Source organism: Leopardus geoffroyi, chromosome A1 (assembly GCF_018350155.1).
Source record: "Leopardus geoffroyi isolate Oge1 chromosome A1, O.geoffroyi_Oge1_pat1.0, whole genome shotgun sequence".
In the NCBI taxonomy this organism is placed as follows: Eukaryota; Metazoa; Chordata; class Mammalia; order Carnivora; family Felidae; genus Leopardus; species Leopardus geoffroyi.
Window position 1 is genome coordinate 78,317,932 of NC_059326.1, and position 1,153,433 is coordinate 79,471,364.

Sequence of the window (1,153,433 nt, forward strand, 5' to 3'; positions counted from 1 at the left end):
GGGGACCACTGTGTTGGGGCAGGACTGCACCAACCTCAGCTTCAGGGGTGAGGGTGAGGGGGCCAACTGCCTTATAGGAGTCAAGGAAGCCTATTTACTCCCTGGTCACAGGGTTTGTTCAGGGAAAGTCCAGTAGCCAAAGGGAAACTCTGAGATATGAAGGTGTGTTCACTCAGGTCTTCTGGGAAAAGGAAGCTTCCTCTTCTTCCCACGGAAGATACTAGGAGAGACGCTCTCTCTTCTTGAGACCTAGGTGATGTGAGAATTGAGGGCTGGAGGTGGTCAAGCCATTTTGCTGCGCCAGGTGGAGTGGCTGGGAGGGAGGCCATGTAGCGCCTGCAGGGAGAGAGCGTGAGACCCACGATGAGTGAGGCAGAGAACACAGGACAAAATGTGACTCCGGGCATGTAACTTGAGTTGTTACATAAAGGCTCTCCTAATGCCAGATTTTGGTTACAAGCCCTGTTAATTAACAGTGTTGTTTAGAACAACTTGATTTGAGGTTTCCACCACTTGCAATGCAGAACATTGTGATACATATTTTTTTTTAAGTTTATTCATTTATTTTGAGAGAGAGAGAGAGAACACGAGCAGGGGACGGGCAGAGAGAGAGGGAGAGAGAGAATCCCAAGGAGGCTCCGCACCACCAGCGCGGAGCCCGACACGGGGCTCGAACCCACGAACCGTGAGATCATGACCTGAGCCGAAGTTAGACGTTTCACTCACTGAGCCACCCAGGAGCCCCCTGATACATATTTAAATAGGCATTTTCTCAAGGCAGTGTTTTGGATTTCGGGGAGGGTTTTCGACTCATCCACGGCAGCCCTCCCTAAATATGAAAATCCACAATAATATTACGGGAAGTAATTCCTCACTTTATAAATAATCCATAGTGGGACTCCTCTGAATACAATACACCCCAATGCACTTAAGATGGAAACTGATTTATAAACCATTTATATTCTTCTAACGTGAAAGTAATATCCTTCACTGCTTAGGATGTCACAATTTGTGAAGCCGTGTTATGTGTATTATCTCATTCAATCTAGGAAACCAAAAGAAGGTTACAATGGCCAAAATCCTATGAGTATTTGCTTGGAAGAGGTGACATCCATCCCAATGCACCCGACGTTGGTATTGATTTACTTTGCAGTACTCATAATCATGCAAGTGCCATAAATCCAGAATGATCGCCACTCACAAGTGACCTCCTATCTCCCAGAGCAAACCCACATTTTCTGTTTGATGGTCGCTGGTTCTGCAGCCCCATTAGCAAGTGGGGAGCTCACGGGCCGGTGGGGAGACAGACAGGTGTGAAACTACCCCATTTACTAAATACATGACATTTGGGCAAGTTCCTTGCATACTTTGAGTCTTGAATTTATCACATGAAAGTGGGAACAATAAACACCCACGTCAGAGTTTCAAGCACTCTTCCACATTCTTATTCTTCCTGTGAACAGTCTTACCCTGTTGCATTCTTCTTTCCTGCACATATGCCAATTTTCATGCCTTCTTCATCTGTAAGTTTCATCATTTCATTCCCATGCACAAAATGTGTCAGTGCTTGCAGAATGAAGCCTGAACTCCACCCCAGGACTTCCACGATCATTCATGATCTGGCCTTGGGCCGCCTTCTCACTTCGAGTCACTTGGCCACGCCTTCCTGTCATGTGCCCAGAACGGAGAGCGGCCCTAAACAGCCCGAATGTTCTCTCAGGAAGAGGAAACTTGAGTCAGGCTTCTTCCCACTCTGCTTACAGTACTTTAGAAAACTGGTGAATTCTCTGTCTGCTTCTTTGTGGTGTATGCGAATCTTTCTTAGAGCCTTGTGCAAGTTGGAGAACCCAAGACTGTCTTTCCCAAGGACCTGGAGTCATCCCTTTGAAGTGTAAACATCTCCCAGTTTTTCCTGGAGGGTAGGAGCCTAACTTTGGTGGGCGCTTTGCTCCCAGTGGCAAAACCACCTCCTGTCACAAGGACACAGGTTTACTTTTTCTTTGGGTGACACCCAATAACAAACACAGGTGGCTATGTTCTCCCCTCATCTGTGGCTTAACAACACCATGCCCCTTGTTTTCGTGGAGTGAAGTTCAGGCAGAGCCCTGGCCTTTCTCTCCTATTGCGATGACCTTGAATGAAGTCTCTTTTTGCTTTGACAACCCCCAAAGGCACCCTGTGGCAGGTTCATGGCCGCCTGAGCTCTTGTCCTCTCAACCTAAAACAACTTCCTGACCTTACCCACAGCTCTTTATGTATCTTATGTCCAAGGATTTACCATGTGGTAAACTGGGCTTGCTTCAACCCGCTGGCCACTTTAACCAGAAACCTCTTGAAGAAAGAAACTGTTTCATTCGAATGTTTGTTCTTACAGGTTAATCCAGTATTAGGTGCTCAGTGCACCCTCAAGAAATGGCTTGGTATAGGGGCACCTGGGTGGCGCAGTCGGTTAAGCGTCTGACTTCAGCCAGGTCACGATCTCGCGGTCCGGGAGTTCGAGCCCCGCGTCAGGCTCTGGGCTGATGGCTCAGAGCCTGGAACCTGTTTCCGATTCTGTGTCTCCCTCTCTCGCTGCCCCTCCCCCGTTCATGCTCTGTCTCTCTCTGTCCCCAAAATAAATAAACGTTGAAAAAAAAAAATTAAAAAAAAAAAAAAAAAAAAGAAATGGCTTGGTATCTATCAGGCAGAATAAACAACCTTTCCTCTCACCAAACAGACTCGTAGCCTCTTATTTTATTGAACCTTTTCTTTTTTAAGTTTATTTATTTATTCTGAGAGAGACACAGAGAGTGTGAGTGGGGGAGGGGCAGAGAGAGGGGAAGAGAGGGAGAGACTCCATGGCAGGCTCAGTGCTGTCAGCACAGAGCCCGATTCGGGGCTCAGACTCACGAAACCACGAGACCATGACCTGAGCGGAAATCAAGGGTCGGTCGCTCAGTCGACTGCGCCACCCAGGCGGCCCTTATTTTTTTGAATCTTAACAAGTAGGTTCGATCCAGAAAGGACGTTGGCAGTCAGAAAGAAAACCGCGTAAGAAAATCAGAAACAAAATACTAGTATTACCGCTCGGCACAGATAATGAGGGAATTAAAACCATAGACTCTTTCCTTCCGGGAACTAAACAACCCTGTGCAAAACAAGTGATGATCACACCAAAGGCAGTTACTTCTAAACCTTCAAAAGTATAGTTTCCTCCAACTAAATTGGAAACATCTCATTGATATTTCCATATAGGCTAAGGCTGTGATGCTTTTCCCAAGTGTATTTCAAACATTAACAAAGCAGATGCTGAAACATAATAGTTGTAAAATCAGTATGAAGAGGAAGAAAGAAAAAGAAGAGAGAGAAAAAAAATACTAAACATTTGGGGCCCCTATAATTTTCAGGGAACTGTTCCAAGCAATGTACCGTGGCCACAGGGAAGGCACAAGGTCACCGAGGACATAGGCACCGAGAGGCTGGGTAACATGTCCAGGTTCACTCAGCTCTGGAGCAGCCCCGCCCGGGGTCAAGCCCAGACACCGTGACCCCTGAGCCTGGGATAACACTCGGTACATTATAATGAGGCAACATGTTCACGTATGGATAAATTCAGACGTTGTAATCCGAACGGTACTACTGTTAACGTTAAATACCATCACATATGCACTTACACTTATGTAATGAGCTTCATAGAAAATAATCACTAACTTTGCTGACAAACAACCCAAGACGTTGAGGAGAGGATTGTGTAAAACTCCTTTCCCTTTTAGTTTGCCTACCGTACCTCGCCTAAGGAGCATAGATGGCAAAGAAAAGCAAAAGCAGACCATAGATAAATTAAGCTAAAGTTATTAGTGCCTCGGTTTCATGCACCCTAAAACCTCTCAAAACTGAATAAATCTGGATGAACATTCTTTCTCTATGCAAACCACCTGCAGTTTTTCGCAAAAGTGCTTTCAGATCAGCCAAAACAGTTTTTCCCTCCAACTGAATATAAGTGCATAGAATATTAACAGCAAAGGAAGTCATGGTTTCCCAAGAAAAAGGGCAATTCTCCTTGTAGAGACTTCGTTCCAGTTTGAGAATGATGAAATCCTCATAGGAAATAATTGTGCTCCTGTTGGGTGCCCTGGCATCTCAAATTGGTTTTCACCTTGATATTAAATTACTAAGAGGCCCCACTGGTCACTGTTGGTTAATGAGCCAGGGAGGGAATTGGCAATTGAAAAGTATTTTCTGACAATAAGCAAAGATATTCACTGGAAGTTTTAATAACAAGTGCCAGGGAAGCTCAATGAGAAAATAGTGACATTAACTGCAATTTTAGTATTTTTTAAGAGGTAGATAGCAAAGTAGATTAGACGAAAATAAATTAATTTGATACTATTCTAGAAACTTCACATGGATATTAGTCATGACCTTTAGAAGGCATATTGGTTTTATCCATTTTGGAATAAGGGTAGCTAAGAACTTTTAGCTTAAGTAGCTAAAAGTTAAACTGAACTATATCCAACCACTTAAAACTCTTGACTTGAGGCACGTACTGGTGGGTCCAAGCTCACACAACCAGCCTCTTCCACGTCACCTGGAAATCACGCTTTCTGAGTAGAGAGCAGTCAATTTACTGTTCAGTAAATTGTCCCCTGGATAAATCCACTTCTAGATAAATCCACTGAACTTTTTCCACAGCTATGTGTTAGACAGTGCTTTAAAGTTATGCTGACTTTGACAAGGGCCTTGTCGACCTCACAATGCTACACCTCGTTTGCTAGATCGAATGGTTAGTGTTTTGTCCTTATGTGACCTAACTTTTCTCTGGCATTCGATACTATCTACTGTCCTCCTTTCAAGTTCTGTCTTCCAAGTCCATAGCCACATATTTGTATATGTATATATGTATGTATGTGTGTATATATATGTATATGTGAGGGTTTATGTATATTTGTGTCCAAATGTGTGTTCCTCTCTCAGCTTAACCACCTGTATGATGGAATTTTCTTCTCTTAACTCTTCTCTTTCCAGGTTGAGTTTGTGATGCTGCTGTCAACAGTCCATCCCTCATTTCTTTTCTCTCCGCTATCTACTCTTCCCCAAGTCCTGTGGATTTTGCTTCGCCCACGTCACCGCCGTTCTGTCCCCTGCATCCTCATTGTCAAACGCTGCTTTGGCTCAGTCTCTAATTACATGCTTCCCAAAGGCCTCCAACACTATCCCCTATCATCCATCCATGCCGATACTGCTACCTAAATAAACCGAAAATGTTGCTCCGATCACGCTACGCTCCTGTGGAAAGTCTTCCATAGCGTCCGATACCCTATATAAACAAATCTAAGTTCCTTCGTAAGACCTTTCAAGACATAATATTGCCCAGCTTTTAGTCTCCATCCACTTTCTTCTCCATCTGCAATTTATGCAGCAGCGATTCTGTGTTACTTACAATTTTGCAAATTCACCGTTATGGACTGAATATTTGTGTACCCTTAAAATCTACATGTTGAAGCCCTTATCCCCAGCTTAATGGAATTTGGATCTGGGGCATTTGGAAGGTAATTAGATTTGGGTGAGACCACGAGGGTGAAGTCCTCGAGATGGGATTAGGGCCTTTATAAGAAGACAAAGAGGCCTCAGAGCTTCCTCCTTCTCCTTGCACACAAAGTCTTAGGAATATATTTAACAAGAAAGGTGTGAGACGTATCGTAAATATTCTAAACTATTTTTGAAAAACAAAGAATGTAATTTGTTTTAACTCTTCTGGATCTCTTACTTTTTCATTAGAATTTTAGGATTAATGTGTCAATTTCTGCCAAAAAAAAAAAAAAAAAAAAAAAAAAAAAACAACCAAAAGGCAGCACGGATTTGGATAGGAATTAGATTGAATCTGTATGTCAGTTTACGGCATATTGCCCTATTCACAATATAAAGTCTTCAATTCACATTTTATTTGGGCTTAAATGTACTCTTTGTTTTATATGTATCTCACCTGTTCTATGTGCTTCTGCTTTAATGGGGGGCGCTGGGATTAATTAGATATTTTTATCACATTCCTCTTCCTTCATTTTGTCAGTTCTAGCTTCTATTGTCCTTTGTTAGTGATCATTCTAGAAATTATAACCTACCTCCCTGGCTTATCAAAGTAGGGTAAAGATGAGTACTTTTTAACAATTCCTAGACCTTAGAATATCTTCATTGCACGTATTCCCTTTTTCTTAACATTTTGTAATTCTTGTCTGCATTTTAATTTTATGTACATATTAAATTATATAGACATTTACTACAATTATTTTGTACAATCAATGTTCTTTAGATTTACTCATATTTACTCAATCTGTTGTTTTTCATGTTTTCCTTAACATACGGTCTTCTGTACAGAAAAGTTGTCTCACATGTGTGATCATTGCCCTTACAACTGAACCCACCTCAGCATTTCCTTTAGTATAGATCCATAGGCAACAAATTACCTCAGTATTAGTTTTTCTGGAAATGCCTTCATTCTGCCTTTATTTTTGAAAGACGATTTCACTGACTATGGAATTCTTTTTTTAAAAATTTTTTATTACTTATTTGAGAGAGAGAGACAGAATGATCAGGGGAGGGGCAGAGAGAGAGAGGGAGACACAGAATCTGAAGCAGGCTCCAGGCTCCGAGCTGTCAGCACAAAGCCTGACGTAGGGCTCGAAAACACAAACTGCAAGATCATGACCTGAGCCAAAGTCGGACACTCGACCAACTGAGCCGCCCAGGCACCCCTCACTGAGTATGGAATTCTTAATAGCCATTATTTTCTTTCTGCACTTCAAAGATACTACCCAATTAGTTTCTAAATTCTATCATTTCTGCCCTAGTCCCTGTTCTCCCCTTTCTGACTTCAATTTCACATGAGACCTCTTTCTTATGTCTCTTATGTACCCTTCTGTATTTTATATCATTTCTCTCTGGGTATTTCAATGGACAGATCTTCCTTGCACTTGAATATAATCTGCAACGAAAACCATGTACTTCAGTTACTGTCTTTTTGAAGATCTTTGAATTCTTTTTACGACACTCAAATTCTCAGGAGAAACCCTCCAGATTGTCATCCATTTTCTTGAACCTAACAATCAGTTATTGTAAGGATTGTGTCTAAGAAGTCCGGCATCTGGATCACCTGCTTCTATGGTTTGTTTTTTCTTTTCTCTGCTTTCTGACATACCTGGTGATTATTGATTAAATGTTGGATATTAATAGAAATAATTGTAGAGTGTCTTTGTGAACAGTTGGCTTTTGACAACAGTTGGAGCAGAGACAGAGCCCCCTCATCTGATGTGGAAGGTATGATTGATTTTGTTTTCTCTCCAGTCTGTGGCTACAAGAGTGAGTTTTGGATTTCCGACTTTAAAAGACATGGTCAATTTTGGGTTTACACTTTTCTTACAATGTAGTCTTTCCAGCATCACACCTGAGGGTCTGGGCTGTCTAAGAGGGTACCTCCCCCTGAGGAAACCCAAACTCAAGTTCATTCCTCCAGGCTGGTGAAACTTACACAGCAGCCCTCTTACACCGCAGTTTGGGGAACTGGCCCCCCAGATCCTAGCTGGTTTGGTACGCTGAATTTCAGTTTCAGTGTCCTTGTGCTGTAAGAGAGTCACTGCTGTCTGCTCAGATTTCTCCTTGCTGTCTCTGCCCCTTGTCCAGCTTGTTTGAACCAGAAGCAAATGCCTTCTGGGTCGCAGCATAGAATGTGAGTCTCCGTGCACTGATTTTTCTCTTCTCTCAGTGATCTTGGACCTCACATTTGGGCTGCTTTCTGAGGTCTCTGAACAGATTATTTTTTGGAAGGGTGGTGACACGGGTTATTTTACATGTTGCTTTCTAATTTTGGAGGAGACGGAAGGTGTGCTTTGCTGGAATCTGGTCCATCATAGCTGAAAACACAAGCATCTGAGGGAGTATTTAAGGGAAATCCAAGTTACTGCATCATTTTGTCTGTAAATACTTCGATATGTACTATCAGCATGTACGATGCTGTCTTCATTTAACACAAGTCTATCATCTATTATATCTATTATATCTATTATATTCTATTATAAAAATAATTACTCAACATAATCTAATATCAAGTCTATGGTCACATCACATCTTCTCAAATGTCTAAAAAAAAAATCGTTTAATGAATTTAGACGCAAGTGAGGCCCAAACGTTGTCTTTTCTTAATGTTCTTTTTAAGCGCTAACAATCTCCCCTCTATTTTGTCATTTTCATTTATAATTTGAGAAGTGTTTTTTTTTTCATGTAGAAGTCCCCACATTCTCAATTTGGCTGATTGCATTCTTGTCATTTTACTTGTTCCTCTCGTCCCTGTCTAGAACAGAAATTGGAAGTTAGATATCGAGGTTTGATTGCATTCAGGTTTTTGAAAAATACTTCAGAGGACCCAGGTAAGTTTTTATTATTCTACTCTTCATGTTGTTTTACATATACCAGTAGGCTCGGGTGTTGTCCGAACCAAATATTTTTTAAGTGAAAACAAGACATTGTCTAAGACGTATACTGTCTGGTCGTTCCTGTACTCACACATCATCACTGGGCTCTCTCAGGCGACATCCGTGGCGGTTCGTCCTTCATTTGCTTAGTGTATTCTACTTTTATGCACAATTGCATTTTTATTCAGTTTTAAAGGGCATATAAATTCATCCCAGAATATTCAAGTGCGGCTAGAATTGAATCTGCCCTCAAAGACCATCTGCCCTCAAAGTATCTGCCCTCAAAGACCATCAGGAGTAGGAAAAGAGAGAGAGAGAGAGAGAGAGAGAGAGATTATTTAAGAGGGTAGAGTAAGAAATATCCACAAGTAGTCTAAACCTGACTTCTAAAGTCAGTAATGCTTATATATATATATATATATATATATATATATAGCATTTATTCATTTTTGAAAGGCAGAGGGAGACAGAGCGCGAATGGGGGAGGGGCAGAGAGAGAGAGGGAGACACAGAATCTGAAGCAGGCTCCAGGCTCTGAGCTGTCAGCACAGACCCTGTCGCGGGGCTCGAACTCATGAACTGTGAGATCATGACCTGAGTCGAAGTCAGCTGCTTCACTAACTGAGCCACCTAGGCGCCCCAAGTCAGTAATGCTTTTAAAGCAGGGGCTCCCAAAGGTCCTACGTACTGTGCCCCGCCCTCCCCCCCCCCCCGTAACAGTCATGGACTGAACTTTGGGGTGCCCGCAAACTGGCGTGTGGAGCTCCTGGCTCCCCTGCGTGCTGGTGTTGGGAGTCAGTCCTAGCTAACAGCTGAGTCCTCCTGAGGCTGTTCAGAGCCTCCCAGCCTTCCTCCCAGAGGCTCACCGCCACCCCGACCCCCTGCTCCAGCCCCGGCCAGAGGCCGTCCTGCATACGGCCCACCCCACCCTCCTGCGGGGGGGGGGGGGGGGGGCTGTAACTTTACGTGCAGTTGATGAGCAAACGGAGCTCCTGGTTTGGACGGGGGCCTGCAGATCCTGCCTGAGCGCATTCTTCACCCTGTGAACGGTGGCTCCCACCACCTGGCTATGCTCTTCACGGCCACGTTTTGTAGCTGTTCGTTCTCACCTCCAAATTAGAGAAAGGCTCTCTGTGCCCGATTTCAGCTTGGCCACCTCCCCGTTGGCCCACGGCTGCCATGAGACCCGAGTAAGTGGTGCCCGTGTCCAGCCGACGCGGCCGAGGTGCCACTTTGCACACCCCCTCCCTCGACCACCAGCCACCGAGCTCCCGCCGGCCACCAGGCGCGTGAGGTGTTCGCAGAGAAGGCTGGGAGGGACTCGAGGTTAAAGAAAGCGTGGCCTCACCTATTCGAAGGGACTTACGGTGTGGCCGGGAAAGGACTCTTACACCAGAGGGCTAACAGTGCCGAGACAAGTCTTGCGTCGCATTGCTCTGAAGACACGGCCGGTTCTACATGCCAGCCTCTCCGACAGCCTTCGGCCCCTGTCTCTCCTGCCCATCATTCTGCCTCTCCTGCCCATCATTCTGCCTCTCGTTGGTCAGTCCTGACATTCGTCCAATAACCCTTATTGAAAGGGGCCCCGGGAGGGAGGGATCCTTTCCTATGTTCTTCCTAGGATCTTTCCTACGTTCTGGAAAGCAAGATCAACAAAGACACAGAAGGACCGACGTGAGGGATGTATTCAGAGAATAAGTGTCCCCGGGTGAGGGTGAGGTTTTAGGCAGAGAAGACATTAGTAGGTATGTCAGTAAAGAGCTAAATCGAAGGTCATCTGTGAATCTGCTTGATCTTCCCAATGTCCACACAAAGAAGGTGTGGATGTCCCCTAAGCTCTGTCCTGTTCCTCTACGGTGGGGTTACGGAATCTCGTTACAGCACAGATCGCACTGGGATGTAGAAGTCGTCATGGAATTAGGGCGGGTAGAGCACACGGAAAAGGCAGCGATGGATTCCCTCAATCATGCTCCAGATCCGAGGCCTCTCTGTGGCCCCCAATGGTCCTGCGAGGTTCTGTGTGCCCTCACCAGTTTCCCCTGTTTGTCCTGCCCTTCCAAACCACTTTTCTCCGCCCCCCCTCAGGGTTCACGCCACAGAACTCCAGGGTTTCTTGAAATCCCACGTTCTGCCCTGTTCAAATGACTTAAATCTTACTCATTAGTTTCTTTATTTCTTACTGGATGACTCCCTAATGACAGCATAATTTCTCCATCATCAAACGAGTATCTCTAATAATCGGGTTTCTTTCCTGAAGACTCATTGTATTTTTCCTAACACGTTTAATTTTAATCAATCATTACATATCCCACCGTTAAGCAACATAAGAGTGCAGTTAAAAGACTGGTCCTTGGAGCCAGACGACCTGGTCTAAAATCCTACCTCCTCCACTCAGTGGCTTGGGCGGAGCCCCTGGCCTCCGTTTTGTCGTCTGTAAAAATGGGCATGATAACCACACCAACAGAAAGGGTGTTGTGAGTATTAGGTAAGTGATACATGGTAAGCGCTCACGACAGCGAGAACGACTTATCCCTCAATAAATTTTAGCTACTTTTATTATTATTGCCTTAATATGATAGCTATCTGCATCCTGAGAAGCTATTTCCTCATCCGCCTGTACGCGCATGGTACTTGCACGTTTGAGGATGGTTGGGGGGGGGGGGGTGTGGGTGGGAGGGCTCAGTCACAGCAAAGAGAAGAGCCTGTGGGGGCCTGGATGTTTTAGAGGCTCCCCTCCCCTTTTGCGATATTATCTGCTGCCACCTGCTGGGGCTCTCAGGCATTGTTCCCATCGTATGAACTGATGATCCAAGCCATGATGTTTCATACAATTTCACGTTAACACCGAATAAAGCAAGTAAAATACATTACTCAAAGCGTGCATTCCACCAATATCCATGTGAACGATTGCTCTCACTGGGTGGCTCTATGGCTAACTAAATGCCATCTTTAAATGCTCTGTGACGCTGCGTAGGCTGTGAAAAGCCCACACCGATGTGATTCCGAGCACCCTCATATTTATGATAATGACTACAAAGGCTCTCTTAGTTATAAGATCCACGCTTCAGGGAATATTGTAATGAAAAGTAGAATTTGAGACAAATGTGACATTTAAAAGGTTGCAGTTTTTAAATTAAAAGGAATTTAAATTATTGATACCATAAAACCATTTTCCTCTTGTTATTTAGAAATACTTCAGCATAAAATGAGGAAAATGGTTAAACAAATAGGAGACACTGAGATAAAACATTAAGAATCCCTTCAGATTTCTGAAGAAAATATAAAATGTACTTTTAAAGGCTTTCCATTGTTTTGCATTCGTTCTCAGATTTTTGTTTCACGGGGTTTAGGGTCCTGTAATGGGAACGACATTTTTGTTCTATACTGTGGCTAAGCTTGGAGTCAAAGTGAGAGACAAAACCATATGGAAGCCTAGAAAACAATATGGCAGAATGTCATAAGTAAAGCTTAGAAAATAAAGCTCCAGGGGCACCTGGGCGGCTCAGTCGGTTGAGCGTCCGACTTCGGCTCAGGTCATGATCTCACAGTTCGTGAGTTCGAGCCCCGTGTCGGGCTCTGTGCTGACAGCTCGGAGCCTGGAGCCTGCTTCGGATTCTGTGTCTCCCTCTCTGACTGCTCCTCCCCCTCTCACGCTCTGTCTCTCCTTCAAAAATAAATAAACATAAATTTTTTTTAAAAAAATTAAGAAAAAAAGAAAAGAAAGCTCCATGATTTAAAATTACTTAACCCCAAAGAGACTCAGAACAATGACATCTCTCGTCATTGAGTACTCAAAGACGGCAAAGTATCTGTCCCCCAAAGGACACAAATCCCAAGTAACATTTCTCAGAGTTAGTTATATTAGTGAATCATCACACAAGCCTTAATAAGCATCAAAGTACTAAATATTGAATTCTCTGTCTGGAAGGAACACAGAAGGTTAGGGCCGTGAACACCAGGGTGGAAAATGTGACGCCTCCCTTCCGAGTTTTCCTGCTGAAGAGGTCTGTGCGTGTAGACACGCCTCTGCCCCATGCAGGACTCCGATCCGTATCCTGTGGTATCGAACCACATTGTGGTTAACACGCTTTGTATCAAGACCTCAACTGAGAGTCATATGAAGGCTCTGGAGCTCTTCCCCCCGAAATTCTCATATCCACTACACGTACACACTCATGCATGCATGCACATCCATGTACACACACACACACGCACACACACACACACACACACACACACACACAATTGTCAAACCCCTGAATCTGTTTCTTGGATCCCTTAAGGGTAAAGAATCCATGAACGTATTATATGTAAGAAATTTTCCAGTACTAAACTCCAGATTATAAATTTGGTCTAATGTGTCCCAGCAAGGAGAGGAGCATTGTGATGGTTATTGGTAGGTGTCAGCTTGGCTGGATGCCCAGACACGTGTCACCTATGATTCCAGGTGTGTGAGGGTGTATGGATGAGATTACCTGTGAATCAGTAGACTGAAGAAAGCGCATCGCCCTTTCTAGTGTGGTTTGTCTTCATCCGATCCACTGGAGGTCTTAATAGAACAAAAAGGCTGGGGATGAGGAAATTTCACTCTGTCTGTCTTCGTGCTGGGACATTGGTCTTCAACTGCCTGTGGACTTGGGCTTTGACTGGACCTTCCACCATCGGCTCTTCTGGGTTTCCAGTTTGCTCACTTCAGAACTTAGAACTTCTCAGTCTCTGTAATCGTGGATAGATCCTTTATAATAAAGCATAGATATATACATACTGGAATGTAATGACTAATCCAGGTACGTAAGAGGAAAATCCACACAGCTGGAAGAATAACATAACTTAAAACGGTTGTGCACATTTCCTGTTTCTTTGCTCTCCAGATGCTGGTGTGCAACGCGGGCACCCAAAGAGAAAGACCTTTCCTGATACCATCAGGAAGCCCCAGAACTTCCACGCAAGTTCTGGGGAGGGCACTTGTGCCCACTCATACTGGCAGTGATTCCAATGCGGAGGACACACGTTGGTCAGAAACAGGCTTGTCCCTCTCACCTTCCCATTCCGTCTGTCTCATCAAGTTAACGGTTGGTGCTTCTCATCCTTCACAGTCTCACATTAAAAGAAGTGGCCCCGATATCATCCAAACTCCCTGCTCGTGGTCTGCTGTGAATCCACAATGATCCACATATTTATGGCTCTTTTGAGTCTATTTCTAGACCACAAAGTGAGAGCCTGACTCCCAAATCCTACCGCACAAAAGCACTTTGCTTTCTTTGTATTTGGCCACGCCAGTGGGCACAGAGTCGCGTTCATTCTCAGGTGGCAGGCTCATCATGGGAAAGCACGAACCTCGGTTCAAGAATAACAGAGCAGACAGGGACTGTTCTAGGCACTTATTCTGAGCACTCAGGAGGCATAGCTGACAAGTGGCTGCAAAATGTGGCCAAACTTACGATTTTAATAATTGGATCACCTCCCGTACACAGGACACTTGTGTAAGGTATATATGTATTTGCACACATTTTCATTTTAAATCTGACAGCAAGGGCACCTGGGTGGCTCAGTCGGTTAAGTGTCTGACTTCGGCCCAGGTCATGATCTCGCGGTTCGTGGGTTTGAGCCCCCCTGCAGGCTCTATGCTGACAGCTCAGAGCCTGGAGCCTGCTTCTGATTCTGTGTCTCCCTCTCTCTCTGCCCCTTCCCCACTTGTACTCTGTCTCTCTGTCTCTCTTTCAAAAATAAATGAACATAAATAAATAAGTAAATAAGTAAGTCAATAAATAAATAAAGAAAATCTGACAACGACCTTTGAGGGCAGTGTTACGGATGAGGAAGCCGGGGCTCACGGGGTCTCATGTCCTGTTTGAAGGCCAGCCAGACGTGCGGCAGCGGCAGTCTCTCTACTACGTCCATTCTCACGGCTGCTTGGCTGAAACCGGTGAGGATAGGATCGGGCTCTTTCCCCGTCTTTGGTACATTAGTATTTTAACTTCACTGAGGAGGAGATCTGATATGATCCGCCAACTAATTTGCAATTGTCAGAAGAAAGGTGTTATGTGGACGCCAAATGTGACGCAGTGAATGTGATTGCTTTGTTCTTCTGTGAGACACCATACGCTTGAGCTTCCTTCCACCTTTTGGTACATATTTTCAGAAAAACATCTGCTGGAGCACCAAATCGCTTCCTTTGTTTTTCTAACTCATTCGTGCTAACTACAGTATCCACGACTAATTTCAGGGTTCATGATCCCTCAGTAATTAACGCTTTCAATGATTTTATTGCAATGAACCTTTGATAATGAAGAAGATTGCCATTTCCTTGTGGTCCTTCCTCTCTACAGCCATTAGCTTCCCATTCCCCAGACAAAAGGGCCCACTAAGGGTCATAGCGGCCCGTCTTCTGTCTTTGGCCCATCATGGCTACAAAGCCAAACAGAACCATAAGTTCAAACCATAAGTTTCTTGCTTCAAAAGATGCAATCCAAGAGATGATGTAACTTTCTTTCAACGTTTATTTATTTTTGAGAGAGAGAGAGCGAGAGAACACCTGGGCAAGCAGGAGAGGGGCAGAAGGAGAGAGGGAGAGAGGATCCAAAGCAGACTCCATGCTGACAGCAGAGAGACAGATGTGGGGCTTGAACTCATGAACTGTAAGATCATGACCTGAGCCGAATGTCGGACGCTTAACTGACAGAGCCACCCAGGTGCCCCAAGATGACACAAAATGTGAATTAATAAAGAAATTGTGAGGTCCCAAGTGTCTCCTTGCTAGCACACCTGACATTGTGCTGTCCTGAGGCCCTCTTGCCCTCAAAGTTTTGATTATAAGTAGTGATTTTTTACTTGTGAACAAGACCTTACTTTGAATTGGTTCCACAAGTGCTAAGGGTGTCACTTTTCCAAGAGAGAAGACCAGACATAGAGCACTTGATGATTTTCTAGATCAGTCCTAAGTCTGGGGTGCCATGGAGATGTTACTATGATCTCTCCAGAGATTCAGCAGGCTTCGTGCTCACGTTTCACTGAGCCACTCCACAACGTCATTGAGAAATCCCTCCTCCCCTGCTGGAGGACCACAGTCGGAGGCAACGATAGCTTCCCGATATTACCATATTTCCCACTTAGTGAAAAATCGGCCCCTTTGCCCGCAAAGCCTCCCTCTAGACAAAAACTGCTTTTGGGGCCCCTGGGGGCTCAATCAGTTAAGCATCTCACTTTGGCTCAGGTCATGATCTCATGGTCTGTGACTTTAAGCCCGGTGTCGGGCTCTGTGCTGACAGCTCAGAGCCTGGAGCCTGCTTCGGATTCTGTGTCTCCCTCTCTCTCTCTCTGACCCTCCCCAGCTCACACTCTGTCTGTTTCTCTTTTTCAAAAATAAATAAACATTAAAAAATTTTGAATATTGTCTTATATATACATGCTGCTGATTCCAAATTTCACATCTCCCACCCCAAAGTCCCCAGACTCCACATTCATACGATCACCTCCTTACTTGGCATCTTGAAAAAGTTCCCAATAAGCATCTAAAACTTAATATACAGGAAAACTTTTGATTCTTGTGACTCATCAAAGGTGCTTTTCTGAATTTGAACATGAATAAATACTTGATCATATTAGGAAATTAGTGCTCATTTCTTAGGAATGATAGTTGCATTGTGGTTGTTTAAAAAAAGATTCCTTGTTAGATGCATAATACATATAATAATGAATTGATTGTGAGGCACCTGGGTGATGCAGTCGGTTAAGTGTCTGACTTCGGCTCAGGTCATGATCTCATGGTCTGTGGGTTCGAGCCCCACATCAGGTTCTGTGCTGACAGCTCAGAGCCTGGAGGCTGCTTCTGATTCGGTGTCTCCCTCTCTCTCTGCCTCTCCCCTGCTCGTTCTCTCTCTCTCTCTCTCAAAAATAAACAAACATTAAAAAAATTACAAATTGATTGAAATATATGATAACAAGAATATATGGTGTGAGGTCTGGGATGTGCTTCAGTAGGTAGTAGTGGTGGAAGGTGGCGGGAGAACCATCAAATTAAAGTGCGGACGGAACAAGGATCTCAGCGAGCCAGTGACTGCTTCAGCTGGGTGATGATATGCTGGGAAGCCAGAGCTGGAGCACCAAATGAAGAATGTGCAGATCGAGACTGGCTGCATGAGGACGCTCAGGCCAAATGGGGGTGGGGGGTGGGTCAGGTAGCTCCCTCAGCCTCTGAGCTCCCCCTTTGGGGAAATGAAAACCCTGGTCAGCTTGCATGAAAGCATGGTTTCAGTACACCCACACAAAGGAAGTACAGTCACAAGATTTGTTACTTGCGGATACCCCAAATGAGGGTGGACAGTTGTGGTGCAGAGTGAGCCAGGCGAAGGCTGCCCTCTGTCCCAGGTCACAGATGACCAGGAGATAGAGAGCAGGGTGGTGGTACTGCTACTTACAAGGTGGTTGTGGCCAGAGGTCACTGACTTTCCAAGGACTCAACTCTAAGTGGTTATTTTATTTTATCTTATTTTTTATTTTTTATTTTTTATTTTAGAGAGAGAGAGAGAGAGAGCATATGAGCTGGGGAAGGTGCAGAAGGGGAGAGAGAGAGAGAGAGGGAGAGAGAATCTTAAACCGGTTGTACACTCAGCACGGAGCCCACTGTAGGGCTTGATCCCATGACCCTGAGATCATGACCTAATTAAAATCAAGAGTTGGACACTCAAGCAACTAAGCCACCCAGGTGCCCCTCTAAGTGGTTATTTTAAAAGGTGTTCCAGGAATATGGGGACTTGGGGAAGGAATCCTACCCTCAGAACCTTCTGTGAGTGTCCATCCAGACTCGGGGGTGAGCAGGGGCATCATACTGTGAAATGCCTAGGCACCAGCTCACAACAGTGTTCTCATCACAGCTGAGGATGTGGATTTTATATTACTATCCTTCTAGTTTGGGTTATGTTTAAATTTTCTCCCTAATGTAAATTTTAAAAGAAACTGCCTCCTCACCATCCAAATAAAAGGCATCATCATTAACTCAGTTGCTGTGAACAAAAATCTTTGAATCATCTCTGCCTTATCATTTTTATTTCTTCTCCTGTATTTCTCATATTTGCAAAGGACTGAGGTTTGGAGGTTCTTGACATGTCTGGCTAACAGTAAAAAGGCTGGAGCAGTGAGTGTAAGGGATGGAAGAGATGGAATCAGTGAGATGTTTCGATGCTTTTTAATACAGGACTTGGTAAGAAAGAATCTGTATTTTATTTTCTCTTTTACTCTGTGCATGATGCAAAATCTTTGGACAATTTTGTTCAGAGGAAGAAGGCGATCAGATTTACTTTTGACAACTGTCATCTTGGACAGTGTGTGAAGAAGAGACATTAAGGGGCCAAGAGTGGAAGAGAGAAACCAATTAGATGCTATTTCAGTAAGTCAAGGAAATGATGGTGGCTCGAAATAGCGATCTCAGTGGAGGTGTGTAGGGGGTGGGATTCAGGATAGATTTCTAAAGTATTGCTGCCATGATTTTCTAATGGATGAATAAATGTAAGGTGACATTATTGAATTAAAAACTCTCTAAGTTGTCCTTCAGGCTCATAGCCCTACAAAATGTGGATCCCGCAGTATGTACCAATAATTCTGATTTCTGGGAGTCACCTCCTTGCAATGCATGCAGACAACAGAAACAACATGCCCGTAGGGTCAGAGAACATGGGTTTGAGTTGGAGTGGATGGTGCTGTCTATCTTGCAGGGCCACAGAATCAAATGAGACACTGTGTGAAAATCTCACTGTCTCCCTTGCACGCCACAGCATGGGGACTCAAGAAAAATATTTCCTTCCTCTGTAAGTTACTTGCCCTCTACAGGGGCATTCTTCCCTCTGTCCGCCTTCCTTGCATATTCTTCGGCTCCACGCTCAAGATTTCCACCAAATGTACTTTCTCCTTGCTCTTTGACTCCGTATATTTGTTTTTATTGGAGCTGGGTTGACAAATCACTTTACAGAGAGGAGACCCATAATTAGGGGCTAAAATGAAAGCATCTTTAGTTGGAAATTTCAAGTCTTTATGGCCTGATTCATCATATCTAGATCAGACGCCCTCTTCATGTTTCAGCCTTGCATTGGCCTTTTTCATAAAACCTCTTCTAAATTCAGAATTAATAACATAAAAAAGGTTTCATTTGCACATATGCAACTACTATATCCCTTTTCATTTGCCCACCCTTCCTCCTTTCTTATAAGCATCAATCAGTGGTTCACATTCTCATGTACATGTAGATAAACAAAGAGGGGAAAGAAGAAATTGGGTTAATAAATAATACCTTTACACACTCTTGACTGTTTGAGGTGCCTGGGTGGCTCAGTTGGTTAACTGTCCGACTTCAGCTCAGGTGATGATCTCGTGGTTCGTGGGTTCGAGCCCCACGTCCGGCTCTGTGTTGACCGCTCAGAGCCTGGAGCCCGCTTTGGATTCTCTCTCGCTCTCTCTCTCTCTCTCAAAAATAAATACACATTTAAAAAATTAAAAAATAAGAAAACCAAAATCTTGGCTGTTTTACGTGTACCTTCATTTGATTCATATCAGACACACATAATTTGGTGGGGAGATGCCCAGTTTTATGTGGTAGTAACACCACAAAATTTTCATTGGGAAATTTCCATCTTTAAAAAAATAAGATCAGCGATGATTTCATTGAACAGGTATTTGGACAGAGTTTTCATTAAGTAGTAATTCCTTAAACAGAAATTGGAATGTCAGCAAACTTAGAAATTATGCAAATTAGGTAGCTGACTTCCACTCATGCTCGACATCTTGTTCGATCCTCAAAATCTAGTATGGAACGTGACAAGCAGAGGCGTAGACAGTAGAGTTGTGGAGGTAATAGAAGAAGGGTGCTGATAAAACCCATGACAGCAAAGATAAAGAATTTCGTTGCTGCCCACCGCTGTTATCCTTCTGTGCTATGTCTACTGGCCGGTAGGGGAGAGAAATGCCAAGACATCAGAGATCCCTCTTGAGTGTCCTGCTGAAGTCTCATCATTAACTCACACTCAGCGGATTGCTGTCTGCTTCCGCTCTCTCCATTCTCTGGTTTCCATTTGTAAATATTTCCCAAGTATTTCAAGCTAAGTATTCTAATTTTATCCAACCTGTTGCAATTATTTTTCACTTTTGTTGCTTACTAAAAATATCCTCAATCTAAAGATAGCTGACTCATTCATCCTAAGCACTGAAAGTTGCAAGTTGGTGAATCATTCCCAATGGCCTGCGTGTAGAACCACTGTCTTCCTGAGGCTTTCACAGAGTTCTGGACCTCTTTCCATTAGAGCATTGATAATATTCTAAGGTGATTCTGTTCTACTCGACTCTACTGCCCTTCTTTCAATTCCTTTGGCCTAAACCTTGGACATCAAGGTCTATGGGCTGGGAGCTGGTCTTCGGTTGCCATTTTTCCCATCCCCCAGCATATACTGGGCCATTGTATAGTCAGTACTCAGGAAATATTTTATTACTGAAAATGTGGGCAAATAACAACATTTATTTACTATTTAGTTACTATTTACATTAGTCTGGATCAAAAAAATGGCATAACATCAAAACTAAACACTACAGCACTTACTGAAAGTGAGGACCAGCCCCTGACAAATGTGTGGATTGCAGGAGTCCATCTTTGCCATCCCCACGGTCTCCTTCCTTCCAGGTGGCGCCATTTGCCTACAGGGCTTCTCTTCCTCTGCAAGCCATTCTCTCCATTTTAATAGAGACACTAAACTGTGCTCAGATATAGTCCCCAGAGGATAATGGCTCAGGACGGTAGTGCCTTATTTCTCGATCAAAAAAAGAAAGCAGTGTCAGGTGGGTATTCCAAGTCACCAGGCAGCTTTCCTGCTAATGTTCACTCGGGATCCAGCTTCCTTCCCTCTGTGGTTCCTCTAGAGAATGGTAGGTAGGAGGAAGTGAAGGTGGAGTGTCCGCTTCTAGAAACCCCTGGTTCTGCCATGCTACACGTCACTTGTACTCACCATCTATTAGAGAATGAGTGACATGGCCACAGCTCATGCTGAGGGGCTGGGAAGTGTAGACCCTCCCAGCTAGGACACCCACCCATGGATGGACAACACGAACCGCGGTCCAACTAATCATTCCTGCCCCCGCTGTGCACGCTTGCCAGCAAAGAATTAACTTGAGACATTCATTCCTAATAAGCTACAACAGCTCTTGAAGTTCCCTGCTCCCCCTACCTAGTGGTCCTCTCATTTTTACCTGAAATCAGAACATAGAGCCCAAAAGGGAATTAGATTTTACTACTAAAGAGAAGGGGAGGTGGTGGGAATGTTAGAAAACCTTCCAAAACCACGGAGGACAAACAGCTGACTTCCAGTTGGGCATCAAATCATCTTGGTTAAAATATAAGATTCTCAAAACTGTGTGTGAAGCATTCAAAACATATCCCCACTGCAAGTTTCAGAGTAAGGCACTGCACGTGCTGGTAAAACCTAACATCATCCCCAGCTAAATAACTCCCTGTGGTAGAATTGCTTTAATTTCCTACACGAACAACTGGTCTACCCACAAGATGATATAAAGCTTAGAATATTAACACAGACACTTCAGACACCAAAAAAAAATGCCTCTTTCATTACGGTTGTGGCCCGATTCTAATAAGCATGTGATTCTCTGAGACTGGAGCATGGAAAGCCCCCGGCGGTCCCCAGGGAGCACTTGTCACCCAGCTCTGTGTACAAATGTCCCATTGCAGGCAATCAAGGCATCCTGGCCTACGTCACACAAAAGGTGACAGAACAATGGCATCCTGGTGAAATATTCTGCTTTGAAGCTAATAACAGACAGGAGCACGTTTCATTTGCCTTTGTGCATTTTTCACTTATTTTCCCTTGTTGGCGTGAAAACCCTCAAAGGTGATGATTTAATAGAAATGGAAATTTTTAAAACACTGGGTTTCCACAATCCGAATTTAGTATCTGTGTGTTATGAAACTCTGTGATTAAATGCCTTACAAAGTCAGGCACGCTGTGAATTTGAATGGGAAACAGAGCTTCCCTGATTCTTGTATGAGTAGCTACAAGTTCTGAAGACACAGTCAATTGTCTACAGACAGATATTTATTACCCAATGGAACCTCTCTAATATATTCTCCTGGAGCCATTTTGAATGTTCTTAAATACTTGCAAAATATCCTTAACATCATAATTGAATGACTCTTTAAACAAATTCATAAATAAAGTGGGAGCTAATTATGTGGTGTTTTTGCTCCAAATATTCTGTGAGAAGAACAGTTTTGTTTGTTCACACATACTATAGAAATGAATGCAGATATTGGAGGTTTTCCTTACCTTATACTAGGATTAAAATATGTCTATGCATCAGAATTACATGGGGAATTTCTAAAACTATATGCCTCGTTCCTATGTCCAGAGTTTCTCATTCAGTGTGGTTTTTGTGGAGCTTGAGAATTTGCATTTTTTTTTAACTAGCACATCAGGCAATTGTGATGTAGCTGGGTCACAGTTTTGTGGATCACTGATAAGGGTTTTGAAAGATTTAGAACAACGCTTCTGAAACTTTCTTGTGCGTGCAAATCACCCGCTGCAAAGGAATGTTGAAAACGTCAAATAAAAACACACAGGACTTTGCACATTGTGAGCGTTAGTCAACATTAGATGTGATTGGTTTCATTAAAGGCTGATGAAGAGTTACAAGAAAGGAAAAATGCCCCAACTATTGGAATAAAATTGAAGGAAGACTGAGTGTTAACGTATAGGGGAAAGAGACACTGATTAAAAGTCAAGTGATGTTGCAGACCAAGGCGAATACTTCACACTCCTGGGGCACACCCCTTGCAATGACCTCAAGATAAATAACAAACAGCCTTCAAACAGGTAATCGTATCCCCAGCCTTCCTCCTTTCCAAAGTATTCTCCACCTTAGGGTCAGATACAGTTTTCTAGCAAGCTGGACTGAATGTATCACTCCCCTTCTAAAAAACCCCATTGCTCTTAGGATGAAAGCAAAATCCTCACCAGTCTCTGTTGATGCTGTTCTCTTTGCCTGGGACCCTCTTTCTCTACCCACACATCCCATCCCCATTCATCACCATTCGCCAACTTAGACACCATCCCCTGTAGGAAGCCTTTCTCCAGCCCCTGTTTCCCCAATCTAAACACTTTCATACTTTACCGTGACTTCTGGCTTATTTTTCTGTATTCTTTAAGTCTGCAGAAACAACAAAAGCAAACATTTTCATTATCTTGATCACTCTGTAATTCCCAGAAGCCGCATCGTGCCTGGTACACAGTTGATGTCTCATAAATATTCATTCCATCAAAGATGGATGCATACATAAGGTGAAGTATATGGGTGCAATGAAATACCAGTGAGACACGAAAAGACTTTAATCTTGCCATTTGTGACAACACGGCTGCACTGCAAGGACATTATACTAAATGAAATAAGCTAGACAGAGAAAGACAAATTCTGTCTGGTTTAATTTATATGTGCAATCTAAAACAAACAAACAAACAAAAAGCCAAGCTCATATCTGTGGAGAACATAACAGTGGGGCCATGCATAAGAGGTGAGGGGGGGGTGGGAGAGGGCTCAAAAAGGACAAACTTCCAGTTACAAATAAAGAAGTCATGGGTGTGTGATGTACAGGAAGGTAACTATAATTAATGATAGTGAAATGCCTATATGAAAGTTGTGGAAAGAGTAAACCTTGAAAGTCCTCACCACAAGAAACAAATTTGGTACCTCTGTGTGGCGACAAATGCTGGGCGGATTTATTGTGGTCGTTTTGCAATATATGCGAATATCGAATCATTATGTCGTACACCTGAAACGCATACAATGTTAACGTCAATTATACTTTAATTTGTAAATAAATAAATATTTGTTGAGGAATATAGGTTGTTTACTCTTCATTCATTCTTGTGGGCGAGAAAAAGATCTTTAAATTCTTTCTGTGACTCATACTAAAACCATTTCCTTTGTGTATTTTCTACAAATATTTCTTGATCAATAGATTTATACCTCACTTTATACAATTTCTGTAAGCCATACGGATTTCAGTTCTTCTTCCTCCCTGAGTTCCTCTTTACATACAACTAAGAACTGATGATCTCATTCATCGATACGTGGAAATAGGACGAATAACACATCTACTCCTTATCATTACTATGTGCGTGTAGAGTAAAGGGCACTTCAGTTGGGCTTGGAGAAAGAGATAAAATATAAGAATACAAGTGTTACCAGGAACAATCATTTATCACATGACATGGTAGAAATAGAAGCTGAATGGTGGCTTGGCTTCCCTGGGCCATACCAGTCATGAGCCAACAACAAAATGGGCAAGGCGAATACTATTCCCCTGCACCCAAAGACCTCCCCTATCCACAGAAAACAAGCTGAGACAGGAGATTCTTGGTTTCAGGGAGGAAAATTCTCCATTTCTCCCTGTGGGTGCCAGTCTCTATTCAGCCACGGGCAGCCCTTCCTGTGCCAGCGTGCTACTGGCTGTTTTGGCCCCACCTTTCAGCCTGACTCGGCTACTGGCCTGTCCCCTTGCTCCAGGTTTCTGTGTCCTTATCATCCGGTGAGGCCATTCCTCTTGTTAGTCAATCACCAAATATTTATGGAGCTCTATGCCAGTCACCAGACCAGCTGCTGGGACAGTCATGTGAGGGAAGTAAGCCTGAATCCTGTTCCCACGGAACCTGGAATGTAGCAGAGAGAGCATGCTGTTCCCATCCAGGTGGGGACAGCTTTTTGGATGTGCTATTGAGGTGGCCTTAATTATTCCTTCTCTACTGTCCCTTCTCATAAAGAGTTTTGATTGTCCCGGGGCTGGGTGACCTCCCAGTGTGCCTTCCAGGAGCATCTCCCCAGGGCTGAACACCAACCTGTACCCCAGGGTTCATCCAACTCTCTCCTGCCTCCTTCAGGGTGACTTTACTGCCCCCAGGAAACTATCTGGGGCTCTTCTGTTTGAGAGATTTAACTCTGGGGACTCACTATTATTTCTCATGGGTCTCGTGTTTTCTCATGAAGTACATCAAACACACACACACAAACACACACACACACACACACACACACACACACACACCCAGAAGCTCTCCACTAAAACACACAGCAGTATCTAGGTATGAAGATGAAGTAATTCTTCTTCTGTGTCAGTTTTAAAATACCTGACCTCCACAGAAAAAACTAACTCAAGGCAGGGCTTCTAATAACTCTTCACCCGGGGATTCTGGCCTCACCCCCTGGTCTGAAATTGAATAAACAGAGACACTCTAAGTTGCAATATGCTTGTGTCCCAAGGAAAAAAAGAACCACAACCACAATACTGAGCAAACAGGAATATTCATTCATACGCCTTCTGGTATTTGAGAAAAAACCAACACAACAAAGAAAGGTTGTTCCTTCCATCCAGTGGTCCCCAAGGAACGTACAATAATCCAACCAAACACAACGTGGGGTCTAAGCTACAGGCAACGGCTATTTTAGACAGGCTGGTGAGTACTGGCCACGTGGTGTTGTGGGATCACACAGAGCAGTGGGTGAACCGTAGTGAGAATCTGAAACACTAAAGCGTTTAGGAGCAACTTAGAGAATGCGCAGTTAGGGGCTGGCATGAGGATGAGAGGCGTTTCTGAAATGGAAAGTGTGTAACAGGCAACGGGTAGACACACACACTTTTTAGTGTCAGTGACTCCAGACAGTCTCCGCTCAATAAGGGATCCAGAATGCAGACAACGGGATGTGAAATCAGAGTAAGTTCGTAACTTCCACTTGGGGAGGAAAGGAAACAGAGATATTTAGTCCATGCACAAAGGTGAGGAAACTATGGTGAAAGACAAAACAAAACAAAAACTGATTCTCCAAAACAAACAAACAAACAAACAAACAAACAAAAACAGAACCAAAACAACAAAAAAAAAAAACCCACCTGATGTAGAAGAGGAATCAGCTGGCCTGACAAAGGTAAGGCAGGATGCTGACCTGGTGAGCCACAACCTTCAACCTGGGTAGCATGTTTGTCCCAGGCAAACTGCACCTGTACATTCTTTCATGCTGTGTAGCCAGTAGGCAGGCTCTTAAACTGCCTACATGTTTTGCCCTAAGCCCAGGAAGAATACTATTGAATCAGGCTACAATGAACATTTTTGGCCCCTTACTACTGACCCACATTTCTAAGCCCTTTGCTTGTATTTTCTTTCTTCTTCCCAGGCAGCTCTTTGAGGCTGATGTTCCGTTTTGTTTTGTTTTGTTTTGTTTTGTTTTGTTTTATGTTTTGAGAGATCGCGAGCTGGGGAGGGACAGAGGATCCGAACCGGGCTCTGCGCTGACAGCAGTGAGCCCCAATGCAGGGCTCAAACTCACAAACCAGGAGATCATGACCTGAGCCGAAGTTGGGTGCTTAATAGACTGAGCCAGCCAGGCGTCCTGAGGATGCTCTAAATGTCCCTATTCTAGGATGAGAAAGTTGAGACAGGAGCTTGGCATTTTCCCCAAAATAACAAGTGGGACTTCCATCCTAGGTGCCCCTGGAGCCCCAGATTTGAACCATCTCTTTGTACTTCTTCTTTAAAGTCCTTAAGACTTGCTTCCATGTCTCTCCCATTTGCTCCTTCTCATCCTGGGTCACCCCTTCGAGGTCATTGCCTGGCCCCGATGTTTCCTTGAACCAAACTATGAACTCTGAGGCCAGCCCCGTGTCTCACTGCCTCATCTCCAGTGCCTATCCTACAAGAGGCCTTCAGTTATATTTGCTGAATTATTGAAAGACAAACACATTGGGGCGCCTGGGTGGCGCAGTCGGTTAAGCGTCCGACTTCAGCCAGGTCACGATCTCGCGGTCCCTGAGTTCGAGCCCCACGTCGGGCTCTGGGCTGATGGCTCAGAGCCTGGAGCCTGTTTCCGATTCTGTGTCTCCCTCTCTCTCTGCCCCTCCCCCGTTCATGCTCTGTCTCTCTCTGTCCCAAAAATAAATAAACGTTGAAAAAAAAAATACTTAAAAAAAAAAAAAAAAAAAGACAAACACATAAACCAGTGAATATTAAAACAGCAAGGCCAACAGAGGAAAATTCATTATTGACCAGTAGATGGCAGCAGTGGAACGATATCAAAGGAATGACCTCGGTGACCTGACCAGGTCCTCCCCTGCTGGGTGTGCCGCTGGGCAACCAGTCTGGCCAGAGGAGGTCACTTTACTGTCTGAATGAATTTAGTCTCTTCTCTGGACACCTGCCAGATTTGCTGCATCTTTTTCCAGCACCAGAAAATCAGAACGGGGTTAATGATTCCATTTGTAATAGTATTTCTGTTGGATTTATTTCTTCACTAGCCTAGCCTGTAAAATATTTATTTTCAAAGAACTGATAAAAGGCTTTATGTATTTTATTCATATAACTTAAGCTATAGCTTAAATACGTATAGGATACATGCCCCAATTTGAAAGTATAGTTTCGTATTCTTTTTCCCCCCCTCAATTTTTCTTTTTATTTGAGAGAGGGAGAAAGAGAGAGAGAGAGAGAGACGGAGACAGCAAGTGGGGGAGAGGGGCAGAGGGAGAGAGAACCTTAAGCAGGCTCCACATTCAGCATGGAGCCCAATGCAGGGCTGGATCCCACAACCCTGGGATCGTGACCTGAGCAGAAATAAAGAGTCCGCCACTCTACCTACTGAGCCACCCAGGCGTCCCCACTCTCCTATCCTTGAATGTTTGTGGTCTAAAGAAATTGTGCATGTAACAAGGATGTGATATTAAAGGAAAATCAAGGTATCCAAAACTAGCAACCTTTGCAATTGAATGAGGAAGAGGAGAGTGAATGTGAACAATTTTCCCTTCAGATTTAACCACAGTCCAAACATTCTAGAGAAAGAGGTACTGCACAGTAAAATGAAGAAGGTTCTGGGGCGCCTGGGTGGCGCAGTCGGTTAGGCGTCCGACTTCAGCCAGGTCACGATCTCGCGGTCCGGGAGTTCGAGCCCCGCGTCAGGCTCTGGGCTGATGGCTCAGAGCCTGGAGCCTGTTTCCGATTCTGTGTCTCCCTCTCTCTCTGCCCCTCCCCCGTTCATGCTCTGTCTCTCTCTGTCCCAAAAATAAATAAACGTTGAAAAAAAAAAATTTAAAATGAAGAAGGTTCCTCCCACCTTCATTTGCATTAACTTCCATTTCTTCTAATAGAACTATTTAAACTAGTGCTTCTCAGTGTTCAGTGTTACAGATTTACAGGTAAGGCACCTGTTATAATGCAGCTTCTGAGGCTGGGGTCTGGGGCAGGTCCAGAAACCGACTTGCATTTCTAACAAGCTCCCCAGTGAGGCTGGGGGTGATGCACTCCGGAGTACAATTATTTCCAGGACTTTAAAGACAAGAGGGACCCGTGCCTGTGTGCATTAATGGGTTCACATAGCCTCTGATCGAATCTTAAAGACATAAGTATTTCTTTTTTTTTTTTTTCAATTTTTTTAATGTTTATTTATTTTTGAGAAAGAGAGGGAGAGAGAGAGAGAATGGGCTGGGGAGGGCAAGAGAAAGAGGGAGACACAGAATCCAAAGAAGGTTCTAGGCTTCAGGTTCTGAGCTGGAAGCACAGAGCCCCGGATGCAGGGCTCGAACTCATGGACTGTGAGATCACGACCTGAGCCAAAGTCAGGCCCTTAACTGACTGAGCCACCCAGGTGCCCCAAGGCATGAGTATTTCTTAATTATATTTCCACTTATCTTAATATGCCTCGGTAAGTTATTATATTGATTATTTTTTGTAAATATGGTCATTTCCTGAAATTAATGTTATAGCTCTTCCTACTTTAAATCAAAATGTAGTATTTTAGTTATCTATGATTGTGTAACAAGTTCTCACCAAACTTACTGCCTGTAGATGGCAGTAATTTCATTCTATCCCACAGTTGTGTGGGCCAGGAATTCAGGCAGACACTGCCTGGGGTCACCACGTGCCTTCACTCATGTGTCTATAAGGCTGAGCTCCGCTGGGTCCCTGTCTTATTCATCGGTTTCAGGGTCCCTCTAGATGGTCGCTTCAGCAGGGCAAATGCATATCTCATATGCTGGTTCAGGATTCAGGATCAAGGTAGATGCACCAGCCCTCTTAAAAAAGAGGCATGGAACTAGCATGGCGTCTCTTCCAGCATATTCTATTAGTGCAGACTACCACAGGCCAGCCCAGGATCCAAGGACGGAGGAATAGCTCCTTCCTCCCCCCAGGGAGGGTGTCAAGGAATACACAGCCATCCTGAGTCTCTCAGTTAGTGAGTATCAGCGAGCAAACCATGATGTCATGGAATAGGGGCATGTGTGTGTGTGTATGTGTTCGTGTGGAGGGGTAGGAAGGACTGGAATCTTCATATCGACTTCTTTACCTTGTAAAATGGGTCATGTTTTCAACTTGACTTTCTTTGCATCGCTCTCCATTTCACTTTGAAATCACTATAGAAATGTGAAGATGGACGGAAGTTAAGATGGACACGCTAATGCCCCAGCAATGCTCGACTCTGAACAAATTTTTCTCTTCCTCATTCTTGAAGCCTCCCCCTTCCCGTCACTTGTTTTTCTGTAGAATCCTTTGTTCCATGGACGCCTGGCTGCCTCCATCAGTTAACAGGTCAAGATCTTGCAGTTTGTAAGACCGAGCCCTACATCAGGCTCTACGCTGGCAGAGCCTGCTTGGGATTCTCTCTCTTCCTCTCTCTGCCCGTCCCCCGCTTGCTCTCTCTCTCTCTTTCAAAATAGAAATAAATAAACTTAAGAAAAAAGGAATCCTTTGTTCTAGGAACTTGGTATCTGTATTTGGTACCAAGACTCCGATGGCCATCGCCAGTGATAGACATGAGACCACCTTGAAGCCATGACGAACGCGGCTGGTAGCATGTACCAGATTCCTATAGAAACCACCCAGATCCTGTATTTTCCAGCCTTTACCATGATGGGTCTGCAGTTTTGAAGGCATTAGCCTTCTGTGCCCTCCTTTGCCTAAAAAAGTCATAAAACTGTTCCTCCTTAGCCCCAAATTCTGTCTTCATGTTACATTTTGGTTCCGGAGCATGGAGATCAGTTTTCGACAACAACTGGACTATTGCATTCATAAGATGGAACACATTTAGGTTTGTGAATATGGTTGTTGGAATTGAGGAATGTATAGTCTCTCTAGGTCTCCATTTTCCCATTATTAAATTAAGAGTAAGAAGTTACAGGATGGCTAAGCCTCCAGAGAACCCTGTGACACTAACATATTAATCTATTTTGTCATCCCTTGTGTAATATACTTGTAGTATTAAAATATTTAATATATTTAATGTTTCAGAAATATACCATCCCAAACCAAAAAAGTACATGTATATAATTATACATATATATACTTACCTATGCACACCCTAACTCTTTGCCTCATCTTTATTTCCAGTAAGTGTTTCAAGAGCTTCTCCATAATTTAAGTACTGCTTATTTAAAGATTTACTAGTTTAATTATAGATATCCTCCCTCTTTCAAAATTCTTTAGATGTTTAGGGAAATCCTACAGCTCATGCAAACCCATATAATTTATTTATATAACATAATTTAAAGCTTAATCAAAACATTCCTCAGTTCAAATTATTATTGGCATTTTGCATCTTTTGACCTTTTTATATTTCCTATAAAACATTCTCATGCAGCTATAATTTCCAAAGATTTTAGAGCATTAAAAAAATCCACCCATGTATTACCTCCAGACAGCTCTGAAAATGAGAGATTATGAATCCTGGGATTGGTATTCAGACTTAGAAGAGGGAAGGAAAAGGTTTACATTATCATAAAAATATCGTGGAACTTTCTAGACATTTCTTTAAAAGTGCTGGTACACGTTGATTTTTTCAGGGAGTAAAAAATAAAAATTTGTAACTCAGGCCCCCAGAAAAAAAAGGCCTCAGTCAGGAGGAAAGGACATCTTCAGGTATGGGTACCTTAGGTTCAGGCAAGGAATGATACCAGATGAGGATAAAATGCAAAGCCAGAGAGGAAAGGCAGGTGAAGGGGAGAAAATACAGGGTCTGTAGATTTGGGGCAAACGCTCACAGAAAGCAGGGTCTGGCAGCTCCAACCCAGATTTTCACAGAGTGTGTCTGCCAAGAGTAAATGTCTTCAATGGAAAATGGAAACATACTTAAGATAGCTTTTAAATATACATGATTTTATCCCCCCAAATGTCGGGCACCGGGGTGGCTCAGTTAGTTAAGCATTCGACTCTTGGTTTTGGCTCAGGTCATGATCTCGCAGTTCATGGGATCGAACCCCATGCCAGGCTCTGAGCTGACAGCACGGAGCCTGCTTGGGATTTTCTCCCTCTCTCTGCCCCTCCTCTGCTCTCTCTCTTTCTTTCTCAAAAATGAATAAACTAACCAAATAAATAAATAAATAGCCCCCCAAATGAAAAGTACCTGTATGGGCTGAATTGTATCTCTCCCCAAATTCCCATTTTAAAGCCCTAACCTCCAGTCCCTCCGAATGTGACTCTATTTGAGACAGGACCTTTAGGAAAGTGACTTGGTTAAAATGAGACTGTTTGGCTGGGCCCAACTCAGTCTGACTGATGTCCTTCCAGGAGAGAAAATTTGGACACAGAGGGTGCCAGGGATGTTTGTAGGGAGGAAAGTCCATGTGAGAGCACAGCATCTGCCAGCCAAGGAGAGAGGCCCCAGGGGAAACCAAACCTTTGATACTGGATTCCTAGCTTCTGGAACTGTGAGAGAGTAAATTTCTGGTGATTAAGCCACCGAGTTTGTGGTATTTTGTGATGGCAGCCTTAGAAAGACGGTATAGTCGCTGTGTATAACGCAAAGGTCATGAATCTGAATCTCCCTTCTGCCATATACTAACAATGTTCTCTAAGGCATTTTTGTTTTTGCTTTGAGAGAGAGAGAGAGTGCCAGCAGGGGAGAGGGAAAGAGGGAAAGAGAGAGAGAGAGAGAGAGAGAGAGAATCTTAATCAAGGATTAATCATGTCACAACCGTGAGATCATGACCTGAGCCAAAATCAAGACTGGGACGCTCAACCAACTGAGCCACCCAGGCATCCCTCTAAGGCATTTTTTTATAAATATGAAATTATTGTCAAATTGGTTTCGATACAACACCCAGTGCTCATCCCAGCAGGTGCCCTCCTCAATGCCCATTACCCACCTTCCCCTCCCTCCCACCCCCCATCAACTCGCAGTTTATTCTCAGTTTTTAAGAGTCTCTTATGGTTTACCTTCCTCTCTAACTTTTTTTTTTCCCTTCCCCTCCCCCATGGTCTTCTGTTAAGTCTCTCAGGATCCACATAAGAGTGAAAACATATGGTATCTGTCTCTCTCTGTATGACTTATTTCACTTAGCATAACAGTCTCCAGAATTTTTTTAAATAAACATTCTTATTTTAGGATAGTTATAGATTTACAGAAAAGGTGAAAAGATAATGCAGAGGGTTCCTACAAACCCACACCCAGTTTCCCAAACTATTACCATCTTATATTAGTATGGCACATTTGTCACAATTAATGAATCAACCCTGATGCATTATTATTAAAGTTCGTACTTTATTTGAATTTCCTTAGTTTTTACTGAGTACATTTTTTTCCTCCAGGGTCCCATCTGGGATACATGACACTCAGTTATCACATCTCTTGGGCTTCTCTGACTGTGACAGTTTCTCAGACTTTCCTTGTTTTTTTCTTTTTCTTTATTTTTTTATTTTTTTGAGAGAGAGAGAGAGAGAGAGAGAGAGCGAGCGTGCACACACACAAGCAGGGCAGGGACAAAGGGAGAGGAAGAGAGGGAATCTTAAGCAGTCTCTGAGTTTAGGACGGAGCCCTACTCAGGCCTTGATACCACGACCGTGAGATCATGGCTTGAGCTTTTTAAAGACTGGAAAATCGTGAGTAACAAATAATTTCCTATCACACCTGCTTTCTTATTTCACCTGTATAAAACGTAGCATCCCTGTAGCATAGTGAGGTACCTGATACATGTAGTTCTCTTGTTTTGTCTCAATAATGCCTTATTTCCGACACATAAGGGAGAGCTGCTTTCTGTTGATACACCTAGGGGTCGAGATGCTTCCAAAGAAGCCGAGAGGGTCGGGGATGAAGTTGGAGCTGAGAGGGTTTTATTTCACAGAAGGTCTCTTAGGAGGTCGGGCTTTGTGTATGGGTCGGAGTGTGCCTTGCACGCTCAGCCGGGCCTTGACGATGCTGCTGCTCTCGGCTTCACTTCCCACTGGTTCAGAGCCTCAAGGTCAGACACAGGTGAGAACTTGGGGTCTTTCCAGGCGGTTTCTGAGGACATGCCCAGCCCTGGGTCTGGGAGTTTTTCAAAGGCTTCTGAGGACATCCACTTGCCTTGCTACTTACGGTTTTCCCTTCCTTTTAGGTGGTTAGTTAGCCTGCAGTCTGTCCCAAAGTCATCCCAGCTCAGGCAGCCACAGTGTTGAACAATTGCACCAGATTGTTTCCCATCAGTGCCCTCCTGCCCGGCGCCCTGTCTGGATCTAGTGAAATTAAAATTAGCCTTACAGTTGGGTTTTCCTGGGAGCTGCCACATGGGCCAAATCAGGACAAGTCTCTGACAAAGGGTCTGTCCAGACCCTCCTCGGGCTACAGGATTGCTGCTTTTCACCGTCACTGTGGATTTTGGTTTTTATGACTGCCATGGAGTTAGGGTGAGGGCATCGGGGACAGGACAGGAGGAAACACCACAAAGCTCACCAGCAGGGGAGGGGCAGAGAGAGAGGGAGACACAGAATCCAAGCAGGCTCCAGGCTCTGGGCTGTCAGCACAGAGCCCGACACAGGGCTCAAACCCACAAACCGTGAGATCATGACCTGAGCCGAAGTTGAACGCTTAACCAACTGAGCCACCCAGGCGCCCCCAAAGCTCACCAGTCTTAACAAAATTGAGCCGTTTTTCTTAGATAAACATCCCCTCGATTTTTGCAAACCTTTAGTTAATTACCAGGTTGCTTAAAAAAAAATTAAAAAAAAAAAAAAAAAAAAAAGCTGAACCTGACAAGTTTTGCAAGTTTTCTTGTTGCTTTTATGGAGGAGAGGATTTTGGAAGCACATTACTCTGCCTTTCCCAACAATACCACTTGATGGCATATCTAATTTTGTGTTCATTTAAAAAAATTTTTTTGTTATAGAAGAACTGGAAAGTTTTATAAGCTTTAGGCCTCCACAAAAATTTATCTATCTGTCCCTGGTGCCTGTCAGTGGTTTTAAATCCTTTGCAGGTATTAACTCTAATCTTCTCTACTATCCCTTGAGGGAAGCCCTTCTACCTAGAAGTGTGCTTCAGCTCAAAGCTACTAAGTTAGCAGTCCAGAGTCATCAGCCAGCAATATGAACTCAGTCCAGCATGCAACCACTGCACAGCACAGCTTAAAACTGGTAGCAGGTGTTTCCTGCCATTAACAATCCCCAGACCCCACTCCAAACACACGCAAAGCATCTGATGTCTGCAGTTAGTTTTTGACTATGTTCCAGAGTAAACTTCAGTGCCTCCCTCTGCCGATTCCTTAATAGCCCAGTTTTGTTTTTGGTTTTTGGTTTTTGGTTTTGTTTTGGGTTTTTTTTTTTTTTTTTTTTTTTTGCCTTTGAAATTAGACATCATTGCCCCATCAGGGAGTTTGTTTTGATTTTTCCAAATCTTTAACAAAAAGTATCAATTCCGTAAATTATCCATCAGTAAGGCTATGAAATAACATTCATTTACCAACTTTTCAGTACTAGATTTTTTTTTAATTTTTTTTAAATTTTATCTTATTTATTTTTATTTCCTACTTATTTTACACTCCTTGGATAAAAATAGAAATATAAAAGTACAATAATATCTAATCGGCTAACCAATAGGTGTTTGCTATGTACCTCTATAAATTATAACTGAAGTGGGGGGAAAAAAACCCTGAAAATGTAGGTGGAATTTTGGATCTCCCTGAAGGAACTACTAAGATTACTATCACTATAGTAAAACAGAGGGACTAAGTATCAACTTGTTTGGTTTAGGCTAATAACAGTAGGATTAGAGGAAATTAAAGAGATTAGAGGAAGACACATGGACAGGTAAGGGTGGGAACGGACCTCGAAAATAGGTGCACATTCAGAGGCAGAGAGGGAGGCCAAACAAACTCCAAAATCTCTGTGAACACAGAGCAGAGGCTGTAAGTAATCACAATGTGTGTATCTTTCCTGTCTGTTTCCAGAAATCATTTATTAAAGACTGATGGGCCAATGGGACACCTGTTGATTAGAACCAAGTTTTCCTGCTGAGGAGGCAGCTTTGGCGAAAGCTGTTGGGGATACTGACGAATGGAAGAGCCCCTCCCGCAACCAGGAAATAACGTTCCTTCAATGGTTTCTCAGGACCAAGCCATTATTTTGTCTACCTGCCCTCTCTCTTCTGATTTTTATTTGTGGGCCTTAACAGGCACGACTTGTGAGCTGATGTTTTATTCACATAGGAATGCTAAACCGCACCCAGACTTTAAACTCATCCTAAAAGTTCCCGAGACAGTCCTGAAGAAACTGAGAATCCCGTGGTTGAGTTACAATGCATTTGATGTACATTCCTGGCTTCCAAATTTATGGTTCCTGTCAGTTACACAAAGGACACCTGGTGAATTTCTATTTCTTATTCACTCGAATGTGTTGTACTACAAAATCAGTTCTTTTTTTAAAGAAAGCAGCAGGAGGGAAACGTGTCTACGAGGCTCCTTCTCACACTGTTGCATCTGGTAGTTCGGGCGCAGGTGCTAGGCGTCCGGGCAGGTGGGACTAGCGTGGAGGAGAGGGGTTGTGATCTAGCAGTCCCAGACTGGTGTCAACACCACCACCATGGAGTTTGGAGCGGGATTGTGCTATCAGTTTAGGACTCGATTCAAACATAACTCCTGTCTTCCCACTAAGTAAAAACTTGTGAAATAAATTCAGGAATCATTATAAAGGAGGAGAGGTCTGAAGAATTAAATCAGCCAAGAGGAAAAGAGTGAACATATCTTATGAATGCCGGTAGGAGAGAAAAATAAGATTTCTGATTTCGGTGTTCAATTTCAGAGCTCAGTGTGTCACTTTTAAGTTCATACTAATTTCATTTTACTGGAGCTTTTCCCCTCAGTACAAAAGTACTGAAAAACTCAAAATCACAGAGGAAAAAAAGGCAGTCGTAACTACCGAACTTACAAATAATTGGTGTTCCTATTTTGATAGAAGATCAATAAGGCTGTATTTTTTCTATGCATTTAAAATATGCTTTTTAAAAATTGCATACTGTATATACATTACATACATTGCATGCCATTAACTCCTTCTTCAATAATTTAATGGCTGCCTATCATAGTATTATATGAAGTACTCTATTTACATAACCACTTAGATTTTTCCCCGTTTTTTTTCCATTGCAAGTGATACTATGATGAGCACCTGTGCACATCCATCCATCCATCCATATACGTGGGATTTCATTAAAGAGTGATGCTAACCAGGAACTGGAACATTCTCACTATCTTCAAATAAATGGATATGATTAAAATGATGCATATCGTCTCTATCTCTCCCATCAGGTATTTGATGGTAGCTGATAATTAGCAACTGCGCCTACAGTGATCTCATTTACACTCATTAACAAAATCAAATAAGGTCAAAATTTATTGTCCTGTTCAGTGAATCATGAGTCTGGCAGCTGCTACCACCGAGGCAAGCATTAATGCCTGGCTGTTAACAGACTGTCTGAAAAAGTATTTTGCCGATTATCTTCTAATGAACTTATTCCTAGGAGATAATATTGCAAGGAATACGTGACCAAATTTCTCTAGCGAGAAGAGTTTAAACTGATGGTACATTGGGATTTCCTCAACAAAAGGGGAAATAATAAATAATAAGTTTATTATTCTTCAAATAATAAATTTATATTACAGACCAGGATGCGCTAGAGAACAGCCATTTTGAGGGATACCGTGGAGGAGGAAAGTGTATCTTCTCCAAGTGTGTCCTCTGGTTTCATGGGGCAGAGAAAGGCAGCCATTGTTGAATGGAGGCTAATTCACTTAGCAATTACTATACGCTATAATTTTCCATCTCATCCTTAATCTAAAGTATCCATTTTGGATGAGCCAGATCTTATATATATCTTCTTATCTATAGTCACGGTAAAAGAACCACTATCCACGTGTTGTCATTGTCCGTGCAAAAATAACAAGGAGAGAAAGCAGTGGATCTCTGTTGTGGTTAGACAAGGTTGGTTTTTTTTTTTTTTTTTTTTTTAAGTTTTTATTAAATTCCAGTTAGTTAACGTAATAACGTTGTGTCAGGTGAGTGATTCAACATCACCCACGGCTCGTCATGACTAGTGCCCTCTTTAATCCCCACCCCGCCACCCACCTCCGGTCTGGTTACCGTCAGTTTGTTCCCTGTATTTGACAGTCTGTTTCTTGGTTTGCTCTTTCTCTCTCGTTTTTTCTCCCTTTACTTATTTGTTTCGTTTCTTAAATTCCACGTATGGGTAAAATGATACGGCATTTGTCCTTTCTCTGACTTTTTCACTTCGCATACTACTCTCTAGCTCCATCCATGTCATTGCAAATGGCAAGATTTTTTTAAATGTTTATTTATTTTTGAGGGAGAGAGAGAGCAGAGGAGGGAAAGAAAGGGAGGGAGACACAGAATCTGAAGCAGGCTCCAGGCTGTGCGCTGTCAGCACAGAGCCCGATGCCGGGCTCGAACTCATGAACCATGAGATCATAACCTGAGCCAAAATCGGACGCTTAACCAACCGAGCCATCCAGGTGCCCCGCAAATGGCAAGATTTCATTCTTTTTATGTCTGAGTAACATTCCACTGTGTGCAACATTGATATACATATCAATCACATCTTCTTTATCCATTCTTCAGTCAATGGACACTTGGGCTGCTTCTATAATTTGGCTTTTGTAGATAATGCTGCTATTTAAATACCAGGATGAATGTAACCCTTTGAATTCGTATTTTTGTATTCTTTGGGTAAATACCCAGTAGTGCAATTGCTGGATAATAGGGTAGTTCTATTTGTAACTTTTTGAGAGAACTACAGGTCAACATCCCTGATGAACATGGATGCAAAAATTCTCAATAAAATACCAGCAACCTGAATCCAACTATACATTAAAAAAATCATTCGTTATGATCAAGTGGGATTTATTCTTAAGTTGCAAGGGTGGTTCTATATTCGCAAATCAATCAATGTGATATACCGTGTTAATAAAGAAAGGGTAAGAACCGTATGATCATTTCCGTAGATGCAGACAAAGTAGAACAGACATTCATGATAATAAAAACTTGCAGCAAAGTAAGTTTAGAGGCGACATACCTCAACATAATCGAGGCCATATATGGCCACAGCTCATATCATCCTCAATGGGAAAAAGCTCTCAGCTAAGGTCAGGAACAAGACAAGGATGTCCACTCTCACCACTGCGATTGAACATAGTACTAGAAGTCCCAGCCACAGTAATCAGACAACAAAAAGAAATAAAAGGCATTCCGATAGGCAAGAAAGAAGTAAAACTTCCACTATTTGCAGATAACATGATACTCTACATACAAAGCCCAAAAGACTCCACCAAAAAACTTCTAGAACTGATAAATGAATTCAGTCAAGTCACAGGATAAAAAATCAGTGTAGAGAAATCTAGTGCATTTCTAAACACCAATAATGAAGCAACAGAAAGAGAAATTAAGTGATCAGACAGAGTTTTTAGAATTAGCACTTAGTTTTGAAAAAACAAACACAGAGCATAGTTTGAATTTAGCTTGGCTCTCATGCCAAACATGAATGCCAGGTAAATTTAGTCAATATAAAAATGGATCAAGAAAATAGACAAGTCTTCTTAATCTAGGCCGTATCAATTAAATGGCATCTCTTGACTCAACGAAATTTCTATGTTATGTGATTGAAGTGGCATCGTTTATTTGCATGGCTTTTTTCAATAAACAAAACATTTTTATTTTAAGATCTTTTATTTCTATGTACTGAATAACCAAATATGATCGTTTTTCAATACGAAAGTAAACTAGTAAAAATAGTAAAATAGTAAAAACAGTGTTCATTTTCCTACCAGGAAGATGGTTATGCCACAGTCACGTAGATAAGGCAACAATATCTCCTACATCCCTGAGCAGTGACGTGGCATAAATATTGGCAAACGCTAAGGGCTTTGGTGATTATATTTATTGTTGTGAACAGGTAGTTCACCTGACCTGCCTTTCAATAGATAATACATCGCTTTTCATAGATAGTATGCACACAGTCAAAATTTAGAAGGTACAAATGAGTGGAAAGAAAAGGGGAACATTTTCTTTCTCGCTCTTGTCTACTTAGAGTCTCAGCTTCCTTCTCTAGAGGAGACAGTTCCTGTGTGACCTTGAAGAGACGGGAGAGCATGTACCAGTAGGTCCAACGTTTTGCAAGTTTGCGTGATGCCACTTTGCTTTTTTGAGAAAGCTGTTTTTGCTAACCATAAGAAACCCGAAGACGATTTTCACTTTTACAAACAAAGAGAGAGAGAGAGAGAGACAGAGACAGAGACAGAGACAGAGAGGGAGAGAGCATTCAGTATTGGTTTTGCAGTGAGCCCTTATGGAGTCAGGGTGAGCCCTGAGCGTGAGCACAGCCTTGCCCAGCTCCCTCCCCAGGAACGCCCTCCTCAGCATTTTCCCATCAGGCCCACCACAGCTCTGAAATGTACCATCTGTGAGCATCTGGGCTTTCCCTCGATTTATTTTGTGCTCCTGTTACCAAGATGTGTCCTAAGGTCTCAGAAAAACCAAAGAGAGATGACTTTCTGGGCATGGGAATGCTTGAAAATATTTCTGTATAAATTAATGGTATTCGCGTCTTCACTTTAGGCAAAGTTTAGGAAAGTTTTCATAGGAACGCTGTACTTTTTGTATTATCGGGGGAAACCTGTATGAGCATACCAGATTATATCTCCTTTAAAAACATACGAATGGTCAAAGAATCTCCCAGTGTCCTACAGCTTCCTGAGATATATTAAGTAGAAAAAAAGGAAACTCTTAGAAAAGGCATTTCTAGGGGCACCTGGGTGGCTCAGTGGGTTAAGCGGCCGACTTCAGCCCAGGTCATGATCTTGCGGTCCATGGGTTCGAGCCCCGCGTCGGGCTCTGTGCTGACAGCTCAGAGCTTGGAGCCTGTTTCAGATTCTGTGTCTCCCTCTCTCTGACCCTCCCCCGTTCATGCTCTGTCTCTCTCTGTCTCAAAAATAAATAAACGTTTAAAAAAAAATTAAAAAAAAAAAAGAAAAGGCATTTCTATGTATACCAGAGTTTCATGTTCTCATGGGCTGACACACCATCACTTATTTAATTAAACTTCTGTTAACATGTATGTTTTCTCTTTCATTTGTGGTGTGATTTTACAGTAACTATCCTCATAAATATGCATTTTGTACATATGTAACTATATCTATAAGATAAAGCCCTGGAAATTGAATAAGTTGGCCAAAATATAAATGCATTTTAAATTTTGATAATATTGTCACTTGCCCCCATAGAGGATCAATAATATACATGATATAAATATAAATAGTTGTATTTAAAAAGTATGAGAATATCTGTTCTATCACATTCTTATTGAAACAAAGTATCAAAGTTTTGCTTTGTAAATTTTATTTTATTATTCAATTTTTTTAATGCTTATTTATTTTTGAGAGAGACAGAGAGTGCAAACGGGGGAGGGGCAGAGAGAGAGACACACACACGCAGAATCTGAAGCAGTCTCCAGGATCTCAGTGTCAGCACAGAGCCCAGCGTGGGGCTTGAACTCACAAACTGTGAGATCATGACCTAAGCAGAAGTCACACGATCAACTGACTGAGCCACCCAGGTGCCCCTGGTTTATAAATTCTACAGCAAAAAGAAAAATATACTTCAGTATGTCTTTGTTATGAATGAGCAATCTACCTTTTTATAAGTTTAATAGCTGGGGTTTTTTACATATGTTTTTGTGTTTTTGAACATTTTTTATATAAAGTTGCATTTGTTATTTATTATATGGTTAATAGACTTTCTTTAGGAAGCTCTTCACTTCACAAAGAAAAAAGTCATTTTCTACTATTTCATTACAAATATTTCCCCTGCTGTGTCACCGCTTTGACTTACTTTCAGTATTTAGTGCAGAGTATTTTTATAAATTTTGTAAATTAAAGTTAGCAATCTTTCTTCTCTGGCTTCTATTTTGTTTTCGTTTTCAACACTTAAAACATTCTTCTCCTAAATTTGTATTGTTTGTATGGCTTTGTTTTCCTGCTTTTAAACATCTGGTTTATATGAAATATGTCTCGTTTAAGCAATGAGGGTTCCAAACTGTCTATTTTTTTTTCTAGGCAACTGCGTAGTTTTCTCCTCTTTATTAAATAATCCATGTTTTCCCCTTTGACATGCCTTGTCCCCTTCCTTTTACACTGAAGCTTGCACATAGTAACCCATCAGAATTTGACAAAGCTAAATCATACACCTGGGTTTATGCCTTAACAAGGCTAGCCAACCCAGGTATACCCCAGTAGGTCGCCAACAAATATTTTATCCAGATTGATGCTGAGTTGAAGATAACATTGCTATGTAAATCTACAGGCTAGATTTACCATGCTCTAACAGGAAAAGGTCACATTTGGTGAGATTAAGAGCTATATTGAAATGTAAACACATTTATACAGTGAAAGCATAGAACTGTATTTATGACCTTATTTACATTTCATACCTAGAGAAAAAAGCGTATTGTACTATACCCAGTGCCCTGGTTTCTTGAGGTTTTTGCAAACCATTTTATTGTCTTTATTTTATTGGACAGTCTAAATTACACCGTGACTCATGGGCCAGAAAGGATCCGTTTATAAATATAAATAATATAATTTTTCCTATGAATTATTTTCATTTCTTCACAATTATTAAAGTTGTATTAGGGAACCCAGCTACCACCCTCCTTTGCTATATACAGTGTTGCAAAGTTGGAAGAAATTTACTCCAATTTAACAAATAGACCCCAAATCAAAACCTATAGTTTTCTTGATTTTAATGAGGCAATTTATATACACTCAAATCCCAGCCATCTGAAATTGGCTTGGGTCCCTGACGCCTATCTTTCTCATGTTAAAAGTTTCAACTTATCAAAAATCCTTCAGTATCGCTCAGGTCTTTGAGGTTTGGCTGTGCTAATGAACGAACTAGGTCACAGCACAGGTCTGCCAGACTGGTAATTAATAAGAAATAGCACTTACATAGGACTTTACATCTTCAAAGGGCTTTGCAAACACTAATTAACCCACATAACTGACCCCTTTAAAAGAACTAAGCAGGAACGAGCATTTGTTTTATGAATGACAAACTGACTTGCAATAAAGCTGTAATTATGCCTGATGTGAAGGCGTTACTCACAAGCAATATGTCTTCTCCCATTACATTTCACATGATTCTAGAACAACTTTCCCCACTTCAGCACTAGTGACCTTTTGGTTTAGTTATTTGTTGCGGGGGAATTTTCTGTCCATTGTGGGATATATAACAACGTCTTTGGTCCCTGCCCACTAGATGCCAGTTGCACGTCCCCAGTCTTGACTCCTAGAGGGGCACCTGGGTGGCTCAGTCAACTGAGTGTCTGACTCTTGATTTCAGCTTAGGGCACGATCCCAGGGTTGTGGGATCGAGCCCCGTGTTGGGCTCCATTCTGAGCATGGAGCCTACTTGGGATACTCCCTCTCTCCCTCTCTCTCTCTCCCTCTGCCCCTCTGACCTGCTTGTACACATTCTCTCTCTCTCACACACATTAAAAAAATAAAATAAAATAAAAGTAAAAAAGTCTCTAGATGCTGCCAAACCCTGGGGGGGGGGTGGAGTGCACAAAAACCAGCCCCCGTTGTGAACCACTATGTAGAAGAAAGGGCAAAAAGTGACTGACTCTATTACAAGGTTTCCTTACGAATGCAGTTCTTTTTTCCAATTCACATTTTGTTATTACTGTGTATCACAGAACCCCTACACCTGTTATTTTCCTTCTATGTTACATACAAAAATAATAACTGATATGACATTGTCCTAAATATTGTTTTAAAACACACCCAGATGCAGGCGTGCACACGCATGCATCACACACGCACACACACACTTAGTCCTCAAAACAACTCAGTAAACTAGGTACCATTATTACCCTATTTTATATAAGAGCAAACTAAGGCACAGGAAAATTGCCTAACTTGTCCAAGTACAGAAGTCTGGAATCAAACTCAGGAACCTTGTTTCCAGGGTCTGTGTTCTCAACCACTGGGTTATTACCTGTATGTGTGTTATTTCCAGCAGAGGTTTTTTTTTTGTTTGTTTTTTTGTTTTTGATGGTTATTTATTTTTGAGAGAGACAGAGACAGAGACAGAGACAAAGCGTGAGCGGAGGAGGGGCAGAAAGAGAGGGAGACACAGAATCCGAAGCAGGCTCCGGGCTCTGAGCTGTCGGCACAGAGCCTGATGCGGGGCTCGAATTCGTGAACTGTGAGATCATGACCTGAGCTGAAGTCGGATGCTTAACCAACTGAGCCACCCAGGCGCCCCTCCAGCAGAGAGTTTTTAAGCAGGGAACACCGCTAATGTCTTAAATGTCACTATAAGGTCTCTTAAAAACAACAGTGACACTACCGATAAGGAAAGAAGACAGTGCCAGAAAAGAGAGGAGTGAAGCTGCTCTGTGCAGTTATACTCCAAATATATTTATTTTATATTTATATTAATAAACACAAGACACACTGAAGTGTAAGAGGTTCATACAGCATTATTCGTGCCCTTGAAGAGCTAACTCAAAAGATAACATCAGATAAATATATTTTGAGGCAGAAACTTATGAGGAGCACAAAACTGATAAATTCTTGGATGGTAGGGAAATGTGTCATGACCGGGTGGCTAGGGAAGATCACGAGATAAAAATGGCCTATCAGCTCTTCAAAGACAAATAGGATCTAAAATTTGGAGACTGTCACAGCAGGTGCACAAAGAGGGCATTTCTGAAGAGGAAACAGGATATTCGTAGAGGCAGAAAGGGCTAATTGTAGTGAATCAGTTTGGCTGGAATTGATGAAGCAGAGAAAGACAAGATTGAAAAGTGAGCTTGAGGTCAGGTTATGAATGTGTTACCATCAATTTGGATTTTTTTTTTTTCAAGTAAGCCTTACGGAGCAAATGGAGAAGGTGAAGGAGGAAATATCTGACTGCTTCTTATGCACTAAATGCTGCTAGCACTACACATACATTCCTTATCTACTTAATGAAGGTTTTCAGAAAGAGGAGAGCGTGATGACGTGTGTACTCACTCTTCGTGGCTGCATCTTCAACTGGAGGCTCAATCGGGAAAAGATTTGCTCCCCAGTTCTCACGGCTGTGGCAGCCTTCAGTTTCCTGCAGCTGTAGGATCCATGACAGCTTACTTCTATGACAGTCAGCAGAGAGAAGGAGGGGGAGAGAGATGGAAGGAGGGAGGGAGGGAGGCAGACAGAGAGAAGGTAGAGACAGTCTGCCCGGAAGACTGAGTCTCACGCAATGTAACGTAATCATGGGGCGATCTGTCCTCTTTGTCATAATCAATTGATAAGAAGTAGGTCACAGGTCCTGCCCACAATCAAGTGAAGAAGATTGTACAGGCGTGTGGACACCATTATCCAGGGATCATGGGAAATGCCTTACACTCTGCTCACCAAAGTCCATCCTCTGATCCTTAATGATTGGCCTCCCTCCCATATGCAAAATGCATGTGCTCCCCTCCTGGGGTTTCCAAGAATCTCAACCTACTATAGTAGCAGCAAAGTATAAAACTCATGCCTCAAATCAGGTGCAGATGAGGGGCCTGGTACAGCTGTCCATCTGTGGCCCTGCAAAATCGAAGACCCACATAATCTGCCCCCAACACACCCACTGTGCAATGGTGAAGGAGACGTAAGGAGGCAGCTGTAGACATTCCCTTTCAGGAGGGAGAGTGAATGGAAGGGAGAAAGGAGCGTCTGTCCATAGCAGTTCTGAAATCCAGCCAAGCTCGTGCTGGGAATTCCTGGAATCGTTTTCAAAGCTTGGGAATAATTCTCGGTGGCTCTTGGCCTGACTCTCTGTACTCAGTAGTTCTGCCCTCAGACTCATCCTTCCTTCCTTCATGCACGAAGGCTTGTTTGCAGCTGAGTAGTCTTCCAATGTGGGGAGTCAGTTTAGGAATTCCCTGAGCTTGCACCCTTGGGTTAACAAGATTTAGGAATAGGAAGCCTCAGGATGAAAGCATCCAAGATGAGGTAATCAAGATGAGGTATTCAGGGCAGAAGCAACCCCCCAACTTAGTTCAATAGCAGGAAGCTGCTTTCACAGGAAGGAAGGACTAAATTAGGTAAACAGGTAAATAGGGCTATAGACTGCAGCAGGGTCAAGTTGCCCAGAGGAGAGCTAATTAGCAAAAGAAAGGCGCCTTGTTGACCCTGAGGTAGCAGCTCTGTCTTATCCCCTAGGCAAGCTAAGATAAACAGGCTGGCGTCTCACACCTGCCATAGACAACCATCTGCCCAGCACCAGGACTTTGTTTTGTATTGACCCAAACCCCTAACACCCCATATCTTTGAAACCCCCTTCCCGCCCCCCCCCCCACGCCCATGAGTTAATGTTCATGGATTCATTGTCTCTTTGTACACATCCATTACGCTTGTAAGCCTTCTGATCCTAATAAAATCAGAGCAAGGACCCTCACTCAGGGCTCTTGTCTCCTCCAGGACATTAGCCTCTCTCTCATTTTAATCCTGCATCTGCCCTCTTGCTGGACAAGACAGAATTCCAGACCCAGAGTCTACGACATTCCAAGACTGGTTCCTGCCAGTAGAGCTTTGGTGGTTTTCTCTGTTTCTTTCAATCCATACTGGCAATGATTCTGTTGAAATAACTTTCCGAAGAATCCCGTGGGTCTCCTAAGAATTTCAGTGGGGTTCTCTCTCCTCTCAGCAAAAGGCACACAACAGACCTTTGCAAGATGAGATCTTCTCTGCTTCAGCCTCCTGCTGAGGTGGTTCCGGAACACAACACAGCTCATCTTCTCACAGGCCCTGTAGCTTGAGAGGATCAAAGGCTGTCATCTGAAATCATGCTTTGTGAAGTTGAATAATCTGATCTCAGGTGTTTCTTTTTTCTTTTTTTTTTTTTTAAGTATATTTATTTATTTAGAGAAAGAGACAGAGAGTGGGGGAAAAGGCAGAGAGAGAGAGGGAGAGAATTCCAAGCAGGCTCCACACTGTCAGAGCTGAACTGCATGCGGGGCTTGAACTCACAAAACGTGAGATCGTGACCTGAGCTGAAATCAAGAGTGGGATGCTCAACCGACTGAGCCACCCAGGTGCCCCGAGCCTCAGGTATTTCTGAGGTTAGAGCAGAAATTGCGCAACCACGCCTTTGGCTTTTTCTGTATGTGACAATTTTGAAGCAATTCATTAATTTCAGCAGACCTTATAGCTGGAGAAGCAGAGAATTTTCAAAGTCATGAAATTGTGGTTTCTTTTTGTAAAAAGCAGATTTTGTTTAAATTCTTTTGCATTTTATGGTAAACAGTGAGAACTCAGGTGGCATCGTGGACACTTTGCTTGCAAGTAGGTATACATCCAAGTTCAGCACCTACATATTCTTCTTTTTACTCAAGTGCAGGAGACAATTTCACTAAGCTTCTGTCACTACATAACACGACACCCCTTCCTCCCTTCCTTTTGAGCCCTCGCTGGCAGCACCCTTGAAATCCCGATTTCTACCAATAGTCTCCTTGGAGATTTTAGGCTTTACCCTATAGTGTTTCTTGCATTTCTTCCTGACTGTGCCCATCACCCATTCCTAAAGCCACTTTGTAAGCATTTGTTAAACAGCACCCCACTTCTGGAACCAAAAATCTGTATTAGTTTCCTATTGCCAACTTCTCATCTGAAAGATTAGCTGGGGAACCACCATTTCTGCACTCGTGGTTGTTGCCAGCATGCACTTCCCCGGGCACATCCTTCAAAGCCAACACGGGGAGGGAGACTCTCGGAGCTGAGTCTGTAATCACAGTGGTAACAAGACAAGACATTTTGCTTGTGTGTGTTCTGAATATGTGGGCATGATGGAAATGGTTGTTTTATGCCACTGAGGTTGGGGTTGACTTGCTATGCAGTCATAGGAACAGGAACAATACCCAGAAGTCCAATTTTTGCCTTTTGGTAAATACATTTTAATTTATTTTTATTTTTTAAAGAGATATATATATATATATATATATATATATATATATATATAAATGTTTTATTTATTTATTTTGAGAGAGAGAAAGAGAGGAAGGGAGGGGCAGAGAGAGAGAGGAAGAGAGAATTCCAAATCCCAAGCAGGCTCCACACTGTCAGCACAGAGCCTAACGCGGGGCTTGAACCCACAAACTGCGAGATCGTGACCTGAGTCAAAACCAAGAGTCAGGCGCTTAACCAACTGAGCCACAAGGGGCCCCAATTTTAATTTTTTTTTTTAATTTTTTTTTCAACGTTTTATTTATTTTTGGGACAGAGAGAGACAGAGCATGAACGGGGGAGGGGCAGAGAGAGAGGGAGACACAGAATTGGAAACAGGCTCCAGGCTCTGAGCCATCAGCCCAGAGCCTGACGCGGGGCTCGAACTCCCGGACCGCGAGATCGTGACCTGGCTGAAGTCGGCCGCTTAACCGACTGCGCCACCCAGGCGCCCCCCAATTTTAATTTTTTTTTAAGTGAATGAAAGTAAATCATGATATGTTGACAAGAATTTTTGCCCATTGTGTTTATTACTGTTTGCCCAGGTACTTAGATGACACTCCTATTTGTAAACGTTTACATTAAAAAATGTAAGGGATGGTGCTGTAGACTAAATGTGTTCCCTCAGAATCCCTAGTCCTTAGAAGCCCTAATCCTTAATCTGATACTTGGAAGTGGGGCATGTGTGTGTTAGGGGAGTGTCTTTGGGATGTAATTGGGTTTAGATGAGTGAATGAGGGTAGAGCGCCATGTTAGAAGTTGTGCCCTTATAAGATGAAGAGCCCAGAGCTAGATCTCTCTCTACAGCACGTGAAAATACAGGAGCAAGGTGGCTCTCTGAAAGCCAGAAAGACGGCCCACACCAGAACTCAACTTTGCTGGCACACTGATCTCAGACTTCCAGCCTCCAGAAACGTGAGAAAGAAATGTTTGTTGTATAAGCTACTTGGCTGATGGTATTTTTGCTACATGAGCTTGAACTGAGGAGGGAGAATCAAGAAATCGGCCTTAGACAAGAACCTGAAATACCTTGCTAAAAATTCTTCAGTGCATTTTTCCTGAGCACCAGACACAACGCATGTTCTGCAGTGTAGCATTTGAAATCATTCAAAATTTATCCTAATTTACCTATACCTCTCCCTCCCACCTAAATTTGAATGTTTTACAAACACTCTCCCCCAAATGTTTGTACTCCCCATGCTTGTATTTATAATCTTCCCTCTGCAAGGACAAACCCTCCATACCAATATGCCTGAGGGAATTCTACTTATGGTTCCAGAATGCACTCCCTTATTAACCCCCATTGGATTAATGAACCCCACTGGGGAGGCCTGGATAAGAGCAGCAGATAAAAGCTGGAGAGTTTTTCTGTATGCTGGGCACTATAATTCTGTTCTCATACATGCTTTTTAAAAATTATTTCAAGTGTAAAAATTATTTCAAGTGTACTTGTTCTCAAGGGAGAGCAAATGAGTGGGGGGGAGGGCAGCGAGAGAAGGAGAGAGAGAATCCCAGCAGGCTCTGTACTGTCAGCACAGAGTCCCACGTGGGGCTCAACCTCATGAACCAGGAGATCATGATCTGAGCCAAAATTGAGTTGGATGCTCAACCGACTGAGCCACCCAGGTGTCCCTGTTTTCATATATTCTGCGTGAGGTAGATACTGTTTCCATTTGAAAGTTTAGAAACTAAGGTTTAAGAAAATTGTGATTTGCTCAGACAACAGAGACAATTGGTGGCAGAACTGGAGTTGAGCCCAGGAAAACCAGATTCTAAAACTTGTATTCATTTCATTACAGCATATGGCTTCCAGGGAATCCATCATTCTTTCATAGGGAAGCACTTTCTTTTGTATTCCAATTATTTTTATCTTTCAGTACTCTTTGAGTTCCTTAAAAGCAGAGACTGTCTTGTTCATTTTTTCACTCCAATGACTATCAAGGAGAGTAAGAACTTAATATATATTGGTTGAAATTGAATGGGAACAGTTTATAAAATAGCTCTAGTGCTCAAAGAATTTCATATTAGATATTTTAAAGCTATGTCCAACCTACTTCCCCCAAAATAAGAGTTCCAAGTTTCCAAGCCAGACCTGTTCACTCTAATGCCAGGTAGAGTGCATGCCTATGACACCTATGAAGCAGTTAGGGTAGCCACTTGATCTTCAAAGAAGGTGCCATCAGCCACAAAAACAAAAACAAAAACAAAAAAACAAAACAAAAACAAAACAAAAAGCAACTCTTTCAGGATGGTGATAAGTCATCAGGAATGCAGAAAAAAGTGGAGTTCTTGAATAGTGTCTTGTCCTGCCTGCTTTCTGGCAAGAACACATAGACTTGGAGAAGAGCAAAGTAGGCTTTTCAGTATAATTCAGAGAATTTATTCCATTAATATTTATTGAGTGACCAATTACAACAGTGAACAAAACATACCGAGTGACTTCATTCATGGAGTTTCTATTCTAGTGGTAGGAAATAAAGGTGCAGTGCTTTGGAAAAAATAAAGCAGAATGAAGGGATGGTGTTGGGGTGTGGGTGGGGGAAAATACACCAGCCCTGAATGAAGTTCAAGGAAAAAGCACACAGACAGATAAGACTACAGTGTGGTGAGCAAGGGGGTAAGTGATAGGAAATCAAGTCAGAGAGCTAACAGAAGATGGGTAATCGGGGCCACCTCCAATGGACCATTTATGACTTTGGAAGTTATGAGTGATGGGGATTCAGTAGTTTTGGTTAGTGGAGGAACATGAATTGACTGCATCTTTGAAAGTAAAAGTGAGTGTCCTCGAGAGCTGACAGTAGTGGAATAAGAGTGCAAAAGGGAAGGCCAGTGAGAAGGTGATGGTGGTCTGTGAATAATGGTGGCAGGTTACTGGGAAAAGTGGTGAGAGGTCTTATTCTGGATTATTTGGAAGCTCCAGGCAACAAGATTTTCTGTGAATTGGAAACATGAGAACAGACGGAACCAAGGATGACAGCATGGTTTTCAGCTTGAGCAGCTGGGTGAATAGATGCACCATTTTGTGAGGAGGGGAACACTGGGGAGGAGCGTTAAGTGTATTGCAGAAATCCAGAGTTCTGAACAGAACACTTGTGAATTGTTAGGTAATCTAAATGACTGCAAAATAATCCCAAGGTCTGTAAATAGGACAGTTGTTCAGACTGAGTGGTGAGCACGTGCATTCATTACTCCATTCTCTTTCATATTTTAAAATGTTTTCTATGAGAAATATTTTATAGTTCTAGTTAGACACATTAAGTACGAGAGGCTCATTAGACTTCATGTGGAGACGTTATGTGGATACATACACGAACTTGAGTTCAGCAAAGAAACCAGGGCTAAAAATACATGGGAGTTATCAGCATATTTAAAGTCAGGGGATGGATGAGAATGTGTAGAGAGTGAGTAAAGACAGAAAACAGGTCCAGTACTAAGAAAATGAACTCCCCAACATTTAGAGATGGGAAAGAGAAGAATCTAGAAAGGCATTTTGCCAAGTTTTTGAAATGCGTATCCATTTACTAAAAAATATGTACCTTTGGGGGCGCCTGGGTGGCTTGGTCGGTTAAGCATCCCACTTCGGCTCAGGTCATGATCTCGCGGTCCGTGAGTTCAGGCCCCGCGTCGGGCTCTGTGCTGACAGCTCAGAGCCTGGAGCCTGTTTCGGATTCTGTGTCTCCCTCTCTCTCTGCCCCTCCCCTGTTCATGCTCTGTGTCTGTCTCAAAAATAAATAAACGTTAAAAAAATTAAAAAAATAAAAAATATGTACCTTTGAATCAGCAATTCCATTCTAAGGATGTATAAGAAACAAACAGGACTAGAATACACAGACTACAGTACAGATTGATTACAATGTTCGTTAGGAAAACAAAAGGTGGCAAGGTCAAATAACCTAGAAATCGAACAATAATGGGCTAGCTGAACACATTACACTACATTCAGTGGTATAGTGAACAGCAATTTAAAGTGACGTAGGCATATTTTAGTGGCCTGCCTGTAAATTCTCCCACTGAGAAAAGCTGATCAAATAAAACATTATAGTTTTACACTTTTCTGTTACACTGTAAATCCGTGTTTTGTGCTTTCCTTACCATCAAAAACCTGAAGTAGTGAATGTTATTGTCTTTGGTGGTAAAATTATGTACTTTTCTTTCCACTGCACTTACTGGTTATCTATTTTGTAGTTTTTCTCACTAGGTATTATAAAAATATGCACATTTAATTTTTAATGCATTTTTAATTTTTTTTTAATTTTCTTTTTGAGAGAGAAAGAGAGAGAGAGAGAGCGCGCGCACATGAGCATGGGAGGGGCAGAGAGAGGGAGACACACAATCCGAAGCAGGCTCCAGGCTCTGAGCTGTCAGCACAGCCCTGACGTGGGGCTCAAACTCACCAACCGTGAGATCATGACCTGAGCCAAAGTCGGATGCTTAACCAACTGTATCACCCAGGTGCCCCAAGTTTAAATTTTTAATAAAGTTCATTCAATAATATGAAACACAAAGGACCTCAGATAGGAACCTGATTTGAATCAGTCAAAAATTATAGATACCATAGTATCTAATCTGATTGAAATAACTATTACAAATTGTCTCAAAATAAATACATCATAGGGGTGGCTCAGTTGGTTAAGCATCTGACTCTTGATTTCACCTGAGGTCATGATCTCACAGTTCCTGAGTTGGAGCCCTGCATCCTGCTCTGTGCTGACAACGTGGAGCCTGTTTGGGATTCCCTCTCTCCTCCTCTCTGGCTCAAGCTCGTGCTCTCTCTCAAAATCAATCAATCCATCAACCACCATAAATTTCAATAGCATATTAAATATTTTATTTAAATTAAGAAATAAAATTACATTTGTTCCACCATTTCAATAAAATCTAAAACTACATACAAATAATCTATACACAGTTCCTTGAGTTCCATATTTTAAGTATTTCAGAGGTGTCATGAAAATATATTTTTCATAATGAATACACTGTATTCCAAAATTTAGTATATAAATCCAGACATAATATATATTATATACACTGAATTTAAATAACCTAAGATAAAAATCATTTTAAATAGAGCAATTTACCTCTCTGTAATGAAAGTCCGAACACATAGGCTATTTTGACATGTGGATTACATCTAGGAAAATCACTCTTTGTGAATACTATTCATCTTGGAGTAAAGTTCACATAAAAACATGGTCTTTGAAACATGCTCTATTTTAGAGAAACAATAAATGTGGGCCCAATACTTGCAAAATGGTAAGTTTCTTTTAATCAAACTGATCTAATTTTAAGTTTTTAGACCATCAAGTCTCATTCAATTTCCCCTAATTTACCTAGTTACATCAATAACAGGTTTCATTTATGAGCTTGCCCTTAACCCTAAAAAACAAATTTGTTTACAACATTTCAAACTTAAAAGAATTTTAGTCTTCAATTTAAGATATATTTTTACAAGTCTAACTATAACAATTCTTCTTTCTTGCAATGCTTTATTATATAACAACTATTAAAATTTTTATTTGACTCCAGAAAATCCATTTAGATCAATGCTTTTAATGACTCTAAAAGCTTCTGAATATATTTTATTAATATTGGAGTCAAAATTCTAGATTTCTATAGGGATATTATATCAACACCTCTTCTTTAAACTGTTTATTTCATCTTGGTTTTAAAAGTCATCAAATATTACACTGCTAAAAGATTTTTTTCTTTCTTGGCTTTGGGCTATTCAGGGTCTTACCTATCTCAAAACTTAAAAATATTGTTTTCCTATTATAATAATACCATTTAAGCATAAATGTGAAGGGATAAAAACAAAATGTAGTTTAAAATTTTACCTTTACCACCTGTTACGACGTGTCCACCAGATCACAGGCTTTCCTCACTAGAAAAGCTAGCTTTAAACCAAATACTGATTTTCCTCCTGCAATTCACACTTGTCTATTGAATCAGTTACCCAATCTTGTTGCAGGATTTTAAATTTTCTCTTAAGAGTTCTTCGAAAAGCTTTCAAATCTGCAACACGACTATGATCCTCCCCAATGATTACATGAGACACTCCCTGAGCTAAACAAGAAACTACTTTTGCTCCATGAAATCGAAGTTCCAAAGCTGTAAAAGCTAACCTCGTCCCCTCGATTTTGGTACTCAGGTCATTAACAACAGCATACAAGTCCAAATAAATAATGTGGTGCCGAAACATACTGAGTGGGGAGTGGTCCCAGGAATATCGATATTCTAAATTAGCAATCATGGAAGCTGTTTCTCCAGGACTTTGTTCGCCGGAATTTTTAATTCCTGAGAACACTTCTTTCAGTTGGTTCAAATCTGTATCAACGAAATAACTATCACCATAACAATCATATTCACGGGCAAAATGCTGCTTCGTCGATGGGCACATATGAATCATAAAGCGAGGTTGCCACGGAACACAGCTTTTGGTCTTAAAACACTCTAACAACCACTCAGGCTTGACAACATCATGTTCATTGGAAGAAATTATGTTTTTCACCCTGATGTTCTCGGACCCTGCAATCACACAGTAGGTGTCTGGGCCTGGATTTTGTACTATATAACCACCAAATTCCGCAAGTCTGTTCTCCAGATCGGGCTTTGGATGGCTGTTTGTTCCACTCATAACACAAAACTCCACATCTTCAAATACATTAGAAACTTTGTTTACATTAGAAAGGTTAGGTGCCTTTAGGTGCTCAATGATTCCAACAACTTTCTTGATCCTTGGGGCAGCTTTCCGCCTCTTCTCTTGTGGTTCATCATCACCACCGATATAAAGGTGTTTGGACGCAAGCTTTCCAGATGCTTTCCCTCGAAGTTGTTCTAAGTCATCTAGGGTGGTACATTCATACCACTCTTTGTCTTCTCTGATCTTTTCAATTCGGGGGAAACGCAAGGTGCAGCCAGTTTTATACATCTCACTGGGGACGATCTCTGTTGCTTTAATCTGAACGATGACAGAATGACAAGGCTCAATGTACACTTCTGGCTTCTCTGTTCCACATAAGATGCTACTTGGTGGAGCTTTTCTATGAAAAGGCTTCCAATGCTTGGCCAATTTCAAACCCAGATCATACAGTTCTTTCATGGTATAACCTGAACCAACACGACAGAGAGTGTGAAACATGGAGGGTTTTTCACCAGGAGGAGGTTTCTCTGCTACAGCACACAGAAAATGAGACATCATTCCGCCTCGCGAACCTTTACCCCAATAGCCCCCCACAATTAAGGTGTCCAGTTCATCCATTAACCCATCGACATACTCTGGTTTAATTTTTAACCATCCTTCACCTCTTTTGTCTGGCTTGTAAATGGATAGAGGATGTTTGATCATGATTCCCTCTTCTCTTTTGTCTATTGCTTCATTCAAAGCATCAATTACTTCTTTCTTCGTATGAGCTTGTGTTTTTTGCACTATGTCTATCCTACCTGGTATTGGTGTAAAAACACTAGTGAGAATGTCGTACCTCTTTTTCAGGGTCTCACGCCCTAGCTTTTTATTGTTAACCATCAGTACGTCAAAAACACAGTAACAAGTTTGCAGATCGGAATCTTCCACCATTCTCTTGATATCAAACTTATTCCCCTTTTGCATAAAAGTTTGTGTATTAGGGTTGAAGGCCATCATCTCACCATCCAGGATACAGGTTTGCACGTCTGTTTTGAATGCACTGTGAATGAATGGTGTAAGAGAGCCTTCCCGTGGAGAATCTCCAAACTGATCTGTATAGTTAAACCCGTTCCGGGAGAAGTACTGATACACATCCCCATCCTTGTGCATTTGCATACGCTCACCGTCTAGCTTGGTCTCAATGTAGAAACTCTGGTGTTTCATGTCCTTCTCAATTCTCTCAATATCTGCTATGGCAGCCAGCATTGGTTTAAAGGCAGAGAATAAAGTGATAGAAATATCAGTAAGTCCGATGGAAGGATCGTGCAGTTGCCTACAGACTTTTTCAAGATCTGTGGTGACATTATGCAACTCGGCAGCATCATTGTGGAAAGCAGAAAATACAGATTGCTCACTAAAGCCAAGTTTCAAGTCCTTTACTATCATCCGTATAAGCCACTTTTGTTCCAGTGCCGAACTCTGACTTATAAGCTGAAGAAGACTCTTTTTTATTAGGTCCTTTCTTCTGGCAGAATTATTGCTGGCAATTGAGTCTAAAAGGTCATTTACTTGCTGTACTGTTAAACTTCCTTTCTGCAAACATCTTGGTTTCAACACGAAATATGCAATCATCGCAAAGTCTCCAGCATCTCCACGAGTTCCAGTGGGTGTCCTGTAATTTAAAAGCTTAAGGGCATCTTTTCCTTCTCTAGGTAAATTAAGCAATTCAATATAAAGTTTAGCAAGCATGGTTTCTTTGATTCCATAGGCCATTCTTTCTCTTTCGAGCTGAGGGAGAATAAGTCTCATTGCTGGATAAAAAGAGTCCCTGACATCTTTTTGGTTCTTATGAAGGGCATCATGAAATCTTCTCCAAGAATCTAAAAATTCCCTGAAGTGTCTGATTTTTTCTGCCCGTCCTTTACTTTTCTGTATTCGTTCTAAAGTTGAACATAAATCTGCAAAAGGAACGTGAGACGCAACAGTTTGTGAAGTCTGCGGGGTAGCCATAGAAGCGATGCGGAATCCTCTGGTTTAGCTAATAAGGAAAAAAGAAGAACTTTAAGTCAAAGATAAACTTCAACTGAATATTTAACGTAAAGACTTCACAGACAGTGCTTCGTTCGTGATAAAAGATTTATCAACATTTGCAAAATGAAAGTGAATCAATGCTTATAAATTCTGTCCCTTTTCCACCTCTACATTTAATGAAAATCAACTATTTTACTTCAATTCTATTCCGTATTTATTACTAAAAGTATCAGCAGCCCCACTCACTACATTAGCAATATTGAAATCGACTGCCTCGTCTTTCTCCGTAAACTCCAACTTCTATTGAATTAACTATTCCGTTCCTTATTCAGTGCATGATGCAAAAGAATAACAACAGAAAAAGAAGGCTCAATGCATTTCATTTCTGGCCTTCTGAGGTAAGGCCTTTCCTTTTATTTCTACTCTTTTTCTGTCAGACTACCACACAGCCTCAGAAACAGATGTTTCTAACAAACCACCAGCTCATGGAATTGAATTTGGCTTTGCAGGAAGTTTGGACTCCTACACAGGTAGGAGTTCACCACAAAAAAAAAAAAAAAAAGCCCAAAAAACAAACAAACAAACCCCCCCCCAAAACAGCTACCTTCTTCTTTAGGCCAAACAAAGCCTATGTCTGTCTGTGTTCACTTTCACATCACCACTAGCTTTACCCAATCATTCCAATCAATATTCAAAACCCAACTCAAAATAACTTCCACATGAAATCCTTACTTGACTTACCTCTTGTAACTATTTTGTCTAACTATTTACAGCTTCATAAATTTAAATTCAGTAGTACATTTTTTGGGTTCATATTCTCATCTCATGCCTGTTACCCCTAACAATTCACCGACCACATATCCACCAGGCACCGTGCTATGTTTCTGCTTTCAGAGAGCATATGTTCTGTAAAGAAAAAGGGGGTATGATGGGAACTAATTACAAAATACTAAGTGCTGCAACAAAAGTAAATTGTCACGAGACAGTTGTCCACTCAAGTATCTTCTAAAGTCAGAGGAAATAATGAGTATCTTGCTGGGCTAGGGTCTAGACTATTTCCTAAAGTGGTCACCACAAGTGTGAAATTTCCTTAAAGTTTTAAATATTCATGCAAGTCCTATTAGAGTCTATAAGATATCAGAGCTACTATGTGATGTAAACCATAGAACACTAAAATCAACTAACTTTTCCAAAAAAGACTTCAAGAAGGGGCTCCTGGGTGGCTCAGTCAGCTGAGCATCCAACTCTTGATTTCGGCTCAGGTCATGATCTCAGGGTCGTGAAACCCAGCCCCTTGTCGGGCTCCATGCTGAGCGTGGAGCCTGTTTAAGATTCTCTCCTTCTGCCTCTCTTCCACACACACACGCACTCTCCAAAAAAACCAAAGACTTCATGTAAAATGTGTGTTCTGGGAATAAAAACCATGTTTTATCTTGTGATTTCAGACACCTCCTGGTACATCCCTGTCAAGCCTCAGAGCAGCTGCACAGGGAGGAGGGAGCCCCGTAGCGGTCTCAGGGACAGTGAGATTTCCCCACAGCAGCAAACAAGCCACAGGCACCATCAGTACGAGGCTATGTTGCCTAACATCTGGAGTAAGAAATCACACGGCTGGTTATGGTACAGCCGTTACTACCCCACCAGTCTCCTGAGGTCAGGAGTTGTAATTTGTGTCAGTAGTGCCTGGCACTTAGTAGGTTTGTTTGCTGAACGAATTACTCAACATCTAGAGTGGAGTTCCTGGAAAAGCACACGAGAAAAGGCCAGGAGCTGATTGCATTCACTCCCCACTATGCCTGGTGGGATTCAGTCTGGTCAAAACCATTTAGCAGCTATGACTGCACAGGACAAGTTCCACAACAGCCATTTGGTGGCCTTTAGGGGAAAAGGCTCCACTTCTCAGTCGAATTCCTAACAAAGGAAACTCAACTTCTGTTGGGTCAGTTAAGACCAAGAAATAAACCCATGAGAGACAACTTTCCTGAGACTTTTGTCTTTGAATACAGTAACTGCTTCCTCTTGAGGTGTCTTATCAGCATAACGGACTGAACCACCTGCTTATGTTTACTGTCTTACTTCGCAAAACATGCCCCCTTAAGTCAGTATGCTGTGGTATATAATGTTATATTTACAATCCATATATGATGTATAAAAAATGAAGAATGTTGAGAAATTCTTCTTTGAATGTACAAGGTGGGAATACAGTTTCCGATCTATCTGAATATTCTACTTGGTCTCAGTTTCCTTCAACAAGTTCCTGGCAAAGACTCAAATTACTTTATAACAACACTGAAATCTAGGTAATGGGGTGGACACCCATGTATGCCAAAACTGCTATAAATACAACAAGGATTCCAAAACTAGTAACAAATGAACAGCTTTAAATATTTTTACTCATAAAATTGTACCACTGCGTTTACATGTTCCCTAATTTTATCTTCTGGATTCTGGGTTTGTTAGTTGATGTTTTTGACTTGTGGTTTGTGGTTAGGGTTCAGGCTCCAGAGTCCAATGTTAGTTCAATTCTAGACTCAAAGCTTAACAGCTGTGTGACATGGGGAAACCACTTAACTTCTCTGAGAGTCAGTGTCCTTAAGTGAAAAATGGGGTTAATAACTGCAGATGGTAAGAGGAGGATGAACTCAGATAATTTACATAAGGTGCTTAACACAGTAGTTGGTAGCTGGTAAATCCTTGATCAATTTTAGGACTATACTACTTGTTGACGCAAGTAACACTTAAAATATAAATATAAAATATTAAGGAAATAAGGGAGGGATACGCTTCGCTTTTTGATAAAGAATAAGCAACTTTCAAGAGAATGAATACTGATCATTAATATTACAATAATGACTCATCGTCCATTCAGCAGCTGCCTATATTATCCTAAGGTGACACAATGAAACATACCAGCAAAGGTTGCATTCAGTGAATATGATGCTTTAGTGCTATTTTACTGCAGAGAAAGTGACTGGTACAATTTAAGTTTCCTTCCTGCAGCCCCTTCAAGAAGATGCGCTTCCCTGTGAGACAAGGGGTTTACAGCAGCCTTTATACACTTGTGATATTTGGGGAGACTCTAACCGGAGAGAAACTTGTGATAGGAAAAAGCCAGAAGGCTGTGGGAGCCAGGAGGTTGACAGAAGACGAAAAGTAAGAAGAGAAATAGGTGGTTCCCTCTAAGGATACTGTATCTCTCTCCAACTGCACCGGGACAGGCCTGCAAAATCTCTGGAGGGGTCCACACCACTCCCCCAACCCCGCAAATAAAACCCGCAACGGATCCGGGGTGAACTCGCACCGGCTTGGGGGGAGGGGGTTCCCAGAACCAGACAGTCCGCAAACACAGCATCACAGCAGCCAGCTGCGTTCCCGAGAGGCAGGCCCCTCGCCCCCGCATCCCAAGGGTGCGGGTCTAGACCCAGAACCCCGAACCAAAGACCCGGCTTCCACCGCAGCGCGGTCGCCAGGGCGGCCCGCGACCCTCACCTGCCACTCCGGCCGGGGCGAATGGGCCGAAAGACTTCCTGTCCCGAAACAAGAAAAAAACTTTAAAGACTATAAGCAGTCGGTGGGCCGAAAAGACGCGGGGTGGTCCCCCCGGCTTGGGTCACCCCAGCCCAGGGTCTGTCTGCCAAACGTACGCCACCCTCGTTCGCTCCGGGGACTCCGAGCCCCCTCCCGGGCCGCGCAGCCGCACAACACCCCACAGGACGCGAAGCCCCAGGTGCGTTCTCCAAACCGGAAGCCGCAGCCCAGGGAGCCGGCTCCACCAGCTGTTCCTGGCGCAGACGCAATCTCCACTTAAGGCCGGGGAGGCCCTGACATTATGAAGATACTTGCGCAGGCGCAGTCGCATCTGCAGGCCTTGAGGGCACAGGGATGATGTGCGCACGCGCAGTGACGTTTGGGTTGGGCACTGGTCCGCCTTGCATGGCTGAGGAGGACTCCAGGGAGCCTGGTGGCAGAGTGACCACAAATACAACTCCTGTTAGCCTCCCAAAGCAGCAGGTGCTCTTTGCCAGTGCTTCACCCATGAGAGTGGATTTTGTCTGAGCGAGGATTTTGTCTCCCAAGGGCACTTTGTGTACTGGCTCCTTCCTTGGAATGTGAACCTGAGTCTTCCCTGGCCTTGGTCTGCTCACTAGCAAGTGACAGCCTCGTAGAGTTCTGTTTGCTGTTATGTAAACTGTACCAATACTCATCTCATCTGTTGCTTGTGAAAGTGCCCATAACTGAAAAGGGCATCTTGCCTCCCCAAATATCAGACGTTTCATTTAAATGGAAAAATAGGCTTGTGCAAAATTGCTTAACGCTGTCCTTTCCTATTTGTTTCTCATGATGGTACAGCTTGGATGTGAGTTCTTGTCTCCTAATACAGAAATAATACGTAATTCATAAAAATACATAATATATAACTCATAATACAGACATAAAGAGTTGCATGCCTGGAAATCAACTATGGATTCTTCTAGTGTCTGTCCAAGGAGTCAAAATAAAATTACTTGGCAAATCTTCACTGAGCACCAACCATGATACAGTAATTTGCTAGGCGTTCAAGATTGAGATAAAAACAAACTCAGTCCTTATGTTCCAGGAACTGTTGATTTCTACTAATATTTTGTTTTGGTTTGTCTTCTTTCATGGAGAACTGAAAAATTATCCATGACGGTGGAAACACCTTTGAGAGTTATTTCCTCTTGCCATAAAATACTGTTGCTTTAAGGGGTGATATTTTAAGAAAGTGATATTTTGCTGCAACAGTCTCTGAGAACATTTTAGAGCTACTAAGTGGCCTTTGGGGTTGTCTAATGTTCAAAACTCTCATTTTACAAAACTGTCACTTATTTAATTCACAGCATTCGTTTGTAGCAGAGCTAGACTTAGCCCAACAACATTCAGTTAATTTCCTTCTATGTCGAATGCACCTAAGTTATCCAAATATTTCTCTGAAATCGGCTATGAAGTTTACAAGTCACACGATACTCTTTTGATGGTAATTTCCCCAACTACTATTCAACTGAATTATCAATTTATTTTGGAGTAGCACCCAACAATGTTGGTAACGGACCCCCCCACAAGAGTCCATCTTATGAAAGGGCATTTGTGCACATTTATACCTTGTTCAGCATCTACTGAGCTCCTATAATGTCAGAGTTTGCACTTTGTATTACTGATGGAAGAGAGGAACCATGGATTATGAAACCAAACTCCAAATTGATTCAAATCCTAGTCCATGATATTTTAGCCTTTCTAATCCTTGATTCAAAGATAATCAAGGGTTTTTCATTAAGTATCTTCTAAAGTTGCTGTGACTACTAGTTTATTTACGTTAAGTGGTCTATCTTAGTGCCTGGCATTTATCAGGTGACAAACAACAAGAAGCTAATATCGAGAGCCTGGCTTTGACCTGGAGCTCTCCATCTGACGGCAAGATACATGTTTTTTGTTTTGTTTTGTTTTGTTTTAAATATGAAATATTCTTTGTATATATAAAATAGGGGACAGAGAATAGGGAATGACCAAGGGGGGGTGGGATTACACATCTGTAGATAAACAATTTAGTACAACTTGGTGCCTTGGGAAAGTGAAGGTAATGAAGCACCAGCTTCAAGGGCCCCTTTGTGTGGACACGTCCCAGGCCCTGGGCTCTAGCAGTGTTCCCTGGTCTTGTGCTTTTGGAAAAGTTGCAAAAGTAAGATAATTTTGCATTCCTTTTCTTTAAAAGGCCCTCTAAATCTCCTCACGTTCAGGCCTCATAAAACCTCCATCTGCCCGTGAAGGTCCATTCTGATAGAGGTAGGGGAGGGCTGGGTTGGGAGAAAACAAAAAATAAGTTACGGATGCGTTTTTAAGGAAGTACCGGAACGCACGGTACATACCCCTCCTAACTCTATTGGGCAGACACGCTGTTTTAGGTAATTAATCCTAATCTGTGTACACGCTTAGAGCTGTGTCCCAAAGGGAAATCTGGTGCGTTACCAACACTCACCCTGGGGGCCTCGGATGAGGGGCAGGAGGCCTCCAGGTGCCCCGGGCTCAGAAGCCGCCGGGTCCGGTCGCCCACCGCGAATTCCAGCGTGCCGGCGGCCAGGCTCCAACGTATCTTGTCCGTGCCGGCCACCGTCGCCGGGGACTCCCCCGACTGCGGTTTGTGCGCATGCCCGGGAGGGCGGGCCGGGTTCCCACTAGAAGGAGGAAGGCGGAGAGGGGAGCAGGTGATGTGGGAGCCGGCGGGGACATTTGCCGGCGACACCGAGCGTGGGCCGGAAGTGGAGGAGCCGCGAGCGGCGCCGCAAGAGCTCCGGGCTAGACCGTGGCGACGGCGGCGGCCCCTCGGCTGGAGGAGGACGATGAGGAGCGACGGAAGCGGCGCGGGGGGACGCTGCCGCGCGGCAACGGGTTCCGTGTCCGCGGCCCACTGCGCAGCCTGCGAGCAAGTCTAAGTAAGTACGGTGCGCGGCCGCCGAGCCGCCGGGTGCGCTCCCGCCGGGGAGGGACGCGGGGGGCGGCCGGCGGGGCCTCGCGGGCGCCCGGGACCCGAACCGCCTCCCCGGGGGAGCGGGACCCGCTCCGCAGCCCCGCGGCCCGTCGCGGGAGCGGGCGCGCCGGTTACCGAGCGCCCGGCGCTGCCGTGCGGGGCTGGACGCGGAGCGCGTCTCCGAAGCCTGTCGGCGGTCTGGCCAGGAGCGCGCACAGACCGGTACTTAGAGCTCGCCCCTCGCGGCCCGCGCCCTCCCACGCTCCTGGCGAAAGTGACACCGAACTCCCCCAGCTGCGCGGTCAGAGAGGACCCGCAGAGTCCCGGCCGCTCCCCGCTACCGACAGGTGTAGACCTGCGGATTGCATGGCAGCAAGTTTGGGGTGTCTAAGAAACGGCGCGAGTGCACCCCACGCAATTGAAGTCGACTTTGCCGTCGATTTTTGTCAGCGTTTGCTTTCTGCAAAATGCGATGCTGGTGATACTCCCCGGGGCATCATAACCGAAAACAAATCTTTTATTCGGCTGTTTTACATAGGTTCACTAGGTCATAGTAACTGAACATTAAGGCACAAGAGGCTTCCAGTTTTGATGTTTGATTTATATCGATCCTGTCCTGGTTTCTTTGGCCCGGGCGAATACTTATCTGTGTCCATACTTAGATTAATCACATGTCTTTTACCAAGAAGTTGCATTTTATTTGAGTAAACGATAATTTGCTGCCATGCATGTAATGGAATCTCATAATTATGCCACCTAAAACATAGACTGCTCAATTCAGTTAATTGTTGACTTACTATGTGCCAGGCACTGACTACCGAAAATAGAGAATCGAATAGATGAAGTCACGGTCATCGAGGAGCTCCCAGTCTGTGTAAAACAGGTGAATTAATTATTTTACAGTAGTAAGCATCACCGCATAAATTTGTACGAACTGCAGGATGTGGAATGGTTGGTAGGGGGGAGTAGAGGTCCAGGAAAGGCTTTCTGAAGGAGCTGCTACCTGAACTGGGTTTTGACAGAAAGGTAACGCATTGCCCTATTTATTTCCTGTGTGCACATCCTCCGGTATTCTCCAGTGAGTCTCATCCATTATTTAATCCAAGTCTAGCAGAACTTGTAGTTGTGCTTACTTTCATTCACCCTGCTCTAGTGGATGTTAGAATATTTAAATTTCGTCTTCTAGAAGTGGCTGCATTAACACACTACGTATGAGATTTGATGCCAGCAGTTTTTCTGTGACATGTTTCGTCTCCCTTTTAGACGTGAGGAAGTATATATTCAGAGAAGCTAAGTGAGTTGGCAAAGGCCACCTAGCTATTAGCAGACCAGGCCAGGAAACCTGTCTCTTTCCACTGCCCCACGCTGGCTGCCTCCCATTGGTAGCTGATTGGAAATGATGACTGTGAACCTGCTTAGGGACGGCTGTGTGTCCAGACCCAGGCGCACCACATGCCTTCGAGGGCCCGCTTCTGGCCCCTTGCCCTCTGAGTGACAGGATTTACAAACCAGACTGTGCTGGGTTAACAAGATCACTCAGTGATAGGTTCAGGAAGCTGTCCAGCCTGGCGTTTTTCTAGGGTGTCCTCTCTCTTGTTACTCATCTCATGGGATTCTTTTCCTATTTTTCTGTTTCCCACTAATTTAGAACTCAATTATTACTCAGATTCTAAAATCTTTCCGAACCTTGTTTCATCACCTCAGGGATGCCTGGGGCCCTTATATATGCTTCTTGGATGTTGACCAAAAAAGGTGTTAGTTTTCCTAATTCTTCTAATTAAGATTTTTGCCCCTCAAATGATACCTTTCATAATAAGTTATTATAGTTTATGTTAATGTTTCTTATAGGTCTTAACTCCTTCAGCAGTGCATTCTACTAAAATTGCAAAGGTGTACTATTTCCAGGGCATGCACTATATGCATTAATGAGTTAGACTAGGGTCTTACCTTTTCTGTAACAGTGTTGTTATAAGAAAATGACTTTTCAGTTCCATCCATCTGGCTTATAGTAAAGTGTCTAGAACAGTACCACTTCATAAGTTGGAAACATACTAAATTTCATTATCAGTCTTTTTTTTTTTTTTTAGTGTTTATTTTTTTTTTTATTTTTTTTTTCCAACGTTTTTATTTATTTTTGGGACAGAGAGAGACAGAGCATGAACGGGGGAGGGGCAGAGAGAGAGGGAGACACAGAATCTGAAACAGGCTCCAGGCTCTGAGCTGTCGGCCCAGAGCCCAACGCAGGGCTCGAACTCAAAAACTGTGAGATCATGACCTGAGCCGAAGTCAGACGCTTAACCGACTGAGCCACCCAGGCCCCCCTCATTATCAGTCTTAATTCTAACATCATTATTTGCATTTTTAGCCTTCGTGCATTTTTTTTAAATGATTTTCTTTCTTACAGATATTTGTAATCTCAGAACAGATTGTGATTGGCTTCCAGTGGCAGTGAGCTGTCCTCTTTGTTCTGTCAGTTGACTCTATCTGCCACCCCTTCCTTGCTTCCAGTAAAAGGGGAAGGCACAAAAATGCTCTGTGTCGCCACCTGGTGTGTTTGAGATACCTGCCCAAGCAGAGTTCAGTCCCTGAACTAGTCTGCTGTCCACCATTTTCGTAGGCAGTTGGCGCTTCATTTGTCCCCTGGGGCTATTAATACACACTTCTTCATTATTGATGACGTGTGGGTAACCGTTAGGGAAATAGATAATTCATTCTGTGGTGTCTCCCGACACTCTGATAGCTTTTTGTGTTTCCATTTCAGCTGTGCAGCTGGCATGGTTTCTTCACTTTCCAGCGCTTAGCAGAGAAGGGGATATATCGATGCAGGAAGGCTGAATCTGCATTCTTCATTACTTGAAATGTGATTGGAAACTGAATTCCCTTAGAGTCCTTAATAGTATCGCGGGATACTCGTTCTTCCCCTGTTGTACAGCTGTTAGCAGCTGTTAGAATTTGCTTTCTACTTTTTACAGTCTTCTTGTGAACCTCCATGCTGTTCTGTCACTTGTAGGTAGGTTTTTTAATGTATGATCAGTTTATATTCTTAAAACTATTCCTGAAATTATCAATCTGAGATGGACTCAAGGGTCTTTAAAAATAATAGTACATTGATGAATTAGGAGTTTCTTAGTTGCATTTATAATTGGTTAACTTTTAGTTTGGGGGGAATTCGTGTGTCACGTCTAGGTAAACATTGTCTCAAAGACCTTTTTTCTGTCGGCAGAATCAGTAAGTCAGTAATGCAATGTAAACTTTTGCAGTTAAAAAAATAGAATAATTGGCATTTACTTTTTTGTGTGAGAACTCCAGCCTTTATTAAAGTATAATTTTAAGTGTGATTAAAAGAATAACTTACATACTCTGCTAGTTATTGAGGCAATAATCAAAAAAATGTATTCAATTAGTCAGAGAAAGACAAATGTATGACTTCACTCATAGGAGGAATTTAAGATACAAAACAGATGAACATAAGGGAAGGGAAGTAAAAATAATATAAAAACAGGGAGGGGGACAAAACATAAGAGACTCTTAAATACAGAGGACAAACAGAGGGTTGCTGGAGGGGTTGTGGGTGGAGAGATGGCTAAATGGGCGAGGGGCATTAGAGAGGACACTTGTTGGGATGAGCACTGGGTGTTATACGTAGGGGATGAATCACTGGAATCTACTCCTGAAATCATTGTTGCACCATATGCCAACTAACTTAGAGGTAAGTCAAAAAATTAATTAATTAATTAATTAAAAAAAAAAAAAGGCAACCACACATGAGAAGTATCAGGCATGTGATGTGAGAGGGGCTCAAATCAGAGCCCCCTTCCCTGCATGGTACTGATGTGACCTGCCAGGCCCAGTCCAATGGCACTGGAGGGGGTGGTGTCTGAGGGCCCTCCTTGCTCCAGACTACCCCAGAACTCAGGCCCAGGAAGGGATGAGGTGGGCCGTGTGTGCATCCCTGTACCTCTGTCTTGGGTTTCTGCCTGACTCCATGGCCCCCTTCAAGTGTTTTTCAAGGCTAGCTGCTTCCGATCCATTACTTTCAACCAAGGCCTGGACCCAGATGGTCCCAGCGGCCTCTCACTCTTTCCTTCCCACCACAACCCCCACTGCCCCCCAGTCCCCCAGCCCCCAGGGGCCCCTCTGCCCACCGCCTGGCCACTCACTACCAGCTGGCTACCTCAGGGGCCACCTGCTGTCAGGGGCTTCTTCTGCCCACTCCACCTCCCCCAAGGCTCCCAGCCCCCCGACAGAACTAAGTTCCCTTTGGCCGAGCCCCTCAGCACCGCCGCTCCCGGCTCACACTGACCACCCAGCATGTCGCACCATGCCATACCATGCCACGCCATGCCCAGGGTGCGGGCTCTGGCACCACAACCCCAGTCCAGGTCGGTGAGCACACTGGACAAGACAGTCCCTTCTCTCTTTAGAACGCAGTTGCCATGCCTAACCAGAAAAGAGGTGATCCATGGGGTAGTGATGGTTCCTTTCAACAGTGGTGGTCCGGGTCCGCAGCCAGACCGCCTGGGTGCCAGCTCTGCGCATCTCCCCCCCCGCCCCCCAGCCACATGACCCTGGGCACATCTGTATGTGGGGGTGGCTGGTACCTACCTTGAAAAGTTCAAGGCGTTACATGAGGAAATATTAGGGTGACCATATATCTGGCTGTGCCCAGAACAGTCCCAGTTTGTACCTGTTGCCCTGTCACAGTTAATCGTGCCTCCTTTCGCTCTCACTAGTGAAGAGAGGCAGAGAGAGCGTGCTGTGTGCCTGGCAGGATATTCAGCTATTCAATGATTATGACAGTGCTCATTCTTTTTTTTAAGATTTATTTTTTCACTTAATCTCTACCCCCAACGTGGGGCTTAAACTTGCTACCCCAAGATCAAGAGTCACAGGCTCCAGTGACTGGGCCAGCCAGGTACCCCTGTGATGTCAATTCCTGATTGCTGAGGCAGTGACACAAATCTGCATGTGATAGAATGACCTAGAACCTGTATGGATGTCAGCTTCCCGTGTTGATGCTGTTCTCCAGTGATGGGAGGTGTTGCTGTGGAGGAAAACTGGGGGATGTGTACATGGGACCTCTCTTTACTGTTTTTGCATTTTCTTTTACATCTGTAATTACTTCAAAATGAAAAGTTAAAAAAAAATGTATCCCTATAGTTTGAGTTTTAGTTCTTGATATATTTAAGTTCTCCTCTTTAAATTTTGGATAAGGAGTTGATAATAGATTACCAGCTTCAGTGGGCAAGCAATAATATTTTTTGGCAGGGACGAAGTTAATGGTGGTTGTTACTCTGGACTTGAAATTAATCTTTAGTGTTTGCCATCGTGTACTTTACTTTCACTGGAGAGAATGACCTGAGTTCCATTAACAAAGCAAAAGCAAAGCATTGCAGTGTTCATAGCAACTCATATATATAGTCCTCCTTATATAGTCCTGGCTTTTCTTTGTCTCTGCCCAGTAATACTCCTAAAACAGGCCGGGTCTGTTGTTTTATGTGAAGGTTGTGTAGCCAAACTTATTTTCTACAATTTTCAGTGTGTGCTCTTTAAAAATATGTTTCTTTGATAGTAGTGGTCTGGGAAGGAGACTGAAGTGTATGATGAATAAAATATCTTACAAACCTCAGTTGAAATATAAAATCACTGTATCTCTGTGCATCTGAGTTTTCTAGAGACTCATTTAAAAAAATTTTTTTAATGTTTATTTATTTTTGAGAGAGTGTGAGCAAAGTGGGGGAGGGGCAGAGACAGCAAGAGACACAGAATCTGAAACAGGCTCCAGCTCTGAGCTGTCAGCCCAGAGCCTGGCGTGGGGCTTGAACTCAAGGACTGTGAGATCCTGACCTGAGCCAAAGTCAGACACTTAACCAGCTGAGCCACCCAGGTGCCCGGACACTCATTTTTAATCTTGGTGCATACTTAACCTCTCTCACTTACTTTTCAATTACTCCTTAAAGTCAACTGGGCCCTCCAACCTCTACTAGTCAGTAAAGACCATGTATTTTGTAATCTGATGCTTATTTTCCAGTTCTGCCTTTCATTTTTCTCTGTCACCTGTAAAATGAATTTGTGAGACCCTAGGGATCATTCAGTTTAACAGTTTGGTTCGACAGATATGGAAACTGATACCCAAGGTAAAAAGTGATAGACAGGAAGACCCATTATTCAGGGTCCCCATATTTAAATGTGGACTTAGTGATTTGAGAATGTGTGAAGCAGGGTTCATTGGGTAAAAGCCTCACCCAGGTGACATAGAACTTGTGCCTGAGCTGAAAGTTCTCTCTCCAAAGCTTGTCGTTTGTCTTATGTTTGTGATCCTTGGGAACCTGAAGACTGTTAGGTGTTTTTGTTAAGGGTATTTATCTTCCAGAATCTAGCAAGCTGTAACAGCGTATTACAATGCACAGAATATTTAAATTAAAAGAGTACATCATTCTTTTGGAGGTGGGGGAGTTCTGTTTTTATTTTATTTTATTTTATTTTGTTTTATTTTATATTATTTTATTTTATTTTGTTTTATGTTATGTTATGTTATTTATTTTTTAATTTTAATTCCAACATAGTAACATACAGTGCTACACTAGTTTCAAAGATTTATTCTGAGGCTGCAAAAACATTTCAGTGTTCTCAGCATGATACAACACATCAACAAATTGTAGGACAAATCATATGGTCATTTTGACATTCGGAAAAATCATTTGAGGGGCGCCCAGGTGGCTCAGTCGGTTGAGCGTCCAACTTCAGCCCAGGTCATGATCTCACGGTTCATGGGTTCGAGCCCGGCGTCGGGCTCTGTGCTGACAGCTCAGAGGCTGGGGCCTGCTTCGGATTCTGCGTCTCCCTCTCTCTCTGCCCCTCCCCCTACCCCCCCTCTCAAAAATAAGTAAACATTTAAAAATGTATTTTAAAAAAGATTTGAAATAATTGAACATCATTTCATGATAAAAACTCTCAACAGAGTGGGTATAGAGGGAATACACTTCAATATAATGAAGGCCATGTATATAAAAATCCCAAAGCAACATTGTACTCGGTGGAAAATGGAATGCTTTTCTCCTAAGATCAGGAACACGACCAGGAAGTCCACTCGCCTCACTTTTAGTGTTCTAGTACTGGGGGTGCCGGCTGTAGGAGGCTTCAGTGTGGCCTCTTCTCTCCATTTTGTCATCGAGTTTCTTCTGTCAGTCCTCGGGTCGATTTCCAGCGTATTTCGGGTGATTTGGTGGCTACCTGGTTGGGTCCCTGGGCCGAGACAAGTGCCGCCGTCCTCCTCTCCCCATAGTACATCATTCTTAATGTGAGGGTGACACATCTGCGGAGGGAAAGGCAGTAAGGTTCTAGGGTTAGGCACTATGGAATAGTGGTTTTTAAACTTTCTGGTCTCAGAACCCCTTTACATTTTAAAAAATTGTCAAGGATGCCAAAATGTTTTTGACATGTGTACTATACACAGATTTATTGTGTTAGAAATTAAAGCTAGGAGTTTATAAAATATATAACGTCATTTTAAAGTGGCAGTAAAAAAATCATTACATATTCACAATTTTTTTCTAATTTTTTTTTTTAACGTTTATTTATTTTTGAGACAGAGAGAGACAGAGCATGAGCAGGGGAGGGTCAGAGAGAGAGGGAGACACAGAATCCGAAGCAGGCTCCAGGCTCTGAGCTGTCAGCACAGAGCCCAACGCGGGGCTCGAACTCACGGACTATGAGATCATGACCTGAGCCGAAGTCGGATGCTTAACCGACCGAGCCACCCAGGCGCCCCCACAATTTTTTTTTATCCAAAACAGCTGTCTTTGCAAAACAATTAATGAGGAGTGTGGCATTGTTTTACATTTCTGTAAATATCTTTAATGTCTGCCTAAATGGAGGCTGGCAGGTTATTATCATCCTTCTGCATTCATTCTCCTAAGGAAGGTGGTTTTAGGTAAACTCTGAAGAAAATTGGGCTCACATAACCCTGCAGTTGTCAAGGGAGGAGTATCGTGGCTGTTCTTTGATAACTGCAGTATTCAACAGACGGTAGTCACACTGTAGAATCCGAACCCTGTATCAAAGAACTTTTCGTCTTTGTCACATTGACATCCAAAAGCTTATGTTATAATGAATTATTATCCATGCTGGATCATGGGACATGATTCATTGGTGACTTGGAAAATACTAGTTTGCCGTGTTGGGCAGATTCTTCCAAATGTTGAGTCATTTCGTAGGTTGTCAAAAGTCACGTTTACTAATATCGTCACCACCACGATGCCATCAGAAGAGTCTCCGAAGTCATGGGATGCTATTGGCCACTTCACATTCATTTTTCATAAAATGTCTACTAGACATCTAACTCTGAATGACCATACTTTATCAGGTGGCTGTTTCAGTAAAAATGTTGTCACCTAGAAAAGCAGCTGGGTCAGCTCACAGCTCAGAATTTCAGCATTCAGCGCTGGTGTTGTTTGTGTCCTCTGCATTTTGTCACACAGAATATTAAAGATGTGTACTCACTGGTTGAGATATAATCCTTCCCATTTTGTTACACAATATTAAAGATGTATATTCACTCGTTGACATATAATTGCATTAATAATTTTTGCGGCTTTCTCAGTGACATTCTTATGTAAAAATGACTTTTCTTCCCTTCCTGGAATCCGTGGGGATAAAGAATATGATTCTTAAGTCTTGGTGCCTCTGCCTTGATTCTTGCTCCCTGTCATTGGTTTTGTACCATAAATGCGAATGTCCAACAGTGAAAAGCCAAATAGACTATAGGCAAATACGGTATAATTGTAATATTGATCTTGAAGACACCTATAAAGGGTCTTGGTGACCCCTGGGAGTCTGCATTGGCATAGAAAGATCTCAGGTTTAAGAGGGACCTCAAAGATCATCCAGTTCAACTGCTCTGATTTCCTCTACACTGGGGTTGCCAGGTGTTTACTTAGTTATGCTTAAATACTTCCAGTTCCTGTCAGTAATTGTGCTGAGTAAAAATAAGTGGCGTAGACAGTTCTTTGATGGCAAGTAAGAGAAATTCTTAATCCTGGAGTTATGCTTTGTCCTGTGTTTTAAGAATTTGTGTACATTTCCACTTGTTTTCTGTAAGTAATTGAACATGATGAAACGCAGGGATTACTAAAAATTATGTTGTAAAGGACACATAGTTGTGGTTTTATTTTTCTGTTGGTGTATTTAAGGACAGTTGTGATCTTTGATTTTCTTTGTCTCTTCTATACTGAAATGAACTTATGTTAGACACGCACTGTTATGTATGCCCATGTCTGTTTCCTGAGTAGATCATGAGCCACTTGAGAACAGGGGCTGTACATTTACAATTTTTAAATAGTCTGTAGTGCCTAAACACTATTATTCACCCGGTAGGGTCCGCATATGTGTGTGGCATTGTCTTTAATCTGTAAATAGTGTGGTAGGACACACTGGAATCTGATGAGGTTGGGAAACCAAGTATGGGTGCTTCAGTGGCCCGGCTGGGTTTGAGAAATCCCCCGGGCTTGGCGGTAGTGTCCTAAGGACTCGTGTCATTGAGGATGGACATGACTTCCGTACTGATCTCTTTTATTTAAATATTTTTCCTCGGAATGGGAGCCTTTGCGTTTCTCCAAGGACATACATATGAGGGAACGCACGAGGTAATTCATGGAGATCAGAGGAGCATGCCCTCACTAACCCTGCTGACTTAGCACTCTGCTCACACTAGCCAACCTGGTGGTTCTGACACATTTACAGCTTCAAATTGTTTTTATTTTTTAGTTTTAAATTGGTTATTGTATACTTATAATGGTCTAATACTTAAATACCTGAAGCATATGGAGCACTAAACTGAATAAAACAAGTTAATCAGGACCATAAAATTCTCAAGATGATCGTCACCAGACCTGTAAGTTGTATTCATAGGATTAAAGTGCTTATATAGTACATCAAGATGTTGCTGATGCTTCAAAACTATTCTTCTGAAAGGAAAACTATCCTAATTATTTCTACTTTGTCGTAATAAAATCATAATAAAAATTAGTCATGTTTTCAATAGATTATTTTATTTTATTTATTTTTATTTTTGAGAGACAGAGCACGAGCAGGGGAGGGGCAGAGAGAGAGGGAGACACAGTGTCCGAAGCAGGCTCCAGGCTCCGAGCTGTCAGCACAGAGGCCGACGTGGGGCTCGAACTCAAGAACCATGAGATCATGACCTGAGCCGAAATCAGATGCTTAACCTGAGCCAGCCAGGCGCCCCTCAATAAATTATTTCTTGAGACGTGCTTACTAATATCACTATGATACCTCTAATCACTTGGTCTAAATAAAAAGCACAAAATTATTTTTTAGGTTGATTGTTTTTCATTCAGAGTCAAGACCTGTGCATGTTATGATAATATGCTTATTTTTGAAATTATAACACATTAATTAAATTTTAGTTTAATATATTATTATACATCGAGCCCCAGAATTTTACCTGTGGTTTTTGAAAAAGTATTTGTTTATACATCATGCTTTTTTTGTTTGTTTGTAAGTAATGTAAAGCATGGAAAATGTGAGGCAGAGAAGGTTGTGGTTAGTTGTAGAGCAGTTTGAGGTGTCAGTGAAATATCAGGTATTCAAGGAACAGATAAACCGAGATTGTAGGTGGAGTGAACATAGAGAATCAGAATGATTTATACATGAGTGTGATACTCGGAGGCATGAAAAAGAATGAAATTGCTGAGGGAAAGGAGGTAGATGGACAGGACTTTGGGAAATGCCTCTGGGGTGGGTCAGAGGGAGCAACTCTGGAATTTGAGTTACCGGAAGCTGAGGGAGAGTCTGCGTTCGGTGCTGCTTAGGGTTTTGGGGCTGCGGTGTGGATTGAGAGAATTTGCTGGATTTGTTAGCAGGTGAGGTGCACTTTTTGTGAGAGATCGTGGTGGGAGCTTGCGCATCACATTCTCAGTGAGTAGTTACTGGGGTGGTTTAAGCCACAGGTAGACGGGCTGTAGAGACATTTGACATGTGAGGCCTGGTGTGATAAAGTGGCAAGAGCAGAACTGAGGGTTGGGAATAAGTCAGATATTCAAGATGTAGGCATGAGGTGAAAACATGATAATGATGGAGAGGCCTGGAAGATGACAGGGTGTCTGTCGGTTGGCTGAGTTTCTGCCGTCTTCAGGTCTAATGAATGCCTTTTCCCTCGAGGCACCTTTCTAGTTAGTGTCAACTTTGGTTTAACTTTGACCGTATTTAACTCACCATTTCTGTGGATTGTTTATGATACTAACGTGATGCATTTGAGCACGCAAAAGAAGCCGGCAAATAAATCGATGTCTTCTGGCAGCACATTTGATAAACGTTTGCCCCGTAAAACGCACTCTCGGGTGTAGCCAGTTGCCTTGCGTATTGTCCGTGACCGGTGGCTGGATATCCGCACTCTGGAGACCTGATAGACTATACCTGGCACCACTTCTGTCCCCTCTGTTGAAGGACATGAGATAGAAAACCCAGCACGTCAACATCAGGTGTGTTGTCCCCAGATAATAATAGCTCAGGCCGTGGAGAGGGAGGGGACATGTGGGTGGGAGCAGATGCCACCCTGACTTGGCTACTTCTTGCTCCTCGGGAAGTAGTATCTTTTGTAATAGCATGTGCACACTGCGTCCGACTCGGCAGAGGACACGCCAGTTACGGGTCAGATCCCCGCTGCCGGAAGCCCCTCTTTATCCTTCCCCTTGAACATGTGTCGCCCTACTCAGGGCCTGCTTAATCCACATTTAGCTCACCATGAGGGGTCAAGTTTACCACACACAATGTTGCTTAGAAACGGCTGCTATCCCACCTTTATCAGGTTTCCAGGGAAACAGTGCTAGAAGGTTAACCAGAGGTCATTTTTTTCATGCTAGAGAAAAGGTTTTGTTAACCCTTTACCTACACGAATTTATTGGCAAAATAGATGGCAGACTTACATACCACTAGCTGTAGGATCCGTGCGGTGTACCGTTTCAGAGGTACTGCGCGTTGGCAGGGACTTTCGTAACATCTGGGTCTATATGAAATTGTTTTTACGTGCCAGCACGTGACTCCAGTAACTGTGTTCTGCTGATGGTTTCAACAAATTTAGTAAATAAAAACATCCTTCCTGGGGCGCCTGGGTGGCTCAGTCGGTTGAGCGTCCGATTTCGGCTCGGGTCATGATCTCATAGCTCGTGAGTTCGAGCCCCGTGTCGGGCTCTGTGCTGACAGCTCGGAGCCTGGAGCCTGCTTCTGCTTCTTTCTGTGTCTCCTTCTCTCTCTGCCCCTAACCCACTTGCATTCTGTCTCTGTCTCTGTCAAAAATAAATAAACATTAAAAAATTTTTTTTAAAAATAAAAACATCCTTCCTATTCGAGGCTTGCTTGTTCCAGTTCCCTTAAGAGCATAGAGGTGTGACACAGACTGGGGAGCAGAAATTACTATCAAATTGGGTCAGGTAAGAGTAAGGTGATCTGTGAGTAGAGGTCTCTGTCTAAACCACCAATAAATATGCCAAAGTGTATTAAAAAGGGGACAGCACGCTCTCAAGTGTGTACTTGAGAGCAGTTTTTATTAACCTGTCCTTAGAATTGATTTCCATTTGAGATTCCTCCAAATGGATTGACATTTATTCTGGCTTCCACCATTTAAGATTATAAAATTGCCTTTGTTTATCACAAAGAGCTTTAGTTAAGGTGCCTTTTCAGGAATGCTTTCTGGAAAACCGTAAGTTTAATTCTTGTTATTTCTAACCAAAAGTGGACTCACATATGCCATTTTTCTAATGTCCAGGCTTAAATATATGTGCCCAGTACTCCGAATACAGTTATGTTTTCTTAGAAGGCTAATAATGTACATACATTATTTATTCATTTAAAAAACATTTTAGTTTGGAATATATGTAAAGTGGTGTCCTACCCAGTAGAGATAACAGTAGTGAAAAAGAGAAAAAACGGTTCTTGGCTTTATAGATTTAAATTCAATATTATATGTTGAAATTAGAAATTGAAGAGGCTACTTTGAAAAAGATAATTTTTCCAAGTTTGAATAATTGAAAATTGTAACTCTTTTTTTCTGTATGTTTGATATATATGTATATATGAAATGTTCAAGTAGTTTTTGGTAACAGTTTTGTTTGATTTGAAAACTGAGTCAACTCCTGATTACCCACAATATAGGAACCCTTATCAAATTTCTAGGTTTGCTTGGCACATTCTGATGTTGATGTTAATTTGAGCAGAACATGGTTAAGAACATAGTGGTGTAGCTAGAAACACTAGTCACAAAGGCAAATAAAGTTCATTTATCTATAGTATCTGTAAATGCTTTTCAAATTAGTTTCATTTGGTAATGCTGACCAGCCTTATATGTAGGCATTTAAAAAATTATTCCACTGAAAAGGGAATTCAGACTGGAAATAAGTGATAAACACAAGATTGTTCAGCAGCTATCTGGTAGAGCAGAATTTTAGGGTCATGGAATTTTAGCCGTGTGTTTTTTCCTACTAAATCACCAAATGAATGGTGTTTCAGTTACTCCTCTCTCTGATACCACTGTCACAAATGATTGGCTTTAACTATGAAAAATACAGTAAAATTGTTCACTGAAGACATACCTTAAGTGGTATCTTATTTTCCAAATAGTGCGGTGCTCTAGTATGTTGGTATTTTATATCCCAGACCTTGTTAATCCTAATCATTACACAGAATTTTTTTATTTTGATGTATAAAGTTAACAATGATGTGTTTTCACCTTTCTCCAGTACAGCGCTTGGTACAAATGAAAATCCTTGACAATCATTTGTACTTAAAAAAAAATAAATAAAAGTAAGTAAACATGAGATGAAAAGTTTAAGTGGGCCAGATATGTTGTTGAGACTCGCGCACTGCGTTGAAGGGATGTGGCGTAGCCCTGTGTGATCTAAGCTGTCGATAAATAGCCGTCAGAGAGGCTATTATTATGAGAGGCATTGGTTGATGAGCGATCTGGAATATTGGCTTATTTGGCTGCTCTGAAGCAGCCCCTCGCAGTTTTGGTTTTTAACCAGGTCGTGACACCCAGTGCTCGGGCGCTTTTAAGCTTGAATTTTTTGCTTGACTTTCTGTATCTGCTGTTCTCTAGCTCACCATGGTGTTCATGTAATAAAACTTGCTACAGCTGGGTGGCAGTGTTGACCACAGAGAAACTTCAGGAAAATGCTGTGCTGTGTTGGTTTATGTTCAGAGACAGTCATTTGAGTAAGAATTCAAATTTGAAAGTGTATGTTCAGCGAGCTAGTAAGTAAGGTATGTTTGGTGAGGTAGTGGTGAAATGTCAAATCTGTTAAATCATCTAACTCGCCTTTATGGCCAATCTAATTTAATTTGGTTTTATGATTTTTTTTTCGGTGTTTAATTCAGTGAACAAAAATGTCAAGTTTATTAGCTTATAGAATACAGTAAAATTTTAAAAATCAGTCGTTAACAATTATCTATGAAATTTAAGAATAACTTCTTTATGGTAGTTTTGTTTGCAAGTAAAAGAGGATTTAATATTTTTTAAAACTCGGCAAACGTATAAATAGATGACTGCTACGTAAGAAAGCTTACAACGTACCTCACTTTTTTTGCTTTTTTTAAGACAGTATGCATAAAGTTTTTTATTTGATAACCAAAAGATATTGACTTAAAGTGCCTTTCTTCTGTATTTTCTTTTATCAATTATAATTTTCAGAAATCTTTAAAAACATTTTTCTCCAATAAGTCATTTTCTTCATTTTTCTCTGGTTCTCAAATAGAATTGCTGTGTCTTCGTTTCACACTTCTCCCCCAGGTGTTTATGGCCTTTCTAATACATCATACTAATCTGGATTGACTCATGATGGGAAATTGTAGTAAGGGCTGTGTAAAAGATTGTGCTTATTTCATGATACTAGCAGTCTGAAATTTCTTTTTAATCCAGTGTGAAAGAAATTATTGAACTCTTTCTAAAAAATAATGCAATGCTGGAAACTAGTAGTTAATTTAAATAAATTATTGTTTAACTGGGAAATCCTGCAGGTAGAGAAGAAAATATTTTATTCTTACCTCAGTTTGTTTAGGTACAATTTATAATGTGAAAAAGAAAATTGACAATAAATTGTATCAGATTGATCTTGACTAATTAGAATATATTAACTATCTCTTTAATAAAAGTTGCCTTCAACCTGCCTAGCTCAGTGAAGTTGTAGGATACAAAATCAATATACGAAAATCTGTTGTTTCTTTATACTAATAATTATCAGAAAGAGAAATTAAAGAAAATGGTTTTGTTTATAACTCCATAAAAAAAAATAGAAAACCTAGGAATAAGTTTAGTCAAGGAAGGGGAAGACCTCTACCCTGAAAACTATAAGACAAATATGAAAGAAATTGAAGAAAACACAAATAAATGGAAAGATAATCCTGTTTTCATGGATAAGAATTGTTATTATATCCATATTACCCAAAACGGTGTACGGGTACAGTGCAATCACTACCAAAATTACAATGGCAATTTTTACAGAAATAGAACAGTGATCTTACAGTTTGTGTATGGAACCACAAAAGATCCCAACTAGCCAAAGCAATCTTGAGAAAGAAAAACAAAGCTGGAGGCATACTCCCTCATTTCTAACTATATTACAAAGCTATGTCAAAACAGTGTGGTATTGGCATAAAGACAGACACAGTGATCAATGGTGCAAAATAGAGTCCAGAAATACACCTACACATAGATGGTCAATTAATTTACAGCAGAGAAGCCAAGAATATACAATTGGGGCAAATGGTGCTGGGAAAACTGGATATCCACATGCAGAAGAATGAAACTAGGGCACTACTTTACAACATACACAAAAATTAAAATGGATTAAAGACTTTAAGATCTGAAACCATAAAACTCCTAGAGGAAAACAAAGTAGTGAGCTCCTTGACGTCTTGGCAATGATTTTTGGATCTGTGACACCAAAAGCAGAGACAACAAAAGCGAAATAACTAGGTGGGACTACATCAGACTTAAAAAGCTTCTACACAGCAAGGGAAATCAACAAAATGAAATGACTGAAGGGGAGAATATATTTGCAAAGCATATATCTGATAAGGGATTAGTATCTAAAGTATATAAAGAATTCACACAACTCAGTAGCAACAAAACAATATGATTATGAAATAGATGATCTAAATAGAAGTTTTTCCAGAGAAGACATACAGATGGCCAACAAGTACCTGAAAAGATGTTCAGCATCACTGATTGGGGAAATGCAAATGAAAAACCACAGTGAGATGTTACCTCACACCTGTCAGAATGGGTATTATCAAAACGACAAGAAATAAATATTGGCGAGGATGTGGAGAAAAGGAAACCCTTGGGCACTGTTGGTGGGAATGTAAATTGGTGCAGCCAAGGAAAAATAGTATGGAGGGTTCCTCAAAAAATTAAAAATACGACTACCATATCCAGCAATTCTGCTTCTGGCTGTTTATCCAAAGAAAACAAAACCGCTGACTCAGGAAGCTATATGGACACCCATGTTCATTGCAACATTATTTACAATAGCCAAGATATGGAAACAACCTAAGTATCCATTGATGGATGAACGGATGAAGAAAATATGACATGTACACACAATGAAATATTACCAAGCCATAAAGAAGAATGAAATCTTGCCGTTTGCCACAAAGCAGATGGACTGGAGAGCATTATGCTAAGTGAGATAAGTCAGAGAAAGGCAAATCTGTATGATTTCATTTATGTGTGGAACAAGAAAGAAAGAAAGAGAAAGAAAAACACCTAAACCCCAAGTTTACAGATACAGAGAACAGGTGGCTGGTTGCCAGAGGCAGGGATGGAGGAAATGGGTGAAGGGGATCAAAATGTACAAACTTCCAGTTATAACATGAATCGTTTGGGGACATTAGGTACAGCTTGGCCGCTATCATTAATACTGTAGTGCATACTCATGGGGTGCTGGGGGGGCTTGGTTGAGCGTCCAACTTCGGCTCAGGTCACGATCTTGCGGTTCGTGGGTTCAGGCCCCACGTCAGGCTCTGTGCTGACAGCTCGGAGCCTGGAGCCTGCTTCAGATTCTGTGTCTCCCTCTTTCTCTGCCCCTCCCCTGCTCATTCTCTGTCTCTCAAAAATAAAGATTAAAAAAAAATTTTTTTAAATACCGTATTACATACTTGGAAGTTGATAAGAGAGTGGATCATAGAAGTTCTCATCACAATAAAAAGAATTTTGCAGCCATGTTTGGTGACAGACGTTAACTAGACATACCGTGATCATTTCTCAATATAGACAAAGATCCTTACGTTGTACACTTGAAAACAATAAAATGTATGTCATTTATGCCTCGATACAAAAAAGAAATTCTCTCAACCTACCTAGCCCACTGATGGGCACACCAGGAGCTTCGGGATCATGCTCGTTGGCCTTTGGGCTCTTCGTCCTGAGGAGCTGGGAGCACAGCCATTGACTTACGCCCCTGAGCCTCCATTGCCTCATAAAAATTTGGGAACAGGGCATTAGCTGATTTTTGTGTCAAATCAATGAGGATGCGTTAATGAAAGTCCCTGACAGTAATTAAGCACTTTTTTAGAAAAATGTATATATTTTGATGAATATTTGTATTTTGTAATCCTAGCAGTGGAAGCAGAAAGGAGACTGTTGAGACCAGAAGAAACAGGGGAATTTGAACAACGGTGGATGGAATGCTGTAGCCTTCCAGGGGTTCTCTTAGTGCCGTGATTTACTGTCACATGGATTTAACTTTTAAAATAATGTAAGTTGAATTACTGATTCTCTCTCTCTCTCTTTCTCTCTCTCTCTTTAGGACACTTACGGAGAGCTACAATGGAAAAATCCTGGATGCTGTGGAACTTTGTTGAAAGATGGCTAATAGCTTTGGCTTCGTGGTCTTGGGCCCTTTGCCGTATTTCTCTTTTACCTTTAATAGTGACTTTTCATCTGTATGGAGGCATTATCTTACTTTTGTTAATATTCGTGTCAATAGCAGGTATTCTGTATAAATTCCAGGATGTATTGCTTTATTTTCCAGAGCAGCCATCTTCTTCACGCCTTTATGTTCCCATGCCCACTGGTATTCCACATGAAAACATTTTCATCAGAACCAAAGATGGAGTGCGTCTGAACCTTATTTTGATAAGATACACTGGAGACAATTCGCCCTATTCCCCGACTATAATTTATTTTCATGGGAATGCAGGCAACATAGGTCACAGGTTACCAAATGCATTGCTTATGTTGGTTAACCTCAAAGTTAATCTTTTGCTTGTTGATTATCGAGGATACGGAAAAAGCGAAGGAGAAGCGAGTGAAGAGGGACTCTACCTGGATTCTGAAGCTGTGCTAGATTACGTGATGACTAGACCTGACCTTGACAAAACAAAAATTTTTCTTTTTGGCCGTTCCTTGGGAGGAGCGGTGGCTATCCATCTGGCTTCCGAAAATTCACATCGGATTTCGGCCATTATGGTGGAGAACACGTTTTTAAGCATACCGCATATGGCCAGCACTTTATTTTCATTCTTCCCAATGCGTTACCTTCCTTTATGGTGCTACAAAAACAAATTCTTATCCTACAGAAAAATCGCTCAGTGCAGAATGCCTTCTCTTTTCATCTCTGGGCTCTCTGACCAGTTAATTCCACCAGTAATGATGAAGCAACTCTATGAACTGTCCCCGTCTCGGACTAAGAGATTAGCCATTTTTCCCGACGGGACTCATAATGATACGTGGCAGTGCCAGGGCTACTTTACTGCCCTGGAACACTTCATCCGAGAAGCAATAAAAAGCCGTTCTCCCGAAGACATGGCACAGACCTCACCCAACGTCACGATTATATGATGCTCTTCTGTTTGATTAACGCACTGTATTTTAATTTGCGCGGAACGATAAAGAATGTTCCTTTCTACAAGTGTGTTATGTCTGTACTTGTCTGAAGAGTGACATTAAACCCTGAAAGGACTTCAGTGCTCCTTTGAGACGATCCAAATAGTTTTTGACATGTGAAGAACTGTAATTCTTGGGATTATTTCATAGTTTTCATCAAACCTTTCAATGTGGTCATGTATCCGTATCTTTCGTTTAATATGCCAGTACAATAGCATATTGTATTCAAAAGTTTCTTGTTGCCAAAATGGTGTGCTTCGTGTGGCACTTGGATCCGTGGCTGGGTGTGGAAGGAGATCTGCCAACGAGAAACCTTTGAGTATTATTCCTTTAGTAAGTACCGGGACAATCATGGCAAGCAAACTTAGTTCTGTAACTGCATTCTTCACCTTAAAAGTTAAAATGAAATGCATGATGGTATTTTAGTCCTTGAATTATGCAATGCATCGTTTTTACTGTAAATAGCACTGGTCATTGACCGACGTATACGGTAACCTGGGTTATATCTATTTTGATGTAAACTGTTTTGTTTTCGGCGAGAAGTGAAATCGAGGCCTGTGTGCCGGCTGCCATTGCATTTTGCTCTGGTGAATGCTGAGATCCAGCTTTTTCTTACAAGTAAATGGGACCCCATTTTCCAATATAAATGTACCGTGTTTTGTTAGGTACAGTCTGGATCATAGCATGTAAAAATAGAAATTTAGAATTTTACTGCAGCTTTGATGTGCACATTTGAACTTTTTAACATTTGTAATTTTGGTGGCAAAGAGAATTTTAGCTTCTGTCGATTTTGTAAGTCTCCAGCTCAACCACTAATAGCGATCATAATGACAATTAGAACTTGTTTAAGAAATAAATTGGCGAGGCTTATCATTACATGATTGTACAGACTATTTTACAGAAATTCCCACACTTGAGTTTTAAGTCCAGTATCTAGGTATATCTAGCCCACAACAGCCAAGATATCATTTATTGGACTTTCTGAAAATAAAAGTTACAAAATCAAAAGCAAAAAACCTGTTCTTTGGTTTAATGTTTCAGTTGTTCTTATATAGAGCATTAAAAGACAGTTTCAGGAAGTTTTCTTTCTTTTTCTCCTCCACATAGGAGTGTGGGAATGAAGGAACTCAAGAAGTTTTTCTTACAGAACCTATTACCACATTTAACAATTACGTGGCTAGAAGTGAGAAGTAGTATTTAGACATAGAGAAGAGTAAGAAAAAAAAAGAGCCCCGTAAAACTTGCAGAACATACCTTAAAAAATATAAGCTATGGGGTATAATTGTGCTACATTGTTTCAGGCTGTCCTCAAAAATTAGATGTAATTGAGCTCTGTACATTATGTCAGCTTTAACATAGAATATTTTGAATATTTAGCTATATTTATTGGCTTTGTGCAAGCGGCTAGAGCAGAGAAATCTTGGGTCAATATTCTTGACCTTAATTTTAGAATCTTTCCATGGAGATAGGGCTAGAGATACTTTTGCCAAATAACATTCTTATTCACTTTATGTCAGTATTTAGAAAAAAATTCTAGCAAGTATGATTTCCTGTTTTTCTATAAATTATTGTTTAAAAGTCATGCTTTAAAAAAAAAGTTGGTAATGCATATCATGGAAGGCGTATTTTTATGTATAAATTCACCACAATTAAAGGATACTTTTCATCTTATTGGTCATTGCGATGTAGAATGACTCTCCTAAATAGTAGTGTATTCAAAAGAAAAAAGTTAATACAACAATCGTAGCGTACTTAGACATGAGCTTACTTGGTGCACCTTAGCTTGTATCATCTTTAAGGTTTGGAGTACCTTTGTATGTTTCCCTGTAACCATTTAGCGTAGTACTTGTGAAGGGGTTTATCCACTTTAGTTGTAATGAGTATTATGCTGATGAAGTATAAAAGCTTTTTCTTCATCAGTGTTTTGTTCTTATGCTGCTTTTTTTTTTTTAAGTTTATAAACAAATTTTTTTCCCCCCTCTAAAGCCAGGCTTTCAAAAGTTGTACAGTACTCGTGTATTCACCCCCACCTTCATTCTCTTCGGATTAAGGGGCATTCGTTCCTGCAGCAGAGGGAAGGGACTATGTTTAGGGTGGTAGGACATCTTTCTTTCCTGGCTTCTGTATCTGAGATTTCCTTAGATGGGAAGAGGGCAGAAAACAAACTCTTGTGGTCAGAGGTCCATGAAGACTGTGACATCGTTTTTTCACAACATGTCTAATTTTGTGGCCAAAGCAGTTGGTCTTAATAAAATGTGAATTCTTCATGAGTCACTCCTTCATTGGGACCCAGGTTTTAGTGGGAATAGAAGTGTGTCCACCTCGTGTATTAATTTCTGGCTCATTTTGCAAGAGCAGCTGTAATAAGAGTTTATGAATGAATTTTAAGTTTTTAAGCTACTGTAAACTTGGAAATCCTAGAATGATTTTAAATCTGTCAAGATACAATTCATTTAGAGAAAGTTCCGATATTTTAAAAGGGATTATTGGGGCGGGGCGAGTGGGGGATGGCAAAAAGAATACTCAAAAGGAGATTGTAGAATATGGGGAGAAATAGTTTGTGATGCATAAAAGGTGCTAAATGAAGAGAAATGGCTGGAAAGGGATACATGATGTGGTTCTTCAGTGTCGATCCAGGAAATGACAAAACGACTAACCGATAAGGTTGGGCGAAAAGGCTGCCTAACTGTGCAGAACAAAACGTTCGAATGCATGTCGCCTCTAACCAAGAAAGTGACTAGAGCACCTGACATTGCATATACCTTGACTGTAAAATTGGCATTTTTATCAAAATGGTATTTTCAATTTTGTTACAGGGCAGCTTAAACTGATTTTTTTTTTCCATGATGAGCTGTAGACACTTGGTAATCACCCAAGTTCCAGCTTTGGTGATGTGTCAGTTGCATTGTGGTTCTCATTGAGAATTCATACCACCCGATGCATTTATATTCACTTCTTATTTTTGTAAGATTTGGTTTGAGGTGGGAATAGGTTTGTTTGGTCCAATACGGAATGAAGGCCATATTCAATTTTATATAAATTATCTCCCAATCTCAGTTTAAGAGAAATTTCATTGTTGAGTCCCTTTCTTCCTTAAGGTTAGGAAAAAATAGGGTAAACTTTTTAAAGGATGTTACAGAAGTCACTTTTAAAATTAGGTCATGATTGAGATGTATTGAACTCCTCCAGTGACCACTCCCCTCCATTTTTCCTATTAAGTTTGACAACAATTATGAAGAAAAAAAACTGTGAAAAATACTAGTTATAATGCTTTTGGATTATCCACTTAAGTTTGTGTATTTTCATATCACTCAGGTAAAGTTGGAAATGACAGAGCACAGACATCTATTTTTTAAATCAATAGGGTAGAAAATGAAAAGCACTTCTGTTTATTTATATTACCATATATGCAATCATCTTAGCTAATCAGACATAATATATTCATTTGTATAGCAAAATAAATGCATTCATCCTAATTACAGTCAACACGTTTTTGCCAAATGGTGCAAATATACCTCCATTTATATTTTGTATCTTAAAATTGTAGTTTAAAAATAGGACTATGTATGAGACACTTTTTACAAAAAGTGTCATATATACATATGTAACAGGGATGAGTGTGTGTTGTTTCATATAATTTATAACAATTTCTGTCAGTACAGTGAATACTGAAAATGTGTTTTCAACACATCTAGGTACATTCAGGATAAGAGAAGTTAACCCAGTCTCATGATGTAAATCATATTTTTGTTATTTGCCATATTTTATTTGAAGCAGTAATACAATTTTATAACAAATTTGAATGTTATAGTACACAGACAGTGTACTAGCCATAGCAAGCAAACATTTACATTTGGTTTTTCATTTACAATAGCTTTCTTTTAGAATATACTTTCTATTTTTCTGTACTGACATATGCAATAAATTGATAACATTAAAAGTTTGATTAATGTCTTAAGATAGTTTGTATTTAGTTTCCTCCCCCCCCCCCCAATTTTCTATTAGCCTAAATTATATGGTAGAACATTAAGGAAGGTTTCCTTAATGGTTAAATAAAATTTCTGAATTTGTGCGGAAATTAATGAATTTTTATTGTAGTAATGGTGTGGATGATAAGTGTAAGTTAGATTTATATTCTCTTTTTTCATATTATTCTCCCACAGACATTTAATAGTAAATGTTTTCTGTATATGAGCTGCTGGTGAATGAATAGGCCCCAAAGCATTTGATGAGTTCAATGAATCTGGGAATGAATAAATTTTAACTGTTCACAGTCCTGTTGTGTTCAGATTTCATAAGTGCCTTTTCACAAAATTCTGGTCTTTATTTTTCTCCCATTACTATTGAGTTGATGGTTGAAGATGATTAAAAATTGCCTGATGCTCATTCAGTCTTCAAGAGTCTGTAGCTTGCTTTCCCTGACAAGAAACTCACATGCTTCAGTAGTGTCAGAACCAGTTGGATAATAGGAAATGTATTACAATTACAATACAATACAAAATGTCACAAATCTAAATGGCTGTCTGCCAGTGGAGATGAAGAGTTCACCTATTCGAGACCACCCTTCATGAACAGATGTAGGGAGAGAGAGGATCTCCTGTAGATTTCCCTGAAAGACTGCCAACCTGAATCCCAAGAGAAGTAGTTTTGAGATTCCTCAGTTCTTATTCTCCAAAAAAAAGTTTTCACATTCCCATTTCACTCTCCAACTCTTGTTTTACATTCTGTTGCATGCTAAAAGTCATCAACAGTTGGGTCTGTTCAGAGAATAGTCCAGTTACCTTGTTAAGGACAAGGGAGGGAAAGGCATTTTTTGAATACCTACAAGTGTTCAGACCCGAGTGTAGAGCATGCTAGTGACCATTGAAGCCCCACAACAAACCTTTGAGTAATTTGCTCAGGAGTAATTTACTCTTTAGGAGCACTTCCAAAAAAATGGGCTGTCGATCAAAAATTAGAAATATTACACAGCAAACCACACTTTCCCCAAAATATTTGTTTTTCTGTAGGGAAAGCTAGAAGTTAGCCTTGAAATACTTCTCATTCTCTTTTTTCAGCCCTTGATAGATAATAGATAACCAAAGCTCAAAAAAATAGGGGAGTTGTCTTCCTCGTGTACTGAAATACTTTGGAAACTGATTCTTTTTCCAGTCTGATTTCTTTTGCATCCTTAACCACCACTGCCCTGAAATGATTTCACAGTAGGTAGGTCTTCTGTTGAATGCTTGTGACATGCCAGGGACTGTCCTGACTCCTTTTTGTTCTTTATTCCTGATCACTGACTAGTTTGTAAAACTGGTTTCCAACTTCACTGATCTCACTCCTTGATCTTTGTCCTGTTCTAACTTGCCAAAACAACACACCTTTCCCTCACAAAGGGCACTTAGTGACTGCCATCTCTCTTTAGAGTCAGACTTCTTGGTCCCTAGGGTCCTTCACAAAGTAAACTTAGCCATGTTCTAAAAGGTGGCGACTCTTTCAGGAGTCCGACTCCTTTCTCTTCTATGTAGTTGAGCATGCCAGGGGCTTTCACCTCTAAATCGAATGCCGTTTCACCTCGTTAGGCTCCCACACCCATAACCCAAATTCCTGGTAGTTCTAGGAATAGTTTCTCCTTTCTGTAGAGCAGTTGCCCTCACTACCTTTTATGGTTTGATACTTCATTATATTCACTTCAGTTCTTTGTTACTCACTGTCTGATTTCCCTTTTGTATGTCTTCTGCAATAAACCAAGATCTGACAGGCTGCAGTGTGATTTCTTTGTGTCTGACCTAGCACCTAGCACCATGCTGAGCCCTTTCTGGTGCTTAGTAGGTGTCCCATGTGGAATGTGTTCACCAAAGTTAGCCCACATTTTTCCTTCTCTAAGAACGAAGATGCACGAATATTTTGTATTTCTTTAAGGTTTAGACAAAACTTGTAAGGGAAAGGAAATACACCCACACACACATACCTAGCCGGTGATTAAAGTAGAAACATCAGAAGTTGCCCGGGTGATTAAATCACCCGTCAGAGGGGGGAGAAAAAGCAATAATTATGCAGGACGCATGCCACTTGCAGGCTGTAACTTAAACTGAGCAGAGGAGGGAGACAAAGGTGAAAATACACTTAAAAAAAGACAAGGAGCAGGGAGGGTGGGTATGGAACAGAGAAGAGATGTGATCACTAAGCCTGGCAGTGACTAGTAGAAGTGGTATAGGGTAAGACAAGAAGGACCACAAAGCTATCAGGCATGCTGGCAGAAAGCCAAAGAACCCCTTGTCTTGAGATTTCTACTCTGGTTGGTAGTGATTATGCCCCAGTTTTGTTATCTTCCATTATAATCATGTACCTGTAGTTCCCTATAAAAAATTTTTTATCGTGATCCCTATTATTATTTTTTAAACCAATAAGATATGCATCTCATGTGGCATATTGGTATGTTTGTGGCCTTTATTCCCAGGACATATTCCCTGGGGTATAAGTGAGTTCAAGGCTCCTCTAGAGACCATGCAAGCCTCTAAACCCAGAACAGACTGGGTTAGGGAGAGGGAAGCTCAAAATCTCTGGAGACCATTGGTAAACAATTGTAGCGGTTCTCCCATTGCCTTGGACACAGAGTTGGCATCCAAGAAATACCAGGTGAATGAAAAATATCCCGTGGAAATAGCAAGTACTCCAATTACAATGATATTGATGGAAAATGGATGCAAATACTTCTGCATTCCAGAGACATCTGCAAGAGCAGGCCTCAAAAGGCTGCACTACGCATTACAGGGTTCATCTAAGTATTGAAGTTAGGGTGATTACGAAGGTCATGGGGCCAGTGTAAGTGACATTTTCATCATTGAAACAGAGAAAGGTTAGCTTGCGTGACATACTGTGTTTACTAGAATACCAGGTAGTTGGGGTAGGTGGCTAATAATGCTTTACACTGTCTTTCCATTAAAAGAAATAGAAATTCTTGAGGGGCAATTTAAACATTTTCATATACTCTTGACGAATTGTAGGTTCTAGACCATCGTCCTACTAGAACTGTCCCATGAAGACCAGTTTTCTCGGGTCGACCTCGTATTTGGCATACGTATATTGCATATCTTAATTATTTGTCTTTCATTTTTCAAGGGGGAGCTAATCCAAAATACAAACCATTTGTGTTCTAGTAGCGTCATGTGTTTCCCTTATTAGAATGATTGTTGCTTAGAGCCTAAAATTTAAGAAAACAGATTTTTAAAAAAATTTTTTTAACGTTTATTTATTTTTGAGACAGAGACAGAGCATGAACGGGGGAGGGTTAGAGAGAGGGAGACACAGAATCGGAAACAGGCTCCAGGCTCCGAGCTGTCAGCACAGAGCCCGACGCGGGGCTTGAACTCATGGACCGCGAGATCGTGACCTGAGCCAAAGTCGGCCGCACTAGGAATTGAAGGAAAATTAAGCTCATAATGAACATTTATAAAATGCAGCTAACATTGTATTTCAAGATAAAAGACTGAAAGCCTTCCTCCTTAAGATCAGGAACAAGACAAGGATAGATACTCTTGCCACTTCTATTCAACATTATACTGGAGGTTCTGTGCAGAGCGATTAGGCGAGAAAATAAAAAGTATCCAGATCAGAAGGGAAGAAGTAAAACTATACTTGTAGGTGAAATGATTTGTATGTAGAAAATCCTAAGGAATCCACTAAAATCAGAAGTAATAAATGAGTTCATTGAGGTTTCAGGATTCAAGATTAAGGTGCACAAATATTTATATCTATGTACCATTAATAAATAGCCCAAACATGACAGTGTTGTGGGGTGAATTGTGTACCCACCCCCACAACGGATTTTTGACAAAAATGCCAAGACAGTTCATTATAGAAAGGACAATCTTTTCAACAGATGGTGATGCATCAACTGGATGTTCACATGCAAATGAATAATTTGGATTCCTACACCACACTGTACAAAAAGTAACTCCAAATGGAACAAAGACCTAGAAGAAAATGTAGCCACAATCTTTGTGACCTTGGTTAGATTAGGCAATGGTTTCTTAGGTATGACACCAAAACAAGCAGTAAAAGAGAAAAAAAAAATAGGTAAGTTGAGCTTGCTAAAAATTTTTTAAAATGTGCCTCAAAGAACATTATCAAGAGAGTGAGAAAAATAACCTACACAATGACAGAAAATATGTAGGCATCACATATCTGATAAGGGACTTGTTTCTAGAATATGCAAACATTACAACACAACAATATAAACACAACCCAATTTAAAAATGGACAAAAGGATTTGAATACATTCTCCAAAGAAGATACACATGTGGCCAATAAGCATGTAAAAAGATAATGTCTTTAGTAATAAGGGCAGTGTGAATCAAAACCACAATGAGATAGTGCTTCACACCCACAAGGATGGATATAATCAAAAAGAAAACAATAAGTGTCAGCAAGAATATGGAGAAAGTTTCAACACTTGCATTGCTTGTGGTTATGTAAGAGGGAGGAGACGTTTTGGAAAACAGTCTAGCAGTTCATATAATGTTAAAAATGGAGTTAACATATGACCTAGGACTTCTACTCTTGGGTATATATCCAAGAGAACTGAAAATCTGGTCACAAAAAACTTGATTTGCACAATTATTCATAGTAGCATTATTCATAATAGCAAAAAAAGTGGAACCAATCCAAATGTCCATTAAGTAATGGTTGAATAAACAAAATGTCATGTACCCATGCATGAATGTAATGTTATTCTGCAATAAAAAGAAATGAAATACTACTAGATGCTATAACATGAATGAACCTTGAAAACATTATACAAAGTGAAAGAAGCCAGTCACAAAAGACTGTGTATAGCTGGCCCTTGGACAACACAGGTTTGAACTGCTCAGATCCACTTACACACGGATCTTGTAAATAGAAATACAGTATGTATTTTTCTCTTATGATTTTCTTAACACCTAGTTTCCTCTAGCTTTATTATAAGCATACGGTGTATAATACATATACAAAGTATACTTCAGTCAACTGTTATTGGTAAGGCTTTTGGTCAGCAGTAGGCTATCAGTAGTTAAGTTTTGGGGGAGTCACAAGTTATATATGAATTTACAGCTGTGTGGGGGTTCAGCCCCCTAACTTCCATTGTTCAACGTTCAACTGTAGCATATGATTCCATTCATTTGCAGTGTCCAAAATGGGTGCCTCTGTTGAGACAAAAAAGATGAATGGCTGTCTAAAAGAGGCACTGAGGGGAAATGGGGAGTGACTACTGATGGATACAGAGTTTCTTTTTGGGGTGATGAAAATGTTCTGAAATAGATATTATCTACCTGTATTCACTATATGAAAATGCTTCACCTTTAAACCCGTGAAGAGCGTTGCAGGTAAATTACATCTCAATAAAGCTGTTATAATAGGTGAGGCCATTTAGGAATATTCTAAGTAAAAAAAAAAAAAAACAAAAAAACAAAAACTTGGATTCAAATAATAGTGTTGGATCTGGATAAAAGCGGCTGGATTCAAGATATACTTGGGATGTAGCTGATGGGGAGGAGTGTGGAAGAATACAGAATGAATAGTTCTGTATCTCTGCCTTTAATACCTGGATGATTAGGAGAACACAAGAAGGTTTTGAGAGAAACACCAGGAGTTCCAGTTGATTTTATAATGAGCTGGAAGTGCCTGTAAAACAAAATAATGAGCATTTTTCATTCTTTTGACTGCACAGCACCCATCCTTTGCTCTGGCAGTTCTATTGGATGAGTCAGAGCTGGTCTCCCAGTGTGGGATGCTCCTCTCACAGCAAAGGTGCAGGTTCTGTCTGGGACCCAGACTTTGTCAACCAGACACAGTTGCCCCAGACTTTGAAGTGGAGGGTGGTAACATGGAAAAGGAAGGCCATACAAAATGCACAGTAGGGCGGCGGTAGCCATGAGCAGCCGCTCAGAGCCTCCAGAGCCTGTGGCTCTGACGGTTTCCCAGATATAGGAATGCACATGGCGGTGTAGGCTCAAGGGCCTGTGCTAATGGCAGCAGCAGAGGTATTCCTGTGGGCCCAATTCTGCAGTGTGATCAGGAGGGGATATATAGATACAGAGCCTCCATGCACGATTCCCTAGTTCTTTACAAAGATTCTGGAAGTTATCCCAAATCCATTCAGTGAAATCCTTTTCTGTTTAGTTAGCTAGAGGCGATTTTTGTTATTTGCAAAAACAAGAGAAGGACACGACATCCAACAGGTCATTAGGTTCTGGGACAGAGATCTGAAGCTAGGCATTGGCGTAGCCATCAATGACCCCACAAGAATGGGTGGTGCATGACAATGTGTACTTAATGCAACGAGCTGTATATTTAAAAAACAGATAAAGTGGTAAATTTTATGTTATGTATGTTTTACCGCAGTGTAAAAAAAAAAAAAAAAAAAAAAAAGAGAGAGAGAGAGAGAGAGAAAGAGAAAGAGAGACAGAAAGAGAATGTTGAGGGCAAATGTCTAAAAGGAAGGATAGGACCTACCCTGAGGAACTTGAACATTTAAATGATAGGAGAGGAGAAGATCTCCCTAGAGGAGAAAGAGAATGAGACGTCTTGTTGGACTCTTTGCATAGCTGGCACTTGATGGTTCAGAACAGGGCTTGCTCACCATGTGAATGAATGAATGAGCTTAATGCTCAACTAGAGGGCTTCTGAGGCTGTGGATTATTGATCGCTTATGCAAATACACATGAGTTATCAAGGTTGGTGGATAGTATCCTGGTGAAAAAGATTAGCAAATTGGTGTCGCAGGAAAGAACGGCTTCTTTTATCACAGGGCAGAGTCCACAGGAACTAAAGTGGGGCAGGCGGCTCTCAGCCCCATCCTGCTGACTGTCACTGCATGTGACAAGAAGCAAGGCGCCACCTCTGAAGCACTTGGGTTAACAGTCTTAACCCATAACCACGTTCTCAACGCACACTTTGATTCGATGGGTTGCTTGTCTATTAAGGTTTATGCATGGATTTAGGTCATTATCAATAACCTTCATTACTACTGGAATACCACACCTTTATTTAATTAATAACATCAACTTCTTTAGGTTGACAATAAAAATGATGGCAAAGTTAACTCTTCTTTTTTTCCTTAGCTGGATACTTAGAGGTTCCAGAAACAAACGTATTCACAAGCAAGTGTAGAAAGAGAGTGGCATTTATGTTTAGACTTTCGGTTACCTTGAAATTTTTTTTTTTAATTTTTTAGTGTTTTATTTATTTTTTTTGAGAGAGAGAGAGAAAGAGAAAGAGAGCGTGAGCAGGGGAGGGGCAGAGAGAGGGGGAGACACAGAATCGGAAGCAGGCTCCAGGCTCTGAGCTGTCAGCACAGAGCCCGATGAGGGACTCGAACCCACGAACTGTGAGATGAAGTTTTTGTTTGTTTGTTTGTTTGTTTTGGCTTATAACCAGTCACTAACCAAGAGCAGAAGATCAAGGCAGTCTATTCCAGTATTGACTCTCTGTGCTGCCATTGTAGGGGGGTGGGGCAGGGAGGTTGGTTGGTTGAGAAAGACTATCTCTGGCCTTTTTATTTTGTTCCATTGACTTCTCTATCTTTATTTCAGTACTACTCTCTTATTGAATCTTTATAGAAAGTTTTGAAATCATTTAGTGCAAATCCTCAATATTTATTTTTTTTCAAGATTTTTTGACTGTTAGGAATCATTTGCATTTCCATACACATACTGAAATCAGCATGTGACTTTCTAAAAAGGGAAAGCCTGCAAATTGATGAACTATTTATCAATTTCAGTCAAATTAATATCCTAAAAATATTCATCTTTAGGCTTTAAGTTCTCTCAGCATCCTTTTTAAATTTATAATTTATCTTCAAATAGTACTTACGTTTTTCCTTCTCTTGCCTTTGTGCTATTTTAGTCAGCTATTTTGCTTCTATGAGGCGTATACATTTCATAATTATTATTTTGTCATCAGTTATTTATCTTTTTTGTGGTAAAAGTCACATAGCAAAATGTACAATCTTAATCCTTTTTAAATGAACAGTAGTGTTAGCGATATTCACCTCGTGCTTCTAGAACATTTTTATCTTATAGAACTGGAGCTCTGTCCCCACTCAGTGACTCCCCTCTCCCTTTCCCCCAGCCCCTGACAACTGTCTTTCAACCTTTCGTTCCTATAAATTTGGCTGCTTAAGATTTTTCACTTAAGTGGGAGTAGGCAATGTTTTTCTTTTTGTCACTGACATTCGCATAGCACAATGTCTTCAAGATTCATCCGTGTTGCAACTGATGACAGGGTTTCCTTCTATTTTAAGGCTGAATAGTATTTATTCCATTGTATGCAGACACCACATTTTCTTTCTCCACTCATCAGTCGATGGACATTAAGGTTCCATGTCTTGGCTATTGTGAATAATGTTTCAATGAACATAGGTGTGCACATATCTCTTTGAGATCCTGTTGTCAATCATTTTGGATGTATACTAGGAAGTGAGAGTTGCTGGATTATATGGTAGTTCTATTTTTAACTTCTTGAGGGACCTTCATACTGCTTTCCATAGCAGCTATAGTATTTTGCATTCCCACCGACAGAGCACGAGGGTACCGCTTTTTACACATCCTCGCCAACATTTCATTTTCTGCTTTGTGACCATCCTAGTGAGTGTGAGGTGCTATCTCACTGTGGTTTTGATTTGCATCTCTCCGATGATTAGTGATGTTGAACATCTTTTTCATGTGCGTGTTGACCATCTGTATATCTTCTTTGGAGAAATGTCTATTCAAGTCTTTTGCCCATTGTTAACTCAGGTTGTTTGGGGTTTGCTGGGCTGTAGTTCTTTATATATCCTGGATATTGCTGCCATATTAGATATGTGGCTAGCAATATTTTCTCATTCTGTCAGTTGCCTTTTCATTTTGCTGTTTCCTTGGCTGTGAAAAAGTTTTTAAGTTTGATATAGTCTCAATTGTCTATTTTTGTTTTTTATGCCTGCTCCTTTGGTGTCATATCTAAGAAATCCTTGTCAAATCCAACATCTTAAGGTTTTTCCTATATGCTTTCTTCTACAAGCTTATAGTTTCAGGTCTTAAATTTAGGTCTTTACTCTATTTTGAGGTGGCTTTGGTATATGGAATTGATGTAAGGGTCCCACTTCATGTGGGTGTCCAGTTTTCCCAGCAGCCTTTCTTGAAGAGAGTCCTCTCCCCACTGTGTGCCTCTGGTAACTTTGTCAAAGATCCTTTGATCATATTCATGGCCATATGCTTATTTCTGGGCTCTCTATTCTGTTCTCTTAGTCTATATATCTATTTTCATACCAGTAACACACTGTTTTAACTACTGTCACTTTATGCTATGTTTTGAATTTAAGAAGTGTGAGGTGAAGCTTTGTTGTCTTTTCCCCTTAAGATTGTGTTGGCTATTAGGAGCCCGTGGAAATTCCCATATGAATTTTAATATGATTATTTCTATTCCTGCAAAAAAAAAAAATTCCATTGATATTTTGACAGGGATTGCATTGAATCTGTAGGTCACTTTGAGTATTATGGTGATTTGAAAGATATTAAGTCTTCCAGTCTATGAATACCGACTGTATTTCTATTTATTTGTGTCTTGTTTTATTACTTTCAGCATCGGTTTGTAGTTTTTAATGTTCACGTCTTCTGCTTGCTTGGTTAACTTTAACCCTCATTATTTCATTCTTTTTAAATACTATAGTAGGTGGGATTATATTCGTAATTTCCTTCAGATTGTTCATTGTTCTTGTACAGAAGCACAACTGATTTTTGTGTGTGCATTTTATATTGTACAACTTTGCTGAATTTATTTATTGGTTCTGTTTAGGGTTTTTATGGAATCTTACTGTTTTCTACACATAAGATCATGTCATCTGTAAACAGGGACAATTTTACTACTTCTTTCCAATTTTGGATCCCTTTTATTTCTTATTCTTGCCTAATTGCTCTAGGGAACATAGGAAGAGGGAAGAGGACGTGATAAGCTTTTTTCTTTTTTATAGCATTTTTAGCACAAATATATTTGTTTTGGAATATAGGAGTTCTAGAAAGATTTGTTGGAAATTATATTTTAAAACCATAAGAATTTGGGGTGCCTGGATGGCTCAGTTGGTTAAGCATCTGACTCTTAGTTTTGGCTCAGGTCATGATCTCACAGTTCGTGAGTTTGAGCCCCATATTAGGTTCCTTGCTGGGCGTGGAGCCTGCTTGGGACTCTCCCTCTCACTGTCCCTTCCACACTTGTGCTCATGCTCTCTCTCTCTCCCTCCCTCCCTCCCTCCCTCCCTCCCTCTTTCAAAATACATAGATAAACTTTTAACAGCATAAGAATTTAATTTTTAGTAAAATTAATGTAGGATTAGGACATTTCAATATGGAGGTAGTTGGAGTAACAATTTAATTTGGTGTCAGTGTATGAACAATACACTGTTTTGTTTTCCAGGGTTAACAGGAACAAAATGTAAATGGTCGATAAGCCCCCATGCTGACAAGGGTACAAGACAGTGTTGCTGGCGCTGTTGTGAACTGTTACATTTTGGAGACCAAATTGCATCTATGTATTCAACTTGAAGATTCATTTGATCACTTTCAACCAAGTGTTTTCACTCTGGAGTGTGTCCCCAAAATATAATTAGATGAAGGCGTGTGTAAAATTATATTTTCATGTGGCATTTTTGTAGCAGCCAGAACACATAAGCAAACAAAAAACCTGCAAAGCGGCTTGAACCTCCATCAGTGGGAAATAATAGAATACATTATAGAAGGAGTTAACTCTATACTTTTTGATCTGCAAAAGTACCCATGATATATTTACTGGAGAAAATGCAGTGCAACATGAATAGTAATAGTCTATTAGAGAATATATATATATATATATATATATATGTGTGTGTGTGTGTGTATATATACACATATATATACATATATATGTATATGTACAGATATACACATATATATTATATGTACAGATATACAGATATATGTGTATGTATATATGTACATATATGTGTGTGTGTGTGTATATATATATATATATATATATATATATATGATGTGTATGTGTGTGTGTGTGCGTGTGTGTGTATACCAACTCTTGACCCAGTGACATACCTTACAGTGTCCTTGAGCTCAGTATATTTTTTTCTCATTAAAAGTTCAAAACAAAAATACACACATACATACACACAGAGGGGAGTGTTGGTATAGAATTCATGTTATCTGACACGCATATAATATACACAGTAGACACATTAAGCTGTTGATACTAATTACATGTCAGGGAAATAGATTGCTGTAGGTAGGAGAAAGAAGAAAGATCAGTAGCTGGCATAGAATTCAAAATTGTATTGACCTAAAGTGTAAATGAAATAATGTTTAATAAAAGGGATCTTCAGACATGGGCTGAGGCTGGGTGGCTCAATCAGTTGAGCTTCTGACCGGCTCAGGTTCGTTAATTTGAGCCCCGCACTGGGCTTTGTGCTGACAGCTCGGAGCCTGGAACCTACCTCGGATTCTGTGTCTCCCTCTCTCCCTGCCCCTGCCCCCCCCCTCAAAAATGAATAAACATTAAAACTTTTTTAAATAAGAAAAAGGATCTTTACACAAAAATACAGGTTTTGTTGTACTTAGTATTTAAAAGATAATGTAGGAGAGTTTTTGTGTGTGATTGCTTTAATAATTTTCCCCTCCCCTACTTTACAGAAGTCTTTTCTAGGAATACGGTGTTAGAGTTTGGGGCATTGTGGCTTGTAAAATTGCCTGAAACAAAGGAAAGTTATTTTAAATATTTCAGTTGTGATTTACCATTCTAACAACTGTCATTATACGTACACATACATCTGTATTTATAATATAGTCCATGTATCCCCTATGTATCCACCCACACTGATCTCTTCTTAGAGAAATGGTAGCATTCTATACATGATTTATTCTACCGTGTATTTTTCACTTAAAATATTTAGGAGTATTTAAAAAATGTAAGAGAAGCACTTTCATATGGTTGAACATTTGAGGATCTAAATATAATTTGGGGGGCGCCTGGGTGGCGCAGTCGGTTAAGCGTCCGACTTCAGCCAGGTCACGATCTCGCGGTCTGTGAGTTCGAGCCCCACATCAGGCTCTGGGCTGATGGCTCAGAGCCTGGAGCCTGTTTCCGATTCTGTGTCTCCCTCTCTCGCTGCCCCTCCCCCGTTCATGCTCTGTCTCTCTCTGTCCCAAAAATAAATAAACGTTGAAAAAAAAATTTTTAAATATAATTTGGGTATGCAAAAGTTCATATTGAACTTCAAACTTCAAGTCCCTTCAACAGACCTGTGAAATTTATTTGCTAGATCACCAGCTTTAGATTGTCATCACCTTATATCTGTGAGTGTCTATATTGTCTAGCTGTTTGAGGCAGAAGTTCACGAGCACCAACCCCTCCACCTAGCAACCAGATAGGAAGTTAGATGAGAACGTCAGACTGACGTCTTCCAAGTGCCAAGTCATGCCAAGGGAATGACTCTAATTATCAAGCGGGCATGGCCACATTGGATAGAGGTGCTGGGAGAGTGTCATTCCTGGAGGGGGTGTGAAAACTCCAGACCCTTTCCCACATACCTTGCCATATGCACCTCTCCCATCTGGATGTTTACATGTATGCTTCATCATATCCTTCTAGAACAAACCGGTAAACAGTAAGTAAACTGTCGTCCTGAATTCTGTGAGCTGCTCTCACTAATTAATCGAACCAGAGGAAGGGGCGTTAGGGACCTCTGATTTACAGCACATCTAACAGAAGCACAGGTGACAATGCGGACTTATGACTGGCATCAGAAGAGGGGTGGAGGCAATCTTGTTGGACTGAGTCCTTCCCCTGTGGGATCTGACCCTCTCTCCAGGTCGATGGTGTCAGTCAGAACTGAGTTAAGTTGTAGGACACCCAGCTGGTTTTGCAGAGAATTGCTGATGGGGGGGAAACACACACACGTCTGTTATCAGAAATGTTGTGAGTGTGGTAGTCATGTGAGAGCCAAAGAGATACACAGGGCGGAGGACAGAAGTTTTTACAAGCATATTTGAGAAAATTTGCCGATCAACGAGCAAGAACTATGTGTCTGTCCATAGCTTTATTTTACAGTGTAAACCAGTTAGCATGTGTGCTATTTTTTAAGGAGGATTTTTAAAAGAGCTTTAAAAATTGTCCGTGGTTCTTCACTAATCAGGGACATGGAAATCAAAACCACAATGACCTATAACTTGTAAAGTGATATGCTAACTTTTTTTTTTTAATTTTTTTTTTAACGTTTATTTATTTTTGAGACAGAGAGAGACAGAGCATGAACGGGGGAGGGGCAGAGAGAGAGGGAGACACAGAATCGGAAACAGGCTCCAGGCTCTGAGCCATCAGCCCAGAGCCCGACGCGGGGCTCCAACTCATGGACCGCGAGATAGTGACCTGAGCTGAAGTCGGACGCTTAACGGACTGAGCCACCCAGGAGCCCCAGTGATATGCTAACTTTTCTATGCTAATTTATTTACAATGTGAATTAGAGCTAAGCCATTAGGGTGGCTTCTGACAAAAATTAGAAAGTAACAAGCGTTGGCAGGGATGTGGAGAAATTGAAACCACTTTGCACTGTTCATGGGACTGAAAAGTAGTTCAGCCACTACAGAAAACAGTATGGAGCTTCCTCAAAAGGTTAAAAATAGAAGTACCATAAGATTGAGAATTCCACTACTGTGTATGTATCTAAAAGAATTGAAAACAGAATCTCCAGGAAATACTTGCACACAAACATTCTAGCAGCATTATCCACAATAGCCCAAATGTGAAGCAGTCCTTGTCGATCATCATCCCTCCCTGATGGATGATTGGATAAACAACGTGGTACTGCCTTCACCGGGGCTCTCCAGAGAGACAGGAACAATGAGATATGTGTATATACATACTTTGTCTGCTACAAATCCAATGACCTGAGATCCAGGAAAGCTGGTGCGGTAAGTTCCAGTCTACAATTTCTCAGGCTCAAGACCCCAGAAGGGTTGATGTTTTTGTTCACGTGTGAAGGCAGGAAAAGGAAGGAAATTCTGATGCAAGCCATCACAGGGATGAACCTTGAGGACATTATACTAAGTGAAATAAGCCAGTCACAAAAAGACAAAGACTCCTGTAGGAGTCCGCTTATAGGAGTATCTAGAGTAGTCAGCATCCTAGAGACAGGAAGGATCATGATGGTTATCGGGGGCTGGAGCAGCGTGGTTGTTTAGTGAGAATAGAGGTTTGGTTTTGCAGGATGAAAAAGTTCTGGACACGGATGGTGGTGACAGCTGCCTGCCAGTGGGAATGTACGTAACACTACTAAACTGTAACTGAAAAGTTGTTAAGATGGTCAGTTTTATGTTGTATGTTTTTTCCCACCATTAAAACAAAAAACAAAACAATCTAGGACCAGAGGGGGCATTAAAGGCAGAGGATATTCCTGGGAATCAAAACACATTTCTCTTTACCACATAGAGTGGAATGGTCCACCATCTTTGCCAGCCTTCTAGAGCCCGAGATGATGTATAAATCCTCTTTGTGCCACAAAATCCATGACATCCAGAGGTTTCCCAAAGTGCAATAGGTTTCCCTGTCTGCGTTTGGGTGACAGTTATAAATTCGGAAGCCACCTATGTTAAAGAATTGAAGAGTGACTTTATAAAGGTGGTAAATTTTATGTTTTGTGTATGTTTTTAAAGAAAAAAAATTTTTTTTAATTTTTTTTTCAACGTTTATTTATTTTTGGGACAGAGAGAGACAGAGCATGAACGGGGGAGGGGCAGAGAGAGAGGGAGACACAGAATCGGAAACAGGCTCCAGGCTCTGAGCCGTCAGCCCAGAGCCCGACGCGGGGCTCGAACTCCCGGACTGCAAGATCATGACCTGGCTGAAGTCGGACGCTTAACCGATTGCGCCACCCAGGCGCCCCAAGAAAAAATTTTTTAATGTTTATTTTTGAAAGAGAGGGAGAGAGTATGAGCAGGAGATGGGCAGAGAGAGAGGGAGACACAATTTTTTTTAATGTTTTTTAACATTTATTCATTTTTGAGAGACAGAGTGTGAGCAGGGGAGGGGCAGGGAGAGAGGGAGACACGGAATCTGAAGCAGGCTCCAGGCTCAGAGCTGTCGGCACAGAGCCCGATGTGGGGCTCGAACTCATGAACCATGAGATCATGACCTGAGCCGAAGTTGGACACTTAACTGTCTGAGCCACCCAGGCGCCCCCACCCTTTTTTTAATTTTTTTTTTTTTTTTTTTGAGGGAGACACAGAATCCTTAGCAGACTCCGGGCTCCGAGTCGCTGTTAGCACAGAGCCTGATGTGGGGCTCAAACCCACGAACTGCAAGATCACGACTTGAGCTGCCTTCAGACACTTAACCGACTAAGCCTCCCAGGTGCCCTTTATGTTATGAATATATTAATGCAATTTTATAAAAAGTCAAAAAATGTCTACAGTTCATGATTTAGGATTAGTGTTCTGAAACGGTGAAGGATTTTTTTTTAACTTTTATTTATTAAGTAATCTGGACTCCCAGTGTGGGGCTCAAGCTCACCACCCTAACGTCAAGATCAAGAGTCACATGCTCTACCGGCTAAGCCAGCCAGGTGTCCCTATAGAGGGGACAGATTTTAATAGTCACTAGCAGATACAGTTTATACTTTATTCGATTTTCCTTGTTATCCTCGGTTAATTATTAGTACTGCTGGTTGATAAGTGATAATGAAAATTTCACAGGACTTTTGCACTGCCTCACGACTGTTTCTCCTGACTGTGGAAACACCAACTTGGGTCTGGATTGTGTTTAATTTTTGAAAGTATTAGAAGCTCGTTATTCAGTTTAAAATATGTAAACAGCTAAAGCTGTGGGATAACAGATTATGCTTTTGGTTAAAATTCTGGAAATCACCCTCTTTTTTAAACTAGGATAAAGAGACTTATTTTTAAGACGAATAGATAAAAAAAAATCAGTTCATTTTAAATGCAGGAAATTCAAAAGTAATTGACAATAAGACTTATGAATTCTTACTAACATATTAGATGAGTCTTAGGAGTCTCCGCGATTATCTAATACGGCTTTTACAAATTTTCTTATAAATTTGTTGGGCAATCAGACGTGGTAATAAAACAGTTTGAGTACAATAGACTCTGTAGCTTTATATTTTGAGTAGCCTGAAAACACACCAGAAGAAGTTGCCTATTCCCAACAGAGGACTAAATGGGATTTGATTTTACTTGAGACAGTATATATGTAAGTCCTTTGCTACTGTTTCCTTCCCCACCCCCGCCCCCCACCCCCATGGATAAATTCTCAGCAGCAGGACTGTTGAGTTGAAGTGCTTTTGTGTTTTCAGTGTTACTAGGTATTGCTAGATTGGTTTCCAAAACAACTTTTTTTTTTTAATTTTGCATTTTTGAAGGAGTTCTCTTTTCTCCCATTCAAACTAGCAGTACATAATTAACAACTAACCATCAATGTGTGTTACTTAATTTTCATTTCCTGAATTATTTTGGCTTATTTTGTTCCCTTTCTGATTTCTTCAGAATATGATTGTGTTTTGATGATAGCTTTGTTTTCAGTGGTCGGGTTTCATTAGTGACTATAGCCTGGCTGTTTTAATGTAAATTGTTTCCCTTCTCATTGTTTCCCAAGGTAGTTTCTTAACTTCAGTTTTGTATACCTCTTTGTTTCAGATTTTATCTGTGAACATAGTTTTACATTTTCAAGTAAACAACTCTTTGACCAGCTTTTTAAATGATTTCTATTTTTATTAAACTGTAATCAGTGCGATATTTTCGTTCTCTATTGCTAAGTGACAGACCACTCTAATTTAGTGGCTTATAACAGTGATGATTTATTTTTTTTTTTGCGATTCTGTGGCTTTGTGGCCAATGCGTCTGCTGGTCCCACTGTGGGTCACTACTGTGGCCGTGTGCCTTTGGCAGTTCCGCGGGCCGCGAGGCTCCAGATGGCCTCCCTCACATGTTTGACACCAGATGCTGGCCCTGGGCTGGGACTCTGGGCTGCTTCTCCATTTATCTTCTCATCCCCCAGTGGGATAGACTGACTTTCTTACATGGTGGTCTCAGGGAAGCAGTCCAAGAGAGCGTAAACTGGAAATGGAGCGCATCTGCAATATTCTATTGGTCCGAGCAACTCACAAGGTCAGCTCAGATTCAGGAAGCAAGGAAATAGAGAAACTCTGTGATAGGAAGAGCTATGGAATCACATGGCAAACGGACCTTCACCGGAGGGTTTATTTTCACCGTGTTCCAAAACTACTCCTCACAGCAGCTTGTACAAAAACTCTGCCATTGTGGGGCGCCTGGGTGGCGCAGTCGATTGGGCGTCCGACTCTTGATTTTGGCTGAGGTCATGATCTCAGGGTCCTGAGATTGAGCCCTGCCTCGGGCTTCACGCTGAGTGTGGAGCCTGCTTGAGATTCTCTCTCTGCCTCTGCCCCTTCCCTCTTCTCACATACATGCTGTCTCCCTCTCTCTCTCTCTCAAAAACAACAACAAAAACAACAAACCAACAGCAACAAAGCCAAAAAAATTCTCCCTTTTGAGGGTGGTTAATGTTGACTAAATTTTGTGTTTCTTGAACGTTTGGGGAAAAAAAAATCTCTGTCATAGATAGGAGTCATTATCCTCCTTTTTAAGAAATATCTTTAGGGGCGCCTGGGTGGCGCAGTCGGTTAAGCGTCCGACTTCAGCCAGGTCACGATCTCGCAGTCCGTGAGTTCGAGCCCCGCGTCAAGCTCTGGGCTGATGGCTCAGAGCCTGGAGTCTGTTTCCGATTCTGTGTCTCCCTCTCTCTCTGCCCCTCCCCCGTTCATGCTCTGTCTCTCTCTGTCCCAAAAATAAATAAACGTTGAAAAAAAAAAAAAAAAGAAATATCTTTATGCTAATAATATACATAATGGTAAATAATGTAACATTGAGTATTAGAGCATCAGTACCCATAACCCTAATCCACAGCATGAATAACTGGAAATGCACAGATAAAACACTAGTTGTAGGAGACTTTCCTCCATCTCATCAGTTGGTAACATATTATAAACAAGCAAATCAAAGGATATTGCAGACGTAAAAAATAAAAGTATCTGTGTTATAGTCACACAAATGAAAATATTATGAATCTACAAAGAAACGTTAAACTTTATAAATAGAAATAGAAAGAGGAAAAGATCAGAACGCAATGGAATAAACTAGAGATGGGTAAGAAAAATGAAAAAAAAATGCCTGGAAATTAAAACAAATTAGCAAATATCTCCTAAATGGCTTTTGAGTCACGGCTGAAAAACAAACCAAATTGTGAGATTTTTCTTGAAAATATGAATAATAAAAACATTGCCTGTCAAATCGGATTGAATCTTGCTAAGCAGTGCTCTTAGGACATATACTAGCCTATTTTTTGGTATCAAATAAGAAAGGAAATGAGTGATTTAGGCATTCAGCAGAGGTTAGAGCAACAAAACAAGAAAAGCAGAATGAAGCAAATCCTAAAGATAACAAGTAAAACCCTCTGCTGATTTCTTAGCCAACAGTACATAAACAAATTAGTTTTAGCTATCCCTTCATGAAATAAAGGGAGAAATCTCAAGTACACAATTTAAAACACAGTAAAAGACAACCACAGATACAAAATAAATTGAAAACCAGATAAGAAGCATTTTGCATCTCTATTATAATGCGAAATTGTTTGAAATGAATGATCTCACACACAACAGAATTTAACCTCCACGGAGCTGGAAGGTTCAACTTCTCTTTCTTAAAAATTTTTTTAATGTTTATTTATTTTTGAGAGAGAGAGAGAGAGAGACAGAGTGCAAGAAGGGAAGGGGCAGAGAGAGAGGGAGACACAGAATCAGAAACAGGCTCCAGGCTCTGAGCTGTCAGCACAGAGCCTGATGCGGGGCTCAAACTCATGAACCGCGAGATCATGACCTGAGCCGAAGTCGGACTCTCAACCGACTGAGCCACCCAGGCGCCCCTAACTTCTCTTTCTTAATTCCTTTTTCTTTTTTCTTTCTCTGTCTGTCTTTCCTTCTCATCCCTAGCACCTAGAGTATTAATGACGGGTGAATGGTAATTCGTCTGGCCTTTGCTTTCCCTGATTTATTATTTCATTTTTCTTGTACAGAAAATAGAAATAATATAAACTCCTGTTTCCCCTTATCATGATTGCAAAAATTTGTTCATCACCACCTCTTAGTACCTTTCTGGCATCTGTAATAGCTCTAGAAATGCCTGAGGTTTCATTTCTGTTAACGCAAGCTTGTACTTTCTTTTTTCCTTTGTTCTTCCTAAAAGTTACTCGTTTTATTTTTTGTTTCAAATAACCAAATTCCTTTATCCCCTCCATTGTATGGTTGCTTGCCATTTATGTTATTAATTTCTTATGTTCTTTTTGTCTTTCTTCTATCTTTAAGCTTCATTTGCCCTTATTTCTTCAATTTCTCAGGAGTCTGGCCTGTATGCTTAGCACACTGTTGGCCACTTGTCGCGACCAGCGCGACAAACACCGAGGTCAGGGTCCTGAGGGTAGGGGAATGCAAGAAAAAAGAGAGAAGAGAAAGTTTGGGAACAGGAGGGTCCCCTGGGCTGATGGCCCAAGTGACGGCTTTATTGTTGCTGTACACAATCTTTTATATCCAGACCCTTATGGATCAGGTCATTCTAAGAATAATCAGGTTTCACATAATCGCTGCCAACCAAAACATTTAGTTCTGTGTTTCTTGTGAATTTTCTAGACGGGTCACAACAAGACCTTGTTGATAAGATTGCTAGCAAAACACAATTCCCATGTTTGTTTCTATCTGACTTGGGGTAGAAAAAGGGAGGTAGCATTACTGCCAACACCTGCAGACCACAGGCTTCAGGAATTAACTTTCTCAGCCTTGACAAGGCTTTCGTATGCCCTTGAAAGTGGGGGAATGGGAGGGGGAACCACCGGGTTGGCTTGAGTCAACAGGGAACATTGCTCGACCGGGTCTCAGCCTGGCACCGGGGCCCGGCCCCTCACAGCCACTCTTTTCTAAAGTATACAATTGGAATATGTTTCTCTGCAGATCACATAAATCCTTCACCTTTCCCCAAAATGCACAATTGAAGCTATCACTTTTTTCATAAAAGTAGCTTTAAATGCATCTCACAAAGTTTGACACACTTTATTTTCTACATATCCCACGGATTTTGCTGTGTTCAGGAATTTCATCAGGCTTTCCTGGGTCTGTTTTTCTTGGAGTTACCACTTGGTGAGCATTTTCAAACTCGTTTTAGGTCTTTATGGGATTCGGAAAAAGAAATTTTCCCCTTCATGTTTTTGAATCACTGTGTCTTTAATCTACCCTCTTACATCTGCTAGCTTTTGTGTGCTGTGTTCTGACGTTTTGCTCCCACACTCGAGCCCGCAGGCCAGTGTTTCAGAGCTCCAAAGTGACTGTCCTTTCCTCCTATTAAACTGTTTACTAGGAAAATTATGGGAAGCTTTCTCAGTTCCTGAAAAAAAAATTACCTGCAATTGAATCTTCTGTCAACTTTAAAATTCACGTTGTTTGTCTCCTCTCTTTTGTGTCTGTGCAGGGGCATTTCTGTGTTCGGTTTCTTTGTGGGACTGCTTACCTTTCCTACGCACCTCACTGGCTCCCTTTAAGGGCAAGGTGGGCAGTCTGGGCCCAGCTGGTGGGAGATGATGTGTCTCTAACCCCGTGAGCCATCACTGAACCCCAGGGAAACCACAGTCTGCTGATGGGCACTGGGGCTCTCCTTATATTCTCCCAGCCTTGGGACACGAGGACTGACTCTACCCATGCTTGGGGCTCCAGGAGATGTGGCTCATCCCCATGGGGCTGATGGTAACCATTGTCGGCTCACCCTTTCCTTCACAGACACAGGGAGCCCCCTACCCTCTGGTCTCACATAAATATGTAAACGCTCACTTGCAGGGGCGGAGGGGGGAGGAAAGCCTTGCCCCATCCATCTGTCTCAGACTAGTTAGAGCCCAAGGCATCACTACTGTCTACCTGTCTCTGGGTTGTCGTGCAGTTGGGCTAGGGAAAGACAGATAATCGGGAGCTGGTAAGAAGGACAGAGAGATGGTTCACACTGCCCCCAAACACCCTGGGCTCCCCTTTGCTTGTGTGTGTGTGTGTGTGTGTGTGTGTGTGTGTGTGTGTGTGTGTTTGAGGGGGCTCCCTCCCCATACAGAGACTCACGATTCTGATTTCATAGTTTCCTTTCAGAAAGAGGTGACTGGGTTTCTTCTAGTTCCACACAGAAAAGACAGATCCATTACACATAGTAGCATTTCCAAAGGTGTTTGTTTCTTAAGTTTCCCAACACGATGAAATAACTGAAATTGTCAAAAAATAAGTGAAATCAGAAAGAAGACTCTTAGTGAATGAGTCTGTTTTTTCCGGCTGCAGGTGCTGACCTTTTCTGTCTTTACATTATAGTTCTAAAAATGTGGACACGTGGAAAAATTCTGAAAGCATGTTCAAAACTCTTCTGTACAGAAAGTCTAATTGCAGGACTATAAACATCCTCTAGCTAGCAGAGCTAGTTGGGATGTCTCTGGGTACATCAACGTCTAATCATGTAGCAAATTGGCTTAAAGAATCAGGAAAATGTAGTACTTAATATGCGAAATCCCCGAACAGGGAGCATGAAGAGTTGATTAATTCAGCAGCAGGTAGTGCCATTAGAGACCCAGATCTCTTCCTGGACCCTGTGCCCTCAGCCTGGAAGCCTGGCACACTGCTGGCTGGGTTCTAGATTGTCATATACAGACATGTGATAGAGCAAGTGTTTCCTTTGTTTCTCTTTAAGCATGATGAACTCCTTCTCATGAGCCCCTCACACATGGTTGTTAGAAACCTCGCTAGTCTGTCCACACTTGGCAAACAGGGACGATGTGCATGGAGTCACATGCACATCTGGGTGGAGGGAAGCTGCTGCCCTCTGTCTTCCAGGGAAGAAGCCCCAGCCCTCCCTCTCTGTGCTTAGGGTGCCCAAAGCTTGATCCAAGAGGAGACACTACCTGCCCCTGAGCTGGTCGGTGGCGCTCTCTCCAGTCAGTTGGGCATGAAGGCCTCTGCCCACAAGAGCAACAAAAACAGAGTTAATTCTCTAACACAATCAAATTATTCCCTCTCTTTGGAATTTTTACAGCAGCATCTGGAGAGCAGAATCTCCCATGAGAAGGGGAAGAAATTTGATTTACAGAAAGAAGCCGCGGCGGCCAAGCATCCTGAGTAAAAGAAGAGAGTCATCAGTTTCAGGCACTTCCTTGAATTCTTGTAGTTCTGTATGAATTTAGGTAATATTAACACGCACACATATAACCTAAGTGGGTTGTACTTACTGTTAGTCAGAAGGGTTTCATATAATCCCCAAACTAATTCTTTTTTCTTTTTTTCTGTTCTTTTTTCTTCTCTTTTCTTTCTCTTTCTGTCTCTTTCCTTCCTTTTCTTTCTTTCTTTCTTTCTTTCTTTCTTTCTTTCTTTTTCTCTTTTTTTCTTTCTTTCCTTCTTTCCCTCCTTTCTTTCTTTCTTTCTTTTTCTCTCTTTCTCTCTTTCTTTCTTTCTTTCCTCCCTCCCTTCTTTCTTTCTTTCTTTCTTTCTTTTCTTTTCTTTTCTTTCTTTTCTTTCTTTCTTTCTTTCTTTCTTTCTTTCTTTCTTGCTTTCTTGCTTTCTTGCTTTCTTGCTTTCTTGCTTTCTTTCTTTCTTTCCATCCCTCCCTCCCTTCTTTCTTTCTTTCTCTCCCTCCCTCCTTTCTTTCTTTCTTTTTCTTTCTTTCTTTCTTTTTCTCTTTCTTTTGCTTTCTTTCTTTTGCTTTCTTTCTTTCCTTCCCTCTTTTCTTTCTTTCTTTTTCTTTCTTTCTTTCTTTCTTTCTTTCTTTCTTTCTTTCTTTCTTTCAACTTTATGTAGTGTGTGTCAGCCTGATTGGCCTGAAAACAAGGGCTGTGACAGAAGACTTGAATTACACGATGTCTGACATGAAGGAGTGTGCGCACACACTCACAAATGATGTCCTTCCAGAACAGAGATTAGACAACAGCTGACTTGGGGGACCAAGGTAATCATTAAAAGATCATCTTAGAGTTTTTTTTAATGTTCTTTACAAGTCATTTTAATTTTTTTAAATGTTTATTTTTGAGAGAGAGAGACAGACAAGTCATTTTAAAAAGGTCTCAGAACTCGCAGATGCAAAGGGAAAAGATAACATAGTCCTAACAGGTAAAAACGAATGTCTCATGACATGATGCCTAGTGACACAGTGAGGAATCGGGAACTCATCCACGGGCAGCTCTGAGACTCCCGATGAAGGTGAAGATGTGCCCGTTCTCCAGCAGTTGTTTGGGAAACCCCGGCAGGTGTTACAAGGAGACATGTACAAAGGTGTGTGTGCTAGTGCTGTGTGTAATAAAAAGTATTTCATGTAATGAAGGAAAATGGATGAAAAGTGGGAGCATCGCGAATATAGTTTGTTCCATATTCGTATACGCCTGGTTAGAATTCCCGGGGACAGTCACCATCCCATTTCACCCATGAGGGAACTGAATCCCAGAGGCCCCAGGAGACTGAAGGGTGGAGCCAGGACTCACACCCTGGCTGGGAGCCCTTGTCCTCACTTACGCTATCTCAGTCACTTTCTTTCTGAAGCTGGCATGGGACAGTGAGGTGGGACGAGGCTACTGCTCAGTAGCCCTAGCACACGGGGGAGTCATGTAGCCAGAATTTGGCAAGTGGTCGGTAACATTTGTCCAAGTGTGAGCTCCTTACACAACCTGCCGGTGCCGGAGGCAAAGAGCCAGAAACCGGGAAATGTCCAGGAGCTGGCCATGGAGACCAGGCAGGACCAGTGTCTCTGCAGTAACTCTGGGTCCACCAATAGAGATTTGAAAGTGAGGTGAGCCGATCCCTGCTGTTCACATAGGCATTCGATTCTGGCAGTCAACCTAATAGGGCCCAGTAGAGAAGCTGCTTTAGGGAAAGGGCAGTTCATGGTGGGTCTGGACCGAAGCGTTGGAGCTGGAGTCGAAGCCATTTCTCCCGGCCAGCGTGGGGCTGAGCCGGCCAGGAGCTGCGGGGAGTGCTCCTGGGGTTGGTTGCAGCATCCCCTGCATGTAAAGACCCCCTCGCATCCAATGTAAAGACGTCTCCAATGTGTAGCCCCATTCTTCTTACGGCAATGCTCCAACGATAATAAAGAGAATATTCCCCAGTGGACGTCCCTGCGGCCTCTGAGGACATCTGGTTTTCTTTCCCACTTAGAGACCGTTCATGAATCACTCTGCAGCAGAGTGCACTTCAGTACTAAGCACTTGGCTTATCTGACCTGCTCATTAATTCTTTGTATTACACCAGCAGGAACCTCGTTCTTTCTCCCCTGCCCTCGAAGAGTGGCCCCCAGTGGCCCAGCTCGGGCCACACCGCAGGGAGCTCCTGTAGTACCCCGCAGGGCTCCACACGTCCAGGGTGGGCCGGTCCAAACCCTGAGTCCCGCCTGGCGGGGAGATGCCAGGGGCCCGTGTGTGTGTGTGTGTGTGTGTGTGTGTGTGTGTGTGTGTGGAGATGCCATTAGAATTCTTACAGATACTGAAAGTGAAATGAGGAAATGATTGGGCAATCGGATGGAAGGGCCGGTGCCAGGAAGACCTATCACCCACTGGGGGCCGGGATGCAGCTGGGCAGACGCGGGGAGACCCCGGGGAGCTCTCCCGGGGGCCACGGCACAGCCAGGCCATGTAGTCGGTGTGGGACCTCAGCAAGCACCGCTCACAGGAAATGATCCCTTCCCTGCGGCCACTTTCTCGAAAGGCCCGGACCTTCCAAGTCCCCCGAGTGCCATGGAGGGCTGCGCGGAAGGCGAGCGGTCACGCCTTCGTCCTCGCCCGGAGAGGGGAGAAGAAATGAAAGTGAAGGAGCCTCCCGGCTCGCGCCCCAAAGACGCAGCGCTGCTGGCCGTGACCCTGCTGCTGGCGCTCACGTCCTGCTGCCTGTCGGTGGTGTCCCTGTGCAGGGTGGCCGTCCTGCAAGCCGAGCTGGGGAGCCTGCGGACGGAGCTGCGGGGGCCCCGGGAGCCCCGCGAGCTTCGGGCTGAGCCGGGCCCTCCCAGGGCGGGGGCCGCAACCCCCGGGGCGTCCGGCGCGCGCCTGGCCCCCGCGGTCCCCAGCGCGCTGAAAGTGAGTGCAGCCGCCGCAGCCCGCCCCCCGCCCCCCGCCACCCCCGCGCCCCTGCGACGCAGGGGCTGTAACTTGGGGTTTCTGTCTCCCCAGGGGATCTTTGCACCAGCCCCGGCGGGAGAGAGCAACTCCAGCCAGAGCGGCAGAAGGAAGCGCGCCGCTCTGGGTCCCGAAGACACAGGTACGTTTGGGGCGCGGAAGCACTTAGCAGATGGGATGCCGGCGTCCGCGGGTGTGCGGGTGTGGACCCCGGCCTCCGGGTTGGGGACCCCCTCCCCTCCACGAGCGCTGACCTGTGCCCGGAGGCTGTGCAAGTGGCCCCTACAGCACGTGTGGCTTTTGTGGCACAGCCGGCGCGCCGGCAGGTGTCTATCCCCGACGAGCGGACTTGGAAGGCTGGGCCCTGCCTTAACCACAGAGGAGGGGAGGGGGCACAGGGTCTTCCTCGGGTGGGACACACCTGCGTCAGAAGCCCTGTCCGTCACTCGAGAAGAGCGCCGCGCGCTGTGTCCACCTGAGTCCCGGAGGGTCAGGTAAAGATACACCTTCCCTGAGGGTGCGCTGCGCGCCCTGGGATCACGCCAGGAGCAGGTGTGCGGCCGCGATTCATTGTGTTTATTGCTCTAGGTTTAAAACAGACTTTGTTTTACACACACACACACACACACACACACACACACACACACGATGCTCTGACTGTAAACGTATTTTTCACTGACTGCCTTATTCATGGAAAAAAGTCTTTCCTGTTTTGCAAAACCATGATTTTTATAAATGCTTTGTGTCAATTACCTTTAGTATCGCTTTGTGTCTATTAGACACAATTGACTTTAAGCAAATATAGACTACGAAACACTCATATTTTTACTATACTTGAGCAGGTGAATTGTTTTCATACTTTGCATTTTATCATCTGTACTTTGTACACAATTGAAAAAACACACCATATATATACTGCGGCATATTTTTGCGTTCACTTATCGTTATACAATAAGCATTTTCCTTCTTTCTAAGTAATTCTCACACATCCACGTTAGTTCGTTATCATGCAGTTATGTCACATGATCATTTCCAAAGTTGGTGCGCAGATCTCTTATTTCCGAGGAATTTTATGTGTTCCATATAAATTCCATAGATGAAATATCAGAACTAAAGAGGATGAACATTTATTACTGCCATGTTGCTTTCAAAGTGAATTATGAATGTGTACAGTCAGAAGTGCAGCACACAAGGTCTCCACATTCTTACAGCATTTTATTAAAATTTATTCTGGCTAGTTTAGTAGTTGTCAAACAGTATCTCAAATGTAATCTGTTGCTTGCTCGAAGAGAAGGATGAATTTGTTTCTGCATATTTGGGTAACTTCTAATTTTATCACCTGCTAATTTTTATTTATGGCTTCCCTCATTTATCCTAAGTTTTTTGTGATTTTGAATAAGCTCCATGTTAGACATACTGTTTAACAAAATTTGGGTGTAACTGTTTTCATATTTTGCTTTTTAAAATTCCTGTGGAGATTTTACATCTATGTATTTAATGTGATAAACTTTTCTTTTTGATTTTCTCTACTATATCAAAGCTGAAAATATATGCATTTGTAATCTCTTACACAGCCTAGTCTATAATCTGCTACTTTGACTTTTTCATAACTTAGTGTTTTAGTTTGGCATTTAACTCCTTAATCCTTGTGGCGTTTATTTGGTGGATCACATCACACCAGCTTTATCTTCCCTTCTTCTTTTATGTTTTCTTACCAAACTGCTATTAAATATAGCTAATTTCATGGGATGCTTATTTTCAACTTGTTTGCATTGGAAAGCTTACAGTGTTAATATTAAGTCTCTCATGAATCTATTTTGAGACTTTTTTTTCATTGATTTATTATTCTGTTTATCTGTATTAAATAAAATATTTTAAGTATTTTGTAACATAATGAGCTTTAATATCTAGTAGGGTCAGAATGCCTCAATCTTCTTCAACCTCTGTGCTACTACTCCCCAGCCTCTGCACATTCATCTTACAAATAAACCTTAACTTTACCATTGCAGAGAGGATACGGGCTCATTACAGCAGATTTAAGAAGAAAGGACGTTGAGTAAGAAATTAATTAACTTCCGGAGTCCCACTTCCTCAAAATACCCTCTATTATATTTTAAAATTTCCTCCCATGTGCACATTTTTACAAATTTGTGATTTGATGGCATCCACAAATGATACACTGATTAAAAATTTTCCATAAATAATTTGTAATTTTTAGAAAGTTTGGAAAGTAAGAGAGAATTCTATCAAGTGAATCAAAATTTACTTAGTATCTAAAACCCAGATGTAATTGCTATTGTCATGATCATGGTTTGCCTAAGATTTTTATAAACCTTTCATATAGTATATACATATATATATATTTATAGTATACCTATATACAGTATGTATGCATATGGATATATCCTATATGTGTATATATACAGTATATAGTACATCTCTCTCTTTCTCTTTCTCTCCTTGTATATATACTCATAACATTCATAGATCTGAGATGAAAGGTTTGAAGAGGAGAACCTTAGTGACTGCTCATATCTGCTGTCCTTCCTCATCAGTGAAACTGGCTTGAATGTCGTTTTAGACGCCATTCTCTTTTTTTTCTCTCTTATTTCATGTATTTTCTATTTATTTTTCCCCGTAGTATATTTATCACATTCAGTAAAATTTCATAATGTGTTTGTTTGTTTTTTAATATGAAATTTATTGTCAAATTGGTTTCCATACAACACCCAGTGCTCATCCCAACAGGTGCCCTCCTCAATGCCCATCACCCACCCTCCCCTCCCCCCCAGCGCCCCCTCCCGTCAACCCTCAGTTTGTTCTCAGTTTTTCTCTCATGCAGGGAAAACGTAGTTTATTTAGCACTACGATAATATGTGTATAACCAAGAGGGTTTCTGAAAGTCCATGATTTTATTTTTCTGTTTGGTAGCATCCTTTTTTTTTTTTTTTTTTGGAGTTGAGAAAATGCTGAACAATTTGAATCTATACAGCTTTCTTTGTTTCTGTTTATTCTACTCTATTCTGATTTAAGTAGGCTTAAAAAACCTTAGGTTCTCCCTTTTACTTTCAAAGTGTCCATTTATGTTCTTATGTATTAATTTTCCAAATACTTTATAGATCCATTGACATTTTTGGTTGGAATTTTATAAAAATTGTAACTCTGTGGAAGAAAATGAATTCTTACGGTGTTTTATTTACATATCCAAGAATGCTTAAATGTGTGATATCTCCTTACTAAATATCAAAATTTAAATTTCCCAATTGGATATAATTTTCCCTATGTAGGTTTTACGATTCTTTCATAGTTAAAAAAGGTTTTCTTGCGATTTTGGAGTCCGGGGATTTTCAAATGGCTCATTAAATTCTTTAAAAATGTACAGAATTCTCACGGGGCGCCTGGGTGGCTCAGTCGGCTAGGCGTCTGACTTTGGTTCAGGTCATGATCTCACGGTCTGTGAGTTCGAGCCCCACGTCGGGCTCTGTGCTGACAGCTCAGGGCCTGGAGCCTGCTTCCGATTCTGTGTTTCGCTCTCTCTCTGCCCCTCCCCCAGTCAGGCTGTGTCTCTCTCTGTCTCAAAAATAAACAAACATTTAAAAAATAATAAAAATTAAAATGTACAGAATTCTCAAAAACGAATGCAGCATTCAATCACATGGTTATTTTTAAGCCACATCCACACACATATTGGATGTATACTTAACAAATATAATTTTATTTTAGATTTTCTTTTAGAATACTCTGCTTTCTACCTCTGCTACTCAACGTCAGTTGCCATCATTTTATGACTATGTCAAAAAGGTTCAGAGCTAAGTATTGCTAAATGACACTCTAGAATGTTGCCCATTTTTATTTTTATATAAGTCCAACCTAAATTTCACTCAGGCACTTCAATTTTCCTGCATGTATATTCGGTTTGTGAGTAAGCTCCGGCGTGTTGGGCTAGAAAGCCTCCCTTCAGCACACAGCATGCCTAGAATCACATCAGTATTTGGTAAGTGTCACATGCCACCTGTGGGGTTTTTGCCTTGTCATTTGTACGTGTCCTGTCTGTACAACTAAAGAGTAGAGGCTTCTGTGGTATGGGCCATATTTCCTCTGCACATTCATCGTGATATTTGCACACAGTGGGTGTTCTATGAATATTTGTTGATGGATCTTGGGCTCACTATGAAGTAAGATGCTGTGATTTGGCAATCATTGGGAGGGGGGGTTTTCCCATATTTCTTCACTTCTCAGGTTTTGATCAGAGGCCATCTTATGCAATTTTTTAATTTGACATTTAAAACAACGAATTCGCCAAAGAATGAATTTGATCACAAGGCGAGAGTCTCAGGGAGAGTTTGAGAGCCCCTTGCCCCCGCCTTGGTTCACCGGGTAGAGGCACAGTTTGGGTTCACTAAAAGTCATAGAGACACTTTCATAGTCAGCAATCTAACTCTAATTTCGTGGATTTCTGGTTTTAATGTTTTGGTTTTAACTGAAGTATTGTTTACATACGGAGAAGGGCACATGTCTTAAGGATACAGCTTGGTGGGTGTTCACAGACTGAATGGCAGTAGTTGAAGGGGCAGACATCACCGTCAGCCTGCGTGCCCACTCGGTGCTCCATCCACTCCTCCCCGGGGTAAACGCTTTTATTTAATTGCGCAGGCTGGTTATTTGGCTCTTGTTTTGTTTTTCTTTATGGTGTTGTGTTTCAAATGGAGGTCTTATTAAGTTTTCTGTGTTTCATCAGATAATTTCTGATTGTAGTAAAACAAACAGAAATGTGGGGAAATCCAGGATCAAAGAATTGCCAGATGGCTCATATTAGCCAAAAAGCTCACTTTTAAGCCTAATTAAAAATAATAATGAAAGCGCTATGGCTTTGAAATATTACATGTTAAAGTTTCTTCACAAATGGAGTCATAATGATCAATGCTGTCAGCTCTCATGTTCGCTCTAAGAACCTAGAGATAACCATCCTAAGAGTCCATCAGGACGATGAATTCTTTCAAATGGATACCCGCTGAGCTAAAACAGTTTATTAATAAATAATTTATATTTATTTAAGTTTATTACTAAACAGTTTATTAATAAAACCAGGTGACCTTTATATTTCCCCCCTTGTTATTCAGTAGGGAATTTAAAAGTTAATAGAAATACATGTGTTTTAGGGCACCTGGGTGACTCAGTCGGTTAAGCCTCCCACTCTTGGTTTTGGCTCAGGTCATGATCTCATGGTTTGTGTGCTGATAGCGTGGAGCCTGCTTGGGATTCTCTCTCTCCCTGTCTCTCTGCCCCTCCCCTACTTGCACTTTGTCTCTCTCAGAATAAATAAATAAATAACTTAAAAAAAGAAGTTCATGTGTTTTAGATGATAGAAGTACAAAAATTATTTTTATTGATAATGTTTATTATACGTGTCTCATTTATAATAGTAAAATGGCATTGACAACATGGAACAGAATATAAAAACAAGAGTGGGAAAAAAATTACCCATCTTTCTTTCCTCTGCTAAATAAATATTTACTGTAAGATTTTGGTCAATCCGCTTTACGTTCTTTTTCTCTCCTTTTATAAACTTTTTTAGTTGGGAATTATTTTAGAATTACAGAAAAGTTGCAAGAACACGGCAGAGAGTTGCCATATACCCCTCATCCAGTGTCTCCTGTTGTCTTACGTTACCATCCTTTGTCATAACTGCGAAACCAACGTTGGTACTTAACTAAAAGCTGAACTCCATTTCGGAGTGTTCTTTCATGAAACCCATAGTCCCGCTCCTTTGTAAGGAAAGATGGGAGGTCAGAAAGATCTGTAACATCCAGGCTTTGTTTCACTGAGATTTCCGGCAGGGCTGTATCTTACAAGACTGCAAAGTGAGTGTCAAAAGCATATATGGTGTAGAACTCAACCATCCAATTTGTACCAGAATTAGGCTAACTGGAGGCTCTTACCCAGTAAGGGTGTGTTCCTTCCTAGAACAGAAACAGCTGGCTGTTGTCATGGTGATCTTTGACCAGAATCTTCCCCAAGTGCTATTTTTCCCCCCTGCTTCAATAATGACTTCTTTTTCAGTGTTGCAAGAGCTGGCTCCCGTTCAATTTCAAAAGCAGTAATAAAATAAAATAGTGACCTCACAACCAAATATCTGAACCCTGTTCTTGTCAAGTTTAAAGTTTTGGGAAGCAGAAGAACCAGGAAATGAGTCGATCAAAGCAGCCAAAAGTGATGTTGTGTCTCTTCCATGTATGCCGCGGGCCTGCTAGCTTTCAAACTCTGTTCTAGGTGTTGAGTGTTGATTAGAAAACACAACAGATAAGTTTCCTGCCCCCTGGAGATTGCATTGCAGTGAGGTGGAAAGACACAGAAAGTAGTCAATAAACATGATTAATGAGTACGTAACAATACTAGAAAATGGCAAATATCATGAAGAAGTGGATGATTTAAGGGGCAGAATTAACAGATTCGGCAGTGTGAAGGATGAGGAGGGCAGAAGATGTGTAAGGAGAGGTCAGGAAAAGTCTTTCTGTTTCTTCCTGAAGATTCAATCATTCTTTATTCTATCACCTTAAAAAACTTTTGTGGAAATGGGTAGATATTTAAAAAATAAATCCACAATGCTGAGGAATGTGTTGTTCTCAGTAATCCTGTAGGAATGGATATTGGTTTCAATGTTTATTATTTTTATAAGTCAAGTCCTATTTAAAAGAACTGTATTGGACAGCTGTATCTTTGTTACGAACAGATTTTGATGGGGCGGGGGGACGGGCTAGATGGTTGATGGGCATTAAAGGAGGGAACTTGTTGGGATGAGCACTGGGTGTTGTATGTAAGTGATGAGTCAATTCTACTCCTACTTCTGAAACCAATATTGCACTGTATGTTAACTAACTAAAATTTAAATAATACAAAATAAAAATAAATAAAAGGTATTCTCATTTTTTAAGAGCTAGAGAAGAAACAGATTTTGCTCAAATATACAGGAAGCATCCACTGGGCCAAGGTCTGGGGTGGACACTCAAGAATATATAGGAAAGTGGAGAAAAAGACTCAGTTACTGGGTGTTTTCCACGCACAAGCTCTGGGTTGGGCTCTATGACATCATTTACCTTCTCAGTAACCCCTGTTGGGTTGGCATTATTGTCCTCATTTTAGACGAGAGACTTGAAGCCAAGACATAATCAGTCCCTTCTCTCCACAAGCTAAATATTGAGTTGGAGAAATTAAACAAAATTAATGTAAATTTAAAAATAATAAACAAGCTCTTTAGCCTTTACAAAAAGCATGTGTAAACTATGACTTCACTTGGTTCTCACAACACCACTATGAGAAAACTATTGTTATTCTAGAGATAAAATATTTTAATTTCATATTAAGTGTTAATTTCATGATTAAAGAGCTAAATTGGTTTGAGAACTAAGGTTTACATTCATTATATGCTAACTATAAATTCTGAGTTGTTTTCCACTGTGCAAGCTATATGCACTTAATGTTTGTGTAATACACCAGATCTGACAAAAACTGTTGGGTCTCGAAGAGATCTAGACCGTTATTAACATTAGTACCAACAAGAGGACAACGATCTATGGTATTATAGGATGTTAGTTCAGATCACAGATTGAAAGATTGTTAAGACCATGATGGATAAGAGCTGAGCTGAGTTTTGAAGACTGACTCAACTCAGGGAAGAAGAGACAGTATTCCAGGGCATGAGAACAGTAATGGAACAGGAAGTAGAAAAGACACAAGAAGAGGTCTTACTGTAGTAGGTGGAACCATCAAAATACACACTAACACCTTGGTATCGTTCCTTTGCTTGGATTTTTGCAAGTGTTTATTGACTGCGATGTTTTTTATAAGTTCAGGCTTTCTCCTCCTCTTTCTTTTTTCTTTTTTAAGCATTTAAAAATTGTTTTATTTAAACCCAAGTTAGTTAATGTACAATGTAGTGTTGGTTTCAAGAGTAAAATTTAGTGATTCATCACTTCCATATGATACCCAGTGCTCATCCCAACGAGTGCCCTCCTTAATGCCCATCACCCATCTAGCCCATCCCCCACCCACTACCCCTCCAGGAACCCTCTGTTCTCTGTATTTAACAGTCTTTTATGGTTTTCCTCCCTCTCTGTTTTTATCTTAGTTTTCTTTCTCTTCCCCTATATTCATCTGTTGTGTTTCTAAAATTCCACATATGAGTGATATCATGATATGTATCTTTCTCTGACTGACATATTTCACTTAGCATAATACATTCTAGCTCCATTGACATTGTTGCAAATGGCAAGATTTCATTCTTTTTGATTGCTGCGTATTATTCCAGTGTGTGTGTGTGTGTGTGTGTGTGTGTGTGTGTGTATCACATCCTTTTTTAAAATTTTTAATGTTTATTTATTTTTCAGAGAGAGAGAGAGAGAGAGAGAGAGAGAGAGAGAGAGAGAGATTGGGGGAGGGGCAGAAAAAGATGGAGACACGGAATCCAAATCAGGTTCTAGGCTCTGAGCTGTCAGCACAGAGCCTGATGCAGGGTTCGAACTCACGAACCGCAAGATCATGACCTGAGCCAGAGTCAGACACTTAACCAACTGAGCCACCCAGATACCCTTCTTCTTCTTTTTTTTTTAAACTTTATTTATTTTAAGAGAGAGAGAGAGCACAAGCAGGGTAGGGACAGAGAGAGAGGAGAGGGAGAATCCTAAGCAGGTCTCACGCTGTCTGCACAGAGCATGATGCAGAGTTTGAACTCATGAACTGCGAGATCATGACCTGAGCCAAAGTTGGACACTTAACTAACTGAACCACTCAGGCATCCCTATACCACATCTTTTTTTTTTTTTTTTTTAAGTTTATTTTTATTTTTGGGACAGAGAGAGACAGAGCATGAACGGGGGAGGGGCAGAGAGAGAGGGAGACACAGAATCGGAAACAGGCTCCAGGCTCTGAGCCATCAGCCCAGAGCCCGACGCGGGGCTCGAACTCACGGACCGCAAGATCGTGACCTGGCTGAAGTCGGACGCTTAACCGACTGCGCCACCCAGGCGCCCCTATACCACATCTTCTTTATCCATTCATCAGTCAATGGATATTTGGGCTCTTTCTGTAATTTGACTATTGTTATATTTATATTGCTATAAACATTGGGGTGCATGTACCCCTTTGAATCAGCATTTTTGTATCCTCTGGATAAATACCTAGTAGTGCAAATGCTGAGCCATATGGTAGTTCTATTTTTAATTTTTTGAGGAACCTCCATACTGTTTTTCAGAGTGGCTGCCCCAGTTTGCATTCCCACCAACAATGCAAAAGTGTTCCCCTTTCTCTGTATCCTTGCCAACATCTGTTGTTTCCTGAGTTATTAATTTTAGTCATTCTGACAGGAGTGAGGTGGTTTTGATTTGCATCTCCCTGATGATGAGTGATGTTGAGTATCTTTTCATGTGTCTGTTGGCCATCTGAATGTCTTCTTTGGAAAAGTGTCTGTTCATGTCTTTTGCTCTTTTTTTCATTGGATTATTCATTTTGGAGTTCTTCTCCTCTTCCTAAAGCCAGGCCATTTGAGATAGACAGGGAAACAACTGTAGATAACTGCTCTTTGAGCTTCTGACATGGACTGTGAAGTCACACTTAACAGCTCACCTTGTTTCTCTTGTTTCTGCTGCTCTAGAACATCTTCTGGGAAATAAAGGGTAAGAAATTTTAGAGAAATACACAACCATTTGCTTGAAAAAATGTATCATAGTGTGCTACCATTCTACAGATGAAAATTCAAAATCCTTATTATTGAAGATTATCTGTTATGGAAAATGTTTTTCAAATAACCCTGAGCCCAAAGATTGATTATTAGAGGGTCCAGATATAATGGAAATGATGGGTTTTTTTTAATAGAATCTATTTTCTCTAAAGCAGTAATTTAATTTGACTTAACATGTATTATGAAGTTGGATATAAGGAGGAGGGTATTTCTTTTTTTTAATTTTTTTTTTTCAATGTTTATTTTTTATTTTTGGGACAGAGAGAGACAGAGCATGAACGGGGGAGGGGCAGAGAGAGAGGGAGACACAGAATCGGAAACAGGCTCCAGGCTCTGAGCCATCAGCCCAGAGCCCGACGCGGGGCTCGAACTCACGGACCGCGAGATCGTGACCTGGCCGAAGTCGGACGCTTAACCGACTGCGCCACCCAGGCGCCCCAGGAGGGTATTTTTAAAGTTTATTTGTTTTGGGGGAGAGAGAGAGAGAGAGAGAGAGAGAGAGAGAGAGATTGGGGGAGGGGCAGAAAAAGATGGAGACACGGAATCCAAATCAGGTTCTAGGCTCTGAGCTGTCAGCACAGAGCCTGATGCAGGGTTCGAACTCACGAACCGCAAGATCATGACCTGAGCCAGAGTCAGACACTTAACCAACTGAGCCACCCAGATACCCTTCTTCTTCTTTTTTTTTTAAACTTTATTTATTTTAAGAGAGAGAGAGAGCACAAGCAGGGTAGGGACAGAGAGAGAGGAGAGGGAGAATCCTAAGCAGGTCTCACGCTGTCTGCACAGAGCATGATGCAGAGTTTGAACTCATGAACTGTGAGATCATGACCTGAGCCAAAGTTGGACACTTAACTAACTGAACCACTCAGGCATCCCTATACCACATCTTTTTTTTTTTTTTTTTAAGTTTATTTTTATTTTTGGGACAGAGAGAGACAGAGCATGAACGGGGGAGGGGCAGAGAGAGAGGGAGACACAGAATCGGAAACAGGCTCCAGGCTCTGAGCCATCAGCCCAGAGCCCGACGCGGGGCTCGAACTCACGGACCGCGAGATCGTGACCTGGCCGAAGTCAGACGCTTAACCGACTGCGCCACCCAGGCGCCCCAGGAGGGTATTTTTAAAGTTTATTTGTTTTGGGAGAGAGAGAGAGAGAGAGAGAGAGAGAGAGAGAGAGAGAATACAAGCAGGGGAGGAGCAGAAAGAAGGGAAGAGAGAGAGGGAATCCCAAGCAAGCTGTGCACTCTCAGTGCAGAGCCCAATGCAGGGCTTGATCTCACAAACCACAAGATCATGGCCTGAGCCAAGCTCAAGAGCTGGACATTCAACCAACTGAGGCACCAAGTGCCCTTTAAGGATGAGGTTCTTAAGAATCATTTGGAAAAATTAGATATTGTTATATCTATTTTTTTTCTGAATTGTGCCACAGATTTTTTGTTTTTAGTCTGATATAAACCAGATGCTGTGCAAATTTGTAACTGATAGTTCTTAATGTCAAGTGACTCAGCCTAGGGAAAGAGACAGTAATAGAAACAATTAGGATATATAGTGAAATGTTATTTCAATAGATGTATGTGCAAAGTGTAGTGGGATCAAATAGTTAGCTGGAAGGATCAGGGAAAGAGTTGATATTTGGCCTGAGCCCTGAGGGATGGACGGGTTTCACCAGATACTAAGGTGAGGAGTATTTAGCCAGGCAGAATAGCACATACGAAGTCCTGGGAGCGGGAGGATGAACTTCTGTGCTTCTAGGTGTGGGAGGGTAGAGGTCGTGGGGTTGTGAAGGGAGGTTTGGGTTTTGTGTGCAGGGGAACCCCCTTGAAGGAGTTATAAGCATTAGAAGGACAAGATAAAATTCTGGTTTAGGAAGGCAAATCTGAGGAAACGCAAGCGATGGAGTAGAAGTAGTAGAAAAGCTAAGAGGCACAACTTGGTGAGCAAGTGTTAGCGTCAGGAGAACAGTGAGAGTAAAGATCTGAACGGACCCACCACGCTTGCTCCTCTTGTCGGGCTTGATTATTCTCTCGGTCTCTGTCTGTCTGTCTGTCTCTACCCCCTTCAGCCATATTGCTGTATCCCTCCAACGTTAGCCTTTGTGTATATTCATGACTATTGACTTTGTGTGGGATGTTCCTACCCCCTTCTTTCTTCTTTTCTTTTAAAAAATATTTTTTAATGTTTACTTATTTTTGAGAGAGAGAGAGACAGAGGGTGAGCAGGGGAGGAGCAGAGAGAGAGAGAGACACAGAATCCGAAGCAGGCTCCGAGCTCCGAGCCGTCAGCACAGAGCCCATTGCGGGGCTCAAACCCATGAACTGGGAGATCTTGACCTGAGTTGAAGTCAGATGCTTAACCAACTGAGCCACCCAGGCGCGCCAAACCCTCCTCCCCCCACCCCGCCCTGCTGCCCCTTCTTTCTTCTAATTTCAGTTTAAGTGTCACTCTTCAGAGAAGCCTTCCTGATTGGGTCAAAGTCTGGCCACTGTATTGCTCTTACAGCTGCAACTTCCAATGTATCTTTCGGATTCTCATTCATACTTGTTCCTCCCCCTAGATCGCAAGCTCCATGGGGGTAGAGATAGTGTCTTTTCTCTTTCTTTTCTTTTTTTTGCTATTCCGAGCACAACACATGACCTAAATTTAGTGCTCAGTAAAACTGTTGGATGAGATAAATGACAGACGGAATCCACACTGAGCAAAAGTTGAAAAATTCAAACCATTAGAACTTGATTATTTGTTGGATTTCAGGATTGCAGAGGAAGGAATCAGGCATGTTTACAAAGTTCCTAGCTTGGGCAACTCAGAGGATACTTATATCCACTAAGAGAAAACAGAAGAATAAGAGGCGTGTGGGTGTGAGGAAGGCAAATAAATAAATTTGGGTCATGCTGAGTTTGAATCGTCACTGTGGCAGCCAGGCAGAGATGTCCAAGGCGAAGTGGAAGGTGTAAGGGCTGGCTGTGCAATTCACTGATAGCTTTCTCCAAGCATTAGGTATATTTTTGTGTTTACCTTCCTTGACTTCAAGTATGTGTGCATATCGTGTCATGCAGCTAATTTTCATCACTGGTAAGTTACCTATACCCAGTGCCTTATGAGTATACACCATTAATAATGAGAAGTGTTCTAAAGCGATGCAAGGAATTCATAGTAAAAGGGGGGGAAAAGCCATATCCTGTGGAGATGATGACTCAACTATAAAATTAGTCATTTTAAATTAAAATGTTTCATCAATTGTAAAATGAAATAACTTAGGAAGATGGCATTTTGTTTCCTGGGGCTTTGTTTTGTTTTGTGTTTTACTCTTAGTGCTTATGAGCCAAGGCAAAGGACTGCCATTTTATATATCCTTACAGTGCTTTAGGCATAGAAAATACTGAAATCAGGAGTGGTACCTGGCAGTGTGACAATGTCCAATTAATGCTTAGGACTCTGTACACACACACACACACACACACACACGCACACACGCACAGTCTTCCATTCAGATAGTATCTTTCTTTACTGCTATTAATTGTCGTGATTTCTGTTTTGCTCTGTCAACTTCTTTCCAAAACCCCCAAAGAACCAGCACCCCTTTTTACTTCCTCAGGGCCATTGTAGTGCTACCACCTTTCTGAATTACCCAGAATTGAAAACTTGTTTTTATTATTAGTTTTTAATTTTCCTTCAAACACACACTTGGTCACAAACTTTTAATTTTTTTTCACAATTTATCTTGGATGCTGTATTTATATAATTGCTTTGGGGATCAAATCACCCTTATATTATATTTATGCCAGTCAACAGCTGAACCTTTGTTTTCACTCTTCTCCGTGTGGCAACTTAGTCTCCACAAGGACACATGTATGACGTTTCTCAAGCACAACATATATCAGGCAGGCCCCTCTGAAGATTAGGAATTTCTTTTTTTTTTTTCCTGGTAAGTCAAATACATACTTCTCAATTTAGCTCTCTGGGGGCGCCTGGGTGGCGCAGTCGGTTAAGCGTCCGACTTCAGCCAGGTCACGATCTCGCGGTCCGTGAGTTCGAGCCCCGCATCAGGCTCTGGGCTGATGGCTCAGAGCCTGGAGCCTGTTTCCGATTCTGTGTCTCCTTCTCTCTCTGCCCCTCCCCCGTTCATGCTCTGTCTCTCTCTGTCCCAAAAATAAATAAACGTTGAAAAAAAAATTAAAAAAAAAAATTCAATTTAGCTCTCTAGACATACTTTTAAAACTCTGTTAACTTGTATTGGCAAACTGTTTATCGCCAATCAAATAAGAATTTATAATCTAGTTTTTCACCCCTAAATTCTTGTATTCCCATTCCAGTAGAAATGTTTTTCCCCAAATCATGCCTTCTTGAATTTCCTCATAAATCTGTGTTCATCATTAGGTCAGTATTGGGGTCTTTATGGAATTTATCCTGGTTAAACTTTTCCAGCCACTGATTATTTATTCAAAACTAGCTCAGGAAAAACCAAACTGTACTTCTCGTGACCTCATACACTGAATGGTAAGGTATACAGAAATAAAAGAGAGACATCGCCTTCAGAGTCCTCATTCTTTAAAGCCTGTGGTGCAGTAAGTAAGAAGACAGAAGGAGGAAGGGACACAGGAAAATGTAGGAAGGACATCTCATCCAGACTGAAGAGCTTGGAAGGTTGAATGAGAAGAGTAAAAAGGACTACGAAGGAGGAGTAAGTGTGGATCATATGGATGGGGCGAATGTAATGGGAAGCGCTCTGTGTTTTCCACTGGAGTTATGTATAATCTGCGTAATTGCAGTATTTATGGTAGTTGATATTAGATCGAACTTTTGTTGAAATAAAGAGAATAAACCCGATCCCAGTTTGAAAAGGTTCGGATCCAATACAGAAAACAATACAGCAGATACCAGCAATCCCGTTAACTTTCCAATCCCTTTTTCTATTTAAATGGTGTTTCAAATGTAACATAAAGGTTATACGTAAACAGATGGCTTTCAAACTCAAGATGTTTTCCATAGGGAAAATATTTCAACGCTAGTCTAGTTGTGAGGTTGGTTGGATTTTATTGTATCAGATATTGAGCAATAGCAAATTATTTTTGTTCTGAAAACTCTTATTTTAGGAATTCTCTTTTGTGAACTGTTTTGGCCGTCAATATCATATATTTGTTTTAGAAATATTTTACACAAAGTTTAATATTATGGATAAATATTATGCTGTAAATTTGTACTTAACAAGATCAATTTTCCTTTTTTTCACACATCATTATAATATATAATATATACATTTAGAAATATGCGGGACCCCATCACACACAGGAAAGTTTTCATGTATGCTATCGCCTTGATTCGTTAAAAAGATAAATTGTTCTCAGACTCTTCAAATTTCCTTCCGTTGTAGTAGAGGGAAAGATGTATGAAGACTTTTAAAAACTAAACACAATCGATGAACATCATACTTGCTACCAATCTTGTGTTTCTTACAAGACTGCATTCTCAGAACTCTTGTGGTTGGATATCTTTGCTACTGGGAGAGATGAAAAAGTGTTGCTTTTTTTGACCCACTTTTTGTGAGTGACAATCTATAGTTTAAGGTCACATCTGTGTTAAATGGGAAAGTCCTAAAGGACTGTTGTATGAGAGAGAAGATGACAATGGATATGGAATTTTCTAAAAAGGAAGAGCTGCGGGGCGCCTGGGTGGCGCAGTCGGTTAAGCGTCCGACTTCAGCCAGGTCACGATCTCGTGGTCCGCGAGTTCGAGCCCCGCGTCGGGCTCTGGGCTGATGGCTCAGAGCCTGGAGCCTGTTTCCGATTCTGTGTCTCCCTCTCTCTCTGCCCCTCCCCCGTTCATGCTCTGTCTCTCTCTGTCCCAAAAATAAATAAACGTTGAAAAAAAAATTTTTTTTTTAAATAAAAAATAAAAAGGAAGAGCTGCAAGTGAAGAGGTAAATAACACTGATAAGGTTGATAGGACCCAAGCAGCATCTCTGGAGGCCAGAATGGGAAGTCCTCTGCTGATTTCCAACAAAATTCCTTCAGAAGCCCGGTGACTTTCTCTGGAGTAAGGAAAATTAATGAATGGCACTGGCTTCAGTGAGCATAATTCAAACACTGTTGTTGAACGTTTCTTTTAATATTCCATTTTCCTTTCTGAAGAGTATTTCTTGAAACACACTTTTCCCTCCGTAGTGTATTTTCTTCTAAAAGTTAGATTCCTGCTACTACATGATGGAATAGATCATTGTTTCTTGACGTGTAGGTTGTAGGCAACTGGAGTTGGGCTGCGGAGATTAAAACTTAGATGTTTTCTTGTCAGTTTGGTAGCCTCAAGGCATCAGTCTTTCTCCAAACTCCTGTGGAGTTTTGGGTAAGTGGTCAAGAAAAGGGTTAGTTGAAACAGGGAGTAACCTGGTTTTCTCTTTATTGGGTGAATCGGATCTTTGTTCTCTCCTCGTGGGCTTCGATCATGTGCCCAGTTAACTGGGTTCAGTAAAGAACAAGAACAAGAGTGCTAACACGGCGACTGCCATGATAACCAAGCTTGATTTCGCAATTATTGCGTATCAGGAGTAGTACGCAATACTCCACATGCATTATCTCATTTAATCTCTATGTACACGTACATGTGCCGCAAAGGAAAGATGGAACGTTTGGAAATTTGACTTTGACTTGTGTCAATATCTGCCTCTTCTTCTGTGTGGAAGAAAGATTAAAGCTTCACATGCTCTGATTGACCCTTGCATCTGTCACAGAACTGAGCAGTAAGCCCTTAAGAAGTGTTTGTTAGAGAGGTAGGAACATGTTTCACATAGGTTTAGCAGGGCTCCCCTAGATCCTGTGCACGCTCCTCAGACTTTCACTGCTTTGGCTGTTTCGTTAAATCCTTTCTCTCAAGCCGCCCTTATTCATGACCATCTTGCCACTGTTGATGCTTTGACATATTTGTCGTGGCAGAAGGTCTGTCAGCGCAACAGCACTGGGTCACATTTTCCCTATGGCATAGACATGGCTCCCGTTGTTTTGCAGATCAATAAAAGAATCACAGAATAGTCCAGAATGTTCTGCCTCTGTCAAAATGATCAGGTTTACATGAAAACGTGGTAGAAAAGTTTCAGAGTCATACAAGAATTGCAGTTGTTCACATGATATTTCCACCTTGAAATACCAAGGGAAACTTGATAACAGATTTTCTTATGTGAATACTCGCTGTATTCTTTGCAGGCCTGTGTCTTTGCACAGCTTGGGAAGAACTTATCACAATTACCTCTGTTACTCCGTGTTGTAAATATTAGAATGTTTTCAGTTAATCAACTGAAGCAGAATTCACTGTGTCAAGCTCTTAAAATGTATACAGAGAGAAGCATGTTCTTAATATCCCACTTCGGGGCGCCTGGGTGGCGCAGTCGGTTAAGCGTCCGACTTCAGCCAGGTCACGATCTCGCGGTCCGTGAGTTCGAGCCCCGCGTCGGGCTCTGGGCTGATGGCTCAGAGCCTGGAGCCTGTTTCCGATTCTGTGTCTCCCTCTCTCTCTGCCCCTCCCCCGTTCATGCTCTGTCTCTCTCTGTCCCAAAAAATAAATAAACGTTGAAAAAAAAAATCCCACTTCAACTCGGAATAAAATACTTACTGGATAATAAAAACTCTAAACTAATATTTTCTTAATTTCAAATAGGCATGCTTAAATTTCTGTTTTATGATTTTCAGAGATATATACTGCTTTGTTTTCTGTTCCCATGGAAAATGTCCTTATTTTGCGTTCACCTGGAGGCATTTGTCTTTATTTAACAGAATAGTTCTCTTTCCTTGAATATTTTCTGGAATATTGTACATGTGATAAGTGATGCGATGCGAACTGATGCTTCCCAGAAGTTTTACTGATTATGCGGTTTCAGGGAAATCTCCCATTTTATTTTTAACGATGTTCCCTCTTTCTTTTTTTTTTTTTTTGGTCCAAAACACTTTACCAAAAGCCTGACTTTGGCTCCAGAGTGAAATGGGCATGGTTTCAATTCTGGCCCCGTCACTTCCCGCTGCAGGCCCCGAACAAGTTGTTTACACTTTGCAGGACTTAGTTTCCAGGATGTAATTTTTAGGATTTTTGTGAGGTTGCCTGTATTTATATCCGCTCAATAAATGTTAGCAATTGTTTTTATTTTCAGTAATGTTAATATTATTAGCACGACCACTGACTTATTAATTAGCGTTAGGGATTTTTTTAAACAAAAAAAAATCACTTTGGAATATTCTGGTAGTTTGGTTCATGTCTATGATAGACTTGAAAAACGCATAATAAACTCGCTTTCTGTCCAGGCATAATATTTGAAGGCAAGTTACGGTGAACAATAAAGATGACATACTTACCGTTTTTCAACAGTGTGTAGGGTTTTTCTAAACCATGAACTTCAAGGACATATTCTATTTTAAGTAAAATTTATAATAAATATCTGTGGGCAAATTTCACAAAGTAATTGTAGAACAATGTGCAGGATCCGTAGGAGGTAGAATTGGCTCGGTGTTTCTGGAAAAATAGCTTTGTGGACTCAGGCACTTTTCTTCCTTCCCTTACTGTTCCTATTCAAGTAACTAAAAGGATATATTTTTGCTTTTCAGTCATTCAAGACTGCTTGCAACTGATCGCAGACAGCGACACACCTACTATACGAAAAGGTAATGAGATGGCCCCCCCGTAACTTTTCTACTCACACCTCTAAGATTCTGTTCAAACTTCATCACGAATCAGCTGTTTTCCTCAACTTCTTAGAATCAGGTGTAAAGTAAGAAACTTAACCGTTATCAAAATGATTGGGTAGTAAATATTTAGGCGAATGTAATAATCCAACAAGCCGACTTATCTTAGAGACACTAAGACTTAGAGATTTAAAATAATTAGCCTATGATCAAACAAAATGAGTACTAAGCCAAACTCAATTTTTTATTTTTTAGAAATCATTTTGGCTTCTCTAATGACCTGAGATCTTCTTCACAAGTATTAATTCTCCTATTTGTTAGGTTTTAGAGATCTTAACAGGATGAAGATAGAACTGAACAGGTCATAAATATTTTATATTCATTAATTTATTAATAAATATATCGTATGTGCAAATAAACATAACATTTTTATGACAATCCAATGTGAGATGATTGCTTTCTATTTTGCGTATATTGGTTAAGGACATGCAACGTCCAGTTACTGTGTGGGCAGTGGGGCTTAGCGATGAATAAGATACATATGTTCCTCGCTTTCACGGAATTTACCTTTTGATGACAGGAAAACAGGAAAAAAGAAAAAGCAAATGAACAAGTAAAATGTAGAATGAAAAAATTAAGTGCGATGGAGAGAAATAAAGCAGGCGAGGGGCTGGGGAATGTCTGGGCGGTGAACCAGAACAGGGAGTTCATGAGTGTCAGAGGGTTAAGCTGGGGGTCAGGAATGGGGAAACAAGAAGAAGCCCAGAGAATGAATTTGGATTGGCCTTTGTAATGATTGCCAAGAGTGCTATCTTCCATCTGTGTTTTTCTTTGTGACTTTAATTATCCTGAATGTAACGCAGATACTGAACTATTTGAAATTCTATTATTTATTGCTCTGCATTTTCCAAAGTCATATGGTTGCAACCTTTAATAGGCAGCAGACTGTTTACTAAGGATTAAACTAAGGTCAGAAGAAGACCTTAGGACCAAAGATAAAATCTTTAACATATGACTTAGAAAAGGTTTGTTTCACACATTTGGCCCAAACAGAAATGCCGTGAATCACTCTAAAAGATGAGGCTGCTACTTGATCGTGAACATGACTTGCACAGAGTAGTATGCATGATCTCCACGGACTGAAGAGTGCTTGTGTGGGTGCTTCGGTCTTTGGACCCATGGGTCAGCCTTATGAGACCAGCAAGCCTTGAACAACATGTATTTGCTAGTGGGCATGGGCACTTAAGCACCATTGCTTTCCTGCATCCCATACGTTTTTGTATGTTGTGTTTCCATTTTCCTTTCGTTCAGGATATTTTTTAATTTACCTTCTAAATATATATATTTTTAAATATTTATTTATTTTTGAGAGAGAAACAAAGCATGAACAGGGGAGGGGCAGAGAGAGAGACACAGAACCTGAAGCAGGCTCCAGTCTCTGAGCTGTCAGCACAGAGCCTGACGCAGAGCTTGAACCCATGAACCATGAGATCATAACCTGAGCCAAAGTTGGACACTCAACCGACTGAGCCACCCAGGTGCCCCTACCTTCTGATTTATCTTTGACCCATTAGGTGTTCAGGAATGCATTGTTTAATTTCCACATATTTGTGAATTTTCCAATTTTTCTCCTGTTACTGATTTCTAGTTTCATACCATTGTGGTTGGAAAAGATGCTAGGTATGATTTCAGTCTTCTTAAATCTATTCAAATTTGTTTTGTGCCCTAACATTGTATTTATCTTTAAGAATTTTCTTTGTGCATCTAAGAAGAGTGCATATTCTGCTACGGTAGAATGAAACATTCTGTGCATATCTGTTAAGTGCAACTACTCTGTAGTGTTGTTCAAGCACACTATTTCTTTATTATTTTCTTTTGGATGACCTATCCTTTATTGAATGTAGGGTATTGAATTTTCCTACTGTTATTGTATTGCTATCTATTTGTCTCTCCAAATCTGTTAACATTTGTTTTATACGTTTAGGGGCTCCAATGTTGAGTGTATGTGTGTGTGTGTGTGTGTGTGTGTGTATACATAGTTGTTGTTTTATCCTCTTGATGAATCAATCCACTTGTTCATCCCTTGTGACATGTTTTGACTTGTTGAAGTCTATTTTGTCTAATATAAGAGTAGCCACTTCTTGTCTCTTTTGTTTACCATTGGAGGAAATATTGTTATCCTGCCCTTCACTATGTGTGTCCTTAAAGCTGAGTGACTTTCTTGTAGACAGCGTATGGTTGGATTTTGTTTTTCTTTCAAATCATTCAGCCACTCAATGCCTTTTGATTGGGGAATTTAATCCATTTACATTTAAAGTAATTATTGGTAGTGAGGACTTATTATTTTCCTTTTGTTAATTGTTTCCTGGCTGTTTCGTAGTTCCTTTGTCCCTTTCTTACTCTCTTGCTGTCTTTCTTTGCTGCTTATTTTGTGTACTGGTAGCTTTGATTCCTTTGTCTTTGTATTTTGAGTGTCTACTACAAGTTTTTTATTTGTGTTTACCATGAGGCTTACATAAAACAGCTTAATTACAGTAGTCTATTTTAAGCTGATAGCGACTTAACTTCAATTTCCTACAAAAACTACACTTTTACTTCTCCCTCCCCCACACTTTGTTACTGATATATGCCTGTTTACATCTTTCTACGTTGTGTTATCTATTAACCAATTACTATAGTTATAATTCTTTTAATACTTACATCTTTTAACTTTTATACTAGAGTTGAAAGTGATTTATAATTCACGATAGCCATTTCTTTCAGGTTTATGAAGATTTGTTTTATCCCTTTATTTATGTTGGGTTTTCTTGGTTCTTCATGTTCCTTGTAGAGTTGCTTTGTTGCCTCTGCATTTGGAGAAGCACTACCTCTCCTACTCCCCATGCACTGACTCTCCCTGGAAGACACTTCCATTGGTCAGCAGTGCTTAATATCAGCCACTCTAAGGCCAGGCAGGAGCAAGGTCCCCTTTGCTTCCTCCTTTCCCTCCTGGAGGAAAAGAATCTGTTCTCTGCTTCTCCTCAGTCATACAAAACAAAACAAAACAAAACAAAACAAAACAAAACAAAACAAAACGCTGGGTATAAGAGACTGTCCTGTCCTTTTCTTTGTTTCTAACTGTATCAAGCACCAAGCTCTTTTGGTTATTCCACACTAAGTACAGGGTGAGATGATGGAAACCAGCTCCCTACAAGGCACTCTGAGAGGCCATAGGGCACAGGTGCACCCTTCAATCTCACCCCCCATGGAGGACTCACAGGCTGAGGCAGGCTTCTTGGTGCTGAGCTATGCCTGTTTGGGGTAGGGACTAAGGTGAATAAATTGAAACCACTCCTCTTACCTATAAAAATGTGACTGCTTCTCAGTTTGTGCTCTACTACTTAGCTTCTACTTCTTAGCTGGATTCTGAATTTCTTTTCAAGGTATCTCAGCACCAATATTATTGTTAAATCAATGTTTCTGTGCAGGGATGATGTGTAAGGCTCCCTACACTGCCATCTTGCTGACATAATCCATCATTCGGAACATTTGTTTATTTATTTATTTATTTATTTATTTATTTAAATGTTTATTCATTTTTGAGAGACAGAGACAGAGCGCGAGCGGGGGACGGAAAAAGAGAGAGGGAGACACAGGATCTGAAGCAGGCTCCAGGCTCCGAGCTGCCAGCACAGAGCCCGACGCGGGGCTTGAATCCACAAAGCGTGAGATCATGACCTGAGCCAAAGTTGGACGCTTAACTGACTGAGCCACCCAGGCGCCCCGATTCCATTCTTTTCTGTCAAGCCATCATTCTCTTTACAAGCTTTCATTTGTTTGGGATTTTACAGATAAATATATTCAATACCCACTGCAGGTGCTTGCTTGTACTGTGCTTTCCTCATTCATCTCTTACTTTCTGGAATTCCATTCTTGAGTAGTTTACCCAAAATGGGCTCATGAGAAGAATGCTCACAAAGTTTTTGCACTGATAAAACTGTATCTTTGGGGGTGCCTGGGTGGCTCAGTAGGTGTGAGTGTATGACTTCAGCTCAGGTCATGGTCTCATGGTTCATGAGTTCGAGCCCCGCATCGGGCTCACTGCTGTCAGTGCAGAGCCTGCTTGGGATTCTCTGTCCCCCTCTCTCTGCCCCTCCTCTGCTCACTCTCTCTCTTTCTCTCAAAAAGAAACATTTAAACACTTATACATTAGGGACAGCTGTCTAGATACAAAATTCCCATTTCTTCTCTTGAGTTGTAGGAATTTCTCCACTGTCTTTGGGCATTAGATGCACATTAAAGAAAACTACGGTAAGAGAAATTTTTCTTCTCATAAGTGGCATGACTTTCTTGCCTGACTGTACAAAGAGTTATTTATTTCCCTTAAAAAAGGCAAAACTTATTTGGCTATATATGTCAGGGTTGACTATTATGATAGGTAGAATAACAGCCCTCAAAGGCGTCTACAGCCTGATCCCTGAAACTTTTGTGAGCATTTTACTTCATGTGGCAAAGGAGACTTTGCAGATGTGACTGAGATAAGAAATTTGAGGAAACTACCCTGGCAAGCCCAGTGTAATCACAAGGGTCCTCAAAGAGGAAGCTGGTAGGGTCAGAGTCCAAGAAGGAGATGCGGTGATGAAAGCAAAACTTGGAATGATGTGGTTGCTGCCTGGGAAAATAGAAGAGGACACAAGGCAAGGAAAGTAGGTAGACTGGAGGAGCTAGGAGAGGCAATGGATGGGTTTTCCAGCTTCCAGAAGAAGCACTATCTTGCCAACACCTTGAATTTTGCCCAGCGAGACTTCTCATGTTTTGCACTGTGACATAATACATGTGTGTTGCTTTAAGCCACTGAGTTTGTGGTAATTTGTTACAGCAGCCACATGGAACTGGTGAATTTTGGAATCAACCTTTCTGGGCTCAGGATGCGGTTTCTCAGTCTGTGGTTGTTTTGCTTGACTTTTGTTGTTGCTGGTTTTTTCAGGGTTCCAGTTCTGTGTAGGATGGTAATTCTTTACCTGTCTTACATATTCTATAGCTCTACATTCTTTTCTCAAATTCTAAACTCTTTATTTCCATCTTCTTTTGTGTAAAACCAACTTTCCATTCTGAAACTTTTTATTTTCATTTAAATGAGGATTTTTCCTCCTCATCTTCCAAGTTCTTTTAACCCGCACTGAAATTTCCAGGATGGTAAGATTCTAGATTTCTGTGTACATGTGAGGGCTTCTTCACCTTTAGGGAGTTGACTTTTGCTGGCTCTTTATGAAGTTGGCCACTGCCGGGACCTGTCGCTATTTTCTCTGCCTCCTCTCTCCCCTTCCACACCCAGCCCGGTGTGAGCTCAGTGACTTTGTTACCCTTTCAAGTTACTCTGGAAAACGTGCCATTTCTTTCTGTCCATTTCTTTCACATGACTTAACAGAGGTAAAGAAAGGGCAGATGTATTTCCCTCAATCATGTTGATGGCGGAAGTCCCTTGTTTATTTCTGCTTTGCTACGTAATTGTTTCATAATTATTTCATAGAGGCGAGGATGAGATTTACTTTTAATCTCCCAGTAGTATTTAACACTTGATGACTGTTTCTTCTAGAAACACAGGCTTCCTGAAGTTTGTTTCTCTAACCATTCTCTTTTCTGCGTCTCCTTTTAAATCTCTTTGCAAATTACTCCTAAATGTATCTCCTCCATATTGATGTCTTTCAAGACCTCTGATGTAGTCCTGTTCTCTTTTGTTTTCACCTTGTTTCTGTGGTGGTCTTAAATACTGTGTTGTGTTGTCATATAACAGCCACATGCTGATGGTTTGGATGTAGATCTTTAGCTCGAGCCACCAAGCTCTAAACCTGTACACATCTCTTCCTTTACAACTTGGTGGCACCTCAGCCGCACTGTAGAACTTGTCCCCAGATCCCTTCCTGCAGTGTTCCTCTGTCATTTAGTGTGATGGCTGTGTCCTCGCTTCTCTAACCCAGAATGCTGGGTGTTCTGCTAACACCTTACATTAATCTCAAAACCCTACGAGTTATTCCCCATGAATCCAACCTGCATTAATCCATTTCGCTCGTTCCCATCTCACCATCCTGGTACAGACCGCCATCATCTCCCACCTTGGCTGGTTCTTTGCCCCCATTTTTGTACCTTTTCTTGCCTGGAAGCCGCATCGTGATATTTCTAAAAGATGGAATAATCATTTCTCTCCACTGCTCACAGCCCTACAGGGGCCTCCAATTGCCCTCCATACAGCTCTGCTCCTCGGCCCTGCCCGGCTGCATTTGTTTTCTCCTGATTTCCCTTGCTCCACCTCAACTATGGAATCAAGCCTACAATAACTATGGATTTCCAGGCCACACTATACTTGCTTTATACAAAAAAATTACGATGTCTTGAATTGGTTTACTTTCTCTTTTAAAAAATGTATTATCAATATTTTATCCCTTAAAACTATTTCCAGCAGCTGTACGATAGTAACATTTAAAAATCAAGAGAAGTCACCAATGTAGCAGCTCTGATCGACAGCTGCTGTCTGAGCATCTATTTTCAGCTGTTGAAGGAGGTAACACTGGGGGTACGAATGTTTGCAAGGAAACGTCCAATTCATAAAATAGAATAAAAACCAAATATTAGTGAAATATGTCTGATTCTTCTATAAAATGTCATCAACCTAAAATTTATGTATTTGTTATATGTCAGAACAGGAAAGATCTACTCTTTTTTTTTTTTTTTTTTTTTTTTTTTAATTTTTTTTTTTTTTTTTTCAGCGTTTATTTATTTTTGGGACAGAGAGAGACAGAGCATGAACGGGGGAGGGGCAGAGAGAGAGAGGGAGACACAGAATCGGAAACAGGCTCCAGGCTCTGAGCCATCAGCCCAGAGCCCGACGCGGGGCTCGAACTCACAGACCGCGAGATCGTGACCTGGCTGAAGTCGGACGCTCAACCGACTGCGCCACCCAGGCGCCCCAAGATCTACTCTTTTAAGAGAAAACACTTTCACGTGCATGCGTAAATTATTTTCACAAACTAATACTGGCATTCTTTTTATTGAATTTCGCAGGTCGTTGCACACATTAATTTTCTTAAGTTTTCAAAAACAGATCAGTACATCAAGTATGTACAGCTGAGTGGAGGTGGGAAGTTCAGCCTTTGTATACACCACAGCACATCTGTATTTTAGCTGTGGACTAGCAAAGATAAAATAAGCAGTAATACTCTTGGAGTGTACTTCGGAATTTTCAAATACTGACTATAAGTAGTAATGCATTCTGGTTTACAAAAGCATCCTACAGGGGCGCCTGGGTGGCTCAGTCAGTTAAGCGTCCGACTTCGGCTCAGGTCATGATATCGTGGTTCATGGGTTCGAGCCCTGCGTCCGGGCTCTGTGCTGACAGCTCAGAGCTTGGAGCCTGCCTTGGATTCTGTGTCTCCCTCACTCTCTGCTCCTCCCCCACTTGTGCTTTGTCTCTCTCGGTCTCTCAAAAATAAATAAATGTTGAAAAAAAAAAGAAAAGCATCCTACAGAATAGGCACTTCATGTGTATTTTTTCATTAGCATTTCTCTGTAGTCTAATTTGTGTGTGAAAAATCTAAGCACGTTTTAAGATGTAGAAACACGTTATAATATTTATGCTTGAGTTTATAATTACTTCTCATTTACTGTTTCGTCTGTTTGCTTAAAGGATTCGACACTCATTCAGTAGCACGTATTCACTGAGTGCATATACTGTGCTGGGCTGTATTCTTGGCATTTGGCCTTAGGGAGTAGAATTCGTGTGCGCGTGTGTGCGTGTATGTGGGTGTGTGTGCTGTGTGTGTGTGCAGTGGGGGAGAAATGCAGACAGTACATTAAAACAGGTAACCATGCACTGACTCTCTTTAATGAGAACATTCCCAGCAAGATAGGATGAAATGCCAAAAGAAAATGCCGAGAGGACGTAAGAATATATACCTAGTAACTATTTGTTTTTCTTTCTTTGCTGACAATACAGCGGCGGAATTGGGTAAAAAGCACCTCACTGATTTTATAGATATACGTATGGTGTAAAGAAATAGGAAATCAACCTACGACATTGAAAAAAAAATGTTTAGTAAGTAAACATCTCTAGCCAGTTTTAGAACTCTGTGTGTTACTTTAGTTCACGAGTGATGTCGTCACATTTCACACGGTTTCAGTAACTAGCTCACAAAATGCTTTTAAAGTAAATAAACAAATACATAAATAACAGAATGCTTTTAAAAAACAATCGGATGCTTGCGGGTAGTTGCAGAGAACGCCCTGCCATTTTGAATTAGCTTATGTTTAAAGTTGAATTAGTTAATTCAGTAAATATTTGCTGCATGTCTGCTGGAGGCCAGGCATGGTGTCAGGACCTGGGCAAACAGCAGAGAACCAAACATAAACAGTGTCTGAACCCAGAGAAGTCGGGATCCGAGATGTGTACTGTTTTGAAGGGAAAAGACGCCTTTCTTTGGTCAGAGCATCAAGTAGGTACCCTCGGAACCCACGAGAGCCACCGCCTTCAGTAAGAACAACCAGGATGATTAATTCTTCCTCGTATTTTCAGCTCTCTGTCTTTGAAAGTGCCTTGGGTACATGATCTCATTTAAACAAATGTGAAACTACCTTATTGTCATCTCGTCACTGAAATGATGCAGTATCAAAACGGGACGATGGGTTTGTCTCTGTGACTTGTAACTGGGGAGATCTTTTATCCAGGGACTGTCACCATCCAGAGTGGCATTGGTGGGTTTTACTGAAGTAAAGCTTCCTCACAGACCTTGGGAACAGCAAAGCGAGATGGTGAGGGGGTCTGCCGGATACTGTGGGGGCGTTGGCTCCCCTGGGAGACTGAGGCAGGTCTTGGGAATACACGAGAGGAGGGACAAGGGCACCTGTCTCTCCTCTTTGGCTCTCCCTCCCAGCGCCCGCCCTGCACCTGTGGGCATGTCAACTGGGAGAGCTGCCTTAGGGAACTGAACTCAGGTTCAAGGGGTACTTTGCTTTGTGTGATCACCTCAGGTCCTTTCCTCCTCCAAACATTCAGAAAATGCGTAGTTTTCGTTTTATATTTTTCCCTCAAGAATCCCATTTGGAAAAAGTTCAGATGTGACGGGTTGGCCTTCGGGGAGCTCGCTGAAGTGGGTGCACGCACTCAGCAGTTGTGTTTACGAATGTGAAAGCATTACCAGCTGCTGCGTCCTACCGTGCAGCCCCTTTCAGAAATCCCCAGGGAGCATTTTCTTTAAACTCAGTCTAAGACAAGTTGTTTTTTTCTTGAGCTTCTGGCCTATTGTCCCATGGACTCTGAATTTGATTATTGTTTCCCTTTTTGCTACAACCGAGGTGAAGCTTGGGGACGCGTGTGGTCCAACATGACCAATCATATGGGAACACTTTTTATACTATTTTAGACCACCACAGTTTCATTTTATTATTCTCTCTGTATGTTGCCATTTCCCTCATCTTCTTTTCAATTATTTTATGCTATTTTACTTCTACCCTCCCCCCCAACCCCACATTTCTTAATCTGGCCTCAGGGTTCGCCGTTTACTCCAATCTTTACATGACGGTGAGAAACCCAGTGACTTTACACTGTGGATTCACAGGAGAGGAGCGTTTATACCCTCCTCAAGGGCGTCTGTCCCGAAGCACCATGTTCTGGCACAGAGATCGGGTCCCCTCCTGCCGACCCATTTTCTGTAGCTGCTGGCTGCTGTCTGCACCCTTCCTGGGGTTCTTCCACACTGCAGCTCCCCTGTCACTCCCCAGGGAAGCCTGAGGGGTCCCGGAGGAGAATTCATGTGCTGAGCACAAACCACTTTACTTGAATATTACAGAGGGACATTGCCATGTTCCTTGACCATGTCCTAGGAAAGGCTATGTCTTGGGAACTTCCCACGCTCTCTGGAAGCTCTCTTCTGTTGCCCAGTGCGCTGGGGAGGGGGCTTCTCCCCTGATGCCCTTCCCTAAATTCTCCCCCTGCTAGCCCCCTCCTCTCTGGGAAGCAAGGAAAAACCAGAAAACTTGTGTAAGTGTGTTATTAAGAGACATTTGGTCCATTTTTTTTTTTCTTTTGCCTCCAACTCTGCCATGCAGACCGGGCTCCGTGATGAAAATTGCTGCAATACACAAGAACAAAAGAAAACGCAGAACATTCTTATGAAGTGTTTGCCCTCAGGTTCCTGTCTCCGATGGTCGTCCGGGTTAATGTGCCAACCACAGCTGAAAAACCAGCAGAGCGCCCTGATTTGTTTTCTTTTCTTCTTTTTTTTTCTTTTTTTTTTTTTCCCTTGAAGATGAAATTCAGTTCTAAGTTTCAGACTCGGTTTAGCAACTAAGTGGAGGTGAAAAACTGCTTTCCTCACAAGTTACTCTCTCCGTCGTAGGAGCCTACACGTTCGTTCCGTGGCTGCTCAGCTTTAAAAGAGGAAGGGCCCTGGAAGAAAAGGAAAATAAAATCCTGGTGAAAGAAACCGGTTACTTCTTTATATACGGGCAGGTAGGTTCAACGCCCCACCTGTGCCACCGCCCAGTGACTCCTTTTTATGCTCGCTTCTGACAGAGTTCTTTGGTTTGTTCCTCAGGTTTTATACACGGATAACACCTTTGCTATGGGACACCTAATACAGAGGAAAAAAGTCCACGTCTTTGGGGACGAACTGAGTCTGGTGAATTTGTTCCGATGTATTCAAAATATGCCTGAAACACTACCCAATAATTCCTGTTATTCCGCTGGTAAATAACAGTTCTGTATAAATAGACAGAAAGACACTCCTTGATATGCTGTGCGTTTTTTATCCTCTTGAATGATGAGCTGGTTCCTTTTAATCGAAACAGAAAAAAATCGTTACTAAGAGTTCTATCCCGTTTCTATACATTGAGAGAGGGCACGAACTCAGAGCTGTCGACACTGAGAGCAATTCTAAACTGCGTTTTCTTCAGCAGGTAAAACTGTATAATAATGACAGCAGTGATAATAGAACGAGAACGGTCACCACGTGCCCGGCGACCTTGTCTGTCCCTTACCTGTGCTCCTTCACAGGATCCGCCCTGTTCAAGGGAGGCGGAATCCAGACACAGGGAGGCAGCACACGGTGTCCTAGCTTGCAGAGTTTCTAAGTTCCAGAACTTGGCATAAACCACCCGGTGTGACCCCAGAGTGGGAGTCCCCAAAGCTTTTCTTTTTTCTTTTTTTTCCTTTTATTAAGGGCTGCTAGAGAATGCCCTGGCCGGTTTGAGGGTCTGGTCAAGTTGCACAGTGGCTTTCTCTCAGCCTGTATGGTGACCTCTGGTGGAAAGGGACAGCAGACGGATGGCTTTGGGATGTGAACATGTAGGCGCAAGGCTGCTGCAGCCCAGGGGCCCTGAAGACGCAGAGAGAAAAAAGGAAGGGTGGGATTTGTTCGTGTCAGGCCTTTGGGCTGTATTTGCCTACACAGTCTTTATTTCGTGGTGGGGGTGAATTCATCAAAGCTGGTGGTGGGCGGGTGGGGGGAGCCCATATTTGCCTTAAACACATTGATTCCTCCCTGGTGGTTTTGACAAATCCAATGGAGAACCCCGAGGAATGTCTTCAGTTCCAGACCGTTCCCACGAAAAGACAGCGTGAAACACGGGCCCGGGGACTGGCCACGCTATTTGAAGCACTAACTCGCAAAGCTGTCTGCCGACAAGTGCACAAGAAGCCAATTGGGAAGGAAGGAAAATAGTTCATAAAAACGGAGACGACTGTCATTCTGGATCCACTGCCTTAAATAGCTGTTACGGGATGACGAGGAAGTGTGTTAAATTGGAACTCCCTCATTTTCATAAAGAAAAGCTCCCCTGTGCCCAGCGATGACCAGTGTCCTGCTGTTGCAGGATCCTTGGAAATGGCGAGGCCGCCCCCGTCTGTGCTGTTCACATGCAGCAGTAATTACGGCTTCGCGAGCTGCTCGTGGAGGCTTTCTGGTCATCTGCCCCTCCGCGTTCACGGTCTCGGCCACACTTCCTAGCTGCCTGCTTTTTAAGAGTAGTTAACTGGGCCGTAAAGCTGAGTCGCAATGCCTGTGGCGTAGTATCATCCATGAGAACCGTTCTCTAGGACACCTCAGGTTTGCAATTTTAATGTGCTCTGGGGCAAATCTGTTTAAAACCATTAAAAACCACAGATTTGTATCTGAGTGCATGAAGCGCTTCCATACAGAATACCCTGGAAAAAATGTAGGTGGTCCATGTGAGGAGCCCAGCAGAAGACCAGGCGCCTCGTTTACACACTTACTCACTATCTCATGAACAAACTGAGTGTGTCTGTTGTGAAGGTACAGCTGATAGCTATCATCTGGAAGACTCGAAATAGCCAATAACTCAGCATTAGAATTTTAAACAGAACCTACTTGAAAATAGTTCACACTGACTTTATTTTGAGAGTTAGCATTACTTAATGCTCTGTGATCAATAGCCTTTTCGAAATACTAGATTATCTTCAGTCTTTATAACAACTGATTTCTTCAACAAATAAATTCCAATCTATTTTTTTTTTCTTTCTACTATTTAATGTAGTCATCAAATGCCTTGCTAATCCTGTAAAGTGTACAATTACCCTTCACAGTACCTGAAACTATGTTCTTTTGTTTGTTGTCTGTCTTAGTCCATTACAAAAACAAACAAACCAACAAACAAACAGACACCCAAGATCCTTGGAGACAGAAACTTTTGTAATTCTGATCACAGCTCTCGTGTGTCTTGAAAGGTGCCCGGCACATCATTAAGTATTCAGTAAATAAACACTGACTGTCGATTGTCACTGAGGAGATCTGGGTGCTTTGGGTTTGATGATGGATGTTAACATATGTAACATAGTTCCTATAATACATTTTCACTGCATATTCATGAAAACGCAACTACCTTTTAAATTGTTGGTTGAAAGTATTAGCAGTTTTGATATTATTTTGTTTGTTGGTTTCTTTGTTTTTTCTCCTCCTTCCTTTTCCCTCCTATTTTCCTTTTAACATGGGGTCCGTATTGGGGTCCGCATCGTTGTGCTTACTGAGTGTAGTTCCCGAGTTGTGTTTTGTATTCCTGAATCACAGGACGCATCACTGTAAACTAGGCACACACAGATTTATCGATCAGTTTTGAGAAGCTAAGTACTTTCGTGCTTTTGGTTATAAAGTCAGATATGGTCATTTAAGGAAACATGAAATATAGAAGGCTGTAAAAAATAATGCAAATGAGTCCTAATCCTATGGTCTGGACTGAAAAGAAAACTATGTTAGCATATAGGCTTTGCTAATGAATGGTGTTTTGTTTTTTATTTTTAACAATGTGTGCATTTTATGTGCACATTTAAGTGTGTACGTGCAGCATACCCACCCTGCACGGTGTGTGTCGTTTTTTTCTATCTCTATTTTGTGTTTTTGCTTAACATTATTATAAATAGTTTTCTTTGTCAATACAAGGAAGCAAAACCACTTTTAACCATATACTATCCCATCAAGACGACGTGCTATGATTACTTAACTTTTTTTCTTACCACCAGACATTGGTTTCCGTTCAGCGTCTCCATTTTATCGACAGTAGGTGGTAAACACAGTTATATCTGTTGTCATTCTTTCTGCTCATTTGCTTTAGCTGTTTCTGTTTTCCAGCTGGTGGAATGGTGTAACTGGTTCAGACGTCTACCGGTGTGATTTGAGGTGTGCATGCGGACGTTAGCATTTTCCCAACATGACATAGTTTTATTTAATACGCGTCCTCCCCCCTCCCCCCCCCCCCCCCGCATCATACAACCACTTAAAGTCCCTGTAAATCACTGTTTTCCAGGCATCGCAAAGCTGGAAGAAGGAGATGAACTCCAACTGGCAATACCGCGGGAAGACGCTAAAATATCGCAAGATGGAGATGGCACGTTTTTTGGAGCATTGAAACTTCTGTGACCTACTTCTACCTTGTTCGCGGCGAATTCCTTCCTTTCTCTGTGCCTCTAAGGAGAGAACACTTCACTGGAAATGCCAGAGGAAGAAAACCAGGAGTTACCGAACTCTTTTCTGTGAGCTATTTGTTTTGATTTGCTGAACCTAGAGCAAAACAGGAAATTGAACAGACAGCCGCAGCCCAGGGGTGTCATGTGAATTACAAGAAATAGAACCCGTTTGAGGAAAGATAGAAGTAGCCCTCTCCCTATAAAAGCCACGTTGAGCAACTTAGGCATCGCGGCTTGGCTGGTAGCAAACACAGGTTTCCAAGGGGTGATAATCCTATTTCTTCCTAAATGGCATTCCGTTGTGTGCCAGGGAACACATGCCCATGTCCACACCTTAATTGAGACATTTTGGGAAATCTCAGGATTCATCCCTTCTATGTTAAATATGCCCCCCCCCACCTCTTCCAGTTAACGTTGTAGGAAGTAAAAAAAAAAAAAAAAAAAAAAAACCTTACAGAAATCTTGCGTTCAACACTTAAAAAAGTAATTAAACAAAGCTTCCATTTAAATGTATTATACGGTTGGACTTAAAATAAAATACAAGCACTATTTAAAGGTTTTTGGTTTATTTCAAGTTTGCAATTTTTGTCTGTAATATTCCGTATCACCTGATGGAACACCAGATAACACTTACCACGTATTTTTCCTAGCTTATTCAGTTACTTCAGAAACTTTTCCTGTAGGGTCATTCCAATTCTCATGCACATAAGCATTCAGCGAAAAAATACCTATAATTATTCTGTAAAAATAAAATCTCCGGTAGAAGTTAATGAGTACGTTTATAATAATGGAATGTATTTTCTCTTGATCTGTTCTTTTTTGTCAACTGCTGCTGGTATCCCAGCCTTTCAAAAGAGCACTCATGTTATTAGCTTTACAGAAGTCGAGGCTTCACTAAGGTTCTTGGCATCCTGAAGGATGTTACGTGCCGTGTGCTTGTTAAACGGACCCTGATACGCTCGGGACGCTATCCTTATTTTTGTCTAATAGGGAATCACGTGTGTGGATGCTGGCATAGCCATCTTTATAACATCAGTCTCCCTTGTTTTGCTTGTCTTTTTAAAAATGTCACTGGTGTAAAGAGTTTACTTCATTCAACAATGTCCTTCTCTAGCTTAAACAGTGAACGCAAGAATAGACCCTGGGCTACAATAATTCACTCCAGTCTACACTGAAGTGTTGTTAACAATGTGCTTTTCAAGACAACACAAAGAAGGATTTGTATTTTGCGTTCAAGATTAAACTTTCTTTAGAACTCTGATTTCCACGATTTTGGCTTTTTGGTTAAAGTCAAATATATTTTGCAACGTATTTTGTTTTACAAAAGTATAATTAAACAGTATAGGCAGAGCAAGAGTCCTGATCGAGGAGGTGAGTCATTTTCCTAGTGTTGCTGCTAACGTGAGTCACCAAATAAAAATCTCCAGTGCCTTCTGCATGGCTTTTTTATTGGGTTTGGCTGACACTACCCCTCTTTTGGTTTGTCCCCATATAACTAAATGTCATTTTAAAAATTCAGGCAATGGAGTGCCTGAGTGGCTCAGTGGGATGAGCGTCACGCTTCAGCTCAGGTCACGATCTTGCCGTTCCCAAGTTCGAGCTCCGCGTTGGGCTCTGTGCTGACAGCTCAGAGCCTGGAGCCTGCTTCCGATTCTGTGTCTCCCTCTCCCTCTGCCCCTCCCCTGCTTGTGCTCTGTCTCTGTCTCTCTCTCTCAAAAATAAATAAATATTTAAAAAATATGTTAAAAAAGTATTTGAAATTATGAATATTTTACATATTTCAAACAGGATTTGTTCACATCAATACTATATATATAAAGATCTACACTGAGTATTTCTTGGAGCATATGGTTAAAGAAGGCCATGCTACGGATCCACAGGCTTGCACACCAAGCTACTGTGATCGACAGCTGGCTGCCTTGTTCTTCTTTGATGACTTAGCATCATTTATCAGCAGGTGCAGAATTCAGCCACATAGACTATACTTACAGTTTAAACCAACATTGCAATGTGAATCCTGTCTTCCTTGAGTGTGAAACTGTGCAGAAAGTGAGACTGGTTCAGGGAGTGTATTTAGCAATGAGGACGTGGGTCGGAGGTGAGGTGACGCGGTGCGGGGGGTGGGGGGTGGTTTCCAGTGCAATGCACCTGTGGCCCCGCTTCCCTCTTTTCTATCCTGCCCCCAGTTGACTTTAGGAAAAATGATGTTACTCTGGGACTTCCTGTGACAGCGTTTGCAAGGTTAAGTGTGTGGGCCCAACCAGAGGCTCTGGTTTTAAATGCGAAGTCAGGATGGGGCTAGTAAATAGCTCCTCGAGGGTGTGGACTTGCCGTCTGTCGGGGACAGTCCATCCAGCAGCCAGCAAGTGTCCACGATGAAGTGACGTGCAGCCCACCTGACGCCTGCAGAAATCAACTGTACTTCTCAGTCCTTGTGCAGAGAGGGGACGTGCCAGCCTGGTTTGCTCTGGGGGCATCAGCTCACTGATAGAAGAACCGAATAAACCCTTTTGTAGTTTGGGTTAGGAATCCGGCTTGCCCGCCCCGGAGGAGAGGTTGTAACCCCTGAGCAGCGCCGCAGGACGGGCTTCGGCTCCCTCCTTGCTTTACAGTTTTCCACTCGGTTGCTAAGACAGAAATCTAGACTCATTATGTGAAACAGGACGTTTAAACTTCTTTTTTGAAATACGGACGTTTTATTTCAAAATGTGCATGCAATAAGATGCCATACCTCGGGGGTGCAACTTGGTGACACGTTTTTACAAAGTGGGCATCCCCCTGTAGCCACCCCCAAATCTAAATAGGGAACACTGTCAGTCCCCCACCGTCCCCCAACCCGGCCCTTCTTGCGGAAAAACACTTATTTGGAAACAATGCTGGGGGTGTGTGGCCACAGCAAACCCCCTCAGGCTTAAGGTTCCTCTTAACAATGGAACAGACCCCACCTACTCCCCCTTGGGGTTCCCTCGGGAATTTGATGAAAGACATACTTATGGCCAGAGACCACCCCTCCTACAATGGAAACGAGCCCATCAGGAATGGACAACCCAGCCCCTAGAGCGATCCAGCCAGTAAGGGTAGAGCCTGAAAAGGACCAAGGGGGAAGGGATGGCGGAGGAGGAGGGCTGACCAGAACCTTATAAAGCAAGGACCCTCCCCTACAGTCCTCAGAGTTCACTTTCCAATGTCCCCTCTCAGGAAAGAGAGCTTTGCTACTACTCTTCCCTTCTGATCTTACACTTTTAATAAACTTCTGCCCGATGCTCATTCTGGGTCCCCTTCTTCCTTCTTCCAAGCGGCGAGACAACAAACCCCGGGTAGTGTGGTGAAAAATCCTGCAACATTATCCTGGTGTGATCCTTACCAATATTTAGAATAATATAGTACACTTCATGGGCCGACTGGGGGGCTCAGTCGGTTATAAGCGTCTGACTTCGGCCCAGGTCATGATCTCACGGTTTGTGAGTTCGAGCCCCGCGTCGGGCTCTGTGCTGACACCTCGGAGCCTGGAGCCTGTTTCCCATTCCGTGTCTCCCTCTGTCTCTGCCCTTCCCCCGTTCATGCTCTGTCTCTCTCAAAAATAAATAAACACTAAAAAAATGTTTTAGAATATAGAACACTTCGTTTTGGGGTGCCTGGGTGGCACAGTCGGTTAAGCGTCCGACTTCAGCCAGGTCACGATCTCGCGGTCCGTGAGTTCGAGCCCCGCGTCAGGCTCTGGGCTGATGGCTCAGAGCCTGGAGCTTGTTTCCGATTCTGTGTCTCCCTCTCTCTCTGCCCCTCCCCTGTTCACGCTCTGTCTCTCTCTGTCCCCAAAAAAATAAATAAACGTTGAAAAAAAAAAAATTTAGAACACTTCGTTTTGTATGTGTGAAAAGCTGTTAGGCGGGAGGTCCCTTCTACTTGCTAGATGAGATGCTGGCTGAATCATTTCATAAAGCTAATTAGATCTTAATAAGTGAATAAATTAGGAAAGAAGGAAAGAAAGAAAAGAAAAGGAAAGAAAAGAAGAGAAAAGAAAAAAGAAAAGAAAAGATGTTAGGCAAATTGTTTTGTTTTATCTAATTTTTTAGGGCACACTGGATTTATTGTTTCTTGGGTTTCTTTCTTTATTTATTTTGAGAGAGAGAGAAAGTGGAGAGGCAGAGTGAGGGAGAATCCCAAGCAGACCCCGCACCATCAGCACGGAGCCTGACATGGGGCTCAAACCCACAAACTGTGAGAAATCGACCTGAGCTGAGATCAAGAGTCAGACGCTTGAGCAACTGAGCCTCCCAGGCGCCCCCACACACTGTCTTTAAAGCTAATCACAAAGATGGGAACTGATGGGGTAGGAGGGAGGGGCGAGTCCCGTCTGCTGAAGCCACGGTTGATATCCTGTTATGACACCGTCCTGTCCATTGAGACGGGCCCAGGGGCTAGTCGTTGCAGAGAAGCAAACAACTACACTACCAACCATATGCCTGGTAGGCAGCAGAACAACTTAATTTCTGTGTCTCCCTCTTCCCTCTCTATAAAACTGGCAGTAACTTCTCACAAAGGCACACACAGGTGCACACACACTTCCACACGCACCCCAGGACCGCCCGACCGAAAGCAGCACTTGGCGACGGAGCTGGCTTCTGGGGCTGCAGAGGCTGCTGTTCCTGGTTAGTCCTCTGCTGTCCCCATCTTGAAACTTGTCATACTTTTTGAACAAGGGGCCATGCCTTCTCATTTTGCAACTGGGCCCTGAAAATTCCGGAGGGGTCCTGCCTGGAGCTCGAGGAGAGGAGTACAGGGTGGTGAGTGAGGGCTCCTCTTGAGGGCGGTGCCCCTGGAGTTCAAGGCCCTTCTGGGCTGTTCCCTGGCTGGATTGTTTGGGATTCGGGGGCAGGGGTACTGCTCAGGTGACCGAGTTGTTGGGAGAAATGAACATGTGAAAGAACAGAATAGTGCCTGGCATGTTATATGTGTTAAATGTTGTTGCTTAAAAGATACACACACACACACACACACACACACACACACACATAGAAGAGGGGTTGCCATTGGAATTCAAAAGAAGTAAAGAGACACGCACTGTTTGGTTTTATAAATTAGCAGAAAATTGAAGAAATCTGGTTTTGTTGTTTGGTTTTAAGTTATCTTGAATAGACCAAAACTAAAAGAAGAAGAAGGAGGAGGAAGAGGAGGGGAAGGAGGGGAAGGAGGAGGGGGAGGAGGGGGAGGAGGAGGGGGAGGAGGGGGAGGAGGAGGGGCAGGAGGAGGGGGAGGAGGGGGAGGAAGGGGAGAAGAAAGAAACAAGAAAGAGAGAACAGCCTTCTGCCCCCCCCTCCCCCCCCCCCCCGGTTTGGGAACACCACTCCGTCCAGCCCTTCTTCAGGTCCCAGAAGAACACCTGTCCTTACCCAACAGTGCCAGTGAAAAACAGTTGCGACTACACCCTGCCCTGGACACTAAGCATTTCCAAGGTTCAGGGACAGGTGGGGCAAGAGCATCCGTAGGGACCCAAGGTCATCCTAAATGTAACCTGATAGGAGCAAAAGAACCGGGATTCAGGGGATCAGGTGCCAGCGGCAAGAAACTCGGAAAGGGGGTGGGGTTTGGTGAGAAAGAAAATGTCCTCAAAAACGATTCTCCTGGGTCTGGGGACACCCATGCAAGCCCAGCCTGCGGTGTGAGCAGACCAGGGGGCTCTGCTCACACCCCCTCAGGATCGCCCCGACTGCCTCCTTCCAAACCTGAGGAACAGCTGATCCCCATGCAGGGTCTCGCTCATCAGGGAGGGAGCATCCCGTTGGGGTCCCCGGTCACCCACTGGACTAGAAGCCACCCTCGGTGTGAACAGGGCAGTGTGGGTAAAGCGTCACCTGGGAACGAAAAACAGCCACATTTTTATTCGCATTTCAGATAAGTCTACTGCATAACACATGGCAATTTGACTCCCTTGGAAGATGAGACAAATGGATTCATTTTAAACCACAGAGTGGCCAGGGCTGCCAGATTAGAGTTCAAAAACCACAGCAAAAATGAACAAGATGTTTCTTTCTTTTTTTTATAACATTTATTTATTTTTGAGTCAGAGAGAGACAGAGCATGAGCAGGGGAGGGGCAGAGACAGAGGGAGACACAGAATCCGAAGCAGGCTCCAGGCTCCGAGCCGTCAGCCCAGAGCCCGACGTGGGGCTCGAACCCACGAACCGCGAGATCGTGACCAGAGCTGAGGTCGGTCCCCCAGGCGTCCCTGTACGAGATGTTTCTAAGCAGCCTTGCCTGCTGAGGTTCCCTCTCCACCACCCTGGGAGCTGTCATCCAGCCTCGGGGCAAACTCCTGCAGACAAGACAGACTGCCTTCCTGTGGGCATCCGCGTGTCCTGCAGGCCAGCGGGACCCAGTCTGTGCTCCCAGAGGCTCCCGGTCTGTGCTCCCCACATCCCAGGAGAGCAAGCCCGGTGGGAACAGGCACAGGGGGTGGCTGCCTCCCCGGCAGGATCCGTCCAGCCACCTGTCCGCGTGGGGGTAATGCTCATCTGTGAAACTCGAGACTAGCTGGAGTTCCGGCTGCTGGCTGGGCATTGTCGTGGGGGGCGGGCACCACCCCGTCTCATGAAAGCCCATCCTGCCTTTGCCTGTGCCGTGGAAGTCCCTGCATTCCCAGCATGACGCCTGACATCAAAAGCACAGAAATTGTCAACGAATGAAGCATAAAAGAAAGAGAAAGAGAAAAGAAAAAGGAAATTTCGATACAAGAGGACAAGATTAAAAAGAAAGACCTCCCCTGCCCCAAGAAACCCAAAACAAGAGAATAAGAGGAAGAGGAAGGAAGAAAAGAAGGAAGGGGGTGACGGGAAGAAGGAAGAAACATTTTCCATATTTAAAGGGCTAGGGAATCAAATTAGAATCAATGCATAGGCCTTACAGGATTGTTTTCTTTTAAAAAATTGTATTAAGGTACAAATTCCATCCTGTAAAATTTATTCACTTAAGGTGCAAAACTCAATGGCTTTTTAAAATGAATTTGAGGAGCTGTGCAGAAAGTTACAGAATTTAATTAAAAACATTAGGAACTTGAAATTATATTGCCAGGAAGGAAGGGGAGGGGCTTTCAGGAAGATTAAAAAAAAATCTTTTAAAAAAAACGTGTGGGGCACCTGGGTGGCTCAGTTAAGTGCCTGACTCTTGATTTTGGCTCAGGTCATGATCTCAGGGTGCGTGAGTTCGGGCCCCGCATCTGACTCTGCACAGACAGTGTGGAGCCTGCTGGGGATTCTCTCTCTCCTTCTCTCTATGCCCCTCCTCTGTTCACGCATGCTTTTGATCTCTCTCTCTCAAAATAAATAAATTAAACTTAAAAACATTTAGAAAAAGGGAAAAGAAAATGTGTGAAGTATATACATATTTTTTAAATTTTAAACTAGATTTAGGTTTATAGGAGGTTACAAAGGCAGCACAGAAAGTTCCAGATACACCTCACCCAGGCTCCCCTACTGTTAATGTCTTACATCCTCACAACCGAGAAACTAGACGGATTGGCTGAACTCCACACCTGGTTAGGATTTCCTTGGTATTCCCACTGCTGTCCTTTTTCTTTGCAGAATCCAATCCAGGCTACCACATTGACCTCAGCTGTCCCATCCCCTTTGTCTCCTCTGTTCTGTGATCGTTTCTCAGACTTCGCTTCGTTTCATGGCCCTCGAAGTTTGGGGGAGTGTGGGGCAGCTGCACTGCAGGATGTCCCTCGGTCTGTGTTTGCCTGATATTTTCCTCACGGTTGGAAGGGGCTTAGTATGCCTCTGGGGGAAGAAGACCGAAGGGGTCAAGTACCCTTCACCTCCTATCAAACCAGAGATACAGGACCACCTGGCCTGGTAGTGTTTACTGAGTTCCCAAGAGACCGATTTTAAAGTCACATGTTTCTCTAGTCGTGAGACTATTTCCCTGTATATGCTGCATTTGTTTGGAAAAAACAAAACAAAACACAAAATGTTCTTTTGGGGCAACGGAACGGAGTCCTGCCTTTGCCTTGCTGAGATGTTATACCCACGTGCAACCACGAGAGGGAAGCACTAGAACAATGAACGTGAACCATCTGCCTTCTACTCCAGGGCAGTCAAAGGGAGAAATATTAAGAATGATAAAACCAGGAACTTGGAGGAACGGTAAAAGGCAAACCAGACCCCGTTAGTGTTTTCTCACGTCGTATTCAACTTTCAACGAACATTTGCAGTCTCACAATCTCTACTCTGTCCCTATGTGACGGCCATTGATTCCTGTTGAGTTGTACGAAATGGTTTGTGAACCTGGGAACCTTGGCAAGGGTATTATCCCCAAAAGTTGGGGGCAGAGGGAGAGATAATGGCAGGGAGACACTGGCGGAGGGAAGTTGAAGAGCAACTCTCTCTCCTAAGTTGGCCCAGGATTTGTAGAAATCTCTTCTCATCTCTGACTTCTTACTAGGAAGTGGTTAGCGATGTAGTCTGATGCCGACACGTGACGTACGACGTCTGTTAGATTTTTAAGCGACTTGTATATTCACTGCACTGAACCAGTTTGCACTGGTTTCATTAATTTGAGTGAAAAAAATCAACAGACCATTTTTAGAGCAGTTTTAGGTTTACCGGAAATTAAGGAGGAAGTACAGAGTTCCCACACGCCCAATCACCACTGTCAATTCCCCCTACTGTTAACATTAGTATTGGTGTGGTAAATTCGCTACTATTATGAACCGACACTGATGCACGATTATTAACTGAAGTTCACAGGTTACGTCAGGGCTCACTCTTGGTGTTATACATTCCGTGGGCTTCGACAAATGCAGAAAGTCACGTCGCCACCGCTTCAGTGTCACACGGAATCTTTGGCTGCCCGGAAAGTCCTCTGTGCTTCACCTATTCACCCCTCCCCACTCCAACCCCCTGACAAGTCACTGATTTTTTTGTTGTCTGCCTAGTTTTTTTCTTTTCCAGAATATCATACGGTTTGGATCATACCGTATGTAGCTCTCTTCAGACCGGCTTCTTTCACCTGGTAATACGCATTTAAGGTTCTCCAATGCCTTTCTGTAGTTTGTTGGATTGTTTCTTTTTACTGCTGAATACTATTCCATTGTATGAATGGTCCAGGTTATCTGTTTACCTCCTGAAGCACTGAGTTGCTTTCAAATTTGGGCCATTATGAATAAAGCTGCCATAAACATTTGTGTGCAGATTTCTGTGGGGACATACGTTTTCAACTCATTTGGGCAGGTATCAAGGAGCACGATTGCTGGAACATTATGGGCAAGAGCATGCTTAGCTCTGTAAGACAAGGCCACACTGCCTTCCAAATGGAGGCGCCATTTTGCATCCCCTACACCCATGAATGAGAGTCCTGTCGCTCCACACCCTCCCCAGTATTTGGTGTTGGATTTGAGTCATTTCATAGGTGAGTCCAGTCATCTCACTGTTTCCATTTGCAATCCCCTCACCACACAGGATGTGGAGGAACTTTCACATGGTTATCTGACACCTGGTGGTCTTCTTTGGCGAGGTGTCTGTTCGGCTCTTTTGCCCACGTGTCCAGTTGGTAAGTTCTTTTTCTTACTGCCGAGCTCTAAAAGCTCTGTGTGTGTTTTTGCTACAAGTCCTTTGTCGGAGGTGTGTTTTGCTAAGATTTCCTTCTAGTCTGTGATTTCTTTTCATACTCTTATCTAATTTAGTGTGTGCAACAATTCAGTGATACGGGGATTATTATAAGTAACGGAGGACATGGGATCCCGGAGAAGTTATGTGTCTCATCCAAGCTCTCAAACACTCTGAACTGTGAACCCTGACAGGGCAGTCTCTTGGGCGGGCGGCTTCTTTGCTCCCATAGTCCGTGCTCATTAGCTGGGCACCACGGGCTGTTTGTGCTTGACTGAGGTCAGTAATGATGATGAGACCCTGATACTCGTCCGTTTTCCATTCACATCACTCTAGATACTAATGCCTGTTTAGAAATGCAATAGGGGTGCTTGAAAATAGACCTTTAAGTACCATAAAATCAAATCCAGCCTCAAAAGAGTTACATTCAGACCAACAGTGGGGATCTTTCAATGTCGGGGAACAGAATGGTTTCTGGAAGGGTCGCATAAAATTCCAATGAAACCTAACCAAGGGGATTTTAGTTGTTTTCTTGGAGGAAATGGTAGTGGATATGCAGGAGTAGAAGCGTGGGGTCAACCAGCATTGTTTTTCAGACACTTTGGCCTGGAAATTTCTAGGGAGAGAGCTGGAAAACTCAATCAAACACAGAAGGAAAGGTGAATGAACAGTGTTGTGAATGCATTGTCAACTCTACCAATTTTTCTAAAAACAAAATTGAAAAAAGGGGGGGGTGTTGGAAAGTAAGATGGGGGGGGGGTATAGGGCAGCGTGGCGTTACCCTCAACTATCTGAAGTGCTTTCTTGAAGAAACAGCAGTAGTTTCTTTGTTCGGCCTCACTCCAAAGAGCACAATGGGGCTCAATCTGAGGCAAATTTTTCTTTCCATACAAGGAAACCTCTTTCTGGAAATGCAGCTGCCCCCTCACCACCCGTCAGAGTCTGGGTTGGTGAGCCTGGCCCACACTCACTGTGGCACAGAGCTGACCGTCTAACCTGTGGGCTTCAGTGCCGGCCACGAGGAGAGGGGAGGGGAGGAGGAGGCCCGGCCTCCGCCAGGCGCCCAGGACTGAGCGGAACATCTGAGAAAAGCGGACATTTGTGAGCGTGGAGTCTGAAGTCACTTGGCAGTGGGTCAAGTTACAGGTGGGAGTTGGGAAGAGCAGAGGGCAGGCGTATTGTCTCAAGCCGTCCTGATGACCAAAGAGAATCGTTTCCAAGCCGTCTGCAGATGAAAGGGAATGAGGACAGTCGCTGGAGGGAGGATCCCAGGCTCACACCAGGCCCTGGTCCTGGATCCCGAGGGGAGTCCGTGTGAAGACAGAGAAGAGGGAAGTGAAGCACGATGCTGGAGAGGGTGGCGTCCAGCATCCCAGCAAAGAGATGGCTTCAGAGGTCGCTTTACTTGAGGCAGCAGGGACTAATCTGACCACGGAGCATGCAGGAGGCAGGGACAGAGAAGGAGCCAGGCTGGACAGAGAGCTCGCTCTGCTGGCTGGTGGGAGCTGAGTAACCTGATGGCACCGAGACAGAGGCTGCAGGGCTGGGGCGGAGGCTCTCACCTTCCTGGGCCCCTCTGCAGGGAGTCTGGGCTCAGGTGGCTGTGTCGCCCTCTGGGGAGAAGCGGCCTGTGCCCCTCAGTGCCCTTGGCTGCCTGCGAGATCTCCACCCTCCTCCTCCGGGCCCAGCCCCTGACCCGGTCGACACCCCCGCTGTCCATCAGCGAGCCGCCCAACACCCCCCAGCCTCATCACCTTCCCTTTGAATGGTGACAGAACAGTTCCTATAAATAGGATTCTTGCAAGTCTCGATGTGCAACACTCCATTCGAGTTGTGATGATCGTGCCCCCACGTTGTCTCCGGAACCGGGCTGGCGCGGGATGGAATGCATCGATGGCCCTGTCTCTCTTCATTTCTAATTAGCTTTTCAGTTTAATAATGAATTAAGTTTAATAGACCCCGAGACTTGAGGCAGCCTCATTGAATTTCACTTACTTTAGCTTGAACTGGATGAGCCACACATCACCAGGAGTCAACAGATTCATCTATGTTGTGAACTGTATTAATGGTAGGCTGTAACGTAAAAGAATTTTAATGGTTATGTTGTCAATATCTAGAAATATTATCACTTTAATGATTGTCTTATCCATATTTGTCTCGGAATTCCAAACGATTGGTTTTCTTTTAAATTAACGCACTAGACCAAAACAATGAGACGACACAGGGCATATTTGATGTTTCAAATCAAACACGTTTTACTCCTGAACTAAAAAAAAAGCCTTCTGTAAATCTTCACCCCCACACTTGTCTTTGAAATTCCAAGCTATGAATTAATAATCATGGAACAGTCTGTGTATGTCTCTAAAATGGCAGCTGGGATGGAATCACTTCCATTTTGCTGTGTTTAATTCAGAATCGAATACTAGTATCTCTGTGTGGCTAGGAACTCACTTTCTTTGCCGTGAAGATTTTGCATCTCTCCCCATGCGGGTGTTTTGCTTAGAAAAGTTGCCGGTTTATGTTTTTCTTGATTGAGGACATTAATTATTAAAGGAAGGAAGTCCTTGTAAACTCTAACTTTGTAAAACCTGGGAAGCCACTTTCTCGACCTGTATCAATTTCTTTCTATAGATGAGGTCAGTTTTTAAAAATTTTTTTTTTTTCAACGTTTATTTATTTTTGGGACAGAGGGAGACAGAGCATGAACGGGGGAGGGGCAGAGAGAGAGAGAGGGAGACACAGAATCGGAAACAGGCTCCAGGTTCTGAGCCATCAGCCCAGAGCCTGACGCGGGGCTCGAACTCACGGACCGCGAGATCATGACCTGGCTGAAGTCGGACGCTTAACCGACTGCGCCACCCAGGCGCCCCTAGATGAGGTCAGTTTTTAAACAGGTAAGGTACTTTCACGTTGCATCATCTAAGGTCTTATTGGGAGGAATAACATTTTTTTTTTTTTTTTTTTTTTTTACATTTCAAGTAAATAAAGGGAATTAAGATATGGGCAAAGCATGTGTTAAGTGAGGTGTTGTTTCCTGTATCCACAATTCTCCCGAGGTCAAGGAAGCACTTGTCAGGAAGCTAGTATTAACAATGGTTCCAGATGAGTCACCATTCAGGTAACAAAGATCTTAGGCAAAGATTTGACGATACTGTTTTTGTTCCTTGTGGATAAGGTCTATGAGAGATTGTGACAACTACCTCTGTCATCTCTGTCCCAGAAACAGGCAAACTGGTAAAGTACTGTAATTATCTGCATGGTTGAATTAGGAAGCTTAGGGCGTAGGCCCTTGACTTACTCCCCCCTCTTCACTGCGCATACACTCTCCTTCTGCAGGTTCTGGTAATGATGGTAAGTATGGTCAGAAGTAATCGGGGGACTTCTGCTACAGGACCTCCATGATGTCCCCACTAAAAGACCAAGTCTCCACTAGACAAAACCCCCAGAAGAAAACAATTATAAAACCTGGATGTGCACAAAGCCGTTACCTGGAGGCTGTGGTGGGTGAGGAGAAGCATGGGGGTGGGGGGGTGTGCATTTGCTGGGGGGACAGGAGATGGGAGTTCTACCAGGAACTTTCTCCAGGGGTTGCGGGGCACATGTAGAAAAATCCAGTCCTGCGGCACCTGGGTGGCTCAGTCGGTTGAGTGTCGGACTTCAACTCGAGTCATGATCTCGCGGTTCGTGGGTTCGAGCCCCGCGTCGGGCTCTGTGCTAACAGCTCGGAGCCTGGAGCCTGCTTCAGATTCTGTGGCTCCTTCTTCTGCTCCCCCCCCCCCCCCCGCTCATTCTCTCTGTCTCTGTCTCTCAAAAATAAATAGACATTAAACATTTTTGGAAAATCCAGTCATATTCTCTAGGAAGTCAGAAAAGAGCTGGTAAAACGTAGCTGTTGAAGGATGTTGAAAGGACAGGGTTTTTCAAGGCCCACCCACCCACCTCTCTGTCTGACCCTTGACACAGGCATGCAAAGAACAGACTCAAAGCACAGAACTGAAAACAGAATATCTGAAATGAGACCAGACCTCTGACCAAGAAATAGAGTTTGCAGTTTGAGCTCAGCCAACACCATTTTGGGCAGCTCCTGAAATTCACCAGCCCACAGTTATGGATTGTAATTCATAAAATTACATCAACAATAAAATACCCAAAATTATAAATGCTGTTTGCATGGAAGTATTTCCTGATACAAAATAAATAAGCATGGGGAGAAATGAAGGTCAGAAAAGCCTGATTTGACAATAAGTGAGAACTTTGCTTATTTTGTAGGCCCATCTGTTTTTAACTCATTTGACCTTTTTAAAAAAAATTTTTAATGTTTATTTTTGAGACAGAGACAGAGACAGACAGAGACAGAGACAGAGCATGCATGAGGGAGGGGCAGAGAGAGAGGGAGACACAGAATCCGAAGCAGGCTCCAGGCTCCAGGCTCCGAGCTGTCAGCACAGAGTGCGATGCGGGGCTTGAACCCATGAGCTGTGAGATCACGACCTGCGCCCAAGTTGGACGCTCTACTGACTGAGCCACCCAGGCACCCCTTAAGATTATTATTGCAAGTTGTTGGTGGATTCAAAATTTGTGGAATTGCTTTTGTTTCCCTTTACATAACTAAGTTTTCATTTATTTATTACTAATGTGGGTTTTTTTCTTTTCCAGAAAACAGTGAAGCTTTACTTACCCTCTTAGATTTTGGGTTCGTTGCATTCAGTGTCTCCTATTGGCACATCCTATTGTTTCTGTCATGGTTTCATGAATTAAGTTTTTCCTGAGACAGATATACACCTGTTAAAATGTGACACAAGTCAGTTTGGCGATTCATACTCGCCGTATCCTTTTCGAGCATCAGTAGCTTTCTAACAGTTGGAGGTAGCCCCCGCTGCCACACCCCCCGCAAAATGTCTACCAGGAGACAATACTACAGAGAGAGAGACAGAGCGTATTGACTTCGGCCACACAACCAGACAATCAGTTCTCTGTCTTTTTTTTTTTTTTATTTTTTTTTCAATGTTTATTTATTTTTGGGACAGAGAGAGACAGAGCATGAATGGGGGAGGGGCAGAGAGAGAGGGAGACACAGAATTGGAAACAGGCTCCAGGCTCTGAGCCATCAGCCCAGAGCCCGACGCGGGGCTCGAACTCACGGACCGCGAGATCGTGACCTGGCTGAAGTCGGACGCTTAACCGACTGCGCCACCCAGGCGCCCCTGGTTCTCTGTCTTTTTATGTACTTCGATAAGTGGTTTGCATGAAAACTTTACTCAGTTACAAAATCCACCATGCTCTGATGGTAGATATACCAAAGTTTTTGAAGCTGTTGGTCACAGGATCAACCAGAGGTTTAGACCTTTGGCGCCACTTGGAAGGTTAAGCTATTTACTCACCAGGTTGTTATACGTGATGCCGTAAGAGCCGAGGTGCCTAACACTATTGTCAGCAACCATATAGCGTGAACATCACTCATTTCTCCAGTGAAATGTGCCAATTAATAGCCCTCCAGGGCAGATTGGATGGTGTTACTCTTGGAGCTTCATGTCCTAGCCTCTGGAGTCCTGACCAGGGTCTTCAGTCACCCACCCTGAGGTTTGTTCTGTGCTTCCTCCATTGCCCCTCAATCCTCCAGCGTGAATTAAAGGTAACTTGCGGGCACACACACACACACACACACACACATACGCATTGCCACGTTTGTGCTGAAATATACAAAGAAATTACAGATTGTGTAACAGCATCAGCCAGTGAAGTTACCCATGATAGCTGTTATTTTAAAGCACTCCGCAATTTTGCAGAGTGCTGGCAGCTTAGTCCCAGAGCAGTTGTGATAGAGGAGGCGAGGCAGCTGTGGGAACCACAGAAGGAGGGGTGACATTGGAAGGCAGGTTCCCCGAGGGCGGAGACGACCACCCAGAGGAGACGACCACCCAGAACTGCCCAGCTGGCATGCAAGGACAGCAGGGCAGCACAGGCAGTGGGTCTGCTGTGCGATCTAACGGGAGCAGAAGCTGTAGGGAAAATAAAAAGTACACTCAGAGTTTAATCCTGCCTGTTAAAAATAAGGAGAGACACATCTCTCCTCTTTCTCCTTAGAGCATTTTTTTTTCTTTAGAAACCTTGCAGGTTCTTTCTCTGTCTCTTTGAATGCATGTCAGTCTTTTTAAAAGCTAAACTTGCCAGTTTCCCAGCCCGGAAAAGTCTTTCTCCAAGGACCGGGAGCCTTCTCTATGAGACATGACATCAAGAAAGATGGTCGCCGCATCTCCTGGCACAGAGGTAGTTTATTTCCCTCTGTGGAATAAAGCCATTTAACTAACGCGGATGGTCACCTGATTAGCAGGGGGATGTAGGATGAACCATGTGGGACAAGTCGAGTCCTGTCACTTGAGGACTAGTTACTGTCTACCCTGAGAGCACGAATGTATGAGGTTGCACCTGTTCCGCTGCACAAGAGGGTGAGATTTCTTTCTCACCTTGCAGATCACCTGTTATGTGTACCACCTTCTGATTTAACGCTGCTTCAGCAATACAGCAGTTTTCTTTCCGTACTGATGTCTGAGTTGGCAGAAGACTTTAAGTTCTATTTCCCAAGGAAAGGCTAAAGTTAGAGGGATTCTTTGATCCCTTTGTTATTTTTACTGCAGCAGGAAGATGGCAAGACAAGCTCTCCAAACATTTTCTCTTTGTTTATAGAAATATGGTTTCTTTTCCGGGGGTAAGTGTATTGGCCTTCTCGCCCATGAGTGACCATCATGACTTAGTTCCCCTTCCAGTACCTGCTGACATTTCCGATCAATCTAATTGTTCTCCCTGGCTGAGCCCTGTGGCTTTCGGCCCATCCTACCTGCCCATCGCTGATTTGATCAATATCGTTTGGCCAAGCATAAACTCAGCCCTGCGGTAATTTAGTCAGAATAATAATGTTAGAGATAATAATCAACACACACAAACTCCTTGAATAGTGATACTTTTGCTGCATCATTGGAGTTTTGCATCTCATTCTGTCTTTGAATATTTTCATCAAATTCTCAGATCTTTGTCAATACCTTCGATTTCTTTGTCCTAATTTTTCTAATTGATTTAGCTCTATTTTAAATAGATTGAGGGAGAAAAATAAAATCATCCCCCCTCCAGAGACCGCATCGCAATATTAACGACCCAGAGATAGTCATTTTAAAGATGTCACAGTTTTCAGTGTGTGGGTATCTGGGGTTTTCCACACTTCTGCTACTGCAAAGAGAGCAAAGCAGGAATAAAAGAATATAGATTTTTAAAAAGTAAATTACAAAAGAATACAGTAGAAATCCCCCCCCCATTTCTTAATAGCACCTAGATATTTTCAGAAGCACTGTACTTAAAAGACAAACACATCACTGGAAGGCTATTCATTTTCAGTTGGGCTTTTATGTCAAACATCGTACTTTTGGTCCTGCCACCATAATCCAAACTGCTTTGGCTAAATTGCTTTCCACCTAATCATACGCCATTTCTTAACACAGTGCCCGTGCGGCTGCTACCAGGTAATTGATGTGATCTTAAAGGATTCTTTTTCATTAGAGAGATGGTCTTTAGGGATAAATCAATCATTTGCTTGGAGTTTGTAGGAAAAAATTCAGGATTGAGAAACAGTTTTGAAATTACAAGCCATTCCCAATATCCGTTATTGTCTAATAAAGTGTAAGCCTTTAACAAAATCACTTGCACAAAAGTGGGTCACTTAGTACGGACACTAACAGCGAAAGGGTACTGACCAGAAATCTAACTTCCCGCATGAGAAAATTATATTGAAGATACCTGCTTCTGGGGTGCTTGGGTGGTTCAGTTGGTGAAGCATCCGACTCTTGATTTCAGCTCAGGTGATGGTCTCGTGGTTGAGGGGTTCGAGCCCCATGTCGGGCTCTGCTGACAGGACGGATTCTGCTTGGGATTCTCTCCTCTCTCTCTCTCTGTCTCTCTGCCCTTCCCCCACTCATGCTTTCTGTCTCTCAAAATAAATACACTTTAAAAAAAAGACACCTTCTTCTGGGAAGAGGGAAGGAGCACAATAAAAGGAAAACGGTGATTTCTTGAAGCTAATTGTGGGCTAGAATGACCTTTGAAAATTATCACATTTAAGTCAAGTATTTGAAGACATACTTTTCTTCATTAAGCACCAGTCTTAAGTTTCACTGGCTAATACTCTAATGGATTAAAAAAATTAATCTACTTTTCCAGGTGGTTTGATTTCTGACAGGGAGCACTTGAAGGCATGAGAAAACTTGGCTTCGGTCCCAGCTGGGTCCTCACTTGTGAGGACAAAAGGCTGCTCCTGTCTCTGGCGTTGACCCACTAGATGGGGCGCAATGACAGGGCCTACTTCTCCAACTCTTGGGTAGCTAATAACAGAACGCTCTTCTCAGGAACTGCAAAAACTGTAAACTCAACTATCCATACAGTTTGTGAATCGTATTTTTACAATGAGAACTCAGAGGTTTAATTGCCATTGAGCCCATCTCATGTCTTACTGGGGCCATGTTTTTTGGAGAGCCCTCTGCGCTGTCCTTGGTATCTCCATGCCTTCTGGTTCTTTCTGAGAAACTGCAACAAATGTGTACAATGCTGAGGTCACCAGTGATGACAGAGCAGGGGACATGTGAGCGTGGGCAATTTGGGGACCCAAGAATAGGTGAGCACGTAATAATAATATCCTAATATTTATCTAAAAGAACAAAGAAGGGAGACCTGAGCCTTAAACTCTCCAAAGCTGTGATTAGCCATAACATCTCGTCTTTGCTGTCAGGGACAGAAAAGGAAAACTCGGAATGGAAGGTGCTTACATTGTGCGAGAGCAAAAGTGGACACTTTGCTCACAGGCAAGAACTTCACGTGCCCCACTGTCAGAAAGGAGCAAACACCAGACCGGTACAAACTCTGCACCTTGGGAAAAACCCAAAGTGACAGGTCGCCCTGTGGAGTTCCGGTACCCAAAATGATCAATCCCTGACTATGTCGCATAAATCTGAACTTCTACGCCTGATAAAGTATGAAGGACAATGGCTTTGGGCTTCAGGAGGTCAGGAATGGCAGGACGGAAAATGACCTACAGGAGGGTCCCCGGAGCCTGTAGCACCCTCAGCAGCTTCCTCCCCCGGTTCTTCGAGAGCACTCTCAGTGGTGACATTGAAGTTAAAATCCTGCAGGCAAGCTGGAAAATGTACTTTGCGGACTTCCAGCCCCCTGTAGGACAGGGAGAATATGGACTTGGGTGGGAATATCCCTGGGCTGGACACAGAAACTCCAGCACAGACCTTATTATAACTATGACCCAACTCAACTTCCATATTATATCCACTCAAAAATTGAGTGATCTCTCCTTACCGCGAGTCCCTTGGGCAGTGTTTGTGGAGTGGAACCATAGAGTCAATCTCCAAAGTATGCTGCAAATTCTCACACTCCAAGGGTTTGGAGGCAGCCACATTGGGGACTGCATCCCAGGTCCCGTGTTGCTCAGCTGTACCACGGGGGACCTCCCCTTGGGCTTTGTAACGGGGCCAATCATGTGATGCACCATCAATCGTCTTGAGGCTTAGCAGAAATCAAATATGTAAAATGCCTTTCAGCTTGGCCATCACAGTGTTCAGTAAATGTTAGATTTTTTTTTTTTTTTATTTACTTCATTTAATTCAATTTGCCATTAGTTATTCACATCCAGGTGGGACTATTGAGACCCAATGGTCAGGGGGTCTTATGTTTTCTATCTTACATCAGTGAGCAGCACAGAGTCTAACACCTAGTCAGGGCTTGTGAAATATCATCATTCTCCTCAAACAGCTTCGGTTTGAAAGGTTTTCAGGAGGTGTTTTTTTTTTTTAATGTTTATTTATTTTTGAGAGAGAGAGAGAAACACAGTGTGAGCAAGGGAGGGGCAGAGAGAGAGAGAGAGAGAGAGAGAGAGAGACGCAGAATCAGAGGCAGGTTCCAGGCAACCCAGAGGCTGATGGATTCGAACCCATGAACTGTGAGACCATGACCTGAGTGGAAGTCGGATGCTCAACTGACCGAGCCCCCCAGGCACCCCTAGGTTTTTAGGAGGTCTTAATTAACTCAACCAACAATTCATCCATCGTTTTAAGGTTAAGCCTACAGACCTTCTAACATTCACATGAACACCTAAATTCCAGGAGTTTTATATCCCTATAGGCAAAGAGATTAACAGTACACACTGGGGAGACATTCTCAAAGGGCTCAAGTGTTGGGGTGGGGGTTGGAGGCAGGCATCACATAAGGGAGGGTTTCCATCTGCCCAGGAAACCTAAGGACGTTGTTGGAGAGCACATCCCCTTGGGACATGTCAGGGAGTTTAACGTGCCCGTTGGGGGCGATGGGAGTTAAGTGACTGGCTTGTTTTTGAAGGGGAAGCGATGTTCTTAGTTGTAGGATGATGTTGGTGGCGCTGCAGTAGTTGGCTCGTCACGGTGGGAGAGGAAACAAGAACATCGAACATCGGGAAGTTCTGCACCCTGGCAGTTGCTCGGAGGAAGAGGCCGTGGAACAGGTGGGCAGAGCGGGTAACTTGTGGGGTAGAGCCATTCCGATGACTCGCACTGTCCGGCGCGTGGCCCCCCAGGCTCAGAAAGAGATAACTAAGGGAGGCATGTGACCCGCACCGCGAGAAGGATCTTGGAGCAGTCCTGGCCTCCTCCCCAGCTTCGAATGGGAAAAGGCATGTGAGTCTGTGGTTGGGGGCCTCTCCGGCCCACGCAGACTACGTTGACCATGAACTCCCACTGGCTTCCGAGAACCCTGCGGGGTGAGAGGGCTCTGTGTCCACCTGAAGCCTTGGCCCAGTTTGTGTCGTCTGTGGCTTGCTCACTGGTTGGGTAGCTTGATCAAGTGGAAATGACCTGCTTCCGCTCCCTGCCCGGCGCCCCCGCTAGTCTCGTGGCTCACGCGTATAACGACATCCATCGAGATAAGAACAGGCATTACCAACACATCTCAGCAACTAGGAGATCGCTTGTCAGTTGAAGTGTCCTTTACGTTCGGTTACAGAGATGGCACTTTATTTTAAGGTTTTGCTATAAAAGAAGCCATTGATTACACGATTAAGTAGGAGAGGCTGGTAAAAATGGCCTTCCATTCTGTTATTTCCCAAGTCACCGAAGTGCTCCCTCGTGGCCAATAATCGTAAATCTGTTTTCCCCAACAGTAACAAGACATTTACTTAAGACATGCCCTCACATGAGGTCAGCTTTTTTAAGCAAGTGAACACTTGCATGCTGTGCTCTGGGGGACCCGCTTCAAAATATGTCTCATCTTTCATCTATCACGGACCAAAAAAAAAAAAAAAAAAAAAAAAAAAAAATCCCTCGAACGCAAAACACCTGAGCGTACTTTGCTAGCAGGAATTCCTGAAAAATACCTCGGTGGAAACAGGAAAACACTATGTGGGCCCCTAAATCTGGTGGACTTTTTGAGAATGGTTCTAGCTTTACAGGCAAAAATGGGAAGTTAGTACAGAATTCTCATTTGGTCTGTGCCATGCATCCCAATTAATGAACCAGTGCTGATACACGATTATGAACTATGACCCATGCTTTATTTATATTTTCTTGGTTTTTACATGATGTCCTTTTCTGGTTTCCTATTCCTATGTCCTATTTCTTACCTGATGGTCCCATCCAGGGTCCCACATCCCACGTAGCTGCCTTGTTTCTTGCTTCTCTTGGCCGTGACCCCTTCTCATACCTCCCTTGTGTGTGAGGACCCTGATGGTTTTCAGGAGTGCTCCTCAGGCATTGTGCGGCATGCTTTTCTATTCGGATTTGCCTGATTTTTTTTTTCATGATGAGACAGGGATTATGGATTCTTGAGAGGAAGACCGTAGGCACAAAGAACCATTGTCATCCTGTCTTGATGAGTATACATGTTGTCGGCATGATTTATGACTAGATGTTGGCCCCGATTGCCTGGCTGAGGTAGTGTGTCAGATTCCTCCACTTTCTACTTTGGAAGGAGATCACCGTGTTCAGCCCACACCCGAATAGGAAGTTGCCTTCATTTGAGGGTAGAGTATGCGTTTAAATTATTTGAAATTCTTCTACATGCCAGATTTGTTTCCTCTCCCGTATCTATTAATATATTCAATCATTTGTTTGTATCAGGTGGACTCGTGGATGTTGTTTGATGCTTTGGGTTAAAATCCAAGACCCCTTTTCTTTTTTCCTCTAACTGTTCCAGCTTTGGCGACTGGGGCTCTTTCAGTTGACCCCTTCGAAATGCCCCCATCCATCCCTGTGATATTTCCCTACCTCCTGCTCATGATGGGTGTTTTTTTTTTTTTTTTCATCATAGGTGGAAACAGCATCTGGTGAAGGGGAAACTTACCTAGAATTACACTTGGGGTCTTTAACATTCTTCCATATTTTTTGTCCACTGGATCTCTCTGCACCAAGAGTGTGTTACTATTTAGCTTCCACCTCCCATAGTTTCTGTCTCATGAAGGAGTAAATGTGTGATTTAGTGTCTACGTATTCATGCCTTCTGGGTCTTAATATAAAATATTTAAAGTAATGAAATGGGATTTAATTTGTTTCACTGAAGGCTTTTGATTCAAATTCTACTTTGTCTCTATCAGGATCGATGTTCCAACATTTTCGTTATTTCCACGGGCCTTGTGTGCTTTGTACCTTCTCTTGTGTTAGCTGTGCTGAATCACTGTTTGGCGTGTGTCTCTTGTGTGTGTGTGGCATGTAACCTAGTCTTGCTATCGATGGCACTGATATGATTGGCCTCAGCTCTGTCGTGTTATTTTTGTTGAAACTGTTGCTTTTTCCTTGATGTAGTTTTGCTAAAGGCATGATGCTTTGTGGGTCTATTTGTCCCTCTTGGTGATCTGCATAGAGTTTGGGAGGATATGCAAAGTGATGCAGATTTAAGTGACTGTCATTACCTTAGTCACCCAGAAGTTCCCCACCACCAACACTTCCTTTTAACACATATCTTTCCTTCCGTCTTCTCAAAAAAAGCTATAAAAAGCCAAAATACCTTTTGAATGTCCAAAACTGCTACTTTCATTTGTCCTGTGTTTTTTGGTAAAAAAAATTAATAAGGCCTTTTATAAAGAAATTAAAATGTATCTGACATTTTCAAAAAGCCAAGCATAATAAAGAGCATTATTTATACCAGGAAAGTCAATTCTGTCAATATTAATATGTAAATTTGCTAAAATTTACAACAACAATTACAAGAGTTTATCCAATTTGCAGTTGGATGAAATGATCTTCAAATTCGTATGAAAATGCAAATGTTCCAGAATAGCCAACAAAACTTTTTGAAAAGTCTATTTGTCAGGCTGTCAGCAGATATTACAAAGCTAGTGGAATCGGCTCAATGTGGTGTTGGCATAGGGATAGATAAATAGATCCTTTTAACCCAAGAGCAAACCAAATAATTTTAGCCATATGAAATCCAGGAATTACACCCAATATACATGAGATAAAATACCAGACAAAAATGATATTTGAGTTCCGTGGAGCAAGGGTGGCTTATCTGACAAGTGGTACTGACCCAGCTGCCCATCCACATGGAAGAGAGAATCTTAGACCACAGAGCCATGGGTCCCAGTAGAGGTCAGAGGGAACGGAGGTGGTCAGGCCAGCAAGGGACGTGGCTTTTAGACTGTGGAAGTCTTCCCATGTCACAGAGGGAGTAAAATTGAACCTTGTAGGAAAACAGGGACTGTTTTTCCTATTAGGCAGAAAGAAGACAATCGCATGTGTTTTAGGACAGAGTTGGCAGACATGTGAAGAATCTGTTGGAGGGGAGAGACTTCCTGTGGCAAGAAACTGCGCAAGAGGGTTTGGGGAGACAAGGCGTGGGGATGTAGTGTCTCAAGACTCAGGTGCCGAGCTCTGCCAACTGGGAACAAACCCCTGAGACAGAATTTACCTGCTGTGTCATTTTGCCAAGAGACTCATTCTCTTCCCCTGCCATATACCTTTCAAGAAAATTCCTGGTCCCAAGTTCTTTCTCTCCTGTTTGACAGCTGCATTGACCCAAAGGATGCAGAACGTGTTCTTAGCCACTGAAGGTCTCTTTCCAAGCATAAGGGAAGGTGAGAGCCCCAGTGCTGCTTCACGTCAATGAGTGATGACACCGACTGGCAGGACTACGTTTCTATCCACAACTTGTAGTCAGCAGCTGGTTGGCTGAGGGAGCAGGTGAAACCCAGTCGGACACAACAGACCTCCAGCTGTTTGACTGGGATGGCTGAGGTGTAAATCTTTCCAATAATAAAGCCCAGATTAGGCTCGAAATCCAGTAACATTTCACGATGCCAAAGGCCTTTGTAAAAACATGGAACATAGAACCGAATGCAATGTTGAAAATAAATGTCTTCGTGTCTTTGGGCTATTATGAGGATTTCTGTTTTATGTTTTGCAAACCATACTATGACTATCTTGAAAGATTTAAAGAACAATGCCTTCTCTTTCCTCTTAGGCTTCCTATTATGATTCTCTTTATTATCATTATTGTTACATTAATTTTTCGATAAATACTTTGTGCCAGGGATTTTAATGGGAGTATTTATTCTCATTATATTCTTCATTTTCAAGTCATTTTATTCCCGGAACGATATTTATTTAGTAGCAAGATTAGTCATTTTTCTATAGTCACACGGCTAAGAAGTGAAAACTTTGCCATTTAACACAAGTGTACGTAACCCAAGGAACACACTCTACCACGTTATATTTCCTCCCAGTCTGGCCAAAGCAACTAGTTCAAATAGAGAAAAGTCAGAGTAATTTTGGTCAGGCATTTTCCCTTTATTGCAAATTGCTTTTGTGCCTATAATCTTAATTCAGTTGGGTGAGTCGTATAGTCATGTTGATGTGAGCACTGAATCAGAAGAGGGTGACACCATCTCCAGCTTTTTTCCTTATACCCATGCTTACTGGCCAAATTTAGAATGCAGCAGTCATGACACTATTATTTAGGACAAGCTATTACATTTTTGAAACGTCTGTTTACTCATCAAAGGTTGCTGTAGACATTGAACAGGAATAGATGTAGGGACACCTGGGTGGTGTCCTTTTCACCACCAGTCATTTTCGCATCCGCCTTCTGCTCAGGTCATGATCTCATGGTCCGTGAGTTCGAGTCCCGCGTCAGGCTCTGTGCTGACAGCTCGGAGCCCAGAACCTGCTTCAGATTCTGTGTCTCCCTCTCTCTCTGCCCCTTCCCTGTTCACACTCTGTCTCTCTCTCTCTCTCTTAAAAATAAATAAACATTAAAAAAATTAAGAAAAAAGAATAGATGTAAACAAATCTAGAGAATAATACCCACTAAGAAAGCAACAATCTCCTTCCTCTCCATCATACTTACCCCCTCAGATGTAGAGTGTTCTTAGACCCCTAAAAGTTTATTCTTAACATTTTAAATAATGCTTTTGTGGTGAGTGATGAAGTTTTGGGGTGATGGCGGGGTGGTCTGGAGCCGACGGCCAAGAAAGAATTCTTGAAGAGGTCTTTGGTGCAAAAAAGATGATGTTATTAAAGCACAGGGACAAAACCCGTGGCCAGGTAGAGCTGTGCTGGTTCCTGATGGGTTAACTCATTATTATCTACCCTCGGGTTGGGAGGGGGCTAGGGATAGAGTAAGTGTTTAAGGTATTTTAGAAGCAAGGTTTCCAGGACCTTGAGGGGCTAGCTGTTGCCAGGGAAATGCCACTTATTACTGTTTAATAAAACCTGAGTTATGAGACCCTTCAGATGCATATTGGGGGGTCTTAAGCTTATAGCATGATCGCCAGCATGTATCTTGGGGCAGTTGAGATAAAGGAAGTAGGCTTACAGGGTCATTGAGGTTGGGATCATGTGAAGCCAAGATTCTCTTTTGTCCCCAGAAAAGTGTCATCATCGAGGTAGCTGAGGGAGGTCACTCTGCCGGTCTCAAGGACTTGTCAGTGGGCTGTAGGCAGTAAGGGAATTTACATTTTCATTTGCCTTAGTTTCCCACATCCCCATGGCAAGCACTTAAACCCCTTACATCTTAATGAGGGTGATATCAGGGCCTCAGGAGACAGAGTCTATAGGTTTCCGGAGATTGGGCTCTGGATAAATTGCCTTTTTCTTGCAGTTTAGTAAGTTACCAGTAAACTGAAGGGGACCCCTGTTCTGAATGACTGTGATTGCTATCAGTCAACCATCTGCTTTCTTTCCTTTTTTCTTTCCCCTGTTCTTGGGCGGCCAGGAGTGTCTGAGGAGTGTCGCACAGATCCCACCTGGCAGGGGTGGGGGGAGGGTGCGGTTAGCCTGTACTCTGCCTTCAATTTTCCCCATGCTCCCTCATCAGTGAGAATGGCATTTAACCCCCCAAATGAACATTTTATAGTGGAATCTCAGTACTAGAGTAAACAGAGGGAGAAACTGATAGGTTGTAAGATACTCTTGGAACATTTTCAGATCTCAGTCACCTGGCATCTGTTTCTTTAAAAGTCTTGCGAAATGGAAGTTTGGGCTAGCGGTCATTGACGCAGTCTGGCATTGTAAAGAAGGGACAGAGCAAGACAAGTGCATAGAGAGCTGAAGGCAAAATTTTTCTAAATGCAAATGTACAAAGCTTGGCAAGAAAACGGTGAGGACATAATGAGAAAGAAACCATTCTGATAGGCAGCTTTGAACTTGTTAGTGTTTCATATTGTCATTTTTATCTCTTGAGGTCATAGTGTTAATAATAATTTTTAAATCCATTCGGACTGATATAAATCAACTAGTCATTCTGGATTGTCTCAGCTCGACAAGCAGGGGCTGGGGTGGAAATAAAGGATGCCCTTAAATGCCAAGGGGCAGAAGCCCCACATGACCCAGAACAAGAAGAGATCCAGAGACTTCAGTATTCAGGTTCGATTTTTCTGGAAAGTGGCAGATGTGCATTGTAGTGGTCTGTGGATGGAAATCGTGCGATTCTCCCGCTAAAGACTTCAGTGTGGTTCCTCCAGAAAACAATTCACTGCCTCCCCCCACTATAGCTTATCTTTTCGTCCTTTGGGGATACCATTCTTTATTCAAAGAGACCAAGTTTCATTTGGTTGTGTTTCAAAGAACCTGGAATTCTATGAGGACCAGAGGAGAAAGGACGCCATTGTGCCTCGGCAATTTGTTAGCCTGAAAATAGAGCTCAAAGTCTCTGTCAAGTGCAGTGCTTTCTTGGGTAATCCTCTGAGAGCCATTCTATTTAAAGTCAAAACAGAGCCAGGGATGCATTTAACCTCTCCCCGGTGGCTGTGAGAGGTCTCTCCGCTGAGTAAGGCACTTATGTCCAAAGTGATATACACAAATGTTCAAAACTACCTAACGTCAAAGAAGACAGATTGTGGGAAGCATCTGACATATTTTGAACTTTGATGTACAGGAAATAGGCTAGTAAAAAGTGTCCTGTCATTGAGTCTAGGTAATTGAAGATTCAGTGAGTTGAAGCCTGAAGAGAAAAAAAAGACAGGAAGATGAATTCAGCTTTTCTTTTCATCAATATACTATTGACAGGATGACTAACAACACAGCCCCTGGATGAAAAATCATGAGTAAGGTTAACAGATTCGCTGGTGAGCACTGCCCACTGGCTTTGCTCTAACGGGCTTACCTTGGGGGCACATCAGCTTTTACTGAACATATTAAATGGAGAGTTGGTATACAATGCTTTATTCTGAAAGCTTCCCATGAGTCGTTCCATTAGCAATCATTTGTTAGTACACGCAATGTGTATGTTAGACTCACGGCGTTCGAAATAGAAAGAGTGTTCCCAACGAACACTCAGCGGCGGGGTGGGGGGAGGGCGCTAGATCCCCCCCCGCCAACAGAATGGACCCGGGGAGACCTTTGTTACCTGATACCCTAGCTCTGCCCTTGTGAGCCATCAGCAGCTGGGCAGGAATCCTGCAGCATTATCTGATGACTCCCTGACATGGTCGTGTTGGGCTCTGTTCCTCTGCAGGTGAAACCCAAGGAGGCATCCCGTACAAGGGACTAGTCATCCAGGAGGGTGTCATGACCTCTAGCGCAGGTGGCCAACTGCTCGCTGTTAGTGTTTAACACCCCTCCTGAGTTACAGGCAGCAGATACACTTAGGGTCAGCAAGCACTTTAGCCATTTGAGGAATGATTACAGCTTAGAGCTCTTGGCAGCGATGAGCTCCGTTATGCTTTTTTATTTTATAAGGATGTTGGGCCAGGCATAAGATGTCGCAATATATTAAAAAAAAATTTTTTTATGTTTGTTTATTTTTGAAAGAAAGACAGAGCATGAGCAGGGCAGGGGCAGAGAGAGAGGGAGACAGAATCCGAAGCAGGCTCCAGGCTCTGAGCTGTCAGCACAGAGCCCGACGCGGGGCTCAGACCCATGAACTGCAAGATCACGACCTGAGCTGAAGTCGGGCGCTTAACCGACGGAGCCACCCAGACACCCCCTGTTGCTGTATATTCTTATGCCCCATCTCTACCTGAGAGAAGGGCGTGTTTTCACTTCTCTGACCAACCAAATAATTTTTGAGAAACTCTCATTGAGGTGAAGGTGTTTCCATGGTCTCAGGAGACAAATCCATATAATACTCTCCCCCAGATACAGTTTGCCTTTACTGTGGTAAGAACAGAGAACGTGAGATCTACCCTCCTAACAAATCTTTGTGTACAATACAGTATTGGTAACTATAGGCCCGTGTGGCACCCCAGGTCTCTGGAACTCATTTGGCGTCATGCAGAGCTGGAATCTCCTGTCCCTTGAACAACTCCTCTTCATTCCCTCCCCACCCCCCAACCCCTGGAAACATCCATTCTACCTTCTGCTTATTTATTTTTTAATTAATTAATTAATTAATTTTGAGAGAGAGAGAGAGAGAGAGAGAGAGAGAGAGAATCACAAGCAGGCTCTGCACTCAGTGTGGAGCCCGACATGGGGCTCAATCCCATGACCCTGGGGTCATGATCTGAGCAGAAATCAAGTCGGGTGCTCAACCAAATGAGCCACCCAAGCGAACCCTGCTTTCTACACATGAGAAGTATCTAAATAGTCAAACTCATGGAAGCTCCTGATACATTTGAAACCCGGCCATTCACACCTCCGACAGGAAAAGGGATATATAATCTATGTCTCCATAGGCTCTTGAGTTAACTGATCACATGAGTGGATTCCAATGTGAGGCAACTCTGTTTCTTTGTTCACTTGTTTAGCTGAACATCATCCCTTGATTTTCTGTTTTGGTGTTGCTTGTGTAAAACCACAGTCCCGTGCCTTGCTTTCTGGACCACAACTCTTGAAGACTCATCCTTCAATCCACGTGGGGGATCGTAAGACAGATTTTAATTGGCAGCCTGTTATGTGTCATCCTGTTTTAGTTTTTGGGAGATGTGGTATGGAATAAGACAAAAACTCTGCTTGGCGATTTCACTTATATTCCAGGGAGGGCGACAGAAAACAAGTGGGTTGAACGCATAAAGCACACATTATACGTAATAGTAATATGTGCTTGGGAGAAGATATAAAAGAGGGAGGAGGCTTATGAAATGTCTGAGTCCAAAGCAGGAATGAGCTCGGAGTCTCTGATAGTTCAGTAGTACAGAGACAACGAGCCTCACAGAGCGAGTGACTTCTGAGTTAAAACTGATTGACGAGTAGGGCCGGTCGTGTGGCAAATAGTGGACCAGCCTGGCATGGTGGACAGCCTGGCATGTTTGGGGAATGGAACACTGGGGTGGAGGGGATATGGGGAGAGGTCGGGAGGTGAGGTCAGGAGGGCCAGGGCAGCCCGTAGGGAGAGGGCCTTATGGGGATGGAAAGGAATTTGGCTTTTTCTCTGAGATGGGAATCGGTTGTTGAGTCGTGCACAGAGCAATGCCAACATATATTTTAACAGGTTTATACTGATGGTTGTGTGGAGAATATACCATAGAGAAGCCGTGGCAGAGGCAGGAAGGAAGTTAGAAGTCAGGGCAAGATTAAACCCAGGGTGAGTGATGGCCTTGACCAAAGAGTTGGCCGTGAGGATGGTGGGAAAGACAACAGGACTTACAGCTGGGGGGAAATGCAGGTGTGAGAGTGGTGGGGAGGCTCAAGAGTGAGGGTTTTGCTGGACCGGGTTGCCTTTGCCTGAGGCTGGGAAAAGTCATGGGGTGATATCCTGTTGGCAGGAATACAGAAGTCTGCGTTAGGGCAGAAGTTTCCGATGATTCCCAATGGAAGGACCAGGAGACAAATGGACATATGGTTTCTGGAGTTTGGGGAAAAGCCTAGACTATAGATACACAGTCGGGACTCATCCTCTAACGCTGTGAAACCGGGTGATACCAGCTAGAGCATGAATAAGATTAAAAAAAAATTGTTTTTAAGTTGATTTCTGAGAGAGAGAGGGGGAGGGGGAGGGGCAGAGAGAGAAGGGGACAGAGGATCCGAAGCAGGCTCTGTGCTGACAGCGGACAGCTCCACGCAGAGCTAGAACTCAGGAACCACGAGATCATGACCTGAGCTGACGTTGGACACTTCGCGACTGAGCCACCCAGGCGCCCCTGATTTTTTTTTTTTTTATCTTCATCAGAAAAGACAAAGAGGCAGAGATGGCAGCAGAGGCTTGGCCACCCTGGAATGTTCGGAGCCGGCCCCAGGGCGGCTACAGGAATGTCAGAGGAATCCAAGCACCAGCCTTGGGAGTGGCTTCTACTCCAGCCTCACAGTGGATCACCTGGCCTGGTTAAAGGTGGATCTTGGGTGTGAATATCTCAGACCTACAGGCTCCAAGTCCTCGTTGTCTGCAGAGGAGGGGACTGAGGCAGCAGAGGTGAAGCGTGCACTCACCAGCAGTTCCGCCGACGCAAAGACCCGGTCACAAAGGTCACTAACTGTATTCGCCCGTGGAAACACTGCCGCAAAACTGAGCATTTCAGTCTGTTCTCGATTCTCTCATTCATACCCCGGGGTTAACAGCTAGACAGTCGGGTGTGGCGGTGTTTGTTTGGGTTTGTTTTTGACAGATAAAGGATATTTCTTTTCACAATTCACAGGAAGGTTAGACTACCTGGTAAGCGACGAGTCCTTCCTGTGAAGAGATAGGAAGTGTATAGTCACGTGTTTTTCTTTCACCGGAAGCGAGCGTGGTCCCGGTTTGCACTAGTGTCGCAGACGAGCGTCCGGAAGGTGTCTGCATGATCTCCGTTTGCACCAGTGTATTCTGGTGGTTACTTATTGACCAGCCGATGTGGAACTATTTTCACCCCTATTGGGGTTTACTTATTTGCAGCAAACACAAATTAAAAAAAAAAAAAAAAAAAAAAAAAAAAAAAAAAAAGAGAGAGAGAGAAAAAACCCAATTCCCTTCCTGGAGCCTCCATAATGATATTCTTCTTAAACTATATTTTGACTCATGCCTCCCGCATTTAGAGAGTGTGCTGCTAAAAATACCATCTGGGACAGCTGGGGGTGGATGGCAGGAATTACAGCTGTTCTGGGGTAAACTTTTGATCCTTGTCACCAGAGGACCAGTTGCTAATCACTGCCATAACAAAGGTTTTCTTTTTCTTTAAAAAAACTGAAACGGTAACAACAGAATTAGGCCTTTTGTGCCTCACGGACTCCTTTAAAAACCCCTCACGATCCCATGCCGTGGTCTAATGAGGTGCATAAATGATGCGTCTGCAGAGTTGCAGTGGAGGGACTGACAGTGAAAAGCTAAAGAAAGATACAGAGCACAATTGCATAAACTGCTAGTGAGAGACATAATCGGGAAGCCAGGCCAAAAATCTTAAGTAGATTTGCAGATTAGTTTACAAAGGGGTAAAATACAGATGGCAAGCACGAATGCTGGTCATCCCAAATCAGCCTTAGTGACTTGGTCTGGGCCGTAAGTGAGTGCCTTCAAATAACATTCACCGAGCACCCATGGCCACCCAGGCGTTTTGCCAGGGCCTTTGACATCCATGCTTTCATGTGGTCTATGCGACAAGGTTTGGAACGTGGGTTACTTTCCACTTCTTATAGGTGTGGGGAACGTATCCTCACCTAGGGTAAAGTACTGAGCCCAAGCCACAACCTCAGTTTTTACAGGTGCACAATATAAAATTATGAGTTACAATCTAAGCATGTCAAATTAATATACAGAAATCTGTTGCATTTCTATACACTAATAATGAAGTAGCAGAAAGATAAATGAAGGAAACCATCCATTTAAAATGGAACCAAAAAAAAAAAAGAACCTAGAAATAAACTTAACCAAGGAAGTGAAAGACTTGTACTCTGAAAACTGTAAAACACTGATGCAAGACATTGAACGTGACACGAGCAAGTGGAAAGGTATTCCGTGCTCAAGGATTGGAAGAACCAACATTGTTAAAACGTCTATAAAACCCAAAGAAATCCATAGGCAATGCACCCACTATCAAAATACCAACAACAGGGGTGCCAGGGTGGCTCAGCTGGTGAAGCATCTGACTCTTGATTTCAACTCAGGTCATGATCTCACTGTTGTGGGATCGAGCCCTGCCATAGGGCTTTGCTCTGGGTGTGGACCCTGCGTAAGAGTCTTTCTCCCTCTGCCCCTCCCCCATTCATCCTCTCTCTCTCCCCCTCTCTCTCTCTCTTTCAAAAAAAAATACCAACATTTTCACAGAACCAGAACAAATAATCTTAAAATTCGTATGAATCCAAAAAAGACCCAAAGTAGCCAAAGCAGTCTTGAAAAAGAACAGAGTGAGACATATCACCATCCCAGACTTCCAGATATACTACCAAGCTATAACAATCATAATAGTATCGTACTGGCACCAAAACAGACATATAGCTCAATGGAACAGGCTAGAAAACCCAGAAATAAACTTACACTTACATGGTCAATTAATTTATGACAAAGGAGGCAAGAATATACAACAGGGACAAACACAGTCATTTTCACAAATGGTGCTGGGGAAACTGGACAGTTACATGCAAAAGAATGAAACTGGGCCACTTTCTTACACCACACATGAAAATAAACTCAAAATGGATTAAAAGCCTAAAAGTGAAAGACAAAACCATGAAACTCCTAAAAGAGAGCACAGACACTAATTCGTGACATGGGCTACGGCAACATTTTCCTAGATATGTCCCCTGAGGAGAGGGAAACAAAAGCAAAAATAAACTATTGGGCCTACACCAAAATAAAAAGCTTTTGCACAACAAAGGAAACGATCAACACAAGGACAAGGCAAGGTCTTCTCCCAAGGAATGGAAGAAGATATTTGCAAATGATATATCTGATAAGGGGTTAGTATCCAAAATATATAAACAACATATACAGCTCAACACCAAAACAGAAACAAGTAATGTGATTAAAAATGGACAGAGGACTTAAATAGCATTTCTCCAAAGAAGATATACAAATAGCCAACAGGCACATGAAAAAAATGCTCAAAATCACTCATCATCAGGGAAATGCAAGTCAAAACCACAATGAGATACCACCTCACACCTGTCAGAACAGCTAAAATAAAGCAGACAAGAAACAACAAGTGTTGGTGAGGACGTGGAGAAAGGGGAACCGTCCTGCACAGTTGGTGGGAATGCAAACTGGTGCAGCCACTGTGGAAAACAGTATGGCCATTCCTCAAAAAATTAAAAATTGAAATACCATGTGATCCAGTAATTCCACTGCTGGGTATTTATCCAAAGAAAATGAAAAAACTAATGGGAAAAGATACATTCACCCCTAGTTTATCGCAGCATTATTTACAATAGTCAAATTATGGAAGCAGCCCGAGTCCACTGATAGACGAATGGATAAAGAAGATGTGATACACACACACACACACACACACACACACACACACACGCATGCAATGGAATATCACTCAGCCATAACAAGAAGAATGCCATCTTGCTGTTTGCAACAGCATGGATGGACCTACAGGGTGTATATTGTTGAGTGAAAGAAGTCATAGAAAGCCAAACACCATATGATTTCATTCGTAATTGGACTTGAAACAACAAAACAAATGACCAACAAAAAAGAGACAAACAAAATATGTACTCTTAAATACAGAAAACAAACTGGTGGTTGCTGGAGGCGGGTCAGGGAACTGGATGAAACAAAGGGGATTGAGAGCACACTTACCATGACGAGCACTAAGAAATGTCTAGAACTGCTGAACCATTATACTGCATACCTGAAGCTAGCATAACACTGTATGTCAATTACACTTTAACTAAAATAAAGTTTCAATTTAAAAACAGAATTATAAGCAGTCCAAACTAAGGATGAAAGAAGTGAAGGGAATTCACATGGTGTGGCCCCCAAATCCATGCACGGTATGGGGGAGACTCCCAGGGCATACCCTCCAACAGCAGGGCACAGATATCACCTATATACCAGAGACAGGGCACACTGAAACAAACAGGTTGTGATTTTTGAATCACAAAAGGACTGGCACTACTATTTTTACCTCTAAAAGGAGGTGACAATGGCATTCCATGTGGCACATTATTAGACAAACTGTCTGTATAACTATAAACGTGTATACTTAGCAGGCATTTCAATAATAGCCAAAAATTAAGAATAATAGCGCTCTTTGTAGAGCGCCCATATATTTGCTCTGAATTAATTTCTGCTAATGCCGTTTTGCTGGAACGCTAATGTATTTGGCTAGGGCAGAGGTGTGACAGTGAATCACGCGGCAAGGATTTTCTCTGAGAGCTCCTCGCTTTTCTTGCATTACCCCTGGCTTTAATGGCCTTGGTGTCAGTGATGACAGCCATGTAGAAAAGCAAAAACAGAAATCACAAAAATGGGCCTTAAAGGGCAAAATGAAGTTTATCTCCCTGTGTAGTGGATGGTTGACCTGTGATCAGGGCTGGAGACGATACCTCCTACGTTGTGGGCCCTCACACCTGTGATGACCTTGAGTCCTACGATTTGACCCCCAGACTCTGCTTTGTGCCTATCAGGACACAACCCAGAGTCTCTATGGCCAGGGTTCCAACTCTGTTGAAATAAAGAAAACATGGTTTGTCTTGACTGCCCAGGGGACTCTCCTGTGGAGCCAAGGTTGAGGCTCACAGGGTTGGGGGATTTCCAGAGGACATCTACTGCATAATGTGCTGTCTCCCAACACGACTCCATGGTCACTGAGGAAGGCTATTCTCCCCAGAAGACCTCGGTTTCAGACATATCAATACCCGTACCCAACGCTGTGGCCCTCCCTCCAGTGGATCTACACAGATTACAGGATAGCATGGACCCGCTGACAACTTGGAGCCTAAAGAAAGGACTTACAAAGGAGGGGTGGCATGATGTCTAGGAGACAAACACATGTTACACGTTTTTCCCCAAGAGCCAGTTCAAAATACAAAGTGTCTAAATAATGAAATGTTTCTGACCCATGGGAGAAGGAGCCATTTATTTAATTTCTGTGCATACTTCAAGATTCAATTAAAAAAAAATATTTGTGTGTTTATTTTGAGAGAGAGAGAGAGAGGGTGAGCTGTGGAGGGGCAGAGGGAGGGAGAGAGAGAATCATAAGCAGGCGCTACACTGTGAGGAGCCTGAAGCAGGGCTCAAACTCACAAACCGTGAGATCGCGACCTGAGCCAAAACCAAGAGTAGGATGCTCAACTGACTGAGCCACCCAGGTGCCCCTCAAGATTCAATTTTTAAAAATTTTCATTTCTTTATTGAGCTGCACTTGACATGCAACGTTATATTAGTTTCAGGTGCACAATGTAATGATTTGATATTTGTGTACATATTGTGAAATGGTCACCCCCATAAACCTAGTTAACATCACCACACTTGGAAGATGGTTTTTAAAGATTATCCCAAATTTAGGGAGTGGAGACAGTTAAGGCATAAATGAAGAATTTAGAATCAGTGTGAACTTACTGACTGTATCTTGATGAGGTGACTCAGTTATTCTTTGGATGGGTATGGTAGGCTATCCGGATGGCATTAGAAGTTTTAAATATTTATTTCCTGCAAAAAATGTTTACCCACTCAATCCTTGAGAGTCCACACGATTCAAGGAGATTTTAAAGACGTCCTTGAAAGACAGCAATTCATTTTTGTGGAGGCAGCCGGCAGCTACCTATTCATCAATGGAGCAATTAGCAGTTAGCAGTCCTGTTTACAAGACGGGAGTGTCAACGATACTATTTCACAGTCGGTCTGAAGCACCAGGAAAAGCAATTTCTGCGTGGACTTTGCCTTCCCTCTGTCACGGTTCATCAAGTTCAGCAACAATATTCATGTAACGGATACATCCCGCATAAATACAGACAGAGAGGGCTGTCAATGCTAGGATATAAATCTGGCAGGGGTCTGCCTTTAACCTCTGAATTTTGTTTTGGGGATGAGCAAACAACACAGGAATCAGAGTAGCAGGTGCTGAGTGCCTGGGACTTATTGTCTGCACAGGTCCCGTAAGAAAGGCAGGGCAGGTGTATGAGCTGTAATAAACCCGTCTTATATCCTATGCCTTCTTGTCATCCACACACCTGAAAACTCCTCTTTGCCTGAATGAATGTGACAAGCAAATACCTGAAAATTATTTAGATCATCCAGGTTCCCATAATTGAGTCCCGAGGTTTATTCCTTATCAATGTCACTTTGAGTTCTCAGGTCCCTTTCACACCATCGAGCTGATAACTCTTGGGCAAGCACAGGAAATGGATGTATTAGAAGTCCCAGCTCTTGGGCATCCTAAAAGGGCCCAGAGGGGTGGGGGACTGAGGGCATTGCGGCCTTCTGTTGGAGGAAGGGGGTTGAGCATTCTGTGTTTCTATTCTGAAAATATACACAGAACCGATGCAGTTTTTGTTCAAGAGCAAAGTGGTCAGCCACCTTCCTTAGGCAGAAAATAAGGCTCGGGGAACGTGAGGGTGAAACGGATTCCAAACAGGAGCAGAACCAATGGCGATGCGGAGGGGGCAGGTGGGAAGACCAGCTGAGGACACACGAGGGCCAAGTGTTGGAGCAACAGGTGAGGGCGCTGGCCGTGGTTCGCGCATCTTGCACCTGCTGGTCTCAGTGCCGGGCGGCCACACCAGTTGTGCACGTGATGGGTGGGAAAGAGCAGGTGGTGGGAGATTACACAGCCGGGACGGTCATGACGGGGCCGTGACAAATGAGCGACCAGTTGTCTGAGCGGCCCCGCGGCCTCCAGTATTCGGGTGTGGAATGTAGAGCCCGGCAAGGAGTGGGTTTATTCTTGTTTGCCTCTGTGTCCCCTGTACTAATGTACAACAGGGAACGGACGGGAGTGTATACATCCACACGTACTTTCATCTACACAGTGTGCTGATTCAATGCCACACGCCTGCATTCAGCACGTGGGTCTGAACGCTTGTCGCACCGCCGCCTCCCAGATGTGTGACAATCACATACCCTTTCTGTGCCTCCGCTCCCGCATGTGGTCACCTGGATTATGACGGCAACAATTCATGAGGTCGTTGTGAGGCTCAAATACATGCATTTCGGAGAAAAACGCGAAACCAGAAAATGATAGCAGTTACTACTTTCTCAAAAGCCTTTTAAGCAAGTAGACGAATACATACCATCATGAAGCCACTGAATCCTGACAGCTCCTCCAGCCCGGCCGCTTCATCAAGTGAATTAGCTCAGGGGCAGAGGTACGGTGCTGAGACTAAGCTTCAATTTCATGGATGGTGTTCATCTCATTACCAAGAATGCGGCAAACAAACAAACAAACAAAATGTGAAAAGTTTTCTTTAAATATAAAATTAAGGGAATGTCCCACAAGTTCCACGTATGCTTAGGAAAGCAAATGATGCTGGAGGACTTACGATAAAAGGACGTTGTCCTCTGATCCAGGGTTTCTCACTCTCAGCCTTTACTCCAAAGCAGTGAGTTCTTTTTTAAGTTGAAGAATCACGTGTATGTACAGGAAAAGGCACAAATTATCAGTATCCAGGTGGATTTTTGCAGAGTGAGCACAGCCAAGTAACTGGCACGCAGGCTGAGCTATAGAACAGCTTTGTCCATGCAGTCTCTCAAGCACACCAAGCGGCCACTGGGCATTTGCACTGGCCTTGCTCACAAAAACTGGTAATTGGCTCCGTTATTGGACAACATTTAAGTACACTGGGAACAGCCTGAGTGTGTGACTCTACTTTTCTATGTACGAAATGCAAGTATAGGTCAAGAATTCCTGTTGAAAAATTAGCATCTGAATTGAGGAGGGCCATAAACATTAAAAAAAAAACTAATTGCAAAGACTTGGTACAAAAAATCTAAAATATCTCAGTAGTAGCTATAGTGATTTCATGTTGGGTTAAATAAAGTGTATAAAAATAGTTTTATCTGTTTCTTTGCACTTTTTAAAAATGCTGGGGTGCCTGGGTGGCTCAGTCAGTTGGGTGTCCGACTTCAGCTCAGGTCATGACCTCATGGTTTGTGGGTTCGAGTCCCGCGTCAGGCTCTGTGCTGACAGCTCGGAGCCTGTAGCTGGCTTCAGATTCTGTGTCTCCTTTTTTCTCTGCCCCTCCCCTACTCATGCTCTGTCTCTCTCTCAAAAATAAATAAATATTAAACAAAAATAAAAAATGTGGCTACCATTTTTAAAAAATTTTTTTTGTTTTTATTATATTGCTTTTATTTTTTTATTTTATTTAAATTTTTTTTTTTTGAAAGAGAGAGAGCGTGAGCAGGGGAGAGGCAGAGAGAGAGAGAGAGAGAGAGAGAGAGAGAGAAAGAGAATCCCAAATAGGCCCTTCATGGTCAGCACAGAACCTGATGTGGGGCTTGATCTCACAACTGTGAGATTGTGACCCGAGCGGAAATCAAGAGTCCGACGCTTAACTGACTGAGCCACCCAGGCGCCCTCCCAGGCATTTTAAATCAGGCCTAGCTCACGGTCTGCTGTCTTCATGGTTCTTCAATATTCCATTGTTTTAAAACACCGTAACTTATTTATGCATTCTACTGAGAATGGCCCTTTGCATTCCATGCCCCCCACCCCGCATTTTTTTTTGTCTTCCTGATTACTATGTTCTAGAAACTAGACTTCTATAACCTTTCAAGGATCCAGTTTTCATGGAATTTCCCTATTCCAAGAGTTTCCGTATGCCTATTGTTCTCCAGTTGTTTCTGGAGCCCATTTGTTTCTTGTACTATGTGGCTAAATGCGGTTTACCTTTTACCCAGATCCACGGGTTTCACCAAACATGTGGTTTTACCAAATGTTTGCATTTCCTGTGACCAACCTGCAGAAGTGTTGCCCGACTACCCCCACAGCGCTGCAATGCCTGGGCCACATAATTTAGGTTTTTGTTACAGAACCCACCCAGGTCAACATACCAATTTCTATTTTAGTCAGCATGTCTGAACTGCTGAAAAAAAAGCCCCCAAATCTCAGCTTAACATAACAACGGTTGTGTCTTGCTCCCTCACAGCGTTGGCTCAGCAGTGGGTGGCTGCGTGATGCCCGCCTCTGAGCTCAGTGGTATGTCCCAGGAGAATAGGAATGACACGGGTAGTAATGACCCTGACATTTTCTGCTGCAAAGTCCTGGGAAATTCCCTGTGGCGTTTTCCTATTGAATTCCTCTGCCCTTCAACTTTGGAAATGATCGTGCTTCGCTCTGATAATTTATTGCCCTCTTTTTTTTGGAAATTGCTATAAACTGTAGATCGTGCCTCCTGTAAAGACAGTCTATGTCGCTTCTCTTTTGCTCTCATCATTTTTTCCACTTTCATTTCTTGAATTTGTATGTGCTGCCCTATTAAAGTTTGCTTTCTTGGTGTTCTTATTTTTATTTTCTGTTCCTCGAGTTGTCCTCCTGGGCATTTTGTCTTTTGTCTTGGATTTCCCCTGTCATATTAGAGGGGTTCTTAAAATAACTGCTTTCTCTACTGTTCACATCAAAGAAAACGGTGACAAAAAAGCTGAATGGAAACCGTATTTGTCGGTGGGCTTGTTCACTAGACAGACTTCAGTCTCTGGTGACTGGAAAAGTGCCAGGACCCTTAAATATGAAAAACAGATCATCTTTATGCTGGGATTCTAAAATCATCTCCTTTTTCCTTATTCTACCCTCAAAATGTCTTCAGGGAAAAACTGTAGCATTTATCGTTTTGTCTCATTTATGCTTTTGGTGTTATCCCAAGGCACGTGTTCTGTGTGCCGTTTTCAGAGAGAGCCTGTAGACCACGTCCCCCCAGATCTGCCTCTTCTCACACCTAAAACCTCTCGTGGGCTCTGTGCAGAAGGTTGGCTGCCCCCTCTGATCCTGAGACCACTCCACAGGCCACTTCATCATCCGGATCTCCTCTGTCCACTTTCTGCCTTTGGCTACTGGGTCAAATGACTTGTCCTCCGATGGCTCATACCTCTATCTCTTCCGCTTAACGTGCCTGTGGATTCCCCCCCCCCACCCTTTATTTTAACTTACATCAGATTTGGGAAAAGAGAATATTCTTAATCTGTCACTTGAACAGACGTTCCAAGTTGTTACACGTAAATTGATCCAACAGGGGGTACATCTCCTGGTGGCCAACTGAGTGGTGAGACAGAGTGAAGAGTCAGACGGTTGTAGAACACGAGGCAGAATATTGATTTCATCGGGCTATTCAAGAAAAGTCAGGTGTGCTGACAGTTTCCCACTATCTTTTGGTGTTTTGAGGGCTCATTACACAGTCTACTTGAACCAAATGCCAGGAACTTCTCGTGTTTTCATAGAGCTCAGGTATTAGTGTCCTTTTAAATGTGTGGTTTGCATTACGTTTTATTTGGAGGCTAGTGATAGATGTTCTGTGTGTGTGTGTGTGTGTGTGTGTGTTCTCAGAGCACTATGCCATTTACTTTTGATATATTGACTGTATGGAAAAATTCTCAGCTACTCCCAAATCTGAATACTTAAAATATGGTCCATAGTATGAACCGATGGTGGTTTAATATGAATTGTTGCCAAGTAGCTAATAGACAGGGGTGTTTGCTTAACAAGAGAGCAAATCTTGTTGTGTGTATTCTACGCTGGAGAAGATGTTTTGTGATGAGCTCTTCTGGTGAGCACTTATTAGATGCCAGATATTTGACTAAGAGTTTCTCATTCGAGGTCTTGTTTAACCCTTTCTTTGTCTTATAAGGTGAAATGTATGATTAACTCCGATCTAGATATGGCAAAGTTGAGTACTAGAGGATTTATTTGCTTGGGATTCCAGGGATGGTAAATACTAAACACGGGATTTAAGAAGAGGAATTCTGAGCCAGAGTCCACACTGTGCTGTCGTGTGGGCGTTTCTCCAACATCAGTCACTGGGACCCGCCATTAGGATTTCTGCCACGCCCATTCCATCAAGTGCCATCTTCAAGGTCTTCAGCTGTATTTATGCACCACCGGTTCTGCTGCTTACTTAACACTTGTATTTTGATGCAAGTGTTTTCTTTTTGACTTAAATCCATTTATTTTTCAAAGAAACCTTATATCTATCTCTAACCCAAAAGGGAAACGGTCATTGTTTGCTGTGTTGTTACCAGGGTGACAGTAGCGAGATTGAAGAAAAGCCACAGATAATCAAAGAACTAGACTTTTATTTGGCCAACGATGGGAAATTAGTGTATGACGTGAAACAGAAGACAATTCAGCATATTCACAAATGGAGATAAAAATACGGCTTTACTGGGTCTCACAACTTCCCAGTGCTTGTGAGAATTCTCTTACATGTCAGAAGCTTACTTTTCCCATTCTGAAGTTTTTTTTGTTTTTTGTTCTTTAATGCCATCCTGGTTAGAACAAACGATAGCTTGGATCGCTCTGGAGACCCCAATTACATAAGTCTCTGCATGTCGACTACAGGTAACTGGTGCAAGAAACCCCCAATGTGTTCTCAAGTTTCACTGCAGAGGAATGGTTCTCCCAGCAAACTTCAGTTGATAGATTGGCTCCAAGGCCAGTCCCCAGGTGCAGCATCTCGTGGCAAACCTGAGCTTCAGGGCCACCTGAGGTCCGTCCCTGCACAGGCGATGAACTGAAGGTGTCACATAAAATAGTTTTACTCAATTTTAGGTGGATGCTATCATCAATCAGCACTCTAAGCCTAAATCTGCTCTCTCTTCTCTAGAAAGGTAGATTAGTGTTCTAACACATCCTAACATTCAATTTAGACTTATTCCTTGACATTATCTCATGATTTTAAAGAGAAGTGAAATTGGAAGAAAAGTTTTCACTTTGTGATGAAGTGATATTGAATGACCCATGGAGGTATCACCTAAATTAGTGGGGGCACACCCTGTCTTTCCTGTCTGGGACTTTGGGAACCTCCATTCAGCTGTTACTGCTGCCAAATCAACCAAACTGTTAGCCAGTACGGTGAGACGCTCTAGCAAACTATCCAGTTAACCAGTTAGTTACCAAACATTTTCATTTTCTAGAAATTTACGTAAAGTTGTTAAGTTGTGTACATTCTATGAGCCTTAACACGTATATATTTTTGTGTAACCACCACAATCGGGATGCAGAACAATTCCATCACCCCCCAAAACTCACTCATGATGCTTCTTTGTAGACAGATTTCCTCCCCACCCAATTGCCTGGCAACCACTAATCTGTTCTTGCCCTAGAGTTTTTCCTCTACTGGAATGTTGTGGAAATAAAATCATATCAGATGTCACCTTTTGAGATGGACTTCTTACACGAAGTGTATGCTTTTGAGATTCATATACCTTTTTGAAGGTAACAGTGGTCCATTCTTTCTTGTTCTGGGATTGCATAGATGGACCACACTCTGTCCATTTAGGCCCTGATTAGAGGACATTTGTGCTGTTTTTGTTTTTTGACCACTGTGAATAGAAACGTTGTAAACATTCATGTACACGTTTTGTGTGAAGCTAATTTTATTCCTAGGAGTGGTACCGTTGGTCATAGGACAGGTGTATGTTTGGTCTTAGAAGAGATTGCTGAACTGTTTTCCAGAGTGGCTGTGACTTTCTGCATCCCCGGAGGGGGTGAGAATCCCAGGTACTTCACATGCTCATCAGCATTGTCAATTCTTCATGCACTCATCCGTTCATTTGTTGAAAGTTGTAGCAATTCTAATTGATGTGTCATGCTATTTTGTTGTGATTTTAACTAGAATTTACCTATAGCTAGATATGTTGAACATCTGCACACAGCTTGTATATTCACTGATAAGGCACGTATTCAAATTTTTGCCATTTCTTTTATTGGATTGTTTGTTTTCTTACTGTGGAGTTTAGAGAGTTCTTTAAATGTTTGGAATGCAAGTCTTTTGTCACATATATAATTGGCAAATATTTTCTCTTAATCTGTTTGTCTTTTCATTTTTTTTAAGTTCACTTATTTATTTTGAGAGAGAGAGAGTGCCTGTGAGTTGGGGAGAGGGGCAGAGGGAGAGAGAGAGAGAGAGAGAGAGAGAGAAGCAGGCTCCATACTCAGTGAGATCCTGATTCCTGATGCGGGGCTCAATCCCACGATTCTGGGCTCATGACCTGAGCCAAAATCAAGAGTCGGACGCTCAACTGACTGAGCCACTCAGGCACCTCTCCTTATCATTTCCTTAACTGTGTCTCTCTCAGAGCAAATATTTTTAATTTTGATGAATTCTAATTTATTTTCCTTTTATCAATTTTGCTTTTGGTGTTGTATTTAAGCATCCCCTGCCTAACACAAGGTCACAAATCTATCTGTTTTCGTCCCAGAGGTGAGTTTTATTTTTTTATTTTCATTACACCATCCGCTGAATGTTTTTTTGTAACACGTGAGGTCTATTTTGCAGTTGGTGTTTGTTTGTTTGCATAGCGATACCCAGCTGTTGTATCTCCATTTGTTGAAGAGATCATCTTCCCTCCATTGCTTGTCCCCACAGAACTGCTTGTTCTGTGTTCCGTTTCATGGATCTACATGTCTGTTCCTTGGCCAGCACAATACTGTCTTGATTACAGCAGCCTTACGGTACGAGCTAAAATTGAATAATTTTGCCTATTCTAGTTACTTTGTCTTTTGCAGTAAGTGTTAGAATCGGCCTGTCTGTACCTACAACCTTACCCAAGAACTTAGATCTTCCTTCCTTGTTTGATTTGCGGTGACCTTTCCTCAACACCAACTACCTCACTGTCCTAAGACTCAAACTGGAGAGTCCAGATCCAATTACTGCCCTGCGTTGGCCTGGGCTATATCTTGTATAGAAAGTTGTCTCATGTTTTTCTAAAAAAAAGATCTCAATGACGATTAGCTAGACAGTTCTCTCCGAGAAGGAGGAAATTGTCCGAGAGCTGCCCAGTGTTTGACACCCAAGTATTTAAGCTCTTGATTGTTAAATCGGTTTCTTTTCTAAAAAGGTTTGAAACTATTCATATAAATCGAGTCTTAAATTTACTGTGGATTTTAGTTATCCCGGATATGAATGTTAATTTTAGCAATTGTTAAAGAATAATTTCTTAATTAATCAATTTATTAAGTGAGAAAGATCAGTATTGAGGGTCTTGTTTTTGTTATTTTGGGGGGTTTGTTTCGTTTTTTGTTTTTGTTATTCTGGGTTTTCTTTTGTCTTTGTTATTTTTTAAAGTACCTATTAAAGACACACATTCCCTAGGCGAATGGATATTTTGACCATGAATTCCATGTTTGTGGGTGTGGGAGATAGAAGTCAACAACCAATCCACCTTTCGTTAAAGAAATGAAATATGTTTCTCAAATGTAATTTCAATTTTCTAGGTGATGCTTTTATGGGGAGTAGCTGTCAATGAGTTAAGTCTTACCGTGTTTCAGTTTAAGTACCTGCTCTGTATATTCACAGCACATGCACTAAGGAAAAGAAAGTATCGATTGATAACACAAAGTTTGAAAATACATCGTATCCACACACTCTAAAGTTGGCTTGGGACAAGTCAGACCTCCATTTGCAGCTAAACACATTGGTGCACCGAAGGCTCTAGGGTGTTAACGCTCAGTATTTCTGAGATGCTCCACCTTCTAGAACATCCACGTCGCAGTTGTCTTACTACTCAAGCTTGGATAAAGTGCTAGGTTTGCTTCAGAGGAAGAAAAGCCAGCACAGGAATCATTTAAGAAGCACACGGGCTGTAAGACATGGATTTCCTCTGAAACCCAGGGGCTCGGGCAGGGCACTTCCTGGGTAGAGTTGCTAAGGCTAAGAACATTTACATTGCTTGATGGCATTGTGTCCACAGTAATTAATGGGAAGACAATGTCACTCTCTGTGAGTACAGTGGCTAGATCATAGGAGTCAGAAAATTGGGTATCAAAAGCATCCAGTTTTATTTACTCAATTATCACATCCTCCTCTAAAAACTTTTTCTCCCTTAAAAGCTTTACCATCTAGGGGTGCCTGGGTGGCTCAGTTGGTTAAGTGTCCGACTTCGGCCTTGGTCATGATCTCGCTGTTCCCGAATTTGAGCCCCATGTCAGGCTCTGTGCCGACAGCTCAGAGCCTGGAGCCTGCTTCTGATTCTGTGTCTCCCTGTCTCTCTGCCCCTCCCCTGCTCATGCTCCGTGTCTCCTCTCTCAAAAGTAAGTAAACTCTAAAAAACAACAGAAAAAATTAAAAAAAAAAAACCACAACCTTTACAGTCTAATACTGCAAAGTGTATTTTGAGGGTATCTTAAGTAAGTGGTGGCCTATTCACTGACTAGAGAACTAGCTTATATTTTAAGAATTTGAAAGGTTTTACATACTTCCATTCAGATTTGTAAACCAGTTAAATCGGGTTTTCTCAACTGTGGCACTATTGACATTCTGGATTGTTGGGAGCTGTCCTGTGCACAGTAAGATCTCTAGCATCACCCCTGGTCTTCCCCCACGAGATGCCAGAGGCACTCCCACTCGCCACTCCCCACCATCATGACCATTGAGAAATGTCCCCAGACATTGCTAGTTGCCCTTGAGGGGTGGGGAGCACATGCGTCCCCAGCTGAGACTGCGTTAGACAAGAGCAGCATTGCGTTGCAACCTATGTTTGTACAGACTTTGTGACTTCGGTTTGGCAGTGAGGTTTGTTACACCAAAGACGAAAAAAATCATGTCTCAGAAAAATCATGTTAAAATCAGCACAATTTATATCAAGTTATGTATTGAAATTTCCCAATGCCGTGTCATTTTCCAAATGTTCCAATCTCTCTTTGCAAGCGTGGATTACATAAAAATCATGTGTTACCCACATGTGCCAAATTTATTTATTTCTGTGATTTATTTTTGCTATAAAATGTATATTTTTCTGCATAGACGAGTATACTTTTCTGGCTGCTGGTATTTCTATTTCATGCTGATCTCAATGGGCTATTATAGGGCAGCTGTTTGTGGAATCGTATGAAAACATTCAAGTCATCTTATTTTAGAATCCCACATCTTCATATTCAGTGGTGTGATTTTATGCAATTCACTTATGAAATGATTCTATTCTGGTTATTTGGAACTCATTTACATCCCTGTAAGTACCCAGCAGGAAGTCTTTAATCATTGGGATGTGCGACCGGTCTCTTTTACTTTGTTCATCTTCCTACAAGAGACCGGTGACTACGAATCTGACTCTATCTCGTTCCCTCTCTATCCTGTTGTAGGAGAAGTTACACTGATTTTTGTTAGACCTTAAATGGACAACGTAATTGTTTGCTTGAGGTAGTGACAAAAAACCTTTCATTCATATTAGAACTAGTTAAGTTCTAAGGGCCCGATCAACAAACAAACCAACAACAACGAAAAACAGAATAATAAATATAGAGAACGGTGTGGAGGGTGGGTGAAATGGGTGAAGGGGATGAAGAGGTCCAATCTCCCAGGTATGAAATAAATAAGTCATAGAGATGGGAGCACAGTGTAAGGGATACAGTCAGTTATATTGTAATAACGCAGTACGGTGACAGATGGTGGTTGCACGTCATAGTGAGCGTGTTGCGCAACGTATTGAATTGTAGAATCACACTTGTGCACCTGAAACTAACATAACATTGTATGTCAACTATACTTCAATAACAAAAATAAGCAAACAAATAAAAAGTTAAAGAAAAGATTCAGGAGTGCGATTGAAATGCAATAGCGTCTGTTGTTCTAGGATCGTTTTTGTTTGTTCGTTTATCTATTTGAGAGAAAGAGAGAGTGTGTGCAAGTGGAGGATGGGCAGAGAGAGAGAGAGAGGGAGAATCCCCAGCAGGCTCCGCACTGTCAGCACAGAGCCCGATGTTGGGCTCGATCTCATGAAGTGAGAGATCGGGACCTGACCCAAAATCAAGTTGGACACTTAACGGACTGAGCCACCTAAGGCATCCCTCTATGATCATTTTTTATTGGAAAGCAATGCCTTGTAAATTATATAGCTTAACATTCTCACTCTTAAAAATGCCATATAATTTAAGCGATACCATGTAAATTACATATCTGAACATTTTCACTCTTAGCCTCAGGCAACTCAGCAGTAATAGGAAATATTTTCATAATTTCAAAAAGTATGCACCATGGCAGTGCAAGTTAAATGTTATTTAAAAATACAAAATTTTAAATCCTTCTTTTTTTCCTTTAAATTGCTTGTGAAAATGGTACGGGAGAAGTGGTGTTAAAACAAACCACTTTTGTGGAAATCATTGTTAAGAGAATTGTAAATAATATGTTGACCTGCACACTAGCTTTTGCCAGAGGAGCATGATCCATCTTTCCTTATCTCAGGGAAGGTGACTTTCACCGTTGTATTTAGACACAGGGACTTGCCAGTGACTGCAAGAAATTGTACTTAAAAGCTCCAGATTTCTAGAACAAAAACAAACACGCCCAAGTAAAGAATGTAATTGTAATGTCTCCTTAGCTTAAAAGTCTACCATTAATTTCATTGCTACTTTTTGCTTACAAAGCCCAAGAGAGGAGTCTGTTAGTGGTTGAGGAGACTCGCTGTGAAGAAGCTCCTCAACTTTGCAGCCAGGGGCGCAGAGAAGGTACAGAACCACAGGTGGGTTATGAGGAGAAGGGTTTGGGGAAAGCACTACAGACCCAGGGACACAGCTTATGCCTGAAAGTGGGAGGCTTGTGTGTAAGGGGGCGCCCACTTTCAAATCTTACAATTGTTGCTGGACCATCCAAAGAGATTAGCAGACTTGAACAAAGCTGGACTAGTCCTCGGGATGAACTCAAACACATTTACATTACGTAAGTTCTTTCAGTACTGAGACAAAGCGCCTGCAAATAGATCATTCTCTCGTTTGCCTCTCTGCACTGGCTGGCTGTGGACGAAGACGTTAATTGCCTTGACCTTGCTCTTTCATATCTGCCCACAGCAGAATTCAGAAATGTCCCAGGAAAGGGGGAATCTGTCTTGGCGGTCTGCTGGGCACTGAGCACTGCCTCCCTCCCCATGAGCTCCTGGCCACGTGTGCCAGCTCTGCACTTCCCCGTGACATTTACTGAGGGAAATGCTCTGGCTGAGGTGGTTCTACAATCAGTGTGGCAAATGCAAGCTACATTTTGATTGTGTTTGGCAGCAGGTTGAGGAGGGAGGTCTGGAATGTGGGCTAGTGAACGGGGCTGGCATCCCTCCTGCACCCCCGGAACTTGCAGACATTACCAATCAATCACTGCTCCAGCCTTAGTGAGGGTGGGGTTCTTTGATCACACAGCCTCAGGGCAGCCGATTCTTTGCAAATTTATCAAGCTGGGACTAGAGGTGAAGCCTCTGTGTCATCCTGACTTTAATTCTCTCCAGGCCCCTGACTTGACCATGCTCCTTGGTCTTGACTTTTTCATGTATAAAATAAAAGGAGACTCATTTTTCAAATTTATCATCATTAGGCTGGCTGGAAGAGGGAGTGTGGAATATATAAAATTGAGGCTTCTTCCAACTCATAATGTAGTCATAAAAACGTACAATATTAGATCGCTTCGGAGGATTCGAGTATTTTAATTGCTTACTACGACTTATCTATGGGAAGATTACATTAATCCAGAGTATTATCACTCTTGAAACACATTTATAACAATTCTACTTATAAACCAAAGCTAGATTATTACCCCGAAGTTATTTCCTGGTGCTGATCAGGAATTCTGTCAGTTAAGACCAACTAACAATACAGCAATGTCCTTTTTTTCCAGCCTTCCTTTCTAAAAAGTTTCAAGTCTTGGTAATTAACTCTAGCTTCCGATTACACTGTTTTAGCACTCAGTGTTCACATGAGAGCAATCCGAACAAAATTCACTTAACATAAGGAGCTGCAGCTGTTACAGGAAAATGAGCCGAGGAAGACTCTGATGTTGGCCCCCTAAGTCCCAGGTATGGTGACTCAAACATGAAAGAAAGGTTGCAATCAGTTTCCAGTTGTGCAGACCCATTAGCAATTTGATTATGTAAGCTGCGTTCCCTTTAGAAATGGCTAGGCTTTTGCAGGGAGGGGCAGAGATGTACTTAGGAGGCATGAGGTCATGATGCCCAAAACTACAGACTCTAGAGACAGCTGTCTTGGTGCAGGGCACTTGTGTAACCTTGTGTGACCTTGGGAAGCTTTGAGACATCTATGTGCCTTGTTTCCTTCCACGTGGGCAAAAAGGAGACAGCATCTACCAGCCAGCGTACTTGCACGGCTAACTGGGGTAACATCCGCACAGTTCTCCCGGCACTGTTTATCAGCTAACAATGGTCCAACAAATTTTAACTGTTAATATGTGAAATCATGGAAACTGCATCTTCCTTAGAGTTACCATTTTTTATTTATCTTGAAGATTGTCTTGCAGGGCAACAAGCTACAAACCAACATATTTGTGGCCGTACAAGAACGGATGACAAGAATGTTGCAAATTAAACACAAGAATAAATAATACCTCAAGAACGCCTACGCACATTACCTGCAACACCATTTGAGGCACTTAAAGTATTAAGATATTTAAGTATCCAAGCTGCTCACAGTGGATGAGAAAAGACGTGGCCCATGAACCTAAACATCTGGTTAGTGACATCGAAGTAACACAAGACTGCATGATGCGGTCTTTTATCACAACATGGTGGCCAAAGTCATTCAACGGACTGCTCTTGCCACAATGTGGCTTCCGTGATGTCCTATGTATGGGGCAAGAGTGATCATTGGAGTACCCAATACCTCACCCAGTTGGTAGAGATTTTTTATGTCAGTTTGAGTTTCAGTGATGTCTGAATGCTGGAAGGTGGTACACCAGCAATCCAATGTGTAAGCCCACAGAAATGGGCACCAACCCTGGAATTGGGTGACTATACCCAGTTAGCACCTCTTGAAGGATGCTCTCTGTCTGGGTGACCAGAAAAGCTATCTCTAGTGAAGCTTGATTTCTCCCCCCAGAACTTTTGTTTTAAGCAGGAACAACTTTGGTGGGCAGATAAGTACTGCAAAGCTTTTATTGGGCAATCGGAAAAATGAAAGTGAACTTGAGCAACATAAATTAAATCAAAATTTCCCCATCAGTTTAATTCATGACTGTATGTCCACATACCAGGATATTAGATTTCAGTTGTCTTCTTCTTCGTTTTAACTTGGATATTAAGAGTAAACTATATCATGAGTTAAATTGGTGTTTTACAATTGAAAACTTTGGCTTTTTAGAAAAGGCTATTCAATTCAAATTAGTTTATATAGGACATTGGTTTTGTTTAAATGAATGAAATTCTTATATGTGTTTTTCACATAATGTAAAACCATACATAATAAACCTAATGTGTCAGGATATCATAATCAATCATTGAAAATGAATATAAATATAACATGTACTCTTTTAAAAACATGGTAAATAATTCTTCACAGGGTGTATCTAAGTGGAAAACAATTTTTGCTGAATTTTGTATTTATATGAGAATAATTTCATATAGACTATTAAAATTATTGGTGAGTGTTATTTGCAAAAATGAATTAATTTCTTTCGAGGAGAGTGGTATACATATATCATTGAAAGATGTCTGGTTGACAAGACTCTGTGATATCTTGTGTAATGGAAGAATTTACTTATTAAAGATTATTTTCTTATTTTGAGAGAGAGAGAGAGAGAGAGAGAGAGCACAAGTTGAGGAGGACAGACAGAGAACCTCAAGGAGGCTCCACACTGTCAGAGCAGAGCCCAACGTAGGGTTCAAACCCACAAACTGTAAGATCATGGCCTGAGCTGAAATAAAAGTTGGACGCTTAACCAACTGAGCCACCCAAGCATCCCTCGAGAATTTAATTATTAAATGTACACACTATACCCCTCATACACACACACACACACACACACACACACACACAGTCACAGGATTTTAGGTGTTTTGAAGGAAGGAAAAATTTCTTATTGTATTTTCTGCATTAAGTAAGTCAACTTCATATATTTTTGATATTATTTGGAATTAAATGAAAAGTATTCACTTCTTAGAGAGGTTAAATAAAATCCTTCATGTCAATGTAGTGAATGATGCTTGACATAATTTGGTGTTCAGTAAAGTGTGATGTTTCTATTTTAGTTTACAAGTGGCAACCAAATCCCAGCTCCAGAAGATTTCATGGTAAGCTAAGTTCAGCAAGTGAAATTAAAATAAAGGCACCATGAGCATAAAATGTGAACTTCATGAGTGTGCAAGAGAATTGAAATGAAGCCTTGGATCCCACGGGGTATTCTGGGTATGTTGAGATTTGGGATAGAGCTTGTCACAGAGTGTCAGTTGACATTATGAACATCATCACCACCCTCATCATCTCTGCCCTTGTCTGGTCTATAACCACTCTCAGCTTACCAATAAATACCTATGATAAACTAAAAACCTTTCATCACCGTTGAGAACTGAGGCCCAGTGTCAACTCAATGACAGAATATGGGAAGAACTCATTCTATCAATAAGGTGGGTGTGGAGCGTTGAGGGCAACCTAGTCAGCTCATGAAAGATCTTGCTTTCTCTTCAGAAAACAGACAACACCTGAGAAAAGGAAAGACAGTATTTTCTGTCAGTTGTGACATCTTGCCTGTGATTCAGAGACCTGGCGAGGAAATAACTCAGGACGGGCAATGGTGTGAGTGACACTGTGTTACGAAACAAACGTACGTGACACAGGGCCAAGCTGGCAGTGGTGTGGTGTATTCTGAAGGATACAGAACCCCAAAGAAACAATACCCAGAATAGGTAGATGGGCACAAGCCTGGTACCAGAGGCAGCTATAAATCTCGGCTCCCTTGTGCTCAGATCTCTTCCCTGCACGGAAGGTGGTGGGTGGAGGCTGGGGGGCTGCCTTGGCTGTGTGGCTGGGGGAGCTAGAAGACACTGATAGAGGAAATTAGCCTACTGCATGTTGGACCCGGGAATTGGAGTAGGGTGCTTGCATCTCCATCTGGTTTTCAACAGTAAATTTGAGAAGGTTCAACCATGAGTGGTCAAAAAATCAGGACCCAAAACTCATTTTTCATCTCAGCAAGTGTCAAGTATTGGTCCTTGTTCAAAGCCAAGTGTAGAAATCAAGACACACACACACACACACACACACACACACACACAGAAAATAGAATCCATAAAGAAGTAATGCAAACCATGTAAGAACAGACAAAATGGAGTCATAAATGTGCAATGAGCATATAAATATTCTCACCTTAACTCCAGAGATTACAAGCTCACATCCATCCAAGCAATAGGAAGGCAACATCAGTGACTGAATGACAACTGTGCCGATGATGATAGCAATCTGGAGCCCACACGCCCTATCCCAAAGGGAGACGAGGAACCAACCCCTGCTGATTTCTGCTGAGATGAGCTCAGGTCACCCACTGAGGGTTTTCAAATAACATGAAATCTCCACATTTTTATGGGAGCTGACTCAATGTTTTTAATATCGTGTGTGCCAAGCAAAACATGTCTGTGGGCCACATGTGGTCCGGAGCCAAGATATAACCCTATTCATGCACCACATAGGATTACATTAGATATTTATATCTAAAAATGTTAGAAACGCAAGGTTTTAGTTAACATAAAGGTAATATTTTACCTTCAGACTTTGGCAGAACAAGGGAGCAAAACACAAACAAACAAAACCCGATGCATATTACGCATGTATACAATTATCATCAATCAGGCCATCATCAATTAGGTTCATCTTAGAAATGTAAGTTCAGTCCAACATTAGGACATCATAAGTGATATAAAATAAGCTTTTGACAGCAAAAGAACAGGTAGGAAAATTCAATATCTGTTCCCATTACAAAATAGTCCTCTGTGAGGCTTAACGCATAAGGACTGGTTACCATAAAGTCTGCTTTTAGGTCAGTTGACACCATCCCCCCATATCTCGCCCCAGCACCTAGATGCCTAACCACCAGACAAAACATTACAAAGGTCTTTTTTGTAGAAACTTTGGCCCCAAATACTCACATCATAGCCTTCCAATTTACAATCCCGCTTCCTGAATAATTACCAAAGATAAGGCTGCTGACTGATAAGACTTGCCCATACAAAGAGAGCTTCCACGTAGCTTTTATTGTTTCCATCTCAAATATAAGTAAGCCATTGGATTACTTAATGAAAATCCTTGTGATAACAAAGGCTCCAAGATTAACTAGAACGGCTGATCACAGGAGCAATTGCCACTCCAGGAAATAGATGAGAGCCAAAGAGGAAAAAAAAATGTCTATGGAAAGATTCAAGAAGACAAGTTTCAAAAAGAAGGCTCATCCATAAAATAAGAAAAAGATGCTATAAGAAATTGAAAACCAAACAACACTAGGAAAATAAACTAAATTGAAGAGATTTTAAAATATTCAATAATAGTAGTAGGAGTATGAAATAAAGGACCTATCCTAGAAAGTGGAATAAAAATCAAGAGCATGGAAAATATAAGTGAAAAGATAAACAATATGAAAAATCACCCCCCCAAAATTGCACTCAGTTTGCACTCAATTCCAAGAAATACACTCAAGAAAAGAACAGAAAAAAATAGATGGGGAAATGATAAAAATTCGAACACAAAATAACTTCCGAGAGCCAGTGATCAGGAGTCAGAGGTAAAAGATGACCAACCAATGCCCAACAAAATGAACGAGGAAATAATCACATTAAGTATATCATCATGGGGGGAGGCACCTGGGTGGCTCAGTCGGTTGGGCATCTGACTTTGGCTCAGGTCACAATCTCACGGTTTGTGAGTTTGAGCCTTGCGTCTGGCTCTGTGCTGACAGCTCAGAGCCTGGAGCCTGCTTCAGATTCTGTGTCTCCCTCTCTCTCTGTACCTCTCTGCTTTCCCTCTTCCTCTCTCTCTCTCTCTCAAAGATAAACATTAAAAAAGGTATATCATCACAATAATTGAGAAGAGCGAGTTTAAAAATAAGTTTCTAAAATTTCTAAAATAAAAATCACCACAAGAAGATAGGAAGCAGAAAACTATCAAATTTTCTCATTACTAACAACAAAACTTCAATTAAAAGGATTGATGTCTTCATAACTGTACATAAGAAAGAATTTTAACTTAGAATTTTGCTGCAGCAAGACTTTCCGTGAAATACATTTTTAAAACACGGACACTTTCCAATTACAAGGATTCAAAATTTATTCTTGCTCATCTTCACTTTCGAATGCGCTCTTTGGAAAAAAGGGATAGTTCCCCAAATGGAGTTAATAATTGGATACCAGTAGTAGTAATCACTCTTAGAATAATGGTAAGGGAACATAAAACAATAGTAGGCAGATAGTAGACACAAAGAATTTAGAAAGTCAAGGAGAAGAGAGGACTCCAAGGGATAGTTATATTGAAAAGAGGACATATAAGATTTTTGATGCTCTATTTTAGAACTTGTAACATATAATAAAACAATAAAGACAAATGATACAAGGAAGAAAAGGTAATCACGAATGATGTAGTATTTACGGTAATTAGAGGCAGTTCTGGAGAAACAAACAAATGCATACACACCAGCAGAAGATGAAAACTATCTCTCTGGTTAATAGATGATAGATTGATGGCTAGATAGAGACATGGATGTCTAGATAGATGATGGATGGATGGATGGATGGATGATGGATGAATGGGTAAAGACAGGATGGATGGATGGATGATGGATGGATGGATAAAGACAGATAGTGGTATAACTCAGAATAAGAGAAGCTATTGACTTACAGCAGCATTATTTCCAACAGCCAAGATGTGGAAAGAGCCAAATGTCCATGGACTGATGAATGGATAAGGAAGATGTAGTATATATACAAGGGAATATTACTAAGCCATAAAAGGAATGACATCTTGCCATTTGCAATGACATGGATAGAGCTAGAGAGAATTATGCTAAGTGAAATAAGGCAGTCAGAGAAAGACAAATACCAAATGATTTCACTCATGGGTGGAATTTAAGAAACAACACAAACAACAGGGAGAAAAGAGAGAGAGAGAGAGAGAGAGAGGAGGGACAAACCAAGAAACAGACTCTTGACGATAAATTTCACACTGATGGTTACCAGAGGGGAGGTAGGTGGGGGAATGTGTAACATAGGGGGTGAAGATTAAGGGGAGCCCTTGTCATGATGGGCACCTGGTGATTTATGGAAGTGTTGAATCTTTATATTGTAAGCCTGAAAGTAATATAACACTGTATGCTAACTAACTGGGATAAAACTTAAAAAAAAAGAGAAGCTTTTGAAAAAAGGACAAGCCTATCAATTGTTTAACCATGGGAATAAGACTGTATACCTGTGAGAACTTTAGTTTTTAATCAGAAAAAAACTGTTATAAACCCAGTAGAGCAATAAAATCATGAAAGTAAGTGTAGCTTCATGGTGGGGCATAGAAAGAAATAAATGTATATTAATTTCATTATCTTTCTACCAGGAAATCAATCAATATTGTCTGATATTGAAATACAGCTTCAAAAAGCCTAGAGTAGTGGGGCACCTGGGTGGCTCAGTCAGTTGAACGTCTGACATCAGCTCAGGTCATGATCTCACTGTTTGTGAGTTCGAGGCTCACATCAGGCTCTCTGCGGTCAGCACAGAGCCCACATCAGACCCTCTCTCCCCCTCTCTCTGTCCTTTCCCAACTTGCTCCCTCTTTCTCTCTCTCAAAAATAAATAAACAACATTAAAAACAAAAGCCAAGGACAGGACTGCAAATATTTGAAAAAAAATTGTTGGTTTTTTTGTTTTCGTTTTGTTTTTGCTTTTTTGCTTATCCTTAATAATATAGATTTACTTCTCTTGCAGTAAAGGAATATTTCCCTGCAGTTCAAAAATGTCTTTAGTTTCACTTTTTCTTTCTTCTGTTGAATTCCACTTATATTAAATTGTATACCATTAACTTAAAATCAGCATGTTTGTTAGTGAATTTATTAGTAAACATTCCTGGCTTAATAATTGTTTCATTTGTAATCGCACAACTGAGGGATTGTTATGTGGGGACATCATTTCCAACCACACAATGTCATCTACTCACTGAACCCTTTCATCTCACACAGCATATCACTAAAGAAAATTCAAGCCTGAGACTTCAGTCAAAGGTAGGAGAATCGAACTGCATACTGTCAGTGGTAAAGTGTTTTGAGTGAAGACAAAATGATTTGTCTTTGGAGGTCTTATATCCTTTGGGTGTTACTTTACTCACCTGTCAAGATGATGAAAACCTTGGTCCTTCACATTCTTGTTCGATTTCTATGACATTGCCATATTCTTTCCTTAATAGACCAGTTAATGGATGTAACAATGCAAAAACCTAATGTTTGATTTTAAAGTATTCATAGAACTATGGCTGTGGGTTCTCAGCCATACAGAATTTTAGATGAATTTGGCTTTACATTCAGGGTATGTTGAGACTACATTTGCATATACATCTTCTGTGGTGAAGAGTTATAATACTTCAGAGATTTTCAGTGTAAGTTTAAATAGATGAGGAGTGGGGTTTTCAGTAATCAAAAATGTTCCGGATGAAATTTGTCTAAACGGTACACATTTGTTTATACGCACAAAAAATTAGAGATATAAACTGACATGCATTTGAGCTGAGACAAAATTATAGCCATGCATATATTGATGCCATTTTATTTATTTATTTATTTATTTATTTATTTATTTTATTAAAAAAAATTTTTTTTAACGTTTATTTATTTTTGGGACAGAGAGAGACAGAGCATGAACGGGGGAGGGGCAGAGAGAGGGGGAGACACAGAATCGGAAACAGGCTCCAGGCTCTGAGCCATCAGCCCAGAGCCTGACGCGGGGCTCGAACTCACAGACCACGAGATCGTGACCTGAGCTGAAGTCGGACGCTTAACCGACTGCGCCACCCAGGCGCCCCTGATGCCATTTTAATAAAGTTATTTTATAGTTTCTTATGAGTCCCTCCAACTAGAAAGTTACACACACACACACACACACACACACACACACACACGCACACATTTGGGTGTTTAGGTGCTTTTTGAGGCTAAGTCATACACATGACTCTGTAATTTTAGGTAAATGCAGCACCAACAAAAGTCCCAAAGTCCTAAAGACAAGGAAGGGTTCCATAAGTCCTGTCTAATTCTAGACTCGTAGGATTTCATATAGGCCAATAGAAATGTCACCAGTTGTAACCCTTACTATCAAATGTAAGACTGAAAAATCTGACTGCATAAAAATTTACAACTTGTGTACGGAAGGTGACATCAGAAGCCAAATAAAAAGACAAGGTCTCCATTTACGGCACTATGGCCAACCATAAAAGCTAAACAATATCCCCACCACAAAATACTGAAAAGATGCCGGATCATACATTCAGACTTTCTAATGCATGGCTTTGCCCCAAGTAAATACAAAGAGTTCTCAGTTTTCAAAAGTTCTAGAACCAAGTCTCCAGAAAGGTAAACCAGCACCTTGTCCCTCCGTTGCTATGGGTCTGAATTCACACCACCTGTGTGCTTTTTTTTTCCCTTTTCTTTCTTTTTCTTTTGCTATAATATAAATTGAGCTAACTTTATGGAGGTGGAATTGGCAGAAGCAATACAAATTAAACTATAGATGTGTGTTCTCAGCCAAAGATTTCACTTCTAGATTTATCTACTCATACAGGTGCACACAAAAATACCTACAAGGATGTTTTGAAAGGTAAAACACACAAAAAAGAAATAGGTGGATGCCATCAATAAGGGTGTGGAACTATATAAATTAAAGAATATTCATTTTATACAATAAAAATACTGGGCGGCTAATAAATAAAAGAATGCGTCAGGGGTGCTGTCATGAAATATGGCTGGTGAGAATTAAGTAAATTTAGCGTGAGCTCATTAATAAGTGTGTACATGTTCCTATACAAATAAATAAATTTAAAACATACATAGCATTGTTAAAAGTGGTTACTTCTTAGAAAGAGCAGATGCCGGGTGCCTAAGGTTAAGCATCTTTGACTTAGGCTCGGGTCATGATTTCATGGTACGTGAGATCAAGCCCCGCATCGAGCTCTCTGCTATCAGCCAGAGCCCACTTTGGATCCTCTGTCCCCCTCTCTCTCCCTGTCCCCTACCCCCCCCCTTCAAAAATAAATCAACATTTAAAAAAAGGGTGGAGACCATTTTGTAATATAATTGCAATGATCATTGTAACAAGTTTAAGGAAAATCGACATTTTTTTTTATTTGCTTTTTTATATGGACTCAAACGAATCAAGATCAGGGTATAAAAGGCTATGCCCTGTGTCCTTCCTTCTGTTTCCTGTTATCTGAGACAGTGACAGGGCCCTGAACAGTAAACCCATTCAAGAAAAAAGCTCTGGGGGAAATATGCCTGTAGCTTTAAGAAGTGGAAGTTTGGAGTAATATAGTGTATATATAGTAGAATGTTGAGCACAGAAATCAACAAAATTCAAAGCTTTTTTTTTTTTTTTTTTTTTTAAGTAGGTTTTAGGTCCAATGCAGAGCTTGGCACAGAGCCCAGTGTGGAGCCTGAATTCACAACCCTGAGATCAAGACATGAGTTGAGATCAAGTGTCAGACTGAGCCACCAGGTGCCCCTCAAGGCTTTTTATAAATGTAGCTGGTATGGCTCTCAATCCATCCACTCATGTCAGCCAGATATATGTAGATTTCAGTTCTTTTCAGGCCACGAAGCAGTGTGCATATCTCATGTCTTATGAAACATCAAGGCAATGAGTAGCATGTCTACTTTCTACCCATCAGTCTACCTGAATCACCCCAACCACATGTCTTCTTGGCCCTCATGGGCCCTGTGGGCATGATGCAGGGGGTGCCGGGGTCCTACACACTCACCTTCCAGGTACGCAGACATGATTTCCATCTGAGTCTTGCTACCTTCAAGGGTAAGGAGGCATCAAAGCAGCCAAGCCGCTGGCCAGGAGACTCTGCTCTCATAACCCGTTGATCTCCCCCCACCTCCAGCTGTGCTGGGACTCCCTTACCCCATTTTCTGTCTTTCAAGCCTGTCCTCCTGCCCAGACCCCTCCAGAAAAACCAGGGTAATATCTCCAATCGGTTTAGGTTTTACAATAGATGAGGAGAGACAGATTGCCTCTGCTTTCATCCCAGCCCAAATCCCCAGAGGAGGGACGTAGAAAAGAATTACCCGGTTTGGCTACTTGCTGAAAATGAGGAGAAAGAGAAAATTAGAGGAAGGATCAAAACAATATCCTATTTCAATAACTTATTTTGGCCACATAAAGAAAGCAGATTGAAGCAAGTCAAACTTGGACCACACTGAAAATGCTAACGGCAAGAAAGCATCAGAGAAAACAAAGATTGGTTGTCTAATTTAAAATCAAAGTTTAAATAAAACCATAGCATCAAGTTAAAAGAGAAGGACAAACAAGCCTCTGAAGCCAACAAAACAACTAAAAGATGATTTAAAACCTGCAGTCCAGCAAGGCTTCCTGTATACAGGAGGTGCTCAGCATGTGGTCCCTGTCCTGGGGGGTCACAGAGAAGCAAAAAAGAACCTGGGGAGGGGGAGGGGGTAGCTAGAGGTGTCCTGGCTCCCAGAGTGAGCCTCATGCCCACACAGGTCAAGTCCACCAAGCTGCCACAGTGCTTTCCTGAGTTCTGTTACAGAGCGGGCAAATGTTTCCAGTCTACACCTTCTAAGTCAAGATCATTTTATCATTTTCTTTAATGTTGATTTATTTTTTGAGAGAGAGAGAGACAGAGTGCCAGCAGGGGAGGAGCAAAGAGCAGTTCTGCGGAGACCAATGCCTCCCATTTTCTGGGGTCCCTTGACCCTAAACACTCCTCTCTCGGTCCATTGCCCCACTTCTGTACAAACACATGTTTGAGCAGCTCCCACTTTATTTTTTTTTATTTATTTTTTAAATCTTTCCAACATTTATTTATTATTGAGAGACAGAGAGACACAGAGCATGAGCAGGGGAGGGGCAGAGAAAGAGGGAGAACCAGAATCCGAAGCAGGCTCCAGGCTCCGAGCTGTCAGCACAGAGCCCTACGTGGGGCTCGAACTCACAAACCGCGAGATCATGACCTGAGCCGAAGTAGGACGCTCAACCGACTGAGTCACCCAGGCACCCCAAGCAGCTCCCACTTTAAACAACAAAAACAATCCTCCAAATTTTAAGCGCTCCAGCCCCTGCTAAACTCCAAGCTAATAATTTGAAAATTGGACGAAATGATGATGATCTAGGATAAATTAAATGTTTAACATTGACCTCAGAAAATGTGTGAAATGTAAAAAAGAAATTACCAAAGGAAAAATTTAGAAAATCAGCAAATAGCTTCCGCTTATAAATAAGGTGATATATTATAAAAGCAACATCTTGATCGAGTTTGAAAATCTAACTGATAAAATTCTACACTATTCCTGATAAAATGACTTCTGTTATAGGTTGTAATGCTTTTCTCTACAAATCAATCCAATGGATCTCTTCGGCCTTGTAGAAAATCTACAAACCCCTTTTATTATCATACTCACAAAAAAATCCCTTAATGAACTAGCCCTTGCCTGTCTCTTTATTTCCTACTTTATACATTTGATTATGCTGCCAGCATGCCGAGTAATTTGCGTTTTTCTGACCTTGACCTTGTCTGTCCATTACGCTGTAAGTAATTTCTTCTGTAGAATGTCCTTCACTTTCTCATTTTGCTAAATGCTAATTCATGCTTCAAGACTCAGGTCTGGTGTCCATATGCACAGGAACTTAAAGCGATCCTCTTAATGTTTTGTATTCGCCTCTATTTTAAATTTTATGCTGCCTTTACAGATAATGATCACCGTTCAGTAGACTGGGTTCTTTGAAGCAATGGTTTTGTCTTCATCATCCCTATGTGCCCAGAGCAAAGCAGGATCCGGGAGCTTGTCAGCTATGTGTGAAACAGTAAATCTGTCCTTATTCCTCAGTGTCTCCACTCTTGGAGCCGTCCTTTTTTCCTAGGTGTCCAGGGTTCTCATATGGAACTTAGCAAGAAAACGTCCCATAGAAGTCTATGTTGGCTAATGTACTTGGCTTGCAGAGACCCTATGTTAATATAATAATAATCAAAACCCTAAGGATGACAATGAGAGCGTGCCACTGGAATGACATCTTGTGGTTGATAGAATCAAGCCCATAACTCAGGCCATTAACTTAAATCTGTTAGGTCAGACTTGACCAGGGGGAAAGTGTGTGGGTGATAGAAAAGGCAAAGAGAAAGGGGTGGCTTGGGGCAGGAGAAAGGGCATCTCTGTTTCTGCTGTTTTTATTTTTTTATTGCTTTATATTTCTTTTTGTTAGTTTAGAGACAAAGAGAGAAAGAGAGCACGAGTAGGGGAGAAGGGATGAGAGAGAGAGAGAGAGAGAGACAGAGAGAGAGAGAGAGAGAGAGAATCTCAAACAGGCTCCATGCTCAGTGTAGAGCTGGACACGGGGCTCAATCCCATGACCCTGGGATCATGACCTGAGCCTAAACCACGAGTTGGAATCTCAAGCAACTGAGGCACCCTCTTAATATTTCTGATGGAAATACTGCCTTTGTATTCTCTCTGTTCACATCAGTAAATCCCAGTCGGAAGAGTGTGCTTTCCTGGTGGGAAGACAGCTCCATAAAGGAGACATTTCCCTCTCACCCCACCCGCCATGGTCAGTGAGGGTTACAGCTGCATGGGTCTGCCTTTTACCAATTGCCTTTTAAGCCTGCCACACTTAGTACGGTCGTATCCATTTCGCTTCCAGCGTGAGGAGAGTAACCACACCATCCTGTAGTAACTCTTCTGCTATAGTCATTGTCCTTCCATTGCATTGAGAGGCTTGCACGGTTCCCATACATGATTTCCCCCTCTGTCCCAGGCAGGAGGAATGGCTCTCTTGCAATAGTTGGTCCCAGTAAAGACAGAGTAAATGCATTCTTTAATCAGAATATGTTGCAGCCTAATATTTATTACGAATTTGTTTTGGGGCCCTTAAACAACCAGGCAGGTGAATCAATTTGACCTCTTAAATCAGTTAACTTGATGGTTTGTCCTTGATCCACTGGAGTTACCATGGGATGGCTTTGGAATATTTGGGTTTAAGAGAAAGGGACGAAATAAGGTCAATCAATGATTAGGTGTCTTTTCTTTATATGAAATGTAAAAGACTGTCCTCATTCTAACGTATGCTTTTAGCCAGTTGACCCAAGGATCTCCTACTCATGCACTAACTTATAACACAACTTTTTAAAAGAAAATAAGGCTGTGGCCGTGAACGAAGGTGCAAAGACACATCTCTATTCAAGAGTAAGTCCGTCTGAGAGTATAAAATTTGTATTTTATAATTTCATTTGTATAAAATGTTCTGAGTAGGCAAACTTAGAGAGACAGAAAGGAGATTAGTGTTTGTCCAGGGCTAAGGGGAGAAGGAAGTGGGGGGTTACTGCTAATTGAGAGGGTGTGTCTTCCTGGGGTGTGAGACTGTTCTGGAATTAGACGGTGGTAATGATTGCACCTCTCTGAATGCACTAAAACCACTGCATTGTACTCACCGAAAGGGTAAATTCTATGATATGCGAATTACATCTCAATGAAAAATGGCATGGACAGATTATATCTGTGCTGTATTTCAGTTTGCCTCAGTATTGAAAACACAGCATTTCTTTCCTTCAACTATGCTCATTGTTTTTAAGGCTGGAAACATTATTTAGTGGCTCATATTATTCTTATATTAATTATAACTTATTCAGATATTCTTATAACTTTTGGCTACCTTCACCTACTTTTGCCCACCCCTCACCCCCGACCTCTGGCAACCATCAGTCTATTCTATATATCTATGACTTTGGGCTTTTTAGATTCTACTGATAGGTGAGATCATACAGTATTCCTCTTTCTCCAACTTATTTCCCTTGGCATTAAGACCCTTGGTTTTCACGGCTGAGTAACGTTCCATTGTATATATACCACAATTTCTTTACCCAGGCATCTGTGGACAGGCAAGTAGGTTATTGCCATAACTTGACTGTTCTAAATAATGCTTAGAGAGTGATTTTGTTTCCTTCAGTTAGAAACTCAGAAGTGGGATTGCTGGATCATAGGATAGTTCTATTTTTTATTGTTTTGAGGAACCTCCGGACTATTTTCCACAGAGGCTGCACCAGTTTGCATGCCCACCCACACTGCACAAGGATTGCCTTTTCGGGGCTCCAGGGAGGCTTAGTTGGTTAAGCATCCAACTCCTGATTTTGGCTCAGGTCATGATCTCCCAGTTCATGAGATCGAGCCCCAGGTGGGGCTCTGAGCTGACAGCAGGTGGCCTCCTTGGGATTCTCTTTCTCCCTCTCTCTCTGCCCTTTCCCTTCTCACGCTTGCTCTCTCCCTCTCTCAAAATAAATAAACTTGAAAAAAAAAGACCGAAAAAGCTTAAGAAAAAAAACAAAGTTTGCCTTTTCTCCACATCTTTGTCAACACTTGTCACTTCTTGTCTTTTTAATGACAGTCATTCTAACAGGTGTGAGGTGATATCTTATTGTGGGTTTTTTTTTAAGTTTATTTATTCTGAGAGAGAGACAGAGGGCGTACAAGTGGGAAAGGGGCAGAGAGGGAGAAAGGGAGAATCTCAAGCAGACTCTGCAGTGTCAGCACAGAGCCCGATGCAAGGTTCGATCTCACAAACCACGAGATTGTGACCTGAGCTGAAATCAGAGCCACACACTTAATGGACTGAGCCACCCAGGCGCCCCTCTCATTGTGGTTTTGGTCTGCATTTTCCTCATTGTTAGTTACACTGAGCACCTTTTCACATACCTGCTGGCCATTGTTTTATATCTTCTTTACAAATTACGTATTATGTCCATGGTTTAATTGGATTATTTGGGTTTTTGTCATTGGGTTGTGCGTGCTCTTTATATATTTTGGATATTAACTCCCTATCAGATACAGTATTTGCAAATACCTTCTACCTTTCCGTAGGTTCCCTTTTCATTTTGTCGATGGTTTCCTTTGCTGTGCGACTAACGCTTTAATCCCTAGTTTTCCGTAAGGAAATTTGTCCTTCAATAAATTTGCTAAGAGTCTAATCCACAGCTTGCCTGTTCTTCCTGAAGCTAGACCTTCAGTCCTGGCTGCGTATAGAGCCGAGGGACAGGGGTCTGACCAGACAGCCTGCATGGGACCCCTTCCATCACTATTTCACCTCACCTCTGGAATCCGTACAAAGTACATCTGATTCATTCCCAGAAGGGCTGGTCTCTGAGTCTTTTTGCCCACAAGGAACACCTACTTTGCATCTCTTGGGGCACCCATTAGGAAACACCGCTGCCCCTAGCCCGTGCTCTGTATCATTGTCTTTCTGTGGATACGTTTGCTCTATTATGAGAAGTTGACTCGTGTTCAGCCTCAATAAATAAATAACAGGAAATGATGATTGTGCCTCTGTTGAATATTGTTTCTTTTAATTCGGAGAAAACCGTAAGCAACGAGGAAGAGTAAATCCAGACAAAAATAAAAAGAATATTCAAATATTGACCAAGAGCATCATTTGGCATTAACACACAAATAAGTCTAATCTTTCCTTGATTAAAGAGGGAGGGAGTATAATATAGGATTCTTACTCATCTAAGAAGCTGTGTCTGGGCCTTTTCTTTGAGAATTTAGCTAAAATTAGTTTCTTCTCCATGCAGAATTTGAATACATTATAAAAATAAAAGAGCAATCGTCTTTCATACAATAAATTGTATTTGCATTTCTTTTCTTATCTTTTCTGCTTTTATTTTTTCATCTGAGGAGAAAGTAGTTGCTAGGTCCAGGTTTACAAAAAGCTAACAGTTAAAGCTGGTACAGATTATGATAAAATCTGTTTTTTCTGCAGCTTATAAAGAGGGCTGAATTCAAATATATTTTACCTAAGACAGCAGGTACGGCCAATGTTGCAAGGCTTTATCAGTCTATGTATGAAAAGAGGCTGATTATTTTGCTGTAGCTGGACTTTGATGTGCGAATGTTTCGTATATACTTTAAAATCTTTGTTTAGGGGCGCCTGGGTGGCTCAGTCGGTTGGGCGTCCAACTTCGGCTCGGGTCCAGATCTCACAGTTCGTGGGTTCGAGCCCCGCGTCGGGCTCTGAGCTGACAGCTCGGAGCCTGGAGCCTGCTTCGGATTCTGTGTCTCCCTCTCTCTCTCTGCCCCTCCCCCTTTCGTGCTCTGTCTCTCTCCTTCTCAAAAATAAACAACAAAAAACAAATAAATAAATAAAAAGAAAATCTTTGTTTCAATTCAAGTGAACAGGAAAGCAGAAGTATCTTATCTAGCAGTAGGAACCTGCTAGCTTTTAAAGTGTTCCTTTTTTACCTTTTCCCCTTTATCTTTAAAAAAAAATCTTTTGTAATTAATATTTCAAATGCCTGGCTTGTTAAAAGTCTTACATATGAGAATTTAGCAATGATGAGTGGAGAGCATTGTAAATAACCTGGAATCAAGATATTTATCGATAATAGTCACGCCAGACTTAGCGAATCTTTTATCATGTCTTGTTGGTCTCCAAGAGAAAGACTTTGGCTCTTTCCCACCTGAGTCCCTGAGGACATACCCGGGAGCTGGCACATCACTGGACAGAGGTTACAAGACATTCCCCATACCTTTTAATAAACTGGTTCAAAAATAGTTTATCAACGTCGAAAAGTCCCTGCTACGGAGTACTTTGAAGACGACGTCTATGTGATAATTTGACAGAAGACTACTGATTCGAAAAATGCTAAAAATAAGTGAGTGACATCATTCATTTGGGCTTGAAAGTCTTTTCATTGCCTAAAAATCATCACTGTTTCCAGTAAGAAGGCTTGATTGATACCAGAGTCACCTGCTCATGTTATGTGAGCAGACATAATACTCACATAATTTACCTGGTGGCAAATCATGCAAAAACAGCATAATACAAAGAGGGTCCGGGGAGATTTGTTGGTTGGTTGGTTAGCATACTATTTATTTGCTGTTGCAAAGGCTGAGGGAAGTCATTCAAGAGCTGAGGTAGAGACTGGGCAGAGTCCTTCTCTGGGAGTCAGCCTGGCATCAACAGTGAATGGAGTAGTGTGGGGACACGTCCGCTTTAAGGCAACACATGTCCGCCCAGACCCTCTTCCAAGACAACGTAAGATTTTGGGGAAAAGACGTCATCTGTCTTGCTCACCACTGGATCCTCAGTGCCTAGAATACTGTCAGCAACATCGTGGTTGCTCAGAAAATATTTTTGAATGTAATAATATCTATTTTGAGCAATTTGATTTTTTTTTTTAAATTGAAACTACTTTTGGTTTTCTGTTATTTGAATACACTGTAGAAGTGTTTCATGGAGAAGTGCTATGCATGTTCCTTCTGCTGGAAATGTTGACCAGAGTATGACTTTCTTCTGCTCTCTGGCCTCTTATTTAATGGCTCTTGGTATGGTTTCAAGATTGCTGGGGTCACGTAAAACATCAGTTGCCTGTGTCTACCCTCATTTGTCTTGAGTTTGGAGCTAACATTATTAAAAACTGTGTTGTTTTGAGATGTTTTCAACTTACTCGTTTTTTTTTTTTTTTTTTTTTAACGTTTATTTATTTTTGAGACAGAGAGAGACAGAGCATGAACGGGGGAGGGTCAGAGAGAGGGGGAGACACAGAATCCGAAACAGACTCCAGGCTCTGAGCTGTCAGCACAGAGCCCGACGCGGGGCTCGAACTCACGGACCGCGAGATCATGACCTGAGCCGAAGTCTGCCGCTTAACCGACTGAGCCACCCAGGCGCCCCTCAACTTACTCGTTTTTAAAGATGCTTCTCCTCTCTCTCTCTCTCTCCCTCCTCCCACCCCCCCCCCTTTCTTTCTCTGTGAAGCACAATTGTCTCAAGTTCTGCTTGTGTCCATGGAAAATCAACAGAGAATCAAAACTCTTTGGGGCCATTTTGCCTTTTCACCTTTTAGAGCTATTAAATAAAGCAATTTTCTGTTCATTTCAAAATAAACGGATAGTTAATCCTCATGAAGATAATTCTAGTTGCAGAACTGTTAAAGCTGTGTATCGTTCCTAAGATTTAGTCCTGCTCTGATTCAAAGGGCCATCTCATTTGGGGCCCCTTATGTATGGTCTGTTGGTTCTGTTGATGCTAACTTGTAACATTTCCTAAGTCAGAATTAGTGCAATCACTTAAATACAGCCGGTTGGTAGATGTAACCTTTGCCCGTAGGACTTAGGGGCAAGCAATTCTGCAAAATACGGTTTCATCCCTTCTAACTTTTCCAAACAGAACTCTGAAATGGTGTTGTGGCGAACAGATCCAGGCACCAAACATGTTGGCCAACTGTTGAGTGAAAGATGGCGGCCTCCACCTTCAGGCATCGCCTCTGTGTCCAAGGCAAGATGAAAAAGGCAAGCTCAGTCAAGCCCTCTCTGTCCCTTAACCACAGAAACAAAATATTTCCCAATATCGGACACCCCTTCCTGAGAGTACGCTGCTAATGTGTTGTTGCTCAGAAAGGTCTCCTGGGCCACACGGAGCTGCAAAGGCAGGCAGGGAGAATTCCGAAATACTTCAGTTGGTCCATGTATACCGGCTGCTACCTGAGCTGAAGTGCCTTTCAGGAGTAAAAGTAATAAACGATACTTTCAACTATTCATGCGTCGGGGACAAGTCGCTCTTCCTGAAAGGCCACCTGGGGTTGGAAGGGAGACAGGAGGGTGTAGCTGGGCTCCCATGTTCTTATCCTTCATGCCGGAGAGGCAATGGAGTTACCCAAATCTCACAACTTAATTAATAGAAGCTTAAGATCATACATAAGTCCTTTAGAAACACAAATTATAGGGGCGCCTGGGGGGCTCAGTTGGTTAAGTGTCCGACTTCAGCTCAGGTCATGATCTCACGGGTCCAGGGTTCGAGCCTCACATTGGGTTCCACGCTGCCAGTGCAGAGCCTGGTTCGGATCCCCTGTCTCCCGTTCTCTCTGCCCCTTCCCCACCTGCACTCTCTCTCTCAAAAATAAACATTAAAAAAAAAAACACACACACACAAATTCTAGTAACATAGTCCATTCTAATAGTGACCTTAATTGCTTTAGTTTTCTCATCTGGACATTAGAGGAAAGCAGAGGTGAATGTATCATTATTTCTTATTATCGTTCACCAGGATCCACTGCCCAAGCTTCCCTTAAAAAATGGCACACATATTATTAAAATTTTTTTAATTTTTATTTAATTATTTATGTATTTTCTTGTTTTTTTCAGAGAGGCAGAGCATACGCAGACCAGGCGCAGAGAGAGAAAGAGAATCCCAAGCGGGCCCAATGTTCTTGATCTCATGAACCAGTACATCATGACGTGAGCCGAAATCAAGAGTTGGACGTTTAAACAACCGAGCTACCCAGACACCCCTATTATTAAAATTTTTAAAGGAACTTTCAGGACAAAATAAACACAGACCCAAATCCTGTGAAACGCGCAAAAGAGAGATACACACATTCAAACACACTAAGTTACAAACACAGATACCATGAGGTAAAAAAACAAAAAAAAAGAATAGAGGAATCACTCAGAAGGAAATAGGAAAGAGAATTTAAGAAAGATGAGAAAATTGAGGTCAGACATTCCCGTCACATCAATAAATGTCAGTGCAAATGAGACACACTAATTAAATGAAAATGTTTGTTTTGATCAAAAACCTACGCCCAACCTTGTGCTCAAAGCAATACAGTCTAGAGTATTCGACTTACAAAGAGTCATTGGGCTTAAAGGAAAGGAGAAGAAGTAACTGACAAATGTATACAAAAAGAACTCAGGGACCACGAGATTGTGTTTGAAGGCAAGACAAAACTACCAAAGGACAAAAAAAAGTCACTTTATGGCAATTACTGTTCAATCCAGGATGAAGTTCTAGAACCGCCATGAATCCAATGGCACCGGTAAACTGTGTTCCAAGTGTTTTACCCTGGACTCTGGTATATATGATACATGTGCCCTGGACACAGCTTTATTGTGATGGCTGCATAGGGCGAAGGAGACCGAGGTCAGGAGAGGGAGCCTAGGGCCATCTGAGGTCAGAAAGTCCAGTAGGAATCCCTGAGTAGAGCCATCCCCAAAGGGTTAGCACATATTCTACGAAGGAAAACCAATAAATCTGCCACGCCAAAGGGGACAGGAAGGAAACTTAACCTGCATGACTTCTGCCTTGAGTGACCATATAACATATCTTCCAAAGAGGGACGCTTTTGAGGGGAAGAGACACATAATTATGTTCTAACAGGCCGGAATGTATAGTCACTCTAGGTGGAAAGGGAAGGAAATATTCCGACGATTTGAAACCACAGACTCATTGTTCAGCCAGTTTTCAGCATGAATTAACACTACCTATAAATCTGCAAAAACACAAAAACAAAAACAGAAACAAAAACCAAAACAACAACAACAAAACCCAAAAATACACCAAACCCAGGAATTTAACTTAAAGTCATCCCAGGATGGTAGTGACCCCAGAAGGCCGACATAACAAATGCCATCTGTCTTTGGAGGAATGTAGCCTTAAAATAGGCCCCAAAGAATTTTCACAGACAAAATGGAAAATGAACTTAAGGCAAATATCAGAAAATGCACAGGAATGAAATATATGTTGAGTGAAAACAGAAGGAAAAACTCAACTGTAGAGAGAGATTCTTACCCAAGCAATTAAAATAATTCTATAGGGGCTCCTGGGTGGCTCTGTCGGTTAAGCGTCTGACTTCAGCTTAGGTCATGATCTCACGGTTCGTGAGTTTGAGCCTCGCGTCGGGCTTTGCTGACAGCTCAGAGCCCACTTCAGATCCTCTGTCCCCCTCTCTCTGTACCTCCCCAGCTTGTTCTCTCTCTCTCTCTCTCTCTCACTCTCAAAGTAAATAAACTTTAAAAAAATAAAATAAAGTAGTTCTATAGAAAGAGAGACAAAGAGATGAGTATAGATGTTTTCATTAATTACCAGTCCAAAAATTCTATAACTAATCCACGAATTCAAGAATTGGTCATTTACACAGCAGCCGTGAAGTAATTAGCTTAATGAAGATGAAAAGTTCAAAATAAAATAAAATAACAATAAAAAGATAAAAAATTGATACATGTGATCACTCGGCATTGGAACACAGCCACACTGGACTGTTTGGGGGTTTCTTACAAAACTAGTCCTATTCTTACCATCATCATGCTCCTGGGTGTTTAACCCAAAGGAGTTGGAGAATTTCCATCCACAAAACACCTGCACACACAAGTTTACGGCAGCTTTATTCATCGTCACCAAAACCTGGAAGCAAGCAAGATGTCCGTCAGTAAGTGAACGGACATAGAAGCTGGTCCATCCCGACAATGGAATATCATTCAGCACTTGAGAGAAATAAAGTATCAAGCCATGAAGAGACATCGAGGGATCCTAAATGCATATTACTAAGTGAAAGAAGCCAAGTCTGGGGCGCCTGGGTGGCTCAGTCGGTTAAGCGTCCGACTTCAGCTCAGGTCACGATCTCGCGGTCCGTGAGTTCGAGCCCCGCGTCGGGCTCTGGGCTGATGGCTCAGAGCCTGGAGCCTGCTTCCGATTCTGTGTCTCCCTCTCTCTCTGCCCCTCCCCCGTTCATGCTCTGTCTCTCTCTGTCTCAAAAATAAATAAACGTTAAAAAAAAAAAATTAAAAAAAAAAAAAAAAAAAAAGAAGCCAAGTCTGAAAAGACTATGTAAGAAAGACTATGAAAAGACTATGATTCCAACTATCAGACACCTTTGGAAAAGACAAAAACACGGACACGGTAAAAAGATGAGTGGTTGCTAGAAACAAACAAACAAACAAATGCCACAGAAACTTCTAAGAACACAAGGAAGCTGCCAGAGGGGTTGGTACTGGCCAAATCTAGGAGTCGATCCTTTAGTAAAGGACACACAAAACAGAACGGAACCAAAAGAATCTTCGAAGAACATTACCGAGACATCTGACAGATTTGGAACGTACGTGGCAGATTCAAGTGTTACATGAAGATTAGATCTTCTGAATTTGATAACCGTGCCATGGTTGCATAAAAGAAGAGAAGGCCCTGTTGTCGGGAAACACGCTTTGAAACAGTCAAGGATCAAGGAGCCATAGCCAGACAAAACCAAAATAAAAATTGGGAAAAATAAAAACCCCTCGTCTCCACTGCCCGCGTTATGGGAAGCACAGCACAGAAGCGTCCCCGGTGGAGCTGAGGTCACGGTTTGCTGGTCAATGTGTGAGTTTCACCGACGCGACATGTCTGCTCTTGCTCAGAACGAGGTGCTGGGAAGCCAGCTCGTGCCACAGGCGTGGCGCCCAGACATCTTGTGTTTCGTGTGCTACGGGGATGCTGTCCCACTGACACACACAGCCTGCACACAGCCTTTCTCTAGCCCTTGCGTGTCCAGTGAAACGGGTCTGAAAGCCTTTAGTGTTTAGTGTGTAGTGTTTAGGGAAGGAGGTAAGAAAGTACAGAGCCCAGTGAACAAAGCGTGTGAGTGAGTGCGTGTGTTTAATGCTATTTTCTGTGTCCTGACTTACCCATGCTGGTTAGCTATCACCTTAACCTAGTAAGCAGCCAGTGATGACCTGATGGCAGCTGACCAGGGAGGAAGACAGAATGATCCAGGGAACTTGGTCTTTCTGGGACTCCTGGACGAATGCCAACCTTCAGCTGTCACGGATACGTCACGGTGATCTCTCAGAGTCCCACATTTTCCTGGAGTCATTAGCCCCCACGTCGACATTTCTAGCCCGGGTCAGTGCACTTGAAAGAGGATGTTGCAGGGTCTTGGCAGAGGCCCTAAACTCCGAGCATGATAGGAGGCCAACAGTTGCCAAGAACATGCATATGCGAACAGGAACCCTTAGAGTTTGTGAAGTGTTTCTGCCAGCCCACCTTCCACCTTGTAGAAAAAAAGGAGGTGAAATCGAAGACACCGGAAAGTGAGAAAAATGTTGCATTCTGGTGGCAGTTCTCTCCTTACCTGTGTGAGGGCGGGGACGGGGGGACTCCCCTCACCCAACACCAAATGAGAGGGACACCAAGAGCATCTTTGGGGGCTTGGCTGGTGCCCCCGGGGTGCGAGAGGCACGGCCTCTGGTATTTGGTTCGTACCTAAAAGGTCTAAAGGCAAGAGGGTAGAGGCGGAGCTGCTGACTGAATGTTTGAAAAGCAAAGCCAGGTGGCTGTGCAGACACCAGCTGGTGCTTCCCCAGTGTGAGGAAATGTCTGAGCTTCCGGGGCAACCATGAACCCTGCAGATGGCGGCTGGCTTGCAGTTAACCCAAAGGGATCCCACTCAAGAGAGGAGGCCCCGGGGGGCGGAAAAAGGCCCGCCGGAGGGATGGGCCTCAGAAATCCAGGGTGAAGACACCTCTTAAGCCATTAGTGAAGGAGGCTTGTGCCGAAGAAATCGCACCTGAAGGTCCCCAGCTGGAGATACTCCCAAAAGCTAGGAAAGCGAGGTTTGCGCCCATCCACCGCACCTGCGGGACGCCTACGCCAGGTCATAACTGGGGAATGTACGATGGCGTCGTTCCCCTCACCTGCTCCACACCGTGGGCATCATCCTGGGAAAGTCAAGTGTGGGAACCAGGAGATGAGGGAAGAGGGGCTAAGGAAAGAAGCCGGGCAGATGCCTTTTCTGCTTTGTGGACCTCCTAGCCTGAGGCGGGCCTGGCCGGGGACAGGGAGAAATTCAAATGGGATGAGAGCTTGGGACTCTGGCTGCACCCTGGCAAGGACAGCTCGGCGTCTGTGATTCAGAGACCGGGGCAGCCCCCTGAGTTCCTTTCTGGGGGGCAGGAGCCATGGCCGTGCTAACTGGAGCCGACGGGCAGTGCTCTGTCTGCACCTTGGCAATCCCGCGTGTGCTCAGCCCCGATGCGGGGCTTGAACTCACAAGCCGCGAGATCACGACCTGAGCCGAAGTCTGACGCTCAACCAGACTGAGCCACCCAGGCGCCCCTCACCTGTTTTAGTTCAGAAGCGGGTGTCCTCTGGGTGACGTTCCTATACACCTGTCTCGCGTACACACTTCTCCTGCCCCCTCCCAGAGGCACCGATCACTCCAGGACCTCCTGCACCTCCTGGGGTCCCCGATTATGTCGTGTTTCATGACTCTCAGACGTCATCCGTCGTGTGGGCTCACTCCCTTTCTTTAGCTGTATCTTTTCCTACCCAACTCCATCTAAGCATCGTGGTTTGATGAGCCTTTTCCTGATGCTACGTTGTGATTTCTGGGCTCCACCCGCCTCCCTCCCCAGTTGCGACTTGCAGTTTACTTCATTACAGCCCATGTCGCACCTGCCGGGAGCGGGGACTTAATCCTCTCCCTTCACTGCACCTCATGCTCCTGTACGTCTTGTTCGAGGTCGCATTTCTCCACCCAGCAAGATGCTTGACACCAATTATATGTCTGCTAGGTGCTGAATAACTGAATGAAGGCAAGATGGACGAATGGTTTTGTTAACACATGTATTATCATTACTCTCATGACGATGACGATTTGTAGCAATAACTTACGCTGACAGTCTTTGCAGTCTGCAGTGTTTCGATATGCATTCTCCTATCCTATTTTTGCTTCACCCATATAAAAGAAGAGACCGAAGGTAAGGGAGATTAAAGAACTTACCCAGTATAAACAAGTACAGTAAAACCTTGGATTGTGAGTGACTTGTTCTGCGAGTGTTCTGCAAGACGAGTAAACATTTTTAACAAATTTTAACTTGATAAACAGATGATGCCTTGTGGTACGAATAGGTTGTGATGCTGAGTGTCACATGATCACAACTGAGCCAATGGTTCTCCTCTCTCTCTCTCTCTCTCTCTCTCTCTGCAGGATTGTGGGTGATCGTCTCTCATGCTCGGATGCTCGGTCCCAGGCCACAGCGTTTGGCAGGAATCAGTGATTTTTCAGGACGTTGGAAGGTGCCCACAACTGGCACTGGTGTATTTTTTGTCACTTCAGAGCACCTAGGGACAGTCCTTTGCTTTTCCGTACAAGAGTGAGCTTAGGAATGCTTTGCTCCATTCTAGGTCAGGCTGCCTGCAAATAAAGACCTTTTCCTCTGCTGCCTTATTGCCACTTACATTCAATACAGTCTATGACAAGAGTGTATTAATACCGTACCGTAGTCAACATCCATGAGAGCATATACAATGGCCGCCATGCAGAAAAAGGTTGAAAAAAAAGGAGGTAAGAAGAAAGAGATAATTACGGTGGATGTTAAGAAGGAATCACCAAGAAGTATGAACGAGGTATGCAAGTGGCTGAAATTGCAAGATTTTATAACAAGTCTACATCGACCATTTGCACACAACTAAAGAAGAAGAAATAAGGGGGCTAGATGCAGCAAAGGAGTCACGAAAATATCAAAGCAATGGCCACGTGTTCTGGAAGATGGAGAAAAGTTGCCATGAAGGTTTTCAAAGGTAAGCGCAGGTTAATTTGGTTTTTTCCTTATATTTTGTATTTTCCTTATTATTTTGTGTTATATTACAGTATTGTGATCATTTTTATACAAATATTTTGGGGTTGTGGAAGGAATCATCCGAGTTTCCATTATTTCTCTTGGGGAAATTCACTTTGATATACAAGTGCTTCGGATGACAAACATGTTTCCGGAATGAATTACTCTCGTAAACCAAGGTTTTACTGTATTTCTTTTTTCCTTTGAAACAATCACAGCTTTACTGAAAAGTTGGATTAAGGTACAAAATTTTTTTTCCAGAGCCACTTAAGAGTAAGGAGGCAAGTCATCATTCCATCCACCCTTGAGTACTGTGGTGTCAAGGGAAACACAAAGTAAAACACAGCATCGAGCTCGGGAAAGTAACCCTGCCTTAAAATCCTCAGGCATGTCACATAGGCTCTGCCAGCTGTACCCATAATGTCTTTTATATCAACGGATCAGAAGCAGACATTGTCACAAGAAGCTGTCACATCTTCTTCAGCCTGGAAAAAGTCCTCACTCGGTCTTCTCTCGAATTCATGATCTCCATGCTTTGGAAGCTCACGGAACAGTTCTTTAGCGGGACAGTCTTCCACACGAATCTGCTACTTAGTCATGATTTGATTTAGGGTATGGGTCTTTGGCTAGAGAACTACAGAAGCAACACTGTGTTCTTCACATTCAGGTGACGCGAGATGTTGATCTGTCCAACCTGACGATGTTCACTTTGATTGTGAAATAAGGTGGTGTCTTGCAGGTTTTCCACTGCTAGGCTACTCTTTTCTCCTTTATAACCAGCACATACTCTGCAAGCATATACTTTGAAAATATGCAAATAGTCTGTTATTCATCATACTTTCAAACTATTAACTTGGTTTTGGCTACAGATCTCCAGGGTTGTAGGCGCTAAGAGTCCTTGTTTTTAGTCAGTAGATTGCACATTATTACACTCATTCTGTATTTTGATGCTTCACTCGTCCTCGAGCTGACCAGTGCTGTACCTTCGAACCGGTTTTTGGGTCCTCGAGACATTTCTTCCATACTTGGAGCTCTTCTTCTGGCAACACAAGATTTTGTGGGTTCATTAGGTAATGTTTTTGGTTCAACCTTGAAGCCAACCATTTCTCCAAAGACTCTTTGTTCTTTGCAGTGAAAAACTCTCACGGGAGTGTGGCTGCTTTCAGTTTCCCTCGGTGGACAGAGCTAGGGCAACACCCACTGCATGTACATTTATATTTATTTCTGTAACTAGATACAGGTATCGAGAACAGTGAGTTCACGCCAACACGTCCAACAAAATCACCATCGAGAGTTTCATTCTAGTGGCTTCCTTTTGTTTTTGTTTTTGTTTTTCTGTAACTCCTCGTCTGATGAGTAAAAAACAAAACAACAACAACAAACTGGTTCTAATCGTCCTTAAGATATCCACCGTTTGGGTCACTCTCCCTGTAGATTACCAACTTCCTGTCACCCCTGCTACTCTCTTCCCTCGTCAACCTGCTTGGGCTGCAACCTCCAGGCCGGGCCACGTCTCAGGGAAGACCACTTCTTCCCACTGCCGGGGCCCTGGCATCCCATGGCAGACAGCTCCCTCCTTCAGGGTCCTACCACCGCACTCTGGCAGGGAGCTCCTCTCTGAGCCCCCGTGCCTGTTCACCCTCCACTCTCTAAGCAAGAAATGACCTGGCTTTTAGCCCACACAATGGCACTAGGCTTGAGCTGCTCAACACAGGAAGGGAAGGGAGGAGAAAGAGGGAGGTCTGGTGAGTGAGTTTAGTGGCAGAAAGAATAAGAAATTCAGGGCTTTCAATTCCAATTTTCTTGCCCTTCAAACAACTCCCTGGTATTTCTATCCTTATAGAGGCTGAAGGGCCTCAGTTGGCTCAATCCTAGTGAAGCATGAAATAGCCATATGCCTTGACGGGTTTAATGGCTAATTTCAGGAACAGCAAAATACGACTTGGGTTTTCCTTCAAGGGGTATTCAAATTGAAGGGGCTCACTGAAAGCATTAGTTACTTATTTCCTTTTTTTGTTTTCTTGATGAGTAATGCTTCAACAGATATTCTTGTAAGAAAAATCTGATAATTTCCCTAGGATAAATTCTTGGGTTGAAATAAATTGTTCGTTCAAAGAATGAATATTTTTGAAGACACATATTCATACATGAATGAATATATATATGTATATGTATAATTCATTCTTATATATCTATCTTATGCCTAAAATAGACTAGGTTTACTATAAAATATGGAAAAAAGCAAAGCAAGTAAAAAAAAGAACCGGTCTATAACACAGAGACAATTATATACCTCTCTATATATCACACACATTGTTCAGAACACCTAGAACTGTGCCTCATAGAGAGTAGATGCCCAATAAATTTATTGAGCAAATAGTGTTTTCACATACGCCACATGATATATGAGTGTATGTGTATGTACATACATACATGTACACATGGCATTTCACATATACTACATATGAAATATATGTGAATATACATGAAATCTATATTTGAATATACATATGAAACATATATATTATGCTTTACAGACTCTCAATGTTTGGCCATATATCTTTGGATGAACCATATAGACAAGTTCTAGACATTCTTCTAACTTTATAGACTACGGGAACTTGAACAAGTTTGACTGTTTGAGAAGACCCCAGAGAGCCCAGGCAACAGAAGCACAGAAGTATCATAAAGCTGACAAATGAGCCTCAGAGAGCCTGAACTTCCACAGGGGAAAACCAAAGGGCATTTAATGAGATGAGATGCACGTCAATTCTAACGATACAACATTGGATTGGTTGCAATGTGTTTTCCACTGGTAGATGAAGCCTTGAGAGACAGGAGAGAAAAGAAGTTTAATTACAAAGAAATAACCCTTAAAAACTAGGGATGCTTAATAATGGAACTGGTTGCTGCCTGAACCAGAAACACCCCAAACCTTGAGCCTGGAATAGCTCAAGCCAAAGCTTCAGAGGAAATGCTGCACCTTGGTCACCTCCATGAATCAGGAAACTGAATGCTCTTCAGCCGGTATGGCCCTGCTTCTTAAAATGTTATTCCACAAGGTTCAAAATAGCATTTGGTTAATTTCATAAATGACTAAATACAAGCATTACATGTATAAGAACACAAAACAGGCATCTTCATCCACGTAACTGTGACATAAGACAGGAAATTGGGTTCAGATGTAGACCGATCATACCGCACACGCGCCCATGAGCCACCTCGATGGGCCTAATACTAAAATGTATGTTTACATTTTTGCCGTTATTCAAACTGAAAACTGGACTCAGTCAAAGGTGAGCTGCCATGATGTTTTTCTTACAACAATAAAAAGCAGGGCTTATGATTTAAACTTTGTACACTCTGTCTAAGCAGCTCTTAAAACCTCCCTGCTCCTGGAATCACACTCCCGTTTCTGCCTTATTTGCCATGGCCTCCTCGACCCCTGCCTTGTGTAGTTTCTCAAAACGAGGAAACGTCCACATCTGATTTATCAGTAAAACTCTTGTTTCTATTCTGTTTTCATTTAAAGCGGGACAGCCACAGGAGATTTAAGAATATAATCCGAGGAAGAGAATAAATAACAACGCCAACAGGTCCTAGCAAGAATTTAGAGAAGCTGAGAATGTAAGCATCCTGGAAAAAAAATTAATAAGCATTTATCTCAACTAGGCTGTTTTGTGATTGGAAATGGGCTATCACTCAACTTGAACTTCTGCCATTGGTAGAGACGACTGGAATCTTTTGAGATGGAATTATGTTGGCTCCGGCCTAAATTGCCACTGAATAAATTGTGAGTGCCTTCACTTCTCATCTCTATCCTGAAGCTTCAACGGACTACATGATTTGTCAACGACACACTGTTGGTTCTACTTGACTTTCAAGTACATCACACATTTCTTTGCCTGGCTCAGAAATGCTAGCTGCTCTCTATTTTAGTCAAGTTTCTGCTTTTTTTTTTTTTTATACCTAGGGCATTTTAGTTTGTAAATACAACAGTGTATTGTTGCAGATGTCATTCGTTATTAATTTCTGTCTCTCTGGTATTTTGAATCGTTGATGGAAATAGAAGCCATGGCCCTTGGAAAAAGGTGTCTTTCAGCACAGCCAGCTCCTGGCTGAAATTCCTATTATAACCGAATGAGATTAAGCCCACATTGAATCTGTATTTAGATAACCTTGTCACTTTCCATTACCTACTTGTAAACACTTATGAATAAGTGAAAGCCCCTACTGTCCTTCCCGGATTATGCCAATGTCAGAGAAATCAGCAGTGTCCACACAGAATTGTGTCATGATCGTACTGCCTTCAGCAGTTAGCAGATTCTACTGAAACAAGATTGATAAGCTATTCTTAGATTTTTCTATGGGATCACAATATCATCGAGGCTTCTTTGTTGTCATATGGGTAGAGTCCACTTCTCCGATTAATTTGGACTTCATAAATTTAAAATTTCCGTTCTCCCAAATGAAACTCTGCTTTTCTTGCTACATGGCACAGGTTATTATGCTCAACATGGCAGTCTCCAGGAACCAGCCAGGGTGGTTGTGCAACAGACACGTAAGCTGCGAGAGAGAGGCTAACACTTAGAGGGCTGTCCCAGAGCTGACTACCCAACAGCAGTTTCAACAGCCCATCACGGCACTGCTCAATACACTCTGCGGACATACTTTGGAAATGCCCCTTTCCGGCAGCACACTCAATGGCTATCCTAATCACTACAATTATTCTCTGGATATTGACAATGTCCAGATCATATCCAAAAACTATTTTATTTTTTTAATGCTTGTTTATTTTTGAGAGTGGGGGGGGGGGTGGAGAGGGAGGGGCAGAGAGAGAGAGGGAGACACAGAATCCGAAGCAGGCTCCGGGCTCTGAGCTGTCAGCACAGAGCCCGACTTGGGGCTCGAACTCACAAACCGTGAGATCACGACCTGAGCCAAAGTTGGATGCTCAAGGGACTGAGCCACCCAGGCGCCCCCTTCCCCCATAAACTATTTTAAAATAAGGCAGTAGGTTTTGTTTCTTTTTTTTAACATGCTACAACAGGGGTCAGAAAACTATAGCCTGCAAACCAAATCCCATTTTTTTGTACAGCCCCTAAGCGATGAGTGGTTTATATATTTGTAAATGGTTGGAAAATATCAAAAGAAAAGGAATATTTCATGAAACGTGATGTTTGTATGAAATCCAAATTTCAACGTCCATAAGTAAAGTTTTATTGGCACACAGCCATGCTCTTTGGCTTTCATTGCCTATGTCTGCTTTCAGGCTGCAAATGCCAGGGGCTCTGGCCAGTGACTGAATCAGTCTAGATACAGAATAAACTCTCTGAGATTGTCCCTATCCGAGCTCTGCCAACAGGCATGTCTGATCGTCATTGTTTGTGTCTTCACGATGAGTCGAACTACGGGTTCATGCCAGCTGGGCAGCTAATTAATTAGAGGGGTCTCTTTGTGTTCTGACAACTCAGAAAATGTCGTCAGGGGCCGTCACCTACGTGACCCACATGTCCTTCCCTCAGAGGGAATTGTACCAGCGGCGGGGAAAGAGTTACTGGTGCTTGTTATCACCAGAAACGGTCGTTAAGCTTTTATTCTTATAACCAAATCGCTTTTTTAAACTAATTGGATGGGTAATATATAAGGTCAAAATCCACATTTGCATCCTTGTTTTAGAAAGAAGTTACGTCTAATTCCCTAATCATTCCTCAGAGTTGCAATACGTCATAAACACACAACTCCCTGCGGTGTACAATTTGATAGGAGCTGTCCATCCTGATGCTGTGTTCATCCCACTGATGTGTTCAACTAGTTTTGGGTACCTTCTCCAACTCAGCTAAAACCATGGGCTGGTTTCAGGGTAGGCAGAGATAAGGACGTGTTTGGGCTATGACACACTATGATATCATGAGTTATAATAAGAACTATATATTTGGTCACCATCCCCATTTCTGGCACAAAGCTCCTAAAACTCTTGGAATTTCCCAGGCCAAGAAGTAATAAAGTGTCTTTTGTTACATTAATGAGGTGACTTTTGGAAAGCACCTAGGGATGGGGGCTTGCTGCCAGCAGGGCCACTATGAATAGAGAACTTTCAGTCTTGCCTCCTGATTTCTGGGAAGGAGAGGGGGACTGGAGGTTGAATCAATCACCAACAGCCAATGATTCAATCAATCATGCCTTTGCAATGAATCTTCCATTAAAGATGGGGTTTAAAGAGCTTCTCTGCCGGTGAACACCTGGAGATTTGGGGAGACTGTTGTACTCCTAGTGGGCATGGAAGCTTTGTACCCTTTCCCCATACCTTGTCCTAAGCCTCTCTTCCGTCTGGCTGTTCCTGAGCTGTATCCTTTCATAATAAACCAATGATCTCGTGAGTAAAATGTTTGAGTCCCGTGAGCCACTCTAACAAGTTTACTGAACCCAAGGCGGAGGTCATTGGGATGTCCAGTATATAGTTGGTCGGTCAGAAGCACAGGTGACAGCCTGGGCTTGCAATGGGCATCTGAAGTGGGGAGTCTTGTGGGACTGAGCCCTTAACCTGCAGAATCTGATCCTATCTCTAGGCAGATAGTGTCAAGATTGAGTTGAATTGTAGGACACCGGGCTGGTATTACTGAGAATTCCTTGCTGGTTTGGTGAACAGCTCTCCCTATCGCCACCCACGTTGGAATTTGGCGATCAGAACCACCTTTAATATGCACTAATCCCTGAGAAAGGACATCTAAGGTCTCCCCACCTGAGGTTTGGATACCAAGAGCACCACATATGATAATTCATGGGGAACACTCAAAATAAAGCATTCCAATCCAACAGGATATTCTGTTGATTATCAATTTCTTGTCACTGTAGGTGTTCCTATTTTGATGGATTCCATGTCTTTTATAATTTTCTAAACTTCAGATAAGAGACAAAATAATAGAGAATCATCCCAGAGATACCACCCCCCCCCATACACACACACACACCTACACCCATCTTACCAACCTAGTGCAAGAATAAGCTGGGTACAGCATCCACAACCTCTGCTCAATTTTTCATGGTAGAGAGATCAAGACCTTGCAAGGAAATGTATTCCAGTTTTGTCATCTTTAGTTATTAGATCTCCTCCCCACTTTTGCACCCTGTGAGGGCCCTCTCCTGTGCGCTGAAATAACACTATTAAGCACAATCCAGTTTCACCAGCCTGTCATGTTAACACATACCAGCCAATTCACTGCTACTACACGAAAGCATGGTGCAAAATGGTGTTCAAGGTAAAAACTAATCTCTGCAGCTACTTCATCATATGCGGTACATGTTACATAAGTAAGAAGATAGACTGAAGAACTAAAATTAGCTCACAATTACTTAGAAGGGAAGAGCCAAACACTGACAAATTCAGCTGAATTATGATGGACTGATTTCAAGAGAAGTTACTGTCAAAAGATTAACACTACTCCGAATTGATTAGAAGTCTTTATTTTTGCCAGGGAAAATGGGGACAAACAGCCATTGCTTTGTTATTTCTGAACCCATCCCAACTTGGAAAGCTTTGTAATCACCACCAAAGGAAAGAACCTAATATTTAAATGGGACAAGAAAAGTGAACAATTCTCACGGGAAATAACAAGGTAATGTTTAGCCTGGGTAATTCGCGTTAATAGATCCAGGGACCAGCAACCCAGACCCCAGTTGCTCAGCAGGGGATACGCTTAGACAGTCATGAGCCACAGTGCTGAAAAAGGCATTTATGCAAAATAGCTTGCAATTGGAGAGTGAGCAAATCCAGTGTGACTTCAGCTATCACCAAGAAATCATCATACCCTGAGGTATGTACAATCCTTCCGTCTGCCATACCAATGAAGTTGGAGGATTCTAAGTAGACAGAATGAACTATATGACATTCAGGGTACCTCCATGGCATAAAGATGTGATAAGGTTTGAGGGATATAAGAACATGAATATCAAAGGAAGAAAACAATTGGCTTAGAAAATATTTTCAGAGAACGGAGTCTACGTGAATACTCAAGCCTATTATGTTATGTGTGGTGGAAAAAATAATGAAGATATTTTTCAGGGGATGTTTTTCCAAGAGCACAATATTATGTGAATCATTTAATTGCGTGCAAATGATAGATTCAGACTCAGAGCATAAGTCATTTGCATTCCAATCTCTACATGTGAGGTTTCCACTTGAAAATATCGGAGAGATGTAAACAGGAAGGAGGAAAATGGGTTGATTCGTTTAGGCAGAATTAGGGTTTCAAGCACAGAAATGGCACATATTGAGGACGCGTGTGTTTCAAGATAAGTGGTTTAAGCATTCTGCCTTATTTCAAATATATAGCAGCTTGTACCCGTTTTCGCTAATATCACTAGGTGCGGTGCATTGTGCAAGACAGATGGCCTTAGTGCCCAGCAACGCCAATATTTGAAATTCCCTGCCCAACTATAACAATAATGTCCTTTCAAATTTTAATAACACCTGTCACCCAGGGGACTCATGACCCTCTCGAGTTTCATTACATGCAACATTTCCATTAGGTTGGCTGTCTGTTTTGTTATTCTCTGCCAGGGAAGAAGCACATTGGGGTGTGCAAATTGGCTGACATTATGATTCAAATTAGTTAATTTAAGGGAAAAAAAAGTGTATAATAATTGAACTCGTAATTCCCTACACATTGGTTCATCGTGTATCTAATTACTATATTAATTTTTACGGAACTGCACTTTGACAATTAATGTATTTAAAGAAGGTGAACTCTAAATGTGCTTTCCCTTCAAACATAAGCAAAAGTAATGTCTTCCTGTGCCTTCACATCGGACGTGAAACGTTTTTTGGTCAGCTCTTTGTGAATTTACAGAGGACTCTGTATGGACTTTGAACTTACTCTTTCACTATTTCACAGAAACAGGGTCCTGTCTATGGAATGCTATCTCCTTGGACTTGAAAGTCAAAGGAAATGGGGCCATCTAGGTTATTCCCGTGGGGACACTTAACGGGATAGTGGGTCCATGGATTCACTGAACACAAATGTTAGTTATTAGTACTGAAGGACTCAGAGAACAATCTCTTGTTCATGTCCTCCCCACGCCACACCTTTTATCAGGTGTGCTCTTCCCGTCCTTGTCACCACCTGCTGCCTACCTCGCCCTTCCTCCAAAGACCCCAGTGCTTGCCCCTTCTTATTTTCAAGATGGCGCGCAACTGAATAGTGAGAATATTACTAGTGGTTAGTATTTGTTTTGAGCGGAACAAACACCTATCTATATTCCACTAATAGGGCTAATTTTAGGTCCTCACAGCTGTAACTGTTCTCTTGTATGTATCTGATGTATCTAGAAGGTATATAACCAACCGGTCAAATCAGTTATTTCATTAAAAGTGTAAAAAGTGACCTTGAGTCATTGATCATTCTTGTCACTTTTACACACGCAACTTGGGGAGTTGAGTGCTGGTTGGGCAGGGCTTTTGCCAATCTGGACTGGATTTTTTTCCCTTAACTGTTTCACACTAACAGCAACAAACAAAAAAAAAAAACAATCAAAAGGGCAGCTGACACGTGCATGCCATTACCGGTGACAGGCATAGCAATGAGCTCTGAGCCCATAGTGATTTGGGGATTATGAAGTAGGTCCTATCACAACCCCAGTTTAGAGGTGAGTAGACAGAGGCCAGAGAACTTAAGGACCTTACCCAAGGCATATAGGCAGTAGGTAGAGCCAGTGGCCCTCTTAACACCTTGGCCCCTCTCCCAACCATGGAAAGAACATTAACCCAGGTTCCTGGAATGGCTGCATCATTGACAGGGCCCAGTGCAAAAGGAAATCAGGGGCCCCTTGTTCAAATCTGTGAACCATTTCACAGCAGTGACTGCAGAGCATTGAACCAAGCACTGGTCCTCCTAAGCGTGTGGCCCCTGGGCAAGTCTAAGTCTTCCCACCATGCGCCACGCTAAGTCTTCCCACCATGCGCCAGCTCTGCTCATAAGCTTCAGCTTCCTCAGCTAGCAACGGAAGTGCTGACCTGAAGGAAGATAGCTCTTCTTTCAGTGAGTCCAACATGGCAGCACTTCCTTGCCGGGTCTCCATTTCTGTCCTTAGGAGAAGAGAAAGGTGCCTGTGTATTCCCGAATGGACTAGTTTCCTTGACTAGTTTTACACATTTGGGGAAAATTTGGCTTCATGGTTATATTATATCCTGTATCCCTAGTCAACCCCAAAATTGACTTGGTTGGTCTTTTCACTACACACACACGTACGCATTTTTCTCATATAATATTGCCACCGTCCAAATGAACCTGATGCTTCTTGCCTTCCCTAAGTATGAAGAACTTTACACCTTTCTACAGACGATGAGACTCATGAGTCTCCGATGGTCGATCATCCACAGAAGCTAACGCATCATGTATTCCAGAGCGTCTCATGTTTACCTTTTTTTCAGAAACACTAGTGATGGAGAACTCATTGTTTTATGTTCATCTGTATTTCTTAATCTTCGCCAATCAAGAAACTTCAGATTTATTCCTGCCTCATTTTGTATATTTTAAGAAATGCAATGTATAATTTTTCTCATAAAAAAACGTTTAGTTTATTTATATTGGATAGCAGTGTTTGTGCCTGACATCCAATTCAGATCTCATATCCAAGAACTTAAAAGTGACAATTGCTCCAGATTCTTCCCTTTCTACTTCATTTCATGAAATCATGAGTTCTCCATCTGTCCCCTGAACCAACATTTCAGGATGCCTCCTACCAATATAATCCAAACCCTTATTACCCAGCTTCATTGCCCCTTAACATAATAAACATCACTTGCACTACAAGGACTGTGGTTCTGTGCTTCAGTTTTGTAGATATCTTAATGTGTGCACTAAATAGCCCTTTAAAATGCTTTATATCTTATAGTTTTTAAGTAAAAAATTATTGAATATTTTACCAACCTTTTCTTCCTCTGCTAATGAACTGGTAGGAGTGAGTTCTTCCCCGTGTGTACTTTTAATCCTCACAACTATGTGAATCTATTCCTTATATTCATTCTATAACCAACGTTTCACCTACAGAATTACAAAAGCAGTTAATTTTGGTTGATACACTTGAAGATAATGCAAACCCTCAACTTAGAATTAATTCCACAAAGGAAGGTATTTGAACAGCAAACAAAACTCCCAAATGATTTTAACCTTGAGCTATTTTCATAATGAAAAGAAACAGGTGAAAACTCATTTCACCTTGATAATGTAAAGAACAAATTTCTGTGTAATATTGAAAAAAGCTAACATTTTTTGAAGCCACAGGACGTCCTTATTATTGGATGGGACAGTCAGCTTCTAAGATGGCTTCCAAATGGTCCCCAGAACATACTTCATACTTCTCTTTTTCTGTCTCTATCTCTCTCTCTTACACGTACATTCTACCACACACACGCACACACTTTTTCTCTCACACACAATTGTCTCTTATACATACTCTCTTACACACACACACACACAAATTCTCTCACACTATCTCTCACACACATACTCGTTCTCACACATACTATGTCACACACACATACACACACACACTCTTTTTCTCTCACACATACTCACACACAATTGCCTCTTACACATACTCTCTTACACAAACATACACATGTACCCTCTCCCACACACACTCTCACACATACACAAATTCTCTCACACACATTCTCTCTCACACACATACTTGTTCTCACACAATACTGTCACATACATACACACATACTCTTTCAGACATACTTTCACACTCTGTCACGCACATACACATACTCTCTTTCTCTCAGACCACCAGATCAGGTGGAGGTCAGCCGCCATGTTGTAAGTATGCTCTGGAAGCCCATGATGAGACTTGCATGTCAATAAACACAGATCTCTGGCCAAAAATGAAGAACCAAGGCCTCCTCACAACATGAGTGAGCCTGGAGGTGGATCCCTAAGCACCAGATGACATGTATGATGGCACCACTTAAGCTGGCAGCTTGACTACAACCTCCTGAGAGACCTCGAGCCACGACCACATGGTTAAGGGACACTGGGTCCATGACCCCAGAAACTATGTGAGATCATATATATTGTTTTAAACCATGAAGATTTAGGAGTAATTTGCAACACAGCAATAGATACCTTATACACTGGCCCAATATTATTGTGAACAGAAAGCAAAAGGAATAAAATCATATCCAGATAATACCATCACACTGAAGAGTTTTATTTTGTGTTCTTTATTTAGAGGTGTCTATTTTTATTAGCAGGCAATGGTTCAATCAAGAATGAACACAATGATGTAGAAATAATTATATCTATGGTGTCAACATAATTTTCTTCATTATCCCCCAAGTCCTCTGCCTGACTTTAAAGTCTTTTTTTTTTTTAATCTGGCCCTGTCTTACCTATTTAACTTTAGTTCTACCATTTCTCAGTACAGAGTAGGGTCTAGTTAGACCTAATTCTCTACCAAGAAGAAGAAGTCTTCAGTGATCTCATGTTCTTATTTTATTTTACTTTATTTTACTTTATTTTATTTTATTTTATTTTATTTTATTTTATTTTATAGAGAGAGGGGAGAGAGACAGAATCTTAAGCAGTCTCCACACTCAGTGTGGAGCCTGATGTAGGGCTCTATCCCACAACCTTGGGATCATGACCTGAGCCGAAATCGAGAGTTGGACGCTCAACCATCTGAGCAACCCAGGCATCCCCGTTGTTCTGACTTCTTCATCCCACCATTTAAGATCCCAACTCTCCTTCAAAATCCTGTTTGATTCCACTCTGCTCACTTATGGGGAGAGCTCCCTTCTGTGGGCTGGGTTACTCAAGTTTGTACCTTTTACACATCTGGCTGGCTTATATGCCTTTCATTGAGTATGTGTTAATTATGATGCTCTTTAATATGATGAATTCTTAAAATACAATTCCATATGCAGCCGGCTCAGCACTGAATAGAGTTGATTCGCATAATTAAATTCTGGTGGATTAAAAAATGCATTATGACCAAACAATAAACATATTCTGTAAAGTGTTTACAGCCACTTTTGTAGATGTTATCTCATTCAGCTGGGACGGGGTTATGAGCTAAATTGCATCATCCCCCTGTAAGATGCCTATGCGGAAGCCTAAGCCCCAGTTGCTCAGAATGTGGCTGCATTTGGAGACCAAGCCTTTAAAGAGGTCGTTAAGGTAAAATGAGGTCATGTGGGGCAGCCCCAATCCAATCTGATTGGTCTCCTTTTAAGAAGAGATCAGGAGGGGAGCCTGGGTGACTCGGTTGGTTAAGCATCCAACTTTGGCTCAGGTCACGATCTTGTGGTTTGTGAGTTCGAGACCCACGTCAGGCTCTGTGCTGACAACTCAGAGCCTAGGACCTCCTTCAGATTCTGTGTCTCCCTCTCTCTCTGACTCATGCTCTGTTTCTCTCTCAAAAATAAGTAAAGATTTTTTAAAAAGACAGACATCAGGATACAGACACACACAGAGGCAACACCATGTGAGCTCCTGGGGAGAAGGTGACCCGGCTGCAAGTCAAGGAGAGAGACCTCAAAGGAACACCCTGATTTCAGACTTGGGTCCTCTAGTAACGTGAGAAAATCGGCTTCTGTTGTTCAGGCTGCCCTGAATAGGGCACTCTGTTATAGCCTTGCAGACTAATACTGGCACTGCACCGAGGTCAGGTAACGAGGTCAATGTCAGCTTACTGAGCAGGCTAGGACCTGAATCTAAGCCCTCTGACTCTACACAGGCCTCAGGCCACGTATTTTGACACCTGGAAATAGATGTTTACTGAGTATGTTTGTTTGGCTTTTCTTTTATGGTCTTGACTTTATGGAAACAGGTTCACCTTATATGTCGTTTCAAATAGAGTTTATCAAGTTGGTTGGGACCAAGCATAAAACCTTACCAACTGCTTTGTTCATAATGAAATGGATGAAGATTTAAAATAAGCAGATTTTGTGGTGCTTCAGTTATTTTGAGGACATTAGAGGTAGGAGAAAAATCCACTGTATTTGTGTTTGATTGTTTTTGGAAAAATATAGGTAACATTATGAACCTAACCTCTTACACTCTGATCCTTACTTGTAGTCATTACTCCAATTCAGATTTATAAAAAAAACAATCTATTTGGAACATTAAGAAGGTGGCAGGGCACCTGGGTGGCTCAGCCGGTTAAGCTTCTGACTTCAGCTCAGGTCACGATCTCACAGTTTGTGAGTTCAAGCCCCACATCAGGCTCTGTGCTGACAGCTTGGATTCTGTGTGTCCCCCTCACTTTACCCCTCCCCCACTTGCACTCTGTCTCTCTCTCTCTCTCTCAAAAATTGATAAACATTAAAAAATGTTTTGATTAAAAAATGTAAAAAATAAAAAAGAAGGTGGCAAGTTTATCAGAGATTAAGTGGCATTATGTCTGGTATTTGCTTTCAATGTTGGGAGGGACATGAGACAAGACTGGGAAAATGTTAATAAAAGTTCAAATTGGATGATAAACACATGAAATTTGTTTTAACGTGGTGAATTATTTTCAGTAAGTTTGATATTTTTTTTCTAATGGAAAAGTAAAGAAAAATCTCTCCAAAACTTGTTCGTGGATTGACAACTTTAACATTTGGCGAGTGTCATTGCCAATTTCCTGATGGATGCAAATACAGAGAAATGTTTCAGGTCTTGGTCTGAGGCAAGAAGGGAATCTTGAGGCTTTTCCCTGGGAGCTGAGTAGAGCTCAACTACTACCTGGTCTGTTTCATACACTCTTTCCTCAATAGTACAGCGTTTTTCTTGGCAGGACCTAGAGTCATTCTCAGAGAATTAAACTCTTAGCTGCAACTTAAACTCAGACTATGAAGTATGATGAGTTGACTGGAAGCAAGACAGGCCAAGGAGGAAACAAATCACTTGGTGAAGGGATTTCAGAAGTAGGTCAGCTGAACTGGCCAGAGGAGAAGAGTGGAAAGAAGTCAAAGACAATACCCACCTAGGCTGCCAGAATAAAAACGGAGGTATGGAGAGACAGATACAGAAATGGAGACAGGCAGAAACAGATATAGAGGGTTAAACAGAGAGCACAGGGTTTGCAGTCAGGGGCTCACTGTTAAATAGCAAAGTAGCCTTGGGACTTGAGGCGGGGCCAACCTCTGATGCTCATTCTCCAGTTGTCATGGGGTCTCAAGTCACAGGAAGCATCTCCTTTGTATAAAAGGCCAGAAATGGGACAGACAACTCCATTCTACCTGAGCCACAACTGAAGGAGGATCCGACAGTTCCCTTCCTACTGCCAGCTTGCAAAGAACACCATGTCTCTAGGTCATTCACGAATTCACTTACCCATCAAAAACGTATTACACGGCTAGTGTGTGCCAGGCCCTGGGGCCACAAGAGTGAACTGGATGCAATCCGTGTCTTTGAGGAGCGTCCCATGTACTGAGATGCTCAAGAAAATATACCATTTCCCTGCCAAGTAATTTATGAAGAAAGCACTCTGCACCGAACTTGAGATGAACCGATGAGAAGAAATCTGTGCACCAAAGGCATTCTCAGTGAAAGTGGTGATCTTAGCCATAGCCACGCCGAGTAACAAGTGATTCTGAAAGCTAATAAGTTCAATCATTCCTGTACCTTCACCTCATGAGTTTGGTAATATCGGCTGGTCTCAGTTGCCCTTGCTCCTGTCTGGAGCCAGACGTCTGTGGCTGATGGAGGACGGCCTCAGCCGGGTTGACTCCTTTCTGCTCCCCATGTCTTCTGTCTCCCAGTGGGCCGTGGGCTCACCTGGGCACGTGCTCATGGCTGTGACAGAAGTCAGCAAGACCCAACACACCGATGGCTCAAGGCCACCAGCAAAGCAAGTCATGTGGCCAAACTGGAGACACTGCAAGGTGTGGAGAATCAAGCCACTGAGGTGTCCAAGCTGACACGTCGCCCCAGGGCACAGCAAACTGGCGCCATCTTGGTTCTGTCACCAGCATCCAGAGTGAAGAAAGGAATCCAACCATGTTATCAATCAATAGGGTCTTTAAAAGGATCTCAGTGAAGCAAATGCAGCCCCAGGGAGCTGGGTGGTCATACTTTCTTCAGGGCAGCTTAGGTTGCATCATTTTAGCCGTTACACCTCCCTGGGAGGTTCAGACACCCTGTTGTTTTGTGCTGACTTCCCCTTTGCCACACAGCCCTTCCCAACACCGGGCTCAGCCACACGTGGATCCAGGGAGCAAACAGCTCCACTGTGTGGGAGAGGGGGAGGTGGGGGCAGGGGGCAGAAAGGGACAGGGTCTCAATGCTCCATCACTGACTCTTCCTGCCATGTCTTCGATCAGGCAGGGGCAGCACTGAGAAATAGATCCCTGCCAACCTGGAGGAATTAGGCACGGGGAAACCACTTCTCTGGAGCCCGGAAAAGAACATTGCCATGACAACACCGAACTAATGGGTGTCCTAGAACGCAGGGGGCCCTTTATTGTCTGTAGATCCCATAATTAGGACTTGCTAGGGTTTCTTCAGAGTAGCAAGCAGGTCCTTTGTTACTTGGGGAGAGGCTAATCCGATTAATCATCTATAAAGAGAAGGCAAAGGTAGCTAACTGCCTGATCGCCCCTAGAGTCCAAACCACATCAGCCAAAGGGAACAAACATCTCAAAGAGTTACAATAACTCAGTAGATGTAATTTCACGTCTAAGCATCCTGATGTATTTTGGATCCTTGCAATAAATTTGGTTTATTTCACACTTACTTATCCATTATAGATTTTATGTGTGTGTGTGTGTGTATAAAACTTAAAATATTTTACATAATGTCTATTTATATCTTATATGTGTACATATATACATGTATATTTACATACACACAGCCATATTATATATATGTCTGTGAAAACTCAATCAAATTAATGAAGTTCTCAAAAAGATATCTTTTAGTATTTGGATAAAATCAACTGAACTGACTTACCTAAAGGGAAACATCTCCCTCCCTGCCCCAATCTCTCCCCTCTCCTCTTAACAGGGAAAAAATTCAATTGCTGCTATATAACTACTCTAAATATATAGCATAGTGGATAGGCTCACACAACTTATCAGTTGTGCACACTTTGGCAACTCTTTGTTATCTCTGTAATTTACAAAATGGTGATGTTAATTATACTCACACACAAGGCTATTGTGGGAATTCAGAATGTGAAAAACTCTGGGGCACCTGGGTGGCTCAGTCCGTTAAGCATCCGACTTGGGCTCAGGTCATGATCTCACCATTCATGGGTTTGAGCTCTGTGTTGGGCTCTGTGCTGACAGTTCAGAGACTGGAGCCTGCTTTGGAATCTGTGACTCCCTCTTTCCCGCTTACGCTTTCCCTTTCCCGCTTTCCCGCTTTCCCGCTTACGCTATGTCTCTCTCTGTCTCTCAGAAAAAAAAAAAAGTTTAAAAAAATTAAAAAAAAAAAAAAAAGAATGTGAAAAACTCTTAGCACTGTTCCTGAAGCATTGCACTGGAGGGCCTTGGCATAGTCAAGAATCTCCTACTACCTTGGTGATTCTGATGTTGAAATCCCTAACATTTAATTTACATAACATTTGTTAAGTGCCTACGCTGTGAGCAGTTCTACCAGTCTGCGTATGGATATAAAAAGGAAAGTGATATTCACCCTGCTCTGAAAGAATGTACAAGCCAGTTGGAGGGTGCCTTCAATATATGAAAACAATATATCCTAATGAAATGATAGAAAAAAGAAACAAAAGCCAAGGGCACCAGAAAGAGCTGTGGGCACTGATGCTAGAGAAATAGGGGTGGGCATCTAAGAGGGGGGTGAGCCTTAGGGTCTCCTTGCAGGGAAAGGAGGGGTTTTGAGTAGCGACAAGGCAGAGAGCACTCCGGGCAAAGGAGTAACTTGAGAAAATTAGGGAAGTTGGAAAAAATTAAGCGGCATTTTATCTCAGTCACCTCACTAAAGGTCAGAGTGCCCTGACATTGTGATTCATTCATATCATACAACTCACATACGTCATACGTGAACTCACATATATAATCCACATAGAACCATGCTTAACCAGTTCTGCTTATTTGCAGAGTCAACACATACTTTTATGAGCACTTATCATCTTCAGTAAAATATCAAATACCGTAGTAAGTGAATGCAAACATCACTCGTTTATTAATTCGGTGATCACTTCTGTTGCACTGGGTACCAGGCACCACAGGAGGGACTCAGAACACAAAGACACACAGTTTGTTCTGGAGAAGTGTGCAGTAGGGCTTGGTGGGAGAGACACGTGTCGACAGGCCATTCCGAGGTTGTGGGATGGTCCTAGGGAGGCGAGGAGAGGACAAGGGGTTGGACAGAGGGGTTTCTGGAAAAGGTGACAAGTGGACCCCAGCAGGCAGGATAAAGAGGAATCAGAGAGGCAGGGGAGAGGGCTCGTTCACAGCAAGACTAACTATGCACAAGGCTGGAGGCCTGAGGTAAAAAACTGGAGGTATTCCAAGCTGTTGAAGACTGCGTAAGTGTAGAATGAGAAAGGGGGTTGGTGAGATTGAAGGATGAAAAGATAAGCAAGGAACACATAATGAAGGGCCTTATGAGCTCTGCTAAGGAGTTAGCCTTTTATCCTGTAGGGACAGGAAATGAAGGAAGGATTTCAGATAAGGCAGAATGAAATTTGCATTTAGAAAGGGCACTTTGGCTGCAGTGTGGAACCTGATTGGTGGGGTCAACTCTAAAGGTGCGGCTAACGGGGGGGGGGGGGGGGGGGGGGGGGGGGGGGGGGGGGGGGGGGGGGGGGGGCTTCAGACCAAGGAAAATGGTGGCTCTACGGGGAAGCCTGTTCCCTGGATGAAGGCAGGAGAGGACCCCACATTGACTGAATCTCATGGTAGGGGGAGAAGTTACAGATGTTGCTCAGGTTTTCAACCTGGTGTTTGTATTAAGGGAGTGAACCAAAGCTTCTGTAACAAAGCCTAATGCTTCAGGGGCTCAACACCATGTGTTTTTATTTCATTTAGCACCCAGAGGGCAGTCTGATGCAAGTGGGGTGACTCTTCACCAAGCATCATCTTTTTGGGAGCCACGTGAGAAGTATGTGAGATAATGGGGAAGACCTCAGGACCAGGCTTGTAAGGAGCCCACAAAACTGCTGTCCGTGGTCCTCTGCCAGAACTCGGTCACACCATCCCCCTAGGTGTGGGGAGGGCTGGAGAACGTGGTCTTTCTTTGCATTTGGTTGGACAAGAAACCAGGGTAGCACAGCATTGTCTGTGCCAATGTATCCCTTTTTTGAGACAGGAAACACTGGAGGAAGAACACAGTTCAATTTTGAACTTAACTGAGTTTGAATGACCTACAGAACAAGACGGGTCTATAGATGGAGACATGGAAAATCAACTCCAAGTGTCAGAGCTCAAAGGACAATCCTGCAGTGACGTTAGCCATTTAGGAATCATCGGGTTGTGGTTGGTAGAGACAGCAGGTGTATGCATGGGAGCACACAAGGAGAGCAGCCAGGGGAGAAAAGTAACTTCCAAGGGAAGCACAGAAACATAGAGAATGAAAGTCACCTGAGACTGTGCTGTCCCAGAAGCAGATCCATGGATTAAATGATTAAAGGAGAAGCAGGATGTCCTATTCTTTACTATTACAGAGAAGTCAAGAAGTTAAAACGGTAAAGTCCGTTGGCTACCCCAAGCGTGTCCATCAATATCCACAGAGAGAACAGTGTCGGTCAAGTGTTAGGGGAAGTTGCTAGATGTCAGTAAATGGGAGACTGGAAGGCAGAGGGATAGAACCAGTGAGAGTGGATGTATCTTTCCAGTTTACCTGTTGTGTAGCTTGGGAAGCAGAAAGGCTAAAGAGCACATTCTGTCATCTTCCCTGCCCTTTTTTAAAGAAGGGAGAGACTTTAATCATTATCAATACTGATGAGACAAGAAATGGAAATGCAGAGCAGAGTGGGAGAACTGATGGACTGAGAACTTTGAAGGGCCCAAAGAGAACGGATCCTGAAGGTCAGTGGGCCAATTTGGAGAAGAGAGAGGCCATCTGATCCTTTGCAAGGGGAGGTGCCTGTTGGAGGCCACGACGGATGCAAAGGTGCACTCTTCTGCAGGTAGGGGAGTAGTGGCCCAGCCCGCAGGAGTCAGACCCTTTTGCATGGATTGGTTATCAGGGCCAATGCCCATTCTGTTTGGTTTTGCACAGGGGAGTGCAGGATTTAATGAGGAAAACTAGAGGTCCAACCACTTTCCCAAGAGCAGTGATAGGCCTGTGTGCACGGCAGACAAGGTTCTCTGTTGGGCAACTCCTCCAAGCAAGCTGGTTGTGAAATGCCCCTGGGTGCAAACATTTGGTGGGTGCCTTGTTGGTCAGGCGTGTTTGACTTCTTTTTTTTTTTTAAGATTTTATTTTTTAAGTAATCTCTACACCCAATATGGGGCTCAAACTCACAACCCCAAGATCTCATGCATGTTTGACATTTTTAAGGTGAAGATTGTGTCAAAGGTTATAATTGCAACTTATGCTGTGTATACTTTAAAAATTTGGTAGATGCTTTTTTCAAGTTCTCTCAGTTTTGGGGGACTTTTACACTCGCGGCAACAATATTGCTAAGGCCAGCAGTAGCAGGGATATGAGTTCCTGTGTCTCTACATTGTCAATCTGGGATTCGATTTCATTTAACTTTTTTTTTTTCCCATTGTGAAACCTTGTATCTCATTGTTACGTTTTAAAATTTTTCTTACCATTAGTAAAGGTAAGCATCTTTCTGTAGATTATTGGGCATTTTATTTTCTTTTTCTATGTATCATTTGGAATATCCCTTGCTACTTTTGTGGAAGGTGATTTGTTACTTTTTTGTCAATTTTTAACTGTTCTTTTAATTTAAAACATGTCATTTCCTCTCATAGGAATGCTATATGGTTTTAGGTATACTTTTAAAATTCTCCCCAACATGTACTGAATATTTCTTGCTATATTTAACCTCCCTTTCAGGGGGAGGGGGATTATTGTGAACTTGATATTTGCTTTTCAATTAAAGATAAAAACAGTAAACAGCGTTTTTGTTTAGGTGTTTTAATGAACCAACCACTTTCTGGCTTGCATTTAATAGTTTTTAATGTTTTTATTGTATCTGTATTTAATAGTTTATTTCTTTTTCACTTAATTCTGTTGTGTTTAGGTATAGAGTTATCACCCCCGTAAATGACAGGTTCGCCACCTCCTTCCTAGTTTCACATTTTTTCCGCAGAGGTCTTCCCGCCATGACCCTGCCACCCCCCCCCCCCCCCCGACTGCTCTTGGTTCTTGTCCTTTAAGCAGGACACGGAGCTTGACTTCACGTGTGCTCTCATCCAGTGAGGAATATTTAACTACTTCTATTTCATAAAAATGTTGTTCTTTAATCAGGCACAGTGTCGCAATTTCCCTCCTGTCATGCTTGCGTCAACGGCAATGACAAGAGAGTGTTTTCATTGTGATTTATGTTAATATTTTGCCTGCCTCGTACTTAAGGACAATTGCCTCGCAGGAATGAAGCCCTTTGCGTGGGGCCATTTCTTCTTGCATGTGTTGGAGTCTAGTTACTCTGCGAGGTACCCACACGTGCTTTACTTCTCTTTCTCTGCCACCGAAGCTTCTTCTGATCACTTATCCCAGCAACTCCCCGGAGGTAATAATAATGCTTTTCTCTGTGTTTTTCACTGGACTTTCAAATCGACAGTGACACACTCTTACGGGTGGGCTCAAAAGTCTCATGGGAAGGGGCATACTGAGAAATGTGGCCCCCAGATTCTCCTGGACAAAGGAGGTGAGACTAGAATGTGTTTGTGGTTCTCCTGGAGTAGATAAGAGGTACTATCACGGTTACAGTCAAAGAATAAACTTTCATCTCTCCTTCGCTGTTTCACTTCTCTTTTAACTTTTAAATTCCCAGCTTATTGCTTTTTAACAAAAACATATCGTTAGTTCTTATCTTCTCCTTTGTTTTGTTTTGCCATGCTTTTAGCTAAAATTCCCAGGAAATGCCTTATTTAATTTAATTGTTTCATTTTTAAAAAATTGTTTTCTCATTGTGTTCATTTAATTAGTTAATTAATTAATTTTTTTTTAAAAAAGGCAGACTCCATGGGGTGCCTGGGTGGCTCAGTTAAGCTTCTGACTTTGGCTGAAGTCATGATCTCACAGTCATGGGCTGGGGTCATGATCTCACAGTTCGTGTGTTTGAGCCCTGCGTTGGGCTCTGTGCTGATGGCTCGGAGCCTGGAGCCTGCTTCAGATTCTGTGTCTCCCTCTCTCTGCCCCTCCCCTGCTCATGCTCAGTCTCTCTCTATCTCTCAAAAATAAATAAACGTTAAAAAAAAAACAGGGCGCCTGGGTGGCGCAGTCGGTTAAGCGTCTGACTTCAGCCAGGTCACGATCTCACGGTCCGTGAGTTCAAGCCCCGCGTCAGGCTCTGGGCTGATGGCTCATGATGGCTCAGAGCCTGGAGCCTGTTTCCGATTCTGTGTCTCCCTCTCTCTCTCTGACCCTCCCCCGTTCATGCTCTGTCTCTCTCTGTCCCAAAAATAAATAAACGTTGAAAAAAAAAATTAAAAAAAAACAACAGCTTTAAAAAGGCAGACTCTACTCAGGGCTTAAACTCATGACCCTGAGATCAAGAGTCACATTCTCTACAAGAGTCACATGCTCTACAGACTGAACCTGCCAGGCATCCCTTTAACCTCTTCTTTTTTTATTTAATCCATTGTTATTTAATGCAATTAATGGTTTAGGTCAATGAATCTTATCTGAGCCCTGCATTACCCACATCTTAAATTTCTGTTACTTAGGGAAACATGTATTTTCTTCTCCTGAAAATACTACATGTCTATCAAATTTCAGCAAAGTCAAGCCAGACCCTGTAAAAGGGATGGGGGTAAGCACTCCCATCCAGGGCCAGTGGGAGTGTGAATTCAGACATGTTTTAAAAATTGGGGCACGTGTAGAAAATACAGTGTAAACTTATGTCTTTTCATTCAATAATGACACTCCTAATTTATCCAGAAAAAGGTGATTAGAAATACTTCAACATCTTTATATAAGAAGGGTGTCAATCCCAGTTCTATTTACAAACTTTGGAAACTGCAAAAAAAAATGTCAAACACTGGAACCATGGTTAAATATAAGGTGTGGTACATTATATGATGGAATATTCTGCAGCCAGAATTTTTTTTATTCTAAAAATGTTCACTAAGACATTAAAAGTTACCTTCTTGAAGAATATTTAAAGATATAGGAAAATGGGGCGCCTGGGTGGCGCAGTCGGTTAAGCATCTGACTTCAGCCAGGTCACGATCTCGCGGTCCGTGAGTTCGAGCCCCGCGTCGGGCTCTGGGCTGATGGCTCAGAGCCTGGAGCCTGTTCCCGATTCTGTGTCTCCCTCTCTCTCTGACCCTCCCCCGTTCATGCTCTGTCTCTCTCTGTCCCAAAACTAAATAAACGTTGAAAAAAAAAATTAAAAAAAAAAAAAAAAAGATATAGGAAAATTCTTTTTCTTTCTACTTTTTAAAAACTGTTTACTGGGGCGCCTGGGTGGCTCAGTCGGTTGAGCATCCGACTTCAGCTCAGGTCATGATCTCGCGGTCCGTGAGTTTGAGCCCCGCGTCAGGCTCTGTGCTGACCGCTCAGAGCCTGGAGCCTGTTTCCGATTCTGTGTCTCCCTCTCTCTCTGACCCTCCCCCGTTCATGCTCTGTCTCTCTCTGTCTCAAAAATAAATAAACGTTAAAAAAAAAATAAAAAAAAAATAAAAACTGTTTATTTATTTATTTATTAATTTTGGGGGGGGGATGGGCACACACACCTACAAGTGGGGGAGGGGCAGAGAGAGAATCCCAAGCAGGCTCTGAGCTGTCAGTACAAAGCCCAATGCTGAGCTCTGTCTCATGAACCCATGAGATTGTGATCTGAGCCAAAATCAACAGTCAGAGGTGCGCCTGGTTGGCTCAGTTGGTTAAGCCACCAACTTTGACTTTGGCTCAGGTCATGATCTCACAGTTCGTGGGTCGAGCCCTGCGTTGGGCCCTGTGCTGACAGCTCAGAGCCTGGAGCCTGGGAGCTCTGGGTGTCAGAGATATAAATACATTATATTTTTGATATTTTTCTCAATTTCTCCACATTATTCATTCATTGCTTTTATGGTAGCAGAGGAAAAAAATAAAGATTTTTCATAACAAGTGGGAAATAAACAGGCCCAGTTAAGAAGCAGCCTGGGCATACAACTCACTGAATAAAAATGTCTGGTAAACAGCCTGGTGCTGCCCTTTTTCCAGAGCATGAAATCTGTACATCTTCTGGGTCTCCTGCAGTGATCAAATACTTGACTTTCAAAATTATTCCTTGGCACGCACATTTAATCGTTGGTTGAAACGATACACCAAGTAAATAGATTTTACCTGGAGTATTTACTCCAAGTAAATAGGAGATATCTGGACTTGTGTATTATAAGAAAGAAAACAGATACATATATTTTGGAACAGGAGAGAAGAAACTACTATTTCTTCTTCTTCTTAGCTGTGCACATCTCTAAAATATTCACAGGTATTATTCCGGAGCCTGGGTGATTGATAGGGAAGGTGGTCACCGTGGGTGGATGTTAGGTGGGAGATCTTCATCAGATAGAAAACTGTGAGACCAGTTGCAGGTTAGAAGTCTTGATTTGTCAAAACTCAGTCTTAAATTAAAAAAAAAAATTATTGAAACAAACAAAAAAACAGAAAAGGAGTTAATGTTGAAAGCTATTCTTGTGAATACTATTTGCAACATACACTGAAAATGAGTCAGTCAGTGCCTCTCTAGGATGTACGTAGGTGCAGGGGGTTTCTTTCTTAGATCTTGGAATGAGCCATTCTGGGTAGAAAAGGCAAAAAAAAAAAAGTGGGGGGATTATTTTAAAGTATGTTTGGATCATGTTGCAGGGGGCCTATCTGGAAATTACTGACATTTAAAACCTATTTCTGCGAATGAAAACTAGACTACGTGAATAGAATTTGTCTTTCTCATCATTGAGAAATAGATGTTGTTTTACAATCTGATTCACAAATACAGGTGGTGTTCTCTAATCAACCTTCCCAAAGTAGCTGTGTGCCGATCACCTCCAGGAGAATGGGCGTCTTCTTTCTCACCCAGTCGTAACAAAAATTTTAATATTCTTCTTTTTGTCTCTATAATTTCTCTCCCCTACTAAGATGTTTATTTGGTGAAGGCGGCCGGTCTGCTTCCTAGGGGTACTTGTGTACTCATTCCATACCTTCTGTATCTGTTTAGCGGAAGAAGAAATGAATGGTTTTGCCATGCAGTCAGTGACATTGAAAATCTGTTCAGATAATCACAAGTGTAACTGGGTTATTATAAGCCTTGTAGTGGAAAAGTAAATTCAATGACAAGAAAAACAAAACCGGGTTTTAAAGTATATGATTGGAACAGTATAAAATGTATTTTTGCCACAACAAAAACAGTCAGTCTAAGACAAAAGACCTTGCATTTATCTGTGAGGGGGAATTACAAAGTCCTGGGGGAGAATTGCTTCTTATCCTGAAGCAAACAGCTTCCCTTAGACCACTGAGAGCCTTAGTGATTTTCATAATGTGTTTTAAGAGTGATAATGATGAAGACAGAGGAAGTGTGATAATGATGAAGACAGAGGAGCAATTGTATTATTCTTACTTTTGAACATAACATCTACACTTCTCTAATAGTTACTTTTGTTTCTTTTTATGTGAACACTAAAGCTTAACAGTGAAATCGTTGCTTCTGAAGAAGGCGAAATGCATTTTCAAATTACCCCTTCTTGGAAGGCTGAGCCATGCATCTTCAGAAGCACAACACTTGAGTTTTTTCCTCAATGACTCTAGGATTTCTAACAAAATTCCTGCTGTGTCTCTCAATTTCAGGTAATCACTGGGAGGCAGTTTGGGGTATTATCTAAGAAGGAGGTCTTGATGTCTGACGACACGATCGGAAGCTGTGTGACGTTGAGCAAGTTATTTCTTTCTGTCAGATTCTACTCTAAAGTGAGAATTAGCAAGGGGGACACTAGCATTGGGATTGAATGCGGGCACGTGTGTGGGTACAGCTGGAACAGTCCCGGTGCCCAACAGTGCGGCTGCTTCTGCGGCTGCTCTTATGATATTATCACTGCTGTTATTTCATTCTTCAGGAACCTTGAGAACTGCCTAGAGGATCAAGGATCACATGCGCCGAGGGACCTTTATGGCCCCTTTTTCATTGCCTTTCAGAACTCCCCATCTCACTTCTGTTTTCCTTTCTCTCGCTCCAGGAAGTTTCCAGACGTGCACCCGCCCCCTGGCTTTGCCGCTTCCACCAGGAAGGACCATGGCGGCAAGACTCAACAGTGAGGGGACTAAGTGGTCTTTTCACCCAACATGTATTTCAAAAAGGAAGAGCTAAGAAAAGTAGGACCGTTACAGTGAAAATGAACATTTTTGGTCGTGGATAGATAGATGGCAGTGGAGTTCAACCTGGATTCAGAGAGGTTAAAGATCACTTCGTACAGTCCAGGCATCTTGCATTAGTCGTGATACTAATTTACATAGTTGCACCAGGACTTCAGGGCTTTACATGCATTAATTCATTTGCTCCCTTAACAAACTTAAAAGGCAGTTGCTATTATTATGCCCATTTTATGGATATGCAAACTGAGGCTCAGAGTATTTAAGCTCCTTGCACCAGGACACTCTGATTTTCAGTGGCAGAACTGTGGAACCATAGCGCATGCCCAAGGCCGGTACACTGTAGCCCCAGCCACATGTTTACAGACCCGCACATTACACACGTTAACCCAGGACACGCACCTGCTCCAGGCACCTCAGGCGTATCATGACGATCAGCGGACCCTTGTGCCACCTTACTTTCCTTCTGAAGGAAAGTAGGAAATCTCATGTCACAGCTTTCCTACACTCCACAGTTTATTTGGAAGAGTGTCTGTCCTTTTGGTATATTATCCTGGCTGCTTCCTGACCAATAGTTTCACCCATTTCCCAGTTTAAAATTGATAGTGGTTTGAAGTGTTTCTCAGAGCACCCTGCTTATGGCAGGCTATGCCCAGACCTTTTCTCCGACAAGGACAGCAGGCCCGAAGACACAGTGGGACCTGAGATACACAAGTATCCGGGTTGTACACATGCACCAGGGAGTGTCCACTGAGGGCTGCTGGACTGGCCGCCACCTTGCGCTACCTTCAGCCACGGCAGTGGACAAGGCAGCTCTGCCTGCAAATCCCAGTTCATCTTGGCCCCCAGGTTAAAGAATTGGGGGACTCCCCCCTTTCTGTGGACTCCGGGCACTATCTCCCAGCAGGTAAGAGTTCACGAACCAGGAATGCGCGACCAAAGACTCCCGCACCCCGTGTGCTCGGGGTCTCCGGGGGTCCTCTGCCCTGCGTGTTAACCAGTCTGGTGACAATACTCAGGGAAAGTCACTAGAGCCAAGTTCCTTGTTCTAGTTGTTCTTGAAATCAGCCCTTGTGGCTTGATGGTCATTTCTTCTTATTTCTGCTCTGAATTGAATACAATCAAGTGTTCTGAAACCCCAAACACACATTATTATGCATTATTGATGATCTTTTAAAAATGATACTCTAGTCCATTTGTTTTCATCTGCAGGTAAAACAAACTTCAAATTCCCCAAATGGTGGGGCGCCTGGGTGGCACAGTCGGTTAAGCGTCCGACTTCAGCCAGGTCACGATCTCGCGGTCCGTGAGTTCGAGCCCCGCGTCGGGCTCTGGGCTGATGGCTCAGAGCCTGGAGCCTGTTTCTGATTCTGTGTCTCCCTCTCTCTCTGCCCCTCCCCGTTCATGCTCTGTCTCTCTCTGTCCCAAAAATAAATAAACGTTGAAAAAAAAAAATTCAAATTCCCCAAATGTTTTTTTCACCTCTAAAGGTAGAAGTGTGGGCTCTATCATTGTGAAATTAACCTCAGAGTCATTGCATCACCAAAGCTATTGACAATTGTTCCACACTTATTTTTTTAATGTTTATTTATTATATTTGAGAGAGAGAGAGAGAGAGAGAGAGAGAGCAGGGGCCGAGAGAGAGGGAGACACAGAATCCAAAACAAGTTCCAGGCCCCGATCTGTCAGCACAGAGCCCGACCCCATGAACGGTGAGGTCATGACCCGAGCTGAAGTCAGACCCTTCACCGACTGAGCCCCCCGGGCGCCCCACCATTGTTCCATGTTAAAAATGAAATGATCAGCAAGCCACGAGGTGGCTGGGACTGCATCAGTCAGAGAGAAGGCTGACAACTTGAGCAAGTTAATTATTACTTTAGAAGAGTCATTACATTTTGGGGGAGATGTGGGTAGGTCCAACACATAACTGCATGAATCCTTTTTTGAAACTTACTTTTTTGTGACTGATGCCCTTGTTCCTGACAAAACATTTTGAATTGGCCGATTTTACACTAAATAAATGTCTAAAGGCAAGAAGTCACTGCGAGGTCCCCTCTCAACAGCAATATCCATCTCGATGCGGGTAGGGGCAAGGGTGCTTGGAGGCATTCACTGATGGTTTCCTCAGTCTGTGTCCTTCACCGAACCATTAGCTGAAGTGTGGCGAGGAAGCAAAACTCTGTGTTCCCCCAGTTTCAAATAATCCCAAGTCCAGAGTGGTCTGTCGACAGAGTGACTTCCAGCCCACCCAGGTCTGATGCCAGTGTCCTTCTGATGCCCTTCTGATGCCAGTGTCACATGTTAGCAGCTATCACGGGCAGTAGTGATGGCATATCAACGTTCTGGTCCTCTTCCTGAAGGCCCAGCGTGTGGCCTGCCACCTGCAAAAAACTTGCCTTCCACCTGTTCCAAAGGTCACAGAGCTAGAAATTCCTGCCGGAGCCGGGATTTGGGAAGATTTACGCACAGAAATCATAAGACAGCTTGTTCAATGCGTGGCTAAAACCAAGATACGCTATGAGGTTTTGGTCTGCACTAGCAGTATAAAACAGTGTGAAGAGGGGAGATATGTTGGTGTAGCATACTTCATTTTTAGAAAAACTAGAGAGGGCGGCAGCGTGATAAAACGTTGTACTAGAAAAGACCAATATAATTAACGGCAAGAAAAGTACTTTCTAAGTGACTAGGAGGGGAAGAAACTGCTTATTTTGTAGGGACAGTGGAGTCGAGTTCTTGTACAGGACTTTCACTTTGGTGTTTGGTTTCCAAACCCTGTGAACCTGTCGAAAATATGGGTTCCAAGAAATAAAGACTGAAACAAAACAAAACAAAATAAAACAAAGCCCCCAAACAACTGGGCTCTGAAAATGAGTGTTAACGCTTTTGTACATCTGCCAAGATCCTCAATACAACTGCCAAAGTTTTGATGTTCAGAAAAACAGCGGAATTGCTAACACGCATGCCCCATAAATGACTATTCACTGAATGAATGCTGTAGCTTATATGTGACTGCTTTCCCGGGCTGACTAATATATCAAGCATGGTGCTTGTTTTGTGCTCTGAAAAACTTTCCCCATTACCATAGTAACCCCCACATGTTGGCGGAAGCTGATGTCATCCAAGGTATTATTCATTCCTAGTGGATTGATACTCCGTGTGCTAATAAGTCCCAGGGAGATAAAAGGAACTGAGTATACACACTGGTTAAACAGTACTTAACCCTTTTACCTCGCACGGTCCTCACAGGCCCGTGGAAGGGATTACTGTGGAAATAAAATGCTGCTTGTACTCAGGATGATTCCATAGCAAGGGTCACTGTCAAATTATAGCTCACTTTGCTCAGTAGGTTGTATCCTTGTGTCAGTCTGCTTAGGCGGTCCTCACTAAGTATCACACATTGGGTGGTTTAAACAGCAGAAATCGTTTTTTGTTTTGTTTTGTTTTGTTTTTTGTTTTTACAGTGCCAGTGCTGGAAATTTTGGTTTCTGGTGACACTCTTCGTGTCTTGGAGTTAGCTGCTTTCTGGCTGTGTTCTTTTGTGACAGGGAGAAGGGTTCTGCTATCTCTTCCTCTTCTTACAGGACATCAGTGCCATTGGACTGGATTCCCACCCCGAAGCCCTCATTTATCCTTAATTTCTCTCTGAAAGCCCTATCTCTGAATACCATCACCCTGGGTGTTAGGGCTGGAACGTATGAATTGGGGGATTGGGACACAACTCGTTCCATAGTAATCATCCTTCCTCTTTTATATTCAAGAACAAAAACCTAAACAGTACATTTCCCGTGGGTGTATGGTTTTCATTATTCTATTTGAACAGAAAGACAAGACCGGGTTAACGGATAATGAAGACCAAAATAATCATGACCTGAACCTGAACACCAGCTTAGTATCACTGTAAACATACCTCTGTGTCTTTATGTACTAATGGGGTGTATACTTACATTAGAACTATTAGAAGTTCATTGCCACTTAAGTATAAGAGCAAAAGGAAAGAATTGCTACATTACATTTTCTTTTGCCCATTGATAGAAATTTGAACATTCTCCTCCATGAGTCCCAACTTTAATTTGCTTTTACACTTGGATTCACCTTCACGTTGGAAATATTTGCTGTAGTTGTTCACAGGAACTCTAGGAGCCAGAAACCGGATTAACTTTTCCACTAAGAATGTGCACAGACCCCACCACGAGTACGTTCCAGGTAATGAAGACCTGGTTTAAAGTATGCCGTAGGCAGGGCACGGACAACTTGTGAGGGGCTCCCACCTCACCAAGTCATTCAGTGTTTACACATTCGGTAGGTGGGCAATAACTTTCTAGAAAGGGAAGGACGATGTGTGAGAAATGGAGGTGATAACTAGAGGTGAATTTCAGGAACGAGCGTTGCCTAGGTCTGAAAGAAAGAACAAACAATAGAGCTTGCTATGGTCTGAGTGTTTGTGTCCCCTCCCCGCCCAATCCATCTGTTGGAGACCTAGTGACCAATGTGATGGTAGTAGGAGGTGGGTTGGGAGATAATTATGTGAGGGCAAGGCTTTCAGGAATGAGATTAATGCCCTTATAAAAGAGATCCCACAGAGCTACATAAGGATATGGTGAGAAGAGGGCCCTCATCCAACCATGCTGGCATCCTGATCTCAGACTCCTAGCCTCCAGAAATAGGAGAAATACACCTCTGCCGTTTCTAAGTCCCCTAGTCTGGGATAGTTTGTTCTAGAAGCAAGAGTAGACTAAGATTGAGACTAATGAGGCTACAGAGGCTGGAGGAGCCATGTCTACAGGGACTTACTTCATATGCTAAGATAAGGAGCTGGCCTGGATTCTACCAGAAGCCAAACAGGGAAGAGGTGTGTGTTGAGGGATGTGGCCTGACAAAATTTCATTTTGGAAAAATAACTCTGATAGAAAATTAAAGGACCCTGGCCTTCCCTCTTCATGGCTGAGCCCTTCATGCTACTTAGATCATATCTTAAATACTATCTCTTTAGAGATGTCTCCGTCTCCATACAACCTTAAGTTCTTGGCATAGAATTTGCCGCTAACTGATACTTGACTTGTTGGTTGTTAGTTTCTTTGTTTTGTTTGTTTGGGGGACTCCAGTCTCCCCATCTAAAATGAAAGCTCCACAGGAGGAGGTCCGCGTCTGCCTGACCATTGCTGAGAATAGAGTTTGGCACATACCAGGCAGTCAATAAGTGTTGAACGAAGGAATGAGTGAACATGGACAGGACTGTGGACAGGAAGGCCACGAAAAACCAATGGCAGTAATCTAAGCAAAGAGTAAGAAAATCCTGAATGAAGCTCGTAGTATGGAGGGTGAATGGGAATATACAGATTTGAGAAACATTTAAGATGCAGGTTCAACCGGATTTATTGACTCATCAAATATGGACAACGGCTCTGGATTTTGGCATGAGAATGGTGCCTTCTTGGGCATAGAGGACCACTTGGGGTCGATGGGACAGAAATGGCAGAGGTTGAAGACACAATTTCTGTTTGGGGCAATCTGCTTGTTTCGAGTGACGGTATCTAAGGGAAAATGACTCTCTGACTTTGGAAACAGTGAGACAGCACAAGGAATAAATTCAATAGAAGGCTAAGAGTGGACCCTGCCAAATTGGCATCCTTTGGGTTGAACAGGAAGAGAGAAGCCTGGGAATATGGGAGGAAGACAGAGAAGCAGAAGGTGAACTAAGTGAGGGGATGGTTACCAAGACCCAGGAGGAAGACTCTTTCAGGAAGGAAGAAGGGATCTAGTCACAGGGGCAATTGGGGGTCACACAGAATAAACAGAAAAGTGCCGTCTTGGATTTGACAATGTACAGATTATTGGTGACCATAGAAAGTGTGGCTCTAACAAGTGTTGGAGATGGGCACCATATTTCAATGGTGTGAGGAGAGGACAGAAAATGAGATGGGGAGATACACAGAGTTACACCATGAAGAGGAAAAATGGCAGGGAGTAATAACAACTCAGTAGTGTTGGCCAGTGATTGGAGGACAGTTTCCTGGGACAGATTTGAGTGTATTCAAAACCAGTGGAGAAAAGAAGTAAAAGCTACCGGAGACAGAGACCGTTGCGGAGTTCGGTCCCAGAGAAGGCAGGGAGTCTTGGTGGAGAAGCAGGTGCTGGTCTTGGAAAGACACGGGAAGGCATGATAGGAGCACACACAAGAGACATCCATCAGACCTCACCCTCTGGACTCCCTGTCAGTTGCACATAGGCTAAAATTATATACGGGGGGTGGTGGTGAAATTCTGGTTACAGTTAAGAAAGAGCGACAAGGACTGGGTCTACCTTCTCACATGAGACAACTAGCAACAGGACGAAATGTTTGAAACAATAGTTTTCAAGAATCTGAGCATCAGACAATGAAGGAGAGTGATCCTGGCGAGACAGGAACGAGGGGAGCCCTGGGAATACTGCGGTGCAGGCAGGAGACAAAGAGGCACAACACAGAGCCTGGCGGACTCTTTGGCTAGACAAGATGGAAGGGAAGAGTCAAGGCTGGCCGCGGGGGCAAATTTCCCATGGGAGACTGCTGGAGAAGGGAACGCGTGGAGAGCTGTGTTCTGCAAACACGTGTCAGGTGCCCACTGATGGTCCTGAAGAGCACTGAAGACCACACAGTCACTGGCAGGGAATTGTTGGGCAAGGAAAGGAGTACTTGAAAGAATCAGAGGGAACTCTACTCGAAGCTGATGCAAGCTGGGGCTGGTGGCTGTGTCCACAGGGCAAACTGAAGCGTTGGGTCTCATGAGTGGAGAATAGTTAGACTAAACACTGCTCTGCCTCCCCTACCAAATCTTAAAAGCAAGACCTAAGAAGATCAAACTGGCTCTAAGTAACAAAACTGCATGTTGGAACAAATACCGAAAATATTTAGAGGAACGAAGCGATGTCCAACATGCAGAAGGTAACGTTCATGATATGTGGCATTCAATAAAAAAAATGATCAGGCTTGCAAAGAAGCAGGGAAATTCTATCCATAATGAGGAGAAAAGTGAAGCCAGAACTGAAAGGGATGTCAAATCAGAAAGCAGTGCCATTAAACAGGTATTATAACGGTATTCCGTGTATTCCAGAGCTATGGGGAAGATGCACCAATATGAAAATACTTGAATTTAACTCTCAGAAATAAAAACTAACAGTGTCTGATGTGGAAAATATATTGGGTGACTTTAATGACAGATTAAAAAACTGCAGAAGGAAAGGGGCTCCTGGGTGGCTCAGTCAGTTAAGTGTCTGATTTCGGCTCAGGTCATGATCTCACAGTTCATGGGTTCGAGCTCCGCATCGGGCTCTGTGCTGACAGCTCGGAGCCTGGAGCCTGCTTCAGATTCTGTGTCTCCCTCTCTCTGCCTGTCCCCTGCTCATGCTCTCTCTCTCTCTCTCTCTTTCAAAAATAAATAAACATTAAAAAAAAAAACCTGCAGAAGGAAAGATCATTGAACTTGTAGACATAACAATGGAAACTACTGAAAATAAAACATGGAGATAGAGCCAAAAGGCCCCAGATGCTGAGAGCATCAGTGAGCTGTGACACATGGTCACTTGGCCTAATAATATGTAAGTTACTAGGATCCTTTGTTACTCAGAGCCAGTCAGCTCCTGTGACTTTTTTTTCAGTATCATATCGGAGGTTCCAGCCCACTGAAGAAGGAATAAAAGAGAAATGTAACGCATCTAGGTTAGAAACAAGTTAAGTTTGATGGTCCTAAGTCTTCCTTCTGAGATTCGGCAGGAAAGGGCAGAGCAGCGTTTAGTCTAGGGCTAACTATTCTCCAGTCCTGAGATTTCCAGATGACATGATCGTCTATATCAACGATCACCTGGGAATACACAATAAACGTTTAAATGTGTGCAGGTCGCTATAATCAATTATACTTCAATAAGGCTGTGGAAAATGTCAGTCGTTGGAATGTTTTCCCCTTCATTAAAGGCTTAGGTTTTGATCTTTACTCTTATTCCTTCCCAAAAAACCTGTTTAAGTAAAGGGAATAGGTCTTTCCCGTATTCCCAGGGACCGGTGAGGCAGGATTAGGAAATGTTTCTGGAGTTCTAGGCATGGAGAAAAGGAGTCCTTAATTTTCAAGGACAGAAGCTGCTTCAGGACCATGGAGTAAATGGGAGGAAATGTGTGTAGGTTATCAACACATGTGTTCGTTCAAAAAATAATGAACCTACAACAATGAGCACGAGTCACAGAGGACACAGAAATGAACAAGAGACCATGTTTCTGCTTCCGGGGAGCTTCCTTTCCATTTCAGGGGGCAGAATTCCAAGTTAAAATGAAATACGCCAGGGAGGACACTCACCTTGAGAAAATAAAGGAGGAAAGAGGGGAAAGGTTGGCTAGTGGGGCATGGGAAGGGCTCTCTGGCGAGGTGGCATTTGGAAAGAGACCCAAGGAACTGAACAGATGAACCACATGCCTACGGGGGAGGCAGAGGGAAGAACTTGCAGACTGTGTGGAGCCCAGAAAAGGAGGGGAGGTGTGGGAGGTGAGGATAAGGGCAAAGACCACTCAGTTCTTGGAAATGGATAGGAAGCCTTGGAAGGATTTCAGGAAAGGGGAAATGAGACCCAACTTGGATTTTAAAAGGATCGTTCTAGCTGCTATGTGAAAATGGACTGTGATGGGGGTAAGAGTAGCAGAGATGGTAATGTGGAGGTCACTCAAGTTAAGACCAGAGGATGATATAAAACGGCAATGAACAAATGGGTCATAAGGAGATGTTTTGAGGCTCTCACCACCAAACAAAGGTAGAATTGTATATTGGTATTTTCATTCTCATGGGGAGCAGCATTATTCTGATTAAACCTGGTATCAGATTACCCAAGGCACTTGCTTTGCAGCATCAGAGGACAGGCAATGGTGAACAGAGCAGTCTTGACGGATTAGCGCCCTACGTGTCACCAGTTAAGTCTCTAAATGACCACTCACAGAAAACAGCAAATCCACACAGCTTGCACCAAACATGAGCACGTATTCATTTTGTGAAATAAATCCTCTACGTGTGGAGTTGAACAGCCACGTAAGAATCGGTTTTAAAGGGAAAATAGGAATATCGTTGCATGCCTGAGATAACCTTAAGCTTCTTCCTTACTGTTCCCACCTGCCCTGCCCTGCTTCTCCCCTAGGAGCTGTGAGTCCCTTGAGCAAGGATCCTTCCTTCAGGCTCTAAACACACAGCCAGCCTTACCAGGCGCTTAGAGATCTGATCGCCTAGGAAAGCAAGCGCTGCTTTTGATTTTTTGGCATACGGATGAACAAAGAAGACGAAAATCGCGTCAGCCCCGGCACCCGCGCGTAGGCCTATTGACGTGTTTTAGACACGCCATTTCCACGTGTCACAACGTGTACGTTACGAAATTAAACACCAGCTTTGCTATTCCGCACTTGCTTATCCGCGGAACGACAAGGCTCAGACGCCCTCGTCTGCCATCACGCTTTCTTCTAAAGCTTCGTTGATGAGGGCTGCATAGAATTCTATGATTTGGGTGATGGAAGTAACAATTGGGGTCACCCTACTTTCTGAGCTGTAGGTAAGATTGGCTCCGCATCCCCATATATCTATGGTAGAAAGTTCACTGCCCTCAGCGGGATTTCTGTAAATGACGAGCGGTGTCATTTTCTCACCATTAATCCCGACTCTATGTGCAGGCTTCCATTCAATTATTTTCTCTCTGCAATCTCCGCACTGTCTCTCCTAAGGTCTCCTTGTCGGCACCACATTGACCCAAATATGAATTCCAGGTATTCTCCTTAATAGAAACATCGCAGAAGGCGTTTGTGTGTGTGTGACCGAAGATTTGGGGGGGGGGAGTGGGGGGTCCCCTTGCTGCAGTGAAGACACCCTGATGCTCCCTGAAGACATCATTGTTCTTCAGACATGTCTCGGTTGAGGAATTTTCAGTTGATACTTAATTTCTTGGCAAATTTCTCTTCCTTCCCCCTCTCCTCCATTTCTGCCCCTTTTCTCTCCAGAGCAAACCTGAGTTTCTTCTTTTTATTTCGGGACACATTTCATCGTGTGGCAGTGCCTTTGCTGCTGAGCTGAGCTGAGCCACTTTCTTTGAACATTCTCTGACTTAGAAGAGAATCATTCCATTTTCCCTTCTCATTTAGCAGAGGGGGTGGTTTTTCCATTTACATAACTCTTCCAATGTCGAATGTTTAAACTGCATCCACTTTTTTTTTTCTTTTGCCAATACAAGTAACTCTATGATAAACATCTTTGTGGCTAAATCTGCATCTACATTTTGTGTCTTCTTATTCTAGACACCGAGAACGAGAATTTCTATATAAAATGTATGAACACACACTTGTTGGCAGCCTGCTTTCTAGAAAAGTTATACCGCTTTGTACCTCCACTAGGAGCCTACGTGAAGAAACCTGTCTTCTGGATGTTCTAATTCGATTTAATTTCTACGTCTCTGATATTTGAAAGCATAATCTCTTTCTAATTGGTGTTCCTTTTTTGTTTGCCTGTTGTTGTTTTTTTAATGTTTGTTTATTTTTGAGAGAGAGACAGCATGAGAGGGGAGGGGCAGGGAGAGAGGGAGATACAGAATGCGAAGCAGGCTCCAGGCTCCAAGCTGTCAGCACAGAGCCCGATGCGGGGCTCGAACCCACAAACCGCGAGATCATGACCTGAGCCGAAGTCAGACGCTTGACCAACTGAGCCACCCAGGCTCCCCAACTGGTGTTTCTTTAACTGCGGCGATGCTTGAATATTTTCCCCCCATATGTTTGGTGGAAATATGCATTTCTTCTTTTCTGAACTGCCCTTCTGTCTCCTGGGAGCTCAGCTGTTGAATTTAATTATTTTCTTTTTCATTTTTAAGAGTTCTTTGCATATTTAGGCCACTAACAAGCTGTCCGTGAACTGTTCTATTTTTTCCATCTGTTATGCGTCCTTCAGTGTCTGAGCCTGCAGATGTGTAAGGTTTAAGGGCTAGCGTGAGGACTCATAGTTTCCTTCATGCCCCCTGACTTCGTGGTGTGGTCTGTGGTCTCCGAGGCGGCCCACGTTCCCCACCCCCTGGCCCCTGTGTGAGGCCCTCCTGTTGCGTGCGGGCTGGACGTACTGCCTTGCCTGTGATGTCATTTCCAGGATTTCATGACAAAAGGGCTGTGGCTTCTGTCCTCAGCGCTCGCTCTGTCTCTCTCTCCCCCTCCCTCCCTCTGTCTCGGGAGAACCCAGGAGAGAGCTCTGTGGAGATGTCCACGTGAGCGAGCTGGAAGTAATCCTTCCCAAAGGACCGTGGTGATGCCTGGAATTCGGCTGACATTCTGAGTGAACAGGAGTCAGAACCACCCGACTAAGCCACCGGGGCTCCCACAGAAACTGAGACGACCCGTGTCTGTTGTTTCAAGCTGCCAGTTTGGAGTAACTGGCTGTGTATCAGTAGATAAAAACAGTGGTTGCCTGACAAATCCATAGGCTCAACCTGTTTTGGAACCCACCCATAATTCAGCCTAGTTCTCTTCTACTCCAGAGCACAGGGGGATTATTCGCACCAGCGGGTCCTAAATCTCCTTACCCTGCCCATTCTGCTCCTTCCGGCAGGAATCACAATACAGGCGCCAGCCCATGTTTTCCCCTCATTGCTTCTGCCTTCTGGCCGACCCTGGTGCTTCCCCATGGGGCCCTGTGTGCATTGCACGGCCTGGTACGCCCCCTCCTCCTGGGCTCTGAGAGTATAATAACCCATCTCTTCAATGAGTCATCTCCGGACCTATTGGCCACACGATGCCTGAATAATAGCAACACCTGTATTTTAAAACTCACATATGTGTATGTAAGTATGCATGTATATATATAGTTACTCTGCTACCTATATGCGCATATGTATGCATGTGTATATATGTACACACATATGCATATATACATATATGCAGTCACATATCCACAGTGCGCGTATGCATATATACATATATGCAGTCACATATCCACAGTGCCTGTATGCATATTTACATATATGCAGTCACATATCCGCGGTGCCCGTATGCATATATACATATATGCAGTCACATATCCGCAGTGCCCGTATGCATATTTACATATATGCAGTCACATATCCGCAGTGCCCGTATGCATATTTACATACATGCAGTCACATATCCACAGTGCGTATATAAAATGGATATAGTTGATCTTTCTTTTAATAAAATTATTCTGTTAAGGTTATTTTGGACAAGGAATTATACTATCCTTTTTTGTATCCTCAGTGTCTGTTATGCTAACTAATTGGATGAACTGGGGGAAGAAAAGACAGTTCGGCAGTATGCGGCATTCCTTTCTCTTTTTTTAAATTTTTTTTAAAAAATTTAATGTTTATTTATTTTTGACACACAGAGAGAAGCAGCATGAGCAGGGCAGGGGCAGAGAGAGAGGGAGACATAGAATCTGAAACAGGATCCAGCCTCTGAGCTGTCAGCACAGAGCCCGACGCGGGGCTCGAACCCACCAACTGCGAGATCATGACCTGAGCCAAAGTCGGATGCTCAACTGACTGAGCCACCCAGGCACCCCATCTTTTTTTTAATTTTTTTTAATGTTTATTTATTTTGAGACAGGGAGAGAGAGAGGGAGGGGGGGTGCAGAGACAGAAAGAGAGACAGAACCCAACGCAGACCCTAGGCTCTGAGCTGTCAGCACAGAGCCTGATGTGGGGCTTAAACTCACGGACCAGACCACAAGATCATGACCTGACCTGAAGTCTGACGCTCAACCGACTGAGCCACCCAGGCGCCCCTGTAGCGTTCCTTTCTAAATCTCCTTCAGTGATGACAGACCTCATCTGCAAGCTGTATTCCTTTAATTACATGAGCCACGGACATCACGAGGCTCTCACCAGGTTCACAGGGTTTCCATGAGAGCCTCACTGGATGCAGGTGTCACCTTGCCGTCGTTGTATATCATTGTAGTTTTTTCACTGGAATTTATAGTGTTTCTCTTACGGGCAGTTGCCAGTCACACCTTGTGCACTTACCATGAAATGATACTGCAGGCATCATTTCCATCATTCAACATTTATGGGCCGTGCAGTGTGGGGATGGGACCCTGAGGTACAGCTCGCAGCTGAGATCAGTCAGCCAAATGCAATGTATTCTCCTGACCGTGATGAAGGCAATCTTCTAAGAAAATCACAGAGGAGGTAAAACTCAAAATAGGAGATTAAAGAGCAAAAACCTAGAAAATCAACCCTGATGTATTGCATTTTCCCGCAAGAAAAACTAAGCACCTAAGAATGTATTTCCAACCACTTTGCTAATCATACAGGAAACTCTCTTCTTCTGTAGCTTTAATAGAGAGAAGGGAGGCAAAGCTGAATTAGAGACTAGGAAAGACCGTGATGATCACTAAGGGGCAGCGAGGGAAGTGATGGGGTTGAAAAAAAGCTAAATGAAGAGTCAGGGCAGAGAGAAGTGACCAGGGGAAGCATCGGCCTGGGCCAAGACTGAAGTGGGCACAGAAGGGCCAATTGGGTAGATTCAGCACAGGTGGAACCCGAAGTACCAGGGGAGAGCATGATCTGGAAAGCAGCACCTGGCACGTGGGGAGTGTGACAGGGGTGTCTTGTAAGGGGATGAACAGAGCCTCCTGCAGTAGAGACGCTGGGTCTCCCCAGCCAGCCCGATCTGACCGCCCACCCCTGCATTTGCCAACCCACTGCGGCCCGCATCACCTCCCACGGGAGTGTCACAGTACTTCCTCTGCGGGGGTGGTGACAGGGTGGAGAGAACTTTGGGATCAGAAAACCAGACCTTTAAAACTACTTCTCTAGCCAGCCGAATGGTTTTGAGCACCCGTTGACCTCCTTGAAAGATCCATTTCATTGGTAAAAAAAAGATCAATAACAACAATTCAAAGCTTACACATTAAAGGAAGTTGCTGGGAAATTCTCAAAGGAGACACGCTATCCTACGATCTGTAAATGGAGGGGCATCTGGGTGGCTCAGCCGGTTAAACCTCGGACTCTTGATTTTGGCTGGGGTCATGATCTCACGGTTGGTGAGATCAAACTCAGCATGGGGCTGTGGGCTCATAGCTCAGAGCCTGCTTGGGATTCTCTCTCCCCTTCTTTCTGCCCTTCCCCTGCACAATCGCCTGTGCACTGTCTCAAAAAACAATAAGGAAATAAGTACATAGTTAAAAGAAAATTGTAAATGGAAAAGAGCCTACATGAGCCAAGAGTGAGGGAGCTCCAGAGATCCACACGGCATGTTGGAAAATTCCACGATGTCAGCCAGGCCTTGCCATCTCCTGAATCTGAATCTGTATTTTAACAAGATTCCTGGGTGATTCACAGGCAGGCTGGGAGAAAGAGTTTTTTAAATCACCTTGGGAGACAGGAGACTCCTTGCTTTCCACACTTGAGAATTTCTTGAGCTCATGTGCTCCTGAAATTCTTCTCGATGCATTGAGAAGACCAAAATTCAGAAGAAAACCTTTCTAATGTAAATGAAAAATGGAAGCGATAAGTTTAGAATAAAAGTTTATGCCTCAAATTCACGAGTGGTAAACGTGAAGCTGGTACATTGTGGGAGCTGAAGTCTCTCGATCTTTCCTTCATCCAGTCAGGCCAATCGTTCACCAGCTGCAAGCTAGCAATCTCACACATCACATGGGACCGACAATAACCCTACTTTTCCAGGTAAGATGAAAAGACCTGTTGTATATAAAAGTGATTTGTAGGCTATCTAGTAATGGAAATTGTTACTTTTGAGTTTCCAACCTTGAAATGCTTGACGCTTTCTAAAACTGTGTTAGGTAACAGGTAAAATTAGCTACAATCATTCTCCAAACCCTACCTCCTAGACTGCTCTGTTATGTGTGTCTCTAAATAAAATGCCCCCTTGGAAGGTATTTTCCCAGGCCAAAATAACAAGAATGTGTGGCTTCTCCACAACAAGCAGTACACGTGAAAAATGCAAATGTTAACAGAGAGTATATATACATTCACTTTTATTGTATTATGTTGTATTATATATACATTCATAAATTATATTGTATTATATTATATTATATATGCATTATATTATATATGCATTATTATATTATATTAATATTATACATGTCTTCAGTATTCTATTATATATTAATGTTATATATGCATTCACTTTTATATAATATGATATAATATAATATAATATAATATAATAGTTGATTATATTATATTATATTATGTCACATATAATAATTGATTATATTATATTATATTATATTATATTATATTATATATAATATATACATTCACTTATTTATCTTAACTTATAATTATATATACACGCATTTTTATGGCTTACGGTGGAACAACTGTAAGGTCCAGTTCTAGTGGCCACTCATGCTCACAATATTATTAATCTCTTATTTATTATAGATGCCATTCTGGATGACAGTGCTGTGTGCCAATTCCTTCTCTCATTTTATGGTTTTGCCTCAATTTCTCTTTTGCCTTTTTTTGTGCATCTCTTTAATCCTGTGCATCTCTTCCTACTTTATACTCTTTCTCCTTATAAGCGATCTTACGTCCTTTCAGAAACAGAAGAAAAAATAAAAATAACTAAATAGATATATCAGAATATCATTCATAAGCAAGTTATGTTTGCAATAGATGTGCACTATGTATCTGCATTATAGATACGCATATTATGTAGGTTTTGAAATACATTTTATGGTGGAAGCAAATGGAGAATGTTGAGTAATGTAATAATCACATATCATGATTGTACTTGGTATTATTAAAAACACAAGATAGAGGGGTGCCTGGGTGGCTCAGTCGGTTAAGCGTCTGACTTCGGCTCAGGTCATGATCTCAACATTCATGAGTTCAAGCCCCACGTCGGGCTCTGTGCGTCAGAGCCTGGAGTCTGCTTCGGATTCTGTGATTCCCTTTCTCTGCCCCTTCTCCACTCAGGCTCTGTCTCTGTCTCTGTCTCTCTCTCAAAAATAAATAAACATTAAAAACAAATTAAAAAAAACCATTTAAACAAAACCCATGAGATGTAATTGCTAAAAGTCAAGTTGTGAACATTGTGTTTTCAGAGATCAATAATAATGTTTTTCCTTTTACTCTTAGCAATTTTCTAATAAAATAGGAATAAAGAATAACCACATGAAAATCTAGTGGCTAAAACAAACCCCTTCGGTCTCTAGAGGTTTGTTTGAAGCAATGCCTCATTTTCTCTGGCAAGCGTAGTCTAGTACAAAGATATTCCTGAAATGCCTAGAGGTGATGGCAGGTACACCATGGATTTGAAACAAAGCAAAAATGCCTGATGACAGAGGTTCTCACACTGGGACAAATGGGGTCTCGGTTGCACACTGGCACCTCTGGTTAAGGTAGGAGCACAGGTACCAGAGGGGCCTGACCTTGGTTGAGACCCCATCAGGCCTCCAGCACATCGGCCCCAAGGTGGGGGATGGTTTTCTGAGAGCCAAGTGGATATGAAATGCTTTCAGGAGGAACCTCCATCTGCCACAAACTCCTTATTATGAATGAACGGAAACCTTATAGAATCAGAAACAAGGCTTTGGGATTTCCAGCCTTTTCTGGGCTCTCTCCCATCTTCCAGGGGCACCTTGTGTATTGTACTTCCCCTGCAGGGTACCTCAGGACTTTGTAGCAAGTGGAAGAGACATTGTATCTTTACTTCTGCCCATTAGCAGGGAATTTCCTGGTCTTATGTTAGTTCCCAGTCTCTCCAACATTTCTGTTGTTAAATGTGTTCTTTCTATTTTTGGAAGAAAAGAGTTTGTTGCTAAGAAATGGCAGCTAGCATGAAAGTAAGAGTTTATTTTTTTTAATGTTTATTTTTATTTTTGAAAGACAGAGAGAGAGAGAGAGAGAGGCAGAGAAAGAGAGAGACAGAGTGCAAGTGGGGGAGGGGCGGAGAGAAGGAGACACAGAATCCCAAGCAGGTTCCAGGCTCTGAGCTGTCAGCACAGAGCTGGATGTGGGGCCCGAACTCACAGACCCGGAGATCATGACCTGAGCTGAAGTCGAACGCTCAATGGACTGAGCCATCCAGGTGTCCCCAGAGTGTTGTTGTTGTTGTTGTTGTTGTTGTTGTTGTTGTTTTAATAGGAGGACGATGCTCTTACCTAAGACGGTATCCTAGTTACAAGCAGCAGGACAGTGAACCTGCTTGCTTGTTTTCAGGGTTGAATGAGAAGAAAGACGGCAGAACCCAGAAGGTGAGCTGGCTGCTGACTCTGAGACAGCTCTTCTGTGTCCCTTTACTTTTCCTTCTGGGCAGCTTTTCTAACAGGGCCCTTCCCTGCAGGTTCCCTGACCCCCCTTAAACCACCTCCCAGGATGGCCTCTCCTCCACCAGGTGCTTTTGCTTCCCATTCATGTCCCAAGCAAGCATGCTGTTACTTCCCCGCATTCATTCCATTTTTACCATCTCAGATTCCACAGTTTCTTACAGTTCTGACCTGACCACAGAGCGCAGGAAGAGTAATTTTAAATGCCTTGTCTGATAGGTGTTTGGAGGATCTGGAAGATTGGATAGACTCTCATGGATGAACTTGTAAGGTCATCTAAGACCCAAGATCATGGTGGAGATGGGATAGGGACAGGAGAACTCAAGATATCTAAGAGTAAGTATCAAAAATGTTTCTAGAAGAAAAATATTTAACGTTTATTTATTTATTTATTTATTTATTTATTAAAAAAAATTTTTTTTTTCAACGTTTATTTATTTTTGGGACAGAGAGAGACAGAGCATGAACGGGGGAGGGGCAGAGAGAGAGGGAGACACAGAATCGGAAACAGGCTCCAGGCTCTGAGCCATCAGCCCAGAGCCCGACGCGGGGCTCGAACTCACGGACCGCGAGATCGTGACCTGGCTGAAGTCGGACGCTTAACCGACTGCGCCACCCAGGTGCCCCAAACGTTTATTTATTTTTGAGAGAGAGAGAGATACAGAGTGCCAGCAGAGGAGGGGCTTGAACTCACGAACCGTGGGATCATGACCCAAGCTGAAGTCAGATGCTTAACTGACTAAGCCGCCCAGGTTTCCCGTAGAAGAAAAAAATTAAACTATAAGATGGTAGGGTGACTTGGTGGCTCAGGTCATGATCTCGCAGTTCATGGGTTTGAGCCCTGTGTCGGGCTCTGTGCTGACAGCTCGGAACCTGGAACCTGCTTCGGATTCTGTGTCTCCCTCTCTCTCTGCCCCTCCCCTGCTCATGCTGTCTCTCTCTCTCTCTCAAAAATGAACAAACATGAAAAATGTTTAAAAAATATATAAGATGGTAATGATCGCAAAGAATATATTCTATTGGACTAAGTTATAAGTGTAAGATTAAAAAAAAACACAAGAAGAAACTGAAAGCTGCTGTGGCTACTAGAAAATAATGTTAACTACAACAGTTTAAATGAACGTCTTAGCTTGTCTGATTAGCTTGAAGTGCCTACCATAGCAATTACATAAATCCCTAGGTCTGTCGGATTCAGCTGCTTGAAACTGTTTATTGCAATAATAAAATATTAAGAACTGTTGGAATTGTAATAAGGTTTCATGATCACTTATCCTGGTCATTTAATCAGATCTTTCAAAACAGGTAGATAACACTAATGAGAAATGGCAGAGAATCTTGCTGTCCTGTGTAGATTAGCAACAACAGGTAAAATACCAGTGTCAGAACAGAATGAACCACAGAGTTATAGCTTAAGCAGACTTCATGAAGTTGGAGACAGAATCTGGTTGCCTGGGGGTGGGGGGGGGGGCTCAGTTGGTTAAATGTCTTGACTTTTAGTTTCAGCTCAGGTCATGATCTCACCATTTGTGGGTTCGAACCCCCCAACAGCTCTGCGCTGACAGCACAGAGCCTGCTTCGGATTCTCTCTCTGTCTCTGTCCCTCCTCCACTCACACTGTCTCTGTCTCTCTCAAAATAAATAAATAAGCTTAAAAAAAAAAGTGGAGACAGAATCCACTTCAGCATGATGGTGCTGCTCTGGGAAGAAAGTGTTACTAGGAATGAAAACAAGGCTCAGGGTCTTGGTTCAGGAAATGCATCCCATTTTAGGTCAGTGTATAAAAAGTCTATCTGAACAGAGAGGGGTAACAGAGGGAGTAATTAAGCTGGAATCAGAGTCTGTGTGACCAGAAAGCCTGGAAGGGGCTAAGCCTGAGGCAGTAAGACCCACGAGACGAGTAAGCAGGACAGAACGAGGGCCCCGGGAGGAAGGGAGCTGGCGTGTGGCTTTATGTGATGAATCTGGACTGCAGAGCTCACATGATAAACACATCCATGGGGTCACAGGTCAACAAGCTTGAAGCTCACTCTAGGAAAGCAATCTGCCCTTTGTTTGATAAAGTGAAACGTATCTGAGTGTTAGACCCTTTGATGTCCCTGAAATAGTTTTAATGTAAATTGCACTCATGTAGCAATGCCGAACATTCGCTTAATAAGAGAATTTAGCAGAAACACATCTTCTTTACCCCAGGGGCTTTTAGTACCACTGATCTTTGCCTTCTGCCGATTGCTCGAATCCAAAAGGAATGAGAAGAAAACATAATGCGTAATTATACATTAATGGGGAAATATATTTAAATTATAAAATTGTGCTCTAAAGTAAGAATATTTTAAAAGGAAAAATGTTTCCGGACGGACTTGTGATAAATGTGGCGTAACGTATAAACTTGTCAAAATCACTAAGTTGTACACCTGCACTAACGTAACGCTGTGTGTCCGCTAGGCTCAAATTTAAGAAAATAAATGTTTCCAGGTCAATGTTATGTTTATAAGATTGTAAACCCTTTCATAACAACTCCTAGATTTACAAGTAAATTTCACACCGCATACGTGGTCTCAGTAGCCACGAGGTCATGTCTGAAGTTGTCTGTAAAAGTCATCTTTTCGACAAGAAGTTGTGCATATACAAATGACATTAGTGTCTCCATGGTAACTAATGCATGTTAATGTTGGTTTGCAACCTCAGGGTAGGGAGGGTGAAATTTGAAACTGGGCTGCCATTTACAGAAGGGTAATAGGGACCAAAGAAAGAAGCAGAACCCACCCCCCTACCCCCCCACCCCCCCACCAGATTGGTGGTGGCAGGCATAAGGGGCCAGGGAACTGATAGGAGGCTTGTTTTGGGGTAGACGCAACACAAGAAGATTTCTGCACCAGCCCTCCAGAGAGAGGCTTTAACAGGGTTCAATCGCGTACCCACCCCTGTGATCTCAGCAACGCATTACTCTCTCAACGCTTGTCCTAGAAAATGGCTCCTCTCCTCCTGTAGGAATGGTGACCGCCGTGTATGTTCCAAGGACAGAAGAGAGGACTGGACATTCCAAGTGCCCGGAGCCAGCTCCCAGGGCATCCCGTGCTCACCTCCTTCAGCAGAGAATGGGTACATTTAAGAAGAAAAGACGAGAGTGAGATTGACATGGTAGGACATGTTCACTTGGCTAGGAAGCCTGAAAAGTAGCCCCCAGTACTTTTCTGGAGAAACCAAATTCTTAACAGTTTAGGGGAGAATGGGAACCTCACAAATCCTGTATCTCAGGGCAACTCAGGGTTCAGAGAATCTGAATGTGCCTTTATCTCTTACTCACTGACAGCACAGTATCCTCTTTGAAAAGACTGGTGAAAGATTGTCTACTATTTTTTTTAAATGTTTATTTACTTATTTTGAGAGAGAGAGAGAGAGAGAGAGTGTGTGTGGGCATGCTTGAGAATGGGGGAGAGTCAGAGAGAGAGGGAGAGAGAGGGAAACCCAAGTCAGCGCGGAGCCCGACTTGGGGCTCGATCTCACGAACCGTGGAGATCATGACCTGAGCTGAAATCAGGAGTCAGATGCTCAACCAATGCACGCAGGTGCCCCAAGACTGTCTACTATGGAGTAGGAATATTAATTGTTAGAAGAACTTGAACTAAAATTTGGATTACAATGACAGGATAATTGCTGGAATCTTTTTTTTAATGTTTATTTATTTTTGAGGGGGGGGGAGGGGGAGGGGCAGAGAGAGAGGGAGACCCAGAATCCAAAGCAGGCTCCAGGCTCCGAGCTGTCAGTCCAATTGCTGGAATTCTTATAATTTGTTCTGGGTATTTTGCTTTGAGGTACACTGGAGGTATTTTATTTTTCAGCTGGTTCATTCAAAATGTATGAAATATACAGACAAGTGAGGTTTTCGGTTAGTTTGCATTTTTAGAAGTTTTTATATTTGAATCGATTTCCTTCATTTCCCTAAACTGATTTTCTTCATTTCCCTTCACCACAGGTACTGATTGTTCAAGAAAATTCTTCCGAGAGGTCTGACAACACATAAGCAGAGATTTCTACTTCTGACCAGGAAGGACTCATACAAGCCAAATTTACCCTCCAGCCTAAAACAACTAAACAGTAAGACAAAAGACATGAATGCGCGAATAATACTTTTCAAGATTACAATAAAGGACAGTGACCACTGAGCTTACTGCCCTGAGAAGATGTCGGGTGCAAGAAGGGGAACCCAGGTGGAGCCCTGTCGTTTCCTGTGCCGAGGAAACAGGCTGAGAGTCTGAGGACACCACGTTGACTGAAGTTCACAGACTGCACGCCAGAGGTGAGAGGACCCCAGAAATCCGTAGGTGGCCCTCCTCAGTTATTCACATGATATTGATCTGTTCACACATGAAGAAAATGCCGGAGGCTGGAAAGTAACTACTCAAAAAATTATAGGGGGCAATCAATGGAGCTCACACTGGGCAAGGAATAATTTCTATTTCCAATAGTCACAGTGGGAAACCCTTTAATTTGAGGAGCACGAGGTGGAGAACTTCACGTAGATACTCACACAGCTCAGATGCAGGGGACAGTCAGACCTAGACTGAACCTTTCTTTTGTCTTGTGTCCAAAATGACAGCTTGAAAGTAACATCCGAAAGGACCCAACAGTTTTCAAGTAACGTAACCATATCACAGAACTAAGTTCAAGAATATTTGTAAGAATACAAACTATCCAGCAACCAAAAAGGAAAATTGCATGCAATCAAAAATAACCAGGCATGCAAAGAAATACGAAAATGTGTCCCATAATAGTAAGAAAAAATAATCACTGGAAACCAAACCAGATGACAGAACTAGTAGCCAGGGACATTCAGACAGTTCCTAGAGGCCAATCCTCTGTGCTTGGCAAGACCACAGTGCTGTGGTCCTCTGGTTGCTCATCTTCAGAATGGGGGAATGGGCATTGTGGATGAGCCTTGGGTGTCTACAACACTGTTATAAGTCAAGGATTTCCACCAACTGTCAGAGGAAACATCATCCAGGTTATGCGCCCTATGGATTTTTGTGTGTGTGATTTTACGGAATGTTTATATTTGACATTAGGTTGAAGGTGGAAGGTACGGTAATATGTTAGTTACAACCAAGTTGTTGGTTATGACAGAAATGGGAAACTCAGTCCCCATCTTCTTATTTTCTTGTCCTAATTGGACATACCTTTTCTTTCTTTCCTTTTTTAATGTTTATTTATTTTTGAGATACAGAGACAGAGCGCGAGCAGGGGAGGGACAGAGAGAGAGAGAGGGAGACATGAATCGGAAGCAGGTTTCAGGCTCTGAGCTGTCAGCACAGAGCCCGATGTGGGGCTCCAATTCATGAACCATGAGATCATGACCTGAGCCAAAGTTCGACACCTAACCGACTGAGCCATCCAGGCGCCCCCCCAGACATACCTTTTACTTAAATGATTACAAAAGCCATTTGTTTCACAGCCTGGCAAATAAAGGTGAAGATTTGAACAACCAGGCTCCCAAATATTTAAATAATTTCCATGAATTGGAGCAACAGAATGGTTCTGTGGTCGTGGGCTGTACCCTTTCCAGGGCTTAAGGGAGCGTGCCTTCTCCGAGAGCCACGCAGATATCATCTACTGCAAGAAAGATTCTGGAAGCCTTGAAAAACTTGTTATTAGGGAAATACACAGGGCTTGCCACGATGTCATTGTCAAAAGTGGAATCTGAAGCAACAACGCCATTTTGGAGCCACTGAAGTTTCTACACAGCCTCCTTGTAGGAAACAATATATACATTTTTGGTCGAATGGGTTCTTCACACAGAGGAAAACATCAAGACCTTGCGTCACGATTGTGAATGGCAATGTGTCAGTTCATTATCTTACCCGAATCTGAATACAGCAAGGTGGACTACCCTCGTATCAGATTCTTGGGAAGATTATAAACTACCATCAAGTCAGAACAAGAGCTCAACACAAGCCATTCCAATCGCGACTCAGTTGTACTTTGGGGATGGCAGAGCTGGTCACCAGAAAGCACTGAACGGTCAGGCACGTAGCAAAGATCTTTGCTACCTTGATACCCAGAAACCGCAGGCCCCGTCCCAAGTTCAACAGGTTACGGCCTCTGCTAATCCGTGCTGGGCAAGTGGAATGAAGTACCTATAGGTGAGGATAGCTTTCGCAGAGGAGCATGGACACGCGGTAGTAAGGTGCACTGTTGCATTCTCCAGCAGCCCCAGACATGAGAGGATTCAGAGTGGGTGCTCACGGACAGGACAGCAGGAACACTGTTCCCAACAGCATTCTAGTTTTTCTGTCTAAATAACTGCTTTTATTCTCTGATAAAGTAGCCAGGAAAAACACAAAACAAAACAAAACAAAACAATATATACCCACGAGAGGGAATTCAGCGGAAAATAAAACAGATTCTAAGTATGGAATGCCATTTTCTCTGTCATTTTGCCAGCTAAATGTTTCTCATTTCTCATCATAATAGTTACGGGGTGGATACGCTAAGGAAAAATGAAAATCCTCGCACTTCAACAGATGGGGATGGACCAGGTAATTGCCTCGGTTGAGCATCTTCCGTATTCAGCCCTCTTTTGCGTGCGCAGATTGTGGAAATCCAGCAAGTAACTGGCTATCCTGCACTGTTGCGTCTAACGTAGTAAGTGTCTTCCTGTGGACACTTCCTCTAACCTTCCTTTGTAAAAACAGTGGTCTCCAAAAACTGTCTTTTATTGGTTAGTAGTGAGATATTGGTTATACCAGATACCTGACTTGATTCCTTTTGACCGTTTAGAGTTAGCGCAGGGCTTACATAATTATTAAAAAGATGCAAATTCAGAAATTCTGCCATTGATGTTTCATGATTTTCCGAAGATCATGATTAAGGTACAAACTGAGTGATGGGTTTTCTTGATCCTTTTCAGATTGATATATTTGAATAAATTTGGGGCCAATGCATCTCACTTATTGCAGACTTTAGTCTCTTCATCAATAACATAACTTACCCTTAAGATCTTTTTCAGGACCGTCATTCTGTGTTTTCGTGAAATATCCATACTTTTTTGAGGGACGTAATTGAAACTGTCATAGTTTAAAAGTTCAAAGTTAAAGTACATGCGGGGCACCTGGGTGGCTTAGTTGGTGAAGCGTCCGACTTCGGCTCAGGTCATGATCTCACGGTTCGTGGGCTTGAGCCCCATCTTGGGCTCTGTGCTGACAACTCAGAGCCTGGAGCCTGCTTCAGATTCTGTGTCTCCCTCTCTCTCTGCCTTTTCCCCACTTGCTCTCTGTCTCTCTCTCTCTCAAAAATAAATAAACTTAACAATTTTTTTTGTAAAAGAAAAGTTATAGCAGGTGTATGTTTCCAGGATAATGTTTTAACAAACAACTTTCATTAATTTTTAAAAAACTAGATTTTTAACCCCTTGTGTTCAATATTAATTAGGGATTTGTTTCTTGAAGAACATGTCTTAATGGCAAGGCATTATTTGATTTTAAGCAAAACATAGACTATTTGAACAGGAGGTGAATATGAACCCGTGGCTGTAACAAATGACTTAACTCGTCAGAGAGGAGAGGGGCATTTCTATACCAAGGGACTTGGTAAGCTACATAAATGTTTCCACTTTGAGAATTAGCTAATTGCTGTTATTTTCTGGCATTTGTTCATTAATCACTGTTCACATTTATCTCTTGAATAAATGACGGGTAACTTAAAGATATCATTGAGACTCCTCTGTGGCTTTAATATCATTTGATAGATGGTCTGGTATAAAAAAGTAGATGTCAATTGGCCTCTTCTGATTTGCATTTTTTAACTTTTATTTTTTTTTTAATTAATGTATTTTGAGAGAGAGAGAGAGAGAGAGAGAGAGAGCATGGGAGAGGCAGAGAGAGAGAGAGAATCCCAAGCAGGCTCCACACTGTCAGCCCAGAGCCCAATTCAGGGGCTCATGAACTGGGAGATCATGACCTGAGCAGAAATCAAGAGTCAGTCGCTTAACTGACTGAACTATCCAGGCGCCCCTGATTTGCATATGTCTCTAGGTAAAGATCCTTTTGTGTAGCAATGCACATATTATACAGATAGACTTTTCCACAAGAGATTTACACTGAGTGAAATTACTGTCTTTACACCTCCTAATTGGATGGGCAAATCAGATGTAGGTAGGCTTTAAGCCATAGCCCTATTCCTGTGCCCTGAGACTTTAGTCCATATACGGACTATGTGGAAGAATCCTGATGTAAAATTCTCATACTTTATGTCCACCTGAGATCAATGTGAATTGTGCCAACTGTCTGATTAAAAAGCGGAGATTGTAACATTAGATTGAAAAAAAAAACAACAAAAAACCAAGACCTAATAATATGGTTTTTACAAGAATCTGTTGGTTTACAAACTCAGAAGCCTCTCTGGTAAAATCTGGAACTGGCTCCCATACCCAGAGGGCAAGGAAAGACAGAAGGAAGAGGCCTGTTCCAGATGGGAAGGTAGAAGTTTTAATGTGTGAAACTTTACCTTGGAGGCTTGTCTTGGGCTGTGGCAAAATCAGTAGGTTTCTCCATCTCCCTACCAGGATCTTAAAGTTTACATAGAGGCTTACCTGGCATGCAGTCACGGGGACCATCCCGATGATCTTAACAGCACAATGCTGCACACGGCTGCGTCCGTGAAGACAGAACGTACATTCCAAGAACAGGGGAGGGTGTGGGGGCCTCTGATCGCCCCGGGGCCAACTCACAGGTCAACTGGCGGTCACATCCTCTTGACGCCCACCTCCAACAGGATCACACTTTACATATAAAGTTACAAATAGTTTAAAGGTGAAAAGATGAAATGAGATATGGCGCTGACACTAATCAAAAGAAAGCTGGGGGGCTGTATTAGTATAACAAAAAGTAAATTTCACCTCAAGGAATATTCCCAGGGATAAAGCAGATTGTTTCCAAATGATAAAGGGGTCAGTCCCTTAGGAGTACGTGACAATTCGACACATTATGCACTGAAAACAGAAATTCTAAATACGCGACATGAAAACCGACAGGTCTGCATGAAGAAATACGGAAGTTCATGGTTATGGCTGGGGATTGCGACCCCCCCCCCCCGAATAATGGATAAGATGGTGTCTTAGTTTGGGTCGCTATGACAAATGACCACAGGCTGGGTGGCTCATCAACAACACAAACTTATGGAAGCTGGCGGTCTGACATCAGGGTCTGGCATGAGGGTTCCTGGGGAAGACCCTCCTCTGGGTTGCAGGGGACTGTCTTCTCATTGTGTCCCCATGGGGCGGAGAGCTGACAAGCAAGCTCACTGTGTCTTCTCATAAGGACACCAATCCCCTTGAAGGGGGCTCCATCTCGTGACTTGATCACCTCCCAAAGTCCCCCTCCTTCTAACGCCATCACACTGGGGTTAGGATTTCAACATACAAATGTTGGGAGTACACAAACATTCAGTCCATAGCAAATAGATAGAGAAACCAGACTTTCATACAAATTGTAAAGCAGGGTAATCCCTGCAGTGTGTAACTGTGCAGTGACTTAGAAAACGCTGTTTCCAGGTAATACACACGACATTCTCCATTTGTTGATTCCTACCAATGTTTGTAGGGACATGACTAATGTGGACGTGTTGTTTTATTGGGAATGCGTGTCTCTGTGCCCCAAACTACTAGGAATTAGCAAATTATTTCTGTGCTTAAATTTCCAGTTTGAGAACAGTCTATTAGAGGACAGATTAGGAGTGTAGTAAAGTACAAAGAAGTCACTGCACACACTTTTCCATGGGATGAGACTGAGTAATTGATGTTCTGAAAAGTGACAAAAACTTTAAGTCAAGATGTGCACGTAGCCAGGTTCTCTGGGGTTTCTATTTAAGACATTCTTCTTTTACTAGCCTGTCCCTCAGGGGGTTGCCGAGCTGGATCATGCCCGTTTCTGCAAGAGAGAAATAATTACTATTTCAGAATCCGATGTCTCCATGTAAACAGAGGGCTCGCCAACGGCAGACCAGCATTTGTATCTCACTTTACAGAGGAAAATTACCTTCGGGAACTGAACCAATATTGACGTTCTTAATAATATATTGCCTTTATGCTTGGATAGCAGAATCATTTTTTAAAACCTTATCAAAGTCAGTTGTGTATTTGAAGCCACTGTGGTGACTGATGAGGCAGAGTGTGATGGGAATAGTTAGAATACAAATACGATATTGTTTGTGATCAATGGGTTTTCTTTATATATTTCTCTCACACTTTTTTCTTATAAGGTACTAACATAGAAACTTAGATATATAACAGATATAAACACTTATCAAATATATAACCTATATTTGAGAAGGATAAGCACCTTAGTGTTATAAAACATAAACTGTCCTGTTGAATCCACGTTAGTATATTAACTGGCATCTCTTGTTTGATATTATAGTCTTGGGTGCTGGCTACCAGAACTAACTTTTGATAAATTTGTGCAAGTTTCTCCTACTGTAGAAATCTTGCAATATAGGGGCCCCTGGGTGTCTCAGTGGTTAAGGGACCAACTCTTGGTTTCAGCTCGGGTCATGACCTCACGGTTCCTGGGATTGAGTCCCGATTTGGGCTTTTCACTGACATTGAGAGCCTGCTTGGGATTCTTTCTCTCTGTCCCTCCACCCCCCCTCAAAATAAATAAACTTAAAAAAAAAAAAAAAAAGAAACTTAACAATATAGAGAGAAACAGAATGGTTTCAGATAAAATGCCACACAATAAGTATGGAAATGGGTAATACTCCTCACAGCACATTTGCTATTTCTTGGTGCCAGTGTATAAAATGCCAAGAAAACCATTATGTGCTGAAGTATTTATTTTACTTTTAATTCAGAATCATTCTTACTAGTCCATATTATCCTTAGTGCCATGGTTGAATTGCTTTCATAAATTCACTGATTCTGTAAATTATTTTTGTGAGAATGAAATCTGAGTTGGGACTACATTCTTGTCACATTATGTGTGGAAAACACCTTCATATACGTCATGTCATAGCATAGAGGGTAACTCAATCGATCCTTAAGACACCTTTAAATTCACAAAATTTATCTCAGTGCATGGAAAAATATGAAATCTAAGTGAACATCACGACAGTATCTCAGAATCGTCCTTTAATCCACTCCCGAACATGCAGGGGCTAACACCACGTAAGTAGGAAATTTTCTGAACTCCACATTACTTTTTACATATTCGTGTATCACGTATTTTAGATAAGAATATTCTGAATAATTAATATGATTATGAAGTCATTTGAATAAAGTTATGTGTTATATACAAGACCCTTTGCGACTATATATTATAGTGTGTGTGTGTGTGTGTGTGTGCGCGCGCGCGCGCGTGTTTGTGTGCAGGCACATGCACCACATTAACTTCAGAATTAAGACAGCCTAGAGTTCTCTTGGCGAAATGCGGACTGTTTACAGGGCCAAGCAGGAACAAAATTTGGGGGTGGGGGTGGGTGGGCACGTCTTCTACTCTGTCATGAAAATTATAACAGAGACCAGATGCCCAGAGAGAGCCTTGACCTTGCCCATGATTATCTTGTCCCACCTGAAATTCCTATTTTCGAGAATTCAGGGGAATCTCAAGGCTCCGTATGGCCTCTGAATCATCTCATCTCATCTACTGACAACTGCCACAGTCCCCGCGATGGCCTTTGTTCTGGTCGGACTGTCCGGGGGGGTGGGGAGGGGGATGCCCGCCCCAGGTCACAACTCTGGGTCACGGCGCAGGAGACCCACGCCGGGGCCACCTCCTTCCCCTCCAGCGCCCAGTCCTCTTGCTGGAGTCGGGAAGGAAAAGTTGGACGCGGGAGCCCCATTCTTAGCCTGTCAGCAAAGCGAGGGGAGGGAGAAGCCGGAGGGGGGATCGGAGGAGCGGAGAGAGGCGCGGTCTCGGCGCGGGAGAGCGTGGGCAGCAGGGCGGCCGGAGCCCCGGGCGACCACCCCGGCGGGAGCGGAGGGCGGCGGGAGCCGAGGGGCCGCGGCGGGAGCGGGGCAGGCGGCGCCCCCCCGGGGCCTGGAGCGGAGCCCCGCGGCCGGCTGGGCGCGCTGGGAGGGGCGAGGGCGGCCGCGGGTCCCGGAGGCGGGCTCCGAGCGGCCGCGACCAGCCTCCCGCCGGCCCGGCTGCGCGCACCGCGCCCGCCCCGAGCGCGCCGCGGCCCTGGGCGCAGGGGCCCCGCGCACCCGCCGCACGCGCGCCCGGCGCACACGCGCAGCGCCGCGCCCGGAGCGGATCCCCGCGTTCGCGCCGCGCCCGGAGCTGATCCCGCGTTCGCGCCCCTGGCTGCACGCGTCTCTCGCGGACCTTTCTCGGCAGGTAGGGCGGCGGCGGGGCGGCGGGGCTCGGGGCGCGGGGCGCGGTCCCCGCCGCGGGGCGGTTGGCCGAGCAGCCTCGTCCGGGTCTGGAGGCCGGCGGGGCGCAGAGGCACCCCTGCCCCGCGGCGCCGGTGGCGACTCCGGGAGGGCGCGGGGGTGCTCGCGCCGAGGTCGCGGGGTGCCCGGCCCGAGAGCCGGCGTGGAGAGGGGGGCGTGGAGAGGAGGTTGGCGGTCCTTTCCGGGGAAGGGGACGCGGGGAGGTGTGTGACCGCGGAAGCCTCCCAACTCTGGACGTAGCCCAGGAGAGGAGGCGAAACTGGCAGTTTGCAGGGACCTGGAAGCCTGTGGTTGCGGCGGGAGGTGAGGGCAGCGGCGCGGGCACCCAGGGGACCCCCACTCCTTCCCGGAAGGCAGCAGGGGGCCGTCCTCCTCTTCTCTTTGGGGATGAGAAGGGGCCACTACTTGAGAGAACAAAGATGTAGGGGTGAAGGAGGGCTCCCTGGCCGTCGCCTCTCCCACTGATCCCACTGACCCCTGGCCGCGACCCCCGCCGGACAGCGTCCGCCCCATTGTCTGGGAGGGCCCGGGCCAAGTGGCGGGGCAGCAGTGGTACCCATCCGGGGCTCTTCTCGGCCCCCGCTCCCGCGGGCGCCGCCCACCTCCCCGGGGCTGGGGCGGACCCACCGGCTGGGTACAAGTGCTGGGTTTGGCCGGTGCCTTGTACGCCCCCGACAGGTAAAGGGGGTGATCTTCATCAAGTTCTCCGGGCGTATCTGTGTCACACTGAAAAGCTGGAGCCACTCGCTCGGCTCAGCTCTCTGTTTGGGGAGTGAGCCAATACGTGTAAATTGTGTGTCCATCCTTTGCCACCTGGTAGAATTATTTCGCCCCTGGAGGAGAAGGGGTTGGCTTTTGCTAAGCAGGGCCGAGTAAAACTTAGCGGCTCTGACCCGGCGAGAGGAGAGTCCTTGAGCAGCAAGGCTGGAGAACAGGCGATCTCCATCCTGCCCAGCGCAGAAGCTCCTGGGGCGCGCTCTCCTGTTTCAGTCCTGGCTTGCTTTGAAGATCTGGTGAAATGTTTGGGGTCTCTGTTCCGATGAGGGTTAACATGCCTCGCGCAAGTTTGCCCTGGGTTCTTGGGGATGCAGTCCATCCATGCATCTCCTGGTGACTTCCACTTCGAAGGGAGACTAACAACAAGAGACCCCAGAGTCACCGCGGAGCTCCCCAAACCGAAGCCACATGACTGAGGCCAGGGAAACGGCAGACCTCTTGGGCCATCAGGTTTCCTATCTAGGGGATCACTGCATAGCTGCCAGAATAAATTACATTTCACTCTCGGTATTTTAAAAGGCTTTGAAGGTAATTTGGCAACCGTGGGTTAAGGGTCCTCCAGAACAATTTGTGTGTTTGCAGTTGTTTAGTTTATTTAAAAAAAAATTTTTTTTTCAACGTTTATTTATTTTTGGGACAGAGAGAGACAGAGCATGAACGGGGGAGGGTCAGAGAGAGGGAGACACAGAATCGGAAACAGGCTCCAGGCTCTGAGCCATCAGCCCAGAGCCCGACGGACCGCGAGATCGTGACCTGGCTGAAGTCGGACGCTTAACCGACTGCGCCACCCAGGCGCCCGTGCAGTTGTTTAGTTTATTGAAATTACGCAAGCCTGTGTAGTGTAGCTAACAGCTATGGCCCCTTGCCCCGTGTAACCAACCTGTGTGAGCAGAGGAGGTTTATGTGTGATAGACTTTTTGGAAACCAGAATATATGGCATTGCTTTCGCGATAGTGTTAATACGCCCCCTGTGATGTTACTTGCTGTAAAAATCATCCAGAGTGTGATATTTACTTACCAAAGGAGAAATAAGTTTAATCAATACGATTTCATCTAGAGGGCATAAAGCTATGTTTCTGTTTATCTGTGTCCTTTGAGAACTGGGGGAATGACATTTGTTCAGTGCATACTAAAAAAACTAAAGTGTTTTATTTTGCATGTGAAATAATACTTTAAATAAGTCCCGCCCCCCCCCCCCCCCCCCCCATACCCTCTGATCTGAGAATGCTTCAACATACAAGCTCCAGGCCATTAATAGGATCTGTGGATAAGTCAGTACTCCTGCAGATAAAGAAGATTGCCTGGCAAATGTGAGCTCACTGCAGATCATGAACGTTCTTGAAGAAAAGAAGCATTTCCTCCCCGTTAAGCAATCAGGAGATAAAACGTGTGGAGTCAAACCATGATATACACTGCATTTGCGATCCTAATATATATGTGTATGTGTGTACATAACTTGCGGGTCGTGTAATGTGTTAAAACATTTGCCTAAGTGAGAAAATATATTTCACTGGAACCAGGATGTTTGAAAATGATACTTCTTTATATTTGACCTGTGGTGAGTTGAGCACCTCAAACATGTACCTGCCTTTTTGGGATCTTCTCACCAGGGCACAGGACTCAGAGGACTTAGGTCATTTTTTCAAGATCAGAGAGCTAGGTCTTGGCAAGGTTACTGGGACTTCGTCTTTCTACCAACCAGCAGTGTCCAGTGATGTTAACATTTCTTCATGTGTCTATTAGCCATCTGGATGTCTTCTTTGGAGAAGTGTCTATTCACGTCTTTTGCCCATTTCTTCACTGGACTGTTTTTTGGGTGTTGAGCTTGATAAGTTCTTTATAGATTTTGGATACTAACCCTCCATCTGATACGTCGTTGGCAAATATCTTCTCCCATTCTGTCAGTTGCTTTTAGTTTTGCCGATTGTTTCCTTCGCTGTGCAGAAGCTTTTTATCTTGATGAGGTCCTGAGATGGTATATTTTAATAGCAGTGACTGATCTCTTCTATCCTCACCCTTTTCTCCTGTTGTTCCCTTTTCTCCAAGCCTTCTGGCCACTCTGCTGTTCTGTTCCTTTCTGTACTAGGAATAACACATCACTCTGGAAGAGTTTTGCAGAGCAAAGGGTGAGGCTGTCAAGGGAACAGGAGACCTTTAAATGAAAATTTCTTATTTCATTTAGAAATGCATATGTAATTTACCTTTATGGATTAAAAAAAAAGGCCAGGTAATAAAAAAAAGATGCCTTTCACACAAGGTGCACTGAGGCGAGGAAGCAGTCATAGGAAGTCAAGCGTCTTTACCGTTAGAACTTGAGAAGCAACACCGGGGCCATTTCTAAGTTGTTTTCCCACCTGGGTTCTCTTCCAATCCTCTCAGCCACCCCTGGAAGGTGAGAGTGGACATGGTCACTCATTCCACATTCCCAGTTTCCTGTCACTGAATTCTGTTCCTTCTCCTTCTGTAGACCCACCCGGGCAAAATTCAGGGCTCTTCCAGAATTTCCCTGTGGTGGGTGATTATCACATTCTGTTCTGTCTCAAGTCTGTTTCCAGCCATGCTCTTGCAATCTCCAGCCTGGGATGGGACCCTCAGTATGGATTCAGGCTATGCTTCTAGAATATCGAACTAATGCATTCACTGAAATCAGGCACTTGGACTCACTGGCCTCTTTCTTGAAGCAGCGACTTTCTTTTTTCAGGGAAATATGCTGATGAGTTTTAGCCCATGGAAAGTGATACAAATTCATTAACATTTTTGTTGTGATATTTCCTGAGAATGGGCAGTCACTCAAGTACACAGGCACTTGACCTAGGAAAGAAGGTCGCACATCTCCAGGGACTAAGTATGTGCTGCCTGGGCTGCCTGATCTAGGTCCCCGGGAGGAGCCTGGTAAGAGTGGGTTTCCTGAACCCACGAGAATCTGGGTGGGACACAGGACCATCCCTTCAGCCAGCCCTGAGTGATTTCTGTGAGCACTGCATTTTAGAAGCTCTGTGCAGAGGGCGCTCGGGAGTTCACATTTTGCCAGCTCCCACCAGCTAGAATTACCTGGCTTTCCCAACACAGATAGTAGTCTGCACAGATAACTTGGTTATTCTCCCATTTGATTACAGTAACTGGGAAGACCTGACAGTAAATCAGGAGGGTCTCAGGAAGTTTCGCTTCACATTATCCGCCTGTAACTAAACGTGCGCGTAGACAAAGGGTTGCCGTTTTCTAATAGATGGTAAATTTCAAGTGGCACCGTCACATCAAGCTGATTTGTATTCTCTGCTGGGTTGCAATTCTTTCTGTATGATTCTGTTAACAAGAACGATTTTATTTTTTATTTTTTTATTTTTTTTTTTTTAAATTTTTTTTTTCAACGTTTATTTATTTTGGGGACAGAGAGAGACAGAGCATGAACGGGGGAGGGGCAGAGAGAGAGGGAGACACAGAATCGGAAACAGGCTCCAGGCTCTGAGCCATCAGCCCAGAGCCAGACGCGGGGCTCGAACTCAGGGACCGCGAGATCGTGACCTGGCTGAAGTCGGACGCTTAACCGACTGCGCCACCCAGGCGCCCCAACAAGAACGATTTTAAATGACCCGGTCGTTATAATTCCTGCAGTGCACTTGTGTCCCTGGATATGGAGGAAGCCGGGATTGAGTTGTCTAGACCACCCCCCTTCATTAAGGTTGCTCAGCCCCTTGCAGTGCGGCTTCCTCTCAGACCCTGCTAGAGAGACGGTCCTCCGCCCTCATCCTTGCTGCTGAACAGCGTGGACAGCAGACCTCTCACCCCTTAGCAGCTCCTGACTCCTTTGTCTCCTTCCGTGGCCTTTCTTCCCTTGAATCTCCTCCAGCTGGCTCTCCCCGTGGGCCCTGTTTCTCCTCCCCTCCCTGTCACGTTCTCCGCTTGCATGTGGCCCAGCCCCAGCTCCAGACCTGCACCTCCACAGCTTCCTCTTTGGGTGCTTTTAAGGTCCAAATCTGCCTGCAGGGCCCCTTACCTGGAGGCCCCATGCCTGCCTGTCTGACTTCAAGCAGAGCTCGGAATGTCTCTTCCTCTCTTCAGGTCACCTCCCTTATTCCTGCCCCTCTCTCCCCTGCCCCAGCATCAGAAGCCGCCTCTGCAGCACTCTTCACCCGCCCTTCCCACCCCCTCTACCCCTGCTTCCTGCTTCTCTTGGTCCCCAGGTCCTCAAGGTTGATCTTGCAAACACTGCTGAGAGGAGACTTCTTTGTTCTGACCTTTACCGGCTATGCTTGGTCAAGTCTTCATCTCCTTGTGGGGCTGAGGGCTGAGTTCCTAATTCAACTTGCTGGGCTAGGCTGTGCCCTCAGATCTGATCACAGATGCCAGAGTGATTTATCTGAAATGCCAATTTGGCCAGGAGGCCTGTGGCTGAAAAGGTTTCAGTGATTTCCCATTACCCACGGCACCGAGCCCGTGCCGCTCTGCACACAGCCTGTGTGGCTCCTGACCCCGTCCCGTCTACCCTCTGGCCTCCCCACGGTCCCGACTCACGTCTGCTACCTTGGATGGCACGGAGTTGCCTGTCGGCCCCCACCCAGAATTCAGCAGTTCTGAATGCGCAGACTTTATTCATTCTGTGTGCCACGAACTGCTTCTCACTCTGTCCAGCTGGGGTCAGATCCATAGCATCTTCCCGGAACACCCACACCCCATAGATGTCCCTTCTGACTCCATGCACGGCTTGTGCCTGTCCTTAGTGCTGCCTGCTGTGTTTGAATGTCTGACTTCCGCTCTCCATCCTCGAGTGTCTCTGTGTTCGCGTGTGGCTTGGTAGCTGTTACATGAATGCATAGAGTCCCTGCAAAAGGCAGGTGACTCAGAGCCCTGGAAATGCCTTTTGGAGACTCCAGCACTGACCGCTGTGTGTGTTTCATCCACGTGGAGTCCGTCTCACTTCACCGTGCCTCCTCTCTGCCACCAGCCCAGACCCTACCCCACGGATCCCTCCCACTGTGTCCTTCTCCCTCCAGTGAAAATCATCCCCTTATGTTACAGATAAGGAAAAGAAACCTAGAGAGACGACGGAGTAATGTATTCAGAATCACACCTGCTAGCTCAGGATAGATCAGGACTTGCATAAAGGTCTGGTTATTAATTCTGTGCTCTTATCACTAGGCAAAAATCTGGCTTTTTCTTTTTAAGAGAAAAACATTTTTTTTTTTTTTGTTTTTGGCTTCTTTGACAAGTGCCCCACGGAAAACCGTCAGCAGCCAGTGGCAACACACTGGAGGCTGGGGGCAGGAGTGACCTGTGACTTCGTGTTGTGTTGTAGCCTGGAAGCTACATGTGGTGTTTACATTTTTATTTATTTTTTTTATTTTTATTATTTATTTATTTATTTTTTTTCAACGTTTATTTATTTTTGTGACAGAGAGAGACAGAGCATGAACGGGGGAGGGGCAGAGAGAGAGGGAGACACAGAATCGGAAACAGGCTCCAGGCTCTGAGCCATCAGCCCAGAGCCTGACGCGGGGCTCGAACTCCCGGACCGCGAGATCGTGACCTGAGCTGAAGTCGGACGCTTAACCGACTGTGCCACCCAGGCGCCCCTGGTGTTTACATTTTTAAAGGACAGGAGAAGCCACGCAGCACAGCACAGCACGGCAGAGCATGGTCCCCATGGTCCTTGTAGCCTCAAATACTTGCTATCTTGCCCCTTCCGGAAGATGTCTGCTGAGTCGATGAGGAGAGACGGTGGGGCCTGAAGGTCACCACCTTCAGGTTCAGTGTAATTTACGTGGAACCTGAGTTTGGTAAATAATCATCATCCCCCCAAAAAGGACATGTAAAAAATAAGTTGTAGCTTATTTTTAAGTTGTAATTCAGTTGTAGCTGAATTTTAAGAGGAAAAAACATGAAGGCAGAACCCGTATTTCATTCAAATGCTTGATACCTTATATTCATTTCTTAAGTTTTTTTATGCTTCTCCTTTACCCACACGCGATTCCTATGATAGACGGCATCACTATTAAAGTAATGTAAGTAAAGTAAGTCAATTGTGTCCCTCAAAATCGCGGAGGACGTTTTTGGTTACAAAAAATAACGTTTGAAGGTAGGTATAAAGGTGAGTTTGATGTTCAAGTTCTCATAAGCTAAATTGAATTACACATAAAAATAGGCATTTGAATATATTCCTTTTCTACAACTGAAGTGTTGAATGCCTTCTTTTGTACTATTACTAGAATTAGTGTCTTAAAAATGAACTTGGTGGGTTACAGCCGCTAGCATGTGGCACTGTATGCCTTTAATGAACACATTTGAAATATTAAATAATTCCTTTAAGAATGATAAAGTCTTCTCTGGGTGTACTCATTTTCTTTTTAATTTAGATTCTTGGTTATAAGCAGTTCAGTTATACGTGGTTTGAGAGTCCCTGGGTAGAAATCATTCCGTGAGCTCTCAAATCTTCTTTTAAAAAGTCTATTAATATGCCTTTTATCTTTATGATTTGGGACAGTGAGTCATTAACTTTACATTCATTTCAGTGATTTAAAACTAAATGCAAGAGCAAGACAAAAGAACTTTGGCATAAGAAGCAGAGGAATTTAGTAGAATGGAATACTGCGAAAGGCATCTTATATAGGTTTGAGCTTACTGCGTTCATTTTCTAGTGTGTAGAAAGGAGCAAGTCACCGTTTTCTGGAGTGGAATGAAGCATGCTATTTGCTGAAGCTACACACGCATGAGAATTCACATAAGGATGATGAGTAGAATTTTCCTAATGTAGGTGATAAAAGGGGCATTGGGGCAAGAAATTACAGTGCAGTGTAAGTGTGCGACACGGTGAGCACGCAGTGCGGCATAGGTGTGCGACATGGTGAGTGTGCAGTACGTTGGGTGTGCGGTGCGCTGAGTGTGCAATACAGCGTACATGTGAAATGAAGCGTGAATGCTCAGTGCACTGTAAATGGTCAGTGAGGAGGTGAACTTGGAGTGGACAGCGCATGTTGGAATTCCAGGTCTGCTTCTCACTTCTCCGGCACCACGAATATGGGGTAAAACCTTTCTAGACCTCTTCTGTGACACGGAGTCCACAAAGTGGCCGCCTTCTGGGGTCAAATGTGGGGTTCAGGGAGATAAACCTGCTTGGACCCGCTTAGCTTGGGACTTGTCACTGCACAGGAGCTCTTTGAAGGTCAGGTCGTGTTATCCTGCCTGGAGGAGACGTAGGTGTGCTAGGACTTCCGCTGAAGTGTTGTTCTGCGCATGTCTGGGTTCCTTGAACAAGTTGGGGTGCTTATTAAGAAGCTCTTCCTGAGCGGCAGGACCCTGGGAGGAAGTGCTGTGAGGGATCTGAGCCTGCTCATTGGTGACAGAAACTTGGTGAAACCATTGGAAGAAAATGATCACACCGTCCCCTACTACGTTGAGATAGTCTGGTGCATAGTGGACCCAAGGGCAGGGGGGTTTGAGATGCTGGGAAGTCCCATGGTATGCTTTCTGCGAACCAGAGGCCTAGGAAAGAAAGCTTGTGATGTAATTCATTCTGAGTCCTGTAGCCTGAGAAGCAGGAGAACTATGGTATCAGTCCTACTCCAAGGGTGGAAGATGAAATGAAATGTTCCAGCTCAGTGAGGCATGGATAAAGGGACAGATTCCTCCTCCTTCTGCCTTTTGTTTTCTTCAGGACCTCAATGGATTGGATGATGCCCAACCACACTGGGTAGGGCAATCTACTTTCTGAGTTCACCAGTTAAAATTCTCATCTTATCTGGAAACACTTTGATAGACACAACCGGAAACCATGTTTAATCTGGGAAGCCCATGGCCCACCCAAATGAACCAGAATGAACCATCACATGAGCTTTTGAAATCTCCTGCCACTGTTGTATTACGATCTATTTCTGCTTTAAATTATGGCAGTTTTTCAAGTACTTGGGCTCTGACATGAGGTGTATACATATTTATCATTGTTATGTATTTCTGGTGAATTGACCCTTTTGTCATCATAGAATGTCTTCGTCTTTTTTGACAGTGTTTGACTTCACGTGCATTTTATCTGCTATAAATATATCTATTTCTGCTCTCTTTTGGTGACTCTTTAGATGGAATATGTTTTCCTATGTTTTCACCTTCAGCCTGTGTGTGCCATTACATCTAAAGTGAGTCTCTTTTTGGGGTGCCTGGGTGGCTTAGTCGGTTGAGTGTCCGACTTTGACTCAGGTCACGGTTTCGCGGTTTGTGAGTTCAGCCCCGGGTTTGGCTCTGTGCTGACAGCTTGGAGCCTGGAACCTGCTTCAGATTCTGTGTCTCCCTCTCTCTCTGTTCCTCCCCTGCTCATGCTCTGTCTGTCTCTCTCAAAGATAAAGATTTAAAAAATTAAAAAAAAATAGGGAGTCTCTTTTTTTACTTCCATTCAACTACTTTACGTTTTTTGTTTGGAAAGTTTAAACTATTTACATATAAAGAGATTATTGACAGGGAAGGACTTACTAATGACATTTTGTTCGTTTCGTGTTTATCTTATAGTTGTTTTGTTCTTTTTTTCCCCTTCTTGCTGCCTTCCTTTACGTTTTGTCAATCTTTTGTAGTGACATACTTAGCTTCCTTATTTTCTTTTGTAGATCTTCTGTTGTTGTTTTTCTTTGTGGTTTCCATGGGGATTACATAAAATGTCTTATAGTTATATAAGAAAGAACCAATCAGAGATGAAGAACATAATAAATGAAATTAAAAATATACTTGATGGAATAAATAGGAGGCTGTAAGAAGCAGAGGAACAAATTAATGAACTAGAAATCAGAATAATGGAAAGTAATCAAGCTGAACAAATGAGAGGAAAAAGAATTATGCAAAATGAGAATAGACTCAGGGAACTCCGTGACTTCATCAAGTATAATCACATTTGCATTATAGGGATCCCAGAAGGAGAGAGAGCAAATGGGGCAGACAATTTAGTTGACTAAATAGTAGCTGAAAACTTCCTTAACCCAGGGAATGAAATAGATATCCAGATCCAGAAGGCACAGAGATCTCCTAAAAATCAACCTAAGGAGGGGGTGCCTGGGTGACTCAGTCGGTTAAATGCCTGACTGTTCATTTCAGCTCAGATCATGATCTCACAGTCATGAGATTGAGACCCTTGTTGGGCTCCACGTTGGGCATGGAGCCTGCTTAAGATTCTCTCTCTCCCTCTCCCTCTGCCTCTCCACTACTTGCATGTGCACTCTCTCGAAAAAATGAAACAGAACAAAAATCAACCCAAGGGGGTTCCCATAAAGACACATAGTAATCAAAATGGTAAACAAAGTAGTGATAAATAAAAAAAAAAAAAAAATTAAAAGCAGCAAGAGAAAAGAAGGCAGTTACATACCAGGGAAATCCCCATAAGGCTATCAGTGGATTTTTCAGCAGAAACTGTGCAGGACAGAAGGCAGTGGCATGATATATTCAAGGTGTAAAGGGAAACATCTACAGCCAAGAATACCCTATTTAGGTGTCATTCAGAATAGAAGGGGAGATAAGGGGCACCTGACTGGTTTAGTTGGTAAAGAATATGACTCTTGATTTTGGGGTTGTGAGTTTGAGCCCCACATTGAGTGTAACAATTACTTAAAAACAAAGTCTTAAAAAAAGAAGAGATAAGTTTCCCAGACAAACAAAAACTAAAGGAGTTCATGACCACTAAACCAGCCCTATAAGAAATATTAAAGGGGACTCTGAGTGGAAAGAAAAGACTATAAGTGAGAGTATGAAAGGTAGAAGACACAAAAACAGTTTAAATAAGTATTTCTATAAAAAATAGTTAAGGGATTCACAAGATAAAAGGATATAAAGTATGACACCATATATCTAAAATGTTGGGGAGGGAGGAGTAAAGAATGTGTTTGAACTTAAGTGACTATCAACTTAATATAGACAGCTATAGAAGATGTCATACACAATCCTAATGGTAAAAAAAAAGCCACTAATCAAAAATCAAAAGCCACTAACATACAAAGAATAAAGAAAGGAATTCAAGTATATCACTAAAGAAAACCAGCAAACCGTGAGAGACAGTAAGAGAAGAAAGGATCAGAGAAAAACTACAAAAACAACCACAAAGCAAGTAAGAAAATGGCAGTACCTATCTATCAGTAGTTACTTTGAGGGTAAATGCACTAAGTGCTCCAATCAAAAGACATGGGGTGACAGAGTGGATAAAAAAAATAAGACCTATCCGTATGCTGCCTACAAGAGACTAATTTGAGACCTAAACACATCTCTAGATTGAAAGTGATGGAATAAAGAAACATTATCATGCAAAGGGATATATCAAAAGAAGTAGCAATACTTATATCAGATAAAATAGACTTTAAAACAAAGGCTATACAAGAGACAGAGAGGGACGCCATATAATAATAAATGGGACAATCCAACAAGAAATAGCAATTGTAAATATTTTTGTATCCAACATGGGAACACCCAAATACATAAAACAATAACAGACATAAAGGAACTGAATTGATAGTAATACAACAATGGTAGGAGGCTTTAACAAATCAAGTACATCAATGGAAAGATCATCCAAACAGAAAATCAACAAGGAAACAGTGGCTTTGAATGACACCCTGGGCCAGATGGATTTAGCAGATATATTCAGGACATTCCATCCTAAAACAGCAGAGTACACATTTTTTTCAAGTGCACATGGAACTTTCTCCAGGATAAATCACGTATTAGGCCACAAAACAAGCCTCAAGAAATTAAAAAAGATTGAAGTCATATGTATCTTTTCTGACCACAATGCTGGGAGACTAAGAATCAACAACAAAAACAACAAAATCTGGAGGGAAAACAAATACTTGGGCATTAAATAGCATGCTACTAAAGAATGAATGGGTCAACCAAGAAATCAAACAAATATGGAAGCAAACAAATATGAACCAAATATGAAAACACAACTGTCCAAAACTGTTGTGATGCAGCAAAAGCAGTTCTGAGAGGAAAGTTTATAGCAACACAAGTCTCCCTCAAGAAGAAAGAAAAATCTCAAATAAACAACTGAGTGTTCCCCCTAAGGGAGCTAGAAAAGCAAACAGAAGCCATCACCAGCAGAAGGAAGGGAACAATAAAGATTAGAGCAGAAATAAATGACATAGAAGCTAAAAAAACAATAGAACAGATCGGTGAAACCAGGGCCTGTTTCTTTGAAAAGATCAACAAAATTGATAAATCTCTCTAGGCAGACTCATAAAAAGCAGGAAAGACTTAAAAAATCACAAATGAAAGAGGAAAAATAACAAAAGAGCACCATGAAATACAATTTTAAGAGAATATTTTGAAAAACTCTATGCCAACAAATTAGACAGCCCAGAAGAAATGGATAAATTCCTGCAAATGTATAACCTACCAAAACTGAAGCAGGAAGAAATAGAACATTTGAACAGATTGTTTACCAGCAGAGGAGATTGAATCAGTAATCAAGAAACTCCCAACAAACAAAAGTCCAGGACCTAAAGGCTTCACAGGTGAATTCTACCAAACATTTTAAGAAGAGTTAATACCTATTCTTCTCAAACTATTCCAATAAATATAAGAGGAAGGAAAGCTTCCAAATTTATTTTATGAGGCCAGTATCATCCTGATACCAAACTAGATAAAGACACCACACACATACACACACACACACACACACACACACACACAAACTACAGAACAACATCCCTAATGAACATAGATAAAAAAATCCTCAACAGAATACTAGCAAGTCGAATCCAACAATACATTAAAAAAAGAAAAAACAACAAACAAAAACCAAACAACAACAACAAAAAACACCCACCATGATCAAGTGGGATTTATTCCTGGGATGCAGGAGTCATGCAATATTTGCAAATCAGTCAGTGTGATGCATGACATCAACAACAGAAAGGATAAAAAGCATATGATCATTGAAATAGATGCAGAAAAAGCATTTGACAAAGTACATTAATTCATAATAAAAGCCTCAACAAAGTAGGTTCAGAGGGAACATACCTCAACATAATAAAGGCTGTTTGTGGAAAACCCACGCCAACATCACACTCAATGGGGGAAAAATTGAAAGCTTTCTCTCTAAGATCAGGAACAAGATCAGGATGTCCACTCTCATCACTCTTGTTTAACATAGAACTGGGAGTCCTACCCACAGCAGTCAGACAAACAGAAATAAAAGGCATTCAAATTGGTAAGGAAGAAGTAATATTTTCACATGACACGGATACTATATATAGAAAACCTGAAAGAGTCCACCAAAAAAGTACTAGAACTGATAAATAAATTCAGTAAAGTTACAGAACACAAAATCAATGTGCAGACATCTGTTGCATTTCTACATTCTAATAAGGAAGCTGCAGAAAGAGAAATTAAGAAAATGATCTCATTTACAATTGCACCAAAAATAATACGCTACCTAAGAATAAACCTAGCCAAAGAGGATAAAGACCTATACTAGGAAAACTATTAAACATTGATCAAAGAAATTGAAGAGGGCACAAAGAAAATGGAAAGACAGTCCATTCTCATGGATTGGAAGAAAAATTTGTTCACGTCTATACTATCAAAGCGATCTAAAAAGTTAATGCCATCCCTATCAAAATATCGACAGCATTTTCTACAGAACTATAACAAACAATCCTAAAATTTATATGGAACCGCAAAAAACCCTGCATAACCAAAGCAATCTTGAGAAAGAAAAGCAAAGCTGGAGGTATCACAATTCTAGACATCAAGTTATATTACAAAACTGTAGTTGAAACAGTAGATAGTGGCACAAAAATAGACACACAGATCAATGGAACATAACAGAAAACCTAGAAACAAACCCATAATTAATGGTGAATTAATCTTTGACAAAGCAGGAAAGACTAATGGGAGAAAGACTCTCTCTTCAACAAATGGTATTGGAAAAACTTGTCAGCTACATGAAAAACAATGAAATTGGCCCACTTTCTTAAACCATACACAAAAATAAACTCGAAATGGATGAAAGACCTAAATGTGAGACCTGAAACCATAAAAATCCTAGAAGAGAGCACAGGCAGTAATTTCTCTGACACTGGCCATAGCTACATCTGTCTAGATATGTCTCCTGAGACAAGGGAAATGAGAGCAAAATAAACTATTGGGACTACAGCAAACTAAAAAAGTTCTGCACTATGAAGGGAACAATCAATAAAACTAAAAGGCAGCATATGGAATGGGAGAAGACATTTGCAAATGATGTTATCTGATAAAGGATTAGTACTCAAAATATATAAAGAACTTACACAACTCAGTACTCAGAAAACAAATAGTCCAATTAAAAATGGGCAGAAGACATGAACAGACATTTCTCCAATGAAGACATACAGATGACCAACAGACACATGAAAAGATGCTCAACATCACTCATCAGGAGAATGCAAATCAAAACTGTAGTAGATATCACCTCACATCTGTCAGAATGGCTAAAATTAAAAACAACAACACCACCAACACACAGGAAGTAGCCACGTTTTGGAAAGGGTGTGGAGACAAAGGAGCTCTCTTGCATTGTTGTTGGGGATGCCCACTGGTGTATCCACTGTGGAAAACAGTATGAAGTTTCCTCAAAAAAATTAAAAAAAAATTAATTACCTTTGGATCCAGTAATCACACTACTGATTTACCTCCACCCCCAAAAACACAAAGTTCAAAGGGATACATGCACCCCTATGTTTATTGTGACATTATTTACAATAGCTAAATACGGAAGCAGCCCAAGTGTCCATTAATAGAAGGATGACTAAAGAAGAGGTAGAATATTCAGCCATAAAAAGAATGAAATTTTGCCCTTTGCAAGGACATGGATGGAGCTAGAGAGTACAGTGCTAAGCAAAACAAATTAATCAAAGAAAGATAAATACCATATGATTTCACTCATATGTGGAAATTAAGAAACAATACAAATGAGCAGTGGAAAAAAAGGGGGTGGTGCCTGGGTGACTCACTTGGTTAAGTGTTCGACTCTTGATTTTGGCTCAGATCACAGTCTCGTGGTTTGTGTGTTCGAGTCTCACATTGGGCTCTGTGCTGACCGTGCAGAGTCTGCTTGGGATTCTCTCTCTGCCCCTCCCTCGCTCTCTCTCTCTCTCTCTCTCTCTCTCAATAAATAAAATTAAAAAGATTAAAGAGAGAGAGAAGGGCAAACCAAGAAACAGACTTTTAACTACAGAGAACACACTGAGAATTACCGGAAGGAAGGTGAGCAGGGAAATGGTGGAATTAGGGGATGGGGATTAAGGAGTGCACCTGTTGTGATGAGCCCCGGGTGATGTATGGAAGTGCTGAATCACTATATTGTACACCTGAAACTAATATAACATTGTATGTTAACTATGTGGGGATTAAAAAAATCATATAAAGATCTATTTTAAGCTGATAATAACTTTATAGAAAATCTCTACTCCTTTACACCCCCTGCCATTTTATGTTCTTGATGTCACATATTACATTTTTATACTGTGTATCCATTAGCATAACTTTATAGTTATTTCTTACGCTTTGGTCTTTTGAATTTTATACTGTAATTAAAAGTGATGTAAGCACTATCATTACAGTATTATAGGATTCTGTGTTTGAGTACATACTTGCCTTTACCAGAGAGTTTTACATTTTTGCATGCTTTCTTTTTTATGTGAGCATTTTCCACTTCAGCTTGAAGGACTCTGATTAGCATTTCTTGTAATGCAGTTCTCGTGGTACTGTGTCTCTCAACTTCTGCTTATCTGGGAAAGTCTATTTCTCTTTCATATTTGCAGGACAGTTGGGTGTATTCTGTTTTTTAAAATGTTTTATTTTATTTATTTTGAGTGAGGATTAGAGACAGAAAGAGAGGGGAAGAGAGAATCCCAAGCAGGATCCCTGACATCACTGCAGAGCCCCATGCAGGTCTTGATCTTATGAACCGAGAGATCATGACATGACACAAAATGAAGAGTCAAATGCTTAACCGACTGAGCCACTAGGTGCCCGGGTATATTCTCAATTGGCGAGTTTTTTTTTTCTTTTAGTACTTTGAATATATTATCCCACTCCTTTCAGACCTGAAAGATTTATCCTGGGAAATCTGCTGATAACATTATGAGAGCTCCCTAGTACATGATGAGTCACTTTTCTTTTGCTATTCTCAGGATTCTCTTTTCATCTTTGACTTTTGACAGTTTGATCATGTGTCTCAATGTGGGTCTTCTGGGTTCATCCTAATAGGAATACATTGAGTTTCTTAAATATGATGTCCATTTCCTTCCTTAGACATGGAAAATTTTTAGCCAGTATTTATTCAAAGAAACTCTCTTTTTTTGTTTGTCTTTCTTCTAGGAATCCCATTTGAGTATATTGATCTCCTTTTAATGTCTTATTTAATGGGGCTATTCTGAATTTGTTGTCAGATATTTCATTGATTTTTCATTTCTTTAAGATTGATTTTGGAGACTTGGTTTTCCTTTGATTGTGTCATGTTTTTCTTTTTCCCCTTCCTTCCCTCTTTCCTTCCTTCCCTCCTGTCTTTCTTTTTTTCTTTCTTTCTTTCTTTCTTTCCTTCCTTCCTTCCTTCCTTCCTTCCTTCCTGGGGCTTGGGATTATGAAAAAACAGCCACCTACCCTACTTTTCATAGTCTGGCTATGTACAGGGTCAAACCTTCACCGATCAACCTAGTTAGAGACTCTGGGAGTCCCCTAAACCTTTATGGGGATACGTCTTCTCTGCGTGATCTTCCAGTTGGACAGGTTTACCAGTTTCTTTCTCAGGAGCTTGTAACCTCCCCCTCCCTCTGGTGTCTGTGATGCGGCAGGCTCTCTGGTGCTGGAGGAAGTCACGGAGCTCTCTTCCATTCTCAGTGGTTCCCAGGCATCCAGGGTGTGCTGGTTCAGTCAGTGCCCCGCGTCAGGCTAGAGAGAAACTAGTCCCCCAGGCAGCCTACAAAAGCTGGAATGTTCCATGCATGTTCCTCTCTTCTTTTTTCCTTCCTGAGGTTGAAGGTATGGGTTGGGAATTTTCTCCCAATCATGAGGGGCTGTGCCAACTTGGGGGCAGGGCAGTTGTGGATAGAAACCAAAGGCTTTTCTTATTCATTTCAATGCAGCTATTCTTGGCATTGGGCCTGCCTGGGCTACAGTAACTACTGTGGGGCATTTTGGTCTATTTATTATTTTTGTCAAGTCAGTGGATCTGTGGGAGAACCAGAGATGGGGCTTCTCATTCCATCATCTTGCTGATGCCACTCCATAGGCTGGAGTTTAGTTTGATTTTAATGGGGAAGTCTTCCAACTTTTTTGGATTTGACCGACGGCATCATTGCCTTGATCAGCTGTGACCCACATCTGTGGATAGAAGACTCTGGGTGAGGTGAGAGAGGTTAATTGAGCCAGGTTGCCTTTAGGGCAAAGTATTTAGTTGACTGATGTCTTGGGCAATCAAAGATCAACTTTAATGAGACACAGCTGAAAGAATAGGCAGAGAGGTGTGACAATTATAGGAAGAAATGTAAGTAGAGGATTGATCAAGGCCAAAACATTGAGGAACAGAAGACTGAAATGGGATTCCAAGTGATATTCAAGACCAGTAAGATACATGTACAACATGAAGGCACTTCATGAGTGGAAGTTGCACACACACACACACACACACACACACACACACACGAGATGGAGTATTGATTGTTATAGAAACATTGCAAAGTACATATGAACCAAAACAGAAAGTGAAATAGTTCACATTTCCACTACTCTGTGGGAATATACCTTTTACACCTTGGTGTATATTCCTTCATAACAGTATCTGTATGTATGGATGTGTAACATTATGCATGATTATGTATATGGGTATTCGTGTGAATGTGTATCAGTCACCGTTCATTTTCCTGTTTTCCCCATTACTTAGTACCCAAATGGTTTGGGTGAAATTGAACCAAATCAGACTTTGGAAGTAGACCATGATTTAGCTCAGGTTTATCAGCATACTAGTAATCTGTTGCTCTGGTGATTTTTCACGGTCAAGAACTGATCCAACCAAATGGTTCTTCCATTATTGAGTCTGTATCCATCTATCTATCTGTCTATATATCTGTCTGTCTATCCCTCCCTCCCTCTCTCCCCCTTTTCTCCCTCTTTACATTGTCCTGCTGCAGCCATGTTGCTGTCATGACAAAAACTGGCCTCTGAAGAAAACTACCAGGAGACACGGTAGAAGGCAAATGAGAAAAGAAAGGTGCTAACATGGTAATCAGATCACACCTACACACTCCCCCATGCAAACTACTTCTGATTCTAATTTTGTGGGTTGTAGAAGGACAGTCATTCTCATTAATTCTCTTAAGTTAATTTTAATCTTTTTTATTGACAACTATGACACTCAAAAGAGAAAAAATGCATGTAACATACACAGCAACTTTAACGAATTATTATAAGGTAAACACATGTATCAAGAAATAACCCCCTGTAAGCAGCTCCACTAGTCACTGTCTTTACTTTTATAGTATTTATTTCTTTTTATTGTATGTATAGTGTTATTATTTTTGCATCCCTGAACACGCAGGGATGGAGTTTTGCTCAGACTGATCGTGAACTTTGTGTGAATGGAATCGCTGAATATTTGTTGCATGAGATGTAGGTTATTCAGTTTCATTGCTGGATATTTCTTCTTCTGAGTATACCAGAATGTAGTTATCCATTCTGCTGTTGCTGGGCTTGGGGGTTTGCATTTGCAGTTTGAGTACAAATGATGCTACTCTGTGAAGTCCTGGGATGCATGGATACATATGTAGGTGTGGTGTATACCTAGAAGGCAAGGGCTGGGTTATGAAAACAAATACTTTAGATGATTTGGATCAGCACTTTAAAGATCTTGGCAGGCTGATATCTGGGGTTAAGAATAACAGGGAAGGCTTTATTAGGGAGAATTTTAAGCCTTGTTGGCTGATTAAAAATATTAATGTTATGCACAAGTCCAGAAAATCAAGACCTATCTTGACAACAGAGCATTTGGAATAAATTTGTGGGTATTAGGTGATTAATGCTTAGCGTCATGAGCCATCATAAATGCAGATAGGCGATCAATATGGAAACCTAGTATCTAATATCCTAAGTGGATGAGTTCACATTTAGAGTACTGTATTCATTTGGAGGAGGTGTATATCTGGAGTATATACAGAGAAAATAAGCCAGAATGGTTAAAGTCTAGAAAGAGCAATGTGGAAAGTTTGTCCTGGGAGGGTCTACCCTAGAAAATGGTAGAGAGCATGTTGTACCTTTCATGTAGAAAATCATTACATCTGTTTTCTTATCTCTGTATGGTTGGCCTTGGACCAGTGGGTGGGGTGGGAGAAGATTGTACAAGGAATGCTTCATTAGCCTCATATATTTTGTATTTTTTTAATTTAAATTTTAGTTAACATACAGCATGATACTGGTTCAGGAGTAGAATTCAGTGATTCCTCACTTACATACAACAACCAAGGCTCATCACAAGTACCCTCCTTAATACCCATTACCCATCTGGCCCACCTCCCACCCATGTCCCTCCATCAACCCATGGTTTGTTTTCTGTCATAAAGAGTCTCTTGTGGTTTGTTTCTCTCTCTTCTTGCCCTCCCCTTCCCATATGTTCATCTGTTTTGTTTCTTAAATTCCACATCAGTGAAATCATATGATATTTACCTTTCTCTGATTGACTTATTTCAATACGTTCTAGCTCCATCCACGTCATTGCAAATGACAAGATTTCACACTTTTTGATGGCTATATATATATATACATATATATATAAATATATATATACATATATATATATCACCATCAAAAAGAGTGAAATCTTGTCAGTATGTGTGTGTGTATGTGTGTATGTGTGTGTACACACATACACTACATCTTCTTTATCTGTTCATCAGTTGATGGACATTTGGGCGCTCTCCATAATTTGGCTGTTGTTGATAATGCTGCTATAAACATTCGGGTGCATATACCCCTTTGAATATGTACTGTTGTATCCTTTGGATACAAAATAGTGCAATTGCTTGACCTTAGGGTAGTTCTATTTTTAGTTTCTTAAGGAACCTCCATACTTTTCCCATTTGCAATTGCACCAAAAACAGTAAGAAACCTAGGAATAAGCCTAACTAAAGAGGTGAAAGATCTATACTTGGAAAACCATAGAACACTTAGGAAAGAAATTGAAAAGGACACAAAGAAATTCCTCATATTTTAATGCAAATGTGGCCTCTAATAAAGGAAGGGATGATCTTAAAATATAGAGAGCTCATTATCAAAGATGTTTCAAACAGAAACGGGAAAACCATATTCCTGAGATGTCTAGATGTCCTGGGTCTAGGTGATAACTTTAGTCTTCTCAGTATATCTCCCTTGCAGGCAAGGCAGGAAAAATTCACAGCCCCAACCAGGGAAATGGTGGATAACCCTCAGTGTCCTGTGCAGAGCATTTCTCTGTGTCTTGAACAGAGAGGCATTTCTTAGTCCTAAAATTACAGCTTCCACTCGCCATATATAATGTGACTTAGACAACTGCACCTGTTTTCCATACCAATAGTTACTACTTGAAAAAAGGGATAAAGTCAAAACAAAGGGACAATTAATCCCTAAGGATAGATATGTAAAAGATGTACAAAATCGCATTCCATAGTAAATAACCTCATGTGGGTGTTCTTTGAGGTTCTGGCTTGCTTGTTTCAGAACACTCTTGACCTATAGCAGCAGGAATTACGATGCAGGCATCTCTCAGTGAGAAAAGAGAATGTCAGAATTCAAGATGCTTTGGAAAAAAGTCAATGATGATTTTAACTTTCTAAAATGATGTAATAGAATTGAAAACCTCTACCAGGCCGAAGAAGAGACGTAAATTCATTGATGCGACCTACACTGATACACCTAAAAAAAAGAAAAAAAAATCCCTAAGCATCTTGGAATAGGTGCTGTTTTTAAAGTGTTGAAGAAAATAGAAGAAAGAATTCCTGGTGCTTAGATGATTTTGCACATTCTCTACAGATCAGTAGCATAAGAAATTTCTTAAATCTGCATCAAGATCGTCTTACCAGAGGCAAGAAGTCCAGATTTCACACAGGTGAGCACAGAATAGTTTCACCTTGCATAGCAGATGGCTCCAGGTCAGTGGCCAACAACAATTTGTAACACACCGATGATAATATAAGGCAGCCAGCTCTTTCCTTGGAGTGCAACCTGCTTTATAAAAATAAAACCGGCTGGTGACTTTCTGTAGCAGAGAAATCTCTCTCCTTCCCGCTCTCCCTCTTTTCCTTTCTCTCTTTCTTCCAAAGTATGGGTTGAACTCTACTCAGTCACTCTCCTGTTTGTGTAAAAGTAATGCAAATAGGAGCAAGTTGGATATTTAAATAGATATAAACAAATTTGAACAATGTAAATAAGAATAAGATTTACTTGACCACAATAAGCCATATGCAAAATGTCACACACACACACACACACACACACACACACACACACACGCATACGCGTGTATCGGGGGGGGGGGGAATACAACTTTCATCCAAAATCCTATGTTTTCTTAAGAGTTTACAGAAGTGGTCTCATAAAAGGACAGCATGTAAAAATGTGGGACGAGTAAATGTGCCAGGGAGTGGCTTTCCTGTCACCTCTTCCCCCGAAAAGAAGGACCTGAAGTTCCTGGCATTATATAAACAAATTCAAGATATGAGTTGTTTTTTTTTTTTTAATTTTTTTTTCAACGTTTTTATTTATTTTTGGGACAGAGAGAGACAGAGCATGAACGGGGGAGGGGCAGAGAGAGAGGGAGACACAGAATCGGAAACAGGCTCCAGGCTCTGAGCCATCAGCCCAGAGCCTGACGCGGGGCTCAAACTCACGGACCGCGAGATCGTGACCTGGCTGAAGTTGGACGCTTAACCGACTGCGCCACCCAGGCGCCCCAAGATATGAGTTTTGAAAAGTTAAGCACGTGTGCACTTTCATACTGTATCTGTTTTAATGAGAAATTTGATGTAACAAAGCCACATTGAAAGGAAGGCTACCTTTCGTCCTTGAGACTGTGACCCAAGACTGTGACCCTGGGACCAGCAGTTTCCAAGGTAGCAGCTTTCCAAAATTTTAAGTGTATGGTCAGCGAGGAAATTAGCAAAATGAGGATAAAACTTCTAACATACTCGTTTCTCTGACTTCTCATTTCTCTTGCCTTCTCCCTCGTCTTTCTTCCTTGTCCCCCTCCCTCCCCGTGATCTGTGGCAAGTCATTTAACACCACTGTCTGACAGTGTCTGAATTATATACAGTGTGCATCATGAGATCTTTGGGTCGCTTCAGCTTTAATGAGAATCAAATGAAATGATGTATGTGAAAGTCCTTTTCAAAACTATAGTATACACTCTGTAAACACATAACTATCATCTATCTATCTATCTATCTATCCATCACTTATCTATCTCTATCAATCAACTGTCTAAACAGTTATATATGTGAGCAAAAATTACAATCATAATGAAACCACAGGTCATTTTACATGAAAAAAAAAAAAACCCCGCAGTTTGTATGTGTGAATAGATATAGTCAGACTCTATCTGTTATTTGGATATTAGAAATTAGTGTTTAGGTCAACGTTATGGAATTGAATTTCTCATTAAAAAAAACGCTTTGTAAATAACTACTCGTTTGGGGGAGTTACTAATTGTGATACCATGAATTAGTAAAAATATGACACGTGGAACAAAATTGGTACTTGTCAAGGGGAAAATTGGCTGGTAAAAATCTGTTGACGATCTGATATATTTTTACAGGTCTATCAAATGATAATATACATTGAAATTCTCTTCAGTCTCAGAGGCGTGTGAGTCCGTAAGCTTTTCCCATTCTTTGTAGCACAGATACAGGCAATTTAAATGCCTTCCTTGGGTGTGTGTCATCAGAAGCAAAGCTGTCGCAGTGGCTCTTAGCCTCGTTTCTCCCAGCAAAGCCTCCAGCAGGTGCCCTGACACCCGTCCTCCAGGAGCAGGGGACTGTCATTTAAGCGGGTTCCCCAGAGAACTCAGATTACTCCCTGTGATGGGCAAGACCCATCTTGTCTGTGTCCGCTCCCTCCTAACCTCCTCCTCCTCCTTTCTTCTCCCCCAGCTCCCCTCCCCTCTCTCTCCATTCCTTTCCTCCAGTTTCTCTCGTTCCTTCCCTTTCTCCTTGAACTTGGCATCTGTAGCCCTGTTGTGCCAAGTGCGAGGCAGAAACAGCACAAGACATGTCCTCCGACCTAGCGAGGTCTGCCGTCCAGGTGGAGAGAGGCAGGTGAGCACAGGAACGGAGGCAGAGAGCCAGTGTCTGTCTGTCCCTGCAAGAGGGGAGCAGACAGACAGCGAGTGCCAGTGGCACTAGGGGAGAGGGTGAGTCAGTGAGACGGGGAACAGGTCGGGAGACTTCACGGACGACACATAGTGGGTCTTGTGCGATGCCTGCAGGACAAAAACTGTGATGTTCTGTGGATACTTAAGTCAAGGTTCGATGATAAGATCTTGTCGTTTATGAATGATTTTCTGCAATTCAGTGCTAGGCGACAAGTAGGGCAAACCCATATTGCTTTTAAAATGGAATCCAACTTAGTTTAATTATCTACAAAGACTTTTTCTCACACGGTGTCTGTTACAGGAGGAGAGTCTTGCTTTTTGTTTTTGTTTTTGTTTTCTCAGACTTAATTTGCTGTAATATAAATGTATTAGGTGCCTGCTTTCTGCCTCACCTCTGTACAGCTGCGTGGTAAATGGCACTATTCAAACTGATAACTGTTCTCCTTATGTCTGATAATCTGCCGCTGAGCCTGGTATTTGGGACCTTAAGTAGTTTTGCCTGTAAATGTAATTATATTTAATGATCTGTTTTGTAAATACAATGGTTTTTTCCTTTTTGTGGGTCGTCAACTGAATCCTAATGTGGAAAAAAATGAGGAAATGTGAACATTATACATTTCAGAAAATACTGCTCTTATTGTGCATATGTTATACATTGTTCTAGATTTACATTAAGCACAATTCCATTACTATTAATTTCAAGCAACATAAATATGTTGCAGATCTATATAAATGCTCCTTTGTAATTTTTACACAGTTCTCCCCAATATAATACAGCCGGTACGTTATTTTCCACATGTTGAAGCGGAATCAAAGTCATAAAGGGAGGAAGAAAAGAAACTTAAGTACAGAGACTATTTTGCATAGGTACTGATGATGTACTAGAAAAGATCGTCTTTCTCATGTGCTCTGGAATTGTCCAGAATGGGGCCGGAAGTTCGGAGATACACAAATTCCTCCCTATTCAGAAAGTAATGACTTCTATGATTTATGTGATCCAGTAATGTGCCAGAAAGCAAATCTCTGGCAAGTGTATTCCTGTTCGACTACTGAATGAATGAACAAATGAATAGAAGTAAATCCTATTTAGTATCTGTTCCTTCTTTTCCACATGGATTTAAAATTGTATTTCAGGAGAATCTACTTATTGGATCCAATAATTCCTAAGAACATACCAGTATCTAATTTTTTCACACATGTATCAGTTTTCTAGGGCTGACATAACAAGGGTACCGCAGACTAGGAGGCTTCGACAGCAGACATCCATTGTCTCACAGTTCAGGGACTGGGAGGTCAAGGTCAAGGTATCTGCAGGGTCGGTTCCTTCTGGGGGTGGGGTGGTAAGGAACGATCTATGCCACACTTCTCCCCTACCTCCTGGCGCTTAGCCTGCAGTCTTTGGCATTGTGACTAATTACATCTGCAATGACCCTGTTTCCAAAGAAGATCGAATTCGGAGGTACTGGAGTTGGGGCTTCAGCATATGTTATTTCTGGGTTGGGTGAAGCGGTACAGAATTCAACCCAGTATAGAATGTCAAAGAAAGTCCCCAGTCCTTTCTATACCGGAGCTATCTGGACAGAGCATGAGATTAAATACAGACTGTGCGATATAACAGACTCAGTAAGGGGAATAGCGGGATGAGAAGAGGTCTCAAGGGCAGAGATAGTAGTGAAGACACTGCTGTCAACTCTAGTTGCGCTAAATCAGGGAAGGCTTCGCAGAGGAGATGGGGATTGAGCATTGAAAGAGGTGTAGACACTTGGTGAACGTGAACCTCCAATTTAATTTATCTTAAAGGGAACTCAATTTTCCTAACTAAACTTGTCCCTTCCCTTGAATCAGTTGAATCAAATTGGTTCTATTAACGGAACCAGCGGAATCGGCGTCTTCTGCCTCCTCCATCAGATCCGTTTAGATCGGGAATGTCCTCTCTTCTCTCCTCACAAAATTGCTGTATCCTTTCCCTCTGTTACATTTGGACCACTGCTGCCCCACGTCAGAGCTTCCTTCCAGAATGCCAAGGACATGGCTGACGGTTTTCTGTGAGATCCTGAATTTTTCATCCTCCCTTCGTCCTCCGTCCTGCATATCACTACCCAGTTCACCTCCATAATGCCTGTGTGGTCACTGCTCTGCAGGTCCCAGGACTTCAGTATCTTCTGACCTTCTGACCGCCCACCAATCCTAATCAAGCTCTCTACCCCAAATCTCCTCATAGCCTGTGTTTTCAACCTATGCTTCTCACGTCAACATTCAGTACAGTTAAAGAATCTCATCTTGAGGATGGACTTCAGAAGTCACCTGGTTGATGTCTCTACCAAATGCATGAATCCATCAACCACATCTCAGCTAAGTGGTCATGTCTTATGTCTGCCCCAGGGTCCAGGAGCTTTCCCTGTCACACACATGACCTGTGGTCGCGACCATTTCAAGCTCGCCAGCGTGCTTTCTCACTTGTGCATCTTTGTCTGTGCCGCTATTATGTCATCTTCTTCTGAGACGTCTTCACCCTCGCCCACGTTCTCTACCCCCCCCCCCCCCATCATTCAAGACCTGGCTTGCGTGCTACCACCTGTGCTATGGAAACTGTGGCTCTCAGATGAGAACACGTGAATGAAGGATTGTGCTGTGCTGACAGGGACAGGGACAAATATGAGTGAAATGATGAAATCCAGATTGAGGTGGTAGCAGAATATAAGAGAGAAAAAGATGTAAGTGGAACGTGGATGTAAAGGCTTCTGTCGAAGGGTGTGAGGAAGATGGGTATTTCATGTGAAATTAATTTTTGCAAATATGAAGATGACTTTAAAATCCACTTGCCTAGTGGATATTATTTCTGATTTCAAGTTAAAATAATTGCTCTGTGGTTTATATATTTTTTAAATTTTTTAATGTTTAGTTTTGAGAGAGAGAGAGAGAGAGAGAGAGAGAGAACGAGCATGAGTGGGGGAGGGGCAGAGAGACAGAGGGAGACACAGAATCCGAAGCAGGCTCCAGGCTCCGAGCTGTCAGCACAGAGCCCGACGCGGGGCTCGAACTCATGAACCGCGAGATCATGACCTGAGCCACAGTCGGACGCTCAACCGACTGAGCCACGCAGGCACCCCTATGTTTTTAAAACTTAAGAAAAAACCCCAAACTACTGTGATATGGCTAGTCCATGTCCAGAGTGTGAGGACTGAGGGTCTACACATAACAGGCACAGAGATCCCCCTCCGGGTCCCAATGGGAGCAAGAGTCAAAATCACCCTAGTGCGCTGTTAGACGAGATGTGACCGAGTGCAGACGGTGCATGGGGGCCTCCCTCCATTTGTCTGTTTCTCTCGTTGGTATGTTTTGCAGTGGAGCTTTACTGCCTCAAAAATAACCTTACTTAATACACGTATTCAGAAGCAAAAGCATAGCTAGATTATTTCGAGCTGCCACCTTTGAAATGGTCGTCTGGTGTTAGCCACTTGGAATCTACAATGGAAATAATCAAATTAATGAAATAACGAATACTGTTTACCAAATCTTGTGAAAGGTATGGTCTGTTCACAGTCTTGGACCATGGTGTGACAGTGCCTCGTTTTGTAATTTCATTTGTATGTGCGCTTGGATGGCCCTGTTTTGCAGTAGCCTTTTATGGTTTGTACTTCCCATGTGAAGAGGCAGGGTCCATATAAGAAGTGAGTTCTGAGCCCCCAGCCTCCGATACCGGCCATCGGGTGGCTGCTGTGTAACGTCTACGCATTTCCTGATCCAACTGGTATGTTCTGATTCTTTAGAAGCATCACTCTAGACATGGAAATGGTGGATTCATTAGCATATAGATGTCTAGATCAGGGTTTCCCAGCCTCGGCACTAGTGACCTTTTGGACCAGGTCATTCTTTGTTTCCGAGGCTGTCTTGTGCATGTGGGATGTTTAGCAGCATCCCTGGCCTCTACCCTATATGCTAGAAGCAGCGCCCCCTCATGGTTTTGACAACTAAAAACATCTCCAGACATTGCCAGAGTGTGTAGGGAGCAGTATCACCTCCAGGTGAAAACCAGTGATCTAGGTATCAACCCCAGTGCCATAATCGTATTTTTCATCACATTGAGGGGCCGTATATTTACCGGAGAACAACTACTCTGTGAGTCGCTGCGTCAGCCAGGTAGGCTTATTATCTTATTAATGGGGCTTTAGCGAAAATCCCGAAAGGAGAACCCGTACATTTATGATTCCTTCAATCAGTGGATTGCACGTAACTGAAATGATATGAAATTAATTGCATTTTACTCATTTTATGCTCTGTCATGTGTATTGCTTGAGCAAATACTGCCAATTTTTTTTCTTCTTTTAAGTCTGGCAATAGATGCTGTTCTCCATCTTTCTACGTTTGGTTTGCTTATTTGGGGGGGTATGGCGGGGGAGGGGTGAGGGAGCAGGAATGATACCAGCTGGTGAATGCGGAATTAATTACAGATTGTTTCCCTCAAAAAAGGCACACGTGGGTCACCAACCTCTAATGATTTTGGCAGCTGTTTGGCTCTATTAAGATTACCAGTAACTGGACAGACACTTTATTCTTTTTCTTGGAAGCATATGTTGCAATTTTGGGGGGATTTGGACACTAGGAGCTTGGTTACAGATGCCACATCTGATGAGAATTTAAGACGGCACCAGCCATTGCCTCAGGCATTCGTTCCACAGTTTATTCAGTCACTAACTTTCTGGTAATACTTGCTTTTCCGTTAAATACAAATGTGCAAATAAATACATTTCCAAAAAATACAGTCTCAGAATTAAAGCATATAGGTCTTAAAAGTACAAAACTCTCAGATATGTGAAGAATGGTTTTTCTGCTTATATTGGATTGGAAAAACAGTGATCTCAGCCTCATTTAAGTGATTCTTAAATTCTTGAAATGTGTGTGTTCTGTTCATGGCAACAATTCTGGGGGAGACGCATCCCGCTCCCAAACCCCGATAAGTTAATGGTTTAATTGCATTGAAACAGAGTCTTTAGAAGAACTTCAGGGCCACTACTGACCTAATATTACTGCATTAATAAATCTTATAAGTGACATACATTAATTTATATAAATCAAGTTAAGCTATATGGTTGGAAGGAAGGCTTTTAGTCTCACAAATAGAGTCTACACATTGTCTCGAATATCTTGCTTTGCATTTATTCCTCAACCCCTAAATGTGACTTTAGGTCAAAGTGTTTCTTTAACTGGTCTGTTGGAACCTCCCATGAATTTTCTATCTCCTTTCTGCCTTTCCTAGACACCAGATGCTGTCACTGTTAATATTTCTGTCTGTCACTTCCTTTTGTGAAGAAGCACTACAATGGCAGGGTTAAAAGCACAAACTTCCTGTCCCGCTGCCGAGGTTCGAATCTTTGTCCTGCAACCGTCTGACTTGGAAAAAGCCACTGTGAGGTGCTATCTTGTTATCTCCCTGTCAATTAAGGTCAAGTTATTAAATTTGGATGAAGTTGCAAAATACTGGGATCACAGATGGCGAGCTAATCGTCATGAGGTGGGTGGATCAAATCAACGTTCTATGACAAAATGGCTTGAACTGCTAGGTGAGCAAGCACAGTTTTCAAAGACAAACTTCTGACAAATGTAGCTTCTTAAAACAAGCAGTCCTGGGGCGCCTGGGTGGCGCAGTCGGTTGAGCGTCCGACTTCAGCCAGGTCACGATCTCGCGGTCCGTGAGTTCGAGCCCCGCGTCGGGCTCTGGGCTGACGGCTCGGAGCCTGGAGCCTGTTTCCGATTCTGTGTCTCCCTCTCTCGCTGCCCCTCCCCCGTTCATGCTCTGTCTCTCTCTGTCCCAAAAATAAATAAACGTTGAAAAACAAGCAGTCCTAAATATGGTCCTTGGAACATTTAAATTATTTAAACTTCTTTTGGTATTTGTAGAAATTTTTTTTTTTTAGTTTACAAAGAAACTGAATTTCCATACAAATTAAAGTTTACAGTAAGTGACAGATCACGTATAGAGCCAACCTGAGTTTGATGGTCGCTGGTAAGTGAATTTTGACATACATTTTTTATTTATGAAGAAGATACAATAGATAAATGCACGCTTCAATTCATCAAATTACTTACATTAATAGTCTCTCAATTCTTTTCACGCTTCCTTATTAGACTGTTAATTAAAGCTTATAGCCTCTGGCTTCAGTGATAGTTTTGAGTCAAGACTGAAGCAAAGAGTGTTTCCATACACACTCATTGAAGAAATCATTTAGCACAGATGCCTGCAGGTGCTCAAAACTGTGTGGCGATTTGAGCTTATTGTATATGAGTTATTCTGTGTAGAGGGGACTTCAAGCTTCTCAGCAAACAGTATATGCCAATAAGAGGATTCTCTGAATGTGAGAGGGTAGGTTCCCAACTCACTTATTTCTTTTTTAAGGATCATGAATATGGGAATCTTAATTCAGTAATAATCCTGTTGTGTGTTGCCTGCTTTTTTCTTGTAAGTTCTTTTTAAATTAGCCTTTCTCACATCTCTGTGTTAACAGGTATGCTAATGAGGGAATTCTTTGAAACCCAGGGTGTTACAATACACCCTTACAAGAATTCTACGATATTCCTAACGGCACTGCCCTACGATCTTTATGAATGGACTTCCAAAATATGCTCCGTGTTTTAGGATTCCCTCATGTTTCCTGTGTCTGGGGAGTAAACGCGTCTCCACGGTGTCAGTTCACTGCCTGGAACCTGATCCCATTAAGTTGAACACATGGGGCGTTTGTAACCGTAGGATACCCGAGCATCCGCTGAGACACGAGGAAGTAAGATTACAGTAAACAAGACGAGCGGAAAAAAAGTGACGAGCGTGTACAGACGTGGAGCTTTAAGCACTTACGGGGAACTGCTTCATGGAGCCAGATTAGCATCGGTATTTACCACATCGGACAGCTTTTTGTTTACGTGTTATTTTATTTTAAGTGAAAGCACTGTGAATGAGATGAAGGGCAAAATCCCATAAAGGGACAGGCCCTACAACAAATAGTTAACCTCTTGGCCAGATGGCACAACTTGAGGCTATTTATCAAGATCTGAGGGTAGAATTTGGGACAAGAAACATGAGGTCCAATGCCAAGAATAAGACAAGAAACTAACAGTGAGGAGACATGGCTTTATCCCGCTTGAATAAATACAGCAGTGTTTAAAGTGCAGCTTCTTGTATTAACTAGGAAATCAACCTAGTTCCTTAAATTGTATTCCACGGTCAGGAGGAGTTGGGACTGGGGATGGGAATTGGGCAAAAGTGAACATACATTTTGGCGACAGTGTGGAGTCTTTTTTTTTTTTTTTTCATTTTATTTCCTCTTCTTTTTTTCTTTTCTTCCCTGTCTCTCTCTGTATTCTTCCTTCCTCTCTCCTTCCCTTCTTTCCTTCCTTCCTTTTCCTTCCTTCCTTTTCTTTCCTTTCCCTCCTCCCCCTCCCCCTCTCTCTCCCTCCCTCCCACCCTTTCTCTTTCTCTCTGTTGCCTGCCTGTCTTCCTTCCTTCCTTCCTTCTTCTCTACACTTTCTTCTAAAAAGATGTGGGCTGGAAAGAAATGACAGTGCTTTAACCAAATGATAAGAAAGTAAGGTAAAGAGGAAAGAAGACAGGTCAAGTGTTTAAACCAGTCTAAGGTGCCAGGTCACAACAGATAGTTTAATAGCAATGTCTCAAGTCCAAGAAAATTCTGAGACCAAAGAGAAGATCAGCAGAGTGGAAGTAGAGACTTACCCTTGAGACGCTGGCCGGGCCAGGTCTTCACTGGAACACAGTGGCAGAACAGATACAGCTTCTGTCTAGGAAACAGGCTTTGAGTCCAGGGGTGTGCTAACCAGCTGTGGGAGGATGCACTTAACTAGTCTCAGTCTGTGTTTCCTTAACTTAAAACCCAAGGGATTGGATTTGCTTCACAGAACTCGTTGTTTCTTTGTCCCCAAGGAAGCCGCCATATTTAAAAAAAAAAATCTCTTTATGTTTTTCTTTTTACCTTTACAAATCTTTCAAAACTTAAATACTCAAATCCTTCAATTTGTCATAACTTAAATACAGTTTCCCCCAGAAAGCCTTCCTTACTAATTCGCCCCAATTTGCAATGATCTCCTCACTTCCAAACCCCAGGATCAGCCACCAATGATGCCTGCAGTTTAACTGTCAAGTAACTAACTATGTGTTGCATTGTATTGATTTCACTGTTACCTATATCTCCTTGTGTATCTTGTTCTGGTCCTTGATTTTAGGTCACGAGCACTACGGAGGTATTTAGGGCAGGGAGAGTTTCATGCACTTTTTTTTTTTTTTTCACTCAAGACCTCTACCATGACCCTTGGAGAGAATACATTCTTCATTAAATATGTTACTTTTTCATGTGTTGAACTGTCAGTCTGGAAATCTCACATATTTCCACCTTAAGCCCATTTTTATAACTTAATAAAGTGCCCTCTTTTGGAAGCTCACAGATATTCTACTGGGGAAGAAACAAAATCTCTGTTGTTTATTTTGGATTTGTATCTCCTCTGTTAAAACCCCATCAGGGCCAGCCCCTTGCCCTACTATAGCCAGCAATGTTTCATACACACATGGACTAAACATGTTGGGTAAAACCAAATGGATCATCGGGGACATCAGGGACAGTCTGTATACCCCAGGAAAGTCATCCTCAAGGAGTTTTTTGTTTTGTTTTTTCTTGAACCTGATACCAACTTGTGGAGTACATTACTAAATTAGCTGAGTAAGTTACAGTTGATCCTGAAAAAAATAATACAGCTCCATCCTGAATAATGTTTATTTAATTAATGCTGATTTGATGAGCCACCAGGGTTCTCATTTGTAACGCTGTGGGAACACCAAACACCTCTTTTGATGATCCTTGATTCAACAGAACCAGTCTTAGGATGGTATTAGCTGAGCGGAGCACACGCACATTTAATCATGGGACCCTGATTTTCAAAAATAGATTTTTAGTTTCATTGTGTCATGAGCACAGGCTCTGTGGAGGCAGAGGGTGTATCTAGTCGATTGCCACCATATCCTGAGTATGAGTTAGGTGTCTCGCTTAAGGCAAAACGTTAACTTTTAGGTTTATCTTCAAAGTATAATAAAAAATTATATCACATATTTGTGATGCTGCATTTCTAAATACTAGCAAGGCTGACATTTGTTAATGACTGTTAATCATTATGCTTCCTTTCTGGAAGATTGTCTTTACCCAGTTATCATTTGGGTCTCAGCTTTTTTATTTATGTGATGCAATTCACTCTTTTTCCGTGAGTATTTCAGTGTTTTCCAGATTTCTTTTTTTTGTTTGTTTGTTTTTACTTTTGTGTATGATACCTTTTTGAAACGGACATATTTTAATTTATCTTCATAGTTATGGATCTTTTCTTTGGTGGTCTCTTTCACTGTCTTTTTTCTTTTTTTTTTTTCCAACGTTTATTTATTATTTTTTTTATTTTTGGGACAGAGAGAGACAGAGCATGAACAGGGGAGGGGCAGAGAGAGAGGGAGACAGAATTGGAAACAGGCTCCAGGCTCTGAGCCATCAGCCCAGAGCCTGACGCGGGGCTCGAACTCAAGGACCGCGAGATTGTGACCTGGCTGAAGTCAGACGCTTAACCGACTGTGCCACCCAGGCGCCCCTCTTTCACTGTCTTAAGTGCAGAATCATGAGTCCTACACAGTCCAGCCTTGCTGGGTGGGGGTGGGCCACTTGTGCAGACCTAGAGGTGGCCCGTTGAGGCAGTTTCAAGGAAGTAGAAAAAGCCAGCTGAGACTGAAAAGTTCTGGGTCCAGGAGGATGTGTGACAACAGAATTAGAAGGACAGTCAGAGGTTGGGGCACCTGGATGGCTCAGTCACTTAAGCGCCTGACTCTTGACTTCGACACAGATCATGATCTCACGGTTCATGAGTTCAAGCCCCCATCAGGTTCTGTGCCGACAGGGCAGAGCCTGCTTGGGATTCTCTCTCCTTCTCTCTCTCTCTGCCCCTCCCCTGCTGTCTCTCTCTCTCAAAATAAATGCAGCCTACTAAATGAGATTCTCGGGCACAGGCACGGAGTTGCTGGAATACCATCCTGGGCTACCTCTTCCCCTTGGGGTCTTTGCCAGGGTGGATAGCTGTGTAGATTCATGTATAGTCTGTCCAGAGCATTTTCTGATGAATAACAATGAGTTGGAAACAAAACAAAGGTTTCCATTTGTTTCCCATAGAAATGAATCCATATTTCCTTGAATTAAAAATTGCCCTGAATAAAAAGATGTGAGTTTTTTTTGGGGTGGTGAGTCCAACGGCCTGTATTCAACTGAATACACATAGCACCTGGAAAACGAGTCTCTGATTTTTGGACTGGGACTTTGTACCAGACTCTTCACATGGCTTTCCTCCACCTCCTTAGTTTTGTGTGGCTATAAAAGCATATTTTATTTATGTTTGCTCAGGTAGGCTGGGTATTCCTGAAAGTGTTAGAACTTGGACTAATTATCATAATCCTTGTGTAATAATTGAAATGTTGCCTGTTCTGACTTTAAGGTTTTTGTTTTGTTTTGGTTTGTTTTTTGTTTTTTGTTTTTTGTTTTTTGTTTGCATTTCTGCTCTGGTTTTACATTTCTTATATCTGTAAGTTGTGCATGTGCCTAATGATGGTAGTTACTGCTTCACCTACACTAATGGGGGATTCGGGAGAGGGCCCCCAAACAAGAATGCTGTTTTAGTGGTAACCTTCCGGGTTGTAATTGGATACCATTTATCTCCCTTGGGCCACCCTTTATACATGTTGTTAAAAGCGGATGGTTTCATCTTGACCATCCTGTAGCTTCCGGGGAAGGAGTTCTGTACTGTCGATTTAATGTTCATCATCTCCAGAAGTGCAGTGCTCAGAACATCCCACACTCTCTTGCTGGCTCTTGGAGCTGCTGGCATCTGGTCCTCCCCTTGATTGTACACTCGGAGGTACTTAACCCTTCGTGTAGGGAACAGTCATTTTCCCAGTTTTCCCTCAGGGAGGGTGAAGTGGGGGAAGTGGAATCCCTGCTTGTCGTACTAGTGGGTGAGGACTTTTGGAAGGAGAAGCCTCTGCCCCTCACCGGCTCACGAACAGCAGCTGACAAGCCTCTGTAGGAATAAGTAAAAACACTTGGCAGTTCTTAACTTTTTCTTATTTCCTTGCAAAGAGGGAACAGGAAGTGTGGGGAAAGGACCCTCCAAGCATCAAGAGATCTCAGTTCTCTTCATTTGTGTTACTTAAGTATATACAGGCTTGGCCAAAGAAGCAAAAACACCCAAAATCGCAGTGGCCTGAATAATAGAGATATTTATTTTTCTCTCTAATGTATTAGGATGCACAGCATGGGGTGGGCGTGGTGGCCTCATCATGGACTGAGATCCCTATCTGGTGGCTTCTCATGGTCCAAGATGGTAGCTCCAGCCCTGCTGATCGTTCTTGTATTTCAGCTGTCATGGTGAAGGAAAGGGGAGGAAAAGTTCCTTTCCAAGGAACGTCTTCAAAATTGTATTTGTTGTTTTCTCTTACATTCCGGTGGGTGAAATTTACTCAGTGGCTTCCCCTTGCTACAGAACCTGGCTGGGGTATATAGTCTCTACTCTAGGGGATCCTGGTCAAGCTAGTATTCCACACTTGTATTACTTTGCCAGTTTCAGTTTTTGAAGGTGAGAAACACGCCTTATTCTTTTTCTACATTTCCCGTTGCTCCTTGCAAAAGCCAAACACATTCCAAGGTTTTACTTAATGATGGATTAATGAATGGTTTGATTTGCCTTGATACCCTGTGTCCAGAAAATTTGGAATAGGAATTTTTTGGAGCTGTCAAGCTGGTCCAAGAAAACCTCACTTTTGTGGAACTCAGCCACATTTATCAGGTGTATGTATACTTTTGTTGAGTAGAGGAGCATCGCCAGATTCAGCAGTTCACAAGGACCGATGGCATCAGAATACATGGTTCAGGTCAAGTGAGAGTAGTTACATATTCACTCCCTAATGATCTCCTTCAGCTTTGCCTCACGTGGGTTACTCCGAGAATAGAGTCTTAACATAACCTCTTTGGGTCCAGTGGACAACAGATTACAACTAACTTGTTCTAGCTCAGAGATTTAGTTTTGCAGCCACATGTTGGACTTCCACAGCAGGAGAAGTTTACGAATTTATGAAAGCAGAGGAGGAGAAAACTTTTGCAAATAATGTTCCAAAAGATGGCAAATAGCTTAGGCTATAAAATGCATTGAATCCTTGTGTTTCTTGAAGATGCATCCTGTGACTTTACAGAGTCAGGGTATAGGGTTGGAATCTCACCAGTAACCATAGCAAACTGTACAGCCTTGGGAAAGTCACACAACCTCTCCGTGTCTTGGTTTTCTCATCCACAGATGGAGAAAAGAAATGTATTATCCAGCGCCTCATTCATAATGAGGATCTGGGATGCAACGCAACTGATTTAACTCATTGGCAATAATTTTGGAAGAGGAATTGATGAACGGAAATCCAAAGCTTGTAATATGACCTAGGCTTTGTGACTTTCTCATTTCTTACTTCCACTTTTTCTGTTCTATTTATCAATAACTGAATGCCTTGATGACTAATGAGAAAAACTTAAGGAAGTAAGACATATTTAAAACCTAAACCTTTCCTTTTGCTGCTAGGAGACTGAGGGGGGGTGGTGGTGAATGGAACAGGTCCCAAGAAAATTCAGTCCCTGGTCCGTCATCACTAATACAATGGTTGACATTCCTGAAAGTAAAGCCTGAAATTTCTGATATTAAATCTGATGTGTTTCCTCTTTCTAATTGCTCCAAATATCCTTATCTATGGGAGATAACCTGATCCATGAAGGTAGAGAGATTAATGTAGGCAGTGTCAGAGAGAGAAGGGCAACGGTAAGATCGGAAGTAATGATACTTATTTAAAGGTGGAGAGGACAGAACAACTATAAGGGAGACAAAGTGGGTGGAAGAGTGAATGTCCATCATGAAGTGGAGACAGCAGATAAAATTTGTGGCTCATGGAGGCTTTGGAATGCTCTGAATAGAAGAAAATGGCAGGAGCTGGAGAGAGTAAGGCGGTATCTTCCAGAGAAGCCTATCATTGTGGATGTAAGAATTGGAGGAGTCCATATGCACATATCTGGCTCTGCCCAACCCCAGTCTAAGGTCTTAAGGGAGAGGCGCTTTCTTTTGTTTTTCTCTTTGTCTCTAGTGCTTAGCACAGTGGATAGAACACTCCAACTCTCTTTGTGGAATAAATAAGAATGTCTCACGTGGCTGGTTTCTGTGCCATCCTGGGTACCAGTCCCAAACTTGGATGCGTTCTCCACTGCCTGTAAGAACGTTCCATCTAAATTCCACGCAGGATGGACATACGTTTTCAACTTTCATTTTCTAGTTTCCTCAACTGTAAAGGGCACGTCGCTAAGTCACATCTCATTGCTCCTGCCTGCGTCTTACGCCACTGTGTTTTTTTTCCACCCGTGTGTTTTTCCCAGCCTAGATGCATCACCTCCAGCTTTCTGGCTACGCTCAGATTTAACAACATACCACGCTGAGTTGTCATTTATCAGAAAAATTGCCAGTGTTTCATGTTCGGTACTTGAGTTAAGAGAAATGGATCCGATCGGTGTTCGCCAAAGATTCTTTCTAAGAAAACACCCTTCTTAACATCGGTAATTTACGGGGCGCACAGGCAGATCATGTTCAATATCTGTTTTGCAGAAGCATAAACTGTTTTATGAGTCTGTGCCCTCGCCATGGTACACGGCAGAGCAGAACAGGCCTATGTTGGTGGGATCAGTTGAATAACAATCTGTACGGACCCCTCCTCTTTCAGTTTTCAGTGTTTGGAGAGCTGGCATTTTATCGTTTGAGCAAATGAAGGATGAATGACCTACAACGTGTATTAAACTTCATGGTTTGTCCAGGAAACCCGAGCAAGGAACTATAAATTGATGATCTGCCTCCCTGTGGGTCAGATAACTTACAATCTGTCATGCGGTGAATGAAATGCTGTGGTTAAGGGGGAATATTACGCTGGTTATGTGCAGATGTTTCTTACATTGAAAAATGGGTTTATTAATGGCATGCTTATGAAGAAAGTTCTAATCAGGGATTCTGTTACCGTATTTAATTAACTAGTCAGCCTTTGAAGATCCATGAGGCTCAGATCCAGAAATGAGTGATAATCAATTTTTGGCTTTGCTCTGCCCATAGCTAAGAAGGGAATGGCGGCAGACCTCAGAAAACTCAATCAAAAGAATAGATCGATATTTTATTTGGTCTTTGGTCATGAGTAATCTAATGGGAGGAAATACACACATGTCCTCCTTGATTTCTGTTTCGTTCTACACTTGTATGATTTTCAATGGGGTGCAGAAGAGGGGTGAGGGTGGTAAAGAGTATTCGCTCATTTGGTCATTGCAAGATGACAGTTACATGCTGAGAGTACGCAACGAGTGTTTGCCACTAAACTTCACATTAACGGCTCTGTAACAGAGGATGCATGCACCATCGACAGAACCTTAAGAAAATAGACTTGAAACTTTAGGGGCAATGATCAGCTTATTGCTATAATTATGGAACTAGCTTCATCCCTTTACTGATACAATGCATGAATTAGATTCTACATACACTGGACCGTAATGAAGGCCACAGGTGGGAAGATATTTGCTCTCATATTAACATATGCAGAGGTATGCAGTGGTCAGCCTAATGGTGGGAATGCCAAGTGGTATGCAGTATGAATTTAATTTTCATTTGTATTATTTATTTATTTTTAAAATATTTTAATTTTCTTAAATGTTTATTTTTAAAGAGAGAGAGAGTGCGTGCGTGCTTGTGCACACGATTGGGGGAGGGGCAGAGAGACAGAGACAGAGGGTCTGAAGAGGGCTCCACCCTGACAGCCTGATGCGGGGCTCTAACTCAGGAACCAGGAGACCAGGATCTTAGCCACAGTTGGATGCTTAACCGACTGAGCCACCTAGGCCCCCCTGCGGCCTTCATTTTATTTTATTTTTTAATTTTTTTTAATTTTTAATTTTTTTTTTTCAATGTTTATTTATTTTTTTTGGGACAGAGAGAGACAGAGCATGAACGGGGGAGGGGCAGAGAGAGAGGGAGACACAGAATCGGAAACAGCCTCCAGGCTCTGAGCCATCAGCCCAGAGCCTGACGCGGGGCTCGAACTCACGGACCGCGAGATCGTGACCTGGCTGAAGTCGGACGCTTAACCGACTGCGCCACCCAGGCGCCCCTACGGCCTTCATTTTAAATGCCGTGTTTTTATGGATCTTACTTTGTGGCAAAGCCAGCATTTTGTAGAACAATTAAATAGCAATAGCTCTTGTGTGAAAGGAAGATATTGGAAAATTTTTCTTTTGTCCCTTCGGAAAAAGCCTTTATTTCATCAACGATGGCACTTGAAGATGTCATCCAAAAGAAGTGAGCCTGGCATGACCAGGGAGCACCTTGAAGGAGGCTGGTGGGCGATGTCAGTGACAGTTCTCTCTACAAGAGATTATTTAGTGCTCGTGTGATTCTGAGCTGTTATGTTCAAGCCTCATTTTTGTTAAAGGCTAGAAAACTGGAGACTTTTTTGCTACTTAGGGAAAAGAGACCTGTATTAATTTTGGTGTTGGGGTATACCTTCCTAGTTAGGAATGCCCAATCTTCATCCCTGCACCCATTTCCAAACTCAGAGGCAGGTCCCAAAGAACTACTCTTAGAAATCAAAGTGGATCGGCTTAGATCAGAAGTGTAAGGCTTTATATTTTTCCAGAACCGGAACTATTCTAAGACCGTGGCCTCAAAGTCAATTAGCCAAGCAAGAGAATTGTACTTACAGAGTGATAGCAAAATTTTAATTCTCCGCATGTTAAAAATGATAAAGCTTAATTATATTGCTTAGACCACACGTGACAAGTGGACACTTGAAGATTAGGAAAGTTTTAGGTGAGATAAATATTGAGATCAAGTGGATGTTCTTTACTCTACATGGCCTGAGATTGGACTTGCTAAGAAGACTCTGAAGGGAAGTTGACATGATCGAATGCGCATCACTGAGAATTTCTCAACACCCTTGGGTGACCCATTACTATGGGCTGTTTGCCAGGGTGTTATTTAAATCAGAGTTAGGGAACCAAAATAAACATGTACATATTTCTTTTAAAAAAAAAATTTTTTTTTTTCAACGTTTATTTATTTTTGGGACAGAGAGAGACAGAGCATGAACGGGGGAGGGGCAGACAGAGAGGGAGACACAGAATCGGAAACAGGCTCCAGGCTCTGAGCCATCAGCCCAAAGCCCGACGCGGGGCTCGAACTCCCGGACCGCGAGATCGTGACCTGGCTGAAGTCGGACGCTTAACCGACTGCGCCACCCAGGCGCCCCAAACATGTACATATTTCTTAGAAGTGACTTTAAAGACTTCTGTTATGTATATTTATTCATTTTACATCTTTATGTATATTTGTATAAATACTAAAATGAAGGGGCACCTGGGTGGCTCAGTGTGTTAAGCTTCCGGCTTTGGCTCAGGTCATGATCTCGCAGTTCATGGGTTTGAGCCCTGCATCAGGCTCTGTGCTGACAGCTCCAAGCTGGAGCCTGCTTCGGATTCTGTGTCTCCCCTTCTCTCTGCCCCTCCCCCACTCACGCTTTGTCTCTCTTTCTCTCTCTCTCAAAAACAAATAAACATTAAAAAAATTTTAAAAATACTAAAATGAAGATAGGTGTACGTACATTATTCTATAAGGAATGCATCATTTAATGCACTGCAACATTCAGTAGACGATTGATTTAACCACGTGACTGTTGCACTGCAAACTTTTCATTTTCTGCTTTAAAGGTCATGGGTTCAACTTTTTCTCTCATCTTTCTTTGAACATTTTACCTGAAAAATATTCAGCATACTTGAAAATAAAGATACTAGTATAGCAAACCCTCAGATACTCTATATTCAACAATGCACATTTATTTCTTAACAAAAGTTATTGGGATTTTTGGTCCTGTGACTTTCTTCAGGATCTTGAATCCTGTACTATTTCTTAAAATGGGTTAAATATACTCATTTATCCATAGAATGCCTTCATTTTGAAATCTTACCTACAAATTCCCAGAAAGTAGGGGTGCCTGGGTGGCTCAGTCAGTTGAGCATCCAACTTTGGCTCAGGTCATGATCTCGTAGTTCATGAGTTCGAACCCCATGTCGGGCTCGGTGCCGATGGCTGGGAGCCTGGAGCCTGCTTCAGATTTTGGATCTCCCTCTCTCTCTGTCCCTCCCCCACTCATGCTCTGTCGGTCTGTCTCTCTCTCAAAAATAAATATTAAAAAAATGAAAACAAAACAAATTCCCAGAAAGTAGAAATGCCCTGCAGGTCATATAAATATTACTATTGATAGTTTGACTAAGTATTGGAACATTTTTTTGTAATAACAGTAAAGAGAAAATGGATTATTCTTAATAATATTTTTTTTTATTTAAAAAAATTTTTTTAATGTTTATTTATTTTTGAGACAGAGAGAGACAAAGCATGAACGGGGGAGGGTCAGAGAGAGAGGGACACACAGAATCCGAAACAGGCCCCAGGCTCCGAGCTGTCAGCACAGAGCCCGACGCGGGGCTCGAACTCACGGACCGTGAGATCATGACCTGAGCCGAAGTTGGACACTTAACCGACCGAGCCACCCAGGCGCCCCAATAATATTTTTAATAATATTCTTCTGAAACAGTTTTCTATAACTGGATCAGGGAAAATTATGATGAGGTCATCTGCATTTTATGCCGTTACTGGTTTTTAAGTAAGCCTTTAATCGTTACATTAAGATTTTATTGCTCTGTAACAGATGTAGTGTTTTCTTTGTAAGCACATCAACATCAACCTGAAGACGGATGGGAACAGATAAAACATTGTCTTGTGTTCTGCAGAAATCAGATGTTTGATTTCATCCTCAATGGCCATGCTTGCTTGTTTTAAGAAAAAAACATTCTTCAGGATCGAGTACACATGCCTCTCTCTATGGAAGGTAGCAAACGGATGTTTGGAAAGGATAAGAAAATGTATTATTGAGTGAATAAAGGATGATTCCTCAGGAAGCTTCGTTTGAAGAAATTTTAAAGTGCTTAATTAAAGTTTAATTACAATAATCTGTGTTTATTGTGATTGTAAAATGCAGGATAATAGTGATTCCACCATATTTTAAGGCTTGATATACATTAATGACCTAAGACCTGATTTTAGCAAAATGGAATCCACAGTTTTCTTATTGGACCCAAGTAAATGTACTAGGCGAACTAATTGCTTTCAATGGATGCTTTTTTTTTAAACTAATACACATCTTTTTTTTTCAATATATGAAGTTTACTGTCAAATTGGTTTCCATACAACACCCAGTGCTCATCCCAAAAGGTGCCCTCCTCAATACCCATCACCCACCCTCCCCTCCCTCCCACCCCCCATCAACCCTCAGTTTGTTCTCAGTTTTTAAGAGTCTCTTATGCTTTGGCTCTCTTCCACTCTAACCTCTTTTTTTTTCCTTCCCCTCCCCCATGGGTTTCTGTTAAGTTTCTCAGGATCCACATAAGAGTGAAACCATATGGTATCTGTCTTTCTCTGTATGGCTTATTTCACTTAGCATCACACTGTCCAGTTCCATCCATGTTGCTACAAAGGGCCATATTTCATTCTTCCTCATTGCCACGTAATACTCCATTGTGGAAATACACATCTTTTTATGTTTATTTATTTTTGAGAGAGACAGAGAAAAACAGAGCGCAAGTGGGGGAAGAGCAGAGGGAGAGGGAGACACAGAGTCTGAAGCAGATTCCAGGCTCCAAGCTGTCAGCACAGAGCCCGACGTGGGGCTCGAACCCACGAAACCGTGAGATCGTGACCTAAGCCAAAGTCGGACACTGAGCCGACTGAGCCACCCAGGCGCCCCTCAATGAATGCTTTTGATGATACACTTTGTTAAAAGAGAGCGGCGATACTTTTTCTAGTTGTTTTTCCCATCCCCTACTATATGCGGTGTTAGATTTTAATGGTTTTCAAGCATTAAAATGTATTCATATGTTTAAATTAATATTCCAGTTTGTGATCTAACTTATTAGAGGAAGAATGTGGAGATCAGTCCTCTGTGTGAGGAACAAGGCTCCAGGGGCTTCCCAACTGTGCAAAACCTTAGATATTACATGAGGAAAAAGGACATGTTGAGTCACATCTTAGATAAAAGGAACAGCGGAAGGGGGCGGAGTTTGGTTCACACCATGGAGTGTGACCAAGACGTGGACACCTCGAGTCAGGACTAGGTGTGGGTTCTGGTTTCACCACTTTGTGGGTGCTTAGACCCCCTTCTAGCGTTTGCCTCAAAGTTTCCATGAGGTTCCCACCTAAGCATGTGTAGATATCATCTGCCATGTCATAAACTCCCAGTGGACACTAGGACTTGGTGGTAACGTTTGCCTTGATATTGAGACTGTGACCCTTGGCCGTGATGGACCCTCTTTCTTGCTATGCTGTGCCACCATTTCTTTCGTGAGTGCAGCCCCTCATGGTTACAAACTGCCCAGGTCTGCGTGTGTTCTGACTGTGTGACATGCGGGTACCGAGGCCAGTGAGGCCAGGGACTGCCTGGACATGGCTGAGAGGAATGGCATTTGGATGACAGAGGGTTTGGGAGGCAGCAGTGGTCGCTTCTGGCCAGAAACCCTACGGACTGTATCCTGAGCTCACTTCTCAGGGGGCAGTACCTGTCTTTTATTCTGGTTTCTTTTTATGAGAAAGCAGAAACTGCCCTCTTTGCAGGGGCGGGGGTGCTCTTCTGAAGATAGGCTCTCCTAGGGGAGCCCGTTTTAGGGGTCTTGAAATGTATCAAGGGGACCTTGAAGGTACATCTAAGAACTTTGAAGTGTGTGGCATGGAAGTGTAATCTCTCTCTCTCTCTCTCTCTCACACACACACACACACACACACACACACACCACACAGCCCTGAATGTAGCTAATTATAAAGCTTGGCTGGCACTTTACCAGTGCTAAATGTTTATTTTCCCCATTTGCTTTCTGAAAGTTTAACTGAGAAAATAGTCACCACAATAGCACTGGACTGATAACTAAGCCCCGGGGAAGCTTCACTGTACAGGATGGCGTGGACTCCATTCCTCCCAGTACAACACTGATACAAACAGACGCCCGATGGAGGTGTACCCACTCCCACCTCATACTTGTTTCTCGGTATGATCAAAATAATGAAGTTTTGTGTTTGTAGAACGCGTTTCAGAACTGACTTTTAGATCACTCAAGAAAGAGCCCTGAGTGAGCTTGGTAAGTGGTAGCTGTTATCCCTCCTCCAGGAAAAAGTCAGAGAACAGAAGTCAGAGCTGGCCCAGAGTCACTTAGTAAGCTCAGACGAGGACTCTGAAGAAAATGCAGGACTGGTGAGCCCCGAGCTCCCTGCCAGTTTACCCGGGACTGCAAGCAGTCGTATGCATGACGCTCAACAACTGACTGGGGAGAAGGAACCCTGATGGTAGCATTTCCTGGTTTCTGAAGGATGCTTACTTCCCCCATGGCTGGTTCCAAGCTACCAACATGATGTTCCTGAACACGGAGTTGGGGAGAGATGTATGTGTACCATTGACTCTCGAGGGCTGTCGCAAGATGGCTGCCACATAGTATTCCTTAAACCCAAGAGTAAACCTTTCTGGATCGTTAGCTAGTCGTTCCCTGGATCTTTATTGGGTCATTTCCAAGAGCAATATGGTGTACAAGAAGTAGGGTTACGATGTCTGTCAATAAAATAGGTAAATGGTATGCATCAAGGGGTGCACCATGCTGGAGTTAGGCACTGGTTGTCTAGCGGTTGCTATACAAATGCCAGGTGGCTGAGATCACTTAAGGCTGGATGAGCAGGGTTTGGACTAAACCTGGAATTGAAATAAGTAGAAATCTGCAGTGTGCAGATGGAGTCATGAGGGCAGTCCCCACCCTCCTATTCTAATCTGGATCATTCTTTCGAACTTGTCACTGGAACTTGTAGTTCAGATACTACTTCATTTGTACTTTCCAAGGGACCGTGTGGTTTTGAGGAAAGAGCGCGGAGTCCCCAGAAGGTCTGGGTGAAAGAGCTGATTCGTGACCTTCAGATAGAAGGTGTTGGGCAAGTCCCTAAATGTCTTCACTTGTCTGAATCCAACTTTTCTTCGCATATGAAACAGGTGTAGTCCTTTAGAAAAGTTGTGGCTTACTTCCCAAGCTTGTTTGGAGGACAAGCAAGGTATCCCAATGACAAAAATCATCTCACAAGTGTACCATGCTGTAATGCTGCGGCCGCATCCGTTAGTGCAGATATAATGATGTTGGTGGGGCTGATGGCGGTGATGGTGGTGGCGACGATGGTGATGGCATGGTGGTGTTGATAATACAGATGCTGGTAGTGATGGTGGTGTTGATAATACAGGCAGTGGTGGTGATGATGATGATGATGATGATGGTAGTGGTGACGGTGATGGTGATGGTGGTGATGATGATGGTGGTGGCAAGATGGTGTTGATAATACACGCACCGGTGGTGATGGTGGTGGTGATGATGATGATGATGATGGTAGTGGTGACAGTGATGGTGATGGTGGTGATGATGGTGGTGGTGGCAGGATGGTGTTGATAATACAGACGCTGGTAGTGATGGTGGTGTTGATAATACAGGCAGTGGTGGTGGTGGTGATGATGATGATGATGATGGTAGTGGTGACGGTGATGGTGATGGTGGTGGTGATGGTGGTGGTGATGGTGGTGATGATGGTGGTGGTGATGGTGGTGATGATGATGGTAGTGGTGCCAGTGATGGTGATGGTGGTGATAATGATGGTGGTGGCAGGATGGTGTTGATACCACAGGCACTGGTGGTGATGGTGGTGGTGACGATGGCGATGGCATAGTGGTGGTGCCTGCAGTGCTGCTGCCGATGGCAGGCTCTTCATAAATACTCTCGCTTCAACTGCCCACTGGTCTTTCAGGTTCAAAAGTAGCAAATCGAGTCTCTAGGTGCACTTGTACGAGTTTGTAGAACAACACGGGCAAGGAATCCTGACACAGGTGGCCCTCCTTGGCACAGTCTCCGAGGCCGTGTTCCACGTCACGGTGCAGAGGCGCTGACGGCAGCAGCATTCCCTACAGCAATCAGAGATTTACTAACGTACCGTGTGGTCTCTTTTCCCCTTAGTTGACTTTTGTGTGTTGTAACACTCCCATCAGGTGAAAAAGAAAGAAAAAGAAATTATTAGGGAAGAGATCGTGTTCTATATAGAAAACTACGGCCTTGCGGGAAAGAAAAGTTCCCTGACATTTACAAATATCCTGCTCACCGCTCCTGATGTGGTTCCACGCCTGACGTAAGGGATATTAGACAAATGGAACCTGGCTGCGTGTCTGTGTCTGTGGAGAGCTGCACATGTCTTTCTTACCATATAGGAACTTTGTTTACACTTTAATCGATGCTATAATTGTGCTTCATTTTCATTCCCTATCACTGTATCACTTAAAAATGAGAAAAATTTAAAAATCTGTCTTTTTCCAGTACAAATTTTAAAAAGACTAAATTGTGTCCTTGTTATTTCCACAAATTACACGGGGCTGTCGGGGATGGGTGAATATGATGTTTGCGTGTGCACGCACGTGTGTGAATGCGCACATACATGCACTTTATCAACGTTGAGTCATTTCGTTTAGGAGAAAATGGTAAAGAGGGTAATCAATCAGAATAACTGTGACACCATGACAGTACATCCCAATGCCAAGTACACCTTATAATAGAAATCAGGGTTTTAAATGGTTTTTTTGTTGGCTAGGAATGGTCCAGAATATCTGTCTTTTTTTCTCGCCAAGATTAAATGATAAGGTATGATGATTACTTATTGGTTCCAATTTATTTGCTGTCAACTGGTTTTTGTTTGGTCAGATTTTACATTCTCCTCACGCAGATTTCCAGTCTTGCTGGTGAAGTCCGTGCTCCTTTTCAGAGATTAATATTGCCTAACATGTATGGTTATAAATTTTGATATGTCTTTCTGGGCTTATATCAATCAGGAATTTTATAGCTGTTAATAAAAAAATAACTACTGCATAATCTCATTATGCATTTTAGCTCATCGAATTACCTTAAAAACGTTTAGCATATAAAAAAAATTTCTTTTGTCCAAGAAGACCTTGAAAAGTTTGTTTATATTTTGAGGCATAAGCTAACTCATGGTGAATTATATTTCGTGTAATCTCTTAATGCCATAGTACTTTCTCTTATCATTTCATATAATTTATAGTATCTAAACCTGTGCATTTTTATGCTTTTTTTAAAATGCTATTTTAATGCTAGAGAGTGTTTACAATACTGAAATCCCCGGAACATGGCATGTATCCCCATCTGTTCAGGCTTACTTTTATGTCTTCCGGGAGTGTGTTACAATTTTCCTCATATAGGTTTTGGAAATTTGTTGTTATATATGTGTGTGTATATATATGTGTATATATATATATATATATATATATATATATATATGTATGTTATATATATGTATGTATATATATGTATACATATATGGGCATTCACACCTTTGTGAAACACTTTTTTACTATAATTCTGAAACATGGTACATTTCTTTATTATCTATTTCTCTCCCTAAAAATTATAGTCTGAAGGGAGAACTTGTTTTGTTCAGTGTTGGATCCCCAGTGCTGTTCACAGCCCATGGCACACAATAAATACTGCAGCTGTACTCGTGGCATCCATAAAAGAAGGTACACATCAGCTTCCTCCCTCCCTGCCACCCCTCCCAAGCACACCCCTACCTTCGGGCGGGGTCTTAGGTATCTCCACAATTGGTCTTTACTTATATTTAAGGGAAGTTTATTATAATTAACCTTGAGCAAATAAATTCTAGAGCAGAAATTACAGACTGGTAACTTATGGCAAATTCGGCAGACGTCTTTGATCCTTCCCTGAACGAGGTACATATATGTCTTTTCTAGGTAGGTGGTACCCGCACGAAGCCGGTGATCTCCCCGACTTCCCTGGGTAGGCTGGCGGAGCTGGTGGCCCCAAGCCTCCCCCCACCCCAGGTGTGTGACCGCATGCCACCAGGTGCTTCCTGCGGACGGCCCAGGCACGTCGCAGCCCCGACGTCTCCTCTTGTGTGACCCTTCGCCTGCATTCTTGCACTAATCGCTCATCGGTTCTGGCCTCGGAAAGCGTTTGCATTTTCTGTCTGATCCAGTGAGCTGGGTGTTTACACAAAACAAAGAGAAACTGGCTTAAATCGAGAGCCTGCCAGGGGTCAGGTGATTCTCTCGGAGTGTTACCTCAGTTAATTCTCACAGTGACCCCAGAGGGCAGGCCTCCTGTCTCTGTGCTCCTGAAGAAAAAAAAAAAATCCCAGCAAGACAAAACACAGCACAACACACCCTAGATCCCTTTCCCAGGCAGATTTCCAAACACCTCCTTATGCTTAGTGGTGGCTTAATAACGTAAGCAAGGGCAACTGATTGTCTTACTTCTAAAATTAGTGGGTGCTTTGTCTTCTGAAAACCTTGAGATTGACTCTTGACTCTCATGAATCAACTCAGAAACATGTATTTGTTGTGCCTCTTTATATTCTCAGTACCCGACATAATTCCTTCCACATGGAGGGAAATTCCCGGAAATAAAATAAAATAAAATACGCTCAATCAAGAGATGCTGCTGCTGATTCTGTGATAAGAGAGGCCGATAGGAGAGGCATTTTGATTCTGAAAAGGCGATATATCGTGGTAAACGTATGGGTCGCATCACTGATGATTTTGTCCGCGATACGAGCTTTTCAAACGAGAGCAGCCTGGACAGGCTGAAGGTGCAGGGAAAGCCTAGGCGGGAAGGCATAGAGAGAAGGCAAGTTTGAATTTAACCACGAACAAATGGGCCTGGCAACTTTTCCATGGAACCAGAGTCTCACCTGGGTGTCCGGGAAAAGGGGGTGTGCGTTGTGTGCCTGAAACCACACACGTGAGAGCAGAGGGTCCAGTGTGGCCCATGTGCTCAGCCCTTCTGAACACAATGCAGGGAACCTCTATGAAATATCCTGTATGATCTGGGGCTTTATTTTTATTATTTTTCTAAAGTTTATTTATTTTGAGAGAGAGAGAGTTGTGTGCAAGCAGGGGAGGAGCAGAGAGAGAGAGGGAGACAGAGAATCCCAAGCAGACTCCACGCTTTCAGCACGGAGGCTGATGTGGGGCTCAAGCCCACAAACCGTGAGATCATGACCTGCGCAGAAATCAAGAGTCGGACACTTAACCGACTGAGCCAATCCGGTGCCCTGATAATCAGTGTCTTTAATCTTTGTCGCCAGCCCTGTCCTCATTCGCCTGGACTTGAGACTGACAAGAGTCATACAGCGGTCTGTGGACAGTTCACACCCCTCTCCTTGGCCTCCGCCTGGGGCCATTTCTCCCGTTGGGTGCCCTGGCTTCGTGCTGGAAGCTTCCTAGCAGACGTGTGCTTCCACACAGCTCCTCACTCTACCCGTGACCGCCTCAGGTCAGACCTCTATCTTGTACCTCGACGAGGCAGAGGCCCCCAGCTACTTCTGTCTTGGTTTCACATCCACCCACCACTTAGCTGTCACAATAATTGACTCTAAGGACAGATCATTCTCCTGCCTCAAGCCTTTGGCGACTCTCCATTCTCCTTGGATTCCACCTTCCTTACTCTGCAACGAAAAGAGAGCAAGTAGCCACTGGCCGATCTTCTGTCTGGCTTCCCTCCCCCCTGCACTTTCTCTATCATCGATCCTACCCATTATGCAATTGATTATTCCTCACCCATTGACAATCAGGGTGTGTATCCCATTATCCAAAAAGGTCTGACTACCCTGCCATGCCTCTTTCCAACTTGAATTCTGGGCTTCGTTCTCATGATTCTGAAAAAATCATATATATGTATATCTCCTATATGTATCACAGCAGTGCCTTATTGGTGGCTAGAGTCCCAGATGAGGCAAGCAGAAAAATGCTCCCCCAAGGATATATCCATGTCTTAATCCCAGAACCTGCAAATACGTCCCTTGCAGATGTGGGTAAATTAAGGATCTGGAGATCTTGGATTATCTGGGTGGTTCCATTATAATCCAAAGGTCTTTATAAAAAGAAGCAAGAGTGTCAGAGTGAGTGAGAGATTTGAAGACGGTGCCCCGCTGGTTTTGAAAATGGAGAAGGGGCCAGAAATCAAGAAATGCAGACGGCTTCTAGAAGCTGGAGAAGCAAGGGGGCAGATTTTCTTCCGGGTCCTTTAGAATGAACACAGTACCGGGGCGCCTGCATAGCTCAGTTGTTTGAGCGTCCAACTTTAGCTTAAGGCGTGAGATCATGGTTCGTGAGTTCGAGCCCCGCGTCAGGCTCTGCATTGACAGCTCAGAGCCTGGAGCCTGCTTCGGATTCTGGGTCTCCCTCTCTCTCTGCCCCTCCCCACCTCTCAAAAATAAATAAACATTAAAAAAATTAAAAAAAGAAAGAATGAATACAGTACTACTGACAGGTGGAGTTCCCCCCCCCCCCCAGTGAAAACCCATTTTGGACCTCTCAATACCTGAACTATAAAATAATAAATTTTTGTTGTAAATTTGTAGGAATTTCTTAGAGTGGCAATGAGGAATCAATACCAAACATGTAGAGGAGAGAATGAATATTTGATGTGTCAGCAATGACTGACAGAATGGAGCATGTGAAGGGGCATATTGCATTTTATGTCAAGTGCATGAGGGGACATCAGTCTTAGGAAGACAAAGAACATTGGAGCATTGCGTTAGTGTGTAGTGTCTGTGGGGAGGGGGGAGGGCTGGCATTGGTAGATGTCTGGGATCCAACTTTTAGAAGATTGAAATAACGGAAACAATTTAAAACACTGTGGAAAGAAAAAACCAAACAAACAATACCACTCCCAGGACACCGGGAGGTATCAGAAAGTGATTCAGGGTTAAGAAATATCAGCCCACAGAGCAACAGGAACTCTCATTCGTGGCTGGTGGGAATGCAAACTTGTGCAGCCTCCTTGGAAGATGGTTTAGTGGTTTCTTACAAAACCAGACTGTCTCTTCCCACAGGATCCAGGCTTTGTGCTCCTTGCTGTTTACCCAAACGTGTCAGAATTTTACGTCCACACGAAAACCTGCACGTGGATGTTTGTAGCAGCTTTATTCATAGTGGCCAACACTTGGAAGCAACCAAGGTGTCCTCCAGTAGGCAGATGGGGAAATAAACTGTGGCACGTCCAGGCAATGGACAGTTACTCAGTGCTACAAAGAAACGAGCTATGAAATCATGAAAAGATATGCAGAGGACTAAGTGAAAGAAGTCAATCTGAAAAGGCCATGTACCGTAGGGGTCCAACTCTGTGACATTCTGGAAAAGGCAATAGTATGGAGAGGGTCAAAAGATGGGTGGTTGCTAAGGGTTGGCAGGGGGAGGAGGGGCAGGGAGAAGGGATGAGTAGGCAGATCATGGAGGATTTGGGGGACAGTGAAAAGGCTCTGTGTGATACTGTAATGGTGGACACAGGTCACCGTCCATCTGTCCACACCCGCAGAATGTACAACACCAAGAGTGAACTTAATATGAACTATGGACTCTGGGTGATGATGGTGTGTCAGTGCGGGTTGATCAACTGTAACCAATGTACCACTGTGGAGGGGGCTGTTGGTAATGGGGTAACCTGTGCACCGTGGAGGCGGGGGGGGGTATGGGGAACCTCTGTTCCTTCCCCCCAACTTTACTGTGCACCTAAAACTGCTCTAAAAAATAAGTCTGGAAAAAAACAAACAAACATCTTAACAAATTTGAAAAACAGCTGATTTTGGTAATAACGCCAAGTAGACGGGGAAACCATGCGCCCAGATTCCCTGCAGTGGACTTGGGTGCAGGCTCTCTGGCCCCTCCGTGGGCTGGATAGTCTGGGCTTCTGTCTTCGGTGATCGCCCGCACGGCTGGAGCCGGATCCAGCTCTGGTCCACATCCATGACGGTGACAGGGCCAGCTGGCTGGCGGGCCAGCTCACTGTCTTTGGGCCCCCACGGCTTAGATTGCCAGTGGGCAGGGAGAGGTGGAGCATGTGAGCAACGAGGGGCGACAGCAGGCCTGGGGGCCGGTTAGCCACTGGCGACACGGCCCCTCCCCCATCTGCTGAGCCCCAGAGCTGCTGGGCTGCTCTTTCCAGCAGGGTCAGCCCCCTGGCTGTGCACAGGGCTCTCAGAAAGAACAGAGTTTTTGCAGTTGCCTGGTCGTCCAGCCCCACTGAACCCCGAGCTTTGAACTCAAATATGGCCTGTGGGTAAAGACACAGAGCGTGTGTGTGCTCAATAATATTAGAAAATGAGTCGCCAAGTGATACCGACACTTTACTTCGACTTAACACCTTGGGCCTAAAGATGGGGTCTTTTGTTCCTTAAAGAAAGTAGAAAAATAGCTTTCCTCTCACCTGCTAGAGTACAAACAGAGTTTGAAATAGAAAAGCAAGCTGGCAATGTCACATTTGCCGGGTGTGTTCCACCGTGACTTTTAACTAAGGCAAATAATAGTGAATCGTTTATAGCACGTTGAGATTATTCAAGTCATAATGTCTGTGGGTCTGTAATAGAAATGAACCAGATTGAAAGAGGAAAGTAACGATCATTGTTTGTCTTTATTTCATTATCCTTCCCTGAGCTCTGCCTTTCTTCCAAATATGCTTTTTCAATTAAAACACATTCATCGGATCCCTCCCTGCTAATGCTTTGAAAATGCATTACTGCATTTGGGAGAAAGCATTGCATTATTCTTCTCTTTTCCTCTTTGCCTCTTAACTTGCTCTCTGAGAATGCATCTCAAAGAGAAATACTGTATCCACAGGAATAATGCATGGCTGAAAATGCACCTGATATCTTAGGCATTTGATAAAAACTAATTATGCATTGGTACTGGGCATCGTGCCTGTGTCTTTTTACGGAAGCTTCTTCCTTGCCTTTTGTAATATCGAAATCACATCGACACCTTGATGAACACGTCCTCCTCGCTTTCCTTCACACACTCATTTTTATCCATTCTTTTTTTTTTTTTTTTTTAATATTGGGATTTGAGAGAATCCGTCTTTATCTGTTTTCACTCCACACAATCCCCTGGAGTGATTTCATCTTTTCCCTTGCTTCATCTTGCAAATCATACCTGGAAATTTCCTTCCCTAGGTCTTCAGCCACATCTGTCTCCTGTTTTCGACTCCTCTGCCCAACCGTCTAGTAGACCCCTTTCTGTGGCCAGCTGCCTCGGTCTGAGATTGAACTCATGGCCCACCCCCCGCCGTCTGCCCCTTTGTCCCATGTGTGAGTGGCCGGCCCTACCTGGCTCTAACTCCAGTGCCTCCTTCTTAATTCTCTTGTCACCCGGTCTTGCCCACTTTGCTGGCTCTTGACTATTTCCTTCTCGTCAGTCCTCTGGTTGAGACTCTCACTCAAGTCTTCCTCATTTCCCTCTGGAATTGAGCAGTACTATCTTCTAGTCTGGCTCCCCCCCAGTGCATTCTCCATAGTTAGTCCAGAATTTTCCCACACATCCTACTATTTTTTTTTTTTTTTGCTCTGTACATCTTCCCGTGATTCTGCATTCTTCACCCCTAAGCTTTGAGGGAAAGGCCTTTTATGATTCGACCCCTGACTATTTTTCTCCACCTCTGTCTCATGACTCCACAAGTATCGTCTGTCATTCTAACCACACCACATTTCCTGTGCTTTCCTCGTGGCTATTGTCGTGTGGGGAATGATCCTAAAGCAAGGAAGCCCTTGCTTCCAAGGGCCATACCAGCCAGCGGGTCCCCAAGATGGCAGAACAAAAGAGCTCATGCACTACAGTAAAATGCCTGTATCATTCTGTTTCCCGACTCAGTTTGAAACACACACAAAGAGCAAGGGAAAATTTGACTGAGTTGATGTCTAAGGAGAGAATGCAAGGAGGTAGAAGCCCATACTGTTTGAGTCCTAGGACACTGCTGATGCGGTTATGAGGATCCAGAGTGAGGTTTAGTCCAGCAGCCCAGGGATAGAAGGTGTCCTGGGTCAATGCCACGTGCTTCCTGAATTGGAGAGCACGGCCATCTGGCTACAGCTGTCGCTTGTTCGTTAGGCTGCTGTCACTTTCCTTGGGTCAAGCACATGTGGGGCCAGTACCACGTGTCACCAGTGGGTGACCACATTTGGATGACAGAGCTGTCAGCCCGGAAGTGACAAGTTAATGGCTTAGTTCTGCCGTCGTTGCCACCTAGAGACACAGTCTTGTTTGCTGGAGCATATTTTATTTTTATTTATTCCATCTGTCTCTGGCCTGTCTCACGGCTTGCTCACTCTCGTCTCCGTTCTGCCTGGCTTCCTCTGAGCCCCGTACCTGCACTTAGGAGATCAGGTGCCTGCTGCCTTCGCCTCACACACTACCAGCTTACCGACAGTTCACTCTGAGCGCTTTTCAAGCGTCCATCCGGCCCAGTTGTGTATCTCATCCTTACAGCAGAATGAAATGTGAAACACGCTCTCAAATGCACAATGTCCAGTACGCACCTGTGTGGCGGCTGGACACTGGCTGTGCCCCATGGCCCAGCCTTCTCCCCCCTTGCCATTGCTTTGTTGTTAAGTTTTTTAAAATTTTATTTTAAGTAGTCTCCACACCCAACATGGGGTTGCACTCAGGAGCCCAAGATCAAGAGTCGACCCTTCTGCTGACTGAGCCAGCCAGGCGTTTTCATTCACCCTTCAGGGACTGGTCATTGCTTCTCCTCCCCAGGAAGCTTCCGTGAGCCTACCAGTCTGGATCAGAAGCCCTAGAGGGAGCCTTTGTCTACACTGGTCACGGTCTTTGATCCTAGTTTACCCTAAGTGCACACGTACTGTTCCATTCGCTCTCATTACCCTGGGAACCACTTTGGGGGGAGATCTTGTGTTTTATCTGTGGGTGTTCTGGGCTGCGCTGTTCCCACGGCGGGAGGGGGAGGGGATGGTGTTGACGACAGCGTGTGTGTAGCATGTGTGTAGTTTTGTTTCCACCCCCAGTTGCACACATTCTGGTTCCACTTCATGGTAGTGCCTCCCCCACCCTCCGTGTGCCCATCGCACAGTCTTCTAGGCCGCCCCGTGGGGTGTGCTGTGTGTCTGTCCTCCTCTCCTTCCTCACGTGCTCTGCTGCTGGCGACACCAGGGCTCCGGGGACAGAGATGAGAAGTGGTTTCAAAGTGCATCTCTTGGTGCTGGTTCTGACCTGGAGTTGCCCCACGGCCGGGCACACTGCCACGTCCCAAAGCTGCCGTGCTCTCCCCAGATTGCAGCAGCACTGGCTTTTCCTTGATGGGCCCTATGAAGCCCCTTGGGGAGGGTTCTCTGCATTTGGGTGCAAATAATCTCTCCTTATTCTATATGCTGTTCACGGATCCCCCACGTCAATGCTGTGTTCACTTGCCAACAATTACCGAAATTGTCTACCATGGCAATAATACCTGTCCTTCTTGAAATTCTTCTAGTCTGGCTTCTGTGATACTGTCCTGTTTCTCTGACCATCTTAAATTTTTTTTTCCTTTCTTGGCCTTTTGGGTCATTTCTTTGGTTGTTTTTCAACCCAAGGCCGAAACCTGAGGTCAGCGCTCAGCTCACAAACTTTTCTATAAATACCTGTCTCGGAGTGTTCGGCCTGCTTTTGCCTCGAGTTGCCACCTTTATGGTTTTGGTTCACAATTCTGATTTCACTCTTCCAGCCATCTTAACTGAGTACGAATCATGTTCTCATTACTGTCTAGTGAGTGGTGCTTGTGGGCTTGGAGGTTCGTTTTTCCAGATTATACTAGCTTCCCAAATCAAATCTACATTTATCATCTTTCATCCAAAAGTGGAGCATTTCCACTCCCTCTTTCGGTGATGGTCTCTCATGAGTGTGTTAGAGAGCTGGATGGTATCTAACAAATGCAAAGTTTTCAGACCACACAGAAATCTAATCCGTGCATTTATTTTTATTTGCTGGGATTGAACACCTAGCAGGTGTTTATTAAGTAATTCTTCATTAACAGGTGCTCCTTAAAAGAAGATCATGAAATGTTTGGATCTGTGTGTATTCCTTAAGCCAATTATTCATTTTTTCCAATCCTTCAACAAGTTTTCATCAAGTACTCATGCACTATAACTCTGTAAGGGGACAAAGGGAGTCACAGGCACACGGGTAAACTGAACTCACATTACATTGGCCAGTGTAACAAGCAGAATGAGAACGTTCCCTGAAGGAATGCTAAGCCAAGCATATTTATACACCACACACACACACACACACACACACAATTTATAACTGAGACATAACTATAAATCATAATTGAAGCAAAAGTTTCCCGAACAGCGTTTGTTACCATACGAGATAGACTCTGATAGTTTCAAGTCTAGAAATGATGCCAGTTACTACCCACTAAGTTTGTATCAAAACCACACTGTGAACGAAACCACCATGGTTTACTGGAAGCTGGGGACGATTGCTGTTGATTTCTAGCTCAAAGTGGGAAATGGCATGTTTACTCTACAACCTTAGAAGAGAAGCAAAATTTTCAATTGTACAAATGGAATGGATGAAAATAGGTAAATAAGTTATTCAAAAGAAAGAGTTGGAATGCATACTTAGCACTTGGAAAGGCGAAGGGGATTATGCAAATAGAAACTCAGGGACCGCACGTGCATTTTCTCTAATTTTATTGTTACATAGTAACAAAAAGCATTTGTACATATATTTGTACAACATATATACATATATATTCACACATATATATTCACATATATATGTAGATATGAATTGGTAGGGAGGTAAACAGGTAGATGATAGGTGTACATGCATATATGCCCATACGTCATTGCACAGTGGGGCTACACGATAGATGGAGTTAAGGCACCAACAGTAAGCATCCTTTGAGAGTAATTAAGGTACTCTTTTATTAAAATCTCATTTTTAATTTTATAAAAGGATTCCAAATATTAGGAGCTTTGCAGTGAAAAAAAAAAAAACCCATTGTGGAAAAACCATTTTCCACCAAGAGCTTGAATTGCCTCCTGCTCTCCGGTCTCTCCCATTTGGGAGCATGAGTGGGGCTTCCTGTGCGATGCGCCCTTGAGTCCACGGCGAAGCTGCTGTCTGCCACCCGGGTCCCCTGAGCGAGTGGCTCTCAGCCGGGGTCTTCTCGCACAAGATCTGTAGCTGTGGAGAGAAGTGCAGGGCGGAGGCTCTGTGAAGTGTTTGCGGATGACATCTGTGTGAAACGCTGTGGCCACAAGGGAGGCATCCTTGTCGTGCGGCCGAGGTCATCCACCCACCCAGCTTCCTCGGAAGGCTGGACATGCAGGTGCCCCTGGGCCCCCTGGCAGAGCTGGCCCCTCCCTCTTGTTCCTGATGCCCCCCCACAGCGATGGGGGACCTGCTGGAGGCCCCTGGCCATACCCCGAGTGCAGGAATGAATGACAGAGCAGCGCTAACTCGTGGGCACGTGTCCCAGCTTGTCCCTCGGCTCCTGCTCGACCACCACTGTTCTGAGCCCACCATGTGCCTGCAGCAGCCCCTCCTCACAGATGAATGACACAGTGTGCCCGTGAGACGTTTGATTCTTCTTCATTTTGTATACGTGTTCCCTCAATAGCAGTGTTGAAGCCCCAACCCCCATACCTCGGAAGGTGACTTTATTTGGAGATAGGGTTTTTGCAGAAATACTTAGTTAAGATCGGTTCTTGGAGCAGCCAGAATCCAATGGGACCGGTGTCCTTCCTGGGGACACAGACACAGACTTGGGCACAGAGAGAAGACAGCCGTGCGATGGCAGAGGAAGCTACAAACCAAGAATTGCCAGTGATTGGTGACAGCCACCAGCAGAGGGGAAGGCATGGAACAGATTGTCCCTAGAGCATGGCCGAGCCCACACCTTGATTCTGGACTCCTGGCCTCCAGAACCCTGAGACACTAGTTTTGTGTTGTTTTAAACCACTTTGTTTGTGGCACGTTGTTCTGGCAGCTCTAAGAAACGAATAGAGACATCTGTCACTATACCAGGAAGATTCTATGAGAGAAACCAAGGTGTCGTACCGCCAAACTCATCACGATTCGCAATCAAAAATTAATCTTAGATTTGCTTTTCTAGTGTTGAATTGGAATTAAAACATCAAGGTTAAAATATCAGGCGAAGAATGAGTAGAAAGGCTCATCTGCAAAGGTGCAGGGTTTCTGTTTGCATGAGGCAGTTCGCCATACGCTGGGATGTGAACAGCAGAGCTTGGCTGGCCTGTTACCATGATGCACAGTTGCCATGGTGATGGCAAACCAATGAATGGACCACCTCCCAGAGACAGGGAGGTGAGTAAGTGTGAAATTGATTCAGTTGTACTCAGGAATACGCTCAAGCCAAATTTCTCAGGATGAAATTTCTGGGAGGAAACTGCATTTTTAGTTACTTAGGCACGATGAATATGGTATTAAAGACTTAGTTTGGATATTCTAATAAAACGGTATTTGAAAATAGTGCAAAATATCATCAGTAGTACACATCAATCAAAAATTAAACGAGTCTTGGGGCACCTGGGTGGCTTAGTCGATTAGGGGTCCAACTTCGGCTTAGGTCATGATCTCGCGGTTTGCGAGTTCAAGCCCCACGTCAGGCTCTGTGCTGACAGCTCAGGGCCTGGAGCCTGCTTCAGATTCTGTGTCTTCCTCTCTCTCAGTCTCTCCCCCCGTCACACTCTGTCTCTCTCAGATATAAACCTTAAAAAATAAAAAAAAATTAAACAAGTTTTAATATTTTAATATTTAAGCAGCCTGGGGCACCTTGGTGGCTCAGTCAGTTGAGTGTTTGATTTTGGCTCAGGTCATGATCTCAACGTTCTGGAGTTCGAGCCCCACATTGGGCTCCGTGCTGACAGCTCAGAGCCTGGAGCCTGTTTCAGATTCTGTGTCTCCCTCTCTGCCTCTACTCCTCCTCCACTCATGCCCTGTCTCTCTCTCTCTCAAAAATAAACATTAAAAGATATTTATGCAGCCTGTGGTCAGGCCTCATGAAAATAATTTATTCCCATGATATATTATTGTGTTCAGAACTCATTTTCAGCATGCAGTCATTATACAGTGTTATTCTAGGTAGGAAGCCTTGATTGTTGTAATCCTTTATAATAAGTGGTTTATTTAAAGTAATCTGATATAATGGATGTGATTTGCTTCCTTTCTTGTCTTACTTATAATGCATACACTAGGCTTTGTCTATCCCGTGAGATTACTGAAAACACTGGAGGGAGGAGAAGGTTCTATCTGTGATGTGGCAGGTATTGCCCTACCTCTGTCTGATATGCAGTGTAGTTTCTATAGTTTCTGTTCACCAGATGTATTTGTAAGGAATAATCACTGTGAAGTTAGAGCCCGTCTTGTACCAGGGGCCCGCGCATGCTAAGAGCGGTCTACCTTCCCGTTAGTTCAACTTGGAGAACAGAAGGGCATACCTTGTTTACATAACAGAAACCAGTATTTGCTCTCTCTTATTCTCTTGGCATAGGCTTCCAAGGGCAACGTTTGCCAGATCCTGGCAAAATGCTTGCTGACGATGCATTTCTCCTTGGGAGGAGAAGCGGAGCTCTCTAACCCAGAGCAGCGCTGCCTGAATGCTTTTATGACTTTCTAATAGTCGCATGTGGATCTGCGGACGTTTCTTACGAAAGGGTACAGATAGTTTGAACTGAGACTGGGCTGAGGTATGGTGCAATGTGTTTCTTTTTGTTTCGTGACCCCAAGCTGTTCATACCCTGATATTTATTTGGAAGCGCTAGCACCCTAACATGATGGGGTAGATGAGATGGTCCTTTGAACTCAGCCACACAAGTATCCATTCCTGTGCAGGCGGTGTTACCTGTTGCCTACGTGTAAACCAGTGGAGGGCTGCGGACACCCATACTCATGGAAAATTGTGTCCAGGAAATAGCCAAACACGACAAGCCACACAAGCAAGTAAATCAAACAAATCTTCTGGCACAAAGTCATTTCTGGAGTAATGGTGCATGTTCTTGTGTGAAGATAGTAAGCCTATTCAAAACGGGAACTCAGGAGACAAGGAAAGTATTTCTAGATACAACCTCACGCCCTCAGTGTGTTACTAGTGCACGGAATATCGACTCCGTAATCAACTAGACCTTCAGGTTTTACCTGCCCAAGGAAGCTTTCCCATGGAAGGTACCTAGCTGTCAGAGGACATAAGAAAAGGCAGGAAGTGGAGAAACAAGCATTATCCATTTTAAAATCACTGCTACAGCGCACGCTGGAACACCATTGGCATTGACATTAAGCATCTCACGATTTATTGATGAGCTCCATTTCTAGGAAACTTACTACATATACCGCTTAGGGTACTTGCATTTAAAAATGGCTTCATAGGGGCGCCTGGGTGGCTTGGTCCGTTAAGCGTCTGATTTCGGCTCAGGTCATGATCTCACGGTTTGTGGGTTCAGGCCCCGCCTCAGGTTCTGTGCTGACATCTTGCAGCCCGGGGCCTGCTCTGGGTTCTGTGTCTCCCTCTCTCTCTGTCCCTCCCCCACTCATGTTTGCTCTCTCTCTCTCTCTCTCAAAAATAAAAAAAAAATAAAATAAAAAATAACCAGTAACATAAAAATGGCTTCATAGGCAACTGTGATAGTATTTTGGCATGCCTATGTGCCCCAGTGCTGTTCTATGTCAAGTACAGGCATTGACAGAACGTCCTTAGAAGTGTGTAGACCAATGTGGCGTTGCTGCAACATCCGGTTGCCTGCTCTGGGGATTCATGGGATGGATGTCGACCAGGTAGGGTGTATTGCAGGTGGTGCGAGCTTCATACTTGAGCAGGACCACACATTTCCTTTTACCGCTTTGTTGAGGTATAATAGACATGCAAAAAGCTGTAGATACTTAATGTCTATAACTCAGTGAGTTTGGGGAGAAGTGTACCCCTGTGAAACCATCACCAAAATCAAGGACACAGGTGTATGCATCTCCCCCCAAAGTTTCCTCATGCTCTCTTTGTTATAATTGCCGTTGTGTGTGTGTGTGTGCATGTGTGTGTGTGTGTGTGCGTGTGCGTGTGTGTCTAGTAAGAATGCTGAAAATAAGAACTACCCTCTTAGCAAATTTTAAGTACACAGAACAGTATTGTCAACCACAGGCACCATGCTGGACAGTAACTCGCCAGAGCTTTTTATCTTGTGAAACTGAAGCTTCGTACCTTTGACCCTCGCCTCTGCCCCCAGCCCTTGTCAACCACTTTTCTGCTCTCTGCTTTTATGAGTTTGACGCTTTTAGATTCCACATGTAGGTGAGATTACGTAGTAAATCTCTTTCTGTGCCCGGCTTATTTCACTTAGCATCGTGTTCTCTAGGTCCATCCTGCCGTGTTCTTGCAAACACTGGGTGATAGTCCGTGGTGTTTTCTTTATTCGTTCACCTGCTGATGAACACTTAGGTTGTTTCCGTATATTGGCTCTTGTGAATAATGTTGCAAAAAACATGGGAGTGCGGGTATCTCTTCAAGATCTTGATGTCAGTGGCAGTACCACGTATGTTTCCACAATTAATTAAAAAAAAAAGTTTACACACACAGATCATGTAAGAAACATTGGTGTAGACCAAGGGCTTATTTATTTCAAAAGATCCAATGACATAATTTGATAAATATGAACTCTAACATATTTGATCCAGAATGTTTTTGTCTGGAAGTGAAAACAGTTCTGATTCTGATGGTGAAAAACAAGAAAAATGACAACAAAACACCTGCCACTTGCTGAGTACTGAACATATTTTGCGCATCATGCAGGGATTTTCACCTTCGTTATATTACTTAATTCTTAAGATACCCCCTAAAGTAGGTGATGTTATTTTCATTTCAGAGATGAGGAAATAAAAATACAGAGAGTGGTTTTGTTATCACAAATGGTGGATGTGGGATTCAAATATATTTCTAAACCTCAGGTTCTCCTCACTACACGGATGAGAAAAATATTTAACGGAATGGACACTTAACTTGATATAAAATAGATGAGTGGAGACAGGCAGGGAGAATTTCCAAGCAGAAGCAAAATGTTATCTGCAGATGTGGGGGTTGAAGTCTGTCAGGTTTGCTCAGATTGATAATGGGAACAACTTGACCAGGGTAGAAGACTAGTTGATGTGGAAAACTATAAACTAACATGGGGAAAATGGGATGTGGCAGTTTACAGAGGCATTTCAGTGCCAAAAGATTGAATTTAACCTTGGCAATGGGGAAATAATTATTTCTGAGCCAAAAGGGTTCCACAGAGAAAGATATTTTAGTAATCATTTTAATCCAAGTTGGGTGAAAGGAAACTATGGGCAGGAGAAAGGATAAGGAGGATACGAAATAATCTGGCCTTGTGGCTAGAAGATAAAGAGTCAGGATGGTGGCAGCAGGAGAAAGGGAAGGATGATGAAGAGAGGGATCAAGGGAATTTTGACATCATGTGATGAGTGAGAATGAATGGCGAGGGGGATTGTAGATACTACCTCCAGAGTTTGCAGCCGGGTCCCCTGGAGAAAAGAAGGTTTCTTGACTGCTTGTGGGCAGTTGGTAAAGGGTAGTAACTGCATCAGCCCAGGGGACCAGGCTGATTTGTTCCCTGCATTGAGATACAGCAAAAACTGTAAATAAAAATGGCCAGTAGACATTTGAAGATGTGAAAACAAAATCTGCGCATGGAAAAGCATGTAAAGATGTCTTCTGATTCCCTGAAAACCACTAAGGAGAACCACAAAGATAGTCCGAATGCCTATAAGCTACACGTGGTAACGTGAAGAACTCTGGGTGAATGAGACAGGGTGTATGAATTTATGTCACGGGCCACAGTAAAACATGAACAGACACGGCTAAGTCAACTCTTGCCGTCTTCACTAAGATACAGTTCTCAAAACGTAGGACTCACCCCTTCAAAGTGTACAGTTCAACAATTTGTAGTATGGTCACAGTTATGCAATCATCCTCACAATTGATTCCAGAAAATTTTCATCACCTACCCCCCCCCCCAACAAATAACCCCGTATCTATTAGTAGGCAGTTCCCATTCCAACCCACCTACCTCTAACTCAAGCAACCACAGATACATTTTTCTGCCTTTATAGATTTCTTACTTCTCCTGGACATTTCTTATAAATGGAATCATGTATGTGTGGCCTTTTGTGACTGGCTTAGTTCACTTAACGTAAGGTTATAATATAGCCCTGTAGCATGCATCAAAACTCCACTGTCTACACTGGCTAGTCTTCCTTTGTTTGGATATACCACATTGGATTTTTCCATTGATCAGTTGATAGGCATTTCTGTTGTTCCCTTCTTTGGCTGTTATGAATAATGTGGTCATGAGTGGTCATGAACAAGGGTTTGAGGACTTGGGTTGTCTTTTTATTGAGTTGTAAATGTCCTTATATATTCTGAATACCAGTCCCTTAAAGCATATGCTTTTCAAATACTCTCCATCCTATATAGTTGTCTTTTCATTTTGTGGATAGTTATCAAATGCATGACAAAAGTGTAAAATTTTGCTGTAGTCCAAATAATCTTTTTTTTTTTTTTTGGCACTTGTGCTTTTGGTTTCATATCTAAAAAAAAAAAATGCCTAATCCAAGGCCACAAAGATGTATCCCTGCATTTTCTTCTAAGGCTTCTGTATTTTTGTGTCTTACATTTATGTCTATGATCCATTTTGGATTAATTTTTGTGTCTGGTTTTAAGAAGGGTCCAACCTTATTCTTTTGCGTGTGGCTACCAAGTTGTACCAGCCTCTTTTGTTCAAAAACTGGTCTTTTTCTCATTTGCACCTCATTTGTCAAAATTCACTTGACCATAAATGCAAGGGAATACTACTCCATTGAGCCATACCTTACTGTACCACGTTGTTTTGATTACTGTCGCTGTTCTGTAAGTTTTGAGATTGGCAAATGTGAGCCTGCCAATAGTATCCTTTCTTTCAAGATTGTCTTGGCTAGTCTGGGTCCTTGGTCTTTTCATATAAATGTTACGATTAGCTTGCCAACTTCTTCACAAATCCAGTTAGAATGTTAAGAGAGTTTGTGTTGAATTTGTGTATCATTCTGGAGAATATCTCCATCTTAAGATGATGGATTCTGACCCATCGGCATGAAATGTCTTTCCACTTATTTGGATCCTTAATTTTTAAAAAATGTTATGTAGGTTTCAGCGTATAAAACTTGGACTTTCAAAACTTTATTCCTAAGTATTGTCATGACTTTTGTGGCTACTGTAAAGAGAATTTAAAATTTTTATTTTGATTTATCCATGAGCGTACAGAAAACAGTCGGTTTCTGTGTGTTGATATTGTATTCTTCACACTTGCTGAACTCAGTTAGTTGTAATAGATTTTTGTGTGTGAATTGCTCAGGCTTTCAATACACGACATCACATCCTTTTCCGTAGAGATAGGTTTACTTCTTCCTTTCCGGTCTGGATGGTTTCCATTTCTTTTCACTGTCGTTTCCCAGCTAGAACCTCCATTGCGGTGTTGAGAAGTGGTGAGAGCAGGCATCCTTGTCTTGTTCAGACCTCTGCGGGAAAACTTGCTGGTTTCCACCACTAAGTGTGATGCTAGCACGGGTTTTGTAGATGCCCCTTCAGCAGGTTGAGGAAGTTCCCTTGTCTTCCTGTTTTGCTGTGTTTCTAGCAAAGGATGTTGTTGGATTTTATCAAATGTTCTTCTTTGTCTCTTGAAATGGTCATGTGGGTTTTTTGTTTTTTGGTTTTTTGTGCTTCTACTATGAATATGGTGTTTTGCACTGATTGCTTTTCACGTGTTAAGCCTGTTTGCATCCCTGGTATAAATCCTACTTGGTCATGGTGTATAATCCCTTTTATATGTATCTGGATTTCACTTGCTTATATTTTGTTGGGGGTTTTTTTTTTTTTTTTTTGCATTGTTTTTCTAAGTCTTCTCTCCCAGCAAGCTGGGGAATGTTGTAGCTGCAAGAACCAAGTACCCTCGTATTACCAGTAGTCTGCTGAACACGCACGTTCCTTGATGGGGAGTCATGAAATAAACTTTAAACTTTCTCTCCTATGAACCATCAAACGTGTTCTGTGATAACAGTGTTTCCTCTGCTACTGGATGAAAATTCTGGCAGCCCTGATGGCTTTTCTATTAACTCTTATATCACAGAAAGGCCCATAGCACATTGATTCTCAATAAAGTTTCAATTCAGGGACTTCAGATGTCCAGTGCCAGGAAATCAGCACTATTTTTGAAGCAGACTTCAATTTAAAATTTTCTCCCTTTCTGCACCTGGGGCCCTGATAAGTAGCCGGACAGTTAGAGAGAAAGAGAGGTTCTTTCCTTACCAAGAATTCCTTTCTCTCCAGGTTGTTCAACATGGTCTGTAATCACAACAGGTGCTAATGTCTATGACCAGAGAGGTTTATCTCAAGAATTAAAATACTAAAAATGCTCCCTATAACTGCCATTTGAAAGGTGAAAACTAGCTACTGAGGAACTTGTTTATATAACAAAATTTCTTTTTTTTAAAAAAAATTTTTTTTCAACGTTTATTTATTTTTGGGACAGAGAGAGACAGAGCATGAACGGGGGAGGGGCAGAGAGAGAGGGAGACACAGAATCGGAAACAGGCTCCAGGCTCCGAGCCATCAGCCCAGATGCCCGTCGCGGGGCTCGAACTCACGGACCGCGAGATCGTGACCTGGCTGAAGTCGGCCGCTTAACCGACTGCGCCACCCAGGCGCCCCTATATAACAAAATTTCTAACTGCAATCCATTTCACAGAATAGACTCAAGTGAGAATTATTTTAGAAAGTAAAAGATCCAGATAGCTGCCAGGACTGGACGCCCACTTGAAGTCTTGGAAGACTAGAAATGACCACTTAGAAAAGACATGTTATCAGAGAGGCACACGGCCCATGATTCTGTATCTCTCTTTGTTGGGTTGGTTCTGCGTGTTTAGAAAGCATCTTTTTTCTTTCTTTCTTTTTGTTTTTTAAGTGGAGTGCTATTGGGAGAAAGAGGCAGAGGGAGAGAGAGAGAGAGAGAGAGAGAGAGAGAGAGAGAGAGAGAATCCCAAGCAGGCTCCACGTTATCAGCACAGAGCCCAACGCGGGGCTTGAACTCCTAAACCGTGAGATCATGACCTGAGCCGAAATCAAGAGTCTGAGACTCAACTGACTGAGCCACCCAGGTGCCCCGAAAGCATCTCTTTTCTAAGAGAGCTGCAGTGGTCTTACCAGAGCTCATGCACACCCACCCATCTATGGGTCAGCTTCCCCATCGAGATGTCTGGTTGTAACGAAGCCTCTGGCATCCTGATGCCCACTCGGTTTTTCATGTACAAGTTCAGAATACGGACAGTCCTGGGCGGGATATACATCACTAAGAGCACCATGACCCTTTTTATGGGATATTTTCACGTCCTTGCTCCTTTGCTTTCTTTCTTGGTCCCATATCATGACATAATCCTGTGTGTGGTATGTTGAGTATACCTTTGTAGCTCTCGTGTGTATTTCATTGCTCTGACATCAGAATGTTGTAAGCATAGCTGCTGAGGAATCATGTCTTTAAAGTCCTACGACATACAGACTGGCTTCTCTTCCAGGCGCCAACCCACTGCCCTTTGGCATTATCCTTCTTGATACGAAACTTCTAATGGCTTCTAATTTTAGTCAATGAGCTTGTCCCCAGGCAGTGGTGATTGATGGACCCCAAAGATGTAGGCAAAAGATACAGGCTACATCCACACCAATAAGGGTATGCTGTCTTAAGTACAAATAAAAAACTAGGTGGGGTGTGGGCCACCTCGGGGATCTCAGTCTTCCTCCCGTGTCCTCTCTAACAGTGGTGGCATATCCACCCATGATCTCCCCTGGCTCCTCAACTCCAACACTACCTATCCTGGGCATCACCGCTCTGTACTCCCTGCCTCCTAAATACAAGTTCTTGGGGGAAGGATGACCTCCTGAATGTTTCCTAGTCTTTGAAAACCTCAATCCCTCAACTTCCTGGGTGTTGTAGTTCCTGACACATGGCAGCACAGGGCTTTCTGAGATCCTTCCAGTGCCCATCAAGGTTTGCCGTGCCTTGGCTTTGACGACTTTCTTGAATGTCTTTACTCATTCTTGAATGTCTTTTACTCATTTCCTTACTCATTAGCACGTCTCCTCTGATATAATCCTGCTTTTAACCTTCCGGTTCTGTAATAACTCAGCCCCTGCTGAAACATGCTGAGCTTTCTCCTCTGCCCCAGCCCACAGGTGTAAGGGCGGGAGAATTTGCCATCAAGCCCCCCTCCAACCTCATGATGTAAATGGAGGGGACAGGAGGAGGTGGGTGTGTCAGCCTGACAGGAGACAGAGTTACACTAGTTGTTGTATCAATAGAATTCGATATTAAGAATTAATAATTAGGGGCATCTGGGTGGCTCTTTCGGTTGAGCGTCAGACTCTTGACTTCTGCTCCGGTCCTGATCTCACGGTTCGTGGGTTCGAGCTCTACATTGGGCTGTGTGCTGACAGAGCAGAGTCTGCTTGGGATTCTCTCTCTCCCCCTCTCTCTGCCCCTCCCCTGCCAATAAATAAATAAACTTAAAAAAATAATTAATAATTAGATGTCAAGGATTGAAATGATACAAAGGAAATAGTAAGGTGTAAAACAGAGGTAGTAACTACAGGACGCAGCTGGGACCCCCTAGATTTTGGGTAGGAACTTGGTAAAGCTTACATTTCTACAGATGGGAATGGAAGTCTCCAGGCTAACTGGAGACTAGTCTAGAGGCAGTGTGTGCCCAGGGCGTTACCAACATTGATCAGGATGGAGGAGATCCAGTGAAGGAAAATCAGTTACAGACTTCTTCCTAGAGTAGCCGCTGGTTTTGAACAATTTAGCAACCCAGAAAATACTATATAAATGTATTTAACATTTAGTTTTTTTAATGTTTATTTGAGAGAGAGAGAGAGAGAGAGAGAGAGAGAGAGGAGTGGGGGAGGGGCAGAGAGAGAGGGAGACACAGAATCCGAAGCAGGCTCCAGACTCCCAGCTGTGAGCACAGAGCCCAGCGCGGGTCTCGAACCCATGAAACCGTGAGATCATGACCTAAGCCAAAGTCGGACGCTTAACCGACTGAGCCACCCAGGCGCCCCTATATAACAACATTTAGACTGCAGAGAGAGTCTAAGAATATTGAGGAAAATAAACGTGTATAAACTGTTGCCTAAGGCTTTACCTCACATGTTTCTTTCTAAAATGAAATTTTGAATTCTTTTTTTTTTTTTCTGTATGGCAGAAGATGTGAGTGATATTTTAATTAAATTAACTTTATATTGAATGAATATATAATGCTGTATGGGTGCATATAATTAATACAATAAGTGTAAACATTTTAGGGTGTCACGGTTTGAGTATTTCAGGTGAGCAAAAAGCAACATAGGAGCTTATTATGATCCACTAAAATCATATAGCAAAATGGTGAAGTGTATGTGTTATCTAATACAAATTTCTAGAATCACGCCTTAGTAATGTGACTGTTATTAATGATTCTAGCTTGAAACTCTTTTCGACTGTCAGCATCCTGAATCTTATACGTGTGATATGTACATACAATATGCAAGCTAAATTGAACAAAATATTCAGACTCTATTACTGTCAAATTCTTGTTCAAAGATGGCTTCAGTAATTGAGGGTGTTGTCTTTTCCTCCCTCTAAACCTCCACCCTTCTTCTGGTCTATTTAGATACACTGCCTGCGTTTCTTATCGCCATGGACCCACTGGGGTTTACTGGCCACTGCTTCCCCAAGGGCAGCCCCAGGCATTGTTATCAAGTGGGCAAAGTGTGTCAACAGTGTTATAATCACAGGGGGTTGCTTGGATCCTGCCGGAATTTCCAACGAGTTTATGGAAGTAATGCATGTTCATTGTCTCTGTTTGAGAGTATAGAGTATTTAGATTCATTCAGTAATGAATTTTCTGCATATCATTAAAGCCCTTTTAGGGCGAGCTGAAGACCTGAAATTTTTCCTCATTGGAACACATTTTTCTTGCAAGTTCGTTCTGATTCCCCAGTCTTTTTTATCAGGAGGGGTTGGTTTTCAGGACCCTCTCTTGATGGTGATGAACTATTTCAGATTCAAAGAGGTGAGAGGATGCCGAGAAACTACATTGTACTCCGTGCTGTAGCACCGCAGAGTATTTATTCCTGACTCTTGACCTCACATCTCAGTCTGGCCCTGTTCTGTCTAGGTCCACGTTTATAAATCCAGTCTGTCTCACAGATACCGGAAGCACAAAGGGAATTACACAACATTTCTAAACTTGCAGGTCTACAAGGAGGAGGAGGATGTTCTGACCAGGGGAGGGAGGTGACATACCCCTACCCAGCACCCAGCACACCCAGACACGGCCAGTGGACCATGGATGATGCCTAGGCAGAACATTTCAATTCACAGTGTCAATATCGGAAAGTAGTGTTGTGGGAACAGACAGCAGAGACAGTTGGCAAGCCAATTTAGAGATGGCTTCTTCTGTGTCAGGAGTGGGTTGTCAAGAGTGAGTTTAACCTTGGGGGATAAATAGAGATTGGCCAAATAAAGGATTGTGAGTGTGTGTCGGGGGGGAATGGGGCTAGGGAGGCTTGGGGGGAACTGAGGACTCCTTTGTACATAAGGAAGACAGGCTTGCATTAAGCAACATTAGGGTACATGGAGTCATTGCCTCAACGTTTATGAACGATTTTGGCAGGTGATGAGTGACCTCCCAGGGTTATGGGGTCATCCACTTCAAATAGGATCCTGTGTAGAAAAGGATTTAAAAAAAATACAAATTGCAAAAGTTATTATAATACTGAACTTTAACATTGGCATTTTACATTCAAAAGATTTGTAGGTCACATTTATAAGTAAATATGGGGATATTAATGAAAACCTTCAAAGAACAATACCATTTGAGAATTTGTAAAATTGCATGTTGCGTGTTTTGGCTGTTACATTCTAAACAAAATGGTAGGAGCACTAATGATTTCTTGTTTTTATACCTGCTTTCTTAAAAACATGTAAGTAGGATTTGTCTTTTGTACACATTTAGTTTCTTCGTATTTTCAATCAAGGAAGCTATGTAGGAGGTTATATAAGAACTACTTTTAGGAGCATATTCGTAAATCACCCTGGGGTGGAAAAAGGACCCAGACATCAGGTGGACGGGGTTGATGGCATTATTCCCTCGGACTTCCTGTATTCAGACGCAAAGGGCTCTAGAAGAGCTGATTTAGACGGAAAGGTTTTCCTGATCCTTAATTATAGTATTCTTTTGGGTTACTAAAATGTAAAATGTTAGTATCTTACAGACTTCAACCTCATATTTCAGTATGAACAGCACGAGTAAGCATAGTGGACTTGAAATATTATACTGGGATGACTTCCCATAGCATCTGACTCTATTTGTAAAGCACTGGGTTATCATAACCATACAGTCAAACAATGTTCTAAAAATAGCTCAAAGCCATAACACGCCCGTAAGTAGAGATTAATATCTGGGCCATAAATCAACCTTCTCAGAGAACAACAAATACATCTGAATATAGCCAAGACTTGAAGGACACACAATTTCCCCCCCTAAAATAACAATCTAAATAAATACAAATTTAGGGCACGGTGTTTAGAAAACAAAAAAACTATCTAAAGAAGGAAATACATATGTTTAAATGGCCTGCAATCCCATTGCTAAGGAATAACATCCTTGAAGATCCTTTTCTCCGAGCTTATGTATCATATACCCATATTAAGTTTCCATGGTCGGGATCATCCTGTGTATGGGATTTTGTGTGTGCTCTCTGCTTGTCGAAGCGCTAAGTGCCATCTACTCAAATATTTATGTCTTTTTTTTTTTTATTTTTTTTTTCAACGTTTATTTATTTTTGGGACAGAGAGAGACAGAGCATGAATGGGGGAGGGGCAGAGAGAGAGGGAGACACAGAATCGGAAGCAGGCTCCAGGCTCTGAGCCATCAGCCCAGAGCCCGATGCGGGTCTCGAACTTGCGGACCACGAGATCGTGACCTGGCTGAAGTCGGACGCTTAACCGACTGCGCCACCCAGGCGCCCCAAATATTTATGTCTTGAAAGGGACACTACCTGTGTGTTACAATCACTGCCCTGTTTGGGAAAGGAAGTTTACCTAATTTTACTTTGATGAATGTGGCTATTTTCCAGAGTGTACTGATCATGGAGATTGGGCAAAGACATGCATCGTTGCCTGCTAAGAGTTAAGGACTCAGTACAGAAAGTGACATATGTAAAATGTGACTTGCTCCGCAGCGTCTTTGTAGCAGCAGCCTTAGATACACTCAGTAGAAAGTTGTAAGAACAGCGCAGAGCAAGACAGAAATCAGGGAGAAAACCATACCGAAGAATAAAGAATAATGGTAGACCGCCATCTTTCTAAAACTACAGTACACCCAAGAGAGCTAGAAAGGTCTTTGTAGTAAGAGCAAGGCCTGAGAAGACACTGAATGAGGAAGGTGCATGTATAGGACTCGTGAATTATATTTGCAAATTTCTCTACTTCACCTCTTTCAGAGGCGAGGTAGGATTGCACTTTCTAGGCCTGTCGTGGTTGGGTGGCCTCATGTGACGAATTCGGCCACAGGAGGTGTGAGGAGGTGTTCTGTGTCTTTTCCAGGCATGCCAGTCACTGGTTGGTGTGAGACCTTGGAAACCTTCCTCCCGCAGGGTGACTGGCACTGTGCAAGCTTAAGCTGAATAGAGACCCCCCACCCCCGCCTTGCCCACATCTGATGAGCATGTAGCACGAAAGACAAAGAAACTTTGGCTGTTTTCAGCCGCTGCGATTTGGGGTTGATTTCACCACAGCGTAATTTAACTCGTTCTTACTCATAAAATGGTTTGGCATCTATGGATTTTGTGTCCAGCATTTTGGAATCGGTATTGACTTACATATTCGCTCTTTCATATTTTATCACGGAAAAGACATTAGACAGATGTTTCACAGGCTAAGGCAGTGGCAGGGGAAGGGAAACCAAGAACAAAATGCAGTTACCACACATCTCAGGCTTTGGGGATGGTCCCTAAATGCACCTGTCATCCTTGTATAATTATTAACAGTAACTTCTCTCCCTTTGGATGGTGAATTATGTGGTAGCTCTACCAAAGAACAACATGTTGACCTCTTTATTCTTATCCTTTCCTATTGAACAGGTTGTGTTATTTGTTTATTGTTATTAACCTGATCAATATGTTCGGTACACTTCCATATTAGTATTTTACTTCTCGTGTTTTATTATACTGTATCTCTCGATGGACCTGGTATTTTCATTAATGTACCGTGCCTTTTGCTCTGCTTTATAATACACTAGTATTTCTGTAGCTCCTGACTTCTCACCATCTTGTAACAAACACAACGAAGTTTATTATTTCATAAAATTGTTGTGATCATTTAGCCAGTTATCACTGTAACAGCAAAGCAAATGCCAATATAGAATTATTGTCAATCCAGAAGGAACGTGACACCCAATATTACTCATTTAAGTTTTTTCAAAGTATTTTCTAAGAACTCCAGGCTGACTGTATGTATTGGACACCTTGTTCTTTTTTTTTTTTTCTTTTTTCATTTTTACCCAGAAATTACATCTCTCTATTTTAAAAATTTAGAAACCATTCCAAGTGTTTTCTGAAATCACGACTCTGGAAAAACTGGGGACAATTTGGCAAGAATAGTCCAAATGTAGTCCTATATTGTAGTCCTTTGGAGCAAAATTAGAGAAGACCGTGAGAAAGACTTGAAAACAGCATTGAAATCACAAACTTCAGCAGATTAACTTCCCAAGTTCAAGTTTCTTGGATTTAATTCTTTCACATGCACTTTCTTCCTGACCTTTATTTCCAAATGTCTGTGATGGATATATGTAAGAGTAGCCATCTCATGACCCATATTATGCTCACCTTGAAGAAATAATTGAACATCTGTCATCATATTGATGAGAAACCTTTGGGTTCTTGAAGAACATTTTCAAAAAACCTCTGTTTTCTAAACAGCATGTTTTTCGTATAGGCTAAATTACTGGTGTATTTTTCTCCCAATTCACGCTCAGAAAAAAAAAAAAAAAAAAAAAAAAACTACAAACACTGCATTTAAAAACAGTCCACAGTTTCACAAGGAAAGTGTACAATCTGAGACTTGCACAGAGGTTCTCAACTCTTACAGCGCACTCGAACTACCTGAAATTTTAAAGAAGAGTGATGCCTGGCTTCATCCCTGTGAGGTCTGATTTAATGGGTTGGGACCCAGCATTGCTGGGATTTTGAAGGTTCCACAGGAATCCTAATGGGTCATCAGTGTGGAGAAACACAGTTTTAGTGGATCCTAAACTCTGGGGCTCCCACATTTTGGGTCGAATTGTGTATCCAAGAAGATACGTTGTGAAGTTATAATGCCTGGTCCCTGTGAATGTGGCCTTGTTTGGAAACAGAGTTTTGCAGTCATGATTGGTTAAAATGAGGTCATGGCTGGAGCAGGGTGGCCCTAATCTAATGATCGGTGTCCTTATAAGAAGAGGGAAGTTTGGACAGGAGACACACAGAGAGGGAAGCGCCATGTGATGACATAGAGACAGAGGAGACACAAAAGCGAGAAGTCTGTGTGGGCATGGAGGTGGAGGTGAGGTGGGCATCTACCACCCAGGGACCACCAAGGCCTCTCGACCACACAGAACGCGGAAGAGGTGAGGGAGGATTGTTCTCTGGAACTTTTGGAGACAGCATAACCCTGCCGGAACCTTGATTTTGTTGGCTTTCTAAGCCTTCAGCACTGGGAGAATGTCTTTCTGTGGTTGTGGGCCACCCAGCCATGCTCCTTGGTTACAGGAACCCTACGATGTTGATAGAATGCCTTCAGGTCATTTATTGAATTCATTAAGAATAAAGAGGTTCAGGCCCTGCTGTCTAAGTCTCTGTATGTGGATCATGGGTTGCCGAATGTTTACTGAGTTCTCTAAGCCCAGTTCTCTGGTCCATGGGCCAGCCTTGTTAATATCCCCTGGAACTTGGTGGAAAAGCAGTCACAGGTCCTGAATCCAGTCTGCATATGAACAAGAGCCCATGTGATACATGTGACATTGCAGTTTGAGAAGCCTTGTCTCAAGGGCATAATGAGGCACCCCAATCATGAGCTTGGTTGCCACAGCCAAGAAATAATTTTTGAGATGAGTTAGAGCTTCAGTCATTCATGCAATTTGGTTAGTTGCAAAGAACAGAAGTTTTTTACTAAACACAGAGGAAGGACATCAGGTATTTGAAAACATAGCTGAAAATTGGGCTCAGCAGAAAATAGGAATTCACTTGTTTTTATTTTTTATTTTATTTTTTAACGTGTATTTGTTTATTCTGAGAGAGAGGGAAGGGGCAGAGAGAGGGAGAGAGAGAATCCCAAGCAGGCCCCACATTGCCTGACACGGGGTTCGATCTCATGACTGTGAGATCATGACCTGAGCCAATATCAAGAGTCAGATGCTCAACTGACTGAGCCTCCCAGGCTGCCCTCACTTGTTTTTAGAAGAAAAAAAATTGGCTCTCAGGTTCATAAATGGTTAATGTCTGCATCCTTTCAGTTTGCGTGCTGAGCTACATTTTTTTTCTTTTTCATTTTTAGCTTACAGTTAGTGGCCTTTCATAATGATCGGAAGGGAACATTACAACAAAAGCCAGTTTCATGACTTATTTTTCCTGACAATACTGGATGATGTGCTTTAGAAGAAAAAGCATTTGGATTTGGGTTTTACTGTTGTTGAGCCTTCGTTTGTATGTTAACTGCTTTCTCTTTCTTCTTCCTTGTCCTCTCCACTGTGTAATGACCTACTTTGAAGTTTCAAATAAAAAGAAGTTAAATAGGCTTTTATTTGGCTCTTGATTCTGTCTTTTTCTAGCAAATTTGGAAAAGGTCCTGACTTTGAGTATAACATGGCTGAGTGTAGAGAGAAAAGAAAGAGCTTATCCTGTCTTCCCTCTTTTTACTGCTACACTCCCAGGACTTTTCCTGCTCTGAGGGAGAGCAGGAGACTTGCCAATATTTGCAGTCCATGAATAGCAACAATTTGAGTTAAAAATAAAATCAAAAGTAAGGTGAAAAAGATTTCACCCACTTTTTGAGATATAACAACTCTGTAAGGGAGCACATTGTGTGTGTGTGCGGTGTGGTATGTTAGCTACTGTAGGGATGGACAAGAATTTTCCCTCCTCCCTTTTGGGTTCTTGGGTGGGACTTCTGTGACACAAGGCAGATTAACAAGAGAAAAGCAAAGGGAAGTTTTGGAACATGTATATCGCGTGCATGCATGGTAGATATGCAGGAAAAAATGAGTAAGTCTAAGAGGTGACCAAGAATTTGGGACCGAATGCCATCTTAATAGGGGAAGTGGAGGGGGATACAGAGGGAGAGGAAATGATTTTTAGGAAGGACGAATGGGGCTTTAGAAGAACAGGTGGTAGGTACGAAAGCTTGTGACAAAGTTTGTCTGGGTGGGGGGTCAACTTCTCGTCCCCTCGCCTGTGACAAGAGTCAGTCTTCCCAGGTTGATGAAACTCTTGGGGAGGGGATTTATGACAACTGAGTTCTTTTGTCTTTGGGCAGGGACAGGCCCTCAGAGAAGGGCTGTCTCTGCAGGTGTCTACAGCTTGAAATAGCATAGCAAAGTGGCATATTTTGGGCTGGCACATTCTGCTACCTTTCATTACGTAGGATTCATTCTATCTTAAATGCTTTGGTACCAGCGTGGGGTCATTCTTAATAGGATTTGATAGCTGAAGGTTGTTTTTTGTTTTTTGTTTTTAATTAAAAAAACAAAGTGAGGGGCGCCTGGGTGGCTCAGTTGGTTAAGTGTCCGACTTCAGCTGAGGTCATGATCTTGCGGTCCGTGAGTTCAAGCCCCCCGTTCTGTGCTGGTAGCTCAGAGCCTGGAGCCTGTTTCAGATTCTGTGACTCCCTCTCTCTCTGCTCCTCCCCCGCTCACACTCCGTCTCTCAAAAAATAAATAAATGTTACAAATTTTTTTTTTAAATGTGAGCTGCTGTTGAAATGGAAGACTTTTAATAATTTTTAATTTACTTGAATTTGTAAGCCATTGTTTCCTTTCCAAAGAAAATAGTAACTATAGTTCCCTCTAAATAAAAAAATCCCTTTGTCTATGGAGTTATATGTAAACTGAACTCTTTCTTTTTTAAGTTTATTTATTTATTTATTTTGAGAGAGAGAGAGAGCATGACTGGGGGAGGAACAGAGAGAAAGAGAGAGTGAGAGAGAGAATCCCAAGCAGGCCCTGTGCTCTCAGCACAGAGCCTGATGTGGGGCTTGAACCCACAAACCATGAGATCATGACCTGAGCCAAAATCAAGAGTTGGATGCTTAACCGACTGAGCAACCCAGGCGCCCCTAAACTGAACTCTTTTGATGAACTCCGTTGTTAGTTCTGGTGAACTTGGATGGAATGCAATGTTGCCTACCTTATAGCATAAGGAGATTCACACGCTATCATTTCAATGTTACCTAAGAGGGTAATATTTTTGTCTCTTGAAATCTGTGAATAAATGAAGAGAGGTTAAGTGGGGCTGAATAAAATGCTTACGAAATGGGCTGACAGCTTTTAGCGACGGGGGAAAATGCATTAGCCATTGCTTAGTATCAACACAACATATAAGGAGATTCACATAAACCAGAATACTCAAGGAACTGTTCCAGAGTAGCTTACGAGGAAAACAGAAGATTCAGTGCTAGTCTGAGTTAAGCTGTGTGGAAAGTGCAGAAGGAGCCCTGGGGTTGGGTTAATCCAACAGACAGGAGAATCCCAGTCATGGATTTGGGGAATAAATTGCCTGGGAACAGAGCTATAGGGACAGGTGTGAGCTGCTAACAAGCAGGTGTAGCTTCCTTGATCTGGACGCATCTGAGAAACTTAAGGACAGAATGGTACTGTCTGCTTTCGAATCAGCAGCTTGACACATAAATAGCTCCCCTGTATTTTAACAGTGAGGAATACAGACTATGGTTTGCATCCTATGATGTTTTGACCTATGGCGTGGGACAGTGTTACTGAGAACACCAGACAAGGGTGGGCCGGACTAGCTAGTGAGGGTGCTGGTAGCCCCAGCCCCAGCCCTGCCTTCCTCGGAGCCTACTGTGAATCCAGGGAACCCCCCCTCCCCTCAGGATCGGGGTCACCACCCCTCAAACAGCTGTGATGAAGTGGCACTTAGGAAGTTACCACATGGGATGTTTGCTATGTTCCCACGTGCTCCCAGGTCCTGGGCAGCAGGTCACATCTCCTGTCCCATGGAAGTGTCTCTTCCGCTTACTCTGAGGACACCACAGCAGCCCTTCCACGCAGGTCCTGCCCGGCACACACATGGGCATGTTCTGTGTTCTACGTCTCTGTTCTTCTGCCGAACATAGACAATTTCACCAAACGCCAACATCAGACACTGTGTGTCTGTGAAGGATCAAGACAAACACGAGATCCCTCCGTTATCCTTGTGAACACGGACAGAAACATGGACCTTATTCAAGCTGCAGATATGAACTTCCCCCACGATAGGATATGAGAGATGCTCACATCAGCTCCAGCTTTAGTCTCTCTCTCCTCTTCCCTCCTAAGAGATAAGATGTGTGGACCCCCCAACATCCTTAGCATTAACCCAGTGTCCTAATGTCATCTGCTCCAGAGAAAACCCTGCATCCTTGAACCCTCCCCCAAGCCACCTGACACTGCCCCAGTCCTGCTAAGTCTCTGTCACTGAGATGCTGCACAGTCCCCTGGAGTGCGTGAGCGCTGACCCAAACTTGCCCAACCTCAGGAGTGCTTCTGGGGGTCTCCACTGGAGGGAATGGACATTCATGTGTGCTTTTCCCTCAGCCCCCGAAGAATTAAGCCACTTTTTGGACCCCAGCTGGCTAATTCTCCTCTTGCCACACACCTCCTAGGCGGATGATTAACACCCTGCCATCTTTTTTTTCTTTTTTTTTATTATATTTTTTTCAATATATGCAATTTATTGTCAAATTGGTTTCCATACAACACCCAGTGCTCATCCCAAAAGGTGTCCTCCTCGATACCCATCACCCACCCTCCCCTCCCTCCCACCCTCCATCAACCCTCAGTTTGTTCTCAGTTTTTAAGAGTCTCTTATGCTTTGGCTCTCTCCCACTCTAACCTCTTTTTTTTTTTTTCCTTCCCCTCCCCCATGGGTTTCTGTTAAGTTTCTCAGGATCCACAGAAGAGTGAAAACATACGGTATCTGTCTTTCTCTGTAAGACTTATTTCACTTAGCATCACACTCTCCAGTTCCATCCACGTTGCTACAAAAGGCCATATTTCATTCTTTCTCATGGCCACGTAGTATTCCATTGTGTATATAAACCACAATTTCTTGGGGCACCTGGGTGGCTCAGTCGGTTAAGCGTCCGACTTCAACCAGGTCACGATCTCGCGGTCCGCGAGTTCGAGACCCGTGTGGGCTCTGGGCTGATGGCTCAGAGCCTGGAGCCTGCTTCCGATTCTGTGTCTCCCTCTCTCTCTGCCCCTCCCCCGTTCATGCTGTGTCTCTCTCTGTCTCAAAAATAAATAAATGTTAAAAAAAATTAAACCACAATTTCTTTATCCATTCATCAGTTGATGGACATTTAGGCTCTTTCCATAATTTGGCTATTGTTGAGAGTGCTGCTATAAACATTGGGGTACAAGTGCCCCTATGCATCAGTACTCCTGTGTCCCTTGGGTAAATTCCTAGCAGTGCTATTGCTGGGTCATAGGGTAGGTCTATTTTTAATTTTCTGAGGAACCTCCACACTGTTTTCCAGAGCGGCTGCACCAGTTTGCATTCTCACCAACAGCGCAAGAGGGTTCCCGTTTCTCCACATCCTCTCCAGTATCTATAGTCTCCTGATTTGTTCATTGTGGTCACTCTGACTGGCGTGAGGTGATATCTGAGTGTGGTTTTGATTTGTATTTCCCTGATAAGGAGCGACATTGAGCATCTTTTCATGTGCCTGTTGGCCATCCGGATGTCTTCTTTAGAGAAGTGTCTATTCATGTTTTCTGCCCATTTCTTCACTGAGTTATTTGTTTTTCAGGTGTGGAGTTTGGTGAGCTCTTTATAGATTTTGGATACTAGCCCTTTGTCCGATATGTCATTTGCAAATATCTTTTCCCATTCCGTTGGTTGCCTTTTAGTTTTGTTGGTTGTTTCCTTTGCTGTGCAGAAGCTCTTTATCTTCATAAGGTCCCAGTAGTTCATTTTTGCTTTTAATTCCCTTGCCTTTGGGGATGTGTCAAGTAAGAGATTGCTACGGCTGAGACACCATGCCATCTTTTCTTTTTTATTTATTTATTTATTTATTTATTTATTTATTATTTTTTTTTTTAATTTTTTTTTTTCAACGTTTATTTATTTTTGGGACAGAGAGAGACAGAGCATGAACGGGGGAGGGGCAGAGAGAGAGGGAGACACAGAATCAGAAACAGGCTCCAGGCTCTGAGCCATCAGCCCAGAGCCCGACGCGGGGCTCGAACTCACGGACCGCGAGATCGTGACCTGGCTGAAGTCGGACGCCTAACCGACTGCGCCACCCAGGCGCCCCATGCCATCTTTTAACAAATGTGTTGGAATCCATCACTGAGCGATTGGCTCCGATTTACCTGTACCTGTCCCCCGATGGGATACTTGGGGACCGAACACCCTTCCAGAGAACTCTAGAACTTAATGCATCTCGTAGTGTTCTTTGGCACAGTCCCCGTCACTGGATTAATTTTCTTAGGCACTCCCAGCCCAGTTGCTGAGCAAATGATAGGTTTGCACCAGCACTGGCCTGATATAAATGATTCTGGTGAGCTCCTTGGAAATACTCAGGCATGCGTTGTGTGGGATCCTTGTGCAGGAAGGAGGCTGAAGCCGTCATTAGTGAGCATTGTTCTAAATCAAAATTTCTGTAATACGAGGCAGAGGAGTTAAGAGGAATATTTTCTTGATTCTTTATGATCAGTTATGGATTGCATTTGCTGAAAGATAAGCCACGATGACTTCTGGTTCATATAGATCAAAAAAGTAGTGTATTCCTTTCTGGACTTTGAACTCAAAAAAAATTTTTTTTTTTTTTTCAACGTTTATTTATTTTTGGGACAGAGAGAGACAGAGCATGAACGGGGGAGGGGCAGAGAGAGAGGGAGACACAGAATCGGAAACAGGCTCCAGGCTCCGAGCCATCAGCCCAGAGCCTGACGCGGGGCTCGAACTCACGGAGCGCGAGATCGTGACCTGGCTGAAGTCGGACGCTTAACCGACTGCGCCACCCAGGCGCCCCCAAAAAATTTTTTTTTAATATTTATTTTTGAGAGAGAAAGACAGGGTGTGAGTGGGGGTGGGGCAGAGAGAGAGACACAGAATCTGAAACAGGCTTCAGGCTCTGAGCTGTCAGCTCAGAGCCCGATGCAGGGCTCAAACTCACAGACCTCAAGATCATGTCCTGAGCCAAAGTCAGACGCCACCTAGGTACCCCTAGACTTGGAACTCTTTCTTTTTAATGTTTATTTTTGAGAGAGAGAGGTAGATAGAGAGACAGAGACAGAGAGAGAGACAGAGAGAGGCAGAGAGAGAGGGAGACACAGAATCCAAAGCAGGCTCTGGGCTCCAAGCTGTCAGCACAGAGCCCGACGTGGAGCTCGAACTCACGGACTGTGAGAGCATGACCTGAGCCAAAGTTGGATGCTTAACCCACTGAGCCACCTAGGCACCCCTAGACTTTGAACTCTTTTTTTTTAAGGTTTATTTTTGAGAGAGATAGGTAGAGAGAGAGAGAGAGAGACAGAGAGACAGAGAGAGGCAGAGAGAGAGGGAGACACAGAATCTGAAGCAGGCTCCAGGCTCTGAGCCATCAGCACAGAGCCCAATGCGGGGCTTGAACCCATGAACCGTGAGATCATGACCTGAGCCAAAGTCAGACACTCAACCGACTGAGCCACCCTAGGGGCCCCTGAACTCTTTTAAATAGATTAAATCTATATATTTCATGGGCATTTTGACTGCCTGAATAATTCTGAAATATAAATACGCAAGTCCTGACTTCTCTTGAGAATTTGTCCTTCCTGCCCATCTCCTCTCCTTTTTAGTTAACTTTAGTTGTTTTACATGTAGAGCTTTATTTCTTTCAGTGGCCAGTCGCAGAAGCCTGGACTGTCACATCAGAAAATCACAGTTCACATTTCCTGTATTGGCTCTTCATAGGAGTATTAGGCTTGTTTAATTTATTCCACGAAGTTGAATGGAGTAATGGAACCAAGCCAGATGTACCAACCCCAACGTGACTAGAAAAAAGTCTGGGTCTCACGCGGGTTACGAGGGGTTTGACTTGGAGCCCCAGTTGGGCTTTTCCTTTCTCGCTCTCGCTCTCTCTTTTTTTTTTTTTTAGGTTTTCTCAAAGACAGTTTTGAATATCCCACAAGATTACACTCCCAAGGGCTCAACAAGGACCGCAGTTAAAGCGGTGACATGCTTTTAGCGGAAGGCTAGTCGGCCTCTGCTCACCCTGCTCCCCGGACTCTCGGCCAGCCTCTGGTCTCTCTAATCACGATGCGGGCAGAGCCCTGCTCCACCTGCTGGGCTGTTTGGACACACGACAAGGACTTGGCCCCAAGCAGCAAGCAGCCTCTGATCCCTCCAATAAACAAAGCTGCCGATGGTCACACCTCCTCTCCCCTCCCCTGACCCCCTCCACTCCATTCTGGCGGGCTCCTCTGGCTGGTAAACCTTTAAACTTGATTTACTGTGTCGACTTTGATGTGCATCAGGCTGGAGTCTCTGGGTGTTTCTGGAGCTAAAAAGTAGCGCACAAGTCAGAGTTCTTTACAGATTCAAGTCATCAGTTTTTTTTTGTTTTGTTTTGTTTTGCTTTTCCCCCTTACCTTGAGTAGACTTAACCTCCCCTTCTTGTTAATTAAAGATCTGCACTGCTCACCAGACAACAGGAGCCGACTGCTGTGGGGCTGAATGTAGGGCTGCCCTTAGGTCAACCTGAGCGTCTTTGTTTTCTAGAATGACTTAAAAAAAAAAAAAAAGTCAGATTTTGACTTACTGGAATCCCCATCAGCTGCCTGGAGGGGGGTGGCAGCGGTAGGGGAGGGAGAGGGATGTCTCAGATGCCCAGTGTGGACCAGAGCTGCAAGGAGAGACCAAGGAAATGCAGGGAAGAGATTTCCAGAGGTTTTATTTTCCTTCTGGTTGAGCCTCTCATCCACATCCACGCTGTGGTAAGTGGGTCAGCTCCGGGTCACACTTTCTTTTAGGAGGAGGGAACCCCCCTCCCCTGCCCCATGCAGAATTAACCCTGCATTTTCCACTAGCTAATTTTAATTTCCTTATTTTAACCTTAGGATGTGTATGTTTCACTATCAAACTTTTTTGGTTTTGTTTTGTTTTGTTTTTTTACTTTTTTGTTTTGTTTTGTTTTTGGTTCTCTCTTTCTGCTTTGGCTTTTTGATAGATTTAGCTCAGTCTCTCTTAAATTCATAGTTCTAATTAAAAACAAAAATAAAGTAAATCTAAATTCTGAAAATCTTCCTGAGGAACTCCTACATTAGACAAAGGAAACACTGGCAAAGTTCTAAAAGACAAAGAAGGAAAGAAGGTGATTTTCTCAATTCTACGTGCTTCAGCAAATTCTTATGTATGACCTAAAATTGAAGCTTGCCGTGGAAGGAAGACACTTTTCTTCTTCGAGAACACATAAACATTTTAAGTACCTCTATAATGTCTATAATATACTTAAAACTGCACACATTTGCCTTTGTTTCCACAAAACAGGGTGTGTGTTTAGATCATAGTATGTGATTGAATTGCTCAACCTTGACAATGGCTTTTATTTATTTTATTTTATTTTATTTTATTTATTATTTTATTTTAAATATATGAAATTTATTGTCAAATTGGCTTCCATACAACACCCAGTGCTCATCCCAAAAGGTGCCCTCAATACCCATCACCCACCCTCCCCTCCCTCCTACCCCCCATCAGCCCTCAGTTTGTTCTCAGTTGACAATGGCTTTTAAAAAAAGGTAAGAGCCACCATTTATTGACGGTGCCCAGCACTGTTGGTCCTTTATATGCATCGTCTCATTATACGCTTACAACAGACTTATCAGTTAGGCATTTTTGTTACTTGAAATGCATGTATATCACAATGGAACATACCATAGTTAAAATAAACCACATGATACCGAGGGGCTCATGATAAAAACCTGTGATCTCGCCCATGATGTGTTCACCTAGTTTTGCACAGGAAAGAGGTGCATTTATTTCTGTTTTTAATTCTTGGGGGAGATACCTCCAGACTCCTAACAATATGCCATGATTACACTTATTTTATTTGGGCACCGTCTGCTGCTGTCCTGCTCCTTGGGGTGAGGATTTAGCTCATCCTACGCCATCATTTTTGCTGTCCTCCATCGATCTGCCTTCCCCCCACTCAGCTTAATGTACATGTACTATTATTGTTAGTTTTTCCTGGTCAGTCACCTGTGTCACCTCAAAACCATACCTAAACCTTTGTTTATTATTCTGTCGATACACATGATATTTTTTATCTCCCCGTTTTGCAACCTGCTGTTGTTCGCTCCCCCATGTTTTCCTGAAGTTCTTTCTCTCCTCTGTTTTCCAGTCTCTGTCTGCCATACCTTGATTTTGATCAGCTTGAAGTATATGAAGTTGCCGATAGGCAGTTGCTTTTGGTCGACAAAAATGGCGTGTTCATGGTAGACATACGGTACATTGCCTTTCGTAACCACTGTTAAATTTTCCACCTCTGTGGGATGGTTTTAAAATGGAAATCCAGTGAATATTATTGATAATGTAATGACTATATGTGTATTTTTAGAAACAGGCACTCACAGTGAGAAAGATGAACTCCTCCTTTATGGGCCACATACCTTCTTTACCTGAGCGTGGATTGTCCTTTTGAACAGGCCACCATTTTCTTATCGAGAGACACCGTTGCTGCACCTTGGAAAGTACCAGACCTGTACTCAGTGCTGCTTGTAGTATCATAGTCGTTAGCCTTTTGTAGATGGCTGGATTCGGGAGAGAAATGACGAGGTGGGCAGTGACCAGTATCAGTGTTCCTTCCATTTATTGATTTTGCAGGTATTTGTTGGTCACCTACTTTATGCCAGACACTGGCATTTTGTAGAAGAATACATGAGACACAGGAGTGATTGGAAGTGTGTGTGTGTGTGTGTGTGTGTGTGTGTTACCTAGGTTAGGATTCTGCCCAAATTCACTGAGATTTTAGAGCTTTAGATTTCCTTGTGATTGGAAAGTTGGTTTGTTGTTGTTGTTGTTGTTTTACCAAATGCTGATAAAATACACGTAAGTTTTTTTTTACTCCAATTTACCCATAGTTAGTTTTCTCATCTCCAAAAGGGATAGTAAAACTTTCATTTGTATCAACTGGTCTGGAAAGATTTTATGTTCCCATAATTTTTAAAATTAAATTCCAAATTGATATTAACAAATGAATGGTCTTTTCGTGGTTAAAAACATATTTTTTGAAGGCTGATCTTAAGGATTATTACATTTTGTTTGTTTTTTTCTTCTTAAAAAAATTAAAAAAAATTTTTAATGTTTATTTTTGAGAGACAGAGAGAGAAAGAGACACAGAGTGTGAGTGGGTAGTGACAAAGAGAGAGGGAGACACAGAATCCAAAGCAGGCTCCAGGCTCTGAGCTGACAGCACAGAGCCTGACGCGGGGCTCGAACTCATAAACCATGAGATCATGACCTGGGTTGAAGTTGGATGCTTAACTGACTGAGCCACCCAGGCACCCCTAAAAATTTTTTATTGTTTATTTTTGAGAGAGAGGGAGAGTACAAGCAGGGGGAGGGACAGAGAGAGAGAGAGGGAGACACAGAATTCGAAGCAGGCTCCAGGCTCTGAGCTGCCAGCACAGAGCCCAACGCAGAACTCAAACTCACGAACCATGAGATCATGATCTGAGCTGAAATCAAGAGTTGGACACTCGGGGCGCCTGGGTGGCGCAGTCGGTTAAGCGTCCGACTTCAGCCAGGTCACGATCTCGCGGTCCGGGAGTTCGAGCCCCGCGTCAGGCTCTGGGCTGATGGCTCAGAGCCTGGAGCCTGTTTCCGATTCTGTGTCTCCCTCTCTCTCTGCCCCTCCCCCGTTCATGCTCTGTCTCTCTCTGTCCCAAAAATAAACGTTGAAAAAAAAAAAAATTAAAAAAAAAAAAAGAGTTGGACACTCAACCGACTGGGCCACCCAGGAGCCCCTGTGTTTTTTTCTAAAGTGTTCCTATGTTATAGGAGTTGAAATTATCCATTTATTTGTTGCTGTTTCATTAAATGGTTTTAACAGCAAACTAGAGAGGAATTGACCCATAAGCGTTGATTTTTTATATGATTACTCATTGGAACCTAAAGCAGATTTCTGGCCTGACTTGTCCTCTGCCTTGAGAACAGAAGAACAAAGTGTGCAGGCACAAGGGAAATCCTTTAAAAGTTTTTTTCAATGTTTATTTATTTATTTTTCTTTTTTTATATTATATATAATTTATTGTCAAATTGGTTTCTATACAGCACCCAGTGCTCATCCCAACAGGTACCCTCGTCCGTGCCCATCACCCACTTTCCCCTCCCTCCACCCCCCATCTACCTTCGGTTTGTTCTCAGTCCTTCAGAGTCTCTTATGGTTTGCCTCCCTCCCTCTCTAAATTTTTTTTTCCCCCTTCCCCTCCCCGCTGGTCTTCTGTTAAGTTTCTTGGGATCCACATATGAGTGAAAACATATGGTATCTGTCTTTCTCTGCCTGACTTATTTCACTTAGCATAATACCCTCCAGTTCCATCCATGTTGCTGCAAATGACAGGATTTCATTCTTTCTCATTTCCAAGTAGTATTCCATTGTATATATAAGCCACATCTTCTTTATCCATTCATCAGTTGATGGACATTTAGGTTCTTTCCAAAATTTGGCTATTGTTGAAAGTGCTGCTATAAACATTGGGGTACGAGTCCCCCGTGCATCAGCACTCCTGAATCCCTTGGGTAAATTCCCAGCAGTGCTGTTGCTGGGTCATAGGGCAGTTCTACTTTTAATTTTTTGAGGAAGGTCCACACTGTTTTCCAGAGCAGCTGCACCAATTTGCATTCCCACCAGCAGTGCAAGAGGGTTCCCGTTTCTCCACATCCTCACCAGAATCTATAGTCTCCTGACTTGTTCATTTTAGCCACTCTGACCTGCATGAAGTGGTATCTCAGTGTGGTTTTGATTTGTATTTCCCTGATGAGAAGTGACATTGAACATCTTTTCATGGGTCTGTTGGCCATCCGGATGTCTTTTTTGGAAAAGTGTCTATTCATATCTTTTGCCCATTTCTTCACTGGATTATATATTTTTCAGGTGTGGAGTTTGGTGGTTTATTTATAGATTTTGGATACTAGCCCTTTGTCTGATATGTCATTTGCAAATATCTTTTCCCATTCCATTCTTTTAGTTTTGTTGATTGTTTCCTTTGGAGTACAGAAGCTTTTTATCTTCATGAGGTCCCAATAGTTCATTTTTGCTTTTAATTCCCTTGCCTTTGGAGGTGTGTCGAGTAAGAAATTGCTGCAGCTGAGGTCAGAGAGGTTTTTTCCTGCTTTCTTCTTTAGGGTTTTGATGGTTTCCTGTCTCACATTCAGGTCCTTCATCCAGTTTGAGTTTATTTTTGTGCGTGGTGTAATAAAGTGGTCTAGTTTCATTCTTTTGCATGTTGCTGTCCAGTTCTCCCAGCACCATTTGTTAAAGAGACTTTTTTCCATTGGATACTCTTTCCTGCTTTGTCAAAGATTAGTTGGCCATACATTTGTGGGTCCAATTCTGGGGTCTCTATTAGAACTGATACATGAATTCAGCAAAGTTGCAGGATACAAAATTAATGTACAGACATTGGTTGCATTTTTATACACCAATAATGAAGCAGCAGAAAGAGAAATAAAGAAAATGATCCCATTCACAATTGCACCAAGAATCATAAAATACCTGACCAAAGATGTAAAAGATCTGTATGCTGAAAACCATAGAAAGCTTATGAAGGAAATTGAAGAAGATACACAGAAATGGAAAAATATTACGTGCTCATGGATTAGAAGAATAAACACTGTTAAAATGTCAATACTACCCAAAGCAATATACACATTCAATGCAATCCCAATCAGAATTGCACCGGCATTCTTCTCAAAGCTAGAACAAGCAATCCTAAAATTTGTGTGGAACCACAAAAGACCCCGAATAGCCAAAGTGCTATTGAAGAAGAAAACCAAAGCAGTAGGCATCACAATCCCAGACTTTAGCCTCTACTACAAAGCTGTAATCATCAAGACGGTATGGTATTGGCTCAGTGTTTATTTATTTTTGAGAGAGAGAACGATGGAGTGCAAGCAGGGGAGGAGCAGAGAGAGAGGGAGACACAGAATCCAAAGCAGGCTCCAGTCTCTGAGCTGTCAGCACAGAGCCGGATGCGGGGCTCCAACTCACAGACCGCGAGATCATGACCTGAGCCGAAGTCGGACGCTCAACTGACTGAGCACCCCCAGGTGCCCTGGAACAAGGGAAATATTGAACGAAGTTATGTGTGGTTTAAATTGATCCTCATGTAGGCATTTCCTTTTCACAAATATCATGGGAAAACAGCAAGGGTTGTGCTCACTTAGGCCATTAATTTGTAACCCAGTGCTAGTCAGAGGTCACAGTGCACTTCTATCCGTGACAGAGACCCTCAACTCAACACACTAGGTGGAGCATCTCATGTACAGTGCACGCCCCCTAATTATGTTTGGAATCAGTGAACGTAGTTAACTGACACCCCACTCAATGACCTAAAAACTCAAATGCCTTCTTGAGGGGGCACTGGGGGGCTCAGTCGGTTAAGCGTCCGACTTCAGCTCAGGTCACGATCTCACGGTTGGTAGGTTCGAGCCCCGTGTCGGGCTCTGCATTGACAGCTCAGAGCCAGGAGCCTGCCTTGGATTCTTTGTCTCCCTCTCGCTCTCTGTCCTTCCCCAGCTCATGCTCTGACTCAATCTCTCTCTCTCTCTCTCGGAAATAAATAAACATTAAAAAAAAATTCAAATGCCTTTGAAATTTCTGGGAATTCCTGGGGGGGTGGGTTCCAGTGTTATGGTTCCTTTTGGCTCAGGATTGCTCCTTACATCAGTTATAAAAATGTTCAGATTGTCTCACAGAGCTGTCCGTGCTCTCCCAGCTTTGTACTGAGTGAGTTCAGAAACGAAATGGGGTTCTTTGGTTTTGCATCCTCTTACTTGATGGAAGGACAAATCAACAAAAGAAAATCCATTTGCGGGGCGCCTGGGTGGCTCAGTCAGTCAAGCGTCCAACTGGCTCAGGTCATGATCTCACGGCTTGTGAGTTCGAGCCCCGTGTCAGGCTCTGTGCTGACAGCTCAGAGCCTGGAGCCTGCTAGGATTCTGTGTCTCCCTCTCTCTCTGCCCCTCCTCTCCCTTCTCTCTCTCTCAAAAATAATTCAACATTAAAAAAGAGAAGAGGAAAATCCATTTGTGATGGTACCAGACTTTTATTCGACGTTTGGGAGATGTCCTCAGTCTTTATGAGCAGCGACCGGGCCATCCACTTGCACAGCCTCCTCTCCCTGGTTGCACCTCTAACACCTATTTCCACAAACAAAATTATTCAGCTGAGCAAAGCTAGCACTCCTGATTACTGCTGTTTCCCCTAACTCTTGACTTTTTAAGGCTACATTTTCTAGTACTCTGATTCTAATACAAAATATGTGGCAGCAAGGCTCTGAGATGGTGTGACATGGCAGGAGGAGCTGGCTGCGGGGCGGGGGGGGGGGGGCGAGTGACGATGTAAGACAACTGGCTTTGCATTTCAGCTCTCATACCTGCCCATCTCGGATATTGGCTCATTTGCCAAACTTCTCTAAGCTTCGATCTCCTCCAGTGCAGCGTGCATGTTCGTAACATTTTACCTGCTTCAGCGAGCTGCAAACCGAACCCGTGCAAGGTGCATAGACCCATGTCCAACCCTGGTAGGCGACTCATAGGTGTTGATACCGTGCTGTGGACCCTTCCACACCCAGAGGGCGTGTCCATCATCTTTAGAAATTTTTGCTACTATGAAACTTAGTACATTTAAAAATAGCCTACTAGGAGGGAGTCAAGCCAAACTGAAAATGCAACAGGAGAAGGTGGGGGGGGGGAAATGGTACATTAGACTCACTGTCATGACGGGACCATTTGACTTTCTGTTAGAAATTCTAGTACTTTGAAGTGAAAATACTTTGAAACTTAGCAACTGCTATATCAGCCGCAGCACCTTTTTCTTCTTTCATTTTACTGTCGCTTTGGGGCATTTAGGACAGGTAGCCCATGACAGGTCTCTGATGGTGAAATCAGTCCTGCCTGAACTCATGGCACTATGGTTTTTATAAGTAAATTAGTTTTCTCAACTTTCCATTTTCCAGCAGGTCTTATTAAAAAGCAGGACTTTTTGACTACTGGGGAAATATCAGAGACACATTTTTCACCATGAGGATTCTTTCTTTCTTTCTTTCTTTCTTTCTTTCTTTCTTTCCTTCTTTCTTTTTCTTTCTTCTTCTTCCTCTTTTTTTTCCTTTACAGAAAGAAATATGGACAGAGGAAAAAAAAATGTAATTCGAAGTCCCTTTTACTTGAGTGGTTCTTAGATGACTTTGAACTCAGCGTGTAGAGTGTTTTGACCCATATAACAACCTTGCAGAAAAAAGGAGCACTTTTCTGAGAGGAAGGTCAGAGATGATTGTAACTGAGTGCCTCCGTTCCGCACACTTGTTTCCTTTGGAGATGCGGGTCCCATGGAGCACTGAAATATAGGCTGTGGAAACGAGTATTTGATGGACTTTGGACCGTGTTGTGGAAAAGTGGAAAATTAGAAAGCTTCCTAAAACCCACGTTACAGAATTTTCTGCTATTTATTGTAGCTACACTGCATCATAAGAGTAAATTATTGGAAATTTCAGTAGGTTCTATCCCAACAGACTTTTTTTTTAATGAGAAGATACGTCATTTTTTGTCACATAGGGAAAAAAAGGGGAAAAAAATAATTCTTCCCTGTTTAGAGAACTGTAAACATATGGTCACCTAAAACTCGGTATGCTAGTCTTATTGGTTTGTTATTAATGGTAATAAAAGTAATTTTTTCAAATTTTGAGATGATTCTAACTCTTCTGTATAGTATTTGGAGACTGTGTATGGGAGAAATTATGAGAATATCCCAAAGACCCAGAGGCTTAGAGCATGTCCTTGCGTACCCCCGACTGTGGCCCCACTCCCCCAGCCTGCCCCCAGTCTATCCTTTGTATTTCCCTCACCATTTAGAAAAACCCAGGCAAGGGATGCCTGGGTGCTCAGTGGGCTAAGTGTTAGACTCTTGATCTTGGCTTTGGTCACGACTTCATGGTTCGTGGGAATGAGCCCCGCGTCAGGCTCTGTGCTGAGAGTGAGAAGCCTGCTTGAGACTCAATCTCTCTCTCTCTCTCTCCCTCTCTCTGCCCTTGCCCAGCTTACATATGCGAGCATGTGCTGTCTTTCTCTCTCTCAAAATAAATTAAAACTTAAAAAAAAAAAACAAGTTAACCTAGCCAGGAACTAGGTTAACACTGTTAAGTAATTGGTTCCTCGGACTTGAAGTGATTTTGAGAAAGTGTGATCTTTTCATTGGTGGTCTTGACCCTTCCTAATTACACAGGCACACAGTGTTGTATCGGTGACTTTCTACTCATTTGGGATCTTTCCGGTCTAGGCATGCGTTCAATGACTACGCTTGGTAGTCATTTTACATGTAATTGTAATCTTGAAACACCACGTTTAGATTTTAAGATTTTGGTAGGAGTTTTTGTGAAATATCATGAAACCTCTTGCTTAAAATCTAGTGGATTGGGGGGTGCCTGGGTGGCTCAGTGGGTTTAGTGTCTAACTTAGGCTCAGATCATGATCTCACAGTTCGTGAGTTCAAGCCCTGCCTCAGTCTCTGTGCTGACAGCTCGGAGTCTGGAGCCTGCTTCGGATTCTGTGTCTCCCTCTCTCTCTGCCCCTCCCCCCGCTCATGCTTTCTCTCTCACTCTCTCTCTCAAAAAGGAATAAACATGTAGAATATTAAAAAAAAAAATCTAGTGGACTGATTTAGATTTGTTCTGTGTCTTGACCATGCTGGGAACGAAGAGGTCAGGGAAACAGCCAGTTTTACTAATTACAGAAAATCCTGGACATATTTACATCATCCTAAAATGTTGTAATCAGTTTGTGAAGCATTAAACGGTCTACTTTGCCTAACAAGGGTAATGCATGTGTTCTGAATTGCTAATTGAGATTAGTTATATTTGATTCTAAAATGAGCCAAGGGTAGCAAACATTTATGGGCTTACTCTAAAATATTATTCTTTTATTTGGTATAAAACCTTGGTGTTCTTTTCTTGATTTGAGGTGTTGAACCTTAAAATATTTGAAGAATTTTAAACATGTTGTTTTAGTTTGTTTTGAAAGCAGGGGAGGGGCAGAGACAGAGAGAGAGAGAGAGAGAGAGAGAGTATCCCAAGTAGTCTCTGTGCTCTCAGCTGGGAGCCTGACCCATGGCTCAGTCCCGACACAGGGCTTGATCCCACAAACTGTGACACCATGACCTGAGTCAAAATCAAGAGTCAGACTCTTAACCAACTGAGCCACCCAGGTGCCCCTGATTTAAAATATTTGAATTATTACCAGTAACTTTTGATGTTTGAAACGGTCAGTGTTTTTAAATTTAAATTAAAACTACGTATTCATTTCTTTTAAATTATACTATTAACTTCTTCAGATTAATTTGTTAATTTTCTGTGACTAAATTCACTTCCGTAGCTGATTTTTCATAGTACTGAACTTATTTAGTTATATTTATCTGTTCTATGGCTATGATCATACTAGATAAAAGGGACAAAAGCAGTTAATCGACTAATTTCACCTATGTTCTGATGCGATTTTGTTTTTAAGACAAGCCTCAGTAGATTCCTTTTTTCCCAATCTTTCCCCCCCCCCCTTAATTGTGAGTGATCTTTGATTGCTGTAACAAATACAGCCAGTGAATGTATTGACTCCCCTCCTGGATTCTGTGTAGCATTTTAAGGGATACTAAGGATGTTTTGGTGGAAAAGATCCCTGTACCAGCAATCTAACCCTGGGACTCCCTACTGGGAAAGCCAGGGAGGGATTAAAATGTATAAACTGTAACAGGGGGAGAAAGAATACAGTAAGAAGCCGACGCCAGGAAGGTAACATGGAGGGGTAGTTGGGTGGACGTCTGGAGGGATGAGTAGATTTGGAACGTTCCAGTAGGATGCTGCACTTTTGCAATGTGTGATCCACGTGTGAACATTTCTGCTTCTGCAGCAGCTGTTTTGTAGGAAACACGTTCTATCTGGGAGTAGGGATCAGGTTCTGATTACAAGCCAAACCCTCGTATCCTTTCTCACAGTCACGTGTTAACCTCATTTTTGAAGGACTAGCTCATTGGCACAGTACGGACTCCCGTGGAAAAAACAAAAACAAAAAACAACTGCACCTTGGGGCTAAATATGGCCTTGAGTGCCAAGAACCAGTGTTTCTAAGGAGCCTGTCTTCCTAACGTATCTAGGAGTGTTTCCTTTTGTTTATCTAACGGGACTACAATCTGACTTATTCTATGTGAAGGAAAAAAAATCCTTCAGGATATTCCAGTATCCCACAGTTTCTAATGCCCCACAGTGACCTAATGCCCCGTGATGTCCTAATAACCATGATGTTCTGATGCCCCATGATGTCCTAAAACCCCACAATGTCCTGATGCCCCTTGCTCTTCTGATGCCCCACCGTGTCCTGATGCCCTACTGTGTTCTGATGCCCCACGATGTCCAAATGCACCACCCCGTTCTGACGTCTGATGAAAGACTGGTCCCCAAACTCCTGGATGGATGGTGCTGGTATGGAAGGAGAGAACCTGCCTGCCCTTACTGTCCCCCGGGGAACATCGTGGGACTGAACCCCGCATGCGGGGGTGTCTCCAGCTACCACACAGCTTGCTGTGAGCTTGTCCTTGTAACTCAACACCACTGCTGAACTTGGACTCCTGGCTGTTTGCGTGTGGGCTTCCCCCTCCCTTTGGCCTCCCCCACGGTTCCTGGTCCCCCGCCGCTCTTCCTCAGTCAGCCACAGCTTGTCTGAGAACCGCCCATTTTAAATAGGCCTTGCAAACACCATTAAGCCTTCCTGGATTTTCTTAGCTGGTCAGGATTGCTTTCCCACAGCATTTTGTGACTTGAATGATCGATAATTACCACTTTCAGCTGTGCAGATTTCTGGAAACTCTGACGTTAGCCCCCATCCCTGTTTTGGAAGGTTTGTATTAACGTCTCCGTCACACAGAGCGGCCGAGGCAGTGTTTCCCTGTGACCTGTGTTTACAGGACATGTTAGATGCCCTTTGTCACTTAACTGCTGCTTCTCCCAGAAACTCCCACGTCCTCGCCCATGGTAGCCACGGTGCTTTTCCAGCTCATTGATTAGTGATCTGCCATTGTCCCCCTACACCAGGGACGGCAGGGCTCGGGCCTCACACCGGCCAGGCCCTCCTCCCGCACACCTGTGCCTCACGTGTGCTCCAACCCACCTTTCTCCAAATCCCCGACCAAGTCCCTCTTCTTCTGTTGTCTTTTCTGTCACGTTCTCCCGCTCCTGACCTTCACTGTGTTGTTCACAGATTTTATCTACATACGTACAGGTCTGTGTAGCCTGAGTGCATGTTGAACCCATCTGCCTACTCTGCGCAGGGACTGACATTTAAAAAATGACACCCTCGTACCCCATGTCGACGTGAGGAGTATACTCGGTGTAAGAGATTCCTTGTCCCCATTTACTGAGGGGCAGTGAAAGGGGTGGAGCGTGTGGTCCCCAGGGACACTCCTTACAAGCTGTTTTCTTGGTTCCCTGATTTTTCCTGACATTCCCGGAAAGCAGCTTCAGGCCTTCTCACTTGCTGGACAATGTTGACCGTCCCCCTGGGCCTTGCCCATCATATCTGGACATTCAGACGGACTCTGCCTGTCAGGCCCGTATCTGTTTCTTCTTGGCAAAGTGCTGTGGCACCGCTCGGGACATCGTCCTCCCTCCTCTGTGTCCTTCTCCAGAAGGGCCGGCCATTCTGGTCTGGCGGTGTAGACGGAGAGGCACGGGGGTCGCTCCTGGGGAGAAGGTGCTAGAGGTGATGTAATTCAGAGGGGGCCTGTGGAGCCAGGGGAGGTGGCAGGAATGCTCCCAGGCCTCTGGGTGACCCTGATGCCTGTCATCGCGGTCCCCAGCGCAGGGGCCCCCTTGGTGTGGTTCACGGGCGCATTTCCCCATCGCGGTGCTGAGCCCACAGGAGGCCCTCAATGGCTCAGGCTGAGCACAGCAGTGGAGGAGCAGCGGTGGAGGGGCGCCCCTGGGCTGCTGGGTGCGGTGCAGTAATAAAGCGGGGACGCTAGAGGGAGAAGGGAGGACTTCCACACCGCGGGGTGGAACAGAAGTCGGTTCAGCTGTGTTTGCTAGGATGGAAACTTCACTTCTCCCTCCTTGTCTTAAATTAAAAAAAAAAAAATATGGTGTGAAATCTGAACTGAATCGGATACAAATGCTTTCTCTGTTTTTAGTACAGGCCACGATGGCCTCTACCATCTGTAGCAAAAAAGTGTAGGAACGCTGATCGACATTCTAGGATCCTGATCGGAGTAGAAGTCTCACGAAATTGCACCGTATCATTCAGCAGATGGGCTAGAGTTGACACCACCAGTAGAGATCGGAGGTGATAAACGATAGACACAAGGGTTGGTGGACAGAGACACGTGCTCAGCCGAGCTTGTGCAGCACCCAGAAAGTGTGTGTATTACATGAGAGGATTCGCCCGGGTGCTCACAAATGGCCATTAACCAGGGGCGCCTGGGGGGCTCCGTCGGTTAAGCTTCCAAGTTTGGCTCAGGTCATGGTCTCACAGTTTGTGGGTTCGAGCCCCGTGTGGGGCTCTGTGCTGACAGCTGGGAACCTGGAGCCTGCTTCGGATTCTGTGTCTCCCTCTCTCTCTGCCCCTCTCCTGCTCGTGCTCTGTCTCTCTCTGTCTCTCGAAAATAGATAAACGTTTACAAAAATTAAAAAAAAACCCAAAAAACAAATAGTCATTAATGTAATTCATCAAATACTTTGGAGAATCAGGAAATGACTTAGTAGGAGCAGAAGGAAGGTCATGTGACCCTCTGAGACAGACCACCCTGCCTGAAACAGGTGCCCAGGGCATCCTCTCTGTTTGACCTTGAACAGTAACCTCGGCACACATCATTTCTTCGTCTGTAAAGTGGAGGGAGTGACAGTACGTGTTTCACAGGGATTTGGTGATGTGTAAAGGAAAGAAAGCACGCAGAGCGAGAGGCCCCTGCCTAGTCAGGACGTAAGGTACACGCTTACTCTTGGGTGGTGCCAGATGGAGGCCTTTATGTTAATGTACCCGATTTCCTTCCTAACATTTGCCTGCTTCAGTCATTTCCTCTCTTTGACTCCCTTTTTTTAAATTATTATTATTCAGGAGGCTCCATGCTGAACGTGGGGCTTGAACCCATGACATTGACATCAAGAGTGATAAGCTCTACTGACAGAGCCAGCCAGGCGCCCTGGCCTCCCTTTTAATGATTGTGCTGTGCTAGAATTTATTTTTCTTGAGACTGTTGCCCAAAATGTTTGGGCGTGTGAGTGCTTTGTGGGGAGGAGCACTCTTCCGTGATTTTTGTAATCCCTCTGGATGCTGGTGCGTCTGGTGGCACGGACAGATCCGGCCCTGGTTTGGGGACAAAGGTGTCCTCAGGAAGGTGTCTGACATGCCTGGGGAGATGCCGATGGGAGTGGTCGGGGAAGAAGTCCTGTGAGTGTTCCCTTTCTGCTGCAGTCACCCTACGGCTCCCAGTAAATCCTCATCTGTATCTTGGATTCCCTTTGGCTTCTGTATTGTTGGATGTGGCAGAGGCTCTGCGAAGCAAACGGCAGGAGCTAAGCACAGGGACCGGGGACCTTGAGGTTGAGGAGAGAGCACGGAGCTGGGCATGGTTAACAAAGGAGAGTTTGCCTTTTTTTAGGTGTTTATTTTTGAGAGAGAGAGAAGAGTGGGGGGGGGGCAAGTATGTGCCTGTGCACAAGCAGGGGAGGGGCAGGAGAGAGAAAAGCCAGAGCAGGCTCCACACCATCAGTGTAGAGCCTGATAAGGGGCTTGATCCCACATACCGTGAGATCATGACCTGAGCTGGAATCAAGAGCCGGACACTTGGGGCATCTGGGTGGCTCAGTCGGTTGGGAGTCTGACTCCTGATTTTGGCTCAGGTCATGATCTCACAGTTTGTGAGTTTGAGTCCATTGTGGGGCTCTGTACTGACAGGGTGGAGCCTGCTTGGGATTGTCTTTCTCCCTTTCTCTCTGCCCCTTCCCCTTTCTCTCTTTCTCTCTCAAAATGAATAAACTTAAAAACAAAAAAAGAGGGGCGCCTGGGTGGCGCGGTCGGTTGAGCGTCCGACTTCAGCCAGGTCACGATCTCCCGGTCCGTGAGTTCGAGCCCCGCGTCGGGCTCTGGGCTGATGGCTCGGAGCCTGGGGCCTGTTTCCGATTCTGTGTCTCCCTCTCTCTCTGCCCCTCCCCCGTTCGTGCTCTGTCTCTCTCTGTCCCAGAGGTAAATAGACGTTGAAAAAAAAAATTTAAAAAAAAAAAAAAAAACAAAAAAAAAAAAAACAAAAAAAGAGTCAAACGCTTAACTGACGGAGCCACCCAGGTGCCCCAGGAGCGTCTGCCTTTTCTTTCTTTTAATCTTTTTTCTTTTTTAACTTTTGAGAGAGAGAGAGGGACAGAGCGTGAGCAGGGGGGGAGGGCAGAGAGAGAGAGAGGAGACACAAAAGCTGAAGGAGGCTCCAGGCTCTGAGCTGTCAACACAGACCCTGACGTGGGGCTCGGACTCACGGACCGCTAGACCATGACCTGAGCCGAAGTCAGATGCCTAACAGACTGAGCCACCCGGGCTCCCCCTGCCTTTTCTTTCACCTTGACTGTATGAGAGTATTGTTTTCCCCTTCTGGGTAAACAAAGGTCTGCTGCAAGTTCATTTCCAGATGCTTCAGTAAAAAATTAAGTTTAATAAAGAGATGATAGGAAAGCCTTCAGTGACACAAAAGCCATATGTATGGAATGATGAATTCTTACACGAACTTTAAAAATTAAAAATACTCCTTAGGTATTGCGTATATCATTTGTAAAATGATGTCATATCTTCTGTCTAAATTTGAAAGAAGTGCCACTTCAGCGATCAAGAAGTCCATATAATTTAGCCATCCGTGAGTAGGAAAAAACCAGCATAACATGTAAGGAGACACTGCTGTAGGAATATCTGATAGTCTTCTAGTTTCCAAGACTGGCGGCTGAACCTTGACTTTTGTCTCCACCTGCATGAGATCACAAAAGAGACACCAAGGAAGAAAGAAAGGGGGGCGGAAAAAAAAAAAGACCTTGAGAAAGCACCTATTCAATGAATCAAATGAATCGTTTAAAAAATTCCAAGTTGGAAGTCACACTGAAACAAATGAGAAAGGAATTAATTTGGAACCGCCAGAAAAATGACACAGAGCCAGACTGGATTCCGTTCAATTTAAAATCGGAACAACTTTTATGTTCTACCGTCTGCCTCACCAAGAGCCCTATAAAATTTGAATACTACAGACTTCAGAGATCCCCATATGAGGACAGCTTTTTGAAGGCTCTTTAAAGAACACAAAACCAGGATAAATAATGTTGGTGTTTGTCCGGGAATCGAGTTAGTAATTAGTGATTACTGAAAAGATGAATTGCGTCTGTGATTGAGGGACTCAGACCTTGCATGAGAAGGCCTGTCGTCTACAAAACCTCACAGAATCCCAGCAAAGGGTCTTCTGTTCCATGTAACAGATGAGTAAATGGAGGCCCAGAGAAGGCAAGGACCTTGCAAATGGAGGAGAACCGCAATGGAAGCCTCCAAGTCTAAACTTGTGGTTTGAGGAGTAACAATGACGCAACAAAATAGACAAGAGGCATGACCCAGAAATTAACCGTGCCTGCCCAATTTTCATCTTCTGGTTGTAAATGAAGGTGAGCTAGATAGAAAGCAGGTGATATGTGCCGGTCAAGTGCGTGCTTTACTTTTCAGGAACACGCAGGCATATGTGTACATCTTTGTGGAGATTGTAATCAACTGCAAGCTTTAGTTCATGGATAAGTTGTAACCATTATAATGGCTACATTTCCCATTCAGTTGCTTCTGCAGAGGCTTCCACAGATGGTCGTTGGGGCTTACACATCTTACGGTCCTGTGTCTTACGCATGGCCTGGTCAAGAAGTGAATGAGTGTCTAAAGAGAGAGGAATCTTCAAGAAGACAAAAGAAAACAGGGATAAGGTGCCGAGAAAAGATGCCAGTATAAGACGTGGTAATATGCTTGAATCAAGGTTTTACTGGAGCTGATTGTTATACATTTTTTTAAATGTTTGTTTATGCTTGAGAGAGAGACAGAGAGAGAGAGAGAGCATGAGTTGGGGAGGGACAGAGTAAGGGAGGGACACAGAATCTGAAACAGATTCCAGGCTCCCAGCTGTCAGCACAGAGCCTGACGCGGGGCTCGAACTCCCACACTGTGAGATCGTGACCTAAGCTGAAGTCGGACGCTTAACTGATGGAGCCACCCAGTCGCCCCTGGAGCTGATCATTGTAATAAAAGATTCTACATGTGATGGCGTATTTGGGCAGTTGACACTAATGAGAAGGGTCTAGTTCATATCTGCACACTCTTGACAGATGAATGCCTTCACTTTTCAGAATTCAAATTCACTGTGTACTGATTTAATATTTAATGTGTGCCATGTGCCTAGGTTAAAATGTCCAATAAGACATGGTTCTTGCCCACGAGGAGTGCAGGGAAGACGTACAATAAGTGGGACAGTACGATAGATGCTAAGATCCCATGTACGTCACATACAGAGCAGCTCAGAGGAAGAAGCACCAGCTGGTGTGAGGCAGTGACCTTGGCTGGGTGAGAACAGAGGTGGTGGGGGCTGAGCCTGGACGGCTCTTCGTCTAATTACGCGCTCACTCCTGCCTTTCAGGCTGTGGGCAATGTCATGTAGGTCATCAGCAGTGGCACCTGTCTCGTGTTCTTGCGTCTCTGTTTGTAGACCATGTCTTCCCTGTCGAATGAGCCTAGAAACCAAGAAAGGTTAGTTCTTCTTTGAGCGAGGTCTTGAAATTCAACCAGGATGCAATGTGTGAGCCAGGATGAGGACAGGGGGTTATTCCAAGGCAGACTCTGAATCAAGAAATAGCACTGCCTGTCTGAAAGTGAGAGTGTGTGTAGGTCATTGAGCCCCAGATGAAAGGAACAAGAAGTCACCTTGACTGAAGTTCTAAAGTAATTTTCCAGCTTGGAAAGGTGGGGTTCATTGTGAACATATGTAAATGTCGAGAAAGCACTTGCGACACATTGTCTGAGGATGGCTAAAGTTCAATTAGATTTGAGGAAAATGTGAAAATACTTGTTTTCAGCTTTTTCTAGATATAGCAGGACACATTTCAGTGTCTGGGAAAATCTACATAACCTTTCTGGATTTGACATTCTGCCTGTAGAAACGTTGAGTGTGTGAATGAGGGATTGCATCCAAATGTGCCCTCGTTTCTGGATATGCTTGAGACATTTTCAAATTTGTCTTCACTCCTTCCCTCTCTTTAATTCCTGACACCCAATTAGCATGTCTGCTGATCATGCTCATGTAAGTTAGCTTTACTGTGTAACAAAACATCCTCAAAACTTAACATCACGACAGAAGAGGAAGGAACAGTTCCCAACTCATTCCATGTGGCCAGTGTTTCCCCGATACTGAAACCAGACAAAGCTATTCCCAGAAAATGATGCACAGGTGCCTTTTGTGAATATACAAAGAAAAGGATTCCTCAATAAAATACTCATAAACCAAATCCAGAAACATATAAAAGGATTATACAGCATGACTGAGTGGAATGTATCCCAGGAATGCAAGGTTGGTTTAACATGTGCAAGTCAATCAAGGTAATGCATCATATTAATGGAAAAGAAGACAAAAACTACAAGATCATCTCAATAGACCTAGAAAAAAACCATGTGACAAAATCCAACAGTCTTTCAGGATGCATCACTTAATAAACTGGGAATAGAAGGAAAGTTGCTCAATTTGATAAACTGCATCCATGAAGAACCCACACCTTAAATGACATGTAATAGTGAAAGAGTGAAAGGTTTATTCCTAAGATTAGGAACAAGACAAGGATGTCTGCTCTCATCATTTCAATTCAGCAACGAACTGGAGGGTCTAGCCAGGGAAATACGGCGAGAAAAATGAAATAAGGATTGAGATTGCAAAGGAAGCAGTAACATGATCTGTTGTAAGGTAATATGATCTGCATACGGAAAGTCCTAGGGACCCCCCCTCCCCTACCACACAAATGTAAGTAATAAACGAATTCTGCAGTTTTACAGAATACAAGATCAGTACACAAAACTCCGTTGTATTTCTATTAACTAGTAATGAACAACCTGATAATTAATTTAAGAAAATAATTCCACTTAAAAATAGCATCAGGAAGAATAAAATACTTAGGAATACATTTAACAAAAGAAATGCAATGCTTGTGCCTGTAAAGCTATAAAGAGTTGTAAAGCTATAAAGAGTTGTTAAGAGAAATTAAAGAAGCCCTAGGTAAATGGAAATGCACTGCACGTTTATGGATTGAAAGACTTAATGTTGGAAAGATGGCAGTGTTCCCCAAACTGGTCTACAGATTAAATGCAATTCTGGGGCCCCTGGGTGGCTTAAGGGTCCAACTCTTGATTTCAGCTCAGGTCCTGATCTCACGATTTGAGATCGAGCCCCAATTTGGGCTCTGCACTGACAGCGTGGAGCTTGGTTGGCATTCTCTCTTTCCCTCTCTCTCTTTCTGCTCCTCTTCTGCTCACACGCTCTCTCTCTCTCTCTCTCAAAATAAATAAATATTTAAAAAAACCAATAAATAAATAAATAAATAAATAAATAAATAATGCAATTCTTATTGAAATTATACCTGGTCTTTTTGGGGGCCCCTGGATGGCTCAGTCATGACTTCGGTCTGGGTCATGATCTCATGGTTTGTGGGTTTGAGCCCTGCATTGACCTCCACAGTAATGGTGTGGAGCCTGCTTGGTGTTCTCTCTCTCTCCCTCTCTCTCTGCCCCTTACCCCACTCTCTCTCTCTTTCAAAATAAATAAATAAACTTAAAAATAAAATGAAATAGGGGCGCCTGGGTGGCGCAGTCGGTTAAGCGTCCGACTTCAGCCAGGTCACGATCTCGCGCTCCGTGAGTTCGAGCCCCGCGTCAGGCTCTGGGCTGATGGCTCGGAGCCTGGAGCCTGTTTCCGATTCTGTGTCTCCCTCTCTCTCTGCACCTCCCCCGTTCATGCTCTGTCTCTCTCTGTCCCAAAAATAAATAAACGTTGAAAAAAAAAATTAAAAAAAAAAATAAAAAAAAATAAAATGAAATAAAATTACAGGTGGTGTTTTTCAATCAACGATCTAAACTTGAAATCAATATGTAAGTACAAGGAATACATAGAGCCAAAACCATATATTTTTTTTTTAATTTTTTTAAATGTTTATTTATTTTTGAGACAGAGAGACACAGAGCATGAGCAGGGGAGGGGCAGAGAGAGGGAGACACAGAATCCGAAGCAGCTCCAGGCTCTGAGCTGTCAGCACAGAGCCCGATGTGGGGCTGGAACTCACAGACCGCAAGATCATGACCTGAGCCGAAGTCGGACGCTCCACCGACTGAGCCACCCAGGCGCCCCAAAAACCATCTTGAAGAAGAACCAAATTATAGGATTGATGCTTCCCGGTTTCAAAATTCCCACAAAACTACAGCAATCAAGACAGCGTGGTGCTGGCATAAGGCTAGATATGGAGATAAATGTAATAGAATTAAGAGTCTAAAAATAAACCCTTACTTACCTTTGTGATCAATTTTTGACAAGGTGGTCAAGACCATTCGATGGGAATTTGTAGGCTTTTCAGCAAATGGCGCCAGGACAACAGAATATCCCTATGCAGAGACATGAAGTTGAGCTTGTCTTTCATAAAATACATAAAAATGAACTTAAACTGGATCGTAGACCTAAGTGTAAGAGCTACAACTATAACATTTTTAGCAGGAAGCACAGGAGTAAATCTTTTTTTAAAAAGAAAAGTTTATTTATTTTGAGAGGGAGCATGTGCGTGTGTGTGAATGCATGCGTGAGTCGGGGAGGTGCAGACAGAAAGGGAGAGAAAGAATCCAAAGCAGGCTCTGCACTGCCAGGGGGGCTCGCTCTCATGAACCATGAGATCATGACCTGAGCGGAAATCAAGAGTTGGAGGCTTAACCGACTGAGCCACCCAAGTGCCCCAGTAAATCTTTTTTTTTTTTAATAAAAAAAATTTAATGTTTATTTATTTTTGAGAAAGAGAAAGGGACAGAATGTGAGCAGGGGAGCGGCAGAGAGAGGGAATCACAGAATCCGAAGCAGGCTCCAGGCTCCGAGCTGTCAGCACAGAGCCGGATGCGGGACTCGAATCCCCGAACCGTGAGATCATGACCTGAGCGGAAGTTGGATGCTTAACCGACGGAGCCGCCCAGGTGCCTCCTTTTTTTTTTAATTTTTTTTTTTCAACGTTTATTTATTTTTTTTGGGACAGAGAGAGACAGAGCATGAACGGGGGAGGGGCAGAGAGAGAGGGAGACACAGAATCGGAAACAGGCTCCAGGCTCTGAGCCATCAGCCCAGAGCCCGACGCGGGGCTCGAACTCACGGACCGCGAGATCGTGACCTGGCTGAAGTCGGACGCCTAACCGACTGCGCCACCCAGGCGCCCCCTCCTTTTTTTTTTTTTTTAAATACAGGAAAAATAAAGTTTAATTTCTTTTCTCCCCAAGCTTACCGAGGTATAAGTGACAAATAAAGTTGTGTATATTTAAGGTGTACGGTCGGTTGACTTGATTTATGCAAACATTGTGAAGTGGGCACCACACCAAGCTTAGCATTATATCCATCACCTCACAGGGGTATCTTTTCGTGTGTTTATTTATTTTGGTGAGAACGGTTAAGACTTACACTTAGGGAATTTCAATTGTACTGTAGAGTGTTATTGACCGCCGTCACCATGCTGGACATCTGATCCCCAGATCTTATTCATCTCACAACTTAAAGCCTGTGCCCTTTGATGAAGATCTCCTCATTTCCCCCCTCCCCTTGGCAACTGCCAACCTACTTTCTGCTTCTGGGGTTGCAGTGTTTAGATTCACATAAGAATGAGATCGTAGACTACTAGTCTCTCCGTGGCTGGCTTGCATAGGAGTCAACATCAATGACCTTGGATTAGGCGATGAGTTCTTAGATATGACACCAAAATCACGAGTGGAAAAAAAAGGGTAAACTCCATCAAAGTTAATATGTATGGGGTAGGAAGGATACCTTTAAGACAATGAAAATAAAACCCACAGGATGGGAGAAGATAGTTGAAAATTATGTATCTAATGAGAGACTTTTTTTCCAGAATATATACTCTTATAACTCAACAATAAAAAGACAATAAATAACCCAGTTAAAAAATGGGCAAAGAACTTAAATAGGCATTTCTCCAAATAAGATACACAGATGACCAATAAGCACGTGAAAAGATGCTTAACATCGTTAATAATTAAGGATATGCCACCCAAAAACTACAGTGATATACACTTCATATGCACTAGGATAGTTAAAAATGGCAGACAATCAGACAATATCCCGTTTTTGCGAGGAGGTGAGGAAATCGGAAGTCTGGTATGCTGCTGATAGCATTATAAAATGGTGCACGCATTTTGGAAAAATGGTTTGGTAGCTGTGCAAAGTTGTAACTACAGAGTTATCATATGGCCCAGAAATGCCATCGCTGGATATATATAGCATGAGAACTTAAAACATATCTCCACACAGAAACCTCTACATAAGTATTCGTAGCAGCATTATTTATAATAGCCAAAAAGTGAAAACAATCCAAATATCCATCATTTGAAATAGATCAACAAAATGTGGTATATCCATATGATATAATATTAATTCTACCAGAAAGAAGAACGAAGTACTGATCTGTGCTACAAAACGTTTGAACCTTGAACACATTACACTAAGTGAAAGAAGCCAGACACGGAGGTCACATACGGTTTTGATTCCATTTATGAAAAGTCCAGAATCGGCAAATCTAAAGAGACGGAAAGTAGATGAGCGGTTGCCAGAGGCATTCAGGTTATTCTAGGTTTAGTTTCCCAAACAACCTGACTTACGATTATCTACCTCCTTACTACAAAATCTATTGTTACACAAATAAAGCACAAACTTCCCTCTTTCCTGAGCTGACTGTACCTTTCTGCCATCCCGACTTCCTTATCCATTTTCTTTGCTCAGCTCAACTCCATCCCCTTCTATCCCAAATTAGAATGAGTCACTCTGTCTTCAGAGCTCCCATAGCACAGCATGAAGCACTTATTTGGCATAAACAATTGTGCCAGATTTAGCTAACGACGTTCATGCATACCCTCCTTTCCCCAAGACACTGTAGGTCCCTTGAGGATGGGACCCATGCATTTTTGTCGGTCATCTTGTCCAAATTAGCCTCTAGGGAAGGGGTTTTGTGCCCAATAGTCTTTCAGTGACTGTTATTAAATTGAGTATTTGAAGAGTAACGTGTTCAAATGAAAATTGAATATGTAATAGACATTAAGGAGAAAGTCTGTTCCCTTTCTCAATATCTTATGCCCAAGTAACAAAGCCGATTAGCAGGCATTCGGAACCAAATGAAATGTTTTGAACTAAGTGCAATCCTAACTTGTCTTGTGAATTCTAATATCCTCGCTGTTACTGTATGTGCTTTTGGTATTTGCGAAAACAGTGGACAGTCCCTGTGCCATTTTCTCTTTTAGTTGCCCCTTAGCCTGTTGGTGATGGGGCATAGGATGACACGACTCGGAATCGGTCCTCAGGCAGCTGGTTTGGTTTTTTCCCTTTGTGTGTAAACCAGTCTCTGAGTGAGTTAAACTGAAGATTCTTCTCCTTGCCCCTAAGGGAACTGTGAAGGTTTTTAGTGCAGGATCTGAATTTCTTCCTTACTACCCTAAGCCGTTTAAATGCCATATTATTTTAGGAACTTTTTTTTTGTTTTTGAGAAATGTATCAGAATCTATCAGTAACTCAGTGCGAGAGACCAAAGGCAGAGGAGAAAGCTGTTAGAACCTAATCAGTTCTCTCCTTACAGTTAGATGCAGGGGCCCCAGGAGAGTGTCAGAGCAAAGATAAAGAATGGCCTAAGTAGACGTTTATTATTAATGAAAACACCACCATTACTGTATCCTAACTATACCAGGTACACATTGTTTTTTATTAGTGTGTTGATCGAACAACCATGTGCTAGGCAGGGAGGATTCAAAGACAACTAAGGCCAGGTTTGCATTCGTAGGTTAGTGCAGGAAATATAGGAAATGGAAGACTTACAGTGTGCAAAATGTATGATCTAATAGAAGCAGAGCAAACTAGCTGAGTAGGAGGGAGATACCTCTCCCTGCTCACATCTTTCCTGCTGTATATTATTTTCCTCCTCTTTTTGTGCATGTGCTATCTCCATTTCTGGCGTCAGTGCTAAGGCTCCCCCCCGCCCCTCAGATTTTTCTCTCCCTGGTGATCTTCTCACACCCGAGGCTTTCATACCTGTGATTCATAAGAAATACAGTTGACCCTTATACGACACAGGGGTGGAGGGGCGCCGACCTCCCCCCTACAGAGTTGAAAATCTGTGTATAACTTTCGACTGCCCCAAACTTGACTACTCACGGCCTACTGTTGACCGGAAGCCCTGGCAGTAACATAAACAGTCGATCAACACATATTTTGTATGCTGTGTATCATATACTGTGTTCTTAAGGTAAAGAAAGCCAGGGAACAAGAAAATGGTAAAGAAAATCATAAGGAAGAGGAAATACTTTACAGTGCTGTGCTGCAAATGTTCCCTGTGTAAGTGCACGCAGCAGATCAAGCCCAGGTTATTCAGGGTCAGCTGTATATATTTGGTCTTTATCCCTGTTTCTGCGACGGAGCCCCTAAAACCCTTGGAATTTCCTAAGTGGTGAGAGCCAGGAAGATGTCCTTCGTTGCGTTTATTAGGTGGCTTTTGGAAGGCACCTGTGGTGGGGGGCCGGTTGCCAGGAGAACCAACCATGTGATTGGAGGGTTATAACTTTCAGTCCCACTGTCACCTGAGGGGAGGGGAGGGGGCAGGCTGTTTCAATCAGCCGCCTTTGGGCAGTGATTTAATCAATTATGCATATAGAAGGAAGCCTCTATAAAAACCCAAAAGGACAGCGCTCAGAGAGCTTCTGAGTTGGGGACACTGGTGTGCTCCATTGGAGAGGGCTTGGAAGCTCCTCGCCTCTTTCTCATACCTGGTCCTACACGTCTCTCCCATCTGGCCTTTCTCGAGTTCTGTCCCCTCACAGTGAATTGGTGATCTTATAAGTACTGTGTTTCTCTGAGTTTTGTGAGCAGCTATATAGCGAATGAAGGAGGGGATTGTTGGAAGCTCTGACTTACAGCCAGTGGGTCAGAAGTACAGGCAAGAGTTACGGGGACTGGTGACTGGCATCCGAAGTGGGGCAGGGGAGGGGAAAGAAGCAGTCTTGAGGGACTCAGCCCTTAACCTGTGGATCTTACACTGTCTCCAAGTGGACCGTGTCAGAATTGGGTTGAGTTGAGTTGAATGGTGTAGGACGCCTGTTGGTCTCCAGAGAATTGTTTGGTGTTGTATGAGAAGCACACCCCACACCCCCCACATTGGAATGGGTCCAGGGACCCAAAGAGTATCTATCAACTATGGATTTCAAGTGCCCGTTGTCAATCCATTGCATCCTAAGAGCTACGTAGACCAAATAACCCACTCTCTGCTAGAACGTTTCCCTAACATTCAAGAAGCAACCCTAACTCACTGTCTCTAAGCTGAGCTCTTGATGTCCGTAACCCCCCGCCCTGGTCCTCAGTGCCCTGGGTGGTCTGGTCGTCTGCAGTCTCTCAAACCCTGATGATGAATTGCCCCCCAATTCTGTAAAATCTGCTTCCTCAATAGATTAGAGACTGCCTCGTTTCCTCCTTTTTATTTTATTTATTAGGTATGAATTTAAAGAATCCAGAAAAGCATATCATTTCGTTTTCTCTGTCTGAGAGCTGGTCACAGGCAGCGTCTCTATCTGTCCCCCGGCTCTACCACAGGACCTGCTACCCTGCCTCGTGGTATGGACGCCATAAAAACAGTTACTAATGGCTAAGTAAAAGAAGGAGTGAATGGAGACCAAAACCCAGCAGCAGCACAGGCCCTGTGCATGGCAAAGGCACTGTAATTATTGGTTGAATTGACAAACGACGGTTTTACAAGGATTGAAGGACAAGACATTTTTTTAGGTTTATTTACTTATTTTTTCAGAGACAGAGGCAGCTGAGCAGGGGAGGGGCAGAGAGACAGGGAGACAGAGAGTCCCAAGCAGTCTCCACGCTGCCCGTGCAGAGCCCAGCGAGGGGCTCGAACTCACGAACTGTGAGGTGATGACCTGAGCTGAGATCAAGAGTAGGATGCTTAACCCACTGAGCCTCCTGGGCGCCCCAGTGAAGGAGAGGACCTTTTGAACACCTCCTGTATGTACTTTGTATTCTATTGGGGACATTACTTAGACTTTCCAGCCTCACAGAATCCCGTATTGCCTTTCCCCAAACCACCCCTTGCTTTTCTGCTCCTCTGTCCCACCGATGACCTCACCAAGCAAATGGGGCACCACTCCTTTTCTCCCTTCTGCATCTCCGCTCCCGCCCTGGCAGGCTCACAGTCATTGCTTCCTTCCTGAGAATTTGTCCCGGCTGCCTTGTCCCCACCGCCACGGCTCTCTTTCTAGGCCTCATGATGTCTGGCTTGGACTTTTGTCAGAGGTTTTAATTTACTTCCCTTCTGCCCGTCCTGTCTCCCTGGGAGCTCTCCTTCACAGAGTCTCACGATTTAACCCGTTTGCTTAAAATCTGCTAGCCACTCTCCATCAACTTCAAGAAGGGTCTTAACTGGGTCAGGGATCCCTTTGGAAAGCTGTGGGCCCTCTGGCAAGAGTCTGTGGAAGGCTGTGGGATTCGGGATTAAATAAAGATGGCCGAGATGATGAAGCATTTTGTGGCCACATGCAGCATCCGTAGTAATGTGCTCTTGTCTGTCTCTTCAGGTTCAACTCTAACCCCTTCTTAAGCCTCAGTGCCCATGTCCCCGAAATCCAGCTGGCGTATAGGAGTCTTGAGGCGCTGTGCCTTTGCTTGGTGCCCTGTCCTGGAAACCGTCTTTTCTTACCTCTTGTGAGCACCATTCTTCCTGAATGACACTTACCGCTTTGCTTCCATGACACTGTGTTTATAGTTTGCTTTTGCATTGACCGTATTCTATTATAATTGCCAGTTTACCATGCTAGGAAATCACTCTAAGGGCAGTGACTAGTCTGTGTTTATAAGTATATAAATCTGCGTAAATCTGTGGAGCCTGTCGGCCAGTGGTTGTCGAAACGATAAATGTAAGATGAACCACCTTTGTTTTATACCCCTTGGAAATCTCTTTTGCTATATATACCTCTTGCTGCTGTGTTTGGAATTATGTTACTTTTTGCAACCCTTAAAAAATTTTAGATGTAATTTTGATACGGTAAAAAGCACGGATCTTATGGCTCAAAGCTTCATATACCTTTATATCTCTCTATATTTATATTTGTGTCAAAACATGCCTGGTCAAAATATGAAACCTTTCCATCATTCTGCAATAGTCCACTTTTAAAACTTCTGTCCTCACAAATTAGTTTTACATGGTCTTGAACTTCATGTAAATGAAGAGTTATGCATTTGACACCCTCAAAATACCCCGTCAGGTTCATGTGAGACTTTTATTTTGGTGATATTTCTTCGCGCCCATGGCATTACATCCTACCTTAAACCACTTAATTAACACCTCCATATTGGGGTCTAGAGATGTGTATCAACATCCTCCGTGCTCTGAAAATAATTCTATAATATTAACAGCCTGCCTGCGATTGCTAGCAGCTATACTATGTTAAATTGAAAGAAAAGTCTATTAAAGTTGTTATGGCTTAGCTACTTTATAAGAATTTAAAATTCCCTACCTCTCTGCCTCTTAAATCCTGTATATAAAAATGTATCCCTCTTCCCTCTAGTGAGTCCTACTACTTATCTGTAGATCTTTTCTTAACACTTCCCTTCCGTTTGTGCTCATGGTTGACTGACCCCGCACACCGCAGTGCTGCCGTGATGGATATGCTAGGGCTTAAGAGTAAACATCATTGTATTAGCATCATATTAGCATTTTGAGAGAAAGCCCACATAGGACATAAATAATCCATAATGGGATGCAGAAGCAGAAGGTATGGCCCTCGTAAGTAACTATAGTTCACCCAGGCAAAGAACCAAGGGGTGGGGGACAGAGAAAGGGGAGGTGATTCACCCATGTTTGATCCCTAATTGCTTGTTTTCTACCTTCTGTTCCCCACCTTCTTGCCTTCTTCACCTTTTCCTTCTCTGTAGGTCCTTTCTATGGGCAGCTTCCCTCACTCTCTCTTCTCTCTCTATAGGTACATAATAGGTAGGGCTGAGTTAATCAAACAAAGGAGGTTTGGTGGTGCGAAAGGCAGTAAGGAACGTTCCACACGGAAGAAGTATGTGCTCAGGGTTGAGAGTTTCTGATGCGCTCTAGAATCTGAAAGGAAGGCTTGATCCCCAAGCTTTGAAAGAGGGTGTGACTTATACTGTGGCCTGAGCGTCTTGGTCGGCCATCATGTGCTCTCGCTGTTGTGTGATTTTGGACATCTTGCTTAGTCTTTGTGACTCAGTTTCTTCTTTTGTTCAAAAAAAGAAAAAGACGATAGTACCTACTCTGGAGGTCGGTTATGAAGATTAGGTAACTTGGTACGTGATAGTGATGAGAATAGTGCCTGCTACATGCTAAGCACATTTTAATTGCTGTACGAAATTAAGCCTTCAGAAGAAATTTGAAGTCACTTCCTAAAACTGTTCACCGAGAAGCTTATTCATGATTTACTTATTCTGTACGACTGATTTGAATATTTATTCTGGAAGTGCTAAAGGGAACGACACTGTGTGTATTTATATTTTTGACTACCTGGGTTTCAGGATGATTCTGATATCTGGGACCCAAGCCACCCTGAAGGCAACAGGGAGGGGTGCAAAACAGGGGGAGGAATAATTCGGGTGACTGTTTCTGGCGCCCCTGACTCTCTTCTGATGACATTTCTAGGAGCAGAACTTGTGGAGTTTGGGCTCCTAGAGATCATTCTAGAATTGGTGACGGGAGGTCAGTGAAAATGGCACATTAGATCAGATTACGTCTGCCCTTTCTGAGGATGCTGGGAAAGTCGGAAAAGGAGGGCTTATAGAGAAGAAAACAAACTCAGGGAGGGGACTTTGACACAGGTGAAGGGGCTTCTGGTTTGGTTGAAGGATGTGCCGTCTGCTCTCCCCACACCCCACTACCTTTGCTCCGGCCTCCAGCCCCCCTGCCGTGTGTTCCCTGCACAGGTGCCCATTGAGATGACCTCCCCCCCACCCTGCTTGTTGTCTCCTGCTGCCACGTCTCCCTCCAGCCAGTGGTGCTCATAAATTGTACCTCTCACCACCCCCTTCCAGCACCCACATGAAGGAATAGAATCACCTCACCCCTGTCTCCAGCCTAGACTCTGCTGACTTTCCTGGGTTCACCTGTCACCTGGCCGTTCCAGGAACTTCTCCTGCAGTCACACCCAACTGTTTTGTTTTTTAGTCTGAGCCTGTCTTGAATGTCCCCATGTCACCCTGTCTGCCCACCTCCTTGGCCAGATTTCTTTCCACTCACGCTCAGGTGTCTGATGAGACGCCCCTTCTTCAGGAGTATTATCCAGACCCTCAAGCTTTGGTGATCAGCTTCATAAGACTGTGCATTCAAGATACCGTGCAGAGTCTTTCAATAATTCCTACTTCCTGGTCTACAATCTTGGTAAGCTCCCTAGGGCAGGGTCTAGGCCCAATTTGTAACTGTCACATGCATAGTGCATGCACGTGTTTCCAGGATTGATGGAATTCTGTGAAGCTGAGCCATGTATTTGATGCCTGGCTCATAGCACACATGGAATAAATGTTTATGGAGATTGGGTTTCACTAGTCATGGATGTCTGCACGGCCATACCAAAGGGTGGTGATGTCTTCGGGGCAGATCACATAATAAATATTTTCAATAATATAAAGATAGCACTAGGTCAGTGAAACTCAGGCGTGTACACGTCGTTTTGAAAATAATGGCTGGGAAGGTCCAGTGCCTAGCCAGCCTATGTGTAAGAATTCTGTGTAGTATGTATCATCATCTCCAGTTTTCATCTGAAGAATTTGAACCCTCAATGAGGTAGTGTGACCTTTAGGGAGTGGCAGAGACAGGATTCAGATCTAAGCCTGTTCCCGCAGGGCAGTGTAAGAAGGGGCCACCCACTGGAGGAGCCTTGGTAATAGAAAGGAGGTGCCATCTGCCCTTGGGGCTTCATTTTGCCTGCGGAGTTTTACCTGTGTTTATAGCTTCACTCTGAGAAGTTCCTCCAGTTATCCCTGGGACAGAAAAGTGGGGGGTGTTGAGAGAGACAGAGAGAGAGAGAGAATATGTTAACAACTCTTCTCCAGCAAGAAAAGTCTCCAGTTATAACACCCTAAAATATGATAATATATAATATAATATAAGCAAATGAGTCTGGGGTGATTACTCCCCAAATCTCCCCAGAGTTATGCTCTACCTTTACCTTCTAAGGTGTGATTGTATCCTTGGGCGTGTTAACCATTAGCCCAAGGCTGACAGTGCTCCTTCACTCGACAGCCCCGACTGAAGGTATGTGGAAATAGTTATGGAGAACTGCCCCCATTACTGAAGATGGAAGGAGAGGCTCCAAAGTCAGTTTCCTCAAAATTCCTTTCATATTTTTAGGAAAATTCAGATGATCTTTTACATCCTTAAAATACTGCCCCAGAATTGTCTCCTTAGTGACAATTGTGAATATGTCTGCCCACTTAGTTGAGCCTCGTTACGTAGGCCATCGCTGATCTCTGCAGTTACCTTTGTCGTCATGGAAAGTCCCTTCTGGCTGCCCGCCACTTGCAGAAAGCTGTGTACTCCCACAAATGGATTGAAAAACAAGGCAGAGAATGCTTACTTCCTCTTTTGCACACCTGTACCTGCATACACACACACACACACACACACACAAACCTACTGCAGTCGTACAGACATTAACACTGTCTGTGTCTCATTTACGGGTAGGGATGCAAACTCGTGTTCACTGTGAAATTTTGGTGAATTAGAGCAATGTCTGAAAGTGGGCGGGTCATCCTGGATGGTTGCTCCACACACGCTGGAGAAGATTTCAAAGTGCTGGTAATGTTCAGGTGAATCCATTTGCAAAGGTTTGCAGGTGTCCTCTCCTAGATAGCTCATTTAATTCATGCTCATTACAATCCAACGCATTTCATTTTCTTTTTTTTTTTAAATTTTTTTTTAATGTTTCTATTTATTTTTGAGACAGAGAGAGACAGAGCATGAGCAGGGGAGGGGCAGAGAGAGAGGGAGACACAGAATCTGAAACAGGCTCCAGGCTCTGAGCTGTCAGCACAGAGCCCGATGCGGGGCTCAAACTCACGGACTGTGAGATCGTGACCTGAGCCGAAGTCGGACGCTCAACCGACTGAGCCACCCAGGCGCCCCAAACGCATTTCATTTTCATTAGGGAGATAGAAATCACAAAGGGAGTGTGAGTAACCAGATGCCTCTATGGAACAACTGGAGAGTGACATATAGCCTTTGTGTGTGTGTGTGTGTGTGTGTGTGTGTATAAATTGATATATATACATATCCATTTCACTGCACGTATATGCATATGTTATATTACTCTATATTGCATTACATAAAGAGCATCTTCTCTTTTGTGGAACAATTTTTCTTAAAAAAATTTTAAATGTTTTTATTTTTGAGAGAGAGACATAGAGAGTGGGAGAGGGGCAGAGAGAGACAGAGGGAGACACAGAATCTGAAGCAGCTCCAGGCTCTGAGCTGTCAGCACAGAGCCCAATGCTAGGCTCGACCTCATGAACTGTGAGATCATGACTTGAGCCAAAGTTGGGTGCTGAGCTGACTGAGCTACCCAGGTGCTCCAGAACAATTTGAAAATTGCATTCTATTTTACTTTGCATTGCTCTTCTATGAAAATATTAGTGCTAATACTGATGAATATTTTCCAACCTTTATATTACATGTTCACATTCAAGCATTAAGCAGTGCTCAGCTGGGTTAGCATCCTCAACTGCTCTGCTGTTATAGAATGGGTGGTCCATGTTAACCTGTCCTGTCTTTCCAGCCGTGCAGATCCAGGTTGTAAATTCCTTCCTCTGTTACCCCACGATTGCCTGCATCTAAGTTAAGTGTCTGCTTGTTCTGATAGGAGATTTGTGGGACTGTTTGAAGATGGGGAGCCAGTGATTTAACATACTGGCTGAAATATAGATCAGTCCTAACAGGTGGCAGACTATGAAGAGGGAGCCAGTTAGAAAGGCGGGGGTCTGATCAGTCAGGCAAGGCAGGCTTGATCCTGGTCCTGAGGCATCTGTGGGATGACCAATGAGACCGATTTTCTAGCAAATACTGAGTTTGATGATGCTCTTTCTTTTTGACAGCTCACGTTGTTCTTTCTCTGCACCTTCAGAAAAAGCCCCCTTAAGTCTTATAGGGCCCCCACTTACTAAACCAGCATTATTCTCAGGAGAGAAGGCGGTGGCTCCCATCTACTAGACTAAAAGCATTCAGCATGCATGACAGGTGATACTGTAAATTTAATTCCCAGCCATTTTGTGGGGGTTACGTATGGAGCAAAACCTGTGTGTGATTTGTTTCACCAAACCCCAATATTTCTCTGCCCCCACCTATTCCCAGAGCAGAGGCAAAGATGCCTACATCATAGAGCTTGAATTTGAATTACAATTTGCGCATGGATTTATAGCCTCACTTGGCATTTTTATAGTAATTTACTACATACACGAACCCTACATAAACTAGTAGTGTTTATAAACTTGAGTTTTACTCCCATCATTTGATAAAGTGTGAAACTTACAGGACTATTAGATTTAGAAATTGTCTATGAAAAGACTGGCATGATAGATCTGTCCCAATAGAGGACTAAGCGGAATGCTATCTCACCCGTGAGCTTTCATTAGGAAAACTGTTTTGAAACTGGTGTATTTCACACATCCCACTTTAAAAGATATTTAGTAATAATTTGGATGTAAATTTTAAAAAATAAAAAATAAAATAAAAAAAGATATTTAATAATAAGTGCATAATTTTCAAATGCTCGTCTGGCACAAGAATCATTCTCCTTTCATATATTTTTATGGGGGGGCCAGGAAATTATTTGAAAAAAAATCTGGTGTATAATGATGCTAACATTTGAAAGGAAGAAATCATGTGTTTTCATCAGAAATAGTGTGAATAGTGAGCAGCTGTTGGGCGCATAAAAGAGAAAAAAATAATTTCTCTGTTATTCCAGATTGCTTTTGAAATATTATGTGTGACATTCAAAGAGAACAATGGGTCATTGTGATCATTCTGAAAGATAATGAAATGTTTTGTGAGGGTGTAACTTTTGTGACTGAGAAAAGCAACTTCTTTTAATGTGCTTGCTGAGCACAGGCGGCAAGAGAAGTTACTAATAATGCAGCTAATCCATCGAAGTCTTTCCTGACTACCATCACCATCGCTGATGTTACGTTTACTGTATCAGATCCAAAGAATCCTGAACCTTTCAGTCTGATCTCCTAACACCGAGTTTGTGCTTCTTAGGGGTGGGCAGAGATCACGAAATATTAACCAGTTGTAAATGACCAGTAGTTTTCTATTTTATAAAAGGAAGTGAAGTGAAGAGAGCCAGAATTATTTTCTGTTTTTATTAATGCCTACATACATTTTCTTGTTTGCTAATGAAGATTAACATAAAGCTGTATTTCTCTGTGGTTGAACATACTTCTACTAGTGTTTTGAATACAAGTATGTGGTTTTCAGAGATAAAAGAGAGGAGAGAACTTCTTAATCTGGGGGAGTTATCTATATATCCAGCTCATGCGTAAGAAGCAGATCCCGAGTATTATAATAAAGGTAGAATACATCTCTTAGGGTAGCCTCCTTCAGCTCTAAGTGGATCGTATATTACTCCTTTGGGTCAGAGATCCACGTTTCCCATCTTGTAATTTCTAGCGCACTGCCCTGCGCTGCCCTGCATGACTGTCTAGATTTCACCAGGTGACAAGCGCTATGAGGGGAGGAACGACACCAACCTTCCCGGTGTCTCAGTGGACAATGACTTGCCAGATATCTGTGGAATAAATGAAACAGAGAATCACAAACGCATTTGGTAACAAGCCCCTCAAGTATGGGGAGAGATGTTAGTGTTCACGGGGGATTGTGTTCAGAGTTCTGACTTGAGGGGGTTTTGGGTTCGTTAATAACAGATTTTTGGGCCCCAATCAATCCTAGTTTCAATAACATATTTTCTTTGCCAAGCGCACACCATGCTTTATCTGAGTCTCCTACATTAATTTTTCCTTTCGAATAGGAAATGGTGTGATAGAGCTCAGTTGTCTTATGCCGTTTGTCGAGAATGTATTATGTGAAGACATGCAACCTGCAGAACAGTAAGAAATATGTATATTTAAGGAAGGTAGGTAGACAACATACCTTTGTGTAAAGGAGGGCGTAGTGATATCTAGGTACATAGCACCTTCCCCAGTGATGTTGGGCCCCATTCATATACATAATTCCTGTCTGTGTATATGAAGACTTGTCACGAGGTGAGAGAGAGCCTGGCTCTCTGTTGGGTAACAGACATGCGTGTTCCTGAAACAGACAGGAAATCTTAAATAGTAGGCTGTATCTTCCTTGTATATAAAGGCAATAGTTAATTGTAGAATGAATGAATGAATGAATGAATGAATGAGAGAATGAATGAAGAATACGTATGACTGGTAACAGTTCAAAATCCTCATTCCAGTTCCTGGGAAAACAAGTTACTGTGTCCACTGCAGTCATTCAGTATATGCTGTCGTTTCCTTGTTAATGCTGATGGTAGCCTTTTAGTGCATGCCGACAGTACAAACTAGAATCTCTGTAGATGTTTTTCTGACCTTTGGAACAAAGTTTCGGAATTGCACTTCCCATGTGTCCGTGAGGAAACTGAGGCTCTAGATAAAATAACTTGTTCAAGTTGGTACTCCAGTAAGTGATCGAATCTGGATCTGAACTTGGGTCATCCTGACCCAGACCTTGAACTTGTTCTTCTAGACATCATACTATTTAAATGGCTGAAATGGGGGTGCCTGGATGGCCCAGTAGGTTAAGCATCTGACTTCGGCTCAGGTCATGTTCTCGAGGTTCATGAGTTCAAGCCCTGCGTCGGGCTCTGTGGTGACAGCTCAGAGCCTGGAGCCTGCTTCGGATTCTGTGTCTCCCTCTCTCTCTCTGCCCCTCTCTCACTCGCACTCTGTCTCTCTCTGTCAAGAATAAATAAACATTAAGAAAAAAAAAATTAATGGCTGGAATGATTTCTCATTGAAAACTTAAGTCACGACCCTTTGTTGCATAGGTTTGCATTTTATAATCTTTCTGCTTAATGGAGGTGTTTCTCTTAAAGTTTTGCTTAGTAAGGGAATCCCACACCTAAGCTTTTGCCATAAAAGGATGTACACATTTAACCTACTTGTTCATGTTTGTCTTTCCAATGCCCTCAAAACCCGAAACACAAATTCTAGACTGTGTCAAATCACCTGCAGAGATCATGATAAAAAGTCTCAATTTGTAAGAACAATTAATTTGCCTCTGTAAGTGACTTAAACATGACCTTCATCTTCTGCTAACGTGGCTATTGCAGGATAAGCATGTTATTTATTCTTATTGCAGTAATCCTTGAAGACCACGTACCTCTCTCTTTCTGATTCCAATTCAGTCAGACTCCGTTCATCCGGTCGTACAGTGATATCCATCATAGTCTGCAGAGGTAGCAGAATCCTAAATTTGTAAAGCTTCGCAAACCAAAAGCTTTTTTGGGGGCTAACTGAAGTTTGACATTCTGCGTGTAGAAAACCGAAAAGATGTGTTGTGAAATGGAATGTCATTTCCTCATTATGAAGAGGCGGACCTTACGACCTCCGATTCTAAGAGGTGGTATTTTGAGGTCCTGCTCTCCGTTTCGTGTTCACACACAGCAACTGGTGGTAACTAAAAATAGTGTGCTGTGCCACCGGCTAGGAATCTGGTCACATTGGGCTCACGGACAATGTGCACGAATAAGATTTAGGATCCCTGGTTGGGTTTCTTGCCTCCAGCCCACTCATCAGCTAGTTTGCTGCCATTTGCAAGCTATTGAAAAGCCATTAACAGGCAGGACCAGGCGAGCCGCACTGCAGCACCTCTGTGCGGGCAGAATGTGGCTGCGTGTGCGCACCAATTAGAGCGGACGATCCCCGGGACTGTGGCACTCGGAGCCCTGTCAATCATCGGCGCTACAATAGCACGTGCAGCAGTGGTGGCCCCAGATCCACCCGGGAGGGGCTTCTCCGAACTCCAGCTGCGGCATGCGAATGAGTTTGAAGCTTTCTGCAGGATCATGGAACAGAGCCTCGGTTCGATAATCCATCCCGGGGTAAACTGTTACCTGAGGAAGGGCTCTGAATAATGCATTGCTTGGGGACTCCAGTTGTAGCCGAAGACAATGCTGGAACCCGGAGCGAGATTGCTGTCTGAGCTGGAAAGATGTCTCACTATCATTTTATCAAGTGCTGTAAGTAAGCTTGACATTTTGCTCATATGGCTGTCTTCTTGAAATATTATTCTGTGCAGGTGCCAGCATCAGGGCTGGTCTTCCGGCATGCCACATGCAGAAGGGGGGCATGGAACGGTGACTCTGAAAGATGTGTTACATGCTTGAATGTATTTCCTCTTAATTTCAGGTTCAGAAATTGTTACACTGTGATCCAAATACTGAGGGTACAGAAATCTTTAAAGACCTTTTTCAGGAAACATACACACAGCAATTAAAAAAAAAAAAGAAACAACAACTAGCAATTCGTGAAAAGGGATTTTTAGGATATTTCTGGGTATCAGCCTATGATAATACAGTGTTTGCAGAAAAACTTAGTTCACGAATGTAGGGCTGAAACCATTTGGTTACTGTGTTTCTTTCAAATTTTACTGCTTCTTCCTGCTTCAAAGCTCAACTTGTCAGCTTGATCTTTCCCATTATCCTTGACTGTAAACTTTTGTCCTTGCATCGTTTACCTTGGAGTGCTCAGGGACTCGAGTGACATCTGTACCAAATGCTCTGCATGGACGCTAGCATGGTGAAAACAGTTTGTCACTGGCTTTTCTGATGAGTCCACAAAGGCTCTCTTCAATGCCTGATTTTTTTAACGATTTTCTGAGCTAGATAAAAAGCTGCATCTGAACCTTCTCTGGAAGATAATCATGAAGAGGGAAACATATTTATAGCAAAAATGGCTTGCCAGACACACATGCTTTCTCTTGTGGCACTTCTGAAAACTTCTGTACATGTATGTCCTCGTTTTAAAGTGGCAGATGACATTAGTAGAAAATGGTTTCCTTTTAGGATGAGGGTTTGGTTGGCAAAGGACATTCATTACATGTTCCATGTAAAGTAACGTTCAAGGGAACACATTTTGAACGGATCTTGAGTTTTGCACTAAAGGAGAGTGAAAGATAATGATAACTGAGAAGGAAAAAAATTTCTACCTTTCTTTTGTCTTCTGTGGGGGATGTATATAGGAATGAAAAAGAATCTATGATTAATGAGAACAAAAAACGTCTCACTCTTCACCAGACCCCAAAGAGGCATGCGTCTGGCTTGCAGGATAATTTTAGTTCCAAAAGGAATTCATTGATCAGCTTGTAAGTTTGAAGATTAACTCTTTCATTGATAGAATTAGGGATGTAAAGCATCTTTAGGAATTTTGAGCATAGTTTTTTTGTTTTAATCCCTGAAATCCTGGGGTTATTGTCTTGGTGAAATATATGTAGGATAGCACTGCATTAGCACAGTGTCATTATTTCTCCTTCCTGTGCCTCTGCAGAGGAAATTCCTTCAACCCTCTGCACCATTTCTACAAGGAACCTGGGTGATCGCCGGTCAGAGTGAACACACCTGGTGGAAGGTAGCCAGGAGAGCTGGGCAGAAGCACAGAGGGACAGAGGGGCATGAATTGGGGCGGTTCCGGGAGCAGTTAGTCACCAAATACAACGTGAAGCTGCCCCTTCCTGCCTTATGTTACTTTTGTTTCAGCTGCATGATTTGAGTTTAGAATTTCAGAAAATTTAAAAGAAGCGATGATGTCTGGTCAATGGTAGTGACTGGAGTTAATTCTTGCAGCCTAGATGAAATGTAAAATGAAAGAACAGTGAAATGTTTCAAATACCTGGGGAAAACGCTCCTGATGAATTTATCAAAGTAACTGCATACTGCTTACAAAAGATCGGACCACGTCCTACGCTCGGTGTTTGGTAATATCTATAAAATGGAAAAGAAGCAGGGAAATGTCAAGAACGGACTTCCGTGGCGGACTGGTATGGTGTGCTAACGGAGGTCAGAAACTATATTTCATTGTGTGCCACTGGTCAAGGGCACTTCACAATTGGGCTGGATCTTGGAGGATGAAGAGAATATAGAAGGAAAAGTGGGGGCATGTCGATGCGGGTTTGTCGCACAGAGGGTTTGTCGATAAGGATCATAATCCACAGCTTTGTTGTTCTCAGTGGATCGGGTGTTTCCGTATTGTGTTCCCTTGATCCTCATATTGGGAATGATCTATTGACAAGGCGAATTGGCCTGTGTTCCTCACGTCATCTCTTCCTGGCATCAGCGTCCACATGCCCGTCTTTTCATTGTGGCTCTGGTTTGTCGCCACGCTGTGTCCGCTTGCAACCAGGTAGCAATGCAGGAAGTGGTCGAATTCCAGGGCAGGAGTAAGAACTTGCGAGAAAGAGTCCCCTGTGGGCCTAGTAAGGGAGCCTTATGTCTGGATGTCAGCAGACCAATCAAGAATGCTTACATGGAACTTTTAACTTCATCTGGGGAAATACTCATTATTCAGTGTTAAAGCATGTATGTACTGAAGGGTCTAGGGGCACCTGGGGGGCTCAGTCGGTTGAGGGTCTGAATTTGGCTCAGGTCATGATCTTACGGTTTGTGAGTTCAAGCCCCACATCAGGCTCGGTGCTGTCTGTGCAGAGGCCACTTTGGATCCTCTGTACCCCTCTTTCTCTGTCCCTCCCCTCACGGTCTGTCTATCTGTCTTTCTCTCAAAAATAAATAAAAACATTAAAAAAAAATACTGAAAGGTCTAAACTCAAATTCTAACAGTGGAAGTCTAACTGATACAATAATCAGTTTTTATAAGTATAATTGTATATATCATATAGTTATTTTAGTTATAATTATTCATATATAAATAGAAAACATAAGTATTAGATATTAATTGTGACTATATACTGAATATAATTATTTGTGTAATTAATTATAACTATGGAATTCTCTGTTACTTTTATGAATTAGCTTAAATTGTCTATAGTGGGCATGTTTTATTTTTCAAAAAATTGCTTTTAAGTATATTCATTTTGAGAAAGAGAAAAAGAGAGGGCAAGCAGGGGAGGGGCAGAGAAAGAGGGAGAGAGAGAATCCCAAGCAGACTCTGTGCTGAGGCCCAGTCCCACCAACTGTGACATCATGACCTGAGCCGAAAACAAGAGTCTGATGCTCACCCGACTGAGCCACCTGGGTGCCCCGGCATGTTTTACTTTTATAGTCGGAAAGAAAACTTTAAGAGCATGTCAGAGAGAGAATATATAGAGGAAGAAATCGCTTGGACCCACATCTCCACCCACATTCCTTTCTCATGGCGTGGGCTCTGGCCTAATTCTGAATGTTCCATATCTCTTATATAGAAGAGTCGAAAACTAGAGTATAAGAATTTCCCATGGAAGCACGATATCGCTGGAAAGCTCTGGAGCACCACCACAGAAAGTGCTGATGCTTCCGGGATCTCTGTGGCCGGGAAGTGCGTTTGGATGGGTCTGTCGTGCGATTCTGTCTGAGTCACGCCTGGTGGGTGGCGAGTGAACCCGGCAGCTGCCTCCGTGAGGTGCAGGCAGGAGCAGGAGGGAGGAATGAGAGTTCTGGGCCACATGAAGGCCCGGAGCTGTCCTTGGACTTACTGTTCACCATGGGCACAAGCGTGAGGTCCGCCCTGTTCTGGCCTCTTCGGTGCCTCAGGAACAGGACCTGTGCCTGGCCTGTGTCTCTCCTGGTTTTACTTCTCCGAGTCTGTGGGGCTGGACAGCACTGTTTGCAGTAGGAAGGGAGTGGAAGCTACTTCACATGAATATACTCCAGAACCGTTAGTTCACTCCCGGCACCCAAACATGAATTCTACAACAAAGGCTGCTATTTTGCATATTAAAAAATTTTCACAATACCAAGGTCACCTTAGTTTTCCTCTCCTCGCTCGTCTTCATAAATGCTCCTTCCACCGAAAGGTCCTCCCTGCTCGTTTTCACTGGTTGTGCCTGCTGTTCAGGTGTTGAGAGCCCCCCTCTCCCACCCACCCCCCTGCTGCAATGCTGCAAGCCCACCGACACGCCGGGACGCTGGTCCCGGGACCGCCTCACCCCCTGGGTGCACCCTGTGCCCGGGTCAGGCCTGTGGTCCTTCCACAAAACGACCCCTTTGGCCTCATCTCCCCCTTGCACTCAAGCAACGCATGCCTAACCCAGCTGAGCCCGGCCTGTGTGTGCGCACACCTAGCTGCTGGATGATCCCTGAAGGCAAGGTCTGGGCGAACGCAGGGTCGTTTCATGTCGGTGTCAGATGGTAACCTCCCCCTCGCTCCTCCCGTGCTGCGTGTGGTTGCTTACACCTAGAAGATCCTTAAATTTCCCGCCCAAGAAAACAGCCATCAGATGCAACTTGGGCATCTTCCCACCGATAAGTCTGTGAAGGTGCTGGTGTGTGAATTTCCCTCTGCCCGCCGTGAGTTGCTGCTCCGTGTGTGTCCAAAGAAAGACACGGTGCTCTAGACCCTACCCACTCTTGCCTCCCTCCTTCAGTTACCCCTGCTTTCTGCTCCCTCAGTCGCTTCTCCTCGGAACGTGTTTTGTACATACAGGGCCCAATATACCTACTTTGGGTAATCAGTCTCCCTTGACCTTCCTGGCCGCCAATGCATTTCTTTGCTTTCATGGTCACTCTTGGAAAAATTGCCTACACACTCCCCCTCTTGCCTCTACAGATTGTTCCACTGACCACGCCACCGAATCCATATTAGTTAAACCCTCTTTATGTGGCGAAATCCGGTGGACCCTGGTCCTTCCTTGTGTTCGTTAATTTCTCACTCCACTTCTGCCTCTTCTTTGGCGATTCTTGGGACTTTCTCCTGTTTCAGTGGCAGCTCTTCCTTTGAATCCTTGAGGGCTTCTCTTCTTAGAGCTTGGTCCTGACACTTTGCAAAGTCCCTGGTTGACTCATCCATTCCTGTGGCTTTAAACCTCATCTGTATTTTCCCAAATAACTACCTTTAACTCAGATGTGTCCCCTTCTCTCTTAACCACATGGGCATCTTTTCTGGCCGGTAAATATGTCTAACTATTTTTGTTTTGATTGGTAAGTAATATTCCATAGCGTGTGAATTATTTATTAAGCCATTTATTTATAGACTTCTCTTCTGTAAAAAAAAAAAATGTTTATTATCTTATTTTGAGAGAGAGAGAGAGAGAGAGAGAGAGAGAGAGAGAGAGAGACAGAACATGAGCAGAGGAGGGGCAGACAGAGAAGAAGAGAGAATCCCAAGCAGGTCCCATGCCATCAGTACAGAGCCCAAAGTGGGGCTTGAACTTGTGAACTGCCAAAACCACAAGTCAGACACTTCAATGACTCAGCCACCCAGGTGCCCCTAGACTTCCCTTTTTGATAGGAAATAAAACACTATGTTTTAGGATTTGGGCTTCTATTACTAAAGTATTGATTCACAAGGGCAGTGTTGTTGAATCAAATGGTCTGTGCCATTTTAAGTGGCGTAGAAACTGCCAGATTTCTCTCCAATAGGCTGTGGCACTTCAGATTCTCACCATCAGCAGAGAAAGCCCATTCCTGCATCTCTGGCATCCCGGAATGTGGTCCTTCTTCAGATGCTGTCAGCACCTTCTCCCAAAGGTGTAATTTTATTCTACTAATAATGAAGGAGTTTCCCCCATTTTGTATGAGCCCAATTTCTTCATACTTGTTCTCATTTGTTGACTGGATTGTTTATACTATTCATTATCAACTGTATGTTATCTTTTACATTAGGAAATACCAATATTTCCTTGAGTGTGTGCTGAAGAGAGCTCTCCTATTTTTCTCTTGTGTTTTTGTTTTGGGTGTTGGTTGGCATCTAAAATTGTAACAATTTATAGAAACAATGTCTCCTATGGATTTTGGTTTTATTTATCGCTTTTGGTTGTCTGTTTTAAAGTTAAATGGTTAGTCGTTGTCTTATTTAAGCTTTTATTTTTATATTTTAAGTTCTGATCCTTGTAAAAGTTAATGTATGGCGTGGTGTGAGATCAAAGTCACCCCCTTCTATTTCTATATGCGTCGCATCCACTGAATTGTAATTCCATTTTTGTCATATTTTAATTCCAAAATGTCCTTGCATAAATTTCTAGTTTCTGTTCAGTCACACTGATCTACTTGCCTCATTCACGAGCATACTGTTCTGATTTTTAAAATATTTTGTTAGGTGTTCTCAAATACTTATGTTTTCATTCAGTATTAAATTGTTCAACTAATCTGAAGTGAAAAAAAATTCTCAACCAGGTTTAAAAAAAATTCACCTTGCAATTTATTTATTTATTTATTTATTTATTTATTTATTTATTATTTTAAATGTTTACTTATTTTTGAGAGAGACAGAGAACAGGGGAGGGGCAGAGAGAGAGGGAGATACAGAATCTGAAGCAAGCTCCAGGCTCCGAGCTGTCAGCACAGAGCCCGATGTGGGGCTCGAACTCAGGGACCATGAGATCGTGACCTGAGCCGAAGTTGGACGCATAACCTACTGAGCCACCCAGGTGCCCCATACCTTGCAATTTAAATTTTGTAATCTTAGTTTTTTTTTTAATGTTTATTTATTTTTGAGGCACGGAGAGACAGAGCATGAATGGGGGAGGGTCAGAGAGAGAGGGAGACACAGAATCGGAAACAGGCTCCAGGCTCTGAGCTGTCAGCACAGAGCCTGACGCGGGGCTTGAACTCACGGACCGCGAGATCATGACCCGAGCGGAAGCCGGATGCCTAACCAACTGAGCCACCCAGGTGCCCCAAATTTTGTAATCTTAGAATAAGATCTGTAGATCAATAGCACCTACGATTCTACTAAAATTAGTTTTAATACATAGCACAACTGTTCTAAATGGATACTTCTCTTTATAACAGCATTGATAATATATGAGTATTTATATAAGAATTATAACAATGATTTAATATCTTGTGAACACTGCTTTATTGAATGTTATCGAAATGAAAGAAAACATGAATAAAGCTCTCATACTAGTGATAATCTAGGACCCCTCAACCTAACACAATTAAGAAAAAGATAGAAATTAAATATGCTGCTGAAGGTAAATCTTTTTTTTTTTCCAATGTTTATTTATTTTTGAGAGAGAGAGAGAGAGCCAGAGCATGAGTAGGGAAGGGGCATAGAGACAGAGAGAGGGAGACACGGACTGAAGCAGGCTCCAGGCTCTGAACTGTCAGCACAGAGCCTGATGCGGGGCTTGAACCCACGAACCGCGAGATCATGCCCTGAGCCAAAGTCAGACGCTTAGCCGACTGAGCTACCCAGGCATCCATAAAGATCTTTATGTTTAATGTCACATGTCTATATCTATGTACAACTCCAAATCTAATCTATATCTCTCTATATAACAATATAGAAATATAAAAATATTTCATGTATATGTATGTATATATATATTTCTGTTATCAGTCGTAAAGTGAACAGCTGAAGAATATCAGTACAGTGATATGTCTGTTATTCAACATTTGACTGCATTGTTCGTATATTTCACTTTTTATACAGACTCGGGAATGCCATGGCTGCTGTGTCCCAGGGGTGCATCCAATGCCCGTCTCTTTGTGTGTTGCTGCAGTTTTGGCCTTACATTATTCAAGGCTTATCATTGTGTACGGAGGGTTCCACACCTGTGGTCTCACTCGACATCTGTTAGTCTAATGTGATGCCCTCTCTTTCTGTAGGTTGTTTGGTGAATGAAAGGGGGCTTTTTATGCTCCCAGTGGTTGGCTCACACCTCATGTCACTTTAGAGACATAAACATGCCATGGTAACTTAACTGGGTTGAATAGATTAAGTTGATTAACTTTTTTCTTTTATCCCATTCATTCCTATATTTATGAATTCGGTAAATATATACTGAATTCCTATTCTTTTCCAAGGACTGGTCTGCGGGCTAAGAATCCAAGGGCAATCAAGGCAGCTAACATCACTCCCGCCTTGAAATTCCGATTACAGTGGTGAGACAGAGCAAGGTAGTCAACAAGCAGATGTAGATAAAAAAAATTTTGGTGGCAGCAACTGATGTGAAGAAAACAAAGAAGTTTAAAGATTTAGTAAGTGATCTGGCAGCAGAATGGGGTGGAAGTCCGTTTTAAATAGTTTATAAAAGGATGACCTCTAAGTGACTGAATGAAGTGAAAGAACCAGGATGTGACTATCTGTGGGAAGGGTGTGCCAGGCAGAGTGAGTAGTAAGTGCAAAGGCCCTGGGGCCGGGATGGACATGTTGCTAATTCAGAGAATCTAGGCTCTCGGAAGCTGACTTTTTTTTTTTAAACACTTTTTTAATACTTTCCAAACTCATAGATAAATACTATTCTTTATTTCATTGCTCTTATCTGTTCAAGCTAAGGGTCTGTAAGTCCACTTACCTTTACTTCCAAACTTCTTTCTTTCTTTCTTTCTTTAAATTGAAGGTTACCTTTTTTTTAATATGAAATTTATTGTCAAATTGGTTTCCATACAACAGCCAGTGCTCCTCCCCACAGGTGCCCTCCTCGATGCCCATCACCCACCCTCCCCTCCCTTCCACCCCCCATCAACTCTCAGTTTATTCTCGGTTTTTAAGAGTCTCTTATGGTTTGGCTCCCTCCCTCTCTACCTTCCAAACTTCTTTAAATAGGTATTTATATACGCCCCTCAAATGCCTTCCTACCTAATGACTACGTTTTAGCTCCCGCTTCATTATTGCGTTGAAACATCAAACTCTTTTATGTGCCTCATTTACCTCCAAATGTTTACCTACTTTGACTCTGTGATCATCTCTAATTTCTTAACTTTTTCCTTGCCTGAAAAAAGTGCTGGTGGAACTCTTTGACTCATTTTCTTCCAGATTCCTTGCTTGTCTCCCTACTTTACACCTGTTGCTTTCAAACGTCTCCATCATTCACTTATGCCCAGACATGATGCGGGACACCCAGCTCTTACGGGCGGATAGGTTTCTTTGGTGCGGGAAATTCACAGTCTAGAGGGGAGATTGGAAAGTGAGCACTCATGTTTCTGTAAGTCGGAGTTAGGGGAGAATGCAGAGCAAGGTGCCTGGTTCTGCTCCGGGGAAGGAGTGTGAGGAGAGGGCCGGTCTTCTCAAAGTGAGCGAGCAGGCATTGAAGGAAGGGGGTGGGGCGGCATCTACTGATGATGGACGGGTGAGGAACCTGGGCAGAGGAGACGCTCTCTGTGACATACATCATGGAGAGTGCATGGTACATTCAAAGAACAAACAGACAGAGTCCCACGTTGGGGAGGGGGGAGAACAAATGTGCAATATTTGGACAGATAGGATGCATTTTTATGGTATTCATCACATGAGAGAGTTCACGGGGTGATTTTTGAAGAGTACGCGATGTGATAGGGTTTGCGTTCAGGACTGTCATTCTGTAGTGATACGGTGGGTGGATTAAAAGGGAGATTGGAAAGGGGAACAGACAGGAGAATAAGCTGAAATCAGAATGGTGGCCATAGGGATGATGAGGCATAGTCTGATTTGAGAAGTATTTATGGGAAAGAATTAACAGAACTTGCTGTCTGATTAGTGAAAATTTCTGTGCTTTGCCTTACTCTTTTTCTTTAAATGTGTCTTATTTCGGTTATTTCATTTCCAGCATCTTTGTGGATAGATTCCAGGAAAACATCTGTGGCTCCGCTTCTATCAAGGTCTCTATGTACATGTGGTCAGAACCCAAGCAGGCCACTGTATCTTATCATCTCTTCAAACTTGGAACGTCCGAATTCGGTCCACACTCTTCCTTCCTAAGCCTGAACGTCCAGATTGTGAAGGCCCAATACACTATGTAACCATGTTTAGATCTTTCCTAAGAGTAATTGGAATCCATTAAAATCTTTCACCCATTAGAGTGGAGAGCAAAGCTTGGTGTTAGTGGGGTTGACTACGGGGAACCAGAGGAGGGGAGCAGGAGTGGGGTGGGGGAGACCAGCTAGGAGGCTCTTGTGGCAGTCCACACCCAGGTGGAGGGAAGTCTGTGTTGGTCATTGACCTCAGAACGGAGAACAGTGGATGAATTTGAAGGAGACTTGAGTACTAAGGAATCTTAGGCTGTAGGACTGATTTGGGAGTTGCAGAGGATGAAAGAGAGGGAATATTCAGGACTGGCACTTAATATTTTCGCTTGAACGACTATGTGTATGGTGTTTTCATTAAGCTCAGATGTGCCCCAGAGAAAGAGAGACAGGCCAGGACACGTTGGGTCCCGTGATGTCCAAGGAGAGCTGCCCAGGATACAATTGTATATATGGGTCTGACGTCAGGCTGGAGATGTCTATTTAGAGACACGGGGTAATGAACATACTGGTTTTATTTCAGCCGTGCTACAGGAGGAGCTAGGCAACGGGGATACATGGCTCAGGTCAGACACTTCTGGGAAGCAGATAGACGAAAGGCGTTCACAAAGGGAGGAGGAGGTCTTTGGTCAAGAACACGAGCATCACGGTGTCAGAGGCAGGGTCTGCTGAGCAGCCGGTGTGATGTGACAAGATTAGGGCACATGTTTGAGGAGGATCTACTGGGACAACAGACAAGGATCAGTGTCAATGGACAAGAGTGGCATTCAGACCATGGTGTCTTGAGCCATCATAGGAGAGGAGTTGAAGACCACTGTGTGCTTTTTTTTTTTTTTTTTAATGTTTTATTTTAATTTTTGAGAGACAGAGCAGGATCAGGGGAGGGGCAGAGAGAGAGGGAGACACAGAATCGGAAGCAGGCTCCAGGCTCTGAGCTGTCAGCACAGAGCCCAATGTGGGGCTTGAACCCATGAACCGTGAGATCATGACCTGAGCCAAATTTGGATGCTCAACCCACTGAGCCACTCAGGCGCCCCAACTATGTGCTTTGGTTTCTAAAAGAAAAAGGAGATAAGGGCAATTGGTGGGTGGAGATGTGGTTCTCAAAAAAAGGTTTTCTTTTTTTAAGCTAGGAAATACTTGGGTTTTTAATTCACTGTATCTACTTCCTCATCTTTGAAAACTCAAACCCATCTATGCCTCCACTTGTTGTCATTAAAACAAACAAACAAACAAAAAACCCTTTGAGCATCGTCCAATTGCTGGAGAAATTAAAATAATGACAAAACAATGGCAATAACGGTGATGACCTTGAAGTTTCAGAAGAGCCTTGACGTAAAGGAAACAGGTTTTCACCAATTGCCACAAATACACTCATGCGAGATCAGTACCTCTAACATCATGTTCTAAGAGTGGTCGTTATATGGAAACGACCCTCTTGTGCCATGCTTTGAAAACTTCTGTTCCAATCCACAGTAGGGTTATCTTTTCCCTTCTAAGGAGAAAGTGTCATACACGCACCGAGTCTGTTGGAATGATTCTTATTGACATATCTTTCGAAAACTCTCTAGAGGTCGTTGTGGACAGTTCAGTAAACATGTCATCTCTGCAGATAGATGTCGTTAAAAAAAGTGAGTTGGGAGCCGCGCTCCACTTAGAAACAGGATGATACAAAGCCAAAGGGGAATTACGACACTGCATGAATCAATGGTACGTTCTCAGTACTGCTCCCAGTTTTGTTTGGTTCAGCATAAAAAAGGTCTTTGGCTCATAGGAAGTGGTCAAGGGAGGAATAAGTAAAAGGCGAAAGCTTCAGGGTCCTCTGAGTAAGGAGAAGATAGAAGAGGCTTGAATTATTTATTATCTGGAGGGGAGGAGTGACAGCAGAGACAGACATAAATGAATGAAGGGTTTTGTGGAAATCAATTGGCCATTCTTTTTCATTCAGGCTTTTAGCAGAAGAGGAAGACACTTATCTAAGTGGCTGAAAACACATCCGACATGGATGAGGGATATGCCTCTTGGAGCCTCGTATTTTAAGCACATAAAAGCCAATTCTGCGGAGTATCTTTGAGAGGAGAAAATCATTTGAAGGTTGAATTGTTTCCTAAATTTCTGGTTCATTATGCTCTCCTCTGAACAACTTTACCTGTGAGGTTCAGCTCTGGGGACTGACTGAAACCCTTCCCACAGAGCACTCGTGACTAGAATCACATGTCACTTTGCCTTTTCTCATCTTGGGAGATCCTGGACAAGTCTTTTTTAAAACATTAAAAACAAATTCCAGTATAATTAACATACGGTGCTAGATTGATCCTGGTCAAGTGTTAACCTCTTTGTTTTCTCACCTGGAATCCGTGGAGTAGAAACGTGTGTGGTGGGCCACGAAGCCAGTTGACGATGGGCCCAGCAAAGTGTCATGGCACTCTCTGTCCAGGTGAACCGAGGTCACAAGCATGGCCCCGTGGGTGATGGAGGCAGCTTGTGTCTTCCACAGCCACCTGTTACTTATAGGACCACTTGGGCCAGTCCTAGCATGTTTCAACGACTGCCCCGTTTTTTCTGTTTAATCTTTAGCATTTCACTTAATTTCTCTAGGGCTTGGTTCTTGATGTCCTCGTTTGAAAAGTGTAGCCAATAACACCATCCTTACTCACTTTGCTGGTATCTGTGGAAGTCAGGAAGTTCATTACTCTCCCCCTCCACTCCCTTTACCTACCATGCATCCCTCCGTCTCTGTATTCAGGACCGGGTCTTCCCTAAATCATCTGCTTATGCTGAGGCTGCGCCCGGTCTGGCAGGGTATGGAGCCCTTCAGGCAAAGAAAGAGCAATCATCCAATGAACCTGGTTTGGTGTTAGAACCAAATTCACATTAATAATATCAGGCACATGGAGCGCCTGGGTGGCTTAGTCGGTTACGCGTCCGACTTGGCTCAGGTCATGATCTCACGGTTCGTGGGTTTGAGCCCCACGTCGGGCTCTGTGCTGACTGCTCAGAGCCTGGAGCCTATTTCAGATTCTGTGTCTCCCTCTCTCTCTGCCCCTCCCCGACTCATGCTCTGTCTCCCTCTGTCTCAAAAATAAGCAAACATTAAAAGAAATAAAAAAAAGAAATTCTAAAAAAATTTTCTAAAAAAAATAATATCGGGCACATGTTAATGACACAGTAATATTTGATAAATGAAAATAAGTCATCAATAGTAATTAGTTCACATAATGACCATCATTAATATGCTTTAATGAAACCATCTTTTAAACGGTGTTGCTCTATATTTCCCTGGTATCTACAATAATTTTTTTGTGTTGCAAGTGACGTCTGAACCTTGTAACGTTTAGTACATACTCCGTTTCTTGGCCCCTTCTTAAGGCCCCAGTGTGTTTCTGGACATGCAGAGACATCAGTCTCGTGCAGACCTCCTTGCTCCCCTCCCCATCAGACCTCCCACAGAGTAAGGAGTACCGTCTCACTGGTCTACGTGGACTCTTGGGGTAAAGGCTTCATGGCAGTTCTTACCAATGGTGACTGTGGTGCACACATACCGAGCTGCTTATAAAGACAGTGTGAGAAAGAAATCCTTATAAGGCGTGGGATTAAATTGTCTTGGGCTGGGTCGCTCGGTCGGTTGAGTGTCCAACTCTTGATTTCGGCTCAGGTCGTGATCTCACGGTTCATGAGTTTGAGCCCCGAGTCTTTCTTCTCCTAATGTTCTCACCTCCCATGCTCTCCACGGAGGTCCTGCTCCGGTGAGGCTGGGACCCTGATGCCTCAGCTCTGAGAAAGCGTGTTCCCACCCCATCTGCCCTACGAGCTCCTCCATCAGCTTCCTGATTCTCCACAGATCCCACTGCTGTGATTGGACATGCTGTTGACAGGTCCTCAGTGGCTCCCTGTGGCAGAGCGAAAAATGGAGGTCTGTTTCCTCCCTTGGAAATGTTCTGATTCCACTTGTTGTAGTCTCATTTTCGACTTTTCGCCTTAATGTGTGTTTGGGTTGGTCCAAATGAACACTGCAAATGATTTCAGTTTTTCTGTGATTGCTGCCTTTCTTCTGTTTTTGCCCCGCCCCCATTTGAAATGGAGAAATGTCTTCTTGTCTTTGAATTTCCAGATTTTGCTTATCAGCGTTCAGGTCACATGCCGCGGAGTTGTACTCGGCCTCCAAGTACTCAGTTGTCCTTACATCGGAATTAACGTAGCACTTTATCTGTTTTTCTTTAGGAAAATGTTCAGGACTGTCCTTTTTACCCTGGGGAATAAGCATTAGGTGTGCAGTGTGGTGACTGATGACACTTGTAGCCATCAAATGTGTGCATACTGAACTTTGCATGTAGCAGGCTCTTCATAGTATATTTGAACGAGTGAATGAAAGGTCGAGTCCCTTGCATGGCAGGCCCCTTGGGGTGCTCTGTGGATGTACCTGTGAGCAAAACTAGAGGCGGTCCTTCCCTAAAGGGGTGCGTGGTCTGTGGGGGGGGGAGAGAAGGGAAGCGTGTTCACAGAAGTGTCCAGTTAGTCGTGGGAATAGGGTTGTATGGGGAAACTGCTTCACACCCATGTCAGGTACGTGGAGATGGAAAAATTAAAATGCAAGAATTGGATTCCTTGGTCTGTGCTAGCATCCGAGGGGGGACACTGAACCTCCCTGCTCCAGGAGTGTGCTCTCTGGTCCAGCGGGTCAACACCTTCTTCGGGTGGTCAGCCATGTTGGCATGTGCCCCGTGAGAAGCACAGAGTACTGTCACTGTGCCGGAACTTTCCCTCATGTGTATGAATGCTCAACTGTGTGGTTACATCTTTGTGACCAGGGACATTTGCTTCTACCTTTTTATGTCTTGGTTCATAGCCACGTGCACTGAAGGCCCTCACTTTGATTACTGAGGACTGACTGATGGGAATGTTCGCGCACAGCATATAGGAGCAGAGGGGGGAAGCTTCCTGAAAGTTAAAAATGTATTATTTTAAAATAAGTAATATATAATAATAAATATTCACTATAATTATAACAATAAATATTCACTATGATATAGAAGTTTAAACCTTCCTTCTACTAGTGGAAATAACCTACATTTTCACGGCAGAAGAGAAAAGAAGTCCGTGCTCTAAAGGGGTGTATCCTTTAGCAGGAAAAAAAGAAAAGATCATCATGAACTTCTGTGTTATATGAGTCACCTGGTTCCCATTGACAGAAAATCAACTCATAAGGGTTTAAGCACAGAAGGGAATTTACTGGCTTTCGTATGTGGAAAATGGCCCTTATACCTGGAAAGTCCAATTCAGTTGGCTTCATATACTAATGAATTTGGAATCTGGGGGCTTTAACTTATATTATTTTTTCTGTCTCTGTCTGTCTCTTTTTCTTCTCTTTCTGTTTCTGCCTCTATTTTTCTCTTTCTCTGAGTCAGAAGATAGGAGCCTTGATAGCACATACCTACATCCTAGTGGATTGATAATAAAAAATAAGACAGGGTCTTTTTTTTTTTTTTTTTTTTAATCTCCTTATGTTTATCTATTAAATCTCATGGAAGAGTCCTGAATTGTCCACACTAGGATCATATCCCGTACTGGGACCAGTCATCGATCTTCAATGTACAGGCCATTGCGATGGGCCCAACCTAGGTCATCTTTCCAGCCCAGCAAGTTGAGTTGGGTAGCCTTTGTAATAACCCCACTAGGACCACGTGCAGGGAGAGAGGGGAGGTGATTTCCAGAAGGAAGGTTCTCCCAGAAGAAATAATGGGGCTCACTGATAGTCTCAGATTCTGTACCAGAGTAGCAGGAAGTCATGAGTAAAGATGCAAGGCATGGAAAAGACTGGTTGGTTTGTATGGTGCACTAATTAATAATAATATTCAGTGGGCAAGGTGGAACCCAGGGATGAAGGGCTTGAGGACTTTGATGAGCTTTGTTTCTTATACCATTATTTTAGGTTAGTATTAAGGCAGGCTTTCTCTTTTTTCTTTTTCACCACGAGCAGAGAAGACTGGTGAAAGAAACCAACGATGCTTAATGTAATAATTAAGACTTGAGATGAGGAGGGTCCTTATGGTGGACATGAGGATGTTTATCTGTGAATCATATCTGTGTTTTGACCTTGTGTTTTAAGTTGACCTTGAAGAATTTCTTTTATCTGAATGTACCTTATAAATTGCTGCAAAGGACAGTGGAAATCGTTTAAAAACACAAACTATAAACTAGAAATTCTCTTTTAACCTAGAAACTGATAGACATTTTAGCATATGATGTTTCCCCCTAAATTTATCCTATTACAAGGAAAGGCGGGGGGAACCAGAGTCTATAAAGCCAAAATTAAATATTAAATGTGCAGTTCAGTTTTGTTTCAGCTCATTTCAGGACTGAAAATATTTTATATCAAAATAGTGTCAGTTATCAAATATTTTATATGAAAGTAACATTTGAAACAAAAATCTTTGCAGGGCTTAGGGAAACGATGAGATTAAAAAAAATTACTTATGGCCATGAAATTACAGTTGCACTGACACATACACACAAGCTTTCAAATAGAAGTAAATACATTTGGAGAGGAGCTGTTAATGTACAGCATTTGGTCATTGCTGTCTACTTTTTATTTGCAATGCTTGTTTTATAGCGTTGCTTCAGGACTTAGGCTAAAGGCATCCAGGAAGCTGCATGATTGACTGGTGGGGTCATGGAGCCAGTCAGGGCTCAGCTTCCTAAAGAGGAACCAGTGGGTTGAAACTGGCAGGTATCCCATTCTGAGACAGTCTGGAACACTAGGGAATTTGCCTATTACAAACATTGCCCGGCAGGAATAGAGTGAGCAGAGTCTCTTCTGGCCAGAATTAAAGATGTGTGTCTAGGAAAGGTGAAATGTGCGGATGTGGATTAAGAACGGAAAATCGTTTAAAGTTTGGGGGCCCAAACATGTATATTTGGGGTAGAGGGTCTAAATCTGTTTTATTCAGAATGAACCAAAAAAGAGGTTCTCTTTTGAGCTCTCCAGGAATTCGAGCTTGTCTGAGACTGTTTAATTCCAGAGCATCGCCGTCTCTTGGATGGATAGGGAAGTGATCACAGCCATCTTGGTGACACCCAGTAGTGGGACTATGGTGTTTAGAAAGGCAGGGCATTCAGGAAAAGTCAGGACTTGATTTTAGCAATATGGCATGCCATCAGAAGTGTCTGAGAACAGCCAGTAGTAGGCAGTTCTGATCTTAAAGGGTCCAGACTTCTCCAGACAAGTTCTCATTGAGTGTATATCTGATATAATAGCTAGTTGATATTTAGAGGTGGGGCTCCAAATGACCAGACTCTGGGTATCCTAAATGTCTTTGAGTTGTCTTCTGAAAAGGAGCCTGGTCATTCAGTGCTCTACATATCAAGGTAAATCTTGGTTCTGGGCATTAGCACACGGGCATGATTTTGGAACCACCTATGACACAGTGTAGAGCGGTCATGACATGACCTTCCATCAACCATAGATTTGATTAGACATGTGGGTCCACTTGGATAATGAACCGGAAACATTACCTCAAGGTGATAACCTTCAGATTTATTGTTACCCTGAAACAAATTCTGGAAAGAATTAGGACTATAAGTCTACCAAAAAGCTATTTGTCATAATCAAATCACTTGTTAATAAGGAAATATTAAATGTAGAAAAATATAGGTTGATGTGTAAAAAAATATACTCCAGAGTATGCAGCAATTTTTATGTCCTCTGTATTTGTTTTATTTCCAATTTAATTTAAAGAGAGAACATTTTCCACATTCTCTCATTAGAAAAGCATGCCCTAATAATTGCACAGAAACCGAAGAAGTGATCCCTTGATATGTAAATGAAAAAATTTAAAGACAGCCAGTAGTGAGATGAAAAGCATTGTTGATTTTCTTAAAAAGAATTTAAATTATTTGAGTCTGTCTCTCCATTATTCAGAGAAATGTTTCAGTGCAGGATTCTACAAAACAGGCGTTGTAGACCTACATCCCGAGATATTTTAGGGCACAGCATCTATATCTTCTTTGCCAAATGTAATTTCTTTTTACTATTTTTCACTCCACGAAGAGGGATATGAACCTGCAGCTTGATTACAAAGATGTTAAAATCTAACACTTTTTAAAGACTTCAACCCTTCAGAAGAAGTTTTCTTTTTTAAGGCTCTGGGGGAGTATGTTGAAATTGATTATACTCTTGTCTTTGAAAATCCTCACTGTTCCTTTGTTTCATTGTCATTGTATATGCAGTAAAAATAACTCTGGAAGCACGTTATAACAATAGATTCTGAGAATAAAGCTTCTGCAAGGACAATGGTTGGGAACATAGACGTGAGTGCGTGTGCGCACGCACACACACACACACACACACACACGGGCGTGCTCAACACCTGTGTGTGCGCATATGCTAATTTCCGCCCCGGACAACTGACTTATGCTTCTCAGACTTCATAACAAACGTTTTATAAAGTGGGATAAGCAAGTTTGCAACTATTTTCATGAAATACTTAAACCATTTTATTTATTTTAGAAAAAAATTTTTTAGAGAGAGGGAGAGAGCATGTGAACAGGGGAGAGGGAGGGAGGGAGGGAGGGAGGGAGAGAGAGAGAGGGAAAGAATCTTAAGCAGGCTGCATGCTCAGTGCAGAGCACAATGTGGGGCTTGATCCTGAGCCAAAATACAGAGTCAGATGCTTAACCAACTGAGCCACCCAGGGGCCCCTAAACTATATATATTTTTTAAACTCCTGTGATACAGCCCCTTGTGTCTTATTCTCTTTTTTCCCGCCACTTTGTTTTTAATGGCGGTAAAACACATAAAATAAAATTTACTAGCTTAACCGTTTTAAGTGTATCGTTCAGTAGTTAAGCATATTCACGCTGTTGTGACACAGGGCTCCAGAAGTTTTTCATCTTTAAGATCTGATACTCTGGGCTCATCAAACAACAACTCTCCCTGTCTCCCTCTTTCCAGCCCCTGGTAACCAGCATTCTCATTTATTTCTGGTAACCAGCATTCTCATTTCTTAGTCTCATATATCACACAGTATCTGTCATTTTGTGCCTGGTTTACTTCATATGGCATATCGTCAGGGTTCATCCATTTTATAGCATGTGGTAGGATTCCTTTCCTTTCTAAGGCTGTGTAATATTCCATCGTATGGATAGACCATATTTATTTATCCATTCATCCATTAGTGACATCTCGGTTGCCTCCATCTCTTGGCCATTGTGAGCTATGCTGCAGTGAACAGAGGTGTTTAAATGTATTTTTAGAAATCCTGCTTTCAGTGTTTTGGATATACCTGGAAGTGGGATTGCTGGACCCTCTGGCAGTTCCATTTTTTTTTTTAAATTTTTTTTCAACGTTTATTTATTTTTGGGACAGAGAGAGACAGAGCATGAACGGGGGAGGGGCAGAGAGAGAGGGAGACACAGAATCGGAAACAGGCTCCAGGCTCTGAGCCGTCAGCCCAGAGCCCGACGCGGGGCTCGAACTCACGGACCGCGAGATCGTGACCTGGCTGAAGTCGGACGCTTAACCGACTGCGCCACCCAGGCGCCCCTGGCAGTTCCATTTTTAATTTACTGTGGAAACTCCAAACTGTTTTTCATCGTAAACCATTTTACATTCCTACCAAGAGCGCACAAGGGTTTCAATCTCTCCACATCCACTTATTTTCTGCCCCCACCCCCTTTTTTCAGGGGTGGGTGACAGGTAAGAGCCATTCTAATGGGTATGAGGTGATGATTTATTGTAGTTGTGATGTGCAGTTCACTGAGAATTGTGAGCTTCTTAATATTCTTAACGAATATGCTTGTTGGAAATTTGTGTATCATCTTTGGAGAAATGTCTGTTTAAGTCCTTTGCCCATTTTTAAATTTGCTTGTTTAATTTTTAGATTATTGACTTGTAAGGGTTTTTTTTATATTTTGGATATTAACCCCTTATCAGATATATAATTTACAAGTACCTTCCTCCCTTCCTTAGGTTGCCTTTTTACTGTGTTGTGTCCTTCGATGCACAAAAATTTGCATATTCATCCATTTTGTCAATTTTTGCTTCTGTCGGCTGTGTTTGTGGTGTCCTATCCAAGAAATCATTGCCAGGTGCAGTGTCCTAAAACTTCTGTTTTCTTCTATGAGTTTTGTACTTTTGGGTCTTATGTTTAAGGCTTTAATAAATTTTTGTTAATTTTTGCATATGATAGAAGGTTAGGGCCCAACTTTATTCTTTTTTTAATTTTTTTAAGTTTATTTCGTTATTTTGAGAGAGAGACAGAGAGTGCAAACAGGGGAGGGGCTGAGAGAGAGAGAGAGAGAGAGAGAGAGAGAGAATGCTAAGCAGGCTCTGCACTGTCAGTGTAGAGCCCAACGTGGGGCTTGAACCCATGAACTGTGAGATCATGACCTGAGCCGAGATCAAGAGTCCGATGCTCAACTGACTGAGCCACCCAGGCGCCCCCCAACTTTATTCTTTTGCAGGTGTGTCTTATTATTTCTTGTGCTGCTATGACTTGTAGAGTTTGGAAACCTACATCATTAGGTATGTTCAGCCTATTGACATACATTTCGCATCTCCAAAAAAATGTCTTCTCTTTGGTGTAAACCGTGAAAGTTAATAGAAAATGAGAGAAAAAAATATATAATCTTACTTGCATTAGTTTGTGTTCCCTAGAAGCAGAGTCTTGGGAGAGGGCTTCAGGAGCACATGGCAATACGCAGAGGGAATGTTCATCAGGGAAATCCCATAGGGAGTGAGGGAAGCAAGGCATAGAACAGAAATTGTATACATTTGAGGTCTTTGAGAGGAGGCATCCCCCAAATTGAAACATAAGCTGATGGAATTGATGTGGAATTCGTACCTGTAAATTCAGATAAATGCGCATTCTTACCTACAAATGATAAAATGTATTTTCGTTCTTTTCACGGGGAAAATTGGAGCACTTATTTTTATTTTTATTTCATTCTGATGATTCATTATCCTCATGGAAAAACAGGGTGATAAGTGTTTCTTTATAAGTGTGCCCACAATATGTTGGACCTTTGGCCAGAATCCAGTCTATTCTCAGCCTTTTGAGGTCTATTCCTGGAAGACAAAAGCATATCCACCAATATCTAGTTCATTGATTAATAATAATAATAATAATAATAATAATAATAATAATAATAAAATGAGTCCAGCAAAATGGGCACCATTTGCTAACTTTCTTGCCTTGTTGGTGCCCTGTGGTGACAGCTGTTCTGCCCCAAACAGTAGGTGGGCAGTGTTCTAAGAAGGGACCGTTCTCATGCTGGTTCCTGGAGTTTGCAACCTGCCCTGACCGCAACATGTCAGAGTCCATCCTGAATGGTCTTGATGAGCCACGTAATCTCACCTCGACATGTTGCCACAGAATGTGGTTAAAGAAAATGCCAACCTGTTTTCCTGAATGCCTGCACTATTTTACATTCCCAGCATCAAGGTGGAGAGGTCCTGCTTCTCCACATCCTTGCCAGTATTTGGTATTGTCACTAGTTTCATTTTTTCAATGCTTGTTTATTTTTGGAAAGAGAGAGAGCGCACAAGCTGGGGAGGGGCAGAGAGAAACAGAGGCAGAAGATCTGAAGTGGGCTCCACACCGACAGCACAGAGCCCAACGTGGGGTTCGAACCCACGGACTGTGAGATCATGACCTGAGCCAAAGGTGGACACTTAACCGACTGAGCCACCCACGGGGCCCCCCACTAGTTTTATGTTTGTTTCAGCTCTTCTGATACATGCGTAGTTATGGGTCACTGCTTCCGGTGGGCATCTCCCTAATGGCTGGTGCTGTCGGAGGTCTCTTCCTGTGCTTGGCCGTCATCCATCTGTGCCCCTGAAACATCCGTCACTCTTCTCCCATTCTCCAGTTGGACCACCTGCCTTTTTGCTGCTGAATGTTAAGGTGTGTGTGTGTGTGTGTGTGTGTGTGTGTGTGTGTGTGTTGTAGAGGTGATTCTTTTCTTTTTTCTTTTTTTTTAATATCTATTTACTTTTGAGAAAGAGAGAGAGAGCGAGAGCAGGGGAGGGGCAGAGAGAGAGAGAGAGAGAGAGAGAGAGACACAGAATCCGAAGCAGCTCCAGGCTCCCAGCTGCTGGCACAGAGTCCGACGTGGGGCTTGAGCTCACCAACGGTGAGATCATGACCCCAGCCAAAGTCAGACGCTTGACCGACTGAGCCACCAGGTGCCCCTAGAGGTGATTCTTTGTGAGACAGGGGGTTACAAGTACTTTTCCCCAGAGGTGCCAGGATGGCACAGTGGGTTCAACATCGACTCGTGATCTCGGCTCAGGTCCTGATGTCACAGTTAAGGAGTCTGAGCCCCGAGGACAGCGCGGAGCCTACTCGGAATTGTCTCTCCCTCTCTCTCTGCCCCTACCCTGCTTGTACTCTTTATCTCTCTCAAAGTAAATAAATAAACATAAAAACAAAAAACAAAAAAACAACAAAAAAAACTGCTTTTCCCCACTTTGCCACCCTGAGCGTGGCTTTCACACAGCCGTGTTGTGTTTTCAGAGGAAATCCAATTCATTCTTTCCTTTTCTTTTATGGGCCGTGTTTCCAGGTCAAGTCTAAGGCAGGGCTCAGCGGTTCCATCCTGCGGTCTTCAGGATGCACTGCAGTTTTGTTTTACGTTCAGACCCGTGATCCATTTCAGGTTCATTTCTGTGTGAGGTGTGCACTGTCAGCACAAAGCCCGATGCTGGGCTCGAACCCACAAACCATGAGATCATGACCTGAGCCGAGATCATGACCTGAGTCGAGATCAAGAGTCAGGCGTTTAACCAACTGAGCCACCCAGGTGGCCCTGTGTGTGTTTATTTTTATCTGCAACATGTATCAAAAGGTTTCTAGAGTACTTACAGTGGTTGTGGGAGAGATAATCTTCAGTTTAGCAAAGTACTTCCAATTTTCTCTTTCATAGTAATGGGACAACACTGTCAATCAAATGAGTGTGAAATGATAGGTTTAAATTTTTTTTTAGACCTTAGTAAGGGTGCACGTCAATTCTAGGTTTGAAAATGTAACTTTCTTCTTGTGTGTGTGTATTGACTTGTGTTGATATCAATTCTAACGGCTGAGTCATAGAATGTGTTTGGTTTCTTACGAGGATAACGGTGTTTACAACGATGACTGATTTTTCCTCCTTTTACCCGTGTTAGGACAATTAATTTAATTCATGTAATGATTATAAATCTATTCAAGTTTTTGCTTCTTGGGTCGTTTTTGGTAAGATATATTTTTCTGGATATTTTCTGTTTTTCATGTCTTCATCTTTGCTCAGTCCTTATTTCGTTTCTGTCCATTTGTACCGAGATTTTATTATTTTCTTCTTTCTTGTTGGGCTTCCTTTATTGTTCTTTTCTATGAATCACATGTGTTGGTCACTGATGCTAAGAATACAGTCTTTTCTAATATATACATTTAAAGCTGTAGATTTATTTCTGTGAATGGTTTTAGTTTCATCCGTGAAATTATGATCAGTGATTGGTTCTAAAAAAGTATTATTTCCATTATGCTTTCTTCCTTATATATGCTTTATTTTGAATCGACTTTGTAAGTTTCTGAACAAATTGGCAGGTGTGGTTCCACATCTGTAGTTGAAATCCAGTTCTCCGGTGTGTTAAGAAGGTGTCCGTATAATTTCAGTTCTAAAGCATTTTTTGAAATTTGCTTTGCTTTGTGCCCTAAGACAGAGTTAACTTCATAAACCATCCACAAATGTCTGCTCCCCTGAAAGCGGGTCCAAGTTTCTGGAAATGTCCTTGCTTTTACCATTTTTTCTTATCCCATTTAACTAGCACTTATGGATAACTTTGCAAAAACTCTCCTGCAGTGAATGTGCTGTGGCTACATGAAGATTTTGTTTAAATATTAAAAAAAAATTAATGTGTATTTATTTTTGAGAGAGAGAGAGTGTGAACGAGAGTGAGCAGGGGAGAGGTAGAGAGGAAGACAGGATCTGAATCAGGCTCTGTGCTGAGAGTGGAGAGGCTGCCGCAAGGCTCAAATTCACAAACCACGAGATCATGACCTGAGCCGAAGTCGGATGCTTCAACCGACTGAGCCTCCCAGGCGCCCCACCACATGACGGTTCTGAGTCTAATGGAGAGGAAGGCATTTCTGGCAGTTGAATCCCCAGAATAATTTCCTCATTTTCCTAGTTGCCTTTTCCTTAACTTTATTCTGTATATTTCTGGCTTGCTACAACACAGCATCCTGAGATCATGGCACGGTGTCTCCAAGACCAAAGCTGCTAGTTTTTACTAGATGTTCCGTAATGATTTCTGAACATAGATCTTTGCTGTTTCCTTCATGTATTTAATTTGCCGGCTCTCAAGTTTTATTTTATGGAGATGCATATTTGCTGAGCAGGGATTTCTGCCTATGGTAAATGTCTGTAAATATTTTTTAAAAGTTTATTTATTTTGAGAGAGGGAGAGAGAGAGAGTGAGAGCGAGAGAGAGAGAGAGAGAATGAGAGAGAGAATATCCCAAGCAGGCTCCGCACTGTTGGCTTGGAGCCTGATGTGGGGCTTGAACTCATGAACCACAAGATCAGGACCTGAGCCGAAACCAAGAGTCAGATGCTGAACCAACTGAACGACCCAGGCACACCAAACGTCTCTAAATTTTTATCTAGAATTTCAGATTAGCCATGTATATAACCCCCATGCCAAAAGAAGGGTAGGTCAAGTCATAAGCATTTGCTACCTACTATATGTCAGTGCTGGGTCAGGTTGTAGTAATGCATATGATATTTCTGCCAGTGATTTAATTAACAACAAAAATATTTAATATCTGCTCTTCCAACTGCTGATAAAACAGTCCAAGTTCGTGCTTTTTGGTGGGGGGCTTATAGATAAATAAAATATATGGTGTATTTTACAAACAGCATTGGTATGAGTATAATATACAGTCTAAGTGTGATGATTGATGCTATAGAAATATATTTCAGGGCGATAAAAACTTAAAGAGAAAAAGCAAGAAATAGGAATTGGAAATATTGTTAGGGAACAGTTGCAAATAGGAATAAAGGGGCCTGTGAAAGCATCACGAGGTTGGAGATTTTGAGCTAAGACCAGGAGAAGGGAAGGATGCTAACCATTTAGCCTCCCTCCATCAGATGAATGTTCCAGGCACTGGGAATAGCGGGTGCAAAGACCTTGTGCCGGGAACATTCTTGGCACATGATAGAACCAGAAAGAGCAAAAAAGGGAGAGAGAACTCTCCATATAACACATTCCCTTTTCTTCAGTTCTCTTAATGTATTCCATGTATACACACAGATCCTCATGATATTTTCTTCATAAAAATAATTACCGTTCATTGAGTATTTACTTTGTGCCAGACATTTTTTTTTTTGCAAACTATCTCCTATTTTTTAAGTATCCCAGCAAACTTCAAACACCAGCTCTTTTTTATTTATTTCAAGCATCTTAGAAATGTTGAAAATTTCACCCCAGGTCATAAGTAGAAAATGTGATACCTACAATGAGAACTCAGTTTTAGTTTTTCTAGTTTTTCTGTTATTTAACATTACCTTCTACAAGTGAATAATTTTGATGATTAGGAATTTAAAGCATATGGTCTCTTGTCTGCTTCCTATGATGACTCAGACTCATATATATATAATGGGTAGCACACACATACACACACACACAGTTATGCTTAATGTTATAGTTATTTTCTCTTGAGATGTGGGTAATTCTTGATGCTGCTTCTCTTACACCTTGGGGGTCTTTCTGGAATATCTTTTCCTGAGTATTTGTGATTCCGATGCAAGAATGAAGCCATGAGTCTCCATGGTGGGCTTGATGCAGTGGTTGTGTGGAAGCTGGCCCCCACACTGAGGTGGAGAGAGTACGTATTCTCATCTCTCTGTTTAGTAATGCGACAGTGGTAGCTTGGAATTGACTGTGAACTGTGTGCCGTGGTAATAGGCAGACGTGACAAGTCAACGATTTCATTCCCACTCCACCCCTACTGACTGTTACAAATTTGCTAGAACCCCACTTGGTAGGTAGCAATGGTCCAGTCCTGTCATTCAAAATTCTGCAGAGCTTTGGATGTTCCCTTGATCACCATTTAACACGGTCGGAGAAAACCAAACAAACTTCTGAACCACGGCACCCTCTAGCTAGGGTGATGTTAATTTCTGGAAGAGTTAAAACCCAAAATAGCAATGCCTAACTACAATCGAAGTGAATTTCTTTGTCAGATGAAAAGTTAGGACAGGGGCTGGTTCGTGGCAGGTGCTCCAGGGAGCCACGCGGGGGACCGAGGCTCCTTACCTGGGACCATCTTTGCCATGTGGAATCCACACTGCCATATCCATAGGCTGTAGGAGGTTTAGAACATGTTAAAGTGCATGTGGGCTTTTTTTTCCTCTTTATGAGCCAGCCCTGGGAAGGTCAAAACTGACGTCAACTTACGTGTTCAAGGAGAAAAGAGAACGGGTTTCCCTAGTCAGTCTCTGCCGCAACAATGAAAATATGCTCTGTTTTACTACAGCACGTGCCCTGTATCCTAAGGAACTCACGTATTATTGTGAGAAGGTGGTTTGTGTGAAGTGGAAATGGTGTTAGTGCATGCGTAGCCTTTGGTGGGTGAAGAATGCCAAAATAGCGGGAAAGAATTAAAGTCTTTCCTGGGGAAGAGCCCTCACTCAGTCCAGCCGCTGGGCAGGCAGAACCAGGTCAACTCTGCTACAGGACAATTGACACCCAGTGCCTGCCCGGGACCCCCCGCCCGGGGAGGCCAGCCAGCCTTGTCCAGCTCAGACACAGTAGTTCTTCTTCAGCCGCACCCCCCTGCCTGCCTGGCCTGCCCAGACTGTCACCTGAGGTGCTAATGACTGCTATTCTTAGTGCCCTGCTGACCAAGTTCCACAGGTTCTGGGTAGACGGCCTCAAAACTCCATTTACCATTACTATGTCATTTTTTGTGTGGTGTCTTACAGACTGACTACAGCACATACACATGATGCAGCTGGTCCATCCAGAATTAGACAAAAAGAAAGTCACAATGCCCGATGTGCTTGTAGAACGTACAATAAATCTCAAAGTTCAGACCATTTAAAGTCAAAGCATGGGGAATTATTTGACAAGAAAATATGTGAAAAATTAACATTTTATACATGGACGGACGTGGAAGTTCACAGCCTCGGCCTCCGATTTTCTGAATCGTAAGAGAATTAATTTATGAACATCCCTCAGCGCTCCTTTCTGACAGACCGAGAGGGCTGCTCGATAAATCGTGAGCTGACACTACAGACTCCTTCAGAGTTAATTGAAAATTTCACAGGAAGGTTTTTCTCATGAGCGGAACACTAGAGGACTGTTGTGTTTATTGGGTTATCCTGCACCTTCGACTGCCTGCTGATCGGCACGTAACACTCTGTGAGGTCACTGGTCTGACCCTCTCGGTTTTCCCGTGGTTCTGCTGATTCCCTGGGCACCTGCTGACAAATCAGGAAGGTCACGGGAGTCACAGTGTCCCGGGAACCCACGTACAGTTTTCGGTACAGGTTGCAAAGCAGAGAATCTTTCCTGCCGTTATTAATGAGCTGTCCCAGAGGATCTGTTTGTGACGGTGATCCTGGCTTTTATCACACAGACTTCAGAGTGATTTGTCATTATTTCAGAACTGCTGTCTCTCTGTGTTTAGGTCACTGGAAAGGGAATGCTTTATGTATAGTGTTTTTTCCAACACCACACTTACAAATACTCACAAAGATGGAGATGTTTATGAGATTAATACGATTCTAAAATGTTGTCAAATGCTAAAAAACGACCAAAACAAAATTTCCCAACTCTGCCTCTCCCCTGTCCCCCTTATGGATGTTAAGTATCTGGCTGTCGGGAATCCCCGGCTCTTATTCTGTCCTTTTCTTGAGCCTTTATGGAACATTTGTGACTGTCACGGAGTCCTCTTTTTGGTCTTGGACAAATCACAGCCTCGCTCAACTTCGTTTTCCTTACTTGCAGAAGAGAGATGGTCTTGCCTGGCGGTTGTGAGAATGACACTTTGCAAAGCCTCAAGTAGACAGAAATGGAAGTTGCACTGTCACAACTTGGTGCCCTTTCAGAGGAATCGGGCACATCTCCAAAGACGAAGAAACAGACCCCTTTCTGAGTGATCTTTCCAGATATAGTGTATGATCAACCACACTTTGGGGCACGCATCACTACTTTTACTTGCTTGAGACTTAAGATCATAGATATCTGAATGGAAGAACATGCAATGCTCATCTGAGCCTGTGCATTACATTCTAGAATTTTCAGTGTTAATTTTCTGCCAAGAGTAACATTTATTCTAGTGGTAAACATGCGGGTCTGTACGATTCCGTTACAGGTGTTTTGAATGGCATTAATAAGGAATATCCTAGCGAAAGAAAGGGAAGGTTTTCAGCTTCAAGATGGAGAGCTCACTTTGTTAATCACTATGTTAATAAGACAGAGACCACAACGGCAACAGTTCTATCCACGATTTTGAATTGCCAAGAGAAAAATCTGTTTCATTGCTTAACCATTATTAGGTCTCTTAGAAAGGGATATTACCAATCACTAAGAAAAGTGTTTAGCAATATGTTGGTGGAAAATATCCAGGGTGTCACATGAACAGTTGCTAGGCTACATAGGTTCTATTCCATTAGATACACAGAGTCATCGGGATATACAAAACCAGTGTTATTAGGCTGTGCTCAAAGACTGGGAATGGCTCTCTGCCAGAATTTCACACACAGTTTAGTTGGCATTATTCAACGAAGGGGCTTTAATGCATCGGTAAAACTTTTAGGCCTTTACAAAAACAGTAAGGATGGTTTGCCAGTAATTGCGTTGTGCAAAGCCACACATCTGTCTCTAATTTTCTTATTTGTTTTATCACCATGCAATGTTGAGTGTGACACCAGTTCCTTTCGCTTCTCCCCTGGTCTGTAAGCTGGCCTGCGTGCTTGCGTGCCAAGCACAAAGGGGAGTGAGTGAGTTTCTGACCTCTGGGGTGGGTAATGGGAAATCGAGCGTGCTCTGTGGTGCTGCTGTATTGTCGTGACAGTGGGTCCACTGACTTTCTCACCGTGTGTCTCGTAGGTTGCTTTCAGCTATGTAACGTGTTTCGAACCCATGAGATGGAAATTGACCAGTGCCTGCTGGAGTCCCTTCCCCTTGGCCAACGGCAGCGGCTGGTGAAACGCATGCGCTGTGAGCAGATCAAAGCCTACTATGAAAGAGAGAAGGCTTTTCAGAAGCAGGAAGGGTTCCTGAAAAAGCTGAAGCATGGGAAGAATCAAAAAGTTCATTTTAACCTCGCTGACATGATACAGGATGCAATTATCCACCACGATGACAAAGAAGGTACAGGGCACACACGTTTTCTGGTGTGGGTTTCCTGGTGGGGAGATGAAGGGTAACATTTCTTCTAAATATTTGGGGCTTTTTACTGAAGGTCTGAAATCGTCCAGGGAAAATCCTCTTTCTAATGAACACAGTTAAGACCTCCAAGTCTCTTAGTAAAATGAACAAAATGCAAACTTTTGGTGAAATTATTGTATATATATTTTTTTAAAGAACTGCCTACCTGGAAAGCATGTGATTTCCCCAATTTTTAATGAACTTTTTCTTCCCCCCCCAATGAAATTGTTTCCTTTGAGGATGAGATTGTGCTGCAAAATTCGTTATTGTCTCCTTCATGGGTAGGAATACCAGAGGAGTAGGAGGTAGCTCCTTTTTTGTTATTCATATTTCACTTATAGCTCTTCATGTTACAGCCATCTTCTCTGTGGAGCTGGAAGCACCTCGAGGGGCAGTGGCCCTCTCAGCCAGGTTCACTGGGCCCTTCTGCTGGTGCTGGTACCTTCCAGTGCTGTTGAGTGAAAAATTGAAGCAGTTTGTTCAAGTTCACCAAGCAGTGGTTGTTGGAACAGGTCTAAATTAGAATGCAGGGAGACATAAGCCCTATATTGATTTAAAAGGAATGCAACCACAAAGTTTCTTGGCAAAGTTATAAAGTCTCTTGTGTAAAGTATCAACAGGGCAAATAATGCCTCAGTTTGGGTTAAAAAAGTTAAGAATGGTAAAATAATAAACCCAGAGAACAAGAGGAACTATTTAATATATGTATAATATGTAACACTTATAATAAGATATAATATTAGGGGAAGACATTGAAGACATAAAATCTGAATTAATACTGGGGTAGGCATGTCACTTGGGTGGTCAAGAACAGGAAGAGATATGAATCTTGTCTTTAGAAAACCTCTAATCTCAGTAGAGAGGGGAAAAGTCCTCGTAATAAAGTAGAAAACGATCAGTAGAAAGGAAGTCTGGTAGAATGGGAGTGGTTGGTGGTAGAAGGTGTTTTTTCGGGGGCTCTGAAGGAAGGAAAGCCGAAACCACACTTGGGCAGTGTGGCCAACAGCTGCCAGCGTGAGTTCTAGGCATGGAGATTTGTCAGAAAGGGGCAGGGGTGAAGAGGGCGGCTGCTAAACTGGTTTCCAGGAGATAGGATTATTGTGGATACTTCACACCCTGAAGCAGAACACAATGGGAGCCATTGTATGTTCCAAAGAAGAAAACTCACATGCTGCAAATAGCGTTTAGCAAATATTAATCAGGGGTGTTTACCTGTAGGATGGATTGAAGGGTAAGGCTAAGAAGTATGGGTAAAGACACCGACTGAGAATCCAGGGATGGCAAGTCAGTGTTAGAGTGAGCTGGGTTGGGATAGTAGCGGTGGGGATAAGACCCAAAGAACTAACTCAGAAGCTGTATTTCATAGGAAAAAGTATATTAATTTATCAAATATTTATTGAGTCTTTATTATGCAGCAGGCAACTGCAAAGGAAGCAAAATCTGGCTCTGGGATGCCCAACTGTCTAGTGCGTGTGACCATAAATAATGAGGTAGAGTTAGGTATACAATATGGTGGACAACGAGGAATATGGAGGGAGGAAGACCAGAAGGAGGTGGGGAGTTGGGCGTATGGATATCTGAGGAGGAGCATTTCGTGTGAGTGCAGAGCCATGAGGGGGAGCATCCCAGCCTGGGGCGGGGGCGGGGGGCGGTGGGAACCAGTGTGGTGGGAACAGAAAAATAAATGAAGACGATGGAAAGCAAGAAGCCAGCAGGTAGGGACTGCAAGGGTCAGGGAAAGCATTTTGGCTTTTGCGCTCAGTGAGTTCTGAAGCCAGTGGGGGGTCTTGAGCAGAAGAGAGACCTGGTAGCACATAGGAATTAACAGAATCAACCTGGCTGCTGCACTCTGACTTTAATGAGGAATCGTGAGGGAGAAGCAGAGAAATCGGTTTAGAGCCTTTGTCAGTGAGCTGGGCACGAATGGGTGGCTTGGACCAAAGTGGAGCGAGGGTGTGCTGAGAAATGGTCCATCGGGGATGTACTTTCAGGGTAGAGCGGACAGGAAATGCTGATGCGGAGTGTATCAGTTCACAGTGCTGCCATAACGAATGACCACTGCTTTAGTACGTGGTTGAAGAGGGTGTGAGTGCCTCATCTTATAGTTCCAAGGGTCAGAAGTCCAGGACGGGTCCCACTGGGCTGAAATCCAGGTGTCATCAGGCCTCAGTGCTTTCTGTGGAGGTTCCAAGGGAGGATCGCTTTCCTTGACTTTCCCAGTCTCCAGGGGCCATCGTGTTCCATCAGTCATAGCCCCTCCTCCATCTTCAGAGTCGGGAAGGGGCGCTGAAGTGTCCGTCTCCTGCTTGGAATTTCTCCTGTTTCTTTTTCTGTCCTTGCGTCTCTCTGACTGAATCTTTTGCCGCCTTCTTCCACTTCTAAGGTGCATGTGTTTTCAGGGCCATGGGCTCACTTGGATCATCTAGAATAATCTCCCTGTTTTAAGCTCAGCTCACTAGCCGCCTTAATTCCTTTCCCCAAATACTATACCATATTCACAGGCATAGCACCGAAGGCAAAATTATGGAACACAAGTCCTACCTGCCACAGGGAGTAACAGACTCCAGGATAACAGCAAGTTTGTCCTGGCCCAAACAACTAGGAGAATGATGTGTTCTTAGAAGAGTTAGGGGTGCATCTAGGAAGCCAGAACGGGAGGGGGTATCATCAGTGAGAGCGGTATTCCTGGCTACCTCCTGGTAGATGGCCACCTACTCGTTGTATCCTCAGGTGGTGGAGACAGGTAGCTCTGGTCTTTTCCTCTTCTTGTAAAGGCACTAATCCCATCATGGAGGCTACACCTCATGGTTTCATCTAGCCCTAACTTTCCTCCCAAAGGCCCCAACTCCTGATATCATCACACTGAGTTTTAGGGCTTTCATATATGACTTTGCGGGGTGGGGGGGGGGCAAAAAAACTCAGTCTATCGCAGATGACATACTAATTCTATCCTTGGACCTGGCCTAAGTATGAACAAATGAAATAGTACTTTTTTTTGAGTCTCTCATGTACCTTGGAAACTCCCATATGAGTACCAATAGACTTCACAGTTTCACAGGAAAAGTATTAATTTCTGCAAATTAAAAAATTTAATTGCATTGAAAAAGGTAAGCAATTTCTTTAGAGGCAGTATAATCTCTCTAGCATATGTTGTACTTCTAGAAAGGTAGTCAGGAAAAAGTATTTATTCAATTATGGTAGTCATATTTTCAATTATCTTGAAACTACTCAAATAGTGAAATGTACATGTTTATGAAATTGAGACATAAAAATATTGCCATGAGAACCAACTTTTTCCATTTAAGTTATTATTTCAAACTTTATAGTTCTACCTTTGTGTAAACAAATACATTTTCTATCATAATTCCAAGGCTGAGTGCAAAGAATCAAATATACTTTTTCAAAGGACAACATATTGTTCGTGCTAAGGTTTGTATTATATCATTGAGAAGCAATTCAGAATTTTTGTTTTATTTTCTAAATGTTGCATTTTTGTAATTTCAAATTTAGTATCTTCAATGCTTTATTGCTCTCTTCTGAGAGTTGGTGATACTTCAGTGTTAATTTGTCAATTTAATGTACTACATCAATGTAAAATGTGTTCGACATTCTTTTCCATCTAAAAAAAATGTTCTACATTTTGTTTTAGGGTTTTTAATTCACTTTCTTTGACATATACCATGCAAAAGGAAAAGAGAGAGGGAGAGGGAGACCCAAAGAGAAAGACAGAGTGGGAGAGCTAAGGACACAGAGAGGAAGTGTCTACGTAGAGAAAATGTAAATGGAATGCAGTTCCTCTGTTAGAATTTCTCCTCCCAAATATCAGTCAGCTTTTACTAACTAATCCACAATATGTTCTTACTAAATGCGGAATAAATGCAACGGAGTGACTTTATTATGCTTTTAGTATCTAGCAATTTGCAGGCTTACTCTGTGCATGTCTATAATTTAAATGACTTTTGTCACTTCACTGTCCTGATGAACATATGCAGTAGGTTGATTTTCTTCCTGTGGTATGAGTGCAGATATTGAGCCTTACAAGAAATAATTGCTCTCTCAGGTCTACCTGAGTTAAAAAATCATCTTTTTGTCCACGACAGCATCCTGTCTTTCAAGTCGGCTTCTTTTTTTTGTTGTTGTTGTCTGTTTAACAACTTTGCTGAGGTATAATTGGCATACAAACAGCTGTATACATTTAGTGTGTACAACTTGATGAGCTTGGAGAGAAGTATACACTTGTGAAGGCATCACCAGAATGGTCATAAACTTACCACTTTCCCAAATTTACACCAGTCCCTTTATTTAAAAAAAACTTAAATGGTTTCTTCTTTGGTGGTGAGAACATTTAACACATCACCTCTCAGGTTGGCCTTGGATGGTAAGTGAACTAAAGTATCAACCACACAAGTGGGTTTGCCTCCACTGCCATTTGGAATCCTTTCTTCCTCTTGTCTAGTTGAATTCTCCTCACTGTCAAAGGAATGGACAGGGATGGGGATAGACATTCTTTATGCTGTGATGTTTTCCCTCCTTTTCTGCTCAGACCCTTCCCCATGCCCCCCTTTTTGGTTAGAATTTAAGAAGACTTATTAACTTATATGCCAGATATTTTCTGAGAGTCCCTTTTATTCCAGCCACAAGAGAACTTGGAAGTGTAGTTGCAGATTTGTAATGTCCAGCTTCACTTAGATCAGAAGTTGACTCTTAGGAAGAATCAAATTATAACAATGTGAAACTCTGTTTCCTTCTCTTACCCCTCAGATGCTGGCCCCAGTTTCCATGGAGGGCTGAGGTTAAGGGCCGTGGTGTAATGCTCTGACTGTAACTCTTTCCTCTTTCCACTTGTTTTTCCTAGAAGGCGTTACCTTTTCTCATTTCATTCCCTGTCAGCCACTCCAGTGATTCCCAAATCTGCATTCAGACCTTTCTGCTGAGCTCCAGATCCTTACATTCCTTACTTGTCACCTTCACCTTTGAATATCCTTCCCTATCTCCTCCCAAACCAAAATTTCTTCTTCTATTCTCTACTTCAGTTAATGTCACCTTCATTCGCTTCTGGCCCCAAAATCTTGAAGTTGTGTTGATTTTTAAAAATTTATTTATTTTAAGAGAGAGAGAGAGAGAGAGAGAGAGAGAGAGAGAGAGACTGGCAGGGGAATGAAAGTGGCAGAGAGAGGGAGAGAGAGAGAGAGAGAGAGAGAGAGAGAGAGAATCCCAAGCAGGCTCTGCACTGTCAGCACAGAGCCTGACATGGGGCTTAAACTCACGAACCATGAGATCATGACCTGAGCAGAAACCAAGAGCTGAACACTCAAGCGACTGAGCCACTCAAGCTCCCCAAAGTTGTGTTGATTTACATACAAATTTGTAAAACACTGATGCCTGTACTGCCTCTGAATTATTCACAGAAGTATTATCTGCTTGCATATTATCCAGAGCCCTCTAAGAATATACCTAGAATGTAGCAGATACATTAGTCCCATATGTATTGAATTATCTATTGATGGGTGGACAGCTTACTTAGACATTTATAAGTAAATCATTAGGACCAAGTTTTCTCTCCCCTTCCCACCCATACCCCCAATGTGTAGTCTTGGGTCAGAGAATAAACTTCACATATTTCTTAAGTGTTTCACACATGAAACTTGAAATGAGGCTTCCCTTTGACTTAGCACTGGTGGGTGCTTAGTACTTAGTACACCCTCTCCTTGTATTTGCTAGGACTGATGCAGAGGTTAAAATGATAAAGCGGGTGATTACTACATAAATTTATTTATGTTTTAAAATTTATATTCTATTTATATTTTAATGTCTAGAGTATAAATGTAAAAGGAGCCAATGATAATATTTTGCTGCTACCATCCTATCTTTGTGAAGATGACCCTTCTGCCATGGCCCTGGTTCCTGGTGGTGGCTTTGAATTTCTACGGAATGCAGCCTCATTCTGTCTCCCTAACCTCCCCATATCCAGCTGCACAAGTAGGCAATGAGAAAATGTGACAGCCAATAAATGGATTTAATTTGACCCCTAGAGAAATTGAAACCAAGACTCTTCCACCTTTAGAGTGGGGTCAGAGCCACCCAACAGATATCCAATCCTGGTCCTCTATATGCATTTACTATGAACATAATTGAGTGTGATGTGTGTTAACTACTCTACAAGAATACGTACTTCTAGAACTCAAAATTAGGAGGATATACTTGGCATCGAATGTAGATAGACCCTCCCCGAAGGGGTGGGATTCAGCCAATACGAATGTCTTACATATTGGATGCTTGGGATTGGAAATATAAAGCATCATCCCGTCTTTAAGGAAGAGGTTGGGGAAAGGAACATTCTCAGCGAAAAGATGAGCGGTATACTGCTGTCTCTACCTTCCATGATCTAGAATGGTACCACATGTGGGCGGAGGGAGAGAAATGACAGCTTTATTAGAACCATTTCCATCTTGTTGATTTCTCAGTGATTTGGGAACAGAAACTATGAATGAACCTGTTCTTCTCATTTGGCAGAGGAGGGCCAGCATTTTGGAAGAGGTAGCTCAGGTAAGATATTATGTGGGGCAGACACAGGAACCAAGGGACCACTTCTAGAATTTAAGTAAAAGGATGTGTTTTTTGGCTCCAGGCATATGTTCACATCAGAAATCTGGAAGGCTAAACGAATATTGCTTGTGGACATGCTGAATCCAGAAGCCCAGGGCATTTGCAAGTTTCACAGAGAATTTTCCAGAGTGATCTTCACTGGACTATGATGCTTCCAATTAATAGGTAATAGTGGCTAGGTAATTAAAGGGACCCATTTCAGAACGAGTTATAGAATCATAAAAAGCTGGAAATTAAGTGTATTTAAAATCTGAGGGATTCCGTATGAATTTAATGAGTAGCTTAGTATTTCGCCAACACCGAATTCATATTCCTGACAAGTATTAATTATTTTAACTGCCTGCTTTGTAGCCGTAACTTCACCAGGTACTGTGAAAATAATTGGGGGGGAAAAAAGAGAGGAAGAAGCGTGCTGCATAGGCTTTTATAATCTTAATGGAAAGATACACTGTCCTTTAACAAACAAACTGAAATTGATCTCTTTAAAAGGAATCACAGAGGGCGTTCACTGGGGTGAGGTTCGAATGAGATGAATCTGAAACTGCTCTGTGGGAAGATTTTCATTTGGTAGAAGGGGAGAGAAGGACGCTTTGGCTGCAAAAAACAGCTGGAATGCAGGGACAGAGGCAGAGAAAGGCAGGTGTCTGATGGAGAGCATCTTGAGGGAAGCATCATCGGGGATTAGCATCAGTGATCCTGACCCTGCAGTCGGGAGGGCGGGTCATTTCCTCCCCTGACATGATGAGCTGTGTGAGCCTGGCCAGGGCATTTTCTGTGCCCTGAAAATAAGGTTGAGAGGCAGAGCGAACCTCTCAGAAGTGGCTGTGAGGATTAGTTAGGTAACTCACGCAGAGGACTTCAGGTGACATCTGTCATGTCTTATTACATGCACAGTCAGTGTGTTGGCCACTGTTCGGGCTCAGAAGAGAATTAGGAGGTAGTGTCACAACAGTCACGAGTGGCTGGTAATGACCCTGACTGGCGTGGGGTTCAAAGACAATGGCAGCGGGTGTTAATGTACAGGAATAAAAGCGTAGTGTTAGGAAGGTTTTGGGCAACCGTATTATAAATTATAATGAAATAGAAAAAAAGGCAAGATAGACAGATAAGCTCAGGGCATGGTTGTAAACATGAGTTAATGAGAAACAGCAGATGGATAGTACCTTCGGAAATGGATAGAAAGGGAAAAATCCACATTATTAAGCTGAGCATTGTCTTCATCATCCTTTTCTGCTGGGGCAATGCATGTTTTTATATGAAATATTACATATAATGTGTGTTTTTATATATGCATACATGTATTATATGTGTATATAGTTTTATATAGAGAGCATAATATGTGACCATCATCTGTCTCAATACTTTATTAATTTTTTTTTTAATTTTTGAGGCAGAGCGGGGAGAAGGGGAGAGAGAGAGAGAATCACAGAATCCAAAGCAGGCTCCAGGCTCTGAGCTGTCAGCACAGAGCCCGATGAGGGGCTCAAACTCACAAACCTTGAGATCGTGACCTGAGCCGAAATCAGACGCTTAACCGACTGAGCCACCCAGGTGCCCCGAATACTTTAAATGCATTGTTTCATTTAACCCTCAAAATAACCCTGTGAGGCACTGTGCTGGGTGAAATAGTGCCCTCCTTAATTCCTGCCCGCCCAGAACCTGCGAATGTGACCTCATTAGAGTCTTACAGATGCACTGAGGCTAAGATGATGTCACACTCGATGAGGGTAGGTCTTACAGCAAGGGCTCGTGCCCTTATGAAAGGAGGGAGTTTGGGCACAGAAACACAGAGGGAAGGTGGCCACGCAAATATGAAGGCAGATGTCAGACTCCACAGATGGCTGGTGGCCCTGAGAAGAGAGGAGAGAGGCAGGGAAGGGTTTCCCTCAGGGCCTCAGAGGGAGGGAGGCCTTCCTGACTCCTGGGTTCCAGACTGCAGCATTCAGGACCCTGAGACAAGAGGTTCCTGTTTCCTGGCCCCGTTTGTGGGACTTCGTAGAGCGGCCCTTGGAATCAATGCAAGCATATGCAAATACTGTCCAGCTTTATGGATTAGCTACTTGGATTTAAAGAGGTTAAACAAATTGCTCAGGATGAGGGCACTAATCAGGGACAGAGCGGGGGATTCAGACCCACCTGCGAGTGAACCTAGCGTTCAGCGCTGCCCTGTGCTGCCTCAGATTGCCTGCCATAGCAGCTCTGATGGTGGCTCCAGGCTGGTCCCGCGTCCCTGTGTGTGAGCTCTTCCAGCTCTGTGGCTCTGTGACTCTGAACTGTTTGAGCCAGTTGTTTTAACCCGACGGTCAGGTGCGGAAAGGAGGCCATTCGCAGAGCAGCACGAGAATATGGGCGCTCTGTCCAGCATAGAGCCACCTGTGAGCCATGGAATGTTCACGGTTACCAGACATCCTTTCCCTCCATCCTCTGACTCTGATTGTCGGTGGGATGTCTGACGCTCTGTTTCCTCTGGGACACACGTTGCCATTAAGCAGATGTTTGAGGACAAGTGTGGCCCCTCTGTGGCTGGGTTCTGGGATACAGGTGCGCCAGCCCAGAGCCGCGTGGGGCCATGCAGGTAGGGCTCAGGGCCAGGACTCTATCTCCATGGGAGGGAGGTCCTTCTGCCATTCAGTTCCACTCATTCTGCAGGGCTGCTCTGGGTGAACTGCGAAGCCCTGCTCCCTCCTCTTCTAGCCTGGTGCTGCCTGCCCCCAGGCCCCCAGTCCCCTGCTCCCTTCCTCCCCTACAACTCGCCCCTGCAATTCCCTTGACCTCCTCTGCAGCCCCGTGGTCCTGATATCCAGGCCTCCGGAGAAGGGGAGAGTTGAATTGTGTTGTTACAAGACACTGGGAAAGCATCTAGTCCCAAATCCTCAGTTTGGAACCTCTCTTCCAGAATTTTCGAAAGCATTTTAAGGAGAATCAGTCTCTTCTTTACCTATGCTGAGGCCATTTTCCTTCTCTGGTGATTGTGGGGAAAGTTGTCTCTTTCCTCATTATTCTGCATCTGCTGCTTGTTCTTGCCCCAGGCCAACTACTTTCCATTGATCCCAGGCAATAAATAGGTGGGGGGAGAGAATAAATTGATAGAAATTTGTCTGGACTCTGCTGCGTCCGTGGTCTGCAGTTCCCAGCATGGGAAATGTACTTTCTCACTGCTGTGTCCCTGGGGTCTTTATTTAAGCTCTGTCCTCTGCCTAGAACCTTCTTCCACCTTTTTCTTCCACATGAACCTCTTTCTCCCTGGGGGAACTTTCTCTGACATTCTCAGGCAGCACTAATCTTTTTCTCCATTGTGTTGCCTGTGATGATTCCTTGAGGTTTCCACGGTTGTATCTTCTACTGGAACGGTTGCCATGTAAGAAAACTGTCATTCCTTGTTCAGCATCCATTCCATTACTTAGTTCATATTTACTGACCTCCTGCCATCTGCCGTGCGCCATGTTCGGGGCTAGAAATAGACAAAAAGGGGAGAATGGGTTCTGGGCAAAACGAAAAGACAGAGCAGAGGTACGATCAGAAAGTGTATTTTCTTTTCCTGCCCTATTAAACGCTGTGATATTCCTACCCCTGTTCCCAGCATAGAGGGTGTCTGTGTTGGTCAAGGTTCTGGAGGGAAATAGGACCGATAGGAGACACACACACACACACACACACACACACGGGGTGGGGAAGATTTATTTTAAAGGGTTGGCCCCCAGGGTTGTGGTGGCTGGCTAGTCTGAAATCTGTGGGCTGGGAGGCGGAGAATTCAAGTGGAAGTCGGGGTCGCAGTCTCACGTTTGAAATCTGCAGGCTGGAGACTCAGGCAGGGCTCTGTGTTGCCGTCTCGAGGCAGAATTCCGTTTTCTCTTGGAAACCTCCACCTTTGCTGTTGAGATCCTCCACCGATGGGATGGGGTCCACCCGCAGTGTGGAGGGCCGTCTGTTTAATCAGAGTCAATTGACTGAAGAGTTAAGTCACATCTGAAAAAGTACCTTCACAGCAACATTTAGACTCGTGTTTGGCCAGAGAGCTGGGCACCGTGGCTTAGGTATGTTAACGTGTATAATTCACCGTCACAGGCGTTCACAGGGGACTAATACGAGTTGGGTTTATTGAGTATTTACCATAGTTCAGGCACTGTTCTAAGGGTTTAAAATGTCTTCACTCCTTTCCTCCCCGTTGTGGCCCTGTGATCCCCAATAGGCCTATGCACAGACTCGGACCCGTGAAGGGACTCGTCATAGCCCGCATCGCTAGTTATGGTAGACCCGGATGGAAACCCAGATTGAAAGCCAGGCAGTGAAGCCCCAGAGCCTCCTGACCAATAGAAACAAGTCTGGATTTGTCAGGAGCTTATATGAAGCCTGTTGCAATAGGGGGGACACTGGCCTTAGATCTGCAAGCATCTCGAAATCAAGGTGGAAGAAGCTTTGCTTTTCTGGGGAGGGCTTAGCAGGACCAGCAGGAACGTTGGGGACGGGGGTCGGGAGGTCGGGCTGGCGTGCAGCAGGACTGATTGCGTTATCGGGACATTTGTCTCCCCGTGGACAGCTTATTTTTGGAATGAGCTGTTAAGGGAAGGTGTTCGGCCCCTTACTGCTTGCTTCCACAGAAGGCTGCCTGAGTCCAGGGGCCTGGGCAGAGGGGCTTGGGCAAGCCCAGTCACTGGGTAGATAGCAGGCCATTGTGAGAGTTCTCCGTCATAATCATGTGCATGAAATCTAAACTCTCCAGGTGGTCGGTACAAGTGTTTGGAATTAATTAGCTAAAGAGCAAAATACTTTCCCTAATGATACTGTATGATAGTCTATGGACATTTTGCTTCCTGTTGAAACTAGTATTCATGGACTATAGCCTCCCCATTGTTGGTGAATGTTTGCTTCTTGTAGTTTTTCCAAATAGATTCTGATAGCACCTAGTGCGGGGCAACATGAGTGGATCGGTGTTGAGTCCATTCATTCATTCATTCATTCATTCAGAATTAAGGGCTCATGTTTTCAAGTGTGCCCAACACTGGGCTAGGGATGGGGAGCACCGAGAGAAGTAGAGCTTGCTGTCAGCAGCCTGGCAGGAGGGACAGCTGCAGCAGACAAAGGCCGACAGTACTTAACATCTATGGGAGAAGCAACATGGACGGTGAGGGCGGTGGGTCAAGGGGGAGCGTGAGGCGAAGGGGACTGGCGTCTCTCGGCTCTTCTGAGTCAGGACACTGAGGCAAAGCTAAAGTTGGCCAAAGGCCTGAGGTCCTGGAAGGATGGAATGTTCCAGAACTGCAGGCACTTGGATATGATTGGGGCTGGGGGAGGCTGGGCACGGTCTCTGGAGACCTTCAGTGCCATGCAGGGAGCCGGGCATTTGGAATAGAGGAGAGAAAGAAGATTGGTTTTACCCAAGTGTGTTCAGTTGTAGGTGGGCACTCTAGACAGTTATGAATCTTCATACTCTCAACGTGGACGTTGCAGCCCCTAACCTGCCTGGGACAGTGATTTAAGGCTCTTTCTGGTTTTCCAAAAGGAATGGCAACATGGCAGCAAGAATATGAAGGCAGAAACTAGTCTTTTAGGTCTCATTCCTTACTTGCTACCCGTTTTCTCATGTGAATGTCAGGAAAAGCGTGGGAGAGAAACATCGGATGGAAAAAACACATTGAAAACTTTTAACCTAGTAAGTTTTCATATTTCACGGGGTAGGGGGGCAGATGGTGGATACTGGCACAATAACATATTGTCTCCTGGTTTTGTATTCTTACTGCTCTCACTTTCTTGCTCAAACGATATTACTTCTTGGACCTGCTGTCTTCAAACGTAAATGTCGAGCGAGAATTAATGGCAGAATATGAAATCTGTGCGTTGTAACTCTGCACATTCTTAAGTTATTTTTTAATGTTTTTTTTTTTAATTTTTGAGAGAGAGAGAGAGAGAGAGAGTGCAAGTTGGGGGGGGGGGGCAGAGAGAGAGGGAGACACAGAAACCGAAGCAGACTCCAGGTTCTGAGCTGTCAGCACAGAGCCCAAGGCGGGGCTCGAACTCGTGAACTGTGAGATCATGACCTAAGCCGAAGCTGGATGCTTCACCCACTGAGCCACCCAGGCGCCCCTCTAGTTTTGACTCCATTGAAAAAGAAACTTTTTAGGTCACCAAATTAACATTGAAGCTAAGGTCTCTGACCCATCAAATTTCAGGCAGTGTTGCTGCTGTGGGTATAAACCAAGAGTTTTCTGATTCATTGTGCTCAGAACAGCCTCTGAAAAAAAGAAGAAAAAGAGACTTGTAATTTTTGGAGGAAAAAGGCACAATCTGTCGGAGGCCCGGACTGCTGCTCGGTGTACCAGTGCAGCCCCAGAACAGTCTGTAGATCGCATTTGCCTTTGACAGTGCAGCTGCGACAGTCCAAAGGAAGAATGTTCTGCAGGCAGATTGTAGATTTGCCATTTATGAGATGAGACAAGTCATTTAGTGTGTGCGGGAATGGACAGAGCAGAATAGATCATCAGGGATTATCTGAGGATTTTCAACACACAATTTCTAGGCAATTGACATTTACTTTTATTTATTTTTATTTTTATTTCTTTTTTGATGTTTTATTTATTTTTAAGAGAGAGAGAGAGAGCAGAGGAGGGGCAGAGAGAGAGACACAGAATCTGAAGCAGGTTCCAGGCTCTGAGCTGTCAGCACAGAGCCCAATGCGGGGCTCGAACTCACAGACCACAAAATCATGACCTGAGCCAAAGCGGGACACACAACCAACTGATCCACCCAGGCACCCCGGGAATTGAAATTTACAAGGGCTGTTTTGTAAAGCATCCTGTTGGCATCAAGGTCAAACTTGCCCGCTGGACCCCTCTGTCTCGGGCTTCTCAAGATTGCCATTCTTCCAGCTGCCCCATCATCGTCCATTGCACAGGGTCATTCCATGGAAGCAAAATGCTTCACGTTGTCCAGAGTGGAAAGGGAAAGAGCTCTAGACTAAACCAAGCCCCCTCCCCTTCATTCGCTCGTCCTTCATGGCCAGAAGAACTCTGTGTCCTGTTTTCTGTTGTCTGTTGTTTCCACGAAAACACCGCTGCCGGGATTTCTCCCGGCACTTGCCCATGACCTCCTCGGTGCCAGTTGGGACTTATTTCCCTGTCCCCCTCACTGTCAGCTGGAAGCAGCATCCTCTGGGTGGCGTCCCAGGTCATGTCTCCTGCTCAGTTGGCTTCTGGACCTTTCTCTCCTCGATTCCCTGTCGGCCTTGCTGGTCTCTGCTTCTCCGTCTTCTGGGCAGCTACTCTCAGCCTTCAAACTTTGAACTTCAGGGCTCTCTTCTGTCTACCCTCCACCCTCTAGGAAATGACATTCCAGGCCATGTGGATGCTGTGAATCCCACTGTCTATTCCCAGCCGAGATCTCTTCCTGGACATCAGACTTCCCTGTAGCATGATGTGCCCACCTGCCCTCCGCACACTCCAGGCTCCCCACCCCGACCCCTGACGACACCGGATGCGTGTCTTTCCCACTCCGTGAATTCTCTCTGCTCGCGCCAAATGCCTTAAACGTTTTCTTGACTCCCCCCCCTCTCTCTCCCTCACGCTGTCTGATCCAGGCACACATTCTGTTCCCTCTGTCTCTGGAGGGATTCCAAATCTGACGACCTCCAACTGCTTCTGTGGCCACTGTCCCGTATGCCATCACCATGTCTTGCCTGGATTATGGCAACAGCCTCCCACAGCACCCCCTCTCTGCCTCCACATCTTCAGTGGCTTCTGGGCTCACTAACCGTGGCATCTGAGTCCTTGCCGGGGGCAAGAAGACACCACGGCATCTGCCCTCTGTCCTGCCTCACTCCAGCCAATTTCCTGATCGCAACTTCACGCACACTCTTCCCGAGCCTCTCTGGCCTTCTTATGTTTCCTCACCAATGCCACACCCGCTCCTGCCTCAGGGCCTTTGCACCTTTGGCTCTAGAGCCTACAAGGGCATAGATTCACTTCCTGAGCTCTCTGCTGGAATGTCACCTGATCGGAGAGGCTTTCTCTGACTCCTGGGTGAGCCGGCTTCTCCCCAGCCCCCTCTCCCTCTCCATCCACCCTGGATTCTTGTTTTCATTGCACTTCTCACTGTACAGCCAATCCCTCATTCGTGTGTGTGTGTGTGTGTGTGTGTGTGTGTGTGTGTGTGTGATCTCCCAGGAGAATGCAAGTCTACAAGAGCAACAGCTTTGTTTCCTTCAATGCTGTCCCTTCACAGCTTCTAGAACAATGCTTGCAGGAAGTAGGTAACCATAGCATGTGTTTAGTGAATACAGACAGGGATGCGGTCTCTTCCTAAGCATCTTTGAACGTGTAGCCGGATTCTCACACAGAGTCCTGACACTGAGGCTTTTCTCTCCAGGAAGCAACTTTATTCCTGCCGGTGATGCTTAGTTGGGCTCGTACCCGAAGAACTAAGCCCCGAACATGACACAGTTTTTTATACATTTTTACTTCTTTGTCTCCCATATATGGTAACACACAAACACACAGTCCGCTTAGGTGGTCTCACGTTACAAGGTCGTGAGGGATGTCAGGTACACGTACAGCCAGGTTGCCTTTTTTTTTTTTCTTAGGGAGGGGACCCTACCACAAATGCACCGCTCTTGGAAATCCCCACTGCCTGTTGTGGCCACTGTCACCTCCATTTAGGGACAAGTGCCTTTGTCCATAAACCAATCGCCTGCCTTCAGTTTGGTCTTCCCCTGGCTCATTCTTTACAGGCTGAACATTACAGTCTTTCCAAAACACAAACAGAAATTTTGTCTCCTCTATGCAGAACTCTTACTAATAATATTAGTTTCCTGGCTCTTTTCCCAGTGATCAGTCGTATTGATCTTTCCAGAGTGATTCCTTGATGCACGACCTTCCTCCACCCCACCCCACACGCAGCCTGGCTCCTCATCCTGGGTCCCCAGCATCTCGTACTGTCTCGTCCCTGGAACGTTACACAGCGGTCCACACCCCAGCCCTTTCCCCACAGATGGTTCCCATTCACTCTTAGGTCTCCGTCTACCTCGAAGCTTCAAGCCTGGGGCACCTCCACGCAGAAGCCAGTCCTGTGTCCCCAGGTCGGCTCCCAGGGTGCCCTGAGATGTCCCTGTTGCAGTGTGGGTCACTGGATGTCTGACATGGCTCATTTGCTTCTCTTCATCTGGCCCTCGCAGTGGGCTCCACGGGGGGCAGGATCTGGATGTCACCTCTCCCCCTGGATCCCGGCACCTAAGGCAGCATAGGCGCTCAGCCATGCAGGTTATGTTTTGTATCTTCATTTTGCAAGCTAACATAAAACACCTCCACACAGCTACACATTGTTTCTACAGCGCAACGAACTCAACAGCTCTTCTCACCGTACTGAATGCGTCCTGTGTCTAGTATTTACCGAAACACCCAAGGTCAGTGTGTGGTCTCTGGGTTAACCTCGCCAGCCCTCTGGAATGCAGGCTGTGTCTAGACTTGCTGCCTTCTTTGTTTATTTTCTCATGGAAGTAGAGAGAGAGCCTAATTCCTGCTATGAGTACAATCAAAACTACCCTTGTTTTCCTACACCTTGAAGCATTTTGATCTGTCTCTCGTGTTTCCAGCAGTTACGTCCATATCGGGAATTGGACTTTCCTAAGACGACCTGGGAGGAGGACTTTCCTAAGACGACCTGGGAAGACCCCTAACACTCTCATTACACACCCCCCTCCCACCGCCGTGGACTGGATCCCACCATGTGCAGTGAGAGGGTTCACCCCTGATGTTGTAACCTCACTGTAGGAGGGAAGTTCATGCTTCATCGAGGTCCCAGATTATGTGTGGATGATGGTGTTGTCGCCTCTATTATACCTTTGTGTAGGGATTTCATGTGACATTCCATAATGACAGTGATTTTATTAAAACCTCCATGGTCTTGGAGCACCTGGCGGGGGCTCAGTTGGTTAAGAGTCTGACTTTGGCTCAGGTCATGATCTTGTGGTCTGTGAGTTCAAGCCCTGCATCGGGCTCTGTGCTGACAGCTCAGAGCCTGGAGCCTGCTTCAGATTCTGTGTCTCCCTCTCTCTCTGCCCCTCCCCCACTCACTCTGTGTTTGTCTCTCTCTAAAAAATAAGTAAACATTTAAAAAATTAAAAAAAAATATCTCCATGGTCTTATATGCAGAACAGTTGTCAGTGTGATTTTTGAGTAAAAAATGTCAAATGTCTCTCATGGCCTTGGGGTAATTTCTAAATTTAATTTTCCAAAGTCCGGGCATGACTCTAATCTTTCCTCTTGTATTTTTCTCCAAAAACCACACAGGCATCTGAAACTGTGCCTAAAGCGGCTCTGTTTCCTATACCCCCACTCTCCTTTTTTTACAGAAATTTCCTCCTGCACGCTCTTTGTCAGTATAGGGTGATTTTTTCCCCCCAGAAACTCCAGTTTGAAACCTAGTAGTTACTTTCGATATTTTTTTTGTCTGAACCGATCGTGGGCCTTGAATGCCTCCCTTGCAGATCCCACTAGTGAGTCTCGGTCACAGACCCGACCCCCACCCTGCGTTTTGCTCACTCTTGCCTGAAAGGCTGTTGGAAACTTCTCTAGTGCTCACCCTTTGTCTTGTTGTGTCTCTGTGTCTGATGTTTTACCAGCTCTTCTCCACCCATTCACTCTTGAACTCCCCACATGTATCTTCTCAGCGCATATTTGTGCCCAGGAGGGTGTTACACGCTAGGGAGGGTAATCACGGGCACAGGCAGGTGCGGTCCTTAGCCGGTGTGCATTACAGCCCAGAATGAGAAGCCCCCCCACCCTTGGTATGGTTTTCTTCCTCCACTCGCGCGCTCTCTCTCTCTCTCTCATCAGGAATGTGAATTCTTGCTCAGCTGGCAGATGGAATGCTGCTTCAAAGGGATAAGAGATCAACATATGTCTTGTTTTCTCCTGAGACAATTTCTGAAACACACAGCTGCTTTCTGGTCTAAGTTTTGAATGGAATAGTAGGAATGTAGGGAGGCATTTGTCTTCAGAGATGCTTTCTCCCTATAATCTGCATGCCGTTCCGGACTTTCATGCCAGTATTACTTTCTGTGTCTCTATTTTGTGCATCATACATACGCCTCCCCAAGGACCAGGGTCACCGTCACCTGGGAGCTTGTTAGAAATGCAGATTCACGGGCCCCATCCCATACCTGCTGAATCAGTTACTGGGAATGCGGCAGGGATCGGTGTTTTAAGACGCCCTCCAGGGGATCCCAAAGTTTTAGTTGGATTCTAGAGCTTCTCAACTGGGCAGGTGTGTCATACTCTTGGGGTCTATTGAAATTCTCTGTCCGGGGGCAGAGATGCTAAATGTTGTACAACCTGTAGGACAGTGACAAACAAAAATAATTGTCCTGTCTCCAGTGACCCAGCCATCCCTCTGGACAACAGGATGAACCTGGTCTAGCAGAAATGTTGTGGTGCTTGGAATGCTATGGCTGATCTCCCACCCTTCTGTGTTTCCTCGTTCCATTTCTTACCCTGATTCCTATCCCAAAATGTCCCTGTTGTCTTCATCTTTCAAGGCCTGAATTAAACAGTACCTGCTTCAAGAATCTTACCTGACTTCCTCGACTGAAAGGATAAAACTTCTGCGTATGCCCGCTGGCATTTTGTCCGTGGATCTGGAATGTGCTTATTTGTCTTTGCCTTCTGCTATAGTTCTTGATAGAACTGTCTCCTCTTCCCTACACTGCACAGCTCAGGACAGGATTGTGTCTTTTCTGTCCCCAGCAGAGTGGCTGGCCTGTGAGAGGCTCGTAGCAGAAACCACTTTTCCCTTCCAACCCCTTGCACTGTAGCGGCCCACAATGCTAGAAACACAGAGCACCACTGATTGACTTTGAGGTGTGTGGAGATAGGAGAAAGATAAAAAAGGAAACACCGTCCATTGCAGTCCACGACCAAACTCTCGCAGGAAGCGTCTGCAAGCAAGAAGCCTGCCTCTGACAAATGAACTGCTTTGTACAGAATTGGTGCATGATACAAGAAGCTGTAATCCCGGCTCATTCCAGCTGTGGGATCCTAGAAGCCATTGATGAACACCCTGGGGCAACGTAGATTTGACAGTGGCCTTCGTTTCCTTCACGATTGGAGATGATTCTATAACTAAACAAAGTTACCTTCTTGTTCTCATAAAATGAAGATCGCAAACACTATTTCTGATCTGATCTGATCAGAGGGAAATGGAGCCATGTGTAGTGGGTGATAAACAGACAGGGGCATCTAGGGGCACATGATGTCCTGTAGAAATGGCTTTCTGCCACATGTGCCCACCTCAGTCCCTTTGATCTTCCCTTTGGATCTCACAGCTGACCGCTGCTACAGATTGATGCTATGACATTCCAATATGCAACCATTTTGGGCGAAGAATAGTTACCAAGTTTATATGATCCAATTTTGGTTTAGTTGCTTATTCTCAAAATTTATTTTATTGTATTTTTCTGAAAGTTACTTTTGTAAAATGTTTATTTGGAGAGAGAGAGAGAGCAAGGATGAATGGGGGAGGAGCAGAGAGAGATGGAGAGAGAGAGAGTCCCAAGCAGACTCTGAGATGTCAGCACAGATCCTGACACAGGGCTTGAACTCACAAACCTCGAGATCAAGACCTGAGCTGAAATCAAGAGTTGGACACTTAAACGATTGAGCCACCCAGGCACCCCTATTTTATTAATTTTTTCTAATACTGTATTTGAATATAGTTGGCACACAATGTTACATTAGTTTCAGGTGTACATCATAGTGATTCAAAATCTCCATATGTCATGTGCGCTCACCACAAGTGTAACTACCATTTTGTCACCACACGACGCGATTATAGTATCATTGACTGTGTCCCCTGTGCTGTGCCTTTTATCCCCATCACTTATTGGTTCCATAACTGAAAGGCTGTATCTCCTACTCCCCTTCACCCATTTTGCTCATTCCCCCCCACCTCTGCCCTCTGGCAACCATCAGTTTATTCTCTATGTTTATGGGTCCGATTCTGCTTTTTGTTTATTCATTTGTTTTGGTTTTTAAATTAATTTTGATTTTAATTTTAAATTTTTAAAAATTTATTTATTTTGAGAGGGAGAGAGAGAGAAAGCATGCAAGGGGGGGAGGTACAGGGAGAGAGGGAGAGAGAATTCCAAGTGGAGCCCTACTTGGGGCTCCGATCCCATGAACCAAGAGATCGTGACCTGAGCCAAAAATCAAGTTTGACGCTTCACTGACTGAGCCACCCAGGCGCCCCATTTGTTTTGTGGTTTAGATTCCACATATGAGCAAAATCATATGGTATTTATCTTTTTCAGTCCAACCTACTTCACTTAGCATAATACCCTGTAGGTCCATCCATGTTGTTGCAAATTCCAAGATCTCAACCTTTTTATGACCATGTAGTATTTCAGTATATACGTGTGTGTGTGTGTGTGTATATGTATATATCTACATATACATATATATATATACATATACATATATATGTAATATATTATTATGTGATATATATTATATAATACTGCAGTAAACATAGGAATACATATATCTTTTGGAAATAATCTTTTCTTTTTCTTTGGATAAATAACCAGTAGTGTAATTACTGGATTATATGTTGTTTCTATTTTAAGTATTTTGAGGAAGCTCCATACTGTTTTACACAGTGACTGCACCTGTTTGCATTCCCACTAACAGTACATAAGGTTTCCTTTTTCACCACAATCCTCACCAACAGTGTTGTTTTTGGTCTTTTTGATTTTAGCCATTCTGACAGGTGTGAGGTGCTGTCTCATTGGGGTTTTGGTTTGCCTTTCCCTGATGGTTAGTAATACTGAGCTTATTTCCATGTGTCTGTTGGCCATTTGGATGACTTCTTTGAAGAAATGTCTTTTCAGGTCCTCTGCCCATTTTTTAATTGGATTGTTTGGGTTTTCTTTTTTTTTTTTTTTTTTTTTTTTTTTTTTTTAGTGTTGAGCTGTGTAAGTTCTTCATATATTTTGGATATTAACTCCTTATTAGTTATATCATTTGCAAATATCTTCTCCCATTCACAGGGTTGCCTTACCCTTTTGTTGATGTTTCTTTCACTGTGCAGACTCTTTTTATTCGGGTGTAGTGCCTATAGTTTATTTTTGCTTTTGTTTTACTTGCCTCAGGAGTCATATCTAGGAGAAAGTTGCTAAGATCATCTGTTTTTGTGCCAGGACCAGACTGGTTTGATTGCCACAGCTTTGAAGTATATCTTGGAATCTGGGATCGTGCTATCGCTGGCTTTGTTCTTCTTTCTCGATTGCTTTGGTTATTTACGGTCTTCTGTGATTCCATACACATTTTACGATTATTTGTTCTACTTCTGTGAAAATTGTTGTTGGTATTTTGACAGGGATTGTATGAAATCTGTAGATTGCTTCGGGCAACACAGACATTTTAACGATATTTGTTCTTCCAGTCCACGAGCATAGAATATCTTTCCATTTGTTTGTGTCATTTTCAACTTATCAATGTTTTATAGCTTACAGAATAGGGGTCCTTCACCTCCTTGATCAAGTTTATTCCTAGGTATTTTATTCTTTTTGGTGCCATTGTAAATGGAATTGTAAAAGGAGACTTACCACTTTTGGACCTTGCCCCTTAAAAAAGATTGATTTTTAATGACTGAGTTTTTTTTTTAAATTTTCTAATATTTATTTATTTTTGAGAGATGGAGACAGAGCATGAATGGGGGAGGAGCAGAGAGAGAGGGAGACACAGAATCTGCAGCAGGCCTCAGACTCTGAGCTGTCAGCACAGAGCCCGATGTGGGGCTCGAACTCACGAACTCTAACATCATGACCTGAGCTGAAGTCTGATGCTCAACTGACTGAGCCACCCAGGCACCTCTATAATGACTGATTCTATGCTATGGAAGAATACTATGCAGTTAACTAAGGAGTTACCTTAAGTGTAGGTACATACACAACCAAGTATAACTAGAACATAAGCCCACCTCCTCTGTTAATTAGTGGACTAACTGCAATGTTTTGGTAACAGTTATCTCAAAGGTAAGGTCATGGGCAAGTCCCTGGCCTGGTTTTGGTGTCAAGTTTTTGATGCCCTAGATAACTATTATCACAGACTCTCCTATGTATTCCACGTGGATGTTTTCTTCACGTTGAACCACACTAGACTGGTCAGAGCTGATCTTCCAAATGCAGAACACATCAGCCTCAGGTTCAGAATTCCTGCCGCCTCTGGGATTTTTGCTTTTTGTCCATTTGAAACCTGTTATTTGTGGCCTGCGTGCATTTCCTAAACGTGTAGCTGGGATGAGTTGAAAACACATTGAATGTAGAAAGAGAATTTAAAAAAAAATCTTTATGGATTTGAACCGTGTACTTAATCCACCAACAGGAAAATTAATTGGGGCAAAGGTAAATTCTAAAATAACGAGGACTCACTTTGGGAGATGCGATTTGCTGTGATACTCGTGTTCAACCTTCCCCAATTAGGAAAATCAAAAGCTGTACTGATAGAAGTACAGTTTCTAAACCAAGAGAAGCAGAAGTCAGGGGGTAATGTAAATTAACACGGGGGCCTTCGTACATAAGGATTGAGTAGCTCACCAGGACCCTGAGAACAGTGAAGGGCCTAAAACCATTTTAGGGAGGAAGAGACAAAGAGAAACGCATGTTTGGCTGAGGGGAGAGAAGGCTCAAACAGGGACGAATGGCTCTGAGCATTTGAAGAACTGCCATGTAGAACTTACTCCTTATTTATTCATTTATTCGTTTTATTTATTTTTTTATTTAGTTATTATTTTATTTTTTTCTTGTGACTTAGACTTGTTCTAAGCGGAATCCAATGGGTAGAGAAATCCAGGGGGTTGCCATTGCGTGGGAACATAATTTTTTTAGCTTTACATAAGGAAGTGATTTCATGTATTCGTAACGGTCTGCCTTGGGAGGTGGTATGCAAATTAGGCAAGTTAACTAATCTGTCAGTGCCTGGTTTACTCATCTAAAATAATGGTGCCTACTCTGTAAATATATGAATATGAATTCGCAGTTTTGTAAGTGTAAGTTACAATTACTGCTATTCTTAATTTATTATTATTTTGTACATACTTGGATTGCCTGATTTTTATAGAGTTTCCCACAATATTATCATAGTGTGATTCTCCAGGTCTTTATACCAGAATAATTACGTGCTCCCATCACAACTGGAAGCTGCCACAGAATTGCCTTAGAATTCTTGAAAATCTCAGGATCAAATTTCTCATAAGATTTAACTTCAAGTGTAAATTATTTTCAGTGCAGAGGTAGAAACTGATGCAGGCAGAAAACAGCCTCCTAACAAATTTCATCTCCCGTCTCCCGAATATTCTATGCAGGGGGGCACTGGACAGGGCGTGGGGAGGGGATATAAAATTGTATGACTTTATTAAAGTGCTTCATGAAAATAAATTTTAGCAAAGATAGTAAATTTTGGAATCAATCATTGGCATGTGAATTGGTAATGTGATTTTTTAAATTTATATTATACCACAATTTTTATTGTGAGGAACCTTTAAAAATATATTGTGGATAACTGTAAATTTAGTTATCCTAGTGTATGTATATTTGCTCTTAAATGTCACAATCAGACATTTAAAAAGATCCTAGTAGCTAATTGAATTGATAATTTTAAAGGCGCAAAATTTCATCATGAGGCTGTATTACAGTAGTCAAAATGAATCGTTTTGCTTGAATGACCTGTAAAGATCTCTATGCGAGTAGTAGACATTTTTTGATTATTTTTTCAATGTTTATGTTTGGTAAGGACTGACCAAACTTTTATTGTCAAAGCTTATCTAACTTAAACCGAGACAAATAACCTATTTTCTTGCCTATTCTGTTTTTATTAACTGCTATTTCTTAAAAAAGTGAATGCGTGAACAAGCACAGAGAGTTTTTTAATTTTTTTAATATTTAAAATAATTTTTTTAATATTTATTTTTGAGAGAGAGAGAGAGAGAGAGCAGTAGTGGGGGAGGGGCAGAGAGAGAGAGGAAGACAGAGGATCCGAAGCAGGCTCCAGGCTCTGGGCTGTCAGCACAGAGCCCGTCCTGGGTCTCGAACACAGGAGCCAAGAGATCATGACCTGGGCAGCCATGAGATCATGACATGAGCCGAAGTCAGATGCTCAACCGACTGAGCCACCAAGTGCCCTGAGAGAGCCTTTGAAATGCGAAAGATAAAAACCTAATAGCAGCAAAGAAGCCAAAGCAGAAAAGCTCATCCAATACCAAACTGGATTTCAAAACCATGTCAGCCAACGTATTTCTAGTTACTTCATTTCTGGCGGAAAAGAACCAATGAACTGAGGAACAGAGAAAACAGTAGAATACATAAACAGTCTTCAAAATGAGACTCGACATCTAACACCTTGCAGTGGGGGCTGAGAATGGCACCTGTATTTTCACAGAATATAATGAATTATGTACGTGTCTTTGTCAGTTACGCGGTCTGCATATGAACTGGCGCTTGGCTCACCCTCCACAGCTTTCTCTGTGTCTTGTTTAAAACCCTCACTTTTCAGATAGGAAGTCCAGTGGCTTCTACAAGATACACTCAAATCCTTTTACTATAAAGGTGAAACTTGGGGCCCCTCTGTAGGATGATACAACGCGAGAGGAAAATACCCTCTCAGAGGACCTTCTGTGAATGCCTCCGGCTCCGGGGAAGGCTTGGGACATGGGGTGTGTCAGTTTCTCAGCTGTCCTCTGTGTCTGTCTTTCCCTCACCTTTTCCTTCTTTTCTCTTGTTTCTGCTTTTTGCAAATGATTAAAACCCCTGTTTTATTTTCCAAGGGAGTCATAAAAGACCATGAACACCAGAAAGCGAAGATTCTGGGGATCACCCTAGAGCATGCCCACTGACCATCTGCTCTGTCTTTTTCATGATTAGAACTTGGTAATAAATACTCATGTTCGGAGGTCTCTCTTTGTCTCTCTCCATTTCTGTGACACGCATGCACACACATTTATGCACACTGCCCTCTGTTAGTCATTTGAATTCCACATCTCTAAAGAGATTAATTCAAAATTTATTTCGTTAAACTAAACTTTCTGTTTAACATAAAGTTTTAAAAATATCTTTTGTAATACGTGGGGTTAACCCTGAAACAGTTGTAAAGGCCTTTGCAGAATTAAGTGAGTTAAATACCATTCAGAACACTTAAAACTCTTTTTATAAAATGTTTACAGTGTCAACCTTGAAGGAAAGTTCTCCTGCTAATATATGCCACTCCCAGAGTGCAAAATCATTCTCCTCACTGCATATTTTTTTCCTTGTTTTAGTAGTGTATGTAATTTGAAACATATAAAATAAGACAACTCAGGATGTGTGGGTGGCTCAGTTGGTTAAGTGTCTGACTCTTGGTTGCGGTTTGGGTCGTGATCTTACAGTTCATGAGTTCAAGCCCCACACTGGGCTCTGCGCTTATGGCATGAAGCCTCCTTAGAATTCTCTCTCTACCCTGTCTCTGTGTCCCTACCCTGATTACACTTTCTGTCTCTCAAAATAAATAAACAAACTTAAAAAAAATCAACTCATGACAAAGGATTTACAAATATGCTTTAAAAAAATTTTTAACATTTATTTACCTTTAAGGGACAGAGAGAGACAGAGTATGAGCATGGGAAGGTCAGAGAGAGAGAGGAAGACACAGAATCCAAAACAGGCTCTAGGCTCCGAGCTATCAGCACAGAGTCCAGTGTGGGGCTCGAACTCACTAACCGTGAGATCACGACCTGAGCCCAAGTCAGATGCTGAACCAACTGAGCGACCTAGGTGCCTCGGAATATACTTTTTTTAAATTCACACTTTGAGTTATATTCTTATTTCTCAAATACTAGTTCTTTCAGTGTTGATTTTAAATCACCTTCTTACTTTTGTAGATCTTTATTACAAAACCAGAGTAAAAAGGTCTATTGAAAGTAACAACTAGATTGTATGATCAAGTTAGATTAAAAAAGAATTCCTTTGGGAGGAAAAAGCAAAATTAAAAAAGAATATTTTAAAGGGTAGGCAAGTTAGACAAGACTAGAATATTACACATTTATGCCAGATATCACCTTACCACAAAAGATATTGAACCAAATAGTAGATCTGTATAATCATTTTTTGTCTACTAATTTTTTTTCTAGATATGTTCTATAAACTTTGTTCTGTCTACATAGTTACACCAATTTCTTAATTAAGCTGCTTGAACTGACTGCTCTGATAGTTGAGAGTGATTGTCATCAGTGAAATTAAGCTGATCACATTTGCACAAAATACTGGATTTCGCGTGCACACACACACACGCGCGTGCACACGCGTAATCATGCTGTAAAATAACCATGCACGTTTGGACTTTTGCGCCTAGGAGGCTTTATTTTCAGAGTGTTCTTTCCTTCCTGCCTGTGGCCACCTGTGCTTGGACTTGCTGATGGGCCGTCCATTTCTTTAGCGTCTCCGTGGTATAATCTGGTGGTTCTGTGCTTTCTCCGCTGCTGCACCATTTTGCATTCCTGCTATCTCTGTACATCACTGCTTCCCTGACGATGTCTCAGCCATTTCGTTCTGGAGGCATGTGACTTATCTGTGCCTTTCAACTCTACCGTTAATCCCTTAATCTTCTGGCTAGCCGCCTATCTTCGCTGTCAGCTCTACTCTGGACTATAACTTCCAGTATATTCCAGAGTCTTCAAAGGGGCTAATCTTTTGATCCAATGAAAATAAAAATCTATCTTTTTCTTAGTTTGGGGCTTCAGTGTTTTTTTTTTTTTCTTCTAATTACACATGTAGAAACCCTAGAGAAATGTTCATGATAAATCCTTTTTTCAGAACCTCAGGTATGTGATAATGATCTGAATTTTGTTTTGATGATTAGAAAATACAAGATTGTAGCCTAGTACAAAAAGTAAACTTTTTAAAACTTCAGAAGCCAGAGTCTGAATGTGACAGACCAAAATTTGATGCAACGATGAGCAGCAGTAGGTGGGGCCAGGCCTTAAATCTGAACATTGTGCAAATAATTATTATAAAATGGTGTTGTTAGAACTATGATAGAGAGCTTACAATCTAAGGAAAATGGGATGGGATTGTGGGGTTTTGTGTTGCACGAGGCATCCCACCAGTGGTGCCACTGCTCTGGGGCAGGAAGACCGTGCAGGCCACAGGGAATTTTATTTCATGCCTTGGGAACAATCAAGTGGCCGCTGGATTCATAAGCTTAGAAAATACATTTCAGGGGCACTTGGGAGGCTCAGTCGGTTGAGCGTTGGGCTCTGTGCTGGCAGTGCAGAGCCTGCTTGGGATTCTCTCTCTGTCTCTCTCTCTGCCCCTCCTCTGCTCTCTCTCTCTCTCTCTCTCTGCCCCTCCTCTGTTCTCTCTCTCTCTCTCTCTGCCCCTCCTCTGCTCTCTCTCTCTCTCTCTCTCTCTCTCTCAAAATAAATAAACTCAAAAAAATACATTTGAGTATAGTTAGGTGTTCAACTGATTTCCAGAAGGGCAAAGTCTTCCTAAAATAGATCAAGTGCCATGTATTTACTTAATTTAAGTTCCTGTCTTAAAGGTGGCCATAAATCTCAGAGTTACATAGCTGTTTGCCTCCAGGACTCTGTTGGGGAACACAACATCTCTGTGTGACCAAATGTCAACTCATGGCACTTTTGTGTTAATAACAAATTAATGTTTGTAATATAAAACATTTCTGAAAATATGTAAAACTTTTCTTGGAATTTTTTTTTTAAGGAAACACTATATAACACATGATATAGCCTCCAAGGACACATTCTCAGAAAGGCATGGAAGTAGGGAGACGAGGGGAGCTTCAGTTCTGGAATTAACTCTTCACGTTGCTAGGGATCAAAGCCTGAGTCACTGCTATCCTCTAATGTAACTGAACATTTTTGTGTGTCCTCAGTCCCCATTCCCTCATTTGTAAAATCATGATTCTTAGTAGGTTTTTATTAGTTTTCACATGCCGAGGTATTAACAGATTATTATTTATATAGACTTTTCAATTTTTTTTTTTTTTTTACGTGTCCGAATCAGAGTCAGGCTCTAATGATGACCTATGTGGACTTGAGAACCGTTGGCCTGATTCTGTGTCCAACATGTCTTCAGGTAACAGCTGGGTCGTTGTGTCCCCTAAATAAGTGTGAGGCTTGGGGAAGTGTGTGACGCCTATTTCAAATTTCTTCCTTTCAGAAAGGATCCGCTTTTTGTATGTGGTCTGTCCATGTGTTGCCTATTAGGTTGTTGTAGCTTGAATAACAGAAGGAAAACCAGAGAATAAGCGTGGTCTGGTTGGCTCGTGCAGAAAAGTTAAGGGGAGGCAGAGAGAGAGAGGGAGAGGAGGAGGAGGAGGGGGAGGGGGAGAAGGAGGAGGAGGAGGAGGGGGAGGAGGAGTGGGAAGAAGAGGAGGAGAGATCATTTGGGTTTTGCTGTTTGTGTTTACTTCATGTCGAGTCCAGACTGATGGAAGATGTACTTATTCAGTGATCTCTGTCATTTACTTCATCATTCCAGTTTCTGGCTAAACCAGTGTTCTGTTGTTGTTGTTTTAGGGAGTTTTGGGTTGAAGAGAGATGACTTTTATGATCCACGACACTGGTTGGTTGTGTATTCGATGACTGTCAACAGGCTGGAAAACAGCCCAGACTAACCCCACTGCCGCAGACGTGAGCTTCAGGAGAGCAGGGCACCAGACCTTGGTTTGGAGGCTGACCACGTGGCACCTCAGGACAAAAGCCCATTTGTCTCTAGTGTCTCTCCGTCAGAGGCACCACTTCTAGGGACAACAGTTTGAAATCTCCCTGCAGCTTAACTCATTTTTACCCTTGCCGCTGACATTTTTGGCCTTCTCTTCACATTTGGTAACGAATCCTTAAACAAAGAACATCATGAATCACACGTAAACGCTCAATATGGGGTTTGGCTAAGTCAGATGTGGACACCAGGAAAAGGCTGCTCTTTCAAGAATGATTTCCACCATGCATGCCTTATATTGCCTTGGTGTTTCAAGGAACAGAAGTGTGCTTGGTACCTCGGGGACGAGCCGAGGTGCTTACCACTCACCAGTGTAACTTCATCGGTGTGCATAATATTGGACTTCCAAAAATGTTTAAGACACACACTGCAAATTGGTGAATCCAAAGTAAATTATTCCACGTGCAGGGACATTAAATACTGTCGATTTTGTGTTTGTCGGGCAGTCCTTCCATGGGAAGACCTAACACCGCTAGATAGATTGGTCTGGCGGCTTCTGCGGTCATCAGCATCCCGGGAAGGGGCGGGCTCCCTCAGTTTTGTTGAATGCTGAAGCCTCTGGCAAGTACTGGAATTGGAATTGATAATTTCCTAGGGGGCGGCATTAATCTCTCTGCCTTAATGCGTCACACGGTACATATTTTTCTACATGAGCTTCTCTGGGGACAACAGTTATAAATGCTTAATGGGGCATATGTCTGAGTATAGAAAAGAAAAATGTAATGATTAATGAGACTCCAAAAGGAAGTAAGTGGTTGAAATAGGAACCCGGGAAACAGCAGGGTAGGTGGGTCAAGGAACAGCTAAGAGCCTGTGGTTAATTTGAGGCTGAGTTGAAAATTGTAAAAACTGGTGTCCGTGGTGCTGACCAGACTAGCTCTGTGTGACCAGAAACGATACCTATGAATTCAAAACTATTCTGCTGAGATTGTTACGGGGACTAAAGCGTGCAGACGTTTAGCACATTGGAGAAAAAATTTCTAAATGAATATTGTGCAGATAAGAAGACTTAATTATGTCCCAAAGTTGTTCCCTTTCCACCTCAGAATTATCAAAAAGCACAAATGGGAGTTATATAAATAAAGTTACGTGACGTTAGATTCTCTGTAAATATAGCTGTATAAAACTTAATTGTAATAAAATGTACGTGGCTTAAGAAGGTTATAAAGTTCAAGACATTACAACAGGGGGATGAGGACTTTTTAATTGTGGTAAAATACATCTTAAATAAAACGTCTCATTTTAACTGTTTAAAAAAAATAGTGTTTATTCATTTTTGAGAGACAGAGCATGAGCAGTGGAAGGGCAGAGGGAGAGGGAGACACAGAATCTGAAAGAGGCTGCAGGCTCTGAGCTGTCAGCACAGAGCTTGATGTGGGGCTCCAACTCACGGACTGTTAGATCATGACCTGAGCTGAAGTTGGACACTTGACCGACTGACTGCTTTAAAGCGTATAGTTTAGTGGCAGTGAGCACCTTCACAATGTTGTGCATCCATCAGGACCATCTCGTTCCTGGACATTTTCACCACCCCCCCCCCTGCCCTGGCCAAATGGGAACCATACCCATTAAGCAGTCACCCTCCATTTACCCCTCCCCCAACCCTAATAACTGCTAATCCGCTCCCCATCTCCGTGGGTTTCCTATTACTGATAATCCAAGTAAGTGAAATCACACAGTATGTGGCCTGTTGTCTGGTTGTTTTCACTTAGCATACTACTTTTAAGGTTAATTTGTGTTGTACGTGTAGCACTTCATTCCTGTTCATGGACGAATACTATTCCATGCTGTAGATATAATCACTTGGTTTATCCATCAGTCATTCGAGGGACATTTGAGTTGTTTCCACCTTTTGGCTCTTGTGAATAGCCCTGCTGTAAACGTCCCTGAACAAGTAGTTGTTCAAGTACCTGTTTTCAGCTCTTTGGGGTTTATACCTAGGAGTAGGAAGGTTAGCATGGTAATCCGTATTTAACATCTTGAAGAACCATCAAAGTTACATTGCCACTTGCAGTGTGGGTGGGTTCCAGTTTCTCCACATGCTTGCCGACATTTGTTATTCTTATTTTTAAACTGTACTGTAGTCATACTAGTGAGTGTGAAGTGGTACCATTGTGGTTTTCATTTGATTTGTGTTTCCCTAATGATTAATGATGTTCAGCATTTTTATGTGCTTCGTGGTCATGTGTGTATATCGTCTCTGGAGGAGCGTCCACTTAAATCTTTTAACGTTTGTTCTCCGTATTTATGGGTCTGCTGGGTTAATTTTTTATATGTTGTGAATAATGGTTCAACTTCATGCTTTTGTAGGTGGCCATCCAGTTGTCCCCACAAACACATTTGTTGAAGAGACGATTCCTTCCCCCATTGAATGATGTGGAATAGTCATTGACAATCTGTTAAACATCTGCGTATGGGTTTATGGGTTCTGGATTCTCAATTCTATTTCATTGGTCTGTACATCTATCCTATACCAGTACCGCACTGTTTTGATTACTGTAGTGTTTTATTACGGGTTGAAATCAGAAAACGTGAGGCATCCAACTTTCTTTTTCTTTTCTCTCATTCTTTTTCAACACTGTTTTGGCTATTCAGGGCCCCCTCTAATTCCATGTGAATTTTAAGATCAGCTTTCCATGTTTTCAAAAAAAGGGGCATTGGGGTTTTCATAGGGATATATCATGGCTTCCTTGATATGAAAAATGTCCTGGGAAATGAAGGAGAAACGTGCCATCTCGTGGCACACAAGAATTTTTGTTTTTGGAGAGCATTTTTGTTCTCACTGATGTTAGCTGCTGTAGGTAGACTTACCAAAGAATAGTTATTATTTAGTATCCAGGATTTTGAAACGTTAGCATTCATTATTTTAACAGTACTGTCGCACCTTTTTTTCATTTTCTAATCTTTTAGTGTGAAACAGAACGCACAGTAAAATTTGGCAATAAAGGTGCACCTGTGATTTATCAAAAGTGAATTTCATGGAATCACCACCGAGCAAACAAAGTAGACCATTGTCTGCACCCCCGAATGCAAGGTTACTTTATCATTTGAAAAGTACTGTGATTTTCTACATTAGCCAAATAAAGGAACAGCAATGATATGCAATAGATACAGAACTGCTGTAAACCAGTAAGAAAACATACTAAAATCCACTATAAAATATTGGATAGGAGACTGGGGAACCACAGAAAAGGATCTCCCAATGACTAATACTTGTGTAAGGATTCTCAACCTTAAAACTCATGAGGGTGCTGCAAACGAAAACCACGTGGAGAGAGGTCGTCTTCCCCATAAGTATGGCTCCATTAAATAGCCAGTATCCAGCGTTGATGAGAACGTGGAACAATTTGAACATGGTGTATTGCTGGTGGGAGTGTAAAATGGTATAACCCACTTGTGAAAGCTCTGACAATTCCTAGTACGTTCAAATCCGTGCATACTTTGTATTCCAGCACCCCCACTTCCGGGTATGTGCCCTGTAAAAATGAACACATTATTTTACAAAAAGACTTGTGCAAGAATGTTGGGAACAGCTGTATTCATAATCGACCAAACCTGGAAACATTCCGGTGGTAGACATTTTATTCTTTCATACATTGCCTATTCTTGGACCAATTCTCAAGTGTTTTCATTTGTGATCGCTTTAAGGTACCTGGTGTCTTTCCGTGTAATACTTCACTCTATTTTTAGCTCATTGAAGAATTAAAGCATTGAAAAAAAAATTGTTGAGCCTTTCCAGTTTTCTTCAGGGAGTCTGTTGCTCCAATTTGTTGAGGCTGGAAGAGCAGACTTTGCTCATATGAAATTTCACTTTTTTAAAAATTTTTTTTAACGTTTATTTATTTTTGAGACAGAGAGAGAGCATGAACGGGGGAGGGGCAGAGAGAGAGGGAGACACAGAATCTGAAACGGGCTCCAGGCTCTGAGCTGTCAGCACAGAGCCCGATGCGGGGCTCGAACTCCCAGACCGTGAGATCATGACCTGAGCTGAAGTCGGACGATTAACCGACTGAGACACCCAGGCGCCCTGAAATTTCACTTTTAAAATGAGTTTAAAAATCAAGAATATCTGTGAGACCCTTGGAATTCACAAAATACCCTGCACTCAATGTTATGTCTGTCAGTTACCTGGTGAGGAAGACTGGAGGGGAAATAAGAAAGAATAAAAGACTACATCTACCCAACTACCAATAAATCAAGGATTAGCCTAGGATGCTTTCTACCTCTCTCTTCTGTCTGAGTTTATCTTTAGGTTGTGGTCAGTGGCATAAATACTCAGATATTTCTCTCCCCTTTGCCTTATTTTTTTTTCTTTTTTTTTTAAGATTTAGTTTTTTGAAACTGGCTTGTAATGATTTATTTTTATTCAAGTAAAAGTAACATACAATGTGATATTAGCTTCAGGTATACAATGTAATGATGCAACAATTCTGTGTGTTACTCCAGGGCTCCTCAGGGGACGGTAGTCTTACTGCCCTTCCCCTATTTTGCTCACCCCCCCCCCCACCATTCCCCTTTACCTTACTTTTAAAAGAGGGTAAATATTTGTTTTACTTTTCATTTCAAGTAAATCATATTTTAGTAACTTTGAAGGATGTTTATATTATTGTTTCTGTTTTTTTTTTTTTTTTACTGCCCTAAGAGGTAAAGAGAATTCTAGATTAATAGCAACGTCAATTGTGTACCTCATGTTTTTACCATTTTTTTTTTTTACCATTTTTTACCATAAGATGTAAAGAGAATTCTAGATTAGTAGCAATGTCAATTATGTATGTCATTTGTTTTACCATTTTTGGAAAATGAATCCTTTTTTTTTTTAAGCTAAGGCTACTTCTAAAATTTGAACTATAAAGCCCATTTTGAAGTTATGTGTTGTAAATTGACAGGATTATAGAGAGAAAATAAAAAGCAAAGCATGTATTTATATTGTGTACATTCTGGATTTACTATACCTCTATCGCAGTCTGAACAAATAGGGTGCTATCAGTTAACTGTGTGTGGTTGTAAAACCGTCACTTTGGGTCTGTTCTGGAATATTCAGAAAGGTAATGATTTAGGATTGGTTTAGGTACAGAGGCCACTCCTCATTCCTGCCAGGCATATAAGCAAGCACAGTAATATATGTTGGAATTCTACAGAACAGGTGAGTTTGATAGAAGCCTTTTTTTTTTTTTAATACTTTTTCTGCTCCTTGCCAGTGATGGCCTTGAAGGTGGGGAAGGGAGGAAGGGGTTACAAGCAACATTTGAAGAGAGAAATGGCAAATCATTTTCCAAAAAGAGTCACCATATCCAGCCAGTGTTCGAGAACTACAAATCCTTCTAATATACAATAATTGCTTGTTTGCCTTCTGTCTTCATGTGCTGTTGCCCACAACATTATAAACTGTATGAAAGCAGGATTTATTCTATTTTTTTCTCTGCTATACCTCCAACTCCTGAAACAGTGCTTAGCTCATAAAAGACACGCACTGGACATTTGTTGCATTAGTCACAGCTGCACAAGCGGGTTAGGTTGGGCTTTGAATCAGCCTGGCCGTGGTGATCTTGGATCTCAGTCTCACGACTTCCAGATTTTAATCAGATCCAGTTTTGACCAAGTTTAGTAGGAAAGCAGAACTCTTAAACTAATTGCAAAGTAAAACAAAAACAAAAAGGAAAAAACAACAACAACAAAAACTCATTGCAAAGTAATACGAAATTAGCCTTAACTACCAGAAGCCCAGTAGGTCAGTATGACTAAAGTGGTCCTCAGTGCATGTGATTGATTTGTCTGTAGTTCTCTTGCTAAGCCTAGAACCCAAACTCGTCCCTGACCACCTGGGTCTCCTCTTCCAGGAGAGTGGCTGGTGGCATTCTTGAATGTCCTGTTGATGCGGGTTGTTGCAGGATTTTTCACCACAATACCCAGGGTTCCTTGTCTCGCCCCTTCGAAGAAGGAAGAGGGGGACACAGAATGAGCATTGGGCAGAAGTTTATTAAAAGTGTAAGATCAGAAGGGAAGAGTAGTAGCAAAGCTCTCTTTCCTGAGAGGGGACATTGGAAAGTGAACGCTGAGGACTGTAGGGGAGGGTCCTTGCTTTATAAGGTTCTGGTCAGCCCTCCCCCTCTGCCATCCCTTCCCCCTTGGTCCTTTTCAGGCTCTACCCTTACTGGCTGGATCGCTCTAGGTGCTGGGTTGTCCATTCCTGATGGGCTCGTTTCCATTGTAGGAGGGGTGGTCTCTGGCCATACTTAGGTCTTTCATCAAATTCCCGAAGGAACCCTGAGGGAGAGTAAGTGGGGTCTGTTCCATTGTTAAGAGGAACCTTAAGCCTGAGGGGGTTTGCTGTGGCCACACACCCCAGCATTGTTCCCAAATAGGTGTTTTTCCCCACCCAGGGACCTCAGGTCCTAATCTTTGCCTGTCTGCCTACTGGATCCTATCTTCCATCATAGGTAGACCTGATCCAAATCAGAAGCCACTTAATGTGTGACTGAGCACCTCCCCTGAATATAGAACCCAAGCAAATCCTCAAGGCGAGCTTCAGAACCTGCTAGACCCTCTTCAGATCGCTGTGGGCTGGGGTGCCAATAGGCCAGCCAGCCCTTTGGATGATGATTTCCACTGCTTCCCATCCTTCCCAGTATCATAATCATCAAGGTGCTTTGACCTTAAAAACATATACATAATTGGGCACTTCCTGATTTTAAGAATCTGGTGACAGAACCGGGGGATTAATTTATTTTTAAGTTCTGGGAGACGTTCTAAGCATAATGAGGGTTGAGCATCATTGCCCCAGACTTGGAGTCCAGCACCACCTGAGGCCTCCCCATTGACTCGGACCTTGACCTCTCAGATCGCCCCCTCAACCAAGATTCAGCTCAGACAGGTTTGGCTAAGTATTCATTTATTGAGAATAAATAGTGTGTTCTGACGGTTCCCGTGGTTCAAGCAGTGCCAGGGGCCATGTTCTCAATAACCGATTAATGGGAAAGGATCTGCCATGAGTTCTTAGCATTGCCATGAATTCTCTTGTTCCAAGTAAGGTGTTTGGAGGTAATTTTCCAAGATTATAAAATCCTAGCACTTTGTCTCAAAGTGAATTTAGGTGGCCATCTGCACCAGAATCTCCTGGAGTGTTTGTTTGAAATGCAGAGTTTTGGATCCCATCCCTGGATGCCTGAATCAGTATCTGGATGTAGGACTAGGGCATGATTCTGAAGGGTTGGGGAGAAATGGCCCTAAGTCTTTCTGGGGGGAGAAAAGTGTTAACTTTACCGATGGGCTATTGCCCTCCAGAGGTCACAGCACCTGAACAGATGGACAGAATGCCTGTGGTACTACAATTTCATGGTAGATGTTGACAGAGAAGAAGTGATAATGAAAAGTAGGTTGAGAATCACTGAACTAGAAAAATCTATAAAAAAAAAAAAACCAAAACTCAAGTCATTGTTAGACAACCTAAAATTTGAGTTCTACTTAGGGCGGGGAATCCTTCCTGCTGTGCAAGTAGACACGCATGTGGTGTTAATAACCTAATCTCTATGTTCCTGCTTTCCGCTTCCCTTCCTTGTTGACATATTGATAAGATAAGCCTTTTAAAGCATTTCTTAGAAGACTATCGATTGTTATGGAAATTCTCACATCTACCTTTTTGGAAGTCTTTAAAATTTATTTTTTAATTTTTTTTTTAATGTTTATTTATTTTTGAGACAGGGACAGACAGAGCATGAGGGGGCGAGGGGCAGAGACAGAGAGGGAGACACAGAATCCAAAGCAGGTTCCAGGCTCCGAGCCATCAGCACAGAGCCTAATGCGGGGCTCGAACTCACAGACCACGAGATGATGACCTGAGCCGATGTCCGACGCTCAACCAATGGAGCCATCCAGGCTCCCCAACCTTTTTGGAAGTCTTAAAGTGATGTTTCTACCATCCTTTCAGGGGCAAAAGGACCCTGCCTTGATTTTTTGTGGTCATTCTTTGTAACTTTTTATTTAGAAATTAAATTAAACTCGCAGAAGAGTTGAGCAAATAAAAACTCCTGTACACCTCCCCACCCCCCCAACCAAGCCTGCCATTTGCTGACATTTTATCACCTAAGAGTTGTCTTTTCCTCTCTCTAGAAAATGCCTTCACCCAACTTACAACTAGAACCCCAGATTATGGTGTGTTTCATTTATCCTTCCCTCTGTTGATTTAAACAAAAAATTAAATGATATTTATTTTTGAAAGACAGAGACAGAGCACGAGCAGGGGAGGGGCAGAGAGATAGGGAGACACAGAATCAGAAGCAGGCTCCAGGCTCCTAGCTGTCACCACAGAGCCTGACGTGGGCCTTGAACCCACGGACTGTGAGATCATGACCTGAGCCGAAGTCAGACGCTCAACCCACTGAGCCACCCAGGCATTGATTTTACACATAAAATCTCTGTGAGTATAGACCCGCTCTCATCATGAAAATCACATGACCATTGATTGCTGCTGTAGTGAGGTATCCATGTCAGTTCACAGGATCCCCAAAGCAGTTACTGTCCCCAGTTGCTGTCCAGTAACCATCCTAAATGTGCTGTGTGGCTTCCACCCAGATAAGTCACAGTAATAGCTGGAGACTCGGAACAAGTGCTAATTACCAGCTGAACTCTTGGGTTTGGGGATTGTTGGTGATGGTGGGGACGTGGAGTGGGGACAGCCTATGCATATTCAAGTAAAGCTCCTTAGCAAAATTTTATGATGTCTTTTCATCCATTTTTTACCCCTGTGGCTGAAGATTTAAAGACCGAATGTGTCTTTTTAAATATCAAATCGTGCCCCGCACACAGACATCTCTGCGGAGCTCTGTGGCAGCTTGATGACGAAGCCACAAATATACAATAAATGCTGAATCAGTTCCAAGCGGCGACACTATAAAAGGAAGCCTCAGCTTCATTATTCTGTTTGGTCCCCAGATGGCTGTTTTTCCTCAGGCTGTTTTCCTGCGGATTTTATTGTCACAGAAAGACACTGCCATTTCACTCGACTGGCGATTGGAGTCTCGTTATTACGAGGCTGCCGTGAACGTGTACCTTTGGGGAGAAAGTATTTTAACCTACATTTGGTAGGTTTACCCAAAAGGAGTAATTGGAGGGCCTGAAAATGGATTTTGACTCGTGTCTTGGTTTTGGAATTTCTCTATCCTGCTGCTGCTCTTGGCCTGTCAGACCCCAAGTACTTAGAAAAGTGCTCCGCTATGTTGGCATTGGAAGCATGGACCCTCTCCTCTTTTGAAATTCTTTGTGATGAAATAATCAGGATGCACGTGGCATTTTCTTCATTATATCTTAGCATCTAAGTTCTTTACAATGTCTGGTTTTAACCCTTCGCGGAGACCTGGAATTTAGCTCACTCTACCATTTGTGTGTGTGCGTTTATATGAAAACATGTTTATTTTGTCAATAGCTGAGTCCCCACCTTGGTCTCCACAGGCAACCCGCTTAGCGTGCAGTCCGTGGTTTGAATTCAGGGCTGTAAATCAGCCCTTTGGGACAATAGCTCAAATTCTATGCAGGGAGAAAAACCATGCTCAAATGGTCCCCACCTCTTTTCTCCGTAGGCTGATGTGTGGCCCAAACGAGAGGGGTGGGACTTCCTTGTCTGTCACTGTGGCACAAAGTTCTGGAGCTCGTGGGTGTTGTGCCTGCCTCATCCTGGACCTTCTTGGCCCCCCTCCTTCTCGACCTCGGGCTTCCCCCACCCCGTGGTGGGCTGAGTTTACCTTCCTAGCCCCTGAGAGCCCACTGTTAAATTTTCAGGAATTTGCCAGTTGGTTGTACAACAGGGAAACAAAGCCTATAGAAAAGTGAAAGCATACAAACTTACAGTTAGGTAGACGGCAATAAAACCAAGGATAATACGCAACACTCATCACTTCCTAACTAGTTCACTTAGGCCCTCGAAGTCACGTTTGTGTCTTGCGGTGAGTGCTGGAAGTGCCCCCCAATCATGTGCTGTCTCATGTGTCACATCTTTTTCCAACCCTGGGTTCGGTGACTTCTTGTTGGGGGCCTGAGATGAGAGAATTACACCACGAAAGTCGGCGTCATTTACTGTCTTACTGATCGTCTAGAATTAAGAAGTTTTGGAGGATGTGTTCATTCAGGGCTACACTTACAAATACGTTATGTCAGGGGCACCCACGTGGCTCAGTCAGTTAAGCATCCGACTTCGGCTCAGGTCATGATCTCATGATTCATGAGTTTGAGCCCCGTGTCGGGCTCTGTGCTGACAGCTCAGAGCCTGGAGGCTGCTTCGGATTCTGTGTCTCCCTCTCTCTCTGCCGCCCATCTACTGCTCATGCTCTATCTCTGTGTCTCTCAAAAATACAAATTAAAAAATTAAAAATAAATGTGTTATTTCAGCACCAAAAATGTGACAAAATATGATACATTGTCTAAAAACCCTGGTCTTACTTCCACAGATGTTTCTCAGGTCCTTGATAAGTGAGTGATATCTGACATACTTCAGGGGAGTCAGTGAACTTTCTGGAAAGGGCCAGATAGAAAATATGTCAGACTTTACAGGCCACATAAAGTCTATGTTGCCAAGTCTTCTTGGATTTTTTGGTTGTTTTTTTTTTTTTTTATTTTTTATTTCTTTTCTTATGTATGCCTTGAAAATGTAAAAATCATTTTTAATTCAAAGTCTTACAAAATCTACAGCTGGGTTTGGCCTGCCCGCCATAGTTTTACACCCCCCCCCCCCACCCCCAGCTCTACTCACCAGTGTCAGTGAGAATATCTACCCAAATGTCAAGGTCATATGCACTAATTATAGCCACAGACTGGCTGTGGATATAACAGTTCAACAAAAAGCATGAAAATTATTCTGTGAGATCAATTGGCTATATGGCATTTACAACATTCAGGATTGTATATTTAATTATTTCTAAGTTGTGGGTTACACAGCCTTTGTATCAGTAAAATGTGTAGTAAACACATAAAGGCATATCTGTCCAGCTTTCCATCCCTCCTTCCCTCCATCCATCCCTCCTTCCATCACTCTACCCATCCTTCCCTCCCTTCATCCATCCATCCCTGCATCCCTGCATCCCTGCATCCATCCATCCATCCATCCCTCCCTCCCTCCACCCACCCATTCCTCCCTGCCTCCCTCCCTCCCTCCATCCCGGCATCCACCCAGATCTCCATCGCCATCCATCCCAGTACGCCGGTGCGGCTCCCCCTGCCTCTTGATTACTCATCCATGTTCTGCACCCTACAGACTGCTCTCACCCTACAGACTGTTTCTCCCTGCTCCATAGACCCCCCCCTGCCATGCCATGTAGCTCAGTCTCCCGCTGTGTCCCCGCCTGCCTAGTGTGTTCTCTATCTTCCACAACAAAGCTGTGCACGCTCACTGCTGTGACTGCCACCCCACTGCCTGATCGTGAATCTGCTTTCAGAATTCATCTATTTTTTTAAATGGTTATTTTTGAGAGAGAGAGGGAGCGAGAGAGAAAGTGTGAGTGTGAGTGGGGAGGGAGGGGGGGTGGGTCACAGGATCTGAAGCTGGACCTGCGCTGACAGCACAGAGCCCGATGTGGGGCTTGAACTCATGAACCATGAGATCATGACGTGAGCCGAAGTAGGATGCTTAACCGACTGAGCCACTGAGGCACCCTGCATTCAGTACTTACACAGAGGGTGGGAGCAAGAGACCCCTTCAGGCCTTTGTGTTTCCCTCCAGCAGCCGCTGTAACAGACATGCTGTAGACCAGGGCCTTAAACAACAGACTAAGACTTATTCCTCGCGGTTCTGGAGGCCAGAAAGTCCAAGATCAAGGTGCCAGCAGATGTGGCCGCTGCTGAGGGCTGCTTCCTCATTTATGGATGGCCTCCTTCTCACTGTGTCCCCACAGGACAGAGAGGGTGAGCTGTGGTCTCTTCGTACCGAATAAGGGCACTAATGCCACCAGGAGGTCTCGGTCCTCATTACCTCCCTCATTCCCATCTAATCAGCCCCCGGCAGCCCCCTTCCTGATCTGGTCACCTTGGGGGCTGAGGCTTCAACACAGGAATTCGGGAAGCACACACACATTCAGCCCATATTATGCTTAGCTCATGAATCTTTTCAAATCCTTTGCTTGAAACCCTGTCATCTACTTTGTTGCCCACAAACTGGTGTCCGAATCCTGTAGGGTCTCCTGCCTTATCCTTTTCACCCCTTTCATGGTTGGCACATCACACACGCATCCTCCGGGTGAATGCTGCAAGGTTGGGGTTCTTCATGTCCTACGCTTACTTTCGACGTTTAAAAACCAGAAGGTTTAAGGGGCGCCTGGGTGGCGCAGTCGGTTAAGCATCCGACTTCAGCCAGGTCACGATCTCGCGGTCCGTGAGTTCGAGCCCCACGTCAGGCTCCGGGCTGATGGCTCAGAGCCTGGAGCCTGTTTCCGATTCTGTGTCTCCCTCTCTCTCTGCCCCTCCCCCGTTCATGCTCTGTCTCTCTCTGTCCCAAAAATAAATAAACGTTGAAAAAAAATTAAAAAAATAAATAAAAATAAAAACCAGAAGGTTTTGAGAAAATTGAGAACAAACTTTAAGTTATAGATTCTAAAGTCTGTTATTACGGGGTTTTGTGACTTAGAATAATTATACTAATAGGAATCCTTTGGAGATCGGTACCCAGTGCCGGGGGCACAATGAATATGCCGTACTGTCGTCCCCTTTCCGTTCTCTCAGGGCCCCCATGACCTGAGTCCAGTGACTGTCCGTTATTTTGATCTGACAGGACACGGAGGCACAGAGGATTCAGTCGCTCTCCCATTGGGGCCAGGCCCCAGAGCCAAGTCTGTGGAACCCCAAGGCCAGGGTGTCACCAGCTCCTATTATGTGTAACTCACTACACACGTGCGAGGTGGATTCGATTCAAGAAATCTGATGGCGTTTTACACATGTCATAAGTGATATAATCTGCCTCCTACTGTATTTGTAGTTCAAGAGCTTGGCTGTAGAAGCTGTAAAAGCACTCTATAGATATTAGTTAATTCAAGATGAATATGTACATTTGCTAAAAAAATAAACATTCAGGAAAAAGTGCTATTCATCTTCTGAGGAAAGCATTGATACACATGTTGAATTCACTTTCTGTTGTCGGCAATGGACTTTTCAAAATTAAGGGTAAGAAGGGGCGCTGGGGTGGCTCCGTCGGTTAAGTGTCTGACCCTTGATTTCGGCTCAGGTCATGGTCTCACGATTCCTGAGTTCAAGGAACATCGGGCTCTGCGCTGGTGGTACAGAACAGAGCCTGCTTGGGATCCTCTCTCTCTGCCTCTCCCCTATTCATTCATTCATTCATTCATTCATTCTCTCTCTCTCTTTATCAAAAGTAAATAAGTTAACATTTAAAAATACTTAAAAATTAAGGGTAAGAACATGTGAGGGAACAGAAAGTGTGTCCGTTTGCAATTCGTGTGCACAGAGAGAGCCAGGAACAGGGGGGCAAAAGGGCATCTGTTGTGCCATGCGGGACCACTCCTAGAAATACAGAGAGGACAGGAAAGGCAATACCTTCCTAGATGTTGTCCTGATGGCCGAGGGGCAGGATGCCCAAGGAAGTAAATGGATGCCCCACGTGCTGTCAGGTTACTCTCGATCCCGTGAGACAGCCGTCTTGGGCAAGTTGTGTTGTAACAAACTACCCCCATTTGGAGAATTTGTCTTACGAGGAGAATTAAATTCTTCACTGGAGAAAGAGCATCCCAAGAGGAAGCCATTTGGAAGACGAACAGGTGTGGATGTTCTCCTACTAAGGATGCTCTCAGGGTGCGGACGGGCGTGAACAGGTACAGATTCAAGAAGCCACATGTGACCGCTGTGGACCGAGCACAGGAATGTGTCTGAGTTCCCTGGGAAGAGACATTTGGACAAAGGCACTCTGATTTCAGGAAGGGCTGTCTGGAGGGCACGCGGGGCTGGGTGTGGATGGCCTCTGCTGTCACCACCTTACCCTCATTTTGGACAGGCTGTTCTGCTTCCCTGTTCACCTCCAGTGCACATGCCATCAAAGGGATGGCCTTTCTGGAGAGGGGACTGCTGGAGTAACCGTGTCCGCCAGGACCCGTGGCGCCCCTTCTGACGTGCAGTCAGCTTTGGGGAAGATGGGGACACACTGGGGATTGGAACACATAAAAGAATCGGGGTGCCATAGCAAAGAAGGTACATGCAGGTAGCACTCCAGACTGCCAAGAAACTTCATGGAAAGAGAGTGTGTTCAGTGAGGCACGAGTTTGAATCTGAGCCATTTCATTCAGTTCTATGTTACAATAGAAAAAAAGAGTCACTGTTGCTTTAATTATAGTTTTTATGGAAAATGCACTAACGGCTTTTTATTGAGACTGTGATACTGCTGTTAACTGTGGAAACCACGAGAGTGCTTTGGGGAGCTGATGAGCCTTTCTGCGAGGCTGGCCCTGGAGCCAGTGGAAGAAGCAGAGGTCTCCTTATGCCCGGGGCGTTCCTTGTACTAATGAATTCACCTTTGCTGTTAAATGGAAACACAGGTCACCTTCCAACTGTGCATTTAGTGTGATAATTGGTATATTTTTTGACCTATTTGGCATTATTCTTTTTAATTTTTTTAATGTTTTATTTTTGAGAGAGAGAGAGAGAGAGAGACAGAGTGCGAGCAGGGGAGAGGCAGAGAGAGAGGGAGACACAGAATCCAAAGCAGGCTCCAGGCTCCGAGCTGTCAGCACAGAGCCCGACGTGGGGCTCGAACCCACAGACCACAAGATCATGACCTGAGCCGAAGCCAGACGCTTAACTGACTGAGCCACCCAGGCACCCCTGGCATTAGTAATTTAGATAGAAATGGCCTTGTCCCATAGTGCTTCTTGGAATGATGGGTACACTACTGTCACATGAAAGGAGGTTTAACATGCAAAGTATAAACTTTGTTTTAAACCAATGGGTCCTAACGAGATTAAAAAATAGAGTTAACTGAACTGGCACATGTACCCCAATGTTCATAGCACCACTATCAACAATAGCCAAAGTACGGCTTTGTTAGAGCCCAGATGTCCATCCCCTGGTGAATACATAAACAAGATGTGGTATATATATGCCATGGAGTATTACTTGGCGGTCGAAAAGAATGAAATCTTGCCATTTGCAACAACATGGATGGAACTCGAATGTATTGTGCTGAACGAAATGTCAGTCAGAGAAAGATAAATATCACGTGATTTCACTCATATGTGGAGTTCAAGCAACACAACAGATGAATGTAGGGGAAGGGAAGGAAAAATAAGATAAAAACAGAGAAGGAGGCAAACCAGAAGAGACTCTTAAACACAGAGAACAAACTGAGGGTTGCTGGAAGGGGTGGGGGGGTGGGCTAGATGGGTGACGGGCCCTGAGGAGGGCACCTGTTGGCATGAGCCCTGGGTGTCGTATGGAAGTGATGAATCACGGGGTTCTGCCCCTGAAACCAAGACTACTCTGTATGTTGACTAACTTGAATTGAAGTAAATACAATTTAAAAAAAAAAAAGTGTTCCTTTTTCTGAATAATTTGCACAACTGTGATAGGAAATTATACGGACAAATAGAGGATTAAGTTTGAATGTGCAGATAGATGCCCTCAGCCCTACAGACACGAAGTTGAGGTCAGATGGCGATCGATGTGTCTTCTTTCGCTTTTGTGGCTGTTTGCAGTTTAGAGCTGAATGAACCGCTACAGGTTTTCTATTCACGGGGTGGATAAAAGACATGCTCTAACCGCCTTCTCTTTCTGTCCTGCAGCGCTCCGGCTCCTGAAGGAGGGCGCGGATCCGCACACCCCCGTTTCCTCAGGAGGGTCCCTGCTCCATCTGGTGAGAACCGTATGGCCTGGGCAGGCCTGGGGGGATGCAAGGGGGAGAATCAGTCCTGGGTTCCAAACTCAGTTGCCAAATGTACACGTGCCAGAGGCTGGTCAACACATGATGTTTCCAAATGATCAGGCTCAGATATTGACCTGCAGTGTTTACTTCTGCACTGACGTTTGTAATTAATCTTTGATACATGGAGTCAGAACTCCTGCCCTCAAGAAGATGCTGTAGAAAAAGAAGTAGATGGTATTGTATCCATTGGAGACTCCTAGGCAATCATTCTCTTGCTTCTACAAGTTGCCTTTATTGCTGCCGTGAACTTTCTCGATACTCTGATGGTGACCAGGTTCACATAAATGTGAATAAAGCTTACCTACATTCTTTGGGGGACCAAGCAGTGAATAAGTCAATCAACAAATAAATAATTGCATGAACACAAGAATATTAGGTTCCTGTGCAAGAAATTGTAACTGATTCAGGTCAAAATTAAGTGAAAGGTTTCAATTCACTGGTCTTCAAGACTTCATTTTGGAAAATATCAAAATTAACATAATGTGAAAATCCTCACTTAGGATCATCTACCAAGGTCAGAGATCAGCTGTATTTCTTCGCGGTACTGTGAATTATGTGAAAGAAGGCGATACATCAAACAGCCGGAAGCTTCAGGACTCGGCATGGGTTCTCAGCCTTGACTGCACGTTAGAATCACCCGGGAGCTGTAAAAGACCGACACCTGCCTCCCAACCGTAGCCCCATGCCTGGAGATTCTGACTTAATTTTTCTGGGATGTAGCCATTCTGGGCTCCCCCGGCTGATTCTAATTTACAGCCTAGGTTGAGAACCAGTGCACAGAAGAGAAACTTGTACCCACAGAAGACTCACTCAGGATATCTGGGATACAGACAATCCTCTTATGCACTCAGCAGCATGGAAAAATAACTCAGACTGTTGATAGGTGACAGTCTGTAGAAGAAATGTAAACTGTTTCTCTCCAGCGTTGGTTGAGACAGATGTCTAGATTACTTTTTCCTTCTCTGCAGTGTTTTGGTCTTGAAATCTCTCCATTTTATACTCAGATCATTATGTGGCTTGTGTGATGTTTCTGTGGGGCCCTGCCTCATTAATCCCTGGGTCCCGGGTCTGATGGCGATGATAATCCTAGGCCAGGGACGTGCTGCTAACAGCTTTCTGTAGACAAGCATCCTCCCCTTGGCTGATACGATTATCTGTCTACCAGGAGGTGCAGTGATCAGCATGTTCAAAAGAGACCAGGCCAGGCTCTACGCTCTTTCCTCGGGAGTGTCTACCCCTGTCTCTATGTCCCCCATCAAAAGATGATCGGGAGAGGATTAGATCCCAGGCCAGATGCTTCTGGTCTTTTCCTCTCCTATGTAACTTCATGTACACTTACTCCTTTTATTAAATTTGAGGAGATGCCGAAGCTCACGGAGACTCATTTTTCCCATCTGTGAAATGGGCATATTATCTGGGCTCTTGTACGCAGAGTATTTGTTGTGATGTGTACCTACCGCTGCGTGCGTCGTGATGATCAAATAGATACGAAAATAACTTTTAAGCCACGACGTGCCTCTGATATGTTAGATATTGATCAACATATACATTATATTGTATTATTTATGGTGCATTTTCATATGAATTAATTTTTCATTCTCAGTGTGGTTGGGAATATGCCTCTATTACCTTCCTAGTTGGAATGAGAAAACAGGAGAATGAAACACTTTGGCCAGGGTCACATAGTAGCAAACAGTACAGAGCTTCCCCTCTGGCCTCTGAGGACAAATACAACATTCTTGTCGTGTGTTTTCCAATGACACCTGCAAGCTGTTCGTTTAAGTTTTCAGAGAACACACCGTTATTCTAATCCGAGTGCTGGAAGACCTGTTCTGCGAACAAATCACGTCAATGCATTGTTAATATTGCCAAGAATGCATTATTACTGAGTGTGTGTCTTTGTGAGAGAGAGAAAGAAACAGCCACTTCTTTATATATGTTATGCACTTGAGGGTAACGAGCCCATGAAAGTGCATCCTAGCCTTCGGCAAATCAGCGGTTGCTTTCTGGACATCTGACACACAGCCAGATGCCATTGTCTCCCTTCCCCCAGACCACGGCCACCCTCTCTTAAACCATCATCCCTTCCCTGGGTAGGGAGCATCATCTCTCCTCTCCCCAACCCTCCTCGCCTACCCTGAAGTCCGTTCCCACGCAGAAGCCCAATCAGCGTCACTCATCCATCCGAATATCCCAGACGCTTTCCTTCCCGCTCCAAGAAAAACCCAAAGTCCTACGTAGAGCCATCCCATGACCTGCCCTCGCTGTGGCCCCGCCCCAGCGACTCCCCTCTTGTTCTCGTGGCTCCTTGCTGTGTCCACCATGTTCACAGGTGCTCCCCGCCCCAGTCCTTTCCACCTGGAACATTGCTCCACAGGTGTCCACGCAGCCCATGCCTTCATTTGCTTGGGTCTCTATTCAGAAGTCCTCTAACACAACAGGCTCCCCTGGCTTGCCCTGAAGGATGTAGCAGCCTGCCGTCATGACTCCGTGACCAACTTGACTTTCAGCTGGCTGCTGGTTTCTTTCTGGTGCCACCAAACAGACTACGGACCTGACGATTATGTTCTGTTTATTAGACTGTGTGCTCCCTGAGAGCAGGCACTGGGCATATTCTCCTCAGCCTATTTTATCTGCCGGGCCTAGGGGGTGCCCAGCACACAGACAACGCTCAGCAGGTTTGTTGAGTAGGAAAGTTGATGCGTTAACTACTTAATTAATAACTGATGCTGTGATAGGTATTAGGGGTGCGAAGGTTCAGAACACATTCTGTGCCCATATGGAGTTTAGTTTTCTGAGGGAGAGAGAAAAAACAAACACCAATTGGAGAAGACCCAGAATACGGGTAAGCAGAAAACCGTGAAAGAGAAAGATAAGGAGGCCACGCCTGCCTGGGGAGAACATTCTGACATCTTTGTCCACCCTCCTGATCAGACTTAATTACCCTTTTATCGAAAATCTCCTAGCGCACTGTCCTGGCTCCTAGCGATCTTGTCACGATGGGTTCTCATTAATGGATGATATGCCTTTTCTCTCTGCTAGCCTGAATTTTCAAAACCTGTGACTATCTTAGATACTTTCATGTCCTTGGTGTGTGATGTATAGGAAATACTCAATCCATTATCCATGAATGAACGAATGCATGCATGCATGCATGTCTGGGCTCCAAGGACGTGAGGATCTCTTTGGCTAATGTGAAGTTAGTTATTTGAGGCCCAGGTCACAGAGTATAAAGATTCAGAAATGGTGGAGTCAGAAGGAAAAAAGAAAGGAGAGGATTAAAGCGATAAGATAGAGGGAAACGCTGCATCAGCTTCGCACTCAGTGCACGTATGTAGCGTTTCTCTACCGTGAGGCAGGGCTGCGAGCCTCAGATAAAGGGCAGGCGCAGGAGGAGTGCGCATGAGAAAGCCCGGTGACAGCTAACCGGCTATGGGCATGGTGCTGAGTCCCCTTTTGCTGGGCTTCCCGAGTAAATAAAAGCAAATGAAAAATTGCAGGTTGCCAGAGGGAGAAAATTACAGGGTTTCAACATGCCGTAGGTATTGAAAAAGGCAATTTAGGCATCTGAAATGTCAAGTGAGCCTGTCTGCTGTTTGCCCCACCTTGGGGGCATCCTGCGTTAGGAAGCCTGATGTGTTATCAGCACCGAAGCTCTAATTATAGATGCTCAGATCAACGTCTTTGGGGAAAAAAGGCAGCATATGTTTGTGTGGGCCACCGAGAATAAGCTGCGGAGATTGTTGAGATTTCCGGAGTTTTGTTCGTTTAACTTAGTTAAACGCTGAGTGAACTCATTCCAAGTGTAGATTTCGGTACATTTCTCTCAGAAGTGCCAGGAGAACTTTGATGTTGGAGATGAACAAATGCCATTGGATTACAGGTAAATATTTGCGAAGAACGTTTTAGTGTATTTTATCATATAAAATCTTTAGTTTTATCTAATTTTCACACTTTCAACCAATGCCTCCCATTAGCTTGTTTACCTGCCCTTCATTAAATAATTCATGTATCAAACATATGGCAGGTGTCAACTCCTGTGAGAGACAGGGGGGATATATTGACAGCAGGTAACTGTATCTGCACCCCAGTCATTTAGTCTTGGGAGGGCAAATAGATGAAAACTCAGATTTAACTCCTGAGTGGCTCAGTTGCTTAAACGTCTGACTCCTGATTTCGGCTCAGGGTCATGGTCTCAGAGTTTGTGAATTCGACTCCCACATTGGTCTCTGTGCTGACGGTTCAGAGTCTGCTTGGGATTCTCTCTCTCCCTCTCTCTCTGCCCTTCCCCTGCTCATATTCTCTCTCACTCAAAATAAATGAATAAACTTAAAAAAATAAATTATAATATTTATGGATTCGGAAACAGAATCACATAGGTTTTGCTAAAATACTGTCCAGGGTTTTATGTTCTGACCGCTAATAAATGAGCTCTTGAGAAGGAGCTCGTGATGGTAACCAAACCCTCTTGAATGGGGTATGAAATCCAAATTCTTTTAATGTGACAGCAGCAGACCCCAGTGAAGCTTAAGTGAAATATGTTAGAAATGGACAATACTTTCTTTGACCTGGTGGATTCTGGTTTGACAGAAAGACAGGTCTTTGCATGGTGGACGTCAGGTAGCTATCAAAAATACTGAGCCACAGCAGATACGGAAATCTGTTCACGACATATTGGTAACTATCAAAAGTAGGTTAGAGTGTAGTGTATTTAGTACAGTCAGGTAGATAGATGAGACGAGGGAAAGAGAGAAACTTTTTCAAAAGCAGAGAAATTCTTGATGGCTAGAGAAAAATTTTTAACAGTGACTCAGGTTGGGGAAAGGAGACAAAGTCTTTTCATTTTTACTCTGTCTTTTTACATATTGCTCAATCATTTACAATAATCAGCATGTATCTTTCACATAATAGAAGAAATTAATCAAAGTGGTTACGGCTGCATTTTTATTAGAAGCTTAAATTTTAATCACTTCCTGCTCTTACGAGAAAGTCTGGTGTCTGAATTGGCTGTTCATTGGGCTTCACTATACACGTCTTTCAAGCTTCTGGAGCTGGGAGAAGCAGTAGTAATTAGAAAATAACCACAGTAGCAGCTTTTCAACATCTTAGTATCTTTTAAATTGAGGAGAAAATAGTGTATTTTGAAAAGAGTCACAGGCCAGCTGTTGTTGGTCTTTTCCTCTCATATGTAACTTCATGTACACTTATTCCTTTCATTAAATTTGAGGAGATGCTGAAGCTCACGGAGACTCATTTTTCCCATCTGTGAAATGGGCACATTATCTGGGCTCTTGTGCTCAGAGTATTTGTTGTGATGTGTATATTAGGACTGTGGAGGAAACGTCTAAAGCAAGATTTCACTTTATTTTAAAGTTTATTTACTTATTTTGAGAGGGTGGTGCAGAGAGAGAGAGGGAGAGAGAGAATTTCAGGCAGGCTCCGCACTGTCAGCACAGAGCCCGGTGCAGGGCTCGATCTCATGAACCCTGAGATTGTGACCTGAGCCAAATTCCAGAGTCAGACGCTTAACCAGCTGAGACCCAGGCGCCCCAAGGAAGACTTTATTTTAAAACTGATTTAGGTATTAAAGAGCAAACATGGTGGATAGATATGTGGAAGTTGTCTCCACTTTCCCTGCCCACCCACTCCGGAGCGTCTGGGCATCCACCAGGTTACTCTACCCTCCTTTGCTTTCGTGGAAGGTATAAGGGGAAAGCTGTAAAGCCAAGTGCTGGCAAGAAATGAATTACAGCAGAAGAAAATGTGCCCTCTCCAGGGACTGTCCCTGGGAGTTTCTTGGGTGATGGGGAACAGGGGACATTGATACAGGATGGTACACCAGGAAGCAGAGGCGATTGAATGAGCAAGATGGACCCAAGTGATCATGTCATCGAGGAGGAGACTCCAGCCATTCTGCAGTCTGAGGACAATGCTAGAAAGTGCTAGAAGTAGAGTTTCTGTTGCCTGGAAACCATGACTCCTTTAAATTTTTCCAAGGATGTAATTAATTCAATTTAAAAAAAAAATTTTTTTTAACGTTTATTTATTTTTGAGACAGAGAGAGACAGAGCGTAAGCAGGGGAGGGTCAGAGAGAGAGGGAGACACAGAATCTGAAACGGGCTCCAGGCTCTGAGCCGTCAGCCCAGAGCCCGACGCGGGGCTCGAACCCACAGACCGCGAGATCGTGACCTGAGCCGAAGTCAGACGCTTAACCGACTGAGCCACCCAGGTGTCCCTAATTCAATTTTTTTTAAATGTTTTGCTTATTTTTGAGAGACAGAGAGAGACTGAGCGTGAGCAGGGGAGGGGCAGAGAGAGGGAGACACAGAATCCGAAGCAGGCTCCAGGCTCTGAGCTGTCAGTACAGAGCCCGACGCAGGGCTTGAACTCACGAGCAGTGAAATCATGACCTGAGCCAAAGTCGGATGTTTAACCGACTGAGCCACCCTGGTGCCCCAAAAGTCAAATGTGCGACCCAACTTTGCATGGTAAAATCCAACATTTCTTTTGTCTGTGAGAATCATGTTATCCATAACTGGCAAGTCTGAGTCCAGCATTTGTTATCATTAATAGAGTATCCATCTGCACCTTGAATGAAAATCTTAACCTTGATCTATACTGCGGGTATATTTTTATTTGGATTGCCTGCGTGCATGGCTTAGGGGGTAGAAGTGCACATTGTGGCATTTCTCAGAAGGTCACCAGAAACTGAAGGGAGTGAGTTTTCATTTTTGAGCAAATGTGCCACACAGGACTGGTTCATTCAAAAATTCTAAAAAATTCTGTAGTAAAGTTACCAGCGAGGTTTTTGTTTTGTTGTTTTGTTTTGTTTCTGCAATAGTAGAACCCACTTTATAATGAATCAGAATCTTTCATGACAGGGTGAAGGCAGATGGGTGAGGAATTCTTTACAGATGTCTTTGATCTGTGAGCCCCTCTGAGAAAAATCCCAGCCAACCAGCATGGAGAGCACTGGGACAGAGCCTTCCCAACTGGAACTTGGATGTTGCACCCAGAAAGGTTTTCCCTGAGGTATCAGCTTGAAACTCTCCTGCTCAGAAAGGCCTTCCATGCCAAATGATGTGTAATTCCCCAAAGAGCTATTTTCATTCCTCCTCCAGATTGTTCATGCTGTTTCCTACTTTGGGGTGCTTCTCTGAGATGGCCCCACAGCTCACTGGACTTCCCCGTCATACTTCTCTTTTGACTGCATTACCCTCTTGAATTTGGCTATTGACTGGGGACAGTATCTAGTTCATAGACCAACTCTGGCATGGCACCACCCTGGGCGTATGGTAGATCTTCAGTGAATAGTTAATCGATTATGATTAATGTCTCAGCCCACCTCCCCCCACAATCCTTCAAGACTCAGATCCTGTTCTCCCATATTGGAGTACTATTCCAGTTCTATTCAGGCTGTTGGTAGCCCCCACCGTGACTCTATAGGATGCTCTGAACATCCTCAATCTCATTTAAGTGGGTTGTCTGGTACTATGTTATTAAACATTACATGTGTAATTAAATCACATTAGACAAGTGTAGTTACTATGTCATTAAACATTACATGTACATTTCCAAGCACAGTACCTGGAATAGAGTGTTGCCTAACAAAATCGTGGTGATCCAAAGTGAAGCAAACCAATATTGCAGCCGAAGGGGCAGAGTTTACATTCTCTTAAAAGGATAAAAGTTTGATTAGGATTTAAAATTTTCTGGAAATGCATCAGTGGTACATCTGAATCTCTTTAGAAATAGCCGGTTTTATAATTAGAGTTTGGTTCAATTGGCTGGAAGATATGTGGGTTTGGAAGGCAGGTGGCAATAATAATAACCATAATTCAACTCCAGATGTTCTGGGTCATTTCTGTATGGCAAGGTAATCTGCAGTACAAGTATTTACCAGGGAGAAGATACAGATCTTCTTTGACTTACGATGGGGTTATGTCTGGATAAACCACTGAAGTTGAAAATATCCTTAAGTCAAAATGCATTTGATACGTCTAACCTACTGAACATTATAGCTGAGTCTAGCCTGCCTTAAATGTGCTCAGAACATGGACATTAGCCTACAGTTGGGCAAAAGTCACTGAACGCAAAGCTCATTTCCTAATAAAATGTTGACTACCTCCTGTAATTTATTGAATTCTCTACTGAAAACGACACGCACAGAATGGTTACCTGGGTGCAGAATGGTTGTCAGCATCTCGGTTGTCTCTGCTCACGATGGCGTGGCTGCGTGGGGGCTGCGTCTGCTGCCCCAGCATCACGAGAGGGTGAACTGCGTGTCGCCAGCCCTGGACATGATCCAAATTCAAAATACTTTCACACCTTCGTAACGTCTAAATATCATTAAGTTGAACCATGGTAAGTCCGAGACCATCTGCACGTGAAAAGCAAAAATGATGAGAGGTATGGTCAGGAGCGTGTAATGAGTGCAGTTCCTCAATGTGAGATAGTGGCAGATAAGTCGAAGTGATTTTGTCCAGATCCAGGCACTGGCTGGAAAGGCTGGCCGGTGGGGTTGGTATTCAGTACAAAGGGCCATATGGAAGTTCTGGAGAGATTTCAAAAACTTTAAATTTTTTTTTTCAACGTTTATTTATTTTTGGGACAGAGAGAGACAGAGCATGAACGGGGGAGGGGCAGAGAGAGAGGGAGACACAGAATCAGAAACAGGCTCCAGGCTCTGAGCCATCAGCCCAGAGCCCGACGCGGGGCTCGAACTCACGGACCGCGAGATCGTGACCTGGCTGAAGTTGGACGCTTAACCGACTGCGCCACCCAGGTGCCCCTCAAAAACTTTAAAAATTGCAACAGATTCAAATTCATTTTGCTACTGATAGAAATCTCTATACGTGTGTGTCCCTGTCTCTGTCCATCTGTGTCTGGTTGTAGAAATGTTTTGAATCGGTGAGAACTCATACAGATAAGACAGGAAAAATGGGCAATGATGAAGACAAATTGATTGTATAAATCATATTGCTTCCCCTCCCCCCACCCCTTCCAGAGAGTTCAGCCATAATTTTTTTGTTTAATAGTAGACTTGTGCTTAGCACATGATATCCGCTCAATAACTGATATCTGGATCAAATTAGATGTTGTCCCGGTAACTTTTTGCTTGTCTCCTCTGCCCCAGAGGCTTTGAAATCAACACTGCGAAGTAAAAAGGGAAGTGTGTGCTGAAAATGTATAGACATCGAGAATGAGAAAGCTAATATCACAGTATATCCAACTCATGTTAAAAAAAAAAAAACAGCCAAAAACTTGCAAGTGATAACTTTCATGTATGCACGATGAATGTGTGAATTCAATTTTTGAAGAAATCTTTCGATTTTCTGAGTGATAGATTTCAGGATTGTTCAAGACATACTCCTTAGCTAACCAGAAGGACTGAAATACATAAGATATCCCTTATGACAAGATGTGGGGAGAAGGCAGAACATCTTAAGTTTAAAATTATCTGTTTGTGTTAATTTGGTTTCTATGATTTCTCGGGTCTTTTCAGTGGAATCAGGAATACGTGTTGTATGGGGTTTGAACCTTGCGAAACGTTACCGTTGTTTAGAAACAGTTCCAAAGAGTGGAAGCATGCGTCACCGAGAAGCTGTGGACTGCTGACTTGGTGTGGAGAGTGTTCCCTGTCACTAATCCTGGCCAACTCAATAAACAGTCTTGGAGGAAGGCTTATTTGCCTTGTTGCTCTCTAAGTATGCTTTAGGAGGTAGAACACGATGTTTTTGTTGTCACGGGCTGTGATGTTAGGACTTACGACTTAGCGTGGAGCCAGTCTTGGTGGCGGTAAACCAGGGGGCGGTAACTCCAGTAAAACGTGGTGGAGGTTTGTGGGGTCCTGGAGTCAAGGCACTTCACGCTTTCAGAGAGGGGGGTAACCCAGTGTTGCTGATGTCCTCAGACCATGGGGACGGCTGTGATCTTAGTCCCTAACTTTGATGAAAGAGGAGAGTGACCCGGTTGGGAGAAGAGGGGTAGTATGTAACGATAGAGTGAATCTTAGAAAGAAGCACTTTAAGGTGAACAGACAATGATTCTAAAAGAATCAATAAGCTAAGGGGCACCTGACTGGTTTAGTCAGTGGAGCGTGCGATTCTTGATCTCAGGTCATGAGTTCAAGCCCCATGTTGGGCGTAAAGCTTACTTAAAAAAAAAAAAAAAAAATCAATAAGCTCAGAAAATGGCCAAGCCTTTTCAGGGCCTGATAGGAGAAAAGTTTCTCTACACCGAAGAAGGCTGCAGGAGAGACGGTGTTTCTAGAGAGATCGATTTCCACTGAGGTTCTGTGGACATTTCCAGGTGAGGGAATGAACCAGAAGTTGGCTGGAAGGCAGTGCAGTGTGTGGACTTGAGGGACCTGGTTGGGGGCAGGCTGGTTGAGAGGTTTGGCAGTTCAGCGAGGGCTTCACGGGCACACGGTCCGCTCGGTCACACGGGAGTCTGTGCTCCACAGGGCCCGTGCTTGGTTTCATGTTGTGCTGTCGCCATCTTGAAATTCTTAGCCATTTTTTAATAAGGGGCCTCACTGTTCCCTTTTGCACTGGGTCCCACAAATTATGCAGCCAGTCCTGCCTGGACCTTAGAGAGGCAGGGGAAGGGGATGGGAGGAGCTGGAGACTTGGTTCCAGGCAGTCAAGGTGGACTGGTGCTGTCAGAGCTCTCTGAAGGTGACAGAGTGGCTGTTCTGCCACCTTCTTGGTGCTGTAAGCTGTTGCCAGAAACTGGTTGAAGTGATGAAAGGAGCCTGAACTGGGAGGAAGATTTGCTTGAAGAAAATTCTTTCTAGCGAGAATTAGCTTTACTATCTAACAATAATGTTGTAAGAACATTGTAACAGGAATGTTCAACCATCATAATCTTTTCAGACAAGTGTGATTAGAAGGTATTTATTGCTGTCAAATTATTATTCATGATCCGTGGAAATGTGGATCTAAAAATTACCTTACTTGAGAGAGGCTGATACCATTTTCAGCACTGTATCTAATTAAGTCTTTTTTTTGGTAAAAGACACCGCAAAGGCAAACTGTAGGTATCTCTGAATTGTAAATGCGGATTCCCGAGGTGCAGGATGAGGATATCTTGACAGACACACGGAAGGAGGAGTCGCATCACTGTTGATTATGCAGTGAGTTATCAAAATGATAAAGAGAACAGAACAGGAATTACCTGCATGTGAATTTCCTAAAATAAATTGGATCCAGGCCCCAATTCTAAAACCTATTTATTGAGCCTTTATGCTCTGATCCGTATCTTATTAGTCATCGTATCCAAACCTGCAGCCACTGTCGGTGGGGCCCCGATTCATACTGTCTTCATTACGGTTACACACAACACGGTACATCACATGTGCAGAGATCTTGGTTCAGACCTGAAACTAATCCCTCAGATTTCACATCCGCCATTGCCCCACATACGTCCACACATCCCAATACTGATGCCTGCTTCTATCTTCCTTTCTATGGGACGTGTGCCATGATTTTGCATTACACTGACTATGTTCTTGAGACCTCCAGGTCTCAAGGAGGGAAATATGAATGTTTTCCATGACTGTATTATGCTTGTGAACCACAGTTCATACTTCTTTCTTTCTTTGTTCCTTCCTTCCTTCCTTTCTTCCTTCCTTTCTTTCTCTTCCTTCCTTCCTTTCTCTTCCTTCCTTCCTTCCCTTCTTCCTTCCTTCCTTCCTTTCTCTTCCTTCCTTCCTTCCCTTCTTCCTTCCTTCCTTCCTCTCTCTTCCTTTCTTCCTTCCTTCCTTCCTCTCTCTTTCTTCCTTCCTTCCTTTCTCTCTCTCTCTCTCCCTTCCTTCCTTCCTTCCTTCCTTCCTTCCTTCCTTTCTCTCTCTCTCCTTTTCTTTCTTTCTTTCTTTCTTTCTTTCTTTCTTTCTTTCTTCCTTCTTTTCTTTCCTTCCTTCCTTCCTTCCTTCCTTCCTTCCTTCCTTCCTTTCTCTTTCTTTCTTCCTCTTTCTTTCTTTCTTTCTTTCTTTCTTTCTTTCTTTCTTTGAAATATCAGTTAACAATTGGGCTATCTTCTAATTACTAACTTTAATGAGAATTAAATACTAAGGAAAAAACATAAATCAATCCACATAGTCCCCATTTCAATCTGTGTGGTTACTGTCTGGAGATGTCCCACAGCTCACCAATGCTCTGTTCACTTCTTTAAAGTCATTTTTTTGCTCGCATGCCCTTTGTGGAATCTACTTACTGGTTCACCAGTCTTGTCTTCCACAACATCCTGTTCATTGTTGGTTCCATTCATTGGTGTAGTTTTTATCTCAGGCATGGAGTAAAATTTGAGTCTTACTGCTATCTTCCATGTCTCTACTTACTGTGTTCAAAGGTTTCCCAGTGTTTTGAACGTGGCTTATCAGAACAGTTTAACACACAGATTTGGTCCTTTGTTAGGTGTATCACTTCTGAGCTGGTTCCCCATTGATCATTCTTTCTCCTCTTTGTGGGTCTTATTTGCCTGCTTTCTTATATATCTGGTCATTTCTTCTTGGATGTTGGACATAGTGAATTTTGCCTTGTTGGTTACTGAATATTTTTGTATTTCTGTAAATAATCTTGAGCTCTGTTTGGGGGGGGGGGCATTGGAGTTATTTGGAAACAGTGTGATCCTTTCAGAACTTGAATTTAATACTTCTTGGTGGGAATAGAGTGGCATCGAGCCCAGGGCTCCTATCTCCCCTTCTACACCTGCACTGAAGCAAGACATGTGTGTGCTCCACCCAAGGCCACCTTCAGTTAGGTTTCCATTCTGGCTGCTGAAACAGATGCTATTTATGGCATTGCATGAACTCTGACTCCTCTCCCTTTTCAGGGGGTTCTGTCCCGGACCTTGTGTCATTTCCTGGGGTGCAGGCGCTGATCAGAACTCTTCTGTGTACTTGAGGGGGCCTTCTGTAGATCTTTGAAGTTCTCTCTGCAGCTCTGTCCTCTCTGTGACTCTGTCCTGTGCGCACTGGCCAGCTCGGTCTCTAGACTTTTGGTTCAGTCTCCTCTTGAGTGGCCCTGGGTGACACAGATTCTTTCTGTGCTGCAGCTTGGGAATGCCTTCAAGGCTGTGAGCTGGAGTGACAGCAACAATGTGACCGCCTCCTTTCTTCCCAGCTCTCAGAAGTCATATTTTTTCTGAGTGGTTTTGTTTTTGTTTCAACTGATTCACGCAGGAATGTAAATCCGGTCCCTGTTACTCATAAGGGAAGTGCTCCTGTGGTTTTTTAAAATTCTACTATCCAGTGAATAGGTTGGTAAATTGACATGGCAATACTTCTGGTGGTGGTATGGCTACTGTTTCTTTTGGGACAGAAACTTATTTTATGCATCGAAATCTTATAAAAAGCATATATCTTTCTTTTTTTTTTTAATTTTTTTTTCAACGTTTATTTATTTTTGGGACAGAGAGAGACAGAGCATGAACGGGGGAGGGGCAGAGAGAGAGGGAGACACAGAATCGGAAACAGGCTCCAGGCTCTGAGCCATCAGCCCAGAGCCCGACGCGGGGCTCGAACTCATGGACCGTGAGATCGTGACCTGGCTGAAGTCGGACGCTTAACCGACTGCGCCACCCAGGAGCCCCAAAAGCATATGTCTTTCAACCCATAAATTTTGCTAATAGATATTTAGCTGATTTATTGGCTTAGGTCCTTTTTTAAACTAATTAACTAATATGCATTTGATATTAATGTAGCCTTTTAGATATAAATATAAAAAATAAGACTTCTGTAGACCAGATAATTCATAAGGTCCAGGGTAAAATGAATATGTGGGACTCTTCAAAAATTATGGGAAATTCATGATGGCCACAGAGCATTAAACCAAGTCCAGGACCCATCTACGCATGACTGCAGAGATCATGCACCCGCGAAGCCAGCACTGACCAGCATATTTTTATGAGTTTTACCTATAAATAGTAAATAAAAGAAGCAAAACAATTTCCTGGAGAGTTTTATTTAGTAGTCTATGAAATTTCTAAAAAGCACAGTATTATACAGTGATTAAAATTTATGTTAGAAGATTTTGAAATTATAATAGTTCGCTGTTACAAGTTGGCACTGTGGAGTTTTTAGTTGTGCTATGCAGCTGGTGTGAGGGTTGCATTTGAGTATGATGGGGGATAAATTTGGAAGGACCATGAAGGGTCATGTCTGCCTTGGATACAGTGCAGTAGTGAAGCTTTATTCTTTGGTCAGTGACAAACTCTGTACATTTTAAAGCAGAAATATCATGTGATGAAATGTGTATTTCAGAAAGATAGTTATGGTAAATTGTCCAAGATTTTCTGATAATCTTATCTACAGATGAATAGCACTGCTAGGAATTTACTCAAGGGATACAGGAGTGCTGATGCATTAGGGGCACTTGTACCCCGATGTTTATAGCAGCACTTTCAATAGCCAAATTATGGAAACAGCCTAAATGTCCATCAACTGACGAATGGATAAAGAAGATGTGGTTTATATACACAATGGAATACTGCATGGCAAGAGAAAGAATGAAATATGGCCTTTTGTAGCAACGTGGATGGAACTAGAGAGTGTTATGTTAAGTGAAATAAGTCATACAGAGAAAGACAGATACCATATGTTTTCACTCTTATGTGGATCCTGAGAAACTTACCAGAAGACCATGGGGGGAGGGGAAGGAAAAAAAAAGGTTAAAGAGGGAGGGAACCAAAACACAAGAGAATCTTAAAAAGTGAGAACAAACTCAGGGTTGATGGGGGGTGGGAGAGAAGGGAAGGTGGGTGATGGGCATCGAGGAGGGCATCTGTTGGGATGAGCACTGGGTGTTATATGGAAGCCAATTTGACAATAAATTTCATATAAAAATAATAAAGTTTGTACACACACACACACACACACACACACACACACGAGAAGAGGACCCAAATAGTGAAAATCTCCCCCCCTTCCTAATGTCTTTCCTTATTTTCTTATTTTTCTTTCTACTGTGTATGGATGTAATTTCCCCTTGAGCCTTCCACGTGCCCCTTATGTGAGCTGGAGAACATGAATACATTCTTTCTCCATTTAGCCCCATCTCTCAACCTCTAGATTGCCAGTGGAGTTTTTTTCATGGACATTTGCAATAAACCTTATCACTGTTTGAAATATGTTTCCTTTTTTCTTCTTTCTTTCAGTGCGCTCGGTATGATAATGCCTTCATTGCAGAGATCCTGATTGACAGAGGGGTCAATGTCAACCACCAGGATGAAGACTTTTGGACACCAATGCACATCGCCTGTGCTTGTGATAACCCTGACATCGTCCTGCTGCTTATATTAGTAAGTAAAGCAATGTGGTTTATTACCATTTGATGATTCGATGGCATATAAAAGGCTGTGTATTTAACTAGTAACATTTCACAATATGTAATACTTTGGTTGATAAAAAAATGTGTGTGTGTGTGTGTGTGTGTGTGTGTGTGTGTGTGATCGTTTGTTTTCCTGGAATTACCAGATAATTAGAGACTAAGGTTGTGGGTCACATAGTTCATAAAACAAATTGCACAGATGTCATGTGAAGCTATGCTGCCTTTTCTGGGAAATTATAAGCCTTAATATTTGCAGATCAGTCTTAACTAAAATGATTTGAGAAGTGTTGTTTCATTAAGTCCACAGTCCATTCTGTTCTTAATTTTTAGCCAACTAGACGCACGGTATCTATGAAATCTTATTCTCTTGGTGACATCTAGTAAAGAAGTGTCTGCAACATTTCTTTATGAGGAAATGAAAACTTTAAGTATAACAATCACCGGATTTACTTGTTGTTCTTGTTTTCGGGTAGAGCTTAGACGCTGACATTGACCCTCACACCACACTTTAATTATTTTGGAATTAGGATTGGGGATTTTTTTTTCTGGTGAGTTTAGCTCTAACAAAGGTTTTAAGAAGTTGTGCAGGATTTTTTTGAAAACATGTGCCTCTCAATGTCTGATGACATTGCGTGTCTTTAACAGACAGAACTGAGCAACAGAATTTGACTTCACTTCATGTATGAGCTGGAGGTCAAATCTGTAGTTTTCAAATTAACATTTTCCTGGTTCTGCAGTTCCCTTTTCTCACATCGTATGCGTAGTTCTATTTCTGATAGTTATCTTAGTGACCTTCATTTACCGAGCATTTAATGAATATTTATTGATTATCACTTTCAACACAGTTCCTGCCTTTGAGGAAATTACAGTTTATTCATTCATTCAGCAAATCATTGTTGAATAACCACTATGTTCTAGGTGCTACACAGTGGGCGAAAAGACATTGGACGTTATAGAGCGTGGCAAAAACAAACCAAAGCAAGTAAAGTGAGACTGAGAAATTTGATTAGTGGCTTAAGCAAGTCTGAATAGTCTCCTTGCCACCATCTAAGAGCCAGCCCAGCCAGCCATCCACGGGAATAATTTACTTTTAAATAAATACGGATGAAACACATTGTCCTAAAAATTGTAATTTCTATAGAAACGTGTACCCATCAACAACCCCAAACGAGAGATTTATTTTGTTTCCAGAATTAAATGCCATTGTACTTGGTTTAGCGCCGCATTGTCCAGTATTCTCTCCGTTTTCCAAAGATTATTGATGCGTAAGAGACTGCGTAAATATTTGAGTGCCTTTTGTTCTGTACCAAGAGGGTCAGCAGTGAACAAAAGTAGCCGAAATCCCTGCAGAAATCCCTGCCTCGTGGGGCTTACATTCTACCGGGGAGAAGGACAAACACGCAAATGAGTCAAATACACAGGATGTCACCCACAGAGAACCGTTGGAAGGACGAGAAGAGAGGAGTAGAGAGTATTAAGGGGTGGCCTCATGGAGAAGGTGACACGTGAACCATGAGCCACATGGAGGGGTAGTCACGAGGTGAGCAGGGTGTGGGGGGATAGCAAGGGTCTTGTATTTGTGGAACAGCAAGGAAACCAGTGCAGCTGGAGCGCAGCGGGTGGGGGCAGGGGGGGCCAGTGTCGGAGACACAGGCGGTGGATCTGCTGGCACCAGTGGGCGGGACATTGGAATCTCCTTTCACCCCAGGTGACTCGGGGATCCTTTGGAGAGTTTGGGTGGAGAAATGATGCAATCTGACTTATGTCTGAGAAGGTCACTGCCTGCTGTGTTGAGAACAAACAAGCGGAGGGGAAGGATGGGGGGCACTTAGCACCCTGCTGTCAGCCGCCAGGCTAGCCCCGGTGGGGTGGTGAGACATGATTGGCATCTGCACGTGTGCAAAGTCAGGCTGTCCGTGTTTGGTGTGGGATTGGATTTAGCGCTTGAGAGAAAGGACACGAGTCACAGATGGCCTGCCCCTTTTGGTGCGAAGACGAGAGGGTTGGAATTTGTGTTAAAAGCATCTGAATCATCTTTTTCAAGTTTGTCAGGAAATCGTTGTCTAGAGAAACAATTTCATCTCTCTCTCTCTCTCTCTCAAAAATAAATAAATAAATAAACATATTTTTATAAAGGGGCGGTCACCTGGGTGGCTCAGTTGGTTCCGCGTCTGACTCTTGGTTTCGGCTCAGGGTCGTGATCTCGCGGTTCGTGGGTTGAGCCCTCTGCTGATAGCACAGACCCTGCTTGGGATTCTCTCTCTTCCTCTCTCTCTGCCTTCTTCCACCCCCTCAAAAGTAAATAAATAAACATAAAAAAAAAAGATTTCGGTGAGTTGAGATAATTACGTATTGTGGGTTTTTGTTAAGTAGAGATGTGTGAATGTGTGTGTTGCTGTCATATCCTGAACAGCATTAGAACATTCCTACTTTAATTGGATCACAAGTGGTTTGTGTTTATGGAGTAGGTTTAGGTACTGTGAATATTGTCAGTATTCTTGCCAAATGATCTACAAAATTCTAGAAGATACTAATACTTGACTTTTATACAGCACTTCATATGTGCCTGGTATTTTTCTACAGGCTTCATAGGGATTAATTCACCCTACTACATATGTGCTAGCTTTCACCTGCCTTCGATAGGTGAGGGATGGGTGCTCAGAGAGGGCAGTGCATATGTTGCAGGCCAGAACATAGTGTCTGAGACCAGGTTTGGTGTCCTAATCTGAACCCTAGTCCCTGTGATCTGTTGTCGTATGGCTAATGCTAGAATTCATACAGAGCCAGAAGTCCCCAGAGTGGACTACTAATGCCGTCATTCCTATTGTTGTTTTTTATAATTTTTTAAAATATGTATTTATTTTTGAGAGAGAGAGAGAGAGAGACAGAGCATGAGTGGGAGAAGGGCAGAGAGAGAGGGAGACACAGAATCCTAAGCAGGCTCCAGGCTCCGAGCTGTCAGCATAGAACCCAACACTGGGCTTGAACCCATGAAACTGAGAATATGACCTGAGCCTAAACCAACACTCAGATGCTTAACCTTCTGAGCCACCCAGGCGCCCTCGTATGAACCTTGTTTTCGATGTCTTTCGTTTTAAAGACACCATTTTATTTTATTTTATTATTTTATTTTATTTAATTTTATTTTTAGAGAGAGAGAGGGAGAGTGTGAGCGGGGGAGATGGGTAGAGGGGCAGAGGGAGAGAGAGAATCATAAGCAGGCTCCAAGCCCAGCGCAGAGCCTGACACAGGGCTTGATCCCACGACCCTGGGATCTTGACCTGAATCAAAATCGAGGGCCGGGCACTCAACCAACTGAGCCACCTAGGCGCCCCGTAAAGACACATTTTTAAATATATACTGGTAATTCATAAACATCATCGAACTCACGGCCAGTGACACTGTAACTCATGCCTGAAGGAAGTGTATCCACCCACATATTTTCCTCATAAGGCTCATCATAGCTTCCTTGCGCTTAGAAGCAGTAGATAGGACTTCAGCACCATGCTTGGGGCTCATTTTAAGCAACAAAATCACCGACAGAAGGACCAAAGTGTGAAAAACATGGCACCAAATAGACTACAGTAAGACTTTTTTTCACTACGACCCTGAACCAAGAAGATGCAGCATCGTCTCACACGAGCTCGGCTCCCAGCACGTGCACTGGGTGACCGGAATGTTCGTGCATGTGCGCGAATGGCCATGGACGTGTACCCGAAGTGCTCACCTTGGTGTTACAAAATAATTCGGCAAACAGGAATAATGAGGACCCACTGTGTTTATTACTAAGCAAGACAATTGATACTTTCTGGAATTTTAAGTATGAAATGGAAATCATCTAAACCCAGTATATTTTCGGAATTGGGTGGGTCCAAGAAAATGACGGGTTTCTGCAGTAACTTTTCAAAACTTAGACCAAAAAGAAATATGATTTTTACAATTTCCAGCACGTAGTTAAATAAGGCTTTGCAGTTTCCTTGAAGTTTTACAAATACCTCACTGGGAAAATAGAGTATTTCTATGATGTGAGTAACACACTTAATATATAATCTCTATTTTTATGCAAAGAATCCGATATCAGAGAGGTTATATAATAGAATAAAATCTCAAATCTAAATGTTTTGGGTCCCAATAAAATAATGCACTATATTTTTTATATATATATATAAATATATATATATATATACATATATATTTATGTTATATATAAATACATGCATTTAATTATATATATAACATAATATATATCATAATAGTTTGTCCACTGAGAATTTTCTTTTACTTACCTTATTTTAGTGATTGTTGAGCATCTCCCATATGTACATTTTTATTTTTCATCTTACATTATCTGATTTTTTGAAAATATTTTCTGATTTGCACCATATTCGAACACTAATGTTCTATAGCTCAATATTTCACCTTGTTTTTTTTTTTTTTTAATAATTTCAAGGTAATTTGCCATTTCCCAGATTTTAAGAAGCTTTTCTATTAAGAATAAATCTCAAAAGCTGATAATTGATGAACTCCAGTCATGTCAGGATTTATTCTCTTGAAAATCTCGATTTCACGTTTATTCCAACATGTTTATACATGTATGTGTCTGCGTTGTGTCTGGAAGCACACGATGAGTGAGTGCTTATAGGATACACCCAGAACTTGCTCAGGCACTTGGCTCACCAGCCGGCTTCCCTCTGCCATCAGGTGCCACGGGACTGCGCTCAGGGTGGTCTCTGGGTCCACTTGCTCTCTTCTCCCCTCTTTCCTCATGTGACTTTGGATAAAAGATTTGCATTTATTGCGGTTTTCTGAATTTTCACATCTGATGGCGCAGTGCGGCACCTTCCAAAGCCGGGGCAAATCTGAACACTGTAACAGCCCGTGGCATTTGGAACCATATGAAACAAATCCCTTTCATTTGGAGCTCATTATTTTGAAAGGAGAATAATTTAATTGAGTCAAACACTGCGGGGTGCTTATTTATACTGGAGAAAATGATTCACCCGTGTTACTGACAAATCATCTCGGGCTTTTTCTCTTTTCCTGTTGAAAAACTTGGGAGGCTATAATTTGATATTCCACATGTCCTGGCATTATTTAATAAATCTTACTCTATAAAGGGTAGCTCTGATACATAATTACAAGAAATGAGTAATAGACAATTGAAGGATACAGTGTCATTTTAATTAGTTTTATTTATTTGCTTATTATTTTTTAAAAATGTATTTATTTATTTTGAGAACGAGAGAGACAGAGCACATAGGCAGGGGCTGGGCAGAGAGTGAAAGAGAGGGAACCCCAAGCAGGCTCTGCAGTGCCAGCACAGAACTGCGAGATCATGACCTGAGCCAAAGTCAAGAGCCAGACAGTTAACCCAGCTGAGCCCCCCAGGTGCTCCAGGGTAATGGTGAATTTTTTCTGTTACATACTCCCAGGAGATGTTTGAATGGCTTTTCACTCCTTGAAATCGGGTGCAGGGAAAATGTTAGCAGGTGGACAATCATTTACTAACGGGAGCTCAGCAGTACCTTTACCATTGGCCACAACAACGCACACGGAAGGTTTTTTCGATCCTTGGCTTTTTGTGTTTGAATGTCTGATGTTCGCGATTTTTTTTGCCTGTTGGATAGAGGGTGTCATGGACCGTGTCTGGTGGGCAGTGCGGAACCAGATCATTTTAATGGGTGCCGCATTTAATGGGTGTTAGTTTCTGGGAACTAACAATTCTGTCATAACTGAAACAGTAAATGATATTTCAAAAGCATGTTGCTTACTTTGTGTTAGGTGGCTTCAACTGAGAGGTCAAAATGAACTCATTCCCAGACTTTACTTGTTAGTTGCTTGGACCATTCTATACTAGTATAAAGTTTTTATATTGTTTCGTTACAATTTATCTTTCCCATCACTTTGATTTAAATATTAAGACATGGGGCACCCTGCTGTTTAAGATTATATTTCTCCCTAGAAAATGAGCTATAACTCCAGATGGTTCAGGGTAAGTCTGATTCTCCAAGACCTGTGGCAGAGCTGATGTCTTTATCAACTTAAAAAAAATTTTTTTCTTAATATTTATTCGTTTTATTTTGAGAGAGAGAGAGAGAGGGAGAGACAGAACTTGAGTGGGGGAGGAGCAGAGAGAGGGAGACACAGAATCTGAAGCAGGTTCCAGGCTTTGAGCTGTCAGCACAGAGCCCAACGTGGGGCTTAAACTCAAGAACCATGAGATCAGGACCTGGCCAAAGTCGGACATTTAACTGATTGAGCCACCAAGGTGCCCCATCTTTTTATGTAAATGATCCTACATATGATATTCAACCTCTTTCTTAACAGTTTATCTTGCCTTCAACTCCACTGACAAAATAAGTTTTCAGGCTTGAATGTGTTTGGCTTCACCCAACAAACTGTTGATTCCTCCCTGCCCCCCCCCCCCCGCCATTTATTCACAGCCTTTGTTCCATTCCAAAAGGTGTGTGTTCGTTCTCTCTACACTGTGTGCTCATCCGTCCTCTCTAGATTCAACTAATTTCCACCCTTTGAAGGATTTCTTCCTCACTTTTTCATCTCTCATTTCCATGGTCTTTTCTATTGGACTCTTCTTTTAAATTCATAGTTAGGTCCCAGGATCTTCCATTAATTCAGAAAATAAGGAAAACCCTGATCAAATGTATTTCCTTCAATTGTCACCTCAGTGTCTGTCTCATTTTTATAGTCAAGCTTCTCTGAAGAGCAGTGTGTGTTTGCTGACCCACTTATCACCTCTCGGCCATGCTTCGGTGCAGCCAGGCTGGCTGCTGTCCACGCAAGGACCACAGCGTGGCCCTTGCCAAGAACACGGTTGGAATCGCTGTGATGGACTCAGGAGGCACATTTTATTGTTTACCCTGCTTAATTTATCTCACTAGATCTGAAGGCAAGTGGGTCAAAAAAGGAACTTGGGCAGACATCCAGGTTTTTAGCCCCTGTTCGTGGCCATTAAACCCAAGAGCCTCTTTGCTTTATTGAGGTATACTTGATAAACGTGATTGTGTATACATATATTTTAAAATTTTTTAATGTTTATTTTTGAAAGAGAAAGAGACAGAGGGTGAGCAGGGCAGGGGCAGAGATAGAAGGAGACACAGAATCGGAAGCAGGCTCCAGGCTCCGAGCCATCAGCACAGAGCCTGATGCGAGACTCGAACCCACACACGGTGAGATCATGACCTGAGTGAAAGTCGGATGCTTAACCTACTGAGCCACCCAGGCGCCCCATGATTGTATATTTTTTAAGCGTACAACATGATGATCTGATATAAGCATACTTTGTGAAACGATTACCACATTCAGATTAATTAATATACATCCACCAACTCACGTAGTGGCCAGTAATTCTTCTTCTGTTGTGGTAAGAATGTGGTAGGAAGATCTACTGTCTTAGCAAAACTCAAGTGTACAAAACAATGTTACTACTCACAGTCACCATGCTGTATGTTAGATCCTGAAAGCACATCCATCCATCTGTAACTGGAGGCTGGTTCTCTGCCCAGTAGCTCCCCATCTCCCCGACCCCAGCCCCTGGTGACCACCCTTCTCCTCTGTGTTTCTAGGAGTTTGACTTCTGTTTGTTGTACGTCCTACCACGGCCTAAACCTTCCCATCACTAAAATCTATAGTAAAAATCCATCCTGACCTTACGGTGAAAATTCTCACTCAATATTCACTGAGACTAAGACCATGAAAGGGATTTCAGAAAACGGGCAATAGTGTGTGCTTCGTGATTTTTCTATGACTTGACATAAAATTCTTTGAAGGACAGAGAAATACACTTTCATAGGCATCTGACAGAAACATGAGTCCTTTTGGTTTTTCCCAGGCTTGGAAAGTTTGAGACACACATGTGTCCACGTCCAAGGCATAAGGAAAACTTCCTTAGGCTTCCCTGTTCATTTATGTAAGCTCCCATTTTTGGTAAATTATACTTCTTCTTCAAAAGTGCTTTCCATTATAACCTTTTTTCATCTACATTTAAGACAATTTAAAAAATTTAATAATTTAATATTGTTAAGCATTTAGATTTAATTTCTGAATGTCCTTTTAGTAAGACACATTGTTTTTCTTTTTAAAAAAATTTTTTTAATGTTTATTTATTTTTGAGAGAGAGAGCGTGAGCAGGGGAGGAGCAGAGAGAGAGGGAGACACAGAATCCGAAGCAGGCTCCAGGCTCTGAGCTGTCAGCAGAGAGCCTGATGTGGGGTTCAAATCCACGAACCACAAGATCATGATCTGAGCTGAAGTCAGACACTTAACCAATTGAACCACCCGGGCACCCCAAGATGTGATATTTTTCTAATCACAAAGGCAATTCACATTTATTTCAGAAGCATTGAAAAATATAGAAAAACCAAAAGAACATAAAAGTCCCCCACAATCCCACAGCTCAGAGAAAGTCAACGTTATCATTTTAATGCACAGCTTCCTGGTTCTTTGTGGGGGTGAGCGTAGCACCCACTTAGTCCATACGGTTTCTTTGCAATATCGCAAAATTATTCCATGTTTTTAAGTATTTTGTGAAACGTGTATTTAGAGGCTGCACAGTGTTCTAGAGTTTAGATGCTGTAATACTTTTGGGGAATTTCAGCTGTTTCCAGTTTCTCACGCTTAAAAATGATGAGTAATTTGTAATTTAAAAGAGTTGCTATTTACAATGGAACATAATCATCAGTTTTATTTCCTCCATGACTGAGTGGAAGAAGTTCAACTAAAGAGAGCTCTGAGGACGGATACGGATGTCTACGCATCTGGCTCTTTCTAAACTAGAAGCACGTAACTGAGTTTTTCCTAGCTGTTGCCAACTGAATTTCAGCATAAGAATTACACCGTGATGCTCTAAGACACTCCTCATGTGAAATGGCTGGCCTGTACCTCTGGAGTGCATCTAATAGTTCAGTCCTTGGAAGACTGACAAAGTAGCCAAGTCCAGAACCCTGCATGAGAAGGGCTGTGCCATCGTGCCCCACAGCAAGTTTGTGTGGGACGTGGGCTACTGTAGGGTCAGAGATGCCTGGAAGAACTTACTTAGAAGCATCATGTGGCATTTCTGCTCTGCTTCGTTTCTCACCCCCTGCCCCCCGACCTTGTGTTCAAGGTTACATCTCAAGAACGGCTTTGGGATGATGAAATATCACCCCTTTGTGGGTGTCATAGGCCGGGAGTCCTTATACAATATGACTGCCTTTCGATTTGGAATGTGCCTTCTACGTAGGTAGCGCTGGATTGTGTATAGAGCAGTGAAAGAAAATAACTTGCTATCATATGCCTTGACTTTTGGTTCAAGTTGTGTTTTTCTCAGTGTTCATTCCCTGTAGGTCGATGATCAGTATCCCATGCAGATTTTCCCCTACTGTGTGCCCTCTATGTAGCATTGCTTAGGAGTTTATATTTTATTAGCAATGACTTGCATTGAACCACTTCTGTAAGTGATCACTGTTTCGACGACCCCGTAGTTCTGAGGTGGTTAGATTTTCATACAGTCTGTTCAGCTAAAAAGAAGAGAAAAGGGTCAAGACATTCCCATGAGCATGGAGAAACATTGGTCTTCTGATCCCAGTCATTACGGCTGCCTCTTTACAAAGCACGCCTGACCACCATACTGGCTGCTAGCTGTGGGTGACAGAGTGTTTTTTACTTAATTCCGAACTCATCCCAGGGACTTGGATGCAATGTTTATTAATAAATCAAGCTCCACAAGATAAGAAATTCCTTCACAGTCAAATTTAAAGAAACATTCAGTCCTTAAACCGCATTGGAAAAGCACATTATTGTGCCAGGATACTGCACACTGCTTGCTCATGTTGGGAGGGCTCGTAAACACAGACCCAGAACAGTGCATATTTCTGGTACTTTCCTGTAATACCATTGTTGTCATTCATGATTCTTGACACCCTCATTTCTTTTTCAATATTGTATCTGTTAACAACAACCAGATCTGGGTATTTTAATATTCACAGAAATATGATGTTAGGTAATTTAGTCTTTAGATTTTTTTTCATTTTCAGTGAAGATATTATGAGGTATATATATATATATATATATATATATATAATTTCTATCTATAATTTTCTGTGATATCTAATATATATAATTTATATCTATAATTTTCTGATATCTAATATATATATAATTTATATCTATAATTTTATAATTATATATCTAAATATATATCTAAAATATATATCTATATTTTATAAATATATATCTAATGTATATATATAATTATATCTATAATTTTCTGATATCTAATATATATATAATTTCTATCTATAATTTTCTATGATATCATATATATATATACATATATGTATATATGTATATATGTTTATATATAAATGAAATTTAATTCAGAAAGCTTGAGCCAGGACTTGCCAAATGAAATCACTCTTTGAAAGACTTGGTAGGCTCTGTTCCTTAATGATTGTAGTCTGTTTAAAAAAAAAATCCTGGGGCACCTGGGTGGCTTGGTCGGTTAAGCGTCCGACTTCGGCTCAGGTCATGATCTCACGGTCCGTGAGTTCGGGCCCCGCGTCGGGCTCTGGGCTGACAGCTCAGAGCTTGGAGCCTGTTTCAGATTCTGTGTCTCCCTCTCTCTCTACTCCTCCCCTGTTCATGCTCTGTCTCTCTCTGTCTCAAGAATAAATAAACGTTTAAAAAAATTAAAATAAAATAAAATAAATAAAAAAAATCCTAACACCTAAGAAGGTTTTAACTTTAAGAATTGTGTAATTTGCAGATAATATAACAGAATTTCAGGATTCCGTGTTAAAACTTGGATAGCTGCTAGTTGTTTTTGTGGAGATGGGGTGGGAGTAAGAAAACACACTGTGTCTCAGAAAACACACACACTTTATCCCCTGGTTTGCTATCATTCATGTGATTTTGGTATTTTGTCTGGTGGGCACATGTCATTTCATGCCATTTATTAAATCTTTGGCCGGTTGAGATTTAGGAGAAATCAGCAATCTGCGTTTACCTGGCAACTGAGAAGGAAAATGAGGAGGAAAGATGTGATGTGGGAAAAGTGTAGAAAAACTAAGACACGTTTGAATTTCGCTCCGTCTGACTGCCCGGGGTACGCAGAGTATGCAAGAAAACCTAGCGTGGGAACCATTTGGCAGACAGAAGTGCTTTCACCCTTTTCTGTAATAATTGAAGACTTTTACTAAAAACTTTGGCTTAAAACTTGGCAGACTAGGAGTCAGGTGGGAGTGTATATAGGAATAAGGAATATAATAAAAGATAAGATAACTTTTTTGGCTTGAGAAAGTAAATTTAAAACAAAAAAAAGAAGGGAGCCAAGCCAAAACGATGCCATAGAAAAATCCAGTCACCATCCAATATTTTCTGTCAGCCTAGAGGAAGTAGAAGGGGAATACATCTGCAAGTAGTAACAGAAGCAAGAGAAGTGTTTGATGGCAGTTTCCACATGACTCTAAGGCTGGGGGCAAAAATAAAATAATGTTTCCAGGAAGCACAAGACAACACAGCTATGACAGCTGTGAGCCTGTGCAGCACGGGGCCCTCCCTTTAGGGGCCGTGAGGAGTAGGTCCAGGCCAGAGTGCTGCTTTCCACATGAACTGGTTCTCAGAATCGGCAAACATCGGTTCTAGAATTACGTCCTTGGTTCTGACACTCACCTGTCCTGCTGCCCTCATCCGTGGGGACACAGTTACCACCTGCCTCCATTCTTAAATAATGAAACTGGTAACTAAAAGGGTTAGCATTGGGGCGCCTGGGTGGCTCAGTCGGTTAAGCGTCCGACTTTGGCTCAGGTCACGGTCTCGCGGTCCGTGAGTTTGAGCCCGCGTCGGGCTCTGTGCTGACAGCTCAGAGCCTGGAGCCTGTTTCAGATTCTGTGTCTCCGTCTCTCTCTGACCCTCCCCCGTTCATGCTGTCTCTCCCTGTCTCAAAAATAAATAAACATTAAAAATATATATATAAAAAAATTAAAAAAAAAGGGTTACCATTAAAGAAAAGGGTTTGTGGGGCACCTGGGTGGCTCAGTCGGTTAAGCGTCTGACTTCGGCTCAGGTCACGATCTCACTGTCCGTGGGTTCGAGCCCCGCGTCGGGCTCTGTGCTGACTGCTCAGAGCCTGGAGCCTGTTTCAGATTCTGTGTCTCCCTCTCTCTCTGACCCTCCCCCGTTCATGCTCTGTCTCTCTCTGTCTCAAAAATAAATAAATGTTAAAAAAATTAAAAAAAAAAAAAGAAAAGGGTTTGAGCATCCCCAGTCCAGGTGCCTCCTGATGAGGTCCTTACAGACTCTCCCTGGGACTCAGTCTAGCTCAGTAGTGCCCCAAGCACTTGGCCCAGGGCTTCCCATCTCACTGTGACCCGTCCAGCAGGTGGAGGCTTCACAGCGCTCTGGGGCGGTGTGGAGTTCTAAGATAGAGATTCTGCAGGGACCCCAAATGCATTTGACCGTGACACCTTGGAGACATCTCATAAAAACATACTGTGCCATGAAATGCAGGTAAAAGTCGCAGAAGCTCCTCAGTGAAGCTGGAGAGGAGAAAGGACATCGATGTGTGAGGGGCTGGTTCCACCAGGATCCAGTGCCCTCACCTCTTTTACCTCCTCTGAGCAGAGTTTAGTTGGCAGTGAAAATGTGCAGGGACAGAACTTTGAGAGCATCAGTCTGAGATTGGGGAGAGTTAATTGGAAGGTCGCTGATAACGAGAAATTCTCAACAATAGAATAGTTTAAGAGACTTCACTTCCATCTTCTCTCCGAGTGAGATGACAGTCGGTCTTAATGACGTCATTGCCCGGGGTTTTCACAGCCAGCGACACAACCAGGTTAGGATCCACCTGGGGTTTGTTTCCAAAATTCATGTCCATCCCATTTCTGCCATGCTTCTGTATCTACTGCCTTTCTTGGGCTTTGATGAGGATGGGGATTATTTCGTAAATTTAACTGGACCCTTTAAATATACTGTAAATACCTTGAGGGTAGCTTCTTTGCCTTATAATTTTTATACCACTTCTGCACCCTCATCTGAGAACTGCAGATACAAAGATGCGAAAGAGACCTCGAAACATGGAATAGGGTTATGGGATTGCAGAGTCTGGCAGGGACCTTGTTACATCATCTCATCGAAAGACTTATTTGAACTGTCCCAGGGGTCTGGGGCTGGGTTTGGAGAGGAAGCCACCTCTCCACCTGGCACAACACCATTGATGGATCTGCTCAGGGATGCTTGAATCCTGACGGGTTTAACCTTTCCTACGGCAGTCAGATTCACCTGCTTCTTCTCGCACGTACTATGCTCTGGATTAGTACAAATTCTGATGATATTTTAGAACAAAAAAAAAGCCATTCTCAATAAGCTGCGAGGGAGTCTTCTCCTCAAAATCAGGATAAAAATGGGAACACTATTTTCAAAAATATCTCTGGCTAATTATGTGCATTCATTCATTCATTCATTCATTAAGTACATTTTTTATTGAGGGTCCGCTGTGTGCTGTGTGCTAGGCTTGCTCCTAAGGATACATGAGCAACAGAGCAACCAAAGGGTCTTTGGCCTTAAACGTGGATACTGTGTAGGAGAGAAGGTGAAAGTGAGCATAAACACTAATTTGTTTCTTAGTGTATACATATTAATATATTTACATCAATATTTTTATGCGTGCCTCACATCAAATCTCAGCTTCGGGTGAGGGTTGGGATGGGGTAAGTAGGCTGTGTGTGGACCTCACCCCTGTGGCCCTGCACACATGTGAACTAAGACAGAAGAGGCCCCTCAGTGGAAGCAATGCCTTTGCAAGAACATGACCTGAAATGCTGGTGAGTCACTCTGGGCTTAGGATGTGGTGATGAGAGTGAAGGAAATACTGATGGTATATTTTGAAGGTGAAATCAGTAGTAATGTGGGTCGTTTAACATCAAAGAAGGAGAGGGAATTTAAAAATGACTCCAAGCCATCTGTGTTTGGGAAATTGGAAGGGGTGGTGCAAAGACCATCAGAGAAAAAAAGTTTTCTGTGGGAGGGCTATGCGTTCCTTTTTGAACATGTCAAGGTCAGAATCCATGGAAGATCCACCGGGGGACGTCCAGGAGGCATTGTTTCTGGAACTCAAGAGAGAGAGTCTCATCTACACACATGGGAACAGAAGCCCTCGAGTAAATCAGGTCACCCCGTCAAAATGAAAGAACATTTAGAGTGCCTGGGTGGCTCAGTCGGTTGAGCGTCCAACTTCGGCTCAGGTCATGATCTCACAGCTCGTGAGTACGAGCCCTGCGTCGGGCTCTGTGCTGATGGCTCGGAGCCTGGAGCCTGCTTCGGATTCTGTGTCTCCCTCTCTCTCTCTCCCCCTAACCTACTCGCATTCGTCTCTGTTTCGTTCAAAAATAAACATTAAAACAAATTTTTTTAATAAAAAGAAATGAAAAAAAGTGAAAGAACATTTGAAAGATGGTCCAAAGTATACCAATTAAAAGACTGTTAGAGAAACAGGAGGCTGCAGAGAAAACTGGAAGAGAGAAGCCAGATTTAGAAGGCAAACCAGAAGCTGGTGCTGTCGTGAGTGTCCAGGGGAAACATGGCTGGAGAGTTTCCTTGTGGATGGCGGAGTGGGAATTAATGGGAGAAGCTAGTCATTCAAACGTGGGGAAGTAAATGCTAGGAAAGTTTCAAATTGTGTCCCAAGTTCAAATGCAAGGACATATACACTCTGTGTCATTTCCCTTTCGTATGTGTATAAATATCGAAGTGTGGAACATTAAGACTGTAATAGAATATGCTAGACTAAAGAAAGAAAAAGAAAGAGAGGAGCTGATACCATAAGGCACCAGAGATAAATCACACATGAAGACCATTAACGCAAGGTATTTAGGGACAGAAAATATCAATTGTCCATATTCACAGTTTGCCGGTAAACAAAACCAGAAAAGGCTGTATTTTCTCCGAGCAAAGTATGGAGTGTTTGGATGAACAAAATAAGCCTTTTATTTTATGTATTTATTTTTTTAATGAAATTTATTGTCAGCTTGGTTTCTATACAACAACCAGTGCTCATCCCAACAGGTGCCCTCCTCGATGCCCATCACCCACCCTCTCCTCCCTCACACCCCCCATCAACCCTCAGTTTATTCTCAATTTTTAAGAGTCTCTTATGGTTTGCCTTCCTCCCTCTCTGTAACTTTTTTTTCCCCTTCCCCTCCCCCATGGTCTTCTGTTAAGCTTCTCAGGATCCACATAAGAGTGAAAACATATGGTATCTGTCTTTCTCTGCCTGACTTCTTTCACTTAGCATAATACCCTCCAGTTCCATCCACGTTGCTGCAAATGGCCAGATTTCATTCTTTCTCATTGCCAAGTAGTATTCCATTGTGTATATAAACCACATCTTCTTTATCCATTCGTCAGTTGATGGACATTTAGGCTCTTTGCATAATTCGGCCATTGTTGAAAGTGCTACTATAAACGTTGGGGTACAAGTGCCCCTATGCATCAGCACTCTTGTATCCCTTGGGTAAATTCCTAGCAGTGCTATTGCTGGGTCATAGGGTAGGTCTATTTTTAACTGTTTGAGGAACCTCCACACTGTTTTCCAGAGCAGCTGCACCAGTTTGCATTCCCACCAACGGGGCAAGAGGGTTCCCATTTCTCCACATCCTCTGCAGCATCTGTAGTCTCCTGATTTGTTCATTTTAGCCACTCTGACTGGTGTGAGGTGATATCTCAGTGAAAATAAGCCTTTTAAAAAGCAGGGAACACTGACTGGTATTAGAGAATAATTAAATGAAAATCAGTGAGGTAGAAAGACACTGCCTCATTTCGTGCAAGGTCTTTGTCAATTAATATTGTGTGGTTCACACAAAACCATGATATGAAGGGAAATAAATGAGTGGCTTAGTAGGACACGTAATATAAGTGAATTGCACAATACCTTCAAATTATGTTCAATTTACCCTCACCATAGGGGGTCTTTACTAACGTGGAACCCATGATTTCTTGTCTCAGCTTTTTCTCGGAAACCCTCATTCACCGTGGTTCCTTATGAAATTGTATCTTTTAATTGGATGGTTGACCTTTAATTATATCGTGGCCACTCATTGATTCAAACGTTACTCAGGTTTGCTTGCCAGATAATCATTGACTTGTCTAAAGTTTTACTGCTCACCTTTGACTTTAGTAGATTTGAAACTCATCCAGGACCCAAGAGAACAGTCCTGTGTTTTGATCTTGTTTCAGAGTGTTGTTCATTGTTTATTTTGAAGAATACTTTTCTCAATATAAATGTCACACATTTATTGTAGAAAATTGAAGGAAACCCATACATGTAAAGAAGAAAATTAAAAATCACTAATAATTCCATCGCATAGAGCTAATCACTGAGTATGTTTTGATGTGTTCTGTCCTCTGTGTCTCCCCTCCCCACATGTCAGAATTTACACAGAATTTACCTGATATGATGTGTACATGTATGTATTGGTAGCTTTTCTTTTTATATACACTTTCTGCACATCCCCAGGTCCTAAAATTTTCTTCTACATGGTGGTTTAGTAATACGCAGTTGTGTCATATAAATGTCCTTATTTAAATATTCTCCTGTTTTATTTTTTGTTTTATGATTTTTTTTAATTTTTAAAAAATTTTATTTATTTTTGAGACAGAGGGAGACACAGTGCAAGTGGGGGAGGGGCAGAGGGAGAGGGAGACACAGAATCTGAAACCGGCTCCAGGCTCTGAGCTGTCAGCACAGAGCCTGATGCGGGGCTCCAACCCACGAACTGTGAGATCATGACCTGAGCCGAAGTCAGATGCTCAACTGATTGAGCCACCCAGGTGCCCCTATTTTATTTTATTTGTAATGTTTTTACTTATTTGAGAGAGAGAGAGAGAGAGAGAGAGAGAGAGAGACAAAGCATGAGCAGGGGAGGGGCAGAGAGAGAGGGAGACACAGAAGCCAAAGCAGGCTCCAGGCTCCGAGCTGTCAGCACGGAGCCCGATGCAGGGCTTGAACTCACGAACTGTGAGATCATGACCTGAGCCGAAGTCAGATGCTTAACCGACTGAGCCACCCAGGTGCCCCTATTTTATTTTATTTTTAATGTTGATTTATCTTTGACAGAGAGAGAGAGAGAACAAGCCGGGGAGGGGCAGAGTGAGAGAGAGGGAGAGAGAGAATTCCAGGCAGGCTCTGCACTTCCAACACAGAGCCCGATGTGGGGTTTGATCCCATGAACCTTGCGATCATGGCCTAAGCTAAAATCGGATGCTTAACTGACTGAGCCACCCAGGCGCCCCAAGTATTCTCCTATTTTAGACATTTTATCCAAATTTTCGTTACTTTCTCTGTTTTTACAACACTATTATTCACGATCATGGCAATATCTATTTCGTGTTAAATAACTATGTTTATATCGCTACACTTTGGCTTTTCATCTTTTGTCTGGCAGATGGGGATTCAGCTCTTGGTGCCACAGACCCAGGCCCTAACAGGTCTGCCCACTGCTAGGTGCCCGTCCTCCCCTGTGTCCCTTTAAACTGCTGTCATATGTGGAAACATGTACAGACTTCTCCAGCGTGACTGTAAATGCCATCCACACCAGTTTACTTGGCATTTTACAACTACCCTTTCTTTTTTACATGTTTTGTTTTCTTGACATGGTTGGTAACTTCACATGACAGCAGGGCCACAATAAACATTTATGTGCTCCCAGCGTAATAATTATTGACCTCAGAATGCTTACAGCTGGAGCTGTAAAAATGTGTTCCAGTATCATCTCAACTGTTGTAAAATTTTAAATGGTTGTAATACAGGTTTTGAGATTTTTATTACCATAAAGATTTACCATCATTTAAAAATCAAAGTACATTTTAATTATAATAAAGGCTTAATACATAGTTCTTAATGAATGAATGGATTCCCTGATGGTATCGCCTCCTGCATTATCTGCCAACATTCTAGCATCTGGAGAAAGTTAAATGCTTTTAGTTTTCTCTCTCTGCTTAAACAGTGGGAACCCATGGGAAAGTCTTTGCTTGAGACCAGAGATGCATGAATCTTCTGATTCAGTTCCCTAAGTTCTCGTGATTGTGGGCAGATAGAAGCCCCACGGTCCCTTGGTTGGTCCGACTCAAGTACAGGAGGGATGTCCTGTGGCAAGACGATGGGTTCTTCCTTGGAGGCCTCGTTCACTGGCGGTCATCCGGGGTAATCCGCTCTGTTACAGGTTTCTGCTGGTGCACACCCCACCTGACATCCTCCTTCCTGGCTGCCACAGGGCTTTCAACGATGATGTCTCAGCTGAGCTTTGGGAAGAGAGATGGCAATTGAATGTGTTGAGGTTTTGAGGTTTAAGTTTCTTCACCTGTTTCCTTCGGTGGCATGAATATTTCAGAAGGAGAGGGGTTGCTTGCTGAACGTACCTCATAAAATAGCATCTCTGCTCGATTTCCCAATCCAACAACAATGATAAATGTAAAATGATGCAGGGCATAGAGAGTAGGTGTTTCATGAGAACATGTGCTTCTTATTCCTGTTTGCATTTGATTGCCCTTTGGATCAGTATCTGTTATTCTTTTTGTTCAGTGATGTTAAGTTTCATTTTGGGGGGACTCTTACAGTTTTGCTTATCTTTTTATAAAAATGGTTTGCTATCTTTGCTCTGATTTGTTTGAAGCTTTAGCAGTTCTTTGGAGTTTGTCCTTGAAGACAGGGCAGAATTGTGAGGAAGTTTTCGTTTGCAAATAATTGCTCGTAAGCAATAGTGAAGGGTCTGTTGTGCTTTGCGGGGCCACTGGCTGGAAGACAGACTTTCAGAGAAACTAACTGGTAAGTTACCTGGAAATAAGCGAAGCAGTCGGATTTTTTGGAGATCTCTTTCAGAAGTGCCTGTAAGTTTCTACTCAATCTTTCACCAAAGTATTTTGTTCCATGTGGGTTCTCTTTAAGGAACAGATTTGCAAAGAGTTCTCACATATACCTCAGGGTACATTGCCTTTTTGTCAGTAACGGTCATAAGAGAGGGCATTCTGGCATTTTTTCTGGTTTGCCTCAGATGCTATACTTGAAGCTGTTACCACTGTTGGACTGCATAGTCTGGGCATGGAGCTTTAGAACCATTTCTTGCCTTTGAAATTATTTTGCTTCCTCATTGCTGCTTTTGTCAAATGTATCGTATGGTAAGAGTGAGGGGAAGAAGGGAAGGAATCAGACCAGATCTACCACATCCTCAGCATTTCAAGGAGCTGGGGCTGAACTGCCCTTCCTTCTCGCCTTCAGCCACTGCATTCTGCCCATGCTGTTTGGAGCTTGCATTCAGGGCCCCGCCAAATACTGCACGCAGATAGGGGTGGGTGATGTATTAGACTCTAGCTCATGGTGGTTTTACAAATACTGTACTTTTAAAAATTAAAAAAAAATTAACGCTCGTTTATTTTTGAGAGAGAGAGAGACAGAGCATGAGCAGGGGAAGAGCAGAGAGAGAGGGAGACGCAGAATCCGAAGCAGGCTCCAGGCTCTGAGCTGTCAGCACAGAGCCCCACGCAGGGCTCGAACTCAAGAACTTCAAGATCATGACCTGAGCTGAAGTCGGACGCTTAACCAGTTGAGCCACCAAGGCATCCCACAAATGTTGTATTTAATAAGATATTCTTTCTCTTTTGATTACGTTTATTAGTGCAGGTACAGTTTATTGAGTGGCTGCTGTAGGTCAGCACTGTGCTGGGTACTGCATACATTTATACCGAGGTTAACTGGCATCTACATTAAGTAGTAAGAGTTGGCTCCACCTTGCAAGCTGATGGACAGAATTAGGTGTTTTGTCCTCGGTCCTGAAATCGGTGAACAGTAACCCAGCACTCAGAGCGTGGCTTCTGTGACACCAGGAGAACTTCCCTCCCCTTCTCCTGTTTACTGCTACCTCTCACTCAAACACTCCTTGACAGATGTGTCCCTGTTTTGCAGCTCTCTGAAGGCTGATACTCCACTTTCATTAAAATTTTTTTTTAACATTTATTTATTGAGAGACAGAGAGAGAGAGGGCACGAGCAGGGGAGGGGTAGAGAAAGAGGGAGATACAGAATCTGAAGCGGGATCCAGATTCTGAACTGTCAGCATAGAGCCCGATGTGAGGCTCAAACCCATGAACTATGAGATCATGACCTGATCCTAACTCAGATGCCCAGAAGCTGGGTGGCTGAGCCGCCCAGGCACCCCACCACTTTCCATTTTTGTAGTGTCACTAAACTTACCATCTCAATGAATGCAAGATAGCGGAAATACGTCATTAAAAATTTATAGACTTCTTCTATGTCAGAAACCCCATTTAGACTTCTTGTTCTTATCTAAATCTGTGTTTCTTTGTTTTGAATGTGCATTTCTTGTTGGATAGCAACTTTTATTGTTCGGTTAATATGAGACTCCATGAATAGTTCAGCAGTGAATATTGTCGCGCTTCCCAAATACAGTATTTTTGGTCAAGCGAATTCAGAATATTTGGATGTTTAAGGGGTTGGGGTCTGGATGACACAGGCCCTTGAAGTCTTGAGAAAAAGTTGGGGTGATCTCACCATACAGTTCCCTGTAGCCTTAAACTGAACGTTTGCAAACTCCTAATATCATGTGCTGTGACCCAAAATAATTGCTTGCGCATTATACATTCCTCTGGGACAGCCTTCATCTTATCCTGCTAGCACATAATGCAGAAGTTTCTATAGAAAGAAGAGAACCCATCTGCAATTCAAAAGCACAAAACATTCACTCACAGAATTTTCTATTTTTCCTATCAGGTTAGATGCCAACATTTTTATATGTAAGTGGAATATTTTGTGGCAGGATATTTGAAGACTGTGTAAATATTCTGTTCCTCATCAAGGTTTCGTTCAAATGTCTGCCTTTCCAGCACGCAGGAATGTAGTGTTACCATCCCTTACTGACTCCCATTGAAATCAGTTATTACTCTAACGAATGCCGGATTCTAACTTTGACATGCCGTCTGCCTGGATGAGTTGGTATTCTCTTGTAAGGAAGACCTGTATTCAGGCGTTCGTGTGTCTGTCGCTTTGGGCATGCACGCATGGGTTCCTAGTTTCAGTTCTGCCCTGCAAACACCTGGCAAACCTCACCCCTGACAGTGATCAAGGTTCACTTCATCACTGATGGGACCAAGGGACATCCTGTGCCGTCTGATAGGGTATGATGGGAAGAATATGCTATCCCCTCTCTGGTTTCCCTGCCAAAAACCTCGTAACACATATGAAAGAAGGTCTTGAGAAGACTGAAGAGGTGTCCCAAATTGGGTGGAACTAAAGAAAAAGGACAAGTACATGTGCTGGGGGATCGTGGGTTACCTCCCGGGCTGGGGAAATAGCGGTCAACAATACAGTTGGAAAAGGTAATGCCAATTTGGGTGTGCAGGGTGGTTTAGGTAATAGTAGTTAGTAATGCTAAATTTTCTGATTTTGATAACTTGTATGCATGAGACTTATCCTTATTCTTATGAAATATACACTAAAATATTAGAGGTAAAGGGATGTGTGGTGCCTGTTGACTCACTTTTAAGAGATTTGGGGAAAATAGTGCAAAAGTAGGAGGAAAGTATACATTGGCGAATTTGGGTAGAGGGCAGAGTATTGGTTTCCTGGGGTTGCCGTAATAAACTACCACAAACTGGTGTGGGGGCTTAAAGCAACAGAAATTGGTCATTCCACAGTTCTGGAGGGTGGAGTCAAGGTCCACAAAGCCGCGCCCCCTCTGAAACCTGCAGGAGTTGTCTGGTCCATTTCCCGGGGGCACCTGCTGGTCCTTGGCTGGTGGCTGCATCGCCCCCCATATCTGCCTCTGTCTTCACCTGGCTGCCTTCTCTCTGTGTGTGCGCGTCCCCGAAGCCCCTCTCCCTATAAGAATAGTTGTCCCACTACTTACTCCAACATGGCCTCCTCTTAACTCACCTGATGACATCTGCACCCGTCCTGTTTCCACCTGAGTCCACATTCACAGGTACTAGGCTCCTGGGACGTCCACATTTCTTGGTAGGGGGACGCAATTCAACTCATAACAGGTACACAGGGTTTCTTGGCATTACTCTTGCAGCTTTAACTGAATTTGAAATCATACCAAGATAAAAAGTTGCCAGAAAGTGTTGGCGTATAAAAAGTGGTATTTGCTGAAGCCAATTAAGCAAATATTCAGATGCCATCAATTTCAGTATTCATGTGTTAGAGAATCACTACTCAATGAACAAACTGGCAAGCATATTCACTGACATTAAATTGTTACAGAAAGCAAACCAGGAAAATGTTGCTTACAAGAAAGGTGCACTTATGCATTCATAGGTTATCTGATAGGCAAGAAGTGAGATTCCTGTCTGGGAGGAGGGGTGGAGGGTTGATGTATTTGAGTTCCATTTCCAATACTCTAGGGACATAGGTGAGGACAACTGGAGGTGGGGTTGCCTTCCTTAGAGAAAATGTCCTCAGGGCTCCCTGTGGGAACTGTTCAGGCCGCAACTGCAGCAAGTATGTGAGGAGTGGGCTTTGGCATAGATAACATCGACTGCTTTCACTTGCCCGATGGAAACCAATCACCGTATGACTGATGGTCTCAAAACCAAACCGAAGGACTTGCCTCACAGTCTATATCGCACGAATATAACATCTTGGTTGAGCTGTTCCCACTGATGCACGTTTTTCTTAATTTGGAATGCCTTCTTTCATTAAAGGATGATAACTACCATCAGGATAAGAAATCTGACATCTGGTGATTAGGCGTAGGAATGTAAAACTAAGAAGATGCTTCACACGCATGCACACGCACACACTCCCCGGGACTTAGGGTGTTCATGGGCACCGAATATAAATGAGAAAGTATCTATCTCTTCCATCTAGTCTCGCTCTCACCAGCCTTTTAACGCAGCCGTCTCCTAACCCGTATGTTTTTATAAAGTACAGCATTCGGTTATTTAAAAATATTGTTTAAGCTTTAGAAAATGTGTGGTGATCGCTAAGGCTGTTGTTCTTGTATAATAGAACGAGTGCCGCCTTGGGCATTTTTTTTTAACGTTTATTTGTTATTGAGAGACAGAGCATGAGTATGGGAGGGGCAGAGAGAGGTGAAGACACAGAATCCGAAGCAGGCTCCAGGCTCCGAGCTGTCAGCACAGAGCCCGACGCGGGGCTCGAACCCACAAACCGCGAGTCCATGACCTGAGCCAAAGTCAGACGCCCAACCGACTGAGCCACCCAGGCACCCCCAACCGTGGGCATTCTTTGTGCTGTATTTGAAAATCTAGTCTAACACGTTTCCCTCGTCCTGCTTCTCATGCCCTGAAATCAAAGAGTGTGCTTACAGTGGGATACCCACACCAACACGTGGGGCAATTAAAGTTTGCTGTTGTTACCCACGTCCTGTACTGAAAATAGTGAGCCCCGTATCCACGGAAACACTGTAATTAATATGTGCACCAGTTCATGAGCACTTTTCCCCGGCTTTTATCCTCCTAGCTGAAAAACCACTTGGTGGATTCGGCATCAGTGGAATGAAATTTGAAATGTAAAAGGAACATTTCTAAAAAGCATTGAGGAATATCATGTCCGGAAGAGAAAAAAAATAAATATATTTTAGAATACATGTGTTTTGAAATTTCCATATTAAAAATGGACAATGTCAGACTGATACTTTTATTGAATCACTTAATGGCTCTCGCTTTGCAAAACTGAGAAAAGTTCATTCTATATTACTGAGTGGCTCAAAGTATTTTTTGAGAAAAACAAGTACTAACACAATACCTTATAAATGTTGCTAACTCCCAACCTCACTTCCCTTTCTGTTTTCTGGACATTAGACCATCCTGATGGTATTGTGGCAAGTCTCTGACATTTTGAGAAGTCCTATTTTTCAAGCCCTCACCCTTCAGTTCCAGTGGGATCCATTAATAACTAAAAGTGCACATTAACACTTGAGCCATTCACACTAAGAGTAATAGCCAGTCATGAATCTTCTCAATGGTGGGGTTTTTTTCCCTGTTTTTGTTTTTTTTTTAACAGAGGTGAGATTTCAGAAGTGTAATTCAAGATATACCCAGCATCAGGACCCCTGATGCAGGTGGGGCGCTCACCCTGTCCAGTGTTAGAAAGAAGAAGAGGAGGGAAGAATGAGAGGGAAGGGGAGAAAGAGAGAAGGAGAAAGGGAGAGAGAGGGAGGGGAAGAGGGAGAGGGAGAGAGAGGGAGGAAGGAAGGAAGGAAGGAAGTCACAAACGTCCATCTAAAAGAGTGAAGGCAGTTGTGAATGGGATCCCATTCACAATTGCACCAAGAAGCATAAAATACCTAGGAATAAATCTAACCAAAGATGTAAAAGATCTGTATGCTGAAAACTATAGAAAGCTTATGAAGGAAATTGAAGAAGATATAAAGAAATGGAAAGACATTCCATGCTCATGGATTGGAAGAATAAATATTGTCAAAATGTCAATACTACCCAAAGCTATCTACACATTTAATGCAATCCCAATCAAAATTGCACCAGCATTCTTCTCGAAACTAGAACAAGCAATCCTAAAATTCATATGGAACCACAAAAGGCCCTGAATAGCCAAAGTAATTTTGAAGAAGAAGACCAAAGCAGGAGGCATCACAATCCCAGACTTTAGCCTCTACTACAAAGCTGTAATCATGAAGACAGCATGGTATTGGCACAAAAACAGACACATAGACCAATGGAATAGGATAGAAACCCCAGAACTAGACCCACAAATGTATGGCCAACTCATCTTTGACAAAGCAGGAAAGAACATCCAATGGAAAAAAAGACAGTCTCTTTAACAAATGGTGCTGGGAGAACTGGACAGCAACTTGCAGAAGGTTGAAACTAGACCACTTTCTCACACCATTCACAAAAATAAACTCAAAATGGATAAAGGACCTGAATGTGAGACAGGAAACCATCAAAACCTTAGAGGAGAAAGCAGGAAAAGACCTCTCTGACCTCAGCCGTAGCAATCTCTTACTCGACACATCCCCAAAGGCAAGAGAATTAAAAGCAAAAGTGAATTACTGGGACCTTATGAAGATAAAAAGCTTCTGCACAGCAAAGGAAACAACCAACAAAACTAAAAGGCAACCAACGGAATGGGAAAAGATATTTGCAAATGACATATCGGACAAAGGGCTAGTATCCAAAATCTATAAAGAGCTCACCAAACTCCACACCCGAAAAACAAATAACCCAGTGAAGAAATGGGCAGAAAACATGAATAGACACTTCTCTAAGAAGACATCCGGATGGCCAACAGGCACATGAAAAAATGCTCAACGTTGCTTCTCATCGGGGAAATACAAATCAAAACCACACTCAGATATCACCTCACGTCAGTCAGAGTGGCCAAAATGAACAAATCAGGAGACTATAGATGCTGGAGAGGATGTGGAGAAACGCGAACCCTCTTGCACTGTTGGTGGGAATGCAAATTGGTGCAGCCACTCTGGAAAACAGTGTGGAGGTTCCTCAGAAAATTAAAAATAGACCTACCCTATGACCCAGCAATAGCACTGCTAGGAATTTACCCAAGGGACACAGGAGTACTGATGCATAGGGGCACTTGTACCCCAACGTTTATAGCAGCACTCTCAACAATAGCCAAATTATGGAAAGAGCCTAAATGTCCATCAACTGATGAATGGATAAAGAAATTGTGGTTTATATACACAATGGAGTACTACAGGGCAATGAGAAAGAATGAAATATGGCCCTTTGTAGCAACGTGGATGGAACTGGAGAGTGTGATGCTAAGTGAAATAAGCCATACAGAGAAAGACAGATACCATATGTTTTCAGTCTTATGTGGATCCTGAGAAACTTAACAGAAACCCATGGGGGAGGGGAAGGAAAAAAAAAAAGAGGTTAGAGTGGGAAAGAGCCAAAGCATAAGAGACTCTTAAAAACTGAGAACAAACTGAGGGTTGATGGGGGGTGGGAGGGAGAGGAGGGTGGGTGATGGGTATTGAGGAGGGCACCTTTTGGGATGAGCACTGAGTGTTGTATGGAAACCAATTTGACAATAAATTTCATATATTGAAAAAAAAAGAGTGAAGGCAGGAAATTTAAATATGCATATAGTGATTTTGTAATTTTATTCATGCACCCTTGAAAATAAAGGTCAGGAAATTTAGTTAAAAAGAATTTAGCTAAAAATTATAGTTCTCTGCCTTAATTTGTAATAATTAGCTTAAGTTCAGTTTTTGGCTCTTTATTTTTCAGTTTGTTTCACTCAATCTTTTTTCAGTGCCTTGTATGTGCCAGGCACTGAGGCAGGTTGGGGGAGGGGGTGCAGATAATGGGGACTAAATTCCGATCTTTGATGAGGGAAGTTCCTGCCCCCCGGGAAGATGGGCTTCTGTACAGGGAACCCCTGAGAGTTCAGTGATGCAGACTGCTGAGTGACAAGTGGGTGGGAATTGAAGCGAACGAGCCCCGCGACTATATTCAGCATCAGAGGTCACCTTCAGACTTGTTTTGAAAGAGCCTCATTACTTCTTGTAGAGTAGAACGTATTCTCTCGAAGTGCACGGTCTCCCTTAGCACCAGGTTGTGTCCTACTTATTTCTGTTGTTATTGACGATACATGATGATACGTATATTCGCTGTTGCCTTGGGTCCAGATGTTTGGCATAGATAAGGTTATATTGGAAACATTTATGCATTGGGAAAAGAGAATAACTAGATTTACTTCTGCCTATTAGTATTGAAATCAATAATGAGACCCTGTAGTTCTCTCTTAATTGGCTCTTTAACAATTGATCCTTGGGTAGGTATGCAAAATCTTATTCTCCTGGTTAGCCACTAAAGGAAAGGAATCATTAGCAAAGTCTACTGAACAATGTTGCCTCGAATAATTTCTTTTCAAACTCTGAATAACTAAAAATATTAAATGCTACGAAGACTTAGTTTGAAGTTTTCAGGACCTTAAAAACACATGCTTCCTTACCAAAGTGAAAATCTGAAATATATAACTTAATTTGTTCAAATAGAGGAGTATCTTCATGTGGTTACAGAAAATATAACGTGGCACACTCAAGATGGTGAGGTGAGTAGCATAGTTTATTCAGGGCAGATATTAAGAGGTACACTATTTTGCCACTTTGGCCTATTTTTACTTCCGTCTTTACAATGTCTCCAGAGCAGCCCTTTGGAAAACCTGTGCAGACTTGGTAATGTATAGGAAGGTTGTTTATTGAATATACATCTAGAATCACAGAGGGCAAAATCCCACATTGTAGTATATAAGATTATGAATGTTATATACCTTTTTATGTAACGTGCACTTGGACAGTATATGAACTTTATAAATATGGCGTCACAGACTTGTATTTAGTAAAAAGAATAGGGGAAGACATTCATTCGTCTGGCCTGAGTTCAGTGAACTCATCCCTTGGTCAGTGGTATGTGATTGTGCCATGTCCTTGGAGAAAAGGGAAAGTAAAACCGTCATTGTGTTTAAGCTGGGATGGGCGGGAGGGAAACATGCATCCTCAGAGGTGCTTGATGAAGGGTGCTTTGAAGCAAAAAGCTATGTAATGACCATATTTAATATATTTCATTAATATCTACAGATTGTGGTTTTTAAAAAAAATAGTTTCTGTAAAGAGAGAAGAAAAACAACCAGAAGCCACTAGCCCAGGCCTTTATTAAAACATGGTAGTGTGAGAACAGTCTCCGATGACTTTCTGTAGAGAGCAAAGTGCTTGAAGAGCTTATAGGATAGTTTGGGGGGAAGATCAAAGTTCATGGAAGAGTTCTCTATGGAGACCCTCCAAAGGCATGGGGACCTTCTGCTGTGTTAGAATCAAGGCAACCAATGCAGAGGTGTGGTTGGTTCCACAGCAAGGATCGGATATCTTGGGTGTAGCAAGAGGGGTGGGAGGAAGAAGCCGGGGCTAAGGCCTTGCCAACGTCAGTTGAACATTCTTAGCCTGTTGGAGTTTCTCACAAAGTATTTATTATATTTGTCTTAAAAAGTAATTACAGTGTCCCACATGCTTCTACAGGGTTTTATCTAAGACAGACTTTTCTGGATCTGTTTCCCAACTAATGCAGAAGTGAAACCCGCTTTCTTTGTTACCAGTATACATAATGTTATATTTGTTCTTTTTTGCTTACAGGCTGGAGCCAATGTCCTTCTCCAGGATGTTAATGGAAATATCCCCTTGGATTATGCCATGGAAGGGACAGAATCTAGTTCCATCCTGTTGACCTATCTGGATGAAAATGGTAGGCAGTTGCTGTGAAAAACTATAGAGAGATAGATTTAAAGACGGTGTGGTTGAATTACAAATGTATATTTTATCTATTTTTTAGGCACGCACACACGATTTCAGATCGATGTGGTTTCCCTAGATTGTGTAAAATGAAGTATTTTTTCTCTATATAGAATTTCATTGTTCCCCCCGCGATGCCTCGTTGGTTTAGTCAAGGCAGTTTTGCAAGGCAGCAGAAATCTAGAGGCCAAGAATGAAGGAACATTTTAACAAGCATCTAAAGTCCATAATTAGTGGGACTGGGTTTGTAATTATAATCTATCCTCCACTGGGAGGGCAAGGGAAGTGAACCAGCATAACTGAATTCTGAGTTAACGAGAGCGAGGTCATCTGAAGTGTATTCTCTTAGGAGCGGGTAGTCCTCGTGAGTGCCAGTGAGGGAGGACTTAAGTCAAGGGCAGCTTGCACAGCATCCACTGTTGGTGACACGTGGAAACACGAATGTCAGAAGGAAGCACCCTGGTCATGTTGCTAGCCTGAAAAGATGAGTAGAGCTCCCAGATAGATTCCCTCCCAAAGAATATTTAATTGCACAGACTAAACGTATAATTTCAGGAGCAAGTTCAGCATTGGCAAAGTGGGAGGTGTTTGAAATCCTGAGCCCGATATGGTACGCGACTGAAGAAGTTTGCCACTTCCCCGCCCCCTCTTTTTGTTTAGGTATAAATAACAACAAAGAAATTCCAGACCCTTCAAGTATGATCTTTTGTCAGAGAAGTTTAAAAGTTTTAAGAGCCACACAGTGCTTGTCACTCTGTCCTTCTCGATTCTAAGAAAAGCCCTCACATCTGCCTCTTTCTTCCCTGTGCTCTTTGCCTCCTCCAGATCTCTCGTATCAAAAGGTTTATTCTGAGGATGGCTTAGAATAATAATAATAATTAGCACTTCACAGCCAGGGGTTCTTAAAAAAATAATCTCATGAATTCTGAGAGTGGGTTAAGTACTGTTATCTTCATTAGGGACAATGTGAGCCGTGAGCCCAGCTGTCCTACGAAAGGTCACCGAGTCCCGGCCGGGGTGACGGAGGCACCTTCCTCACTCCTTGTATCTGCTCCTTATGTGAGGGTCACATTCAGATCTCTGAACCTCTTGTCAGCCGCAACTTGCTGGGGACAGGTTCCATTATTGCTAAAGGGATTGAGACTTGAACTTATGTTTGCACACCCCACTGCTGTGAAGTTTATTGTTTCGGCCTTTGTGAAACTTGGACTTCACCATGCACGCTTCTAAATTTGCACAAACAACTCAGTTGTGTTATTAGCTGAGCCACTTCTATTAGCAGATTCCTTCCTTCCTTACTCTGAGTTTGTAATAGCCACGGTAGTAAAGAGTTCTCTTTGAAAACTGAAATGAAGTTACCTTTATTTGCAAAAGAACTAACCTGACTTATAAACCTTTCCCACTCATTCAAGGATTTTGTTCGATAAGAAAATTTGATATTTACAAAGGCAGTATTATCTATCTTATGCAAAGAAAAATAAGTGATTTTGAACGTGACTGAGGGCAAAGAAAGAGAGGGCGGCACAGATTCTCGATGGTTAGGAGAAAATCTGTCACGACGATGGCTGTCACAATCAGTTTGTAAAATACATGTTTGCTGGAACAGATTCAACTTAATATCCCCTAAATTTTTAGTTCTGTTTTCCATTTGTCACTGCTGGTGTGCTGGCCTGTGCCTCACGACCGTCTGCCCCTCCCTCGCCTCGTGCACGGTGTGCTCCTATCCTGCCTGGGTCCCTCCTACGTGTCTGTGTCAGCTGCCACACCCATTCGATTTATTCTCTGGCCTCCTCGCTGGCGTGCTTTCAGGGTTATCTGCCATGACAGTGTGGGCTGACATCCTTAGACATTTCTAAGATTCCCTGACTCGATGCGTATTACCGTTTGGCGCTCAGTGTTTCAGAACCACATTCTCAGAACCAGGTGGCTGTCATCCTCGAGTATTCTCTGCGCACCATACAGTTTCCAGGCTGAGTACTTAGCACGCTGTCCCATCAGGACGCGTGTGGCAGGAGGCAGGCGAGGTTGTGAGGAAGTTGATTACATGGCAAATCGCCGGTCACAGGTTCTAATTGTACTGTCACCACCGACATACGGCATACACCCGGGCACAGCAATTAACCTCAGCTCACCGCCTGGGCTTCCTGGGCTGGAAAACGAGACAGCCACGGAGGGCTGGTTGAGGACTTGATGCATATTGGATCGGCAGAGCGAGGCGAGCCAGTTGGCTTTCAGAGAAGGCAACTGATTGCACAATAATCGAGCGAGGGAAGAAAGCACTGCAGGGGGGAGGCACAAGGTGGTCCAGAACAGATGCACGGGTAAAGATATATACATGGATTCTTTTCACTTTGCTGCACATGCCCTTTCTCCTTCCTTCGAAATTCATCCTTTAGAAAAAAAAGCTCACACTTATTCTCCTGAGCTCCTAATCTCCTCTCCTTAGCCCACTGAAGTTCAGCCTCTGCCGGAAATGTCCTTCCAAAGATGGCCATTGCCTGCTTGGCTCTCTATTGGCTGATCACCCTTCCGTTCTTCCGCCTGTGGTCCCTCATCGCCCTGTAGTGTTCCCTTGACTTCCATCACACTCTCCTGCGAAACCTCGCTCACCTGCAGTGATCATTCCATACCGTCCTCCATTCTCTTTGAGCTCCCACTTACTTCCTTTGGAAGTGTGACCACACAGGCAGATGCCAGAATGTTCTCTGGTTCATCTCACCCTGTTCCTTGTGTTGTGACCGCCTGCCTGCTCCCAAGATTACTCCTGTGGCTCAGATCTCTTAGAAGACCTTCTGCCTTGTCGTGTGCACTGTTCTTAAATATCTTGCCTTGGATATCAGGCGGTTTGGGATAACATGCCCAATATGGAAGTTTCATGCCCTACCAAGAGTCCATTTTACCCTTACGGCCAGGAATCCAAGCATCTGAATGTCACTTCTCTTTTCCTAAATCCCTCACATCGAATTGTCGCCAAATTTTATGGATTCTCCTTCCTTGACATCCCCCTAATATGTCCTCATCCCTCACCCATTGTGCCGTTGCTGCCTTCGTTAAAACCCTAGGCTTTCTGTTGTGGAAACAGCCTCAGAAACTGGCTTAGCCTTCCCTGATTGTTTTTTTTTTTTTTTTTTTTTTAATTTAAAATCGAGTAAGTTAACATACAGTGTAGTATTGGATTCAGGAGTAGAACCCAGTGATTCATCACTTCAGTGTAACACCCAGTGCTCATCTCAACTAGTGTCTCCTTAATGCCCATCCCCCATTTAGCCCATCCCCCAACCCACCTCCCCTCCAGCAACCTTCAGTTTGTTCTCTGTATTTAAAGGTCTCTTATGGTTTGCCTCCCTCTCTGTTTTTATCTTATTTTTCCTTCCCTTCCCCTGTGTTCATCTGTTGTGTTTCTTAAATTCCACCTATGAGTGAAATCACATATTTATCTTTCTCCGACTTATTTCAATTAGCATAATACCCTCTAGTTCCATCCATGTTGTTGCAAATGGCAGCATTTCATTCGTTTTCACCGCTGAGTAGTATTCCTGACAATTCCTTAAGAGGCTCCTGGATTATTCAGTCCACAGTGACCTTGTATATTTCTTCCACTTAGTAAAATTAATTTGAGATGCCAATCCTGCACCACCCTCTTCAGAGTCACCCGTTGTCAAGGTGGGGGTGTATCCCAGTTTGCTGGGGACGGTCCTATGTTGTGCATCTGGTAGGACTGATGGAAGGGATCGGGTAGAGGGTTATAACAGCCTTTTGGCTTGAACATGTTTGTTTCTTTTTTCTAGAATCAGCTCCCTTTATTTGCTTACTCAGAGCATCCTTAGTTCCAATTCTAGAAACTGAGAAAATGATGTGCTATAGTCACGGGGCGGGTCACATCAGAGTGACAGACTATCCCCAATACAAAATGGATAATGGAGAAAAAGAAAAGTTGAATTGTTACAAAAAAAAAACAAACAATATTGTCTTGAGAGAGACAGTTAAGGAAAGTTAAGATAGGGTTTAGACTGACTTGATGTGTCAATGTGATTTCAGTTTTATGTATCACCTGATGTTATCAAATGTACTCAGGCAATAGTAATTAGTATCACATGTAATAACTTGTAAATTTCAAGCAAATGATTTTTTTCCTATTTCCTAAATATTTCCTAAATGTGTTCATTTCAAAAAAAAAAATTAATGAATTCCTGTCAAAATAATAAATCCAATCAGGACCTGTATTAGTTTTTTTTTTTTTTTTCAGAGAACAGGATGAAAATAAAACTTAATTTCTTTTAAAAAAGACAGGCTTGGCCTGTTATCCATTATAAAATAGGCTTATTATGGTCCGTTGGTTATATTTTTCCTGGAGTAGCTTAAGACTTTGGAGCAAGAAGAGAGGGAATTTCTGTTCCATTGTCTTGCTGAAAATAGACTTCTGCTTGTTTCCCGAACATATAACAAAAATCTAAAATCGCATCTTACGTGGTATCATATTTGACTCAAAATGAAGTTGTAAAATAGTAAGATACAATATCATAATATTCCCCTCTGATACCTTCACAACAGTGGCTGAAATAGATTGTTTTCTCATGACATGTGGTAAATGAGTGATCTCTAATCTGCTTTCATGTGTCTTTTATCACTGAGCTCTATTCTTTTACAGCTCAATTTTAATGATGTGTGCAAATGATTCTCTAAAAGATACGTACCACTCCAGTAAACACTGCAGTGTTATAGAACTTAGAATAACGTAGCCATCAGATTCTTCGACTTCAGTGTGCAAAATTGAACACTGACATTTGAGAAATAGTATTTTCCAAAATTAACTCACACGTCAAATTCGACAATCCTAAAAATGAGAATAGAGTGATAGTTTTAGTTGGTTCTTAACAAACCTCAAAGCAACTCTTAGGGAAATCTGTTAGTTCTTCCGAAATGGCATGTGGAAATTTCAAAGCTGGTAATTGGTTCCCCCCTCCCATCCCCCTAGTGAAATGGGTTTGCTTTGGACAGAGTATTTGAAACAAACCACATTATTCAAATAGCGCATTTTACTTTATTCTGTTTGGGTCTTGCCTGCCTCCTTATTGCAAAGAAAAACAACGAATGCATGGCGTACAGCCCATGTAATAGAAAGCTGACTACAAAGGACAGCTCACGTCTAGCGAGTACTTGCTCGATTCAGCAAGACGAATACTGTGTTAGGTGCTCGATGTGTTGTCATTTGTCCTCATAACCACTGGTGAAGCAAAAACTATCAGCCCCATTTTGCAGATGGAGGAACTGAGGCAGAAGATGAGTTACCTGTTCCCATTGGCACTAGTATAAAATAGACCTATTATATTATTATACTTATTATATTATGTTAATAAAATATACATAATATACGTGGAATATGTAATATATTATACTTATTACTACTATTATTACTAGTAGTACTAGAAGGCACGACACTAAAATCCAGGAAGCCTGACCCCCAGTGTTCATCCAGGATCTGAGAGAGAGCTGGACCAGGGGGCGGAGGTTCCAGGCTCTAAGGGGAAAATGAAGGCAGATGTGCAACGGGTTGAATGATCTCTGCCCCGTGGACAGATCTCGTAAGTAGTGAGTGTAGCTGCACTTCTTTGGGATATATATCATTCCCTGAGTGACCGTGGATGCAGAAGACCAGAGAGGTTACATACCTTTCCCAAAGTCAGCCCGGAGAGGTCAGGCACAGGCTGGCATGGACAGAAGGAACACTTTGGCATTGGTGCTTGGGTCCCCTGTGCCGACCCAGCCTCCCTGTTTGTGGCACGGACTGAGTCACATGAGAGAGAGAGAATCAGGGAGGTGGCTGATTTCTAGCAGCCACTGGCTGAGAGGCAGGTGTTAATCATCACCACCACCATCATCATCATCATCATCATCATTATACTTTCACTGAGAATAAGGTGGATTATTTCCTCTTAGTAAACACCTGTTATGTCCAGGAACCAATCCTGGGAATGGGGAGAATAAATGTGAAGGTCTGAGCTACCGTGGAGATTCACACGAAAGCTTAGGTGAGAATAAATGCTGACAACAGGTGCCAACAGGAGGGGAGCAGACCTGACCTTTCCATGGCCCATCCCCCTCCTCGGCAAGGCTGACTTCCAGACTTCCCTCAGCTTCAGTTCATTTCCTTTTATTAACGCGAACAGCCATGAAATGTTTGATTGGAGAATCTTTTTACATTTAATTTGAAAACATTTGAGATCTGCAGGGAAGTTGTCAAAACATCCCTGAGAGTTCCCGTACACCTTCTCCCCGCTCCCCCATGCCAACACCCCACACAGACGTGGTACATTTATCCAGAGTACGGAGTTAGCTCAGGTATGATGCTACTCACTAAACTACAGACTTTGTTCACACTTTTCCAGGTTTCCCACCAAAGGTGGTTTTCTATTCCAGAGATTTCTATTCTATTCTATTCTATTCTATTCTATTCTATTCTATTGCTTTTAGGAGCAACTATTTTGGCCTGAAAATTATAGAGAGCAAAAACCATGTTTTAGAACTCATTTCAGTTCCATTCAAATGGTTTAAACTACTTTGGGCAGTGCACATTGATGATCCATACTAAGACAGTCGAACGTTGAGAGCCTGCCATGGATGAGGTGTCATGTCACATCTTTGGGATAGAATCAGAGGAAAATTATTCCAGGCTATTTTCTAGCGGTAAATAGAAGGCGGGCCTAGAGAAACCATTATGCGGACTTTGAATTCAAAGCAGAAGAGGGGCTTCAAAGAGGAACACGTTGAAAGAACAGTGAGATAAAATTAAGGCTTGACCCCCAGCGGCTGAGAAGCATCTCTGCCTTCTGTTTCAAAGGCTGTTTTCCCCGTAGGCGTGGACCTGACCTCACTGTGCCAGCTGAAGGTGCAGAGACCCGTGAGCATGCTAACAGATGTCAAACACTTCTTGTCCGATGGCGGAAATGTCAATGAGAAAAATGATGATGGGGTGACGCTGGTAAGTTAATATAACTGGCTCAGAAATATTGCTGATGTAGAGGATTTAAGTTGATTTCTAAAGCCTGGAATTAGATGCAATTAACGTTTACAAATGTCCTTTATTTCTGATCATAAAAGTTCTACATATTTATTGTAAAAATCTTGAGAACACGTTAAGTGCGCAAAGACAGAAACAGAAATCACTTATGTCGCCACTCAGAGAAAAACCAGTGTTTGTAGGCTGATGTATTTTCTTCAAGCCTCCCTTCCATTTTGTTAAAAAAATTTACAGTAATTTTTTAAAGTATATTTATTTATTTTGAGAGAGCGGGAGAGGGGCAGATTGAGAAGGAGATGCAGAGAATCCCAAGGAGGCACCTCACTGTCACCTTGGAGTCTCACTTGGGGCTGGAACTTACGAACCCATGAGATCACGACCTGAGCCAAAATCAAGAATCGGACGCTTAACTGACTGAGCCACCCAGGCGCCCCTGGAATAATTTTTAGGCATTACTTTGTCTGTGTGATTCGTTGAGATGGAACTTCTGGGAGAATGTTTTCGTTTTTCATTTTACGTAAAACAAATTACGGGTCACTCTGGGGAATGACTTTCTAAATCCAAGTGAAATCCTGTCATTGCTTTTTTTCCACAGCTATCGGGCACAGTGGCAGTAATGAGAAACCAGTACAATTAAATCTGGGTTAATTCTCATATAAGCACAATGTCTAGTCATGAAAATAAGAAACATTTGGCACTATTGACTTGCACTGAGCATGCCTGTGTTAAAGTTAACTGTCGTGGAAGTAAATGTACTGAGGCTCAGGGGGAAGCATTGAGAGAAGGGAGATTAGCAGAAGGGGGTATGACGCTCAGAGTGTGGGATGCACAGAAGCCTCTGGAGCCAGTGATGCAGGTTCTACTCTGCATTTTTCCGGAGGTGTGAGGTTGAACACAGCGATAGGAGAAATGGCTTGTCTAAGTGGATAAAAGTTGTGTGAGACCTGATACGGTTTTAGATTTATTAAATGCAAATCGAACACCCTGAGACCTCTGGATAGAATAATCTTCCTAGATACTGATTTCGGACTTTGGACTGTAGGTTTTCTAAAGACTGTCAAGAACATAACTCCAAGTTACAAGCAAAGAGAACAAAGCGTGTTTACAGTTTAGTGAAAAATCACATTCAAGTGGAAAAATACTCGAATTAATCTATTGAGGAAGTAATTTATTAGCCCCAACCTGTGAACAAAATAATAATGAACAAAGCCACAAAAGCCCTTTTATCATGGGCTTACATTTCTTTGGGGAAGATACATAATATACCATATAAATGAGCTAAATGTGTAACATGCTAATAATGACAAACGCAAAGGAGAAAAGAATAAGATAAGGACGTGCTGGGAGGTACACAGGTAAGATCTCACTGACGAGGAAGTTTGAGTAATGACCTGAGAGAAGTCTGCACACACTGCAGGGGTGCCTAGGAGCATTCCAGGCTGAAGAGTGGTACGTGCAAAGGCCCTGAGGCCGGAGTGGGTGTATTAAGATTTAGAAACAGCACAGAGGCCTGTGAAGCTAAGCAGAGTAAAGGAAAGGAGTGAGGTAGCTGGACCAGATCCTGCAGGGTTTGTGTGCCTGTGTGAGGACTCTGCACTTACTCTGAGTGAGACGGGAACACGTGGGAGGGCCCTGAGGAGAGCACAGCCCTGCTTCACTTCTAAAAGCATCACTCACTCTGACTGCTGTGTTAAGGATGGACTGTCAAAGGGCAGGGCTGACACTGAGAGTTCAGGTGAGAGGTGTGGTTGGTGGTGGAGCTCAAAGCTACAGGAAGCCGAGGCTGTGGGAAGTGGCTGACTTGTGTCCGCGTGAAAAGAAGATCCGCTGCGTTTTCCTGATGGCCAGGTGGTGTAGGAGAAAGGATGATTGCAGAAGGACTCCACGTACTTTTAGCCTCAGCACCTGCAGCGATGGAGTTGGCGTCCGGTGAGACCGAGAGGGCTGAGGACCAAATGAGCTTGGAGCAGAAAAGACAAGGACAGCTTGGGAAACACAGAGCTAGAAGTGACTCTGAACCTTCTTCATGGAGACGCTGGGTTTGTGATTGGATATTGGAGTCTGGGACTCAGGAGGCGTCTGGACTGCAGAATCACTTTTGGGAACACTAGCATAAAAACGTGACGTTGAAAGCCTTGACCCTGGATAAAATCACACTTCTGACACAGAAGAAGAAGAGAGAATTGAGGACCGAGCCATGATGCTTAGGAAGGAGAGGAAGATCCAGAAATAAGACTGGAAGGAGAAACTCTCAAGGTAGGAGGAAAACCAAGAGAATGAGATGTCCCAGGAGCCAAGGAAAGGAAGTATGATGATGATGATGATGATGATGAGGAGGAGGAGGAGGAGGAGGGGGAGAAGGAGGGGGTGTGTGTTGGGGGGAACGGTTGACTATCAGATAACCACTGAGAGGTCAAGTGACTGGAGGTGGTGAATTGACCTTTGGACTGTGTACTGGGAGGTCACTGGTCTTTTCACCGAGGGAAGATGCAGTGGAGTGCTGGGCTCAAAATCCAAACTAGTGGGTGATAGTTCTTTTAATGCATGTAACGCACCAATGCCTAACACAGCGCAGAAACCCAGTAGACCTTTGTGTCTTTGTTTGGCTTAAGATATTGCAGATTTATATGCCTCTAAAAAAAATCACTGCTAAATAAAAATTGCATAAGTGTTTCAAATATCGCCAAATCAAAGGACCCACGTACTTTGGTAGTGAAGCTATTGAGAGAATCAATCAACACAGAACAATAAATTGCGATCGAGTTCCACCATCTTCAATTTTGACACTCTTTGTGACTTTTTTCTATTGAGCAGAGAGCATAAACATTGCAAATAATTGTTGTATAATAACTAAATGATCATCTTTGATCATTGAGCTTTTCACAAGGAAATTAGTAGTGATCGGGAGGCTAGGAAGTTGTCCCTTGAAGATCACAGTGTTCAGCAAGCAGTAATGTAGTTTGATTCTTCGGTCGGAATCAATCAGTCTATCATGTTAATGACTGCCTTCCCAGAGCTCTCCTCCGGATTGCGTGTTCCTGTCTGTTGTTGGTCGACAGTAAGAAGATGCCAGTCCACAGATTTCCATATCCTGAGTTGGACTGTCGGTTGTGGTTCAGAATCATTTCCCACACTGTCAAATTGTGCAAAAGAAGACGAAGCTATCAGTGAAAGGCTCAATACCTTTTTCTCCTTTGTTAGAACATGCGACAAAATTACCAAACTTACTGTAGCTCTCTTAAAAAGATCTCTTGCTGTACAAGGATACCCTTTTTAAAAGAAAACAAAACCTGAGAAAAGGATACAACCCCCCCCCCCCGCCAAAAAAAAAAAAGCCTTGTTACAGAGGATATGGAAATGCATTTCTGAGTTTGAGTGCATAGATGCTCTTTGAACATCTACAGTAATGACTTTCAGATACATTATAAAGATGCTGGTTCTTCACTCTTTTGTCACAGACTTTGATACATAACATCTGGCCTTGGGACGTATTTCCTTGGTCTGTTGGAAAAGAATTATTCATGAGATGCAAACATCAAACAATTTTATTTCTGACTCCCTTTGTTATGTCAGTAGTGCTGGTTTATCCCTTACTTCTGGGTAAAGACTTAGCCAATGCTATCAGCTTTCTGGCCACAGTTTATATCACGATGCGTAGCCTCAATGTATAGATTAGAATGTGCGGTCCTTTATGACAGTGAAAACTCCCTGCTGGCATGAAGTCAGGGCTCACTGGTCTTTTTATGTCCTATTACCTTCTAACCCCCCTGGTGTAGCTGTGGATTTCTTGTCAAAATTGTGCTTTTAATGTAATAAAAATGGTACCCAGAATTACAAGGAAAGACAGTTCTATCAAAACATCATAATCATAATATTAAAATTAACTTTGTGATATTAATGCACATGCTCCATTATGAATGCACCGAGTAACAGCTTTAACCATTACCATGATTTTAGAGTAGATTTGAACCGGGGTGATATTTGGACATTTCTGCTAGGACAGCAGTGTGATATGACAATATTTCTTGTGATGGTAGAGAGCATCACAGCTGTGTACCCTATGTTCACCGTTGAAGAATTTGCTACATTTCAGTCGGGGTTAGAAAAAAGTAAAACTATTTTCCCACCAAGTTTGCAAACCCCCTGAAACTATGCACGGTTCCTACAGGGGCTGGTGGGTTCAGGCATTAAGGACCTCAAGTTCAGCTACATCTTGAACCTGTTCCTGGTATATCAGGAAGTCCGTAGAAGGGAGGGTAGACGTGATCACCTGTTTCCCCTTCTGCCACGGCCTTCTCTTCAGTGTCGCAGAAGTTGAGGGAGAGGACGGGAGGAGACAGATGGGCAGGAGGTGATGCAGTAGGGGATGGAGGGCTTTGACTTGACCTTCCTTGAGAGAATGTCCTGCTCTCTGGGCTAGAAGCGGACCCCTTCCCTTGTGAGGATGTGGAGGTTCTTCAGATATTACCTCCTCACCATCATCACTGGGGATCTCCAGATGGTCCTTTACACCTGCCTCAGTTCTAGGGAATCTGACGTGCTCCAGCCTGTCTCTCTCGCCCCCTCAGGCACCCCCCTGACACAGAACCGAAAACGAACACAGCTTGTCCCTGGAAAAATCTGCCCGCATTTGTTTTTGCCCCTGTGAACTCATGAGGGCCAGTGGATGCCAGGGTGTCTGCGACCTCCCCTTGCAGCCCACCGAGCGGAGAGCCAGCCCATCGCTGCCCTTTACTTTTTCTAGGCAGGAATGAAAACCTAAGTGACAGTGTCTTCGCTGTGCCGCTGAGGACACATGGCTTCCATGGGCGGTCACCATAGCCAGGCTCTCCTGACGTGAATTAAGAAGGAACCCAGGCCCCACCCCGCCAGCACAGGTACACCCACATGTACGCTGTCCTTTTATCTCTTGAGGTCGAGGTCAAAAGTAATCTAGGCAGTTTTTGGACAACTATTTTCAAATATATATATATTTATATATATGTGTGTGTATATATATATGTATATACATATGGTCTTACTTTGAGATAGCATATATATTATATCCACACTCAGTCAAAACTATGGTAGGAAAAATCCTCTGTTAATATTCTGACATAAAAGTAGAATAGGAGAAGATGTGAAATTATTGGTTCAAAACCTGGACTCATTTCTGTAGGTGTTTGAATAGCTATTCCTCAAGACTGATTTTTATTTACTCCCAACATCATGTTCATCAAAATTTGGCATTAACCTTAGAGTGACCTTCCCGATGTAGGGCGGCAGAGGTCACAGACCTTAAATAAGACCACATTCAGTGGGCATATATTTCAAATTTCACACACAGCTTCTTTTTAAAAATTAGGTGCACAAATACAAGACTGAGAGACAACAGTGATGCCCATTTTCCATGTTATGCAATAAAAAGGACTTAATTCTAAGTGGTGGAATCCCTTCCGCTATACAAATAGGGGGAGAAAACACAAAGGGAAACCCTGATATCATTGACTACAACAAAAATTAAAGTGAACATTTATGCATCAAACAAGAGCAGAATTAAGAGGCAGATAATAAACCAGGAATAATGCTTACACTGGCTCTTCCAAAGTGTTGATATTTATCAAATATGCAGTGTTCATAGAAATGAATGAAAAAGATGACCCTCTCTCAGTAGTGAAACAAGTAAGAGTCATCTCACTAAAGGAAATACAACTATCCTGTAAATATATTAAAAGAGACCCATTGTTAGAAGTTGAGTACACTGGAATTATTTATAGTTGTTTTAGAAATTAACAGCAAAGATCAGAAACCTAAGTAAGAATCTATGCACACACAGGTCTATGCGCACGGTCTATGCACATAGGGACTGTGCACACATGGGGTCTGTGCACACACAGATCTATGCGCATACAGGTCTATGCACACAGGGTCTGTGCACACACAGGTCTGTGCACACACAGGCCTATGTACACGGGGTCTGCACACACACAGGTCTATGCACACAGGGTCTATGCACACACAGGTCTGTGCACACACGGTCTGTGCACACACGTGTCTATGCACACGGTCTATGCACATAAGGACTGTGCACACATGGGGCCTGTGCACACACAGGTCTATGCACACACAGGCCTGTGTACACGGGGTCTGCACACAGGTCTCTGCACACAGGGTCTATGTACACACAGGTCTATGCATACGTAGGTCTATGTACATGGGGTCTGCACACCCACAGGTCTATGCACACAGGGGCTGTGTACACATAGGTCTGTGCACCCACAGGTCTGTGCACACACAGGTCTATGCACACAGGGTCTGTGCACACACAGGTCTATGCACACACAGGTCTATGCACACAGGGTCTGTGCACACAGAAAGCTGAGTCCCTGCCTACAGCCCTGGTTGGGGTGTGAGTTGGCACCAACATTCTGGAACTCAGTGTGGCAGCCTACAGAAATAACTTGAAAAAACGTTCATTGTTTTAGAATCCCAATTCTATTTCTGGGAATGTGTCAGACGGAAATGGTCAGAGATGCAAACATAGTGATTATCAACCGAACAATCTAGTATAAGATCAGAAGTGTGGCAAATACAGAAATGCCCGCTAATTAGGGATTGGTCAGGCGGATTATATGCTCCAGGTGACGGCGCACTGTGCTTTCCTGAAGAGCAGTCTGTTAGAAGAGTAATTTCCAACTTGCCATAATTTTCCAAGGTCGTCCTTTTCCAGTCGTCCTGCCAAGAGGCTGTTGCCAGTTGTCAACCGAAACAACAACCACCTCTGTGTCTCTCCTAAGACCCCATATAATAGCGGGAGAGGAGTATTCTGAGACGCCATAGTGGTAAACACTTTCACATTTTGGCACCTGATGGCTTCCAGCAATAGCGGCAAGGTAGGGGTATAACCATTTTTTACACTTCAGAAAATAGCCATTTTTTACACTCTAACTTAATGATGAGAGTGTCCCTGTAGGGTCTGTAGGCTTGCTTATGGATTCAGAATTTGGTTGCCAGGAGAATCGAGGTAAAGGCTCTAAGCTCTTGATATTTTACGATGATGAATTTTTAAAATTCTGTTATCTCTTGTGATGGTGTGAAAGTATTCAAAGTCAGGGATTTTTACTTCCATTTTGCGATTGCCTAGGATTAAATTTGTCTGTCTCCAGAGAGGTCACTGGGAGCTTATGCTTTGGATAGTGTTTCTGTCGAGTGAGCCAAGACTTTCCTTCTAGTCTTTTCCTTGAGAGCAGTGCCTGACGTGACAGGCTGAGAGCTGGGCTGAGTTTGATATGGCAGAACCCAGTTTTGCTGAGTCGAAAGCAAATCTACTCGTAAGCAGTTCATCCTGTGAACTTGACATCGTTAGTATCAGGTGCTGACCAACAAATGGATAGTTCTTGGTGCATTTTATATTAAAAATGAAAACCTTCTGAGATCCGGATCTTAGTGCACATAGTTCAGAGTAACCTTCGAATTAACCGATTATTCAATAATGTAGAATAAGTTTAGGGGCAGGTGAAAGATTGATATTTTTTGGAGAACAAATATATAAAATTATGTTTCTCTAAAATACTTGTGGATATTTTATTTGGGGGACTGTTTGCTAGAATATTAATGAGGTAAGTTCTATATATAATAAAGTATGGGAAGATTGATGTGAAATGTGAGCTCTTAATGTTCATGCTTTAAATTGGATGGATATGTTTGCTCTTTTGGTACAGTCAAGTACAAGAAATAAGCATATAACTACATACTGTACATTAAAGAGCATAACTAGGACCAGAGGTAGAAAAGCAAATGTTTTTGCAATATATATGTACATGTATTTAATAAGTCCTGTTGACTTTATTGCAATTTTGTCTTTGTAATAAAAACAGCTATAAAATCCCATGCTACAAAAACAGGAAGAACTCATTGTTTTTACTACTTTTATATTACTTTTATTTTTCCTTTCCTCATAGTTCCTTAATATCACGTTCAGGAAATCAGTCACGTGGTTACTTAATAACCTCATTTAAATTGAGAACCAGTTTAAGTCAGTTGAGCATCTGACTTTGACTGAGGTCATGATCTCGCGGTTTGTGAGTTCAAGCCCTGTGTCCGGCTCTGTGATGACAGCTTAGAGACTGCTTCAGATCCTCTGACTCTCTCTCTCTCTGCACCTCCCTTGCTCATGCTCTCTCAAAAATAAAAGTAAACATTAAACAAAGAATTGGGGGCGCCTGGGTGGTTCAGTTCCTTATTCCAACTTCGGCTCAGGGCATGATCTCCCAGTTCATGGGTTCAAGCCCCTCATCAGGGTCTGGGCTGTTAGCATGGAGCCCGCTTTAGATCTCCCTCTCTCTCTGCCCTCCCTTGCTTGCGTGCTCTCTCTCTCTCAAAAATAAATAAACATTTATAAAATTTAAAAAAAGGAATAAATTGGAGTGTGATGATAGTTGGCTTATAAATACAGCCTGCAGCATTGGAAACAGGACTTACCGCATCTGGAAGTTTGAATCCTTCTGCAAACCCTGATCTCCTCGTTGTGGCTCCTGAGCCTTCATTTCTAAATCAGGTTGCTTTCAGAAACTAAAAGGGGAGCACGTTCAGGTGAGAGCTGCATCATCATTTTAAGGTCTGTCAGGATTAACTCATCCTTTCTGGTGTCCCCGCCCCTTTTACCTGCTCATAAGCATTAAAATGATCCCATCACATTTCCTATTGTCGTTTATATCTTCGAATCTCCTCTGGTCACACCAAGTACAGGGGTTGAATTTCAGAGCGAGTGTGACTTATGGGCAGGAAGTATTAAAGCGTTCAATGATTGTATTTTATATTTAAAAGTATTCAGGGGCACCTGGGTGGCTCAGTCGGTTGGGTGTCCGACTTCGGCTCAGGTTATGATCTCACGGTTTGTGACTTTGAGCTCCGCGTCGGTCTCTGTGCTGAGAGCTCGGAGCCTGAAGCCTGCCTCGGATTCTGTGTCTCCTTCTCTCTCTGCCCCTCCCCCACTTGTGCTCTGTCTCTATCAAAAATAAGTAATAAAAAAAAATAAAAGTATTCAGATTATAGTAGAAGGCGACACTGAAAGGGGAAATGGGAATTATATGAAAAAGCACACATTGTCCGGATCAGAAGGTGAAGAATAAATAACTCACCTGTAAGCCTTTTTGCAAAGAAGGATGATGTCCGCTGATATCAAGTAAATAAAACTGCATGTATGTTCTTTTTTAAAAGGTATTTTGGATCTAGTATTTTATTAGTTCTCTTCAAGCCACTGAATAAATTGTTTTGATGTCATTGCTTTTTTTTTTTTTAAAGTGGCATAACAAAATATTTCTTCATTGCAGTTGCATATGGCGTGTGCCAGTGGCTACAAGGAAGTGGTGTCTCTACTCCTCGAACATGGCGGGGACCTCAATATAGTAGACAATCAGTACTGGACCCCACTCCATTTGGCAGCAAAGTATGGCCAGGTGAAGTGATTTCCTAAATTACTTTGAAAAAAACCTATAATTAATGTATCATTTCGTATTTAATTGTTGTATTTCAAATTGTGTACTACGTATGTGACTTTTAATGGCATCATATTAGGAAATGAATAGTTTTACGGTTCAAAGAAAACATCGTCTTTTGGAAGGATACATAAAGCATACATTCTTGGGATTCTGCGTGTTGTAGTCAAAACTGTTGGATAAATGATGCACGATTGTAAACATTTTGCATAGAGTGGACTTGTTATTTTCTTAACATTTCATAGTCCTTTTAATAGCTCACAGTTTCATGAATCGTTAAAAATTCTATTTGTTCTCTACAGTTAGAAGTACAGCAAATTTACATTTTGGTTTTTATTTTTCATATAAATTACATTTCATCTTAATGAATGAAGAAAGACTATCAGATATTTTTTCTTTGAATTGATTTTTGGCTACAGCTAATACAACCTGAGTCACTAGTGCACAAATTACTTTCTCACCAGGTACCATTATATCATGAAGCAAACTGACTTTTAAATGACTTATGTGGGTGAATATGACAGCAGTGTTCATAATAATATCAAAATCTATTTATAAAATACGCCATATTTTGTGTTAGAGAAAGCCTGAGTACTACTCTTTGGGAAGATAATTCAGTTTTACATAAATAGGGAAGTTGAGGTTAAACTTGTTGATTCCCAAACATTGGTCTAGGGTGACAGTCACACCCCTTAAGTTAAGTTCATACCAAGTTGAGTCTCTTAGATCCTAAAGGGTATGAAAAATAGCGATCATAAAATTTGAGTACTGCAGTTATTGAAATAATGGAAAACATTTGCATTTCAATCATTTTAGAAAAAGCACATTGCTTAGGGAAAGTCTTTCAAATTAACGAAAACATCATTTGCTTTGACAACATTTCCTGTATGAAAAGGTTCATTCATTCAATAAATATTTCTAACAGGCTATTTATTAAGTACCTCAAACTGTGCTTTTAGCAAGTGAATGTTTGTGTAAATAAATGGATAGATTAAGGGACCCGAGGCTGTAGATGGTGAAGCCATTGGGCCCAGGGGCCCCAGGTCCCCTAGTTCCCCCTGTAGATCATAGGAGCACTGGGGGATCAATAACCTCAGTACACCATGAATACACCCGTGCTTCATTTCTAGCACCGCGGCACACTGGAAAACGCTGGGTGAGAGGTTTTGTCTTTAGTAAAACGTAGAGAAGCAAACATATAAGCAAGTGCTATTTCCTAGAACACTACCTGTTGCTCTGAGCTGAAGAAATGGTAATCAGTGAATTATCAAAACGTGCTTATTGTAGTCAGGGATCCCTCTGGAAGGAGCTAAATCCAGAAGTGAGGGATTGATAGCTTGGTAAAATGTAACAGAATGCTACCACAACTTAATTAATTACGGCTTTCATTTTACCCAATTTTTCAACTTTTCTGATTGGGCATTTAGATCAGGTATCATTTCAAGGAATAATAAATTGTTTTCCTTCAACTGCTTTTATTGGATAACATACTCTGGGGCAATAGGACTAGATTTAACAAGTTTATTTATTTATTTATTTATTTATTTATTTATTAATAGTTTCTTCATTTAGAGAGCAAGCAAGTGGGGGAGCGGCAGAGAGACAGAGAGAGAAAATGAATCCCAAGCAGGCTCCCTGCTGTCGGCACAGGGCTCAATCTCAGGAAACCTGTGTTGAAATCAAGAGTCAGATGCTTTGCTGACTGAGCCACCCAGGTGCCCAATTAGCAAGTTTTTTTTTAAAGACATGCCTCGGACTAACTACATCACCTCTTCTGTTATTGGACATTTAAATCGTTTTTATCAGAACCCAGTATGTGTTTTTTGTTTTACTTCATTGTGGGTCAAATGAAATATTTGGTAGGAGTTGGGGTATTTTATTTGTTATTGTATTTCTTGGTTCTGTGATTTCCATTTGGCTTTTTTTTTCATTGTAACTTCCATGTCTTTGATGGACTTCAATTTGTTTCAAGAGGATTTGTAGTTGCCTGTTGAAGCATTCTTATGAGAGCTGCCTTGCCATCATCATCAGATGGTTCCCATACCATCCACCTTGCTCTTGTTGCCAATTCATCATCTTGTCTCTTTCAAGTTGTGATGTCCTGATCTTGGCGTGGTGAGGGGTTTTTAATTGCATTTTGGACACTTCAGCTATTATGTTAGGAGAATCTTGGTCCTACGTAAATCTTCTGTTTTAGTCAGCCTGTTTAAGTTCAGCCTGCAAGGCCTGTTCTACTTGAGTGGGTTGTGGTTCCAGTTCCAGTTTCATTTTCAGACCCTTGAGTTGTCATTTTAGTCTACTTGGCTTATCTGATGCCCCTGGTGTTCTTCTAATTCTCCCAAAGGGTGGAAGAGGTTTTCCCAAGCCGGGCTACCCCATGTCTCTGGGTGAGGTAGGTGGATGTCCACAGGGACAAAAGACTTTCAGGACTGGGGGCCTGTTGGGGCGTTCTCCCTCTTGCAGGCACCCCCTCCCAGCTGTGTTTGCCTCTCGTTGGGGAGGGGAGTCTCAGCAGGTTGGAAGAAAAAGTGCTTGATCTGGCACTACATGTTAGCAGATCATGGTTCTGGACTCACCTGCTATTGCTGGAGTGAACAGTTGGAATGTGGGAGGGATGCATCTACCCAGGCCCCTCTCTGTCCCTAAGTCGGGCTGGGAAACACTGGGTCTGGGCTAGCCTTTGGTTACCTGGGATTCCTCCCTTCCGCAGGCCCTGAGCCAGTTTCCCTGTCTCCTTGCCTATTCAGACCTCTTCCTGGGTTGCTTGTTATTTCCAGGGGTTATTTTTTAAAATTTTTTTAATGTTTATTTATCTTAGAGAGAGAGAGAGAGAGAGACAATCCCAAGCATACTCCACACTGTCAGCACGGAGCCCCCATGAATTGTGAGATCATGATGTGAGCCTAAATCAAGAGTCGGATGTTCAACTGACTGGGCCACCCAGGCGCCCCTCCCAGGGGTTATTGTAATTGGCAGGGAGGATGTGGAAGAAACCAGGCTAAATTGGTATTTTTTTAAATCTTTTTTGAAGTCTTTTTTTAAAGTTTATTGATTTTGAGTGAGAGAGAGAGAGAGAGAGAGAGAGAGAGAGGCAGTGAGAGAGAAAGAAACAGAGAGAGAATCCCAGGCAGGCTCCACAGTGTCCGCAGGAAGCCTGATGTGGGGCTTGAATTCATGGAACTGTGAGACCACGACCGGAGCTGAAACCAGGCATCAAGCACTTAACCGACTGAGCCACCCAGGTGCCCCTAAGTTGGTATGTTTTAAAGTGATGAAGAAGTTAATTTATGATTGTTTTCACATGAAACCCATCTGTGGGCAGAAGAGAAATGAAGGTGCATTTGTATAACTTCCATTATAAGGTGTCTGTGGGGATCTTTGGTTCTACATGTTGAGTATGTCTCAATGTGACCAATTTCTGACTCCAAGATCTATTTGGTAAGAACATCTAGACATTTCTGTTCCACTTCCTGGAAGCTATATGATTAAGGCAGAAAGAATGCGTAGCTTTCAGAAATTGTATCCCTCAGGCAATCAGATGTAGCTCCTGATACTTTTCTCAGTTATGGGCCTGCAATTTCAGAGGCCAAGAGTTTGTATGAAAATAAGGAACTGACATTTCAGGGTTCATGGGAAACCCTCCACTGCAGAGAGGGGAAGTTCTGCCCAAGAAACTCCTTTTTTTAAAAAATTTTTTAATGTGCTTACTTATTTTTGAGAGAGAGACAGAGAATGAGCAGGGGAGGGGCAGAGAGAGAGGGAGACACAGAATCCAAAGCAGGCTCCAGGCTCTGAGCTGTCAGCCCAGAGCCTGATGCGGAACTCGAACTCACGGACTGTGAGATCATGACCTGAGCTGAAGTCGGACACCCAACCGACTGAGCCACCTAGGCACCCCCCAAGAAACTACATTTTTAAAGGGCCTACAATTAAGCTTTATTTGATGATAAGGTGGTAAAAAACAGGATAAGAGTCAGATAAAATTTGTATCATGGAGAAAGACATGTTTTCTATAACCTTAATACAAGACTAGTGAATATATTAAACTGATAAAACAGGTTGGCTATGTGGTAAGCAGATTGGCATTTGGTTTTAGTAATTGAAAGTAGATTCTTTTAAATGTTAATTTACACAGTTACCTTTAACAAAAAGAAATAATGGCTAACAGATATACCATTTGGTATATATCAACATATATACAAAGTAATGATTAACCTATATACATATGTTCGGTATAAGATACATAGCATGATACCTTGTGTGCCTTGGTGATTTAAGAAACACGAGCCTGGCATAATTACCGCTGCCTTCATAAAGCTTGCCAGTGATTCCTGTCACACACAAGCTGTAAGATAACGGGATGGCTGGCGAATAAGGCAGGGAGAGTTCATGGGTATTAGTACTCTCACCCCATTATCTGCCATATTTGAACAATTTGTCAAACTTTGGGTTTTCTGAGTCTTTGTTTTCAGCCTAGAGAAACAGTTATGCACTTAATGTGGGAAATATGATTCAAAGCTACCTTTCCTTTGCAAGATGCAGAGTAATTCAGCTTGATGTTTTTATTCCTACTTCTCCAGTGCCCCAGTGATTTTCCCAACACTCATCATTTACTAGTGATAAATGAATGGAGAAACAGTTTCCAATTGCTCAATTTATTCTTTCAAAACCAGCTGAAAAATATTTGACCCCAACTTTTAAAAAAAGATGTATATATTTTTTGTTCTTGCCTGTATTTCCTGGACACTTCACTGCACAAGCACCTATATTTCATTCTTCCCATCCAAGCGATTAAGCCAGTTTTGTTCTGAGGACTCCCATGGCCTCCTCCCTGGCTCTGAACCCAGCTCAACCACTCACTGGCTGTGTGAACATAACAAGCCTCACTAATTTTTCTTCCATAGAGTCTGGCCCCAAGGTCTTCAATCAATGGCAACCATCAACCTCAGTTAAAACGGGGATTTTTCTGTAGCTCAGGAGATTCTGGGGAATGGCAGAGGCAAATGCATGAGACAGCATTTGGGGTGTGTCCTAGTCAATTGATTCAGTTGCTAAATTTGTACAGACAAACATCCGACACAAAGGTTTCCAGAATTGCCCAGTTATAGTCATCAAATGAGGCAGGTTTAAAAAGTAATGTGACATTTATCCTCAGCTTCTCTAGCTTAATTCAGTATTTTCTAAACCCTTACACATTTCAGCACCAAGGATAGATCTAAAGATCCTAGGTGGCTTTTCCATTTTGCTCCCTTATACCTATCCAGGTGGGGTCTCCACCCAAATGTAAGCTCTAAGCAGTGAAGACTTTTGCTTGCCCTCCATGCTATCTCTGTGTCCAGCAGACTAACCCAAGGAATTGAAAGACAGATCAATCAACCAAGAACTTGAAGCAAAGCACTAACACTCAGAGGCAGAGGGGGGCTTTTCTGTTAGAATGCATGATATCAAAACCAAAATGTGTGCCTTGATTCAGACTAGACAAAAAAAAAAAAAAAAACAACAACAAAAAAAAAAAAAAACAAAAAAAAACAACTAAGAGATTTACATTAATAGATTTTGGATAAATTGTGTTTTTTTTTTTTATTTTGTCAAGAAAATACCGTACAATATAGAGGATTATAGTTAAAATTTGTTCATCTGTAAAAATACCACTTAATATTCATTTTGGAGATAATATTTTAGAAATAGGTTTTATTTGAATATCAAGTTATGTGTATGGGAGATTTAGAACTCTAAAGGAATTTACTGTAAATATATCTCCATTCAGGAAAAGAAAAAAGCTTTAGAAATGCTAACATTTTTAAAGACTGATGGCATTTTTAGAGACATTCATAGCACTTTCACTTTCTTATAAATACCTTACAAATATAAATACCTTTATGGAGAAGGTAACTCATAATTTGTAACAGTTTTTCTTATTGAAATTTATACTGGGATGGGATATATTTAAAAAAAAATTTTTTAATGTTTATTTCCTTTTGAGACAGAGAAAGAATGTGAACAGGGGAGGGTCAGAGAGAGGGAGACACAGAATCTGAAACAGGCTCCAGGCTCCGAGCTGTCAGCACAGAGCCCGCTGTGGGGCTCGAACTCACAGAGTGTGAGATCACGACCTGAGCCGAAGTCGGATGCTTAACTGACTGAGCCATCCAGGCACCCCTGGGATGGCATATATATTTTAAAACTCCCCTTTATATGAACTTTCCAGTGAGAAAAAAAGAGATGGCTTGTTCTTGTCTAAAACTGGGAACTGAATCGTTTATGTGACTGATGTCTTTTGGTTTTATAGTTCTTTTACGAGTCGTACATAAAGTAAAATTTGATTCTAGCCTTGATGTATTTTTAGTGCCCACAGTAGGATTGGTGATGCTACAGCAAATCATCAGAAAGTAACCGCACAAATGCTACATCCTAAATATCCTTCCCTTCCAAAGTATTTTGTATCACACAGCCTGTGTATATTGATGTTCAAAGGAGTCATTTGTATTGCCAGAAACATTTTTTTTCCCCAGGTTCATAAGAATTAAGATATTCTCAGAGAGTTTTGTTTTTGTTGTGTTTGTTTTTCAGATATTTCTTCTTTGCTGTAGGAAAACATAAAGTCACTATCTGGTTTTCCTCCCAAACCCTCTGAGCACTCAGTATTGACAGGCTCAGTGCTCCGTGCAGGCTATATAAAGACATGTTTATACGTCTTTAGGGAATCTCCTCACCTGAAGCTCCCAGTGCTCTACCTGTCTATGGCTCCCCAAACTGCCTTGTTTCCCTCTCACTGTGCAGACCCCCCACGGACCAGTGCCCACTGGGTAATCTCTACCAACTTGCCCTCCACCTCCACTCATATGGGAAGGGAATCATAAGCTCCTTTCTCCAGCCCCAATGAGTTGCTCTCTCTATGGGTCATCATTTATTGACCACAAAACTGGGCATCATCCTTCCTCCCCCCTCCTCCCCTCTCCGGTGCCTAATAAACCCAAGTCCATGAGTTCCCATCTGGGAATGGTGTGAGGCTATGTGAGATGTAACCACTGCCCCCACCCTGTCCAGGAGCAGTATCCTTACTCGGGGCCTGACCCACCAGCCCACCAGCACTGTCCCACCCCTTCTGCACATGTAAGCCTTGTCAAGGCAGGTATCATCCAGTGTCAGCACATAGCATCCTTTGCTGTGCCCGGACAGGAAACACCGCTCCACAGTGCACTTTGCAAGCCCCTGTGCCTGGGAGTCCGCTTTGTTCTCTGGCTTCATTCCCCATCCTCCCCCACCAGGTTGGAACAGGTGACCATACCCAACCACTTCCAGTTTCTGGAACATGCCACCATGTACATCCTCTCATGTTCTTTGCTTTTCCTGAGATTGTTAAGTGGTTCTATCTTACTGACATGGTAGACCATGAGGAGATGATGCTTCAGTGGCTGCATTGGCTGTGGCACCCGTATCTCTGAACCATGTCACCATGGCGGGTTGCATCTGTCCCCACTGCCCTCCGATGCCTAATGCGTGCCAACGGGGTGGGCAGACAGCGATGTTTCTCATCAGCACAGGCCTGACCTGGAACGCGCAGTTCTGCCCACAAATGAGGGGGCCAGCAATGGTCCTCGGGTGGCAGGTGCCTGTCCTTCCAGCCCTCTGTGCGTGCACCTGCGCAGCAGGCTGCGGGAGGGATGCCCTGGGGGCAGCAGGGACCGGGCGCACACGTCTGTGATGGGCACCCCAGGAAAACAGCGCACGGGCAAAGGGAGTCCAGCCAGGGGCAGATGGCATGGGCAACACCTGTGGGGTAGCATAGGCATTAATCGAGGAGCAGGACCAGGAAGGTCATGGGGCAAGGAGGCTGCCACATGGGGGGAGAAGGGACCCACTTGGGAAGGATGCACAGATAACTGGAGCAGTTGGAGAGCTTGTGTTCTGAAGGACGGACACAGGATCTGTGCTTCATGTGAAATCGTAGCGGGACCACACATGGCGGGGGGCGGGGGGCAACCATTTATTAGCTGGTTTTGTATGTTGGATCTGAAATCCTCCAGGGGGTTCTGAGTGGGAGGCAATGGCTCATTACAGTGTAGAGCAGACACCAGTGAGGTAGGAGGCACACACTGTGCGTTCCGGACCTTTAAGGTTTCAGTGTCTTCTCCTTAGGTTGTGAAAGGATCCCTTTTAGCGTCTCAGACAGAAACCAGCTATAGCCACTGATTGCTACTGTTTGACTCTTCAAAGAGGGAATTTAAATGACCATCAAGCAATTAATTTTGCTAAATTCATCCAATCTGAAGGACAACTCTCCAACGAATGAAGTCCATATCCAGTGAATCTTGGATGGATTTAAATTTCAGCTTAAATGTGTATTTTCTATTAGCCATTATGGTCTCCTTTTACACACTCACCCCCACCCCCCACCCCAATACACGCACAGTCACCTTATCCTCCGGTGCCTTTGGTGATTATAACGGTCTTGTACTAGTGTAGATGAATTCTTACTGGGTTGCATACTCGACCTATTCACACATGAAGCAATTTACCTAAAGATCTTTTGTGAGGATAAAACAAATGTTTTGGAGGAGAGTAATTGAAATTAGCACTGGCCTGTTTAATTTAGTTCTGTGATGTGCTTCCCTGATTTCTAATTGGAAGTGCATGGGAAATACCATCTCTAAAAAAATAAAGGAATTTCCCGAATGAGAAAAGCTTCCTCCTTCCACACACGGATGCTTATTTTTATGGGCCTGAAATAAAATGGAGTTACTTTTATTGTTGCAGATTTTTATGTAGGAAGCATTTTGCTTTGATTACTTAAATGCTTTCTGCAGTTCTAGTTGAAGCTGGGGATGAGGAGTGGTTTGCTGAGAGATTGCGCAAGTTTCTCTCTGGAGTTCTGGAAACCGTGAATTGAATTTAGAAATGTGAAGTTAATTGTTAGACTCTGTGATGGTCTGACGTTTTTGCAGAGATATGAAAGCTTTTAGGTTTATTAACTATTTTTTCAGATTTGTGGAAACCAAAGGCAATCTTAGCTAAATTGTGGATTTTTTCCCTTTTTCTTTTGTCTTTTCTCCTTCCTTTTCTTCCTTTGTCCTTCCCTCTCTCCTGCTCTTTGTCTTTCTTTTCCTTCTCCCCTTCCATTTGGTTTAAACGCAAGCAAATCTCTCTGATCTTTAATATAACCAAACTCTCTTCTGTACATATTTTAATGTCCTGGGCATCTGCTGTATGTATTCTATCTTTCAGATTTCAAGAGATTCTTTCTTTAGTAAACTGTGTACTTGGAAGTAAAAATAAACTTCTAAATATAATCTCTCTACTGTAACGTAATTTAAATGTTATTGATGTAATTTGTGTCCTGGAAAACCAAACACTGATTTTTGAGTTGGCTTTGGGAAAGTGAACAATGAGCAGGCTATTTAAAATCTAATTAATTTTTTAATGAGAGTGCTAAGAGGAGCTATCATTGGTGGGTGGGGAGATGCCTCAGTGTGCCTGGATGTGAAGCTCCCCATGTGGGGAGAACATCACAGCACATGTTACAAAAGCAAAACCCAAGACTGGAAAAACCAGTCTCATTCAAATCAGTATAAAGCAAGAAATGGAAACAAAAGACACAGATGGGAAAGGAGAAAGGAAGGTAAGAATGCCAAAGGAATCAGGAAAAAATGGAAAAACTAGAACCATTAAGTGCATACGTCAAGTTGTTCACAGCAGCATTGAAAACACAAAATATATAATATATTTAATAAAATATTTTAACAGAAGATTTCTACACTGACGACGATGAAACACTGCAGTGAGAAATGAGAAAAGAGTTAAATAAATGGAGAGGCAAAGCCACATTCATGTGTAGCGACAGTGAATATTTTTGCGCTAGCTGTGGAAGGCTGAATATTATCCCCCAAAGATGTCCACACCCTAATAACCCAGTTCCTGTCAATACATTTGTTACCTGGCAAGGCAGAAGAACTTTGCAGTTGTGGTTGATTAAGGATTTTGAGATGGAAAGATTTTCGGGGATTACCCAGATGGGTCCTTAAAAGCAGAGAAGCATTTCTTCCTGGCTGAGGGTCTGCGAGAGGTGTGGCTCTGCAAAGATGGTCAGAGAGATGCAGGTTCAAAGGTGAGGGAAGGAATGAGTTGCCTGTAGAGGCTGTAAAAGTCGAGAAACAGATCTTCCCCGAGAGCCACGAGGGAACATCCTGTTGCCAATACCCTTATTTCAACCTTGTGAGACGTGTGTCAGGCTGCTGAATTGTAAGATAATTTCTTTTTGTTTAAAGCACTACATTTGTGATATTTTTAACAGCCATAGAAAATTAATACAGTATCTATTTAAAGCCATTCCCATCAAAATCCTAAACCCTTTCTTTTAGAAATTGAAAAGTTCATTCTAAAATTTGTATGGCGACACAAAGTACCCACATGGACAAACTTATCTTAAAAAGTAAGAAAATGACAGATTTTTTTCAAGACTCACTGTAAGTCTTTCACTTATGTGATTTCAATACTGGCTATAAAGCTACACTAATCAAGGTAGTTAGGGAATGAGATAAGGGCAGACAAATAGATCAATGAAACATAGACCAGAGTCCAAAAGTGGGCAGGGACAGATGTATTCCATTAATTTTCTACAAAGGTAGCAAAGCAATTCAGTATGAGAGGAAAAAAAGGTTTTTTTGTTTGTTTTGTTTTTTGTTTTGTTTTTTAAGAAATATGGCTGAAAAACAACACATTTGTGCTGGACCAAAAGTAAATTTGAGCTTTTATGTGCCATTTGTGAAAACTCACTTGAGGTGGTCCATAAGTATAAACATTAAAATGATAGAGCCTTTAGAAGAAAATATAGCATGATATTGTCATGACCTTCAATTAGGCAAAGAGCTATTGAACATAAAGAGTGCTAACCTCTAGAGAGAAAAAGTAGAGATGTTGCACTTTAACAAAAGCAAAACAAAGTGAAAATAACCTTCAGTTCTTAAAAAAAAAACATTTTCAAGAATATGAATAGGCGAGCCATAGAATGGGAGGAAATATTTGGGATATGCATATCTGACAAGTGTATCTAGAACGTACAAAGAACACAGATCACTAATAAAAAGACAAACACTCCAGTAATAAGTGGGTGAAAAAGTCTTGAATAGACACTCCACAAAAGAAAATCTAAGATTGGCTACTAAACGCATGAAAAGGTGTTCAGTGTCCTTCGCTGTCATGGAAATCCGTAAAACTAGACCAAAATAGGACTTCATTCCCAGTATGATAGCTAAGCTTAAAAAAAAGACAAAAACAAGTGTTGGAGAGCATGTGAATCTAGCAATATGTAGATGTACAATTACAAAATTATTACATAGAATATGGAGCAACAGGAACTCTTGTTGGGGATGGGAGTGTAAATTTGAGCTCTCGGCAAAAAAAAAAAAAAAAAAAAAAAAAAATTGGAGCTCTCTGACCATTTTGATGATGTCCAGGCCTTTGCCTTGCAATTTCTGTCCCCTAAAGTGCTGTATCCAGAAGAGATCCTTGCACCTGTGTCCGAAGAGAAATAAATGAGAGTATCTGTAGCAACATTATTTGTGAAAGTAAGTGACCGCAAATGACTTGAATGTCCACTGAGGAGGGCAGACCAACCGTGATACATTTGTACAGTGCAGTTACATGCAGCCAAGAAAATGGAAAAATCTTGTTCACATCCATTGCCTCTGGTGATTCTCCAAAACGCAGTGTTAAGTCACGAGAGCAGGGCATCTATGAATATAGACACTAGGATTTCACTTCTATAAATGTCACAAACAGATACAACCGGGCAGTATGTAGTTTGGACATACTTCTGTACGTAGGGGTTAAACCTATAAGGAAAACATAGCAATAGCCCAAAATTCACGACAGTGGTCAACTCCAGGAAATAGGGATAATTTGGGGAAGAAACACAGAAAGATACCATGAATGACCCATTTTAAAAAGTTGGACCCGCTGGAAATTATTTCATTTCCCCCCTGTCAGTGATACATGTACATTATATGTATTCTTTGAATTTCTATTTTATAATAAGATTTAAAACATAGATTAATTTCTCATCAAGTTGTTTTCTTCTTAAAGCCTGGGAGTAAGTTTCCCTATCTTCCCACGTGACTTTAGTTCATATTACCTGTGGGGCTGCCGTGATTAGGCCATACTGGGGAGACTTTAATTTAGAGTTGCTAAATTAAAACAAAGACTTAAAACGTAGAATATGCGATTCCTCCCAAAAGATGCCCTAAAATAAACCTGAAAGGCATTAAGTGAGCCTTTTCAAAGCCTCAGCGATTTATACCTCATTTGATAGGTAATTTTTTGTTGGAGTGTCTGTCACTTTTTTGTATAAGAAACGGAAAAAAAACTGGCAGTGGAGGGGGTAAGAAACGTTTAGCGTAGGATATATTTATACCTTCTCACACCACCAGACTCTAAGTGCCCTGGAGGCCAGGACTGCGTAGCACCTACTCACGAATCCTCAGTATCCAGCACACTGTTTCTTATTTCCGTGATCTTTAATGTTTCAGACAAACCTGGTGAAACTTCTTCTGATGCATCAGGCGAATCCAAACCTTCTGAACTGCAATGAAGAGAAGGCCTCAGGTAGGTGATCAGCATCCTGGGACCACCGGCAGTTACTGTCTCCTTCCTTTCCTACCAGAGTTGTTCATCCACCATCACCAGAGTCAGCCTCTCCTGGCAAGTTCTGTGTACACGCTCGGGTCCAAGCACTGTTCACAAACTCCTGTGCCCCGCCCCCCGCACCTTTACAAGAAGACATTCCAGAGGGGCTCCGTGTATAGGGTGCCCTTGGACTTGGGTGCAATCTGCTTTTGAGCTTTAATTTCCTAGGCAGTGATTCCTTCAATGTCAATTAGTTTAAAATATTTTGCTGTTATTTAACTAGTTTCTTATTGTTTCAAATATACAGTTGTTCACTAGAGTAATATTTGAAAAATGCTTATTTATTTATTTTGAGAGAGAGAGAGAGACAGCAGGGGAGAGGCAGTGAGAGAGGGAGACAGAAAATCCTAAGCAGGCTCCCTGTGGTCAGTGCAGAGTCTGACGTGGGGCTCGAACTCATGAACTGTAATATCATGACCTGAGCCAAGATCAAAAGTCCCAAAGGCTTAACTGACTATGCCACCCAAGTGTCCCCTTGCTAGAGTAATTTAAAACAATAATAATGTTTTCTTCTGCACAGATAGGTATACTGTAGAAATCAAGACGGACTTTCTCAAGCTAATTTAAAACTTTGAAAATCTTAATGTTACTATTTTTAATAAGTATCTTTTTGAATATTTCTAGAGTTCTTTTTACCACTGTTATTGCATATGTACATACACTAATTTAAAAAATAGATGCTTATTCATTTTCTAGCTTTTAAAATTTGACAAATATACTAATTAGTTATTTGTTTATTAAAAATAAAACTCTAGGGGGCGCCTGGGTGGCTCAGTCGGTTAGGCGGCCGACTTAGGCTCAGGTCACGATCTCGCAGTCCGTGAGTTCGAGCCCCGCGTCGGGGCTCTGTGCTGACCGCTCAGAGCCTGGAGCCCATTTCAGATTCTGTGTGTCCCTCTCTCTCTGACCCTCCCCCGTTCATGCTCTGTCTCTCTCTGTCTCAAAAATAAATAAATGTTTTAAAAAAATTAAAAAAATAAAATAAAATAAAATAAAATAAAATAAAATAAAATAAAAAATAAAAATCTAGAAAAAGTATAGCATAAGTAATAAAATGATATAAAATTTTGAAGGTAGTAATTGATCTAAATAATTCAGTTTCTTCTTATTGCTATACTTTAATAATCTAAAAGCACTTTATGCCTAAGATTTGTCAGTGGATATACTTACAGGTGTATGATTACATGACTAACTGCCAGCTTATGACAAAATGAGAGTTTTTCTCTATTTCTTATTTTTTTGGAGTTAAATGTTGTTTAAGTGTATCCATTTTTTTTAATGTTTATTTTTTTTTTGAGAGATAGCATAAGCTGGAGAGTGACAGAGAGAGAGGGAGAGAGAGAATCCCAAGCAGGCTCCCCATCATTAGTGTGGAGCCCAAGGTGGGGCTCGATCCCAGGAACTGTGAGATCATGACCTGAGCCAAAATCCAGAGTCAGATGCTTAACCAACTGAGCCACCCAGGCACCCTTAGTCCATCTTATCTGCTCAAATAAACTGAAGATTTAACGAACAAAACTCTAAGATTGCTTTATAGTTTCTAACTTTAGAATCAGGCTAATATTAATGATAGTGTAGCAATCTTACCATTAACTACAAAAGCATGTGGTTTGTTTTGTTTTGTTTTGTTTTTTAAAAAGGGAGCACCTGGGTGGCTCAGTCGGTTAAGCATCTGACTTGACTCAGGTCATGAGGATGCAGTTCATGAGTTCAAGCCCCACGTCGAGCTCCGTGCTGACAGTGTGGAGCTTGGAGCCTGCTTTGGATTCTATGTCTCCCTCTCTCTCTGCCCCTCCTCCCTTGTGCTCTCTCTCTCTCTCTCTCTGTCAAAACTAAACATAAAAAAATTCAAAATGGTAAAGAGTAAATAGAAATTTATAGTTTTTTTTTCCTATTCTTTAAAATATGTATTGTGAAATATGTCACATCCTCTGTTTACTGTAGTTCCAACAGATCACATTTTTCAAGTTTATATCCCTGGCTTCTTTCCCAGAGAAGAGAATATATGATTGACCCTTGAGTATCTAGACTCCCATCTGTCACACTTCTACCTTTTAGGTCTAGTGTCAGCTAGACCTAAATGTGCCCAAATAGACACCCAAGGCAACCCACAGCCCTAGAGCCCAGGGCATGACTAAATGTCTGGTCTGGCCTCAACCCTGGCCACCTCAAGATATGATGGCTGTCTTACACAGTTTTGCCCATGTGGGTCATGCTGAGTCTACCATCAATATAATCCATTTTCCATACTTTATTGGTCATGAGTGACACAGTGATGGGCCGATAAAAGACTCTCAGTAATCTTTGTTGATTGAATGAAAATACTTCTTTCTTGGGGCGCCTGGGTGGCTCAGTCAGTTGAGCATCCAACTCTTGATTTCAGCTCAGGTCATGATCCCAGGAAGTTCAGTCATGAGGATTTAAAAAGAAGAGTTGTACCCATTAGATTCCTAATTGTTATGAATGCAAACTTTTCTTCAGGATCGACTGACTTCCGGTTTTGATTGTTAGTAAGTGTGAATTTGATTAAGGCACATCGATATGACCACCTAAAGATATTCAGATGTTACTGTCAACCTGTAACTTATAATATAATTATATTTCAGATTGAAAAACACAGATCACAGAGAAAGGCTAGACTTACTGTTCTCATAACACGACTATTGTCCATCTACCCATTTAGTAGGATGTTTGTAGAACGCCTACGACAAGTTTTATACTAACCCAGTCTTCGGGAAGGTATAACTATTTTCATCTTTTTCATTCATCAAGCTGAAGGAAGAGTTGCAGAGAATAAAATGACATTAAGTTCCTTCAAGCTTAGCTTCTCCGTGATTTTACCTCTTACACATCACCACTTGGTGACTATTGTTTTTATATTTTTCATTTCATTTGTAATTAAATATGTCACTGATATAAAACAAGATAGCCTTTTAAAATGGCATGGGGCACCTGGGTGGCTCAGTCGGTTAAGTGTCCAACTCTTAGTTTCAGCTCAGGTCATGCTCTCACAGTTTTGTGAGTTCAAGCCCCATGTTGGGCTCTGCTCTGACAGTGCAGAGCCTGCTTGGGCTTCTCTCTCTCTCTCTCTCTCTCTCTGCCCCTCCCCTGCTCATGCTGTCTCTGTCTCTCTCAAAATAAATAAACAAACTTTAAAGTTTTAAAAATAAATAAATAAATAAAGTGGCAATACTGCAATTTTATTCCTACCATAAACTTTTAATGTTTTTCATTTTGCTCTATGTGTTGATAAATTTTAGCATTTTAAGCACATCAGAATTATTCCAAGTGAATCGTTTTCTGTGATCTTGCCTCCTACTTCTTCTGTGTCTTGTATTGTTTTTTGTAGATATTGCTGCCTCTGAGTTTATTGAGGAAATGCTGCTGAAAGCTGAAATCGCCTGGGAAGAAAGGGTTAAAGAACGTTTATCTGTTCCTGCCTTGGCCTCTGAGGAGCCATATGAGGAGATTCTCCACGACCTTCCAGCACTTTCCAGCAAGCTGTAAGTGCCTTTAGTGTAGAATGCTGATGTCCTAGCCCTTGCTCGCTGAAGATTGATTATTTTGTTTGCCATCCCTGTTAACCACCATTTTACAGTCCATGTCAAGATGGACTTTTAATGAAAAGAATTAGAAAATTGAAGCTATCTGTCAACATACTTACCACAAAATACTGTTGACAGTCGTGAGTTTAGCATAATTTTTGGAAAACTGGCTGATTCTCTTAAATATTATTATTTTAGTTAGTGTTTCAATTTGTCACCATGGGGCCAAAGGTAAGATTTTAAACACACTCCACATTTTTAGCTGAACTGATTTGTGAGATTTCCTATGACTGTTAAAATGACTGAATTCCTAAAGTAGGAAATACAGATGTTCACTTTTTCTCTCTAAAGTACAAAGCTTAATGATTTCTTGTTGTCTAAAATATCTCCTCAATACTGATACATACTATAGCAAGGATGGACCTCAAAAATGTTATGCGAAGTGAGTGAAGCCAGGCACAAAAAACTGCGTATTGTATAACCCCATTTAGATAAGACATCCAGAATTGGCTAATCCATAGAAACAGAAAGTGTATTAGTGGATTACAGGAGTGGGGACGGGGTAAAGGGGAATGACTCTTAATGGATATGGAGTTTCCTTTTGGGGATAGTGGAAAATGTTCTAGAAGCAGATGTGATGGTTACACAAATTTATGAATAGGCTAAAAAAAAAGTGCTGAATTGTACACTTTAAAAGTGTGGATTTTGTGCTATGTGAATCATATCTCAACAAAAGAAGAAACTACGTAAGGAAAAAATATTTCGCTTTGAAAAACAAAATCTGGTATATACAAGCAGTGGGACCTTGGGAAAGTTCTTTCTATGAAATTGTTTCTTTTCTGGCAATAGCGAATCTGTCTCCTACTGGAATATTTGAGGGTGCCCTGAATAAATAACACAGTTTGGGTTCAGACAGACTGAAAAGTGATCCAACTGTAATGATGGAGACCAAATTACACCTGATCACTGATAGGGGATGCTTTGGAGGGCATAACTGAAATCTTAAGCAGGCTCCACACTCAGCATGGAGCATGACGTGGGGCTCAGTCTCACAACCCGGGGATCATGACCTGAGTCGAAATCAAGAGTCAGGCGCTCAACCGACTGAGCCACCTGTGCGCCCCTAAATGGATCCCATTATTGGGCAGCTTTACTGACCACGTCCAAGGCACCTGTGAACTAGATCAGGTCTCCCAAATGAGGAGCTTCCAGACAAAGCTCATAACAGGACGGGACAAGCAGGCTCGCTCTACGAATAAAGAGAAGGGAGCTAAGGAGATGCTCTTCCCAGATTCATCCATCAGAGATGATGGATGCCCAGACTTAGCATGACTTGATCTCCTTTCCCGGGGAATAGAGGAGATGCTTCCAATTGCCTCCTCACCGGGGGGGGGGGGGGGGGGGGCTGTGCTGAATAAGAAAGCTCAGAGGGAAACACGCATTTCAGCACAGATGCCATCACAACCATTCAATAATACTTTTAATTTCAAGTTACTCTTGATAATTCAAGAGGCTACAGTTGTGTGCGAATGCATACGTTTACTTAATTCTCCACTTAATGCTGGCACGTATTCATCATTGGATTGGACTTTTTAACTGTGTTAGAAAAGAGCTTGTTTTTATATCAGACGCTCTGCTAAGAATTTCATGGATTCTCTTCTTCCATCTTCAAAGCGCAATTAAGCGTCTCTTATTTTCCCAAGATCACAGAGCTGGGATAGGACACATCAGGATTTACAGCCCAGCACTCCTACCCTAGATCTTCTGCACCCTGTTTTCACAGGTGGAAGAAAAATACCATGACATGGACGTGGGAGAAAAAAGGACAAAAAAAGCCATAGAACTAGAAGTTAGAGTCTAGTTAGGAACGGTTAAGAAGATAAATATCAAGTGACCCCAAATGAACAGGTGGAATAGTTTGACATCATGTTTACATGATTATACCACTGATAGCCCTGGAATGAGAGGAGTAATACAAACATTTGCTATGGAAGAATTTTTCTTTTCATATGGTGAGAGTAAAATCAATACCCAACAGATTCTGTTTTACTATTAGAATTATGTATGGGCTTTCCAGTTAAAGAGTTGTTAAACTGTGAGCAGATCCCAAGTTTGCGTTAAAACCAAATTCTTTCATAATAAGTTATTTGGGATAAATATCAACTTATCCATGCACCTATAGCTTTGTTTATGTCTTCTCCCTTTAAAAAAATAAAAGAAACTGATAACAGCCAATTTGCCCCCAAAGATACTTCTATATATTTTTTTATATTGTTGATTCAGCAACACGTTTTGAACAGATTATTAAGCGGCCTGTTTATTCTACCCAATTCAATATAATTGTTTTGATTACATTGTTTCTTACTGACTTGGAGCTTGGAAACTTTGCAATAAGTTTATATTGAATTTCGACCTATGTTTTCACTGCAGTCCACTGTTCTTTTTGTTCAGAGAGAGAATTGAAAATTAAATCAAAGAACAAATCAATCATAGTTTTACTTTTTTTTTAATCTGAAAAAAATCGCAAATAGACTTGACTAGTTTAAGGGTAATAATTAAGTACATTTTTAAATTGTCTTTTATAATTTATGATTGTGATACATGTTATCTGTTTTTCATTGTCTTTGTAGTGTTATTAATAAATACAAACCAGCAGCAAATAGATGAGATAGTACACCAACTAGGTACAGTTATATTTTAGTGCAGAAATTTTACTTCCTTTTTTTTCTTAATTTTTAAATGGTTACTTATTTTTGAGAGAGAAAGAGCATGAGCAGGGAGAGGCAGAGAGAGAGGCAGACACAGAATCCGAAGCAGGCTCCAGGCTCCAAGCTGTCAGCACAGAGCCTGATGTGGGGCTCGAACTCACAGACCATGAGGTCATGACCTCAGCCGAAGTCGGACACTTAACCGACTGAGCCACCCAGGCGCCTTGAAATTTTACTTTCTATAACTGCTTTTCTGAGCCGTGCTTTTGTATGAGCAGGACAAATATGGACACTCAAATTTCTTCCATAAATAAATTACAAACATTGTAAAGGTCAAAACTTTTTCTAAAGTGGTAAATGTGTGCATTCTTGAGGGAAAAAAAGTATTTGTTGCTTTGAGTGTATTTTATAGCACAATGGTGATTAGGACAAGAAACTTACTGAAACGTGTAGGATATTTTTAACACGCTGCTCTTGTGATAGAGAACATATGTGAAAAGGATCAGAGCATTGGTGTGAGTCACAGAAAATATAAGTGTAATTCTTTTGCAGATCTCTTACGTGCCATTTACAAAGCAGCTTTTGTTCACTTACCAGTTGTTGGAGCGTCCGTGGTTTAGCCCTGGTGTCCGGGAGGGTTTGATCTTGTGTCTCTCTCTCCTGCCTCAGCATTGCTGAGTTTTCTGCAAACGCTTTCTAGCTGTTCCCTCCATTAAAATAAACAAACGCCATTGTTCTGTGACAATCCAAGTTTCCGTCATTTAAACCAAGCTCATCCTCGAGTGGTTTGATAACCAAGCTCATCCTCGAGTGGTTTGATAACCTGAATTTTAAATGTGAAGCCTGATCTTCAGGTATTTCCAAAGTCCCTCAGCTTTAGGGAGGTGAAGAAGGAATTAGAACAAAATGAAAATCCAGGAAGAAGGGGAAAGAGCAAAGGGGGGCCTCGTGGTCAGTTTTCCTCTGCTCCAGGCAAGAACAAGCATTCGAATGAATGAAGCTCACTGCTCCTTTCATTTCCTTATTTTGCCCCAGAAAAGATAGTGCTTATTCATTGGTATGAGAAGCGTACAATTAGAAAAAAAACTACAACAGCCTTCATCTCTCCTCCGTGTAATCTGTTGTTTTTCTTCAGAAAGTCTCTTCACCCACCTTTTATCAGCAGCCCTCATTCTGAGAACTTATGACGCATTACCTCCTCTGAATTATCATGGCCCATCTTTTGGTTTTTTTTTTTAATTTTTTTTCAACGTTTATTTATTTTTTTTGGGACAGAGAGAGACAGAGCATGAACGGGGGAGGGGCAGAGAGAGAGGGAGACACAGAATCGGAAACAGGCTCCAGGCTCTGAGCCATCAGCCCAGAGCCCGACGCGGGGCTCGAACTCACGGACCGCGAGATCGTGACCTGGCTGAAGTCGGACGCTTAACCGACTGCGCCACCCAGGCGCCCCGCCATCTTTTGGTTTTAAATCCCGCTTCCTATTCCTTTGCGTTCTACAGTTGACTGGCTCCTTTTACATTTTCCTAGGATATGTCTTGCTTAAAATTTTAAGAAAACGATTGAGCGGTTTAATCTGCTACCTCAGCACACAAGTCAAATTCCCTTTCCAAATGTCAGATCTCGTTGACCGTCCCGTGAGGATTTGTGTGCTCACCCACGGATAGGATAAGAACGACACTTCTGCTGTGGTTCACTGTTAGCTGGACCCCTAATGGTGGTGAAACATTTAATCAATAGGAAATTCCTATACTGTTGAACTGTTCCACATTCGACGTTTCTAAGATATCTCCTATTTAAGCGAACATGATGAAGTGTATATTTGTTGCCTGACTTTCAAGTTCATGTCTCAAAATGAGCGTGTTAGATTGAACTCAGAAGCCTTCCCAGCTACGATGTTCCTTATCTGTTTAACTTGCAGGCTTCCTCTCTGCCTGAAATTCGCAACCACTGTTATCATACTCGACTGCTATTCCCCCTCTGTTCTGTCTTGACTTCTGACTGGGTGCCTCCTCCCTGTGTTGTCTTTCCTGTCCTGAGATGGATCCCAGGGTCTCACGTCCAGTTATTGCCACTAATGGAACAGCCGTGGCCAGAATGCACCCTTTGGTGTTTGAACATGGAAGTGCTCTCCCGGGGCATTTAAAAACAATTTTAGTGCTTATTTATTTTTGAGAAAGAGAGAGGCAGACAGAGCGTGAGCAGGGGAGGGGCAGAGAGAGAGGGAGACACAGATCTGAAGCAGCTCCAGGCTCCAAGCAGTCAGCACAGAGCCTGATGCTGGGCTCAGACTCACCAATTGCAAGATCACGACCTGAGCTGAAGTCAGACGCTCAACCGACTGAGCCACCCAGACGCCCCTCTCCTAGGGTCTTTAATCACTGAAAAGTTTGATACGTGCCAACGTTTGCTTCTAATATGCTATTTCACGGGGTCCTTGAGTTGGAATTCGCAACAATTCTGCATAGTACCTAGTGGGCGGAGTGGTTCACCAACCAGTTGTGGGTTTTCACCAAGCAGTAACAACAGTGACAACAGCTGACAGTTCCTGTGCAGTCCCCGGACATCAGGACTTGTGCGGAGTGGTTTGTGTGGGTCACTGCATTTGATCCTCAGAAGAGCACAAGTACTGTCTCTCATTTGTTGTTGTTAAGTTTTATTTATTTGGTTTTATTGTTTTTAGAAGCTTATGTATTTTGAGAGAGAGAGAGAGAGAACAGGAGGGGCAGAGAGAAAGAGAGAGAATCCCAAGCAGGCTTTGCAGTCAGCACAGCGCCCAACATGGGGCTCGATCTCACGGCCGTAAGATGATGTCCTGAGCCGAATCCAAGAGTCAGACACGTAATCGGCTGAGCCGCACAGGCGCCCCTTTTGTTGTTAATTTTTAAATTTGAGTACCGATGACACACAATGGCACATTAGTCTCGGGCGGACAGTGTAGTGATTCGGCATCACTGTGTGCTGTCCTCACCACAAGAGTAGCTCCCGTGCATCACCCTACAACACCATTGCAATATCACTGGCTGTCTTCCCTGTGCTGTCTTGTATTCCCGTGATGTTTTTTTATCTTGATTGCTAATGTCTTTAGTTTGAATGTACTGACACACACAACACAAATGCTTCCTCCTGTATCCCCACGTTATAAATCCCAGTCTGACGCTCAGAACTTAAGGGAGGTGACCCGTGTCATACACAGGTACCCAGTGTTCTACTGGTTCATGGAGGAGGTAATTTTTATTGGCAATGCTAAAACCTCTGATTTGGCTTGAAAGAGGAAATTGCTGATGTGAATTTGGCTGTTGTGGTCAGTCCGCTTTGGCTGTGGGCCACTGCCAGTGTAGCAGAAGTGTTTCGTGTGACCGCTTAAAAGATAGTCTGCGACTGGGGAGACCTTTCCCTTCCGCAGAAACCATAAACGTGAAGGCCACTTACGATACCGCGTGCTGCTGATCTGCTTTCAAGATAAAGCTACCAGCGAAATGGAACAACATGGGGCCATTACCTCTGTCTACCGTGTTATCTATCACACCCTTGGTCTCGCTTGGTCTGAGCGTCTACACTGACTCCCGGAGGCAGCCTGTGAGGCCCTGCGCTGTGTGGCCATTATGGACAGAGACTCCAGAGCCGTACATCCTGGTTCCGGCGCTGGCTCAGCACCTGCTGGCTCTTGACTCAGGCAGTTTGGTCAAAGTCTTTGCCACCTTTCTCCTCAAGTGTAAAATGTGGGTGTTGTTTAGTTAAGACTTTGTCCAGGCCTTTCTCCCTGCTTCTTGGGAGGAGAGATGCTAGAAGCTTGAAATTCCCAAGTCATGGGACTGACTGTCTCCGACGTCTAAGATCCCGGGGGTCACACTTGAATTTATGCCGCCAGGGCGCCTCAGGGCGGGGGGGGGGGCTGGTCACACCGGAATATCCAGCGATGGGAGTAAGTGACTGAGCACCGAGTCAGCCTGGGCTCCAGGACGGGAGGAGGCCTGGACTCTGAGTCCGGTGATGGAGTCCATCAAGCTTATGTAACAAAACCTCAGGGAGGACCCGATGGAGCTTGCTGATTGGGGAGCACCTCTGTAGGCTTGGCGGGTGATATGCCCTGCTTCCAAGGGGAGGGCCCTCCAGACCACACCCAGGGAGAGCGTGTGCACTGCGGGTCCTAACCTGTGCCCTCCGCGATAAAGCCGTATTAGTAAATGTGGTGCATCCCCAAGCGCTGTGAGTTGTTCTAGTGAGTCATCAAACGCCAGGGAGTTGTACATTGGTAGGCGCTTGGTCAGAAGTGTGGGTGGGCATGGAGACCCCCAAACTCGTGGCCGTGTCTAACGTAGGGGCAGCAGCCTTGCTGGAAACAATGCCCTTCATTTGTGGGGTCTGTGCTGTGGACAGTGTCAGAACTGCACTGCAGGAGGCCACCCAGTGATGATGATGGCAGTGACAGATGTCTCTTGAACGTGCTCTTGATAACTCAGTGACAATCTTTCTGAAACACTTAGAGCTCAGTGTCTGGCTCACTGTGATTCGACATACATGTTTGAGAAACGATGAAAGGAAAACCAGATGTTTTTCCATCCGTCTGTGAATTGTCAGCATAATCATCTAAAGAAGAAAGGCCTTGTAGTTATACGTGGAGACAATAGAATTCAGCTTGCCGTTTGGTGCTGTCGAACTGAATATGAACCATTTAGAGAGAGACTTGTTTTCTAAGAAGCTGGAAAGAAACATCCAATCTCAGAGACGACCAGCTTTGGGCGGGTGCATCCTCTGATTAGGTTGCTTCGGGGATGGGTCTGCAGGGTTTCTGAGTCCTGTAGCACTTGGGATGGAGAAAAGATGTGACAGGGAAAAGTCTGGAAAGAGGCAGACCTGAGCAGGGCCAAGGACACAAGGGCCAAAAATCACAAGGGGCTGGGGGTGCGCGGGCCCCAGGGTGCATCAGCCAAGTGGCCGTTGATGAGAAGAAATACCCTGTGGTGATTTTTCAGAGGGCAGAGTATGGGTTGTGCAATGTGTCTTTGACCTCAATAAAACCTGAGACCCACGACGGTCTTAGAGTAGATGTTACGGAAAGCCTTGAAGAGGCCACATTTTCTGAGAGAGGCCCACCATGCATTCATTCAAAAGCAGGCCAACTGTGGCCACACAAGATTTCTTCTGCAGCCTTTCTTGCTCAAATGACAAGAAATACAATTTGCATATCAAAGCAGTTTCAATAATTATTGAGCCTGACTGGGAACAGGCTCAAGAAGATTGCCTTGAGTATCTCCCTGGGCTCATGGTTGTAGTCTTGTCATGCAGTGTATTAGAAAAATTATGTTGCAAATGAAGGACATAGCCTTCGACCCATGTCTCAACACCACACATGGGGCTTTCTTTGCAGAAATGTCTCCGAGTAATTCAGGATAAGCAATACTGAAAAGTGCATTTTTACTCTTGGACCCTTAGACACACCTGTGCTACAGCCATTAATGGCCTTGCCCCTGATAGGGGAACACCACATCTCTGGTTTCTCCTGTAAGGCAGTTGTTGTTGTACATTTACTACTCTCCCTGAATGACCTGAACGTTTTCAAAATCAGCACAGCTTCCGTGGCCGTTTTGCAGTAAAATAACTTCACTTGAGATACAGTCGGACCACACTCCCAGCCCTGGATTCTTCGGAGTCTTTGGAAGCTTTGCATCACACAGTCTTGACAAAGCTGTCGGTCAGTTCCACGTGAACTTACGGGTAGGAACGGCTTCCATGGTCTAGTGGGGGATGGAGAGAAATGTCACACAATCCAGGGACACGATGAGACACGGAGAATTATTTAATCTGATTTCCAAGTTTAAACCATTTACACTATCCCTCAAACGTGGTTGGATAACCAGTCTTCTAAAGTTGGTTGCAAACCACACTGTCATGAGTCTCTGGTTTTTACTGAGGTCTAGAGGACACATTGCCTAACTCATGAAGGTAGAGGGAAGGGGTCAGCATTTCCCTTTCTAGTCAGTTCTTTCCCCTACACCTGAAACTGCCCCAGAGATGGGGCTCACTACCTTTCAGAGCATTTATTCCATAAGCTACCACACACACACACCTCATTCTCTTCTCTTTTTATATTATATGCCATGTGTATACGCACACACTCACTCGGCACACCCATGCTGGTGGCTTAAGTTTCACCACATTCCATGAAATGTACTTGCTAAAAATGACAGAGAAATGCAGATTATTAAGTGTTTCCTTGATTCAAGTGAACGATAGTCATGTTGTTTCGTATAAATATCATTCATTAAATACCAATTCAGAAACATAAACGCATGCTACACAGCATAACAGTATAACATGGCCTATCCAGAAATTCCCTTCATGTATTCCCAGAGTGGATGCATTCGACTGACTTTATTTTGGAGTCTGAAAATTTCTTTGCAGATATCGGTTGAGAACTACAAGATGAATATCAGATATCTTAACAACAGTGTCATTTCCCGTTTAACCATGAGACACATTGACATTTTTGTTTCCTAAACACAAGGAATATTTTATCAAAGTGGTTTTTCTTTCATTGTAGTTTTTTAATGACACAAACTAAAGTTATTTGGGGGGGGATGGTGTTGGGCAAAGATAGCAATTAATTCAAAGCTGTCCAGGAACTGTTTCCTTCAAAATTAACCTTTAGATAATTATTTTGTAGATGCAGAAAAACCCAAATTCCCTGTGGTAAGTCATTTATGTAGCAGTGTTGTTAGGATTAAAATTGAGATCTATTCTGTATGTCACCACCACAATAACTGAGTCACATATGCCATTTCCTTTTTTTTTTTTTTTTAATGTTTATTTATTTTTGAGAGTGGGGGTAGGGGCAGAGAGAGAGAGGGAGGCACAGAATCCGAAGGAGGCTCCAGGCTCCGAGCTGTCAGCACAGAGCCCGATGTGGGGCTCGAACTCATGAACGCATGACCTGAGCTGGAGTAGGATGCTTAACCGACTGAGCCACCCAGGCACCCCATATATGCCATTTCTTTACATTTATTTTGATGAGGTTTTTTTTTTGTTGGCCTACTATATCTCAATATAGCCAATTTTGTTTGTTTTCTATAGTTTTCTAAAATTGCTGGTGTCAGAACGGGCAATGATTGTTGCTTTTGTTAGTTTTGTTTTATTACCTTCCTGTTTCCATTTTCAGAAACAAAGTCCCAGTTCCTACAGGCACATTTGCTCTGCATGAAATGCCTTTTATGTTTCTAGAAATAAGTAAGTCTTGACTAAATCCAATAGAGTTCAGAAATTGATTGTCTGCCGGAATAGTGTCATGTGGTTTTTTCCACGGTCAGGTTAAAGCGATCTCTTGCCCTTTTAATCTAAATTTCCCTTGGATAGTAGCTGTTTCATTTTCTTTACGTTTGTGGAATCTGCCTTACTTAAGCCTTCTTTTACTATTTTCCTTCCTATTTTTTTCTGGTTTTCACTGATAGACTTCTATTCCTGACACCTTTTTTATAAAATTAAAATTTTCTCATGGAGGAAAAATCAGAAAGTCCAGGAAAACATATTAGAAGCATGAAAAAATTCACTCATTAATGTAAAAAAAAAATTTATACCAGAGAAGTTAAAGGTGAAAGGAAGAACTTATTCAAGACTCTTGCACTAGAGGGAGAGAGACTGAACTTGACTCTTTTTAAAAATTTTTTTTTTCAACGTTTATTTATTTTTGGGACAGAGAGAGACAGAGCATGAACGGGGGAGGGGCAGAGAGAGAGGGAGACACAGAATCGGAAACAGGCTCCAGGCTCTGAGCCATCAGCCCAGAGCCCGACGCGGGGCTCGAACTCACGGACCGCGAGATCGTGACCTGGCTGAAGTCGGACGCTTAACCGACTGCGCCACCCAGGCGCCCCTGAACTTGACTCTTGATACAAAAGGTCAGAGAGCTTTTAAACGCTGGGATGAGTGTGTGGAAAATCCTGGAAAAGCAGGAAGGCTGGTCCTTGTAAGGAGGCCATCCACAGTTCACTGGTTGGTGCTTAAGGAAGTGAGGCTCCTACCCTCCCACAGAGACCAGGAGATTGGGGCTCCTTCCCTCAACGAGCCTCATGGTTACATTTCTAGAGAATAGCTCCCAGGTCCTGGGGAAGGATGTTGCCAGTTGTAGAATATTTACAGCTCAGAGGGACAAAGAGCACATTTACAGTGGAAAGTTCTCTAAGGTAAGAGCTCTAAGAAAAGGGAGGGAAGCAGTCTAGAGCTGGAGAGAAGCTGTTCTGAAGGTGAGCTGAGAGAGGAGACTGTGAAGTCCGTCTGCATCAGTAGTCCACCTTTGAGAGAGAGAGAGAGAGAGAGAGAGAGAGAGAGAGAGAGAGAACCCCAAGCAGGCCCCATGCCCAGTGTGGAGCCCCACATGGAGCTCAATCTCACCACAGTGAGATCATGTCAGACCCAGGCACCCTCCACAGTACTCTACCTTTGTAATGAAACTCCTATTAATTTGGTCCATTCCTTCTTATCCTTTATGTGTTTCTTTTTCTTTATTGAATTCTTGTTCTGTCTATATAATTACATCTTATTTTTCTAAAAATCCATCTCATATCATAAATATTTTGGATTGATAAACATTTAACGTGTATTGAAACAAACAGCAGTGAGTACTTAAACATTATTATTCCTTTTTCTAGAAAAGTATCATTTTCATACATTTTCACAGTGTACAAATGGATAATCAGTGAAAATTTAAATATATAGAAGTGAACTTAGATGAATGCTGTAGGTAATCACAATGATTATGGATGAAATATCCTTCATTTTACAAGTGGAATGGAAACTTAAAGAAGAGTTGTTCCATGGACATTCAAAACATTACCTTATGCCGGCAGCCAAGGTACATGCTTTGCATTTATTTAATGTTTATTTATTTATTTTGAGAGAGACAGAGAGAGCGAGAATGCAATCAAAGGAGGAGCAGAGAGAGAGAGTAGAGAGAGAATCCTAAGCAGGCTCTGAGTTTTCAGCTCAGAGTCCAACACGGGGCTGGAACCCACAAACCGTGAGATCATGACCTGAGCTGAAATCAAGAGTCAGACCCTTAACCCACAGAGCCACCCACGCGCCTCATGCTTTGCATTTTCTTATAGAAAATATGCATATGAAAAATATATTACCATGTGATCCAACTGTATTATTTAGAATCATTGTTTTTCTTATATGAATAAGAGTATTTTTAACTAGTTACTTACAATTATTGTTAGTAGTAGACCTATGATATTAAGTTATTGAGTGTGGAAGTGATTTTTAAAGACGTAGGTGAAAATGTGTCGGAGGAGGGAGCACGTGTTAGCATCACAGAACTGTAGGGCTTAGCATACACTTAGATACTGCCTCATCTAACTCCTGCATTTGCAAAGGCGCAGCTGTGGCCCAGAGATTGTGAAGGCTTAGAAGGTCAGGTGATTGCCACCGTGAGGCAGAAACCGACTTAGAAAGAGAAGAGGTCACTCTATTCCTGGATCAATCTTCTTTCTGAGTATACCTCTCAGTTGGAAATACGATAGAACCCGCTAGTAACACTGTGATTAGATTTGAGATAGGAAAGGAGCTGTTTGGCTGTTTTAGTAAACTCACTGTTTCTCCCCTTCAGAAATCCTTTGTGGGGCGCTTGGGTGGCTCAGTGGGTTCAGAGGCTGACTTTGGCTCAGGTCTTGATCTCACGGTTCCTGAGTTTGAGCTCCGCACTGGGCTCTGCACTGACAGTCTGGAGCCTGCCTGGGATTCTCTCTCTCTGTGCCCAAAATAAATAATTCTCTCTCTCTCTGTGCTCAAAATAAATAAATACATTTTACAACAGGAACATAGAAATCCTTTCTAACTGGTGACTTTCTGTGGTTTCTACCTGACTAGTCAAACCACGGCTTTATTCATCACTTTATACTCAGAACACTTGGCACAGTATAGGCAAAACCTCTCTTTAGTTTTTTTTTTTTTTCTTTTCTCTTTTTCTTTTAAAACTTCCTGACGAAGCAGAAAGAAAGAGATGGCTGATATACAAGGCCAGATAAGTAAGGACACATTTTGGTAGGTGTGAGGGTGGATTGTGGATGTGGCCAGTGTGACTGGTGGCTAAGAACACAAGCTCTGGACCTCAGTTCCCAGCTGTAGTCCTGCCTCACTGTGTGTCCACAGCCAGTCCGTCTCTCTGTCCCCCAGTGTACTCATCTATAAAATAGGTGGAATAGTAGATGTGTCTTTATAATGTTGTTGTTCCATAAAGAGTTAGTATGGATGGAGTACTTAGAAGGAAGATGACCATGCCTTAAATCCCATGTAATTATCAAAATGTTTTGTGCGTGGTCCACTCAGATTAAAGAAAATATAGGGAAGCTGCAATGGTCTTCAAATACCTGAAGGGTTCTCATGTCAGAGAAGCATGGGACCCACCTCGGAAGCTCAGAGAGGATGAATACCAGTTAGGGCAGCGGGCAGTGTTGCCCAGTTGTTCACGGAAGAAATAGGGCCCCTTTGCAGTTGTGGATACCTTACCACTCGATGGTATTCAAGCAGATCTGGATATGAAATTTTTATAAGCATTAAAATCATCCCCATCATATAGTGAATTTAAAAAAAATGTTTAACGTTTATTCATTTTTGAGAGACAGAGTGCAAGCAGGGGAGGGGAAGAGAGAGAGGGAGACACAGCACAGCACAGAGGCCAAAACGGGGCTTGAACCCACGAACTAGGAGATTATGATCTGAGCCGAAGTCAGATGCTTAACCGACTGGGCCACCCAGGCGCCCCAAGAATTTTTAAAATTAATAACTGTACTCTTGGGAAGGATAGTCTGCCATGGGCTTTGAGCACTTGGTGCGCAGGCCACCAAGTAGCTCAAGGAGACCACAGAACTCACTTGAGGGGAGTGGCACTGGCTTACCAGCTGCTTGGTGCAGTGTTCGCTGCTCGCTCAAAAAGTATTTGACTCTTGCCCGGGACTCTGTCCTACAACACAACACATTGTGGGTGCAGGTGTCCGTGGAGGTCCACCTGTGTGGGCCCATCGTGGGACATGGTGCAAACACGGAACTCTGTGTGTGCCGTCTGTGAGTAACAACATCCTCCGTCTCAGATCTGGGAATCTCTTGTCTCCCACGCTTCGCCATGAAATAGTGCCAAGCTGACCTGTTAGTTTGTAAGCAGAGCAAAAATCCCAGAAACTTCATAGCGCTGGGCACATGCAACTAACAATAGCTAATTTCACTGCCTGCTTATTCCTGTAGTCATTGTGCTAAGCCCTTTGTATGCATTATGTTGGAAATCCAACACCAGTCTTTTTTTACAGATTGGTTTTAGAGAATGTGTATATAGCTTGCCCAGGATGGCAGAGTGAACATCAAACTTTGTGCTTTTATGACACAGACACGGTACACTTGTCACTGTTCTGCACCAGGCTGCCTCGTTAGTGTGCTCCCCTGTCACCTCACCTACTTAAATATGTCTTCATTGAGTAAACCATCATCATCCAGAGCTCAACGGATGCATAACTGACCTCACATTTCTGTAAAAGTGTTCCTCGGGCCTTTCCCTCAGGCCTGGCATTAATGTAGCCCATTTACTGTTGTTGTTGTTTTTCCACACTTTGCTAGACTCTGTTGTACATTTGGAAGATAGGGCACAGAGGCAGGCTGTAAAACAATGAGACGTTGTGGTTACTAAAAGAAGCCCTTCAGGATGCTTTCCTCCACCCCTAGCACTGTTAATCTACAAAATCATTTGCATTTCTGTATACAGCAAGAGGAGATTGAAATAAAAAATTCACTTGTAATGGCGTGAAAACATGCAATACAACAGAATAAATCTAACAGATATTTGGAAGGTTTTAATACCAAAAGTTACAAGAATACTGAGGAAATATAATGATCAGAATAAATAAAGATACTGTGCTTATGGATGACAGAATTCAACACTGTTAATATGTAAACCCTCCCCCAAATTGATTTACCAGTTGAGCACAATGCTAATCAAAGTCCCAATGGGCATGTTTATAAACATTGACAAATAGATTGTAAAGTCTATATGAAAATGTTAATGATCTTGAATAGCCAAAACAAAAGAGCGAAGTTGGATGAATCCTAGTACTTGATTTTGAGTCTTACTGTGAAGGTGTATTAAAGCAAGACAATGCAATATTGGTGTGAGACTAGACTGTTATATCAGTGGAACATTCTGGAGTACCCCCAGATAGACCCACACATATATGGTCAACTGAATCTTAACAAAGGTATCCAGATAATTGGCTGGAACACTTGGACAGCCAGCCATAGGAAAAAAATAATGAAATGTGACGCGTGTACAACGCCATATACGAAACCCACTCACGATGGATTATAGACTCAAATGTAAAGCACAAAACTATAACGTTTCTGGAATATAACCTGGGAGAAAACCTTTTTGATCTTGGGTTAAGAAAAGAATTCTTAGATAAGACACAAGAAACCCAAGTCATAAGAGGGGAAAAAAAAAAAGGAACAACATATTTTGAAACACACTGTAAAGAAAATGAAAAGATAAGACCCAGACTGGGAGAAAATACTTGCCATGTATGCATCTGATAAAGGACTGGGAACCAGAATATATAAAGCCAGTACTCAGGCAACAAAGATTTGAACACCCAGTTTACCAGAGAAGAGCTTTTTATATTGAATAAGCACATTAAATACAGATTGAAACCACAGCGAAAAACCATTAACATACCTACTAGAGTGGATTTTAAAAAGAGAGAAGTGGGGCGCCTGGGTGGCTCAGTCGGTTAGGCGTCCAACTTTGGCTCAGGTCATGATCTCACAGTTTGTGGGTTCGAGCCCCGTGTTGGGCTCTGTGCTGACAGCTCAGAGCCTGGAGCCTGCTTCGGATTCTGTGTCTCCCTGTCTCTCTGCTCCTCCCCAAATCATGCTGTTTCTCTCTGTCTCTCAAAAATAAAACATTAAAAAAAGCTTTTAATTAAAAAAAATAAAAAGAGAGAGAAGCATTGGCAAGACCGTGAGGCAAAGGAATTGCCAAGGCACTGCTGGGGGGAGCACAACGTCAGAAACAGTTCGTGGAGTTTCAGCTAGGTTTTTAACCAAGATAAATGAGAGCATGTGTCTGCCCAAACACCTGTACACAGCTGCGTGTAGAAGCTTCGTTTACACTTGACAACATCTGGACAAACCCAAACGTTTGGTGCATGGATAGCCCGAGTGTCACATGTTCCACAGCAGACTACCAGTTGGCACTAAAAAACAAGCCACTGACCAACCTCAAAAACATTATGCTAAGTAAGTGAAGGCAGACGCAGGCAGCTACGTGCTCTATGATCCCTTTCTGACATTTTAGAAAAGGCAAAACTATAGTGAAAGAAGTAATTATCAGTGGTTGCAAGGGGCAGGAGGTGAGTGGACATGACTGGGTCCAAAGAGCAAGCACAAATATGGCCACCTGGCTGGCCCAGTCGGAGGAGAGTGTGACTCTTGATCTCAGGGCTGTGAGTTCAAGTCCCAACGGGGTGTAGAGATTACTTAAAGAAATTAAAACACAAACAAACAAAGAACAGGCACAAAGAGATGGTTGGGAATGATAAAAATCCTATATAGCACTGGTTATGTGGTACACAAATACATATATTTAACCATTTACAACTATATATATATTCGACACATACATCTACAAATGCATGTACATCTACAAAAAGTGAGTCATAGTCAGTTTTACTCTATGTAAATAATACCTCAATAAACCCGAATTTTTTGCAAACCAAAAAGTGCATTTAAGCGTTAATTAGAATTACAAGTGCTATAACAGAATACATGAAATAAATATGTTTATATATATCGCGCTTGATTAAATAGGTGTATATTTTTGCTTGTATGGTAACATTTAGGGAAATGCAGTTTTAAATCTCGCTATCATAAAATGTTACAATGCAAATTAAACATTTAGATTGTGTTAATTTTTAATGAACATTATATAATAATGGCTTTCTTTTGGCAATGATGTCTTTGGAACAAAAAAAAAATGAAGTGGCTTTTATTTTCTTTTTTTGCCTAGTTTGAGCCATATGAAGTAATGAAATTTATTGTTTGTAATATTTCAACCTTTGAGCACATCATTCTTCTCTGATTCCCCTAGTAATATTTCATTACAAACTCTAAATATTGCCCATATTTATGCCCAGATTCTATAACATATTTTAATTTTTTTTCAATGTTTGTTTATTTTTGAGAGACAGAGCATGAGCAGGGGAGGGGCACAGAGAGAGGGAGACACAAAATCTAAAGCAGGCTCCAGGCTCTGAGCCGTCAGCACAGAGCCCGACGTGGGGCTCCCAACTCACAGACCGTGCGAGATCATGACCTGAGCCAAAGTTGGACGCTCAACCAACTGAGCCACCAAGGCGCCCCTCTATAACATATTTTAAATTGTATATGAACAATATTTTAATTAATTGTGTAATTTTGGCCTTTACATGTTTGCAATTCACTTTCCCACTTAAATCTCTTGCTTAGTTCAACCATGCATCAACCTTAGCTTATAATTTGCTTATAAATTGCTTATTGATTTTCTTTTATGTCATATATACATTTGTAAACATTTCCTTCTCAAGTTGAATATATTTTTTTTTAAGGTTGAAATTGAGTGAAATTTAGAATAGAAAAGTTTACAGATTTTCCGTTGATTGTTTTTTTCCCCTCCGTGTCGAGAAGCAGTTTCTTATCTGAGTAAAACACCTTTCTATCACTGCCCAGTTTTGTTATGGTCTTTTTTGATTAATACGACAGTGTCCGGAAAAGAATAATTACAATGTTGACTATTTTCTGTAGCAGTCCCCTGGTGTTGCCGATTGCCAAGCAAGACAGTATGTTGGAAAAAGACATTATGTTCAAAGATGCAAGAAAAGGTCTATGCAAGCGACAGTCTCAGGACAGCGTCCCTGAAGATGCCATGGTGAACGTCCCCACCAAACCTGAACAGGTAACACGTCTTTACTGTGTGTCTGCTTAGTGCATCATGCTTTAAAATCCAACGTTTCAAAACCAAACACCCACAAATTTCCATTCAAGGAAAAATTCATGACTTAGAGGTTAATATTTGGTTTAAAATTCCCATATACACACTGTCATGGCATTATACTGACCATTAAACATAGCTGCTATTGTGCTGTAGAAGGATTTAATTTTATACTCTCGACTTCTATACCAGGAACGTGAGCTCAGCCAGTATGCTGATTCCTGAATATTCCTGAATAACAGTTATGTGTTTGGTCGTCATTTTGATTATTACATGGAGTATGCTTTTTGTTTCCTTCAAAGATCCAACTATTTTATATAACAAAAAGAAAGAAAAATCAACCACTAAGAGTCATTTATGGGAAGTAACTGTGGTGGTGTACTGTGTGTGTGTGTGTGTGTGTGTGTGTGTGTGTGTTTATGTGTGTGTCCCGCAGTGCCTAGGTTATGGGCGATCACTTTGATGAGCTGGGAGATATAGAAATCAGTGTATTTTCTGTTACCATTCCTACAGAAATAAATTATTTTTACATGCTTCATGTTTTATAAGTGGCAGAGTAATTTTATAAATGTCAGAGTAATCCTTGAAACTGTTTTATTTCACTCTAATTTCGGATAATTTAAAGACATCTTAGCTAGGTTTTCCAAAGGCCATCTTTTCAAAATTTAATTTTAGTTTCATTAATTTTTGTTATTTCAAAATAACTAATAAGTGATTTTTGTAATTTTGAGATACTTTAAAAATTATTATTTATTTGCTTTTGAGAGAGAGAGAGAGAGAGAGAGAGAAAGACAAAGAGTGAGTGGGGGAGGGGCAGACAGAGAGGGAGACATGGAATTGGAAGCAGGCTCCAGGCTCTGAGATGTCAGCACAGAGCCTGATGCGGGGCTTGAACCCATGCATGAATGGTGACATCATGACGTGAGCTGAAGTCAGACACTTAACCAACTGAGCCACCTGGGAGCCCCAATACTTTTAAATTTTAGTAGGTGTATTTGTCAGCTTAGGCTGCCATGACAAAATACTACAAACTGGGTGGCTTAAGCAACAGAAATTTATTTTTCACAGTCCTAGAGACTTGAAGTACAAGATCAAGGTACCAACTGATGAGGTTTCTTCTGATAAAGGTCCTCATCCTGGCTGCTTTCTCCTTGTGTCCTCATCTGGGAGGTGGTGGTGGTGGGGAGGAAAGAGACAGAGAGAAGGAAAGAACTGTCTGGTGTCTCTTATGAGGACACCAATCCTATAGGATCAGGGTCCCACCCCTGTGACCTCATTTAACTTTTATTACCTCCTTAAGGGCCCATTGCCAAATGCTCACATCGAGAGCCTCAACATATGAATTTGGAGGAATGCAATTCAGTTTGTAACAGTAGACAGATTGAATGTCAGGTAAGATTTAAGGCACCGCTGTCATCCCTCCTTGGCCCTGACTCTCTCCCGAGGAAGATTGACGTCACCCACTGGCTGGATTATACTTTTACGTTTCACAGGAGAGCTTCAGAAAAGGCTTGTGGAAGCAAGAGCCTTCTGAATAGCATTTTAAAGGGAAACGTGGAATGTGGAAAATTTCTTTACAAATTGAAACAAAAACCACTGTATCTCTCCTTCCTGGTTTTTCTAAAATGTAGGTTTTATCAAATGGTAACTGTGTGAATGAATATTCAAGGCTTGATTGAAACTTTTTCGGTTCTGATAATCACCAAAACGAACACGTATTATCTCTGAGAATGGAGAGAGAATTCCTCTTAAGTTCCTTCAAAGTGTGTAATACGTTCTTCCTTTTCTTTCCTTCTCATTCTGCCTTTCCCTCCCTTTCTCCTCTCCCTGCCTCTTTCTGTCCTTCTCCAACTTCCTGACTTCCTAACTTTACCCTCTTTCCCTTCTTCTGCTTCCTTTCTTTCTGAATGTATTTGTAAAAATTTAGTTCACACTTGAAATTTGGGTCCAATTTTTATTCCACTTAGTGAAGGCACGGTAGCCTGGGAGTGCAGAGAAAGACTGATGCTCTGGTTCAGGTCTGCTGCTTAGACTCTAGGTTCCTTGAGCTCATAAGACCCATCTATAAAATGGGTACATAGTATAGTCCTCCCAGGGTTTTTACAGAGCTGACAAAAGAAGAGGGCTATAAAGGTTATAACACAATTACCAAGAACAGAGTAAAAATGAAGTAAGATGGGGGCACCTGGCTGGCTTCGTCGGCTGAGTGTCCAGCTCTTGATTTCAGCTCAGGTTGTGATCCCACAGTTCTGGGATCGAGCCCCGCGTAGGGCTCTGTACTGACCACAAGGAGCCTGCTTGGGATCCTCTCCCCCACCCCCTCTCTGCCCCTCTCCTGGTCTCTTTCTCTCAAAATAAATAAATAAACATTACATTTAAAAAAATGCAGTAAGATGTATTTATATTTTTATTGTTATTATTTGTATAGATTCACTGTATGTTAGGTTTTGCCAGAATGGCTGAGTTCTCTACCACTAAATGTATCTGCTCTTAATTGATCTAATTCCAGTCAACACATCTACCACGCTTTATTTTTTTTTCAATGCAAATGTAAATTACTTTAGATAATAATAATACAAAATCATACTTTGTATTAACATTTCAGTGCTTAACCATGCATTCACCTGCATTATCCTAATCCTCAAAATCCCACCATGGGCAAGTTATTATCCTTTTTCATTACTTAACTTACACTCACGTTACAGATTCAGTTTGAAAATGACCAAATTCCAGAACCTGAAGCGAATTGCCAAGAGTCACAAGTACTTCTTTACTCTGGATCTGGTTCTTCCATCGGGGACACCCCCAAGGAGCTCCCCGTTCACCTGGCAGAGCCCTGTCGACTTGCGATGGTTCCATCAATAGGCGAGGGGTCGGCATGCCATGGCTGCCTGTGCGCTACAGGGCTTTTGACAATTGGAGAGAATTCTCTTTCTGTGGTCCAAGAAATACCCGTATTTGCATATGCAAAAATGTAAACCCTTGGCCAGGCGAAGCAATAGGAAGTGAAAGAACCTGATACATTTTGTTGTCTTAGAAACATCTAACAGGGGCGCCTGAGTGGCTCAGTCGGTTCAGCGTCTGACTTCAGCTCAAGTTGTGATCTCATAGTTCATGGGTTCGAGCCTCGCATCAGGCTCTATGCTGACAGCTCGGAGCCTGGAGCCTGCTTCGATTCTGTGTCTCTCCCTCTCTCTCTGCCCCTCCCCGGCTCATTCACTGTCTCAATCTCTCTCAAAAATGAATAAAAACATTAAGAAAATTAAAAGAAACATCTGACAGAATAGCGAAAACAAGGGGAAATAATTAAAATGCTATCTAGGCACGGTGGTGGGCTTAAGCTTTGGAAAATTTAGTATTTTGTCAGATTATCACCCTTTTCCCTGTTATGACCTCTTGGCCACCTCGTTTTTTTCCTAACTTCCTCTCTCCTCTTCATTCATGAATACTCGGTCCTTTTCCCCTCCTCAAGATCCTGATGGTTTTCTCCTGTTTGTCAAACCACCTCCTCTGTTCCCTGGACTTATGGTTTCTGCACATGTACTGCTAATCTCCCAGGGATGAAAAGTCACAAACAAACGAACAAAACAGGAAAGGTGATGCCACTCCAGGCAAGTGTGGACGACCTGTAGTCAGGGAAATCAGACTGTTTCCCAAACTTAAGTTCCCTTTGGATCTCGAAACATTTCTCAAAGTGTTTCTCTGAAGTTCTTCCTGACCTTCTATCCTGAGCTCTATTTACTTTATGTTCTAGATCTCCCCTTTTACACAGATAGATAGGGATATATATCTTCATGGAAATCATAGTGGCCAATCTCAGAGAGGATTTTTTTTTTTTTTTTTTTTTTACGTATTTTCCCACCTCGCTTTTATCTTGTGTTATAATTGTTTGGCAGACTTTGACAGTAGACCTTATCAAGCCTGCCACTGTAACATAAAAATATTCAGAGATGTGTTTTTCTGGTTCTTTCTACTTGCAGCTGCCCCGGTGCCTTTGAAATCTTTATAAAGAATGTGTCCCTCTGATAACCTTGCTTACAATCCGTCATCAAAGCCTCCTTCCTGATCATTTTGGGCTCCTGATGTGATGAATGCAAGGAATTCTTCCCTTGATCTGCTCTCACACTGTATTTGTCACATTTCATTACCTCAGACAGGCTCAGGCATCTCCACATTTTTACTGTCAGCCTAGTACTTTCCTTAACCCCGTGAAACAGCTGTGCCACTGTGGATGGAAATCCACAAAAATACCAACGGATGTCTGCAATAGCTCTTTCGGGCTTGTCAGAACAAATGTCGGGCTTCCGTTCATACTCTGCATGCGCTTTCTAAACATACACCCGGAAGTCCGCATTGAGCTTGTTAGAGCTATGGCTGTAAGAGGAAGTTTCTTATCTTAGAAACGTAAACCGTTTCTTCTAAAGAAAAAAATCTCGCTTTTGATTTGTCTCCTTTTTATGATGGTGTGGGAGTTAAATATGGATGCTAACTTGATGGAGACTTTTGTCTTATTTTTGTATTGTTCAAACTTATTGCAACCCATTATTGTCTTGTATCATATCATGTAGATGCATGAATACGTATATATGTGTGTGTTCATGTGTGTGTATAAAGTGTGTCTATATACACACACATACATACCTGTTTTGGGGGGTGAATATCTGTGTCTATGTACATGTGTGCATTATGATACTTTTAGGAAATGATTGCAAAATCACTGGAAAGAAAAGATATTTACCTCCATCCCTAAGTTGATAATGAAAGTTTCCTTTTATGCTTCTCTCTATATAAAGACTTTTGCCAGGAGTCTTTATTTCTTGGAAACACATACTTGTCCATTTGTGGTTATTTTCTGAGTTCCTTTCATGTCTAAGGGCAAACACTTGAGCCAGTGACCCTGTAACCCAGTGCAGGTATCTTTCAGTATAAGCAAACCTTTGATCTTTTGAAATTTGGTTTTTTTTTTAGTGTTTATTTTTGAGACAGAGAGACAGAGTGTGAGCAGGGAGGGGCAGAGAAAGAGGGAGACACAGAATCTGTGTCTCTGGCTCCAGGCTCTGAGCTGTCTGCACAGAGCCTGACACGGGGCTCAAACCCGTGAACCATGAGATCATGACCTGAGCCGAAGTCGGACACTTAACCAACTGTGCCACCCAGGCGCCCCTAAACCTTTGATCTTTTGTACATGGGTCCCAGGTAACAAATCCAGTGCAGTTCTGGGGCTCCCCTCCTCTGCCACCCATCCCTGTCCCATGCCCCCGTCTCCTCCTGCACCACCACCTGCCCTGTTTCCTCCCACCCTGCAGCCCACAGGCGCCTTCCAGGGGGCTTTCTGACTTTCTGACTCTTACCCCCTCCTCCCCTCTCCCTGCCCGTCTTCTCCCACACCCCATGGGACGGCCTCCCGCAGTTATGTCCTGTTTCAGCTTTGCCGCGCTTTCCTCAGAGAGGACTTCTGAGACCATCCCAGCCCAAGTGCACTTGGTCACTTTTCAGAGCATCCTGTTTTCCCTCCTAGCGCTTTTCCGCATTGTGATTTCTTACTTACCACCCTCACTTTTCCCCCTGCAAACCGTAAACACTGAGGTAAAAGACCTCATCCCTTATCTCCCTCTTTGTACTAAACCTCGAACAAGGTGCCTGGCTACGGGCCAGGGAGCAAGAAAACGAAAGGCAAACTATTGAATATACGTTGTCAGATTGATTCATTATCTGCTAGGCTTTCTCCGCTGTTACCTAATGGTTATTGTCCCGGCTTCCACTTCTGACCGCTCAGCTGTGTGACCCCAGGGAAACCGTGTGGCTTCTCTGGGCCTTAAGTTCTACATCTACCGATTAAGGAGCACATCACTGAATTTCAAACTTTTTAAAATTATTATTTCACAGCAGATCCTTCCCCATAAAGGGATATATGAAAAAGAACTCCAATTTTTAAAGCAGGTGAAAGATGAGTGTCTTTGCTGAGAGCCACAGAGATTGGCCCAGAGCCCTCTACAAATGCCTCCTCCCTCCTCCCTCCAAAGGCAGTCCTCAGGGAAGTTGGCAGAAAGTTTATCTTTGGTGCTCACGGCCCTCTCTAGATGTTTTACTAACTGTGTAACAATGTACCCCCCCACCCCCACTTATCCACAGAGCAGGCACCTTGCGGGGCCTTCATGCAAACTAATTCTCACAACCTCCAATGAGGGACCCATCATTATCTTTCCTAGTACGAAAGAGGATTGAAAGTGACTTAGTGGGGCGCCTGGGTGGCGCAGTCGGTTAAGCGTCCGACTTCAGCCAGGTCACGATCTCGCGGTCCGTGAGTTCGAGCCCCGCGTCGGGCTCTGGGCTGATGGCTCAGAGCCTGGAGCCTGTTTCCGATTCTGTGTCTCCCTCTCTCTCTGCCCCTCCCACGTTCATGCTCTGTCTCTCTCTATCCCAAAAAGAAAAAAAAAAAAAAAAAAAAGAAAGTGACTTAGTAATGTTAGGGAAGAAAAATGTTCACATTCCAGGAAGATACACCACTGAGATTTCAACCCGTTCATCCCATTGAATACAAAAATAATCAATGTAAGGGAGCCTGGGTGGCTCAGTTGGTTAAGCATCCAACTCTTGGTTTCAACTCAGGTCACGAGCTCATGATTCGTGAGTCTGAGCCCCATGTCAGGCTCTGCAGTGACAGCAAGGTGCCTGCTTGTGATCCTCTGTCTTTTCTTCTCTCTCTGTCCCTCCCCAGCTTGTGCGTGCTCTCTCTCTCTCTCAAAATAAATAAAAACTTGAGGCAACACACACACACACACACACACACACACGCGCGCGCGCGCGCGCAGTCGGTCTCTTAATGTGCTTCAGTTTCCAGCATTTAAGGTGGGGAAGCTCAAATCAGTACGTAAGATTTTTACCCAAATGAGCCTGACTGACACAGCATACGTCAAGCACATTTCTAGTTACTTACCTGGCAGCATTTTCGGATTATGAGACTCTTCAAAGTAGAACTAAGTGTATCGTGTTAAAAAAAAACAAAACAAAACACACACAGATATCACACAATCCCAAAACTGATTTTGACAACCCAGAAAATACTGGGGGTTGTGGAACATTATGACTTCTATTTTTATCAGCACAAGTACCAGCTTTTGGATGCCACTCAACTATTTAAGTAAGTACTTGTGAAAGTATCAAAGTCTTAAAGCTATGCCTCTAACTAATTAAAATTAACTAGTCAACTAAGTTGAATAAGACTATGTTATATGCACCTTAATTTCAGGTTAATTCTGAAAGGTATTTTGAGGCATATTTCTTTTAAATGCTAGAAAAGCAGAGAAAATAAACCCAAGGTGTTGGCTCTGTTGGGAATATTGGGGGGCAAGGAGAGGCTTGTTCTTGACATTTATGAGGTCTGGAATATTTTACAAATTAATTTTTTTTTACATTTATTTAGTTTTGAGAGACAGAAAGAGACAGAGCACAAGTGGGGGAGGGGCAGAGAGAGAAGGAGACACAGAATCCGAAGCAGGCTCCAGGCTCCGAGCTGTCAGCACAGAGCCTGACGCGGGGCTCGAACTCACACACCGTGAGATCATGACCCGAGCTGAAGCCGGACACTTAACCGACTGAGCCACCCAGGTGCCCCACAAATTAATTTTTAATACATTTTTAATACATATTGGATAGGGTATTTGCTATTTTCCCAAATGGTGGTGTCTCAAATACCAGAGCCCACGGCCATGACACCCTCCTAACTGGAAGAAAAAACAAACCACTCTTCTGACCATTTGAGATTCCCAGTAAAGAATTTGAGTTTCCATTATTAATACATTAGGATTATAAGCAGTCTGGGAGGGCAGTGACTTGTAATTGTCAGTGCCATAGACATTTAGCTGATAAGCAGTAATATTTAAGTTCAAATTATGTAACAGTGGTGCATACGATAATAAAATTTGTAATGCAATTATAAATACAAACTGCAAATGCAATTAGAGAATACAAACACGAACACAAATAAGGGAAGTAAACTTGCTGCTGTTAAAAATTTGCTATGGGCACCCACGAGCCCTCAGAGGCATTAATAACAATATTCTTGTTCTTTGGCTCCCCTGTGTTTTGACAAAAGAAAACCAAAGCTGTCATAGTAGATCGAGTGTCTTACATTGTCCATTCGTGGGGCACCTGGGTGGCTCAGTCACTTGAGGGTCTGACTCTTGATCTCGGCTCAGGTCGTGATCTCACAGTCCTGAGATCAAGCCCCGTGCTGGGCTTCCCACTGAGTGTGGAGCTTGCTTGGGATTCTCTCTCTCTCTGCCTCTCCGCTGTTCACACATGCCCCTTCTCCCTGTCTCTTAAAATAAATAAATAAACATTACAAAAAAATTGTCTATTCTTAACTCATAAATGATAGATTTACATTTAATCCAAATTCAAATTCATCGCTTTTTTAATTGAAATGTTTCCCAGGTGTTTTGTTTTTTTTTTTTTTTTTTAACTCTGTCACTTTCCATGAAATTGAATAGGGAGGCATTTTTTTCTTGATGGCAGAATTATCTTAATCTCACAGCTACTTTCGTTGTAAGTGTAATGTAGAAAAGAATAAAGATCCCAAGCCAAGATTCTGGAGTCTTCTTTCAAAATCTGGCCTCCTCCTACATGCATGCAGAAAGTAAATTCCAGGCACACTGTTTCCTTCACCACGCCAACAACGGTAATATGAAAATTTTTGCTTTAGCTTTGGAAAACGCTGCAAATATGTGAGCTTTTCAGCTTCTTGACTTACAGAGGACTCAGGTGTCTACATTTAAAATCAACATGCTGAAATAATTTTGACAGACTAATGCCTTTGCGGGACGTAAGGTTAACACGGGGGGTGCTCGTATCAGTGTGTGTGTGTGAGCGTGCGTGCACACTCACGGGCACAGGACCGAAATTCTCATCTGAATACGTTTCTCTGTGGCTGTTGAATTTTTTGTTCCTTGGAAGTGAACCATTTCATCTTTTAATAGCGGTTTCAGGCTCACGTGGCCTTTAAACCTTTGACATGTAATTGAAACTGGGACATCCAGCTGTGAAGAAAGTTGATTGGAAAGCAATTAGAATTGATCTCACTTATGTTTTTCCCCAGGTCAAGCTGATGCCTCCTGCTCCCAGTGATGACCTAGCGACTCTCAGTGAGCTGAATGATGGCAGCCTGCTTTATGAAATTCAGAAACGCTTTGGGAACAATCAGATATATGTAAGTGCCCTTGAAATTGCCTTTTGCACTGCCTTTGTCTTGCTGCCAGTGTTTACCCTTCAGTGCTGCAGATATTACAGGTAAAGGGCTTAGTGTTGTCTCTGGGCATGCTGACAGCTTAAGGTGGATTTCTCCGAGTTCGGGTTCATTCTGATTGAGTTCCAAGGCAGGTTCAGCAGAGATCCAAATTTCAGAGTTGTTAAGTGAAAGGTAATACCCTGTGGGTAGACAGCTTTCCGGTTGTCAAGTTTGCTGTGGAAGAAGATCTTCCTAGAAACAGAAGGATCTTCAAGTCACTTATCAAAATGCCGTTTGTTTCCTGTGTTCTACATAGCCTGCCCGATCTGGAAAAGAAAGCTGAGGAGGTAGAGTTGACTCCTCAGGTCAGTGTGCGTGAAAAGAGAAACTATTGTCCCTCTCAGTTATCAGGAAATGCTTTGTCTGTAAAGTAAATACTTTATACGCCCATCTCTGATAACAGGATATGAATATATGACACAGTTGACAAACGGCATGGAGAATTAATTTGCTGTGGTTCTGCCCTGGTTTATATGTGTTATTTCTTCCAATACACAGAACAATTTAGACCCCATGTAATCTCAGTCTCTGTCTCTGTCCGACTCTCTCTGTCCTTGAATTTGTTGTGTTCAACTCATAGCAGTTCAATCAGAATGTCTGTAGGGAAATCTGATTATGCCCATATCTGCTATCCCTTTTTGATAACCCCCTTTTTCTCCTGGTCTACCGAGAAATTGATTAAGTAATTTTCATGTAAATGTGAAGCCTGAGATTTCCTTACCAGTCATAAATCGCCAGGTGCTGATTAACCTACGCAAATTCAGTGCAGCCTCTTAACGCTTGGATGAATCGGCCGCCTCTGCAAATACACGTAAAATTAAATGCTTCTATCAAAATGAAGGGAATTACGTCATTGGCATAAAGTGGGGAAACCTGATGACCTTGGCCCCTGTTACTCTTGTGATTTGTGTATTGTTGTTATTCCGTTCCGTCACCTTTTCTAGCATTGTGCTGATTTCTTCTCTTCTACCACAACTTCCTCCTTTTGACTTCTTAATTATATTGCCAGAAGACCATTGCTTGAACTGTTTTGGATTTCTGTGTTTCCTTCATGCTTCTCAAGTGCCTCTGTCTCCCCGATACCCACTTAGTCTACTTCTTGGCGGTCACCGTTCTCATCAAGGCCACTGTCCTCTCTTCCCCAACCGCCTCCCAGCCGTCCAGAGACAAACTTATTCCCTCTCCACCTGACCTCACAAGGAGCTAGAGTAATTTTTGTAATGAACCAGTGTAATCTTGAAACCCCCGTTCTTTGACTTCTCTGTGGCTTCTCGTTTTTCATGGGAGGACAGCTACAATCTTCATTCACGATCCGGCCCCCGGACACTAAGCGTTGATGCTCTTGGCCTCCAGCAGCTGCCTTCCTGTCTACACCAAGGATTTTTCTCGGCCTGTTTTGCTTTCCCCTAAGTTTCTCTCTCTACCCCATGAAATAAACACTTAGCTTCACAAACTGCCCCTCAAAAGTTCTTCAGTCTTCAAGGAAACCTCCCCAGATAAAGTTGTGATGGATCTTTCTTGTGACTGCTTGTGATTTTATACCTTACCGGTCCCTTGATTGATCTTTGGGTGCTGTGTGGGGCTCTGGCTCAGTGAGAATAGGACCCATGCTGATTTTACTCACTGTGAGGCCTGGTCAAGCACTTTACAATCGCAAGTGACAGGTATTTCCTGCTGTTTATCAGCTCCTCCCGACACGGGACCCTCTTCTTAGACTCTCTCTGCTCACTGGGTTTCTCTTTCTCTCTGGACCATCAGAATTAATATTCCCTGCTTTGTTCAAGCTCACATAAAATATAAATTTGCCACCGTGTGAGACGTGATTTTCTTCCTTTCCATACCTGAAATATTGAAGAGCTAAATCGTCTGGGATCAATTTTGTGATGAGTGCTCTAAGTTATGTTATTGGAACTCTCCTTTAATGGGTAGACAAGCAATTTCAACATTATTGATTGAATAATAACAAGTGATTTTCAAAGTATCCTGTGAACCATTGGGTGTATGAGCTTTTTATTACCGTTCTGCAGGGAGAGTAAGCATTTAGAACCTCTTATAGCAATTTGATGGTTTCATTTCCTTCTGTTGAATCTGAAAAGAATCCAGGCTTGTGCTTTGTATGTCTTTGTCTTTTCCAATGTCACATTTACAGGAATTCATTTTTATTATGTTTTACAAAAGTATCAGTCCATGATGAATTGGAAATGGAAGTTTCCTTGCCACAAATACAGAAACCCTGGTTTCAGCGGATGTTGTATTCAGAGTTGGTCATGTGACCTGCCCCCCCACCCCGCACACACCCCCACCACGCTCCCTGCATGCCTCCCCCCTCCCTGCCCCTTTTATTCCTCCTCCAGCTTTCAGCCCAAAGTGCCTAGTTTCGGTGTTGGTACTAGTCTTTCTTCCATGTCCCAAGTTGCGCTTTCATGCAAATCTCAGCAACCTTCCTTTCAAAATATATGCAGAATGGACCCCCACTGCTAATGGCCCATCAGTGCCAACATAACACATGTCAGCAGAATTAATTGTTTAACCAGGAGTTTCCTCTTTTTGCTGTAGTCTGACTGGTTATATAAGGTGATCTTTCAAAACAATCTGTAGGTTTCTCTTTTCTTTTTTCTTTCTTTCTTTCTTTCTTTCTTTCTTTCTTTCTTTCTTTCTTTCTCTCTCATGCAGTCAGATTTCTTTGTGGATGGCAGATAAACATGGAAGCAATATTCTCTTTATTCTTTTTATAAACACACTGGTAGGACTCAAGACTCATAATGAAAGAACCCCACAAAATAAACACAGGCTCCTGTAACATCTGGTTAGCCAGGTAGGCGGCCTGGCTCACCTGAGCCACTGACTGAACATTCCCCTCTAGGCAACCCCGTGGGATGTAGCAGGTTTTTTTTTGTTTTGTTTTGTTTTTTTGTTAAGAGCAGCTCAAGAGGCTAGCTTGTGTCAGAAGTTGAAGTCTGTCTAGCTTGGAGAACATTGGAAATTCTGTAGACAGGCTCGTTTTCCCCAAGCTGGCACTGCCCCCCAGCCTGTATCTGAAGCCTCACCCACCATATGCAGTACCTACCATGTCATTCCATGTCCTTCCACTCAATCTATTATAGATCCTTGTGAACACTTAACAGAAGTGACCTATTTATTTGTTTTTTATTATTTTAATGTTTTATTTATTTTTGAGACAGAGACAGAGCACGAGCCAGGGGAAGGGCAGAGAGAGAGGGAGACACAGAATCCGAAGCAGGAACCAGACTCTGAGCTGTCAGCACAGAGCCCGACGCGGGACTCGAACCCACAAACCGTGAGATCATGACCTGAGCCGAAGTTGGACGCTTAACCAACTGAGCCACTCAGGTGCACTAGAAGTGAGCTATTAAAAAAAAAAAAAAGTAAGGGGCACCTGTGTGGCTCAGTAGGTTGAGCATCTGACTCTTGATTTCAGCTCAGGCCATGATCCCAAGGTTATGGGATCAAGCCCCTGTTGGGCTCTGTGCTGAGCCTGGAGCCTGCTTTAGATTCTCTCTTCTCTTCTCCCTCTGCCCCTCTCCCCTGCTCACACTCTTTCTCTTAAAAAGAAAAAGTGATATTTTAGAAAGGTGAGGTGAAGGAAATCTGTAGGTTTCTAAATTAAAAAAACATTTTATAACATTCCCTTCCATCAACAGAGCCTCTTGAGAATGTGGCATAGGTTTATACAAGCTCATACTCTGGGAATCTATCGCTGACATTCAGATCACATTTTTCTGAACAATGTTTTTGTTTATCACAAAATATATTTGCAAAGGCAGTCTCAAATACTTTCAATAATCAGACCAAAGTAAAAATTATATATCAATAGAAAAATGCAACTTAGAAGTGTTTTGATTTTTTTTTAGTTCCTCGTTTTTCTTTCCCTAGCACATTTCCCAATTCTCCCTCGATCTCTTATTCTTCATTTTTCTGAGCAATTTTCAGATACTTCACTGTAAAGCTTCCCCTTTGGGGCAATCATTTCCCTTTTCTTTTCTCCTGTACGTGGCTGTAACACAGTGGCCAAGCCTTCTAAGTCAATGTTGGATTGCATCACAGCACGTAGAGAGACTAGGGCACAACTTGTGACGGGTGTATGGCATCATGAATTTTCAGCTGGTGAACAGGCTCAAGTAACCAGCAGCTTCATAAAGAAATGAAATATAAGCAGCACCTTCCCCAGTTGACCCTAATCATTAAAGAGATTTTGGTGCGTATCAGGGCTCCTGGGTGGCTCAGTTGGTTAAGCGTCTGACATCGGCTCAAGTCATGATCTCATGGTTTGTGAGTTCGAGCCCCGTGTCGGGCTCTGTGCTGACAGCTCGGAGCCTGGAGCCTGCTTCAGATTCTGTGTCTCCCTCTCTCTCTGCGCCTCCCCCGCTCACGCTCTGTCTCTCTCTCTCAAGAGTAAATAAACATTAAAAAAACTTAAAAAAAAAGATTTCGGCGTGTATGTAGCTACAGATTCATTTTGTATTTTTTTTCTCTCTTTCTCTAAAGGGAATCATCCAGGGTGTTCTCTTCTGCCTCTGTCAACTTTCATTCATTGTTATATTTCTGATAATCATCTATCTTGTTGCTGGCAGCAATAGCTACCCATTTTTCTGTAAAATAAGCTGCTGTATGAATATATCCTAATTTATGTATTTACTCTACGGTTGAGGAACCCTTGAGTTGTCTCCACTTTTTGGTTTCGAAATATACCATTACAATTATGTGACTTGGGTGGATCACACTGTTAGAAACCATCCTGATGCCTTTTTTGGCAACGTGCGAATATGAGTATGTATTTCTGTGGGGGCCACGTAGAGCTTTGTTCGCAGGGTGTTAACCCAGCACGGGAATGGCAGCATCACAGGGACATTCAGCCTTGTAGACACACCCAAATACTTTGTTTCAGAGTGCTTACCCACCACACAGCTCAGGATTCCACACCCTGCCCACCCACAGCATACTCAGTCTTATCTGTTGTACTGTTAGTTTTTACGGATTCTGGCCATCTTGGCAGGTGTCTGCTATCTCATTGTGGTTTGAGCTCACGTCTTCCCACTCCCTGATGATGGTGACCTGTAGGTGTGTGTTGCTCACTTGGCCATTTTGGCTCAGGACATGACCGTTCAGTTATACCGGCATTTAAACATGAATGGGTCGTGTTACTTTTTCTTATCAATATGTAGGGATTTGTATATATTCAGAATATTCTTTCTTTGTTAGATGTACATGTTGTGAGCATTTTCTCCCAGTTGGCGGCTTCCATTTTCGTCTTCGAATAGGTCTGTGGAATAGGTGTGCAGAATAGAAGTTTGCAATTTTCACAAAATTCTTTACGTTGAGTGTTTTTTTGTGTCCCACTTAAGAAAATTTGGCCTTGGTCATAAAATTTGGCCGAGGCTAGTTTCCTGTATTTCTTCTGGCAGTTTGATTGTGTTAACTTTAACATTTAAGGTATGTTACTAGGGTGGAAGTGATTTCACAGTGGTGCAAGAGAAGTGTCCAGAGTAGTGTTTCCCCACTGTCGTAACAAGATGACCATGGGGAGTGGGTCTGTCTCGAGAATCCATGTTCTGTTGTATGGATGGATCCATTTGTGTCTAAACCAGGACTGAAAGACCTTAATCACTATGGCAGTATGATAGATCTTAACACATGGAAGTCTTCTATATATCATGGAAGGTTAATATCCTTCTTTTGGTTGTGTTTCATTTCTCTGGAACATTTTTAAATTTTTGGTGTAGAACTCTTGACCCTTTATATTATATCTGTTTCTGGGCATTTTTCAAGTTTTGATGCTATAATGCTATAATAAATGTTATTTTCTTTTTGAAAATAACAAGGGAATTTCATTTTCTTATTGTTTATGACAAATATGGAGATATAATTCGATTGTAATATGCATATTTTATCTGCCAATCTTGCTAAATTCGTATGCAAACATGGATTTATATGGAGATTCTTTGGGATTTTCAGCACATACCGTTATATGGTATGTAGATAATGGCTTCTATTTTTTTCTTTTAAATCTTGATAGCGTCCTTACTTTCTTTTCTTATTTTATTTCATGGGATGGTACTCTTAATAGAAAGATGACTGGAAGTGACAATATTAGGCATCCCTACCTCGTTTTGGATCCCAGGGCAAAGCTTTCGATGTTTTATCATTAAGCACGTTGTTTGCAGTAACCCTGCCATAGATCTAGTTGAATGTTATTTGATTAACTTCCTTATATTAATACTTTTCAAAGTTATTATTATTTTCAGTCAGGAGTGGGCATCGAATACTATTAAATGTTTTCTGACATTTATTGAGATGATCATATGGCTTTTATTCTTTACTCTTTAGTATTGGAAACATTTTTTTAGTATGTATTATTTTTTAATAAAGAGACAGAGAATAAGCAGGGGAGGGGCAGAGAGAGAGGGAGACACAGAATCTGAAGCAGGCTCTAGGCTCTGAGCTGTCAGCACAGAGCCCAACACAAGGCTCAAACTCAGACTGTGAGATCATGACCCGAGCTGAATTCAGCTGCCCAACTGACTGAGCCACCCAGGCATCCCTACTTCTTTAGCATTATAAATTGTGACAGTTGGTTTTCTAATATGAAGCCAACCTTGCATTACTAGAATAAAGCCTACTTGGTTGAAACAGATTATCTGCTGAATGTATTACTGGATTTAATTTGTCAATATTTTGTTCACGATTTTTGCATGTACTTAATGAAAGAGAAGCCTGTAAATTTCCTTTCTTTGAATATACTAGTTAGGTGTGTAATACCAAGTTTATGCAGGCCTCTTAAATGTAATGGCGTTCCTTTTCTGTTATATTCTAAAATAATTTGTGTAACATTTATCTTGTTCATTGATGTTGGGAAGAATTCATCAGTGAAGTTTAAATTTTCTTGGTGGAAAGGTGTCTTAGAGATTCAAAGTTCTTTTTCAGAAAAATAAAGTCGTGAGACATTCTATATCTTATTGTGTTCGTTTTGGTAAGATGGTGGATTGTTGTCACATTATCACATTATCTAAATATCCAGCCACAGTGACTAAAGTATGATTCCTAATATCTCTTCATCTGTTTTCATGTCTATACTGTCTGTAGTAATGTCGTATTTTGGATACTAGTAGCTTGTGCATTTTCTCTTGTTTCCGAAGTCTTGTTAGGGTGCTCACCATTTCATTACATTGTTCAAAAGGCCACCTTCTGACTTTTGTTTCTATGCTTTTAATTTCCACTGTTATACTGATTATTTATTTCTGTATAATTTGATGTAATCGGATGTGCTCCTTGAAAAGGACATTTAGATCATTAATTACCAGCTTTTCTTCTTTTCTAGCGTTATAAATACCATATCAGGCAATAATTTCCATACTAAATATACCTTCAGTTGCATCTCACAAATTAGGGGATAACCAAAATATTTTCTCATTTTCATTGTAGCTCCTTTTTAGGCTCATAGGTTATTTGCAGATGTATTGTATAATTCCTAGACATTTTGTAATTTTCTAGATATCGATTGATAATCTCTGTCTTATTTCTGCCATAATCAGAGTACATACTCTGTGTGATTCAAGTCCTTTAAATACAGTGGAACTGGTCTGTGATCAATTTCAAAGAATGTATATTCTGCAATTTGCTAACAGTGTTGTATGTAAGTCAGTCAACGTGTTAATTATTTCAACATTCTGTCTGCTTATTCCATGAGTTACTAAAACAAATTGTTACAAATCCCCACTACTGTGTTGAATTTTTCTCCTTACGGCTGTTTTTGCTTCATGCATTTTGTGCTAAATTTTAGTCTCAGAAATTTTAAATTGCCATATATTCCTGATTGGTTTAACATGTTATCATTGTGCAATGTCCCTTTTCATCACTTTTATTTATTTTTTCATGAATTGAGTATTGCTAAATCACATTTTTGTTATAATTGTTTGCAGGTATATCTTGTTTTATCTTTTTACTTTCTAATTTTCTTAATCTATATATTTAAAAAACTTTAATCCAGTTCATAATCTTTGTCGTTTAATTAGAGTATTTAGTAGTTTTGCATTTGATGTAATTACTGATGTTTTGGGGTTTAAATCTGTCATTTTGTTATTTGGTTTCTATTTATTCCATCTGTTCTTTGTGCCTTTATATCTCATTACTTGTCTTTTTTTAATCGCAAATTATTTATATTTGCTTTTTTGTACTTTAAATTTGCGTTATGCATCTTATTATTGTTCTGTAGCAGCATAGAACTCATTACTTTATTACCTTCAGCATTTTTTGCCATGTGTTTTAATGTTATATTTTTTATTCACTCTGGTTCTCACAAAGCCCCTTTAAGAAAAGAAATTCTTAGAATCCAGTTATTTGAGTTGTTATGTGGTCGGTGGAACAAGCCTATCAATTTTATTTTATTTGAATTATATTTTTGTGTTTCTTTATTTACAAACTCTCCATAGGATCACAAAATGTTAAAATACGGCTTTTATTTGTTCTCTGTATTTTGCACAATGATTTAAAAATTCTATAATTTTAAATTTTAAGTGTCCTATTTATATAGTCCACTGACCGCTTGTATCCTTTTCTTTTAACAGACTTTTATTGGAGACATCCTCTTGCTTGTTAACCCATTCAAAGAGCTTCCAATTTATTCCACCATGGTGAGTATAAAATTTTGAATACCATTTAATAATGTAGGGTAACACCCACTAGACGTTCCTATCCATATCAAATGATGGATTGAGAAGAAACCTGCAAACAATAAGTAAAGTCAGAAACTTCTCAGAAAACTCTAAACTGAATATTTGCGTAATAGTGACTTTAATTTGTCCTGAGACAAAAATGGAACGGGATGTTATTTTTATCAAAAGATTCCTTTGCACTTATAATGTGTAATTTTCCTAAAATTGTAGTCACTAGACACACTTCTAAAATTAAATAATGCGTTACTCTGTTTTCCATTCCTTCCTGACTAATTCAAGGTCAGTTGGTGTAAAGTATTTATTTTAACATCATGACCTCTTTCAGAAAAGTTCTATGATGTTAGAACCATGAGAATAAGAAAGGATATTATTGCATTTATACATTTCTCCGAATGACTTTCTACTTTAAATTATGAGACTTTCAAAATTAAAAGAGCAATTGCTTTTGGAAAATTATTCCAGGCAACTGAAAACACAGTATGATTTTTGAGTAGTAAGAGATCAAAATATCATTGTGCAAGCTCTGTCTCTCTCTCTCTCTCTCTCTCTCTCTCTCTCTCTCTCTTTTGTTCACAAGGCTATTTCCAGTTAAAGCAGAATCCCTCGTAGGGAGCAGGAACATGACAAACAGAAGAGAGGAGTAGACACAGGTTCTTGAAACAGGGACATGCTCAGAGAAGTTGGAGAGGGAGGTGGCAAGAGGAAGTGTGGAGAAGAGGGAGAGGGAGAGGGGAAGGGATAGAGACATCACCTTCTTGAAGCTCCCAAGGAATCATTGAAGAATTCTTACAAAAACTCCTCCTGAGAAAGAGAGTACACCCTAACTACCCCAACCTCCACCCTTCTTCCCAAAGTCCCTTCCACTGTTGCTTTGAAACCACTGCCCCTTGCCTACTGTCCTTATTCCACTCGGCCCAATCCCAGCCTTAGCCCTGGGCAGTCTGACTGTGTGAGCGCATGATAGCCCAGGACAAGAGGGATCAGCAGTTCTGCCAGAGGAGTAACATTAACCTGTGATTATTAGATAGACATATGGACTACTCATGTTTTTATTTCTTTTGATGTCAGTTTTTAGTAATTTTGTTTTTCAAGGATTCTGTTTCTTACATTTAATCTTCAAAAGTTTTTGGCATATAATTATTCATGATCCTATTTTTTTAATGTGTGTAGAATTTGAGTGATTTATTTTCATTCCATATGTTGGTAATTTGGGCCTTCTCTGACTTTTTAAAATCCATTTGCTAGGAATTTATTGATTGTATTACTCTTGTCAAAGAAAAGCATCTCTTGACTTTTAATTTTTTTCTAGTGTATATTTATTCTCTATATAATTGATTTCTTCTTTATTTTTGTTGTCTCCTTCTTTCTAAGTTCTTGGAGTTTAATTTGGATAGTTGTTTTAAGTTATAACATTATATTTTGAACTTTTTCCTTTTATAAGTATTTGGGGCTTTTTATTTTGCCTTACACAAGCTTTACAGAATTCTTCATCTTTGGTTTTTCATAAGTTCATTATTATTCAATTTAAGAGATGGAGAGAGAGAGAACCCCTGCTATTTAAAGTTGACACTTAGTGTGTTGTTCCTGGCTTATATTTATGTTTTTACATTTGATCTTAGACTCAGTAAGAATCTTCTGGTGAGACAAAAGCTAGTTTTAACTAATTGAATAAAATATATACATGTATATATTTTATTTAAATGCTTCTATAGACCTAGAGGTCAAATTCTAAGTATTAGGGAAAATTTAACATAATAAATTATTTTAGTATGGCATTACTTATCATGTTATAATATATAGTGTATCTCAAATGAAACAAACCTGTGACTTTGTGGTTTGTTTTGGGGTGTTAACAGTGTGGCAGTTTTACGCCTTCAAATATCATGCTGTATTTTCAGTTCTTTCAGAAATACACATTAATAGAGAAAGGAGAGACACATCAAGAAACATATTTCTATATTATTGTAGGAACAAGATGTGATATATTGAGATTTTTGCAGGAACAGTTCATTAAAACTTAAAATGGTGAATGCAACATATAACTTATATGTATTATCCTTTATATCTATCATTTCCAACAGACGCTGGCATAGAAAGTAAGAGGAAAATAAATATATTTAGGTAAAATATGCACTGATAAAAAGCTTGAGGAAAAAATAAAGAGAAGGGCATCTGTTGGAGACACAGGTTTTTAATTTGTGGGTCTAGAAGGATGCATAACAAAAAAGAACATGAAGGAAAAGAAAAATTTTTGAGGAAAAACCAGATTCAGGTGAATATGTGAAGTTTTTGGAGGTTAAATTGAAATAATGTTGAGATTTGACATCGGATGCAAGATTAGGAATAATTCACATGAGTATTTCATTTTGTAAGATTTCTAAGACTCATATCATACCACATTTAAGAATGAGGTGGAAGGGCACCTGGGTGGCTCAGTTGGTTAAGCAACTCTTGATTTTGGCTCAGGTTATGACCTCATGGTTTGTGAGTTTGAGCCCTGTGGCAAGCTCTGTGACCGTGCGGAACCTGCTTGGGATTCTCTCTTTCCCTCCCTCTCTGCCCCTCCCCTGCTTGTGCTCTCTCCCTCTCTCTCAAAATGATAAACATTTTTAAAAAGGAACGAGGGAGAAAAATAATAGAAAGCAATGAAGAAGGAGGAGAGTTAAAGGGGGAGGAGGAACAGGAGGGAGGAGGGATGGAGAGACAACAGTGACGAGACAGGTGGCGGCCACTAAAGAACCAGATCTAACACATTGTCGAGGTAGTAATCAGAAAGGATGAACATCTTGGTGTTTGTATCATTGCGGAAACCAGCAAACAAGTGAACGTCCTGAGGGGGAACACATCAGCGACAGATACACAATTATCCCTTCAAGCAACAACATCAGGCTTTTCTCAGGTATTCCTCACCATTACCTTTACCATGGACTTCATAAACCAAAGGTCTACCACCTGGACATCTCCCATGTACGAAATGATGACACCATTCCAGATAAACTACCTGGAGATTATCTCTCAAAATTATGGTTTTGCGTACACAAGGGCACAAAAATGATCGTACCCATTTTCTTTTCAGCTGCTACTGTCAGTGAGATTAAGCTGTCCCACTGTGTAAAGTGGCATTAGTGTGGGATGCCTGGCTTAGGGCTTCATTAGCTTTCAGATTCTGATTACCGTTGGTCTCCTAATATTCCCATTGCATGTTCGAGTTTGGCGCGGAGCTGGAGGGACTGAGCAGAGCTCATTGCCTCTGGATCAGTGGGGCTGGAAAGAGACCTGGTGCTGTCTAGGGCTCATCACGTGGCAGGCCTGCTGCAAAAGTCATCACATATGTCGTCACATAATCACAAAAGGCAACGCAATCAGTATAAGAATTATTATTTCCATTTGGAGGTGATAAAAACCTCATGTGGATTTAGCAAATTTTCTAAAGCCTTCCACGATGGTAGGGACAGAATTTAAATCCAGGTCACCTAACCCCAGAGCAAAATGCGTGACAGACTCTTCTCTCAGCACAAATGCCAAGCCCTCAGGCAATTTTTTAATTATTATATGTGCTCCTTTGTAAAACACCTTTTTTTCAGAATATGTCATCTATATATAGATATGTAGACAATGAGTAGGTAACCCACTCGCACAAGTAGAGTGACCTATTCATACCATACTGTGACGCCAACAGCCCCTGTGAGTCACGCTGTTGACGTCAGGAAGGTTCCACGGGTTATGGGATCCGGACAGCTGGGGGGCCTGGGCCTGACCCTCTCATCTGCTGTGGGACTGCGTGGTTGACTTCAAACATCCGAATGGGGCAGGATTCTGCAGTCTCCCAGCAGTTTACTGAGAGGGGTCGTGCATGGTGGAAAGAGGGAGGGAAGATTCATTTAAAAAAGAAAGACCTTATTCATTGGAACTAGAGAGTCCAGCACAGGGAGGTACCCATGAATGAGGCTGACGTGATGCCATGTCCCCCATGAGCTACAACAGAGCACTTAAAATTTCCGCCGACCAGAATCCTCTGGTTTCCAGATGATGCAGACGGGGAGAGAATGAGGTGAAGCGGAGAGAGAAGGCACACGTGAAAGAGAGTGGCTGACGCTGATGATATTTGCTGGACCACATGAGAATACGCAATAATGTTAATAATGCTGAAGGCCATGGTAGCCAATCTAAAGGTTACATGGCTTGTCAGAAAATGAGAACCGTGTCAGTGAAAATCTTCAAGCTTCACTAGGAAAAAATAGAATTAATTATTATCTATTTAATATTATTATTAAATTATTGACATTATTATTATTGACATTATTATTTTGTACTGACATTACATATAAAGCATAGAATCAGCATCAAGCTAAGTCTTACCAGGTGGTAATATTCTACCACCTGCGGTGGAATATTCTACAATGTAAACTCTAACACTGCATGGAAAGGAGAAGGCTTATAAGAAAAGAGATCTGAGAAAGGTTATTAGTTAATCATGAAAAAACTTAGATACCCAAGATCCATTACGCCTTTAATGCCTCGTAAAACTTTGCCTAAATAGAAGATGTGACACTAAGTAGTTTGAAGAAATGGCGTAGGAGTCATATATGCTCCTGGCTCTCTTCTGTCTGGCCTTGTTTGTAACATTTAATGAAATTCTCAGCAAGATTTTACAGATTGAGTTTGGAAGCATTCTGTTAGAGTTTGATCAGGCCCATGTTGGACTTGGGATGTGAAATGGTGTTAGTACAAGTGTTCAAAAAGAACAGATATTTGTCCTACAAGAAAATACAGCTAGGCTAATACTCCCTGGTCAGTTTATGAGTTTTAGTGTATACATCGCTATCATTAACTGTTTTGATAGCCATTTTAAATTCTGGAATAACCAAAAATACAAAAATTTGAAAACTATTTCAAATAAAGAAGTCGTATTTGTTCAAATGCTCTCCTGAGATTGGGATGCAGCTATAAAGAAGTGGTAAGAACACATCGTGCCTTGGTTTAACTGTAACATTTATTTTCTGTGCAGTACAGAAAATAAAGCTATGTTTTAATTATATGGTGTCTTAGATCAGATGGTGTAGTGTGCTATCAACAGAGGCAAATTCCTTTTCATGAGCAATGACAACCACTTCCCTGAAACTATTATCCTTTCATCTAATCTTTATACATACACACATATAATCACCCCCTCTTATCTGAGCTTTCGCTTTCCATGGTCTCACTTACCCACGGTCAGCCAGGGACTGATCTTCGTTCTAATGTAGCATCAGAAAGTCAGTAGTGGCCTCGGGCACCTGGGTGGCTCAGTCGGTTGGGCATCCGACTTGGGCTCAGGTCACGATCTTGCAGTTCGTGGGTTCGAGCCCCACATCGGGCTCTGTGCTGACAGCTCAGAGGTTGGAGCCTGCTTCCCATTCTGTGTCTCCCTCTCTCTCTGCTCCTCCCCCGCTCATGCTCTGTCTCTCTCTCTCTCCTTCAAAAGTAAATAAAAACATATTAAAAAATTAAAAAAAAAAAAAAAAAAGAAAGTCAGTAGTGGCCTGATGCTACATCACGTGCCTGCGATACTCACTGCACTTTGTCTCATCACATAGGCATTTGATCATCTCTCATCATCCCAAGAAGCAGCGTGAGTACAAGACAAGAAGTTATTTTGAGAGAGAGACCATACTCATACAACATTTATTTATTTATTTATTTATTTATTTATTAAAATTTTTAAAATGTTTATTTATTTTGAGAGAGAGAGAGAGAGAGAGAGCAGGAGTGAGAGAGGGGCAGAGAGGGAGACACAGAACCCAGAACAGGCTCCAGGCTCTGAGATGTCAGCACAGAGCCTGACACGGGGCTTGAACCCACGAACTGCAAGATCGTGACCTCAGTCAAACTTAGAAGCTTAACTGACTGAGCTATCCAGGTGCCCGCCAACTTTTATTATAGCATATTGTTATAAGTGTTCCATTTCATTCTTAGTTGTTGTTGGTAATCTTACTGTGCCTAATTTATACATTAAACCTTATCATAGTTCTGTACATAGAGGAAAAAAAAGTGTATATAGGGTTTGGTATTCTCTGTGGTTTTTGGTGTCCCCTGGGGGTCCTGGAACATATAACTGGTCGATAAGGGGGGTCCTATTGTACACATGCAAGAAAAAAACTGCATATACCATTTTTTTCTGTTTCATTTTTTATTTTTTATTTTTTTCATTATTTTCTGTTTTAATTCATTCAGAGGACATACAAACCATATCCATTTACCAAAAAAAAAAAAAAAAGAAAGAAAATTTTCATTAGCCACTGTGCTTTCAAAAATATTTTATATTGATACTTTTAGATCTAGATAATTTATTCTAAATGTCCTATAGTATTTTATCATATTAAAACACAATCACTTATATTCATCCATTAAACCCTATACCCATTTTTAATTATTGCCATGTTTTCTGCTCTTACAAAAGAGTTCTAAGAACTGTTTTGTGTGTGCTTTTTTGCCGACATGCAAGAGTTTCTTCAGAGAGATTCGCGGTCAAGCCTACCTTCTTCAGTTTAGAAGTTGTTGCTAAATCACTGTTCCAGTTAGCAAGAACAACCCTCAGTACTGCAGATGCATTTTTCTAGTGCTGGCAAAAACTTCCTTTTGAAACCAACCCCACCGCTAATTAGACATGTGACCTTGCACAAGTCAGTAACTTATTTGCTTCAGTTTCCTCACCTGTAAAAAGGGTGTAAATTTCTTGTAAATTTCTACAAGAATTAGATGAGTAAGTATGAAGTGCTTAGAACAGTAGCAAGCACACATCAAGTGTAAGCCATTATTACTGTTATTATTATGATTATTGTTTTGAATGTTTATTTATTTATTTGGGGGGGGGGAGAAGATAGAGGGAGAGGGAGTTCCAAGCAGGTTCTGCTAGGTGTCAGCACAGAGCCCGATGCAGGGCTCGAATTCACAACTGAGAGATAGTGACCTGAGCCAAAATCAAGAGTTGGAGGCTTAACCGACTGAGGCACTTAGACACCCCTATTATTATTATTATTATTATTATTATTATTATTACTGTGCCATTGATAAAGTTACCAGTATTTTGTATCTATTACCCTGCTGTTTGAAATGGGATTTCCTTGGATAACAGAGTTACTGATCTTTTCTCATGCTTATTAGTTATTCTCTTCTGTTCATATTCTTTGTCCAATTTTCAATTTTATTTCCAGTTTTTATTTGTAGGCATATATTTGTAGGAGTCATTTATAAGACATGGATAATATATGGATTCTATGCACAGCTTAATCTCCTCTCTGTCTTTGACTTTTATCATCATTACTGTATGTTTGATGTTTGTGGTAGAAAAGCAGTTGTCACGTGCTGTTGTAATATTAAGTAATCCTTCCCATTATAATTTGTATTTGGGAACTGTATTTACTTATTCCAAAATCATGACAGTATTATTCTCTTTACTTGTGTAAATGTTTTATGTTTTGCTGTTTATATTTGGGTTTTTATTGAGATATAGTACTCATGGATTTATAAGTGTCCAGATGGATACATTTTCATGAGCCCTCAGATCCAGAACATTTCTGGCTCTCCAAAAGCCACACTCTCACTCTTCTGCAATCACTAGTAGCTTGCCAAGGTCATGTGACTTCTTAACAGTGTAGATTAGTTCCACCTGTTTTTATACTTTATCATCGAGAGTGTTCTCTCTGTGTCTGATAGATTGCACTCAACATCGTGTTTGTGTGATTCATCCAGTTATTTCTTATGGCTGCAGATCATTTAGTCCATTTTAAAAAATTATTTCCCTTATGGTTTTAAATAACTTCAAACATATGAAAAATTTGCAGATAAATAGCACAAACAACTTTTTCTCCCCAACCATTTTCAAATGATTTGCTGGCATGGTGTCCCATCAACCTTGAGTATATGCCTTGTGCATTTCCAAACATTGTGCAAACCAAGGCATTCACCTGTGTAACCCGCATACCACCATTGGAATCGGGAAATTGCTCCTGATGCAGTGTGACCATCGAGTCAGGGTGCCTCATTCAGGTCTTTCCCATCACCACATAATGCCCACAGAGCCCAAGACCCAGGCCACCATCACAGGACAGGCACACTGAGCCTCTAGGCCCTTTTGTCTTGTCTGGATTCATCCCTCTACCTTCTCCTGAACTTCCCAACCTTGACATCCTTGAGGCTACAGGGAAGTTACTTTGTAAAAAAATAAATAAAAAAAAATAAGTATGCTATTTCTTCATAGCTCAGACACCTCTGTGTCATTTAATGATTAATTCTAATGTAGCAGAATTTACTAGAAACTCAAAAGGACTAAAAACACCGGAACCATGGCAATCCTCATCAATCACTGTGTCACTGAAATTAAGTTAATTTTTGTTTTTCTGAGAAATTTGTAGATTCTTCTGTGTTTCAACTGCAACTGCTTTCAATTCGGATAAAAAACCCTTTCTATCTTATGTTACGGAAATGAAATGTCGCCGAGAGACATTGCATTTGATGTAAATTAGCCCAGGTTCAGCTTACTCCGTGGGTGTCTTATTAAACTGGATTTGTGTCAGTTGCTCTGCTTAAGGACAGCAGAATAATTTCAAACCTGTGAACCAAGTAATTCAGGATCAAGGGTATGCCCCTGTTTTATCATGGTGAACCCTTAAAACGTGCTGAAAGAGCATAATTTCCCAGACGTTTTGTAGTTACAAATGAGATTCAAAAATAGACTGTGTCACATTTGTGTATTGGAAAGAAGTCCACTGTGTCCTGAGGTAGACGAGCTGGAGCCTTCTCACAGACATCTGTGTCCCACACATTTTGCAGGTCTCCCAGCTTTATCTCAGCAGCTCGGGGCAGCCCTGCTCCTCCCTGCCGCCCCACATCTTCTCCTGTGCAGAGAGGGCCTTCCACCAGCTTTTCCAGGAGCAGCGGTCCCAGTGCTTCATTCTCAGGTGAGTGCACCCCGCGCCTGGCCGAATGGATGCTCGGCGTCATGCTGGAGGCTTGGCGGTCAAGCTGTCCTCATTTCTCGTGGTTTCTGTTTATTTACTTCCTCAGCACCCGGCAGTCCAGTATGTCTTGGCAATAAGTACATTTGACTCGTTACAAAGGAGAGACATCGTTGTTATTAGAAATAGCCCCAAGTGTGGCTGAATCAATACCAACAAACTTAACCTGAAACTCAATTCATTTGGAAGATTTACTACTTAGAACCAGGGTGTTTTTGCTTTCAAGCCTTAGAAACCCTGGGGAAGGAAAGGCACCTGCTGTTAGCGAACCATGGTTCACAAAATGTGGTGCTGCTCAAATACAAAACACAAATTATTACCTTACAAATGTGGGCTTTCCCACACACTCCTGGATATTTATGTTTGCTTGTATTTTACCCAAAGTATATACCCGGAAGTATTTTATACTGAAACATAATGGTAGCATTAGCTCATAAATTACCAGATGCTCATGACAGTGATTTACATCAGAGCAAAAATTCTTCCCCCCACTCCTCCATACACACAAGTACCACAAGAAGTAGAGAGTAGAGGTGAAATGTGATTATGTACTGATGATTACAAATTATTTAGGTATTAAAACAAGATCTGCATTGAGAATTATGTTTCTTTGTAAAAATTTTTTAACCTTTATTTTTGAGAGAGAGAGAGACAGAGTGTGAGTGGGGGAGGAACAGAGAGAGAGGGAGACACAGAATCGGAAGCAGGCTCCAGGCTCTGAGCTGTCAGCACAGAGCCAGATGCAGGGCTCAAACTCATGAACCGTGAGATCATGACCTGAGCCAAAGTCGGTTGCTCAACTGACTGAGCTGCCCAGGTGTCCCAAGAAATACGTTTCTTATTAGGAGAAAATTCTACCAGAGGGGACTTCTGTAACCTTCATGGCTTTGCCTGAGTTATAATCAGTAGTGTTGACTGGAAACAAATGTGTGAATAAAGCTTGCCATAACTCCTCAAAGTGAAATGAAAGTGAGTAAAGATGGACAACTGCATAGAACCCGAAAGACATGTAAATACTTAAATATGCACTTATTTATGTACTTTTACATTATCACTTTGGTCAGAAGTTCAGTGGAGGGTATGATTGGTGGTTGCAAACTTCAATGTTCTGATTTTCAAAGTAGCATGCAAGTAGTTTTTTCACACTTGTGCTGAAGTGTCCCCAGATGGGAGGGGCACCGGCAGCAGGGGAGACCTCCGCCATCCTCCAATCAAGCAATTCTATTTTTATCTGCTCTGTTGGGTTTTCTAGTGTAACTTTGATGAAAAGGGGAACACTTTTAAAAACCCATTAGATTATGGGGAGTATATAACAGTGTGGGCAGTAGTAACAACTGATACGTATTGAGAACAAAGTGCCAGACCCTCCATTGGGTACTTTCCGTGTATTGCCTTACCCATAGCTTTAGCATCACTATTGTATGGGTCAGGTGACTGTGTATTATAAGGAGTAACTAGTCTAGGGCCTCGTGATCAGTAAATAGTGAATCTGGGATGTGAGCCCAATAGTGTGAATTAGTAAATGGTGATTAATTAGTCTAGGGTCCAGTGGATGCCGTATGTGGGATGTGAGCCCATAGTCTGGCTTCTGGGCATGAACGAAGCTTCCCCACTCTCCCAGCCAGACACCAGTGTGTGGCTTGCCCCCTGCAGCCTGCTCAAGGAAGCTTCTGGCAGCCCACCCAGCCTTCCCTAAAATGCCAGGCACAAATCCGTGGGTTTTCCTAAGTTCTTTTGAATCTGCTTAATTCTTTTGAAATGCATAGGTCTTAGCGAAGCTCTGAGGAGCCAAAGAATCATATCCTTTGGGAGTCTGCCTGCTACAGATTTCATAATATCTAGCAAGTTCTTTTAGTAAAGAAACCCGTTTATCGTTTTTTTAATATGAAATTTATTGTCAAATTGGTTTCCATACAACACCCAGTACTCATCCCAAAAGGTGCCCTTCTCAATAAAAACCCATTTATCTTTAACCCAGTGCTTTCTACATGAATTTGCTCATGGGATTGCTTTTCCAGTTGGACTTGCTAATATTCTGCAGAATTAGTATTTCTTTGGGACATTTTTATTTATTTATTTATTTTTATTTTTTATTTATTTTTTTAAAAAAATTTTAGCGTTTATTTATTTCTGAGACAGAGAGAGAGACAGAGCATGAGCAGGGGAGGGTCAGAGAGAGAGGGAGACACAGAATCTGAAACAGGCTCCAGGCTCTGAGCTGTCTGCACAGAGCCCGACGCGGGGCTCGAACTCACGGACCGCAAGATCATGACCTCAGCCGAAGTCGGATGCTTAACCGACTGAGCCACCCAGGTGTCCCTCTTTGGGACATTTTTAAAGGCTAATAATGCCATGTGTCTTTCAGTCTTTCTGAAAAAACTTTTTTCCTTGTTCAGGTTTTTTTCTTTTTTAATGTTTGTTTGGTTATTTATTTATTTATTTTTCAGAGAGAGAGAGAGAGCGCGCAGAGGAGGGGCAGACAGGGAAGGAGAGAGAGAATCCCAAGTAGGGTCCACCATGGTCAATGCAGGGCTCGAGCTCATGAACCATGAGATCATGACCTGAGCCAAAATCAAAAGTTGGACACACAACCAACGGAGCCACCCAGGCACTCCTGTTCAGGTTTCAAGAAGTGAAGAACAAATGTGTGATCACAGGGACTTACTATTTTAGTCATCCTCTTCTTTCAGGATTGATGTTTTTATATGGCTTCTCTACCTCCTTGATTGTCTTGACTTCGATAAAGGCTTTCTGCATTTATTATACTAATTCATTAAAATTAGTAAGTTTAGAACTCAACTAAATACATTGTTTAGAAGATCAGGGAAGCACTATGAATAATAGCCAAATTATGGAAAGAGCCCAAATGTCCATCAACTGATGAATGAATAAAGATGTGGCATATATATATATATATATATATATATATATATGTATGTATACACACACACACACACACACACAGACACACACAATGGAATACTACTCAGCAATGAAAAAGAATGAAATGTTGCCCTTTGCAACAACGTGGATAGAACTGCAGAGTATTAGGCTAAGTGAAATAAGTCAGCTGGAGAAAGACAGATATCACATGATTTCAGTCATATGTGGAGTTTGAGAAACCTAACAGAAGACCACAGGGAAAGGGAAGGAAAAGTAAGATGCAAACAGAGAGGAAGACAAATCATTAGAGACCCTTAAATACAGAGAACAAGCAGGGTTGGTGTGGGTGGGGGGTTTGGTGGGGTGGGGAAAATGGGTGATGGGCATTGAGGAGGGGACTTGTTGGGATGATCACTGGGTGTTGTATGTAAGTGATGAATCATGAGAATCTACTCCTGAAGCCAAGACTACACCGTATGTTAGCTAACTTGACAATAAATTAAAAAAGAAAGAAAAGATCACAGCCAAGAGTCTATTGTGTCTCATAACCAGCATTTACAAAGGATAATTTAAGATTTGGAGATCAAAATGCAAATATTCCTGGAATACATGTCCTATAACTTAGGACTAGAGCAGGAATTTCTAACTTTTATTTTCAAATTTCTATTTTATTTTTCACTTGATTGATAATTATAGGCCTCTCTAGCACACAAAGCTTCATCTTGAGAAACAGTTTTTAATAATTTTCAGATCTTTGTCGTGGGTTATAACTGAGAGTCTGGTGTTCACCATAATCAATCTTATCTTTAATTTTCTGAAGGCCTTGATAGATGGTTTTAATTAATTGTCAGAGCACATGTGACAAAAAATCCATTATCCTAACAGTGTGTTGAGCAAATCCAAATTAATGTTATAAGCTGAACATAGAAGTAACTTGTGAAGTTAGCAGAATAAGGTCTGCCTCTGTCATGTGCAGGTTTTTCAGACAAGGCTGTTCAAATAAGCTTTCAGATTTCTATGGGTCCATGATGGGCACTGCCCAAAATCCTCCGTCAGTTTCTAGTTTAATCATATACTGGGTTTTCAGATCAAGGGATATTTCTTGAACACATCATGCTAGGATTTTTAGTTGCAATATGATATCCTACCCTGCCCTGTGCTGTATCCTTTTTTTTTTTAATTTCCTTGTATTTTACTCAGAGTTTCAATAAAATATGCCCATTTTGAGATTTTATGAGATGGTTGAAATTGCTAGTGATTTTGGCCAGGTAAGAGAATTGATCATTCTCTCTACCCCCACGTGGAGTGACAGAGCATGCGCAGTGGCGAGAGCGGGGAAGGCACTCACGTGACCTCCAGTGCAGCCGCACACCCTCCCAGCTGTGCAGACTGCCGGCTGCGTTCACCATCGTCCATGCACCACCTGTTTCCAGTTTCAGAATAGATGCTGCGGAAGAACCGGTTGAGTGTTTCATGTTGGGTGAAGGCTGCCTTCTGCGACCCTTTCTCCAAGAATGAGCCTACCCCCCAAAGTCCTCCCTGGTTTCTTCCACCTGCTGGCACATTGTTTGCTGTGCTCCATTGCAGTTTGAATATGCATTCGTGATGTGCTTGGTGTTCATTGGAGAGCATCCCGGATGATGGATAATGGCCCCCGGATTGCCCACGGATGCACTTCTTGAGCTCTGCAGCCTGGCATAGACTCCGGCACATAGTAGGCCCTTAGTAAATTTCATCTGAAAGAAGGAGCGCCATTTTTAAAAGGAAAATGGTGTTTTCAAGATCCAACCCTGCGTAAATGTGAGCAGAATCTCTACAAAATCAAGGTTTATAAACCATCCAATTTATAACAGCGAATACAAGGGTAGAAGTGAAATTTCAATCACGAGTGATCTAAATTGTTTCTGCTCTGAAATTAGAAGGTTACAAGCAAATTTCCTTGAACCTAGAAAAGGAGCTCCTTATTTTGCGTGCGCCTCTGGCACCTGCTCCCCTCAGGCTGCCAGAGTGGTGGTCTGAAAGTCATTAAAATATTTATGGTCGGCGCGGATGCAGGGAAGGGAAGTATTTTGTTAGCAGCTGGAGACTTGGATAAAAAAATACATTTCAGCTTCTTTTCTGGCAAACACCCTTTTCTCCAATTCATTAGTACAAATAATCAGGGGAGAAGCCCAAAAAAGCACTAGTAAAGATATATATATATACATATATATATATATATATTTTTAATTTTTAAGCTATCAGATGAGTAAAGACTTTTCCTGAGCATTCTATCTGGAAGCACTAACCACTTTATCTTGTATTAGGCCACTTTGGTATTTAGTAAGTAATAACTGTATTGGAATTTTATATAATCTTCTATCCTCTCATGTCAGGAATATAGTACAATTATTTATAGAAATTGGATGAGCTTTGAGAAACATCAAAAATGTCACTACAGATAACAAGTTTGGTTACTATTATTTCCTGGATTCAAGGAAAATGGAGAACGTGAAACGTCAGACTGACAGAAGCCTCAAGAGGCAATTGGCCATTTTAGGATCTGCCGTGTGCCAGGCACCTTACTCTCCTGGTCAACTCTGGCCAAGGAAGGTGTAATGTCTTTCCTGGGAGGCTCAGAGAGCTTTTACAAGGCCATTTGCTCCAGGACACATGCATCCTCACTGTAGAGGCCATCCCTTGGGGTCCCGCTCACTTACGTTCATTTACAAAGCTGAGCACAAAACATTGGATGGCAGACGTTCATCAAATTCATATGCTGCCTCAGCGTCTGGAATGACAGAGGGCACGTGACCGAGTACACATGTACTAAATATTTCGGATGAGCAAATCAAAGCTAAGAGTTAGATGATACCATACACTCAGGAAAGGTTCTTCCGTCCTTCCCTCACCACCTTTGTATCAGGATTATGGCTGCTCATTGAATTGTTGGCTACATTCTCCAAGATGCTAAACTTGAGTTTTCTCTGTTTTCTGGCAGTGGAGAGAGAGGATCGGGGAAGTCTGAAGCCAGCAAACAAATAACGAGACACCTGATGTGCAGATCTGGCTTCAGCAGGCCTATGTTTGATTCCAAATTTAAGCACGTAAGTTTCTTGTTTGGGTCAGAGAATATGTTGAGCTGGGACACCTGTAGTTTGTGAATAAAAGGGAACATCATAATAGACCATAAGCTTGACCATTAATTGGTCCAAGTTTGTGGAAATAAAGGAAAGAAAAAGAAGATTGAGGCCTGGTGCAAATTAATGCCATTCAAGATTTATTTTAAAATATTTCGAACATACATCCTCCTTTTTTATAGTTGCTCAGAACAGTTGGATTGAAAACATGTAATATACTTAGAGATTACTGTTGTTCACACAGAAAGTGCCACTCGGTGTGTAGACACTTTTGGGGGATTGGCCCGATTAGCACGTTTTTGTGGGGGACTATCGAGAGGTGATAGTGAAGTTTCAAAGTATGTAAAAGAATTGATAACAAGAGGGGCACCTGGGTGGCTCAGTCAGTTAAGCGTCTGACTTCAGCTCAGGTCATGATCTCACGGCTCGTGAGTTCGAGCCCCACTTCGGGCTCTGTCCTGACAGCTCGGAGCCTGGAGCCTGCTTCCGACTCTGTGTCTGCCTCTCTCTCTGCCCCTCCCCTGCTCATGTTCTGTCTCTCTCTCTCTCTCTCTTACAAGAATAAGTAAACATTTTTAAAAAAAGAATTGATAACAAGAAAGCTTAATGCTATTGAGGGGCAGGTAATAAAAGTTCATCTCCAGTATTGACTTGTTTGATGTACGTTGTGGTATTTTTAGGTATGCAACATAGTGACTTGATATGTGCATGTATTGCAAAACGATCATCACTATAATTTTTTAATTAACATCCATCGCTTCACATAGTTAAACATTTTTCTCTTGTGATGAGAACTTTTAAGATTTACTTGCTTGGCATCTTTCAAATCGGCAGTTTTCCCAACTGTGGCCACCATGCTGTGCGTTACAGCTGCAGGACTGACTTACCTTGTAACTGGGAGTTTGTACTTTTGACTCCCTTCACGCAATTAAAACTGATTTTAAGTTATATTCAGTAACACCTGCTTTTATTTGAAGACTCCTTGTGGTGATACTTCATCCACCTAAAATATCTCCAGGGTTCAAGGAGGAACCAGAAAGGCCTATTAGCCGCGAAGATAAAGGTCAGAAATTTCACACAATAAAGCTCGGGAATTTTACCCAAGGATACACCTGTAAGGTGCTCACCACTGACTGTGTCTTGTTTTTACACAGTCCTGGTAGGTATTTTTAGCAGGTTTTCTCTGGCCACAGTAGAGGGGAAGTGCAAACTCAAGAGTTGCTAGAAGGATCCTGCAGGGAACACGTATGCTAGGCAGACGCCCTAGTGGGTGGAAAGACAGCCCATCAATAACCAATCGGGACATGATCAGAACCCAAAAGTGTGCTGCCCTGGGGGTCTCCACCTGCAGAGCTAGCCTTCCACTTTCATTACTGTAGAGGAAATAACTAGAATAACCCAAGTTCATGATGATTATTCTATGCTTGAGACAAAAATAAGACTCCCTTAGGTGTGCCCTGTTACTTTAGGGGCCTCGGGGCCTTATGCTCTGCACTTCCTCATGCTCTCCGATCCCATGATTCCATCCCCTCCATGTGCTGTCACGCCTCATCCTAACCCCACCAGCTCCCCTTCTTTCCACATAGACCCCTGCCCAGCAGCCCTCCTGGATATCCCACAGTGTGCGTCCCTAAGACGTCCAGAGCTGGACGCAGGGACTCCCAGGTTTCTTCAGCATTCTCCTCCCAGGCCACCCATCAAATAAGTGGCACAATCACTTTCTCATTGCCCCACTGGAAACCTGGCTTTGGCCTCGATGCCAGCCTCTCCTTGCTTCACCCATGATCACAGTATCCCGTCAATCTGACCTGGTAACACTGTTCTCCAGCCTCATAGAGTTTCCCTGTTCCTATTCTTGCCAGAGCCACCTTTGAACACGTATCCCTCCAGGCTGGGCCATGTGGCCTCTGTCCCTCATTCATTTATTCAACAATGTCTTAAGTGGCTGACATGTGCATGTCCCTTGAATTCAGAGACACCGTCTTAGAGCCCGCCACACAATTGGAGCTCAAGTACTATGTGGCACGTGAAAGAGTACATGCTTAAGATATCCAGAAGTATTTTCGGCATACCTAAGACACAGTTCATTATCCCAAGTCACCTCAATTCATTTACTTAAACATAGCAAATGAACTTAACATGGATAAACCATTTGTCCGTCATCGGGACCCCGTAGGTTTTGCTGCGTGTGCTGTGTGTCATGCACATGACAGCAGTGTGGTTCCAGTCCCCTCTCTCGGTGCACATTTCATAGCAAGGTGTGGGAAGTGTGCTGGTGTCACCTGACAGGTGCACACCTCCCCCTCCACAATCACCCCTGCACCGGCCTTGCCAGGCACGTATTTGCAGAAAGATACCTGCCAGTTCATTCTGCGACTTGATATTGAAAGTGTCTGATTACATTGGAGTAAAAACTTAGCTGCTGTTATCTTAGATTATTCCCTAAAACAAAGCCATCTGAAAGTTGAAACGTTTGGGGCGCCTGGGTGGCTCAGTCGGTTAAGCATCCAACTTCGGCTCAGGTCATGATCTCACGGTTTGTGAGTTTGAGCCCCGTGTCGGGCTCTGTGCTGACAGCTCAGAGCCTGGAGCCTGCTTCGGATTCTGCATCTCCCTCCCTCTGTGCCTCTCTCCCACTCTCTTTCTCTTAAAAAATAAATAAACATTTAAAATAAATAAATAAAAAGTTCACACATTATATAAAGATGTAGAAACCCATCACCCTGTGAGAATTGTGCTGTTTGTATTTGGTTTTCTGTCACTGCCCTTTCAACTTATCGCTGTGGGCCAAGGGATATCTGCTATGGTGGCATGCACGTGAGAATACTCTGGAAATCTTATTTGTTAAATACATTTTTGTTTTGGACCACCTGGGTGGCTCAGTCGGTTGAGCACCTGACTTGAGCTCAGGTCATGATCTTGCTGTTCAAGAGTTCAAGTCCCACATCGGTCTCACTTCTGTCAGTGCAGAGCCCGATTTGGATCCTCTTTCCCCTTTCTCTCTGCCCCTCCCTGCCTGTGCTTGCTCAAAAATAGATAAAACATTAAAAATTTTTAAAAATCTATCTATCTATTATTTATTTATTTATCTATTTATTTATTTATTTATTTATTTATTTATTTATTATTTTTAAGTACACTCCACATCCAGCGCAGAACCCGATATGGGGCTTGAACTCATGACCCTGAGATCAAGATCTGAGCTGACTGAGATCAAGAGTCAGACACTTAACAACCATCTGAGCCACCCAGGTGCCCCAATATTCTAGAAATTTTAGTATCTGATTCCTCATTTAGAAATGAGAGGAACTTGGGTGGCCAGGGTGGCTCAGTTGGTTAAGCACCCAAGTCTTGATCTTGGCTCAGGTCAGGATCATGATCTCGTGGTTCCTGAGATCAAACCCCGCATCAGGCTCTTAACTGACAGCGGAGAGCCTGCTTGGGATTCTCTGTCCCTCTCTCTCTGCGTCTCCCCTCCTTGCTCTCTATATCTCAAAACACATAAATTAAAAAAAAATAGTTTTAAAAGAAATGAGAGGAATGTATATTTAGTTGATAGGTCAATGTAATTTTTTTCCTATTTTCGACTTTTGAAAAAGATGTCCTTAAGGAATTAAATCCGCTCTTACGGATTCCCAAACCTACACCTGATTCTGGAGATTTCCTTCTTTGTGAAGAATATCTATGGTGACATATGTGTTCATTAATGACTAACTCATAACCATTTATTAAGCTCAAACCATATACTGAGAACCTGCATAATTGTACAGCACAGCTCAAAATAATTTAACATTTTGGGTTGACTTGGGTAGGATACCATAATTATCTTTGTTCATATATTGTGATATACTGCTACAGACATAGCGGAGTTAGAGAATTTCTAAAGAACAGTTATCAAATAGACTCAGGTTAACTAACAGAATACCAGGAGCTGTTGGCCTAAGTGTAATGACAAGGAACAGTGGTCCTCACTGTAAGTTATAGACTAAAGCAATCGTTTATTAAAATGATCCTTCTGGAAAGAGCAGGCTGTGCAATTTCTAAAGTGCATTCTAGATTACTTTATGTAAATTGGCTTCGCAGTTTAGCTTAAGTAAATACATTCTAAGTTGCATTTCTTTAGATAGATATAACTCTTCCAAATCAGTTAGCGTCTGGGAATCAATATTATGATATCCATGCAAATTTCAAGGAAAACCATTTCTAATTCACTTGTTTGTTTTATTCATTTCTCATGCAAATTAAGGATGTCATAAATAAGTGATTCCTAGCCTCATAAGGTAACATCGCCCAGGATTAAGTATGGCTTAAACTTCATATCAGTTATGCTGGGTGGTTTTTTTTTGTTTTGTTTTTTGTTTTTGGCTTCCCTTTAAATTACAATCCAGACCAATATCATTTGGTGTTCAAAGCAACCTCAAAACTTACCCACAGTTCTTGCACAGCGCCCTGGTGTACAAGTGGGAATTAAATACAAGTATTTAATGACTGTATATGAATCGACTGTAAATATAACATCACAGGGGTTCAGTGAAACTTTGTACATTTCAGGGATGGGCCAGTACTTCTTGTGGGAAAGAAAAGTCTGATTAAGGAGATGAATAGAAAAGAGCATCCTTGATTGCGGAGCTGAGATTCAGTAGAAGGCTTAAAGTTCAATCCAAGGTGGGATGAAAGGAAACTTCCTTAGGAGGCCTGAAAGGAGAGAGGTGGGTGAGTTGAATAGGAACGCAGTTCGGCCACACTGGGTGGTGTGATGTTGCTGTGGGTTCCCACGCCGGCAGCCACTATCCACGATGCGGCCACGTGGGGCTGTGTGTGCAATAGACACACACAGGGCATCTCCCCTGGGGAGTCTAGCCCACACAATTTTGCCCTGGATCGCAGTATACTGCGAAAGAAAAGCAGTCACTAGAGATTATTCGGATCAGCAGTTACTGAAAAATAGGGAACACGGGATGTAAAAAGAAGGGCGCAGGGGGATGGTGTCAGCAGAGTCATGTAAAGCTGAAGAAAAGAGAGCATCTTCCTTGTGGTTTCCATCGATGACATAATTGAAGATTAGAACCTGGAGTATGGGGAGGAAGAGAGCAAAGTGAAGGGGTCTGAGCTGGCTCCCTGCTGACCCATGAGGGCACAGAGGGAAGAACCAGGTTTAGGTGGGGTCTGGAGAGCTAGAGAGCTGGCACTGAGCTCCCGAGAGGACTGGATACTTTCGTACAGGCCATACACGTGTTTGTAAGGGACACACAGCTGTCATGTTTCTGAATTTTAATCTCCTCCTCCAGTTGTCCTGCCTGAAAGGTCTACGCGGGTTTACCTTCTGTCCTGGCAACACGGTTCGGGTTGTGTTTTACGCAGCGGGTTTGAACCCTACAACCATGGAGATTGCTCCGGTTCCCCTGTACAGCTTCAAAACAGCTACCTTCAGTTCAGACTGTTGTTTCTAATCCCTGTATTTGGATTTCAAGCTGTTAAGCAGGAGATTTTTCCCTGGCAATAGGTTTTTGGAACGTAAATGTCATGTTTGGGGGGAAAAAAACAACTGCCTGGGACTTTTCACTAATTCTGCCCCAAATGACTTTCAGCTTTAAGGGACATTCAATTCCATTTACGTTGTTTAAATACACATTTATTGAATAACTGCTTTTTACAGAGCACAGTGTGGTACACATGAGTAAGCCTTTTTTTTTTTTTTTATTGAGGAAGACACAGGTTTTTACTCTTAGAAAATACAATAGGTTAACTACTATCATAATAATAGTGCATAACTTTTAGTGGCAAAGCTATTAAAATCTTAGAGAAAAAAACCAAAAAACCCACACAGTTGTAAGTCGAAAAAAATCATACCAGTAAAATTTGAATCAGTGACCACTGAGGAAATATATACATACTTCCTTTTGCCTATATTTTTGTTTAAAGTTTTGTTATTGTACCATATTTTCATGATTTTCTTTGAGAGTTAAGGTGAGCAGTGGAACAATAATCAGTTTTGCTGGTTTGTGTGTGTGTGTGTGTGTGTGTGTGTGTGTGTGTGTGTTTTGGTATTTCTCTTAACACATTTACTTAGTGCCACCTATTGGCCAAGTGGATAATTGAAGATAAAAAGCGTTATTTACGCCTCAGGGATGAAAAAGAATGAAATCATGCCACTTCCAAGGACGTGGATAGAACTGGAGGGTATTATGCTAAGTGAAATAAGTCAGTCAGAGAAGGACAGGTATCCTATGTTTTCACTCATGTGGAAACTGAGAAACTAAACAGAAGAACATAGCGGAAGGGAAGGAAAAACAAGGTAAAAACAGGGAGGGAGGCAAACCATAGGAAACTCTTTTTTTTTTTTTTTTTTAATTTTTTTTTCAACGTTTATTTATTTTGGGGACAGAGAGAGACAGAGCATGAACAGGGGAGGGGCAGAGAGAGAGGGAGACACAGAATCGGAAACAGGCTCCAGGCTCTGAGCCATCAGCCCAGAGCCCGACGCGGGGCTCGAACTCACGGACCGCGAGATCGTGACCTGGCTGAAGTCGGACGCTTAACCGACTGCGCCACCCAGGCGCCCCAGGAAACTCTTAAATACAGAGAACAAATCAAGGGTTCCTGGAGGGGAAGGGGTGCGGGATGGGCTAAGTGGGTGACAGGCATTAAGGAGGGCACTTGTTGGGATGAGCACTGGGTGTCGTATTTAACTGATGAATCACTGGCTTCTACTCCTGAAGCCAAGACTAGACTCCATGTTAACTAACTTGAGAATAAAAAAAAAATTTTTTTTTCAGTGTAACCAATAATATCTTAGGCTTGAATTATGGACCAACAGCACACAATGAAAGATTGCCATAAGAGCTTTTGCACTTTGTTCAATAGTTTTAGATTTATATAACATTATGCCTTATATTCCCTTATTGTTATTCCAGCACTCATAGCCTGGTGATGCACTGATTAAGCATGCTGATTTCGCAGAGAGATTGCCTGGGTTCGAATTCCAGCTCCACTATCTGTAATCTCTGAACCTTGGGGAAGTTACTTAATCTCTCAATGTCCTTTTATATAAAATGGAGACACTAGATTTTTTTTTTGGTATGTTTTATTTATTTTTGAGAGCAAGAAAGACAGAGCACAAGTCGGGGAGGGACAGAAAGAGAGGGGGACAAAGAATCTGAAGCAGGCTCCAGGCCCTGAGCTGTCAGCACAGAGCCCGACGCAGGGCTCGAACTCAAGAACTGTGAGACCCTGACCTGAGCTGAAGGTGGACACTTAACCGACTGAGCCACCCGGGCGCCCCGAGACAATAGTTATGAACATTAAAAGAAATATCTGCATAAACATACATGTGTACCTGTATGTGTGCATGTATATGGTATACATAATTTTATATATAACTTTGTTTATGTTACATATTACATGTTATATATATAAAACTTTAGGATAATTCTTGGCACAAAATGAATGTTTTCTACTACTATCAACAAAAATAAAATTCATCTTTGTTGTTTGTTGAATGCTGAGAACTTTGTATACCCGACATTGATAAGCACTGAAGGAGTTATTCCTGTGGTGGAATAAAGGAAAATGCAGTTCTTGGGAGTTCGTGAAACTTGCTTACTGTCATATAATTTATCATTAGCAGAGGTGAAATGTGGACACATCTACTTGTTACTACAAAGAACGTGTATTGAACCATTACCCTGTATTTCCTGTTTGGGCAAATGTTATTATCTTTTATGTCTCTGTAAGAATAGCAAAAAAGCAGTTTATTTTCAGTTATAGCACCAAAATAACTAGAATCCAGAATACTTTTAAAAATTCATTTTAACCCTCTTTATGAATTTTTAAATAATTATTTAATGTAAAGGGTGAAAGATTTATTCAATCTGAAGAGAAACTAGATATAACAAACATGTTGAAAATGCGATTTACTTACACTATCAATTCCATGATATGCTTGTTTAATATTGAATTACTGGAAAAGCAGCAAACAAAACAAAACAGGGCCTTTATAAATACCATTTCAGATTATTTTTCAGAATACATTTCTGGCATCACTACTATCAATTAACTGTTAGGATCTTTAAAACTAGGTTATTACTAAGAGACCGAAATCAACATGTTTCCTCCAAAAGTTCAATATTTGGTAGATATTTTGGAAGATTTTACTAGTACCACCACTTTTAGCACTTTGGATTTGTGATTAGGCTCAAAGTATTATCTTATAATTTTTCAGTATATGAAATGCTTCCAGGTAAACCGAATGCATTAGTAGATCAGCATTCAGAAAGTTAAAAAGTAGCAGCAAAATTGGGTTTTTTTTTAAACTTAGAATACAATTCTCAAAAAATACAATCACCAGAAACTATAAAGAACCCCCTGTATCAATAAAGTAATGTATTAATTAGTGTGCTCCTTCGTACGGCTGATGCAGAAACTGCTTTTAACATCCATGACTTGAAAGATACAGAAAAATACCTTTGAAACTTCCAAATTTTCATACTTTTTAGAGGATTACTTGGTCATCATCATTATCATAGACACAATCAATTGTGAGAAGAAATGGTGTTTTATTTTCCTATAGCCAAGGTTTAAGGAAACATGTTAAGAATTTCAGATGTTAGGGTTGATCTGAAGATCTTTGTTAACAGCATTAAATTTTTTTTTAAGTTTATTCATTTTTGGGAGAGAGAGAAAAGGGGAGGGGCAGAGAGAGGGAGATACAGAATCCCAAGCAGGCTCCAAGCTCTGAGCTGTCAGCACAGAGCCGACATGGGGCTTGAACTCATGAACTGTGAGATCATGACCTGAGCTGAAGTCAGACACTTAAACAACTGAGCCAGCCAGGCACCCCTAATTTGTTGGTTTTAAAAGAACCAATATTAAATCCAATTCCTTCCCTCAAAAACCACAAAAGCATTTCTGTTTTATTAAGTCTCAAAGCTCAAATAACATGTGTTGAGTTGATTATGTTTGTGTGAAGAGATAGCAAAGCCAAATGAAACCCTCTGTGTATCATTACCTTCTTAACATTAGCTACATTCTGAGACAGAAGGAGGCAGTAGTTTGCAGTTGAAGAAAGAGTGACTTTAAAAATTCAACACGGTATCATACCAACAACAGAGAACCTCCTGGATGTTGGACTATTCCTGGATCTTTGCTACTATTCCTGTTTTATTCTTAAACACGAGTTGCTCAGTAAATGTTTCCATTTTTCTGCAGGTCATATGCATCTTGGAAGCCTTTGGGCACGCCAGGACAACTCTGAATGATCTGTCCAGTTGTTTCATAAAGTATTTTGAACTACAATTCTGCGAGAGGAAAAAACACCTAACAGGAGGTAAGTAGAACATTAACAAAGGCAGATCTCAGGAGCTGCCAGCAGGGGGCAGAGAAACTCCAGGCATGGTGACAACAGTGTGAGTGTGCGTGCACATGTGTGTGCGTGCGTGTGTGTGGCTATCTGCACACCTGAGATGTCAGGTTATGAGTTCAAAACTTCTTGTGAATTGAGGGATATCAGAAATGTGAGGGGAACTTTTTCAAGATGATTCTTGTGTAAACTATCTAATCGGGAACCCAACGAAAAACAGCTGAAATGGATCATAATTGTTGAACACGGAAATGACTCACACACCCAATTACAATAAATTATGACTGGAGTAAATAATTCCTTCATAAAACAGACACTGAAGTCTATTTTAAATAAAAGTGAATGTATATTTTTAAAATGAGTGGATTAAATCAAAACATCAAAATAAGCACCCAACTAAAGCCAAAGAACACTATTTATTTTTTGGCTTCAATATTTAATGTGTACTTGATGAAAAGCCCTTATTTAAAATTAAACTAATTTAGAATTCACCTGAGATGTTACAGTTTTCTAATGAAAACAGATTATCCAGGCAAATTAAGAGAATTGTAGGTGGGGAGCCCATGCACTTGGAAGAATCAAGTATTGTAAAAACATTAATAACAGCCGTTAGCAACCAATTAATTGCTAAGTGTAATCATTTTAGAAAGAGATCAGTCCTATTTGGTGTTTTCAAGTATGCTTCAAGAAACAAAAGTTGGTTTGGACCATGACTTAGAAACAAAAAGCTCGGGCGCCTGGGGGGCTCAGTCGGTTAAGCCTCCGACTTGGGCTCAGGTCATGATCTCGCCGTTCTGGGTTTGAGCCCCGCGTCGGGCTCTGTGCTGACAGCTCGGAGCCTGGAGCCTGCTTCGGATTCTGTGTCTCCCTCTCTCTCTGCCCCTCCCCTGCTTGTGCTCTGTCTCTCTCTCTCTCAAAAATAAACATTGTTTAAAAAGAAAGAAAAAGCCTGCATTTTGCAGTAAGTGCCAAAATCCATTATTAGTAAATGAAATTTGGTAAGAAAAAAATGTATAAAAGATGTAACAAAAGATAACTTTAGATGTTGAAGTTAGCAGCTTCAGTTCTGCAATAGGAATGTTATGTCTTGAAAAATCTGTGACAAAGAGCTATATTTGAAGGTCCACCATTTGAGGAAGACCTCAGCCAAGAAATATCTTGAGCCTCAAAGTCTGGTTTTCAGGTCTTGGTTTTATCACACCGCAGTGAGAGTGTCGCCCCGCCCCCCAGCCTGACCTCTTCAATTCTGAGCGTAAACCCTGAGCTTTCGGGGCCCAGCGGTTGGAGCTGGGGGTGGAGGAAGTCCCCGGTGCTGCGGGCGGCCCCTGTCCACTCCGTGTGTGACTCCAGGGTACTTGGGAGCTCGTCGTAAACACAGGCCTACCGACTGGGGTTCTGTATTTAACAAGATTCCCAGTGGTGCGTATGAACACCCAAGTTTGAGAGGCATTTCTTCCAGCCTGAGTCGAGCTGGCCATGCTTTTATGCACATGGGCCTTGGAGGAGAAACCACTTGTCCGGACATCACTCCCATGACCTTGTGTTTTCTGGATTCGGCATTCCCCTTACCAAAGTGGAGAGGCACTAAGGGGCTTTTGCAGGTGTTGCCCATTACTAATTTTGTTGACTTTTTTTTTTTTTTTTTCTGGCTGGAATCTAATATGTCCCCTTCAGGAGTGTTAGTTTAGAAGATCACTCTATATATATGCGCATGTGCAGGGGAAGCAGGACCGCTGCAGTGCACTAACCGGCCGCCTGTTAGTGGGGCCCCAGGATGCTCCAGCATCGTCACATCCACGGTACCACCCTCATGGCTTCTTGGAGGCAGCAGTGATGTGGCCGGAGTGTGATTCGCAGGGGGAACCAGGGCTCTCCCTGACCCAAAAGTCTTCTGCATGGTGCAGGACTGCGTGTGCAAATGTGGAGTGCCTTCGGCAGAATGGTGCCCAGGTGTGGTGCCCCCTGGGAATGCTGGACCTCCATGGAAGGAGGCGCACCCCCACCTCTCTGCACCCCCGTTTTGTTTTCCCACTCATCCGCTTCTCATTAGCATCCTTGATTTGCTCCCTGGCGCCCCAGCTTGTTAGTCTGGTAGCTTCCTGCTCTGTTCCGTTAAAAATCTGGCAGAATGATTGTTCTGCTGGTTCTATGTTCCTTTTTGATTGATTTTAAGAACACAACACGTACTGCTAGACAAACAGGGCCAGTGCTGGCTGAGACTGCATGACAAGGAGCAGGGAGGCTCGGAGCGGGCAGATGGGAGCTCAGCTCCTTGTTCCCTGTGTGGAAGGGGAATGGTGAGCCATGTGTGCAGAGGATGTGCCTCGGAAGACAGAACGTTCAAGCCCTTTGGGGCGCATGTGAAGAAATGCAAGACTGAGAAGGAGAAGTCTCAGGAAGCGTGGCCAAGTGCCGTCAGATATTTGCCACCAGGTGGAGAGGGTCTGGAGAACAAAGGTCTGTATGTGAGCTCCACAGAGGTGGTGGATGTGACAGAGAGGAAGTACGTTTCCTGATCACGAGGCCCTCCCACCCGCCTTCCTCGTGATGCACCCCACCTTCTCGCCCCATGCTGGGGGTGCTCCAGGAGGGGAAGGCACAGACCCCTCTAGAGCTCCCAACAGTCAGTCTCGAGGGGACCTGGGCGACGTTGTTCTAGAGACACTGCCTGATTCTGCACATTCTAGAGCCTTCCCACGAAGCACCTGCTAACTGATGAGCAGGGTTCTGGCACCCCGAGGAGTGACTTCATAGTGTGTGTCGTCTCCTGGTGCCTGTCAGCATGGAAGGGGTTCTGTAGAGTGCGTGACCCTGCAGGCAGGACCCACTCTAACAAAACATGACAGGCTCGGTGACTTCGAACGGAAGTCTGGGATCCGTGGGATGGTACTCTCTCGGATGTCGCTAGGAGTCAGTCCTTCCTCTCCTTGGCCAGCCGCTGACGGTTCCTGCCAGATCTTGGTGTTTGCTGGCTCCTGGCTCCCGCACTCCGGTCTCTGCCTGGCTGGTCACAGGTGCTCTGGCCCCGCCTCTCTCCTCTTCCCCTGATAAACACCAGTCTTAATGAAGCGGGACCTGTGCTGCTCCAATACGATTTCGTCTTTTCTAAAAAAATCTATTTGATGTTTTATTGGACATGTAGGTGTCCATACTGCCGTGTTGTTAGTTCAGAAGTAAATTCGACTGGGTCCTGCCGCTGAAGGCTTGCAGGATAGTCGAGGAGCTAAGACCTGTCTGTCTGCCTCTCTTCCCCACCAGAGTGTAAATCTGCGTTCCCTGCTATATCTCCGGGGTCCAGCACAATGTCTGGTGGAGTTAATGTTCAATAAATGCCAAGAGAATAAATGGATGAAGGGCTGGCTGATTCTAGGGGAGTAACTCTAACTCTAACTAACTCTATGGGGGGGATGGTAAGAAGTAGTAAGAACTGTAAAGGGGCTGTGGACTCCAAAGAGCCCATGCAGCTGATGTTTCCACACTGAGCTCAGACTCTAGAAGTCCTGGGTCTTAGGTCCAACCTTAGCACTGCCCTATGACCTTGATCGAGTCACGGAGACTCTCTAAGGCTTATTTGTAAACTAGAAAGTGTAGACCACGGAGACCAGCAGAACATGTACCTGAATGAAGCAGGATGGGCAAGACAGTGGGGGCCGTGCCAGTCTGGAAGCACCGTGCCCTCCAGCAGGACCTCACCTGAACTTGAAGACTATTGACAGGTACCCCGCTTTCAGGCAAGGTCACGTCCCCGAGTCCTGGGGTTAGGACATAGGCATATCGTCTGTGGGGCACAATCCAGACCACCTTAGAGGGGGTCTGTTATGTTGTCTTTACTTCTTAAACTGATTTTCAGGTTACGAACCTCATGGTTGGAGCGCCTGGGTGGCTTAGTCGGTTAAGCTCCCGACTCTTGATTTTGGCTTGGGTCACGAGTTCATGGTCTGTGAGATCAAGCCCCGAACCAGGGTCTGTGCTGACAGTGCAGAGCTTGCTTGGGATTCTCTCTTTCTCTCCTTCTCTGTCTGCCCCTATCCTCACACACTCTCTCTCTCAAGATAAATAAATAAACTTAAAAAAAAGGAACCTCATTGTTACCTCCAAACAGGAGGCACCAAGCACTTGAAGAAGCTACTAGCCAGTGTGATACCTTTGAACAATTACATCTGTTATCCAGACTCCTTTTCTGAAAGAAAAATAAAAGACGCATTAATTGAAACTACTTTACACAAATTTTAAAGAGAGCTGAATTATTCAAATGGGTTCCCTGGAAAAGCCTTCTGAATTTTAAGTGTTCACTAAAATAGTAAATCAAATTTGAGTAAGGTTATTGCACCTCACACTAGGTCAAATAAATGTAGGTTACAGGTTGATTTTGTACTTTATGGTAGTCTAGGTTCCCTTAAATTATCAACATTTCTAAAAGAATGGTGAGGGTTTTATTGGACAGGGAGCATTATCTTACAAATTTTAAGGTGGAGTGGACGTTGCATGTTTCCTTCATTGATCTATTGCTTCTAGTTTAATTTTTTTTAATTTTTTAATGTTTATTTTTGAGAGAGAGAGAGAGAGCGTGAGCAGGGGAGGGGAAGAGAGAGACAGAGACAGAATCCAAAGCAGGCTCCAGGCTGTGAGCCGTCAGCACAGAGCCCAGTGTGGGGCTCGAACCCATGAACTGTGAGAACATGACCTGAGCCTGACTGAGCCACCCAGTCGCCCCATGCTTTTGTAGTTTAATGCCAGCTCCCTAATCAGAGTATGTGTGTGTGTGTGTGTGTGTGTGTGTGTGTGTGTGTGTATATATATATATATATATATATATATATATATCAGAAAGTATGATGCTTAGTTTTATGAAACACCAGCTATAGAAAAGTAGGGAATGTTTCTTGTTTTGAAGAAGATATAATTAATAAATAGCATTGTGGTCTGGCTTTCAGCCCAATATTTTCTCCCGTCTGATTAGTTATTTAACAATACAATTATTCTGGGTTCCCTGCTATATGCATCAGCATGCTCGGGATGAAGTAAGGTGTAAAACCTCTTACCGTCGTCCCATAGGTGAGGATGTAACATACAAATATTGGGAAAACTTTGTCAGTGATTGTTTGTTTTCACTCATCCAGTACCTTTCATTTGGGACTTGAGGTAGTTGCTGAATCCCTGATGATTTATATTTTTCATTCAAGAGTGCAGAGAGGTTTTCCGTGTGTGAGGTTCAAAGGCACCAATGAAAATAATGGCGGAGAATATATTGATGCCATATTCCCAGCTTTTCTCTCATGATCAAGATCATAGCTGGTCTTTTTTTAGGGTCTTTTAAAGATTTTTTAGGGCAACTTTTAAAGTTGCCATTCATTTTAAAGTATGTGCCATCTTTTGACATATGATAAGGTATCCTTTCAATCTTTTCCCCAGTGGATCATTTTCTGGTTTATAAATCTTCAAAATTACACGATACCTGGGTGCCTCGGTGGGTCAGTTGGTTGACCATCTGACTCTTGATTTCGGCTCATGTCATGATCTCACGGTTCGTGGGATTGAGCCCCACGTTGGGCTCTGAGCTGCCCTTGGAGCCTCCTTGGGATTCTCTCTCTCTCTCTCTCTCTCTCTCTCTCTCTCTCTCTCTCTCCCCGCTCCCCCGTACCTCTGTGTCTCTCAAAATAAGTAAACAAACATTTAAAAAAATGTGATACAGACCTCTGCCATCTTTGGAAGTACAGGTCACAAAGCACACAGCATTCTTCAGTGGGGCCGCTTGGCACAGTGCAGGGGGCTCCAGGCTGGATCTGTGTGTGCACATGGGGCGAGTGTCCTTACCCTCTTTCCCCAACCATAAAATCAGACACCAGACCATTCTTTCCTGTGTTCCTTTCAGCATTGTTTCACTTTTTAGAAAAATGTTTATTTATATTTTGAGAGAGAGAGCAAGCGAGCGGGGGGGGGGGGCAGAGAGAGAGAGAGAGAGAGAGGGAGAAAATCCCAAGCAGGCTCTGGGCTGTCAGCACAGAGCCCGACTCAGGGCTCGAACCCACGAACCGTGAGATCATGACCTGAGTCGGAACCAAGAATAAGACACTTAACACACTGAGCTCCCCCTAGGTGTCCCCAGCTTTGTTTCACTTAATTAGAGAGAATCTCCTTGTGAAGTTGAACGTTTCTAAGGTTCCAATGGAGGCTACGAACGGTTTGCGGTCACTGCTGGTCACCGTGGAAAGGGCAGGCAGAGCTGAGACCGCGGTGGGGAGTTGGGTGAGCGCCACCACACCCCTGCGCTCAGCTCAGTCAGTGGGCTGTGCGCCCGGTCCCTGCTGCAGGTGACGCATTGGAGCCCAGCTCGCAGGCTCAGACCTCCTTTGGCAACTAGACATGCAAAGCCGAAATGGTCCACCTGTCCCGGGCAAACCTATCTACCCACCAGATGCTTCCTTGGGTGATGAGGTGGTCTCTTCTTCTGGGACATTCACGATTGAGGAGGATGCTAGTGGGTAAACGCTGATGGGAAGGCTTTGGAAGTTCACACATCCCAGGAAACATGGGGTTCTGGTGCATTTCCTAACGGCTTCCTTGTAGAATTGCACACTCATCAGGATAACAAAACAAGCTGTGGTTTGCAAAGTATCAGGCTGTCTAATAAGAGGAGTATGAGCTTAAACTTGGAAACTTTGGAGACTCCTGAGGTCTGCTTTTTCTCTTTTTTTTTAATTTTTAAGCCTTATTACATTGAAATTCAGGCAAATTATTTTTCTGTTGTGGTTTCGTCTGCTTTTTCTCTTTTTAAAAATGTTGAAGACTTATTACATTGAAATTCAGGCAAATTATTTTTCTGTTGTGATTTCGTCTGTTTTTTCTCTTTTTTAAAATGTTTAAGCCTTATTACATTGAAATTCAGGCAAATTATTTTTCTGTTGTGATTTCTTTTGAAATAAGCTTTTACCTATCTCTAGTGCTTTCTTCTGCATGCTTCGTATAAATTAACGTTTTCTTTGCAACACATGGTCTGATTTCGCTTTGATGTGCTCTAGCTCCCCATAAAGTCTGCCTCTTCCCGTTTTGCCATAGTTTCAACCCGCTTCACCTATCCTGTCATTTGGTCATTTATAACCCAGCACAAACCAATATGACTGCGCGTTGCGATATATTCAGGCTCTCCCAGAACACCCCGGTCTGTGCGTGCAGGTGAGTCACTGTCATAGAAGTGAGATATGCTGGCTCATTCCTGCGTCGCCCCACTTCTGACACCCACCTTGGTATTCCCAGCCATCTCTCCGGGCCCAGAGCTGTTGCCCAGATGGTCTCCCATCCTGGTGGCCTTTGGTGGCTCCGCAGTGGTAACTTCCTGCTTGTCAGTGAACAGAGAGCCTTTCCACTCTGGCTTCTACTTTCTGGGTGCCCCCACCGAGGTTCTTTGTCCCCATGTTTTCTCAATTTAACCTTGTTTAGAACACCCGTCCCTCCTAAAGACACAAAGCCAGCCCGCTTTGTGGTTTTCAGCCTCGTTTTTCTTTTTTTCTAAGTCACTGCCTCATTTAAATGCATAAATGTGAATTAAGAAGATAGCCCACTTTGTGGCTCAGTGGAAATTGAAATCAGCCATTACCGTCAGGCTGCGAGGAGGCCTCAGCCATTTCCCTCTGAATCTGCGTAGCCCCTCTCTGGTCTCATCAAACGTCAAGTCCAGGACTGGACTCTGGGCTCTCAGAGGACAGCCCACGGGACCCCCTGTGCCCGGGTCCTCCCACCCCATTCACATCCTCCAGCCTCACTGGACTATTTAAGTTCCTTGGTGGTGAGGCCACGGCTTAGTTTCTCCTCTTTGCTGCCTAGGGGATGGGGACGCTTCCCTCTCCTGCAAAGTGCAGGCAATCCTTACTGCACTGGTGTCCTTTTGGGTCACTTCTTCCCCAAACTCTCTTTCTAATGTGTCCGCTGGATCCCAGCTCTGTTCACTGTGGATCTGGCTCTTTCCTCGTTTCTTTCATAGCACCTGTCGTTACCTGGAAGTGTCCTTTTCCTGGTCTGTCTGGTTGGCTGCTGTCTGTGTCTCCTGTTGGGATATGAGCCTGTTGGTGGCACTGCTCTGGTCTGTCAGGCCGAGTGGTCAGTCCCTGACTTTTGTTGGGTTGATGAATCTAAGGAATGGATGTAAAGAGCCAATAAAACGAAGCAGCAGCTGTGTTCCTCCTTTCAGGGAGGACGCGATGTGAAGGCCGCATGAACTCATTCATGACCACAGAGAATGCGTATTATTGAGAATGTAAATCGATAGCAGAAGTTACCGACACTTAACTCTGGCTCTTTTTTAATTAGAGATTGTTTTTCTTCATAAGGACAGTTTGTGTCCGGTAAGAGTGGAACCACGTTCTCCTTCTTAGTGCCCACTCCATCCTGTAGGGATTGGGGAAGAGTCTGCGGGGGGTTCGGGGGGGACGCAGAGTCCACATGTGGGGCGTAAAGGGCATTTGGCTCCTGTCCTGCCTTCATCCTGAAGACACCCACATCCACGTAAGTGGAAACCGAAATTGGGACTCCTGGGGGGCTCAGTGGGTTAAGCGTCTGCCTCTTGGTTTCGGCTCAGGTCATGATCTCACGGTTTGAGGGATCGAGCCCTGAGTTGGGCTCTGTGCTGAGAGCACGGCACTTGCTTGGGGCTCTGTCTCTCTCTGTCTCTCTGCCCCTACCCCATCCCTGTGTGCTCTCTCTCTCTCTCTAATAATAAATAAAGGTTAAAAAAATGGAAACAAATTTTCTAACAATCAGAAATGTCTCCCAATATATATTCCAGGGCCATAGTATCTGCTTGGGAAACTTTTAAACTTACATTTGAAACAAATGAAATGGACAGTCTGTTAGGGCTTTTGCTTGTGTCCTTTGGAAAACGAACCAGAAGACCGTCTCCATCTTCGTTATTAGCATCATAACTGAGCCTTAGGCTTGTCCTGTCAACTGGACATTCTTTTAGAAGTTTCAGAGTGCTTTAAGTGACCTTAGCTCCGTTGAGGAGCAGCATCTTTTAGTGGTGATCAGCCACTTGGGTTTCAATGTGACAAGGCCTCCAAGAGAATTTAAATGAGGCACCGTCTGAAAAGCCCCAGCACAGAGCCTGGTACACCACAGGTACATGGAATAGTAGTCCCTTCCTCTTGGAGGCCACAGGAAGCCCGGGACCTTTATACCTCCTCGTCCCCACATTCGTATGGGGTAAAGAGAAATGTGAAAATTGACAAAGCCAGAGTCAGGACCAGGAGCCACACTTGGGCTCCTAGTTGAGGCACCTTTCCTTATACCACCCCTTGTATTAACCTTGAATAATGAAGTCAAAAGAAATGCATAAGCATTTCTCAGGAAAGAGAGAATATTTGGATATTTTAATTAAGCAAGAGTGTGCTTTTGGTGACCTTTAATTGGAGACATGATGGTCATGAAGACATGATATGCCTCTGGGAAGAGATCCTAACTGGTCATGATTTATAACTAGAAGGGCGGGGCATGGTGACAGTGAGTGCTGGAAGTTTCTGGAAGTCAGTGGGAAGGGCATCGAGGGCAGGTATTTGTCTTTTTTGAAGGAGAGGATATTTATTTCCTCCATTTTCTTTTATAATTGAACAGAAGTTGGCATAGCTCTATAAAATATTTTACTGAGTACTATGTCATATGTAATCAACAAACATCTTCATTTGTGCCAGAACTTTCTGAGAAACATATTCATATATAGATTTCTGGTAAGACAGAGGATCACAGGTGTATTTTAGTCAGGAATGTTCCTGAAATAAAATATCTTTTAAAACATACAGGTCTTGAGAAGTCAAAAAACCCATTAGCAGGAAGTCTCTTTCTGTGTGTGGACATTTATATGAATGAGCCAAACCCCGTTAACTCCACACCTATCGTTTTCCTTCCATTATTTTAGTGTCACTTCAGACACAACAAAAGGCTGACATTTTCTCCATTTGGAAGAATATGAGAGTCTCAGAGAAATTAGAATTTTTGGTTGTTTTGTGTTTTCTTCTAGCTAAGAGCCTCTTTTAAGATACTTTTTTTTTTCAAAATCCTACCGATCAGAATCCTGCTAACCCACAGCAATTTTATTCTCTGCGGGAGATGAGCTAACTGGGATGATTGCTAATTACACTGTTTTTGAATTTAGATTAAAGGTATTGAAATCACTCTGTGAGGTGGAATTTGATTAGTTTTGAATGCTCCTCTAAACGAAGCTTGGATGTTGGCTGGGACAAATGGGCGTAGGGTCGCCCTTTTCTCTGAATACAGAAGCGTGATGGCCAGTACTCCATGGCCTCTGATATTCCTGTAGTTGATGACTAAAAAATAATGGAAAGGAACAACTATAGAAGGTTATTCCTTACATGCACAGATTTTTAAAAATATCCTCTTGAGCAGAGTTAATATTGCTAATGTTAAGTGGAAAATGTTCTTAGCAAATAATTTAAGAGAGGGAAAAAAGAGAGGAAATAAAGTGTAGTAATTAAGATCTCTTCTTGAAATTATCACCTGATTTAATACTCCAAGAGAAATGGAAAAGAAACGACACTTCCCTCTTCTAATTTTAGCATCACCTTTCGGCAACTAATTAAAGGGATATTTTGAAAGAGCCTTTATGCACTTACGACAACTTTTCTAAAAGGTTTCTAATGAGACAACTTTTCTTAATAAGAAGTACTGATTTTGAGGGTTTTTTTTTCTTTTTGCATTTATAACCATTATGACAGGCTGAATGGGCCACTTAACTTTACCAGAGGGAAAGCACGTAATAGTCTTTCCATTGGTTCAAGTAGATTTGCTATATAAAACCAAAATCAGGAGACCTCACATTTTTTTTTTTTTTTTACTTTCAGAGGCTGGACTCTAGAATAATTATACGCAGACTCATTATACAAGATGATGTTTCTAGTTCAAATGTAGGAAATAACTATGTCCATTTGACTCCCTAACAACTGTCACCTTTTGATCCAAAACAATTATTGACCGTGAATCTTTACTTCAAAGTGGAAAACTACAATAATTCATGGGTGCATTTGAAATTGAAATGCTTCATTGTTTACTGACCATTCATAATGATAAGAATAAACCTAAATTCCAATAAAAAGAATAGTTCAGAAAAACTATAAGTTTCAGCCTGCAAAACATATAGCCATAAATGTTTTTTAATTTTTTTAATGTTTATCTTTTAATTTTATTTTTGAGAGAGAGAGAGAGAGAGAGAGAGAGAGCGCAAGCATGAGCAGGGGAGGGCCAGAGAGAGAGGGAGACACAGAATCCGAAGCAGGTTCCAGGCTCCGAGCTGTCGGCAAGAGCCTGATATGGGGCTCAAACTCGCGAACCACGAGATCATGACCTGAGCTGAAGTCGGACACTTAACTGACTGAGCCACCCAGGCGCCCCAGCCATAAATGTTGATTGACAGTAGCTTCTGTATTGCCAGTCCTGTCTGGAAGCAAAATCGGGATTGTGATCTCCATGCTGCGTTCTCCCACCATTGTCCAACAACATGTTTTTGTGATGTGGGTTGTTTTTGTTTGTATTTTTGTAATCTTTAGCAGCAGAAGCTCCAAATAATGAATATTAGGTATTTTGCTACTGGACCTGTGAGGTCACAATGAACTAGGCAGATGGCTAGACACTCTTCAAACTGGGCTTGTGCTTTTATAGGCACATCACCTGTCTTCCTCTTTAACTGGGAAGTAAACTTTAATTGAAGCATCTGTTTCATTATCTTACCACTAAGCTATAAACCATCGTTTGGCTCCTTTTTATAATTTTATATAGATGTTGAAACTTGCCCAGTATACTTTCTGTATATCAAATTGTACCTGCATAAATTCAAGTTATATTTGCCTTTGCTACAGTGGGTTTCTTCCATGATTTTCAGCAGTGAGACACTATTGTCTATATATCTGGTCTTTGTATAGTGTAGCTGTATATACTTCTGATCTGGTTGATAGTAATACTTGCTAGGGTCTATAGCAGAGCTCTTTATAATCAGTATCTGTTTATATATACCATAGCAATATGACTTGTACGTTCAAATTGTAAGACATTAATGAAGAAAGTTCTAAACCTTACTTTGGTGCCTTTGTTATACCCAGGGACATGTCTTGTTTCAGATCGTATTTGTGCATGAAAGTTCTGTGTTGGGTCAAGAACAAAATAAGAATGTCTCCTCTCATCACTTGCTTTCAACATTGTACTGGAAGCCCTAGCTAATGCAATAAGACAAGAAAAAATATACACAGATTGGAAAGAAAGAAATGAAACTGTCTTTGTTAACAGATGACATGATTATCTCTGTAGAAAATTGGAAAGAATCAGCAACAAAAATTTCCTGGAACTAGTAAGCCATTATAGCAATGTTGTAGGACACATGCTTAGTATACAAAAGTCAATTGCTTTCCAAATATCAGCAATGAACAATTGGAATTTGACATTGAAAACACAATATTTCCACCACTACCAAAAAATAAAACACTTAGGTATAAATCTAACAAAATATTTACAAGATCTTTGTGAGGAACAGTATAAAAACCCTGATGAAAAAAAATCAAAGAAGATATAAATAGATGGAAAGATACTCAATGTTTGCAGATAGGAAGGTTCGATATTGTTAAAATGTCAGTTTTTCCCAATTTGATCTATAGATTCAGTACGATCCTAATAGAAATCCCAGCAGGTTACTTTGTGAGTATTGACATAAAGTTTACGTGGAGAGTTAAAAGATCCAGAAAAGCCAACGCAACGTTTAAAAAGAAGAACAAAGTTGGAGGATTGGTGCTACCCAAATTCAAGACTTACTCTAAAGTGGCAGGAACCAAGACAGCGTGGCACTGGTGAAAGAACAGACCAGTAGATCAATGGAACAGAATAGAGAGCCCAGGTAGACCCAGGTAAATATAGTTAACTGCTCTTTGACAAAGAGCAAAGTTTGAGAGAGAAATGGCAGTTCTTTCAACAAATTATACTAAAATAGCAGGACTTCCCCATGCAAAAAAAAAAAAAATGACTTGAAATGGATCATAAATCTAAATGTAAACACAAAACTATAGGAACTCCTGAATGGCTCAGTTGGTTAAGCATCCGACTTTGGCTCAGGTCATGATCTTGCTGTTTGTTGAGTTCTACCCCCACATCAGGCTCTGCACGGGTGGTGCGGAGCCTGCTTGGGATTCTCTCTCCCCCCCTCTCTCTCTGCCCCTCCCCAACTTGCTCTCTCTCTCTCTCTCTCTCTCTCAAAATAAATAAACTTTAAAAAAAAGTATAAAACTTTTTAAACAATAACATAAGAGAAATTGTAGGTGACCTTGGGTTTGGCAATGAGTTTTTAATATAACACTAAAAACAGCAATCCATGAAATAAATAATTGATAAGCTGGACTTCATTAAAATTAAAAATGACTGTCCTATGAAAGACACCATTAAGAGAATGAAAGGATGAGCCACAGACAGAGGTAAATATTTGCAAAACAAGAAAAACACATCTGATAACGGACTGCTACCTAAAACATGCAATGAACACTTAATACTCGGCAATAGGAAAACAACCCAATTTACGAAATGGACAAAATGTCTGGACACCTCATGAAAGAAGATACACAACTGGAGAATACAAAAATGAAAAGATGCTCCACATTATAGGTCATGTAGGAAACGTGAATTAAAACAAAAATGAAATACCACTGCAAACGCATTCGAATGTCTAAAATTCAAAACACTGACAATGCCAAATACTGGCAAGGACGTGGAGCACCAGAAACTCTGATTAATTGCTTGTGGGAATGCAAAATGGCATGGCCACTTTGGAAGACAGTTTGGTGATATTTTACAAAGCTAAACATAGTCTTACCATACGATCCAGGAATCGCACTCTTCAGTATTTACCCAACTGAGCTGAAAACTTATGTCCACACATAATGTGGATACAAATGTTTATAGCAGCTTTATTCGTAATTGCAAAAACCGTAAGCAACCAAGATCTCCTTTAATAGGTGAGTGGATGAATCAGCTGGAGCATTCGTAGGGTGGGCTCTTATCCGATGATTTAGGAAGTGAGCTCTCAAGCCATGAAAAGACAGAGAACCTAAAATGTATATCTTTGAATGAAGGAAACTGAAGTGATTACAACCTGAGAAGTTTGCATACTGTATGATTCCAACGATATGACATTCTGGGCAAGGTGAATCTGTAGAGACAGTACTAAGAGCAGTGAGCATCAGGGCTTAGGGAGAGAGGAAGGGATAAATACTGGAGCATGGGCTTTTAAGGGCAGTGAAACCACTCTGTTACCGTGCTGGTAGAACATGGTATTATGAATGTCTTAACGCCGGTGGAGTGTACAAAGAGTGAATACCAACACACATTTATATACTTAATTAATATTAAGCATCAATATTGGCTCATCAATTCTAACCAATTTACTACACTAACACTTTACTACACTAACACGAGAGGTTAATGATAGGGGACACGGTGTGCTGGGTAGGAGAGAGAAGGTATGATGGAGCTCTTGATATTTTCTGCTTAATCTTCCTGGAAACCTACAAACCGCTCTAGAAAATAAAGCCTCAGCTATTTTTCAAAAGGTCTGTATTTGAAAACAGTTGCGTTATTATCTCGTGCAATTCATTAGCGTGTGTAAATCTATGGGAATGAAACTAGTAATGCCATTTAACAGAATCCCCCCCCCTTTTTTTTTTCTTAACCAGCCAGAATTTATACATACATGCTCGAGAAATCCAGACTTGTTTCACAACCTCTTGGCCAGAGCAATTTTCTCATTTTCTACTTGTTGATGGATGGGTTATCTGCTGAAGAAAAATACGGGCTTCACCTTAATAATTTATGTGCACACCGGTAAGTGACTGCATATTTTCTACGTGGTAATTCCGTCCTGAAGTCGTGGTGGCATTTAAGCGGTCTTAAATTTTCTCTTGATTTTTCAGAGAAGTGGTGGGTGGGTCAAAGAGAAAAATTGGGTACTGTTAGGTTACAACCACCTGTAAAAGGATTGTAACTTTTTTTTTTTAGAGTGTTGAGGTTTGTGTATGTATTAAGTTGTGTTTCTGTTTTCCTAATTTTCAGATCAGAATTAATAAGTGAGCATCTATATAAACCTTTCTGTTCCTTTGGGTATTTTGGATATAACATTAGTTATGCATTCCTAATCTTTGGCAGTCTTTTGAAATAATGGGCAGTATTATGTGGCAATCACCGTTCATTAGTAACAGATGAAATTGCATAAGGAATGAAGACAAAGGGCACATAAACCGAGGAGCTCATTTTCTGCCCTGGAGGCAGAAAGCATTTGTTCAAATGCAGATGTATTGGTCATAGGACAGGATGGAGGTGAGGGACTCCTAAAGATATGAGCTGAGGAATGTCTTCACCCTGAGAGTATTTCTGCCACCTGCCCGATCCGATGTGTCTCCCCATGCGGATTGGTCCAGATTTGGATTGGGATGAGAAGAAAACAGTGGGCAGAGTGAGCCCCGTTCAGGGGAGAAAAACAGGTGCAAAAGGGGGCAGAGGGAGCTGGGCGTACCGACCAAGCTCACTAGTAAATCTGGGACAGGGCAGAGGCACTAGACTCCGAAAGAGATACGGATTTATTTCAGATGCCTGCTAACATCTGACTTGGAGTTACTGGGTGTTTGTTATTGGACTCAAGAAGAGTGGCATGTGTTTCATAATTTTTGAGAACCCTTCCGAGAAAAGTGAAAGAATGCCTGAGGAGGAGGACCTGTCTTGCTGGTTGAGGCATGAAGGCAGAGAAGCCTCTGGGGCTGCAGGGTCGAGATGCCAAGTGTGAGAGATGGGGCTTTTCTGGGGTGATGGAGTCTACGGGGCTCCTGGAATGGATTGGAGGGACAATGGGGCAGCCTCTGCCATGGCCACTGCCGTGAGGCGTTACTGAGAGTGGGGCACAGGGCCACTTGAAGGGGATGAACGGCTCTGTCCTAACTTACCACGACGTTACCAACCACTCTCAGTCAATTTCTTTGAAAATATTACATCCAGGAGTATAGGCACAATGGGTCATGCAGAGCAGGAGAGAAGTAATCAAAAAGTTAAGGCCTTATCAGAATTGCGTTTTATTTACTGAAGGACTTTGGGGGTTTACTGTGTTCCCAAACAACAGAAATTCAGAACAAAAAGAAAAAAAATACTCCTTTTGGAGCATGGTAGCCTAGGTAAAAGTGATTTAAAAAAAAAAATATATGGAAATGTTAAGCTCCTAGGGCACTGAAAATGTTTTTTACCAAATCTCCTCATTTCGTGAAGGAGGAACTCAAACCCAGAACCATAAGGAGGCTTGTGCCAAAGGGAATATGTCATGTATCCGCAGCACTGAAAGACCTGTTCCCTGGAACCAGCCTTTGTTTTGCTACATTGAGTGTCTCTAATGGGAGACGTTGTCCTTGGGAGGAAATGCATCGGATGGGCAACCCCGCATCAGGTGTTCAGGAGTAGAAGCGAGGGAGAAAAGTCTTACGGATTTCTGTGTTTTGAATCATGCTTACGAGTACAAAGTCAATGTAGACAGCAGATAATTGGTTTAGGGAGTTGTCTGTATCTATTTGCACGTGTGTGCCTGGCGTTTCGGACTTAGAGCCACTGAAGAGTAAAGGACCGGAAAACTACCATTCAAAGAAACAATTTAACTTCTGGGTCTGGGGTTTGGACCCGTCTTTCCGAACGTGTGGGCGTGGGGGAGAGAAAACAAGGTCTCTTTTATGGGGGAGCCCGCCCGGCATTCATCCCTCTTTGCAAAAGAGAGTTTGGAATCACTCAGGCTATTTAGAAAGTCAAACAGTCAGGGGTTCCTTTGTGAGAAGCTCCAACAGGAAAGAAGTCAGCAAAATCATGAATCATTCAATTCCCCTGAACAAAGAGGTTATTTTATTAAAATGTATGATAAATATCTAATGGGAACAAAACAACATTCCTCAATAAAAATACACACCACCACTCCAGATTCATAAAAATATCAGTTGGGACGTTTGTACAATGAGAATAACACAGACATAATGTTCTTTAATAATAAAACAGGGTGTTTTGCAAGTTACAATGCATCATGTGCATCACATTGTTTCTGGGGTTTCTGTGGCGTGGGTCTTCTCCCTTTTATGGTGCTGGCAAGGCTCAGGGAGTTCGTATTTGTCTGACGTTTGAATTGGGGTTGGGGTCTAATCTTTATGGAGTAATGATATATCTCAAGGACCATAATTTTTGAAATTGTTTGGGTCATTTGCAATTGGCGGTGTAAATCTCAACTTGCTAGCTTTCTGACCTTTCACAGACCAGTGGCCCTTCTGAGTTTCCCCCTTAAAATCAGCACCCAACAGGTATGGGAAAAATCACGATGTATAAATAGACTATTAGGAAGAGTGCTGTTGTTACCATCACATCTACTGATCTGATTTTCTTTACAGAGATGTTGAGGTATCTGTTAAATAGACCATCCAGGGGCACCTGGGTGGCTCAGTTGGTTAAGTGTCAGACTTCGGCTCAGGTCATGATCTCACGGTTCATGGGTTCGAGCCCCACTTCGGGCTCTGTGCTGACAGCTCAGAGCTTGGAGCCTGCTTCGGATTCTGTGTCTCCCTCTCTTTCTGCCCCTCCCCTGCTTGAGCTCTCTTCCTCTCTCAAAAATAAACATTAAAAAATTTTTAAAAAAATAGACCATCCAGATATGCCTTTGCTTACTCAATGTTCATCCCACAGTGCAGCTTGAACTGAAATGTTGATGAAGTATGTTGAGTCTTAAAGCAAATAATACCAAGAATTGCGAGCCTGCTTCCTGAAAATGTACCTCTTTCCTTCTTTAATAACAACTCACTGCCTGCGTGGAACATAAAATAGACATGGAACAGTAACTGGGGGCTGCAGACATACTCGGTATCCGTCATATGTTCTTATGTAATTGAACTCCAAAGAGAAGGAAACATTGCTGGAACTAATGCTTTATAATTAAAGCTACATAAGTGTCTTTTTTTAAACTTTGACTCTGTTTTTGGAATTAAAAGTTTTCAGAGTCTCACATGAAAATTTATGAAGGTTTATTTCAGTGTTAAATGCCCCTAAAAATACTTTCCTGCTTGTAAAATTGGAACAATACCTAAAACAAGCAGATAGCACTGTTGCTTAACCATGGAATAAAAATGGTACAGCCATGAGTTCCTATAGCTGAACTGCATGGAGACAATATTTATAACACTTTGCATAAGGATTTTTCTGTACAGATTGTTAAAACAACAACAACAATGATGTCAAGGAAAAACAAGTCTCTGGGTCACTAACATTTAAAGCAGGGAAAATAAGATTGCATTTACCAAGAATTTCCACTAGATGGTGCCATCTCCACAAAGTCAGGAGCTAAAAAAAAAAAAAAAAGGCTCATCACTAAAGGTTTCTTTTTGATTTATGGTTCTTCCTATGATTTACTTCTTTTTCCTGGCTGTTTGTTTTTCAAGTTCTATTTCAAACTCTTTTGTACGTATTCCTAACCTTGCATCTCAAGATAAATATAGTCCACGTTCCGTTCGTGGGATTGGGCTTTAATGAAAGTTAGACACAGTCGTTAATTGCTTATCTTCGGTGTGCTTTAAACAGCGTTTACAGGTTTTCATCCCAGAACAGTTGGGCTCCAAAATGCAAAGAAGTTATTCCTAATCTGCCTTCATTCTGATGAGCGTCATAAATTATTGCCACACTGCATACTAACATTTTCAGGAAAGGTCAGATTGTGAATTACAAGCTGAGAGCAAGCAGCCCTTGACTCAGAGCTTGTGACCTGTTTCTAACCTTGTGTGTTAGGAAACTCTGACTCATCCAGTATTTGAACTTGTGATTGCTGCCTGGGAGTGCACCTGTCATCGAGGACTCTGTGGCAGTTAACGCTCACTGAGACTTCATTTCTTTCGCTCAGGGTTTCTTATGCACATTTAGCTTGGCTTGAGAAAGTTTTACATAATTGAAAAATAGGTAAGGGTAAACTTAAGTTATTATTTGAGGATGACTCTTCATTTGGCTACATATTTTAGGCAAGCAAATCTTGAAGGTGCTCCCAAGACACAGTTTCAAGATAAGAGGAACCAAAATGTATCTCTACCTGACTCTATTATTAGTTATCTACATGATAATCACAATTGTGATACCGACAACTTAGAGAGCAGCGCCCATCATCCTCCAGACCCCGTCCTACTATTCTCTTCCCTGTCTCTTTGAATCCTCACCTGGACCTGAGCAGAGGACCGCTCCTGCATCAGAGAGACCAGGGCATGAAGAGGGAGAGGTCATCCAGGAGCCAGACTGGAGTCTAAGTCCTACTGACCCTCACCCTTCACCCTCTGTATTGTGCCCACAGCAACGTGGCCTGTAAATTGGCAACCACTGGCTTTGCCACTTTGCGTCAGGGACATCTTTAAGGAAAATGAAAGTGAAAGCACGAGGTCGATGTTTGTGTACACGTTTTTATTTAGAATTAGTTAAGCAAAACTAAGTCCGGACATGGTGGAGTCTGTCACCTCTATCATAAAAAGCAAAAAATTAAAATTTTAAGCCATAAGAGATTGCATTATCCTCACTGAAGGTTAGAATATTGAAAATAATGGAAAGGGTTGGGTCACCTCTGTAAATGGCCAGGTAAATTTCACTTGCGAAAAGCCAGTAGCAAGGATTCAGGGTCAGGGGTTTCTTCCTTCTTTCCATTTTTGAGTCACGTGCAGCCAGATGAGGAGAGAGAGGGGAAAAGAAAACAACAAACCACACTGGTATGAGGGACACGTTCTACCTCTTTAATTAGTCTTCAGAATCCTATGGGAGAGTTGTGAGCATTCTAAATTGTTTTTATTTTTTTATCTAAAAATTGTTTTTAAATGTTTTTATTTTTATTTTTGAGAGAGAGACAGAGAGACAGAGACAGACAGACAGAACATGAGCAAGGAAGGGGCAGAGAGAGAGAGGGAGATACAGAATCCGAAGCAGGTTCCAGGCCCTGAGCTGTCAGCACAGAGCCCGACACGGGGCTCAGACCCACGAACCGTGAGATCATGACCTGAGCCGAAGTTGGATGCTCAACCGACTGAGCCACCCAGGCGCCCCTAAATTGTTTTTATAATGAGACTGAAGCACATTTACATAACTTAATCAAAGACATTTAGCTAGTAAGTTTAGTTAATGAAAAAGCCAGAATCCAAACCCAGGTATGTGTGGCTTCAAGTTTTATGTTCATTAGCACTCTTTGATTGCTGGTGTCAGATACCCAACACGAACACACTTAAGAAGAAAAAGAGAAGAGGGGCGCCTGGGTGGCTCAGTCGGTTGAGCGTCCGACTTCGGCTCAGGTCATGATCTCGCGGTCCGTAGGTTCGAGCCCTGCGTCGGGCTCTGTGCTGACAGCTCAGAGCCTGGAGCCTGTTTCGGATTCTGTGTCTCCCTCTTTCTCTGACCCTCCCCTGTTCGTGTTCTCTCTCTCTCTGTGTCTCAAAAATAAATAAAATGTTAAAAAAAATTTTTTTAAATAAAAAAAAAAGAAAAAGAGAAGAAAAGAAAAAGAGGAAGGATTCAGAGAATCACATAACTAATTGGAGAAGAAAGAAGTCGTATATAACTAGATCCTGGAACTAGATGATGTCTGTCTGTCTCTGTCTCTCTGTCTCTCTCTCTCTTTCTCTCTCTCTCTCACACACACACACACACACACACACACACACACACCTCTCTGTTTTACTTTGCTTGTGTTTTCCAACATGGGGAGGAACATAACACACAGAGCCCTAACCTTCCATATCTTAGGAACCCTGGAGAGGAAGCCAAAGTTCCTCTTTTCCTCTCCAAGAGGCCACCTTGGCAGCTCAGCTTAGGTCTCAGGCCCTCCCTGGTCCCTGAGTCATTCCGAAAGGGTGGAAGATGGGAGCTGTTTAACCAAAGAGGAGGACAGGGGAGCTGGGCACAAATAAACAGCCACGTGAAGCAGGTTCCTTCCACTCTGTTCTGCTCCAACAGCCAGGCTGATCCCCAGCCACCCAGAAGGGTGCCAGCCCCAGTGTGAAGACGCGGCTGTGGGGAGGCCTGGGGGGCAGGCACAGCTCACCCTGCTGATTTGCCAGGTAGCTGGGCCCCACGGCTACCCATATACAGGACCATTAATAATGCAAATGTATTTCAGGAGAACTGCAGATACAAGTTGTGGCACGTTTCCATGTAATTTCTCTGTTATGTCTGTTTCCCCCTAAAAATAGTTTTTGGGGTTGAAGGTGAAGCAATTCTGTGATCCATCTGATCGACAGTATTATTTTTTATCTTTTTCTCTTTTTTAAAAAAAAATTTTAACATTTATTTATTTTGAGAGAGACAGAGCGTGAGCAGGGGAGGGGCAGAAAAAAGGAGAGACACAGAGGCTCTGAGCTGTCAGCACAGAGCCCGACGTGGGGCTCGAACTCACAAACCATGAGATCATGACCTGAGCTGAAGTCAGATGTTTAATTGACTGAACCACCCAGGTGCCCCATCATTTAAATCTTTTAGCATCTCTATGAGATAGATCTTAATACTCCTCCTGTTTTACAAATGGGCACACTGAGACCTACCAGATATGTAACTTGCCCAGGGCTGTGCAGGAAGGAAATGGGGGCACCGTGATTTCAAACCCGGTGATCTGTCCCCCAGGACCCAAGCGCTCAACTGGTTGCCCCTGATTGCTGTTTGTCCCCTGGGAAAGTGTGATGGCCAGCCTTAGAACGTGGAAACTGACACTCTGTCCTGACATACAGACATTAATTCCACTGTCTGCACCTTCATGATTTGGAGAAAACCGATGAAAATATACCTTTTCTCAGCATCACCAGACTATTACTCTTACTATAACTCTTTTCAGAGTTCTGCTTCTGTTCCTTGAAATTCCAGTTTGGTTGTCTTTATTTTCCCAGGCACCAATAAGAAAGGAGATACCGGGATCCCCACATATCCTCACATCTTGGTTCTTTAAATGCATCGCCAAGTGCTGATTTGATGTCCTCACTCTTGCTTGGCCAGGCCTGGCCTACCCCCCATCCCGTCTACACAGATTATTGTTTTCCCGCCTCTTCAATTCTTGCTCTTTACACTCATGTCAGAATAATATTTGGTAAATTCCAATTTAGCATATTGGAAACCTCCTAGCTCCGAAGTATCTAATAAATATTGCTTTTCTGTCATATCGGATAAAACCTTCTTGATGATACAAGGAAACAGAGCTGGTGAGGCCTTAAGGAATTTGACGGAAGGGATTATTAACATGTACTTGGAGATTCTCTCTACTTCTGTCTCCGAGAGCCTCAGACTGGAGCTGAGCATCAGGCGAGTGAGGAAATAAACTCGGGTGACATTCGATGAGCAGTGACCATGTTTACCTTTCAGTTGTGAAAAAAAGAAATCCACTCTTGTGTTAGGAGAGCTCAATGTTCTGAGTCTCGCTTTTCCGGTCAGCAAATTAGATGTAATAATCTGGACTATAGATCTACAATTGATTCTTCATAGTCCCCAAAGACAAAATGGTTCTGAAAACCGACCGTTTATTTCTGACTCATGCTGGTAAAAGGGCTGACACAACCTGAACTCGTCTGAAGCAGAATCTAAACCTGAATTGACACGTATCTCTCACTCGTTAGGAATATTCGTATGGTTTTTCCCAGAATTAAAATGTTTGATTAAAGCATCCTGCCAATCTTGCTGGGAATATAAACACTACATTAACTTACAAAAGTAAAGAAAAATCATCCGCATCACAGAACATGTCTGGGTCCAAAAGATTAAGTTGTGGCTGGCGTCCCCCAGTTTGTGTAGGTGTGAACCGTGGTAGTAATGATGTTTCTCGCCAAAGGGAAGCCCCACCTTACCTGCCTAAGGCAGACACTCACTGAAAATGACCTCCACATCTGCCTCGGTGTCTCACAGCAGGGTCCCTTCCATTTCCAAGAGCCTCCTTCCCTCTCTGTCTCTATTTATCTCTCTCATCTCTGTCTCTCTCCGTTTGAATTATTTACCCTTTATGAATAAAAATTATTTTATTGCATTCTAAATCATGCTATATCAAGATGGCGGGCAGGAGCCCCTCCGCCAGTGGGGGTGATATCTGTTTTGGACGTGAGGCTCAGGTAGGCTCCTGAAGCTTGTAGAGAAGAACCACAGAGCATGCTCAGGGGTTGGCTTGGTGACTCCCTATTACTTTAGAAAGACTCTCACAGTTCCGTGTGTGTGTGTGTGAGAGAGAGAGAGAGAGAAAGAGAGAGTTGGTCTCTTTCACAAAACCTACCCATGCAGCTGTAGCAACAGCGTCCCATGCTCACGTGTGTGCTACCCACCATATATGTCAGGCTAATGCAGTGGGTGCCACTTCTCTGTCTCCCAGCCCTGCTTGCCAGTGTCCTCCACTGCGGGCACCCAGCAGCCCCATATGGCCTTCCCCCGGGGCAGAGGTAGAGTGGCCATCTCCCTGCGACAGGCGAGCCTGGGTGAGCCGTCCCCATCACCCCAGCCCACGTCTGCCCCAGCCTCGTTTCATCCCCTTGCCGAGTCAATCACCATGACATGTGCACATACTCCTTCTCCTTGTTTTCCACATGTTCTTTCCCCGATGGTCTTCGGTCCCCGATTGTAGTTCTCGGGAGCCATCGGACGGACACAGTACAGGGGAAGACACGGTGCTCTTCCTGGTCCCGAAATCAAGGCCCACGAATAACTGTTAGCAAAACCGCACGTCGATGTGGCCTGTCAAGTCCACTTCTGCTCTTGCTGACGTTTAAGGGGCTTTTGTCCTTGCACTGGGCTGACCACTTTGTACCTTGTCAGTATTCGATGACAAAGGCACGTGGGCTGCTGACGGCAGTGAGCTTATCAGCGGAAAGCACGCAGCTTCCGTGGGACCCTCCTCTCCTTGCCTAGGTCGTTTCGGGAAATCGCGCAACCTCTCCGTGCCTCCCCTCGGTCCTCCGTGAAGCGGGACCGGCCTCAGCGCTGTCGTGCATGTGGTCGGGGTGGGTGGCCGGCTGCCGGAGCCTAGAGAAGAGTCAGTTCTGTCGTTACTGTTAGAATGGAAGGCTCTTTTCCATCGGAGCCATGTGTGAATAACAAATCACCGTGATGCCAAAGACCATGAGTTCCTGTTAGAGCTTTAGCTCACGTGGAATAATTGCAACCTTGGTAAGGCTTCTCCTCGTGTAGGTGTGACCTCGGGGCTGTGCCACACGGGAACGTGTCACTGTGACATCTCTCCGCGGTGGAAATTTAGTCGGATCTTTGGATGACAATCAGCACAGCCCTTTGAGGCAGTGAGGGTGACGAGAGCAGGTGTGGAGAGGAGGGTGGCCGGGTGGTGACAGGCAGGGCTGGCTCTCGGGACCCCACACTGGCTTCTCCGCGGGTACCCCCTTACAGCAGGCGAACAGAGCATGTCATATTACAATCTAAAGCAGAACCTGTACACTTCTGGAAAACTTCCTGTTTCATGTTTTCCCTGGGGCAGAAAATCAATTTGAATGCTTCAAATGCTTTGTCATTGTGTATCAGCCAGAGTGGGAAAAAGAAAAGGGAGGGGTGGCGCCTGGTGGCTCAGTCCGTTGAGCGTCCAACTTCGGCTCAGGTCATGATCTCGCAGTTCTTGGGTTCGAGCCCCACGTCAGGCTCTGTGCGGACGGCTCAGAGCCTGGAGCCTGCTTCGGATTCTGGGTCTTTCTCTCTCTCTCTGCCCCTCCCCTGCTGACGCTTTTTGTCTCTCTGTCTCTCAATAATAAATAACCATTAAAAAAAAGTAAAGATTTCCTTTAAGTCTAAACCTGCATTCACTTGATCACAAGAGATGATGACCTCAGTAAGATTCTGGAATGTGTGCTTTGTTACCGATCGTGTGTTCTCCTCAAGAGGATTGTGTCCGGTGTGAACCAGACATGCACTGTGTATCTTACAGGCTTGGTTCTGAAACCGATAACACGATGAGGGGTTTACCCAGACCCCTGTGATGACAACATGTGTTCACGTGTGTGCACGCAGACCCAAAGTGATGTTCCCTGGGCTCTTTGAAGCGAATGCCGTTTGCTCCTGTAAATCCGCAGCCCGTCAGTACAGTTAAAACCCTAACAACCAACATTCATTTGCGCTGAAACTTGACATATGTCACCTCCCCTCATCTGCGGCTCGGCCTGACACAAGCCAGGGTTGACTGAGTTACCCAACGGCACGTGCTGGCGGCTCAGGAGCCACGGCCGTGGCCAGGCCCTAGATACACCCCACGTCTGCCTCTCAAACCCTGGTCTCCAAATGACAGGCGGAAGATTTCAGGGAAGTGTTTGAAAAAGAGCCACACGGTGATGGCAGCTCACGGAGAAATGTCCCCGCACACAAGGAGAGGCTGGAGCCCAAGGGCACCGATGTCAGCTGTTCATCTCACGTTCTGGTTCCAGTCACTTACGGTGAGGATGGAGAGGAGACAAAGCCTGACCGCTAGCCGGTCCCTCTCCACGCCCCCGCCCCACCCCCTGCCCCCCACCCTCACTCCACCCACCCCTGCTCTCCTCCCTCGTCACTTCCCACCCCACCCACCCCTGTACCCCACCTCACTCCACCCCCCACTTCACCTCTCCCCGGCCCCTCTTCAGCCCCCTCCACCCACCCCTTCCTTCCCACTTTACTCTACCCCCCACTGTACCCCTCTCTGCCCCCCACCCCTTCTCCCTCCCCTCCCCCACCCCTCCCCCATTATCCATCCCCCACTTCACCCCTCCCCACTCCCACCCCTCTTCAACCTCCCACTCCACCCACCCCTGCCCTCCTACCTCTCTCCACCCCTCACCTTGCTCCACTGCCCCCACCATCTGGCCCCTCTCCCCATATCGTGACCCCAAACTGCCCCACTTTCACTTCCCCTTCTTGCTGCAAGCCTTCTGCCCACACACTTTCCCTCACCCCCTGCCCTCTTCACCCCTGCTTTCCTGTAGATTCAGAATTTTCAGAATTCGGGCCAGGCACTTTGGGCTTCTTTGTTTTTCTCTTGTTTGGGGATTCTGCCACAGCAGGACTTCCCGTTCACCTTATCGTGGATGGACACGCAGAGACCTGGTGTTTTTCATGAATTCCTCCTCGGCCAGATCTTTCCCCGCCTGCATTTGTGCTACGGCTTGGGGACGTAGGTGTGGGCACTGCTGTGTGGTCACAGGTCATTTTGTTGGCTTTGTTCTAACAGCGGCATCTTCTGCGAGCGAGCTCTCTCGGCCGCGGAGGCTTCCCCATGGGCTGTTGGGGGAAATGAAGTGATCCCGCCTTCTTCCTTCTGCTGGCAACTTACGGCCCCTTAAGTGGCCTTGGGAGGAGTTAGCTTGCCAAGACAGGTGCATGCTGGGGCTCATACTTAAAGCGACTGCCTCTGTGAAGATACATTTGTGCAGCCCCCGAGGCACTTCCTAAATAGCAGAACCCTGTCCTTGACCGCCCCCAGCCTGGGATCCTGCTCGGCCCGCCCCACCCACACCTGCCCCATCCTCCCCAGCCTCCCACTCCCCCAGCCAGAGCGCCCCTGAGCCTCCATATGCCCTCCTTCCCGAGCCACAGGTGACCTGTCATGCTCTGCCACCGCCCTGGGGCGATCACCCACCTGTCCCTGTCCCACTGGGCTCCCTTTGTCCCCACAAGTAACCAGTCCTCAATGCAACAGTCAGAACGATTCTTCAATGCACTCTTCTCCCGACCCTGTGCTTTTTCCTCATTTCCCTGAGGGTCGCAACCCTTGACAGCCTCCAAGGCTCTGTGTGATCTGGTCCCTCTTGGCGCTGACCTCCCTTCTAGTCCTCCGTGGCTCCCCACTCAGCCGCTAAGGCCTCCATGTTGCTCCAGGGGCACCCGGGTAGCTTCCCATCCTAGGTTTGCTCTAGCCTTTCCCTCCTCCTGGAATGTTCCTCCCCCCACTCCGCCTTGGCTAACCTCCTTACCTCTTCAAGAGTTCGCTCGCTTGTGCCCGTCTCAGTGAGCCCCCAGTAGAACCCCCACCTGAACCCCAAACATCGCCTTCCCAGTCGCTCTAGGCAGGCTCTGCTTCTTCTGTCCAGAGCACGCAGCACCTTAACAGGCTCTGGAATTTACTGGTTGAATGCCCCTGCTGCACCTTGTGTGTCCCCGCAGTGGGAAGTTAAGCTGCACGAGGTCATGGATACTTACTTGTCTGGATCACTGGTAACTTGAAAACGACCGGAATCGTTCTCGGCACAAAATAGCTTCTGAGTAAATACCCATTGACGATGGGCTATGTTTACTCTTATCTCCCCAAAGCATTGCTTGTGCCGAAGAGAAAAAAAAAAAAAAAAAAAAAAAAAAACCTTCAGGATGATGTCACGATGTTCCTTGTTTATTATTTGCCATAACCTGGGGCTTTCCAGCGTTGCTCTGGGGGTGTTTATTTTCAGAGTTGGCCAGTTTTATCTGTTCTGACACTGAGGTCTCTTTGTTACTGAACTCTGACAACCATGTGAAACTTCTTACGGAATCCTGGAAGAAGCAGGGTTTCTGTTGCCTTCCACTGTTAGATTAGGGCCATCGAGTCAAAACATATGTTAAAATATACTCAGTAACCTCTGTGTGTATACACATAAAAACTTCTTCTGGGGCGCCTGGGCGGTGCAGTCCATTGAGCGTCCGACTTTGGATCAGGTCATGATCTCACGGTTCACGAGTTCAAGCCCCATGTCGGGAACCTGCTTCAGATTCTGTGTCTCCCTCTCTCTCTGCCCCTCTCCCCTGCTCGCACTCTGTTGCTCTCTGTCTCTCAGAAATAAATAAAATCATAAAAAAAAAAAAAAACCCTACTTCATCTGGCTACTTCTGTTGGTTGTGTTAACCTGCCCAGAGATGAGACTGGGGAGAGTCATGGGAACTCCTGGTTGGTTGGACCGACCTCAGATGCTGTGAGCTGTGTCCCCTCCATTGTATGGCTCCTTCCAGCAACACCGATCTCAACAGAGCTCCAGAAACACAGCAGAGCCCAGCCTGTGCTTTGGCTGAGGCCTGGGGAAGGCCATTCATCGGGCTGTCACCCCAGCTCCACAGATGTCTCCCTCTTTGCAAATACAAACCGCCCAGTGATGATTCCTAACCTGCCTCACAGCGTTGCTCACCCCCTTGTCTGCGGGTCGATGGTGCTGAACTTTCTAGGGCGAGAGTCTCCTTGTTCGGGTCAGCTGTGTCTCAGCAGAATCCCATGGAGCCACATTTCGTGGAGGGATATTCCAAACTGTCCTCACTTACTGCTTTACAGCTGCTGCATTTCTCCCATCGTTTCAGTGTTCTGCATCGCAGAACCTCGAATGTTTCCTTGTCGCACAAAAGCAGTCAGTGGGCGCCACATAGGTGGGTCAGTGGGTCGTCTCCAGCAGTGTGGCACAGCGCGCGAGTGGGCTTCTGGTTTCACACCTTCTGCCGCGCATGAGGGCTGGTGGGATCTTGCTCAGCGCCTCGAGTCTATTTTAATCTAGTTGTCACACCCTGAGGTGTTCAGCTTAACTTTTGCATGTTCACTCTTAGCAGCAAGTGAATGATTCCCGAGTTCTGTTGCATTGAATGCGAGATCTCTTCTCTTGACTCTTGGCGTCTAAGAAAGCTCATTCCAGCAAGGGGGTTTGAGTTCCCGTGTCGTCCTGACATCGTGTTGTTCAGAACTAAGTGCACAGTGTCCTTTGCGAGAGTCAGCTGGGCATCAGCCGGAGAGAGGTTCCCCTGAGCGTAAGGACATTTAACATATGATGAATGGGGTGCCCTCGATTCTGAAATGGCAGTGCCCCCACCAGTACCGGACTTTCTGTGGTATCTTCTAAGGTGTTTGACCTATCTTTAAAACAATGAAGTTCTTACTGGGCATCTGTTTTCAGAAATAATGATGCAGTGAAGGGAGAGTATGGTGGACAGATGCACCAGAGTTAAGCCATTCACTGGCCGTGGGCACTCCGCGGGTCGTTATGGCCTCTCTCCGAACCCTGCCTTTTGCTTACATGCAGAGGTGGTATTAATCACTTTGACCAGTGGTTGGTGGGGACAGAGAATGGGCGTATACAAGGTGACTTACACACAGGAGTCATAAAAATAGTGTTAAAATTGTAATTGTGAGTTTCTAATAGCTTTGGGGTCATCATTTTGCTTCTCTCCCCAACACATCTAACTCCCCTCCAAGTCTCCTCTCCCATGACATCACCTGAAATGTTGTCCTTAACTCTCCCCCTTCCCACGCTCGTCTGTGGACACGTCCCGGCCATGCCTGCTGCCTACACAGCAGATCCGGCCCCCTCTCCCCATCTTCCTACTACAGTCCTGGGCTGGGTGCCCATCGTCACCCACCTGAAATCCTTCAAGCCTTCCTTCTGGGTTTCCCACCACTGACTGGCCCCACTACAGCCCACACCCTGCTCTGCAGGCAGGTGCTCTTTCTAAAGAAAAGTCAGATCCTCGCTGTCCACCCTGCCTAAACCCCCCCAGCGCACGGAGCAGGTTCCGATCTCCTGGCTTCGCCCGCGTGATGTCTAGTCCAGTCCCTGCTGCTGTGGCTGGGCCGCTACAGGACCCATGCTCTGAAGCCCACACTCAGCCACCTGCTTGGAAGGCACATCCCTCAGTCCTCCTTGTCACCCCGGCCTAAACCGTGGCAGCACATGGTCGAGGTCTTGCAAGCTGAAATGGGCCAAGGAGTCTGACGGCCTGCTGGGCAGACAAGATGGACCCTGGAAGACCAGCCATCCAGAGGCTATGGGCAGCCAGGAGACTCAAGTCCTCAAGTCCGTCCTTGTCCTTCCCTCATTCAAAAGGAGGCATTATCTCCTTTACCCCAGACACAGTGCGCTTTTGCAAGGCTGTAGAAAAAGAGACGGTCGCTACTCGGAAGCCGCTCAAAATGTTCAAAATCTGGGCGATCAGCAGGTAGCCTTCTCAGTTACAGTGTGAGAAGTGTCCTGAACATCTGACTAGGGGCCCCAGGAGCAGGTGAGAAGACTTTGTGCTGCGGGGGAGGGGAGAGGCAGGAGCCCTAGCAGACAGATGAACGCCACATAGGCGAAGGCATCAGGACTAGAGAAGCAGAGACACCAGCTGAGCGTCAGCGTCCACGGGGACAGGGGGGCGCACGTGCAGCAAGTACCCAGAGGCCACCAGTCACACCAAAGAGAAACAGGACTTGTGCTTTCTAATGCAGTTTCTGGTGATGAAGAGCTGTAGGAGCAAAGCCATAAGTGACGCACGCGGATGGCGGGCTCCCTCCTCCCTGGAGAATAAGCACTTCACAGTGACGAATGCTAACACACCGTACCCGGCTCGTCATCAGTATGCCTTGTGAACTGCAGGTGATAAGTAAGATAAGCACATAGCCCCCACGGAAATAAGTTATTTCAGATTGCAGCTCTGTTTAGGTGAAGGGCACTGTGTCAGCAGCAACCAACACCAGGGTGCAAGGTAACCCGGGCTGACTTTCCAGGGTCCCGCTGAGAGAAACACTCGGGGGGCACCTGGGGGGCTCAGTCGCTTTAGTGTCCACCCCTTGCCTGCAGGGGAAGGTGTTCACCAAGCATGAAGAATGTTCCAGATGGAGAGGGGACAGAGCAACAGGACACTTGGAGAAAATGAGCGTTGTGTCCAAATACCCACAGTATTCCTGGCTGCGGAGGTAGCTATGATGAGTTAGATTTGCATTTTAGCATCTTTTCTGTCTTATGCCTTCCTCCAGAGAGCAGGAGGAGAACTCTCTCTGAGTTAGGGATTTCCAACATCTCTCAAGGACTGTTGAGCCCATTTGTGCCTCCCACTTCCCAGAGATTGCGGTGTAATGGGACGAGGGCACAACTTGGGCATCGGGACTCACCTCTGCAGGATTCTGACACGCTCTAATGAGAACCACGTTCTCTGGCGGGTCATGTGGTGTGGTCCCTGCAGGCGCTGACCTTCAGAGGTTCCCCAAGACCCCTAAAGAGAACCCCAGCTCATTGAATGATTCTCAGATAAGGCCTTCTGACCTGGAAATGTATTTGTACTTTACAAGATTTTTGAAAGTTTGCAGATTTTCCTCTGGACAAGGTACAGTCAGGCAGGGCAAATGTTGTGCTGTGTGGAAACAGACCTAAGAGATGGACAGAACATTTCCCTGGAGCCACGATGGCCAAGTGTTGAGCACATCACGGAAATTCCAGCCAACCTGAGTCCTCACAGCTGCCCCACAAGGCTGCCTTTCCCGCCATCTCCACCGATAAGAAACAAACAGAATGCAGAGAGAACTAAGTTCTGGAATGTCCAAAGGCATCAGTGAGACTTAGAACCCAACGAGCTCTCAATGCTATGCTGTCTTTCCACACCATGCTGCTTTCCACCAGACCCATTTTCGGTCCAGTGGCCAAGACTTGCTCCGGAGGGGCTCTGCCTGAAACATCTCTGTGAGATTTCTAGAACTTTCTATCCTCCCACATGTGTTTTAGACATCCCCCTGCTAGTCCTCCAGCCCATCTCTTCTCAGCTGTGTTCAGCCCAACTCTTGCAGACAGGTATTGTGAGCCTGCCCTCCAGGCTTTCTCCTCTCCCTGGTCTTGGAGGGCAGGGACGGCGGGGAGGACAGAGAGCTTGCAAAGGAGAGGAAATGAGGATGAATTCCTGAGGCTTTCAGGACCACAAGTGACAACATGATGGGACCAACCTGGAAGACTCTGAGGGCAAAGGCAGAAGGGCAGGAGCCAGACGCTTCCTCGTATGTCACATCAATAAATGCAGTAAATAAATGCATCAATAAATGCAATGCAATAAATGCACATCAATAAATGCGCTGGGGTGGCTCAGTCGGTTGAGTGTCTGACTTCGGCTCAGGTCATGATCTCACGTTCCTGGGTCCGAGCCCTGGGTCGGGCTCTGTGCGGACAGTTCGGAGCCTGGAGCCTGCTTCGGATTCTGTGGCTCCCTCTCTCTCTGCCCCTCCCCCGCTCACGCTCTGTCTCTCTCTGTCTCAAAAATAAACATTAGGGAAAAATTAAAAACAAAACAAATGCAGTCATGTAGTTATTAATAACAAGCTGTATTACTACACGATTCCATCATGTGCTATATTGCATATACCATCTTCCGTATAAATGTTGCAGGAAGCACTACATATTATTACACATACTATATTATTAATAGACCTAATCCCACATGTTTTATATCTGAGCAGCCATGTGGCGCTCATCCAGAAATAGGGGAAGTCTGGCATTTGGGTAGGTCGCCTTGAGTGGACGTTAACACACAAGAAAAACTTGTGATCCATATAAAGACATGAACATACGAATAACTGAAAAGGAGAATGGAGTAATTTGTTAGGGAGAAGGAGTGTATGTAGGCAGATGTGTAATGCGAGAGGCCTCACAAATAGTAGTGCCCTAAAGTAAAAGTCATAGCAAGTGAACGGGCCTAAAGGTGTATTTGCTTTTGAGCTGAAATTTCCTATAAGCAAGATAATGAGCAAAGGTATGTCAGCTGAGCAAATGATAGCTTTCCATATCAATACTGCATTTCAGAGACTTACTAAAAAATTGACCATATCTAAAAATAAATTCAAAATGGATTAAATAGCAAAATGTGAGGCCTGAAACCATAAAAATCATTGACAAGAACATAGGCAATGATCTCTCTGACATGAGCTATAGCAACATCTTTCTAGATATGAACCCCTGAGGCAAGGGAAGTAAAAGCAGAAATAAACTACTGGGACTGTATCAAAATAAAAAGCTTCTGCACAGCAAAGGGAACAACCAACAAAACTAAAAGTCATCCTACTGAATGGGAGAAGATATTTGCAAACGACATATCCAAGAAAAGGTTAGTGTTCAAAATATATAAAGAACTTCTACAATTCAGCACCCAAACCCCAAATGATCCAATTAAAAATGGGCAGAAGACACGAACAGGCATTTCTCCAAAGAAGACATCCAGATGGCCAGGAGACACATGAAAATATGCTCAACATCACTTATCACCAGGGAAATGCAAACCAAAACCACAATGAGACACCACCTCACACCTGTAAGAATGGCTAAAATAAAAAACACAAGAAACAGTAAGTGTTCACGAGGATGTGGAGAAAAGGTTCTCTCGTGTACTGTCGGTGGGAATGCAAACTGGTGCAGCCACTGTGGAAAATAGCATGGAGGTTCCTCAAAAAGTTAAAAATAGAATTACCATAGGATCCAGTAATTCCACTGCTGGGTGTTTGCCCAAAGAATATGAAAACACTAATTTGAAAATAGATATGCACCCCTATGTTTATTGCAGCATTATTTACAATAGCCAACATAATGGAAGCAGCCCAAGTGTCCAATGGAAAAGTATTCAGCCATAAAAAAGAGTGACATCTTGCTCTTTGCAATGGCATGGAAGGAGCTAAAGAGTATAATTCTGAGTGCAATAAGTCAGAGAAAGACAAATACTATATGATCTCACTCATCTGTGGAATTTAATAAACAAAATAAATGAGTAAAGGGGAAAAAAGAGAGAGACAAACCAAGAAACAGGCTTAACTGTAGAGAACAAGCTGATGTTCGCGGGGGGGAGGTGGGTGGGGGGGATGGGGGGAATAAGGAATAAAGATTAAAAAGTACACTTATGATGGATACAATAAACAAAATGATAAAAAAAATTTTTTGATCCTGTCTTAGGCCATAGAATTAAACTTGAATAAATTCTCAAATTAAGAAAATGTACAGACTATATTCTCTGTAAACAATGTAATAAATTTAGAAACTAAATCCAGAAGTAAAGGCAAATAGAAACTTTACTAGAAAACAAAGTATTGATCCTTCGTGACAAAAAAAGAAGTATGTGTAAACACAGAGGTAGTAACACTATGTGAATAAGAATCCTTTGTACAGGGGCGCCTGGGTGGCTCAGTCAAAGTGTACCACTTCAGCTCAGGTCATGATCTCACAGTTCACGAGTTTGAGCCCCGCATCAGGCTCTGTGCTGACAGCTCAGAGCCTGGAGCCTGCTTCAGATTCTGTGTCTCCCTCCCTCTCTGCCCCTCCCTGGCTTGCACTCTGTATCTCTCTGTCTCTCAAAAATAAATAAATGTTAAAATTAAAAAAAAAATTAAAGTAGAATGAAAAGGTAAACACAAAGTTGATCATACTTATTCCATCTTATAAAGAAGTAAAATAATGTACAAATGTGGGGATGCTACTTTATCTGTGAAATTTATTTGTTAAAAACAGTGATCTGAAATAAATATATCACACAATTGCTTTTTTCACATTGTTGGGAGAATGATGTATTGGCTGTGTCTATGTTCTTCTTTTAAGACTTTTCTCATTGTCAAAACTTTACGGAAAAATTAAAAATCTAGCATATCTATACTAGTAACACATCCAAAGATCCACCAATACCAAAAAATATAGACCATTATCTGACTTGTAGATATACAGAGGCATAAGTAACACATTAGCAAGTAGAAGCTAGCACTCCATTAAAAGATACTCAATGATCAAGATTAAGAGCTTTTAATTATTAGTATACACCACATCAATAAGAAAAAAGAGAGAAATCAATTGACTATTTTAGAAGGTGCCAAAAGACAGTAATGGTCAACTCCCAAATCCCAACTCCCAAGTCTGTGGGAGCCCCAAACTTAAAGGAGTCTTACACACACACACACACACACACACACACACACACACACACACACAAATTATCTTAAGTCCTAAGTGGACATGATATTTACTTGTGAAATAGATTCAGCCTTTTTTTTTAACATTGATCCTAAAGCTGGAAGGATTGTGATAAGGGAAGAAAATAAAAAGGAACAAACAGTATCGAGAAGGATTACACAAAATCACTATTATTGATAGATAATGATTATCCACCTAGAAAATCTGACACATCAGTAGCAAAATATTTTCTCTAATATTATATGTCAGTAACATTTTGAATTAGAAAACAATTGTGTGCAAAAATAGAAAGATGACGTGTGCACCAGCCAAAGCTGCTTAGACTAGACAAATGGAGACACTGGTTCTTTGGTCAGTGCTGCTAACATATGAAATATCTGTGTGTGGGATGGACCTAACAAAGACACTCACAAATTATATGCAGTCAGGAGAGGACTTGTGACTCACAGGGCTCCAGCCATGAGCACACACGCACTTACACACACAGACACGTTTGCAAACACATCTCCCCTTCCATGTGAGCGTCTGTTTTTGTTTTTGTTTTTTTTAACCTGTTTTATGTACTGGAATTACTGAAGGTTCAGATTCAAAGTTTTCATGATGGAAAAAGTTCTGAAACCATTGCTCTCAGGCATTCCAGCCTGCCTAAAAGCTATTTATCCATAGATCTGGCTTCTTTTGTCCAAGCTAACCTCCTACCAAATCCCCCCAGCCCTCTGTCCTCCAGTAAGAACACACATCATGAATGTGGTCAAACATGTTCAGTGAATGAATGGATGAATGAATGAATGAATGAATGCCTTCACACTTTTCCTTTTGCATGGATTCTCCTCCACCTAGAAAACATTTTCATTCTAAAAGTTCGTCTTAGGGTTCCTCTGTCCTTTGACACTTTCCTGACTCCTTTCTCTGTCCTTTATTGTCACCAGGAGTCTGTCCATGTTCCTAACTCCCATGTGCTCTGTGTATCTCTCTACTGTGGAACTCATCATGGCCTATGTAGTGTTTATTTATGGTACTGTCTTCATTCAGAGAGCAAGTATCTTAAGATTTGAGACCATGACTCAATGACTCATTGAACTTAATGCCCTGAACCCTGGCACCATCATTAGCACATAGGAGTTATGGGATAAAATGGATCAATAAACAAACATTGTTCTATGTGTGAGCATATGTGCATCCGTATAGATTTGTAGTTTTGCTACAATGATTCTACATATGAATTCTGTTTTATTTATTCTGCTTGAGACTTTCATCTGCAAATCATCAGCTGCCTTTATGTCACCAAACCTGAAAAGTTCATTGAAATTTGAAAATTGCTCGGCCGTTATCCCTGTGAATGTTCCTACTTCCTCCTTCTTACCCCTTTTCTTTTCTTCCAGAACTCGTTCGGGTGCCTGCTGTTCCTTCTGTTTCCTCTCCTAACTTCTCTTTTATGTTTTCCATCTCTGTCTCTCTGTGGTTCATTCTGGGCAATTTCTCCACTGCTTTCTTATAATTTACTAACCCGTTTTTGAGCAGTGATTAATGTGATATTTAACGCGTGCGTTGCATTTGAATTTCAATGACCTGTTTTTCCATGTCTAAGAGTTCTTTGTTCTGTTTCACATCTGCTTCCTCTTAAATATTGTTTCTTGTTCTTTTCTCCTATTATATTTCCCTTTCTTTTCGCTGTTTTAAACATGCTCCTTATGCCATACATAACCGATCGTTGCATCATCTGAAGGTCTCAAGGCTCTGCTAGTGGTATTTATTATGTCTGCCCAGAGATAATGATTTCTCTGTGTCTTTGTCCATTGGGGTGTTGATTTGGTGTCCTGTGGTGGCCAGGCTGGGAGACTCCTGAGTGGCCCGAATGGAGGCTTAGTCTTGTAGAGACATTTGTTGGCTTTTTGCTTTGGTGAAATGCTCCAGGAGTATTACCGGCCTGGGGCCATTTTTAGGTTAATTCTTTAGTTAAAATATCCTAAGGGTGTATACAGAGTCTAACTTTAAACCACTAAAACCAAGAGAAGACTGGCTAGGATTATGATTTCTCTGAGGGGAGACACTTGCCCACCCAGAATCTGCCCAGGTAAGTTTCCCTGTGGCCTGTCCGTCTGTAGGCAGACTTTAGGGTGTTCCCTCCACCGAGGTGGTAGCCTTGTGATTGTCTGGCTTTATGTAATTTCTAGGGCCAACAGGGTGTTCTCCTTCCTTGTGGCCCTTAGCGCCTTGGTTAATAGACTAAGTCTAAGTTCCCACTAACTGCGAGATTTAGCCCAATGTCCCTCTGGATGGCACAGGGACTGTTCCCTACTCAGCGGGATCCAGCTCTCCCTTTGAAAGGCATGGTCTACTTGGTCCACAGAAGTTTACTAATAAGCAAGGTATTCTTCACTAATGATAATGTTTCCTGTTTAAAGAAATGAAGAGATTGTTTCTCTTCATTGTAAATCCAGAGTAAATAGTAGTCTTAAGCTATTTTCAGATACATCAGCTATCTATATATGTAGGCTAGATCATGATGGGTGTGTGTGTGTGTATGTGTGTGTGCACGTGTGTGTAATTAAGCATCTCTACATCCACCCAGGAAATGGATGTTACTAAATGTGATTACAGCTCGATATTTTGACAAATTCTAAACATTTCTAAAAAAATAAATTCTAAACAGTTCTGTACTTATTTTGGGAATAGTATTCGAGAGAGCTAATCCAGAGCCTTAGCTGTTAGATACTTAGATGAATCCCACCCTTTATCTGAAATAATGCGCTCAAAATATCACTATCAATGGAAGGGACTGGGTGATGTTATGCACAGTGAGGCCATGCTGTTGTTGATGTCCTGTTGGGTCATGCATTGTGTGTGTGTGTATGCGTGTGTGTGTGTGTGAGTGTGAGTGTGTGTGTGTGTGTGAGAGAGAGAGAGAGAGAGAGGGAGAACACAATATCCAGGCACAAAATGTTTTGTCCTGGGCACACTACAGTATCTCACCTGTTTATTTTATTTCTATTTTATTTTTTTATGTAATTTATTGTCAAGTTGGGTAACATACAGTGTAGACAGTGTGTTCTTCGTTTTGGGGGTAGATTCCCATGGTTCGTCACTTCCATACAACACCCAGTGCTCATCCCAACAGGTGTTCTCCTCAGTGCCCATCACCCACTTTTTCCCCTCCCCCACCCCCCATCCACCCTGTTTGTTCTTTGTATTTAAGAGTCTCTTATGGTTTGCCTCCCTCTTTGTTTGTAACTATTTTTTCCCCTTCCCCCCCGCCCTGGTCTTCTGTTGAGTTTCTCAAGTTCCACATATGAGTGAAAACATACGGTATCTGTCCTTCTCTGCCTGACTTACTTCACTCAGCATCACACCCTCCAGTTCCATCGAAGTATCTCACCTGTTTAAATATTTCATGGTAAACAGCACATCACGCGGTGATGACTGACTTTATTTCTCAATTGTCTCTTACACCAGATGCATGAGCTTGGTACAATAGTCCCCCTGTTGTACCTGTAAACCATCACTGTGAAATCCCTGCCGACTGATGACCTCTGCAAAACAAATTAGTAATAAAGAGACCCTAAACACCATAAACAGCAGGGGACACCTGCAAGCTGACAAGGTTTTGATACCACATGCAGTAGTTCTTCACAGAGAAGCCCTTAAGAATAAGGTGTTTTGTCCTGTGTGGCACAGTAGACTGCTTCTACTTCGATTTCATCAGAAGGCGTACTCGTAGTACGTTTTGCTGAACTTGGGCCACCTGCCTGTCATGTTTCTGCCCCCACGGGGATGGTGGGCTGGAAGCACTCGGCTTCCTGGGAGAACGGGCTCTGGATGAGCCTGCGGACGGTGCCTGGTGAACACGCCTGGTGGGATCTGCTGGATGGAGCCACTTCAAGGAAGAAGAAGCCAGCAAGGAGAGGTCACTGCGCGTCAGTGCGGGGCTCTGCCTGTGGAGCCCTGCCGCGCCCTGCCCTCCCCTCCCCTCCGCTTGAGTCTGGGCTCCCTGTCCCTCCCTGTTTCATAGAGTCCTGGGGAGAAGGATCTTACCAGATGTGACAGCATCACCTTGAAAAGATGAGCTATGAAAATGCACGAAGGAACCAGAAAATAGACCTCCATGACCCTGTGTTCCTTTGTTTTCTTAGACAGTGTTCCCCGGACACTGATTAATTGAGAGAAACGTCCCTTCCTTTTGGTATCCGAACGAAAAGCTCACTGCAGCAAGGGAAGTTCACTGTCATGTTTTACTGTTTTGGGTACCACAGGCACGTTCCCCTCCTGGTTGCAAAGAGAAGTCATTTTGCTTAATTAACTTCGAATTTTTTTTAATATCTAGAAGCCAGTTTCATTATGCATACATTTAACAATCTATTATATGACTTAATTGGCATAAACGTACCACATTTTGAGTTTGTTAACATACCCAATTTTTCACTTCCAGAAAGTACCAGAGAGGCCAAAAGATCTGCATGTCAGGGAAGGCACTTCATTTCACCTCTTGTTTGATTAGACCTTGGGTTTTAAATTCCAGTTCATTGTTTTAAATAATAACTCTGTTATTTGATTATCGCTTCTCTGTCTTAAACACTATAGTTACGGTTACAGACATATTGCCTCTACATATCTGCATGACTTCTACGTTCACTTCCCTTAGACAAGGGAGTTTGTGTGATGTTTGAAGAGTCCCCAAGATCATAAAGCCTCTTAGACAATATGCTGATGAGAGGGAGTGCGTTTATGGAATTGGTAACATTTTATTCTGTTAACTCATTGAAATGCACATCTGGAGTTTCTGATCAAGCCAGTTGTTGATGGAAACAGGCACCAGAATTTCAGTATTTAAAAGTAAGTAAGTAAGTAAGTAAGTAAGTAAGTAAGTAAATAAATAAATAAAAAACAGGCTCAGTCGGTTGAGCCTCCAGCTTTTGATTTTGACTCAGTTCGTGATCCCACAGTTGTGGGATTGAGCCCCATGTTGGGCTCTGCAGCAAGTGTGGAGCCTGCTTGAGTTTCTCTCTCTCTCTCTCTCTCTCTCTCTCTCTCTCTCCGTCTGCCCCTCCCCCTGCGCGATCTCTCTCTCTCTCTCTCTGAAATGTATGTAAATGATGAATCATGGGAATTCACTCCCAAAGCAAAGAGCACACTATATACCCTCTATGTTAGCTATGTTAGCTAACTTGACAAGAAATTATATTAAAATAAAATAAAATAAAATGAAATAATAAAAAATAAGTTTTAAAAAAAAACCAAAATTGACCTTACAAAATATCACTTTTCTTTCTCATAATTAACAATTATTCATTGTTACAATATATATTAGTATTGTTTGCAATACAATAGCGTGTTATCATAATAGTATAATTTTGTCTTAGCACATCTGTCTCCCGTGCTGACTTGTGCGATGTCTCTGGACAAATACTGTGTCTTGTTCATCTTGGAACCCTCAGTAATCACAATTCTAGGCACATGTAGAAACTCAGTATTTCATTTATTTGACCTAAGCCTTACTGTGTTGGCAGTTGATGATAACAAAAGCATGGCAGGCTATCACCAACATATACTTTGTCCAGATCTGTCTTTAGAAGCCTCTCGGATTCTCTCAAGCAGTACAGACCTCATGTGATGTGGTCACTTCTCTTAGAACAAATTTCATGTTTTATAGTTTTGCTTACAATCTTCCCTATTAGTGAGCAATGAGAGGGTGGGAGCCCTGCTTCATTCAGGACTGAGGCCTGTGTGGAGAAGTATGGTTCATTTAAAATTAGACATTTTAAGATACAGTGGATGAATTGATCCATGAATGGAACTTGGCTTATCACTGTGAGGATAAGAATGATCATCCAATGGGGTGCCTGGTAGCTCAGTCGTTGGAGCGTCCAACTCTTGGTTTTGACTCAGGTCATGATCTCACGGTTCATGGGATCGAGCCCCGTGTTGGGCTCTGTGCTAACAGTGCGGAGCCTGCTTGGGATTCTCTCTCTCTCTCTACCCGCCCCCACCCCATCTCTTAAAATAAATAAACATTAAAAATTTTTTTTTAAAGAATGTTAATCCAATGAGATAAATGAATATTGTCCCCGAAGAAGAAAAATTTGAAAACATTTGTTGTTCAAACATAAGCACCATACGCTGGGAAAACCAAGCAATGGCTGTTAATGTGCTTCTTTCCAGTATCTGCTTTACCTACAAGAATACTGTTTACCAGCATCACATCGTAATACATAGTGGGTGCTGAAATGCAAAATAACTTACTAACATATTAAACCCTACAGCAGTTTCCCGATCTAGATGCTTATATAGATGTTGTACAGTTGTTTAAATAAATGTCCTTTCATCATTTTCAACGTCCTCCATTATCAGACATTTTTAAATGGATCTTCTTTTCTCTTTGGCTAAAATGTGTGATTGACTCCATTTAGGAGGTATTTTCAGTTTCGACAGGAAGAGATTTCCCTATGTGAAAATGTAAATTAGAGGAGACTGAAAAGGACATTTGGAGTAGCTGGTGTTAGCGAATCAGCTGCAGAAGGCTCCGAGCCTGGGTAATGAAAACAAAGCAGGACCAAGGATGCCATGTAACCACTCCTCTTCATCCCCCACCTGCTCTGGATTTCTCCTCCCTCCCCTGCCACCACACAGAAGGCTCCTGCATGCATCAGTGCTCCTGGCAAAAGCACCATTCCCGGGGAGGAGACAGAGATCGAGGGTGCAAGGGGGCCAGCCCCCCACCTCGTATTCTTAAATAAAACTTTCCTGAGACCATCATCTGTTTGAGCCAGGGAGGAAATGGAAATAAGGCATGAGCGGTCATTTCTTTATCATTATGGTCTATGGTTTTTAACTTTATCAGTTTACGTGTGTAATTCAGTTCTAAGCCTCAGATTCCCTAACAAATCAGACGTAAATATCTCCTGATTTTAGCCTTTCTAATTTTAGGAGCTTTTATTTTCATCAAAGTTGAGATTCAAGGTTAACTCTTTGAAGCGTGTGATACCTTAAATATAAATACTGCAGTTATTAGAGCAGCAGATTGGGCTGAAAGAAGCAAAGAAAGATTTCTATCAAGTTTAAAGAATCTACAGCACACTCCCCCCCCCCAAATCCATTTAAATTTCTTTGTGTTTTTTTTTTTACCGTGAAGATGCTTCTGAGTTTCATTGTATTTATCTTTATAATTTTATTTTATGAACATTTCTAATGGATAGAACTGGTTTAGAGACACTACGAAGTTATTTCCATACAGAATCACGTTGTGATAACAGTAGTAGGTATTAGTAAACAGGTGATCTGATTCTGCTAGGTTGGAATATCATTTCACTACCTCAGGGTCTGAAGGCAAATTAAGGCAGAACGCTAATTATTCCTCGGGACTGACAAACATTTTTTAAGCCCAGAATAGCTGTGTCTAATGGACTTGAAGGCTCCAGAACCCATCCTTGGAAAAACTAGTCTTTTCTTGATTTAGTACCTTTCTAGCTAAGTGATTACTTTTTATTTTTTTTTTTAATTTTTTTTTTCAACGTTTATTTATTTTTGGGACAGAGAGAGACAGAGCATGAACGGGGGAGGGGCAGAGAGAGAGGGAGACACAGAATCGGAAACAGGCTCCAGGCTCTGAGCCATCAGCCCAGAGCCCGACGCGGGGCTTGAACTCACGGACCGCGAGATCGTGACCTGGCTGAAGTTGGACGCTTAACCGACTGCGCCACCCAGGCGCCCCATACTTTTTAATATTCTTGTGTAACTTACCTGCTTTTCTCATATGAACATCTGAAAGTTAGAGATCACATCTGGAGTGAAAACACATCATTTGGATAGGAGTAAGTTTTTAGACTTTTTTTGCCTTTCAGTTAGTTTTTAAATGTCTAGATAATGACTTTTAGGCAACATGCTTGAGTCTTTTCTCCAAATATTCTCTCACATATTATGATTTTTCTTTTTTTATTTTAGAGAGAGAGTGTTTGTGTGTGTGTGCAAGTATGGGAGAGGGCCAGAGGGGGAGAGAGAGAGAGCTCAGTGCAGAGCCCAACCTGGGGCTCGATCCCATGACCCTGGGGATCAAGACCTGAGCTGAGATCAAGAGTCAAATGCTTAACTGACTGAGCCACCCGGGCTCCCCTATGTAGAAGGATTTTGACGTAAATGCACAATACAACAGGATTTTTACTTCGTGAAAAGTGTTTTCTTGTTATTAGTAAGTAGCTTGCCTTTGGCACTGAGGTGTGAACACTGTATTATTTCAAAGTTTGGAACAAAACCAAGAAGCAGCAGAGCTTACTTTGAGTGCTGACAACCTCCTTCTATCATTTGTCTTTTAGATTACCCTGGCTCTATTTTGAAATATTCTATATAGTAATATCATCTGTGGATGATATTTCTGTAAAATTTTATTGAACATATGTAGCATATTTATAGAGATAACGATAAGTCCGCAACCATTCCTTACTAGAAATTATTAAAAACAGGTGCAAGGGGCACCTGGGTGGCTCAGGCAGTTGAACACCTGACTCTTGATTTCGGCTCAAGTCATGGTCTCACAGCTCGTGAGACCGAGCCCCACATCAAGCTCTGTGCTGACAGTGCAGAGCCTCCTTGGGATTCTCTCTCCCCCTTTCTCTCTGCCCCTCCCCCCACCAAAATAAATAAATAAACTTAAGAAAATAGGAGCAAAAAGGGGTACAGTAGATAGAAAGTGTCAAAGTAGAGCTCACATGTTCCATCCTTGTCTTCTTGATTTTATTAGGAACAGTTATGGGCAACGAGTGTTTTTGTCCGTGCTAACATAATCATTTTTATTCAGGTTTTAAATGAGAACTGATATTTAGCTGTGGTGCCTGGGTGGCTCAGGCGGTTAAGTGTCTGACTTCAGCTCAGGGCAGGATCTCATGGTTCATGAGCTTGAGCGCCACATCAGGCTCTCTGATGTCATACGGAGCCCACTTCAGATCCTCTGCCCCCCTCTCTCTCTCTGCTCCCTCCCCCCCCACTCTCTCTCTCTCAAAAATAAAATAAACGTTAAAAATATATTATTTTTTAAGAAAATAACTGAGATTTAGCAAAAACGAGAAATAAAGTATTTAGTTGACTTCATGAATCTATCCTGAAACAACCAGTTCTTATATTCCATGTCTGACATCATCTTGTTAGATACTTGGTTTTGGGCTACATTGCTTTACTAGGGACAATCTACCTTTTTTTTAAGTTTATTTATTTATTTTTGCGAGAGAGAAGAGGGAGAGAACCCACAAGAGAAGAGCAGAAAGAGAAGGAGAGAGAGAATCCCAAGCAGGCTCTGTGCTGTCAGCTCAGAGCCAGATGTGGGGCTCGAACTCACGAGCCGAGAGATCATGACCTGAGCTGCAACCAGGAGTCAGACGCTCAACTGACTGAGTTACCCAGGCACCCCAGGGACAGCCTACGTTTTAATAAGCTCTTGTGCTTGAAAAGGTTTTCCTTAATGTATTTTTAAAATCTTTTAAAAATAATGTAGTACATTTTTATTTTAATCGTCTTAACTTCTCCATAAAATTCCCCATTTGTTAAAATGGAGGGGCTGATGTTTCTTAGTCACATGACAAACATTTTTAACATAATTTGGGTGCTATCACGAAGCCAGGCCTTAAGGTTTTGTACGTGGGATGCACGTCTTTGCACAAGTGTGTGCACATGCAGTTTTCTTGCTGAAGGTTAAGGTTGCTGGTTGTGTAAGTATCTTATCAGGAAAGGCCATTAAACTATCTGGTGAACTATGTTTATTTCTTTTTAAAGCTCATTTCTGGTTTCCTCACCCACCTCCCATATTGTCATACTTCTCTCCTAGTACTTCTAATAGGACTTAGGCAAGTTTCTGCCTCTGATGATTTACTGAATGTTTCTTGTACTAACCTTTCTTCACTAAAACCTTCTCTAAATTAATTCTTCACTGTAGCATTTACGGGTTTTTGTTTGCTTTGACAAAAGAATGATTGATTTTTATGCCATTGGATTTTCATTTACTTTTGCCAATCTTTGGCCCAAGGAGAAGGGTAGAGCTTATGTTCACTGTTTATATATCAGCCAGCTGCATATGGCACCTTCCAGGTATATTGAGAACCTACCAGGTATAAATGGAACCGACCAGGTATATATGGAAGCTTTGAGATACATTTGGAAGCTTTCAGGTGTTTATAAAACCTACTATTTAATCAGTAATGACTTAGGTTTTATGAAAATCCATGGGAAACTTTAAGGCATGACCTCTAAAAAGAATAACATTGGTGACATTTAATTTCCATATATTAAATAAGAACTAGTAAATATTTAAATATATGAATAAATAAAGTGGAGAAAGGAGAGTGTATTAGGATTCTCTAGAGAAAACCAAGAGGAGAAATATAGATGCAGGTATGTGTACATACATATATACATATACATACACATACATATGCATATGCACACACATACATATATGCATACACGCACACATACATATATGCACGTACATATACATACATGCATGCATACATATACATACACATATGCATTGCATACACATATACACACATGCATATGCATATACACATATGCATATACACATATACATGTACGTATACACATATACACACATATATACACATACATATACATATACACATGCACATACATATACATATACATATTCATAGTATACATATACATATGCATGTACATGTGCATTTACAGAATTGACTCACATGATGGAGGCTGAGAAGTCCCGAGATCTACATCCACAAGCTGGAGACCCAGGAGAGCTGCTTCTGGTCTGGTGCCAGGTCTGGCTGGCCAGGAAGAGAATCCTGGTGAGAGAGTGAGAAAGAGCAGGGGTCAATATGAAGCCACATGGTGGCAGCCACAGCAGGGAGGGCAATGACATGTGCAGACTACAACCAAATAATAATAGTTTGATAGGGAAGAGCCGTATTGTGGGGAGTCTTGCAAAACATGTAAGAGAATTTATTGTTTGGGTGAAATGTTTATGAGTAGGACAGTGATTAGATGGCTGTACACATTGGGAAGATGAATCAGATAGAGGCTTGGACACACACTCATTCTCTTTGATCCAGAATGAAAACTACTTGTCAAGGCCCGTCTTGCTTTGTTATGGGGATACATGTCCAGGCAATTTTGATAGGAGTCTGATAAAGCACTCTTGTGGAGGAAACACACAGTTTTGGGGAGTTCGTACGGAGGACATCCAAACCTACAAGACTTCCCAGAGAAAGTGGGCTGCCAAGAGCAATGGAATTCATCCATAATGTTCCATGGGGAGTATGTGTGGGTTATGTTCCCAGTGGAGAAAGCAGGATGAGTGAGGGCCCAGAGGTGGACTAGACTTAGGTCTGTCTGAGGGACCAAAGGAAGTTCCATGTAGCAAGAGCTCAGAGGGCATGAAGAGGCTTGGGGAACGGATGGCATCCGATGGGGTGGGCCTTTGGGAACCACGCTAGGGAATTCGTGTTTTAAGAGCAATGGAAAGGGGTGCCGCGGGGCTCAGTCGGTAAAGCGTCCGACTTTGGCTCAGGTCATGACCTCACAGTTCATGGGTTCAAGCGCCATGTTGGGCTCTGTGCTGACAGCTCAGGGCCTGGAGCCTGCTTCGAATTCTGTGTCTCCCTTTCTCTGCCCCTCCTCTGCTCATTCTCTTTCTCTCTCTTTCAAAAATAAATGAACATTAAAAAAACAAGAGCAATGGGAAGGATTTAAGGTTTGGACTTGGGAAGTGCATTCACTAAATTTACATTCTAAAAAGAGAACTTTGCCTTTAGTGCAGAAACTAGGTTGGGGGTGAGCAAGCATGGGTTCCAGGAGACCAGCTTCTGTAGTGTTTGGGGAGATTTGAACAGAGGGAGACAGAGAATACTACAGTCCCTGGGTGTCCATTGAGAGACTGACTGCTGTGGGGAACAGGGAACATGGAGGTCCTCCTGTTGGATTCACGGTGCATGCAGAATCAACCTGGCTAAGGGAAGTTCTACACAGTATAGGAGGAGAAAGAAGTTTGAATGTTGCAAATATTCTTATCCGTCAGCCTGGGAGACTGAATTAGGGTGGGTAACAGAAATACAGTAGGGGTGCCTGGGTGGCTCAGTTGCTTAAGTGTCCAACTTTGGCTCAGGTAATGATCTGACAGTCCATGGGTTTGAGTCCCGTGTCAGGCTCAGTGCTGACAGCTCGGGGCCTGGAGCTTGCTTCGGATTCTGTGTCTCCTTCTCTCTTTGACCCTCCCCCAATCGTGCTCTGTCTCTCTCTCTCTCAAAAATAAATATTAAAATTAAAAAAATATATATATATATAAAAGAAGTACAATAAAACCTTGGTTTGTGAGCGTAATTCATTTCAGAAACACACTTGTAATCCAAAGCACTTGCATATCAAAGCGAATTTCCCCGTAAGGAATAATAGAAACTCAGATGATTCGTTCAACCCAAAAATATTCATATGAAAATGATTACAATACTGTTATCTAATATGAAATAATAAAGAAAGTACAAAATATAAAGAAAAATAAACAAATTAAGCGGCACTTCCCTTTGAAAACCCTTACGGCTGGTGCAAGGGAGACAAGAGAGAGGAGGGTTATTGTGCAGGGAGGCTTTCAGGATCACTAATGGAATCACTGCTATGTATTGACTCCATGGAATCTTTCTTTTTGTGAAAGTTTAACAAGGCACCTATCCAATGACCTAGAATGGAGCAAAGCATTCTTAGCTCACTCTTGTCTGGAAAAGCAAAGGACTGTCCCTGGGTGCTCTGAAGTGACAAAAAATACACCAGTGCCAGTTGGGGGCACCCTCCAACGTCCTGAAAAATCATGGATTTCTGCCGAACACTGTGGCCTGAGACCGAGCATCCAAGCATGCGAGACGATCACCCACAATCCTGCAGAGAGAGAGAGAGAGAGAGAGAGAGAGAGGAGAACCATAGGCTCAGTTGTGATCACATGACTTTCAGCATCACGTACGACTCGTATTGCAAGACATCACTCATGTATCAAGTCACAATGTATTAGAGACGTTTGCTCATCTTGTGGAAGCCTCACAGAACAAGTTGCTGGCGATCCTGGGTTTTCCTGTAATTCATTGGAGAGGAAAGCAGAACTCCCTGTTGGATCTACGAAGCCTGAAGCGGTTGCTTGATGTGTTTGTGAGCCATGGTCAGCAGGATGCTTTCACGGAGTTAGCACCGAGGGAACACTTAAGGTCCCCGTGGAGACCCCGAACAAGCGTGTTGCTCAACGATAACGTGTCTGCGTCGCACATTCTGTCACACTGACGTGTGAGAGGAGTGTCACTGCAGGTGCTACCTGGTCAGTGTTTCAAACCCAGGGTTATGGTACACTGGGTCCTGCACAACAGCGTCATGGCCATGACCTTGCACAGTGCTTTTTCATGACCATTTTCCCTGAGGAGGATCTCAGCGCCCGTTCAGCCTTGCCCGAAGCATATTTGTGTATTTATATAGATCTCTGCACTGCCCTCCTGTGCGGCTGGAGCCATCCTGGGTAGGCCGGGGTGGGGGGAGACGACATGAACCGCAGAGAGCCCCTCCTCCACCCCCCACAGATGCAGCCCCTTGGCCATTCGTGAAGGCCAGACCACGCCCATGTTCTGAGCAGCAACTTCTGTCTCTCCCCATCTCACCTTTTTTAATTTTTAAAAAATATGTATTTATTTTTGACACAAAGACACAGAGCATGAGCAGGGGAGGGGCAGAGAGAGAGGGAGACACAGAATCCGAAGCAGGCTCCAGGCTCTGAGCTGTCAGCACAGAACCCGATGCAGGACTCAATCTCACGAACCGTGATATCACAACTGGAGCCGGTGTCAGACGCTCAACCGACTGAGCCACCCAGGCGCCCCCCTCATCTCACCATTTTAATATTGATGGTTCTCTGTGAGGGCTTCAGGGCAAAGGAAAGACGCCCCCTCCTCTGGCAGCTGGGGGACTGGCTGCACACTGGGGCTCGGACCCCCCAGACACTGGCCCTGAGTCTTTGTGCAAGAGGTGGGGCCGCTCTGTTCTAGGGTCTCCACCCCCAGCTCTTCGAATTAGATGGTTTCAAGAAACAAGTGAGATGACCCATAAGCATTCACTATTTGAAAGATGGTAAGAGTTGAGAATTTGTTTCACCAGATGTTTTGAAGAAATACTCTGACTGATTAGAAAAATATGGACAAACTATTCTGGGAATGTCACAAGACCCAGAGTCTTTCTGAATACATAATTTATTAAATGGATTCTGTTTTTTTCCTGAAGACCACTGGCCAGGGTTTCCTCTTTCCAAACAAAATAGTTTGAGGCTAATATATTAATATTTTCATTGCTGGAGATTTATGTGTCCGAACCTGTGGTTAATAAAAACTTTATTCATATCCCGTTGAAGGGGGGGGCGGGATTTAAAATTCATTAATACTTTCCAGATAGCTTAGAAACAATAAAGAAAAGAATTTCCTTTTTAGGGGCAAGGTGGGGGTGTGTGGGCAAGAAGGTGTTGTTTACCACCTTCACTAGAAAACTAGTAAACGGGGTGCCTGGGGGTTCAGTCAGTTGAGCGTTGACTTTGGCTCAGGTCATGATCTCACGGTCCGTGAGTTCGAGCCCCGCGTCAGGCTCTGTGCTGACAGCTCGGAGCCTGGAGCCTGCTTCGGATTCTGTGTCTCCCTCTCTCTCTCTGCCCCTCCCCTGTTCAGTCTCCACTCCCTCCCTCCCTCTCTCTCTCTCTGTCAATAAATAAACATTAAAAAAATTAAAAAAGAGGAAAAAAAACTCGTAAGCAGTGTTGTCTGTGCTGATGCCAAGTATTTGCTTTTGCCTTACCTGGTTTCTGTTTACTTATTAAACATCCCCAAGTAAAAAGCAGCTCTGCCCACAATAGAGAAGACATTGTTCTTTTGTATTTAAGGGGCAGATAAAACCCTGAGCAAAACATCATGTTTGTAGTCTGTGAGCTTCTGACTTGGTGAATGGGCTGTGCACGTGGCTTTAAGTAGCGATATCTTTGCACGTGGCTTTAAGTAGTAATATCTTTTATTTGTATTCGAGCCTTCCCTCCCAGTGTATCCTGGGGACACATGCAGCCACAGAGTTATTTTGTGTCAAGGAATGGTGGAGCCTGGCAGCACTGGCAGGACAGCTGTGTTTTGTTTGTTAGTTAGTTAAATTTATATTGAGATATGATTGACACATAACGTTGTGTAAGTTTAAGGTTTACCAAGTGTTGGTTTGATGCGCGCGTGTGTGTGTGTGTGTGTGTGTGTGTGTATGTATATATGTACTGTATGTGTATACATATATATTAAATATATATGGTACTACATATTACTGTATAATGTATGTAATGTATATATTGCATACATACAAATATATGTATGTATACATGTACATATGTGTACATGTCCATATATATGCATGTAACATATACGTTATATATATTATATAGTAATACCTGTGTTCTGTCATCTACGTATTTCTTTTCTGTGGTGAAAACAATTAACATCTAGTTTCTTAGCAACTGTGAAGTTTTGAAGTTCCGTGATCACTATGCCCTGCATGGCCTCTCCAGAATGCTTTCATTTACGAGTCGCACATTTGCTATTTTAATGTGCCTGGCACCAGCGGGAGACAGGAGGTACCGGGTCCCAGAGCGGGGACACAGGCCCTTGAAATTCCATGGTGGGTTGTTTGCCAACAGTCACTGTTTGTATTTGATATTCAGATCACGTCACCACCACCTTGAATTCGTGGTCTCCGTGTCAGAGCGATGCCGTTGACACTCTTCTGTAAGTCTAAAGACGAAACTACCCTATGACTGAGCTCTTGGACTCGTTGGCATTTAGCCTAGAAAAACAAAGACTTACATTTACCCCAAAACCTGCATGGGAATGTTCACAGCAGCTTTATTCATATAATAGTTCCAAACTAGAAATCAACCTGGATTTTCCTCAAATGACCAACTGGTCTGGCAGACTGTGGTACGTTCATACTGTGGAATACTACTCAGCAATAAAATGAAGCAAATTATTGATACACACAACAAACCGGATGAATCCCTACAGAAGTATGCTCCTTTTTTTTTTTAATTCATGGTTTTATGGAGCTATTTTTTCCTGGTTACGCGTAACAGCCATTGATTCTTGGAAAACTGGAGAATATGAAACAAACAAAAAAAAGAAAAGAGAGAAAATATACCTCCAGTCTGCCATCTATCCCTCTGTCTTTCCACTTTGTTTGCCTGAGGCTATTAAACTAATGGAGAGAGAAAAAATACCACATCTTCGTGATTTAAAGTTATCCAAGGGAAAGAAAAATTGCGTATCGGTCATGGAAGTTATGGAGCACGCAATGGCATTGGGGTCTGGATGCTGAGCTTTGTGAAGACAAGAACTGGGGGTTGCTTGCTTCTCTGTCCTGACCTACTTTTATTATTTTTTATTTATTTATTTTTTTAAATATATGAAATTTATTGTTGTTTCCATACAACACCCAGTGCTCATCCCAAAAGATGCCCTCCTCAATACCCATCACCCACCCTCCACTCCCTCCCACCCCCCATCAGCCCTCAGTTTGTTCTCAGTTTTTAAGAGTCTCTTATGCTTTGGCTCTCTCCCTCTCTAACCTCTTTTTTTTTTTTTTTCCTTCCCCGCCCCCATGAGTTCCTGTTAAGTTTCTCAGGATCCACATAAGAGTGAAAACATATGGTACCTGACCTACTTTTAAAGTCCTGTTTAATAGAACATTATCAAGTAACACATTTCACACCAATTAGGACTTTTGTATGATTCATCAATGAGGAACCTAGAAAGTTAGTTTTCCTAGAATTTGCCTTGAGAAGGATTGGCCACGCTTAACTAGCTATTAAAATTCGGAGAGAAGGGGGGCGCCTGGGTGGTTCTGTTGGTTAAGCGCCCAGCTCTTGATTGTGTCTGGGGTCATGATCACATGGTGTGTGGAATCGAGCCCCGCTTTGGGCTCTGGGCTGATTAGCTCAGAGCCTGCTTGGGATTCTCTTTCTCCCTCTTTCTCTGTCGGTCCTCTCACTTGAGTGCTCTCGCTCTCTCTCACTCTCTCAAACATTTAAAAGAAATTTGGGGGGAAGAAATGAATAGGGACAGTGGCAGAGTCAAGGTCTGCTGAGAAGCAGTAGTTCACAAGTCTCCTTGTAGTTACCAGTTCAGACGACACCTATGATCAAGGATCTAAAGTTATTGAAAAATATCACTTCATATAGTTGATAACAGTGTTATCAAAATTTCCACAAAATGGGACTACCTAATTTCCGCAGTGCTTTTGTCCTTTTGTTGTTAATGAAACCTAAGTGCATTTAGTAAAGACAGACTTTTCTGGGGAAGTGCATCTTCAGAAAAACTTGGTGCCTTGATCTGTTCCTTGGCGGGATATTTCTGCTATTTCCAGAAATCAGGCTGGATACAACTTGCCTGCCATACAACTTAATTCTATACTTTTGGACATAACTGACCTGCTAAATCAGCTTGTCCCTACCTGCTTCAGAGACAATGGAGTTATCTACTAAATAATCCACATTTAAACACATGGTAAAAATAAGGGTAATCTTTTCCTGTTTTCCTTCATCTCCCTTGTTTAATATGTCTTTTCACTTCTTTCCCCCACCATTGAACAGTGGAACTAGCATAGAGTGTTACTCAAGATGTGTAACCTCTAACTTGGCCTCATTTAGTCATTTGCCTTTCTGCAGGACTGTTAGTAGAATTATCTGCAGTCCTATTGAGAGCTAAATGTGTTCCCATGATTACAGAGTTTTCGTATGTATTCATGACGTTTCATAAATTAAAGTCAAATAGGCTCAGGTGTGTGCACATGTGTGTCAAACAGATGTGTGCATGTGCACACACACATCGTGCCTGGAGTCCGAGCATAAAAAGTTGAATCAGACACTTTCATGGCGTGCCACATCAGGCTCTGTGTTGACAGTGTGAAGGAACTGCCCCTCCCCATCTCCTCTCTCTTTGTCTCTCAAAATAAATAAACAAAAACTTAAAAAAAAATGTTATCATAAAGGGTCAAATAAGAGTTGATTCTAAACCTCCAGATTCTTGGTTGTAATATATTCCTGGACGTATTTTTCAAGTATTTCTCTTTGCTTGTGTGTGGTTTCATTAACAAATCATGTCAAAGGGAAGGTGAGTACTTTTAATCTTCAAAAAATAAACCTTAATTTTTTTCTGATAGTAACATTTCCATTTTATTTTATTTAATCTTTTAAAGTATATTTATTTCGAGGAGCGCCTCAGTGGCTCAGTCGGTTGAGTGTCCAACTCTTGATTTAGGCTCAGGTCATGATCCCATGGTTTGTGGGTTTGAGCTCCGTATCAGGCTCTGTGCTGACAGAAGATTCTGTCTCTCCCGCTCTCTCTGCCCCTCCCCTACTCACGCTTGAGCTCTCTTTCAAAATAAATAAACTTAAAAAAATAAAGTTTATTTATTTTGAGAAAGAGAGAGAGAGAGAATGAGAGAGAGAGAGAGAGAGAGAGAGAGAGGGAGGGGCATAGTGCAAAGGATAGAGAGAATGCCAAGCAAGCTCTGTGCTGTGAGTGCAGAGCCCTATGTGGGGCTCCATCCCATGAACCCTGAGATCATGACCTTAGCCGAAATCAAGAGTTGGACACTCAACTGACTGAGCCACCCTGTACTTTTCCATTTTAAGATACAGTTTTGTAAACAGCTAAGAACTATATTTCTGGTGAAATCATCCTGGACATGATTGAATAGTGGGAGAAATTTTGAAGTCATATAGAAGACATTGAGTTCTAGTTTTCTTTTGGTCATTTTCATGCCATCAAGTTTTCAAGCCACAGAGGAACATACAACCGAACTTAAAGCATCATTCCTCCATCAGGCAAACTGTCCTCTACAATCCGATTTTGATTGAGTTTCTCCTGGACCATTGCATTCTTAACAGCCCAGTCTGCAACTACTAAGATTAATTTCACTTGGCTTCCTCCATCCAGAATTCAGCAGAAGTGAAAATGCTGGTTCTTCTCACTGCTTCATGGAGCAGGTTGTAGCCGCTGTAAATTCTCTACCATAAGGACACGAAAAAATGGGGGATGGGGTGGCTTAAAGAAATATTGAAATGCCCATAGGTAGGGCTTGTTAACTGATTATTTTTTAAGAATCTTAAAATGGTGGTATTTCACACATTTGACTCTATAATGTCAACAGGAGCCCATAGTTCTCTGAAGGAGGTTCATTGGTCTCTTTTATGGAACAGTGGAGTAGTAGCCTCTGTGATGATCAACAAGTAAGTGGGAGAGAAAAGAGGGCATCAGGAAGATGGATGGAAAACTCTGGTGGGAACCAGAAGAGTCGACAGCGGTCGCAATTTCCTATCTTTAATCAAGCCTTTATAGTCACTAAAGTTTTGCACATTTTGGGCAAAATGACTGACCATCCCACCCAATTCCTCACTAGTATTGATGACCTTGACCTTGACCTTTTGTTCTACTGCCCCAGCCCCAACCCAGCCATCCCAGGTCAGATAGCAGAGGAGACTCCTGGAGAAGGGGCGTGCACCACGTGAGCTGGGCTCCAGCTGCCTCCGGGCCCGGCACAGTGTCCACTCGGCTTCCGGGGCCTCCCAGCTTGGCAGTCATGTCTGTCTCCACAGCAAATACCTCAGATTCTTACAGCTTCCGCCAGCCAGCGGCGCCTAGTCATCTAGACCCAACCTCTTCCTTTCCTCGAAACACTGAAGCCTCAAAGCGCTGGTTTCTTTGCTGCTCTGAGACGCCAGCAGCCTTTGGACCCGTATTTGTCACCTCAGCTGGCATATCGAGAGGCCGTGTCCCTTCTGTGGTGGAAGGCATGCCCTCCCACCGTGCTCCAGTCCCAAACCCTCTTCCCTTCTAGCAACTTTATTTTTAATGTTTTTATGTATTTATGTTGAGAGAGAGAGAGAGTGAGAGAGAGAGAGAGAGAGAGGCAGAAATAGAGGGAGAGAGAGAGAACCCCAAGCCAACTCCATCCGAGTAGAGCCCAATCTGGGGCTCGATCTCATGACCGTGAGATCATGACCAGAGCCAAAACCCAGAGTCGGATGCTCAACTGACTGAGCCACCCAGGCGCCCCTCTTCTAGCAACTTTCTGCTCTTCGTACCCCCTACACCTCCCTTTCTGTCAGCCTTCCATCCAGGATCTTCTGTGGGCTTCCAACTCAGCATGGAAATCTTCTGAAGGCTCTCCCAGTCCCCACCCCAGGAGGCTGGACTCCCTCACTTGCATGCTTCAGAGCTAGCACTGAGGGAAGAGAAGTCTTCACAGCCCCACCATCAACAGCAGTCTGTGTCTTTCCCCACACCACCACCCATTTCCTTGTGTCTACGGTCTCTTTTCTGTCACTATCAATCATTCTTGAAAATGTTACCCTTTTGTTTGGACGGCTCTGGCTTGTTTTAATTTTCCTACTCCCTTCCTGAACATTCAGTTCTTTCTTCATCCCGAAAATGTTAGCATCTTCTTTGGGGTGAGCTCATCCAGTCACAAGGGTTTGGTCATCTGCATGTTGATGACTTCCAGATCTTATTTTCTAGTCTCTTCTGAATGTCAGGTCCTTACAGCCAATTATTTTTTGGAATTCTACTGGAATCTCAACAAGGTGTTCAAAGTCAACCTGACCAATATAAAATATAAGACTTTCTCAAAAACCTATCCTTCTTGCTGAGAACACTCTGGTTCAATGAGCTCACGCTCTACCCTGTTTCCTGAGACATAATCTTGCAAAACCTCGTTCATGCCTCTCTCTTCTCTTTCTTCTGTCTCCAGTCTATCCCTTCATCCTGCCAGTCCTGCCTCCAGGGCACCTGTCTCCCCTCCTCTTCACCACTGCTGGTCTCCCTGGATCACCCAGCACCCTTGCCCTTTCCAGGTAATCTTTCCTGGGCTACCAGAACACTTTTTCAAACACCGATCTGATCATGCCATTTCTTCGTTTTAAGACGTTTAGGACTGCCCATCATTTCTAAGACCTAAGGGAAGCTCTTTTGCAAGAGGGACAAAACTCTGACTACTTCTCCGACCTCACCAATTTCTGCTTCTCTCACCCGTGGCTACCATTTTGCCAACATACCTGAGCTCCTGTATACACCACAGGCACAGTCAATGCTGGGTACCTTTGTACATGTTGCTAAGTATTCCAGGGGCACCCTTAAGTCCTGAATTTGCTTGGAAAATTCTTATTCAGGTATTGGCTCTTGGAAAGGAAGCCTCTTCCTGTCTTGTAGACTTTTATCCACTCTGGGTTCCGTCCTTTTTCTGAACACTTACAAACACCTCTTGTTCATCTCCATTATTCCACTTGCATACTGTATATTGTATATTATATTCTCTCTTTCCTGAGCACAGGGATACATTTGCTTTTGTTGTTGCTGAGTGTCCAGGGATGAGCCCTTTAACTTTATACGTGTCTTTTATACCTATATCCCTGGCAGCTGTGTATTTGGGAAATGATCCCTATGTGTTCGTTGCATGAGAGCAATAAATCAACAAATTACTCAGCCACTGCATGATTAAAGGATATTGGCCAGAAGAAATAATAAATTACTCGAAATTAAAAATCTTTAATGAAAGCATTAATTACAAAGCATGTGATAGGACCCACCAGATTTCTATATGAAATGCCTAAAACACCTGTGACCTTCTCCTTTCCGTAGGAAGGGTGCAGGTAAGGTGAGAACCAAGTGAAACAGTGTAAATAGGTTCTGGTACAGCAAGAACTTTTTTTTTCCTTCCTGAAACATCATGTGCTATTATGTATCAAAGCCTTGTAAACACAGGGCACGCAACGTCCAGGTGACTTCTATTATTCTGGAGACCAAATATGGCGGAAGTGACTTTTAACCACTGGAGTTTGACCACAAGCCAAGCTATAAGGCTGTGTGCTTTTTTTATCCTAACAGGTATTTGAACCAGTCCCTACCAGAAGACGTATCAACAGCAGAGCATTCTGTGAACAGGGAGAAATTTGCTCTTTTGAAACAAGCCCTGAATGTAGTTGGCTTCAGTAACATGGTGAGTCGTATCATAAAATATTTCACTGAGAAAACCAACCTTGTCCTAATTTACACAAGTCTTTCATTCAAAAACATTTACTGAGTCCCTATTATATTCCGGATGTTGTTGCAAATACTCCTGATTCAGCAGAGGACAGAACTCAGTCTGTGCCTCCTAGCATGTACATTCTCGGGGGGGGGGGGGGGGGGGAGGGGGGGGAGGGGGGGGGAGGGGTAGGTAGACATGAACGCGGGGCCCAGGGTCATAGGTACTGTTTAGACAAATAGAGGAGGAGCGTCTGTTTTCAAGAAGGTGGTCAAGGAGACCTTTGACCAGAAGAACCCTGAGAGCAAAACAGATCAAAGAACTTTACATTGACCAGTTCTAGAGAAAACAAAGGCAAGGAACTGTTTGCTACTAAGAATCACTTTGAAAAGTAACCTAATCTCTCATTAAAGTTTTCTGTGCAACATAAAGCTTGTTCTTATTCTTAAAGAGTTACACCTGCAGGTATTATGAGGCTGAAAAATACAATTTAAAAGGTTCAAACCGCCACTCTACAGTAGAAATTTCTGTAGTCATGGAAATGTTCTCCATCTGTGCTTCACAATATATGGCAGGTGCATGTGTGGCTAGTGGGCATTTGAAATGTGGCTAGTGTGAATGAGGAAACGGATTTTTAATTTTTCTTGGTTTTAATTCATTTAAATTTAAGTAGCCTGTGTGGTCAGTGGTTACCGAATTGGACAGCACAGGTCTCCTGGACAAGAGATGTGAAACGAGCTAAGCCTGGAGTGCCCTCAAAATTCCCTCAAATTTGTCTTTCCCTTACACAGTAGCTGTTCCCTCCTCGTTCATTTTGGTGTAATTTTGAATTATGGGCACTTCCTCACTAGCAAGGAATGTAAGATTGCATGGGTAACTTTGGAGTGGCCAAACCCAGATTTAGTCATAGATTTAAATATGTCCTTTTTCTTAGGGCAGTAAGTTGATGGCTTTGGGTCTTTGCTTCTTTTCTTTTTCACCCTAGTCCACACAGACACAGCCCACAGGGCACGGAGGTTTAGGAAGGGGTGGGGAGGGAGGGATAAGGAAATGGGGACTCTCCCTAAATGAAACAGCCACTTCACCCTTGCCCCTTTCAGAGATGGGAATTCTAGCAACATAAATCATATGGTATCTTTTTGTTGCTTTTTTTGTTGTTGTTTTTTGTTTTTTCCTAAATATACGATGTGTATATTTCTTTTAGCAAGTCCTAACCTATTTGCAGGTTTCTGTCCTTGGACTTGCTACGGTTGTACTTTTGGGTTATTTTTTCCCCTTCTTCTGTGCCTAAAATGTCTGCTTCCTTATAGGAAACTGGCATAGACAGGTGGGTAAGGAACCATTCTACCAAAGTGCCCGTTGCCTGGAAACAGGGCTTTAAAAATCCATGATTGATTCTCAAAGGCAGGGCAACCAAAATGTGCTTTCCACCTGAGGTAGCTAAGAGAGAATTTAACAGCCTCTTTGGTAAAAGAAATGTGTGCCTTTTAACAAAGACATGAAAGTAATTGTTTCACTGTGATCCTTTAGGATGTCTGGTATGGGGACATTTTAGTGCACTTATGAGGATAGATCATGTTCAGTAAGGCTAGAAGAAAGGCATTTCTGGTCCTTGAATCCAGACTTGTCCTTTAAGGTGCCTCCACCTGCGACCTCTGTCATCACCGCCATCGCCGGCCAGCGGGACGGCGGGGGATTGGTGTTGGGTCCAGGCAGACACGGGGAAGCGTCCCTGGCCTCTGCTCACAGGGCAGAAGATTCCGCACACGGTAATCCGTAGTGTGGCCGACTGTCGCACTATGTCTCCACTGCTGAGTTGTGAGATCCTTGAGGTCAGGACAAAGCCTTCCTGTCCCCGTCTGCAGAGCCCCTACCTCACAGGGCACTGGAAAAGCTACTGAGAAGTTACTGGATTTATTAGAAAAGGGAGGAAGCAGTTGTCAGGTCGCACAAGAAGTAAAATGTTGTTGTAACGAGCATAACTGAATAAAACTCGAAACCGTCATCTGTAATTTGTGGGTTACCAAGCCCATTTTTAAGTATTGCCACAATCCTACGGTATCATACCCGAAAAATTACTTAGAGACCGTCCTTGTCCGTGTTCTCACTTTCAAGATGATAGAATTATACTTTGTGGTGAAAACCAGAAGTTCTGGAGGAAATTCATGGAAGTCCCCAGGGCTGTATGTTCACCTATATATTTATAAAGTGAATAAGACCTATTCTTAGTAACTTTTCACAGGGAGCAGCTCTTTATTTCGAAATTACAGACTAGAAAAATGAGGATTTGAAGACTATGTCACGTGCCCAATGTGGGACCCAACCAGCTTTACTATTGATGTCGTTATACTAAATATTTGTTCTTCTAGAGAAGTGTATTTGTTAGCCTACAGCTTTCCCTTGATTTTTCATTCTTGCCACGAAAGGGCGGTCCACGAGCCAGATTTAAGGTCTGATTTCTTTCTTTATGCAGAGTTCCACATTCTCAGATACCGTCTTTCAACAAATGTTCTCTTACTTCCTTCCACCTTCTGCTCAAAGGTGGCTCTGGCCAAACATCCATTTCTTTCTGTTTTCCTCAAAATACCTTAAAAACACAATTAGCATTATTTTTTTATCTAGGCATAGATATTTGTATTGTGCCTTCCTGAAGTTTCCAGCAGGAGTGAAAAGTTCTGTCATCATAGCCTCCGTTCATCTCAGAGGGGAGGTACCTGGGAGATACGCACCATAGAGCAGGCATCCTGGAAGGAAGCCACCTCCGCGTCCAGCTCTGGGAGGATGCGGGCGATCTGACCGCCCCGGTGAGGTCCAGCCAGCCAGACTCAGGACACGGTGATCCAGTTTTCATTATGAGATTTGTCAAGAAGCTGTTGATTTATATCAGAACGTCACTTCCTCCCCCCCCCCCCGCCTTTTTTTTGTTGTTGTTGTTTAAGGAACAGAGACATTGATGTAGACAAAATGTGCACTGAATTGTGAGGTTTTGGTTTTGAGCAGAAGGTTGGTAGTTCTCTCGCCAGACCCCCGGAATCTGAAAAATCCCAGCTCCACTAACGGAGTTCACAGCATTGATTTTTTTTTTTTTTAACCTATTAGGTTTTTCAAGGATTTGTCTTATCTTTTCTTGTAAGCAATTCTCTCCGCTTTCTGTTTTTCTGAAACACGTAGGAGGTAGAGAATCTGTTTGTGATCCTAGCAGCAATATTGCACATTGGAGACATTCGATTCACTGCTCTGACCGAGGCCAACTCCGCATTTGTCTCTGACCTCCAGCTTCTGGAACAAGGTCAGTGGAGCACATCTCTCTCTAACCTCGTGGGTGTGCAGTTTTGCAGACTGGCCAGTAGATGGAGACACAGTACAGAAAAGCAGGGGGAAGAAGGCTTTCTTTGGGAGTAGAATAGAGCAGGAAAAAAAAAAAATAATAAAAAAAAATCATAAAAGAGCTGTATCCACTTTGTTCTTTCTTTTCAATAGTTTTGGGAATGAAGAGCAGTGGGCACATTATGTTCTCATGCTTCCCACCATGTTTACAGAGCTGATTTTTAGGTGCATCCTGGGGTTTATTTATGTCGTTCTGAATATTTTCCACCCCCACCCTGCCGCCCAGTGTATTTTGGGGGCATGTTATTAACCACACATTTTAAACAATATAATTACTTCCCTTCAGAGGTCTTGCCAAAAACCTCTCTCTCCCCTTTGAAGTAGCCTTGTTAGTCATACCCAGATTTTTTCAAAATACCTTAAAACCACAGATTGTCAGTGAACATCGTATCTTCACCTCATATCAAAGTAATTTAACCAGGGACTGGGAGAACGATTCAGGGCCATCTGTGAGGGCGAGGAGGGAAAAAAAAAACCTGTTGTGATTTAATACAGGAGCCCAACCAACTCAGTAATGTTTTGATAACTCCAAGCGATTGTTCTCATTTACTTTGATAATTAAAGTGGCCGTTCAGTTTTCTTTAATACCCACAGTTCCTCATATGTAAAACTTATCAACGATGGCCCAAAAGTACGGTGTTTTCGCCATCAAAAATATATACGTTCTAACTTGATTCTTTTCAACGCTGCTTTCATTTCAGTGGCTGGTTTGTTGCAAGTGTCACCTGATGAATTGGTATCTGCTTTGACAACGGATATCCAGTATTTTAAAGGTAAGCTTTACCCTCCTCTGATCGTGCATTCCGTCCAGTTTGTGGCCATCTTGGAGGCACGGAAAGCCAATGCCGCCTTGCCTCTCCCCACCTCCGGTGACTGCCCCCACGGACTGAATGCCAAACGCGGAAAACCTTATGAACTCATCTGTTCACGCAATTATGACTCTGCCTTGTAAGCTCGTGAAGCTCTTGAGAGACCATTCTGATGAAACAGTCACCTTTTCTCGCCGGTCAGTCATTTTAGACAAATCCAGTCATCAGCCCAAGAGGATCTATTCAGTTGAGTCGTCGGAACCATTTGTGTATGTCATGCCACGATACCCTCTACGTTTTAAATCCTAATCATCGCTCCCATTTATGGGACACTTACAAACTGATGGGAAATGTGCCACGGGCCGTAAATGCCAGACTTTTAAAATCCTCACAAATGGCTGCCAAGGGGGCCTAGCCATTTCCTTCTTTAACAGATGAGAAAACTGAGATCCAAAGAGGATGAATAGCTTTGCACCTCAAATCACTAGTAAACGGCCTGTTGGGGATTAGCACCCAGTGCTGTCATGCCTACGTGTCACGTGTGGACACGGGGAATCTCCGTGCCGTACGCGTGTCTATGCAGTGGGCAAACACAGTGGTCTTCCTATATGCCCTTTGGTTATTCCCCGTACATCAGCACCTTCCCCCCCTTCCTCGTATCAAAAGTTTAAGGACTCACCCTCCAGCTGGTCTTTTTTTGCCTCTAATCACCACTGTCTTTACCTGCTTCTCCTCTTGGACCTACCTTGGAGGTATTTAGGTGTGTGGCTTATCAGTTGCGCCTTGTCTTCAGAGAGTTCCCCCCACGTTCCGGAACTGTATGCATCTGCCCGTTGTCCACTCAGTTACCTCTTCCTTCTCCTCCTCCACCGACTAGACCAGACACAAGCCGGCTCTACTCCACAAATCCCTCCCTTTCTCATTGCCTTCTCTTTATTTCTATCACCGCTGCCTCAATATATCTTTCCTTCCCTTGATCACCGAATGGCATTGTCTCTCATCTTTTGTCTGGTCTCATCTCATTTGGCTTTCTTCCACACTGCTTCAGGAATAGTCTTTCTGAATCGTATTCTGCAAGGAGGATTTTCATCCATAGACATCAGCCCTTCAAAGATGCTCCCAGGCCTTCCAGAGCGAACCTCATCTCTTTGGGTTGGCCCAGGAGGCCCTTTATGATTCGGGCCCACCAAACTTAGGCTGTATTCTGAGCCATTTTGTACCAGCCCTTGCATCCAATTATATTAAGTTTTTTGAACTTCTCCAAATTCATCATTTCTCGTGACTTTTTAAAGAAAACTTGAACTCACCATTAATATCTAGAATTTACTACAGGCAGGTTTTTCTGCTTACACTGCCCTCCTGTCCTTACTCACCTTCCAGCACCCTCCATCATGTTGACTCCAGGGACCTTAATTCTATGATATCAGCAAGGGCACACCTGCTCTCGTAGCCACTTAGTTTGTTGATCTTGGTGGCCTTGAACCTGTAGGTCCTTGAGTCTTCCTTACCTGCTGTTTTGTTTCTTTTTTTCTTCTTTTGTAAATTTTTTGAAAGTTTATTTATTTTTAAGGGAAAGAGAGAGCGTGAGTAGGGCAGGGGCAGAGAGAAGGGGAGAGAGAGAAGCACAAGCAGGCTCTGCACTGAACGCTGAGCCTGATGCGGGGCTTGAACTCACCAACTGTGAGATCATGACCTGAGCCGAAGTCGGACCCTTAACCAACTGAGCCACCCAGGCGCCCCCCCTTTTATTTTCTTTTATCTCAGCCTATCTCAGAAGCAGCTCTCCTCCTGAGTCTGCATCTCCACCGATCAAACGCTCAGCTGTCATTTCACACAGCCCTTGTCCTATTACTTAACTCCCTGACCAGCCTAGTGGCACAGGTTAGCCAGGCTGGCTGCGGCCACACGGTCTGAATGCTGGACCCCCCGCTCCTCTCTGTGCTCGAGCACAGAAGCTATCATAGTCTCAGCTCCACCTCTTCCTCACTGATTCCTTTTTTTCTTGGTTTCTTCTCTAGTCTACTCTCTTCTAAAAGCCTTATCACTCAAGATTTGGATACCCGTGTCTTAGAGAATGACATAAACGTTTCTGCCCGAAGGCCCAAACTTGTTCCCAAACTCCACACTCACATTTTGGTTAGCTGGACCATGTCTTTGAAAATATTTAAAATAGGACTGATTTCCCCAATGGCCAGGTTTCCAGATGCCTTGGGGAGGATTCATAGTCAAACCAGTGAGCTGTCATCAGAATGCTTGTTAAGAGGGGCCCTGCCAACCCTTGGTTCCCTAACAGAAAGGAAATTACACAGCCTGCATGGGGGTCGGAAGCTGTGCTCAGTATTTGCAGCAAGTAAGATTGCAACGTACATGGCACTCGTTTGGGGAAACGTTTTAAGAGACCTCATTTATAAGAGTTATCACGTGTTTTGAACATCTTTTGGTGTGTGAGGCTATGTGACGTGCACGGTGCTGTTTGCTTCTAAATGAGGGGAACCTCGTTCTTCTCTCTCCTCTCCCTTCTGCTGTCCTAGGAGACACCATCATTCGACGACACACAGTACAGATGGCTGAATTTTACCGAGATCTCTTGGCCAAATCCCTGTTCGGTCGTTTGTTTAGCTTTTTGGTGAATACCATGAACTGTTGCCTCCAGAGCCAAGAGGAGCACGGCAGGTAGGATGGACGGACACAGGTCTGCACTCTTAGTCCTGAGCCGACTTAAAAGGCTCCCCTCTTACAGATGCTTTGTAACCCAGCATGACACCCAAGTTACACTATCATTAAAACATTTCGTTTGAACAAGTGACTTTACCTAAAGGGTTTTATTGACTCTTTCTTAGAGATTTAAACCCTCTCCCCGGGACTGGCACCCGTTGATGAGTTAATCAAATCATATCTCATGCATGGAGTTACAAATGCATTCTCTCTGGACTGAAGGTATATTATGGCCTTTTGAGCACGAGAAATGTAAAAAAAAAAAAAAAAAGATAAATCTGGCAAGAATACTGTTAAGGAATATATAAAGCACTTACATTTGTTGAGGAGTTCCTGTCTGTCTTAGGACCAGTTAGATGATGTGTTTCAGATTAGTGATGCTTCCTATTTTCTTCACTTTGTGGATTATTTGATGAAAGGTCTCTCTGGTTATCATTTTGACTCATAGCCTTACTCGCCTGTAAGTGGTAGCTTTTCAGAACTATTTATGGTCTAAAAATTATAGTCATCCATGGCATACTTGGTTAATATTCTTGTCACTAACAATGACTTTGAGCAGCATTGAAAGCAGAATTCACACGTGTGCTCGTCTTTGAATGAAACCCCTTGAGAATGTCTTTGTTGCCCATATAGAGTTCTCCACCAGTTTCCTAAAAATTGCTGCCTTTAGCGGTTTCTTGGAAAACACTAGAACCAACATGTATTAATGGATGCTTCTTAAAGAAACATGGACCTCTCAGAAGAGTCACGGACAAAGGGGTACCGAAGTCCTTGTTAAAATGTACACTTAGAAATCCCACCGGACACTGATCCACACGTGCACAGCACAGTGTGGGAGTGCAGGGTGGGGGTTGTTATCTGTATTTTAGCGGCTCTACCTTAGAGTTTGGTATGGTGAGGATTCTTGGTTTTGTAATTATTTATTATCAGTTAATTTGTAATTTTCCTTTAAATATGGAGATTATTCACAGCATGATACTAATATGCTAAGTCTTGCAAATTAATCTTGTATAAAATTATTGGCAACGCTGCTGAAATTGACATTGAAAAAATTAATATTATCAATCCGGCTGCACAAAGAAACTTCTAGAAAATTTTCCATTTGACATTTAAATCTAACAGAGCCTTAAATGTATATAATTGGAAAAACTTATACGTAGTCTTGATGTTTGACTACATACACACACACAGAAAAATATATACACACGAACCTTGGAAAGCATAATATTTCCCTTTCAGTGGGAATATTGCTGCTGTGTCAATATGTAAATTTGTGGTGTTAGTGCTATCTTTTAAAATTCTTTACTAAGCAAATGAATGAAGACAGGGATTAGTGGGAAATTAGAAGTGATTTAATGTATTACAAGTTTAACTTAGAAGACATACTATTCTCAGATGAGTCAAATTTCGCATTTTTTTCCCTCTCATTTCTCCCCTGGGTCACCCAAACCTAAATTTAAATCTCAAAACACTGCAAAGAAAGGTTATGTTTGCAGTGTTTCTAACTCATTGAAATTCATGCAAAGCTTAAGGATTTGTAGATTTACAGACCCATTTCCTAAGTCTCAGAGAGGTCTCACCACTGGGATAAACTTAGGTTTCAGTTATTTATAAATCCCCCACTTTTTGGAAATGTGTAATCATGTCAGAAACATATAAGAAATGTGTATCCCATGGTTAAAGTTGGTGAGTGCCCTTCATGCTGAAGGGGAGTATCTTTCACACCACATTTTTTTTTTTTTTTGGTGAATTCTGCAAGAAAGAATCCCTGTAAATAAGATGTACTGTAACAAGTTATTAAGAGAAGTCAAGGAGAATTGAAGCAGATGACATTTTTGTTCTTGGAATGCTGGACCCATTTCCTGGATTACAGCAGAACAGCAAAAAAATTACTTTCTCTACCCAGATTCAAAATAGCGCTGCTTCTAAGTTGAAATCTTGGGGTATGATGTGGGAGATGCTGATGATTAGTTAATTAGGATGAACAGCAGCCTTTGCAGTACCTGCTTGGCTAGTACAGCGAAGACCCCTCCCCACCTGCGGGGCGCTATGGTATTCAAGTCTTCGTAGGCTACCGGAACCAGGGACCCACCCAGCTGGGGCAGCTTTCGTCCAGGGGTCACACTCTGTGGTCAGGGCACTCCAGAAACTGAAACCCGCTAAAGCTTTATTTAGTGGGATTAGTTGAAAATGATTTGGTTCAAGTAGGCAAAAAGGAATAATGATAAAAATAGCAACAAAGACAATATGCATAATGTATTGTATATGTTATTATATGACGTATATATTATTATATATGATGTATAGTATGACATATGGTGTAATAATGTAATACCTCTGTCAGTTTAAAACTTTTGTGTTCACAAGGTGCATATGTATCAATCAGCTTCAGCAGAAATCCTGTCGGGGCGCTTGGGTGGCTCAGTCAGTTAAGCACCTGACTTTGGCTCAGATCATGATCTCACGGTTCACGAGTTCGAGCCCCACATTGGGCTCTCTGCTGTCAGCACAGAGCCTGCTTTGGATCCTCTGTCAACGCCCTCCCCCAACCCCTCCCCTGCTCACGCAGTCTCTCTCTCAAAAATAAATACACACTTAAAAAAAGGAGAACGAAGAAATCCCGTGAAATAGGCAAGAACAACATGTTATTGTGGAAGCAATGTCAGCTCTGGAAAGTTGTGATGCGTTGACGGCCAGCTTCTTTATCCCCCCTTCCGATGCACCTGCCTTTGAGAATGCCTACACAGATCAGAGTGTCGGTGTTTAATCCACTTTCCAAGACATTTCTTTTTCTAAACTATAACTTTGACCTCTAGAGTGAAGGGAGTCCTATAGCCTGTCAATCTGTGAGAATGTCAGCTCTTCACTCAGTGCTTTCATGGTCTTTGGAGGGCATTAGGATATAATAGCACTCACCTTCATGTCTGATCCTCAACCAAGAAGTAAGACAGTCGAGTAGGGCATTAAGAGCCAAGACACGGAGTCTGTGAAGGAGACAACAGAGCCGAGAGATGCCTACCAACGGTGAGCAAGCTGCTTCTGACCTCTGCCCTCAGGAGGCCCGGCTTGCCCGGTGGTCCCGGTTGGCCTTTCGGAGGTAGCGCTGGGAGCAGACCAGCAGGGACCCTGGGAGGAGAGCCCCCAGCCTCCTGCCAGGGCCTCCTCCTTCACGTCGCGGTGGGGGATGGTGCTCCCACAGAGCCCAGGAGACTTACAGCTGGTGGAACGTCCCCCCGTGAGAGGAAACCCCAGGACCAGGAGGAAGCATCTCTACTTAACAAGATGTGAGTGCTCATTTGGGAGCTGATCGGCTTGAAAGACCGAAGGCCTATCTGATGCCAGAAGGTTTTGGGACTCCTGTGCTGAGTGAGCTGGGTCACTTTTCCTTGGATTTCCCAAAGGATACAGCTGAACCCATCTGTCTTACGGTGTGACGGGCCTGTGCTCCTGCAAGCCTCAAGGTGTGGTCACTAGACATGCAGGAGGCCCTTACAGTTTACTCATAACTTGCTGCTTGTTCACATTGAGTTGACAATCTTCAACAATGAAAGTGTGATTTTAAAGTAATATAGAATAGTTTCTATAGAAACACTGATAAAGTAGTTACCTTGTATGTGACTTTTCTAGTATTACTTGGCCTCAACTCTACTGCATGTTGTCAGCTGACATCTAGTGACTGATGGAGCCATAGACAAATTCTATGTTGAAACCACGTGGGCATCCATATGTGAATTCCGATAACTTCGTATGTAGACAATTGGCCATCACCAAGAATATTGGAAACACTGGCCTTCTAGTCCGTTCTTCACTGGCCAGTTTTTTCTTTTTTTTTTTTTTTAATTTTTTTTTCAACGTTTATTTATTTTTGGGACAGAGAGAGACAAAGCATGAACGGGGGAGGGGCAGAGAGAGAGGGAGACACAGAATCGGAAACAGGCTCCAGGCTCTGAGCCATCAGCCCATAGCCCGACGCGGGGCTCGAACTCACGGACCGCGAGATCGTGACCTGGCTGAAGTCGGACGCTTAACCGACTGCACCACCCAGGCGCCCCACTGGCCAGTTTTTTCTCAGCAAATCCGAAGCTGTATTGTCCAGGTCCTTCCTGGGGAAATAGCCCTTCTCCCCAAAGAGAAGTCTTCCCTCGGACACTTTGTTCACTGCAGTCAGACCAACGTTGAGGTCTGCTTACTCTTCTCAGGAGTCTTTAAGATGATTTCCAGGGTCTCTTTTCCCCACGGAGGTAGCTTACCTGACTGGGAAACAGCAGTATCCGGCAGCTTGAAGATTCCCCGCTTCCCAAGTGGACTCAATCACCTGTCTGCCTTGTGATAGCAGATGTGATGTGCAAACACTTGGGGACTGTCGTCTCCTATATTCCTGTCCACGAGTCTTCCTGTAGCTCTAAGTAGGTTTCTTTCCGGGCCCCACCCGCTGCGTTCCAGAACATCATCTTATGAACAAAGTTTATGACATAGAGAGGATTCTGGATACATTTCCTTAATACCTCCCTACTTCCATGATTTATTTTCCCTCATCATTGTAGAAATCCTTCTCCATTTCGCGATATTGGTTGGCTATTTTTAGTGTAACAATCACAAGAGAAAGTTTTGCTCTTAAGTATTTGTTGTTCCTTTACTTAATAAAATTACAAACCTTTTGAAAAAGATACTAGGGAGACATTAAATTTATCTCTGATCGGAAAAGGCAGCATGATGGACCACACTATGTTGGCCACAAGAAAATGTTTCTTCTATTGTGTCAGCATAAGTAGACTTGTCCACAGCTCTTGAAATCTGTGGTATTACTACATGTCTTGGTGTAACCACTCTAGTAAATAAGTGTTATTTGTGGCGTAATGAAAACATGTGTTCTTATGCCTCACCTTCCCTTAAAGAGTGTGGTCTGAGGACAATGTTTATGACCCTGGGGAACACAGAGGTAGGTCCCAAGGCTGCTCTGCTCCCAAATCACTGTTCTGTGAACTCTTTGTGTCCCCAAATATCCAGTGTTGAGACAGGAATTAAAAGTGTCCCAAGGTGGGAGTCCTCTCTGTGTGGTAGCTGACGGCCTTCTAGGAAGGGAAGGGCCCCCATGGGAGATGTACTTTCCTGTAGCTGGACAATGGTTATGGTTGACCTTTTCCTGGCTCCTCACAGGTTTCCCCCTGTAGTCCTCAGGGTGTGAGAAGGGCATTTCTTCCTTCCTTCATTGCCCACATGCCACCCGTGCTGGGGAAGCCCCCTCAGGGCAGGCTCACAGCACAGACGATCTAGCCCCCACACTTCCCCAGTGTGCATCTTGGGTTTCTCTGGGTCGAAGGTAGAGGAGGGCTTGGGAATGGGACAGCACCTTGAGAAGTCACAAGCATTTTCATTATTCACTTTTTATAACTTGTAAACAAAATACATGCTCTGAACTGCAATGAACTTTTTCTAAAGGATATCATGCGTGTGATTCTAAAATGAGATAAATGTCGGAGAGCCTAACGAAAGTATCCTGAATAGCATAATTAAAAAAAAAAATGATAAAATAATTTTTGCCACTCCTAAACTTGGACCCGTCTCACAGTGCAACACTTCCACCCCGGCGGTTGAATTGGCAATGTTACATTTAAAATGATCACTTTTCGGGGCGCCTGGGTGGCTCAGTCAGTTGAGCTCAGGTCACGATGTCACAGTCTGTGAGTTCAAGCCCCGTGTTGGGCTTTGTGCTGACAGCTCAGAGCCTGTGTCTTCGGATTCTGTGTCTCCTTCTCTCCCTGCCCCTCCCCTGCTCTTTCTCTCTCTCTCTCTCTCTCTGTCAAAAATAAATAAACATTAAAAAATTTTTTTTTTGTAAATGATCACTTTTCCCTAAAGTGACACCTTCTCCAGAGTTCTGGTGCAAACTTGGCCCCTGAAGAGACCCCCATGGGCCAGGAGGTTCTTGAACCTCAGAGGGGTTGTGGGAACCTTGGGAGAGTCCCCCAAATGTTTCCCACATTTCACTCACGTTCTTCATGTGTTCTGAGTACAATGGTTTACATTCCTGAGGACACCTGAGAAGTCGAACCTGTGCAGCATTTTCTGTTTCACCATTAAACACACCCTAAGAATAAATAGACTGAAAGTTATAGAAGGTTAGCATACGGAGGTTAAGAGACCAACGAGGTAGAGTGAGATCGACCATATGCTTCATTTATTTACGAACTTACTTGTTTGTTCATCCCTTCATTCCTTTGTGCACTCATTCATTTCTGTCTGCCTGTTCTGAAATCCACATTTTTTGGGCAGCACGATTTGGCATGCAAATATATGCGGTAAATAAACTTGAGTTTCAAGCATACATATGGAGATTTGGGGGTTTGTACTGAGCCTTCGGTTTCTTAAATATGCTTACACTGTATTACGTTCTTACAATATTTTAGTTGAGCTAAACATAAACATTTAAAAACTTTATGATTAATTACATTCGGCTTCAGTGACTTATAGAAACTTTGGACGAGTTCCCCAAAAGTGTCTTCAGACACCAAAACTGACAGTTCATCTTCCTCATTTTCATCCTGAGTCCTCATGTATCCACACCCGTTCCCCCTGGTTCCTCCAAGAACCTCGGTTGGTGCCCGGGGTTATCTGAGGATAATGAGAGGACGCACACAAAGTTGTCCGCGTGGCACCTGATGTGGCGGGAGTGGCTGCGACTGTAAAATCGTGGCGGGTATGGCTGGAAAGAATGTTCCTGGTTTATGGCAGTCTGTCTGTGGAGAGGGAAGGTTCTGAAGAAATGCAGATGGGTGGCATGTTGAAAACCTGAGATGCGGTCCAGTCTCTTCCACAGAATTTGGATTTGGTGACCTTGTTTGTTTTGGGGAGTGGTAAGTAGGGGAACTGTGTTGCTCCCTAGAAATAGGGATGTCGCTGTTCACGTACACTCCCGGATGGGAGGGACGTTTTCTGTTTGCTCCGTTGTCTTTGCAGTAAGCAATGACAATGGATGTGCCCTGATCGGTTTCCATATTCCGTCCTTTCTGTTTGGACACGCCCATGACTCGCTTGCCCGACTAGTCCAGAGCGCAGTGTGTGGTCCTTGATCCTTGCACAGATGAGGTCTACGTGGGCTAGAAACCGTGATATTTCCCACTCAGTTAGGGGGTCCTTGAGGAAAAACTCACGTGGCGGGATGCCAGCTCCTAGCTGTGGACAGGTGAGTAGGCAGTGCCTGGACTATGTTCTGGCTGTGACTTGAGCAGAGAGCTGGTGCTCTCAGGGGTGGGGGGCCCTCTGAGCACCTGGAGACAGGTGGGAGAATGAGGTCAAATTGGAACGAAGGCTCCAGGTTTTCAATATGAAAGTGATGCTGTCTTTCACGGGAGGTAGGGGGTCACCACCCCAGCAAATGTCTAGAGTCTCTGTCCTTTGATCCGCAGACTAAGATTGATTATGGAAAGAGAAAAGAAGGCTGTTGAAAAGATACCACTTGTGAAATTTCTCACTCTTCAATGCTGCCTCTCCTACCCAGGAAAACTGTGGTGTGGGGTTAAAATAACAGACAGAAGGGCCACCTGGGTGGCTCAGTCGGTTGAGCATCTGACTTTGGCTCAGGTCATGATCTCATGGTTCGTGAATTCAAGCCCCACATTGGGCTCTGTGCTGACAGCTTAGAGCCTGGAACCTGCTTTGGATTCTCTCTCTCTCTCTCTCTCTCTCTCTCTCTCTCTCTCTGCCTCGCCCCCACTCACAGTCTGTCTCTCTCTCTCTCTCTCTCAAAAATGAATAAACGTTAAAAATTGTTTAAAATAGGGGCACCTGGGTGGCGCAGTCGGTTAAGCGTCCGACTTCAGCCAGGTCACGATCTCGCGGTCCGTGAGTTCGAGCCCCGCGTCGGGCTCTGGGCTGATGGCTCAGAGCCTGGAGCCTGTTTCCGATTCTGTGTCTCCCTCTCTCTCTGCCCCTCCCCTGTTCATGCTCTGTCTCTCTCTGTCCCAAAAATAAATAAACGTTGAAAAAAAATTGTTTAAAATAAATAACAGACAGAAATGTTAAACAGATACACCAGTGAGAAAGAGAGCCAGACCGTTTTAGAGAGGAGTTGAAGTTTTCTTCAGTTCTTTTCTTGTTTTTTTTTTTCTTTTTCTTTTTCTTTTAATTCACATATCAATTCAGTGATTTGGTTCCTGAAATCATCAGCAGGATGTTTTCTGTATTTGGCCCTGCTTCTGAATGCATATATTCTGATAATAAAGAAAAATCATTTTGCAAGTTAGCATGGAACATCCTAGGTATCCAGAAAGATTCCCATCGGCATAGTTACTGAATGGCAACCAGCAGTCTGGCTGGGGTCTTGGCAGGGGACGACGGTGTCAGCCCGCGTGCCACAGCCGATGACTCACTCGCTGAAACGAGAAAACAGAAACACGTCCCGGGGGACATAAATTTCAGGTGCTGTCACCGAGGCAGGTGAACCCACTCCTGCCCAGCATCTGACACCCCCTGGAAGGGTTGTGAGTGTCCAAATGAACGTGGAGATTTCGTGGTAGGATTGGAAGAAGCAAGATAATGTTCAGACCTCAGAAAAATTGCCCTCCTTCCTTAGATGAGACTTGCTCTTTTCTCTTCATTAGAGAGAACAAATATTTCCTGGAGGGAAAATGGAAGCATAGCTTTGGAGAGCTCTGCAGGCTGGGTTACAAAAGGAACCTGTGTCAGCACTTTGGATAATGTGTATTTGGTCTGAAGACTGTCTTGCTGAACGGGGGAGGGGGCCTATCTCGACCTTGGTGCTCTGAAATGAAAATACAGCGGATTAACCGGGTCAGCCGGATATGTGGCTTACGTTGATCTGGGAAGTCTCCTCAGTTTTATTCTGCTGTGAATTCAGTTCATATACTAATCATTTTGAATGTTTACTTGCACATAGGCACACGTTTTTGGGAGTTCCAAGGATTTTAAGTAGAAACTAATATTTTTCCCGTTTATATTGGATTATGTAGGCAAGTTTGTTGTGATCACCCATTTATCTCTCCTTGAGGCAATCGTGTAGGGCTTAATGTACTTACGAAATGTAATAGTGTCTTTTGTTAGGTCAGAGTTTAGTTTGAGAATCCGGTGAAGGGCACAAACACAGACTTGCACATAGAGTCCCTCACGTAATTTCTGGGGATGAATAGACCAAACCCACCCGAACAAAATCCGTGTACCTGGGCTGTAACGCTCTTTAAATTTGTTTATTAATGAATTTAATACTCCTGAACTTATACTGTCAGTGTGGTTGATGGTGTCCTGATAGTTCTTGAGGATTTCTAAGTCAAAGTATTTTTGGTAATGATTTTGTGGCTGAGATGTTTTTCAATTAAAAAATTATCGTCAACAGTTTCAGAAAACCTCTGTGATTTTTAACAACATACCCTGACATACCTTCTAGTAGGTGAATAACGATTTTTCAAACACTAATAGGGCAGTCAGCATGTTAACCTAGTCTGTGAGATTATATTTGGTAGGTTAGATTTTTAGCTATAACCGACTATGGGGCAAGGATCTCGTCTGTCAGGGCCAGGAAGCCAGAAAGGTGGTTTATAATGCGCTGGGGGGCCTGATGGTGCTAAGGAGACAGCATCTTTGTGCTGTACTTCCAGCAGCCATTAAAAATATCTTTTGGATTACGGTTCATACCTGGACTGTTTGCACAGATCATCTCTACTTTACCTGCCGCCTTATGACTGTGTCAAATCCCGTCTCCAGGCTGTTTGTTTGCCTTCTTGAGGGGGATTTGTCATTACTTATACACCTGCTTCTTGGATTCCACAGGATGCATAGACCTTAATCCAAATCGGGTGTGTGTGTGTGCATGTGCGTGTGTGTGCGTGTGTGTGTGTGTGTGTGTGTGTGTGTGTGTGTGTGTGATTATATTGTTCTTAAATTATTTAACCAGAAGGCTCTTCTTTTTTCTTTGAAATGTCAGGTGCAACCTCTGACTTTTTAAAAAGACTTTTAAAAGGCTATGCAACGTGGCCATAACATTTATACACGTTCTTAAGAAAGTACCTTTTGTTTTATCTTTTGCCAAGAAACGAGGCCAGTTTGGGCAGGTTAAGTCTTTGAGCTACAAGTTTGCTGTTTCGTCTTCTCCAAGGTGGCACCCATTGGGAGCGTCCCTGGGGATGAGAATGGTCCATCACTGTGACTTGAATATCTCAAAAGGGTGCAACAGCATCATTACCCTGCCAAATGCTACCCACAGATGCATCGCCTCTGTGTTAGCTGAGGGCTTGCCATCATTCCCTCCAGCTAGAGGCTTTAAGTGGGCTGTGTTTTACTCCTTCCTGAGCCAGATGAGGAGGAGAGATTTTCTTGAAAAGGAGGAACAGGATTTTTCAGAATATCTGTGCTCCATCATCCTCTCAAGTAGGGAAAGAACTTGTACGATTATCTCCTGACTCCAGATTTAAGCGTCTTCTTCTCCTTGGGAACTACCCACGTCGCTGATTGGACAATCTGTAGTGATTGTCAACAGTGTGGGGTAGGGCAGGGCTTGGTGACCATCACAAAGCAAAGGGATATTAAACATAACTTAAATCTTTTTGCCGGTGGGGCGCCTGGGTGGCTCAGTCGGCTGAGCATCTGACAGTTGGTTTCGGCTCAGGTCACGATGTCATGGTTCATGAGTTGGAGCCCCGTGTGGGGCTCTGGGCTGACAGCTTGGAGCCTACTTGGGATTCTCTCTTCCTCTCTCTGCCCCTCCCCTGCTTGTGTGCTCGCTCTCTCAAAATAAGTAAATAAACTTAAAAGTATCTTTTTGCCAAATCACACACATCTTCCCCGTAACACTTAAGGAATAGAGAATTTGAAATACCCCCCCTCCGTCTTTTTGGGGATGAAATAAGGGAAGTGGCAGTCTAAATGGTAAGCTAAGTGATAGGCAAGTGGAGTAAGAAAAAAATGTCTAGATATTAAATGCTTTTTCACCGTTATTCTGATAAATTGGTAATTAATTTCCCCAAGAAAACATCTGACCGTATGATGTATTGAACCTCACTTGAAAATCCTAAGTAAAATCTCATTCTCTCATCCCTCTCTCTCTCTCTCTGTCTCATTTGATATGCATTTTATAAATTCTGGTTAAAAGTTCAAAAACGGTCAGAGACATTATCTGTCCTCAATTAGAGACACAAAACTGGGAATGAAGTGAAACTTGCTTCTGAAGTAAGGATCGAAGGTGTAAATGAATCCAATTAAAAACCAAATATTTACTTATTAGTTTTAATTTTCTCCCTTAACAGTTTATTAAAATGATTATCAAGATTTAAACTCTTTGATGGATAGTACAAATCAAAAAGACATCTGCAAGAGAGATAATCTAAAAAACCAGATCATCGGTTCCTGAGTCATTAAGAGTTGGCAAAATGTTATTTTGTACATGACTTTATCAATTATAATGGACTTAATTCTTCATAAATGAATTTATATTATTCATTCCCAAATGCCTCATAGAAATACTCAAACACCTGCTGTGCATTTGTGGGAAAAAGAAAATAGACTTACCCAGTTTTTTCTTTATCTGTTTAACATATATCTGTCTTCATGAAGGGTCTTTTTGTGGAGGTGGGGGGAGATGTAGGAATCAGGAAGGGTATGGAGGGTGTGGCCAGGTCAGTCACTCACCTCCTATCTAGAAGGAACACTGCCAACACTCACCACTTCCTCTTCAGACTTTTCACATAGAAGAAGGGAGATTACAAGTAAAAGCTCAAGTTCCTTTTATTTGCCAACAAAGATCCTTTCTTCTTCCTCTTCCGCCCCAGATACAGCAATATCATCAATCCTGGCTAAATTTCCCACAGTTTTTTTTTGTTTTTTTTTGGTTTTTTTTTGTTTTTTTTTTGTTTTTTTTTTTTTTTTGTTTTTTTTTGTTTAGATGTTGTTGTTGCAAATCTGTATAATATTGTGAGACATTAAGAATTGAAGACATGCTGGGTCGCCTGGGTGGTTCAGTTGGTTAAGCGTCCGACTTTGGCTCAGGTCATGATCTCGCGGTTTGTGAGTTCGAGCCCCGTGTTGGGCTCCATGCTGACAGCTTGGAGCCTGGAGCCTGCTTTGGATTCTGTGTCTCCCTCTCTATCTGCCCTTGCCCCGCTCATGTTCTGCCTCTCTCTGTCTCTCAAAAATGAATAAATGTTTAAAAAAAAAAAAAAAAAAAAACGGAAGAAGAAGAAGAAATGCTATCTTGTGCCGGGACGTGGTGGTCTGACTTCAGGCCCCTAATAGACAGCCTTTTCCTACCTCAAGGTCCCCTTCCATTTGTTCCTGAAACCCTTAGATTTTCAAAACATCAGGAATTTACTTCTGTTTATATGAAGGATTAATAAAATTTTATATTTTTAGTCAAATTTTCCACGATCCCTCCCCCACTTATCCCCAATTATTAGAAATGCTTTTTTCCCCTCCTGATTTTTAATCTGTTTCACTAAAACTGTATCAATAACATATTGTTTTAATAAGTAAGTCCTCATATAATAACTTTTTATTTTCCTCTCTGTTTTGGTTATCCCTGGATCATTACATTTGCATATGAATTTTACAATCACTTTGACTCAGTCCATAAAAAAAAAAATTCTTTGGGGATTTCAACTAGAAATACATTTGTAGATTAATATGGGGAGAATTGGTTTGTTTAGATTCTTTTCTGCCATACATATGATCTTTATTTCTATTTGTTCATGTATTTTTTCTTAAATATCTTTGTATTTTTGTCAATTTCTTGCACATCTTGATTTTTTTCTATGCTCTTGTACTTTTTGTTGCCATTTTTCTATTACATTTTAATTTGTTTATTGGGAACTCTCAATCTTGCATTTCATATGTTGATCTTCTATCTAGAAACCCTGCTGACTTTTCTTATTAGTTCTAATAATTTTCCTGTGGAATAGCTTAGTATTTTCTAATGTAAATGATCATAATTACTTTTTTTTCTCTTCTTTGTGTCTTATGTCTTTTATTTCTTCTTCCTTTATTGCATTGGCTAGCACGGCCAGTATAATGTTGATAATTTGTGGTGATAGTGGATATTCTTCTCTTGTTTCCAAATTAATGTAATACCTCTAAATATCTGCCATTAAGTAATCTGCTTACTTAGGATTTCAGAGATAATCTTTCCTAAGTGTTTTCAATGTAAAGCTTAATGTAAAGCTTTTTTCCTGTACACATTGAGAGTGCTGTGACTCTCTCCTTTTCTTTGCTCATGTAGCAAACTATGTTGACGTACATATATATATTTTATGTTGAAAATTCTTCATTTAGAGTGTGAATTCTGTTTGGTCATAATGTCCTAGATTCAATTTTCTAGTGTCTATTAAAGATGTTTACATTTATTTTCACTAGTGAGAAGAGATTCTATTTTTTTTTCCTTCTCATCCAATCCTTTGCTCTCAGGTTTATGTGAAAGAGAAGATTGTGTAGCTTTCTCTGTTTCTCGCCTCTCTAAAATGGTGTGTGCTAAAGGAAGGTGGTATGTGCCCTGAATGCCTGGTGAAAGTCTTTCTAAAATCTTTTCGGGTGGTGGAGGGTGGATTGCCTTTTGAATACTAATTATTTTATGATTTTATTTAATTTATTTTTTAACATTTATTCAGTTTTGGAAGACAGAGAGAGACAGAGCATGAACAGGGGAGGGGTGGAGATACGGGAAGATACAGATTCCGAAGCAGGCTCCAGGCTCTGAGCTGTCAGCACAGAGCCCGACGTGGGGCTCGAACTGTGACATCACCACCTGAGCCAAAGTTGGACGCTTAACCAACTGAGCCACCCAGGTGCCCCAACTACTCATTATTTTAAAGTTTATAGGTCTAATCAGATTGTTTTGTTTCTTTTTTAAGTCATTCATATTTCAATCTCTCCTGTAGCTGTAGTTTGACAACATTGACATTCCTGGTTATTTATTTATGCCTTTGCCCCAATATCACTGAGGAATCTTGCTTGAAACCTGCCTCTGAAAATTATTTGTCTTAAAACATCTTTTTTGTTTTCATTTCTCACGTTAATGTTATTCCTTTTATTAGGTCCTGCAGTTTCATTATATCCCTGTTTCACTTCCTTTGAAGTTTGCTTTTTTGTTTTTGTTTTTTTTTTCCCTACTTCCCAAGTAATGTTTGTCTCCTATTTTCCGATGATTTTGTCGACCCTGAGTCTGTAAAGTATCTCCCAAGGACCTAGTGCCTTCCAGACGCTTACCATGTAGCGCTCCCTTTGTTGTTTAGTTCTAAATATTTTGTCTTTATGCTGTTTCAGAGATAAAATAACAAACAGTTTGTCAGAAAAATAAATTTGACACACCATGTTTTTCTCTCCCTTCACCCAAACTGGGAAGTTTTTTCCCCATTAAATAATGAGATTTCTTTGATTCTTATGAATATAGTATGAGTGACTTCTATTTCTGTGTAGACTTATTTAAATCATGGTGCTATCGCCATGACAACCAGAACTACACAATTTAGCAAACTATCTGAGACAAACCTGCTTTCTAAATAATTCTCCTTCTGCTCCGTTTCCTTACCAAAACACCCATATGTATAATGATTTCCTGAAGAGCTAAGAACCTTTTCTCTGTAATTGTACATTTGTTTTTCATTATTTTGGGAGATCCATTTTTTTTTTCCAATAGAAGGATCGAGAGGAATGAAAAATATTAGAGTTTTACCAAAGCAGCATTTATTGTAATGCTCAGACAAAATTTTAAATTGCCACATAATACATACAAAATAATGGTTAAATTTTTACCACCCTTGTTATAAACATTACCAAATACTATGGACACAATAACGGATACATTTAAATATTAATCATGATTGTGTGATAAATTGTTTGAAGAACAGTGCGGATTATTGAACCAATAAATAACCATGTACTTTTCCCTTAAGTACATGTTTTCAGGAGATGGAAAAAGAGATTTGTCATAACTGTGAGAATATGACATTTTTCGTATCAAACAGGGGTTGCTTTTCGTTTTCGGTAACGACCATCATATAATTTGCGAATATTTTTGGAGACTCCAACAGATTCAACAAAATGTGTAAGAAACTCGGTGATTTAGAAGGCTAATGAAAAACCTCCCAGCTTTCTCTTTCTCCGGTTCTTTTTTGAGCCCAGCTTGCAGAGGTTAGAGCTTGTATATTTTATCCAAAGGATAAAATTCATCGCATTGCTGGCCATGCCCACTCTCTTGTTTTACTTCTAACTCGGGAAATGCATTTGGCCTCTTTTCCACCCCTTGATAACCTGTCCTGCTCAATAGAGTTAACCAAATCTGTATTTATTATGCTCCTCTGTGCCTGTCATTTGAGCACAGTGGCTGTTCTGCCAGAATAAATAATGCTGCAGTGCCGTTCAGAAATGAGAGCACAATGTCCCAATCTGGCTCTTGGTGACCCTGTCTCTCCCTGAAGAAAACACCAGGGAGGAAATGTCAGTACCGCAAGCTTAAAGATTGTTTGCCTGTTTCTATTACAATTTTCTAATTGAGGAGGATGTGCTTTTCAACATTTTTGGGTTCTGTCAGCTCCAGGTTTTTCAGCTTTTTTTGCTTCATATACCATCTCATTAAAAATACATTTCCGGGGCGCCTGGGTGGCTCGGTTGGTCGGGTGACCGACTTTGGCTTAGGTCATGATCTCACAGTTTGTGAGTTTGAGCCCCGCATCGGGCTCTGTGCTGACAGCTTGGAGCCTGGAGCCTACTTCAGATTCTATGTCTCACCCTCTTTCTACCCCTCCCCTGCTCACGCTCTGTGTCTCTCTGTCTCTCAGTAACAAATAAACGTTAAAAAAAATTAAAAGTACATTTCTAAGCCTGGCTACTGTGCAGATGTTAATACGTGATAAAGGTGTACTTATAAAAAAAAGATGCAATTATCGTGGTTATCATTTATTAGACATTACCTATAAATGGGCTGGGCTTTGTGCCAAGGATTACTGAAGTTAATATTGACATTAGCCATGAGGTGAGTATTGTGGACTCCCTGTTTTAAATAAAGAAACTGGAATTCAGGTTTAGTAAGGGGCCTTAGTCACACAGTCTGGCAATGATGGATTTCACGTACGAACCCCAAGTATGTTGGGATCGAAACCCAAGTTTTCCCCCAAACACCTCCCACATTGAAGACTGCCAGAAGAATGATAAGAAAGCATAGTTTTAAAACTAAAATTTTAAATTAACCTTTTCAAATACAGATGGTGTCTTCATTTCCCATAAAATCGTTATGTAAAGTTTCAGATATTTTTATATGGACATGACCCCAAGAGCAAGGTTGTTCTCTGCTTTTTTTGTAGGTGGACTTCTGACATCTTGAACAGGCCTTTGCAAAAACTAAGTGTTCTGTATATATTCACTGAAAAGGTGAATGAACTAAAAAATGAATTAGTTAGAAGCCCTTCTCAAGAGAAGAGGCTTTGGTAGATTGAGTGGTCCCAGTCCTTCATTTCTCTGCATCTGTGTGGGGAATATAGTAGGACTTTCAACACTTCTCTTATCGAGAGTTAAGTCTATTTCCCCTCTCTTTGAACTTGAGCTGCACTTGTGACTTGCTCCAGCCAAGACAATACGGCAAAGGGGAGCCTGGTGGCTCAGTCGGTTGAGTGTCCGACTTCGGCTCAGGTCATGATCTTGTGGTTGATGAGTTCAAGCCCCACGACGGACTCTGTGCTGACAGCTCAGAGCCTGGAGCCTGCTTTGGATTCTGTGTCTCCCTCTCTCTTTGCCCCTCCCCTGCTCATGCTCTGTCTCTTTCTGTCTCAAGAATAAATACAAACATTAAAAAAAAATTTTAAACTGGGGTGCCTGGGTGTCCAACTTCGGCTCAGGTCATGATCTCACGGCTCGTGGGTTGGAGCCCCACATCAGGTTCTGTGCTGACAGCTCAGAGCCTGGAGCCTGCTTTCGATTCTGTGTCTCCCTCTCTCTCTGCTCCTCCCCCATTCATGCTCCATCTCTCTCAAAAATAAATAAATGTCAAAAAATTTTTGAAAAAATTAAAAAAAAAAGAATACAGCAAAGATAACTATATGCCAATTCTGAGCCCTTATGCAGATCTGTTTTCTCAGATCCCTGTCACTGCTATGTGCCTACGTCTGGGGGCTTACTTGTGGAAAATAAGAAATAGTCTGTTAGCCAGCCAGTCCCCAGCCAACCTCAGGCCCTCGGGTGAGATCAGCCTCAACCTGATGGCAGGGCTGAGGGGTCATGATAAATACTTAATGTTTTCGTTTACTGAGTTTTGGGACAGGCGGTTATCCAGGAACAGCTGCTTGCTACAAATCACTGTCTAATCAATTTAATTTTCACAGCGCCTACTTTGAGCCACAGATCGTATTTGATTCATTCGAAGGCGATTGTTGGAAAGACAGCTATCTTAGGGACGATGTGACAGATGCTGAGATACCTCCCCACTTCCCAGTGTTCCCAAACGCTTGGTTCCCTCATCTGGGTACCCAAATCCCAAACCTTGGGGTGAGGAAGACTTAGGTTCCTCAAAACTTCCTATTAAATTTCCCAGAAACATCCAGATGTGCTCCTTAAAACCTTAAGTAGCCAGCTCTCATAAACAGGAGGGCATGGGTGCAAAGAGAATCACTCTTAAGGGAGAAAAGGAGCTCTGTTAAAAGAGCACGATCATTTTGCAGTATATGCGTGTATCAGATCAGCACGTGGAACCCATTAAAGGTGCAGTGCTGTGTGTCAGTTACATATCGGTGAACCAGCGGAAAACAGGAAAGCGTGGAAAGGAGAAAATGGAACATCGCTTTTTCCTGTGGTCTGCAGCCAGTGGATTGAAGTGTTACGTTGAGTACAGTAATTTTATCTTTTATCTGGGTTTTAATTTTTTTTTAAAGTGTTAAAGGAAGCAAGAGACCAGGATTTCTATTCTGAGCCTGACACTTAACTTTAAAGAAAGCTCTAGTAAGACAGTTATGCCTCGTGAAACTTAATTGTGTCAGTCCCCAAAATTGTAAGGTTCATATTCCATTTGCCTGTAGATGGAGGCTTGGCCTTTGCAAGCCTCTGGCTTGTTTTTGGTTTCAAGACCTCTGAGTCTGTGATTCCCAGTCAGGGTGAGTTGGCAAACAACAGTTACACCCAAATATTTGGTAGCTCTTAAAATATGTTTTGCTGGATAGATTGCAGCCATCCGTGAGTTGCAGGACCTCAGGACACATCGTTTCCTGATTGGGGTGGCTAAAGTCAAAATGATTTTATGTCACATGTTATTTGATTTTTGTTTTGACAATTAAAAAAAAAAAACACTTTTCCATGGATAGCCCTGTATAGATGGCCTACGTAATAGTTGCACTTTTATTAAAACTGTGTGTATCTCAAGGCCAAAGACTACATCACAACAATTCTAATTACCTAATTTCTGATGATCTAAACTGGTTTGAAGGATGGAAACAGGCGTCAGATACACTGTTGGCTTGTTTTCTCCATTCTGCCTCTCTCCTTCCTCCTCCATCTCCCTGCATCTTCTGTCTCCACCTGAGCCTTACTTAGATCAGAACCACAGAAAGAACCAGGAAATTAGCACTAGGACAGTGTCCGAGAAGCTCATAAAACAAATACAATTTTTCAAGAAAAGGTTGTTTTTTTGTTTTTGTTTTTATGGTCAAGAAAGAGTTACCCATTCTCTTGGGGAGGCAGAGAGCACAGCGAGCTGGAGAGCTCTGAACTCGAGCTAAGAGCGTGCAGGTTCAGATGGCCACAGGACAGAGGACACACTGGAGAATCTCCTCAATGGCTCATTTAAGAAACAGAGGGAGCCCTAGAGCCCGAAGCTACCTGCCTTCACAGACACCCATCTTCGGCAGGTGATAGTACGCAAAGAAGTCACCGTGATCTGAAATTGAGGCTGACCTCTCCCGGCTCACTGTTCCGCAGATTCGCTGCAAGCTGCTTGGGGATGGGCACCACCAAGTCCTCTACTCTGAGCTGTTGACGCGCTGAAGGACGCGGCGAGGCTTCCCTGTACTTGTCAATTACAGGTTGAAATCCTCAAGAACTATCCAGGCTTTTCCTTCCATCTGCAAAGCCGTGTTCGGGAGTCCCTTCTCACCTCTCCTAGTTAATGCTTTCCAGCTGTGAGTTGTAGCTTTCGCTGAGAGGGAGGGTTTAAGTGATCTTTTATTATTTCTGCTCTTCTTATATGTGGAGAGGGTTCCTTTCCCAGCTCCCTGTAGGCCAGAATCAGGCTGGGTTCTAGGACCAGCAGCTGGCAGTCGATTTCTGCGGTAATTCACAGGGCTAGTCTGGGAGGCGGGGCTAGTCTTGGACAGCCTGGGTTCAAGTCCTGGGTCTGTCTAATCCTGATGGGTGCCGTTGGGCAACTTAGACCTTCACTGTCCTCTGTCTCAGTATTCTTTTCTGTAGAATGGGGCAATCACTGTACTTACCTCACAGGCTAGTCGTTAAGGCCAAATGAAATAAAGCATTTTAAATGTTTTAACGGTGCTTGACAAACACGACTCCATAAAACGGTAGCTCAGATTTTTACTCCCAGCCCAAGATTTTCTTGTATATCCAGGCTAATTAACTGCCATTTTCATCTCAAGAGGTCTCAGCTTTTGACTCCCTAACTTCTCTTTCTAGTGGAAGGAGTGCAAAGAAGGACTGGAACCATGTAGGCGTGCGTGATATCCGTGGGCTAGTAGGAGGCAGACAGCTGCTTTGGTGACAGTGTCCCCACCCATCACCCGGTTCCAGTTCAGCTTGTCAGCAACTGCACACTCTTTCCCTAATTTCTGACATGTTTTCAGAAAACAATAAACCTCATGTACTTTGCTTCGGTCAAAGAATAAAAAGGAGGGACTCCCCAAAGCAAGCACCCCGGAGTCCCACCCTTGCCTCCTGGCACAGATGAGCGAACACCTTGTGAGATTCAGATAGGCTGCAGGACTAGTGACTGGCCTCCACAACGAGGCACCTTGTGGGTTAGGTTAACTAAATTCTCCAGCATGTGGGTGGTAGACTTGGGGAAGGCCAGATCGTGGCCCAACACCTTCAGGAACTTCGCACCCATCACCTCCGTGTAAGTGCATCTGATCCCCAGGGTGGGGGTGTCTGGACAGGCGGATTGCTCTAGTCTGCAGTGATTTTAGATTCCAGTCTTCCCCCCCCTCCATCTGGGGTCCTATAGGTCAATGATCAGCCAAAGAGACTGATTCAGTTCTGGCTGCATCTAAGGGTTTTGCATCAGGCAGCATTGAGCTGTTTCCTAAAATGGCTAAATACCTAAGATCACTCTGTAGTTAACCTTTCAAGGGATGATCCAGGACAGCACCTGACTTGTGCAAACCACTGGACCTCTCTGCCCAAATAAACTTAGTTCATCCATGTTTCAGGGCAGACATTTTCTTGAATCCGGACCTTCCTCCCTTCCTATTCTTGCACACGTGAAAGGCAAGAACAAAACCAGACAATTGCCTTGGCGTTTGATGTCACCTCTGATATAAAAGGGATTGTATTTTACTAATAAGTTACTGCAAGCGAGGCAGTTTTGTTAACCGTAGGGAAAGCCTTCAGTAGACTCCTAAGGCTGAATGTGAAGAGACCATCTCATTAATATGTTAATTCTGCCTGTGGGATCGAATCCTGGTGGATCAGATGACCTCTGTCTGCTCCTCCCGGCTAGAAATAGGATGTTGGGTTAAATGCCTGTGTAATATGAGTCAAGATATCAATAAGAAAAATGACAGTAATGCTGACTGCCACGCGGCATGGGCACTTTGCTGGCTACAAGTTCTTGTGACCTTTCTGCCTGCGTTGCTATTGCAGTAACAGACCCATATTTCATTCAATCATAAAGGTTGAAATAGATTTTTGAAAAAAAATGAACACGTTAGGTCTGTCAGTAGTTGCAAAATGGATCCTTAAGATGCATTAATTCCCCCCGCCCCGAGTTGGGTTTTTTTCTTCCTTCCCATCTTTTTCTTTCATAATGTTTTTCTTTTGTGGCCAAATTTAGTTTGGAATCCAGTATCTATGAAGTATGGGGAAAACCCCTATAGAAGGAGTGCTCTTTCAACCACATCTATGCTACTCTAAGTTGCGAATTAATCATCTACCTACCCGAAGCTGAATTGGAATCTCTAACACATTTTGCTCGCCCAAACACACCTGAGTGGCCCCCACATCCTTCCTCTGCATGCCAACAGGAAGACCCCTTCCCTATGAGAAGGGGAAGGGCATAGGTGGTGACATCGGGTCACTGATAGCTCTCTCCCTTTTTCCCAGTCTCCCTCAACACCATGCACTATAAATATGGTACCGCTGTTGCCAAAGCCAGCGGGGAATCGGGCAAGGAGTCAAGGCCTGAGTGGGAGCTTCTGGTATAAGTTGGCATGAAATATCCACACTGGAGACCAACACGTGGCCTTCAGAGCACAGCCCTGCTCTCTCTCCCTGACCCTGGGGTCCCTGCTGCTTCTCCCCGTCCTGGGAAGCCAGATGCCCTTCTCTGCCCTCACTGTTGGGCTCCACCCCTCTCTCTGCCCTGAGGTAATTGTTGTTCTTTCCTCCACCAACTCATAAAATGCCCAAAATGTGTTCCATCAGATATATATTTTTAATAAAAGTTGATGATGATGAGTAATCTAATATCCAGTATAGAACATTCTATTTATTTATTTTAGTTTATTTATTTTGAGAGAGAGAGAGAGAGTGGAGGAGGGGCAGAGAGAGAGAGAGGGAAAATGAGAGAATCCCAAGCAGGCTCCGTGCTGTCAGCACAGAGCCCAACGCAAGGCTTGAACTCGTGAACCGTGAGATCATGACCTGAGCCGAAATCAAAACGTGGGATGCTTAACCAACGGAGCCCCCCAGGAGCCCCCAGTAAACATTTTAAAATTAAGACATCACCTGTAGGCCTACCAGTGAAGACGTCTATTGCTAACAGGTGCTTTACTTGTGTTGTGCCACAGATTTACTTTTTAACACAGATGAAATTATACTACGATGCGCTCAGTATACAAATGGTATAAATTCTGTTTCCAGCTTAGGTTTTGTTTTTTTTTTTTTAGTTTTTAGTTTTAGTTTTATAGCTTATTGCTGTTCAAGAACATTCCCCGTGTTTTTGCAGTGTCTTTGTAAACATCAAATATTAACTGGTCATAAAAATATAGTATTTCAGTATAAAAACCTTAGAAAATGCAGAACAATAAAAAGAAGTAAACAAAAGCATCTCCATTTCTCGTCTTGGGCTGAAGAGGTCGTAGGTCTTCTGAATATATAATTGGCCTTATTCTTTATGTAGATCTTACATAGTGCTTTCTATTAACTTGATAGATTCACCAAATTAACCCATGAGAGGATGCATGCTATTTAACTAATCATGTCTCTATGTGGGGTCTTTGTTACTTCTTTTTGTTGTTGTTACTATCATGAAGATAATGGTGGGCACCCTTGTTTGTAAGTCTTTAGTTGCATTTCTGATAATCATCTGAGTATAGGCTCCTGTCTATGGAAATCCTGGTTCGAATGATACGAGGGTGCCAAAGCTTTATGCCACATAACCAATTGTTATTTAAGACTCTGCCAATTTAAGCTCCCAGCAAAAGTGTGTGGGAATATCGTTCTCATCCTAATTTTGAAAATTTTATTTCTTTTGTAATTGTAATGAGATTGACATTTGTGATCTACCTATCAGCCCTTTATGTTTCTTCTGTGAGCCCTCCTGTTCATTTTTATAGCAGGTGGAATTTTTTTTTTCTTTTCTTTTTTTTTTTTTTTATTTTTATTTTTTTTTTTAAATTTTTTTTTTTCAACGTTTATTTATTTTTGGGACAGAGAGAGACAGAGCATGAACGGGGGAGGGGCAGAGAGAGAGGGAGACACAGAATCGGAAATTTTTTTTCTTTTTAACTTTATTTATTTTGAGAGAGAGTGAGAGCATACACAAGCACAAGCAGGGAAGGGGCAAAGAGAGAGGGAGAGAGAGAATCCCAGGCAGGCTCAGTGGCATCAATGCAGAGCCTGACACAGGGCTGTAACTCACAAACTGTGAGATCACGACCTGAGCCGAGATCAAGAGTCGGACGCTCAACCGACTGAGCCACCCAGGCACCCCGAAGTGTTTTTTTAAAAGCAACTTGCAGTTATTAGAGACGCACTGTCTACAGACTCTTGTCCTAGAATTTTATTGACAATTGTAACAACCATCTGGGTGGAGAGATAATACTCGCTGCCTTAGTTTCATAGATGATGAGCCTGTGGCACAGAAAATTCTAGTAACTTGACTACAGTTGTCCAACTAAAAAGTATCTCAACCAGGATTCCTACCCAAGGCTGAACATCTCCAAAACTGGCAAGCTTTGTCACCCTTGTCACCCAGCGCCTACAACGGAAACAGTGCAGCTCATTATGTGAAACGTGTGCACACACACACACACACACACACACACCCTAACACGCAGCTCATCTTACACCTCAGCACCACCACCACTGAGTGAGCATCACCCCGGTGTCCCCTGTCACACTGTAAAGTCATCAGGGTGGAAGGAGGCAAGATGACGTGTGACTGGACACGTGGGTCAACCAATCAGGAAAAAAAAAAAAATCTATGAAGATAAATGAGAAAACACGTTTTAAAATAACACTTTCCTCTAATCATTTTTAATTTTATTTCTACAAATACAAAAGAATCTGGTATTTGTGTCATCGTCCTTTTAACCATTTTCTTTTGATTTCTCTCAGAACCGAAAGCAGAAAAAACGATCACCTTTGTTTACTTGCACATTTTCAGAGCTTCTTGCTCTAACGTTTATCTCTCTAATCCAGGTAGAGTTTATCTGGACACACAGGGTGAGGTACAAAGCCAACTGTTTTTCCCTCTGAAAAGTTAAATCAGTGACCTGGTTACATCCATTTAATGACTGTCTCTTTCCCTCGCTGCTTTATATTCTCTGCCGTGTGAAATTTGTGTTAAGGGCTTTTAAAATACTGTCTTTCCTGCTTACGAAGCTCATATTTGTACCATCTACAAGAACTAATCCTAGAGACAAGATATCATAGAATCATTACCTTGCCTTTTTATGAGAAATTGGTCATTTAAGTGACATCTTACAGACCCTAAAGCATGACGGTTCTGCACTGATTGTGCAAACAAAATACAGGCACAAAAAGAAAGTTAGTTTCCAATTGTGCGGTTTGGACCAGTCAAGTGGACAGAAAACAACACCCGCGTGTGTATCAACTAAGGTGGTTGAAGGTGCATCAACTAAGGGATTGAAACAATCCATGATGATCGAATATCACAGCCATTGGCAGAGAATCAGGACAGCGGTCCTCCTGATGTACTCCAGAGCAAGGCAGTGGGAAGGCTGGGTATGTGCCCGCCTCCTGACCAGCATTCCAGAATCATCTGGGGCTTTCTGTGTAAGAAGCCACCTCATGCCCTGTCGCCGTGGTGCCCCCGCTCCCCGCAGAGTCCAGGATGTTGGGGCTCCCACCGCCCCTAGGTTCTCCTCCCCGCTTTCTTCACTCACATGAGGTTCCTCATCTGTGGCTGGACCTTCCAAGATGCTAGCAAACTCCAGGAGAGAGAGTTTTCACCGAAAACAGCAGTATCGTAAGGTGCTCACGCCGCTTTCTTCCAGTTGTACGCCCATGGATCATCTCCTTTGTTCTTCTTTGTTTATGAGGGTTTCTTTAGGAAGGTTGCTCTGTACTTTTTGACGTGGCACAGTTCGGTCTATCAGAGAAGGTGCCCACAGCTTCATCGTGGCTTGTACCGCATTGACACGTGATGAAGAAACTGCGGGACTTACTGCTCGTGTGGTCTAACAAGAGACAAGGAGGAGAAGGAGGAGCTGCTGAGGGCACGTAGGCAGGTTGACTTCCTTTCCAGGGAAAGCGCGTGCAGTTGAAGTAGAGACACAAAGACTGTTTCAGAGGAGCAAATAGGGGGCCACCCATATACCGTCGCATCCTAAGCTTAGAAATCAGTGTGTTGTACTCCTGTATCTGTGTTTAAATTAAAGCCTTAAAAGAACACTTTTCTTTTTCGGAGCTTTTGTATGAGACTCTGAGATAATTGTTGGCTGTTTTTAGTTCTACTGGAAGGTGATATGCCAAGTGTCCCGATGTCTCTGACCTGGAGGGGGGATGGGGCCAGGGGTCACGTAAGGGCTCTACGTGTGCTTGGTCACTGATTTGCTGTTTCCTTTCAGCACACAGACGTTGGATATTGGAATATTGGACATCTTTGGTTTTGAAGAATTTCAAAAGAATGAATTTGAACAAGTAAGTGCATTTCTTTTGAAACTTTATCACTTTCATGTGTTTTTTTTTTTCAGCTAATAAATTGACTCCTTTATTCAGTAGAGACCATCTGCATGATTACTTGCAAATACAGAATTAAAATAAGTCCTTTGCTATCCTGTTTTAAAATTTCTATCGCTAGTTCATGGGCGTGTCCATCCTCTTTACGTGGCCTGTAAACAACGGGCATAATTTTTTTTTTTTAAACTGAAGTACTTGTTTTAAAAGACAGTGTTGAGCTGAGTTGTGCTTACAGAGATGTTGATTCAACAAGGTTTGAGAGACAGAGGGTGTCGCTTTGTGGAATCAAGGCAAAGGTCTTCAAAAACCTTGGCCAAAAATCAGAAAGGAAATACTCCATCATGCTAAATACTGTTACTTGTAGGTTCGACTCTGTGTGACATTCATACATATGCCTGTCGGAAACTCGTAAAAAAAAAAAAAAAAAAAAAAAAAACAGATTAAAGAGGCACTGATTGTTTTTAATCCACTTACAATTTAGGGCACTTTGAAAAGTACTAGTGTCTTTTCTTGTTTTTTAAGTATCTCCTTAGTAATGTATGATTCATGAAATCAAAGTAAGCATATCTAAACTTTAGTTGTTAAAGAAGAGAGTAGAAAGAGAACTTGTCCAGGGCAGCAGGGAAGGAGAGATAAACCAATAAAGAGGTATTGGTGGAAAGAGAGAAAACCAGGCTGTGCTACATCATGGGAAGAATCACAAGTGGGCCGTGTTTAGGGAGAGCTTTGAATAATTATGTCATTTGTTCAGGTTTATTTTTCTTTAAGTTTATTTACTTATTTATTTATTTAGAGAGAGAGTGCATGAGTCAGTGAGGGACAGAGAGAGGGAGAGAGACAATCCCAAGCAGGCTCCGCACTGTCAGCATAGAACCCCATTCGGGGCTCAAACTCACGAACCCTGAGATCACGACCTGAGCCGAAACCGAGAGTCAGACGCTCAACTGACTGAGCCACCCAGGTGCCCCTGGGTTTATTTTCTCAAGGCAGATGATGTGGTGGTTAATGACACCAGATGTGAATTTGAAACCCCATTCTGTGAGCTGTCTTGGTCAAGAGGAAGAAATCTATAGTGAACCTTGGTCTCCTTTACAAGAGACTTACAGAGCTGTGGGGTTTAAGCTGGTTACTGGCATAGAGGTTCTGGCATCATTTTTCTAACTCATGTCCGTGTGTAAGAAATCGCGGAGGGCCACTGTTACTGTTGTAAATGGGAACACTTGAAAACCTTTTAAAATTCAGCCTTTCCCCCCCCCCCCCCGAAACACTGGTGCGGCATCTTGTGAATAGAGACTAAATCATGTTGACTCACCTAATCCAGGGTGAGTCACCATGAATCATATTCTTTACAAAACTTCACAAAAGTCTGCTATGAAATAAGACCATAGACTTCTTGTCCTTTCGGACTTCTGTATCCATGGCTAAGCAGGGAGAGGGGGACTGTGGTTTTATTTATTCGTCACTCACTGTAAGGAGACTAGCGATGCACAGGGGAACAGGGCAGTTGAAGGACTGACTGGTAAGATTGTGGGTCCGCAGGCCATGACTGGGATGCATCTCTCAACACGAGTAGTTGACCGCAGTCTGGAGGTGGTATTGATTCTCGACATTTTTGCCTTAGAAAACATGCAAGCTGCCATGTCCCTTAATGACACTCCCTGGTTTCTCCACCTCCTGGTAAGCAACATGCAGAAACCACAGGTGGGGCGGCGTCCTCTCACAGTCTCTGTGGGACCACACTCCCAACCCCCTTCTCTACACCCCACATAGTTATCCATCCGGTCTGTGCTGATGACCGAGGTGTACAAAGTATTTAAGTTGTTTCCTTATTAAAACTTATTTGTTTTACTACAATTATATGTACCCCTTCCTTATGTTTTCTTTCTGGTAGCTATTTTAATTACATATTTTAGAACGTATTCGTAGCCTGATATTTTCATATCGCAAGACACGGCATGTTTTCAGATCTAAAGAATGAGTCTCTATTAAATACCAAGAGGTAGTTTGAGGCACAGCTGGGTAAAATCTCAAAACCAATTCTTAGATTTAAGTTAGGGAAAAAAAATATTTTTTTCTTTAGAAAAATGTACCTTTTCCCTAGGTTTGTTGGGCTGTGGTATACAATTGCAACTAGGAGCCATTCAGAAGAATAAAATTATTTTCTTTGTGATGATTTCAAATCTCTTCTCATAGTGGATTTAGCAGATTTCTAAATCTGAATGTGAACTTATATTAAAAGCTTTGGTTTGAATGCTACATTCTAGATTCTTGAGTTGCTAAGACAACGTTAACTTCTTCATTTTATATTCCATTGCAAACTTTCAACAAAATGTTTAACAAATCAATATTGTGTTCAGAATCAAACCCGGAAGAATATTAGTGCCTTTATAACTATGTATTTTATTCTCTTTTGAGCTTTTTGACCCATCTATCAGCTATTTGCTAGAATGTCAACTCCTGCGGCATTGAAATTGTGTCTGGTACAGCGTTTTGTATATAACAGAGACTTAGTAAATATGTTTTCAATTGAAATCTTAAGAATAAATTCAAAAGAAGACATCTTCAGAGTGGATCTCCTAGCGGTTTTCTTACTCAGGAATAAATGTATGTATGTCAATTGTTCCTCCATAAGCAGCCTGACAAATGTTTAGAACAGGGACAATCGGAGGAGATACTAAAAAGCATTTCAAAACCTCAGCATCTCCAACCTCAGTGTCCCCAAGCAGCTCTAAAAGATGGGCCTTTGTGGTTCCTTAGATACGAATTTATTTCCGTTAATAGGAAATGCTAATCCTGTTTTCTTTGACTTTTAATGAATCGTTTCTACTAGAACTATTTTATATATTATAATAAAGACCATATATAGAGGAAAAAATAGAACATATGTATATATATATATATATATATATATATATATATATAAACTGTATACTCTGCATGGTTATCCATTTATATATTTATGTATTATATATGTACTATATATACAAAATTATATACATACGGCATAATATGTATAGAAACTCGGCAGTAGTTTGATGCATCAGGAGAAGGGGGTCGTATAAATAATTGGAGTCCCGAAGTATAATTCAGGAGGATCTGAATCTACCACCCTCGTTATTTAAATAATTACAGTATTGCCAGCTCACTCTCTGTTATGTAATCCTGAATTTTATAAACCTCCTCTCCTTTATCATGTGGAATTCCTCTCTCGCTCTGTAAAAATATCTCCTCACACACTGGGGAAGAAGCCCCTCCAGGCGACTCTTCGACATCACGCAGTCAGTCAATCCCAAGTGTGGAATGCTTAATAAACAGAAAGGTAGTGAGCCAGACAAGGGTGTCCCTTGCACATCACAGCGCCAGTGATGTCGGAGAGGAGAAAGCAGTCCCCTTCCTGACTGTGGAAAGTGGAAGAGACAGGCAAAGACATTGCTCCTTCCAGATGCAATTGTGTGTTTGGAAAAGGGAGAAGAGCAAACGAGAACCTCGCCACCAACAATGAGAGAACTTGACGGAGAAGCCAGGGGGCAACACGAACACACAAAACCAATAACGCTTAGGTGCTTTAAAAGTAGCTTGCCAGAGCATGATGGAAAGGAAGACAAACTGTGTCGAAATGAAGCAGGTCGCCTAGGCGAGGGAGTGGGTAGAGGGCTCCTAAAGTCACAAGATTACACGTAAGCAGGTAGCGAGACTTGCTGGACACTCAGCCAGAAGGGCTTGGTGTCTCGAGATGCGGGTCCTGCCTAGGCCGCCCGACTCGCGGAGGCGAGAGCGGTCCTGCTACAAATAACTGGAAAGACAGATGGCAGAATTAGAGCAGCCCCTTCCTGCAGCTCCTGGGAAGTAATGAATCAAGGCAGGGAGTATCTGCTAACACTGCAGAAAGAGACACAGGCAAGATGCCTGTCGAGTGTTCTTGCCAAGAAGGAAAGATGGGGAAGGAGGGGGGAGGGGAAGGGAGAGAGAAAACCTTAATGTAATGAAGTTTCCTGAGCCAACCGCTAATTAACAGGGACGGGGGACCGAGGAACATGATGAAGCAAACCATGGGGATACGCTCTGCAAGATCCAGTGTGCGGGAAACCGCGTGGAGCAAATGGCCTGATTTCTTCAATGTATAAAAATGCAAGGGTAGCCTGCAGATTCAAAGAGATGTAAGAGACATAGAAATCAGTTAAATATATGGACATGGCGTGGATCCTTATTTGTTTAACGAAGTCTAAAAATTGCCACTTAACTAATATAATTTAAAATCTGGATAGCTGATGAAATGAAGGAGTTATTATTGATAAAAATTATGTGATAAAGGTACTGTGGACGTGTTTTTAAGTTCTTATATCTTAGAGAATTATACTAAAATACTTGCCAATTAAATGACATGGTGTCTGAGAGTTACTTTAGTATTTTTTCTTTTTTTTTAATGTTTATTTTTGAGAGAGAGAGAGAGAGAGAGCGAGCGAGCAAGCATGATTTGGGAAGGAGCAGAGAGAGAGGCAGACATGGAATCCGAAACAGGCTCCAGGCTCTGAGCTGTCAGCACAGAGCTCAACACAGGGCTCGAACTCATGAACTACAAAATCATGACCTGAGCCAAAGTCAGATGCCTAACCTACTGAGCCACCCAGACACCCTAAGAATTACTTTAAATGGGTCTAGTTTTGAGGGTGATAGAAAAATGTAAAGCAGAATTGGTCATGAGTTGGTCATTGTTGATAATTCTTCAGGCTTATTGATGGCAGATGAGGGTTCATTATGTTGGTTGCTGTTGCCTATGTTTAAAACTGTCCATAACATACTATTCTAAGAAATGAGAATATTTTGAGATTATATAAATATTATTTTCATAAATGCTAGAATATTTCCACACCTAACAAATGGTATTGCAAAGCTCTACATGCTATAAATCTTTACCAGAGGCACAAAGAACAAAGTTGTGGAAACTAATGATTTAACGTTCAATAATTTTACTAAATTTCCCACTACACTCATAACATGCAACTATATATAATGAAACACTTACAGCTATGGAGTCTAGTAAAATTGCATAGCAACAACCTACTGTACAAAGATAGAGAATTTGAAGAGAGAATACATTTGTGAAACTTAAAGCTTCTGTGGCAGAAGATAAAATTATGATATATGACCTATCTTTACGTCAGGCTCCATCTAAGCTGATTTTGGAAGGGTTGTCAAAGATTTGAAATGTTTCCCGGCTTACAAACTCTTTTCTAAAAGGTGAGATTTACTGGATGAACAATAATTCAATCCGGCTTGGGCTAAGTGTTTAAAGACTTTGGAAAATGCCAGATACCTTGACTTCTAAAATTTTATGAAATGAGATTACATAGTTTGGCAACATCGACCTCAAAAAAAAAAAAAAAAAAAAGAATTCCATAAAATCCTTAGTTGTGGAATCGCTGTCTTAGAAATGATACTAAGATAAAATCATCACTCTTCACGTGGAGTATCCCATTTTACAAAAGGGATACCTGTGGGTGGTACAGTTTCTGCTCTGCGACAGAGTATTAGCATTACCTGCAGGGAATTTTTTCTGGCTCATGTGCATGAAGTTTACAGTTCATTCATTCAGCAGTGCTGGCATGTGAATGAAGTTCTAGGTCCTATTCCAGACGCAGGTGCCATGGTGTGGTCAACAGGATGCAAATAGAAGAAGGGCCAACCCTTTACTTTTTTAATTTTGTTTTATGTTTTATTTTTGAGACAGAGAGAGAGAGAGAGAGAGAGCAGGGCGGGGCAGAGAGAGAGGGAGACACAGAATTGTAACAGGCTCCAGGCTCCGAGCCATCAGCACAGAGCCCGATGCGGGGCTCGAACCCACGAGCCGCGAGATCATGACCTGAGCCGAAGTCGGATGCTTAACCAACCAAGCCACCCAGGCGCCCCAAGAAGGGCCAATTCTAATCAGACACCAGGGGAGAAAGACTACGAAGCCTTCGTGAGCAACACGTTCTTATTTTAACTCCAAGTCTGATAGTACCTGTGCAATCCTCATCCTGTCAAATGTCCTGATAGCTATTAGGCTATTGATCCACTTACCACCCAATGGATGTATAAAAACAAAAAATATTGTATCCTTACATTGCGTCACATTTACATTCCCAAATCATGCATACGTTAAATATCCAACTCTATCTTAAACCATTTTCTGCTCTAGGATGTTGAGTTTTCCGAAATCATTTCAACAACTCACCAAGCTACTGATACAACACAATTTAAGAAAGTTTAGTTTCCTTACATAGCAGAATGCTAGTGTAGGGCGGGCCACTCAGTTTCTATAGAGAAGCAAAGAGCAATTAAATAACGAGATGTTATTTTAATGTACTTCCTGCAATAATATTGGGTCCTACTTTTAAAAAAACAGTACGGTTAGGGGCGCCTGGGTGGCGCAGTCGGTTAAGCGTCCGACTTCAGCCAGGTCACGATCTCGAGGTCCGTGAGTTCGAGCCCCGAATCAGGCTCTGGGCTGATGGCTCAGAGCCTGGAGCCTGTTTCCGATTCTGTGTCTCCCTCTCTCTCTGCCCGTCCCCCGTTCATGCTCTGTCTCTCTCTGTCCCAAAAATAAATAAACGTTGAAAAAAAAAATTAAAAAAAAAAAACCAAAACAGTACGGTTAGAAGTCGTTGGCGGGGGTGGGGAGGTGGGGGTGGGGGCGCCCAGCTGGCTCAGTGAGTGGAGCATGTGACTGTTGATCTCAGAGTTCAAGCCCCACTGTGGACGTGGAGCCTGCTTAAAATAAATAAATAAACAGAAAATAAAGCTTAAAAAGTAAGTCTTCTTCAGGTAACACTTTTAGAAAAGTTATTCTGAGGAAACAAAATGAGGCAGGGAAAAGCAATTTTAATTGTGTGAAGTGTAGTACATTTAATGACCTTTCCCCTCCAAACCTATCCCTTAAATACTGTCGCCACGTTAGCATTAAGGGAAGCAAGCTCAGATAATTTAAGTAACTCATAGAAGGTCACAGCATGAGGAGCCTCCTGGTGGTTCAGTCGGTTGAGCGTCCGACTTGCGGCTCAGGTCATGATCTCACGGCTCATGAGTTCCAGCCCCACCTTGGGCTCTGTGCTGATAGCTCAGAGCCTGGAGCCTGCTTCGGATTCCGTGTCCCTCTCTCGCTGTGCCCCTCCCTCACTCACGTTCTGTCTCTCTTTCTCTCAAGAATAAATAAAACATTAAAAAAATTGAAAAAAAAAAAAAAAAGAAGGTCACAGCATGGGACTCTGGATTCAGGAGTCATGATCTGTGCTGTTTCCAGGTCCAAAGGTTCTTTGAGGCTAGACTTAACTGTGTGGTATTAGTGTACCTTTTCGAAGCCACTGCCTGCTCAGGAGTATATTTGTTTGTATTTCTCTTAGGACAAAACATTATTTCTATTAAGTGTAGAAACAAGAACTTGTTTTTCTGTTTTTGTTTTTGTTTTTGTTTGGTTGGCTTTTTGGGTGGAGGTGCTGGGGAATGAACCCAAACAAGAAACTTCCAATAAATCTTATTTGCCATCATTTTTTCCCATCGTGGAGTGTTTCTCCCCATCCTTTTACTACGCGTGCGTAATTTAGAGAATGCAGGCACGTTTTCTTTATTGGAGAATCCCAGCGTGATCAAGAGGAAATGTTACCGGACGTAGTGAGAAGAATGAATGGGTTTGGAAATATACATCAGGTCCCTCCAGACAAGAGTGAATTGAGGGTTTTTTTGTGATGACTAACCAAGAAAATGCTTCAATTTACAATAGTGGCTGTTTAGATATAATGTCCAGATGTGCTAGCCAGGAATGTAGATTCATTTACATTCCTGCTAATAATCAATAATGACTACAAGTTCTCGAGCCCCCACTGTGTCAGCCGCTTCTGCTCTGTGATCTCTAACTCCTGAGACAGCCTTATGGGAAAGAGTCCTCAGAGAGAAAAAGAGAAAGAGAGAGAGAGAGAGAGAGAGAATCCCAAGCAGGCTCCGCACTGTCAGGACAGAGCCCAATGTGGGGCTTCGAGCTCATGAACCAGGAGATCATGACCTGAGCCGAAGCCAAGAGTTGGAAACTTAACTGACTGAGTCACCCAGGTGCTCTGAAAAGGGAAGGCATATTGATTAAGCTGAGATTTGTTGCCAAACACACACACTCTCTCTCTCTCTCTCTCTCTCTCTCTCTCTCTCTCACACACACACACACACACACACACGTTTTGTTGAAAACTGATGAAAAGTACAGTGCCCAAAGGTTTAAAATATGAGAATTTTTACCAGAAGTTATGTTTCTAACACCTGGGCATGGCTTGTGTGCAAACAGAAGGGTATATTTTATGGACAAGGTATCATACAAAATATCTAAAAATATTTTTTTCCTTTCACTTGTATTTTCCAGTTGTGGTGTTAGAAGATTATTATGTAGAATATGGCAGTCAGTGTAGCCAATAGGTTTATTATTGGCTGACCCTTTCAGTCCATCGCTCAAATCCCTAAGTGGTAATTATTCCTATTAAACGAGAACATAGGTATGAATTAAGCCCATTAAAATATTTAATTATATATATATTTTACATATATATAACATATATATATATTAGAGCTGTGTTGCTCTAAGTGAGAGAGTCGCTAAAATAAATGTTGGGAGAGAACGTGTTTTTCGCCTGTATAAAAACTATATTTTTGTGCCTAGAAGTAACTTCCATCTCCAATTGCTTAAAACCTAGTCTGCAGAGTTTGACTTTGAAATCTCAGAGGGCAGTGGAGGAGGCAAGGAGGTTTGGTTTAGGAAAGAGTAATCCACCAGAGAGGGGCGGACGGCCGGGGCGACGGGAAAGGCGAAAGCCAGGCAATTCCAGGGAAGATTGCACGGCAGCAGCGGGCGCCTGGTGTGGGTGGGTGCCCAGCTCCTGCTTGCCGCCTGAGGCTCCTGGGGGAAGGGGCCCAGCACACCGAGTCTACACGGTGTCTCATGCTCCTAGATTTACATGACATCGGTGTTGGCCAAGCCACTGTTGTCTATCAGGTTGAGACAGATGGGGCTGAGAGAAAGGAAACAGGCCTTCCCAGACAAGGACAGAGAGAAGAAAGGCCCCTGCACGACATTCAAAAAGGCAAAATAAATTACAGAATTTAAAAGCTGAAACAGAGACATGCTATTCCCTCACCAACCCCTGCACCTGCTGTTTTACAGATAATGTGTCAACATCAGAAACGATTGATTTATTGGGGAAAGAACATATAGCAATCTGGAAAGGCCCGAGGCATTCTTCCAAAAAGGAAGGTAGAGATTCATGGTATACCCGGGACAGGAAAGGCCCTGAGAAGTCCTGCAGAGAAGCCCATTAACTTAGCTTAACTCAAGGTTTCTCCAACAGGGTTCTGATTTAGCGTTTTTTAGATAATATAAATTGACATTTCCTTCAATTAGTGTTCCGCTAAGCACATACAGAAAATGCAGAATATCTGAAATCTAACATCGTTCCTACACAATCTAACTGCATTCCGTAAGTGTATTATATATCCGTATCTATGCTAATTGATGAACAAACCAGTTAATAGATAGTGTATGCTCCGTGCCCTCTTCTATTTCAGACCAGGCAGGTCTGCATATTAAAATCACCTGGGGCACCTGGACGGCTCAGTCAGTTAGGTGTCCAACTTCGGCTCCGGTCATGATCTCACGGTTCGTGGGTTCGAGCCCCGCATCGGGCTCTGTGCTGACAGATTGGAGCCTGGAGCCTGCTTTGGATTCTGTGTCTCCCTCTCTCTCTGCCCCTCCTCCACTCACACTCTGTCTCTCTCTCCTTCAAAGATAAATAAGCATTAAAAAAATCACCTGGAAGGCTTTTAAAATGTATCAAGCCTCACTCTGACTTCATTGGTTCGGGGTCAGGCCCAGACATCAGCATTTTATGAAAACTCCCGGTCATTTCCAGCGTGCAGTTAGGGATGTGACTTGCGTCTAATGCCTGGGGCTGCGCCTTCAACTGGAGTCGGCTTTAATTAACCTCCTACTTTAATTCTGTGATGTAAATGTCATGCTCTATTATATTTTTGCTTCAGAGATATTTCACTGAGTAATGAAAATAAAGGGAGAACAGTTGGTGAAAATTTACTCAAGAAATTAAGTTTGTCATTAATACAAATGATAGGCCATCTGGATAAGCAATAATGTTCTGTTACCAAAGAGTGTTTTCAAGGGGTGCATAATTTTTATTATTAAACCAGTTAGCAACGGCACTTAATGTACAAAGGCTGTATTTTAATCAGAGAAGGGTGCGTGCTAATTAAGCAGTACTTAATAATTGCTCATTTTCATCTATGAATACTCACCTGCACTCACATGCAGGCTACTCTAAGGAATACCCGGAAATTTAAAGGGACCCAATTACGATTCTGATGGATGAAGTCAAAAAGTAAAAATGATTGCTTTGCGTTGAAGACGATCGTATTCTCAATTATCGATGCAGACCAATACGTAAACTACTTTGCCTATAAAAATCTTTCACTGTGTATTTCTCTCATTGTGTTTAATACGTACCCACATACGTACAGACAACAAAGACAGTTTAGCGACGACAAATCCGGAATAAGCAGGTTCTGGCCAGGATTGGGGCCACCGTTGGTGGGGAGGATGCATTTTTTTCAGGTTTCAGCTGGGTATCTGACACAGGCTGGGATATTCATATCAGCGCCCTTAGCTATGTTTGCTGGCAGTTTGGAAGTTCATGCTACAGCAATTCTTTTATATTTTAGCTTTGGCTCAACCAGTGAGGGCTTTAAACAATATAGAATAGGGACAGGCAAACTGTCTTGGTAAAAAACTATCATGTCTGCATTACTTGAAAGTGAGTTTGAAAACCGTTCTGCTTTGGACCGTGCGCGCTCCCAGTGATACGCCTTACCGCTGAGGACTGCTCTCCTCTGTTCGAAATACAAATATATTCCAGTTCCGAAAACGCCACTGTAATAAAGACTACAAGTCAAAAATCACTCCCCAGCCTACTCAGTTTTCCACACCGAGCTGGAATTTTCCCTATGGGATTTTCATAAATTACTTCTCCACCTCCTCCCCCCCCCGCAAATACAAAGAACATGATGTACAATAAAAGGTTCAGATTTATTGTTCGGATCACCCCATGTCACAAAACCCCATCTGGTACTGCAGCTTCTGAATGCTGAAGCTGGGTACAGGAGCTGTATGTTTTATGAGTCGTCTTGACCAGGAGACTGAGAAATTGAGTTGTATCCAGAAGCACTGGCCAAATCCTTTTTCTGTTAGCTGAAGTTTGGCAGGTTGCTTCAGGCCTTCCTTGGGGCAAAAAAAAAAAAAAAAAAAAAAAAGGAATAAAAACTTGTACTTGGACCCCCTCCAGCTCTTTCCAGTTTTACCGTGGCTTCGACCACATTCCCACTTGGTATCACCATTTTGACCAGAACAGCGGACCGATTCGGTGAAGCCAATACTCAGTTCAATAAAATATTAGTTAAATAGTAGCAAATGAAATATCTGTTTGTATTATAAAAAAGCTTACATCAGTGACAACAGCCAGGTGTATAGAGAGATGATCAGCCATGAGACAGTCAGGGGCAATGAGGATTTAGTCAGATTGTCATCCAAAGTAATTTTTGCAACCACAGACCTGCCGTCCATCATGATCACAAAATGATAAGAGAATTCTCTTCCGTGTGTTTGAGACATCCACATCCAAGTATTTTCAATTAGAGGGTCTCAAAATGAGGGGAAAGGTAAACGTCGTATAATTTGGGTATTTCTTGCACAAGAGAGAATCAGCCACTGATGTTATACTTTGATATCCTCTATCAGACTTCTTTTTACCATTTCACACGGTAACAGACATCATCTTATTTTTTATGGCCTCAATATTTGTTTCCTGAGCAATCTGTTTCCTAAAATATATTGCATCGAGGCACACTCCCCACTTTTAAACCACTTCTTTGGCATAAGATCAGACTGCTGAGATACAGAACCTATTTGTGTTTTCTTAAATGATTTAATGTCTGTTTTAATATCAAAATGTTTGAAACATTACAATTGTGTATATCATATAATTAAAGAGAATATTTTCCAACGCTCTCATTCCATAATGGAGTCATTTATTTTCTGTTCACTTACTGCAACTATTTCAAATTTTAATAACCTTTTATAGCATTTATTCGTCTTTAGTAACAAAATTACTTCAGTATTACAGGAGTATAACACATTATTAGATTGGGGAACATCTCAAAATCTTATTTTTTTAAACAAAGTGAAATCGTTTTTAGAACGATTTTTTCTTTCTTCATTTTTCTTCTCTAACAACAATTTTCAGAGATTTCTGTTTCTTTTTTATGGGAAAATGAGAGAGACAAATAAATGTATGACTTTCCTAGTGGTGCCCCTACTGTGGACAGATGCTGTGCGATGTTAGAGAAGGGTTTGTGTTTCCAGAATCACTTCTGGAGATTCATATACTGGAGGGTAAGAAAGGCACAGATCTTGGTCGGCTGGTGGCAGTTTTGATGGAGGACAGCAAGCGGAAGGGTGTGCGAGGCTGTGTCAGCACCAAGGAAGGAAATATTTTTCATTCGGCCTTTAAATAATGAGTTCCATCTCTCCCTTTGCCAACGATAATGTGCTAACCTGATAGGTCTGTGTCCAAACATGTAACGTGAGATGTCTTATGCGGTATGTTGTCACCCCAAGTGACTGTGGTTGTAATTTTTTTTATATACAGAGAGTTGATGGGTGACAGTGAGGCTTTATCTAAGATACTTGTACTTCACAAAGAACTTCCAACCTCGCGTGTATCTCAGGGACTCTAGTTGTCAAGGCACAGAGAGAAGAAGTCCTAGCAACTACTGGCCAAATCAGATAGAAGGGAGAAAACTCGAGAAATCCCGGAGACCACGGCAGGGGTAGCGGGAGGAAGAAGACGATGCAAAGGTCAAGTCTAAGTTTAAACAAATGGTCTCAGTTCTTTAGGTTTCGAAGTAATTTCAACACAGCAGCGATGCGGCACGGTTATTTTCCTTTTAACCTACATCTTGTTTTGTAGTAGAATGCAATAGGAAAGCTTTTTCAGTCTAAAGACACTCATTTGATGGCCAAGTTTACAAAAACGATTTTTTGTTTTTACTGTGAAGTCAGAGCTGCAAGAACAGCGACTGGAAGTGAGGGCAGTAGTCCGGGACCATCGTTTTCTGGCCCAGAGTTAATAGGAATTGCTTTTGTTATTCACCGAGTGTCAACGCATGGCATTTAGATCTTATTGTTGTTGTTTTTTTTTAATTTTTTTTTTTCAACGTTTATTTATTTCTGGGACAGAGAGAGACAGAGCATGAACGGGGGAGGGGCAGAGAGAGAGGGAGACACAGAATCGGAAACAGGCTCCAGGCTCCGAGCCATCAGCCCAGAGCCCGACGCGGGGCTCGAACTCAGGGACCGCGAGATCGTGACCTGACTGAAGTCGGACGCTTAACCGACTGCGCCACCCAGGCGCCCCTAGATCTTATTGTTAATGTAATTATTATTAGTTAAACATTTTATCTAGTATAATTCTGTGTTGATTATTCTCCACCTGGTACATTTCTAACAAAACGTTGATGTACATTCATCATTGAAGTAATTGGACTGGATTAGGTCTGAGCCTCCCCATTTTCAGCTCTCCAAACACACTTTGGTCAGCCTAGCCCCATGCCTTCAGTCCTGTCACCATGTCACTGTCCCTAAAGACATTTGAGCTGTGTCTACTCGCGAAATTCTGGTCTTGGTAAGAAGTAAGGAATGGAACCCGGCAGCAAACCATTGGTCTCAGGACAAACTGTGTGTTCTGACCAATGCCCTGTACTGATTGGTTTGTTTCTTCCCTGAAACCTCTTCCTCTGAGATTCCATGTCTATAGAATCCCTTAAACTCCCAGCCTCCCCAATAGCTGGATTTGTGAGAAAACGGCTTTTTCTTTTCTATGTTCATGTTGTTGTTGTTGTTGTTGTTCTTCTTCTTTTTGTTTGGGGGAGAGAGAGAGAGAGAGAGAGAGAGAGAGAGAGAAAGCAATAGAACATGAGTCAAGGAGGGGTAGAGAGAGAGGGAGAGAGAGAATCTTAAGCAGGCTCCATTCTCAGTATGGAGCTCAACTCGGGACTCGATCCCATGGCCATGTGATCATGACCTGAGCTGAAATCAAGAGTTGGATGCTCAACCAACTGAGCCACCCAGGCACCCCTATTCTCAGGTTATTCTTGATTCATGAATACCCACACCTTTATCTGCATGTGTAGACACCCATATGGAGAATTAAAGAATTCTTGGTGTTGGTCATTTGCAGAGGAGGCTTGGCCTGCTGATAGGAAGGAAGCTGAAACATAAGGGTTGTTCTTATATGTCTAGGAGAGAAGCCATGAGCTCCCAGTAGAGGGACAGGAATGTTTAGGAGGAGTTCCCACTTAGCAGGTGTCATGATGATATCAGACTTGCAGAAGAATGTGGATATGTGGAAAGAGGGACGTAGGGTGGTCTTTCTTTTCTCCAGTGACTATTTCAGTCTCTATGGCCTACAAAATCTTTGACATTTTCACTATATAACTATAGCACATTCATATTAAATATAATCCTAGATATTATTTCCTTTGAAGATGAGATCTGATTTTCTTTTATTTTTTACCTTTAAAAATTTTTTAATGTTTACTTATTTTTGAGAGAGAGAGAGAGAGAGCAGGGGAGGGCAGAGAGAGAGAGAGAGGGAGACACAGAATCTGAAGCAGGCTCCAGGCTCTGAGCGGTCAGCACAGAGCCTGATATGGGACTCAAACTCATGAATCACAAGACCATGACCTCAACCAAAGTTGGATGCTCAGCCAACTGAGCCACCCAGGCACCCCTGATTTTCTTTTAAAAGCTTTTTTTCCCAGTTACTTTGATTTATGTAAATTGTTCATCTGTCATTATTTTCAATGACTTACTCAATTCTAAATAGTTCTAGTGATTTCTGGATTTTATCTGATGTAATATAATTGCTCGCATTCCCATGGTCTGCGAGACTAAATGAGCTCATGAAGGATGTGGGTGTAGACAGAGAAGACTGAGCCCTGGGCCACTCCAGGTAGAGGTAGAAAAGGAGGTAGAGAAGCAGTGGCCCAGGGGGCAGGGGGCCACGAGCCTATAGTGTCCTGGAAGAGAGCAGAGGCAGAGGCATCCTTGTGAGATATCACTGGGAAGTCAAGGAAAATGAACACCAAGAATTGAACATTGGATTTTGGAATGCTCACATGGTTCTGGTGGTGTTCTGGTGGAGCGCTGGGGGCAAAAGTTTATCGGAATAGCTTCAACAGTTGGGGGGGGGGTGCTGGAGAAGAATTTGAGATAATAAGGAAAGACAACTCTTTGGAGGTTTTCTTGTTATAAAAGAAAGCAGAGAAGTGACAGGATAGCCTAGAGAGGAAGTAAGCTTTCATTTTTGTAAGATTTGGGGTATTTTGTGTCTTTTTAGTACTTAGGATAATTTTTCAGATTAAGAAGTAACATATTTGTTTCTCGATGGACAGAAGAATTGACAGTTGGAGGAGTATAAAAAACTTTCTGATAGGGGCACCTGGGTGGCTCAGTCGGTTAAGCGTCCGACTTCGACTCAGGTCATGATCTCACGGTCCGTGAGTTCGAGCCCCGCGTCAGGCTCTGTGCTGACAGCTCAGAGCCTGGAGCCCGTTTCAGATTCTGTGTCTTCCTCTCTCTCTGCCCCTCCCCTGTTCATGCTCTGTCTCTCTCTGTCTCAAAAATAAATAAACGTTAAACAAATTTTTTTTTAAAACTTTCTGATAAAGAAAATAGTTTTGGCAACAATGCGTAGAGAAGTTCTTCTTTCTGAAGGAGACTCACGTTCTCTTGCCCATCGTGGGTACGGAACAGAAGTGAGGAGGCAGGAGATGTTGCTTCCCTCTCTGGGCTTTCATGGTAAATCCAACTTTTATCCTCAGTTGTTGACTAGAGGCAATTGGAATTTTTTTTTAAATACCCAGATATAACCCCCCAACTTGTTAGTTAGTGTTGTACATTATACTTCTTGTGGTTTTTAATGTATTCAAAATGGAATAATCAGACCGTATGAAGTCAACCATATGAAGTGAAACTTTCTGCTTTGGCTTCTCAAGCCGTACCCTAATGCTTTATTGCAATAGACTGATTGGTGTGGAACGTTCGTGAGTCAATATGCCACCGATCTGAAATGGTCACAGAAGGAGTGGATCTGCATGGCCATACTTATCTTGTGAATTGTTTTCTTCTTCCCCACAATAGCTTTGTGTCAACATGACCAATGAGAAGATGCACCACTATATCAATGAAGTGCTTTTTCTACACGAGCAAACAGAATGTGTACAAGAGGGAGTTGCCATGGAAACAGCTTATTCTCCTGGTAACCAGACTGGAGTTTTGGATTTTTTTTTCCAGGTATTCACATAATATAATTAGATACTTTACAGGATTCAAATATGCTAGAGACAAAGAATTTTCTTTCAGTGGGCCTTATTTTTGAGATCTCTTTGTATATGAGGCTTCATTGTATTTATGATTTTTCAGTCAAATGAGGAGCACAAGTTAGCTTTTTCTGAAGAGGCATTTGAAGGATTCTCAATTCATTGAAAGGACTGGAAATACCAGATTGTATTGTTATGAAGATATTCAGCCTTGGTTATGTCACCAAAACTCTCCTGTGGCACAGTTACAAATGCCCAATGTGCAAAATTAGTATTTTATAAAACAATACTAAGACTAACGAGATCATGAAACAAATTCAATAGAATCTTTTCAGCTTATCTTCAAAGATTCTAAATTAAAATATGGAAAAACATTGGAAGAAAAAATATATATCCACATAACCTCAGGATCTACGCAGGTGTGGATCTTTGCCTAACAAAAACCTACCATATCCTACCTACTAATATAAGAAGGTATTATATACATCTATAAATAATATCTCTAAGACACTCAAACTTTGTTGAAAACTGATACCATTCAGCTATTGGAGAGCATAGAATGTGATTTTCTACTCTTTTTTTGTATAAACGGAGACTTACAAATATTCTCGTTTCTATTACCAACCTGTCAACATTTTTTTTAATTATAGAAGAAGCCCTCTTCTTCCAGAAAGCCCTCCCTCATGATGACACATAAAGTACATAACTTCTGTATGTAAGGTTAAAGAATGTCCTCAAAGTGACAGTAACATGTAGTGAACCATGTATGGGAAGCTGCAGGTGCCCGCCACCCTCCTTCTCGCTTCTGTATCCTTGACTGCTAACCAGTGGTCAGCAGAATGACGTTAATTCTGTCTCTTTGATGACCATCCTTGAGATTTCACCTTGGAGTGATTATTTCAATAGGAGGACCCTCATCAGTATGAGGGGGAAATGAGAAGGGACATTTCTGACTGCTACTTCTCTTTGATGCCCATAAAAATGAAAAGACATAGCAAGTATAGGGTGAAACTTGGGTGTCTGTGTGGCACCCAAATACGCAGGTCTGTGTGGCAGACAAGCAAACCCTACAATAATACCAAGGAAGCTTATTGTTTCCTTCTTAGTACCCATAATCCTCTACTGCTCACAAATATCTGAAATATTTGCATAGACCATATTCATATTTCAACAAACATGTATTTGTCTTGTATCCAGGAAGCGTGGGGGTAGATCCAGATTCTTACCCAACTTTCCACGAGTCAGGTGCATTTTACCACACTGTCCGTGCTCGACACCTTCTGTTGTTGAGGCAAAATGGCGTATTCTTCAGGAGAACAGTTCAGTCTCTCCTGAACCCTCACTGCTGAAGGAATTGAGGGTCGTTTTTAGGACTTTTTCTCCATGTTCTATTTTCTTCTTTTGACACTTGAGCAAGTTTCCAAGTCTGTAAGTTTGTTTACCACCATTCTTTCATGGTTTTATATTTATTAAACGTTCAGAAAACATAACACATACACATTTTAAAATTTCTGGCGACAATACAAATTATGTTGGTATCCAATCATCTTATCCTTGGAAAATATCATCTTGCTTTTGAAATAGAGTGGTCTGGCTCTTTGGAAATTGATCACTTCCCTTTGGGCCTTGACTCTGAGTTGCTGAAACACCCATTAAAGCTTTAAATTCTAGCCTCCAAAGAGAAGGTCTGTCACTGGCCCTGAAATATGCATGCACTTGCAACATCCTTAACTAGTCCATTTACACTCCCACTGTGTGTCCGTATGGACTCGTGGCGGGGGGTGGGGGTGGGGAACAAGGAGGGGAGTGTAACAGCACGTGGAGGGGAATCATGGCGTGATGCTCAGAAGCATAGGTAAAGAAGCAGCTTCTGATCTTACATATCAACATCTTACTCTTCAGTAAATAAATTGAAATGGAGAATCTCTGATCTTCTTAGTACATCCCGGGCAGGACCAGTCCTCTGCCAACTCCATGTTGACTTTTCTTTTAGGGTGTCTATCCATCCACTTTGTGTACCTGTGTATTTTTGTCATCTCGGGGCTCTTGCTGGGGCCGCTGGCTCTCTGAGAATCTTGTCATGTACCACAAAGTGGACTTCCTTCTCCAAATCTCCTCATCAAATACATTTTTCTGTTGGTAACAAAAGTCTCTCAAGGTGTTAGTGACCCAGGGAGTTCGCCTTCCTAGTTCCTTCCCAGGCTTCTTTCTCAATCAGTTCTTTCTCTCCTCCTTTCCCAGGGGAGCTATCTATCTGCTTGTTCCAGAGATGGTGCTTTAGTTGCCAAAGGGTTCCCGAAGGGTGCCCCCTGGTGTGTGAGCCCCCACCGAGCCTCCTTATGGCTGCCACTTCCAAACTTTCTTCTCTAGGTGGCCTTGGAAGGATCTCAACTTTTGCAGCCCTCAGATATCTATATATAGTTTTTACAGTTCCTTTACCATGAACAGGCAACTCCAAGAGGCTTAGGACAACTAAATTATTCCAGCTACAAAGAAATGGCTTTCTGTTGGCCAAATCAATAGCATCACGAAAGGCCTGTGATGCTACGGTTTGGTGACTTCAGGTAAAAACGCAAACTGAATCGCTAGAGGGGTCAGTATTGATCCCTTCACTTCCTGGGAAGAATTATTTTTATGGTATTCACATTTCCAAGAGCACACTGAATTGATGTGAAGAATTAAAATATATGACAGAATAAGGTAAATAAACAATATAAATTGCCTTGTTTTTAAAGGTAGATTTGACATGTGAACAGAAAACTCTCCTAGGAAAGAAAAGATAAACAGCACAGCCCAGCCCAGGGTAAAAGTTCTTCACCTGATGTGTAAACCATGTGGGCACAACGGCGTTCTGTTGTGCGGGGAACAAACTGTTAGGGCTTAAGAAGTTCTTTCAAGCAGCCTTTTCCTTCACGTGAGATTAATTTTAAGTGGTTGCTTGGGCATGACTTTAGCTTCCTTTGACAGCTACGAGCTATCAGACTTCTAATTTGAATTTTACGAGGTACAGCTTCCATATTTACTTTTTCTAGGTCTTAATATTATAGTCGCTTCTAGTTCCTGCTGAATAGGAGTTTTCTACAATTTTTATGACTCAACATGATGGTAGGTTCTGTTTCTGGATAAGTTACCTAGCCCCACCATAAATATAAAGTGGTGGATATGGGGTATAGGTCAAGAAAAAATACCTCTCCTTTAGTTAGTAATTTTATGTTTCTTATTGAGATGAGAAACACTTTTTAATAACTTCAGTGTTTTAAGGACATTATAACACACTTTTTAATTTATTTATTCAGTATCAATCAATTGTTAATCAATCAATACTGTTTAGGGCCTACATTACATCAAGAGTTTTGTTAGGCGTCAGGGTTACAATAGTGAGCAAACACAAGTGTGTATTAAAAGTTTATATGAACGTAATGAAACTCCAAATGAGCGTACGTGAACAATAACAAAATCATAAAATTGAGTAAAAGACAAAACATACTATCTCTTCTTGATTTCCAGAAGCCATCTGGATTTCTCTCTTTGTTGGATGAAGAAAGTCAAATGATGTGGTCGATGGAACCAAATCTTCCCAAGAAGCTACAAAGTCTCCTAGAATCTTCAAACACAAATGCAGTCTATTCCCCCATGAAGGATGGGAACGGTAACGTTGCGCTCAAAGATCGGGGTGCAGCGTTCAGAGTCACGCACTATGCGGGAAGGGTAAGTCGAGTGGAGGCACGATGTTATCACATGCGGTGATGGACCAAACGTCTTGAGGACAAGCTTTAAAGTTTTAGATATTTTAGAGTTTATTATTTCAAGGAATGAAAGTTGGGTGAACAACCCACACAGTTTTACTCTTCTTCTAAGCTATTTTATTTTAACCTGATGAGGACGTTGCGTCTTCAGAATGTGGGTGATAAAGCAGGCAGTCAGATCCTTCCGTAATGTTCCCCAGATTGTAACATAATGTGAGCACAAGGGCCTTGGATTCAATACAGAGAGGTCTGCTCTGAACTGTGGGATCCTTTCATTATCCAAACAAATATTGGTTTTCTGAGTTGACTTATCTTCAATATAGTTTTTAGCATTGTATTATTTTTCTTAAAGCACGCATCACCCTGAGTAAAGAAAGCTGCCCTCACGCTCTTCTCTCTTAAACACCTTCAAGGACCTCCTCTTACCTGTCCAGAAAAACCTCCTCCCTTAGGCTGGGCTAATATCCCAGGCTTCTCTGAGCTGATGCCAGTCATTTGAGCCATGGCTTATCCGTCACAACCCCCCTGTGCAAAACCTCTGTTCAGTTGACTTTCTCCAATCCACTCACTGCTTCCTCCGCGTGCCTCCCGGCTTACACTCCTTCTGCACAAGCTTGAACTATCCTCCTTGTCTTCTTCACAAGGTCACTTTGTAGCCACCTTTTGAAACTTAAATCTACTTCCCCTTACCTCTGATCCAGCCCCCATCTGTGGTTACTATTTCAGTAACCACAGTGTATTTCAGATCATTTCAGTCAGTGTTTTTACTGAGATGCTACTATGTGCCAAACCCAGAACATTAGAGAACCAAAGATGAATAAACCATATTCCTTGCCCTCAAACATCTTACTCTCCATAAATAAGGAAAAGGTAAAGTAACCAATAATTATGATAGAATTTGCTTATAATAACCCTGGTAACAGTAACAACGTTCTGCATTACCCTGGAGGAGGAAGTAATCATTTGGCTCCCAAAGAAAGTGCAAAAATATTTCCCGGAGGAGGGAAAATGTGACCCAGGCCTTCAGGGATGAGTTACAGTTCAGTAAGGGTAACAGGAAGGAGGATTGCAGTGGAGACACAGACTTTCAAAGGAGGATGACAGGTGCGTCCCCCCAGGATTCGGTGGCAGAGGGGCAGAACCCACTGTAGCGCTCAAGTGGAAAATAATATGGTGTAGGAAAACAGTTGTCATGAGACTCTCAGTGGGACCTTGAGGAATGACTCAAACCCCGGCACAGGACGGGCCTTCCAGCATGGCCGTGACCTCATCTTCGATCAGGAAGCTTCCAGCTAAACTGAGAACCTGCTGCTATGGGAACTGACTCTCAGTTCCTGCTACCGCCGACACCAGTCAAGTGCCCGTCCTCTGGCACTTGAACGTGGAAGAATCCGGTGACCCGGGGACCGGGCCTGGAGATCTCCACGCTCCGATATGCTCATTGGGCACAACAGAGAGGAAGCATGAGCCCCAGCACGTCTACTTTCTGAGTCTGTTGGAACCGTGCTGTGCCAGGCCGGGGGAGGCTAACGAGCAATCAGACACTAGCTGCAAAGAAGTCTGGGAATTTTCCCGCCTTCTAATGTGTGCAGTACAAGAAGGAAGCTATTCCCGAGAGTGCCGGGGGCCATTCTGCCATGTCCACACACGCTGCATTTGGGAAATGGTATACCAAGAAGTGCACTTAAGTCTGTAGAGATTGGCCGCTTTTAGCCAAATCATGAAAAAACATGCATGTACTTCTCAGGACTCTGTCCTCTTGGCAGTGTTAACTCCCCAGATACTTTCAGACAGCGTGGGGGATGAAGAAAGGACAACAGAGGACACGATACGCGACAGATTTTGGGGGGAAAGGAAGGGGGCTATGGAAACGCTCAAGCAAGGACCGCATTCGGATGATAGCAGAGGCACATACAGGTGGTGTTCTCTAGGGGACAGCGGGATGCTGACTGACAAGATGTCCAAAGCAGGAGAGGAGCCATCGCTTGAAGTGACAGAGGTCTCTCCCCCCACTGATGCACGGACAGTTCTAGTGCCAACCACGAGAGGAAACCCTGGGGAATCAAGGGGCAGCCTGGAAGGAAAGCTATTCAGTGCAGATGTTTCGAATTTGAGGTTTTTAATAGCAATGTCAATAGGATGCAACAAATAAAATAAAAGGGGTTGGCTGTTTTTAGAAACCTAGGCATAGTTTTGGAAATATGTATCTTGAAAATTTCACTCAAGAAGAGTATGGAAAAGAAGAAACGTAGTAGGAAAGAGAATCCTGAAGACCGAGAGAAAAGGAGGGGGAATGGGGTCAGCAGGAAATACACCTGAACGGGCCAGGTGGGCCAGGAGCACCCTGGGGGGACGTTGTAGCAGCATGGCGAGGTGTGATGAACCGAGATTTTACACACACACACACACACACACACACACACATTCCCAGAGTGTTATTAACTTATTCACTATCTTTTATATTTGAGAGAGTTAGCTTTTAAAATTTATTTTATTTTATTTTTTTGGAGAGAGAAAGAGCGCGTGTATGCGTGCACACAGACACAAGCAGGGAAGGGGCAGGTGGAGAGAGAGAATCCCAAGCAGGATCCATGCTCGGTGTGGAGCTTGACTCAGGGCTTGATCCCACAACACTGGGATCATGACCTGGGCTGAAATCAAACGTCGGATACTCAACTGACTGAGCCACCCAGGCGGCCCTAATTTTTTTTTTTTTTTAGAACAGTAGCAATCTTCTAGTCCCATATTTGAATTCTCTAATATATATTTTCTTCATATCTAACATTTATTGAATTCATAAGCTTTAAATGAAATGCTACAATAAGATACAACTAGTGATTTTGGAAAATTATTTTCCTGTTTTCTTCCAAGTGTCATGGAACCTATCTTAAGTCAGTCTATACTTGACCAGCCTCCTAAGTCTGTATGTATAGAATCTTGGAGATGTATTAGATTGTTTGATAAACACCAACTGCATTAGACTGAACAAGACCAAGCTTTGGAATAATATTTTGTTAATTATTTTATGTTTGCCTCTAAATATTATTCTACAAGTTCTTAGTAGAATTTCAGTTTCAATTGTGTTTTAAAAATTGGGGGAACAAACAATGAATAGTTTGAGTAAATACAGTTATTTCATTGAGCTCTGATAGCAATAAAGCAAAGCAGAGCAAATCAATCGATTAGCCGCCACAGGGCCGAACCCCGTGGAATCATGAATTTTTCTGTAAAAGTGCCTTTATGTTTTAAGCAGGATTTCCCACAATTGGAGTCAATTTGGTGGTTTTATAAAAATCTCTCATTTCACTGAGATCTCCTAATGAGTCTTAGCCCAAGGACTCCCTAAGGACTTGTTCACATGTTGCAGTATAGATTGTATGTAATTTGTGGCAATATGTCAAGCCATATGCCATTCTAATCATCAGATGTAGCTACATATACTTAATTTTGAGCTATTGCATTTTCAAGAAAAGCAGCATATTCCACATTTTATAAATCAAGAGATGTCGCAAAGAGCTCATTGGTTTAGAGACCGTATGCAAGGTCTGTTTTGGACGGTAGTATGAGCGTTCCTAAGTAGCCCTTTGGTGATCAAGCTGACCCCAAGGAAGAGCTCGGTGGTTCTGGGGTCTTGAATTTCTTTGTGGCCTCTTCTCTGGCCAGATGGGTGGGCTAGAACATCTCTCCCATCACTAGCTGCCCTTCTATGACTGGTTTACCTGGTTTTGTTAGTGGAAACTTGCCCCTCACGAGAAAGATGATCATTAAGGCTGGTAATGATATTGACATCTAGCCCCCCAGGGTGGACTCACCCATCTGACTGTTCTACTTTTTTTTTTATTTAAAAAAAAATTTTTTTTCAACGTTTATTTATTTTTGGGACAGAGAGAGAGACAGAGCATGAACGGGGGAGGGGCAGAGAGGGAGGGAGACCAGAACCGGAAACAGGCTCCAGGCTCTGAGCCATCAGCCCAGAGCCTGACGCGGGGCTCGAACTCACGGACCGCGAGATCGTGACCTGGCTGAAGTCGGACACTTAACCGACTGCGCCACCCAGGAGCCCCCTGACTGTTCTACTTTTAAGTACAAGATGCTGCCATGCGTCTGAATCTTGTCTGGAGCAGAGGCTCATAGGTCCTTTTAGAAATGTTTAAGAAACACTATTTGAATTATAGCTGAAGATCTTTCCTAAACACATTTGAATTTTTCATTACTCATAGGAGCCTGGTGTATTTTCCAATCTCCATTACAGAAATATTTTAAAGTAAATGGGAAGAGGTTGTGCATGAAATATTAACAGGGTCTCATTAAGGAGCATGAATCTGAATTAAAGAAGGCAGAGGGGTTTTTTGTTGTTATTTGTTTTAGCAAATTTTAAATCATATATGGATTAGCTGTTTTAGGAATTGCTCTTGAATTTCCACTGGTGATTTAAATGATGGATAAGCATTAAATCCAGAAGTGTGTCTAATTTTATTGGCTTTTAAAATTAAGAATCTTGAAAGAAAGAAGAATTATGATTTGGAAGAAGGCATTGGCTCTCAGGAAATTTGAATTTCCATTAAGGTGATTCTGAACTAACTCTAATGGGAAATAGTATTTTGAAGGTCCTAAATTTTAATGTAAGAAAAGTGAATAGATTAGGAGATACTAAAGCAATCTGAAGTAATAAAAATTAAATTAATGAAAATACAGGTCAAAGTAATAGTTATAAAATGTATGATACCTGCTTATCTGACCTTTGTTGTCTGCTCATAAGGCCTCTGTCTGAAAGTTGTTTATTGTGATAATTTATTGTATGACAAAGTGATTGTCTTTGGATCCCAGATAAGTGTCCTATTATGTGAGTGGCCTGGTTTATACAAATCAAGTTGGTGATACTGTTCTTGCCTGAGATGATGTGTCTGCGTTTCAGCCTCCTTCTCTTCCTTAAATATTGTAGTGGGCTGAACAGCAGCCCCCAAAAGATATGGCCATGTGCTCATCCCTAGGATCTGTGAATGGAATCTTATTGGGAAAAACAGATCTTTGCTTATGTAATGAAATACAGGATCTTGAGGTGAGGAAATTAACCTGGATTATCTGGGGGAACTCTAAGTCCAAGGACAAGTATGCTTACGAGGCTCTCTGCTTACGAGGCAGAGAGACTTGAGAGAGAAAAGGAGGCCATGTAGATGTGGAGGCAAGGAATGGAGAGTTGCCAGCACAGGGCCGGGAACTTCAGGGCCATCAGAAGCTAGAAAAAGTGGAATTTCTTTACCACATTTGATTCATTTGAAAGTGAGCCCTACCTTTCTCCACCTCTCTTTTTGCTCGTGCGGTTTTCTTCACCTGAGATGCCCCTTTCCTATCTTTCCAAACCTTATCCGTCTTAGGAGCAAGTTCTTAGCCTACTCCAGATGTCATTGATCTCTCCCTTCCCTAATCAATAGTGATGTCTGATGCTTGTGTAGCATTTTCTGATGATAACGTGCTCCTGAGACATTATCACCACAACCTCGTGTATAAACATTGCTGTGTCAGTTTTCGAGGTAAGTAAGCCTTGGTGAAGTTCAGAGGTTCATCAAGGGTTGAACAGCTTTGCATGAGTCTCCTGGGGTTTCCTTAGCAAAGTCCTACACGCCGGGTGGCCTGACGCAGCAGAAATTGATCCCCACTGTTCCAGAGGCCAGAATCCAAAATCAAGGGTCAGCAGGGTTGGCTCCTTTGGCAGGGTCCAAGAGAAATATGTTCCAGGCTTCTCTCCTGGCTTCTGGTGGTTGCCAGCAGTCAACGGGGCTTGGCTTGTAGACACAACTCCCAATCTCTGCCTCTGTCTTCACGTGGCTTCCTCTCCTCTTCTTTAAAGATGCCAGGTGTTGGATTTAGGGCCCACCCCATCTTATGATGTAATCACACCTTTGAAAGACCTTATTTCCAATCAAGGTCACATTGTGGGGTTCTGGGTGGACACAGGTCTTGAGGGTGCACGACTCAACCCACCATGGGGTGGGGGTCACAACACCGTATTTCACTTCCCATTTCCAGGACCACGTGTTTCCCCGCCTCCACCATGGTGTGTATGAATTTCTTAAAGTGTTCGTTGTCTGTAGTCATAGGATCCATGTGGTGTGATAGAGAAGATACACAAGGTACATGGGGACTCCATGGCCAGGACTTTGAGGAGGACAGACACTGACCCTCAGCTGCCACATTCACAAAATTTGTAATTAAAGAGAATATCACTGTTAATCTCCTAAACCTGTTCTGAAGGTCACGTGTTGGGCAAGAAATCAATGCATGTACGATTACTTTGAGATGTTGCATCAAACATGAGTCGTATTTCCCCACCAATAGCTGAAGGTCTCTCCGTGAAAGAGTGCCACTGTATTTAGCAGAATTTTGAACTCCTCAATAACAGATAATGAAGAGAAAATATTTCCTGGATCTTCTCATCAACTGGGTATGTTTTCAGATGAGACTATTAGGAGCCCAACTGACTGGCTCAAATAAAGTGAATGATAAAATGTCCTTCAGTGGTTAAAAAGTGTATTTGTTAATTTTTCTATGTTAGTAATGTACTCGGTCCATAAAGCAATGTTTTGCAAGTCATGTTAGATTATTTATTTTTATTTATTATAGTGTAATTAGTATCACTTCAGCAGATGATAGGGAAAAATGTAACCAAAATTCTATTATGGTATTTTCTTGCTCTTCCTATCGTGCTTGAAAAACTTTAGCGGCAAATAAGTGCAGAAATAGAGCTATTTCTCTATCTGTGAAAATTGTAGTAGAAGAGAAAACTTTTAGATAATGTTTTTTGATTGTTTAATGTTTATTTTATTTTTTAGTTCTTTTTTAATGTTTATTTACTTTTTTTTTTTTTAATTTTTTTTTCAACGTTTATTTATTTTTGGGACAGAGAGAGACACAGCATGAACGGGGGAGGGGCAGAGAGAGAGGGAGACACAGAATCGGAAACAGGCTCCAGGCTCTGAGCCATCAGCCCAGAGCCCGACGCGGGGCTCGAACTCACGGACCGCGAGATCGTGACCTGGCTGAAGTCGGACGCTTAACCGACTGTGCCACCCAGGCGCCCCATATTTACTTTTGACAAAGAGACAGAGCATGGGTGGGGGAGGGGCAGAGAGAGAGGGAGACACAGAACCCGAAGCAGGCTCCAGGCTCTGAGCTGTCAGCACAGAGCCTGACGTGGGCCTTGAACTCACGAACCGTGAGATCGTGACCTGAGCTGAAGTCGGATGCTTAACCAACTGAGCCCCTAGATAATGTTTTCACTTACATTAATGCGACATCCTGTTTTTCACCAAATATACAGGTTATTTTCATGAGTAGCTCTACCTTGATCTCAGAATTTTTGTAAAAAATTATGTTCTTTATCATTTAGCTTTATGACTAATATTTTAATGGAGCAAAGAGGCATGTGAAGTTTTACTGCAGATGTTAGAAGATCCTTTCCATATTATCTGCCTTAAGGAAATTAAAGCATTCTCTGCAACTTGTATGCTACATATTATATGATGTAATTTTATGACAGATTGAAAATGTATTGCCCCCTTATATAATGTGCTGGCAGATGTGTCTTTCTGTGGGTAGATTTTGATTATTTTCATCCGGATTCTTTTTCCATCCCCTAAACTGCATCCCTGCAGGTAAAATTATAATCCCAGACACGTAGACCTTGATCATTAGTGTTGGTGTCACTGATTTCTACAGGCCTTTATGAGAAGCTTTATGAGAACCATATTACTAAAACATTGCTGATAGAAGTGATGTGAGGGAATGATGATGTTACTGATTTGTGGCCAGTCTATAAAGCATCTGAGTGTTTTCTTTTTTTTTCCTTCTCCTTGAAGAAGAGCTACCCCTGTCACTGAATAAACTAAAATTGAAATGTATCAGGTAAATGGATGCTGTTACTCAGATCTCTGGGAAGTCAAGATCTTTGTCTCAGGGACACTGCAGGAGACTCCAGGTGCTGGAGTGATGACAGCCAGCCTCCTCGCCCTTAGACATATTTACGTAACATGTATGCAGGGGAAATCTTAGCCTGTTCGATTTTCCCATTCCACTGTACCAGGAACACCTTCTGTAGCTTGTCAGCTGGCCTTCACCCCAGAGATTTGTGGGAGACACAATGTGCCCCAGAAGGCTCGGAAAGTGAACCTTTAAATCAAAAGAAAAAGGAGGTGAACTAATCAATAGGGAGCCATCCATTTATCTCCCTTTCTTTTCTCCAGGCAGAATCCCCAGACATAACAATGAAATCTGTCTGGTCCAAGCCAAACTGGTGCTATTGAAGGATATTTGACAAAGATATCTTGACCGACACAGGATGAACGTAATTTACATCTGTGTTTGTTCACCTCTGGGGCAGCCTTGTGGAAAAATAAAAATTAACTCCACAAGACTCCTGGTGCTCTGTTGCTCGTATCAGTTTTGCCTTTGGCATAAATTTTTGTAGGAGACGTGATAAACGTTTCCTGATCCAGGGTTTTGTCTGGAAGAGAAAATGCAGGATCTCATTTAGGGAATCTTACTGTTTCTTCAAAGATTTAATAGGTTTTGCTATCTTCCTGGACTGACAGAAAGTTATAAATAAGTAACTTTAGGTTTCCTAGACTATGGATGTCTAATCACTAGTTGATTGTTTTTTTGTTTTTTTTTTTTTTTCCCCTTGAAAGAAACCATTGAGGCTTATTTGTAAGTTTCAGGTATAGAAATTTCAAGGCAATGTCTATATTCAGATTCCAGATAAGGACCCTTAACAATTATCCTATGTGCTCCTAACTTTCTTTATTAGTATTTATGACTTAAAGTCAATCAGAATGTAAGCAAGCATTACTGTTAGAGAGAATCACTTAATGGAAAAGTAAAAAACAGAAGCCTCTGCCTATAAATATTGATGGCCATAGAGAGATCAATTTACCGCTACACGTGAAATCGAGACTCTTTTCAGCAAACCTCAGATAGAAAGCTGAAACCACACATGAGAAATTATCAGACCCATTTGTATCTGCCTGAAGATGATCTTTACTTTCTTTTCCTAAAACCCAATCTTGACGTCCATTCTGATGTGATGTACTGGATTCAAGAGTATATTCCAAAGTTGCGCATTTTTGTCACTTGGTAATCCCAACCACGTCTTCTCTGGAAATTATATTTTGCATCATGTAAATAACATGGTAGAGAAAGGGATTGTAAATTTGAGAAGTGGATCTGCTTGCATTCCGCAAATACCAGTGTTTCCCAGGAGAGTATTTTCTGTCTCCTTCTAGGACTTTATACACCCTCATGATTCAGTGTCGTGCATGAGGTGACTCCTGAAACTCCCGTCTGTTTGTCTGCGGGCTTCACGCCTGCGTATGTGCGAGTTAGGACCTCTCCTTGGCTGGCGTCTTCGGTTGAGCTGATCCAGAAGCAACTGCACTAGATTCCCTAGCCACCTCCCACACCCCCCTCCCTCTCAACCCACTTCAAAAACATAACACAGTAAAACTGATTTTCCATATTTGCCTCACTTGTCAACTCATGGTAAAATCAGAAGCCCATTTAATTGCCAAATACAGAGCCCCCCGCCCCTGTCTCCGCTGCTCACTCTAGAATCCAAATGTGGATCCAAATCCCTTCTTGCTCCAGTACCCTGGCTCACGGCCACGTATGTACCCACTGCCCCCGTCCCCTGCCACTGACTGACGGAAGACGCTCTAGTTTACCAGTAAAGCACTGAATGAGGAGTTTTCCTTAAAAGTGGGTTCACGGCTGCTATTTCGTTCCCCTCTCTGTTCCTCTGGTGGCACTCTTCAGAGCTAAACGTGGTTCCTCTTCTTCCGCGTGTTAATAACAGACAGGCTCGTGGCAGTGACGGCTGCTCGTCCTCATCAGCTTTTCCTAAACCGGTGTTGTAAGCCTTTCACCACCGAGCTGATGTCTCCCTGCTGGAAGAAGAAAGTCTGCTTTTCCTTTAAAAAACCAGATCTTCCCGATCATTCTACCACTCTCGCTCTTCCTGTACCTCGTAGTGGAGCACACGCAACTCGGGATGTGATTGGATTCCATGTGATGTCTGGCTCAGGCCACATTTGAAAATATGTTCAGCAGAAACGGTCTTTTCCTTGGAAGCAGATAAAAACCCAGGCAGCTCCAGGGAGATTTCTGGTCTCTGTCAAGTAACAGGACGCCCTTCATTGGCTTTCACTGGCACCCACAGACCAGGTTCAATAACGCAGAACTGGTAGTCCTTTTTAGTTATCGTAATTAGAAAGGTTAGGCCCCTCCAGCCTCGGCCACAGAGGACGGTTTGTGCAGTGGCCGCCACGGGAGTCCTGTCTTGTCTCCTTCCTTGTGCTGCGTGGTCTCCTACCGTCACCACACCTTTCAGGGTTCAGGGCTGGCCCTGCCCCCGTGCTGTCACGTGTCTCTGAGACGCTCGCCCTTGGGGACCTCTGACACCCTCCCCGGGCACTAGGTGCTGCTGAGCCCTTGGGCTGCCTGCCCCCACCTGGCCCTGCTCTCTGGTGTTCATTCACACAGGCTGTCTGCCCTGGGCTCCATGATTTCCAGCCCCAGCTCGCGTCCCCTTGGCCAGGATGTCACGTGACTTGGGCTTATGGACCACATGTCCTTTGTAGATCATCAGAAATATAATATGTTTGGGGTGCCTGGGTGGCTCAGTTGGTTAAGCGTCCGACTTTGGCTCAGGTCATGATCCCGCACTTTGTGGGTTTGAGCCCCGCATTGGGCTCCGTGCTGACAGCTCGGAGCCTGGAGCCTGCTTCAAATTCTGATTCTCTCTCTATCTCTCTCTCTCTGCCCCTCCCCTGCTTGCACTCTGTCTGTCTCCCCAAAATAAATAAATATTAAAAAATTAAAAAAATATATATAATATGTTCTGTGCTCTCCACGTTCGAGAGCAGAGAGCTCCTGTCCCCGAAGCAGGGGCTGTTCCTTCGCCCCCATCACCTGCCCGTTTCTGTTTTTGTGCTTCTCCCCTGAAGCTTAGCGGGCAGGGGGAGAAACTGTGAAAGCATTTACGGCTATATTTGCATGGTGCTAATGCAATTACTACTGTGTACGAGAGCAAGAGATCTCAAACTAGGTATGAGAGCCAGAGATCAATACATCCATAGAGGTAGACCTAGATATATAAATCAGTTACACTAGATAGATGATGATAGATAGATACATAGATAGATAGACAAAGTAAATGCACACATACACATAAATCGAATACCAGTGCCGCCAGAAACTCACAAAAGCTGTCCATGCTCTAATCTGGGTATCCTGAAATGCCTGAATTGTCACTGAAGGTGGCTCCCTTACAGAAACTTTAGCTTCCTAACACTTCAACTTTGTGGGAATGCAGATTTCCATATTAGAAATACATTGTTTCAGGACGCCTGGGTGGCTCAGTCAGCTGAGCGTCCGACTTCAGCTCAGGTCATGATCTCGAGGTTCGTGAGGTCAAGCCCCGCGTCGGGCTCTGTGCTGACAGCTCGGAGCCTGGAGCCTGCTTCAGATTCCGTCTCTCTCTCTCTCTGCCCTTTCCCCACTTGTGTTCTGTCTCTGTCTGTCTGTCTCTCTCTCTCTCAAAAATAAATAAACATTAAAAATTTTAAAAAGAAATACTTTATTTATATGATAATCTAATTAACAATTTGGTCTGTCCTTAGCTCACTGCCTTCCTAAGGAGAATGTGCGCGCTGTTGAAAACTGCCCCATTCTAATGCGGTGTGTTTTGTGCAGGCTGTGGACGATGTCTTAGCTAGATAAAAGTGATGGTGGAGGGAAATGAACACACCAGCAGTCTCAGTAGCGAACCTCTGAGCGAGGCCCTGAAAGGTCCCCCGAGAATTTTCCATGGTGGCCTGGTGCCTAGATGCTTGTCCGCTCACTCCTGATCCCTCCTGCAGTAAAGCCTGGGAGTTGTCACAGTTACGTGTCCAGCCTACAGTGCGATGTCTGCTTGTGTTCATTCCTCCTCCTCTCACCCGTGAGGCTGCACGTCCCTGTCCGGGTGCTGAGGTCCACTGTGCTCACTCCACAGGTTCACGTAAGGGCACACATGAGATGCCCTGGCACACACACGGTCCTTCGGGAATGACTAGTTCTTAGCGCTTTGTTCCACTGCCTTCTCTCAGCCCTGCCAGGCCCTGCATCATTCTCTTTGCTTTGCTTTTCACCTTTGAGAGTTTTGTTCTCTTTCTTCAGTGCTTTGCACGGTGATGAACATGGTTATCTATCCCTGTCGTTTCCTGAGCTTCAGAACAGGTGGGCGCATCTGAGCCATTAGCACCAAAACAGGAATAGCCAGAGTGAGCACCTGGGAACAGAGGGGCTGGGGACGGGGAGTCAGTCGGGGTGCAGTCTGGAGGGGAAACTGCACCAACTAGTCAAGGAGAAGGAGCAGAGTACGGAGAATAGCTTCCATAGGCAACATGGAGACAGACAAGTGACATCGAGGTGACCAGAGACTTGTCCCACGGGATGTGACTACCGCCTCCAAGACCAGAAAAGGAAGGGAAGAAGAGATACCCCGGATGCTGTCACTGAGGGCAGCGTGCCCCAGGAGAACTGGGGCCTGGGAGAGAGGGCTCCGGGGTAAGAACGGAATGACTGTGCTGGGATGGAACAGTCTCTCTGAGGGTTCTCCCCTCTTTTCTCCAGCTGTGGCTCCTGCTGCAGCCTGGCTACAGGCCTGGGTCTGACCATCGCTGGGCAGACGAGGGCAGTTCCCCGGCCAGCAGACTGTGCAAGTAAATAGGACAGGGCATCCCCAATCACATCACAATGTGTGGCCAGTCCTTTTTTTCTTGAAGAGCGTGCATAGACAAGAATTGATTTGCTAGATGACAGACAGATTAATATTGGCTTTCTCTGAGAAAAGGGATTTTTTACTTTATTTTCACTTCATTATTTTTATCATTTTCCCAATTTTATAAACACACATGTGTTGCATTTTATAAGGTGTTTGTAAAATATAAAAGATTATAAAAAGACTTGCCCCTAGGTGTTTTCCTTGATTTGTTTTTCCAAATGTAGTCTTTGAACCCTGACAATGTCCTCAATCTGATGGAGACTGCATGTAGTCACCTTGGCTCTTAGCCACATCGGAGGCAATCTGAAAGCGTAAGTAGATGCTATCTACTTGTGCCCATTTACTCTGTTCATGCATAGCCCGTTCCCATTCCCTTAAAATAATTTTCTGTATCGTGGGCTATGCTGGTAAAATCACCAAACTTCAGTGTGAACTGGCCCCAGTGAACATTAAATTGAATAAAGAAGGAACTGATTTTCAGAGAAGCTGCCGTGCCTGCAGCGAAGGATCCGTGCGTCCCGTAAGTGTGTTTTAGGTCGGTGGGTAGAAACTAGAGTGAGAAGTCTTCTTTAGGACCCTGGGTCCGTCCCCCCCCCCCCTTCTGCTGTAGCACGCTCTTTTTATTCTCATTTCCCCAAACTGCGAGCACGGGCCGTGGCTTCCGTCGGGTACCACGACAATCAGTTGAAAAGCACCGAGTTCTCTCACTACTGTCTCAGATAAAAATAATTGAAAATCCTGTCTCTGGAGCTCACAGCTGTTTACAAAATGCTAACTATCCTAAGTGGGGGGCAGGGGGAGGGGAAAGGTTGGCATTGCATATAATTATAGTGTAAGTCTCATTTTCAACTGATCGGCAATTTTAAAATATGCCAATATCTACTGGAATCACTGTTCTATAGCTAAAATGCCCAGGAAACACTTCTCTGCAAACCCCATCCCTGGGCCCCCTTGCTTGTTGCCGGCATCGCATGGAGATTCCCAGAGCAGCCTAGGCCACCGATCCCCGGAGCCGTGATTCTCCTACTTGAAGATGCACCAGAAATCAACTGGGAGCGAGTTAGAAATGCAGGTTCCTTGGTTCCACTCCCACAAGTGATGAGTAAAGAGGCCCGGGAGGGAGTCTAAAGTATGTGGTGTGTATTCAGCCCCAGAGAATGTCCTCCTGTGGGCAATCTGCGAAGCATGTTTGCAGAGACACTGGGGGTATTAGTGCATGGTAGGTGCTCAGGACCCCTCCCACCTTTGGCTTCGGGTTCCTTGGCGATTTCACCAAGCAATGAGCCTGGCAGCCTTCAGTCGGGAAGAGAGTGCATGTGGTTGGCGTTTCCTAAGTCTTCTTTGTGGACCCAGGAAACGAGGTAGCTGGATGAGGCTTGATTCATAGCCATGGTGAAAGCTTTATTCTTTTACATATATAGCTAACGTAATTTGTCTCTTAATTGTGTGTAGTGTAGTGCCGGAGTGTTACAGCAAGTACTTTCCAGACAGCGGCTCACGGCCCCCGCTCCCTGGTTCCCACCGCACCCCCTCTTTCAGCCCCCCACACGGAAGCATTTGCAGGAGCCTTGCTCACTGCTGAAACAGAAGCAAAATGCTAGGTCTTCCGGAGTCGTTTCATTGAGCGGACTCCTTCCAAAGGAGATCTTTAAAGACATGACAGCTTCCTTAAAGATTTATATTGGGCCGTATGCATATAAATGTCTCTATTACATGCATGAGGGACGCCGCCACTTAAAGCATGAATCCTATCTCCCAATCCTTAAGAGGAAAAAAAAAAAAATAAAGTCGGAGGTCCAGTTATGTAAAGACAGAGGGGAAAAAGGAAAAAAAAAATGTATTTGAAAGGGTAGACTGGCCTCTATCTTTTGCTACTTTGATGTTTTTCTCTTTTCATCCCCGAATAATAAACCGGCAAGGAAAGGCAAGGCACGGCTGAGAGACAGCCACCCATCCTGAGTGACCTAGAAAGGCCTCTGCCTCCCACCTGCTTTCTGCAGCCCCCGCAGCACCTGTCCATCAGTCCCTCCGCCTCGGGGACACAGCTGAGAGGGCAGACCTTGATCTGTCCTTGCGACATCACAATCTCACAAAGCCATGTGTGATTTCCAGGACAGATTGGGTCTCTCCTTGGTCGTCTCCCTCTCATAGACATTTCTCTGTCCATTTAACCAGGCTTGGAGACTCGCCTCCCTTTGGATTCTGGGAGCCAGGGGTGTTTGTCCCACTAAGATCTTCCGGTTTCTGTGGTTTATCTTCTATGCACATGTTGCCCCTCTGCCTCCTAGAGGCCCAGATGCCCAGCTGTACGTGGCTGACGTGCTCTGCACACTCTTGCTTTGTTTGGAAGCAATTCCTTTGTGAAGTGTTACGCGGATTCTGGCTGACGAAATTACAGCTACGGGATGGACAGCCCACGGAGCAGATAACATCCAGGACTCATGAGTTTTTCTCAGGTCAATATGGTGAAAAGTTCTGGAACGGGTCTCAGAAGAAGGTACAGGTGATCGTTAGAAGCAGGTATGGGGGATGTTGACTAGAAAACCATAGATATGGTGCAAAGCTAAGTGCAAACAACCTCTTTCACTTGTCTTCAAAATCACCTTGAGAGAGCCAGACAGAGATGGAGAAGGACGCGGAGAGAGGTTGACGTTACCGTCCGTGTTCTATAGACGAGAAGTCGTGAAGGCCCAGCGTCTTGACCTGTTTACCCTCCAGGCGTCGTGACTTGTGGAAGCTAGAACTCAGGAGGCATGCTGTCCTGGAAGACTGCGGCTTTCTCCCCTGCAGCGTGCCAGGCGTTGGGCCTGAGCACCAGACTGGCCCTTGGCAGCTGGAGGAGCTGGAGAGTTTGCTAAAGGGAAAGGCAGGATGGGTGCCAAGGGAGGGATTTGGCAGCAGTGTGGCCGGAAGGAGGACGGTGCAAAGAAAATGTGTCACATGTGGGAGGATCTTGCTGGATGAGGGGGACATCTTCCTGTAGATGGTGGAGATTGATCGGGGATCTCCTTGTGCAAAGTGCGCATCTCCCTGCAAGATGGTGAGGATTGATCGGGATCTCATCGGGTGAGGTGGACGTCTTCCTGTAGACGGTGAGGATTGATCAGAGATATTGTTGGATGAGGTGAACGTCTTCCTGTAGACGGTGAGGATTGATCGGGGATCTCGTTGGATGAGGTGAACGTCTTCCTGTAGACGGTGAGGATTGATTGGAGATCTCATCGGGTGAGATGGATGTCTTCCTGCAGATGGTGAATACCGATTGGTGGTCTTGTTGGGCGAGGTGGACATCTTCCTGTAGACGGTGGAGACTGACCGGGGATCTCCTTGTGCAAAGTGCGCATCTCCCTGCAAGATGGTGAGGATTGATAGGGAATCTCATCAGGTGAGGTGGACGTCTTCCTGTAGACAGTGAGGATTGATCGGGGATCTTGTTGGATGAGGTGAACGTCTTCCTGTAGATGGTGAGGATTGATCGGGATCTCATCGGGTGAGGTGGACGTCTTCCTGTAGACGGTGAGGATTGATCAGAGATATTGTTGGATGAGGTGGACGTCTTCCTGTAGATGGTGAGGATTGATCGGGGATCTTGTTGGATGAGGTGAACGTCTTCCTGTAGACGGTGAGGATTGATTGGAGATCTCATCGGGTGAGATGGATGTCTTCCTGCAGATGGTGAATACCGATTGGTGGTCTTGTTGGGCGAGGTGGACATCTTCCTGTAGACGGTGAGGATTGATCAGAGATACTGTTGGATGACATGGACGTCTTCCTGCAGATGGTGAGGATTGATTAGGATCCGATGTGAGTGATCATTGTTCTTATATTCCATTTGTTCTCAAAATTAACTTCACATTCTTGCGTCCATTTAGGACAAAAGTAAAGTAAATGTGTGTTGTTTTAGTCTCGATTATATAGTTTTCATTGTGACCACCTTGTTTTCTTTGATTTTTTTTAAAGCAAAAACAAACACAGCCATTTAGTTACATTTGTTAAAATACAGTTTCCTTGTAGGGCATGCAATTCTGAGGTGGCTAGGCGTAGGTCAGATGTTAGTATTGTGCTAAGTTTCTGAATTTGTGTTATCCCCCCACCTCCCTCCTGGAGGGGGATGTCAGAGGAGGCCTTGTCGGGGGCCGGGACTTTCGCCACCACTCAGAGCTAACCTGGCCACAGCTCCCCTCTCCCAAACCCCCTCGGTGGAACCCACGTAGGAAGCAGTGAAGGGGCATGCCAGCCCTTCCCACCTGCTCACCCTGAAGCCAGGGAGGGAGGACGAGGGGCACAGGAGACCAGAGCACCTTTCTGCCCAGCAGTGACAAGAGTGCCCTCCTCTTCTTTGTCAGAGGTAGTTGAATGGGGAGCCTGACTTCTCCCACGTGGCAGCAACAAGGCTGTTGAGTGGCATGAGAGGAAGCCAGCTGAAACAGAAGTTTAAGCTAAAGACTTTGATGCCCTGCTCTGGACACGTGCCCAGACATCTACGTAGGATCTCCGCAAGGACAGAGAAGAACTCAGCAGCACAGTGAGCCAACAGGCTCTACTCGTTTACAGAACATTTACAACGACGAGAGCAGCATATGCCTACTTTTTAAGTTCCAACAGAACACGTATCAAGAAAGACCACACGCAGGGTCATAAATAAAAAATAAAGAAGTTCAGAAAGAATGGAATTATATAGAGTGGGCTTACCTCCCACTATGGAACCAAACTAAAAAACCAATACCAGAAAGATGCACGAGAATTTCCAAATACTTGGAAGCCAAACAGTACCCTTCTGTATAATCCATGGACCAAAAAGGAAGTCTCCAGGTAATGGAAAAAAATGTGCTGAACTGAATGAAAATGAAAATATGGACTACGTACTGACTGTGTGAGACACGGCAGGAACATTGCCGAGAGGAAAATTTATATCACTAAATGCGCATGTGAGGGAAGAGGAAAGTCTTAGTGATCTAAGCTCCTACCTCAGGAACCTGGAGAAGTGAGAGCAAAGTAAACCCAAAGCAAGTAAAGAGAAGGGAGTAACAAGACCAGGGATCAATGAAATTGAAACAAGTTAAAGGAAATCAATGAAACAAAGAGCTGGTTGTTTGAAGATAACCAAAATAATGGCAAGCCTGTAGAAAGAATGACAAAGAAAAAGGAGAAAAGACACAAGGTGCAATGTATCAGAAATGTCACCACACACCCTGCAGACATCAGAAAGATCAGAAGGGATATGACACCCAACTGTCACAAACGACGTAGATAAAATGCACCAATTTCTCAAAAAACACAAACCACCTCAGTTGACCCAGTGCAAGAGATCACTGAATGTCCCCATAAGCATCAAGGAAATGAATTTGTAATTTAAATCTTCCCCAAAGGAAAGTTCAAATCCCTGGTGGTTTCACAGGAGAATTCTACCAAACGTTTAAAGGAAAATTAACAGTAACTACATAATCTTATCTAGAAAATAGAAGAGAGAGCACTTCTAAGTTCATCTTATGAAGCTAGTAGTGCCCAGTACTAAACCCAGACAAAGACAGTACACACAACCACACCCACACCCACACAGACACAGGAAACTGAAGACCAGTATCCCTCATGAACACATATGCAAAAAGACTATTATTATTAACAACTGCAATGTAACAATGTATGAAAAGAATGATCCACTGTGAATAATTTGTTTCTTTTTCTGGAGATGCAAAGCTGGTCTGATATTTGAAATCGGTCATGATAACCCACCATGTTAATAGGCTAAACGAGAGAAGAGTCACATGATATCAATTTGATGCAGAAAAAGCATTTGGCAATTCAGCATTCATTCATGATAAAAACACTCAGAAAATAGGCATAGAGGACACACAACCTCAATTTGATAAAGAGCATCTACGAATGTCCTACAGTTAACATAGTATTTGATGGTGAAAAGCTGAGTGTTTTGCTCACAAGATCAGAAAGAAGGGAGGGACGCCCGTTCTCACCACTGTTATTAAACACAATGCTGGAAGTCCTAGCAAGTGCAGTAAGGCAAGAAATGAAAGAAAAGGCAGATATATTGGAAAGGAAGAAATAACTCTGTCCCTCTTTATAGATGATGTGATTGTGTATGAAATCCCAAGGAATCTACTAAAAAAGGAAAAAAGCCTCATAGAACCGATAAGTGAGTTCAGCAAGGTCACAGGATACAACATAAACACAAAATAATCAATTGTACTTTTATATTCTAATAAAGAGCACTGAAATTAAAAATACAATAACAGTTACAATCGCTCATTAAAAAATGTGAAGAGGTATAAATCTAACAAAGCATGCAGACAATATGTTTGCTGAAACCCACAAAACACTGATGAAAGAACCCAGAGAGCTGCATAGAAGGAGGCGCATCATGTTCACGGCTTAGAAGACAGTATGGGCAGTAGTCTTACATAGTAACATACATAGTATGTAAGTTACATAGTAACTTACATAGTAGTCAACATAGTAACCCTTCTCCCGAAATCGCAACCCAGGTTTAATGCAATGCCGATCAAAATCATAGCAAAAATTTGTCGAGGCATAGAGATAGAGATAGGCAGTGTTATTCTGAAGTTTATATGGAATGGTGACTAAATTAGAGTAGGTTACACAATTTTTATAAAGAATAATTGGGGAAGAATTCATCCATTTAATTTAGTGTCTTATTATAAAACTTCAGTAATCAAGACAGTGGTGGGGGGATTGACACACAGATCAATGAAACAGAGTAAAGGGCCCAGAAGCAGACTCCTACCAACATGTTCAACAGATTTGTGGGAGGTAAGTGTGCCATAAATGGGCAGCACGTGGGATCTGTGCGCTGAGGTAAATGTCCTGCATTAATGTCATTGCATTAATGCCACTACCCTGGTTGTGATAGTTCTGCAAGATGTCACCATTGGAGGAAACTGGGTGAGAGGTCTACAGGATCTGTCTGTTTTATTTCTTAACAACCGCATGGGGATCTGCAAGTATCTCAAAATTAAAAGCTTAAGTCAGAAATATTTTAAGCTGTTGGTAGCAGGTTATATATGGACGTGATAAATGGGCACGAGTGGGTATCATTTATTTAGATTTTCAGATTGCCTTTGACAAAGCCAATACTAAATGTCACTGACGTAAAGAAATTGTCATGGTTAAGAGACCAAATTTGGAATCTGGTTGTATTTTATTGTTGAGATTAAAAAAAAAAAAATTAAGCCCTCACCTATGTGTTTGTTGGGTGTGTATACTTCTTGGATCCATCCACTGAAAACTAGAAACACTGAGTCCCCCCAGTAACGTGCTGCTAATCACCTCCAGGGTTCAGGAGGGAGTCTCATTTGATTTTCTCCTCAAGTACGCAAGGGCTTCTTGAGGAAGTATTTCGTTCCAGATTTGGGACCCAGAAAAAAATATTGTTTAGAACGATGCGTTAACACTTCAGTAATGCCAATTTTACGTCACGTGTTCTCAGTCATTTGCATTATTATATTGTGATGATAAAGGAATATGCTGTTGTGGGAAGTGTCTAATACTTGTGTTGAGCTGTACACGGAAACCCTGTCCATATGGTGGTCAACCAACCCTAGTCAGGCACTCTCAGATTTGGAATGCCCTTCAGAGTATTATTTCATACACGAAGAAAGACCCTGAGAGTGGCATCGTCACAAAATAGCACAAAGTAATTCAAGATTTGCTAATGTTACACAAAGTATGAAGTTGTGCTAAACCCCACGCTTCCTACGAGCATCACACTGCCCTCGCTGAGCATTTATTTGTACTTGGATGTGTGTACTAGATGTTGTTTTCCAGGGAACTTGACCAACTGGAGTCTCCCAACTGAGAAGTTTTGAACTTTAGTTTTAACAGGAGGCCTTTAGCTTTTTCTCCATGTATCCACGTCCTGGGGCCATTTGTGAAAACTTTCCAGAGCACATGATCTTGTGAAAATGAAAGACTCAACAGCACAATCTTGAATGAAATGAACAGCACAGTTGGTCATAATATAACACAACCTTTTTGTTCATTTCACCAAATATTTATTAAATGTGCCCCATGCTGGATCGTAGGGTAGTTCTATTTTTAACTTAAACATTTTTTTAATATTTATTTTTGAGAGAGACAGAGACAGAGAGACAGAGCATGAGTGGGGCAGGGGCAGAGAGAGACACAGAATCTGAAGCAGGCTCCAGGCTCTGAGCTGTCAGCACAGAGCCTGATGTGGGGCTTGAACTCATGAACCATGAGATCATGACCTGAACTTAATCAACTGAGCCACCCAGGCACCCTTATCTTTAACTTTTGGAGGAGCTTCCATACCGTTTTCCAGAGTGGCTGCACCAGCTTGCATTCCCACCAACAATGCAAAAAAGATCCTCTTTCTCTGTATCCTCGCCAACATCTGTTGTTGCCTGAGTTGTTAATTTTAGCCATTCTCACAGGTGTGAGGTGGTATCTTATCATAGTTTTGATTTGTATTTCCCTGATGGTCCGTGATGTTGAGCATCTTTTCACGTGTCTGTTGGCCATCTGGATGTCTTCTTTGGAAAAATGTCTATTCATGTCTTCTGCCCATTTCTTAACTGGATTGTTTATTATTTGGATGTTGAGTTTGAAAAATTATTTATAGATTTTGGATACTAACCCCTTATCAGATATGTCATTTGAAAATATCTTCTCAAATCTTGCCATTTGCAATGACATGGATGGAGCTAGAGTGTATTATGCTAAGTGAAATAGATCAGGCAGAGAAAGACAAATATCCTATGATTTCACTCATATGTGGAATTTAAGAAACAAAACAGATGAACGTAGGGGGAGGAAGAGAAAAAAAAGGGAGGCAAACCATAAGAAACTATTAACTGTAGAGAACAAACCGAGGGTTGCTGGAGGGAAGGTGGGTGGGGGATGGGCTAGATAGGGGATGGGCACCGAGGAGGGCACCTGTTGGGTGAGCACTGGGTGTCGTATGGAAGTGATGAATCACTGATGAATTGATGAATCACTTCTACTCCGGAAACCGATACTACACTGTATGTTAACTAACGTGAATTTCAATAAAAACTTGAAACAAAAACAAATGAATAAATGTGCCCAATGGACAGGGCATTTGCTAAGTATGGGGGGCAGATAGAGCTGAACAGTCTGTAGTAACTACCCTCAAGGTACGGCAGGAATTTTACTGCAGGATGTAGAAATGGCCATTACAAAACAAGGCCAGAACAGGAGCAAAAACAGCAAGGAATGTTGTTAGAGAAAATCAGGTAGTCGTGTGTGTGTGTGTGTGTGTGTGTGTGTGTGTGTGGGCGGGGGGGAGGGTCTGTGTTTATATGTTTAATTCAGAATCATTACATTTTCTTCATTTTTTTAAGAGACTTTATTTTTGAATAATGTCTACATCCAACATGGGGCTCGAACTCACAATCCAGAGATCTAGAGTCTTGTGCTCTACTGACCTGGCCAGCCAGGTGCCCCATGTTTTCTTGATTTTAAAGACTTCAGATTAAGTGTTTAAATGATCCAAAATGACCTTTTCAATAAAGAGACCATTGAATTTATCAAACCGAAACCACTCCTCCTTCCCCAGGCATGGCGGAGTCCTCCTTTCTGGTTTAGTGAGTTTTCTGAGTAGGGTAGGGTCCTCGAGAATAAAGGGGGCCTGCATGAATGGGGGCCACCACCATGTTCTCTTGAACTCGCAGTCAGAAGGGGGAGTTGGAAAATTAGAGCAGGAGGGGTGTCCCTTTTCTCATGTGCAGAAAGACGGCACCTGAATGGGAGCTTTGAACTTGTGCGTAACGTGAACTTGAAGACCTGACACGCCTCTCTAATGAATAATTGAAAACATCCTCTGAGTCAAATTATTCTTTAAAGGAAATTATTTTGGTGGCCATATTTAAACATTAGTAACTATGCCATTTTCTTTTATTATAGGTAACGTACGAAATTGTCGGAGCAATTGAAAAAAATAACGACTCCCTTTCACAGAATCTTCTATTTGTAATGAAAAGTAAGTTTTCCCCCTATGGTTAAAATGCCACACATTCTTTATTTCTCCGTCTCTCCGTCTCTGAACATTGTCCTTGGTAATATGCCACCAGCTACAGAATAATTGAAATATCTCTTACATCCTAAAGCCCAGAATATTAAAGAATGGATCTTGCCACACTGGACATTGGCTACAATTTAATTTGGAGTCTAGTAGAAACCATAATTTAACGAAGCTTTTAGCAGATAGAAATATAAAATACCTTTACCACTCTAGCGATATGAATATAAAAAAGCTCTTTTGTGACGACTAATGAAGACGAATACAGCTTCCAAAATTATTTAGGCCACAGCAGGGTGAATTCCATTACTTAAGATGACTCTGGAGCACACCTAAGGGTGGTATTTTATTCTTACGTACTTTCAGTTATAAAGAATTAAAGCCCACGGAGCAGAGGGAGTGTACAAATTTATATACACACACATACGTGCGTGGATGCATGTATCAATGCAAATTTATAGGCCCCATCTACTCAGTGAATCTTAGCCCTTTAGGCACATGTATCTGTTTCTATACAACATGTAAGTTACTATATGGCATTTACATGTGGTGCGTTTGTGTGTACCAGTATGTATCTTCTGCTTCCTCTAGCAATTCTTTTCTTATTAGCAGTTCTGCAGGGCTTCTCATTTTCCAAACAACCTGTTCAGTGGATCAAAATATATCATCTTTTGTGCTGCAAGTTGCTGTAAATGAACGGAGTCCCTGATAGCGATAGACCTTCATGAGATAGTTAAGTGCCTCCGAGCTGGAAACAAGACATCCGTGTCACCGCTGGTTTGAGGCACATACTTACCTCCAATCAAGCAGAGCAGATGCACAATGTAGTTTTTCACAGGGAATTACTCTGCTTGTCTCTCAGACCTTTGCTTACCGAGTTCTCCTGAAACGGAGACCAGTGGGGAAGGCGTGAGATTGGAAGAGTATCATGTAGAAAGAAAGAATTGAAATAGGTGACCCTACTAATTATCATTGCAAATATATTCCTTCTAGTTTTTAATGATGTCAACTTCCATTTGGAGTCATATAAATAAATGACCTTTCAAGTCATATATTTTTGAAGATCTAATCTATAGCGTGTTTTTTGAAGTTGGTGCCGTGCCTTCCTTATTTTTGTATTTCAGGCAATAGAATATATATTTTGAAAGAGAATGTGGCGGTTAGTGATATCAAATTATTTTTATTTTTTTGAACATTTATTTATTATTGAGAGACAGACACTGAGCATGAGCAGGGAAGGGGCAGAGAGAGGGGGAGACACAAGAATGCGAAGCAGGCTTCAGGCTCTGAGCGATCAGCACAGCCCCACAGGGGGCTCAAACTCACAAACTGTGAGATCATGACCTGAGCTGAAGTCGGAGGCTCGACTGACTGAGCCACCCAGGCGCCCCTGGCGGTTAGTGATATTGTGATTATCTGCTTATCTTAACACCGTCCCTGTATTTTGAAGTCATTCTTTTGTGTACACTTGCTCATAAGCTCCAAGAAAAAGGAAGTGAGTCTTGTTTTATTCCAAATGCCTTCAGCTGCAGGTACATCTGAACAAGAGGATGAAATTTACAGTGTCTTGTTATAGGTAAATGGGAGATGTTTTCTATAAAGGACAAGAGAATAAACACTTTAGGCTTTGCAAGCTGTAGGTCTCTGTTGCAACTACTCAACTCTGCTGTTATAATGAGGGAGCAGGTGTAGACAGCACAATTGGACAGGTCTGCGTTCCAGTAAAACTTTGTTTACAGAAACAGGCCACGAGCCAGATTTGACCCACAGGCCATGATTGCTCACCTATTCTATCGTGTAAACAAAAGAGGCATGGTTATGATAGTATTTTATTAATCTGTAAAATGTTTTGATGTCGTAAATAATTGTTAAAAGCAAGTGTAATTTATAGATACTGTTTTTTTTTTTTTTTTATTTTCGAGTACCTTGCAAGGTACTTTGTAGTATCTAATTCAGTCTTCATATTATCAAAAAGCTCGCACATGGGGAAGGTGGTAGGGTCTGTTACGGGATCTGAACAAACATACCTTTGTTTGTGTGATACCTGGTCAACAGCTATTGTGTCTTTTACCTCTGAGCGTCTCCACAAACCTGCTCATAAACGGCACACCAAAGTTAGCTTATCCCGATTTGCTGGCAGGAAGACACTCGATGTGATAATGTCTGTAGACCCCTGCAGGGGATGCTTCCCAGTCCAACGTAAACTGGTGATGTTGAAACGATTTCAAGTTTAAAATTACAAAATTAGTACCAAGAACACCGAAATGCCCTTCCCCAGATTTACTTTCCTCTCTTCATTTCTCTTCCTCTATCTTCTCCCATCTTCCCACCCTGTCTTCTACTCCCCTGTCCCTTCCCTCTGTGTGCCTGTGCATGTGTGTGTGCGTGTGTGTGTGCGTGTGCATGTACATGTATTTTCTGAACCATTTGAGAGTAAGCCACAGGCATCTTTCTGCCGACACACCTTGATATGCATCCTGAGATCAAGGACGGTATCTTACAAAACATCAGTACTATCAGAGTTCTGAACCTTGACACGATCCTAATGTCTAACCCCCAGTTCCTCTCTCTGTGTCGCTTACCCCCACCATGTCTTTCATAATGATTTCCCCCCAGTTCAAGGCCAGTCACTGCACTGAGTGCCATTTCCCTCCTGTCTTCTTTCATCGGGGACATTTTCTCTGCTTTTCTTCTTCTTTCGTGACTAACATTTAAAACCTAAAGGCCAGTTATTTTGAAGGCTGTCCCTCAATCTGGATTTATTTGCAGTTTCCTCACGTGGGTGTCAGCCCATCCCTGCTCGGTGGGAACCCCACAGAGGTGCTGGCGGGTCCTCAGCCCCTCCTGTTTGGAGAACACAGTGACAGTCTGAGACCCTACTGGTGGCACGGCCTTGTTAAGGGGGCATCCTTCCGGCTTCCGTAATTGAAAGCTGCTGTTTTACCCTGTAGTTGATAAGTAGCTTGTGAGGGAGGTGAGGCAAGGAAATATTGTCAGACCGTCATCCGCTGGCTGGGGTGCAAGAATGATTCTTGCCTAAATCCATGATGCCTCTTATGGTCGCGCTATTGTGATTTTCTGCTCCCCCCACCGATTTTCCCATCAATAGTCACATTCAACTGTACGATCTCCCCTGTCATTCATTGATGAATTAGACTGCTATCAGTATGGACTCATGGATTCTTTTTCATTCAATGAATCACAGTCTATGACTATCTTTATTTTGATGCTAAAATTGCTCAAGACATGGCCAGTGAGAATCCCCTCAAGCCAGCCCCTACGTTCTTTTTCAGGTTCTCATGATCTTTATTAGCACTGTCTTATAGTCCTGCCTTCCAAGATGTTCTGGGATCATCTTCTACGCCTCAGAATCAGCTGTGTGCCTGACACACTTAGGTTTATCATAGAGAAGAATGGTATTAAGGAACACTGAGGGCTGGGGGCTTGTGAGCTCATTGCTACTGGATTGTCCTTGCTTTTAGGCCCCTTCTGAACTAGACAATTAAAGATATACAGGTAACAGACAGAGATGCAGCCCTATATTAACAATCATGAGTTTTGGGGTGCCTGGGTGACTCAGTCAGTTGAGCGTCCGACTTTGGCTCAAGTCATGATCTCACGGCTGGTGAGTTCGAGCCCCGCATCGGGCCCTGTGCTGACAGCTCAGAGCCTGGAGCCTGCTTCGGATTCTGTGTCTCCCTCTCTCTCTCCCCCTAACGCACTCACATTCTGTCTCTGTCTCTCTCAAAAATAAATAAACATTTAAAAAAATTTTTTTAACAATCGTGAATTTATCCTGAGAGCTCTAATTTTCATCCAGTACCACAGAGCCCCTTTTTGCTTCCTGCATTCCATAATTGTTTCTCCCTCCTCTCTGACACTTCTCCCTGGTTCCCTGTTTGTTTATTGATGTAGTGACTTTCCTTTGTACGAATTGCCACTAAGTATGTTAGCCTGAGCAAGCAGAATAATCTGGTTGTGGAAAAGTTAGGAACACTGCTTTGCCACTGACCACTGCTCACTAGCTGATAGGTAAGCAGGATCCCAAATGATATGCACATTACTTCACCCTTTAATCCTGTATAATCCTCAAGGTGGGTATGTGATGGTCACTTTGTAGAAAAGGAAACTGAAGCGTGAGGATTGTCTACATACAGACATAGGGGACATGAGAAACGTGCCTTCTAGATTTCCAATCGCGGCATACAGTTTTCACTGTGCTATTCCAATTTGTAGCCAAAATGTATTAGAATTTGTATAACGTAACATCTGAAATATATCAGCTTTTTACATGTGTAGCTTAACTGGATCAGAAAAAAGAGGGCATTTCTTTCCCCTGACACCTGGTACAACCAAATGAGACAGGGTCTCCCACAGGTGTTTAAATACCACCCGGAGACAGGTTACATCCAAGGAAGTGTATTTCTGGGGATGGGGAGCGGCTGGCCGAAGCCACAGGTCTTCAGGACTTGGCCAAGGGCACCGAAGGCCTAGAGACCCTAGAAGGTGAGGTGTGGCTCCCACGGCTACGAGAGCAGCGAGTGTCACTCAGTTAGAGAACCAAGGGCCAGGTGCTCAAGTACAGGACAGGAGACCCGGGTTCAAGACTCCTGGCCAAGGGCAAGAGGAAGATCAGAATTCATCAAGTGTTACGATGAACGGTGGGGAAAACAAAATAGGGGCAAAGGGGAAGACAGACGCCCTCAGTGACATCTTGCACTCGGAAAGTTGTAGTGGCAGCAGCACTGGGGTGTTTACTGCTCATGTAAATGCTGATTTGGGGGCTCCTGGGGGGGCTCAGTCGGTTGGGCGTCCGGCTTCGGCTCAGGTCATGATCTCACAGTCCGTGAGTTTGAGCCTCACGTGGGGCTCCGTGCTGACAGCTCAGAGCCTGGAGCCTGCTTTGGATTCTGTGTCTCCCTCTCTCTGCGCCCCTCCCCCACTCACGCTCTGTCTCTCTCTGTCTCAAAAACAAACGTTAACAATTTTTTTTTAAATACTGATTTTAATGCCACTCATGATATGCTTTTATTTATTTCCTAGCCAGTGAAAATGTCGTGATCAATCACTTGTTCCAGTCGAAACTGTCACAGACAGGATCCCTCGTATCTTCCTATCCTTCTTTTAAGTTCAGAGGACATAAATGTGCCCTGCTCAGTAAGAAGATGACGGCTTCTTCAGTTATTGGAGAAAACAGGAATTATCTAGAACTTAGTAAGGTAGGAGTGTCTATGATTCTTGTTTGGTTGTTTTGAAGTTTGCTCAGTACGTTTACTTCTTTTTTTTTTTTTTAATCAGTCTTGAAAAGTGATGGAAATAAATCATTTGATTTTTTTTTTTAATTTTTTTTTTCAACGTTTATTTATTTTTGGGACAGAGAGAGACAGAGCATGAACGGGGGAGGGGCAGAGAGAGAGGGAGACACAGAATCGGAAACAGGCTCCAGGCTCTGAGCCATCAGCCCAGAGCCCGACGCGGGGCTCGAACTCACGGACCGCGAGATCGTGACCTGGCTGAAGTCGGATGCTTAACCGACTGTGCCACCCAGGCGCCCTAAATCATTTGATTTTTTAAATGAAAGACAGGTTGCCTGCCTGACATAGAACCAGCAGACAGAGGAAACATGATGGGAGAGTCCAGCAGAGGGAAAGTTCGATAGCAAGTAGAGCGTTAGTAATTTTATTGGTTGTCTCTGCAACATCCTGTTTATGCCTCGTCTCTGTGACTGTCCCTCTGATGAATGGGGAGTGACTGCAGCAACGTTAGCCTTCCGGGGAAGAAACTTAGCTACCTTATTCTGTTGACATTAATCACTGCTGAGGCTTCAGGTCTCCAAACAGTACATTGTGGTTTCTCTTACAGACCTTGTGTATTTCTCAGGTGCTGGAATATTTGTAGACTTTGTAGATTTCAAACGTACTTTCTTATCATCCTCACTTCCAGTGTGGACTTGCCCTCCACACGTGCAGTTACACTCACAACATAAAGGTTCTGACTGTTTGTACCATGGAAATAAAAATTCAGCAGAGGTGTTTCAAACGGATAGGAAACAGGTAGGAAATGTGGCAACTTTAAGGACTCAGTGCCTGACGGTAGCCTGGTTTGTTTTGCTTGTCTCCATCAAAACTGCAGAGAGGGGAAATCTGTTTTGGGAAGCTGTCCAGGACAATCGGTTTTAGAAATTCAGTTGTTGTAGGTTGTTAGAATGCACTTAACTTACCAATTAAAATGAAAGCATAATTAGAATCAGCTCTATTTTAGAAGATTGGCAAGATGTATATAACATATTAGAAATGTGTGTGTGTGTGTGTGTGTGTGTGTGTGTGTGTGTGTTTAGCCAGTGGACCCTACAATTAGAGATCCTCCGATATAGTCATTTCTGCCCTGTGTGATCACAGGAATTCAATCTCACTGCATACAAAATGGCATTTTTTACATAAAAAAGACAAAGGGTTACTCTTTGTGAGGAAGATCTCTACTCCTGAGGATTTCACTGAACCTTCTGGCCCTTCCTTCCTCAATCATGCTGGAAATCGAGAGCAAGAAATCACCACCCACCTCTACACTGTAATTTTTAACCTTAATTATTAAACATTACCAGGCATAGATGCCATTAGTCTTTTCCCTAAAGGACTGCAAAACGAAGATAATTCACAGTGGTTCCTCCACCCAGAAAGGGAAATTGAGCGTTCAGTTTCAAGGGATGGAGATTTATTTATTACGATTCTTCCTTAAGTGTTCCATTCCTCACTTCCCTTCATATTGGCTGCATCTCTGTATGGCCAGCCCTGTGACTGGCAGTGTAGGGCTCTACCACTGTTTAACTGAGCATCACACTTGGCTTTGTGTTTGGAGAAAACCGGTTGATTTTGGACCAATTGCTTCCTTTTACATTCCCTTGTCAGTTACAATGGGTCATTCCAGCCTGACAGTTCATGTCAACATGAGGAAATCAGCTGCTGTCATGGTAGCAATAGCACCACATTGACAAGAGTCTTTTATCAGTCTCTCTTCTCCTACCAAGACCTCTTTATTGTAACATAAATGATTTGGGATCTATAGATACGTTGGTCTGAGTCTGCGTGATTTTGTGAAATGCAAATGGTACATTAGTGGCTGCGGTTCCTTTTAACCCCTGGTGGAGTTTAATTAATTACCTTCTGCCCTTTATTTCTTTACCCACTGGCTCCATTTCCACTGACTTCTTTTATCTCCATTATCATTTAATCTTTGCTACATATGATTTTTTTTTCTTTTAAGAGCCGTATATAATTACTCATCCAGGAAAACACAAATTGTTGCCATTTTTCAGACAGATAATTTACTAACTCCTTTTAGTAGTTAAAAAAAAAAAGAGGAGGAATGGGAAGAAATTGATTGTGGTTAAACTTAAGGGAATAAACCAGCGCTTGTTAGAACATCAAACCTTTATAGCATAAAATAGTATCCTTTGGCCTGGTGGTAAGCCTGCTGCTTCGTGATAAACACGCATAGTGATGATACACCCAGGGCTCCCAGGTGCTCGGACTGTGCTACCCAGCAAGGCAGGGTCGATGTTTACTCTCAAAATTAAAATAGATACAGGACGGCAACTTCTGTGTACTTGAAAGGCTGGCAGGAATGGTGTTCTTTTACGTGCAGTTTCAATTTCCCCAATTCATAGTACCGTCGCAGAAAAATCATTTGGTACTGATTTTTACAGTCTGAGTGAATTTACGTGGATGGGAGGGTAAATTTTTTCTTGTAAATGCAATTTAGTAAAATACTACTAAGATCGCTCCCTATGTTGTACACCTGAAACTAATGTCAACTACAATTAAAAATCAGTCGATACATACTTACATAAATAAATCCGCTCACCCTTTCTTTCTTTTTATTTTCATTACAGTTATTAAAAAAGAAGGGAACTTCTTCGTTTCTTCAAAGACTAGAATGGGGAGGTCCAGTCACGATTGCATCACAACTCAGGGTTAGTGGACTTTTCGGTTTTCCAAAATTTAGATTTAGATATTGTCAACTGTAGAGGGTTTCTGCATCATTCCCCCCCCCCCTCGTTTTTGACCGCTTGGAAACCAGTAAGCACTCACACACGGACACACACAGCACAGAGAATTCAGACTAAATAAAAGAGTTGTGGGTTGAAGATAAACTCTTTACATTTTCAGGCAGTGTCTTCTTTGGAGAATCAGTTGTGTTTTGCTTCTCTCCTTAGAAATCTCTAGCAGATATTATCGGAAAACTTCAGAAGCGCACGCCCCACTTTGTTCATTGCATCAAGCCCAATAACTCAAGGCTGCCAGATACCTTTGATAATTTTTATGTATCTGCTCAACTACAATATATCGGAGTCCTGGACATGGTGAAGATTATCCGATATGGATACCCTGTTCGCCTTTCCTTCTCGGATTTCCTGTCAAGGTAAATTCTGCTCTTGAGACATTGTATGTACTGCTTAGCCCTGCATTCTGACCAGACTGTGGCAAGAATCTTCTGTTTTGTTCTCTTTTTCGGGCATTGATTTTACTGTTTATACAGTTGACTCTTTTTTTTTTAATTTTTTTTTTTTTATTTTTGAGAGACAGAGAGAGATAGAGTATGAGCAGAGGAGGGGCAGAAGGAGAGGGAGACACAGAATCTGACGCAGGCTCCAGGCTCTGAGCTGTCAGCACAGAGCCTGATGCAGGGCTCGAACTCACGGACCGTGAGATCATGACCTGAGCCGAAGTCAGACGCTTAACTGACTGAGCCACCCAGGCGCCCCGATATAAGTTGACTCTTTGAACAGTGGGGGATTGGGTTAGGAACGCCTCTACCCAAGCACTTGGAACCTCACATGTAACTTTTGATTCCTCCACAACCTACCTACTAACAGCCTACTGTTGACCAGAAGCCTTACTGATAACAGAAACAGTGGATTAACACATATTTTGTTAGTTATATGCATTATATAATATATTCTTACAATAAGGTAAGGTAGCAAAGAGAAAATGTTATTGAGAAAAACCATAAGGAAGGGAAAACACATTTACATTTCTGTACCGTATTTATCTAAAACAATCTGCATGTAAGTGGACTCACACAGGTCAAACCTGTCTTGTTCAAGGTTTAAGTATATTCTTCCAGCTTGAGTAAACAAAACACTCCGGGAAACAATGAAATACACTGACCAAGCTTTTGTAAAAGTTACTAAACTTTGATACCTTGGAAACCATTTTCATGGTTTCCACAAACCACAAACTTTAAATTAGGGGATTTCCTTGCCGTTAAAAATTTCTAAAATTGTTGTGTATAGTGTTTACCTAACAATTTTTACTTAAAAGAACATATATGTGTGATTATTTTCTCCTCTATGTCTATGAACAAAATAGTTTTTAGATCAGGGGTTGGCCAACTACACTCATGGCCCAAATCTAGCCCACCACCTATTTCTGTAAATAAAGTTTTATTGGAACACGGCCACTGGTGAAATAAGGACTATGTTTGTTTTTAGGCAGTTAAAAACAATAGAGAGAAAGAAAGAAAGAAAGAAAGAAAGAAAGAAAGAAAGAAAGAAAGAAAGAAAAAGAAAAGAAAAGAAAGGGAGAGAGAGAGAAAGAAATAAAGACAGGAAGGAAGGAAGGAAGGAAGGAAAGAAGGAAGGAAGGGAAATTGGTAATCCTGTATAAAAAAGGTGAAATTTTTAAATGACATTGGCATAAACTATTATCAATATTACAAGAATAAAATCTAGCATTTATGTTTTAAACCAACCATGCAACTAGTATGGAAAATCTATTTGACAAAACATTCATTTAAGAAAAGCGATGTAACACTTTGTTGTCCAGAATTTCCACTTGAGCCACCAGCGTGAGGAGGCTGCTGACTAAAATAAGCGGCTATTTGAATTGCCCTACCCCCCAGAGGAGGGTGGTGACCATGGCTGTGTGTGTGTGTGTGTGTGTGTGTGTAGACTATAGCATATAAGAGAATGATTGGAAAATGGTTTTTACCTCTGTTCTTTGTATTCTCCCAAGTATAGTTTGACATATAGACTCAACCAGGAGTTGAGTTTATCTCTATGAAAAGAACATAAAAGAATAGGAGATGAATATCTTTTAAAATTAAGTACAGGGGCGCCTGGGTGACTTAGCTGGTTGGGCGTCTGACTTTGGCTCAGGTCACAATCTCACAGTCTGTGAGTTTGAGCCCCGCGTCAGGCTCTATGCTGACAGCTCACAGCCTGGAATCTGCTTCAGATTCTGTGTCTCCCTCTCTCTCTGCTCGTCCCCTGCTCATGCTCTGTCTCTCTTTCTCAAAAATAAATAAAAACATTTAAAAAATTAAAATAAAATAAAGTACAGCATTTCACATGTCCCAGGGCTTCTAGGTAGGGACCATCTCATATTCAGTAACAGTTCCTGTGCATTACAAGTATCTAATCAGTGTTTTCAGAATGAAACTGGCATTGGGGCCCTGATCTGATAGGATTAGTGTCCTTATAAGAAGAGTCATCAGAGAGGATACTCTTGGTGGACACAGTAAGAAGGCGGCTTTCTGCAAGCCAAGAGGAGACCTCAGTAGAAACTAAGTTGGCTGACACCTTGATCTTGGACTTCCCAGACTCTAGAACTATGAGAAAATAAACTTTGTTTTTTGTTTTTGTTTTTGTTTTTGTTTTTTTTTTTTTGGTTAGCTGCCCAGTCTGTGGTATTTTGTGATGGCAGTCGAGGCTGGCTAGGATATCTGTGTTTGTAGAGTGTCCCTACGGTGTCTATATGTAGCAAACCTGGACAAGTTATGTTGGGAAGTTTTGGGTGCTTGTTCTTCTCATAAAATGCTCTTGTGTTAATGGAAGGAAATACGGTTTATGTGCACATAACCTGTGGTTTCAAAAACTCATCCTTTCTACCTTTTTGTACATTTACTCAGCAGCATTTAGTGGATATTCAAGATCCACTCAGGCTTTCTTTCCTTCAGAAAATGGTTCATAAAATCTCAGATTGGTTTGTGTCTCTTCTCTAAGCTTCAGGAAGGGCTCGTGTAATACACTTATTATATGCACCCTGGAAATAGCCCCTCATGTAGCCAATGTCAACCACTAGACCAGAGGCCAGCAAACTACAGCTCCTAGGCCAGATCGTGTCCCCTACTTTCATATGGCCTGAGAGCTAAAAGTGTCCTTTACATTTTAAATGGTTCCATGCATAGCCACATACTATCCTCAATCTTGTCTCTTGGCAAACAACAGCCTAAAACATTTACTCTCTGACCCTTTACAGAAAACACTTCAGTAGTGAGCCCTCACCGGGCCATAGGCTCCTTGGATGGGGCACCAGTGTCACTGCGTGCCTGGGATCTAGCAGAATGCCAGTCACCCTCTGTGAAACTGAACGGGAAAGATCTCGTGTGCTTTTCTGTCTCAGTGACTTTCCCTGATGTTGGTCTGGTTCTCTAGTTTGTGAGACTGTTCAGATGGCATTACAAAGGGCTCGCTCTCAGCACTCGATTCCGTAGAAGATAAAACCCCACGTCCGTGGCTTGCAACAGCAAAGGTTTATCTCTCGCTTGCCCTCCTCTGACTGTGATTTAGACGTAGCACACCTGAGCTCCGACCAGCTCTGACCGGGGGCTCCTTTTCATGATGGGCCCCAGGAAGAGCTGAGACATAGGACGTGCCCTTTCTGTGTCAGAGGAGGAAGAGAAAAGGTCTAAGTGGCTATTACAGCTTCTGTCCAGCTGTGGTTTTTGTCACTACCTTATATTCCTTGCTTTCAGTCAGTCCCTTGGCCAAAGCCAAGGTGGAGCAAGGAATACAGTGGAGAATTGTTCTGCTTATAGGAGGTACTATAAAACACACGACAAAGAGTAGGAATGTGTCTACTTTTTTTTTATTAAAAAATTTTTTTTAACATTTATTTATTTTTGAGAGACAACATGAGCAGGGGAGGGGCAGAGAGAGAGGGAGACACAGAATCTGAAGCAGGCTCCAGGCTCTGGAGCCTGACGTGGGGCTCGAACTCACAAGCCGTGCGATCATGACCTGAGCCGAAGTCGGACGCTTAACCGACTGAGCCACCCAGGTGCCCCGAATGTGTGCACTTCCTGCTCGGTTTATCTGTTGCGGTGTATCAGACCGCCCCAAAGCTTCGTGGCATAGAACGACAATTCATTATGTCTCCTGGTTCTGTGGGTTAACTGGGCTCAGTTGGGCAGTTCTTGCTAGGGGTCTTTCTAGAAGCTACTTCCAGGTAGAAAATGATCATGTTAGCCAGGCTGACAGCTTCTTCGCTCACATGTCTAGGGCCTCACTGCTTCTCCAGCAGAACCATTCAGACCTCTTAGTCAACAGCTCACACTTCCTGGGGCAAGAAAGGAAGCTTGAAGTCGTCCTAGCGGCGGGGACTGGAACTAGGGGCACATCCCTGCCCTTGCATTTTTTTGGTCAAACAGTTGCCAACCAACCCAGATCTTTCCCCCTGGGAGAAGCCATTGATAGTAGCCAGTGCCAGAACGACGCCCATATACTCTTAAAGGGAGAACGTGCAAGGACCCGGCTCCAGCTCAGGTCATGATCCCACCTGTCTGTGGGTTCAAACCCTGCGTCGAGTTCTGTGCTGACAGCTCAGAGCCTGGAGCCTGCTTCAGATTCTGTGTCTCCTTCTCCATCTCTCCCTCCCCAGCTCATGCCCCCCCCCCTCAGAAATAAACATTTAAAAATTAATTAAAAAGTTAAAAAAAAAGAATCTTTCATAGTTATGCCTGTGCGTATGAACTTCTATTATCTCCTCTCTCCCCAGTAAGTATATGTGAGTTCAGTGCGTTGAATAATATAATACCATCATTTTTATTTTCCAAATTCTAGAATCGAGAGAAGAATAATATGAGGCAATGCTAAGGAAATTGTTTTGAGGAGTCCTTAGAGCAATGGTACCTTGTACCTTCTCAGGTGCCCTGCCATCATTCTCCAGAGCTTTCTTTAATGCCCTGTGTGCTGGGGACATTGCAACTAACCCTGCTGCCCAGCAGAAATCCAGGCCCGTGCCAGACCTTAGTGGCATGAATCTCTGCTCTCCTCGGAGCACTAGCCTCTATGTTTTCATCTTCTTCCAGATACAGCAGGGAAATGTGTTGGAATCTAGCTCTGGATGCGGGGTGGCAAGCTTGAGGGCTGTAGCCCCTCATTCATCTGTGGACTCGTTTGTGGTCAGCAGGGACAGTGGGACGGCATCACTCCAGGGTTGGCCGTTTGAAGAGGTGACTTTATTTGGAAAAGACTCAGAAGGACTTGTCGGCGAGAAGCACACCCTCAGATCTGTGCTCTGACACTGGGGCTGGATGAGATCCCTCTTAGAAATAGTCTGGGGGCGCCTGGGTGGCTCAGTCGGTTAAGCGTCCGACTTCAGCTCAGGTCACGATCTCGCGGTCCGCGAGTTCGAGCCCCGCGTCGGGCTCTGGGCTGATGGCTCAGAACCTGGAGCTTGCTTCCGATTCTGTGTCTCCCTCTCTCTCTGCCCCTCTCCCGTTCATGCTGTGTCTCTCTCTGTCTCAAAAATAAATGTTAAAAAAAAAATTAAAAAAAAAAAAAAAGAAATAGTCTGAATCATCTACTTGTTTAAATGACCCCGTCGTTGCCCAACAGTCAGGCTGTGAAGGAACACGGCCGTGATATGAAATCGGGCGCAAGGAGAGGGATGAAGCGAGCCACACTTCAGTTTCTTGGATTAAATCCACGGGTGGCGGCTGCCCAGTGAACAGTCACGAGAACTGTGGGTCTGAGTCGGGAATCTTGTAAAAGTTCCCCTCGTTCCGCCAAGTGCTGCCAGTTACTGTCGATGGTCTTTAATAGAAACGTGAGCTATTCAATGTTCCCAAAGCTTTAACTGGAAAAAGACATCTTTTCTTCAGGCTTAATTTTGCCAAGGCTTACTGTGTTCTTCCTGCTAAAGCCGATCCACAGGGTTGGCTTTGTGAAGTTTGGGAGGAGGGGATGTGTTGTTCTTCAATGAAATGTGAATCAGGAAAGGGAAGCGGAAGTCACAGGTTCTAGAAGCCATTTCAGTTTATATTCTTGCGGGGAGTCTGTTGTGCTCCTCAGTGGATTATGAATCGTAACGTCTCCCGTAATCTACTCTGGGCACCTGAAGACTTTTTCTATAAAGGACCAAATGGTGACTGTCGTAGGCATGCGGGCCACACGGTCACTGCTGTGACAGCTCAGCCCTGCATGTGGCCCCACACAGCCCCAGACTGCGTGGGCACAAATGGGTGAGGGGGGCTGTTCCAGACAACCATGCTGGCAGGAAATGGGGTGAGTGGCTTGTGCCCAAAGGCAGCTGACCCTTTATCTAGTCCCATGCACCCCCTTCCGGTGGAGCTGGGGGAAAGTTTCTATAGAAAGGGAGCAGGTAGGGAGAGGTGACTGATGTTTGCTTTGCTGCTTCTGTAATCTGGCTCAGATCTGTAATTCTGCTCTTGTGCATCACGTGTTCTCCCAGGACAGCATTCATTCACCTGTTCATTCATTTTTATCTCTTCCTTATATAACCTCCCATTTTTGTGTTATTGGAGCATTTTACTGCATCGATGTCATCAGGATGGGAAGTCACTGTCACCAGTGGCAGCATGGGCATCCTCCCCGCGTGTGACTGGTGCCCAATGGGTCAAGCTCCAGATCTACACTTTGCACTCATTATTCTGCTCCTCATAATAACCTTTTGAGACAACTCCTTTCATCACACGGATATTAGTCATTATGCCATTGCTAATTTCCGGCTTTGATGTAAATGTGCCTGGAGGGCGTTCATCAGCCCTGAGTAGGCACGGGCCGTCACCAAGCACATCCTCACCACACCCCTATGACTCGCACTGGTGGTCGCATCCTGATTTGTAGCCGAGAAAATTCAGGTCCCGAGAGTTAGGGGCCGGCTTGCACCTCTCGTCCCTGACACTGTTTTTAGCCTCTCCCCGGTACCGCTCTTGTACTGACATTGGCCGTGTTCCCATCCACGTCTTCCACTACCGCGTGCTGTGCGTCCTCTTCGTGCTTATTGTCATCAGCAGTCACAGGCAGAAGCACCTCTACCTCAGTAGGGAGAGTAAATCCCTGGAGATTCCTAAAATCCAGCCCTGCAGAGAGCCCTGCACTCTGGATTTTCTTTGCTCTGTTTCCTGAAAACTGATCCAGTTAATTTCACCGAGTTTCCCACCCTCCCCAGCGACCTTGCGTATCCATGCAACGGCAGCATGCGGCTGGTGGAGGCAGTATGGGAGCATCAGTCAGGGCCTCTGGAAAAGGAGCTCCGAGACAGTAGGAAAGCTCCTTGGAAGCTCCGTTTCTCCTTGGAAACGGAGAACTGCACAGTCTCACTGAAAATAACAAAAGAGTGGGGCACCCGGGTGGCACAATCGGTTTAGCATCTGACTCTTCGTTTCTTCCCAGGTCATGATCCCAGGGTCGTGGGATCAAGCCCTGAGCGGGGGTCTGCACTGAGCACAGAGCCTGCTTGAGACTCTCTCTCCCTCCCTCTGCCCCCCTCCCCTTCTTGTGTGCGCGCTCTCTCTCTCTCTCTCTCTCTCACAAATATAAATAAATAAATAAATAGCAAATAAATAAGTAAGTAAATAAAAAAGCAAAAACAGGAACATTTTACAACTTTCTAACAAGACCTTGGAAACAATACCCCCAACCGACCAGCCTAAAATAATCTACCAAACATTTCCACTTGAGGAAGCATCCAATAAGAAACTGATGGGATCAGAGTCATTATTGCTGCTTCGGGAAAATAGACACGAAGCTACATTCGGCATGCATTCAATGTTTTGACAATTCTGTTGCATCTCTAATACAATTTGGGGAGTGCAGTAAAAAATTCAGTCCCAGAATTCTGAATCTTGTTATTTATGACTTGATTTACCTGGGCTTCCCCAGTTCCCTCCACTGATATATCTTAATGTTTCTAGTTGTAAGTGATGTCAGACAGAGCATAATCACAAGGTGACGTTGCTTTCCAGGGCCAAACCAGTTTTAAATATTTACTTACAAGGTGCTCATTACATTACTTAATAAACTATTTAATTCTGTTTATACAACAACAGTGGTTTTTGATGTGACCATTAGTATGTATAGTTTTCACTGATTATATCTGAGCGACCTCAACAATTCAGGAGTCTACAGAGAACCTCACGGCATCATTGGGATCTTTGAGGGGACCCAATCAATAGCATCGTTTTCCTTATCCAATTTTTGACCGAGATGAGAAGAGAAAATGGTCAAAATATCACTTTTCGTAGACGGCGCTAGGTGAAAGAGACAGACGTGCCCACTAATAGGGCCAACCCAGGATTAGCAGCCTGACCCCTCAGTTAGAGACAGCGTGAGCCCAGTTGGACTCTCCCATGAGGGAGGCTGTTCAGGGAAGGCTGGCTGCTTGGAGAAACTGAGGAAAACCACCAACGGTCTTTGCGAGCAGTTTGCTCGTTAGCAGCTGAGGATGCTATGTGTTTTTCTCACCAAAATTGCCAGTCCGATTGGTCTGTCACTGCACCTCCCTCAGGAAGTGTGCAGGATTGGGTGGCCAGAGGATCATCCCACTTCGATCCGTAAGGAGACAGCAAAAAAGAAGAAGAAGCTTCCTCCGTGAATCTCTGTGGCATTTTGTGTGCTGGGACGTTGGACTCCTCCAGTGAGCCTGTCACCAACCTGGGGTGTGGCTGTTCCCCTGAGGGGACATCCAGTCCTTCAACCTATCCTCTCTCCCGTCATCATGAGCACCCCACTGGTTCTCTGGGTCCACTTCTGGGGCACCTGATAAGCAGTATAGATTTTGCACCCAAAGATTCTGAAGTGGGCCAAGAGTGCATTATTTTAATTGACTTCAAGGGCACTCTATATTCATAGCTGTAAGTGCATTTTATTTTCTGTTGCAAACCCTGTCTAGACACGGTGTCCAACTGAGTCTCCCAGAGATGCTACAACTGGACTAGATGAAAATATCAAAATAAAACAAAAGAGTGACTCAGACAATAAAACCCCAGTAGCCTAGATATTCCCCAAATTTGACTCTACATTTTCTTCCATTATGAAGTTCCCAGGGAGAAATAAAAGTTCAAAGATTAATGCGTCCTGTAAATTGAAGTCCAGAGATACTCAATTCCAAAGGAATTGAAATCCCAAATCTGATTATCTTGCCTTGCTGAGTTAAATGCCCAGAATTCCATATGCATAAGTTAAATTTCTATTTCTCAACCATTCTTTCCATTTTCTTGCTTGGCTGAGACTAGCTAAAGAGATTCCAGATACGTTGGTTGAGCTGGGGACCCTTCAGCATAACCGTGCAAGCAATCGGTCACTGCAGTGGTCTGTGGAGCTCCCATCACAGAAAACCACAGGCTGGTGGCTTAAACGACAGATACAGATTTTCTCACAGTCCCGGAGACTGGAAATCCAAGATCAAGATGGCAGCGGGGTGGGTGTCTGGTGAGGGCTCTCCCCTAAGATGGCAGACAGCTGCCTTCTTGCTGTGAACTCCCAATGCCTTTCCGGGAAGCGTGCACACAAACAGAACGAGACAGTGAGAATCAGGCACAGAGAAAAAGAAACAGGAAGAATGCTCTCTGGTGTCTTTACTTAGAAGGACACAAGTCCTATTGAATTAGGACTCCACCCTTATGACCTCGTCTAACCTTAATTCCTTCCTAAAGGCTCTCTTGACAGATACAGTCATCAAATACTGGGTATCAGGGCTTGAAAATGTGAATTTTGGAGGGTGGGGCAACACATTCAGTCCATAAGTAGTCATCCTTCTGGATATGAATAATTCAACCTCAAATGTTGTGTTGACTCAGCACCATGACTCCTCTCACCTTCACATTGAGGGTCTGATGAGTAAATAGTGGACATGAGGTTATTCGAACGTCATCATACACACTAAATGTAGAAACCTAACCCTAGTCTATGGAGCAGGATACCACAAGCAGAATTATTCTAAAATCTAATATTTGCTGTTGTCAATGACAAGCGTGACCGCATAGCCTCTTGATCAAACCTAGGCATGTTTTATAGTGAAATGGGGAACAATTAATAATTTTGACAGGAATACAGGTATAAACTGGGACTGCCCCCTGGCAAACCAGGACACTGCCCCCCCAGCACCCCTGCACCCACCTTTTCATGAGTCTCGTCACATTGCCAGATGCTTTAACCTCTGCCGTGCCCAGGAGATGCAAGCCCTCTTAAGGAAAACCTTTTATTGTGTGCACGTAACAGGTGGCCAGCCACTAGGCGCTGAATAAACTAAGACATGAATGAATACTGTTTTAGTTTTCTGTATAGTTTTATACTTGAGCTCTGAATTTTGTGTCCAAGTTGTAGTATTCAATGGTATCCTATACAAGATTGATTAGTGGGCCGAAAGAGTTGTCAGTATCTAACCAGCTGAAAATGCGTGTTTTAATTATGCCAAGATATTTCCATTTTAGGGCAACCTTATAGACTTTAGTATGAGACAGTGATTCCGGCTTGCCTTGGCCACAGTTTAATAATATTCTCTCTCACTCCCTCCAAAATACCATGAGCCATTCTCCAAAATTTCGAGTTATTTGATAACTATACAACAGTGACTGGATTTGTACTCCCATATTGATTTAAGAAATAGCTTCATTTGATTTTTTTTTTCCTGTTCTTTGAAATGCTTTAACTAAAAGCAATTTCTGCGATACCATACGGGTGGAGAATCAATTTATGCAGTAGGAATGTATTTAGGAATAAAAATACCAAATCACAGTAGACTCTACAGATGATCTATGTTTAGGGGAGACGCTATTTTTAACGAAGTAACTTACAGTTAGAGCTGACCCACTTTGTGGTCTTTCCACAATATACTCACTTGAATATACTATACCTATGTTATTGCAAGACCCAATTACTAAACTTGAAAACTTACTTTTGTGGCATTTCAGTAAGCAAATATTTATATTATATGAAATAAATATTTCTACCTTGAGCAGAATGTATTTAACTTTAGAATAAAAGCAATTTGTCTTACTGTTTGGAAACCCACAGTTTTAAGGAATTAATAGTTTTCAAAAGATGGTGATGATGACATATTTTTAAACTTCAGTATTCTTACAAATCTCTCCATTTATGACACAAAGTCCCAACATATTTCTGTATGGTGCCTCGTCTACTCTCTCCATAACCGGAGAGATAGGATAAGTTATATTAGGAAGGAACTCATAATATATTCAAAACAATGAAATCTGCAGAAGAAGGAGCCCTACAGAATGACCTGAAAATTATCAATGCGCCTAGTGAGGGATTCAAGAGGAAAATACATTAATAGGAATAATTTGAAGTATCTCAGCAGACAGATGGTTAGAGATAAGGGGCGATGTGACTTTTTTCCCAATCTGATCATCATGACATCCATGAGAGATGTCCTACACATCATTTCAAGCTTGGCTTTTATAGAATTGTCAAGAAAAAACCTTTTAAAAGGAGTCATTACATGGTCTATTAAAAATTTGACTGGTCTCGTCCCAGTGAGAGAGAGGTGTATTTGGAGCAAGTGTAGATTCAGAATAATCTGTTCTCTATGCCCGCTACTCCCCACAGTCAAGATCAATATTGACGCCATAATCATCTTTCCACACCAGAATTAAATAGTTCAGCACTGTGTCATTAGATACTTTTATGTGTTGACTTCTAGTTCTTTCTTATGCCTTGGCCATTGTTCCAAATGAAGCGTAAACTTTCTGATACAGGACATGCATCATCCCTAGCCCCAACCCAGTGCCCTTATTCATGGTGGTTGATTGCAGATCTGTGTTCCAGTCATGTGTCCTGCTTCACAGGTGTTCTAGCGTTACACTACAGATTGGTCCCTCTTAGTGAACCAATCTTAGTGAATACTCTTGTGATGCATGTGCACTGAGAATGGTTAGTTTCTACAAGACATGCTACAGTGTACCTTAGAAATGCAGTGTTAAAGGCATTTTTCCTCTTCTGGCTCTTTATTATTGGAATAGAAAGATTTGAAATAAAGAAGAGTTTTCTCTTCCCATTATACCATAATGTATTCTCATGGTCTTATTTAGATACCACCTTAGTGACACATACCAGTCTCCTATTTTAGACCGTGTCCCCAACACCTAACATGGGGCCTGGTACAAGGCCTAATAATTACGTTGCTATTTTTGAAATAATTAACATAATATTCAGGTTATCGCTGGGAATTTTCCAGGGAATGCTCTTAACTCCTTACGCCTCTCCTAATGTGTGTAGACCTGTTATTAAGTGCACACATGCGCACTCGGGCATTCACACACACACCAAACATTTTTCAGACCAAATTCTTTTTTTAAGGGGGTGGAGGAGCAAAGAGAGAAAGAGAGAGTCTCAAGCAGGCTCCACACCCAGTGAGGAGCCCGATGTGGGGCTTGATCACAAGACCCTAAAATCATGACCTGAGCTGAAGTCAAGAGTCAGATGCTTAGCCAACTGAGCCATCCAGGCATCCCTAGAGCAAATTCTTTAAATCAGTGCCTCTCAACCATACTAGCTCAGTAGACTCACTCAGTTTAAAAAAATTTTTTGGATGGCTGGGTTGAGGCCTGCGCAGTAGGGAGGATTGCCAGGTAAGACACAGGATACCTAGTTAAATTAAAATTTCAGATGAACAACAAATGTTGAAAATTGACAAAAATGATGACGTCTTAGGGATGCCATGTTCCCGGGATCATAGTTTTAAACACTACTCTCTCTTTTCCCTCCCCTTACCTTCTCTCCATACTCTGACCTTCTTTCCTTTCATAGATAGCTGTGGATCATCTTCTATATAAGGAAACTTTTAGCTACACTACCTAATTGAAGGCTTTTGCAATTCTTGTAGACTATGATATTCAAATCCATTATTTGTATAAGATAGGTTTCCATTTTCTATTTGTTTCACATTAATGATTGCTAAATATTGAGTAAGAGTGTTGAGTGAAAGAATGGGACATCTTTTTTAAATTTTTTTTTTTCAACGTTTATTTATTTTTGGGACAGAGAGAGACAGAGCATGAACGGGGGAGGGGCAGCGAGAGAGGGAGACACAGAATCGGAAACAGGCTCCAGGCTCTGAGCCATCAGCCCAGAGCCTGACGCGTGGCTCGAACTCACGGACCGTGAGATCGTGACCTGGCTGAAGTCGGACGCTTAACCGACTGCGCCACCCAGGCGCCCCTGGGACATCTTTATATCATACTATGGAGTCTAAATTTGATGATCTCTACTCCAATTATTCAAAAATACTAAGAAAAAAATTATTTTCTTTAGTGTACATTTTAAACTGGGTCCTCTTCTTCTGAGATAAGAAGTATCCATTTACACCAACAGAAAAATATAGAGATACATATTTTCCTATACAGATATGTATTTCCATATACTTTTAGCACAACTGCAGTCATATACAGTAAATGTGGCCATTGAGGACGTGGATAGTCCATTAACTCTCACTAACGGACTAAACCGTATTATGACCAAATTACTCTGTAAAACTTACAGGCACATGAAAAAATAACCTGTTTTTTTTTTTCTACCTTTCAGCATATCCCATTGGGAATAATCCTTATCCATTAAATACACTTATAACATCAAAAATGCAACACATCAAATACCAGTGACTGACATTTAATGGTTTTGCTGTTGATCACACTGTCAGAACGTGTGTTATGTATGCTACTCCTCCAGCAGTTACGTGAGCTACCTTTTCATCAACATCTCAGACCACTCACTTCCTCTGAATCCATTTCCCTTGCTTTCTTCCACCCAGAGGAGATAATTCTTCTGGCGTTTACTTACATGCAAACTGAACATCAAAAGGAGTGAGTACTTTGGTTCCTATTGTAAACATCCAGAACATATTTTTTTTTGTTACATTTCTCTGAGTTCTTTGTATGGATGTTCATTCATTTCTAAAATTTTTAACAGTTTTAATGAAATACAATTGACATGCGATCAAATACATCTGTTTTTTTAAATTTTTTTTAACATTTATTTATTTTTGAGAGACAGAGTGTGAGCAGGGGAGGGGCAGAGAGAGAGGGAGACACAGAATCTGAAGCAGGCTCCAGGCTCTGAGCTGTCAGCACAGAGCCTGACGTGGGACTCCAACCCACGAACAGCGAGATCATGTCCTGAGCTAAAGTTGGATGCTTAACAGACTGAGCCACCCAGGCGCCCCTGTTTTTTTTTTTTTGGTTTTTAAAAAATGACAGGTTTTGATATCAACCTACATCCTGGAAACCATTCCATAAACCTGACGTCCCACTAAAGATTACTCGTCGTCCTTGGTACTCTGGCCTTCCCACCCACCCCTGCTTCTCCAGCCCCAAACAAGCATTGCTTTTGTTTACTATCAATTAGTTTCATTTTCTGAGATATCATACAAACACAGTCATAAAGTATGTACTTTTTTTGCTCTAGCTTCTTTCACTCAGCACAGTAGTGTTGATGTTCAGACATAGAGTTGTATGTATCCATAGTTCACAGAGTGGTGTTGCTTTTGTATGTTATGCACCTGTTGACAGATAGTTAGGTTGTCCCCAGCATTTGGTGATGACAAGTGGAGCCAGTATGACATTTTGTGTACAAGTCTTTGTACGGTCATGTTTTCATTTTGGGGGTGGAGTCAAGGGTGAAAATATAAGAGTGGAATGGCTGAGACATATGGTTAGTATACATTTAACTTTTTAAGAAACTGCCAAACTGCCTTCCAAAGTGGGCATAGCATTTTGTATTCCTGCTGGTAGGGTATGGGAACTCAATTACTCACACAGTCTTTAGCACTTGGTTTTATCAGCCATTTCAGTTTTGGCGTTCTACTGGATATATGCTGATATCTCATTGTGACTTTACTTTTCTTTTCTTTTCTTTTCTTTTCTTTTCTTTTCTTTTCTCTTCTTTTCTTTTCTTTTCTTTTTTCTCTTTCTTTCTTTCTTTCTTTCTTTCTTTCTTTCTTCTTTCTTTCTTTTTTGATAGAGAGAGAGAGAGAGAGAGCGCACACACACACTCAGGGGAGATAGGGGCAGAGGGAGAGAGAGGGAGAATCCTAAGGCTTTACACTCAGTGTAGAGCCAGACACGGTACTTGATCCCACAACGCTAAGATCCCACAACGCCACCCAGGTGCCTCATTTTGCTTTTTTCTAGTGACTAATGATATTGAGCATCTTTCCATAGGCTTATTTACCATCCATAGGTCTTCTTTGCTGAAGTTCCTATTCAAATATCTTGCCTAACATTTCATTGGGCTTAATTGTTTTTTAGAGTTCTTTGTAGATTCTGAAGACACATATGAATTAAATATCTAATTGGCAAACATTTTTCCCAAGATTGTGTCCTATCCTCTATGTTGTGGAAAAGATTGTGTAGAATAGGCATTAATTTTTCTTTCCGTATTTGGTAGAATTTGCTTAGTGACACCATTTAAGTGTGGAGATTTCTTATTTTGAGAGATTTTAAGTCTGAATTCAATTTCTTTAATATTCCAGGGCTATTTGGGGCACCTGGGTGGCTCAGTCTGTTAAGCATCTGACTTTGGTTCAGGTCATGATCTCATAGTTTGTGAGTTCAAGCCCCACGTCAGGCTCTGTGCTGACAGCTTAGAGCCTGGAATCTGCTTCAGATTCTGTATCTCCCTTCTCTCTCTGCCCCTCTCCTGCTCACACAGTCTCTCTCTCTCTCTCTCTCTCTCTCTCTCTCTCTCCCTGCCTCACACCCTCTCTCTCTCTCTCTCTCTCAAAAATAAACCTTAAAAAAAATTAAAATTTATTCTAGGGCTATTCATGTTACCTATTTTATCTTGGTTGGATTTTAGTAATTTGTGGGTTTTGAGGAATAGTTCTATTTCATCCAAATTGACAAATTTATCTATATGGAGTTGTTTATATCATTCTCTTATATACTTTTAATATCTACAGTGTCCGGGGCGCCTGGGTGGCGCAGTCGGTTGGGCGTCCGACTTCAGCCAGGTCACGATCTCGCGGTCCCTGAGTTCGAGCCCCGCGTCGGGCTCTGGGCTGATGGCTCAGAGCCTGGAGCCTGTTTCCGATTCTGTGTCTCCCTCTCTCTCTGCCCCTCCCCCGTTCATGCTCTGTCTCTCTCTGTCCCAAAAATAAATAAATAAACGTTGAAAAAAAAATTTAATATCTACAGTGTCCGTGACAACATCCTTTCCTTTGCTCCTAATACTGATAATTGTATGTTCTGGGTTTGTTTGTTTGTTTTTTTTTTTCTTTACGAGTCTAGGGTTTTATCAATTTTGCCAGAGTTTTATCAATTTTATTCATTTATTCAAGAAGCCAGTTTTTGATTCTGATTATCTCTATTGCTTTATGTTCAAGTAATTTCATTGGTTTCTCTTCTTTTTTTGAGGTTCATTTATTTATTTTGACAGAGAGAGAGAGTGTGTGTGGAGGAGGGGCAAAGAAAGTGAGAGAAAGAATCCCAAGCAGGGATTGGGTCTCAAGATCATGAAATCATGACCTCAGCTGAAATCAAGAGTCAGACATTTAACTGACTCAGACATCCGGGCACCTTCCCGATTTCAGTTCTTATCTTTATTGTGTCTTTCCTTCTGCTTGCTTTAGGTTTAGTTAGATCTTCTTTTTCCATTTCTAAGGTGGAAGTTCTAGATTAGCAATATGAAACTTTTTTTCTTTTCTAATTATAAGCAATTAATATAAACTTACCTTTATCTAAACAGCACCTTCAAGCTGATTTTGAGTTTACCATTTTTTCCCCAGTATCCCCTGGACTTAAATCCAGGCATCTCTAAACCCAGAAGTCAGCACTGGAACAAACAGAAACAGCTCCAGGAGAAGCCCTACTTCAGGCTCAAGAGACAGGATATAAAACTCATAAGGCTCCAAATGTGTGGAAATACAGTGTTTTTAATTTCCTCCCTTCTCTTGCGCCCCATCCTGAGTAGTCCCATGGCAGGGGCCTCTGACGAAGGGAGCCTTCTTCCCCAGTCAAAAGAAGCCAGGGTGAACCCCTATTGATCCCCCCTCCCTGGCACCTGCAGCTCGGCCCCAGATGCAGACTCACTCACAGGAGTGCCCAGAGAAGAGGGGTAAAGAAAGCCCCAGACATCAGGCTAGAGGGCAGCAAACAGGATGTCCGGGCAACACAAAAGCCCTAGTGAGGCTGGGTAGGAGGAGGAGTTCTGGAAAGAGACACAATAAAATTTTATATGGACCCACGGCTCACCTCCAAGCTGTATGTATATGGATGATATACAGATTTCACCTTCATTTTTTTACAGTTTAATTTATTTTTATACACCATATTTTACAGTACTCTTAAGTTTACAGCAAAACTGATTAGAAAATAAAGAGAGTTTCTCCCCCACACCCCTGCCCCCACACCGGAACAGCCTCCTCCATTATCAACAGCCCCCAGCAGAGTTTTGTTAAGTTTCTCTGAATTCTTGAGTGTGAATATAATTTATTGACACATTTCTTGTCACAATCAATGAACCTGCATTGACACTTCATCGTCATTCATATTCTGTTGTTTACATGACAGTTCATTCTTAACATGGTACATTCTGACCTTCATTTCTGAAAGGTATTTCTATGAGGTAAAGTATTTTAGGTTGACACGTTTTTCTTCTAGTATTTTGAAGATATTACTTCTCTGTGTTGTACTCTTTCCAAGAAGAAATTGGCTGTCATTCATAATTTTGCTGTTCTGTACAAGATTTGCCTTTTTTCTTTTTGTGTGCTTTTAGGATTTTCTCTTTTTTACTACTTTTGAGTAATTTGACTATGATGCATTGTGGTGCATGTTTCTTCATGTTTTCTTGTGCTTAGGGTTCATCAGGGTGCTTGGATCTATGAGTTTCCTGGATCTGTAAGTTTCTTGGATCTATGAGTTTACAGTTTTCATCAAATCTGGAAAATTTGTGTCCATAATTCCCTCAAGTATTTTTTCTGTCCACCCTTTTATCTCTTCTAATTTAGATACTACAATTAATTACATGTTTATTAGATACATAAAGTTGTCCCATCACTTGGGACATCACTGATGAGTGCAGATCACTGATGCTCATCATTTTTTTAGCCTTGTTTCTCAGTTTCAATTTGGATAGTTTCTATTGCTATGTCTTCAGGTTCACTAAGTGTTTCTTCTGCGATGTCTAATCCACACTTAATCCAACCCAATGCATCTTTTGCCTCAGATACTATAGCTTTCACCTATAGAAGTCCAATTTGGATTTTTCAAAAATTCTTCAATCTTTATCATATTTTGCCTTTCTTTTAGTATCTATTTGCCTACTAATTCCATTCTCTGCCATTTCTGGGCCAGTGTTGGTTGATTCATTTTTCTCCTTATTATAAATCAGATAGTCTGCTTCTTTGCCTGCCTGGTAATTTTTTATTGAATACCAGACATTATGAATGTTACTTTTTCAGGTGGTACGTATTTTTGTATTTCTACAAATACTTTTTGAATCTGGTCTGGAAAATAATGAAATCGCTTGGAAACAGTTTTTTTGTTTTGACGGTTTGCTCTCATGTTTTTCTAGGGGGGACCAGGCCAGTACATAGCCTAGGGCTCATTATTTCATACTAATTATGCAAAATAATTGACTTCTCTATTCAGTGCCTCATAAATGATGGGATTTTTCACTCTGGGTGATGGGAACAGCCTTACTTCTTTTCATCTTTGCCCTGGGATGGTTCCTTCTCTTCCATTTGGATAAGTCTTTCATGGGACTTAGATAGTTTATTCACATGCATGTGCTAACAGTATTCTGTTGGAGACTTGAGTGGGACTCTGAAGGTCTGTGGAATCTTCTCTTGGTGTAGCTCTCTCTTCTCAGACTATCTTCTCTGTGAACTCAAGCTACCTTGGCATACCTGATCTTCCCAGGCCATCTCCCCAATTCGAGGACATCATCAAGCTTCACTTGGGATCACTCTTTAAGCCACAGTCTGGAATCTTCCCTCATGAAGTAATCTGGGAGGCCTTAAGGCTTACCTCCTTTGTTTCTTGTCTCTCAGGGATCACTACCTTTGCTGTGTGGTTCTCAGTGCTCTGAGAACCATTGCCTCACATGTGTTATCAGGTTTTAAGTTGTTTGTGGATGGAGGGTAACAGGCACTATTACCCTATCCAGACGTGAAAGCAGATATCTGTAAATTTGTTTTTTTTTTTTATGTTGGGTTCCTACTAGATGGGAATTTTATCTATTAAGTTGTTCCTAGGCTATCTTGTGAGCACCTATAATCTATTCTTAAAACAGAAAACTTCCTGAAATGATGGTATAATTTGAAAACTTGTATTTTTTTAAAGATAATTTTGATAGTTTAGATAATGGCACACTTTTCTCCCTTGATTATTCAGATTATGTATACTAATTTTTTTCTAAACAGACTTGTATCTCTGTATAAAAATTAACATAGAGCAGCTGGTATTTTATGAAATGATGATGCTAGACAAGAGTTTTGGATAGGAAGTGGAGGCGAATACTATATTTGTTTGAACGTGCATGGGATTTTAATTAAGCTAAAATTAAGCACGTTAGAAATTGTCCAGGAAGCTGATGACTTTCATTCTTATTCTTAGGGAATTCATGGGTTGGACGTTTCTATGACCAAAATGGTCAGAAATGCATATTTATGTATGGGATTCTGAACAGGCTTATGAACATTCTGCCCTCAATCCCATGCCAAAAAATGCTTTGGCTCAAGAAAAAAGTGCCACCTGCCTTGCCCACAGTAGAATTTTAAGACTTAGCAGGAAATCTCCTGTTCTCTTATTGATAATATACTAGTGCCTTAACACAGTTAAACCCTGAGACTTCAACAAATTCTTAAGACATTCCAAAAATTAGTAAGTAATGACAATAGGGGGATATGCTTTTTTTAAAGTACCTTTATCTCAGAAATCTTTACAGCAAGCATTACATGCAAATATTGCTATAGCCATTTAATCAGACATTTATAAGAATCAGGCTCAAAAATTAAGATTTAAGTAAATACCTCTGGCCCTTACTACATTTTATTGCCATTCCATTCCATTTTATTTATTCTTCATTCTCTCCTTGGGATTCGCACACATTACTTATTTATTCAAGTATTTAATATTAAGAAAAGTTGCAATCATAAATAAAATTGAACTAAGTTAGATGTTATATTATGCATAGTATACTTTGTTACCCTCAAAAAGTTATTTTATTTCTTGCCCTAAATCTTGCTCAAGTGTTTCTAAAACCCTGGAAACTTGAAAGCTCAAAAAGTTGCTTATAAAAGTTATGCGCTCGATTTAAGACTAAGCTCCTGCAGACTACCTGCAGCAGATCTGAGTTTGGGGATACAAAGATGAGTAAGTGTTGCCTAAGTCTAGAGTATCTCCCTGTTGAGTTGAGGGGATGGACTCCTCAGGGTGCTGTGGTGTGTCATCAGAGCCTGGAAGTAAATCCTGTTGTCTCACCGGAGAGCAGTGATCCTAAGAAGTTTCTAGAAGAGTCTAGAAGGCTCTTCTAGAAGGGTCTTGAGCAATGATTAGAAGTAAGCTTGTTGAAGGGGGTGATGGGGGGAAACCTCAGACTTGGAATGAGACCTCAGGGTGAGATTGGGTAAAGTTAATATCAATAAAGGAAAGAGATGAGAAACATCGTAAAGCGTATGAGGAAAGACATTCTTACTGCAGTAACGTAGGAACAAGCCAAGAAAATGAGAGCAGAAAGAAAGCCAAGACCTGTGTATTTTAGGATCCAAAATGGGGCACTTATCCTGCAGCTAATAAGCATTAAGTGTTTAAAAGCAGTAAAACAATGTAGTTTTATTTTCCTTTAAGCAAGATCAGGGGACAACAGACTATGGTTGTTCAGAGACCAAACCCAATTAGCTGCTTGTTTATTAAACAGAGTGTCACTGGCATGGAGCACACCTGCTCATTTGCACCTTGTCCTTGGCCACTTCCATGTTACAAAGGCAGAGTTGAGTCGTTATGATGCAGAATTTATGGCCAAGAAAGCCTAAAACATGTAGTATCTGGCTTTTTATAGAAAAAAAATTTGCTAATGGCTGAGCTAGATCTGTGAGCAGAACATTTCTCAACCTTGACCCTTAATGCTCTAGGACAGATGATTTTCTGTTGGTGTGGGCTGACCTCTGCATTGTAGAATATCAGCAGCATACCTAGGGTCTACCCGCCAGATTCTAGGAGCACCCCCACCCCCATCATGATGCCCCACAATGTCTCCAGACACTGCCAAAATGTTCCCCAGGAGGGAAAAATACTCCCCCTCCCACCCCTGGTTAAGAACTACATCGAGCAGCTATGTGGGGGTTGGTTTTAAGTGAATGCGATCATAGCTGAAATCAAAACAGTGGAACACTGAACGGACTGGAAAGACAGATGTAAGAAACCAGATATTGTTAACACGAAGGTAGTATCCCTTAGTGACTATGAGCACGGGGCTTCAGACAGATGAGGATTGGGGATGGCTTCCAGAGGTCTAACTTGGGTTACAGACTGGGTAACAGCGCCCATAACTGAAGTAAGGAATAGCAGAGGAGAAGCAGGTGTCAGAGGGAAGAGAATGGGGCTGGTTTGGATGCAGTGGATTCAGGTACCGAGAGCTGATGGCTACTGAATATGTATATTTGAATGTCAGCGGCTTATAACCGGGGCTGTGGATGCAAACCAAAGAGCGCAGCGTCAGAAAAGCCACAGGAATATGAAGTCGATAGAAACTGGGACCAAAAGAGTTTCTGCAGAAGAGAGAGCCAGACATAAGGAGTACAGATTGTCCACTGTATCTCTAAATTAGGGACTGACTCACCGAGGGTGCTGGGGAGAAGAAAAATCCGTGTAGATCAAGGCATGTTGCTAATGAAGAACTTTTGAAAGATATAATGAGATGAGGGGAAAGAGGAAGAGAAGAGACTGCGGTCAAGAACTCCGTGCCCTCTGAAGAATGCTGTAAGGACAGTCAGCACTTAATGCTGGCCAGAAACATTTCCAAGAATAGCATAGGTGAGCAAGATACTTAGCTTAAATGTTTCACAAGGGCGGGTTTCTTGTAAACCCTGTGCCTGTGTGGACGTCGCGCCTGGGAGGTGGTGATTCGGGCAGCAGGAGTTTCCGAGGGCACCGTCATTACAGCAAATATTTGCATCAATCTGTGGAAGAAGTGGAGGGTCTGGGGTTGAATCCGTGAAGCTGAAGCCTTCATCTTTTCCTGTCTCTAATAGAGACCCCTGCTGTCACACAGCATATACCATTCTGAGCAGCATACGTGTTGCCCGCTACCTGCCAACGTAGGCTTGAAGTTGGTCTGTTCTGTCACTTTCACTGAAGTTCACCTACTCGGCAGTCCTGGCTGTAGACGGTTTAAAATGGTTTCTTTGATGGATTGGCCACAGACTTTTAAAAAAATATCATTCAATATGCATGTGTAGCATCTGAAGAAAAAGGAATCTCTAAAAAACTTTTTAAGCAGTGAATAAGAGAAGAGAGTCCTGGGAGGGAAGAGCTGGTGGGACACAGGGGCTGGGGGGAAAGAAAGTCTGCATTGCAGATTCCTCCTCGCGGCCGCACCTGCTCCTTGTGCTGCTGGAACCCACACAGCCACGCCTCCTCACTGCCTCCGGGACAGCAGGCGACAAACCAGATAGTCACCTCCAGCTGCAGAGGGTGACCAGGCGCCAGAGAGACAAAAGTGGTCAAACCCCTCAATATGTTAGAAATACAAGTAAGAAGTGGATGGCTCTGGAATTCTGCACTTTATCTTGGTGACTCATAAAATCCACTGCGCGATAGTGTGGTCACTGGTTTTTATATGTTGGTAGAAGGGGATGGTCACCAGAAAGAAATATATCCCTGAGTGATCATTACAATAATAGTAAATATTTTAGAAAGTATTTAATTATATTTGCCTTATAGATAAATATACTTATTTATGCATGAATGTTATAGGTTTAATTATATTCCTATATAAAACAATATTTAAATAATCATTAAAATTCTACCTCATTTCTCTTTTCTTCTTCTTGTTCCTTTGTCTACTCACTCAACAACAGCTTGTTGAATGTTTTCAACATGCCAGGCACTGCAGGGTACTTTAGAGGTCAACATATGGAATGCATAGAACATTCTGTCTCAGAAGCCAGGGGCATAGAAAATGACAATGTGGAGCGATGTGATACAAGGGAATGCAGACAGTGTGTGGACCAGGCAGTGTAGGTTTCCAGAGAAGGGATTCATCTGGAGTAGATGGCATTGAGCTGAGGTTTGAAGACCACTTAGAATGAACCAGAAGAAGAATCAAGGGGTCAGTTGCTCACATAAGCATATGTGGAAGCACCACAATGAGGAAGAAGGGTGAGTTCAGTACATTCTAGTGTGGCTGGAGTGCAAGATCCTAATGCTGGGAGGTGTTTAACTAGACAAAGATAGAGTAAGGAAGGCATCATGAAGGACCCCGTAGTGTGAATGCTGAAGATGGGAGGTCCCTAAAGGATGTTGGCCAAAATGGTGTGAAAACTTGAGTAGACAGGGCAAGGCAGGTGTCTCAGAGCACTGTTGATTACAGTAATTGAGAAAAAAGCAGTTGAGGCTTTACAGAGAGAATTTAAATGAGATGAAAGAGAGGGCATAAACATCAGAGATGTTTAGGATGTAACACAAGCAAGACCAACATCTCAGCAGACTCAGCAGACTCCTGGTGGCAAGTGGGGAGGGGGACACATGGTGGATCCCGTGGAGTTGGATCAATGGGGAGTCTGTGGGAGGAGTGGGGTGTGGACTGCGTAAGGCTTCCGGAGTACTTGGGTGATCCATGTCGTGCCGCCTGGCAGGCAGTTCCACAGACTGGTTTGCAGCTCAGGAAAGTGACTATTGTGTTTTACAGACGCACACATTTCAGATCATTAGTTCCTAAGTGCTGGTTACAGGCTTGAGTGTGTTTGAGATTGCTCGGGGAAGACTTTTCCAGGACAGCCAGAAGCGAGTGCTGAAAAACAGACCAACGGGTCGGAGGAACTGGCTGTAAAGGGACACTGGGGTGTGGCCGGACCATGGGAGGGACACTCTGGTGGCAGGGCTGCCGGGGAGGCCGTTTCGAGGAGGGAGAAGTCGGTAGTGTCACGTGCTGCAGAGCGATCCGGTTGTAATGAAAACAGAAAAGTGTGGCGGGAGGAAAAGCCCGGAAATAGTTACTGGATTTGACATAGAAGATGTTAGCTGTCTTGACAAACACGACGTTTCGATAAAGTGATGTGTATGCGAATGGAACGTGAATTGCAGACATTGGAGAGTATGCGGGGATGAAGGACTGACTTGGACTTGACTGTTGCTAGAACACACACCCATCCCTGCCGATCCTTAACCCCCGGACGTATTGTGGTTAGGCATCATTTTTCAAAACGGCGAAATCATGACTGTCCTACAAATATAAAGCATATCAGATTTTGTTGAGCTCCGTATGAAAAGAGGAAACTAATAAGATGTTAAAAACCAGTTCGAATGAAAATCTGATTTACAGAGATCTATCTTCTCTACTGACAAATTTTGTCTGCGCTGCCCAGGAAAACACCATTTGCATTGCTTTGGAGGGGAACCATCTGCATCGGGATCAGTTTCTCACAGCTTACGTCCTAGTCCTGCAGAGTTGTACAAGAGCTTAGTCAAAAGCAATGAAATCACACCTCCGTAAAGTTAAGTGATTTCCAGGGGTCCAGTGACAATGTCCAGCATCTTATTGAGACGATACCAAAGGCAAGGCAATGTCTTATTCACCATTGCCTCCAGTATCAAGCAGAATGTTGTAGAACGTGTCAATTTTTTTGTATTATTTTTTATTTACTTATTAATTTTTAAGTTTTTATTTACTTTTGAGGGGGGGTGTATATGCACACGCATGTGTGTGTGCAAGCGGGGGAGGGACAGAGAGAGAGGGAGAGAGAGAATCCCAAGCGGGCTCCGTGACATCCAGGAGGAGCCCTGTGCAGGGCTTGAATTCATGAACGATGATATTATGACCTGAGCCAAAATCAAGAATTAGACACTTAACCAACTGAGCCACCCAGTGTGTTCATTTTAATGGGTAATTATCAAAGGAAGTAATGTAAGAAGTAAAAACCATACACACCAACACTTTTAAGTGTGTGCTATGCCAAAGGTGTGCGATATGTTAATGGACATGAAGAGTCAGGGCATTTTGTGTGTTACCAATTCCCTTAGGGTTCTAGTTAATGCCAATTTTAATCATGTCTTTTTTTATTTAAAACTTTAATTAGGAATATTAGTACCTATCAGCGAATGATAATAAACATGCATTATTAAGCTACCTCAAATATCATGCATCTTTTATCATTTGAACCTATCCAGTAAATAATTGCAAACTGACAATAAGTGACGATAAGTAATTACGATTTGATATGACAACTAGGTGCTCATTTAATTTTCCCTCAAAATATAAGTGTACTGGATCCTAATGCTTAGCGTTTTACCCCTCACTCTTACCAAAGCATCTCTGTTATTTTGTTTAAAAGTCACGTCAATTTAAAGTGTCTCACGGAAAAGAAAAAAAATTCTGTTCCTTATTTTAAATGTATCATTTTGATCATATGCTCTTAAAACTGTATGCTTCTTGGGACACCTGGGTGGCTCTGTCAGTTGAGCGTCCAACTTTGGCTCAGGTCATGATCTCACAGTTCGTGGGTTCGAGCCCTGCATCAGGCTCCATGCTGACAGCCCAGGCATTCTGTGTCTCCCTCTCTCTCTGTTCCTCCCCTGCTCACACTCTGTCTCTCTCTCTCTCAAAAATAAATAAACATAAAAAAATAAATTAAAAAATAAATAAAAACTAAAAAACTGTATGCTTCTAGCATTTCTTGGCTCAAGATGACTTAATTCAGTCAATTAATGTTAGAATTTATTACCGCTCATTTTTGATGACTCACCACAGGAATATCTGTTTTGGCTTTTATATAAGTATTGGTTGGCTGTATTTTAAAGTTAATACTTTCCATGCGGTATCAGCATACAATGGAATATTATTCAGCCTTAAAAGTGAAGGAAATTCTGCCATTTGTAACAACATGGATGAACCTGGAGGTTCATAGAAACACAAAAAGACAGATACTGTATGAGCTGACTTGTATGTGGAATGCAAAATAAGTCAGATGCATAGAAGCAGGAGCAGAATGGGGGCTGCCTGGGGCTGAGGGTGCGAGGAATAGGGAGGTGAAGGTCAAAGGGTACAAAGTTTCAGTTCTATAAGATGAATAGGTCCCAGAGATCTACTGTACATCATTGTGCCCACAGATGACAACACTGTCTACTTAAAATTTTTCTAAGAGGATAGATCTTATATTACGTATTCTTACCACAAATAAATAAACAAACAAATAAAACCAAAGAGGGTGGGAGGAACTTTCAGAGGCGATGGGTATGTTTATGGCATTGATCGTGGGGATGAGTTCACAGGTTTTCCTTTATTTCCAAACTCATCCAGTTCAATATATTAAATACGTACAGCTTTTGTCAACCATACCTCAGCAAAGTGGTTTCTAAAAATATAACTATAGTTCACCCTTGAACATGCTCAGGGTGGGGGTTATAGGCCTGGAACCCCCCTGCGGTTGAAAATCAGAGTATAACTTTCAACTCCCCAAAAACATAACCACTAGGACGTTTCTGTTGACTGGAAGTCTGGCCAACAACATGAACAGTTGATTAACACATATTTTGTATGTTACATGTATTATATACTATATTCTTAGGATGAAGTAAGCCAAAGAAAAGAAAATGTTATTTAAAAAACCATACGGAAGAGAACAAACATTTATGTGGTGTGTTGTAAAAAATCCACATAGAAGTGGACCCACTCAGTTCAAACCCATGTTGTTCTGGGTAATTGTGGTGCTCTCTGAAATTAACAAACGCAATTGGGTTCAGACACTGATCTCCAAATCATCATTCAAGCCTGTCACACGCTTTCAAAGCAGATATTTGAAAGAAAGTTTCATTACTATTGAAATAGTCAGATCTAGTTGCAGGACAAGACTGTTCCTGTGACGATCATACTCCTTCTTCATGATCTGCTAACCAGTCATGACGACAATGACATTCTCCACAGCAGATTCGTATGGTAGTAAGCACCTCAGTTCGATGTCCGAAATAGGCATAAACTTATTGAAATAATAAAACTGGCATCAGCTACTGATCTCCGTAAAATGTTTCAGCCGTTCCCAAGGAAAAGAATTGCCTTCTGTTTCGTAGGGAGAGAAAACGCTGGAATAACAAACATTTCCAACAAATGACCTGCCTTTGTTTCGTGTCCCTACTCAGAAGCTAGGTGGTCAGACTGACCCTGGCGAATATTTGGTGAAGAAGGAAATTGCTTTAGAAATGGGATAATTTTACTTAAACCACATAGCTTGAAGAGGTCTCTCATTTAAAGGCTTGAACAACCAATGAACATCTGTTCTTTTCAGTTTAACTACACAAGCTGTTCTTGTACCTGATAAATACAAGCTCTGACTGAGCCAGTAAATTCTGCAAAGCCCAGAGGGGGAAAGACGCCAGCACATCAGTTTCAGTGTAGGCACTGGGGGCGCTCAGCCTCCTGGGCGTGTGTCACGAGAACAGAAGCCGCAGGATCAGGTGGTTTGCCTGTGACCATTTATTTCAGCCCCTTTGCAACCTCAGTCCACCAGACGGGCGCAGTCTTCAGGGTCCCCTGTGGTAGATGGCTCTGGAGTGCTGTGCGTGCCCGGATGGGGCTTGTGTGCAGGAAAATCCCAAGGGCTGTATCCGAAGTGAGTACAAACCTGGCTAAGGTAAATGTCACTGGCTGCGACGGCTGCGGGGGAAAAGGAACGTGGTGTATGTTTCACACCGGGCCACTTCTAATGTAGTGTTTCCCTTTCATCCGTTTATTGAACACACAGAACGTTGTTACATCACACAATTAAAATGAAATGGTGAGACCGGCTTTAAGTAAGAGAACTTGAGAGTATTGTCATGGAAATTCTTAGCAGGTGCTCTGAATTCATTTTTTTTATCTGCCTAGCAGCACTGGCGAATCCCAGGAGCTGAGGTCGAGTTTAGCATTCTTTTTTATTACTCACCTCCATATTGTCTGGAGGGGAGAGCCCCCTGGCTTGATTACAGGGCATAAATGAGTGCCCTGGGATAAGGCCACGTCTCTGGGAGGGCGGTCTGCTTTGGCACGGGATGCTTTCCCGGACGAGGTGACAGTAGAAGTGGATGGGTCTCGCCGTGGTCATTCACAGTCACCACCTTTGCCCCGCCAGCCAGCAATGCATCACACTAGTTCACACAGCAGCAGGTGTAGCAAAAACAAAAAACAAAAAACAAAAACACCTTTGGTAGAACTCACAGCCTGAGATCTGCAGTCAGCTTGGGGACTTGGGGGTGAAGGGGGCGCTCCATGGAAGCCTCTGGGCTGGTCCAGTAAACACTCAGGAATCCAGGACTCCCTCCCTCCTCCATGCTGCCCCCTCCCTCTTCCCAGGGTCTCTACCGGCAGTGGTGTAGAAGCCAGACGTCGCGTGTGAATTTGCGGTGCTGTGTTTTAGGATTGTGACAGATAAGTGCCTCATCGTCATGGATGTGATGACATGAAAATAATAACATAATCATGTTGTTAAAATAATAGTAATGGAAGCAACAGCCACCTGCGCAGTGAGTCGGGAGAGAGAGAACAACGTCTTGGAATTGAAGGGACTATAGCCTAAAGTCTTGCTTTTCCACATCGTGTCCTATTAAAACTCCTCATTTATACATTATCCTGTACAATGGTCACCTTTGACCTTTCAAGCTCAGAAACAAAAGGGGCATGTGTTTGCTTTTATCTCATCTCCCACAGAAACTTCGTGGAAGCCAGATTAGCCCTTAGCTCTGCTATAAACGAACTCTGAAGGTGTCCCGCAGCCTCTTTAAATGTCACCCTGGGGTTGTTGTGAGAATTCAGTGTTGGCGTGCGGTAACCTGTCATCACACCGGGAATTTATAGGCACTTTGTTAATCTCCCTGCCTCCCTCCCTCCGTCTCTCCCTCCCTCCCCGCTGCTCCATCTCCAATCCTGGAGAACCAGGCATGGGAGGGAGGGATGCCCCTAATCCTGCCAGCCAGAGCTGGGGTGGGTGTGGGGTGACATCTGGGGGCAGCTCCTCCCATAGCCTCCCCACTCTTCCCAAGGACTTCATTCCTGGGGACTCTTGAGCCTGGAGGCACATGGGGATGTGAAATGCCACCATGCCTTTGAATGGTGTGCCCGTGTTTCTAAAGGTGACAGTGGCCTCTTCACCATAATTTGGAAAGAAAAGGGAAGTCAGTCTTGACCAGTGGCATCAACAGGAGGCCCGGGATTGTGGTAGTGTCTTTTTCTCTTCATCAAGTCATATGCAGATCATGATGCACACTGATAAGCCCAGAGTGGACCCCAGTAGATGTAAAAATAAGCTCAAGTCCAAATGCCCGGCCTGCACAATCCAAGAGACCCAAAGGCTGTTGCCAAGCACAACTACTGCCCCCTTCCTGTCCTTCTGGTAAATATACAGGAAGAGCTGTGGGTACTGAGGGGTGGAGATAGGTGACAGACGCACTGGGGCGCAAATCAGGCAGAGGGCACAGGAAGTGCAGAGAAATGTGGGAGGACCAGAAGCAGTGTGATAAGCCTTGACACAAAGGCCCCATGAGGAGCTGGGAGAAGACAGAGTGACAGGCAGGTGCACGTGATAAAGGATCCGTTGGGGCTGCCGAGCAGGGCCCTTGCTGTACAGTCGTGTGAGCACAGGACAGACAGCTCAGGACGGACAGTGCAGGGGGTTGGGCAGAGCCTGGACAAGCCTGCGATGGGAGATAGAGCTATTAGACCCCAAGTCATGGGAAGGTGAGACAGAATGTGCACGCTTAGGGAGCACCATACGTTTTTGTGTGAACGACGATTTTTAACAACTTTATCTATTTGCTTCCATGTGCTTTAGAGAGAGAGAGAGAGAAAAAAAAAAAGTGCTCCTCTTTGGTTGAAAAGCACCTCTGCAAACCCAGTCCCGGTCTGTCTCATTTTGCTCTCTGGTCTGCTCCCCCCACGCTGAGATAGATTTTATTTCTCCCCCAAGCCCGTTGCTAGGCAGCTGTTACACTCAACCCACCACTCAGCATTCTGAATGCTGGAAATTAGCCCCAAATAGCTAGAAAATCACCCCTCCGCACCTGCACTGTGTTTGCTGTGAGAGTATGCATATGTAGAACAAAATGAACGGTCCCAGCAAGTGCGGGGAACAAGCAAAATGCATCCCTACGTAGCCACAGACAGAGCCACGCGTCTGGAGCACCTGCTAGGTGGAGTGCACTGTGGGGAAACATCAAGGGAGTTGTTCTAGAAGAAACTGCAACCTCGTCCCATCAGAGCTAAAAATGAATGACCAAAATGATCTGGAGCAAAACAGCTGGACCCCAAGATAAGCATGAATAGGATGCAGGCTTTGTATATTTCTGTAAATGTTGCCTACGAGCTCTGTTGTTCTTCCTAGCCCCCTGAGAAACAAAACGCCCAAGAAACTTCGCTTGGTTCTATTTCACCCTCAAGTTACTGACCTTTTCTTCTATTTTCGCTGCGAACCAGCACTCTTGTGTTCCCCCTGCCATCTGCTCATGTCTGGTACCATCTCAGTCTTCTTCCGTGTCTCTGGCAGGGCCCCGGATTCCCCGGTCACCCACCCACACGCTTTCTCAGTGTTGACATGCTTTAACATTTACACTCTGACCGCAGTTCCAACTCTGCCTTCCCTGGGCTCCTCTGAAATTACTCGGCCCCAGCCTTGCTTCCTGCCCCTCCCCTCCCTCCTCTGCCCTTGCCAGCTGCCTCTTTCTACCAGCCTCCACTCCAGGGCTCCCAAAACACCCCGTTCCTCTCTCTGTGGATTATCCAGCCCATTCTTGAGGGATGAGGTTAATGGTGCTCCCCAAACGTTATTTTGTTGTTCCTGATTAAGTTAGTAAAATACGTCCATTAGTAGAAAATTTCATGAGGTCTTGAAATAAGAAGACCACATCTTTTCTGATATATAATTTTGGCCCCAAACATCATGCTTTATATTGGAGCATAGGCAGTAATATGAGAACATTGCTTTGCCCGTCTTGTTAACCTATGCATTTCTTGGCAGAGTATCTTGTTCATAATAGGTGCTCAATAAGTATTTGCTGAATAGAATTAAATATTTGGGGACTGAAACTTTCACAACAGAATTGTGTTTGGCAATGACAAGATGAAGTCGATATAAAGCAGACAATCAGTTTCAGAGAAATTGCACCTGAGGTGTTTGTTTGTTTGTCTGTTAAGCATTAACTTTGATACAGGTACTTTGTATTTTTCTGAGTAAACAGTTCTAGGATTTCATGGTACCTTTCCTAAAGTAGTCAATTGAGAGTCACTACTTGGTTTAACCTGACCTCTGTGATCACTGTATAAGCTCTCTTTTGTCACCAGGTTCACAAGACATAGGATGTGAAAGTTCTCCTTAAATGGGGAAGGAACAATCACTTTGGAAAAGACAAGTAGATACCTTATTCCTGAGGGTTTGCTGTATGCCTTTAATTAGTTGGCTCTTGTCTGCCTTCTGACTTCAGGGTATCCCTCTTAGAATACAGAGACCCCCCAGTGAATACAACCTACTAGGTGGTTCTTCCACCGACGATTTTGGCAGGCATCGTGACGCCTGGTATTATTTCGGTGTCACCCTGTGTCTGATGGTGCGAGTGTGTTGGGAGCCTCTTGTACTCGAATCCTTGGAGTAGAGAAAGTACTCAATGAATAGTGTGCAATTTGGAGAATTTTTCGGTCACTGTGATAGAACTTGCCGTGAAACCCCACACTTGAATATTGACCATTCAAGCTATGGGCTGACTGGAAGAAGGGACATCGAAGGTCAGCAGTCATGTTCCTGAGACAAACGGGGCATTGAACACAGCTTTCAGCTGCTGGTGCAAGGGCACAGGAGCACTCAGCACTGTGACGACCGTCGACTAGATGGTCAGCACCACCGTCCCCACCAGTCAGGCAGAGGGTCGGGACACATGAAACTGACAACAGCTGAACAACTGGCAGCCGGGAGGCAGTGGGCGTGTTTCGGGGTGTTGACTGAGGTTTGGTCCCCCCATCCTTCGTTCCAGAAGAATGTTTCTTGTGGTCCCCCTCGGGTGTGCTGACCAGCTCCTTCCTGTTTGTGCTATGTCGGGCAGACAGCTACTCTTGTCCGCCTGCTCCCCCGCTGTGGATGTCAGTTTCCTCCCCGAGTCTGGGTGGTCCGCTCCTCCCTTTGCACCCACGTCCATCCATCAGGAACCCCTCCCACGTCCCCCCACCCTAGACAGGGCTCACCTACTTCCTCCCACGTATGCTGCTTCCCTCCCGGGCTGTGGGAAGAGTCTCTAATTAGTTTCCCTGGCTCCCCCCCCTCCCAGGCCAGCAGCTTCAGTGACTCTTCTGGGGTCAAATGGCAGGACCCATGTGCCCAAACTGCAGCTCCCCAGGGCTCTCAGAGTCCAAGCCAGAGTCCCCTACATGGTCGCATCCTCACCTCTGTGAGCCTGTCTCCTGCACCTTTCCTCTATATGCTCTGCCCCAGCCACGTTCGCTGCCCTGGTGTTCCTTGAACAGACACATGCATGACCCCGTTCAGGGCATCTGGATTTGCTGCTCTGTCCCTTAAGTTGGATTCCTCTTCCCCAGAGAGCTCCCCAGCTCACCGTCAGGTACTTGCTCTCCGCGAAACCTTTTCTGCCCCATTTTTCTCCATCTCTCTCATCATATCGGCCATCCTTCCTCATGTATGTTTCTGTTCTCTCTTTCTCAGGAAATGTTGAGAATTTTCATCTGATTTGCTCCTTGCTGCGTTCCATGTCCAAATTTTGTATTCAGTCAATATTGCTGTTAGTATTGGTTGATTGACTGAATGAGCCTGAATGAATGAGCCCTGGGGCTTGGACTCTGGACTAGAATTAGATCCCTGTCATTCACCTCAACCTGAACCAGGAAGGACGAGACAAGAGTGGGTCGTTTAGGAGACTGGACAGTGGCCTCTTAGAGCCAACTGATTACCTCGGACCCAGGAAAGGTGCCAGCCTGAATACAGAGATCTTCAGTGGGTCGAGGTGACCTTGCCTGGGACCACAGAGGCAGAGGAGGGTTTAGGGAATGGAAGTCCCAGCTCCATCACACCTGTGCTCAGGACTCATGCTCTGTCCCCAGGCTCATTATTACCACTTGGTCTCAGGTTGAAGTTTTTGTGAGATAGACCAGTGACACCACCTATAGATGACGCTCAACATTCCAAAAGACAAGATGTTTTTAATTACACTAAAATAGAGTACCTCACCGTGTCTGAGATGACGTCTTTGTCTTTTCAGTCGAAATGTCAGAATTATACCATTTTAGGTGTCAAAAGAACAATAGAAAAGGAGGGGAGAAAAAGCACCCAGTGTAAGATCTTTGTTCTGACTTGTTAATACTGTATTCAGATACTTGAATTATGTCAATTCAGTTCTCAGCGATAATTAGCAGAGCTCCCGAATGAGACAATTGTAAGGGAATAAAAAGATAATTTGAGTGATTTCATTTCATTGTGTGACTCTGGCTAAATGGTAGGGACGTGCCGGCTTTCCTGAGTGCTTGAATGGGTCTGTATTTCATTATGAGCTCGAGTTTACCATCAAAGAGGCCCAGTCACCCAAAGGTCAGAGGAACGAGAGTTCTCGTCTCTGGGTGTGCAGTGGGCTGCTGCTATGCCGGGGTCCATCTTTTCTGTCTCTCGTGCTCCAAGTTTCCACCCTAGAGCCCTCTGGGGCTGGGGGCTTGTAAGTTCCTGCCGAAAGTGTGGCAGTGGCAGCAGAGGGACTGCTCTGGAGTCGTGCTGCCCTGGGTTCAGATCCCCGCTTAGCCATGGTTACCACCTCTGTCAGTGTCCTGGGGCTGTCGTGACAAAGTTCCACAAACCGGGTGGCTTAAAGCAGCAGAAATCCCTTCTCTCGCAGTTCCTGAGGCCAGGAAGTCCCACATTAAGGTGTCAGCAGGGCAATGCCCTTCTGAGACTTTGAGTGGAATCCTTCCTGGCCTCTTTCCAGCTGCCGGTACGGTTGGCAACCCTTGGCGCTCGTGGCTTGTAGCCACATCCCCTCAACCTACACCCCCTTGTCACACGGCTTTCTCCTTGCCTATCCCTGTCTTCACGTGGCATCCTCCTCTCTCTATCAGGACACCGGCCATATTGGATCCTGGCCCACCTTAACGACCTCATCCTAACCGTGTGACATCTGCAAAGACTCTATTTTCTTTTTATTTTTTTTTTTAATTTTTAATGTTTATTTTTTAGAGAGAGGGAGAGAGAGAGAGAGAGAGAGAGACAGAGTGTGAACCGGGGAGGAACAGAGAGAGAGAGGGAGACACAGAATCTGAAGCAGGCTCCAGGCTCTGAGCTGTCAGCACAGAGCCTGATGCGGGGCTTAAACTCATGAACTGTGAGATGGTGACCTGAGCCAAAGTCTGACGCTTAACCGACTGAGCCACCCAGGCGCCCCACAAAGACTCTATCTTCAAATAAAGTCACATCACCTTTTGGGGGGACGCAGTTCAACCCATAAGATCATCCGTGTGAACCCAGGGGAGTGACTGGATTTCTGTGATCGTAGGCTTTCTCAGTGTCAAAAGATGACCATGCAGCTCTCCTGCCTCTGTGGGGAGTAAGAGAGGCAACATACGAAAAGCCCCCTGCTCTCTTTCCATGCAGGAGAAATGTCCCTTGCCACCCCCAGCCCCCAGCCCATGTTCTTGACCCCTCATCATTATTTGTGCTTGGTGCATACAAAGGCAATTCAACAGACACGAGGGAATGCACAAAGATGGCCCATCCCCTGGGGAAGCTCGCACACTTTGAGGACACAACACACAGGGATTAGACTGATGCATTTATTTATTTATTTGTTTGTTTGTTTAAGTTTTTTTACTGTTTATTTTAGAGAGAGAGAGAGACAGAGCATGAGCAGGGGAGGGGCAGAGAGAGGGAAAAACACAGAATCCAAAGCAGGCTCCAGGCTCTGAGCTGTCAACACAGAGCCCGACGTGGGGCTCGAACCCACGAACCGTGAGACCATGACCTGAGCTGAAGCCGGACGCTTCCCTGACTGAGCCACCCGGGCGCCCCTAGACTGATGCTTTAAATGCAGTATAGAATTTCTGCCGCGTCCTGAAAACACACGCAGGCAGACCCAAGAGGGGGATTACCGGTGAGATGGCTGCCCAAGGGTCTCCTAACAACTCCCTGCAGAGTTAGAACCCGAGGCTGTGTTTAGTCTCCCCTCCAGTTTGTCTCCTGTTCAGACACATCGTGTGGGTCATCATCTGTCGCTTTTGACCCGTTCAGACTTGGTGCGACGTAACCCGTGTTTGCTCACTGCTGTGCAGACGACATACCCCAGCACGTGGGGAGATGGCCATCCCTTTTAGAGGGTCTCCCCCGCTACCTGCCTCACACTTGACTGCCAATCCCGGCCCTCCCCACACATACCTCATTTTACCCGTTTTCTCTGTTCTGTTCTACCCTGGAGGTACCTTGTCTCTTCTGCAGCAACCACACTATGACCAGTAAAAGAAAAACAAAACAAAACAAAACAAAACAAAAATGGTCGACTTCTTCCACAGACCATTTCAGTGCATTCAGTGGGATCAAAATGATGTGTGAGATTTTTCATATCCTTGCCTCTGGCACTACGATTTTTACGTTCCGTCTCTGTTACCCGCTATTTTTGCACCCTCCTGCACCGTGAGTTTGATGCACGAGCAAAAATCTATATTACGAGAAGGAAGGGTTGTTGCTGATGTTGATGTATTTATTTTGTCTGACGCATGGCTACCACCCAGGCAACCAGTATAACTCCGTTTTCAGTGACAGTGCTAAGGATGTAAGAAAGGAAATAAATGTCTGCTACCAAAAACTCCAAACTAGGTATGGTCTCTCAGTGTGCGCTCCACATGAGCGAGCCCCGCCGTGACTGCAGCATTGCCCCCGTGATGCGGGGAACCTCCCTGCTCTGCAGCACCTGCAGACGGAAAGACGTGTGGGCCCCTCTGGTGTGGTGTCGGGGGTGGGGGGTGTGTGGGGGGCACGCCTCTCAGAGCTTGCTCGAGGGAGCCCGGTGAATACAGACCCGGAGGCAAGGCACTTCCTTCCTCCGTTGCTCTAAGGAAACAAAGAACTCATTTTAGAAGTTGCCAGATTTGCTGCAACCAACTTTGATGGAAAGCTAAGATATTTTGCAGGAAATAACAGGGAACTTCCGTGATTTACCTCTTGGCGTTAAGTTCCCAGAGCAGCTCGACACGGGAATCGTAAACCCACGCAACTAGATGCAGTTACGCAAATCCTTGCCTATTTCTTCCTCCTCTTCCTCCCCCTCCTTCTTCCCTTAATACAGTTTTACTTACACATCAGGTTAGATACCCTGCATGCAACGGAAATTTCATATAGATTTTTTAAGTGGCTTATGTAATTTTGAAAGGCATTTAAAAAAAAATCCATAGAAAAGCATTATGTTGCCATGGATTTCGGCTAGGGAATGACAGCCAGTGATTCAGAGGAAGCTGCAAATAAATAAATAAGTAAATAAGTAAATAAATAAATAAATATCCTTCTAGAAGATGGAAAGTGCTCGATATGTAGTAAGTGGGGAAAGAGCTTCTCTACCTCTCGCTGAGATAAAGCTTCTGGAGGTTTTGATATTCCTTTCTTACGGATTCCAACTACATCTAGATTCGCTTTCAAATGGGGATAAAGAATTCTGAGATTTCTTAAAAGGTATGTTTTTAAGAGCATTCTAACTATTTCAGTGAAAACCATTCATTTTCTCTCTCTCCAATTTTCTCTTGTTAAGTGGTTTTCATCCACCCTTGATCATAGTGTTGAGCACACATTAAAGGATTGAAATACATAGTTGGCTCATTTTAAAACTCATTCTCCACGCAACAGATGAGGGTTATTTCACGGTTGTACAGTGTTACGTGCACGGCGGACGGAGATTTGGGGACTCGTAGGTTAAAGTAAGAACCGGGGAGAATTTAAGAAACGGTGTGACAAAGACAATCCTGTTGAACAGAAGCACTTGCTTGACGAACTCAGTCATGGCTCTCAGTGTTCCCGCTGCTTTTTCACAGGTACAAGCCATTGGCCGACACGCTCCCGGTCGAGAAGAAACAGCTGTCTGCCGAGGAGAAATGTCGCCTTGTTCTCCAACAGTGTAAATTGCAAGGCTGGCAGGTTAGTGACCAGCAAGCTACTAACGTCGCAGTTCAGGACTTTTAAATAAGTGAGCTGAGTCATTGTGGGAGCCACCGGTCTCAGTGGCATGAACTCTGATGTGTTTGGCAAGAGGGGACACTAAGCGTCTTCCCTGGAAACACATCACTCTTTCTGATTTACTGGTGTCAGCAGCATGGCAACAAACGGCGGGAGCCAGCGGGCTCCTCTTGGTGGGGGGGTGCGTGGCGTGGGGTTCCTGAAGCCTCCTTGTTTGCCTGTGTCTCGGGTGCATCCTTGTCATTCAGGCTTCCTGAGGGATCAGAAAGAGAGCAGAAGTCAGAGAAGGCAGTTTGAGGACCTTGATTTCTCGGCTTCTGGTGGGTAGGTCATCCGCATTCTGGAGACCCACTTCCTGGCCCCTCTGGGGTCGTCCAGTGTCTGTTTACTGCTTCTCTTTGCTGCTTCTCAACTGCCACACACTGACAATGTCACTGTCCCTTCAACCTCGCTTCTTGGCAGAAGCTTCATACATAACTGGGAACGTTTAATTCTTTTCTGTGACCCTCTGAGTTGGCAGAGTCCCAGGGCATGGTGGGGACCTAGCCCCTCCTTCCAGAAGGGGGATCATTAGGGAGACAGAATAGCCCGGGAGGGGCTCCCCAGAAGCAGTGGGGCACGCTGTAAGGTATTAAACATCAGAATGCCATCCATGACGAGTGTTGAGAACAGGAGGTTTGAAACTTAAAAGAATTGAGAAGGTCGTTGTGATGCAGGAATAGGAAACAGAATAAAGCCCAAGACACCAGGAGTTCTTGGATGTTTCTAGCTATAAAACAACCAAAGGTTTGCATGGGCGGCAAAGATCATGGCAGCTAGCAGCTTTGGCAAAACCCAACAATTACCAAAAAGCAGGCACAAGTCTCGTTTTTTTAAATGTGTTTTTTTTTTTACATTTATTTATTTTTAAGAGACAGAGCGAGATAGAGTACAAGCAGGGGAGGGGCAGAGAGAGAAGGAGACACAGAATCCGAAACAGGCTCCAGACTCCAAGCAAGTGTTCAGCACAGAACCCGACGTGGGGCTTGAACCCACGAACCGCGAGATCATGACCTGAGCCAAAGTCGGTCACCTAACTGAGCCCCCCAGGCGCCCGGACATAAATCTCATTTTTAAATAGTAGTTGGTCTGGGGGGCTCAGTTGCTTAAGATTCCAACTCTTGGTTTCAGCTCAGGACGTGATCTCATGGTTCGTGAATTCGAGCCCCGCACAGGGCTGTGCGCTGAGTGTGCGGAGCCTGCTTGGGATTCTCTCTCCCTCTCTCTGTCCCTCCCCTGCTCATGCTCACTCTCTCTCTCCTCAAAGTAAATAAATGAACTTAAAAAAAAAAAAAGTAGTGGAGCATTTCCAAGAGGCAACGTCAGATCATGGACCAGGCCAAAGAGGAGGACCTTCCTTCAGATGGTTCAGAATTGCTAGATGTGTCTGGAAGCGCCCACTCTCCGGGACACGGGAGGAGCCCTGCTGGGCTGACGGAGGCGCACGCGTCACCCGTGGCAAAGGACAAGGAGCCTAGAATTTGAGCATTTGTGAGTGATGACTTAACTGTACCACCCGGTCTCTTCCTTTATCGTCGTTCTTTCCCTTTTCTTTGTCTTAAACTAATAATGGAGATGAACCTTAAATAGAGTCTGAAGGAGGCAGCACACACAGTCTGTATAGTCATGGACACACATCCGTGCCAGGAGACCGGATTAGAAAGGGAGCAAGAGGAATCACTAACACAGGGGCCGTCTGCTCACCACTGTGGCACCGATCACAGGCACATCGACAGGAGATGTGGGTGCCCATACGGAATTGTCCGACAGACTCACAGGTAACGGAGGTCATTTCCGCTGAATCATTGCCGGCATCTTTAAGCTTAAGTACTTGGGTAGTAGCGGTTCAGGAATATGTCACTGAGATTTTCTGTATTTTTTTCCCTTCACAAACACTCGCAGATAAGTATAACATGTTTTATTGGTGGCGAAAAGAAGCTGGGAGTCGTAGAGAACAGGTGAGGGAATCCAGAACAGTTATTTTACCAGCAGATGGTAACCACGGCGGGTGACGAGCGCCGGTCCTCTGATACGCATGCGGAGAGCCTGGGGTGACGCGTGGCGGTGCCCGGGAGGCAGGTGGCTCACCTGGTGGCTCACCTGCAGCCACTGTTCCTCCTGCACTCGTGCGTGCGCCGGGACACTTGACGTTACAGCAGGGAGGCTCTTAAATCGGAGCACGCGTTGGGACTTTGGAAGAAACGCATCCGAAGCCAAAATGGGAACGGGTTCCCATCGCATCACACCGGTCTATTTTCCTCACTCTTTAACTCCCCAAAGGAGGCTAAAAATACAGGACGAAAAAATAAATGAATTCATTTATTCACTGCATGCTTGCTTGTGTGTTCCATATTGAATCATCGGGAAAGACCGCTTTCTTCAGCTTCTCCAAGATGTAACTTTTCGTATACTTTATACCAGAAGACCAATCTTTAACTCCCTAGCAATAAAGCACATTCATACTTCCCTTTCTTGCTGGTCAGAGAGCAAACGGGTTTTTAAACCATCGTTTATTCCTGACCTGGAAAGCCAGACTCCTCGGTTTCAGAAGCAAAGCATTGGTTTGAAATGTGTTGGTAGTTGCAGGAAGGGTTGGCCTGTCTCTCTTTCGGGTGGTTAATCAGGACAAATCGAATGAGGAGCTGTTGAAACAACAGTAAGTTCCTAATGGATGGCTGTTGTTTCCGTGGCATGGTTCCCAAATCGCTAAGAGTCACAGCGTATGTTTCTATTAAGAAGTCAGTGTTCATCGTTTGGCTGTGAACGGTAACCAGGAATTAATCGCCGTTCTTTTCCATAGTTTCAAAAGCAACACTAGCAGACAACAGAGATCAGAGCCATCTTTTGCTGCGTGAAACTGCATAGAATATTCGCCAGAAATTCAATTCTCTTAACTAAAAATACGATGATCCCCTTATTGTCGCTCTGATTTGTCTTGGAGACATTGTGAGATTGCTTCAGTCCTTTACGTTAACCAGACTCTGTGCAGGAAAGTCTCAGAGGCATCAGTAGGGGGCTTCTAGCTCCATTTTCTCCCATTGAACATTGGCTCCCACCCCCGGGACCGCCTCCGTGGCGGTGGTGAACCCCAGCACCTCCTTCTGTTTCCGGTGCGGTGGACACATCTTCCTTTCGGAGCCGCTGGGTTTGTTCACCGATCCACGCGTGTTTATTCCCTATGTAGTCGGGGGTCTGGGGTCAGTGCACGAGGCATGGGAATTTTTAATGTTTCACACACAATGATTCCTCCCATCCGCAGAATGTGCTACAACTATTCAGAGCTTTGACTCCATTTGATCTAAACCTAATAACAACTCCGAAGAACAACTGTACGCAAAAAAGGAAAGTCAGCAGGGTGAACGGTAATGGCCTCGTGTGGGACACGAGGAAATAGTCTTGAGGGTCAACATACTCATCAAGGCATTCGGTGCGGTTCGTGCTTAGTTTCAGTGGCAAGGCTGCTTTGCCGAGCCCAGCATCTAAGTCTTGCTATGCTGTGTTCTTTCCACTGCATTGAACTCGATCTATATCTTTCAATGTAACCATCTGAAGCCCTTTTATTCAGATTAGAGAACTTGAAAGGCATAGATTATGCACCGTAGTGTGAGCTTTGATCAAAGGCACTTACAGATTCCTTTATTAGTCTGAGCAGATTGCTTCTTGCGGTTCGTGTCTTTTTTATGTTGATCATTCACCTGGTAGATGAAGGAGAACCACACGGAGTGCGTCCCGTCGCGGGCCGATTCTGATCCTAATCTTTCTTACGCAAACCATCAGCCAGTGACCCTCAAGACCTGGTGCTTTTGGACTCTCGTTCCTAACTGCATCTTGGACAGAAAAGGAGAAGAAGGAGAAAGGGGAGAGAAAGAAAAGAAGTGGAAGATGGAGAAGGACTGGAATCAAGAGAGAGCTCTCAGGAAGGGTGTGACTCTAATCAGTCCTGACTCTGAGCTGAGACCTGGCTGCTGTGCTGGCCATTCCCTGGGCGGTCCTGGGGGGCAGACGCTTGTGGGTGATGGTCCTGGAGATGGGCGTCAGGGTAACACTGGTTTCCAGTTCACGACTGGAGCAGAGCAAAGGCAGTCGGGGAACGGTCATAAAAAGCCATTTTGGTAAATCTACCCAGTTTGCAGTTGGCTGGGCCATATATTAACTTCCCAGCATTCTGCACCTCTCCGTGACATTTGCTTTCTCTTCTCTGCTTTCCTCTTGCCCCTCAGGCCACACACCTTCTATGGGGTTGCTGACTGCGTCTCCATCAGAAGGGATGCGCGTGTGCTGAGTCTGCCCCCGCGTCCCTGCCACACGGTGAAGGAGCGGGCACGGGGTAGACATCCACACCTTTGCGTGTGGCCAGCGAATGAGTCTTTGTCCATAAGAGGTGGCCAAACCACAGGATACATCTTATACAGATGCCACAGACGTGCAAGAGTTTTTACAATCCGGAATAACTCACAACCCAAACCTGACAATGGTCATATCTGGGGAATTGTTTTGAGACGATGGCCAAGTAGAATTTTAGCTTGGATCTATGATTAGAGGATCAATATGTTCATAAAGTCCTCCTGTAATTAAAAAGTATTTTTCGGGGCGCCTGGGTGGCGCAGTCGGTTGAGCGTCCGACTTCAGCCAGGTCACGATCTCGCGGTCCGTGAGTTCGAGCCCCGCGTCGGGCTCTGGGCTGATGGCTCAGAGCCTGGAGCCTGTTTCCGATTCTGTGTCTCCCTCTCTCTCTGCCCCTCCCCCGTTCATGCTCTGTCTCTCTCTGTCCCAAAAATAAATAAACGTTGAAAAAAAAAAAATTAAAAAAAAAAAAAAAGTATTTTTCAAATGGGTTGCCACCTCATAAGTACAATTTAGGTAGAATAGTGCATAGGGCCAAATTAATGATTTTAAGCATTTATGAAAACATGTAGTCCCATTGACCATGTTTTGCTCTAAAGCATTTTGGCCTTGAAACAAAAAGTGACCTATTGCGTATGTTACATCACTGGCCCTCACGCCAGCCTTCTTTCCCATGACTCCAAGCAGTAACCACGAGTTTTGGCGAACTCATTCATGATCCTATTCTCTCAACATCGTCAACATCGCCGCTTTCACGTAAGGTGCTTTTATTTTGAACAAAAGGGAAGAAAACTCAGGATATAGCATCGGCCGCAAAGGAGTCCTCCTTGCTCGCGGTTTCTTGGCCCTGTTTCCAATTAAATGATATGTTTGAAAAACATGGTGGACCAGTCAGAGGTTGATCCTCATTTCATGGCAGAATTTAAGTCCGTTGTTTAAGGGGGAATATGGAGGGTTCTTGAGCTAATCTGAGCAGACTCACTCTGGCCCACTTCCAGTAGTGTTTTCTGTGTCTCACCAGATGTATTTTTCCTTATGAAACAGAGTCTTCAGATTACTTCATTTGTGGGGGGAAAAATACAGATAGTTTGAATTAAGTCAGAGTTTGGAAACAAGTTAAACGAAGCCACTAGTTATTAACCTTCTGTTGTTTGTTTTTCAAAATTGTTCAGATATTTTCTCTATCCAAATATATACAGTTTTAGTTCCGTCCTACTTTAAGGTGCCTTTGAAAATAATCCCTCCGAAACTCTGCATGTTTAATCAACCACTTTCTGCCCCGATTTCCCCAAGCCATGCGACAGCGACTGGCAGGCACTCAGCCCCAATGCAGAACATGCTTGTTTTGCAATGTTATGTCATTTATGTAAAGTGAAAACTTTTGAAACTACTAATTCTAAGTGGAAAAATAAATGGTATAATCTGGTGTTCACACATTTTATATGAATCAACTGGTTATAGGACGATTTTTTTCTGTGTAGTTATTTGAATGCTATATTCATTTTAAAGCCATCTGGTGGGATGACGAAGGGAGAAACAAATCTGTCAGAGTCGGTCCACGCGGCGCCAGGGGTGCTGCTTCAGAACACAGAAGCTCAGAGCGCAGGGGAAGTCAGCGCCGGGGACTGGCTGGCCCCCATGTAGGGGAGCTTTCCCAGAGAAGTGTCATTGTCCTTTCAAGCGGATTTTGAAACTTTGGGGTGGGGGTAGCTTTGTGGACAGGCAAAGGAAGGAGTCCTGTGAGGTGAGGTTCCCTTGAAGCAGGTGCTCATGGTCACTGTGACTGGAAACCGTGGAAGGAGAAATTGAGACAGATTTTACATGGCCTCAGACATATTGAGGACGAGAAGTCAGACCCAGGAAGACTTCCGGTGACTTATTCAAGATCCTACAGACAGAAAGTGAGCCACAAAATGAGAGCGTCAGCTCCGTCCCAACGACCCAGATGAGATGATACTTGCTCATTCTCCTGTGTGATGTGTGTACGTGTGTGTGCGCATGTACATGTCTGTGTGTGTGTGTGTGTGTATGTGTGTGTATGAGAGAGAGCGAGAGGGACTGAGATTCTGAAAGAAGTCACAAAAGGCTGTCACAAAGGGCAAACCCCAAATCTTAACGAAATGCACTTTTCCTATTTGTGTGTGCTCACTAACCAAAAAAAATTACAGTAATTATGTTCTTTATCGTCATCTTCCTATGTAATTTTCAAGGAATGGCCTAGATTTCGTGGTGTGTCTTTGTAAAATATATGATCTTTGAAGGAGCCACTCTTAACAGTGCTGAGAATTGCAAGATTAACATTTTACCATAACATTAAATAAAATCAGTTGGATGAAGGATTTATTATTTCATTAATCTAAAATAGTACGGTAGAGAAAAGATAATAAAAGTAAAAGCAAGAAACTGTTAAAGTTTTAAGCACCTTCCACTTTTTTTTTACATCTTCTAAGACAAGACAATGGTATTGGAGCCCTTGGCTCTTATTAGCACAATAAATTAATGGTTTATAACCTTTGTTTTATTACTCAAGGAGCACTTCATAAATCAACTGTAAGTACAAGCCAGAAAATAGCCCATAAAATTATTCTTTCTCTCATATCCCTTCCCTTCCTCTAGAATTATTAATGTTGAAAATAATAAGCGTTAGGGATCCTAGTGTATCTCTTGGTACTGTGTGCATTATAAACTGGAAATTACTATATATATGCACATATATTTATTTCCCTTTTTCTCTTGTACTAAATACACACGCATACATATATACAGACACATTTTTATTATGAAAGTAGTATTTATTTCTGATAGGAAACTTGAAAAATAGAGAAAATTAAAGAAGAAAGTACAGATCACCTGCAATTGAACTACCTAGAGATAACTGCCCCAAATGTCTTCTGTGTCTTCACCGACTCAGTTTTTAAAAAGAATATTACAAAATTGGATTCTCAGTCAGTGCCTCTCTCTCCTATTTCACTCTGAACTCCACTGAGGAAACATAGTATGTCTCTCTTTTTTCATGTATGTCCTCAGGCACCGTGTGCATACGTGTTTGTGGTTCACTGTTACATCCCCTACAGGGTCTGGCACAGAGTCGACACGGAACCGGTGTTTGTCGACTGAATGAATGAACCTACTTACTGCGACATTCTCTCTTTGGAAATGAAGGCATCCACCGTCAAGCTTTACTGACCTGTGTGATAGTTTCTCCTTGGAAGTAATTTCATATTGTTCTCCCAACTTTCTTACACAAAAGACTAAGTCCAAAATCGGGCACTTAATAATTGCCAAGTGAGAGCTAGTTGTGCCTGTTCCTGACCCAGCTTTCATCTCCTGGAGACCAACCGAATTTCCTCTAGCTCAGGCTTCCTGGTTGATCGAGTCAAGGAGCATTTATAGAGCACCACTGATGTCCCTGTAGTTGCACCAGGGTGATTATAAAGAAGGGGGTGTGATGTAAAGAAGGACTGCGATATCCCTCTTCTGCAGGCTTACTGGCTAAGGGGGAACAACACTAAACTAACGAATAAGCACAGGCTGGGGTCCACTCTGGGGGGGCAACCCGTGAGGACCCGGTATAGACAGGCCAGGTGTCATGAAGGGCATCTGTAAGAAGAACACTCGGGGGCTGAGATCTGAAGGCTGAGGAGCAGGAGGTAGGGGCGGGGCAGGGACAGAGGGTGCTGGCTGAGAGCTGCTGGGGCAGGTGACAGAGCCCCAGGAACAAGGAGACGAGGGGAGAGAACGGTGCATTGGGGCAGTGTTTTCTCAGCCTCCTTTGTTTCATTATTGCCGCCCTAGGGAGGAAAATGAATGTGAGTGACTGACGAATTTATTGCTGGGAAGGGTAGAAAATAGTAGCGATTACACTGGTTGGTGGCCCTCCAAAGCTCAGTCTTCCTGGACGGTAATTGGCAACTGCTTGACAGCTTCTAAAACGCGGCAGTTTCGACCGTGCCTAATCCAGTTCCGTCTCGTGTGTGTCGATCTAATTTTCCCCAGCTCCAGGTTTATTTAGTCCTGCAGTAAGCCTTTATTAAGCACCTGCTACATGCCCCAAGCCTTGTAATAGCAAAGGGTTTTTCTGCAGATCAGGAAGCAGTTTCACCGTCTTGAGGTCAGTGCTTAGCGGTGAGCGGTGGCCAAGCCCCTGGGACCTTGGTTGCATCAAAACACAGCATTCTGTTTTAAGTTCCCTTTGAAACCACCGATGAGCTTCAAAGAGGGTGGTAACGTGACATGATTTATGCTTTAAACGGGAAAAAAATGTGTTGTTGGACGGCAAGCGCAGAGCCAGGAAGCCAGTTAACAAACGGGTGTCATAGCCCGTGCACATGGAGCTGTGGTGGGCGAGACAAAGAGCGGAGAAGGGGTGGGAGAGGACTCACGGTGACCTTCCACAGATAGGCCCGTTAAATCACTTGAAGAGCGAGATCTCTTTTCAAACCGGCATCTCTAACAAGCGTGAATTTGCTGCACAAAATACGTGTGGAGCTCTGAACGATGGAAGCACGTGGCCCTCCAAGGGCTGAAAGAATACATGCAGGTGAATCTCAAAGAACCCATGAACACAACCACAGAACACGTTTTTGGGACAATTAGGAAAGCTGTGTATTTTTTATTATATCTAAAAGCACTCTTAAGGATGAGCAAGATAAGAGCCGGTGCCCGCGATGAAGGACCGGGAGGGTTCCTGTTTTTTGGAAGTAAAGCAAGCATCAGAAGATGCAAAGGGCAGTGCCTTGTTGGACACTGGTGGCGGAGGCTCCTGCCAGGGCGTCTGTGCCGCAGGCGGCATGATGGGCTGTGACTGTATTTGCTGCTCTTAATCGTTTATAACGTGTATGTTCCATGAGGCAGGTAATTCCTAGTGATGTTCTTGAGGCCATCTTGTTACAAAGGAAGACCGGCGGCGCTCTTGAAATGAATACATTAACTTATCCGATGCACTTTCCTCTCTGCTTTTGAAGCTGGTCTGCTTTGTTTGGGTTTGGCTTTGGTTTGCTTTTCACCATGTGTGACTTTGAGACGAAGAGGTTTATTTTTGTAAGTGCTCTTGACCACGTCGACATGCTTTCTGTAATGAAATAATATACAGGATCGCATAGTAAGTTATTCACCAGGAAGCTCAAAATAGTAGTTTTTATTCATCACTGCTTGCTGTACAGGTCATACTGTTCTAGGTGAGAGTAATTAATTTTCTTAGCCTGTAATTATGTGTAATTCGAGCCAAACCACCTTCCTCAAATACCAGAAGATACAGTACTCTGTTAGATGTGTGTGGCTGTAATTATCTTCTCTGTGTTGAAGTTAAACTTCAAGAATAGTCTATTTATAACAAAGAGAACTTGTATTTTAGTATAAATGTATCCTCTGAGGATGTTTAAAAATACATTCAGAGCCAGGCTGAACATTAGAATATTTCCATTTGGTAGTTGTTCAAAGCTACCATGAAAAATGTAAAATACTGAAATATTAATAATAAAATATACACACATAAAATAATGCCCATCCTTATAAATATAATGAATCCAAGAAGCAAATCAGGGAAATGTGTGAATTTAGCCCGGAGAAGATGAATTTTAGTTAAATGGTTGTTTTACTGAACTTCTTGAAAGGATAGATTATATTCTATTTGTCCTTGTGGTCCTGGAGCCTGGCAAGGTGACTGGTACCGGGAAAGCCCCTGGCAAATGTTCGGATGGACAGATGGATGGGTGGGTGGATGGATGGATGGATGGATGGAAGGATAGGTGGATGAATGGAAGGAAGGAAGGAAGGAAGGAAGGAAGGAAGGAAGGAAGGATAGATGGGTGGGTGGATGGATGGATGGATGGATGAATGGATGGATGGAAGGAAGGAAGGATAGATGGGTAGGTGAGTGGAGGGATGGATGGGTGGATGGATGGATGGATGGATGGATGGATGGGTAGATGGATGGATGCATGGGTGGATGGGTGGATAGATGGATAGATGGGTGGCTGGATGGATGAACAGAGGGATAGATAAGTGGGTGGGTGATTGGATGGAGGGACGGATGGATGTGTGGATGGGTGATGGAGTTAGGGATGGATGAATAAATGATTAAATAGATGGGGAGGACAGACACTTGGGAGGACGGATGAATAAATAAGAGAAAGAAAAATTGGGAAAGCTACAAGATACCATGTGCCTGAGAGTATGTGAAAATGACACAGAACCACGAATGTGTGCAGGACTGGTCATGGTGTGCATGTGGAAGTGTTGGAGTTTGAAGCTGTTTCTGTTTGAAAGGGATTACGTGGTAGGCACAGAAAGTGCTTTGCATGGTAAAAGTAGGAAGAAGTGTGTTTTAGAGGAACACAATGACATCCTCAGATCGGCAGGAAGGAAAACCAGGCTGATGGGAGAGTGATGCAGACATCAAAACACATAAAGGGAAGAGTGTGGTGTTCATCATGCTGTCTAGAAACCCGTTTTAAGTCTGGGAACAGACCTACTTGGTAGGCACTTGGAGAGATACCAGGCATTTTTTTTTTCGGAATGCTAATATCACAGTGAAAGATGACCACTGTTGATGCAACTATAACATTATATGTCTTGTCTTTAAATGGGACAAATATTTATTAGAATAATGCTAATGCTTTTAAAGTAAGGGAGATTAAAATTTTTAAGGATTAATCCTTTGTCAGTAATAATGAAAATAAAGCATGTTTGTAGCAAAAAAATAAGCATTCACATAAACTATTATTAAAACATAATTTATGGTAATTATTAATAAAGCTATTTCAAGAATTATAGACATAGATGTAGAGGGACAATGTCTACCATAATGCTGACAGCAGTAGTAACATTACTCAATACAAATTCCAAGCATAAGAATGCTATTGGCCCTTGATAGTGTCTACAGAAGTCTCCCGTTGGATTTCTGCTCTCACAGAGTGTGTGAGAAGTTAAAATAACTGTCAGTAACATCTGTTGTAGAAGAGTAAAAAGTGTGAGCTCTTCAGAGATGAACAAATATCATATTATGGAGGACTTTGAATGCCAAACCCAAAGATAGGCATTTTAGTTTCTAGGCAATATGGAGTCATTGAAGGCTTCTGGAAGATTAATAAATTGGAGACAGGAAGGTGGCCAGAAGGCAGGGAAATAATTAATTCTCTATTGATAAACAGCTACTTTATTTATTTATTTAATTTTTTTTAATGTTTCATTTTATTTTTGAGAGAGAGACAGAGGGTGAGCGGGGGAGGGGCAGAGCGAGGGAGACAGAGAATCCGAAGCAGGCTCCAGGCTCTGGGCTGTCAGCACAGAGCTCAACACGGGGCTCAAACTCACGAACTGCAAGATCATGACCTGAGACGAAGTGGGATGTTTAACCAACTGAGCCACCCGCGAGCCCTGACCTACTATTTATTTATAAACTACTACTGAATCTAGAATTATGAGATAAAATCTAGATTTCGGTTTGAGATAATCATCTATGAGAAATGTGGTGGCACCAGAAATGTGCAAGGTAGCGTCTTTGTGTCTTGCTCTTTGCATTAGATGCATTTTTACAAAATGAATGCATTTAAATAGTTTAAATGGACTTAGGTTTTTTTAAACATATTTTAAATGAACTATATTTTTAATATCTGAGTTCATGTTACAGTTAGTGTCCATTAAAATCACTCTTGAAATTCTACTTTCTTCATTTTCGTATTCCATTTACTTTTATCTCTTTCACCTTAATAGATGTAACTCATGACCTTTATATTTTTCCAACATTATCCTAGCCCACCCATATCTCACAGTCATGTGGAATATTCAGACAGGTATACAAATAATGACAAAAACAGGAACTCGGTAGTATTACAGAGATGTATACAAGGTGCATTAGTGATGTGGATCGCTGTTAGAATGAGTTCATTGTTGTAAGGGACACACCAAATTTAGAGTTCACCAAGTCATCTGTGTTTTAAAGGATGAATAGGGGCTTATCCAGTAGACGCTTTAGAGAAACTCGTTGAAGGAAAAAGAAATCATATACGTGAAACCAGAGCAGAAAAACACGTTCCCGTTTTGAAACAGCAAGCAACAGGATGTAGTTTGAGAGTAGACAAATCTGAATGCGTTGAGTAAAGCCATACTATGAGAAGTTTAATAAACATTTCGAGAGTTTGAATATTATCCTGAAAATCATGACCTACTCTTAAGTAATTATAAGCATGAATGTAACATGAGCTTGATGTGTAGAAAGATCGCTCTGAAGATAGTTTTGCCAGTGGGTCTCCCAGTCAGTGAATGCGGGACATTCCTAAAAGGGCAAGGCCAGTAGGATGCAGGGTTGCCATGGAAACCGTGGGTGCCTGTCCCTCTACTACACTGGAGGGCAGCCTCTGCCACCAAGCTTGGCTCCTCTCTGCTTTCCCGCACCTCTGTGCTAGGAGGCAACATTCAGTGACGAGGAGAAGGAGGACAAGGAGAAAAGGGGGAAGGCCATCCTCAGAGGTTCCCTTGACCTCTCTCTGTGCAGCCTCAAGGCCACCCACACTCCATGGAAATGCCATTCCAGCAGCTGTCTGAGCTCCCACAGCCAACACCTCTAAAAACTCCCTGAGAACGGTAACAGTAATTGAAGCTTTTGAAGTCATCAATGACAATTGTGCTTAATCTTTGAAAATCTGTCACTTCAAAAAGAAAAAGAAAAAACCTAATGGTTTTCTAATAAAAATAGCAATGACTATAATTCACAGATGGTTTACTTTTACAGGAGTCAGAATGACATTAACATTTTAATCTCAGATCAGAACAGTCTGCGTCTGGGGAGCACACAGGGAAAGGGCTCTGTAGGAGAATGTTTTAACCTCTCTGTTTCTCTGGTTCTCTAAGAAACACCTTCTTTTAAGAGAATGTAACCAAAATTAAAAATGTAGGTGATCTGGACATTTGGTTGCATTCAAACGAAGCCTAATTTGTTGGATTTGGTATAGCACACAAATGCGCTGATCACAGAGTAACTTTACGTGAACTTATTCCATAGAAAAAATAAAAAAGACCAACGCTTTTCTCCTAGTCAACACCATTAATAGACAATGAAGGTTTAGAACTCCTGTGATCTTGTCTAGATTCTCCTGATTAAAAAAAAAAAAAAAAAAAAGGAATCCTAGATGTATGTCCTACTAATTCTTAGCATCAGCGATAGCAGATGACTTAATACTAAAATGTGTTATTCAAAACAGTTTCTGACAAAGAAATCCAAAATACTACTAAATGGCTAATTTCATTCTTTAAGGAGAGAAGAGGCATTTACTATAAACGTGATATCTCTAAAAGACCAGCAAATTCAAACAAATACTAAAATACCAACGAGTGTCTCTAAATAATGCCAAACCACAAATAAATTACATGGTAAAAAATATATATATAGGAAAAAAGAAAGAAAGGAAAAAAGAAAGGATGGGAGGAAGGGAAGAAAGAAAGAAGGAAAGAAGGGAAGGAAGGAGGGAAGGACAAGGAAGGAAGGAAGGAAAGGAAGGAAGGAAGGGCGGGTGGGCAGGTGGTCCCATTGGATATGTGTAAAGTGTACCCAAACAGCTGAAAGAAGAAATTTCTAGCCCATCTAAATGTGATGGTAGCACAGTACACAGCCACGTTCACAAGTCTTCAGCTCTGCCTTAGCGGGATACTTGTGATGTGAATTCAGCCTTCCGTCCTCGCCTCCTCCCACTGAACCGAAAGCACAGAAGCTTCCCTCACTTACAAAGCCCTTGGCTCTACCTCTGGAGAATTTTCATGGGCATAACTATACCCACTCACCAGGAGCTTTGGGGGCTGGACTGTCCTTCTGGCTCCCAGAGGAGCATCTGTCTGTCTAGCATTGCTCCTCTCACATGCCCCGTGCTCGCATTCCCGCCCAGTTCCTCCCTTGCCATCATCCCAATCCGTGGATCTCAACAAGGACTCCTTTTGTTCTGCCTGGAGACATGCAGATCTGCCATGTGAAGCACTCAGACCCCTCTTTAACTAGCCACTGTCGGGTCCTGGGGCATCTCTAATACATTGAGAGAAAAGCCTACCGCATCCATATTTACTCCTCTTCTAATTTAGCCTCCTTGTGTGAACTGACACCTGGACATTCCTGAAAATACTCTGTTACAAGGATTCAGTTTTTTTTCACTTCCTTTGTCTCAGTGGAGGAACGGGGCCAGCTGACTCATTGCTCCCCAACCTTCTGTCTTACATCTACACCATTTGTGGACTGCTTTCACCCCACTTTTCTTTTTCCTTTTATCCCCCCCCCCCATCATGTGTTCTGTCACCTACTGGCTTCCATGACTTATCTCCAGCTTACTCAATAACTTTGGGTCGGCTTCTGCCTTCATTGTCCATCATACCTTATTTTCATCCTTGAAGACATTATCATCCATTGCTATGACTCATCTTATACCAAGACTTCACAATTCCTTATGTTCTGTTTCTAATCTGAATCTAACCCTCCCCACATCCTTACCACTTGTGAAGTTCAAGAATATATCTTCATATTCTTCAGGAGATTAAATATATGTGCATAATGGCAAATATGCAATGCAATATAATAAGAGAAACAAAGAATCATCGGTAGGATATTATGGGAATGCAAATGGAAGTCATCAAAGCCCTACCAGAAGTGGATGCATGGATATCAAAATGGAGGTGGGGTTTGATTTCAGTCGTGAAGGATAAGTAAGAGTTGGCCAACAGACCCACAACAAATCCAAATTGTTGATGACCTTATATTGCCCCGCTTCACCAGGGACCTCCCAAAGCCAAGTCTGACAACCCATTCTCCAGACAGTTTTAAGAAGGAACTTTATAAATTTCTAATACAATCTGAAAAATTATTTTTATGAGGGGCACCTGGGTGGCTCAGTCGGTTAAGCATCCAACTTCAACTCAGGTCATGATCTCACAGTCCATGAGTTCGAGCCCCGCATCGGGCTCTGTGCTAACAGTTCAGAGCCTGGAGCCTGCTTCGGATTCTGTGTCTCCCTCTCTCTCTGTCCCTCCCCTGCTCATGCTCTGTCTTTCTCTGTCTCAAAAATAAATAAAAACATTTTTTAAAAATTTAAAATATATATTTTTATGAAATTTAGCTAGGAACCTCTGTAAATCTCCCAATGCATCCTCACTGTTCCTAGGAAAATGTCCAATTTTCCCTGGAAGACTCTTCATGAGGTGGCCACTGTTTACAATGCATGGCCTCTTCCCTTATCACCATAAATGCAGCTGTACCCCAAGATATTTTCTGACCCTTGCTGTTCACAGGAAAGGAACAGCTGTTTTTTCTGTCCCACATTCATCTTCTCCCACTATCCCTAGACACCCTGGAGAGTACCTGCCCATCCTTCAGGACTACATGGCTTAGATAACTTGGTTCTCATTGAATCCCACCTAATGCCATCTTGATCACTTCTTCCTCTTTGGTGTCCTTGGGACACAACTCTGTCATTTTTTCTTACTTCTGATCTTCCCCAAAAGCTTCTCTGTGAGCCCTTTGAGGAGACCATCCTCCTTTGCCCCCCCTCCAATCTAGCAGAAATCTTAAAATAAACCTCCTTTGGTGTTTTGAATGGCTGTTAGAAATGTCACTATAAGAGATCTTTGTCATCCCGCCCAACTCCCTTCCTGTCCAGCCAGGGTCTCCTTTTAGTTAAAAGAGTGGAATCCAGTTCTCTTAATTCCATTCCGTAGGTCTTTTGCCCATGTTGAACCCCCCCCCCCCACCATAAATTAGTTCCCCCGGTGATCATTACTGACTCCCCCTCCCCCATTGCGTAGTATTGCAGGCTATCGGTCTTTTGGAGTTTCATTCGGGGACCCAGGTTTGCATGAATTTTGCCTTTGGGATGAAGTTTCCCACAATGAGTTGCATACCGCAGTCAGCGCTGAACGGAAAGCTGCCATACTCCCTCCTTCCCAGTGCCTGTCTCACAGATTTGTTCCGCAGTGCCCACAGACAGTACCAACTGCTTTTCCTCTTGACTGCCAAAATAAGTCAGCAGTTGGGAAGGGGGAAAAAAAAAGATGATGAATTATGGAAAATAACTAGGGAGAGAGAATGGCAATACAATGGGGGGGGAGGGGGGGAAGTAACAATTCTCTGTAGCTCCCCACCCAGGTGACTGTCTCAGATTTCAACCAACTAAAAGAAAACTAAACAAAGAATAGCACCCAGTCAACCAGAAGCCTCTGAAACCAGACAGTAGTTGAGAACTTTCCCCATTGATCTGATAACCCCCCTGACCGCCACAATGCAAGATTCAGGCCCCAATCTCTTGCACAACTGCGTGTTTCATTAAGACAACAGATCATGGCGAAGGGGACAGCTAGATGGAAGGATGGGGGGAGGGGGCGGGTGACAACATCTGTTTGGAATAACTCCGTTTCCATATGAAAAGCTTCGCAAACCACCTCTGGCCAAGCGTTCTGGAGACAAGTCTGACCTATAAACCCTTCCAGTACCTAATGGTGTGTGCATACGTGCAAGCCTCGGGTGTCATTGTGATGTATGCTGGGGCTGGAGGGTGTTAGCATTTTAATGTCCCCAGCTCATGCTTGGGAGCACACGTGTTAATCTTCTCATCGCGCTGGTGTTTGTCTCCAGTGCTGAGAATGTGATTATGAACATATCACAAGGTTTGCCTAAGCGGTGTTTTTGTCTTAATCTAGCAGAAGATCCCCTCCAAGCTTCTGCGGTGTTTCATGTTAGCCCTTACTGGGCTCTTCTGCAATTATTCACGCCTGCTTCCCCTAAGAGGCTGTGGGAATTTACGTCGTGAAGGGATTCCTCACACCTACCGCAATTCTGCGAATTTGTAGAAAACACGCACAACACACAAGAAGATGTCTTTAAAAATGGATGGATGTGGTTGATTGTTCTGTGGTTTTAAAGACTTTTCTCTGACAGCTGACTTCCTCCATCGCAGCGCATCCAGACCAGCTTGCAGACCGCTAAGGCTTTTGTAGAAGCCGATTTGGCGACACACTTTTTCAAAGCTCTGGCGAGAAGTGTTCGTTGTGTTACTGTTCACACGATCACCTAGAAGATCCTTGCCAATTGATGGCTTTGTGGAGACTTTTACCTTTGTGCTACATCTCTACAACCATGGTCATCTACACATCCACTTTATAATCACATAGGGGGTGATGGAAACAAAGAGTGGCAACAATTCTGTATGTCAGTGTTACGGGGTTTTGGGTTTTTTTGTTTGTTTTTTGGGTTTGTTTTGTTTTGTTGTGGTCTTTTTGTTTTATTGTTTTCCTTTTTCATGGACTCAACCTGCTTTGAGTTGAAAAAGGAAAATAATCGTAAAGGGAGGACAAGGCTCTGACTCTGTGATCTGAGCGTTCATCGACCATTGACAGGAACGGTCTTCTCTCCTGCTGGAACTAAGGCCAGTGTTTCTCACAGGCACCGCGTGGGGCAGCCGTCCCAACTCCAGTGTGCGGCCATTGGGAAACATTAGCGACCCTGTGTGCACACAGCAAACACACTTATTAGAATAAAACCTTTGGGATTGCGAGTGAATGCAATCGCATTAAAAAAAAAATTAAGGAAGATGTACTGGCATTAATTTTGTTAGCTTTGTTCCTTCTAATCCTCTCCTGGAAAAATCTCTTGCCTGACTGTTTTCCATCATTATTTTTGGCATCTTCATGCTGTTTAATGTCTCCCTGCTGTTTGTGTTTCAGATGGGAGTCCGAAAAGTGTTTCTAAAATACTGGCACGCCGGCCAGCTCAATGATTTGTGCCTACAGCTGCAGAGGAAAATTATAACCTGCCAAAAAGGTAACAATTACACACTAACCTTTCTGAATGTCTTTGAGTCGTGAAATACAAAATCACTTAGTGTGCCTCGAGTTAAACGTCGGTGGGATCCACACGGTAGCGGGCCCCTTCCGTGACACTGTGCGTGGGCAGTTTCGAGGAGCCGGGCAAACAGTCAGGCTCAGGCAGCTCTCTACCAGCACTTGTATGCACTGCACATACTTTATGTGGTGGTCATTTCATCTGAAATCTTACAGCAAATTTTCACCTCGATCGGAATTTGGAAGAGAGAGTGTTCATTTCTTGCAATTTACATGTCCGCCCCCTGGCAAATATTCATGCTTGTTGATCTGTTCAAAAAGCACAGGACAGGAAGATGTACCTTTGAATCCACACTGGGATCCCCCGTGTGGCACTTAGGCGCAGATATGAGGCAGAGTCCTAGCTCATTTCCGTCAGCACCACTGGTATATGCTGCTGGAGTTTGGAGGGCCAGAACAGACAAATTCACCAAACCACATTTTACATAATTCTACATATGCCTTGGTGAAATCCCTGACACTTAGCTTCCTTTAGGAAGTGACAAGGATATTGGAGTGTTACCTTTGATGGCAGACAGCATCGTTTTAGCTGTAGGGGAGATTCCATGTAGAATTTTGTACCTATAGGGGCGCTTGGGTGGCCTACTGGGTTGAGCATCCAACTTGTGATCTTGGCCCAGGTTGTGATCTCATGAGTTCGTGAGTTCAAGCTCTGCGCTGACGGTTCAGAGTCTGCTTGGAATTCTGTCTCTCCTGCTCTCTGCCCCCCTCTTGTGCTCGCTCTCTCTCCCTCTCCCTCAAAACAAATAAATAAATTTAATTTTAAAAACTTAAAAGATTTTTTTCCTATAAAAACCCAAGTGACCATTGAAAATGGGTACATTGGAAAAATCTTCACTATGCTTCCCATAAAGCATATGTACTTACTAGATACTAGTTTTTAATTTGCTTAATGATTATATTATACTATATATCATGAATAAATATTTAAAGAAAGGCTGAAGAAGGAGAAATGACATGCTAGCTTTTGGTGGACCTGCTGACATAAGCTTGGCTGTCTGCTATCTTTGGAAATGTCCAGCACAAGCATAACTCAGTCCGAAACTGGTTTTATTCTGTCCGAGCCTCTGTCCATGGAGCCCCTGCTTGAAATCTCCAAGGGGTCCCATCATTTTCTGATGAGAAAAAGCCCTGCCACACGCTGGTGCCCTGAACTATCAGAGTTTGGCAGGTCGAGTCCAAGTAACGTTCGAAGCTCAGAATTCCCTTCCAGGTGAAACCATCCCTCTTGGCCAGCTCAGGCCCCACAGGTGGGGTGTGGGCGTGGCTCTCAGCCTGTCTGGGCAGGTGTGTGTGGACCCTTGGGGCTGGCGACAGAGAGGGAAGAGTGAGGGGACAGGGCTGCTCTTCTGTCCGAGCAGCACCTGTGCGGTCCGGCACAGGGTCTCTCTGGAAGGGCTGCAGGCGTTGAAAGGCTGTTGGAGCCCAGGGGAGCACCTCAGCACTCTTGTGCACTGCCTCCCTGAGAAATGACATGAGCTCCCCTTGGGACAGTCACTTGTAATTCTCCCTCAGCCCCAGTCACCACAGACAGTGCTTTAAAACAAGCCTCTCTAGACGACTCCAAGCAGGCATCTCTTTCTTGACAAGCAGGCTGGTGCTTGAGAAACACAGGCTGGGGCCCCGACAGGTACGTCCCCTCCCAGCAGAGCCATTAGGCAGTCAGTGCCTGCCAGCACCCACCTCAGGCCCACGGCCCCCGTGTCCTCCAAACTGCAGGGTCGAGTGGCTGGTTCTCTGCGTGGTCTCCCGAAGCCACTTTCACCAGCCTGGAGGTCAGCCGGGCAGCGTGGGGAGCCCCAGGTGATGGAGGCAGACCCTCCCCCCAGCTCTGGGCAAGTCTGGCTCCTCTCTGGGTTATGACAGTCTGGTCATCCTTCATCCGGGTAGGGAAAGGCCGGGGCCCCAGGCCAGTGCGCCCCACAACTGTATTTGTGGGGTCAGCCCGGCCACCTGCTGTGCGATCTGAACCCCTGCCGAGTCAGCATCACCTGCGAGCCGGTTAGAAATGCAGAGGCTCGGGCCCCCACCACCTCGAGAATCGGAATCTGCATTTGCAGCCTCAGCTAGAACCGGGCTGGGGAGGCCCCATGGACCAGACCAGTGCCCTAACACCTGAGCTGTGGAGTCATTGGAGGTCCCTATGCTGGCATGGTATTCGTCCATAGACCAGGGTCTCAGATTCTCCTGGAAAGTTTCCTACATCACAATTAGAAGAACACGCATCTTCCTCCATCAGGGATGCTCACTAGAAAGGTCTCCTGTATTTAACGGCAAAGATTAAGCTGACCCCCCTGACCCAAAACTGAAGAAACAAGCAGAAATCTAGACACTCCTTCACCTTTAAGGATCAAAATTGTGACAGGTCTTTAAAAAAAAATGGCACCAAGATAAAAACTGTAATTCCAGATTACATAAATGAAATAATGGATATAAAAGCAGCTTTAAAATTACAGGCTCTTAAATGCAAAGCATTAATTATTGATTTTTACTTTTACATCTCTTGGAACAGCCCCTTCCATACTTTTTGCTAGTGTGAAATTTACTCGAAATGTATGTAATTTGGAGTTATTTCCAGTTTTTCAAGCGTTCTCATTTTTCTTTTGTAAATGTTGCGGGGGGGGGCCGTTGGGGAGAAAGCTGTAACGTTAATCATTTTAATATTAAATTATTCCTCATGGAAGCTTCTTTTGGACCCTCTGTGTTCCTTCTGTCCTGAAGGAAAGCTGTCTGTGAAGATCTCCATGCTGTTAAGTGTATAAAAGCAGTCTTTTAAATTGTCAGCAAGAGGGCCAATATTGATTTGTGGCAAATTCATTTTTCCTAGTTGCCTCTTATTAAAGACACCAATTTTGAGCAACTGTTATATCATGTTTAAAGGGTTTTTAAAGGCCGCCAGTATGAAGTGTGAGAACATGGTGTCCCCCGGAGGCAGAGTGATAGACCCCCGGTGAATGTGCGTGCAGAGAATAGTGCTGCTGTTCCCTGGGGCAGAAGAAGTCTAGCCGAGCCACATTAATTCTTCCCTTTATTCCACAAGATTAAACATCTGGAATATACCCTCACCTTCACCCTTCCAAAGTCAATGTCTCAAATTGTTTTAATGGAACAGGAATGAGCGAGCAAACTGACCAGTTTGAATTCTTGTCCTTCTCTCTCTCAACGTGCCCGTCGTGTGGTTAACACTTGTGCATTTTATAATCCTGAAAGTCTGATAGTACCTTTTATGGCTTAATATTTTTCCCCTTTAGATTAGTTCAGCATGACTGTTTTGCACTTAATACAACTGCATTCCAGAGTAGGTAAACATTTAGTATTGCCATTTGGGGGAGAAAAAAAAAGCCTTAAGCATTTTACTTTTCTTTAATGTTTATTTACTTTTGAGAGAGAGACAGAGACAGAGTGCAAGCAGGGGAGGAGCAGAGAGAGAGGGAGGCACGGAATCAGAAGCAGGCTCCAGGCTCTGAGGTGTCGGCACAGAGCCCGATGTAGGGCTCAAACTCACAGACTGTGAGATCATGACCTGAGCTGAAGTCAGACGCTTAACCGACTGAGCCACCCAGGAGCCCTACCTTAAGCACTTTGGATGTCTGCTCATTATTTGCCTCTGCAGCTATAATTGTGGAAAGTCGTGTCCAGCTTTCCTTCCACCTTCTAATCAAGTAAAGGCATCAAAATGAGTATCATAAAAACCCACACATTTATTCATGGCCAGGGAATACCTTAAAACACTTCATGTTTTACGGCCTTCCCCACTCCCGACATGCACTATAAAGAAAAAAGAAAGCATCTTTGTTACATACATTGGTCCCTTGAAATTATAGATCTTAGAATTCAAGCAGCTCCTTCTAACCGTAGAAACTTAGAATTGGAAGGGACAGCGCCCTAAGGTCACAAGGCCCATACGGGAATCCCTGCACCTGTCCACAACATCCAGGGGAAGGGGTCATCTAAATCCTCCCAAGCACACAGGCTCCCTCTCTCACGAGACGCCCTTCTCCATTTACACCCTGTGCCCATTGCTAGAACGCACCTTCTCACATGAATCATAAACATGCTTCGCTATGACTTCTCCGTTGGGGCTCTGCTCTCTGGAGAGCTAAGGCAGCGTCTGTATGGTCAAAGGGAGAGGAGTGAGTTTGTCATGTAAGCACAGAGAGCTGAACCCTGGCTCTCCCGTTCATTGGTTGTGTTTACCCAGAGAAGTTTTCTTGACTTCACTAAGCTCTTTCTTTGGTTGCAAAATGGACCTAATGGCATATTAATTATCACCGGGGTTTGGCATTTGACGATGGAAGGTCTAACACATGAAAGTACCTTTAAAATGGTGGGCATGACTACCTTTATTTGCAAGTCTTACCATTAGTTAGTGACAGGCTGACGATTTCGAAGTATGCTCACCCACTTATTCCTCCCGGTTCTCACACATTTTTCTAGCTCCATATCCCCGGAAAGCAGAAAGGACATCCTAAATTTCTATACAATCTCTTTCCAGAGTTTTAAATGCAGACTCTGCATTTAAGTGAGAGAGGGAGCCCGTGTGTTTGGGAGGATTTAGATGACCCCTTCCCCTGGATGCTGTGGACAGGTGCAGGGATTCCCGTGTGGGCCCTGTGACCTTAGGATGCTGTCCCTTCCAATTCTAAGTTTCTACGGTTAGAAGGAGCTGCTTGAATTCTAAGATCTATAATTTCAAGGGAAAACCAATGTCTTAAATGCCGTGTTAGCTTTTCTAGGAGTTTAATCACGGCCTGGTTAACACATCACGTGATATGTCAGAAGACTACTTCCATAAGCCTCAGACATTTCTGATAGAATGGTCCTAAAATGGTCCAGTTGGAGCCCCACTGCAGAATTCTCTGGGGTTTGAACCTACTTCCTGCCCTCTGACTTTAGTCCAGTCCATCACGTCCAGCCTGTGTTAGGGAAAGAAGTGTGGACGTGTCAGGACTCGAATTAAGGAATTTGCGTCTAGTGTTATCATTGCTGGGTTTCGATATCTTTTCAAATACGAGATTAGAATGTTTTGTGAACTCTTATTCTGAGTCAAACGGGTCTTATTTTATAGCTGCTCAAACATAAATGTGTTGTGACTTTTGTTTGTTGCACGTCTGGGGTTTCACTTCTGCTCCTCTGGCTGACCCCTGATTGTGTTCTTTTATGGAAGTTATAAGAGGATTTCTAGCACGCCAGCACTTGCTTCAGAAAAGGAACATCAGACAGCGAGAGGTCACGTCCATCAACAGCTTCCTGCAGATCACAGAGGACATGGGGTTGAAGACCTACGATGCCCTGGTCATTCAGAACGCTTCCGACATTGCACGTGAAAATGACCGGCTCCGGAACGAAATGAAGGCTGCTCACCATCAAGAGAAGGCGGAAGCCAGAAACAAGCCAGAGGAAGGAGCCAAAAGGTAAAGGCAGATAGAATGCAACGTTAATTACCTTTGCAATTGATCCGTGGAGCCAAGAAAATTCCGATAGCCCTTAATGCAAAGTTCAGTCAAACATGACAGCGGTTACGGGAAGAAGAGTGGATACATGCACAGTTTGCTATCTGAAACCTCCTCGCGATCTAAAAGGGTCCCCTCTTGTGGTTTCTTTTCTTGCAATAGGTGCTATATGTGTTAGTTTTGCCAGAGGAAATAATCACCGCTTCCCCTATGATGCTTGTATCACTTACCATCTCAAGGCCAAAGTTTTAAGGCAGCTAACGTTTCTGTCTTAGCAAAAATATATAACTTGGTGCTTGACATCTTTATATAAGTCCATTTTTTTTAAATTTCTTTTTAACATTTACTCATTTTTGAGAGGCAGAGAGAAACACAGCGTGAGTGGGGGAGGGGCAGAGAGAGACAGAGACACAGAATCGGAAGCAGGTTCCAGGCCCTGAGCCGTCAGCACAGAGCCTGATGCAGGGCTTGAACTCATGGACTTCGAGACGGTGAGATCATGACCTGAGCTGAAGTCGGACGCTTAACCGACTGAGCCACCCAGGTGCCCCTATACAAGTCTTATGTATATAAGGGTGACTCGTAGAAACTTCTGGAAATCTGACCCCCCAAATGGGCATAATGGTATATTCTGTTTTCTGAAAGCAGTTAAGTAGTGAAATCAATGGTTGTATGTATTATATTGCTCTTAGTAATCTGTCACATTTTCTTCGCCAATACGGAAGGTTTGGGGGAAAGCTTTTGATTTTAAAGTTCACTTCGGATGCTGAGCTCGAAATAGAAATGTGGAGGCAACCTGGTCCTCCTCCAGTTTGTCACTCTTGCCTGTCTGTGAATGACGAGGACACCCGTGGCCCTCAGTCGCCCTCCCTGGGAGGGCAGGGACCTGGGTCCTAACTCGCCGTCGGGCAGATGTTTGTTTTTCCGCAGGAACTTGGCGCTGTCTGGTTGTTTCCCATCGAAAACGACTCCCCTTCGTCTTCAATGCCTATGTCAAATGATTTTTTATTAAAGATGAAATGGTGATGTGTCTCTCGCTAATTAGCTTCAAATATCTCAGTGATTAAATACTGAAAAAAATTCCCTTTGTACGGAAAACTGTAATTAAACATTACAGGGAAAACAAATTATTCACTGAGTGCCACGCTTTCATCTTCAGCTAGTTCATTTTCTACATGGGTGTCTGGCTCTGCCTTGTGGTAGATCCCAGCCCGGCTGGTGCTCTGCCACACAAAGATATAATTACAAGAACAAATGCTCGGAGACTCCTTGTAAAATGAATGCATTGACATCTCACTAGTACATGATTACATTGACATGTGAAGCCAGAAGGAATTTTTTTTTTTTTTTTAGACCAGATAACTATTCATTTTATCTGACTCCCAGAATAATATTTATTATTTTCACGGCAGGCACTAAACCGCCACCCCAATTTCCCAATTTGATTACGTGTTCATTTGCCTGATGTAAAATTAAGGGAAGAAGGAATTTTTTTTTTTTTTCTATTGAGTTACTGGATCCCAGCGGCAGTTCGTTTGGCATTGGACAACCAGATGAAGTAACAGAACAAAAATAATAATTCTGCGCATAATGAAATGATTTGTTCACGGAGTTTACATGAGGGGAGAAGAAGGAAGGGGAGAGAGGGCGCGCGAGAGGAATGTAAACTTTTGACAGTTTTAAGTCAAGTATCTGCTCTTTGCCAACGGGAGATGATGAACTCCTTGCATTTGATGCATCAGTAACTCTCTATTAAGATGGATATTATCATCCCCGAAATTATCATTCAGATTGAAATTCTGGTTTTCTGACTTGCTTAATAGTCAGAGTGTGAAAAATTCATTCAGGGAGTGCCTGATAGAAAACGGGGCACTCTTTCAGAAGGGTTACGTTTGTGTGAGATTTTGAAAAAGTCACCGTGATGCATCTCCCCCGTGCTCATTCATCATAGAGCTGGGGCCGGAAGGCTGGGCCGCCCTCTCTGGATGCCGGGTTAACCAGAGTGCTACCCATGAATCCTCCGGCCGCGGTGTGATTGTGTCTGCTTGAGCGGGTTCATTGTTACCATCTGAATAATGCATCTGGGCCCCTCTGGTGGGGTGCTGTTTGTGTGTTGTTCCCCTAAGAGCCGAAGACAAGGGTGGACCCAGGCATTTCCAGTACACCGCCATCCCAGTACCCATGGCGGTGGATGGCCTGATCCAGTCTCTGGCCAGCCCGTCCACCCGGTCTCCTTCCCTGCACTCGGTGTCCAGCCTGGATGAGAGCAGTGGCCTCCCGTCGCCGCGGAAACAGCCTCCACCCAAGCCAAAGAGGGACCCCACCACGCGGCTGAGCGCGTCCTACGAGGCCGTGAGCGCCTGTCTATGGGCAGCAGCAAGGGAGTCGGCCAGTGAAGGTCAGTGGAGAAGAGGAGGGGAGTGCCTGTTTGGGGCCCCGATGTTCTGCCTTCCAGTGTCTGAGTGCCCACAGCAGTATCATTGCCCTAATATATTTTTAATAGAAATCCGTCCAGCTGTTGGCTTGCCAGCAGCTTCTTCATCATTAAATATAAATAATATGTATTCAGTTCTCTAAGCGTCTTAGGGAAAAGCCACTTAGATATCATTTCCTTACTTCCCGGCCCCACGTCAGCATCCTCGACGTCGGGGCTCTGACCGGAGTGTCTGTCCTAGTCTGCGTAGATGTTCACTGACCACAATCCTCAAAAAATTCATCAGGCTTCCCTATGACCACAATCTAATCAAAAATTAAGTCTGTTTTATCATGTGGAAAGTGAAACATTCAGGCAGAGGAGAATCCCACCATGGCAGAATTCAGTAGGCAGAACTTGGGGGGGTCTAGCTGAGGGAAGTTTCTACATTGGTGGCCTAGAAATATTTATGCAAAGAAAGGAGGAAGCCACGGTCTTTTCTCAGTGCAATCTCTTGTCGACTAGTTCATGGGCCTAGTATTGCCTCCTGATTAATTTTTACAATAGTGAAGCATCGAGGCAGCACCCCTTGACAGAACAGGCACTAATTCCACAGAGTTTATGTATCACCTACCGAAAGTTAGGCCCGTCGTAGGCCCATGGGGATACGTAATAAAGGAAACAAACAATTATCTTTCCTTGTGGGGTTTACGTTCTAGCATGGGAAGACACATGCTCAGCGCAATAAACAAGTAAATAGATAAAGTCTGTTAGCAGATCACTGCTGCAGAGAAAAATAAACAGGGTAAGAGGTGATAGTGCCGGGGTGGGGTGGCGTGTGAGATTCTGCATGAAATAGCGAGTTAGATTTCACTAAGAAGTATCACCTGAACACAGGATGGATCACAATTCCTTCTGTTAACAAATGAGCCCAGGATTCAAAGGCACAGCAAAACCACACGCTCATGTGTGGGAGCAGGTGGGTGACGCCATGGTGGGAAGACCGTGGGTCGGCAGCCACGAGCAATGAGAAGGCCCCAGTTATCTTCCCAGATGCCTTTTTTTTTTTTTTTTTGGTCACTTTAAGAAAGAATAGATCTTTAAGAGAATTTTTATTAAAGCCTAATCCCATTACTATTGTACTGTATGAGTCATGCCATGATCCTACGTAGGCGTCAGCGATGTGGGAGAAATTCCTAAGTCTAGGGAGAGGAGTGCAGGTGTGTTTCTCACGTCCGTGCGGCAAGAACAGCCACAAAAGGTGAAAATAGCGCTCCAGAGGGCCTCGGGAGGTCAGGCTTCGGTGGATGCAGATGTGAGCGCAGACACGGTATTAGAACAGGAGGTGAAGGGCCACTGGCCTCTGATGTAGCCCACGGGCTGGAAGTGGCCGTAGACTGAGCACATCGTGAACGCATTCCCTGGAAAAGGGGAACACATCCCGTTTCTGTCCTTACTTGGGGACCTCTGCGCAGGATTTACAGGGTGGAGCTGAAACAGGTGTGCTGAGATGAGAAGAAGGATCCCTTTGGCTTTATTGGAAGAGGAAGATTAGCGCCCAACAAGCTAACACTAACGAGACGAGGAGAAAGGGAAATAGACTAGGATAGCATCAGAAGTTTGAAGCAACGTGAAACGAGGTTGAACGCTGCCGTGTATGTGAGACGGCTCCCTGCCCAGATTCCAACACCGCACACAAGTTCTGTGACTCTGAGTAAGTCAGCTGCAGAGTAGTCTGTAACCTCTAGAAAGTTCTGTGCGTGCACATTACAAACCACTGCTCTGCGCTTCAGGGTCTGGAGTCGTCAGGTGCCCACTAGGCACATCGCCATGAAGGGTGAAAAAATGTTGGGGATGGAGTAAAAAAATGTCTATTAAAAAATGGTTACTCAAGAACCATAGGAGAGAAAAATATATAAAAAAAGAGATGACAGAATAAAAGATTAATGAAGAGGAAAGAGAAAGGCCACACGGTCAGCCTCTGAAATTCCTACTCCTGTGGGAGTCACCAGGCTCTTAAGTCTCAGTTAAGAGATTGCAGGATTTTTATGTAAAACGTTAAGTCCTTGGATCCCAATTCCAGCGGGCATGTGAGTAAGGCACTTGTCGGGGTCTCCCCCGCTGATCACATCCCCATGAACTGGCATTTTGGAGGCCACCCCCTAAGGCGGTGTTTTGATGGCTGTCACATTATTTGTCCCCTCTTACAAGATTCTTAATGTGGACTTTACTACCGCCGCTCATCTCCTGCGGTTGAAGATGAACTCCTTTCATCGAACCTGCTGATTGGATTGGCCAGGTGTGCCAGCTGGTTTTTGTAGGATCAGGAGTCGGGGGCCAGTGCGGGGCCCAGGCACCTGGGTTTCTAGTCCGTAACTGTAATGGTGGCCACACCCTCCAGAGGTAAACCTGCCGCGCGCACAGGGGTTCTGGCCCCGTTTATGCATTTGTGACAGGAGCTGGAGGTGGCCAGTCCAGACGCCTCTAGCTCTTTGTGGCTCTTTCCATTTAAATTCAGTGAAATTTCAAACTCAGTTCCTCAGTCATGAGTCACACTGCAAGGGTGTGGATTCTCCCATCACCATAGAAACTTCTGTCAGACAGCATTGATTCCACGCGCCTCGTGTGTGTACCATGAGGACAACGCTGGGTTCTTTTGCACCTAGTAATATGTCACAAAATCATCTTTCTGCAGAAGACAGGAAGGAACTCGGGTTGCTATATAAAATGCTCTGTGAACCTTGGTTTCAGAAGAAAAGGACCACAACTAGTCACGTTCTTACCCGAGTCATTCCTTTTGGCCTACCAAAAACTCGACGAGTCAGCTCAGAGGGTCCTTTGGTAAAGGGGAACTGCTGGAAAATGAGAGCCAAGAATCTTAGAGAAACCAATGATCAGGTTACATTCAAGCTTGTGCCCAGGCCTGTTCTTATTAACACATGCCTCTCCTATAGGTTTGCCCCCAGTCACCACAGCCAGTATACAGGGAGGCACTGGAGAGGGCTCACTTTTTTCACCACCTTTGTGCCTGGAAAGCATGAAGCAGTTTGATAAGCCCAGCAAATGTTGACACCTGTGCACAAGCTATTAGCAAGCTCGAGCCAACTATTTGCAAGTCTAGTTGACCTTGAAACAACGCAGTTTGGAGCTGCGTGGGTCCACTTATGCGTGGAATGTTTTTCCGTACAGTACAATCCTGAAAATGTATTTTCTCCTCCTTCTGATTTTCTTACTAACTTTTTTTTTCACTTGTCTTTTAAGTAGTCGTAATAGAGAAAAATTTTATTAGCTTACTTTAGGTGAAGGAAAACCATTAGGCTGAATTCTCAGATTATTTTATAACAAGAGGATAAGCTTAACATTGGTATAAAATTCAAACTGCTTAGTAATGTTTCCTTTTCACTAGCTTGCTTTATTGTAAGACTACAGTACGCCTAAGACATTTGCAAAATATGTGTTAGTCGAATGTTTATGTTATCGGTTAGGCGGCTGCAACAGTATGCTATTTAGGAGTAAAGTTTAGGGACAATCAAAAGTTATATGCAGATTTTCAACTGCACGGAGGGGGGGGGGGTGAGGGGGTGTGGTAGTCCTACCTGCCTGCATTGTTCAACTGTGCTATTTTTTAAAAGCCTGGGGTTGTTCTTTGCAAACAGTAACTAGGAAGGAAAACAGCAGCCCATTCCTTAGAAATAATACCTTGAGGAATCCATAATTTTTAAAAGCAAATCCTGCCTAACTCCATTCTCAACAAGGCAACTTATATGCATAGATATAAGAGTTCATCTTTGACTTAACTTGGAAGTAACATTTTATCAATTTTCTTTTTTCACTATCTTGTTTACATCTTTATTCTAGAATAGCCCTTGGCACACAGTAGGCACTGAATACGTACTCAGTGAACAATTTGATTCTTATTGATAAATCAAAATGAGCACAATTTGGCCAGGTTCAAATTTTACCCTTGGGATTTGTTGAATTGGGACTGTCAGTGTATTTTTCACAGAAGCCCCTTGATTCTGTTTTGCTGTTCCATGAAATTTGACAGAAATCAGGTCTTCCGTGAACGCCATCCTGAGAATATGTCACTGGATATAGAAGAACGGGATTGCGGATTTCACAACTTATGGACACATTTGTCCATTCAACACATAGTAATTCAGTATATTCCATGATCTGGCTCCCCCAGAGGGCCACAGAGACCAGTGGGGGAGATAAATGGACAAACAGATTATGAGATAGAGTAACAGCAAAAACAGCAGATGGTGTGGAGCGCGAAGCAAGGGGGCTGACCCTTGGTGGAGAGTGGGGAGGGGTCGGGAAGGACCTTAAGTGACATTACACATGTGGGGTGCAGACCAATGGGTAAGATGGGTTAACGGCAAAGGTTATGGACTCCTCCCACTGAAAAAAAATGTTATAACAAGGTCACAATATATCACGGCTCAGGGGAGGCCCCGTTTGTTTTTGTTTTTTGTTTTTCCTTTTTCCAATTTGTAGCTGGTTGTAAATTGATGCTACATTCACTCATGTATGCAGCTAGTCTGGACATCTTTTATGTCCAAGGTCCCGTACTAAGCATTAAGTTTCCTCTGACACTAGGCAAAATCACACTGGAAGGATTGGAATACAGTGGATATGTACACACACACAGAGGCAAATATTTTCTTGATGAACAAGCTTCTCGTTCATTTTTTCTCATAGATTAAATATGTAGGTCCCCGGCTTTCAGTGAGAATAGAGCCAAATAACTTGTGTCCTGGGCAAAATGGCAACTTAAAAGCCACTGGCATGCCTTAGCAAACCCTCAAAGGGCAAGTATTCTGTCTAAGATCATTCTTATCTCCTAACGGAACCTAAAAATGACATAAGTCCCTAGATCACTGCACAGTAGCTCAGATAAGAGTCAAGTTTGAGAATGCAGGGCTTAACACTTAAGCTACTGTTAGGACACCAGGACTTGCCCTAGAGGTGTCCTTTGACTGTGAAATATTACTCCCTGACCGCATCTTGATGGAGTCACAGGTGTTTTCTCCATAAATCTTAAGACTAAACAATTGTTAAGAAAATTCTTTTTTTAAACAAAATTCCTAACAGAAATTCACTTTTCATAACCCTTACATCCATATTTGCAAACGAACTATTAGCAAGCATTTGTGTGAACACGCGCGCGCGCGCACACACACACACACAGCCATAAAATCAAATGAGACTTTAATACTCCAACTGTGGATTTCTAATTATAGTTTATGAAGACCAAAGCTTTCTAGGTCTCACCCCCAAAGAATCGAATTCAGTAGTTATGGGGTGGGGCGGGCAAATGCGTTGTCTGCATTCTCACTAAAGCACCCCAGGCCGTCTGGTGCTGCCGAAGCCCAGCCCACACTCCACAGAAGCCGGCCGGTCACTCATGGTTAATTTCCGGTTGTGTAGCAAGTAAGAAGACGATGACCATAGGAGCTGGCCCTTACTCAGTGTCTATTAGGTGCTGGGCATTATTCTAAGCATCTTCAATCTTTACAGCTACCCAGTGGAGTGGCGCCATCACTGTGACCCTTTTGTGGTTGAAAACATTGAGACGGGGAGCGGTGGTAATATAACCTGTCCCTTGTCACACATCCATGCTCTGGACCCAGGCAGTGGGGCCTTGGAGGCCAGCCTTTCTATTACCTCCAAATAAGTCATCCTACTTCTATTTATAACAGTTTAATACAAAAACAAAATGAAACAAAACAAAACAAAAAAAAACCCAACATTCTATCTGCATCAAAAGCAAACCTTGAGGGAATGTATCAGTTATCTGTTGTTGCTTAACAGCTCATCCAAAACATAGGGATTTAGATACAACGCAGTCATTTAATGCTAGTGCTTGGATTGGGGGTGTTCACTGGGCTCCTCTGGGTGGTTCTCAGTCAAGGTCCCTTGTGAAGCTGCAGGCCATGGCTGGTGGCTGGAATCACCCGAGAGCCGGTCACTTGCACTTCTGGTGCCTCTGCCGTGTTAAGGACTAGGACTCCTTGGGCATCTCTGTCTCAAGATGGTCTCTCCACGTGGTTTGTGCAGCATGACGGCTTGAGGGTACCTGGATGTCATATGTAGAGAATCAGTGTGGCAAAGGCTCATAGGCTCCAGGAAGAGAGCACCAGGCAGCCCTGGTGGTCGTGCGTCTCGTGTTCACCAGCTTCCACCTGTCAGGCAGTCCCAAGGGTGCATCCGGGTTGAAGAAGGAGAAACAGTCTCTGAGTCTTAATAGGACTAGAAACACTATTGTGGCCAATTTGGGGGAAATTCAGTTCCATTCCATCCACTGGACAAAACAATTCACACCCTTCCCGCATCTGAAATACACTCACTCCTCCTCCAAACTCCCCAAAGCCTCATCCCCTCACCCCTACCAGGGCCAGACCCAAAGTCCCCACCTCATCCATCTCTGCCAGACCCTGGTGTCCCGGGCTCAGGGACAGCTGCTTAGCCAGGCAGCTCTTCCAGGATGCCCCCTTCTATCTGAAGACAGGTTCTCTATTCCTTATGGGGAGTACCTGGAGGGATGGGTGTGGATGCCCTTGACCGGAGCGGGGAGTTTGGGAGGCACGAGGCACTTCTGTACGACACCTGGGCATGTGATGTGCCTATAGAATTTAGTCCTATGCCTGGAAATGATGTTTTGTGACTCTTAGGTCCATGTTCTGCAGTCTTGGCTCACCTTCGATTTATAATTCCTGATCCACAAGAGGCATCTTATTTGGGGCTCTCAGCCTGCTTTCTGCTCATAAAATTTTGAGGCACCAGAACTTTCCATTTTGTAATGCCTCTGCTCCTTTCAGTGCACGCTGATACAATTCCCTTAAAAGCTTTGTGAGTTTCTTGTGAGTCGGTTTCTAATCCACTCCACTAGTGAAAAGCCACAGCCACTAACTTTTTTGAGACAATCTCTTCTCTACTCTGGGCTCTCTCCAGGAGTTCTGTGGGGCAAAGCTCTCAATGTTCTTACAAGTCCTGTGGTCTTGCTGCTTTGGAAGGGTGCGTGAGGCCCTAATTTAAATCTTTCTGAGGTCTTAGCAAAGGGTCGCAAAGCCATGATCTTGGCCCCATGTTTGTTTTTCCTGGAAACGGCCCAGATTTCATCTCTGCTTGGAAGTTACTTCTTCACTTGGGAATTATTTGCCATCTGGACAGCCTGGCAGTGAAGAGCCATGTTATTTTCAAGCCCAGAAAGCCCTGGCTCCTTTATAGTTACTAGTTCTTTCTTTAGCTTATGTCTTTACTCTCACATTTTACTAGAGGAAGCTAGAATAATCCAGAAGGCAGCTTTCGCACTCTGCCTGCAGCCCTCCTTCGCTAGATCACCCACCTCCCAGAGCATGGTTTCTATTTTTCACACCACCACAGGTGACAGTGCTGCTGACCCTTCCGTGGTGGCATAAAAAGGGCTGTGCGTCCTCCAGGTTCCAGAATTTCTCCCTCCCCTTGAAGCCTCACCAAGAGCACTCTTAAGGATCACCACACTTCTGCTAACATGCTCTTCAAGGATCCTCCAATTTTCCAAAGCCACTGGCACACTTTTCAAGTAATTTCATAGTAGCACCCTCCAGGTACCGATATCTACATTTACTTTCTATTGCCATATAACAAACCTCTCCAAAATCCAGTGGCTTAAAATAACAAGCATGATGTTGTTCTCTCTCAGCAGCTGGCTGGGCTCAGCAAAGCCACCTCCTGGTTCTGCCACAGCTGTGGTGAGATGGTGGCTGGTGTGGAATCATCAGAAGACTCAGTTCACTAGATATTTCTGGTGTCTGGGCTGGGGAAACCCAGACAGCTGAGGGCCCCAGCGGATGGGGTCCCCCGGTATTTCTTTCATCTCTGTGGCCTCTCCACACATGTGCTCCACAACAGGGCTGCTCCAGGGTAGACAGATGTCATGCATAAAGATCAGGGCCCCCAAGATGTGTCCCAAGGGTGCAAGAGCCAGACAGAAGCTGTACTGCCCATGATCCAGCCTCGGAAGGCAGGTGGCTTCCCCTTTGTCATAGTTTATTCATCAGGGGCAGGCAGTCACAGAGGCCCTCCTGGCTTCCAGGTTCTGGAAGAGCATGTGGGGTTGAAAATACCACTGAAGCCAGTTTTGGCAAATACAATCTGCCACAAATCCTTTAAATTATTCAAATCTTCGGAACAATTCTGTAATACTAATGTTAAAAATGTGTTTGGTTCATTAGCTTTCTAGAAGCTTATGAGCTGCTGTGTTTTAGCACATTGAAAGCCTTTGGAATAATGCTCATGAATTACGGAGTTATGCATGTTTGGTATTTTCTGCTCTTAAAAGTTGGCTGCTTTGGGGAACCCTGTATAATACTGGCTTACAAAGATGTCCAGTGGGTTGGAAAATTAATTTTGTTCTTTTCCTTTCTCATTTGGATCCCCCCCCCCCAATTTGGTCCATGATTACAGTGTGCCAGAGCACGAGCTGGCCACTTTACATACAATATCTCTCCTTTTTATTCCTCTGAGATAATTACTGACATCATCATTTTGTGTGTGACTCTACTGGAGCTTAGAGAGACTTGCCCATGACCTTCTTCAAGTTCACAGCTGGCACCTTGCCATCCCCCCCCCCCCACACACACACGTACACACACATGCACGCGCACACACACACACACAGTTCTCTGACCACTTATTGTGACCTGTTGTTCCTGGTCCTGGCATGTAGCACATTCCAACGTGTGAGCATATTTACTTGTCTGTTTTTACTCTTTGTATTGTCTGCACCTCCCACCAGGGCAGAAGAAGGTAGGGAACATTTTGTCCGTGTTCACAAATGTGTCTCAGTCAGTGCTGCTGGAATGCAGGACAAAATGAATGACTGCAGGAAGGAGAGAACACACCGGGACCTACATCCACTGTCCATACGTGCATGTGACAGAAAACCTGGCTGCTTTGAACAGCTCAGGAACTCAGCAGAATTAGCTGTGCTTCTATGAAGGATTCCTTCAGGGGAATAAAAGACCGCATTAATCAAATAGTTGAAGATTTTTGAGAACTTTTGCTATTTCAGCAACACTGTCTGCAGTTTTTTAAAATTAACATCTCGGTTTCCAGAGCCATTAGGGTGAACAAGAACACGATTACAATGTATAGTAAAAATACGTTTTAAAAAGTTTTTTTGGAAGTTTTTCATTTCTTTTAGGTTTATTTACTTTTTCTGAGAGAGAGACAGCGGGTGCACACACACATGCACGCATAAGCTGGGGAGGGGCAGAGAGGAGGGACAGAATCCCAAACAGGCTCCACGCCATTAGTACAGAGGCAGATGTGAGCCTGGAACTCACAAACTGTGAGAACTCACAAATCTGAGGCAAGATCCAGACGGGTGCGGAACTGACTGAACCACCTAGGCAACCCTGGAATTTTTAAAAATTAGCCTTTAATAAATCTTGGGGTCATATTTAAATAGTTTTTCTTCTTCGTTCATTGTTTTTCTAAATATCTCCTGTTTCAACAAGAAGTTTCCGCCTCCGGGGGCGGGGCGCCTGGGTGGCTCAGTCGGTTGGGCTTATGACTTGGGCTCAGGTCATGATCTCGAAGTTCATGGGTTTGAGCCCCGTGTAGGGCTCTGTGCTGACAGCTCAGAGCCCGGAACCTGCTTTGGATTCTGTGTCTCCTTCTCTCTCTGCCCCTCTCCTGCTCATGCTGTCTCCCCTCGCCCCTCAAAAATAAATGTTAAAAAAATCTGAAATAATTTAAAAAAAATAAGAAGTTTCCATCTTAGATGTTGTTTTTGTTTTTGTGTTTTTACCTTCTGTTTTTTTTTTTTTTTTTAAGTGATCTCTAAGCCCAGCGTGGGGCCCAAACCCTGACCCCTGAGATCAAGTGGCCCAGGCTCTTCTTGAGCCAGCCCCACACCCCCTTCCACTTAGAAGTTCCTAGTGACATGTTGTATCTTGATTCCCGTTAAATACATGCTTCTGTTAAGGATTCAAATATACTGGTTAATTGTAAAACTCACCCTTGGCATCTTTTTAAGAAAGTCCTTTCTAAGAAAGTAATCTCCCCAGGACATGTTGGTGTTTTGTCGCCCGTATACCATTCACAAGGAGCCGAGGCCTCTCCTACAGGAAGCATCCATATGCCACTAACTAGCCAAGGTCCCTGCCAGCCCTGGGGAAGGTCGGTTCAGTCCACACTTACTTCACAGCTGTATCAGGCCCGAGGAGTGCAGGCAGAGTATGTTCCAGAAAGCAGATCTGAAAGGCCCTCCCCAGGGCTTTGCCCTTCCCCTGTGCAGGTGGCTGACCATCCCGGGCCACCTCGCTGCCCACCTGACGCCTTCCTCAACCGGTACACTTGGCCTCCAGCTGCGGGGTCTGGATAGGTCTCCTCCCTGGGAGTCCAGGGCTCTGGAGGGCGGAGGGAGGCAGGCGGGGTGCTCGCGGTGGGACCCCGGGGTAAGGAGGGGGCCTGGCTGACACCTGCGTCCCTCCCCTGTGCCCCCTCCAGCTCTGACCCGGCCCAGGCCGCACAGCGACGACTACAGCACCATGAAGAAGATTCCTCCCCGCAAGCCCAAGCGCAGCCCCAACACCAAGCTCAGCGGCTCCTCCGAGGAGATCCCGGGCGCGCGGCGCAGAGGCGGCCCGAGGTGCGCGCTCGGGGTCCCCGCGCCCCCCGCGCCCCCCGCGCCCCCCGCGCGCGCCCCGCCGGAGCCCGACCCCGAGCCCGAGCCCGTGTACATCGAGATGCTGGGCCGCGCCGGCAGCCCTGAACAGGCCGAGGCCGTGTACGAGGAGATGAAGTACTTCGCGCCCCCCGAGGCGTCCGCGTCGCCCCCAGCTCTGCCCAGTGACAGTCGGAACCCCGTCCCCAGGGAGGAGGGCAACGGGGGCTGCCCGGCCGCCGGGTCCTGCAGAGACGCGTGCGACATCCCGGCCCCTTTCCCCAACCTGCTCCCTCACCGCCCCCCGCTCCTGGTGTTCCCCCCGACCCCCGTCACCTGCTCCCCGGCGTCCGACGAGTCGCCCTTGACGCCGCTGGAGGTGAAGAAGCTGCCGGTGCTGGAGACCAACCTCAAGTACCCCGTGCAGGCCGAAGGCTCCAGCCCGCTGTCCCCGCAGCACGCCAGGAACCCCAAGAGCGACGGGGATGGGCCCGCGTCCCCCGGCCCGCCAGCGCCCGGCGGCTCGCCCCCCACGCCGCCGCCTCCTCCCGCGCCCCCGACCCCCCGGCCGCCCACGCACTTCGCCTTTCCCCCGGAGCCCGTGGGCGCCGCGGCCCGAGCGACAGCCGGCCCCGACGTGCCCAGGGCTCACCAGCCGCCCCACTCTGCGCCCGCGGGGGGCGCGTGCAGCTCTCTCCCCAAGGCCCCCTACTCCCCTGGGAGGGCCGCCAGGCCCGAGCACCGCAAGGCCAGCGCCAGCCCGTCCTCCCCGGTGCCCTACAGCCCCCCGAACTGCAGAGCTCTCAGCAGCCCCCTGGACGAGCTGACCAGCCTCTTCAACTCCGGAAGGAGCTTGCTACGCAAGTCGGCGGCCGGGAGGAGAATCAGGGACCCCGAAGGTAGGCGGAGAGGAGAATCGGGGACCCCGGAGGTAGGCGGGGAGAAGAATCGGGGACCCCGAAGGTAGGCGGAGAGAAACCCGCAGGGAGGAGAATCGGGGACCCCGAAGGCAGGCAAAAGAGGAACCCGCGCCAGGGTGCATAGCACACGGGTGTGCATCTCTGCCTCGGGGTCCGCGTGCCTGCACACGCGCACATCCTTGTCTGTTGCTTAAACACGGCTTCGGGGGACCGAGTGGCCATTCCGAGCAGATGCCCACTTAAAAACATCTTGTGCAGCCAATGTGGTCAAGGGGGTAAGAATATTTCCATTCTGCACATAAAGCCTCGTGATATGAAAATACATAGTGCCAAAACTGGGCTCAGCAAAGTCTAGTGACTTCAAGGTGTTAGAGCAAGACTGAGCTTGAGCTGGTGCTCTTTTCTCTAATAATATGTTTCGTGATAACCCGGAAGTGGTATTTTTGTAGCATCACATTGCCGATTCCCGCTGCATTCACAGCTCACCACGAGTGCCCGAGTGTCCTGGGTGGAGGTGACTCCACGTGACCACCTGTCCATTCACAACCTAAGACTGCATACTGCTCACCTTTGTATTGCTTCGGATGAATGATTTTTCTTCGGTTCGAGTACCACCCCAGGGACATCTTAAGGCAGTTCTGTTAACACCCGTATCTTCTCATTGAGTAACTCAGCCTAGAGGGGGGTTTGCACTGACCATCCACTCAGGCGGGCACAACACCTGACCTGAGCCCAAGTCGAAAGTTGGATGTTTAAAGGACTGAGCCACCCAGGCCCCCCCGGGGAAAAGATTCTCATAATAATCGCAACTAATGTATTCATCTTCCAAAAAACATTCTAAGGCTTTTATACAAAACCAAAATATTTCCCAATGTGTTGTATCTTAAGGAAGAAATACGTTCATATATATCTTCTAAGGAAGTTGTAACAGGTCCCTTTTGTCATAATGCCATCGATACCCACCCCTCCAGGTAAATGGCAAACCATTGACATCCTAGCTTTACAGACTGAGATGGGAAACTTCAAGGTGAAGAGGTTAAATGCCTTCTTCGGGTCAAGTGGTAGGAATGGGAATAAAATGTTGACATTTTATGGACACACGAACCTGCTGTGTCTCCAAAAGAAAATATATAAGCATGTTAGCTTTCATCATTTGATTAGGAAAATTACTTTTCTGTTCAGGAAAATTACAAAAACTCTAAAATATTTAGAAAGCAATCTGAGTAAGTGACAAGTAGATCAAGGTAGGAACACTTAGCAAATGACTCAATAACTTACTCCCTCTTCATTTTTCAAAAAAAATATGCGAATTGTTTTGCTAACAATTTAAGGATAGGCCCATTGAAAAATGAAATTATCCTTGTAGGTAGAGGAATGTTTGAATTTCACGAGTCATATATTGTATTCGAAGGAACAAAATGGAATCTAAGAGCAAAGCATTAAAGGAACAAATTAATATTTGCTTTTAGAACTAAAAGTTAATTAAAACCACATACAGCTCATTTTATTGGAGTTAGGAATTGGGTGAATTCTTCTTGACTTGATTGACGAAAGTGAAGTGAATGGATTTCTAGACACAATTGGTCTTCTGGAAATCTCTGAGCTGAGGACTCAGCATAGTGAGAGGTATGGTGAGGCCTCCGGCGTGGTGTGTGAATTTGCTAATTACATTTCCCTGCGGTGGCATGAACCAGTATTTGAGAACACGTATCAAAACCTCAAGTATGGGGCACCTGGGTGGCTCAGTCGGTTAAGCGTCCAACTTCAGCTCAAGTCATGATCTCATGGCTTGTGGGTTTGAGCCCCACTTCAACCTCTGTGCTGACAGCTCGGAGCCTGGAGCCTGCTTTGGATTCTGTGGTTTCCTTCTCTCTGTCTCTCTCTCTCAAAAATAAATAAAAGCATTAAAAAAAATTCAAAAACCCTCAAGTACAACACTGTTAGTGCAAGCCTAAAATTACAAAATATCTATTTTTCTACTGTGCGCTTTTACAAAACACTCTTAATTTGAAAAAAAAAAAATAGCTTGAGCCATTACGACTTTCTCATAAACACATGAATTGGCAGCTTCTGTGCAAACACCATAGTTTTCATAACCGAAAACTTAGCAATATGAGACCAGGTCATCCCCCCACACCAGATTCCAGGAGTTCCACCTACAACGGTTGAGAACTGGGTAGTTCTTGATGGTCTGTGATGTGGGAAATAGCTTGGCACGTTTGCATGGCATGTCCTCATGGGATCTTACAGGTTATTCTTGCAGAATAAAAGAGACGAAAGATAAGATGCGGAAGAGAAAAGTTTTTCGTGCTGGCACTAATCACTAGAGCTGCTACGTGATGATTAAGGTTTACACAATTTGATCCTGAAGTCAGTAATCCATTTTCTTCTGAATGAATTGAATGGCTGTTATTAATGATTTACTATAGTCTTGGGACTTCTTCCCTTCAAGGTTTTAAATCTTTTCCTTTACCCTCTTTATATTTAAAGATATCCGTATTTTCACCTGAAATGGCTTTCTTACAAATAATCCAGTGGGTGGCTAATTCACCCTCCAGGCACCTGAATTAATTACCCTCATCTCTTGCGGTTGTGGTCTGGGGAAATCGTTCCGCTGATTTTGCAGAAGCGTTGGAAATATTCCCCTCGCTTCTTTGGAAAGTGACCTTGAGGAGATTACATTAGTAATCATTAGTACCCCGCTCTGGGCATCTCCAGTTAAAATATCAAGTACAATGAGTCTTGTGTAGTAACGAAGTCCTACCGTGTATAATTCTGCTCCGTCACTGCTCCGCAGACTTAGATGTAGGATTTCACAAACATGATCTTCCTCAAAACAGTTCACGTTCTGTTGACTAGTGGGTGTGCGATCTGAGATGTGCAAAGTCACTCAGATGCTAAGAGAGCAGGATGCACATCCAGACGGAAGGGTGGGGGTGGCGATGAACCCATAGCCCGAGAGAAATGATATTAGCAGTGAGTGGTTGTAGTGCTTGCCCTGTAGTTACCGTTTTAATAACCCAGTTAATTTTCCGGAGATGAAGAGATGTCTGCTGCTATTATCCCCATTGCACAGATGGGAAACTTAAGGCACAGAGAGGAACCCCCTTGCCCTGCGCCCATCCATCTGGGAGAGAGACATCGACATGCCTTGAGCACACAGCGATTCTGCACCCACCCCCCCCCCCATCACCCGCCAGGGCAATTCTCTTACCTACCTCTTGTCTTTAAGACAGGTTTTGAAAGTTCACATTTGCTTACCTGAGGCGCAGCAGGTGGGAGCCATATGGTTGGGGTAGAGAAAGTGGTTACGTAAATTTAAAAATGCCAAACGTGCACTTTACGGCTATTGGGGTGTGTATACAATTTTGGAAGACCATATGTGGGCCACTTGGCCCTTGACGTTGAGAATGACTGGATGTTTAATTATCTGTGCCTTTCTAGACGCAATTACCCCATTTGGTCCCAAAATGTTTTTCATCTGATGTCATAATATGACTAATAATATTATGCCAATTATTTCTAGTTGCTCAGTTTCAAAAATTATGAGACCTAATTCAAATGAAGGGAGAGAGTCATCGGCTGGTGTAGGCCACTAGGGTGCTCCATTGCGCCAAATGGTGTCCAGCGTCTAGTTGGGTTTATTTTAGAACATGAAATAAAGTCAGCATGCTGTTCTCTCCACCCATTGAAAAGACCAGGATGATAGGAGTTGGGCAAAAATGTAGCATATCTGGAGAAGAAAGGAGGAGAGCCAGGCTGAATAAGGAAGGGTCCGATCTGCAGAATGTTCTTACAAAAATTGTTTTATTACTTTTGATATAGTGCATCCATAGTTTATAAGATATAGATAGGTAGTCAAAAATGATGTAAAGAACAACAAAAACTGTATGCCTCTTTGCATATAGTCGGTGTTTATTAAATACCTATTTGGTGAAAAGCCTCCCTGAAAAAAAGCAGCCCTCGAGGCAGTTTTACTTAAAGAGAATCACCTAAGCCAAATGGAAATTCTTGTTCATCTCAAATACTTTATTTTCCTGCAGGAACATTCTGAGTAAAGAGTATTTTGAGTTTTCCGATCAGAGTGTTAGATGAATTTTCACCGTTTAATATATTATCCCATTGGGCCATTTGTTTGAAAAGGAGTTCTTTTTAAAGTTGGCCGTATGGAAGGCATCAAGCATATGCAAAAGCAGAGGGAACAGATTAATGGACTCTCTCCACGGCCAGTCTCGCTTCGTCTCTAATCCCGCCTGGGGCCCCTCCACCCCTACTGGATGATTTTGAAGTACATTCCAATGTCAAATCAATTTATCAATAAATATTTATAAATATTTTATTATTGAAGTCCTTTAGAAAAACTAAAAGATTTATTCTAGAAAGTGCTTTAGAAAAAAATGAAAGATGTATTCTTAAATCACTTTAATTAGTACGGACCATTCCGTCCACTTCAGCCTTCACAGACATGATCCACTGCTCCTAAGAGTAAGGGAAACCTGCTTCCGGAAAGCATGGCATCAGTTTTCATGACAGAGACAGAATAATTCTCTGGGGTCAGATTTCCACCGAAAATACACTACTGGCCTGTGAGATCTTCCCCAGGAGCTTCGAGGGAAACCCCTGAGGTGGGCAGCTGGCTCAGGGAGCCCCTTCTACTACCACACACACACACACACACACACACACAGGTGTGGATCTCTAAATATTATACCCAGACTAAGGGTGAAAGACCAACGTTCCAAAAGACAAGCTACAGGTGCTTCTGAAATCAATATTTTATGAGGTTTCGATGCTTCTATGCCACATTAGGCACAGCTACTCAGTCATTGTTTAATAACAAGAAGAATGCTTTGAAATCACAGAAATGTCGTGCACTTCCTGGCAGAGATCTGTGACTTGTTCGAGGACGGTGTCTGTGAGCTGCCATTTGGGGACACTTTCTTCATTTCATCTCTGACGCGTTCTGGTGAGATCACAGCACAAGAAATGGGTGCGCCTTATGCATGTCTCTGCATCCCGTGACAGGATGCAGGGCTTGGTCTCCCCTAGGCTTCCTGCCTCTACGCAGACACTTCTAGCACAGTCCAGTGCAGGGCCATTCGCCTTCCTCCCTCCCTGAACGCTTTCTCTCCGTGGTGACTTCCTGGGGGCAGGGGAGTGGCCTGAGGCATCCTGACAGCCATGAAGGGTGTGGACAGACAGGCACATAGTTTACTGATGCGTTGCTGTCTGCCTTCCTGCATCACGTAAGAGCCTCCTTCCCGTGAAACAAGGCATTCCTCTGCGTTCTGGAACCATCTGGAGTTAACACTAAATGTCCCTGATTTTCCAAATGAGTAAGTCCTTTGGAAAGATGAGCTTAGCATCCCCGAGAAGCGAGTGGATATTAGGCGAGGAAGAGCCATCTAGGTTTCTCCCAGTGCCGGGGAGCCGAGCTTTGACATAAGAAGAAGATCCCTCTCTGGGAGAAAAGGATGTTTTTCACCAAGTTCTTGGCCCTTCTGCAGGAACAGGCGGCCTCTGTGTTTGGGACACGTTTGCAGTGTTTCTAATTTCCCAGATAATACTTGGTTCACCTCCGCTTAAAAATGAGCTTTCAGTGTTAATAAATTGGTCAGCAGCCAACCCACCTGTGTGACGAGCACAGGGCTGTTTGTCCTCTGTATCAGTTGGACACTTTTTAAAAAGCCTAATGTGTGTTGTGAATGGCTGTGACATTCTTCCCACCATTTAGAGCACCTTCTCTTTATAAATGCCCGAGAATTCACACAGGGAAATTGTGCAACCGGGGGCCCGTAAGGGACTTGCATTAACTTGTAGAGCTAATTCCCTAACCCATTTACTTAATGCAAGTACAGGGCTTGCTACGGGGAGTCAAGAAATGGAGAAATCTGGCCCCTGCCCTCTCACCAACTGTCGGAGGCAGCCAGGCCCATCCAATTAAGTGAGTCAAAGTCTAGGAGAAGAGAGAGGCTTTAGCCTGAAGGTCATAAACCATCGGTGGGTCCATAACTGAGCTCCCAGTGGCCCGTGAGCCCCAGGGTTGTGCTCGCACCTTGTTGGTGGAGAGAGTTCCTGGACCTCCTCAGATTCTCACGACACGTCGCACGGTGTGCTTGGTGAGTGGCTGCCGGAGAGGCTGCGAGAGCCTCACCCCAGGGCTGCCCTGCGAACAGGGAGAGTGGTACCCAACCCGGAGAGGATGGGGCCATCCAGGTGCACAAGTGGGGGAGTAGGCATGGCAGCCAGGGGACCCGCTGTGTGTGGAGACACGTGAGCCTGGGGTACATGGTCCCATCAGAGCGTAGTCGTGAAGGGCAAAGAATGTACAGAGATAGAACAGCAAGCACTAGTCGCCTTGCGTGGGATGAAGGCAGGATGAGCTTTCCACCTGGAAGTTCCGTGACAAGGTCCTGAACGGTCTCCATCATCTCTCTTGGTCACGTGGCAGTTCAGCAGGAATGCTTAGGATCTTCCCCACAAGAGTGCAAAGAGCCAGGGGAGGGAAACGAACCAGACGGGTAATAGCAGTTCTAGGTATGGGCATGTGACCTCGTGTAACTGGAAATACTCAGAAATGCTGTGGAACATCTGTTAATGGTATTCTGCTAATAATATTAATAGCCAATGTTTGTGGATGGTTCTTTCCTGTTGCCCCGAGCACGCACAGTCTCCTCTGTCCCCAGATCCTCAGCCCTGTGTGAGGCCAGTGAAGCAGGTGTCAGCATTCCCCTCTGCTAATGAGCAATCCGAGACCTGGAGGGATTAAGTGATTCTCCCATAATCACAGGAACTAACGGGCCCCAGTGTCAGGAATCAAACAAGGCTCCTTTCTCCAAAACCAGGGAGAGATTTCTATTTCTGTTCTGTGAGGCCATTGTCAGCCTCGAAAACCAATTGAGATTTTGAAAAGATGCGGAGTCCCCATCCGAGAGGATAATTACTTTTGAAAGTTACACAGGAACTCATGACCAGGAAAAGAGACGGGAATACTTTTCCTTTCCGGTGATTTTTTTTCAGCTGCCCCCATGATTGGGATAGGAGAAAGGCACCCAGAAAAGCCTCCATCACTCGCCTCTTGGTGCCGTTCTAGACAAAAGAAATGAAAACAAGCAGCAGCAATTCAGTAGTTTCTGAATTATGGCAACCTAGAAACAGGTGAAGGTAATGGCCGGAAGTTAGAAATAGGTCTGGACAAAAATCTAGCATCAGGCCTCCATTCAGGGCCCCTCAGTAAGGATTTGTTGGGGAAATATTAAGCTCACAGATCTCACAGCCATGGTATGCTCACTAGACCGTGGTGTTTCGTTATCCTTTGAAACCCGGTAGCAAAACCAAGAAGAGAGGTGTGGCAATTAAATATGTAGATCAACCCAATCAAGAAGTTACCTTTGAGTAGTGGGAATCATGGGAAATTACCTGAACATATTGGCTGTGGGTCTGTAGCCACCAGTCTTCCCAGAGACATGTATCTTGCATGAATAGCTCGTCACTTCTGCAATGAGCCAAAGGCAGCTGAGCAGCCATCACCACTGGGATGTTCTGTGATGCACTGTCAGCGGGAGAAGAATCTATTGTACCTGGAATTCTGAAGAAAAAAAAAAAAAAAGAGGTCGTCTTTTCAGAAGTGGATTATCTTTCATAACCAGTAAATATTTTTCATGCTATCAACCCGTTAAAGCAAGCAGCTATTGTGAATTGTGGGTCTCTCTACTGGATTGTGAATTAAACTCCCACTGGGGGCTCCAAAGAGAAGCCCAGGGCTTTATCTTCGGAGGCTCTCAGCAGCTCTCCTTAAGCAAGTTAATAAAGACCTTCCTGACAATCTGCATCTCATTATTGCCACATAATACAACATCCTGGGGTTTTCTTCCTTCTGTGAAGAAATGCTTAAAAGTGACACGGTGCATGGAATGTTTTCCTAAAGACGGGCTGGATCGATGCCATGGTCTCTCTCTCCTTAAGAGTGTTGGCAGAGGAAAACCTATTTCTTAATTGCCTACCAGCGTTCAGGTCCTTTATGCCGACTTGAATCATTTTTATGATTAATCCTCAGATTAGCCTAGAAAATCTCACACTACCTGAAAGCCGGCTCTATCCAATATCACTTTATCCAGCGCTCGGTTCCATGGGTCCACAACGGTCACCTGGCATCCGCTGTGTGCGAAGCTTCACGGGGTGCTTTCTGCTCTGGCTTTACTTCCATCTTTTTCTGGTTTCTCCTTGAAATCTGTAACGTTCATACCCGTCCTCTGTACATTTGCAATCACTGGCCTATTGCAGTCACACATGGTAATTGTAATAAGACAGTAAACAACAATCTCATTTCTTTTGGTCTGCACTCAGGTGACTAGGTCCTCAAGGATGCAGGGCCCAGACAATGGCAGGCATGAGCTGCATCTGACATTACACAGCTTTACAGTAAAACCCGCCCTGTACCATGATGCCTGAGAATTGGTGCATTCCCCGGAATTGCTGAGAAACCTACAAAACAGCTTCCTCACACCCAAAAGTCTAGCTCATCACCAAACCTAATTTTGCCAAGGAAAGTTTCCTTTTAAAGAATCAGAGAGCTGACGTATACACAGTGGGTACGTGAGGGAATTTCCCAGGCAAATGTGCATGTTTTGGATTTTGGTCTTACTATTCTTTGATGTGGAAAGATGGACAATCCAGGAAGAAGTAAGTCTGAGAGAGAAGATGAAGACAAAGCATCGGGGGAAAACTAGGATCCCCAAAAAGGCATCTCCATGTTACCAGAAAGTGAAGCTGAGTTCCCAGCTTTTAAATTACCTTCTGACGTCACGCCAGGTCCGTTCACTGGAGCTACGTTTACCTGATCTTGTTCTCAGGTGAGATCACTGGTTGGATGGAGGTAGGCTGGTTTTCGCAGCAGAATGGAGGGGACGCAGCAATGTGCAAACAACTGCTGTGATATGGGGGAGCCCCCTCCCACGTCCTTTCTTAGGTACTCAGCCAGCGCCCAGCCCCAAGACACTGTGCAGCAAAAGAGTATTTTTTAATGTATTTTATTTTCATGAGAATTGCATTGACTCTGTTTCGTCTCTCGGTATTTCGGTACCTTTACATATATCCGGTGATGGAGTCCTTCTCAGATTTTTTAATGGATAAATTGCTTTCAAAATAACGACTGCAATCCTTAAGGAAAAAAATAGTCTACGATGCTCCATTTCCCAGACATTGGCTCGCCTTCCGATGTTACCATGCTGTTCGAGCGCCTTCGGGCCACCCCTCGTGTCCACATAAACCTTAGCCCAACTAGAGGCTGATTGAATCACTTATGTGTCATACAAGACAGTAGAACTCTAATTGTTAACATTAATTTCACTGGTGCAGTGGTGATGTGCAGGGGTCTCCGTTCGTTTACCGATCCTTGAAATCGTGCCTAATTTACAGAGACTAAAGAGCAGCACAACACAAGAGGCGCTGGGCTTATGTATGGTGATGAGGGATCATAAAAATGTCTTTTTAATCTGATGGTCGTTAGAAAACCCAGAGATGTGGTCCAGCTGCTAGTCAGAGAGCATTTTCATTGCTGTGAGGATTGAATCTGTCCTAGGAACCCTTTGTAATGATTTTAGGAGAAATGTCCTTTTTTTTTTTTTTTTTTTTTTTTTTAATTCAGGTAACAAAATAATTCTATGACATGGCCCCAAAACATGCAGTTCTTTTCAGGCACTAAAAAAAAAAAAAAAAAAATTACACACTAACACCGGGCAAGATGATTAAACTGGCAATGATATTTTGTATTGCCATTTGCCCCAAGTTTTGTTCATTTATTTAAAAAATGCATTGAGGATCTGTTTTGTGTCAGGCATTGTACTAAGTTGTATGGAGTTTTCAGGTCAAATGTGGCGACTGTTCAGAAGCAGCAGACAGCAGGGAAACATGAAAAATCCAATGGATCCAGGCGGTGGGAAACGGCTTGTGTGAAAACACCATTTGGGTGTCACAGAACGCCACTTCCCCTCCATGCGTGTGCATTGCAGCATTTTTATTCAGTTCATTCCATTCTTCTTCATCTTTAGGTGCTTACCATGACCCATTAAGTTGATTTCCCAACCTGTAAATATGTCTTTTGGAGCCCTGGTCTAGAAGGTGGGGTTTATATGGAGGGACAGGAGTGGGGGGAAGGTGTTAGACCAAACATGAGGAGAGGGAGCTCCAGGACAGGTGGACCCCAGCCCTCATGCTAGGGGCCAGTCTGTGCTCTGTCGTGCACTATGGTCATAGGGTTTTATACAAGGGCATGGTGACATGGTCAAGTTAGGTTTGGGGGTACCTACACGAGGCCATGTGGGTAGGATAGATGTCTCTCTCTCTGATTCCTCTATATTCATGTAAATGTAAACATATAACTTTAGCAAGGATTCATGAGAAATGCTTAGTTGTGGGGCATGCGGAAAGGGGATCCCACCTGCCAACCGGCCATTTGGTGGTTTCTTCCTGCTCTCCTGGAAGAAAGGAGAACCCATTGGAGACACAGGGGCAGCCTTGCCCTACAGGGTCCCAGTGTCCTCCCTCTGAGTAACTGACATCTACACTGTGACATGTCACTGTGGCGGCTCAAGGGAAATCCAAGCACAGGCGCACATGATTTTAGAGGCCTAAGGAATTAGCAATGCCAACCAGCCAATGTGGGCAGGTGGGGCTGTTCCTCAAGAGACGAGCACGGTGCCACCTTGCTGTTGTTAAAATATTGAAATATCTCTGTTGGAAGTGACTGTCATTCAGGGCCTGTGGGGTCCCCAAGCCCAGCACCCGCCCCATCCCGCCTTGGGTGTCCTGGCCCCAGGCCTGTCCAGTTTCTTCTCGGTTAGATGTTGACACAGCAGGCTTGAGGTAAATGGCTTGTGCTTATTCGGTTGGTGTTGGCCCGTGCCAACTAGTTGAGGTGGGCAAATTTTGTGATTACTCCTGAACAAGGAGTTTGAAAAGACTCAGCATACATCACTGCGATTTTTTTTTTTTTAACTCTTGCTGATTTTATTGGTTCTCTCTCACCTGCCGCAGTCACACAGTTGAAATTAATGTCCGCAAGTAGAGAGCTCTCCTGTCCGGAATGACAGGCATGTGGATCAGTAAACCTCTAGTCATGCTTAAGTCTATGTGGTGGAGATCAGGGCTGGCTGGAGGGCTCGGAACATCAGGGTAGGACTGGAATGTGAGCCAATGTCCCTGAAATGGAGGAACATAGATTATATTATTCTTAAGGACCAAAGCTGTTACCCTTTTTTTATGTATATGAACTTCTTTTTAATGCTTATTTATTTATTTTGAGAGAGAGATAGAGAGCAAGTGGGGAACGGGCAGAGAAAGAGAGAGACAGAGAATCCCAAGAAGACTCCGTGCTGTCAGCACAGAGCCCGACGCAGGGCTCCATCCCACAGACCGTGAGATGATGACCTGAGCCCAGATCAAGAGTTGGACGCTTAACCTACTGAGCCACCCAGGTGCCCCCAAAGTACTTATTCTTAAAGCAGATTATCTATTAAAGATCCAAGAAGGGCTCTATTACTAGCTACATATAAAGGCGACCAAATACCGGGAGGACAAAATAGACTCCATACAGTTCTCACAAAAATTAAATAAATGCCCTCCGAGGTTCTATCGGATCCAGGGATGGGCATTGACGTAAGAAAGGATGCGTGTGCTGGTAGAAGGGCATGGGACTCCTCTGTGTACCATCACGCGATGCCCCACGGGTGTCACAAATACTACATGTTCCTGATAAAAGAGCAGACTATTATCCTCCTCGCCTTGGAAAGTGAGGGGGACCCATTTCCCTAAACCAAAGCGCCCCCCCTGCCAGGGCCCACAGAGCTGCATTCCATGACTCCTGGATTTACATTACCACCTGGCACTTGGGAAATGTAAAAATAACACCAATATAAATAACCGCATGACCTATGAAATTACACATGAGGAATGGGTCTCCGGGCCAGGCCAGCGTGTTGTTTAGATGTTGCATATTCAGCTAATTATAGGAGAGGCGAGCTACCCAAGCACACGGAAAGGGAAGGGATTGGCGTGATTTGTTTCCCATTATGGCAGGGACAGAATGGATAGATGGGCACAAAAGGATCCAGCTAGTTAAATTTAAAGGAAAATTGGCACGACATAATTTTCTGTGCATTTCTGGGTTCTAAAAGCCCTATTTATACCCACAGGCATTTTTTAGCTTTACTATTCTTCCCCGGCTCAGCACATATGTTGTTGAAGATATCACTCTATTTCCTGACTCAGTTGGTGTTTTCTAGTGCAACCCCCTCCTTGCACTTAGCAGGGGAGAGGGTGGCAGGAGTTCGGAGCGGGGGACGAGGAAGCATTGCCATTCCAACCTACTTAGCCTAGAGGGTCAGTGTCTGTGGCACTTGCTGGCACAGAAGAATGCTTAAAACACAAGTTCAAGGGGGGATTTTGATCTACTCAAGAATGGCGATTTCATAAGGGTTGTTAAAGAGTAGGAAGGTGCACTGGGGGCCGGAGTTAGCCTTTTAAGATCAGTAGCGTCAGGAAATTATGTTTTCTCAACCCACGCAGCCTTTGCAACTGCTACAGTGCTCTATTTTTTGTTTTCTGTTTTCCTAAGCAATCAAGTTCCTATGGAAATACAACTGGATTGTGGGACGCAGGTGCGTCCCAAGGGTAATCGCATGGGAATCCGGTTTTCCGTCTCCAGTGCCCTGATACTTTTAGACCCTGCAGCCCTCCCTTGACACCTTTCTGCAAATATGAGCAAAGGGGCAATAAAGTCAGATTCACATGGCTTAGGGTCCGTTACACCTGTGCTGTACAAAAGCTATAGAGACTGAGCGTGCACCCCTCAGTGTGAGCAGACGCACCCCCTGTAGGGAAGACCCCAGTCTGCATACATCTCCTGTCTCGTTATGCAAGCCTGCACATGAGGTCTGTCTGCTTATTTGAGGTTAGGATCAGACACTGTCTGTGGGAATCCTTACACTTGACATTTGTCTTTCTCTGAGGCAATAAGCCATATGTTTGGGTTGTGCTATCGTGTATTTTTTTTTTTTTTTTAGAGTTTAATTCACTTCCTAGAAACTTGTTATAGCAGAACGCAGGGCAATTTGGGAGTGCTAAACCCTTATTTGTATTTCTTCCTCTAAGATTTTAGAAAAATCAGAGGCGTAAAAGACATTGTTCCTTGTAATACAAACTAGATGCCGACTTGGGCTAAGTGATCCCATCCAAATTTAATTACACACCATCTATGTGTATCTGTAAGCACAGTCCAGCCGTAACTCCTAAATTTTAGGAACGAGAACTCGAGAAGTAGCAGGACTATGCCAGCCACGTCTCTCGCCGTTTGTACCTTTCCTTAATGCCAAAGAGGAAAAAGCAAGCACATTCCCTTTGCGCATAGCCTTTCTAGAAGAGGAATTTTCCTATAGAGTTGCGGAATGAATCCCAGCCAGCATGAGTAATGAGTTGAAAATGTATTTTCACATTTTTCCTGCCTTGCATAGCACTCTCGGTATTAAATCAGTCAAACAGCTATAGTTTGTTTTTCTCTCCTGCGTTACTGAAACCTGGATCCTGTCTCCTATGTTTCCAAAATACACTCTAAAATTATCTCGAGTTCAGGTAACTAAGAACGAAATGACGTGCTTAGCATTCATCTTAAAGAAACACACCGTGCCTCATTCCTTACTTGTTCTGTACGACCTTTCAGTGGCATGGGTGCCCTCAGCCCCCCTTTGTCCCTCCGCCCTGTCTCCCAACCCACACCTGCCTGCTTGTGTCCACCGTCACTGGGCCTCACCTTCTGCTGCCCATGGGGGGGGGGGTGGCATCGCTCTCCTGCAAGAGACCCTCCCTGCTGAGGGATGCTGGAGTCTCTCCCACACACGGTCTTCTCAGTCCTAATAAATGCTCTGCTTCAAATCATTGCCACTCTGTTTAGGCCTTGGGCATGTGGCTGTCCCTTGAAGGTCGACGTGCACAGCCCCAGACTTGTCCTGTGTCCACTCACCTCGGCTGGTGCTGACTTACTGAGGTCCCTCAGCTCCAAGGGACCTGTAACTCAGACCTCCCTGCCCAGCTGGTCCTTCTGACCCTGCCCAAGCCTAAATGCTCTGTGCTCTTCTCTCTGAACTTTCCTCCAGCCTCATCCAGCTGGACACATTTTTGCTAGATTAATAACATTTAAAAATTACAGTCTTGGTGCACCTGGATGGCTCAGTCCATTGACGGTCCGGCTCTCAATTTTGGCTCCAGTCATGATCCCAGGGTCATGGGATCAAGCCTGGTGTTGGGCTCTGTGCTGAGCGTGGAGACAGCTTAAGATTCTCTCTTCCTCCCTCTGCCCCTCCCCCCCCCCAAATACAGTCTTTATGTTATGCCCTTCCTTACCTAAGAATGTGCTAGACCCCACTCTGGTGACGGTGCGTAAGTTGCAAACTTATGCCCAGTTCTCTCTGCCCTTCCCCTCTCCTCTCTCTTCTCTCCTCCTTCCCCTCCTTTCCCCTCGTCTGTGGGCAGAAAGGCTTTCCAGACAGTCGTTTTTTCCAGACATTGAAGATTATACCATGGTGGGGGACAGGTGTGGAGATGTCTTTAAGAAAAAGAATAAAAATGATGGGGCGCCTGGTGGCTCGGTTGAGTGTCTGACTTCAGCTCAGGTCACGATCTCACAGTTGACGAGTTCGAGCCCAGTGTCGGGCTCTGTGCTGACGGCTTGGAGCCTGGAGCCTGCTTCGGATTCTGTGTCTCCCTCTCTCTCTGCCCCTCCTCCGATCACACTCTGTCTCTCTCTTTCTCTCTCTCTCTCTCAAAAATAAATAAGCACTAAAAAAATTTTTTAAAAAGAAAAAGAATAAAAATGACAACAATTTAGGGAGTGAATTGAAGGTTTATTTAAAATGAGGAAATAAAGCAAAGCTGTCTCATGCAGGTGATAACTATACACATTGACCGACTGACCCTTGGGTTTCCGACTTGGCCTTTGCAAGTGAGTGTGAGTCTGGGACCCTCACGGCGGAGACTCCTGGTCAACCCCCCTCTGCCCCTGTCCAGGCACCAAGATTCCAGAGCCAACATCTGTCATACTCTTTGCAGTTCTCTGACATTAAAGTTCCTAAAACCATGTAAACTAAGGTCTTAAAAACCTGACCACGCATAAACCTTGCTGATTGGTAGCACAGTAGGAGAAACCTGAATGCTTACTGTGGGTCAGGAACAGATTTCAAAGATCCCAAAGCCCTGTCCTCCACTCAAGTTAACAAGCAGGTGGAAAACAACCAGCTCTGGCCCTTTGAATATGGAGAAAACGTCCCCCTCGCACAACGTGAAATTTTCTTCACCTCGTAATTTTAAATAAGTAGAGATTAGAACTCAAATGTGTAAAAACAGTGGAAGTCTTTTCACGATTCCAGTAATCTCTTATGAACGAGGAGAAACTGTTCCTGACTTTTTCCCCTCATCGTTCACATGAATTCTTCAGCCAGTAACTTTGTCAGTTCTTCCAATTACACAACACGTAGTTTCCTTTTAGAAAACAAAGTCTCTATAGCAATTTTGTCATAGCAATTCGTTTATTCTTTATTCTATTTTTTCTTTCTTTTTTTTTAAAAAAAAATTTTAACGTTTATTTATTTTGAGAGACAGAGTGCGAGCAGGGGAAGGGCAGAGAGAGAGGGAGGGAGACACAGAATCCGAAGCAGGCTCCAGGCTCCGAGCCATCAGCACAGAGCCCGACTCGGGGCTCAAACCCACGAACCGTGTGGTTACAACCTGAGCCAAAGTCAGACGCTTACCCGTCTGAGCCACCCGGGCGCCCCATCTATTTTTTCTTTCTTTCAGCAAATATTTTATCGAGCACATACTCTGTTCCCATACTTGCACTCCACAAGGGGCAGGCAGAAAACAAATGATCGAGTGGAAGGTGCCTGCCATGAGAAGGACCGCCCAGGGCCCTAAAACCAGGAGTAAGGAAAGAAACTGACCTGAGGCGGAGAGAGGTGCTATCTTCTAGAAGGTGGTCCAGAAAGCCTGTCTGCTCAGGGCAGATTTGAGCAGAACCTAAGCTACACACAGAGCTCCGTCCATGCTCTCTCCGGACAGGGGGACACGTTAGCAGAGGGGCCCCAGGCGTAAGTGGCAAGGGCGTAGTTGGAAATGAGGTCCAGGATGAGCCGGGAATCAGGTGGTGGATGGTCTCAGCCACAGGAAGCCATTGGATCTCAATCTAAATGAAATAAGAAATGAGTGGACAGACTCGACTGGGCAAATGGCACCGTCTGACCTAGGCTTCTCAGCCTCAGCCCCACGGACATCCTGGGCAGGACCATTCCTCACCGCGGGGGTGGGCTGGCTGGCTGTGCATTGCTGGGGGCGTTGCAGCATCGCTGACCTCTACCCACTAGATACCAGCAGCCACCCCCTTCTCCAGTGCGAGGACTAGAAACGTCTCCAGACACTGCCACGTGTCTCCTGGTGGGCAATATCACCTTCTCTTGAAACCCAATGTTCAAAGGATCACACCCACCCAGTGTGATATTTTCGTTACATAAAAATGAACACAGCAAAACTGAATTTCTGTTTTCTGAGATTTGCTAGAACTCTCCCCCTAGATTAAGATTCAACTCAACTGTGTCCACGTTGCATGCTTGTGTTTAACAATCGTATCCCAGTGGAAAGGCCAAGGCTTTATCTTTGAGTCAGATCCCAGGGTGATTCATTTCTCCCGTACCTGTAACAACAGCACCAGGCAGGGGTCACAGAGCAGTCCTGTTTACAGGCTGGGAGAAAACAGCACAGGTATTCAAATTAACTCGTGTGGTGAAGCAGCCAACCAGAGGTGCCACTGCATTGCATAAACCACTGATTACACAACACGCGCAGATACAAAAGTGATTCAGACATACCTCGAATCGTGATACAGGATTTTACAGCACACACTCCTGTATTTGTTTGCTTAGATTTCCTGAGAGTCTCAGATATTTTCTTTTGCTGTGACTGTGACCGCCTTTTCTTCACCCTCAAAACCCCAGCGGCCACCGCTTGGAGGCGTGAACAGGCTTCGCGGCTTGGTTTGCTCTGGATGATTCCTCTTAGAATTCTCCCTAAAGGATGCACTCATATTTGCACAATTATACGTAAGGCTTCTCCAGGCTTCATGCCGGTGTCCTCTTGATTTTTCGCTGCTGGAGTTCCTTCACTGCCTAAGTGCAGGGTCCAGGCACACTCTCCATGAGGAATGTTGTAACCACTCGTGTACCGAACTGCCCCTTTACAGCAAAATCAAAGTGTTGAGCGTTTCTGCGTTTGACCCTCACTGTAGTTGAGTCAGGCATTAACAAGTTGGGGCACAGACGTCTTTGCGTGTTTGGATTTAACTTGGAGCAAAGGCGTTTATGAGCAGAGGCTGACACAGAATTTAGTAAGCCAAGAACCATCCCCGCAATTAATATTAATGAATATTGGATAACGCCAAAGTGGAGACATCTATATCGATGTTGCAACTCTTGCAGTGGCTGGAATATAATGCTTACCCTACGGTTCCCAGTTCATTACCACCGAGGCACGGTGATCCAGTAAAGCCACAGGAAAACATCTGCCTTATCCTTTCGATCAGCAAATGAAATGATGGAAGACTTTGCATACAAGGGCCAAGCGGAGGAGTGAATGTGGGTAGATGGCGGAGCCGGCCCGCCCCGGTCTGAACCCGGCTGCAACACCTACTAATTGAGAAAGGTTTGCGTGTGGGTAACCTCCCCAAACCTCAGTGAGCTCATCTCGAAAACGGGCGTGGAAGAGACAGCTGCTCAGAATCAGAAAAACCAGATGTCACCTCTAGCAGAGCGGTGGCCCAGCATAAACCCCCAGGCCATGGTAATTCTTGTCAGAGCAAAGTGAACGATCACCATCAGATTGGCCGTGAGTGCTTGCTTTTTACATGAAGAAGGACTTAAGTCCTCTTTCCAGTCCAAAGCCATCCTTGGGTAGACATATGCTTTTAAGGTAAAACTATAAAGAAAATTTTAGTAGGTCATGTAAGGATCCCAGCCTCACGTGTAGGACAAATTTAAAATCAGTCCTTGGCTACAGTTTAACCTGACTGGAAATATTTTTAAAACACTCATAGCAAAATGGGAGGTGTTGACTACAAATACGTGGGTTGTTTACGAGCTGGGAATCAGTTATGAGGGAAACTGGCATTGAGCGTTGGTACCAAGAGCGTAAGCAGTATCTTGGAGGGTTGAGTTTTGTCCCGCCAGATGGAAGGGGACTGTCCCGAGTTACCCAGTGAGGGGCTTTCTGGCTCACACCCTTCGTAAGCTCCTTCCTGCGGTGGCCTCCCAGGCCCCGGGCCATATGCCTGTCCCCGGTCCCACCTGCCCCTTCCTTTCACATGCCCAACCCATTAGGACCCTACACCCTGGTTCCTGCCTTACGTGTTCATGCGCGTGGGACATCGTCTTTCTCCACAGTCACTTTTTTCCCTCCTTCTCTGAGCCCCAGTGCGACCCCCTAAATATGCTTCCCTGACCAAACTGCCTGACACAGTGACTCTCACCCCCGCTGCCCTTCAGCTTTGTACCCAGCCTGGAGGCTGCCACTTTTAATGATCCGCTCGTTTGTTTACTTCTTGGTTGTCCTACTGGGAGGTGAGCATCATAATCGCATCTGGAGCATCCGAAGAGTGTCGCCTAGTAGGCATTCAGCAGGCAAGTGAATTAAAAAATGAAAAAAAAAAACAAAAAAAAAAAACAGCTTGAAGAGAGGCAGATAAATATGTCTTGAGATGGCTTTAAAATTTTTTTTAACATTTATTTATTTTTGAGAGACAGAGCTCAAGCAGGGGAGGGGCAGAGAGAGAGAGAGGGAGACACAGAATCCGAAGCAGGCTCCAGGCTCCGAGCTGTCAGCACAGAGCCCGACGCAGGGCTCGACCTCAGTCCACAAGATCGTGACCTGAGCCGAAGTCAGATGCTCAACTGACTGAGCCACCCAGGCACCCTGGAGATGGCTTTAAATCCAAACCAGTTTTACTGACTTTCAGATTTTTTTAAATGGCAAACTACAGTCAACCGAATGAAATAGATACTCATTTAGTGCCAGCTTGTCAACAGATAACTGCTCATTGTCGCGACCTCACATGGTTCTGACCCCCGGACCTCACGTTCACCACTGTTCTTATGCACACTGGCTGGGCCAAAGCCTTTCTGCCTGGTTCCTAAATGCGACCTGTCAGGAGCTGCAGTGGCTCCCTCGGTCCCTGGAATCTCAACTCCCCTGCACGGTTTTCAAAGCTCTGTCCATTTTGCCTTCATCCAGCATTTGCTACCTAAAAACCCCTTCCCATCTGGGCAGACCTAGCTCCTCTCTGTGCTTTGGGGCCAGACGCCACTTGTAAATGACAGGTCACTGTGGGTCCTCTGACCAGGAGTCCCACTGGTGGGCAGGAATAGGCAGGGCTGGTGAGGACTGGGTGCTCTAGGTCCAGGGAGTGCATACAGCAAAGCACAGAAACACGGGTCAGTAAGGAGCTCTGGATATGCCTGGATATGCAGCGCCCCTTGAATGTAAGGTCAAGGGCAAGGGGAGATCATGTCTAGAGGGAAGAGTTAAAAAGGGTCATGGCAGGTACAGCCTGGAGGCACAGCTCTGGACTGCTGGCCTTCTCCCTTTTTCTTTCCCTCCCTCCTTCCATCCTTCCTCCCTCCCTCCATCCTTCTCCCTCCTTCCTTTTCTCCCTCCCCCCATCCTTCCTTCTTCCCTTCCTCCCTCCCTCCTTTGGGATCACTGGAGATGACCTGTTCTGCCACATGTAAAGTATAATAAAGCGAATTATGCTTTTTATCCCTTTAGAGTAATTTGTTAGCCTAAAACTTGAGAAAGGCCAACCTAACAGCAATCACAATCCACTGTGTCCCAGCAAACAAAGATCAGAAGCCGCATGCTTATTCTGGGGTGAACAAAAATCCCCCAGTACGTTGGAGCTTTTTGAGGTCCCTGGGGAAGCAAGAGCCAATCATGGCTCACCTGGCCAGTCCAACAGAGGGGTCCCAATTGGGGGAATGGGAGATGGCGAGGGCCACACCTGACCCCGTGGTGGACAATTGTGCTTGCTTGACATGCTCTGGTCTATGGCACTTGCTGTGTTTTACTTTATTATTCCTACGTAATTAAAAAAAATCTTCGTTTGGCTCTTTGGCCTAATATGGACAACAGTTTCCATGTTCATAGCTCTCCAAGCCCCCGATAGGGGACGGACAGTGAACAATTAGGTAATGTGGTTAGTGTACAGAATCCAGAAGTGGGGTTGTAAAATTTAATCTTCCTAAATGGATAATAACTAATTTTGTAATGATGCCGAAAATATATTTGTGATTTTTTGCAACCTAGAGGGTTGGCTCAGCTCTGCTTAATTTAATAATTGAGAAAACTTCTGAATTTATTTCCATGCTTCTTTTAGGAAATAGTGCTCTCAAGACACACAGGGCTACAGTGACAGTTTATTAGACTACGACATCAAACTTTCTGTATAGATATGCTTGAAAATAACAAATCATGAAATTCATTATCACCACTTAATATTTCCTATGATGTGTTAGAGTGTTGTGGCAAAATTCGGTGAATATTTTGTAGGCCGTAAAGTTAATTAACGGTGATTATGAATTTACCATACAATTAAGGTTTCACTTGATAAGTTTTATTATTTTCTTCTACTATTTTATTAAATTATTCGGTCCATTTTATCAGTAAAGAATAATCCTTTCCGAAATTTGTTTTAGGTTTTGAGACTAACATGAACCTAACTGGCCGAGATGATCCTGGTAGAGCAGAAATTGTATCCGAGACTCAAGATAGAAATGCAAATAACCATGGAATTCAATTATCTAATTCCCTCTCAAGTGCTATCACGGCTGAAAATGGGAATTCTGTCTCAAATGGTAAGTGCTTTTTAAACTCGGAAGTAAATAGATGAAAGTATTAAGCTCTATCAACTTTCTAGGGAGAATGGATTTGAGACATAAAAATGAAGTAGGCTTAAAAACTGGAACATAGATCATAAACTTTACTGTAGGGTGTATTGTAGCATTTTATTGGTTAGGTTAAAGAATTACAGTTGCATTTGGTGTTAGTTGACTTTTCAGAGATTGTTACAGAGTATCTCATATGTGGGAACCAATATAAAATGAGATTATACAGGACCAAAGGAGGAGATAGGTGCTTTAACAATAGTTTTAATTTAAAAAAAAAAAAACATACTTTTTCTTCTCATCTCTGAATGGTGTGAAGGGAAATAATATTGAAGTCATGGTAAACACCAAACAGGCCTTAAGCATTTAATTGGAGTGTATCAATGAATGCATCATCTAGAACTTGGCTAGACTGTGTGTATCCAAAATAGTGGCTTAGACAAAGCCACTTGAATCTTGGGAAGATTCATACCAATCTTTTCCTGAGAACATGCAGAAAAGCTGGCCAAAACTTTCTTTGTTGTTTAATCTGATTAAAAACACTAGGAAACTATTAAGACAGTGAGATCCTGGGAAGACACTGAGGAAGGCGGTATGGAATGTATAGAGGCCAAGCCAGGAGGCCGACATTCTAGACTTTTCTCTGAGGGATGTCCAGGGCACTTTCCTCGTCCCCAGAAGGCAACTCAGAAGCCGGGAGGGACTTCTGACTGCCTCCAAAGATTGTGGGGAGACTAAGTCCAGGGCCTGCCAAGGCCATGGGCTGGAGCCTTGAAGTGTCCAAAGGTCAGGTGGACCCAACTAGAAGCCACAGCACAGTTATGGATCATCTCAATCCCTGATGTTGGACGGAGGTCCTCCCGGACTGACAGGGCCCACCGGTACCTGGGGGGCAGAGTGTGTGTGTGTGTGTGTGCGCGTGTGTGTGTGCGTGTGTGTGTGTGTGTCCCAAAGGACAATTACAGCATCTGAGGCTTCAAACTGCTCTAACAGACCATTTTTCAAATAATTCAACACATAGTCAAAAAAAACCGAGCACATGAGGACAGAAAGCAAGATGAAAAATGAACAAGCAGAAATATCCGTCGATTGCCGTTACATCCATGGGGTCCCGAAAGATTGGAGTTCAAACGCACATACTTTAAAATAAGTATGTTTACACTCTGCCCAAGGAGATAAAAGAAGGAATCAGCAGAAACAATGGGAAACTATAAAAACGTGTCAAATGGAAATTCTGAAATTGAGAAATAGTCATAAAATTAAGTACAACAGAGGATGGGTTTAAAGTTAATTAGACACAGTCATTTGGGAGAAGGGAAAAAAAAAAAAAACCTGGGGAAGTGGGAGATAAATCAGAGGATATCTGGAATGAAACACAAAGAAGCGAAGAGAAGATTAAGGATTCCAGACAGTGTTTGGAGACATGGAAGTCTTGGTTGAGAGAGTCATCGGAATTTTAGAGAAAGAGATTATGCAGGCAGCGGAGAAGACTGTGTCCATGTGAATGCCTGTGTGCAAATGATTATTGATAATCACCTGCAATGGATATCCTTCCAGGAGCCTGGGGGGGCTCAGTTGGTTAAGTGTCCAACTTCGGCTCAGGTCATGATCTCACGGTCCATGGGATGGAGCCCCGCGTCAGGCTCTGTGCTGACAGCTCAGAGCCTGGAGCCTGCTTCGGATTCTGTGTCTCCCCTCTCTCTGCCCCTCCACCACTTGTGTTCTCTCTCTCTCTCAAGAATAAATCAGCATTAAAAAATACACATATTTAAAATGGATACCTTCAACTGGTGACCGGGTCATGTTCGTTATCTCCTCCTGTGTAAAAACTACTGCCTCCCAGAACTCAGAGGCTTAATTCAACAAAAGGCTATGTTTTCATACCTTCTGTGGGTCAGGAATCTGGCTGTGGCTGAGGGCAGTGCCTTTGTTGCAAGGTCCCTTGTGAGGCGGCTGTCAACTGACTGTTGGCCAAAACCCTAGTCATCTTGACGCTTGATGGAAAGGTGGCCCAATTTCAGGATCACTTACATGGCCGCTGGCAGGCCTCACCAGCCCACTCACACGGCCTTCGCCATAAGGGTGGCCTCGAACCAGGGCAGCTGGCCATGAGAGAGCAAGAAAGAGCATCTGGGTGGGGGCCGCGGTCCTTACCTAGCCCACCCCTGCAGGCGACGCCCAGCACGTCTGCCACATTCTGTCTGTAGGTCACCCATGCCGGCTACCCGATGGGAGGGGGTTAGATGAGTTGTGAGTGCCTGGTGGTGGGCTCACTGGGGGCCATTGTATAGGCTGCCTGGCACGTGGATAAACAGCCAAAAAAGTTTGGGGGGGGCACTAACCTCACATGCCACGAAACGGGTGCCTCTCAAGCACGTTGCGCTAAGTGCAAAAAGAATCCGACATTGGGGCGCCTGGGTGGCGCAGTCGGTTAAGCGTCCGACTTCAGCCAGGTCACGATCTCGCGGTCCGTGAGTTCGAGCCCCGCGTCAGGCTCTGGGCTGATGGCTCAGAGCCTGGAGCCTGTTTCGGATTCTGTGTCTCCCTCTCTCTCTGCCCCTCCCCCGTTCATGCTCTGTCTCTCTCTGTCCCCAAAATAAATAAACTTTGAAAAAAAAAAATTAAAAAAAAAAAAAAAAAAGAATCCGACATTGCCCAAGGCTGCGTGAGTGGCAGGGGATGGTCTGCTGTCTAGTTCCGTCCAGGCAGCTGTAGCAAAATACCCACACCGGGCGGCTCATCAACAGCAGAAGTATTTGCTCACAGTCCCGGATGTCCACGATCACGATCAGCGGGGCCGGTGTGGTCGGTGCCGACATGGGCCCTCCTCCACCTGGCTGATTGCCAGTCTCCCTGTGTCCTCACAAGATTGGAAGGAATGAGCCAGGTCTCTGGGGTCTCTTTCAGAAGTGCATGAACCCCAGTCGTGAGGGCTCCAGCCTCATGACCTAACATCCTCTGAGAGGCGCTCCCTCCTAAAGCCATCACCTTGAAGGCTCGGATTCCAAAATAAACATTTGGGAAGAGGGGGGACAGACACTCAGACCATAGCAGACTGCAGAAGGCCATGAATTGCTGTTGACAAACAAGAATGTACATGTTCCTCGAAATTTATAGACATCTTTCTGTCTATAAATGTGACTTTTCTTGAAACAAAGCCTGAGTAGAATAAATAAAAACAAAACTGCTCCTAGGCATATCATAGTGAACCACGGGTAACTAAGAGTGAATCTTAAAAGCAGCCAGAAGTTAAAAAAAAGACAAGTTCCAAAGAGCAACAATGGAAATCCAAAGACACCAAAGTCATGTATGTCATGTGCTCAAATAAAATAATTGCCAAGCTAGAATTAAAAAAGAAAATTGTTTGTTTATTTTTGAGAGAGACAGAGTGCAAGCAGGAGAGGGGTGGGGGGGTGACGCAGAATCCGAAGCAGCTCCAGGGTCCGAGCTGTCAGCACAGAGCCCCACACGGAGCTTGAACCCACGAACCCTGAGATCATGACCTGAGCCAGAGTCGGCTGCTTAATGGACTGAGCCACCCTAGTGTCCCTAGATTTTTATAAGCAATAAAAAACTTCTGTAAGAATGAAAAGGAGCTAAAGATAGTTTTAGAAAAAGGTAAGAACTGGAAGATGAAGCCCAGACATACCCAAATTCTCAGAGATACAAACAGGAAAAAGAATGAAAAAACCAAGTGAAGTCGAGATGGTAAAACAGCGTTTCTGATTACGCACAGATAACTCAAACTAGCTGTAATTTCAAAGGCCACCACAGAAGGAATAATAGTGGAGTATATAATTTCCAAACTAATAGAGAGGGTAAAACAGAATAATAAAAGCCAGTCCACCCAAAAGTTGGCAAAAAAGAGGTAAACTGGAGATTTCTGGAAAACAGGCCAAATAGAAAGGTCGTAGATGGTAGACACAACAGCACCTTTGAAAATAACTAAACTCGAATTCCATGAAATTTTAAGAGGCCCATTTAATGTGAATTTCCATTAAAGATGAATTGATTGGGGTGCCTGGGTGGCTCAGTCGGTTAAACATCTGACTTCGGCTCAGGTCATGATCTACCAGTTCATGGGTTTGAGCCCTCCGTCAGGCTCTGTGCTGACAGCTCAGAGCCTGGAGCCTGCTTCGGATTCTGTCTCCCTCTCTTTCTGCCCCTGCCCCACTCGTGCTCTGTCTCTTAAAAATAAATAAACATTATGGGGCGCCTGGGTGGCGCAGTCGGTTAAGCGTCCGACTTCAGCCAGGTCACGATCTCGCGGTCCGTGAGTTCGAGCCCCGCGTCGGGCTCTGGGCTGATGGCTCAGAGCCTGGAGCCTGCTTCCGATTCTGTGTCTCCCTCTCTCTCTGCTCCTCCCCCGTTCATGCTCTGTCTCTCTCTGTCCCCAAAATAAATAAACGTTGAAAAAAAAAATTAAAAAAAAATAATAAACATTAAATATTTTTAAAAAAACATGCTGTACTTTTTTTAAAAAGGTGAATTGATTAATACAATATTTTAAAGCCTAAAATTTCTGAAAACCATGTAAAACATGATGCTTAACATTTAAATGTGAGGGGAAAATACAGAATATTGTAACGAATGCCAATGAAAACATAACAGAACGCACAAGATACTGCTAATGTCTTAATCAGTGGAAATGTATGTCTTTAAACCCATACATTACAAAAGAAGAAAGGCCAAAAATAGGGGTTTTTAAATGTCAACAAGTTTGAAACAGAACCACAAATTAAACACCAAGCAAGTAGGAGGAAAGATGTGACAAAGGTAAGAACTGTGTCACTGAAATTTGTAACAAATAGGTAACAAATAACAAACCCAAAAGTTTTCAAACAAAAACAATCTTTGCAGCATGAATAAAATTGCCAAGTTTCCTGCAAGGGTGACAGGGAAATAAAGAAGGGGACCCAGAAGGCCAACTCTGGGGACAAAGAGACCTGCCACAGATCTTACAGAAATGAAAAACAATACTGAGTATTGTACAAACAGTTTGTGACAAGACAGTTTTGCGAATTTACTTATTTATTTTTAATTTGTGGATTTAGATGAGGAGACACATTAAAAAACAAATACAACTAACCAAAATGGACCAAAAAAAAATAAAAAAGGCTAAACGGTAACGTAAATATTAAATTAATTGAATTTGTAATTGAACACTTTTCTATGAGGAAAACACTAGGCCCAAATGACTTTTCCAGTGAGTTGCCTCAAAATTTTAAAAAGGACGAAACAATGCCAATATTACACAAACTCTTCCAGAGACTAGGGATACAGAAGAAGGGGGAATAAAGAAAAGCTTCCCAGCTTGCATAAATAACCACTTAATTTATGACGAACTTGGCATTGCAGGGAGCTGGGGGAAGGATAATCGATGGCTACCCATGAGAGGAAAACAGTGAACTTGACCCCTACTTGGTGCCCTACACACAAAAGATTTCTGGTGGATTAGACATCCAAGTGTCAAACATAAAATAAAATTTGTAGTAGAAAATATAGGATGATTTTTTTTAACTTCAGAGTTAAGAAAAGAAAGAAAAACTTCTTACACAGGCCACAAAAGAGTGCTAACCACAAAGGGGAAAAACTGTGTGTGTGTGTGTGTGTGTATAAGTATACACATGTATTCAACACATTTAACTAATGAAGACTCATATTCAGAGTTTACTTATAAACAAGACTATTGAATAGGAAATTGTTTTTGGACATTAATAAGCACAAACATTTTTCAGAGCCCAACTTCATTGGTAATTAGAGAAAATGCACATGAAAAGCACAGGAGAACGACACACAACACAACACAACCTGCAGAATGGGAGCACTGAGCTCAGGGGAGGAGGGGCTGCGGGAGGAGGGGTTCCTAGGAAGGGGAGCTGGGGGAGGGGAGCGGGGTTGAGAGATAGGGCAGGGGCTCTGAGGAGGAGGGGCTCCGGGAGGAGAGGCTCTGGGAGGGGAGTGCTGGGGAGGAAGGCTCCAGGGGGGTGGGACTCTGGAAAGGAAGAGGGGGTTTGGCAAGGGAGGGGCTGGGGGGAGGGGTTCCAGGAGGGAGGGACTCTATGCATCCCCCATAGGGATGTCCCCATCCTGTGTCAGAAGTCCCTCTAGGTCCAGGAGAACATAGGGAGGCTAGGGGTGCAGCTTCTAGGCCTAGTACATTGCCCGCCCACATGTGCTCTCCGCCAGGGTCCAGAGCAGGAGGAGGACAGCGGGTGTAGGATGAAAACCAGGCAGGGCATTGCAGTGACAAGTCACAGGTTACCTGGAGGGACCAGAGGCAGGTAGTCGGTGGGGACAGAGCATTAAGGTCTCCAGAGCAGTGTGGGGATTCTCTGTTGACACTCAGAAAAAAGATCGTTGGAATCACACGCAAGGAGAAAAACCCAAATGTGTTTAGGAATCTCACCCACCATATTAAGCAAGGATAATGAATAATGATCAAAAGTAGGCAGATCACAAGGCAGAGGCTTTTTGGTGCAATGGGGGTGTGGGGTGGGGGGTGGCAGTATCTTACATCAGTAAGATACAGAAGGATTTTTCTGCCAGCAAGAAAGATCGCTAGAAAAAGGAAACCACAGACTGAATTGTATTGCCACCGCGAACAGACCAAAGTTCAGCAAAGAATGATGCAGGCTCTCGGGACCCCATAGTATTGTCCTACCTTTAAAAAAAAAAGTTTCTTTATTTATTTTGAGAGAGGGACAGCACAAGCAATGTGGGGGAGAGGGGGGCAGAGAAAGAGGGAGAGACAGAATCCCAAGCAGGCTCTGCCCTGTCAGCACAGAGCCCAACGCAGGGCTCGATCCTGATCCCGGGAGATCATGACCTGAGCTGAAGTCACGAGTCAAACACTTAACCAGCTGAGACACCCAGGTGCCCCAGTTTTGACCTTTCTAAACATCGTCTCCTGACTGAATTTCACAGCTTTTAAAAATAACATATTATTAATGTGGCATTTATAATTTCATGCATGTTATGAAAATTATACATGTTTTAGAATAGTGCGAAGAACAATTCTTTTAGGAAGAATAATAAAGAATAAAAACTACCATCAATCCTATTACCTAGAAATACTCCAAAAATGTCTATTATTCCACTGTGTTGAGTTTTATTTTTTCACACAAATGCGTGTATCTACATCGTATATTTGGCTTTATTTTTATAAAGTTTGAGTTATACATGGATGTAGTTTTACTGTTCTGCTCCCCCCATTTGGAATACCGTGGTATATCTCTGTGTCAACAACTACAAATCTGAGTTGATTACAGATAGCCATACGTGTGTTCAGTACATGGCACTCCATCCTTTAGGGCTGCCAGGATTTACAGTAAATAAGCTGTCAGACAGCAAGATTATCTCCCACCTTTCCACCCTTGAGACAACATCTTAATTAAAAGAGGAATTTTGTAAAACTCCCCATGTCAATGTTTGACATTCACATCTATGTGCATCTGTTTAGCTGGACGTATACAGATACGATCTTCCTTTTTTTTTTTTTTTTTTTGGAGATACAATCTTTCTTTTAAGATGGTGAATTTCTGGGGAGTTAGGGTGGCTCAGTCTGTGAAGCATTCAACTCTTGATTTCCTCTCAGGTCATGATCTCACGGTCCTGAGCTTTAGCCCTACATCAGGCACACTGGGTGTGAATCCTGTTTAAGATTCTGTCTTTTCCTCTTTCTCTGGCCCCACCCCCGACCGCACATGCACTCACTGTCTCTGAATAAATTAATACATACATACATACATACATACATACATACATACATAAAGTAAAAATTTTTTAAATTAAAAAAAAATTAAGATGGTTACTTTCTGAAATCTCTGATGTGAGAAGTAATTCCTTTGAGAGGAGGTAAAGATAACAAAAACAATTGCATACCCTTATATTGAACTTAAATAGTCCTAATATAATAAAAATGGAATTTGAGTGACAATAATAGCCAACAAGTATGCGATAGAAGTTTATTTCACAAGGACTACACGTACCTATTAAGAAAGTAATTAATACCTGTTTTACTTGCAATTTTGGAGGATTTAAAGATCACCACTAAACAAAAAAAAAAAAAAAAAAAAAAGGAATTTAAAATATGTTAGAATGACCAAAACTGAATACACATGTATTTAAGAAAGATGACCTTATTCTCATTCGTTTTTGCTAAAATTTCACCCAATGTCCTTCTCCCTAGCTCCTTGGGTGAAGTTTATCCTACCATAAAGAAAAAGAAAATAGAAACTTCTTGTCACCAAATTATTTAATTTGTCTGTGTCTTGAGTCAAAAGCCAAATGTTATGGCTTGGACAATAATCCTGGAAAACCTCATACAAAAATCTGTGAGTTTTACTCTAAAAATCAAAGTAAAGTCAAAAACCAATGGAACAAACAAAAAATCCTCTAGCCCCAGATGGAAATTTTTGTGGAATACATTGCCTGAAATTAATAGTATCACATTAAATATGTAGGGCTCTCGGGCTTCTCAACTTCAGCATCTGACAAATGTTCAGGCCCTAGAACACACTACCCCTTAAATCTCATAGGGACCAGAGTTTAAAATAAAGCTAGTTCTGAGTTGTCATTAATTGATGATCCCTTGGAAATAATCAGGAGCCACACGCACAAAAGGAAAATTGTTTCAGTTGGGATTTCAGTCTTTCAAAGCCACTTGCCACGTTTATGTGGTTCTACTTTCATGAACACCATGGATGTCCCGGCTCCTGCCACCTTCTCATCTTCATTACAGCATCGGGCACCGTGCCATGGATACTTAGCACTGGGTAAGCACTTACCGACCGGGGCCATGTTGCATGTTACGTAGGGACCAGTAAGTTCTGTGCAGGGTGTGGAGTCAGAAAACTTCTGCCCATCAGTATGATAAGAACTGACCCGATATTACACCTGTGCCACGCCTGATGTAGGTGTGACCCATCCTCGATCTGAAAGCGGTTACTGGTACCGATTCCTAATTCACCAGGGATAGTCAGTGTGCTTTCTAAATAAAGGCACAAGATGGAAATAAATGTTTAAAATAACTTGGAATTCTAATTGAATCAGAAATCGTGTTATTTTTCTAGGAAATGATGTATCTTGAATGCCAGGATCTGCATGCTACCTCTGCTTCCCAGAAATAATTCTCTGTGTGTTCGTTTGCTGAAATATAGTTATGTGTGGGTAATTATAGCTATCATTTACTTTAATTGCCATCCTTTTACTGATGTGAACACAGACTTAGATCTTTTTTGGTATACTTAATTATTCCCTGGACTTGTGGTTATTTATCATTAGATTAAAGAACAGTTTTCAGTGTTAGGACATTTTCGTTGTATCACACAAAATATTGTGAGTATAAAGATGTTTATTTCGTGGGGGAAAGAAAGACATAAAGAAGTTCCAGCCAGGCCATTTTATGTTCAGTACGATTTGCTTGCTTGCTGCTCAGTGAATATACATTTTATTGCTGGGCATCAGGAAACAAATGGCAACCAAAGAACACAGTCATTACATTTGATTTTACATTTGTCATTCTGTGAAGATTGTCTCCCTTTTTATTTGCGTTATGTTTATCGTCGGTGCTCAGTAAGGGTTATCTGCGGTGTAAAGGGCTTTCCGTGGGGACGGACTGGATGGGACGCTCTGGGACCTGGAACTCTGCATTTTTTGTAGATTCCGTATCGAACCGAGCGCCACTGGAGCACCAAACCCCAGTGATTCTGGAAACATCTAAAAACGGCTTTCGTCAGCCCCGCTCGAGGTAGATGTGGAATGCTGGCAGGGCTCCTCTGGTTGGAACCCGTGAAAAACATTCACATATACGTTTTATAACATCACTTTGTTTATGGGAATTGTATAGATTCTTTGGAACTCATACTGTTGTCTGACTCAAAAGCTGACTGCCAGGAGGAAGCAAGCCTTCACTTGACAATCTGGAATATTGTGCAATTATCTATTTTCAGCAGCAGAAGGTAGTTTTGCAAAGAAAGCCAGCTTCTCGGGCATGTAGAAAGCCCTGCCCCACTCCTTCTGGCTGAAAATATTTTGAAGTCATATTGAATAATTGCTAATTTGGACTCCATTTAATTAAATCTCCTCCACTGTAGTTAAGAAGTCCCGATTAAAAACAGCTGGATTCAAAGGCTGACTGTTCTTTCCTGGCAACGCTGCATTGTTCCTGTTTGCCTGTGCTCAGGCCCCAGCTCTGAGGTTCATTGATTCCATGGCTGTGAGCAAATTACTTAACCTTTCTGGTCCTCTGTTTTCTCATCTTAAAAATGGGGATGATCAAGGGACCTGCCGTATGGGATTGTTATGAGGATCTGGAACAATGATGCCACCCCAAATAGTGCTCTATATACATTACCTAATACACAGATATCAGGGAAGCTTAGGTTTCTTGGAGCTGGAAGATCACTAAAAAATGTGTCCAATAAAAACAAAAATGCATGATGTCGATAAGGCATGAGGCCACGAATTAATTTGTCCAAGACCAGACAGACTGTAATGCTAGAATCTATGCTAATGACATCGACCCCAATACGCACATGCATAGAGTCAAACTCGCATATCATTTCGGTGGAATGAATGGACATCGGGATTTATGGGAGCGTTCCAGGAAAGGTTCTGTTTAATCCCTTGGAGGGTTCGAAGATTCAAAATAATATAAAGGACAGAATGGCCTGAAGAAGCCTAGTGAGAGGCAGGTGCACATCAGTCACAAAGCATTTATTAAGCACCAGTTGCATGCAGGCATTGTGCAATGCGTGCAGAGCAGTAGGAAGTCTAAGCAAATCACGAGGTGCTCTTTGGGTATAAGCAGAGCCTATGTAGAGCATTAGCATTGTGTGTCAAGAGAGATCACAGAACAGGGCAGCCAGTGACAAGTGTCAGGTCAACCACACAAAAAAGGAGTGCTCTGGTGTTGCCACCACGTGGAGGAAGAGATTCACGAGGGCTGGGATTTTACAGATGCTCCTGGTGAGGATTGGGATTTTCAAAATGAAGGAGATTCAGACTAGAAGGGCACACCTTCCAGGGAAGAAAATATATCTCCGTGGCGGGATGGGAGCGAGCTACTTTGATGGCGTAGGTCAGTGAATAAGATGGCGTTGAATGCCAGTTCAAAGAGTGTCTCTGGAAGACTGGTCTTTGCTTGGAGAGGGTGGGGCACCATACATCGGCTCTTTTGGAGAAACTTCCCTGATTGTGTTACTCAGGGTGAAGAGTGGAACAAAACCTGAGGTTGGGAACAGCAGGTGTGTGTTGGTCCTGTTAACACCAAGGAGAATGTTCCAGGATGGACTGGGATAGGAGGGAGAGAACAGCGCACTCTTTCACAGAAGAAACGGAGTTCTGAGAGGTTTATCCTGTGGGTTGGGTTTGGAGTTCAAGCGATGAGAAGGACTTCTGGCGGTAGACAGTCGTGACATAAATGCTGGTGATAATTCGGGAGTCTAAGGGGAGCTCCAGGAGGGAAAGATAGGGAAGGCAGGATTTTCACGGGAGCTGGAGAAATGGGGATCATTTGCAGCATCAGAGGAAAAGTTTAAAAGACAAATGAGGAAAAAATTTGACCACAAAACCATGTAGAGTGCCAAGCTTTGAGAAACGTACTTTAGAAGGACAGGCGTGGAGATACGGAATAAATGATCAGAGACGGGAACGCCAGCATGCAATTTCACAAAAACCAGGAGAATCATGACTTCGAGATCGGAGGTATTTGGTAAGCTGGGAGGACACGCAAGGAGAATCATATATTGCTATCAACTAAACACACTTGGGTCCCAACAGAGCCTCAGGGATTGTGACTGGCAGATTCTAAGGGGTTCATTACTTAAGACTCAGAGCCACACCACCCTCTCCAGCCTGCCCTGTTCTTTTCTTCTTAGAAGGCTCTACATAAACCCACAGGGTTTTATGCGTAGACTTCACTGCCGCAGAGTCTCTCCCTTTTCAAAATCACCTTACAAACTCAGGGAAGTCCAGGGCCTGGATCCATACTGCACATGATGAGGAGAGTGTCCTAAATACCACTTCCCCTGAGCATCCCAGGGAAGGATGAATTGACAAAACTCTGAGCAGCACCCACTGCTCAGGGAGAGGAGCAGGGAGCCTCCTCCCTCTACCTGGCCCCTGGATCAAGGCTGATGACTTCCTGACTCCCCCCTGCCAAGCCCCAGTGCCAAACAGCATGTTGTACAGAGTGCTGCCATCTATTACATGGCCCAGATCAGCAGGTGGGGAATGCCTTCTCGAAGCCTCTGCATGCTTTCTTTGAACAGAAGAGCTGGGTATCTGGGGGGTAGGACAGGGACAGTTTCAGAAGATCTTAGCCCTTGCTCTAATTTGGACAAGCATGGCTCCTTAAACGGATGGTTTCATATCAAATGGACATGCTTAGCATTTTGAGGCCCACTGTTGCCGCTGTAGTAAGAATATGTTGAGGACACAGAACTACATCCACTGGGAATTGTCACCACAGAATGGGGTCTGGGGACAAGGCTGTGGCTGCAAGAAAACGAAAGCACGTTCATGAGTATGTGCGAGCAATTGTCCGTGGTAGAAGCCTTCAATAGAAGTCAACAAATAAAGGTTCCAGATTGACCTTCGATGGCCCCAACACTGATCAAGAACCTTTCACTTGGTAGGAACACAGTAGAATTCTTTACCCCAAGACTTGGGGCCTTTTCTGGGGTCTTTGGCTAGCTGACAGGTGAAATGACACAATTGCTACATCTTTTCTTTCTTTTTTTCAAAGCTAATGAGAGGTAAATGAAACAAAATTGAAATAACAAACATCCCAAAGCTTGGTCATGGGCACATGGACCTTTCTTGAGTATTCTCTTGACTCTTATATGTGTATGAAATTTCAGTAACAAAAAGTTTTGAAATATTTGTTATCTTGACCAATAAGGTGGCTAAGCTATTGTACCTTTATGTGCATTTCTTTGGGTACTTAATGAAAATGAACATGTTTATCATTGAGGGGCTATATACTCTCTTTCCTCTCTATACATCTTCTTTTCCCATATTTTAAAATCTGCCTAGGTCCTTTATTTTGATTTGTAGGATGTTTTAAGAACAATAGAGCCTTTTATTTAGTGTATTTAAATATTCTGTATTCTTTTTCATTTTTTAATATTTTATATTTATATATAAAATTTATATATAAAATATTTTTATATGTATAAATTTTTATGATTTTTTGGCATATGTTTATTTTTAAATGTTCAAATAGAGATAGTAATACAGTTTTCCTCCACATTTTTTTTTCTTCTGGTGTCACTTTTAGATTATTTGCCTTTAACACGTGCTGCTTCCGATATGACAATAAGATAGAAATCTTTTTGGTCAAAAACAAAGCGGAACAAAACTCTGCCTTCTAACATCCTGTGCACCTCCAGGGCTGCCTGGCTATTACTTTATCTGCTGCTTCCACTTGCTGGGTATATTGGCCCAAGTGGGGTTCTCCCACCTGTTTGCTACAGACATCCAGGCAGGGTTTTCTGCACCCCAGGCTGGTCAGTCTCAGCTTCTCCCCCAACCTGCACCTGCCCAAGGGGAGGAGATACCATCCACGCCAAGGTTTCCAGCACCGCTTTCTTCTCCCTGACCCCCCCTCCGCACCGGGGTCCCCACACATTCACCTGCCCCACACTGACACCCTCTGTCCCTACCCTGGTGACCCTGCCACAGGTTCTGGGATCAGTGATTTCTTTAGTCAACAGGTAAGAAATGCCTCTTCACTCACCACTCAGGTAAAATGGCATCACATCCCATCCCCTCTGGAAACCCACAGTGTTGTCTGTGGCTTACAGGCTACTGTCAGACATCTGTGAGATGGCATGTGAAGTGCTTGCCCTTGATCTCTCTACCTTCCAGCACATTCTGCAGGGGCCCCCACTGACCACACCCTCTCAGTGGTCCTTTCCTGAGGCATGGAACCATCTGGAACTTCTTCCCTGGAGCTCTCCCAAGGAGGCCCATCTCACCTTCTTGACCATTCGGAGCCTTCTCATCCCGGAATGCCCAGACCCTTTGGCATCCCCACCATCACATTCCCCTAATCCCCTTCATCATAATTCATCCCTGCTCTCTCCAGGATGCTGACTAACCCACAAATCACCCTGCCGTGTGTTCTGGTGGAAGGCCACTCCTGTGCAATGGCAGGACTTTCCTTTAGTCATTGTATTTCCCAGTGCCTTATGCAGACAATGACCACAAATACTTCTTAACTTTCTTTATGACGTGATATATAGCACATTATGCTATTGATTTGGCTCTGAGTTTGTATCCTCGGCACACTGAGTTTCTGTTTTATTTGGGGCGCAAACTTCTGATTTATAATTTAGTTTTGGAAAATGGATGACAGCTTTCTCCCCCACCGTCCAATTCCTGGAACCCAGTGCTCCAGAAGGTGGACGTCTGTCCTTGCTTGTCAGTCAGCTCTCTGTTTCCCCCACCAGCCCCACACCTCTGACACTCCTGCTACACATGAATCCCAGACTCGGCTGTGCCCTCCTGCCTGGACACCCAGTTTTTGCTGACTCCCCGCTTATTCGGATGCCTGGGATTCCAATTTGTGACTGATCTCAGATGTCCATCATTCCTCCCTCCTGGTTTAGTTTCCAGATCACTCAAACACTGATTGATTGGCCCCTTTGCCACACCTGCTATGCCAGTCTCTAATATAATTTCCCCTGGCCAACTTCAGACATTGCTGTTGCTTGTGGCCAGGACCCATCTTGCCCTATGACTTCCATGTGTAGGCCTGTCCCTTTCCAGGTGCTGGCCCCAGTGTGCCTGGTCTCGATGAAGCTAACCTTTCCATGCCAAGGCCTTTGTATCTGTAACAGGAAGATTGACTGGGGGTAGGGGGGCTTGTTATGTGCTGATAGGGTTCTGTGGACTTCCTGGGGAGCCCACTCACTCCTGATCTGAAAAGGCGTGCAGTGATTTCCTAATGATCTTGAATTTGGGAAGCCTGTATATGTCTGATCAGCTATACCATACTGGTTAATTACAATTTTAGAGAAGAGCAGCTATCACTTCATAATTTAAGGCCCCTGGATGGAGCTCATTCCGTCAGGTAATTTTCCTCTTTTCATGTTTCCATCTTTTTTTTTTTTTAATATGAAATTTATTGTCAAATTGGTTTCCATGCAACACCCAGTGCTCATCCCAACAGGTGCCCTCCTCAATGCCCATCACCCACTTTCCCCTTCCTCCCACCCCCCATCAACCCTCAGTTTATTCTCAGTTTTTAAGAGTCTCTTATGTTTGGCTCCCTCCCTCTCCAACTTTTTTTTTTCCTTCCCCTCCCCCATGGTCTTCTGTTAGGTTTCTCAGGATCCACATAAGAGTGAAAACATATGGTGTCTGTCTTTCTCTGCCTGACTTATTTCACTTAGCGTAATACCTTCCAGTTCTATCCACGTTACTGCAAATGGTCATTCTTTCTCATTGCCAAGTAGTATTCCATTGTGTATATAAACCACATCTTCTTTCTCCATTTGTCAGTTGGACATTTAGGCTCTTTCCATAATTTGGCTATTGTTGAAAGTGCTGCTATAAACATTGGCATACATGGCATACATGTTGCATCAACACTCCTGTATCCCTTGGGTAAATTCCTAGCAGTGCTATTGCTGGGTCATAGGGTAGATCTATTTTTAATTTTTTAAGGAACCTCCACACTGTTTTCCAGAGTGTCTGCACCAGTTTGCATTCCCACCAACAGTGCAAGAGGGTTCCTGTTTCTCCACATCCTTGCCAGCATCTATAGTCTTCCTGATTTGTTCATTTTAGCCACTCTGACTAGAATGAGGTGTTATCTCAGTGTGGTTTTGATTTGTATTTCCCTGATGAGGAGTGACGTTGAGCATCTTTTCATGTGCCTGTTGGCCATCTGGATGTCTTCTTTAGAGAAGTGTCTATTCCTGTCTTCTGCCCATTTCTTCACTGGATTATTTGTTTTTTGGGTGTGGAGTTTGGTGAGTTCTTTATAAATTTTGGATACTAGCCCTTTGTCTGATATGTCATTTGCAAACACCTTTTCCCATTCTTTCGGTTGCCTTTTAGTTTTGTTGACTGTTTCCTTTGCAGTGCAGAAGCTTTTTATCTTCATGAGGTCCCAGTCGTTCATTTTTGCTTTTATCTTTATGAACAAGTCACTTGTGGTGACTCTCAACCCCTGTCTCCTGTTGGTGCTGAGTCAGCGGTGGTTTTGCCACCAGGGGACATTTTTTGGCTATCTCAGTTGTGAGGTGCTACTACCATATAGGGCAGAGACCAGAGATGCCGCTAACCATCCCACAGTGCACAGGGCAGCCCCACAACGGAGAAACTTCCAGCCCAAAGCGCCAGCTGCGCTGAGGTGGAGAAACCCTGTTTCTATACTGAGGGATCACTAATAAAATCCTTTGGTGCCTATGGGGACTTCTGTAGTATTTCAGTGGGGGCTATCCATGTCCTTGAACCCTCTATTTGTCCTGCAAGGCTGGTGATGAATTGGTCTGCTGGGGGTGGGCAGCTACCGTGGCCTTTTCCTCATAGGAGTCCACCAACCCCTTCCTCCCCATTGTGTGTGAACACTAGCCAATGGAGTCCGTGTGACGCGTAGACTCGATAATGTCTGGTCTGTCCTCCACTCCCCTCTTCGCCTCCCTGAGGCCCAAATGAGATGCCAACTTTCCACTGTAGTGGCCCAAGGTACCCGTTCACTCTCTGAGGCCTTTAGGCTCCTCCCGCTGCTGTCGCTGCTTCACCAAACTATCCTCAGTTTCCCCTACGGTACTTCTCTGCTCACTTTGTGCCATTATGGAACATTTCCTCACCATCCCTTCATTGCTTTTTTCAACATCCTGCCTCTTTTATTTAATGGAATTGCAACAGTATTTTGTGTCCCCATGTTTCCTTAGGAAATTTTTATCCAATGAGTATTTGCTGACCATCATTTCCATCCATGAGATGTAAAAAGTCGACTTTTTTGCAGTAAGTACACAGCTTTTTTTATTTGGGGGAAGGACACCCAACTTAACCTCGACTTGGTGTTGACCTCAACAGGTTTACCTGAAGAAGAGGGGTTCCCCAGATTTTCTGTGAGCACCTTCACGACCTCATCATTTCAGAGACAGAGAGAGACCCACACCACTCAGGTAAGGACCTTCAGATATTCACATTTGGAATGACAGCTGGAAATAAGTTACAACCAGAGACTTGGTGTGGCATGACCAAGAATGTACATTCCTCCTGGACTAGACCACATGGTTGCTCTCACTCTGGCCCTAAGTATCTCCAGCTCAACATCCCTCTCTCTCTCTGTCAGCAGACTCCAGCTCTCTGCTGGTTAGAAGGGGAAGAAGAAGAATGCCCAAAACAAACAAAATGTAATACTTTTAAATTGAATATTGTAGACATAATTTATGTTGTGGTCTTTAAAAAATCACTGTCAGATGAAGACGATGTTATGTCCACTGAGTGATGCTAACATAGTTTCCGCATTTGACTTCCGCTAAAATAGGACTCTGAGGGCAAAGCGCACAGAAATAAAATGCTTGAGGCACCTGTGGTGTTACGGTATGCCATCCTATCTCGTTGACTGCCTCTAAATTCCACATAGCCCAGATTGATGTAAAATATAGCATATGGGGGCACATGGTCAAGCACACGACTCTGGATCTTGGGGTCGTGAGTTCAGGCCCCACGTGGGCATAGAGCCTACTTTAGGGGCACCTGGGTGGCTCAGTTGGTTAAGCGTTCGACTCTTGATTCCGGCTCAGATCATGATCTCACAGTTCCTGGGATCAAGCCCCACATCGGGCTGTGCACTGACCACAGGGATACTGCTTGGGACTCTCCCTCTTTCTCTCTCTGCCCATCCCCCACTTGTGTTTTCTCCCTCTCTCTCTCTCTCTCTCTCTCTGTCTGTCTCTCTGTCTCTCTCTCTCAAAATGCATAAACGTAAAAAAATAGGTAAATAAAATGTATCGTATGATCAGGACACTATAAAGCCAAAATGAGATTACAGTTCACAAAGCCGTTTTTGACATGTTTCAGTGATTTTGTGTATATGCTTAATGTGTTTGGCTTTAAAAAGTTCACCAAACTAAAGAAGATTATCGCTTCAAGAAAAGAGCAAACAAAAAAAAAAACCAACGACACCACTAGTGTGTTTAGAAAGAAAAAGGATTTATATCATATAATTTAGTGTTCTTTTAATGCTGAATTTTAAAATATTTAAAATACTGTTTTTGGTCATTATCTTCAAAAAGATGACTTTGCATTTCAAGGTGAAACACACCCAACAATGTATCAAAGAGCTTGTTATCAACAGGGTCAAAATTATTGCTTTAGCAACAGGGTTCTTATTTTGTATGGAGCTATAGTACCACTTTGATGCTGTCAAATATCTACATCAAACTCTTTTTAAAAAACTCAGTGGAGTATCCAGATGCTTCCATAAAGTCGACAACCCAGCCACTGATCTGTTTTCCTCTGCATACTTGGCATTATATAGATAAGTCTATTGGCATCAGCTGAGATTTTTTCCAAATAACACTGGTGAGACAGTGAGAAAAATCAATAACTTTAATCTTAAAAATAAATCTTACAGTATGCAGTCGGCTCAAATCACTTGCACTGATGTATAGGTACTGAAATAGAAAGAAAATGCTGATAGGCTACAATAACAGATCGTCCTATCTCCCCTCTGGTCCTTAGAGGTGTATTGACTTTACTTTGTAAGCCTTACAGATGCTTTATCTGAGAGAATTCAAAAGGGGAGCCTACTTGTAAGGAACACTGGTTTGATTTTTATTAGAAGACTGACTCCTATACTTCAGAGCACAGATGCCGGCCACCTGACACCCTTTCCGGGGCTCCCACTATAACGTGGTTCATAGAGAAAGGGTTAATTTTGAAAGAAGGTAACTTTTTCCCTGGTCTTGCATGGGTTTGGCTAAGAAGCAAATAGAGATGGGAAAGATCATGAGGAATTAGTGTCCATTCCTACCTGTCAGCAGGGACTTTTTGTTCAGATGCAAACAGTCTTGGCTTGCAGTCATCTCACAGTGCCTTTCTTCAAGGGAGCAGGAAACCAGGCTCATTTTCTTCCCTGTAAAGTGTGGGGATTCTCATGCTAGGACACGTTTCTCGCTGTTGAAAAGCTGTAAGAGTTATGTGAAATTGCGCATTTAATGGCCACACGTCTTTCTGCGAAAACGACTCTTGTGTGACATATTCCACAGGAAATATGGACACATACAGGCATATCACATTTTAAATTTTCTACTAATGCAATTAGATAAGAATTCTATAAAATCAGCCCTCGACTGATTGGGTATGTAGCAGTAAAATTAAATGTTGACTACAAATTGAATTTCTCTTTGTGGAGGTCTAGAGTTTAATTGGCATCATCAAGGATTTTAGTGAAATCCCTTTAAGAAAGATAAAATGCGTGTGCATTATTGTAGATAAAGAAAACAGGAAACAGATTCAGTCATTTGCCAAAGATCATAGGGAAAATTCGGAGTGCATGGTTTGAATGGATATCAAGATCATATGTCCTATTCCTGAGAATGAACGTGACCAAAACCCATTAATAGCACTGCAGGAGTCATCCAACTTTTTCACACAGTTTGAAGACTTTTTGGTCAGGACAAAAACCTAAATAGCCATGGTGGACATTTATGACTTGGCTTTTTAGCTGCCAGTCACATGCTGAGATTTCTCACGATGAAAACAGAAAGGGAGAGGCTCATCCTTCCTTCCCTCCCTTGTGAGGTAGACGATACGTGTGAGGGGGGCTCAGCCAATCTGTCAGCCGTGGATTATGGCATGAGAGACATATGATGGAAGGGACGAGAAGAGTAGATGTCACCAAGGAGGTGACATGTGGCAGAGGTGACTTCCCTCTGGGGCAGCTGTTAGGCAGTGTTACAATGACCTCCAGGCACTGAATCCACTTGGATTCCTGCCCACTTGCCACACACTTTCCTTCTCACTCCAGTCTCTCTCTCTCACCTTCCAGTGAAGGTCCCACCTGTTCAGATGTCCAGAATTACTTTTCATGGCTCGCAAATAAGAATTTTCACTGACACCGATATAGACGTGGAACGTTTTCTCATGAGGGTAGCGCCTCAGCAAAGACTAGTAGTCTCTTTCCTCAAGGTGCAGGGGAGAGACAATGTAGTTTATGTTCTTTTCCATCGTAACATTTCTTACAATTTGCAAAACATAATGACTTCACAGAAATGTAGTAAAAATAGGGGCGCCTGGGTGGCTCCGTCGGGTAAGCATCCAACTTCAGCTCAGGTCATGATCTCACGCTTCGTGGGTTCGAGCCCCACGTTGTGCTCTGTGCTGACAGCTCAGAGCCTGGAGCCTGTTTCAGATTCTGCCTCTCCCCCTCTCTCTACCCCTCCCTTGCTAGCATTCTGTCTCTCTCTCTCTTTCTCAAAAATAAACTTAAACCATTTTTAAAAAGTAGTGAAAATATATTGCCCTTGAAATATTTGAAAATAATGAAAGCTGGGACCTTAGCCATATCGGGAATGTGGCTGTGTTCGTTGTTGCTCCTTATAGCGAAGGCTCTGTAGGTCCTTGCTGTGGAGCAAAATAGAATAGCCACGACCTTACACAGCCAGCAGTGAGTGCGTGGTACCTTGCAATCCCGCACGCTGGCCCTGATGGGGGCTTTGTGGCACTTCCCAGCGCTCAACTCTGCAATCCCAGAGATCCAGGTCGGTTTTGAAATTAGATGGTGTTTATAAAAATAATATGCCATTTATCTACTGGCTATTTTATGAGATGTATAGTAGCTTTTTTAAAAGAGTGTGTGCCATTTGGCATGAAAAGATCCGTCCGAAGTAACGCAGCGGCAGGAGACTCAGCAGTGAGGGAAACACTGAGAGCACCTTCCAACCCAGAGTGACTTAGCTCTTTTCGCCGTGATTGCAATCCTCTGCTGACTCAGAAGGCCGGGTAACCTGACACAGGAACCCGTGGGATTATAATTAGAGCAAAATCATGAACCCCGTGGGGGAGGGACCCAAAGGCAGGAGGGTACCAGGAGGGAAGGGATAAAATAAAATTCTCAGTTCTTGCCCTCAGCCTGAAGTCGATTTATACACCTGTTTAGGGCTCTACACCTGCTATTGACAAATGGGCCACTTTCTTTTTTCACTTGAGCGTACCTTATGTATGTACATTCTCATTTTACCTTTACCACCGTCCACTTCTCGCCATTGATTCCTCTCAGGTTTTGTTCTCCTCGACGACATTGTGTGGTTCATGATCTTTGAGTTTCATTGTGGGCAGTTATCATATTACTTACCAAACTTTTTGTTATGATTTTTTAAAGAGCATAAAAAGTTATCATTAATATCTGTCATATTCAAATATCCATCGTAAGAAATCATTGGTGGTCTCGGATAAAAAAGTGGCAGTCCAGCACCCAAGAGCTTCATGAGTATTTAGCCCACTCAGACCACCGCCACCAAAGAAAGCAGAAACGTAATCAATGTCAATTGATCCACAGTCAAGAGACAAATTGTTATGTGGTTTGTTTTACTGAACCAGCAAAGAAACCTTTTTGTAATGTCACATATCAACAAAGTGAAGACTTGTGGGGGCACTAAATAAAGCCAGTGCCTTCTCAGTATTTCATCGTATTTGTCACGTGAATGCCTGATAGGTATCATGGCAGAGAAACAGTGCTAGATAAAATAACAAAATGTAGACACACTTAATCATTAAGGGAGGATTCTAAAGCACATGGTAGGAAATAGAAATTAGATAACTGTTTCAAAAGGCAAAGTATAAGTATTTCATTTATAAGCTGCAAACACGAGACGAGACGTAGCATGGGAGGCTCGTTCACACAGCTGAGGTTTCAGGGAATCGGCACGCACCCCTCGTGACTTCCATAGTACGTGCCAGAAATGAAGGCAGTAAATTAATTTGATGGTATGAGTTGAGTGGCAGCATTTTCAAAAGAGAAGGGAAGAATCCTGTATAGTTTTAGAGAAACTTGCGAAATAAAAGACAAAAGCAAATCTCCTATTTTGTATTTTTCCTCCATAAAATTGCACCCTGTGTCTCTCCCAAATGCATTGAAATGCATATTTTTCTAGTGAACACGTTGACTATTATCAATGAGGAGATAATTCAGTTTTAAGAAATATGAGAAGAATGCAACATAAGAAGGTCTTGTGATATCTCTCCATGCTCACCTTACAGATGGGAAGGCTGTAGTGAGTCAATACCATTGTATGAGGGAGGAAATAACATTGCATCTGAGAAACCGTGGTTGAGTACCAACTCTACCTAACTTAGGAACCACACTATTCCCTTAAAAAGATTTAATTTTTAAAATTAAAAGAAAAGAAAAACAAAACTAAAAGAAAAAGAAAAACAAAACTAAAAAGAAAAAGAAAACACAAAATTTATGGGTATAAATCCCATAACTGTTATTTAGCGGGTAGGTACAGAAAGTAGCAGTTAGTTTTCAAATTGATTAAAGAAAATACATGTAGCATGTCAAGCCTGCAGCCTGCCATATAACAAGTGCGTATAAACAACGTTTGCTATATTATCTTGGTGTTCTTTTTTTTTTTTCAAGGTCAGTAGTCTGAACATCAATTCCGATTCTAACATAGTAGATGTTATCTAAAATATATAGGGGGTTAGACAGAATCAGCATGACACAGCACTTCTCTGGGATTTTGATAAAATGTGGCTGGCATGTATGTGATTTTCAAAAACATTTTGCTATGGAATACTATATATTTGGCGGGGGGAGCACAGTGATGAGTAAAACACCCAACTTCAATAAATCGTTACATTTCACCATATCTGCTCTGGCACCATATATTTTAGAGAAATCTATATCCCATGCCCACCTGCCATGCTGGGGTGAATCCCATCCGGAAATTAGGGCATAACCCTCCATCCATGTTTGCACTTTTACTAATATGAATGTACCCATAAATTATATCATGTCCGTAAGTTAAAAATGGATGATTCGTATGCTTTTACAGTGTACATAAAGGTGTCACTCTGAACTGATTTGCAGATTATTTTCTAGTTGTCGAGGTGTTTTTTTCCCCCATTTGGATGCATGGTGCTCTCATTTGCTGTTTCATTCTGAGTATTAGCTCAAGGTTAAATGTAAAGCCTTAACGTGGAGTGGTAGGAGGGAGGCAGTAGGAAGGGAGATTACAGGGGACACACTCACAGGCTCTGAGCACAACATTGCATTCAAGTTCCCTCAGCAAGCTCGGGAGAGGGCAAGTCCATTGGAAGAGGCAAGGCCTTAGGAACACCCGGCCCCAGCAGGAAGGGTGGGTCTCGCCTTGCTGCCACCTCCAGCCTCAGGGGACAGCAGTGCCTCTGGCAGCCAGACTCTCTTCCTCCAGATCGTCACAAGGTGGTTGGATGTGTCTCTCGGGGTCCTGAGAATGTTATCCAGTGAGCTCTATGAAAGATGCACGGGGATGTACTGAATGTCCAGTGACAATATGGCAGCACGGACTTAGATGCACAAACATTTGCCAGAGGGCTACAACCAGGGCTTTGGCCCAGATCCTTACTAGTGCCTCTAGAAGCTCCCTTTCAACACCAAAAAAAATTTTTTTAATTAAAAACATAACTGTAGGTGTCAATATGCCTCCTCCACTTTAAACTTTTCCCAGAAAGAGGGTTTCCATAGATATATTCATGATATTTCTTAAAAACATGTTTGCAGTTTGACAAAGTGGAGTGGAAAACTTGATCAAAAGCAAGTTTCCAAATTATTACTGTTACAAACAGTGCTACGGTGAAGATCATAGAATGTGCCCCTAACTTGTAATTTAGGGGGGAAAAAATCCAAAGGTTTCCCCTAGAAATGGAAATACTGCATTTCTGAGGGTGCACATTTTCAACCATAGGAGTTACTGCCAATAATTCCCCAAAATAGTTGAACACACCTCTAAAAGGGAATGTCCCCCCCTTTTTTTTCTGAAAGTCGCTTGGTTTAATTAACCTTTCTTTTTTAATTTTTCAATTTAATTTTATTTTTTTTTACTGATGTGGTAAGTGTAAAACAGATCTTATTATGGCTTTGTTTTACATTTCCCTGGTTGCCGTCGAGCGTTTTCATATGTCCTCAGACCTAGTAGCCCAAAGATATCCTTTTCCTATTTCCAAACTGGTTTGCATGAGTTTCTAGATGACTTGAAAGAATTCTTTACATATTCTGAATAATATTCCTCGTCAGTCGCTTGCATGGCAAACACTTTGGTTATAGTGTTTTCTTTTTTTTTTTTAATTTTTTTAAATGTTTTTATTTATTTTTGTGACAGAGAGAGACAGAGCATGAGCAGGGGAGGGGCAGAGAGAGAGGGAGACACAGAATCGGAAGCAGGCTCCAGGCTCTGAGCTATCAACACAGAGCCCGACGCAGGGCTCGAACCCACAGACTGTGAGATTATGACCTGAGCCGAAGTTGGACGCTTAACCGACTGAGCCACCCAGGTGCCCCTGGTTATAGTGTTTTCTTAGTCCAACCAGAAGTTTCTCAACTTCATTGATCTTTTAAAAATAGCTTTTGATTGTATTGATATTCTCTACTATTTTTCTGCTTCATTGATTTCTGTGCTCTTTAATATTTCCTTCCTTTTGCTTGCTTTGGGTATAATTGGTTCTATTTCTAGTTTCTTAAATAGCAAGTGTAGAACATTGATTTCATGCCTTCTGTTTTTTCTAATAGTATTTAATGTAGTACACTCCCATCTCTGGCTATGTTACCTGTGTTCTGAAAATTCTGATAGTTTTGCCTTTATTTTCATTCAATTCATGCTTTCTGATTTCTCTTAGGGTTTCCTCTTTGACTAATGTTGTTGCCTTCCAAACATTTGAGGACTTTCCAGATATCTTTCTGGTTTTTTATTTCTAGTTTAGTTGCATTATGATCTCAGAATATATACTTTCCATAATTTCAGTTCTCTTCGATTTATCAGGAATTCCTTTATGGCCCAGAATAGGGTCTATCTGGGCGGAATTTCCATGAAAAAGAGTATCCTGCTATTGTCATATAGTGATCTGGAAATGTCTATTGGGTCAAGTTGATTGACAGTGTTGTGTGGGGCTTCTGTATTGTGACTGATTTTCTGTCCACTTCTTCCACTGAATACTGAGAGAAGAGTACCCTGAGTCTCCAACTATAATTGAGATTTTGGCTACTTTTCCTTTCAGGTTAATCAGTTTTTACCTTATATATTTGGAAGTTTTGTCATTAGGTGTGTAGACCTTGAAGAGTATTGCATCTTTTTGATGAATAGATCTGTTTATCATTTGTACTTCTGATAATTAATATTCCTTTTCCTGAGGTCTTCTTTGACTGAAATTAAAATAAACATTCTTTTGATCATTGTGTGCAAGGTATGTTTTTCCATTCATTTAATTACTTTTAAACAGCTTTATTAAGATATAATTCACATACCATACAGTTCACACCTTTAAACTATACAATCCAGGGTTCTTTAGTAAGCTGTTAGGGTTCTGTAACTATTATCACAACTATTAACCCCCTCACCATCCCAATGAAAACCCATGCCTTTACTTTTAACCTATTTATGTCTCTATATTTAACTTGTGATTTTTATAAATAATATATAGATGTGTCTTGTTTATTTTTATCCAGTCTGATAGTCTTTGTATTTTATTTGGTGTGTTCAGACCATTTACATTTAATGTAATTATGGATGTGATTGGATTTTGGTCTGTCCATTTTATGTTTTTCTGTTTCTCACCACCGTTTTTGTTCTTCTGTTTCCCAATGATGCTTTCTTTCAGATTATTTGAGTATTTTTAAGTTCTCTATTTTAATTTATCTGTTGGCATTTCAGCTATATGTCTTTGTATTTGTTTTCTTGGTAGTTGATTTAGCAATTGTAATATATACACACCTGTCACTCTATTTGCAGTCAACCGTATCATTCCTTTAACCTCTTTCGCTGATCTTTACTTTATAGTCACCACATATGCTACATCTACATACGTTTACACAGTTATAAATATATTACATCTACATTCTTTATAGTTGTCACATATTTTGCATCTACTTAATTGTTGTCAGAAACGTTATATCTGCATACATTGAACACATTCTCCTAGGAGCTGTTATAAGTTTTGCCTTAAACTGTCATGCACGCTTCAGACAACTTCAGTAGAGAAAAATCTTCTTTTTATTATCCCAGTACTTACCATTTCTATAGCTTCACTCCTTCTAGTCCATTTCCGTCAGCCTCAAGAACTTCCTAGTTTTCCTTAATCCGAGTGTGTCTTTATTCTGCGTGCATTCTCCAAATTTGGATTTCCCTCCACAGTTCACTTGTTTTGGTTTACTTTTCTGGTCCTCAGATAGATGTGCATTTTGTCCAAAGTTTAGTTATAATTACTGAGAGAAATAGGCAGAGGTGGGCTTCTTTCATTGTGGCCCAGCTGATGCATTTACCACACATAAATTTATAATGTTAATATAGTCAAACTGATTAACCCTTATCTTTATAGATTGTGCTTTTGTTGTACTGTTTAAAAAATCTTTCTCATTGAGAAAGCCCTCCCCCAAAAGTTCTCTTACCCTGCTGCCATAAAGATCTCTCTCTCCATATATGTTTTAAAGTTTAGGGTGTGTGTGTGTGTGTGTGTGTGTGTGTGGTTTGTTGTTGTTTTTACATTTTTTTCTTTTTTTCTTGCATTTAGGAATTTAAACTACCTGGACTTTATTTTTGAGAATGGTGTAAATTGACAATGTAGTTTTACATTTTTCTGTGCCAATAACGATTCTCCCCTGCCTTTTACAATATAAGGCCATGTTTCCCACTTCCTTTCAATGCTGAGTACATTGCCTGAAATGGACTGTTTTCTGTATTCATCTCTGACCTTCTAGACCCTTCTTTAATATTACTTGCCTCCTGATGGCTTTCCTTGAGCACTCCTTCTAAGCAAAGTCGTCATTTGCCTTTATAAATTGGTCCCTGTAATTCTACAGTGCATATCTCCTTTATATGACCTATTTTGTTGTATTATAATTATGCACATGTGTGTAAACCCAGGGACTTTGAGCATATAGAGAATGCATTGACTGTATCTTAATCATTTTTGCATTCCAACACAAATGCTCAATAAATTGCCAACTCAGTGTATTTGTCATCTGGTAGCAGCTTTCGATGAATTAAGAGAAGCAGACTGATAGAATATTTCCTAAATTTATTCAAATATTTAAATTCAGTCTCATGTTAAAAATGTACCAATAAACTTGGTAAATAGAATCACAGGCAGTTGCATTACTGGTTGGAGGATATTAAAGTCACATTTTATATGGTGATTAGGCTCTAAAGCTGGCGTGTTATGTAAAAGTCACATGCAACAGAAAAGACTCTGGAACATCCCTTATATTGGCTATAAAGAACAATATGCCTTTATATGTTTTATGTATAAAACAATGTGCTTTTCTTGTATACAACTCTGCACAATTATATGCATATATTTATGCGTAATGCATAAAACAACTTAAAGCATATAATAAGAAACATATAGTGTTTTGGATTCTAAGGAAGTGGGTGGCACAGAACTGAATTTTCAGAGGTTCATTTATTCATTCCACAAATATTTACTGAGTAACAACTTGTGTCCAGCACAGATCTAGGCACCTTGGTCTATAAAACAAACATCCTTGCCCTCCCGGGAGTTAAATTCTCGCATTGGAAAGCAAACAATGAATGATATTTAAGTGAGATGTATAAAATGCTAAAAGGTAATAAAACATATGAGGAAAGGTAAACAGGATAAGCAAGCTTGGGAGTGACAAGAGCAGGTATGGAAGGAGGTTGGGTTGAGTAGCGAGTTCTAAGAAAGTCAACAAAAGCTTCATTGAGCAAAGACAGAGCAAAGAAGTAGGGAGTGTGCCATGCTGATGTCAGGAAGGAACATTCTAGGTGGGGGGAGAGCAAAGGCCCTGAAATAGGACCTTGCCTGAGTTGCAAGGTGCCCAGTGTGGCTGAAGGGGCGTGAACTCTACGTATTACTAGATGTTTAAATGAAGACAAGTTGGAATCGGCATCCGTGGTAAGTGTTAAGTCTAGAAAAGGGAGACTTTCTCATTGTAAACTACAGCTAGGGGCTAAATGTAAAATATCAATTAGGACTCTTATTGTACTGTCTTTCTTGAGAACCATTTGCCAGGTTTGAAAATTTGGGTCTGCTCTGAATCTAAGTGAAAGGTAATTGCTTGCCTTTTCTGTAAGGAGAAAATGTAGACAAACAGCTCTATTTCCACTCAAGATAAAGAGAACTGGAAGAGAGTCACTTGGGAACCTGTGTCGCTCATTCCCTGACTTGTTACATGTGGTGCTCTGGACACGAATGTGGCCTAACATTTTTTAAATGCAAAATTCAGACTGAAAGAACAGAAAGTTTTCAATTGTGCTGAAATTGTAATCAGCTAATTAGGGTGAAAGAATTTATTTTATGGAAAAAAACCTGACTCTGTCAGAAATAGGTTCTAAAGCAACTGAACTGTGATATTGGGAAGAAGTTTCATGAAGTCAATGGTATAGAAAGCCTGGATCTTAAAGCCCAAGTGGATTCAAATTAATTTTATACACTTCCAGGTGATTTTTATTATATATTTTTGGAAAGAAGTCTGTTTTTCAAAGTTTAAGTATTTATTTTGAGAGAGAGAGAGAGCATGTGCACATGAGCAGGGGGAAGGGCAATGAGAGGAGAGAGGAGAGAAAGAATCCCAAGCAGGCTTCGTGCCTCCAGCAGAGAGCCTGACATGGGCTCGAACTCACGAACAGTGAGATCATGACCTGAGTGGAAATTAGGAGTCAGACGCTTAACTAACTGAACCATCCAGGTGCCCCTGTAGTATTTATGATATCAAAAATTATATCTTCTAATGATAGAGTTATTGGAATATTGCTTACATCCATATATATACATATATATGTATACACCCATATATATACATATATATGTATACATATATATGTGCATATATATATGGATGTAAGCAATATTCCAATATATTTAAATGAATATGTATATATATATATATAGAGAGAGAGAGAGAGAGGAAAGCTTATAACTCGCTTATAACTCTTGACAACTGGTCTCTCAGAAATTCCTTAAAACCTGTGGACTTAATTTTTCCCAGGCACAAAGTTAATCCTGTATAACAACTTGGGCACCTTGAGAAATGTTTTAATACTTATAGGACCTTTTTGTGCATGTAATGATTGTAAAGAAGGGCCTCTCTTGCCTCCAGTTTTCAAGTGGAAACTTGAACTCCAGTAACTCCATTTTGGACGGAAAGATCAAGGTTGATGACAGAGAATAACTTTCCCCAACACAGTGTATCCCAAGGCTAATAGAGTTGCTAAACTATGCCCTTCTCCTAATTATCTGATTTTCAAAAATCAACTCGGATTAGGTTATTTTGTTAATATCCAGTTTCCTGAAGTGTCTTTTCTCATTCTTGTTTAATTATATTTATTGCCATAACACACAGATTGTGGTTGTTTCCAGAAAAAAAAAATTGTGATATCAATAAATTAACAGATAGACTGTGTCCTACATACTAACGCAAATGAGGATCCTGGTGAGCAGAACAACCAAACAAGAGAGAGGATCCTTCTACATGCAGCCTCCAAAGGCTCTGGAGACTTCACTACCATGGTTTGACCTGCTGGTTCACACACAAGGGCGACCTTTTGTTTGTACCCGAGAAGACCAGCTAAACTCAGTGTGCTTGAACTTGGATGCATCAGGTACCAGCCAAGTGCGTTTGGGCTCTAAAGATGAGTTTCAGCATCTCTGAAATGAGGCTAATAATACAGAACCTGCTTACTTCACATGGTTATGAGAAACTACTAGAATAATCACATGTGAAAAATGCTTTAAGAATATAAAATAATAGGGGCGCCTGGGTGGCGCAGTCGGTTAAGCGTCCGACTTCAGCCAGGTCACGATCTCGCGGTCCGGGAGTTCGAGCCCCGCGTCAGGCTCTGGGCTGATGGCTCGGAGCCTGGAGCCTGTTTCCGATTCTGTGTCTCCCTCTCTCTCTGCCCCTCCCCCGTTCATGCTCTGTCTCTCTCTGTCCCAAAAATAAATAAACGTTGAAAAAAAAAAAATTAAAAAAAAAAAAAAAGAATATAAAATAATAGCATGAAGACGATGTTAGACATAGGGCCTTAGAAGCCTCAAAGGATCCCATGTTTGGGCTTACAGATGGGATCACTGCAGAGAAACAGAACTTCAGGTGTATTCTGGCTACATCTGATGGGCTGACAGAGAGAGTCCGTGTGAGAATGGATGGTGACGAAGCAGTGATAATCAGCGTGGCCAGAAAATACTGGACTTCCCATAACCTGCTAAAGAGTGGAGACTTGATGGTTTAGGCCAGGCAAAATGGCGGCACTGCAGTGTTTTGAACACAGCAATTACATGAACAGATTTATTCTTTGGAGAGATCAAACCTAGTAGATTAATTATCCTCAATAATACCTCCTGTTGTTGGCGGTGAGTCTCCCATATAATCCCAAGAAACACGTTTTTTAAAAAAAAAATTGTAATGTTCTTACTTTCCATGTTTCCAGTATAATAGAGTTATGTTTTTCTGTATATTCTCTGGATTCCAACCCCATTACTATCATATGTCATTACTACAAACATACCCTAAATATAGGTTATCAATTTGTTATAATCTAGTCACTGATACTGATGCTGCCATGGTTTTTTTTTTTTTTAATGAATTGAGGTGAAAGACCAGAGCTCATATAAAATCCATATCCCAGCATGTCATAAATTAATTACATTGCATGATGTATAGTACAATCATAAATTTCTATTTTATAACTGTCCATTAATAGGAAGAACTATACATTCACTCATCAGAGTCCATTTTCATTCATAGCTGTTAACCTAAAATCATCTACCAAATGCAAATAAACGTCCATTTCAATGATATTAAACGTGTTCCAGTATAATACTACTTATAAAAGTCAAGAACAGTTAGTAACTTTTTTCAGAAATCAAACTGAAAGATAAGGTAAAAAGCTCAAATTCTCTCTCTCCTCCCTCACTGCCTGGTTGCCCATTGCTTACAATAGAATTCGTAAAGTGCCTTTAAAAAGATATTTTCCCCTTTATTTGGCCCCTTGGCAACAAAGGAAACAAAATGGCAACAGAAGAAACAAAAGAGCAAGAATGAACTCCATTGAAATCCTGTATAAATACCTATTTATGAGTTAGAAGGATCAACTCTTTTTTGCCTAAACCAGAAATGCTACTTTCAGGTTCAGATCATTTTCTTAATTTTTTTTCAAAGAATGAAAATATACAACCCTTTCATCAAAGTTTTTTTTTGGATCACATGTTATTTTATGCCACATCTTTCAGTTCTATTTAGGTAGACTTTGGCTTTGGAAACTGTGATTTTCACATTTCACTTTTTAATGGTTTCTCCTCCAACATCTTGTTAGCATCAAGTAGGAATGGGATTTGCATTTGAAACACTAATATTCACTATTCAGTCAGCCAAGAAGCTTCCTTGTTTTAATTTCCATAAATGTCAGTAAATGCCTCTTTTCACCTTTGGGTGAATAGTCAATAGAAAAATCAATTCTGCGACAAATGAACAGCAACATGATTTTACATATGAATTATTTAACAAAGTCTATTTTTATCCTGGAAGGGAAAGACTTAAGGTAAAACATCGGTAGCAAATTATGAATTTACATTTATTAATATTATTCATAGAAGTGCATATCCACAGGAAGTAAAGAAATTTATATCTCATTTTTTAATTAGTTCATCTCCGAGAATTCTATTAATGACACAATAGAAATCTATTGAAAATTAATGAAAAAGATATACAAGTAATAAACCTCATTAAGCCTTTACACCACGTTGTGGTTTTCTCTGGCTTGTGAGAGAGTCATTGACCCTGGAAAGGGAGGAACCTAGTGAAAATGACCCATTTGAGGTGTAGACCTTCCATGAACTCAGTCTTTACATCCTTTTAGCAAATTCTGTCTTCATGTCTGCCTGATACCTCTGGACTTTAAAAGACACAAAATACTTTACAAGTCCAGGCAGGGAAATGAGAACTAGACTCATGTCTTGAACTTCTAAATATCAAATCAGCAAGATTTTCTCAAAAACAGGATGAAACCCTTTTTTTTAATCCCTATAGTGAGTCATTGACGTAGTAATAGCAGGTGTTATAAGTGGCACTATTTTCTAAGGATTACACTATCGATGAAGTAATCTTCCTGTTAAGACCCTGCAGAAAGGAGGGGATTTTGCTTGAGGATGAGTATTGCAGCCCACAGGGAAATGCCTGGACCATGTGGCTCATGTATATCTGCTCGCGCCCACTGGGAGCTCGAAGGAGGTGTTCCGAGGCACCTGTTTATTGAGTGTGGATGGCTTGTCTTTGCCTTCCCTGATCTGTCCTTGAGAACAGAGAGGAGAACGTGAGGCTACAGGTTTGAGGAGGTCAAAACTGACCAGAGGTTGTAGATCACAAACGCCACCCCATCCCGTGCAGCCCACTTGGTGGGGGGGGTGGGGTGGGGGGAGGTTGGGACACTCCGATGATGCTGCCAGGCCTTGCATGGCTGCGAGGTGGCTCCATCTGTCTGTTCCTTTGAGGGCCAGATTGTCCCAACTCCCCATGAACTGTGACTTTCGGCTTTCCCACTCCAAATAACAACTGGCCCCTAAGCTTTGAAGCTTTCCTACTTCTTTCGAATGTCAAATTTTAAAATAAAAATCACGGAATAATTTCCAGGTATATTATTAGATCCTGTACTGACTTTGTTTTCAAAGGCATTTAAATGGACAGATGGCCTGCTCCATTTTCTAGAAGTCTGGGAGTTGTACCTCTTACACCATAGTATCATTTTTTTCCCCACGCCATCCAAAAATAATAATACTGGGCATGGGATGTCTTAGTCTGCTCGGGCTGCTATAACAAAATGCCACAGACTGGGTGGCTTATAAACAACAGAAATGTATTTCTCACAGCTCTGAGGCCAGAAGTCCAAGGTCGGGGTACCTGCACGGTCAGGAGAGGGGTCTCTTCCAGGTCGCAGACTTCTCTCTGTGTCCTCAGAGGCAGAAGGGGTGAGGGGGCTCTGTGACGTCTCTTTTATAAAACCATTAATCCCATTCACTGAGGCTCTACCCTCATGACCTCATCACCTCCCCAAAGCCTCAGCTATAGATAGCACCACACTGAAGGTTAGGATCCCAACATGCGAATCTGGGGTGGGGGAAACACAAACTCTCCGACCACTGCATAGGGTAAGCTTGTCTGATCGTCTAAGGCATTGCACTCTCTGGCCACCCTGAAGTCTGCAGTGACTGTCCCACTGTCTTTCAATGGCCCCACTCACTAGCCATTCAGAGCCATCTAGCCACGTCTGAATTCCGAGTAACTAATGGGTCTGGGACCACCCACACCCTATGTGACTTCAGAGCAACAGAGCATTTTGAATAAGTTCCCAGGGCTGTATGGTGTTTGAAAGGGTCTTATCTGAATCTGTGACATGTGAACTACATCTCAAGTGTCTCAAGTGTAAGATAGGGGTCAGTCCGCCATTGCTGGAAGGCACTTTCCTCCTTTCCTTCCCTGTCCCTGATGGGGGTGAGGTGCCCAATTGGCCCTAAGTTTATTTTTTAAAAAAATGAAAACACAAATCTGATAGACTGTGTGAAAGAAGATTTCAATATAGAGCAAGTAAGCCTGGCTGCAAGCGTCTCTGAAAACAGCATCAGGAGGCCACCAGGGAGGGGGAATTTCTGCACGTTCTCATGGGCCTCTGAGCTCTTTGCCAGTTGCAAGCCCTCCCCCGGACTTGAGTCCTTCCTCACCAGGACACCAAGAGCTGTTCGCCTTCACTTTCAGAGGAGGCAGTGCGATTTGTTAGACAAGTTTCAGCCCCTAATTTGCATCTTAACCCAACCAACCTGAGTTACGCTCCTCTCTACCCCTCTTTTATCTGGAGGACCTGAGAACTGCACTCACACCCTTCCGCCTTTGTAACTGCCCTGTCTTCCTGGGAGCATGAGTCAGGTTTCCACGTGAATCTGTCTCCCACATTGCAATTCAAATTGCCCAACTAAATGCCCGTTTGCTTGGATTTTTAGTAAATTCTTTCTTGGTTGTCAATTATGATAAAAACTCTCTCCCTTCCCTTAAACCTTTGCATGCAGACATTCAGACACGAACTCTGTTTAAGCTCTCGAAGTACATTGGATGCATTGTGCTTGCTGAGCAGAGATTAATTTACTCATTTGGGACCCTAACGGACACCCGTGATCTGATCGAGCAACAGATTCTACCTCCGGGGAATTCCACCCACATAGATCAACATTTTCTCACTTACATATTACATATGACCCTTTTTAAACGAAAAAAAAAATCCTCCTAAACCCTTAACATTTCTGAAGTTAACTTATTATAATGGTGATTAAATGTAGACACACACATTGTTCCATAAAATGTCTTCATCCTCTTTGTTCTCATTACAGCTATAAAACTGAAGCAAATTTATAAATTCAACATGGCAAAAACCTACAAAAGCAAACAATTAAAATTTATCACATTCATGGTAGGTATGAGTGCGTTTAGCTGGAATGAGAGTCCTGGTGAAAATATGGACGTGGTATTGACTCAGATTCCAAGAACTACATTTCTACTGTCTTGTGCTGTTGGTTAACCCAAGGCCCTACCACTTTTCTCTGCTTGAACTGCTGGGAAACTATTAATCTCACCCATGCTGAAATATCACTTAGTGCTTTCTTGGGAGAGATGCCTTATTTGCATATTAAACGCAACTACTCTCTTCTGGTTAGCCTGCAACAATATCAGTGATATTCCATGTGGCATCCTGCTTGTAAATAAAATAAGAAGTTAGAGAATAAAGTCTCGCTGAGCACTGGCTTTAAAAGTAGGCATTCAAATGATCCAAGGCACAATTGTATTACTTTTGAAAAAATATCATGAAAATAAAAATGCGAAATATATTAGATCATCCAGAGAACTTGAGGACCCCTGAAAAAGTACATATACAAATCTCAATTTCCGCAACATTATGCTTAACAGTTTAAATTCCTCACTAAAATCTATTTATACCCTTTTTTATCTTACTCCTGAAATTCAAAGGACCTCCGGACCTTTCATTTCTTTCTGTACAACTTTCTTTCGTTTTAAATCATATGTGCAGAAATCATAGTTATTTTATAAATGCAGTATGTTGCTCAGTATTTTGACAGCTTTGTGTTGCTAAGGAAGAGACTTATTTGTATTTGTATTTATTTTTACTTATTTTTTAAATTTTTTTTGAAGTTTTTATTTATTTTTGCGAGACAGAGCATAAGCAGGGGAGGGGCAGAGAGAGAGGGAGACAGAGTCTGAAACAGGCTCCAGGCTCTGAGCCATCAGCACAGAGCCCGACACAGGGCTCAAACCCACGAACCGTGAGATCATGACCTGAGCCGAAGTCAGTTGCTTAACCGACTGAGCCACCCAGGTGCCCTATTTTAATTTTAATTTTTATTTTTATCTTTATCTTTATTTAAGGCCCTAAGTTGTGAGAAGTGTTTTCATTTAATGTTGTCCAATTGACTCATCAGGATAATCATCATTCAGCAATGTTTAGGGATTTTCTCAAGTCAAAGGGCGAATGATGATGAGATCATAATGCCCTACATTTATAGGGCACTCACTATTTTCACATACTCTTTTATGTGGCCCACACACATTACTCATGTAAATCCTCACGCGTTTTGGGGAGGTAGATTGTTACTGTGGTCCCACTTTACAGATGAGGATGATGAGTTGGGTCACAGACTGTCACTGGGTGGCAGATTTCAGATTTGAATCAAGCACTGCTGTAGACCCTGGATCTTCCACCATGCTGCCTCCAGCCAGCACCCATCTGCTCATGGACTGGTGGTCCTCTGAGAAAGGATGGGAGTCCAGGGTCACTACTGACACTTGTCTACCTCAGGTCCTGTGGAGATGCCTCTTCTTGCCTATTCTTTCCCTCTTTTCCAAATGGTGGCAACCTCAACTTTCAACATTCATATCAAATGGTACTTCCTCCTCTGTGAAGTTTCTCTGGACCGTCCTCCATAAGTCCCCTTTCCCAGGTAAATGGGGGAAAGAAGGTTTTCAAAAAACTCCTTCTTTTTGAGCAACTCCACCTCTATGCCATGTGCAACACATTAATACACTTTTAAGCATGGTTCCTTTAAAAGCAGGGCATTTGCGGGGCGCCTGGGTGGCTCAGGTCATGACCTCACAGTTCTTGAGTTCAAGCTCCGCATCAGGCTCTGTGCTGATGACTCAGAGCCTGGAGTCTGCTTCAGATTCTGTGTTTCCCTCTCTCTCTGCCCCTCCCCAGTTTGCAATCTCTCTCTCCCTCTCTCTCTCTCCCCAAAATAAATAAATATTTTAAAAAAAATTTTAAACAGCAGCGCATTTGTAATATTCGTGTGGCACAGAGGTGATAGAGTGTGGACGTCCAGCATCATAGGTATGGGACAATTTCTAAGTTCCCAGTTATAACACTTGCTTCCTGGTTCTGAAAGATGATGATTTTGTGTCCAAACACTATAATATAAAACATGCCAGAAAAGAAAATAAATAAGTGACTAGCTGTCTGAAGTGATATGGGGTGGAGATAAATCTTTGAAGCAACGGTAAACAAGCTTGAAGCTAAAAGATACCCATATGGCATCCTTTAGCCAAACAACAAATCAGTAAGTGAAACCTGGGTGTCAAGCCAGCAGATGCTAGGCACTCATTTCTAGTTGCATCCCTGATCCCTGGCATCATTTCTTCTCTTCCTGAAAAGAAATGGCTCCCCCCCAATACCAAAACTAAATTCAAACAATTATTTTCATCATGATAGTGTTCTCTTTAATTCCCAGCCCCTATTTCTCCCTTCCCCCCACCCCTTCCCTTTCTGGAAGCCATCAGTGTGTTCTCTGTAGTTACAAGTCTGTTTTCAAAACTAAAGTTTTTGTTAAAAAGTCCATTATTTCTTTTTTCATGATAATACTTAATTTATCATGAAACTTGAAATAATGGTAGAGGAAGAGGGTTATTGTTGTTACCAAGAGGGCAGGAAATTTAAAGAATGGAGAAACATTGACTTAGATGTGTTTATAGTGCTGAATAATATGGTGAATACTTTGTGGTGCTTATACAGTACTTGACCACCATTATTCTTAAAGTTTATTCATTTATTTTGAGAGAGACAGAGACGAGGTGAGCAGGGGAGGGGCAGAGAGAGAGGAAGAGAGAGAATCCCAGGCAGGCTCCATGCTGCCAGCACAGAGCCCGATGTGGGGCTCGAACCCACGAAGCCTTGAGATCATGACCTGAGCCCAAACCAGGAGTCACACGCTTAACTCCCTGAGCCACCCAGGCGCTCTGACCACCATTTTTTTTTAAGTTTATTTATTTATTTTTAAAGAGAGAGCAGGGGAGGGGCAAAGAGGGAGAGACAAAAAGCATCCCAAGCAGGCTCCATGCTGTTAGCACAGAGCCCGACACAGGACTCAAACCCACGAACCGCAGGACCATGACCTGAGCTGAAACCAAGAGTCGGACGCTTAACCGACTGAGCCACCCGGGTGTCCCTCCTTGACCACCACTTAAATGACATCCGTAGTTGCATTTGTTTGCTATTCTAAAATATTAAAGCTCCTTTTCTGCCTGTAACAAATATGATTTTTTGCCTCACAGTCTAATAAGTGTAATAAATCTAAATAAAGCAGATTGAACATCATTCATCTGGGCATACCGCGCTCATCTCCAGATCTTCTATGTATTGTCTCACAGATGATAATTTTAAAATGCCCTCTGAACTTTGTTACATTGAAAGTAGTGACCTATCGTGTATCCTTACCTGGAATTTTAACCTTCATCTAAGGAATAAGCTGTGAAAATTCTTTGTTTTTCTTTCTTAAACGACGATCAATAATGTTAGTATTTTAACATCTCATTTATACCATTCTGGCAACTATCCTTATGTGCCTATTAGACTTTACTCAATACCTATTAATCTCCATAATAGACAATAAAGTTCCATGGGATCTCTCAATGAAAGGGTTTATTCTGAGCATTAGTTGATTATTGCAAACATCAGTCAAATTTTTGCTTATCAAGGAAGCACAGAAAGCTCTTGGTTGTTGATTCAAAGATGGCTGTCTTTTTTACTTACTCCATTATTCAAGACATCAATATCCTCATTAAGAAAATGCTTTCTAATGGTTTGGGCATAGGAGTTTCACCTTTTATAATATACTTGGGAATACAGATATTTTTAGTAAACACCGAGAAGCTCTGAGAAAGTGTGTTTATTTATTTATTTTTTCAAAAGAGGGAAGCAGTAACTCGGGGGTTTGGGGCATTTTATGTCAAGACCCCTCCCCACAAGCCTCAGATCGGTGGCCACGAAAAGGCACTCTCCACAGACTGCCATCCAGTGGCTCAATCTGCATATGTGTTCCTATCATGAAGGTCTTTGAGGAGCGTCGCATCTCGCATAGATCTTTGGTCATTAGGAAGGGCTCTGCTAGAGAGAGTCTAGGACTGAGAAGACACGCAGAGTGGTGGTACTCGGCTTCTGGTGAGTGGACAGGGCTGGATGCTTATCAGATGCACTGGCAAGGACATGATCTAGCCCGGGCCCTCACGCCACGGAAGAGCAATGCCAGCAGCTGGGTAGAGATTTGGATTCTGTTTGTCTAGTTTTTAGGCTCTTCTCTGTTTTGTTAGACTGGGCCTCCATTTTTATATTCTTTCTGTACCCTCCTTGATTTCTTTTAATTAATGCAGTATTTCTTATTTCACATTTTCTGCATATAACTGGCTCATTATACATTCTTCCCCTGTCGTTCCTGTAGTCTCACTAGAGAAGAAAGCCTGCATTTTTGACTTACTGACTCTAAAGGGATTCTGTTACTTTGGCTATTTTCCTCATATTGCTAGAACCTTAGAACCTCTAAACTCCACGTAACCCCTCGGGGCTCCCGCCGTTGCTGTTGGCATGCATTCTTGTTCTGCAGACATTTTATAGTCTGCAAGACGTTCCAAGCATGTTACTCCTATTTACCCCTGGATTTAATTCTGGTGTCTTTAATTGTCTCTTAAATTTCCATTTTTCCGTCCGGGATCATTTTCTTTCACTTTAAAAAAAAAAAAAAAAAAAAAAAAAAAAGACTTCTGACGGCAAATATCCTCCTTTTTGTTGTCTAAAAACAACTTTACTTCATTTTTATTTCTGAGGGGTATTTTTATTCAAGAACAGAGTCTTAGGTTGAATTCCTTTCTCCCGGTACCGTCACCTGTGATTTGCGGTTTCCTGGCTTCTGCTTAGAAGTTCGTTTTGCCTCTCGCTGTTGTTCCTCTGAAGGCAACGTGTCTTTTTTTAGGGTTTTAAAGCTTTTCTGCTTTGCCTTTGCTTTCCTAGGATCCGCCTCGTGTTTTCTTATTGGTGGTGGTGGCCTGCGTGTGGTCTGCCTTCTGTGTGGTTTGCTGAGCCTCTGAAGTGTGTGCATTGATTCCATTTGCAAGTTGGGGGACATATCTGTTGGGATATTGCTCTGCCACGTTCTTTGTACACCTCTTCCTTCTGGGGCTCCTTTTATGTGGGTATATTCCGCTATCTCCTCGATTTGTCCATCTTTTCCTCTCCCCTAGGCATTTCATCATAAGTACTTTAAAGTTGTTATCAGCTAGCCCTACATCTGGATCATCTGTGAATCCATTTTATCTTTTGGCTCTCGGGTAAATTTCCTTGTCTCTGCATGTAATTTCTGATCGCACAGTGAGCATGTGTGTTAACAAACTGTAGATGCTGTGGACCATGGTTTTATTTATTTACTTATTTATTTATGTTTATTATTATTTTTTGGCTTATTTACTTTTGAGACAGAGAGAGAAAGCACAAGGGGTGGAGAAGGAGAGAGGGCGGGAGACAGAGAACTCCCAAGCAGGCTCTGAGCTGTCAGCACAGAGCCCAACACAGGGCTCGAACTCACACCCTGTGAGATCATGCCCTGGGCCTCGGTCTGACACCGAGCGGACTGAGCCGCCCAGGCGCCCCTGCAGATGATGTTTTCTACCCCAGAGATTCCACCATCGCGCTAGGAAGCTGAGGCAGGGAGGACCTCCAGAATCCAGTCACAGATAGAGCTGCAGCGGAGAACCAGCCTGCATCTACTCCATCCCTGATCTCCAGGCAGCACCGCCTGCCATGCTTTGGCCCAGAGCCTGCCAGGTGTCTGTGCTCCTTAGCCCCGATGGAGTGCAGATGTGTTCCAGCTGTGCATTTCAGAGCTCCCAGGCCCACGTGCCCCACTCAGCTGCAAAATCTGCAGACCAGTCAAGGGCTTGAGGCTCCTATCTCCCCAGTCAGATACGTGCTTCGGAAGCGCCTCCAACCATGCAGGGGAATTTCACGCTGCTTTTCATAAGCCTTTGGCCTAAGTCACCACGCGTGCGTACAGCTGAAGAATGTAACAGATGTCCCTTGGGGAAAATGGCCATCCTTTGAGGGTCCTCAATTTCCCAATTTGTGGCTCTAGTCTCATACAACTGCAACACATTGTATGGTTCCTCTCTCTTCTAGAAAAGGCTCTCTAGACCTACAAAAGAACTCAGAATTGGCAAATGTCCCAGGAGGGGCGGGGTGGGGGGGGTGGGAAGCAGCTGGTAATGATCTGTTCAGAAAGAGTCTCCCCATCCAGAATTTCAGTTTTTCTGGTTCTCAGTTTGCCAGAGCTATCTGATGCTTTAAATATATGATTTGGGTAATTTATCTCTTTTTTTTTTCCTTCTAGTAAGTAAACAGCCATGACCTATCAAATCCCATGCAGATATGAAAGTTTTGTTTTGTTTCTAATTAGATCATCCTGAAGCTAAGTTACTTAAGAAAGATGATCTCTCAAGGACATTTGGCGGGAAAAATCAGCTGAGACTGGTAGAATTAAATGTTCTCTCACAAGAATAAACCCCATGACAGTATTTTCCAGAGATTGCTACTATGTGCTAACCATGGGTCAAGGAACATGTATACGATGCTTAAAAACCATAGAGTGAACAGGATTGAGGCTAAATGTAATCGCCGAACATACACTGGTGGAGGGAATAGAGGGGTTAAAATAACATTGGTGGAGGAAGCATACAGATTCCACACGAACCACACTGAGGAAAGGAACAAAGAAGACCATGGCATAGGGATGCTGGTCGTTAGCATACATCAAACTCTGCCCCACAGCTATTCAGTCAGTGATAAGCAGCATAAAGTAATACTTAAAAAGACAGACTCTAGAGCTTGGCTGGTTGGTTACACCATTTCCCATGGAACTTTGGGCAAATTACACTTTACATTTTTGGGCCTCAATTTCCTCATCTGCAAAAAGGTGGCACTGCTTTATACAATTCTCAGGACGACTGCTGAGTTAATGTTTCTAAGGTGCTTAGAAAAGGACCTGGTACATATTTAGCACCCCAAATAATTACTGAAAAATAGTTTGGGGGCACCTGGGTGGCTCAGTCGGCGAAGCATCCGGCTCTTGGTTTCCGCTCAGGTCATGATTTCACAGTTTGTGAGTTCCAGCCCCGCATCAGGCTCTGCACTGAAAGCATGGGGCCTGCTTGGGATTCTCTCTCTCTGCCCCTCCCAGCTTTCTCTCTCTCTCTCTCTCTCTCTCAAAATAAATAAACAATAATAATAATTTTTACATCCTCTCTTTCTTGGCTCACTTTTGTGACTGTGGGGTCAGTCTGGCTTCCACAAAAGCCTTCCCAGCAGGAGGATGCCTCATTTCCAGGTTGTTCTGGTGCATTCCTGGACACTGGAGCAAAATACCCTTTTAAGGGGTGGGGGGATACTACTTCGGCATTGATTCCTGGAGGTGGCTTCAGGGATCAGACCATCACAGTCCTGTTTCCCACACTTAGGTTTTTTTTTTTTGGGGGGGGGTTGTGTTTTTTTCTGATTATATGTACATCCAGTCTGAGGGATCTATTTTTGCTAGTAACCAGCTCCAGAAATCTAGTTCTGCACTCCCAGTATGGGTTTGAATTCCCAGCTTCTGTGGTTTACCACCACATCTCCACCTTCTGCCATCTTTTTTTTTTTTTTTTTTTTTTATTCTAGCTTTAATTCTTCTTTTGCGGGTAGACAGTAGGCTCACATGTCCAGGTTAAAGGTGTTCGCTCTAGAACCATCCTGGAGCACCGATTGTGCTTGCTGCTTTTGAGTGACTGCTTCTACCCAGGAGCCAACTGCCATGTCCTGCTTTCCTGTATTCTCTTTTGCTTTGTTGGGGAGGCTGGAAGGGGCAACCAGAACAGAGCAGTAGGTATTTTGGAAGTGGGTTGAGACATCTTGTTTCTTCTGAATTTTCTTGTGTTCCCACTGTGATGTCTGGCATACTCACTTTAGAATGGCCAGAAAAAATGGTATCCTGAGGAAGCAAGAGGGAATTGCACTGCATGATGCTCTCCTAGTCTGTCTCTGTAGGCGCAAGGTCAGAGAGCACATAGCTGCTAGTTGAGATCACTGCTTTGAGTTGCTGCTGCAAAGGAGTATGTGCTGATTCTCCATTGGGGTTGCAGGTGCTCGGGTCATACTAGCCCGTTGGATATTGCGGTGGCTGTCCCTTGCCACACCCAACTCTTGGAAACCACTTCTATATTAGTGTGGTCCTCTGTCAACACGGACCGTGAAGGGGCCCTCTGGAGCAGGGCTCCATCCTTGGGTTATCCCGCTGTAGTCAGGAGTAGGGTCACATTCAGCCCTAGGGAGGGCTGAACCCTAGCATCTGGCGAGCCTCAAAGAACCCAAAAGCACCCATTACAAACAGGGTTACAATTGTGATAAATGAGGGGAAAGTGTGAGATGTCGTAAGAACATGTATAATGACAGAGGGCGAAGGGCATACACATGTTTGAGTATTTCTGGAATCGCCTGGAGGTTCATCTCCTGGGCCGGTGCACCTGTCGTACATACTACGTTGTCTGCCATCTTACTTCAGCGGCCCCCTGCCCAGCGGCCGTACGGTTTCTTGACAGCAGTGCCTGGAGGCCTCTGAGCAGCGCCTGAGCGCCCCTCACACCCAGCCCAGCCCCGGTGTGGCTCTTCTCCTCTCTCCACTCGCTCACTGTGTTTGCTGTTCCTCCCCTCCCCCCACACCCCAGGTCATCCATCAGCTGAGGCTCTCGGAGAACGAAAGCGTGGCCCTGCAGGAGCTTCTGGACTGGAGGCGGAAGCTCTGCGAGGGGAGAGGAGACTGGCAGCACCTCCTGCAGCCCTCGGAGCCCAGGGCGCCGCCCCCTCCTCCCTGCAAGAAGCCCACGCTGGTGAAGAAGCCCGACGGGGCCTCCTGCGGCCGGCTGCCTTCCGAGCTGTGGGACTCCACCATGTGAGGGCCGCACAGCAGGTGGACGCAGCGACACTGCCCGGCGGTGGCCGCCGCCGAGGCTGCCCCGTCCCCGGTGCTTCCCGCGGCGTGGACGCAGAGCCACCCAGGATGCGCCAGCAGAGGCCACCAGGGCCCGCCTGTGCTTGTGCGCATGCGCGCACGTGCGTGCGTGCGCCATGCGCGTGTGCGTTCTTTCCGCCTTTCCGGCGGAATCCGTCCGTTCTGGCTCCTGGGGTCCGCGGCCCTGGGGCCGTGTTTCCCCTACGTGGCGAGAGAAGGGCCTGGAAAAGCGTGGGGGGAGGAAGAGCGCGCTCACCGTACAGTAGCGCCGTCCACGTGTTCCTCGCTGGCCCGTCGCTTTTCTAGAACACGGTGTGCGGGATACACGTTCCGTTTCTTTGTAGGTGTCGTGTTTCCTTGGACGTTACAAACCTGATCACGATGTACATGTTTATTACCCTGTTTTATAACTTTATGCAATTGGTGGTGCTCCCTTCGAAACACCCATTTGAAAGAGCTCGTTTCTAGAATTTTCTTTCCTCCACATGCTTTTCTTTGTTTCTCCTAGAGGACCTAAAGCCCTCGAGACTGTGCCCCTGCTTCAGCCCCGCCAGCGCCAAGCCTGTACACGCATGCATGGAGTCCCGAGTTTTTCATTTCCCTGATGAGGAGGCCGCTCCTCCCTGCGCCGTGTCTCTGCTTACGTGCCTCGCGAGCTCCTTCCGTCTGTCGTGACCTCTCCTGGCGCCACCATCGGTCACAGGAGCTCAGACACGTGTGGCTTCACATCCGTAGCTGGTGGGGTGACAGGGTCGCTCCAGTGAGAGGTCTACGCGATCCAGAGGAGCTCGCTGAGACTTGCCGCCTGGGGCAGAGATGCTGCGCCCCGGGTGGCCGTCCCCTCGGAGCTGCGCTGCATGGCTCACCTGCTGTATGTGCTCAACCCCCCTGTAACACGACCACCCCGTTTATCCATGTGCTTCTGTGGCTGCGGGGACGTCCTCAGCCGTGCCGTCAGACCGCGCTATGTCGCTACTAGGAACTGTATTCAGACCAGCCTCTGCGAAGTCACCGTACCAATAAAAGGTGCAGCTGTGTTCTTCTGGTTGTGTTTATTTGTTGCTGCTGCCGTCTCCCTGGCGCGACCAGCAGGGGCAATGACAGGCCATCCCGTCTCTGCTGCCCACCGTCTTCTGTTCTTACATCATTTTGCAGGCTACAGGCCCTAGTGGTTTAAAATAAGGATTTTATGGATTACTCAGACGTAACTGCCATGTAGGCATATGTCAGTTTTTAAGAATAATTGTCATTTAGGAATAATAATGAGGCCGCCAGATCCGGAGACAGTTTCCATTAAAACAGATAGTTTCTTACCTGCCATGGGGAGAAGCTCAGGGTCGGCTAGGCAGCGAAGGGGGCCACGGAACTTCGGAGCCGAAGCTTTTATTATGATGCCCTTGGGAAGGGCTAGGCGATGCAGGGTATGCAGGCAGAGACTCTGGTAAGTTTGAATCATTTCAGAGGGCTTCATGTGCGGGGTGGTCCCTAGTTATCTGGTACCTGGCCCCAGGCAGGGGCAAAGGGAGGAAGGATCAGTGGCTGGAGAGGGAGGTTGTTGAGTGTGGGCTCTGCAGTGGTGGGAGTTGCTTACTTTCTGTAAAATGTGACTAGTCCCCAGGGGCAGCTCCTCCAGGATTGGCAAGGCGCAGGGGTTAAAGCATCAGAAGACAGAAAACCGAAAAGGCAAAGTTAACGCGCAGTTAAGCAAATAACGTTACAGATGTATCTAACAGGGAAGCATTCTGCTTGACCTCCAGCTTAACAGCAACCAAGCCCCACACGCTGCCTCTCTCCTCTCGCTCTCTGATGCCTGACTTCCTAATCTCAGCCACCAAGCAACTGAAAGAAGCCACCTTTCCTTGATGTACGTGGTTCCTTGCCCATTCCTTGCATACTGTAGACACTTAATGTCTACACTGGATCAAAAGTTTGAACTGATCCCCCCCCCCCCACACACACACACACAGTATATTTATTTGGACTAGAGTGAAAAGTAAACTGTTCAAGCATTGCACCTTTCCAGAACCTGTTTCAAATGTGCACCTAACACTTGCTATGACGGCTCTGGGTGCTTCGCACACACTATTCCTAACACGGATGTATACCTACCGCATGGCAAGTCTCATGTACACACACTCATCCTGGATTTGAAGCTCAGAGCGTTAAGTGGGCTGTCAGACCATAAACCCTCAACTTTACGGTTCCAAGGTCTACATCATTTTAACTTGAGGTGCAGAAATTTTCTATTTATTATATCAAAATGTGTCTTTAAAATCTTCCAACTCAATGACTGGGGATATGGTGTTGTATGAAACTGTGAGGTAAGACTTCAAGGGAAAGCTTACGGGAAGTGGGCCGTCCTGAACACGTGTGGGTCCAGACAACACCACTGTCTATTCTGTTAACCTGGTCTCATGTTAGGGCTTGCATAGGTGTAAGGTGACCCAACTGCCACCTGCTAGAGGTACCGTGGGCATCCCGGGATAGTTTATATGTACTCAATCGAGTAATCCCTTTTGTCTCATCTAATGTTTGTTGACTTTCTAGAGGCAGAGGCCAAACCCCTCGGAGACTTTCTAGAACACATTTTCCCAAGTCAGTAAGTAGGCCTTTCTGTTCAGTTGGTTTGTTTTCTTCACAGTTGGAGGGAGAGTTTGGGTGTGTGTTGACCTCACTTTAGAACCATCTCATTGTACCTGTTCTGACATGACTGGATAGTCAGCAGACTCAAAAGCGTTAATAGCCGTGACAATAGAAACAGTATTAAGAGTCATAATAATATGACATAAAGTCCGAGTCTGTGTGTATATTAAAGGTACTTCCGGAATGGTTCTCTAATGATTACAACATTGTCAACAAAATAAACAGAGGTACTATTCTGGTTAATAAAACACCAAATGTTATTCCACATAAGCAAGATTTCAACAGTTATGTATGTTTGCAATATACTTCATGACGGTATTTTAATTGCTATCAGCCCATAAGGTATGAATTATGATATATTATTGGGCCTGAGACCTTATGTTTAGCAAAGTAATTGGTATGAATTATTACTCTGTGTTCAAACACTGCCCAATATTATTGCTTTTTTTAAAAATGCTTTACGAGTGGTCTCTAAAAACTACTATCAAAATGTTTATAGTGGGTTAAAATGATTTAAAATGTATTTTCTCAAGTGGAAAAATATATTACTACTATTCTCAAATTGTGGTACCTAATTTAGCAAAATTATGCTTACATAAATCTACCCAATAAAAGCAACAACCAATTAAAATCTGACATTTGTAAATGAGTATCACATATGAACATTACATAAGTTGGACAAAAAGTATGTTACAAATCCCACAATCTACAAAGAGGGATAAGTTTCTGTCAAAATTCTATTGCCGTCAGTTTCCAGCAACAAACTCAACTCATGTCACAATAAAGAGCATAAGGTTATTTTATAATAACATTCTGCAATGGGACATATTTCACCCCTGGCTATTACTCTGCACTACTGATCCCCCCCCCCAACTTTTAAATGTATATCTTTATCTAGAAGTTAATAGGATTTATTTTTATTTTTAGTCTCATCAGGAAATTTTCAACAACAACAACAATAAGAACAACAACAAAAAAATCATCAAATTAGCTGGAAAAACAACAACGCTGTTCCAAGTAAAAGTTTAGTATAATTTCATTACAGTTTTCAAATTGTTTTTAGCTGCACATAAAAATCCGTGTAATGAAGATGAAAGCAATTATATTTCTATTTATGGTGCAATGGTAAATTCTCTGGAACGCTCATGGTTTCCCAACACAGTAGCACTGCTTTCAAAAACTAAAAATATATTCTCTCCCCCCATTCTACTCCCTTTACATCTTATTCATAAGCAATGACTTTATCAAACAAATTCTAGTACAATGTTCTACCCATGTGAGTTACAAAGATCCCCATATAGCACCGGGTTGTAGCCTGCGCGGTTACAGACTGGAAAGAATTACCTTTGTAGTTCGTTCACTTTCCCTAAGTACTGTAGCCCCCTGGGCTGCTCCATTATTGTGGACCCAGGAAGTTTCTCTAAAATTCAAGATGCTTTGTAAAACTTTAAAGATGAGCTTTTCAAAGGCTAGGTCTCATTAGATGCCTATAATACATCCCTATTACCTGTTCTAATTTCTCAGATCATTTTCAGATTTTTAAAAAGCCTGCTTATACCAATCACGTTTTTTTGTATGCTTTGACTTCAGCACAATGCAATCTGGATTTTCTGTGGTTTCCCTGATTGTTACAATGGCAGAAGCAGATCTAGGTGTCTTCTCATAGAAAATAGTAAAGGCGAATAAATCTATGCATTCATTTCCATTGCTGTTTCACAATAGGAATGCCTCAAATGTGCCTCTGCTTTGCTTTGAATTAGTCCTGAGCAGATCGCTGGCATACCTGCGGGCTCGCCTTTCCGACAGCCCCAGGGAACATGCACTGCTTCAAAGAAAGGTGCGTGAGCCTGCCCAGGTGACATTTTCCTGATGTCACCAGTTAGTGTCCAAAGTCTAAAGAAAATGAAAGAGAATGAAACTATTGATAAATTCCAAGGGGGAGATCAAAGCTCTGGAGAAAAATGAAATGAAACCAAATTCAATTTGAGGTTTTGATCTTTTAAGATTTCAGCAAACAAAGAGGCTGGAGGTCCATGATCTCAAACGATTGGTTGAAACGTGTATAAATTCTGTCACATGCTGGAGAACGGTTTTCTTTGCTGAACCTATTTTTGGGAATCTGTTAAACCGATTTCAGTCTAACTGGGTCTTGTGTGATAACAAGAAAAACCACTTCACCCAATGGTCCCTATTGTGGTTCATCAACATTACTGTTGAATAAAATAACCAATCCTAGTATTACAAAAGTGACTTTTTGGATACCTTTGTAGGTAAGTAGGTTGTACATACGTGTGCATTGTCGGGGAAAATAGTTCTCCGGACAACTTTGCAATTGGTGGACAGTTGTCATTCTCTTGGGCTTAGAAGCTGTGATAAAAAGATAACATCCCATATTTTAAAAAGCAAGAGAAGTTCCCTGGACGAAGAGAAGAGAAGCCTTGGGAAATCCAATATAGTAAATGGCCTCAGCTCCTGAAGGTTGTCAAGCGTGGGAAAGTAGGGAATTTGAAGTGGCATTGTCTCATTGCTGATTGCCAGGGACCATTACCTCTTTCAGCCCCGGATGAAAAGGCAAACCCTACAAAGACAGAAGACTCGGTGCCAAGGGCAGTCACAAGCCAAACATTTGCCCACAGTGACTCAAAGAAAGACCTCGTTAAAGGTACAAGCTGCGGGGCGCCTGGGTGGCGCAGTCGGTTAAGCGTCCGACTTCAGCCAGGTCACGATCTCGCGGTCCATGAGTTCGAGCCCCGCATCGGGCTCTGGGCTGATGGCTCAGAGCCTGGAGCCTGTTTCCAATTCTGTGTCTCCCTCTCTCTCTGCCCCTCCCCCGTTCATGCTCTGTCTCTCTCTCTGTCCCCAAAAAAAAAAAAAAAACGTTGAAAAGAAAAAGGTACAAGCTGCTACATCACCCAGTTTTACTCCCAGTGGTTGGTGTTTGGCCCTAGTGAGTCTCCAACCCCACCTGTGTTTATCCTCGAGTAGGCTAGACATTTTAGCCAACAATCACAGGGGCTAGTAGCTCCACACAATAAACCTGTGCTCCTATTCTAGTTTTCTCCCTTATGACACAGTCTGTTGACCCCAGTCATCCAGAGACCAACGGTCCTCCCTTCTCATGTCTCCAACCTCCTCATGGTCTGTGGAGGGCTCCCCCGTTCAGCTAGCAGGTGGGGACTGGAGCGCAGAAGACGGGGCAAGGGGGAGTCACAGCCTGCCTAAGACTGGCTCGTGTCACTTCTCGTATCGCAATGGCCAGGACTCGGTTGTGTGATGACACAACTGGAAGGCAAGCTGGGAAATGGCCCTGCTCTATGACCCAAAGGAAGGGGAAGTCACCCGGCGAAAAATTAGCCAGTATCTGTCACACTACATGAGGCAAGGAACTCCTGGAACAAATATCTTCAAATCTGTTTTCTATTGCCTTTTGAGTGCAATAGGTGCCTAGGGCAGCTCACCTTCCACCAGCCATGAGTGCAGGACCCGCCTACATCCAGCTGCCACCCACCCACCTTTCCCAGTGTCCCAGAGTAAATTGTCCTTGGCCACCCTGGAAGCTCAGGTAGTGAGGATGGGTCAGAGTTGAAAGAAGAGATGGGAACATTCTTGCTGGCCCGGTGGCTCCCGCTCTGGGTCTGGCTGTGGACAAAGCCACCTTTCTCTTACAGGCGATTCCCAGTGGATGTTCTCTCTCACTGAGTCCTGGGCACATCGATGCAATTCTACTCCCAGTGCTGCCGACAACACCTAAGGAGCCCATGGGCGTTGGGAGAAATGCCTCTCTTCGCTGAGGTCCCCCTCATCTCCACAAGAGACTCCCATCAGATGATGGTGCTCTTGGCCTCTCAAAGTGTCTGTCTAAGGATCAACAAGCGATGACATCACCAGGAGCACTACCCCCAGACCCGCTGAATCAGAGTCTGCATTTTAACAAGACCTGCAGGTGATTTGTGTGGTCCGGGAAGACTGACCACATGCCCTGGACTCCTTCACGCTGGCTCCCTCTGTGGGACCATCTCCATTTTTATCATTCTGAAGCTAAGGAAATCGTGACTCACACACATCAAACCATCTTCTATACTCATTGGAAGAGTGATGTCACCAAAGGTTTCCTCCAGGTAAAACTGAGTGCTGAGAGTTATAATTTGTGCTAGACTAAGAATCCAACCCCATAACTCACTCCCTCTGCCATCCTAGGAAGCATGACATTCTTCACTCCACGTGTCTCTGGAGGTGCAAGTACTCACCAAAACTTTCTACAAATGTGATCGTTCAAGTTTGGCTTTGGAGAGGCTCAGTGACAAGAGGAGAGGTTCCAAATTGATTATTTGTTGCAGGAGTGTTTCCTGTCATCTGTCCCTTATGCCTGCACTTCCACTCCAATCTGGGGTGCCATGACACCCTCGCAGCTGATTCTTACAGGTATAACTCACGTCAAGAGTTTTGGGTTTTTAGCACAATTTCAATGTTCAGATAGTACAGCTGAACAACAAAGAAGCTAAGGACCCACCCCTCCATGCATAATTCTTGATTCGCCAAAAACTGAACCCTGCTGTTGACCAGAAGCCTTACCGATAACAGTCAATAACATATCTTGTATGTCATATGTATTATATACTGTATTCTTACAATTAAGTAGAGAAAAGAAAATGTTATTAAGAAAATCATTAGAAGGGCACTTGTGTGGCTCAGTTGGTTAAGCATCTGACTTCAGCTCAGGTCAGAATCCAGCAGTTCGTGGGTTCGAGCCCTGTGCCAGGCTCTGTGCTGACAGCTCGGAGCCTGGAGCCTGCTTCAGATGCTGTGTCTCCCTCTCTCTCTGCCCCTCCCCCCTTGTGCACTGTCTCTCTCTCTCTCTCTCAAAAATAAACTTAAAAAAAAAAAAAGAAAATCCTAAGAGAAAATGCATTAATTATACTGTACTCTATTTATCAAAAACCATCTGCACACAAGGGGGCCACACAGTTCAAACCTGTGTTCTTCACGGGTCAACTAGAGTTGGCTTTATGCTTTGAGTCACACTGATATTTTCATTTATAACTATTCCTGGTTCAAAGTTTCCATCTGCAATTTGTTTATAGGTTTTTACATCATACTTAACATTGAATTGGTTTGGATTTCCATCTCTTAAATCAAGAATAAGCCTTCCCATGGCTCCTGCCGAGCCATTAACGCCAGGTGAAATGAAGCAAAAACAAATTTGCTCTCGATGATTCCAATTCATGTGTGGTCTATGCTTTCCGTATCATCTCTAAATAGGAAAACATACTAGACTCTTTTACCCGGAGACGGGTGCCCCCGGAAAATAAGTCAATGTGAGAAATGTTCCAAACATTTTTAACTGCCTTTCCAAATAGCAGACCCTTCGAAATTTTACTTCTTGAATATTTTCTCATGTTCTATGGTTTCTTAGTTTGCCTCAACCTATGGCCTCTTTGTAGTCTCCCCGCTTTACTCTCTATATGAGAGAACAGGTCACTTGTCCAAACTGTGGAGTGGGTCCTTCATTTGACAGCAGTGGCTATAGTGTGTGGCCAGTAACATCCTCGCCCCCTGCCACGGGGTGGCTAGGACAGGCTGGGACCTGCTGGGCAGAAGCCTGGGTTCCTTGTTCTTCTGGAGCAAGAGAGGGGGGGAAGAGGGATCCAGGAGCTGTGGAAAGGGAGGGTCATTGCACTCTCGTCTTGGGTTAGTAGGGGGGGCAGGGGGGTGGAACGTGAGAAAGACACGGGGTAGTTAATGAACTCCACCTACATTTTTAACTGGGAAGCAGAACTTACATTTTGGTACCAAATTCATCAAGAAGCCCATTGAAATTTTCTCTATGAAGATGCTTTAATTTTATGTATGGTACACCTGAAGCAAGTTCACTTATTGAAAGTAAAACATATTTCTAAAATTTCTCCTCTGCATATTTGGCCTCGAATGTCCTTTTCAGATCAAACAGATACAGTTCCTGCTCCTAGGAGGTTACAGTTTGGGGAAGAAAGGCAGACAAGTAATTCCACATATAACTATTTAAAACCAATGTTGTCAAGTTCTGTGAAGGCAACGTGTGGAGCATCACAAAACTCTAAAGGAAAAGCTAATTTACGTAAAGGAGTGATGGAATTATTTTTGAAACTAGTACTTATATTGGAACCTAACTGGGCAGCCAGAGGATGAGAAGAAGAGTGCATCAGTCAGACACCACGTGGAAAGTAGAGACAAGATGGCGGCTTCCTGCTAAGTGACTCTTCCTGTCCAAGTGCTCAACGTCCTCTGCGCATACCTTCACTCTGGCACCTGCCAGCTGGTATCACAATTTCTAACCTTCCCTCTAAACTGTGAAGTTTAAGAGACATTGGTATCCCTCAGACTCTACAATTGTCTTTGGCGCAGAGGATGCAGCAACCCACTACTAATGGATCAATAAACGAAATGATGCACGAATGAAAGAATGCCAATGAGGCCGTTTTTCAGGGTGTCAGACTGTAGCCCCTGATATCCTTCTGCTCCTTCTTAAATCCCCCAGAATAACATATAAACATTTTAATACTTAAACCATGATATAAGACTTGCGCAAAGTGAGAAAATTATTGAAGTGTAGAACAGACTGACAATGGAATTTGGAAAGGAACCCACAGCCTACAATGGACAAAAAATGGATTTGGTGTCAGAATATATTGCCTTCCTACGGATGAGTATTAGAACGTAAAAAAATTCATTCACCTGAGCCTCCACATGCTCAACAATAGAAGAGGTGTAACATTTACATCTACCATATACAGTCAACTATTAAATGAGATGATACGTGTGAAGGTCGTTTGTGAACTGTGCTAACATTGGTTATCTAGAGTTACTGCTTTATTAGTTAACTTTCTGTGGATGTTTAAATAGCAAAGGAATACTTGACTTTTGCTTTTCTTAGTTGATCTCACAAAGCCCTGAGGTAAAGGAAGAAAAAGAATAAATATGTGTCCTATTTGTTATTCTATTTTTGCCTCAGGAAAGACAGAACTAATGGCCAGCTACCATAATGTGCCGAGCGTAGGAGCCCAGTATCCATTCATCACCCACAGAGAGCACTGGGCAGGACTTAGGAATCTAGGTTCTGTCTTAGCTTAGTAGTTAGCCTGCCATTTTTTTTAAGTTTACTTACTTATTTTGAGGGAGGGTGGAGTGGCAGAGAGACAGAATCCTAAGCAGGCTCTGTGTTGTCAGCGCAGAGCCTGATGCAGGGTTTGATCCCATGAACTGTGAGATCATGACTTGAGCTGAAATCAAGAGTCCGACACTCAACTGACTGAGCCACCCAGGCACCCTAGCTTGCATTTTTTTTTTTTTTTGTAATAGGAGGTGTGTGTGTGTGTGTGTGTGTGTATCTGTTGGGGACAGGGAAGGAAAAGGATGTATAACAAATTCCTAAGTGATTATTCTAAGATGCTATGATTTGTATCATAAGATAACTGACATTTTGAAAAAAAAGAGAGAGAGAGAGAGAGAGAGAGAGAGAGAATAGCTAAGAGATTGCTTTGCCCCAACCAGTAAGTATAAAAACGATGATAGATCCCAAAGGAAGGGAAGGCATATCTCTAGTTAGAGACTCATTCAAGGCAACAAAGTAAATTTTAAGAATATATACATGTTACAAAAAAAAAAAAAAACCAGAAAAATGACTTCAAGGGTTAACTGTGCTAGAAACATGAGCCCACTGTCTTCAAAGTGGCCACTGACACTTATCCCCCAGACATGGCGTTTCTTTTTGAGTGGTGAAAATAAAAATGATTTGGAATTGGAAATCAAGCCCTCCCCTACTGACGTGACAGTGTTAGACCTTGCCTTGGGCAAGCCCAAGGAAAAAGACAAAGAAACACAAGGAATTCAGGGTGCCAAAGCTTATCAAAGTCAAAACAGTATCTTTTCAAAATAGTGAGGTTGCAAGAATGATTTCATAGGAAAGAGCATCTAACCTGACCAAGTGGAGGATTCAGGAGCAACGTGAAAAACTCCGAATTGCACACTTCTTTCGCATTTGATGGTGCCAAAGGACACGTGGGAACCTAAAACTGGCAAGAACCATCAAGTGGAAATGAAAAGAATTGGTGTGTGGGTCTGCAGAAAATCTAGGAGGATCCTGAAACCAAAGCAGCTAAAAAGGCTCCAAGCCGCTGTCCCCTTGCACGTGTTAAATACATAGAGTACCATCCAAAACCGACACTGAACTAGACAGACGGTACACCTTGTTTTTTCAGATTAATCTGTTGCGTGTTTGGTCTGGGTAATCTCTCCTCCCACCCCCCACCGATTATCCTGAAGGGGCAGAAACCGAAGTGAATGGGTTCCCATGTCAGATTTCCAAAGGGAGTACCTTAGCTCATTGATACGACCAACCAATATTTCTGAGCACCTGTGAAGGAGTAGGCTTACAGTGGTCCCAGGGCTTACAAAAAAAAAAAAAAAAAAATTGTGCACAAATTCCAGAGCCCCAGGTTCTCAAGTATATGAAAATCTGGATGGTTGAGTAAAAGAACAGCAGCAATAATGCTTTTAAAGCATCACAATCTCGCCGTTACGAGAACAGGTTGATTGGAGAGGATAGTAAATTCATTATAAAAGCTGGAGCAGGGGAGGGTGTCTCCCCAATTCACCATGTGCCATCAAAACTGGGAGGGGGCAGGAAGGAATGAGAACTGATGTCATCCCTCCGTGTAAAGGGCTGTGTGGAAAGCCTGCAAAACTCGTGAGATGTTGTATGGTGGATGTAAAATACGCCCCTCTGAATAAGCAACTGAGGAAATGCATTAACATTAACTGATGAGGGGGGGGCATCATCTTGGGCTTTTTTTTTTTTTTTAACGTTTATTTATTTTTGAGACAGAGAGAGACAGGGCATGAACGGGGGAGGGGCAGAGAGAGGGGGAGACACAGAATCGGAAACAGGCTCCAGGCTCTGAGCCATCAGCCCAGAGCCCGACGCGGGGCTCGAACTCACGGACCGCGAGATCGTGACCTGAGCTGAAGTCGGACGCTTAACCGACTGCACCACCCAGGCGCCCCATGTTTTTAATGTCCCTTGGGAGTTTCTAGCCACTTCTTCCTTTTACTCCCACACCCCCACCCCCAGACACCAACTGCGTATCTGTGCCCGGACCTGGTTTTTGTCTGAGCCACCCAGTGGGGGGCGGGGGGGGGCCCGCGTTCACCCCGATCTGTGTGCCTGCAAAGCCACAAAAACACTGCATGGGAACCTGGGGCCAGCCTAGGAGGGGGCAAGCACTGTGGTGCGGGGACTCAGGTAACAGGTGCAGAATTATCCCATGCAGCGGATCTTCCCGGCACGGGGACAAACCACGTGGCTTCATGCCCCTCCGTATACATTGGATGGTGGCCCCGGTGCCTGCCCCTACTTGGAACGGGTGGTGGGTCATCACCGGACTGGTTCTGTGAGGTCATTTCTTGTTCATCATCCACGGAGATGACTGCCTGCCAGCAGTGGGCAGAGCACAAAGGACAGAAAGCCCTCAAAAGGAGAAAATCAGCCCCAACAGGGCCAACGCACATAGTCACACTCTCCACAGCCTGACATTCCGTTCTCGACGATGAGGAAACAATATAATGTACGGGCCTGTCACCATAGCTATTAATAACTTGGGAGGCTTCCAGAACCGCGCAGGCACAGGGGGATATTCTGTCCTTAGTAATCACATCGGTGTTTAGATGTTTGCTTTCTGAGGCCATTGCCTCTGTCTCCTGCCTGCCACGTGTGAAGGTTCTAATTTTCCAGTCGCACATAAGCCCTGATTAGTGGTGATAAGGCAGTAAGTAGAACCAAATTTTAAGTGACTTAGAAAACCACAAAGAACGCGGAGTTCCAAAACACTCTACTAGCACTTTCTAGTCCTGTTTTAGAAAACCAATGGGAAGAATGTAAAACGGGGTGGGTTGGCAAGGTTTTTCATCAAAGTGTAGCTGTAATTTTAAGTAGGAGTTTGGTATTTAACCCCCGAATGGCAGGCATGATTAAGAGAAGCTTGGCTATACTGTTTACAGCAAACCTTGATTAAATACAAACAAGCTAATGGAACCAAAACAAGAGAGAGAAATCCCTTTTGGAATGCCCTGGGGTCCTTACCCAGAAGAATCGTCTTGGAGGAAAAGCAGACAGGAAGCGTGGAGTTGGCCATCTGTCTGTCCCCTTCCCTCCTATTTTCTTCCATCCTTTGTCCATCTGTACCATTTGCCTACTCTAACCTATCTTTTGAGTTTCAGCTTTTCAAAAAGCAGCCACCACCCGAATCTATTTTACATTCAGGATCTCTCACCGTGGGCCTTCTTCATGTTATGGAAAAATAAGACCTAGTATTTCTCTGTGACTCCCTGAGACTTTTTTTCTGAAGTGAGGAAGGCTGAGACATCTGTGTCTGCGTTTTCCTCTGGACCTTAGATACCAGGAGACCAGGAGCATGAAGAGGAGACAGCATGGAGAGGGGCCAGGTGATCGCCCGCTCCTGGGAGTTTCTTCCCTACCATTCTCCACCCCCACCCCCCACCCCCCGTTTCCTTCTGTTTCTGCTTCTATAAAAAGAGTGAGCACACAGCAAGCATCGCCTAAATCAGCATCAGGAGAACAAGAAGAATTTGTCCATCAAGAGGAAAGTGAAAATCTGTCGCAGCCATAGATCAGTTACAGCAACGGGAGTGAGGAAGAGAACGTGGGCAGTCGACGGGAACTTGTTGCAGGGGGTCCGATGTCGAGCTCAGGGAACATGCGCAGAGTCTTGAGAGGCAGAGCATGACGGGGAGAATAAATAATGCTCTTGACAGCAGCCCAGGTGGAATCCGGGGATGAGCCAGCAGACAGGTAAGGCCGAGGGAAGCAAGCCTGGTGTGTGTTCACAACTCGGAGAAGGGCTGTGGGAAAGCTGGTTCTCGAGAAAAATACTTCTCATATTTAAAAAGGAGTTTCTGAGACACCCGGGTGGGTCAGTCAGTTAAGCGTCCCACTCTTGGTTTCAGATCTCGTGGCTCCTGAGACTGACCCCCGAGTCGGGCTCTGTGCTGACAGCGTGGAGCCTGCTTGGGATTCTCTGTCTCCTTCTCTCTCTGCCCCTGCCCTGCTTACTCACTTTCTCTCTGTCTCTCAAAAGTAAATAAACATTTAAAAATAATCTCTTAAAATGGACTTTCATGATTGTGCTCTAGATTCCTCTCCTTCTCATCCTTCTCTTCTTCATCTTTCTCCTATTCTCTTTTTTTTCCTCTCACTGCTATGAGATAGGAGTTAAGTGGTCGTCACCTGCTGCATAACATTAATTGAAGATAACCGTTCCAATTTCAAGATTTGAATTCAATGAGTGAATTCAATGTGTAACAATGAATAATAACATATACTACCATAAGATATGAATAGTTTTACTAGTGCAATTAACATATTGTATATAATATAGAATAATAAAATAAGTAATTAATAATTAATGTAGTTGAATTAATTCACATTGAATTAAAATGGACTGTCTCCTCTACCCTTCCCTTTGTCCCGACAAAGATGCTGACCCATACATGACTACATTTATTTAGAAGTATATTATTGTGAGACTCTTGTACTACTTGTAAAATGGCATAATAATACCATGGACATTTGACTTTAAGGTTAAAATGTATGCTATACACACTAAGGAAACCACTAAAATAACAAATTAGATATAAATGTTATATCCAAAAATCTAAAAAAAAAAAAAAAACAAACAAAATAGATAAAGGTTACATCCAATAGGCCAACAATAGAGATGAAGTAGAAGTATAAAAAATACCCCACTCAAAAGAAGGCAGGGAAAAAAGGAGAAATGAAAAAAAGAACAGATGAGACAAACAGAAAATAAATAGAGGGATGGTTAGCTTAAACCTTACCCTGTCAATAATCATACTACATGTAAATGCTCTAAATACCCGAATTAAAAGAGAAAGATTGTCACATTAGATAAAAAACTGAGACTCAAACTTATACTGCATTTGAAAAAAATTCACTTTAAGAGTAGTCACACAAGGGGCACCTGGGTGGCTCAGTCGGTTAAGTGTCTGACTTTGGCTGAGGTCATGATCTCATGGGTTGTGAGTTTAAGCTCGTGCAGGGCTCTGTGCTGACAGCTCAGGGCCTGGAGCCTGTCTCTCTCTCTCTCTCTGTCCCTCCCCCACTTGTGCTCTGTCTCTCTCTCTCTCTCTCTCTCTTTCAAAAATTAATAAACATGAAAACAATTAAAAAAAGTAGTCACACAAAAAAGTTAAAACTATGGAAGTACATTATGCTAAAACTAATAGAAGTAATACTAGAGTTACTGCATGAATATCACACAAAATAGAGCAAAAAATACCAAAGATAAAGTCATTTCATGAAAGACTCATTTCATTAAGAGTATATAATAATTCCTGGGGTACCTGGCTGGCTCAGTCAGTGGAGCGTGTGACTCTTGATCTTGGGGTTGTAAGTTCGAGCCTCACGTGAAGCGTAGAGGTTACTTAAAGTATAATTTTTTTAAAAAAAAGGAATATATAATAATTCTAAAAGTTTATGCACATAACATTAGAGATTATAAATACACAAGAGGCACAAATCACATACTGATAAAGGATGTATATCCAGAATGTCTAAGACAGGATGTCTTTTACTCAGTAATCAGAAACCAAACACCTCAATACAAAAAAACAAGCAAAAAGTATTTACCCAGACGCTGCACCAAAGAAGGTGTATGAATGACAAATGAGCACGTGAAAAGATGCTCCGCATCACCAGTCATGTGGAAAAGTGAAACCACGGTACGAATGCTACTACATTCCAATTTCCATAGCTAAAATGCCAAAGACTGATAATGACAAGTGCTGGTGAGGATGTGGAATGATATAACCAGTTTGGAAAACAATCAACAAGTTTCTGAAAATTGGGGATGTAGGTTTCTCATAAGATCCAACCATTCCACTTCTCTCTGTCTGCCCAGGAGAAATGAGAGCAGAGGTCCACACAGAGACTTCTAGATGGGTATTCACGGTAGCGTTATTTGTAATAGACCCAAACTGGACACCATCCAAATGTCCATCAACACGTGAATGGATAAACACAACACGGGGCATCTGTACCAGGAAAAGCTGCTCAGCAATCATGACGGGTGAACGGGACACACGCTACCTACCACATGGGTGACTCTCAACGTAACTATGCTGGGGAGGAAGATGGACAAAATAGTACAAAGCATGTGATCCTATTTATATACGTTTTTAGAAAATGCAAACTAATCCACAGTGACAAAGCCATGCAACGGAACATGAGGATACTTGGAGGGCTGACGGATGTACTTGTTGTTATGTTGGTTTTGATGGTTTCATAGGCATCCACACACGTCAGCACTTATCAGGTTATACACCGAATATATACAATTTAATACATGTCAGTTTTACCTAAGAAAAGCTGTTTCAACAAGAAAGGAGAAGCATTAGCCATGGGGCTTTGGAAGAGGCCCTTTGAGTCAAATGCTCAAGCTTTAGGGGCTTCACAGTAAATAGTCTTCTTTATGTGGGTCTCTCTCACTAGAGCCCTTTAACGATGCAAGTTTGTATCCCTATAGCTTGTAGAGTGGCTATCACATGACAGTTGCTCGGTTAACTCTTTTAACTGACTGATTGGCCCAATAAATCAGTGCTTCATCTCCAGTGGTCTCCAAGGTCATGAGACAATGCCAGGTGGACAACAAATGCAGGGTTGTGAACAGAGCAGAGGATTCACTGAGTATGTGTTCGGTCAAGGAAGCAGAGTCGCTAAGATGTGATAGACCATCATATTTAACAAAGGGTTTGTTTGAGATATTTAACCTCAGGCAGCTGTAGGAGCTAGGGGAACACTCAGTGGGAAACTATCTCCCTGAGTTCTGGGGCTGCAGCTTGAGGTCAACAGAGCGGACAGGAAAGGCAATGGAGTGGGGAAGACAGGACCTACTGACTCAGCCAGAGCAGGAAACCCCACAAGGGCAGGCTGGAACCTTTCCCTTTCTCACAGCCTCCAATCCTCCAGCTTTAATGATGCAGGTGTCCTTTGGGAGAAACTCACCTCTTTGTCGTACAGAAAAAAAAAGAAAGGTGATAAAGATGGTCTTCAACACACATTCATTTTGGTGGCACTTGAAAAGTTGTAAAAAATGTTCTCATCCATCAAAATGTCTATCTTATTACTACCCAGCTTGTGTCTTCTACTCCACTCATTTTCTCATCACTGATTATTCGCAGCTCTTCCAGAGGCAAGCTTTAACGCTCCCTGAGCATGGAAAGAACCAGGCACACTGTAATGTTTTGGCAAATTTTTAGATGCTATATAGCAATGCTTATGGGGCTAGAACTGTGGAGCTAGAACTATATCTTTTTATTTCCGGTGTTTGTTTAGGTGAAAGCTCAGAGACACTTTTTGTCTTACTGATTGGCAAAGGTTCTGAAAAGTCTAGTTGGGTTTACAGAGCAACCTTCTTCCCTATTGTCATTTGAGCAATACCCAAATTTAGTTTGACTTCCCTATCTATGGAGCCAATGGGATTTATTTAAAGTAATAGAAGGTGTTTTCTAGATCGATATTGCTAAGTGTTCATTATCAAGAATCCCCTGAACACCACCTGGAAGTCTGAATTGTTGATTTGAGGAAGCTAATTGGTTTCTTCTAAGTTCCTTGAATTAATACTGACATTTTCCAAGTGAAACCCTAACCTTAATAGTTCAGAAAGGCATTTAATGAGCCCATTACATGACATCAAATAAGTGTACCACATTCAAGGTCTTTTAGATGAGTGTAGGGGTGTAACAAGAAGAGCCAGAACATTCCAAATGAACAGATCATGGAGATTTTCTTCTCTGACAACAGGTTTTTTTTTTTTTTAATCATATTGAAGATACAATGGAAACCCAGTTGGAAAGGATTGAAGAACACCGAAAGACATATTCTCTATACTGAAGTGTCATCAGAATAAGTGTCACCATATTAAATGTATAATTTGAAGTTCAGTTAAAGGGCCTGAAATGCAATACAATGATTAGGTGCTCTCTATCAGGAACCTGATCAGGTTTAAGAGGGATCCAGTTCTCAGCTTGGCAGGGAAAATGGGTGGCATTTGGTCTTATTTTAAACTATGAACTGTAACTTTATAAATCTTTTTCCTTCCTTGTTTGCTCCAAGTACTAAAAATAAAGCTTCATTCCTTTGATAAAGAGTGCTGAAGACAAAGAAAAAAAATTAAAAAGCAATGTTATTTCCCTAGAAAGTCAATAGTTGGTCCTAACTGGAACCACAGAGCTTACTCCCGAGATCCCTGAATTCTGTACTGAGAACGTTCTAGGTGATAGTCAGTAGCTGAATCTCAAGAGCTTCAGGACTGGAAACAAGACCCCAAATGTCTTGAGAAGAATATTTTTCAGCACTACTGAATCAGCACAATTTGTTAGGTCAGGAATAAAAGGGGTTTTCATTTGTTTTTTGGTACCAATGCTCTGTCAATTTCTTCGGGAACATAATCTTTTTCGAGCCATTGTTCAAATTCAAGGCAGATGCTTGGGAAATGATGAAAGCAGGAAAGATTCCTTCACCGGCCACTTCTACAGAATGCGACTGTGGCAAGGAGCTCACACACCACTTCTGCATCCCGAGGTGCCCAGGATGGCATCGAATCCATACCCAGGACAGCTGTAGGATGGGCAAAACCTATCTTTGTGTTCTGCTCAAGCACCCACATCTTTGTTCTCTGCCCAGACAGTTAAAGATGACTCTGATAGAACCACAGACAAGGTGAAGCAGGTGAACGCTTTTTGTAAAATAAAGAAGGAAGCAGGAAGAGAAATCGAGATATTAAAAAAGAGACAATTAATCAAGAGTGAAAAAATTAATCCCCTAAATAAAAATACTGTGTTGTGGGGAGTTGTAAAATGTTTATTGTGAGTTATAATACACATAAGCAAAGTAGACAGAATGATAAAACAAATCTGTATGTACCCAGACCCCAGCTTCAAAATTTAGCAACCCAAGGGCGCCTGGGTGGCTCAATCGGTTGAGAATCCAACTTCAGCTCAGGTCATAAGCTCATGGTTCGTGAGTTTGAGCCTCCCTGCGGGCTCTGCACTCACAGTGTGGAGCCTGCTTGGGATTCTCCCTCTCACTCTCTCTCTCTCTCTCAAAATAAATAAATAAACTTTAAAAAATTACAAAAAGACCACCAAACCAAACAAGTTAGTTTGGTTATATTCCTACCCCATTCACTCCCCTCCCTCATTATTTTGAGAGAAAAAAAAATCCCAGACATCACATCATTTAATTTTTAAATATTTCAGTAGGTATCTCTAAAATGTACGAAAGTTTGTTTAAATGAAAGGATCACAATCTTATTATCACATCTAAAAATTAATAATTTCTTATGTGATCAAATACCTGGTTAGTGTACAAACTTCTAATTGTCTCATAAATGTCCCATTTTTTTTTATGGTTTGTTTGAATTGGAATCCAAATAAGGCTCACAACTGCAATTGGTTGATAAATCACTTAAGCATTTTATGACATATCGGTTCCCCTATGTCTGTTCATTTTTCCTTGTAAGCTGTATTTTGAAGGAACTAAGTCGTGTGCCTTCTCGAGTTTCCCCTTGTCTGAAGCATAACCTTTTTCTTCAAGTAGCAAACCTGAGGAATCAGCGTCCATGCCCTCTGTTGAATCGTAGGAGCCAGATCTGTTTGAGTTCACGAAGAGTAAATATTCCAAACCAATTTTCACTGTCATCGAATGAGTATGTTTTAGGGAATTCTTGCCATCCTATTAGACAATTTCAAGTCTGTTGCTTTCCTTTGGTGTTGAGGCGTGTGGAAATGGATTTGCCCGATTTCTCAAAAGAAGAAAGTATCATGCTAAAGGTGCGTCAGGGATTGTGACAGACATGATGCTGTGTTGTCACCAAATCTCCCAAACTTGACCAAAAAAACCCAAACTTGTGTGCATTTTTCTGTGATCCACATGTTTAAAATGGCAGGATCCTGGGTCTCTCATCTACACTCGGGAGACAGCCGCCTGACCCACCTAAGTCTGGGCCATAAGCGGGAGGTAGAACTTTGTGTCACGCCCACTGAGATTCGGGGGTACATCACCAGAGCACAGTCTAGCTTCATCTGTCCTCACCAGAATTTGGGGACCCAGAGGTAAGTGCAGGCAGACTTCGTTTTATTGCACTTGGCGTTACTGGGTTTCACCGACGTTGTGTTTTTCACAAACGGGAGGTTTTGTGGTTACCAATAGTCTGCTCACTTTGTGTCTCGGGGTCATGCTTTAGTAATTGTCACATATTTTAGAGACTTTTCGTCATTCTTGCATTTGTTATGGTGATCTGTGATCCGTGGTTATGGCTCGCTGAAAGTTCAGGTGATGGTTAGCATTTTTTAGCAATGACGTATTTTTTGGTTTAGGTATGTACATTGCTTTTGTGGACACAATGCTATTGCACACTTAATAGACTACAGCATAGTGTAGACATAACTTTTATATGCACCGGGAAACAAAAACATTCATTCAGCTTGCTTTATTGTGATATTTGCTTTATCGCAGCAGTCCGGAAGCGGAATATCTGTGAGCTGTGCCTGTACATTGTTTGCAGTCTAGATGAGAACACTACAAAAACCCTAACTCGGTGAGACTCCCACTTTCATAATATATTCACTTATTTATTCATATATTTGTTAAATAAGTGAATCAAAACAGATTTTGAGATTGAACAATATATAGAGGCTGTAAGGTTGCACATTTTTTAAAGAAAACAATGAAATACTTAAGTATTTTCAGTCATATTTACTTTAAAACCTACGTATTTAGGGGCGCCTGGGTGGCTCAGTTGGTCAAGCGTCCAACTTCGGCTCAGGTCGTGATCTCCCTGCCTGTGAGTTCGGGCCCTGCGTCGGGCTCTGTGCTGACAGTTCAGAGCCTGGAGCCTGGAGTCTGCTTCGGATTCTGTCTCTGTCTCTCTCTGCCTCTCCTCTGCTCTCCCCGCCCCCCACCCCGTCTCTCCCTCTCTCTCTCTCTCTCAAATATAAATAAACCTTTAAAAAAAAACCTATGTATTTATTGGACATCAATATACTGAAAGGAAATAAAATGGGTACTGGAAAGAGAGGCCACCACTCTTTTGGCTGATACCAAATCAGCAGAGAAGAATACAGCTTAGCTCAATGTTTGATTTGAGTGTACTTATTTTCCCGCATTGAGGGGACTTTTCAGCCAAATAATCTGCACGCTGACCCAAACGGCTAACACCAACTTTTCATTCTACAAGTTCTCCCCCAAATCAGAAAGAAGTCACGTAATCCACTTTGGTGGATTTGAGAGGCAACAGGCCGACCCCCTTATGACCCAAGGCCATTTGTCATCTCTAAAGGAATTGTGTGGGACAGGTAGCATTCTCTCTGGGGCCACCGTTAAAGGTCAGTTCTCATGCCTGCCAGGGGCCAGTCCCCACAGACCATGTTACATGATTGAACCAAAACCTGTTTCTAGTCTATCTCGTTGGTTACGGACCAGATGAGCCGTAGAGACTGAAGGGGAACATGCTTTTTCGCCCAATGATACAACATAGAATCACAGAATCACAGAAACTGAGCAATGGGAGATCATAAAGATTGAGAGCTGAGTCCTTTTTTGCACAGATGAAGGAACTAAGTCACAAAAAACCCAAGAAGTCCGAAGACAGAACACAGGCCACTGCAGCTCTGTGCCCAATTTTCCAAGTCCTGGTTCTGAGCCCTTCTTGTCTGCCTTTGAAAGGAACATCATCTGAATACAATTTGCATATTCTAAAGAAACTGACTTATTAGAAATCTGATGTCGATACTTATGGGACTTAGACTATGCATTCTAGTCACTAATGAACAAAGGAAAACATCTTTTTTTTTTTTTTTAATGTAGAATAACGTAATGAGAGAGGGATTATTAAAATATAGAATGGATTTTGAAGATTTGGTTCAAATCTCGTCTCTACTGCTTTCTACCTTTCTGACTTTGGCTAAATTTCTGACATGATATGAACCTCAGTTTCCTCGCTTATAAAATGGGGTAATAACGAATCCCTGCAGGGTTCCTGGGGCAGCCATCGGTCCTTAGCTCTAAGCAGGCTCTACCAAATAGTACAGTCTTTAGTGTATAGCAGAATCAAGGTTCCGTGCACGTTGGTGCTGCTAAAAGTCTTGCAAGCCCTCAATTTAAGATCTGGGGGCTCACATAGTGCTATTTTATCACCTGTTTCAACTTTAAATTGTGTGCACCCTGGCCAACAGTCCCGCAATCCTCTATTTATTAAACCACTGGTGTAAATACATTTTCCAGTGACATCTACACTGTATATTTCCTAGAAACACAAGTCAACAAAACCCTTTCTTGCTCCCATGCCAATTTAATTGCCACAGCTAGCTAGCTCTACAATTCCATTTTAAACCTGATTGCTTCAAGGTGGCAAGAAGCGTCTAGAACTTTATTTGTTTAGGCTATTTGCGAGAGGAAATACAGTTGGTCGCCAAGCACATTCTGTGGATGTGATGTGTGGCTGCACTTTCGGGAAACAGAAACGCTTCAAATTGTGTAGCATCGAGCATACCCCCGGTATGATGAAGTGTGAGACGAATTCAACACAGAACTCAACAACCAAGAGAAACCAACACTTCCCTGTCGCACAGACATGGGCACTTGGGCAAAGGGGCTCAGAAAGCACACCGTGAACTCTCTCTCTGACCCTACTCATTTAATCCTCACTTCCACCTTCTACTGACAAGCACGTATGTGTTAGATAGAAAGAAAAATACAAAGCTACAAAATACTACTGCATCCCCCCACTGAAAGAGACTCTATACGCACGGGGCACTAAAACATAAATCTTAGAGCATTTGAAAATGCTAATGCCTATAAATATGAAATTTGTTTCCTCTTTGAGAACAACACAAGTTTAGCTTTGTTAGTATGCAGACTTTAGATATGCAATCATATGTGCAATTCTGAGGAATATAAGAGATACATGTTAGAGGCACACATCAAACAAAGGCACTAATGTAAAACATGATTAGCTTATTTTAGAAGAAGTTTTGCTTTAATACTTTAAATTTTGAATGGTAACATGGATCTGGACAGAAAAGAGCTTCAGTGAAAATTTGGTTTTCTCAGAGTGTTTTTGTTTATCTGTGTGTTTGTGCTTTAGTTTCTGTTGTTGCTTGACTGTATATGTGTGGGCGGGTCTGTGTGGGGGTGCGTGGTAGGTGGGGGAAAGACAGTTGTTTCCTACCGGCTACTGAGTTTGACCCATACTTGAATGTGCTAAGGCAAACTGAGAAAGTCAAAATGTGTCCAACCACTTGACTTTCCAGGTCAGCTATCAAACCAAATACTATGGGATTACATCAAAGAGCATATTAGAGATGCCTGAGTTAAGGGAAGAAGCTGTGTGTAGCATTCCTCACTGCTGTGAGGGAGCATGAACTATATAAGGAAGCTATCATCACCACTGACAGATGCTTGTTATGTAAGGCACTGAACACCCCATAAAGAAAGCAAATACCAATGAATTAAAAATGTAAGCAACCCAAGGCCTGTTATTGGAGTTAGCCTGGACTTTCCTGCCTGTTTCCACACAGATAAGAATCCTAGTCTAGAATGAAACCAAACATCCACATCGGCACAGAACTCCACGACAGGACATGTGAGCACACATAGTTGAAATTGCTCAGAGGGAGAAAGTCAAAAGTGCGTTGTGCAATCCGACTCTTTGGAATGTCAGTGTGATGCATGAATCACCTGAGAGGCTTTGCCTCAGTCCATTTAAAGACATTATTCAAAGGAACTCCGTCTACACATCACTGCCCAAAAAGGAGACTTTTCCCTTTCAAAATGCAAGGAAACCCGCAGCTAATTTCTCAGCGGCAGGTGTCACGAGTACTGAATATGAGCTAATCTGCCATGTGTTCAGCCTTCGTGGGATATGAAACTCCTCCTCTAGGAAACTACAGATCTGGAAAGAGCATGTTACAAAGGGCAGAAATCCTAGATTCTAGATTGTGCCAAACCACTTCCCAGACAGGTGACCTTGAGCAAGTACCTTAATCTCACTGAGCTGTCCTTTCCTTCTTTGTTAAGGAGTGCCCAAGCTTTTCATCACACCGGAGTTAAGTGACAATGAAAAGAAAATAATGAGTGTAACATCTGATGAAGTCTCACGCACAGAAACAAGATAATAGTTCCGATCGTATTTTATTATAATAAAAGCAGTGGCTGTTGAAATTTATTCTGAATGAAGTTTTAGTTGAAGATATAGGAGTAAATAAAACTGTCCAAGAAAACTTGTAGGGCCAGTCAGGAAGAGACCAAAGAAATAAGAGCTGTAATGGAGACTAATGCTTAGGAGCAGGCAAAGGAGCAGGCAAAGGAGAGCCAGCAGGGATGCTGGAAATGACGCCGACAGGCGTGTCTGGTTATAGAAGACACAGACCCAGAGAAGCAGTCCCAGGTGTCATGCAACAGGCAAGTAGGAAGATCACAATGAAACTGAAATCTTTAAATATGATCATGAGGAAGGCATGGCACAGCTCTGCTTCTATTACCTGATTTTTCTCCTGTTTGTGAGCCACGTGTCCCGCTTCTCCTTATGTCTAGTAATTTCAGCTGGACACTTGACATCATTCGTATCGTTCAGTGTCTGGATTCCTGCTTTCCTTTCGGAGCACTGGGCTTTGTTCTGGAAGCCTGCTAATTTATTTGAACATCAGCTCCCCCTTTATAATTCTTTGATGGGTTGTTTTTATGCTCTGTTAGAGTAGACTTGGGGTAAGGCTAGTTTAGTCTTACTTTTGCAGTATGGCCTTTCTAGAAGCTCTACTGAATGCCCTGGATGTTCAAGTTAGATAGAAGGCAAGTGTCTCCCAGCTCTATATGAACCTCGGTCATTTTTGTTGTTGTTGTTGTTATTGCTTATTTTGTTTTGTTTTGTTTTGTTTTGTTTTGTTTTGTTTTGTTTTAGCTTGTACTCCCCTGGTAGTTATCTTTCCTTGATAGTTGTTCTTGACTTTACTGCTATTTCCAAATGTTCAGACCAAGACTCAAAGGAAATTCACAGTAGACTCTGGATTTCTTTCTCTGTGTGGCCCCTTGCTCTCAAGTACTCTGCCCCCCAAATTCCAAAAGCACATTCCCTGTGAAGTTACCTTTGAACCAGAAATCTCAGCCTCCCTGAGTTCTGATCTCTATCGCCTCATCTCAGTGAGGCCCCAGGCTCTGCTTGCGCCCCCACTTCCTGGGCCATAATCCAGAAGAATAAGCCAGGCAGAAAGCCAAGGCATCGAGGGATCACCTCATTTGTGTCTTTCCTGTTGTGGATTATGCTCCCATACTTTCTTTTGTTATATCTTTCTTTTGTTGATATCTGCAAACATATATTTTATAACATTTTTCTAGCTGTCTATTGCTAGAAGGCTAGTCTAGTACCAGCTACTACAGTTTGTTCTGAGTCAGAAATCTCATGAGGGCTCTCAGAAAAAGTATGTTCAGTAATAGCAGAGAAAGCAGAACTGAGTTTTCAGAGTATTGGGGCATAAATGGAAGAAAGAAATGAGTCAGTGCATATAAGAGACTAACAAAGAAGAGAAAGACAGAACCTGACTTGAGAAGATGCATTAATCGTCCTTCCTTACTGATTGGTTATCTATAACTTTATTCAGACAGTATTCCTTAGAGTTAATGTTTGTAAGTACTTAAAATAGTGCTGGACTCATCTCCTTTTATACAAGTTTCTGAATACAAAACACTAGAAGATCCAAGGTCAGCAATGCTTACCACAATTGTGACAAAAGTATTGTGGGGGCGCCTGGGTGGCGCAGTCGGTTAGGCGTCCGACTTCAGCCAGGTCACGATCTCGCGGTCCGTGAGTTCGAGCCCCGCGTCAGGCTCTGGGCTGATGGCTCAGAGCCTGGAGCCTGTTTGCGATTCTGTGTCTCCCTCTCTCTCTGCCCCTCCCCCGTTCATGCTCTGTCTCTCTCTGTCCCAAAAATGAATAAACGTTGAAAAAAAAAATTAAAAAAAAAAAAACAAGTATTGTGTATTTTCTCTTTAATGGCCCTCTCCCCACTCAGATCATAAGCTTTGTGTGGGTAGTAACTGCATCCACTTTGTTAACTCCTGCCTCTCTGCCAATTAACATGACGCCCACAACACTGGCCCATAACAGGAACTCAAAACTTGATGACTGGATAAGTGAAGGAGTTAACAAACCTTGTAGGACTGAGCTCCTTACCTGTAGGATCTGAGTCCATCTCCTGGGAGATAGTGTCAGAAGTGAGCTAATGTAGGAAGGACACCCAGTCAGTGTCGGCTGCAGAGTCGGAGAACTGACTGGTATGAAGAAAAGCTTACTCACATCTGGTCATAGAAGTGTTCAGTATGAGCAGTAGAGAAGAGAAAAAGCACAGGAGTATTTTCCATACAACAATCTTCAAAAATAGTACCTACAGAGGGATAGAAGGAATCTGTAGGAGAGACAACCACAGAAGCCAGTCTTCCCTCAATGTGGTTCATTTTGTATATTTAACAAAAAGCCCACACAAATACTTAAACAAAAGTCATGTCAGATAGGTGATTTTTAAAAAGCAAAAGCAAAATAAAAACAATGACCCTAACTGTTTATCAAGTTAAGGGCATATCCACATGGAGAGGAAAAATTCCAAGTAACTTTAAAGAATATTAATTATCTGTGCTTCCCTAGTGGTTTCGATGCTAAAACAGAACTGGAAGGAGATATTATATTCTTAAATAATCAAATTGCTAGTGACTATATTGAGGTAGCCATTCTGAGACAATACTATCACACTGTGTGTGTAATGAGTAACCAGTGCGAGATAACTCAAATGAGCAATTATGTTGTCATTGAACATGGAGAAAGGTACAGAATTAAGGCTGTTGAGACGAATATGACTGTAGTCCTGAATGTAATGTGCTTTTATCAATTAGTATGAACTCACATTGTATCTCATCTTTATGGATGTGTGTGTGTTTAGCTCTGACCTCTGAAAACGTCTAGTGATTCTAAGGATTAGCAACCCTAGTACCAAGACTATGGTCTCTAAATCCTATTTCCCACTAAAAGGAACCAGGACACTTGGTGACACGACTGCTTCCAGCTTGAGGAAGAAAATGGTCAAGGTAAGTCCACAATATCCAGTCATTCTGGAAAGCAGGGAGCTAGCAAAGACCACTAGAATTCAGGAACCACTTTCGAGAGACTCCCGCTAGCCAACAATGGAGAAATTTAAGGTTAATAAATACAATGAACTGAAGTACATCAAAGATGCTAATTTATGTGTTTATCGTGATACTTACATCTCATAAATCATATTTAGAGCATACTAGGAAAACAGCTTGCTGTTTTGAAAACTAGTAAATAATAAGGTATAATCAAGCACATATAATATTTTCTGTAAATTTTCTGTTAGAATTCTACCTCAGGGGGGCACCTGGGTGGCTCAGTGGGTTGAGCAAGGACTTCAGCTCAGGTCATGATCTCACAGTTTGTGCTTTGGAGCCCCGCATCGGGCTCTGTGCTGACAGTTCAGAGCCTGGAGCCTGCTTCAGATTCTGTGTCTCCCTCTCTCTCTGACCATCCCCAACTTGTGCTCTGTCTGTCTCTCTCTCAAAAATAAATAAACATTAAAATAAATAAATAAAAAAGAATTCTACCTCAGGGTAATTCAATAATATGTGAGGGAAAGATATTCTTTATAGGCACATTATAGACAATAAATTAAAGAGGAATGATCAAATTAATATGTCACCATTTCACAAGCCCTAAATTATTTGTAATCTATTTTGGGCCTATTATTAATAATGGAAGCTATCTTTACAAAGAGAAGGATGGCCAGACATCATGAACTTCTTAATAGAAACCCTTATACTGCCTATAAGGAATTTTTACATAAAAAGTAAAATAAAATAAAATAAAATAAAATTGTAACTCAAATCTCATCAAATCTTTAGATCTAGCTACCAATTTACAGAAAATACAGGACGCAAAGGAATTACACAACAGGCACACAGGAAAATGTGAACAAACAACCAAATTCCTTCAACAAAGAAACTGTAAGGAAAACAACAGAAGCTACGTGTTTATTAAAAGAGATTCGAGAGACAGGTCAGCCATTTGCAGCGAACGGACCTCTATGAGATTCCCGAATCAAGCAAACCAGAAGAAAGGAAAAGAAGATCAGGAAAATGTCACCCTGAGTGGATATTTAGTAATAGTGAGGAGTGATTGTTAATCTCGGAGTGTGATAATGGCGTTGAGGTTACATGTGGGAGGAAGCCTTATCTTTCAGAGAGGCATTAAAATATTTATGGAAGAAACGATATTGTTCCTGGAAACCATCCTCCGTGACAAAATATGCCATGAAGACAGAGTTTGGGATAAAGAGGAACAGTGGTTTTGTTGCTTTGTTGGGCAGACAATGGTTTTCAGAAAACTGTGAGCTTCCCCCACCGCCGTACCCCCAAGGAAGGGGCTGAGGGGTTTTACAGGAAATACAGGATCCAGACGGTTTCCACAGGGGTTGTGTATGTGCTGACAGCCTCCCTGAACATGTTTTCAGGGTGGTACCAAGTTCCTGAAACAGAAGGTTAAGAAGGGAAGAGGGGAGGTATGAGGAAGAGAGGAAACCTGTTACTTTACTTTTCTTTTATTATTTTATTTTACTTTTATTTTATGTCATAAAGTTACTTTATTTAAAATGTTTTTTAATATTTATTTTTGAGATACAGAGAGAGACAGAGCATGAGCACGGGAGGGACAGAGAGGGAGGGACAGAGAGGGAGGGAGACTCAGAATCCGAAGCAGGCTCCAGGCTCCAAGCTGTCATCACAGAGCCCGACCTGGGGTTCAAACTCACAAACTATGAGATCATGACCTGAACCAAAGTCCAACACTTAACCCACTGAGCCACACAGGTGCCCCTTATAAAGGTTTCTTTAAAATCGAGCTTCACTGAAGCATTCGTGCGGCTGTTTTGATTTTTCTTCAACTTTATACTTTTAAAACGGTTTCAATATGACCTGTGGAATTTGCTTCAAGATTCTCAGGGGGGAGGGGCACAAGGTAGGATTATAGATGAGCAAAGCTGTCTTCAAGTGAACTTTCGAAGCTGGGTGATTAGTACATAAACTTATATTATCCTCTAATTCCTACAGGTTTGAAATTTCCACCATAAAAAATTTAAAGTAATGTCTTTAAAAATGCTTTAGCACTGATATTAGTTTAAAGAAAAAAAGTTTTATATCTATAGAAATATAATAGATCTCTTGGTAAAAAGATAGTCAAAAGTTAACATTCTCTAAATTCCAGAAGGAAGGAAGGAAGGAAGGAAGGATGGAAGGAAGGGAGGAAGGGAGGATGGAAGGAAGGGAGGAAGGAAGGGAGGGAGGGAGGGAGGGAGGAAAGAAGGGAGGGAGGAAGGATGGATGGAAGGAAGGGAGGGAAGGAGGGAGGAAAGAAGGAAGGAAGGCAGGAAGGAAGGAAGGAGGGAAGGAAGGAAGGAGGGAAGGAAGGAAGGAAGAGGGAAGGGGGAGAGGGAGGAAAGAAGGAAGGGAGGGAGGGAGGGAGGGAGGAAGGGAGGGAGGGAGAAAAGAAGGAAGAAAAGAAGGAAGGAAGGAAAGAAGGGAGGAAAGAAGGGAGGAAAGGAGGGAGGGAGGAAGGATGGATGGAAGGAAGGGAGGGAGGGAGGAAAGAAGGAAGGAAGGGAGGGAGGAAGGGAGGAAGGAAGGAAGGAAGGAAGGGAAAAAGAAAACTATGGCCAATACACAAACTTTTTCAGTACTTGTACAGAGTTTTAAAAAGTGAGGAAAGCAGTAAGTCTAGGTCGCTGAAAATTACTCCAAGGTAAGGTCAGTTTTAAAGTATTTTACTTACATCTTTGGTAAGATGCCTCGACAGCCATAACCGAGAAATCAGATGTGGAACAAAGTACAACCCACCGAATAACTTGCGGAAGCTCTTTGCCTCTGGGCAGCCACCACCAGGAATCCTAGGCCAGCCTGCCATAGGGGCTTGTGGCCTTGGGGGCTGGGCAGATCCTACCCTTATAGCTTCCGGCCGGGAGCAGGCTCAGGGCTGAGTGGCCACTGAGGAACCACAGCTCCGGGGACAGGTTGCAGGGACAGTTCGTATTCCGACCAGCATATTTATGACATTTCCCAGTACAGGGCAGTGGTGTCTTTTTCCAGCAACATCCTTCAACATTGTCATATTCTAACAAAATCAAGACACCCTCTGATGCCTCAAGGCTGCAGGGGTGACCATGTACCCCCCACCAGAGGGTACCGGGCACCAGCAAGTTGTACTGAGGTCTACCAGATGCCTTCCCCCCCCCCCCCTTCTTTAAACTTGCCAAATTGTGTCACCTCTGGGCTTGGCTTCGATAGTATGTCAAAGAGTGGGTTACCCTTGAATTTCTCAGACTTCTTCATCTCTGAGTCTCTTTGTTGAGACTCTCACTGACTTTCTTCTCTCTCTCTTCACTTTCTTGGTTTTCTTTCCAATGTCAAAAGGCGCAGCCTCCTGTAAAACTTAAACCTTGAGGCTTGTTCTTGAGTTTGACAAACGAAACAAATTAACTCTTTTCATCTGATTAGTCATCTTTCAGTTGCCATGGAAATATAGGTGCATGAGAAAGCCTGCCAGTTCTGAGGCTAAGATGTCTCTCAGGTAGGTGAGCCACCTGTGGTGAGGTGATCCAGGGAACAAGTCCTTCCTCGTTGCATAAATACGGGCCTGCAGACCACGTGTGAGCTGTCATTCATGTTCCTCTGGAATGCAATTCGGAAGAAGCGGCAGGCTGCCATCACTCCTGTTAATGTCTATTTGTGCAACTATATTGTTTGAAATAATCGACCAATTCATCAAAGGGAACAGCAGACTTGGGGAGGGGCGGGAGGTGGGAAGAAGGTGCTTTTTCGGTGCTAATGAAGGAAATGACATTTCTGTTTACCATTTGTCAGCTTTAAATAGTCCATAAATGTTTGTAATGACTTCCAAATTTTGAGATGTGACGCGCTTATAAGGGCATGCAATTTTTAAGATTTATGGAGAGGGTGTTTCTTCCATAAACATTCAGGTTTGATAACGATCAGGAGAATGATTCATTATCTCAGAAGTTAAATGCATGACCAATGGCATGCCTCTTATTGGTTGCAATTTTCTAAATGTAAAGAATGCCTATTTCTTTGATAATCACCTCAAATACATTAATAATAACTAAAGCTTTTCAGCACAGCAGGTTGGTAATAACCTGTGAGTGTAGAATAGTATGATCTCTATATTCAAGGTTGTTTTTTTTTTTCTTTTTCATTCTCGAAGCAGATACAACAAAACCCAGAATTATCCTCCTGCTTCCAGCCACCCTCCCCAGAGTCCTCCGGATAACAGCTAGCAGGGTCAGACAGGCCCTCCTCCCGTCAGCTCCCCAAAGCAAGCACCCCCCCCACCCCCCCAGCCACCCTGAAGGCCAGCTGGAATCTGGAATGCAAAGAATGTGTTTGCATTATCAAAGAACTCTGCTTTACCAAAGGGTCCCTGCTGGAATTTCATCCTAGTGACTTTACGGAAGGCATCTAATTACTCATTAGTTAGTTCCCACAATCTCTTTAAGAACTTGTTTATGTTAACGGAGAGGGTGGGGAGTCTAGCCTTAGGAATCTCTGACAATTGAACCTCCAAACTAAGATAAACATGTCTGACGTGACCACAGTGTTCCCGAACACTTGAGCTGGAGGGAATCAAGAGATCATCAGGGCCTTTCTGACTTTCCACACGAGCACATCGGAAAGGTCGCCCCAAAGTCACTCTGGGAAATTTGCCTGCCTGTGATCCCATTCACGGCTCCCGGCACTGGCTCATCCTTAGAAGGTGCGTAATGAATGCTTGTTGAATTGAATGAATTCACCTCGGGTGTCTATTCCTTCCCGTCAGACATCTGGTTCTGGAAAAGCAGAGGCCTGCATTTCAGCCCTGCGATGCCGGTAAGACGTTTCCTCCTCTGCTGTGGCGGGAGGTGGCTGTGGCCATAGCACAACCGTGACCCACGCGGAGAGAGAGACGGAAACACGCCACCCACCCGTCGTGGGCAGGAGGCACCCGGGAGCCCCTGTTCTCGGGGACCCCGCACGGGAATACCCGAGCAGGAGAGGCTCCCCGGCTCACGGGAGCGGCCTTGCCTTCGTGGCCACAGATTCGCGCGTGGGGCCTAAAAGCCCTTCAGTAAGATACGTGCCCAAACTAACGACGTTTCCGTACCTTTTCTGACCGTGGGATGCCAGCCAGGCCGCACGTACGGAACAGTCGTTCGTTTGGACGCAAGGAGGCCTGCCTGCACACTTACTGGTTTCACCGCAAGAGGAGGAAGCCGTGTTGTCTTGGGAACGGGATGAGAGGAGAGGGGTTTGGGACCTGGGAATTTTATTCCGGCTCAGATGCTAATTCTCCCGTGACCTCCGCCAAGCCCTATAAATTGTTACTATCTGCAAAGTGGCGATAATGGACAGGCCCTTCCCTCCCCCAGGAGAGTCCCCGGGATTAATTAGGCAGCTCATTTGAGATTCTGAGTGCTGTGAGCCCACTGGAAGAGTGACTGGAGAACAAAGGGGGGCTCACACTTCATTGTAGCAGGCCGGGACCACACCAAAGACCCTCGCGGGAATCCATTTGCTGGCACACCAGCATTTGTTAATTAACTGGTATTAGGAAGTCATTTTGGCTACCGGGGGTTAATGGAAAGATTGAACTTGCTCAAATCGGCCTAGAGAGGAGTAAATCGAGGGCTCCTTTGTTCCGAAGGAGGGCTGGGCTCCCGAAGCGCCAGCCTAACTCTCGGGGGCCCTTTCTGGCACCTTTTGGAAACCGGAAGCAAGGAGTTTGGAGCTTGCATAATCTCTTTTCCAACGAAAAATGAAATCTTCCAATTCTTGCTATGTCAGACACAAAAATTCTTTAAAAAACATAATCAAAAAGGAAGAGAACAAGTTAATCAGCACTCCTTGGGTAATCTTTTCGTGGAAAGGTTCCGTCTGGTACTCAAGCCGCGGTGGATGGTGAACCCTCAGTCACACACACACACACACACACACTCACATGTGCACTCACTCGTTCACACGCACACCCACATGCTCACATCCTCACACACACTAACTGACATTCAGACACACTCAAATAAGGAGTCTCACAGGAAACCAAAAGAACAAGGCGCTAGGAGCATCCTAGAGGAGTCCTGGGCCAGCCACGGAAGGGACAGCTGTGAAAGGGCACAGGGCAGAATGAAGCAGATCTCCTGGAATTTTCAAAGCACAGCTTTGCAAGAGAAGCCCAGAGGAATACAAACCAGTTGGGAAAGTTATGGAGGGAAATGAGACGTTTGTCTTTTTATCGAAGGCAGGTATCTTTGGAGGGTGGATTTCTCCGTGATGACCAAGGGGATAAAGGTCCAGAGCACGGCACCCCTGGGCAGGCTCCCACCTCCCTCCGCAGGGGGGCCCAGAGTGGGAAGGTGGTCAGATGCACTTAAAATCCAGACCAGTGTTGGGGCACCTGGGTGGCGCAGTCGGTTAAGCGTCCGACTTCAGCCAGGTCACGATTTCACGGTCCATGAGTTCAAGCCCCGAGTCAGGCTCTGGGCTGATGGCTCAGAGCCTGGAGCCTGTTTCCGATTCTGTGTCTCCCTTTCTCTCTGCGCCTCCCCCGTTCATGCTCTGTCTCTCTCTGTCCCAAAAATAAATAAACGTTGAAAAAAAAAAATTTTTAAATCCAGACCAGTGTCTACGGAACAGCCTGTTTGAACGGTGCTCAGTACAGACCGGGGTGTGAGAAGCATATTCCTGGCATGGCTCACCCTGAGAGAGCCCTGCAGTCCAGCATGCCCCTTCCTAGGAAAGGAAGGACCACATGGTCAGAGGAAGGCAAGGGCAAGCCATCCCTGAGGCCGGGCTGGAGAATACATGGGGAGAAGCCCAGTCCAGAACAGAAGTGTGACCTTTTCTACCCATTTATCCAGCGACTCTGGTCCCAGAAGGCAGCTCCTTGTAGATGGGCATTATTCCACCGTCCCCACGGGGAAGACACACACTGCGGTAAGGATGGACAGATCTCTGGAGGCCTAGACCCCGGTCCTGACACTACCCTCTCCAGGGGGAACGTTCTCTGTCCACACCGGAGAGCTCTCCGGAGAGAAAAGTCTCACTTTTCAGGACTACTACCACCGGCAGTAAGAACACAGAGCTGGGGATTGCTTGGCTTTCTCTCTCTCATCCTGGAATTTTCCAGTTTTGGGCTGCCAAAGCCTGTCAGGGGTTGGGGGTGAGGAGGGAGGTGCACCTGCCTGTTTAGGGTAAAGGAGGCCTTGCCAGACCAGCCCACAGGAAGCGCCCCCCACCCCGCAGAGATTCCTGAAGGAGGGTTGACTTTCCAAGAGAGGATCTGAAGCCACATTGCAGCGTTCCCTCCCTCCTTCCAGCCCAGCCAGACCAGAGAATACAGATTTGAAGATTTACACAACAACAACAAAACTCTCGAGGAAGCTGCTTCGAATGGGTCAGCGTGTGGGGTGCAGATGCAAACACAAGAGTCCTCTGCGCTTCGACAGCGGCCAGGCCCTCCCAGGGTCTCTGGAACCTATCCCCCCGGCCTTCTCTTTTCTTCTCTCTAGCCTCCTTCCACGTCTTCCCTTTTCTCCCTGGCCGGTTGCAGACCAGCAACAATGGGAAAAGGGAAACAGAATCCTCCCACATCCAAGCAGAGGCAAGTCCCTGACTTGATACCCATTTCAAATATGGCCTTGAGGCTACTGAAGGAGTTGGAAGCAGGATAATCATTCTGACTGCCTCCCCCCTCCACCGTCCGGCCCTGAGACAGGTGCAGAACTTCCCTGGAAGGTGGTCTTCCCCAGAGGGAAGGCACGTCCTTATCTTGGAAGATACAAGGGCCCCAGAAGAATCGGAACAAGCAGGCTGTGCTGTTTGCACCTGCCCCTCCTGCCCTGGGCCTGTCCTGTTTCTCCGGGACCGCCTGCCCCTCATCTGACCCAGCTAAGCACTCCCTCCGCTGCCTCACCTCCTCCTTCCCCCAGGAAGGGCCCCTTTACTTAATATGAAATGCTTGAGAAATAGGTTTGTGTGCTTTTCCGGTGAGTCTGTCTTTGTCAGCCAGGCCCCCAACAGGGTCGAGGAAAACATTGCCATGTCCTGCTCTAGACACTGGACACTGTCCCCTCGTGTACGTGCTGCTAGACTCTGTCCCCTCCCGTGTATGCGTTGCTGGACGCTGTCCCCTCCGTGTGGTGCTGTTGGGTGCTGTCCCCTCCCCTATGCGCACACTGGAGAAAACTCTGTTCCAGCTCTCCGGGTTCCACTCTGTGAATAAGGAAAATCTGAGAGTCCCTTTTCATAAAGACCTATAAAAACGAAAAACGTTGCCCATGAATAAGGATTTCTCAGGTCCCAAAGTGTTTGAGCAGGTGACTTGGAGCCCAAATGGCCCGGGCCCAGTGCCCAAGACTCCCTAAGTGCGCCCCCAAATGCTCTGAGTCATGGGCACACCAGTTTGTTCATCTCTAAACTTGCATTGACATCAGTACCTCCTTTTTTTTTTTTAAGTTTACTTATTTATTTATTTTGGGGAGAGGAGCAGAGCATGAGCGGGGGTGGGGCAGAGAGAGAGAAAGCGAGAGAGAATCCCAAGCAGGATCTGTGTGTCAGCGCAGAGCCTGACGTGGGGCTCGAACTCACGAACCTTGAGATCATGATCTGAGCTGAAATCGAGAGTCGGACACTTAACCAACGTAGCCGCTACCGAGGTGCCGGGGAGGACATCAGTACCTCCTTCTTAATGTTGCTGTGCCTCGAGCGTGGTAAGTACGAACTGACATTAACTGCCATCATTACTAATTATCCTTAATGGCTCCCTACCACTCAGATGACAGGATAGTGAAAGGGCAGAACGTTAGACAAGTAGTTACAAACGGTGATCCAGGACTTTTTATCTGTAAGATTTTAGCATTGTCTTGACCTACGGTATTAAGTAATACCATCGTTTATTCATTCTGCAAACAGTGGGTGTTTAGGATGAGAAGGGTTGACTGTACTGATGGATCTTGGTCCTATTTTCTCTTGTGTTATTACTTTGCTACCAGGAAAACATCCCGGATGCTCCTAGAGACAGGAAACAGACCTGTCAGTCAGACGAGGCAGGACTAGCGAGGGTGGACTGTCAAACAGAGAAAGCAGAGCGATACCGCAGAGGGCCGTGTTCCCCGGGTTCAGTAACACGGTGACGGCTGGTCCCCAACCGCATCAGAAGGGATGTGGCCCTGATCTTGCAAAGGATGTAATTTATGAAACGTGTGATGAAAGGTTTTCAAAGCTTCGTTCTGTTGCGGTGACCGGGGTGGATGGGATGGGCACTGAGGGGTGACGAGCGAGGGATGGCTTCACAAACCCGGGCTGAAGGCTGGAGAAAGGATCGCACGAGCGGAGGAAAGAGCAGGGCTTAGAGAACCCCAGGAAGGAATGAGCTGGCCCCTCCTATGAAGGCCGCTAGGTAAAATAGGGGACAGCCACATAAGTGTGAGTTTCAGATGCACAACCAATGGGTTTTTAGTGTAAGCATGTGGGGTACTTACACCATGCGATTAGCTCTGTGTCCCTGGAGAACCCTGACGTGTTACCATCAACCCTGAGAGCTTCAGAGAGATTGTGATCCTGTGGGGTGGGCGTGTCCCACGGCTGCTGATGTTCCAACTTGAGTCCAAATGCTGCCTGCTGGCAGAATTCCTTCCTCCTCTGGAGAGCTTAGGCTTTTTTTCCTGTTAGGGCCTTCTACTGATTAGACGAGGCCCACCCACCTCATGGAAGGTAATCTGCTTTCCTCAGAGTCTACTAATTCCAATGCTAATCTCATCTAAACAGTACCTTCATAGACACATCTAGAACAATCCTTGACCAAAGACCTGGGCAGTGTAGCACAGCTAAGTTGGGCACGAAATAATTATCATGACACCAAAGACAACCAACTGAACACTGTATTTGAAAATCTAGCGAATTTGAAGCAATTAACGACACATTCATGGGAATCTAATCCCAGAAGTGTTGAGTCATAAAGCAAAACAGCGAACACATACACCGCAACTATCAAAAGGATCCTGGGCATCTGTCTGAAGAAATCTTTCTTTAACAGTTGGTCACCTAGAGATGTTCCGTTTTGTTTTGCCTTTTTCTTCTCCTTCTTCTTCTTTTCCTTCTCTTTCCTTCCTTCCTTCCTTCCTTCCTTCCTTCCTTCCTTCCTTCCTCCCTTTCTCCTTCTTCCTTCCACCTTCATCCTTCCTCCTTCTTCCTTCTCCTCCTTCTTTTACAACACTGATTCTCAGATGAAAGGAAGCACAGGTTACTATTTCTTTTATCTCCTGCTCACAACGGAACGGCTGTGAGGGAAAAGTAGTGAGTTTGAAAGGGCGGGTGCTCTGGAGCCTACTGAAATCTGAAGTCTCTCTGGATTGCTACAGACAACAAGTCACCATAGCCAACTCTTACTCGTTTGGCCACAGAGGCACTTGGTCGGCCTTCCCTCCAAAGGCTAAATTTAGCTCAGCCAGCCCTCCTGTGTGAAGGTGAGAGCCCACACAGATAGCCTTAGTCCAGGTTGACTTTGACGACTGTATCCCTCCAAGAGACTTCATGGTGAAGCCATCTAAATATTATTATTTTGATGATTTAGAATCTGCAGAAACCCTCCATGTGAAGACAGAAGCTTTCTGTGGATTAAATGTCGCCTGGGGACGGGGCTTGGTGAGCTCAGGGCCGGCCAAGAATTCCCCGTGTTCGCTTTCCGGCAGCCTCCTCTCCAGTCCTCTGCCCGTGCCTGCGAGGCTCGCAGCCCCTACAAGGTGTCCTCGGAACCTGCCTGGGGTAAAAGAAATCCATTCTGGAGAATACAGTCAGAACTCAAAAGCAAAGCCCTTTCCCCTAAACTCTGTCCTCGATGAGAAACGAGAAGGTTGAACGGTTGGAGAGCATCTGACACACGCCAGGCTTTGTTTTCTTTGCCTTCTTTGGAGATTGAGAAGAACTTCGTCCTTAGCTTCCAGAGAGAGACAACGGGGCCATATTTCCCTGATCTTTCCCAGCAAGATGGTAATGGGAGTGTCTGAACTCCGCCCAGAGCTGTGGCTCCTGTGGGGCAAAGTCTGTTTCCTCCCAAATAACCCAGCTGAGGAAATGTCCCCAGTCAGTTCTCCACTCCTGTCTTACGTTATCAGAAAGACTTCATACAGATGACCCTGCCCTGTGTTCTCACCTATTTCCAGGCACACAGAAGAGTAACGGTGACCCTGATAGGAAGTGTTTTATTCTGACTTATCAAGCATTCACCATGGACCAGAGACCGCTTGAGAAATTTCCATGCGTTAACTTAATCTAATCTTAACAACGACCCTAGGAGGTAGGCTCTCCAGATGGCATCTGGCTTCAGAGCTCACTCTGTTTCCCATGAAAAAGCATTGTTTGGGACATGTCAGAATAATAACAACTGACATACACCACAAAACGTCCTAGGAAGCCTTAAAAAGTGTTTCCAGAGAACTCCTCTCGTTTCCCCTGCGTCACCGCCTGTGAGATGAGACGTCCTTTCTCCTCCCGTCCGCACTATCTCCAGCGTCGGGATGAGGGAGAGCAGCCAGGGAGAGGTGGAGGGCCAGCCTGGCCTCGCCCACATTTGCAGGGGTGATGTCGGGCTGCTACTGGGTGTTCTGCCCGCCGGGGCGAGGTCCGCAGCCTGCATCACCCAACACGGTGTCAGAATCCGGTCCCCTGCTTGGCGTCTTCCCAAACTCAAGCAAGCCAAAAAGAAATTTCATGATCTTCCCTCCACAACCCACCCCTCTCAACTCTTCCCACCTTGCCAGTGGTGCCCCCCTGCGTTCTGGTCTCCCGGTTTCAACACCTAGCAGTCATCTTTGGTCATTTCTCTCTCGCTGTCCCATCGAAGCCAGGCTCCAGCCATGTCCTTTGGAAGGCAACGTGCAAGGGGGGAACAGCGCTAATCTGGCCAGACCACACTGCGCTTTGACCTGCAGGCACTGTGACGGGAAGAGCAAGAATGTCCAGATGTGATGGTTTTATAATCTCATGGAGATGAAACCAGGATGTAGATCATTAGGAGTCAAGGTAAGAAATGACAGGGACACGGGAGAGGGAACGTAACTCAGATCCTTGCTGACCTGGTGAGGGCTCTCCGAGCAGCACACGCTCACCTCCAAGTGGCTGAGACAGAAGGAGGCAGCCTGGGAGCCGGAACCGGCCAGACTCAGAACCGACAGGACGAGGGGCGGACTCCGTGCACGGAGCTCAAGAAGGGGGGAGAGAGCCACGAGCGGTTGCTTTCGGCTGAGTTTCGGGGGGGGGGTGAAGAAGGAGGTCAGCAGAAGTAGGTCATAAAGTTACAATTTCTTAAAATTCCATTCTTCCGCCTCTCTGGCCGCTCTGGGATCACGCTGGTCCGGGCGCTTACCTACCACCTGCTGCCTGCAGGAACTCCTCTGCCTCTGGACCACCGCCACCGGACCTGAGGGCCTCCCCACCCAGAGTGCGGCCCGTGATCTCGCGTCCCCCCTGCTCCCGGGGTGCTCCTGACGTGCCACGAGCTCACGGAGGCCGCTGTAGGGACTGAGCCCACTCCTCCTTCTCTCCCCTTTCCAGAACTGCCCTACTGACTTGAAAGTCACATCTTCCCCCCCGGGGGGTGGGGGGGCCTCTCATGTCACCTGGCTACAAACCACAGACTATGCCTTCAGTTCTCTCGTTCGTGTCCGGCCTTTGACTCACTCCTGGGCCCTTTGCACCATGTCAATACACCCGTCTTTTTCATTAAGACGAAAGAATCCTCCCAAGGCTGCCTTGGCTCCTCGGTCGCCCAGCTCTTTCTTTGTGACCCTCGCGCCGTGAACATGTACTGTCCCGGGGCCCACCCTTCAGTCGGCCAGGCAGGCCTCCTGCCCACAACAGAGCAGGGCTCCCTAAGGTGAGGGCCTCGCTGCGGGCGGAGCTGGGCTGACAAGAGCAGAAACCCGAGTAAGCGAATCGCCGCATAGACGCAATGATTTCCACGTAACGGGAAGCCCAGGGCCCGGACAGTCCATCACCATGCGAAGCGAACTGAGCGCGTCACTTTCGTCTTCTGACGGTTGCAAGATCCTTCCTTGCTCCTCTGGCGGCCACTGGCCTGGCTTCCAGGTAGGAAGGAGGGGGGGAGCCAGGGACCAAGGTCAAGTGTGACCCTTAAAATCCACAGAAAAGTTCAGAGGCCAGGGAGACCCTGCAACCCGGCCTCATGGAATGGCCCCCACCGTGGTCAGGGGACACGACGTCCAGCCACGCCAAAGTGGCCTCTTTTGGTTTCTGCTACTCCCACCATCTCCACTCTTCCCAAAGGAGCACCCTCCAGTGCCATCCACCTGGGAAGCCCAGGAAGCCAGCGACCTTCTCTTCTTCAGATATGTTCTGGTAACTTCTAGGACAGGACGCTCCTCTGGGATTCCTTGGACTTCCCGGCCAGTCCTCCTCTGTCCCCCCCACGTGCTCCCCCTCCGCTCACTCAGCGCCGTGCTCCCATCTGGTGCTCCCTTCCGGCCCTGCAGGGCTGACGGCAGAGCTCCTGCAGCAGCACCCTGGAGGGGGTAGCTTCACCGGGGACAGGAAAGGTCGCTTACACAGGTGTGCAGGCTCACAGGTGCCGGAGGCCAAGACGTCTTGTCTCCGTGGCCTCCCCTCCATGGTTTCCGGAGGACTCTTGCTGCTGCGGGCACAGTGAACAAGGTCTAAACCCTCCCTATGTGTCTTCATTCTTCCCACCTGGTCCTCCCCGGTCCCCCAAACGGGGTCACCGAGCCACCGTTTGAGGCCTCACACGGGTGAAGCCGTGAGCTAGCCACACAAGGGTGCTCACTGCTCTGGCCGCATCACTCCAGCCCTATAGTCACGTGACCACTTAGGTGCGGGTGACTGGGCTCACACACAAGCCTGATTATGTCATTCTGGGACTTGAACACCTTTCTTGTACATCGCGGCAGCGCTATATACTAACATGGCTTCCCTGACCCACCTTCTTCTCCCAAATCTTCTCCCATAATCCCCTGGGGCGACTCCTCCAACCCCACCCCAGTCCCACAACCCCCTGGGGTGACTCTTCCAACCCCACCCCAGTCCCACAATCCCCTGAGGCACCTCCCTCACCCCCGCCCCATCTGTCAGCTTTCCCCTTTCTGGATTACATGTTTCTTCTAAAGCACCATGTCCCACCCATAAAGAGAACACTGTTTATCTTTCTTCCTGGTGCACTGTACCCAATCTGTGGCTTTTAGGTGGAGCTCGATCCCGGCAGGTGTCTGTCCCTCTCTGAGCCCCGCCCCCTCCCTGCCCCACCGTCAGGGTGTGCTTCTGTACAAGAACCCTACTAGGCACTCCCAGGGTGGCTGTCCCCTGTCCAACAGCATGGTGTCAGAGCCTGTATAGTGCAGGGGGAAGTCCTGGTGTTCCAACTGCTAACTCCCATATTTCATAAACAAAAGATGCACCTTTTTCACAGGTTAATATCCCTAAAATCAGTCTTGCAATCCCGTTCATATTGGCAGTTATTCAATGCCATTTTATATTGTTAATAAGCCACACCTTTTCTTTTTAATGTTTATTTGTGAGAGAGAGAAAGAGAGACAGAGCGTGAGCAGGTGAGGATCGGAGAGAGACAGACAGACAGACAGAATCCGAAGCAGGTTCCACCCTCAGAGCTGTCAGCACCGAGCCCGACGTGGGGCTCACAAACCAAGAGATCTGAAGTCAGAAGCTTAAGGGACTGAGCCACCCAGGCACCCCAGCCCCAACTTTTTTTTTATAGCACATAAAATCATGGTATTATCTCACACTTGGTAATATCTCAGATTTGATGAACAGCATCATGCGACCTTGGGCAAATTACGTAACCTTGCACTGCCCAAGCTTTCATCTGTGCAGTGTGGCGATACCCAAAGCTTTGGCACTTGTGATAAATCAGGAAAGATGATCACACAAAGCACTGGAAACAGGGCTGTCTGGCACACAGGCATTGATCAGTATTCCTAGCCATCCCGCAAGAACCGCATCTGTTGTTCCCTTTGTCCCTAGTGCTCAGCATAATACCTGGCCTGGCCTGGCGCTTATCATGTCTTTGTTCGTGTGGAATAGGTGAGGGAGAAAATAGGCACAGCGTGCTCATCCCTACCTCGCTGACTTATTTTTATTCCTGATCTTTTCAACAAAAGCGATTCTTTGCGTCTGTATTCCTCTTCTTTCCAACACAAAGTGTCCCTGTGGTAGACTTAGAAAAAACCCACCATCTAAAATTCCACTGATTCAACCAGCACACATTTATTTTGATATGTAGAAACCATAAAATTCAAAATAAATGTTCGGATGCTTCAGAAGATACTTTCAAAACTATACAACGTAAGATAGTTTACCCTTGCCCCTCCAGTTCCACCCTCCAGAAGGAAATCATTATGCTCAGGGTGGATCTTTCCAGATTTCTTTTTCGGTGCAAATAGTATGAGCCGAATAAAAGGGTGGTTGTTTGAGAGGTGATTGTGACTGTTGCTTGAAATGAAATGAACGATTTCACACACAAAAAGGACTAAATCCTGTCTGACCAGTGGTTGCTCGGTCTCACACCCCCAAGTCCCTGTCCTGACTTCTCCCCTCTTGACTTCCCATTTTAACCTCATCCCTCCCATGACCCTCTCCCTGCTCACATGCACACACGGGCAAGTGTCTTGCCTACCTCTCCGCCACCTTTGTCTCTCTCGGCAGTCTCTTCTCATTAATTATGAAATCTGGGACATTTGGGGGCTATAGAGTGGACTTCTTTCAATGGTGACAACTCTGGGTGAAGCTGGTCTTGAAGGGAAAACTTGTTCGAGATGTTTTCGGGAGTGCGGAAGAAGGGCCACTGAGTCAAAAGGGCACTTCCTTTTTTCATCTTTCCTTTTTTCATCTTCCTTTTTTCATCTTTCAGCTTCAATCCGTGCCGTCTTCTCCCTTCTGCCTGGGGTCAACACAGGGCAGGCTCTTGTTATGGGGTTCTATGTTGTCAACTTCTCCCATGGCCCTCTGAGCATAGGAATCAACATTCAGATGCCAGCAACTTTGACCCAGCAAACTTACTGGCAGAAATTGATCTGATAAAATAGAGACAGATACACAGATACACGTAGAGAATGTTCAGAGCATTGCTTTTCGAGAACAGGTGTCAGAAACCAATGACCATTAATAGGGGAGTTATTAAATACGTTATGGCACATACATGCAACATGTGTCTGTTACAAAGGATGAAACCAGAAAATGCAACCTACAATGCAACACAAATATGCAAACACGGAGAAACTTCTGGGAATAAATATGTAAATATCAGCGGTGGTTTTTCCTAAAGGATTACTAGAGATTTTCTCTTCTTTGTCACTTATAGTATTATCTGTTTTTCCCCCAGTGGTCACGTTATCATATATGTAATGAAATAAGCTCTTTTCACCTTGGAAAACTCAGGGCCTACCTTTCACCATGCCTCCCCTGTCCTGACGTTATCGCCCAGTTCTGTGTGGTCTGGAGAAATGGCGTTAGCCCCAGGTCCCAGAGCCCTCACCCTACTATTGACTATTGGTTTGTCCTAAAAGAAGGTAACAGTGTCATCACTTGAAAAAGAAGGAGGGGAGAGAAGAAGAAAGAGTGGGTGAGCAAAGAGAGGGACCCTATCTGCCGGGGAGGTTCAGCCTGGATTGTCTCTTAAATTGAATGTGAATTGTGAATATATGTCACCAACAACACCTGTCTAAATTCACGTCGCAGCACATGATGAAATAGTCCATATGCTAACTCTAGGAAGCAAGTGCCAAAGATCTCTCGGTTTCCCTGTGATGACAGGTGATAGCAGGATGGCTCCCTTGCCCCGCCCCTTAAGACCTGGCTCGTTCCAAATACATCTTGGGCTCGTATGTCATTGCGGTTTCAATGAGCACGGCTGCGTGTGTTTCTCTTTCCTATCGAAGTGGAAGGGGGTGAGCATTTTCATACGGCTTGCCAAATCTCTTCTGGATCGGCGTCTGGATTTGCGTGGTTTCTGAGGTTGTCCCTCAGAGAAAAACCAACTAGAACAGCCTTGTAGAGTCTAACATGCAGGATTGGTTCTCAGATCGTGCCCATTTCTGCCTCACACTGTTGAAAGGCCCCCGAGGGCCACCGAGGTCCCAGGGAAAAGTGGTTGTGCCCCCAGAGCTGTGACAACCCAAAGAGAAAGGCCACTTCCTTGCTGCGTTCCAACGTGTCACAACCAGGACTCCACTCCCAGAGCAAGGCTGTGTTTCTAATAAAAGCCAGAAAGCCTAATATCTCAAGCTATTTTCAACCCTGCCACTCCGTCACATTTGGCTGTCTGTTTATTTTTGTTAGAAAGACAGACTTGTTCGTCTGCCAGGGGACTGACTCTCTAACACCCTCTGCCACCAACATCTGCACAGAATAGAATGCCTTGGAGGGTCAGATGAGAAAAGAACTCCCTCCCAAGGGGGCGAGAAAGATAGTATTTCTGTTTGAAGCCACAGAGTATGTAAGAGAAAGTGTCGAGGGGGCCACACCAAGGAGCCATGGTGATGGGCCACGCTTCAGCCTAAGAGGGATCCGAGGCCAGCTCACAAAGGTGAAGGGGACACACATGACGTTCAGCTCCTGTGCGGGCCGTATGGGCCATGCAGATGTAGCGTCGTTCTGCCACCATTCGATACTCTCCCTGTGTGTGAGAGCCTGAAAGTGCCCTTTTAAATGTTGTTCACTTACCGTTTGTCTCTTCTTATTGTAAACTCCAGGAAACAGAAGGGATGTCTAATATATTCAGCAGTATATACTCTGTGTTTGCTGCACAGCAGATACTAAGCCAATAGCTGAAGGAAGGAGGAGAGGGTGGAGAGGGAGGAGAAGGGGAAGGAGGGCGGGAAGGAGGGAGGGAGGAGAGAAGGAGGGAGGAATTAGCGCCCTTACCCGATGACACTTCCCACACCTCCCACACTAGACTGGCTGCTGTTTGAAAGCTCCTGCCATTCCGTGCGGCACCTGCAGCCCGCCGGCAGAGAGAGCAAAGTCATCAATAAAACGTCTGCTCAATTGAGTACGTTTTTTAGTGCTCATTGGATTAACAATGGATTGAAATTGATATTATAGTAAAAAAAAAAAAAAACGCCAGGATAGACATGCTCATAAATAAATCCCTTCAATGAATTGACTTTGTGAAAAGGAAGTTTTCAAATCCATTCTGATGGCTAGTTATTTTTGTCACTCAGTAGTCTAAACTCCAGGCACATTTCGGAGGTGGAGGCAAGGGACCGGCAGCATTGCAAGGGGCACCCAGCTTCCTGCGGGAGGCAGGCAGCCTTTCTGTTCCAAGTGGATACACTGGAGGAGGCTCGGTTGTGGGGCAACTTGCCAGGCCAGCTCCCGGGGTTCAGCAAAGATGATTCCACTAGTCAGAGGTTTTGCGAGATTGAGATTAGTGGGGGGTCAGAGATGCCATGGCCTGTTCAGGAACAGCCGCCCAGGGTGCCAAGCACGTGTGACAGTGCCCTGGGAGGAGGAACAGGGCAAATCAGCATGACAGTCTATCTTTTCCGCGACGTCAGATTTGACTACTCAGTTCTGTCTCTAGGCTGCTTACTATTGAAAACGCTATGGGTTTGAATCCCAGGTTTGGCCCTTAGGTGAGGGATTTGGATAAACGGACGGACGTTTCTCAGTTTCCTAATCTGTAGAACGGGAATAAATAATGTCTGTCTTGACAGTAGTTATTGCAATGATTATATAAGCATAAATGACTACGTGATGTATTGCTACCGGTAAAAATAACTGTGATTGTGTGTAAATATCTTGCTAAGCACTTAAGTGCTAACTGCGTTTAAACTTTACAACAACCTGGTAAGGAAGCGAGTAGTAGTTGTTGTCAAATTAACACTTAACATATGGAAACATGGACAGACGTGGAAGACAATGTGCATCAGAGACAAGTTCCTTCAGGTGATTGCAGTAGGGGGGACCTTCACTGATGACTAATACCTCGGAGAAAAGGGAGGGGCCTGGGGTTTCATAGGGGCCAGTCTACGAGGGCAAGTGGACCACAGAGTTGCCCACGGGTCTGTAGAAGGAAGGAGAAGGTCTTCTCTGGTCATTGCGGAAGTGTGAAGCTGAGTCTTATCCCAGACCAGTAAGAATGGGTGGTCATTTGCAGTTAGTGGTTTTCCAGAACAAAAAAAGATGGGAATAGGGTTTTTGTTTTTGTTTTTGTTTTTGTTTTTAATGTTTATTTATTTACTTTGACAGGCAGAGGGCAAGAGCGTGGGCCCATGGGAGGGGGAGAGAAAGAGGGAGAGAGAGAATCCCAAGCAGGGGGTAATTTTTAACCGTCACTGGTGACCAGGAACACGGGGCTGAGGAGGAATTCTGCACTGTCACAGGCTCAGAAAAGGGGTTCAGCATCTGAGAAGGCTTTGTAACAGGAAGCACCGTGTTCTGATGATGACAATAGAAAGCTATTCGGTTGATACAGGTCTGTTCGCTTTCTTTCCTCTCCAGCTTTGAAATCAGGCCCAAGCGTCACATAGAGTCCTAAGTCTTGCAAGATTTCTGAAGGTAAGGGATAACATATTGGATATTGGTGGTTTTTTAAGATTAAGATAATTGTGCTGTTAAACTCAAAAAAGTAGGCTAGGAAAAGAGAGGTGAAATATATAGGAAAGGCAGCATGAAGGACATCTTCACAACAAGCTACCGACATCTGCCTGTCATTCCGTACACTGACTGGTGCCCGTGGGATGCATGAAAGCTTGTTTGAGGTTCGTCTCCAGGAACGCAACCAACGAATGAGGCTAAGACTGTCAGTTGGGAGTGAAATCATAAACCAACTGAATGGTTCAGAGCAGAATCAGTGCAAGGCTACTCTAAGAAAATGGAAGAGCTCACAGGCTAACTTTACATTTAACTGACTTCATGGAAAGAAGTCGATTATCTGGAGAAAGAATGTGTCTTTTCAAAAAGGGAGAGAACGCAGGAATGGTTGAAGAAAAGTAGGAAGGCAGAGTGGCCCTGTGTGACTGGCCCGGCCCCATCTGGGGAACGAGCTCGTTTCCTGTGTGGGAAGCCTGTCCCTTTCAACATCTGGAGTGGTCTAGCAGAGGCTTCTTTTCCAATTAAGTGCTCACTACGCAAGTTTAAGATTACCCAGTAGAAGTCCTACTACCTGTGGCTCCTGGGTGGCTCAGCGGGTTGAGCGTCCCACTTCAGCTCAGGTCATGATCTCACGGCTCATGGGTTCAAGCCTGGCATCGGGCTCTGTGCTGACAGCTCAGAGCCTGGAGCCTGCTTCGGATTCTGTGTCTCCCTCTTTCTCTGCCCCTCCTCTGTCTCTCCCCCCCCCCCACCCCCATCTCTTTCTCAAAAATAAATAAACATTAAAAAAGAGAAAAAGAAATCCTATTACCCTCCGTGATTGGGACTGGCCGCTGGTTAATACGAAAAAAAAGAGAAGGTTAATGCACAGAAATACACAAATGAACCATACACATCTTAAATATTTTGGTTCAATGTCTTAAAATATATAAATACCCATTCACCCATGTTGATGTTCTTGCTAATGCCTCTGCTAATCAGACTTGCCATGGTATTTCTTGCATTAATACACGCAGAGGATAAATAATGGATTGTCTCCTCCGGTTTATATTTCTTGATGTCAGAGCAAGAACTTATTAACCCCTATGCAGCAGTTAAATTCAGATAACTTAGCTCTTGAGTTTTTGCCTTGAAATTTACAGCTACCTCATCTACACCCATTCGGAAAAGTGATTTCAAAACAAAGTAAAACACAAAGTTGCTTTTATCGAATTCTTCCAGGTAACTTTCGATTTTCATAGACGTGATGATCTAGTTACGCTTCTGTTTCACTGTATTAAATCACAATAGCCCATTAAACTCCACAGTTGAAATTGCCGGGAAAGCAGTCTGATGGTGAGGGGTGGACACCTGATTTCCCGAAGTCAGCCCGCCGGCCGGGGGACCAGGAGGTCCTGGGCGTGCACACTGGCCAGAAGACCAGCTCAGAGGCGATCACGGCGGGGTCAGGCTGCAGGTCTAAGAAGGAGGAGGATCTATTAGTGGAAGTTGCTGACAAGGGTGTCTCCTGTGACTGCAAGGGGGCATGCGGGATGCGGTGACCTGGGTGTGGCTTCCGGGCCTCCAAGCCGGACAATAAATAGGCTTCTTGCTGTGCCTTGTTGTCTTTGCTGGGCCTGCTCTCATTTAGCCACTTTTCCAGTCTGTCCATTAGTTATCCATAAAATAGACAATTAACTCACCAAGTGCCAAAATCCGACAAAGGGAGCACTTTTCATTTCCCTCAGTCTCCCCACCAGCAAGGGCCCCCTCCGCCCACAAAGCATGGCTATCAGTTTTGTGAGTGTGTGTGTCACCAGACTCCCTCTTCGGGCCCCCGGCAAGCAGCCGCCAGTGCCCGGACTGGAACGAATCCGCTGCGGTAAATGCACCACTGTGACACCACATGGGGGGCTGTGGCGCCCAGTTAGGCACACCCCAAAACTCTACCACGCCCTCCACATCTCCCACTCCTACTTACTTTATCCTTTGCAGGTATAATAGTTAGACAGCAGTGCTTTAACATTAAACTATATTGACTGCTCTATTTAGAATCTTGTTGTAAACCACCCTTAACCCTTCAGTTATAATGATTTGAAGGAGTCTGTTAGGGCCATATTCTGCCCCCCAAAACAACCTGGGCTGACGTCACTCATGGGTATCAGAAGACGCCACCTCAAAATGTGCCTTTCCGGCTTCTGGAGTACTTTACATTAAAGGCGGACACAAGAAAAGCTACTTAACTCCCGCCAGCTGCCGCAAAACAGAGAATAAATTTCCCCTTGTGTAAAGGAAATTTCCACTGGTCAAGGTGTTTCCATACGAGGAAGGAAGTTACTCTGGGAAACAAGTCTGATGGCCTGAGAGGCTCTCTGCTAGGTAGCAAAATAATCCTTATTTTCCCCGTCTTTTGTCCCTCACCTTCCCATGACTTGTGACCCTTCCCGGAAGCTCAAAGCCCCTCTCCCTTTGTGTGGCCTCACGTGTATACAGGCCTGGACCATCTGGCTTCCTCTGTCTTTGTAAAACTCTCCTTGAATTGTTTTTTCTCTAGTGAATCTTTCCACCAGTTTGTTCCGTGGGTCCCAGCCACGGAACAGAGGATGTTCTTCCCTGACACCGGTCAGGTCCCATGTGTAGTAAAAAGTGTCCTCTGTTTTGTAGACTTTATGTGGGATAAGCCTAGTACTATAAGCCAAGAAAAGAGGCAGGATGGTGGGTTCAGATTTCTTAACCCTCGTAGGACAAACATGGTCTGAGTCAGGAAATACTCTAAGAATCCAAGCAGATGGAGTGCTTTGGACCCTGCGTTTCAAAGCACCTCCAATCTCTCTCTCTCTCGCATGGAAATTATTTAAGAGCGCGTGGGTCCCTGGGTCACTCAAGACCCAGCACCCTGTGCTGGCATACATTTTCCATTACCTGAAACATTGTTCTCATGACCAAGGCCCTCAGACCCGAAGCAAAATATTTCCACAGCTCTTTCCCTAATATCTTTAAAATGGCAACCTACTTTGTCCAAATGCAAAGAAGGTTTTGGGTTGAGCCAATGTGGTATAAGAGACAGGCTCTGCCAGATGGGCAGAATAATTTCGGTGGCAAGAGAAAGGGCAAGTCAGCATGCCATGCAGCCCTCTCTTGGAGGCGGGGTGGGGTAGCCTGGGTGTGGCCAAGTTCTCCTTTCCAGGAGCGCAGGCCCTCTGTCCTCCGGCTCCCTTCCTGTCCACTTGTGGGTCTGAAGGCAGCTTGGCGCCCACAACAGCTGCAGAAGAATATTTCTGCAATATTAAAAACTTAAAATCTCTGCCTGATCGTCACATTCCGCGTTCATGTTTTAGTACTCCCCTAAGTATTGCTGTCCATGAAGAGCACACCCAGACATTCTCAATATGAACCACCTCCTTTTTCGTAGCTTGCTGACATTCCATCCTTACACCAAAAATCTGCATGTGTTGTTTATGTTGTCATCACACAGGTACATCTGTGAGGGAAGCAGCAGGGATGGAACACTTTTCATTCGATGCCTTTTTGGTGCAGAACTTGCCGATATCGAGACATAGGAAACATGGGCCCATTGGTCTGTTCGCCCTGGATCAGCAAGGCCGACCTGTGAGGACAGTGATGTTCATCACTGGGGCTTCCCTACCTGTCTGCCTCCAGTGTTTGCTAGTAGAAACTCTCGACTCGCTTTTCCATGAAGACAACGGTTGACAATGACCTTAGTACCCCTCCAGATTAATTTGTTATTGAGGGAGATCCTTAAAACTTCAACAGTCTTCAGAGCACCAAAGCAGAGGTCATAAGTGATGACCGTCTGATCAAGTGCAACTGACATATTTGGGAAGCTTGGCCCCTTCCTCATGGAGGGAAAAACTAGGAGTTGCTGATATTTACACATTGGGAATGTGCTCACCGGCTCCCCCAAATTAGATCTGAAACCCCAGGGCCTGCATTTCTTCAAGGCAACCTTGGCAGGCAGTCTCTGTCAGACACGAAGGCTGCCGTAACTCCAGGACCCCACTGCACCCTTATCCCAGAGACGGAGGCAGTGGTCCTTCATGGCCTTTCTTCTTTGGTTGTTCTTCGAAGGCTGGGTTACTCACATCTGCTGCCTGACCGGGGCATCCAAGCTTGCACGCACAGACTAGACGCAGAGTGAGCTGGCGGGAGAGTGGCCTCTGGGCAACCTGGCCTCTGTGCCTGGGGTCCTTCAGCTGGAATTCTATGATTTCTGCCTGATTCCTGGACGGTGACGATACACATGTGTAGACAACACGTGCATAGTTACTCAGACATGTGGACAGATCCCGGCAGAGTTCACAGGGCTGCAACAAAAGCACGCTAACAACTGAATTTATTTTCAAAACCTGAACTTACTTCCCGTCAAGCACAGAGTCAACCCTAACAGCACAAATAAAATAACCCAGGAACGGAATGTTCGCTCCGGAGTATTATTGTAAGACCTAGATGATATGATCTCAGCATCGAACCACACTGGGAAACACGCCCCTTGCTCTCGCCTATATCCAGGGTAGACTTTGGGTCTTTATTCATTTGCCAATTAACCTTAAAGTCACCCTTGGATTCTATATTTCTAAAGCCTGGGTATCATTTATTTCTCTCGCTGGCAAAATACTTTTGCACTGTTGAGTGCATGCATCTGAGAGCTGGAGGAAGCAGAAATTCTGTTTATGTGCCTGCATCTGGGAGATGAATCAGAGCTTCTCTTCGACATGATTACCCTTATTAGTGGATGTGACTTTCAGCCTGGCCTCTGGGGTATTTATCACTAACGGGACGGCAAGGGAATTGCGAAGGAGAATAAAAGATCCTTATTCTAGTAATCCAAATGAAGAAGAAATAATACAGAGTACTTTACTGACATTCTGATGACAACTGGGGAAGAAATTTGAGCTAAAGCTGCCACACGAGATTATTGGATGTGACTTTCCAAAGCACGTGAGCAGCTCTGTGCTAATTAAATGGTGAAAATTTACTACTTGCTGATAGTTAGTGGGAGTCCGCAAACTTGGGTCTGTGGGTCAAATCTGGCCACTGTCTGTTTCTGCAAGTAACGTTTTGTGGCAATGCCACCTTCCCCACTCACTGACCTGCTGTGCGTGCCAGCCGGGCACACACAGTACAGCTGCCCACTCGCGACAGAGACCTTACCAGGTGCCAAGTCCACAGGCAGCATTTGGTGTCTGGCCCCTTCACAGAAAAGTTTTGCCCACCCACGTTCTCTGAGACTTCAATTCCAAATGGTTTGGAATAATCGATTGCCGGGCAGCATAGCTGTGGTCAGGAAGGTGTGCGTGCGTCGGAGGTAGATGGATATAAAAGCTGACTCATGGATTCATTCAACGAACATCAATGCGGTGTCCACTCGGTCAGGTTCTACTCCAGGTATGAGAGGACGGAGTGGGCAAGGTGGGACTTCCTCCCTACCGTCTAGTGGGCCCATCAATCCAAGGTGGAAATTAGAAGAATGTTGTTTTTCTGAGGGTCAGTTTCCTTAGCAGTAAGAGAGGGCTGTGAGTGCATAGTTTGTAGAGTTCCTATGAGGATCTCAAGAAAGAACATAGTGACTTGCTTAGTCCAGTGTCTGGCACAGGAAGATAGCTCAATAAGTGGGAATTATTATGAACTTACCCCCAGGAAACAGACGGATGGAAGATGATTTGCCGTAACTCAGGGTCCACTCACGCAACAATTTCATTTGCAGTGTTGTGTAGATGAATCTTGGGAAGTGAGGTGGGTGAGAAGGGCTGGGGCCAGCCCGAGGAGGCCTTGACAGTCCGGCCAGGACATTTGGACGACACAGAGGAAGGCCCAGTGCAGAAGGTGAGGAAAACTATGAAGGCGATCTGATGATAATCGGATCCAGGGTTTAGAGAGACCGTTCTAGCACATGTTTGTGTGATGGGTTTGATCTGATGATCCTGATGTTATTAAAGGCAAATAAGCTGCCTGTGAAAAGGTGATCGCGGAAAAGTCTAGGCCTGAGCTGTCGGTGTAGCAGCCGCTAGCCACTGGAGGACGTTTAAATTTCCATAAATTAAAATTAAATTGAATTAAAACAGTTTGTCGGCCACACTCGCCACATTTCGAGCACTCAACGTCCACACGTGGCTAGCTGTCCTCGCACTGGACAGCGCAGACACAGGACACTTCCCTGATCACAGGAAGTGCCCCATGCAGCGTGCCGATGGCACTTTGCAAAACGTGCAGTTTAATAACATTCTGTACTCAGGGTCAAAGCGTCTTCCTCAATGGTTCTAAAAATTTGTGACAATTTCTCAGTAGGAAACGAGTGAAGCCGTGGGGTGTTTTGGGGTGTTTTGCCCGACCTTGTGGCTCCGACTGGGGGTAAGTGCTAGGCCCATGTCCGTGCTGCTGCTGTAGGCATTAGCTGGGACCTGTACAGGCAGCTCTGCGAGCCGGGCATCGTGGAGGACGGCGGGGTCCAGGCAACAGTGGAGGAGACTCCCAGCCTTGGGTTGCCCACAGCTGAGTGCTGAACGGCTTTGTGCAATTGACTTGGCAATAAAGACACACGTTAGGGGGCGCCTGAGTGGCTCAGTCGGTTGAGCGTCCAACTTCGGCTCAGCTCATGATCTCACAGTGAGTTCGAGCCCCACGTCAGGCTCTGTGATGACAGCTCAGAGCCTGGAGCCTGCTTCGGATTCTGTGTCTCCCTCTCTCTCTGTTGCTCCCCTGCTTGCTCTCTCTCTCTCAAAAATAAAGATTAAAAAAAATTTTAAAAGAAAAGACACGCATTTGTCACCTACGGCAGAGAGATATGCCGTTTGAGTTTCTGTGGGACCACACTGGCCCCTGGGCTCACAGCCGGGAGCAGAACAGAAGCAGTCAGAGAGCCATTAGTCACTGAAGCAGACACAGGTGACAGGAGAAGCTGGCGGAGAGGGCCACAGGACGGGTAGTGGGGAGGCTGCTTCTGGATGGCAGTCTCTCAAAAACTTGCAAAATTAGCTGGAAACGCTTTGAAGTGAGCTCACGTCTATCTAGTGGGTGCGTTACTTGCACGCTACAAACGCTTGGGTGCAAAAGTACACGCACCCTCATTTGACAGCCGAAGCCGGGTGAGGTCTGGCAAACGTAACTTGTCAGTTATTGCTTTCCACCAAAAATTGTCTGTTTGAAGGCCTTTTTACATTATTAAAGTTAGCGCATAATTCTCTTTAGAATACAAGTTGCTTATTTGGAATGGATGATTGGTGGCAGAACAGCCTGAACGACCCAGCGGTCATTAGTAGCTCTGTCTCTGTCTGTCTGCCTGCCTCTGTCTGTCTGTCTGTCTCTCCTTCCTTCATTTTATTTCTCTCTTTTTTAACTTTTTTTAATATTTATTTATTTTTGGGAGAGAGACAGAGTGCGAGCAGGGGAGGGGCAGAGAGAGAGGGAGACACAGAATCCGAAGCGGGCTCCAGGCTCTGAGCTCTAAGCTGTCAGCACAGATCCTGACACAGGGCTCAAACCCATGAGCCGTGAGATCATGACCTGAGCCAAAGTTAGATGCTCAACTGACTGAGCCACCCAGGCGCCCCTCTTTCTCTTTCTTCTTTTCTTCACTTTTCTTCTTTTTTTAAAATTTCTTTTTTTTAAAATTTTTTAATGTTTATTCATTTTTGAGAGAGAGAGAGAGAGAGAGACAGAATGCAAGTGGTGGAGGAGCAGAGAGAGAGGGAGACACAGAATCCGAAGCAGGCTCCAGGCTCTGAGCTGTCAGCACAGAGCCCTATGCGGGGCTTGAACTCACGACCCACGAGATCACGACCTGAGCCAAAGTTGGATGCTCAACTGACTGAGCCACCCAGTTGCCCCCCACCCCGCTTTGTTTTTTTATATCTTGAATCAATTAAAGAGCCTCGGTTATTCCACCCAGTCCTTCTTCATCATTTCTCTGATGGACAATCCCAGGTTTGAAAAAGTTTTATTTCTTTCATGGGCCTTTCTGAACAAACCACAGGGCTTCGTGTTTGGCAGAATGAAGGCTGTCCTCTCCCTGGGTGTGCAGGAAAGTGCGGATGACCTGACGTAGTAGTTTCTCAAGGTCCGCCAGATGACTGTGCTGTGCCACGGGGCCTGAGATTCACCGTGAGCAACGTGGGGGTGTGCTGAAGGGCTGGGAGCGGATCAGGTGGCCTCTCAGATGCACTTTTGAGAGTTTATTCTCATGCGAGTGTGGAAGAAAGAGAAGAAGCAGGTAGGATCCCAGTGACCTGCCTGCACTGGGCGTTGCCTTAGTAGAGGAGAGTACATGTGTCCACCGGAAGAGAAGAGCTTCTCGAAATCCAAACAAGACGCAAGTGGACCGAGGAAACCAGGCTGTGGATCCCAGCACAGCTGGGCCCTGGGACTGGAGAGCTCGTCTTGAGCGGCCCCTCCCTGCGTGATGGGGCGGATGGTGTGTGGCCCCCGGGGGTCACCTCGGCAGCCATCCAGGGTCCGACTGGGGAGTCATGAAAGGTATGTTTGTGATCTGAGTCTCATATTTGGAGATGACAGTACCATCAGGTGGAAATAACCACCTGTGCCAACATCTTGCGACCATCTGGGGCCGAAAGCAGTGATTCTGACCAGACACGATCTCGTACAGACTTGACCCAGAACTGTCCTACAACCGACAGGAAGTCAGCTGACCATTGGCATTTCACACACAGCCATTTTGAACCAGGTGTGCTCTGAGTCCCCGGGTCCCCAGGCCTCAGGAAGAGATGTGCCCAGAGACCCTGGTCCTCCTGAGAGCCCCAGGCCCCATGCCTGCGCAGGTGGATTTTCCGTGCACATTTGCTTTGGCTGGGATCTAAGGACAATGCTCATGTTGGGTTTGTCATGGGGAACGGACGGTGGGTCAGAGTCTCTGGGAGGGAGTTATTGGTGGAGATTTAGAAAGACATCTGCACATCTGACAACTGTATTTCTACATTATCACTTCTCTATTTACAGAATAATGGAAACCCTGTATGTTCTTTAGGAAGAGTCCCCTTGGTCTAATAAAGACCCACAGAAACCTGAATGATCTCCTTTACCTTACGCTCTTTCCTTCCATCAACATTCTTTCCAAAACTACACACATACCCAAATGTACAATTTATTACTTTGTTACAGACCACTGAAGTTTGATGGTATATTGAACTGTCTCTGAGTCATAAGATTTTTTAAATGTTTTTTTTTCAGTGAAGATAAAAGCAAGGTTAGAGGCACCAGTGTGATTCATATTTATGAAATGTGATTTTTTATAATAAAGTTTTAAAAATATCTTGAATATATATCCTTTTCCTTTTGGTCTAGTTAGGTGGAAAAAATTACTGTCCTTAGCATCTTAATTAAAATAATATTATTGTGTTAGCAAAAAGAAAAAATGATTTGACATACTCATGTGGTAATTACATTAAAAAAAGATTACTCTCCATTAGTCTTGCTGATTGCACTAAAGCCATCTGTGCTTGTAAAAATAATAATAAACAATGAATTTCATATGCCATATGTACTTTGCTGTTTAATAGTAATTAAGCAATAATCCCAGAGCAATCACTTGTTAACTGTGATAATTGCTCAAAGGTAATTATTTTGTAATAAATGATAATCAATTATTTATCATATTAACAACAGTTTGCTTATTTATTTATTTATTTATTTATTTATTTTTTACCGTTAGAAATTGCCATAGCATATTTAAACAGTTGTGCTGGAAAATTACTAATTCTGTTGTGTTAAGAATAGATTTTCCACATGTCAAAATTCTAGTTATGGTCTATGAGATTTGTAAAATGTGTTTATAGTATTTTAAAAAAATGCAACAGCTATAAATATCGCATCTACCTTATTATTGCTAAATAAATGGCTTTAGTAACACTTCTACAACAATGTAATCTAGGAAGTAATCAATATTAGAAAGCACAACATGAATGTGAAAATAACAGAACGTTTGTCCTCAGTAAGAACAGGTGGACAGAAAACAGAGTTTGATTTGAGGGGAAAAAACATAAAATATAACCACTTATTCACAATTGCAAAGTTTTCCAAGTGTATCACGCCTGGTTTTAGCCTGACACAGCCTACTGTCATTTCAAGAAATAACACATAATGTTTAAGTGAGGATTTCTCGTAACGGAGAGGTGACTAAATTATACATATTTAGGCAATAAAACAATTTAGAATATTTATGCAGGTGTTCCGTCTTCTTTTTAGTGCAGCAAGGAAGAATGCATCGGACTGAAACCATTCTTTCGGAATTTCACATCCAAAGAATAAAATCCGGGGTTCTGTCTGTCCCCTGGATTCCTAATATGACAACGAAATACACAGGACACTCCCACCTGCCTCAGGATCAGTGGTTCTCCCGCTCTGGGGGGGACACTGGACGTGCCCTGGAGATGTCCTGGTCGTCATGGCTGGAGCTCGCGTGCTATTGGGCCCCGTGGGTAGAAGCAGGGACGCCGCAGACACACTTCACGGCACAGGGCAGCACATGACAGACAACGGCCCGGCCCAAGGTGTCGGTGCTGCTGAGCTGAGGTTGGGAAATCCCAGCCCAGATGACTGTTTTGCAGTCAAATAATTTATGAAGGAGGTCAAGCATTGCGGCTTTAAAAGTTTCAAGTCAGAATTAAAAGACCAAACTACCAGGAACTTTGTTCCCCTCCGTTTCTAGCAGAGCAAACAGGAGCTGTCACAGACACAAAAACCTCTCTCTCCAGATCTGGTCCTAAATTGCAAACATCGAATCCCACTCTGGCTATTTTCAGCCCCAAAGAAAGACGATTACAGAAAATTGGGTAGCTCGAAAAACTGTTGTGAGGACAGCGCTGGGCTTCCTAGAACCGCAGGGATGCACGCACGTCTCAGGAACCACTGGTACGGCGCCAGGGTAGCTAGGGACCAGGGATGCGGCCTCCGTCATTCCCGGGAAGGAAGAGCGCTGTGTGGGGGACTTTGCTCCCTTGGCAGGCTTCGCGGGCAGGGTCTTCGACAGGTGCATCTTATGGAAGACGAGGCACACAGAGGCACTGCTGTGTCCAGGGGGCTGCAGAAGAGCCACGTGTCCTTTCAGAAGACCAGACTCTTGTACGGGAACCCAGCAAGATGTCTGGGGCTGCGCAGAACGGACCGTGGTCGCAAATGACACCTGTGCTTCGTGACTGATCTCGGGACCAGAATTGCTGTTTGTTCTTGGAGATAATAGGGCCAGAATCACCGAAGCCCAGGATCCGAGGGCTGGAGGACACATGAGGTGTTATCTACTCTGACTACACTCCTTGTTGCAACCCCCCCCCCCCAAAATATCTGGACAAATCTCTTGTCATCCAAATTCTTGTTACTTGCTATCTGGAATTCAGGCAGCGAATAGATTCAGATAACGCATTATCTCTCAGTGTTAAAACTCAACACCCCAACTCGGGAATCAAATAGAACCAAGCAGTGAAGGCAAGTTTTATACAATTTTTCAGAAGGGGATAAAGGCCGGGGAGAAAAGTGACCCAGGGACAGTGGCAATGACAGCCCGGAGGGGGAAGGGATTGCAACATGAGCTAGTGTAGAGAGCCTCGCTGGAAAGGTGATACTCAGGAGAAGTTCCAAGCAGACAGGGACTAGGGCAAGAGCTTCAGGAGGGAGCCTCCAGCTGGTCTGAGAACTTGTGAGGAGGCTGGTGAGGTGTCATGTGCTCCAGGGAGACACCTAAAGTCAGAGAAAGGCAGGGGCCGGACTATACAAGGCTTTGACAACCGTTGTGGGGACTTTGGTTTCACGGAGAACTAGAGAGTACCAAAGGACTCTGGGAAGAGGAGCGGCCAGTGCACTGACCAACGGGTGGAGGCGGACAATGGTAGGGGGGTAAGAAAGGTAGTGGGGAGCCCCGGCAGGGGACCATGGCTGTGATGATCCTCCCATGATGGGCCAGGGCTCTCCCAGGGGAGACCACGGGGTCAGATGCTGGATATATTTTGAAGGTAGAGTCAGATTGACTTCTTGATGCATTAGGTGTGGGATGTACAAAAAAGGAGGGGTCAAAGGTGAGAAAGTAGAAGGAAGGAGGTCTGAGATGGGAGAGGCCAGAGGAAGGGCATGTGCACGCATGTGTGTGTACACTGGAAGGCAGAGGCCCTGTGTGGGGTGTGTTGGAGCCAGTGTCCTCTTAGGAGTCCAAATGGAAACCTTGAGTGGAGTGTGACCGGGGCTCTGGGAGAGCCACGGAGGTAATGTCTGTAAAGAAGAGAAGGGGACCACGAACGGGGTCCTGAACAACACTCCGTGTGCGGAAGGTGGAGCTGGCGTGATGTGGGATACCCAGCAAAGGACACTGAGAAGTAGGAGAGAACCTGGAATGTCTTTTCCACAAGCATGGAGTAAAGGGGAGTGTCAGGGGCTGCTGGAAACCAGGCCCCGTGGCTCCTTGTGGGCAGCAGCGGTGAAGCCACCTGCCCCCTCCGGGAGCGTTTTCAGGGGGTGGTGGGCGAAAGCCCCATGGAAGAAGGGTCATGGGGGAACAAAGGGGCCACGAAAGATGACAACACAGAACATGCAGGAGGAGGACAGACTGGAGAAGTTGTGGCCAGGATACACAGCAAGGGAAAGGCGTGTCTGGATGGTGGTGAGGCTGGTCCCCTGGAAAACAAGAAAGGATGATGCGGAGAAACAAATGTGTGATGAGTTATGGGAAGGTCTGAGGAAATAGGCCGACATCTGCTTTTAATGAGCTACTTCCGGCCTTTGAAGAAGGCTTTGGGCATCTTGAACAGTCCCAGAGTCCCCACCCCATGATACAAGCATCTTTCCAGCCCTGGCCCTGACCTTCTGTACTGAGCCTGACCTCTGATGTGGGGGCTCTGGTTTATTTTCTGGATTCTCGAATTGCATTTGTGCTTACACCTACTGCCAGGAATGGGACCAAACTGCTCACTGCACTCATTCAGGGTTGTTTTAAAATTATTCATAAAATGTCTTTACCCAACACCCGCTCTCATGGCTTCTACTCACATGATTTCTCTAGCCCCTTCCCTCTCTTTGGACCATCCACAGCCCATTGTCCTGAAGAACTTACTGGAAGCTCTATAGCGTAGGGTGCAGAAAAGTGGGCTGCAGGTGTTGGGAAGTTCTATCGGGAGAATGTGGCATATGATTTATGGAGACATGTGCAGATCATTGCTGCTATCTGAGCTTGCTGAGTTGTTTAACCCTTTGATTTTCTGAATATACCTGACTTTCCAGACAAATTCAGACACAGTTTCATCCCCTCTCTGTCACGCTCAGGCCACTATGACCCTACACTCAATAGGAGCACAAGAACCTTTCCTTTCTGGGGATCCAATACTTGGATACGTAGCCAACCTAAGGAGGAGCTGACTCTGGTCTCCCCAGGGCGTGGGTCGGGGTAGCACTGGTTGAAATCGTGTGGCAGGAGGGAGGCTAGAAATGCCCTTAATGAGACTTCTTTGTCCTTAGCCAGGTCTACAGGGTCCCATGGCAAGGGTCTGAGGCATGGCTCAAGCTGCCAGGGATACCTTCCTCCAGCTAGGCGTTTGCAGAGTGTAATCATGTTCTAGGCGTCCTGGAGGCTAACTCAGTCTTATCTGATATTCCTGAGGACTGATGGAGATAGCCAAATATTAGAAGCTGGAGCCCACGGGATGTCATGGGTATGGGAAAAATGGAGGGAACCATGGAGATAGAGTCTGTGAAGAAAATGAGATAAGCTTGGAAGACGAAAACTGTCTAGGAACTTGGTATAGAACAAAAGGAGGCAAGGGTATGTTAGGAAAATTGGAGGAAATCCAGGTCAAATGTGCTTTATTCACTCATTCGTGGCTAAGAAAGCCAGAGTAATAACCAGTGCTAATACATGTTTAACAAACGGTTCTCCAGAAAAGTCAAAAGCCCTGATTTGTAGTAGCTGCTAATTTCTTCGGTGGAACTACTCCAACCGTGGCTGGCCTCAAGCTACCAAAATGACTTCCTTGAATGAAAAACTGAAATAATAAGGGAGGGCAGCTCTTGTAATCTGGTGAAAGCCAGCTCCAGCACAGCCCTGGAGCAAGGAATACTTATTATGAATGTGTGTCTTTGGTCAAGTTCTTGCAGAATCCACGCTGAGTCAAGGATTTGGACACATGTGGTTTATTGAGGGTGTGCTCCCATGAGAGCGGGACAGAGTTGGACAAGATAGCAAGCAGGATTTCGACTGTAGAAAGTCCCGCAATGGGTTATTCAGTCTGGTCCCAAGAGGGACTGTGGAGCATGAAACACGGCTCTCAGACAACAGCGCTCTGTGGATGTCACCTATTTTGTCTTCGTGGTGGCGATCTGTGCACCTGCTATCTCTCCTAGTTGAAGATACAGAGGGAAGAGTGACTCTCTTCACTAGCAGTTTGGAAGATGGAAAGAGCAGACTTTACTCCAAAGATTAACCCAGTGAAGGGCTTTGAAGGGTCCATAGGAGTTTGCCTGAAAGACAAAACTTTGATAGAGGGAATTTGACAGAGAGCATAGCTTGCTGGAAGCAATGTGTTCCAACCCTCGTTGCACCTTAGAATCAGCCAGAAGCCCTAAAAATGCAGGTCCCCACCACCCAAATCTGGGATTTGAGTATTTTAAACAGTGGTAATTTTTCAAGCTCCTTGGTGATTTATCTGTGTGGTCAAGGTTAAGGATCAGTACGAACTTTGAATCAACCTGCTAGGTGTTTTTTGTTTTGTTTTTGTTTTTGTTTTTGTTTTTGTTTTTTTTTGAGTGCTCACATAGTTTGGTGTTGTTGGAGCATATAGTGGTGGTGGTGGTGGTGGTGGTGTGTGTGTGTGTGTGTGTGTGTAACAAGTACGTTGCATGGTAAGGTGTTGTATGTATTATATTCTGTGGCATTTTGTCCATAAGTCATTTTTGGCAAAGCTACACACACACATATATATGTGTTAAATATTAAAAATATATGCAGCTTTGTAAAAAATTAACATATGTGGGATAAAAGTATTTCAAATTCAGCTCAGTTTTTGCCTTCTTTCAAAAAGGCTATTCTCTTCACCAGCACTCATTAAACACCTCCTCTCATAATTTTGGTTGCGTTTATAGCCAGTTAAGTGCTTGACTCTCTGGTAAATTGTATTGTTCCGCAATTACTTCCTGTCCATAAATCTGCTCATCCAGGTATTGAGATCTTCCAAGATCTCTTGCTCATCCAGGTATTGAGATCTCGCCCTACTTTCTTGTCTCCCCCATAGCCAAGCCTCCACCGAAAGGGGGAGAGACTCACTCTTCTGGAAGGTTTGGGGCTGACAGGTTGCAGGTCTACGCAAGATTTCCATGGTCACTGTTCAAGTCTCTATTCAGCGTCTCACTGTTGGACAATGTAGGTCTGCATTTCAGAGGAAGGGGACAGCAATTTGCCTGTCGGCCTCGCCCACCCTGAGATAATTGAGAAGTCAGGTGAAAAGTTGGAGTTGTTCATCTGTAATTGATCTGAAACCCTGCCTGTAGGGCCAGTAGTAAAGGCAGAGCGGTTGCTATGGGTATGAACATTTCTTGGAGCTTCACACCGACCCGGGTGATGATTTGCTATGTGCCCTGTATCCTGGGACTCTGTTTACACTGCACTAAGTTAAATGAAGTTTGGGCAAATACGTGGATAATATAATCAATACAAGTAATCAATACAGGGGCGCCTGGGTGGCTCAGTCCGTTAAGCGTCTGACTTCGGCTCAGGTCATGATCTCACAGTCCATGGGTTCAAGCCCTGCGTCGGGTTCTGTGCTGACAGCCCAGAGCCTGGAACCTGCCTCAGATTCTGTGTCTCCCTCTCTCTCTGCCTCTCCCCCACTTGTGCTCTGTCTCCCTCTCTCTCTCAAAAATAAATAAACATTAAAAACTTAAAAAAAATAGTAATCGATGCAGCCCCCTCTCAGTAACGTTTTCAGAAAATGTTGCTTGCTTTTAGCAGAAGGAAATGATGCAATCCCAGTCCCAGGACATTTTCCTTGCTATGCCGAGAGTCAAACATGCAACGGTAAAGCCAACATGCAAAAGGGAGACTCAATGACTTTGATTGAGCTTCTGGATCCAGCCATTCCTGAAGACTTTACAATGATATAAATGGAATACTTTTTTTGTTGGTTTGTTTCAGTCAGTTCAAGTTGCATTTATTGATTAAAATTTGTTTAGTTTTTCTTACCCAAGAAATAATAAGTGTCTGGCACAAAAAGGGTGCTGACAAATATACCTATTAATCAACTAATTGACTTCTGTTTACCCTCCAGAGTCAGCCACCTATATAATCATTCGACATGATGCTCCAACCCTTCTATTAATCATCCAAAGTGCAAGGAGGGCTCAGAAAATGACTCTCCAGACAATCGTAGATTATGAAGATATTTGTGTCCATGTGAATGCTCAACAAAGATCATTGTTAGAAGAAGAGATCTTAAGGAATCAGGTGGACAGATGATGTGATCCATCTGGGCATATCAGTCAATCTGTCTCCCCAGCTACCCTCACTCTTACTCAATAGACTCATGAACAAAGTGGCCATGACAGTAGGGAAGGAGGTTATGCATGGGTTCAGCTCTATGGACTTTCCCTCACTGGGATTAATCTGACTTTAGCCACTGCTGTGTGCCCACTCTGCCAACAGACCAATCTCACTAATATGTAGCTGATAAAATTTTGCTTTCCTGTCTTTGCAGTTTTGGACTCTGACAAGTTATTTATTTTTTTAATTTTTTGACGTTCATTTATTTTTGAGAGAGACAGAGACAGTGCAACCGGGGAGGGGCACAGAGAGAGGAAGACACAGAATCCAAGGCAGGCTCCAGGCTCTGAGCTGTCAGCACAGATCCCGACACGGGGCTTGAACCCACGGACTGTGAGATCATGACCTGAGCCGAAGTCAGACGCTTAAAAGATTGAGCCACCCAGGCACCCCTGGACTCTGACAATTTATAGGTCTTTGTTCCCAAAGAGGAATGCCTTCACTGGGGACCACAATGGTTCCATAAACAGAAGGCAAGATGTCCTCTGGCCGGCGTCATTTCTCATGCCAGTGAACCAGTAGTCAAAGAAGAGGGTTACTGTACTGGCTAGAGTGATCCATCTTGATTATTAAGGGGAATTGGGTTGTTTCTACACAGTGGGGGCAAGGAAGAGTGTATCTGGGATGTTTCTGACCTCTCACATGTCCTGTGGAGAAAGTTAATGAAAGACTTTAACATCTCATACAGGTAGGACTGCCAGTGTCCTGGACCCTATAGGAATGAATGTTCAGTTCACCCCACCAGGAGACGATCAGCTGAGATTCTTGCTGGAAATCAGGCTTTGGATCCCGGCACAGCTGGGTCCTGGGCTGGAGAGCTCTTCTTGAGCGGCCCCTCCCCGCGTGGTGGTGGGACACATGGTGTGTGCCCCCCAGGGGGACACTCAGCATCTGTTCAGGATCTGCTCGAGGAGCCACGAAAGCTGTGTTTGTGATGATCCTCCTATCGGGCGATGACAAAACTGATGCTTCTAGAATCAGAAATAACCACAGGTGCATCTCTTCTCTGGGTCTCCAGCCTGCTGGCCCATGCTGCGGACTCTGGACTAGACCCGCCATAATCGTGTGAGCCAACCCCTTAAAATAAATCCCTGCCCCACTCTCTCTAGTACATCAAATGGCTATTCTGTTAGTCTCAAAGTTCATAACAAGTCATAACAGTTGGGCTGCTTCCTGATTAGCAAAGGAGGATACTGATGAATATTAATTTCTTGGCAGTTATGGTGAACAGGCGGTCTCTGGAGAACTTGAAAATGGTTGGCTAATTCAGGACGGAATTCAGTAAATTTGAGAAAATAATGGACCAAATCAGTTATTTAGAGTCATGTGGAATCAAGAGGCCATCCCAATAAAGACGATTTTCACTTGGTGGGTTTTTTTCTCTGTTTCTACCTGTGTAGACACAATCAGCATCCTTAAGCGGTCTTCATACCTATCACTGAGGAAGGCATTTCACATGATGACACAGAGGCAACCAAAATGACCAAAAGAAGCCATCCTGGTACTATTCCACGAATGGCTAATAAAAGGGGATAAAAAACCCAAACTCTTTTCTAATTGGTAGAAACCAATGTTCTGAAAGCAAGGGAGAAAATAGAAGGCATGCATGTATTCCGTGTCGGAACACCATGGTTTGTATGGAAAGCGATGCTTCAAAACTTGTTTGCCGTCATGTGGAGTCAGTCTCGTGGATTGCCATGTAGGGCTTCATTCATTGCCAAAAAGAAGGAGAGTTGGGGAGAAGCATTGATCGGTTTGTCAGGTTCCATTTCAATACACCAGGAGACCATTCACTTAGAACACCCACACTTACAAAGTGAGGTGTTAGCTATGGCCGAGGAGGGTGGAATATCACCCCTGCTTAACTGATCTCCAACTACCCCCCGCCCCCTCCCAGACTCTGGTATTACCACCGGAACTGGGTGCATATGAGTTCTAGGGGGAGGCAAGGCAGTAACGACTTGTTAATAATGTCTCTTCATTTGCTTGTGTTGAAATAGGAAAAAAAATTACTAAATGGAACTATTTAAAAAGCAAAGGAAATTGTGATGGACTGTAATTTGTCAGTGTGTGTGTGGGGGGGGGGGAGGAAGAGAGAGAGGGAGAGAGAGAGAGGTTAAAAGTGGGGTATGCTGTGCTGCATATATTCTGTTAGTAAAAGGTACAGAAGTCAAATTTCTATACATTTGGAAACCATTATCTGTTCAAATGATAGAGCAAAAAGTGGTTGCTACATGGAAGCTGGTTCCAGGCTGTACAGATAGCTGACGTGGCCTAAATTATCAGCCCAAATGACAAATCCCCCCACCGAGCTTGGTGCAAGGGATCCTCACTTTTTGCCACTCTGCTCCCTAAAGAAGTCAATCCAAAGGCATAGAACATTTAGCAGATGTGGCCCAGGCATGGCCATCTGGCCCTGCAAATGGACATTGCCATGTTTTCTCCTCTAACCTAGTTGCTTCATACTTTCCTTGGGTTTCACTCCTGCATCACTGAGTATAATTTTAAATTGCAACATATTTTAGTGAGAAAAATGTGGTGTGTTCTCAACCTTGTGTCTAGTTAGTCGACTGGAGACTCAGTAGAGATCGCTTTTCTCTCACACAACTGACGGCCAGTTGTTATCATGCACACAGATGAAAGTCGCTCTCTCACTGAAGGTTGTGTCCTTCACTTCCAGAATATAGTAGAAGCTTGCAAAGCGATTCCTTTCCCCCAAATAAACCAAACCTGTTACGGAAAATTTGACTCTTCAGAGACGAAAATTCAAAACAATTTTTATGATCCACTTTGGTTCGGTAAAAATGAATTGATTTCTTCTCCTTTCTCCAAATCCTTACACCAATCATTGTGTGTGTGTGTGTGTGTGTGTGTGTGTATGTGTGTGCGTGGGCTTGAAAGTCTTCAGTTCATCTGTATTTATTTCTATTTCGTAGAAATTAAGTTTTGATGAGCAAGTCCTCTTAGAGCCTAACAAAGCTGCCTCTCAAATTTCCCAAGCATTAATTTTGTTTAGCTAATGAATTAGTCAAATGGAAGCTGATAATTAGCTGGATGTCTCCACTTTGAGTGGAATGACGTAAAGAATGTCTGGGCTTCATTGTCTCCTCGGTGGGATTTGGGGTCTTAGGAGAGCAGAGCCCCACGGAGCCCCACGGAGCCTGTCCCTCAGATGTGAATCCTCAGTGTGGAGCCGGGCCCTTCCTGCTCCACTGTAGAATCTTCCTCCAGTGTAGAAGCTTCGTCTTATGGGATTATCTCAGGAGAAAATGAAAACAGACATGTGTCCCTGCAAATTAGTCTGGGATCAGGAGGGTATTAAGATAATTGTACTTTCACCAGGCTGCTCTAAATGGCTTCCACTGCCGCACGGCTGAGTGGACCATCATTGTCATTTGGGCTACAGCTCGAAAGTGCCCATTCCTGATGCCAAAAGTGAGTTAGACAGAACGACTTCGGAGAAAATAATATGCCCCTGATGGTCACTAACAAGAATAGTCACATGGGCTATTAGTTTTGAGAACTGCTTGGGGTGAGTCTGAATCATTCTGGCCTTTGGAAAGAACACTAACTTCCCACACCCAGGGCTGTAGTTTGCACCTTAGAACCCTGGCAGAAATCAGGTTGTATCGTTTGTTGAGAATTCTCCATTTATTTGTACATTTATGAGAAAAACTCAAACCTTTGATGAAAGAAGAAAACCACAAGAATGTGGCTTGAATGTTAGCTATATATGTGCACCTTCAGATTCAGAAACAGAGGAAGATAGGGGAGGTGTTTGTTCAATATGTGTATGTCCGAAAGGAAAGGACTCTGTGTGCCTCACAGCAGCAGGGCAGTGTGTCCGTCCCTCCCCCAACATCTATCATAAACCATTTGAATGTAGAAGCAATCAGATTAGCATTTCTTCTCTCCACCCGGTCATATCCTCCCCCATCATTATCTCTGAAGGAAAGTTCCTGGGGAGCAGAGACACTTGCCATCTGGGCTGGATAACTATAAAAACTCTCCAAACGGTGAGACCTCCAGGTGGGACAACTTTCTCACGTCCCTGAAGTGTCAGGTCACCATGCAGGTCCTTGGAAAAGCCACCGATTATGTTCTGATGGGCCCGGATTCCAAGCCTAGCCCTGCTGAGTAACCTTGGGCAGCATGCTCTTTTCTGAGGCTCGGTCCCTTCGTCCATAAAATAGGGATTAATACTCTTGTCTCAGAGTGTTGTGAAGGTTCAATGGCCGTGGAAGGCTCTTACTTCGATGCCTAGCCCATAGGAGCCACTCAGGAAATGATTCCACCCATCAGTATATTTGGAGAAACCTCACATACAAAGTACCTGTTTTGGGGGTGCCTGGGAGGCTCAGTCGGTTGAGTGTCCGTCTCAGCTCAGGTCATGATCTCGTGGTTCATGAGTTCAAGCCCTGCATCAGGCTCTGGGCTGCCAGCTTGGAGCCTGGAGCCTGTTTCGGATTCTGTGTCTCCCTCTCTCTCCAACCCTCCCCCTGCCGTGCTCTCTCTCTCTCAAAAATAAATAAACATTAAAAAAATTTTTTGTAATGTACCTGTTTTCTTCTCAATGCATCAAAATAAAAACCCTTAGTTCTTCCTTCCAAACTAGTCTTCTTCAGAGAACTAGCCACAGAAAGTGAGGTGGCCTTACACAAAGTTGCTGCAGGGGAATATCCACCAGTGTGAGAAGGACTCTTCATCACGTACCACAAAACGTGGAAAGCATGGAGTCAGGACACAGGCTGATCTGGAATCAGGGAGTCCACTGAAACTCTTACAGACAAGGTCACCAATCTTCTCAAGGCCCCTTCCGCATTTGTCGTGTGACCTGGTCTTGAAGAAGAATTAACTGTGAACTCCAAGGACCCAGAACTTCAGCGCTTCAGGGGCATGCTCACTTGTGGACATGAGATAGTTTGAAAGCTAAAGAATTCCAATTAGTAATCGGTGAATACCTAAGGCCTAGGCCTTCCCAAGGGTGGGAATTCATACTGAAAGAAGAGAAGAGAGCAGAGGTACTGACAGTGTAGGAGGTTTCCTAGGAAACAGCGTCGTCAGGACGCGCTTGGTTCTGTGACAGCAGCCACCTGGGTCTCTGAGGCTTGTTCCTCCTTCTCCTTGTCCATTTCAGGCCACCGGGGGCTCCCTGCTCCGGCCAGCCCGTCCTGACTGCAGCGGAGGAGGCTAGCCCGTGCTCGTGACCCAAGGCAGGGTATGCATCCTTCTGGGTCTTTCTTAACGACAACTGAATGCCTGGCCCGGCAAGGACAAGGACATGTCTCTCATAACTCACTGACCACAGCTGCCAGGTGGCCCTAACTCCACCATGGGGACCCTTCCAGGTCCCCACAAGTGGGGGACAGGGGAGATTTAGCAAACAGCTCAAATGAGGCTGAAGCCCCTTTCCTGAGTACGATCACACTGGCCTCAAGGCCACTGCTGCAAACAGATGGGCAAGCTAGGGGCAAGCACAGAGACCTTGGCAGGAAAACCAAGTTTTTGGTTGAGACTTGAGTAATCACGATGCAAAGTCCCAGTGTAGGGACACGTCCTGGGTGTCAGAGGAAAGATCTGCAGGCTCTACAGGAAAGATCTGGGTGACTTCTCTTTTGGGGAGGTGATGCGGGCCGAGCAGCACGTGGGAACCGAAAGGACCCCAGTGCCTCGGGCCCGTCACAGATACGTCAGCCCTGGGCAAACGTCACAACGACAAAACAGAGTTAACGATGGTTTGCTTAGAGTATGGGGATCACCCTGGTGTGGCTCGTACTGCTCCCAGCATTGTCACTCACTGGGCGTGTTCCAGAGTTGATCAGAAATTGAAGGCAAAGCAAGGAAGCTAGGGACTGCCCATCAGACATCTCCAGAGACCCTAACACCTTCCTACTGGCAGGGCCATCTCACCATTCACCAACTACAGGAACGTGATCATTTGAAGATTGATCATTTAAAGATCAATTTTGCGTCTGTGATGCAAAATTACAACACCAAGCTGTCACACATGTTGTTAAAAATTGTGTCTTTTTTTTTTTTTTTCCGGGGGGGGTGCACCTGGGTGGCTCAGTCGGTTAAGCCTCTGACTCTTGATTTGGACTCAGGTCATGATCTCACAGTTCGTGAGTTCAAGCCCCACATGGGGCTCTGTGCTGACTGAGCGGAGTCTGCTTGGATTCTCTGTCTCCCTCTCTCTCTCTCTGCCCCTTCTCTGCTTGCTCTCTGTCTCTGTCTCTCTCTCTCAAAATAAATAAACAACAAGAACAACAACGACAAAAAGGTGTGCATTTTCGTGTAAATACACCCTAGTGCAGAAGTTCTCAAAGTCTGGTCCCTAGGAGCAGTTTCAGTGCTACTCAGACACTTGCTAGAAAGGCAGATTGCCAGGCCATGGCCCCAGCCTACTGAACCAGAAACTCAACCCCGGGGTGGGGGGGCAGCCTGTGCACCTCGTGTTTGCCCTATAGATGATTCTGGCACACGCTCAGGTGAGAACCAGTGCCCTAAAACACATTATTTTTGGATTAACTGAGATTTTCGGAGTTTATCTCCTATAGTAGTTCTAAATCCTGGGTGAAATTAGAAATATCTGGAGAGCTTATTAAAAAAAAATACACATGTCCTGGTCACGCTCCAATTCAATTTGCCGGGGACAGGACTCTGGCATCGTGTTTTTAAAAATGCTTCCCAGGGGCTGGTGTTTGTGCAGTGGAAGCTGAAAATCAAGGAAGCCCAGCCCCTCCTTTTGCTGGTGAGCCAGAGGAGGGGGAGAGGCTGAGGGGCCCACGCCCAGAGCTGCCCAGAGACCACCAGGGCCCCATGTCCGCAGCACAGCGAGCCTCACGCGGAATCAAGGAAAACGCGTGCTGCGTTATCGTGTAAAATCGAATCATCGATGCATCGTCTTCAAGATTCACGATCCGTTTGGGGCCTGCATGAGTCATAAGCAGGCATCTTTGCTAGTGCTCCAGCCCTTAATTAACGATCACCTTGCTTTCTCAGCCATCCTGGATTTTCTCGGACACACACAATCATTCATCTTGTGAGGCGACCCACCGCTGATGAGATAACAAAGCAAGAGAAGCAGACACTGCGTAGAATCAGGCTTGTGTTGTCCACGTCAGTAATAATGGCACAAACATCGCACTTCACGTACCGCGATCGTGGTCTTTTAAAAGTCAGGGAACGGATCTATTTCAGAGCCCAATGATTCAACCGTTAGGTGTGACGTTCTTGCATTTTCTGGGTCAATTCAATTTTGTAAGAAGTACCGCATAACCTTTTCTTGGATCCACATGTTGGCAGCGGCAGTGAAATGCTGTGTGGGGACCGCTGCACCCTGGGCACCTCGACCTGCACGTCCTGGCCCCGCCCCCTCCGCAGGTGCACAGCCAGACCAACAGGTGCCATGTAACTGCGGCTGGAGACCGCCAGGCGGAAACGCAGCCGGAAAACGAAGGCGCTGTTTTTCATCCCCAATGTCTATTTCTCCCCCAAACACAAAAGAATGGTTTCCCAGACTCTCTCTTCTGTCCGGCATTTACAGGTTAGGATAATAGCTGAGAAGAACACAGAACTGACTGGAGGCCTTGGGAAGACGAAAGCACAATGCAAACAGCATGGTTTGATGATGTTTGCAGCCAGTATTTGCAAACCTGGGTTGTATTGTGACTTGGTGCAGCTCCCCACCTTCCCCCCTGCACTGGGTGTTCATCACAGGGGATGTTCCACAGCGGCTGCTGGCCTGGCAACCTGATCTCTTCCCCATTGTCATGCGCTGGGAAACCATCAGCGTGTCTTGAAACAGGCTGGGGGTTACCATAGCAACGCTACCCAAACCACCAAGGAAGGAGGCTTGTGGGCTGGGAAACGTTGTCATTTCAACCCTGACTCGCCGGGTTTGGAACATGACTCTAAACAGACATATCAGAATACAAGAACCAGGGTTTCCAGAAGGGCGTGGAGCTCGGGTGTTATGTTTCCAGACACGGTTTAGAGACGTCCTGCGTGCATCAGCTCATCGCAGAGGGCGCACAGAGCCACTTTCTGGAGCAGTTTGAAATTTGTAGAACAGGTGTCTGACCTCAGCTTTCAAAACCTCTTGAAAGCACAGGCCTGGAGGGGTTTGAGAAGCACAACAGAGGACAGGCCAAGCCCAACTGTATCCAGGCTGGAGTAAGAGCCCCTTTGAGGAAAGTTTGATGGGGCGACAGACTTGTATGTAGGCAAAAATGGGGCCTGGGTGTCTCTGCACCCTGGCCAGGGAGCCTCACTGTCCTACAGGAGTGCCTGCAGCAAATCTTGGATTCTTCTGTCTTCACTGACAGCCCCCCCCCCCCCACCTCCCGGCCATCTGTCATTCCCAACTCACCAATACTTGATTTTCCCTCTGACGCTGTTACCAAATCGTCAACGGCAAGCTTCCCAATGGTGCCTCTTAAGTCGTCCTGTCATGTGTCAGGAGGCCCTGAGCCGCTGGGTGAGGTGGAGAGCAGGGGGCCAGCAGGCATGGCTTGGGCGTGGCTCGGCCGAGTCCTTGCTCCTCACATACCAGCTCCCTGAGCTAATTCCTCCAGAGTCCCTTTCCCTGCTTGGAACAACACCCACCCTGGAGGAATTAAGTCAGATAATGAACATGACATGTGTGACTGGAGTGGGGACTTGGGGCAGAGCTGTTCCTAGAGGCGGGCTCGTAAGAGCCCAACAAAGATGACTGACCGCTTAGGCTCAGGCAAGGGAGGTCCCGTCATGGGCCTTACACAGGTCCTCGCCTGGCCTTGCCCCCCTAAAAGGACAAGATGCTGAATGGGCCAAGGGGACGCAAGGAAACAGTCTTGAGTTTGCTTCCCAGGCCTGTGAGCACACTCCGGCCCATCCTCGTGAAGGTTTCTGCAGCTCCAGGTAGCCCACGGGGGGCTGTTTGTTGGGGGTCAGGGGGCAGGTGGAATTGGACAGGCTGGGTGCCCACCCACACACTCCAGGGGGGGTGAGGGGGTTGGGCCATTCCCTGCCTCTCCCGTGTCTGGCTCTGAAATGGAAGTCTGAGCATTCCCAGTGCAAACCTGGTCTTTCCGGACATTATCTCAATACGTGTGTCCAAGTAGACAGAATGTATCTTATTTAACTGTTTGCTGGTTGGATCTACGGCTTCATAATATTTATACAAATGGTGTGAAGGCGCCATTTGCATGTTGCGTTGGGTCCCGCAGCCATCCATGACGGTGTTCACACGCACAGGGTATATATCACACATAGGCACAGCATGTACATTAATGCCAAGAGACTGTTCTATGCAGCAATCACTTTGTGTGTGTGTGTGTGTGTGTGTGTGTGTGTGTGTTTAAAGGTTTTGTAAAACAAAACAAAACAAAACTACAACGATTGGCTAGGCAACGTTGGAATGGATGTGTTATACACATGGTGATAAAATTGGAAAAGGGGTCAGAAGGGAGGGAGAGAGAGAGAGCTAAAATTCATTCCTGGTAACAACCTCATTCAAGTTTCCTTCTTTCCTTCTTTCTATCCAGCTATCTAAAATTTGTAATCCCAGAGGAAAATATGACAGCAATACACAGAGCTAAATATCCATGGTTTAATGACAACATGAAGACAGTCTAGTCTGGGAGTAGATGTTCCCTTTTATATTAGAATGCATTTGAATGGTTTTTCCACCCTGACCTTAGATTGTCTACGTGTGATATGGATCCGCCCGGCAGAGATGAATTAAGTTGCACCGGGGAGGGATTTTCAGGAAGAGCAGGAGGCTGCCTAGGGCAGCACAATATTTCCTTGAGTCTGTGATGGGAGGGTCTGTAAGCTGTGAGGGGGTGGGCGCTTTTGTGGCTCTTTTTCCCCCATCTTGCCGAGGGCAGCAAATTCTCAGCACCACCCTAGGGTGTAGGAGGCATTTGAATATATTTACATCTCTAATTGAAACAGGGGAGGGAAGGGGAGAGGAGAGCATTTGTTTACTATTTCCTGTGCTTGATGAGCATTTAACTTTCTCTCTCTATCCCCACTGTCTTCCTGTGACATCTCATGGCTGGGAGAGGGGGTGACAGAGCCAGGCTTGTATGTAGGTGACATGAAGGTCACACGAGGGTGTGCCAACCCAGGCAGACCAGAGAGACAGCTGGCACTCCTGCCCACTCCCCTTTTCTTCCGCGTCCCTCTCTAGAGAGTGTGGACAGCGGCACAACAATACGATCGACCTCCTGAAGCAGGTCCAAATGTGCACCTGGTCCCCACAGCTGCCAACACCATCTGTGCAGGATGTCAAACTAGCTCAGGTTGTCTGGTCCTGAGGGAGCCTCGGTGAGACCAGCGCATTCCCGGAGCAGACCTGACTCCTTTGTAGAGCTCATTCACTTTGTGATGGAAAAGACTCACGTGTCTCAGTCCGGCCCGGGAGCCCAGGAAATAAACAAACCACACTGCGGTGCCATGTGCTATACGAGGAATGGAATGATCCGGAATGGGCACCGCTCGAATGCTGATTCTGTATTGTGTGTTCAGTGCTAGGTGAACCCCTCGCTTGCAAGTCAAATTCACCATAGTCACCATGAGACTACAGGGGACAGGCACTCAAGTTGCTCGGGGGACCTCAGGAGGCTTGGCCACTTGCTGGGAACTAACAGGTTTTAGGAAATACCGAGGTCAAGGGTCTTAAATTAGCGAAGATCCTTGGGACAGTTGCTGGAATCCGTTGAGGACCTCAGGAGAAAGGCTTCTGATTGGAGGCTCCGAGGCCGTGAGCTGACCGGTCCTGCACATCTCTGTCTGCAAAGGGGTGTGCTGCCGGCCGGCGAAGCCACCACCACAGGCAGGGCAGCTACAAAAAGAGTGAATTGTACCCGAGGAGATGACGTCAAGAAGGAACGGGAGGCTGGAATAGTCAATGGTGGGATGCTTTCTGGATGCTTCATACTGGGGAACGCTGGGGAATTAGAGCTTGCCATCTTCTCGAACTGAGCCCTTCCCAGGTCAGCCAAAGAGTTTCTTTCGAAAGTAATTTTAATCATTTTCTGACGTGTGAGGTATTTGCTTAAAGTACTTCCCCACTAACAACTGTGCAGTATACATAGCGCCCAGGGGATCTGCTCCTACGTCAATGTGTCCACGTAACTCATGTTAATGGGAAGTAACCCTGCGCGTCCACGGAAGAGAAAGACACCGTGTAACCCAAACGAGTAGCGTTATCAATGCAACACTATGGCCGACTTCTCCTGAGAAAATGCATTTAAGCCTAACGGTTAGAGTAAATCCGCTGGCAGACAGTGGATAGCCAAAGAGACCTGAAAGATCTAGAGGCCAAGCCTACAAGACTGCGCTGGAGCCCGAAGTCTGAGGTTTTGGGGGAAACTTGAGGGTCTTGAGCCCAGTGCAAAAGGTTCTATGACAACAGGCAGGTCTTCACACAGAGGAGTGATGAGGAGCCAAACTTTTGAGGCAGATGCTTCAAAAGATGCTTAGTTTCGCGGGAGTAAAAATGGTAGAAAGCCCACACTATCAAAGGGCAATTTATGGGCCATAACGAGATAAATACATTATCTTTATACCTCTGTAAAATATGTCCTTTGTGCATGGTGGCTCATAGTCACCATTCAAGTCCAGGAGCTCTGGCAAATAGAGAAAGATCAAATTTGGATTTAATTTATTTCTGGGTGCATGAAAATGTCAGTAGCACAGAGCAAAGGGCAAAACGGTCATCTCTTGAGCGGCTTTGGCTTCATCTGAGAGTGGTTGTTAGTACACGCCTGGTGATTTTTAGTGGAATCCCTGAAGACAGCCAATAAAGCTGGGGGAAGCCACCAAGTGACAAGAAAAACTGGGTTTTCAGTCTTGACAGTGGAAATGTCTAGGCCCATTTGGAGAGCGAAGGACAACATAATCAAATTGTCCCAGGAAGAGACAAATGATGGTGCTTGTAGCTTCAACACACGTGTTGGGTTTAAGGCTGTGTCAAGTTGGCCTTGAAGGTGAGCCAGCTCATGGGCTAGACGCCCAGACATATTGATGGACCCACTGGTTTCACAGGCACGCCTTTGCTGTTTCTCCTTGTTGCAGTGAGTCTGTTCTTAGAATTCACATTCATGAAAAGTCATGATCTTGACCATGGGATTCTTATCCTCTGTGCTGCTTCCTTTATACACTGGACAGGGGAAAGAAAGAAACAAACCAAACGATTCCTGCTCTTGGATTTCTAACTTGTATGAACCTTGGTAATTCACAAGAAATAAACACATACAAAATAATTTGCCAGGGTGTCAGAAGACTCTCTTGCCAAAAGTCTTTCTTTCACGTGAGCCCTTACTCACAGCATCTCCATAAAGATGTGCTGCCTTCTGAACTAGTTTGAGTTTGAAGATCGCCACACCAGTTGGCTGGGCATATTATATGAGAGTTCTCTTAAGATCCTCTAATAAAGTTCTTGAAAATGGCTGTGAGAGTTACCCCACCACAGGAAGAAGGGTCCTGAGATGCCAGCTTCCATTCTGACTCTAGCACTATCTAGTATTTGTGCTAACCTCTGCAGGACCACTTTTATCCTTCCACAAAACAGAGGAGGGTAGATGGGGATCAGCAAGGTCTTTGCTCCCCAAAGTGTGTTCATCGGTACGCAAGTTATGAAAGTTTGTTTTTGAAAAAACAAATTCACATTTCTTAAATTAGGAAATACTATACAGTGTATTTTCTTAAAGATTTTCTGTGATTCTTTCCCAATGAAAAGATCTGAGATGTTTTCAGTAAAAAAATAGTTTCATTCCTATTTCTCTCAATCCCCATAGATGGGAAAAAGCCTTTATCAAAATTCAACATCTGTTCATGATAAAAAAAGAATACTCAAGAAAATAGAATGCTTTCTTAATAAAAATATACCTACCATATGCACATACCATATATACACAGATAGATACATAGTGTCAAATCTACCATATTTTGTTTTATTTTACTTCATTTCATTTCATTTCATTTCATTTCATTTCATTTCATTTCATTTCCATCATAGGTAACACACAGTGTTATATTAGTTTTAGGTGTACAATATAGTGTTTCAACAATTCCATACATCAGCGGGTGCTCATAACAACAAGGGCACTCCTTAATCCCTCCACCATATTATTTAATGAGGGAAATTCTAGAGATACTAGAGACATTTCCCTTAGGGTTAGGGGCAAAGCAAGAACATCACCAGTGTCTGTTACTGCTCAACATTCAGTAGAGGTATTAGCCAGTTCAATCATACAAGATAAATTGATTAGGCATGAGAATGAGTAAAAAAGTAAGATTTTTTTTCTCTATTTACAGATGGTAAGATAGCGTACTTGTAAAAATCTCAACCAGAGAATTCTGTGATGTATCAGAATATAGAATTAGCCCACAAACATCAACAGCTTCTGTATATACAAACAACAAGCAGGGAGAGAAAGTTCCACTTGCAATCGCAATAAAAAATTTAGTCCTTTGGAAACGTACGTAACAAGAACTGTGCACAACCCCTAGGAGGAAAATTTGAAAGTGTTCATGAAAATTGCAAAAGTCAACTTGACCAAATGGAAAATCAGTTCTGTGTTCTGGATTCAAAGACTCAACGTGGTATAGATGTGTGTTGTCTCTAGTTGATTTACAAAATGAATGTCATGTCAATGAACATGCCAACAAACCATGTTGCAATGTTAGACAACTGGATAAAATTCATACGAGAAACTAACATGCAAATATACTCATGAAGAGTCTGAGAGACAAAAACTAAGGATGGGCTCACTCTATCAGAGATTAAGACCTATAACACGACTTCTGTAATGAACACAGTGCAGTACTGACGTGGGCATAGACAATAGACCAGTGGGGGGAAAATATATAAAGTACAGAATCATAGGCACCTATGGAAATTTACAAGTTTACAATAGTTTCTTGACCCACTGGAGAAAAGATGGCTTTGTTAATAAATAGCAGAAGAACAAATAAGCAGCCATTTGGGAAAAGATTAAATTATTTTTTTTAATTTTTTAATTTTTTTTTTGAGAGAGAGAGAGAGAGAGAGACAAAGCACGAGTGGGGGAAGGGCAGAGGGAGAGGGAGACACAGAATCCAAAGCAGGCTCCAGGCTCTGAGCTCCAGGCTCAGCACAGAGCCCGACGTGGGGCTCAACAAACCCACGAACCACGAGATCATGACCTGGGCTGAAGTCGGACGCTTAACTGACTGAGCCACACAGGCGCCTGGGAAAAGACAAAATTAGATGCATATCTCAGTCTATACTTAAGAATATACTGCACTGATTAGGGAACTAAATATAATTAAATAAATCATACAAGTACTAAAAGAAAAATGGTTACATTCTCTCTAACCTGGTGTAAAGGAAAGCTTTCTAACCATGGCTCAAAATTCAGATGCAATAAAAAAAAAGATTGATAAATTCGACTATTTAAAATATATAAAAACTGTATGTTGAAAACTCATAAGCAAAAGGCAATTGAAACTGGGAGAAAATATACAAAACAAATAATTCAGACAAAGAGCTGATACCTTTCACATATAAGCATCTCTTAAAATTTGAGAGACAAAGGGTAAAATAGATAAATGTAAAAATAGATATGAACAGACCTCTCTGTCTCTGTCTCTCTCTCTCTCTTTTAATCTAGCTGGAAGTCTGTTGATAATGTCTATCTTTTCAGAAAACCAGCTTAAGTTTCCATGATAATTTTTTTATCGCTTGTTCTTTTTGTATTTTATTGATTTCCCTTCTCTCTTTTTCCTTACTTCTTTTTTGGTTTTGATTTGTTCTTTCTGTGATCTTAAGGTGAAAGTCTAGATCACTGATTTGGAAACTTTCTTCCCTTCTTAGGTAGGCTTTTAAAGCTAAAAATTTCCACCAACAAGAGGGTTCCCATTTCTCCACATCCTCTCCAGCATCTACAGTCTCCTGATTTGTTCATTTTGGCCACTCTGACTGGCATGAGGTGATATCTGAGTGTGGTTTTGATTTGTATTTCCCCGATGAGGAGCAACGTTGAGCATTTTTTCATGTGCCTGTTGGCCATCCGGATGTCTTCTTTAGAGAAGTGTCTATTCATGTTTTCTGCCCATTTCTTCACTGGGTTATTTGTTTTCTGGGTGTGGAGTTTGGTGAGCTCTTTATAGATTTTGGATACTAGCCCTTTGTCCGATATGTCATTGCAAATATCTTTTCCCATTCCGTTGATTGGCTTTTAGTTTTGTTGGTTGTTTCCTTTGCTGTGCAGAAGCTTTTTATCTTCATAAGGTCCCAGTAGTTCATTTTTGCTTTTAATTCCCTTGCCTTTGGGGATGTGTCAAGTAGGAAATTGCTATGGCTGAGGTCAGAGAGGTCTTTTCCTGCTTTCTCCTCTAGGGTTTTGATGGTTTCCTGTCTCACATTCAGATCCTTTATCCATTTTGAGTTTATTTTTGTGAATGGTGTGAGAAAGTGGTCTAGTTTCAACCTTCTGCAAGTTGCTGTCCAGTTCTCCCAGCACCATTTGTTAAAGAGACTGTCTTTCTTCCATTGGATGTTCTTTCCTGCTTTGTCAAAGATGAGTTGGCCATACATTTGTGGGTCTAGTTCTGGGGTTTCTATTCTATTCCATTGGTCTATGTGTCTGTTTTTGTGCCAATACCATGCTGTCTTGATGATTACAGCTTTGTAGTAGAGGCTAAAGTCTGGGATTGTGATGCCTCCTGCTTTGGTCTTCTTCTTCAAAATTATTTTGGCTATTCGGGGCCTTTTGTGGTTCCATATGAATTTTAGGATTTCTTGTTCTAGTTTCGAGAAAAATGCTGGTGCAATTTTGATTGGGATTGCATTGAATGTGTAGATAGCTTTGGGTAGTAATGACATTTTGACAATATTTATTCTTCCAATCCATGAGCACAGAATGTTTTTCCATTTCTTTATATCTTCTTCAATTTCCTTCATAAGCTTTCTATAGTTTTCAGCATACAGATCTTTTACATCTTTGGTTAGATTTATTCCTAGGTATTTGATGCTTCTTGGTGCAATTGTGAATGGGATCAGTTTCTTTATTTGTCTTTCTGTTGCTTCATTATTAGTGTATAAGAATGCAACTGATTTCAGCACTCTGGAAAACAGTGTGGAGGTTCCTCAAAAAACTAAAAATAGACCTACCCTATGACCCAGCAATAGCACTGCTAGGAATTTACCCAAGGGATACAGGAGTACTGATGCATAGGGGCACTTGTACCCCAATGTTTATAGCAGCACTCTCAACAATAGCCAAATTATGGAAAGAGCCTAAATGTCCATCAACTGATGAATGGATAAAGAAATTGTGGTTTATATACACAATGGAGTACTACGTGGCAATGAGAAAGAATGAAATATGGCCCTTTGTAGCAACATGGATGGAACTGGAGAGTGTTATGCTAAGTGAAATAAGCCATACAGAGAAAGACAGATACCATATGGTTTCACTCTTATGTGGATCCTGAGAAACTTAACAGAAACCCATGGGGGAGGGGAAGGAAAAAAAAAAAGAGGTTAGAGTGGGAGAGAGCCAAAGCATAAGAGACTCTTAAAAACTGAGAACAAACTGAGGGTTGATGGGGGGTGGGAGGGAGGGGAGGGTGGGTGATGGGTATTGAGGAGGGCACCTTTTGGGATGAGCACTGGGTGTAGTATGGAAACTAATTTGACAATAAATTTCATATATTGAAAAAATAAATAAATAAAGCTAAAAATTTCCTTGTAAGCATTGTTTTGGCTACACCTCAAGGCTTTGTATGTCGTGATTTCCATTTTTCCCCATCCCCTTAATTTAATAAGTGTTATATATTTAACAGCCTTAGAAATACAGAAAAATTAAGAAGATGCTAGAAAGAGCTCCTCTCTAGTGATACACTCAGCTTCCCTTGTTATTAACAAGTAGGGTGCACTTGTTATAAGTGACGAGTCAATATTGATCGATTCTTAATTACTAAATTCTGCCCATAGTATATTCAGATCTGCTTCGTCTCACTTAATGCCTTTTTCTAGTTGGGAATCCCACCCAGGGTCCCACATTACATTTCTCTGCCACGTCACCTGAGGCTCTGCTTGCCTGTGACAGTTTCCTGGGCTCTCCCTGCATGTGACAATTATGAGGATTGGCCGGGTCTCCTGCAGAAAGCTCGTGCATAGAATTTGTCTGATGGTTTTCTCATGGTTAGACTGGGGGCTTGGGTTTCTAGGAAGACCACCTCAGAGATAAAGTGCCATTTTCATCAGACTCTATCAGGGGTCCTTATTACCAGCATGACTCCCCCAGGGTGAGGAATCTGTATAACTTATTTGAAATTCTTCTGCTGGAGGAATGGCCTATTCTTATTTGTTTACTTATTTATTTTTTTATAATAGATGGACTAATGGATATTTATATTGGGGCTACATTATAGTAATACTTTATATGTTACGTGTTTCACATCATCTTTCCAACATGGAGATCCGTCAGTAGAACAAACTTCTAGAAGTGAAGTCGCTGAATCAAAGATTACATACATTCAAATTTAGGTAAATGACCGAATGGCTTGCCTTAAATGTTGTTCACATTTTTACTTCCCCCAGTAAGATATGGAAGCGACAGTTTCAGCAGCACGGGAGGTTACAAGGGTTTTCCCCTTCCTTCCTTCCTTCCTTCCTTCCTTCCTTCCTCCCTCCCTCCCTCCCTCCCCCCTTCCTTCCTCCTATTTTGTTTGTCTCATCAAAGGTGAGCTTTATTTACTTCCATTTTGCTTACCTTAATCTCCAGAGGAGGAATCCAGTCTCACGCCACCACAGTAAAAGCAGAAATCCTTACCAACTCTGAACTGATAGGTATCTACCTCATTCTGAAAGATTTTTTGTGACAGTTTCTTTTTAGCTTCACGAAGGCATGTCTGGATAATTTGAATCACAATGCAGTCACCTGCTGTAGGAGATTTATACGCCCCCTCCCTCCCCGATCATTAGATTGCTCACTAATTTGAGAAGCATGTTTTCTATGGCTTCGAGTAAGTGAATGGTAATAGCATTTGACTGGACTTAATCATATCAGAACCTTTTGGCTTTGCTGCTAATAACTTCCTTTCGGGTTGCTATCAGTACATTAATCACCACTTTTTTTTTTTTTTTTTTACAGTTATTTGCTACTTTACATTGCATTCGGTTTTACTATCAGCCAGCTCAGTCATCCTGCTGTTTCCATGGACATTTGACAGAAGGTTCTGTCACAAGCTTTGATGAGACCCAGATACACCCCGTCGATGTCATCCCGTGAGCCGCCAGTCTTGTAAGAGTGTCGGAGGACAAGTGAGGTACGACTTGTTGGCAGTGAACCCCACTGACTCCTCAAAATTATTACCCCTTTTTCAAATAGGCCTCGCGAATCTATTGCCTCATCACTCCACAATCCACTCCACGATCGAAGCACAAACTGGCCTGTCATCGAGTGGGTGCTTCTGAAGTTTCGGGCGCTCCTGGCTTTGCCCTCTCACTCCCTTTGCGATTCTCCAAAGATAGCTGAAACTGGTTTTGCAATCACACATTTATGTTCTGCATAGGGGACCTGGAGACCCCAACCCTGTCAAGGAGCTGGCACTGTCTGATCATCTGCTCAGCAATCCGGGACTCCAGTCCCCAGGCGAACGCCCCTGACCCGCCCCTGAAAGACGGATCTTGCTAACAGGGAAGGTCGGCGGGGGGGGGGACAAATAGCAGAAGAGCAATTTTGATGGTCATCTATTAACCCTGAACCCAAACTGTGGGCCCACGTAGTTCTTGATGACACTTCTTGTTCTGAGCATCCTCCCAAAGCTCCTCTGTTACTGGCCCTTTGGCAAATCATTTCTCCTTTTAAATGGGGAGAATCACAGCGCGACCTGAGAGTCCCCTTCAAGGACGGAGATGATACATTTCACGTAACTCAGAATAGTGCCAGCCACCTGCAGCCCAGCCTCAAAATGAGCTGAGTTATTGTCGTGGTCAATATCCAAGGCGTTCTAATGGGAACACTCTCCCTGACATCAGCTTCCCTCTCCTGATAGTGATAGCTGGCTGCTACATTTCTAGAAGTTCTCGATTGTGTGTGCCTGCTTGGACTTTTTGTGCCTGGCTTTTTACAATCTGAACTCTTTAGAGGCATGGTTTTATGATCAGCGTCCCCAATTTTCTTTCTTGCCAAACTCACCAGGGATATAATGAGGACTTTTTAAATATTATTTATCTGTCTCAAATGGATGCTTCGTTTCGAGTCTCTGACCATGAGTTTCCTCTTATCCGTGTATCCCATAGAACGACCAATTTCTGCTGATCTCGCCTTCATAAAGTTGCTGAGTCTCCCTCCTTCCCTTCATCTCTCTGGCTACCATCTTTCACTATTTCTTGGCATTTCTCCTTCTTACTAGTTCAACATGTTTTGTGCCAGTTTCCCTGACATTACGTCTGCCCTCTGCTGCCAGGTGGATATTCTTAGGCATTAATTTAATAATGATACCAGCTTGCTAAAGATTTGTTAACATACCAAAACGTCTTCCAAATCAGTTATCAGGAAATGGCAACACCAGTAAAAAAAATCAGCAAAGATTGTGCTCAGATGTATCACGTTAAGATTTGTTCCGCACATCAGCATGAAATACACAAAAAGGGAAATCTTCACAAGGCCATTCTTCTAAAACTTTTAACTATTTGTTCTCAACTAACTTTAGAGCTTTGGAGGATAATGAGCCTAATCAATAATTATTATAAATCTGTAGAAAGGGAACAGATTTGTTACCCGTTAACATTTTTTGGAGTTACTTTAATCTCTCAGTATTGATCTATGTGAACATCTCCAAGGGGGATTTTTTCCAGATGCTGTAACTTGAAAATCTCAGCTAGAGCTAAGTTGGCTCACCCTTAGGAGTGGCAAAGATCATACCTCATGTAGGCAATGAAATGTGTGAGGGAAGAAAAATGCTAAATAGACATCTCGAATATTGGCATCTACTAATTTTATCATCAAAGTTTTTGAAGTGTTTACTTTCACTGGAATCAAATCTGCTTTATGTAAAAGAAAAAATTAGACAGGATGTTTGTTCAAAGAAATTTGAGTTAAAATATATGGAAAAATTACCATTTGTGTCAAAGTGGAAGTTCTGAATAATTCATAAGGTCACAAGTGATTTTTTGCTTCAAATAAATGCATAGATAGTTACATATAGATATAGGTAGATAAATAGCTATACAGATCAAATACCTCACCTCCAAATAAGAAGAGAAATGAATGGCAAATCTACTGATTCAAATTCTAACTCTCAAAGATTTTGTTTATAACGCATTTGAGATATAATCACTGTTCTCAATGCTTTTACATTTTCATTGCTATTGTAGTTTCATTCACTTGAAAAAATACGTTAGAATCATTACTAACAAGATTCTAATTCTCTACTAGGTGTAAAGACAGTGCCTAGTGCACAATAGATCCTTAGATAAATTCTTGTTAAAGTAATAATTTACGTGAATGAAAGAAGCCAAGTACCTCCTAGAATGAACGTTTTCCAGAACTGTCTACAAGCTGATCTCATGCTTTCCCTGACAGCCTACATTGGTTTCAGAACTCTTAAAAATTACTTCTTTTGGGGGCGCCTGGGTGGCTTAGTCAGTTAAGCGTCTGACTTCAGCTCAGGTCATGCTCTCACGGTTCATGAGTTCAAGCCCTGCGTCGGGCTCTGTCCTGGCAGCTCAGAACCTGGAGACAGCTTCAGATTCTGGGTCTCCCTCTCTCTCTGCCCCTCCCCCGCTCACACTCTCTATCTCAAAAATAAAAAAAAAAAAAACACAAACAAAAACAAAAAAAACACAAACGAGCCTATGTACACCTTCCAAACCTGTAGAGTGTGCAACACCGGGAGTGACTTGATGTAAACTATCTAAAGTATCGGCACCTGGGGGATGAACACGTATCCACGTAGGTTTGTGGACTGCAGTTGATGTCTCACTCTTTTGTAGCGGGGAGGCGGTGTCAAGGGGAACTCTCTGTACTCTCTGCTTAATACTGCTGTGAACCTGAAGCTTCCCCAAAAAAATCAAGTCTATTTGGAAAAGCCCTGAGTTAGGTCCTGTGATCATCCTTGTTTTACAGATGAGAAGAGTCACAGGGATGACCGGCCTCTCTCCTGGGCTCGCCAACCACGTAAGTGGCAGGAATGAGCTTCAAACTCACCTAGCCAGCTCAAGGCCCACACACACTGGTCGGTACAAAGTAAAAACTGACATTTATTTCCATTGTTAAAAACTACATCACTACACTCCTCCTTTCTGTGTGTGCTTTAAAATCATCAAGGTGTTGGAGATAAAAAAAAAAATAATGCCTGGAAGTTATTGAATGTTTGTCTTAAATATCTGAAGTTCGCACTTCACCACGCCAAGGACCCCTGTTTTAAAGACGTAGGATGAAGATTTTTCAGCTTTCGCAACTCCTTTGCCCCCTGTCTTTGATTACTCTTTCAATCTCCGGTCATCCTGGTGAGGGGTCACCTGACCATCCCTCGGAAGCAGTACTGTTACTGTGTTACTGCTTAAATAACGACACGAAAATGTCCCATGACTTTATACCGTAATGAGGCTACCACTGCTTTACCTTATTTTTGTTTTTACTAAAATTGCGTGCCGACCACTGTTTATCGTGCTTTTCCTCAAATATTCCCCTTGCCTGGAATGTTCTGTTCCTTTCCAGGTTGCTAAGTCCCATTCATCATTTAATCACATTTGCTCCCCAAAAGTCCTTAAGGACCTGCCCAGGAAAAGACCGCTCCCCCAAGGAGCACCCCCACCCCGGTGCTGATGGTATGATCTGCTCGGAGACCAGCTCTTCTCTGCCTTCTAGTAAAAATCAATTCCTCATGCCTCTTACGTCTCCAGGTAGGTCATCATAGTTTCCTTTACATCCAATATACTCTTGACTCCCCTGTAGCTGGGAAGAAGACAAAGCACAGACAAGGTGCCGAAATTTTTATGCTGATTAAAATGCTTCCTTTGGTTGCATAAATAGCTGGCAGTCATCAACAAGAACCAGATATAGTGAAGTTGTCAGGTAAAATGGGGTAGGCGATGTTTCTGATAGTTGATGGAAATAATACTGAAACATTAGGCTGGATTTAGATGGAAATAAAGATTAGTAAAAATTTTTACACTTTTTTAGAAACATTTTTAGATATGTTTGACTAATTAAAAGTACTATAAAAACTTCACGTGACTGGTTTAATTTTTTAATTTTTATATGCAATATAAACAGTGAGAAATCATTTGTGTCTATATGTGGAAATTTTGTATTGTTTTACGGCCAGATGCAAGTATTTCTAAAGAACCAATACCATCCTGAGTGGAACTTATCCCTAATGTATTCAGTTAAGTCTTACCTTTAAGAAACAGAAGTTTGGGGTGCGTGGTGGCTCAGTCCCTTAAGCGTCTGACTCTTGATTTCTGCTCAGGGCATGATTTCAGGGTTCTGAGATTGAGCCCCAGGTAGGGCTTGGTGTTAAGTGTGGAACCTGCCTGAGATTCTCTCTTTCCCTCTCTTTCTCTCTGCCCCTGCCCCACTTGTACGTGTGCACGTGACCTCTGTCTCTTTCTAAAAAATAAAAAGTTACAAAAATGAAAACACATCTCCCTCAGAAGTTTGTATTTTAGCAATGAAACATCGCCACATTTTAGAAAAGTAAGGCTCAACGGCTATAAGGTATTTAATCTATGCTAGAGAAGTAGAGTTGCAAACAACATTTTACCTAAAGAAGTTAAATTGCAAAGAGATTTTTAAATCATCTTCCAGTTTTTCAAGTAAGAATCAGAGAAAAATACTCTCTCAGGAACAGTATTGCCCAGTGTAGAAGACATATCAGTCTGTTGGGGTCTTGAAATATGGTACTGGTGTGCTATGAGTGTGGAATATGAAAAAAGAAAATAAAATAGGTTATTCACAATTTTTATGTTGCTTCTATGTTGACAATAATTCCCTCCATCTGATAACGAGAAACAGCTAGAGTAATTTGTACTAATCCAAATGGGGAGGGGGGGGGAGGGGGCGGGGGGACAGAAAAAAGGAAGGAAAACACAGAGTTTAATTCTTCTCAATTATTTGTAATATGTGATTTTAAAAACATACCACACAAGCACCTCAGCTTTTCACTTTTGGTGGAAAAATTGATTTGAGGGCAGGATCGATCCCCCCTCCACCAACATGACAAGTCCAACAATAAATAGATTATCCATATCAGCTCATAAGAATGCAGCAACATGGCACTCAGGAGCAGATGTTTTCTTCTGCGCCATGTTGATAGAAAAACTGACAAGGGACATTTAAAATTCATCGCAGGGAGACTCCATATTATAATGAATCTCATTAATAGTAATTAGGATTTCTTTCTCCCAAGCTTCCATGGCTGATACCCTTGCTTTTATAGGTCAAACAAGCTTACACCTTGGACAGCTCCTGAACAACTGACAGCACCATTTTGTCCCTTAAAGAATATGTTACATGCTTCAATAGACTTCTAAGCAGAAAATGTTTATGTTCTTGCCTGAATGTCTTAAATTGGCCTGACACAGCCACACTGCAGATTTCTACAAACCACGGCTGGACAGGGAAACAACGTGCTTGTCACAGAACCACCAATGACTTTTAATCATGATTATAGGCAGGCAATAGGTCAAAGCAGCCACTTTCCTTCCCTTGTCTAAAGGGTTCTCTTAGAATTCATTATGGAAAATCATGACCCTCGCCCTGTCAACATTGCCTGGGAGCAGCGGGATGGATCTTCATGTAAGTGGGCAGAGCAACTGTTTTCTTGCACTGGGATCAGCCTGAGACGGTATAATCTAATTACTATGCATTTCACTTATGTGTGTAGACTTTGCTCCCTGGACAGGGAAGGCTGTTTCTTCCTCTCTGCAGGGGCCACAAGGTGCAATCCTACTGTCTGCGCACAGCGGTACCCGCACTCCAGTGCTGTGCTGCGACAGGGCCACCGGAGGCCACGCTGTTAGGTAAGTGTTTCTGCCACGTTACCCAGACAGCCTGCCCTTCACACGCATCCCAGCCATTGTGCCCCTGAGCTAGCACAGCTATCGCATGTTAATGCCAACCTAATTATATATTTTGGCTTCCGTCTTCACAATAGGCTGTACTTAAGCAAAATTTAGTACCATCTTATGTGTTCCTACAGCTGGATAATTACAAGGCCTTTCAGTGTTCAGAGCGGGAAATTAATGATACAAAGATCAGCAGCTATTTAAAGACAGTTACGCTCTGCACTTCAGGGACCCACTCCTAGACAGCATGTGGAACCCTGTGAAGACAGTCCCGGGGTGGGAGGCAAGGAGGTGTGGTTTTCATTCAACTTCAGAGTCAAAGGAATTTGTATGCTTTGGGTCAATGTATTGTCAAAGGGAATCTGTACAAAAACACGTCCTTCTTGTAACACTTCCACCAAAGACATGCCTCTTAGATGGGGTTGGCTGGGGAAGATACTGGCAAAGCCCAAAGCTAGAAAAACAGCACTCCGGTGCCTCAAAGTCCCCTGATTAGCAGAACAGAAATCTAAAGCACTAAGGGCTGGAAGAAAGCTTAGAAATCATCCGGTCAAGGGGTATTGAAAAGCGTACTTTTGAACTACAAATACATCTAAGCAGAGCTGAACCTGTAAACCAGATAAAGCTGGGGCTGCCCTGGGTCCCTGGACGCTCCCACTGAGGTAGGAACACTTCTGAGCAGGGCTCAGGTCTTTCCCAGGGGAGAGAACTGGAAATGCTGATGTAATTATTGTATCTCCAATATAACTTTGTACCAAAGTCTAATGTAGTAGCAGAAGACTGTTAGCTAATGCCCATGACAGAACAAAAAAGGACTTACTGGAATCACAAACTACTCTCTACCCTACAATTCTATCCCCAGGGCTGCCACTGAGATGGGCTGCTTTGCCTTGGTGCTTAAGTCTTTAGAAAATGGGACTTGTTTAAAAATTTGTTAATTTTTTTTCCAAGAGAGAAAGAGAGACAGAGCACAAGCAGGGAAGGGGCAGAGAGAGAGAGGGAGACACAGAATCTGAAGTAGGCTCCAGGCTCTGAGCTGTCAGCACAGAGACCAATGTGGGCCTCGAACCCACGAACCATGAGACTGTGACCTGAGCCAACGTCGGACACTTAACTGACTGAGCCACCCAGGCGCCCCTGTCTTGCAAATGCTTTGAATGTCACAAGCTGGAATCAGGGTCCTTAAAGATTTCACCCTGAGTAGGTGAGAATATTCTGGAAGAAATCTTGTATAGGGCAAAGTCAAGTTAGTACGTTAACAAAAAATGATCTTTGCAGAGATAAAAGCAAGCAAAGGCATTGTTTGAGATGAGATCACTCTTTTTTCTTCCTGGTGAGGAGACCGTGTGGCCTTCTGTCATTCAGCCTTTGGAGAAATACCAACAGAAACAGCCATCATCATTGCAAACTCTTTTTATTTATTTATTTTTAATATTATTTTAGAGAGAGAGAGAGAGAGCACAAGCAGGGGGAAGGGACAGAAGGAGAGAGAGAGAGAATCCCAAGCAGGCTCTACACTCAATGTGGAGCCCAACGTGGGACTTAATCCTACCACCCTGGCATCACGACCTGAGCCAAAATCAAGATGCTTAACCAACTGGGCCTCCCAGGCATCCCTCAAACTCCTGAAGCAATGAAAGAATGCCTGACCCCCAGGGAGGTAACAGAATCCAGTGGAGGGCATCCTGGGCTCTCTGCTGTTTGGACTAATTCTCCAAAGCTGTGTGTGTGTGTGTGTGTGTGTCTGTGTGTGTGTGTGTGTGCATGTTTATGGGTGAATGTGCAGTTGCTGTGTGTGTGAGTGGGTATGTGTGTACTCTGTTTGTCAAGTGGGATGGGAGCTTCTGAGCCCCAGAGATTTGGATCCAAATCTCCCCTCCATCCTTCCCAGGATGATTACATGATTGGTGCTTATGCCTGATCATGTTTCAGTATCAGCTGGACCCACCCCCAGAGTTTCTGATTCACTCAAGTCCGGGATGGGCCTGAGCAGCTTCCATAATGAGGCCAGCTCTGTGCTCCAAGACCACCAAATGTCCTGTCACCGCTAGGGTGGAAGGTAACAGCCGACTACCAGAGCGGATGTAAAGAATAAAGTATGTAAATGGCCTCACATCAGGCCTAAAGTGGTCAAAAGAAAGGAATTGTTTGCTATCTATGCTAGTTTCCTGGGGCGGCCATAACAAAGTACTGAGGACTGAGTGGCTCATCACGATGACCTGTATTTTCTCAGCTCTGGAGGCAGAAATCTGCGGTCAAGCTGTTTGCAGGGCCCTGTCCTACATCTGGTTCTTTCCAGAAGGCTTTGGTGTCGCTTGGTATGCAACTGCCTCACCTCTATGGCCACCATGGTGTTCTCCCTGGGTTTCCGCGTCTATAAGGACAAAGGTCATTGATTAAGATCTTCCCTAATGACCTGATCCTAACCTGATTGCATCTGCAAAGACCTATTTCTAAATAAGGCCACATGCACAGGCACCAACGATTAGGACTTGCACAGGGCTGTTGTGTCAACCTGTGACACTATCATTATTCATGAAGTCAAGCAACATAAAGTCTGAGTGCTTTCCACCTTCTTCCTCACTTCCTTCCTTCTTCTCTCCCCATTAGAGACTCGCGAAGGTAGAAGAAACTCCAGCCTAACAGGGAGCTCCAGGACTCACGCCCTTACTCCCTGAGATCGTGGGGTGTCCGGTGAGGTAGTGATTAAAGAGAAACCCACCGCCTCGCATTACTGTCCTGACACTGAACACGCTGCTTTGTCATCTGAAGAAATATCGCAATGGGGAAAAGCAATCCAGTTTTGAAGAGTATCAAATCATACACCATGGAAATGTCATACCTAGAAATTCTGGATTTTATTTCCAACCCAAGAGGTGTTGTAAAGGCAATGTTGGGGCGCCTGGCTGGCTCTGTCAGTAGAGCGTGCAGCTCTTGGTCTCGGGGCTGTGAGTTTGAGACCCATATTGGGTGTAGAGACTGTTTAAATAAACTTTAAACATAAATAAATAAATAAATGCAAGTCTAAGACTTCTCTATGATTACGGGGGTGAAATTGCTTCAATATATATAAATAGTTCCACTTCAGATGATCACAGAGCTCTTATTTTCTGAATATCTGTAGGACATTTTGTTTCCTTTTACAATACAGTTCGATAATCTGTGTACCACTTCAGGTTTCAGAATAAAGAAATGCATATAGACGTCTTTGGCCTTTCGTCTGATGGCGACCTGATTGCCGTGATTCCACTGTTAATGTCTCTTTCCTCCAAGAGTTACTAGTCTTCAACTGGCAAATATATCTAGTGACTTTCTGAAAGGCAGATCAGACATAGGATGTCATGTTTCCCCAGATCACCTGATCACGTGTTCTCTCTCACAAAGACCAGGGCTATAGGCACTAAACTGGAAAATGTAACAAAGTAAACACAATGAGGGGTATTGGGCAGTTTTATCATGCCTCAGGACCTTCCACTAAATCTAGTATCCCTCTGATATTTTGGCTTTAAAACCATTCGGAAAAAAAAAAAAAAAGATAATATTCAGGCAACAATTATCCTCAAAATCTTCCTCTGTATTCACCACCCATTAGGCATCGATTTGAAGGATGTAGAGAAAGGAGGTGGGGAAATAAACAGTTGAGAACTTTGCTCTTTGTCTGTCATCTGGAAAATTTTTTTCACCTTTAAGATTAAGATTCCCAATCATGTGAGCTCCGTATTCCAAGTTTCATCGAAGTTCTTGTAAATATTTCAATAGTATTGCTTTAAAGCCCAATGCACATACTGGTCTTTTCTTGTACTTAAAAACAACAACAACAACAACAACAATATTTCAAAGTAATGGCCTCACAAGCATGAAATATTGTAGCCCTTGATTAAATTTTGTAGCCCCTGATTACATGAGACAGATGAGATATGACTGACTCACTAGCTGGCAAATAGATGGCTTGTTAATACGTCTGTATCGCTACTGTATTTAGGTATTTCCAGATCCTTCTGTCTACTCAGAGGTGGATAAATGAGGAGTGCTGTGATGACCATATAACACAGAGGTGTCAAGAAAACTAAAAAGAGAAATTCAATTACTTCCATAATCCTTCTTACATTTCTGCTTTACATAATTCTTCATCATTGTGAGAGGCCACTGGTTCCTTAATTCACTTTTCATTACAGACCGTCTTGTCATATCCTCCAACCCAAACTACTTACCTGGTCACAAAATTCTAATACACTTTCAGTAGAGGTTTTAGATCTTGCATTCTACATAATTGACATGACCCAGGTCTGTCTGAATTTTCTCCTTTATTCATAGATCTAATCTGCTTGACCGTAAGAAATAACTATAGCCATGCCCAATAGGCAAAATGTTACTACTTAAGGCACAAACTTCATGGCGTTCATATCTGTATAGCCAGTTGAAATGCACTAGTAATGTACATGGGAAAAGTAACTCTGAGAGGTGATACTCCGTTCTCCCAATCGTTCAGGATGTACTGATGTATAGACACGCTCCCACCAGGCCCCATGACATATTGACATAGTCACAGAAGAAAGAGCAGTTTTGAGGTTCTGTAGTGACAGAAGAAAGGGAAGTTTAACGTTAGTTACAAAATATCCCCTCTCGTGTCAGATACTTATTGAGCGTAATTTTCCCATGGCCTTGTCCCTGAGCCCTGTTTCAATTGTTAGCTTGCCTGGGCTCCTATTTGTGCCCGGACCCCTGAAGTCAGTATTTCACACGAAGTGGTAGGGACAAGGCCAATGTCACAAGGCCAGTCTGGGATCCACGTTCCCCCAAGCAGTAGACACAAGGCCTGTGGTCACAAGAATAATCAATCCTCTCACGCCCCCAAAATGGGAAAGCATGTCTGGTGCTTCCATCACAGGATGAAAAAAGATATATGGGAGACAGTGTAGGAAGGTGAACACTGGGAGGACCAAGCGTTCGGGAGGGAGAAGCAGAAATCAAAGATAATTCAGCACGCAGGCAGATCACTTTCCCCTCCCCCCATCTTTCTTATTTTGTTCAATGGAATCATTGAGGAGTGTCTACCGGTGACAAACAGGCCATAAAATCTGTGGACTCTGGAGAAACGGGAGGGAAGGGTCCAATCACAACTTTGCAATCCTCATCCAAAGAAGAGCCGTGGTCACCTCCCACACTGTCTCACTCCTCCTGTCCTCAGGGGAAGGTTTACACCACCTCTCTGTCGCCCAGTACAAATCCGTCTTCCCAGGAACAGACACACGTGTGGTTTTCTGGGGTCCTTTGATGCATTTCTACAAATCTTATTGGTGAAAAGATAGTGCATTCAGGTGAATGTTCAGCTTACTGGACGGGGTTGTCTTCTGAAGGCAAGGGGCACATAAGAGATCTCTGCTTCTCATGTTTGCCCCCCAGACCAGCCCCAACCCTGATCGGCGGGCCAGACGTGTGTGAGGTGTCTGCTGTGTTCCACATCACGGCAGATCCTAAGGACAATCCGGAGACATTGACCAGAAGGTCCTGGGGTCATGGAAAGAGTAGATGAAGTCAGACATGGGCCTTCTGGGTCAGCCTTTCCTGTTCCTGAGAGAGGGACCTGGGAGAAGTCAGGTGGGTCAGGTGATCTTCTTATTAGAATGACAAACCACACAAACACACACAAGAAAGAAAGGGAGAGAGGGGGAGGGAGAGAAGGAGGGAGGAAGAGAGGGAGGGAGGCAGCGAGGGAAAAAGAAAGAAAGAAAGAAAGAAAGAAAGAAAGAAAGAAAGAAAGAAGGAAGAGAAGGGGGAGGGAGGGAGAAAGGAAGGGAGGAAGGAAAGGAGGGAGGGAGGGAGGCAGGGGAGAAAGGAAAAATAAGGAAAAGAGAATTATTTTAAGATGAAAGTATTTTATAAACTTGATGGTGTTTTACAACATAAAGTAACATTTGGTTAATTAGTTGAACACTGAAGTAAAAAATAGGTGAAATGCTAAGTGACAATTGATTTGAACTTGACCTTGAAGAAATTAGTAGAAAAAGTAGGAGATGCCCTCACTCCTTGAGCCAGAACTCTCAATTATCAGCCTCCCCCTGACTTGCTTCCCAGGCGGTGCTGGGGAGCCGACCCACAGACACGGCTACGCACGCTGTCTGCGTCACCAAACAGAAATTGATGTCTGACCTGCAACCAATCGATCAAGCCAAATACTGCCCGAAGACAGAGAAAACCGAGAGCATCTTCAAAACGCACCCACCCCCACCATTCATTACCCTGTAAGTCACACACAGGGGACGGCAAGATTCACAGTTTGTATTAAACCATGATCAGTTTGTCATTCCTAGAAATCGCTAGGAAAACAAAAGAACAAAATTGATGAAATAAATAAATGGAATAACCCGAGTCCCACGGTATTAGAAAGATACATCTTCATACACGAGTCACAAAAATTTATCACCCTTTCAGCATGTACTAGGCCACATAACCATATATTATCATGTATTTTACTGTCTGGTCTTTGCAGGGTTACCATGCTTGGAATGCATAAAACTCAGGTCCGTGTTTTGATGGTCTGCTGCCTCACTTCCGTGCTGGAAGCAGGAGGGATATCAATCAAAAGTCAATGAAATATGTAAGAGCCGTTGCGTTTTTGTGTGGCTGAATGAAGATGAGTGGTGCCCATGTCCCTGCACCAGTTGTTTTTTTTTTTAATTTTTTTTTTTCAACGTTTATTTTATTTTTGGGACAGAGAGAGACAGAGCATGAACGGGGGAGGGGCAGAGAGAGAGGGAGACACAGAATTGGAAACAGGCTCCAGGCTCTGAGCCATCAGCCCAGAGCCTGACGCGGGGCTCGAACTCACGGACCGCGAGATCGTGACCTGGCTGAAGTCGGACGCTTAACCGACTGCGCCACCCAGGCGCCCCCCTGCACCAGTTTTGAAGACAACAGAACTGAGCATGACTTAGCGGCAGAATCATAGCGAGGATGGGTCTACCCCTGTTTTCAGAGGCAAAGTGCCTGGACTTTACCCATCAGACATAGCATAGTCTGTGCGTTAACCCGATGAAGGTCTTTTCAGATTTTTGTTGATTGTTCTCCTTACGTCTCTCGGTTGGGATTCCCACTGTTGAGATGAGAAGCATTAGGCGTGGAGATGCCCCGAGATGGCTGTGGGAGAGTCCTGGGGCTGCTGTGATAAGGCTCCACGAACGGGTTGCTGCAAACAACAGAACTTACTTCTCCCTCGCATCTGGAGGCCAGAGGTCCCACATCATGGTGTCAGTAGGGTCTTGAGCCCTTTGCCACCCAGGGTGGGGGCGACTCCTTTGCCCCTTCCAGCTCTAGAAGCCCCAGGCGCTCCCTGCTCAGCGCCTGCTCGGTTCCGCGTCTGTCTTGGTCTTCGTGTGGCTTCTGTGTCTGTTTTCTCACAGCCGTCGTCTTGTATAACTTCTTATCAGTCGTTACTGGATTAGGAGTCACCCTACTCCAGCATGACCTCATCTCACCTGGACTAATCATATCTGCGACAACCTCGTGTCCAATTAAAGTCACCCTCCGGAGTACTGAGGATTATGCCTTGTAATCTATCTCTTTGGGGGAAACAGAATTCAACGCAGGACGCTTCTCTACAGCACTGAAGCAAACCACGGCTTGTGATCAGAGCCTTCATTTCTCACCTTATTATTCTTACACCCTCTGCGCAGGAAAGGTATCTGGGGATAGGAACGTGGGAGAGGGATGGTGGGCATGTCCACGCAGTTTGCAATACTAAGCAACCACAGCCCTGTGCCATCAGTTCAGGCAGAGGTCGGGTGAGGGAGGGATGATGGAAAGAACGAGAGGGACAGTGGCTCCGATATCACATAGGTGACATTTTCTTGGCTATGGAGACCAACAGAACAAACGACCAGCCCATTGGACAATAAGAAGTATGAATTAATAGAGAAGTGTTGGTTCATAATAAGTACTCTGTAGATAAGTAATAGCTTGTGAGATTGGGCATGTATAGTGGTTCCTCTACCCTGGACAGAGTGGATGGGCTCAGGGTGGGTCCCACCAGCAGGTGGGCAGAGTGGATGGGCTCAGGGTGGGTCCCTGCAGCAGGCAGAAACTGCAGTTTCCTCAGGGCATTTACTAGTCTGACACGTCACAGTTTACAACTGTAGGATCTCATGACCATTTGGACAGTTACAGAAACCCCACTGTTTTTTTTTTTTTATTATTACTATTTTTTTAATATGAAATTTGTACCAACGTGGATGGAACTGCAAAGTGTTGTGCTAAGTGAAATAAGTCAGGCAGAGAAAGGCAGATACCGTATGTTTTCACTCTTAGGTGGATCCTGAGAAACTTAACAGAAGACCATGGGGGAGGGGAAGGAGAAAAAAAAAAAAAGAGAAGGAGGGAGGGAAACCATAAGAGACTCTTAAAAACTCAGAAGCCCCACTATGACCTCAGCATTACGTTACACCGAGCCCCATGTGGATCCCGCTGTCCACACCAACAACGCCCACCCAAGCTTGCACGGCATTTGGGTTGTAGTCCACCCCCCCCCCCCCCCCCCCCCCCCCCCCCCCCGCCAAGCCACATTCTACTGCAGAACTGTGGGGTCTGCTCCGGGACCCTGGCTGAACTTCCACACTGTATGTCTGGGAAATTCACAACTGAACTCAACATCACGTACATCTGTGTGTTTTATGCAATGGGGATGAAGTCGGACCCCAGCTGTGACCTGCTCCGCATCCATGGTCCTCCTTTTCATGAGGTTTCTGACCTGCTGCTTCCTCTCCAAGGCTGGTCATGCCTCCTGCTCTATCCGTTAGCTTGCTTCAACTCTTTCAAGATCTTGCCTCAGCAGTGGCTCCACGCACAAATCCAGTCCCTCACTGTCCAGCAAACTGAGTTTGTGTGTGTGTGTGCGTGTGCAGCTTTCCAGAAATCATTGCCCCTGATAAGCGTGACCCTCTGCGTTAGCAAGGTAAGGCAAATTAAAAACAAAGATGATGTCAACTTGGAGAATCTAGGAAAGTGTGTCACCTTTGCAACTTTTCTCCATGCTGTGGGATTTAGGTAATATCCTGGGCCCAGCCTGGTTCAGAGAGTGGCTTCCCAGGGTTTTATAAAAATCAACATTTCAAGAAATTCTAAAGTTTGTATTTTTCCAATTCAACCTTCTCTCTGGCACAAGAGTTCGAAGACTCCATACTCACAGGCCTGGCGGGGCTGGGGGAAAGCTCACCGAAGAAAGCTTTCTTTCTGAGGTCTCCTTTCTACTTGCCAGTAGACTGTCATCTGACCTCTTCACGCGTCCTGTTGAAGTCCAGTGCTTTCCCCACTATAGGCCAGTTACCAGTCACCATCTGAAGGTGTCCTTAACAGGGATACTCCAGATTGATTAAAAGAGGAAGACAATGTTCAAAGAGAGCCATAAGCAGATGTCTGGACATCCAAAACCCAACTGACTTGAAGAAATTTCTAGAATCAGATGAGAAAGGAATCAAGGAAGCAAGGGTCCGCCCACCATAATTTATCATGAGATTGAACGGTGCCCTAGTTTCTCTCCTTCACTTTGCAGTCAGACTTCTTGAGGGAGAGGTCTTAGCTCCCACCTTCTCACCCCTGCCCCCCCCCCCACATTGGATGGGAGTCTTGTCTCTGTTCTTGTTAAGCCATTGACACTTGTCACTTCCCCAAAGCCTATAGGTGACGTGATCATTCTGCTGCCTTTGGCAGGGAACACTATTCCAACCTATGAAGACTCTGTCTTTGATTCTGGACAATATTAATTTTCCTTTTATCACTCATCCTGCTCCTTCTCAATTGCTCTCCTAGATGATTGCTCTGTCTGACCCCCTAGAAGTTGCTGTACATCAAGGACCTCTTCTCTCCTCCCCTTGCAGGCAGGGTGTGAAACCTGGCAACCAGAGGGAAGGCCATATGGCCGCAGGCAACTTACTCACCTCTTTCAGTCACCACAGACTCCATGACAAAATGGGTCATTTCAGAACCAACCTGAGTGGGCTACCACGAGGATGACAGAGGCAAAGCCCAAGGACTGCTGAGTGTGTTCCAGAACACGGGGGCAAGCACGTGGGGTGCTCCATGTTGTGTCCAGGGCTTCCTTCTTCATGAACTGCCCTCCCCTTCCACCCCTATCAGCTGTGGGACTCCTACTCATCCTTTATGGGCCCCCTCGGCTGCCGGTCTTCAGAGAGGTGGGATTCGTTCCCCCCTGCCTCCTCCATAGCACAGTGAAGGGCCCCCCACCCAAATCCCCAACGACACTTTGCCCATCTGTCCAGCATCGTGACGGTTTGTTGTTGCTGAGTCCCGTTACTTTATTCCCCTTGCTGGTGTACCCTTCATAGACTGTGAGAATCTGAAGGGCCAGAGACTTCATCTTGTCCTATCTTGTTCCCAGCCCAGAGTAATGGGAACCTCACACGTGTTGGCTGGTGTATTAGTTATCTATTGCCGCGTAACAAATTATCCCCAAATTTAGCAGCTTCCCTAATAAAGTGCTGTAGATTGGGTGGCTTAAACAGAGGACATGTACTGTCTCACTGTTCTGGAGGCCAGACGTCCAAGGTCAAGGTATAGGCTACTTTGCTTCTTGCTGGGTCCTTGCACTTCCTCTGTGCACACGCTGCTCTTCCCTCTTCTTATGAGGACACTGGGCCTCTCAGCTCAGGTCCTCTCCTTTATGACCCCATTAATCACCTCTCCTTAAAGGCCCCATTTCCCAGTACAGTCTCTTTGGGGTCAGGGCTGCAAACTGTGAATCTGGGGTGGGGAACACAGCTCGGTCTCCAACAGTCTTGAACACCATTTACTACCCATGATTCCTGTGCATCAGGACCCTGGACCTAATGGGCCAGTCCTCTGGCTCAGGCTCTCTTAGGCTGCCATCAGGATGTCACCCAGGGACACAGTCACCCCGCATTCCACCACCAAGCTCTCTTCTGAGCTCATTTACACATAAATATGCTCCCAGGGAGTGGGGTTGAGGGCCTCAGCACCTGTCCTGGGAGCCCCTCTGGCTACATCAGAGCAAGCCCTGGAGGAGAGAGAGAAGAGAGCTGGGCAGCACGCAGCACCACAACCCTGCCACCCGACCTCTGGGCTGGCCTGCTGCACCTCTGCAGCACATGCCCTGCTCACCAGGAGGGTGACTGAGTCCAACCACAGTTGGGGTGACAGGGTACTACAGAAGGCCTGAACCCGGACATCACAGGGGCCCATGTGGGGGAGCTGCACCTAGCTGCCCACCCTCCAGCTGAGGGGCCAGGCTGTATCGGGACCCGAGAAGGTAGTGCTGGCAGAAATAATCACAGCGGTGACCGTGATGAGGAAACACCCTAGTCTTCCTCACATCTCCATTTAAAGTGCACAGAGGGGGATGCCTGGGGGGGTCAGTTGGTGAAGCGTCCGACTTCAGCTCAGGTCATGATCCCACGGTTCGTGAGTTCGAGCCCCGCGTCAGGCTCTGTGCTGACAGCTCAGAGCCTGAAGCTGCTTTGGATTCTGTGTCTCCCTCTCTCTTTTCCCCTCCCCTGCTGACACTCTGTGTCTCTCTCTCTCAAAAATAAATAAAAATTAAAAAATTAAAAAAAGTAAAGTGCACAGAGGACTTTCTGAAAGATAAGTTCTAAGAAATTGGACTTTTAGTGAAACATACAGCCTGGGTCTCAGGAGCCCTGAATAAAGCGAAAGATCACGATAAGGTTTATACATGTGGGTCTCACACCTGCCCAGGGGGCTCTCTGAGTGGAGATGCAGAGGACCAGAGGTCAGCTTCCCCAGGTGAGGTTAAGGGGACAGACCCACGTGCTTTATGAAGCCTCTATCCACTAGCACACTGTGAACCCAGAACCGTATGTTCTATGGTCAGCTATGATACGTAGTATTTTCAGTTATTAGATATTCGTTACTAAATATTTAATGTTTGCCAAGGTTGTTTCTTCATGCAAACTAATTATGTGCAAGGGCCTTTTATTGCCAAGAACCGTACGCGGGTATAACTAATTAGCATGGCAATAGCTGCCCCTTATCTAAGTAGGGTTTTGAAAGATCAGGATAAATATTTAATTTTAATGCTGTTTTTAAGCTTTCCCTGATCATACAGGAAGCTCTGTGGAGGGGCCTTAGAAGCTCATGCACCGTAAACGAGTGACATAGAACACGTCACTAGGACAAAACCTGAGTTGGTAGAGTTTTCACTGGCACCTGTTAGGGGCCAAATTGTGTCTCCCTCAAAAAAGACATGTTGAGGGGCGCCTGGGTGGCTCATTCAGTGAAGCGTTCCAACTTCGGCTCAGGTCATGATCTCACAATTCATGAGTTCAAGCCCCGCATTGGGCTCTGTGTTGACAGCTCAGAGCCTGGAGCCTGCTTCGGATTCTGTGTCTCCCTCTCTCTCTGCCCCTCCCCCACTTGTGCACACTCTGTCACTCTCTCTTTCTCAATAAATAAATAAACAAACATTAAAAAAAAAAAAAAAAAGACATGTTGAAGTCCTCTAAACCACAGAAAGTGATCTTAGTTGAAGGTAATCGAGTTAAGATGCGGTCATTAGGGTGCGCCCTAATCCAACAGGATGGATGTGTGAAAGGGGATGTTGGACCCAGATGTGCCCCCAGGCGATCACCATGGTGGCTGGGCGCCCCACACGTGGGCAGGTGGACGCGAGAAGGCCAGGTTCCCCTCGCAGCCTTGGGAGGAGCCAGGTTTGTCCACACGCTGGCCGCAGACCTCTGTCCTCTAGAACCAACAGAGAATAAACTTCCCTTGTGTCTGATCTTCCCTCGGTGGTTATTTTGCCACAGCAGCTGGGAAACACCAGCTCGGCATCTGTGCTTATTGGCCACTGGCCAGGGATCTGGAATTGAGGGCCAAACTCATTCTGGATCAACCCCTTGAACCCTCTGACCCCTCTCCCCATGTTAGAGGCCTCCCAGACCCCACATGTCTATCCCGGCATGAGCAATTAAGGAGAGTACATCTCCTCAGATTTGGCCTCCAAATGGGCCCTTTTCATGACCTGCTGGCTGCAGACTTTTACCTTCAGCTTCTTAGATACTGAACATATTAAATAAAATTAGAAGGGCTCGCGTGAGGGGCACCTGGCTGGCTCAGTCGATTAAGCCTTTGACTCTTGACTGCGGCTCAGGTTATGATCTCATCATTCATGGGTTCAAGCCCCAGGTTGGGCTCCGTGCTGTGACTGTGGAACCTGTTTGGAATTCTCTCTCTGCCTCCCTCTCTGCCTCTCGTCTGCTCATGCTTTTTCTCTCTGTCTCTCTCAAAATAAATAAACTTTAAAAAAAGGAGGAGGGGGGACTCCAGTGAACAGATCTGTAGCAACAGTGGGTCTTTCCAGCTGTGTCCGAGGTGACATAAAGATCAAGGGAAAAAGAAAGCCCTCACAGATGACTCACCTGTCACAAAAAGACAAGCTGGACTGAAAAAGAAGGAAAGACGAGAAAAGGCAATGAAATGTATGCACTGGCTCTAACCACTCACAGGAGGAGGACATATTTTTGGCCAGATATCACGCCAGGAATTGAGGGCAGGAGAAAACGACACATTCTAAGTTGAGTGCTTCCGATCTGTTTCCTGTCCTCAATCACTTTACTCCTCAGTGGCCTCAGACACAGAGCAGTTCCCCTGGGATGGAAGAGATGCTGAGATGCCCTCTGGAGGAGCTGACCTGCGTCCGCTGAAGGGAGTGCCATCCTGGTCCTGACGTGACGTTTGGGACAGGCCCCGTGACACAAGTTCCCACTGAAGAATGACCTCGACTCTTTATCCACCTTGGTTGAATTCATCTGATAATGTCCCGGGTTTCCACCCCCTTGGGCTGGTCTAAGCTTTGCTGTGAGATGTTAACATTCCACCATTAAATCAACCCCGGTGCATATTAATATCACCGCCAGGAAAGGAAAGACCTCCCTCCAGTGTGTGTGCATCTGTGTACGTCTTTCACGTACGTCATCCCATATCCAAAACCTCTACGGCCGATGTGTCACCACAAGAAGCAGGCTAATTTGTTAAAGACCCCTAACGTGGTAATAAGGCACCAGAATGCTAACTGACGGTGGATACCCGCCCCCAGTGACGTCACAAAGTGCCACGGGCAGGCAGAGGAAAGGTGGTCCAGCGCAAACACCTGCTGTTCCTGTCTTTGTTCCAATTCCTATGGTGCCTGGATTCTGAACAGCCTTGGCCCTGGTGCATTATGTTTCCCTCTGCACCCGGGCAGCGAGGGGGGGTAAGAAGTGCAGAAAATGCTCGCATCTGCCAGTGGCAGCAAGAGGCAGTGGCAAAAATAGAAAAATCCATTTGAAGCATGTGGGTCCCCAGTCCGACAGCCCCCGAACTGGAGTCAGCTGAAGGGAGGGGACAGGCAGATCCCCCGTGAGGGGGACCTGAGCAGTGCCACCTCAGCCAGGACGGGGGAGCCCAACTCTTCCAGGCACCCGAACCCAGGACAAGGGTTGCTGAAGCACAGGACATGCCAGCCTGAAAAAGGTCTCTCCGGGGCTCCCTGCTCCTCTCCAAACCCGGAGGGAGAAGCTCACGCTTTTTCTTGCTCCTTCGGTTCCCAGCTGGCACTTGAACCGCACTTGGTCTTGCTTATTCGACTCCTGGCTGAAATAACACGTCAGCGTGCAAGCCAGAGGCTGGCTCGGGACCCCCTCTGTCACCTCCTTAATGAGGAGCCCCTTGTCCAAGAAGAAAAAAGCAAACCCAGTGCAGTGCACAGACACGAGCCAATGCAGCGGTCCCACAGGGAGACCCTCGAGGGAAGGACGGCATCCCCCTGCCCTCCCTGTCCCTGCCCCTGGACAGCGGCCTCTCCCAGTTCCTGGGGCTGCTGTTGTAAACCTCCACCTTTTCCTCTGCATCCTCACCCACCATTTCCTAACCTAGCCTCCCCAGCTAGACCCCCTCCTACAGTCAATTTCCCCGCTCACGACAGTCTACCCCATTTTTCCGTGTTCTCTCCATCTCTTACACCTGGGATGGAGGAGGAAATGCACATATGTGGAGCACCTAGCAGGTGCCACGTGCACCGTTTCCAGCCCTCCATGAGATGGACCCCATGACACGGATGTCCTGTTACCGTGTCATCCAGCTGTGTCTCCCACAGGCAGGGCTACGCCTGCAGTGGCTTTTCTTTCCTTCTCCAGGGCGGCAGGCGGACACGTAGTCTCAACACGAGCGCGTCCTGTTCTTCCCCATTCCATGCTCTCAAGAGTCAAGGCACCTGGGACGAGGCACGCCACTGTCTTCCCAGCATCTGTCCCTAGCATCTGTTCACAAAAGCCCAAGAACTGGCCTGGGAAATGGGGCCTTTGCTAGAAAGGCGGGGGTGGGGTGGGGAGAAGAGACAGAAAGGGCCACCTGGAAAGCTATCCTCTGCCCTGTGCTAGGGACTTTACACATCCCCATTTTACAGAAAGGAAGTTCCTCAAGCTCCATATCCAGGAGAGGCTGATTTGTCTGACTCTAAAGTCCTCTGAGGGCAGGGGTTAAATCACTTCATCTGGGAAATTCCTTTGCAAAGCAAATAAAGGCAGGGCTGTCCCCTTGGCGGGCAGCAGCCTGAAAAACCTCTCTGTTTTCCTTCCCAGGACACTTGTGCCCACCTACTCTCTAGAAAATTCCCCTCACTGGGCAGGAGGAATTCGAATCAGGTACTTCTCAACCCCTGGGCTGGATATCAGTGGAGGGCAGGGCATAGAACTGTATAAATTACAGATGTGGCTAGGGGTAAGGTACTTATTCATTTATACTCCTATTTTATTAAGAAAAATATTTTAGAAACAGTGGTTTATTGGGCCAGTTGCGTGCAGAGCCATATCGAACTGCTCGGCACGTAAAACCATTCCAACGTTCCAGCCTAACGGAAAAAGTGTCTGCTTTGATACAAGTTTCACATCTTTAAGCAAATATTTTATATGTTTTGATCATGTTTTCTGGAAAGTATCGAGTTTTACACTTAGTATTGCATTTCGAGCATTTGCCATATAATGTCAATATTATTCTGCCTATAGTGACATCTTATTGTAAGATGTGCATAATCATTGAGCAGACAGCATGGTATTCTGACGAAGAGCTAAATAATTGTGGTTTTAACTGTTCCTCTACTTTTTTCCCTTTCCATCTTATAAATCACTCCATTAAACATAACTTCTTCATCAAGCTTTATTTTCCTAGTTAGATGTACTACCTTCGGATACATTCCCAGAGAAGTATGCACTGGACCAAAGGCTATCTTTACTTAATCACTACCTAGAAGGCTGTAGCCGTCATACTCCCACCCGAGGGTGAGAATTCTGTTTTAACAGAACTATCATTGGTACCTATTACCATTTAGAATATTTTTGCCATTTGATCAGTGAGAAAAAAAAAAAGTTGCTTGCTGTTTGTTTTCATTTACTCAATGCAGGAACCTGAGTATCTTCTGAGATGTTTGCTCACTGGTGGTATTTTCATTTTGTGTCTAATAAGGAAGAACTGAAACGTCTGAAAAATCTGGGTGAAAAGCTTTCATTTTGTGATGAGTTTGCGTATCTACCACTGCCTCATCTATGGCCAACCACCCCCACTCCGCAGAGTCCCCAGGATGACGTGTGCCCCCAGCCCTGGGTTCCCACACACATGCGTCCCCACTGTGGCCCCTGTCTCTGAACATCAGGGCCGTGGCTCCCACCAGCACAGCGATACCTTTGTCCTGGTGTCTTGGCATGGGAAGCTGGACAGACAAAACCTGTGAGGGACCCTCTTTGAGCAGAAACACTCCCTCTGAGGTCAAGGGTGTCCAGACTCCAGGAGCCGAGTTGCAAACATGGAACACAGGGGCTCAGCGGGGAGGGTGGGAAGCCGGTCACTCATACTTCTGACACCTGGTTCCCAGGGAGCATGGCCGTTTCTCTGAACTTTCTTCCCTTCTCCCTTCATCTGCCATGGAGGCTCCAACATTTCGAGCTCAACTTGGTGCGAGCCACGACTTTCTCCAAGCATCCGAGAGTCCTCACGACTTTCCCACCGTCTCCCACAGTCCTAAGGTGCCAAGTCTTATATCCCCTAGTTTCCTATCTGCACATTCCTTCCCTTCTCCCATGCGGTGTTCTTCCCCACTGTGATTAATGCCCTTGGAATTCATCCCCACACAGTCTCCTGGCTTCCGGAAATATCTGCAAGATCCCATGTGAAGTGCATTTCCTCCCTGGGCAGGTGCTGCCCTTCCCCAGTGGGGCGATGTTCTGACGTGGAGGATGGGTGGGGACAGGTGGAGGTGTGACTGCAAGGCAGAGAACATCACGTGATCTTCAAGCAAGGCGACAGTGCCGGCCTTTAACAGGGACACGTAGTCCCCCTCGGCAGGTGCAGAGGGTTGACGGCTGTCCGTTTGTCCAGGGATTCAGGATTCAAGTTCATTGACCCAGTTTTCAGGGTCAGTTTCTATTTCGAAATCAGAGTCTTGAGGACAGCATAGCAAATTTACTGGGGTTGCGAACAGTCCCCTCTGGGACCCGCCACTCTAGGAACAATGGAGTGCTATCTGACTCTGGATTCTCAGCTTCTTCTGCTCTCCAGCTGAAGACCAGGGTGATCTCTTTATATTTTGCCAGAAGCTGTCTTAGTTGGCTCAGTGTGCTGTAACGATAGGTAGAAGGTGGGTAGGGAAGGGCTCACACAACAGACACTTTCTCACAGCTCTGGAGGCTGGAAATCCCAACATCAAATGACGGCAGACTCAGTTCCTGGTGAGAGCCCCCTTCCCGGCTTGCAGGGGGCCACCTTCTCCCTGTGTCCCCATGTGGTGTCTCTTCCTGCTCTTACAAGGGTGCTACATCCACAGTGGCTCCATACTCTGGGCTTTGTGCAAACCTAATCACCTCCTAATGTCCCCAGTTTTTAAAAAAAATGTTTTTAAATGTTTGCTTATTTTTGAAAGAGAGAGAGAGAGAGAGACAGAGTGTGAGTGGGGGAGGGGCAGAGAGAGAGGGAGACACAGAATCCGAAGCAGGCTCCAGGCCCTGAGCTGTCAGCACAGAGCCCGACACAGGGCTGGAACTCAGTAATCGTGAGATCATGACCTGAGCCAAAGTCGGATGCTTCACCGACTGAGCCACCCAGGCGCCCCTCCCAATGCCCCCACTTTTTAATACCATCGCACTGGGACTGAGGGTTTCAACTAGTGAACCTGGGGGGACACAAACATTCGGCCCATAGCATTCTGACTCCCATGCTTGTCTTAAACTCACCACTCTTGCCTACGTTGATTTTCTCTAAAGCAGGTTTTCTCCAGTTGGGCGCCATTGACATTTGAGACCTGATCACTCTTTGTCTGGGGGGGACCGCCTTGTGTACTGTACGGGGTGAGCAGCCTTTTTGGACTCTGCCAACCAAATGTCAGTCAGAACAACTCTTCCCCCCCTCAGCTGTGACATCTCTTCACCACAAATCCCCTGGGGAGCAAACTGTCCCCTTGATGGGATCCATTGCTTTGACATAGCAAGAGCCCTCGCAAGAAACACTGCATTCCATCATCCTTATAATTACTACTCCCTGGAGCCTGTGAAACACCCAAGACAACACATCAGCCTGAGTCCCTTTCCACCCCCACCCCAGCGTGGATCTCCTGGAACGGATGTTTTGCACACCCCTGTGCACCGGAGGCTGTCTGGGCTCTGAGCACAACAAGTGACGATTTTGGTGGTGGCTCAAATGGGGCAAGTCCCCAGAGGCTGACGCGGAGGCAAACAGAAAGTGCGTTGGAGCTGGTGGTTGGGACAGGCGGCCGCGGGGGTCAGGAAGCAGGACTGTGCACGAACAGAATGGCAGTTCAGGCATGACAGACGCCTCCCGGAGCTCACAGGGGCTTGTGGCTCTGGGATGGTCCCTGATGGTGCTGGGAGTCACGGCAAAGGGGCTGAGTTTTTCTCTGTCACTGGAAAGACAGAGGTGCAACAGAGTGAGAGTTGTGTGCCTTCCTCATACATGTGCTGCAATCCCAGCTCTCAGTGTGATGGTGTCAGGAGGTGGGGCCTTGGGGAGGCAATTAGGTCACAAAGCTCTTGTGAGTGGGCTCGACGCTCTTGTAAAAGGGACTCCAGAGAGCTCACTTACCCTCTTTCCTCCACATGAGGACACAGGGGGAAGCTGGCCAGAGGAGGGTCCTCGCCAGAGCCCCTCCGTGCCAGTACCCTGATCACGGACTAGCTTCTGGTCTCCAGGAGTATGAGAAGTAAGCATTGGCTCTTTAAGCTCCCATTCTATGGTGTTTTTGTTACAGCAGCCAAAACGGGCTAAGACAGAGGCGGCCGCAGAAGGCCTAGCCCCGGCCGGAGTAGCTCACTCTGGCTCAGGCCGTTCCCTGGGGGGGGGATCAGGCCACAGGGGCATGTGCGCCCCTCCTGCAGCGCTCTCTGGGCAGCTCCCCGCGACATCGGGGACCCAGACACCTAACCATGTGAAGCCTGTTACCCTAAACCCGCCTCTGTGCAGATGACCCCCGGGGCCGACTTCCTCTTGGCAGGCGGGCGGTGCTCCCTGCCCTGGGCTCCGGGCCACCGGGAGGACCCCCGCCCTTGTCCAACGCAGTTTATGTTTGCTTCATCAACAAGTGAATGAACCAATTAACAGCAGGGTGGTTGTATTTTTTCCTTTTTCCAAGCAAAATAAAACAACTCCTTACATATTTACCAAGGCTAATTATGAGAGATGAAAAACATGTTTTCTCCTTTTGTGAAGCCTCTCCCGAGCTTAGAGGCCCGCCTGGCATCTTTCCGCTCTAGACAGCGCTGTCTCCCTCTGTGCCTCTGCTAATTCCTGCAGGGAGAGCGGCCACGTGGGAGGGGTGCCGCCGCGCGGCTCTGTGTCTTTCAGTGGTATCTTGGGACAGATTCCTTTGGCTCCATCTGCCAGATGCAATTGTGAATTGGACTTAAAGGTACAGCCTGAACACATTATCTAATTAATTAGCATCTAAAGGCTCTCTGAAGAAGAAATCACTGGGCAGGCGGTGTGATACGAGAACATGCAAACGATTAAACGCCAGATTTGGGGAATGTGAGATATTTTAATGGGCGCCCAAATTTATGTGCTCGCTGGAGCCCTAGGGATTCAGGACACGATTAACAGGTGCTGGAAGGAAGCCCATTTTCCAGCTCAGGTTGGAAAACACGAACTACTCAAAGTCAAAGTCAGACCTTAAGAATGTATTTTTATTGCTTACTAAATAAACTGTTGGCCTGTTTTCTCTTACCAAAACTACGTCTTGTAGGAAAATGGAAACACGATGATAATAGCCGTCTGTACTCCGTGATGATACCAGGGGAAATGGCGCTAAACGCCATTAACACGGCACACGGTGTATCCTTCTCTGGCTCGTGATGTTTCCTGCGGAGTTTTGGCCTTCTGAATTTGTCCTCACCAAAACAAGTCAGCAGTGGAGGCAGGTAATGAGAAGATACATATTAGGAACATAATCTGAGTGACTGAAGAGTTTCCAGTTGCATCAGAAAAGCAGACCTATTTTTGCCTCTGGGGCTCAGCTCCCCACCCCCTTCCCCGCCCCAGGAGCCCACTGTCATCTCTATCTGAATCTAGACACATTGTGGCCATAGCTTTTTGGCTCAGTGTGTAGAGTGGAGCCAGCGGTGACCCGGGACTTAGAAATGTTCTCTCTCCGCCGTTCCTGCCCTGGGATGACCTCAGTGACATCATGTGATCTCCAGCTGTTAAAATGCATATGACAAGTGCATATACTTCCTCACTGCCCAGAAATATGGCCCTAAGACCCCTTCCCACCACCTGCGGACGTACGTGTAGAATGTGGCATCAGAGGGACCATGACACGCTCGTATGCCGACCTGCTCCTGCTGCGTGCACCTATGAGTGCCACATGGTCTGCTAGGAAGTCCCCCGGTGAGGACAGGACAGCCAGGGAAGCGTTTCTGTAGGGTGTGTAACCAAGTTCACCCAGGTGCAAGGGGAAAGTGGGCCAATTATCCTGCGAAGGCAAAGAGGAAACAAAGTCTCTCCTGTTCTTTCCAAGTAGAGCACCTCGATTCTCTGCTCGGTGCCCAGGTACCTGCTGAGAGCAGAGCCCCACCCACCACCCCTTCTCCGCGACATCAGAGAGTCCTGCTCACCTGTTCACTTGGGAAAGCGGTTGAGCAAGGCTTCGGAAGTGCGTGCAGAGGGGTACCTGGGGGGCTTGGTCGCTGAGGCATCCGACTTCAGCTCAGGTCAAGATCTCACGGTCCGTGAGTTTGAGCCCCACGTCGGGCTCTGTGCCGCCAGCTCGGAGCCTGGAGCCTGCTTCCGATTCTGTGTTCCCCCCTCTCTCTCTGCCCCTCCTCCGCTCATGCTCTGTCTCTCTCAAAAATAAATAAACATTAAAAACAAAAGAAAGTGTGCACAGAGGGCCTGGGGTGCTGGCAATCTTCTTCACCAGCGCAGAGACCACGCAGGCCGTCCCCTCTTCTCTACAGTCAGGAGAGGTCGGGAGGGGGATTGCTGTCATCAGCTCACCTACAGACGACACTGACACCAACCAGCAGTGTGATTTGGACCAAAATGATAATAATGTTTCTTGGAAGAAGGTTGCCAAATACAGGAATCTCAATCTGCTGCTAACGCAGCCTTTTTGCACCATGTTGACCAAGAAGACCCTCAGACGGAGTGAAAAAGTCGGTTGTTCGCCATGGTTGAAAAAGCCTGGGGAGGCAACAATGTGTCATTGATCCGGGACAGTGATACCGATCTGGGCACATCTGTCTCTCTCTCCAGCTGAAAATGACACCACTGTGACTTCCTGTCACTAAAGCCCAACAGACTCTGCTTGGGGGGGCGAGGAGGGGAGGCAGACCCACGGGCCCAGCTCCACTCCAAGCCGCACTTCGGGGGCCAGGCATCACTTGCCTTTTGGAGGACGCGCCTGTGGCTCTGGGCACAACACTGCCAACTCCCTGCACACCTTCCTTCCGGGGTAACTCGCCTTCATTTCCATTGGCTGCTATAACATCAACAGAACATTAAAAAAAAAAAAAAAAAAAAAGGTAAAAATCGTACAAAATAAGCAATCAGAAATAAAACAACCTTCAAGGACAGCGGACCTTCTCAAGCTTTGCTCCTCAGGGTGAATGCTGTGATTTATACCTGTTGTTTTATCCGCGGTCCGCAGCACTGTGCTCGTGCAGAATACATTATAGCTGGAAGAAACATAAAATACTGTCGGCTCTGCTAATGCCCGTGCCCTGGCGGGAGAAAGTAAGACTGTGCAGGACACCCGGAATTTTGCAAACCCCCATCTAGTCCTGGGCAGATACAGTTCTGACCTCAATGTTTTATTTGATCGTCCCTGAACAGCCATGCCACTGTTAACTGTTACTTTCACCCAGGGCTTTCAAAATATTTTGCAAATGTTAAATGAGTATCTCAGGTTGAATTAGAATGTTAAATGTTTAATGCTTAAGGTTGAGAATGTAATTATTTTAAGAGACATCAACTTGATATATGCTTTATTTTCTCTCTATTTTTTTAAATGTTTATTAATTTATTTTTGAGAGAGAGAGAGATGAAGAGCAGGAGAGGAGGAGAGAGAGAGAGAGGGGGAATCCCAAGCAGGCTCAGCACTGTCAGCACAGAGCATGACACGGGGCTCGAACCCACGAACCGCGAGACCAAGACCTGAGCCAAAACTGAGAGTCAGACTCTTCACCTACTGAGCCCCCCAGGTGCCCTTATTTTCTCTATATTTTAATATGCACGATATGTGTATTTCTTTTTAGGCGAACCACAACTGGACTTACACTGTGGCAATAATAGGAAAGTAAGAGAGTCAAGAGGAAAAAACAAATAGCACCTACAGTAACGTTCGCTGTTGTGGGTTGAGTTGTGTCCCCAGAATGACATGTTCAAGCCCCAAGCAAGCCCCTGTGCATGTAACCTTGCTCAGACAGGGTCTTTGCAGATGTAATGCAGTTAAGATGCGATGTTAGGGTATACCTTAACCCACTGATCCGTGTCCTTATAAGAAGAGAGAAAAAAACAAAGACACACACAGGTAATGATGGAGACAGAGACCAGAGTGATGGCTCTACCAGCCAAAGACTGCTAGCAACACTGGGGACTGAGAAACCCAGAACAGATTCTCCCTTAGAGTGTTCAGGGACATGGCCATGTAGACACCTGGCTTTCAGACTCCTGGCCTCCACAACGGTGAAAGAGTACACCTCTTTGTTTTAAGTGACCCAGTTTGTAGTAATCTGTAACAGCAGCCATAGGAGGCTGACCTGGGCACCAAGGAATTAGTGCAAAGAGAGGCCGCGTCAGCCAGACCCCGCTGTGTTGTTAAGCTGGAAGCTCAAACAATTCTGCAGAGAAGCAAACGGTTTGACCAACCTTCCGAGAGAAAGTGATTTCTACTTTGGTGTGAGTTACTATAAAAGCAGAACCTGAGTTGCAGATTTGCATGAGTCGTTAACATGAGAGGCAGTCCATAGCAGGGATGTGGACACAGGAAAGGTGGGGTGGTCAATAGTTCAGGAGAGTGTTGGGGGCAATGGGGCACCTTCCTGCTGGGAGGCGGTCCAGAGTCATCCAAAAGAAGGGGGATTCAGTCACTCGGCCTCACTTCTGGTCTGCCCTCTGTGGGACAGAGAATATCCTCAGGCAGAATGTCCAGAACACCTAAAACATGGCGGAACATGGCACGTGGGGTAGCTGAGGGCATAAGCTTGGAGGTGTTGACAGCATCCGCCACGTCCCTTCCCATCAGTGAGTCCACGTGTAACAGCACACAAGCACAACATCATCCTTAGTGAATTTGAGGGTGGTGTGGAGGGTCATAACCTGGGGAAATATTTTTAATTCCAGAGATTTTCTAAGAAGAGACAGTAAGGTAAAGAAAGCTGGGAATATTCAGAAGTGTCAATATTCGTATTGGCAAAAGAATATCTTAGAATATAGATATCTTAGAATGTAGATAATTTACGTGCTTCTTTCAGAAGTCCAGTCAATCCTCGTTATGTATAGATCCTGTATTGGCACACCCATCTGTTCATTAACATTTATTTGTAAGCCCCCACCCCTCCAAAACAAGACTCAAGACGGTTTTTCCTCTCACAAACACGCACAGAGTGCCCCCAAATTTGTGTGGCCCGTCATGCATGTTCCCAGCTGAGGTGGAAACAGGCCACACCCTGCCTCTGCGTCTCAGTTCCCTGGCTGGGACAAGGGTCATCTTTGTGGTATTTAGCGTCACGCCTTCCACATTTTGTGCTTCCTATTGGTAATTTCACTGTTCAAAATAGCCCCCACGTGTAGTCCTGCAGAGTTTCCAGTTGTTCCTAAATGCAAGAAGGCTGGGAGGAGACTTACAGGGAAAATGCACGTTAGATAATGTTTGCTCATGCCAGATGTCTTCAAAGAGAAACACACATAGGACGAAAGTATGGACTGATTGGTTGGTGAAAGTGTTGTAACCAGAGCTTGGAGGAACCCGACCCAGTATTTCCCCTAGGAACAATGGCTCAGCCTTTGCTCATCCTGTGTTCATGGTGGCTTTATGGAAATTAATCCCTGCTAATAATGAGAACTAGCTGTACTATAAGAAGTTTTCAGCAAAACATTTTAGTAAACTGCCTCGGTCCAAAATACAACTACAATCAACTTCTCAGTAGAAACAATACTACCCAAAATATCATTACTCCACTTTCATTTTTGCTCTACCATTGACTTGAGGTGCAGCAAAGGGGAGGATAATTTTTTCCCACTTTGCTCAACCTTCACCTCATGTTAATGAGGCCCTTGGGATTGAAAATAAACAAATGTGGGTGGCTCAGTCAGTTAAGCATTTGACTTCAGCTCAGGTCATGATCTCATGGTTCGTGAGTTCAAACCCTGCACCGGGCTCTGTGCTGACAGCTCGGAGCCTGGATCCTGCTTCCCATTCACTGTTTCCCCCCCTCTCTCTCTCTCTGCCCCTCCGCTGCTGGTGCTCTGTCTCTCTCTCTCAAAAATCAATAAACATTTAAAAATTTGAAAATAAGCAAATGCATGCATATGTAAATAATGTTAATCCCTTTTGGTTTTGAGCCCAAGGAAAAAGAGGTTAAAGCCAAGTCCTATGTTAATGCCTTCCAATGAAGAAAACCGGAAACACAACCCAAGAGCACTTGACCAAGGAGTTGTTTCTGGAGATTGTTACTTACGAAAGCTCAACAGGTAAACAGAGGCAGAGTACTTCAGAAGGAAGTTACTGCAGCAAAGTTAGGAACAAAAGAAGGATTATGGACTTTTAAGACCAAGGCTGTATTTAAGTACAGATTTCGAATCTCTTATTTTAACTTGAGTGCCCCTCAAGGCAAAGTAATGATGTTTACTGTTGTTAACTGCTGGTTTTAGCAATTCTTTAGGGAATGAAGGGAAATCTGTCAGTGCCCAGCTAGTGGGAGGTTCCTGTGTCCCACTGTCCTGCTTGTGTTTACCCAACTCAAACTCCGGCCACAAGCTCTTCAGATCTCATCCAGTTAGAGAAATTAAGAGCAGAGACTTTCTCTATTATTTCGGTGCCCCAGGTTGAGCGAAACAGAGTATTATTGTTTCAGAGAGTGACTTCTCTTATGGACTTACCCAAGGAGAATATTTGTATTGTTTAGAAGGTCTGGGGATGCATAAGAATTTTGAGATTTCTGAGTTTCAGCCTCTGGCAGCTGGTTTTGTTTTTGTTCTTGTTTTCGTTGTTGTTGTTTCTAAAATATTCCTAAACACTTCCTCTCCAGAAGGCACGGCACGCTTGTGTGGGATCCCAGATTGCTCGGGTGGTTGCGGTAGGAGGTACCGTGGGCTTTCAAGGGCACGCATGCAACCAGAAGAACGCGGCCTTTGTTGCACGCCTCCCTCTGGAACTTGAAACCTGTCCTGTCCCCGGAGGAGGAGGCTGACACTGGCCACATACTGTCCTGGCTTCTGTGCCCAGATGCCCCCAACACCTGGCCTGGCTGCCCTCCTGGCTCCCGGCAGGCCCTTTCCTCACTGTGAGTCATACTCACTCCAACACGCTGTTGCGTTTTCCGGGTCAGGACGACGCTCAGGCAAATGGGCTGTGTGGGAGTTGAAAGCGTTCCCGATGCTGCACAGGAAAGTTGTGGGCGCCACCACGGCCTGCAGACCAGAGCCATGAAAACGGAAATCTCTTAGTGCTTCTGCGGGAAAAGGCTAAAAGAACGCAGTTGCGGCAAAAGCTGCCATGCGTGGAGATCTGATTAAATGTCCATTAGAAAAGAGAAATCCAAGAAAAGCTGGCCAGAGAGAAAAGCTGGAAAACACATTAATGCGTGGCCTGGACTCGGCCTCAGCACGGCTCGTAGGGTCTCAAGGATTTCATGGGATTGCGCTGTAATGGATTCAATGCACAGCCTCCTCCCTCCCTCCCTCTTTTCTCCCTCCTTCCCTTCCTCTCTCCTCTTCTCTGTCTCTGTGTCTCCCTCTTGGACAATCTCAGACATAACGCTGTGCTGGTACAGATGGAAAGTCAGCTCAGGGAAGACACCAGGAGAGTAGAAAGCCAACGTGGGTGGAACTGTGGACAACCTGACAGCACCTTGAGGGAGACCTCAGAGGCCGGGGAGCTTCTGGGAATGGGGGACATCTTGGTGATCTTCGACAAACAGAGCAGGAGAAAAGAACGCAGATCCCAGAAGTGATTAAGTGGCGTTTCAATAACCACGTGAAACGGAAGTTCCCTTTGAGGCCAACTACAGACTGGTGAATTTGAAGTAGATCCCTGCGAAGAGTCTAGAACAGGTTGCTAAGATAACAGTCTGAAGAGGAAACCATGGTAACTAGGACGCAGGAAGGGGGCAGAGGATCGTTTCTTTCCTTGACAGGATTCCTAGACTCAGACTTCAGGCCAACGTTTTAACGGGCAATTATGTGGACTTCCGTTACAGGGTATTACGTCCTTCCAGAGGAGACGAAAGTTCGAAATACGGCATTCGGACAAGCATCTTATCCAGCCAATGTGTTTTGTAAACACCTGCCTTGTTGCTTGGCAGCCTGGGCTACGCAGATGGGAAGACCTGGCCCGCACGCCGTGCTGGTGACGCTTCGGCTCAGAGAAGAGAATCGGGGACAAGGTAACAGCCACACGCGGAGCCCCCTGACCCATGCATCGGTGTCATTACGGAGAGAAGCGTGCAGTCTTCCATTTGTGCTCTTGGGTGTTTTTCTCAGTGACTCAGTGCAGAGGTGGGAGACGTTTCCTCACACCCGTGAGTCCCAGAGGCACAAGGGACCCGGGGACGGCAAATACAATGGACGGCAGGGTCCAAATCCAAAACTCCTCTCAATGCCCTGCAGGCAAAAGCTGCAGTTTAGGGAGAGCGGGTGTGACGTCCCAGTCCTGAGCAGGGACGGTGCTCCTACCGGGTGGGGACCAGGGGGCATCAGGCTCCAGCGAGGGGCTGTGCGAGGCTCCCAGACCCTGCCTCTGAGAAGGGGCGGGAGGTGGGGGAGTGACTGGCACAGGGAAGGGAAGGGAAACTTCAGGGAGAGACAGGTGCTCCGGGAAGATAGGAAGTTAGGCCAGACAAACTCTGCGGCTCCGAGGGCGAAAATTTAGACAGCTGGGTGGACGCTCCCAGCACTGAGATAAAGCAAAATAAAACAAACACAAGTAGATCGAGGAGCTCAGGGCCTGCTCAGGCCTCCAAATATGGAAATGTCTGTTCTCAGCCTTGGTGAGTTCATGACTCAGGGGTTAAGATAAGAAGTTGGAACAATTAGCAAGGCAACGCTGGCGGGAATCTGGGCCTCGGATGTCCTCAGAGCGTCGCTTCCCCGGAGCTCCTGTCCGCACAGAGCAGCTTCGCAAAAAGTTTCCGCCGTGGGCTCAGACTAAATCTGGACCCTCGTGCTGGAGAGGGCATCCAAATGAGTGCATTTCTCAGCAGCTCAGAGTGTTTGGTGACCTCGCGTAGGAGGGCCCGATGAGTCAGGTGGCCCTGTGTCCTCTCCTCGGCTTGCATTCTCTGGGCCACATTTCTCCAAAACCGGTCCCTCCATTTTCACCTTAACGGGACCCATAGGTGTGCTACCGGAGATCCTAAAAAACTGAAAATTCTGATTTTCAGCCACAGCGCTGCCCATGATGTCGTTCCTTAACGTGTTTCCTCAGTCTACGACACTGCAAACGTTCAGACGACAAGGAAAGTGGGCACATTGTGAAACGGAGGCGTGTGGAGGAGAGTTCGGAGGGAAATGGGATGAAAACAACATGCTATTGCACACCAACATAGAGTGCAAGGAGGCACTCTATGCCCTTAGAGGCGGTGGCTCCACTAGGTCTCTGCGCCTCTCGCTTCGGGCAGCACCTACTCTGACTACAGTGGACGAATGGTTGTCTTTCCCGTAACATCCCAGCAAACGGGTAGACCCAGGGAGTGGAGCAGGATTTGCCTGGAGAGAGGTCTGAGGGGCAGGGGTGGGGGCATCCCAGGGCAGCGCAAGGCCACCGTGGGGGAGACAGGTGCACACGTCACCCTTGGGACACGGGTTCCGGGTGTGGCACATGCCAGGCCTGGAAGTTGTACACTCTAAATATGTGCACTTTATATTTTGTTAAGTTTATTTATTTTTTTCGACAGAGAGATGGAGTGTGAGCAGGGGAGGGGCAGAGAGAGAGGAAGAGAGAGAGAGAGAGAGAGAGAGAGAGAGAGAGAGAACCCCAAGCAGGTTCCATGCTGCCAGCAGACAGCCCGACTCAGGGCTCCCTCTCGCGAACTGTGAGATCATGACTGGAGCCAAGATCAAGACTCAGATGCTTAACGGACTGAGCCATCCCGGTGCCCCAGTATGTGCACTTTATGATTGCCAGTCGTTCTTCAATAAAGCTGTTACAATTAAATCCATATCGTTTTTCTCCTAGAATGAGTTGGGGGTTGCTCTGACCTGTTTGCATATTGCACCAAATGTGTAAAGTATTCTACCAAATCCAAAATCGGGTTACTATTTCTCCTTTCACTTAATTATCAGAGTAAATTTTCCAGCACTTTTCCTTATACCTTTGCAGGCTTCACAAATCGCTGAACCATTTTCTTCTTCCTTGTCGTTACGTCAGCTGGATTCCTGGTTCAGCGGTATATCCTCACTCTGACTTCACTATCCTAGGTGCTTTTTGTCAGCATGAAGCGGGATAAAACGATCCAAATGTGTTTCCTTATGACGATCTGACTTCCTGCTGTTTGGTTTTCCTCGTGGAGGTTTACTTCGTCCGGCAGCCTTTGCTTTCCAGGACAGGAAGAGAAGGAAGATGATGCTGTCAGGAATTTGCTAAGCTGGGGGCTTTGCGTGTGGCCCCAAATCGACTCTCTGCATGGAAGGCATTCGTGGGATTTCAAGGTGTGGGCGAGTCGGACCGGTACTGGTCCGACTGCTGGTATTTGTTTGCTCTGCTGGGGACGATCCTGGAATCATTGTTCTTGGAATAAGTGAGAGCAGGCAGAGAGTATTATTAGGCACCGGGCACCCGCTCTGGCTGTCAGACACCCACTCTGGGCTCCAGCGGCCCCCTCATCAGAGGGGCCCTGACAGCACCCAAGTCACCCCTGGGGCAGCAGGACCTAGCTCAGCACCACTCAGCTCCTGACCACAAAGCATCTGTGTGCCTCGGTCCCCAGAGGTGGTCAGGACAGTGAAAATGCACTGTGATCTTTCCCACTTTCCACAAGGAATTTGAATTAAACCAGAACCGGATTACAAGCAACTATCCAATTGACTAACGGCTCCGATCACTCAGCTTGCCTGTGTAGAGATGTCCAAATGATTGGCTGATTTTCAGCCCTTAACTTGTACTTCAACGAGGCAAATCTGGTCAATGTAGAATATCTTTTGCTATAAAAATTCTCTTTTAAAAAATGCTATGTCTTGAAAATGTTCTTTTTTTTAAACATTTTTTTTCAACATTTATTTATTTTTTTGGGGACAGAGAGAGACAGAGCATGAACAGGGGAGGGGCAGAGAGAGAGGGAGACACAGAATCGGAAACAGGCTCCAGGCTCTGAGCCATCAGCCCAGAGCCCGACGCGGGGCTCGAACTCACGGACCGCGAGATCGTGACCTGGCTGAAGTCGGACGCTTAACCGACTGAGCCACCCAGGCGCCCCTGAAAATGTTCTAAGTATTCGACCTAGCATTTCACTACTGGGGGGGGTGCTATCTGAATGCTGCAATCAGAAACATACATGAAGGGGGTACCTGTGTGGCTCAGTAAGTTAAGCATCTGACTTCAGCTTAGGTTGTGATCTCATGGTTCCTGAATTCGAGCCCCGTGTCAGGGTCTCTGCTGTCAGCGCAGAGCCCGCTTCGGATCCTCTGTCCCCGTCTCTCTCTGCCCCTCCTCTGCTCGTTTTCTCTGTCTCAAAATAAATAAAATTAAAAAAAAAAAAGAAAGAAAGAAAAAAAAAAGAAACACATATAAGGATTTACATAAATGATTTCATTGTTAAAATTTTATTATGCTAATATTTGTCGTAAATTACAGTGAGAATATTTACATTATTTACATTAATGAAAATTGGAAAGAGCCAATCTTTGAGTTATATAAACCCGCTATTGATGTGTCCATCTTATAAAATGTGTAGATGTTAAAAACATATTTACTAGGAAATTTTAGTGATATAGAAAAGGCTATACAGTAGAGTGTTAAAAATTAGTGACATTCGTGCAGAATTAATTGAATAAATCAGCTGATGCTGACCCAGTATACACCACGGTGCCTGACTGATGCCCAATCAATGCTCATAATCACCTCGACCAATGCACACCTGGACACTAGAAAAAAAGTCAGGCTATGGAACACAGCCTTCAGAACAGGATTTCTGGTAATTTCATTTTTTATATCCTTATGCATTTTCTAAATTGTGTGCAGTGATTTTATAATATAATTACAACAACATTATTTACAGAAAGAGGGGGGAAACTATAAGTGCATGGCCACACATTTTTGAAACAACAGCAAAGATTTGGGGCGCCTGGGGGCTCAGTCGGTTGAGCATCCGACTCTTGGTTTCAGCTCAGGTCGTGATCTCACAGTTCATGGGTTCAAGCCCTGTGTCAGGCTCTCTGCTGTCAGCATGGAGCCCACTTCGAATCCTCTGTCCCTCTCTCTGCCCCTCCCTTGTTCATTCTCTCTCTCAAAAAAAAAAAAAAAAAAAAAAAACACTTTAAAAAAAAGCGAAAAAAATTAAAAAAAACAGTGAAGATTTCATTCTGATATTCACAAATGAGACAGAGGACTGAAGCTGTCATGCGGTAAAAATAAAACCCATGATTTAACCTCCAGTGTGAACTTTTCTTTCAAAGGTAGTTGTTATTAGCTTTACTGATTGACTTAATTGTTCTGAAAATTTTTTGAGTTATTTAAATCTACTGATTACTACCCGGGAGCTTACTGGTTAAGAGAGTTTTGCCTTTCCAAAATTTATTTATTGGGATTGTGTGTGTGTGTGTGTGTGTGCGTGTGTGTGTGTGAGAGAGAGAGAGAGAGACCGCATGCGTACATCCACGTATTTTCTTCTCAAAGGTGTATTTTGCCCCATGCAGGGGTTTTTACAACAGATTGATTTGTGATGGGCTATCCACAATTACATGTAAGTGGACACTAAAATGACCTGCTGGGAAAACGCCGTCCTTTGGTGCCTCCCAGGAGACCTGCTGGTGTGAGCTTAAGCACCCCCTCCTCCTGAGCTCTTAACTTGGCGTTGGGCAGCTCATGCACATCTGTTCGGTTGCCGTGGACCTTCCGTGGGCTCCCTGGCTCTCCCTCTCCTTTGCGAAGGGAGCGGTGGGGACACTACCCTTCAAACTGCTGAATGAACTCTTAAAATCAGGAACAGTCTGAATTCTTCTAAGGAACATTGTTTCCAGCAGCCCCTGAACTGTGGTCTGCGTGTGTTCTTGTCTCCACTTGTCCCCCAGGCCCTGCTGACATCGGAGCCTCGGGCTCAGGGTGGCCCTGTCTTGCCCTGGGCCTCTGAGCCGCCGTGGAATGCTTCCCGCAGAAATGAGGCCACAGCTCAGGAGCGTTGCTAAGCACAGAACATTTGATTCTCTGCTCGTCATCAATTCCCAGAATACGTGTGTTTCTGTGCTCACTTCCTGATACTTAGAAAGGGCATTAAAACAATGGATAAACCACCCCTAATAAGTCACCGGGCGCAGTGAAATCATTTGCCACTGAAAACTTGTTACTCAAACCTGCATGATTACAAAGGAGGAAAAGCCACTGGCCTTCTCCAGTTATTGCTACATGATTGCAAAAGCTCAGTGGGTTAAAGTTGTTATTTTAGTTTTCTTCAGAAACTCATAAGAGGCTCTTAAAAACTGAGAACAAACTGAGGGTTGATGGGGGGGTGGGTGATGGGCATTGAAGAGGGCATCTTTTGGGATGAGCACTGGGTGTTGTATGGAAACTAATTTGACAACAAATTTCATATAAAAAAAAAAAACTCTATTTGCCGGAGAACACAGACTGCACCATTTCCGTGGCTCGTACTGATAACTCTGTAATATGGGCTGTTTTCAGAGGCAAATAAATTTGCAAAATCAGACCTCATCTTCCAGATTATGCTGCCTTAGCTACAAATATCAACAAAGTCAGCAAATAAACAAGTCTCAAAGGAGCTTTCTAGCAAGTTCTGCTAACTTGGATTCCCTTGGGAAGAATTATACTGTTTATTCACTCATCTGTTAACGAAAACACTAAATATGCTTTGCAAACCTACTGTGAGCAGCGCACTGTGCTAGGTGGGAGAGGAGACACACAGAGGCACAAAAGACAGCCTGGAATGTCATAGAGGAGGTAAATTATATATGCAGATACCTAAAAAATAAGAGAGAGAAGGTAATTCCCGTCTTTTCTTTTTATTTAAAAAAAATGTCTCTTTTAATGTTTATTTATTTGTGAGACAGAGAGAGAGCAGGGGAGGGGCAGAGAGAGAGGGAGACCCAGAATCCCAAGCAGGCTTCAGGCTCTGAGCTGTCAGCACAGAGCCCGACGCAGGGCTCGAACCCATGAACCGTGAGCTCATAGCCTGAGCTGAAGTTGGACACTCAACCGACTGAGCCGCCCAGGAGCCCCAAGGTAATGCCCATCTAAGGGAAACCCAGAAAAAGCCAGAAACCCCACCCTCTCCTGGACCCTCCATATTCTGTTCTGTCTGTGCCTGACAATTTCCTCCTCCTTCTCTTCCTCCTTGTAGTAAATGGCACCATGCCAGCCTCCTAGGTGGCCCTGAACAACTGCCCTTGTTCACTTCCATTAAGTTCCCCCCTACTGCAGTAAGTATACTTTAAAAGCCCAGATCTCATCACTGAAATAGCTGCATAAAACCTTACATAGCTTCCCATTACATTGTAGAATAAAGACTGCAATTCTCACCATGGCCCACCCCGTCATGGGTGCTGACGTGGACGGCTGGCCCCTCCCACCTCTCCAGGCTCATGCTGTGTCACGCCCCCTCTTCTATGCTACTAGAGCCACAGTTTGGGGATCTCTGAATGTGCTACATCCTCTCCCATTTTAGGGTCTTTGCGATACCACTCCCCACACCTGGAATAGCCTCCTTCCACGGTGTCTAAAATTCCACGTCTTCCTGCTGACCTCAGCTGCATGTCGAGTACCCCTCAAAAAACTCCTTTATGTCACTAGACTAGATTAGATTATACATTCTTAGAGCATCCTGCATTTTTTGGGGGGTTATTATTTGCCCTTATTTTAATATATTTTTTTTCAACGTTTATTTATTTTTGGGACAGAGAGAGACAGAGCATGAACGGGGGAGGGGCAGAGAGAGAGGGAGACACAGAATTGGAAACAGGCTCCAGGCTCTGAGCCATCAGCCCAGAGCCCGACGCGGGGCTCGAACTCACAGACCGCGAGATCGTGACCTGGCTGAAGTCGGACGCTTAACCGACTGCGCCACCCAGGCGCCCCAATTTGCCCTTATTTTAATTAGACCCGACTGTGTGTGACAGAAGAGTTGAAATACCAATGGCTTAAAACAATCCTATACTTTCTTATCTAAACAGTTCAGTGCCAGATAGAGCCAGATGAAGCTCTGAAGGTGCCAGGGACCCAGGGTCCTTCCAGAACCTTACCCTGATGAGGCTCAACGTTTGGCTTCCACCATATTGTCCGCGATGGTCAACCAAGCTCCCGAGTCCAAACTGCATTCCAAGCAGCATGATGAGGAAATAGGGAAAGGAGAGCCATGCACCCTTACTTTAAGAATACATTCCAGGGGTGCCTGGGTGGCTCAGTCTGTTGGGCATCCGACTTCGGCTCAGGTCATGATCTCACGGTCCGTGAGTTTGAGCCCCACGTTGGGCTCTATGCTGACAGCTCAGAGCCTGGAGCCTGCTTGGGATTCTGGGTCTGCCTCTCTCTCTGCTCCTCCCCTGCTCATCCTTTGTCTCTCTCTGTCTCAAAAATAAATAGAAAGATTAAAAAAAAAAAGGAATACCTTCCATAAACTGTACATGACACTTCCATTTACAAACCATTGGCTTGAACTGATTCACCTGTCACACCTAGCTGCAAAGAAGTCTAAAAATGTTGTCAACGACAGATGGCCAGTGCCCAGCCAATAATAAGGGTAGACAGGGGATAAAGCTACTAGGGGTGTCTTCTCCTTCATAGCACCTTCTCTAGATTGTAAACTCCATGAGGACAAGACCAGATCACTTTACTCACTATTGTCTCCCTGGAGCCCACCTGGTATACTTCCAGTACATCCTAGATGATCCAAAAATATTGATGGACGGATGGATGGATAGATGGATGGATGGACGGATGGATGGATGGGTGAATGAAATCTTTATGGCTTTCCAGAGACAGAACTTACTCCGTTCAGATTGGAGGGAGCAAGGGAAGTGAATGGGCAGTGTCATCTTGAGGGTATTACTTGGACTGGAATAAAAGAGTTAACCCGTTGCCCTCACAGAGGTAGGATGTGAAACTTCCAGCCAAGAAAATGATGGGAATAAGGGCCCAGAAAGAGGCAGCCTCAAAAGAAGAGGGAGGAAAAGTGAGAAAGACACAGCAAAGTGGAGAAATGTAAGAAAATATCAGAAATGTAGACAGGGCAAAGATTGCAGAGCATTGTTTAGAGAGTGGAGGCACATCCTGGCTGTGAGGGGCGTATGCAGGGCACCGGTCTCAAGCAGTGTCGGTGTATGGGCATAAATTCATCCCAGAGCGCACAGGTCACACATGGAAATCATTCCCACGGGACCTCCACCCTGTAGCATCTTCCTAAGCCCTGCACTTGCCTCATATTTCATTAAGAAGACAGAAAGAATGGGGGAGGAGCTCACTCACTGCCACCAGCCAGACAGTGTGGTGCTCCCATGTCTCTCTCCCTCTTCAGCTTCCAGTGATGAGGCAATCTCCTTCACACCGATGGTCACCCATTGGTATCCCCCACACCATGCCTCCTCTCCTCCTGCAGAAAGATACCTCCTCCCCCTGCCACATCTCCGCTTTCTCTGCACTGGCTCGTTTCTACCTGCATACAAATGTGTTCTGGCTTCTTTTATTAAAAAAATAGAAACCTCTAGATTTCTTATTTCTGTCCGGTAACATCCAATGTCTTGGCTCCCTTGGATGACAAAGCTTCCTGAAAGGATCTGAGCCCTCCTCTTCACTTTCTTCACCTCTCACTCTGGCCAGACCCTCTCCCCTCTGGGCTGGTCTCTTACCAGAGGGTGTCCTTTCCCGGGGGATGACTGGTGGTCATGCTGCTGGCCCTAAGGTCTCACCGCCCCCCCCCCAACTCTCCAGGCCTCTGAGCACACAGCAATATGCTTCACCTATTGAAACATGTCTTCTCTCGGCCTCTAGAACCCCCATCTCCAATATTTGCCCCACATCACAGTCCCCTTGGCGTGGAGTCTGGGTGGGACTCTTTCCCCATCCTTTCTTTCCAGATTACCCCATTTCTGTCCACTGACTGTAACCAATCTGTATACCAATGACTCTCTGGCACTGTTTTATGATTTTTTTCGTGACAAGAAAAGGTGGATCTAAATTAAATGCCTACTGAATCACTTTTTCCCAGGAATAAAGATGCCTGGAAGAGGGCTATAAAATCCGAGAGAAGTAACAACTTCCTGGGTAAAGAGACCATCACAATTTTCCCTCTGATGCCTTTGCTCTTCAGCATGAAAGGAGGGACGGTTGGCAAGGGCCACAGCCCAACAGGTAGAGAACTAGGACCGTCCTGGGCACCAGGGAAAGCTCTGGCAAGGAAACTGAAAATAGTATGTGCTGAGAAAAGAAAGGTGAGAATATGGTGAGACCTCTTGAAATCATGTTACAATGAAAGAGCTCAGTGGACAAACAGTATGTAGCAGACTAAAACACATTGAAAAAAAGATGCCGCAAAAACGTAAATGAAACCAAGGAAAAGGGCAGCACTGGAAATGTAAACATCCCTGCAAATAGGCAGTGCTGTGAGCAAAGGGCAGAGAAACAAACAAAAAAATTGCACGGGGTCTCGTTGTAGAAAGACTAACAGGTTCAGAGTAACTTGTTTAAACAACCCTGAGTATCGGCCTCCGCGTGAAGGACTCACACACACACACACAAGCAGGGCTGTGTGGGAGATACCTCAGCCACACCATGGAATATACTTTGCAGATGCTCATCCTTAGTTCATCTTGACACAATATTAAGCAGCAATTTGTCTTCTGATTATTCACTTAAGGCAACTCAGATAGAAAACAACAGACAGCTTCCAATGCCATGGATCATCGCCGATGGGAGGGGAAGTCGCGCAAACAAGGAATCGATGATTAATGATAGGAAATTGCAAAGCAAAGAGAGAGGTCATATTGCATAGGCATAGAGCGAAGGAGGGTAGATGAGTTATAATCCCATCCTGCTGCCCTCAGCTCTATTGATTTTTCCACTCCTTAAACATGAAAACTGAAGAAAGGCCAAGGGAATGACTCCAACAGATTTTTTTTTTAATCTTTGGTTTGAGTGGAACCCATTAGGGCCCATCATGCTTGATGGACAGGTGAACGTGTGGATCTTTCATGCGGTAACAAAGCAAAGTTGTGCCTGCTTCGCTTCCTTTGTGCTTTGGAAAACGGCCTGGTCATTTGAACTCCTCTGAGAGGGGATTTGGGGAGAAAGCAAGGGGAACATGAGGCAGGGAGGGTGCCCCAGGCAGCACACTGATCCAGAGCCCAGCAAACCTCTAGGGGCTTGGGTGCCTGCCACCCGCTGGCCCCATTGCACACGCGACAGAGCGCTGCCCGAGAGTTCTTTAAGAAAATGGCGATTTTTTTCTCCCACAAATAACACGACATTCAGTTTCACCCAATATTCACACCTGGCCTTTGAAGGTCAAAGAAGCGGCTGTGTGTTTTATTTTATTAATGGTGAGAGAAGAGTACCAACGTGGGACAGCGCTCGACACCTGTTTTATGATGTGCGCTGTGATTTAGAGGACCCTAAGGAAAAACGTCAAACGTGACCTATGTCATACAAAACAAAGCAGAGATAATCTCTCTGTAGTAGAATTGTCTCCATCATATCATAACCCCTGGTCAACCAACAGTCTTTAGGTTACTCTTTTATTTCCCAGATTTAATTCACAAACTAAATTTCTTGGAAATATTCCTCTGAAATGGCTAAAACGTGATCATATTGGGTCAGTTTATGTTTCTAAATATTTGAGTCTCCTTCTCCTTATTATGTTATCTCCTAAAGGTTTCCAAATTAATAAACAAAATCCTGAGAAAATAAACGTCATCGAAACGTAGGCAAGTCGTAGCTAAACATGATGCATTAAGGACCACATACACTTGCCGTGATGTTTTTTTTCTACTGCTTCCTGAATTTGCGCACGGCACTGTGCTCTGGGCTGCTCGACCCTGCTCGATCCTGCTAGGCCTTCCAGCATTATTCAGCAAAGAGGCAGAAAATGGCCCAGCTTCATCTTCAGTAGCCCTGCAGAGTTATGTGCTAATTACAAGGGAAGTCATCCAGCAGAGACAAGCAAAAAATGACACTGAGGAAGAAGATTTCGCCATTAAGTACCAACAAGTGCCCTAGACTCTGAACTGCAGTTTCCCTCCTCATAAAGAGAAGGGTTGCAACAGATCTTCAAGGTTCTTTGCGAAACTAAAACCCATTATTGTTTAGTGCCTTCTGGCAATTGCCTAGAAAGCACCTTTTTTTAAGAAGAGATTCACAAGTAGGCAATGCATGAGCCTGGTGTCTTCATATATGAGACAAGATCAAACTTAAGACCATGACATAAGTAAACCAAATATAGAGTCATCTGTTTGAGACCTGTAGAAAATGAGAATATACAACCTGCTTTTTCACTTGCCATGCTGGCCCTTCTCTAAATTGGTTCCAAATTCTTGATCTGCCAGAGAGCCCGCAATTAGACAAAACAGGTGAGGAGAAATCTCACCAGTTTTAAAGACAGAAGACAAACTTTTATAGGGATAGTAAATAAAATGAGATCTGTAATTAATTTTTTTAAACATAATTTTGCTGGCTTAAGCACACCTTCCTTTCCCATACCTGCATCACTCTTCTCCCATAGGATAGCAGATAATGAGCTATTTGGAATTTGTTCTCTTTACTTTTCTTCTCTAAATGAATTATCCTTGGAAACATTATTAAGTACCTTTGAAAGTATAATTTCAGTAGCAGCAATATAATTCATTATAATTAAAAAATTTGAGTCCTCGTTATTTCTTGATTTTCAACTAAAATAACTAACACTGCAACAAATATCCTTATAATAACTCCTTGCTTCAAGATTATTTATATGATAAATTACAACTATTTTTTAGACCCTAATCAGATTGCAAGTTCTTCAGGCTGGGGACCCTATCATATGTCATCACCGTATCATTTAATATTTGTGTAACAAGTCAGTGATAAGCTGTAGTCTGTAATGAAGGCCTTTCAGGAAGGTGCCTGTCAATTGCCTGGACATTAAAAATTGAGATTTATTTTAGAGAGCCCAGCTCTGAAATAAACGTGTATCAGAGCAGAGATAGAAAATCAACTTAGAGAAACAGACAGGCTCTCATGTCTACAAAACTTAACTTTAGCATCATGACTGAAAAAAAAAAAAAAACATTGTCAGGGGGTTGAAGGAGAGGGGTGGGGCCACGCACACACTGATAAAATTTTAACAACTGACACAAAGGTAGACATTGCTTCCCTAGCGTTTATGGAGCCAGATTCTTGTGCCAAATACCTCAAGGTGTTCTTTTCCCCATGAACAAAGCCATTTTGTTTACAGAACTAATGCCAGTCCTTCTCAAACTCTTCCGAAAAATCGAAGAGGAAAGAACACATCCAAACTCATTTTATGAAGCCTGCATTCCCTCGATGTCAAAGATAGATAAGGACACTACATGAAAAGAAAACTGTAGACTCCGATCTGAATATAGATGCAAATATTCTCATGGAAATATTAGGAAACTGAATTCAGAAACACATTAAAAGGATCATACATCATGACCAAGTGGGACTCATCCCTAGGATAGAAGGACGGGTTCAACATGCACAAATCCATCATTGTGATACATTGCATGAATAGAATAAAGGATTTGTAAAAACACGATCATCTCAATCGATGCAGAAAAAGACGTTTGACAAAGCACAACATCCATTCATAATAAAATCCCTCAACAGACTGGGCATAGAATGAACTTACCTCAACAGGACAAAGGCCATGCATGACAAGCCCACAGCTAACATCCTCTTCAGTGGTGAAGAGGTGGAAGGTTGAAAGTTTTTCCTCCAAGACCGGGAACAAGACAGCGGTGCCCACTGTCACCGCTTCTGTTCAGCATCGTACCGGAAGTCCCAGCTGTGCACAGCTGCTATTTCTCAGCTTCCGTGCCGGCCCTTGGGGATAGACGGACAAGCAAACCCCGAGTTACCCTCAGGGAGCTCGCCATCTGAGAGAGTCCCAGCAGGGGAATAGGCTATTTCAGCGGTAATTCCTGCCACGTGGTCAATCCAGGGGCCATAGAGGTCAAGAGCGCAGGTGAGCTTCAGAGAATGTTTCTACGATGACATAGCAGATCTGCATGAAAATGTCCGGGAGGCGGGGTGGGGCATGAGTTACTAGGGTACATGGGTGAAGATTGGTAACATGGGGAGAAGAATGAGGCAAAAGTGGCTTCCAGGTAGAGAAAAGTGCATAAGGCATTTTGGGGTCAGGAAGCTGCGCGCCGCCCAGAGTGGATAGCACACAGGGTGTGACCTGACATCCCATTAGAGGCAGAACACACAGCGCGAGGATCTCACGGTCATGCTAAGGCGCGGACCCAAAGGTTTGTAAGCACGGAAGTGACTCGATCGTTGCCTTTTTAAATGTCTCCAGCATCTATTACACTCCTGCCCTGCTCGGTCGTGTTATAAATGCATGCGTTGTGCTACGAGGTAGGAGTTACTACCCTCATTTTCCTGCTACTCCCCGGCCCCTCACCCAGAGTCACACAGGGGCAGCCGCGGGGCTGGCTCCCTGACCGAGGTGTCGCAGAGCCTGGAGTCTTCCTGTTGTTCAAGCTTGCCGACCACCGAGCTCAGAGCCGGCGACTCGACCCGGGCGAGGGCCGAGTCGGCGTGCGATCGGTGCCCTCCTTGCTGACGACGGTGGCAAGGGCTTCCTAACCCAGGTCAACAATGATGACATGAAGTAACCCTGGGTTCAGGGCCGCCCACTGCCAAAGACTGTGGCTAAGATCCTGTTAGGTCTCAATTGATCTGTTTTTAATGATCTGGTTTTACTTAGCTGCAGGCTCCAGCAAATGTGTAGTTTAAGCAATGCCGAGATGAAAGTACATATGGTCAAGGCCACGGGCTAACCACAGCAGCGGGCTTCATCTGGAGGAGGGAGGCTTTGAAGTGTCCTGAAGTGTATTTAATGGCAGAAGAGAGTGCTCTGGATACACTGTTGAGTGAGAAAAGCAGGCTGAAAAATTGATATGCTGTATATTGGATAATGTGTTTTATAGTCACTCACACACACACACACACACACACACACACACACACAGTATGACTAGAAGGGAAAATGCTGGAATGGAATGTGTCAAAACAAAAATGGTGTACACAAACAGAATAGCAGATTTATAGATAACGTTAACTTTTCTGTATTTTCAAAATTCTCAATAATGAACATGTATTGCATTTTACACTAAAGAATTATTTTTGGGGCACCTGGCTGGCCCAGTCAGTAGAGCACGTGACTCTTGTTCCCGGGGTCGTGAGTTCGAGCCCCACAGTGGGGGTAGACCTTACTTAAAAAAAAAAAAAGAATTATTTTCTTCAAGAAATGTCACAAGAGGGGACGCACCTGGGTGGCTCATTCAGTTAAGCATCCAACTCTTGATTTCAACTCAGGTCATGATCTCATGGTTCCTGGGATTGAGCTCCACATTGGGCTCTGCACTGACAGCATCAGTGTGGAGCCTGCTTGGGATTCTCTCTCTCTATCCCTTTCTGGACCACTCCTGTTCTCTAAATAAATAAATAAATAAATAAACATTAAAAAAAAGTTGTCATAAGAAACTTACAAAAGCATCTTTTTTATTGAGATATACACCAATAAAAGTACACAAATCATAATGGTAAGCTGGTTAAGTGCCCCAGGTAGACACCTCCATGTAACCAGCACCCAGATCAAGAAAGAGAACATTACCAACATTTCCAGAAGCTTCTCTCATGCTCCTCCAACCATCACCACCTTTTGATCATAAATTCTAACACCACAGAAAAGTTGTTTCTTTTTGAATTTTATATAAGTGGAGTGGAATGCATTTGGCTTATTTAGAGCAACACCAGCTTATGAGAATCCATCCACACTCTTGTACGTAGCAACGGTTTTCCGTTCTCTATGCCACATCATATTCAGTGTGTGAGAACGCTGCCTTGAGATTGTTTCCGTGTTGGAGCTGTTAGGAACAGTGTTGCTCTGAACACTCTCAAGTATACTTTTTGGTCAACATGTGAGTGCATTTCTTTGGGTACATCTTAGGAGTGGAATTGCTGGGCCATATATATATATATATATATATATATATATATATCTGTATATATGTATATATATATATATATATATTATTTGAAAGAGAGAGAGAGAGAGAGAGAGAATCTCAAGCAGCCTCTGTGCTCAGCACAGAACCCGACACAGTGCTCGATCCCACAGCCCTGGGATCATGACCTGAGCCGAAATCAAGAGTCCGATGCTCAACCAACTGAGCCCCCAGGTGTCCCGCTGACCATATGTGATGCACGTACTTTCCTTCAGTGGGTGTTTCAGAGTCTTTCCGAGTGACTGTGCCTTTTACCCTCTCACTAACTGTCCATATGTCCTGGTTGTCACACATCCTCACTGACCCTTGGCCATTTTAGAGGCTTCAGTTTGCATTTCCCTCACGCATCATGAAGGTATGCACCTTTTCAGATGTCTAACAGCCAGTTGGATATCCTCTCTTGTGATGTGACTTTTCTAGCCTTGTAAACCAGTCTTCCTCTTGCATTATTTGTCTGTGTCTTATTGATTTATGGGAGCTGTTTGCACCTTGCAGATACAAGTCTTTCGTCTAATAGATGTACCTGCAAATATCTTTCTCTGCTGTCCAGCTTATATTTTCAGTCTCTTAATGGTCTTTTTTTGTGAACTGAATTTATTGACTTTAATGTGGCCCAATTTATCAGTTTTTAATGATTAGTGTTTTGGGGGTTTTAGTTAAGATGTGTTTTTGTATTCAGAGTCACCAGGATATTCTCGTATGCTTTCTTCTAACAAGTGTATTGTTTTACCTTTCACATTTCGGTGCGTCATCCAACAGGGATTGATTTTTATAGATAATGGGATGTACAGGTCAGGATTTGTCTGGCCACGTTTTAAGATCCCCAAACAAATCACTGGAAAATAATTTTAGAAATCTATACTGCCACCTCTGTCCTCAAAGACAACGATTCTTTCCGACGAAACAACAGTCAGCTGAGAAGAGCCCTTGGTCAGGGGAGAGGGGGCAGGGCCACCACGGATTACACGGCAGTCACATATGCTCTGCACACTTGTTACTCAGAGCGACGCTGCAAGCTAGGTCTATTTATTCCCACTCTATAGATGATGATTATACAAGAAATAAACCAGTTCGCCCACAATCATATGTTTAATAAATGCAAGAGGAAGGATTCAGTCACATCTTATCTGACCCAAACCCTTGCTTTATCACTGCTCCCTAAGCACAAAGTAAGGGAAACAGGCAGAGATCATTCACAGGGGTTTAAGTTTACAGCTTACTTCCACCAAGACCACGAGATCCAGTCACATGGGCCTGTGCACCATCAGTTTTGTGTTTCTGACCCTCCAGATCAATAGACGGGCAACTGATTGGATTGACTATATTCATTTTGATTTATTTTCTATGATGGCTTCAGGAACTGGATTGATTCTGCTGTGGCCCAGTTATTTCAGAGAGAAAGACAGTCCCGAGGTTAAAATTATGTAGCTCACTCTGATAAATAAATTAACACGGCATTTGTCACTAGCGTCATTTGCATTTGAATGAACTTTTCAGAGACCTCTCTCTGGAAGAAAAGAGGATTCCATAAGTTACTCAGCCGCTGGGAGCCTTCAGCAACTCACTTCCAAGAATCGTTTATCTGAGAGTGACCCTGATGAAAAAGCATCACTTCCCTAATTGTTGTGAAAATCAGAGCTCTATCTTGTGTTTTCCTAAACCCTCGTTCCACAAACATTAAGGGGCAGTGGCTGCTTTATGGTCTCAATCATTTAAGAGGAAAGGAGGCTACGGCTGTTCAACATTTGCATGAGGCGGTCCCGTTACCTGGACATGTGCAGCAGGATGTTAGGTAAGTGGTTCTCTGATCCACAAATCAGCTGATGCCTGGTATCGGAAGGACATTTCTTCTCCCTTCCCCCTCCTCCTTCCCCCTCCCTTCCCCCTCTTCTCCATCCTCTCTCCTCCTCCTCCTCTCCTACCTCCTTCCTCTCCACCCCTCCTCGCCCCTCCTCCCTCTCCCCCTCCTTCCTCTTCAATACAACATGTCACATTTATCTGCTGGAACGCACTTTTCTTTTCTCATGACGTTAATATTCTAAGCAAACAGACATATTACATCAATCTAATCAATACACTTTGAAACTCATGAGCATCAAAGTTATGGAAATGTATTTTGTACGTCTTCAATGTTCAGCTAAAAATCAATAAAAATCCATTATCTAATATTTCAACTGCTGCACACTTGAGACAGTTAAAAATAAATATCTCCAAAGAAAAAAATTAAACTGTCTTACGCAATTACTAATTATTGATATTTACTTCTTATAATATTATACCTAGTGGACAATTATTGGTAATTAAATGTATAGAAGGTCAGCCTCAAAGGAGAAGAAATGTGAAATTGTTAGACTGAGACAGTTCAGATACGTTGGTGACTGCTTCTGTGAATATTAACATTTTAAGAGACACCCACTAGTTCGATATTATTGGTCACTGTTTCTAAACATTGATTTAGTTTTAAAATGTGTATCTAGGAATCATAGATAACTAATGTCAAGTTGAAGATAAAATACTTACCATAATAGCCTAAAACTTTGCTGGATTTAAAGAAAAAGTAAGAGAGACACACAGATGCTGAGCTATTTAAAGACTGACACCCAACATCCTTAATGAAACGGAATCTGAAGAAAAAGTTGAGATCTGACGGACTATTTGTTGGGAATGAGGTAGTCAGTCAATCGTAAACTTTGACACCCATAATTGGATGTTGATTTCTTTAAAGCTCTTCCCACCCCCACACGGGGTAGGAATTTGATGTAAACACGAGGACACAGGCTTAGAGAGGTCAGACCATGACACTAGAGTCCTCTGCTCAGGCCGGGCTGCCAATCTGTCACTGGGAAGGCTCCTTATCCAGCAACCCCGAGATTCGAGTGCATTTCCATGTCCCTTATTATCTCACACCTGAGATGCTTAATACAGGACCAGGTTTGAAAGGCCAAACATCAGTAAAGATATGGCGTATCTTGTCCTTGACAGTGATGAATCATATCTGACACCTGAATGGCTCCAACACCTATTTACAAATAGTCATAAACATTTGCTGAGAGAGCCTCTATGCATTCACTCACCCAACAATATTTATTGAGTTCTACTATGTGCCAGGCACTGTGCAGGAGGCTGGGAACACCACCCTGAAATGAGACATGGCTGCCTTGAAAGAGCTCAAAATGTAGGGCAGAAAACAGTGGCAGAGACAAATACATACCGTGCGAGAACCCTGGATAGGTTCCTAACTCAGTTTTGTAGCGCTCAATGGAGTCTTTTTGGAGGAGGTGACCTTAGATCCCAGTTTGAAATAAGAAGTGGGGCTTTGGTTGGGCAGGTCATGGGAGCAGAGCCTCTGGGAAACAAGAGCTGCAAGTTCATTGTCAGGGACACTTGAACAAAAGGGGTTCCTTAACGAAAGAGCAAGTATTTTTGTGTTAGGAGAGGAGTGGCAGATTATGGAATTGCTGGCCCAGCCAGCAAGTCTGAATTCACCTCAGGGCAATCTGGAGCAGAGAAACAAGGTGACGAGACTTGGTTTAGGAAACGAAGTCATTCTGGCAGCTATGAGAAGATGAATTGGTAGAGGAGGAGGATGAGGGCGACGTCTAAGAAAACCCATCGAGAGGCTCCTGGTGATGGCGAGGGTGAGGAGGGCGAGCACCAGGTTGGGACGGAGGGCACTGCATTGGGCAGAGACAGGAGGAAAACGAAGGAAAGCCTGAGGCTTCCACGGAGGTCCCCGCAGAATGGCAGCCCCGCCATGGCGGACTGGGAATGTGGGATGGGGAGAAGGGGAGTGGAGCAGATGACTCCGGCTCAGAGCTGAAGGTGCAGGTGCTTATGTGACATAGCCTGGGGCCTGCCTGGAGGTGACTGGGGTCTGGGACTGGAGATTCAGCTGTGGAGGCAATCAGAGCATAACCCGGAAGTCAGGGGGGCTGGAAGGCCACGTGTGAGGTGGGAAGAAGGGCATGACAGGAAGACGCCAGAGGCCCCAGAGAACAGCCATCACTGGGCTGCGGAGAACGTGGAGCCTGAGAAGGAACTGGAAAAGGAGCGGTTGGGGAGGGAGCTTGCATTCTTTCTAGTCCAGCAACATGTAACGTCTCCTTGTTTACTTAAAAGGATTACTCTGATTATTTTTAAATTATCACGGTTCGTTGTTTAAAGCTTGGAAAATATATACTTGTATATATAAAAATACAGTTTCCCATAATCCCATCCTTCTGGAAAGACCACTTTTCACCCTTTTCCATGCATCTCAATTATATGCATCACTTAAACTACTGCCACCTTAAAATATATATATATATAGGGACACCTGGTGGCTCAGTAGGTTAAGCATAAGAGTCTTGGGTTCGGCTCAGGTCATGATCTCATGGTTCATGAGTTCGAGCCCTGCATCAGGCTCTGCACTGACAGCTGGAAACCTGCTTGGGATCTCTCCCTCTCTCTCTACCCCTACCCTTCTCTCTCTCTCTCTCTCTCTCTCTCTTTCTCAAGAAAAAAAAAAAAACACAAAAAGTTCCAAGTGAAGAAAGAATTTGCTTTTTTGTTTTTTGCAGTTGACTTCTACACTTCGACATATAATGATACACCCTTTCATTTTGAGGGAAATGCATTTATTGTTTTAGCCTCAAACATAGAGAACTGATAAACATTTCCACAGAACTATGTATAGATGAGCTGTATCCTATCTGCAGAAAATTATTCTTACGGTGGGAATTTTTCAATTAAAATATTTTAACATAGCCTTCTTAAATATATAAACTCAAAAAACATACATTTAAATTTTGCAGACCAAAATTCTAAGAAACCAAATTTCAGCTTTTCTAAGTCAGGTAAAACCTTCGTATACTTTTCAAACAAGTATCTGGAGGGACCAGTTTCCATACAGTAGCTTCTTCCTGTGACTTGAGTAATGTAGCTGCTCTTTGTTGAGTTGTAGCTGCTCTTTGTTGAGTAATGTAGCTGCTCTTTGGGATTTTCCATTGATTTCGCCATTTTTGTTTGCTTTTACAAACTTCTCTATTCTGATTGCCTAACCGTAGGCATTTTTTCCAGAACAATTTTATTTTTTTTATTTTTTTTATTATTTTTTTTAACGTTTATTTATTTTTGAGACAGCGAGAGACAAAGCATGAACGGGGGAGGGTCAGAGAGAGGGAGACACAGAATCTGAAACAGGCTCCAGGCTCTGAGCCATCAGCACAGAGCCCGACGCGGGGCTCGAACTCATGGACGGTGAGATTGTGACCTGAGCCGAAGTCGGCCGCTTAACCGACTGAGCCACCCAGGCGCCCCTCCAGAACAATTTTAGATTCTACATCAGGGATAGATTTAAGTGCTGGCCCACATGTCCAGAGTCCACAAACCAGACTAAAACAAATGCTCAGCTGTTCGTGGCCACCTGAGGTTTGAGGAGCCTTCATTGTGTCTGGCCGTGTGCAAGCAAATTCTCAGCTTCTCCTTGGCTGGATGCTAAAGAGAGGACACCACAGACTGGAGAGGCAGGCTTGCAGCCACAATGCACAGGAAACCATGGATTGCCACGTGGGTGGGAGTGGAAGAGCATCAAGGGAAGAACAGGAAACTGTCCTCAGGACTAAGGTATAGCTGAGGCAGCTTTGGGGCAGATGGCATGGACTGGGCTCACTCCCTCCAGAACCTCGAGAGGCTACCTCGCTGCTGGGCTAGAGGCTGGTGGGACCCACTTGGTTCCAGGCTCCAGTGATCAGTGTCTCCACGCATTGTCCTGCATAACCCAGGCTCACCCGAAGATGAGCTCAGTCTTGACTCGGGGACTGCGGGCAAGGACACAACCCTCCCGGATCCCCGGGCTTGAGTCCGTGTCCTGCCCTGGCACACAAAGCCCTGAGCAACCCAATGGCACAATGCCCACTCTGATCCCGGTCACACCTTCCTCTGCCAACAGAATAACTCTTTTAAACCAGGACAAGCCCTGAAAAATTCCCTGCGAGGTATCTTTCAGAAAACTCACCTACCCAGGGAGTTTAAAAATCGCACCTTGAAATAACAGTGATGGAAACCTCTACATCCTTACCTTTTAAGATGCAACATTTCTAGTGAGGCAGGAACATCTTTGGGACTCTGGGCGTGGCTTTATCTCACAAGGTGTCTTGAATCTATATCATTTACATCCAAAGGCAAGACATTGCACCAGTCTGTGAGCAGAAGAAGCAGTGTTCATCATTGAATGGGTACTGGTCAGCATGCACCCTGAGATACACTGGGACTTCTTTCCTCCCTGTCCCCATCAGCACAGAGTACAAGTTGCTCAAAGCCACGTACATTTTGCTGCGTTCCTTAGAGCAGAAAATATTGGAAGAGAGATTAAACTGCTATCCTCTGAGGTATTCAATAAGGGTCTAAGAGCAAAGTAAGACCCTTAAGAATGAAATGTACCTCAAAAGTCACCCAGACTTTTGTCTTGGATCCACTAATGGCCAAGAGCTGCTGCTTGCACTGACACATGTGTCACAGGAGAGACAGGGCAGCCAGGTAATTGCCATCTTTTATAGCTGTGAACCCAGGTGTAAACTGAGGAGAAGTGTTTTTTTTTTTTTTTTAAGTGTGAAATTCACCAAGATTTAAAAACACATGCCTTCCCAATAACATTTCCCTCAATCATTTTTCTCTTCGACACCAAATCCAAGGAAATCTAGGTGTTGCCTATGGAACTGTTTGAATTCGGGGCTTCTTAATTCCGGGGTTTGAAAACGGATTTTAAGATAAAATACCCAAACAAAATTCCGTTTGTCCTTTATAAGCGATCTCAGACTCAACATAATTTACTCTTTGCGGTTATATCATTAAAAAAAAAAACCAAACAAACCCATGTGGACTGCTTTTGCATCTGGCCTGTGTCTAAATTCGTGTATGATAACAGGAGCCTCATGCGGAGATCTGCACACACACACACACAGCACGAGCCGCTGCTGAACCGGGTCCTGCTAATTATCCAGCAGACACTGCGGCTGTTTTCGTGTTTTGCTCCCTCACACGGGGGCATCGTGGGGCGCTCAGCACTGCAGTGGCGCCCAGACTGTCTGGCCTGTGGAGACCTTTCTGTCTGGGACAGTACCATTCTGTCTAGACAGGGAGAGACCGTATGTTCTGGTTTTTATTCTCAAGGCCGACAGCACCCAAGGCAGCTCTGTGATGAGGCTGCCTTTCAAAATGTTTGAAATCCACGAGCGCTCCTCCTGAAGATGCCGCAAGGTCAAAGTCGGGCTCAGTGGCTTTGCGTGTGCCCCCGAGTGTGCAGGGCGGTTTACCCTCTCCGGTGGGGAGCCGCCAGCTGCAGGCGTGGCTCTCTCAGCCGCAGCAGCTCTCTGTGAAAGAGAGCACTTCGCTTGCAAATGATGAGCACAGCGTCCCTTGTCGGGAGGGAGAGGGAGCCTGACCAGCCAGAAAGACGGCCGGTTTAAAAAACACGGTTGCTCTCCAACAGCTCGGTCCTTCCCAGCTCCCAATTAGGCCTCGCCATAAACGCACTCGCTTTAACCTCAGAAGTCAAAATCTTGGACGTGCACGGTGATTCCAAGAAACGTTCAACATCAAATGGGAATGTTATAATCCACGCGAAGCCTACTGCTCTGCAGGTGTTAACCCAGCGGTTCAAAGTGGCTTCTCCTATTTAATGAGGGGAATTAGCTCCATAAAAGTTTATATGCTGGGTGCTCTCCATATCGTGCGTGCATTCTTTCTGTCCTGTGTTATTCTCCTTGCTCTAATGAAACCTTCAAAGAACTCAAATGCCCTGTGGCTATCAGATTTTCCAGATCAGACACCGTGGGACAAATAACTTGCATTTTTTGATTGTACCTAGTGAAAGAAGTTTTATTTTGTTTTTCATTGTTCTTGGACGAAAATCCAGAATTCCGTTGCTCGGGCTTTTTAAAGCGTCGCTTAGTTCCCTTTGAACTAATCATAAATTCCCATTTCAAAGAACTAACTAATATTCCCTAAAAGGTACTTTTTGAAGAGATGTTTTGCATAAGACGTCTTATGATAGCTCGTAGTGAACTAAAAATAAAACCCTACAACTGTACATAGAACTCATTTATTTCCTCAGAAGATAAATTTTAAAGAGATATCTTTTTTTTAAGAAAAAAGAGCTAACTATATTCCTCTATGTGAGCAGAGTATAAAATTATCTACATTTGCAAAATTAACTTGGAAAATTCAGACTGGCTTCGCTAGGGGTTCCTGGGGATAGAGTTAAATCTCCTTCTCCACCCCCAGTCACAGGACACGCACGCACCCACAGCTGACCCACCATTTTTCTCGTCCTGTTAGCATCTCCCTCCACTAAGGCACATGTGTTGCCCTAGGTATGACCACGTAGTCCACATTTATTAAATATTTGAGCCTTGCAGACCCTAAAGTGAAGTTGTGTGTGTGTGTGTGTGTTTTTTTGACTGATGATAGTAGTAACACAGAGACGTGTAGGCTAGTACTCAAAGAGCACACATGTGGGGAAAATATTTAACTCTTACCTCAGACCCTAAACTTTTACATCCTTGTTTTTATCAAATCTGAATGATAAGCATATTAGATAGCATAATTCTTATCTTGAATAGCACCTTGCACTTTTAAGGGCATTAAATTGTGTGTGTGTGTGTGTGAGTGTGTGAGTGTGTGTGTGTGTGAGAGAGAGAGAGAGAGAGAGAGAGAGAGAAAGAGAAAGAGAGAGAAATATATAGAGAGAAATGGATGGAAGGGAAGGAGGGAGGGAAAGAAGGAGGGAGGGAGGCAGGGAAGAAGGAAGGAAGGAAGGAAGGAAGGAAGGAAGGAAGGAAGGAAGGAAGGAAGGAAGAATTTTTAACAACAATTGTTGGCCAGGACACTCGCTGCTTCCAAGTAGTGAATTCTTGGGGAGCTGCTATAATTCCTGTCTAATAAAATGAAAACCCAAGGATCCACAGAGCAGTTTCTTACAGAAACTGCCCTTTATTTTGGCACCTGGTACGGTATCTCAAAGAAAATACCAATTTAACTGACAGTTTTTAAAAGAAAGTGGATATCATAATATTTTAAGTTTTCCAAATATTATCTCATGCTTGGCTGACTAGAACATGCGTTCAACCTAATTTTGCATCCTGTGAAACTGAGGCAAAAAGCGAGCGCAAATCATTTGCATAAAAGCCAAGAAACTTTGAAAACAAAATTACCCCCTCAGAATTCCAGTGTCAGAGGGCATCTGATCTCTTAATCATGCCTTGCCATCATAATCGTCACAGTTTATCCTGAGATCTCTCTTCTTTCTCCTGTTTTAATAATAAATTTCCCAGGAAATTGCTGTATATCTGCCACATAAGGAAGACAGATGTTCCAGAGAAAGGAACGATTTTATAAGGTATCTTTTAACATATGCACGTGAAATCTCATAAATTGTCAAAGAACAGCAGCATTGGGTAAGAAGTAAGGCTAAAACAGAATTGGGAAAAGGCGAATTCGGCAAAAAGCTAATATGAGATAATGATGTGTGCCTCTAAGGATCAAAATTTATCAAAGAAAAGGATACTGGGTACCTACAGAAGGATGCGCTTGGAGCTGCCTCACCTTGCCCGCACACAACCCCTTTCACTCAGTGTTATGTCACCTCTTTGACTCTGATCGCTTTGAAAAAGGGGGAATTTTTGTCCTGATTACAAAAGTAAGTAATATTCCTGGTGAAAATTTTGGGGAAAAAAGTGAAAGTAAGAAAAAAGAAAGAATTTCTCACCCTGTTATTACCTCGGCAGAAACAATATTAATCTGTCATAATTTCTTCTAGTTTTTTTTTTTTTCTAGGCTAAGGTAATAGGAGAAATCGTTTGAAAAACATGAATATAAATGTGTTGGGGGATCTTTCGCTTTTATTCAAGAGACAGTCTGATTGCAGTTTCCCAAATACACAACTGCTTTGGGGAAATTGAGATTTTAGACCAAAAGTGCCCAGAGAAGGTTCCGCTTTTTACATTCAAATGGGAGTTTTCCCTGTAAGACACGGCTGAGAAAGAATTGTTTCTTTTCATCTCAGGCTCAGAGGGGTCAGTGATTCACCCTTCTAGGTTCATGGGACATTTTCGTATCGTTCTGCCCTGAGATTTTTCTAACTTCCACCGTCTGCTCCTTTAACACGTCAAGGGCCAGGCTTGGTGACTCAGAGTCCAGGTTTATACTGGATGGAGCTCCAGATCATGAGGAAAGAAAAGGTGGGAGCTGTCTTTCTGGTGGGAGTAGGCAGCATGGAAAATCCAAAGGTTAAGAAATGAGTGCAGGCTTGAGCTGGACACTTCCTCTCCACCTCTCTCTCTCCACCCTACTCGCTGCTGGAGTGGTGGGAACGGAGAGAGGGGGCCAGAGGCATAACCCACGCTCTGGGCACTCACCTGCCAATCTCTGGGCATTGGGGCATCCCTCCACAGCAGACCACTGCTCCCATCAGCTTCTTGGAGTCTCGGGTGCTCGACACCACTCCTCCCTCTTGGCCCATCAATTTAGCGACCACAAAGGCATTCTGCAGTTGCTAGCTCCAACATGGCTTTCCACCTGGGGCTGTGTCTCCAAACCGACATGTTTCATGCCTCATGTTTGAAATAGTTACTCTATTTTTTATCCTTTAAATTTTATTCACTGTTTACTTATTTTAGAGACAGCATGAGCAGGGGAGGGGCAGAGAGAGGGAAGCAGAGAATCCAAGGCAGGCTCCAGGCTCTGAGCTGTCAGCACAGTGCCCAACGCGGGGGTCAAACTCATGAACTGTGAGACCCTGACCTGAGCTGCAGTCAAACACTTAACCGAGTGAGCCGTTCAGGTGCCCCTGAAATAGTTACTCTGGTAAACACGGTTTAACTTAACGAAATTTGAGCAAGCCCTTTGTTTCTTGGAAGAGATCTTGACCTACACAGAACAGACACTTGGGTCCCAATTTTCCCTACCAAATGTGAATTCTTCGGAGGAGGCAATGTAATTGGAAAATGGGGGACATCAAAGATAGACAGATCCTACCTGCCCTCTTGAATGAACTTCTTGAAAGAGACCCGTATGCAGAAAACCCATGGTCCACAGCATCTAGATAAGAGGTCAAAGGATTGGACTCCCACCACCATAAGAATTAGTTTTTACTCCCAAGCTTGCCTAGATCCCTTATCCCTGATGCAGCGTGGGGTGGCTTCCTCTGTTAACAATCAGTCCGTCTCTCTGTCTCCCTCCGTCTCTCCCTGTGTCTGGGTCTGTCTCTGTCTCTCATCCTTCTATCCTTCTATTTGTATGCCCATGCAAAATTTGTAAGGACATTGTATATTGTAGCCTGTATTGGTATCATGTAACTTTTCCACATGTAGTGGCTGTGAGTAGTTAGTGTCTCGGACAGCGAAGTCACCAGCAGCCATGTACTTTGCTTAGAGGCTATTTGTACAGAGGGTTTTTGGTGTGTGTGTGTGTGTGTGTGTGTGTGTGTGTGTGTGTCTTACACCAGTCTTTACAACATTGGAAGAAGTCCTAGAAGCTCAAATAGTCACCACGAGTCTGTGCAGTTTCTCTGCCTCTCTTCCAGGAGTGTTATATTTTTTAAAGTAGCAAGACACATCTGAACACATCATCATTGTAGGTCTATTTACTAATGAAATGTACCTGAACTCTCTCAACTGATTCTTATCCTTGGATACATATTCTTTTGGGGATCTTGGCAAGGCTTGGGATTTCCCTGTGTATAAAACCTCCATCAAGCTTTCAAAAAACCATGTCATCAGAAAATACTTAAATAAACTTTTTTGTTCTTTCCACAACAGTCTTTCTATAAGTATATTGCATATATATGAAAATTAAAATGTTATGAAAATTTTTATAATGTATGGGTTTTTTTTTTGCCCACAACTCTGATTATTTCTTTAGAGTTGTTCTCCAGAAGTACAAAGTGGGAAATGGTGAAATGGTGTCCTCAAGTGTATCAACAAATGATTTTCAAAAGGATTTGAAAGGATACATCCTTTTCATCTTTATTTTATTTTTTTAATTTACTTTTTTTTCAATATATGAAATTTATTGTCAAATTGATTTCCATGCAACACCCAGTGCTCATCCCAAAAGGTGCCCTCCTCAATAATCCTTTTCATCTTTAATTCTTTGTTTCTTTTTAACTTTTCATTTAGCAAAAGTATGTTGACTTTAAAAGTTACAAAAATACTACAAAGAATTCCTGTATATCCTTCACCACAATTCTGTCCACGATAATATCTTGACTAGCCAGAGCACAGAATATAAAAAATAGGGCAAAAAAATAACACTGGTATATTACTATTATCTAACTTGTATATTTCATCCAAATTTCACCAAGTGCCCCACTCACGTCCATTTTCTGGTCCAGGATGTCACTCGAGATCGAGTGTTGGTTGCACTCACGGCTATGTCTTCTTAATTTCCAAGCCATAGCCTCAGTCTGTCTTTTAAGACCTTGACACTTGGAGGATAACTGGCCAGTTACTTCACATAATGTCCTTCATTTTGGTTTGTCTGAAACTTCCTCATAACTAAATTCCAGTGTTGTGTTCTTGACAAAGAAGGTGTTGGGTTCTTGGCATATACACCTGGAAACACGAGTCGATGTGCCTGCCCCTACCGATGTTTGCTGGGACCATTTGGCTAATGTGGCTTCTGCCTGGTTTGTCCACTAAGGGAAAAATCTGTCTTCACAGTAGAATCCCAATTAATATGTGTTGAAGGAAAGATAGAAATAGAAAATCGCCATTTGGTAGACACCATAGGTGGTGTTGTCTGCCAGGTTTCTCCACCAATAGAGAAACCTGACCTTCGGTAGCATTCCAGCGAATAAATATAGAAAGAATGATGAACATAGAAAACCCCCATTTGGCAAACACCGCCGTAAACATTGTTTCAGGCAAAATCATCCCTGGATGCTAAAAGTAGTACCCAAAATATGATGAGAAACAAGGTTTTTACATAATCTCAAATTATCTCTCTATGTGATACTCATTAATTACAAAGAGGGAAAATAGTAACTTTGAGGGGAAAACACAACAAACCGCGACATATTTTCATAAGCCTTCTCGAGGAAAAAAATGTTATTCATATGATCTTAAAAAGTTGTTTAATGTGAAAGAAAAGATACTACGTGTAACATACACTGGTTAAATGCTTTTTCTTTAGTAAATGGCCCGTTCACATTCTTTGCAAACTTCTCTCCTAGCTGTATTATTGTCTCATCTATTGATTTGTGCCCCATTTTCATGCATGAAGGACATTCATCTATTGTCTGCCGTATTTGTTTCAGTTCTTCCTAGGTAGTTGTTTGCCTTTTAATATTATTTATGCTGATTTCTGAAATAGGGGAGCTTCTTATGTGGTTGACTGTATCGATCGCCCCATCACTTCATGAGCATAAGATTCGTCGCCATCTTGAGAAAAGAAAAATAGTCCCCAGTATTGTCTGTCACGTGTAACGATAGCCTGATTCGTTTTTTTCTCTCTCAAAGAATAATACGTTGCTCCATAAAAATGTAATATGGAATCCTGTCTTTCTTCACTTCATGTTGCTTTTATTATTATTTGCTGTTTTTGCAATATGTCAATATGTCTCTAATTCATCTTTTCAACCCATCGACCGATTCACCAAGACCAAAGTGATTCGTCTCTCAAGGCTTTAAGTCTGTTGGAAAATGTCCCTCATTACTCCTCTTTCTCAAAATTTTACTCTTCGTGGGGCGCCTGGGTGGCGCAGTCGGTTAAGCGTCCGACTTCAGCCAGGTCACGATCTCGCGGTCTGTGAGTTCGAGCCCCGCGTTGGGCTCTGGGCTGATGGCTCAGAGCCTGGAGCCTGTTTCCGATTCTGTGTCTCCCTCTCTCTCTGCCCCTCCCCCGTTCATGCTCTGTCTCTCTCTGTCCCGAAAATAAATAAACGTTGAAAAAAAAAATTAAAAAAAAATTTTACTCTTCGATTTCTTATGGGTGATATTCCGGGTAATCTTCAGGATGAATGTGCCTATAACCCCCACCTCCAAAATTTCCCACAGGGATTTTGATTGCATTTGTACTAGACATACAATATAGGATGACTCTGAGAGGAAAAAAAGATTTTTATTCAGTTTCCTGAGTAAGTTTTCAGCTCTTATTTATTTAAGTATTTTTTTGTACCTTTGGGAAAAGTGGTAGTTTTATGAAATTAAAAACTTTAACAACTGTTATTAAAATAGAAGTATATATGAATCGATGTATGTGCCACAGAGTAAAAATACGTCCTCCTTTGTGCATTAACTAGTTGAATTAAACTACACATATTTTTAAATGTTTACCATGTGATATGCTTAGCATAACTTTCTCTAAAAGTTCCAAATTATTTGTGGATCGTTTGGAAATTGTTTCTGTAATATTTTGGATACTGCTATCACCGTTTAAATGTTGATCCAGTCTTTGTCATGACTGACATAGGCAAGTGCTTCAGAGTCTTCCAAAGACAACCCTATTTTTAAAACAAATTATTTATTTATTTTTTAGAGAGAGACAGAGACCGAGATAGAGTGTGAGTAGGGAAGGGGCAGAGACAGAGGGAGACACAGAATCCGAAGCAGGCTTCGGGCGCTGAGCTGTCAGCACAGAGCCTGATGTGCGGCTTGAACTCATGAACCATGAGATCATGACCTGAGCCGAAATTGGACATTTAACCGACTGAGCCACTCAGGCGCCCGGAAGACGGGAATCCTATTGAATGGACAGTCACAAGGTACCTTGTTGTCTGACCAAGGAGACACTTTATATCCTCACCCACATTTTCAAACTGCTACTGAATAAACTCTTGTGCACAAGCAGCAGTTAAATTTCCAATCATTTCCAGGTCCATAGTTTATACTTTCTCTGTTATCAAAATGGCAAACATCATTTATTTTGGCGTGTTCTGTGTATTTGTTGACTTACCTTTGCTCATTAGGTCACTTTCGATCCAAGGAGATTTTCAGGAACATCAGCAGCCTTACTGACTGAGGACATGGGCGTATTTTCAAGCCAGAGAGAGTAACGACTGTTTCCGAATGAGTTTTGCTGAAGTCAGATTTCAAAAGGGATTATTTACTAATGTTTTCCTGTTTCCACATTCAGTTACTATTAAAGTGAATGTACCAAGTGTGATGGAATTTTCAACCCGTTTTTGCAACTCCCGCACTCCTCTGCTACAAGTGATACCCCAAAAGTCTTCCAGTTTTCTTTCATTGAAGCCCTATTTTTTCAGATACATTATTTAACTTCTCCGGTTTTATTTGGTGCACAGTAGAAACATGAGATTACCTGCGCAGGTGGTAAATAAAGTGCTTATTTAATTTGTATCTTTTAGAACACATTTGGATGTCGTTAACTTATCATGACTCTGGTGTTGCAAATTTAAATGTGTAGAAATGTTTCTAAATTTTGGTGGCAACTTCAGATTTTCTCCATAAAGTAATCTGGATTGCATCTGTACAGAATCCAGTAAAATTTTATTGTAAATCTTTCACTTTAAAATATTTTCCCTTGTACAAAAAAAAAAAAAAAAAAAAAAAAAAAAAAAGAGGGTCACCTGGACGGCTCAGTCAGTTGAGTGTCCGACTCTTGATTTCGGCTCAGGTCATGATCCCAGGGTCATGGGATTGAGCCCTGTGTTGGGCTCTGTTTTGAATGTGGAGCCTGCTTGGGATTCTGTCTCCCTCTCTCTCTGCCTCTGCCCTGCTCATGCACACACACACTCTCTCTCTCTCTCAGAAATTAAAGATATATATTTTTTCCCATGTACACTTGATTTTTGAGACTTTCAAGCTTAATTTTATTTTTCAGATGACATTTCTTGGAGGTGCCGGGAACAAACATCACTAAGTTCAAAAATAACTGATTTTCACTCGAAATTATTAAAACAGTTTTGTGCAAAATGTTTTTCATCAATAAAAATTGAAATTTTACTACCTCAATGTTTATGTTTTTCCAAAAAGGTGCTGTCTTACTTGAATAGAAAAAAGTGCTGTGGTGTCAAACCTCATAATTTTAATTTGCAGTGAAACACGCTTATTGATATTAATTTTTTTTAAGTTGTGGTTAACATTTACCATCTAAAATACTCAACAGTTTCTAACAATTAAATAATGGTAAAAATCCTGGTGGTTCATTCTGTATATTTTCCTCTCCTTTATCAACACTTTTTTGATATGTATTTTTGGGAGTTTTTATTTTTTTACTTTTAATTTTTTTTAACGTTTATTTATTTTTGAGACAGAGAGAGACAGAGCATGAATGGGGGAGGGCCAGAGAGAGAGGGAGACACAGAATCTGAAACAGGCTCCAGGCTCTGAGCTGTCAGCACAGAGCCCGACGCGGGGCTCAAACTCATGGACCGTGAGATCGTGACCTGAGCCGAAGTCGGACGCTTAACCGACTGAGCCACCCAGGCGCCCCTTGGGAGTTTTTATTATGCCAATACTTGATAGTATCAAAATGATCCATGATGTTATCTTAATATTCTTTATTTAGGCGTCTTGCTTCCCTGCGAGCTTTTTGCTGGCGAATTAGGGTGAAGGGTCACTTCTGAGAGAAGGGTGGGCTTCTCCAATCTCTGACTTCGTTCACCTGTCCCCTGCAGTGACAGACTACCTTTAGATTAGCAGACACTTTGTGCAATTTTAGAAATATCACAGCCTCTCATCTTGTGTATGTGCACGTGCTGGATGGTATTTGGATTTATGTCTGTTGAACAAATCCCCGCCCCCCCCCCAACACACTCAGTAATTCATTAGTTATCAAACCATGAAAGGACCCTCAGTAAGAACCTCAGAATTCTGAACTTGGCTCTGCTCTGTCTGATACCCATTTTCTGTAAAAGGTTTATTGAGGTATAATTCACATACTCTGAACCCCACTGAAGTGGACAATTTGTGTTCTTAGGATAGTTTCTGGGTTGTGTGACCCTATTACCATCCACTCCTCAGTCCCCTGTCTTCAGCCCCTGGCCATCGCAAGTCGACTTTTGTCTATGGATGTCCTGACTCTGGACATTTCATAAAAATGGAATCATGAAATATGTGATCTTTTGTGACGGGCACCTTTCACTCAGCATGACGTTTTCAAGGTTCCTCTACGCGGTGGCTTGTGTAGTGATACCTCATGCTTGATCATGATCATTGTCTCTGATCACTGTCGCAATAATCACTCAGATAATCAGAGCCCTAGAAACACACAGTTTGCCTTTTTGCCTTGCTTAAGACAAAACACACTTTCCAAATCAGTGCTCTCATTTATTTCATCACAATGATATAAGTTCAAAAGCAAAGCTGTAAGGTAAGTAGGGGCCAACGCTTACTGAGTGGTTATGACACATCAAACCCCGGGACGTATGGACACATCCCGTGTGAATAAATTTAATGACATCCATATGAGGTGGGGGCTGTTATTGTCTTTCTCCCCCAGCTGGGGAAAATGAGACTCCGCGATATTAAATACTTTGCCCAAAGTCAGCTAGTAAGTCGTGGAGCTGAATTCCAAACCTCCATATCACAGACTCTCTGCCTGAGAAGGAGCAGGAGGGAGAGGGAGGGAGAGGGAGGAAGAGGGGCAGGAGAGAGAACAGAAGGAAAGATCTAGACCCCCTGTTGACTGCACTCATGGTCAGTTAATTGTGCAGTGTTTTCAGTGTTCTTGCGTGACAGGGACAGGCAGTTCCTCTGCCTCCTTCAACATGCGACAGGCAAATACCTCTTCTAAAACGATTTTTTTTTTCTGTTTTTTTTTCCCCATCTCTGCACGGCCCTAACAGGACCCTCTTCTCGGTACAGGTAAATACATGACGTTGACAAGTACCCCAGGTACTCCAATACACGTGTGGAGCCTCTGGGGTGTTATATTGGAAATGGGAGCCACACCAGGATGAAATGCTCGGGCATTTAAAACAATATTCTGGAATTTATGGGTTGGTGCTTAAAAATAATGGCCCCCAAATACCTCAAAATATGCAGGCACCAAACAGGATCTCCCTCTGTATTTATTGTGGGGTAATAAAAATGTGCAGAAAAGGGATTTGAAGGTGAATAGTCTTATTAAACATAGGAGCCATGCAAACAGCCACGACGTAGCGTTGGGCCACATAACGTGCCCCCAGCCATAATTCTGTCCAGGAGTGCACATAAACCGCCGGTGGAATTAGGGGCTCACACGGAATGGTAAATGGGCCTTATTGTTTATAAATATAATGTCAGATTAGACTGTGGAGGGGACCGTTGTGTTATAACTTCTTCGAAGCAAAACGGCATATGGAATTCGGTAGCTTTTCTCAGGAGAAGTGAAAGTGAGATGTGAAACGGGGCTGCGGTGAGGGATCCAGGCTGCTGGGCGCAAGGAACACGGCAGGGAAGTTCTCTTTGAGGGACACATACAAACGACACAAAATTGTGAGCATGACAAAGGATTAGCTGTGACATGGGGTAGGGGATTTTTTTCTTTGTCATTGTTCGAAGCTGAATAGCAGTTAAGACCGTAAACTGCCCTGCTTCATAATAGAACAAGGCCACCTTGCATAATGAGGTTCATTATAAGGGACACGCATAATTCCAATCCCGTCCTGTGGTGGCTCCGACTTTTGTTGCCGAGACAGGCCGCTTTCATGGGCCCAAGGAGCCACACCACACTTAAAACACACTCAAAACTGTTTCGCGGGAGCGTTTTGTCGTCTTTCCTTTCTCAGCTGGTCAGGCTACACTTTAGACAAAAATACCCATCTGGAGGTGGTGTCTTTGTGTGATAAAAAGTATTTCACCCCGCATACTCTTGATAAATTCCCCGGTGATGACAGTGCGCATGTAAACATCGCCTGGTGAGTTAATTTCATCTGCGACTAACCAAAATATGCAAACGACATCAGGAAATTGTTTGATTAGTGTGCATTTCCAGGGGCTGAATATTTATGTCTGCCAGCCACCACTGTGCTACTCCCACCTTCGGAGGAAACCAGCCCGGGTGAGAGCTGGCGTGAAAACAAAGACGTGCCGGTGAAATACACGCGTGGTCCCCTTGACAATGGGTCGCAAAACCCCATCACGTAAAATAGGACAAAGAAGGGGTAACCACAGTGCAGAAACGCCCCCGTGCCCTGTCCGGCCACCCTCTCTGCCCTCCCCCCGACACATCGGTCTGCCACGCGGTCCCCCAGGACATGGAGAAGCACATTCCTAGGGATCCAGCATCTGGAAGAAGGCGTCCAGGAGGGGTCTGCCTCCTGCCCCAAGCTGTTTTCTCTGTCTCCTTTGCTGTTTGGTTGAGCAAAGTCTGCAGGCTTCCGAAGTACTTTCGGAGCGTGCTGTCCCGCGCTAAGCACATCTGCCCTAGAGCATCTTAAATTTCCAAGTGCGTTCCCCACGTGCTCGCCTAAACCTAGGCGCAAGGCAGAGGATTCTGTGGTGTGCGTGGCTCTTTCTGGAGCTCTTCCTCGGTCGTTCTGAAATCTGGCGAATTTCAGTAGCGGCCAAGGCCGCCAATTCTTAGACGCACACTCCCTCCTCTTTTCAATAATACGAGCTGTTTGCATCAATATTTAATGTGAACGTGCTACGTCAGATCCAGTCACAACCAAAGAGCAAGACCACAGATTCCATGGAGAAGTCACACATTCCTTTGGGGTGAGGTTCTATATCATTCCTCGATATTGACACCCACTAAGTTTTCTTCTGCTCCGCACAGAAAAAGAGTTTTCTCTTGAGTTTCTTCCTTCTCTGTTAAATGCGCAGGGCTGCCGTGGAGAAGTTGGCAATTCGGCAAACGTCTCCTGAATGGATGGATATCAGAGCTGGAGAGAAGACGCCGGAGAGAGTCACAGAGTGGAGGCAGGATGGCAGGGTCCCAGGCACACGGACGTTGGCAACTGGGGATAAAGCCACAGGAATGGTGTGCCTCTATAATTAGAATCCTATAAATTAGACATGAAAGAGACCGATTAGTTCGTCTCAGTCATCCCTAAAGGGACCAGCTTGAGACTGTTCCCTGCAAAGCATTTTCTATACTTCGTTTATATCATTTTTAACAGGCTTATGGCATGACGTGCTCTCATTAGCTGCGTGGACAGGAGCTTTACGATGATTAAATGACACGGGATCTTTGATCTTAGCTCTGTGAGCCCTGAAATTTTACTACGGAGTTGACGCTCGCCGGGCATATATGAAAACCGTGGGTGTCCGTATTTTCAAGTACACTTGAAACTCTCCCCCCAACCCTGTCGTTTCACACTCCCACACTCCTGGGGACGCGTGCTCTATTCTCAAGAATCAGGAAATCAATAGACTCAGGAAATAATCTCTTATCTGTGAGAAGGTGAAAAGTGGTGTGGGTGGGAGATGGCTTCCTTCAATTCTTGAGCCCAGGATTCTTAAGAAAGGACAGAAGAGGCAGCTGGGAAAGAGGGCGGGCTCACTTTCTCCTCCTGAAGACCTCAGCACCTGAGCCATCAAGCTTCAGCTGCCCAAATGTCACCCACAGAGAAAACAAGCATGTCCTACCATACCCAAGACTGGAGGATGGGTAGGCGATTCTGACTGAAACCCTAAGCCATGCTCTGAACCAGGTGGGTGGTGAGCCCTCCCGCAGGGAGCTGTGGTGCCTGGACCACCAACAGCCCGCAGGGCCAGGAGGGTCTCAGAGATGGGGACAGACACCCGCTCTCATACCCAGTGGCTGGGAGGCCTCTGGTAAGTTCCTGGATCTCTTGAAAGTCACTCTCTTCATTGAAAATGTCCTTCGTTTTTCTTTCGAAGGGTTCCCATTAAATACTACAGGGGGCCGGGCCCTCTGTGGGGTGCGCCCAGCCCCCGGGGTTGCCACTGCATTGCTGGGGGAGGCGCATTGCCCTACATGTGACAAGTGCCCAGACTGTATGCTCTTAACCCCTGGTCTTATAATAGTATCTGGGCTGGGTAAAGCATTAGAGCAATTTTGTAGGATTTCTTGATGCTTCTCTCTGAGGACAAGACAGAGGACTATGGACCGTAGGGTAACATATTTGGGAGAATTCCATGTCTTCACTCTTTCATTTGCTGAAATAATCACACTCCCAGGAAGACTGGTTTACATGTCTCTAATCCCTTCCTCGCCTTCTCTTCCATAACCCCCGGGATCTGGGTTCTGGGACTCTGCCGAGTCCCAGAGCTGGACGGTCCTTGAGTCTCCGTGTGGTTGCCCCTGCAGACAGGGACTGCAGGAACTGAAGGGACCTCCAGGCAAAGGGGCAGCACCCCAGTTGGAGGAAGGACCCTGCATGGATGCTCTGGATCAGGGCTGGGGGCCCAGGAGGCTGAGACTCCTGGGGAGAGTGGGGATGGGGTGCTGTACAGGGCTGTAGTCGGGTGGGGTCCTGTAGGGTCGGGGCTGGCCAGGTGACCCCCGTGATGGACAAGAGAGTCTCAGGCTTAGAATAACCTTTCTGCCTGTGGCCGGTGGTCTCGCCCTGGCAGGTTGAACAGCATCCTTGTGCTGTGCTGTGTCCCTGGGGGTCCCGGGAGCTGCGGTCACTCCTCTGCCAAACTTCCTCCTTCCCAGCTGGTGTTTGTTTGCTTTTTGTTTTTATCCTTACCTCCAACTTCTCCTTCTTTAACTGCAATTTTTTTTTAATTTTTAAAAATTTTTATTTATTTTGGAGAAACAGAGAATGAGCAGGGGAGGGGCAGAGAGAGAGAAAGACACAGAATCTGAAGCAGGTTCCAGGCTCCGAGCTGTCAGCATGGAGCTTGAGGCTGGGCCTGAATCCACAAATCGTGAGATCATGACCTGAGCCGAAGTCAGACGCTTAACTGACTGAGCCACCCAGGAGCCCCTCCTTTAATTCCTTTCCAGACTTTCCCTTTCTCTGACTCCAAATGCTTAATCTAGGTTATTTCTCAAGTTTGGTTTGGTTTCCAGGATCGGTTCTTTTCTCTCCTAAGAACTAATATTTCACCCAGGATTCCCTTGCCCAGCACACCTTGCCCAGACACCTGTTCGAGGATTTCTTTTTCTGTCCTAGAACTTGGACATGTGTCCCATATTCTACAGTTGTGTGGCGAGCACCTATCCCGGGGTGAGCGCAGTTCCAGGATTTGGGGACACGGCACCCAAGAAGGTGGACAAGATCCCTGCCGCTGTGGAGCTAACATTTTGGAGGGAAGAGACAGGTGATAGACAAGTAAGCAACTGTATACATAGAAACTCTCCTTTAATCGTGGACATGAAGAAAAGAAAACAGATGAGTGATGGATGCCTAGGGCAGGCGCGGCCCCATCTCTGTTCCCGGGACTTTCAAACACCTTCAGAGTCAATTTGCAGTCATTCAGCAAGTATTGAGCTCCTACCAGGTGCAGGGAACTGCGAGAGGACTGGCTTCATTCACACGTCATCCCAGGTCATCTCTGAGTGCTCCCCGCTGTGACGGGCCACCCAGAGACCCTAGTGTCTTCCTAAAGGCGGCCTTCTCCCTAGAGCTGCCGTCTAATCCTAATTTTCTGGATTCTGTCCCTTAAACATTTTTGCAAATGCGTCCATTGCTTTTCTTTCTCTGCCGACATATTGTCAACGCAGACACACCCTCTCAACTACTGTCATGACTCAGGACGTGACACCAGTCTCTCCCTCCACCCGGGGTCTCTCAGCCTGGGCACGAATTACAACCTGGGCTGGTGATTTCCTTGTTGACAGTGGTGTCCTGTGCATTTTAGGAGGTAGACTCGGGGTCTACCCGTGAGTTATCAGCAGCCACCCCCTTTTGTGATGAACAAAAATGTCTGCAGACACAGTCAAAAGGCCTTTTGGGGACAAAATGGTGCCCAGTTAAGAGCCGCTGCGACGCTCTTTCTAAGGTCCACGCGTGTTCCGCTCACCTGCCTCCCTCAGGTGTTCTATGACATGTCACAGTGTTGGGGAGGCCATGCGTGGCCATCCTGTGGCAAACCCACCCACCCGCACCCAGACTGGACTCCCACGAGCTCCTCCCGTTCACTGGATTTACTCCCTAGCACTTACCCCCCCCCCCTTACTTGTTTATCTGTAGCTCCTCCCCATGAACAAACGCAAGTCCCATTTATGTCTCTGTTTCCGGTGGTTTATCCATATGGTGCCTCCTTACTAGTCTCTTCTTGGCTTTGCTACGGCGCCCCCTTCTTTCCCCCAACCTTAACTCCCAGATCCCCAAACGTCTACAGTCATCATTCAGTCAAGAAGACGAGATAGCAATGTCCTGTGCACAGTTTCTCATCACACACATATCCACAGCTGATCATTGGAGGCCTGTTAGGTCCCCTTCCTGCCAGCTCACCCCGTTTGACATTTTCAGCCTCAGATGCTGTCTCTCCCTCGATCCCAGCACGTGTCACTGTATTTTCTTACAACATCTTTCCTCCTCACCCCGAATGCCCTTCTTCCATCTTTCTGCCCATTCTTTTTTTTTTTTTTAATGTTTATTTATTTTTGACAGAGAGAGACAGAGACAGAGACAGAGACAGAGCAGGAGAGGGGCAGAGAGAGAGGGAGACACAGAATCCAAAGAAGCTCTAGGCTCCGAGCGGTTGGCACAGAGCCCAACACGGGGCTTGAACTCACGGACCGCGAGATCACAACCTGAGCCGAAGTCAGACACTCAACTGCCTGAGCCGCCCAGGTGCCCCTTTCTGCCCATTCTTTGTGTCTCTTTGCAAGTATTGACCTGCTGATAAATCTCTTCTGATAAATCTGATAAATTTCTTCTGATAAATCTCTTCTGATAAAACTCATGCAGAGTGTGGCTCTTTTTTTCCTGTGTTCCCAATGCATTTTTCACATACCTCCCTGAAAATTAAAATTTGACTGTATTTTAGCTACTGCAGATAGTTATTTTCTCAGTAGCCTCTAAGGTTCTTGAGTGAGGAATTGTGTATCTTTACATCCTGGGCTGTGCTCAATTCATGCTTGTTGAATAAGTGAAGGGGTCCTCCTTGGTGTATTAGTTTGTATCCTGTACGTCTATAACACTTTATATTATCTTAGAGCCCTGATTCTTAAACTGCGTGCTGAGATGCCCCCAGGGAGGCTCAGGAAACACAGGGAAACATGGGCTATCTTGCACACTTGAGGGAGGCACAGCCACGCTCCACATCAGTGGGCCATCTCATGAACTACCAGCTCCAAGTAATTCATCTCAACATTACATCACGTTACTTTTCATGGGATGACATCATACCTCAGTAAACCAGATTTTTGGCTCTCACGAGGATAAAAAGGTTGTACAGGAACATCAACGCCAATGGGAAAGGAGAGTACTGCACTCAGTCCAGTCCAAGATTAAACGGGTTGTTCAGTGGCCAACAGGTGCGCGCGTCCCGCGGTAAGTGACTGTGCTTAGGTAAGAGCGAAATCCATACTTTTGCTTTCAGTACAGCTACATTATTTTTCATACGACGACTAAGTTGTTAGGGTGTAAATACTCATTAAGATGTTTGAACCTGTTTAATACATTTTAAGTACCCATATGAATTTAGCAAATACATACTGTCAGACATTTCTTTTGGCCTCAGCATGCTGTGAAAAACACTACGGCATTTCGGATGCTTTGAATAGAGAAGGTTTGGGAGGCTCTTCCTTAGAGTGAATTACTAGTTGGAGTCCTTACTTGCAAATAGTAGAAACTGGTTCCTGCTGGTGTCCCTAAAATAAATGAGTTTGTGGACAGCGTATTGTGGCGTTCACAGAACCAGTGAAACAGCTTTAAGCCCGGGCTTGGAGCTAAGAGTCCAGGAACAACGCCTCAAACCACACCTTCCAGAACTTGTCAGAACAGCAGCTCCATGGAGATTCTCGTTGCTGGAAGTTCAGAGCTGCCTCTGCAGAGAGAGATAGAGACAGAGACAGAGAGAGGCAGAGAGACATTGAGGAAGGAGTAGGGACAGAGAGAGACGGCCTCCCATCCCCTGCCTCCAGGTCAGACCCCAGGTGGCCACAGCTGGTCGGCAGAGACAGAACCCACAGGCACCTTTGCCCGCCTACAGTGGAAGTGGAAAGGGGGGGGCCTTCCTGCATTAGACCCCCCTCCAAATGCGGGTCCCCGCTAGAGACCAAAGTGTGGTGGGGAAGTTTTGAATTATTCCATTTCCGTGGAGGAAGGACCAGGCAAAGAGGAAATTCAGAATGTTTCGAGAACTGTCTTCAGATACGTCAGCCTCTCTGAAGAGTTGACTTGGGCTTGTTCCCTGGGGCCACATAGACACAAAACGGACACAGGCAGGGAGGCTGGAGTCCAGGACAGGAGGCAAGGCCCAGGGCCAGGCTGTCCGAGGCTCCTGTCCCCCGCTGGGTGCAGGTGCAGCCGAGGTGATGGGGGAGGACAGGCCAGAGGTCGCGAACAGGGGTCCCGACTCCCTGACAGCTGGCAGCTGGGACCTAAGAGCATAAACGTGTGGACACATAACCTGTAATGCAAAGTGGTCTGAATAATCATGGCTACGTCAGTGAGGGGGCTTCCTGATCCGTACTGGCAGGTTTATGCTGTCCTGATCTGCTGACATGTTCTCATAGGTGACAAACCGAGCGTAATTGTTTTTTTTTTGTGTTTTTTTTTTTTAATTTTTTTTTTATTTATTTTATTTATTTATTTTTGGGGACAGAGAGAGACAGAGCATGAATGGGGGAGGGGCAGAGAGAGAGGGAGACACAGAATGGGAAACAGGCTCCAGGCTCTGAGCCATCAGCCCAGAGCCTGACACGGGGCTCGAACTCACGGACCGCGAGATCGTGACCTGGCTGAAGTCGGACGCTTAACCGACTGCGCCACCCAGGCGCCCCCGAGCATAATTGTTAATGAGACTTTTCTCTCAGGGCACAGTATCCTCTCACCGAAAAACTAGAAGGGACAAAAGAAAACAAGTCAGGTAGTTCACACCATGTGACCCCACAGAGGTTACTTTTTGGGTTATTTCCCTCTGGATTTTCCTTTCTGGTTTTCTTTTCAGAGTCGTGGCCCCATTTCACTGCTTTTCTCATGTGCCCTGCTGTAGTGAGCATACCGTGTAAATTGCTATACATACTTTATCAATCAAGTGTCTGCCTTTCTTTAGAAAATTAACACTGGATTATCATAAAGCTATTCGCATTTAAAAGCGTATCAACATAGTGAATTAAATTCTTACTACATTAAGATAAATACATTTTTTTTTTACTTTTTTTGTATTTATTTATTTTTTAGAGACACAGCATGAGCGGGGGGAGGGGCAGAGAGCGAGGGAAAGCTATTGGTATTTAAAAGCATATCAACCTAGTGAATTAAATTCTTACTTCACTACAATAAATATTAAAAAAAAATTTTTTTTTACATTTATTTATTTTTTAGAGACACAGCATGAGCAGCTCCAGGCTCCGAGCTGTCAGCACAGAGCCCGACACGGGGCTCGAAACCACAAACTGTGAGATCATGACCTAAGCTGAAGTCTGATTTTCAATGCTATTAAACGACATGGAAAGAAATGCACAATGAATAAGTCCACATATCTGTGTAGATGGAAAAAATGACGGAATTCTTAAAAGGCATAAAAAGAGAGAGTTTCACAACAATAGGCACTCCTTTCCAGAGGGCACATCCTGGCTGCTGAAACCTTTCTTGGAAGATGCCTCTTGAGGAAAAGGACCCCTTATCCATCGGAGACCAGTCTCGTGCACGCAAGGGCTCCTGCTAATACATGTTCAACAAAATAACAAACCAAATAAGAATGGACTTCCAGGGGGCTGGGAATAAAAAAAAAAACATTTTCAGAAAAAAAAAGGCCCTCGCATGGATCCGTTTGAGTCCGCTGTTCCAGGAGGAGTTGGGTTGGAGTTAACTGAAAGATGAGAAGACACCTGGAAAGAGGGCTGAGCTAGGACTGCTGACAAGAGCTTGGGGAAACTCTTTGACAGCGGGAGAACGTGAGTCCTGATCATTCCTGTCATCAGCCGTCACCAGCCATTGAAAGCGTGTGGTCTTTGGAGTGCCAGGAGCAGAGGAGAATGCGCTGGAAGCTTGCCTTCATGTTGTGGATTCATCCCAGTCTGGAAGCGCTCAGCCTTTGGGCAAGTGCACTAAGTTTTCTGTGTGTGGCCACGTCCGAAGAAGCACCTGCTATTTTAGGGCAAACCACAGCCTCCGATCACCTATCCCAGGGTTTGCACAGTGACATACTCCAGTGGGGATGTTCTCCAGGCAAGTGTGGGACAGCACGACCATGCTTCCTAAGGCCACGTTCGCATTGTTCTGGGTGGACAAATCATCAGTCTGTCGGGCAGGTGTCTGTAGTTTGCTCATGAATGCTTCCATGCCTAGGACATCAATAACACCCAAAGACGATGAGCATTTCTTGCCATTGAAACATTTCAATTTTCCTCAGTGCATTGTCTACTGGTCTACCATGAATCAGAATGTGGCTGTCCCAACCCAATCACATCGGCCATTGTCCAAAGCAATGCCCATCACCCTGACCAACTCCACTGTATGCAACTCAGTCACATAGGTTTGCTTTGAGCTAGAAGACATTCTACATTATTGCAATGGTGCACTGGGTTATCAAGACTCAGCTCGTTTCTCTTTTTGAGGAGTAGACTCACCTACACCAATAGCTAGTTGTTTAGCACCGAGCCTCACTACAGAGTCTGTTGGAAAAAGTATGAATGTCCCAATCCAGAGACCCAGGTCTGAGCGGAGAGTCAGATGCCTGCTGGTCATGCAACCTTAAAATAGCTCTAAGTCCCCCTGTGTGTTGGTTTTCTGTACGGAAAACACAACCGATATCTCCTATGGTTTCCTCTCATTACGCAGTGAGGATTTTTAAAACCTTAGAATTCTTAGGTAATATTACATTTTCTATTCAAACTTTTTGATATCCTCAGTCTTGTTTATCTGAATCAATTTTTAATTTTCCTTTCATTCTGTGCTATTCTTTTCAGCCTTATTGCTACTGACTTTTTTTATTTTTTCATGTTTACTTATTTTTGAAAGAGAGATAGAGAGAGAGCTCAAGCAAGGGAGGGGCAGACAGAGAGGGAGACACAGAATCTGAAGCAGGCTCCAGGCTCCAAGCTGTCAGCACAGAGCCCGACACTGGGCTTGAACCCACGAACCGCAAGATCGTGACCTGAGCTGAAGACAGACGCTTAACCCACTGAGCCCCCCAGGCGCCCCACTACTTAATTTTGAATGCTGTGCAACTTGTCCTAGTGTTTTTGTTCTTACTATTTGGTTAATTATAAATAACAAATAAATTGATCCCTGCCTTATCTTCCAAAGCAAGCATTTGCAAAAATATAAAATAAATAAGTAATGTATGTGAAAATATTTTGGAATTGTAAGGCACATTATATATACAGCTATATATAATGCGTATACATTATGTATGCATAACACATGGACATACGTATGGGTGCGTGGGTACATACTGAGAACAAGGGAGAGGGAGGAGAGATTACCGACGAAAGTGCAACAGCAACAACAAAAGAAACACTGTCATTCTTTGGCTCTGTTCCGGGCTTGAGTTCTCATCCTTCCTCTGTAACTTAGCCGTCCCAGCAAACAGAGGTGGCACGGGAAATAAGGCCAATGGAGCTGTGTTGACAGGAGCTGGGATTCATGGCCAGGGGCGCGTGGGAAGGTCTCCTTACGTGGCTGACCACCAGCATTATCTGTCACCTCTGCATGCCACCAATTAATTCTTCAGTTTCATTAGATAAGCTGATTAAATAAAGCAGCCGGGCACCTCTGAACAGCAGCGCCATTTGCCTTAATGTCTCAAGTAGCTTTGCCTCCTAGAAGATAAATCTATAAATACAAACGGAAATCAGAGTTTATGGGGGGACCTGGGTGGCTCAGTCAGCGGAGCGTCCATCTCTTGGTTTCGGCTCAAGTCATGAGCTCACAGTTTGGGAGTTCGAGCCCCGCATTGGGCTCTGTGCTGAGAGTGTGGAACCTGCTTGGGATTCCCTGCCTCTCCCTCTCTCTCTGCCCCCTCCCCTGCTCTTTCTCTCTCTCTCTCAAAATAAATAAACAAAACTTAAAAACAGAGAAATTATGGTTTATTTGTGAGATGTATTCTAAATGGCCTTTTCTGACCTTTTTTTGTTGTTGGGGCAACACTAGTGTCTTGCCTGCTGGATTACTTTAATTTTCTGCTGCTTGGTATTTTGTGTTCAGGTGTTTTGTGGCCTTCATTAAAGGAGGGCTTTAAAAAGTAAGCATCTCAAAATGTCCCTCTCATCTGGTTCCATAGCTGTGGGGAGCTCTCAGACACACCACAGCACACACATGCACACTCATGCACACTCATACGTGCACACACACGGAGATGGAGAGGTCAGTTCATCTTTCTTTCCATTTTATCCAAATACACTTCAGCCGTAAGAGAGACTTCAGCCTTGACCTTATCATAGCATCCATGCCATTGGAATTTGTGCTTCACGTATAGTTTCTAATCTAAATTTAACGCATAACTTACAGACAAAAAAATGTATATGTCCTAACATCTGTTTTTCTCCCTTCAACACACCCATTCTTTTTTCTTTCTTTCTTTCTTTCTTTCTTTCTTTCTTTCTTTCTTTCTTTCTTTCTCTTTCTTTCTTTCTTTCTTTCTTTCTTCTTTCTTTCTTTCTTTCTTTCTTTCTTTCTTTCTCTTAGCTTAGAAAAGGACCATTGTAAGGACTTTATTCTCTGAGGTATTACACACTGCGTCCCAGGCATGGGAATAATGTATCTCAATGGGGTTCCACCACGGTGAGCCAGTCAGAAGCTGGGCTCTCCCAAGAGCAGTCCCAGGAAAGGAAGGGACCAAAAGTTCCTAGATGCTGCCAGGTGGTGTTGAGAAAGTTGAGTCAGCTGAGGAGCCTGCCCTGAGGGGAGCTAAGCCTGCAGTGGGACCTCCCCACAGACCTCCAGCCTAGGGCTCCGCACACAGCACTGTGGGTCCCTGGGGACCCTGCAGGCCCAGCAAGAGTCAAGACGGCTCATTCACGCGGACTCAGAGCTGAGCTGGGGGAGAACAAAGCAGGAGTTGACCAGCCTGTGGCTGGGCAGTAGAGGTCCCATCACCCGGGGGTACAAGCGACATCCCTCTAGAAACCGGAGGAAGAGGAGGCAGTGTAAAGACCAGCACCTTCTTTACCAAACTCGACTCAGTGAGCATCCCAGCATCTCCTGGGGAGTCCACCAGGGGAAGGCGAGGGAATATGAAAGACTGAGCAATTGCTCTAAACAGACCAACTTCAGTTTTCCCAAGAACGTTCATTAAATGCCAAGGACATGCCAGACACTGTTCTAGGGGCATATGGGTGCCCAAGAGGCTGGTCGAATCCTGCCGAGTACGACGAATTTGATTACATTGCTCCCATATCCAACCTAGAGAGAACTTGTGAAAAACACGGATTTGCTGGAAATACAGAGGTTGCTTTTGGTCCTGAGCCTGTGGGTTCAGTGCTGGTGACTTTGTGACCAGCCCTCACCTGCCCTCACCTGCCCTTGCTGTGTGTGGCTTGGCTCGTTTGTCTCTTCCTTCCCTCATTGGGCAAGGATGTGCGGCGTCCTTATCATGTGCCAGGCGTGACCTGCCTACTGGGTACACAGTGGTGGTCAACACGGATCCCCAGCCTCTGACGAAAGAGAGTGGGGAGGGCATCAGACCCAGACTAAATAACTGCAGAATTAGAAATGGAGGAAAGTGGTATGTGAGTCAAGAACACAGAGCCCTGACTCAGGGTGGTGTTGGGGGCAGGCCGGGCTGGGGGCCAGTCGGGAAGAGGTCTGGCCGTAGGTAACTGAGCCTGGGGGTTTGAAGGTTGAAGAGGAGTCCGTCCTGTGAGCTTGCATCATCAGGACTCAGCTTTCCAAGAACTAAGGCAGAAAGGAGACCTGTTGGAAAATCCAGACATGCTCATAGAGAAAATGGGGGCGTGTTCATTATTAGCATTTCACAACACACCCTTCTGACCTCACACACGAATGCACATTGTTTACTTACAACGTGGGGAGAGTCGTTGCGTATGGTTGAACATTCTTCTTCAACGTGACCAGAGTGGCTTGCAAAACTGCGCCTGTAAGGATATGCTGTCATTGATACACCCAGACCCCTGCTTCGGGACATTGGAATAGCCTCTAATTTTTTGCTATTGTGAATAGTCCTCTAAAAGAACATTCTTGTTATCCCACAGATACATTTCTAAACATGAATTTGCTGATTCAAAGAGAATCCAAAATTGGCTTGAAAACATAGTATGATATTGTAAGATTTTCCTTATTTAAACCCTGGCTTGCTCCGTGCTGTGGGCAATTTATATTTAGTTGAACGTTTTCAAATCAAATACGTGCACACGGTAAACAATTTTAATCGGGCAGAAAGTCAGGTAATCACCAACCTTGGAGCCCCCAGCCCTCCGGAGGTCTCCCTCCCTGGATGCTGATGTGATCCCCAGATGTTGATGCGTATTTGCAGGTCTGGGTGATTACGGATACATCTTTTGCAAACGTTTTTGTAGAAAACTTACCGTGGTCATTGGTTTCCTTTCTTTGAGGAGCAGAATTGTTGGCCGGTACAGTAGATATTTGTTCAACTTTTAAGAAACTCCCAAGTCATTCTCCACTGTGCTCTACCATTTTAGGCTCCAGCCAGCAATGCGAGAGTTTCTGTGAATCAACACCCTCACAATGATTTATTGACAGACTTTCAGAAGAGCTGTGCTATTGGTTGTGAGGTGGCATCTCACCGCGGTTTGAGTACCATTTTCTAATGACTAATGAGGACACAGCATCCCAGGCAGAAGAAACAGCACTTGTGAAGTCCCCAAAGCAGAAAGGAGGTGCCTTTTTGGAAAATTCCTGTACCTGATCTTAGAGAACATCCAGGCGTAAACATTACTAGCATTTCAGGTGGTTTATTTCCAGATCGCTCTCTGTCTCTCTCACACACACACACGTTTCGTTTAATGTAACATGGGGAATATCTGTTAGGGGCTGAATAGGTCCTTTCCAAATTAGTATGTTGGAGCCCTACCTCCCAATGTGAGGGCGTTGGGGGATGAGGCCCTTGGGAGGTAATTAGGTTTAGATGAGGTCAAGCGGGTGCGACGGGAGAGCCCCCTCTCTGCTTGCACGCACCAAGGAGGGGGCCGTGTGGGGACAGGACCCAAAAGCCCCCACCAGAACCGGATCATGCTGGCACCTGAGCTCAGACTTCCAGCGTCCGGAGCCATGAGAGACAAATGATGGTTGTTGAAGCCATCCAATCGGTGGGACTTTGGGATAGAGGCTCCGGCTGGCTAAGGCAGCACCCTGGCCTGGGTGGTGGCCGAGTGCCCGGGGGCCGGTGTGGGGCACTTTCTCTCTGCCTGCAGCATTCCCCACTGCCGACAGCTTCCCGGAGCTGCCCTTTCCCAGACCCAGCCACCCCTCCACCCTCCGCCCAACAGTATCACTTTGCCTTTGCCCACAGACGTGCAAGGACCCTGGGCACTTTCTGGAGCTCTTATGCTGCACACGCTCCTTCCTCTGGGTCCTGTCCCCAAATTCCAGCCACTCGGAAGCAGCCCCCCCCCTCGTCCCCTGGGGCTCCCTTCCTTGCCTTTGGTCCACCAAGGGGCTATGGGCAGAAAGGTGGTTGACCCAGGACCACCGTGTGTCTCTTTTCTGGGGGAACCCCATTCTGCACTTGCGCTGTCCGCTGCAGCTGGAAATAGTTGCCTCTGCGACTTTGTGCAGCTTCGTAGTTACTTCTACCAGTTACTGTATGGCAGCCGGAAGTCCTTGTCTTCTTTTACTTATAAAATCGTTCTGCTACTACAGACAAATCTTCAGTGGATGCGTATGTAGCTCTTTGCATTTTATTTGGCTGCTTACTGAAAGTAGTAACACTAACTAGTATATAGTTTTTGAAATTGGTCTCCTAATGTTACCGTTTCTTTTAGCTGCATCCTGGCATGCTTCCAGTAAATGGGAAACTTTAGTTAATTAGTTTTGCAATTGAAAGCAACAGGTGTACATGGTATGCTTTTCCCCCTGCAGAGTCAAGTAGAAGTATAATGAAAAGGCCACCTTGTCTCATTCACTATCTTTGGAAGAAACTAGCACGAGCAGTTTCTTACGTGTGTTTCAGAGGTTTCTGCGTCTGTGAACACCTATACGTATACATATTTTTTCTTTTTGTTTTATGGTACAGATGAGAGTTTATCCTTTGCATTGTTGTGCATCTTTTAAAAGTTACACCATATCTCGAATAAATTTCCATACTTGCACAGATTCATCTATCTTATTTTTTAAAAAACCAGCTCTACTTTCCAGACGTGCCATCATTTAACTAAGGAATTCATGTGGATGGACACTTACCGAGTTTGCACTTTCAGTATTTCAAACAATGCTACAAAGTAAATCCTTCATACAAATACACAAGGTCACAAGGTGCCTGGGTGGCTCAGTGGGTTAAGCGTGCAAGTTCGGCTCAGGTCATGATCTCGCGGTTGGTGAGTTCGAGCCCCACATCCGGCTCTGTACTGACAGCTCGGAGCCTGGAGCCTGCTTCCGATTCTGTGTCTCTCTCTCTGTCTGCTCCTCCCCCACTCACACTCTATCTCCCTCTCTCAAAAGTAAATAAAAATGTTAAAAACTAAAAAAATAAAACAAATATACAAGGTCACAACGTGAAACTGCCAGGTCAAAGGAAACCTGTCTTTCATATTGTTAGGTGTTCCCCAAAACGCTCTCCCAACAGAGTCTGCCGAGTTTCACACCCACCCAAGGCAGGTAAGACGCTTGTCCCACATCCTTATACATTGTGAAATATCGACTTCTCAGTCTTTGCTGATCTGAAAGACTAAAATAATATAGCATCTCCTTTCTATTTATTGTTACTTAATTATAAGTAAGGTATTGCCTACTCCCCTTTCTTTATATTGGTATTTATTTAAGCTGCGTTTTGATGGCCTTTGAATAACAAACTTCTGCGGGCCAAGCTGGGTCAGGCAGCTACAGCGAATTGTATGAAACCGTGTGAACGAATCTCGTGAAGCGTGTGATTTACCCTCAAGAAGACGTTGCCGAAGTTGTATGGCTTTCTGCCATTTATGGGAGCTTGATTTTAATAGATTTTATTCTCTAAATTCTTAATTCACATCATTTTTCTTTGTAGTGTTTGATGACACCAATGTTTTTCCTTCCTGTCATATACAAAATGGGTGTTAAGTCCTCCTTAGCCAATCTGGCTCTAAGAACAGCCACACCCTTCCATCACGTTTAGACCCCTGGATCTTCTGATGTCCCTGTACAGTCCAGGCACAGCCTCCTTCCCATGACTCAGGGGGCTCAGGTTGATGTTGGCTCTGCAAGGGTCGATGGGTTTGTGACCAGAAGCTGGGTCTCCCATTGGGATGGACAAACCACGAAGGCATCTCGGAGCAAGTGTTATCTGTGTGGCTTGTGAAGGGCCCGGCCCCAGCTCTTGTGGGATTGGAGCAAAGTTGACCACAGGCACTTGTTACTTGGGGCTCCCTAGGGAGCTGCCTAGCAAGGCTCTGGGACGTACTCCGAAGACCATACTTGAGGTTGTGTAGACCGAGCCCTCAGACGGACTTCTGCCTCAAATCTTGGGCTCTGGCAGCCCCAGTATGTAGCAATTTGATTAACCTACACGTGATGTCACAAGAAGGAGAAAATGCTATAAATGGCACATGGCATCTCCAAGGCTGCGGAATGAGCCTTGGTACCACTGGCAATATTTCGTGGCCAAAAGAAGGTCCAAGGTAGGGGCTCAGTTCGTTAAGCATCCGTCTTCAGATCAGGTCATGATCTCACAGTTCATGAGTTCGAGCCCCACATCGGGCTCTGTGCTGACAGCTCAGAGCCTGGAGCCTGCTTCGGATTCTGTGTCTCCCTCTCTCTCTGCCCCTCCCCTGCTCATGCTCTGTCTCTCTCTGTGTCTCAAAAATGCGTAAATATTAAAAAAGAAGGAGAAGAAGAAGGTCCAAGGCAAAGAAGACCAGGCTGAACGATAGGTGCAACCACTCATATAAGTCCGTAAGCCCTCACCTCATTAATCTAGTGATCCGAACATCAGACATTGCCACCTCCTATGAATAGGCTTTTTTTGGTGAATTCTCAAATAGCCTCTGAGCCTCCATGTGGCTTCATAATTGTGACCTTATAACAGTTACCATGGAAAGAATTCCTAGATTATAAATAATGACAATGTGAGTTTCCTAGTTACCAAGTATATTTATGAAATGAATTCCAAAGGTACATGACATTTAATTCCAGCCTATTTTTAGAAACCAAAAGATAATAAAGTAACATACCTTTTTTTTTGCCCAGAAAGAAAGAATTGTACTATTTCTCCAAATCTAGTTATAGAACATTAGATCTATATGGCTATTAGTAAAAATTAAGGGTTTTTAGTAATACACTATTTTTGGAGGTTTAAGAAAAGCATTTACAATAACATAGATTGCAGTGTTAAATCAAGTTACTATGACCATGTATCAGAATTAGATTCATAAAAGTAATCTTGGCTGGAAACAATGTAGCATCCTTCAATTTTCTCATCAGACACTTAAATTAGGAGAACAAACATGCCTTCTATGTTGCAAAACACTTTTTTAATAAAAATCACTATCCTTTGGGGCGCCTGGGTGGCTCAGTTGGTTAAGTGCTGACTTTGGCTCAGGTCATGATCTCAGGGTTCATGAGTTCGAGTCCTGCCATCGGGCTCTGTGCTGACAGCCTGGAGCCTGGAGCCTGTTTCGGATTCTGTGTCTCCCTCTCTCTGCCCCTCCCCTGCTCTGTCTCTGTCTCTCAAAACTAAATAAACGTTAAAAAAACAAAACAAAACGAAACACTATTTCTTTTTTTTTTTTTTTTAATTTTTTTTTTCAACATTTATTCATTTTTGGGACAGAGAGAGACAGAGCATGAACGGGGGAGGGGCAGAGAGAGAGGGAGACACAGAATCAGAAACAGGCTCCAGGCTCCGAGCCATCAGCCCAGAGCCTGATGCGGGGCTCGAACTCACGGACCGCAAGATCGTGACCTGGCTGAAGTCGGACGCTCAACCGACTGCGCCACCCAGGCGCCCCACGAAACACTATTTCTTATGCAGAGCTTTTGAAAGCAGAGGCTTACCTGGTCAGAGTAGTCACAAACCAGAAAAGGGTAGTGAGGCTTCCCAAGGAATACATCACAGAAGGAAAGCCACTAACTAAATGGGCTTTAAGCCACTTTTTAATGCACTGCAGAGACATGAGTTGAAAGAAGGTATTAAAGCAATGGAAACGCAGTAACATTTATGTCCTGCCTAATATTTTGTCTTTTCCGAACATTATTCCAGGAGATGCTTCAAGGAAATTGATTCTTCAGCTTGGCTGCCATGTCTCCTAATTGGGAAATTTTCTCCCTTCTGAATCTTAAATTGAGCCCTACCTTTCCTCTTCTACCCTGAAACGTGACGTTCAGGAAATTAATGACTAGACCCTCTGGCATTAAAACTCTTCTCCTCCTAGGGATGTTTAGTGCATCGCATATTATATAGTTGCAAGCTTTTGGGGTTCAATTTCAATAAATATTTATTAAACACTGTATCCTTTTCCTGCGGCTGCTATAGCAAATTACTACAAACTTAGTGGCTCCAAAGAACATAAATTTACCATCTAACTGTTCAGTAAGTCAGAGTCTGACAGGGACCCGCTGGGCCACACTTAGGAGTGTCCCTGCTGCTCTGGGATGGCTGCTTTGGGAGGCTCTAGGGAAGAACCTTGTGTCTTATCTCTGCTGTTTCCGGAGGCTTCCGCCTCCCACGGCTCATGGCTCCCTTCCTGCATCTGCAAAGCCAGCAATGACGAATTGGGTCCTTCTCGCATCACGCTTGGACCTCTGCCATCGTCACCTCTCCCTCTTATGAGGACTCTTGTGATTACCCTGGGCCCACCTAGATAATCCAGGATAATCTCCCCATCTCAGGGAGATTAATTTGATTGCATCCACAAAGCCTCATTTGCCATGAAGATAACAACCCATAGGTCCTGGAGATTGGTCCATGGATACGTGTGGACGCTTGGGAAACTGTTCTGCCTCCAGTAGCATTGTTTTCTCCTCGTCCTCCCCCTCTCCCTCCCCCTCCTCCTTCTCTTCCTCCTCGTCCTCCTCCTCCTTCTTTTTTAGAGAGAGAGAGAGAGAGAGAGAGAGAGAGAGAGAGAGAGCTGGGGAAAACGTGAGAGAAAGAGAAACAGAACCTTAAGCAGGCTCCTCGCTTAGCAGGGATATCAACACAGGGCTCGATCCCAGGACCCTGGGATCATGATCTGGGCCGAAATCCAGAGTCTGACACTGAAATCCAACTGAGCCACCCATGTGCCCCAGCATTGATTTATTCTTTCAAAAAAAAAAGTTTCTTGAATACCCAAGGTGTGTTCAATACAGCTGAGCAGATGAATAGAATACTGAAAAATTCTATTTTTATTTCTAGAATAAATAGTGTTCTATTTCTAATACTGAAATAACGGATCATGCTTTACATAGTCACAATCAAAGCAAATACTAACTAGCTCAGATAAGAGACAGGGTCTCTGTGTTCACCCAACACTCTCTCTGTCCACTGGGTCCAGCCCTCTTCCCAGGCTTCTCCCGCGTCTTCCTTCTTGTATCTGTATCTGTTGCAGTCTGAAGCGTTCTTCTCCACCAAAGATCAGTTCTCCAAGTCCTGCAAAGCAAAGGTGGAGATGTGCTGAGTACGCAGGGGGGAATGCAAACTGGTAGTTACTTCGTACCACTGCATAAGGCTGGGAATGGAATCCCAGCACCGTTCTTGTTTTTCCCTATGTGTTAATCGTTTTGTTCTTTCTTGTTTTCTAAATCTGTAGGAAGTCACACTGTTGTAAAATTAAAAAGTATTTTTAACTGAGTCTAATAATCACATTAATCGGTTTAATTAATAGCAGGTAACTTCTCAGGGCGCCTGGGTGGCTCAGTCGGTTAAGCATCCGACTTTGGCTCAGGTCACGATCTCACGGTTTGTGAGTTAGAGCCCCCCGTTGGGCTCTGTGCTGCCAGCTCATAGCCTGGAGCCTGCTTCCGATTCTGTGTCTCCCTCTCTCTCTCACCCTCCCCTCTGCTCATGCTCTGTCTCTCTCTCTCTCTCAAAAATAAATAAACATTAAACATCAAAAAAATAGCAGGTAACTTCTCCAAGTTACAGCTCAATATTAGCTTCATAGTGAGGAATAAATGAATATGAATTTTATAATGATGCAGGTTACAGGTCAAGTCGAGCTGCAGAAGGAGGTAACTGCTGGCAATGGCATGCTTTCCTGCCTTCTGAGCGCTGTCACCTTTAAGACAGCCTCAAATGCTCGAGATCGAATTGGGACAGATCTGGAGGCCAAACCTTAAAGAAAAAATAATAATAAAAGAAGAATCATCACCATATTCTGAGCAGTCCAGTGAAATGAAGTCAATTATCTAAAGTCTTACAGGGTTTGGATTTATGAGACACGGAAATGACCATCCTATGTTGGAACAATGACACAGCAGGTTCTATGAATGACCAGGACATTGGGTAAAGTTCAACCAATGTCCACCTAACTACAGTAGACTCTAATGCCAACATCTTTACCACCAATAACAGTGGTACCTGGTAGGGTGTAGACTTGGAAGTCGGATCGGCACGCTTTGGGTCCTAGATAGCACCACGAACCCATGGAAACTTGGACAAATGCCTTAATTTTGGTATGAATTTTTTGTTGTCAAATGAGGATCTCGAGCTACTGTAAATGAATTTTAAGATTTTTTTTCACTTAAAAAGTATATGTTTGGTCTACAATGCCCAAATATTTGGGTCTCAGGTCACTTTTATACCCTTACAAAATCATTGATAATTCCAAAAAGCTCTCGTTTATGTCGATTCTATCTACTAGTATCTTCAGTGTTAGATAATAGAGCAGAGAAAAGATTGTAAATATTTATGAAGTTATTTGCAATGAATAAGACATCTATTACATGGTAGCATAAATAACATTTGCCTATGAAAAATAACTAAAAAACAAAACATTTCTTGCTAAGATGGCCATTGTTTGACATTTTAAAAAATTCTTTTAATGCCTGGCTGAATAAAAAGAAATTGGATTCTTATATCTGCTCCTAAATAAGTCTGTTGTTATATCAAAGGTCATGGAAACTTTGGAAAACACCTAGCATATATATACCCTTATGCAACAAAGAGAGTAAAAAGGCAAATGATGTTGTAATATTAATGCAAAACCTGTGGGTTTTTTCTTCTTTTCTTAAATTTAAATTCAAGTGAGTTAACATACCATACAGTCTTAGTTTCAGGAACAGAACCCAGCGATCCCTCCCTTATACACGACATCCAGTACTCATCCTAACAAGTGCCCTCCTTAATGCCCATCCCCCATGTAGCCCACCCCCCACCTGCCTCCTCTCCAACAACCCTGAGTTTGTTCTCTGTATTTAAGAGTCTCTTATGTTTTACCTCCATCTCTGTTTTTATCTTCTCTTTCCTTTCCTTCCCCTATGCTCATCTGTTTTGTGTCTTAAATTCCACATATGAGAGAAATCATACAACATTTATCTTTCTCTGCCTGACTTATTTTGCTTAGCATAATACCATCTAGTTTCATCCACGTTGTTGCAAATGGCAAGATTTCATTCTTTCCATTCCGTTGTATATAATACATATATAATATATATTATAATAATACATAATATTTCATCATATATATATGTGTGTATATATATATATACACACATATATATATGTATATATATATATATATATATATATATATATATATGTATATATATACACCACATCTTCTTTATCCATTTGTCAGTTGACGGACTTTGGGCTCTTTCCATAACTTGGCTATTGTTGATAGTGCTGCTATAAACATTGGGGTATGTGTGTCCCTTTGAATCAGCATTTTTGTATCCTTTGGATAAATATCTCGTATTGCAATTGCTGGAAAAAGTAGGTCTGTACTCTCAGAAACCGTAACGGTATCTCAGGGCCCCCCCAAGATGTTTTGTCATCAGGAGTCAGCAATGCCTCCCACTGTTGAAGCAGGACACATCAAAGTCTGGTTCATTGACCTGCAGTGTTGACCCTTGTTTTTGATATGAAAACCATAGCTCAACAGTCCAGCAAGTTCTTCAAGGTCAAAACAACATGGCGGCTTTTCCCATTCTTTGTTTTGCTTCTCATCCTAATATTCCCAGTTGCAAGGTAGCTGTCCTGAATCCGAGCATCACAGCACGACTTTACTGGTTCTTTACCTCCTGGAGGGGTTTTGTAAAAGCAAAGAAACGGTTCCCAAATACCCAGCGAATCTTCTCTTTAACGTCCTTGGCTGCATTCGCACCACACACCCTTGCCCAAACTCAACTCTAGAGAGAAGGATCAGTCCCTAGGGTTGGCTTAAGTTAAGAAAGAGCCATCCCCAGAAGTGGGTTTGGCCCTATGGTACCCTAGGTTGTGGCCACGCTGACGAGAGTATGTGCTTTCCAACAAAGGAGAACTGGACACTGCGAGAAGGCAGGCGACCCCCTGCTGCTGCCCCCAAGGGATTCAAGAAGTGTAAGGTCTGATACAGTCAAGGCATTACAAGTGGAGGAGTATTCCAAGTCCCTCAGGGATAAGGTGAGCCAATTATTCATCGCACCAACGCTCCTTTCTACATGACTTCCAAATCATCGCCTTCATGCTTGGGTTGCACAACATCCAACAGAATTTAGTACTATTTCAAGGCTTAGTTACAATTCATGAAAAGTGTTAGAAAAGTGCGAGGACCTCCTTCCCACAGCTAATTTTTCAGCATCCATCACGTGTACTGTTTCCGCGAGAAGCTAGAACTTCAAATAAAGAAACGTCAGTTTGGGGCTAGTTTATTTATTTATTTTTCTGTTCTGCTTATTTTTGGATTCATGTTAGAATTTATGCTGACTTTTCTAAATATGTTTATAAACTTCTGTAGTTCTTTATTATTTTTATTTCAAGCTTAAATAAACTGTGTATCCTGCCCTTAGCTATTTGATGCGAAAAGGCGATTTCAAGTTGAAAAAGCAACAGCAAATAGTTCCTGAGGCTTATTAGCGTCTTATTGTGGGCATAATTCTTCTTTTTCATCTTCCACTGTGATTACCTATTCAAAGGAAGCACTTAGTCTCCACTTAAAACATAGGAAGACTTTCCATTACTATCCACTGGAAGATTGTGAGCCAAGCAGTAAGAGACTTCATAAGCACAGTACAAATGCCCTAAAGCAGCACATAAGAAGCCACAGCCCCTCCATCCCAAAAGGACATGTGAAAATCCTGATTTTTTTTCTGAATTATCAGTCACAAAAATAATTTTCCCATGCTTAAAATGTGTGCAACACAGTGAGAGTTTCTAAAAAACAAACAAACAAAACAAAACAAGACAAAAACTCACTTTAGGCTAAAAATAGCAACTGACATGCCAAGGTACATTCATGAGTGTTTACTCCTAATGAATCTTTAACAGACACCACAGTGATTAGAGTCTAACCTCACCCCTTTGAAGTCAACAAAACCCAGGGCATCAACTTTCTCCAATCATGGGACGCTTTGATCAGCTCTCAGGAGGAGAATCTGGGGGGTATGTAGCAAAGTTCCTATATCCATGCAGAGCAGATGTGGGTTTACACAAATAACTCATGGAGAGCTAGGAATCTTTCAGAAATTAGGCAGATATTTTGTGCTGATATTGCCTATCAGCACCAGCAAAACATGGGACTAGGTTCTGCATCACATGATTTGGAGAAAGTCTTCCCTGAACTCTTACACTCATTGAAATGACATTTTATGGCTTCCGTTTAATTTTTTGGTAAGAGTAAGAAAGCATTACTGTAATCTGCAAAGCCTTGGTGCATCTGATTTTGAAATCTGCCTCCAGCACGGCTGTTTCTTCTGGTGTCCATCCATGTGCTGGAAGAGAGGCTCCACACAGGACCTTGGTGCAGTTGCCATGAGAATGCACCCCTCGGACTTCCTACTACAGAAGCATAAATGGCTGGTGCTCCAGCTTCTGTATCCATGACCACAATCGCCACCCACAGGTTATTCAGAGACAACCACCAAGCCTGGCGGGCTCTCCCCATAACACGCAACACACAGTCATTGGCAACTTTAGTTCAAGTCTTCTCTTGGAAGGGTCTTCCCTGTGGCCCAAGATTCCTCCTACCCAGCTCCCCCACCCCCCCTTGCCTTTCACAGGTGTCAGATCCACACATGACCCACATGCCCTACTCCATACCAGCACCCAGCGCTATCATTCTCCTGCATGTCTAGTCCTGTCTTGGTGTCTGCATCTAGGCAGATCTGGATGAACTCACTTTGCTTCCTGGACGTTGACCAGAAGACACCATACTTGAACAGAACGTGAAGCCTCTGGTGAATTATAAACACAAAAATAGGCTCAAAATATGAATTACAGAATTTTCAAGGTGTAAAGTTTTATCATCGCCTGATACGTGCACAAGAAAGAAGTTAACAAAGGCTTGGCCGACAAAGGACCTTCAACAACTGCACACTAAAAACTTGTGAATGTTCGAGAACTTGTTTTGGATGCAGTTGGGTCCACTCAGTGCACGAGTGCAGGATAAGAATAAGCTGCTACTGAATCACAGCCTCATCGGGTTGGCCCCGCAAGCCTGTAGTGAGGGGGAGTCCTCTAACTGGGCTGAGTGCCAGGTGTCTCACCTGCTTATCCATATTGTATACAAAGAGAAGTAAGCAAGGCAAGATGTATAAGGACTCATTGGCAGTGACACATGGCTTGGCTACTTAGGGGCCTGGATGAAAAAGATTGGAATATTGTGGACAAAGAGGTCCGGGGCCTATGCAAGAAGAGACATCTATGGGGATGCTCAAAAGCAAGCAAGTCTTCATATCACACATTAATGTGCCCCAGAGACCGTCCACCATGGATTAATGTCCCTCGGAGACCATCCACCATGGAAAAAATACTGAGTAGCCATTTAAACAAAAAGGCTAGACCGGACGATGTCAGCTGGCTGCCCTCTTGGGTTACCCTGGCTCTGGAACAATGAGCACATAAACAGAGTACCACAGTGTCAAGAATTAAGGCTAGTTAGGCCCAACAGCAAAGTTTCCCCTTCTCCGTGGCTAATTCACTACTGCTGCTGCAGAACATCCAGCCTGAAAACAATGAAGACCAAGGCTGAGCCCCCCTGGTAAAACACCAACACTTGAGGAGGTCAACTAGCCTCTCAGTAGCAAGTTGATTCCCCTGGAATCGACAACAACTTCCCTCGCCTGGCCTTGATACATATGTTCATTACGGGTTTGCTTTTCCTGCCTTGTAGTACCTGGGCCAACACCTCTCCTCCAGGACCCGCTGGAGTTTAGTTGTCTGAACCATGTCATGTTGGACGGAGCGACCCACATCACAGCAGAAGTCCTGAGGAGTGAGCACCCACCATGGAATCCAGTGATCCTCTCCCATACCACACTATCCCCAAGGTTACCAACCTGATAGGGTAATGGGGTGGCCTCTTGAAGGCAGAGCTAAGGTGCAAGCTTGGGGGTGATACCATATGATAATGGGACGCCATTCTCTATTACATATCATATACCCCAAATCAAATACCACTATAAAGTGTTGTGTCCATAATGGTAGAATATATAGGTCCCAGGTGTGAAAGTTAGAGTAGCCCCATTTTCTTCACCCCAGTGACTTCCTTTGTAAATTTGTCCCTCTTGTCTCCAAAATTCTAGGGTTTAAGAGTGAAACACTTCCATCATGATACACAGAGTCCCATAAACTGTCAGCTACACCTCCTGGCCAGTGGCTTCAAAGTCCTTGTGCCAAGAGACTGGCAGACAAAGAGAGGCCATCTTTACAAGCATAATTGACTGCAATCATCAGGAGGAACTTGGGCTCCTATCATAAATAGGAACAGGTAAAAAATAGATGTGGTACCCAGGTGACCCAGGGGGGCATCTCTTCACGGGCCCCTGTCCAATTTTGAGGGTAACTGAATAAAGGCAGTGGCCACAGCCTGAGAAAGGAAAGGGGAACAGGAACTGGGGTACCTTAGGGAGAATGAATGGGTCCACAGATAAGCTGCGTGGACCAGCAGCGATGCTGACCAAGACAGAAGGCGATCTAAACAGAGTAGTGGAAGGAGTGGAGCGACTTGAATTCTTTGAAGCTCTGTGAGCAGCTGCAGTGATGGGTCCGCATTTTGTAACACTAGCCCGATTCTTGATGGGTCCCCAAGGCAAGGCCAGCCCAGACCTTGGAGGGGTGACTGGTGGGACGAGGAACACAGGTTGGGGGGCAGCAGGGGGTGCTCAGTGGGGGACGCGGCGTGTCTCCCAGGCCCCCTTCAGGGCAGAGTGAGTGTTTCCCCACCTGCCAGCAGCACCCCAGCCAACTTCTACTCGGGGAAACGGTCTTGGCTGAAGGGCAATGTGAGAGAACTAGGTTCTGTTCCCTACAAACTGTGGGCCTGTTTTCAGGCTAGTCAGCTTTAAGAGAGATTAGGTGAGGAATTCAGGGATCTTGAAGGTGAGTCTTTCAAAGCTGCCCGTTTGCCCCAACCCACATGCAGAAACTTTGTGTACCTCCCAGGGTATTTATACCCCAGTATAAAGAACACCTGTCTTTATCACGTCTCACCTGGACTATCGCCACATGATCCCTCCTGGAGTTCTGTAGACACTTTCCTCAGACACCGATTGCAGCCCGAGGGGCATTTTAAGAATGGAAGCCACGCCTCTTCTCCGCTAATCCTCTCCAGCTGGATTCCCATTGTTCTTGGGATAAAGAAACAAATTCTCAGCAAGGCTTACTGGCTGTGCAGCACCCGGACCCTCCAGGACTCCGCAGTGTCCCTTGCATTCCCTGCGGAGGAGCCCCCCGCCCCCGACCTGCAGCTCCCTCCCTTCCAATGTAGTGTCTCTTTCACTGTCTTCCTTCTAGAATATTCTTTCCTCCTTCCCTTTTTACCTGCGGCGTTCTATTCCAATTTCAGATTTTCTGCTGACGTTTTGCTTTCTTGGGAAAATCGGGCAGATAACCAGAGAGGTTGAATCCTCTATAACAAAGGTGACGGTGTGTCCTGACTTCCCTGGGACCATCCAGGCTACTGAACCCTCTCATTCACTGATTTAATCTGCCCCCCAACCTGTAATCTACTCAGTTACAGTTACTTGTGTTTCATCAAAAGTATCCCAACTATTGAAAATACGTATTATTTTATTTTTTAATGCCTGTTTCCTTAGAACAACTGTGCGAACTATGAAGGCAATAATATGCCTGCCATGTCCATCATTGAATTCCCAATGGATGTTAGCGTCACTGGCACATGTTGACGATCAACAAATATTTCTTGAATGAATGAGACAGTGACTGAAACATCATGGCACTGGAACATCCTCAAACTGCTTTCACCAAGAAGAACTGTTATCTGTTTACAGCACCACCTATTTTTTATGGCAAATTTCCAACAGGCTGAAGAGTGGGGAATACTAGCGTTTACAAAAGTATTAGCAGGGATACGATGGTTGCAAGCCTTGTTTTAATTTCCGTTTCTTTGATAACTAGGAACATAGACATTTTATCCCTAGTAGTTACATTCCATTGTAAATTTTCCATTCATTTCCCGGGCTCTTTCACTTATTATAGTCCTTATAATGTTATTTTTGTCTGCAAACAATTTTATTTATTATAGGTATTAATTCTCTATATGGTTTATTTGATGCAAATATCTTCCCTATTATTGTTTTCATATTTCTTTCATTTGGGCTTCTTTTCATCTTTTATATGATTAACACTTTAATGGCAAAAATCTGTCAACCATTTCTTTCATGATTTCATTTCTTGTCTGGCATACTTTTTCTGAAATTGTGATAAGTATTTTGTTTTCCATTCTTTTCCCTGGTTTTTCATAAATTCTTGGTTGATTTTTAGCTCTTGGCCAAATGTTCTTTTGATATGATATACTTTGTGGTTTTAAATAATTTTCTGTGTGATTTTTGCCTACATAATGACTTTAAAAACAGCTAACTACAGATAAACCTTGGTCCAGCTCCTTCCAATTCAGAGCTATGATAACACTTGCAAAATACTGAGGTGCTGTTTTGTGTTCAAACAATATCATGAGATCAGTCCCTGGGCAGGGATGTCTGGAAATCTGGGAAGGAGGGCACATGCGAATCTTAGGAATTAGGGTGTGTGCATGAACATTTATGGACCTCAATGGCCCCGTTTTGTGTGAGGCTGCATAAAGTCCTCTGAATCAATGTGTTCTGTAAAACGTCGAGAGCACGGAGCATGGAATTTATGTGAATGATACATGGAGTTGGGGTAGCTTCTCTTTGTACACAAGATAGTCATCCTACCAAATGCTGTGCAATGAGGAATGTGATCCCTAACAACATGACTTGTCCTTAACCATAGGAAGTGAAAGTCTCGGTCTGGTAAAGGCACAGGGGAGGCGTAGGGAAGGAAATTATAAAGGCTCGACTGGAGGTTTTCTTTCCATCTAGACTTCAGAAGAAGTCAAAGATGACAATAGTAGTCTGACGTTCTTGTCAATTGTTATTTTCTTGATATCTGCTGATTGATACCTTCCTGGACTTGCACACACACCCTTGTGGGGATGTGCAGGCACTTGGATGGCATCAAAGGTGCACGTATAGCCCCAAGGACTGTCAGCCCTTATACACAGCAGCTGATCCAACTGAACCAAAATGGTGGCTCAGAGACGTTCTACGCACATCTGGAGTGGGGAGAGGGTACAGCTACATGTAGTTGAAAATACACTCTTACTCAGTGGGCAGCACATTCAAATCTCCGCAGCAAACACACACCCTTTTAGGCCAGCTTGAAACTTAACGCAAGATTGAGATTTCTGCACTCATGACCTACATGCTGTCAAAGAGTGTGTTCCTACAGCTAACTTTCCATCATTAACTTCCAAAAGCCTCAGAGTAAACCTCATTTGTATTCTTTCTTTTTTCTCAGAGAACTAAGGAGATTTCAGCCCATTTCTTTTCATTTATTTAAAATAAAGATGAGGACTCTCATTTGTTTTATTGCTTTCATTTTTGAGAAAAAAAAAAAAAAAACGATGAATACTTCCATGCATTTTTTTTTTCAGCACAGAATAAAGATAGGAATTGTCCATTAGCCACAATATAGCCGTTGTCTTTCTCACTCTCTTTTTAGTTAACTGGATTAAAATTTGCTTTTATGGATATGATTATTGCTATTTCCTTTTATGATGATTGCCATGTTGTTTTCTCGGTTCATCTGACCTTGCCCTTTAAATGTGATGGTGACTTCATTCAGATGGTGTTCCAAAATGCCAAACTTGAGCATGAAAATAGAAATCGTAAAAAGAAAAAAATAGATCAGTTTTTGTTTGTTAAAAAAAAAAAAAGATTTAAGGAGTATATCTCCAGTAATTAATGCATTGTTAACCTGAAGATCAGACTCAGGCAATATTGAATCCTGCTTTTAAAAAATGTCCCCAAGGCTGGCTTGCCCTCTTGTAAAATGCATATCATCCATTCAACAAATCTTTATTGATTATGCCAGTCACCATAATAGGTTTTGGCATTACAGCACTAAACAAAACAGACAAATCCCTGACCCTTTGTCCGAGTTTTGGATACTCAGCAGATGGGATACACCACATACACTCATTCAGCGTTCTGTTTCCGTAGCCCAGAGTATTCTGGTATCTCTCTTGTTTTCTTTCCTCTCAGCCTTTTGGGGAGAATTTTCATAGTGCATAAAACTGAAACGAGGTAAAAAGATATCTTGAGAGACCAAGGCTGTTCCCCCAAAATGTTGCAGTGTTTAAAATGGTACCATGGATACCATGGCTGAAGCTCATGGTACCATGGAGTCCTCCATTTGGCTATAAAAGGGAGAAAATAAATGTTGCTTTTGGACCCCCAAGTCACAGTATGGGCTCCAGTAAAGCATCTTTTTTCTTTTTTTTTTTTTAATCCTGTTTGATAATCTGGTATCTACAACAAGTCAGATGTTGACATGTCCAGCACTTAAGTTTTTTAGAGATTAACCAATTTGTTCTGAAAAAAAAAAAAAAAAAAAAAAAGACAATGGAGCAAGGACAGTCCCACAGGGCTCTGAAGAACCAGGAAGACAAAAGCCTCAGACATTCTGTTCCTGGATAAATGAGACTTTCTCACGGGTCTCTGCATGGTGCTTCGGTCTCCAGACTGGACACAGAAAACAACTATTTTCCAGCCCCATTTGCTGTGGGGTAAAAACTACCCAGCTGTTGCTTCTGGATGTGAAGAGAGAAGCCTTACGTGTACTCAGTGATCACTGGTGATTGATGAAGTTGGCTGAGACCAGGGAAGAAAGGTCCAAACACAAGCCCAGATCTGTAGAAACAGGAGTCCCTACATGAGACAAGAGCTCAGTGCCCATCCAACTCAAACGGATCTCGTAGACGGAATCCTCAAACACCTGCCGTGGCTGTGCTGGGATTGACCCATTTGCCAGATGAGCTCCCAGGATGGGGATGCACTCTTGTGTGTGGAGTCACAGGGGGAAAGGTCAAAACAGTTGGGAGGGATGCTGGAAATTTGGACAGGTTTTCGTAAGCTGTTCTTGTCACAGACGATGGTGTATTTCTGAAGTCAGGAGCTCGGGGATGAAGGGAAGGCTGTGGAGGAAAGTTCAGGGGAAGATCCAGGACTATGACTCACAAGCCTTTAGGGCTGGATTATCCTCTCATTGTGTTTTCAACATCCTCTCCCCCCTGCAGAAATCTCTTGCATCAAGGTTGAGTGGATTTTTAAAACATTAAAGGGCATGGGGTTCCTGGGTGGCTCAGTCAGTTAAGCGTCCGACTCTTGATTTCTGTTCAGGTCATGATCTCTCAGTTTGTGAGATCGAGTCCCATGTTGGGCTCTGTGCCGACAGCGTGGAGCCTGCTTGGGATTCTGTCTCTGCCACTTCTGTGCTTGTGTTCTTTCTCTCTCAAAAATAAACATTAAAAAAAATATCAACGAGCATGAAAATATATTTTAATTGCCGTAGATTGAGATATTTACAATAAAGGTAATTAGACGTGTGCTGTATTATTGCAAAGCAAGAATGAAAATCACTAATGTACCAATTTAATGCCTGCTGTAAATAAACAGAACAGAACAGAATAGTTTGAGCTGATAGGCTGGCAGTTTCCTATGCACACCTGGCCAACTTTTTAAATGCAATGAACCCCCCTCAGTAATGTTGTGCCCTTTCAGCCCAGAAAAGCACTATCTTTCCCAACTTTCTCAAGTTTTTCTCTCTTTGCCTATTTTTCTGGAAGCCAAACCGACCTGTAGCTGAAGCTTTTCTTCCGGATCTTCATAGGTAATGAACTCTCAAGCTTAATAAAGGAAGTGAGAGGCCTTGGGGGTGGGGGGGGATGGTTCACTTTGGTGAGATTTGTGGTGATGCTCCGAGCTCCCTGGCCCACCGCTGGCTTTTCTGTTGCCCTCCACATGCACGTTCTACCTTGTGACTGACTGTAAGGGTTTCCTTATTCAAAGTACTTCCCCCAGAGATGTCAAGAAAGGATGCCCTTTGGCCATTTCCTTGGTCTCACCCTCTGAAGCTTAAACAGGAGGCCAGCACCCAGAACCGGCGTGCACCTGTTTGTCCCGTTTCTCCGGGGCTACTGAGTTATGGTCCAACTGCTGATCCTCTCTGCAGAGCGTCATTCGGGGGGATGGAGACCACCAGGTCAACACCACGTTCTCTCTGACACGTCTGGGGCATGGCTGCTGTCTCTGGGGAGCTCCTTGCTCACCAGCGACAGAATAATGTTGTGCTAAATGCGGGTGTTCAGCGTACCTGGCCACGTCCCCTCAGTAGGCGGGAAGGTCGGGCGAAGGGATCAGGGGAGCAGCCGAGTCGATCACTAAACCTCTGATGTTCACCTGAACTTCCCATGCCCCAGCCTCAACCACAAATCCCATAGACACAAGTGGAGGAGACCCTGGGCTCCTGGTCGCCCGCGTCCTTCCACGAGGCTGAAAAAAGAAACAAATGGGCAATGTTTGCTATTTAACAGTATTACTGCTGAGTGCATAAATGGGAAACGAAAGGATCTTAATTACGTAGAGCACGGAAGACGGAGAAGCCTACTTCAGGGCTTCTGGCTTTGTATGAAAAGTGATGGTTCTAATGGACCCCAGGGCTGATCTGTCAGAGCCCTGTCCTGCCTGTGAGACCAGGTTCTCTCTGGGAACATTTGGTAACTGGGTCTCCACCACACACAGGGCTGTTGTCTCAAAGGCCTATTTGCCTATCTGTTCTCCTCATTCCCTGCAGGGCCAAGCACGGAGCTCTATGTGGGAGAGGATGGGGGCAGGACCGATTCTTCCCCCACAAATGTGCGGAGCCCCCTGAGCCCCCATATTCCCCAGACAGTGGGGGTCTGTGGAACAGTTTGTTTTCTGTAAACTGGAGAAGCCGTCTCTGTCTGCGGTCTGAGCTCAGAGCTGTTGATTCCAAGCTTTACTCTTTTACTGGCTCCTTCCATGGCCTTCAGCCACAGAGTCCCTCAATTTCCTCATCTGTATAACTTGGAAAAACAGCCTGAAACACCCAGGGATTAACCAATTAGGGATTTCATAGGATCTAAAAATCTCTTTCATGGTTTTTCAGTATTACTTTACTAGGGGTCTTGTTAATATGCTTCTTCTGTTGCAGTTTCGTAAATTATAAGTAATAAGTGATTTTTCCTTTGTTACATTCACCCCTATTGATCTTTATTCTTGATTAAATTTACAGTTAAATAAACCCTTTTCACTTGGGGTTTTCCTTTCTATTTCAAAGAATTCCTCAGCACAGGGAAGGCTGTGCCTTCACACGCCTGCTTCCAAGATAAATTGCTTTGTGTTTTTGAAGCTATCTATCTAAATGTTTCTACATCATTTCACTACAGAGGAGGACAAATTTGAGAGAGGGAAGAAAGGAAGGGAGGGAAGGAGGAAGAAAGAAAGAAAGAAAGAAAGAAAGAAAGAAAGAAAGAAAGATGAAGGGAGGAAGGAAGGAAGGAAGGAAGGAAGGAAGGAAGGAAGGGAGGAAGGAGAAGAAAAGAAAGAAGAGGGAAGGAGGGAAGGATGGAAGGAAAAAAGGAAGGAAGGTGGGAAGAAAGAAGGGAAGGAGGAAAGAATGGAGGGAGGAAAGAAGGGAAGGAGGAAAGGAAGGAGGGAGGGAAGAAAGGGAAGAAGGAAGGAAGGAAGGAGAGAAGGAAGGAAGGAAGGAAGGAAGGAAGGAAGGAGACAGGAAGGCAAGCATATTTAAATGCTTCTTACAGAAGAAAAGAGACTTGACAGCAGGCTGCCCGAATGCATAAAGTTGTTCAGTGTATTTCTCTATGTTGCATGTAATAGAACAGAATTGATAGATGAAATATTCTAATACAATTTATGAAACCAAAGATGTATCTACTACCCATGTCCAGAAGCACATACATGCAATGAAAATACTTCCTAAACTGTAGTGAAATAAGGAGTTATACGACTGAATTGTTTTTAAAGTAGTACTTTGTTTATAATAATGTCTTCTTATAATCCCTAATTTCTAATTAATGCAAACTAGGTCACCCACCTAGCACCCTCTGTCATTACCCAATTACTGCCCCTCATAACAGAATCATTCTGTATTACATTTAAAATCAGGAGTGTCTGAAAATTTCTTTCACTGATGGCCTTTCCCTAAGTATATGAATAGCACATATTTTTCTGTACACCCTAATGACTACAATTTATTTTTACACAAAAAGTTTATTCCTTTCCGGCACCATGAAAAGGGTATGTTGCCCTTTTCTGAGACCAAAACATGCTCTCTTTTTATCCAAGACTTTCATGGCTCTTCCATTTAACTCATAAACACATTCATTCGGTTATATAGTGTGTCCTGGGAATAATTCCAGGAACAACAAGTCCCATCCTTGTCTTTTCAGTTTTAAAGCAACTTTATTTACTTATAAAAAACCCTTCCAAGACACAGGCAGCCCTGCAGCCCCCAGGAGGCCCTGCGAGCTAGCATGTTGGGGCTCTGTGAGGGGTCAAGGTGCCACCGTGACCCCAAACTGTTTCCATTGTGGCTCCAGGAGGTGCAGAGAGGGCCGTTGTCTGGACTTTTCCCTCATGGGCTATAGGCATCATGGTCACCCCGAGAGGCCGCATTCTGGGCTCATGACTAGGATACACCTTGACCTTCATGGTTCCTCCCACTGCTTCTCACAGATCAGAGGGAAAGAGGAAGAGACCGTTCCATCCCAACTGGCCCTACTGGGTTTGGAAGGAAAGAAATGACACTGTGATGCAGACAGACAGTGGAGTCCAGGGGATGTAGGGAGGCCAGTTCACAGTTCAACTGAGTCTTGAAGAACAAACAGCCCGCAGTCCCGGGAAGTGCACGGGGTGAGGAGGGGTGGAGGTGTGTTTCCAGGTGCACGGAGCGGGGGGGGTGCATTTCCAGGTGCACGGGGTGGGGGTTGCATTTCCAGGTGCACGGGGGTGGGGGGGGTGTTTCCAGGTGAAGGAAGCACAAATGTAAAGACTTCTTGTGAAATAACACCTGTCGTGTCCAAGTACAGAAGACAGCGATCCTTAAAGATCCAACACTAAGTATAGTTAAGGTTACTTGTGATCTCTCAACGTCTATCACTGGCCACGAGGGAAAGGTGAGCCCATCAGGAGCAAGTAATGTGAAAACCACAAAGGTGATGTGAGTTCCTGTGGAAGGAAGAGTGGCATATACATGTGCCCACCTTGTGCAGGGACATAGGTGCAGGGACATCAGAACTGGCCACCAGGGATTCTGTGTGTGGTGGGAAAACAGAATAGATCAAAGTGCCCTAGGCGGGGGCAGGAAACCCAGAAAGAGGAGGTGATCATCGTCCAGATGACGCACAGAGAGGCTTGAGGTGCCTAGAGCATGTCTATGGTCTATGGCAGTTGTGCTCAGCCAAAGAGCACTGAGGACCAATAAACACATCCTGGTTTCTTTCTCAAGGCCAGCACAGTCGTGAAACAAGGCCGTGCATCTTTATGAAATTGTATATTCCCACACTGTCTCCACACCTGCAGGCACACATCCCTGACCTCTCTGAAGATCCTCATCTGGAAACCTTCAGCATCGGTTCTACAGTGTCCTCACGTGTTAGACAACAACGAGAAGTTTCCTCTTCTCCGTGTGCTTCATGAGCTGTTTGGACTCCATGCGCCTTGTCAAAATCAATGTACTTCATGCGTAAATACACAGACAAACATCATATGTCCCCAAATTTCATATAGCGGTTCAGTTCAGAATATGTTTTTTAAGAGATCAAGTTCCACACAGCCGAGTTCCCTCAGTCCATGTCCGGCACTGTTGAACGTGATGTGTGGAAGTTGGATGATTCCCCGGGCAATGGTGTCCATGGATTTCACTCATCGTTCCATGCCTTTTAAGCTCTGATGTAAATTTGTACAGGCCACAGTTGTGGATGGAATATAAACCTTGGGTACAATGTGGAAGAGCAAACTGTTTATGGCTTTTGTGTTTGAGAGGCTCACACATCTTGCTGTTGAGCTCAGCACCCCCTCCCCCTGCACTGAGCCTCCACTGATCAGCTGACCCCCAGGCCCAGCAGATGTCTTCTTGGCCGCAGGCTTCTGCCCTGTGGGCGCACCCCCTTCTCCAGCCCATCTCAGCCCCTCTCCTGGGACAGTGTTTTCTACCACCAGCCTTATCTCTGAACTGGAAACTTTTCTTTCAAAGTCATTGCACAACTTTGTAACAAAAGAAGGTACTGAGGACAGAAGGAGCTGTAGCAGCTCCAGGCTCTGAGGCATGGTGACTACAAAAGAAACACTCACAGACTAGAAAGTGTATCAGTCAGGGTGCAGCGCTTGCTAACAAACACTCTTCTCCTCTCAGGGACTATAACAGCACAGGTTGATTCCCTGCTGGTGTTCCACGTCATTTGGGGCCAGCCTTGGCTCTGTTCAGTGTTATCTTCAGTCTGGGGTCCAGTCTAATGGAGTTGACATCTGGGATGCTATAGATCTTGATGCAGAAGGAAAAGGGAGATAAGAGGGCCTGAGCTAGCTTATGAAGCCTCTGCTCAGGGATGACACAGGCCACTTTGTCTCACTTCCCAACGTCAGCACAAGTGACGTGCACTCAGCAAGGTGGGGGCCGGGCTTTCACAATCCTTCCAAATCTTCTCTCTGAAGGAACAGTTGCTGCTCCTTGGAAAAGCCTGATATCTATGGGCAAAGAAGTATCATGTCCCCAGGGAAGGAAAATGAGTATTTTGAACAATAATAAAATCCACCCCCAAGACATTGGGCTTTCCCTGTTGCACCACACTTCTCCCTTGACTCCAAGTACTCAGTCAGCCCGGCTTTTTCCCAGCAAGAGCAGATCTACAAATTGCAAGACCCTGGGCACGGCGGCAAAACACTCTGGAACATACAGAGCTGCGAGAATTGGTGTTGAGTAACCAAGTCATTGCTCCCATCAGCATGTAGAAAGACTACTTTCAGGGTGGGAAGGGCTATCAACCCAAAGATCATATGAGCAAGAGTGTGGGAAGCTGAATTCTAGCACTGGCAGTTACCACATGGGTCTCAACTATCCTGCCTGACACCCGCAGGGCAGCATTCAACTCCTACCCTGTCTTGCCCATGTAACGCAGGCATGAAAAATTCAGAACATAGATGTCAGTCAATAAAGAGAGTAAAAGTCTATCAGGGACTTGAACAAAGATGTTCTCGCAGAGTAAGGACCTCACGGCCGGCCCTGGGGAAACAAGGTAAAATGAAGTTTAATTGTCTCATTTAAGAAACTGAGATTATTTTATTCACATAAAAATGCCTTCGCCAAAAAAATATAATTGCTGAGACCATAGACAACACCCAAGAGAGGAGCTCTCTGAATCTGTAGCAAAGCTTTAAAAGCTTCATTTCCCTCTTCCGAGTGTGGTGCAGAAGATCAATTTAGCTATAGAATTAGGAGCAGCAAGAGGTATAGAAAATTGCATGGTGGAGCCTGCAGGAAAAGGCTGACTGGGAGAGGCTTTCTGGACGGTGTGAATAATTTTGAAAGCAGGACACGCAGCGTGGAAACAAGTTTTAATTGTCCTGCACGACCGCTGCAGACAGCCAGGCTGGTGCGTTAAAAACTCCCCGGCAGAGAGGGTCAGGTGATTGGGCAGGACCTCAGGCTGGCCAGCCATCAACTCCAGACACCGTCACTTCCTGGAAAGCCTCCATACAGAAGGGACCAGTATTGTCGCTGTAATTGCGTTCTTGCTGTGTTGTGCATCATCACAAACAGCACACTGGCCTGTGACATGTGCCGTGCGACATGCCGTTACCGTACGAGTGTGCATTATACTGACGAGCGAGTATTCCTTCTCTCTAATTTTCCATGGAGACATATATGTGTAATGAATGTTGGAATGATGAATTCCATAATTACAAAAACTCTAGAGTCATATGCAATGCGTCCACACCCTGCCATGAAGTTCATGAGCAGAAAACTGATGTTAAGTAAGAGAAGTCTAACAGCGTCATCAAAATGGAGAATTTCCAACACCCAAGTCCACGGAGGCTGGTTTGACCCTATCGCTCACGGACGCGTCTGTCATGAAATGAGGGCTCCAAGTCTCTGCCCTGGTATTAGGGGGTGGGCAGAGGACGAGAGCAAAGGGCATGAGGAAACACCAAGTGGGGAACCCAGAGTCCGGTCAGGAATAGGGCACTCATCAAACATCAAATGAAAGAGTGAGGATTGGAAACGCGTCTGGAGCCCTCAACAACTGGTCCAGGGGTGATGTGAGGAGAGTTGTGGCCCAAATTCATTTGCAGCATCCAGACGGGCCAGCCCCCATGTGTGCACACCAGGTATGGACTGGTGTCGGGTGGGGCAGGACCTCCCACTGCACCGTGACTCATGGCAGGAACACGTCTCCCACAGGAGAACACGTGTGTGCACACACCCCCAGCTCACACACCACTGAAGGGAGGTTTGAGTAACACCCGTCTTTATCAGCCGTGATGAACGCTGGCTCCTTCTCTATTCCATTCAGTTAAGACCATAAGGATCACAACCAACTAAAATGACTCCACAGCCTTAAACAGGTGGACCAGGGTCTGAGCAGAAACAGACATGGGTGCCCCGTGCAAGGGACAGAGGCCAACAGTCCGTGGACACCACCCTTTGGTGGCTTCTGCTGGGCCAGGGGGCCTGTCCCGGGGGAGCAGGAGGCCTGGTGGCCTCAAGGGGAGGGAGCCCTCGGTTGCAGGAAGTGCCGGTCTTAGGGGGGAAGAGGAGGGGAGGCCGGGGAGAAGCAGGTGGGAGGAAGGAACCGGTGCATCCAGCCCCAGTGCTGCAGCTGAGGGCAGGGGGGCCAGGGATCTCCACCCCAACATTCTCCTCTTTCCAGGGCCTCCACTATCTCCTACAGGGATAACTGCAGCCATGGAACTGGGCCTTCTCTCGGGCCATAAGTGATTACCCAGGGCTGCAGTGATTGTAGCCGAGGGGACAGCTGAGCCTCCCCTCCACCGAGGGCACCCGGGATGTCGTGCAAATAAAGGAGCCTTCCTCTCGTGCTCCTACCCCAGCCTACCTTCCGTCTGCTCTGAGGAACACACCGATGGCTGGTTCTTGTGCCCCTCCCCCAGTGCCACAGGCAGAATTGGAAACTCCCGCGGTCCCCCCAGGACCTGACATAAAGTCAGAGGACACAGGTGTGGTGTTGACTCCGGTGCTGCTCTTCTGGGTCAGGAGGATGTCTCCCTTCTGCACACTCCCGCCCCTTGCCCGAGGCCCACTGTTCCCCAGAAGGCAATGTCCACACTGCGGGTAGAGGGTGCAGGAGAGGTATGGGGTGGGGGCGTTTCTGCATTTCACTGGGCTGCATCTCGCGCTGCCCAAGTTAAAAAAAAAAAAAATCGGATGCACACAGAGATAAATATAGCATCCCAGGGAGTCCGTCCCAGCGCCAGCGCTCTGCAGGGGACGCCGGATGGTGAGGTCACCCTGCTCCCCCTTCCCGGGGGCACACGCATGCACGGTGCAGACTCGGACGCTTGCTGGCCCACGTCCACTCAGGGCTGCCCGTGTTCCAAGCTCCACCCTTTCCAGCTTCATTATTCTCTTGGCTCCTTTTTTCCCTCTCCTGCTTCCAGCTGACCTGGCAGCGAACCCAGGTTGAATCCTCTGGCCATTTTCTATTTAGTATTCCATCCCGGTCTCTCCTTGGTTACTCTGCTCCTGGTGGAGAAGGTTCCAGTGAAAGAGAAGCCCGGAGAAACAGGGGCACCATGGAAAGGATGTTGACAAACCGTTCTGCCTCAAAATGTGCAAAAGCGATGGAATTATTTTGTTCACACCAATTACGAAATCCCGTGAGGCCAGCCACACCCCCTCTAAGTCCGAAGCAGGGTCCGGGAGTTTTCACTTTCCAAATTTTTCTCAAAGTAGGTGGTTCAAAGAATGCTTTTTAAAATAAAAATATGCATATATTTTTATTTTTAAGTTTATTTATTTTTAGAGACAGAGAGAGAGAACAGGGGAGGGCAGGGAGAAAAAGAGAGAGAGAGAGAATCTCAAGCAGGTTCCAAGCTGTCAGCACAGAGCTCCATGCGGGGCTTGAACCCATGAACCGTGAGATCATGACCTGAGCCAAAATCAAGAGTTAGATGCTTGGGGCACCTGGTGGCTCTGTCGGTTGAGCATCTGACTTCGGCTCAGGTCATGGTCTTGTGGCTTGTGGGTTCGAGCCCCACGTTGGGCTCTGTGCTGACAGCTCAGAGCCTGGAGCCTGCTTCGGAGTCTGTGTCTCCCTCTCTGTCTCCCCCTCCCCCACTCACGCTGTCTTTCTCTCTGTGTCTCCCTTTCTCTCTCTCTTTCAAATAAACATTAAAAAAAAAAGAGAGAGAGACACTTACCCGACTGAGCTACCCAAACACCCCAAAAGAACACTTCAATAAGATCAAAGACTGATTCTCAGATGTTAGACATGCTCAAATCTGCCATTCCTTACATATGTATTTTCTAGAAAATTCGAAAAAATTTAGAAATGTAGAAAACACACTTCGATTTCTACATAAATATCCATTTTGTGGGGAAACTGCAACGCTGGGCACCGAACCTCTCCTAGTAGGTGACGTTTATTGAGCATTTATGTCCCAGAGATACGCTTTGCTCCATTTTGCCAAGAGGAAATGGAGACACACACAGACTAACTAACCTGTCTGGAAGCAGGCATAGTGAATGGGTCCGTGATACAAACCCAGTTTGTCTTGCCCGTCTGCATGCTTAACTACAAAAATATAGCCTCTCAGCATTTAACACCCCACTCTAGGGAGCTAAGAAAAGAACCACTGTTTATTATCGGTCCGTAATTATTGTCCTATAATGTTGCTTTGTAAGCATGATATAATGAGCTGAGCACTGTTATGTCAGGAACAAGCAGATACCATCTATCAGGAAGAGAGCATTTGAAAAGGCAAAGACAATCATCTAAATTAACTCCCCAAGCTGAGGGATAAAGCTAGCTTCACTGGAAGGCTTAGGGGGAAAAAAAGTTCTTTGTTCGTTAACAAATGTAGACAGAAATTGGCCACACGGCCCTGTTTTGAGAAAACCTCTCTTCTGGTGGAGCACTGGTTATGAAGACCAAAACCATTATTCTTCCACTGGACGGGGTACGGGCCATCAGGTTCACCATCATATTCACCAGTGGGTTTGTCGGGGGGCAGAGAAAACTCATTTGATTTTTCTATTTATTGGCAAGGATAAGGGATTAAACGGGAATAGGCTGTAGGCATCTCATTTGTGGGCTGAGGGAAACAAGCCGGGCTCTGTCTGTGATCCCTTTGGCTTTATCTTTTCTCTCACCTGGAAACTTTGATGTCAAAAATATTATCCATTTCCAAACAGTTCTGATAACCAAGCAACACAGGCTTGAAGGGTTTCGTTTATAAGAAATAGATACATAGCCTTTTTCTAGAAAAAAAAAAAAAAAAACACCCCACTCTGATTTTCCTGGGATTAGACAGTCAGCATACAATACGGTTGCTTAGAAACTTTCCTTTTTCACACACAAATGCAACATAAAATAGCTTCCAACAAAGGAATCGAGTGTTGCTAAATAAAGATATCTTCCCAGTGACCAAATCCTTTGCCAGAGGTGACAAATATCGGTTCACAAAGACAGTTAATATCTGTTAATATCTGTTCACAAAGACAGCCTTTTGTCTTATGTCATGGATACGAGCTGGAACCAGGCACAGATTTTATTTTTGTGGTTTGTCTTAAAAGCACTCCTAATACAAGTTTAAGGCATCTAGATTTGGTTCAAGGGTCTTCTATAAAGTTCTTTTCTTGCCAATGCTGTTAGGGAATGTTCTGGCCAGACTTTTGGCCATTTGACATCTTCTGCTGCATTGTAATTGATGATTTGACCGGTTAAAAACCTGTGGGACAGGGGATTGTCACAGTCCCCTCCCCCCGTCCCTGCCTCACTGGCGACCAGGTCCGGAGTGAGTTTCATTACACCTGCGAGTGGCGATCCTTTCTGTCACGTCCCCGCTTCAGCGACACTCATCTTCGAGGGTTTTACCTCTACTTTCACATTGGTTGGAATTCTGAGCAAGATTTTAGAAAACCATTCCATTGGATGTGATCCCAGGTTTCTGAAATTTCCCAAGATTTAATCTGTCTGCCCACCTTTGGCTCCCTTTGGACAATATTCAGTAGAGTCTGTGCCTGGCACATTCAAAGTGCTCTTTATATATTTGCTGAATAAATACAGAGATGAATGTAAATTACATTTCATAGTAAATTCTCTTTTCGTTTTGCATTATAGACTAAAAAGAATATTTTTATTATTGTAAAATAAAGCCCACCTGCAGAAAAACACCCAGAACAAAGATACAGCTTAGTGAAACGTTGTAAGGCCCACACCAGCATTCACGAACAGGATAGAAGCTCTTCTGTGGGGCCTGTGCCCCTCAAAGACTCTCCGTCCTCACCGACTTTTGTGGCAATTACTTCCTTGCATTTCTTGACGGTTTATGCATCCAGCTGGGCATCCCTGCATGCAATTATTCAGGTTTGCTCGTCAAAAAAAGAATTCATATTTTTTAAAAGTCTCTTTTTGGTCACGTTACCTTTCCCATCTTTTATTTCCCTTACAATTACACTGTTCAGAAGATCTGGGATACGTTATTTGGCCCGCAGAGCCTCCCACAGTCTGAATTTCGCCGACTGCATTTTCTTTGTGCCGTTCAACGAGCTCGTCTGTCCTTTGTTTTTCCCGCGAACTGACAGCTGAGTCCAGATTGATGCCTTTGGCAGGAGCACGGGCGATGTCAGATTGTTTCATCACAAGGCACAGAATATCTGGAATGTTCTTCCTTTTCGCTGGGTAGCTGTTGTTTATGCCCACAGCCTAAGTCCGTTCCTTCACTGGGGTTGCAAACTGATGCTATTTCAATTCTATCATTTCAAAAATAATGTGGAATAAGTTTAAAGCAAGAAACGTTCTCTCATCTCTTATTTGGTTAGCCAATGCTACATTTCATATTTTAAAAACCAGGACAAATGCTTCATTCTTCCCTTATACTTATGCAGTTGTAAAGACATCTCCAAAATGCAATTATTATTTTTTAATATCGTTATGAACTTATGAATTTAAATCTACTCGATGAGGGTTGTAATTCATTGAGTTTTTTATCCTTTTTGAAGTTCGGATTTTTCTATTTTGGCCAGTGGAAGTCTTCTGAAATTGGCTCCTGAGTCTTTTGACTTGATTCTGCTAACCTTGATAGCCTCCTCGCGGTCTGGTATTGCAAGGTGCTCCAACTCTACACTGAAGGTCTCCTGCGGATCTGGAGTCGGCCATTTCTCTGAGAAGGCCAGTTTTCTTTCAAAACAAGGCCACAGCCTAGGCATTGGAACCCTTCATTGCTACCCGATGGATTATTGTTTTGATGCTTTTTGGTAAAAAGAGTTTTCAACTAGATACTTAATAGATTGAGAGACATGATTAATTATCTATTTAATCATAAAAATATTTTAAGTATATATCAACGTTTTCAATTATTTTTTAAATTTTTTTAATGCTTATTTATTTTTGAGAGAGAGAAACAGAGCAAATGAGGAGCTGAGAGAGAGGGAGACACAGAATCCGAAGCAGGCTCCAGGCTCCGAACTGTCAGCACAGAGCCTGACGCGGGGCTCGAGCCCACGAACCATGAGATCATGACCTGAGCTGAAGTTGGCCACTTAACCAATTGAGCCACTGAGGCGCCCCCCACCCCCGTTTTCTTCCCTCAATGTTTTCAATTTAAATCCAGGTTGAAAGAGTTTATATTAGACCAATTCTATATTAAATATATGCCTACTTCTTTCAGACTAAGAATCCTGGCTCTGAAAGAGGAAGATGGTGAAAAGCTTATAACATCCTTTAACTACCGATCGCTTTCCCACATCACAGAAATAAGAGTCTCAGAATAGTAGTAACATTAAATGACCAGTCCCAATTTTGATGATTAAAAATAGTTAAAATCCACATATGTATCCATATTCTCTCTCTGTCCTTTCTTGTCCTCTGCTCTGGAGGCATTTTGTGTCAGCTCCCGATCCCTCGCTTGGTCTGGCTCCCCTCAGTGATCACAGACTCCATCGTCACTACTGGGACTTCCGTCAATTTTTCTGTAATTGCTTTGGCTGCCTGGAGCTAGTTCTTTTGTAGATTCTGCAAGAAGAGAGCAGGGAAGAAAAGTCTCCAGATTTGTCCATGTTATTTATAACATTTATATATTTATAAGTCTGTCAACTTATGAAGAACTCCTTCTTGTGCTGATCTGTACAGTTTTAGAAAACATGGCGGGGCACCTGTGTGGCTCAGTCAGTTAAGCGTCCGACGTCAACTCAGGTCATGATCTCGAGGTTCCATGAGTTCGAGCCCCATGTCGGGCCCTGTGTTGACAGCTCGGAGCCTGGAGCCTGCTTCGGATTCTGTGTCTCCCTCTCTCTCTGACCCTCCCCCCACTCTCTCTCTCTCTCTCAAAAATAAAATAAGATAAGATAAAATAAAATAAAATAATCTAGATCGTGTCTCTAGATCTGACCACAGACCCTTCGCAGTCAGTCAGAACGAACACCACAGATCAGCACCCCCCCACTTCCTCTCCTGGCTTTTTGGGGTTTCTTCCATATACCACCCCTACCGCTGCTCACACTGCTTCCCACACAGACACAGAGAGTGTGCAGGCCTGTGGCGGGGGACCCCTCATTCTAGCAACTTGTGTTCAGGCTTGCTAGAAGACCCTTGTTATTTCATTTTATTATAAATGTTGTCAGTGGATTTTTTCTTTGATCCTGTAAGTGCTGTTTCCATCTACGTATTTGGGGAGGTTCAAAACCATCTTGGTACCATCATCACCATGACCAATAATCATTCTTTCAAAGTCTTCTGATTATCTCATGTGCTTATGTTGCTGCTTCAACTGCATTCTTGAGTCCTTCAGGGGTAAGGACCTCAACACAGATATTTGGTTTTATGTGCCCAGGGAAGCCTGTCTATGGCTCAGTGCACGTGAATTATATTAAATGCATTAAGTTAGTGGAAATTTAAAGCTGGACCAAATTGAGAGGTTAGCTAGTCTGATGTTTTCAATTTCTAGCACAGGAATTTGTGTTTTGTTTTTTCTAACTATGTCATTACTCTGTTTTTTAAGTGTTTTTATTAATGAAGGGTCCTAAAAAGTATAATGTAACAAGTTTATCAGCCCGTTCTTTGAGTTTTCTGAATTTTTAGTGTTCTTAAGAAAGCTTTCTCCTTCCTGAATAATTGTGAGAGAGGTCTTTGTGGGAATCTGTATTATTTGTATGTTTATAAGGGTTTATTTTTGTTATTGATTTTAACAAATGTTTAACCCAGCTGAAAGTTATTTTGGAGTTGGCAACGAGGAAGGGAATGTCACTTCGTTATTTTTTCCTGCAGATGGAGATTCAATTGTTCCAACACCATTTATTAAATAATCAAACTGGTTTTCCCCTGAAGGACTATAACTACTATTTCTATTAAAGTCATGTATATATTAAATTTGTTTATGAATTTACTTACTTTTTCCCCTTCTTTCCTAAATTTGAGTCTCTTATTCCTCCCTCCTATCTAATGATGCCGCGAGTTTCTCCAAACCCATGTTACAAGGGGAAGGGGGTGGGCAGTGACGATAAACATCACTGCTTGCGGCTGATGTTAATGGGAATGTTACTAATGTTTGCCTGCTCAGCATGATACTATGCTGGCTTTGGGGTTGATATATAGAAGCATTCGTATCTAGTTATTATCTATTTATTCCTATTTTGATAAGATATTCTGTTAAATTAAGAATAGATGTTAAATGTAAAAAAATTTTTAACGTTTATTTATTTTTGAGAGACAGAGACAGAGCACGAGTGGGGGAGGGGGAGAGAGAGAGGGAGACCCAGAATCCCAAGCAAGTACCAGGCTCTTAGCTGTCAGCACAGAGACCGATGCAGGGCTCGAACTCACGAATGGTGAGATTGTGGCCTGAGCCAAAGTCGGACACTCAACCAACTGAGCCACCCAGGCACCCCAGATGTTAAATTTTATTAAATGCCTTTTCAGCTTCGATGGAGATAAGCCTATGACTTTTTTCTTTTACTACTTTTTTATAAAAATTACATTGATAAGTTCTCTAATATTAAATCGTTTTTGTATTCTTAAACAAGATGTCCCTACTTCTTCATAGGGTGTTTTTTCATATGAATTTGGATTTTGTAAACTAATATTTGGTTTAGTATTTCTGCTTCATTATTCCTCAGTGAGACTGACCTGTGGTTTCTCTTTCTTTTCCTTTTTACTATCCATGTTAACATTTAAAAACAATTCAAAATTATTTTCTCTGTTCTGAAGCAGTTTAAATGGCATGGAGGTTACCTGAATATTGGTTGCTCAGTCGGTTGAGCGTCTGACTTCGGCTCAGGTCATGATCTCACGATCTGTGAGTTCAAGCCCTGCATCGGGCTCTGTGCTGACAGCTCAGAGCCCAGAGCCTGCTTTGAATTCTGTGTCTCCCTCTCTCTCTGCCCCTCCTCTGCTCATGCTCTCTCTCTCTCTGTCTCAAAAATAAATAAAAAACATTAAAAAAAGTTAAAAAAAAAAAAAAAGAAAGATTGCAGGGAAATCCCCAGTGGAGCTTATCTGCTACATTTTAAGGGTTACAATTTGTCAACTGTTGCCTATTTGTCTGCTCTGTTTATTCCTGTCATCTGGGGTCAGTTCCATTACTGCTTCCAAATCACCCATTTATCCTGATTCTCCAATTTGTGTGCATAGATTGGATCAAAACAGTGTCTGATAGTTGATGTGATCTTTTTTTGTAGTTCTGTCTTCCCTTACTGAATCCTTGAGAAATGTGTGTATTTGTGGGTTAGCCCTTTTGTCCCTATCAATGATTTAGTTATGACAGAATCTGGTTTTAAGTTTTTTTTTTTAAATTCTTGAACAATTGCTACTACTATTCTTTCTTTTTTGACTCTGACATTTTTATTTGTATATTTGTTAGTGCTTCCCATATGCTGCATTAGGTGAACTTTGTCGTTCTTTTCTAACTTATTGAATTCTGTGTTTATTTATTTGGTTTTCACGCCTTGTTTATTAGTATAAATAAATACTTAAGCCTATTAATCATCCTTTCGAGTGTTGTTTCAGCTGTGTGGCACAGATTTGCATAGATTGTATTTTATTATCATTATTTCCAATGTATCTCACAAACTGTGAGATCATGACCTGAGCCGAAGTTGGACCCTTAATCAACTGAGCCACCCAGGCACCCCCAGACCATAGTACTTTAAAACAGAGTAACACCTTGCTTGAAACAATTCTACAAAATACAAAAAGTGGTAATTACTTACCAAATATCAACTGTTCTAAAACCTGGTGGACTCTCAAATTTTGGTTGTGAAATTTTGAATTAGCAGCAAGTAATTGGGTGCTAATTTACAGTTGTTTTCCCAAGCGTAAGAACATTAAACCAGTGATTTTGGGATGACAGACCTGATTTTTCTCATTTGATAGTAAATCCAGCTAAATAATCTTTATACGTTTTGATAATGTAGATTGTGTGTGAACTGAAAATAGTGGTAAACAAATTAATTCCAACGACTGTTTTCTTTTGCTAAAGTAAAGTGTTGGACTTGGAAACCATATGATACTCTAATTCCCATTGGCCTGCCCACAGGAGACAGATTATGCTGTTAAGATAGGGCACGCTTTTTTGTTGATAGAAATGGACAGCGTGCGCAACATGCTCATGTGGGAGGGTCCAGAGACAGATCTAAGGGCCTCAGGAAGGCCCATAAGGCCCACAAGGTGGACTCTGCTGAATATATATTTTCGAGCTAGGGACATTTATCTTCTAGAAATCTCTTTGGTAAGTCTTCTAAAAAATTTTTTTTATTTTTTAGAGAGAGAGACACACACACAGAGTGCAAGTGGGGGAGGGGCAGAGAGAGAGAAGGAGACACAGAATCAGAACCAGGATCCAGGCTCCAAGCTGTCAGCACGGAGCCCGATGCGGAGCTTGAACTCAGGAACTGCAAGATCGTGACCTGAGCTGAAGTCAGACGCTCAACCAACTGAGCTACCCAGGTCGTTTAATTCTTGTAACAACCCTGAAAGGTGGATAGCTCTAGTTTCCACATTTCACGGGTGAGGAGACAGAAGTGTGGAGACCCTCACTTGTCCAGTTTTCCAGCTGGTGGGTAACAACCAGGCTTCCAACAAAGTTATGTCCAAAGGTCCCCAGAGAATGAGCTTGTAAGTGTCAAGGCCCCGGAATGCGTCTCTGATGCAACTCTTGACAGTCCTTGCACTGGGGATCTCCCTCCTTGTTAACAGCACGTTTTAAGAACGTGGCCTGTGAAGGATTAAGAAGCACATGAAGCCTGCGAGTCAATGCTGTTCTTTTACGTCTGCTAACGCAGCTTCCACTGAAATGAAATGAACTTTGAACATCCGCCTCGTCGAGTCATTTTTAACTGTCCGGCCCATGTTGTTTCACCAGAGGATGTCTCAGTTTCAGAATAACGTACTGCTCTGAAATGTTCTCTCCCCTTGGGGTTGCAAATTTCCGATTACTCTTGTCAAGGCACCTGGTTGCTGACCATCCTGGTGAACATCCCACAGCGCGCGCATGGAACACCTTCAGGGGAGCGGATATGACTCGGAATACAACGTTCATACAAAAGAGACCGGACGAGCCGCCGTGTTATTGTGGGTTGATCTGTCAGGCTGAAGCATTGGGAACATCTGGAGAAAGCTGTCACGTCTCACAGAGAACAACAGGCCCGGAAAATGTGACTTATTTACCAAAAGCAGGAGGAAACATCCACAACCAAGCCACTGGAGGCTACAGAGCACTTGAAAGTGTTTCTGGAAACCCCAGGAAGCAAGCTGACAATGGTCCAGTCAAAGGTCTCGTTCATGTTTCTCTTAGTTTGGAACATGTCCTTGCTGGATCTTTATGGGTAACTTTCACTAGAATTATGGAGATAGTCAATTAAGGTCCTACGATCCTCAAAGACTAATGCCTCTTTCACACAGTGATCAATGAACAGTGGAACCATCACTCTCTCCCTCTCAAAGGCTAACCAAGGGTAGCTACGGGAAGAAAGTACTTAGACTCTAAATATTCAGTAGAACTTAATTTTATCTCCCAACTGAGGTGGCCTCTGGCTCGGGGTCCTCGGTAGCAGGGCAGACCCCCCCACTCTGGGCTCCCGTGGCCTTTCACCCATCTCCAGGAAATCGTGTGCTCCCATCCAGTTGGAGTCTCCTCTCTCCCGAAGGTGTCATCAAATGCCATAATGTACACGTATCTTATTTGCCAAGGATCGCTTAGCAACGGAACCCAGTGTTCTGCCAACTTTCTTTTCATGCTGACAACCTAGATTTCACAGAAATTGTGTTTTCTAGAAGGCTTTGGGGATCGGGAAGGGTGACGAAGAGATGCCTCATCACAAACAGATACTGGCACTGGCTGCCCCTGTTTATGATTTCTGGGGATATTTTCGATGTTATTTTAATGGCATGCCATTCAACAACAATTTATTTTCAATCACTGGTTATTAATCAGCGGCAGATTGACGTCAGTTACCTCATAAAGCTGATGGCATAAACTGCTGTGTTTGTGCAGAAATATAAACTTGATTTTCGCCACCAACATTAAAAGCCAGCATAAAACTAACGTATTACCAGGAGGATGTAAGTGCACCAGTGATGTTTACTCACCTTGTAAAAAATGAGGCCACATTATCTTATACATATTCATTATAAGATCTTAGATTCGTCCTGCGGGGTGAAGGATAAAGTACAGGATCCGATATGTTATTTTCTCTTCTTTCTTTCATTTCTCTCTACTCATGCTGTAAAGGGAAAGGAGGTGAGGCTGCTGATATGTTACCAAGTAGACGAGTATTAGCTACGTTTGAATGTAATAAATGCTCCTCATTTTAATGACAGGCCCTTATGGAATGATTTACTATGTGATTCATTTTAAAAGAGTATCTAATCGTGGCAATGACAAAGTACACAACGGGCAGAATAATATTGTTCCTTCTAAGGAAGTCTCTGCGTCTCATTCCTTATGCTACCTACTAATTCTACTGAGACTGTGTATGGTTAATTGATTTCCCCCATATTTCGTCATGAGATTATTACCTGACGTTAAGAAAGAAGATGATATGGTTCTTTTTTTCATACAAGTCAACCTAAATGTGGGCCGGAATGAGTCATAGGAGACTTCGTATAACATTACCCACCAGCTTTCTGGAATCCCTTATCACATCAGCCATTACCAGAAACGAACAGAGGTTTCCCCAGGTAAGTGTCCAGACCAGTGAAGCATTTTTCACACTTCTCGTTTAAGGTAGATAGGACTAAATTATTAAACGGCTTAGTTTATAGCCAGCCCATCCGAGGCTGAGATTGGTTACCTGCTGGCACTGCCACAGCAAGCTGACAGGCAGGCTGGACTCTGGAGTCTCTTCTAGAGGACGCACTGAAACAGGCCATCGCTTCAGTGTTTTCTACCAGACACGCGTTTGTTTGCGATAATCATTCATTCCACAAATACTTACCAAGCATCTGCCAAGTGCCAAACTCAGTAGAGGCGGGAACGGTGTAAAAAGTCAAGCTCTCCTGGAGCTTCTGTTCCACTCGGCACACACACACACACACACGCACGCATGCACACGTATGCACACATGCACACATGCACACACGACTTCCCAGGCCATTAAGCAAGCTGAAATGTTCACATAATTTACTTTATGAAAATATCCAGCTTTTCAAGTTGGAGCCTAGTGTCATGGAGGTATTAGCCAATGGGAGGGGTCCTCCCCAGGAAGAAAATTGCTTTAATTTGTTCAGACGTTGGAGAGGATGTGGGTAGTTTAGGGTGTATACTTTGAGTTAGACAGACTAGGGTTTAAAATCTAATTCTGATGTCTTCTCTATGTCACCCTGACAATCCAAATAACCTGTCCAAGTGTCAGTGTTTTCAAACATAAATCGTGGAGGACGGCAATTTCCACCGGATCAGGCAGTTTCTGTGAGCATGTAAGGAGCTAATGCGGCCACGTGCTCTCCACGGGGCCTGGCACACAGCAGCCACTCAATCAACGGCAGGTCATTTTGTGTCTCCACTTCTCTGATGTCAGGCTCAGCTGCCCGCCCTTCCAGCTTGGATATTGGCAGCTGTGAATTTATCTCTGTTGTCCCATTTAAGGAACACAATTACACACATGAAAAAGCTGTGTGAGGAATGGAAGAATCGGAGGGGGACAGATATTGGTGTATGGATGAAGTATAGTCGATTATTCGCATAGTTCTGGTCTACCTGGAGTTCTACAGGAAATACAGGGTGAAGTTCCTACCCGCCTCCGGTCACCATATTTCCATCAACTGATCGATACGTAGCCTTGACTTATATGCTTTTCTCTTTAAAGATGCCTTATTTGGTATAGATCGTTGATTCACTAACACTGAACTCAGGCCCAACAGCGCTGTGGCTCATGCCGGAAAAAGCTCATCTAAGACCTGTGTTTTTCCCCTAGTGGACAGCCCTTCAGCACTATGCCTGGGACATTGTAAAACAGTGAAGTCACACACAAAAAATGTGACAAACGTGGCACTAAAGACACTGCAAAAACTACGCTTGTTCACTCTGTGAGAGCTGAGACAGGAAGTCAGGGCTCCATCTGCTCAGCCTCGGCCGGGAATGTGCACCAGGAGCAACTCCAACATTTGGCCGCTCAGCACATGTCTGCAAATGACCGCACGAGCCCCGTGGGGGAGGAGCTGGGGTCACAAATAAACTTCCGCCTGTAGGTTAATTTGCAAATACGGAATCTGTGAAGGAGGAGGACTCACTGTACATGACCCCCCAGCCATATACTCAATGACCTCAAATGGATGAAGATTGTAAAAGCCTGAGAATGGTCATAATGCGGTTGAAAGAGCTTCTTTTCATTTATACAAATGGACAAACGGGAAGTCTTGTGATTTGATAGAATCACACTCGATAATCTTACTTTATTGGTGAAGAAAGCAAATTGGAACAGTGAAGAAAAGTAATTTCAGGGATGCCCGAGTGGCTTAGTCAGTTGAGCGTTTTGACTGTTGATTTCGGCTCGGCTCATGACCTCACAGTCATGGGATCAAGCCCTGAGTTGGGCTCTGCTCTGACAGTGTGGACCCTGCTTCAGACTATCTCTTTCCCCCTGCTCTCTGCCCTCCCTCATCCGAATGCATGCACCTGCATGAGCACACACAAATGCGCTCTCTCTCTCTCTCTCTCTCTCTCTCAGAATTAATAAAGAAGGGCACCTGGGTGGCTCAGTTGGTTAAACATCTGACTTCGACTCAGGTCACGATCTCACTGTTGAGTTCAAGCCCCGCGTCAGGCTCTGCTGACAGCTTGGAACCTGGAGCCTGCTTTGGGTTCTCTGTCCCCTCTCTCTCTGCCCCTCCCCCTCTTGCACTCTCTCTCTGTCTCTCTCTCTCTCTCAAAAATAGATAAACATTTAAAAATGCAAAAAAAAAACCACTTAAAAAATAACTTCAGCAAGATCCATCTAATTTTAGTAGAACAACCTCTTGAAAATGGCAAAGAACGTGAAAGTTTAGGATTGCTTCACCCATTATTCTTGAATTAGTAATTAAATGCCTACAGCACTCCTACTCATTTAGAAGGTGTTACAGGAGATAATAGAGGAGAACCAGAATAGCTAACCCTTATTGAGTTTAGAACAGTACCCCACTTTAAGTAGTATATAGTCCATAGTCTATATTCGTATCAGGAAGGTCGGTGCTTATATACATGCCCAGACAGTGGCCCAGGACCTGGGGAGTCAGAGTTGGTGGTTCTCAGTGGTAGGGCCAGTGACACCCTGTCCCGTCCACACTCTGTGGGCAGGCAGTGTGCACAGACGGGGATGCTGGAGAGTGAGGTGTGAACCTTCCCAGGTTCCAGACTTTGGAGCATCCTATCTGAGCTTAATATATGATACTTGGGATATATGATACTTAAACTGTCCACTCAGGCTGTCTGCCCTAGAGGTGCCTCAACAGATGCCAGAACCAAGACCCAAAGAAGATTTGATGGTGCCTACTGCAATGGCGAACTCTAACAAAATGAAATTTAACTCTTCACCTGGGTCTTAAAAAATCGAATTGTATGTACCCAAGATAGAGGGCAGCAGTTGGCATAAAAACCAGTTAGGAGTTTCATAGATGATAAGCTGAGAGAAACTCATGGGCTGTGGGAACTGGTGTCAGTTTGACACAGACGGAAAGACAGAATATAGCTCTGCTTGTCCCTGCAGGGAAGCCACCGTGGAGAAAGACAGAGAAAGAACCTGAAACCACACAATGTGAGTCACAATTGGAAGACGAGGAGTGTTTTCTCCTGAAGACTGAAGAACACGAAATGATGTGAAACATTGGAATGATTGTCTCATGAGAAAAGAATTAACAGGAATGGTTTCCTGGGTGCAGGGTGAAGGGAAGGGTGAACTGAGGCAGAACCAGTTGTAGCTCACTGAGGCAGCCATCTTGAGAGGTAACAACAACTCCCCATCACCGCAAGGATCAGGTGAGAACCATACCAACGTTCTGATCACCGTCTTCTGAGATAACACATTGGCGTTTTCTTTCTCAAAGTGTGGTCAACACATCACCAAAATAAGAGAGATGCCAGGATGTCTTCCGGGGGCCTGGTAAGTATGTTTCATTTCTGCAGGATTTCTATGGAAACACCAAAAAAGACAACTGCTTCATGTAGGGTGAGCAGCAGGTATGATGGGAAGCTCCCGAGCGTGAGCCAGGTGTCGGGCATGCCCAGACAGATATGTCCCATCCTGAAGGTCAGTGGCCACCATGGGAGGGGAGGCTCAGAGATGGTAGGGTGTTCTCGACTTTCCTGGGCTTTCTTAGCTGCCTGGAGAAGATTGATCCGGACTTGTCCTGTGGGGGCAAAATCAAAGCCTTCACTTCTGGAAAAAGAACATTTTTGAATAAGTCAGGGTCAAAAGAATTATTAATTGCTTCCTTGTTGGAATCCACACAGATCACAGGATAGGAGCAAACTACTACCATGATTTTCAAATAATATACGTAGGAGTCAACAAGAAAAAAATTAATGAATTCTATTTCTTTTTCATTTGTTAATATTTTAGCTTTGTTGTCTTTTAGATTTCAGGGGCACCTCGGTGGCTCAGTCATTTAAGCGTCCGACTTCAGCTCAGTCATGATCTCGCGGTTTGTGAGTTCGAGCCCCACATCAGGCTCTGTGCTGACAGCTCAGAGCTTGCTTCAGATTCTGTGTCTCCCTCTCTCTCTGCCCCTCCCCCGTTCATGCTCTGTCTCTTTCAAAGATAAATAAGCATTTAAAAAGTAAAAAATAAATAAAAACAACAATAAATAAAAATTGTTTTTTTATTTCATATGTCAATTGTTTTATTTGTATATAGGTTGTTCTTGGGGAAATGATCTTGAAAGAAATATATTCTTATAGATGTGGAAGTGACATCACTCCTTATATCCTGAGATTTCATGATGATCAATATCAAACCTAGACCTTTTCTTTTCAAATATGCATTCAATCCTAATTTCTATAAAAAGATTCTAGGTGTATAATCCTGAGCCTTTCCCATCCAGGCCTTTGACCATAAGCCATGGAGATGCAAAAAAAAATTAGGGTCCAATTTTTGTCTATCAAAGTAACAAACTAGGAAAACATATGGAACCTTTGGACAAGAATGCACCTTGAACCAGCTATTAGCAATGTCAAGACTTTGTGGGAGGGCGGGTTGACAACCAGTAGCAAAAATACTAAAAACAGGTGCATATTGTATCCAACAAGTACACTTAAGAAACTTAACAAAAGGAGTGCCTGGGGGGTTCAGTTGCTTAAGCATCTGCCTCTTGATTTCCGCTCAGGTCATGATGTCAAGTTTGTGGTTTTGAGCCTCTCATCTGGCACCACGCTGAGCATGGAGCCTGCTTGGGATTCTCTCTCTCCCTCTCTCTCTCTCTGCCTATAAATAAATAAATAAATAAATAAATAAATAAATAAACCAGAGTTAAAGAAAAAGGAAAATTAACAAGAATGAGCACAAAGATTTAACCACAGTGATAAGCAGAGTGGAGCGTGAAAGATTTAACCACAGGGGTAAGCAGAAGTGGAGCGTGAACACAAATGTCCACCGTTAAGTCATGTTGCATTTAATTACAGAAAAAAATGAGTCTATTTTTAGGAGTATAAGTTAAATTAAAAAAACAATATAATTCCCATTATATAAAGAATGCATATCTACATGTGTATATGTGTGAATAGAAAGAGAAAAGAAATATACATATGGGGCGTATGGACGACTCAACCAGCTGAGTGTCAGACTTCAGCTCAGGTCATGATCTCAGGGTTGGTGGGTTTGAGTCCCATGTTGGGCTCTGTGCTGGCAGTGCAGAGCCTGCTTCAGATTCTCTGTCTTCCTCTCTCTCTTCCACTCCCCAACTTACGCTGTCTAAAAAATAATCATTAAAAAAATCTTCTTTTTAATTAAAAAAAATTTAATATGTATTTATTTTTGAGAGGGAGACAGAGCATGAGTGGGGGAGGGGCAGAGAGAGAGGGAGACACAGAATCCGAAGCAGGCTTCAGGCTCTGAGCTGTCGGCACAGAGCCTGATGTGGGGCTCGAACCCACAAACCGCGAGATCATGACTTGAGCTGAAGTTTGGCGCTCAACCAACTGAGCCATTTAAAAGAATCTTAAATAATAAAAAGAAATATACATATAAAATGTTCATAAAGTTTTATTATGGGAAATTCGTAATCTACACCAAGCAGAGAAAATAATGCAATACATTCGAATATGCCCATTCACTGGGCTGTACGGATGGTCAGTTCAGTCAATTTTGTTCCATGTATATCCCCCCTTACACTTTCCCCTGCTGCAGACGCCAGCTGATTATTTCAGTCATGAGGTCACATGATTTGTAAATATTTTATTATAAATGGCTAAAAGACAATGACTTCAAAATGTAAATAATAACAATGTGATTATCATATATAAAAAAGAGAAATAGTTATTTCTTAATTTTATTAAATGTCAATATTTTAATGTCCCAAATTAGCTATCTATTTTCTTAAATCAGAATTCAAGATAAAACACACACTGCAATGATATACTATGTCTTTTAAGACCCTTTTAACTTTTAGGTCATTTTTTCCTTTTTTTGTTTGTGACAGTGTATTTGTTGAAGAATCTTGCTGACTGCCTTCCTCAGGTGCTGTCTAATGTGCTTTCCTGCCATATTTGTTAGGAACTGAAAGTACCCATGATGCTAACTGATGTCAATCCATTATTCCATCGTCAGTAGTGACACGGTGATGTTCTGAATCTGTCATTACTTTTTTTCATTCAAAAGCCAGAATACTTCCATAAGATGAAACTTGAAAGGCAGGATAAATACTTGAGTTTCCCCCCTTTCTTCCAGTTTTCCAAATATGGAGCTGTTTCTCTAGCATCTTCTAAGCAGGCAAGAAAGCCAATGAGTTGGGTTTTTTCTTCATTATGAACCAGTAGATTGGAACATATTTGATGTGTTTCAATGCAGTTACTCTTACTGATGTTCACATTGCCCGTTGGCCAGTGGGGGTGATTTCAGATGGGCCCCCACGTCTACCTCCATTACTCCTGTGATCTCAGATAGCTGTCCTGCTGCCCCCGGTGGCCCTGTCCTGGCTTCGGAGCCAGGCGGTATCTGCCTCTCACCGCCAGAGTCTCTCAGCTCAACTGAGCCCCTCCCCACTGTGCCCTCCAGCTAGTCTGCAGAGTTTCTGAACCACAGAAACCGAGGCACTCAAATTATTGTTGCTACTTTTTTTTAAATATTTATTTATTTATTTTTGAGAGACAGAGTGTGAGTGTGGGAGGGCAGAGAAAAAGAGAGGGAGGGCAAGAATCCCAAGCAGGTTCTGCTGTTCAGCACAGAGCCCCATGGGGGGCTCGATCCCACGAACAGTGAGATCAGGACCTGAACCAAAATCAGGAGTTGGATTCTTACCCCACTGAGCCACCCAGACCTCCCTGATTGTTGTTACTTTTAACTCATTTAGTCTTCTGACAGGAATAACCAATAATTCTGGATTATTAACCAAATAAATGCTATTAACCAAATATTATTAACCTAATATGATTAACCGAACCAAATGTAACCAATAAAGAGCTGAACAGAATGTATTAAATATATGCATGTGTATGAGACATATGTATGTCCACATACATCTATCCGTCAAAATATCCAGATGAGGCAATTCAGAAGTGGAGAGAGGGAAAGAGAATAAGGTCCAGGGGACTGGAGGTTAAGCTTCTTTGCCTATACTACATTTTTTAGATTTAATTTTGAAATTATGTAAATGTTTTATGTAATTATACATAATTTTACAAAAGCAGTCCCTGAAAACTAAAGAGAATGGGGTAAATGAACCGACAGTATATTGAGATGGAGGCATACATAGTCACACAAAGAGGATTTCCTTCAAGTGACTTTTTTTTTTTTAACGTTTATTTATTTTTGAGACAGAGAGAGACAGAGAATGAACAAGGGAGGGTCAGAGAGAGGGAGACACAGAATCTGAAACAGGCTCCAGGCTCTGAGCTGTCAGCACAGAGCCCGATGTGGGGCTCGAACTCACGGACCGCGAGATCATGACCTGAGCCGAAGTCGGCCGTTTAACCGACTGAGCCACCCAGGCGCCCCCCTTCAAGTGACTTTTAAGCAGTAATTTCAATGTGCCTTCTCCGTGTCAGAAAATGGAAGGACAAAAAGAACTAAACACTAGAAACAAAATATAAAAACATTAAGCTCTTTCCAAAATCATATTATTTAATAAGAACATTGCTATTCTTTTGCTGGCAAGCATTAAATATATATACAATGTACAGTACAGCAAATAAGTAATTATGTTATTTTCTTTACAAATCAAAATTGATAACACAGCATAAAAGAAAAACAAATATTAAATCAGAGAAGCCTGTTTCGTTGCTTGGAACCCCAGAAACTTGCCTACCCAGTTCAATTAACCAATTCTGTCTCCTGAGCTGCCAGTTTGGAGACGATGTCAGTTCTCCCATCATACCCCAAAGATGAGAGGCAGTGGAGGGGGAAATCCAGAATGTACTTTAACCCTTGCTCTGGAGTGTCACCGAGGTGACAACAGTCCTCTCCTCTTTCCACTTCAATGTTCAAGAGTGACGGCATTAGGAATGAGTGGGAGCAGGTGCATGGCAGGGGGCAGGGAAGGGATGTGAGAGCGTTGGGAAAGGGAAAGCAAGGAGGAAGGAGGGGGAAGGAGGGGACGGAAGGAAAGGAAGGAAAAAGAACACACAAGAAAGAAAAACAAAATAATATGCAAATTGTCTGCTTTTTGATTGAATATCGACTTAAGCCACTTTCATGGTGCCAGGGGGTGCTCACCGCCACATGATTCACACTTGTGTTCACACCTCCCAGCTTCGAATAATGAGAACCACGACACTTTTGAGAGAGCTTGGACCATTTTTGTCTTCACCCCAGATATTAGGCTAAAGCCCAGCTTACACTTGCTCATTCTCCCAATAGTACACCTGGAAGGTTCTAAACGCATCTGAGAACCTGACACAGCTTAGGGACCCTTCCAGCTGTACCCTACGTGGTCGTTCTTCACCTTGGATGTAACGATAGGGTTATGTGCCTAAAAATCTGTAATTTCACTTGCCATTTTAAACGAAGTGTGACACAGTCTACTGTCTTTAAAGGGAAAATGAGACAAGATGGGACCAAGGATTGGCTTCCGTTTCCAATACTTTTGCTTCCCAGTGTTGAACTTCACACAAGCTTTACGCAGGGGGTTCCCTCTACCACGCAGCCAGGACCCTACAACTATCTTCTTGGTGGTCACTGATTCTCACTGTGGGCTCACATAAGTCATGTGGTTGCAAGACACATCATTTCCCCATAATCAGAGTGGAGAAGCCCGTGTTTCCCACCACCTACCTACACAGGATTTTAGGGGCAGAGGGCACGGGTGCTGAACAGCGACATTGTGTCCACGTTCTGAGTTTTTCATGGCTCCTGTTCCAAAGAGTCAGAACTCACTGGGCACATCCCTGTGGTCAGCGCTGTGAAAATGTTAAGTCCACCAGGAAAGAATCACAACAACAAACAGGCACAGATCGGGATAAATATTTTGATCGAGGAGAGACCTTCATGCAGTTTCCTTGGCAACATCCAGCGTTGCTCACCAGCTTGTTTCTTATTACTCTTCCTGAGCTCTCGGTGACTGGTCTCTGTGTTTCGGAACTGAACTGGCTAAAGTCTGGAGAAGGGAGAAGAGTTCTAGACAGTAACTGGAGGAGAGCAGCCTAAGATACAGGGCGCCAGAGGTGAGAGACTTGTGAGCTCGCTCGCGGCCCTGGATCCCGCGTGACCTCTGCTTTTCACAAACCCAGCTGGTTGGTGCCAGAACATCACTGACAACTTTATTGGTCTGAGAGTGCCAATACTCTAGAGGTAACTGAGCAAACTTGTCCTTCTATTATAATACCCTCTTCCTTAATTAAAGAGTAGTTTAAGCAATCTTGGTCCAAACCAAGCCTCTCCATATTCTATTTTTGAACTGCATGGACTTATTCCAATCTATTTCCTGGATGGGAGCTATGACCATCTTTTGATACCTTGGAGTAAATATGACTTCTTTCTGTTACTACACAAGCACCATTTAATATCTACAGTATTCTGGAACACCTTTTCTGAACCACAGGCCTTGCCTTTCTCGAACCTTCCTTTCTTCTCATGAAATCAGTGTTAAAGATGCCTTTTCATCCAGATGAATACCTGTATCATATGTGCTAGCATCTTGTGAGATCTGGAAAGAGAAAGCAGTGTAATAATTAGCAATGCAAAAACCCCTATTCTCATTCCTATTTATTAAGCAAATGTTCTTGGAAAGGCCCTTAAATTATAATTTATATGTTGCATATACATACATATTCTTGGAATTTTACTCGGATTTATTCTGCATAATTTTTAATGCCTTAAAATGCTTACATTTGCATGTAGCTACTCTTCTGGAGATTAATAGAGCTCAGCAAACAGTAATCAAATTATGAACAGTTTAAAAATAGGATTTTGAACGTATATGCCCAGGTTTTTCTTCCCCCCTCTTCATTTTTCTCAGCTATCGTTTGGCCTGAAGCCTCAAAGATTTGAGGAAAGGGAAAAAAAAATCTAAATTACAAAAAATCTAAGTTTGTATCTTAGATTTCACCTCTTCCTTCTTTGTCCCTGTATAGACACGGTTGTGGCCAGCCTTGGCTTAGTGGTAGGGCCCTTATCACTGGCAAAGGGCAGCCACTGTCCCCCCCAAAGGATTCCACTGGTCCCGTGTGTCTGCGGCCAGCGGGACAGGGAGCTCTCCGGGGCCCAGGGGAGACAAACGTGTCTGTTGGTCAACTCAAACTTCGCCAGCTCTCCTTTCTTTCTTCGGTCCTTGGTGAGTGTACCCTCTCTCAGTGAACAAAACCTCATGGTATCATTTAGACTGTTTGATGGCGAATAATCCTACCATGAGCATAGTTATTCCGAATCCCACGTGCGGCAGGATGACATAAAGGGCAGGCTTCCTCTGAGTCCCAACCCTGGGCCGACTCTATTGGCACAGCCTGGAGAGAGATTTCAGAGTTCCCCCAAAGAAGCAATAAATCAGAATTGATGTCACGGGGCAGGGCGGGGCGGGGGGGCATAAGAACTTCATTTTACTGAGTCCCTGGCATTTCTGATGCCCTGGAACAAGTGACTGAGTGTCGCACAGCACATAAGCATATGTTCCTGGAGTCCGAGGAAAGTACAGTACAGGGAGACCACGGTGTAGGGAGTAGGAGGCCACCCCGAGGCCCTGGCGATCCTGGGGTGGGACACGAATTCTGTGACTTAGAACCACTCCTGATAATTGGTGGCATGTAGTATAGTGATGGGGTCATGCTTTTTTGTTGTAAAACCAAGATGCACAAGACCCCAGTGTATTGACCGACACATTGGAGGGTCCCTGTAGCAAGGTGTCGCTCTGATTATATACTGATTGTGTATCTTCTCTTTGATGCTCGAGTCTCCTCTTAACGTGTTACCCAAAAAGCTATGCAGGAGAGAAGTGGGAAATGACTGACACAGCGAGCAGGCGAAGGCATCACGGCATCGACTGGGAATGAGAACGGCTGCCCCAATTTCTCACAATCCACCTTTACGTCACCGCTTGAACTGGGCTGAGAACCACCCCACCGACATCCACAGCGTGCTGGTGTCTGGTCCAGGAGACTCCTTCAGCTCTTGGGTTACGATCCAAGAGCAGCCTCTGACCTGGTTGATCACGACTTCCTGGGCACGCGCTTCTCTGTGTGCTGAGTCTTCCCACTTTTCCTTCTCTTTCTCTGGGGCTCCTTCTTCATCATCTGTCCAAATCTCAGGGTGGGAGTTCCTCGATCCTGAACTCTGTGCCCTGCTCTCTGCAGTCCACTGCTTGTGACCAACAGCCCATGGGGTCCAAATTCCCACCTGCACTGGACGCCTTGTAACTTCCAGTCTGTACCCAGAGCTCCTGCAGGTTACAGACTTGTGTTTCCCACCAGGTCCCCACCTGGCTGTCTCCAAAGCGCATCCACCTCACGCGCATCTACGCCTCACCCTTCCTTGGTCCTTCTCTCTGTTTCCTCCCCGTGAGTGGCTGTGCCACCTTCTATCAACCCATCCCCCGATACCTTTGTCTTCCTCACTCCCCACACCTGCTCCTCAAGTTCGATGGTTACCTTCCAAATCTCAGAGCACCCCCACCCCCACCCCTCCACCAACTCTGTCCAGGCTGCATCCAACCCTGCTCTGCACTGATGCAATGGTCTCCTAATTACTGCTCCCTGCTCCTTGCCTTTATGCACAGACAGAAACGGCTTTAGAAAAAGACTAACTTGGTTGTGTCCTTCCTTTAGAGCGACTGAAGTCCTGAGTTCAAGCCCAATCTTTCTTGGGGACTGCTGGACCTGGTTGACCGAGCCCTGCTCCTCCCCTCTCCTTTACTAGACTCTGGATCCTCAGGCCATGTGTTCCCTCCTGTGGGCAGACGCATGGACACACAGTTCCCTCCCCCTACCTGGATCTTCTCTTCCTTTCCTTGACTGCCTGACTCCTCATCCCTGTTTAAATCTCAGACCAAATATCATCTGCTTGGCATGGCCTTCCCTATCCACCGGGCAAAGTCAGGCTCTTAGCACCCTGGGACTGCATTACTGCATTTTCTTCCTTCTTCTTCTAGGAACTCTGTCTTTCTGAGGAGACCCAAAGCTCCACGAGGACAAGGATGCAGGATGTTTTGCTCCTTGTCAGCATCAAGACAGAGAGACCCCTCTCCAGCTGGTTCTCAGTGAAGTTTCAGGGAACACAGGACAAAGGCAGGAACCCATGGCGTCGGGTAAATCCTCATTATCCACAGCATGCTGAAGCGACTGCCTTCCTTCCTCAAGGTCCCCGCTGTCACTCACAGGGACCTTCTACCTCTGCCAGGATCTCCTCCCCTCACCGTGAGAAGTGAGGAGGAAGGTGATGGCCGGGGAGCCTGGAAGCACAGGTGTGGAGCCCACCAAGGAGGCAGAGTGGGGACTGATGCCCCAGTGTTGCCATTATTACCACCGTCATGGCCAAGGGTTTCACCTCTGCTCCTGAAACATATTTATCCTTCCTTGTTATTTTTTCATACTTTGCTTGTTTCATTCTGATATCAAGAATGAGTGGAGGGGGGCGCCTGGGTGGCGCAGTCGGTTAAGCGTCCGACTTCAGCCAGGTCACGATCTCGCGGTCCGTGAGTTCGAGCCCCGCGTCAGGCTCTGGGCTGATGGCTCAGAGCCTGGAGCCTGTTTCCGATTCTGTGTCTCCCTCTCTCTCTGCCCCTCCCCCATTCATGCTCTGTCTCTCTCTGTCCCAAAAATACATAAACGTTGAAAAAAAAATTAAAAAAAAAAAAAAGAATGAGTGGAGGGATTTTCTCTCTTCTCTCTGTTTATTTAATGTTTATTTATTTTGAGAGAGAGAGAAAGAGATACCATGAGCAGGGAAGGGGCAGAGAGAGAGGGAGAGACAGAGAATCCCCAGCAGGCTCCACACGACAGCATGGAGCCAAATTCAGGGCTCAAACCCACAAACTAACAGCGAGATCGTGACCTGAGCTGAAATCAAGAGTCGGACACTCAATGGACTGAGCCACCCAAGAGCCTCAGTCTTTTTGTTTGTTTCTTTTCAAGAAGAATTTGTAACTGTGTTTTCCTTGAAAATTGCAAGAATTCACCTGTAGAATTGCACAAGGCTGATGTGTTCTTTGAGGAAAGATTTTCAAATACTTACTCAATTTGTCTACTGCTTATGAGATTGTTCAAGCCTTCTAATTCAAATAGAGATAATCTCAGATTTTCAAAGACCAACTTCAGTAGATCTCTAGCATCTGTCCATTTTGTTTAGATTTTTATAATTCTAAAAAACCTTCCAAGTCTCTACTTTTGCTCCCTTTGCAGCCCCAGTGGGGACCATCTGTGCCCCGTGCCCCCCACCCTTGACCACCACTTTTCTTGATCAGTCTTGCTGGTGGTTAAATTGCCATTTTGTCCAAGAACACTGCCATTTTGTTTTGATATTGTTGACCCTCTCCATTTGTGTTTGCTAATTTGTTTCTTTCTTCCCACCTTTATCACATCTTTCATTCCACTTTCTAGACTTCTCTTGTTTTTCTTTTCTTAATTTAATATATATATATGAATAAATATGAATAAATAAATACGAATAAATAAAATTCATTGTCAAGTTAGCTATCATACAGTGTGTACAGGGTGCTCTTGGTTTTGGGGGTAGACTCCCATGATTCATCGTCTACACACAAGTGCCCTCTTCAACGCCCATCACCCAACCCCCCCATCAACCCTCAGTTTGTTCTCCGCATTCAAGAGTCTCTTATGCTTTGCCTCCCTCTCTGCTTGAAACTATTTTTCCTAACTTCTTAAATGTCAACATTAGTTTATTCATATTTCATTGATTTTATTTTCTAGTATAAAGCCCGGAATGTCCCTTCCAGCCTTCCTATGCTGCCCCACATGCGCGGATCCGTGCAACTTTCATTAACGCTTATTGGTGCTCTGTCCCTTTGCATCTGGCATCTCTTTAGTTCCTGTTTGGTATATGAATTAGAAGTTTTATTTTTTTTTAATTTTTTTAAGGTTTATTTATTTTTGAGAGACAGAGAGAGACAGAGCAGGAGTGGAGGAGGAGCAGAGAGAGAGGGAGACACAGAATCCAAAACAGGCTCCAGGCTCTAAGCCATCAGCACAGAGCCCGATGTGGAGCTCGAACTCCCAAACCAACCGCGAGATCATGACCTGAGCCGAAGTCGGTGGCTTAACTGACCGAGCCACCCAGGCGCCCTGTGAATTAGAAGTTCTAAATGTTTCTCAATATATTCTGTTTTTTCAAGTACTCTTCCCCTTTCTGATTTACAAGTTGGTTGCACTGTAATCTGAGGACGTGGCCTGCTCTATTTTGCTTCTTTGAAATTCATTTAGATTTACCTTGCGGCACGGTGCACGATAGTTACGTCAATATTCCTTATAGTAATGAAAATAACAGAATTCTCAATTGTTGACCAGAAGTTTCATTATGTACCCATTACACCCAGCCTGTTAATTGTGTTCTTGAAATCTCCCTCCCTGAGCCACACATTTTCCTCCTGACCCGTCAGTCGCTCACCAAGTTAGGTGAGTGGGTCTCATTCCACCGAAGGCTTTGCCTACATCTCCACGGGATTCTGTCTATTGTTTGCTATTATATTTGCAGCTGTTTTATTACATCCATAAATATTTAGAATTTTTATGCCCTCCTGGGCAATTTAAACTTAAATTAAGATATAATGACCCTCTTCATCTGTAATAATGGTTTTTGCCTTTCAGCCTTTTTTCCCCTTATATTGATATGACTATGTCAGATTTCTTTTGGCCGCTGTTTGCCTGGCACACAGTTTTCAGTTAATTACCTGAGCATTTCTATGCTCTTGTGCTCTAGGCTTATCTCTTGCAAAGAGCTTATAATTTGATTTTTAAAGTCTCATCTGGAAATCTCTTTCACTTCACAAACGTATTCCTTGTGATTACTAATATATTTGGATTTATTTCCACCACCGCCCTGCGTGCTGTTTGTTCTTCCGTTTTCCATATCACTTTGTTTTTCTCCTTTCACTTAATTCATGTATATGATAAAATATCATATACATATATATATATATAATTTTGTATGCATTTTGTATACTTCCATTTAAAATAATAAGCCTAACGTTAATTCAGTATATCTACTCTTCTCATGAATGAGACAAAGACCTTGGCATCTCTCCTCTTACCCCATGATGTTTATGTGCTATGTTGGCCATACGATCTCAGTATTAATTTTACCCCAACTGATGAGACATTTCAATTACTCTCTCACAAGCCAATGTTAGCTAGGTGCTCCCACGTGCTCCCAAGGCCAATGGCTTGGTGCACTTTTTTGGAGGGTGCTTTTTATTCTTTCTGAAGTATTCCTGCCAAAGATCCTTTAGGATAGATCTGGGCTTGGGCGTTCTTACTGTATGAAAGACAGACAGTATAAATGTGAGCTTACGGGTTTTGTTTTGTCCGAAAAATCTTATTTCACTCTTGATCTTGAGAGATGATTTTGTCATGTACAGCAATCTAGACTGACATTTACTTTTCTCATTTCTTTAAAGGTGTCACTCTACTTTCTTCTGATTTCATTTATTTTAATCAGCTCTGAAAAATTCCCAGTTATCAACTCTTTTTTATTCCCTCCCTCATCTTCTATTTTCTTGCCCATCTTACATTTTGAGTCTGATTCTTATGGTACGTGAAATCTTTGAGAATGGCAGTAAGTTACTTGTGGCTTCTGTTTAGTCTCCCTTGTAGAGACTTGTTTCCTTACAGTATGGTTATTTCCTTTTTTATTGTGAGCTAATACTTGGTCAAGTGTGATGTATAGAAATCTCTAGGGAACAAGGTTGAGGGCTGTTTGCTCCAGAGGGGATTTGCCCTAAAATATATTAGATGCCACCTTCCAGAAGGATGTTCATATAAATGCCGTAGCCTGGAGTTTCCTTGAGTACAGGGTTGTGTACAGTTAGACTCCCGATCCACATGAGACCGAGCTTCTGCCCCCATATTCTCAGAGGGCACTGTTTCCTTCTGGAAAAGAACAGGGTTAGAGATGTTGTTTTGGGTTTCCTTGCATAAAAGTGATCAGGCTTTTTTTTTTTTTTTTCACTTCTCTGAGCTACAATTCCTTCAGTCGCCCTAGCTCTGGATAGTGGCTGGAATTCAAGGAGAACACTTCTCAAGCATTCCCAAAGCCCAATCTCTTCCCACTAAGTGACCCCATTAATCCCAGAACTAGGCTACCACTTTGGTATTTGTCTTCAACTTTGTCACATTGACTTCCGTGCTTACTTTGACTGGGCTCTGGCTTCATTTTATCCATAGTTTTTTTTTCTAGCCCTTAAAGAGCTCTGGGATGTGTGTGTCTGGGTGCGCACGCGTGTGTGTGTGTGCACATACGTGCATATGTGTGGTGAGCAACAGGTATTTTTTTTGTAACTTATTCAGGATGATGACATTTTGGAAAATGTGTTCTTCTGTAAAAGAGGGGTTTTGACAATCAGATTCCCTTAAGTTTCTACTTTCTAGAGAATGTCTGAAGCACTGTTAGGACAAGATATGATAGCACATGTATATCTAAAGCAGAGATTAGGTTAAGGTAATTGAGAAAACTTTTTGCCTAATTTCCTCTCTCTCCCATCAGGGAAGAGATTCAGGGAGTCACAGCACACTGTAATTCCTGGTCTATCCAAGGACCCTCCGCTTTATTTTCTTCATTGTTCGCCATGGACGCAACCATTTCCACACCAAGGCACTAACTCAGATGTGCTTATTAAATGTCCTTGGATACAAATGCATCCTTGAAAGACACACAGTATAAATGTGATCTTAAAGCACACAAATAATTTTGTGGTACAGATCCTGCTTTGTTTCTCCACTCAGTGCTATGTTTTCAAGATCTCTCCATGTTGCTAAATTTTGCTTCACAATGTGGCATAAAACGCAACCATATGCTTTCATCAAATGCACTTCTCTGTTCACCTAGTGATGGGCACCTGTGTTTCTTCCAAACCCTCCTCCCACAAATAACACACACACACATCTCCATATGGACCTGTGTGAACTCCTCCGATTCATGGGGTACATGCCTACTTGCCTTTCACAAACACCACAGGAAGCTCTCCAGGATGAGTGAATCTGCCTTCTCTCCCTACAAGGAATCAGGGAGCCCATTTGCTGTTTCATAACTAGTAGAAGGACTAGGGATCAGGTTTGGACCAAGCACTAGCAGGGAAGGGGTAAGAAACAAGATTATGGGTATATTCTGAAAGTGGACCTCAAAAGCGTTTCTGGCAGAACCAGTTAGGGGTGTGAGAGAGACGGGGAGCAGGGGAACTCAAGTAACCAGAACTAAGTCCCTAAAATTGTTGCAGCTGCAATCATCGCACGAGGACGAGATGCAGGAGGAAGACGAGGCCGGAGACGCAAAGATCCGAGGAGAAGACAGAAAAGTCTCCCTGGAAGTCAAAAGAAGAACGTATATCAAGGAGGGGGGAGGAATGTGCTTTGCTCAGTAAATTTGGAAGGTCAAGCGCGAGAATGAAGATACCCGCCGCCCGGAATGGCTAGAAGGAGGCCATCGGTGACTGGGGGACGGGAGCTGCTCGGGGCGCCAAGCATCTATATTGTAGGATTGGGTTCAAGTGAAAATGGGAGACAATATAGACCATGTTTTTAAGACACTTTACTTTCAAAGCCATGTCTGTGAGGATGGAGAGGTCCCAGTGTTTTAAGTTTTTTTTTTTTTTAACATTTATTTATTATTGAGGAACAGAGAGAGACAGAGCATGAGCAGGGGAGGGGCACAGAGAGGAGGAGACACAGAATCCGAAGCAGCCACCAGGCTCTGAGCTGTCAGCACAGAGCCCGATGCGGGGCTTGAACTCACAAACCGCGAGATCATGACCTGAGTCGAAGTCGGACGCTCAACTGACTGAGCCCCCCAGGTGCCCGAGATCCCAGTGTTTTGTACATTATTTTTTCAGACAGGGAGACTTGTAACATTGATGTGGTGACAGAACTGGTCCAGAAGAGGGAAAACTCAGGGGTATGGGAAGGAGGAGTCCAGGCTGGGACGCTATCTGGGAGATGGGGCCATGCAGAGGGTGTGGACTTGGGTGGCAACAGAGACAGGTAGGAAGGAACAGCCACCGAGGTGAGCCAACAAACAGATGAACTACAGAAATACAGGGCAAATGCCGGAAGTATCAAGGGCCCCCTCGAGGTCTGTGACCTTTAACACAAGACCAGAATCACGGTTGTTTTTTCTCTACCCCAATTTAGGCTGAATTGATGTCAGCAAGGATTCGGCAGAAAGTTCTAGTTAGTCTGTGATTTTGACAAGTAAGCATCAAGAAACAAGAAAGGGGAGAGGGGCTGACATGTACTCAAGGGCGTGACAGTTGTGGTTGGCCATGGAACTTCTGTGGGATAGTGAGGAAAGAGAGAGCCTCCGCGGACAGAGGGATGAGTAAATGAGGCCACGGAGTGTGGTTGCAGGTGGACCCATGCCATGGGGGGTGGGGGAGGGTCAGGGAACCAGGGAGAAGGTTCTGGAAAGAGGGGAGGTGGTGGTCAGAGTACAGCAGACACAGATTTGAGATGAAGATGAAATGGCATTTGTTGGCAATGACAAAGCTAGACTTTGACCTTGAGGGTGAAAATCTGCAGCGAGAGGGGAACAAGCTCAGAGGCGGGTGTGGGAGATACCTGCAACCTCCTTTCATGGCGGCCCCTGGCTCTCAGCTCTCCTGACCTTCTTGAACACTGGGGGTCCCCTGGGAGGACAGAGACGTTCTTGAGAGTCAGATGGAACTCACTTTACTCACAGCTCCCCCAACTTTTTATTTGGCCTGAAAAACTCTTTGATTATCATTTTAATTTCTTTAATGGTGATCTGACTACTCAATTTTTCTATTACTTCTGACCATTTGGACATTTTATGATTTTTTTTCCCCAGGAATTCACCCTTTCAACAGGTTTTAAGGTGTATTATTCCCAATATTCTTTTTATTTTTAAATCAATTATATCTGCTATTATTTCCCCCCTTTACTTCCAACATTATTTTGAATTTTCTTTTGCCAGAGCATATCTTTGTACTAACATTTCAGAGGAGCAAAATTTGTTGATGTTTGTGTTATCGATTGTTGCTGAGTTGCATTGATTCTGCTCATTTTTATGTTCTTCTTAGTTGTTTTTGTCCAGCTTTTTGATTTGCATGCTGATTTCTCCTGTCTCTTTAAGTTTTTTTTTTTAAATTTTGTTTGTCTAATAAATGTGATCACAGCTATAAACTTCCTCAGGCACATTAGCAGTTTTCCACAAAATCTGACATGATCTGCTCTCACTGTTACTCATTCATAAGCATTTCCCAAATTCATTCTGTATTTGTTTTAACAAAAGACTTGTTTAACATTTTTTTGTTTGTTTCTTCATCTGTGGAATTTTAAAACTACTCTTTCCCGGGATGCCTGGGTTGCCCAGTCAAGTTTAACCTTCCAACTTCACCTCAGGTCATGATCTCATGAGGTTCGAGCCCCGCGTCGGGCTCTGTGCTGACAGCCCGGAGCCTGGAGCCTGCTTCGGATTCTGTGTCTCCCTCTCTCTGACCCTCCCCAACTCGTGCTCTGTCTCTTTCTCTCTCTCTCTCAAAAATAAATAAACATTTTAAAAAATATTTTTAAATTTTAAACTATTCTTTTATTGGGTTACAATTTTAATGAATTATGGACAGAGAATCATGTCCGGAGGCAGCTGAGAATTCACTGAGGTTATATTCATAGAGGAAATCAGGGTGGGTCCCCACCACTGGCCCCTGCGTCCTGGACAGTATGTCTTCTGTCTATGGGGTCGTGTCATGCCCAGCATCACTGTTCCCTACTTTGTCAAATGAAGTGTCCCCTTTATATCCTTTATAAGTATTTTGCCTTGAATTTTCTTTTGCCTACTGACAAAATCACTATCTTAAGTTTCTTATTGGCGTATATTTGATGGCTTATCTATTTTCAGAAAATGCAGCATATACTTGTTTTCAATGTGTCTTTTGTAACATCTCATCACAGGATCACTTCCCGTGTTTGCCTTTTTCTCATCCAGCAAATTTGAGCAGCCTGCCCGTTGGTGAGCTAATTTGTTTACCCTTACAGACATTACTGATACCTTCTTTTTATTGTCTTTGCTAAATTTTATTTTTATTTCTTTTTTCCTCTTCATTATTTCTAACTGGGTAGGTGTTTTTTTTTTTTTTCTGGTGCCTTATAATGTGATTTATTCTACCTTTAAATTTTTTATATTTCTCTTTATTTTATTAAGACCTATAATTTTACTTTTTTACTCCTTTCTTACTGAGCACGGTCCTCTCTCCAGCTACCCCTCCACCTGTCTAGGCATCCGCCCATGCCCCCCACCACGCTGCTGTCACCCACAGTTGGGGTTTTAGATTCCTACAGGCTTGCTTCTCCTTCTTGCTGTGGTCACCCGTGCGGTGTGGGTTTGGGTCACCGCTGACTGAGAAAACAACATAATGTACTAATTTATTGACTGACTTTGCTGCCCGTATGTCATAGTGTGCTCCTGAGTTAACGTCTCTCTGTAGAAGTTCACAGCCTCCAAATATGTTTCCAAAGACGAATTTGAGTGCAAATGTCCTGTGGTCCTTTGTGCCAGAGAGCTTATCTACCTCGTGTGTTTATGTGGACACAGATGGACGCCTGTGGCTCTCTTCACTCCAACATGGGGAAATCTGACTGTTGTCTTCCTGCATTCGGTTTGCCGTTAGCTGGCCGCCCACCAGCCTCTTTCCTCTGTGGGTGACGTGCTTATTCTCTCTGACAGTGTTCTCTGTTCTTCATGTTCTTAAATCTCTTCTCACATAAGCAGGTGTGGGTTTTCTCTTCTCTGCTCTGCTGGGTGCCTTACGCATCCTTTCAGCCTTTGGTCTTAATCTCCCTTTAATACCGGGAGGCCTCTGTCTTTGTCTATTAAAGTATCTCACCTTCTCTGTTCCTTATTTTTCTCCTACTCGTCCATCTACATTACGGGTCTTTCTCCTGTTCAACTTCTTTCCTCCGTGTCTCTTAACTTCGTTATTTTTATTAGTGTATCTTCCATACAAAATATTTCCATTTGCTTTACATGGTGATGGCTTGCTCCCAGCTCAGACTTCCGTTACGTTCTCCTGTATCTGAATTCAAGTCTATGGGCTCTGGTACTGGGCTGGTCTGAATTGAGCTCCGCCTCTTACTGGGTGGTTTTCAGCAAGATGCTAAACTGCCCTTTGCTTTAGAATAGAGGTAAGTGGGGACATGGGGAAGAGCAAGTGAGATAAAGTCGGAAAGCTGCTTAGAACAGTTCTTGATGCATTTTAGCTGCTCAATAAATGTGAGCGATTATTATTAACGTTAGCTTTCATTCAAATTCCAGTTGGTTAAGATACAGTGTTATATTCGTTTCAGGTGCAGGATACAGTTGTCAACACTTCCATACATCACCCGGTGCTCATCACGACAAGTTTGCTCCTTAATCCACATCCCCTACTTACCCCCCCCCCACCTCCCTTCTGGCGACTATCAGTTTGTTCTCTACAGTTAAGGGTCTGTTTCTTGGTTTTCCTCTCTCTTGGCTTTTTTTTTTTTTTTTTATCTCTTTGCCCCTTTGTTTTGTTTCTTAAATTCCACATATGCGTGAGATCCTAAGGTATTTGTCTTTCTCTGTCTGATGAGTTTCACTAGTGTTATACTCTCTAGCTCCTTCCACGTCACTGCAAATGGCAAGATTCCATTCTTCTTATGGCTGAGTAATATTCCATTGTGTATGTATCTACATGGATATATATACACGCACATATGTAGATATATATAAAGAGGTGCTATATATCACCCCTTTTTTATGCATTTATCAGTCGGTGTACATGTGGGCTCTTTCCATAATTTGGCTCTTGTTGATAATGCTGCTATAAACAGAGGAGTGCGTGTATCCCCTTAAGTTAGTGTTTCCGTATCCTTTGGGTTAATACCCAGTAGCACAATTACAGGATTGTTGGGTAGTTTCATCTTCAACTTCTCGAGGAGCCTCCACACTGTTCTCCACAGCGGCTGCACCAGTTTGCATCTCCACCAACAGTGCACGAGGGTTCCTCTTTCTCCACATCCTTGCAATTAGTATTGTTTTAAGTTAACCTCTGCATCATCCATTAAGTCTACTCTCCTTTCAAAAAGTTATTCAGTCCTTGTTCTTTCTCCCACCGGGTGCCAGTGGTCAGATGCCTGGTTTTTCTGGGAACACATATCCAACGAACACACAATCAGCTTCTTAACCACCTGGGGCTTCTCACCTTGTTGACTTCTGATTTCCATTGATACTCTGACTTCTCTGCTGTGGCCCAGGGTGGATTCAGAGAGAGCGTCCCCAGTTAATTATCCTTCTTTTCTTGTAAGGCATCTACTGATGCTTTATTTTCCTGTTTAAATTATTGACCTGAATAAAAAGAGGAAAGAAAGAATGTGGAATTCCAGAATAATAGGCAGGGGAGGCGATGAGGGATGAGATAGTGTGGATCTGGAGCTGTGGGGAATGTCTCCCCCTTACATGTCATAATTCTCCCTCGAATCTTCAGTGCACCTCCTCGACTCCCTTCCTCCCACCTCTGCCCCGAAGTGCATGTCACTTCCCCTGGCACGTGCAGGCGGGTATCAGGAAGAGGGTACCAGGAGGAGAAAAACAGGTGGGGACAAAGAAATCTGGTTTTAGAATCACAAGCGTCCCTGCACCGACTTTGCAGGAGGAAAGACCACCCACCCACATTGGCTGCTTCCCGGCTGGCCACTTCCTTCAGCTCAGAACCGATCAGCAACGGAGTCAGGATGTTTGTCTCGCATGCTCAGAGGACAACGCCACATTACAGTTGGGGCAGATATTCTCGGTCATGCCCGTTGTTTCCATGTGTTCATTAATGCCACTTTCTTTCACTCCCAAGAAAGTGTCCTGGTCTGCCTGAGAAATTGTATCGTGACACTGGCTGTATACTTCCTAAGCTGTGAAGAAAAGCCCTCTTAAGCTGCAGCATTCCAAGATGGCGGGGGGATATGTTCATTTCCGGTTGCTGCTGTAGCCGACTGCCACAATCCGAAGCTCAGAAAACAACGAAAATTCATCCGATTACACTTGCAATTGTTGGGAGTCCGAAACAGATCTCACCAGGCTGCAACCAAGCCGTGGGCAGGCTGGTTCCTTCTGGAGGATCCCAGCCCTCGTCTTTCCCAGCTCCTACAGGCTACCGTGTTCCTTGGCTCACGGCCCCTTCCTCCGCCTTGAAAGCCGGCAGTGGCCAGTTGGGGGTGTTCCCCATTGCACCACTGTGGCATTGTACCTCCTACCTCCCCCTTGTGCTCACGGGGACCCCTGTGGTGATACTGAGCCTGTTCAGATAATCCCAAATCATCTCCCACCTGAAGATCTGGACCTACTCAAAGGAGACTCTGCCATGTGAGTTCACTCGTTCACAGGTTCTGCGGACCAGGACACGGATTTTAGGGGTGGAGAGAGGGCATTCTGTGCACCATAGGCGCATGCAGATGAGCCAGTCCAGGGCTGGGGTGCGGGCGGATGCATGTCTTTTCAAAGTCCTAGAGAAATAACATAGCAACAACAGCCGCAGCTCCAACCAACAAAGGCTTCTGCGCAGAATTGACAGTGGGGTAAGCGTGGGGTGGGGGCTTGGAGACGAACATCAACAGCCCGGAACAGGCTCCGTGAGTCACCAGCACCCACTCTCGGTGCATGAATAAGCACTGAACACAGCGCTAGAAAAGGTTACATATGAATATTCAGGGGGTTATTATACTCGACAAGGAACTGAAAAAAATCAGTGTTTTACGTTGCCAAGTGCTTTACTCCCTAGTCCTGCTCAAAACTGCTTTGCTTTTCTCTCTTCTGTTGCATTTCAGCCTGCACTCAACTTGTGGGAAACCAGCCCCCAGAGGCCCATGCGTGTCAGAGAGCCCAGGGGCTGGTGGGGGGGTGCCTGTGGCCCCCCGGATTCCCTGACCGCGGCAGCCCCAAGCACAGGAGGGATCCACAGGCAGGGCCCCAGGAATGCTCAGCCTTCAACAGCCTGTGCCGGAGGGACCCCCAGTGACCGGCCACTCTCTGCTGCTCTCCAGACTCTTTGGGGTGGGGCGTGAGGGGGCAGAGCCTTCTGAGTCTCCTTGTCACATAGTCTCAGGCACCGCAGTCCCACTGGTACCTCCCTCCCAGTCTGGAAAGAGCCAGGACAAATTTCTTCTAGTTGTAAGTTTTATATATTTATATAAACTGTCTTTCTTTGGGGGGAAACATATGGCTGCTGGACGTTAGTGATTAGACAGAGTGCAAAGCCCAGAATACATGTGAAGGGTCACATCAGGGCTCCAGCAAGAACCTGCGAGAGGACCAAACCACAGGATGAAAACACCAGAACACAGAACAGGCGGGGAAAAAAGAAATGTCAAACCGGATTCTGGAGTCGAGCATTTAGCAATATAATTAGCAATCAAATAAGAGTGGGTTTAATATATGTTGGACACTCTTCTAAGAATTGTTCACATATTATCTCATTTGATGCTAATAAGCTATAAATGGGCTTGATTATTTCCGCTTACATGTGATGAAATGGGAACAGAGCCATGGTAAATAACTTTTCCAAGGGCATTCCTGTTAATAAGTGACCGATTTCAGAACATATATTAACACTTAGATGTCCTCTTTCTTTGTACGACTGAAAACAAAAACACGGAATGGCATTTAGAAGTGGAAGCTTTCTAGAAATTCTGATGCCACGATAGCATCTTTTCTCTCCTCACCAACAGGCACACTTTGAAGGAACTGAAATATTTTCACCGTGGACGTGTTGGTCTGCTTTCCAGATCATGTCTCCGTCAGCGGTTTCAAACTTGAAGAGAACATTCGTGTCACTTTGGCATTTGTCATTCAAATGACTTTGTTTGATTCAGGGAGTCTTTCCTAAGACTCTTCACCTGAAGGTGTTCCCTGTACATACGTGCTGGGAGGTGTACCTGTTCCCCGGGGCTGCTGAAACACAGCACCACAACCCCAGTGGCTTGAAGCAATGGAAATCTAGCTCTGAACTTCGCAGTTCTGGGGGCAGAAGTCCTAAGTCACCGCATCAGCAAGGCGTGCTCTCCCTGAAACCCCGGGTTGAGCACTCCCTTGCCTCTTCTGGCTCATGGTGGTGGCGGTGACCATCCTCAGCATTCCTGGGATTGTGGCTGCGTCCCTCTATCCCCTGCCTCTGTGTCCTCGTGGTCGTCTCCCCGTGGGACTGTTTTCACATGGCATTTCCTCTTCCTGTAATGACACCAGTCATACTGGATCAGGGCCCCCCCTTAGTGACCTCATCTTAACTCCATTATATCTGCAACAACACTTCATTAAATAAGGTCACGTCCACAGGTACTGGGGGGTTAGAATTTCAACGTACCTTTTCGGGGAACATCATTCGATCCGTAACAGGAGGCTAGAGAGCCCTTAAAATACAGTGATGTCTGGATTGCATAGATCCATTTATGTAACACAGGCTCGCATGCCTATTATGTACAGTCTCGGGCTGGATACTGGGAATTCATCTGGGAGGAAAGTCGGTACCTGCCTCGCGGTGATTCCAGCACAGCGAGAAAGAGGAATACATAATGGCACGTGTTTGTGTATAACTAGTCTGTAACGACAGATAGAGCACCCATTAGCTTATTAGTGCTCAATCTGGGGGAAACGGGGCAAGCACGGCCTCTCAGGTTAGAGACAGTTGAGCTGCTTTCAAAGGGGAATAGAGTTCACAACCGCTGGGGGTGAAGGAGATGCTGAGATCCTCCCAGTGGGAGGGACTAGAGTTTGCCCTGTCCCTGAGGTAAGAAGGAGCATGAAAAGCCAGCGACCAAGATCAAGACTTTCTCATTCACCTCATCAATTGTAAGGCAATTGGGCAGCCATGGAAGAGATTTCCATCAGGGCATAACATGGGACAGCTTTCTGGATCCCTTTGGAGCCGCCTCCCTGGGTGGGGAGTGGAATCCGAGTCTCCTTGCATGGCTGGGGGGCCCTTGTCTGTCTCCGTCCTGAGCCCCCTGTAAATGCACTCACATCCTCGCTTCTGGCATGCGGGGCAGAGATCCGTACGTGGTGTGCAAGTGGCACTGGAGGGAACCAGCAGAACTCCCCACCCCACGTACAAAGACCAGAGAGGATGCTTGCTCTCCATGCATGGCTGTGGGATGGCAGGAGACTGGAGCCAACTCGCCATTCCAGGCCACCGACGCCTGGGGACACATGGGGACACCGAGCCCAGGGTCACACAGCTGCACGGACGGCCGACTGTCCTGGCTGCTGTTTCTCCTGCCACCATATTGCTCTCAGGCGCCTGGCCCAGTGTGGTGCTGTCCGTCCGCCTGCACGGACCTGCCTGGCCTGCTCATTACTATCTGTCCCACAAGACAACCTCTTCACACAACACCTCGACCGTCCTGAGCTCTGCTCTCTTTTGAGCTGTGTGTGTGTGTGAATGTGCCCCCATGGGAACACCACGAGGTGGAGCGTGGGTCACAAGCTGATCCCACCCACACCATGCCCACTTTTTCACCTTTTACGACTGAGTCACCGTCATGCTCCCCCTCACTGGTGTCGCCTCTGTTCTCCCAGCGTGAATCATCTCCGCTTGACTCGCCCTCCGTCTTCCTGATGGAAACGCTCTCCCTGCCTCCATATAATTCCCACATCGTCACACCGGCTTCCAGTCAGCGGAATGCATCCACGATGATCAAGGTGTCTGCAGAGGACCCCATAGGAGGGGCTACGTCACCTCTCCAGACAACCAAGCGGGGAGTCGCCAGCACCTTTCTAGGTCCTGTGGCTTCAGTGAGCGTAAGGAAGACTTCTGACTCCATTGTATTTTTTACAAACACCTTCACTCATCTGGGCCGTCAGGTATCCTGCCTGTGTGCGTGTGGGAGGGCGCCGCACAGAAATCCCCCAGGCTGGGTGGCCGCCACCACTGCAGTGGCATCAGTGACACGAAACCAGAAGCATCGCCTCTGACGCCCAAAGGCATGGGACTGGTGGGTGTGAACTGGGCACCAGGTCACCGTCCCCCCGCAGGACTGGGGACAAGAAGACATTCGGAACGTCTACGACGTTTGATCTTCCTGTTATGGGCCCAGCTTTCAAGTCTGTTTTCTTGTCCCTGTACACCTGGAATCCCACCTTGGCTGAGTATTCTTTATGCCCCTTCTTTCCTTTTCCTCCCTTCCTCCCTCCAGGCTTCCTCTGCCCGCTTTCCCAGGTATGTGTTTTCCATTTCCCTATTTTTAGACTTAGTGACAGATGGTTGGAGTTTACTCCTCTGTATACGGAAAATCTGAGCTAGTTTACCTGTTCATAAGGCATTTTAAACCACCCCTGTTACATTTTGTAAAAGGAATAGCAGCTCCATATCAATTATCTTGTTTTCTGTGCCCGTTCTTAGATTGTACACCTTCGTCTCCATTCCCCGGTTTCCCCCCACCCAGTACATTCCAGCCAGCACGACTGTTCCTTCCATGAAAGCCGCACGTTGTCTCCAGCCTTCCGTCTGGCACCCTCTCCTCTCATGTCCTTCATCGGTGCCTTTGCTGGACTTCAGACCCATCTTTGACACTCATTGGAATGGCCCAGCCCTGGGAAATGGTCCTCAGCCCTCCGTTCCCGGCAAACTTTGCTTCCTGACCCGATAGGATTACGCACTGTGTCGAGTTTCTTTGTGACCGAAGAAGTCCCATGAGGTTAGGGATTATTTCATAACCAGGCATGTGGCGTGGTTCCTGGGACAGAGCGTGATCAGGACGGATTTGCGGAAGACTTGTGTGAATAGTTAGTTGGCCAGATGCCCTTCCAGCCAACAGAGTATGGAAGATTGGAGGACGGAGCAGCAGTCTTTCTGCTGTACGAGCTTCATCTTGGCTCAGCCTGGCTTTGTTTTGTGCCTGAAGTCAGCTCATGGTCTCCGCATCCGTGTCCAAGTGGCCCCTGTGGAACCCGACCCAGCAGGGTGGCGGCACTATGGCAGTGGGGTGGGAGGGGGGTCATTGCTGTTGCTGGGGGTCTGGCTCCGAGCTCTGTCAGGGCCCCTGAGCCCCGTGCGTTCTGACTCCAAGTTTGATCATTAGGACTCACCTCTGCTCCCACCTTCCCATCACCAGGTGCACAGGAACAGGCAGTGACACCCTTGACTCACTTCCCTGATATGCTGCGAAGTCTACGGTTTTAGTTGCCCACATGGATCGAGTTGCACCACCAAGGGCTCTACATCTGGCCCGTGTGGCTTTGATTATTTTTATTTTTATTTTTATTTATTTATCTTAAAAGAGAGAGAGACAGCGGATGCACATACACATGAGGGAGGGGCACAGAGAGACAGAGAAAGAAAGAAGCCCAAGCAGGCCCCACGCTCAGCACGGAGCCCGACACAGAACACTTTGATTTTTTACAGAACTTCATTGATGGATATGTTAAGAAACACCCTCCCCAAACTTAAGCTATTTAATGTGTAAGTGTTCATATGTTCCCAGGTACAGTTTTTGAGGACCAGTAGGAAAAACCCCCACTCGTATATAACTTTCAGAAGATGTGTTGCACCTGCCTGGATGTTTCTTTGTTGTCCTGGATGTTTTTGAGGACCAGTAGGAAAAACCCCCACTCGTATATAACTTTCAGAAGATGTGTTGCACCTGCCTGGATGTTTCTTTGCTTAATCTCAACACACTGTGAATCACTTCCCTGTCTTTGATTTGGCTACGTGGAGGCCCACCCATATGGGCCATAATGTCTGCCTTTCTGGGTCCTCGCCTTACCTTGTCCTATTTTCTTCTTTGTTCTGGTCACCAAACCTCTTGATTTTACCCAATTTGTCTTCTACGTGCATTTGTAAACCTGTTTTAAAAAATCAGATGAATTTTTGAAGCCTAAATCCTCACTCTATATGCCTTTCCCCGTCGGCATAATGAATAAGGGACTGATAAAACTTTTCCTTTAAGTCTTCATGTTCATACCGTCTGTTACTACAATGAATATAATCTGCTACTAAGGGAAACTGAAGACTTCCCTTTCTCTCTTCCCTTCTTCTTTTTTCTTTCTTTCTTCCTTTCTTTCTGGTTTATGTAGTCGCTTGTACGGGACCCAAATTTCTCTCTTCTAATGTCAGTTTTATATATTTTAAAGCTGAGTTCCTCTCACCGCGGCTCTGCCAGACGGCCACATATGCACAGGGCCCAGAAATGGAGAGAAAACTTGAGCTCTCGCTGCTGCTTCTATGTCAGTAAGGATGCTTTCAGGACAGGCACAGTGAAGGCTTCCTTATTTCTCACCAATTCCCCACTTGCAAACTGTGTTCTTCTTTCTCCTTTATAAGAATAGCACCAAACCTTCTTACAGGCTACGAATGCCTACGAGAAGGTTCACATCTCTTTTGGCAAACACAGTGATGCCACACTTTCACCCTTATTTTCACCCTTATTTTCACCCTCACTCTTTCACATGACAAAGGTAAAGCTCAGGTGGGAAAATCCTGGGTCTGAGATGCTTTACTTGTCCAGGGCCAGGCACTTGGCTTGAGGACATCCTCTCCGGGGCAGAGGAGAACAGGATTCAAATCTTCCCCTCTTCCCCAGCTTCTCCATTTTCATGGTGGTAAAGATAGATAATGAATGAATCTGCATTAGAGGTGTTGTGAAGTCAAATGAGATTATGAATGCGAAAGGCTGGACTTCAGCACCTAAAGCAAAGTAAACTCTCACTGGGTGTTTGTTTAAAGATAAATAAAACACTGGATTTGAATCTAGGATCTGATTCCAGAGCCGGTATCCTTTTTCATGAAAACATGTTCTCCGTCTAGAGGTGGTCAAGAGAGATTTGCGAGTCCAGTGGAGAAGACCCAAAGGTGGGTGACGAGGAGTGAAACCAGAAGCCGGGTCAGCTGACCCCATGTAGGCAATGGGTAAATGACTCCGCCTCACTTCCGCAAGTGGAGCCTCTGATCTGGTGACATCTCATGTGAACAATTGGCTGGAAAAACACATTCCTTCCTGTGGGGCAGCCCCTGAACGTTGGTATTTCAGACCCATACTGGGCAGCTGTCACACAGAACGGACACTGGGTTGTAGGAAAGGATGACCTTTGGAGTCTTGCTGTCTGCAGGCCACACACCAGTCCAGCAAGGAAGGTCTAGAAAAGGTTTCCAAACACTGACTTGAGCCTTCCTAGAAGGAGGGGAGAGAAGAGGAGAGGAGAGGAGAGGAGAGGAGAGGAGAGGAGAGGAGAGGGGAGGGGAGGGGAGGGGAGAGGAGAGGAGAGGAGAGGAGAGGAGAAGAGAGAGGAGAGGAGAGAGCAGAGGAGAGGAGAGATCAAGCCCTCTAAGTCCATAGTGACCCAAAGAAAGACTTACTGACTTAGATAAGGTCACGCCAGCCTCTTCCATCATTGGGTAACGGGAGCCCTGGGCCAGAATAAATTCTAACGTTGCATTTGGACCACATGGAAAACTTCCACCCATCAGTGATGTCTGCCACGAGCCGAAAATAGGGGACAACTTCGGAATGTGCACTGTCCTCGGCCTGGGGATGGAGTCTCCCCCTTCATCCTGCCTATTGAGTGAGTGAGTCATCACCGGTAACCGGAGAGAGGACTGCGTCTTCCTCTCCTCTGCCTCCTCCCACGAAACGACACAGCACAACGGAAGTCAGGTATCAACAAGACATTATATTTTTGGATGGCATTATATCACTGCAGCTTTTCTAATAATCCAAGGACCTGAGCTGTGCAAAATGATTCTCACTGGGAATAAAACATTTGCTTCAGGAGGTTCTAAAGGTGAGAGTGAAACAATTTGTATTTGTTTAAAACATAATGTCATCCATAATTAATGGGATAGCTCTGGCTCAGCAGAGCAGGAAACTACCGAGTCTATTTGAAGCTGGATTTCTAGTTCTTGAGATGAGGAATACATTTATCCATACGCTTTTATTTTCTTTTTTCATGGAAAAGGTGATTTCCAGTGATAGAACATTTGGTTCCTTTCCAGCGTGGTTTTGACTCATGTTCTTTGCTACTGACTGGTAAAGGCAAGGCCAGTCACCAGCATCTGCCGTGAAACGTGGTAGTGGCCGTGAAACGTGGGGGTGTTACCTTGGGCTATCACAAGCTCTTTTCGTGCCCTTTTTCTATACCACAATTAGAACTCTTGACGCAGGTTTTAAAAAGAAAGTTTTTAAAAAATCAGTGAAAAAGTGGTTCTTTTTCCTGTCTTGAAATGGATTTTAAAAAGATCAATAGGGATGCCTGGGTGGCTCTGTCAGACGTCTGACTTCAGCTCAGGTGTCATGGTTCGTAGGTTCGAGCCCCGCATCGGGCTCCGTGCTGACAGCTCGGAGCCCAGATCCTGCTTTCGATTCTGTGTTTCCCTCTGTCTCTGCCCCTCCCCTGTTTGCACTCTGTCTCTCAAAAATAAATATTTTAAATTTTTTAAAAAAATAATAAAGGCTTCCATTTTGCAAGTTTGTGTCCAGAAGAAAAAAACAACACACTTTTGAGCCATCGCACTGTTATGGAAGCCTAGTCCTCAGGACAAGTGCACCTGGGTCCAGGGCAACATGACACAGGAGGACCCGAATCCCCCTCACGGGGCCCCTCCTTCCCCCCGGAGTCCCCTTTGCCCTGTGAGGCAGGAGCACAGGAGGGGCGCCTTTCTTGTTCGCTTAATCAGTCTTTCCAGCACTTCTCCACTGGGGGCCTACGTGCTGTGTCCGTACGGCCACCTCCAGGGTGGTCCCCGAGATTAGTTAAGGTGCAGTCCCCGTGCAGGATGGCTGTGTTCAGCGGCCAACAGCAACACGGGTACGAGTACGGTCCGTCATGCTTCTGAGGGAGGCAGGGATGCAGGGAGGGTCCCGGGGGAGGCGGCCGCCTGTGTCGTGGCTCAAAGGGCCGTAGAATCTTGACGAAAGTGGATGAAAAGAGAAAAGGGAATCTAGGTAGGTGAACGGTTGGAAGAAAAATACAGAAAACCCTGACCCTTCGGATCAGAGAGAGAGGTGGTGCCGGGCCCACCTGCCCGTTTGACCTTCACGCCCTCACTTGGGCTGTTAGAGGACATGACCTTAGCTGCTCCTTTTTGGTTCTTCTCAATCTCTTAGCTTTCAATAGCATTAAAAAAAAAAAAGGCACGCTGAAAGTTTTCCACACATCTATCCTGATTCTATTCACTCCGTTTTGGGTAAATCCTTTACCTTCTCTCCGCTTCGGGGACTTCCTGTGTGATGGCTTTCAGACGCGTGAGCAGGGACGGTCTCCCTTCCTCCAGGAAGCCTCCTCTGGTTTGTCCAGGAGCCTGTGTCTTGCCCTCTGATGTCTCCTCAGTGTTGTTTTCGTAATTTCTTTACCACCTCCGGAGACAGCACAAGAGTTTGCATTCCCTAAAGTGCCCAGGGCACTGAGAAAACATCCTGTATACAGTAGGGCTTTTGATAACAGCAAATTGCTGAATTGATGCCAGAGGAAAATACTAAGGAATCATCCTTGTCTCTCTAGTAAAACATAAACCCTGGTGCGGAAAGAGTGTCTCCTGGCATTTTCATCTCCAACTGGACAAGAAAGGCTAGAAATTCAGCAGATACCTATCAACAATCAGATGGCAACAAAACTTGTTTGAAAATGGAAAAGGAGCAGTATTTAAATATTTGCAAATATGCAACTCTTCTTAACCCAGTAGCATTTTACATAGAATAGCTCAGGAGGCATTAACACTAAGAATCTGGGGAAAGTTCTGCCTTCTTTTCCCCTGTAGGAAGAAAAACACTTTCTTCAGTCTTACCCTCAAGATTCTTCTGGAATACAAAATCATCAGGGGCGCCGGGGTAGCTCAGTCCATTAAGTATCTGACTGCAGCTCAGGTCATGATTTCATGGTTTGTGGGTTTGAGCCCTGCGTCCGGGAGGGGGTAGGGGGCTCCACACTGACAGTGAAGAGTCTGCTTGGGATTCTCTCTCTCTCCCTCGCTCTCTGCTCCTCCCCTGCTCATGCTTTCTCTCTCAAAATAAATAAATAAATAAACAAATAAACTTAAAAAAAATCTTCAAGAACTTTCTGAATTCAAGCCAGGTCTTGACCGCGTCTGAGATTTTTCCACATTAAGCTTTTTAATCGCTGGGCAGTCTGTCGTAAGAGGGACAGTGACATTATAAGATGCAAATCAGCAGACACAGGGCAATAGAGAAGGTTCTGCTGATGGTTAGGCTTTGTGGTGGGTCAAAGCGAAAATAGGCCTGACAGGCAGGCACGGCCAGCATCAGAACAAAACTGTTTCTAGGGCTCCTCACGTGGGGACAGACACCACACTGCTTTCTGTCACTCTCAAACTCCGTGTCCTCCGGAAGCCATCAGAAACCAAGAGCACTCCCGCCATACCCATTGGGAATATGCGGCAGAGAGGGGCAAAGTCCCTCATTCTAGAAACTGACAACCCAGCTGTGTTCATTTCCAACTCTTGGTTTCCAGATTGTGTTCTGCTCTTTAGAGAGCCGGCCTGTGCCGTAACCCTCATTCGGGTCTGCACTTAACTCTCTGAGAGGCTCGGAGTCTCCCTGCCATGCGTCACATCTCCTTCCCCAGCTCTCCCCTTGCTCCTAGATGTGGCTGATTCTGTGGAGCCCCAGAAACTCCTTCCAAGGCCTTCTTACCCACCTGAAGCGGAGAATTGCTTTTCCATTGTTAACCACAGCATGCCCTCTCCATCCAACATCTAGCAGGTCTGTTTCCACAGTTAAGCCTTCACCTTTTCCTCTTGTAGTCCCTACCCTGGTGCTCATTTTGATGCTGATGACTGCTTTATTTAATTGACCATAAGCCAGGCACTATTTTAGCTTCTTGGGATAAACACTACTGAACAAAATCAACGTAGCGCCCTGCCCTCACAGAGCTGACCTTCTATCCCAAGGCAGGCAAACAATCAGTACCAAACATAATGGGTAACTAAATGATAGAGCATGTTATACAGTGCTAAGAAATACAGTAGAAAAAAAATGGAGAGAAGAATAAAAGGGACCCAGAAATACTAACAGCAAATCATAATGTTACACGGACTTATCTGAATAGGTGACCTTGAGAAGGTAAGATTTGGGCAAAGATGTGAAGGAAATCTGGTGGAAGAGTATTCAGGCCTAAGAGCCCCGCAGTGCAAAGGCCCTGTGGCAAGTAACTCTGGGTATGGTTAAAGAAAAAGGAGGAAGTCAGTGCAGAGGGAGCAGGAGGGAGAGTGTTGTTTGAAATGAAGTCAGATTTAGGGTCTTGTGGCCATTATAAAAGAACTCTGGTTTTTATTCCGACTAAAATGGCAAAGTGCTGCAGGTTTTAAGTAATTGAAGGGCCTAATGTGCCTTGTTTTCAAAAGGTCATTCTAACTTTCGGGTTGAGAATAAAGAGAAGAAGAGGAAACTGAGGCAGAGCGGTCAGGAGGCTATTACGGTGGTCCAGGCAAGAGCTTACAAATGCTCAGAACAGGGACAGCAGTGCAGGGGGAGAAGCAGTTAGATACTGGGTATGAAGTCCTCTGAGAGCAGAACCCAATGTGACAGATGGTTGTGTGGCCTGAACGATCAGGAAAAAAAATGTCGCTGCCACCACGGTAAGATGGGGAAGGCTGGGCGGCAGCTGAAGACGGACAGACCAGAAGTCAGAGTTGTCTGTGTTGAGTCTGAGGTGCTACCAGACAGACAAGTGGAGATGGCGGGAAGTGAGGTGTCCGGGCGAGGGTGGGCCTCGGGAACGAGGTCTGAGTCAGGCCCGTACACGTGTGAGCCCCGAGCACACTGGGGGTGGATAATTAAGGCCCCGAGACTGGAGGAGAATCCCCAGGAAAATGCGTGGTGATCTGGGAGAGAAGAAGGGCCAGACATCCGTCCTTGGACACTCAAACTCTAGGAAGGCAGGCAGAAGAGACATTGCCAGCAGAAGAGACAGAGAAGGGACAGCCAGTGTCATCGGAAGACAGGTGAGAAGGTGCGGTGTCCTGGAACGAGCAAGGTGAAGGCAAAGACCAAATGTGTTACGTATTTGAGTCAAGAGAGCCGAAGACTGAGACTGGGGTGGTCCTGGGGGTCTTGGTACGAGCAGCTTCGTGCAGAAACTGACCTGTGGGCACGATCTGGCCGCGTTTGGGAGAGGACGGGCAGGGGGAGTTTACCCAGAGAGCAGAGGCAGCTCTTGCGAAGAGTTTTGCTGGAAAGCAAAGCCAGAGGGGAAATGGAGTCAGAAGACGGTCGGCTTAAGACCAGAGAGATGCCTGCATGTTTCCATGGTGATGGGACTGGTGCGGCGGAGAGGAGCAAGCTGGTGATGGAGACCGTGGGGTGATGGAGACCGTGGGAAGCTGCCGGGAGGCCCTGGGAAGAAGGAGGAGTGGGCTGAGAGGCACGAGGGGGCTGGAAGTCACCACGGAGGCAGCAGGGAGGAGGCTCAGGTGGGAAAGGAGGCCAAGCCCAGCATCCAGGTGCAAAAGAACGTCTCCCCTCCAGCGGTGAAAGTCACATATCAAAATAATAGCAAAAATCAAACTCATCCTCGATTATTTTTCTCAACTCCACCCCCTCTCGTGCATTGGCTGGGTCTTGTCATTCACCAAGATGCCTTCTCACCGTCCCCACCAGAGCCATGGCTGGCAGGCAGCATCAGCTAGGAGGGCACGTGCCCTGGGTGGAGAGAGGGACCAGGAGTCCGTGGGGAGGACTGATCGTAATGGAGTCATTTCCCAAATCCTTGCTTTGCATGGACTCTTTCCTCTGTCTCGAAATGGCACCCTGGAAACCTCTCTCCACAATCACCCCCTCACATTTGCCCGTCCCGTCTCCCACTGCCCTGGAGGCCCACGCACGCCCGCCCTGACTGCGCTGGTGCTGGGCTGGGAGGGAGAACCCCAGGCATGGGGAAGCCAGAGTCCTTGACCACAAGCAGAGGAAGCCTAGGAAGTAGGCGCCGAGGGGCAGCTCCCCGAGTCAGGTGGGTGACAACTCGTGGCAGCTCTGTGCTGGCTGCACCTGCCAGCCCACCTGTGATGGACTCAGAACAACACAGTTGTCACAGGAGCGTGTTTAGCCGAAGTACGAAACCAAGATAGACTTTGTCAAAAATAAGCCCATGTTCACCAACTGGTTTGACCTTGGAGATTGGCTCATCCTGTTGGAGTATGCGATACTCATTTTACGTGAGTGTGGGGGGGGGGGGGAAACCTTCAACTCCAAAGTTTTTGTTTGCTTGTTTGTTTGTTTATTTTCAGAGAGAGAGAGAGAGAGAGAGTGGAGCAGGGGAGGGGCAGAGAGAGAGAATCCCAAGCAGGTTCTGTGCTGTCAGTGCAGAGCCTACCGTGGGACTCGAACTCGCCCACCGTGAGATCATGACCTGAGCCGAAACCGAGAGTCAGATGCTCAACCGACTGAGCCACCCAGGTGCCCCTTCAACTCCAAAGTGTTTACAAAACTACCTCCGGAACAAATACACCGCAATGCACGTTCTAACGGAAAGTGAATCCATGCAGCTGTGAAACGTGATAAAATGCTCGTTTTCAACTTAAACGTGTACACGCTGTCCCACATTCCTTGAGGAGCCACAGGACCAGAGATGTGTGCAGCCTCCAGGTTCTCTGATCCTGTCCTCAGATGCTGGAGCAGCTTGCTCTCCACGCACAAGTCCCGCGGGGTCGCCTGAAGAGAACCCCAGATGCACAGAAAAGGCTGTATCGCTGCTTTCTGTGTCTACCGGAGAAGAAAAGTTTCCATTAGGCCCGCGAGTTGCTTTCTTGCTGCCGTGTCCCTGGTTGGTGACATCGCTGGGGAGGAAGTCCCAGTCTGGTCACTGTAAGAACCTGGCAAGCTGAACAGCCAAAGTGCCTTCAAATCGTTCATAGGGGTCCCAGCGTCCACACACAGAGGCTGACCACCCGTTAGGATGTGCTCGTTGCTGCGGCTTTGTCACCTTCCTGTCCATCCCTAGGACATGAACAATGCTCTGCCTGTGCTCTCTCGACACAGAAGGGTCTGTGTGTCAACTGGATTCCTAGCACTGTACATAGAAGGATCAGTTTTCTTTGTTTTCTTTTTTAATTTTTAATGTTTATTTATTTTTGAGACAGAGAGAGACAGAGCATCAGTGGGGGTGGGGCAGAGAGAGAGGGAGACGCAGAGTCCAAAGCAGGTTCCAGGCTCCAAGCTGTCAGCACAGAGCCCGACACGGAGCTCGAACCCACAGACCGCGAGATCATGACCTGAGCCGAAGTCGGAGGCCCAACCGACTGAGCCACCAGGCGCCCCTTCTTTACTATCACCCTAATGTTCCCTTCCCCAAATGATAATGCTAAAAATAGTCTTTTTAAAAAAAATGTTTATTTATTTGGATAAAGAGAGAGAAAGAAGGAGAGAGAGAGAGAGAGAGAGAGAGAGAGAGAATCCCAAGCAGGCTCCACAAAGTCAGCATAGAGCCCGACACAGGGCTCAAACTCATGAACCATGAGATTGTGACCTGAGCCGAAATCAAGAGCCAGACACTCAACCAGCTGAGCCACCCAGGAGCCCCTCAATACAGACGTATAATAAGGCATTTCTCCCCTGGGGGCAAAAACAAAACAAACCCCTCAGCATTTTTAATTCAAGACAGAGGACAGACTCAGACTGTTCAGAGAGCATTTAAGTCCAACCCATTTTTATCCCTAATTGTTACAATAATGAATTTACAAAAGGAAGTATACGTCAAGGAACACATGATGAGAACTTGAGTTTTTCCCTTTTATGGAAGCTTCTGTGGAAGGAGATAGCGTGTCTCCCTTCCCGAGTGTCAAATGCTGAATGTGCAGGTGGCCGGGCGAGGGCATCAGAACCGTTTGGGGGGACGCCCCTCTGTTCCCACCTGAGCCACGGGAGGGGACGCCCACCTGCTAGACGAGGCTGCTGGTCCTCATCCAGAGCATCGGGACGCGTGCCCCGAGGTCTTTCCATGTGTGTTTCCTTCCGGGAAGTGTCAGCCAAGAGCTGCGTGAAACCTTCCCCAGCTTCCCTGTAATAGCCTGATAGCCCCAAAGGGAACGAGCAAAGGTCACCCCGAACCTCTTCAGAAGGAAGGAAGCGTAACGTGTTGAGGTATTCGTCGTCACCCATACATACGTGTGGAGGGTACGGGGTGCGGTACTTGCCTCTAATTTTAAAACCTACCCCGCTCCATGGAACACAGCTCACATTCCGCTCTTCGTGCGGCACGAGAACCTTTCAAGTGGCTGCAAAGCTGGAGGAAACTACCTCCTGAAGCACTTTTGCTACCTGTGTGACGTGGGACATTGTCCTTAGCGAATAGTCAACGAGCCACAGTATCTGCTGCTGTGGGGGAGGCACGACAGGTTCATCTGGGTTTCTCGCCTTAAAGAGTTGATGGTCTGGTGGGAGAGACACGTGAGGCCACACCAGGATCATTAAGTGGCTTCCCTTTGCTTTTAAAATGAAGACGCGTCCTCTCCTCGTGACCCCTCAGGATAGGCATCACACCCATACCTGCCCTTGCTCCGCGTCGACCACACACAGTTCCCATCTCTCTGGGACGTGCTGTGCTTGGATTCATCCAAACCACCCTTCGGATCTCGGCTTAAAGGTTACTTTCTCAGCGTCCTCGGTATCCTGAGGATGAAAATCAGATGCGACGCTCGTGCTGAACTTCCTCCGTACGCCCCATTCGCAACGTGCCTGTGTTGTGCGGCCGTGTAAAAGCACGGTGTGCATCTCCTCTACTTAATTGCGCTCCGTGAGAGACAAAGAACATGGGTTGTGTTCACCCTCATGCCTTGGCTCGCATTATTCCCGGTCCACACTAGGCACTCCGTAAATAGGTTTGATCCGTAGACCAGTGCTTTGGAAAATGCGTGTTGAACCAATCCACCTACACATCCTCAAAATGCCATGCCGGATGAGTGGGCAAATGTTATTATTCCCAGGGTGTGCGGACGGAGTAGCCGGGGGTGAGAGAAGTCTGGGGATATCTGGACGACGGTTTCTTAATAACTGATTTCTGGGAAAGCATTTTTCCCAAAGCTCCATAAAGATGTCAGTATCTCCATCAGAAATATCAGGATCACAAATCAGGGAGGAGAGGAAGTTCGGGAGGCGAGTTGGACGCAGCTCCCAGGCATTGCTGTGACGTGCGGACAGTCCCAAAGCTGTGCCCGCAGTCTTGGCGATGGATGAGAATCTTGGCTGCGGGATCGCGTTGTGCGCTGTGCGACAGGACCCGATCCACCCAGGCTCTAGCGCATCAGCAGCTGCCTTACCTGAAGTGGGACGAGGGGACCCAGCTCTGAAGGGCAAACGTGTCCCCTCCGCGGGTGAGTCTTCCAGTGCTGGGGGCACCGTTACTTTGCACCTGCGGTCCCAGCGTCACCTCCAGGAAGTAAAGTGATTGAAGACACGGAAAGTGTTCACTAGTGTGCAGCGGCTGACGTGCTGGCCGTGGCTTCTCACGTACAGAGCCGTCACGTGGAGGAGGAGGAGCTCTGGGTGAGGGCCGGTTCCCTGGTCGCGTCAGTAAAAGCTACATTTTTTTGTGTGTAAAACAGGAACGAGTGTTTGATGTGAAATGATCAGGCTACCTGGTCATTGCCACCACTTTGTAATGCCAAACTCAAAGGATTTACTGAATAACTAGTCAAGAAATTGGACATTTGATACTGCTTTTGGCTCATCTATCTAAAATGCCACTCTGGGGTGCCTGTGTGGCTCATCTGAGCATCTGACTCGATTTTGGCTCAGGTCAGGATCCCAGGGTCGTGGGATCAAGCCCCACAATGGGCTCCGTGCTGAGTGTGGCACCGGCTTGGAATTCTCTCCCTCTCCCTCACCCCTCCCCTTGTGCACTCTCTCTCTGTCTATATAAATATAAACAAACAAATAAGCAAGCAAGCAAACAAACAAACAAAAGGCCACTCCTGGGATGCCTGAGTGGTGCAGTCAGTTGAGTGTTCAACTCTTGATTTTGGCTCAGGTCATGATCTCAGGGTCGTGGAATCAAGCCCCTGCCTAAGATTCTGTCTCTCTCTCTCTCTCTCTCTCTGCCCCTCCCCCTACTTGTGCCCTCTCCCTCTCTGTCTCAGTAAGTAAGTAAGTAAATAAATAAATAAAATGCTACCATCACTTTGTTTGTTGAAACAGAATCCATCATCCAAATTTTAGTTAAAACCTTCCAAAGAGACGCCAGCTCGGGGAACTCGAGCAGATCTTGTTGGAACCCCTCCAATTTGTCTATAGGGCTAGTGTGTAATCATTCCTGAGCAGTTTTGCTTGGGAATCACTGCTCCTGCGGAGACTGCGAGATCCCTGGCAGGAGAGTAACATGTTGGAAGGAATCCGGCTCTCATGTTATCTCCTTCTTCCCCATCGTCCGTGGCCACAGCGTGGCTTGAGGCTTTTGCTCTGGGCCCGCCCAGAAAGGCGTGAAACCCTGGCTCAAAACTGTCCCTCTCTCTCTGTCTCTGCGGCACACGCCCATGCACACGTACGCACACATGCCCCTCCGAGCCACCTTACCTCGTGCCACAGTTGGAGGACACTCTATCCCAGGGGTTAGACCTTGGGACCTGGGTCTTCTGGTGGGCGGGGCTACGGCATCTTAGAGCAGCACATCATAAACAGATTTCTGGATTGAGCCTTGCCAACACTTTTCATAGGCTCTTTTTCCTTCTGGGTGCTCTGTCAAAGCACTTGACATAAGGCACCCTCATCAGGAACAGATGGATAGATTTGTCTCCCTAGACGTGAGGTTCACAACAGCAGGTGAGCTCCGACCAGTTTCTACCGGAGCCTTGGCGGTGCAGGAAGAGACCAGGGGCTCGTTCTTACTGGGGGACTGAAGGTAAGCCACCACCGCCATAAGTTCACACCTGCAGACAACCGTTGTTCGCGAAGATTTCTCCCCTTCTTTCCACGTACTCCTTCTGCAGTTACCCTGTGTACAGGTTTGGGAACTTACAAAACAAATCACAAAACATAACAGGATGGCTAAGGGCTGATGAAGGTAACGTTCTCATCTAGAGGTGGAAGAGATTGGAGAGAAAGAGGTCTTTGTTTCTAGAAGGACCTCGGAAGTCAGAGACCTCCTGCTCCGAACAATGAAAGCGTCCGCCGTTTTCAATGCGAAGGTACCGCTGTCGCACGATATCCCTGAACTGTGGGATACAGACACTTGCAATTATTTATATCTGCATCAAAACTTTTGCGGAAAAGCTCTGCTTTCAGATTCTCACTGAGCAGACTTTAATTTCATTGTTTTCGACAGGCTTATTTATGTTTACCACCTCAGGCAGCTAACCAGAAACCCAGGGGAGGTACTTTTAACTGCAAAACAGTACGTGGTAGACGCACGTTGCTCTGGATTTCCTCGAATTATTTCCCCCTTCTTTTGCTAACGGAAGAACTCTCCTCGTGGGGGCTTTTCAGGCAGTAGAGACGACAGGTGACGCTGCTCCCCAGTGCGCGGTCACACGCAGGCTGTCCCATCAATGCAACCCACACCCCCGCCTCCGGGCCAAGTGCAGGCAGACCAGAGTTTGTGCAAGGACTTTAATACCGAAGCTATCAGGCTGACCAATTTTGCGAGCACTGGTAAGCTAGTAGTGAGTCACAACTGATGCGGGGCCTCCCGCCTGCCAGTAATCTTGGCCTCTGCCCGTCCGGGCTGCCGAGATGCTCCTTCACGTAAACCATCTCCCGTGGCTTTGCCACAAACCCTTAAACTGGTCCGCCTGCTTTCTCCCTGGCGGGCTCCAGCCTGCTCCCCACACAGCTGTCAGAGTCGGCTTCTAAAGTGCAAATGATTGTTTTTACTCTTTTGCTTAAGAACCTTCAGGGCCCCAGGCTAAAGTGCCAGGTCCCGGAGGTTTGTAAGGTGCACCCCGGTCTGTGTGCACCGGCTGGAACCTTGAACAAGCCACCCGTGCTCCTGCTCCAGCCGCACCCAGCCACCTGCACATCCGGAAAGACTGTGCTTTTCTGTCTCCCTGTCCTTTCCCCATCAGCTGCACCCGCTTGGGGTTCCTGAGTGCCCTGTCCCCTCTCGCTGCAGCCGTGCCATCTTTCTGCAGTGAGCAACCACACTGTCCTGGGTGGCCTCAGTGCACACTTTGCCCCCCCCCCTCCACTAGTCCCACATCAGCATCAGGCCCAGCAAGTGCCCTGCGGTTAGCAGCTCCTCATCGATGGCCGAGAACCTGCAGCTTGAGGAGTGAGGGGTGATGTCCCAGGAGCATTCATGGTTATGGTCCAGGGAGGGCCAGCAGACTGAACGAGCCCTGTGGACGCGAACATCCCGAGACAGCTGCGGGCAGGTGTAGGGGGACCACCCCGGGCCTCTGTGTGTCCCGCTCCCTGACCGCTCCCAGCCCTGGGCACCTGTCATACAGGGCCCGCTGCTTCTGGGGCCCTGAGAGGCTTCAGGGAGGCTGTGGGGGCGGCCAGGGACGCCGGGGCCGGAGGAAAGACAGAGGGAAAGAGCACTGGAGGATTTCACGCACATCGACGATCACGTGTGGGGCTGGGGGTCGCAGTGCCCCCCTCTGAAGATAAGAGGCACGCAGTCCTGCAGGAGAAAGTCGCCGGAGAACACAGGAAGGCAGGGGAAGTGGGGGCGAGCAAGGAAGACGAACACCAGTGGGGGAGGACCGCGAATAGCCAGTAACCTGGCGTGTTCGTCTCGCAAATTCCGAGGCCAGCTGCTGAGAGCTCAGGGTTCAGGTGGAGAGCCCACAGGAGGGGAAGCATGCGGGGGTCTCTGTGTCTCTGGCAAAGACCCTCAGGGCTCTGCGGATGAGCACCAGCTCCTGAGCACAGGGCTGACAAGCACGTTCAGAGAGGGCTCATCCAGAGAAGGCAGCTGAAGGCTTCCCAAAGAGTTTTTTAAATCAAGTATTTTACAAAAACAAGCAGGTGTGTGTGCGTGTGTGCGTGTGTGATGTAAAAAGGGCTGTATGTGGATTATCTCCCCCAATCTTTCCACCCTTCTTCCCCACCAAAACTGGGAAAAGTTTTTATTTGGTTGAAAGGCTAGAGAATCTCCAAGTTCAGTGATGCTGCTTGGAAAGCTTTATGCAGACCCAAATCTGGTCAGACCCCCGCACTGGCAATGAATGACTCCTCCGTTGTACCTCAGGACATGCGACCTTACAAAAACCATCAGACAAACCTCTAAAAAGAAATCTATCCCCAGCAAACGTGCAGGGTACGTCAGATCACATGGTAAGAGCGGCCCTAAAGCCCTCTTTCTGGAATTAGTTTAAACACCCACCTCTGTGTGTTGGAAATGAAATCAACATGGTAGACACAGAGTCGCATTTCTGGACCTTTGACCTGACGTTTTTAAAGATCTTTGCGAGTGTGGTTTGCATGTGTAGAATTTGAAAGCGTTGGCCATCACTGCGTTTGACCTCAAACCATTTTTACCAGCTCTATAAATAGAAAGTATTGATGTTTTTACAGAGGGCTGTTCACTGTCTTGCATTTTCTCGGTGAAAAGCTAAGTGTGCTTCTGTCTACAGCGACAACTGCCCTCACCACGGAATCAAGTTTCCATTCCTTCAAAAGAATAAAACACAAAAGGAATGCATCCAGCCTGTTGAAAGAGCGTCTCCTGGGGGTGCCTTCCCACTTATTTTAGAGGCACCCCGTCTTTTCTCTCTCCCCCGACCCATGTGGCCATCAACGCCCAAAGCCGTGCTGTCTTTGGAATAACGCACTTGGTTCTAGAGCTTCTGAAAGATCCTTAAATGCAGTGCAGGCTTGGCCTCCCCCGGGGAACAGAGAGAACAGAGGGGCCCAGGTCTCTGATCATTGGAGCCTCCCTCAGCCCAGGGGTGCAGGAATCAGTCACTTCCTGAACGGAGCGTCACTGTCACACTGCTTTGCTTCTGAGCTTCAGGAGGACTTATAAATATGCATTTACAAATGCATCCCTGCGGTGGGGCAGACATAAATCCCCATAAACTGTCGCCACGCAGAAAGTAAATTTTACAGTGCTTGCCACGAAGACCGACTCTTTTCTCCTTCTCCAATTAAAACAACTTAATGTTTTGTTTTTGTTTTTGGAGTCTGAGATTCTCTCTCCCTCTTTTCCAATTTGATTTTATGACCTTGGAAAATTTCTCCTGGTGACAGTGTGGTTTTTTTTTTGTTTGTTTGTTTGTTTATCTTTTAGCCTACATCCTGTCAATGTTCCCCAGACCCCAGTCCGTTCACCTACGTTCTGTTTATGCCTCTGTCTACAATATTCATCGTAAGACAGTTTCGCAACGCAGGGTTGTCCGCAGCATGACTTTCATACACCCCTGCAAATATCTGCTCCCGGCCAAGCATTACTGAGGAGTTTCTGTGAGCTGTTAACAATACATGTAAGGCTCCTGCATTTTCTCAACTACAGATACAATAGAGAGATGCAAAGTGATATTGCAAATTACGTCTATCCCCCCCCCAAAAAAAAAGGTAGAGGGAGAAATTAGCCACTGTCCTTCCTCTGCCCCTCTCAGATGCCCGCCCCTCCCCCATGCCACCATCTGTGCTGGCTCTGGCACTAGATTTCTCTATTAACAAAGCCCCACCTAGTGATTCTGCTTGAATTCACCACCCCGGCCCCCCTCCCTCTCCTTGTGCCCCCAGAAACCACGATTCCCTAATGCTGATCCCTTTGTCTACAGAGTCATGATCTGAAAAGGCGTGCTGCCGGCCCCCCCCCCCTTCTTCCCAGGCTAGGTTTCCAGTGCTGGTTCAGGTCACAAATCAGGAGAAAAATCAAGGGTCCTGTCCTTCCCGATTCCTTTCAACAGTTTCTAGAACCCACCTCAGACAGAATTCAACTCAGAGTGCGTGTAACCCGAGAATACAAGGACACGCTTCCTGGTGGCTACTGGGCTCCTTAGAAACACCACTTCATCATGCAATCAGCGTTTTATTAAAAAATTAATGCCTGTGAAATGAGTTTTTGATACAAAGCCGTGTGCCTGTGACTTTTTTTTTGGTTTTAAAAACATCAGTCTCTTCAATAATTCATCTTTTATTTCTTTAGCCTTGCTAAATATTAAACAGGTTAAAGTTAAATATTTGAAAACTCGAGGCAGCTCAAGTCCCTCAGAGAAGGTCCAGGCGAGGCGCCCTAGTGCGGCTGCCTCCTGGTAGCGTTTGTAACGTGCAGTGACGGGTGCTGGTGGCCTCTGTGGGCCAGATGTGTCTTTTGCTTGGATCTTCCCTGTGGGGCAAGCGACGTGGGTACCCACGCGTGCATGCCAACCTCTGAGCGGCTGCCAGCGTCCCGTTACCTGAGATTGACGGTAGAAATGAGGATTCTGAAACATGGGAGGATGTGTACCTATTATCAGCGGCTGGGCCCACTCAGCTCTGAGAGAGAGAGAGAGAGAGAGAGAGAGAGAGTGCGGGCACTCCCCATACGCGGTCAGCTCAGCCGCGGGGTTATCCGTCCCCCAGCTTTAGTTCATTCACTTGGGGGGGTCACCACATTCCCCGCCCCCAATCTGATTCACTGAGGCAACAGCAGGGTCCCTTTCTTGCTGAATCATCTACATGATTTCACCTAAGTTGATCTGAGCTAAGAGATGTAAATGCCTTTCCTATCTGGCCCCCTGACAACACACACCCTTTTCATTATTAGCAGTATTAGTTTCCAGTCGGCCGAGGAATTAATTTTAGAGTGTGTGCTTGGGACATAACTTCCAGGGTAATTTTCCTCGGATGGTTTCTAAGCTGGCTATCAGCATTGCTACCTCTCCCTGACACCTTATGAAGACTGATGGCAATTATTACACTATTGACGTTTAAAAAAATTCTTTTCCTTGCAAATAGCACGTGCCCATCGAATGAGAGATGGGGGTTGCTTTAAAGTGTGTTGGGCTTTCAATGTCCACCATGGCAGAAATGAATGCTTGCTCAGAAATGGCCACTCAGAAACCTCAGCGCAGAGGCAGAGACCGTGCATCTCCCAGTCAGAACAAACATCAAAGAACAAATCACTGAAGGTCAAACCGTGCTGTGCTGACGGCTCTGGATCCAGCCCTCAAACAATATTTCCACCTACTGGAAGAGAGCAAACTTGTAAACTTGACCGTGTCTAATCTGACCTTCTGCGTCGAGGGCATCCATAGAGGAGCCTATGATGTCATCCCCAGGAAAACAGGTGGAAGGAAGGGAGTATGGCTTTGTGAAGAGCGTAGGTGCTCGGCTAGCAGGCGTGGTGCTGACTCCACCCGGGCTTCCCTCCCTCTGTCCCCTTCTTGGTCCGCGGAGCTCGACCAGCTCTGGAGCACACACGCTTCTGATGCTCTTTCGAACAGAGCCTTCTGATGACAGCAACAGAGCTTTTCACCAGGCAGAGAAAGCTGTAGGCAGCCGAGTGGACGGAAACACAATGAAAATGCTAATGGGAGGCTCAGATCCACTGCCATGTTTTATTAATGACATCTGCACCATATTTGTAAAATAATTTGCATAATATGTTAATTCTCTGAAAGAAGGGGGGGTTGGGAGCTCATAATAGCATAGGAAATCAGCGCTTTCCCCCACTATTCCAGAGCTTCGTAAGGCTTTCAATTGTATTTTTTTTTTAATAGGGATCCTTATTGGGCTTAGGTTCCATTTAAAAGTCAGTCAAGATTAAAGTTTGAAATCTACTTTTTGGGATATAAGCTCGTTAGTAAGTGTTCGTCAAGGCTTCAGACCCCATAGAGTAGTTTTGTTTTTAAGACGAAGGAAAGACTCAGCAGTGACCGAGCCGCACGTGAGAGGAGACCAAGAGGGCTGGGAGCTCACAGCAGCACTCAGAATCTGGTCCTGCCCCTGGCACGAGGCTTCCTGGGTTTATACTCGTTTCAGTCACCAATTTGCTACTCTGGCACTTTTTTTTTTCTTTCACACAGTATGGAAATACCACACTACAACTCCTTTCTTAAGTAGAGGGATTCGTCAAAATTGTTCTAGAACTTTCTAAGGGGGCAATGAAAATACCGGGCAAAGGAACCAGTTGAAGGAAAATGACTTTGGGGCAGCGCAGCGCCCTTGAGCACAGGACAAAGCTGAAGAGATGCGGATTCAGGGACTCTGGAGTAAACGCCAGGGCGGCTTTGATTCTAAGGATGCTGGGTGATGACTATGCTGATAGCACCCCTGCCCCCTGCCCCGTGCCCGTGCACAATTGAGCTTCCCCTTTTTAAAGTTTAACAGGTTACCCTTTATTAACACTAATGAGTGCTGGTCACGTAGGTATGCCCATTTCAATGGTTTCAAAAAATAAAATTTGAATTCTCCTTGTTCCTAGTCCACTGAAGTTTTTGCAAGTTAGCAGAGTTCATTTGTAAATGACTCTGCAACTTTGCAAGCCAGGGTGCTACGTAGAATCCCCGTGATCTGAAGCCTAGAAAGGAGGCTTTCTAAAGAGCATTCCTCAGACCAGAAACGCTTAGTCGCTGGAAAATCTGGGCAAATTTTACTCTGCGTCCACTGCTGTAAACTGATGAGGCCCAAACAGAACAGTGCAGATCCCTCTCTTTTTGCCTTTGAATTCTGGAACACGCGACTCACAGAATCAAAGTAGTATTTAAACATGGCCACATAGGGGAGCGCCCAGGTGGCCGCCAGCTTCGGCTCAGGTAGTGATCTCAGGGTTCATGGGTTCGAGCCCCGTGTCGGGCTCTATGCTGACAGCTCGGAGCCTGGAGCCTGCTTCAGATTCTGTGTCTCCCTCTCTCTCTGCCCCTCCCCCCTCTCAAAATAAATAAACATTAAAAAAAAATTTAAACATGGCCACATAGGTATGGGTAACAACCAAATATACTCTAAGAAGGTACAGAAAAAAGAATGAAAAAAAAAATTGTAGGTGCATCACCAGCTCCTCTGTTTCAGGAGTTTTGTGGCCATCCAGCACCAGTAACTGTTGGGGGGAAGGGGTTATTCTTATCCGTTGGTCCAAGAGAAACATTTGTTATTTTGAGAGTTGCCAAATTGCCCTGAGTACATAGCTTCTCCCTTGACTTTTAACATGAAGCTGATTTCAAGCTCTTGTCATAATTTATTCTAGTTACTGAATGAACTTAACACACATACTTCGTACACATAACTTAACACACATAACTTCACCCATTCCTTTCTCCTCCATTGAACACCTACTGTGCGCCCAGATACTGTGCCCTGTGGTAAGGCTGGCGTGTGAGAGGGTTCCTCCTTGAAGGCTGGGGAAGTGTGTTTCTCCTTTCTACCCACACTCTATTTCTCAGGTCAAGTTTCTGAGGCTTAATTGCTAAGTGGGCCTTGCCTTTGACAAGCTGATTTCTTTCTATAAAAATGGGGAAAGGGGAAGCTCAGCATTTGGGCACCCGTTCTGTGGATAATAGCTGTCTAGAGGCGTGCTGTTTTGGTTTGCCTGCAACACTAAAACACCTGTAAACTCACCAAAAGAACAGCGGACCATGACCTGAGAAGGGGTGGTAAAGACCGTGGGATGCCCAACATTTCCTGCAACAGAACTAAGTCCTCCATTGGAAAGTTCAACAGACTTACGGGTTCTTCAAGCACCCTCTCTGATAATTCCCCCGAAACAAGCCAAAGACTGACGCCAACATCTCGTGGAAGGCTGTGCCTTCTTCCAAACTCGCCCCTGCCATGGGAGGCACCACTGAATGTGTGTGCCCCCCCCCAAATTCATGTGTTGGAATCCTAACCCCCAAGATGATGGTATGGGGAGGTAAGGCCACTGGGGAATGATCAGGTCATAAGGGCAGAGCCCTCCTAATTAGGATTAGAGCCCCTTTTTAAAATTTTTTTTTAATGTTTATTTATTTATTTTGAGAGAGAGAGAGAGAGAGTGCACTCAACGGAGGGAGGGGCAGAGAGAGAGGGAGAGAGAGAATCCCATGCAGACTCTACACTATCAGCTTGGAGCTGGACGCAGGGCTCAATCCCATGCCTGTGAGATCATGACCTGAGCCAAAATCAAGAGCCAGACACCCAACCGACTGAGCACCCCAGGTGCCCAGGATTAGTGCCCTTTGAGAAGAGACCCCACAGAGCTCCCTCGCCCCTTCCACCGTGTGGGGACATATAGTGATAAGCCTGTAGCCGGGAAAGACCCCTCACCCGCCCAGCCTGCCACCCCAGTCCCAGATTTCTAGCCCCAGAACTGTGAGTGATAACGCCGTGCTGTTTACAAGCCGCTCTGCCTGCCGTATCCAGTTTGAGCAGCCCAAACAACTTAGACGCTAGCAAACTGCTGAATAAAATGCACTCTGTCTTCTGCCTTGACAAATAGATCTTCATAATTACAAAATAAATTAAACGTGCCTAGGTCTAGATGTTCTGATGGTGGGGTAGACATGTTTGGGGAGGCAATAAAATATTCACACACAAAATTAATAAATTATCATGTATTTGTTTCATGCAATTTTCCTTGCCTTTATTTGAATAAAAATCACTGATTATGGTCGTATAATGAGGATATTTTTCACATATTTGTGTTCTACTGATGATAATGGCAGGTTAAGCAATCTTTCTTGGGTCATGGTTTTAAGAGCTTTGTAGGCAAGGTTTTGTTATTTCAGTTTGGAAAAATATCACGCCGCCGAAGCAACAGAAGTGGAAATGATACATACAATATTTTTAAAAACACTTTTAATATTTATTTTTGTGTGTGAGAGAGAGAGAGAGAGAGAGACTGGGGGTGGGGAGGAGAATGTAAGCAGGGGAGGGGCCGAGAGAGGGGGACAGAGGATCCGAAGCAGACTCTGTGCTGACAGCAGAGAGACTGATGTGGGACTGGAACCCACGAACTATGAGATCATGACTTGAGTCAAATTCGGGCGCTTAACCGACTGAGCCACCCAGGCGTCCCTGATAAATAAAATTCTTAAGGCAATTCACAGGTTGGAAAATAAAGCATGAGCTCTATATGTCATATCTGAACATTCCAATGCGGCTGTATGGGATGAATCATTATTGCAGAAAATATTGAAATATTATAATTTTGCCATATAAATGACTATTATTAACATAGCAATTTTCTCTTGAATCAGTAGCTGGACCCACAAAGTATCTCTTGAGTCTTTCAAGTTGTTCAATGCAGGGAAATTTTAAATAAAACCCCAAATTGGAATATGTCGTTCATGGTCAGAACAGTCTCCTTAGACATTCAACTGGGGGTGATGTACCCAGCAATTTTCCTTATGTTAGTCCTGCAAAATACAAGCCATACATTAATGAATGGCAAGAAAGCACATAGAGATATCCAAACAAGCTGAAAACTGCTTTTGAAAATGTCATAGAAGTCTCATTAACTACTTTTTTTTTTTTTTTAATTTTTGTTTAATGTTTTATTTATTTTTGAGACAGAGAGAGACAGAGCATGAACAGGGGAGGGTCAGAGAGAGAGGGAGACACAGAATCTGAAGCAGGCTCCAGGCTCTGAGCTGTCAGCACAGAGCCCGACGCGGGGCTCGAACCCACGGACCGTGAGATCATGACCCGAGCCGAAGTCGGACGCTCAACTGACTGAGCCACCCAGGCGCCCCTCATTAACTACTTTTATTAAAACAATTCACAATTTTGTGTTCAATAACCACTGAGTTCCCATGTAAAAAATGAGTATCATGTTCAATCTTGTAACATCTAGACCTACATGTATACAGATTTAAGATCCAACTGGACTTATTTAATGTTGCAAAATGTTCCTCTCTGCATCTTTCTCCACCTTTGTGAAATCTGCACTAATTCACAAACATCTTTGAAACAAAAACTGATACCTGAAGAGAAGCGAGGTATGGAATCTCCCCGTTGCTGGGGAGTGGCACTTGATTATGCAAGAGTCTGTAGCATCCGTGCTCTCTGAGAAGAAGGATTTGACAAGCTAATTAATTTGTCTTTTCTTTTACCTCAGTCTTTCTGACTCACACTCCCTCTGAGCTGACGCCCAGCCCCCACCTTCCATGCTGGCGGCTCAACGCAAGCCTTCCCTCATTTAGTCACCTCTCATGTCGAGGTCATAGCGATGGGTGCGGAGAAGGAATTCTGGGGATCGCACCGTGCTCCCTGATGAGCTATTTAGGGTTCTGGGCCGCCCGAGACCACACTAACAGCCACGGTAGCTGACCAGGAGCTGGGCACCGGCTGAACTAAGGAAGGGGCGACTTGAACAACTGTCCAGCCATGCCATCGGGAGCCAGCTGATGACCACATTTGCCTGGCACCTGTAAGGCCCTCAGAATATTTATTAAGTGGGTGATGAGCAAATGAATGAAGGCAGGAAAAATGAAGAGAAAGCCATGCTTGCCATAAAGGCAGACAGGTGCATCAGCAAAGACGTGGCAGTTTGGGGAAGGGTCTCGGAAGTGGGGTAACTGGAGAAAAAGAAATCCACCTCCCAAGGAAGGTGAGCTTTCCTCTCTGGACTTGATCACCAGGCATTTTGTCCCTACAAAGCGACAGGATCTTAAGCAGGCCGGGGGTTCCGCCTGTTTACGTTGAGTGCTGTCTGGTTATAACCATGGCCAACTTTTACACATTTGGTTAACAATTTGAGGCTCTGCTTCCGAAATCTCAATGCTTCCTTTGCAAATTCAAAGAGAAATCCCAGAATCTAGCCAGAAAGTGAGGCTGGCCTTATGGTTTTCCCACACCCCGCTGAAAACACGAAGACAGCGCAGTGATCATGACCACCCCGCACAAAGGGGCTCCTGCCTAGACCTGTCCTCGGCTCCAAAAGCGGCGAGGGCTTCTCTCACTCTGGAGGGGCGACAGGTGCAGGCAGGGAGCAGAAAGCAAGATGAGGTCAAGAAACCAGAATTGATCTGTAAATAGAAAACAAACACTCCTATGCGGTCACAACCTACGGGGATCGCGGAAGAGCCACGTTTGTATCTGTTTGGCCGGAGCACACCTGCCTTCCCCGCTGGGTCCTCAGCAGCGCTAGGGAAGAAATTCCGTGTTTCCCATCTTTGAATTCTCGGAGCTTCCCACTCTGCCTGGAACATAACAGATGTGCAAGAAATGCCTGCAGTTGACTGATTCTCCATACCTTCCACAAGTTCTGCATTAAGCTCTCACCACGCCCGCCATGTCCTGGAGCTTCAGTTTTGTTCCCCCCTCCTTTTTTTTATACCAAATAGGCAGAATTTCTAGATGACTCAGTGAGTGAGGTTCACCTCTCCCAGGTACTGTTTTTTTTTTTTGGAAAAAATTATTTTGGGGTGCCTGGGTGGCTCAGTCGGTGAAGCGTCCGACTTCAGCTCAGGTCATGATCTCGCAGTTCGTGGGTTTGAGCCCCGCGTCTGGCTCTGTGCTGACAGCTCGGAGCCTGGAGCCTGCTTTGAATTCTGTGTCTCCCTCCCTCTCTGCCCCTCTCCCACTAGCGCTTTGTGTCTCTCTGTCTCTCAAGAATAAACAAATAAAAAATTTTTTAAAATTATTTTGATACAGCCTGTATGACGTTAAGGCCTTTAAACTCAAACTTGAATCAGAAACAGCCCAGAGTTTTATTATCGGAGACCAGCAAGGGTCACAGAAGACATACGGTTCTATTTTCCATCTATTTTCAGAAGGATGGGCTGAACATTCACCACACCAAAGCAATGATCTCCAACATTTAATTAAAAAGCTTCAAAAAAAAAACCCACAGACCAGTTTATTCCGGTACGTTCCTGGGGCTTCGTGTGCTGTTAGAACTTCCATCCGTCTCTGAGCCTAAGGCCTCCATGCAGGGCCTCAAATATAGTAGTTGCTCAATAAATGCATGGGGAAGAAAGAAATGTAATAAAGGAAAGAAGAGAAGGAATGGAAATCAGGCATGAACCCAGAGGGTCTGCTTCCCGCCCTGCTTAAGTGGCAACGCCAACTCTGAGACTTTTTTCAGGCTCTGACCTTTGTGGGCAAGAGTTCCCGAACTTCAGAGGGTCTGTGGGTAGCGGCCTGTTAAACCACAGACCCCGGAGTCTTTCCATCACCCTCTGTTAACATTCCTATTCAGCAGGTCCGGAGTGGGGGCTGGGACTCTGCTCTCCTCACAAGACTCGGGTACCAGTGATGGGGGCGGCCCGGGGATCAACAGGGACAGAGAACCGCCGCCTCCCAGGAGCACAGGTTCAAGCTCTGGCACAGACCCCAAACTGCTTCCTGAGAAAGACTACAACTTTACATGCAGCTGTCCCTACAGCCCCGCTCTGTGCCGAGTGGGGTAGCCTTCCCTTCGGGTTTCCTGATTTTTTAAGGGAAGAATTAACTCTGTCCCTGTTTATCTGGCCACCAAGGTTCCTGTGTCCGTCCCCACTCAGCAATTAAGGCGATCCGTTTCTATGCTAACGACCGTCACTGTTATCTCCGGCCGTCCAGCTGCCATCCACAGCCTGCTTTCGGGGAAATAATACTGGGGAAGATAATCTAAGGGAGGCTGTGATGTAGATATGCTAAGTTGCATCTTTGGACCCAATTAATGGCCGGAAAAAATAAACGTGTTCATGAAATTATACCTCAATATCATGTCTGATTTTTACTAAAAGTTGCCCCAAGCTATATGTAAATGAATACTATCGATGTACTTGCCGTGAAATGGTGGTGATACGACTGTTCAGCGTAGTGTCTGAATCTTGCCGGCCGGGCGTAGGCCACGCGGAGAGCGATCTCCCCTCCTGTGAGTTACCGGGAGCTGCTACCTCTCACGTGCTATGTTTCCTGCTCCCCGGGGCCGCCAGGAAGCTCAAAGTTTGGGTTTATTTTATGCATCTCGCCGCAGTAGCCTGCTTTGTTTCTGACGCGCTGAATTTTTCACATGGTGTTTGTATTGTTTATTTTCTTCTGTTTTGTTTGCAAGATGCCTGAACTCCCTTTTAGAGAGAGGACAGATAGGGGTTCCCGCGAAGTCACAGTGTTACTGTGATAAACGGCAAATGCGTACAGTGTTACTTCATTATCAGTTATTACGATGAACACGATGAAATAGTTGCCCATGGTAACCACGAACGATCCTCGGGTGTGGCCCCCGCGGCCACTGCCCGGCTTGTACTGCTCGCGCCCGTCCTTTCCTCCCCACCCTCTTCTCTCAGAAGGGACCCAGAAGGTTCTCCTGTTCATCCTCTGTGGAGTTCTGAGCTGCCCTCTTCCAACTTCTCCCCACTTGGGTTCATGGATTCACCTCTTGGCGGGTTTCACCTGCCTCTGAGCCCACGGCTCCCAACCCAAACTTCCAGCTACAGAATCCCTTCAGGTTCCGGAACCCGTCACAACCAAACAACACCCTGCTACTGTTGTGAAAGTGGGTAAATACTACACAGTCGAGAGCATGAGATTGCATTTGGAGGGTTCACTGTTCTCAAGGAAGACGAAAAAGCACAAGTTGGGATAGTACCCGTGCGCCTTGATAGAAAGCTCTACTCTGTAATGTGGGTTGTCTAGATCCTTACTTCTCCACGCAGATCCTTGGTTATCCCTCTTGCCCATGGCTTCTACCTGTTACTTGAAAAATCCATTCCCCGGGCAAATAGGTTACAAAGCCCCTCGTCTTCTCGGAGACACTCGTTACAGGGGATTTGGGGGCGGGGGAAGGTATACTTGTAACGTACTGAGTCTTGTGTGTTCTTCATTGTAAGATGCACCGTTGTTTCATGTGCCACCAGGACAGGAAGAAAAATAATGCCCATAAAACTGTGAGACAAGGCTTTCTTCTCATTTCAGATTTCTGATTTCTACCGATTGAGGTTTTCAATATCTTATTGAGGTGTAACTGACACTCAACAAACTGCATATCTACTGTTCAGTTTTTGTGTGTGTTTACCTGCGATGCCATGGCCACTACCAAGAAAATGAACTCACCCACCATGTCCAGATGTCTCCTCCTGCCCCTTCGTCACACCTCCCTATCCCTCCCTCCCACCTCCACCCTTCTCCCCAGGGAAATGCTGATCTGATTCCTGTCTCTACACAACATTTTGCTAGAATTCCATTTACGTGGAATTGTACAGATTCTTCTTTGTATCTGACTTGAGCAGAGTTAAGAGTCATCCACTTAGAATAAATATCACCAGTTCATTTATTTAGTGCCAAATGGTGTTCCATTGTGTGAATAGACTGGTTTGTTTATCTGGTCACCTTTCATGGGGTTTGGGGTTGTCTCCACCTTTTGGATATTACAAAACAACCTGCTATAAATACTTTCGTACATTCCTTATGTGAAAATATGCTTTCATTTCTTTGGTTTTATGACCAAAAATACAGCCTATCTTGGTAAATATTCTGTGTGCATTTGAAAACACTGTGTATTCTGCTTTGTCTACAATTGTCAGGTCAAGTTTGTTGGGAGCGTTGTTCAAACCTTCTATGTTCTTATCAGTTTTCTATCTTTTTTTAATGTTTCTTTCTTTATTTTTGAGGGGGGGGAGGGGAGGGACAGAGAGAGAGGGAGAGAAAGAATCTCAAGCAGGCTCCACACCATCAGCACAGAGCCTGATGCAGGGCTCAATCCCACGAACTGTGAGATTATTCTGACCTGGGCTGAAATCAAAAGTTGGATGTTTAATCAACTGAGCCACCCAGACTATCTCTTTATCTTTTTGTATCAATTACTGAGAGACAGGTATTGAAATCTCTGGGTTTTCTGCTTCTTCTTGCACATCTCTCGGTTCTTATCTCACGTATTTACAAGCTCTTTTCGGTGCATAAACCTTCAGAAATGCCGTATTCTCTTGGCGAATCGATTCCTTTACCTTTATCCAATGAACTTTCTTATCCTGTGTTTTGTTGACTGAAATATCGAGGGGTTCTCACTACCCCCTCATGCTGTAGGATTTACAGCTAAGTCACATGTCATTAGGGCAATGGCAGATTGGCCACCTGTGCTTAGCAGGTGCATAGGGATTTCAGGGATGTTACAACGCATAACATCGATGTATGCTTAGAACTGGTGATACGCGGACATTACAGGGCGGTTGGGAAACTGATTCTTTTTAACGGAAATCTCGCAGGAATGTTCTCTGGCAAGTCTTCATTCACCTTGGGTTGCTGTTTCGACAGTCCAAACTCTTTTCAGCAGTGCTATACAGTGACGTGATAGAGGCAAAGTATCGTTTTGGGCACACTGTTAAAGGTGGTAGGTGGGGGGGGGGGGGCGCCTGGAGGGCTCAGTCAGGTAAGCGACCGACTCTTGGTTTGGGCTCAGGTCATCATCTCACGGTTCGTGAGTTTGAACCCCTTTCAGGTTCTGCCCTGACGGTGCGAAACCTGCCTGGGATTCTGTCTCCCTCCCTCTCCCTCTCCCCTCTCTCTCTCAAAAATGAATAAATAAACTTAAAAGAAAAACAAGATGGAATGGTTGTTTCTGCTTCTCCCCGAGGGGACAGTCACGAAGTCCTCGGCTCGGGCTGCCCTCCTCACGGGGACACTATCCTGCCTGTGCCCGTTATTTTGTGAAAGATTTCCTTACTCTTGTAAGTCTGTCTGCATTCTGGCCATCACCGCACGCGGAAAACGCCCCAAATGGAAACCGTTGTCTTCCCCCATGCTCCCCGGTGTCTACACCCGTTCTCAGGTAATGAAATAAATGTGGATACGGTCACATGCATGCCAGCATGTGTGTGTGTGTGTGTGTGTGCGCACACAACACGCGCACACACACACACACACACACACACACTGTGATCCCCATTCATTTTGCCCACTATGCTCTTGCCCCGAAGTCCCTGTGCCTGTCACCTCTCCTGGATCCCTTCCCTCCCTCTCTCCTTCCCCACATCACACCTGTGCTTCAGCGGCCCTCAAATCCCCATTATGCCTCGGGCGTACGTTTTCCCTTCATTGATTTGTGCCAAGAATACACTTAACTTTTAAATTTACATCTAGAAAATTATTTCTCCTCCACTGACACAGCTCCAAGTGTGTCCCTCAGCAGGGACGCCCCACGGTCCCAGGGCACAGTTAGCCGCTCCCTTTCATCTGTGCCCCCTCCCCACTCATACCTGCGCTCAGGTGCTGGCTGACCGTTCCCGGCTCCTCCTTGGGGCTGCGTTCTAAGGAAACATCACCTATTTTGTTAACGATGTCTCCTCTACTGTCTGTCATACGCCTCAACCTGTCAGCTGAAGGTTGCACGTGTGACGGCTTTCCTACCCTCTGCCACTCTTACAGACCCCATCCGGAGTCTGGCCTCCTCCAGTCTCCCGGGGGAAACTCACAGGTGCCTCCTTGCTCCTCCCGCCTCGGCCTGTGCCGCAGCCAGTCCCGGTTGGCGCCGAGGTCTGTGCGCTGCTCTCCGGTCACCTGTCTGGTGTCGTCCACGCCCTCAGTCTTCCCGTGACAGGGTCATGCTCCAGCCATGCGCTGCCCTTGGGTGTGTGCCTGCCGTTCTCGGGTTATCTTATTAACTCTCCATATAATGGGAGGGGATATTTATCTACCCTTTGGAAGAGCATTATTTCTGGGAAAAGAGCCTGGATTCCTGGCAGAGGGTAACCGGGAGGACCATTGCCCTGTAAACAAAATCGCATCCGTGCCGCACCTAAACGGTATGTTCTAAAGGGCTGTGTGCCTGCAAGCCAGCCCTGGCCAGGGCAGGGCCCGGGCATTCCGCAAATGTTTGCCAGGACCCTGGCCCCCCTGCTCTCTGGAACATTCTGGGTTCTCAGCAGTGTGAAGCAAAAGAAATAATTTCCCTAAGCTTACACTGGTAGATCGAGACCAGATGAGAAACTGATAAAAATAACTCTGAAAACTCAGCATGTACAGAACTAAGATTGCATTTTCATGACCTTGACCTTGAATTACAGCCATCCCCGAGAATGGGAAGCAACATTGATCAAGTATTTTGGAAATCGGTAAAAAAATAAAAATGGCAGATGGTCAGAGGGGAGAATTCATACTTTTATGTACTTTTATTCATTCATTCCAGTCAGATCCAGCCCTCTCCTCTGCCGGAGTGCAGGAATGGAGACCTTCATTCAGGTATTTCCAAACAATTAAAGTGCCCTGGTTTTTAATGTATTATCCCCAAACGGGAAACTTTTCTTAATCTACTCATCGTTAAACTTGGGAAAATCTTCTCGGTTCAGCTTGTGAAATAATTTGCCTAATGCTGAAGCTGATTGATATTTTATTTTTGCTGGAATCTCGGACATTTTCAAAGTCAGTCGGCTTTTACAAATGGACGAACATCCCCCAGGCACAGTGTGCGTATAAATAGAAGCTGCCCACGTCAGGCTTCCTCTCCAGATCATAATGTTAAAGATAAATTTTAAGTCGTTTTTCGAAGTCTCGACAAGTAGGTCTACCTTCTAAGGAGCCGTATACATTTTATGCAGATGCCCAGAGCTGTCCCAATACGTGTGTTAATGTCCTGAAGAGAAAGTAATCTGAATGTATTGCCTCAAGGTCACGTACGTGGACTTTTAAATTTAATATGGCTTGCTTTCCCATTCAAAAGAGCGTTAACCATCTTCCAGTAAAGAAAGTAATACAATTCGGAGGAATTCTTTCAACTACATAATTTTCAATAATTCATAAATGCCTTAGGATTTATATTAAAAGAAAGAGTCATCACCAGATTGCTTACATTAATTCTTGTAAAGCCACGTTCAAAATTCATTTTGGGCCTCTGACAAAGCTTTTATAGTAAGGATATTTTGTTTTGTTTTGTTTTGTTTTGTTTTGTTCATTTATTAGATTCACTTATGTGACAGTTAACAAAAGCTGTTTACTTGAATGCTCAAACAGGCTATCATGTTTTCAGTGTGTTGAAAAATGTGTGTTATATTTGCCTTTCGATTATTAAAGAAAAAAAAAAGACAGAATGGACTTTTCAGCTGGTCTGCTCCTTCTTGGAAGTTTCTAGTTTACTTTTGGCCCCCCCCCCAGTGCCGGTCTGTGCCCCCAAATGCAACAGAGATGTTTTCGAGAACAGTTTCTGTTCTCGAACAAAACAAGAGTTTATGATTCACTTTCAGACTTTGTTCCTTCAGGCTAACTTGTTTGTCTGAGAAAACAGATTCCCGACCCCTGTGCTCAGAGCAGGATCCTTGTGCCCCTGTTTTTACTCCTCTGTGGCTCAGACGACGTGACTTTTGGCCCATGAAACATGCACGCAAGGTAAACGGAGAAAAACACGATAATCTTGTGAGGTCTTTTCCAGCGACACGCCGTCCCCAGCAGAGGACAAGAGCAAGCATGTAAACTGACCCGACAATGAGGGACAGAGACGCTTAAAATCCCCCACCCTGCCGGCTGCAGGAGGTGTCTCTGCCCTGTGTATCTGGCCTGCCGGGACCTGCCAGCCTGTTACATTTGGATACATTTATCCCAGCCATTGGCAGCTTCTTCCTGTTTTCTTCCTAGCGGCTCCCTCCACCTGCTCAGTTCATCCTCTGCTGGGTGCTGGCTCCCTGCTGGAGTCTTCTGCCTCTGCTCCGGTTGATTAAAATTACTGTCCCCTTATCTCCCAGCCGGCCACCTGCTCTGAGCTCTAAACGCAGGTGGCTACGTCTTCCAGTGGAAAGACAGAAACCTGCTCCCTAGCCTCTACTCGTCGGAACGCAACCGCATGGAGGGTTTGCCATGCAAATCAGCTAGAAGGCCCAGTCCCTGCATTTCTACGCAGTAAAGGAGAGATAAGGGCCAGTGACGTTTATACACCTCTCCCTTCAAGCGCGGAAAAGAAAAAGGCATTGTTGGCGAGTGGTAAGTATGGAGCACCAATGTCCTACGGGTCACGCGGCTCAGCGAGGCCTCAGTGTGCACTGACACCGTGGGGATCTTGGCCGTCACCCCACAACTGTGCAGGTGTAGCTGCTGTCGTGATGCAGGGGCACCCACAAGCTTCGGGGCGGTGGGATCAGCCAGCTCCCTGGGAAGGAAATTGTAGGCCCAGCATCTGACCGGAACTGGCCCCCGTTAGGCAGAGAAGGAAAACAAAATACCCACCCGTGCGTCTGACTCGTGCTTTGAGTCAGGAGGTCCCTCCCGGGCAATGCAGGTGCAGGGGGGGAGCCTGGGCCTGGTCTGCTCTGCGCTCACCCCCTCCTGCCTGGCGGGAAGACACAGGGGGCCTGCGGGCAAGGCGGGAATAGTGATCAGAAGAAGGTTCTGGCTTCCTGCCACCTCCTCCCTGACCGCTTTGAACCTCAGAGTCCCCTTAGCGCCAGATGGGTTTGCCCCCCGCAGGGTGTGTGAGGATCCCATAAGAAAGCACTTGACGAAACTCTGAAAGGATCGCCTGGGGCTCGTCCGCTCTTTGCGACTCCATTTCTTCTAGATCTTTCCCCAGCTGCTTTTGCCCAGCTCTCCTCCACTCTGTCCTCACCAGCGATCCCTTATTGCCTTCAGTTTCTCCTTTTACCAGCTTTTCTCCCTTCTGTCTCTATTTTTGTGTTCTCTTTCTCTGTCCTCTGTACCAGGGAATTCAGAAAATGTCCACAAAAGCTTACTTTACCATTTCACCCTCGCTGGCAAGAAAAGGAGGGCTAGAACCAGATGCATCTAAATTAGAAATGTTCCAAACATACACACGATCCTGCCTGCTAGAGACCATGAAGGACGAGACTGTACCGCTCCGATAACTTTGCTGAGAGATGAGAGAATTGTGTGTGACTTTCTGCTAGGCGTTTTCAGTCTATTTGTTTTTTTTATTTTTATTTTTTTTAAAGAGAGAGAATACGAGTGGGGGAGGGACAGAGAGAGAGACAGGGAGAGAAGGAATCCGAAGCAGGCTCCACACTGTCTGCGCAGCTCGATGCGGGGCTTGATCTCACCCGCCATGAGATCGTGACCTGAGCCTAAACCAAGAATCGAATCTCAACCGACAGAGCCACCCAGGTGCACGAAATGTTTTCAGCCTAAAGTAAGCTTATCCTGGGGCATCTGGGTGGCTCAGCAGGTTAAGCAGCCGACTTCAACTCAGATCATGATCTCACAGTTCGTGAGTTCAAGCCCTGCATCAGGCTCTGTGCTGACAGCTCGGAGCCTGGAGTCTGCTTCGGATTCCGTGTCTCCCTCTCTAAGCCCCTCTTCCGTTCGTGCTCTCTCTCTCTCTCTCTCTCTCAAAACTAGATAATTAAAAAAAAATTTTTTTTTAAGTAAAATAAGCTTATCCTAAGAAGCTAGATTCATTTCCTGTTAATACACAGACCACGTGCCGAGGACACACGCACGCGTGTATGCGTGAAATCTTTTTCCGTAAACTACTGTTGACTAAAAAATTCTCGCAGGCTGCAATGGTAGAATAAAGCATAAGTTAGAAATTATTTTTCATATTATTACAATAGGAACCGAAAGAGGAGATGGTGGGGAAGAGAAGAGGGACAGAGAGGGAGAGCAGGAGGTGGGGAGGAGAGAGGGAGGGACGAGCAGGGAGATCCAGCTGAATGTAAACCCGTGGTGCATAATGGACGGCACTAGTTCCCAAAATCCTGTCTGTAAAAGACATTGTCAGGGAAGTTTTATGTCAATTTTAAACGCAGATCCTTGTCCCCCACCCCATGTCTTCTGACCTGGGAAACCCGGGCTGGCGTCCTGGGGGACCTGGGCTGGCGTCCTGGAACCGACCCGGCTCACACGCCCTGCAGGGAACCTACCTACAGGGGTTCACTTTCAGGTTAGTAAAATTGTCTCCAGATCCATGTTTCATGCTAGATTCCTCCAGGGAAGTCTGACGATAAGGGGGTTGGTTGCCAGATGGGGTCCAGGCATCAGTCCTTATAAAATCTTCCTCCATGATCCCCAGGCTCAGCCCACGTCTGAGGCGACTGTCTGGAGGGTATCAGCTTTGGGTTCAGAAAACCTAGGACTCCAACACCCTGCTGTGTGACTTTCGACACATGAGTCCACGTCTCTGGGCCTCTGTGTTCACCTCTGGAAATTAGGGGACAAATCGTTTCCGCCCCAGGGATGGGAGCAGTGGTTCTTAAGCTAGGCTGCCTCTCACAATCATCTGGGAGGTTCTGCCTGGGTCAGACCCCACCCCAGCGGAGTCAGAATGTATGGCAGCAAAGCCAGGCTTCGGTGTTCGTGAAGCTTCCCGGACAACCTCCTGCTCGAGAGCCCGAGGTTGGAGACCGAGTGCCCTCTCATGCTGGTATCAATGCTGTGCTCCTAGCAGTAGGGCCTGGGGGTTTTGTGGGCAGCCAGGAGCGGCTGGGGTTGCTTCAGAACCGGCACCTGCAGGTGCGGGGTCATCTACTGGAAGCAGGCAAGCGTCCTAGTGGAACAGAATAGTCAGGAGAGAGACAAACAAGGGGTTTGCTTGGGTCTAGCACAAGACAGGGGAAGCTGAAAAGACTGGATGTGCCGTCACTTAGCAAAAACTTTGGTTGCAACTTGTGGTCATTTGTGTGTGTGTGTGTGTTTTGGATTGAGGAGTTGATGCTGGGGCATCTCGAATTCTCCTCCTGACCTTTGAACTCTCACCTGTCCTCTTCCCGGGCGAGTTACTGATGCTGATGTTCTCCGTCTTTCCATCTATGAAAGGGGAATTTCTTTGGTATCCATCTGACCTGAGACTCTGTGTGGTAGGAGCCATCATATAACGCACACCGAGTGTAAAATCTCGAGAAAGGTGTGTGAGCTTCTGGGGGGGTTCTCCCACTAGGACGGTCTAATTTAAAAAAGAAAAAGAAAAAGACCAAAGGTATTTTCTCCATACCGCTCACATAAAGACCGTGCTTTCCGCGTATTTCTACAAAGACTGCTCTGTGTAAATTTTATGATTGTTACGCACTATAATAATTAAGTAACAAAAAGCTATGGGGAAGATTACTTTCCCTGAGAATCAGAACAGTGATAATGAAACAGGGCCAGTAATCTGGCTTTAATGAAATGGGGAATCCAACCCACTACATCAGAGAAAGCAATAAAATGTGTTCCCATATCAATAAAACTCAATTCTCTATGTTCTTATTATGTAAATCAATACACGCTGCTCCCCAAAGAAGACAGCGCCTTGCCCTGCTGTGGGTTTTTGTTTTGTTGTGTTGTGTTTTTTCGGGGGTACCTTACAGCTTACTTCGTACGCAATTAGTGAATAAACAGGTCTGTTTCTGAAAAGTCCGTTCATCACATCACTAGATTGCCTGGATGGCATTTTCAACGGCGAAACAATTTGCACAGCAGATATATGCTTACGGGAAATTAGGCAAATGGTGGAGCTTTAATGCATACGGGCAAGAAATTAATGTAAAATTTGTGGGTGCTCAAGCCACTCTTTCTAGTAATCCTTCCAAATCTGTATTTCATCTGGAAAGCTTTTATTTTAAAACCAATTTAAAAAGTCAATAATCATTAAATATGCAGAGACATCTGTGTGCTTCCTTCGTCGTATTTCATTCCAAATTAGGCCATCCGTGTTTTGTCTGTCTGTCTGTTTGTTTGGGGCATCTGTGGGGAACGGGGTGATGTCAAAATCAATTATGCTGGATCCCCCAACGCCGATGGTTCCCCCCCCCCCGGCCCCCGCCTCCCCTGCAGACGTTACATGAAAACTGCTCTTTCCCCGTTGGGCCCTTGAGGGACGGGGGAAGAGAACGCTGCCCACTGTGCGTGGCCCAGACCTCCTTCCCGGGGCCCGGCCTGCCCTCTCCGGATGGCTTCTCTCTGATGTCTGCGTGCCGCACAGTTGGCTCTGGGGGCCCATGCTGCCTGTTCCCCACTCTCCAACCCGTATCGTTCGGTGGGCCTCTTTCCACCTTGACATTTTGACACACTGACAACGGCCGAGAATGTTCCTACCTGCCCCTGCGGATTCCGAGACTGGTTTTCACGGGACAAGGTGACCCCCTTTGTAAGGGCATGTCCTCGGGGAGCCCGTGGTGACCTCACCCAGGCCAGGATGCACTGGGTACAGAATATAACTTCTTGCTATTTGGCCTCCGGAGCCACTCATTCATTACACAAAGTCTTTATCTTTGTGCACATCCTGGAACAATACTCTTAAATAAATACTCTCCGAGGCATTTTACTCCATGGTTATTTACTTTGCATTTCCATGATCTCAATGGAACACAGAAAGGGAGGAGATAGAAGGCTTGGCAAACAATAATTTGCCACCATCTACGCACAAGGGGACAACTGTGAGGTTCATTGTTCTGTTTTAAAAGAAAAACACGTCATTGACTTGACATAGTGCATCTGTGTGCGGACCAGAGTCACTTAGGAAATTCCACTTGGCAAAGCCCACGAGGTGACCTCTGTCTCCGGAGAACAGAGGCCACGTGGCCATGATTCGTCTTGCAGACCCAGCTCTCAGCCCGGAGGTCTCGGGCAAGTCCTTGAGATTCTGAGTCTGTTTCCTTCTTCGGTCAGGGAATAGGCGTCCCACCTTCTCCTCCCCGTCCTGTGTTGAAAGTGAGAAGCTGTGCCCTGACTGCACCCAAGTCTGAAAAGCCAAGGGAAGACATACAAAGGCGTGAATTTGCAGCCCGCTTTGAAAGTGATCATCCTGACGTTCTGGGCCTGGATTTACCAGCAGCAGCATCGTCGTATTATTATTAGCAGGAGTTGAAAAGCCCGATGAGATTAAAAATTATTTTTGAAAGGGCTTCGAGTCCACAAGTTAAAAAAAAAAAAATCAGAATTTGTTTTGGACGCGACCACATTCGTCAATGAGACTTGGTGCTCGAGTCCCCTGCTTCTTCCTCCTCCTTTTCAACTATGAGCACAAAAACCTGCCCTCAGCAAATACACAGATTCCCATGAAAACGTGCCAAAAGGAAAACAAGAGCGGGAGAGGATATACGATTCCTCAAGGGTCACTGTGTTTGCTCCTACTTAAGCCAAACTGACTTCATTCACAGCCTTACGGAAGCATGTGCTAGATTTTTTTTTTTTTTTTTTTAATTCAAGTGATTCATCACTTCCATACGACACCCAGGGCTCCTGCTAACAGGTGCCCTCCTCAGTGCCCGTCGCCCATCCAGCCCATCCCCCACCCGCCTCCCTCCAGCTGCCCTCAGTTTGTTCTCCGTGTTTAAGAGTCTCTTATGGTTTGTCTCCCTGTCTGTTTTTATCTTATTTTTCCTTCCCTTCCCCTACGTTCATCTGTTGAGTTTCTCAAATTCCACACATGGGTGAAATCATATGATATCTGTCCCTCTGAGGGATATATTTCGCTTAACATAATACCCTCCAGTTCCATCCACGTCTTGCAAATGGCAAGATTTCATTCTTTTTGATCACGGAGTAATATTCCATGATATATATACCACATTTTCTTTATCCATTCATGTTTTTTTTTTTAATTTTTAAATGTTTATTTATTTGGGGGGGTGGGTCAGGGGAGAGAGAGACACACACACAGAATCTGAAGCAGGCTCCAGGCTCTGAGCTGTCAGCACAGAGCCCGACATGGGGCTCAAACCCACAAGCCACGAGATCATGACCTGGCCGAAGTTGGACATTGAACTGGCTGAGCCACCCAGGCGGCCCTCGTGTTAGTTTTTATGGTAACCGCCGCAGGGAGCCTACCCCAGAAGGCTCGTGGTTTATTTTTCCTTCCATGTGTGAACACTGGGGAGGAGGCAGGCACTCAGATTCGGGCTCTGGATCTTTCTGTAGCGGCCATGACAGCGCAGGATGGTGAAAGTCACATGTGCCTTTTCAAGCCACGGAGGATGGGCTTTTCAAGCCACGGAGGATGGTGGATAGATGCAAAGTGGATCTCAGGTGCTGGCTACCAATCTGTGTCTCCTCACACACCTTGTGTCCAGTTGCACAGAGTAGAATATCTTTTTTTTTAAATACAAACCTAGAAGTTCGGACACTTCCAACCTCATTGGTCAGCAGCCCTGTGATGACCTGGTACACCATGCTTGTGATTCACTGAAGTCCTTCGTTTGTTCAAAACATTTCTTGGTGCTCATTTAAAAAAAAAAAAATCTCCTTCGGGGACGCAAAGAATCTCTTTCGGGGACTCCAGAATAACCTGAGTGAGTGAAATCCTCAAGCGTTGAGGGAGGCTTGATTTGGGGAAACAATAAATATTTTGAGGCTCTCCAGCGAATGTGATGACTTGTGAAGCGAAATCATATTGCTTATAATGTTAAAGGAAGCATAATTAACACAGAAAGGGGTTCGCGTTGGAAATGACCGGAAGATGTCTGTCCAGAGAGACGTGCCTTGCTGATGGGAGTATTGCAGCTCCCCAAAGCACCTCTCCTGACAGGCTGACAAGTTAGCTCCATTGCTGCATGGGTGCCATGCATTTTGGCTGGTGACGATGGCAATCCTTTTTACAACAGTTAGCGAGGAAATAGCGTCTCCCTCCACACCCCCATCACCACCACGTTCACGAACACAGAGAGTCTGTGTGGGGCTGCTCAGGAAAGAAGGGAACCAAGCAGAGCAATCGCTTAAACCAACCCAGTGGAGAAATCCCAAGGCTGCTAACAGCTTGATGAAGAAGCCCCCCTCCTCGTTGTGCAGAGTACCCCAATTCCATACCTGCAGACCCCATGGGAGAGGGCACACAGAGAACTATTTCCAGGGCACATTTGCTGTTGTGAGCAGGAGCCGTGTGCATGCTGTGATGTCACTGCACCCACTGCCTGATATTAAGCGGGAATCATAGCCACACATCACAACAATTCGTTCGAGTAATGACTGAGTTCATGGTTGAATGTGATACTACAACCTTTGTTGGCAACTTGGGTGGATGTCTGTTAAGCCGAAGCTCGCTTCAGAATTCCATTTTACTATAATCGACATTTACTGGAAATATTAGAGGGGGCTCTGTGACTCCAATGAGAGCCATTGCTCAAAGTGGTGAGTCAAGGTCCACCCCGGGAGCTCCCCATGTAAGACAGAACTTTCGGGAATGCGGAATAAAGGTACACGTGGAAACAGAACCCCTCGCCCCCCCCCCCAGCTCGGAGTAATCCCAGATCATAAAATATAAAGCAAACTTCTGTAACATGGACACAATTTGAGGGGGGGCATCGGAGGCGGGGGAGGACCCCAGAGGGCCCCGGGTGTCCATTCTCGCCTCATGTAAGTGGGTGAGGAGTCTCTGCCTCAAAGCTGGCTGGTGGCCACTAGAGGCTCAGGGAGAAGTAAAATTTAGAAACCATTGAAATGATGAAGAGGAAGAACCTGGCCAATATCATCTCAGTACAAAAGAATTAATTTAAGTTAGTACAATCCCGGGGGATCCCTCTAATCAGATGCAGGGATGAGAAAAGCAATTGTCAGAATGAGACCGAGAACTTGTTTTATCTGCAGAAAAAGGTTGAGTTTTGGGTAGGAGTTCTAACTTTAAGATAAGAGTGCCATAGACTTCTATAGCTCTGAAGATACGGGGACAGGGACATCCTGTTATGTAGGTGACAGGGAGGCTTCCCCCACCGGAAGGAAGGGTGAGCCGGGAGTCTCGCTTCGAAAGCTCACCCAAATTGGCGGCTCTCACCAAGTACGCGCTGGAATTGGGGGTAAAGGCAGAATCTTCCCTCAGGAAACAAGCTCTTGTTCACATTTCCTATTTTCCCATCGACATGAAAATTGCCCAAGAAATATAGAAATCCCGGGGGTACCTCCCTCTTCAACTCATTCCTTTCCCCTTGCTTCTCGTGTTTTAGTTGCCCTGTGTGCGTGTGCATGTGTGTGTGTGGGAATGTGTGTGTACACGTGCATGTGCACATGTGTATGCCTTGTGTGCACGTGCGTGTGCATGTGTGCACGTGTGTGAATGTGGGTGGATGTGTGCACGCGTGTGCATGCATGTATATGTGTGCATGTGTGTCCACGTGCATGTGCATGCATGTGTGTGCCTGTGTGTGTGATGCGTGTCCACGTGCGTGTGTGCACATGCATCGTGTGCCTGCGTGTATACAAATGTGTGTGTTGTGCACATGTGTGCCTATGTGTGCACGTGTGTCCATGTGCATGTGTGTGCATGTGCGCCTGTGTGCATGCATGTGTGCATGTGCGTGCATATGTGTGTGTGCCTCCATGAAAAATCCTTCGTAAATGTAGGCCATGACCTTCATCGGCTGGAGAGTTGAAGCAAGCGCCTTCCAATACTAGACCCCTCCCTCTTTTGGAACATCTGAGGTTTGTCTTGGGAAGACGGACAGACATTTAATTGCAAATCACCTTCCCCTCTGATACTGACTCCCAGAAAGGAAAGCCGGTATGAAGAATAATTTCAACACCACTTGGCTCGCTGAGATTTTAGAATGTGCCCAAGGCTGTTTCAGAGAGAAATCTGTGCGTTCGGGTTGCATGGAGACCTGTGTGTCAGCTTATTTGGAAAAGCAAATTACATGTGATGTGCTAGCAGCTAGTTAGCGTGCGAAACACTGTGAAAGCCTGTTGTCACCTTGTTTGTCGACATTACAGATTCCATTCATCTCACACACACACATTATGCACTACGACTCACACTGTTACACTGCGGATGGTTATCACCCACTCCCTCACACACCTAAGATGCTTCAAGAGGCTGGGGGCGGGGGGAACCCTCTTTTCCCACTATTAAAATATCTTTACAAGGGCCAGGAATTGGGGTTGTTGGGATGCGTGATGGTTAATTTTATGTGTCAACTTGTCTGGGCCACGGAGTGCCCGGACATTTGGCCAAAGCTTCTTCTGGGGTGTCTGTGAGGGTGTTTGTGGACAAGTTTAACATCAGGGTCAGTGGGGGCAGTAGAGCAGATCCCGCCTCCACCCCGGCCCTGTCCTATCAGGGGATGAGGACAAACAGGAGATTGTCGTTAGAAAGTGGGGGTCGTAGGAATTTTCGGGAGATGCCAGAGAAAAGTGATTTTTCTCTGGCTCGTTTTGCTCCAAACTCAGTAATAACTCAAAGTTACACACAAAGACCCCTCGTGCACAGGGGTCTAGTGGATCAGTCTAACGTGTGACCGCCCTTCTTCAGCTGCCCTGGAACAGTCTGCCACCTGCCCCAGTCCAGGGCCCAGGCACGGACAGACCACCGTGACCTCCCAGGGGCCGTGCATTCCCCCATCCCTTGTCTGACATCCTGTCTGATGGTCCCTGACCTGATGAGGACCTGATGAGACCCCAAGGACCTTCACCCTCTTCTGAGTAAAGCTTTTGTTCAATATAACAAACTACCTCTTATTTATGAAAGCCTGTTGTTGGGGCACCTGAGTGGCTCAGTCGGTTAAGTGCCCGACTCTTGATCTTGGCTCAGGTCATGATCTCAGGGTCATGAGTTAAGCCCCACATTGGGCTCTGCGCTGACAGTGCAGAGTCTGCTTGGGATTCTGTCTCTCCCTCCCTCTCTCTCTGCCCCTCCCCCACTCTCTCTCTCGGTCTCTCTCTCTCAAAATAAATAAATAAACTTCAAAAAAGAGGGGCGTCTGGGTGGCTCAGTCAGTCAAGCATCCAACTTCAACTCAGGTCATGGTCTCACGGTTTGTGAGTTCAAGCCCTGAGTCGGGCTCTGTGTTGACAGCTCCGAGCCTGGAGCTGCTTCGGACTCTGTGTCTCCCTCTCTCTCTGCCCCTCCCCCACTCGTGCTCTGTTTCTCTCTCTCTCAAAAATAAAAAACATTTTAAAAAATAAAAAGAAAGCTTGTTCTTGTCTAAGAATGGAGTAAGCCTACAAGGAAAGCACATAGAGAAAAAACAGTGAAGAATGGAGCAACCTGACAGCCAACACCGGAGCCGAAGACAATGATTGGGGGTAGGGGTAGGGGTGGGTGTGGTGGGGTGGAGGTAAGGGTGGGTGGGGTAGGATGGAGCAGAGTGGTGTGGAGTGGAACAGAGCGGGATAAGGGTGGGGTAGGGTGGAACAGAGTGGGGTAGCGGTGGGGTGGGGTGAAGTGGAGGTTGGTGTAGAACAAAGTGGGGTAGGGGTAGGGTGGTGTAGGGTGGGGTGGGGTGGGGTGGAACAGAGTGCGGTAGGGGTGGGGTGGTGTAGGGTAGGACAGAATGGGGTAGGGGTGGGGTGGGGTGCGTGAGATGGGGTGGGACTTAGTGGGGTAGGGGTCATGTGGGGTGGGGTGGAACAGAGTGCGGTAGGGGTGGGGTGGTGTAGGGTAGAACGGAATGGGGTTGGGGTGGGGTGGGGTGCGTGAGATGGGGTGGGACTTAGTGGGGTAGGGGTCGTGTGGGGTGGGGTGGAACAGAGTGCGGTAGGGGTGGGGTAGGTGTGGGGTGGGGATAGGGGTGGAGTGGGGTGTGGTGGGGTGGAACAGAGAGGGGTAGGGGTGGGGTGGGCCGGGGTGGGGGCAGGCGTGTAGCAGAGGTGGATGTGTGGGTAGGTTCTAAATCAAATGCTCTATTACTGCAGAGGAGAGTGTTGATTGGGATGAGCCAGCCGTTTAATACTCCGTGGCCTCTCTCTCTTTTTCAATGTTCCTGTGTCTACATCTTAATAACCAATTTGGATTGAAATGCATTCAGTCTAATCTCCCACACGAAGGTCAATCATTACTATGCTACGGCTCACTCTGTACCCAGCACACCTGTTTGGGGGGGGGGGCGGGGTAGAGTCCATTTTCTGCTGAAAATATGAGTCAGAGTCATGGGACATCTGAGCTCTGCAGATACTAGCTCTCGCCGCTGCCCCTGTAACTTGTTAGGGCTGCAGGTGCCTCGGAGACATCCCCGGACCCTTGAGTTCATTGACGTCCATACTGTCATCTTCCAGTGCTAGAAAAAGTTGGTATGTGAGCCTGAATGTGTGATACCTGCGGATCTTTCTCACCAGAGTAGCACTCTATCATTGATATGTGCAATATAGACAAAAACGTGTGGCGTTTCTGGCATTAGTTTATTGATTTTGGAAGGTTCTGGCTCCTTTCAGAGGTCACTTCCTGGGTACTCACGTCTGGAACCAGTCATTTGCCATTCACTCGTCACTGTCACCACGGTGTGGTTGCTGCATTGACCTACTTGGGATCAAAGGAAAGGTCTTTCCGGTTACAGTCAGTGCTGGCCGCCCTTCAGCAATAATAGACACACATCTTCACGAGTCTGTCCCTGGCCAGTGTCGCAGCTGGTGGATGAATGCTGCCTGCCAGCGCACAGGTGAGATTTTCTCCATCTCCAGAAGAGCCGACCCCAGTGAGCTTAATGCCACTTCCTCATCTGGTTCTCGGGTCTGTCTTCAGAGGTGCCTGGGAGCGTGTCCTTCCATAATACAGAGTTACGGAACTGTTTTCCAAGAAGAAGAAATAACATTTTGGATTTGTGTGACTGATCTCCCAGGAGGGGAACAATGGAACGTTGTGGATGCGTGGTAAATGAGATGGGTTGTGTTGCATCCACTGCGACATCCTCAGAGCAGTGAGTGAAGAATTATGAAGGCATTGCATGTGTAGACCATGCGTGTAGATGTGAGGTTGCCCGCAGGAAGGAGGTGAGGAGATCAGAACTGGGACGGATAACCCGGGGATGGCTCTGAGTCTTGCCATGTGATAATAGCACGCCATACCCAATCTCTTAGGAAGGAAAGAAACAGAAGGAGGATGAGCAGAAGAGTAAATGAAGGAGAGCGTTCTGTTGTGTTGTTTCCTAATAAAGTCAAGGGACTGTTTATTTTGGAGAGAACATGATCAAATGAGGGAGAAGGGCAGAGGGACAGAAAGAGAGAGAAAGAACCCTAAGCAGGCTCCGTGCTCAGCACGGACCCCGATGTAGGGCTCGATCTCTCATGACTGTGAGGTCATGGTCAAGAGTTGGACGCTCAATGGACTGAGCCACCAGGTACCCCAGAGTCAAGGGACTTAAAGCCAGCATCCGAGGAGGGCTCCACTGGGCTAGCGCACCTTACCTGTCCTTGCAGTGAGAAGGTATGCTTGGACATCCACGGGCTGCTGCGACTCTTTTCCGAGCTGGCTCTGAGGGCACAGATCCCCACAGGGGCTTTGTACCAAACGCAAGTCCAAGCCCCACGCCGAAACGGACCACACACGCATGAAGAGCAAGAAATAAACGTAAACGGTCACTGCAGACTCACCCACAGACTGCAGTCACCTACCCGGACGTTTATTTGTTCGTTTTGTTTTTACAACACTGAATTCCGTGCAACCACTTGCATTTCCTAGAAGCCAAATCAGAATCAGCATCGCGTTGAGACTCGCTCCTCACCTGCTCACTCACTCAACTTAGCAGCATATATCCAGGCCCACACAGACGTGATCCTGAAATGAAATTTTAGAGACCATATCCCATTCCAGGAGAGCAAAACTTTCCTTGCTTCTTCTGTCGATAATTTTAAATATCTGCACGCCATGGGTTTTCAGCAGTATATTTCATCTTGCTGAAAACTGGTCTTCACGTTATAGGCTATTGAAAGGGTTGTGCAGCTTACATCTGGATATTACATATGGATAAAGCATCTCACCTCCAGACTGGAAAGGCAGCGGCACCAAATGTGGAAGAAATGAGAAACTGTATATTTTCAAGTGCCCAGGAGTGATATAAGCATGCAGACACAGCCAGGGTCTCTGTCCTCCAAAGCTCTGATCCCATGGCTCCCCCCCCTCCGCCCCAGGACTCTCCAGCCTCCCCATCCCAAGGTGAAGGTCCCTCTTCAGAAAAAGGAGGGACCAACAGCGGTTTCTTATTGAATTAAAATATGTGCTGTCTACATCAGTTAGAAGACCTTGGGCAGGATGCTGGGTCTTTCTCAGTCTCGGTTTCCTTTCCGATCAAACAGAGACAGGATCACCTGCCCCCGGGCCTGGGGTGACAGCGATGGCCACACCAAGGGGGGCTGCCCTTCTGCTCCTCCCTCTACTTTCACTTCTTTGTCTTATCGTTCTTTTTTTTTTTTTTTTTTTTTTTTTGCTCTTCCTTGACTTTTTCCTTAAATTTTATTTTATTTTTTTTTAACATTTATTTATTTTTGACAGAGAGAGAGAGACAGGGCATGAACGGGGGAGGGTCAGAGAGAGAGGGAGATACAGAATCTGAAACAGGCTCCAGGCTCTGATCTATCAGCACAGAGCCCGACGCGGGGCTCGAACTCACGGACCATGAGATCGTGCCCTGAGCCGAAGTCAGACGCTTAACCGACTGAGCCACCCAGGCGCCCCATATTTTTTTTATTTTTTTCATGTTTTATTTTTGAGAGAGAGAGAGAAAAAAACAGCATGAATAGGGGAGGGGCAGAGAGAGAGGGAGACACAGAATCTGAAGCAGACTCCAGGCTCCGAGCTGTCAGCACAGAGCCCGACGCAGGGCTCGAACCCATGAACCGTGAGACCATGACCTGAGCCGAAGTTGGACGCTTAACCGACTGAGCCACCCAGGTGTTCCTGTTTCATTTTTTTTAAGCTTTTTTTTTTAAGTTTGTTTATTTATTTTGAGAGAGCATCAGTGGGGGAGAGGAAGAGAGAGAGGGAGAGAGAGAGTATACCAAGCAGGTTCTGCACTGTCAGTGCAGAGCCAGATGCAGGGCTTGAAACATCAAACCATAAGATCATGACCTGAGCTGAAGTCAAAAGGCTGACGCTTAACTGAGCCCCCCAGACACCCCTCTTTCTTTACATTTTAAAGTAAACTTTTAATATCGAGGTCTAACACGGATGCAGGAAAGAGAACAAATCGTTTAAGTGTCCAGTGAATTTTGGGGAACCCATCCGTGTATCCAGAGCCTACATCAAGAAGCAGATCCTTCCAGCACCCAGAAAATGCCCTCTAGTTCAGGAAACCCGTTCACCATCCCCCCCCCCCCCCACGGAGGTCACTGCCTTCAGACTCCTCTCCCGTAGATTGATTTTGCGTGGGTTACAGGCAAGCACTCTGGAGGCTAGCTCTTTTCTCTCCACATTGTATTTATGAAAGTCTCCTTGTTCACCAACCCCATGGCCACACAGCAGGGGTCCACAAACATTTCTGTAAAAAGGGCCATACGGGTCCCTGTCTGACTCCTCAACTCTGGCATCGTAGTGGGAAAGGCAGCCGCAGCCGGTCTGTTAACACGTGATCCTGGTCGTGTTCTGATAAAACTTGGTTTATGGGCGCTGAAATTCAAGTTCGGTATCTTTTCCCATGATAGGAAACGTTTCTCTTCTTTTATTTTTTTCAAAATATTTTACATTAAAAATGTTCTACAGGCAGTAAGAAGCAGACGGCGTTCGCTTATGCATTCTATGCTTCATGAACATTTTCATTCTGTTTCTGATCCAGAACAAAAAGATTTCAGTTAAAGCTGATACACATAAAAGCCGTGGCGACGATAATCCTACGTCTAAAAGAAAATGAAAGCCATTAATTTCGAAGGAAATTGTATATTTGGGGGAAAAACACTTTTTTTTTTTATCAACATCTAGTATCTTTAAAGCAACATAAAGGCCCCCTTTAGCAAATCCATGAAATTGCCTATCATTTTATTTTCCTATAATAAAATCTGCTTTATCCTAAGCATGATTATTCCTCCTCCAACCCCATCCCCCCCCCCAATATAGAGAGGGAAATACTCTAATTCGTTTTTGTTTTAATCAGGGGCCTTGCACAGCACTGTTTTGTTATGTGTGCCTTTTCATCTGCCTGGATTTCAAACCACTTACAAAACAATGGCCTTGGATGTAGCAATCTGGGATCCTATTATAACCTCTGGTTTGAATAGCGTCTCTATGATAAAGTCCTTTGAATTTTGGCTCTCTGTTGACAAATGAACATCTAAAACACAGCTAATTTGAAAATTGAGGATGGCCTATAAGGATTAATTCGTTTAACTTTCTTTTCTCAAGCTACCTCACATTGAAATCCAATAGCTGATAAGAGATAAGACAGGAGACTGGGGGCAGGAAAGAATATCAGTATTCATTCATTCATGCATCCATCCATTCATTCATTCATCTATTCATTCATATATTCAACAAAGATGTCGAGTGACTCCCCCGTCAATACGACATCCGGCATGGTCGGACACACCGCTGACCTTCGCAAATGGGGCTTTAATTAGAAAGAGAAAGCAAACTCTTCCAAAACAGTAGAAAACGACGCAAAGCAGGGTATGACTAGGCGACAGATGATCCTTAGAGACAGCCTGCCTTACAAGGAACGCTGGAGACAGCGTTATGGGATAGAGGAGACAAAGAAGGCGTCATGGAAAAGGTAAGAGCCGAGCTCTCCTTTTGAAAGCGGAGACAATGTGGATGGGTGTTTCCCAGATAAAACAGTATTCTGAACAGAGGAAATAGAGTGGGTGAAAGAACAGGGGCAGGAGAATGTAGCAAGGCAGGCTCCCTAGCAGAGGAAAATAGCATTTGTTCCCCTGCTACTGAGTTGTGTGAGGTCCTTTTATAATTTGTATATCAAACCCTCACCAGATATATGCATTGCAAATATTTTCCCCGATTGTATGTTGTCTTTTTATTTTGTGGTGAAATCCCGATCTTGAAACGTCTGCACTTAAGTTTGCCGCCACGTTATCCACCAGGGCCAAGACGTGGGAATTACCTAAGTGTCCATCCACGGAGGAATGGATTAAAAACTGTGGTGTGCACACTCAATGGAATGTTACTCAGCCATTGGTTAAAAAGAAATCCTACCATTTGCAACAACAGAGAGGGACGTGGAGAACAGTCGGCTGAGTGAAATAAGCCAGACACAGAAAGGCCAATAGCACGTGAGCTCACTTACAGGTTGAATCTAAAATAATCAAACTCAGGGCACCTGGGTGGCTCAGTTGGTTGAGCATCCGACTCTTGGTTTTGGCTCAGGTCACGATCCCCGGGTCCGGAGACTGAGCCCCGTGTTGGTCTGGGCACTAGGCGTCGAGCCTGCTTCAGATTCTCTCTCTCCCCCTCTGCCTCTCTCCCCTGTTCATGCTCTGTCTCTAAAACAAAAACACACACACAAAAATAAAAGACAAATTTTATGCAATCAAACTCAGAGAAGCAGAGAACAGAAAGGTGGTTGACAAGGGCTGGGGGCGGGGGAAATGGGCAGGTGAGGGTCAAAGGTACGAAGCTTCAGTTCTGCAAGATAAAAAGCTCTGGCGAGCTACTGTCCAGCATGGTGCCTGTGGTTCACAATACTGTTCTGTATACTTAAAATTTGCTAAGAGGGTAGTTGTTATTTTAAGCATTCTTACTAGATGCACACGCACACACACACACACACACACACACACACACACACACACTGACGATGATGATGATAAGAATACTAACGGAGACAGAAGGGAAATTTGGGAGATGATGTATCTGTCTATGGCCCTGGTGGTGACACGGTGACAATGGTTTTGCTCAGAGTTCTATACATTACATAAACATAGCTTTTTTAAATGTCAGCCCCACCTCAACAGAGCATTGAATGAGAAAGCAAGCAGCAGCATTAGTGTGCCTGTGCAGAGTAAGAGAAGGAGAAAGGCAGACTGAGGTCAGAGTCTGGTAGGTTTTCAAGGCTGAAGAGTAAAGAATTGTTAAAAACAATATTTTCAAAATAATTATCCAAAAGCCATGGTAAGGACGAGTTGGGGAGAAAAACTGAAGGCAGGTCTATTGGTTCGAAGCCAAGAGTACAAATACAGATGCGAAGTGATAAAGTCCCAGCAGCTAGGAGAATGGAAACACACAGATGTGGGATATACGGCAGTGAACAGAAAGGAGAAATCAAATATTCAGCTCTACATTTTTAAATGTGTGTGAGTAGGAAAATGTGGCTGTCGTTGCCAGAAATAGGGAAATCTAGGAAAGGAGCTATTTTAATGGGAAAGGAGTTTGGTTTTTACGGTGAACTTAATCATAAATCCACAATGGTTTCATATTAGATCAAAGCTTTGATTTTCCAACGGAAATTTTATAGTCTAAGGCAGGGGGGTCCAACTCTAGCCTACCGGCAAATCCTGCACGCCGAACACTTTTATGAATAAAGTTTTATCGGAACACGGCTTGCCCATTCATTTACACGTTGCTTCTGGCTGCTTTTGCAACACAACAGCAGATCTGAGCAGCTGTGACAGAGACCATAAGACCTGGGA

At 43.7% G+C, this 1,153,433-nt stretch overlaps 4 protein-coding genes and 6 long non-coding RNA genes across 16 annotated transcripts in view; 4 read left to right on the forward strand and 6 right to left on the reverse strand.

Annotated features, from left to right (window-relative positions):
• Window positions 1–51,548: 51,548 nt before the first annotated feature.
• LIG4 (DNA ligase 4) lies at window positions 51,549–61,505 on the reverse strand. 3 transcript variants are annotated; one of them, XM_045481856.1, is made up of 4 exons: window positions 61,389–61,505; window positions 59,041–59,768; window positions 58,886–58,923; window positions 51,549–55,403 (listed from the first exon to the last, which is right to left on the reverse strand). In XM_045481856.1, exon 4 carries the CDS (start codon window positions 55,373–55,375, stop codon window positions 52,640–52,642), a length of 2,736 nt encoding a protein of 911 aa, XP_045337812.1. In that variant the 5' UTR covers window positions 55,376–55,403; window positions 58,886–58,923; window positions 59,041–59,768; window positions 61,389–61,505; the 3' UTR covers window positions 51,549–52,639. The 3 variants fall into 3 exon arrangements, with proteins under 3 accessions (XP_045337812.1, XP_045337821.1, XP_045337803.1); XM_045481865.1 differs by lacking the exon at window positions 58,886–58,923; XM_045481847.1 differs by lacking the exons at window positions 58,886–58,923; window positions 59,041–59,768 and having other exon boundaries at window positions 61,389–61,501.
• Window positions 61,506–61,567: 62 nt separating this feature from the next.
• Window positions 61,568–85,164, forward strand: ABHD13 (abhydrolase domain containing 13). 2 transcript variants are annotated; one of them, XM_045481918.1, is made up of 4 exons: window positions 61,607–61,842; window positions 62,685–62,760; window positions 64,639–64,887; window positions 79,700–85,164. In XM_045481918.1, exon 4 carries the CDS (start codon window positions 79,720–79,722, stop codon window positions 80,731–80,733), a length of 1,014 nt encoding a protein of 337 aa, XP_045337874.1. In that variant the 5' UTR covers window positions 61,607–61,842; window positions 62,685–62,760; window positions 64,639–64,887; window positions 79,700–79,719; the 3' UTR covers window positions 80,734–85,164. The 2 variants fall into 2 exon arrangements, with proteins under 2 accessions (XP_045337864.1, XP_045337874.1); XM_045481908.1 differs by lacking the exons at window positions 62,685–62,760; window positions 64,639–64,887 and having other exon boundaries at window positions 61,568–61,842.
• Window positions 85,165–108,983: 23,819 nt separating this feature from the next.
• TNFSF13B (TNF superfamily member 13b) lies at window positions 108,984–142,770 on the forward strand. 2 transcript variants are annotated; one of them, XM_045481881.1, is made up of 6 exons: window positions 109,212–109,956; window positions 110,050–110,137; window positions 128,310–128,366; window positions 138,755–138,867; window positions 138,953–139,103; window positions 142,173–142,770. In XM_045481881.1, the coding sequence occupies exons 1-6, from the start codon at window positions 109,405–109,407 to the stop codon at window positions 142,283–142,285; spliced, it is 1,074 nt and encodes a 357-aa protein (XP_045337837.1). In that variant the 5' UTR covers window positions 109,212–109,404; the 3' UTR covers window positions 142,286–142,770. The 2 variants fall into 2 exon arrangements, with proteins under 2 accessions (XP_045337848.1, XP_045337837.1); XM_045481892.1 differs by lacking the exons at window positions 138,755–138,867; window positions 138,953–139,103; window positions 142,173–142,770 and adding an exon at window positions 131,218–131,519 and having other exon boundaries at window positions 108,984–109,956.
• Window positions 142,771–272,611: 129,841 nt separating this feature from the next.
• Window positions 272,612–880,410, forward strand: MYO16 (myosin XVI). 3 transcript variants are annotated; one of them, XM_045481946.1, is made up of 35 exons: window positions 272,612–272,725; window positions 418,819–419,082; window positions 463,261–463,331; window positions 478,558–478,701; window positions 506,872–506,980; window positions 513,882–514,006; window positions 523,357–523,482; window positions 536,046–536,121; window positions 539,552–539,705; window positions 557,270–557,420; window positions 566,554–566,664; window positions 575,325–575,390; window positions 584,244–584,371; window positions 590,292–590,397; window positions 599,638–599,755; window positions 614,497–614,644; window positions 656,400–656,511; window positions 659,710–659,827; window positions 660,627–660,698; window positions 663,266–663,407; window positions 688,628–688,700; window positions 705,019–705,171; window positions 708,705–708,905; window positions 731,682–731,757; window positions 736,840–737,015; window positions 739,685–739,765; window positions 740,009–740,214; window positions 777,011–777,113; window positions 795,228–795,324; window positions 800,572–800,818; window positions 802,984–803,255; window positions 813,771–814,826; window positions 835,628–835,786; window positions 852,875–852,966; window positions 879,090–880,410. In XM_045481946.1, exons 2-35 carry the CDS (start codon window positions 418,857–418,859, stop codon window positions 879,315–879,317), a joined length of 5,523 nt encoding a protein of 1,840 aa, XP_045337902.1. In that variant the 5' UTR covers window positions 272,612–272,725; window positions 418,819–418,856; the 3' UTR covers window positions 879,318–880,410. The 3 variants fall into 3 exon arrangements, with proteins under 3 accessions (XP_045337902.1, XP_045337886.1, XP_045337893.1); XM_045481930.1 differs by lacking the exon at window positions 272,612–272,725 and adding an exon at window positions 389,986–390,090; XM_045481937.1 differs by lacking the exon at window positions 272,612–272,725 and adding an exon at window positions 389,986–390,090 and having other exon boundaries at window positions 708,708–708,905.
• On the reverse strand, window positions 825,821–832,902 carry LOC123599716. Its single transcript, XR_006713271.1, has 3 exons — window positions 831,479–832,902; window positions 830,834–831,075; window positions 825,821–826,046 (listed from the first exon to the last, which is right to left on the reverse strand). It is a non-coding gene; the product is annotated as an uncharacterized LOC123599716 (long non-coding RNA).
• A 40,935-nt stretch (window positions 880,411–921,345) lies between the features above and the next one.
• Window positions 921,346–924,095, reverse strand: LOC123596245. Its single transcript, XR_006711622.1, has 2 exons — window positions 923,949–924,095; window positions 921,346–922,300 (listed from the first exon to the last, which is right to left on the reverse strand). It is a non-coding gene; the product is annotated as an uncharacterized LOC123596245 (long non-coding RNA).
• A 62,496-nt stretch (window positions 924,096–986,591) lies between these two features.
• Window positions 986,592–987,613, reverse strand: LOC123596275. Its single transcript, XR_006711649.1, has 2 exons — window positions 987,209–987,613; window positions 986,592–987,120 (listed from the first exon to the last, which is right to left on the reverse strand). It is a non-coding gene; the product is annotated as an uncharacterized LOC123596275 (long non-coding RNA).
• Window positions 987,614–1,126,489: 138,876 nt separating this feature from the next.
• LOC123599717 lies at window positions 1,126,490–1,134,017 on the reverse strand. Its single transcript, XR_006713273.1, has 2 exons — window positions 1,133,729–1,134,017; window positions 1,126,490–1,126,750 (listed from the first exon to the last, which is right to left on the reverse strand). It is a non-coding gene; the product is annotated as an uncharacterized LOC123599717 (long non-coding RNA).
• A 3,835-nt stretch (window positions 1,134,018–1,137,852) lies between these two features.
• Window positions 1,137,853–1,139,835, forward strand: LOC123596312. Its single transcript, XR_006711664.1, has 2 exons — window positions 1,137,853–1,138,134; window positions 1,138,264–1,139,835. It is a non-coding gene; the product is annotated as an uncharacterized LOC123596312 (long non-coding RNA).
• A 12,407-nt stretch (window positions 1,139,836–1,152,242) lies between these two features.
• The window catches only part of LOC123596372, a 3,588-nt gene continuing 2,397 nt past the window's right edge, over window positions 1,152,243–1,153,433 (reverse strand). Inside the window, exon 3 of the long non-coding RNA XR_006711671.1 lies at window positions 1,152,243–1,152,287. This is a non-coding gene — a long non-coding RNA (uncharacterized LOC123596372). The remainder of the gene's footprint in view (window positions 1,152,288–1,153,433) is intronic.

Excerpts from the sequence above, each read along its gene's own strand:
- LIG4 (XM_045481865.1), bottom strand. The coding sequence starts at position 55,375 with ATGGCTACCCCGCAGACTTCACAAACTGTTGCGTCTCACGTTCCTTTT.
- ABHD13 (XM_045481908.1), top strand. The coding sequence starts at position 79,720 with ATGGAAAAATCCTGGATGCTGTGGAACTTTGTTGAAAGATGGCTAATA.
- TNFSF13B (XM_045481881.1), top strand. The coding sequence starts at position 109,405 with ATGGAAGGGCCGGTGCCAGGAAGACCTATCACCCACTGGGGGCCGGGA. Across the intron at positions 110,138-128,309 it reads TCTGGGTCCCGAAGACACAG|TCATTCAAGACTGCTTGCAA; the intron begins GTACGTTTGGGG and ends TTTGCTTTTCAG. Across the intron at positions 139,104-142,172 it reads TAATTCCTGTTATTCCGCTG|GCATCGCAAAGCTGGAAGAA; the intron begins GTAAATAACAGT and ends ACTGTTTTCCAG.
- MYO16 (XM_045481930.1), top strand. The coding sequence starts at position 390,063 with ATGTCTCACTATCATTTTATCAAGTGCT. Across the intron at positions 523,483-536,045 it reads TGGCAGCAAAGTATGGCCAG|ACAAACCTGGTGAAACTTCT; the intron begins GTGAAGTGATTT and ends TTAATGTTTCAG. Across the intron at positions 835,787-852,874 it reads TGGGAATTCTGTCTCAAATG|GTTTACCTGAAGAAGAGGGG; the intron begins GTAAGTGCTTTT and ends TGACCTCAACAG.